We start from the raw sequence: 1,153,433 nt of genomic DNA on the forward strand, positions 1-1,153,433 counted from the left end.
GACTTCTTGACATGCAGCACCTGTAAAGTGGGTTCCCTGGTCAGAGTTAATGCTGGTCGGGACTCCCCATTGGGGAATGTAATCTTAACATTAGATCTTGGCCGTATTATTGGATGTGGCCCTTCTACCTGGAACAGCTTCCACCCACCTTGAGAACTTGTTGACCACAACGAGGACGTCGGTGTATCCGTGAGATGGAGGAAGGGAGATATAGTCGACCTGCAAATGCTGGAATGGTCCGGCAGGGGCAGGAGACCTCAGTTGGGGCATCAACATAATAGGTCCAGAATTATTCTTCTGGCAGAGCAAACAGCGGCCTGTTACCAATAGGGAGTGTTTTTTGAATCCCCGACCCCACCAGCTTTTCTGGAACTATGCTGTCATTTGTTGCGGGGCCAAGTGCCCCCATGAATGGATCTGTTGGGCTAAATAGGGCCTCAGTGCTTGTGGCGCGACTGGCTTGTCAGTACCTCTTTGTCTCCGGGTGCCTTCATCACATAGGTTCATTGTTGCCTCAAACCATGTCCACTTTTCCTCTCGAGAGCAGTCGCCTTGCATTGTCTGTATGGCTCGAGTTAGACTGATTGCTCCCAGTCTGCATATTTGCGTTGGTTCCTCTGGAGAAGCACATTGTGAGGCGACCTCTTTGGTTGCCTTGTCGACTTCTGTGGTATTTTTCTTCATATAGACCTTATGCTTCAAAATGGACACTTCACGGGGTAGTTGAATGGCCTCCTTGAAAGTCTCGTACCTCCTTCCCATTTCGGATAGGTGTACCAACGACAGTGAGACATCCTCTTCTCCGCCATAACTGGCCAAAGTTGTGAGCAACTTCAAAGCTGTACCTTGAGTCTGTATAGATGTTTGCTGTCTGTCCTTTTGCTATCCGGCATGCCTCTGCCAGGGCCCATAACTTAGCCTGTACGGCTGACGTCCTTGAGGGCAGACACTCCTTTGCCATAATCTTGTGTAGGTTTGTGACCACCTATCCTGCTTTTTGGATGCCATTGTCAACAAAGGAGGAGCTGTCTGTAAATAGGATCAGGTCTGGGTTGTGCAGTGGTTCCTCTGCCGCCAAGCTTGATTCCTCCATTACCTCAAGATCTTCACACAGTCATGCCCTCTCCTCCCCCCTCTTGCTTGTTGGGAAGTGGGAGCATAGATGGTGGGCTCACATGGCTCGCCCAGACAATGTGGAGACTGGGGACTTCCAGGATCACTGCCCATTTTGTCAATCTTACTGCAGTCACCTGGGATACTCTGTTCATAGATAGCAGAATGTGTACGGCACAGGGGCACTTGACGGTTAGCTTTTGGTCCAACTAGACCCACAGTGGCCATTACAGCCTGATACGTGGCTTCCATGGCTCTCAGACAACTTCCCTATCCGAGAGTCAGTGCGTCCAGTTTTCCTGAATAGTATCCAGTGGGTCTTTGCTGATCGCCATGTTCTTGTGCCAGTATTGCTGTCATGTATCCTTCTTTCTCATGGACAAATAAGGTAAATTACTTACCATTGTCAGGGATTCCTAGAGCCGGTGCCGAACACAAGGCCTTTTTTAGATTTGCGAAGGCCTCTCGCTCTTCTCCCATGAGAGCAATGACTTTTTGGGATTTTAGCTTCCCCATTAAAAGGTCATTCAATGGCTGAGCCAGCTGTGTGCAGATGATCCAATTTTGGTTAAAGTTACACTAATCCAAAAAGGACCTGAGTTCTTGGATAGTAGTAGGTTGTTTGGCAGCCCGAGTGGCTGTGGTCCTATCCTGGGTAAGTTCTCTCTTTCCTTCTGAAACCTTTGTCCCAGGTACACAACCACTGCTTTGGCAATTTGTGCTTTGGCAATGCTGGCTTTATGTCCTCTCAGGTGGAGGTGGTCCAGCTTGGTACGTAGGTCTTGTTTGTGTTGTTCTTCCAAGTTGGACGCCAACAGAACAGGTCACGGAACCAACAAACTGGGTCAGCTCCATGGTCTGCGTAAAAAAACCCTCTGGTGAACTCCATATTTGCATTGATCCCAAAGACCTGAACCGCAACATCATGCGAGAGCACTACCCGATCCTGAAGCGTGAAGAGTTAACCAGTGAGATGGCTCATGCCAAATTCTTCACCAAGCTGGACGCCTCCCGTGGCTTTTGGTAAATATGGCTGGACGCGTCCAGTCGGAAGCTGTGCACGTTTAACACTCCGTTCGGCCGCTATTGCTACAACGGCATGCCCTTCGGTATCATATCAGCTTCCGAAGTATTTCATCGCATTATGGAGCAAATGATAGAGGGCAACGAGGGGGTGCGAGTCTATGCGGACGACGTGACCATCTGGTCCCCAACACCCGAGGATCACATTGCCCGCCTCAAACAGGTCTTCCAGCGTATTCATGAAAATGGCCTCCAGCTCAACAGGGCCAAATGCTCATTTGGTCAATCCGCTCTCAAGTTTCTGGGTGACCACATTTCACAACAGGATGTGCAACCTGACGCCGACAAGGTGCTGGCGATCAACGCCATGAAGACCCCGGAAGACAAGAAGGCGGTCCTCCGCTTCCTCGGGATGGTAAATTTTCTCGGGAAATTCATTCCCAATTTGGCAGCCCACACCACGGCCCTCCGGCATCTTGTAAAGAAGTCAACAGTGTTCCAGTGGCTGCCCGCACATGAAAAGGAGTGGCTCGAGCTAAAGACGAAGCTCACCACAGCCCCAGTACTGGCGTTCTTTGACCAAACCAGGGACACCAACATATCTACTGATGCTAGCCAGGACGGCATTGGGGCAGTGCGCCTCCAGCGAGATGACTCCTAGTCCTGGGCTCCAGTGGCATATGCCTCCAGGGTCATGACGCCGACCGAGCAACGGTATGCCCAGATCGAGAAGGAGTGCTTGGGTCTCCTGACAGAAATAGTCAAGTTTCATGACTACGTATACGGCCTGCTGAAGTTCATGGTGGAAACAGACCATAGGCCTTTAGTCCACATAATCCAGAAGGATTTAAATGACATGACACCTCGGCTACAGCGAATTCTTCTTCGACTCCGCCGATACGATTTTGAACTCGTCTAAACATCGGGTAAGGAGCAGATCATCGCGGCTGCCCTATCCCAATCCATCACCACGCCGTGTGAACAGGGCGACTTCATCTGCCACATAGAGGCAAAGGCGCAGTTGTGTGCCAGCAACCTACCAGCCACTGATGAACGAGTAGTCCAAATACATGAAGAAACTGCCACGGATCCTCTACTGCAGCGCGTGATGCAACACCTCGCCCATGGCTGGCAAAAGGGAAAATGTCCCCAGTCCTTTAACGTTAAGGACGAGTTAACGGTCATTGAGGGAATCCTTCTTAAACTGGATAGGATTATCATTCCTCAAAGTATGTGAGCTATGATGCTCGGACAGATCTATGAGGGTCACCTTGGGGTCGGAAAATGTCGACGCAGATCTTGGGAGGCGGTTTATTGGCCAGGCATCAACCCAGGGCATTGCCGACACGGTCCTCATGTGCTAAACCTGCCAGAAGTCTCATCCAGCTCAGCCCAAGGAAACACTGCAACAGCATGAGATTGTGACCTCTCCGTGGGCTAAAGTGGGGGTAGACCTCTTTCAAGCCAATGGGCGTGATTACGTGCTCTTGGTCAACTACTTCTCCAGTTACCCGGAAGTGGTGAAATTGTCGGACCTCATGTCTAGGTCCGTCATCAAAGCCTGCAAAGAGAAGTTTGCCAGACACAGGATACCACTCACAGTAATGAGTGACAATGGTTCACGTTTCTACTGCCAGGAGTGGGCCAATTTTGCACAATCCTACAACTTCAGACACATCACCTCCAGTCACCATTACCCGCAATCAAACGGGAAGACCGAGAAAGGGGTCCATATTGTGAAGCGGTTGTTGTGCAAGGCTGCAGACTCAGCCTCCGATTTCAACTTGGCGCTGCTGGCTTAAAGGGCAACCCCTCTGTCGACTGGTTTGTCTCCGGCGCAGATGCTCATGAACCGCAACCTGAGGACGACCGTTCCAGCCATCCATATTCCAGACCTTGACCACCTCACAGTGCTGCCAAACCTGCAGCGGTCCAGGGACCAGCAGAAGATCACGTGTGATGCTCATGCCACGGATCTGCCTGCGCTGGCTCCAGCAGATGTTGTTCGCGTCCAGTTGCCTGAGGGAGGTTAATTAGCCCCAACTGTTGTTGTCAGGTTGGCCGCCCCAAGGTCTTGCATTGCTCATGTGGTGAATGTGATTCACACTATATATAGTTGCCAATATCACTCCATGTACATAAGTTCGTTATCTACCCGTTGTAAGATCAATGCTGTATATAGTTGCCAATATCACTCCGTGTATATATGTTCACTATCCACCATTGTAAGTGCAGTTGCACTATCCGACCACCAGGGGGAGTCACTCTGGGAGTATGCAAGAGTTTGTACTGGGCTCCTCCCTTGGCTCCACCCAGGACTCCTCCCCCTGGGACCGATGTATAAAGATCAGTGCCTTAGAGCCAGCCTGCCAGTTCATCTGAAGTTCAACGACAAATAGGCTGGCTCTGTTGTAAGTGTATTAAAGCCTCTGTTCAGATCCAACTACATGTGTTCGCTGAATTGATGGTTCCATCAGTTCAAATGGCTGATGGCTCCATTCTCCGGTGCAACAGGAGGGCGCTGCGGAGAGTTCCCCGCCCACCGCCTAACCGCATTGCTCCGCAGGTTATCATGCCTCCTCCAGACGTCTCCTGCCATGAGGCCACCGATCTGGCAATGATCCCGCCTGTCCATGACACCGCCGCAATGCCAGCAATCCCGCCTGTCCAAGTGCCGGCGTCTCCTGCTCCACCTCTGCGGCGATCGACAAGAATTCGTCGCCCGCATCAAAGACTGAATCTATAGACTTTACTCTTGTAAATTTTATTCAGTTTGCTCTGTATCTGTACGATAGACACCTTCCCATGTACATATGTTCGTTAATTCACCACTTGTACATAGTCAGGCATGTATATACCTTCACGTTCCAAAACTTATTTTACAAAAGGAGATGTCATAATATCCACTCATGTATATAATGAGAAGCAGACAGGCAGTGATTGACACACAGGATGACCAATGAACACACAACACAGAACAACCAATCACAAGACAGGACACCACCACTATAAAGCCCACAGGGCATTATGACTCTCCCTCTCTCAGGACCCAGCTACTGAGACAGTCAGAGTGCACAAGTTAGTGAGCACAATTACCATGCGGTAGCTAGTAAGTCTGGTCAAGCCAGTAAGAGGTCATCAGTTGGGTTAGTAGAGTGTCAACCCACAGCTGAACATGTACAGCAGTCCACTAGTTAAGTAAAACAGTGTTGGATCATCTCCTGTGTCAAACGTATGTTTCTAGCTTCCCTGCATCCAGTTGCAGTCAACGTCGAACCAACCTGCCTCACACATCACCATACTTTTCCTCAATCTCAGTCCAGGTTTTGGATAAGTCAAACTTTTGCTCTAAATACTCTTTTAAATGCCGATGGATCTCGTCAATGGAAATGTCCAGTAGGGTTTGCCCGCCTTTGACTGTGGTAGGCAACTGTTTGTCCTTTTTCTCTTCCATAATACCATTATTTATGTTCAGACTCAAGCCCTGAGGCTTTTTAGCGAGGCCAGTATATCTATCCTGTATATCTCCGAAATCCAGATGTCTGGAAGGAACTTAAGCCGGCTACCATACCGGAAAGGTTTGAGGTCGAGTAAGAGGGTTACCGAGTCTAAACAATGGGCGAGGACATTCTTTTAATAACGAGGTGTCCTTACGTCCAGGGATAGGTCCGATGTCCAGATCTCTGGCTCCTATTCTCTCTCGTGACTCTGCTCGCAGCGCCAAATTGTAGAATATCTTATTTTCTAATAATAGACGAGGTCCAGTGGTAGTTTGAGATTGCGTTTATTGCAAAAACCTGATTCGTACACTTTCAAATATTTAAAAAAAGCCCAGCAGGGCATAAGGAAGAAAACAGTGGAAAGGGAGCAAAGATGAGAGAGAATAATGTGCACCAAGAGCTTTTTAATCTACTCTTTTTGGTACCTTCCCCTTCTCTGCTCCGAATTGGCTTACATGTTTTGAATTGTGACTTCATCATTCACTCACAATGGTATCCAACTTCTTGGCTCTGCGCATTAGCATGGCAGCACGGTAGCATGGTGGTTAGCATAAATGCTTCACAGCTCCAGGGTCCCAGGTTCGATTCCCGGCTGGGTCACTGTCTGTGCGGAGTCTGCACGTCCTCCCCGTGTGTGCGTGGGTTTCCTCCGGGTGCTCCGGTTTCCTCCCACAGTCCAAAGATGTGCGGGTTAGGTGGATTGGCCATGCTAAATTGCCCGTAGTGTCCTAAAAAGTAAGGTCAAGGGGGGTGGGGTTGTTGGGTTACTGGTATAGGGTGGATACATGGGTTTGGGTAGGGTGATCATTGCTCGGCACAACATCGAGGGCTGAAGGGCCTGTTCTGTGCTGTACTGTTCTATGTTCTATTTGCAGTCTGGATCCTGAAAGGCTGGTGTAACATTTCACTTTCATCACCCCAAACTGCAAATGTATAATCTGTCCTTGACTCAGAACAATACAAGCTTGTATTTCATCCCACAGTTACAATATTTTCAAAACGTGGCTTTAATATTTCCCCACAAATCCGATGTCAATGGTTTATGAGTAGAAGCAGTTTACATGGACAATTGGGAAGATCGATGTTAATGTCTAAGGTCAAGGACGTTGTCAGGGCAAACAGCCAAATACACAGAAGGCATAATTAAAAAGGAACAAAGATATAATTAGCCAGCCCCTTAGAAGCAAGAGCAGCCAGTTAACACTGAGCAGGCTCAGAAAGCATACAAGCCCATTTTCAGGCTCACAGCCAAAAGTCAGTTTTCAGCTAGCAGCCAGAGGACACGTTTTACAGGTAACAGTTTCAACGTCTTAGAGACAAAGCAGTGCAGGAAACCTTGCAATTTAAATTTATTTGCTGGATCAGGAAAAGACATTCCCCAGACTTGATTGTCATCCCTGTACTGTGTAGTAATTATGAACTGATTTTAACTTATAGGTTTATTTAATTTGGATTTTGTTGGGGAACAGGGGACGTCTTAGAGAGTTCAGGTATCATAGATATATTTTGGAATAAGGGGTACATTTTACATAAACTCTGTGTGTATTTAGTAATTTATATACATTGTAGACCAGTAATTGATTATCATAGAGTGGTCCGGTTTGTGTGTATTTGTTTTGTTTTACTTTAATAAATAGTCTGTAATAATTGTTACACGGTTTCTCAATAAAAATATTTTTAAAATAGTAATTGTTATATGGCGACTGGATTACTTATTCTCACTGGAGTTTTGCTTGTCTCCACACACCATTACAGAAACCAAAACTATGCACCCCCCTCCCGCTCCATAAACCAGAGTTTCAAGTTAGGATACCCTCGTAGGTAAAAAACTATCTTTCCAAGTTCATTCCTTGTTACAGTGTGGTAACTGGATCTCTTTGTCAGCTCCTCCACCAGGAACTTGAATGGTGCTGGCAAATGTACCATGCAGTGGTCTTTAACAGACTCCAACAGGTACTCTTAGTCCCACCCGGTGCTGCAATACTTTGTTGTTTTGAGCACCCATACTCCTAGTAGCAAATGCCTCCCAGCAGACTTGCAGTCTACATCCAGAATGGCAGACCAATAGCCTTTGCATCAAGGGCTCTCACTGATCCTAAGGACTTGTTATGCACGGATCGAAAAGGAACTCCTTGCTCTAGTCTTCACCAGTCAGAAATTTGATGACTTCATATCTGGTTGTCCAGCAGATCATCAGCCACATAGAACTATCCTAAATAAAATCCTTTTCCCACTGCATCTGCACAACTGCAGTGCATGATGCTAAAACTACAATCTCAGCATCGTCTGCAAATGTGGTAAGGAGCTGGTGACACTTGGCTGATGCACTTTCCAGAGCTTTCCTTCCCACTTCAGACCACGCAGATCGTGAGGAAGACATAGATTTCATGACAATAGAGGTGCTGCCCTCTTGTAGAATCCAGAAACTCAAAGATGCCTTACAGGCAGACATCACATGCAGACAACTGCATTACATTATCATGAGGGGCTGTCCTGAGTCCTCTAGGGAGCTTTCTCACAAGCTCTGCATATTCTTTGGCATCAGAGATGAACTAAGCATACAGGATGAACTGGCAATGGGTGGCCAGCAATTCATCATCACTATTTCTCTTCAAAGGTACTACACCCAGTAACTTCACCAGGGGCATCCTGGGTTGGAAGCAACGAAATACAGGGCCAAGAGATCACTACACTGGCCCTCCATGTATACCGGCATGGAGAGGGTATTCTCCAGATGTGCACCATGCAATGCACTTGTACCTTCCACAAAGGCTGACTTCTCCCATCGGATGCTGGGACCATCCAGCCGCAGTAACCGACCGAGGAAGCGAGGGAAACGGGGCAATCTGAAGGTGAGACTGAAGCAACGTGGTTTCAAGACTCTTCTCTCCAGCATACTCCTGGCAAATGTACAAGCGATCGGAAACAAGCAGGATGAACTTAACCCCAGGCTTACCGCTCAGAGGGAAGTAAGAGACTGCTGTGTGCTCTGCTTCACAGAGACACGGCTCACCCCCGCCTCACCGGACTGAATTCTGAGGAAGGAGCAGTGCTCCAAAAGCTAGTGATTCGAAACAATCCTGTTGGACTTTAACCCGGTGTTGTAAGACTTCTTACTGTGCTCACCCCAGTCCAACGCCGACATCTCCACATCATAAACAACTACGTAACAGAACACCCGGAGCTCTTGTTCATCGTGGCCGGGGACTTCAACAAGGCCAACCTCAAGAGTCTACTGCCAAACTTCCACCAGCACATCTCCTGTCCCACCAGGGACAACAACACTCTTGACCACTGCCACTCAAAAATCAAGGGCACCTACCGTTCCATCCGCACTTTGGAAAATCAGACCATAAGATGGTGCTCCTTCTCCCAGCATGCAAGCAGAAACTCAAGTGGGAAAATCCATGCAGTGCTGGTCCGAGGGAATGGAAAAGCTCCTTTGTGACTACTTAGAGACAGTGGACTGGTCCATATTTAAGAACTCAGCGACAAACTTAAATGAATATGTCCCCACCGTCACAGACTTCATCGGCAAATGTGTGGACGACTGCATGCCAAAGAAAGCAGTTCATACCTTCCCCAACCGGCAACCATGGCTCAATCATGAGATTGACTCCTTACTGAAGGACAGGTCTGAGGCGTTCAAGTCAGATGACCCTGACCTATACATGAAATCCAGGTACGACCTCCATAAAGCCAAGAGAGAATATCAGACCAAGCTGGAGTCACGGACTAGCGTTACAGGCTCTCGGCGGTTGTGGCAAGGCCTAAACAACATAATGGGACGGTGGTGAATGTAACTTAGTAATTCACACTGTATTTACCAATACCGTTGTAAGCGCAGTAGCGTTATCCGACCACTAGGGGGAGTAGCTCTGGGAATGCTCAGGAGTTTGTACAGGGCTCCACCCTTGGCTCCGCCAACGACTCCTCCCCCTGGACTTGCTGTATAAATACCCTTGTCCAAAGCCAGCCTGCAGTTCATCGAGAGTTCAACGGGTAACAGGCTGGCTCTGTAGTAAGTAGATTAAAACCACTGTTCATATCTTAAAGCATGTGTCTAGTGAATTGATGGTTCCATCAATTTAAACTACTTAAGAACAGTCAGGATCGATCATGGAATCAGCCCTCAAGCCTGGATGCCTGGAACCCGACCCACAGGGTGCAGAGGCAAAAGAAATCTTCTCCCACTGGCTGCGGTGCTTTAAGGCCTACCTGGCAGAAGCGAGCACAGCCGAAACAACAGGGGAACAGAAGTTAAGTCTACTACATGTGAGGGTGAGCCACAGAATCTCTACGCAACTAAACTCGGCCGGTTCATATACTGCAGCGCTAGCGATCCTCGATAAGATGTATGTAAGGCCTATTAACAAAGTTTACGCACGCCATGTGTTCACGACTCGCTGCTAGCAGCCTACTCGCCGAATTTTTAAAGAGAGCTCAATAATCTATCAAATGACTGTAACTATCAAGCGGTTACCGCGGCTGAACATAGAGAACTTGCTGTACGCGATGTTTTTGTAGCGTGCCTCAGGTCTAATTATGTGCGCCAACGACTGCTGGAAAAGGGGCCCCAAGACTTAGAAACAACTATGGAAATTGCTACCACGATGGAGGTCTCCTTCCGCAGCCTTAACTCGTTCCCCGCGGACCCCGCGACCCAATCATGGGCCCCCAACCAGCGACTCCCCCAGGCCTGTGCCACGCGGCCGCCCAGCCCCACCATGCTGCCCCAGCCAGCCACTATGCTGCCCCAGCCTGCCATTTCTGCGGCCAGAATCAGCACCCACGGCAGCACTGCCCGGCCCGCAACGCGACCTTCAGCACCTGCGGGCGGAAAGGCCACTACGCGAGAGTGTGCCTCGCAAAAAGTGCCCCAGCTTCCAACTCCCCAGTGGCACGAAGTAATCGCTCCTCACACCCGCAGGCCCGCGGGGCCCGAAATGCTGTGGCCTATGCCCCGACCCCACCCCCTCCCGCCACGTGCGACTCATGGGGGCCGCCATCTTGGATGCCACCTTCCTCGCCACCCACCACGTGCGACCCACGGGCCCAACCTGCATCTCCACGCTCGGAAAACTCATCGGAAGAGTACGACTACGAACTCAGAGGGTAGTCATCACGGGGCCACTCCAGCACAGCTGATCGAGCCGCCGACTACCCGCAACTCAGCGCAGTCACTCTGGACCAATCACGCCCGAAGCATCTGCAAAATTCGATGGCAGAGGTCCAAATCAACGGGTACAACACGCCATGCCTTTTCGACTCCGGGAGCACTGAGAGCTTCATACACCCAGACCTGGTAAGACGCAGTTCGCTCCCCGCTTGCTCCGTGCGGCAAACTATCTCGCTCACTTCAGGCTCCCATTCTGTCCAGATCCAGGGGCGCACCGCCGCGACACTCACAATCCGAGGCACTAGCTACTCAAAATTTCAACTCTATGTTTTGCCCCATCTCTGCGCGCCACTCTTATTATGTCTAGATTTTCAGTGTAACCGTAAGAGCCTCACCCTCAGCTTCTGCGGGCCCCTGCCCCCACTCACTATCTGCAGCCTCACTATGCTGCGAATCTCCCCCCCTCCTCTCTTCGCCAATCTCACAAAGGACTGCAAACCCGTAGCCACGTGTAGCAGGCAATACAGCCTGCAGGATAGGGTATTTATCAGATCAGAGGTCCGAAGGCTTCTCAGTGAGGGGATTATAGAGGCCAGCAATAGTCCCTGGAGAGCTCAGGTGGTGGTCGTTAAGACCGGGGAAAAATTTCGTATGGTTGTCAACTATAGTCAGACCATAAATAGATTTACGCTCCTCGACGCGTATCCCCTCCCCAGGATTGCTGACATAGTAAATCAGATCGCCCAGTATCGGCTCTTTTCCACGGTGGATCTGAAGTCTGCGTACCACCAGCTCCCAATCTGCCCGGAGGCGCCACTACACGGCATTCGAGGCCGATGGCCGCCTCGTCTATTTCCTCTGGGTCCCCTTCGGCGTCACTAATAGGGTCTCAGTGTTCCAACGAGCAATGGACCGAATGGTGGACCAGTACGGGCTGCGGGCCACGTTTCCGTACTTGGACAATGTCACCATCTGCAGCTATGACCAGCAGGACCACAACGCCAACCTCCACCGTTTTCTCCAGACGGCACAGAAATTAAACCTCACTTATAACAAGGGGAAATGCGTTTGCCGCACAACCAGACTAGCCATCCTTGGCTATGTCGTGGAAAACGGAGTCCTGGGCCCAGACCCGGACCGTATGTGCCCCCTCTTAGAACTCCCCCACCCCCAATGCCCCAAGGCCCTCAAACGGTGCTTGGGCTTCTTCTCCTACTACGCCCAGTGGGTCCCTCAATATGCGGACAAAGCCCACCCACTCTTTAAGGCCACATGATTTCCCCTGTCAGTTGAGGCACGCCAGGCCTTCAACTGCATCAAGGAGGACATCGCCAAAGCGGCCATGAGGGCGGTGGATGAATCTACTCCATTCCAGGTTGAGAGTGACGCCTCAGAGGTAGCTCTAGAAGCCACACTAAATCAGGCAGGGAGACCAGTCGCATTTTTCTCCCGTACCCTCTCCGTTTCAGAACTCCGATACTCCTCAGTCGAGAAAGAAGCACAAGCCATTGTGGAGGCTATTCGTTACTGGAGGAACTACCTCGCAGGTAGGAGGTTCACCCTCATCACCGACCAAAGATCGGTTGCCTTTATGTTTGATAACTCGCAAAGGGGCAAAATAAAAAATGATAAAATTCTTCGGTGGAGGATCGAACTCTCCACCGATAGCTACGATATTAAGTATCGACCCGGGAAGCTCAACGAGCCTCCGGATGCCCTATCCCACGGAACATGCGCCAGCGCGCAGATTGACCGACTGAAAGTCATCCACAATGACCTCTGCCACCCGGGGGTCACCCGGCTCGCCCACTACATCAGAGCCCAAAACCTATTTTCCAACGAGGAGGTAAAAGCGGTCACCAGGGACTGCCCGATCTGTGCGGAGTGCAAACCGCACTTCTATAGACCAGACAGGGCCCACCTGGTCAAGGCTTCTAGGCCCTTTGAACGCCTTGCGATTGATTTCAAAGGGCCACTCCCCTCAACTAACAAGAACGTTTACTTTCTAAACGTCGTAGATGAGTTCTCCCATTTTGCATTTGCTATCCCGTGACCCGACATGACCTCCCACACAGTCATTAGGGCCCTGCATAGCATCTTCACCCTGTTTGGTTTCCCCAGCTACGTGCACAGTGACCGGGGTGTGTCCTTCATGAGCGACGAGCTGCGTCAGTACCTGCTCGACAAGGGCATTGCCTCGAGCAGGACTACCAGCTACAACCCCAGGGGGAACGGGCAGGTGGGGAGGGAGAACGCGGCGGTCTGGAAGACCGTCCTACTGACCCTCCGGTCCAGGAATCTCCAAGTCCTCCCAGACACGCTCCACGCTATTAGGTCCCTCTTATGCACAGCGACTAATCAGGCCCCTCACGAAAGGCTCTTCATATTTTCCAGGGGCACTACCACAGGGGTCTCACTTCCGGCATGGCTGAGGACACCGGGCCCGGTACTCCCGAGGAAACATGTCAGGGCACACAAAACCGACCCCCTTGTTGAGAAGGTGTGCCTGCTCCACTCCAACCCCCAGTACTCCTTCGTCGAGTTCCCTGACGGCCGTCAGGACACTGTATCCCTCCGGGATCTGGCACCCGCCAATCCAGCGCCCCCTCTACCCTCACAGAAGGACCCCCCACCCTACACTCCATGCTGCCGCCCCCTCGTGCTCCCGAGCCCACAAACTCACTCCACCAGTTCCGTGCACCCGCGCCGGCCAGCCCCCAGCGTCCCCAGTCCCCAGTCGAACCAGAAGAGTATGAAGCTCGGACACAACCCTCCCTGGAGTCCACCATCATGCCCCAGCACACAACACCCATCCAGCCACCGCAAGAGGCTGCAACCCTGGTGCTCCGCAGATCACAGCGGACAGTTCGACCACTGGACAGACTTACTTTGTAGACCACCACCCCCGCCGGACTTGATTTTTTTTGCAGGGGGTGAATGTGGTGAATGTAACTTAGTAATTCACACTGTATTTACCAATACCATTGTAAGCGCAGTAGCATTATCCGACCACTGGGGGGAGTAGCTCTGGGAATGCTCAGGAGTTTGTACAGGGCTCCACCCTTGGCTCCGCCCATGACTCCTCCTTCTGGACTTGCTGTATAAATACCCTTGACCAGAGCCAGCCTGCAGTTCATCGAGAGTTCAACGGGTAACAGGCTGGCTCTGTAGTAAGTAGATTAAAACCACTGTTCTTATCTTAAAGCACGTGTCTAGTGAATTGATGGTTCCATCAGGGACAGAAAGCAAAGCCGAGCAGTATCCCCAGCAGTAGCGCACCCCTCCCCGATGAACTCAATGCATTCTATGCTCGGTTCAAGCAGGAAATCAACGATCCGCTGTCGAGTGCCCCAGCAGCCCAAAACACACCCATATCCACCATCACAGCTTCCAAAGTCAGATCAGCCTTCTTGAAAGTAAACCCTCGGAAGATGACAACCCAGACGGGATCCCTGGTCGTGCACTCAGAGCCTGCGCGGACCAGCTGGCAGATGTGTTCGCGGACATCTTTAACCTGTCCTTACTCCGAGATCCCCACCTGCTTCAAGAAGAACACCATCATACTGGTGCAAAAGAAGAACCAGGCAACATGCCTCAATGACTGCCGTCTGGTGGCCCTGACTTGAGCTGTAATGAAGTGCTTCAAGAGGGTGGTCATGAAGCGCATCGCCTCCATACTCCCAGAACACCTTGATCCACTGCAATTCGCCCCCTCTAAAAGTCGCTGGCGGATGTGGTCTGACCCTATCCCTGTGACGAAAGCGTCCCGCATGAGGAGGTTCGAATGGTCTGTGGCCGTGACAGCTGACAGTCACAGTCTCTGACCAGGGGAATTAAAGCACGCCAGAAATCTTCTACGTACTCACCAGTGAGCTGACCATGAGTAGAGAGTATGTGTCTGGTGAAGAGTGTGTTCGTCTGCTGGGTGTAGTTCTATTTCAGTAGCGCGATGGCTTCATCATAGTTCGGCGCATCCTGGATAAGCGGAAAAACGTTGGAGCTCAGCCGCGAGTAGAGGATCTGGATCTTCTGAGCTTCCGGAATTGGGTCTGTTGCAAACCTGATGTAAGCTTCGAAATAAGCTAGCCAATGTTCAAAGTCCTTTTTGGCATTGCTTGATTGCGGATCCAGCTGCAGGCGATCCGGCTTGATGCGGAGGTCCATCTTCTGAAAACTTTAGTTCAATAAATTGATGCATGATCAATTGCACAAACACGAGAGGTTTTTTTACATAGAATTTACAGTGCAGAAGGAGGCCATTCGGCCCATCGAGTCTCCACCGGCTCCTGGAAAGAGCACCCTACCTAAGGTTAACACCTCCACCCTGTCCCCATAACCCAGTAACCCCACCCAACACTAAGGGCAATTTTTGACACTAAGGGCAATTTTTGACACTAAGGGCAATTTATCATGGCCAATCCACCTAACCTGCACATCTTTGGACTGTGGGAGGAGAGTCCTCCGAGAGCCCTTTCCACGGGCCTGGGAGGATCGCCGTCGCCATCTTTGATGCAGGCAGTTGCCGATGACGTCACTGACATTCCTCACAGGCACTGAAGCTGACAGATTGCTGAGAATCTGCTGTAAACAATCGGCTCCCGAAGACCAACAACAAGGGGACTAACGCGCGCGCGGCTCCTCCAGCGAGAATAATTCCTTCACTTCTATTCCAGCATTGATCTGTTCACTGTTCACATTGCGCAGTTTGCCTCTTTTTTTGACAAATTGTCAAAGTTGGGTCAATGCCGGTGGTGTTTATGAACAGAGGTCGGAATAAAGCCCAGCTCCTTATAGCTCGGTTGTGCAATATTGAGACAATGCTGCCCTTCATTTTGTTGATGTCTATCCCAGCATCAATCTCCTCTGATTACATAATATCGGAATCAGAACATCACACGGTAATGTACTCTTTATGCTGGAATGAATGATAGTAACTTCCTTTATTCGCTGATTTACTCTTCGAACCTTTCGAACTATTTATGGCACGAAATATTTATGATTTTCTTAATTGGTTGATTTGCTGTTTAAACTTTTTATTCTCTCTCTTGAATTGGAGCAGAGTGTTGATGTCGACTCTTTCATCGTGCCAAATGCTCCGAAACTGTCCGGAAGAACCCTGAAGGTATTCGGCAGCGAGTCCGTGCATGTCAAAATGCTGTGCTTCCTTTACTCGCCGAGAAATGTCGTTTCAAGTAAAACATACAGGCATCAACTATTCATCTGAGTTTTTAATCAATGCCAGACAGCATCACGGCAATAGGCGTTGTACTCACCCAGTTGTCAGTTACAAGCCTCTCACATGGGAGGGGAATTATTCCCCCCCCCCCCCCCCCCCCTCCGAATTGCATATAAGAATGTTACAATGTTTTGTAAGGGCAGCGAAGCGTCCACAGCGAGTTTGGTCGAAACAAACAAACTTACTTTATTTACAATTTACTCTTGTATACAGCTCCAGTCGTTCCCTGCCCGAGTCGTTCTCTCTAGCCGGTGCCTAAACTGCCCGGCTTTATGTATGGAACAAGTATACAGTGTTAAGAGATGCCCATCCCCTTAACGGGGGAGCTCCTATTCTGCAAGAATCATTCCCACCCTGTAGACTACTTGCAGGTTTTCACACAATGCAAAATGAAATGCCGTGCGAGAGTTAAAACTGAGGACAATTGTATGATCCTCGTTGAACCCTCGGGTTTGGTTCCGTGCCTTATTGCCGCATGTAATCTCCTTTAACGGTGAGTGCCGCTTCAATTTGGTGCGAGGCTTGCTTTCCTGGTTGGCAATAGCTGTCAATGCAACCACTCACTGAGGACGATCTTTGCACTAAAAGATCAATTAAAATCAGTCCCAGAGGACCATAGGCTGCTCTTCTCTTTGAGAGCTGAATGGGGGCGATTTTAACCTGAAGGTCAGCGGCCTTCATGAATAACCTGAGACGGCATGGGAGTTGGATTAGAACATAGAACATACAGTGCAGAAGAAGGCCATTTGGCCCATCGATTCTGCACCGACCCACTTAAGCCCACACTTCCACCCTATCCCGATAATCCAATAACCCCTCATCTTTTTGGACACTAAGGGCAATTTAGCATGGCCAATCCACCTAACCTGCACGTCTTTGGACTGTGGGAGGAAACCGGAGCACCCAGAGGAAACCCACGCAGACACTGGGAGAACGTGCCAACGCCGCACAGACAGTGACCCAGCAGGGAATTGAACCTGGGACCCTGGCGCTGTGAAGCCACATGCTACCGTGCTGCCCTAATTGATACTGTAGGTTTAGTAGTACATTCCTTTATTATCAATTACACCAAGTGATACTGTGCTGGACTAGAACTGTGGGTCACTATTTAAAAATAAGAGGTTGCTCGTTTACAATGGAAACGAGGAGAAATGTTGTTTCAGAGGCCATGAGTCTCTGGAACTCTCTTCTCCCAAAGGCAGTGGAACCAGAGTCTTTGAATCTTTTTGAGGCTGAGTTGGATAAATTCTTGATTAACAAGGGGATGAAAGGTTATTTGATGAGGCAGGAATGGGGGTTGAGATTACAATCAGTTCAGCCATGATCATGTTGAATGGCGGAGCAGGCTTGAGGGGCCAAGTGGCCTACTAGTTCTTATGTTCATATATGTTGTATCATTTGCTTACTTTGTATATAAATCTAATCTCCAGTTTTTTAAACTTAAATAGCAGACAGAAGCTCGTTGAAGCCTGAGGTAAAGGCTAATATTTTGTTATAAGCTTTGGGATCACTTTCTATTGCATTTCATAGTACACTGTTTCAATTTATTAAATGTGAAATATATCCTTAGACTAGCAGAGCATGATCCTCTTGTAAATCCATGAGGTTGATTCACTAATTGATATCATCAATTGCAAGACTGTAACATGTATGATAATTATTACAAATCAATCAGATTACTTTTCAAAATTAGTTTCTTTACCAACAAATAACAGTGAATATACTCTTGCAACATACTGAAGGGTTGTATCCAGATCTGTTTTTCATTAAATATTCTATTGCAGAAAAAAGAGAGAACATTTTACAGCCTTGATATTTTAATCTTACATCACTTTTTGAATTTATTTTAATTTCTTATACTACTCCAATATCTCGTATTATTTATATGCATAACACATGCATTTTATAACGTGTTGATCCTTTTCTTGGCAATAGAAAAGAAGCACCGAGGAGCATGACAAAAAAGTAGGTTTGATTTCTCGACACTGATTATTTCAGTAACAAATTGTGTTTATTTTTATTGTGTTGGGTGATTCTTATCAGTTCTGTAAAATTTTCTTATTTCTCTGAATAATAGCTTGAGTGTCTTTAATTTGATTTGGGCTGCAGGGTGTTTCTGCAATTACCATTTATACACAGATCATTTAGGGCATGATCGAACGGCCATGCTGCACCCAAAAAGCAGCTTGCCATGGCATAGTGTGGCCGATAGAAGCTGGGAGACTCCATCCCGGAATCTACCCAACTCACAACGCCTCACAAGGTCTGATATGATCTCGCGAGACTTTGCAATGTAAAGGTGGGATCACTTTTAGGCAAATCTGCATATTAAAGCGAGACAGCTAGTCTTACTTTAATGTGGAGTTTCCCAAGCTACCTGGGGCATTGAGATCTATCTCCTTTGCCCTGGGGACCCTGGGTGAGTGCCATTCAGTACTGGTCTTCATGGTTGGGGACCAGATGTAATGGCACGTATACTTGTGAGGGTCTGCCAGGGGATCACTGGCCTCCAGGTGCATGCCCTTTGTGGGCAGGGTGGTACCCTGGCACTGATGGTGCCACCTCGGTGCCAGACTGGCACTGCCCAGGTAGTACTGGCAGGGGCATGGCCAGGGTGGTTGGTTGGCATTTTATGTGTGGTGGTGATTAGGCTGGGGGTACCCTGTTTGGGGGGGGGGGGGGGGATTGTTGCAGGTCAACCCTCCCATAATGGGCTGGGATGGGGACTGCTTTTAGAGCTCCAGAGATTGGGATGCCCTCTCCTCACTGAGGCATTCCGGTGTTTCCTGCTGAGGCCCCATATCTAACCTGGGTGCCGTTTTATAGCGTGGTGTTTCTTGGCGCTTTTCCCATTTAGTTAAATCCTGCCCAGAGAGTGAGCATATCAGATGCCTTATCATTAATGTTCCACAGACGGCACTGATCTACCTCAAGTAGGATCTGTAGTGATATGTATATATGAAGATATATAAAGGATTAATGACTAGATCATAGTGTAAGACAACCACTAGATGGCAGCACTAGATCCATGTATAAATACGTGAACTGAGAGGATCTTACTCTCTTCGAACCGGGAGTGACTGGACAGCAGAGTGTTAGAGAGATATAGCATAGTTAGCACGTGTAATTAAATATAGTTAATACTTATTCTGAATTACTTGATCACCAATTATAGTTCTGTAAGAGTGAACAAACTCATCTCAATATTATTTAATTTGTTATTCAATTAAACCTATTTGCTTTAAGTTGAAGATTGGTAGTTTCTTTTCAATCTAACCATCAGACCATTCTGGAAGTGTAAAGCAAAGAGTAACGACATACTACAAACAATATAACAGCATCTTTCCAGTTATTTTAGTTTCTCGCATCAATCATTCCTCATCGAAATGTTACTTCTTAATCTCTCTCAGCCTGAGATGGAGCTTGAAATTTATGGTATGAAGATTGAATCCAAAGTTACATCTCGATTTGCTCACACTGTGGTAATCAGCCGGGTGGTAAATCGAGCAAATGAGTCAAGGGAAGCTTTCTTTGAAATGGAACTACCCAAAACAGCCTTCATTACCAACTTCAGCATGTGAGTATCAGCAACATTATTCAGTCAACTTAACTAATTAGGATGAAAAGTTGTGTGTACGTTTTATGTGCAGTGTGAACATTTTAAATTTATTGTATGCAAATCTAAAGATAACAACACCTATGTTTCTACCTCAACAAATTAATCTTGCTATTACAAATTGCAGGTGTCTAAATATTTTGTTGTGCTACATGGCTTATTTATGCAGCAGGTAGAACTAAAGACACCTTTATAAACAGAGACATAAAGTACAAAATCAGGGAAGTTTTGATGAAGTATAAAACAATGGTTCAACCTCAACTGGATTGTGTTGAATTCTGGACACCACCTTTAGGAAGGATGTGATCTCTTTAGAGAGGGCGCAGAAAATATTTGCGAGAATGGTTCCAGGGACGAGAGACTTCTGTTCTGAGCAACAACTCATTTGTACTTGCAGAGAGCCAGCAGGAACAAGGTGGAATGAATTGACGCGTTGTGTGCTGCAGCTGTGCCATGATTCCAGCTTTTGCCATGTTTTGTTTGTTGCAAAGCCATGGCAACTGACTAGCCATTGTTACCAAATTAAAATTTAACTTTGTGCAACAATAACAACAATTTGTATAGTGCCTTTAATGCAATAAAAAGCCCCAGGACACTTCACAGGAGCATTGTAAAACAAAATATCATACTAAGCACACAGGGAGATATGAGGCTAAATGGGCAAAAGCTTAGTCAAAGAAGTAGATTCTGAGAAGTGCCTTCAAGGAAGAAAACACAGTAATAAGGTGAAAAGACGTGGGTGTATGTATCCCAGAACTCCAAGCCTAAGCAATTGAAGGTGCGGCCACTAATGATGGAGCAATTAAAACCGGGGAGTTCAATACAGCCAGAATTAGAGGAGTGGCAATATCTCAGAGGGATGCGGACAAAGCCATGGAGAAATTTGGAGACAAATATCAGAATTTTAAAGTCAAAGCTTTGCTTGACCAGCAGCCAATGTAGATCAGCGAGCACAGGATGATAGATGACCAGGACTTGTTGCGAGTTAAGACACAGACAGCAGAAGTTTGGATGCCTCCAGTTTAGAGGGTAAAGTGGGAGACCAGCCAAGTATGTGTTGGAATAATCAAGCCTAGCAATAACAAAGCTATAAATGAGCAGTTTCAGCAGTTGATGTGCTGCAACGGGGTGAATTTGGAGGTCTTAGTGAATATGAGGGTGGTAGGTCATCCCAGGGTTAAATGTGACACCAAAGTTGTGAACAGGCTGGCTTAATCTCAGATTGTTGTAGAGAGAGGGATGAAGTCAGTAGCTGGGGCAGCAAAATGATGGTTTCAGTCTTCCTAATATTTAATTGGAGGGAAACTTTCTCATCCCGCACTGGATGTTGGATCAGCAGTTTGATTGTTAAGCGACAATAGAGGTGTTGAGAGGAGTGGTGGTGAGATAGAGCATATGTTGTCAGCATAGAGATGAAAACAAATGCTATTGTTTTGGAAGATGTCACAAAGAGGCAGTATGGGGATGTAAAATAGGAGACCAATAATAGATCCTTGAGGAACACCAGAGGTAATGGTCTGGGAGCAGCAAGAAAATCCATTGCAGTGATTTTCTGGCTCTGATTAGATGGATAAGAATGGAACCAGGTGAGAGAAGTCCCACCTGGCTGGAGATTAAGAAGAGACTTTGAAAGAGCATGGTGTGACTGCAGAGATTGAGGAGGAGGAGGCGAGTAAGTTAATCTTTATCACATCCACATAGGATGTCATTTATGATTTTGATAAAGAGCTTTTTTGTCACTAGCAGGCATGAAAATGTGATTGGAGGGATTCAAACATAGTGGACGGGATTCTCCAATAATGGGGCTATGTCCCCATGTCAGCGTCAAAATGTGGGCGTTTCACTCTGGACTTTCCTGAAGTAAGTGCAGAATAATTATCCTACCTGCAGAGGGCTGGCAGGTCCCCAAAGTGCTCCTCGCAGCTCTGGCTGCAGATATGGGGCCCTGCACTTCCGGTTGGGAGTCCGCACATGTGCACGGCGGCCGCCCCGTGTGACATGGCGGACTCACACCGTGGACCATGATGAACGAAGTAGGTCCCCCCGAGATCGCGGCGGCCACAGATCGGTGTCCCCCGATCGCTTGCCTGGCCGTCTGTGAGCCCCCCCACCCCGCCCCCTACCAGGGCGGCCGGGAACTGAGTCCGCAGCCATCACCGTCCGGGAACTGAGTCCGCAGCCGTCATTGGCCGTTCCCAACAGGCAAAACATGGTTAGAACCATGCCGTCGGGAACTCGGCCAGTTTTCCTGGGAGAATCGCCGCAGGGGCCTCTGTACCACATAGACCGCGCGTGATTCGCGCCGATTCTCGGGGACCCGCAGGATTGCAGGAGCGCCGTCTGACCAGATTACGTCGTTGACGCCCATTCTCCACCCCCGCGCGATTGCGATTTTGGCACGGAGGCTTGGAAAATCCAGCCCAGAGTTCCAGGAAAGCAGGAAATAGATTTGGAAGGCAACAGCACATTCATGCACTGAGGAGAGGTTGGCTTTGGGATGGTAGGTTGAAAGATAGAGGAGTCAAGGGTTGGTTTCCTGAAGAGATGGTTAATTATTGCAGATTTAAAGGAGAGAGAGTCAACACCTGAAGAGAAAATTGTTGACAGTTATTGGCTAAGATGGGGACCAGGAGGAAAAGTTAGGTGCTGAGCAGTTGAGCAAAAGATGGGTCTTGGATGAGCTCAAGAGAGGGCAACAGGAGAGATAGGAGAGAAACTGGAGAAAGGTACAAATTCAAGGCTGAGACATAAGGACCATACAAATAAGGAGCAGGAGTAGGCAATCTATCCTCTAGAGCCTGCTCCGCCATTTAATACGATCATTGCTGATCTGATAATAATCTCAAATCTGTATCTCGCCTACTCCCTAATAATCATTCACCTTTAGAAGAAGTTTGGGCAGGTGTAAGGGAAAGGTGCATCAGAGGCAGCTGGTTAGATGGTCTCGATTTTAGTGATGAAGAAATTTGTGAGATTCTCTGACTTACTGTTGGAGGTGAGGGTGGAGGGATTTAAGAACATGGTTTGCAGGAGAGAAAAAAACCGAGTTTATCTTGGTATTCTATGATGATCCTGGAATAGGGAGCTATTTTAGGAGGCGAGACTAGGACCCGATAGTGTTTTAAATGGTTGTCAGCGATATCCATTCAAGTCTGCTTGTGCAGTTAAACACACAGAAGAGTACTGCAAGTCTACTGACAAATAAATTGTTTAGAATTCAGTGGGCCCATTTGAATTTGTCCAAACGATTGAATACTGATTTGACATTTTTCAGCATGAGCAGTGGGAAGGAGTTTAATGGTATTGTGAACTGGGAAGGGAAATTGTTTATTAAATGATTTTGAAAAATAGTCACCATTTCAGAATCAGCAGGACAGTGCCAATGCATAGGCATAATATTGTCAGTTTCTATGCAAAATGTTCCAGCATTCTTCTAATTGGCCAGCTAATAGCTATTATTACAAAAATAATTTCATAGAATTATTAGGGAGCCTTCGGAGGCCATTTGGCCCATCAAGTCCATGCCGGCTCACTTTCAAGCAATCTAGCCAGTGCATTTTCCCTACTCTATTTCCGTTACACTGCAAGATTATTTCCCTGAAGTGACTATCTAATTTCCTTTAGAAATTATTAATTGCTTTCCCTTCCTCGTTGGCAGGGACTCCCGATTATAATTTGCGAATTTATTGGATAGTTTTTCTTTTAAACTCATTTTTAACTTTCAAAAAGTATACCTTTCTATTTTATATATAATTTGTAAAAGAAATTGATGATAGGACAAATGCTGCAAATTTGAGTTAGATCAGGGATTAGAATTATTGAGTCTCATAACTCACATTAATATTGTCAAAATTGTAATTCTCCTTTACATTATGCCTTTCTGCTGAAATTCTACATGATATGATTATTTGGCTTTTTTGTAAGAATTCACATTCAATTGAATTTGTTTAAATCTAGAACAGTCCAGATTTGAGTATTTCTCCATTCCTTTCTCTCTGACAGATTTTTTTCGTGGAGGTATTTTCAACTGATGCCAAATTCTCCTGCTGCACATTCCACACTCCTCAGATTATCTCTTCTATGGTTTTAGTTCTCCACGCTTTATACTTCCAAGGTCTCTCCCTGACTTGGCAGTGCTCTTATGACCATCTTTTATCTTCCAATTTGCCAAATGTCTCCAAAGCCTCTACAACCCCTACACCTCAGGAAGTTATGCCATTCTCTGAAATGTTTCCTCTTTGCTCCCTGCCTCCATGATTCTCTCATTCATAGTGTCATTCTCCTAATCTTGTGTTGTCAAATATATCCTCAACTCTGTTTTGAAGACAGTCCCATACACCTTTCTGCAGTCATGGCCTAAACTTAGGAACAGGAGTGGGCCATTCAGCTCCTCGCGCCTGCTCCGCCATTCAATGAGATCATGGCTGATCTATGGTATAACTCCATATGGCCACCTTTGGACCATGTCCCTTAATACACAAATCTATCTCAATTTAAAATGAACAACTGATCTCGCATCAATTGTCGTTTGTGGGAGTGAGTTCCAAATCTCTACCACCCTTTGTGAGTAGAAGTGCTTCCTAATGCCTCTCCTGAATGGTTTGGCCCTAATTTGTAGACTATGCCCCCTAGTTCTAGAATCTCCAACCAGTGAAAAGAGTTTATCTTTATCTACCCTGTCTTTACACGTCAATATCTTGAAGACTTCAATTAGATCACTTATTAATCTTCTAAATTCTGGGAAAACAGGCCTAATTTGTCTAGTCTCTACTGATAACTTAACCCCATGTTGCACTCTCTCCAAGGCCAAAATATCCTTCCTGAGGTGTTCTGCTCACCGTACTCCAAGTCGGTTCTAACAAGGGTTTTGTAAAGCTGCAGCATAACTTCTGCGACTTTATACTCCAGTCCTCCCTGGCTTACATTGAAATCCATCTGCCACAGTTTTGCCCATTCACCGAGCCTGTCAACGTCCCTTTGTAATTTTATGCTGTCTTCTACATGCCACTCTGTTTTCAAGACTGTCCTGCTAGGTGCATAAATATGTATCAAAATATAGTTCAGCAATTAATGATTCGAAGCATATTAAATTAGTGTGAATATTCCTCCTCGAACAGTGTAAATGGAATTAAGAATAATGGGTTAAAAGAAGAGATCAGTGGAGGAGGTATGAGATAAAATTAATATATCCGTTTTCATTTATGCCATCCATGTGATTTCTCTCTTTGTAGGACTCTAGATGGAGTGACCTATGTGGGAGCTGTGAAAGAGAAGGAAGTAGCTCAGAAACAGTACCAGGAAGCGGTTTCACGGGGACAGACTGCAGGACTTGTAAAGTGAGAACAATTCCGAGAATTTAACTGATGACCTGTGTTTTTCATTAGTTTATTTCCCAAACGATTTGATGGGTGGAACTCCTTGGGATTGTACCATTGTCAGTATTAGCTGCAAAGAAGTAAGAATAGAAATAGATAACTGAAATTCCAATGGGCAGTACTCCTCCTCCCATCCCCAACAAGACACATGTCCATTTATCATCACCTCTTGCCAAGGCAGTTTTCAATCAACCCAGTTAATGTTTCATAAATTCCAAGCATTCTTGCCTTTTTCAAAGTCTTCCATTATGAGGTGATTTCTGCTGCTCTGAAGAAACTAGCTGAGATTAAAGGATGGGAAATTGAGGTTACACTGTTGTAACACTGTCCCCAACAGTGGATGCTGGCAAGCAGAAATTCATTGCTGGTAAAGCAAGATCACAGAAACACTCCACCTAATTAAATAGCTTCTGATAAGTATAATATTCGTACTCATTAACACAGTTCACTGATTGGGACCAATCAAACTAAAGTTGTCACTCGGGCAAATCGGGCAGCGATCTGTAATGCCAGGTTTCCACCCAATTTGTGCATCACACTCATTTTTGGGAAAGTGGAAAACAGAACAGGAAAGGTAAGGGGCCTCATTTAACTATTGATTCAAGGGCAGCAGGTTCTGCTAACTGTTTCTTCAAATATTGGCGGATGCCAGGGCTCAGTAGAAATACTTTGGGCACAATTCAACGGAAACATTTCAAAATCCATTTTTGGCGCGTTTGGTGGGGTGTTGCGCGATGGCCGGTTCATGAGATCATGGCCCGTATTCAACAGAAATTTGTGCTGAAAATGAGCTCCCACAAGATTCTCAACATTACTGGCTCTCTTGCCGTCTGATTCGCCTGACACCCGCCTCAGCGGCCCGCCGCTATAAGGGGGAGCTGCTCTTAGGCGGGTGACTGATACGCCACCCAGATCCCCGCTTGAGCCCTGGAATGACCGATTGACATAAAAATTCAGGGCTGCAGTGACCTTCACCATCAACGGGAATTAGTGTTCGCCATGTCCGTGGGGACGTGGCACAGGTCTTTGGTGAGACAGAGTCTTCTGCGGCACATGGTGTCTGTCAGCTTGTTGAATGACCAACAATGCATGTACACCTTCGGCTGTCGCTAGCCTCCCCTTCTGGGTCCCTCCTCAGCCTGATGGGCAGCCCGGTCTTCAGGGTGTGCGGTGGCCCCCTCCACATGGGGTGCCTGTGTTGTCGCTGCTGCCTTCTACAGTGTCTGCCCTGCTTCGGCAGTCTCTGCTGGATTGACTCCTGCAAACATAGTTTCATCTGAAAGAATTGGAGAGGACGGGAGACTGACAATCAGTTAGGGCTTCTACCCTGGGACCCTCAAATCCCATAAGCCTCCCCACCCTTACCATTACTGTCCCGACTGTCTCAGAGTGCCATCCAGCGAGCCATTTGTACTGGCAAACCTTGCTCTGGACACTAGAGGCTGCTCACAGTCAAAGGGAGTGAAATTGAATTTCAGGATAGAAGCCCCAGCAGGGGTCTGTCCTGGGAGAGTTTGGTAGGACAGACAGGCAGCAGCCATGGTTACCCCTGTTATGGGTCTCCGCAATATTTAAAGATGGCTTGAAGGCCTCACAATTACAAAATCTCTCAACCGCACCCCCCCCCCCCCCCCCCCCCCCCCTCCCCCCAGGGCTGACTCCTGACACTTCAGGCACCCGACCAAGCCCAACTCCCCTGTTAGGCCTCCTTACTTCCCTTCAGTAGCCATTGCGCAAGCTTCATGTTTTAAACGAAGCCTGCGTGACTTCCCACTGGGGAGTTGGGTAATTCCCCGAGATGCCGATGAATTCGACTCCAATCTCGTTAATGAGATTTAAATGAGGATAAATGATATTCTCACTATTTTTGTGCATGATGCAGAGCTCGCCATCGGGAGCAGGCTGGAAGAATATGTACAATGGTCCATGCCCAACACGAATCTCGGTTTTTGCCCTCTCCTGCTATTTGCCCAGTGTGTCCACATCCACACTGGACAAACTTTTTATGTTTGACAATATAGTTGTCATTGTGGGTCAGCTGTGATTCAGTCGGTAACACTCTTGCCTCTGAGTCACAAGGTTCCAGGTCCAACTGCCACTCGAGGACTTGAGCACAAAATCAAGGCAGCACCTGGTGGCGGGGGGCTCAGCGGATGGCTCTGCTTGTACCTCCGTCCCATGGCGTAACCCAGGGGTCATTGGGCACCCTGGGGGAGGAGGAGGTGACGGGACCCGTGCCGGAACACTGCAGCACCTCGAACTCTCGTCCCCCCCGCCCCTCCCTCCGCCCCCCCCTCCTGTCCCTGGTGCATCTGGTGGGCAGCAGGAAGAATGGGCAGCACCATGCCACCCGGGACACCCTCTGCTGCCTGCTCCGCTGCTGCAGCTTCCACCTCCTCTCTGAGTGGTCCCGCAGGGTATCTCGCAGGGCTGTTGCCATCACCACAGTGCCCAACATCACAGGTTGATGTCCGAATGCCATTGTCTGCAGGGGATGAAAGGCCAACATGTTAGCATGGCGCATACTCCCATGCCCAGCCAGGTTCCATGGGCTACACGGTGGCCCCGGTTGGCACAGCGGGTCCCGCCCATGCATGTTCTCCCGCAACCCTGCCCAGTCGATAGCCAGCCCCATCGGTGCCTCTGGTCCTGGCGCCTGTCCCTCTGGCACTGCCTCACTGGGGGCCACCTTGGGTGTGGCCCTGGGAGGTCCCATAGACCCATATCCGACCTCACCCCCCCACACACACCCCATCCCCCACAACCCCAAACCTTACCCCCCAACCCCATCCCCCACCCCCCACCCCCCCCACACCTCCCCACCCCACACACACCCCCCACACACATCCCATCCCCAAACCTCACCCCCAGCCCCACCCTCCACACACCCCGCCCCCACACACATCCCACAACCCCCCCAACACCCCCACACCCCCTCACACACATCCCAACCCCATACCTCACCCGCCACCCACCCCAAACCCCACCCCAACCCTAAACCTCACACACATACACCCAACCCTAAACCTCACCCCCCCCACCCCCCCCCCACACACAGACACATTCACAACCACCCCCCACCCCCACCCCCCATGGTTACTCTCACCCTCAGAACCCAGACCCCCAGCCCTGCACCACCAGCATCGTGACTGGGAGACTAGCAACTGAACAACACAGAGTGGCGCTGAGATCAAGAGAAATCCCCCATTAACCCCCCTCCCCTCCACCCCTCACACCCCACCCGCACCCCGTTACCCCCCGCCACCACCCACCTCCCACCTCACACTGAGACAGGGACAGGTACCCACCGGCATCCACACAGAGGGCAGCCCGCAGTCATTCCGCGCCATTTCCTACTCCTCTCTCTCGCTCAGCAGCCAGGACGCCAGGTTCACAATTTTTAAAACCACAAGTGAACCACGCCATTGGGAACTCGGCCCATTGGAGGCAGTGAATTACGGAGGCCCCAGAGCATAGTGTGTCAGGCCCACTAACGATATGCCTACTGTACTTTCACCCCATGCGGCCAGCGACACATTCACACCATTTTCGGGGTGCCGGAACATCCCGATTTGTCGTCAAACCGGCGCTGACTCGGATTTTGCCTTTGGAAGCTATTCTCCACCCACTTGCGTTTCGGGGTTTTGGCATCGGCCAATGGAGTATCCCGCCCATTAGGCCCCTTCTCCACAGATGCTATCAGACCTGCTGAGATTGCCCAATATTTTCTGTTTTTGTTTCAGATTTCATCATTCGTAGTAATTTGCTTTTACCAATAGATAGAAAGGTGTGACCACAACATTAATAATCTTTATTGGTGTCACAGGCTTTCATTAACACTGCAATGAAATTACTGTGAAAATCCCCTAGTCGTCACACACTGGCGCCTGTTCAGGTACACTGAGCGATAATTCAGAATGTCCAATTCACCAAACAAGGATGTCTTTCGGGACTTGTGGTCGGAGCACCCGGAGGAAACCCGCAGAGACAATGGGTAATCACTGTGCTACCATGCCTGTGATCTACTTGAAATAAACTAAGATTAAATTATACCTTGAAATTATTTTTTCTGTGTGTTTGAATTAGTTCCTTCAACTTACACCTTAAACAGATTATTTGGCTATTTATTTGAATGTTGTTTTTTGGATCTTGTTGTCCACAAATTAGCTGTAGCCTTTCCCTCGACAGTGATTACAATTCAAAAGTAATTCAGTGGCTGACAAATGCTTTGGGACATGTTGAAGTTGTGAAGAACACTATGTAAATGAAAGTTGCTTTTTTTTGCAGATCCCAAATCTGCAGTTTTTATACAGCCCTCATTATGATGCAAATCTCACAGTTGGACAGCAACACATGACAGCAAAACTATGAGAGTTCTTTCTTCAAAATATCACAACGGTTCTGTGTCTGCAACAAAAATATTTTAACTTGTGTTTTTTCTGATTTCCAAAGGGCATCTGGAAGAAAAATGGAAAAGTTTAAAGTGTCAGTAAATATTGGACCAACCAAAAAAGTCACATTTGAACTAACCTATGAAGAATTACTAAAACGCAACCTGGGGAAATATGAGCTGAACATCAGAGTAAAACCTCAGCAACTTGTCAAACATTTCCAGGTACATTTCTAATGTCGCAACATTTCCAATAATAATAATATTTTATTGTGACAAGTAGGCTTATATTAACACTGCAATGAAGTTACTGTGAAAAGCCCCTAGTCGCCACATTCCGGCGTCTGTTCAGGTACACAGGGAGAATTCAGAATGTCCAAATTACCTAACAGCACGTCTTTCGGCACTTGTGGGAGGAAACCGGAGCACCCGGAGGAAACCCACGCAGACACCGGGAGGACGTGCTGACTCCACACAGACAGTGGCCCAAGCCGTGAATCGAACCTGGGACTCTTGCGTTGTGAAGCAACAGTGCTAACCACTGTACTACTGTGCCGCCCAAATATATATTTTAGTTGTAGCTGTTTTTCATTTCCTTATATGACAATTTACATAGAATTTACAGTGCAGAAGGAGGCCATTCGGCCCATCGAGTCTGCACCGGCTCTTGGAACGAGCACCCTACCGAAGGTCAGCACCTCCACCCTATCCCAATAACCCAGTAACCCCACCCAACACTAAGGGCAATTTTGGACACTCAGGGCAATTTATCATGGCCAATCCACCCAACCTGCACATCTTTGGACTGTGGGAGGAAACCGGAGCACCCGGAGGAAACCCACGCGCACACGGGGAGGATGTGCAGACTCTGCACAGACAGTGACCCAAGTCGGAATCAAACCTGGGACCCTGGAGCTGTGAAGCAATTGCGCTATCCACAATGCTACCGTGCTGCCCTGAATTTAATGCTCTCGTATTTTGGATTGCTGTTTCTAGATCGATGTACATGTTTTTGAACCACAAGGCATTGCCTTTCTGAATGTTGATGCAAAGTTCCTAACTAATAACCTGACATCAATTGTGAAAAAGACTCTTACCGGCACAAAGGTGGGTACATATCATTGATTTTTTAATAAATGTTTTTTATTCAGTTTTCATGTTTTATATTGAACAAATTACAAATTGTTAGAGAGAGGGGGAAAAAAAGAACACGCAAAAATTAACATATATATTTACAGGTAAGCATCTTCGTAATAATAACTGTGGCCTCCCCCCTTTAGCCGGCATACATATTTTACATTCCCCAATATGGCCGAGGCACATGTTTATTGGCTTTTATTTACAGTTTGGTTTTGGGCCTTAGCTAGCCATCAAACCCCCATAACAAACCCGTAGCCCCCCCCCCCCCCCCGGCTACCTTCCCCCGATTCCCGTCCATTTTCCCCTGATTCTTGGCCACCCGACTATTCTTCCTCTTGTACGTTGGCCACAAACAGGTCCCGGAACAGTTGCATGAATGGCTCCCACGTTCTGTGGAAGCCGTCGTCCGACCCTCGGATGGCGAATTTGATTTTCTCCATTTGGAGAGATTCCGAGAGGTCGGACAGCCAGTCTGCAGCTCTGGGCGGTGCTGCTGACCGCCAGCCAAACAGGATTCGACGGCGGGCGATCAGGGAGGCAAAGGCACGGGCGTCCGCCCTCCTCCCCAGGAATAGATCTGGCTGGTCTGAAACCCCGAAGACCGCCACTATCGGGCATGGCTCCACCCTCACCCCCACCACTTTGGACATAGCCTCGAAGAAGGCTGCCCAGTACTCCACAAGTCTGGGGCAAGACCAGAACATGTGGGTGTGGTTGGCCGGGCCTCTTTGGCACCGTTCACATCTGTCCTCCACCTCCGGGAAGAACCTACTCATACGGTTTCTTGTTAAGTGGGCTCTATGTACCACTTTTAGTTGCGTCAGGCTGAGCCTTGCGCACGTGGAGGTGGAGTTGACCCTATGCAGTGCTTCGCTCCAGAGTCCCCACCCTATCTCCATCCCCAGGTCGTCCTCCCATTTCCTTCTTGTTGCGTCCAGTACGGTGTCGTCCCTTTCTACCAGTCGGTCATACATGTCGCTACAGTTCCCTTTCTCTAGAATACTTGCGTCCAGTAGGTCTTCCAATAGTGTCTGTCGTGGCAGTTGTGGGTACGTCCTTGTCTCCTTTCGTAGGACGTTTTTGAGCTGCAGGTACCGTAGCTCGTTCCCCCCAGCTAGCTGAAATTTCTCTGTCAGTTCGTCCAGTGTTGCGATCCTGTCGTCCGTGTATAGGTCCCTGACTGTCAATGTCCCCCCGTCCTGCCTCCACCTTTTGAAGGTGGCGTCAGTCAGTGCTGGTTTGAACCTATGGTTGTTGCAGATGGGAGCCTTGTCCGACATTTTGTTCAGGCCAAATTGCTGCCGCAGTTGGTTCCAGGATTGGAGGGTGGCTGTCACCACTGGGCTGCTGGAGTGTTTTTTGGGTGGGGATGGGAGTGCTGCCGTGGCGAGGGCCCGGAGGGAGGTCCCCATGCAGGAGGCCTCCTCCGCACGCACCCACTCGGCTTCTGGCTCCTGGATCCATCCCCTTACTCGCTCGGCTGTTGCCGCCCAGTGGTAGAATTGTAGATTCGGGAGGGCTAGCCCCCCCCTGGATTTTGTTTTTTGTAGGACCTTCTTTGGGATCCTAGCATTTTTAACCCCCCCCCCCCCCCACATACGAACGCCATGATAAGTTTGTCCAGCACATTGAAAAAGGCCTTGGGGATGTAGATCGGAATGGATCTAAACAGGAAGAGGAACCTGGGCAATACGTTCACTTTGATCGTCTGGACTCTCCCCGCGAGGGAGAGTGGGAGTGTGTTCCATCTTTGCAGGTTTTACTTTTTTACTTCCTCCGCCAGGCTGGTGAGGTTCTATTTGTGGATCCCTTTCCAGTCATGGGCTATTTGGATCCCCAGGTAGCGGAATTTATGTCGGGCTTGTTTGAACGGCAGCCCCTTTAGTGCTGCCCCCCCCCCCCCCCCCCCCCCCCCCCCCCCCCCCTTTGCTGGTGTACTGGGAAGATCTCGCTTTTGCTCATGTTGAGTTTGTAGCCCGAGAAGGCTCCAAACTCTTTCAGGAGCGTGATGATTCCGTCCATGCTGCTTTGTGGGTCCGAGATGTAGAGGAGCAGATCATCTGCATAGAGTGTGACTCTGTGCTCTCTGCCTCCCCTTCGGATCCCCCGCCAATTTTTTGCTGCCCTGAGCGCGATTGCTAGCGGTTCGATTGCTAGTGCGAACAGCAGCGGGGACAGTGGGCATCCTTGTCTGGTGCCCCTGTGCAGCTGGAAGTATTGGGAGTTGGTATTGTTGGTCCGTACACTCGCCATGGGGGTGTTGTATAGGAGCTTTACCCAAGCGGTGAACCCTGTTCCAAGCCCGAACCGCTCCAGTACCTCTATGAGGTATTTCCATTCGACTCTGTCGAAGGCCTTTTCTGCGTCCAGGGAGACGATCACCTCTTGTGTTCTCTCCCCGGAGGGGGTCATTATCACGTTCAGCAGGCGCCTGATGTTCGAGGTGAGCTGTCTACCTTTGACGAAGCCCGTCTGGTCCTCTGTGACCACCTCAGGTACACAGTCTTCTAGCCTTTTGGCTAGGATTTTGGCCAGTATTTTGGCATCTGCGTTCAGCAGAGCTATGGGTCTGTATGACCCACATTCCGTTGGGTCTTTGTCTTTCTTAGGTATCAGCGAGAGTGAGGCCTGTGCTAACGTGGGTGGCAGTGTGCCCCTAGCTAGCGAGTCTGTGAACATCTCCCGCAGGTGCGGGGCCAGCGCTGTGGTACATATCATTGATTAGAAAAATCTTTACCTCACCAATTTCTGTAAAAATTAACTTTGAGTCACTGCTTCATTCAGGCACATGTTTCCTTCAAACCAACTCTTGAGCAGCAGCACAAATGTCCTGATTGTCATGAAACAATTCTAGACGGAGACTTCATCATCGAGTATGATGTCAATAGAGACCTGTCTGCTGGTAGTGTTCAGGTAATTGGAATTTATACTTAAAACGGAAGTCTCATCGGATTCTTCACTCTGATGATTTTTTAAAATCAAAATTATGTTGTAATTTATTTTTCAGGTTGTAAATGGATATTTTGTACATCATTTTGCACCTGCCAATCTAGCCAGAATCCCTAAAAATGTCATCTTTGTGATTGACCACAGTGGATCTATGTCGGGGATTAAAATGCATCAGGTAAGAAAGCTTTCAGTGCAGGAGGGAAAGATGGATATCTGTTTTTCTCGCTCTTTTTACAGTTCTTACTCAAGTTTCAGCCACAATAGTAACTAACTTGTTTCACACATCCACCATATGAGAATGAGAAAGAAGAAAAAGTTTTAATTTACACAGCAGTTTTCACAGCCACTGGAAGTACCAAAGTGCTTTACAGCCAATTAACCTTTGAAGGGCAGTCACAGTTGTAATGTAGGAGACACAGCAGCCAGTGCTTCAAGAGGTTGGTCAAGAGACACATCAACTCCATACACCTAGATTGCCAAGATCCACTGCAATTCGCATACCACCACGACCAGTCACAGCAGACACCATCGCCCTGGCCCTACTCTCATCCCTGGAGCATCTCGGCAACAAGGACTCCTACGTCAGACTCCTATTCATTGACTACACCATAATCCCAACCAAGCTCATAACAAAACTCTGAAACCTAGGACTTGACTCCTCCCTCTGCAACTGGTTCTTCGACTTCCAGACCAATAGACCACAGTCAGTAAGGATAAGCAACAACACCTCCTCCTCAACAGTCCACAATACCTGGATCCCGCAAGACTACGTACTTAGCCCCCTACTGTATTCCCTATATACACATTACAGCATGTGTGGCAAAATATGGCTCTAACTCCATCTACAAGTTTTCTGATGACACAACCGTAATAGGTCGGATCTCGAACAACGATGAGTCAGAATATAGGAGAGAGATAGAAAATGTAGTGGCGTGGTGTAACAACAACAATCTCTACCTCAACGTCAGCAAAACTAAGGAGCTGGCCATTGACATCAGGAAGTGAAGCATCCTACACACCCCTGTCTGCATCAGTGGTGCCGAGGTGGAGATGGTTGATAGCTTCAAATTCCTAGGGGTACACATTACCAAAAATCTGTCCTGGTCCACCCATGTCGACGCTACGGCCAAGAAAGTACAACAGTGCCTATACTTACTCAGGAAACTAAGGAAAATTGGCATGTCCACATTGACTCTTAGCAATTTTTACACATGCACCTTGAGAGCATCCTATCTGGCTGCATCACAGCCAGACCAAAGAGCGTTCGAAACTAAAGAGAGTTGTGAACACTGCCCAGTTCATCACGTGAAACTGCCTCCCATCCATTGACTCTGTCTACACTTCCCGCTGCCTTGGGAAAGCAAGCAGCATAATCAAAGACCCCTCCCACCCAGATTATTCTCACTTCCAACTCTTCCATCGGCAGGAGATACAAAAGTCTGAGAATACTCACTAACAGGTTCAAAACAAGCTTCTTCCCCACTGTTACCAGACTCCTGAATGACCCTCTTATGGACTTAACTGATCTGTCCACACATCTTCTCTACTGAGTAGTACGACACTCAGTATGCTTCACCCAATGTCTATGTCTATGTCTATGTGTCTATGCATTTACATTGTGTATTTAGCGTACGTCCTATGTTTTTTCATGTATGGAATGATCTGTCGGACTGTACGCAGAACAAAGCTTTTCACTGTACCTCTGTACACGAGACTATATATCAAATCCAATCCAATCCAACTGGTCCACAGCAAGTTACCAGAAATATCAGTGTTATAATGGCCAGATAATCAGTTTTAGTGGTGCTTAAGTGATAAGGAGTTGATGGCATAATGGTATTATCTCTGGACTAGTAATCGAGAAACCCAAAGTAGTGCTCTGGGACCCGGGTTTGAATCCCACCATGGCAGATGGCAAAATTTGAATTCTATAAAAATCCGGAATTAAAAGTCAAATGCCGACCAAGAAGCCTGTGTTGATTGTCATAAAAACCCATCTTGATTCACTAATGTTCCTTATTCATTTTATTCGAGGCACTATATAAATACAAGTTGAAGTTGAATTTCCACTGATTAACAGAGAGCACAGATATATCTTCTGCCCGGGTCAATTGTAAATAATGGATGTAAATTCATTCTAACCTAACAAAGACTACAATAAGAATTAATGCAAATATTTTAATAATAATCTTTATTATCACAAGTAGGCTTACATTAACACTGCAATGAAGTTACTGTGAAAAACCCCATTCTGGCCCCTGTTCGGGTACACAGGGAGAATTCAGAATGTCCAAACTACCTAACAGCACATCTTTCAGGACATGTGGGAGGAAACCAGAGCACCCAGAGGAAACCCACGCAGACACAGTGAGAACATGCAGACTCCACACAGACAGTGTGGTCTGTGTACCAGCCTTCCCGGACAGGCGCCGGAATGTGGCGACTAGGGGCTTTTCACAGTAACTTCATTGAAGCCTACTCGTGACAATAAGCGATTTTCATTTCATTTCATTTCATTTCATTTCATTTTTTCAGACAGTGACCTAAGCCGGGAATCAAACCTGGGACCCTGGAGCTGTGAAGCAACAATGCTACTCACTATGCTATCCTGCTGCACGAGACTAGATTGAGTATAGAATACAACATGTTGTAGTCCTACATTCTTAAATTGATATTGTCAATATAGAAATATTTGGTTTATATATTACATTATTAGTACGTTCAAAAAACTGACCACTCTATACGGCCTTATATTACTAGAAGGCTATTTAGGAGGAAACTCAACTCCAATTGGCTACAATGGTCCAGCGTTTGCTGTGGTAACTATGAAACTTAGTATTCACAATAATTTATCAGCTGAAACTGACAGCAACTTCAAGAGTATTTTACACATCAGAAAACATAACTACACACACCCTAATCCAATCAACATGTACTGCACATACTTATTTTGATCACACTTATTTTGGACCCCATATCGTGTTGGCTTCCTAGCGTTGTATCTGAGGCTTGATCTGGCTTCAAGAACAGTTCTGTTTGCTGACTCACTGTTCTCCGTATAATAGCTGCTTGCTGTATTAGTTCCTGCAGTTGCTCGGTAGTCAGTTATGAATTCTACCACAAACGTTTAATCAGATTAACCGTTCCCTACAGTGCCCATCTTATGAGTAAATAAATCTCTGACTCCTCAAATACTTCAACTTACCTCACATGTAATGTTGAAAGTCTATTGGCTCCTGTTGATGAGTCTCAATGCAGGTCATAGACAGCAGTTTAATATAACAATACTTAGCATATTTCCTTCAAAATTCCCTCCGTTCCTGATTCTTGCTTTATTGTCCTCTTTAGCTGTGTCTTAATTTTTTAAATCCAAAACTCACATAGAATCATTATGCATATGGCTTAGGCCTTCTACCCTTCCTGCTATACCAGCTTCCATTCATTCCAAGATTCAGCCCTTCCTGTTTCTCTGCTCCACTCACATTTGGTGGCGATGTAACAAAGCTGGAATCAGTGGTTGTGGGTTGGTGATTATTAATAGGCTCTGAATCATCAAGAGTTTCTATCGAACAAAACTTCTATTTTATGCACATTCGTTTTATGGAAGTTGCGGTGTAACAAATATTCAATACAAGTTTAGCATAAATTCTTTAATTTAAATTTTATCCCTCTATAAATGACCCCAGTGCTTTATAATGGCCATTCTCACCTGCATCACTATTTTTATTGATATGTGTATTTCTACTGCTGGATTGTTCTTCATATTTTCTAACATGCAAACTCCTTGTTTTCCTATTTTGTTTCATGTTCCTTGATAATTAGTTTCATAGTTTCTCTTTGCTCTCCCAGTTTTTCTATTCTAATCTCTTCATATTATCCCATGTTATTCCAATCCCTGCTATTCATGCCCATAACATATGTCTCTTTCCCTACCCTCATTTTATTTCTAATGGCTTTATTCATCCATGGAGATTCATTAGTGTTCAACTAGTTTTTGCTTCTTTTTTTTCTTTTGAAGACAGCTTTAAATGTTTTTCATTTTTGTTCTCGGTCATTTTTTTACAGATATTGTTACCATTTTATTGTTCCAAGTTCTATTCACAGACCCTCAAAATCATCCCTTCTCTGACCTATTCACTGTCTTTTTCCTTACTTCCATCCTACTTGATTATTATCATAAAGCATATAATATTATGGCTGGTTTAGGGAGCCAGTTTAGCTCAGTTGGCCGGACAGCTGGTTCATGATGCATAGCAAGGCAAACAGCGTGGGTTCAATTCCCGTACCAGCTGAAGTTATTCACGAAGACCCTACCTTCTCAACCTTGCTCCTTGCCTGAGGTGCAGTGATCTTCAGGTTAAATCACTACCTATGGTCACCTGGTGCCATGGTGACTTTACTTTTACTCATAATATTATGGTCACTATTACCTAAATGTTTCCATATTTTTGCTTTTTTTTATTTGGCTCATTCCCCAATACTGAATCCTCCATTATTGGGCTTCTTACATATTGGGCTCGAAAGGAGTCATGTACACAGCCCATGGAATTCCAGTTTCTTATCACCTTTACATACATACCACCTAATAGTGGAAGAGATGTGGAAGAAGAAATATGCAAACCATATTAGGGACATGAGCAAAAACATATAACAATAATAACTTTCCTGATATTAATTGGCTAGAAGAGGTGGACAAAGATGCTAAAGGACTGAACATCAAAGGCCTCATCAGTTCTTCCCCATGCTCTTATTTACTGTTTGGTACATATTTAGGCTGATTTAATTTCCTGAACGTTCCGCCCACCCCAAACTCAGCCATCCATCAAACTCGTTTGAAGACTTTCCTACCTCCCTGTTTAATCTTTTAACTAGGACATGAGTCACGTCTGGTTCAGTGGAATCCACCCCCTTGGCATAACTCTCTCCTGTCCGTGTGTTTCATGGAAAGACAGCACTAGCTCTTTTGTCACATGCTAATTATCCTGATCTGACTGTTTGTATGCTAATTTGCACATGGCACTGGCAGAGATTATTACCCTCAAAGGTAAAAGCAAATTACTGCAGATGCTGGAATCTGAAACAAAAACAGAAAATGCTGGACAATCTCAGCAGGTCTGACAGCATATGTGGAGAGAGAAGGGAGCTAATGTTTTGGGTCTGCATGATTCTTTGTCATAGCTATAGTGAACTGGAAATAGGGTCAGATTTATACTGTCGTGGGGGGGGGGAGGCGTGGGTGTGACTTTAACACAGTGCTCACCTTTATTCTACCATTCACACATTCTAATCTCTTTATGTGCCACTTTCAGCACCCTTCTTAGCCTTAATCACTTCCATTTACATTCCTATTGTCTTTCTGTCCTCAACATCTTTGTCAATCTCTACCTATCGCTGGCCCCCCATCCAGCCCCACCGCTCCAGGCCCCCAAAGTGGCTAGCCTTCCCGCTGTCTTTCTCCTTATCCTCACAGGTGGCTAGCACCTCATACTTTTGGACAGGACCAGTGTCTGTGGGACATTCTTCTCAATCTCTCCTAAATTCCCATTAGCCTGCTCCATAATAGTCATACCCTCCTTTTCCTAAACCTGTTCTTTTCTCTGGGATATGACTGCATTTCTATATAGAAAGTCCTCCTGTCCACTAAGTTTGGAATGTCAGTAAGCTGTACTCCATCTCAATGACTCTGAGCTGCAGTGATTTAAGGTCGGACCTTTCCAGCAGCGTGGGAACCTGAGAAAGTTTCACTGTCCACAAACACCTACAGTCCCAATGCAAACCCGGCCCTGCTTTCTCTCGTCCTTTTTATTTGTTTGATTGGTGATAGCCTGAATGAATAGTTTTATGATGTAAGGATGCCCCTGTTTAAACTTGATTTTGCTTGTGACTTCTCTTTATTTTCTGTTACCTTGGCTGTTATAACTTTTGTATCTGGACGATTAATGAAATGCCGCCGGGCAGAGGTGTCACTTGGTCTGATCTCAAGACACCCCACGCCACCAGTGCTATTTGGTCTAGCTCAGTCATGACATATTTTGATGGACTTGGCTAGCAGCCAATCAGCTACTTTGATTACAAATCTGGGGCTGGATTCTCCGCCGGCGGGATGCTCCATTTTGCCGGCAGCCTGGGGGTTTTGTGACGGGGTGGGGCTGCCTCACAATGGGAAACCCCATTGACCAGCGAGCGTAACAGAGCATCCTGCCGGCGGGGTGAAACAGAAATGTGGCTTGGCAGGACGGAAAATCCAGCCCATGGTGTCTGTAAGTCATTGGAGCAGTCTCGGGCCAAAGATCTTAAAAACATTATAAGAATTATTGGTTAATTCACTTATGTTACATCTCTGGTTGATGGGGGCCTGGAATTGACCGTGCCTTGTCCAAGGTGTCGTAACAATGAACAATTGTTTTAGATATATTAATTAAGTCATTTGTATAATATAGTAATTGATACATTTCCCCAGCTCTTAGTTTATGCAACAGTCCTATCTTAGAGAGACAAAAAAATAACCCTGAAATTCCCACCAATTGATCGCTTATCTGCTGTCCTCTGCTGTCACCCTGTGGATTTTTTCTTTCCTTTATTGCTTTTAACTCTTTCTCTCCTCCTGTCCCCCCCTTCGCTTCTCTCAGGCCTCAGGTCACTGTTCCGCTTATTCCCTTCCCCTCACTCTGGTCCCACTTGCACCAGCACACCTTCGTAGACATTGTATGCTTAGTTATCATTTATAACGGATCCCTTCACAACACAACAACTTGGTGAGATAAAGGACTTCAAAGTCTGTTGTTACACTGCAGGCAATGTGATTGTTAAAAGTTGATGCTCTTAAGTTACATTTGCAGACTGATGTTTTGTCCCTTTCAGACAAATGAAGCTCTTGTCAAAATTTTAGATGACATGGGCACAGAAGATCATTTCGCAATTAATATATTTGATGATATTTCGGAAATATGGGGAAATGCCATATTTCAAGCAACTCCAAGCAACGTGACTGCAGCTAAAAAGTTTGTGCAAACAATTTCAGCCAGAGGAGGTAAAATTCTTTTTTTATTATTAATAAAACATGAAAACCTTTGAAACATTACCTTCTAAACTCAGTTAATGCGTAAGGTGAATATAGGGGATACTTATTCTTCAAATGTACCCCATTCATTTGTCCTGTTCAAGGCCTCTCTGCTACTTTCATTCCATCCAGCCTATGTGGTCACACATGTGGTTACTGGGTCACAGATGTGAGGAACCAATGTTTGGCTGTGGTGGGTGACTTTGGCAGTTATGTCTACATTTTCAGCATTTGATATGAAGGGGAGAAATGAGGGTTTGTTAAGTGCCAAATGTGAGCAGAGTTAGAACTGGCGGCAGTTTGTCCTGCAGAGTGTAAATGGAGAGAGTTAAGCAAATGGGAGAAAGTGGACAAAGTCCGGTGATGTCTTCTTCAGCTTGCCACTCATCACAGCCCTGTTCATGGGACTACTCCCCTGTCCTTGATGGCCAGTACATGTACCTCCACAGGGTAGAGAATAAGCAGAATGGTTTTGGTCTTCCGCCAGAAGGAATGGTGTGTCTCAGTGGCATCCTATGAGGTGTTTAGACTGTATCGGTCATGATTGTATAGTTCATATGACCTATGAAAGGTGTAGACCGGGATTCTCCGACCCATGCCGGATTGGAGAATCCCAGGGGGGGAAGCGAGAATTAACCCACGCCGCCCCGATGCCGGCTCGCTTATTCTCCGCCGCCGGTTTTCGGGCGCCTGTTGAAAGCGCCCCCCCCCCCCCCCCCCCCCCCCCCGGCGATTCTCCGGGCCGAGTGCCCGCTGAGTTCAGCTGAGTCCCGCCGGTGTGGGTTAAGTATGGTCCCACACGGCGGGACCTCTGAGCTCTGTCTGCGGGGGCCGTCCTGAGAGGGGTGCCTCCAGGGTGGCCTGGCCCACGATTGGGGCCAACCAATTGGTGGGAAGGCTGGTTCCCTGGCGGCCTATGCTCCTCCATGCGGGCCCCTGTAGGGGTCTGCCATATTGCCCAAGGGCCGGCCCGGAGACGGGAACCTACGCACATGCGTGAACGCGCGTCAGTCGTGGCGCGCACGTGCAAACTTGTGCCAGCCGTGACACGCATGTGTGAACTCGCGGAGGCCATGGCGCACATGCGCGAATTCGCACCGGCTGTAGTACGCAGGCTTTCAGGCGCCGGAGCTGCAGAGACCACTCCGGCGCCGTACTTGCCCCCTGGGAATGGGTGGATAGTTGCTTGGTGAGGCCCATTGATGCCGGAGTGGCTCGCGCTACTTTACACGCTGGCGTCAGAACTTGGCCGCAGGATTGGAGAATCCCGGCCGTGGCGTGGGATTTTCCGTTGTCCGATGTCGAAATCGCGTTCAGCGATCGTCCTTAGAATCCCCGTTGGTGTCGAAATCGGGGCTGGCGCTACCTTTGCGAAGCTCCGCCCCCTCCAAAACATATGGTTGGCCTCAGAACGTCACCTAAGGCCCTCCCCTGATGCTCTGCTCCGACGGGCCAAGTTCCCAATGGTGTTGGTCACTCATGCTATTTTCTTGGCTGCGGACTGCGTCCAGCGCGACCACAGTAGGGGGTGGGGGGGAGCCGATCCACAGGCAGGCTTTGGCGGGGGCGGTCCTGGGGTGGGTGGTGGTCCTGGGATGGCGAGCCTGGCCAAAGGGGGCACTATTTGGCAGGCCGGGTCCGCGCGCAGCTGGTGTCATGTTGCACAGCGGCGGCCTGCAGGTGCATTCACGGCCACCGACCCGACAATTCTCTGTCCATATCCGCAGCTCGAGCCGGGGGCTTTACGCTACGTGCTTGCTAGCCCCCCCATCAGATTTTGCGCTTTTTTTGGGGTTTAAAATGCCCTTGTTCCCACGTCAGCATCAGCACTTAGTCTCAAAATCAGAGAATCTAGCCCTGGTCTGGGAAATTGGCAGTTGTAGCAGTGGTGAAATTAAGAAGTGAGAGAGGAGATGTAGTGAAGTACATACTTGCCACCCTCACATTGATTCTGTATACACCTCCCGCTGCCTCAGGAAGACAGACAGCATTATCAGAGGCCCCTCCCACCCAGGCATTGCCTTCTTCCAGACCCTTCCATTAGGCAGAAGGTACAGAATGATGAAGACCCGCACATCCAGACATAGGAACACCTTCTTCCCCACAGTTACAAGACTCCTTAACGACTCTCTCTCGGAATGATCTGTTCTCTGTAAGAACACTATTCACGATGCCCTCTGCTGCTCTTGCTCATGTATTTGCTTTGTTTGGCCCTTTGTTCTGCACTGTAACCAATCACTGTTTGTCGATGTACCATTTGTCAATGCACTCTGTTGACTCTGTTGATTATTCTTTTTGTCTACTATATATGTACTATGTACGTTCCCTCAGCCGCAGAAAAATACTTTTCACTGTACTTCGGTACATGTGACAGTAAATCAAATCAAATCAAATGTAGTGATTTTAGGAGATAGGAGGGAAGCTGGGAAGGCATATTATGAGTAGCAAGGCTACAGATAGTGCAAGTGTGACACTAGAGTTGTTGAGGTGAGAGGAAAGATTATTAACTCGAGAGCTCTGGCGAGGACAGCAAACTTATCTCAATAATTCAGACTTGTCCTCAGAACTAAGCTCCTGGCATTAACTTCCATAGTAATCTCATCCCTGGCAGTGGAGGTATTTCTTGGAGTGATTTCTACCCCAAACATCGTCTTCTCCTATCCCCTACCTGTGCCAAGGTTTCTCTCTCTGGATTATCGGCTTTTTAAAAATGCATTCATTCATGGGATGCAGACTTTGCTGACGAGGCCAACATTTATTGCCCTTCCCTAATTTCTCTCGAGAAGATGGTGGTGAGCCACCTTGTTCAACTGCTGCAGTCTGTGTGTTGTAGGAACACCCACCGTGCTGTTAGGAAAAGTGTTATAGAATGTTTATTCAGCGACAGTGAAGTAACAGTAATATAGTACTAAATCAGGATGGTGAGTGGTTTGGAGGGGAATTTGCACATGGGGTTTTCCATACATTTGCTGCCCTTGTCATTCTAGGTGAGAGAGGGTTCGGTTGACTTGAACAGTGTAGATTTGGACAAGTCCACATGTGGCTTAGGGCAGGCATTGTCAAACTCGGGGGCACGAATCGTGGGTGGGTCGCGGGTGGGTGTTGGGAGGGTCGCGGAGCCGTCCGTCGCGGCGCTCCCGATCGCGCACATCTGCGCGTAACAGCCGCAGCAGCCGGCTGTTAAAAACACCGGCTGCAAGCGGCCTTCAAAATGGCCACGAACATTTTTTTTAAAAGCGGCCACGCTGCGCATGCATGCTAGATCATTGTCATGCATGGTCAAAACTATGCGCGTGCGCGCTGATGATCGGGCAAGCATGCGATTTTTTAAAAAACGGTCACAGCTTTTTGTTTTACAAGTTCGGGGGGGGGGGGGGGGTTTGAAAAAATGTTACCGAAAAAAAAATTCAGAACTTTGGACAGATAGAGACTCCATACTTTCCGACACCGGAAGGCTTCACCTTCATCCAACAGGTTCCATTGGAGGAGCGTGTATGAGGACCAAAGGGACCCAAAACCATTTCCTCCATTTTTGTCAGCAGCAAACAAGGTAAGAGAAAATGGTGGGTCGCGCAGGTCGGCCGGCGTGGGTCGCGAAGGTCGACCAGCGCGGGTACTGAAGGTCGGCCTGGTTGGGTTCCGAAGGTTGGCCGGTTGGTAAAAATGGGTCCCCGGAAAAAAAGTTTGAAGAACACTGGCTTAGGGCAGCAGTGACTCACTCTGACTGAGTTATGTCTAAAGTTTTGAATGTAGTTGCTCTTACAACCTGTTAACTCTTATTTTTGTTAAATGTTGATTGTATGGGTGAGAGTGATTAAACTTTATTCATCACAAGTAAACCTTATCTGAGGATCAGTTTATAAGTGGTATGATATCCCTTTTATGCGTTGAGTAAAAGTCACAGTAACAAGTGCCTGCACACCAGCCCATATTCCTGGCTGTTCCTCCAAGTATATCTTAACGTCTTCTACACCTACTGATTATTCATACCGGCTTTTTATAACTTTTCTGTAATTCAAAGCTACTAAATTTCACGACACTGACCATCTTGTTATCCACTAACAGAAATGTCATGCACACAGGTTTGCTCAGGTTTTGAACCAATAAGCCTTGAAATCACTTATTTTTCTACCGTTTGAGCTGTTATCAGAACACCAGTGGCAATAAAAATGACATCTTTTACACTGGAAATATCTAGTGCCTATTGATTTTTTTGCAAAAATATACTTTATCCATGAAATATCTGAAATAAGCATTACAAAACATCTCACATGGTCATAACAGTGAGTGCAACGATAGTCGCATTTTTGACAGAGATCCACCCCCCGAGGTATTTGTGATTTTGTAACAATAATAGAAGAAACAGTGTACATACAAATATAAACAGAGTGCAGACCGTCTTCCTCCCTCACAGGTCCCACCTTTCTTACACACTAATCTAAGCTAAACCCCGCACCCCCTTTCTCTGCTGATGGTTAATTTTCTCTAAAGAAGTCGACGAACGGCTGCCACCTCCGGACAAACCCTCATTGACCCTCTCAGGGCGAACTTGATTTTCTCCAGACAGAGAATATTAGCCATGTCAGTGAACCAGGTCTCTGACTTCGGGGGCTTTGAGTCCCTCCAAGCTAATAGTACCCGTCTCCGGGCTACAGGGAGGCAAAGGCCAGAACGTCTGCCTCTTTCTCCTCCTGGACTCCCGGATCCTCCGACACTCCGAAAATCGCCACCTCTGGACTCGGTGCCACCTTGTTTTTAACACCGTGGACATGACATCTGCAAACCCCTGCCAGAATTCCCTAAGCTTCGGGCATGGTTTGCGGGCCCTCCTGCACACCTTGCACACCTGTCTTCTATCCCAAAGAACCTGCTCATCAGGGCCACTGTCATGTGAGCCCGATGAACGACCTTAAATTGTGTCAGGTTGAGCCTGGCACATGATGTATCCACTCAGAGACCATCCTCTATCTCTCCTCCTAACTCCTCTTCCCATTTGTGTTGTAGCTCCTTGGTCTGCGTTTCCTCTGACCCCATGAGTTCTTTATAGATGTCCGAAACCTTCCCCTCTCCCACCCACACTTTGGAAACTACCCTGTCCTGTATCCCCCTTGGTGGTAGGAGCGGGAAGATTGAGACCTGCCTGCGTAGGAAGTCCCGCACCTGCAGGTACCTAAACTAATTCCCTTCCGTCAATTCAAATTTCTCCTCCAACTCCCTCAGGCTGGGAAAGCTCCCCTCTATGAACTGAGCTCCCATCCTCTCAATCCCTGCTCTCTGCCATCTCCGAAACCCTCCATCCAGCATCCCCGGGGCAAACCGATGATTATTGCAGATTGGAGAGCAAACCTCTGCTCCCACATGTTTCCTCCATTGCCCCCTGACACTCTGGGCCACCACCACCACGGGGCTGGTGGAGTACCGTGCCAGGGGAAACGACAGAGTTACCAATGCCCCCAAACTCGTGCCCTTACATGATGCCACCTCTACTAGCTCCCACATCCACCCCCCCCCCCCCCCCCCCATCCCCTCTAGTGGGTCAGAAACATATTGGAGTAGGTCATCTGCGTATAGTGAGACTGTGTTCCACCGCTCCCTGAACCAGCCCCTTCCAGCCCCTTGAAGCTCTCAGTGCAATTGCCAGCGGTTCTATGGCCAGCAGTGGGGAGAGAGGGCATCCCTGCCTCATCCCCCAGTGCAATCGAGCAGGATACTCCGGCGTGCGATTAGGAAAGCGAAAGCAAGGGCGTTAGCCCCCTTCCCTATGTGTAACTCTGGCTGCTCCGATACCCCGAAGATTGCCACTATCGGGCATGGCTTCACTTTGACCCCCACAACCTTGGACATTGCCTCAGAGAAGGCTGTACAGAACCCATCAAGTTTGGGACAAGCACAAAACATGTGGGTGTGTTTGGTCGGGCCCCTCTGGCACTGTTCATATTTATCCTTCACCTCTGGGAAGAACCTGCTCATTCAGGTTCTGGTCAGGTGCACTCTGCACCACTTTGAGCTGCATTAGGCTTAGCCTTACGCGGGATAAGGTGGAGTTAGCCCTGCTCAGTACTTCGCTCCAGAGTCCCCACCCCACCTCTGTCCCCAGTTCGTCCTCCCTATTTTGGCTGGTCTTGTCCAGTGGTGTTCGAGCTCTGTCCAGTAACTGTCTGTATTTTTCCCCACATAGCCCCCCCCCTTCTCGTTGCTTGTGCCTATCAGGTCCTCCAGTAGTGTGTTTTCTGGGGCCCTGGGGAACCCTCCTGTGTCTTTGCGGAGGAAGTGTTTTATTTGGAAGTGTCTCATTTCCTGTCCTTTTGCTAGTTTCCACTTCTTTGTCAGTTCGTCCAGTGTCGCTAGTCTGTGCCCCACGTAGAAGTCCCCCAACCGTCAGTGTGCCCTCTTGCCGCGTCCATGTCTTGAAGGTGGTATCTAGCATGGCTGGGGGGAATCTGTGATTGCAGCAGATGGGGGCCATGGGGGACATTTTAGTTACCCCGAACTGTTGTCTCAGCTAGGTCCATGTTCTCAGTGGCCGTGACCACTGGGCTCGTTGTGTATCTTGTTGAGGGGGATGGGACTGCTGCTGTAGCTAGGCATGGAGGGTTGTTCTTTTACAGGAGGCCGCCTTCATTTGTACCCAATCTGTGCCGGGTTCTTGCACCCATCCCCTCACTCTTTCTGCCGTTGCAGCCCAGTGGTAGTACTGTAGGTTTGATAAAGCCAAGCCCCCTTTGATTTTCCTTCTTTGCAGTGTCGGTTTGGGAATTCTCGGGTTCTTACCCCCCACACAAACGCCATGATTAGACTGTCTATATTTTGGAAGAAGGCCTTGGGGATAAAGATCAGAATGGATCTAAACAGGAAGAGGAATCTTGGCAGTACGTTCATTTTGACCGCCTGTACTCTCCCTGCCCCGGAGAGTGGGAGTGAGCCCCACCTTTGAAGGTTCTTTTTACTTCCTCCACCAGGCTGATCAGGTCCCACTTGTGGATCTGTGCCCGGTCTCTGGATATCTGGATACCCAGGTGACGGAATCTGTTCTGGGCACTTGTGAAAAGTATGAGAATTCCTTTTTTCCCGGATGCAGGAACCTCCATGGGTCCACTGTCTCCATCTGTTCCATGAAAGCTCCTCATTCCCTAGCCATGCCAGTCTTTTTCCCTTCTCTGGGGTTTGATTGGTCAGTCAGTGGGTCCTGCATGCAGTTAAAGTTGCCCCCCCATAATCAGTCGGCGTGTGTCTGTCGGGGATTTCGCCGTGGTCTTCTTTATGAATTCTGTGTCCTCCCAGTTGGGAGCGTACACATTTACCAGTACCACCGATTGTCCTTCCAGGACACCGCTGACCATGACATACCATCCCCCTGGGTACGTATCGGTCTTGGTTTCCGTAAACCTTGCCCTCTTGTTAATTATTATTGCTACCCCCCCTAGCCCTCGTCATTTAACATGAATGGTACGTTTATGCCACCCAGCCCTTCCTTACCAGCAGTCGGTCCTATTCCCTCAGGTACGTCTCTTGAAGTAGATTATGTCTGCTTTAAGGCTTCTTAGGTGGGCAAAGACTCTGGATCTTTTCATTGGGCCGTTGAGTTCCTTTACATTCCATGTAACAATCTTGGTGGGGGGTTTCTGACCCCCTGGTCCTGCGGGATCACCCATACTTACCTGGTGGACGCGCCCCTGCACTCGGGGTTTCCCTTTGTCCTGGGGGCACCCAACATGGGCGCCAGCTATATGTACGCCACGTGGATGTGCCCCTGCACTCCGGGTTCTCCCTATGTCCTGATGCCCTCCCATGTGGCTGTTTGCAGCGCCATCTTGGTTCCTCACCCTGCTCCATGCCTGCCGAGGCCTGTGTCTGTTCTGTTTCTCTACCTCAACCTTCTCTTTGTTTCTTTTTTGTTCTGCGCTCTCCCCAACTATTCTCCACCCACCCTCCCTCCTCCCAGCACCTGTCCCTCTGTCCCCACCCGGTGTTCTTCCCCCCTTCTGCCCCCCCCTCCCACTGTGTGCCAGGCGCTCCCTCTCCCCTGAGAGGCGCGCCGCGGCCCTCCTTTCTTCCTGCCCCCCCGTGTTGGCCGTCCTCGCTAGCATGGTGGCCCTCCCTCCCAGTACTTGTCCAGCTCTGGCCCTGCTTTACCTTCTTCCTACCAGCCCTTGTCTCGCCCTCCTGACCGCTTTTCTCACCCTTACTTCCCTTGCTCCACTGCCTCCCCCCCCCCCAAAGCACATTGAGAGAAGAAACGAGCCTGAAAACGAGGCAGCACAGTCCCGCACAAAACACAAAAAAAATGTGTATTATTGTCTCTGTTTGAAGTATGTCCTCCACTATTTGTTCCGTGTGGTAGTATGACTAGGGGTATTATGGTACCTGGGCGTGTGAGCTGCCATTGGTGCAGAGGGCTCGCTGCCCATTGGCCCAAGATCGTGCTCTCCGTATTCCTATTGGCTAAGAGGAAGATAGCTCCGCCTACGAGGCGGGGTATAAGAACCCGTGTTCCCCTGCAGCCAGGCCATTTCCTGTACGTCTGCTGCCGGGCTCACTTCTTGCTAATTAAAGCCTTTCGTTTCGGACTTCACCTACGTTTTGTCTCCATTGATTGTGCATCATTCCAATTCTTCCTTTCTTTTCTGCCCCCGTGGCTTTCATTGCTGTGGAGGCTGTTTCTCCCCCAATTTGTTCGATTTAATGAACTCATCAGCCTCTGCTGGGATTTTAAATACAGTTCTTTTCCCTTGAATGTTATCAAGAGTCTGGCCGGGAATAACATCCCAAATCGCACCCTACTTTTTTAGAGTGCTGATTTTGCTCTGTTGAACTCAGCCCTTCTTTTTGCCAGTTCTGCCCCAATGTCCTGATACACTCTTGTATTCTTCCCTTTCCATGTGCACGATTTTATCTGCCGGGCCCACCTTAGGATTATTTCCCGGTCCTGGAACCAGCGCAGCTTCGCCATAATCGCTCTGGGCTGCTCCCCGGCTTTGGGCTTGGGTCAAAGCGACCTGTGCGCCCTGTCTATTTCTGGGGGGTTTGGAAATCCTTCCCTTCCCACTAACTTGCCCAGCATTTGGGTGATGTTGCTTGTTGGGTCTCTGCCCTCTGTCCCCCTGGCAGACCCACTATTCTGACGTTCTGCCATCAGGACCTGTTTTCCTGGTCCTCCACTTTCCCTCTTCGGCTTCCCTGGGACGTTACCAACCTTCGCACCTCGGTTTCCAGAGCTACCATCCTGTCGCTCTGTTCCGAGGCGGCCTTCTCCAACTTCAGGATTGTTTTCTCCTGCGCCTCCACTTTCCTTCGCAGGCCTTTGATGGTTCGCTGCATTTTGTCTGCTGTCTCCGACAGCAACTCCTTCGTCATCATGTGGAGCTCCGTCCTGATTGCCTCCTTTATGGCGTTTAGCTCCGTTTTCAGCACGCTTCTCCACTCTTTCCCCCCCTGTGCAGGGAGGATGATGGTCGCCGCATCCTTTTCCTGCTCCGCTGTTTGGTCCGCCAGCTTTTCCCCTTCCAGGCTCGCCTGAACCTCCGTCCCGTCTTGTGGGGCCGCCTGCCTGTGCACCGCCGCCGCTCCTGCGCTTTTCCCTCGCTGCTGCTCCTTACATCTCGCCGTCCCTTCGATTTGTTATTTTTTACAGCCATAATCCTTTTGTGTACCTTCTGCCTTTGGTTGGTTTTTGGTGGGCTTTGAAAGCCGAAATTCCCGATAAATTGCCTCTGCTAGGTTCGTTTGGGAGGAGAGCCACCTGATGTGCGTCCGCTCAGCACATCGCCGCCACTGGAACAGACGGTCTGCCTTTCTCTGATGTCACTCATTGCTTATCCCATTGTTTATGGGGAGCTCTCCCTCCGCCGTGTTAATTGGCCGGGTCTCCACAGACCTACTTGACCATTGTTATAACCCCATGGAGGTCACGCGATAAGGACCATCTGGTTTCCCGGGACCGCCGCAGAATACAAACCTCCCCGGTAACGGGGTGGGGCTTCCCCTTAAAAAGGAGAGCCCTTACTTATATAAAGATCCCCTCCTGGGTGCAGGTCAGGGAAAGAGATCCTTAGGGGAGTGGAGACATGTTGTATTGTTAATAAACCTACCTGCAGATTATGCATGTTGCTTTGTGCGGATTTAACAATAATGCTTTGGAATTTTGTCCCAGTGAAATTCTCTTGATTGTTAAGAACAGGTAGTAAGTTGACACTTTAACATCTGAATTTTAGTTGCATAATTCATAATTTTGTTGGTGTAGAAAACAAATAAATTTAAGCCCACACAGAAACATGTTTTTTTTTATTTGAAGAACCCAATTATTTTTGTCCAATTAAGGGGTAATTTAGTGTGGCCAATCCACCTACCCTGAACATCTTTGGGTTGTAGGGGTGAGACCCATGCAGACACGGGGAGAATGAGAAACATGTTAAGGATAAAAAAATTTCTTTTTTCAGGAACAAATTTAAATGATCCCATGTTGGAAGCAGTAAGGCTTCTGGACAAGGCCCATCAAGACAAGCAATTGCCTGAAAGAAGTGTCTCCATGATTATTTTGTTAACTGATGGTCAAGCAAATGTAGGTCAGTGAAAACTAAATGTCTTCTATTTCTGTGTTGTGAATATCTGTCTAACGGAATTACATTTTGAAACCTGACCGGGAACAAATCTGAGTCGGGTGATATCAGGCCTTGTGTTCTTGAGCTTCCTTTGCTGCTGATATGTAGTCCCATGAAAACATTGTAACCTTTCATAACTGGGGCGGGATTCTCCCCTACCCGGCGGGGCGGGGGGGTCCCGGCGTAGCGGAGTGGCACCAACCACTCCGGCGTCGGGCCTCCCCAAAGGTGCGGAATTCTCTGCACCTTTAGGGGCCAAGCCCTCACATTGAGGGGCTAGGACCGTGCCGGAACGGTTGGCACCACACCGACTGGCGCCCAAACCGGCTCCAGTGACCTTTGACGCCCGGCGCCGGGGCTGGCCGAAAGGCCTTCGCCGGGTTGCGCATGCGCCGGTGCGTCAGCTGCCGCTGACGTCACCACCGGCGCATGCGCGCTGGGGGATTCTCTTCCGCCTCCGCCATGGTGGAGGCCGTGGCGGAATAAAAAGATTGCCCCCACAGCACTGGCCCGCCCGCCGATTGGGGGCCCCGATCGCGGACCAGGCCACCGTGGGGGCACCCCCCCGGGGTCCGATCGCCCCGCGTCCCCCCAGGACCCCAGGGGCCCGCTCTGCCGCTGATCCCGCCGCCACCAGTTGTGGTTCAAACCACGGCAGCGGGAGAGGCCTCCCAGCGGCGGGACTTCGGCCCATCGCGAGCTGGAGTATCGCTGCAGGGGGCTCACCGAGAGGGGTGGGCAAGAGAAGGAGAGGGGTGGGGAGACACCAACCAGGATTCAGGGCAAGCAAGGCACAGGAGCCAAAGGGGACAAAGGGTAAGGAGACATTGGGGGGAGGTGGTGGCAAAGTGGTACTGTCGCTGGACTAGTAATCCAGCGACCAGGGATAATGATCTGGGGACCCTGGTTCGAATCACACCATGGCAGGTGGTGGAAGTTAAACTTAATAAAATACCTGGAATTAAAAAGCTAATGATGGCCATGAAACCATCTGGTTCACCAATGTCTTTTCGGAAAGGAAATCTGCCATCCTTACCTGGTCTGGCCTACATGTGACTCCAAACCACAGTAATGCGGTTACCCCCTTGATGCACCGTCAATTATCACAAGACGAGAATGGTGGAACAATCGAGGCTTTATTGAACAAGATGTGCCTCCTGTAGCTGGAACCAGAATGGCTGCAGCTACAGGCTGCAGCACACACTTTTATACGCCGCCTGCTGGGTGGAGCCTGCAGGCAGGGATTTACCATTGTACCCTTAATATACGGGCAGTGCCATAATACATATAATATGCCACTAGTGGTGACGACCACATTCACCCCTGTTAAAAAAAAAAAGAGTCCGGCGGGGGTGGTGGAAAACATTACAAATTAAGTCTGTTGGGGGCCCTGACCCTCCTCTGCGATCGCCTCAGTCCTGGTGGTGATGTGGGGGCCGACTTGGTCACCTGCGACTCCGGGTATGTGTTGTCCTCGTCTTCGTCACCCCTGAGTGGATCCAGTGGGAGGACGGATCCTGCTGGGGCGGGGGCTGCAGTGAGGTTCGTTGGAGGGAGGATGAGTGGCGCAGGGTGAATGAGGCAACCGGGGGGGGGGGGGGGGGGGGGGGGGGAGGTGGTGTCAGGTCGGGGGTCGTGGGTGGGATCTAGTGGGTGCCAGGTCCCGGAGGGAGACTGTGCCCTGACGCCCGTCGGGGTGTACCACGTAGGCGTACTGCGGGCTTGCATGTAAGAGATGGACCTTTTTGCGACCAAGGGATCTGACTTATGGGTCCGCACATGCTTCCGGAGGATGACGGGTCCAGGAACTGTCAGCCATGTTAGGAGCGAGACCCCGGAGTTGGACTTCCTGGAGAAGGCAAACACACGTTCGTGAGGGGTCTTGTTAGTCGCGGTGCAGAGGAGCGATCGGATGGAGGGGAGCTGGTGGTAGGCGGACTTCAAGTCCACTGTGGAAAAGACTCGATACTGCGCAATCTGATTGACCATGTCAGATATGCGTGGGAGGGGGTACACTTCGAGCTGCGTGTACCGATTGATGGTCTGACACAGTAGTCAATGACCATCCTGTGCTTCTCCCCAGTCTTCACTACCACCACTTGAGCTCTCCAGGGGCTGTTGCTGGCCTCAATGACCCCTTCCCGCAGAAGCCGTTGGACCTCCGACCTGATGAAGGTCCTGTCCTGGGCACTGTACCATCTGCCTCTAATGGCGACAGGTTTGCAATTCGGGGTGAGGTTCACAAACAGGGAAGGTAGATCGACTTTAAGGGTCATGAGGCAGCAGATGGTGAGTGGGGGGTGTAGGGGTCCGCCGAATTTTAAGGTTAGGCTTTGGAGATGGCACTGAAATTCCAGACCGAGTAACAGGGCAGCGCAGAGGTGGGGGAGGACATAGAGCTGGAAGTTGCTGAACTCTACACCTTGGACGGTGAGGGTTGCAATGCCGTACCCCCGGATTTCCACACCTTTGAAATGGCCTAGCAAGCCACTCAGTTGTATTCAGTCGCTACGAAAATACAAAATAAAATGAATGAAACCAATCAGACCACCGGCATCGACACAGGGACCGGAAACACCAACGCCAAACCCAGCCCTGCTAACATCTGGGAGCTTGTGTCAAAGTTGGGAGAGCTGCCTCACAGATTAGTCAAGCAACAGTCTGACATAGTCATGCTAATAGAATTATACCTTACAGACAATGTCCCAGACACCACCGGTCACAATTCCTGGGTCTGTCCTGTCTCACCAGGAGGACAGACCGAGCAGAGGTGGTGGCACAGTATTTTACAGTCGGGATGGAGTTGCCAAGGGAATCCTCAACATTGTCTTTGAACCCAATGAAGTCTCATTGCTTCAGATTAAACATGGAAAAAGAAACCTCCTGTTGATAACTACATACCGCCCACCTATAGCTGATGAACACCACTTGGAGGAAGCACTGAGGGTGGAAAGGATGCAGAATATACTCTGGATGGGGGACTTCAATGTCCATCACCCCAAGAGTGACTCAGTAGTGCCAGCACAGACCGAGCTGGCCAGGTCCTAAGGTACATAGCTGCTAGACTGGGACTGGAGCAGGTGGTGAGGGAACAAACAAGATGGAAAAATATACTCTACCTCAGCCTCACCAACCTGCCTGCTGCAGATGCATCGGTCCATGACAATATCGGTAGAAGTGACCACCACACAATCCGTGTGGAGACAAAGTCTCATCTTCACATTGAGGATACATCGTATTGTGTGGCATTATCACCGTGCTAAATGGGATAGACTTTGAACAGATCTAGCAACTCAAGATTGGCACCCATGAGGCACTGTCGGCCGTCAGCAGCAACAGAATTGTATTCAACCTCAATCTGCAACCTCATGGCCCGGCATATCCCCCAGTCTACCATTACCACCAAGCCAGGGAAAAAACCCTGGTTTAATGAAGAGTGCAGGAGAGCATTCCAGGAGCAACACCAGACATACCAAAAAATGAGGTGTCAACTTGGTGAAGCTATAACTACTTGTGCGCCAAGCAGCATTAGCAGCAAGTAATAGACAGAACTAAGCGATTCCACAACTAACACATCAGATCCAAGTTCTGCAGTTCTGCCACATCCAGGGGTAAATGGTAGTGGACAATTAAACAGCACACTAGAGGAGGTAGCTTCACAAATATCCCCATCCTCAATGATATATGTGCAAAAGACAAGGCTGAGGCATTCGCAGCAATCTTCCGCCAGAAGTGTCGAGTGGATGATCCATCTTGGTCTCCTCCAGAGGTCCCCAGCATCACAGTTGTCAGTCTTCAGCAAATACGATTCACTCCATGTGATATCCCTTCCATCATAAGGTCAAAACTGGGGATGTTTGCAAATGAATGCATACTGTTCAGCACCATTCACGACTCCTCAGATAATGAAGCAGTCCATGTCCAAATGCAGCAAGACCTGGACAATATACAGGCTTAGGCTGACAGGTGGCATTCGCAGTACACAAGTTCCAAGCAATGATCGTCTCCTACACGAGAGGATCCAACCATTGCCCCTTGACATTCAATGGCATTACCATCGCTGAATCCCCACAATAAACATCCTGGGGGTTATCATTGATCAGAAACTGAACTGGACTAGCCATATTAATACTGTGGCTGCTAGGGCAGATCAGAGGCCAGGAATCCTGCAGTGAGTAACTCGCTTCCTTATACCACAAAGCCTATCCACCATCTACAAGGCACAAGTCAGGAGTGTAATGGAATACTCTCCACTTGCCTGAATGAGTGCAGCTCCAACAACACTCAAGGAGCTCAACACCATCCAGAACAAAACAGTCCACTTGATTGCTTCTCCTTCCACAAACATTCAAACCCTCGACCACCAACTAACAGTGGCAGCTCTGTGTACTGTCTACAAGATGCACTGCAGTAACTCACCAAAGTTCCTTAGGCAGCACCACAACTGCTACTACCTAGAAGGACAAGAGCAGCAGATACCTGGGAACCCCACCACCTGGAGGTTCCCCTCCAAGTCACTCACCATCCTGACTTTGAAATATGTCGCAGGTCCTTATTGTCACTTGGGTAAAATCATGAAACTGCCTCCCTACACCTCAGGGACTGCAGTGGTTCAAGAAGGCAGCTCACCACCACCTTCTGAAGGGCAGCTTGGGATGGCAATAAATGCTGGCCTAACCAGCGATGCCCAGATCCCCAAATGAGTATAAAAAAAATACTTGGATGCAACCACACCAAAAGTGTGCCAAGGTTGCGTCAAACATGCCCCTGGTATGTTTTAGTACCAGGAGGCGTTATACACATAGTAGGTACAACATGGACAGGGAAGCCGTTTACGGGGAGCCCGAAGCCAAGGCAGCCATATCTGTATCCGTGCACACGTTACCCACATATACATACCTATGTATGTTTCTATAGTTGTGTCTTTTATTTGTTTTTTTTCTCTCTTTGCTATTGTATATATACACATACCCATTCTGTGGATATCTCTGTATTACTGATTAATGTTCCTCGCAATATTATTATAAATGCAAACTAATAAGAATACTTTTTTTAAAAAAGGACATTAATGTACCAGCTAGGTTTTTTACGCCAACCAACAATGATTTCATGGTCATCATTAGACTATTTATTCCAGATATTTATTAGATTCAATTTCCACCATCTGCCGGGATTTGAACCTGGGTCCTCAGAGTATTATCCTGGGTCTCCGGATCACTAGTCCAGTGACAATACCTCTTCTGTGCCACCACCTCCATGTGACCGCATGTCTTCAAATTTGGCAAGACTCGTCAAGGAAATCCACCAGCACCAACAGCCACATATTGATTGTAAAACAGTAGCATAACACTTGGGATAAGGCAGCTGATGAAATGCCATTGACGTGACTGCACTTAGAGATGACTCAGTCAACTGTGGCACACTCCCCAAAATGTTACTCTCATCCAATAGTTTAGATTCCTGGACTACATTTATCATAACCCTAATATGGACGCAGAGTAACCAAGCAAGATGAGCATGACTGCACGATGCCTCCTCTTACACACAAACAGTGTGCTGTCATGGCCAGCACTGGCCCTTGCGAAGTCCACAATGATCAGACCACAGAAAACCCTCAAGGGAACTCGTCATTGCTAATGCGGAGCACTGTTCTGGTTTGTCACATGCTCGCTCCTATCCCATTGCTCCTTGTGGTGATATGATTTGCATAGCTGTCTGCCATTGGTGCAGAACACCGGCTTACCATTGGCCCTGGTCGGTCATGTGCCTCTCGACCGATTGGTTGAGACCAGTCATGTGACAGCTCTCTGATTGGTCGACAGGCTGAGTTAACCACGCCTCCTTACCGAGGTATAAATAGTCGAAGCGCCCGGCGGTCGTCCATTTTATTGTAGACAACCGCAGGGCTAAGTTCTAGCTTATTAAAGCCTAACTTTTGTATAGCAACTCGTCTCTCATGCAATTGATGGCTCATCACTCCCCTCCACATTGAAGCAATAATGTGCAATTCTAGAGCATGCTGAAATGCTGTTCTGGCCTCCAGAAATCACCATTTGGAAGTAGCATCAGTAACCCGTTGGAGTGTCAAGGCAGTGGGACAAATTACGCTGCCAACTTTGTGACAAGACCATTCATGCCAGTGAAACAGCATGTTCCCAGTGGATTAATAATTAATGCAGTCTGAAGCGCACGATACGGTGCAGAAACCCACAATTGCAGCCGGTGGGTGGAACGCCGGTTTCAAGTCCACTTTCATTGAAAATCCCTGCCTAGATCAACCACAATCTTACTGAATGGCAGAGCAGGGTCGAAGGGCCAAATGGCCTACTCCTGCTCCTAATTTGTATGTTCGTATGTGCTCTTTCTATTTCTCCAAAGACAGGCTGAATTAATATTGAGTGAGCAAACATTTACTCCAGTTCTTCTTCATACCATTGTTGTCAAAACATGCAGAATAATGCGGTTAATGAGAGTGGCTTGATACAACTTCTCCAATATCTATTTGTCATAGATATTCCACCCCTGGAACAGTTCTAAAATAAATTACATTTGTTTATCTTTATTACAGGAGAAAAAATCCCGACAAAAATCGAGCAGAATGTTAAAAATGCCGTCAATGGAAGGTACAGCGTATATTGCCTTGGCTTTGGTTATGATGTTGAATTCAGTTTTCTGGAGAAAATGGCACTGGAGAATAACGGTGTAGCACGGAGAATTTATGAGGATTCAGACGCCCCCTTACAGCTCCAGGTAAAATACTATGGCCCAGAAATTCCTCAGAAATGCTCCCATTGCTGTCGTATATACAACGTGAGTGCAATCGAAAGCCTGTTGGCACAGAATTACAACTACACCAGTAAAGTTATAGAGGTGGGGAGGGAGCATCTCTGAGAAAATTCTGTCTAGATTTTAACCCAACTCCTCAAGCAGGAATAAGGTGAGTTAGGGACAGATGACCAGTTTACACAAAAATACAAAAATTGGAAGCAAGAACAGGCCCTTTGAGCCTGCTCCACCATTTGATAAGATAGTTGCTGATCTGATTGGGCCCTCCCTTCCACTTGTCCATCAAAAATCTATCTAACTCCGCCTTGAATATGTTCAGTGACCCACAGACCAATGACCCACAGAGAAAACCTTCTCCTCAGATCAGTCTTAAATAGGAGATGCCCAATTTTAAAACTGACCACTAGTTCTAGACTTCACTGGCATAGCACGGTGGCACAGTGGTTAATACTGCTGCCTCACAGCACCAGGGGCCTACGTTCAATTCCAGTCTTGGGTGTCTGTCTGTGTGTACCTAGGTGTTCTTTTAGAGAGTCACTGCAGACCTGATGGGCCAAATGCCCTCCTTCTGAATTGTAGGGATTCTATGGATTGCCCACAAGGGAAAACATCATCTCAGCTTCTACCCTGTCAAGTCCACTTGGGATCTTATATGTTTCAATAAGATTACCCCTCATTTTTCTAAACTCTGATGGGTATAGGCCCAACCTATTCATTCAGGCTTTCCTCTTAACATAATCTCTTCATCCCAGGAATCATTCAAGTGCACCAAATGCATTTATATCCTTTCTTAATTAATGAGACCAAAGCTGTACACAGTACTCCAGATGAGTTCTCATTACGGGTGTGGTGACACTTCCCTGCTTTCATACTTGGCAATAAATGCCAACATTCCTTTTGCCTTCCTAATCACTTGCTGCATTCATGTAGCTGCATATTAACCTTCCAGAACTTTTTGACTTCAATATTGCACATAATTGGATGGAAAGGACGTGCTGAGTAAAGTAATTCATAACAATTCAGTATGGCAGCAATTTCACTTATAAGTTTGTATTTGTGCCCTTCTGCAGTATATGGCGAACATTCAAAGCACTCTAAGGTTAGGAGAATGCTTTGAAGGCACATCAGTCGTAGATTAATAGAAGTATGGCAAAATATATTGTGACTTTTAATGGGGCAGTTACTTCTAAAAAACTATTAGGCATTTTATATTGGCTTCTACAAGTGAGCCATCTTCTTTCAAATTTGAAACTAAGACCTCTGGTTTTCATAGCAGTTGAAACTCAGTAGAAAATCCTACAATTCTCAGATCATGAGAAATGGTCTTGTAAGTACATTCCAATCTCAAGTTTCAATAGGAATTTCCATACTAAAGACTAGGCAATATTATGATTACAGTATTTAGAAAGCATGTCAAGTTGTCACTTTTTCTTTTTCACAGGGTTTTTATGATGAAGTCGCGAATCCCTTGCTTTTGGACATTGAATTGCAATATCCCGAGAATGCCATTTCAGAATTAACTCAAGCCAATTTTAAACAGTATTATGATGGGTCTGAAATTGTTGTGGCTGGCAAGATTTCAGACAACAATTTGGATTTGCTCAGAACAGAGGTCTTTGCTCAAGGTGTAAGTACTCTCTATCAACTATTCCAATTAATTTATTTATGTTTTGGAGGAATCATAGAACACAGTAATACAGTGCAGTAGGAAGGCAGTGGCATAAGTGGTATTGTCACTGGACCAGTAATCCAGAGCCCCACGGTAATCCTCTGGGGGCCCAGGTTCCAATTCCACCATGGCAGATGGTGAAATTTACAATGGACTTCAAAGTCTAATGATGATCATGGCACAATTGTTGATTGTCATAAAAACCCACCCAGTTCGCTAATGTCCTTGAGGGAAGGAAATCTGCCGTCCTTACCTGGTCTGGCCTACATGTGACTCCATAGGAACAGTAATGTGGTTGACTCTTAAATGTCCAAGCAAGCCACTCGACTGTATTCAACTGCTACAAAGAAAACACAAATGAATGAAACCAGATGGATCACCCGGCATTCACCTAGGTACAGGAAATGACATCAGGAAACCCAGCCCTGTCAACCCTGCAAAGTCCTCCTTACTAACACCTGGGACTTGTGCCAAAATTGAAAGAACTATCTCACAGACTAGTCGAGCAACAGCCTGACATAGTCATACTCACAGAACATACTACAGATAATGTCCCATACACCACCATCGCTATTCCTGGGTATGTCCTGTCTTACCAACAGGACAGACCCAGCAGAGGTGGCAGCAAATAATTTCACATTTAACTGTTTCCCTCCATTTTTCTTTTCCCTTTCCAAAAATGTTTTTTACGGGGTCTTTCTTGGTGGCTGCAGCACCGAGAAGCACCCAGCTATTTCAACTTTCCCACTTTCTTTGGCCTCGGGGAGTTTCTCTCTGCCGAGACTACACATGGAGGGATTTCCTGAAAGGCTCCTTGCAGATCGGGGCGCCATTCTGGAAGGCTGCCCAATGTATGACAACCCCCCCCACCAAAATTTGGAGAGGCCTCCGGGAACATGCCCCTGCTGGGCTGGCAGTACCAGATGGGCAGCTTGGGTTGCACTACCAGGGGGAATTCCAGGGTGCCACCCTGTCCCTGTCCATCTGGGGTTCTCTAATGGTCTGGAAGACCCCACCCCAGGTGTTGTTGTGCTTGGTCCATGTTTATGTGGACCAGTGTGAACAGTGCCCTGGCGACATCTCCCAGGCGCTCAGAAAACCCGCCGAATGCATACCCATTTAAATCTGCTGATCTGGGTCATGCCCAGTGAGGACGAGATCCCGATCATGATCGTTGGGTCTCGTGAGGCATTTTGAGTGTCGCAAATCTTGCGAGGAGTCTCTCACGAGATTCAGCAGCCTCGTGCTGACACCAAGTTGGGCGTGATGAGGCCACTGAATCGCTCCCATCATCATTGATTCTATTTCTATTACCTCTTCTAAGAGCTGTAGGATTGTCCTAAACATTCCTGTAACATGCAGCGAATGTTTACCAGGCTGATTCCTGGGATAGTGGGACTGTCATATGAGGAGAGGATTATATTCATTGGAGTTTAGAAGAGTGAGAGGGGATCTCATAGAAACTTACAAAATTCTAACAGCATTAGACAGGTAGATTCAGAAAGAATGTTCCCGATGGTGGAGGAGTCCAGAACTATGGGTCATAGTTTGAGGTTAAGGGGTAAATCTTTTAGGACTGAGGTGAAGAGAAATTTCTTCACGCAGAGAGTTGACCTTCTTCCGACACTAAAGGCCAGTCCTCCTCCTCACACTGCCCGAGCTGACTGCTGCCGCCACCTCGTCCCAGGCAGCACTGGCTGCCTTGATGCTCACCCTCCAGAACCCTTGGGGGAATAGGACGTCCCACCTGGCCTCCACCAGGTGCAGGAGCCTCCCCAGGTCAGCATCCCAAAATCTTGGGGCCAGTCTCCTCGGCGCTATTGTTGCGAGCTGGATGGATGAGCTGAAGTGCTACTCTACCTTGTTAGCGGTGGGATAGAGAGCCCGGTTCAGCTGGCGAGCCAGCATTGACATCAATGCAGCATTTGACCAAGTGAGGCATCCAGGAGCCCTGGTGAAATTGAAGTCAATGGAAATTGGAGAAAACTTTCCACTGGTTGGAGTCATACCTAGCACATAAGAACAAAATAAATTGTTGGAGGCTAAACATCTCAACCTGGGCACTGTAATAAAGTACTATTTTTTCACATTATTTATTTACAAATTCTATCAATTGTTGTTGTTCAGAAAAATTAAAATAATTAATGTGCTGTATGCTTAATATTTAATAGTGAAAATATTACAAATTACAGTATCTTTAAAACAGAATTAACTACAAATTATTGAGTCATAGATTTTTAAAGCACAGTAAGAGGCCCGTTGGCCCATCATGTCTGAGCCGACCATCAAAACACCTGTCTACTTTAATCCCATTTTCCAGACCTCAGTCCGCAGCCTTATGTACTATAGCATTTCAAGTGCCCATCTAAATGTTTCTTAATGCGAGCTGATATCATGGAACTAAGAAGTGTCATGTATATCCCTGATCTTTTAACTAGAGGGTTCAATCAAACTCTTTAACTTTCCAACAGGCTAATGAACACCTAACTCTAAAAGCTGAAGTGAATATATCAGAAGTCGAAAATGTTACTCAACAGCAGCAATACATTTTTGGTGATTTTACTGAGCGACTGTGGGCTTATTTGACCATACAACAGCTCTTAGAGAAGCGGTAAAGTAGCAAGAGTTTTTTGTCTGCAAGATTGAAATATAAAGATGTTGTTTATGTACAAATAGTGATTGGTATCATGTTCAGTCCATCAGCATCTGAAAGATAGGTTAGGACTTTGCTATAAATTCTTCATCATCCTCTATTTTTGCTAACTATAGCTGTCACTAGTGTTAAGTGGCTAAATAATCATTCCAGTTTAATTATAGATTTTGATTACTTGTAGAGGACTATCACAAACAGTTAAACATGAATGCAGGAAATGTGTTTAATTGGCAATTTACAAGTATGCAGAGCACTGGATAAGAATATGTTACAAAATTAATTGCTACCAATTGTTATACTCAGGGTTTCTGCTGAGACAGATGAAAAGAAAAACCTAACGGATCGAATTCTGGAACTCTCACTCAAGTACAGCTTTGTAACACCTTTAACATCAATGGTCGTCACAAAACCAGAGGAAAATAAGAATGACACCTTTGTGGCTGACAAACCGTCAGAAGATGGTAAAACAACCCTAAATAAGCTTTGATTTTGTAATTGACATTCACCTTGTTTATCAGTCGACAGGTTTGATTTTAAAAAGCTGTAAGTTTTACTAATATGCAGACTTAATCTCTCAATTGTTAATTAAAGATCTCTACAGTTCTAAAAATAAAAATAACTGGGCGGGATTTACCCCCCCACCACCCCCCCAATGTGTTTTTCAGCAGGGGAGGTGGCCAGCCAGCGGGATCTATCAGACCCGCTGTTGTCAATAAGATTTTCCAATTGTTGATCATCGGTGAAATTGTTCCTCAGAGGCAAACACAGTATTTTATCATGAAAAATAATTAATTTATGAAACACACAATTGTGTGATTAGGTGATAATGTACATAACCTGTGCTGAGTGTCATCAAAACAAAATTAGTAATATGAATCTCTAGTCTGGGGTGGAGGTCGCGGGTTCAAATACAAGCCAGACAGGGTGACCCAGAAGGTAGTAAGGGGTTGGAGGAGGCAGATCTGGCACAGGTTTGGTGTCTCTGCTGCAGATAAAATGCAGGGCTCCAGAAAGGCTCATTTGAAAGTTGGTTTGTCAATTATGAAGTCCTGGTGCCTCGGAGGAAATGTCATTGCCTTGTCAGGTGAGTGTCAAAGCTGTGCATGTTGTCCAACTGTTAGCTGGCAATGGACCAGGTGGCCCATCGTGGAAGAACCGTCACTGTTGCTGCCTAATCAAACTAAACCACTGAAAGCCTGGAATGGACTATTAAGACACAACCATGGAGGTGGTACTGATTAGCCACCACTACCTGGTATGGATATTATGCAGTCATGTAATTAACTACCAAGACTCGGTGGATGAATGGTGAGCAGTGCCATGCTCATTATCCCATCCATTCCCTCTTGCCACCCATCTATCAGGATGCGCCCGCAGAGTTGACTTTTGACCAGGTCCCTCATGGCTGCCCACTCTCACGGCACAACGGTGTGACTAAGAGTGAGGAAACCAGTAGGGCTGTCAGTGGCCCCGACACAGCATGCTCCCTTGGAGTCACATCCGCAACGTACACAGCACCAAGCATTTTCACAGAGCTAATTTCTTCACTAAAGGTTACCAATAATCATTGGTGATTTGGGGGGAATGGTTAGTGCATATAAACATAAAAATGAATGAGAGCATTATAATCTGAATGGCTTACAACTCTTTTCACCTTACATTTTTATTCACAGAATATCATACAGAGGAGATATGAAGGCAGTTCTTACCAGTAGTAATGATAGTGGCATTCTGACTTGCTGTTAACAGGATCAATGTTATTGGCTGATTTCTGATGCTTTGGAAGGGTTGTTCCTTCTCTGCTGTATCACATAAGATTCCAGAGGTCAAAAGTTCAAGTACTGATATACTCCTTGTATCTTTCAATGTCCGTCGAAGCTTGACCTTAAGGGAGGCTCAATGATCAAATTTCACAAACCAATGCCAGCAGGTACATCTCAAGCTTGAGTGCTGGGTGCAGTGTTGCACTTTGACCTAGTGTAGACATCGCAGCTCGAGAAGTTATGTATTGCATAGGTAATATCGGTCAACTGCTGTGCTCATTATTTTGGTTGCATTTGCATTCCAGGTGCCACAAGATGTGCACTGAATGGTAAGCAGAGGTACATTGAAGCCAGGAATGTTGCATTCACATCAGAAACTGGACCATTGGCTGGATTGAATGGTGCATGCGTTCTTTCAAAGAGCTGTTGTGGCACAGTTATGAGCTCCACATATGCGAGATGCCTTATCTGCTTGTATGCTACAATATACAATCCTATCAGTGTGTATATGATTTGAATTCTGGTGTTGTGACACTCTCTGCATTGTGAGCAGAGTTTGATGATGAACAATTTGGCCCTTCATTTACAGTCTTCGGCATTCATGTGAGGGGTCCATGTTGTGAATGACGTATTACCATGTGTGTTTGCAATGTGATGAGGCCCATGGTTATGATGCTGAGGGTTTCAGCCAAATGAATGTCCAACTCACTGCCTGCTCTGTGGCACTCCTGGTGACCACATGCTGCTGTTGTAGTTGTGCTCTGCCTATGTTTGTGGGTTCCTAAAGGAGGTTATTATCCAAGTTCTTAAGGGGTAGCCTTTGTCCCCTTGAAGCAAACCAAAAAGATGTGTTGGTAGCCGAAATAGCTGAGAGATTTGGGAAGTCCTCAGTGTGAAGGGGTTCTGGCAGCTGCCAGGGAACCTTGCACACACATGAAGTAAATCTTGTCGTCACAAACTACCTATACATTTATTGAGTGGAAGAACATCTGGTTGACAAAGATGTCAGCATGTTGAGTTGTGGCCTTTATGGCAACATGAGTGCAATCAACACAACCCTGCAGCTGCACTATCACTACAACTCCCTTTGTCTTCTGTCCACAACATCTTTGTCATTTAAGGTTGATGCGACCATCAATTCACTCAGAGACACGAGTTGAAGCAAACTGTGGCTTTAATCGGCTTACAACTGAGCCTGCCTGTGACTATGCTGAACTGAAGGCGGACTCGCAGGACCGCAGCACTTATACTTCCTGCTGGGGGCGGAGCCCTGTACATGCTCCTCATCTCCCCCTGTGGGCAGAGCCGCACAACAGCTCACAGATGGAGCGCACAGGGACACAGTAATGTACAGTGTGCATTTATAGTGGTTACACATTCACCACATTCACCCCCTGTTAAAAAATCAAGTCTGGCGGGGGTGACGGGTGTACAAGTTCAGTCGGTCCGGTGCCCGAATCGTGCGTTGAGACCGACGAAGCACTGGTGTTGCAGCCATTTCGGATGGCTGTGGAAGAATGTTCGGTGCGAGTCCGAGGGTGGACTCCAGGGGTGGTTCTTCCAGAGCTCCGTTCCTGCGGCCCAGTGTGATGGGTGGAAGGGAGCGCGGGAAGCAAATAGGTGCAGGGGCGCAGGGCATGGGAGGTCGGGTGGGGTGTAGTGTGGGAGGTACATCGGCGGTAGTAGTAGTAGAGCCTGTGGGTGCCAGGTCCCGGAGGGTGTCCTGTCGGCCATCAGGGTGTTCAACAAACGTGTAGTGGGGGTTCGAGTGCAGGAGCTGGACCCTCTCTACCAGGGGGTCGGTCTTATGTGTTTTCGGAGGAGGACAGGGCCCGGTGTCGTCAACCAGGGCGGAAGTGAGACCCCCGTAGTAGTTCCCCTAGGGAAGGCCAGTAGGCGATCATGAGGAGTCTGATTCGTGGCCATACAGAGGGGGCGCATACGGTCAGGGTCGGGTCCTAGGACCCCATTTTCCACGACGTAGCTGAGGATGGCTAGTCTGTAAGTGCGGAAAATGCATTTCTCCTTATTATAGGTGAGATTGAGTTTTTGGGCGGTTTGGAGAAATCGGTGGAGGTTGGCGTTGTGGTCCTGCTGGTCATGGCCGCAGATGGTGATGTTATCCAAGTACGAAAAAGTGGCCCGCAGCCCGTACTGGTCCATCATTCGGTCCATTGCTCGTTGGATCATCAAAACCCCGTTCGTGACGCCAAAGGGAACCCAGAGGAAATGGAAAAGGCGGCCATCTGCCTCGAGCGCTGTGTAGTGGCGGTCCTCCGGATGGTGGTATGCAGACTTCTGATCCATCGTGGAGAATACGCGGTACTGTGCGATCTGATTTACCATGTCTGCAATCCGGGGGAGGGGATACGCATCGAGGTGCGTGAACTGGTTAATGGTCTGGCTGTAGTCAACCACCATCTGGAACTTTTCCCCGGTTTTGACGACCACCACTTGAGCTCTCCAGGGGCTATTACTGGCCTCTATGACTCCTTCACGCAAAAGCCGCCGGACTTTGGATCTGATGAACACCCTGTCCTGCAGGCTATACCTCCTGCTGTGAGTGGCCACTGGTTTGCAGTTGGCGGTGAGATTAGCGAAGAGTGGAAGGGGGTCGATTTTCAGAGTTGCTAGACTACATATAGTGAGTGGGGGAGGAGTCCGCCAAAGCTGAGTGTTAGGCTCCTGAGGTTGCACTGGAAATCCAGTCCTAGGAGGAGGGGGGCGCAGAGGTCTGGGAGCACGTATAATTGGACATTGGTGTAATCGGCACCCTGTATTGTTAGCGTTGCAGTAGCGCGCCCCTGTATCTGAACGGAGTGCGACCCCGAGGCGAGGGAGATTGTTTGCTGTGTCGGGAATATCGGGAGCGAGCAGCGCCTTACCAGATCTGGGTGAACGAAGCTCTCAGTGCTCCCAGAGTCGAACAGGCACGGTGTCTCGTATCCGTTGATCTGGACGGGCATCATGGAGCTCTTGAGGTGCTTTGGCCACGACTGATCCAAAGTGATTGCACTGAGCTGCGGGTAGTCGGTGGCGTGGTCGGCGGTGCTGGAGCGGCCCCGTGATGACTGTCCGCGGAGGTCGTAATCTTCGAGTGGCATAGCGGGTGATGGCCAAGATGGCGGCCCCCGTTGATCACACGTGGCGGGCGGCGAGGAAGATGGCGTCCAAGATGGCCGCCCCATTGATCACACGTGGCGAGCGGCGAGGAAGATGGCGCCCAAGATGGCGGCCCCCATGAATCGCACATGGCCGGCCGCATGGGGGAGGATTGCCAAGATAGCGGCCCCGTGAGTCGCACATGTTGTGCGGAGGCGGAGGCGGCAGACATGCTGCCACATTGCGGCGTCTGCAGGCCTGGGAGTCGGAGGAGCGAGTGTTCGGGATAGGGTTCAAGTTTTTAGTTTTGGCCAAGCAGAACTTAGCAAAGTGTCCTTTTCGCCCACAGCTGCTGCAGGTAGCATTGCGGGCCGGGCATTGCTGCCGGGGCTGGCCAGAAAAGTGGCACGATAGCCCTCCGTGGTGGGCTGGTGGCCGCGCGGCGCTGGCCTGGCGCAGTCTCTGGTCGGGGGTCCACGATGGGGTCGTGTGATCGGCCGGGAACGCGGTTAGGCTTTGGAATTACCATGTCCTCCAGGTCCTGGGCCCCTTTCTCGAGAAGACGCTGCCGCACATAGTTGGATCGGACCCCTGCAACATACACATCTCGGACGGCGAGCTCCATGTGCTGGGAGGCTGTCACGGCCTGGAAGTTACAGTCGCGTGCTAGGGCTTTAAGGTCGCGCAGATAGTCTTCTAGCGACTCCCCAGAGCGCTGGCGGTGAGTTGTAAAGATGTGTCGCGCGTAGATTTCATTCACGGGCCGCACGTACAGGCGGTCAAGTATCGCGAGGGCCTCAGTATAAGAATCAGTTACATGAAGTTGAGTTAAGATACGATGGCTCACCCGTGCGTGGAGGAGACTGAGTTTCTGTTCTTCTGTAACAGAGGAGGTAGTCGACGCAGCCAGGTAGGCCTTGAAGCACCGAAGCCAATGCAAAAAAAATTCCTTTGCTTCTGCGGCCTGTGGACCGAGTTCCAGTCGGTCAGGTTTGAGGGCTGATTCCATAGTAGTTTTTAAGTCGATTAAATTGATGCGACCATCAATTCATTCAGAGACACAAGTTGAAGTAAGCTGTGGCTTTAATCGGCTTTCAACTGAGCCTGCCTGCGACTGTGCTGAACTGAGGGCGGACTTGCAGGACCAGGGCACTTATACTTCCTGCTGGGGGTGGAGCCAAGGGGGGAGCCCTGTACATGCTCCTCATCTCCCCCTGTGGGCAGAGCCGCGCAACGGCTCACAGATGGAGCCCACAGGGACACAGTAATGTACAGTGTGAATTTATAGTGGTTACACATTCACCACAAAGGTGTGATTATCTACCCTCCCCGCGTGTTTCCCGGCGGCGGGAGGTGGCCTACCATTGGCCGGTGGCTGTATCTTCAAGTCTTGCCGGGGTCAATGGGATTTTCCATTGAATCCACCCCATATCATCGGACAACCCGTGGAGTGGGTGTGCCATCGGCGGGACAGGAAGATCCCGCTGGCCTGAACAGCCGAAGATGGTGGATTGGCCATGCTAAATTGCCCGTAGTGTCCTTAAAAGTAAGGTTGGGGGGGGGGTTGTTGGGTTACGGGTATAGGGTGGATACGTGGGTTTGAGTAGGGTGATCATTGCTCGGCACAACATCGAGGGCCGGAGGGCCTGTTCTGTGCTGTACTGTTCTATGTCCGTATCTCTCCTGACCTCTAACCAATCGCTGGCCGTCTATTTTTCTCCACCTACTCCACGCCGCTCCCCGCTTTCAAAATGAAACCCACCACATTTCTACCTCTATTCAGCCTTGAAGAAGTCATGCAGAATCAAAACGTTGGGGTGGATTCTCTGCCCCGCAACGCCAGAAACGCGAATCGTAAACGGGCAGAGAATTGGACATCAATGAAAGTCGAGGTTGGGGCCGGGCGGCGAACTGACCACCATGCTCGGGCCCTGCTGGTAGCAACAACGCATTCCACACCCCATGCTGGCAGGCAAACCAGCATTTGCACATGTTAGCTTATCATTACTGGGTTCGGCCCAGTATTTTCCGTGCCTCCGCAATGCTTAGCCCTCGCCAAGCGGAAGTCACACGAGCGTGGTTCACTACAGGTATTTTAAAACGTAGAATGTGGCTGCTGTGGAAGAGAGGGGAGGTAAGAAAAGTTTCCAAAATCATAATAATGTGCTAACAGTTGTGCCGTTGGCTGGGGGTGGGGGTCTGCCAGGGCGGGGCTGAGGGGGGGGAGTAGCGGGATTGGCTCAGAGATAGGTTGTGGATTCGGGACATCCCCACGGGATCGGGTTGGCCAGGCACACACTGCCATTTCTGCAGTCTGCAAGATAGCCATTGTACACAGGTTACAGGACCCTGGATGTGTACCACCCTGACTGCCCACTGTGTCCTGTAAATTTTCAGAGGGCCACCGGTTGTTTGGGTGCCCATCCAGGCCACCACCCTGGGAACCCTCAGACCCCAGCTGACACTTTAACAGGATGGGCGTGGTCAACGCAACCAGTGGCACATCAGGTGTTGACACTCAGTGCACTCATCAGAAGCATAGCAGGGGAAGAACAGAGCTTGCAGCAAACAAAGGAGATATGCATTGTGGCCTTTGGAACCCTCCCTGGCACACTGCCTCTCTCAGAGCACAGGCCTCACCGGTGACACTATCAGCTAGCGCACTCCGCAGAACCACATGCTGTCCCCACGCCCTGTGTGCCCACCACACATGTGCTCCCATCCTGCCTCTGGACTGCTTGCCGCAGCCCATTTGCCACAGCCAGGACGCACAGCACACTGCAGCTATGATCCCAAGAGATGTCCATTCTCCCCCCCACCCCCCAGCCCAATCCATAGGCCCTGCCCGCATGCCACCAAACATGGAGCAGGTTGGTGACACATAATGACACCCCCCCATCCCACAACTCAGTGATGCACTGCTGGCGGTGTACCACATGGTCCACCCAAGGAGGACATCCTCAGTAGAACCCACTGGATGGAGCAGGACAGGGATGCAGAGAGTATCACTGACATGGGTTGTGGTGGCCACCGATACCCCTGTCGACAGGTACGGGTGGTGGGATTGGAAGCCCCCTCCACCGGTGCCAGTCACCGATGGAGCCAGTGGTGCAGTGTGGAAGGAAAAGTGTAGGGGGGGGCGATGGTCAACGGGTAGATTGGGAGGAGGGGGACATGCGGAGGGTGGAGCTGCAGTGCAATGCAGGGCGTGGCCTTTTGGACCTGGGTGGACACAGCAGTACTCACCATGCTAACATGTCTTCCCTTTTCCCCCTGCAGAGAACGAACATCGGAGTACAGCCAGGAATGGTTGCCTTGTGCCTGGCTCAGCAGCCCTTGCAGGCGCAGCGGCTGCAGGCAAAGGCACTGCTCGAAAAGGACCCTCCACAACAGGAGCCTGCCCCAGGGGAACAGGGGCCAGCTTGTGAGACTGGGACGCCAGCCGTCCCAACAGGCTGGGCGGTGAATGAGCAACGGAGATGTTGTATCAGGGCACATGTATACCATCGGCCCTGTCCTTAGAGTACCTGCTGGACCCAGCATGCCATTCAAGACTCTGGCTAACCAGAGAGACTGTGCGACACCTATGCCAGATAATGGCAGAACTGGAATGGCGGGGGTGTGGAGGAGGACATCCACTCCCGGTGGTCGTCAAAGTGAATGTTTTTGCCATGGGGTCCTTATAGGCACCAAGCGGGGGCCTGCCTGTGATATCTCAGACATCCGTACACAGGTGCATCCGCACCTTCACAGATGTACTATATGCCTGGGCAGCAGTCTATATAAACTTCAATGTGAATTGAGTCCACCAGGATGCCCGGCAGTGGGATTTGCCACCATCGCTGGCAAGCCCCAGGTCCAGGGGTTGATAGATAGGACACATGTCCACCTACAGGCACCAATGAATGAGGATGTGCCCTTCATCAGTAGGAAGGGCTTCTACTCCATGAATGTGCAGGTGGTGACCACCATCTGCACATCATGTATATGTATGTCCGATATCCAGGCAGAGTGCATGGCGCATTCATCCTGGCGCACTCGATAGTGCCCAATACTTTCAAGGCACCACTCAGGTGAGGGGTTGGCTCTTGGGTGACAATGGTCATCTGCTGCGGCCGCAGCTAATGACGCCAGTCCAGAGTCACCAGATCAATGTGGAGAACCACTATAATGATGCCCATGCTGAAATCAGATGTGTCATTGAGCGATGCATCGGCGCACTTAAGATCCGGTTCCGGACCCCTCTGGTGGGTCCCTCCAATATAGTTCTAGGAGGGTCTCCCACATCATGCTGGCCTGGTGTTTCCTGCACAACATTGTGCTGCAGAGGGAGGTCATGCTAAAAGGGGAGGGAAGGGTGGGAGGGTAAGAGACGCCAGGCCTCTCCTGACAAGGAGGATGCGCAGGATGGACAGGGCATGGGGACTGGGCAGGCATGGGAGGCCATACAACTTATATGCCAGGGACACTGCACGTGGGAGAACCTCATCACCTCCAGGTGCTGACGAGGAGACCTGGCCACCGGCAACTCAACCTCCCTGTCCCACGTTCCCCCCTCCATCGCCACCCACCCCGCTCTCATTGAAGCCTACTCGTGACAATAAGCGATTTTCATTTCATTTCATTTCCTGCCACCCACCTCCCTCTCCTGCGATCCCTCCGTTCACTCCATCCCCACCGCCCTAGCACCTCCACCCCCTCCACTACAGGATGTTGACCCTGGGTTCGCTGTATCCGCAAGCCTGGTCCATGTGATGGAGGAAACTGACGACCTGCTGTGAGATGAGCTCTGGCGCTCCGGACCGTTTGGCAAAGTCCGACTCCCGCCTTCGGTATCACATTCCACTGTCCGCCCGGGACATTCCATCTCATGGGCCCAAAGACTGTCTGAGAAAGAACCCAACAGCAATTCTGTTCCTTGAAGAAGTGCCACAATTCATCACTGCCATCCAACTAGAAATAAACGTAATGATTCGTTGAAAATAGTAATGAAGCTTGCCTCGCGCAGCCTCCATCGACAAGCATTTACATCTTGTCGAAGACAAATTGCCTGACTATGAATAATTCAAAAATAAAGATGAGCGACCAAACACTTACAATATGCCCACGACTTTCATCTCACATCTCTATTCTGCATTTGAGTGGTGTAATAACCCTCCTGAGGCCCTAATCGATCTCCCTGTGGGACACAGACTCCCCTGCTCGTGGGCGGAGGCCTGCCCAGGTGAGCCTCGACACTGACTACGTAAAAGCCGGCCTGGATGGGGACCGGCATTCTATTTGGCCCGCCGAGGACTTATTGTGCGTGCACCCTTCCGTAGTGGCCGTTTTCTATGGCATTGGAGGCAGTCCAGAGAAGGGTCAACTCAGTTGATCTCAAGTATGGAGGGATTTTCTGATGGGGAAAGGTTAAGTAGATTGCGTCTGCACTCATTGGAGTTTAGAAGAATGAGAGGCGATTTTATTGAGACCGATAGGATTATCATGTGACTTAACCATGGTGGCCTAGCCCGCGATTGGGGCCCACCGATCTGTGGGCGGGCCTGTTCCGTGGGGGCACTTCTTCCTTGCGCGCCGGCCCCTGTAGGGCTCCGCCATGGCCGGCGCGGAGAAGAGAACCCCCCCCGCGCATGCGCCAAAATACACCGGCCAGCGTGTGTAAGCGGAACCACACCGGCAGTTCTACGCATGCACGAGATCACGCCGGCCCTTCGGCGCCTGCACAAACTCACACAGTCCCTTTGGCGCCGGCTCGAGCGACGCCAACCCCTCCGGCGTCCACCTAGCCAGAGTGGTTGAGGCCCTTTCTCCCGCCGGCATGGGGCCGGCATGGGGACTTAGTCCCTCAGAAGGGAGAATCCCGCTGCATATGGGGAGGCGGGGTTGGGGTTGGAAAGGGGGGTTATTGGGATGGTGATCCTCAACAGGGTAGCATGGGTAGCATGGTGGTTAGCATAAATGCTTCACAGCTCCAGGGTCCCAGGTTCGATTCCCGGCTGGGTCGCTGTCTGTGTGGAGTCTGCACGTCCTCCCCCTGTGTGCGTGGGTTTCCTCCGGGTGCTCCGGTTTCCTCCCACAGTCCAAAGATGTGTGGGTTAGGTGGATTGGTACAGGACGGAGATGGAGAACCTGGTGGCACGGTGCAACAACAACAATCTCCCCCTCAATGTCAGCAAAACGAAGGGGCTGGTCATCGACTTCAGGAAGCGAAGTGTCATACACACCTCTGTGTGTATCAATGGTGCTTAGGTGGAGGTGGTTGACAGTTTCAAATTCCGAGGTGTGCACATCCTCAACAATCTGTCCTGGTCCACCCACGTCGACGCTATGACCAAGAAAACAAAACAGCGCCTAAACTTCCTCAGGAAACTAAGGAAATACGGCTTGTCCGCATTGACTCTTACCAATTCTTACACCATAGAAAGCATCCTATCTGGCTGCATCACAGGTTGGTGTGGCAACTGCTCAGCCCCAAACCATAAGAAACTACAGAGAGTCGTGAACACAGCCCAGTCCATCATGCAAACCTGCCTCCCACCTCTTAACCCTGTCTATACCTCCTGCTACCTTGGGAAAGCAGGCAGCATAATCAAAGACCCCGCACACCCAGGTTATTGTCTCTTCCAACCTCTTATATCGGGCAGAGATACAAAGGTCTGAGACACGCACTAATAAATTCAAAAACAGCTTCTTTCCTGCTGTTACCAGACTCCTGAATGACCCTCTTATGGACTGCACCAATCTCTCCATGAATCTTCTCGACTGAGTAGTACTACATTCTGGATGCTTCACCCGATGTCTATGCATTTACATTATGTTTTCGACATATGTCCTCTGTTTTTCATATTTGGAACGATCTGGCCTGGATTGTACGCAGAACAATACATTTTACTGTACCTCGGTGCACATGACAATAAATAAATCTAAATCTAATCTTGCTTACTGTGCAGAGTAGGCAATTGACTAGAATCTGCAAATAAATTGATATATTTTTACAAAGCACATAATACTTTAAAAACCTTACTACAATTGGATCCAATAACTGTCTTTGGATACATGCTAGATACAGATCTTTAAAAATGTTATAAATAGATATATGTTTTTATTTATTTTTCAGTGAATGTCGAGAGACACCAAAAACTGCACTATGCACCAGGATTTGCACAGAGTAAGTTTTGTGAACAAATCATAATCATATTTTGAGGTACATCTGAAAAAAGTAATAAGTTGATCTTCAAGTGTGAGAGTTTCTTTATCAAGTCAAATATGTAAAAGAAGTCATGATTTCAAGCCATTGCCATCTCATTTGCCAGTGTTAGGGATTGGGGCTGGTAGCTTCTTTATAAATTAAAGCAGATGCCAGAGCTAGAATGGGAAGGAAATAATTTATGCCTGTGAGTGAAAATGAGAATACTACTGGAAGGTGGAAACATGAGATGAAATATGCATATTATATTGCATATTCACAAAAGTTCTGCTTGTGTGATGATTCCTTAAAATTGTAATTGGTTATGTGATTAAGGCAGATTTATGTGTAGCTAGATTGCTACTTTAACACAAGGGAGGAGTGGTAGTGGGACGGAAATGGAAAGAAGCACATCACACTGTTAGTGGAAGAGAAGAAAATATTTGAAGGCAAGTTCCTGTGAGCTCCATTATTTTTCTAAAGTCTTAATAACTACATTCAAAGTTATATAATGTTTTCAATCAAATTGTTAGCTCAGGAGTACAGGGAGATCAGAAGAAACACAATTTAATTAAATTGTTTGATCAGTCTTTTTAATGGTCCTTGCTGGTCATCAATTGTTGTGTGGCAAGAAAATGCTTCCTTCAATTCTTGCTGTTTATACGGTCTTCAGTTTTGTCATTAACCACTGGCAAAATTAGGAGAATTGTTTTAGTTCATTTGTATACTTGATTGGTAACCTAGCAGAAAGGTGGTTTGAAGGAAGAGTTTGGGAGGGGCGAGGACATGCAGGGATTTGAAAACAAGGATATAAATTTAAAGATCAGTTACTTGTGAAATCAATAACAGTTTTAATCAGCACATCTAATAAAAATACTTATTCCCAGAAGATATTGCAAGGAGGTTCAGCAATGAAATACTTTAAGCTACTTTAGTTATTTGGTTCCACATTAATTTTAATCTTTTTCTCTGCAGAAGGGCGTGCTTTCACTTCTGGTAAGACACAGCTTAAGCATTTATTCTTTACATAGGTGTGTTGATAAACCTTTCAGCCTTATACAGTTACATATAAAATTAATGGACAGGAAAAGACCAGGTGATCTATCAGGACCACTCAGCAGCTTCATGTTTAAACACTTCCCACCTATCTCCATCACTGCAGCCATGTAATGAACTGGGAGAGATGAAGGAGAAAGCATCCAGGCCCAATTAGGTAAATAAGCAGAGCAAAATTCCTCTCCATCTTCTTCAGTCCAGGGGATCATTTTGGGCAAATTTATAGAAATATTTAGGCCGAGATTTTCCTGACTTGCCACAGCAGTTGTGGTGAGCCAGCCAAAATTCCATTGACATCGGTGACATTGCCAGCGGAAGGGATCGGAAGAACCCGTCATTAGCTTCAATATGGTGCAATCTGTGCCCCAGTGGAAATCTGGTCTAGTCCTCTCTTATAGACATTCAGATGGTCAATATCCTCCACAACAGCTGAAAACATATTCTACTGGCTAGCTACTCTTTTGGAAACGAAGAGCTACCTAACCTACAGCCTGTTCCCAGTCCTGCATAATGTCGCAACACCCTGGGCTAGTGCCTGGTCAATTCCAGCTCCATTTGACCCAGAGGATAAAGATCTTTGATCTTTGATGCACTGGGATCATTTCCAGTCATTGTCTTTCTGAGGTTCAGGCTTTTGTTTTGATACATTTTCCTTCTTAGCTTGAAATGGTTTTCTCTGGCAAGGTTGTTTACCTTACATCATTTCAGTTTCACAGAAAAGGATGTGCCAGGCACTCACTGCTTTCTGAACAATACAGCAGTTCTTTCACTTCAGCATGCAGGGGAGGGAGACGGTGTTCCTTTCACTTCCAAGGTTTAAACACTTCTGCCAAGTTCTCCTCAGAAGGCATAATGCAGGAACCAATCACTGACCAATGTCAGGCAGAACACTGCCCCTGGCCAACCCATTGGTTACCAGTTAACAAATCGAACCGATTCCTTTCACAACCGGTTCCTCGATCCATCTGGTGCCGAAGAGTCTGGCTTCTCCACTCTCAAACACAAAACATGGGAACACAGTATCCTGCAAAGTGGGCTGTTTCAACTTTGCGTTGATTGTTTTCTGTCACAAGGAAGGACCACTGTAGATTTCCTCCACTAGCTGCAAGCTGGAGCAAATCTTCTAGCTAAATTTCCCTTATGAAACCTGCACTGAATTGACTGCTTCTGTCTGTAAACACACAGATAAATTGAACCAAATAAGTCTCCAATAAAGCTCCACTCAGAACCATTATATCTATTACACAGGTGACCCATTCCGAGGTATAAATGCACATTAGGTACTTTTTCATTCCAAAGTTTTCCTTGATTTTGGGAAACCATATGTATCATTTCTATCTCTAATTGAATTTTATGACCCTCGTTCCCAAACTTGCTAGCTTCTAGCTTCTTCTGTGGCGGTTTTCAGGTTTTTTCCACAATCAGCTCTGATCTTGCAAAGTAAACATAAGTTAGCTTTTAACTGTAATTAACTCCAAGCATATTTGAATTGCATTTACTTCAGGGTTGCTTATCAGTTTCTCAGTCTGGTGCCCCCATTTTCTACAGTTACAACTTCAATTCCTAAAATTTATATTCTAAAATGTATGAATTATGAACTATATATTCTTAGTGTTGGGTGGGGTTACTGGGTTATGGGGATGGGGTGGAGATGTTGACCTTGGGTAGGGTGCTCTTTCCAAGAGCCGGTGCAGACTCGATGGGCCGAATAGCCTCCTTCTGCACTGTAAATTCTATAATGAAACCCACAGCAAAGTAAGGGCCATTTTCTCTGAAGTATTTCAGGAGATTCAGTGGAGGGTAAATTATTTTAAACCCTGTCTCCCTGCCCTGTTTCCCTGCCAAATTCAGAACATGCAGAAGGAAATGCCTGACTTCCTTTGAAGATTGTTTTGCTTCTGTAATAATTTTTTTAAAATAATCTAAAGAATGTGAGCGTTGCTTGCTAGACCAGCATGTATTGCCCATTGATAATTACCCTTGAGAGGTGGTGAGCTGCCTTCTTGAATCACTGCAGTTCCTGAGGTGCAGGTACATGCACAGCGCTGTTAGGAAGGAAGTTCCAGGATTTTGACACAGCAACAGTGGAGGAACAGCAATAGATTTCCAAGTCAGGATGGGGAATGACTTGGAGGGGAACCTCCAGGTAGTGGTGTTCCCATGTATCTGCTGCTTTTGTCCTTCTAGATGGTAGCGGTCATGGGTTTGGAAGGTGCTGCAGCAAGAGCATTGGTGGGTTCCTACAAATGTGTGAAGTTGAAGCGTTATTGTATAAAAGTGACAATGCTTTAATGTTCTAAAACTTTTACATCTTTTTCAAGTTGACACCGATCCTCATTTTATCATTTCAATAAATGATCACAGTGATGCCATTTGTTTCAACATTGATGGGAAACCAGGTGCAATTCTAAACCTGGTGGCAGATCCGTCTACAGGTAGGTGCAAGCTCTGCCACAAGCTGTACAAGTAAAGGAAAATAGCTGTGCATTGCTAACAAAAGAAACATCTGAGTTAGCAGATCATACAGTGACATTCATGCTGACAATTCAGGAATATTGCTGTTTGATCTGTCCGCATTCCTGGCTGATATAGGAAAATCTGACAGCAAAGCCTTTAGTAATTCAAAATGAGAAAAGATCAGAAAATAATAAGTTATTATTTGTAGTGAGTAGTAAACAAAATCTAAGCCTCAGACACATTCTGGGGGCTTTTTCATATTTCAACATAACTGAGATGGGGCCAGGATTTGAACATGTAACCTTTTGAATTGACAGTTTAGTATAATGCTTCTAATTTTATTACGTGTATTCGGTTAGATTTAGATTTATTTATTGTCACAAGTTCCGAGGTACAGTGAAAAAGACTGTTCTGCGTACAGTCCAAATGGATCGTTCCATACATGAACAAACATAGGACACGATAAATACACAGACACAGGCAGCGGGTGAAGCATACGGAGTGTCGTGCTGCACAATAGAGAAGATTCGTGGCGAGAACAGTTCAGTCCATAAGAGGGCCATTCAGGAGTCTTGTAACAGGGGGAAAGAAGCTGTTTTTGAATCTGCTAATGCGCGTTCTCAGACTTTTATATCTTCTGCCCGATGGAAGAGGTTGAAAGAAAGAATACCCTTGGTGGGAGGGATCTTTGATTATGCTGCCCATTTTCCCAAGGCTGCGGGAGGTGTAGACAGAGTCGATGGATGGGAGGTGGGTCGCGTAATGGACTGGGCTGTGTTCACGACTCTCTGTAGTTTCTTATGGTCTTGGGCTGAGCAGTTGCCTTACCAGGCTGTGATGCAGCCAGATAGGATGCTTTCTAAATCAAAAACTTCTAAATCTGGACTGTACGCAGATCAACACTCTTCATTGTACCTCGTTACACGTGACAATAAATCTAAATCTAATCTTCATTATTTCCCTTAATTTTTACTAGTGGATAAAGGACATTGGATAGGATCTCCTTATATCTACAACAAATATCTTTTCATTCTTGGCACCATGGCCATTTCACTGCTTTCATACTATCCTTCTTGTCTTTATACATCATTGTAGATTATTGACAGCCTGATATTTGTCAATTTAATTAATGTCGCTTATGTTGCAGATAAATGAAATCAAATGAAACTTAGCTATTAACAATTCAATTATTCCCTATAATTAAACGTTTCCTGGTTCCTTCCTGTAACAATTATTTTAATTCATCATTTGGTTTTATGCAAATACGATTCTCCAGATTTTGAATTGATTAATATTCATTAATGTTTTCAAATTTGTATGTAGATTTTGTGGTAAATGGACAGTTGATTGGAGTGAAGGAAACAGAAAATAACAAGAAAATAAAAACTTACTTTGGAAAGTTTGGAATTGTGAACAATAAAATGGATGTGAAAGTTGAAGTTTCAACACAAATGATTGCAGTCTCTTACGGAGAGGATAAGGTTTCTTTCTCTTGGTCAACAACAACATCTTTAACAAAAGAGAGGTATGGTCTATATAGCAATACAGCAGCATCACATCTGTTTCAGACAAAAGTTGGTGGCAGCATTGGTGTAAATCGAGCCAAGAAATTACTTTAATTCTCAGAAAAGGCCTTGCAATGAAAAAAATTCAAAGCAAAATAGAAATAGGAACCAAGAAGTCGCCATCGCATACACAAGGTAGAATAGCAATATTGCTGCAGTTAGAAACCTAAGTGAAGAATCATAACAGTCAAATACTTGGAGGAGGATTAATCTGATATTGACATTGATTAAAAAAAATAAAAGATGTTTTATTAAGTAAAGGCTTTTATGGTCCATATCAATTGTTTTCACCCCTTGAAGTAAAAAAAACTCACCACTATTCTTAGAATTCTGCCTGTACCAAAAAGGGTCAATAAGACATTCTAAATGGTGAACAGAGATTCTCACTCCCTGACTCCTATGCAGGCTTAGGTGGGTGCTATTCAGGTCAAACTATATTTTCAAGTTATCCCCCGGTATAACCCATATCTTCATAGAAGACCTTTATCTACTTACCACATAGTAGCATCGATCCTGGGTTCCGCATTGCTAAGTAAGTAAAGTAGATTTTGTAATAACCACTGTTTCAGGTTAAAACTTTAAGTTATTTAATTATTATATTTTTTCTTTTAAAAGATGCAATCACTGTCTTTACAGAAAAGTAAAAAGATCTTGCTTCTGGTTTCCCGTGGTTGGTTGAAAAGACCTTCAGGTCCACCTTGACAATCTCTCTTCTTTAACTTTTGGTCTTTCTCAGATGGATTCGCTGTTCCGCTCGGTTGCTATGCTCTATCTTTCCCATGACCGAGGGGAGTTATGAGAGCTGACTCTCTCTTCTTTAGCTTTTGGTCTTCTCCAGATGGATTCGCTGTTCTGCTCAGTTGCTATGTTCTATTCTTCCCATGCCCGAACTATGAGAGCTGCCTCTGCTGGCTGTCCGCTTTTTTAGGGTTTATATTCCCCTTCTAGCAGTTATAAAGTTTTCATGACATTATCGTAAAGTAACTTTATTTTACTCTTGATTGTACAAGGTACCTTTAATCTGAATTGTTTCTAACATGACAATGTATTCATATTGAGCATGACTTCAGCTCATCAATCTCTGATTACATTGTTTCCTTTGTGATGTTCAAAAGTGCTTTGATCCAAGAGGGGTGTTACATCTGGTTTTTGTCATTTCTAAAGTTGCCTTATTATCAAATAGTGCCCCCAGCTCAGAACTCTGACTCCGATTTGGGTCTAATGTGTGTTCCCGTGGTCACGTTGTCTCCAGCTTCCCATATTCCCATACCGTCGGCAGCACGGTAGCACTGTGGATAGCACAATTGCTTCACAGCTCCAGGATCCCAGGTTTGATTCCGGCTTGGGTCACTGTCTGTCCGGAGTCTGCACATCCTCCCCGTGTGTGCGTGGGTTTCCTCCGGGTGCTCTGGTTTCCTCCCACAGTGCAAAGATGTGCAGGTTAGGTGGATTGGCCATGATGATAAATTGCCCTCAGTGTCCAAAATTGCCCTTAGTGTTGGGTGGGATAACTGTGTTATGGGGATAGGGTGGAGGTGTTGAACTTGGTAGGGTGCTCTTTCCAAGAGCCGGTACAGACTCGATGGGCCGAATGGCCTCCTTCTGCACTGTAAATTCTATGATATTCACCTGATGTCAGCAGAATTTCACACCTAGCTCACTGAGCTAAATCGTTGGCTTTTAAAGCAGACCAAGCAGGCCAGCAGCATGGTTCGATTCCCGTACCAGCCTCCCCGGACAGGCGCCGGAATGTGGCGACTAGGGGCTTTTCACAGTAACTTCATTGAAGCCTACTTGTGACAATAAGCGATTTTCATTTCATTTTACGGGGCTGTTTAGCACACTGGGCTAAATCACTGGCTTTGAAAGCAGATCAAGGCAGGCCAGCAGCACAGTTCAATTCCCGCAACAGCCTCCCTGAACAGGCGCCGGAATGTGGCGACTAGGGGCTTTTCACAGTAACTTCATTGAAGCCTACTCGTGACAATAAGCGATTTTCATTTTTTTTTCATTTCTCACCCAATTCAACTGACATTCCTAGTCATTCTTTTCTAGCTGCTTAATAAAATAATTAACTTCAAAGAAGGTGCAAAATATTGCTTTTTTCCATGTAACTTTTTTCCAGGGGGGGCCCCAACGGTGGCCTCGCCCTCGATCGAGGCCTACCGATCTGTGGGAGGGCTTGTTCCGTGGGGGGGACTTCTTTCTTTCACGCTGGGCCCCTGTAGGGCTCCGCCATATTGCCCAGAAACAGGCACGGAGAAGAGAACCCCCTGCGCATGCACGGAAATACGCCGACTGGTCCACGCAAGCGCAAACTCGCGCTGGCCCTTCGGCGCCGTCTGAAGCTGTGCCAACCCCTCGGCCGTTCACCTCGCCCCCGAACGTTCAGAGAATTCCTCACGTTCGGGGGCTGTTGATGCCGGAGTGGTTGCTGCCGGTTTTCCCACTGGCATGGGGACTTAATCCCACCCATGGAATCTGTGCTAACAAAGGTTTTTGACATACCTTCCAGAGATCAATCAAAGTAGAGGGACTGAACATCTGGAGCTCAGAAATTGGTGAGGTGGTGCAAACTGGAAGGAAATGAGCAAATATTATGGGACGAGTGAAACAAACTGATGCAACCAGAGCAGTGCTTTGGGCAGGGATGATAGGTTTTGAGTTGGAGGTACGTGCAGTGGGGATGAGAATGCACAGTTATCCTAAATCCCAGACCATCAAATGCTAAGATCAGTCGAACAAATTGATTTAGAAATTTTAAACAAACATTCTATCTGATTAAGCCACCTTTAAGAATCACACTTAACATACATCACCATCTACCTCTGTAGCACTGGAATGTTATGGCTTGCTATGGACAAAAGGAGAATGATTAACTGTATGATACAGATATCAGGTACAACCTCAATCTCCTGCAGTATCGTAATCCAAACAAAATAGCCTAAGAGACAAATATAGAAGATGTGGCAGCGGCTGAATATTCTGTGACTGATCCAACACTAATTCATGGGACTGATTCCCCAGTCCCCCAGCTGCATGTTTCCTGGCAGCATGCCATATGCTGGTGGCAGGATTCTCTACTCTCGCTTCTTGTCATGGGATTTCCCATTGAAGCCTCCCCATACCCTGGGAAAGCTGTGGACAGGGGGTGCACTGCCGGCAGGAACAGAGAATCACAACAGCCGGAGAATTCTGGCCATGATGTCTGGCTACCAACAAAACAGTACTGGAAGATGCAATGCAGAATTTTGAGTTGTTCACAGTTTGGTTGGTGCATTTCAAGGAATCACAGACCAGATAGCTTCTATGCCTCTACAAAGTCATCCAGTTAAAATCAAATATCCAATGTTCTTGAGGGCAAGTTGAGTTCAGTCTGTTCATTGAAATGAATATAACATAGAATTATGGAATCATTAAAGCACAAAAAAGGCTATTCAGCCCATCAGATCCATGCTGACACTCCTTTGGAGCAATTCACATACTGCCACACCCCCCCCCCCCCCCCTTCCTGCACTTGTACATTCCTCTTTTTTAGTTATTTAGAAAAAGAAATAAAATCTATGGCACAGAAAGAGGCCACCATCTGTGCCAGCTGACAAATGAGCCACCCAACATAATCCCATTTTCCAACACTTGGCCCATAGCCCTGGAGGTTATGGCATTCAGTTGCCTATCTGGATCCTCTTAAATGTGTTGAGGGTTTCTGCCTCAAATAACCTTTCAGACAGTATTCCAGACTCCCAAAATGCTCTGGGTGAAATTGTTTCCTTATCTACCTTCCAATCCTTCTCACAATCACTGTAGATCTATCCCTCCTAGTCATTGATCTCGCTGTTCAGGGAAATAGGTCCTTCCCACCTCCCACTCTATCCATATCCCTCACAACCTTTTACACCACAATCAAATTTCATTTCAGCCTGTTCTGTTCCTAGGAAAACTACCCAGTCTTTCCTCATAGCTGCAATTTCCACCTTGACAATATCACTGGGCTGTAATGTTAGCCATCTTCCTAAATAAAACAAATGGAAAAAGATTCCAGTTTCAATCTGGGAACCAATGGGCTGGATTTAATACAGCTGTCGCAGTGGGAAACATGGCAGCCAGGCCCCTTTAACATTGGGGAGGGTCTGCATCATTTTGCAGGCAGCAGCCAAACTTCCCCGATTAATTCATAGGGCAGAAAGGGCTGATAGAAGATTCTCGGCTGCTACTGGTATATTAATTAGCGTCAAGACATGTTGGGCTAGTGCACGGTCAATTCCAGCACCATTTGACACAGTGTTGAAACACAGGTGACAATAGATTTTATTTAAAATAGGGAAGCACGGTGGCGCAGTGGTTAGCACTGCTACATCATGCCGCCGAGGACCCTGGTTCAATCCCGGCCCCGGGTCACTGCCCATGTGGAGTTTGCATAATCTCTCCGTGTCTGCGTGGGTCATATCCCTACAACCCAAAGATGTGCAGAGTAGGTGGATTGACCACAATAATTGCCCCTTAATTGGAAAAAAAAATAATTGGGTACTCAAAATTTATTTTAAAATTATAAAAATAGATTTTATTTAAAATGCCCGAGGTCCTTGGTTGAGCTCCATAAACCACAGTCACCTGGTTTGTAACTTTAAACATAAGCAATCTTTTATTATGTACAGTATTATAACAAAACAGCCAGAAAGTGTAACTGACTACTACCCCTTTCCCAACCCCATTCCTTTCTAGCTTGCCCCACTCTTTATGTATACACGTACACACAGACAAACAACACAAAAGGGAAAGTATGGTGGAAAGGGAAAGAAAATATAAATGAAAATAAAAGGGTAACGATCTTTGATGCACTGGGATGACTTCCAGTTCATGTCTTTCTGAAGTTCAAGCTTTTGTTTTGGTACTTCTTTCTTCTAGGCTTGAGATGGTTCGGTCTGGCAAGGTTGTCTACCCTCTGGGTTGTCTACCAGTCAGATATAGCACTTAGGGTGAAGGGGATCTAAGGATATGGGGGGGGGGGGGGGGGGGGGGGGTAAAGCGGGATTAAGCTATTGAGTTGGATGATCAACCATGATCATAATGAATGGCAGAGCAGGCTCAAAGGGCCTCCTCCTGCTCCTCTTCTATGTTTCCCTGCAGACTCGGTATAATTTCAAGTTCACAGCAAAGGATGTGCCAGGCACTCACTGCTTTTGGAACAATAGAGGTTATTTCACTTCAGCAAGCAGGAGACCGAGAGTGTTCCTTTCACTTCCAAGGTCTAAACTCTTCTAACTAGTTCTCTCTGAAAACATTGTGCAGGAACGAATCACTGACTGTTGTCAGGCAGAATACTGGCTAACCCACTAGTTACCAGTTAACCAATCGAACCATCTCCCTCCAGAGCTGGTGATCTTAGTCTGACTTCTTTTTGTATTTTCTAGGGAACAGTGTCCTGGCAAGCAGGCTGTTTTAATTTTGTCTTCTGCACGCCCCGATTATGGTCTCTGGACCAAAATAATAAAATATAACAAAATAAATGGGAACAAATGAAATACATAGGAAGGACTCTTATAATTAGGCTCATTAATTGGCCAATTGACACCCATTATTCCTGAGCCTATCACAATTTATTTGTGGCTCAGAAATTAAATGGGAACTGAACAGTTTATGCGCACCCTCAGAAGGCTGCCAGTAGACCATGTTGGGTTTCCAGAGGCACAGTGGATGTGGGAGGAGAGGGTCCCTTGAATTTAAGTGCTCTGCCTGATTAAGGGACTAAGCATTGGGAGTGGTGGAGCCACTGAAAAACAGCTTGCCTCTGTCTCTACGCAACCCTCAGCCGATAATCACCATCCCACATTCACTCACCTTTGGTCTGGATGGTTCTGGGTCTCGGGTGGGTGCATTCCCGTCAGCAGCCACCACTCTCGCTAACATTGATGAAGAGCTACCTGCCTTTAATGGCCATCAGATCTCTCCAGGCAAGACTTGCGCTGCTGGGGATCTCAACTGCAAGGATGGCCCGACGGTGGTCACGTTAGTACCTGAAGGACACTTGATTCCGTTGTGCTTCACCTACAGAACTGATGTGGGTTCCTTGCCAGTTCACTGACTGGGGCAAGATCCCCAGTGGCCTGACAAAATCCTGACAAATATGTGGCTTTGTGTTCATTTTAAGATGATATTGCCTTGCAGTTGATTAAAGGAGCAGTGTGTAAACTGAGTGGAAGTGGGAAAACCATAAAAGACCCAAATCTATAACACAAAGGGAGGGATTTCCTAGTTGTCTCACAGAGGGGAGAAGGTGGGTAGATTTCTCAGCATGTAAAACTGGCAGTATATGTTTTGCCAAAGCTGAATGAATTCACTCACAGGGTTTTGTCAGGGTGGCAGAGAGGGATATGCTGTAGACCTGGGGCAATCTCTCCTCGACCACGTATGGACCCCCAGCCCATCATCCGGTTACAATCTTCAAGAGCATCAGAAGGGCATTTGGAAGATTATTTAGTCCTAGTGACAACACTGGGTGCAGTGGCCACTGCTGGGACTGCACCCAGTCAAGAAGGACAGCAATGGATACCCCACTAGGAACAAGATAGATGGGGTCGGGTGTTGCTGGGGCCAGTCAAGCAGGGTCCAGCAAATGAGGGGTGGAGTTGGTGAGGGCCGAGAGCTGCTACTGTGGGTGTGGCCACTGCTGCCAGGGAGACCTCGTGAGCCACACAGTGCTTGTGCCCCACCCTCCCCCCTTTTTGAGCAAGCTGGTAAAATCTAGACCAAAATGGGATGTACCTTAACCACAGCATGGCATAGGAAAATCGGAACCAGAAAAGAAAGCACCTGTTCTGGATTCACATGTGAATACACATCTATTAGAAAGTACTAATCTAAACAATCACAGCTGCAAAGACAAATAAATAAGTGAAAGGGCAATCCTATCCTGGTCAATTAGACAATCCAAAGACACATGGGAAAATCAGCAGTTGGCTACCATGCCAATCTACAAATGCAATTCCAAGCAGAGTGTAAGAATGCCAGTTTTACTTCTGCTCTTAATTCCTTTGTTCTTCTGTTCTTGCCCCCACATCCTAATGCAACTATGATTTGATCTCGAGCAGCTCTCATACTTGAATGATGTTAGTGGGCTGCTACACCACAATCAGTCGTCTATGCTTTTAGAGTGAGAGGGTTCCTCTCCTTAGCATTTCCCACTGCCCCATGCATTTATTCTAATTGCCATTACTTTTTCAGATCCCTTTCCAAGTCACATCTGAAGTCTAACACAAAGTATGCATTGCGCTAAACAAAGTAAAGCTAACATTAAAATACTGAAGATGCGGCTTTGAAGATGGGCTATAGATTACACAGCAAGTGCATGGAGAATGCAAGAAGAGGTCAAATGGAGTCTGTTCAGTAGCTTGTAATGAAGGGTGAGGCTGAAAGAAGGTACAAATGATTGAGGCCTGTGGTAGAGGAGCACTATAATCCTGCCACTGTGGTGAGAGTTGATTGCTCGATGGTATATGATTACTCCAACTGAGGTCAGCTAGGGCCACAGAATAATTGTTACAACAGACTAACTGAGTGAGACTTTTAGGAATGTTTGCTTATTAACATATATATATTGTTAAACTATTATTAGAATGGAGAAATTTGAGAGCTTTATTTGTGTTTTTTCAATATTCAGGACATCAGCATCATTTATCATCTCTAACATTTATTTTCTAGTTTCTCGATCTCAATCATGAAAGAAAAGAATCTCACACTAACAATGGGCGATGATGCAACATTTGTTATTGTATTGCATCGGGTGAGGAAAAATCACACTGTACACAGAGATTTTCTGGGATTTTATACAATTGACAGCCACAGATTCTCAAATATGACACATGGATTACTCGGTATGTAGAATATTCGCTTAATTAGTTGCCCAGCCGATTAAGTGCTTCACAATTGGTGGCTGTACCTTCAGCTGCCAAGGCCATAAACTCTGGAATTTCCTCCTTTACTTTTCCACAACTCTATCTTGGTTTTCATCTTGAAGACATACTTTAAAACCTACTTCTTTGACCAAGCTTTCATTATCTGGCTTTCCTTATGTGGCTCAGTGTCATTTGTTTATTTTATAATGTTCCTGTGAAACAGGTTGGGATGTCTTATTACATTAAATGTGCAATATAGATACAAGTTGTTGGTGTTGTTGTGAACATTGAACACCACTAGCAGGTAATGCAGTTCTTGTACAACAATTTTGCATATTCCTTTGCAGAAATTTAGGAATGACTGCAGATCACATGTCCCAAGAGCAGTAATTTCCATTCTTCACTGAAACACTGTGAATTTGACAACATTTATTCTGTGTTTGTCCTTGGATTGTTACAAAAACTACATGTTCACATCAGTTTGTTCTCTCATTTGTGAAATAAATAATGAAAAGAATAGTTCATCCTGGTTAAAAAGGTTTCAGTTCCAGAACACAAATACTGGTGAGTCTTATTATTTATAAGTACAAAGAGGGGGGATCAACAACTGAAAGCCTGTGGAAACGCACTGTTGCCATTTCAATAGGTCCAATGAGATTTCATCCCAATCGGGCACCTATCTATCTGCTGCTGGCTGTCCCGGCTCCTGTGAGAGGAATTTCCCTCCCCCGAGATATCCTGCTGGAGGGCAGATGTCCTACCTCCATGAACCACTGGCCAATCAGAATCTGGTAGCTCACCAACGCTAAGAGCAGTGGCCACTGCCAGCACTGCAGTGCATCCTGCAACCGGGAACAACGATGAAGGCCCAGGGCACAGCTGAGTGGGGTAGGTTCACATGGCTAGGCAGGGAGGCCGCAGCAAGGATTCTAGGGGGGAAGACGGGTTGATTTTAAGGGCATGTGTGTCTGACAAGGAGGCCTCATGACTACCAGCTAGGGTATACCTGTAGGGATTGGCCTGGAGTCTCCAGGAATTGAAGATCAATGTTCAGGACATTGCTGTGTGCAAAATGAAGAAAAAATAAAAGGGACATTAGAAGAGTTTTTTGTAATTTTCTTTGAACATTTCTCTTTACCAAATCTAAATATATCGAAAATGTGGGTGAGCCACTGGGGGCTGTGGGGAGTGAGGGGGGGTGGGGGGGAGAGGTGGCAGAAGCTGTTTGGCTGACAGTTAAGCATTGTCCAATTGTGTAATGACCCTTTTTGCTTTCCAATTGGCATAGGAAGGCAGTACATCACAAGGAGGGGTGTGTTGGCCGATGAATGGCTGCAGCATGAGTGCAAGTCATGTGATGATATCTCCAGGATTACATTTAATCACAGTTGACAACCCTGTATACCTGGCAGTAGGTCTGCACAACTTTGCCCCTCATCGCCACTGATTGTATATCAGCGATTACAGGCCCTTAAGCAGCCCCTTATGTGCCTTAATTGCCCTCTAGTCTTCCCAGCCTGGACTAAATCAGAGGGAGGCAATGGATACTCTATCTTGCAAATACCCACCTGATCAAACAGGCCATTCACCACCCCACCCAAACACCCACCACGACCTCTGAACCCGCCTCTGAATTCCACCCTTTATTTAAAATCAATTTTAATTGAGTTACTGTATTGTCATGTGAATGTCCCTTTAAGAAAAGTGTGTTTTATCAAATGGCTGTAGTGCTGTCATTGTGTGGGTGGAGATGGAATGTGATTCTGCTTTTTACTTTAGTTTTGAGCTGGAAGCTCTTTTTGGCTCTGTGTTTTAGCTTCGCTTTCAATTGGAGAGCTGCATTCAAACAAGGAGGTGTATATCGCTCTCTCTCTCTAAAGAATGTCTCCAGATCACTTGATGATTTCAAAGTAATACCTGCTTCTGTAGAGAATTCAAACCCACTGGGCGGGATTCTCTGAGCCTTCGCTCCGGAATCGCGCTCGGCGCTGGGGTGGAGAATTACCCAAAATAGGCCCCCACGCCGGTACGCGATTTTCCGGCGACCAGAGAATCGCCGCCATTCACACACGCGTGCGCGATCGACGCAGTGCCAGTTGGGGGCCATTGGATAACGCCCCCCGACCCCTGCCCTGCCCCCCCCCCCGGGCGATTCTCTGCGCTCGACGGGCCGAGTGCTCGCCGGGTCCCGCCAGCGTGATTCTAGTATGGTTCCACCCACAGGGAACTTGAAGTCGCGGCTGATGGGTGCATTATGGTGGGGGGGGGGGGCATGGGGTTCGGACACCAGGGGGGGCCTCGACGACGGGCAGGCCCGTGATCGGGGGCCACTGATCGGCGGGCCATCGCGATCCGGGACCGACCTATCTTCCTCCACGCGGGCCTGCTGTGTGGCTCCACCATTTCAGCGGCGCATGCTCTGAGGCGGGCCGCCGCTCACATGCGCGGCCGTGCGGTCTGTCCAGCAGGGCCCCGTCGGCAGCCAGAGCTGCAGGATGCATGCCGGTGGCCTGATTGTCTCCTGGAGCACGGGGAATCATCCCGGACTTTTGAGAAAAAAGTCCAGAGTGATTCTCGCCCGTTTTCCGGCGGGCGTGGGGACTTAATCCCCCAAAGGGAGAATCCCACCCACTGTCTTTGTTAAAAAGTGTTTTGGCTTACGGATGTTGTTAGGAAAGTTACTAAGGGTTACCTATAGAGTACTGTATCTTTTTGGGGGGGTTATCAGTGTCGGTAGTTGATAAGATGTTTACTGTGTGTTTAAAAAATGTTAACTGGATTCATAGAATAAACATTGTTTTTGTTTAAAAATACTTTTAGATCTCTGTTGCATCACACCTGTAAAGTACACCCTTGTGCTCCCCATAACCAAAATCTATTCAAAGTTGTGGGTCAGGTGAACTCCATGATATACTTTGGTGCTCTCTAAATCCTGGCCCATAATAGTATTAACAATTAAACTAATTTTATATATTATTATATTATTATATATATTACCACCAAAGTTCTTGCAGAGCAAAAGCATTACACAATGAGAAAACTGAAATTCTTGGTTTAGTCACAAAATCTAGCAACAGCTTCTAAACTCATTCATCCCTTACGAATCATTAGATCTTTCTCGCTTTTTTATTCTGCAGCGACACCTGTGCTGTATTTGTAAGTTTCCAATCAACTTAATTTCTCTTCATTTTGACACAGGCCAGTTTTACCATCAAGTGAATGCTGAGATATTTTTCATTCATCCTGGCTTAGATCAAAGCAAACTTCGTGCAAAAATGATTGTAAAAGGTCAGAAACTTAGAGTAACAAGGTAATGTTGCAAGTGTAACACTTTTAATTCATTCTATTTAATATTCCCAATTTGTCTGTACATTTCTTGCACGTGGTTTATTGATGATTTTAATTTTAGGGTGTACGAGAAAGATTACAGACTTGATTCAGAACATGGTACCAATATCCCATGCTGGTTTGTTCGCAACAACGGGAAAGGATTTATTGATGGAATTCCCACTGACTACGTTGTTTCTTCTTTACTTGAATCAGTCTATCCATGACCTGAGACCAGATGGTGAAAGTTTATCCCTTTAGTATCATTTGCATGGCTTTACAGTACAGTCACATATATGTCAAACACATATAGACTAAAAATTGTACATCTGCAAGCATATCAATTAGAAATTTCTATGTTCATTTATGCTGAAAACTGCCTGCATAAAATGACCAGGTTTGGTTTGTGTATGTCAAAATGTCAAATGTGAAACCAGGTGTTGTAAGGTGAACTCCATGCCAATCCAGTGGGCTGAATCTTTTGGACTGTGAAAATGTTTGAGAATCGGGACCATTTTCAGATTCCGACCATGTTCATGGGAGCTGTGAGACTTCAGGTGCGATCTAACAGGAGCTGGTTAATTAAGCACCCTCCTCCAAGCTCACCATCCAAATTGGGACGGGAATCAGGCTAAGGAGATGGAAGGGTCAATCAGCTGCTGCAATGTGTTGACAGCTGGCAGTCTTCACGGCAAAGGCGAGAGTGCTGCTAAAGTGTCTGAGACACGAGGCAGCAAGGTGGTGAAAGGGAGATGAGGCTGGTAAAGGCTTCTCTTTAACCTAAGCACTCTGTGACAATGACAAGATTGCTTGACTCCTGCAAAGCCAGGCCTCACGTATTAGGTCAGATCATCAGGTCAGATTGGCCGTGACAGACCTGATGTGCACCCGCCTCTTATGAGCTGCAGGAAATTTGTTTGTCTTCCAGGATAGAACAGATTCTGATGTTAGGCTTGGCATGGGCTTTAATGACTGTATAATTAAGTGATGCTCAATAAAACTACTGACAAGTGTTTAATCACTTAAAACCTGTGATACATACAAAATATATTCTTACACATATACACAAAATAAATCAATTTTATTTTAATCCATGTGTATTGGTGTTATTGCTGCTCCTTAGCCTATTGTTTGTAATATTCTATTAAATAGAGTAATATCCCCAAATTTCTCTTGTTACAAGCACATTTTAACTTTTAACTTTTGCATTCAGCAGATGTTAATTGCAGCGCAAACCAAATTCCAAAGGGAAACTTGGCCCACGTACTACAAACTTCTGTATTATGACGAGAAAAAAAGTCCATTGAATTCAGAAGCCACAAATTCCAGTAACACTTTTGAGATTTTAAACAGTAAATTAAAACATTTATTAATAAAAGTAAATTGAACTTAAACACCCAATATTGCAGTTACTCAGTTAAAATTTGCTTTACAGTACATCCCGCAAAAGAAGCTCACTTAGTTTGACACAAAGCTAAACAACCTGTAGACAATACTCCCTTATAGATGTTTACCTCCAAAATTCCAGTAATATTACCACAAGGGAACCACACTGTTGCTTTAGGAAAGGTATATCACGGGATTATCAAACCCTCTCCCTCTCTGCTGTAGAAATTCAAGACTTCAAAACAAAATCCTGCTTTATGGAAAACAGCCATCGGCTTGTCTGGAATGGCTGCTTCAAACTTTACACCTTAACAGCTCTTTCCCCAACATCGAGTTGCTCCCACAACTCCAGACGGTCTTATATAGCCACCACACCAAAGCTCAGCATCTCTTAAATATACTTTTAGTCTTTCATCTTTCATTACATTGTCCTTAGCCCCTCTTTGAAACATAACTTTCCCAAAATATAAAAATCCTTCATGTTCTCCCTATTGCCCCACTTTTGAGTCAAATAAAATTTAATAACATTTCCTTATTTATTTATGACCTTTTCCAAGTTGTAAAATCTTTTACCCTCCTTTGAAAGTTAACAGCTGAAATCCAAACCCTTATCGCCAAAAGCAGTCAGTTGAGAGCGCGAGTCCCCTCATCTTCAATTACTTCAATGTTATTAGGGCTCCTTGATGGCACACTCCCATCAAATGTTGGCTTGATGTCAAGGGCAATCACTCTCACTTCACCTCTGGAACTCAGCTTTTTATCCATGTTTGGAGCAAGGCTGTAATGAGATGTGAAGCTGAGTGGTCTTGCTGGAATCCAAACTTAATGCTGCTTGGTGCAGAATGCTGCTTAATAGAACTGTAAACAACACATTCCATTGTTTTGACGATGATTGAGAGTAGGCTGATGGGGCAATAGGGGCTGGTTTAGTTCACTGAGCTAAATCGCTGACCTACCAAGCAGGCTAGCAGCACGGTTCGATTCCCGTACCAGCCTCCCCGGACAGGTGCCGGAATGTGGCGACTAGGGGCTTTTCACAGTAACTTCATTGAAGCCTACTCGTGACAATAAGCGATTTTCAATAATTGGACAGGTTAGACTTATCCTGCTTTTGCTTGCAAGACATACATGGGGAATTTTACACTTTATTGATTAGATGCAGGTATTATAGCTGTACCAGAACAGAGCCAGAGCGGGCGCTGGTCTCTCTCCTCCCCCAGCTCGAGGTCCACCCAATGCGGGGCATGATCTGAAATGGCTATCGCCGAATATTCGGCGTCCTCCACCCTCGGAATCAGCGCCCTACTCATAATGAAAAAGTCAATCCGGGAATAGGCCTTGTGCACATGTGAGAAGTATGAAAACTCCCTGGCCCTTGGCCTCGCAAACCTCCACGGATCCACCCCTCCCATCTGATCCATAAACCCCCTCAACACCTTGGCCGCCGCTGGCCTCCTACCCGTCCTGGACCTGGATCGATCCAGTGGCGGGTCCAACACTGTATTAAAATCCCCCCCCCCATTATCAAGCCCCCAGTCTCCAGATCTGGAATGCGGCCCAACATGCGCCGCATAAAACCCAGATCATCTCAGTTCGGTGCGTACATGTTGACCAACACCACCTGCTCCCCCTGCAGCTTGCCACTCACCATCACATAACTTCTGCCACTGTCTGCCACCACATTCAACGCCTCAAACGACACCCTCTTTCCCACCAGGATCGCCACCCCTCGATTTTTTGCATACAGCCCTGAATGAGACACTTGGCCTACCCATCCCTTCCTCAATCTAACCTGGTTCCCCACCATCAGGTGCGTCTCCTGGAGCATGGCCACGTCCGCCTTCAGCCCCTTCAGGTGCGCGAACACGCGGGCCCATTCAGTCCCCTCACATTCCAGGTTATCAGCCAGATCAGGGGGCTCCCTGCCCCCCTCCCCCGCCGACTAGCCATAACCCCTCCTCTGCCCGCCACAAGCCCGCGCCTCCCTCTCGGCCAGTTTCCCACGCCGGCAAACCGCCGACTCGACCCCCTCTGCATACTTCAGCTCCTACCTGGCCATTCCAGCAGCAGCCTGGTACCCCCCCCCCCCCCCCCCCAGCCCGGTACCCCCAAGCTAGGGCCCCCCCAGCCACGGTACTCCCTCCATAGTACTCCCGTAAGCCAGCTGACTCCTGCTGACCCCGGCAACTCCCGCCACTCCTCCGACCCCTCATCACGTGGGGCTGCCCATCCTCCCCAGTGCCCACTAGCAGGCTCTCCTCCTCCCCCTCCCGCTCTCGCACGGGAAAAAAGCCCGCGCTACCAACTCCGACTCTGCTCCCCTCAGCGCGGTAAAAAGCCCACGCTTTCCTCCTGTCCAGCCCCGCCACCTCTAAAACAACTCCTAATGCCAGCCCCATCCCCCCACGGGGCCCCAGCCCCCCTTCCCACCATCAGCTCTCCACACAGCCAGTCTGCCCCCCTCCCCGAGCCCATCCACCGAGCCCAAGCAAAAAGACAGTGCCCCTCTCACCCTGAAAACAACATAGAGCCAACATTAGACAGAAAACCCCCCCTCAAAAGATAACACAGTTACACAGAGCCCCCCGCCCCCAACCCTCAGTTTGAGTCCAACTTCTCGGCCTGCACAAAGGTCCACGCCTCCTCCGGGGACTCGAAGTAGAAGTGCCGGTCTCTGTAGGTGACCCACAAACGCGCCGGCTGCAGCATGCCGAACTTTATTCCTTTTCGATGTAGCACCGCCTTCGTCCAGTTGTACCCGGCCCTCCACTTAGCCACCTCCGCACTCCAGTCCTGGTAGATCCGCACCACCGCGTTCTCCCACCTGCTGCTCCACTCCTTCTTGGCCGGTCACACCCCCGGTCAGCGATCCGATGAAACCGCACCAGCACCGCCCGTGGCGGCTTATTCGGCTTGGGCCTTCTTGCCAGAATTCTGTGGGCCCCCTCCAGCTCCAGGGGCCCCTGGAAGGACCCAGCTCCCATCAGCGAGTTCAGCATGATGACCACGTAGGCCCCCAAGTCTGACCCCTCCAGCCCCTCCGGGAGGCCCAAGGTCCGCAAATGTTTCCGCCTCGACCGGTTCTCCAGCTCCTCGAACCACTCCTGCCACTTTTTATGGAGCGCCTCATGCATCTCCACCTTTGCCACGAGGGCTGAGGCGTCATCCTCTCTTTCAGAGGCCTGGTGTCGGATCTCCTGAATTGCCACCGCCTGGGCAGTCTGAGTCTCCATCAGCTTGTCGATGGAAGCCTTCAACGGCTCTAGCAGCTCTGCTTTGAGCTCCCGGAAGCAGCGCTGGAGAGTCTCCTGCTGCTCCTGCGCCCACTGCCTCTATACCTCCAGGTCTCCGCCGGCCGCCATCTTGTGCCTCTTCCCCCGCTTTTGCTTTGGCGCTGCCACCGCTATTTTACTCGCCCCACTCCTGGTCCAGGCCGTATACCGCTGGGGGAATGTTGTTATCACCTTCCCACGTTGGGAGCCGTCGATAAAGTGCCGCTGGGGGCCCTAAAAAGAGCCCAAAGGTCCGTTCCTGCCGAACATGAGGCTTAGCTCCGCATAGCCGCAACCGGAAGTCCCCGAGAAGTGTGTTTGTGAGATAGAATCTTACCGTGACGCGCTCGTGTCAAATAAGGAGCCATGTCCTGGGGGCAGAGCTCCTGGTTGTCACCTCCTCACCAATCTCCTCCAACAGCTGCTGCATTATTTTCTCCGAGCCCTCCTCCTTCTCCCATGAGGGTTCAGGACATCCTTCATCCTCTCTTGCTCCTCCACAGAGAGATCCTGTGCTATTCCCAAGAACCGACTCTCTCCCTCAGCCTCTGAACCATCCTGATGTGTGACACAGCAGGGGCTGGTTTAGCACAGGGCTAAATTGCTGGCTTTGAAAGCAGACCAAGGCAGGCCAGCAGCATGGTTCAATTCCCGTACCAGCTTGCCCAAACAGGCGCCGGAATGTGGCGACGAGGGGATTTTCACAGTAACCATTGAAGCCCACTTGTGACAGTAAACGATTTTCATTTCATTTCATTATTGTCTTGTCAGGCAGAGCTTGGCACATCATCAATGGAAGTGTATGCATGGAGATACCCCAGATCCATAGTTTTTGATCAGCGACGAGGGGCTTTTCACAGTAACTTCATTGAAGTCTACTCGTGACAATAAGCGATTTTCACTTTCAGTTTCACTAAAAGTGAAGGTATCCATTTTAGCACCTCACCAATCACTAATTATCTTCAAAACGATGAGCAAAAACCAGACTTTTAAACAAACACCTTGCTTTTATCTTTCCCCCAAAATAATTCCCCATGGCTTTAATGTCTTTTCTATATAGGATGTCCAGATTTGCACCTAATACTTTAACAGCAGTTGAACAAAAAACAAAACACAATCCCCTTTGCCTTGTTTATGCTGTCTAAAACACTCCACTGGAGGGGCACAAATATCCTGGGTGGGAGGTTTGCTAGAGCTCTTCGGGAGGGTTTAAACTAGTTTGGCAGGGGGATGGGAACCAGAGCTATGGATTAGAGGATAGGGTAGCTGATGAACAGGCAGAAATAATATGCAGCAAGTCTGGAGAAAACGGTAGAGGTTGGCGTCGTGGTCCTGCTGTTCATAGCCGCAGATGGTGACATTGTCCAAGTACGGAAACGTGGCCCGCAGCCCGTACTGGTCCACCATTCGGTCCATTACTCGTTGGAACACCGAAACCCCGTTAGTGACGCCGAAAGGGACCCGGAGGAAATGGAAGAGGCGGCCATCGGCTTCGAATGCCGTGTAGTGGCGGTCCTCCGGGCGGATTGAGAGCTGGTAGTATGCAGACTTCAGATCCACCGTGGAAAAGAGCCGATACTGGGCGATCTGGTTTACCATGTCTGCAATCCTGGGGAGGGGATACGCGTCAAGGAGCGGAAATCTATTTATGGTCTGACTATAGTCGACAACCATATGGAATTTTTCCCCAGTCTTAACGACCACCACCTGAGCTCTCAAGGGACTGTTGCTGGCCTCTATGATCCCCTCACTGAGAAGCCTTCGGACCTCCGATCTGATGAACACCCTATCCTGCAGGCTGTACCGCCTGCTGCGAGTGGCTACGGGTCTACAGTCCTGTGTGAGATTGGCATAGAGGTGAGGGGGGGAGATTCGCAGCGTGGCGAGGCTGCAGATAGTGAGTGGGGGCAGGGGACCGCCGAAGCTGAGGGTGAGGCTCTTAAGGTTACATTGAAAATCTAGGCCTAATAAGAGTGGCGCGCAGAGTTCGGGCAAGACGTAGAGTTGATATTTTGCATAGCTAGCGCCTCAGATTGTGAGTGTCGCGGCGGTGCGCCCCTGGATCTGGACAGAGTGGGAGCCTGAAGCGAGAGAGATAGTTTGCCGCACGGGGAAAACGGGGAGCGAACAGCGTCTTACCAGATCTGGGTGTATGAAGCTCTCGGTACTCCCGGAGTCGAAAAGGCATGGCGTGCTGTACCCGTTGATTTGGGCCTCTTGTCATCGAGTTTCGCAGATGCTTCGGGCGCGATTGGTCCAGAGTGACTGCGCTGAGTTGCGGGTAGTCGGCGGCTTGATCAGCTGTGCTGGAGTGGCCCTGTGATGACTGTCCTCTGAGTTCGTAGTCGTCGAGGTGAGTTTCAGAGTTTGAAGGGGATGTATCCCAAGATGGCTGCCCCCATGAGTTGCACATGGTTGGCTGCATGGAGGAGGATTGCCAAGATGGCCGCCCCCATGAGTCGCACATGGCCGGCCGCACGGAGGAGGATTGCCAAGATGGCCGCCCCCGTGAGTCGCACATGTCGGGTGGGGGCGGAGTCGGCATACAGGCTGCAGCATTTCGGGGCCTGTGGGCCTGTGAATTCAGGGAACGAGTGCTTTGAGCCGTGGGAGGGTTAGAGGCTGGGGCTTTCTTCGCCAGACACACTCTGGCATAGTGTCCTTTTCGCCCGCAGCTGTTGCAGGTCACGTTGCGGGCCGGGCAGTGCTGCCGCGAGTGCTGATTCCGGCTGCAAAAGTGGCAGGCTGGGGCAGCATTGTGGCTGGGCGGCCGCACGGCGCAGGCCTGGGGGAGTCGCTGGTCGGGGGCCCATGACAGGGTCGCGGGGTCCGCGGGGAACGAGATGAGGCTGCGGAAGGAGACCTCCATAGTGGTAGCAAGTTCAACAGTCGCTTCAAGATTTAGGGCCCCCTTTTCCAGCAGTCGCTGGCGCACGTAATTTGACCTAAGGCCCGCAACAAAGGCATCGCGTACAGCAAGTTCTCTATGTTCTGCCGCGGTAACCGCCTGGTAATTACAGTCACTGGATAAAGTTTTAAGCTCTCTCAGGAATTCTGCGAGCGATTCCGTAGGCCGCTGGCGGCGAGTAGTGTCGCGCGTAGACCTAATTTACAGGCGTTACATACATTTTGTCGAGTAGCGCTAGGGCTTCAGTATACGAACCGGCGCAGTTTAGTTGAGTAGAGATTCTGTGGCTCACCCTCGCATGCATTAGGCTCAGTTTTTGCTCCTCTGTTGTTTCGGCTGTGCTTGCTTCCGCCAGGTAGGCTTTAAAACACCGTTGCCAATGAGAAAAAATTTATTTTGCCTCTGCATCCTGTGAGTCGAGTTCCAGTCGCTCAGGCTTGAGGGCTGATTCCATGATTGATCCTGACTGTTTCTTAAGTAGATTAAATTGATGGAACCATCAATTCACTAGACACGTGCTTTAAGATATGAACAGTTGTTTTAATCTACTTACAACAGAGCCAGCCTGTTCCGCGTTGAACTCTCGATGAACTGAACGACTGGCTCTGAGCATTGGTATTTATACAGCAGTCCAGGGAGAGGAGTCATGGGCGGAGCCAAGGGTGGAGCCCTGAACAAACTCCTAAGCATTCCCAGCGCTACTCCCCCTAGTGGTCGGGCAACGCAACTGCGCTTACAAATGCATGGTCTCATGTATATACAATACAGTGTGAATTACAGAGTTACATTCACCACACTCACAAAGAGTATGTCCTGCGGGCTCCTGAACTGTGTTTTTTGAACTTTGCAAGCTGCTGTTCCATATAGCTTGGGAAACAGATGTAAGGAAAGATTTGCTGCAGCCTGTTTTATTTGAAGTTGAGTGACTGCGACAGGGAGCTGCAAGAGAGGGAAGGAAATCTCGACAGGTGAAGGTTTGGCCTGGCCTGGCCTGAGGTCCAGCCTGGGACTGGATTTACACACTGCCGGCCTGCCTCCCTGCATTTCCACAGCCTGCAGCAGAACGAGGGAAGGAGGGGCTTCAGCTGTTTGCTGCTTGTTTCATCTGCAGGGCCCTACAGCCTGAGGCCACCCAGCAAACAGGAGGTTGCTGCAACACCTGGAAGGGGGCTAAGAGGAAAGGAAGGTTGGTGCATCTGGACTTAATTTTGTTTTCATTTGCCAAAGACGGGCTCCCGCAGGGCTGAAAAACCTGTCCCCTTCAGGGGCCCAACCCTCCCTTCACACCTCCCCTTCCCCCCCCGACAAACAGCTGTGAACCACGCTGTGGTTAACGACGCCTTCTCTGTGTCTCCTCAGGAAAAGCCCTTCCATAATTGGCGGGAGAGTGCCCAGACTGGTGGTGGGGTGCCAGCGTGGAGGCTGGCGGACGTTGCAGGTGTGAGGAACCACGAGGCTCCACCCAGAGGACCTGTCAAACGTGAGTAGTGATTGCCTTACTGACTAACCCATCCCTCCCACTGACCACATGTCCAATTTCCCTCAGGTCCTCCAGCCGACAGTGCCGGCCCATCCTGTGCGGCACCCTCTCCTAACCACGAGGGATCCGAATCTGACCGCTGTTGAACCATCCTGTTTGTCTTCATTTCCGCCCACGCGGGTGTTTCCTCATCTCCATGCCAGCAGCCGAGGTGACATTGATCTTTATTGCCACTGTGGTGAATGGCAGGTAATTCCCTGCCTGCTGGCTCCGCGTATAAAATGTTGTGCCTCCTATTATGTTGTGCGGAGCCATAAATCGGACCCCTTGGTCGCAAAGTCCACCTCCTACATGCAAACCCGCAGTATGCCTACGTGGCACACCCCGACGGGCGCCAAGACACAGTCTCCCTCCGGGATCTGGCACCCGCTGGGTCCCCACCCACGACCCCGACCTGACACCGACCCCCACCCCCCCCCCCCGGTTGCCTCATTCACCCCTGAGCCACTCACCCTCCCTCCAGTGAACCTCGCCGCAGCCCCCACCCCAGCAGGATCCGTCCTCCCACTGGATCCACTCAGGGGTGACGAAGATGAGGGCAACACGCTCCCGGAATCGCAGGTGATCAAGTCAGTGCCCACATCACCACCAGGACTGAGGCAATCGCAGAGGAGGGTCAAGGCCCCCAACAGACTTAATTTGTAATATTTCCACCACCCGTGCCGGACTCTTTTTTAACAGGGTGTGAATGGCTGCAGCGCAGGAGAGCACACACTTTTATACGCCGCCTACTGGGCTGAGCCAGTAGGCAGGGATTTACCATCGTACCTCTAATATACGGGCAGTGCCATAATGCATATAATATACCACTAGTGGTGTTCACCACAGCCACATGTACCGAAGTGCAGTGAAAAATATTTTTCTGCGGCCAAAGGAAAGTACACAGTACGCACATAGTAGACAAAAGAATAATCCACAGAGTACATTGACAAATGGTACTTCAACAAATAGTGATTGATTACAGTGCGGGAACAATAGCCAAACAAAAGCAGCATAGGGCGTTGTGAATAGTGTTCTTACAGGGAACAGATCAGTCCAAGGGGGAGTCATTGAGGAGTCTAGTAGCTGTGGGACAAAGGGCGACACTTCGCGCTCAGGTATTATACCGATGGAGTCGTGCCAGGTCACGTCGGGTCGGGTCACAGGGTCCGATCCTTGAGGTTCGGAGGATCCTCAAACCTGTAAGAAAACATAAAAGAGTATTATTAGTAATTATATATGAAGTGGAGAAGGGTTTTAGTTGATCAGAATGGTGATAAGAGATAAAAGAAAAGGATCTGATTGAGAGAGCTCGCAGAAAGTCGCTATGCTCTGGCACCACCTTGGAATTTTTTTATTTTTATTTTTGGAGGGGGGCACCGGTCCATCCCCCTGCGCCCCATCCTCCTGTGCCTTTCCCCCCTTCAATTACTCTCTCCTTATGCTTTTTCCCCTATTATCCACCACTGACCAGGATGGCGGCAATGCTGCCTACGACTGTGGTCGGCCTTCGAAAGCCACCTCTGCGGGGGGGGGGGGGGGGGGGGGGGGGGGGGGGGGGGTGGCATCCACCCTCCCCACTGCTCCCAAGGCTCTGTCACCATTTCATCCTTTGGGAGGTGGGGTGGAGTGACATTGGTGTCTACTCACTCGTGCTGCCCAGTGTAGGTCATTGACCTTCTTCCGACACTGGAGGCCAGTCCTCCTGGTCACATTGCCCGAGCTGACTGCTGCCGATACCTTGTCCCACGCAGCACTGGCTGCCTTTTGGCTCATCCTCCAGGACCCTCGGGAGAACAGGACATCCCTCCTGGTCTCCATCGCGTCCAGGACCCTCCCCAGGTCAGCATCCCCGAAACTTGGGGCCGGTCTCCTCAGAGTCATTCTTTTCAAAATGGCTTTGTGCACAGAGGGGAACTAGAAGCTGCCGCTGCCTCCAGCGAGCATCAGTCTGTTCTGAAACTTACAGGGATTTTGATGCATCTATATTTCAAGTTCGCTCACAGTTACAGATAAGCATTGACGTCATCGATTAATTTCATACAATACAATCTGATCAGTAGTGATGTCCCCTGAGCCCCCTTAATGGGAAACTGATTTACTCATACAGTGGGTTTTACAAGTTGCCAGAATGTTCCCCTCAACCTGAAATAATGCCGTTAGGCCTTGATGAGGCGTTAATGGGTTTGTGTTCCCTGCTCTGGGTAGAACAATGAATCTCCTGCAGACAAGCTGGGGCCATAGTCTCATGACGTGGGTTCCCCATTTTAATTTTAATGTCCTGCAAGATGATTAAATTATCCTGAGTGCAGGTTTTCTTAAGGTTTCTGGCTGTTCCACCAATTTAACCCTTTGCCTAGTAGTTTTTCCCACTCCCCATGAGCAGCCTTTAACCTAGAATGTCTTTTTAATAATATATATGTATTATTTTCTTGCTAACAGTCCCCGTGGGTGGGTGTCCCATGTAGCATGTGGAAGTCATGGCCTAGCATCCCAATCACACCTCGGTGCATGGACTCTGAGCACCTCTGACACTATTAATGCACCTCTGCCGTTCTTGCTGGCCAGGTACTCCACAAGCCTGGTAGAAGTGGCCGTACTGACAGTGTGGGGATAGTGGCAGCAGCACGTGGGGCTGGAAGGGGCGTCGGTGTGGGCACCGATATGTGGTAACCACCGGTTTGCTCCTGGGGATGGGGAGGTTTCGGAGGTGGAAGTGGGCGGGGATCGAGAGATTTGGAGATCTCTTCATTGATGAAGCTTGGAGGAGTCAGAGGAGGGGTTTGAGTTGGCAGACGGGAATGGGTTCTGGTATCTGCAAGTGAGGAACTTTGTTCGGAGGCAGGTTTCGACCTTCCCGCTCCTGCTGCCCCAGGGACTACTGGATAAGGTGGTGTTGAGAGTAGGGGAGGGGAATATTTCATAGATATACAAAGAACTGGTAGAGTGAGAGAAAACCCTGATCAGGGAAGAGGTTTGAGGCCAGATTTTGGGAGAAGGCCCTGAGGAGTGTCAATGCAACCTGCTTAGCCTGATACAATTCAAGGCGGTCTCCACGGCGCACATGATGGTTGCCCGGATGAGCAGGTTCTTTGAGGGGGTGGAGGATAGGTGTGGACGCTGTGCGGGGGGACCTGCGAATCATGTCCATATGTTATGGACACATCCGAGGCTGAGGGCTTTCTGACAGGGATTTGCTGACGACATTTTAGAAATTTTAACAGTGAAGGTGGTGCTGAGTCCAGAGGTGGCGATCTTTGGCGTGTCGGAAGATCCGGGAGCCCAGGGGGTGAGAGAGGCGATCTATTGGCCTTTGCCTCCCTGGCGGCATGGAGGCGGATCCGACTAGGACGAGGGACCGTGAGCCCCCGAAGTCGGGATATGGGTTAGTAACATGGCGATGTTACCTAGCCTCGAGAAAATCAAATTCACCTTGAGGGGATTGCTGCAGAGATTTTCCCGCAGGTAGCAGCCGGTCATTGACCTCTTTAAGAAAAAATAAACTGTCAGTGGTGGGGAAGGGGTTGGGGAGGGTGGGAGGGAGGCATGGGGGACTGAGTATGGTCAGGAAAAGCAGTGGGAAGGGATGCTGGGGAAGGAGGGCCTGTTCGTGTAAGTCATGTTGGCCGGCGTTTGTTATTGGATGGGTGTGTTGTTTATCTTGTTTTGTTCCTGTAGATACCTGATGGTTAAAATGGGTAAAATTATATAAATGCCTTAATAAAATATTTTCCAAAGAAAAAGAAACTGTGGGAGGCAACACCACACACGCAACAGCGAACATGCAAACACCCCGGGGTGCAATATAGTTCGGGGGACATATCATGGCCGGAGGGTGGGTGAGTGCCACGGGGAAGGGGGGATGCCGGGAGAGATGGGCCAAGGTTTCGGGGGTCAGTCCACTTTGTGGAAGAAAGTGACAGAGGCATCATACTGGTCTTTATTGTGTGTAACAATTCCCCACTCTCCCGATGGTGCAGCTGGAACTCCTCAGAGCAGGAAATGATGCTGAGTGTGGCCTCAGTGTCACTGTTAAATAGCGGAGTCAGTGCTGGAAATGACCCCGCCAATCCCGCCCAGAACGGACACTTTTTAAAAAATGAGATCACTTCCTACATCATTCCTCTATTATAAATCAGCAACTTATTGTGAGCAACAATGGAATTCCAACATAATGCACCAAAGAGTTACAATGCGGGTAAAATAGGCGCAGGTATTCAAAGCACAGAAAGGAAATCAGCAGCACTCCACGTGTGAGAAAGAATCATGCAAACAGAAGAAAGAGATAAAAGTAAGGTAAATGGAAAAGAATGAAAGTGCTGGAAAAACGCAGCTGGTCTGACAGCATCTGTGGAGAGAGAAAACGTCAGGGCGGAATCTTCCCAAAAATACACCGAGTGTTGGCTCAGGCAAGATCAATTGTGGAGCCTGCAGGCTTCGCAGCTATCTCTCTCACCGTATTGAACAACACTCTGTGCATTTTAAAGGTGGAGCAAGATTCACACCGTCAGCTGGAGGGGTGCGGCCTAAAGACAGCGGCAAGGCCAGGAATCCTGCGATCCGGGCACCCTTTTTAAAGGGCCCCGATCTTCAACTTAAATAAAAGGATCCCTCACCTCCCACCGGCATCGGGACCCCCGCGCCCCCCCCCACACACACCCCTAGGCATCGGGATCTCCACCCCCCCCCCCCCCCCCCCCCCCTCCACCCACCCACCAACCACAGTACCAGTATCGGAGCATTCCCACCCCCTCACAGGCATCAGAGCGCACTCCACCTTGTAGGCATCAGGGATTTTGCCCCCTCACAGATTGACAGTGCCAGGGGGTAGTGCCCTACATGTCCCTGACTACCCAGGGGCTATACATAACTCCGCACCCCTGTCATGGTCGTCACGACTAATTTCCGGTTTTGAAAACCAGTACTGATTCACACCAGCATGGCACTGCGCCGATTGGATGGGAGCTTAAGGCATGGGTGGACGTTACACCATCAAGGCCAATAAGTAGATGTTAATTTATTAGAAACTGATAATGTCATCAACAGGAGCAGGCGATCTCGCTGATGCAAATCCAGTTTTTGGCCACTTGCGAGATTTAACATCCATTTGTGGATTTGCACCTGTGGTCCACAGGGTGGCTAAATTTGTGGCTTAATCTTGAGTCCAAAAGGACTCTTTTTCTGAACTAATGAACCTGGTGAGTTTAAAAGTTACTCCTTTTTTTCTCTCTCTTAATCCAATCTGTCCTTCCCTTTCTTTATTTCTCACCCAATACCTGACTTGCCATTGAATCTACCCCCTTTAATTTACAATTCATTCACAGTCCATGTGGCGTTTATTTCCCAATCTTTACATCTTGATGGTTCAGGTGATGTGTTGTTGATTGCCTTCTTCACTCAGTGGATCCCGATCGCGGGCCAGGCCACAGTGGAGCCCCCCCCCCCACCCAGTCGGAACCCCCCCCCCCCCCCCCCCCCCCCCCCCCCCCACAGGCCGTCCCCGGACCCTTCAACACCGAGGTCCCGCCGGCTCAGAGCAGGTTAGAACGGCACCAGCAAGACTCGTCTTTTTTATGGCCGCCCGACCCATCTGGGCCAGAGAATCGTGGGGGGGGGGGGGGGGGGGGGGGGGGGGGGGCCACGGCGCCGCACCAACCATGCTGACCCCAGTGGCGGTGATTCTCCAATCTGCGGAGAATCGCGTCCCGGCGTCGGGGCGGCGTTGCGTGATTCCCGCAGCCGGCCTGCGATTCTCCGACCCTGTGCGGGGTCAGAGAATCCCGCCCACGGTGTGGGATTCGCCAGATTCGCGATTGACAGTCAGGAGGCTGACAAGCTGCCTCTTCACACTTCACCCTCCACACCTTCATCCCAGCCAACAAGATGGCACTGGTTGTGCTGGAGCATGCCTGCTGATGGGTCAGCTGGGGCCAGAGGGCATCGAGGGGGTGTGGCCTGGAGAGACACCAATAGGACCCATGGCCCTATGTTCACAGTGGGCAGTCAGTGGTGTGCACAGCAACATGGCTGCCTTGCAGGCTGCGGCAATGGTGTTCTGTGACCGTCCATCCTGAATCCCAACCCCACAGCCCACCTGCTGGCCACCCCTCCTACTCACCCCGCCACGCCAGCTCTGGTAGCGGCACAACTGTCAGCAAACTATGCCGATGTTGGACTCTTACCGCACTCCCTCTTTCTCCCTCAGCAGCCACAGCGCCTGTTTCCTGTGGTGAAAAGCACAAGTGAACCTTGCTGCTGGGAATTACCCCAGTGGAGGCAGAGAATCGCGGACATTCCGGAGAATTACGGGTCAGGTCTGCTAATGATATGCCAACGCCGATTACTGTACGTGCGGAGTGCAACGCATTGACACCATTGTTGAGGCACCGGAGAATTGTGATTTGGCGTGAAACCAGCACCTGCCATGGTTTTGGCATCAAAACTGATTCTTCGCCCAATTGCGTTTCCCTATTCCGGCGTCACCCGGCGAAGAATCCCGCCCAGGGTCTTTTATATATTACATAAATGACCTACCAGTTTTACAATCCATTGCATTGGGAGGAAGTGTTTGATGTTTTTGCAGACTGGTGCGGCGCAGGCAGGACAAATGGAGCGTGAGGGGCAGGTGCCGGCTTCAGGGATGACTTCCTTCGCTGTACTTTTAGCCACTCATTGCAGAAAACATTAAGGACCAGGTCCCATGATGTAATAAAGGATTCCACCCATTGAACTGTGTCCCACCATCACCACAGAGCTCTCCCCCTTTCACAGAAATGGAACCTGCCCCCCAGGCTCTTTCACTTCTTGGCCTGTAACACCTTCAGAAGCCTCCTCAAAACCTCTTCAATTATGTATTGGGCACCACCCCAATTTCTCAAATATTCCTTTTATCCTATTTTCTCTGTATTTTCAACTGTGTTTTCCATCCTATGATGCCCTTTGAGATGTCTATGAACATGAGGAATACTTTGGAAATTTAAGCTGTTGTTGCATCATTTGTATGGCAAACATTTACCAACTTCTACATTTATTGTAATGGTCTCATGCAAGACATTACCAATTCCTTCCCAAATCATCTTATATGACATCCATTTTTAACCACATATTGTAGAACTTGACGCTGAAATATGGGGGCTACAAAATACATTGAAAAGTACATTGCTGGAAAAAGAGAAACGCTGTTGAAGCTTTTCATCTTGCACTCATCAGGACAGATGAAAGAATACCAATAGCAATGCATACTGCAAGAGAAAAAGGGTGCTATTTGATTGCCAAATGGACTCTGGTCATGCAGAGTGCCCCAGGAAATAGTTATATCCCAAGCTTTTGTTTCAATTCAATAAGGGCAAGTTTCCTGTTCTCCGGTGAATTCTCCAAGTCGACACCTTGACTACTCAGCGTCCACTTGCCAGTCAATCTGCAGCATTTGTCTCATGCTGTATAAATAGTTTTCCCCTTTGACATTTGGTATTCTTGCAAGTATCCTGATAAACCTGAGACGAAAAGCCTCCACAGGTTGCCTCTTTTTTCAGCGATACTCAAGTTCTGTACTAACGAGCAACATTAAATTATCTTTCCATGTCAACCATCCTTCCAGCATCTCGGAATGATAATCAATTTATCACTGACCTGAGGCAGAGTATGGGCTGTGGACATAGGACAGTTGGAATGGGGTCGGGCTCAACAATCTTTACAACCAGCGGAGAAGGGAAACTTTTTTCTGATGAATATAGGTTGGGTTCATCTCCACATCCCACTGGTCAAAACTAAGTTTGTTGCCCAAGCACCTGAACCAGCTCTCTTTTCTCTCTATCTCTGCTGTTCTTCCATTTTCTCAATCTCTCGCTGAAGGTCTTTTATTTAAATAAGCAAAATGTGGTTACCTACCCATGCCTGTTGGAAATTCCAGTTCTTGCCCTATCCCACTGACACTAATTAAACGGGTTGATCTGTATTTTTACACTCATTAGAACTTTAACCTCTTGGCCTAAATGAGCCCTTTGATAGAGCCCATGGATACACTCATAGAAGCAGATACATATCAACTCAGCTGACCAGCACTGCTACACCAAGGCCCTCTCCATGGTCAGGTAAAGGAGTTCTTGGCATATGGAACCTCTGCGTCTTGCTCCATTTCTGCCCATCAATTGCCATCTAAAGGGTGGGCCACCAACAATGCAGAAGGAAATCTTCAATTGCGGAGGCCCAGCACAATTATTTTTTAGAGGGTGTTTTGCCAATTGTCTGACTAAAATTGATCAGAATATCCACTAAACATCCTGATCCTAAAATTCCTTGCTTACAGTGGGAGATCAGCAAAATCCTGTGAGGATATCCACTCCTGTGGCTAAAATAATTAATTCAATGAATTCTGAACTCCAGTTGTGCATGAGCAGCAAATGCTGCCCGCAATGTTTATATCCCATGAAAGAATAAAATACTCATATATTTCAGTGTTGAGCTCCATTTACAGACTACTCTTTGGACCTACTGTCCAGATTTCACAACATGTCTAAAAACATCTTTGTTTGCCTTAATTACACTGACTGTTTACATTATAACCTCTGTTGGGTCAACATTTTGCAGTAATTGTAGGCGTTGGATCGATGCCACTGTTGCTCATTAACAGAATTCAGAATAAAGCCTAGTTTCCTGAACCTCAACTGCCGCATAGGAATGTGCAAAATGAAGAGAATGCTGTCCTGTCTTTTACTCATTTCTATTCCAGCATTAATATCATCTGATTTCATAATCACGGAATCAGAGCATCATAAGGTAATGAGCGATTTATATCGCCAAGTATTCATAATGACTTTCTTAATTCATTGACATTGCTGTCTGAACTTTTCGCTTTTATCTTGAGCAGAGTGATTATGTGAACCCTTTGCCAAATGTCCCGAACCTGGCTGGAAGAACCGTTAAGGTATTAACAACAATTAATCTGTCCATGTAAATTTGCAATGTTATATTTAATAACTGAAAAATGTTATTTTGAGTTTAATATAGAAGGAATTTATATAATAGTTTAGACGCTTTGTGCCTGGGCTGTCAACCAAAGCCAGTCTTGCCAGACATTATTTTCACCAATTGTGATTTGTAAGTCTCACACACTGGCTGAAACAGACTTCAAACCACCTACCCTCAAACGCGAAAGAGGTTGATGCACCTATCTAGGCAAAGTTTCCAAATTAAATCCTGTGTGAAAATAAACTGTGTAATTTTATGAATCCCCACTGAACCCTTGAATTAGGTTACAGTCTTATCGCCATTGTCTAGGATCAGATTTGCTTTGTGGTGTGTACAACTTCAGTGTGGTGTGAGACTTGCTTTGCTTTGTTCGTTGTGGTTGACAATAACTGTCGATACAGATTTAGCAACATGTAATTCTATTACCAATGACACAAAATCCTACTGTATCACCATGTTTATTTTAGATTAATATTCCTCTGTTCCACTCAACTAAATGGAATGCTGCAGTTTCTTGTGCTCAAATAGCACAATTAGCTAATTGCAACCTGAGATAGAAACAAGTTTTTTGTTATTAGCTTCAGGTACCCTAATTATTGGGATTATAACTACATTGTCCTGTTTATTAGATATAGAATATACTCTGAGACTGCTGTGGTACATGAACCACTTATAGATTCGTGGGGTGCAACCGATTATTCACAAAGTTATATTCACAATTTAACTTAATTCCTTCTCTAACTCTATTTGCTTGTATTGTTTGTGTGTATAACACGTGCATTTTATAACGTGTTGATCCTTTTCTTGGTTGGCAACAGAAAAGAAGCACTGAGCAGCATGACAAAAAAGTAAGTTTGTTTTCTCTGATACTATTTATTTCAATAATAGGTTGTGTTTATTTTGGAAGTGTTATGTGGGGTGGAATATTCAGGTTCTGACTGTAAGCCAGAATGTTTCTCTCCAGATACACAGGCAGGTATTCTGACCAGATCTTCTGACACTCCGGCAACAAAAACCGGGGGATGTGTTTTGCACTGTCACTCTGGCGAGGTGGGTACTAATAGAGCCAACAAGCCTGACTATACAAAAGATGGGGACGCCATCTTTGAAGGGCGCTCCAGTCATTGAGGAAAATAAACTCCCCCCCCCCCACAGCCATGGAGGAAGCCCCCTCCACCCACAAGCTTCTGGGTGACTACACCCCACCACGGAAGGATTGGGGAGGGCGCTCTCGCCAAAATCCCAACCCCGCTGTGCGTTCATTGGCACGCATCCCTCTTCCCTGCTTTCACACTTAAGGGGAAGCCCCTCCCCTGCTTTCACACTTAAGGGGAAGCCCCTCCCCTGCTTTCACACTTAAGGGGAAGCCCCTCCCCTGCTTTCACACTTAAGGGGAAGCCCCCTCCCCCTGAATAGAAATGATTTTTCTCCCTCTAAGTGCCCTCTGGCAGTGTCCCTGGGTGTGCCCAGCCAAGGCCACCCCTCACACCCTTTTGACAGAGCAGCTGAGGCAGGTTGAAATGTTATGAACGGGTGTTTATTGTAAAGCCGTGAACATACATGTACAAGTTTGTGCCCTAGCCCCTAACGCCATATTGTGTGCTGCACCCGTGCCAACTTAACTGGTTCACCTTTCCAGGTGGTACATCAGGAGTGGAGGTGGCCTGCTGCGGTTCCCATACTTTAACCTGGGTCCCTTTTGACAGCTTTCTTCCGGGGCGACTGAGCCTGGATAGGTCCAACTGTTGCTCGGGTGTCCCTGGTGGCATGGTGCTGCCCTGTTCTGCCCATGGTAGGATGTTGGAGCCGGGGCGGGGGGGGGGGATATTCTGGCACCACACCGGAGTCATCAGTATGGGGCCCATCACCTCCTCTCCCCTTGGGGTGCCCAAAGGCCCTCCCCGGACTACTCCTTGGGATGGGGGGATTTGAGCGGAGCTAACCCCTGATGCTCCCCATCAAATAGCTCCCGCCTCGACCAGTGTCTCAATGCTCATGGAGATGGAGCACAAGGAGTGAACCACCTCCTTCTGGGACTGTGCCACATCACCTAGCGGGCATCACGGTAGCACAGTGGTTAGCACTGTGCCTTCACAGCGCCAGGGTCCCCGCTGGGTCACTGTCTGTGTGAGTCTGCATGTTCTTGTGTCTGTTGGATTTCCTCCAGATGCTACGGGTTCCTCCCACAGTCCAAAGACGTGCAGGTTAAATGGATTGAACATGTAAAATTGCCCTTAGTATCCAAAAAAGTTAGGAGGGGTTGTTGGGTTACGGGGATAGGGTGGAAGTGGGGGCTTAAAGTAAGTCGGTGCAGACTCGATGGGCCGAATGGCCTCCTTCTGCACTGTAAGTTCTATGTTTTGTGTGACTACGCCACCTCCCTCTGGGTCTGTGGCACACCAGCCAGTGACTGTGCCACCTTCCTCTGTGCCTGGCTCAGCTCAGCCAGTGCCAGGGCAATATAGCCAATGCCCTCAGCCATGACATGCTATGACTGGGCCACGCTTTGGAGCGCCGCTGCAATGTTCAGGTGGCCCTGGTACATGGTGGCCTGTGACAGGGCAGCCTTGTCCTGGGCCTTAGCCACCGCCCAACCAAAGTGCCCAGGCCTTGGACATTCTGACCCATGGCTGATAATTTTGCCCCCAAATCCTTCACCTTCAAGATATGATGCCACCCGTGTGGTGTTGGCCTGGGTGGCACGCATGGTCGGCACCGCCTCCTGCCCTTGCAGGCGGTTGGTCTCCTCCAACTGTACCTGCATGCACTGGATGGCTGCTGACAACCCCTTATGAAATCCCTGACCCGGCGACTGCATCTCCGCTATCGATAAGACACCTTTTCCAGAAGCCTGAAACCCATCCCGACGACAGCTGGTCCCTGGGGTCAAGCCACTCTCCAACCGTCTGCCCCCTCATGAGTTCCTACCTCCACCTGATGTATCACTGCATGTGTGTGGTGCGCACCAGATAGTACCCCAGGAGCCTCTTCACTAAAGTGCCCAACTGAGTTGAATGTCTCTGGGATGGTGGAGAGTGTAGGAGACAGCTGTATCGGAAAATCAGTGTCGTCCCTGGATTGGGACACACCTCCGGGGTGTCTTCCGCTGCGGCTCGAGGGCTCCCGCCACTTTCCGTATCCTCGCCCTCACTTCTATCCGCTTGGGGTTGGGGTAGGGTTGGGGGCAGGCAACACCAGAAGCACCCACCTCATCGCCAGGTGATCCTGCAAGACACAAGATATGATGCATGATTGGATCGCGGGCTGGGGTGGTGGGTAGTGGTGGAGAGGGGGTGTGGGGGTGGTGAAGTGGAGGAGTGTAGGTGGGGGGTGTGGGTGTGGGGGTTGGGGTTGGTGGTGTGGTAGGTGGGTGGTGGTGACACAAATGCCATGGGAAATTACAACTCAGCGGGGTCTCACTTGCTCGCCCGACGCCGACCTCTGCCTTGGTGACTGCCCTCTTTCCAGGCCCACCAACTAGGTTCAGTGCCCGCTGCTCCGCTGCGGTGAGGGCCCCCTTCCTCCTCCCCTGCCCACATCGCTGGTGGGTGGGTCCGGTCGCCCTCCGGGTGTGGGCGGCAGGGTTACAGTTGTGTGGGATGGGGCTTGGTGCCAGGGACACAATGCTGCCTACCCAATTTGGCCGCCCGGAGGAATGTGTGCAGTTTCTTGCAGCACTGCTACCTGGCCCTGGCAGTGGGGCCTCTGCCACCTGCGCCATGGCCTGCTGTATGGCAGAAGATGGCAGCCTCCATCCCATCCCGGGGTACAGGGTAGCCCACCTCTCCTCCATGGCTTCCAGCAGGGTCTCGAGCTCTCTTGTTGGCTAGGATGAGTGTGTGGGGCATGGAGTGTTTATATGCGACAGCAGCTTGTCAGCCTTTTGAGTGCCAATCCTAGCCCATTAATGGTTGTTGAATTGTTCCGGGAGCAGCACCAATTATGCTGTCGCAGAAATCCACTGATTCTGTCTCAGCATCAGCACGTAGTCTCTGAAACGGAGAATCCCAACCCTTATTTTTAAACTGTGTCCTCTAGTTCTAGTCTACCCCACAAGGGGGAGCTTCTTCCAGGTATCCGCCCTCAGTATCAAACCCCTTCAGAATCCTGTGTACTTCAAACAATCATCTTGCATTCCTCTCAACTCCAATACATGTAGGCGCAACATCTCCAAGCAAGTGAAGCCTTGATTAAAGTGCAAGCACGTTTGGTGACATTCTCTTTCCATATGATGCCAAGGACATGTCGTGGACACTGGAGATGAAAATGATTGAGGATTTGTTCTTGGTAGCGATAAATTATCCAGTCTTTGCTATCATACAGCAATGTGCTGAGGATAAACATCTTGTAGATAAGCAACTTCGAATCATAGACTCCCTAATATCCAGAAGGAGGCCATGCGGCCCATTCAGTCTCCACGACCCTCTGAAAGAACATTCTACCTGGGCCCAAACCCCTGACCAATCCCCATAACCCCACCAAGGGGCAATTTACCACTCCACATAACCTGCACATCTTGGTCCTGTGCGTCAGTTTGTTGTTTCTCCATGTTGTCTTGTTAGTCTTATGGCAGCGAAGCCTGGGCAGGTAAAAATATTAGATGCTCTTTGTCGCTAAAGTTACAGGAGAACAGTATATAAAACTAACTTAAGTTTGAATTTTCTCATACTTGCGTCAATCGTTTTTTTCAGAGTGATCTTCAAATCTATAGCATGAAGATCGAGTCCAAAGTTACATCTCGATTTGCTCACACTGTAGTTATCAGCCGGGTGGTTAATCGAGCAAACATGTCAAAGGAAGCTTTCTTTGAAATGGAACTACCCAAAACAGCCTTCATTACCAACTTCAGCATGTGAGTATCAGCTACAGTATCATTCGCATGAATGGGCTCCTCTACAACTGCTCTTCTGTGATACACATTTAGGTTGAGCAATGTCACTGTGTATATGGTAATCGCAGTAAGAAGTCTTACAACACCAGGTTAAAGTCCAACAGGTTTGTTCCAAACACTAGCTTTCAGAGCACTGCTCCTTCCTCAGGTGAATGAAGAGATATGGTCCAGAAACATATATATATAGACAAAGTCAAAGATGGCAGACAATGCTTGGAATGCGAGCATTTGCTGGTAAGCAAATCTTTACAGATCCAGAGATAGGGGTAATCCCAGGTTAAAGAGGTGTGAATTGTCTCAAGACAGGACAGTTGGTAGGATTTTGCAAGTCCAGGCCAGATGGTGGGGGGTGACTGTAATGCGACATGAATCCAAGATCCCGGTTGAGGCCGCACTCATGCATGCGGAACTTGGCTATAAGTTTCTGCTCGGCAATTCTCCATTGTCGCGCATCCTGAAGGCCGCCTTGGAGAACGCTTACCCGGAGATCAGAAGCTGAATGCCCTTGACTGCTGAAGTGTTCCCCGACTGGAAGGGAACATTCCTGCCTGGTGATTGTCGTGCGATGCATGTTCATTCTTTGTCGCAGTGTCTGCATGGTCCCGCCATTGTACCACGCTTCGGGACATCCTTTCCTGCAGTGTATGAGGTAGACAACATTGGCTGAGTCGCACAAGTATGTACCGCGTACCTGGTGGGTGGCATTCTCACGTGTAATGGTGGTATCCATGTCGATGATCTGGCACGTCTTGCAGAGATTGCCCTGGCAGGGTTGTGTGGTGTCGTGGTCGCTGTTCTGAAGGCTGGGTAGTTTGCTGCAAACAATGGTTTGTTTGAGCTTGCGCGGTTGTTTGAAGGCAAATAGTGGAGGTGTGGGGATGACCGTGGCAAGATGTTCATCTTCATCGATGATGTGTTGAAGGCTGCGAAGAAGATGTCGTAGTTTCTCCGCTCCAGGAAAGTACTGGACGACGAAGGGTACTCTGTCAGTCGTGTCCCGTGTTTGTCTTCTGAGGAGGCCGGTGCGGTTTTTTGCTGTGGCGCGTAGGAACTGTCGATCGATGAGTCGAGCGCCATATCCCTTTCGTACGAGGGCATCTTTCAGCATCTGTAGATGTCTGTTACGCTCCTCCTCGTCTGCGCAGATCCCGTGTATACAGAGGGCTTGTCCATAGTGTCCAACAGGTAGATGAGGGTAAAGCAGTTGATGTGGTGTATATGGATTTCAGTAAAGCGTTTGATAAGGTTCCCCACGGTAGGCTATTGCAGAAAATACAGAGGCATGGGATTCAGGGTGATTTAGCAGTTTGGATCAGAAATTGGCTAGCTGATAGAAGACAAAGAGTGGTGGTTGATGGGAAATGCTCTCACTGGTGTCCAGTTACTAGTGGTGTGCCACAAGGATCTATTTTGGGGCCGTTGCTGTTTGTCATTTTTATAAATGACCTGGAGGAGGGCGTAGAAGGATGGGTGAGTAAATTTGCAGATGACACTAAAGTCGGTGGAGTTGTGGACCGTGCAGAAGGATGTTACAAGTTACAGAGGGACATAGATAAGCTGCAGAGCTGGGCTGACAAGTGGCAAATGGAGTTTAATGCAGAAAAGTGTGAGGTGATTCATTTTGGAAGGAATAACAGGAAGGCAGAGTACTGGGCTAATGGTAAGATTCTTGGTAGTGTGGACCAGCAGAGATCTCGGTGTCCATGTCCATAGATCCCTGAAAGTTGCTACCCAGGTTGAGAGGGTTGTTAAAAAGGCGTACGGTGTGTTAGCTTTTATTGGTAGAGGAATTGAGTTTCGGAGCCATGAGGTCATGTTGCAGTTGTACAAAACTCTGGTGCGGCCGCATTTGGAGTATTGTGTGCAGTTCTAGTCGCCACATTATAGGAAGGATGTGGAAGCATTGGAAAGGGTACAGAGGAGATTTACAAGAATGTTGCCTGGTATGGAGGGAAGATCATATGAGGAAAGGCTGAAGGACTTGAGGCTGTTTTCGTTAGAGAGAAGAAGGTTAAGAGGTGACTTAATTGAGGCATACAAGATGATCAGGGGATTAGATAGGGTGGACAGTGAGAGCCTTTTTCCTCTGATGGTGATGTCCAGCATGAGGGGACATAGCTTTAAATTGAGGGGAGACAGATATAGGACAGATGTCAGAGGTAGGTTCTTTACTCAGAGAGTAGTTAGGGCGTGGAATGCCCTGCCTGCAAAAGTAGTGGACTCGCCAACACTATACGCATTCAAATGGTCATTGGATAGGCATATGGACGATAAGGGAATAGTGTAGAGGGACTTTAGAAGGGTTTCACGGGACGGTGCAACATCGTGGGCCGAAGGGCCTGTACTGCGCTGTAATGTTCTATGTTCTATGTTCTATAGGGGATGGCTTCTTTAATGTGTTTAGGGTGAAAGCTGGAGAAGTGGAGCATCGTGGTAATCGAGCTGTGATATAATGAATTGTGAACTATTTGGTAAAAACTAGACACGGCACAGTGGCACGGTGGTTAGCACTGCTGCCTCACAGCGCCAGAGGCCCGCGTTCAAATCTGAACTTGGGTGACTGAGTGGAGTTTGCACATTCTCCCCGTGTCTGCGTGGGTTTGCTCTGGGTGCTCCTGTTTCCTCAAACAGTCCAAAGATTTGCAGGTTAGGTGTATTGGCCATGCTAAATTGCCCCTTAGTGTCCAATGGCTTGGTGGGGTTCCGGAGATGGGGCAGGGGAAATGGACGCTTTTTAAGAGGGTCACTTGATGGAACAAATGGCCTCCTGCACTGAATGGATTCTATGTGCAAGGTTATTCTTAGTTGAAAGTCATAGCTGATAGAGATCAAACTGAAATAGTTAAACTGCATGGCGTATAAGTTTCAGGTATGCTGTGTGAAAATTTTAAATATATCGTAAAATGGTGGGCATATTGATATCAGTAAAAAAAACATTTATTCCTGGTTTTGTTGTGTTTTGCTGATTACAAAGCCATTGCTCCCGACTGATTATCTCTACCAATTTGCACTGACAAATAAACTGTTTTGAATTATTTTCTTGCTTTTGCCTGTTTGAATTTGGGGTGACAGTGGTTTGCACAGTAGCACAGTGGTTAGCACTGCTGCCTCACAGCGCCAAGGACCCGGGTTCCATTCCGGCCTTGGGTGACTGGAGTTTGCACATTCTCCCTATATCCACGTGGGTTTCCTCCAAGTGCTCCTGTTTCCTTCCACAGTCAAAATATGTGCATGTTAGGTGGATTGATCACGCTAAATTGCCTGTTAGTGTCCAAGGATGTGTAGGTTAGATGGGGTTACGAGGTTGGGGCGGGCAAGTTGGCCTTGGTTGGATGTTCTTTCAGAAGGTCGGTGCAGACTCAATGGGCCGAATAGCCTCCTTCTGCACTGTAGAGATTCTATGGTTCCATGGTTCTAAAAGGTCAATATTCAGTGTTGCTTATTGGTGGATTTTGAATTTATCAATTAGTGGGGGAAGCCACTCAGAGTAAATTAATGGTTGGTTAAATTGAACCAGGAGAACTGAGAAATATGAAACAAAAGAGAAATAAGAAAGGACAGAAATTCTGAGAAGTGACTTAATGGAATTTTGTAATCCAGGGACCAATGGATCGATGCAAAATGCTGTGTATTAAAACACAAACAGTGTACATCTGTTTCACTCCGCTATTCCAAATTATAGTTTAAACTATAAATGGTAAAAACTGATAAACGAGGAATACAGTTTTATAAGATTTTACAGCAGTATAACCAGTGATATCTGAGGGTATAACCCTGTAGCCACCAATATATAGTTCCTTTTGCTGCAGTTTTATATTCCATGTGCAAGGCCACATGCCATGTGAAATGAAATATCTTCAAATAATGGAAGGACATGAAATACGGAATGAGAAAATGTCTTTTGGCCTAGCAATGCATTGCTTCGCACTGATCAGGTGAAATTTGCACTGACACAGACAGTACCCTACTGATTTAGAGGTTAATTTTTACTCTGCCTATCAGGCAGAAACCAGGCAAGTGAGCAGTTAAGACTGAGCAGGTGAGTCACCTCCTCAGCAATTGACCCATTCTTTCCCCCTGTGACTCGTTACCTGCAAGTTTCTTCAAGCAGCTGAGGTACCTGTTAAAGCAGTCAGAAACTTTATAAATTGGGGCCTATTGCCACTATAGGTCAGCAATTGCATTTTAAGGGAGATATGAACTGGAAAACCACCATGGTTGACCTAACAGGCTGTTGGCTGTTTAGAAGGATGAAGAGACACAAAGGGCGGGATTCTGTGATCCTGAGGCTAAGTGTTGATGCCGTCGTAAACGCCATTACGACGGCTGTTCGGCCCATCCCGGGCCGAGAGTCGGCAGGGGGGCCCCGTAGAGCAGCCCCCGACCAGTGCCACGCCAACCACGCCGGCGTCAATGGTGCCGATTCTCTGCTCTGCGGCAGCGTTGTGCGATTCGTGCTGGTCGCGGGGATTCTCCGGCCCGACCCCGGACTGAGAGAATCCCGCCCCTCCTTCCTTCCACCCTTCCCACAAACTCCTCCCAAAATCGGCTCCCCACTGCTGAACCAGGGGGCTGGTTTAGCTCACTGAGTTAAATCGCTGGCTTTTAAAGCAGACCAAGCACGCCAGCAGCACGGTTCAATTCTCATACCAGCCTCCCCGGACAGGCGCCGGAATGTGGCGACTAGGGGCTTTTCACAGTAACTTCATTGAAGTCTACTCGTGACAATAAGCGATTTTCATTTCATTTCATTTTTCAACCAGAAGCTAATGGGTGGCCAGCTACTTTGTGGATTGGAAGTGGACTTTAAGTTTATAAAGGCATATGGATAACGAGAGACAGCAAGAATAACCGAAGACATTCTGCCATAGCTGTTGGGTGGGAGATTAATGTGCCAGAAACAAGTTCCATTAAAATCATCCACCAATACTGTGGACCACCACTAAACATCCTTGTTCTGATTGACAGCTGCAGACAACTTCAAAGCTAAGGGGCAGAATTCTCCGCACCCGCGAAAAATCGGGAAGGCCGTTGTGAACTCGGCCGAGTTTCACGATGGCCTCGGAGGCCGCTCCTCTCACCTTATTCACCCCCACCCGGGGGGCTAGGAGCAACGCTCCGTAACACTCGGCTGCCCCGGGCCTTGACGTTTGCGTCAAGGCAGCGCGCTGAGAATGACGCAACGGCGGCGCCTAAGTGACGTCAGCCACGCATGCGCAGGTTGGCCAGCTCCAACCCGACGGGCTGACGGCTCAAACCTGCGCATGCGCGGTGGCCGTCTTCCCCTCCGCTGCCCCGCAAGACGTGGCGGCTTGATCTTGTGGGGCGGCGGAGGGGAAAGAGTGCGTCGCTTTGAGACGCTGGCCCAATGACCGGTGGGCACCGATCGCGGGCCAGTCCCCTCCCGAGCACGGCCGTGGTGCTCACTCCTCTCTCTGCCCCCACAAGTTTCAAACGGGCCTTTGGCGCCCATGTTCACGACGGCAGCGACCAGGTGTGGTTGCCACCATCGTGAACCGGTCGCGAACGGCAGGCCGCTCGGCCCATGCGGGCCGGAGAATCGCCAGTCGCCGTGAAAAACGGCGAGCGGCGATTTTTCAGAGCGGGGGGTGGGAGAATTGCGGGGGGCGCCAGGGGGGTGTGGCGTGAGTCACCCGGCCCTCACACGATTCTCCCACCCGGCGTGGGGAGCGGAGAATTGCGCCCAAAAGCTTTGAGATCCTGTTTTCCAATCTTAGTGTCTGGGTGTTGATAAACTTTTGGATAGGAACAATAGGAGGTACTTCAGATGCATTCAACCATGAACAGCCGACTGTGTAAAAACAATTAAGCTATCAACCAAAGGCTAATTAAAGGTACTGGATCATGAAATTGAATGAAAACAAAGGTTTTCAAAGGTTTTAAGCTTTCTATGAAGGCTCAGAGACTTGAAAGAAATGTGTTAAAAACATAGGACTGAGTGAGCAGCTGTGAAGAAGAAAGGCAAAGTACTTGGGGCTTCCTGGCTTGTATCAATAATAAATTGTTTGATCTGCTCTGCACCTGTCAAGCAGAGCAGTACAAAGTGGCCAGGCTGCACCTGCTGCTCATACAGCCTACAAAAGGGAATATCCCCGGATGACATTGACTCCTCCTAAGCTAGAAAACGTCAAAAAGGTCTTCTCATATCTGCAGCTTCCGAGAGAGAAAGGGAAATCCGTTCTTTAGAATGGAGCACTGCTGCGATTTGGAAGCCTACCAGATGTCCCGTGGGCATGGAGGTTTAACCTTTGGCCAGACCACTCAAAGTTTTCACAGGATACAGACAAGAATGAAGATTTTGATCAGAATGCTGCCTGAAATCGCCATGCCAAGGGTGATCTTCAGATTTCCCAGGGCTAGAAGGAGCACTTCAGCCACGAGACCCCCAACGGGGTGTAAAATCTTGGTCAACCCCTTGCCCAAAGCCCGAGCCCACCTGACACCCAGGTCAGAATGGACCCCCATTCTGCAGCCTGGCAGCCGCAGGTGGGCACTGGACCTCTCTCCTTGTTCCTCTTGTCCAATATGCTCGGCCAGAACGTCAGGGCCAGGGTGCCATGGGAAGCGCACTTTTGCCACTTTCGAGGGACGGGACCTGAAGGGGGGGCTGGGGGGGCTGAAGGGGGAGAGGGGGGTCGGCTAACTCTCAAGCCTATGTAGGGGAGATGTGACCTACCATTTTAGTGGTGGATTGGAGGATGCCCCTCTTTGCTAAGCGGTAGGGTGCTCCCCTTCTCTGTTTGGGGGAGGGGGCCGGTCTGTGGACGCTGGGATCAGGACATCCTTTAAAAAGGGCACCTCTAAATCGGTGAAGGTGGGCTAGCCAGCCTGCTTCCAAAGATGCATATTTTAAAATGCTGAAAGTGGGCGAATCCCACCTGGGAGGCGCTCCTAGTGCCAGCGGGAAGCACTCGGGTTTTCCTGCTGCCGGGAGCACTTATTCTGTAAATGAAAGGATCGTGCCCTAAGTCTTCCACTTCCAAATGAATCCTCCAGAGCACACAATAGGAAATCACTTGCTCAATATCGCAAGTGATTCAGGCTTTGCCCAAAGCTCTGAAGTTGGTCTCCAAATGCACAACCATGTGCTGTCACATTACGCAAGTCAACTGGCCAGAGTCTATGTTGGCTTCATAGTTAATCTGTCAACTACGTTGGACAGAATCCAAACTCCCACTTGCAATTCTAGGAAATACATAAAATGCTCTAATTCTCTGAACTCAATGTAATTGCAACATTCTGTTTAGATTTCAAAATTGAGTGTACTATTTGTAAGTAATTCCAAACAACAGGCATAGATTGGAGATATTGGATGAGATGCTCTGGCTTCCCCGGGGCGTGTTTCTTGACGGTGGGAGGCGGTCCTTAATTGGCCGTGGTGGGATCTTCTGGACCTATTGCTGTCAATGGACATTCCTATCGAATCGACCCTACATCGCCAGGAAACCTGCAGCGGGGCGGGTGCCATTGGCAGGACTGCAAGATCTGCTAGCTTGAACAGACAGAAGATCTCACCCAATATGTAGATTAGAGTGAAATAAAAGACCGGTGGATCATGACCCTTGAAACCTCTTTTATTCCATTTTAAATACTTTTAGGTTTCTAATTAATCCTGAGTATTTCAACATTCAGGATTAACGCTTGATAATTTGTTTGTGTCTGGGATTGCACAGCTGATTCTTTCCAGTCCATTCAGGAGCATTTCTCTCTTCCATTTCTCTCTTCCTTTTTCTCTTTCTGACACTTTACTTTCAGAAGTTTGCAACCAATCTGGACTCTAACTGCTGCAAATTCCATGTTCCTGAGATTGTGTCTTCCATGGTTTTGGGTTCTGGCTTCTTTATGCCTCCAACATCCTATCCTTATTTCCTCTCTGATCTTGCTGTGCCTTTTTCCATTTGCAACATCTTTCCGAGATATCTGCAACCCGCTCAATCTGGGTTTCACCCTGAGCAGGATTCTCCGTTGCCCAACGCCAATATCGTAATCGCCGATTAGGCGGAGAATCCCTGTTTACGACCAAATCAGGGCGGTGCCTATTTTTGGATGCTCCACCCCCTCTAAAACAGCGGCATCGATGAGTACGGTGCACGCCATTGGGACAGCCTCAGAGGCCCTCCCCCAAAGCTCCGCCCCCGATGGGCCGAGTTCCCGATGGTACAGGACACGTGTGATCTCAGTTTTCGTGACTCTGGCGTGGCGGCTGCGGACTATGGCCACAGACCCGGCAATTCTCCAGGCGTTTATATCGGGAAGGTGGTGCATTTTACATGGCATGGCTGCTAGCCCCTCACCAGTCGGAGCATCGGTGCGGGGTATAAAACAGACAATATAAAACCTCCGGACATAGCCTCAAAATCGGAAACTCCACCCCCATCTCTGTTTCTGAAATTTCACCTCCCTACCCCTTCCTCCAGGATTCTCCAGACCAATCTCTCTCTCTCAGAGATATCCTCAATTCAGTTTCCGAGACGATCTTCCACTCATTTTTCTGCACCCATACCCATCCAGTGTTTTCAGGGATGTGGTAGTAGATGCACAAATATGAATTAAAATAGGTACAGAAATTAATAATTAAAAGCATGTTATAATAGTGTGTAGTTTTTTCTTTGAACAGTATGCATAGAATTAAGAGAAGTGGTTTAAATCTGCCAAATACCTATGTTAATATAAATTGAGTATATTAATGAATAATTATGCAAAATAACTCTCTCTCCTCCATCGCCAGCTTTCCAGGAATGAACATTTACTCAACATATATCCTGCTAACTCAAGGTTTTACCAAATGTGATGTAATTATTTCTGTTCTCATTTGTTTTTTGTCTGGACTTGATTCTCAAAATCAAGAAAATGTAGCAGACCAACGGGAGGAGCGTGCGAGAAAACTAATGAATGAGATTCCTGTTGTGCCATCCATGTGATTTCTCTCTCTTTGTAGGAGTCTAGATGGAGTGACCTATGTGGGAGCTGTGAAAGAGAAAGAAGCAGCCCAACAACAGTACCAGCAAGCGGTTTCACGGGGACAGACTGCAGGACTTGTAAAGTGAGAACACATTCATACCACCTCAATTATGACATGCAGCCTTTTGTCAATTTATTTCCCACACTAACCGATGAGTGAAAGTCAATATAAACAGAAAAGAGATGAGACTAGATACACAAAACTCCAGTGGGCAGTTGCCCCCCCGCCCCCCCATACTCTTCAACATGTCACACCAGTTAGACAAGACTGATAGTGTTCACTTTAAAAGTCTTTATTGGTGCTAATATGTCACACAGACATTAACTTTGATTAATGTCACACAGACTCTTTTGTCGCAGACTCTTTAACTCAATGAATGTGACATAGACATTTTAACACAATATATTAATAAACGTTGCTCAATTCACGAATCAAACTCAAGTATCCCCCTTGCAGAATAGCTGACCAGGGGGTACTTCACTGATCTCCAGGTCCCTGACTTGATAGTTGATAGATGATAGTTGCTCCCAGGGTTTTCACTCCTGAGGCTTCAATCTTCAGTACCTTTGTACAATTTCTTCCCCTTCTCGAACGTTCGATATGTACGTTTGAGAGCCTTATGTGACTGAGGTAATTTGTCCAAAGGTCTGGTAAACCGGACATATCTATTTCATTGTTCCCCTAGCGGTTTTCCGACTTAACAGCCTTTTCAACAGCAAAGGTCAGGTGAATCTCTTGCTCAGGATCTGCGGTTGTCTGGTTTCAACGCCGCATCTCCCCTGTTGCTATAAAGTTGCTATCTTTTGCTTATAAACTGTCTGTGTTTACCACGGTAGGTCTTTGTATCTGGACACCTGAAGGTTTCATCGCTGCGCACTTTTGTTTTAGCTTGAGTCTGAATATTTCTTTACTTGACCAAATTTCCTATTATGCAATTTGGTTCAGCAGCACAATGGTCCTCATCCCACCCCCTAATAGAGAAACCATTGTTTATTTATAATCACCTCTTGCCCAATCAGTTTTCAATCTACTGGCTGATGTTTCATTAAATATATGCAGGTGTATCTTTTTCAAAATCATCCAAAAAGAGAGGCGATGTTGGTGTTCTGAGCACCCAGAAGGAAGTTAGTAAGATTGATGTTTTGGAAATTGGGGTTACACTTTTGTGGACCCATCTCCTATGCTCACTGCCTTCATGTAGGGGTTCCCTGCTAAAAAATGGAACAGCACAGAAACTCTCTACTGTTGCTCGTTATGCTTTCTCTTTAATTGCTCTGTTTTAATAACCTTTGCTCTAGAGTCGCCAGGTATCTTTATGATACCACCACGAGGTTCAAGGCCAAGTGCTGATCAATAACTCAATACACCAGTTAGTACGTTTCAAATCAATATACATTTATTATACACACAGTCAATCACTACTCATGCATAAACTCTACTTATTAAACTATCACTGCTACTAAAGGCCTATACTTAGCATTCAAATGGCCCACCAGGTCAGAGGAACAATGGCCTTTGTCCAGTTCTGAATCTGCTGGCTTCAAACTGGTACGGAATAGTAGCTAGGAGCGTCTATCTCGTAGCGTGCGTTGACTTGAGACTTACTTGGTTGATGCAGCTGCTAGGCAGGTCTCTCCTCGCTGAGAGTCACGGTCAAGAGTTCTTTGAGAGCTGTCAAGAGAGCGAACTGAACTTGGGGACTCTACTTTATAGTCCCCAGGGGTTTCACGCCCTTGTGGGCGGACCCCGGACTTGGTCCCCATCGTTTCTATCGATTTCTCCAATACTGGAGCTGTTCCCTGATCGTTGGGCGGGCCCTATGTGTCCGTTGGCCTGCCTTTGTCCTGGCTCCCGCTGGCGCCGGGGAGTCTGGTTTGGTCCCGATTGATTCAATGTTTCTAATTGTTCCTGGGGATTGCTCATTAGTATGGCCTCACGGTAGCATGGTGGTTAGCATCAATGCTTCACAGCTCCAGGGTCCCAGGTTCGATTCCCGGCTGGGTCACTGTCTGTGTGGAGTCTGCACATCCTCCCCGTGTGTGCGTGGGTTTCCTCCGGGTGCTCCGGTTTCCTCCCACAGTCCAAAGATGTGCGGGTTAGGTGGATTGGCCATGCTAAATTGCCCGTAGTGTAAGGTTAATGGGGGGATTGTTGGGTTATGGGTATACGGGTTACGTGGGTTTAAGTAGGGTGATCATTGTTCGGCACAACATCGAGGGCCGAAGGGCCTGTTCTGTGCTGTACTGTTCTATGTTCTATGTAGATGGCTATTGGTTTCGGTTCTGTCTGGGTTCTGCAAATCTTAATACACAGGAAACCTTGCACCTGCTTGTTTTCCTGTGGCTGGCCAATTTTCCCTGCATTCTTTGAGGGCCTGCATTTTGGAATCAGGAAGTGGCCACCCCAGGTGGCTACACTACCTAATTCAAATAACTTCAGATTAGCTCATTTACATTATACATACAGAATGAGTACGTTTTATTTTCGCCCAATTGAAAGGTATAACTCGAGCAGATCCAATTGGAAAGAAGGGTAGTTAGCCATCATGCATTATGTGCATCGTACCAATTTCTGAGAAAGAAGCACCTAACCACAACAGGCAGGATTTTCATTCAAATATTGATTTGGGGATGGCATCTTGCTCACCGATTCTTGACAGTCTGGTAGGCAAGAGTCAAGGGTTCATAGAAGTACATTGCATTTGGAAAAAATAATTTGCCCATGTTGCTAGTAGCAGATAATGCTCTGGTCAAATAATTAATTCATGTTGCAGATCCAGTTAAATCCTCTGCTGAAGTATTTCAATAACTATGGATCTAATCCTTATGATTGATGCAATTAGTATCATTGAGCTCTGATATTATACAGGATAATCCAGGATACAGAACAAAAGGGAGTGATCACAGGTTCCAATCTATTTGAGTAATCCATAAACTATAAACTGAGATTATATTATACTTTGAAACTATTTTCTTCTTTCTATTTGTGTTCACTCCTTCGACCAACACCTCAAACAGATTAAATCTGGTCATTTATTTCATTGCTGCTTGTTGGACCTTATTGGGTGCAAATTAGCTGTCATGTTTCCAATATTCAGTTGCTGCCAAGCACTTTGGCACATCCTGTGGTTGTGAAAGGCACTGTTTTAACTTCTTGCAAAATTGGACATTCTTTATGCACCCCTAGTCGTTATGATATAAACCTGTGATGAAAGGTATTAATAACTGCCGTAAACGGTACCTGACCTTTAATACCTTGCCCCTTTAAGAGGCTTGGAACCCTGGGGGACTCCGCCTCTGGCTACGCCCCCAGGAAACGGTATATAGGATAAGGCTCCATGTGGCGAGCACACTTCTCTCGAATGCTGTCCTGCTCTCTGTATATTAAAGCCTTTTGATTACCGACCTCACTCGCGTCGTAATTGAGGGTGCCTCAATTTAATCTACAGACACATCAAGATGGACAGCGCTTTAAAACCGGAGAAGCTCAACCTGGACGCCAGGTCGCCGGAAGCCCCGGAATTTTTTTTATATTGGCTCCGGTGTTTCGAGGACTATCTGGACTCCTCAACGACTGATGTCGACAGCACTCGCAAGCTGCGCTTACTACATGGCCGGGTGGGCCACCGACTCTCCGCCGTGATTGAAAACACTACGACCTATGATGCGGCGGTCGAAATACTGAAGAAACGCTTCATAAAACCTACTAACGAGGTACACGCCAGACATTTGCTCTCAACCTGCAGCCAGCGTTCCGGGGAGACGCTGGACGAGTTCGTGGAAAGACTCAATGCGCTCGCGAGGAACTGCGACCACAAAGCAGTGATGGCAGAAGACCACAGGAACTTACATATTCGCGATGCCCTTGTGTCCGGTATCATGTCCTCGTACATCCGGCAGCGGCTCCTAGAAGACGGGGCAAAGGATCTCCAGGGCACGGTAACGCTCGCCTCTTCTCTCGAAACGGCCCACCGTAACCTCCGTACGTACTCCACAGACATTGAAAACCCCTCTCGATCCCCTCCAGACTTGGCCACGCTACAGGCCTGTGCCGCGCGGCGATCCACTCACTCCAGGGGTTCCCCATGCTATTTCTGTGGGCAAGGGCAGCACCCACGTCAGCGTTGCCCGGCCCGATCCGCGATCTGCAACGACTGCGGGAAGAAAGGGCACTTCGCTAAAGTCTGCCTGGCTGGGCCCAAAGGCCACAAACAAAACCCTCACCAGGCCCAGAAATCAAGCTCCCGGTCTCACAGACCCCGCAACACAGCCGCGCTGCGGCCGGGCACGCCCACTTCCGACGCATCATCGACCTTGTGCGAGTCATGGGAGCGGCCATCGTGGCGGCAGCCATCTTCAAAACCCGACACATTCGACAGGCAGCGGCAGCCATCTTGTGACTCCGGGCAGCCATTTTGTGAGTTCGACTCTGACGGCCCGCAACTAGGAGCGATCACACTCGATCAATCGCGGCCGAAACACCTGCGAAACTCAATGATGCGGGTGCGAATCAACGGCCACGACACTCCCTTCCTATTCGACTCCGGGAGCACGGAGAGCTTTATCCATCCAGACACGGTAAGGCGCTGCTCCCTGCGCACCCACCCCGCCTCCCAAACTATCGCCCTCACCTCAGGGTCCCATTTGGTTCAAATCACGGGGTATTGTGTCGCTGACCTCGCAATTCAAGGCGCTGAATACACCCGTTTTAAACTTTACATCTTTCCTCAACTCTGCGCCCCCTGCTGCTCAGTCTGGACTTTCAGTGCAGCCACCGGAGCCTGACACTGAACTTCGGCGGACCCCTGCCCCCACTCATGGTATGCAGCCTGGCGACACTCAAAGTTGCGCCACCCCGTCTCATCGCGAACTTCACTCCCGACTGTAAGCCCATCGCCACCAAGAGTCGCCGGTACAGTACCCAAGACATGACTTTTATCAAGTCAGAGGTTCAGCGGCTACTAAAAGAGGGGGTCATAGAGGCCAGCAACAGCCCTTGGAGGGCTCAAGTATTGGTAGTCCGCTCCGGGGAAAAGCAACGAATGGTAGTGGATTATAGCCAGACCATAAACCGCTTTACGCAACTCGATGCTTACCCACTTCCCCGCATAGCTGAAATGGTGATTCACATCGCCCAGTATTGGGTATTCTTTATTTTGCCCCGTTGTGCGTTATCGAATATAAAGGCGACCGACCGTTGGTCGGTGACGAGGGTGAACCTCCTACCGGCTAGGTAGTGCCTCCAGTGTCGCACGGCCTCCACAATGGCTTGTGCCTCCTTCTCGACTGCAGAATGCCTATCATCAACTCCCTATCCGCTCAGAGGACCACCTCTACACGGCTTTTGAAGCAGCCGGTCGGCTGTTTCACTTCCTCAGGGTCCCCTTCGGTGTTACAAACGGAGTCTCCATTTTCCAGAGGGCGATGGATCAAATGGTGGACCAGTACGGCTTACGGGCTACCTTCCCATACTTGGACAACGTCACCATCTGCGGCCATGACCAGCAGGACCACGACGCAAACCTGAGGAAGTTCCTCCAGACTGCCCGGGCCCTCAACCTCACGTACAACAAAGAGAAATGCGTGTTCCACACAACCCGGCTAGCCATCCTCGGCTACGTCGTGGAAAACGGGGTCCTAGGCCCGGACCCCGACCGCATGCGTCCCCTTAAGGAACTCCCCTTCCCCCCTAGCCTCAAGGCACTCAAACGGTGCCTAGGGCTTTTCTCCTATTACGCCCAGTGGGTCCCCAGATATGCGGACAAAGCCCGGCCACTCATTAGGACCACGGTTTTTCCCCTGACGGATGAGGCCCAGTCGGCTTTTGACCGTATCAAGGCCGGCATCATCAAGGCCGCCATGCACGCGTTGGACAAAGCCATTCCCTTCCAAGTAGAAAGCGACGCATCAGACGTCACCCTGGCTGCCACCCTCAACCAGGCGGGCAGAGCGGTAGCGTTCTTCTCCCGAACCCTAAACGCCTCGGAGATTCGGCACTCTGCAGTCGAGAAGGAGGCACAAGTCATTGTGGAGGCCGTGCGGCACTGGAGGCACTACCTAGCCGGTAGGAGGTTCACCCTCGTCACCGACCAACGGGCAATTGGATCGCCTGAGATCCATCCACGATGACCTCTGCCACCCGGGGGTCACCTGGCTTGCCCACTTCATCAAGTCCCGCAACCTACCCTACTCCACAGGGGTGGTCAAGGCCATGACTAAGGCATGCCAGATCTGTGCGGAATGCAAACCGCAATTCTATCGACCAGACAAGGCCCGCCTGATAAAGGCCTCTGGGCCCTTTGAGCGACTAAGCGTGGACTTCAAAGGGCCCCTCCCGACCACCAACCACAACATATATTTCCTCACCGTCATCGACGAATTCTCCCGCTTCCCTTTTGCTGTCCCCTGCCCCTCGGCCTCCGTGTGTGGTATTGTGTGAAGCAAATAATGGCATGATGGGAAAACTAGTCAAGTCTTCTTGGTACAATTAAATTTAAACTGACTTCGCATAACCTAAGGCACAAATACTAGCAAGCCAAGGTCAACTTGACCTGAGAACTGGGTGACTCTGAAACTCTAGGATAAGGCGTGTTCGTCATGAGACTAGAGCAGTCCCAATACATACCAAGCTAAAAAACCGTCTCTTCCTGTACGTAAACAAATTTGTCCATTTCTTAAAACAAAGACAAGATAATGAATTGAGACCCCAGTCCCCTAAAGGTCAGCAAGGCGACGCCATTGTAATGATTATTACTTATGTTTTACTTTCGATCAAATTCCTGACCAAGCTGTATTCATGTTATCTTGATCCTATAATGTATAAAAATCATCTTATTCTTCTGTGAGATTGCAGACTTGGGACGGACTCAGCAGTTTGTACTTGACTGCCTTCCGACTTCAAGTCTCAGCCATTACTGCTAGCAGTTCTAATTTGTAAATAAAGTTCAGTTTTGCTTACCTAATGAATGCTGTTTGAATTTCTCTATCACAGTACAGATGCGGGGAAAATATTGACTACGACACGTGATCAAGGCACTGCGCAGCATCTTCACACTGTTTGGTTTCCCCGCTTATATCCACAGCGACCGGGGTACATCGTTCTTGAGCGATGAGCTGCGTCAGTACCTGCTCAGCAAGGGCATCGCCTCGAGCAGAATGACGAGCTATAACCCGCGGGGAAACGGGCAAGTGGAAAGGGAGAATGCGACAGTTTGGAAGGCTGTCCTCCTAGCCCTATGGTCAAGGAGTCTCCCAATCGCCCGCTGGCAGGAGGTCCTACCTGATGCCCTGCACTCCATTAGGTTGCTCCTCTGTACGGCCACGAACGAGACCCCTCACAATCGTTTGTTTGCCTTCCCCAGGAAGTCCACCTCTGGGGTCTCGCTTCCACTCTGGCTGACGACTCCGGGTCCAGTCCTACGCCAGAGGCACGTGAGGAGCCATAAAACGGATCCAATAGTCGAGAGGGTCCACCTGCTGCACGCAAACCCTCAATATGCCTACGTCAAGCACCCCGACGGCAGGGAGGATTCTGTCTCCCTGCGAGACCTGGCACCCGCTGGCTCTCCCACCGACCCCACCGACTCTCCCACTGACCCCGACGTTTTCCCCACCGACCCCCCCACCCCTTCTACCGACGCTCCCCGCCTCGCACCGACTGCCGACTCCGACAGCGCCCCCCCCCATAGCGTCCCCTGCCCCCCAGCCGGTGCCGGCACCAACCACCCTAATCACCCCTGATACCCCCCTCCAAGGCGGGCAAAGGCTCAGTCAACCGTGCTCCTGGATAGACCACCATCGGAACCGACCGCATCGATGGCGCCACCACCGGAGCAGCGAAAGTCAGCACGGACGATCAGACCGCCACAAAGACTGAACTTATAATTTAAAACACTTCACCCCCGACGGACTATGTGTTTTTTTTAAACAGGGGGTGAATGTGATGAACGGTATTAATAACTGCCGTAAACGGTACCTGACCTTTAATACCTTGCCCCTTTAAGAGGCTTGGAACCCTGGGGGTCCGCCTCTGGTTACGCCCCCAGAAAACTGTATATTGGATAAGGCTCCATGTGGCGAGCACACTTCTCTCGAATGCTGTCCTGTTCTCTGTATATTAAAGCCTTTTGATTACCGACTTCACTCTCGCGTCGTAATTGAGGGTGCCTCAAAACCTAACAGTGGGACAGCAAGATTATTCTCCTCAATATTTCCATTACTGTATTTTAACTTCTACTTTTTGTTTTGTAATTTATTAAGAGTATCTGGAAGAAAAATGGAAAAGTTTCAAGTGTCAGTAAATATTGGACCAACCAAAAAGGTCACATTTGAACTAACCTATGAAGAATTATTAAAACGTAACCTGGGGAAATATGAGATGCACATCAGAGTAAAACCTCAGCAACTTGTCAAACATTTCCAGGTACATTTCTAAAGCAACAATATTACTAATATATTTTAATTGTGGCTGTTTTTGATTTTCTTATTTGATGATAATTAAATTCTCTCACATTTTGGATTGCTGTTTCCAGATTGACGTACACATATTTGAACCACAAGGCATTGCCTTTCTGAATGTTGATGCAAAGTTCCTACCAAATAATCTGACTTCAATTGTGAAACAGACTCTTAGCGACACAAAGGTGGGTACATATTGTTGTTGATAGAAATCATTATCTAAACAAGTACTGTAAAAATTAACATTGAGTCACTGCTTCATTTAGGCACATGTTTCCTTCAAACCAACTCTTGAGCAACAACGCAAGTGTCCTGATTGTCATGAAACAATTCTAGACGGAGACTTCATCGTCATTTATGACGTCAATAGAGACCTGTCTGCTGGTAGTGTTCAGGTAATTGGAATTTATACTTAAAATCCTGATAGGATTATTTATGCTTGTGATTTTTATTTTACATTTTATATTTTTTCAGATTGTAAATGGATACTTTGTACATCATTTTGCACCTGCTAATCTATCCCGGATTCCTAAAAATGTCATCTTTGTAATTGACCACAGTGGATCAATGAGGGGGACTAAAATGCACCAGGTAAATGGTTATGATTACAGAAGATGTTAATTGTTGAGCAAACCAAATACTAGAGGAAAATTTGGCTTCTGTGTTATGCCTTTTTTTTTGTATTCTGCAAATGAGAAGAAAATGTACTGATCTTAGCAGCAAGGAGTCCAGTAACACTTCTGGGATTTTAAAAATTAGAAGTTGAAGATTTATTGACAAGAAAAAAAGAAAACATAAGCACACAAGTTTACAGTTACACAGTTCAAAATAGTTTTACAAAGCATCCCCCAAAAGACTCCCTACTTGGTCAAACCCACTCAGGAAATACTTCCTTATAGATGTTTAACTATAAAAATCCAGCAGCATTATCCAAGACAAAACGGCTGTCATTTTAATAAAGGTATGCCACAAGTCCTCTCAAACTCACTTACACTCTGCTATGGAAATCCAAAACTTCAGAACAAGATGCTTTGTGCAGCCCAAGATTTTTCTGGCTTGACTGGATGGCTGATGCAAACCTCACCTTCTCCTCCCAACACAAAGCTGTTTCCAGGAGGTCTTCACCATATGGCCACCCCAAATCAGCTTAAAATCTCTCCTTACATATCATTTTTCCCTTTCATCTTTGATTCAATTGTTCTCGGCACTTCTTTGAACTTTGACTTTTTTCAAACTATTAAAATCTTTCATTTCCTTCCTATTGACCCCACTCTTGGGATCAAATAGAATGTAGTAACCTCCCCTACTTATGAAACCTTTGCAAACTGTAAAAGCCTTTTGTTCTCCTTTGAAAAAAAAGAGTCCCTTTCTAAATATGACTTATTTACTTATAAAGACACTTGACCGTAGCTTCATTACAAATCCATGCATGTAGCACTTCCACTGCTTTCATATCTCAACTCTTCCAGACAAAAGGAAACCCGTTACCCTTTCTCCAGCTTAATTGAGTCCTTTATACACACATACACACAAACATACACACCATTCCCAAAATTATTTTTAAACAAACACCAGTTCAAGAAATGTTATTTGGTGCAGCAGGGAATGATGCAAATCCCTCTCTTCTTACTTAGAAGAGTGACTAACTTTTTTCACATATCTGCCAACTGGAGAAAGAAGGGGATTTACAGTCAGTGAAGTTTTGTAGTGTAGTCATTATTGTAAACAATGCAGTAAATGTACACAAAGCAAGGTCCCATAAATAGAAAGGTGTTAATGGCCAGGTAATCTGTTTTAGTATAATTGATTAAGAGTTAGAAATTGGCCAGGGTGCCTTGGGAGAACTCCCTTAGTTTGAAGCAGTGTTATGGGGCCTTTTCCATCCACATGAAAGACAGGTAGGGCCTCAGTTTAACATCTCATCTGGGAGGTGGAGTGTCAGCTGAGATATTTTGTGCTTCTGATGCAAAGGCAAGCAGGCTACTGTGAGCCATAGCTGATGCCAGATGGTGTTCCGTTGTCACTGGGAAGCACATAAGCGTGCATCAGTGAAAACTATCCCTCAGATTCTTCCCTCTTTGATTGGGCTGGAGCTTTATCCAGTGCCCCTTCTCAGGCTGCTGATGGAGATGGGAATATCAGTGGCTGGAGAGTTGAGTCTTTGTGATCCACTTAAATGGCACTCTGCTTTGGTGCTTCAGTGTCCTTTTCCAGCAGTAAAGAAACAGTGTGGTGGAAATTTTCCAGCCATTCCTGTTGGTGGGATCTTCCTGTCCTGCCCAATGTGACCCTGACCAAAGGGTCCTGACGCTGCCCACAGACTAGGTTATGAAGCATGTCATCGGGTGAAGAATTATCAGTTAATGCCACAAACACTAATTATTTCAGTCCAGGATTTGGGTTTTCACTGATGGGTAATGGGCACAGATTCTCATTTTGGATCAATAGGAAATAATAGGTGCATTGTCCCTCTAAACTAACAAAGACCTCAATAAGAATGCAAAAAGATATCTTCTGGATTCAACCCAGATTAGAATATTTTGTACTTCAACATTCTTAATATTGTGACTATCTTAGTATTTGGCTAATATATTTGTTGAACTGTAATGCAAGCCAATTTCAAATTATTTGGTGAAAATTCATTGTGAGTTCAGCTGTGATTGCTAAGGGCCCCTACACACCAGCACAGCAAGAAAATGGCATCAAAGTCTCTTGTGGCACTACAGTTAATATACTCATTTAAAGTTGATGCTCTTAACCTACAATTGCAAACTAATGTTTTGTCCCTTCCAGACAAATGAAGCTCTTGTAAAAATTTTAGATGATTTGGACACAAAGGATCATTTTGCAATTATTATCTTTGATCATTCATTTAAAACATGGCGAAGTTCCATTTTTCAAGCAACTCCAGCCAACGTGACTGAAGCGAAAACGTTTGTGCAAACCATTTCGGCCAGAGGAGGTAAAGACGGTGTTTTTATCACAATAAGAAAATGAAAATTTATTGTACTTTACTGTTCAAAATTTGTTAAAGGTGAATGTTGTGTATTCATGCTTGTTCCTAGTTGGAACAAGATCACTTTAAGAGTCGGATCATGTGATGTATTGATGACGTCATTGACAGTTTGGGCAGGCTGACATTCAAAATAGTCTCATAGCCTGTAGAGAACACACCTTTCCAATAAAGCTCTTGTTTGTTTGTAACTTTGTGGTCTGTAAGCCACAATGGGCAGCACTGGGTCACTGTCTGTGCGGAGTCTGCCCGTCCTCCCCGTGTGTGCGTGGGTTTCCTCCGGGTGCTCCGGTTTCCTCCCACAGTCCAAAGATGTGCGGGTTAGGTGGATTGGCCAGGCTAAATTGCCCTTAGTGTCCTAAAAAATAATAAAGTTAATGGGGTTGTTGGGTTACTGGTATCGGGTGGATATGCGGCCTTGAGTAGGGTGATCATTGCTTGGCACAACATTGAGGGCCGAAGGGCCTGTTCTGTGCTGTACTGTTCTAAGCCTATCCTTTAAAAATAGCACAAAGAAATTGGCAGTGAGGTGGTCAATCCTCGTGACTTCACAGCGCCAGGGTCCCAGGTTCGATTCCCTGCTGGGTAACTGCCTGTGCAGAGTTCTCCCCGTGGCTGCGTGGGTTTCCTCCGGGTGTTCCGGTTTACTCCCACAGTCCAAAGACGTGCAGGTTAGGTGTGTGGTGATCACAAGTTAACCAGATGCAACACAACTGAGCGACCACTAGAGGGAGCACGGGAGAGCCATATAAATACATCAGGACAGGAAGTGAGCAGACACTCTTCACAGCAGGGGGGCTGGTAAGCAGGACACACAGCAAGTAAAGCTGGTAGTTAGCACTGGAAGGTAGTTCTAGGTCGAGCTCTGGAAACTGAACGAACCTACAATAAAGCATCTTCTCCACACTTGAGACTGCGAGCTTGATTAAGACACGAGGAACAACACATGGTACCCAGGAGTGATTTCAGACGCTTACGACAGGACAACTCAGCTGCAGATACAGAAAGCACAAAATGGCATGGAAATTTCATACTGGACATTTGTCTGGGGAAGACATCGCTAATTCGAGGATGTGGCATGGATACCCACCTCAGCTGGACACGACTGGTAATGTAAGAAATGTCTGGAAAAGGTTTAAACAAATGTTCGATTTTTATCTCATAGCTAATGATGTTGCAGAAGCCTCAGACAAAATTAAAATAGCAATTCTCATCGAAGGGCCTGTCAATAGGAAAGTGTATAATGGATTTAAACACTCAAAAGGTGAAGACAGGAACAGCTTACAAACGTTACTAAACAAATTTGAAGAGTACTGTGAGAAATTTGAACAGCAAGGCATGCTCACAGTCCAACCTGCACAGAGACTGAGTGATGCAAGACTTAAAAAATCACAAAAAGATCAGGAAATCGCGAATGCACAGTACAGATCAAAAAGAAGAAATAACATGAATTTTTCACAAAGCCAAAACGCTGAAATCCAGTCCAGATCGGAAAGAAAAGGTAACTTACAACTTTTAGAAAGAAAAAACGCTGAAATCCGCGATAAAATGGCGTCGGAGCACATTTTGCAGTCTCTGGTAAGCAAAGAACTACAAATCGCGTCTGCGCATGCGCCGGAACCGGAAGTCGCGCATGCGCCGGAACCGGAAGTCGCGCATGTGCAGTTTACAAAAGATCGCGGCGCCGATCGTTATGCGCATGCGCACGCCGCGCATGCGCAGTCAAAAAAAGTCTTCGTCGCGGACCGTCATGCGCATGCGCAAGCCGCGCATGCGCAATGGACACCGAACCGCACAAGGAAAGAAAGCCGATTTGCGCATGTGCAAGTCGTTCCTACGCGTGACGTCATGACGTCTGAGAATCCTGACCACGCCCACTTAAAAGGGAAATGCCCGAAAATTGAAACCAAGACACTTAAAGTGGTAAAACCAAATTTTCTTGCCTCAGAACACAGAAAAACGCCTGAACTTAAACCAACAGTGAAAAACAACTTGCACAAAACCTTGGAAAAAGCTGCCTTCACCACACACAGTGAAGCGAACAAAAAGAATTCCGAAACAACAAAAGATGATTTGTTTTTCGACGATTACCTCTCAGACCTGACTGGGTCAGTCGGATATGCTTATCACAGCATCAGCGACACGGTCGCAAAGTACAACACGAACCAACTCGTGGTAGATGAATCCAACCAAAATGCTTTGGTTTTCGAAGAATACTACTCAGACATGGCTGCGTCAGTCGGATATGCTTATCACAGCATCAGCGACACGGTCACAAAGTTCAACACGAATCAACTCGTGGTAGAAGAATCCAACCAGGATGATTTGGTTTTCGGAGAATACTACTCAGACACAGCTGAGTCAGTCGGATATGCTTATCACAGCATCAGCGACACGGTCGCAAAGTTCAAGACGAATCAACTCGTGGTAGAAGAAGCCAACGAAGATGAAATGGGTTTCAAAGAATACTACTCAGACATGGAGGAGTTATTTGGACATGCTGATCACAGCATCAGCGACACCGTTGCAAAGCTCAACACGACTCTACTCATGGTGGATGAATCCAACACCATGGTGCCATGGCAGCTCGTCGATACATTGGAAGACAGCAATACCCAAGACGAAGACGACGCCACACAGAGAGCACAGGAAGACTCCACGGAGCGAGCGATGACAGGCTCCACAGTGCGAGTGATGAAAGACGCCAACAGGGATGCAAGCAAACACTCCCGGGCGGACACCAAGCATGAACAAGACCATGAAGGTAAACCCGCTGTACCTGAGCAACCGCAAGCAGACTATGAAAGTCTACCAAGCTCACAGGAACAAGAAGAAAGAGCGGACTATGAAAGTCCAACACGCTCACAGGAACAAGAAGAAAAAGCAGACTATGAAAGTCCAACACGCTCACAGGAACAAGAAGAAAGAGCGGACTATGAAAGTCCAACACGCTCACAGGAACAAGAAGAAGACAATGCACCTCTGCCCACTGCATGCGAAGACAGTGACAAGGTGATCACACTCAACGTACAGGATCACAGTGAGACTGACAGTTCTCAGCTTGTCTGTACCGAAGCACAGAGCGAAAACAGTGACAAGGTGCTCGCACTCGACGTACAGGATCACAGTGAGACTGACAGTTCTCAGCTTGTCTGTACCGAAGCACAGAGCGAAAACAGTGACAAGGTGCTCGCACTCGACGTACAGGATCACAGTGAGACTGACAGTTCTCAGCTTGTCTGTACAGAAGCACAGAGTCGGGCCACCCAACAGTCCAGAGAGACAACGCCAAAAGAAAACATGCAGATTTTGACTCCAGAAGAGGAGCACCTGGAGTCCACAGAGACAATGCCGAAAGAAACCATGCAGATTCTGACTCCAGAAGAGGAGCACCTGGAGTCCAGAGACATCAAACAAAAAGAAATCATGAAGATTTTAACTCCAGAAGCGGAGCACCAAGAGTCTAGAGAAACCACGTCAACTGAAATCATGCAGATTTGGACTCCAGAAGAGGAGCGCCGAGAGTCCACAGACACCGCGTCAAATGTAATCAAGAAGACTTTGACTCCGGAAGACGAGCACCAAGAAAGCAAAGATGCGGAATCCAATTCTCCACAACTGATTGATGTCACCTGCACCGATGCAACATCAGATCATTCGCACCACTCGCGAGACGGAATGCTCAATGACTCAAATTATCCACTCGGGACACTCATAGAGTATAACAAGAAAAACAAAAGTCAAAAGAAACACAGCAAGAACAAAAACAACATGAAGCGCGACAAGACCAACAACAATAGCAAGAAGCACAGCAGAAACGAGAACGACAACAGCAAGAATAAAAGCAACATGAAGCGCAACAAGACAAACAACAACGTCAGGCACAAAGATAGCGACAACGACAGAGGCAGAAACAACAAGAATGGCAACAAACACAACAAAGTCAGGAACAAAGATAGCGACAACGACAGAGACAGAAACAACAAGAATGGCAACAAACATAACAAAGTCAGGAGCAAAGATAGCGACAACAACAAAGACGGAAACGACAAAAACAGCGACAAGTACGGCAACGGAAACAACAAAAACAGGAACGACAGAAACAACAGCAATGAAACAACGACTTGTACACAATGGCAAAGCACACCAGCATCCAAGGCAGATGAGACAATAAATCAACACCACAAGCACAGAAAAAAGTCCATGCCAGTCAACATCAGTGATGTGACCATGCAGACACCTCGGGATGACGCATTGGGTACTTAAGATAACAAGGAACACCAACAACATTCACAGCGGACTTGCAATATCAATATCACCACGTCATCAACAACAAAAAAGAAAAAAAAAAGCTCTGAACAAATTCATCAAGTTTGGACTCATAAATGTGTTTATTAAGTTTGGACATATAAATACATTGGCTTTGTTAACTAAGGCAATAGCATCATCACTTGTATAGATACGCATATCATAAGTTACTGTTTTGTATAATTTTCCTTAATGATGTACAGAAACTATGTAATGAGAAAGAGGGGGATGTGGTGATCGTAGATTGACCAGATACAAAAACAACAGAGCAAACACGAGCGGGAGAGCTATAAATACACTGGGACAGGATATACAATTTTCTTTAACGATGTTCAGAAAATATGTTAAGAGAAAAAGGGGGATGTGGTGATCACAAGTTAACCAGATGCAACACAACTGAGCGACCACTAGAGGGAGCACGGGAGAGCCATATAAATACATCAGGACAGGAAGTGAGCAGACACTCTTCACAGCAGGGGGGCTGGTAAGCAGGACACACAGCAAGTAAAGCTGGTAGTTAGCACTGGAAGGTAGTTCTAGGTCGAGCTCTGGAAACTGAACGAACCTACAATAAAGCATCTTCTCCACACTTGAGACTGCGAGCTTGATTAAGACACGAGGAACAACACAAGGTGGATTGGCCATGATAACTTGCTCTTAGTGATCAAAAAGATTAGGAGGTGTTATTGGGTTACGGGGATAGGGTGGAAGTGAGGGTTTAAGTGGGTTGGTGCAGACTCGATAGGCCGAATGGCCTCCTTCTGCACTGTATGTTCTATGAAAAGGAAGTGCAGAAATATGGTTTAGTAAATAAAAAAGGTTAAAGAAGATAAAAGAAAGGATAAAGAAAATTGCTGCTGAACAATAGCATCAACAATTGAAGAAACCAAAATTTAAACAAAGATTTTGGTGACAACAGCATGCCACGTGCTCTGCCTGGAAAGTTCTGGAACAGTGCTTCCTCTACTATGATTGGAAGTAAAGTAGCAAATACCCTGCAGCAATTAATTGAGAGCTAGGGGAGTTTTGCAACTCGGAAAGGAACAGGCTGAGTTCAGGATTACCTTGTTTGAAAAGGAACAAAAGGTGAGGTAGTGCTAAAATCTTGCGGCATATTTGTGCTTCCGTAGTAAAATGCTGGGGGTTTTTGGCACCATGGCATTGTATGATGAAAGCAGCTAGCTCATACATTGAAAGATTCAAATACTTAGTCCAAGTGAACAAAATTGCAGCAAGCATAGTAGTCCTGACCTTCCTGAGCATGGTGACTTTTTAAAAAAATGTTTTTTATTACAAACAAGTATCAAAATAGGTTACAACAAATAAACACCCCGGGAAACATACTTCCCAGTAATCAATTATACAGTCTGTACAATTTTTTCATTCCCCCCCTGCAATCAGAGAGGCGAAGGCTATGACATTGGCCTTCCTCCTCTCCATAAGCACCGGCTTCACTGAAACCCCAAATATCGCCACCAAAGGGTCCGATCCCACTTCCTCCTCCACTATCCTGGCTAACACCGCAAACACTCCCGCCCAGAATCTTCCCAATTTCTTGCAACCACAAAGCATGTGCGCGTGATTCGCTGGCCTCCAACCACATCGCTCACATTCATCTGCTACCCTTTGAAAGAACACACTCATTCTCGCCCGAGTCATATGCAACCAGTGCACCACCTTAAACTGTATTAGACTCATCCTTGCACAGGAGGGGGTCCCATTTACCCTACGCAGTGCCTCACTCCATACTCCCCAATTTATTTCCCCTCACAACTCCCCTTCAGACTTCTCCTTGATCTTCACCACCCACTCGCCTTCCTGCTCCCCAGCCACTTGTATATATCCCCAATTCTTCCCTCCCCATCTCCAGCAGCTCCTGCAAGACACAAGACAATACGCATGATTGCATCACAGGCCGGGGGGGGGGGGGGGGGGGGGGGGGGGGTGTTAGGGCCGTTTTGGGGCGAGGGTTGTGTTGGGGAGGGGTTAGGGGTTGTAGGAGTGGTGGTGGTTGTGGAGCAGGGCGTGGGGGTGGTGTGGGGACGGTGGTGAGGTGGGGGTCACACACATGCCATGGGGAACCGCAACTCAGAGGGGTCTCAGTTCCTTGCCCGACGTCGACCTCCACCCTGGCGACTGCCCTTTCTTCGGGCCCACCGGCCACATCCAGTGCCCTCTGATCTGCTGCCGTGAGGGTCTGCAGGTCCGGTGGTCCCCCTCCACTCTTCTTCTGCTCTCGATGTTTGAGCGCGGCCTTCTCCTGGAGGGGGACGGTGGGAGGGGGGAGTGCAGGGTGGGGATTCGGTCGATCTCAGGTGGGGGGGCCGTGGGTTTATACAGGTGTGTGGGAGGGGGTTGGTGCTAAGGGATCTTTGCTGACTACTCACCCTGGCCGCACTGAGGAGGTCGTGCAGTTTCTTCCGACATTGCTGGCCATTCCAGATGGTGTCACCCACAGCGCTGACCATCTCTACCACCTGCGCCCAGGCCTGGTGGACGCCGGTGACTGGCAACCTCCTTCCCATCCCGGGGTGCAGGGTTGCCTGACTCTCCTCCACGGTGTCCAGCAGGGTCTCGAGTTCTGCGTCAGTGAATCTCAAGGCCGTGCATCTTGCTGCCATCTTGTTGGCTGGGCTGATGTGTGTGGGAAGTGAAGTGTGCATATGCAGCTTGTCAGCCTCCTGAGTCTCAATCCCAAACCCAGCGAATAAGGCACCGTTTCCCATTGGAGTTCCACCTGGCACGTGTGCTAGCCCCTTAACGGTTGTTGAATCGGTCCAGGTGTGGCGCCAGTTTTGACGTCGTAGAACTCTATGAATCCTGCCCCAGCTTCAACACTTCGGGCCGGATTCTCCGATTGCCAACGCCAAAATCGCATTCGGCGATTGGCCGGAGAATCCGTTTCGACGCCGAAATTGTTGGCGGTGCCTGTTTTTGGATGCTCCGCCCCCTCGAAAAAGACGTCATCGGTGAATACGCTGCACGCCGTAGGGATGGACTCAGGACATCTGGGTCGGCCTCTGGCAGGCTGGGTCCACGCACAGCTGGTGTTGTCAGGCGCAGGTGCCACCATGTGCATGTGTGGCCATGGACCCGGAAATTCTCCGTCCATATCTGCAGGGAAAGCCGGGGGGGCTTACGTGGTGCGGCTGCTACCCCCCCCCCCCCCACCCCCCACCGTTTTGGGCATCATACTGGACACATGCTCCAGACATTCGAGAATTTAGTTGCCAATTTATGTTTTAGTAGTCTCACACAAACAGGCAAATTGTTATCCAGACTGCAAAATTTTAAAATGTTGTTGCAGGAACAAATATAAATGACCCTATGCTGGAAGCAGTGAAGCGTCTGGACCAGGCCTATAAAGAAAAGCTTCTGCCTGAAAGAAGTGTCTCCATGATTATTTTGTTAACGGATGGTGATCCAAATGAAGGTTAGTGAAAATAAAGGCCTTCTATTTCTGTCTTGTGAAAATCTGACTAACAGAATTGAATCTTGTAACTGGACAGACACAAACCTGAGATGAGCAATATCAGGTCATACATTCTGGTGCTTCCTTTGCTGCTGATAAGTAGTTCTTTGAAAATGTTGCTATCTTTCATAAATCATAGTCAGATGACAAAACACAAAAGTTGGAATAAAATAGCGCAGGCTTTCCAAAAACTGCTGAATCAGGGGGCATTGTCCATTTTGCAATTTCGGAACTGCATTAGAAATCTCTTTGTGTTCATTTCCTTAAGCAGTCAGAGTTAATTCCCACCGCCCTTAATCTATTAGCGCAGCGGTGGGGCCTAGGTGTATAACAATTGTCCCTTCTGATCAAGACTGGATTTCCATATCTGAAAAGAAGCAACTAGCATTCAAATTGTTCCTTTCATGACCTCAGGACTTCCCAATGCACTTTACAGGTAATTATTTTCAAAATGTAATCAGTGTTGTAATGGAGGAAATATGCCACCCATTTTCCTCGGAGACGGTTTCCGCAAACAGCAGAATGATCATAAGTTCATGGCCATATAATCTGTTTTCTGTGGTGTTGCTAGATAAATACTGATCAAGACATTGGTGAGAACTCCCCTGTTTCTCTTCAAAATAATGCGATGTGATCTTTTACACCCATCTGAAAGTGTTTGATTTCTCACCTGAAAAATGGCATCTCTGACCGTGCAGTGTTCCCTCAGTACCAAAATGTCAGTCTCAATTATGTGCTCAGGTCTCTGGAGTGGAACTTGAACCCACAATTTTCTGGCTCAGAAATGAGGGTGTTACTATTGAACCGCAGCTAACACCATGGACTGCAGTAGTTTGAGAAGGTGGCTCACCACCAGACTCTCAAGGGCAATTAGGGAGGGGCAAATAAATGCTGGCCTTGCCACCAGTGACGCCCACATGTGCTCTTTCCATTTACCCAAAGGCAGATTGAATTAACATTGGATCACGCAGTTAAGTTTAAATCTTAAGCTGTTTTATATCATAATATGTAAAACGTACAGAATAATGATTGATGAAAGTGGTTTGATTCTTTTTCTTCAATATAAATATGTTCAGTTGTCAAAGAGATACAAAACAATTTCTAAAGTATATTTTCACTGCAAATCTATATCAGTGATAATTGTTGATTTAGTTAGTTTATAAATGGGATCGAAACTATTAACATAGCCTCAAGTCAAATCTTAATCTCTTCCTGATAGAACCCATAACAACTCTGTGAAAATGAACTGCATTCATTAAATGAACGGCTCCAAAATTATATTTGATTATTTTTATTACAGGAGAATCAAACCCAACACAAATCCAAAAGAATGTTAAAAATGCTGTCAATGGCAAGTACAATGTGTATTGCCTTGGTTTTGGCTACGATGTTAAGTTCAGTTTTCTGGAGAAAATGGCACTGGAAAATAGCGGTATAGCACGGAGAATTTATGAGGATTCAGACGCTCCCTTACAGCTCCAGGTAAAATGATTATTTAATATTTACAGATATTGGCTCACTTGCCATGGTCCAGAATTTCCTCAGAGATGCTCCCAATGCTGCCGTACCTGCAACGTGAGTGCAGCAAATCCCTGTTGGCAATAATGCACTGGTTTACAAGTAAAGTTATAGTGGTAGAGTGGGAGTATCTTCAAGGAAATTCCATTTTCTCCGTCGACCGTTGCTGGAATCGAGAAATGCGATTGGGGGGAGAATGAGTTTTGATACCGAAATCGTGGTGGGCACCAGTTTCATGCCAAATTGCAATTCACCGGTGCCTCGACGGCGGCATCAATGCGTTCCACTCCACACATACAGTAAACGCCGTTGACATATCATTAGTGGGTCTGACTCAGTATTCTCCGAGGCCTCCGCAATGCTCTGCCTCCACTGGAGCAAATTCAAATGGCGAAGTTTGCTTATGCTTTTAAGAATCGTGAAACCGGTGCTGTGTTTGCTGAGGGAGAGAGAGAATGGATACAGAAAGCGTCCAACATTGGCATAGTTTCCTGACAGTTGTGCCGGTGGCCGGGGGGGGGGGGGGGGGGGGGGGGGGGGGGGGCTTCTACCAGGGCCTGGTGGAGTAGCGGGGATGGCCAGATGGTGGGCTATGGTGTCGGGGTGGATGGGAATGGAACACCATTGCCATAGCCTGCAAGGCAGCCATGCAGTTGCACACGCTGCTGACTGCCCACTGTGAACTTAGGGCCGTGGGTCACTTGGGACCCCCCCCCCCCGCCGGATACCCCCCTTGGTGCCCTCTGGCCCCAGCGATCCATCAGCTGGAAGGGCATGCTCCAGCACAGCCAGTGCCATCTTGTTGGCTGGGATGTTTGTGTGTGTGGGGAGTGAAGTGTGTACAGCTTGTCAGCCTCTCGAGTGTCAAGCATGGACCCGGCGAATCCTGCACCGTTTCTCATTGGAATCGATTGTGTTCAATGTAGCGCCGGTGCTAGCCCCTCAACGGTTGCTGAATCGGTCCAGGTGCGCCACCAGTTTTGTTGTCATGGAAGTCCAAGAATCCTGCCCCGGGCTGGATTCTCCGATCGGTGCCGGGGCGGCTCTGACTTCATAAGACCAAATGGATCCTGGGGACATAGCTGCAGATTTGGAGAATCCAGCCCTTAGTCTCAGGAACCAAGAATTCAGCCGCATGCTTTTCACTCACCTCTACCTCGACTCATTTTATGTACTGTGTGATATGAAATGGGATAATGGCTGGTAAGTTATATCTTGTAAATCTGCTGATGACTGGCTGTGAAATAGTCAGAAACACTACAGCTGTTTAATCCAATCTCAGTTCCAGTTGCAGTGTTCATATAAACCCAATGAACATTAAGGAATTGCCATCTGAGTGATAACGACCACATGATGAGAAACTCCTGGTTTATTAGGTAGTAAAATAAAATGACAATTAAATGCTGAATTTATAATGTATGTCTGCAATGGCTCAGCAGAGTTGGTGAACAAACTAACCAGTGGCATATGAATGTGGTCGCCACCAAATGCTGTATTATGGCTTTGACGGCTCAAAGAAGGGTCTTGAAAATATTAACTGCAAGATGTAAGGTGTGTCTGTCTAAACTGCGGATTCATGCCAGTGGCTGAAGTTCAGTCACATTCATCTTGGCCATCCTTTTCCTTTTTATTTGTTCTTTCAGAATATGTGGTCATTGCTGGCTAGGTCAGCATTTATTCCTCATCCCTAATTGTCCTCTCGAAGGTGGTGTTGAGCTGTCTTCTCGAACCATTGCATTTAGTATGTATATGTACGTGCACCCACAGTCCTGTTAGGAAGGGAGATTAGCTCTTTGGGCCTCTGTTAAAAAGAGTATTTCAATCTTTTTTCCCTTTTTCCGTGACACCAAATCCCATAAGAGAAGTTATTACAAGACATGTCCAATCAGTTCTCCTAGCTATATGCCGGGTGACTTATATATAAAATTCTGGATTCTATTGTTGGACAAAAGGGGTAAAGATCGCATGAAGGGAGGACTGTGCTCTGCAATTTGCTGCTCAGTTTGCCTCTGAGGGTGTCAACATTCTAGCGGGTATGATTCTTTACCAATGAGGAATTGGCGTTGAGTAACCTGTCACGTGGAACTGGGCTTAATCTAGAACAGGCAGTACAATTCTTCTGAGTGAATGACAAAAACTATCAGGCATGAAACTGAAGGCTCAGTATAGTGTTGCACCCTCTAATATCCAGGTCTGGGTCGTGATTCAGCAACTGAATTCTGAGCATTTTCAATGGACAGAGTTGCTGTTTAATAGAATGTGGTCTGAACTTCCGCTGACGGCTATGAAGGATTAAGTCGCACATTTGGTGACTCCCGTTTGGGTCGGACCTTTGGACCTTTTCCCCCGATTTTTTACCGGACTTGATTGGAAAATTGATGGTCGAGGCAATTGTTGATTGGATTCCCACATCAGTGCATGGAGAAAAGGACTAGAAGTGCTCACAAAGGAAGAAACAGATGAACAGAGAAGGCTTGGGCTGAAGCTGCAGCGGGGGAAAGCATGGCGGATGACCGGAGTCCTGGCTTGTCGACCGAGCGGTCAACGGAGCAGCTGATGCAATTTATCCAGGAGGGCTTCGCCAAGCAGAAGCAGGAATGCTTGGACCCGATTAAAGAATCAATTGGAGCTCAGATTGGATGCCCAAGATCGGGCGATCCAGAAAGTAGAGAAGGCGCTGGCTGAGCAGGAGGAACACCAAACAGCAGTGGAGGTGGAGGTGGGGATGTTTAGAGACCAGCAGAAAAGGCTCCTGGAGAAGGTGGAGGATCTAGAGAATTGATCCCGCTGGCAGAACCTGAGAATTGTCGGTCTCCCGACATAGCGGGCATGTTCGAGAAGTTGCTAGGGGGATGGGATGTTCTCCCGACCCTTGGAGGTGGACAGGGCTCACAGAGCGCTCGCAAGGAAGGTGTAGGTGACCCCCACGAGGGCAATGGTGGTCAGATTCCACAGGTACTTGGACAAGGAGCGTATTTTACAGTGGGCCAGGCAGACACGGAGTTGTAAATGGGAGACTAGTATCCTACGGATCTATCAGGACCTGAGTGCGGATGTGGCCAGGAGAAGAGCAGGGTTCAATCAGATAAAGTCGACCCATTTTAAGAAAAAGGTGAACTTTGGGCTGCTGCATCCGGCCCGTCTCTGGGTCACGTATGAGAAGCATCATTTTTATTTCGAGTCACCCGAGGAAGCGATGGACTTCGCGAAAAGGAAAGGACTGGTGGCGGACTGAGCACTTTGAACTTTGCTGCAAAGTTCACGTGAAAAAAGTTTCTTGTTTTTCGTTTTTTGGGCATTAGTTGTAATGCCTTCTGTATTGATTTGGGGCCAAGCTGAGTGAGTTAAAGTTTACATTTGTACTGATGGGGGATGGAGGAATGTTTGTTCGATGTTGTATCTTCTGTTTGACCTTTTCTTTGTTTATCGTTTTTTTTCCTAGGGCAATTGTGTTGGGACTGGTTTTTCGTTTGAGTATGTGTGTATGAGCACAGGGTGGGGAGGAACAAGAGGTGGGAGAATGTCTGGCGCCATGGGCGGGGTACACCAAGCTAGCTGGGCAGGCTAGCTCACGGAAGCCCAGTGGGGGGTGAGCAGATGTTATGCTTGTCGAAGGGGTCGGTTTACATTGTGCTGTTACTAGTGGGCGAAGGGAGGGAAGATGTTCTGGTGATGAGGGAGGGACTGGTGCTGAGGGACAGAAAGGGGGTTGGGGCAGAGGCTGCCTCTGGGCAGGCCGGTGGAGGCGATGGGCGAGGGCTGAAGACTGGCCCAAGAAAGGTGATGGCTGATCGACAAAGGGGGAGGGGGGCAATGAGCCCCCCAACTAGGCTGATCACCTGGAATGTAAGAGGACTAAATGGCCGGTCAAGTGGGAACGCGTGTTCACGCATCTGAGGGAACTGAAGGCGGGTGTGGTAATGCTATAGGAGATGCACCTTAGAGTAGCTGATCAGATCAGATGAAGGAAGGAATGGGTCGGACAGGTCTTTCACTTGGGACTAAGCTCAAAGACAAGAGTGGTCGCGATCCTGATTAATAAGCGGGTGGTGTTTGAGGCAGGAAGAATATTTATGAATGTGGGAGGCCAGTATATTATTGTCAGTGGGAAACTGGAGGGGGTGCAGGTGGTATTAGTAAATGTGTATGCGCCAAATTGGGATGATGTGGAGTTTATAAAGAGGATGCTGGGGAAAATCCCGGACCTAGATTCGCATAAGTTGGTCATGAGAGGGGATTTCAACACAGTTATTGACCCTGGCTTGGATCGGTTGAGCTCAAAGACGGGCAGGGTGCCAGCAATGGCAAAGGAGCTAAAGGGGTTCATAGAGCAGATACTCAACATCATCCCAATTTGGCGCATACACATTTACTAATACCACCTGCACCCCCTCCAGTTTCCATGGAGATTTGGGCAGCCGAGTGTGAAGGAGTTTTCCTTCTACTCACACGTGCATAAAGTGTACTCCCGGATTGATTTTTAAATTCTGAATAGGGCTCTACTTACGGGGGTGGTGGACACGGGGTATTCGGCGATCATAATCTCAGGTCATGCCCCGCACTGGGTTGACCTACAGGTTAGCAGGGAGAGAAGCTAGCGTCCGCACTGGAGGCTGGACGTGGGACTTTTAGCTGATGAAGAGGTGTGGGAGCTGCTGAGGAAATGTATTCAGAACTACCTGGAAGTCAACAACAGGGGGGATGTTTCGGCAGTGGTGGTCTGGGAGGCACCTCAATACACCCACAGGGAGAAGGTAGACAGAGCAGAGATGGACAAACTGATAAAGGAGATATTTCAGGTCGACAGGAGGTATGTGGAGACCCCAGAGGCAGGGCTTTTAAGGGAACGACAGAGGCTTCAGGCAGAGTTTAGCTTGTTAACTACAGGCAAGGCGGTAGAGCTGCTGAGGAAGGCGAGGGGGACGATCTATGAGCATGAGGAGAAGGTCAGCAGAATGCTTGCACAGCAGCTTAGAAAGAGGGAGGCAGACAGGGAGATTGGGAAAGTGAAGGATGAGAACGGGAGCCTGGTTGGAAATTCAGCAGGGATGAATAAGGTGTTCAAGGAGTTTTACAGTAGGCTGTATGAGTCGGAACCCCCAGCGGGGCCAGAGGAGATGAGGCACTTGTGAGGGGGGCTGAATTTCCCAAAGGTGGACGGGGTGGGGTGGGGTTGGTAGAAGGGCTGGGGGCCTCGATCGGGTTGGAAGAGATAGCGGAGGGTCTGAAGGCCATGCAGTTGGGTAAAACCCCAGGGCCGGACGGGTACCCAGTAGAGTTCTACAAAAAGTTCTCTGGGATATTGGGGCCGCTGTTGATGAGGACATTCAATGAGGCAAGGGAGCGTGGGGTGCTTCCCCCGACGATGTCACAGGCCACGATCTCATTGATCCTGAAGCGGGCCAAGGACCCGGAGTTGTGTTGGTCCTAGAGGCCGATATCTCTATTTAATGTGGATACCAAACTGCTGGCCAAAATCGTGTCCTCTAGGATTGAGGATTGTGTTCCGGATGTTATTGGGGAGGACCAGACTGGATTTGTTGGGGGTAGGCAATTGGTGGCCAATGTTAGAAGGTTGTTCAATGTGATCATGATTGTCATGAATCGCAGAGAAGGCTTTTGATCGGGTAGAATAGGAATATCTGTGGGAGGCACTGGGATGGTTCGGATTTGGGCAGGGCTTTATTGACTGGGTTAAGTTGTTGTATCGGGCTCCTGTTGCGAGCGTACAGTCGAATAGGACAACATTGGACTATTTTAGGCTGCATCGGGGGACGAGACAAGGATGCCAAATTAGAGTGCCGTTTAGAGTGGTAGGGGGAAGCTTTCGGTACCTCGGCATCCAGGTGGCGTGGGAATGGGAACGGCTATACAAGCTAAATCTGGCCTGACTAGTAGACCAAATGAAGGACAATTTTCAGAGATGGGACGCGCTCCCAGTGTCACCAGCTGGGAGGGTGCAGACAGTGAAAATGACGGTCATCCCAAGATTCCTGTGTGTGTTTCAGTGTCTCCCCACCTTTATGCCACGGTCCTTTTTTAAACGGGTTAATAAGGTAATCACTGGCTTTGTATGGGCGGGTAAGACCCAGTGAGTAAAAACGGGGATGCTTGAGCGGAGCCAGGGGAGAGGGTGGGCTGGCGCTGCCGAACTTCAGTAATTACTATTGGGCGGCGAACATAGCCATGATCAGGAAGTGGGTGGTGGGGGGAGGTTCGGCATGGGAGCGTGTGGAGGCGGCTTCATGCAAGGGCACCAGCTTGGGGGCATTGATAACAGCGCCTCTGCCATTCCCGCCAGCACGGTACTCCACCAGCCCCGTGGTGCTGGTGGCCCTGAGGGTCTGGGGGCAAATGGAGGAGGCACATGGGAGCGGAGGGAGCATCGGTCTGGTCTCCAATCTGCAATAATCACCGGTTTGCCCTGGGAAAGATGGATGGAGGTTTCGGAGATGGCAGAAAGCAGGAATTGAGAGGACGGGGGATTGTTTACAGAGGGGAGCTTTCCTAGCCTGAGGGAGCTGGAGGAAAATTTGGATTGGCAAGGGGAAACGAATTTAGGTACCTGCAGGTGCGGGACTTCCTACGCAGGCAGGTCTCAACCTTCCCACTCCTACCACCAAGGGGGATACAGGACAGGGTAGTTTCCAAAGTGTGGGTGGGAGAATGGAAGGTCTCTGACATTTACAAGGAACTCATGGGGTCAGAGGAGACACAGACTGAGGAGCTGAAGCGCAAGTGGGAAGAGGAGTTGGGAGGAGAGATAGAGGATGGTCTCTGGGCGGATGCGTTGAGTAGAGTCAACGTGTCCACAACATGTGCCAGGCTCAGCCTGATACAATTCAAGGTCGTTCACCGGGCTCACATGACAGTGGACAGGATGAGCAGGTTCTTTGGGGCAGAAGACAGGTGTGCAAGGTGTGCGGGAGGGCCAGCGAACCATGTCCATATGTTCTGGACATGCGCACAGCTGAAGGGATTCTGGCAGGGGTTTGCGGATGTCATGTCCATGGTGTTAAAAACAAGGATGGCAATGAGTCCAGAGGTGGCGATTTTCGGAGTGTCGGAAGACCCGGGAATCCAGGAGGAGAAAAAGGCAGACGTTCTGGCCTTTGCTTCCCTGGTAGCCCGAAGACGGATATTCTGAGGTTGGAGGGACTCAAAGCCCCCGAAGTCGGAGTCCTGGCTATCGGACATGGCTAACTTTCTCTGTTTGGAGAAAATCAAGTTCGCCTTGAGAGGGTCACTGTTAGGGTTCGCCCGGATGTGGCAGCAGTTCGTCGGCTTCTTTGCAGAAAATTAACCTTCAGCAGAAGGGGAGGGCGGGCGCGAGGTGGGGGCTGGGGGTTAGCTTAGTTTAGAGTAGGGGGTTAGTAAAGGTGGGACCTGCAAGGGAGGGAGATGACTTTTGCACTATGTTTACAAATTTATGGACATTGTTTATTTTGTTGTAAAACCATAAATACCTCAATAAAATGGTTATTAAAAAAAATAGATTGTGGTCTGTTTTGGTGCTGATGTGAGGACATGTGGAAAAATAATGCATATATTATGGTGAATTATACTTTTCTAGCCATTTCAGTATAGTTCCTGATATCTGGGGCTGGATTCTCCATTATTTGGACTATGTCCCCACGTGGCGTCAAAACGGTGGAGTTTCATGCCTGAACAACTGGTGTGAAAGGACCACATATTCCTCTCCCTGCAGGGAGCTAGCAGGGACCCGGAGCATATCTCGCAGCTTTTGCTGCAGATACGGGCCCCCGCACTCCTGGGTCGGAGGCCGCGCATGCGCAGGGCGGCGACCTCCAGCAGCTGCGTGTGCTCCATGGTGGACTTGGACTGCAGAGCTGGACTCGAAAAATAAACCCCCTGATTGGTCACGCGCCTGACCTTCTCCGCCTATAAGGTCCCCCCTGCTCTCCGATCGGCCCACCCCCGACCAGGGCAGCCGCAGCCCTAGTCCGCAGCCGCCACGCGAGTATCCCGACCGGCTGTACCACATTAGTTCCATGCTGTCAGGACTTCAGCCAGTCGGGGGCGTAGAATGGCAGAGCGGGCCTCTTCCAATGGCCCCAGGTAGGTTCTAGGTGGTGCAGCGTACTGCCTGAGTACGCCGCTTTTCGGGGCCGGCCGCAATTTTGCTGTCGGGGTGCAGAAAATCCAGCCCCTGTTGTCTACCTAGCATGGACTTTTAATCAGGTGGGAGGGTGCCAGGTAGGGACCCTACCAGCTCTCCACCTCTGTCCATACATCTGAGTCAGGAAGGCTAGTGGACAAACTTCCTGCCCCACTGCTAATCGGACAGATGGAATCTAGTTGTCTTTAAAATTCTCAGTAGTTTGGACTAAAAGTGGGTCTAGATTTTGTCGGCTACTGGCCTGAGTTATCTTACCAGAGGCAACTAATTAGGAGCCCGATTCCAGGACCGATGTCCAATTAAGGGCAATGGGCGGAACAGACACTCAACTGGGCTAATGGGAGGGATCTGCAGTGTTGCCCTGCTGACAGCCCCACCAGGAGAGGTTGATGCAGCAGAGAGGGGAACGTGAGGGCATCTCAAGGTGGAGGCCCTCCCAACAACCCTCCCATCTCGCCATCACAGAGTCCATAATAATAATAATCTTTATTGTCACAAGTAGGCTTACTTTCACACTGCAATGAAGTTACTGTGAAAAGCCCCTAGTCACCACATTCCGGCGCTTGTTCGGATACACAGAGGGAGAATTTAGGATGTCCGAAGGATCTAATAGCACGTCTTTCAGGACTTGTGGAAGGAAACCGGAGCACCTGGAGGAAACCCACGCAGGCATGGGGAGAACGTTCAGACTCCACACAGAGAGTGACCCAAGCTGGGAATCGAACCTGGAACCCGGCGCTGTAAAGCCACAGTACTAACCACTGTGCTACCATGCGGCCCTATAGAGGAAATTACCCAGGTGGGATTTTCTGTCCATTGATATTAGTGTTGGAAAATTACAACATCTACACTTTTAATGCACCTCTCATGATTGACAAATGTGTTATTTGCCCGAACATGTCTAAATTCAGAACTCTGAAACAGACTTCACCTTGTTACTTTAAAATAGTGTCGTGACATCCAGGATTTCCATTCCATGTGTTAAAATATACCAAAATAAATGAACAGTTTTTAAAGCACACTTGTCACATACGCTAGACTATGTTTGAAGGATTTGTGTGAAGAGATGCATTTCTGTTTGACAGAGATATCATTTAGATGTTGCAGCTTACGTTTATGCCTTGTTGCAATAGGACCAAATGTGGTAAGCATTCAAAGAGCTGTGAGATTGTCAGAATTCTTTGAATGGGATAGCAGGGGCAGAGAACACTATTATAGGGTGGGATTCTCCAGTCTCGCCCATGGCGGGACCTGTTGCGAGGGAAAGCGAAACATTTGGGACGCGATTCTCCGACTTCGTTACGCTCCCATTCAAGCGAAACGAGGCTGGTGGAAAGTGGGAGAGGCAGAAAACAAGAACCACGCCAAGCGCCAAACAGTTTGCAAAGCAACTAGCCCGCTCCCGTGGGCGAAATCGGGATCTCACTGTATCATAGCGAAAAAACAATTATCACCACTTAAACTCTATTTGCGTACAATTAACGAGAGCCACCATATCCAATGGCCTCCCGTCATTCAGCGGCCTCCCCAGCAAGTGGTCATGCTGGCGCTGATTAGTACTCTTTTTTAAAAATGTGAACCTGATGGAAGGTCTTCTGTGGGGAACCGAGGAGGTGAGTAGCCATTTTTGCTCACAGGGAAGAGCCCAGGGACACTGGACTTGCCACCCCAGTGCTTGGCAGAGGGGTGGGGGATACTTGGCTGGGGTGGGGATCCTCTGCAGGGGTAGGCCGCCATGGGAGGGTGGTGGGGAAGGTGCTGGAGTCCAACCGCTCATGGCACCACTTAATCAACCCGTGGATCATGTGTAGCCATTTCTGGGGCAACCCTTATCCCTGTCCATCTGCCCCACCGACCATCCATAACCCCCATCGGCAGCCGATGCATCTGGCATGCGGAAAAAGGCTATTATTAATGGGCAATTGGCAATCGTGGTTAAGTGAGCGCTTCACACAACCCAAGTGGATCCCTGTAGGTGGATGGGCCATGTAGCATGTAGGAGTCATTGCCTAGCATCTCAATCACACCTTGATGCATGGATACTGCTTGAACACTGCAGGAGGCAACACCACACATGTAGCAGCCGACATCTGAACACCCAGGGGATGGGACACAGCTTTGTGGACATGTCCACGGCCGGAGGATGGGTGAGTGCCACACGGAGAGAGGGAGGGAAGGGGGGGGAAATGCCTTGGAGAAATGGGCCATGGTTCGTAGGTCAGCCCGCATTGTGGAAGAAAGTGACAGAAGCATCATACTAGTTGTGCACAAAGGTGCTTATCGTGTTTTGCATTTCCCACCCTCCTGATGGTGCTGTTCCTCCCTCATCTCCAGACACCTCACCCCCTACTACTCCCCCCACGCCCTTCTCCAGTGTGAACAAAGAACAAAGAAAATGACAGCACAAGAACAGGCCCTTCGGCACTCCCAGCCTGCGCTGATCCAGATCCTTTATATAAACCTGTAGCCTATTTTCCAAGGATCTACTTCCCTCTGTTCCCCGCCCATTCATATATCTGTCCAGATGCATCTTAAATGATGCTATCGTGCCTGCCTCTATCACCTCCGCTGGCAAAGCGTTCCAGGCACCCACCACCCTCTGCGTAAAAAGCTTTCCACGCACATCTCCCGTAAACTTTCCCCCTCTCACCTTGAAATCATGACCTCTTGTAATTGACACCCCCCACTCTTGGAAAAAGTTTGTTGCTATCCACCCTGTCCATACCTCTCATAATTTTGTAGACCTCAATCAGGTCCCCCCTCAACCTCCGTCTTTCCAACGAAAACAATCCTAATCTACTCAACCTTTCTTCATAGCTAGCACCCTCCATACCAGGCAACATCCTGGTGAACCTCCTCTGCACCCTCTCTTAAGCATCCACATCCTGTAGTTGTCAATATTTTCCCTAGACTGTTGTAGAAAGATTCAACAATGCTCGTGATGGCAAAATAACCAGACTTTATTTACTAAAGACTGCATGCAGTAATGGCTGAATCTTGAAGTCAGAGAGCAGGAAGTTTCACTGCTGATTCCTACAAAAGTTCGCGCTTTCACAGAAAATTAGCTCAGTATTTATACATTATCAGAATCAGGATTACGTGACTACAGCTTAGTCAGGAATTCGATCAGAAGTACAAACATAAGCAATATCATAAAACAGGCGTCATCTTGCTGACCTTCCAGGACTCTTTGTCTCATCACTCAGACCATTATTTTGTCCTTTGATGGAATAAGAAAAGGTCGGAGGAGACTTGTTCCTTCCTGACCTTATCTTGTTGTATTTAAACTGCCTTGGGTTATGACGAGTTAGTCTTATCAGAACTTGCGGAGCTCAGACATTTTGGAACGGCTTGACCTTCTCTGATCTTATTCAGGCTTTAAGTCATGCGAAGTCAGCTTTTCTTACATTGTACCAAGTAGTTGACCAGTTTTTCCCATCATGCCATTACTTATTTCGTACAACATCACAATCCTTCTGGTAATGTGGCGACCAGAACTACACGCAATATTCCAAATGTGGCCTAACCAAAGTCATATACAACTGTAACATGACCTGCCGACGCCTGTATTCAATACCACCAGACCACTAATCAGATCACCTATACCTTCGTCCAGATCATTTCTGCATATCACAAACAACAGTGGTCCGAGCATGGATCCCTGTGGAACACCACTAGTCACCTTTCTCCATTTTGAGACACTCCCTTCCACCACTACTCTCTGTCTCCTGTTGCCCAGCCAGTTCTTTATCCATCTAGCTAATACACCCTGAACCCCATACGACTTCACTTTTTCCATCAACCTGCCATGGGAAACTTTATCAAATGCCTTACTGAAGTCCATGTATATGACAAATACAGCCCTTCCCTCATCAATTAACTTTGTCACTTCCTCAAAGAATTCTATTAGGTTTGTAAGACATGAACTTCCCTGCACAAAACCATGCTGCCTATCACTGATAAGTCTATTTTCTTCCAGATGTGAATAGATCCTATCCCTCAGTATCTTTTCCAACAGTTTGCCTACCACTGACGTCAAGCTCATAGGACTATAATTCCCTGGATTATCCCTGCTACCCTTCTTAAACAAAGGGACAACATTAGCAATTCTCCAGTCCTCCAGGACCTCACCCGTGCTCAAGGATGCTGCAAAGATATCTGTTAAGGCCCCAGCTATTTCATCCCTCGCTTCCCTCAGTAACATGGGATAGATCCCATCCGGACCTGGGGACTTGTCCACCTTAATGCCTTTTAGAATACCCAAAACTTCCCCCTTCCTTATGCTGACTTGACCTAGAGTATTTAAACATCCATCCCTAGCCTCAACATCTGTCATGTCCCTCTCCTTGGTGAATACCAATGCAATGTTGGCAGCACGGTAGCCTTGTGTATAGCACAATCGCTTCACAGCTCCAGGGTCCCAGGTTCGATTCCGGCTTAGGTCACTGTCTGTGCGGAGTCTGCATGTCCCACAGTCCAAAGATGTGCAAGTTAGGTGGATTGGACTTGATAAAAAAAATTGCCCTTAGTGTCCAAAATTGCCCTTAGTGTTGGATGGGGTTACTGGGTTATGGGGATGGGGTGGAGGTGTTAGCCTTGGGTGGGGTGCTCTTTCCAGGAGCCGGTGCAGACTCGATGGGCCGAATGGCCTCCTTCTGCACTGTAAATTCTATGATCTATGAAAGTACTCATTAAGAATCTCACCCATTTCCTCTGACTCCACGCATAAATTCCTTCTTTTGTCTTTGAGTGGGCCAATCCTTTCTCTAGTTACCCTCTTGCTCCTTATATACAAATAAAAGGCTTTGGGATTTTCCTTAACCCTGTTAGCCAAAGATATTTCATGTGCTCAGTGATCCTCGATGTACGTCGCCCTCTTAGCTCTACAACTATGTCTAGGTGTGTCCCCAGGATGCACATCAGAGGTGGAGACAGTCAGCTGCTTACCTCGTCCCATGGCCCGCGATGCCCCGGCGGGCGCCCTCGGGGGGCTTGAGGCCGGAGGACGCCAGCTTACCTGTCTATGGCACATACACAGCCGTGCCGCCCTGTCCCTGAGCTGGCTGTGAGAGGCAGTCTCATTAGAGGGGTGGAACTCAGGGGAGCTAGTGGCCACTGTCGCCACTCCATTGGACGGGTCCTGGTTGGCACCCGGCGCCCCCTCCTCCTCCTCGGTTCCCACAGGCCCTGGAGTTTACCTTGGGATGGAGGGGCAGCTTGTTCAAGCCTCGGATGCCCTGCATCATCTGGCTCTGCCAGCCCTGATGGTTCCCCAATGGCTGCACCATGGTGTTGACACCCTTGGTAATACTCCTCAGTGATTGGGCCATGCTCTGCAACAACTTGGCAATGCCCACCTGTGCCTGTGACTGGGACAAATCTGCAGCGCCTCGGCCATTCCCATCTGAGAGCAGGACATATCCCGCAGAACCTCATCAAGATCAGCCTTGTACTGGGTAACATCCCCCAGTGAGTCAAATATTCTGCCGAGATCCTCAGCCATGGTTGTCACGACTGCATGATGCCTTGGACACCTTCAATAATGGTGCCGTAGTTGTGCACCAGGCTCTCCATTGTGGTCGACGCCCTAGCTGTGTTGACCTTGGTGCAACTCATTGCCGATGACATCTCCTGCGCGCGTAGTCTCTGGGGCTCCTCCAAGCGGCACCGGATCTGCTGGAGTGTCGCTGTCATCTCCCTCTGAATGTCCCAGCCACAGCCTAACGCTTCCATTAGCTCCGGGATTACCTATTCCACAGGCTCCGCATCATGCATCTGCCAGCCTCTGCATGGGTGACGCCCTGTCTTCGGCCACACCGGTCACCTCAAGGGCCAGGGCCCGCTCTTCAGGATCCTGATGCCTGGCACACCATCACCAGTCTGGGCCCTCTCCTGGCGATTGTGAGACAGCTTTTCCTGAGGAGACACAGAGGGGCATCATTAGCCACATGTGTGGTTCTCAGTGGGGGAGGGGGTGAAGGAAGGGTCGGGAGGGAGAGTGGATGCTCCTGTGGGGGCGGGAAGGTCTCTTGGGGGGAGGGGGGGTGTGCGATGGGGAGCATTTGGTGTCTATTCACTTGTGCTGCCCAGTGTAGGTCATTGACCTTCTTCCTGCACGGGAGGCCAGTCCTCCAATCACAATCCCCGAGCTCACTGCCACTGCCACCACATCCCAGGCGGCACTGGTTGCCCTATGGCTCACCCTTCGGGACCCTCTGGGGAACAGGATCTCCCTCCTGGCCTGCACAGCGTCTAGCAGCTTCCCCATGTCAGCTCCCCCAAATCTTCAGACTGGTCTCCTCGGTGCCATTGCTGCAATCTGACTGGGTTTGGTTGAACAAGCACTGCTTAAGTGCTGCTCGACCTTGTTAGCGGGGGGGGGCTGGCACACGCGCTGTCGGAGAATCAGCTGGTGAGCCTTCATAGGGCTGGTTTAGCACAGGGCTAAATAGCTGGCTTTTAAAGCAGACCAAGACAGGCCAGCAGCACGGTTCAATTCCCTTACCAGCCTTCCCGAACAGGCGCTGGAATGTGGTGACGAGGGGCTTTTCACAGTAACTTCATTTGAAACCTACTTGTGACAATAAGCGATTTTGGTTTCATTTCATTTTTCATTTCATTTGTGTCGAGAAGCCAGTGGGACCTCGTTAATTGGACCAATTAACATTGAATTGTTGCCGGCCTCACTGGGCCGAGCATCGGGACGTTCGCGGCAATTCCCGCTCGCTACAGCACTGAGAAAACTTTCCTGAGAATCGCACCCTTGGCATTCCTTTTTTTTTTTTTTTTTTTTTTTTTTTTTTTTTTTTTTTTTTTTTTTAAATAAATTTAGAGTATCCAATTCATTTTTTCCAATTAAGGGGCAATTTAGCGTGGCCAATCCACCTACCCTGCACATCTTTGGGTTGTGGGGGTGAAACCCACGCAAACACGGGGAGAATGTGCAAACTCCACACAGACAGTGACCCAGAGCCGGGATCGAACCTGGGACCTCGGCGCCGTGAGGCTGCAGGGCTAACCCACTGCGCCACCGTGCTGCCCCACCCTTGGCATTCCAACGAAACCCCATTAACTTTCAGCGACATTGGAAAATCCCAGCCATGAAGGAGGTCAGAAAATTTTGACCATACTCTCTGGCATGCACATTTGCCCAGTTACTTGGCATGAGAAGTCAGTGAATAGTTTTACCGTGCCAGCTTTCCCCAGGTCTGCCATCTTCTTTCAAATTTGGGACCAGGAGATCTGGGCATTTATTCCGTCAGCTAATATTTGTAAAGCTTGTGCCAGTCTTTTCTGCAGAGGTTGTTCTTCAGTGTGTCATGTGAGAGTACCTTTAAGAAATGGATGTGTATATAAATGGGTGTGTATATAAATATCTGTAGTGAGAGTACCTTTAAGAAATAGGTGTTTATTACTGCGGTGATGCCAGAGAGCGGGTGGAACTGGGCTGTCTGTCAGCTTTTTACTTTCGTTTTAGGCTGTTTGCTGCAGGGTGTGTTTTAGTTTCGTTTTCAGAGCTGAATAGCTGCAGTCACAGCCAGAAGGTGTATTAGAGTCTCCCTCTGTAATCTAAAGAATGTAAATCGATTCTTCGGTGATTTAAAACTAATAACTGCTCGCAGTAGTAACTTTAACCTGATGTGCTTCTGTTTAAACGTTTTTTAAGTCTTCTGGATGTTAAAAGGACAGCTTACGGATTACTTAGTGTTGTATTCATTAGGGGTTGTATTTGAATTAATGATTGCCAAGATGCTCACTGTTTGTTTCAAAAAGGTTAACTTGTTTTGCTTAAAAATGTACTTTTCCATTTCTGGTGTACCACACCTGTAGAGTGGGCCCTGTGCTCCCCATACTGCAATCTATTAAAAGTTGTGGGTCAGGTGAACTCCATGATACACTTTGGGATTCTCTAAACCCTGGCCCATGACAAGTGTCACAAATGACAGCCTCCTTTCCGGCACTCTCTGAGGTGAAGCTCAGTGCTGCACCAATAAATTGGGAAGCCTCAATTGTCCAGGTGCTCTGCACATCCCCTGCCCTTCTGTGGCAGGCAGGACCATTGAACTTTGGCTGCTGTAGTGCTTTAAATGATTGTCAGCCTTAAGCAATCCAACTGTGCCGTGAGAGCTAAAACTGTGCAAAAAAAGTCTTACAAATACAAATACATTCTGTGTGCTTCAATGAGTTTCCAGGCTAAAGATTCATTAATATTATGATTATTTCGAAGGTACATCAAATTCTTTCTCTTTTTTTTTTCTTTTTCACAGGATTTTTTTGATGAAGTGGCAAATCCCTTGCTTTTGGATATTGAATTTCAATATCCAGAGAGTGTCATTTCAGGATTAACTAAGTCCAGTTATGGTCAACTTTACGGTGGGTCAGAATTTGTCATGGCTGGCAAGGTTTTAGACAATAACATTGAATTACTCAGAGTGGAGGTGTTTGCACAAACTGTAAGTATTCTTTAACAACTTTTCCAATTTATTAATTTTTTGTTCTGGATGAAGTGTGGAATACAGTATGACAGTGCAGTAGGAAGTTACCCATTATGTCTCCAGCCCCTCGAAAGAACTACCTGCCTAATCCAGATTCCCTTCCCATTGCTCATACTTTTACAAAATGTTCTCCTGCAATTAATTATCTACTTCCCTTTTATATGATATTATGATGGCTTCTGCTTCCAATACTTTTTCTGGGAACGGAGAACTTTTCCTAAACCACCCTGTTGTATGGCAAGGAAAAGCCACGAGGCAGAGTTAAATCACAATGGTGACTTATTAACAAAAGAAGAATTTTATATCACAGTTCACAACTCCAACAAAGGTCAATTTCCCTCGACTCCTAGGCTTACTCTGATGTCATTTTCAGCACAAAACCCCCGCTGTGCTGCCCAGACCGCAATCATCAGGCACTTTGAAAAATGGATTTTTCCCCATGTGAAAAACGCCATGCCTGAGGCCTGAAACGTTTGATTTGCCCGTTTCGGGGGTCATCTGAGCACTTCAATGATGGGAGCGCTTGATTTAAACAGTTCCACAGCACTTGGCTGTCATTCAAGCCAGAAGGATAGCTGCGAGAAATGAAGCTCCTCGATTCACAGAGGGAGCCCTCACCCATATAATAATAATCTTTATTGTCACATGTAGGCTTATATTAACACTGCAATGAAGTTTCAATGAAAAGCCCCAAGTCGCCATGTTTGGGTACACCGAGGGAGAATTCACAATGTCCAAATTACCTAAGGGCACGTCTTGTGGGAGGAAATCGGAGTACCCGGAGGAAACCCACACAGACACGGGGAGAATGTGCAGATTGCACACAAACAGTGACCCATGCCATGAATCGAACTTGGGATCCTGGTGCTATGAAGTAACAGTGATAACCACTGTACTACCATGCTTATCATGGCGGAAAGGTGGGCAGCAATATACCCTTGGACTGGCAGATGATCCTCCAGCAAGGTGGCAAACCCTGCCTGGGAGACAGTCACAGTACAGGTTACCTACGCAACACCTTTTGGATCCTTTGGACATCTCACATTGCTTCATTTATTTTTGCAGTGTGCTTAGTGTTGTTATGTCAGCAACCACAGCAGCCAATTTGCACACAGAAATGTCCCCAAACCAACAATGAGACCTCTAACCAGCTAATCCGTTCCAGCAAAGTTGGTGGAGGGGTAAAAGTTGACCAAGACAGTTATAAATTTCAAATCAACACAAAATGGTATTATTTGTTCACATTATCTATTGCATATATCCTGTCATTTTTTTATTGTTCAGATTGATAAAATAGCTCACATAATTTGTGCCTAATATATAAATTAACATGGACAGGCCCTTTGTGGCGCATTTTCTTGCAGCAGAGGCAGCCCGCCATTAGTTGGCAGCGGATCTTCCGGTCTTGCCAATGTCTAAACAGTTTTTTGTCGACTCTCTCCGCCGCTGGAGAACGTGCCATGGGACGGTGGCATAGGCGGGACGGGAAGATCCCGCCAGCGGGAAGAGTCAGAAAATTGGAGCCATTACATTTAAAAGCATTAGTAGTAGCAAATTGTAAGCTTATGTCATAAGATGTAATGGACTTAATTCTCCCACAGGCCAATGAAAACCTAACTCTACAAACTGAAGTAAAGGTATCAGAAGCTGAAAACATTACTCAACAGCAGCAATACATTTTTGGTGATTTTACTGAGCGGCTGTGGGCTTATTTGACCATACAACAGCTCTTAGAGAAGCGGTAAAGTAGCAAGAATTTTATGTCTCTGAGCTTGTAATGTAATTTATGTGCAAGCAGTGATTGGTAGACTATCATATCTAGTCCATCAGCACCTGAAAGATAAATCAATGTTTTTGTTGTTTGTTTTGGTATTCGTTCTTAGTATGTGGGCATCGCTGGCTAGGCCAGCATTTGTTGCCCATCCCTAATTGCCCTTGAACTGAATGACTTGCTAGCCCATTTCAGTGGGGGGAGTTAAGAATCAACCACTTCGCTGTGTGAGTCTGGAGTCACATGTAGGCCAGACTGGGTAAGGATGGTATATTTCCTTCTCTGAAGGACATTAGCGAACCAGATGGTTTTTGACGACAATCAGCAATGGTTTCATGGTCATCATTGGACTTTTTAATTCCGGATCCTTATTGGATTTAGATTTCCCCATCCGCCATTGTGGGATTTGAACCTGAGTACCCAGAGCATTACTAGGATTGCTAGTCCAGTGACAATACTACTATGCCACCACCTCCCTTGTTATCCATTATCCTTACTAGCTGTCACTGTGGCAAAATAGCACATAATCATTCTGGTTTAATGATCTATTTAGTTTACATGTGGACAAAAATCACAGGAACCATTAAAAATTATTGTGTTGGGAAAGATAAGGGCCGGGATTCTCCTACAATTGGCGGGCGGCCCATTCTGGCGGCAAGAGCAGCGTGAACCACTCCGGCGTCGGGCCACCCGGAGTTGCGGAATCCTCTGCACTTCCAAGGGCTAGGCCGGCGCTGGAAGGGTTGGTGCCGCGCCAACCGGCGCCGATGGACCGCCGCGGGCAGGACTGTGCAGGACTGCCGGTGTGTTCTAGCACATGCGCAGAACCGCCGGCGTGTTTCCTGTGCATGCGCAGAGGGTTTCTTCTCCGCGCAGCCATGTCAGAGCCTTACAGAGGCCGGTGCGGAGGGAAAGAGTGCCCCCACGGCACAGGCCCGCCCGCAGATTGGTGGGCCCCGATTGTGGGCCAGGCCACCAATCCTAATCCCCTCACGCCCCTCGAGGACTCCGCAAGCCGCCCACCAAGCCAGGCCCCGCCGGGATGAAACATGTCTATTTCACGCCGGCAGGACTGGATGCAAACGGGTGGTCGCTCGGCCTATCGGTGCCCGGAGATTTGCCGGGGGTGCATTGCCAAAGGTCCCCAACCAGCGCGATCCCCGCCCCCGCCCGAAAACCGGCGCCAGAGAATTCGGCAGCCACCATCGGATAAGCGGGGCGGGATTCACACCGCCCCCCCTGCGATTCTCCGGCCCGGCGGGGGTCGGAGAATCTCGCCCAAGGTAGTTTAAGGGATTTATTTTTGCATTGGGAAGCATTAGAAATACGGTATAGGTATAGTTTTAAGTGTGTTTAATTTAATATTTCTGTGGCTCGAAGGGTAAAACCTATCGTTAGGTTCATGTCAAACATAGGTCTTTGTATGTGTGGGAGTTGTTTTCAATTCCAACTGTGATTGTATTGTGCTTAGAGAGGCCTATGGACTGAAGAGTAAATATACCAGCAGTGGTTGCTAAGCAACTGGGGCCTTGTAAAATAGCGACACCTTTGAGTTTTAGTTCAGCTAAACATTTAATTGCAGCTGGAGACAGGTAGTATGAGAGAGGGCAGTTCTTACAGCTCTGCTAGAAGTTGTGGGTTTTAAAAAGCTAAACAGGGAACATCTCTCTCAGCCTTGCGAGAAGAAAAGCCATTCTATGGAGTAAGGGTTAGCAAAACAAGTGCAGAGGTCTGAAGAGCAGCTGGTTAAAGAAATTAGAGAAAATTCCAAGAAGCCTGAGGTTAAAGGTACTCGAACAGAGTAAAGTCACAGAGAGTTGAAAAGGTATTGAATCGTGACAGGCCTGAAAGATATCTGAAGTGACTTTCAGGTTTGTGATATTTTGCCTGTGGAACATGAGTTGAAATAACTATAGAAATCGGTGGCTGGGCTGGATCTCGGAGTTTGTGTTAAAGCAATTAAGACAAAATAAACTTAAAAGATGGTGGTGTAAAATTATCGGCTGGATTCGCTGTTAAAAGTGCAGTGGAAGCTTTGCTTAAAAGTGTCATTTGTAAAACCTGGACTGGATTTTGCAATGCAAAGCACTAAGGGAAAGCATAATTAAAAGAGAAGATTTTAAAGCATGATTTTGGAAGTTAAGTTTGGAAACTCTCACATAACAATCATCTGGGGGGATTCTGAGGGGACAGCCACAAATATTCACTTGGGGTTCAGAGTAGAGAGTGTGTTTGGCCACAGTTACCTTCTGTGCTTCAAAGGGACTGAGTTAATGAGACCATTGTAGCTTAAGATGTATTTTCTAATCCATGTTCATCTTTAAATCTGTGTGTATTTGTTAAGCAAACGGGAGAGTAAAGAAATATTGTTAAATAATCCAACTTTTCATATTTAGTAAAAACAAATTCTTGTTGCTAAAACTAATTAGTGGTTCTGTGACTCTGTTCCTCCACGAGTAAAAGATAGGTCTTTTGAGCCAGGGTTCCATTCTGGGATCTTCCCATCTCGTTATATCAACAGCTGGGATCGTAACAATTTCAGGAACATTTGTTTCAATGGCAGCACAATTGTTTACTGCATTGGATGACAAGTGTGTTACAAAATTAATTGCTACCAATTGTTATACTCAGGATTTCTGCAGAGACAAATGAAAAGAAAAGCGTAACGGATCAAATTTTGGAACTCTCACTCAAGTACAGCTTTGTAACACCTTTAACATCAATGGTCGTCACAAAACCAGAGGAAAATAAGAATGACACCTTTGTGGCTGACAAACCGTCAGATGATGATGGTAATGCTTGAATAAAAGTGTCCTTTATTAAACCTTGATTTTGTAATGGTATATCAGTTAGCACATCGTGTGAAGGGTTGATTTAAAAAGCTACACTTTTGTTCATAAGTAGATTTTTTTTCTCAATTAAAGATCTCTATAGTCCCATATTGGTCTTCATGGAACATGGTGGCACAATGGTTAGCACTGCTGCCTCACAGCACCAGGGACCTGGGTTCAATTCTGGCCTTGGGTGACTGTGTGGAGTTCGCACTTTCTTCCCTTCTCTATGTGGGTTTCCTTTGAGTGATCCAGTTTCCTCCCACATACAAAGGTGTATACTATGTGGATTAGCCATGCTAAATTTCCCCTTAATGTCCAAAGAGGTGCAGGTTAGGTGGGGTTATGGGGATAGGGCAAGGGAGTTGGCCTGGGTAGGGTCGTCTTTCAGAGAGTCAGTGCAGACCCAATGGGTCAAATAGTCTTCTCCTTCACTGTAGGAATTCTACTCTAAGACCTCCTTCTGAATGGACCTGGTGGTCATGCATTGCCAATAACTAACAATGTCCTGTCACTGGTAGATCACCCTTCCACCCCCCTGCTGCCTCCCCACACCCTTTGTCTCTGCGTCTTGTCAACTTAAGTTCTCTCTTCTCCAGTGAGGAAAGAAAGCAGGGTGCTAGTAATGGCGTATGTGCAGGTGAGGGTCAATGGAAGACATCACTGGAAGAGGATAATGAGCTGAGGGTGAATGTTGGCTGCTCAGGTGAGGATGTGAGGTGCTTGCAGGAAGAAGATTGAGTGAAGCTACAAAGTGCATTGACCAGAGGAGCACTGTACAGGAGATTGTTGGGCAAGTCAGAGTGTGGGGTCTGGCACCTGAAAGTGTTATGACACTCACATCCTATTGAAGACCTGGATCCTTGGTTCACTGTCTTCAGGCTAGAGGGGCTGCAGTCCAGCTGCTGACTTCCTCAGCCACTTCATCCGCCTTGCTTGGTTGGAGAAGGGTGTCCTCCTCTTCCCATCTTTGAGGTAACTCAGCTTGCAGCAGCCTTTCAGCTCCTTCTGTTGGGTCTCAAGGTAGGAAAGAGAGGCCGGGCAGCACGGTGGCCTAGTGGTTAGCACAGCTGCCTCACGGCGCTGAGGTCCCAGGTTCGATCCCGGCTCTGGGTCACTGTCCTTGTGCAGTTTGCACATTCTCCCCGTGTCTGCGTGGGTTTCAACCCCACAACTCAGAAATGTGCAGAGTAGGTGGATTGGACACGCTAAATTGCCCCTTAATTGGAAAAAATAATTGGGTACTCTAAATTTATTTTAAAAAAGGAATGAGAGGCCTGGGGGTTGGGGTGTTCAGTCTTCAAAAATCTCCTCTCCATTTCCTTGGTGCTGCAGCCTTCAAAGCTGAAGCGCTGCTGAGCTTTTCTGAAACGTACCACGGACCCTTTAAATAGAAATCATTCCTCTGACAAAATGGCCACTTTAACCTTCCCGCCCATCTAAATTGGTTATGGAGTCCAGAGTGCATTGGTAGAATCATCCAGGTCTTGGTTAGTAGGTTTGTGGGTCTGCAGGTTACATGAATTCAATCACATCTCCCCCTCAGTCTCCTCGGTTCCAAAGAGAACAATCCCAGCCTGTCCAAATTGTCCTCATAGCTGAAATTTTCCAGTCTTGGCAACATCTTTGTAAACTCCTCTGTACCCTCTCTAATGCAACAAGATCCATTTTATAGTGAGGTGACCAGAACTGCACACAATACACAAGTTGTGGCCTAACTAATGTTTTATATAGTTCCAGCATAACCTTCCTGCTCTTATATTCTATTCCTTGGCTAATAAAGGAAAGTATTCCATGTGCTTTCTATATCTGTTCTGCTACCTTCGGGGATCTGTGGAATGCACTTGAAGGTCCCTCACTTCCTACACAACTCTTTGTATCCTCCCATTTATTGGGTATTCCTTTGTCTTGTTTGACCTCCACAATTCACCACCTCATACGTCTCCAGGTTGATTTCCATTTACCACTTTTCTGCCCACCTGACCAGTTCATTGATATCTTCCTGCAGCCCACGGCCATGAACATGAGTCAAAGGGGCTGTTAATGGTGCCATTAGGGACTGAAGAGTGTTAATCGTGGCAAAGGTAGGATAGCCAAATGTGTTAATAGGAAAACAGAGGTCAGTGCTCAGGGAAGGCTAAACTGAACAACAAGGGACCGTGGCAATAAAAGGGGCAGGATGGGTAGTTGGGTAGTGTTGGGACAAGTCAGGGAAACTGAGTACAAGGCCCACAAAACACGTGTCCGTACTAATAATATTAGTTTGGAGTAATTTGGATTGCACTGGGGGACAAGGCAGGGGTGTCCACTCTCCCTGTTGCTCTTCCCTTTAGCAATTGAGCTGTTGGCAATGGCACTTAGAGCCTCAGGGGTGTGGGGGGCAGTGTGTGTGTTTGTGTATGTGTGTGAAGGAGTATCATGGGGGTGGGGGAGGCAGAGTATCGAGTCTCCCTGCACACAGACGATCTCATGCTGTATATTTCAGACCCATGGAGGGCTTTGACAGGATTATGGGGATACTGGGGGAGTTTAGTTTGTTTTCGGGGTACAAGCTCAACATGGGGAAGAGCGAGGTATTTCCGATCAATGCAAGGGGGCAGGGGACGGGCTTAGACATTGCCGTTCCGGCTGGTAGGAGCGAGCTTTCGATACTTGGGAATAGAAGTGGAACATGGTTGGGCTGAGCTGCACAAGTTAAATCTGGCAAATTTAGTGGAGGGGATGAAGGAAGATTTTAAAACTGGGACGTTTTGCCGTTATTGTTAGCTGGAAGGGTTTAGACGGTAAAGATGATGTTGCTGCTGAAATTTTCGTTCGTCTTCCAGAACCTCCTGATCTTTGTGCCCAAGTCTTTATTCAGTAGGATCAATAAAATGATTTCAGAGTTTGTATGGGCAGATAACGTACCTTGAACCAGGACCAGGAGGGTGTTCCTGGAGAGAGATGGGTGGAGAAGGGGTTAGTGTTACAAAGTCTGCTGAATTATTACTGGCCTGCAGACGTTGCAAAGTGGACCGTGGAGGAGAGGTCAGTGTGGGGATGGATGGAGGAAGCCTCGTGCAGAGAGTCGAGTTTATAGGGCAATATTGCTGGCGCCTCTTCTGTTCTCGCCGGCTAAGTACGCCACGAATCCTGTAATGGTATCAGCGTTGAGGTTATGAAACCACTCTCAACAGAATTTCAAGATGGAAAGCTGTGGGCGCCGATTTGTGACAATCATAGTTTCCCATCCAGATTAGACTCTACGTTTAGGGTGTGGGAGCGGATGGGAATAGACAGCTTCAGTAATCTGTTCATAGGGGGGATGTTAGCTTAGTTAGGGGAGTTGGAGATGGAGTACCAGCTGTCAAAGGGGAATCTCATTCAGTTCATAGAGGTGTGTAGGGCACACATAATGGTGTCAAGGATGAGTCGGTTCTTTAAAGAGTGGTAAAACATCAGCGGGGACTGTGGGTCTGGGCTAGGACAAAGAGATATGGGTAGTTAGGTTACTGTTTGATGATTATTGGTGTTGTTGTTTTCCCTTTTTTTCTGCAGATACTTGAAAATGCTGCTAATAAACATTTTTTTTAAAGGGATTCTTTGAAAGTTTGCCACCATTGAGGTGTGATGGCCTCGATCAAAGATATATCATAAAACTGACCAATCAAATTGCTCGGGTGATTGGGTGGAATTACCATGGGCCCCCATCGTGTTTCACAGTGGTGGAGGCAGCCCGTCATAGCCCGCGGTGGGATCCTCTGATCCCATAGCTGCCAATTGGGTATCCCCTTCTATGCACCCCACCCCCCACACACACCACCGCCAGGAAACCCATGATGGGTGTTTGACGTCGGCAGGACAAGAAGATCCCGCCAGCGAGAAAGTCTGTAAAATTCCAGCCACAATTTCCATGCTACAATAAAATGATTTCAGAGTTTGTATGGGCAGATAAGGTACCTTGAACCAGGAGGGTGTTCCTGGAGAGAGATCACGGTAGCATAATGGTTAGCACAATTGCTTCGCAGCTCCAGGGTCCCAGGGTCCAATCCCGGCTTGGGTCACTGTGCGGAGTCTGCACGTTCTCCCTGTGTGTGCGTGGGTTTCCTCCGGGTGCTCCGGTTTCCTCCCACAGTCCAAAGATGTGCAGGTTCGGTGGATTGGCCATTCTAAATCGCACTTAGTGTCCAAAAAGGTTAGATTGGGTTATGAGGATAGAGGGGATGGTGTGGGGCTTAAGTGGGGTGCTCTTTCCAAGGGCCGGTGCTGACTCAATGGGCTGAATGGCCTCCTTCTGCACTGTAAATTCTATGATTGTAAATTCTATGATTCTATGAAAGTTTACTAAACTTGGCTCTAACTTGGTCAGTTTTATGATACATCTGTGTATGAAGACATCGCAGCGCAAAGAGTCAAACTTTCAAAGAATCTCTTTTCAAAAAAATATTTCTATTAGAGGCATTTTCAAGTATCTACAGGAAAAAAGAGAAAGCAACAACACGCTAACAATATGCTATAGCTACATGTTAGGCACAGTTTTTTAAAATAATTACATAAATAAATGCATGCTTTTGTTTATTTTTCAGAACCCTTCCGACTACCGCAGAAATTTAAAACTTCCCGCGGACATCAGTCAAGTAAGTGTTTTGAAACAGTTCTTGGGGGAGATTTTCCATTTCCAGTTTTCTAGGGTAGGAATGTCAGATGGGGTGGAGAATTGAGCAGGAGTGCCAAAATAGCTTTTTGCGCTGGGGGGGTTTCCCTGCACAATTGTACTCCAACCCCCCCCCCCCCCCCCCCACCCCCCCCCCCCCCCCCCCCCCCCCCCCCCCCCACCCCACCCCCCCGCCCAACCAATGACATAACGGAGATCCAAACTTTAAAAGTCAGGATCGCTGTTTACATATGTTCGAATAGGCAGATCAGGGATTTACGCCTGATTTGGCTGCATGGTGGCACAGTGGTTAGCACTGCTGCCTCACAGCTCCAGGGTCCCAGGTTCAATTCCGGCCTCGGGTGATTGTGTGGAGTTTGCACTTTCTCCCGTGTCTGCGTGGGTTTCCTCCAAGTGCTCTGGTTTCCTCCCACAGTCCAAAGATGCGCAGGTTAGGTGGATTGGCCATGCTAAATTGCCCCTTTGTGTCCAACACGTTAAGTCGGGTTACTGGGTTACGGGGATATGGTGGAAGCCTGGGCTTAAAGTAGAATATTCTTTCCAAGGTTCGATGCAGAATCGATGAGCCGATTGGCCTCCTTCTGCACTGTAAATTCTATGATTCTATGATTCTATGTTGAACTGTCCATTCATGTCAGCGTGAGGAAACGCCAATGTGATTTGCAACAGATCCCCCATGATGTACACCTGGTGAACAGAACCTGCTAAGGGCACGCAGGTGAGTACAGCCCCCAGGGAGAGAGGGTCATGCCCAGGCAGATTCCTGGCCATGTCCAGGCACTGCCTCCTGGTAGTACAGGGGCAGTGCCAGAAGAGGTTCCATGGGGGATATCCTGATGGTTCTGTGTCTGTGGGGAGAGGTAGGGTCTGTGTTTGTGGGATGTGCGATCCCATCATTGAGGGTGGAGGGGGAGAATTCCGTTCCATGGTGGGGTCCGGGTTTCTGTGGTTGGAGATTCCTTTATTCTATTTTTATCTTTTTTCATTGTGATGCCTTCAAAAGGGCTCCCTGACCTTTCAGGTTCATCCAGAGCCTGCCCCGCCAGCATGACATCGTGGGATCGCCCTCCTTGATTTTATTTTATGAGGTGTAAACAAATATAGCGGGACTTTGCTTTTCCCATTTGAGTTGACAGTTAGTCAAAAAAATGGCAAAGATCCATGTTTAATCTTTGAGATATTTCTGAGAATATTTTTGTTTATTAAACGATGAACAGTAACAAATTTTAAAAATCAGCTCCGTAACATTGCACATATCACACTAACCATTAAACTACAAGGAACATCACTGTTCCATCGGTACCAGTACAAAGCCAAAGCAGCTCATTTTCATAAAGAAGAAACAAACACACGGGATCACCCATTGTAGGTTTCTCAACAGAAACAGAAGGGAAGCTGAGAATGTGTTATCCCTCCCACACGGCTCAATCTCACTGGAACCAAATCCTGGCATCCACATATTCCACTGGCTCTCAAGGTGCAGTTGAACATCCTTGACTTCCAATGTGTTTAACCCGTGGTGACATGCCAGTTACATGTAGCATTCATCACACCAGCAACAAAAGCAACTGCAATCTGCTACAGCATTTCTTTTACGGCGTAATCAGTTGGCCCATTCAAATCAATGTCACGTATCAGGTCCTGCAGCGTCTTCTTACTTCAAACCTGAGTACCTTCTGGACTCATACATTCCCCTGAGCCCAGTGTTCCAAAGTCCAGGTATCTTCAAAAAAATTGTCCTTCTTTCCGGCTACAGAAAAGGAAATTATCAGCAACAGCAGCCTCCAGGCATTTGTAGCCACCAGCAGGAGCAAGCAGCAAACACAACCTGTAGCTGTAAAGTGAGATATGTGGGGAGTTGCTGTACAAATGGAACAGATACTTTGCGGAATACAAATTTGTGAAGAAAGCCATAATTTCAAGGCAGTAAAACCTTATTTATCAATGCTGTCAAAGAACAGTTGTCAAAGCCTGAATGGCAGAGGAAGAAGGTATACCAATGACATGGGAATGAAAATGTCGATGGTAGCAGAAAGTGGGATTCCAGCAGGAGATGTGCATCATTTGCACAGACACAGAAATTCTAGTGTCTGATGGTTCATTGGAATTGAAATTGGAATTGATTACATGACTTGAGGAGTTTTATGTGTGGGTAGCTTGCAACATAGGGAATATGAAGAATATGTTTGCCCAGGTGGAAATGGTAAGATATTGAGAAATAGTTTGATCTTGAAGACAAGTACAGTGCATCATAGTGTTGGTGAATGCATGGAAGAACATATTTGGAGACAAGTTGTGTAAGAGTAGTCATTTTTCTAAAGAATTAAGTAAATTTATTGTATCCCTTTTGTTATAACTTGAATTGTTAACTGTATACAGTGCAGAGAAATTAGCATAAAAATGTAACCAAGATAATTGTGCAGTTAGATCTGTCCACTATCTGGTACTTGCTGGCTATGGATAATAACATGGGGAGGATATGGTTCCTTAAGAATTCAGCTGATTATTCATTTTTGCCATTTGTCACTTGTCAAGTGATCCATTTTAGTTAATTTGCATTTAATCATTCAGATGCCTGATTGGTATAATTATCCACATCTTTAAGTTGTCAATCAACATTATCTTTTCTTGTCCCAGGCAGGTGTAACAATTTGAGGGTGTGACACGTTTTGACATGTGAAGCCCTTGAAACAAGAGTAACACAAAACAAATTAATTAAATTGCTCAAACTATTTTACCCACTGAACTATACACAGCTAATAATTAAATTTTGAATCCACTAATAGGTTTATAAATCACATATTTCTTTAGAAATGTTGCTAAATTTGGTTTCAACAACCATACAAAGATACATGCCAGATACAGACTTTGAATAATGAAATAAATAGATGAAATGAAATGAAAAATGAAAATCGCTTATTGTCACGAGTAGGCTTCAATGAAGTTACTGTGAAAAGCCTCTAGTCGCCACATTCCGGCGCCTGTCCGGGGAGGCTGGTACGGGAATCGAACCGTGCTGCTGGCCTGCTTGGTCTGCTTTATAAGCCAGCGATTTAGCCTTGTGAGCTAAACCAGCCCCAGATGCATGCTTTCATTTCTTTTTCAGGACATTCTTCAAGAAAAACAAAAGTACTTTCCTCTCGCACGCAAACTTTAACGGGTAAGGTTTTTTACTGCAATCTTAATCTTATTTTGAAGCGTTTCTTTTTTAAATTCATTTCCGGGATGTGGGCATCACTGGCTAGGCCAGCATTTATTGCCCAACCCTCGTTCCGTTCAGAAGGTGGTAATGAGCTGCCTTCTTGGACCGCTGCAGTCCCTCGGATGGAGGTACACCCACCGTGCTGTTAGGGAGTGAATTCCAGGAGTTTGGCCCAGTGACAGTGATAATGAGTGACTTGGAGGGGAGCCTCCAGGTGGTGTTGTTTCCGTGTGTGTTCTGCCCTTGACGTTCTAGGTGGTAGTGGTCGTGGGTATGGGAAATTCTTGGTGAGTTCCTGCAGTGCTTCTTGTAGATAATACACACAGCTGCTACGGTGCGTCAGTGGTGGAGGGATTGAATGTTTTTGGGCAGGATAGCAATCAAGTGGGTTGCTTTGTCTTAGATGGTGTCAGGTTGCTGGAGTGTTGTTGAAGCTGTACTCCTTCAAGCAAGTGGAGAGTATTCAATTACACTCCTGATTTGTGCCTTATAAGTGGACAGACTTTGGGGAATCAGGAGGCTAGTTACTCTTGCAGGATTTCTAACCTTTGACCTGCTCTGGGAGTCGCAGTATTTATATGATTAGTCCAGTTCAGTTTCTGGTGAATGAGAACCCACAGGATGTTGATTGTGGGGAATCAGTGATGGTAATGCCATTGAATGTAAATGGCCGATGGTTAGGTCCTCACTTGTTGGAGATGGTCATTGCCTGGCACTTGTGTGACACAAATGTTACTTGCCACTTGTCAGCCCAAACCTGAATTTGTCCAGGTCTTGATGCATTTGAACATGGACTGCTTCAATGTCTGACGAGTCGCGAATGCTAATGAATATTGTGCAGTCATCCGCAAACATCCCCACTTCTGACCTTATGATGGAAGTAAGGCTATTGATGAAGCAACTGAAGAAGGATTGGGCCTAGGAAACTACTCTAATGAACTCCAGAAGTGATGTCCTGGAGCTGAGATGATTGACCTTCAATCACCACAACAACTTACTTTATGCCAGGTATGTTTCCAACCAGTGGAGGGTTCCCCCCCCCCCCCCCCCCCCCTGCTTCCCATTGGCTTCAGTTTTGCGAGGGTCCTTGATACCATACTCAGTCAAATGCTTACTTTGCATTGGTTGAATAAACTCGGTTTGTTCTCACTGGAACGACAAGAGGTTGAGGGGCGACCTGATAGAGGTCTACAAAATTATGAGGGGCATAGACAGAGTGGATAGTCAGAGGCTTTTCCACAGGGTAGAGGGGTCAATTACTAGGGGGCATAGGTTTAAGGTGAGAAGGGCAAGGTTTAGAGGAGATGTACGAGGCAGGTTTTTTACACAGAGGATAGTGGGTGCCTGGAACTTGCTGCCGGAGGAGATGGTGGAAGCAGGGACGATAGTGACATTTAAGGGGCATCTGAACAAATACATGAACAGGATAGGAATAGAGGGATACGGACCAAGAAAGTGGAGAAGATTTTAGTTTAGACGGGCAGCATGGTCGGCATGGGTTTGGAGGGCCGAAGGGCCTGTTCCTGTGCTGTATTTTTCTTTGTTCTTTGTTCTTTTGTTCTTTTTGATGTTAAGGGCAGTCACTCTCACCTCACCTCTGAAGTTGAGCTCTTTTGTCCATGTTTTAATCAAGGTTGTAATGAGGTCAGGAGCTGAGTGGCCCTGGTGGAACCCAAACTGAGTGCCATGAGCAATTTAATGCTGAGTTAGAGCTGTTTAATATCACTGTTAATGACCCCTTCCATCAATTAACTGATGATCGAGAGTTATTGATGGGGAGGTAATTAGCCAGGTGCGATTTGTCCTATTTCTTGTGTGCAGGATATATCTGCACAATTTTCCACGTTGTTGGGTAAATGCTGTACAGTAACCCATTGAATGTAAATGGGCGATGGCTGCTTGAGTTGCTAGATGTGTTTGAAGTCTATCCCATTAAGCACGGTGTTAGTGACACACAACACATGGAGGGCATCCTCAATATGAAGGCGGGATTTCATCTCCACAAGGACTGTACAGTGGTCACTCCTCCTGAAACTGTCATGGACAGATGCATCTGCAGCAGGAAGATTGATTCTTGTTGGTTCCCTTGCCACCTGCCACAGTCCCAGTCTAGCAGCTATGTTCTTTAGGACCTGGCCAGCTCAGTTTGTGGTGGTACTATCGAGTCACTCTTGGCGATGGGCGTTGAAGTCCACCACCCAGTGTACATTCTGTGTCCTTGCTACCATAAAAGCTTCCTCCAAGTGGTATTCATCAGCTGAGGGGGGACAGTACATGGTCATCAGTAGGATATTTGACCTGGTGCCATGAGATTTCATGGGGTCCAGAATCGATGTTCAGGACTCCCAGACCAACTCCCTCCCAACAGTATAGCACCGTGCCGCCACGTCTGCTGGGTCTGTCCTGCCAGTGGGATAGGACATACCCAGGAATGGCGATGGTGGTGTCTGGGACATTATCTGTAAGGTATAACTCCATGAGTATGACTATATCTGGCTGTTGTTTGACTAATCTATGGGACTGTTCTCCCAATTTTGACAGAAGCCCCTAGTAAGCAGGATTACGCAGGGTCAACATGGCTGGGTTTGCCATTGTTGTTTCCATTGCCGAGGTCAATGCTGTGTGGTCGATCGAGTTTCCTTCCTTATGTTTCCTATTGTAGCGATTGAATACAACTGAGTGGCCCAGGGCATGTAAGAGTCAACCACATTTCTGTAAGGATGGCAGGTTTCCTTCTTGAAGAACATTAGTGAATCTGTTAGCTTTTTCACAACAGTCGACAATGGCCATTGTTAGAATTTAATTCCGGATTCTATTGAGTTGAGATTCGGGTCTCCAAAGCATTATCTTGGGTCGCTGGATTGCTAGACCAGTGACAATGCCATTGTACCACCACCTCCCCATTTCTGAGAGATGTGGTAAGCTACTTTATAAGTGACAATTTGGGTAAAGTGGGATAATTATTGAAGGATACTGAATATGTTGGCCTGGCATGGTGGTGTTGTAGTGGACTTATGTGACCTAATCACAGGAAATTCAGGTACAGGTCACAATCGTGTATTCAAGCACATAGGGAGAGCAGTGTCTAAGAGATCCCTAATCCAGCACTCTTCAAAAACGTTACCTTATTTACAAGGTGAAGACTTTAACTGGCCCTCCTCCCCATGAAGAAATCTGGCCGATCTGATATCCCGAAGACTGCCACTCTCGGGCATGGCTCCGCTCTCATCCCCACCAGCTTGGACATTGCCTCGAAGAAAGCTGTCCAGAACCCAGCAAGTCTGGGGCAAGACCAGAACATGTGGGCGTAGTTGGTCGGGCCACCTTGACACCATTCATACCTATCCTTCACCTCCGGGAAGAACTTGCTCTTTCGGGTTCTGGTTAAGTGGGCTCTGTGTACCACTTTTAACTGCATTAGGCTCAGCCTTGCGCATGTGGAAGGGGAGTTGACCCTGTGCAGTGCGTCACTCCAGAATCCTCCCCAAGTCCTCCTCCCACCTCTCCCTCATCTTGTCCAGTTGGGTGTTGGACCCCCCTCAGCAGTCACCCATCATGTCACCACAGTTTCCTTTCCCGAAGGTGTCCGCATCCAGCAGGTTCTCTAACAGTGACTGTCGTGGTGGTCATGGGTACATCCTTGTTTCCCTTTGTAGGAAATTTTTGATTTGTAGGTACCTGAGTTCATTGCCCCGTCAGCTGGAATCTTTCTTTCAGTTCTTCGAGTGTTGTTAACCTGTTGTTGGTGTAAAAGTCCCTAACTGTCAGCGTCCCCGACCTGTCTCCACTTTTTGAAGGTGGCATCCATAGCCACCAGCATAAACCTGTGGTTGTTTCTGATGGGGACTTTGTCGGAAATTTCAGTTAGCCTGAAATACTGTCGCAGTTGGTTCCACCACTGGCGTGTTGCTACCACCACTGGGATGGTTGAATATTTATTAGGTGGAGATGGCTCGGGCCCGGAAGGTGCTCCCTCTGAAGGAGCCCTCCTCCATAAGCACCCACTCGGCCTCTGGTTCCTTTATCCACCTCTTTACCCTCTCTGTAGTTGCTGCCCAGTGGTAATATTGTAGGTTTGGGAGGGCTAGGCCACCCATGAATCTCGTTCTCTGCAGTACTCTCTTTGGGATGCTTGCATTCTTCCTGTCCCATACAAATGCCATAACCAGTTTGTCCAGTGAATTGAAAAAGGCCTTGGGAATGTAGATCGGGATGTATCTAAACAGGAAGAGGAACCTGGGCAGTACGTTCATTTTGATCGTTTGCACCCTCCCCGCCAGGGAGAGTGGGAGTGTGTTCCATCTCTGCAGGTCCTTTTTTACTTCCTCTGTCAGGCTGGTCAGGTCCCACTTGTGGCGGGCCTGTTTAAACAGCAGCCCCTCCAGATCTGCCCCTCCTCCTTGAGGGTTCACCAGGAAGATCTCGCTCAGGTTAAGTTTGTAGCCCGAGAAGGCACCAAACTTTTTCAAGAGTGTCATGATTCCTTCCATGCTGCTTCGCGGGTCTGAGATGTAGAGGAACAGGTCATTGGCATAGACCGAGACTGTGCTCTCTGACTCCTCTCTGGATACATTTCCAATTCTTTGCTGTCCTCAACACGATCACTAGCGGTTCGACCGTTCAGGGGAACAGCAGCAGGAATAATGTGCATCCCTGCCTTGTGCCTCTATGCAGCTGTTAGAGCTCATGGTATTTGGCTGTACGCTCGCTGAAGGAGCGTTGTATAAGTGTTTCACCAAGGCGGTGAACCCTGATCAAAGCCCGAACCACTTCAGTACCTCTATCAGGTACATCCATTCGACTCTATCGAAGGCTTTTCAGCATCCAGGGAGACGTTCACTTCAGGTGTTCTCTCCCCGGTTGGGACCATGATGACATTCAACAGGCACCTGATGTTCGATGTTAGCTGTCTACCCTTGACAAAACCAGTCTGGTTTTGCTACCACCTCTGGTACGCAGTCCTCCAGCCTTTTGGCTGGGATCTTGGCCAGTACTTTTGCATCTGCGTTTAGCAGCGAGATGGGCCTGTAGAGACCGCATTCTGTGTGGTCTTTGTCTTTTTTAAGTATCAGCGAGATTGAGGCTTGTGCTAATGTAGGCGGCAGTGTGCCCCTCTCCAGCAAGTCTGTGAACATCTCTTTAAGCAGGGCGTGTGGTGTGGACAATGGCTCTTTCAGAGGCTCAGAAGTTTTTGGGGGTGGAGACGGTCACACGCAGTACCTTACGGACAGAGACTAAAAGCAGACTGTTAGATTTGGCAAAAACATTGCAGTTAACATTACCTGACAAAATGCAAAAAGATGAGGTAATCATGGCGGTGGCTAAGCATTTAAAGTTGCCTGATACACAGTTTGACTCATTGGAAATGGCAAAAATTCAGTTACAAATTAAACAAATGGAACATGAGAGAGAATTACAGCAGCTTGAATACGAAAGAGAGGAAAAAGAAAGAGAGAGAGCGGAAAAAGAAAGAACGAGATAGCGAGGAAAAGGAAAAAGCGAGAGAGGAAAAAGAAAAGGAGAGAGAAGAAAGGAGAAAAGAAAGAAAAGCCCTAGCAGAACAAAAAGAATGAGAAAGGGAGATACAGATCAGGGAAAAAGATAAAGAGGGAGAGTTTAAACTTCAGAAAATGGCCATGAAACATGACAGTCTGTTAAAATAGGCAGACGTAAAGGGAAAGGTACAGTTGGATGATAGTGATGAGGATAGTGAGAAAGAGCATCAAAGTCGAAGGTTTGGTGGGAATCTATTTAAATATGTCCAAGCATTGCCAAGGTTTGATGATAAGGAGGTAGAAGTCTTTTTCATTTCATTTCAGAAGGTAGCTAAACAAATGAAATGGCCACAGGACATGTGGGTATTACTGACTCAAACAAAGCTGGTAGGTAGGGCTTGTGAAGTGTTTGGATCACTACTGGAGGAGGTATCTGGGACGTATGAGGAGGTGAAAAAAATCCATCTTAGGTGCATATGAACTAGTGCCTGAAGCTTACAGACAAAGGTTTAGAAATTTAAGGAAAGAATTTGGTCAAACATACTTGGAGCTTGAAAGGCTCAAACAGAGTAATTTTGATAGGTGGATAAGGGCTTTGAAAATAGACCAAACGTATGAAGGTCTCAGAGAAATTATACTTTTGGAGGAGTTTAAAAATTCAATTCCTGATGTAGTGAGAACTCATGTGGAAGAGCAGAGGGTTAAAACTGTGATGATTATGAATTAGTTCATAAATCAAAGCTTGGTTTCCAACATCAGTTTCAGCTTGTGAGGGATAGAAACTGGGGACATGAGAAATACTGAAGTGGTAAAGGTAAAGGTGATCTGATGGGCGATAATAAGGGGAGTGTACCTCAGACTAAAAGGTAAATCCAGGAGAGTGGAAAAGAAATGAAAAGTTTCAAATGTTTTCACTGTAATAAACTAGGTCATATAAAGTCACAGTTTTGGTGGTTGAAGAAAAGCACTGGGAAGGCTGATGCGGTAAAACAGGATAAGACAGTGGGGTTTGTTAAAGTGGTAAAGGAAAGCCCAAGTGAAGCGAGGGGGGGGGGGGGGGGGGAGGTGAAAGATTGTACAGCCTGATCAAGAGGTGATTGATAAGAAGGTGCCAGATCTCTTTAAAGAATTTACTTGTGTGGATAAAGTTCACTCATGTGTTTCAGGAGGAGCAGGTAAAGAAGTCACAATTTTAAGTGATACGGGAGCTAGTCAATCTTTAATGGTAAGAAATGAGGAGTTATGTAGTTTGGGAAGAATATTGCCAGAAAAGGTGGTAATATGTGGAATTCAGGGTGAGAGGAGTAGTGTTCCATTATATAAGGTAAGTTGGAAAGTCCAGTGAAGAGTGGTAGTAGGAGTAATAGAGAAACGATCTTGGGTAATGATATAGCTGGATCGCAGGTGGGAGTGATGCCTACTGTGGTTGACAAGCCAGTGGACAGCGGAGTGTTAGCAGGCTTTCACAGAACAGTACAGCACAGAACAGGCCCGTCGGCCCTCAATGTTGTGCCGAGCCATGATCACCCTACTCAAACCCACGAATCCACCTTATATCTGTAACCCAACAACCCCCCCTTATCCTTACTTTTATTAGGACACTACGGGCAATTTAGCATGGCCAATCCACCTAACCCGCACATCTTTGGACTGTGGGAGGAAACCGGAGCACCCAGAGGAAACCCATGCACACAGGGGGAGGACGTGCAGACTCCACACAGACAGTGACCCAGCCGGGAATTGAACCTGGGACCCTGGAGCTGTGAAGCATTTATGCTAACCACCATGCTACCCTGCTGCCCCAAAGCATTTAATGGCTTTGTTAACCTCTGCTCCTGTGTTAGCCATCCCAAATTATACAAAACCTTTCAAAGTGGCGGTTGATGCCTGTGATGTGGTGTAGGTACAGTGCTTCTACAAGATGATGACGAAGGGCTAGAGCGGCCTATTGGTTATTTTTCAAAGAAATTGAATTCTCACCAGAAAAGGTGTTCAACGATTGAGTTTGGTGCTAGCTTTGTAACATTTTCACATTTATGTGACCAGCATTCCGTCTGACACCATTATATATACTGATCATAATCCTTTGACGTTTTTGGAGCGATTCTGGAATAACAATACAAGGCTGTTTCTCTGGAGTTTATTGTTACAGCCATTCCATTTAAAAATAGTACATGTGGCAGGACGGGAAAATGTGATAGCCGATGCTTTGTCACGAAAGTGATGAATGGAAGGATTTTGGTTGGAGGAAGAAAAATGGGAAAGATGGACTTTATTATTATGCCTGTTTGTGTGTGTTTTTTTTTGTGAAACGAAAATGTATATTTACTGTGTACATTTCTTAGTGGATGGTGCAAAAGTGAAAAATAAAACCATCTTGAAGTTGATGGTTTATTTTTTTTTCCTTGGGGGGAGGTGTCATGTGAGAGTACCTTTAAGAAATGGATGTTTAAGCAATGTACCTTTAAGAAATGGAGCAACTCATATTACTGAAGTGATGTCAGAGGGTGGGGGGGGGGGGGGGGGGAGCTGAGCTCACTTCTGTTTTTTTGGTTTCAGTTTTGAGAAAAAGAGCTTGGGTGTGTCTGTGTTTCCTGTAAGCTGGATCTGCTGTGATCTCTACCATGAAAGACTATCTCTGAATCATCAAGGCTGTTTCGCTGGAGTTTATTGTTACAGCCATTTCATTTTAAAATAGTACATATGGCAGGACGAGAAAACATGATAGCCGATGCTTTGTCACGAATGTGATGAACGGAAGCAGGTTCAGTTGGAGGGACAAGAACAAAAATGGACTATATTACTATACCTGTTCGCGTGTTGTGTTTTTTGAAGCGAAAATGTATATTTACTTTTTGCGTTTCTTAAAGGATAGTGAAAAGTGAAACCATCTTGAAGTTGATGGTTTATTTATTTTTCTTGGGGGGAGGTGTCATGTGAGAGTACCTTTAAGAAATGGGTGTTTTAGAAATGTATCTTTAAGAAATTAGTTTTTATCAGTGATGTCAGTGTGTGGGTGGAGCTGGGCTGTCTGGCAGCTTTTTACTTTCCGTTTTAGGCTGTTTGCTGCAGGGTGTGTTTTATTAAAAGTTGTGGGTCAGGTAAACTCCATGATACATTTTGGGGTTCTCTAAACCCTGGCCCACAACACAAGTGGAACCCTATTATGGTTCTGGGAGGGAGAGGAAGTGGTGAGGGGTGGATGTACTGGAAACAGATCAGACATGGTTGAGGATCCTTTCCACCTGAGTGGGGGGGGATCCTCAGTTCAGGAAAAAGTATGACATGTCAAGTGCTGTTGTGGAAAGTAGCCTCATCAGAACAGATGGAATGGAGAAACTGGGAGAATGGAATTGAATCCTTATGAGAAGCAGGGTGTGAGGAAGAGTATAATAGTAATCATAGAATTTACAGTGCAGAAGGAAACCATTCAGCCCATTGAGTCTGCACCGGCCCATGGAAAGAGCACCCTACCTAAGCCAACACCTCCACACCTCCAAAGAGTGGAAACTCTTTAGATCAAATAGTTTGGATGGGGTGTTGTTTGTGCAGTGTGTCCAGGAAGCTTTTCTAGCACAGTATGTAGATTGTCCGACCAGAGGGGAGGCCATATTGGATTTGGTACTTGGTAATGAACCAGGGCAGGTGATAGATTTGTCAGTAGGTAAGCATTTTGGAGGTAGTGACCACAATTCTGTAACTTTCACTTTAGTAATGGCGAGGGATAGGTGCGTGCAACAGGGCAAGGTTTACAATTGGGGGAAGGCTAAATACAATGCTGTCAGACAAGAATTGAAGTGCAGAAGTTGGGAACATAGGCTGTCAGGGAAGGACACAAGTGAAATGTGGAACTTGTTCAAGGAACAGGTACTGCGTGTCTTTGATATGTATGTTCCTGTCAGGCAGGGAAGAGATGGTCGAGTGAGGGAACCATGGTTGACAAGAGAGGTTGAATGTCTTGTTAAGAGGAAGAAGGAGACTTATGTAAGGCTGAAGAAACAAGGTTCAGACAGGGCGCTGGAGGGATACAAGATAGCCAGGAGGGAACTGACGAAAGGGATTAGGAGAGCTAAGAGAGGGCATGAAAAATCTTTGGCGGGTAGGATCAAGCAAAACCCCAAGGCCTTTTACACATATGTGAGAAATATGAGAATGACTAGAGCGAGGGTAGGTCCGATCAAGGACAGTAGCGGGAGATTGTGTATTGAGTCTGAAGAGATAGGAGAGGTCTTGAACGAGTACTTTTCTTCAGTATTTACAAACAAGAGGGGTCATATTGTTGGAGAGGACAGTGTGAAACAGACTGGTAAGCTCGAGGAGATACTTGTTAGGAAGGAAGATGTGTTGGGCGTTTTGAAAAACTTGAGGATAGACAAGTCCCCTGGGCCTGACAGGATATATCCAAAGATTCTATGGGAAACAAGAAATGAAATTGCATAGCCGTTGGCAATGATCTTTTCGTCCTCACTGTCAACAGGGGTGATACCAGGGTATTGGAGAGTTGTGAATGTTGTGCCCCTGTTCAAAAAAGGGAATAGGGATAACCCTGGGAATTACAGGCCAGTTAGTCTTACATTGGTGGTAGGCAAAGTAATGGAACGGGTACTGAGGGATAGGATTTCTGAGCATCTGGAAAGACACTGCTTGATTAGGGATAGTCAGCACGGATTTGTGAGGGGTAAGTCTTGCCTTACAAGTCTTATTGACTTCTTTGAGGAGGTGACCAAGCATGTGGATGAAGGTAAAGCAGTGGATTTGTGTACATGGATTTTAGTAAGGCATTTGATAAGGTTCCCCATGGAGGCTTATGCAGAAAGTAAGGAGGCATGGGATAGTGGGAAATTTGGCCAGTTGGATATTGAACTGGCTAACCGATAGAAGTCAGAGAGTGGTGGTGGATGGCAAATATTCAGCCTGGAGCCCAGTTACCAGTGGCGTACCGCAGGGATCAGCTCTGGTAGTGGCAGATGGAGTTTAACCCTGACAAGTGTGAGGTTGTCCATTTTGGAAGGACAAATATGAATGTGGAATACAGGGTTAACGGTAGGGTTCTTGGCAATGTAGAGGAGCAGAGAGATCTTGGGGTCTATGTTCATAGATCTTTGAAAGTTGCCACTCAAGTGGATAGAGCTGTGAAGAAGGCCTATGGTGTGCTAGCATTCATTAGCAGAGGGATTGAATTTAAGAGCCGTGAGGTGATGATGCAGCTGTACAAAACCTTGGTCAGGCCACATTTGGAGTACTGTGTGCAGTTCTGGTCACCTCATTTTAGGAAGGATGTGGAAGCTTTGGAAAAGGTGCAAAGCAGATTTACCAGGATGTTGCCTGGAATGGAGAGTAGATCTTATGAGGAAAGATTGAGGGTGCTAGGCCTTTTCTCATTAGAACAGAGAAGGATGAGGGGTGACTTGATAGAGGTTTATAAGATGATCAGGGGAATAGATAGAGTAGACAGTCAGAGACTTTTTCCCCTGGTGGAAAAACCATTACAAGGGGACATAAATTTAAGGTAAATGGTGGAAGATGTAGGGGGGATGTCAGAGGTAGGTTCTTTACTCAGAGAGTAGTGGGGGCATGGAATGCACTGCCTGTGGAAGTAGTTGAGTCGGAAACGTTAGGGACCATCAAGCGGCTATTGGATAGGTACATGGATTATGGTAGAATAATGGAGTGTAGATTAATTTGTTCTTAAGGGCAGCACTGTAGCATTGTGGATAGCACAATTGCTTCACAGCTCCAGGGTCCCAGGTTCGATTTCGGCTTGGGTCACTGTCTGTGTGGAGTCTGCACATCCTCCCCGTGTGTGCATGGGTTTCCTCCGGGTGCTCCGGTTTCCTCCCACAGACCAAAGATGTGCAGGTTGGGTGGATTGGCCATGATAAATTGCCCTTAGTGTCCAAAATTCTATGATCTATGATTAACCTAGGACAAAAGTTCGGCACAACATCGTGGGATGAAGGGCCTGTTCTGTGCTGTATTTCTCTATGTTTTCTATGTTTTCAACCTATCCCAGTAACCTAGTAACCTAGCTAACCTTTTTTCGACACTAAGGGCGATTTATCATGGCCAATCCACCTAACCTGCACATCTTTGGACTCTGGCAGGAAACCGGAGCACCCAGAGGAACCCCACACAGGCACAGGAAGAATGTGCAGACTCCACACAGACAGTGACCCAAGCCGGGAAGCGAAGGCTAGGGCGTCGGCCCTCTTCCCTAATTGTTCATAATTGGGCATGGCTTCACCCTCACCCCCACAACCTTGGGCATTGCCATCCAGAACCCCGCAGTTTTGGGACAAGCCCAGAATATGTGGGTGTGGTTGGCAGAGCCCCTCTGGCACTGTTCACATTTGTCCTCCACCTCCGGGAAGAACTTGCTCATTCGGGTTCTGGTCAGGTGTGCTCTGTGCACCACTTTGAGCTGCATTAGGCTTAGCCTTACGCAGGAGGATGTGCAGTTGGCCCTGCTCAATGCTTCGCTCCAGAGTCCCCACCCGACTTCTGTCCCCAGTTCATCCTCCCATTTCCATCTGGTCTCGTCCAGTGGTGTTCGGGCTCTGTCCAGTCGCTGTCCATACAGTTTCCCACATAGGCCCCCTTCTTTACGGTCTGTGCTTATTTGGTCCTCTAATAGTGTCGTTTCTGGGGCCCCGGGGTACCCTTCTGTCTCTTTGCGGAGGAAGTGCTTTATTTGCAGGTATCTTATTTCCTGTCCTGTTGGCAGTTCCCACTCCTCTGTCAGTTCGTCCAGTGACACTAGTCTGTGCCCTAAATAGAAGTCCCTAACTGTCAATGTGCCCCCGTCCCATCTCCATTTCCTAAAGGTAGTGTCAAGCATGGCTGGGGGGAATTTGTGATTGCCACAGATGGAGCCATGGGGGCATTCTAGTCAGCCCGAAGTGCTGTCTTAATAGGGCCCACGTATTCAGTATGGCCGCTACCACAGGGCTTAATGTGTATTTTGCCGAGGGGGATGTGAGTGCTGCTGTAGCCAAGACCCGGAGGGTCGTTCCCTTGTAGGAGGTACCCTCCATCTGAGTTGGGTTTGTTTACCCATCCTCTCACTCTTTCCGTTGTTGCAGCCCAATAGTAGTACTGCAGGTTTGGGAGTGCCAAGCCATCCTTGATTTTCCTCCTTTGCAGTGTCGGTTTGGGAATTCTCAGGTTCTTATCCCCCCTCACGAACGCCATGATTAAACTGTCTACGTGCTGGAAAAAAGCCTTGGGGCTGAAGATCGGTATGGATCGAAACAGGAAGAGTAACCTCGGCAGCACGTTCATCTTGATCGTCTGCACTCTCCCCGCCAGGGAGAGTGGGAGTGCGCCCAACCTCTCTCGGTCCTTTTTAACTTCTTCTACCAGACTGGTCAGGTTCCACTTGTGGATCTGTGTCCAGTCTCTGGCTATTTGGATCCTCAGGTATCGGAATCTGTTCTGGGCTGTTTTAAACGGGAGCCCCTCCAGCTCTGCCCCCGTTTGGGTTCACTGGTAATGCCTCACCTTTGTCCAGGTTAAGTTTGTAACCCGAGAAAGTTATGAGACAAGTTAAAGGAGAAAGTGTCAATGAGAGAAGCAGTTCAGTCAGATAGAAAGAATGGTGGTGGATGAAAACCACTTGGGCCGCCGCTCAAGGAAGAAGCAGTGAGCCCTCCTAAACCCCCTCTAGTGCTACGGGACAAAGTGATGTAGGCCCGAACCTCACTCACACAAGAGCCAGGAAGTGTTGCCAATTAGGCTCGGAGACGCCAATAGTGTTAGACTTTTTAATGAGTGGAATACTATCCCACCAGCGTCACCAATAATGTTGCCAATTCTGGGCTATCTACTTTAGTCAGATATTAGTCTGATAGTTATTAATGAGGATATTGCTTTCAGAGTCGCCAGATATCAAATGATACCACCATAAGGTTCAACCGGATATCGATCAAAGACCCAACAACCAGTCAGTTAGTTCAAGTTCAATAATAGTTTATTTACACACAAGATTAACTCACACATCCAACATAAAAACACTACAAGCTAAATTATACCTAACACTACAACAACCTGTACTTAACCTCAGGCACCCGGCTTTGGCAGAGGAACAAGGCCTTTGTTTGGATTTGGAATGGCGGGGTCTGGAGAAGTAACTTCGGTTCTGCTGGGCTCATTCGTCTTGTAGCGATCGTTGATCTTGAACTTGCTTCTGGTCGTGGTGCTGCAGTTGGCTTCAGGTATAGGCCGTGCCGAAGAGTGCCGGTGTGCCAGTGCCAAAAGAGATCGAACACGTGGCAGTGTCTCTCTTTATCCTTTGGGGGTTTCGCGCTCTTTTGGGCGGTCCTTAGCTTTGGACCCAATAATTCGGCAGGCTTCGATTACTGCCTTCGATTTGAGCCAATAAAGGGGTGGGTGCCTTGATGGCTGGGCGTGTCCTGAGTGGTCATTGACCTTGGATGTTTTTGTTTCCTGGGTGAAGGGAGTGGCACCGATGTGTCTGGAATTGTATCTGATACCTGCGTACAAGTCCTTTGTCCTGGGGAAATTTTGCGACAGCACTGGCCCCGTACCTGCAGGAGATGTTCACAGACTCGCTGGCGAGGGGCACACTGCCACCTACGCTAGCACAAGCCTCAACCTCGCTAATACCTAAGAAAGACAAAGACCCAACAGAGTGCGGTTAATACAGACCCATCTCACTACTAAACGTAGATGCCAAAATATCTAGCCAAAAGGCTGGAGAACTGCATATCAGCAGTGGTCGCTGAGGATCAAACGTGCTTTGTCAAAGGTAGACATCGAACATTAGACGCCTGCTGAACCTGATCATGACTCCACCTGGGGAAAGAACACCTGAGGTGATCGTCTCCTTGGATGCAGAAATGGCCTTCGACAGGGTCGAATGGAAGTACCTCATCGAGGTACTGGAGCGGTTCAGGCTTGGAGCAGGAGTCACCTCCTGAGTGAAGCTCCTGTACAACGCTCCTATGGCGAGGTTATGGACAAACAGCACCAGCTCCCAGTTCTTCCAGCTGCACAGGGGCACCAGGCAGGGATGCCCCTTGTCTCCGCTGCTGTTCGCCCTAGCGATCCAACCATTAGCGATTTCACTCAGAATAGCAAAGAACTGGAGAGGGATCCAAAGAGGATGCAGAGAGCACAGAGTCTCGCTCAATGCTCCTCTACATCTAGGACCCACAAAGCAGCATGGAAGGAATCATCGCGCTCCTGAAAGAGTTTGGTGCCTTCTCGGGCTACAAACTCAACAGGGGGCAGAACTGGTGGGACTGCCGTTTAAACAAGCCCAACACAAGTGCTGATCAATAACTCAATACACCAGTTAGTAAGGTTCAAATCAAAACACATTTATTATATACACAGTCAATCGCAACTCATGCATAAAATACTACTCACTAGACTATTTCTAACACTAACAGGCCAATACTTAGCTTTGGAAAAGGGACCCACTGGGTCAGGGGAACAATTGGCCTCTCGTTCGATCCTGAGTCTGCAGGCTTCCAGCTGGTATGGACTAATGGTTAGGAGCGCCTATCTCGTAGTGTGCGTTGACTGGACACTTACTTGGTTGGTGCAGCTGCTAGGCAGGTCTCTCCGAGTTGAGAGTCACGGTCAAGAGTTCTTTGAGAGCTGCCAAGAAGAACGAATTGAACTTGGGGACTCTACTTTATAGTCCCCAGGGGCTTCGCCCCCTTTTGGGTGGACCCCGTACCTGGTTCCAAGTGATTGGACTGAGTTCTGATCACTTGGATTGATTTCTCCAATACTTGAGCTGTTCCCTGATCGCTGGGCAGTTCCTAAGTGTCCGTTGGCCTTCCTTTGTCTTGGCTCCCGCTGGCGCCGAGGAGTCTGGTTTGGTCTTGATTACTCTTAATGTTACCAATTGTTCCCGGTGATCGCTCATTACTATGCAGATGGTTTTTGGTTTCGCGTCTGTCTGGGTTCTGCAAGTTCTAATATACAGGAAACTTTGCATGTGCTTGTTTTCCTGTCCTTGGCTGAATTTCCCTGCATTCTTAGCGAATCTCCATTTTAAAGTCGGGAAGTGGCCAACCCAGGTAGCTACAAGAGTACAGACGATCAAAATGAACGTACTGCCCAGGTAGCTATTCCTACTTAGATCCATCGTGATCCATATCCCGAAGGCCTTTTTTTAACTCACTGGCCAAATTAATCATGATGTGGAGATGCCGGTGTTGGACTGGGGTGAGCACAGTAAGAAGTCTTACAACACCAGGTTAAAGTCCAACAGGTTTGTTTCAAACACTAGCTTTCAGAGCACTGCTCCTTCCTCACCTGACTGAAGCTAGTAAGACTTCTTACTGTGCCCAAATTAATCATGGCATTTGTGTGTGGAGGGGGAAGAATGCTAGGATCCTAAAGAAGGTCCTACAGAAAACAAAGTCCAGGGAAGGGCTAGCCCTTCCAAACCTATGATATTACCACTGGGCAACAACAGCAGAAAGAGTGATGGGATGGCTAAAGGAGCCAGAAGCCGAATGGGTGCATGCGGAGGAGGCTTCCTGCATGGAGACCTCGCTCCTACTCTCGCCACGGCGGCACTACCATACCCACCCAAGAAATACTCCAGCTGCCCAGTGGTGGTAGCCACCTTCTAGACTTAGAACCAACTACGGCAGCAATTCTGACCGACCAAAATATCCGACAAAGCCCCATCTGCAATAACCATAGGTTCGTGCCAGCGTTCACTGACGCCACCTTCAAAAGGTGGAGACAGGCCGGGGGGACACTGACAGTCAGGGGCCTATATACTGACGGTAGGATCACAACACTGGACGAACTGATGGAGAGATTCCAGCTAGCAAAGGGCAACAAACTCAGGTAGCTGCAGCTGAAAAACTTTCGCCGAAAGGAGACAAGGACATACCCGCGGCCACCATGACAGACACCAGCAGAAGAGCTCCTGGATGCAGACATCCTAGGCACTGGGAACTGTTGTGACATGTACGAACGACTGATAGAGAGGGTCGACACTGAACTGGTCACGACGAGGAGGAAATGGGAGGAAGACTTGGGGTTCTAAATAGGGTGGGGATTCTGAAGTGAATTACTGCACAGGGTCAACTCCACCTCCACATGCGCAAGGCTCAACCTAACGCAACTAAACGTGTTACATGGAGGCCATTTAACAAGAAAGTGTATGGGCAGGTTCTTCCCAGATGTGGAGGACAGATGCGAACAATGCCAAGGAGGCCTGACCAACGACGCCCACCTGTTCTGGTCTTGCCCCAGACTTGCTGGGTACTGGACAGCCTTCTTTGAGACAATGTCCAAAGTGGTGGGGATGAGGGTGGAGCCATATCCAAAAGTGGCGGTCTTCAGGGTATCCGAACAGCCAGATTTCTTCATGGCCTTTGCCTCCCTAATTGCCCGCCATAGAATCCTGCTTGGCTGACAGTCAGCAGCATCACCCAAAGCTGCAGACTGGCCGTCTGACCTATGGGAATTTCTCCAAATGGAGAAAATCAAATTCGCCATACGTGGGTCGGAAGATGGCTTCCTCAAAACATGGGAGCCATTCATCCGACTATTCTGGGGCCTGTTTGTGGCCAACAAATAAATAAATAAGTAGCCAGAAGCCAGGGATAAATAGCCAGGACAAGATAGAAGAGAGGGAAGTGAGAGAGGACCCCTGGGGGGGGGGGGGGGGGGGGGGGGAGCAAGAAGAGGTAGCCAAACTCAGGAGGAAAGAATGGGGGTAACAGAGAAGGGGGGAGGGAGGGGTGGAGAACAATAGAGTACCAGAAGAGAGAAAAGATAAGGGAACACAGGGGAAGACAACGACCAGAACAACCACAGAAAGGTGAGAGAAAGTAAGAAAAAACAGGAAGAAGAAACAAACACTTGGCGAGGCCGAGGTAACTGCACTGAGAAATGTAAATAGCATTAGGGACACCACCCGGGTGCCCCTACAACCCTGTTCTGTAGTTTTGTGAAAAACAATAGAAGAATGGTGGATTGGAAAGACCCCCTTTCCTGTTATGTGTTTCCTACTTCCTAAGTGTTTTGTTTTTTCTGTGTATATATCTGTATTTATATTGTGTACAAATTCCAATAAAAACATTTTCAAAAAAAAAAAATCAGGGTGGGTGGGCCCTGGAACATCACTTTTTGAAATCTCGCCGGCGCAAATCCCGGGTGGGATTCTCTCAGCCCGGGGTCGGGCCAGAGAATCCCTGCGACCAGTGCAGATCGCGCCGCGCCGCCCTGACGCTGGCACGCGATCACCGTCATTGGCGCTGGCATGGTTGGCGCAGCGCCAGCCCACCGATTCTCGGCCCACAATGGGCCCGCAATGTAGCCCTGCGCCATGTTGCGTAGGAGCCAGCGCATTGAAGGAAGCCACTGCGCATGTGCGCGTTGGCGCCAGTGCCACTGCGCATGTAGGTGTTGCCGCTGGTGCCACTGCGCATGCGCGGATCCCACCGTGCTCAGTTCACGCCAGGATCAGCAGCTGGAGTGGCATGAACCGCTCTAGTGCCGTGCTGGCCCCCATTGCTGATCCTGAGGCCGTATTGACGCCGTTGACACGTTTCCGACGGTGTCAACACTTAGCCTCAGGATCACAGAATCCCGCCCCCCCATTTTTGGCCTTGTCATAATATACACACAAGTATGTGATGGTGCATAGACACACACTGACTGACACACTGAAAGACCAATCAACACACAGAACACAGCAGCCAATCACCAGACAGGACACGGCCACTATAAAGCCAGAGGGCGCTAGTTTTCCCGTTCATTCAGGATGCAGCCTCTGAGACAGCCAGAGCCCGTAATCAGTAGCTTGAACATCTGCCATGTGCTAGCAGTATAGTCTGGTCAGGTTAGCCATAGGTCTTCAGTCAACCTAACATAGTGTCGGCCCACAGTGCAAGTATGTTTAACAGCTCATAGTTAAATAAAATATAGTTGTACTTCTACAAGTGTTGGTAGCCTGTCTCTCTCACTGCTCTGATAAACACAGTCCTCACAGACACAGCATACCCAACACATCATGGTACCAGTTTGTGATGTTAGAGTTTGATGGACCTCCCCTCAAATAATCTGCCTTCGACCAGCGATCAGTCATCCGGTAGTATGGACAGCGTCCGCCCTCCCCGCCACTCCGCATCACCGGCAACCTCGGCGCGAACTGGAAGATCTTTAAACAAAGGTTTCAACTGCACCTCGAAGCTACAGATCTGGAAGCTGCCTCAGACGCCAGGAAGATTGCTCTCTTGCTCTCCACGGACGGGGACCACGCCATCAATATTTTCAACTCCGTCACATTCGCGGAAGGTGAGGAGAAGTCCAAGTTCAAGACAGTCCTGCTCAAATTCAACAGCCACTGTGATATCGAAGTCAATGAAAGTTTTGAACGCTACGTCTTTCTACAACATCTGCAGGGTAAGGATGAACCTTTTCAATCTTTCCTCACCCATCTTCGCATCCTTGCGCAATCCTGCAATTACGGCTCCACCTCCGATTCAATGATCCGCGACCAGATCGTTTTCGGTGTGCACTCGGACCCCCTACAACAGCAGCTCCTCAAAATTAAACAGCTCACCCTCACTATAGCCATCGAAACATGCGTTCTGTATGAGCACGCCACTAACCGATACTCGCACGTTAAAGCGGCATTCAAGTCCCCCATGAAACAGAGCGGGTGCAGGCCGTAAAACAGCTCCAGGCCCTGAGCCTGGATGAGGGCGGCCATTTCGCGCGCTTTTCTCGGGCTCCCGCACATGCACGCAATGACAAGGGGCGGCGAGGCCGAAGACCGAACTGCGCACTATGTACGACCGCACCGCACATGCGCGGTGGCGCACTGAGCGTTCTGATGTCACGACGTGCAACACCCGTGGCTCCACCCACAAAGCAGCAATGTCCCGCAAAATCTCAATGCTGTCTTCAGTGTGGCAAGCTTGGCCACTACGCAGCCCTATGCAGGTCTGCTCAAACAATTACCTCCTCGCTCCCACCAGCTGCGCAGGGATGTCCGGACCGTCGAACCATCGGTCACCGATTCCAACTCCGACATGGTTCCGGCCCTGACACCAATGATCTCAAATTACCATTGCGGGTGGGCATCATCACCAAGATGAAAAAAGCCAAGTCCTTCCCAGTGCTGAGCATTGATCCGGACGATGAGTGGTGTGCCAACAAATGAGTGGTCAACAAATCTCACATCCGATTCCGGCTGGACACCGGCACTTCAGACAACCTCATTGCACGGTCAGATCTCGACAGCCTCCATGTTAAGCCAACCATCCTGCCATCCGCCTGCCAGCTTCTCGACTACAATGGCATTGCTGCCTGCGGCTCATGCCAGCTTGTGGTGTCGCACCGTTCCTTAATGGCCACCCTGCCCTTTGAGATTGTAGGGTCCACCAAAGCTTCCCTGCTCGGTGCCAGGCGTGCAAGATCCTACACCTCGTCCAAAGGGTTCACTCCATGTCACCCGCTGAGGCTTCAGCATCACCAGACGCCGACTTTCAAACACAACTGAAGAACATCATCACTCGATACCACACCATCTTCGAGGGCATGGACACATTCCCAAACACATACAAAATTATTTTAAAACCAAATGCCACGCCTGTGGTTCACACAGCTCGCCGGGTATCGGCGCCCCTCAAGGACCGTCTCAAGCAGCAACTGCAGGACCTCCAGGACCAGGGCGTCATATCTAAAGTAACAGAACCAACTGACTGGGTCAGCTCCATGGTGTGTGTTAAGAAACCATCCGGAGAACTACGCATCTGCATCGACCCCAAGGACCTGAACCGAAACATTATGAGGGAACACTACCCTATCCCAAAGCGCGAAGAACTCACCTGCGAGATGGCAAATTTTTCACAAAGCTGGACGCAGCCAAGGGATTCTGGCAGATTCAACTTGATGCATCCAGTCGGAAGCTCTGCACCTTTAACACCCCATTTAGCCGGTATTGTTGCAACCGGATGCCATTTAGCATCATCTCAGCCTCGGAGGTGTTCCACCGAATAATGGAGCAAATGATGGAGGGCATTGAGGGGGTGCGGGTATATGTAGACGACATCATCGCCTGGTCTGCCACCCCGCAGGAACACATTGATCGTCTCCAACGCGTCTTCCGGAGAATCCATGAGCATGGCCTCCGCCTCAACAGAGCCAAATACTCCTTTGGTCAAACAGAAATTTAATTCCTGGGCGACCCCATTTTAGTTTGGCGTGCAGCCGGATGCAGACAAGATGTCGGCCATCAATGCCATGAAGACACCGGAGGTCAGGAAGGCGGTCCTCCGCTTCCTGGGCATGGTCAACGTCCTGGGGAAGTTCATCTCCAACCTCGCATCCCACACCACGGCTCTCCGCAATCTGGTGAAGAAGACAACCGAATTCCAGTGGCTCCCTGCCCATGAGCAACAATGGCGAGAACTCAGGGCGAAACTCACCAAGGCCCCGGTATTGGTATTCTTCGACCCTGCCAAGGAGATGAAGATCTCCACTGATGCGAACCAGTCCAGCATTGGAGCAGTGCTCCTCCAAAGCGACGACGCTTCCTCATGGGCTCCAGTCGCATACGCATCGCGTGCAATGACGCCCACTGAGCAACGCTATGCGCAAATCGAAAAAGAGTGCCTGGGCCTTCTCACAAGAATTGTCAAATTCCATGACTACGTCTATGGACTCCCTAAATTTACGGTCGAAATGGACCACAGGCCATTGGTCAACATTATTCAAAAGGACCTTAATGATATGACGCCGCGCCTGCATCGCATCCTTCTTAAACTCAGGCGGTATGACTTTGAACTGGTCTACACCCCGGGTAAGGAACTCATCGTCGCTGATGCACTCTCCCGTTCTGTCACTACGCCCTGCAAGCCGTCGGACTTCGTGTGCCAAATTGATGCTCATGTTGAGTTCTGCGCATCTAACCTGCCCGCCACAGACAAACGACTCATCCAGATTCGTTGTGAAACAGCCAATGATCCTCTGCTCCAACGTGTCATACGCCATCTGACAGACGGATGGCTCAAGGGCCAATGCCCGCAATTCTACAACTTCAAAGATGACCTGGCAGTGGTAGATGGGATTCTGTTAAAGTTAGACAGGATCGTCATTCCGCACAATATGCGGGAAATCGGCGTTGAGCAGCTCCAAGAGGGTCACCTGGGGGTGGAGAAGTGCCGCCGGTGGGCCCGTGAGGCAGTGTACTGTCCTGGCATCAACCAGGACATCGCCAATGCCATTCTCAACTGGCCGACATGCCAACGGTTCCAGCCAGCTCAGCCAAAGGAGACCTTGCAGCCACATGAACTGGTGTCGTCCCCCGGACCAAGATTGGCATTGATCTTTTCCATGCACTAGGCCGGGACTACGTCCTCATAGTGGACTACTTCTCTAACTACCCAGAGGTAGTTAGTCTACATGACTTCACGTCGACAGCGGTCATCTGTGCGTGCAAGGAGACTTTTGCTCGCCATGGCATCCCACTCACGGTCATGTCCGACAATGACCCGTGTTTTGTTAGTCAGGAGTGGTCCAATTTTGCCTGGTGATATAATTTCACGCACGTCACCTCCAGTCCCCACTACCCCCAGTCCAATGGCAAAGCTGAGAAGGGGGTGCTCCTGTGCAATGCGGCCAATGCGGGATCCGACTTCTACCTCGCACTACTTGCCTACAGGTCAGCTCCATTGTCCACTGGCCTGTCGCCAGCTCAATTGTTGATCAACTGCACGTTATGAACGACGGTGCCCGCCATACATGTCCCAGACTTGGGCAACCTTCTGGTCCTGCATCGAATGCAGTTGTCTCGGGCCCAACACAAATCGGCGTACGACGCCCGTGCCACAGATCTCCCTGCTCTTGTTCCTGATGATCAGGTCCATGTACAACTTCCTGAACGTGGCTGGTCTGCCGCCGCTGTGGTACTCAAGCAAGTGGCCCCCAAGTCGTTTCTGGTTCATCTGCAGGATGGCTCTCTTCTTCGCCGAAATAGGCGGGCACTGCAGCATCTTCCACACTCACCGCCAAATCGTCAAGCCCTGCCTCGCCCTCAGGACAGGCCCATCCAAGAGCTCGCAGATCTACCTTTTTTGTTGCCACCCTCTGCGACTGACACAGTCCCGCCCGTTCCAGAGCAGGCGACCCCTGACCCACCCTTGAGGCGGTCAACCAGAATTCGTCGCACGCCACAGAGACTGAATTTATGAACTGCCTGAATTCATGAACTCACTAAACTCATGAACTGATTGTTTCATTACCCTGTTTATTCGTTCACTAGTTTGTACATACTGTTATTCATGTTCCGTGTTATGTTACATACAATCTATCTGCACTAGACACCGTCCCATGAAAATATGTTAGCAATTTTGTATATAGCCCTGTAAATATGCTCACATATTCCCCACATAGTCAGGGACATTCACATACCACACTATTGCCACGGACATATTTTTTTTTAAAAAGGGGAGATGTCATAATATACACACAAGTATATGATGGTGCAGAGACACACACTGACTGACACACTGAAAGACCAATCAACACACAGAACACAGCAGCCAATCACCAGACAGGACACGACCACTATAAAGCCAGAGGGCACTAGTTTTCCCGCTCATTCGGGATGCAGCCTCTGAGACAGCCAGAGCCCATAATCAGTAGCACGAACATCTACCATGCGCTAGCAGTATAGTCTGGTCAGGTTAGCCATAGGTCTTCAGTCAACCTAACATAGTGTCGACCTACAGTGCAAGTATATTTAACAGCTCATAGTTAAACAAAATATAGTTGTACTTCTACAAGTGTTGGTAGCCTGTCTCTCTCACTGCTCTGGTAAACGCAGTCCTCACAGACACAGCATACCCAACACATCAGGCCTCCGACGATATTTTGCTGCCATTAGGGGATTTACACCCACGGCTAACGGACCTGCAAAATCACACTGCAGATGCTGGATTGGTTTAAAGATCCACATTGCCATTAAATTACAAATCACGAGTGTCCTTTCTCTCATCCCACATAGATGTAACGCTTTGAAGATGTGACATTTCTTTTTTTTTAAATTTAGAATATCCAAGTCACTTTTTCCAATTAAGGGGCAATTTAGTGTGTCCAATCCACATAGCCTGGCACATCTTTGGGTTGTGGGGGCGAAACCCACGCAAACAAGGGGAGAATGTGCAAACTCCACACGGACAGTGACCCAGAGCCGGGATCGAACCTGGAACCTCGGTACCATGAGGCAGCAGGGCTAACCCACTGCGCCACCGTACTGCCACCGAAGATGTGACATTTCTGAAGTGGGATGCCCTTCAACCAATAATGATCACAAAATTGATGAAACAAATTGATCAAACTAAGATTTCAGTTGGCTTTTCCAACCCATGGAAAACTACACAGTTAATAGCTAAATTCAGAACATGATAAATACATTTGCAAATCAAATCATTCTTTAAAAGTAGTAGTAAACGTGGTTGCAACAAAATTCTGTGGCTACATGGTGGACACAGATTCCTTTAAAAGTGAGAGAAATAAGTGCATGTTTTCATTTATTTTCCAGGCCCAGTTCACTCAGCACGACTTCATCTTCATGGTTTTTACGGTGCTCCCCCTTCTACAGATATTGACGGCCTTACAGGTTTTCCAGGAATGGCTTTCCGTAAGTGTTTTGAAATAAACCTTAATCTTGGGCTGAACTCTCAGCCTCTTAACGTCGGCAGCTAGAACCATGAACGGGTGGAGAAAACATGCAATCCAACAATCGCGATTTATGCCCGGCATCGATTCTGATACGATATTCCAGTCCCCTGTTGGTCGTGTGAGTGAGGTTTACTCACCGTGCCAGCGCGTCTATACAAATCCATCATTTGCAAGGATTTGAAGGTCATTAGCAGGTCGGACACCACGAGCGAAATTCTCCGACCCCCTGCAGGGTCGGAGAATCGCCCGGGGCCGCCGGAAATCCCGCCCCCGCCGTGGCCGGAATTGTCCGCCGCCCGGGAATTGGCGGGGGTGGGAATCACGCCCCCGCCGATCGGCGTGCCCTCCACGCCGATCGGCGAGCCCCCTGCAGCGATTCTCCGGCCCAATCCCGCCGCCGTGGTTTCAACCACCTCTGGTGGCGGCGGGAATGGCGGTGCGAGCGGGGGGTGTGGGGCGATCGGACCCCGGGGGGTGCCCCCACGGTGGCCTGGCCCGTGATCGGGGCCCACCGATCGGCGGGCGGGCCAATGTTGTGGGGGCACTCTTTTTCTTCCGCCGCCGCCACGGCCTCCACCATGGCGGAGGCGGAAGAGAACCCCCCTACCGCGCATGCGCCGGTGGTGACGTCAGCGGCAGCTGACGCACCGGCGCATGCGCGAACCGGCGAAGGCCTTTCGGCCAGCCCTGGCGCTGGCTGGCTGGCGTCAAAGGCCGTTGGTGCTGTTTTGGCGCCAGTCGGCGTGGCGGCAACCACTCCGCCGCGGGCCTAGCCCCCAAAGGTGCGGAGAATTCCCCGCCCCGCCGGGTAGGGGAGAATCCCAGCCCACATGCTTCATCCTTCCGCGATTCTCAGGTGGATATCATGCAGGCATGAATTGGTGTAAGTAAGCGGGGTGAAGTAAATGGCAAAGGGAAGTCCGAAGAGTTCATGAGAAAGACGTTTATTCAGCATAACAGCAGTATTATTTACACAGGGACCCAGGTACCCATCTCAAGGCCCTCACTCCTTTCTGACCTGTTATACTCGTGCTGGTATACTCACAACTCAATCAGCACTAGGGAACAATCATCTCCAGCTGGATGAGTCCCATTGGGTTATCAGACAGGTCTGGGTGCCATGGCTGCCGAAGGGAAGTGAGAAGGTAAGAAAACCGTCTAAATATGTCAGGCTTGGGGGGGAGGGGGGGTGGCGGCTGCTGGGCCAGGGGGAGTAGCGGGGAGCAACTAGGTGCCATGTCCGGGCACGGAGCACCAGAGACATGACACACAGACACTCAACCAATAGAACAGTTAGATAGGACACAACCAATGGGCGCTCACGATACACAAAGAGGTGACACGACCACAGGAGGGCATTACACCAATCCATATATAAAGGACACAACACACATGATCTGCCTCTTTCCAGTGGAGACAGTCAGTGAGTACAGACACAGGGTTGATTCAATATCACTCCCACCACGTGGATTGTAGCAGACTGGTTAGTTAGTCAGTCTGGGTAGTTATAGAAAGATTAACAATAGTGTGGAACCCGAGTAATAGAAGTGTAAATAGTTTAATAAACGTGTTGAAGTTATCTCCACGTCTGAACCTTCCTTTGTCAAGTGCACCATAAGGAAGCCGCTTATGCTACACCTAGAGCATTACAAGACAATATTATCAACGGAAAAGATGTGGCCATTATCAATCCCCGGCCCACCAGGTGGTGGCACTCCTTAGTGCATTCCTCAGAAGCGCAGACCCACAGCAGAGGAAGCAGGGGAGTAGCAAAGCTCACCCCAAACAAAGGACACCCACCATGGCATTTGGCACCACCCCTGGCAAAATGCTCCTCTCCGAGAGGATGCCTTACCAGTGGCACCAACAGATAGACCACCTCTAACTCCAAGCCCTGCTTGTCCACAGCACCGCTGCTCCCATCCACCCTACCTCTGGCCAGGAAACCTGACCAGCTCTCTTTTGCAAACTGTGTATAAAACCCAGGCTTCACATCACACTGCAGCTAGGTTCCCAGTAAATGCGCATTTACTTCACTCAAGTGGGAGAATCCAGCTAAGAAGGTTGTGCAGTGCTGGTCCGAGGAGACAGAAGAGCTCTTACGTGACTGCTTAGAGACAGTGGACTGGTCCATATTTAAGAACTCAGCGACTAACTTAAATGAGTATGTCACCACCGTCACAGACTTCATCAGCAAATGTGTGGACGACTGCGTGCCAAAGAAAGCAGTACGTACGTTCCCCAACCGGAAACCATGGCTCAACCGCAAGATTGACTCCCTACTGAAGGACAGATCTGAGGCGTTCAAGGCAGACGACCCTGTCCTATACAAGAAATCCAGGTACGACCTCCGCAAAGCCATCCGAGATGCCAAGAGAGAATATCAAACTAAGCTAGAGTCACAGACAGACTCTCGGCGGTTGTGGCAAGGACTAAACAACATAACGGGCTACAAAGCGAAGCCAAGCATTATCTCTGGCAGCAGCGCACCCCTCCCCGATGAACTTAATGCATTCTATGCTTGGTTTGAGCAGGTAACCAACAATCCGCTGTCGAGTGCCCCAGCAGCCCATAATTCACCCATACCCACCATCACAGTTTCCGAAGTCAGATCGGCCTTCCTGAAAGTGAACCCACGGAAGGCGATGGGCCCGGACGGGATCCCTGGTCGTGCACTCAGAGCCTGCGCATACCAGCTGGCAGAGGTATTCACAGACATCATTAACCTATCCCTACTCCACTCCGAGGTCCCCACCTGCTTCAAGAAGACCACCATCATACCGGTACCAAAGAAGAACCAGGCAACATGCCTCAATGACTACCGCCCGGTGGCCCTGACATCAGTTGTAATGAAGGGCTTCGAGAGGCTGATCATGAAGCGCATCACCTCCATACTCCCGGAACGCCTTGACCCACTTCAATTCGCATACCGTCGCAACCGGTCCACATCAGACGCCATTTCCCTGGCCTTACACTCATCCCTAGAGCATCTCGAAAACAAGGACTTCTACATCAGACTCTTATTTATTGACTACAGCTCCGCCTTCAACACCATAATCCCAGCCAAGCTCATATCAAAGCTCCAAAACCTAGGACTTGGCTCTCCACTCTGCAACTGGATCCTTGACTTTCTGACCAACAGGCCACAGTCAGTAAGAATGAACACCAACACCTCCTCCACAATAGTCCTCAATACCGGTGCCCCGCAAGGCTGCGTACTTAGCCCCCTACTCTACTCCCTGTACACACACGACTGCGTGGCAAAACTTGGTTCCAACTCCATCTACAAGTTTGCTGACGATACGACCATAGTGGGCCGGATCTCGAATAACGACGAGTCCGAATACAGGAGGGAGATAGAGAACCTAGTGGAGTGGTGTAACGACAACAATCTCTCCCTCAATGCCAGCAAAACTAAAGAGCTGGTCATCGACTTCAGGAAGCAAAGTACTGTACACACCCCTGTCAGCATCAACGGAGCCGAGGTGGAGATGGTGAGCAGTTTCAAATTCCTAGGGGTGCACATCACCAAAAATCTATCCTGGTCCACTCGCGTCGACGCTATCACCAAGAAAGCACAACAGTGCCTATACTTCCTCAGGAAACTAAGGAAATTCGGCATGTCCACATTAACCCTTACCAACTTTTACAGATGCACTATAGAGAGCATCCTATCAGGCTGCATCACAGCCTGGTATGGCAACTGCTCGGCCCAGGACCGCAAGGAACTTCAGAGAGTCGTGAATACCGCCCAGTCCATCACATGAACCTGCCTCCCATCCATTGATTCCATCTACACCTCCCGCTGCCGAGGGAAAGCGGGCAGCATAATCAAGGATCCCTCCCACCCGGCTTACTCACTTTTCCAACTTCTTCCATCGGGCAGGAGATTCAGAAGTCTGGGAACACGCACGAACAGACTCAAAAACAGCTTCTTCCCCACTGTCACCAGACTCCTAAATGACCCTCTTATTGACTGACCTCATTAACACTACACCCTGTATGTTTCAACCGAAGCCAATGCTTATGTAGTTACATTGTATATCTTGTGTTGCCCTATTATGTATTCTCATGTATTTTCTTGAATTCTGTTTAATTCCCTTTTCTTCCATGTACTGAATGATCTGTTGAGCTGCTTGCAGAAAAATACTTTTCACTGTACCTCGGTACACATGACAATAAACAAATCCAATCTAATCCAATCCAATCACCCCTTCTGTACGACCTTCCCACACACCAACCTTGGAAGTGTGGAGGCGACTGACAGCACACGGTGACCTTCTCCACCACACAACCAGTTACCATCCTGCTGGCTTGATAACACACGGCCCACCCAGTGAGGAGACCCTCAACAGACCCCAATGGGGGAAACAGGACAGGGACCACAGAGCCTATCGCTAACACGGCTTGCAGTAGCCACCGGTACCGCTGTTGACAGGGACCAATGGTGAGAATTATAGATCCTGACATCACATGCTAGGTGCCACCTATGATGGGGACGGGGTGCAGTGTGGATGACAAAATGTCGAAGGGGCTGAGTGAGGAGTGGGGGTGGGGTGGTGTTGGGGCGGTACAACTTAGGGTGACCATGTAACCTGGTGGCTTTGGATGATGAAAATGAAATAAAAATCGCTTATCGTCACGAGTAGGCTTCAATTAAGTTACTGTGAAACGCCCCTAGTCGCCACATTTCGGCGCCTGTCCGGGGAGGCTGGTACGGGAATCGAACCATGCTGCTGGCCTGCTTGGTCTGCTTTAAAAGCCAGCAATTTAGCCCAGTGAGCTAAACCAGCCCCTTTTTTCAAGGAAATCCTTAACTTGCTAACATTCTCTGTCTCTTCCGCCCCCCCCCCCCCCCCGCCCTGCAGTGAATTAATTTCGGAGTCCAGCCAGCTATGCCCGCCTTCCACCTGGCTGCTGCTCCTGTTGTGGGTGCACAGAGGTGGGAGGACCAGGGTCAGCTCACAGAGGAACCTGCACAAGAGCAGCCTGCCCCAGAAAAGCAGGTGGCAGCCAGTGAGGTTCAAGTGCCAGCCATTCAACAGGCCGAGGAGGAGGTGCTGCATCAGGGCATTTATGTATCGTCGGTGCCTGTCCTTCGAAGAGCTGCTGGATCCCTGTGCCAAGCCAACTCCAACTAACCAGGGAGCCCATGCAGCACTGTGCCAGATGGTGACGCACTTGGCACAGTGGGGCATGGAGGGGGACACCCACCCCCGGTGGTCAGGTGATTATTGCCCAAAATTGTTATGCCTCTGGATCTTTCCAGGGCTCGAATGGGGACAGTCGCGCACAGGTGCATCCATACAGTTACGGATGCCTAATGCGTCTGGACATCGGACTATATCACCTTCAATCTGGATCAGGCCTACCAGGATGCCCGGCCAGCAGGAATTACCACCATCTCTGGCATGCCGCAAGTCTAGGGGGTGATCGATGGCCCACATGTCCCCTTCTGGTTGAACAGCGGGTTCCCTTCATCATTAGGAAGGGGTTCTGCTGCCTGAATGTGTAGTTGGTGTGTGATCACCAGCTGCATATCATTCACTTCGGCGATAATACCCAGGGAGCAAACACGGCACTGGCACACTAATAGGTTTCCGGCACCTTCAAGGCACTCCCTCAGGTGAAGGGTTGGCTCTTGGGTGACAAGGGTTACCTGCTGAAGTCATAGCCGATGTTACCTATGCGGCGGCCTCAGACCGATATGGAGACCCGATATAATGACGCCCATGCAGTAACCAGGAGTGTCATTGAGCAGTGCATTCGCAACCTCAAGATGCACTTCCATTGCCTGGATCGCTCTGGTAGGCTGCTCCAATATAGCCCCAGGAGGGTTTTGGGTATTGTGCTGGCCAGCTGCATTCTGTACAACATCGTACAACAGATAGGTGACATGCTGGAGCTGGAGGAAAAACTCAAGGCCTCATCTGATGAGGAGGGTGTGCGGAAGATGCGGACTTGGAGCCTGAGTTGGCACCGCAGGCCGCCAACATGTGATCTAGGGCCACTGGACAAACTCATCACCTCCCGATTTACCAACAAGGAGGCCTGGCCATTGCCATCTCTGCCACTCTGTCCCACCTCTCCAGGCACCAACCCCCCAACTTCGAACAGAATCTCCCTTCCCCATAACTGCTCACCCCTTCCCTCTCCCTCAGTCCTTCACTGCATCATCCCCCTAGACTTCCATTCCTTCCTACTACCAGAGCTCCTCCTTCCCCCATCTAGCAGCTTCACCACAGGGAGTTGGCGCTGGGTTGGCAGTATCAGCGGGTCTTGTCCACAGGATGGAGGATGATGACGACTCGCTGTGAGATAAGCTCTGCTGCTCCTCATCGTTTGACAAAGTCTGACTCCTGCCTTTAGGATCACCAGCCCATGTGTGTTGGCAATTCCTTTTCAGGGCCCATATACCTTGTGGCGGGGGAGGGGTTACGGGAGATGGTGAACGGCTAAGGCTCACTCACTGTGGATGCTGTCATACAAGGCAGGCTGACACATTGGCACCATGCCCTGCCACTTCTGGAGGTATGTGTGGCTCATGTCAAATTTTGTAAATGACTTCCTTAGGCAGCTCGTGTGAGTGACCAACACAATGTCCCTGGCAACACTCCTCTCCCTCATTCCTCACATCACCTCCCCAATCCTCAGAGGCCAACAACACCCCACCTTCCTGCATCTCCCTTTACAAAGAACAAAGAAAAGTACAGCACAGGAGCAGACCCTTCAGCCCTCCAAGCCTGTGCCGATCATGATGCCCTAACTAAAAAAAACTTTCTGCCCTTACTCGATCCATATCCCTCTATTTCCTCCCTATTCATGTACCCATCTGGATGTCTCTTAAATGTTGCTAATGTGTCTGCTTCCTCTGGCAGCGGGTTCAAGGCACCCATCACTCTCTGCATGAAAAACGTACCCCGCACATCTCCCTTAAACTTTCCTCCTCTCGCATTGAACTTGTGCCCCCTTGTAATTGACACTTCCACCCTTGGAAAAAGCCTCTGACTATCCACCCTGTCTGTGCCTCTCATGATTTTGTAGACCTCTTATCAGGTTTCCGCTCAGCCTCTGTCTTTCCAGTAAAAATAATCTTAGTTTATTCAACCTCTTCACATAGCCAACAACCTCAAGACCAGGCAACATCCTGGTGAATGTTCTTCGCACTCTCTCCAAAGCTTCCACATCCTTCTGATAATGTGGTAACCAGAACTGCATGCAATACTCCAAATGCAGCCTAACCAATGTTTTATACAGCTGAAACATGATTTCCCAACTCCTGTATTCAATGCTTCGGCTGATGAAAGCAAAAATGCCATATGCCTTCTTAATCACCTTAGCCAGCCGCGTCGCCACTTTTAGGGAACTGTGGACCTGCATGCCTAGATCCCTCTGTATGTTAATGTTCCTAAGGGTTTTGCCATTTACAGTATACTTCATACCTAGATTTGATCCTCCAAAATGCATCATCTCACATTTGTCCGGATTAAACTCCATCTGTCATTTCTGTGCCCAAGTCTCCTCCTATCTATATCCTGTTGTATCCTCTGACAATCCTCGGCACCATCAGCAACTCTGCTAATCTTCGTGTCATCTGCAAACTTACTAATCAGACCATCCACATCTTCCTCCAGATCATTTTTATATACTACAAACAACAGAGGTCCCGGCACTGATCCATGCGAAACACCACTAGCTACAGACCTCCATTCTGAAAAACACACAGGGCTGGTTTAGCTCAGTGGGCTAGACCGCTGGTTTATAATGCCGAGCAAGGCCAGCAGCATGGGTTAAATTCCCGTACTGGGCAGCACGGTAGCATTGTGGATAGCACAATGGCTTCACAGCTCCAGGGTCCCAGGTTCGATTCCGGCTTGGGTCACTGTCTGTGAAGAGTCTGCACATCCTCCCCGTGTGTGCGTGGGTTTCCTCCGGGTTCTCCGGTTTCCTCCCACAGTCCAAAGATGTGCAGGTTAGGTGGATTGGCCATGATAAATTGCCCTTAGTGTCCAAAATTGCCCTTAGTGTTGGGTGGGGTTACTGGGTTATGGGATAGGGTGGAGATGTTGACCTTGGGTAGGGTGCTCTTTCCAAGAGCCGGTGCAGACTCGATGGGCTGAATGGCCTCCTTCTGCACTGTAAATTTTATGATTCTATGATTCCTCTGTGTATCTGAACTGACACCGGAATGTGACGACTCAGGGTTTTTCACAGTGACTTCATTGCAGTGTTAATGTAACTCTACTTGTGACAATAAAAAGATTATTATTACTCTTCCACCGCTATTCTCTGTTTTCTATAACCAAGCCAGTTCTGTATCCATCTAGACAGCCCACCCTGAATCCCATGTAATTTTAATTTTTATATCTGCCATGTGAAACCTTGTCAAACACCTTACTAAAGTCCATATAAATCCACAGCCCTACATCCACAGCCCTTCCCTCAGCAATTTTCTTTGTCACTTCTTCAAAAAACTCAATCAAGTTGGTGAGAAATTACCTTCCCCATACAAAACCCCTCACGTCCTCACGGTAGCATGGTGGTTAGCATCAATGCTTCACAGCTCCAAGGTCCCAGGTTCGATTCCCGGCTGGGTCACTGTCTGTGTGGAGTCTGCACGTCCTCCCCGTGTGTGCGTGGGTTTCCTCCGGGTGCTCCGGTTTCCTCCCACAGTCCAAAGATGTGCGGGTTAGGTGGATTGGCCATGCTATATTGCCCGTAGTGTAAGGTTAATGGGGGGATTGCTAAATTGCCCATAGTGTCCATAAAAAAAAAAGTAAGGTTAAGGGGGAGTTGTTGGGTTACGGGTATAGGGTGGATACGTGAGTTTGAGTAGGGTGATCATTGCTCGGCACAACATCGAGGGCCGAAGGGCCTGTTCTGTGCTGTACTGTTCTAAATTCTAAAACCATGCTGCCTGTCACTAGCTAGTCCATTTTCCTCCAAATGTGCATATATCCTGTCCCTCAGTATCTTTTCCAAAAGCTTCCCCACCACTGTTGTCAGGCTCACCAACGTATAATTTGCTGGATTATCCCTGCTTCCTTCCTTAAACAAGGGAACAACATTGGCTATTTTCCAGTCCTCTGGAACCTTGCCTGTAGTCAAAGAGATGTGAAGATATCTGTTAAGGCCCCATCTATTTCTGCCCTTGCCTCCTGCAGTAACCTGGGATAGATCCCATCTGGCCCTGAGGACTTGTCTACCTAAATGCAATTTAGGATACTCAAAACTTCCTCCTTTGATATATTTACATTCTCAAGAGCATTCACACACCTATCCATGACCTCAACATCCATCATATCCTCCTCCCTGGTGAATACCAATACAAAGTACTCATTAAGAATTTCAGCAACTTCCTGTGGTTCCACGCTTAACTTGCCTCCATTGTCCTTGTGTGAGCCTACACTTTCTCTTGAACCCTTTTGCTCCTAATACATGTATAGAAGCCTTGGGATTCTCCTTGATCATGTTTGCTAAAGACATTTTATGGCACCTTTTAGCCCTCTAATTCCAAGTTAAAGTTTCTTCCTACTTACAACCCACGTCTACCAAACCTTTGTATGTACTGTCCTCCTTGCCCAGGAGCCTTGCACACACATGTCACCAGCTACAGAATCCCTGTAGAGCTCACTTCCCAGCATCTCATTATGTCCTTTCTGTGTGGCCCATAACAAGCGAGTGCGATAGAAGACCAGAGGGGGAATTCCAGACTTGCAGGTCTACACCCCAGCAGAGAAGAGGACCATGCAACTTGCAGGCGCAGCCGAGGAAGGAGCAGTGGCTGACATGGAGGTTGGCATGCGCAAAACAGGTGAGAGCTCAATGCCACGCTGATGTCCCTATAGCAACTAAGTCATCCCTTTCCCACAGGCCACTCCTTCCCAAGATCTCACTTTGTCTTTTTTCTTTTATTTTGCAGGATCACCGTCAGATGAGGCTGGGCTATCCGGGGTTGCTGCTCTCCAGCCACACCCCCAGCACACCCGGAGCATTAGTCTGGGGAAGACACCGGCCTTTCGTCACTGCTGTCACCTGCACCCTCCATCAATGCAGACACGATCACCTCTGTGGGGCACATTAGTGATGATGCTCCTCGGTCACCTTCTGGTGCACATTACACACATACTGCAGCACATCAGGTGGACGCAGGGACTCCAGAAGGAGCAGGTGGTCAGTGGACTGCCTGATCCCAGGAAACAGCTTTTGTCCGGACAGGTGTCGCGCAGTATGATCCCATCACTGCTAGCGATGCAGACAGAAAGCCAGGATTTACAGGAGGGGGTGTCCGCGCCGGAATGTACAACTGAAGGAGTCCAACCACCTTTAGCCGCTGGAGATGGTGCCAACAATGTGTGGCACCCAGGCCAACACTTGGAAGGGTGGAATCCGCAGAAGGCCTGGGCAAGAAGTCAAAGCCATGGGCCAGGGGTCCAACGCACATTGCGGTCGATGGCTAAGGTGCAGGACAGGGGAGCCTAGTCACAGGAAGACATGTCCCGTGAACATAGGAAATTGCTGCAGCGTTCCAGAGCATTTCACATTCACAAAGGGTCATGGCTGATGACCTGAGGGCTTACACATCTAAAATCCCGAAGCTGAGCGGTAAGAGCTGCATTATCCTTTGGGAAATGCGAGTCATGGTTCCAGAAAGAGGACAAGGCCCACTTCTGCAGGATCTCCACAACGGGCACCTGGGAGTTTCCAAAATGAAGATGCTGGCCCGGAATAGATCCTGATATTGAATAGATGCAACATGTGCAATGCCAGAAACATCAGAAATTGCCACCGGCGGCGTCCCGCACCCATGGGAATGAACGCCTCCACGTTGACTTTGCAGGATTATTCCAAGGCTCCATGTTCCTCATCATAGTTGACACCCACTCCAAATGGATGGGAGCGCATTGGTTGGAGACAGCAGCCACAGAAGTCGAGCAGCTTCGCCAGACGTTCAGAACACACGACATCCCCAAAGTGCTAGTTTCAGATAACAGCACGGCCTTTACCAGCGCAGAATTCAGCTCATTCTTGCACTCGAATGGAGTTTGCCATGTGTGCACCGCTCTGTACCACCCGACCTCGGATGGATTGGCCAAACTTTCAAACAGGGCATGAAGAAGCATACCTTGGGATCCCAAGAGGTGCAATTAGCCAGGTTCTTTTATTGCTATCGGATCACACCACATGCCACCATTCGAGCTGCTCATGGGGCACTGCCTCCACACTCAGTTGAGCCTGGTGCTTTCGGACATGGGCGAGAAGGTTTGTTGCAGCCAGGACAGGTCCAGGGTGGACACAGCCAAGAGTATTTCCCTATGCAACCTTTCGCTGACCGATTCGGTGCATGTCTGGATCTTTGGTGATGGGGCTACCTGGATCCTGAGCCTGGTACTGTCCCAGACGGGGCCAGTATTATATCAGGTTCTCACGCAAGACTACAAGTCAAACAGGCACGTAGACCAGCTCCGCAGTCGTGTCCCTGATCTACCGGACCCACCCCCGAATGCCACAGACCTGCGTATTCTGGCTACACCATTGCCACCACTGCCCCCAGCCCCATTGATCACAAAGGACCAAGATGCCGAGATGGTAGGTGCGGACCTTTCAGACTCTGACTCAGAGATGGGGACTCAACCACCCATCGAGACAAACGACTCTGTTCCCGACACTGCTGACTGCACTGACCCATCTCCGGTGCTCCGCGTGAAAGCTCCGATTCCCTATCTGGTGTATGTCACCGGACCTAGCACCAGTGACACCCGAGCGCCAAACTAGGATTAAGGGGCCCTCACGCCAGTCTGCCGACGCCACTTAGAAATTAGAGGAAGTGGGAGTAGTGCTACAAGCCCCATGGAGATCATGGGGTGTGGACCATCCGGTCCCCTGTGACCTCTACCAAGTCTGAACTTCCCCGGTAATAGGGCGGGGCTTCCCTTTTAACAAGGGGAGCCTGTGCAGTATAAAAAACCCCAACCTGGGTGACGGTTGGAGCAGGAGAGACCTTCGGGGAGTGGTGTAGTTTAATGTTAACAACCCTTTAATTTTGCAACCTACCCGTCTTTCCCTGTGGTCACTTGTGCCGATTCCACAAAAGCCATGGTTTTAAAGATTTCCATCTCAGTTACCAAGGTCTAAAGCAGGGGTGGGCAAACTACGGCCCGCGGGCCGCATGCGGCCTGCCAAAGGTCTTTATGCGGCCCACCAAGTCATTAAAAAAAAAAAATTATTTTTTTTTTAAACATTTTTTTTTAGGTTAATGGGGGGGGGGGCTGTTGGGTTACTTACTGGTATAGGGTGGATATGTTGACTTGAGTAGGGTGATCATTGCTCGGCACAACATCGAGGGCCGAAGGGCCTGTTCTGTGCTGTTCTATGTTCTGTGTTCTATATGAAGCGCCCAGAATCATAACCAGGTGAAGTAATAATTTTATTTAATATACTATGCGGCCCTTTAAAATTGTGAATTTCTGAATGTGGCCCTTGCACGGAAAAGTTTGCCCACCCCTGGTCTAAAGGATCAGGTGTGGTGGTTCCATGAGTAGGAGAAGCAAAAGGAATACTTTCCAGAGCCAGAAGGAGAATGGCATTGGACTGGAAATGTGAATGTCAGTGGAAACAGAACACAAAATGCCAGCAGAGATGGAGAGATGCTTATTATTTACATATACACAGAGGTGTGGTGATGGCCCATCGGAAATTGAATTGGTGATATGATCGAAGGATGTGGGTAATTTGATACAATGTCCTGAAACAATGAGTACTGGAGCAAACGAACTGAACACTTACCATTCAACCTCCCTTACCCTGTCAAAAACAATACGCCACGTCACGTATCGACAGCCTCAGGACATTGCCTGAGGCCCGCCCCTCGATGCTCCGCCCCCGACCAGCCGAGTTCCCGATGGCGTGGGTCTCTCATGGTCTAAACGTTGGGAACTCAGCATGGCGGCTGTGGAGTTAGTCCAGCGCCGCCACAGTCTGGGAAGGGCCGATCCACGGGCAGGGGGAACATTATTCAGGGCTGGGGGCACTGTGAAACTTGGTTGGTATGTTCCCAGATAAAGTGTTTATTTGTAGCAATCATGATTTCCATAGAATCCCTACAATGCAGGAGGCCCTTCAGCGAATTGAGTCTGCACCAATACTCTGAGAGAGCACCCTACCTCAATCCAATCCCTTGCTTTATCCCCATAACCACACCTAACCTACACACCTTTGGAATCATTCTTCTTGTCCCACAGAGATTATAACACTGTAAAGGTGTCACCTTTTTGAGGTCAGACACCTCTGAACCACAGATGTAATTCCAATGACACAAGCTAAATTACAAAACTGACCAATCACATTGCTCAATCTTTGCTGTTTTGTTAAAGTCATCAAACTATCCATAAATAATAAGAAGAAATTTAGAATTCAATATTCTTTCTAAGTTACATAAATATTTAAAAAATCTAGGCTGTGGATACATACCAGATCCAGATTTTTAAAACTATATTAGTAATTAAAAGTTTTAATACTTTTCAGGAACTCCTGGGAGATTACAAGACTTGTTTGGTAAGTGAAAAAAAAAAAATCCTGTGCTCGATTCTCCGCCGGCGGGATGCTTCATTTTGCCGGCAGCCTGGGGGTTTCCCAACTGCATGGGGCTTCCCCACAATGGAAAACCCCATTGACCAGCGGCATAACGGAGCATCTATATGGGTGCACAATGCTCATGGCGGTGGCCCCAGCTTGGATCTCCACTCGGGTGCTTGACCTCTGCCCGCTGGTCGGCTCATCCCCTGACACCGATTCGTAGTATATGACCTGCGGCTCCGTGGTCAAGCTGCTCGACAGCCGGCACAATGTCCACTTGCACTCCCATGTTGTGAAGTACGGGTTGGGAAGTGGTCCGCAGTCTGTGGCTCGGGGTACCCAGCAACAGTACCAGCTATTGTACAGTGAAAGGGAAGCCAGGCCAGGTTTGTCAGCCAGGAAAACCAATCAAATGAGGCTGACACATGTCAACACTGGAAGAAACCTCCACAGTCATCACTTTGTGTCACCACTCTCTGGGAACTAGGAAGTAAGTGCATTTGGGGTAAAATGGAGAAGGAGGTGACTTGCATATTTGGATAGTGCAATCCAGTGTGTGTGTTTGACAAGTTACTTCATCTCGTCTAAAGTCATAGCTTGTAAAATAACAACAAGATTGTAATTTTTTCTATCCTTGTTTAAATTTCTAAAGAAATGGGAATATACTTAAAACAAAGTTTGTGTGTGAATGAAAGGATGCGCAAGTTCAACTGAAATTGCTTTAATTTTCAGTAGTAAAAAATCATAAACTTGGAAAAACTAGGTATTGGAAATAAAGTTTAAAAGTCAAAAAGAATGAATGACAGCCGTCACCGGCTTTTACGTTGAGTGTATCGACCGTGACTGGCCTTTAAATACAAACAATGGCGTCTTTCCGCGGTCACAGAGAGCGGGTCATGCGCCCAGCACGTACACTGATGTCACGCGCCCTATACATCCCTGCTTTGAGCACAAAATCACGGAGAAGTTCCTCCATTTTGTAGCTGCCAGCAAGCAACAGGACTGTGTGAAGAATAGAAGATGGATTATTTTGTAACAAGGAAGAGAGGGACAGACACACAAACAGGCCAGGATCTCACAACTGAATGTGCTGGAGAGAATTTGCACAGGAGAATCCACACAGTCCAAAGCAGTACCAGTATTAGCTCTGTACAGAGCTACAGGGCCTCTCGTGAACAACCCATTCAGAAGAAACTGAAATCGGGAACAAAGGAGTATAAAGATGATTAATTGAGGTATGGCTTCAATTGTGCCAACACAAATCAGGATGCAAAGCCTATGTGTGTTCTACACAGGGAGGTGCTGGCAAATGAAAGTTTAAAACCCTCAAAACGTCAAAGGCATTTGAAGTCTAAGCATGGCGAGTTTCAGGACAAACCATTTGAATTTTTTCAAAGGATGCAGCAAGAATTTAAGTCATCAGCTGAAGATTGTCGGCCAGCGTGGGTCACGAAGGTCGGCCAGCATGGGTCCTGAAGGTCTGCCAGTTGGCATAGGGAGGTCCCGGAAAAAAAATTTGAAGAATACTGCCTTATGCTACTTCAGTTACTTAAATATGCATTGATATTTTCTACAGGTGTTATGACCACTTTTGCTACTTGTAAGATGAAATTCAATAATTTATTGTTTCATACAATCCTAATAAGATGGGAAGCTGGGCGACATGGCGGCGCAGTGGTTAGCACTGCTGCCTCACGGTGCTGAGGACCCGGGTTCGATCCCAGCCTCGGGTCACTGTCCTTGTGGAGTTTGCACATTCTCCCCACGTTTGCAAACATTGTACCCCCTCAACCCAAAGTTATGCAGGATTGGCCACGCTGAATTGCCCTTAATTGGAAAAGATTTTTAAAAAGAAGAGAAGCTAGGGCAGCATGGTGGCGCAGTGGGCAGCATTGCAGCCTCACGGCGCTGAGGTCCCAGGTTCGATCCCGGCTCTGGGTCACTGTCCATGTGGAGTTTGCACATTCTCCCCGTGTTTGCATGGTTTTCGCCCCCACAACCCAAAAGAAGGGCAGGGTAGGTGGATTGGCCACGCTAAATTGCCCCTTAATTGGAAAAATGAATTGGGTACTTTAAATTTTAAAAAAAGATGAGAAGCTGATGTTGTAATGGAAATGTCACTGGACAAGTAATCAAGTGGCTCACAGGCAAATTTTCTGGGGGCATTGGTTTGTACGGGTTAGCTCTGTGCGTCATGAAGATCTCAGGAGGCCTGGGTGGTTGAGTATTCAAGTTTTTATTAACAACTCATATCTATATACATCTCCAGGGTATAGCCCTAACTAGGTAATATTTCCATGATGGCTTCTGCTTGGCCCTATTATGCTCAGTCCACTATCCTGTGACTCTCTATATCATCCTGTGAACACTACTGTTCTCCAGCCCCAAAGTAACTCTTGCTATGCTAAGCACCCTTAAACTACACCTCCCTCCAGGTCTTTACCCAATCATATTTACAATACAAAGTTCAGTGCTACCCCTTCTCCTCCCCGCTCTAGTCTCCTACTTTATAAGTTCAGACAGTCTGGAAGCTGGACAATTCTTCCAAATCTCTCTCTGGTCACATTTGAAGGATTGGCAGCTCAGTTCCTTTGGGGATGTTTTTCTTGGTTTGGAGTTGAAATCGTAGTACTTTCAACATCTGGTTCATTTCTTGCACTAAAGTTTCTTTTTGTCGACAATCCGTTTTCTTTGATCAGATGCCATTGGTTTATCCTATTCCTTCTGGAGGATTTGTTGCTCCATTCAGAGAGTGGACTCAGCTGTCTTTTTTTTCATAAGGTTTTCCATGTTCTTCCTGGAATTGGGCATTTCAAAAATTGAACCTTCAGTTAAACTTGTTTCACAATTTCACCCAAATGTGTGTTTACTCTCTTTTCCAATTATTTTTCCAGCATTTGAATCTTCTCCTTCAGCAACAATTATAATCCTTATAAAGCTGAGCAACGTCATCTGGGTATTCAGTTCCTTCCTGAATCTTTCTTTCATGGTCACTCACTTTTCCTTAGACTCGTTCATTTCACTCATTCGACCCTCAGTCTATTTCTTAGAATTTTCCTTTTCTGTTTTTAAAGCTTGGATTTAATCTTCCATACTTGCGCATCATATCGTTCGTGTTCTTCGGATTAGACTGAGGTTCAAAGATTTCATTAGTTTTCATTAATTCTACATTCGGCCAACTTTTCTGATCCATCAGCAATTCCTTTTCCTCTTCGAGAAACGTTTGATACTTTTAGTTCATCACGTTCCAATTTTCCATTTTCAAAATCATTCTTCGCATGTGAAAGTTGGTTCTTTGCACTGAACAGTTTTCTCTTAGTAGAAATGCCTCTGTGCTATTCTTCCAGCTCACATTCTGTAAATGTTTGTGTGCTAATTATTTCTGAGACTTAATGCTCCTTTGTGAGAACGTTTACTTTTTTCTGCCATGCTAGGTTCTTGAATTTAATTTCAACCATTTTGTTTTCAATTATTTGATGATTCTCAGGAAGTTTGATGCATTCAGTGCCTTCCCTTCTAGGTCCTTGATCTTTAGCTCTGCAGTTTATTTCCTGCACCTCTTGTCTTCATCCTGGAATGTAGAACATTGCTGAGTCTTCTCTGCCAACTGGTTCATCAGTTCATTCAGAGTGACATTAAATTAATTTTGCTTCTCTTCATAATCTTCCGGGGAACAGATTTTGACCTGAAGGATGCTTTTAGCATGTGAAGATTCTTCACATGTTTTCCTATTCTTAGCAAAGCTTAATTGCTTCTACTTGAGTTTTCTTTAATTCTTTTAAAATTTAGAACACCCAATTTTTTTTTTCCAATTAAGGAACAATTTAGCATGGCCAATCCACCCATCCTGCACATCTTTGGGTTGTGGGGGTGAGACCACGCAGACACTAGGAGAATGTGCCAACTCCACATGGACAGTGATCTGGGGCCGGGGTCCTCAGTGCCAAGAGGCAGCAGTGCTAACCACTGTGCCATCGTGCTGCCAAGTTTACTCAACTTTTTTCCACTGGTCCTCTTTTCTGCTGATCAAGGCAGTCTTTGTTTCCTCATGCTGCTGAAGTGTTATGTACTCCTTTTGCATTTGATCTTGAAGGACAATCACCTTTTCTTTCAACTGTTTGTTTTCATAGAATCCATAGAATCCCTATAGTGCAGCAGGGGGCCATTTGACCCATCCAGTCTGCACTGACCTTCCGAAAGAACACTCTACCTAGGTTGACTCCCCCGTATTATGCCTGTAACCCCATGCATTGATCATAGCCAATCCAGCTAATTTGCATATCTTTGGATTGTGGGAGGAAGCCCACCCAGACATGGGGAAAACGTGCAAACTCCACACAGACAGTCACCGAAGACCAGAATTGAACCGAGCCCCTGGTGCTGTGAGGCAGCGGTGTAAACCACTGTGCCACCATGGCACCCCTTGTTTTCCCTTGCCTTCTCAATTTGTGCTTCAGTGCATTGATTTGCTGCTACTGGTAATTCCAATGCAGCTTTTTAGAAGTAGTGTTCAATATTTTTTTTAGGCAAAGAACATACAGTGCAGAAGGAGGCCATTCAGCCCATCGAGTCTGCACCGACCCACTTAAGCCCTTACTCCCACCCTATCCCCGTAACCCAATAACCCCTCCTAACCTTTTTGGTCACTAGGGGAAATTTATCATGGCCAATCCATCTAACCTGCATGTCTTTGGACTGTGGAAGGAAACCGGAGCACCCGGGGGAAGCCCACGCACACACGGGGAGAACGTGCAAACTCCGCACAGACAGTGACCCAGCGGGAAATCGAGCCTAGGACCCTGGCGCTGTGAAGCCACAGTGCTATCCATTTGTGCTACCGTGCTGTCCACTATTTATTTTCACGTTTTCCAGGGGCGCATATTAGTCATTCAAATATTCTTTCAGGGCACTTCTTTGAGTACCTTCAGTTCTGTAGAACGGACATTTAGACCCAGAACATTAATTCTGTTTCGCTCCACAGCTGCTGCCAGACTTGCTGAGTTTATCCAGCATTTTGTTTTTATTTCAGATTTTTGCTTATTGCATTCTACTTTATTATTTCTTTCAAAGTCTCCTTGTGCCATTGTGACATCTCAGAAATGTTTTTGTTAAGATTTTGAACAGTTTTGTTCTTTGAGGATATTAGTTGATTGTGCGGATTCTGCTTGAATCTTGTGTTTCAAGTCTTACAATTCAGTTTTGATACAAACACTTTCCCATCTTATTTCTGTCTTTGCTTTCTCTGTCTGCAGCAGAGCTTTGTTCTTGTCCTTCATTTTGGTTTCACTGTTACCTAGATTTGTCACCAGTGACGTCTTAGCTTGTTTCGATGCTGTAATCGCGCTTTTCGTGGCTTCATTATTCACTTGCAGCTTGGAATGCTTTGCTTCGAGCCAGGTGGCTCAGCACTGCCACCTGGTGTTGCAGTTTGGGTAACGTAACAGCTTTTTCAAAGTGGTTAAGCCTTCCAGCTGCTTCTCAGCCTCATCTTTCCTCTGCACTAAACTCTTTGGCTTGTGCACTTCATCAAGCCGATGTGGTCTGCGATTCTTCTGTAGCTTTCTTGTGTATTATCTTGTCCTTTTGTCACGTTCCTGAGGTTGTTCCATCCCTCATTTTAAGCTTTGCAAGCTCCACAAATTGAAGATTGTAATAATCATCAAAGGCTTTAAAAAGCTCATCAAAGATAGCTGGACATTCACCCATGTCTTCCATTAGGATAATTTCATCTGCAAAAACACCAAATGAGTATGAAAATGTATTAACTTGGACTTGCTCTGGGCTTCTGGTGGCGCGCGCGAGCGGAACGGTCGTGCTGGAGCGAGGTTCCGGCCGATCAGCGACATTTCCAGTTTTCCAGGGGTTTCCCCGTGGTTTCGCCGGTTGTGATTTCTTCAGCCGTTGGGCACTGAGGGACGGGCGCCGGGTCGGACAGGTTTGGAGCCGTTGGGGACCCCCCGTGACCTGTGGAGTAGGGGCATCGATCGCGAAGCAAGCGGCGGGGGTGGAGCGTGGCCTGAGGAGAGGCCTGAATCCAGCACAGATGTAGAAGGGGAGCAGCGCACACTGGGTGGCCCCCTGCTGAAAATGCATGTTTGGGATGTTTGAAGTCCAGTCCCAGGAGAGGAAATGTTTTGAACTTTGATTTTTGAAGAAAAAAAAAATTATTTTTTACGTTTTTAAAAAAATTATTTTTATTATACTTTTTTTCTTAATTTAATTTTTTATTTTGCTTATTTATTTTATTATTTATCTTGAGATTGAAGAAAGAAGGAGAAAAATACTAAGTGGTTAAGGGATGCCAAAAACAGCTGTGAAGAAGGGAGGAAACGCGGGTTCGCGCCAAAGGAGAGGACCAGTAAAAGCGCTGACAAGGTAGCGGATGCTGGACCGCGTGGTGGGACCTCACTACTTACAGTAGAAAGGATGACTGAGGTGATGGTTACAGAGCTGGAGACACAGTTTGTGAGGCACATGGAGGCGTTGAGGAAGGAGATGGCAGTCGCACTGAGATCATTGGTGGAAGAGGCAATCGCCCCGGTGAGGGTGGACGTGGCAAAGACATCGGCCGAAGTGAGAGAACAGGGTGAAAGGATGAAGGAAGTGGAGGAGGCCAGGTCGCAGCACAGTGACCAGCTCACCTCGATGGGAGACGAACTACATAGGGTAGTGGAGGTCAACAGAGGACTCCAAGCAAAGCTTGAGGACGTGGAGAACCGCTTGAGGCGGCAAAATCTGAGAATTATGGGCTTGCCTAAAGGGGCAGATTGCTTAAGGCCAACTGAGTACTTTGCTAAGAGGCTAGCAGTGTTGACGGGGGAGAATGAAGACCCCTTCCGGTCTGGAACTGACCTGAGTCTGATTGGACTGAGCTCATCGGTCGTTAATGCCGAAACCCAAAGTCAATGAGCCGCCAAGAGCAGTAATTATCTGCTTCCATAAATACCACATGAAGGAGAAGGTGTCAAACTGGGCGAATCAGAAGCACGAGGTGCAGTGGGATGGTGCTAGAGTTCGGATTTACCAGGACTTGACGAGATAGAGTTGGCAAAGAGACGAGCAGTGTTCAGCCTAGTGAAGCAGCACTGTACAACAAGGGACTGCGATATGGTACGGTATACCCGGCAAAGCTGAGGGTGCCATACAATGCATTTTTTATTTTATTGTTTTATTTTGAAACGGTGGAGGCGGCTGAGGCGTTCATGAAGTCAGAAGGCTTGGGACAGAAGTGAGGAGTGGAGCTGGAAGGGAGATTGTGGACCGTGATTGGGGAGCTGGAAAACGTATAAATGTTGTAACTTTCTTTTCACTGACCTGTATCATAACGTACTTGACTTCACATTGTAAAAGAGTTTAAGCTTTTGTTTGGATTGATTGGCATTTTTGCTTTTTCTTTTGTTGCAATGGTTATAAGTTATTTCATTGAATTGCATAGGTTAGATTATTTTTCTTTTTCTTCTGGAACTGGGTGGGTGGGGACAGTACGCCTTTTTGAGGGGAGAGGGCGACTACCTGCATTAGCTAACTAAAGTCGGCTAGTGAATGGAGGTGAGGTGGGAAGAGGGCTGAGGATATTGGAGCCTGGGTAGCAGGTTTCGATGAGCCTACAAGGCGAGCAGGTGGGTGGGAGGGGGGCTGGTGGAGGATCGATACTGGGTGAGATTTCTTCGAGGGGAAGTGCAGGGGTATTCTGGGAGGGGGGAGGGGGTTTGATGTTAATAATGGATAGGGGCGGGTCAGGCTCATGGGGCAGGGCCCCGTGGTATGATGATGGCGAATAAGAAGGGGGGGAGGGGGTGAGAGACCCCCAGTTAGGATAGTCACGTTGAATGTGAGGGGGCTGGGAGGCCCAGTCAAGAGATCAAGGGTGCTTGCGCATCTTAAAAGTTTGAAGGCCGATGTAGCAGTGCTGCAGGAGACTCACCTGAGGGTGAAGGACCAAGTGAGACTTAAAAAGGGCTGGGTTAGTCAGGTGTTTCATTCTGGATTTGACGGAAGAGCTCGAGGGGTAGCGGTAATGGTCAGCAAAAGGGAACAGTTCCAGATGGAGAAGGTGGTTGCAGATCAGGAGGGTTGGTATGTGATTGTGACAGTGGCGCTGGAGGGGAGGCTAGTGGTGCTGGTAAGTGTATATGGTCCCAATTGGGACAATGTGGCATTCGCAAAGAAGGTACGCCATCCCCGACTTGGACACACACAAACTGATAGTGGGGGGGTGGTACTGGAACTTGGTGCAGAAGTCAAAATTGGACAGGTCACGGCCATGCTCGCTGGTCCCATCGGGGGGCAAAGGCGCTGGCTGGGCTAATGGTGGAAATGGGAGGGGTGAACCCTTGGAGGTTCCTGCACCAGAGGGAGCGGGAGTACTCATTTTGCTCAGCAGTCCATAAGGTGAACTCGCGGATTGACTTTTTCATAGTGGGGAAGGCGCTGCTGGCTGGGGTTAAAGGGTCGGTGTACTCGGCAATTGCAATATCAGATCATGCTCTGCATTGGGTGGATATGGTACTGGAGAAGGGGATGGTACAGATACCAGGGCGGAAGTTAGATGTGGGACTGTTGGGGGATGGAGGGTTCTGTGACAAAATTGAAAAAGTAATCAATGAATATGTAGGTTTTAACTGCACGGATGAGGTGCCAAAGACGGTTGTCTGGGATGCTTTAAATACGATGGTGAGGGGTGAGGTGATCTTGTTCAAGGCTAGGCTAGACAAAGAGGAGAGGTTGGAACGTCAAAGGATAATAGATGAGATGTTAGAGGTAGACAGGAGGAATGCGGAAGATAGGGACCCAGCGCAGTTGGAAAAGAGGAAGGAACTCCAGGCGAGCTTTGCCCGACTATCTACCAGGAAGGTGGTACGCCAATTGAGGCTAGCGAGGGGGGCAGTTTACGAGCATGGAGAGAAGGTTGGCTGTATGTTGGCGGGTCAGCTCCGTAGGGAGACTGTGGCAAGGGAAATTGTCCAGATGTGGGACAGGGCAGGGAAGTTGGTGGTAGCTCCAGATCTGATTAACAAGGTCTTTAAGGAATTCTATGAGAGATTGTACAGGTCAAAGCCACCTGGAGATGCAGGAATTTCTAGATGAACTGGAGTACCCGAGGTTAGGGGAGGGGGACAGGGCTACATTAGAGGGGGCGATGGTGAAGCAGGATATAAAAGAAGCGATTGGAAGGATGCAGTCGGGGAAGGTGGCAGGGCCAGATGGGTTTCCGGTGGAATATTATAAAAAATTCAAAAATAAGCTGGTACCGCTGATGGTGGGGATGTTTGAGGAGGCAATAGGGAAGGGGGTGTTACCACAAACTTTGGGGCAGGCATCAATTTCCCTGTTACTTAACAAAGATAAGGATCCGACGGAGTGTGGATCGTGTAAGCCCATATCACTTTTAAAGGTGTACGCAAATAAATTGGCGAAGGTACTGGCAGGTAGGCTAGAGGAGTGCGTCCCAAACGTGATAGGTGAAAATCAGACGAGGTTTGTGAGAGGGAGGCAGCTCTTTTCAAACATGAGGAGGGTATTTTAAAGTGGTTATGATACCGCAGGAGGGGAAGGAAACAGAGGTGGTTGTGGCATTGGATGCCGAGAAAGCGCTTGACCAGGTAGAATGGGTGTGCTTGATGGCAGTTCCAGAGCGGTTTGGAATTGGACCCAGATTTGTGAACTGGGTAAAACTATTATATAAGGAGCCAAGGGCCAATGTTCACACAAATAACATCAGCTCAGAATACTTTCATCTCCACCATGGGACTAGGCAGGGATGTCCTATGTCCCTTTGTTGTTTGCACTCGCGATTGAGCCATTGGCCATCGCATTAAGAAGTTTGGGGTATGGAAAGGGATAGTGCGGGGGGGGGGGGGGGGGGGGGGGAGGTGGGTGGGAATAGAGCATAGGGTGTCCTTATATGCCGATGACTTGTTATTATACGTGTCGGAACCAAGTGTGTCAATAGGGGGAATACTGGAGCTGCTTCGGGTGTTTGGGTCTTTCTCAGGGTACAAATTAAATCTAGACAAGAGTGAATATTTTGCAATGTCTCGACCAGGGGTGGGGGCAGGGATGGGTGGTTGCCATCCCGTAAGGCAGGGACTCACTTTAGATACCTGGGGGTGCAGGTTGCTCAAGATTGAGCGGGAGCTCCGTAGATACAACATTTCTAGTTTGATGGGGAGGGTGAAAGCTGACCTGGCAAGGTGGGATGGTCTCCCTCTGTCACTAGCGGGTAGGGTACAGGCGGTTAAAATGAATGTGCTGCCGCAATTCCTGTGTATTTTTCAATGCCTGACGATTTTCCTGCCAAAGGCATTTTTTAAGAGAGATTGAAGGGATGATCACCTCGTTCATATGGGGAGGGAAGGTGGCCAGAATTAAAAGGTGATACTACAGAGAGGAAGGCAGGCAGGGGGTTTGGGTCTTCCGAACCTAATGTATTATTACTGGGCGGCGAATGTGGAGAAGGTACGGAGCTGGGTCAGAGGGGTTGACTCCCAATGGGTCAGAATGGAGGAGAGTTTGGGGAGGGGGGTCGGGATTGAAGGCGCTAGCGACAGCGCGCTCCCGCCGTCACGGGAAGATACTCAGGGAGTCCGGGAGTAATAGCTTTGCTGAGAATTTGGTGCAGTTTTGACAACACTTCAGGTTGGGGGCAGGGTCAAGAGAGATGCCGATTCAGGGGAACCATCGATTTTAGCCAGGGAAGTGGGATGGAAATTTTCAGAGATGGGAGGAGAAAGGAATTAGGACACTAAAAGATTTGTTTCTGGGGGTCGTTTTGTGGGATTGAAGGAGCTGGGAGCAAAGTATGGGCTGAAGCAGGGGGAAATATTTGGATACATGCAGGTTCGAGACTTTGCCAGAAAGGAGATACAGAGCTTCCCAGTGGAGCCGGCCTCCACATTGCTGGAGGAGATGTTGACGGCAGGGGGACCGGAGAAAGGGGTAGTGTCGATGGTTTACGGGGCTATTTTGGAGGAGGAGAAGGCGCCACTAGAAGGGATCAAGGCAAAGTGGGAGGAAGAGTTGGGAGAGGATATGGAGGAGGGGTTCTGGTGTGAGGTGAACGCGTCCACCTTGTGTGCAAGGTTGGGGCTGACATAGCTGAAGGTGATGTTATACAGCGCACCTTACAAGGGCGAGGATGAGCCGGTCTTTAAGGGGATAGAAGGTGTATGTGAACTTTGCCGGGGGGGCCCCACAAATCACGTTCATATATTTTGGTCCTGTCCAAAGCTGGAGAATTACTGGAAGGAGATGTTTTGGGTAATCTCCAAAGTGGTGAATATGGTGAATATGCGCCATATTCAGAGTGTCGGACCAGCCGCGGTTGGAAACAGGCGCGGAAGCAGATGTTGTAGCCTTTGCCTCGTTGATCGCTCGAATGCAGATCCTGTTAGGGTGGAGATCAACCTCTCCACCCTGTGCCCTTGCATGGCAGGGGGACCTGCTAGAATTTGTGACACTTGAAAAGGTCAAATTTGAACTGAGGGTAAGGATGGAGGGGTTCTATAATTCATGGGCGTTATTCATTATGCACTTTCGAGAATTGGATCACATTGAACATTAGGGGGGGGTTGGGGTCTGGGAGGGTTGGGAGGAGGGGGACTGTATGTGTTAATGGTGACTATGGGTGATCCCTAATTCTTCTTTGTCATTTGTTTATGTTAAAATACGGGTTAATGTTTGGGGGTTTGATGGGAGGATGGGATCGTTGTTATTGATATGGGGATTGACATTACATTCGTTACTGATTATTGTTTATTGTTGGGTGTAAATCTGGGAGAAAATGTGAAAAAGGAGTAGAATAAAAAAAATATTTATTTTAAAACTTGGACTTGCTCTGATTTTCTAATCCTGATGTACTCCTAGAATCATAAAACATTCCGCTTCATAATGTCCAATTTTGCATCTTAATTGGAAAAAATTAATTGGGTATTCTAAATTTATATTTTTAAAAATTCAGTTTCTTTCGTTTTTCAAGTGTTGAAACTCCGGGGTCTTCAGTGGCCGTAATTCAAAACCAAACAATCCCACAGGCTTTCTCTTCCAAATTTTCAGTGCTAACCGTGGAGAACAGCAGCCGCTTGTGGAACACCAGGGTTGTTGTCCGCTAAAGGGACAGGCTGCCGTATTAAAGGACCTTCACAACTGATATCCTGGAGTGTCCAAAGTGAAGATGCTGGCAAGAACATACGCCTGGTGTCGGATATCGAGATGTTAGCCCAGCCATGCCTAGAAGGTCCCCAACGTGGCATCCCTACACCCTTGGGAGGGGCCGTTGGAGGTTACTCCCTCGTGAAGTGCCTTGAAAGAAGCCTGCTCTGGATCCTCCGGCTTCATTGCTGAATGAGCCTGCTGTGACGCCTCCAGTCTGTCTCGACATTATGACTTCCAACTCTGAGTCGGAGTCACAGACCACAGACGTCTTTGACGGCGACTCCGTAGTTCTACCGCATCCTGACGATTGTCCAACATGTCGTTCCCGTCACAGACAGCATTCACCAGTGTGGAATATGCCAACTGATCTGGCACAACAGCTCCATGAGGACTTTCCGGAGACAAAGAGACTGCGATGTCCTCCGCCTGATCCTCCTTCTCCATCTCATCACTCATCGAGAGGGTCTTTGGACTTCAGGGAGGAGGAATATAATATCCTGCATGTGATCTACAAGGTGGGGATGCTTGTCTTCCCTGTGCTCCTCCGGGGTACGAGCTCCCCCACTAGGGGCAGAGTATCTGAATTACTCGGGAGGAACCCGGTGCGGATCTACAGGGAAGTGTATAGCGTCTGTAAATAAAACTTTGTTCTTATTTTTACTCAGTGTGGACTCCCCGTAAGGCCACCTTGGCAGCTGGTGTAATTTAAAAGAAATTCTTGAAAAATCTGGAATTGAAAGGCAGGGCTATGTTGCACTTTTGATGATGTGAAGGCTCGTAAAATACAGTGCGTGGCCTTCCAATTGCCTGTCCCAACCTGTCTCCCACTTAATGGTGGGCAGGATAGGGGTCAAGGAACCCGCCCACCCTTCAGACTATTGAGGTCTTTAGTGAACTTCTCTTGTTCATACACGGATGGCAAACTGCGGAGAGGATCAGTGTCTGCTGGGATGCTCTCTGTGGCTAAATAAAAGCTGCAAAGCTGAAGTCAATGCTGAGGCGCTCAAAGGGGCAGGAGGCCTTTACCAGGTGTGCTTTGTCTGGCCGATAGAAGTGTGGTTTGCACTCCACGCAGACCTGCCTGTCCCTGGTCACGGACCTGACCTCCTCGATGGAGTAAGGTAGGTTGCGAACTTTGATGAAATGGAAGAAGCGGGTGACCCCCGGGTGACAGAGGTCATTGTGGAGGGCCCAGAGTCGGTCTACTTGTGCGCTGGCACATGTACCGCAGGAGAGGGCATCTGGGGGTTCATTGAGCTTCCCAGGACGGTACAAGATATTGTAATTGTAGGTAGAGAGCTCAATCCTCCACCTCAGAATCTTGTTGTTCTTTATCTTGCCCCGCTGTGCGTTATTGAACATGAAGGCAACCGACCGTTGGTCAGTGAGGAGAGTGAATCTCCTGCTGGCCAGGTAATGCCTCCAGTGTCTCACAGCTTCGACGATGGCCTGGGCCTCTGAGATACCCTCAATTACGACACAGGAGAGAAGATTGGTAATTCAAAGGCTTTAATCATCAGAGAACTGAACAGCAGCCGAGAAATGTGCTCACCACATGCTGCCGAGTGAGCCTCATCTTGTATACCGTTTCCTGGGGGCGGAGCCAGAGGCGGAGTCCCCCAGGGTTCCAAGCCCGGTCTTAAAGGGCCAATGTATTAAAGGTAAGGTACAGTTACAGCAGCTACTGACACCATTCATCACAGCCTCCTTTTCGACAGAGGAGTGTTGAATTTCGGAGGCATGTAGAGTACAGGAGAAGAAAGCCACGGGCCTGCCCTCCTGGTTGAGCGTGGCAGCCAGAGCAAAGTCCAACGCATCGCTTTCCACTTGAAACGGGATGGACTCATCCACAGCGTGAATCGCAGCTTTGCCAATATCTGCCTTGATGCGATCGAAGGCTAGTCGGGCCTCAGCCGTCAGGGAAATATGGTGGATTTGATCAGTGGGCGGGCCTTGTCCGCATAGTTGGGGACTCACTGGGCATAGTAGGAGAAGAACCCCATGCATCTCGTTAGGGCCTTGGGGCAGTGAGGGAAGAGGTGTTCCAGGAGGGGAGCATGCAGTCGGGGTCAGGCCCTAGGACTCCGTGTTCCACGACGTAACCAAGGATGGCCAGGCATGTCATGCGAAAGACGCATTTCTCTCTATTATAAGTGAGATTTACGGGTTTCGCGGTTTGGAGGAAGCGCCGGAGGTTCTCGTCAAGGTCCTGCTGGTCACGGCCGCTGATGGTGACGTTATCCAGGTACGGGAACGTGGTCTGCAGCCCGTACTGGTCAACCATTCGGTCCATTTCCCTTTGGAAGTCCGAGACCCCGTTAGTGACGACGAAGGGGATTCTGAGGAAGTGATAGACGCGGCCATCTGCCTCAAAGGCAGTGTATTGGTGGTCCTCCGGGCGGATAGGGAACTGGTCGTACGCGGACTTCAAGTTGACATGTAGAGAAGACTCGATACGGCGCAATCTGATTGACCATGTGAGATAAGTGGGGGAGGGGGTGCGCGTGCACCGGTTGATGGAATGGCTGTAATCGATGACCATCCTGTGCTTCTCCCCAGTCTTGACGACCACCACTTGGGCTCTCCAGAGGCTGTTACTAGCCTCAATAATCCCCTCTTGCTGGAGTCGCTGGACTCCCGACCAGATGAAGGCCCTGTCCTGGGCACTGCAGCATCTGCTTCTGGTAGCAATGGGCTTACAGTCCGGGGTGAGGTTTGCGAAGAAGAAGGGAGGGGCGACCTTAAGGGTCAGGAGGCTACAGATGGTGAGGAGGGAGCAAGGGTCCATTGAACTTCAAGGTGAGACTCTGGAGGTGGCCTTGGAAGTTGCAGCCCAGTAATAGGCGTGTAGGAATTCCGCAAGTGATTCCCCAGGGCATTGGCATCTCGTAGTCGAGGAGGTGCCTAGCATATACCTGGTTGACGGATTTCACAGTGTCCTTTGTGCAGCGTTATTGCCTCTGCATCCGATGGGGCGTCCCTGATGAGATTAAAGACTCGTGTGCTCACCCGTGTGTGGAACACCTGCTTTCTCTGGAGGTCCGTGAGGTCCTCGTTGAAGGACACAAAGAAGGCCTCGAAGCAGCTTAGCCAGTGTTCAAAAGTCTCTGTAGCGTCAGCTGCGTGTGGGTCCAGTTCCAGGCGATCGTGCTTGAGTGAGGCGCTCGTCTTGAGTGAAGCATCCATCTTAGAAGTTTAGTGTATTAAATTGATACACCATCAATAATACACGATGAGTTGATAAAGTTAACTGAGGCTTTAATACGCTAAACAGCAAGCCTCCAGCCTCGGGACCACAACTGGGGCCGGAGGCGGAGACTTGCCACTCTTATACAGAAAGCCCCGAGGGGAGGAGCCACAGTTGGAGCCAACCTGGACAAGCGCAGTCATGTATGATACAGTACAGACCAGACAATAGAGTCTCGTGGTTTACCACACTCAGCGAGGCTGAGAGCCAGTTTGGTGGAGGTTATTCAAATGAACATGACTCCCCAGAGAGAATTCTATTGCCTGCATGTTCAAAGTGGAGGCAAACGTTAAAAAGTCCAAACCAACAATGGTTTTCAACACCTCACATTCTTATAAAGATCATGGCCTACAAAGACTGCTACTTCAGCAGTGATTATTCCCATCTCTCGTCCTATTTAACCTCCATTATTGTAATCCTAACCCTTCCCCACTGTGCATGTCTGTGTTGTGTATATGTGGTTGGAGGGCGGAGCTCTGTTGGGGAAGTAATTAGATTAGCAGACTGTTCTTCGATTATCACTATTATCTTCTCTTGTAATAAATACATAATTTTTTAATGTTTTACTTACAAATCTGGTGGCTGTAAGTCATTGAAGCAGTCAAGGGTCAAAGAAATCTGGAAAATATTTGAATGATTGCATAATTCACTTATGTTGTGACTTTGGGGTCTGTGGGACTGAAATTGACTGGCACTCGCCCAGGATGTTGTAACAAAAAGCAATTATCTTTTAAAACGTACAAATGATCAATATACTTATTCCCATGAAACCCAGAAAATGCTGTAGGGATATGAAATAAGAATATCCCTGAAGCCACATTTTAGTTACTTGATTGTACACTAAATTCCTTTGCAGGTATGCCCATTTATGCGACTGGTAAGGTGCATTTTAATTATTTTTTTTTTCATCGAGCCATACTGATAAGGTGAGGTGGTGGCAAAGTGATAAAATCACTGGGCAAATAACCCAAGATGCCCAGACTAATGCTCTGAGGGGATGTGTTCAACTCTCACCTTTGTCCCTGGTGGAATTTAAATTCAACTTTTAAGAAATCTGTAATTGAAAGCTAACCTCGGGAAGAATAACTATGGAACCAGCAAAGAGCCGTTGGATAGCGGGTTGCTTCTTGCTGCTGCAGGCATTGAGAAATACCCCGCTAAACGTGTCCGACAGTGAACTTAGTTTGAAATCCACTAAATTGCGCCCTACACAATTCTTTTAGTAATTTCCTTACCTTGGATACCTAGATGGTTTTTGTTTTTTATTTTAATAAATATTTAAAGGTTTCAATGTTTTTGAGGGACATTCACGTTAGTGCAAAACTTTGCGGGAGGTGTTTTGAAGCATCTCATTTGGAGATTTTTCTGAATTGTGGCAAGTTGCTTCAAACTATGCAAAAGTTTCTTCGTCAAATACATCTCCCAACATTCCCTTTTTTATTTAAAGTACCCAATTCTTTTTTTCAATTCAGGGGCAATTTAGCGTGGCCAATCCACCTACTCTGCACATCTTTGGGTTGTGGGGGTGAGAAACGGCCTCCCAACAATCTCATGCTTTTTTCCCCTAATAAACTACTTTAATGACTTGCAAAATGGAAGGAACCCCTTTTAATTTCTTGTCTTTTTAAATTCCTGTCTTGCTGGCTGCTTCAACTTTGCAGGTTTTGGGTGTAAACTACAGTCTTTTGAACCCACCTTCTGCTGCAAGCTACTGTTTGAACTGGCCCAACGGGATTCCCCTCTGTGCAGTGTGGCAGAGCCCCTTGATTTCATTTTGATGAGCTTGACTTGCAGCCAATCAGCTCTTTTGAAATTCGGGTCTTTGACGGGCTCTTGATTTTTTTTTTTCTTTATTCGTTCATGGGATGTGGGCATCGCTGGCTGGGCCGGCATTTATTGCCAATCCCTGAGGCCATTTAAAAACCAACCACATTGCTGTGGGGGTCTGGAGTCACATGTCGGTCAGATGAGGCAGGGATGGCAGATATTGTTCTCTAAAGGACACATCATTAGACTTTTATTTCCAGGTCTTTTCTTTTATTGAATTCAAATTCCACCATCTGCCCTGGTGGGATTCAAACTGAGTCCCCAGAGCATTACTCTGGGTCTCTGGATTATTAGTCCATTGACAATACCACTGTGTCACTGCCTCCCCTAATTCTGATTGGGGGGCTGGTCCCGGAATATTCTGTAAACACAGGCAAGCCCCATTTTACGGAGTTTTAGTTCTGTGAAAACCTGGGAAGCAGCAGGTTCTGTCAGCTGACGCTGGCAATTAAAACAAATTTCAGCCCGGCCTGTCAAAGTTTCACTTCTGATTAAAGGGCTGGGGAGCTGAATCTGATTTTCTCTCAACTCATGGCCTGTGTTTAAAGACCTTTCTCTCCGCAATCAGTTCAATCTGCGGGAGGATCCAGTCCAGTGCCATCGGCAGGAAGAGGGGGCTGATTGAAAACCTATTTTAAATCCTCAGGTGAAGAATTCTAATATTTCCTCAGTGAGGCTGAGAGCCAGTCTGATGGAGGTCATTCAAATGAACATGACTCCCCAGAGAGAATTCTATTACCTGCATGTTCTAGTTGGAGGCAAACATTAAAAAGTCCAAACCAACCAATGGTTTTCAACACCTCACATTCTTATAAGTTCAGCCTACAAAGGCTGCTATCTCAGCAGTGATTATTCCCATCTCTCGTCCTGTTTAACCTCCATAATTTTGATCCTATCCCTTCCCCACTGTGCGTGTCTGTGTTGTGTATATGTAGGTGGAGGGCGGAACTCTGTTTTACTTGCAAATCTGGTGCCTGTAAGTCATTAGAACAGTCAAAGGTCAAAGGTCAACGGTCTCAGGAAAATATATAAATTATTGGATAATTACTTATTTTGCGACTCTAGGGTCTGCGGGGCTGAAACTGACAGGCACTTGCCCAGGATGTTGTAACAAAAAGCAATTATCTTTTAAAACGCACAAATGATTAATACTGTATACGTATTACCATGTAACCCAGAAAATACTCAAGGGATGTTGAATAATAAAATTCCTGAAGCCACATGTTAGCTACTTGATTGTACACTAATTTCCTTTGCAGATATCCCCATTTATGCCACTGGTAAGATGCATTTTAATTATTTGTATTTTCACGGAGCCATATTAATAAGGGGAGTTGGTGGCAAAGTGGTAAAATCACTGGGCAAATAACCCAAGATGCCCAGACTAACGCTCTGAGGGGATGTGTTCAAATCTCACCTTTGTAACGGGTGGAATTTAAATTCAACCTTTAAGAAATCTGTCATTGAAAGCTAACCCTTGGTAAGGGTAACTATGGAACCAGCAACCTTTGTTGTGAAAGCTCCTCTGGTTCATTAATGTATTTTGGGAAGGAAATCTGCCACACAAACGTGGACCAATTGTAATGGCACTTGGCAGGGAATCTCCCAGGTCACTGGAGAATCCCGGGTGGTCAGAGACAGGGTAGGGTGGTGCTCTGGCACTCCCCTGGCACTGTCAGATACCTGGGTGGCACTGTCAGGGTGCCAGGCTGGAAGTGCCATGGTGCCCAAGTACTAGGGTTGGCACTGCCACGGATCAGGCCCGGGGGGCTTTTCCACTTGGAGGGGGGGGGGGTGAAGGGGTGTTGCCAGGAGCCTCCCCAAGGTTGGGGGAGTGAAGCAGGGCCAATAAAACGGGATGAACCTGGAAGGAGCGGGAGGTATTGGGGCACAGTTCAAAATGGTGCCCGATCTGCGAGTAGCCTTGAAATCATTCTAAGTATGGCCTCAGCAGAGGAAAACTCCCCGAGGTCAAACAAAAAAGGCAAAGTGCCCTTGGACGGCGGGGTGTTTCTTGGCGCTGCAGAGAAACACCCCACTAAACGCACAGCAAATAGGACTTAGTTTGAAGTCCACTGAATCACGCCTGCTCAATTCTTTCAGTAATTTCCTTACCTCGGATACCTGGATGCTTTTTTGTTTTGTATTTTAATAAATATTTGAAGGTTGCAATGCTTTTGACGAACATTGATGTTGGTGCAAAACTTTACTGGAGGTGTTTTGAATTGGTGATTTTTCTGAATTGTGGCAGTTGCTTGAAACCATTTAAAAGTTCCTTCATCAAACACATCACCCAACGTTCCTTTTTTTTTTAAATTTAAAGTACCCAATGCCTTTTTTCATTTAAAGGGCAATTTAGCGTGGCCAGTCCACCTACCCTGCACATCTTTGGGCTGTGGAGGTGGGTCACGGCCTCCCAACAATCTCATGCTTTTTTAAAAATAAACTACTTTAATGGCTTGCAAAATGGAAGGAACCCCTTTTAAATTCTTGTCCTTTTTAATTCCTGTCTTGCTGGCTGCTTCAATTTTGCAGATTTATGGTGTAAGCTACAGTCTTTTGAACCCACCTTCTGCTGCAAGCTACTATTTGAACTGGCCCAACGGGATTCCCCTCCGTGCAGTGTGGCAGAGCCCCTTGATTTAATTTTGATGGACTTGACTCACAGCCAATCAGCTCTTTTGAAATTCGGGTCTTTGACGGGTTCCTGATTTTTTTTTTTTCTTTGTTCGTTCATGGGATGTGGGCATCTCTGGCTGGGCCAGCATTTATTGCCAATCCCTGAGGCCATTTAAGAATCAACCACATTACTGTGGGGGTCTGGAGTCACATGTCGGTCAGATGAGGCAGGGATGGCAGATATTGTTCTCTAAAGGACACATCATTAGACTTATTTCCAGGTCTTTTCTTTTATTGAATTCAAATCCCACCATCTGCCCTGGTGGGATTCGAACTGAGTCCCCAGAGCACTACTCTGGGTCTCTGGATTATTAGTCCAGTGACAATACCACTGTGTCACTGCCTCCCCTAATTCTGATTGGGGGGTTGGTCCCGGGATATTCTGAAAACACAGGCAAGCTCCATTTTGCGGAGTTCCAGTTCTGTGGAAACCTGGGAAGCAACAGAGCTGAATCTGATTTTCTCTCAACTGATGGCCTGGATTTAAAGACCTTTCTCTCCGCAATCAGTTCAATCTGCGGGAGGGTCCAGTCCAGTGCCATCGGCAGAAAGAGGGGGCTTTAAAATCCTCAGGTGAAGATTTCTAATATTACCTCAGTGAGGCTGAGAGCCAGTCTGGTGGAGGTTATTCAAATGAATGTGACTCCCCAGGGAGAATTTTATTGCCTGCATGTTCTAGTTGGAGGCAAATGTTAAAAAGTCCAAACCAACCAATTGTTTGCAACACCTCATATTCTTATAAATTCACTGCCGACAAAGGCTGCAACCTCAGCAGTGAAGATTCCCATCTCTTGTCCTGTTTAACCTCCATCATTTTGATCCTATTCCTTCCCCACTGTGCGTGTCTGTGTTGTGTCTCTGAGGATGGAGGGTGGGACATTGTTCGGGAAGTAATCTTTCAGTAATTTCCTTACCTCGGATACCTGGATGCTTTTTGTTTTGTATTTTAATAAATATTTGAAGATTGCAATGCTTTTGACGAACATTGATGTTGGTGCAAAACTTTACTGGAGGTGTTTTGAATTGGTGATTTTTCTGAATTGTGGCAGTTGCTTGAAACCATTTAAAAGTTCCTTTATCAAACACATCACCTAACGTTCCTTTTTTTTTTAAATTTAAAGTACCCAATGCCTTTTTTCATTTAAAGGGCAATTTAGCGTGGCCAGTCCACCTACCCTGCACATCTTTGGGCTGTGGAGGTGGGTCACGGCCTCCCAACAATCTCATGCTTTTTTAAAAATAAACTACTTTAATGGCTTGCAAAATGGAAGGAACCCCTTTTAAATTCTTGTCCTTTTTAATTCCTGTCTTGCTGGCTGCTTCAATTTTGCAGATTTATGGTGTAAGCTACAGTCTTTTGAACCCACCTTCTGCTGCAAGCTACTATTTGAACTGGCCCAACGGGATTCCCCTCCGTGCAGTGTGGCAGAGCCCCTTGATTTAATTTTGATGGACTTGACTCACAGCCAATCAGCTCTTTTGAAATTCGGGTCTTTGACGGGTTCCTGATTTTTTTTTTTCTTTGTTCGTTCATGGGATGTGGGCATCTCTGGCTGGGCCAGCATTTATTGCCAATCCCTGAGGCCATTTAAGAATCAACCACATTACTGTGGGGGTCTGGAGTCACATGTCGGTCAGATGAGGCAGGGATGGCAGATATTGTTCTCTAAAGGACACATCATTAGACTTATTTCCAGGTCTTTTCTTTTATTGAATTCAAATCCCACCATCTGCCCTGGTGGGATTCGAACTGAGTCCCCAGAGCACTACTCTGGGTCTCTGGATTATTAGTCCAGTGACAATACCACTGTGTCACTGCCTCCCCTAATTCTGATTGGGGGGTTGGTCCCGGGATATTCTGAAAACACAGGCAAGCTCCATTTTGCGGAGTTCCAGTTCTGTGGAAACCTGGGAAGCAACAGAGCTGAATCTGATTTTCTCTCAACTGATGGCCTGGATTTAAAGACCTTTCTCTCCGCAATCAGTTCAATCTGCGGGAGGGTCCAGTCCAGTGCCATCGGCAGAAAGAGGGGGCTTTAAAATCCTCAGGTGAAGATTTCTAATATTACCTCAGTGAGGCTGAGAGCCAGTCTGGTGGAGGTTATTCAAATGAATGTGACTCCCCAGGGAGAATTTTATTGCCTGCATGTTCTAGTTGGAGGCAAATGTTAAAAAGTCCAAACCAACCAATTGTTTGCAACACCTCATATTCTTATAAATTCACTGCCGACAAAGGCTGCAACCTCAGCAGTGAAGATTCCCATCTCTCGTCCTGTTTAACCTCCATCATTTTGATCCTATTCCTTCCCCACTGTGCGTGTCTGTGTTGTGTCTCTGAGGATGGAGGGTGGGACATTGTTCGGGAAGTAATTAGATTACCAGACTGTTGTTCTGTTATCGCCATTGCATGTTTAACTCTTCTCTTGTTATAAATACATAGTTGTTTTAATGTTTTACTTACAAATCTGGTGCTTGTAAATCATTAGAGCAGGCAAGGGTCAAAGATCTCAGGGAAATATACAAATTATTGGATAATTACTTATTTTGCGACTCTGGGGTCTATGGGACTGAAATTGACCGGCACTTGCCCAGGATGTTATAACAAAGAGCAATTATCTTTTAAAACGCACAAATGATTAATATACTTATTACCATGTAACCCAGAAAATACTGTAGGGATGTTAAATAATAAAATTCCTGAAGCCACATGTTAGCTACTTGATTGTACACTAATTTCCTTTGCAGATATCCCCATTTATGCCACTGGTAAGATGCATTTTAATTATTTGTGTTTACACGGAGCCATAGTAAGAAGGGGAGTTGGTGGCAAAGTGGTAAAATCACTGGGCAAATAACCCAAAATGCCCAAGCTAATGCTCTGAGGGGATGTGTTCAAATCTCACCTTTATAACTGGTGGAATTTAAATTCAACCTTTAAGAAATCTGTAATTGAAAGCCAACCTCGGTAAGGATAACTATGGAACCAGCAACCTTTGTTGTAAAAGCTCATCTGGTTCATTAATGTCCTTTCAGAAGGAAACCTGCCACACAAACGTGGACCATTTGTAATGGCACTTGGCAGGGGAATCTCCCAGGCCACTGGAGAATCCCGGGTGGTCAGAGGCAGGGTAGGGTGGTGCTCTGGCACTCCCCTGGCACTCACCTGGCACTGTCAGATACCTGGGTGGCACTGCCAGGGTGCTAGGCTGGCAGTGCCATGGTGCCCAAGTACTAGGGTTGGCACTGCCAGGGATCAGACCTGGGGAGGGCCTTTCCACTTGGACGGGGGGGGTGAAGGGGTTTTGCCACGAGTCTCCTCAAGGTTGGGAGAGTGAAGTGGGATCAGTAAAGCGGGGTGAACCTGGAAGGAGTGGGAGATATTAGGGCGCAATTCAAAACGGAGCCCGATCTGCGAGGAGCCTTGAAATCGCTCTAAGTATGGCCTCAGCAGAGAAAAACTCCCCGAGGCCAAACTAAAAGGCAAAGAGTTGTTGGACGGCCGAGTGTTTCTTGGCATTTTGGAGAAATACCCCGCTCAACGTGCCGCACATAGGACTTAGTTTGAAGTGCACTGAATCGCGCCCGGCACAATTCTTTTAGTAATTTCCTTACCTTGGATACCTAGATGCTTTTTTGTTTTTTAGTTTAATAAATATTTAAAGGTTTCAATGTTTTTGAGGAACATTCATGTTGGTGCAAAACTTTACAGGAGATGTTTTGAAATATCTCATTTGGAGATTTTTCTGAATTGTGGCAAGTTGCTTCAAACCATGCAAAAGTTTCTTCGTCAAATACATCTCCCAACATTCTCTTTTTTTTAAATTTAAAGTACCCAATTCTTTTTTTCAATTCAGGGGCAATTGAGCGTGGCCAACCCGCCTACTCTGCACATCTTTGGGTTGTGGGGGTGGGACACGGCCTCCCAACAATCTCATGTTTTTTTTTTCTTAATGAACTACTTTAATGACTTGCAAAATGGAGGGAACCCCTTTTAAATACTTGTCCTTTTTAATTCCTGTCTTGCTGGCTGCTTCAACTTTGCAGGTTTTGGGTGTCAACTACAGTCTTTTGAACCCACCTTCTGCTGCAAGCTACTGTTTGAACTGGCCCAACGGGATTCCCCTCTGTGCAGTGTGGCAGAGCCCCTTGATTTAATTTTGATGGACTTGGCTTGCAGCCAATCAGCTCTTTTGAAATCCGGGTCTTTGACGGGCTCTTGACTTTTTTTTCTTTATTCGTTCATGGGATGTGGGCATCACTGGCTCATCCAGCAATTGTTGCCCATACATGAGGGCATGTAAGAGTCAACCACATTGCTGTGGGTCTGGAGTCACATGTAGGCCACACCAGGTAGGGTTACTAGATTTCCTTCCCTGAAGGACATTAGTGCACCAGATGGGTTTTTATTGTATTTTGTACTTTGTTATTTCCACCAGTAGGCTGTCTTTAACACAGCATTGCAATTACTGTGTAATTCCGTAACTCGCCACACTTTGGCATCTGTTCGGGTACACTGAGGGAGAATTCAGAATGTCCAATTCACCTAACAAGCATATCTTTCAGGATTTGTGGGAGGAAACCAGAGCATCAGGAGGAAACCCACGCAGACATAGGGAGAACTTGCAGTCTCCGCACAGACAGTGACCCAAGCGGGAATTGAACCTGAGACCCTGGTGCTGTGAAGCAACAGTGCTAACCACTGTGCAACCGTGCCACCAAAACGACAATCGCCAATGGTTTCATGGTCATCATTAGACTTTTAATTCCAGGTCTTCTTTTATTGAATTTCAAGTTCCACATCTGCTCTGGTGGGATTCGAACCAGGTCCCCAGAGCACTACTCTGGGTCTCTGGATTATTAGTTCAGTGACAATACCACTGTGTCACTGCCTCCCCTAATTCTGATTGATTCTGATTAGGGAGTGGTTCCTGAATATTCTGTAAACACAGGCAAGCTCCATTTTGCGGAGCTGAGTTTCAGTTCTGTGAAAATTTAAGAAACAGCAGGTTCTGTTAGCTGAGGCTGGCAATTAAAACACTTTTCAGCCCGGCCTGTCAAAGTTTCACTTCTGATTAAAAGGCTGGGGAGTTGAATCTGATTTTCTCTCAACTCATGGCCTGTGTTTAAAGACCTTTCTCTCCGCAATCAGTTCAATCTGCGGGAGGGTCCAGTCCAGTGCCATCGGCAGGAAGAGGGGGCTGATTGAAAACCTATTTTGTCAGCGGTCTAGGCTGAGGGTTATGGTGACAGCAGCTTAGGTATTCAGGGAGCCCGGTGGTGCAGTCCACGGTGAAGATATGGAATCAGTTGAGGAAGCATTTTAGGGTGGAAGGGATGTCGGTGCTAACGTCGTTGTGCGAGAATCATGGGTTTGAGCCGGGAGGGATGGATAGTTAGTGGGTACAGGAGGTGGCGGGAAGTGTGACTGGTCAAGGTGAGGGATCTGTATTTGGAGGAAGGGTTCGCCAGTCTGGAGGAGCTCAGGGAGCGCGTACAGCTGCCGTGAGGGAGTGAGTTTAGGTATCTGCAGGTTAGGGCTTTTGCGCGAAATGTCTGGAGGGGATTCCCCAGGTTGCTGGGATACACCCTGCTGGAGTGACTGCTGCTCCTGGATATGGAAGGGGAGGGAAGAATTGGGGATATATACAAGTGGCTGGGGGAACAGGGAGGCGGGTGGGTGGTGATGATGAAGGAGAAATGGAAAGCAGAGTTTGGAGGGTAGATCAATTGGGGAGTATGGAGTGAGGCACTGCCTAGGGTAAACGGGACCTCTTCTTGTGCAAGGATGAGCCTGGTGGTGCACAGGGTGCATATGACTCGGGCGAGAATGAGTGGGCTCTTTCAGCGGGTAGCAGATGAGTGTGAGAGGTGTAGGTGGGGCCAGCGAATCACGCGCACATGTTTTGGAGTTGTGAAAAATTGGGAAGATTCTGGGTGGGAGTGTTTGCGGTCTTAGCCAGGATAGTGGAGGAGGAGGTGGGCCCGGACCCTCTTGTGGCGATATTTGGGGTTTCAGAGAAGCCAGAGCTCATGGAGAGGAGGAAGGCCGATGTCGTGGGTTTCGCCTCTGTGATTGCACGGCGGTCGGCATCGCCACCGGGGGTAGCGGCTTGGTTGGGTGACCTGTATGACTTCCTGCGAATAGAAAAGATAAAGTATGAGTTAAAGGGCTCTTCAGGGGGGTTTGAGGAAAGGTGGGGGATGTTTGTGACTGTGTTTGAGGGGCTGTTCGTCGCAGGGTGGGGGGGGGGGGTGAAAAAGAGGGATAATTCTGTACAGACTGTATAGTTGATTGTTGGGAAGTATGTTTCCTGGGGTGTTTAGTCGCTGTAACCTGTTTTGATCCATGTTTGTAATAAAAATACATTTTTAAAAAGGCAAAAACCTATTTAAAATCCTCAAGTGATGAATTCTAATATTACCTCAGTGAGGCTGAGAGTCAGTCTGGTGGCGATCGTTCAAATGAATGTGACTCCCCAGAGAGAATTCTATTGCCTGCATGTTCTAGTTGGAGGCAAACATTAAAAAGTCCAGACCAACCAATGGTTTTCAACTCCTCACATTTTTATAAGAACAGTGCCGAAAAGACTGCGACCGTAGCAGTGAAGATTCCCTTCTCTCATCCTGTTTAACCCCCATTACTTTAATCCTATCCCTTCCCCACTGTGAGTGTATGTGTTGTGCGTATGTGGGTGGAGTGTGAGATGCTGTTGGGGAAGTAATTAGATTAACAGATTGTTGTTCTGTTATCGCCATTGCATGTTTAACTCTTCACTTGTTGTAAATACATAGTTGTTTTCATGTTTTACTTACAAATCTGGTGCCTGTAAGTTATTGGAGCAGTCAAGGGTCAAAGATCTCAGAAAAATATACAAATTATTGGATAATTCACTTATGTTGGAACTCTGGGGTCTATGGGGCTGAAATTGACCGGCACTCGCCCAGGATGTTGTAACAAAAAGCAATTATCTTTTAAAATGCACAAATGATTAATATACTTATTCCCATGTAACCCAGAAAATACTGATGCGGATGTTGAATGTTAAAATTCCTGAAGGCACATGTTAGTTACTTGATTGTACACAAATTTCCTTTGCAGATATCCCCATTTCTGCCACTGGTAAGATTTTAATCATTTGTATTTTCCTCGAGCCACAGTAATGAGGGGAGTTGGTGGCAAAGTGATAAAATCACTGGGCAAATAAACCAAGATGCCCAGACTAATGCTCTGAGGGGATGTGATCAAATCACACTATGGTAGCTGGTGGAATTTAAATTCAACCTTTAAGAAATCTGTAATTGAAAGTTAACCTCGGTAAGGATAACTATGGAACTAAAAACCTTTGTTGTAAAAGCTCATCTGGTTCATTAATGTCCTTTGGGATGGAAACCGGCCATCCATTAGACTCCAGACCCACAACTATGTGGGTAATTTGTAACTGCTGTCAAGGATGATGTGTTCGGCAGGTTGGTTCGATGTGGACTGCACTCGATGCAGGGAAGTTAGAAACAGACGTCTAACACTGGAGAAGATCCAACACTGTTTTATTCAACTATAAAACTGCTATACATATTCAGCTGTGGGTCGACACTATACTGATCTGACTGGTGACCTTGTAGTAGCCTGACCAGACTTACGCATGGTGTTTGCATTTGCTAGCTCGTGGACTCTGACTGTCTCAGTAGCTGGGTCCCAAGAGAGCGGGAAACCTAGTGCCCTCTGGCTTTATAGTGGTAATGTCCTGTCTGGTGATTGGCTGTACTGTTGTATGTTTACTGGTCATCCTATGTGTCAATCACTGTCTTTCTGCATCTCATTATATACATGAGTGGATATTATGACAAAGGACAATTAGGTAGGGACAGCAAATGGTGGTCATGCCTGTGATGCCCACATCCCATGAAGGAATTTAAAAGAATAAACATTACAATATTTGCGATCAGGAGGTGTGGCTCAGTTGGTGACACTCTTCTCTCTGGGTTGGAATGTTCTGGGTTCAGATCCCATTCCAGAGACTTAAGCACAAAAATCTGGGCTGATCCTGCAGTGTAGCATTGAGGGAGTGCTGCACTGTTACCAGTGCTGTCTTCTGGATTAGTCTTTGAACCGAGCAACAGTCTGCTAAAGATGCCATGGCACCATTTTGAAGAAGGGAAGGGGAATTATCCCCAGTTTCTTGGTCAATATTTGCCTCTCTATCAACAACACAGAGGCAGGTTACCTGGCCGTTATCACATGGCTGTTTGTGGGAGATTGTTGCATGCAGATTGATTGCTGTGCTTTATACATTACAACACTGACTACACTTTAATAGTAACTAACTTGCCAGAAAGAGCTTTGAAAGTCTCCACTTCTGTCTAAGGTGTTATAATTGATGTCAGCACTGCTGCACTAAGAAAGCAAAAATGAATCTGTCTTAATCACTGTCTAATGAGCTTCACTTGAACATGTAGAAGTCAAATTGAGGATAGGATCAGTATCTCTCACTCTCTGGTTCGAAAAATTCTGCAGATGTCGACAATCTTGACCCACATGTCGGGAAAGATCATTTAGATCAGGTGCCAGAGGGTGAATGGTAACTGTGGCACCATTCCCCTGTGAGGATCAGCCAGTGGGTTTGGCTGGTTAGGAATTGTAATGAGGCAGGGAAATACTTAATTCGATTTCTGTTGTTTGCCTAGACCTCGGGCTGGATTCGCCACAGCCCTGCGCTGAAATCGCGTTTGGCATGGGGGGGCGGAGAATCGATGTTTGCACGGGAATTGTACCCGCCACCGCTCCCACGATTCTTCGGTCCCCGGAGAATCGCTCGCACGCTGAGTACATTGACAGAGGCCTCCCCATCGATTCTCCGGGCAAAACTGGCGGGGTTCCCGGTGGTGTGGATCTAACCATGTATGGCCCGTTGGGAACCTCGGGTGGCAGCTGCGGACTCCCTGGTGGATTCAGGGGGATTGAACACCGGGGGGGGGGGACCTCATGGACGGCCAGGGCAGCGATCGGGTGGCTCAGATCTGCAGGCGGGCGCCATCTTGAGGTGGCCTACATTGTCAATGTCGGTCTGCCGGCTGAGTCCGCCATTGCGTTCAGAGCAGCCGCACCAGGCCGCCGTCATGCGCGGACTTCCGACAGGAGGTGTGGGAGCCCGTGTCCACAGCCAGAGCTGCAAGAAGCACTGTAAACACCCTGCAGGTAGGTGAATACCTCTTGACTTTTTTAAGGAAAGTCAAGAGTGAAACGCCAGTGTTTTTACGCCGGCGTGGGGACATAGCCCCATTTCTGGAGAATCCAGCCCCTCATTTTGGCATTGGTAAAGTGAAGGGAATGTTATTTTCCCATTTATTTGAGCAAATACTTGATTGGTAATTTGCGACCATAAGACATAGGAGTAGAAGTAGGCCATTTGGTCCATCAAGTCTGCTCTACCATTCAATGAGGTCATGACTGAGATATGATAATCCTCAACTCCACTTTCCCACCTTATCCCCCAAACCCTTGATTCCTTTACTGAATAAAAATCTGTCCATCTCAGCCTTGAACATACTTTATGATGCAAACTCTACACCCCTCTGTGGTAAAGAATTTGATAGATTCACTACCCTCTGGCATGTGAGTTTCCCTTTAAGAAATGTTTTTGTCTTATCACATGACTTCAGTGATGTCATTGTGTGGGTGGAGCTGGGCTGTGCCTGTGTGAGGGTTTTGCTTTTGCCTTCATATTTGGCTGCTGTGGACTCAGACAAAGAACAGAAGTGTCTTGACCTGTCTCTCTCTATTTTTATTTTTAATATCTGTTCCAGTAAAAATCACCTTGGTGGTGGCTTTAAATAGTTTGCTTTCCGGAAGGGTTTACACCTGCTGGTGAGACGGGGTCAGCATCTCCGGGAAAGCCAGTCTTATTCAAGTGAGAATGCAGAGTGTTGGGCCACGCTCTTGAAAAGGTTATTTTGGTTTTTGGGATTCTGTTTTTGAATTGGAACAGTTAAGGAGGAATTCATTAAGTGTTATACATAGATTACTGTAGCCGTGGGGCATCTTTATGTTTGTAATTGATAAATATTCTTGCTGTGTGTTTATATAAATGTTAACTAAGTTCTTAGAATAAAACTTATTTTGATTAAAATGTCAAGGAAGACTGTTGAATCACACCTCAAGTGAAGGCTCTTGTGCTTAGCCCAGCCAAATTCAACAAAAGTTATCAGTCAGGTGAACTCCATAATACACTTTGGAGTTTTTGAAACATGGCCCATAACACCTCTGAGAGAAGAAATTTCTCCTCATCTCAGTCTTAAATGGGCGATCAGTTGTTCTAAGATTATACCCTCTTGACCTAAACTCTCCCACAAGGGGAAACAACATCTCAGCATCTACCCTGTCAAGCCCTCTGAGAATCCTATATGTCTCTAAAAGGTTGCCTCTGATTCTTCTAAACTCCAATGAGTACAAGCCCAATATACGTAACCTCTCCTCATAAAAAAAATCTCTCTATACCCAGGATTAACCTAGTGAACCTTCGCTGGACTGCCTTTCTCAGAATCACAGAATAATACGGTGCAGAAGAGGCCCTTTGGCCCATCGAGTCTATACCACCACATGAAAGACACCTGACCTGCCTACCTAATCCCATTTGCCAGCACCTGGCCCATAGCCTTGAATGTTATGACTTGCCAAGTGCTCATCCAGGTACTTTTTATAGGATGTGAGGCAACCCGTCTCTATTACCCTCCCAGGCAGTGCATTCCAGGCTGTCACCACCCTCTGGGTAAAAAAGTTTTTCCTGAATCCCTCCTCAACCTCCTGCCCCTCACCTTGAACTTGTGTCCCCTCGTAATTGACACGTCAACTAAGGTGATCAGCTGCTCCCTATCCACCCTGTCCATACCCCTCATAATCTTGTCCACCCATATCAGGTCACCCCCCCCCCCCCCCCCCCCCCCCCCCAGTCTTCTCTGCTCCAGCGAAAACAACCCAAGCCTATCAAACCTCTCTTCATAAAATAAATGTCCATCCCAGGCAACATCCTGGTGAATCGCCTCTGCAAGCCCTCCGGTGCAATCACATCCTTCCTATAATGTGCCGACCAGAATTGCACACCGTACTCCAGCTGACCTCACCAAAGGTCTATACAACTCCAACATGACCACCCTGCTTTTGTAATCTATGCCTTGATTGATAAAGGCATGTGTCCCATGTGCCTTTTTCAGCACCCTACTTTCCTGCTTCTGCCTTCAGAGATCTATGGACAAACACGCCAAAGTCCCTTTGTTCCTCGGAACTTCGAAGTATCAGGATATTCATTGAATACTTCTTTGTCAAATTACTCCTTCCAAAGTGCATCACCTCACACTTTTCAGGGTTAAATTCCATCTGCCACCTTTCTGCCCATTTGACCATCCCATGTATATCTTCCTGTAAGCCAGGCCACTCAGTCTCACTATTAACCACCTGCCGAATCTTTTGTGTCATCCGCAAATGTACTGGTCCTACTCCCCACATAGTCATCTATGTCCCTGATATAAATGACAAACAAGAGGAAACCCAGCACAGGTCCCTGTGGTACGCCATTGGACACTGGCTTCCAGTCACTAAAACAGCTGTCTGTCATCACCCTCTGTCTCCTACAGCTAAGCCAATTTTGAATCCACCTCATCAAGTTACCGTGTATCCCATGTGCATTTGCCTTCTTTATACGTCGCCCATGTGGGACCTTGTCAAAAACTTGTCAGAAATCCATGTAAACTACATCAATTGCACTACTCTTATCTGCACATCTGGTCACATGCTCAAAAAATCAATCAAATTTGTTAGGCATGACCTCCCTCTGACAAATCCATGCTGACTATTCCTGATCAATCCTTGCCTATCTCCAAGTGGAGATAGATTCTCTCCTTCAGAATTTTCTCCAACCGTTTCCCTACCACTGACATCAGACTCACTGGTTTGTAGTTCCCTGGGTTATCTCTACAAACTTTCTTAAATAGTGAGACCACATTAGCTGTTCTCTAGTCCTCTGGTACCTCCCCCGTGGCCAGAGAGGAATTAAAAATTTGTGTCAGAGCCCCTACAATCGCCCCCCTCACCTCCCACAGCATCCTGGGACACAATTCATCCCGACCTGGAGATTTGTCCACTTTTAAGCTCACCAACACCTCCAATACCTTGTCACTCCCGATGCCAAGAACCCCACAGTCTATCTTCCTGAGTTCCATATCTACCTCCTTATTCTCTTGGGTGAAGACAGATGTGAATTATTCATTCAACATCTTATCAATGTCCTCTGCTCAACCCACAGATTTCCCCCTTGGTCCCTAATCTGCCCTACTCTTTCCCTGGTTGTCTTCTTCCCATTTGAAAAGGTATAGAATATCTTGGGTTATTCCAGACTTTTACCAGAGAGCGTTTTCATTACTCTTCTTTGCTCTCCTAATTGCTCTCTGAAGCTCCATCCTGCACTTTCTGTACTCCATTAATATCTCCTTTTATTTGCTCCCCGTGTACTTGCTAAAACCCTCTTTTCCTTCTCACTGTATCTTGTATGTCTGTGGACATCCATGGTTCTCTAGGCTTTTAACTCCTACCTATTACCCTAGAGGGAACATTTTGGGCCTGTACTCTCCCCATTTCCATTTTGAATGCCCCCCCCGCCCCCCGCTCTTCTGTCGATTTCCCCACAAGCAACTCTTTCCAGTCTACCTTCACCAGATCCTGCCTTGTTCTACTAATATCCGCTCTCTCCCAATCCAAAACCTTTTTTTTTTTTGCAACTTGTCTATTTCTTTGTTCACAACAAACTTAAATTGTACACGGCAGTAGGGTGGCGCAGTGGGTTAGCCCTGTTGCCTCATGGCGCCGAGGTCCCAGGTTCGATCTCGGCTCTGGGTCACTGCCCGTGTGGAATTTGCACATTCTCCCTGTGTTTGTGTGGGTTTCGCACCCACAACACAAAAAAGATGTGTAGGCTATGTGGATTGGCCACACTAAATTGCCCTTTAATTGGAAAAAATGAATTGGGCACTCTAAAAAAAATTTTAAACTTAAATTGTACCATGTTGTGATCGTTATCATCAAAATGCTCTCCCAGCAACACATCAACCACCTGTCTGTCTTCATTCCCAGAATTAGGTCCAGCACTGCACAGTCTCTTGTTAGACCCTCTACATATTGAGCTAAATGGTCCTCCTGTATATATTTTAAGAACTCCACTCCATCTAAGCCCTTAACATTGTGCCTTCCCAATAATGTTGGGAAAGTTAAAATTGTCTCATATAATTATCCTATTATTATATTTGCACATCTCTGCAAATTGCATACATATTTGCTCCTCAATGTCCCGCTGAATATCTGGGGGTCTATAATAAACACCTAGCAATTTGGCTGTCCCCTTTTTATTCCTAAACTCTACCCACAAAGCGTCATTTAATGCCCCTCCAAAATACCGTCTCTCCTTACTGCAGTAACTGACTCCTTAACTAATAAAGCAATGCCTTCTCCTGTTTTACCCCTTCCTCTGTCTCACCTGAAGATTCTATATTCCGGGCTATTAAGCTGCCAAACCTGCCCCTCCCTCAAGCACGTCTCAATGATGGCTACTATATCACAATTCCACGTGTCAATCCTTGCCCTTAACTCAAGTAGAGGCCATCCAGCCTTGTCATAGTCCCTTGAAACTTACTACCGCTGTATTCCCACTGACTTGATTGCTTTTCTGTATTATGCTGTGTCCCTATTCTGCTAATACTCTGCGTCCCCTCCCCCTGACGAATTAGTTTAAACTCCTAACAGTACTAGCAAACCCGCCAACAAGGATATTATTCTCACTCTGGTTCAGATGTAGACCGTCCCGCTTGTACAGGTCCCATCTTCCCTAGAAACGGTCCCAGTGGTCCAGGAATCTAAAACCCTCTCTCCTGCACCAACTCTTTCGCCATGAATTCATCTGTGCTATACTCCTATTTTTATACGCGCTAGCACGTGGCACTGGGTGTAATCCAGAAATTACAACCTGAGAAGTCCTGATTTTTAGTCTGCTGTCTATCTCCCTGAATTCTGATACAAGGCCTCATCCCTCTTTCTACCTATGTCATTGGTACCAACATGTGCAAGACCTCTGCCTTATCACCCTCCCTCATCAGGATGCCCTGCAGCCATTCAGTGACATCTCGGACCCTGGCACCAGGAAGGCAATACACCATCCTGGAGTCACAGTAGCACCTATCTGTTCCCCTGACTATAGAATCCCCTATTACTATTGCTCTCCCTCTGATTCCCCCCTGCAGTGCAGACATGCTGCTTGTGGTACCAGAAGCTTGGCTCTGTCTGCACTCCCTGGAGGAACTAGCCTCATCAGCCTCCAAAATGGGATATCGATTTGCAAGTGAGAGTCAGGGGACTCCTAAACTTCCTGCCCGTTTCTCTTGGACTTCCTGGCGGTCACCCATTCCCTTTCTTCCTCAACTCCCTTCAGCTGCGGTGTGACCACCTATCTAAACATGCTACCCATGGTGCTCTCACATCCACGGATGCTCCACAGTGTCTTCAGCCTCCGTTCCAGCTCAAAACCCAAGCTTCCAGGAGCTGCAGCTGGACACACTTCCTGCACACATGCTGGTTCCAGGCACTGGAAATTTTTCCGGATTCCCACATGGAGAAAGAGGAGCAAACATAGCTTTGAGCTCTCCTACCATGATTAAACCCTTTAAATTAAAAACTTTAGAAGACTATTATATTATAAAGAATAAATCAATTAAGTCCTGCCCTTGCTAAAACAATAACTTACAATTCAATCTAGTTTGAAAAATGCCCACCAGGACTTACTCACCAGTCAGCTGCTCTCATTGTAAACTCCTGACTCCCCTCACACTCTTTGATGAAACGTAGGAAATGAAAGAGCACGTCGCTCTCTCCTCACTGAACTCCCTCAGTGTCAAAACTCGCACTTCAGCATTCTAATGCAGCCCAAAGTCAGAACTCCAGTGTAAATCCTCAAATAAGGGGACCAAAACTATTCCCAGTATTCCAGGTGGGGTCTAACTAGTGCCTTGTATAGTTTTAGCAAGAATTCCCTATTTTTATACTCCATTCCCTTTGTAATAAAGGCCAATATTCCATTTGCCTTCCCGATTACCTGCTGAACTTGCATGCTAGCTTTTTGTGATTTATGAACAAGGGCCTTCAAATCCCTCTGAGCTGCAGCTTTCTGCAGTCTTTCTCCATTTAAATAATACTCAGCTCCATTATTCTTCCCACCTTAATGCCAAATCAATAAATGCTTCTCAAAATTACATAATTATTTCAGAAATATACTAATCTTGGCTCTATTGATACATGATGGATGCATTTTTTTGGGAAAATTGTATGAATGTTGAAAAGTTTTTATGTTTTTGAGGAACATTCATGATAATGCAAAAGTTTACATGAGGTGTATTGAAATGTCTCATTTAGCGATTTTTCTGAATTGTGGCAAATTGCTTTAAACATGTAAAGGTTTTGTCATCAAATACAAACCTCCCAACAATCTCATGCGTTTTAAAGTGTAATTAATTTAATGACTTACAAAAGCAACAATCTTTTTAATTGGCACACCTGATCAATATTTTTATTCCCATATAAGCCAGACAATACTGTCATGAAGCTCAGTGATAAACTACCTTAAGATTCTTTAGTTGCTTATTTACACATTATTGCTAATTTTGTTTCTACAGTTGGTGCAAGCGTTTACGGTTTAGGTAAGTCACACATTTTATATTGTTTCATTTAGCGATATGAATAAACCACTCAGCTATGTGCATTTACAAAGGAGGTGTGGGTCAGTTGATGATGCTCTGAGTCAGAATGTTGTCAGAAAGGGGCAGCACGGCAGCATGGTGGTTAGCATAAATGCTTCACAGCTCCAGGGTCCCAGGTTCGATTCCCGGCTGGGTCACTGTCTGTGTGGAGTCTGCACGTCCTCCCCCTGTGTGCGTGGGTTTCCTCCGGGTGCTCCGGTTTCCTCCCACAGTCCAAAGATGTGCGGGTTAGGTGGATTGGCCATGCTAAATTGCCCGTAGTGTCCTAATAAAAGTAAGGTTAAGGGGGGGTTGTTGGGTTATGGGTATAGGGTGGATACGTGGGTTGAGTAGGGTGATCATGGCTCGGCACAACATTGAGGGCCGAAGGGCCTGTTCTGTGCTGTACTGTTCTATGTTCTATGTTGTCGGTTCAAGTCCTACACAGAATGACAGAACTGTTACAGCACTAGGAGGGAACCATTCAGCCCATCGTGTCTGCTCCATTGGAGATCTGCGTCCTGGTCAATGCTGGAAAGTGTAGCTATTGGCTGCGAATAGCAAAGCCTACCACTGCATGCTGGCCGAAGTGAAAAATGGAATTTGCATATCCTCGTGGAGTAATCCCAATAATGGTTTGTGATCTGTTATAATAATGAAACAGCCGTATACATACTGATAGAATTTTTAACACCATATATCACAGCGAGGCCTTCTTTTTCAATTTGTGCATACTTTTGTTCTGTGTCGGGAACTGTTCGGGAGGCGGAGGCAATGGGCCTATCTGTGCCCTCCTCCATCTTGTCGGACAAGACCACACCAATCCCATAATGCAAAGTGTCGTAGGTCAAAATTATTTGTTTACCTAGATCAAAATGGACCAACAGGCTAGACTACTGCAGGACCTGTTTGACTTGGTGTAAACCTTGTTCTTGTGGCCTTTCCAATGCCAGAGTTGGTGCTTCTTTAAAAGGAGATGTAGTGGCTCTGGCGTAGTTGCTTAGAAACGGGGTCAATTCTGCAACATTCTTCAGTGCGTTGATCTGTAAATTCTTCACCCGGTAGTGTGGCTCAATAAAATGAGAGATGGATTTGTAGGTAGAGTATCATTTAATAATAAGCAACTTGCAAGGCTGGCTTACTCGTAGAACTCCAGAACACACAGCCGTCTCCTGTGAGCCCCAGAGCAAGAGAGACCGAAGACAAAAGGGTATCTGCTGATGTATTCAAAATCACAGTAAGATTCACATATAAGCTTCCCATTGGTCATTCTATACACCTCCTGACCTGGCCCTATATCCTAATTGGTCACTTTGCATTGTAACCCCAGCATCCTTTTCACCATGCTCACCATGCGGCTACCCTCCCCTGAGGGTCTCAAATCCTTTGTCCTTTGTTTGTGAGCTCACTACCATCGGACAGGCCCTATTTATCTATACTATTTTAACTAATAATCCTATTTTTATCACATTCATTTATTCATTTCCTCAAGTGTAGGGTGGTTTTCACCTTATCTTCCAAAAGGTTTGAGTCCACCTTAAATCCTAAATACATGACGTCGCTGTCCTGAAATGCAAACTTTTCTCTTTATGGCCTGATGCCAGCTTCTTTGCACCTTTTAAAGACTTCTTCCAAGCTGGCCAATCGCTACTCATGTGAAGTCCCCATTCAAGTCAGCCTCGACTTTCTGGTGCAGTGCATATGTTTCCACTTGTAGGAAAAACTAAAACCAGCAGACATAATCTCAGACTAAAGGGACAATTCTTTAAAACAGAGATGAGGAGGAATTTCTTCAGCCAGTTGCAGGTCAATCTGTGGAACTCTTTGCCGCAGAAGGCTGTGGAGGCCAAATCACTGAGTGACTTTAAGACAGAGATAGATAGGTTTTTGATTAATAAGGGAATCAGGGGTAATGGGGAGAAGGCAGGAGAATGGGAATGAGAAAAATATCAGCCATGATTGAATGGCAAAGCAGACTCGATGGGCTGAGTGGCCTAATTCTGCTCCTATGTCTTATGGTCTTATATGGAACAGGCCTAGCTCTGAATAATTTTGGTGTGGATTCAGGAGCCGGGATTCTCTCCTACCCAGCGGGGCAGGGGGTGCTGGCGTGTCGGAGTGGCGTGAACCACTCTGGCGTCGGGCCGCCCCAAAGGTGCGGAATTCTCCGTGGGGAATTCTCCGCACCTTTAGGGGCCAAGCCCTCATATTGAGGGGCTAGGCCCGCGCCGGCGTGGTTCCCACGCCGCCGGCTGGCGTGAACGGCCTTTGGCACCACGCCAGCCGGGGCCGAAAGGACTTCACCGGCCGGCGCAAGTCCATGCATGCGTTGGAGCGTCAGCGGCTGCTGATGTCATACCGGCGCATTTGCAGGGGAGGGGGTCTCTTCCGCCTCCGCCATGGTGAAGACCATGGCGAGGGCGGAAGAAAAATAGTGCCCCCACAGCAGAGGCCTGCCCGCCGATTGGTGGGCCCTGATCACGGGCCAGGCCACTGTGGGGGCACCCCCCCGGGGTCAGATCGCCCCGCGCCCCCCCCCCCCCCCCGCAGGACCCCGGAGCCTGCCTGCGCTGCCAATCCCACCGGTCAGGTAGGTGGTTTAATCCACGCCAGCGGGAGAGGCCTGTCAGCGGCGGGACTTCGGCCCATCATGGGCCAGAGAATCGCCGCCAACCGGCGCGGTGCGATTCCCGCCTCCGCCGAATCTTGGGGAGCGGAGAATTCGGGACACAGCGGGGGCGGGATTGACGCCGGCCCCAGGGGGTCGGAGAATCCCGCCTAGGGTTCTTGTAAGTTTGGGGTTCTTACCCCATGAGGCTTGGTTCTTGCCCTTCCACAACGATCATGGATATCTGAGTGGCGGACTGTTGCTGATACAACACCAGCGTCGATTTTGTATCTAAAATCTTTAAGGCTTCCCCTGTATACATTACCAATTTAGCAGTTGTGCTGCTTAGGCTGAAAGGTTGGACTCCTCCTCAAAGGTACTTGTAGCTTTGTTCACCCACCACCCTGGCCGATGTCCCTGTGTCGACCTTCATTTTTAATGGTCGCCCGTTGACCATAAGGATTATTTCTATGGGACCTTACTTTAACCATGTTTAACCTGTAAATCTTGCATTCCTTTTCGGGATTCTTTACTTTATGCACTAGGGCTGTTGTGTATTTTTTTAAAAACTGGGTGCGTCCTGTTAGGCACGGCAACGTGCTTGAATATGGCCATTCCTGTTGCACCTGAAGAAGACAAATTCTTTCCAATGGCACATCTCCTGGGGGAGGTCTCACCCGCATCTGTAACACTCATTAAAATTCCTGGACTGATGGCCTGTTTTCCTTCCTTGCTTCAGACTACGATCCTGCTCCTGGGATCTCTGTTCAGCCTCCTCTGTGCCTGTTCAGGGTCCTCACCTAATAACTGGTCCACTCCAAAGTACATTTCCCTCACCTTCCTGCACACACTGTCGCTCCGAAACGCCTGTCTCAGTGCATTCAGTGGCTTGGGCTATTTCTAACACCTTATCTAGGGATATTTCATTTTGGCTAGTCATTTTTATTGCACCTTAGTATTGTTGAGGCCACAAAGCAGACGGTTGTGTGGCATGTCGCTTCACAGCAAGCCAAATTCGGAGTGTTCAGCCAGTTGGTGAACTCTGGCTACAAAGCTGAAATTGTCTCCCCTGAGTCCTTGCTGACTGAATTTTATAGCACTGAAGTATGATGGAGGGTCTGGGGTTAAAGTGCCCTTTCACAAGTGTCACTGGCTGGTCAAATGATTTGGTGTCTGGGGCTTCCACGGGCGTTAAATTCCTAATGAGGTTGTAGGTCTGGGGCACACAAACCGTTAACAAAATTACCTTTTGCTTATCTTCCCCTGTGATCTCATTGGCAGTTGAAAAAAAGTACCGGAGCCGCTCGATATATTGGCTCCACTCTTCGGCCCCCTGGTGAAATGGATCGAGTTTCCCTATCAGAGGCATTTTGACTCACTGCTTTTTTATCAACCTCCTCTTTTCTTTTCTTGAAGATTTCCGATACAACCCCTTCCCCACGGGTTTCGAGACATGCAATCATTGTCCGCTTTACTCTCGTCGCCAATGTAACCGCGCGAGGTATCATTGAGGAGGCTTCTTGTATAACAAAGAAGTTTATTGGAAACACCATGAAGTTTAACTATATACAGGCACATCTTGCAGGTCTCTATGACTCCCAAGTCTATCTGCCAGGTCCCTGCTCCCAGGGCTCCGCACCTTTCCCCTCTGGTCAGAGTTCGTGATAGGCCCCGAGCAGGTCACATGGCCTTCAAAAGATCACGCCTTAAAGATCACACTACCACACTCCTCCTCAGTCCAGATATCTGTGAAGACAGTTAACTTTGATATGATGTGATCTCGGCCCCATTAAAGAACTGGTCCAGTTCCCTCTTGTAGGCATATAGACAGTCACCATCCTCCACACCAGCTACCAGCATTTTCTTAAAGCCTCCCCAATCTGTTAAACTGGGATAATCTATTAACAGGGATGCTGTCCAGCCCTTAATTATTTAACACACCTTTATCAGGTCACCTTTAAGTCTACACTGCTTTACACTAAGCAGACAAAGATCATTGGGCCTATCTCAGTAGCTGAGGTTCCTTAAGCTAGGAATCATTCTTGAAAATCTCCTCTGGATCTTTTTCCAAGGCCTCAGTGTCTGATTATTTATTTTCTAAAAGAAATGTGTAACTAAGCAACAGAGACTGAGAGGCCTCCGTTTCAATCCATGGAGCTATAACTGACTCCAGCACTGCTGCACAGCGGAATGGAAAAGGAATCTGTCTTGAACACTATACAGTGAGCTCTGGCCCCTCCATTGGTGGAATCATCCGGACCCGCCAAAGTCATCCCATAATTTAAATGAATTGCCACATCACAGCGGGGAAACCCGTCGTGGTGGGGCCAGAAAGTCCGGCTGTTACTTGAAAATATTCCCATGTGGATGTCAGATTGAGTGTCAGATGAGTGCGATGCTCTCTGAGGCTAAAAAACTACAATCTTCACTCATATGTGGAGAAAAGTCACTTAGGTAACGTGCTAGGCGGCATGCCAGAGAATAGATGGCAACTGTGGCACCATCCCTCTCTGGGTGTTAACATCCTGGGGAAAGTACTGGTGAGAAAAAAAATTACAAAACAAAATTTGCAGCACTGCTAACTCTGACGTAACTCCAATCATTTATGAATGCTTCGTTAAAATAAACACAATGCACTACGGCACACCACTTACTTAGGTTTTTGAACATCAAATTCAATATTTAAATTTATTTGTACATACACAAATCTTTATAAGGACAAGAGCTCATGGTATTATTCTGCTGCTAAAATGGAACTGTGTCCCCTTTAAGGCCACCAGATCTAATGACTGTAAGTACCCACAACAAAATGGAGGCCATTTTTTCTTAAGCACAGGATGAGATTCCACACAGGACCCATTGTTTTAAACCCTGTCCCTGCCAAATTCAGAACCTGCAGAATAAAATGTCTGACTTTTCTTCAGTATTCTTTTACATCTGTAACAATCTGTGAAGCTGAAGTGTCATGGACTCAAAAAGCATTTTTATATAAAAATGGTAATGATTTAAATGCTCTAAACTTTGACATATTTTTCAAGTTGACAGCGATCCTCATTTTATCATTTCAATAAACGATCACAGTGATGCCATTTGTTTCAACATTGATGGGAAACCAGGTGCAATTCTAAATGTGGTGACAGATCCGTCTACAGGTAGGTGCAAGCTCTGATTACACAAGGAAAGAAAAAAAACTGTGCATTGCTCACAAACAGAAACATACCTTGAGTTAGCGGATATTACAGTGATGTTAAAGCTGACCATTGTGGAATTTTACTGTTTCACCTGTTGATAAAGGGTAATCCGACAGCAAAGGAGAAAAGACAAGAAAATAATAGCTGTTATTATTTGGAGTGAATGATGCAAAAAAAAATCAAAGCCTCAAATTTACCAAAGTGATTTTCTGTATTTCAACACAACTGCCAGCTGGAACTAGATTTTAATTTGTAATCTTTTGAACTGGCATTCTTATGTAAAGCTTTTAACTTTATCATGTGGCCTATCTAAGTCCACAATTGTTCTGTACAAATCTCATGAATAATTTACTTGATGGCGGGGATGTTTTGAATGCAGCAGAAGTCCCGCAGATGGGGCCAGAAGCAGCGGAGGGATAGCATTGCTTCCGATAGGCAGTGAGACCTGGCGTCATATTTTGCTGGTGGATGCCACCTAAGAGATTCCTGCCATAGAGATTCCAGCCCAGCCCCCAAAAGCTGCCAACCCTTTCAGCAGCTTCAATAGTTAAAATAATGGTGTAGTGGTAATATGGATGAACTAGTAATCTCGAAACCCTGGGTACTGGGCTGGGGATCTGGGTTTGAATCCCACCATGGCATGAGGTACGGTGTGCCCAAAAAGGAGAGTCTGCCTGGTGCCCATTGTGAGGCTGCTTGAGTTTGCCAGCTTTCTGTCATTGACAAAATTAAATGGCAGCAGGAAGTCTTTGGGCCACCTGCCAGCCTGTTGCTGGAAAATTCCACCCAATGTTGCTCTTCATGATTTCCACTCATGGGCAGCACGGTGGCGCAGTGGTAGCACTGCTGCCTCACGGCGCCAAGGTCCCAGGTTCGATCCCGGCTCTGGGTCACTGTCCATGTGGAGTTTGCACATTCTCCCCGTGTTTGAGTGGGTTTCGCCCCCACAACCCAAAGTAGGTGGATTGACCACGCTAAATTGCCCCTTAATTGGAAAAAATGAATTGGGTACTCTAAATTTTTTTTAATAATGGTTTCCACTCATTTTTCCTCATTGGTTTGCTGAAGTAGCCTTCCAAGAATAAAGATCATTGGGTAGGATCCCATTATAACCGCACTCAATAACCTGCCATCCTTGACATCATGGCCATTTCACTGTATCCCTAGCATTCTCATTGTCTTTGCAGTGATTCATACCAGTGTCAATTTAAAATCAATTGGATCCAACATGTGCTGTAAGAATTTACTATTAACTGCTTACCATCACAGTGAAAATTTAATAGAAAATGTGTCAATATCATGTATTTCAGTTCAATTCATATGCAAAATTATTTCTTATTCAGTCTCCTGCATCTATATAATAGTATTAACGGGACATACTGGGATGTAAGGTAAAATTTCCACAGGAGTTTGTTCCATTCAGAGAACAAATGTCTATTTCCATAAGTAAACAGAAAACACTGGCGAGCAACTGGATCGACATCCTAATAGATACAAGAGAGGGTATCACACTGAGTTAGAACTGACTGCTCCATGTGATTCTAGGATGCGGTTGTTTTAAAAACATTTTATAGCCTATTTGGTGTCAACTTTGAAAAATGATCCACAATGTAATTTACATGTCAATAAAATTAAAAGGAGCTGTTTCTCAAACTGTCATGGCTGCTGGACGTGGCATTTCCCATTGACAACATCAATTCTCTTTTATTGTGACATTCTGACAATCAATTCACGTATTTTCAATTTACATTCAGGTTTTGTGATAAATGGGCAGTTGATTGGAGAGAAGAAAATCGAAACTAACAAGAAAATAAACACATACTTTGGAAAGTTTGGAATTGTGAATGACAAAACCGGTGTGAAAGTTGAAGTATCGACACAAACAATTACAGTTTTTCATGGTGAAGATAAGATTATTTTCCCCTGGTCAGCAACAGCATATTTAGCAAGAGAGAGGTATGCATGGTTTCTGGCAATAACACAGCAATATCAAAAACCAGTTGGTGACAACATACTAATTTACTTTAATTCTCACAAAAACCCTTGCACTGTCAAAGTAATTTATACAACTGATGCCTTGAGTAGCCACTCGGTTAACTTTGCAATTTTTGAATATTTGAACAACATATAATGGAAAAAAGTTTGCAAAAAGACAAATAAGAACCATAATAATAATAATTTTATTGTCACAAATAGGCTTACATTAACACTGCAATGAAGTTACTGTGAAATGCCCCTAGTCGCCACATTCCGGCGCCTGTTCGGGTGCACAGAGGGAGAATTCAGAATGTCCAAATTACCTAAATTCGGGATTTGTGGGAGGAAACCGGAGCACCCGGAAGAAACCCATGCAGACACGGGGAGAACGTGCAGACTCCTGCAAGACAGTGACCCAAGCCGGGAATCGAACCTGGGACCCTGGAACTGTGAAGCAACAGTGCTACCTACTGTGCTACCATGCTGCCCTGATGTGATTACACATCAGGCAGAATTGCAATATTATTATAATAACAAAACTAAGTGACGAGTCATGATATTGGATACCTGAAGGATGGTTAATCTGATTGACAGTCATTTCAGAGTGGGTGGGCACAGATTTAAAGTGAGTTGAGAAAAACCATTTTCACACAATGAGTGGTTATGACTTGGAATGCACTGCATGAGTGTGGTGGACGCAGGTTCAATTGAGGTTCAAGAGGGAATTAGATGATTAGTGGAGAATAAAAATATGTTGGGTTAGAAGTAGATGGTTTCCTCCCACAGTCCAAAGATGTGCAGTTTAGGTGGACTGGATACGCTAAATTGTCCCTTGATAGGGTTACAAGGATAGTGTGGGGGATTGGTCCTAGGTTAGGGTGCTCTTTCAGAGGGTCGGTGCAGACTCGATGGGCCGAATGGTCTCCTTCTGCACTGTAGGGATTCCATGATCTAATCTTAATAATACCTGATTAAATGATCATTCAGAGAGCCGATGCAGATACGATGGGCGGAATGGCCTCATTTTGCCCCATCAACAATTCTGGGCGGGGTTCTCTTCTCCCTCCGTGGCATGTTCTGCAGCAGCGGAGGGCGGGTCGCCAGTGGCCGACGGTGGGATCTTCTGGTCACGCCATTGTCAATGGCACCCCTCATCGCCACAAACCCACGACGGGTGTGTACCATTGGCGGGATCATAAGATCTCGCCAGCGTGATCGGCAGAAAATCCCGCTCAGTGTGATTCTGTGGAAAAAATTTGGAGATGGCTATTTTAAAAGAAATTTTAATTCTGCTTCATCACACATTTAGGGGATGCAGTGGCAGAGTAGTATTGTCACTGGACTAATAATCCAGAGACCCAGAGTCATGCTCTGGGCACCCGGGTTGAAATCCCGCCATGGCAGATGGAAAAATTTGAATTCAATAAAAATCTGGAATTAAAAGTCTGAAGGTAGCCATGAAACCATTGTGGACTGTCGTAAAAGCCCATCTGGTTCACTAATGTCCTTTAGGGAAGGAAATCTGCCATCCTTACCTGGTCTGGCCTACATATGACTCCAGACCCACAGCAATGTGGTTGATTCTGAAATGCCCTCAGGGATGGGCAATAAATGCTGGTCCTGTAACACCCACATCACATGAACAAATAAAAAAATTTTTAAGAAATGTCCTAAACCAATTTCCATACAATGGATGATTAGAAAATTCAACGTTCATGTTTCCCTCTTAGGGCTTGAGCACCAGTGTCACTCATACTTGCTTGACATTAATGTTGGGAGGATGTTGTATCAAGAGCAGGCCTCCCTGCTTTCAGGATGCTGTGCTTTCCTCTCCTTTACAGCTTTCCTCTCCTTTGCAACTTTCTTAAGACTGCACAATTCATCATTTCTAATATCCATTTCCTAGTTTCTCGATCTCAATCGTGAAAGAAAAGAATCTCACACTAACGATGGGCGATGATGCAACATTTGTTATTGTGCTACATCGAGTCTGGAAAAATCACCCTCTGCACCGAGACTTTCTGGGATTTTATACACTCGACAGCCACAGGCTCTCAAATAGGACCCATGGATTAATTGGTATGTAGCACATTCACTTTATTAATGTCATAGTTAAATACTGAGCAACTCTAAAAGGGGGAAGTGCTTTTATAAACTTCTTTGCATGAAAAACCTATGAAACTCCAGCACCATATTTAGTGATGACTGCAGAATATGTTTGTCCCAAGGGCAGTAATTTCCATCCTTCACTGTAGTTTATTCCGGTTAAGGAGATTTCAATTCCAGAACTCATACCTAATGGAAATTATGATTTTCGCCCCCATTTTTGGAAATATCTATTCCAAACTTTATTTTAAATCGATTGAAGCGGCAAATTAATTATTACGTTAATTTTATACAAAACCAAATTACAAAACCAAATGAAAGGGCAGCACGGTAGCATGGTGGTTAGCATAAATGCTTCACAGCTCCAGGGTCCCAGGTTCGATTCCCGGCCGGGTCACTGTCTGTGCGGAGTCTGCACGTCCTCCCCGTGTGTGCGTGGGTTTCCTCCGGGTGCTCCGGTTTCCTCCCACAGTCCAAAGATGTGCGGGTTAGGTGGATTGGCCATGCTAAATTGCCCGTAGTGTCCTAAAAAAGTAAGGTTAAGGGGGGGTTGTTGGGTTACGGGTATAGGGTGGATACGTGGGTTTGAGTAGGGTGATCATTGCTCGGCACAACATCGAGGTCCGAAGGGCCTGTTCTGTGCTGTACTGTTCTACAACCAAAGTTCCCGCACAAGTAAAGGAATTGCACTATGAAGAAAACTGAAATTCTTGGTTTTATCACAAAATTTAGCATCTGTTTCTAAACTCATTCTACGCTTATGAATTGTTCGGTCCTCCTCACTGATGGAATAAACTAAGTTTGCATTATTATCCTTCGGCATTCAGTACGCTGTACTGTATTTGTGGCTTTCCAGTTAAATTAATTAATTTTTATTTTGACACAGGCCAGTTTTATCATGAAGTAAATGCTGAGATATATAACATTCGCCCTGGCTTAGATCAAGGCAAACCTGACGCAACAATGATTGTAAAAGGTCACAAACTCAGGGTGACAAGGTAATGTTGCTAAGACAATATTAGCAATTTTGATGTATCCTATGTGTGCGTGGGTTTCCTCCGGGTGCTCCGGTTTCCTCCCACAGTCCAAAGATGTGCGGGTTAGGTGGATTGGCCATGCTAAATTGCCCGTAGTGTCCTAAAAAGTAAGGTTAAGGGGGGGGGGGGTTGTTGGGTTACGGGTATAGGGTGGATACGTGGGTTTGAGTAGGGTGATCATGGCTCGGCACAACATCGAGGGCCAAAGGGCCTGTTCTGTGCTGTACTGTTCTATGTTCTATCTAATAATTGCAATTCTTTGCTACATTTCTTACATACATTTTATTGATGATTTTAATTTCAGGGGTAACCAGAAAGATTACAGACTTGACCCGAAGCGAGGTACCAATATCCCATGCTGGTTTGTTCACTACAACGGGAAAGGACTTATTGATGGAATTCCCACTGACTACGTTGTCACTTCTTTATTTGACTCGTTATATTCATAACCTGGGAGCAGATGGTGAAAGTTCATCCGTTTAGTATCCCTTGCATGGCTTTATTGGTCAATCACATTATATGTCAAATACATACAGATTAAAAATTGTAAATCTACAAGCATTTCCTATCTCTTTATATAAATTCCATTGTTCATTTAAATTGGAATCTGTTTATGTAAGATGACCAGATTTATTTTGGCTGTGTGTCAGCAATGGAATGACGAAGAGCCGCCTGAGACTCAACGGCGAATGGGTCTGGTGTTGTTTCCAGAAAAACGCTGCCTTTGTGCAATCCAAAATATTTGATCGAGCGATATGCACAGAATATGCCAATAATAAATTTACCATGTTAATTTTAAACAAACTTGTCACTTCTGTTATTCTTTATCACACATGGAATGTTGCTGTTCATTTCCCCCATGTTCAGATTGGTGGTGCCAGAGGTGAGTGCTCCCCTGCAGTTCCCAGCCTAGCCGCTTGGTGCTGGCAGAGGGGCATGATCCCCTGCAGCTCCCAGCCTGGCCGCTTGGTGCTGGCAGAGGGGCGTGATCTTCTGCAGCTACAGGCCTGACCACTTGGTGGTGGCAGAGGGGCATGATCCCCTGCAGCTCCCAGCCTGGCCGCTTGGTGCTGGCAGAGGGGCGTGATCTTCTGCAGCTACAGGCCTGACCACTTGGTGGTGGCAGAGGGGCGTGATCCCCTGCTGCTCCCAGTCTGGCCGCTTGGTGCTGGCAGAGGGGCGTGATTCCCTGCAGCTCCCAGCCTGGCCGCTTGGTGGTGGCAGAGGGGCATGATCTTCTGCGGCTACAGGCCTGGCTGCTTGGTGCTGGCAGAGGGGTGTGATCCTCTGCAGCTACAGGCCTGGCTGCTTGATGGTGGCAGAGGGGCATGATCCTCTGCAGCTACAGGCCTGGCCGCTTGCTGGTGCCAGAGGGGCGTGATTCCCTGCAGCTACAGGCATGGCCGCTTGATGGTGGCAGAGGGGCGTGATTCCCTGCAGCTACAGGCCTGGCCGCTTACTGGTGGCACAGGGGTGTGATTCCCTGCAGCTACAGGCCTGGCCGCTTACTGGTGGCAGAGGGGCATGATTCCCTGCAGCTACAGGCCTGGCCGCTTACTGGTGGCAGAGGGGTGTGATTCCCTGCAGCTCCCAGCCTGGCTGCTTGGTGGTGGCAGAGGGGTGTGATTCCCTGCAGCTCCCAGCCTGGCTGCTTGGTGGTGGCAGAGGGGTGTGATTCCCTGCAGCTCCCAGCCTGGCTGCTTGGTGGTGGCAGAGGGGTGTGATTCCCTGCAGCTACAGGCCTGGCTGCTTGGTGGTGGCAGAGGGGTGTGATTCCCTGCAGCTCCCAGCCTGGCTGCTTGGTGGTGGCAGAGGGGCATGATCCCCTGTAGCTCCAAGCCTGACCACTTGGTGGTGGCAGAGGGTCATGATCCCCTGTAGCTCCAAGCCTGACCACTTGGTGGTGGCAGAGAGGCATGATCCCCTGCAGCTTCCACCCTGGTCCCTTGGTGGTGGCAGAGGGTTTGATCTGCTGCAGTTCTCAGCCTACCACTTGGTGGTGGCAGAGGGGCATGATCCCCTACACTTCCCAGCCTGGCCGCTTGGTGGTGGCACAGGGGCCTAATCCCCTGCAACGTCTGGCCCCTTGGGCGTGATCCCCTGCAGCTCCTGGACTGGCCATTTGGTGGTGACAGAGGGGTGTGATCCTCTGCAGCTACAAGCCTGGCCCCTTGGCGATGCCAGATAGGCATGATGCCCTGCAGCTCCCAGCCTGGCCGCTTGGTGGTGGCAGAGGGGAATGATCTCCTGCAGAACAAAGAAAAGTACAGCACAGGAACAGGCCCTTCAGCCCTCCAAGCCTGTGCCGACCATGCTGCCCATCGATATTAAAATCTTCTACACTTCTGCGGTCCGTATTCCTCTATTCCCATCCTATTCATGTATTTGTCCAGATGCCCCTTAAACATCACTATCGTCCCTGCTTCCACCACCTCCTCCGGCAGCGAGTTCCAGGCACCCACTACCCTCTGTGTAAAAAACTTACCTCGTACATCTCCTCTGAACCTTGCCCCTCGCACCTTAAACCTATGCCCCCTAGTAATTGACCCCTCTACCCTGGGAAAAAGTCTCTGACAATCCACTCTGTCTATGCCCCTCATAATTTTGGAGATCTCTATCAGGTCACCCCTCAACCTCCTTCGTTCCAGTGAGAACAAACCACATTTATTCAACCTCTCCCCATAGCTAATGTCCTCCATAACCAGGCAACATCCTGGTAAATCTATTTTGCACCCTCTCTAAAGCTTCCACATCCTTCTGGTAGTATGGCGACCAGAATTGAACACTATACTCCAAATGCAGCTCCCAGCCTGGCCGCTTGGTGATGGCAGACAGCGTGATTCCCCCTGCCGTTCCCAGCCTGGCCGCTTGGTGGCGGCAAAGGGGCGTAATCCCCTGCACTTCCCAGTCTCGCCGCTTGGTGGCGGCAGAGGGGTGTGATACCCTGCACTTCCCAGCCTGGCCGCTTGGTGGCGGCAGAGGGGCGTAATCCCCTGCACTTCCCAGCCTGGCCGCTTGGTGGTAGCGGAGAGCGTAATCCCCTGCCGTTCGCGGCCTGGCAGAGGAATAATCCCCTGCAGTTCCCATTCTGCCGCTTGGTGATGGCAGAGGGGAGTGTTCCCCTGCAGCTCCCCGTCTTGCCCGTGGGAGGCGGCAGAGCGGCGTCATTTCCTGCAGTTCCCAGCCTATCCCCTAGGTGATGGCAGAGGGGCGTGATCCCCCTGCCGTTCCCAGCCTGGCCGCTTACTGGTGACAAAGGAGTAATCATCTGCAGTTCCCATCCTGCCGCTTGGTGATGACAGAGTAGCGTGATCCCCTGCTGCTCCCAACCTGGCTGCTTGATGGTGCCAGAGAGGCATGAAGTTCGCAGTCTGGCCGCTTGGCATCCAGCCTGGTCGCCTGGTGGTGGCAGAGGGGGGTGGTGCCCCTGCAGCTTCCGCCCTTGCCGCTTGGTGGCGGCAGAGGGGCGCGATTCTTTGACGCTCTTCTGCCTGGCCGCTTGGTGGTAGCAGAGGGGCGTGATCCGCTGCAGTTCCCAACCTGGCCCTTTGGTGGTACCAGAGGGGCGTGATCCCTGTAGCTCCCAGCCTGGCCACTTGGTGGTGGCAGAGGAGTGTGATTCCTTGCAGCTCCCAGCCTGGCCGCTTGGTGGTGTTGGCGAGTGGAAGCCCCTGCAGCTCAGATCTTGGCCGCTTGGTGGTGCCAGAGGGGCGTAATCGCCTGCAGTTCCCAGCCTGGCCGCATGGTGGTGCTGAGGGTCTATGATTCATTGCGTCCCCCGCTCCCCAGCCCCGGTTGCCTGGTGATGGTGAAGCGGCTCCGTGGCTCCGGCCTGTTTCTCACCGATTTCCTGTAACCCGAGTCGGCCGAGGCATGAATGAAGACGGCGTTGCGGAAAGCGCTGAGAGTCCGCGGCCTCCCGCACGCCCGCACCGACACTGAGCGGCGATGGAGCGGTACCTGGTCATCCGAACGGTGGGGAAAGGCAGCTACGGGGAAGTGCAGCTGGTCAGACACGGCAGGGACGTGAGACAGGTACCGAGCGGCGGAGAGAGGCGGGGGCCGCCCGCCGCCCCCCCCCCCCACCCCCACCCTGACCCCCACCACCCCCCACCCTGACCCCCCCACCCCCCCCACCCTGACCCCCCCACCCCCCCCACCCTGACCCCCCCACCCCCCCCACCCTGACCCCCCCACCCCCCCACCCTGACCCCCCCACCCTGACCCCCCCACCCCCCCCACCCCCCCCCCCACCCTGACCCCCCCCCACCCCCCCCACCCTGACCCCCCCCACCCTGACCCCCCCCACCCCCCCCACCCTGACCCCCCCCACCCCCCCCACCCTGACCCCCCCCACCCCCCCCCACCCTGACCCCCCCCACCCCCCCACCCTGACCCCCCCCACCCCCCCACCCTGACCCCCCCCACCCCCCACCCTGACCCCCCCCACCCCCCACCCTGACCCCCCCACCCCCCCCCACCCTGACCCCCCCACCCCCCCCCACCCTGACCCCCCACCCCCCCCCACCCTGACCCCCCCACCCCCCCCCACCCTGACCCCCCCACCCCCCCCACCCTGACCCCCCCACCCCCCCCACCCTGACCCCCCCACCCCCCCCACCCTGACCCCCCACCCCCCACCCTGACCCCCCCCCCCCCCCCACCCCCCCCCACCCTCACCCCCCCACCCCCCACCCTGACCCCCCCATCCCCCACCCTGACCCCCCCACCCCCCACCCTGACCCCCCACCCCCCACCCTACCCCCACCCCCCACCCTGACCCCCCCACCCCCCACCCTGACCCATATACCCACCCCCCACCCTGACCCCTATACCCACCCCCCACCCTGACCCCCCCACCCTGACCCCCCCCACCCCCCCACCCCTGACCCCCCACCCCCCCCACCCTGACCCCCCCCCACCCCCCCACCCTGACCCCCCACCCTGACCCCCCCACCCTGACTCCCCCCCCCACCCCCCCACCCTGACCCCCCCCCACTCCCCCACACTGACCCCCCCCACCCCCCCACCCTAACCCCCCCCCACCCCCCCACCCTGCCCCCCCCCACCCCCCCACCCTGCCCCCCCCCACCCCCCCACCCCCCCCACCCTGACCCCCCCCACCCCCCCACCCTGACCCCCCCCACCCCCCCACCCTGACCCCCCCCACCCCCCCACCCTGACCCCCCCCACCCCCCCCACCCTGACCCCCCCCCCCCCACCCTGACCCCCCCCCCCACCCCCCCACCCTGACCCCCCCCCACCCTGACCCCCCCCCCACCCCCCCACCCTGACCCCCCCCCCCACCCCCCCACCCTGACCCCCCCCTCCCCCCCACCCTGACCCCCCCCCACCCCCCCACCCTCACCCCCCCCCACCCTGACCCCCCCCCACCCTGACCCCCCCCCACCCTGACCCCCCCCCCCCACCCCCCACCCTGACCCCCCCCACCCCCCACCCTGACCCCCCCACCCTGACCCCCCCCCCACCCCCCCACCCCCCCACCCTGACCCCCCCCCACCCCCCACCCTCACCCCCCACCCTGACCCCCCCCACCCCCCCACCCCGACCCCCCCCCACCCCCCCCACCCTGACCCCCCCCCACCCCCCCCACCCTGACCCCCCCCACCCCCCCCACCCTGACCCCCCCCCACCCCCCCCACCCTGACCCCCCCCACCCCCCCCGACCCTGACCCCCCCCACCCTGACCCCCCCCCACCCCCCCCACCCTGACCCCCCCCACCCCCCCCACCCTGACCCCCCCCCACCCCCCCCACCCTGACCCCCCCCCACCCCCCACCCTGACCCCCCCCCACCCCCCCACCCTGACCCCCCCCACCCCCCCACCCTTACCCCCCCACCCCCCCCACCCTGACCCCCCCACCCTGACCCCCCCCCACCCCCCCAACCTGACCCCCCACACCCCCCACCCTGACCCCCCCCCCACCCCCCCACCCTGACCCCCCCCCCCACCCCCCCACCCTGACCCCCCCCACCCCCCCACCCTGACCCCCCCCCACCCCCCCCCCCCCCCACCCCCTGACCCCCCCCCACCCCCCCACCCCCCCACCCTGACCCCCCCCCCCCCCACCCCCCCACCCTGACCCCCCCCCCACCCCCCCCACCCTGACCCCCCCCCCCACCCCCCCACCCTGACCCCCCCACCCCCCCACCCTGACCCCCCCCCCACCCCCCCACCCTGACCCCCCCCCCACCCCCCTTACCCCCCCCCACCCCCCCCCCTGACCCCCCCCCCCCCCCCCACCCTGACCCCCCCCCACCCCCCACCCTGACCCCCCCCCACCCCCCCACCCTGACCCCCCCCACCCCCCCACCCTGACCCCCCCACCCCCCCACCCTGACCCCCCCCACCCCCACCCTGACCCCCCCCCACCCCCCACCTGACCCCCCCCACCCCCCACCCTGACCCCCCCCCACCCCCCCACCCTGACCCCCCCCACCCCCCCCCACCCTGACCCCCGCCCCACCCCCCACCCTGACCTCCCCGCCCACCACCCCCACACTGACCCCCCCCACCACTTGACCCCCCCCACCCTGACCCCCCACCCCCCACCCCTGACCCCCCCCACCCCCCACCCTGACCCCCCCCCCCACCCCCCCACCCTGACCCCCCCCCACCCCCCCCACCCTGACCCCCCCCCACCCCCCCACCCTGACCCACCCACCCCGAACCCCCCCAACCCTGAACCCCCCCCCACGCACCCCCCACCCTGACCCCCCCCCACCCTGACCCCCCCCCCACCCTGACCCCCCCCACGCCCCCCACCCTGAACCTGTCCCCCCCCCCACCACCCCCACCCTGACTCCCCCCCCCACACCCCCCCGAGCCCTGACCCCCCCCCCACACCCCCCCGACCCTGACCCCCCCCCCCCCCCCCCACGCCTGACCCCGCCCCCCACACCAACCCCCCACCCTGACCCCCCCCCACCCCCCCCACCCGTGACCCCCCCCCCACTCCCCCAACCCTGACCCCCCCCCACCCCCCCACCCTGACCCCCCCCCACCCTGACCCCCCCACCCTGACCCCCCCCCCCCACCCCCCCCCCACCCTTACCCCCCCAACCCCCCCCCTTACCCCCCCCCACCCCCCCACCCTGACCCCCCCCCACCCTGACCCCCCCCCACCCCCCCACCCTGACCCCCCCACCCTGACCCCCCCACCCCCCCCAGCCTGACCCCCCCACCCCCCCCACCCTGACCCCCCCCCACCCTGACCCCCCCCCCACCCTGACCCCCCCCCACCCTGACCCCCCCCCCACCCTGACCCCCCCCCCACCCTGACCCCCCCCCCCCACCCTGACCCCCCCCCCACCCTGACCCCCCCCCACCCTGACCCCCCCCCACCCTGACCCCCCCCACCCCCCCCCCACCCTGAACCCCCCCCACCCCCCGCCACCCTGACCCCCCCCACCCCCCGCCACCCTGACCCCCCCCACCCCCCGCCACCCTGACCCCCCCCACCCCCCCCGCCACCCTGACCCCCCCCCCACCCCCCCGCCACCCTGACCCCCCCCACCCTGACCCCCCCCCCACCCTGACCCACCCTACCCCCCCCACCCTGACCCCCCCCACCCCCCATCCTTACCCCCCACCCCCATACTGACCCCCCCCACCCCAATACTGACCCCCCCCCACCCCCCATCCTGACCCCCCCACCCCCCATCCTGACCCCCCCACCCCCCATCCTGACCCCCCCCACCCCCCATCCTGACCCCCACCACCCCCCCACCCTCACCCCCCCACCCCCCCCACCCTGACCCCCCCCACCCCCCCCACCCTGAACCCCCCCACCCCCCACCCTGATCCCCCCCCACCCCCCCACCCTGATCCCCCCCACCCCCCCACACTGACCCCCCCACCCTGACCCCCCCCACCCCGACCCCCCCACCCCCCCCACCCTGACCCCCCCACCCCCCCCCCCCTGACCCCCCCACCCCCCCCACCCTGACCCCCCCACCCCCCCACCCTGACCCCCCCACCCCCCCACCCTGACCCCCCCACCCTGACCCCCCCACCCTGACCCCCCCACCCTGACCCCCCCACCCCCCCACCCTGACCCCCCCCCACCCTGACCCCCCCCACCCCCCCACCCTGACCCCCCCCCACCCCCCCACCCTGACCCCCCCCCACCCCCCACCCTGACCCCCCCCACCTGACCCCCCCCACCCCCCCACCCTGACCCCCCCCCCCACCCCCCCACCCTGACCCCCCCCACCCCCCCACCCTGACCCCCCCCCACCCCCCCCACCCTGACCCCCCCCACCCCCCCCACCCCCCCCACCCTGACCCCACCACCCCCCCCACCCCCCCCCACCCTGACCCCCCCACCCCCCCCACCCTGACCCACCCTGACCCCCCCCACCCTGACCCACCCTGACCCACCCTGACCCCCCCCACCCTGACCCACCCTGACCCCCCCCACCCTGACCCACCCTGACCACCCCCACCCTGACCCACCCTGACCCCCCCCACCCTGACCCCCCCCCCCACCCTGACCCCCCCCCCACCCTGACCCCCCCCACCCTGACCCCCCCCCACCCCCCATCACTGACCCCCCCAACCCCCATCACTGACCCCCCCAACCCCCATCACTGACCCCCCCCAACCCCCATCACTGACCCCCCCACCCCCCATCACTGACCCCCCCACCCCCCATCACTGACCCCCCAACCCCCCATCCTGACCCCCCCACCCCCCATCCTGACCCCCCCCCATCCCCCATCCTGACCCCCCCCACCCCCCATCCTGACCCCCCCCACCCCCCATCCTGACCCCCCCACCCCCCATCCTGATCCCCCCACCCCCATCCTGACCCCCCCACCCCCCATCCTGACCCCCCCACCCCCCATCCTGACCCCCCCACCCCCCATCACTGACCCCCCCAACCCCCATCACTGACCCCCCCACCCCCCATCCTGACCCCCCCCACCCCCCATCACTGACCCCCCCCAACCCCCATCACTGACCCCCCCCCCCCACCCCCCATCCTGACCCCCCCCACCCCCCATCCTGACCCCCCCCACCCCCCATCCTGACCCCCCCGCACCCCCATCCTGACCCCCCCCGCACCCCCCATCCTGACCCCCCCCCATCCTGACCCCCCCCCACCCCCCATCCTGACCCCCCCCACCCCCCATCCTGACCCCCCCCCACCCCCCATCCTGACCCCCCCCACCCCCCATCCTGACCCCCCCCCCACCCCCCATCCTGACCCCCCCCCACCCCCCATCCTGACCCCCCCCACCCCCCCCATCCTGACCCCCCCCCCCACCCCCCATCCTGACCCCCCCCCCCCACCCCCCATCCTGACCCCCCCCACCCCCCATCCTGACCCCCCCCCCATCCTGACCCCCCCCCATCCTGACCCCCCCCACCCCCCATCCTGACCCCCCCCCACCCCCCATCCTGACCCCCCCCCCACACCCCCATCCTGACCCCCCCCCCACCCCCCATCCTGACCCCCCCCCACCCCCCCATCCTGACCCCCCCCCACCCCCCATCCTCATTAACACTACACCCTGTTTGCTCCATCCGATGCCAATGCTTATGTAGTTACATTGTATATCTTGTGTTGCCCTATTATGTACTTTCTTGAGTTTTGTTTAATTCCCTTTTCTTCCCATGTACTGAATGATCTGTTGAACTGCTTGCAGAAAAATACTTTTCACTGTACCTCGATACACGTGACAATAAACAAATCCAATCCAATCCAATCCCAGATGAAATCTCAATCCCAGATTGACCCTCAATCCCAGACTGAATCTCAATCCTAATCTGATCCTCAACCCCAAACTGAATGTCAATTCCTTTTGATCCTCAATCCCAGACTGATCCTTAATCCCAGATTAAATCTCAATCCCAGACTGAACTTCAATCTGATCCTAAATCCCAATCTGATCATCAATCTTAATCTGATCCTCAATCCCAGAATGAATCTCCATCCCAGACAAAATCTCAATCCCAATCTGATTCTCAATCTGAACCTCAATTTCAACCTGATTTTCAATCCCAGATTGAATCTCAATTCAATTTGATCATCAGTCCAAGAATGAATCTGCATCCCAGACTGAATCTCCATCCCAGACTGAATCTCAATCTGATCTTCCATCTTAATCTGATCCTCAATTCCAAATTGAATCACAATCCCATTCTCACCCTCAATCCCAATCTCATCCTCAATCCCAATCTGATTCTCAATTTCCATCTGATCCTCAATCCCATTCTGAATCACAATCGCATTCTGAATCTCAATCCCATTCTGAATCTCAATCCCATTCTGAATCTCAATCCCATCCTGAACCTCAATCCCATCCTGAACCTCAATCCCAGACTGCATCTCAATCCCAGACTGCATCTCAATCCCAGACTGCATCTCAATCCCAGACTGAATCTCAATCCCAGTCTGAATCTCAATCCCAGATTATATCTCAATCCGAATCTGATTCTCAATCTGATCCTCAATCCCACACTGAATCTCAATCCCAAACTAAATCTCACCCCAATCTGATCCTCAATCCCAGACTGAATCTCAATCCCAGACTGAATCTCAATCCCAGACTGAATCTCAATCCCAGACTGAATCTCAATCCCAGACTGAATCTCAATCCCAGACTGAATCTCAATCCCATATTATATCTCAATCACAATCTGAAAATCAGTCTGATTCTGAATCCCAGTCTGAATCTCGATCCCAATTTGAACCTCAATTTCAGACTGATCCTCAATCCTAGGTTGATCCTCAGTCCCAGATTGAATCTAAATCCCATTATGATCCTCAATCCCAATCTGAACCTCAATCCCAGATTGAATCTCAATCCCAATCCCAATCTGATCCTCAATCCCAGACTGATCCTCAATTCCAATCTGATATTCAGTGCCAGTTGAATCTCAATCCCAATCTAATATTCAATCCCAGATTGAATCTGAATCCCAATCTGATCATCAATCCCAATCTGAACTTCAATTTCAGATTGAATCTCAACCCCAGACTGAATCTCAGTCCCAGACCGAATCTTAATCCCAGATTGTATCCCAATCCCAGACTGAATCTAAATCCCAGACTGAATCGCAATCTCAATCTGTGCCTTAATCCCAGATTAAAACTCAATCCCAATCTGATCCTGAATCTCAGATTGTATCTCAATCCTGATCTGATGCTCAATCACACTGATCAATCGCAATCCCAGGTGTCTGCTCAAATATCACTCTGTCAGGCACAGCTCCAGCCAGAACTCTGACCAAATACTAATTATATAGAAACAATAAACAGTGGACGGTGGAAATATAATCAGAAAATACTGGAGTGACTCAGCAGCAGTTGACATTTCAGGTCAATTACTTTTTGTCAAAGATGGAAAAGGTTAGAAATGTAATAGGTTTGAAACAAGTTTACAGCCTTTTGGTTCAATGTTGAGTTCTATTGTTTTTGCTGGTATATTTTTCTTTTTGTGTTTATTGTTTTTGGTCAGCAGCCATTAATGTTTGTTCTGTTGCCATTTACAAGTTATTTCGACTCACTATTTGGTTTCTTGCTCCATTGCCACCACTTTTTAGTCTTGCATTATCATTTAATCTCTCCTGCCTCCCATCCGGTCAAAGACCTTTCCTTTAATTTTAACACCTGTTCCTGTACTTGTTTAAAATTGTTACGTCTGCAGTAACCAAAGATTTATAAATAGTGACAAAGATTACAAGAGCAAATGGCTATGTTGAAATTGTATAACTTGCATTGTTCTCAGTTGGGGTATTTTGCAAAGGGTCTGAGTATTGCACTATAGGATGTGATGGCATTGGAGTGAGTGCAGAAAAGATTCATGAGAATGGTTCAGGGGTTGAAGGACCTCAGTCATGTAGATAGGCTGCATAAGTTGGGACTATTTTCCTTGGAGAGAAAGATTGAGTGGAGGTTTGAGAGAAGTATTCAAAATGACGGGGGTTCTGGACAGAGTGAGGAGGAGAAACGAGGTCCGCGCTTGAAAGGATTGAAAACGGGAGAGACAGAGATTTAAATTGGTAAGAGTAGCAAAAACGACACGAGGAGAATATTTTATTTACACAGGGGTGGTTACTGGAATGCGCTGCCTCAGAGTTTGAAGGAGGTAGCTTCAATTGAAGCATTCCAAACTGTTATTTGAAATGGAATAACGTGCAGGGTTATGGGGAGGTGATGAGGGGATGGCATGTGGTGCATTGATCATCTGGAGAGCTGGTGCATAGCCTCCTTCTGCTCTGCAACAATTCTGTGATCCCGTCCCTATCCTTTCCCGATTCTGAGAAAAGGTCATCAACTTGAAACAGTAACGTCACAAATGCTGCCAGACCACTTACATGCGGAACTATCTTGCACATTTTGCATTGATACAGACTGATTATTGAGTTATCTGTCACAATGGACAGTATAATTAGTATAACTTCACTGGAAGCATTTGTACAGTGATTGCATTGTGCACAGCGATCTCCTATTTTCGCAGAGTTGGGGAGACTCCACTGATCTTTGACAATGACTGTGGGGAACCAGATGTGGTGGTTCTGTCCCTTTTTCCAACAGAGTTGGGGGGGGAGGGTGGGGTAGGGGACAGGATTCACACTGGAGGGAAGCCTGAGCTCAGCAGGGTTGAGGGGTCTGAGTGTTGAGGGATTCGAGGATCTAAAAAGCACCTGGACAAAGTCCCAGAGAACTAAGACGGGCCTTCTAACCAGCCCACCGCTTCTAAGATAATAGACGTGGTTTTGTGGCAACTTTATTTTAATGCCTTAACACCATTTGTTGCAAAGTGGAGCAGATTTTGCTGCTGCCTGAAGCACTGTAAGTAATGTCTGTTCATACAGTATGTCTGAGCACAGTGCTCAATTGTCAAGTGTCTTTTTATCTGCTTTAGCCATCATTGACCACAAACATTTGGCTAAGTAAATCAAAGCTGGGTTCTTGCATTAGAAAGGAGAATGTTTGTATAGATTGCTGTTTTATCAAACCAACAATTACTTTCCAATAACAGAACAAAGTTTTGTAGGAAAGATTGTCACAGTCTTAAAGCAATTCCAATACTATCAGATCAAATCAAATTCCAACAATTTTGAATTGCTGAGAAACTAAATATGCTGTTCGCCTTTCAGTATAAATGGTCCCCTTTGAAATTTGGTATTTTTTTGTCTGTCCCGATTGTGTGCAAGGCGAAAAGCTTTGACAGCATGTCTCTTTTTTTCAGTACTATACAGCACTTTTATTTCTATAAGATTCCATTGTAGTGCAGATATAAACAAATATACATGCACATTCAAGTGTTGCATGGGCTGTTTTAAAAGGAAGAAAAATAACAATTAAAAATTCCAGTCTCTTCAGACATCTTGTTTTATTTTATTTTTAAAAAAAATTTAGAGTGTCCAATTAATTTTTTTTCCAATTAAGGGGCAATTTAGCGTGGCCAATCCACCTACCCTGCACATCTTTGGGTTGTGGGGGCGAAACCCACGCAAACACGGGGAGAATGTGCAAACTCCATACGGACAATGACCCAGACCAGGATTGAACCTGGGACCTCAGTGCCGTGAGACTGCAAATCCCACTGCGCCATCGTGCTGCCCTTTTATTCTAACTTCATTTATTAATCTAATTTTTTTCCCGGTTGGATATTGTCATATGTACCGAGGTACAGTGAAAAGTATTTTTCTGCAAGCAGCTCAACAGATCATTAAGTACATGAAAAGGAAATAAAAGAAAATACATAATAGGGCAACACAAGGTACACAATGTAACTACATAACACCAGCATTGGGTGAAGCATACGGTGGTGTAGTGTTAATCAGGTCAGGCCATAAGAGGGTCGTTTAGGAGTCTGGTAACAGTGGGGAAGAAGCTGCTTTTGAATCTGTTTGTGCGTGTTCTCAGACTTTTGTATCTCCTGCCCAATGGGAGAAGCTGGAAGAGTGAGTAGGCCAGGTGAGAGGGGTCTTTGATTATGCTGCCCACTTTCCCCCGGCAGTGGGAGGTGTAGATGGGAGGCAGGTTCGTGTGATGGACTGGGCTGTGTTCACGACTCTCTGAAGTTTCTTGCTGTCTTGGGCTGAGCAGTTGCCATACCAGGCTGTGATGCAGCCAGATAGGATGCTTTCTATAGTGCATCTGTAGAAGTTGGTAAGAGTTAATGTGGACATGCCGAATTTCCTTAGTTTCCTGAGGAGGTATAGGTGCTGTTGTGCTTTCTTGAAGGTAGCGTCGACGCGGGTGGACCAGGACAGATTTTTGGAGATGTGTACCCCTAGGATGTTGAAACTGCTGACCATCTAGACCACGGCCCCGTTAATGCTGACAGGGGTGTGTACAGTACTTTGCTTTCTGAAGTCAATGACCAGCTCTTAAGTTTTGTTGGCATTGAGTGATAGATTGTTGTCACTGCACCACTCCACTCGGTTTTCAATCTCCCTCCTGAATTCTGACTCGCGTTATTCGAGATACGGCCCACTATGGTCGTATCGTCCGCAAACGCGTGGATGGAGTTGGAATCAAATTTTGCCACGCAGTCGCGTGTGTACAGGGAGTATAGTAGGGAGCTAAGTACGCTGCCTTGCGGGGCCCCTGTATTGAGGATTATTGTGGAGGAGGTGTTATTTATTCTTGCTGATTGTGGTCTGTGGTTAGAAAGTCGATCCAGTTGCAGAGTGAGGAGCCAGGTCCTAGGTTTTGGAGCTTTGATGTGAGCTTGGCTGAGATTATGGTGTTGAAGGCGGAGCTGTAGTCAATAAATAGGAGTCTGATGTAAGAGTCCTTCTTGTCGAGATGCTCTAGGGATGAGTGTAGGGCCCAGGAGATGGCATCTGCTGTGGACTGATTGCGGTGGTATGCGAAACCCTTCCAGTGAGGGATATGTTTTGGGCTTGGAGGATGGAATTGCCCATCATCTGGGATCAGCAACGAATGACATGCAAGCCCAGCAACATAGCCTGATAGCTGGGAGTTCAAGGTTTTTAATAAATCCCCAAATATTGAAGTGCACCCCTGCACACCAAGCAGTGAGCTTTGGTTATGGTGGTTTATTTTGGTTTAATGAGCTTGCATTTGGTTGATTGACAGTCACATAACATTAGGTTCACATTGCCAGCTCCGAGAGCTTATGCCATTAACCTGTTATGACCTCATGTTTATAGTCAACAGGAGCACCAGGCAGCTGTTGTTCATGAAGGGTTTTCTGGTAAGAAGGGTTGAAAAAACTGAGAACAAAGAGGGTCTTTGCAGTCTCATAAGACTCCCAGATTGGAACCTCAGCCATGTGAAAAAGACAATGTGAACTTAGTACAGGTGGGGCCAAACTTTGCTGAAAAAATATTAGCGTCTCAATGATGCACTCTGGTGTAAATGCACAATTGGCCATTAGCTTTGGGCAATGAAGGGTAACCCTGTGAATTGCAAATCGCCCCGATGTTATCATCTCACACTTAACCTTCCTGGGATTTTACTGAAGTTCCTGCATTTCCTGATTCCAATGACTGACAGATTAAAGTCACATAATTTCATGGTTCTCCTCATACGGCATAAAGTATCTAAAATTAGGAGTGTCCAGACTTTCAAAACCAGCGAGTTGGCTGCAATATTCTGCCGAAATAGAAAGCTGCTCCCCAGCAAGAAGCTTGCACTCAAAAATTCAATGTAATTGATTACAACAGCAAGTCCATCCTACTGACACAAGAAATGGAAACAGGAGTGGGCCATCTGGCCCCTCTAGCCTGCCCTGCCTTCAATATGATCATGGCTGATCTATGCCAACCTCAACTCCCTTTTTTGTGCCATTTCCCCATAGCTCTCTATTCCTCGATCTGTCAAATATTTATCCACTTCCACATTAAATAGTTCTTTTTTTAAAAATAATTTTTATTGAAATTTTTGAAAATGTATAACAAAACAATAATAATAACAATAATAAACACCCCCTGACCCGTAACAACGCATATAACGAGCCCCCCCCCACCCCCCCAAACCCGATGAACAACAAAATAAATTAAATTAACAAAAACAATATCCCCCTGAACCCCCCCCTCCCCCCCCGGTTGCCGCTGCTGCTGACCTAGTTCCCTATCGCTGAGCCAGAAAGTCGAGGAAAGGTTGCCACTGCCTAAAGAACCCTTGTACCGACCCCCTCAGGGCGAATTTGACCTTCTCCAGCTTAATGAATCCCGCTATGTCATTGATCCAGGTCTCCACGCTTGGGGGGTCTCGTATCTTTCCATTGAAACAAGATCCTCCGCCGGGCTACTAGGGACGCAAAGGCCAAAACACCGGCCTCTTTCGCCACCTGCACTCCCGGCTCCACCCCAACCCCAAATATCGCAAGTCCCCAGCCTGGCTTGACCCTGGACCCTACCACCCTCGACACCGTCCTCGCCACCCCCTGCCAGAATTCCCCCAGTGCCGGGCATGCCCAAAACATATGGGCATGGTTCGCTGGGCTCCCCGAACACCTAATGCACCTGTCTTCACCCCCAAAAAACCTGCTCATCCTCATCCCGGACATATGAGCCCTGTGCAGTACCTTGAACTGGATGAGGCTAAGCCTCGCACATGAAGAGGAGGAGTTCACTCTCTCCAGGGCATTCGCCCTCAATCTGCTCCCCCAGCTCCACTTCCCACTTAGCCTTCAGCTCCTCTACCGACGCCTCCTCCACCTCCTGCATCACCTGGTAGATGTCAGACATCTTCCCATCCCCGACCCACACCCCCGAAAGCACCCTATCCCTTACCCCCCACGGAGGCAGCAAAGGGAACCCCTCCACCTGCCGCCTAGCAAACGCCTTGACCTGAAGGTACCTGAACATATTCCCCAGGGGGAGCTCAAACTTCTCCTCCAGCTCACCCAGGCTCGCAAACCTCCAGTCAATGAACAGGTCTCCCAACTTCATTATGCCCGCCTTGTGCCGCCCCAGGAACCCGCCATCAATGTTCCCTGGGACAAACTGGTGGTTCCCCCGCAGCGGGGCCTCCACCGAGCCCCCACTTCCCCCCGTGATGCCTCCACTGCCCCCAAATCTTGAGGGTAGCTGCCACCACCGGGCTCGTGGTGTACCTCGTTGGAGGCAACGGCGCCGTTACCAGTGCCTTCAGGCTCGTGCCTCCGCAGGACGCCATCTCCATCCGTTTCCATGCTGTCCCCTCCCCATCCATTACCCACTTGCGTATCATCGAGACATTAGCCGCCCCATAGTACCCAGAGAGGTTGGGCAGCGCCAGCCCCCCTCCATTCCTGCCCCGCTCCAAAAAGACCCTCCTCACCCTCGGAGTCCCATGCGCCCAAACAAATCCCGTGATGCTGCTGTTCACCCCTCCGCGAGGCCCAGGATCCGCAAGTTCTTCCTCCTCGACCGAAACTCCATCTCCTCAAAACGATCTTGCCACTTTTTGTGGAGCGCCTCGTGCATCTCCACCTTCCCCACGAGGGCCGAGACCTCATCCTTGCGCTCAGAGGCCTGCTGCTGCAACTCACGGATCTCTGCACCCTGGGTTGTCTGGGTCTCCAGCAGCTTACTTGTAGTAACTTTCAAAGAGTCCAGCAACTCCACTTTCAGCTCCGTAAAGTAGCGCAGAGGGCCGCCTGCTGCTCCTGCGCCCACTGCCTCCACTCCTCGGGGGCTCCACCGGCCGCCATTTTTTCCACCTTCCCCCGCTTATCCAGGGGAGCTGCTGCCGTTTTTTTCCTCGCCCCACTCCGGGTCCGCACCATAAATCCCGGGGATATTACTCCAGACACCTTCACACACCGTGAATCGTTGAACCAGCGCCGTTTCGGGCCCTTAAAAGAGCCCAAAAGTCCTACGATAGCGGGAGCTGCCGAACGTGCGGCGTAGCTCCGCATTGCCGCCACCGGAAGTCCACATTAAATAGTTCTAATGATCCAGCCTTCCCCACCTTCCGGGGCAGAAAATTCCAGAGACTCACCACCCCCTGCGAGAAGAAATTTCTACGCACCTCAGTTTTAAATGACCAGCCCTTTATCTTGTAGGTATGTCCCCTTGTTCGAGACTCTCCCAGTGAAAACATCTCGCCATCTACCCTGCCAAGCCCCCTCAGGGTCTTATATGTTTGAATAAGGTCACCACTCACTCTCCTAAACTCCAAGGAATGCAGGCCCAGACTATTTAATCTTTGCTGATAGGACAACCCTCTCATGCCAGGAATTAGCCTGGTGACTCTTCTTTGAATTGCCTCCAATGTTACTATATCCTTTTGTGGGTAAGGGGACCAAAACTGTTTGCAGTATTCCAGATGAGGCCTCACCAACACCCTGTACAATTGCAACAAAACTTCCCTATTTTTAAACTCCAACCCTTTTGTAAAAAAGGGCAAAATGCCAGTTGCCTTCTTAACTTCTTGATGGACCCGCCTGCTAGCTTTTTGTGATTCAGGCACTAGAACACCTAGATCCCTTTGTACTTCACTCACCTGCAGTTTCTCTCAATTTAGTTAATAATCTGCCTTTTGATTCCTCCTACCGAAGTGCATGGCCTCGCACTCCCCCACAATAAACTCCAATTGCCAGGTTTTCACCCAGTCACCCAATCCCATATCCCATTGCAGAATTGCAATATCCTCATCACAGCATGCCCTTCCACCCTGTCCTCACCTCATCCCCACACCTCCACCCCTACAAACTTGAAATATGGGAAGATTTACTACAGCTCTTTAAACTTCATGAGTTGGAAAAATATTGCTGTAAAATAACAACACCATTGATTGGTCTTCGAGCAATCAGGAAGTGATTTCTTCTGTTGTCTAGCTGCAGCTGAACCTTTCTTCCTGTCCCTGCTTAACATCAGGTCCACAACGCCACATACAACTGTGTTGGTTTCAATTCCAAATGAACCTAATCAGAGTTGAAAATTGGCTTTGTATGAATTTAGAAAGAGGCTCCTCAGCTGCATTTGGCCGACTGGCTCTTTGTCAAACACAATCCAACGTTGTTTTTTCCATTTCATAAGAAGGAGGGAGAATGATGTTTTTGGTTCCTCAATAATTTGATACCACTGTTATTTAGTGATCGTTCAACTGAAAGAGGGAGACAAATCCAGGCTCGATTCAAGCATTTCTATCTGAAGGCAGTGTACTTTACAACCTGGCTGGAGTTGATAGAATTCATCCTGCACACCACATTAAAAGCCAGCTCCAATTACTAGCCTGCCATGCTGCTATGAATAACCTTTGAATTAATTGGCAATATCAATAACATGAAATGGCAGCATTTTAAACCTGTTTAACCTCTTTTTATTTCACCAACTCATTTTTCACCATAGCGATTAAAGCAGGCAAAATAAACCCTAACAGTTGTCACCAGTGTCTACGTATTTACTGGGAGGATGTTTATCATTATTGCTCAAGGAAGTTTGTTCAGATCCCTTCAGTGGCCCACCACATGGTTGGAAAGTGAAGAACTGCTGGTTATTAGGTGTGTTAGAAAACCAAGGCTAGTTTAAATATTTGTATTGGTAAACTTTAGAAATAAGATATAGTTTTAGATGGGTTTAACTTAATGTTTCTGTGCCTTGAAGGGACCTTTTGTTAGATTCATGGGTGGCATAGTACCATAGTGGTTAGCACTGTTGCTTCACAATGCCAGCAACCCTGGTTCGATTCCTGCTTGGGTCACTGTCTGTGTGGAGTCTGCACATTCTCCCCATATCTGTGTGGGGGATTCCTCCAGGTGCTCCAGTTTCCTTCCACAAGTCCCAAAAGACGTGCTTGTTGATGAATTGGGCATTCCGAACTCTCCCTCCGTGTACCCGAACAGGTGCCAGGGTATGGTGACTAGGGGATTTACACAGTAACTTTTTTTTTCAAAGAATTCATAGAATTTACAGTGCAGAAGGAGGCCATTTGACCCATCGAGTCTGCACCAACTCTTGGAAAGAGCCCACACCTCCACTCTATCCCCGTAACCCAGCAACCCCATCTAACCTAAGGTCAATTTAGCGTGGCCAATCCACCTAATTTGCACATCTTTTGACTGAGAGGGGAAACCGGAGCACCCGGAGGAAACCCATGCAGACACGGGGAGAACGTGCAGACTCCGCACAGACAGTGACCCAAGCGGCAATCGAACCTGGGACCCTGGCGCTGGGAAGCCACAGTGCTAACAACTATGCTACCGTGCTGCCCACTTCATTGCAGTGTTATTGTAAACCTACTAGTGACACTAATAAAGTTTATTATTATTATTACGAAGTGTGTTTGTATATGTTGGGGTTGGTTACCTTCCAGCTGTAATAGATAGAGTTACAGTGTGAAGAATAAATATAGTTGCTTCGCAACTAGAGACCCTTGCGAGGAAAAGAGCTTCCCTTTGTTCTTTTGTTTTAGCTGGCAGCTATAGCTGCAGGTGACAGACAGCAATGGAGGGAACTCCCACAGTTCTGCTAAAAGCAATGGTTTTAGAAAGAAGGAACATCTCTCTCAGCTTTGCTGGAAGAAAAAATGTACAATGGTGTAATGGTTATCGAAAGAGCAGATATTTAAGGAAAATTAGATAAATGAAAATAAATTTCCAGGTGGTCTGAGGCTAAAGGTACGAGAACAGAGGATTGTTCAGTAAAGACAGACAGAGGTCAGAGGAAGGCTGAGTTGCCAGAAAGACATCTGAAATGTTGCAGCCTGTGGAAAGGTGAATTGAAATATCTGTGGAAATTGGTGGCTGGACCTCAAGTGTCTAAAAGCAGTAAAGACAAAGAAATCCTAAGAGGGGTTGGTGTAAAACCTGTTGTGGATTCACTGGTAGAACTACAGTGGAAGCACAGTTTCAAGAGTTCTTTGGAGTGGATTTTGCAATGCTTCTGCTAAGGAAAACCTTATTACAAGAGACAATTTTAAAGCTTGTTTTGGGAGGGGAGTTTTAAACTCTCACGTGACAGTAAACTGGGGGGATTCTGAGGAGAAATCCACAGACCCGAACGTGGGTTCAGAGTGGAGTGTGTGTTTTACCACAGTCAATTTTGTGTTTTTAAAATAAGGACTTTGTGTTAATGAGAGCATTGTAGCTTCAAATGTACATTGTCATCTGTGTTAATCCTAAAATCTTTGTGTAAGTGCTGAGCTAAGGAGGGAGTAAAAGAATACTGTATTATAATTACTTTTTTTCATGTTTAATAAATATTGTTTTCTTGTTAAAACTGATTAGCAGTCCTGTGACTCTGTTCCTCCACGTTCGGAGAAAAAGTAAACATTAGTCTTTTGAGCCAGGGTTCCATTCTGTGATCATCCCGTCCAATTATAACATCAACTGAGATCATAACATTGTCCACATCCAATACACTTAACAAAGTCCTATAAAAAATGGGTTGTATTTGTGGTGATCCACTGTGTGCACCTGTATTAGGGGATGTAAGGTAGGACCTGCACTACAGGGTAGCCCCTGCCAGCTAGCTCTGCCCACAAGGAGCCGTATAAATATGCGTGTCCTCCTTCTGATCAGCCATTTCGCCGGCTGCAGTAGGAGGCCACGCACCTGACTGTAATAAAGCCACAGTTGTACCAATCTGAATCTTTCGTGCAATTGATTGTGCATCAATTTATTACAGTCAGATTTGCTAAGATATGGATATCAGAATCAAACCAGATCGCCTGCAGCTGGATCCGCACTCGCCCGACGCCAGAAAGGACTTTAATCACTGGCTGGCTTGTTTTGAGGCTGACATCAACGCTGCGAACCCCACGCCGACGGAAGCTCAGAAGATTCAGGTCTTATACTCCAGGTTGAGCTCCAGCGTGTTCCCGTTGATCCAAGATGCCCCGCGTTATGCGGAACCGATGGCACTCCTAAAAGAGAACTACGCACAGAAAGCAAACACGCTCTTCGCCAGGCACGTACTCGTCATTCACTCAACTCCCTGGTGAGTCTACCGAAGACTTCTGGCGGGCTCTAATCCCACTCATACGGGAATGTGACTGTCAGGCCTTTACGGCCACCGAACATCCCAATCTGCTCATGCGCGACGCATTCGTAATGGGGATTGCGTCGGACCCCATCCGACAACAACTGCTGGAAGGGGCCACACTCGACCTAACGGAGACGAAAGCTTTAGCGCTCTCCATGGTGGTCGCATCTCGAAACATCCAGGCCTACCCCGCTCGCCGCGCGGCCCACCCGTTCTACCCCTCCTCGACCCCGCAAATAACCGCCCCGGCTGGGACCCTGCCGACTGAATATACCTGCGCCGCCCGCCAATCCGCGCACCCCGGGAGTCCCCGCTGCTACTTCTTCGAGCAGCAGAAGCACCCCCGCCAACGCTGCTCGGCCCGCCACTTGCAAGTCCTGCAGTAAAAAGGGCCACTTTGCAGCTGTGTGCCAGGCCCGCGCAGTCGCCGCTATCACGCCCACAATCACACCCTCCCCCCTGCTGAACGCACAATAGACGCCGCCATCTTCTCCTCCCGGGGCCATGTGTGACCAGTGGGCGCCGCCATCTTCTCCCCCCAGGTCCACGTGCGGCTAGTGGACGCCGCCATCCCCCCTCACTCTACGTGCGGCCCATGGGCGCTGCCATCTGGCCCCGCCCCCGCAACGTGCGCTCCATGGTCGCCGCCATTCTGTTCCCTACAGGACCCTCGGACGTCGCCATTTTGTCTACCCCACGGGGCTGGAACGCCAGATCTGGGCCGCCGACGCTCTACATCTGAAACCTCGGCCGACCACCTGCAGCTCGCCTCGATAACACTGGACCAGTCTCGTCCTCACAACCTGGCCACCGCTTTGACGACAGTGAAAATCAACGGCCACGTGACCTCTTGGCTGCTGGACTCCGGGAGCACCAAAAGCTTCATACACCCGGATACGGTAAGGCGCTGCTCCCTCGCGGTCCACCCCACCACCAACGGATCTTCCTGGCCTCCGGATCCCACACTGTCCCGACTTCTGGGGCCCGATCCCGACCGCATGTGCCCCCTCATGGAGCTTCCCCTCCCCCACTGCCCCAAGGCCCTCAAATGCTGCCTGGGGTTCTTCTCCTACTACCGCCAGTGGGTCCCAAACTATGCGGACAAGGCCCGCCCATTCGTACAGTCCACTCAATTCCCCCTTGCGGCCGAGGCACAACACGCCTTTCGCCCAGATCAGAGCAGATACAGCCAAGGCCGGGATGCATGCAGTAGACGAGGCACTCCCCTTTCAAGTAGAAAGCGACGCTTCAGATGTCGCCCTCGCAGCCACTCTAAACCAGGTAGGCAGACCCGTGGCATTCTTTTCCCGCCCCCTTCATGCCTCTGAAATTCGGCACTCATCCTTCGAAAAAGAAGCCCAAGCTATCGTTGAAGCTGTGCGGCATTGGAGCCATACCTGGTCGGCAGGAGATTCATTCTCCTCACTGACCAACGGTCGGTAGCCTACATGTTCAACAACACGCAGTGGGGCAAAATCAAAAATGATAAAATCTTGTGATGGAGAATCGAGCTCTCCACCTATAATCACGAGATTTGTATCGCCCCAGCACACTCACGAGCCCCCCCCCCCCCCGCCCCGATGCCCTTTCCTTTCCTGAGGTACATGTGCCAGCGCACAAGTAGACTGACTCCGGGCCCTGCATGACAGCCTTTGTCACCCGGGGGTCACACGACTGTACAACCTCGTCAAAGCTCGCAAGCTGCCCTACTCCGTAGAGGAAGTACGGGCAGTCACCAGAGACTGCAAGGTCTGTGCGGAGTGCAAGCTGCACTTCTACCGGCCAGACCGTGCGCGCCTGGTGAAGGCCTCCGCCCCTTTGAACGCCGCAGCGTGGATTTCAAAGGGCCCCTCCCCTCCACCGACCGCAACACATATACCCTCAGTGTGGTCTATGAATACTCCAGGTTTCCCCTTCACCACCCATGCACCGAATAAGACGTCTGCCACCGTCATCAAGGCCCTCAACACAATCTTCCGCTCTTTTCGGATTCTCCACCTACATTCCACAGTGACAGGGGATCCTCATTCATGAGTGATGAGCTGCATCAGTTCCCTGCTCAGCAGGGGTATCGCCTCCAGCAGAATGACCAGCCACAACTCCCGGGGAAACAGGCAGGTAGAGAGGGAGAATGGGGACGGTTTGGAGGGCCGTCCAGCTGGCCCGACAGTCCAGAAACCTCCCAGCCTCTTGCTGGCAGCCAGGTCTCCCGGATGCACTACACTCCATACGGTCACTACTGTGCACTGCCCCAATAATACACCCCATGAACGTGTTTTTACCTTTCCCTAGGAAGTCCACATCTGGGGTGTCGCTCCCGACTTGGCTCGCAGCTCCAGGACCGGTAGGCATGTCCGACTCTACAAGGTGGAGTCCTTGGTGGACAGGGTACACTTGCTCCACGCCAACCCCCAGTATGCCTACGTGGAGTTCCCCGACGGCTGCCAAGATACTGTCTCCCTCAGGTTCCCCTCCAACACACTCCCCCACCACACGCCACCCTCCCCTCCCCCGGGCGCTCCCAACATTAGCCCCACCAGGTCCATACCCCTCCTTCCCCTGCCCACGCAAGTGGACGAGGAAGGATCATGGCACACTCCCGGAGGTCATCCGACTACTGGCCAGCACCAATACCACCAGCACCGACGTCGGCGATACCAGCACCGACATCGCTGCCACTGTTACGTCGCTCCCAGCGAACCGTCAAAGCCACCGATCAACTTAACCTCTGATGGGCACCAGATTATCAAAATGGAAATTTAAATTATTTGCAAAACTGTATACCACGCCACCCCCCGCGGACTCATTTTTAACAGGGGGTGAATGTGGTGAACCACTGTGTGAAGCTGTATTAGGGGATGTAAGGTAGGACCTGCACTACAGGTTCGCCGGTAGCCCCTGCTGGCTAGCTCCGCCCACAAGGAGCTGTATAAATATGCGTGTCCTGCTGATCAGCCATTTCGCCAGCTGCAGTAGGAGGCCACGCATCTGACTGTAATAAAGCCACCTTTGTACCAATCTGTGTCTTTCGTGCAATTGATTGTGCATCAGTATTTTAAATAATTCAGAGTGAATCAACTAAACATAGCAAGAGGTATGCAAACCCATTGTCTTTTTAATCACATGGGGCCATATCACGGATTCTTGAGCACTGCATATGAAATTTAAATTAAATTACAATCTCTCAAGTTGTTAATTCACATCAATCTTGATGTTTGAATTTCGTGGATAGGTAACAAGGACAGCCTTTTCCAAACCTCTAACCATGCAACTTCAGCAGGACAATCCAGTGACTTTGAAATAATTGCAAGAAGGACTATGGGCTTCAGGTTTGGATCGGCTCACAGGCTGCATGCCATTTTGCATCCGTATCGGCAGGCAAAGCTGGGGGCTTTACGTGGCACAGCTGCTAGCCCCTCTCTGAGCGGAGCATCGGGTCCGGGGGCGAACGTCCGACTTTTTGTTTGTAAGACCAGACGGATCCTGCGGACATAGCCGCAGAATTGGAGAATCTATCCAGTGTATTTCGTAATGGTGAGAAGAGATTGAGAATGTGTTGATGTACAAAGGGACCTGGGTGTCCTTATTCATGAGTCTCTGAAAGCTAGCATGCAGGTGCAGCAAGATATTAGGAAGGCAAATTGTATGTTTGCCATCACTGCAAGGGGATTTGGGTTCAGAAGTAAATAAGTCACTGTTGCAATTGTATAGGCTCTAGATTAAACATTGGTGAGGCGACACCTGGAGTATTGTGTGCAGTTTTGGTTTCCTCATCTAAGAAAGGATATATTTGCCATGGAAGGGATGCAACAGAGATTCACCACAGAATAAGCCATGGGATGGTAGGATTGTCGTATGAAAAGAGATTTGAGGAAATTGAATCTGTATTTTCTAGAGTTTCGAAGAATGAGAGAAGATCTCATTCAAACTTAAATTTACAGGGTGTGGACAGGTCCAATCTACTTAGAGGGCGGTAAATCTTTGAATTATTTACCCCAGAGCTCTGTGGAAGTTCAATGATTGACGTGTTCAAGACAGAAATCAATAGATTTCTGGATACTAATGACATTTAGGTATATGGGGATGATGGGAAAAATGGCGTACAATTAGATGATCCACCATGATATGTTTGAATGGCAGAGCAAGCTCGATGGCCAAATAGTCTATTCTTTTTCCTATGTGTGCTCCTTATACAACCTTTAATCCAATAAGAAAGTCTGTTTCAAATAAATGTAATGTATTTTAAGACCCAAGTACAGTATTTCTAATTAATCAGTGCTTGTGTTTATGGTTGAATTTCATTGAATTTTCAGTATGTTGTGAAGAAGCTGAGCTTAAGAAATGTTTCCAGTCGTGAGCGCAAAGCAGCAGAACAAGAAGCCCAGCTTTTATCCCAACTGCGACATCCCAACATTGTTACCTATAGAGAGTCATTGGAAGGAGATGATGGACTTCTATACATTGTGATGGGTTTACTGTGAAGGTGGCGATTTGTATCATAAGCTGAAGGAACAGAAGGGCAAGTGCTTCCAGAAAGTCAGATCGTTGAGTGGTTGTCCAATTGCCATGGCTTTACCGGTACATTCTATAGTGGAACACAGAAATAGCTAGAAAGAGCAAAAATGTAATGCCACAGTTTTCATGTACGTTGTTAAATTCATATGAGGTATCCATTTTAATATATCAAAGACATAATTCATGTAAATGTTGAATGATAAATTATTCTTTCAACAACCATCCATCAGAATGTTTTCCACCGTGTCACTGTCTGTGGTGGAGTTTGCACATTCTCCTCGTGTTTGCATGGGTTTCACCCCACAACCTGACGATGTGCAAGATAGGTGGGTTGGCCATGCTAAAATTGCCCCTTAATTGGAAAAAATAATTGGGTACTCTAAATGTTTAAAGAAAAAGAATGTTTTCCACCAAAGATTCACTCTATTTTTACATTAGAAGATTATGTAAATTCGTTAAGGCAACCCATTTGTTGAATTAGTGAATAAGTATGTCGAAGTGTGTGAGAGTTGATCATTCAAATGTCTTTCTATAATCATAAAAATGCTAATTCCCAAATTAACAGTGTTTAGTTTTGTTTTAAAGATTTTCTTTTAAATTTAGAGTACCATTTTTTCCAATTAAGGGGCAATTTAGCGTGGCCAATCTAGCTACCCTGCACATCTTTGGGTTGTGGGGGCGAAACCCATGCAAACACTGGGAGAATGTGCAAACTCCACACGGACAGTGACCGAAGCTGGGATCGAACCTGGGACCTCAGCGCCATGAGGCAGCAGTGTTAACCACTGTGCCGCCGTGCTGCCCAAACAGTATTTAATTAGATATATGGCAGTTCATCCACCAGTTTAAGATCGTTCTGAATAATCTTTCAAAAGAGACATAATATTTGTGACTGTAAATTCTCTTTCTGAGGTATTAATTAATGCACAACTGGGCAGCACGGTGGCACAGTGGGTTAGCACTGCGGCCTCACGGCGCCGAGTTCCCAGGTTCGATCCCGGCTCTGGGTCACAGTCCGTGTGGAGATTGCACTTTCTCCCCGTGTTTGCGTGGGTTTCGCCCCTCCATGCCAAAAATGTGTAAGCTTGGTGGATTGGCCACGCTAAAATGCCCCTTAATTGGAAAAAATGAATTGGGTATTCTAAATTTTAAAAAAAATTAATGCACTACTGGGATTTTGTACATCACATTGCATTCAGTAAAGTTGTATAGAGTAATATACAGATGCTTGTGGCTTGAGTATAATAGTTGGAATAGAAAACATTTGTTGTAAGGTGACTGTATATTTAATGATATCTGTGTATTTTTCTTTACAGTATTTACATGAAAAACACATCCTGCACAGAGATCTTAAAACACAAAACATTTTTCTCACAAAAACAAATATCATTAAAGTTGGAGACTTAGGCATAGCCAGAGTGTTGGAAAATCAGCATGATATGGCCAGTACTCTGATTGGAACACCTTATTACATGAGTCCTGAACTCTTCTGTAAATAACCATACAACCATAAGGTAAAGTATAACTTTATTGTGATTTTGGTTAAATCAGCTTTATATTTTAAGTTAAGTATATATTTTTCCTGTTCTACCTATCTTTATTGCATATGGTGTATGTTTTTTTTCCTTTTAATATTGCCTTTGTTTCGGGCAGACGCTGTTCTGTAATACCCTGTCTCTGCAGCCGTTTATCTATAGTAGCAGGAGGCAGTGTAATTCCAACTTGGAATGATTCCAATTCTATCCTTATCTGGCAGCTAAACACATTTGCAGGTGGCATCGGCAAAAGATCAGGAACCCTGATTTCTGTTTTTCATAAACTTAAGATCTACTGAAACTAATTGCAGCTCATTCTGTCAGGTATCATGGCATTGATTAGGTTTTACACTTGGAAGTTCCAAGTGACTCAATGGTCCCAGGATTTCCAAGTGGAAAGTCAAATCTCTAATGGGAGTTTACCCGATTGCTGCAGACCTTTAACACCATAGAATGGTTTTTATAATAAGTTCCCCATCCAGAATGTAGTCCGATTGGCAGACTTGCTACAGCAAAGATGCAACCCAGGAGCAAAGAAGCTTTAAAGCAAGTTGGTTTCCAGGTTGAGTTCACGGGGAGGGGGCGGGCATGTTGGGGTACATGTTTTGGTAGGTAGGCGGTAATCTTGAGTTGCTGGAGAGAGATTGGGGCAGAGATTAGCAACTTTGGAGGGATGGGGAGGCATTTGAGGTCCACTGGTGGTGGTGGCTGTTCCATTTGCTGGAGGTTTGAACATGTGAATTCAAAACACATTTGCTTAGCAAGCACTTCTGCTGTTCCTAGCCCACAAGCAGTGCTGATTGACCCCATACATATTACATCCAGCAGTCCTCACTTTCCTTTAGCGGCCAGGTTTCATAAAGTCCTGGAAACCTAGCCAGTAAGCATTAAAGCTGAAAGAGAAATTATTCTGCAGCACCTAGCTTCATCCAAGTATTTAAATGAGCACCCCGCCTCCAGAACCAGATTAATTTTGCTGGACTTTGTTCTGGACAGCATGCTCGAAAGTGAAGCTTTAAAGAATTATGCATAACATTCAACATATCTTTTAGTGAAGCTTCACAAATAATGCGAATTGTAGTAAAATATTGTCTGTCTTGTAAGCCTTTCTTCATTTTTCTGTGTAGTCTGACGTTTGGGCCCTTGGTTGTTGTGTCTTTGAAATGGCAACGTTGAAACATGCATTTAATGCCAAGGATATGAACTCCTTGGTTTTCAAGATTATTGAAGGAAAGGTAAGGTATATTCCATGATATTTTTCTGTCAATCTTATCAAGTGTTCTACTCAGTTTACCAGTAATTAGCAGTTCGAGAAGAAGGCTTTTTCAAGGCCAACAGGAATGACAATAAATGCCCTTCTTGCCAGAAGCTCCCACATCCTGAGAATAAATAAGAAATATATTAAGAAAGAATCCGCTCATAGTTGGTCACTGATACAAATGACTATACTGGATTGATTCTGAGAAACAAGTTAAAAGTAATTTAACTTACAACATTTTTAAGCAATTTGAGATTAGAATAAGGTTATTTAGAATTAAGAATAGTTAGTTACAAAAGCCATATATCCCAACAATTGGCTGGTGCAATCAAACATGTTCCTTTGGTTGCGCGTATTAGGCAGAGTACAGACCATCCTCAACCAGCCCACAATTGCAAAACCCAAACAAACATTTTACTATTAGGTATAATTCCACAATTGGACAGTACTTATTAAACAATCCTGACTGTGCTAATGGCTACACCAACAACCAATTAAAGATAATCAGTCAGGCTCGTAACATGGCTCATTTACGTTTGCTAGAAGCTACATTCATATACAGGAATTCATTCTCTGCAAACAAAAGGAATAAGTTCAAGCCTTGTGGCTGTTTGAATTATCCAGGAGCTGGAGGAGTCTATAGTTCCCCATTACTTTCTCAATGGAAATGCCTCGGCCAATCAGAGTTGACTTGCCAACTAATCAGCACCCTTTTCTCATGTTGTAGAACTTGTGATTATTTGTGAATATTTGAAATTTAGGATTCTAGTATTTGTCCTGGTGAGTTCAAGATGGTCAATATGTCTCTCTTTTCAGCAATATTCAAGTTTGTATCACAAAGTCACTGTTTATTTATAATTATGATCTTTGTCTAATAAATAATCTGCAGATCGTGTCTGCAAGAAACTTCTATTCCAATTGTTTCAGTTTAGTAGACTTAGATAGAATATACAGGATAACAATGCTCGTGATTCAGATATAGATTTATAGGTTTCTGTGTTGAAGGGCACAGGATTGTGGTTAGATGTGAAAGTGTCTTACCGGTGTAGTGAAGCTTTGTTAAAATTATAGCTCGGTATGCCTTTGTAATTATGTTGGTAAGAAGTAATGATTAGTGTTACTGTAAAGAAAAGTAACTTTTTTCTAATTTAAAATATTACAAGCAGTATGATAAATAAACAAATTAAATACAGTCTACCAGACAAAACTTTCATCGGCAGGGCACTTTTTCCCGAAGTTAAAGATCTCCTTACATTTTAATCACAATCCAAACTATTTCAGAAGTTTTCCCAGCACAGTCTCTAGAGTTTTAAATGCATTATAGCATGTTCTCCAATGGTAAAAGTATTCCACTGCATCTCAACACTTGAATTTTTTGTTTTTAATTTAGAGTACCCAATTCATTTTTTTCAAATTAAGGGACAATTTTAGGTGTGGCCAATCCTCCTACCCTGCACATCTTTGGTTGTGGTGGTGAACCCACGCAAACAGGGAGAAAATGTGCAAACTCCCATATGGGACAGTGTCCCAGAGTCGGGATCGATCCTAGGAACCGGCGCCATGAGGCAGCAATGCTAACCACTGTGCCACCGGTGCTGCCCTATCACAACACGTTGAATAATGCTGATCAATGCAATGGCCAACCTTACTTTGCAGGATAGAACCCTATAATTAATTTCTGTAGTTAAAATAGAGCTGCGTTACAATCCTCCATCTACCGTGGCATTTGAACTTGTCAGCACATTCACACTTATTTGTCAAAATGTTTCTGACTCGCCAGCCGGACCCCATGTATCACACAAACTCCCAGCGGGGTGGGTAGTTTTAGGGTTTACAAACTGTGCCAGAATACCGGAAGGCAAAATTAAAAGTTGCTATAGGGGTGACAGCCCCAGAAAAAGGGTTTGCAGGCTGAGATTGAAGGCCTTCCCAATCCACAAAAAGGTCCCACAAAAGTAGCACGGGGCACCGAAATGCAAATTGAAATTGCTGCCAAAAGACTTTGGTTCTTCCTGACCCCACACCCATCTCCATTTCTCGAGAAAGGCCTGGCCCAATATGTTTAGAGTAGACGTGATATGGAGATTTTAGTACAATATTGTTCACTTGAACAATGTCTTGATCTGTTGTGTAGCTGCCACCTATACCAAAGGAATACAGTGAACAGCTGGGGGTGCTGATACATAGCATGTTGAGGCAGAAGACCTGAGGAAACGACCAGATGTCAAAGCGGTTCTGAGGAAGTCATACATCAAGAGGTCACATTGCGTTGTTCTTGGAAGCCACAAAAGCGTAGGTATATTTGATAACTCATTTAAAACAAAATAGCTAAAATAAATCTTTTATCGAATTTCCCACACAGTAGACCAGGGGTGGGCAAACTTTTCCGTGCAAGGGGCCACATTCAGAAATTCACAATTTTAAAGGGCCGCATAGTATATTAAGTAAAATAATTACTTCACCCGGTTATGATTCTGAGCGCCTCATATAGACATAGAACAGTACAGGCACAGAACAGCCCTTCGGCCCTCGATGTTGTGCCGAGCAATGATCACCCTACTCAAGTCAACGTATCCACCCTACACCAGTAAGTAAACCCAACAGCCCCCCCCCCCCATTAACCTTAAAAAATAAAAAATAAACATTTTAATTTTTTTATGACTTGATCTTGGTGGGCCGCATAAAGACCTTTGGCGGGCCGCATGCGGCCTGTGGGCCGTAGTTTGCCCACCCCTGCAGTAGACCATCAGTCAGAGAAAGTTATCAAATAATGCTCTGTTTGGACAGTACGTTGAATACTGCGTCCCGTACATGAGAGGCATTTAAGTGCTGGAGGCATTCTGTGAGACTGAACCCTGGTGTCAAAGGTCTGAGTTATGAGGAAAAGTGAGAAAACTTGAGTTATCAATATCTAAAGAAATTGTCTGAGAGGTGATTTGACAGAAGTATGTAAATAGCTTAAGGGAATGGAAATGATCAGTCTGGAAATATTACTTGTAATTAAATTGTGAGGGTAAACGAAGATGACATAGATTTAAACTGAGAAAGGTAAATTTAAGGCTGATGTCAAGAAATGTGATCAACCTATAAGCAGTATATAGTTTCATTTTTTTTAGAAAAATATTTTATTGCAGCATTTGTAATTTCACAATTTAACAAATTGACATTCTAAACAACCGCGCGGGTCGACGCACAAAATACCCTCTAAAATAACGACAAACAATAAACCACGTACCCCACTTCTCCCGCCCTATCCCCAATTACCCGTATACTAAATTCCCTGTCCTTATTTAATATTACCCTGCCTCCTATTTCCTCTCCCCCCCCCCCCCTTTTTCCCTTGCCCCCCCCCCCCTTACTGCCGACGTTCAGTTTTTGTTAAAGAAATCGATGAATGGCTACCAACTCCAGGCGAATCCCTGTATTGATCCTCTTAGAGCGAAATTGATTTTCTCCAGACTGAGAAACTCTACCATATTGCTGACCCGCATTCCTGAGTTTGGGGGCTCCGAGTCCCTCCATCTCAGCAAGATCCATCTCCGGGCCAGGATATCGGCCTCCCTCCACCCCTTTGCCCCTGGGTCTTCTGACACCCCAAATATTGCTAATTCTGGACTCGGAGTTAGCCTACCTTCCAGGACTTCCGACATAACATCTGCAAATCCCTGCCAGAATTCCCTCAGTTTCGGACATGCCGTAAACATATGAATATGATTGGCCGGGCTACCCCCACACCGCCTATATCTGTTCTCCACCTCCTCGAAGAACCTACTCATCCGAACTACTGTCATGTGGGCCCTGTGTACTACCTTGAACTGAATCAAGCTAAGTCTAGCACAGATTGAGCTTTTTCCCACAGTTCAGTTTCCAGCTCCCCTCCTAGCTCCCCTTCCCATTTCCTCTTCACCCCTCAGATAGGGCCCCTTCCCACTCTAACAATTCCCTGTATATGTCCGAAAACTTCCCACCTCCAACCCCTGCTTTTGACAGCACTTTATCCTGTAGTCCCCTCAGGGGGAGGCGAGTAAAGCTTGGAACCTGCCTCCGTACAAAGTCCCGCACTTGAAGGTACCGAAACCCGTTTCCACCCGGAAAACAAACTCCTCCTCTAATGTCTCCAAGGTCGGAAAGCCCTCCTGGATGAATAGATCCCCAAAACTCTCAATCCCTGCCCGCTACCATAACTTAAAACCCCCATCCAGTCTTCCCGGGACAAACCGGTGATTGTCACAGATCGGTGACCACAATGATGCCCCCTCCTGTCTCATATGCTACCTCCATTGCCCCCACACCCTCAGGGCTGCCACCACCACAGGACTTGTGGTGTACCGAGCCGGCGAGAATGGCAGGGACGCCGTCAGTAAAGCCTCCAGACTTGTACCTTTGCAGGATGCTGCCTCCATCCGGTCCCAGACCGACCCTCCCCCACTACCCACTTCCTGAACATGGATATGTTGGAAGCCCAGTAATAGTTAATAAAGCTCGGGAGAGCCAAGCCCCCTTCCCCGCGGGCCCGTTCCAGGAGTGTCCTCAACAATCTCGGGGTTTTACCTGCCCATATAAACCTTGATATCGCCACATTCATACTTTAAAAAAAAGCCTTTGGGACAAAAATCGGGAGACACTGAAAAAAGAAAAGCAGTCTCCGAAGGACAGTCATCTTCACTGTCTGAACCCTCCCCACCAGCGTCAGTGGGAGCATGTCCCATCTACAAAAATCCCTTCTCGTTTGATCTACTGCTTTGCCCAAATTTAACTTGTGAAGTTGTCCCCAATCCTTGGCCACTTAAATCCCCATATACCTAAAACTCTTCCCAACCACTTGAAAAGGAAGCTCCTTCAGTCTCCTTTTCTGCCCCGTGCCTGAATCACGGACATCTCACTGTTTCCCATATTTAACTTCTAGCCTGAAAATCACCCAAATTCTCCTAATACCTCCATGATTTCGGTCATCTCCCCCCCCCCCCCCCCCCCCAACCAGGTCCTTGATATAAAGCAGCAAATCGTCTGCATAGAGAGAGAGAGACGCTGCGTTCCACCTCCAGGTATTTGCTGCTCTCAGAGCCGTTGCTAAGGGTTCTATGGCCATGGCAAACAGTAATGGGGAGAGCGGGCATCCCTGCCTTGTCCCCCGACAAAGATTAAAGTATTCTGACCTAACTCGGTTAGTTCTTACATTTGCCACCAGGGCCTGGTACAGTAGCTGGACCCACTCCACAAATCCCTGCCCAAACCCAAACCTGCCTAAAATATCCCATAGATACTTCCACTCCACTCGGTCGAAAGCCTTCTCCGCGTCCATGGCAACTACCACCTCAGCCTCGCACCCCTCTGCTGGCATCATAATTACATTAAGAAGCCGTCTAATGTTGGATGTTAGGTGCCTGCCCTTTACAAATCCCGTTTGATCCACCCCAGTTATCTCCAGGACACAATCCTCTATTCGAGTGGCCAGGATCTTTGCCAATAATTTGGCATCTGCATTCAAGAGGGAGATTGGCCTGTACGATCCACCGTTCTCCGGATCCTTGTCACGCTTCAGGATGAGAGAAATTCATGCATGTGATAACGTTGGGGGGAGTACTCCCAGCTCCTTGGACTCGTTGAAAGCCTTAACCAGGAGCGGCCCCAGTAACCCAGAGAACTTCTCATAAAATTCCACTGGGAATCCGTCAGGTCCCGGGGCTTTACCCGATTGCATTGTCCCCAGTCCATCTATCACCTCCCCAAGCCCAATCGGGCCTCCCAGGGCCTCCACCATTTAACTTTGGGAACTCTAGCCTCCCCAGTAATTGATTCATGCCCTGCTCCCCAACCAGGGGTTCCGACTCTTATAGCTGGCTATAAAATTCCCGGAATACTTCATTCATCACCCCCGGGTCCGTCACTGTCTTACCGCTCAAATCCTTTATTTTCCCTATTTCTCTCGCCGCCTCCTGTTTCCTCAGCTGATACACCAGGATCCTGCTAGCTTTCTCCCCATGTTCATATATTGCCCCTTTTACCCTCCTCAGCTGACCCTCTCTCTACCTTTCCTGTGGAAAGGAGACCAAACTCCATTTGAAGTCTCTGACGCTCTTTCAGGAGCTCCTCATTTGGAGACTCCGAATATCTCCTGTCCACCTGTAAGATTTCTCCTACCAACCTGTCAAGCTCCGACCGCTCAGTTTTATCCCTGTGGGCTCGAATCAAAATGCATTCCCCTCTAAAGGCCGCTTTCAGTGCCTCCCAGACCACCCAAGCTGCTGTCTCTCCGTGTCATTGATCTTTATGTACCCCCGAATGGCCTCTCTCACTCGCTCACAGGTTTCTTCATCCGCTAACAGTCTGTATCTAGTCTCCACTGTGGGCGCTGGGACATTCCCGTGTCTGCCTGTAGGTCTATCCCGTGTGAAACCACAATTGCTGAGTACTCGGTGTCCTCCACCCCTAAACAGTGTTTTATCTAGCATGAAGTAATCTATCCTGGCGTACGCCTTGTGTTCATGGGAGTAGAATGAATATTCCCTGCTCCTTGGTCTCTCAAATCTCCATGGATCCACCCCTCCCATGCACTCCATAGGACCACTTTGCCATTGCTGATAGCTTCCCCGACCTGGCACTCAACCGGTCCAACCTCGGGTCCAGGACTGTATTAAAGTCACCCCCTATGATCAGTCGGTGCGAGTCAAGGTCTGGGATCTTCCCCAGCACCTTCCTGATAAACACAACATCATCCCAGTTTGGGGCATATATATTCACCAGCACCACTGCCATTCCCTCTAGCTTCACACTAACCATAACAAATCTGCCTCCCGGGTCTACCTCTATCCTCCCCACCTCGAATGTCACCCTTTTATTAATCAGGATAGTCACCCCCCCCCCCCTTGTTTTAAAGTCCAGTCCTGAATGAATCACTTGCCTGACCCATCCCTTCTTTAATCTAATTTGGTCTCCCAGCTTCAAGTGTGTCTCCTGTAACATAGCCACGTCCGCTTTTAGCTGTCTCAGGTGTGCAAACACACGAGCTCTCTTAATCGGCCCGTTCAGTCCACGAACATTCCATGTCACCAGTCTGATCGGGGGGGCTTGTGCCCCTGCCCTCTCAGTCAACCATGACCTTTCCTAGGCCAGCTCCTAGCCCATGTTCCGCACATCACTTGATCCGCCCCTCGGCAGCAACCGCCATCTGATCTCCATCTCCTGACTGACCCATACCCGTCAGCAGTACCTCCCCTCCCACCCCACCAACCCCCACCCCCCACTTTGTAGTATATAGTTTCATGATCAACAATAAAATTTCAGGTAGCATAGACGAGGTGATAACCTTGGAAGTAATTCAGTTAGATACTGAAAGTAGAAGATTCTGTCTGGGTGGGAATTTTTAAAGGATGAATGGCCATTCTCATCATAACTATCTTGCGATGTTGTGCATGGTTATTGACATTGTTTGCAATACTTTTTCTATATATATTGTAGGAAAGCTATGAAAACACGCAAGAAAAATTCTTCAGAATCTAGACCCATTAATTCCTCCACTGTGACATTGAAGCACGATTCAGAGCATGTACCTGGGGTCCTTTTGCAGGACATAGATCCCACCAGGAAATATATAAAGGTCAGAGTTTCAAGTACTGAGTAGTGTCTTGAAGATTGATGGTATTTTTAAAAGTTGAATATTTTAATCAGTCTAATTGACTGTATGTCGCCTGCAGAAACCATTCATAGCATAATACATCTGCTTTCTCTACATTTGCCTTCCTTAATTTTTTGAGGGTATGTTACAATGTCTTATTTTCTCTCTGCCACACTCATTTATTGCTCCCTCTCATGTCATACATCCTCTGGATTCCACAGACAGTCCTATCAAAGCCTATTGTCAGTGCTGCCATAGGCCAACCAGCAAGGGGAAAGGAAGAACAAACCAGAGAAGAACCTAGTTTAATTCTTTTAATCCCTTACCGGCCCCTGGCAAGGGCTCGGTGGCTGCCCAAAGTCATCTGAATTTTAGAGATAGAATAAAACTGAACAGAAAGTGGGTTGAACCCATGACCCACCAATTCATGATATCCCATGTTGGTATGTGAACGAGTTTGAATTATTATAGAATATGATGTGCCTGATAAAAGACGTACGACCCATTCTTTCTCCCACCACACCTAGATGGGTAAGAGCAGCAGTAACAAGGAAGCATCATAACTTTAAGATTCCTTCCAAGTCATATGCTACATTGACTTGAGCGTCCGACACTATTCCATCTTCATTGTTGAGTCAAAACGCAGGAACTCTACCTAACGGCACTGTGGGAGCACCTTCACTCCACCAATTTCAGCAATTGGAGTAAAAGATTCATCCAGCACCTCACAAGAGAAATTATGGCCAGGGAATAAGATCCACTTCCCGAGAATTAAAAATAATTTAGAAGTGTAAATAATTAAATTTATGCAGTTTATCTGAGATTAAGGATCCATGTAAATGATAAATTATCCAGAATACTACATTTAAGGTTGTGTAATTTTGAAGAAATATATTTGTCTTCATATTCTAGATGGAAGAAAAGGCATCTCAGGAAAGCAAGCCCCGTGATGTGCCCTGTAGTAATCAGGGAAAAGAGATGTGTTCAAATGTCTCAAGCCAAGCTTTGAACAGTACAACAAACTCAGTAGCCACGATAAGCAAGGTGGATATTGATTTAATGCGTGGAGCTGAAAGAAGGAACTCTAATTCTGACAGTATAACTGGGAATGAACCTTTAACCAGCTTAAAAGACTGTCTTAATGCAGAAGCCAAAATACTTGCCAGCAATGCTCAGACTGACGACACTGGACTACACAATGGTGTAATACTTAAAGGAGAAGTTGAAAACTCTGATAACCAGATCTTAGGCAAATCCTCTGAAGGAAAGGATGACACTTTTGTACTGCTTCAGCCTGTCCTTAAGGAAGTGCGGACTCCTGAAGTACAGGTAGGAAGTGGTTGCATTTCAGAATGCTCACAGGCGATTACTTTGTTGATGTAATTGTTGGTGGAAGCTAAGTGGGTGCAAGGTGAGTGGAGGGTGCCAACATCTACCACCAAAACTGATGGTACTTCTGTGAGGGAATTAATCCATAATTGGAAGCGGGAAAACTGTCTCTGGAGCCCCTGGCACCACAGGAAAATTGCCCCCTTCCCCAAACTGGGAACTGTTGCTGGTAATATACTTGGGCCTTTACCAAGGTTCACTGTGGGATTCCTGGAGAAAGGCAAGTGATAATCGTGGGCCGAAGGGCCTGTTCTGTGCTGTATTTTTCTATGTTCTATGGCAGGTTGAGGTGTCATAGGGACTGGGTCATCAGTGATGAAGGTTGGAGTGTCTCAGCAGGCATCCTTCCTTCCTGATGCTAGGTCCCTCAATCAGGCACTGAGTGCCTTTGGGTGAGGAACAACCCTACCTAGCCCTTATGTTTGTTGTTTTTTTCTCCGTGGACACCGAGTTCTTAGAGGATCCTCACCGCACACCCTCCTCCTGCCTGATCAAAGGCCTCATTCCACCTTGGGACCTGCCTCCGAGTTGGAGGGTATTAAATTCTGCCTTGTATGTGCATGCAATTTAGCAATGAGCTTCACGTTTGGTATTCTGTTTTTTTTTGTTTCTACAAAACTTAGGTTCTGATGCAGTATATAGTACCAAAATGTATTATTGTAAGAATTTAAATCTCAGCTATTGCAGTAAATGTTACTAATAATTATGGATTTGGCGGGTGAACAGTTTGCTCGAGACAATTGATAGGTTCTTTTTTTTTTAATTTTAAAGAGAAAATTAATTATTAATTCATAAATAAAATTGATTACTATACTTCAGTGTGGGAACAAAATCCTAGTTTGGGATTTTCCGCCACCGCTTTAGTGGGCAGGAAAGTCGGTGGGCGTAGATTAAAGTGGAAGTCCCAAAACGGCTTTTATGCCTGTGGGATTCCCCCATTCGATTGGCAGATGAGGAGGTCTGTGAAGGGGGGAGGGGAGTTCCCGTCTCCATGGAGTGGGGAGGCATGTTTCCCATGTCCATGTTGGGGGAAATCTTCATGTCTGGGACTGGTTCTTTCCTTGTTTTAGATCAGGGCACCCTTTAAAAAAGGTGTTTGGATCTCTTGAAAGCTGAAATTGCCGGCAGAGCCCACTTCACGAGCCTGATGTCGTGGGACCCCCTTCCAGGATTCTTTTTGACTAAGTGTCAAAACATATGGCGGAAAAGCCGGCAGTGGAGTCAGCAGGCTACATATTGCTTTTCTCCCCTAAGAAAATTCCACCATTAATGTCAGTGCTGTTCTGCATTTTGAAGTAATCTCTAATAAATGCTTCAGTTTCCAAGAAAGATTCATTTGGCAATCTCAATATGGTTTCAAATGGATTTTATGAGACTGTCTGCATACTAAGAGATCACTGAACAAGTTGAACAATGTAAAAGTGATGTGTGGACAACAGGCTTGAGGCCAAAACAGCCATCAAGCTAAAGTAGGAGAGATTTAATTGGTACTTTTGTTGTTTTGACAGGAGAGTTTTGATTCTACTGAAAAACTGCTACAACCATTTGTACCAGTCAGAATAACTGTAAGTATCCTGCAATGTATGTTTCTGATGAAAAAAATAGGGTTTTAAGCATGCTACTTCATTATCCACCAAATAGTACATTTAAATAGAGTGTGTTACATAAGAAAGCACAGAAATAGGCCACGCAGTCCAATTGTTGCAGGTTAGTTGCTCCAAATAGGCGGCTTCTTATCCTTTTTCATCTAACCCTATCAGCATTGTGATTTTAACAGCTTTATTTTCGTTCTCTTTGTCAACTAATCAAACGATGTGCTGTAGATCCAAAGCAGGCCATGTTTCACCTATAGCCAGGTAACAGCCATCTTGATCTATCTGAATAAATGGTTGTGAATTGAAGCTGTTAAATCTTATGCTTTGTGAAAGACAAGTCTGAGGTGTTGGAAACCCTTTGTCATATGGCTGTGAGATGAGATATAACAATTGAAAATCACCATGGCGACAGACTTGCTACATCAGGGCTGGTAAATCCACCAGAGTTTATTTCAGAGTGGTGGCTGGCATTTTCCATCAGATGGAGAGTGTAAAGATACTGGACCAGCCCCTAACATTTGTTAGGAATCTGCACGAGAACCCTAAACAGCTTTTCTATTTGTAAAACTGTGATGAAAGGATACTTCACTATAGGAGTGATGACTCTGACCAATAGGAATCTTTTATGTTAAAATAAACTTTAATTTAAACACCAAATGAACCACATTAACACCAAAGAAATAGCTTCACAATTATCAGTTAAATAGTTCTTAAATAAAAGGAAAAATGTGAACTTACTATCCAAACCTGCTACTATTTCCAATTAAGCAACCCAATACAGCTTTACATAGAAAATACTTTTGGAGAGAGTCAAGAACACATCCAGTACACTTCTATCTTGTCAGACTCAAATCCTATGGCAAAACTGCTGTTCAAGTTAAAATCTTATAACAGACTGCAAAACCAAAGACAGACCTGGCTCCTCCCATTAATTACATTATCTGTATCCCACTAAGTTCCATGACCTGCTTAGCTGGGATGAAATACAATCCCTCATAAATTATCTACACTCCAGTGAATCATCCAAAATATGAACAATATTTCATTAGCCCTTTATCTGTAACTAAGTAAGTGCTTGACATGAATAATGACCTCACTCTTTTACGACACCTTAATTACAGCTTTAGGTGATGCACTGCCTGTATGTATTTTAAACCAGTGCTTTTAACAGCATTAATGCCACAAATATAAAATAAAATATATATAAAGATCTACATTCATCACAAGGAGTAGAGAAAATATTTTGTGTCTACTCCCTAATGTCTGCACATCATTCAGGATTATCTTTAGAACTTCTAAACTTAAATATAACTGCATTTTCTATAATTTTGTTGGGTTGTACTGAGATTGATATATATTTGTCTTCTCTGGAGTGATTTGATAACATCACTAAATATACAATTCCTGTATCTTTATTGAAAATTACTAGAAATATGGGCCCAGAATTCCGACTCAGGTGTGTGTGTGGGGGTGTTGGGAGGGGAGGGTGGTTAGTACCCCTGAGATACCACCAGAATGGTGGACCCTTCAGAGGTACCCAAGCAAGGACTGCATGGGAATTATATAGGATGTCTAGGGAAGTTTAATCATCCCATGGGCAATTACCCTGCACCCAGAAGCATCTGAAACAAATTTAAATTTGAGACTTTGCATGGTTCTGTATCTCTCAGCAGAATAGTTACCCAGGAAAAGTTAGAAAGATTAAAGCCTTTTCTAACTCCTGGATAACTATACTATTGACTCCCCTCCAGCTCTCCACTGACAAACAAATACCCTCCTGACTACCCTGTTGACTACACCCCCGACTGTCCAACCCCTTGGCGACCACCCCACCTGCCAGACGACTCCCTCCGCTCCTACCGGCTACTAGCTTAACAGCTCCATCCCACGAGCTGGCCCCCCAACTATCCCTCAACCACCTGACCCCAAAGCCCCTGCTATGCCCTCAACCATCCCCGTCCCCCCGAATACCTCCCAACCCCCTACCCCTCCAACTACCTTCCCCACCCCTCCAAATACCCTTCTGACTGCCCCGACCTCCAACCCGCCTACCGTCCCCACGACTACCAGAAACAACCCCGCCATAAAGCACCTAACTCCACCACCCCACCTCATAGCTCCCCTTCCCCAGACTACCCGACACACTCCCATCAACCCGCTACACCTCACCGCACCTCACAACCACCTGAACACTGACCCTTCACCATCACCCATTTACCTTACATACTTACCTTCTCCCTGGCTCTCAAAGTAGCCAGGACCTTTAAAATTGCTGCTTTACTCAGCTCCACTTTCCCCGGCCCTTCGATACTGCACCGGGCCCAGGTGAAAAATGTGCAGCTCCCAACCGGGTGTATGAAAAAGAGCAGAGTGGCAATCTGATGGTGATTGCCACTCCAGAGAAGTACTGGGCCATTATTTTCTGAAGATTTTGAATGCTGGGAGAACTTTAGAAAGATACAAACCCATGGAATATATGATTGCATGTTAACATCTGATGTGGACATTAAAATGTTGAAGTTGGCATTGTATGGGAATAATGTCATCAATGCTTTATCCAAGCATGCTATACTTAGCGAATATCATGTCTTAAATTATTCAACTACTTTGTCTCAAAGCCCTGGTCTTTGAAAGAAATCCAATTTCCATTTGAGATGGTACAGCATTATAACTGCTCACAGTTTTACATCTATCTAGTGAACTGCCAACATAATTTTTTTCAAATTAGGAAGAGCCTTCAGAGAATGTCACAAAGCAGCCTGAAGGAAAGAATCCTATGTCTTATCTGCCACATTGTTCTTCATCTGAACCCTCAATCGCACGGCAGTGCAGATTAAGGAACAATGAATTTGTGAGGAAGATTGAGAAGGTAAGTAAACAAATACAAGTACATTTAATAAAATATCTAATTTGCTTACCTCAGAACAGATGTCTCTGCGGAGTCATATCAATTATATTTACATCACAAACAAATCAGTGTCCCATGTTGTCTAAGAAACCCATTATTCTCCAACTGGAAACATGCCGTATATGTATAATATTACGGGCAATTAGGAATTGGCATCAAATGTTGACCCAGCCAGCAATGCTCACATCCTGTGAATGAATAAAACAAGTATACTCTTTTCATCCCTAAAATCCGCATTTTGTTTTGAGCAGGCTTAGAAACTCATATTCAATTTTAAACAAGGTTTTTACTTTTTCAGGTAAAAGCATCAGCTCCTCGACAGTTACCTTCTCCACCATATAATGAGCCTAAAGTTCACATGAAGCTGCAGAATAATCCTGATAAAATAATCAGTGAAATCTCCATATCAATGGTCAACTCCAGGGATAATGAAATTGGAGCCTCACAGGTTTGTACACTGGATTCCCTTCCTGTAACACACTGCAGATTGTATTCCCCTCCCCCGACAAAGGATTCTGCTACTGCCATGCAATTGGCCCCAAATCCCACTCCGCTTCAGTACAATTGTTCATGGTTCCATGCCATCAAAATTAACTTTCAGAGCAGAAGTGCAGCAAGTCAAGTCAGGAGGATAGGCAAACTCATCTTGCCTTGCATAGGACCATGTGTGACTTTGATCTTCCATTGTTTTCATTGGGAAATAATTAATTAATTAACTAACCGCAATCTTCTCTACTCCTGTCTAATCCTTACAAAGTGCTTCTGATAATTGTTTGCATGCTATAATGTGATGAATTTTATCAGTAGCTGATATAATGGTACCTTACCTTTAATGAATTGGCCCTTTAAGACCGGGCTTGGAACCCTGGGGGACTCCGCCTCTGGCTCCGCCCCCAGGAAACGGTATATAAGATAAGGCTCACTCAGGCAACATGTGATGAGCACACTTCTCAGCTGCTGTACAGTTCTCAGATGATTAAAGTCTTTGAATCATCTATCTTCTCTCCTGTGTCGTGATTGAGGATATCTCATATATATATATATATATTGTATACAGCAATCGGTACAGGTAAATATGTTTTGGAAAGCAATAGAATCAATGTCTCACTAGACCACGGCTTAGGTTTTAAATTGCTAAACAATTTTGTTAAACAGTAAAACAAAAGAAAAATACTGGAAATGCTGGAGATATAAAACAAAAACAGGAAATGCTGTAGATACTCAGCAGGCTCTTTACAGCCTTCCAGACTCAGCATTTATTTCAGTGATTTCAGGTCATAATCTCTGTCCCCCGTCTTCTGGAAGTTGTTGGTAATGATGCTGTTAGCCCCATTTCCACCTTCACATGTCGAGGCATTTTCAAAATGGGGATGGGTCGCAAGCGGGTGTCTGGAGGGTCACAGAGCCATCCATCATAGCGTTCCCGATCGCGGGAATTCACACGCGACAGCGGCAGCAGCCGGCTTTGAACAATGCCGGCTGCGAGTGGCTTTAAAAATGACGGCCGCGACCAGCTAAAAAAATGCAGGCGCACTGTGCACACGTGCCCGTTCATCAGTGCGCATGCATAGAACCCAGAGTGAAATACCGCCTCCTACTGACCCAGGAGAAGATTTTTTTTTAATTCAATGCCATTTTTCCCAGGCTGGAGGGGTCAATTACTAGGGGGCATAGGTTTATGGTGCGAGGGGCAAGGTTTAGAAATATACGAGGAAAGTTTTTTTTTAAAATAAACATTTTATTGAGGTATTTGTGGTGTAGTAACAACAACAAAATAAACAATATACATGAAACCATAAACATAGTGCAAAAGCCATTTACCTCTCGTACAGGTCCCACCCTTATTGACCCCCTACTCTAATCTAAACTACTCCCCCCCTCCTCCCCCATCTGCTGACGATTAATTTTCCACAAAGAAGTCGACGAACGGTTGCCACCTCCGGGCGAACCCTAACAGTGACCCTCTCAAGGCAAACTTGATTTTCTCCAAACAGAGTAAGCTAGCCATGTCCAATAGCCAGGTCTCCGACTTTGGGGGCTTTGAGTCCCTCCATGCTAATAGTATCCGTCTCCGGGCTACCAGGGAAGCAAAGGCCAGAACGTCTGCCTCTTTCTCCTCCTGGATTCCCGGGTCTTCTGACACCACAAAAATCGCCACCTCTGGACTCAGCGCCACCCTTGTTTTTAGCACCGTGCACATGACGTCCGCAAACTCCTGCCAAAATCCCCTAATGTTGTGGAGATGCCGGCGTTGGACTGGGGGAGCACAGTAAGAAGTCTTACAACACCAGGTTAAAGTCCAACATGTTTGTTTCAAACACTAGTTTTCGGAGCACTGCTTCTTCCTCAGGTGAATGAAGAGGTTTGTTCCAGAAACATATATATAGACAAATTCAAAGATGCCAGACAATGCTTAGAATGCAAGCATTTTCAAGTAATTGAATCTTTACAGATCCAGAGATAGGGGTAACCCCAGGTTAAAGAGGTGTGAATTGTCTCAAGCCAGGACAGTTGGTAGGATTTCGCAAGCCCAGGCCAGATGGTGGGGGATGAAAGTAATGTGACATGAATCCCAGGTCCCAGCTGAGGCCGTACTCGTGTGTGCGGAACCTGGCTATAAGTTTCTGCTCAGCAATTCTGCGTTGTCGTGCGTCCTGAAGGCCGCCTTGGAGAACGCTTACCCGGTGATCAGAGGCTGAATGCCCTTGACTGCTGAAGTGTTCCCCGACTGGAAGGGAACATTCCTGCTTGGTGATTGTCGCGCGATATCCGTTCATTCGTTGTCGCAGCGTCTGCATGGTCTCGCCAATGTATCACGCTTCGGGCCATCCTTTCCTGCAGCGTATGAGGTAGACAACGTTGGCCGAGTCTCATGAGTATGTGCCACGTACCTGGTGGGTGGCATTCTCACGTGTAATGGTGGTATCCGTGTCAATGATCTGGCACGTCTTGCAGAGATTGCCATGGCAGGGTTGTGTGGTGTCGTGGTCGCTGTTCTGAAGGCTGGGTAGTTTGCTGCAAACAATCGTTTGTTTGAGGTTGCGCGGTTGTTTGAAGCAAGTAGTGGGGGTGTGGGGATGACCTTGGCAAGATGTTCATCGATGACGTGTTGGAGGATGCGAAGAAGATGTCGTAGTTTCTCCGCTCCGGAAAGTACTGGACGACGAAGGGTACTCTGTCGGTTGTGTCCTTCTGAGAAGGTTGGTGCGGTTTTTTGCTGTGGCGCATTGGAACTGTCGACCGAAGAGTCGAGTGCCATATCCCGTTCGTACGAGGGCATCTTTCAGCGTCTGTAGATGTCTGTTACGCTCCTCCTCGTCTGAGCAGATCCTGTGTATTCGGAGGGCTTGTCCATTGGGGATGGTTTCTTTAATTTGTTTAGGGTGGAAGCTGGAAAAGTGGAGCATCGTGAGGTTATCCGTGGGCTTGCGGTAAAGTTAAGTGCTGAGGTGACCGTCCTTGATGGAGACGAGTGTGTCCAAGAATGCAACTGATTTTGGAGAGTAGTCCATGGTGAGTCTGATGACATCATTAATAAATCCATACCTTTTTAATGTATGGATTTATTAATTGTGCCAATGCAAATCAGGATGCAAGGCCCATGTGTGTTATATGCAGGAAAGTGCTGGCAAATGAAAGTTTAAAACCCTCAAAACTTCAAAGTTTTCAAAACTTCAAGCACTAAGCATGGCGAGTCAAGGACAAACCTCTTGATTTTTTTTCAAAGGATGCAACAAGAACTTAAATCAGCAGCTGAAGTCCTCAGCAGAAATGTTACATCGAACGACAAAGTACAATTAGGCTCTTACATGGTAGCTTACCATGCAGCTAAAGAGAAAATGCCCACATTGTAACAAAGAGTTTAATTCTCCCTGCAGCATTAGATATCGTTTGTCTGGTCATAAATGAGAGGTTCGTTGAAAAAGTGAAATGCATCCCACTTCGTGAAAAGACAGTGACTCACCGAATTTGTGATATTGCTGAGAATTTAGAAGCCCAGCTTATTTCTCGTTTAAAATCAGCGCAGGAGTTCTCAATACAACTGGATGAAAGTACAGACGTTTCAGATTGTACAACCTTGCTAGTTTATGTTAGGTATGTTTGGCACAATGAATTTGTTGAGGATTTGCTGTGCTACCTAACTTTACCAACCCACATGATTAGGACAGAGATTTTTGAAGCATTGACGTGATTGGAAAGTACAGGCTCGACTGGGTTCGTTGCAGAGGAATCACAAGCGATGGAGCAGTTAACATGACGAGGAAAAACAGCGGAGTTATAGAAAGGATTCAGGAGGCAGCTAGTCAGGACATTGTTTGGAATCATTGTTTTATTCACCGTGAGGCACTGGCATCCGATCTTGAAGTGATGTTGAAAGGAATTGTGAAAGTTGTGAATTTCATTAAATGCAACAAACTTAATACCAGACGTTTTGAGACTGTGTTCTGATATGGGGGCTGAGCATACACATTTATTGTTCCACGCAGAAGTACGTTGGCAGGAAAGGGGTCGAGGGCTACTCAGTTTACGAACTGAGGTACAAAATCCACGCTTTCCTCCTCGAGAAATTCTCCTCTCTGGCTGATTTGTTTGCTGATGAAACATGGATGCTAACTATATCTTACCTTGCGCCTCAGCTGTGACAGCACATTAAAAACACGGCACAAGCCAATGGGGCTGTCAGCATTCTGGGGTAGCGTCTCCGAGGAGTATCTGGAGCTGAGTAAAACAAGCATTTTGTTGCTTTCGCCCTTCACAACGACCGATATGTGCGAGGTTGGATTTTCTGTCCTCGTAAAGATGAAGATGGCACAAAAGAGCCAGCTGAATCCTGCACCCTCTATGCACATAACTCTCTCCTCCTGTGAACCTGATTGGAGTGAGATCGTGAGGACCAAGCAGCCTCACCTCTCGCACTACAAGTAAGAGAGTTGCCTCACGGCGCCGAGGTCCCAGGTTCGATCCCGGCTCTGGGTCACTGTCCGTGTGGAGTTTGCACATTCTCCCCATGTTTGCGTGGGTTTCGCCCTCACAACCCAAAAATGTGCAAGCTAGGTGGATTGGCCACACTAAATTGCCCCTTAATTGGAAAAATGAATTGGATACACTAAATTTTTTTTTTTAAAGTAAGAGAAAATGGTAGGTCGTGAAGGTCGGCCGGCATGGGTCGCGAAGGTCAGCCAGGGTGGGTGTTGAAATCTACCATGCGTTTTAAGTGTTGTCTCGTATACACTTTTAACTCTGTAGGAATTTAAGCTACATATCTCGGGTGCGAAATGAAATCTTTCATTGTGTCTACTGATTATAATTGAGAGTTTGAAATCGTGTGCTAACAAATCAAATGTTCTCAAGAAAGCCCCTGCAGACGGCTTTTAAAAGATATAATTAACTTAGTTGTTTACAAACATATTGAACTTTCGAAATATAGTAACGGTTTCTTGCTCAAAGCCAAACAGCTTGCGACGACTTTAAGAGTTAGAGTGAAAATATGAGTTAAATATGAAATAGAGTTAAATATGAAAATATGAAATAAGGATACAAAATAAGGATAGCGAGTAGTTAAGTAAAAGGTATAGAGTCATTCTGGATGGAAAATGGCTGCCCAGACCTCTATCTTTAAGGAAAATGGTATCAATCTGACTCCATCTGTCCCTACCATTGTAATGTGCTGATTGGTTTGGATGAGTCTCAAATGTATTTGATTGGATGGTTAATTGTCAGTCATCAATGTGCATGAATATGTTGCATCTTTGAATGTTTGTTGTGTATTGGAATGTGATTTACACTTTTAATCAGCTCTGGATTCTACTGGTTTTTTTGCTGACTGCACATTTTGGACAATGGCAGATTCATTTTATCCATGTTAACCTATTGTGACATTCATTGAATTGTTTCATACGCATCGAGTTAGACCATAGATGTTGCAAATGTTTCTTTCATTATTACAAGCTGTACAATTTATAATCTGAAATTATGTTTGCAGTCTTATGATGGAGATCATTTTAAAAAGTGAATTTTGACAGGGCTTTTGTATTTACATTAAAATGGCTAAATCAGTGACCCTTTTACCTATCAGAAATAGCTGGTTCCCTTCAGTCCTCCCTCTGATAGATCGAAAGATTAGGTGAGATGTATCACAATATAATAAATGAAGGAGAAATGCGATACGATAGGGAAAAGCATGAAGAGAAACTCATTCACATTGTCTTTGATGGTTTCCTTGTTTGAAAACAACCTTCAACAATAGAGTGGGCAAGCATTGCATTTCAAGCATTGCAGCAATTCAAGCATTCAGGGCGCAGGTGCCACCTTTTTCGGCTAGCATATAATCAAGTGCCATTTGATTTTGTAGTGCCACGGTTCGAATTGCTCGTATTTCGTCAGAGATTTTATCTAGGGCAATTGGCAGTACAATCAGCTACATCTTGTATTATGGTTGTTATTTTGTTTAATTCGTTGGCAAGTCTTGTCTCCCAATATATAGGAATAATCTTAGCATAGATTGCATCTCGTGCATTGAGGGCACATTTATTTCTTTCAGCGGGTAGTCCTGATAGAGAAGGGAGATGAGGGAAATGACTTAGTAAAAATTGATAAATTGCTTAAAACATTGATATACTGATTAAAAATTGATATCATGATTACATAATTCAGTAATAAACGATTAATAATAATTTCATGTATACAAATAAAATGATTATACAGTAAAATAACTGAAGTTGCGTATATGATTTAGTAATAATTGGTTAAATGACCATCAAAATTGATTATGTAATTCAGTAATAAAATTATTAATAATAATTCACTAATAAATGAGTAATAATGCAGTAAATAATAGTTAAACAGAAACTTTCCATTTTGATGTTATTGGTTAGTGGTGCATATGAATTAATATGAACCATGTGGATTGGTCAGGCACTATGGGTAGGCATGCATTAGCCAAAGTATCCGATCAGCAACATTAGTATGTAAATGATAAGTCCAAATATGCAAAATAGGAAAAGTCCCTGAATGATGTTAATTCCTGTCCCATCCAACCATCCGGAAAGCCAACCCCAAAGAGTGTAATTAAAGGGTTGGTCAAGTTTTTTTAACTTTGTATTGGATGTGTATTGCAAAGTCTTTGACATCTCCTGGATTATACACAAAAGCCTGTTGGAATGGTTAATTTCCCTGCAGAAACAAAAGTGGCATATAGTGGGTGGATAACTTGGAATGATGCCATTTGCATCTCTATCAACATTTTTTATCACCCAAATGGACTGGATTGCTGCCAAAATCATCCTTATCAACTGTCTTAGAACAGTGTGTTCTGAAACGTAGGTTGATTAATCTTATCGGTTTTAATTTCTCTTTTCTTTTTAAAAAAAATCAGAGTTCAAAACAGCTTCCACATTGTCTGAAGTTTTAATTTCCAATCTAATTTTGAACATTTATTTAAAAATATCAAACATAATAACTTATTGAATATATGACTGAATCAACCTTGCACTGAATGAACTTGGTTTTCTGTAGATGGATTCGCCGGCTCTGTTTAAAAAAAGCACAGCTAACAAGATTTGTTAATTTCTTATTGTTAATAAAGCAACAGTCAAAACAGTGGCAGTTTTTCTTTCTCAAGTTAACAGTTCTTGGCAATAAACTATTGTGTTGCATAGCTTTAGCCTTTTTGGTGATACGTGACTTGGGGCATATCCCTGTAGCCAGGAGGCGGGTTGTGATCGAAGGAGTCGATTTTGTAATCATGAAATCTGAAATACGCAAAATGGCCATCTTCAACACAATAAAGGAATTTCATATCTTTTCTGGAATAATGCAGGATCTGATTTAGATACCGCTGGTACATCTTGGGCCTTAGTTAAAATCATTTCAACCCTCGCCGTTGGTGGAGCTGATGGCTTTGGAGAGTTGAGCTGAGGTTTTAAAGACAGATTTGAAGGCTTTTGAGCCATTAATTTGTCTGTCAGTAATTTGTTATGACATTCCATGGTGTCCATGTCAGTTTCTAAAATATGTTTTCCTCAAGTAACTGGCAATTTTGACTTTTAAGACCATAATTTTCTGATATTAACTGTTGAAGTTTGGATTCTGAGTCAGTATTTCTCTTTTGGAGTTCATCAATTTGTAATAGGAATAGCTGAGTTCTGCATTTTGAGTCTGCCAATAGTGTTTCAGTTTGATCAGATTTTTCAAACTGAGATTTTGCAGCTCGCAATTGACAATGACTGCCACGAGTTTTTCTTTGGCTGTTTTAAGTTCACAATTGTGTTTTGTGTTTGTGATTGTTTCTTGCTGCTTATGGAGCTGTGCCATTACTGCAAAAGACCATTTTATACGTTTCTGTTTGGTCAATCAGGCAATTTAGCATGGCCAATCCACCTAACCTGCATATCTTTGGACTGTGGGAGGAAAGTGGAGCACCCGGACGAAACCCAAGCACACAGGGGGAGGACGTGCAGACTCCACACAGACAGTGACCCAGCCGGGAATCGAACCTGGGACTCTGGAGCTGTGAAGCATTTATGCTAACCACCATGCTACCCTGCTGCCCACGAAGATTTTGAACCATGGAGAAGAAAGATTTCAATTGCTTTTAGTAGCTAATCAGACACCTGAGGGCCTAAAGGTCACAACCTTTCTCAGCTCAGTGGGCTGTAAAACCTTTATGCTGCTACAGAGTCTTGTTCACCCAGCAACGCCAGGAGACAAGTCCTTCAGTGAATTAACGAAAATCTCAGGGGCACATTTCTCTCCTAAACTAATATCCAATATCACAAGTCAGAGCAGCATGCAAATGCTTTATCCTGATTGCTACTACAAGTCAAGCATGACTCTGAGGAACATTTTGTCAATATTTTTTATTTCTCTCTCATAGAGAGTGTACCTGTGACTTCATCTTAAGTTCAAAGACAAGAACCAACCCAGTGATGGGGAAGGTGATGCATTTGGTCCAAAGAGGAATGCTGTCAAGACGTTCATGAGAAAAATCCAGACCTCAAGCCTGGAGACTTAAGTTGACAGTACAGAATAGAGTTCTATCATGTTGAATCCATGTGATTATTCCTCCATGCTTACGTAGTAGTGTCCTTGGCCAACTGAATGAGGGATATCCTGATGTGGTGAGGATGACGGAATTAGCACGCAGTTATTCATGGTGGCCAAGATTAGACGCTCAAATTGAAGAGAGTTGGGAAATTTTGTGCAAAACTAAGGAACACACCATCGTTACTTCCATGGAAATGGTCAACTCAGTCATGACAGAGAATACACATCAGTTATGCTGGAGGGTCTCATGTTCTTGGTGATTGTGTAAGCGCAATCGAAGTGGCCAGAAGTTGCAATAATGAAGTCAATGATGGCTGAGTAGTCCATTGACAAACTAGACAAAGTATTATTAAGATTCAGAACAGGAGAACAGATTGTCAGTGATAATGTTACGCAGTCTACTTCAAAGGTGTTTGAGGGCTACTTGGTGTGCACTATATCAAGTCAGCTCAATATTAACCAGCAGTGAATGGATTGGCTGAACATTTTGTGCAATCATTAAAGCATTCTATTAAAGCATGAAAGGAGCAGGGAATATTACCAAGAATAGTAAACAAATTTCTAATTACACTCTACCTCTACCATAGGAAGTTCACCAACAAAGCTGTTATTGAAGAGAAAACTACGAACACAGTTTGATTTGTTAACTCCAGCTGATACTTCCAAGATTGTCAGCGACAATAACAAGCACACATAGGAGGGAGAAAATCTCTAAAAATGAGTGTTTAACCAGAGAGATAGTGTTGGAGAGGAATTGCACCTCTGATTAGAAATGGGTTCCAGCTATGATCTTAACAGACAGGCCCAATATCATACACCATACAGACAGACGATAAAAGAGTTTGATGATGTCATCCTGGTCAGCTACTTGCTGCATGAAGTGAGTCTGCAGAAACTTCTCATGAGAGAAGATCTAGAGAGCTGTACTTTGGAACGGACACCAGAGACTGTGAGAAGTTCAGATTCTGTTTCTGAGGACTTTTCAATGCCTTTAGTGACAGATTCTGAAATAACTACTCAAGAAGTACCATCCAGAGAAAGGAGTGAGGACACTTCTGAGGTCACAAGTAGTCAATTGTTCGATTCTACCAAATGGGAATAGATGTCCACCACAGTGACTGTCTCATTAAATTGTCTACGTTTAGAGAAATAACATATCAGGGGAACTGTTGCATTAATGTTAATTGTTATCACTGCACTAATGTAGTAAAGAGGGAGGGGTGTCATGTATCTGGGATGTGTAGTGATGTCAGCAGCGTGTTTGCGTGGACTTTAAGAGTAGATCACCATCTTGTTTGTATTGAGCAACACCCTAATAAACCTCTCATCTTGTTTTACAAAAATCCAGAGTGTAGACACCTCTATACCTTTTTTCTTTGTGACAACAAAGTATTATAATACAAAGTCAACAATCTGAAATATTACTCTGTTTCCCTCTCCACAGATGCTCCCTGACCTGCAGTGTACTTCCATCCTTTTCTGTTTTAATAAACAGTAAACAAACAGAAGCAGTTAAGAATATCAAGATTTAAATTCTCATTGTTTTTCTTTCAAATCCCTCCATGGCCTTGATTCTCCCTAACTCCATAATTTCCTCAAACCCCATAACCTTATCGGTTATCTACACTCATCTAATTCTGGTCTCTTGAGCATCACTGATTTTAATTGCTACACAGTAGATAGCCATAACTTCAGCTCTTAGGCCGTGCGCTCTGGAATTCCCTCCCTACTCCTCTCCACTTATCTATCTCACTTTCTTTCTTTAAGACACTTCTTATATGGCTCGGTGTCATATTTATTTTATAATGTTTCTATGAAGCACTATGGGACATTAAAGGTGCTATATAAGTTGCTATTATTGTTAATGTTTGAATACTTATGTTTTTTGATAATACTGGACAAGTCAACAGAAGAAGTAATGACTTGCTATAGAATTTAAATAGTTATTTAAATAACATTTTGAGAATTCCATTCTAAATTTTTTTGTTTTCCCTAGGATCGTCCATTATCTGCCAGAGAACGAAGAAGATTAAAACAATCTCAAGAAAAGTATCCTTTTTCAGGTACACACTGGAATTTATTTTCTTTCCATATTTTCTGCCCTCTTGGAGACACTGACTCCTTGCAGGGTACAATTATGTTGGAGTCGCAAGCCTTCTGATGTTTTGCCCACATGGTCATCCCAGTCTTGGCAGTGACTGTTGGTGCTGTGTGATGGGGCTACTGGAAGCAAGCCCAATCCTGACTTTAGTTGAGATCATAGGTGCATTATAGCACAATAATTGAAAGTCAAAATTCTTGCTGATTGTGCAGTCCATGGCCAATTCCAACACCCCTGGAATGCTCAACTTCACTGTTTCTGCCACTGCATGGACTGGTGATAAATTCTCAAGACAAATTTCCTCAACCATCAAGCTGGCCGTTCAGTGGAGTTTAATCCCAAGTAGGATTAGTGCAAGGTAGAAAATGTACAGGAAAGTGTTCTCTGTGTAAAACACTCCTTCCCTGCACCTTCCATTTTAGCTGGGTTTCATGAAAAATTGCTGTAAACATTTCCCACTTGTATCGATATAATTATAGGATTTCTACAACACCACCATCCCTTGGCAGCTTTGTAATATTTTGGTCAATTCATTCACTGAACCCAAGCCAAACATTTTTCAATCCGGTCTAGTGTGTAGTTAGCAATATTGCAAGCATCTTTACATGATAGCGTTACTGTACCCCACTTCCGTCGCACGTACAAAGTAACACTCTATATCTTTGATTTATAAAATGACACTAATTCCAATTGTGTGGATTTCCTCACCAGTTTCCACTTCAAGAAGGAGCTCACATTGTGGGGCTTTAGAATCTAACTCACACGAAGGGAACAAAAAGGTGAAAGTCAGCCAATCCTTATCCGATATTGCTATTTATCAGGGAAAGGTAATGTTATGCTCATTAGAATTTATTCTAATGTATTCTGTACCATTTAGATTCTAATAGTCACACAAACCAAAATTTCGTGCGCACTAGTGCCCAAACACCTACTAGAAGGCAATGAAGGAATTTATCTTTTGAGTATTTATGAGTTTCCTTGTGTAAATGTGAATATTTGTTGATTTTCCACTGCTTTCAGTAGGTAAAGTAACTTAGACTCAGGCCTTCTCTCCTGCTGCTGAAATTTTAAAACAAAATTGTTATGTTTATTTTATAATTGTTCATTCAACAAATGGCCTATTTAATTATTTTATTTACATACAGGACGTGTTAAAAAAAAAACTGCAGTATGCAGAATTTTGGAATTTCATTGAAGGTCTTTATTGTGCAGTTTCTTTTAATTCGGTGTTACTTGATTCTAATTATCCATCAATTCTGTTTATTTTTAGCACTAAAAGGATATGTTTTTAAATGAATTGTTAAATTTGAAATTCTGGATCATTCTTTCTCATGCAAAAGTGTATTAAGTAAAGTAAAAGTAAAATGCAAAGCAATTTTTGATCAAAATAAGTAATTTTGGCATTCAGTGGTAGCCACTCTCCACCCTAAGTATTGCTGGGTCAAAATTGCCCTTAGTGTCCAAAAAGGTTAGGAGGGGTTATTGGTTTATGGGGATAGGGTGGAAGTGGGGGCTTAATGTGGGTCGGTGCAGACTCGATGGGCCAAATGACCTCCTTCTGCACTGTATGTTGTATGTTCATTATTTTGTCTTGAAAGTAACCAAAAGACAGAGTATTAGACATGACATTATAATATAATTAGTACTAACTAAAAATAAGCATCATAACCATAAAAATTACTTATATCCCATCAGCATCTATTAAATATACCTCAAGATGTGTATTGTGTTCTTGACATTTTTGCATGAATGTTTTAATTTGGAGCCTGTTCCTACATTTTGGAAAAAAGAAACTCGAATCAAAAGTAGTCTCACAATCCTCAGCATCACTGCTTGTGCCACTTCACTAAAATCCCAGAATATACAGAAGACTCCCTCAGTCTCCTCAGCTTAATAACGTGGGCTTTCAGACATGAAGTCATGGTTTTTTCAATGAGTGACCATGTTACTCATAACATATACATTCTGGTGCTTCAAAGACAAGTCCAAAATTCAGAACTCTGATTGGACAAACAAAACATGTTCTTTAATGTAGCCTTCTGATCAGAAAGTTGGTGCCATTACAGTTTGACCTGTTCCTCGCTCTAAAAAAGTTAAGCCTCCTAATTCTTTCAAGATCCAATGGTTTGATTTCAAAATTCTCTGCCCTGCTTACCCCCACTGAATTCCACTTCCCTGCCAATTGCTGTGCTCTGCTGTACTCTTGCCGGTCTGCACTGCCCAGTCTCAGTTTCTCAGTTGCACCTTTCTCTGGTTCAAAATGAGATCATGCTAAATATCACAACTGCCAGATCTCAGATTACTCATGAGGAATGTTTTTTAATCAGCTAATACAAAATGTAAAAGAATACAACTATAGAGTGTAATGCTTTACTATGATATTTCATCTTGTGTTAATTGTATTTAATGACACAAACAGGATAACATAAGAGCTGAATTGATATGTGCTCTCTGTTGTATTTAAAAGAGAGATTATATGGTGTACTTCAGTCTTTTCTCAAACCATAAGCAGAAATTTGGTGATTATAACAAAGTATTATTTCACACTTTCCATTTTATATCAATAATTTTAAGGGTGTGTTGAAAACGAACCCTATTTAATTGCATAGTAGCATATTCGAGTGACCAGCATTCAGTCACACAGTATTCACTACATAGTAGGCACCATACAAACTCAAGCTTCAAAAATCACCTCCTCTTCCAAAACAACACGCTGACTGCAGGAACAGTGTACAAAAAGCTACGTTCTGTTTTAATATATTACTTCATCCTTATTTTGCCAGAGCATAAATGAGTCATCCCATCGCCTTTCAGATGATGACGAGTATAGCTCTTCAACCAGCTCAACTGACAAATCAGAGGGGGACTCCAAAGAAATGTGAGGACTTAAACCTTTTATCCTTTTTGTTCTATGATGGTACTTTTAGTTTTGGGGAGACAATGGCATTGGAACAGTAATCCAGCGACCTGGGTTTGAAGCCCACCTTGGCACAATATGAAATTTGAATTCCATTAACCATTTTTGATTGTCGTAAACAGCCATCTGGTTCAATAATATGCCTTACCTAGCCTGCATGTTACCCCAGATCCACAGTAATGCCTCTTAAATGCCTTCTGAAATGGCCTCGCAAACCAGTCCGTTCAAATGTAATTAGGTATAGTCAGTAAATGCTGACCCAGCCAGCGATGCCCTCATTTGAAATGCAAATTACAAAAAATTTCTGCCTCAAAGATAGACTTGGTTGAACATTCTATTTGAGTCTCCTTCGCTGGTGATAGCTGTTTGATCCACTAAGAAACAGTGAGAAACAATTTTCACCAACAATGCGTTGCTGCTTGTTCAGTACACTGATCATAAAATCATCATAGAATCATAGAATTTACAGTGCATTAGGAGGCCATTTGGCCAATCGAGTCTGCACTGGCCGGGCAGCATGGTGGCGCAGTGGGTTAGCCCTGCAGCCTTGCGGCGCCCCCACAACCCAAAAATGTGCAGGGCAGGTGGATTGGCCACGCTAAATTGCCCCTTAATTGGAAAAATGAATTGGGTACTCTAAAATCGTTTTTAAAAGTCTGCACTGGCCCTTGGAAAGAGCACCCTACCCAAGCCCACACTTCAAACCTATCCCCGTTACCCAGTAACCCCACCTAACCTTTTTGGACACTAAGAGCAATTTAGCATGGCCAATCCACCTAACCTGCAGATCTTTAGACTGTGGGAGGAAACCGGAGCACCCAGGGGAAACCTACGCAGACACGGGGAGAACATGCGGACTCCGCACAGTGACCCAAGCCGGGAATTGAACCTGGGACCCTGGCGCTGTTAAGCAACTGTGCTAACCACTGTGCTATCATGCTGTCCCGTTAGTATCCTGGTATCAGTTAGTATCCTGGGATCATCAAAGTGACACGAAGAGCATGATTCTCTGTTTGGGAGACGATGTTCTCCCTCCCGAGCTGAATTGCAGGAGCGCAAATCAGGAAGCGATTCCTTATCCTTCACCATGCAAATTTTTGCATGATGAGGATTACAAATCCTGCTATCGGGCCATCATTCCGAGAGGGCGGTCTGATAACGAGGTCCCATGGCCGGCCACCTCCCCCTCCCCTGCAGCACAATTCTTCCCCCCCCCCCCCCCCACGGGATTTTATGTGTCACCCCCTGGCCTCCTCACCCCAGGTGCAGGGTGACACCCCTCACCCCGCCCCACCACCACCACCATTGACCCTCTAAATAAATAAATTGACCTCCAGAGACCCCCTAAATAAAGAGACCCTCTGGTAATTCCAGTCTCTCCGCCAGTTACTCTAAGATCACTAATCTGTCCTCTATGTAAAAGTCTCTAACTGTCAGTGTTCCCTATGTCCTGTCTGTACCTCTTAAAGGTGACGTCAAGCATGGCTGGTGAGACTCTATGGTTGCTGCAGATGGGGGCCATGGTGGACATTTCGGTCAGACCAAAGTGTTGCCTCATCTGGATCAAAGTTCTCAGGGTAGCTACCACCATTGGGCTTGTTGAGTATTTTGTTAGCTGGGATTGGAGCGCTGCCATGGTGAGGGTCCGGAGGGTTGTTCCTGTACAAGAGGTCTCCACAGTGGCCACGATCACCGTTCTCAACATGAGGCCAGACCCCTGCGCTCAGGGGCCACCCCCATGGCCGTCAACTGTGTGTACACCATGTAGAATCATAGATTAGAATGACAGAATTTACAGAGCAAAGAGAGGCCATTAGGCTCATCGAGTCTGCACCAGCCCTTGGAAATGAGGCAAGGGACAGAGGGACCCTGCCGCCGACAATGTCGCAAGCCACTATATCACTGATATTGAAGCGGGGTAAAGACCCGGAGGCTTGCGGATCCTACCTAAGCGCGCACCTCCACCCTAGTCCCGTAACCCCACCTAACCTTTTTTGGACACTAAGGTCAATTTAGCATAGCTAATCCACCTAACCTGCACGTCTTTGGACTGTGGGAGGAAACCAGAGGACCTGGAGGAAACCCACGTAAACACGGGGAGAATGTGCAGACTCTGCACAGACAGTGACCCAAGCCGGGAATCGAACCTGGAACCCTGGAGCTGTGAAGCAACTGTGCGAACCACTGTGCTACTGTGCTGCCCTACGGTGATGACACTGAGCCACATAAGGAGATATTAGGGCAGATTACCAATAGCTCAGAGGTTGTTTTAAGGAGTGTCTTAAAAGAGGAAAACAAATGGGACTGCTGTCGGAGGAGGGGATCTGTGAGAGGCTTCGGAGGTGTATGCAAAATTACTTGCAGGTGAATGACACGGGGGAGGTCTCAGCGGCGACCCTGTGGGAGGCGCTAAAGGCAGTAGTGCGGGGGGAGCTGATTTCAATTGGGGCCCACAGAGCCAAGGCAGACAGGGCAGAGATGGATAGATTGGTCAGGGAAATGGGTCGGATAGATGAAGAGCACGCGGAGTCCCCGGGGGAGGTTTTACTCGGAGAGGCAGAGACTACATGCGGAACTGGGGGCACTATCCACGAGTAGGGCCGTGGAACAGCTTAGGAAGGCGAGGGGAGCGGTGTACGAGCATGGGGAAAAGGCTAGCAGACTGTTAGCGCAGCAACTCAGGAGGAGGGAGGCGGCCAGGGAAATAGGTTGAGTGAGGGATGGGGAGGGGCACAAGGTGGAGGACCCGGCAGGATTGAATAAGGTATTCCGGGACTTCTATCGCAAGCTGTGTACTTCGGAGCTGCCGGAAGAACCGGAGGAGATGAAAAGGTTTCTGGACGGGTTAACCTTCCCAACAGTAGGTGGGGGGGCGAGTGGATGAGCTGGGGGCGAGTGGATGAGCTGGGGGCCCCGATTAGAGTGGAGGAGGTATTGGGGGGCCTAAAGGCCATGCAGTCGGGGAAAGCCCCGGGGCCGGATGGATACCCAGTAGAGTTCTATAGGATGTTTTCTGAGCTGGTGGGCCCGGTCTTGGCGAGGGTTTTCAATGAGGCAAGGGACAGAGGGACCCTGCCGCCGACAATGTCGCAAGCCACTATATCACTGATATTGAAGCGGGGTAAAGACCTGGAGGCTTGCGGATCCTACAGGCCAATCTCCCTGATTAATGTTGACGCCAAGCTCCTGGCAAAGGTACTGGCGGTTAGAATGGAGGACTGCGTACAGGAGATGATTGGGGAGGACCAAACTGGGTTCGTGAAAGGTAGGCAGCTGGCGGCCAACCTGAGAAGATTACTTAATGTGATAATGATGCCCCCGGCGGGTAGGGAGGTGGAGGTAGTGGTGGCGATGGACGCCGAGAAGGCCTTTGACCGGGTGGAGTGGGACTATCTATGGGAGGTGCTCGGACGGTTTGGGTTCGGGGAGGGATTGGTGGATTGGATCAAATTATTATATCAGGCCCCGAGGGCCAGCGTCAGGACTAACAAAGAAGTGTCGGAGTACTTTAGGTTATACCGAGGGACCAGACAGGGCTGCCCGCTCTCCCCGCAGCTGTTTACGCTGGCCATAGAGCCGCTGGCGATTGCGCTGAGAGCCGCAGAGGGATGGAAGGGGATGGTGAGTGGGGCCACTGGAGGAGGCATGTAGGGGAGACGGGGGCGCGGTTTGGGCGCCAATCTGCGACAACCATCAGTTTGCCCCCGGGAGTATGGATGGGGGGGGTTTCAAGTATGGCGGCGGGCGGGGTTGGGAAGGGTGGGCGATATGTTCCTGGAAGGGAGCTTTGCGAGTTTGAGGAGCTTGGAGGAGAAATTTGGGCTGGTAAGGGGAAATGATTTTAGGTACCTACAGTTGCGGGACTTTGTTCGTAGACAGGTCCCATCTTTCCCACGCCTCCCGCCAATGGGGATCCTAGACAGAATAGTCTCTAGGGGGGAAGAAGGGGAGGGTAGAGTCTCGGGTATTTATAAGGTGCTCATGAGGGAGGAAAGGTCCCAGACAGAGGAACTGAAACTTAAATGGGAGGAGGAGCTAGGCGGGAAAATGGAGGACGGGCTGTGGGCAGAGGCCCTGAGTAGGGTAAATTCGACTGCGACATGTGCTAGGCTCGGGCTGATTCAATTTAAGGTCGTTCACCGGGCCCATATGACGGTGGCTCGGATGAGCAAATTCTTTGGGATAGAGGACAAATGCGCTAGGTGCGCGGGAGGACCAGCGAACCACGTTCACATGTTTTGGGCATGCCCTAAGCTGAGGGGGTACTGGAAGGGATTTGCGTGGATCATGTCCCGGGTGCTAAAAACAAGGGTGGTGATGAGTTCAGGCGTGGCAATTTTTGGGGTTTCGGAAGACCCGGGAGTCCAGGGGGAGAAAGAGGCCGATGTTTTGGCCTTTGCTTCCCTGATAGCCCGGCGACGAATACTATTGGCGTGGAGGGACTCAAAGCCCCCTAAGACTGAGTTGTGGCTTGCGGACATGTCGAGTTTCCTGGGTATGGAAAAAATTAAGTTCGCCTTGAGGGGATCTGTACAGGGGTTCGCTCGGAGGTGGCAACCATTTATTGACTTCTTTGCGGGAGAGTGAGCATCAGCAGGGGGTGGGGGGGGGAGGGGGGTGGGGGGGGGGGGGGGGGGGGGGGGAGTAGAGTAGAGTAGGAGGGAAAAAATGGCGGGTAGTACCGGTGGGAGAGGAGCGGGCTTGTGCAGTATGTCACGATTGAAGTATTGAAAGTACATGGATGTTTGCACATTTTTGCCTTTTTTGCTTTCTTTCTGTTGATGTCTGTAACTGTTTACAAAGCCAAAAACTACCTCAATAAAATTGTTTATTTAAAAAAAAGAGGAAAACAAAGTACAGGAGACATAGGAATGGTAATCCAGAGTTTGGGACTTAAGCAGCTGAAGACATGGTCACCAATGGTGAAGCAATTAATATTAGAGATGCATTAGAGGCCACTACAGATATCTCAGAGCATTATAGGGTTGGAGGAGATTAAAGAGAATGGGAAGGGCAAGGACATGAGGGACTTGAAAACAAGAATGAGCATTCTTAAATCAAGATATTATTTGACTGGGAACCAATGACAGCCAGTGAGCACAGGGTAGTGCGTGAATGGGTCTTGGTGCATGTTAAGACACTGGTAGCAGAGTCCTCAATTTTAAAGAACGTAGAATTCAGCTGGGCATGTATTGGATTAGTGAAGCCTAGAGGAGGTAAAGTCATGAATGACAGTTTCAGCAGCACATGAGCTGAGACGAGGACAATATTACAAAGATCGAATTAGGTGGCCTCAGTGATGACACAAATATGAGATCAGAAGCTTATTTGGGGGTTAAATGTGACACCAAGGTTGTGAACAGACTGGCTTAACCTCAATCTCAGAGAGAGGGATGGAGTTGTAACTAGGAAACCGAGTTTGCAACTCCTATTGAATAAGATCATGGCTGATCTTTCAACTCTACTTTCCCATCTGATCCACAGTCCCGAGCACAGCTTCAAACCTCATGTCCATCTGGGAAAAGGAGTGCTTGGTGGGGAGTAACAGGGGTATTCAAGAAGGGAGACAAGTCCGATTACAGTAATTACAAAGCAATCTCGCTGCTGTCTACCACAAGGAAGATCATTGCTGCAAGGACACTCCTCAATCATTTCTCCATGGTGGAAGGTGCCTTCCAGAGCTGCAGTGCAGTTTTCGCCCATCGAGAGACACTATGGACATGATTTTTACTGTGCAATAAATCCAAGAAAAATACAAGGGACAGCATCAACCACTATAAAGGCCTTTTCCAACCCCACAAAATCTTTGACAGCTGGGAAGACTTATGGAGTATCGTCAAATGTGACTGTGCTCAGAAATCAGCCACCACCCTCCACCTACTCCACGATGACATGCAAGCCATGATCCTCACCAACAGAACCATCACAGACCCTATCTCACTGAAGATTGGGTCAAACAAAGCTGGATCTTCACATCAACCCTCTTCCCCACCTTCCTCCCTGCAATGCTACACCTCACCTCCAGCAAATTATTTACAGGTTGGAGATAATCTCCAGGGTAGGAAACTGTTCCACCTATGCCACCTCCAATCCAAAATCACTCCAACTTCAGTCATTCAGCTTCAGTGTGTAAATAACACTCACGTGCATTCACTCAGAAACTGAGCTGCAGATTATTATCAGTTCCTTCTCTGAAGGATATGAAAGAAATAGGTTTTCACCACTCTCAAAAAAACTACAGTCCTCTTCTAAAGAGCTCCGACAGTACAATACTTCATCCCATCTCGATTAAGATTAAAGGAGAGATCCTGGAAAATGTGGAGTATTTTCTGCATCTTAGGAGCCTCGTCTTGATGAAGGCACACATAGACACAGAAATTCATCGTTGCTTCCAATGTGTCAGTCAGCCCTGAACTCCTATTTGGTTTGAAGATTTGGACAACCTATAGCGTTACCTCAGCACTGGAGAAGTACCACCAATGGTACTTTGCACGATCCTACAAATCTGTTGAAAAGAAAGGCTTCCCTGAAGAGGTTGAACATTCATAAGCCACCTCCACACCAGAATCGTGGTAGTCAGGGCCGATAACCAACTAAAATAGAGATGGTTCATTCGGAAAGGCACGAACCATGTCAAGTGGCTTTGCCAAGAACACTCAAGAGAGGATTCCAAGGTGGCAGGAGAGTACGCACAAGCCTCAAAAACCCATCTATTCGACCCTCCAAGCACCATCTGTGGCAAAATCTATAGGTCGCGCATTGGACTCCTCAGTCATCTTCGAACCTATTGAACCAGAGTGGAAGCAAGTCATCCTCAATTTTGAACGATTGCCTATGATTTTACCCACCTAGTCTTATCATCAGCAAACTTTTTTTAAATTTAGAGTACCCAATTAATCTTTTCCAATTAAGGGACAATTTAGTGTGGCCAATCCACCTACCCTGCACATCTTTGGTTTGTGGGCCGAAACATACGCAAATAAGGGGAGAATGTGAAAACTCCACACAGACAGTGACCCAGAGTTGGGATCGAACCTGGGACCTCGGCGCCGTGAGACAGCAATGCTAACCACTGCCCCACCGTGCTGCTCATCTTGGATACATTACAATTGTTCCTTCGTCTAAATCATTAATATATAAATAATTGGGTACTCTAAATTTATTTTTAAAAATCATTAATATATTCTTAAAAGCACTCCTGTCTGTTGTGGGCTATCTTTTCCTAAAAAGTAAAATTTTTGAGACGGGGAGTGGGTTGGGGCTCCCTGAAAGGGGATGCCATTTAATGGTTTCCTCTTCCCTCTCCCTAAAAAAAAAAAAATATATATTCTTAAAAGCTGATGCCCCACACTTATCCTTGTGGCACCCTGCTAATCCTGTCCACCTGAAAATAGTAATGTATTTTTGTCCTATAGTTCTATAGTTCACTAGGTTAATCCCAGAGCTGAAGGGGTTGGATTATGAGGAGAGGTTGAGTAGACTGGGACTGTACTCGTTGGAATTTAGAAGGATGAGGGGGGATCTTATAGAAACATTTAAAATTATGAAGGGAATAGATAGGATAGATGCGGGCAGGTTGTTTCCACTGGCAGGTGAAAGCAGAACTAGGGGACATAGCCTCACAATAAGGGGAAGTAGATTTAGGTCTGAGTTTAGGAGGAACTTCTTCACCCAAAGGGTTGTGAATCTATGGAATTCCTTGCCCAGTGAAGCAGTTGAGGCTCCTTCATTACATGTTTTTAAGGTAAAGATAGATAGTTTTTTGAAGAATAAAGGGATTAAAGGTTATGGTGTTCGGGCCGGAAGGTGGAGCTGAGTCCACAAAAGATCAGCCATGATCTCATTGAATGGCGGAGCAGGCTCGAGGGGCCAGATGGCCTACTCCTGCTCCTTGTTCTTATGTTCTTATGTTCTTATATTCCTCCTCTGTCATATTTAATCATCTTTCTTGAATGTATAAAGATCTCAATAATTTACATGATTTTGTCAGGCAGTATTTTCTGAACATTTCCTGTTTATCTTTCAGGAAACCTGATTCTAATGAAATGCATGATCTTGTAAAACTGATGACTCGGACATTAACTATGGATTCAAAAGATGTCAATAGAGAAAATCCAATACCTGTTCCAACACCAGAATTCAAACTACGGCGAAAGTACAGAGATACTCTGATTCTTCATGGGAAAGCTAAGGAAGATCCAGAGGATTTCTGTTTTAATGATTTTCCCTCTGGTGTGTAACAATGTAACAACCAGGAACACATACATACCTCATATTTAAAGTGAATTGAATGGATGGTTAATTTAAAATTTCAGCTTTTCCAAATGAAGCATTTTTCAATTTTAGTATCTTCTGATCTCGAGTAGTAAATAAAATTAAAAGTTTGCTTCTGTTTATGTTGATTAAATATATTTCAGATCACCATATTGTTAAAGTATTTCTTGTTCACCATATTTTATTTATAGAGGTGTTATCTGTACCAGAGAAGATTAAAAGAACAATTCAAGCTCTACGAACAGATGTTATAAAAGGATTAGGAGTAAAGCTTTTGGAAAAAGTATATAACATTATGGAAGATGATGATCAAGACAGAAGGGAGGTAGGCTCACTTACCTATTATATTCATTGAATTGTTAATTTGTCCTGAAGCTCAGTACCTTGTTACTTAATATTGGTCTGATTTATGTAATAATTTTAGGAATGCCTACAGGAACACATGGGTGAAGATTTGTACCAGAATTACAGTATGAAGGTCCAACAACTAAAGTTCTTTGAAGATAATTCACATTTTTGACTGCATGGTACCGAAACGATTTAATGGGTTAAGAAGTGCCTTGTTAGACACATCAGTTCAAATGTGTCCATTACAGTTGGAAAACTCAAGTTGTCCAAATACATGCTGGTGTATCTTGAATTTCTTCTAACTTTGCACCATGCAATTGATGACAAAGGAACTACACAAAGGATTGTGAAGCAATGGACACTGTGCGCCTAGCCATGACATCTTTCAGTTTGTGAATTAAAATGACGATTGTATCATAGCTTCACATTGTCAACTTAAGGCTGTTGATGAATAGTTCCGTTAAATATGTATGTTTGGTTGATATTTTGTATCACAAGATTTTACATAGACAAGCAGGGTGTCACAGAATTTACTATACCGTTGACATCTATTTGGATCTTTAAATCACGCTATGTTGTATACTGAAGTGCTAAACATATTCATAGCTCAGTTTGAAACAATTGCAGTTATTCAGTTTATGTCTGCGTATAACCACACATTCTTTCTTTCATGAAATTACCCACAGTATATTTTAGAATTTTTTTCAAGGAACCTTTTTCAAGCAGCTCCAAAAATACATGACCTTGTTCCTACAATTTTCTAACCTTTCCTACATGTACAGTTTTCGCTGTTAACTTACAGCAGTGTCTGTTCTTGGTAAACAGTGAGTAGCAGAAGGGCCTTTAAATAAAATACACACATTCACTTTCTGTTGGGATCACTTGTAATCATGAATGCCAAATCTGGATAATTTTCCTTTTTTAACCTAGGATGCTGAAGTCACTTTAGTGCTTTTTGTCACCACCCAAATGAGATGAAGTAACTCAAGCACAGACCAAATTCAACCTTGGACAATCCTCATCTATATACTTCAGAGGGAGATGACAAAGGAGTGGTAATGTCACTGGACTAGTAATCCAGAGGCCAAGGCCATGGTTCAATTCCCACCACAGCGCTGGTGAAATTTAAATCTGGAATAAAAGCTAGACTCAGTAATGGTGGCCATGACAACTATCAATTGTTGGTAAAAATCCATCTGGTTCACTAATGCCCTTTAGGGAACGATTGTCCTTAGCTGGCCTACATGTGACTCCAGATCCACAGTGATGTGGTTGACTGTCAACTGTCCTCCAAAATGCTGAGCAAGCTACTCCGAGGGCGTTTTGGGGTGGGCAATAAAAGCTGGCCTTGTAAGCAACGCCTCTAACCCGTGGAAAAAAAATATACTGAACAATGAATTTTCACAATTTAAGCTTGCCTTCTAATGGGAGGTATAATAGAATACTCTACATAGCTCCAAAAACATTGACCATGCAAGATCATATGAATCAATGAGACCTGTACTCTATATATTTGAGAATTTAGAAATATAAGGAAGAGAGAAAGAAGAGTATATAAATATCCATATCAGTTCAAACATTGACATATTGGTATTTGTCATGACAGGAAACAAGTGAGTAAAATTCATATCAAGTACTTCTTTCTATATGCAGTAATTACCTGGTGGAACCATTTGCCTAGTCCTTTCTATCCACTGGTCTGTGTGTGAAATACCCACAGTAACAGTTTCACTTCGACCAGACCAATACTATACTGAGGAAGATGATGTGATCTGTGTGCAATTTATATTGAATCACAGCTTTCAGATATAACTACAAGTAGCTGACTTCTCAAATTAGGTTTGTTGTATTGTTTCTTTAACTGAACTTTGTCTAGATATGTTCACAATAGTAAACATAGGATTTCTAAACTTGCAGTTATATTGCAATATTTGCAAGAAAAATAAAAATAATATACAGTTTCCAAAGTAAATTGAATGTAATCTGTGAGGTTCCTATAGGCTATAACATTGCATACCTCTTAAGTATCTTATCCAATTGATTTTTCTTATTGTCATAGTTATTTTTCAATTTATGAGGACCCAATTAATTTTTTCCAATCAAGGGGCAATTTAGCGTGTTAGTCCACCTACCTTGCACGTCTTTGGGTTGTGGGGGCGAAACCCTCGCAAACACGGGGAGAATGTGCAAACTCCACATGGACAGTGACCCAGAGCCGGGATCGTACCTGGGACCTCGACGCCGTGAGACTGTAGTGCTACCACTGCACCACCCTGCTGCCCTTTATTGTCATAGTTTAGTGATTTGAAAACAGAAGTATACAGCACTGGACTCCCAATTGGAAAAGATTGAGTTCAAGTCTTAATTTTGACTAACTAGGGCAGCACGGTGGCACAGTGGTTAGCACAGCTACCTCACGGCGCCGAGGTTTCAGGTTCGATCCCGGCCCTGGGTCACTCTCCGTGTTGCGTTTGCACATTCTCCCTGTGTTTGCATGGGTTTCCCCCCCACATCCCAAAGATGTGCAGGGTAGGTGGATTGGCCAGGCTAAGTTGCCTCTTAATTGGAAAAATGAATTGGGTATTTTAATTATTTTGAATAACTTTGTGTTCTGCCTATAATTTTTCCTGTCTAAGCAGATGATAGGAGTTGGAAAGGGTTTTTGAACATGGGTTTCCCAGAAAAATATTTGTAACTGTTCGTGTTTAAGCATGATGTGGAGATGCCGGCGTTCGACTGGGGTGGACACAGTAAGAAGTCTTACAACATCAGGTTAAAGTCCAACAGATTTATTTGGAATCACGAGCTCTCAGAGAAGGTTAAAAAGGTACGAGCTTTCAGAGCAGGTTAAAATGTTGTGAATTGTCTCAAACCAGGACGGTTGGTAGATTTTGCAAGCCCAGGCCAGATGGTGGGGGGTTAAATGTAGTGAGACATGAATCCAAGATCCCAGGGCAGCATGGTGATGCAGGGGTTAGCCCTTCTGCCTCAGAGCACCAAGGTCCCAGGTTCGATCCCGGCACTGGATCGCTGTCTGTGTGGAGTTTGCACATTCTCCCTGTGTTTGCGTGAGTTTCACTCCAACCCAAAGATGTGTAGGCTAGGTGGATTGGCCACACTAAATTGCCCCTTAATTGGAAAAAAATGAATTGGGTACTCTAAATTTATAAAAACAAAAACAAAAAATGAATCCAAGTGTGTGGTGTCGTGGTCGCTGTTCTGAAGGTTGGGTAGCTGGCTGCAAACAATGGTCCGTTTGAGGTTGTGCGGTTCTTTGAAGGCAAGTTGGGGCTGTTTACCACACTGGGCTAAATCACTGGCTTTGAAAGCAGGCCAGCAGCACGGTTTGATTCCCGTAATAACCTCCCCGGAATGTGGCGACTAGGGGCTTTTCACAGTAACTTCATTGAAGCCTACTCGTGACAATACATGATTTTCAGTTGTGTGGGTGTGGGGATAGCTTTGGCAGGATGTTTGTCTTCATCGATGACGTGTTGAAGGCTCCAAAGACGATGTTGTAGTTTCTCCACACCGGGGAAGTACTGGACTGCGAAGGGTACTCTGTCGGTTGTGTCCCGTGTTTGTCTTCTGAGGAAGTCCGTGCGTGTTTTTGCTGTGGCACGATGTTTAAGCAGAATAAGGTAAGTTTATTAGTCTATTTTGAAATGTAGTCGAAGTTATAAGAAAGTTTTTTTTTGTTTATCATTGTAGACTTGTCCCCACGCCGGCATAAAAACGCAGGTGTTGCACTCCCGGGATTCCTGGAAATAAATACCAGCCGATTCACATACCGTCAGGGGGCTAGGAGGGACCCGGAGAGCTTCACGCAGCTTCGGCTGCGGATATGGGCCCCCGCACCTCCGGTTACGAGTCCGTGCATGCGCACGGCGACGACCTCCAGCGGCTGTGCTGAGCACAATGGCGGACTCGGACCGCGGAGGAGCTGAATAATGTAGGCCCCCTCAATCAGCTGCGCGTCCGAGGATCCGTCAGGCCCGATCTCTCCCCCGGCCACACATGAGGCCCCCCACCCCACGCCGGTGCCAGATCCCTCCACCACCCACAGGCAGCCGCGAAGTGAGTCCGCAGCTGCCACATGAGAGTCCTGATCGGCCATACCACATTAATTCCACGGCGTCGGGAATTCGGCTGGTCAGGAGTGGAGTATCGCTGAGCGGGCCTCTGGCAATGGCCCTCCAGCCACGTGACATAATTCGCGCACGCGTGGATATTCGGGGCCCGGAGAATTGTGGGAGCGGCGCCAGGCCCAATTCCCTTGGGACCGCCCCTGCGCCAAACGCGATTTCGGCGCGGGCCTGCGGAGAACCCAGCTCAACATTTCGTCACTTTTTATACTGTGACAATTCCTATGGCTCCCACTGATTACATTGTTTGTGGGTCAGTTGTTAATTGGAACCAAATTAAATTGAACCCAATTAATGTAAAATTTCTTACAAATGAACTTTCATTGTTTATAATATATCTTACACTTTTGAAAATTAAGCCTACAAAAGGTAAACATTTGATAGCTTAGAAAAATAGCTATATTGAATAGAACAATATGCATAATTTCAAGAAGCTATTATTTTTAATCATGGTAAGAATGTAGCTCTTGAATGATTGTAACTGGTGGAGATGACTTTTGGTTTTGTTAATCAGGTTTGAAGACTAAATACCTGGTGTAGCAGAGTCATTCCATAAGTCGAATAGATTTTAGTGTGCTATGGTATAAATTCAGTTTTACAATATATGTCCAATCTTTAAACACTACTCATTTAAATATGAAATTAGTTGATTATGGTATTTTATCAAACCATAGTCACTGTAATCTTATTTGAAATGGATTGTACAATGGTTATAGCACAAGTGTCCATTTGGCCCATTGAGTTAGCACTGGTTCTTTGCAAGAGCAGTTAAGCTAGTTCCATTCCCCTCCAACTCGGCAAAGATTTTTTTCCTTTCAAATCATACCACTTGCTGTGTAAAATAATTTTTCTCCACAATCGTTCGTTCTTTTGCCAATCACCTTACATCTGTGTACTCTGGTTCTGGATCTCTTTCTGCCAATGGGAAGTTTCTCTCATCTGTTCTCTCTAGATCCCTTATGATTCTGACCACTTCATTATCATATATCCTTTCAACCTACTTTTGAGACAACAGTCCCAGCTTCTCCAATCTGATCCTGCGCAGACCAGCTGGCAGATGTGTTCGTGGACATCTTCAACCTCTCCCTATGCCGTTCCGAGGTCCCCACCTGCTTCAAGAAGACCACCATCATACCGATGCCAAAGAACCACCAGGCAATGTGCCATCGTCCAGTGGCCTTGACGTTGATCATGAGCTGCTTAGAGAGGTTGGTCACGAAACACATTAACTCCATACTCCCAGAATGCCTTGAAATACTGCAATTCACATACCGCCACAACCGGTCCACAATAGATGCCATCTCCCTGGCCCTACACTCATTCCTGGAGCATCTCGACAACAAGGACTCCTACATTAGACTCCTATTCATTGACTACAACTCCGCCTTCAACACCATAATCCCAGCCAAGCTCATATCAAAGCTCCAAAACCTAGGACTTGGTTCCTCACTCTGCTTTCTGATCCTTGATTTTCTGACCCATAGACCACAATCAGTAACTATAAATAATACTACCTCCTCCATGATAATACTACCTCCTCCATGATAGTACTCAATACCAGGGTCTTGCAAGGCTGCGTACTTAGCCCCCTACTATACTCCCGATACACATACTACTGCGTGGCACAATTTGGCTCCAACTCCATCCACAAGTTTGCTGACAACAGAACCGTAGTGGGTCGGATCTCGAACAACGAGTCAGAATTCAGGAGGGAGATGGAGAACCTAGGGGAGTGGTGTAATTATAAAAATCTCTCCCTCAATGTCAGCAAAACTAAAGAGCTGGTCACTGACTTCAAGAAGCAAAGAATCGTATACACCCGTCTGCATCAACAGCACTGAGGCGGAGATGGTTGACAGCTTCAAATTCCTAGGTGTGCATGCCAATAATCTGTCCTAGTCCATCCACGTCAACGCTACAACCAAGAAAGCACAACAGTGCCTATACTTTCTCAGGAAACTAACGAAATTCAGCATGTCCACATTGACTCTTACCAGCTTTTACAGATGCACCATAGAAAGCATCCTATCTGGCTGCATCACAGCCTGGTATGGCAACTTCTCGGCCCAAGACCGTAAGAAACTAGTCGTGAACACTGCCCAGTCGATCACACAAACCCGCCTCCCATCCATTGGCTCTGTCTACACCTCCCGCAGCCAAGACCCCTCTCACCCGGCTTATTCACATTTCCAACTTCTTCCATCGGGCATGATACAAAAGTTTGAGAACACAGCTTATTCCCCACTATTACCAGACACAAACGCCCCTCTTATGAACTGATCTGATCTCTTCACGCATCTCCTCTACTTAGTACGACACTCTAGTATGCTTCACCCTATGATCTGTCTGAACTGTACGCAGAACAATACTTTTCACTGTACCTCTACACGGGACAAACAAATCCAATCCAAGACCCTCTTCCTTGGAACCATCCTGCGAATCTTTACTGCAGCCTGCCTAATGCTTTCCTATCCTTCCTAAGGTACAGCGCACAGAATTGGAAACATACTCCTGTTAATGCCAAACCAATGTTTAATAATGATTCATCATAACTTTCTTATTGTACCAAGCCCAGCATCCTCTATGCTTTTCTAACGACTGTCAATCTGCCGTGCCATTTTCAACAATTTGATTAAATGAACCTCCAATATTTTTGTTACTGTACCTCCTATCATAGAATTTGCAGTGCAGGAGGCCATTCGGCCCATCCAGTCAGCACCAGCCCTTAGAAGAGCGCCCATACCTCTACCCTATCCCCATGACCCAGTAACCCCACCTAACCTTTTTGGACATCAAGGGCAATTTGGGATGGCCAATCAACCGAATGCACATCTTTGGACTGTGGGAGGAAACCCACGCAGACACGGGGAAAATGTTCAGACTCCGCACGGAGTGAACCAAGCCGGGAATCGAACCTAGGACCCTGGAACTGTGAAGAACAGTGCCACCCTATCAAAATATATCGCTTTGCACTTCTTCACACATGTCTACTCATTCCTCGAGCCTGTCTATGCACTCTTGCAGTCGATTACTATCCTCACTACACTTCAAACTTGTATGAGGGACAATTTCAGAAAAGTTTATATCACAAAACAATGTGGTCCAGCACCGACTCCTGGGGAACACCACTACACACCTTCCTCCAGTCTGGAAAAACATATCACTCACCATTGGTTCCTGTCCTTCAGCCAACTTTGTATCTCTGCTGCTACTGCCCCTTTTATTCCATGATTTTGTCAACTGATTTGAAGCTATTACGTGACACTTTACTAAATCCCTTTTGAAAGTACCCTCTCTTCTGTTATCTCATTAATAGAAATTATTTTTCTTGAACAAATCCACACTTGTTTTCCTTAATTAATGCACAATTTTTCCCCAGATGGGCAGTACAGTGGTTAGCACTGTTGTCTCAGCATTGAGGTCCCTGGTTCGATCCCGGCTCTGGGTCACATTCTACCCATGTTTGCGTGGGTTTCGCCCCCAAAATCCAAAAGATGTGCCACGCTAAATTGCCCCTTAATTGGAAAAAATTAATTAGGTACTCGAAATTTATTTTTAAAATTTCCCCAGATTATTTCTAAAATCTCCCCTACAACCAAGGCTAAATGAGGTTTTCATCATCATTTATGGACACTAATGAAACAACAGTGCAATTTAAAAGTTAGTGAAGTTTGTGTCTGGAGCCAAGAAATGTTGATTAACTTGAAAGAAATATCTTACCACATCCAAAAGATGTCCCAAGTGTTTTTTTTTAAAAATCAGTCTTTAATAGAAATGAGTTAACCTTAAAATATATAGTGGCTGGATTCTCCGCCGGTAGGATGCTCCATTTTGCCGGCCGCCTGGGGGTTTTCCGATGGCATGGGACTGCCCCACAATGGTAAACCCCATTGACCAGCCAGCGTGCGGGATGGAGAATCCAGCGCAGTGTCGTTTATGATTTTCAGGCTTCCCGAAGCACAAACCAATTAAGTTTTTTTGAATTTGAAGTGTACATATCGTTGTTGTAGTGTGGCAAACATAGTAAGTCCATCCCATAAAGAACAATATGATAATCTGTCCAGTGATGTTGCTTAGCTGATAAATAGAAGTTTCCTGCTCTTATTCAAAATAGTACCATCAAATTCACTTTTTCACTGGTCCATGCATAGGAACCTCTATGCCCCAAATCATTACTACATAAAATTACTGAACACAACATCCTGATTCAGCAACATTTATTAAGTCATGAAATAAAAAAGAATTGTGATATGTGGCTGTATACAGAATAATTCAATGTTATTTATGCTTTTTTGGCTTCTTGACACATTCGGTTTGCTTTTTCTCCTCATTCTGTACCTCTGACTGCCAATTCAGTGGGTGGTTACGGTACATTGGCCACGGTGGGAGTGTTAGCTGAAAAATGTAATATCAGATTAGAGTTAAAAAAACAAGCTACTGTTGCAAGTATTAAAATTTCAACCAGAACTGATACAGTAACTAACACATAGATGTCTAAAATTATCATTTTAACTTGCTTCCAACTAGTCTGAACAGTGGCAGATGAAAGCACAAATGATTACCGTCAGAAGATTTACACATATTCGAAAACCTTTAAAAATCAACATTTTTAGCAATGTGGAGGGGGCAGTAACTAAGCAATGTGGAGGAGGCAGTAACTAAATAGAAAAAAAGAAAACATCCAATCCCTCGCAGCAGTGTGTATCATCTACAAATGCTCTGTAGGAACTCACCAAAGTTCCTTAGGCAGCACCTTCCGAACCCAAACCGACAACCAGTAGCATCTGGAAAAACGAGCAGCAGATACCTAGGAACAGCACCACCACCAACAGCACTTGGTTCCCCTCCAAGTCACTTACTATCTTGACTTGGAAATATATTGCCATGCCTTCACTGTGGCAGGGTCAAATCCTGGAATTTGCTTACAAGCACTATGGGTATACTCTCACCTCAAGGACTGCAGCAGTTCAGAAGGAAACTCAATACCACCTTCTCAACAGCAGCTAGGGATGGGCAATAATGCTGGCCTAGCCAGCAACACCCACATCCCTAAATTATTATTATTTTTTTTTTAAAAAAGGGAAATGGGAAAGGAAAAAAAAAATCAGATGGAATTAATGTTCTGAGATATACCCAATATGGAGGGAGAAAATGGAGAGAAGAGAATGCATGTAGGCTGGCTACATTCACGTACATATAAAGGGAGAGTAATGGCTAGATCTAAGTAAGCATAAGTGATAACTAGCAATGCTAAGAAGGATTTAGAGTTCAGCTTCACAAGAATTTAAAAATAGCTCTTCATCTGGGTAAGGACACTGAAAAACTAAAGGGATATTGTAATTTTATAGACTATAAAAGTTAGAATGTCATGGTGAATTTATACCGAACCATAGGTAATCCCCAGTTGGTGTACTGTGTTCAGTTCTGCATTCCACACTACAGAATGTCGAGGCAATAAAGATGGTACAGTGCAGATTCACTCGCATGTTGCCTGGCATGAAGAAATATAAAGATGTGGGGGGGGGGGGGGGGGAAAGTTTTATTGAAACAAAGAGGGAGGGCACTTTGATAAAGCTGTTTAAAATTAGGAAAGGATTTTCGTTAGTGTTTGGACGGCCTCGAACCAGAGGGAACTTGGGAAATGCACCACTGGAGTTAATAACTGAAGCAGGGACCAGGACTATTTAAGAATACGTTTGAAACGTGAATGGAAAAAGGAAGAGAGAGATATAGAAACAGGATGGGCAAATAAGTATCAATCTGAACTGGCCAATCCAAATAGCCTGTTTGTCTTGTCATTTCTAAATAACTTAGTTTTCTTCCCCTTTTTCCTGAAGCTCGGGTATTATTTAGGGCTATACCTTTTAAGTTAACTCCCTCCAGCCATCAAATCTGAGATAATTTAGCCTATATGAATAAATTACACATTGCTTACTGGTGGCAATCTCGCAGCTTAAAAATTATTTTTAAAATGTACATTCAGAAAATTTTAAAAGCAGAGTTGCAAAAGTGCCCAATTTATCAACTACCTGCAAATATATAATCCAAGATTTACTCATCAGTACTCAAAAAAATTCAGATAATTGTACTGAAGGTTTTTCAAAACAATACGTTGAAACTAAACAGCGAAGCCAGATAAATTAGCATTTTTATTGGGTATATTGAACGGAATACCAAAATTCAGTTTTGCTTTGATATAAATTAACGTTAATATACAATAATTACTAATTACAATAATCAATTGAAGATCATTTCTGTAACTTACCAAGCATGAAATGACAAAACCAGCCAGAACAATGTAAACAGTCCATCCAAACTGCTCGACCATGTAACCATAAATGAAGCCAATAATCTATCAAAGAAAATAAATACTGTAATTTCAAATTAAAGATCAAATTGTCTTCAATTTTTAAAAAAAACCATACTTACAGCAGATGCAATAATTACGCGTTGAAAAGTTTGCTCTGCTAATTGTTGTCCCTTGTAGTCCTACAAATAAAAAATGTAGATTAAACAAATTATTTAACAAGCTGTATTATGCACTCCAACAAATGTCTCAGTAAGATGCATATTTTGGGTTTTTTAAAGCCCAACAGGTTTATTTGGAATCTCGAACTTTCAGAGCACTGAAACTTTTTAATATCAATAGAACAGTAGGGAAAGGGAAGGGGAAACTATCAGATGGGATCCCCATGAAGGGAGCCCCAACCCAATCCCCGGCTCAAACTTTTTTTGGTCTAAGAAGACCGCACACAACTGCAGAGGTTATATTTTGTTTTCTGACTTAAGATTAGTTTAAAAGGTCATTTTAACTCATTTTTAAAATGTGCATAATCGTCCACTATAATATGACAATATATTATGTTTAATTTAACATTAAATAGGGCAATACGATGATGCAGTGGTTAGCACTGCTGCCTCATGGTGCTAAGGACCCGGATTCAATCCCGCCCCTGGAGTTTGCACATTCTCTTGCACATTGGGTACTTCAAATTTTCAAAACAAATGTACGGTTAAATAAAACTTGTGCAGTCAGATTTACACGACTGTCATTATGCAAATTTTCTATTATCAGCACTTTTTATAATAAGTCTCACCACATTAACAAAAGCAAAACTGCTTATTCTCAGCAAAACTCAAGCAAAACGACCAAACAATTTATTCTATCTGAGACAGAGGTACAACAAGGCCCAAATCTGGGATGTTAAAAACAGCTAAATTATCTATCAAATTTCTCCAAGGAATGTATTAAACCCAAAAGTGTGCCAGGTTTTATTTAAACACATCAAAAATGCTAATGCGAGACAGTCCCATGATTGAGCAAGCATTTACGAGATGACATTGAACAGATTGGTAATAAGGTTACTAATTTATGCCGTGTCCTACACTGTGTGCTTGGTCTGTGGTGCACAAATGTTTCATTTTTTGATTTGATCCGTTTATGCCACTATATTGCATCAATAGATGACCACACCATAAGCATTTGAAACAAGTCAGCATCATAAACTAACTCGAGTGGATGCAGTTAGGCAATGCAATTAATGATGCCACTCAATACATAACAAATCTCTCTGACAAACAAATCTCTTTGACAGCAAGGAGTTTGTTCTTGCACATGGTTTCAAATGGGAACAGGTACTTGCTGAGTTCAAACTTCTCTACTCCCAGCTTTCCGGCCCCAAACCAACATCCACTGAAGATGATTACTCATTGAAAGTATGCCTAGCTGATCTAGCACATGCATGTTGTTGGATTCTGAATTACCGGTCTGATTTTCGCATGCAACGCAAACGTTGTACAATGTTGCAAAGCCTTTTTAAAAATAAATTTAGAGTACCCAATTAATTTTTTCCAATTAAGGGGCAATTTAGTGTGACCAATCCACCTAGTCTGCACATCTTTGGGTTGTGGGGACAAAACCCACGCAAACACGGGGAGAATGTGCAAACTCCACACGGACAGTGACCCAGAGCTGGGATCAAACCTGGGACCTCAGAACCGTGAGGCAGCCCGGCTAACCCACCGTGCCACCTTCACTGCAGCGTGCGAAGCCTTAAGACCAATCCGGAAATACACATCAGTAAACCTGACAAAGGGTTGGGAATAGTCATCCTTAACAAGCATTACTATACCGACAAAAACGTGCTTGTTAGGTGAATAGGACATTCTGAATTATCCCTCGTGTACCCGAATAGGCTCCAGAATGTGGCAACTATGGGATTTTCACAGTAACTTCATTGTAGTATTGTAAGCCTATTTGTGACAATAATAAAGATTATTTTTAAAATGCACGCTATTCTTGACCAACCCACTTTATTCTATCATAACAATCACCTTAATGGGAAGAAAAGTTCTATTTTTCAGATGTTTGATTTTAGAATTATGGTATTTGCAGATCCTAAACTTTTCACCCAAGGCTCATCTTGCAGTAATAATTAATTAAATCTAACACCTCAACAATCACACTACAGTGAATGTAGATGCAATGTATACATTGAATGAGAAGGTATTTAAATCATTTAAGTTTTACAGGACTTTCAAAGATCATTTTTCTTGAACTTGATGTTTAGTTTTAAAGTCTATCTTCTAGTAATTCAAATTTGCAAGTTTTATTGGCGATAATTACAGCAACTTTCTTCCTGCAAATTCTCATCTCTGCACCTAACAGAAAAGATACAGACAAGCTTTCTGTTTTTCTGACTTCAGATTCCTTTTTGATGTAAGCCAAAAGGTAACTTCTGCAGGGCTGCTGGGATTAGTGATACATTAGTGGGGGTTGGGGGGGCAGTTTAGCTCACTTGGCAAGACAGCTAGTTTGTGATGCAGAGCAAGTCCAGCAGAGTCAGTTCAATTCCCATCCCAGCTGAGTTTATTCATGAGGGCCTACCATCTCAACCTTGCTCTTCGTCCAAGGTGTAACGATCCTCAGGTTAAATCACAACCAGTCAGCTCGCCCCTCAAAAGGGGAAAGCAGCCGATGGCCATCCGGAACTATGGAGACATTTATTTATGCAGTACAGAAACACCATTCAGCCCAACTGATTTGAGCCAGTATTACTGTCTGGTGCCCACCCTACATAATCTCACTATTTGTTTGTCAAGTTCCTTTCTCATTCGTCACCTTATCCAGCTTCCCTTTAAATGAAAGACGTACATTTATATACCATCTTTCACGGCTAGCAGACATTTCGAAACACCTTACAGCCAACTAAGTAGCTTTTTGAAGTGTAATCACTGTTGTTCAATGTAGAAAACACGGCCATCAATTTAGCACATCAACACAAACAACCCTCAAGATGATAATGACCTAAATAATCGGTTTTCTGATGCTAGTTGAGGTATAAATACTAGCCAGGACCCTGAGGTCCCTTGGTCGTCTTCAAAATAATGCCGTGAGAACCTTTACGCTTAATTGGGGGAGCAGATGGTATCTTGGTTCAATGTCGCATCTGAAAGACAGCATCTCCAACAATGTATAACTCCCTCAGTACCGCAGTCGAGTGCTAGCCATGATTTTTGTATTCAGGCAATGAATTAGGATTTGAACCCACAACCTACTGAGGCAAGGGCGAAAGTGCTGCCCACTTAGGAAGGTCGTTTCCCCAAAAGCGGAAGGTGGATAATGCAACTGAAAAGGTTAAGTTTGAACCCTCTCTCAATCGCCAAGGAAAAGGCTGTCAATCTCATCTTCCCACCAGGCTGTCGGTCAGTACTCGGCCTGGGCGGATTCAGCTGTTGGGCGAGGAGCCGCTCACTGTCCCCACTCCCGCTTACCATGTGGGTCGGGAACGACTTCGCGTAGGAAAGCATCTTCAGAGCCGCAAGATGCCGTCCCTTTCCAGCCTCCTGGTTCCTATCCAGCTTGCCTGCCGCGCCACTCTTCCAGAAGCTTCACCACCGCCGTCGCCTGAAGGATACGCAATCACTTTCCGTAGGACCCGTTCCTACCCGCCCTTAGCAACCAGCGGGCCTACCTCACGACTGCCGGCACAGGATCGCACCGCCAGAAGGTTTTAAAAACATCAATTATGATCATCAGCCTTTCCTCGCGGATCATAAATCCGAACGGATAGTTTATCGCGTGCCATGTGCTTGGTTTTGAAGGCTATAAGTGATTCAGGCAGTGAGTTGGACAGCCTCCCTGTTGTCTCCTCTTGTGTTGAGTTGGCAGTTGGATGTTAATTAAAGTTTCGAGGCTTTGCAGTGATGTAGGTAAAGAGTCTCAACACTACTTCTTGTTTAAAGTGTTTGCTGTTAGTATTCAACTTTATTAGTTTACAATTTCCTGCATGTTCGCTTTACAGTCACTAATTTTCACCAAGTTGATCTTTCCTCTCCCCTTTTCAAATGAATTGTAAACGTGTGCAGTGTCTCACCTTTTTGAAGATACTCAGTTTTATGTGTGATTGTGTGTTTTCCTCGCAAAATAACTAGAATTGAACATTATTTTGTTCCCTTTGTTATAAATCGATTTAAAATATCGGCTGTGTGAGGAAGCCAGTGAGTGCTGTGGCAGCAATCCTGTAACCCACCGAGAACTGACGTGGAAATTTGATTTGTCATAAAGAACGTGTAAATAAAATATGATCTTTCAACTTGCAAAAAGTTTTTAATTTTTCCAGTATTTTCTGCCGGATGGTGATGTCTCGCATGAGGGGACATAGCTTTAAATTGAGGGGAGATAGATATAGGACAGATGTCAGAGGTACGTTCTTTACTCAGAGATGAGTAAGCCGTGGAATGCCCAGCCTACAACAGTAGTGGACTCGCCAACACTAAGGGCATTCAAATGGTCATTGGATAGACATATCGACGATAAGGGAATAGTGTAGATGGGCTTTAGAGTGGTTTCACAGGTCGACGCAACATCGAGGGCCGAATGGCCTGTACTGGGCTGTAAGGTTCTATGTTCAAGTATCAAAGCTTGGAATTCTTTTGATTATAATAATAATCTATATTAGTGTCACAAGTAAGCTTACATTAATGATGCAATGAAGTTACTGTGAAAATCTTCTAGTCGCCACACTCCGGAGCCTGTTGGGTACATTGAGGGAGAATTTAGAATGTCCAATTGACCTAACAGCATGTCTTTCGGGCCTTGCGGAAGGAAACCGGAGGAAAAACCACACAGACACGGGAGGAACGTGCAGACTCTGCATAGACTCTGCACAGACAGTGACCCAGCTGGGAATCAAACCTGGGTCCTTGGCACTGTGAAGCAACAGTGCTAACCATTGTGCTGTGGCATATTATTTCCTATTAGGGGCTTTCCTATCAGTTGCAATTGGATCTTGGACACTTGACATACAGAGAGTACAAATTAGTGAGGGAGACAAAGAGCTGCAGCAACAAAGAGATGATGAATGAACACATAATAAGAAACCATGAATATTGGGAAAAAAATGCATACAGACACAATATGCCCTAGCTGGAAAAATAGCTTACCTCAGGCTGGTGGTGAAAGAAATTATTTTCATGCAATGGGAGCATTACTGAAAATTATCATTAAAGCAATTTTTGAGACTCGATAGGCCGAATGGCCTCCTTCTGCACTGTAGGATTCTATAGACCTATATCAATAAAAAAAAGTTCAAATTATATTTTCAAGCTGACGAAAACTTTCTCATGTTTTAGTCTGTAAATTTATTTCAGAATATTCTTGAGGGAAAATCAGCATGTAATTTCAAGGAAGGAAGGGCCAATAGAATCATAGAATCCCTGCAGTGCAGAAGAAGGCCTTTCGCCCCATCAGATCTGCACCAACCCTCTGATAGAGCTCTCTACCAAGGTCCACCCCCATATCCACCCCGCCCTATCCTCGTAACCTAACCTGCACATCCCTGGACACTTAGTGGCAATTTAGTATGGCCAACCCACCTAACTTCCACATCTTTGGACTGTTGCAGGAAACCAGAGCACCCAGAGGAAACCCACGTAAACACGGGGAGAACATGCAAACTCCACACAGACATTCACTCAAGGTCAGAATTGTCTTTCCAGGTGAGGGCAGCACGTGGCACAATGGTTAGAATTGCTGCCTACGGCGCTGAGGACCCGGGTTCAAATCAAGGCCCTGGGTCACTGTCCGTGTGGAGTTTGCACATTCTCCCCTTGTCCGCTTGGGTTTTGTCATAATATGCATCCATGTATATAATGGAGTGCAGACAGGCAGTGATTGACACACAGGATGACCAGTAAGCACACAGAACACAGCAGCCAATCACCAGACAGGACATGACCACTTTAAAGCCAGAGGGCACCAGTTTTCCCGCTCTCTCGGGATCCAGCCTCTGAGACAGTCAGAGCTCGTGAGCATAGCCAGTGCAAACACAATGTGGTAATCAGTAAGTCTGGTCAGACTAGCCTCAGGTCTCCAGTCAAGTCAGCATAGTGTCAACTCACAGTTGAACATGTAAAATAGTTAGATGTTAAATAAAATTGTGTTGCATCTCATCAAGTGTTGAAAGTCTGTCTCTCGCTACACTGCATCAAACGCAGTCCACATAGACCCAGCCTGCCCAACACATCATGGTACCAGGTATGGATGCTGAAAATTGACGGACCTACCTTGAGTGAATCAGCGTTGACCAGCAAACAGCCATCCGGTGACATGGACAACGTCCGCCCTCCTCCACAGCTCCGCATCGCCGGCAACCTCGGAGCAAATTGGAAGATCTTCAAACAGAAGTTTCAACTCTATCTCGAAGCCACCGACCTCGAGGCCGCATCGGACGCCAGGAAGATCACACTATTCCTCTCCACAGCCGGGGACCACGCCATCCACATCTACAACTCCCTTACATTTGCTGAAGGCGAAGACAAGACGAAACTTAAAACAGTCCTGCTGAAGTTCGACAACCACTGCGACATTGAGGTGAATGAGAGCTTTGAACGGTACGTTTTCCAGCAGAGGCTTCAGGGTAAGGATGAACCTTTTCAATCCTTTTTGACCCATCTCCGCATCCTCGCGCAGTCATGTAACTATGACTCGACAACTGATTCCATGATCCAGGATCAAATCGTTTTCGGGGTCCACTCCAATTCCCTTCGCCAGCAGCTCCTGAAAGTCAGCTCACCCTCACCATCGCCATCGAAACGTGCGTTCTCCACGAGCATGCTAAGAACCGGTACTCCCACATCAGGGCGGCAGAAACGGCAAAGCTAACCCCCCACAAGGCAGAACGGGTGCAGGCCATCACACAAATGCAGGGCCTGAGTCTTGATGAGAGTGGCCATTTTGCGCGCTTTTCCCGGGCTCCAGCACATGCACGCCACGACCGAGGGGATGGCGAGACCGATGACCAGCCTGCGCAGGTGCGTACGTCATTCGACCGCACTGCACATGCGCGTTGGCGCACGGAACGCGCTGACGTTGGCGTCATGACGTGTCCGAATTGTGGCTCCGCCCATTTAAAGCAGCAATGTCCAGCAAAATCGCGACGGTGTCTACAGTGTGGCAAGCTTGGCCACTACGCAGCCCTTTGCAGATCTGCTCCACTGCCCAGCATCCAGTGATCCCAGCCACGGCGCAGAAGCGTCCGTTCGATACAGCAGGCCGTGCCAGACTCCGACCCCGACAGCCCAACAGATCCTGATGCCGAGTGCCTCAAATCCCCATTCTGGGTGGGCATCATTACTAAGCATGCGCTGCCTTTCTCAAAGATGGTGAAACACCTCCCAATCCTAAGCATGGATCCTGGCGACGAGTGGTGTGCTGTCCTCACAGTTAACAAGGCTCGCATCCGTTTCAAGTTGGACACCGGCGCATCAGTTAACCTAATTTCGAAATCCGATCTCGACACCATCCGCGTCAGACCAAGCATTCTTCCACCGGCCTGCGAGCTCCTTGACTACAATGGCAATGCCATTGCTGCCAGTGGCTCATGCCAAATTGGAATTTCCAATAGGTCACTTAAAGCGACGCTGCAATTTGAGATCGTAGGACCTGACAGAGCATCCCTGCTCGGTACTCGGGCCTGCAAACTCATGAACCTGGTTCAGCGAGTCCACACCACGTCATCCTCACAGGCGACGGCCTCATCTGATGAAAACTTCCAGGCTCAAATTGATGACATCATAGCGCAGTACCATAGTGTGTTCGAAGGTATGGGCACACTCCCATACCGATACAAGATCCTGCTGAAACCAAACACCACCCCTGTGGTTCACGCACCACGTCGGGTGCCGGCACCCCTCAAGGATCGCCTCAAGCAGCAGTTGCAAGACCTCCAGTACCAGGGCGTCATATCAACGGTCACAGAACCTACGGACTGGGTTAGCTCCATGGTCTGCGTCAAGAAGCCGTCAGGGGTGCTTCGAATCTGGATCGACCCCAAAGATTTAAACTGCAACATCATGAGGGAACATTACCCGATACGAAAACGAGAAGGGTTAACCAGCGAGATGGCTCATGCCAAATTCTTTACGAAGCTGGACGCCTCCAAGGGGTTTTGGCATAGTTGCAAGCTATGCACATTCAATACCCCGTTCGGTCGCTACTGCTACAACCGAATGCATTTTGGCATCCTCTCTGCCTCAGAGGTATTTCACCGCATAATGGAACAAATGATGGAGGGCATCGAGGGGGTGCGAGTGTACGTCAACGATGTCATAATCTGGTCCACAACTGCTCAAGAACACATCTATCGCCTCAAACGGGTATTCCACAGGATCGACGAGCATGGCCTCCGACTCAACAGGGCCAAATGCTCATTCGGTCAATCATAAATTAAATTCCTTGGCGACCACATCTCGCAGCAAGGCGTGCAGCCAGATGCTGACAAGGTTTCAGCGATCAACGCCATGAAAACCCCAGAGGACAAGAAGGCGGTCCTCCGCTTTCTAGGGATGGTCAACTTCCTTGGGAAGTTCATTCCCAACATGGCGTCCCACACCACAGCCCTCCGCCATCTCGTCAGAAAGTCGATGGAATTCCAGTGACTGCCCGCTCATGAGAAAGAATGGCGTGAGCTGAGGGCAAAACTCACCAAAGCCCCGGTGCTGGCGTTTTTCGACCCCGCCAAGGAGTCAAAAATATCCACTGACGCGAGCCAGGACGGATTGGGGCGGTGCTCCTCCAACGGGATGACTCCTCCTTCTGGGCCCCAGTTGCGTATGCCTCCAGAGCCATGACGCCCACTGAGCAACGATACGCTCAGATTGAGAAGGAATGCCTGGGCCTCCTAACGGGAATCGACAAGTTCTACGACTATGCACATGGCCTCCCTAAATTCACGGTTGAGACGGACCACAGGCCATTGGTCCACATCATCCAAAAAGACCTCAATGTCATGACGCCAAGGCTACAACGAATCCTTCTCAAGCTACGCCGCTACAATTTTGAACTGGTCTACACCCCAGGCAAATAACTCATTGTTGCAGATGCCCTTTCCAGGTCTATCACCACACTGTGTGAGCAAACTGACATCGTATGTCAAATTGACGCGCAGGTGAAATTTTGTGCCTCCAACTTTCCGGCCTTTGATGAGAGGGTCATTCAAATTCGTGGGGAAATGGCCAGGGATCCTCTGCTTCAGCGGGTGAGGCAGCACCTCACGAATGGCTGGCAGAAGGGACAGTCCCCAGTTTTACAACGTCAAGGACGATCTGACAGTGGTAGACGGCATCTTCATGAAGCTTGACAGAATCTTGATCCCACAGAGCATGCGAGCTATGGTGCTCGGCCAAATCCATGAGGGTCACCTGGGAGTTGAGAAATGTCGACGCAGGGTTCGGGAGGCAGTCTACTGGCCGGGCATCAGCCAGGACGTTGCCAACACGGTCCTCAACTGCCCTACATGTCAATAATTTCAGCCAGCTCAACCTAAAGAAACTGCAGCAACATGAGATAGCGACCTCCCCATGGTCCAATGTCGGTGTCGACCTTTTCCACGCCAAGGGGCGTGACTATGTCCTCCTGGTCGACTATTCCAATTACCCCAAAGTGGTGAGACTGTCCGACCTCACGTCGGCAGCGGTGATTAAGGCATGCAAAGAAACATTTGCCAGACATGGGATACCACTCATGGTGATGAGTGACAACAGCCCCTGTTTTTACAGCCAGGAGTGGTCTGATTTTGGCCGGCTATACGACTTTCGTCACTTCACATCCAGCTCCCACTACCCTCAGTCAAACGGGAAGGCAGAAAAAGGGGTCCACATCGTCAAAAGATTACCATGTAAGGCTGCAGACTCAGGGTCCGATTTCAACCTGGCGCTGTTGGCATACAGAGCAACCCCGCTGTCCACTGGGTTGTCTCCAGCGCAGATGCTCACGAATTGCACTCTGCGAACAACTCTTCCAGCCATCCACATTCCAGACCTTGACAACTTCCCAGTCAAACAGAAGGTGCAGCAGTCTCGGGCCCAACAGAAATCAGCATACGACGCTCATGCCACGGATCTCCCCGAGCTGGTCCCAACTGATTGAGTTTGTGTACAGCTGCCTCACGGCGGCTGGTCCGCCACAGCTGTGGTGGTCAAGCAAGTGGCCCCAAGATCATTCCTCGTTCGAATGGCTGATGGCTCTTTCCTACGACGCAACAGGCGGGCGCTGCGCAGACTTCCACGCCCGCCACCCAGCCGTGATGTCCCACCTCACACACTGCTTCCTCTGGACGCGCCCTGCCACGAGGCCACCGATCTACCAGCAATCCTGCCGACCTCTGCGACCACCGCATTGGCGGAAGTCCCGCCTATCCAAGTGCAGGCAGTCCCTGCTCCACCCTTGAGGCAGTCAACCAGAATTTGTCACCTGCCACAGAGACTAAACTTATAGACTGAATGTTTGCACAACTTTGTTAGCTCATCATTTTGACCTCTGTAAATATCGTTTTTTTTACCATTTCGCCTGCCCTATATCTGCACTAGCGACACCTTCTTATGTATATAAGTCCATTTTAGCATATTCTGTATATAGTCACGTACATATACACATCTTCACACACATGCACCTTAATATTTATTATCTGAATACAAACTTCAAAAAGAAGGGGGAGATGTCATAATATACATCCATGTATATAATGAAGTGCAGACAGGCAGTGATTGGGCAGCACGGTAGCTTCACAGCTCCAGGGTCCCAGGTTCAATTTCGGCTTGGGTCACTCTGTGCGGAGTCTGCACATCCTCCCCATGTGTGCGTGTTTCCTCCGGGTGCTCCGGTTTCCTCCCACAGTCCAAAGATGTGCAGGCTAGGTGGATTGGCCATGATAAATTGCCCTTAGTGTCCAAAATTGCCCTTCGTGTTAGGTGGGGTTACTGGGTTATGGGGATAGGGTGGAGGTGTTGACCTTGGGTAGGGTGCTCTTTCCAAAAGCCGGTGCAGACTCGATGGGCCGAATGGCCTCCTTCTGCACTGTAAATTCTACGATAAGCTATGATTGACACACAGGATGACCAGTAAGCACACAGAACACAGCAGCCAATCACCATACAGCTCACGACCACTATAAAGCCACAGGGCACCAGTTTTCCCGCTCTCTCAGGATCCAGCCTCTGAGACAGTCAGAGTTCGTGAGCATAGCCAGTGCAAACACCATGTGGTAGTCAGTAAGTCTGGTCAGGCTAGCCTCAGGTCTCCAGTCAAGTCAGCATAGTGTCAACCCACAGTTGAACATGTAAAGTAGTTAGATGGTAAATAAAATTGTGTTGCATCTCATCAAGTGTTGGAAGTCTGACTCTCCCTACACTGCATCAAACGCAGTCCACATAGACCCAGCCTGACCAACACATCAGGTTTCACCCCCACAACCCAAAGATGTGCAGGTTAGGTGGATTGGCCACGCTAAATTGCCCCTTAATTGGAAAAAAATAATTGGGTACTCTTAAAAAAAATTTTAAAAAAGAATTGTACCCAGTCCCTAGCGCTGTGAGGCAGTAGTGCTAATTCCCTTTCCCTAAAGGACATTAGTGAGCCAGGTGGGTTTTTACAACAATTGACAATGGTTTCATAATTATCATTAGACTTTTAAGTGCAGAATTTTATTCAATTCAAATTTCATCAGCTGCCCTGGTGGGATTCAAACCCCAAAACATACATTTCATAGATTTCATAGAATTTACAGTGCAGAAGGAGGCCATTCGGCCCATCAGGTCTGCACCGGCCCTTGGAAAGAGCATCCTGCCCAAGCCCACACCTCCACGTTATTCCCATAACCCAGTAACCCCACCCCACCTTTTGGACACTAAGGGCAATTTAGCATGGCCGATCTACCTAACCTGCACATCTTTGGACATTACCTTGGGCCTTTGAATTGCTAGTGCATTGACTATACCACTATACCGCCACCTCCTCAAATAAAAGCGAGAAGGGTTGCATCTGGGCTAGATCAAAACCAATGTCCTCAGGGGGCTTGTGTTTGCAGGTGCTGCCAGGGAGGGTTTAAACTGGAATGATAGGTGTGGGGGAAGTGGAATCTGAGCAGGGAGACAGAGGAGTGAGAAACATGGATAGAAACAAAGATAGAAATGTAGCAAGTAAAAGTGGAAGACAGAAAAAAACCAGGGTGAAAAATAAATGGGGCCAGAATGCTAAATAAAGTTAAGCTGACTAACAAGGTTAAACAGAAAAGTCTAACGACTTTGTGACCTAATGCACCAAACATTTGCAATAAGGTAGATGAATTAACAGCACAAATAGATATAAACGGTTATGATATAGTTGCCATTACAGAGACATAGCTGCAGCATTACCAAAGATGGGAACTGAATATTCAGGGGTATTCATTATTTTGCAAGGACAGACAAAAAGAGAAAGGAGGGTGAGGTAGCTTTGTAAGCAAAAGAGGAAATCAATGCAATAGTCAGGAAGGATATTGGCTCAGAAAATTATGATGTGGAATCTGTGTGGGTGGAGATAAGAAAAACCAAGGGCAAAAAATGTTGGGGTTTATTCATAAACCCTCAAACAGTAGTGGAGATATTAGGGACGGTATTGTCAAGAAATCAAAGATGCTTTCAATAAGGGTATAACTGTAATCATAGGTGACTTTAATTTACACATAGATTGGACAGACCAAACTAGTAATGGTATAGTGGAGGAGGAGTTCCTGGAGTGTGTCCGTGATGGTTTTTTAGACCAATGTGAGGAACTACCCTGAGAACAGACAGACAGGAAACAGAGAGGGAATAAATGGGTCTTTTTCTGACTGGCAGGCAATGACTAGTGGGGTACTACAGGGATCAATGCTTGGGCCGAAACTGTTCCAGGATGTATATAATTGACTGGATGAGGACCCAGGTTCGATCCCATCCCCAAGCTACTGTCCGTGTGGAGTTTGCACATTCTCCCCGTGTCTGCGTGGGTCTCAACCCAAAAAGGTGTGCAGGGTAGAAAGTGGCATTTTAAATTTTTTAAAATGTATTTAAAAAAAATAAATTTAGATTACCCAATTCATTTTTTTCCCATTAAGGGGCAATTTAGCGTGGCCAATCCACCTACACTGCACATCTTTGTGTTGTGGGGGAGAAACCCACTCAAACACGGGGAGAATGTGCAAACTCCACATGGACAGTGACCCAGAGCCAGGATCGAACTTGGGACCTCGGCGCCGTGAGCCAGCTGTGCTAACCACTGCGCCACCGTGCTACGATAAAAATTAATTAATTAATGACCTGGATGAGGAAACCAAACTTAACATTTCCAGATTTACTGATGGCACAAAACTGGGCAGTATTTTGATTTGTGAGGAGGATGCAAGGTGGTTTCAAGGTGATTTAGACAAGTTGAGTGAGTGGGAAACAAATGGCAGATGCAGGACAATGTGACTAAGTGTGACATTATACATTTTGCTGTGAAAAAGCAGAAAGAAGGAGTATTATTTAAGTGGTGATTTGTTGGTAAATATGGATGTACAAAGGAATCTGTGTCCTTCAACAAGGGATGTCCTACTGCAGTTGTACTGGGCCTTGGTGAGACCATACCTGGAGTATTGTGCGCAGTTTTGGTCTCTCTACTTAAGAAAGGATATACGTGCCATAGAGGGAGTGCAGCGGACATTCACTAGGCTGATACCAGAGTTGACAGGTCTATCCTATGAAAATAGATTGGTTCGACTGGGCCTGTATTCACTAGAGTTTAGAAGGATGAGAGGAGATCTGTTTGAAACATAAAATTCTAACAAGGTTAAATAGACCGGATGCAGGGAGGATGTTTTCCCTGGTTGTTGAATCCAGAACCAGTGGGGGATAGTCTCAGGATACAGGATAGACCATTTAGAACTTAGATGAGGAAACATTCCTTCATTCAAAGGGTAGTGAACCTATGGAATTCTCTACCACAGAAGGCTGAGGAGACCAAGTCATTGAATGCATTCAAGAAAGAGGTAGATCGTTTTTGACATTTTAATGACATTGAGGTGGTATGGGGAGAAAGAGGGGATATGGCATTGAGACCGAGGAACAGATCGAGGGGCAGCACAGTAGCATAGTGGTTAGCATAATTGCTTCACAGCTCCAGGGTCCCAGGTTCGATTCCCGCCTTGGGTCATTATCTGTGCGGAGTCTGCACGTTCTCCCTGTGTGTGCGTGGGTTTCCTCCGGGAGCTCCGGTTTCCTCCCACAGTCCAAAGATGTGCAGGTTAGATGGATTGGCCATGCTAAATTGCCCTTAGAGTCCAAAATTGCCCTTAGTGTTGGGTGGGATTACTAGGTTATGGGGATAGGGTGGAGGTGTGTGCTTGGGTAGGGTGCTCTTTCCAAGGCACAGTGCAGACTCGATGGGCCGAATGGCCTCCCTCTGCACTGTAAATTCTATGATGATCAGTCTTGAACGAACACATTGCACAAATAGCAATGAGATAAGTGGCCAAACAATACACTTTCTAATGATACACAAGCAGAATGTTGCGGATGCTGTAAATCTGAAATATGACAAAAAATATTGTATATGCCCTGAAGGTTAACCAGGGGAGAAAGATACAAAGTTAAATTTTCACATCCATGACCTTTTCTGAGAGATTTTTAAAATGTTGGATCCCTGTTCATTATCAAACAATGCCATGAACCCTTCCCTAATACCACTGATCGCCATGTGTTCAAGTCTGTGGAGAAGGGCTTGATTCCTGGTTTCCTGACTGAGGTGAGCGTGCTACCACTGAGCCACGCTGACACCTATTTAGGTAAACAGAGTAACCAGTCTGATTGCAGCACGGTCACAAGACCAACCTTTCAAGACAAATACTGTGAATATTGGAAATCTGAAATTAAACACGAAAACACAGCAAGTATTCAGTAAGTCTGGCAGCAACTGTAAAGAGATAAAAAGAGAACGAACATCACAGATCTGAAACAATAACTCTGATTTTCTCTTTCCACAGATGCTCCATACCTACTGAATATTTTCACCAATCTTTCAGTGATGTCAAAACTTCAAAGTGTCCCACACTGCAAGTCTCCAGGACATCCATTGCAGTTCTTCCAGACCCGCCATACATAGTACTTTAGGATTTTTACAGGTATTTTGAGGATTGAATATCATGGCTCACCCATTTTTCTGTGTTAATCAGTGACTTGTGCATTTTTTATATATTTCTTCAGCTTATTATTGTCACATTGACATAGCTTTGTACCCAATTTCTATGTCTTTTGGCAGTTGTAAAGCCAAGATGCACTGCAGTGTTGTAGGATGGGTGCACCAGGTTGTTCCTTGGTGTTTCCCAGAACAATGAGGGAGAAAAAACCTTATGAGGTTTGCTGGATTGGCATATGGGGTCCTTGGTTTATATAACTGATGTAATTGGACCTGGTATTTGACTTTCGCATACTTCGCTCTTCCATTCACGTGAAACCAGACAAAGACATTTGGATTTTAAAAAATAGTCCTTTATTACAAGCCATAGCAAGGACTATTGGCCTTCCAATTGGGACCGCCAGAGAGCATAGATTCAAGGATAGTACAGACAGTTATACTCTGAGATTCAATTAGAAGAAATTAGCATATACTAATCATTTGTTACGAGTTATCTATGTCCAATCATGACTATCAATTAAGGTTATGTCATGCATTGCATATAAGAATAATTAACCAATCACATTAAAGGTCCACATGCTTAATTAAATCATCCAATCATTACAAAGGCACCTATTTTGTCTTGCAATTCGTGACATCAGTGATCCAATATCTGGGGTATAGGTATCAATCACCTTCTTCGCTGCTTGTTAATGGCAGACAGCCTGCAGCCATAATAAATGGTATACTGACCCACATTGTAGAATAGATCTTCAGTTTTAACACATGCAGAGTTTATGCTTGTAAGCTGGCCTCTCACTGACAAAATGTGTCCTTGTTACAATTGGCAGTTTGTTTCCCACAGTCAGAACTGAAGATTTTAACTTCTCCAGCTAGTAAATAATGGAACTAGAGTTTTTAAACTGGTTGTGGTGTAATATCTAAAGATGGCCAAATTGCCCTCTTCGTGTAGTTTGGTCAAATCGGGATAGGCTTTGAGAGGTTTCCATATTGCATTGACAGTTCGAGTAGTACTGTCCTAACGATTGCACATGGGCTGCTTTTATGTTTTGGCAGCACTAAAAATTGATCTTGGCAGCTTGGCAATAGTGCCTAACATTGGGATCCTGAGATTTTGTCATACAGAGAGGCAAGATTTTTGAGACATTGGTACAGATCAATATTCTTTACTTGAGTACTTTAATCTCTCCCCTATTTCATTCTTCTTTTCCATCCTATAATTTTTTTTTCTCTCACTTTGCTGTAGATCTTCTTTGGAGCACTCCCTCTCTGCAATTTTTAAAATTCATTCAAGGGATAGGAGTGTTACTGGAAACGTTAGCATTTGTTCCCATCCTGAATTGTCCTTGGAAAAGTGGTGGGAAGCCTCGTTCTTTAACTGTTGCAGACCATGTAATATAGATATACCCACTTGCTGTTAGGAAGGGAATTCCAGATGTTTGACCCAGTGACAATGAAGAAACAGAAAAATTCTAAGCCACGTTGGTGTATAGCTAAACTCACATGTTCCCGTGGTAGTGTTCCCATATATCTACTCCCCTTGCCCTCCTAGGTGATGTAGCTTGCAGGTTTGGAAGGTGCTGTCAAAGCAACCTTGGTGATTTATTGTAATGCATCTGTAATACGTTCACGGAGGCAGAAGTCCCTTCGCCAGAATTCCTTTTATTTACAAAACAAACAGCTGAACAACCAGGTGCATTCAGCTTGCTGGGATCTACACTGGGATCTGACACTCCATATTATACAGAGAAAGGGGCTCCCTGATTGGGCCACTAATCAGGGAACTCATATTCTAATTGGCCAATCTCAAAGGCCTGGCCTAGGTCATTACACCCCCCCCCCCCCCCCCCCCCCAAAGTCCGAGGAGCCCCCGTGGTCCTCGTGACTCATTGGTCTCCTGCTTCGTTTATCCACCGGGTCTGGATCATCCACTTCGGCCTCCAACGTAGGGGTATAACGGCTAGGCGTCCGTGTTTTCCGATGTGAGACCGCCGGTTCACCCCTTTCCTCCGGCGGCAGGGGACAGCTGCGGCATCATCCATGGGGCGCGATTCTCCGCTCCCCACGCCGGGTGGGAGAATCACTGGAGGGCTGGGGGAATCACGACACGCCGCCCTGGCACCCCCCGCGATTCTCCCACCCCCTCCAAAACGGCTATGTTCTGCGCAGTGGTTGGGGCCGCTGCACTGCATTTGGAGATGCAGCAGCATCCACAGCCACAACCCGCAGTGGATGCAGGGCCAGCTGCAGCAGCAGAGGGAAGGGCCGAGGAGTTGCCAGTCGTCGAGCAGCATGGGGGGGAGGAGGAAAGGGTGAGGGTGCAGCCACGGCGCCAGAGGCGACGACCAAGGCCGAGGTGCCCGGATCTCTTTCCTAAAAATGACGGACATCACCTGCAGGAGGAGACTCCGGCTGAGTAGGCGGACAGTGATACATATGTCACCTCGTGGCGCACCTCGCCCCACGTGGAACGGGGGGAGGACACGCGATCCCGGTTGCCATCAAGGTGACGGTCGCTCTTAACGTCTATCCGACCGGCTCCTTCCAGTCTCCGAGCGGGGACCTCTCCGGGATCTCCCAGTCATCGGTGCACAGGTGTATCCTGGATGTGACCGACGCCCTCTATGCCATCGCCGATCGCTACATCACCTTTCCCGAGGACCGAGCAACTCAAGACTCACGAGCTCGTGGATTTGCCAGCGTGGCCGGGATACCAATGGTGCAGAGGGCAATCGATTGCGTTCACGTCCCCATGCGCCCGCCTGCAGGGGACAGGGACGTGTTCACAAACAGGAGGGCGACATACTCCATGAATATCCAGGTAGTATGCGACCCCCACATGAGGATCATGAACGTCTGTGCAAGGTTCCCAGGGAGTGTGCATGACTCCTACATACTGGCGCAGTCGTTCATCCCTGCCATGTTTGAGGGACGTCCCCCCCGGCAGAGGGGCTGGTTGCTAGGCGACAGGGGTTATCCGCTGAGGTCTTGGCTGATGACGCCTATACGGAGGCCTCAGACCAATGCGGAAACCCGATACAACGATGCCCATGCAGCAACCAGGGGTGTGGTGGAGCGCTGCCTTGGCCTCCTGAAGATGAGATTCAGGTGCCTAGACCGCTCCGGAGGGGCCCTGCAGTACCAACCCGATAGGGTCGCTCGCATTGTTGTGGTCTGCTGTGCGCTGCACAACATCGCGATGCAGAGGGGAGATGACCTGCTGCAGGAGGCGGAGGGAGAAGCAAGTGGCAGTGGTGCCAGCAGAGGAGGAGGAGGAGGCTGGCGGAGTGGCGGGCGCAGCACACAGACACGACCCTGGTGCTGGTGATGTCCAAGAGGCAGCATGACGGACCAGGCGAGGACGGCGGGCACGCGACGCCTTGGTGGCAGCACGGTTCACGTGTCGTATGCGACGTCCCCGCTGAACACCAAACCACCACCTGCATCGCTAGTCGTGCAGAGGGTCAACACATAACTGCCACCACCACAAACCCCCCCCAACCCCTTCTCAGTGTACACTGCTCCACTTCAACATCACCCTTACCACTGGGTCCAGACGGTATGGCACAACATTGATGGCTGTGTCAGCGGGTGTGATCAGTGCCATGTGGAATGATGACCGGCCGCTCTGCAAAGAGCTGTGAGCTCAGAATCGTTAGAGAGAGTCTGACCCATGGCAATAGCTGAACCATCCACCTTGGTGGCCGCTGAGATCGTCACGGACACTCCATCACGTGCCCGCATGGGCTAGCTGTGGGAGGGGGTGGGGGGGAAGGGACTGCACACCCGGCACCGAAGTTTCATCGCTCGTCAACCCCAGCGACACCCGGACACCATCACGATTCCTGTGGCTGTGGAACAATCACACGGTATTACAAGTAAGGTGGAACAGTGCGTTTAATGTGAACAAAAATTTACAGGTGCCCTAGCCCCTACAACTAAACTGTGCCCTTCACCCGTGCCAACTTACTCAGTGTCTCTCTTTGTTGCCTTACGGGCCCTACCACTACGTCTAAGTGATTCCCCAGATGATACAGCAGGAGTGGAGGAGGACTGCTGCGAATAGCCCCCTTCGACTCATTTCTCCTTCGGCAAGCGTTTCCTGGGGCGACCCGGCCTTGATGGGCCAGGCTGCTCTGCGGGCGTCTCGGATGACGTTGTGCCACCCTGTTCTGCCTGCTGCCCACCCGATGATCCAGGGATGGGACGGGGGGAGGCCGAGAATTCCGGGACGTCCCGTGATGGAGTTAATGGGACGGGCCCCGAAACCTCCTCCTCCCTCGGGGAGCCCGGTGGCCCCCGGGCCTCACTTTGGGACAGAGGTGCGAGCGGGAAGGTGCCCCGTCGCGCCACCGACACCTGGCGCTGCCAGTCCTGGAGGCCTGCAACGGTATCCACCAGGATCCGAAGGTTTGCAGAGACGGAGTCCAGGGAGTTAGACATTCCCGCCAGGGACTGTGCGATCTCAACCTGTGAGTGCACGACACCATCCAGCACATGTGTCAGGCAGTTGATGCTCTCCGCGACTGACTGCTGGGACTGTGCCATCGACTTCTGGGACTGTGCCATTGACTGCTGTGACTGTGCCATGGCGTGCTGCAACTGGGCCACGACCTGCTGAGACTCAGCCAAGGCCCGCAGCGCGCCGGCAATGTCGTGTTGGCTCTGCCGCATTGCTGCCTGTGAGAGGGCAACCCTGTTCAGGGCCAAGGATGACGCGTGCACATTAAGCCCAACGCCTTGCATAACCTGACCCATTGCCTCCACCGCAGATGCCACCCGTGCCTGGGTTGCTGCCATGAGCGGCACCACTCCCTGCTCGTGGACGCGGTTCGACTCCTCTAACAGCATCTGCAGAGTCTGGAAGACAGCCCTCATCCCGTCATTGTGTCCCTGGGTTTCTTGATGCATCGGCTGTGCGGGTGGGTTGAGAAAGTCCAGGAACTCGGGAAACGTCTGGGAGCCAGCTGCATGCTGGGCCTGGCCTGGCCTCTGCCAGTCCGGGCCCTCGCCTGCTCCGACCTCCACCTGCTGTACCTGCTCAGCTGTGATGTGCGACCCAGACTGTGACCCAGGAGCCTCATCACTAAATAGCCCAACCGGGGTGAGTGTCTCTGGGTTGGTGGATGGTGTGGGAGATAGCTGTGCCGCAAGCTCGAGGTCGTATTGGGTGCACCCCTCCTCTATGTCATCGGCCCGCTGAGAGGCCGCAGGGCGTTCGCGGGCCATTTCTCTCTCTTGCTCTGTCGCCGCCCTCTGGGCGTCCTGCTCCACAGATTCGGTTGGGGAGGATGGGACTCCCCGCTGATCGGGCACCCTCTCTTGTGCGGACCTGGGTGAAGTGGGGGCAGATGCCTGTGTCTGCCTGGAGGCAGACGGCCCTGGTCGTTCGGCATCACGTCCTAGGGAAGAGAATGAAACGGGTTATTTAGATTCGCTCGGCCGGGCACTGGACTGTCCCAGTGGGCAGGGTGTGAAGGGACAGAGGATGGGGGAGGTGTCCCAGTGGGCAGGGTGTGTGAAGGGACAGAGGATGGGGGAGGTGTCCCAGTGGGCAGGGTGTGTGAAGGGACAGAGGATGGAGGAGGTGTCCCAGTGGGCAGGGTGTGTGAAGGGACAGAGGATGGGGGAGGTGTCCCAGTGGGCAGGGTGTGTGAAGGGACAGAGGATGGGGGCGGTGTCCCAGTGGTCAGGGTGTGTGAAGGGACAGAGGATGGGGGAGGTGTCCAAGTGGGCAGGGTGTGAAGGGACAGAGGATGGGGGAGGTGTCCCAGTGGGCAGGGTGTGTGAAGGGACAGAGGATGGGGGAGGTGTCCAAGTGGGCAGGGTGTGAAGGGACAGAGGATGGGGGAGGTGTCCAAGTGGGCAGGGTGTGAAGGGACAGAGGATGGGGGAGGTGTTCCAGTGGGCAGAGTGTGAAGGGACAGAGGATGGGGGAGGTGTCCCAGTGGGCAGGGTGTGTGAAGGGACAGAGGATGGAGGAGGTGTCCCAGTGGGCAGGTGTGTGAAGGGACAGAGGATGGGGGAGGTGTCCCAGTGGGCAGGGTGTGTGAAGGGACAGAGGATGGGGGCGGTGTCCCAGTGGGCAGGGTGTGTGAAGGGACAGAGGATGGGGGAGGTGTCCAAGTGGGCAGGGTGTGAAGGGACAGAGGATGGGGGAGGTGTCCCAGTGGGCAGGGTGTGTGAAGGGACAGAGGATGGGGGAGGTGTCCAAGTGGGCAGGGTGTGAAGGGACAGAGGATGGGGGAGGTGTCCAAGTGGGCAGGGTGTGAAGGGACAGAGGATGGGGGAGGTGTTCCAGTGGGCAGAGTGTGAAGGGACAGAGGATGGGGGAGGGGGGGTGTTGTTTGTCATGCAGGGTTGTCTCACTTGTTGCAGCTCCGCCAACCTCGCATTGCGCGATCTCCCGGGTGGCAGATCCCCCAACAAGGTCCAGTGCCCTCTGCTCAAACGTGGTGAGGGGGCGCAGGATGGGCGAACCCCCTCCAGTCTTGTTCTGCTCACGGGTGTTGTGAGCGGTCTTGTCCTGTTGGGGGAGGGGGCATAGGTATATAATTACAATACGGCTGGTATCAGCAGGCCATTCAGATACTGGCACAGTTTGGGGGTCAAGTTGTAATAAGACCATTGCATCTCTCCACGGGGGCCAGAGCGCTGGGTCTGTGACTACTTTGTGAACCACCCTCAACTCACTCTGCCCCAATCCCCCTCCACCCCCCGTGCCGGGGGGGGGGGGGGGGGGGGGGGGATGGTTGTCACCCGGGGGCACCCTCTTGGCACTTACCCTGGCAGCCCTGGTGAGGTCGTGCATCTTCTTCCGACATTGGTCTGCAGAGCGAGGGGTCTGCCCCACAGCACTAACGGCAGCAGCCACCTCACGCCAGGCCTGGCGCACCGCGCTGGCAGGGTGGCGATGCCCTCTACGCGGGCAGATGATGTCTCTCCTCTGCTCGATTGATTCAAGCAGCATCTCCACGTCAGCCTCAATGAATCGCGGGGCTGCTCTCCTGAGCTCCGACATCCTGGCCTAGTTTCTGTGCTCGCCCGCGCCCTTTTACAGCATCGGGCGGCGTCACGTGGGCGTGTCGTAGCGTCGCCGTGTTCCAGCGTCATCACGCACGTGATTGACGCGGCCCCGATCCTAGCCCATTTCCCGGACGTGAATACCTCTGGAAATGGGCCGTGTCGGGCCGTCGCAAAAGTCGGCCGTTTTCACGGCCAACTTTGCAATTTTCCGCGGGTGCGGAGAATCGCGCCCCATTAGTGAGGAAAACCAAAAATAGATGCTTTGTTAACGTGACAGAAACCAGGTTTATGATAAAGGACATTTAATAATATACATTTTTGGAGCAGCAGAGAGAGAAAAGGAAGAAGGGTTCCAGACGTGGAAAGGAACAGGACCTGCTTAAAATCCAGCAGGAGGCAGAGAATTCAGGCTGGCGTTTACCCAGCTATTTGAGGATCCAAACCAAGTTTGCTGTGCCTGCATTTGACTGCACCTTAATGGCCCACAGCACCTCATGGATGCCCAATTTTTATCTGTTCTGAATCTATCCTATTTAGGTGACATTGGCACACAACGTAAAAAGTATGCTCGGGCTGCACCTCTCTTCTGTCCTGAACAATTTCAATTCTACTAGGACTCTTAATGCCACCGTACCTCAAATGCTGCCATAATGCAGCAGCAGTAGTCACTCCACCTCACCTCAAGAATTCAACTTTCTTGTACATTTTTGGAACAACACTATATTGAGGTTTGGAGCTGAATGGCCCCAGCGGAACCCAAACTGAGCATCGGTGAGAAGGTTATTGCTGTGCCACTCGACAGTGCTGTACATTACAGCTTCCATCACTTGATGAATTGACAATAGACTGATGAGGCAGTAATTGGCCAGATTGGATTTGTCCTGTAATTTTATTGGCAGGACATTGACAATTTTCCATAGTGTTGCTGTCCTGGAACAGCTTGGCAAACTTGTGGCTAATTCTGGAGCACGTTTCAATAGTACAGCCAGAATGTTGTTTTGATGTATCGGTGCCATCAGCCATTTATTGATATCATGTGGAGCGAATTGGCACTAATGATACTTGAAAACCCTGGGAGGAGGCTAAGGTGGATCATATGCTTTGTGCTTCTGACTGAAGATGTTCACAAATGTTTCAACCTTGCTTTTTGCACTGATAAACTGGGATCCCCATTATTGGGGTTAGGAATTTTGGTCAGCTGCCTCCTCCGTTTAATTGTTTAATTTTCCACTGCCATCTTGACTGGATGTGGCACGACGCAGAGGTTTGATCTGATCCGTTGGTTGCGCGATCATTTTTCTCTGTCTAACACATGTTCCACTGTTTAGCCTGCATGTATTCCTGCATTGTCGCTTCACCAGGTCAGCACCTCATTTTTAGATATGCCTGGTGCTCCTGCCATGGTGTCCTGCACAAAAACAGAAAACACTCATGTCTGGCACCATCTGTGGGGAGTGAAACAAAGTTAAGGTTTCATCAAAAATCAAGTATCCACCATTTAGCTTTTGTACCCTGTCCTGCCCTGCTCATTGAACCAGGCTTGATCCTCTGGTTTGAATGAGGTAGAGTGAGGGATATGCCATACCATGAGGTTAAAGATTATGGTTTAATACAGTTCTGCTGCCGATGGCCCACAGCACCTCATAATAATAATCTTTATTGTCACAAGTAGGCATACATTAACACTGCATGGAGTCGCTACATTCCGGCGCCTGTTCGGGTACACGGAGGACACATGGAGAACGTGCAGACTCTGCACAGACAGTGACCTAAGCCAGGAATCGAACCTGGGGCCCTGATGCTGTGAAGCAACAGTGCGGACCACTGTGCTGCCGTGCGTGTGTCCAATTTTGATTTGTCTGAATCTATCCCTTTTAGGTGGTAATGGCACACAGAGGCATGTGTTTTTTAAAAATTACTCTAGGTATTTTTTTATCTGTGTAACATTATTTGTCCACTACTTATCTACTGATTTTTTTTTTGTTATTTCTTCTGTTAATGATCTTTTATTTAAGTGTTGGTGGAGGGCAGTATAGGGAGAGGTGACACTGGTATCAGGGAACTTGTGTTTTATTGCCAAATTACACATGTAAGTTCTGTTCAGTTATTTTACATCTGCAGAAAAGGCTCATAATGAGTGTATTGAATGTAAGTAGCTGTGCAGTAAAATGGTGATCTAGAGGAGGTAATACAAGCAAGTTACAATTCGTAATGATTTAAAGTATTCCATATATACAACACAATTCAAATATTTTGAAAAACGAAACAAAAACTACAGATGCCAGAAATCTGAAACTGAAATAAAAATTATCTAACATAACTGGACAAACAATGTGGGAAAGTGATCAAATTGTAATCTCTGAATGAATATTATTCAGCAGCTCTGTTGATTGTTTTATTTCCAAATGAAAATGTGAACTAGAAGTTCATACTTGCTGATGAAGATTATGAGAAAATATTTCCTTCATTCTCCAGATCTGAGGTGTGTGAACCAAAGTTGCAGAGAGACGTCAAAATGCCTTTAAGAAAAGGTACGCAAATCACTATTAATATATAAACAAACTTATATTAAATGGTAAATTGCCCCACAACCCCTCGCACCCCAGCATCAGTGCCTGGCGATTGAGCATATCAATGGTGCATTTAAATCATGTACAGGGAAGTCTTGTGTTCATGGCTTGGTCTGTGATGAGTGAGATACTATGTTTAAAAAATATTTTTATTCTCCTTTTTCACATTTTCATCCAAAATTTTAAACCCGCCAACAAACATTCCACGATAACAAATACAATGTCAAACCCCTAGTCAACAATCCCCTCCTCCCACCAACCCCCAAACAGCCCAAACATTTTAAATGCAAACATCAAAGAAAAGGAATCCGAAATCCACCATCACCCCATAATCACCAACAACATACACAGTCCAACCCCCCTTCCCAAACGCCCCCCCTAGTGTTCGATGTCCAATTCCTGAAAATGCACAATAAAGAAAGCCCATGAATTGTAGAACACTTCCATCCTTCACCTTCTCTAGTGTTAAAAACTCCAACAGATCCCCCGCTACGCCAGGGCAGAGGCTGGAGCGACTGACCTCCACCCCAACAGGATCCACCTTCAGGCGATCAGGGAGGCGAAGGCTAATCTGCCTCCGCACCCACTTCCAGCCCCAGCTGATCCGATACCCCGAATATGGCCTCCAAAGGACCCGGGTCAAGTCTCACATGTACCACCTTCGAAATTACCCTGAAAACCTCCCTCAAATACCCTTCCAGCTTTGGACAGGACCAAAACATATGAACGTGGTTTGCAGGGGGCCCCTGCAACGCTCACAAACATTCTCTACCCCCTCAAAGTGTCAGCTCATCCTTGCCTTTGTGAGATGTGCCCTCTACACCACCTTCAGTTGTATCAGCCCCAACCTTGAGCACAAAGTTGAGGCATTCAGCCTCCAGAGCACCTCACACCACAACCCCTCCTCCATACCCTCTCCCAACTCCTCCTCCCACTTTGTCTTTATCCCCTCCAGCGGTGCCTTCTCTTCTCCCAGAATTGCCCCATAAATTGCCGACAGCACCCCTTTTTCCATTCCACCTGTCGTCAGCAGAGGTACTATAATTGGGTTCAGCACCACTTAGCAATGGTGAGGCATTATTTAATAGGATTCCTACTCCAGGTCATGGCCTTGTCATCTTTACTGAAAGAGAGCAAGTAGGAATATGAGGGATAGTTAGATTGCTTGGCTATAATTATGTTGCAATATTAAATTCTATTGTTACTGTCCAGACTCACCTGTGAACCATGGTACTGTACTCAACGCAAGTCCTGTAGAAGCAAAGGGGAAAATAGTGGAGGTGAAATATAAAATTAGTGAAATTTAGATTTATTCTTTTTATTCTTTTTCTTTTCCAGTTCATGTCCTTGTAATCCTACTTGTTGCAATTGTGCTTTTGATAGTTATGCACCATAATCTATTCAATCTACATGACCTTTTGAGGAAGGAGGATTCAGGTATGAAATAACCTTTAATGATTGGTGTTTCAGCTCATTCACAGCACTACGTCTTGTATGCATCAGCACCTTTTTTATAACTCTAGTAGAGTAACTATCTTATATCTTTGTAACTAACATATCTTTTTCTTGGAGTTCTACTTTTTAGATGTTATATTTGTCACTTTGTATTCCTCTTTCAAAATGGATGTGTAATATGATTTGGTGCAAAAATATGTATATTTACTTTGCTGTGTTAATGCCGAATGTAATTTGACAAGCATATCAATTGATGCTAGAAACATTCTAGAAGCGACAGCTATCTCTTTTGTGATCTTGCAATCACCACTCACTTCTGGACTTCTATGTTAATATCCTCTGAGAAAGCCTGATGTATATTGTCAAATAGTTAAAATACTCATGAGTTAGCTTTAACTATTGTAAAATGGTAACACATACTGATTTTATTTTTTAATATCTTACACATTAACACTAGATGAACTTTGTTAATGTTCACTTTTTATCAGCCAGGTGGCTGCTCAGCTTCTACAACAAAGAGGAAACATGTTTTGTATTAATTTGATTATTACAAGAACATTGTTACTTAACTGTTGAATGTTAGTTGCATGGCCAGATCCCACACACAAATCAAACCAAGCTCTTTATGTTACTATTCATTAATAAGTTATTTAATTTTAAATCAACAGATAATTAAACAGTGAGTAAGTACAGTCATAAGACCATAAAACTTAGGAGCAGAATTAAGCCATTCAGCCCATCGAGTCTGCTTTACCGTTCAATCATGGCTGATATGTTTTTGATCCTCATTCTCTTGCTTTCTCCCTATAACTCTTGATCCCTTTATTAATCAAGAACTCCATAATCCTTGATCCTCTTATTAATCAAGAACCTATCTATGACTGTCTTAAAGACACTCAGTGACTTGGACTCCACAGCCTTTTGCGATAATGGTTTCCACAGATTCACCACCCTCTGGCTGAAGACATTCCTCCTTATCTCTGTTTTAAAGGACCTTCCCTTCAGTCTGAGGCTGTGCCCCAGGTTATAGTTGAAAATGAAGAAAAACAAAGTAGTTTCTCCTACTAGTGGAAACATCCTCTCCACGTTCACTCTGGAACTCTCAGTCATAATACATTGAAATGTACAGGAGATATGTTATCAAGTTCCTGATATTTTTAATGAACATAACCAACCAGCTATTTGTAGGAATCAAAATTGAGTCATAGGGAAACCAGAAATATTCACTTTTGCTCTATGTCAGCTAACAGTGAAGAAGATTAAAGCATTGTCTCCTTACTTTGTAAATTGCTTCCAGAAAAAAGACATTTTGATGAAGCTTGCTACTCCATCTGAAGCTTGCACTCACCAGGACAATCGCAAGAATACCATGCAATCTTGATGCTGAAATACATCTTGTGGGATAATGGCTACGCTAATCAGATCATTTTATGTTGTATATTGCACAAGATCATGAACAGGCCTAAGGCCGTCACTTTCAACCCTGAATAGTGTCCAGTCTATCTCAGATTACCCGGTACTATACATATCATTGCATTCCCTTTTTCTTTAGACATTTCTTTCCTACATAACTAAAGAAATAAAATGTATAACATTAGTACAGAATACATTGATATGCATATTAAATTAACAAGTGAGTAAGAAATTATTCAAACAGGTCATTTGAGTTTCTTCACAAGTTAAGTCTGTCTGATTTCTTTCTTATCCTGGACGATCTTCTCAATTCAGTAAGTGAAGTGGTAGAAGTCTTGAACATCTTCTGGAAGTCATCTGGTATCTTGGAAGATGTTATTGTAGTATGAAATAAACTTTCATTGAGTTGAGGATCAGGAAATAACGTACTGGAAGATTGAACTTTCAGAAGTGCTCTGCATTTTCTTCTAACAATCAAACCGTCATTCGTCTGAATGATGTATGAACGAGGTGCTGCTTGACGTATTACCTTAGCTAGAGCATAGCTGTAAGATACGAATCCTCACTTGATCACCTGGATGCAATGGTTCCAGTGGTGTTGCATGTTGATTGTAGTTTCTCCTGAATGCTTTGTTGATGTTGCATTTTCTTGATGACTGGCTGAAGATCTGAATCAGGAAGTCTTATGCCTGGAAGAGCTGTACGCAATGTTCTGTTCATCAATATTTGAGCAGGAGATAAACCAGTTGCAAAAGGAGTAGCTGTGTAATTTAATAGAGCTAGATACATGTCAGAATCAAGCGATTTTTTGAAAAGTTGTTTCACGATGTGAACTCCTTTTTCAAGCTTGCCATTGGATTGCGGATAGAGAGGACTTGAAGTTATGTGAGCAAAATTGTATGCTTTAGCAAATTCTGTCCACTCATAGCTGTCAAAACAAGGTCCATTGTCTGTCATGATTTGCAAGGAATCCCATGTCGTGCAAAAACGTCTTTTGTTGCCTTGATCACGGGTTTTGCAGTTGAGTCAGACAATTTAGTTACTTCGGAATAATTTGTGATTAGAATATAATCACGACCATGAAAGTGAAATAAATTGATGCCAACCTTTGACCATGGAGTCTTCTCAAGATTATGAGGTAGAAGTGTTTCTTTACTTTGAGTTGATCGGTTGCGTTGACGGGTTTTACATTCAAGAATCAGGTTTGTTATGTCCTTGTTGATGCCTGGCCAATTTACTTCCTGTCACGCTCTTCATTTGCATTTCTCTATGCCTAGATGACCTTCATGTATTTTCTGTAGTATCATGGGACTTGGTGTCACAGGAATAACTATACGATCGAGACGGAGTAGAAAACCATCTTCAACAGTGAGTTGAGATTGAATGTTTCTTAATTTGGAACAGTGTCCTTTGGGCCAACCATTGTTCAAATGGTTAATGACACGCTGCAACATTTCATCTTTGTCTCGTTTATGAGTTTGAGTTTGTCATCCGAAGCAGGAAGTGTTTCAGCTTAAAGCTGTACTTGAGCTTCAATCTGCTGAATAAACTCTTGATGGTCGTTCTTCTGAGTTTATAGAACGAGATAATGCATCAGCAATTATCAATTCTTTGCCTGGAGTATAGACAAGTTGAAAATCATATCGTCTTGACTTCATCAGAATACGCTGTAGTCTAGGAGTCATGTCATTCAAATCTTTGTGAATGATGTGAACAAGTGGTCGGTGATCAGTTTCGACCATGAATGTTGGTAAACCATAGACATAGTCATGAAACTTGAGAATTCCAGTAAGTAAGCCTAAACATTCTTTTTCTATCTGGGTACACCTTTGATCAGTGGATGTCATTGATTGCGATGCATAAGCAATGGGTGTCCACAAAGAATCATCATCTCTTTGTAGAAAAACTGCTCCAATTCCACTTTGATTTGCATCCATTGAGATTTTTGTTTCTCTTTCAGGGTCAAAGAAGGAAAGAACAGGTGCGGTAGTCAATGTAGACTTTAGGCCCATCCATTCTGTGTGTTGCTCATCAGTCCATGAAAACGCCGTGGATTTCTTGATGAGATGACGCAAAGCTGTAGTTCTTGAAGAGAGGTTTGGAATGAACTTTCCAAGGAAATTTACAATACCTAGGAATTTCAACACTGCTTTATTGTCCTCTGGGACTGTCATCTTCTGTATGGCAGCAATCTTGTCATCGTCAGGTTGCAAACCATGTTCTGAGATTTGATAACCCACAAATTTTAAAGTTGAGATACCAAAATTGCATTTGGCTTTGTTCCGCTTTAAGCCAAATTTGTGTATCCTCTGGAAGACTTGCAATAGCCTTGCATTATGCTCTTCACGTGTAGATGACCAGACAATGATGTCATCCACGTAAACACGTGCTCCATTGATGCCTTCAGTCATTTGTTCCATTGTACAATGAAATATCTCCGATGCCGAGATTATACCAAATGGCATTCTGTTGAAACAGTATCGACCAAACGGAACGGTGTGTTGAACATACACAATTTCTTGCTTGTGTCATCTAGCTGCATTTGCCAAAATCCTCTGGAGGCGTCCAGTTTGGAGAAGATTTTTGCATTTGCCATTTTGCTGGTGATCTCTTCACGCTTGGATATTGGATAATGTTCACACTATATTCTTGTTTAGATCTTTTGGATCTATATAGATTCTCAATTCTCCAGATGGTTTCTTGACGCACACCATCGAACTGACCCAATCAGTCGGTGCTGTGATCTTGGAGATGATTCCAAGTTTCTGCAAGCGTGCAAGTTCTTGATTTACTCTCTCACATAGCGGAGCAGGAACTCTTCTAGGAGGGTGTCCCACTGGTTTGGCATTTGGTTTCAATTGTATCTTGTATTGAAATGGAAGAGTACCCATACCTTCAAAGATGTGAGGAAATTGATCAAGAATTCCCTGAATACCTTCCTGGACAGGTGGAAGAGGTGTACTGGTGCTATTGATTCTTTGAACTAGGTGAAGATCTTGACAGGCTTGTGCACCTAGTAGCGAAGCTCAATTGGATTCAACAGTCTCGAACCACAAGGATATCATGGTGTCGTGATTTGTCACTACAAGATAGCAAGATCCTAATGAGGTAATAGCGCTGCCATTATAATCACGCAATTGGCAATCTGTTTTCTATATTTTAGGACTTTGACTAATTTGCGAAAAATCATTAGTGTTTATCAAGTTCGCGGAAGCTCCTGTGTCCAGCTTGAAGATGATTTCGGAACCATTTACTTGAAGCGGTGTATTCCATTCTGATTACGTGTTAATAGATTGTACTATTTGAGGATTAAAAGTATCATCTGCAGTAGCATTGAACAATAATCCCTACAAAGAAGGAATCTTCTAAGCTATAAGCTATCAGTGTTATCACTTTTAAAGGTTTCTGCAGTTATGTTCATGTGTGTCTTCGGTAGATTTGCAGATTTAAATTGTGTTTTAAGTGATTGAGTTTGCAACATTTTGAGCAAATTTTTCCAAGTGCTGGGCATTTTCTATGTGGTGGGTGTGTCCAAAACTGTTGTTTTAAAAACTTTCCAGTTTACATCTAGTTTACCAGATATCCTGAGCTGTCGTAGAGATTACACTTTCTCCATGAGTTTGGGATTCTTCTGTATCTTGAAGTATCAGGTCTGGAAGCAGTCTGTTCTTCAAAGTCTGAATCGCATGCTAGGTTTTTTTTGCTGTTAGAGTCTATCTAATCTATCTGAATCACTCTAGCAATATCCTGGTACCCTGGTATATTCCCAGCCTTTTCCTCCAAGATAGCCAGATATGACAAAGAATATAAAAATAAGAAGTTTGAACCAAAAATAATTTATTTTACACTTCTAAACTTGATTATGTTCACATACTTTACTGAGTAACAGATACTAAACTAATAATACTGAATCTGTAGTACAATAATCAATATTCCATCTAACTATTAAACTACACTATAACTTGACCTCGAGCTATATCTCTACAATCAATTCTCACTCTGCTCTCATCAGCTTCTCATCATGTTCTCCCAGAATTCCTAGAGATACTGCCTTATATACAATAACTTAGTAACGCCACCTAGTGTTTGATTTACACATAGTTTCTGACGTTAAGCCTTTACTACACTTACACTATACATATCATTACATTCACCACTAACAGAAGACCAAGAAGGCCAAGCCAAGAAGACATCTGTCTATCACACAGATAAGTAATGTGGTATATTGTGATGCCAGGAATGTAGGCCATAAGTCCCAAAGACTGGCGTATTGTTTCAAATAGCATGCCCTAGTCACTGTTCGCAATGGGCAAGATACACACCATCGCCAATGCTTGTGCATCTCAAAACACCATGTTCAATATTAGATGTGATTATGATTGAACATGGTTTGCTAAATAATCCTCAGTGTGCTAAAAGATTATACTGGCAACCAATTTAAGATTGTTAGTGAGGCTTGCAGTGTGGCACATTCCTTGAAGCTACATATATTAATACACAGGGCCCTATTCTTTGCGGACAGAAAGAACATTCACACACATTGTACCTGTTTCAGCTAAACAAAATAAGTGATAGCTGTTCACTGGTTCATTCCTCAGGGAAATGCATTGGCCAATCGGAGTCAAGCTGCCTGGTTTAAATATTCAGACGATTCCTTAGAATCCCTACATTGCAGAAGGAGGCCGTTCAGCCCATCAAGTGTCTGAAAGATCACTCTACCTAAGTCTATTCCCCCCACCCTATCCTAGTAACCCCACCTAACCTACACACCTTTAGAGATTAAGGGGCAATTTAGCATGGCCAATCCATCTAAACAGCGTTATTCAAACTTTTTTTCTGGGGACTCATTTTTACCAACCAGCCAACCTTCGGGACCCAACCAGACCGACCTTCGCAACCCACGCCGGCCGACCTGCGCAACCCACTATTTTCTCTCACCTTGTTTGCTGCTGACAAAAATGGAGGAAATGGTTTTGGGTCCCTTTGGCCCTCGTACACGCTCTTCCAATAGAACCTGTTGGATGAAGGTGAAGCCTTCTGGTGTCAGAAAGTATGGAGTTTCCATCTGTCCAAAGTTCTGAATTTTTTACTGTAAAATTTTATCAAATAAAACCACCCTCCCCCCCCACCGAACTTGTAAAAAAAAATGAATAAAATAAATGAAAAAAATGAATAAAACCTCCCCGAACTTGTAAAAAAAAATGAATTAAATAAATTTTAAAAATAAAAATTAAATGAATAAAATAAATGAATAAAAACCACTACAGAACTTGTAAAACAAAAAGCTGCAACCGTTTTTAAAAAATAGCAGCCCGATCATCGTGCGCGCATGCGCAATGCGGCCAAATTTTTTTTTAACATGTTCGCGGCAACTTGCAGCCGGCGTTATGAAAAGCCGCCTGCTGCACGGGGATTAGCGCGACCGAGAGCTCCGCGGCCCTCCCGACACCCGCCCGTGGGTCGCACCCCCGACTTTGAAGAACATTGATCTAACCGGCACATCTTTGGGTTGTGGGAAGAAACTGGAAAACCCATTGGAAACCCACACAGACATGGTGAGAATGTACAAACTGTACACACAGTTGCCCAAGGCCAGAATTTAACCCGGCTCTCTGGCACTGTGAGGTCATCGTGCCGCCTATGCTAGGCCCATGTTAGTCACCATTAACTGGTACATTCGCCATGGCAACGCCTCCACAATCAGAGTCCACTTGCCTACCAATAAGCACTTCCTTCTCATACATATTATGACACCCTCAGCCAAGGCGTCGTCAATTTCAGCTCCACTTGACCTGGACTCGCAACACCATTGAAATTAACTTTTATTTTAAAATACCAAAGGTCTACGGCTGCCCAAATAACTAGTCACCAGGTTTTTAAATTTAAACACAATTAACATTTTATTATTAAAAGGGAGGCGATGGCATACTGGTATTGTCACTAGACTAGTAATCCAGAGACCCAGGTTCAAATCTCACCATTTGAATTCCATAACAATCTGGGGGAAGAAAAGTTTAATTATGACCATGAAACTATTAGGGTGGCATGGGTGTGGAGTGGTTAGCACTGCTGCCTCATGGCGCTACGGACCCGGGTTTGTTCCTGGCCCTGGGTCACTGTCCGTGCAGAGTTTGCAGAGGTCTCACCCCACAACCCAAAGATGTGCAGGGTAGGTGGATTGGCCACGCTAAATTGCTCCTTAATTGGAAATTTTTAAAAAACTTTATTATTAGCGTAACTATAATTAAATAGGCAACAAATACAACTTGTTAACTGCTATCTAATCTCCAACCACACACCCCTTAACTCATCCCACCCTCTATGCACCTAGACAACCAAACAGAGGGGAAAGAGAGGTATGAAATAATGATGTAAGTAGAAGGATAAGTCTTTTTTTCAGGTGGGCATCTTCCAATTCGTTTCTTCTTCATCTAGGCTTTCAGGTGGATGTTATCTTTTCTTTCAGCTTGTAATGGTTCTCACTGTAAACTCACAGAAATGGCAGGTAGCCAGTATTTGAGAGAGAGAGAGAGAGAGAGAGACAGCTTCTGCTTTCAGGGTCTAGAAGCTTCTGCCTTCAGACAGTAGGCTGCAGAGAGAGAGAGAGAGAGCTGCTTCCACCTTGAGAGCCCAGTGGTGTCTCTCCTTGGTTCTCTCCAAATATTCCACCTGAAAGGAACCAATTGCTGTTGGTTGCCAGGCAGAATACTGACTCTGACCAATCCATTGGCCACCAGCCAGCCAATCAAAACAAACCCCTCCAATCTCTGGGGGCTGGTTTAGCTCACTCGGCTAAATCGCTAGCTTTTAAAGCAGACCAAGCAGGCCAGCAGCAGGGTTCGATTCCCGTACCAGCCTTCCCAAACAGGCGCCGGAATGTGGCGACTAGGGGCTTTTCACAATAACTTCATTGAAGCCTACTCGTGACAATAAGCGATTTTCATTTTATTTCTCTCGGGTGCCAGAAAGTATAGGTTCTTCTGCCCAAAATACAAAACTTTATAACACAGTGTACTATTTTTACACTTTGAGTTCCTTACTTCCTTGGGTCTCCATTAACAATCCATGGACCAAAAATGACAAGGACAAAATAAAATAAATAGGAACTAATGGAATCAACAGGAAGGACCCTTACATACAGTATAAAGTTGTTGTTTCCCATGACATTGGCATTGTGATTGTCCTAACGATTGCAAGACAAAAAGCTTTGACAAAATATCTTTTTTCATCAATACTCAAGTTATGTACTACCAAATGACTAAATTATTTCCTTTTGTTCTTCAATTTTCACATTGTAGAACCAAGATATGGTGGACTACAGAGGTTTACAGGAAAGAGAATTGGTGAAGAGATACCAGTTCTAATCCCAGCTGTAGAAGAGCGACTTGGAAGCGTAATAGCAGCTGTAAACAGTATATTTAGTAACACCAGGTCAAATGTGGTCTTTTATATAGTTACTACAAATGATACCATTGATCATTTAAGGTAAACTTGTGTTTGCAAAAAAAATTAAACCTGTATGTTCTGCATTTTGTTTAATATGAGACCAAAATTAAGCAAACATAATTAATCTTGTTATTTAATTTAGAGCTTGGCTTCAGAAGGAAGAACTAATGGGTATCAAGTATAAAATTCTTGGATTTGATCCGCATATTTTGAAAGGCAAAGTCCAAGTTGAGGATGATTCAACTGAAGTAAAACCAGTGAGTAACTACTCTGTATATGAGTCTATGTAATAAATATAGAATCATAAAATATAGAAAAGCCATTTGGCTTATTGTGCCTATGAAAGCTCTTTGAGAGAGCTATCTAATTGGTCCCATTCAAAGAACAATACAGCACAGGAACCGCCTGTATCCTTCTATACCTGTTCATGTGCCTATTCATTAAGTCTTAAAGGTTGCTAACGTATCTGCCTAACCACCTCACTTGGCAGTGCATTCCAGGCCACCACCACCCTCTGTGTAAAAAAAACTTCCCTCACATATCTCCACTGAACCTTCCCCCCTCACCTTGAACCTGTGCCCCCTTGCAATTGTCATTTCCGCCCTGGAAAAAGCCTCCAACTTTTCACCCTATCTTTCTATCAGGTCGCCCCTCAGCCTCCATCTCTCTAGGGAGAACAATCCCAGTTTGTTCAATCTCGCCACATAGCCAATACCCTCCATACCAGGCAACATCGTAGTAAACCTTTTCTGTACTCCAAAATCTTCCCATGCTCTTTCCCCACAGCTCTGCATTTTTCTTTCATTTTCAAGTAGGATTCCAATTTCCTTTTGAAAGTTACTGTTGAATCTGCTACCACCACCCTTCAGGCAGTGCATTCTAGATCATAACTCATTGTAAAAACAAAAACAAAATTCTCAATATCTCTGCTCTGATCCTGTTGCCAATTGTCTTATATCTGTGTCTTCTGGTTACCCAACCTGCGGCCAATGGGAAGCTTTTCCTTATCTAGACAAGCAAAATTCTTCATAACTTTTAACACCTCTATTAAATTTCTTAATCTACTCTGAGGACATTTGCATAATTGGAGTGTCTCATCTTTGATAGTAATCTAGTAAATCTCTGCACCCTACAAAAGACCTTGACATCCTTCCTATAGTGAGGTGCGCAAAATTGGGCACAATACTCGAGCTGAGAGCATAACTTCCAAGCTTTTGTATTCAGTGCGTCTATTTACAAAGCCCATGATTGCATGCTCTTTTAATTGTTTTATCAACTTGTCCTATCTTCAAAGAGTAGCCTATGTCAGTTGTTTTTCTTTAATGCACAATATCAAAATGTAGAATTACAATTGTTAATGTTTTTCTAAAAATAAGTTGTAAGGCGGATCAAAAATGTGCAACTTTAAATTCCTTTATTTGAAATTTAGAGTACCCAATTAACAACTTTAAATTCCACTTTGCACTTGCCCTCATGTTTAGAATTCAAATATTAGTAACCTCCTTCCAAGTTATAACATTTCATTCTTTAGGTTTTGAGATGCCAGATTTAAAACTTTGTTTTGATCGGTTTCAGGGTCATTGATCTTCACTCTCCTTTTAAGAAAACCATTGAAGGTGTTTAACTTTGAATGATTAGACGATGGTCAGTCCAGTTGTCTGCACCGCACATGGCTTTCATTACACAGACACCCAAACCTATCCCTCTGCCTGGTGATGACATAATCAATTAGATGCTAATGTATACAATGGGAGTCCATCCAAGATACCTTACTGCGATTATAAAGACAGAAATCTGCGTTGGTGATTTAGAGCTCAGGCTGGCAATGGCAGGGATGTACATGCTAATTAAATTTGCTTGCCTGTTGCTGTGCACAGGGAGTTAAAGAACCAGACAATCATTAACACCCTTGGGAAAGCAAATCAATTTACTAACATGACAGCAAAGCCCAAGCCAGCTTCACTCCATTCTTCTTTTCCATTTCTTCTTTGCCACTCCAGCAGAATGTGTTGTCTGCAACAGTTTTCTTGAGCTGACCCACCTCTGGTAGACTAATCTCGCTGAGAGTGCTGATTTGGATGTTGTACCTAATCCACTCTGCCAACAAGAGCAGTTGTTCTCTCAGGTCTGTTGGCTGTGGCGATGTTCATGAGGTTGTGCACATTCCATGCGCCAACATTGACTAGTGTCAGCTTTGTTTTCTTTTTTGAGATTAACTTATAGTTGATGGGATCCCTGTCAGCTGAAACTTGCTGCCTGGGAATGTAAAAGGGATAATGTTTAGTGTACCTTTTCCAGCCCTTTCCTCATACAGGAGGCTGAGCAGTGTGGTCCTGTGCTCAGTCATTCAGGGTTTTCCGAGTTCCATTTCTGTTTCATTCCAATGGAAAATGGCATGATTGCCTGAGTCACCTGTATGCAGGTTAGCAGCTACAACTCTCATTGAATCCACACCCGCTGCTCTGTCACTCACCCATTGACGCTGGACTTGTGACAAATAGATAATGGATGACAGATGATGAACATAACTTGTCTCTGAGTTGGAATACTGTGAGAAACAGTTGCACATTGTCGGCCTCACTCTCTCATTCTGACCTACCTTTGTTCAGTGGTCTAGACAGCTGAATGCATAGATGGCCAGGATGTCTTCTGTGTCTTGTCAAGCTCTGCGTGTTCCACAACACAGTACTAACTCACATTCAAGACCGTTGAATCTTGGTTTCATCCATCCAGTCAACCGGAATCAGTCTTCACATGCCAGAGCAGACAAATCCCCAAACATAGGGACCCAACGATTAACCCCACCTATTTTACTAAGGGTGCAACCACTGTTGCATGCAAAAAACTTTATTATTTTTAAATTTAGTGTACCCAATTATTTTTTCCAATTAAGGTGCAATTTAGCGTGGCCAGTCCACCTAGCCTACACATCTTTGGGTTGTGGGGGGGGCGAAACCCATGCAAACACGGGGAGACTCCACACGGACAGTGACCCAGAGCCGGGATCGAACCTGGACCTCAGCGCCGTGAGGCAGCAGGGCTAACCCACTGCACCACCATGCTGTCCTGCAAAAAACTTTTTAAAGCTCAACATCAAGGTCTATCCCTCTAGATGTCCCAAGGGCACTAAGGTTCAGAAGCAGCTCAAGGCTCAACAGGCAATCACCAAGGGGTCTCAAAGAAACTAGAGAATTGCATGTGTACAGTGAAAATGGGCACACTGTATTGAGGATGGCTGAGCGACCTTCAGGGATATAGTGTACTCCACCGCTCGAGAGACCCTTGGCCTTACCTCTCATAAGCATCAAGATTGGTTTAAGGAAAATCTACTGGGGAAGATACATTGTCTCTATGTGATTTACCTCAGTGAGAAATTATCACTATCCAAACATAATGCCTACCAAAACATCCGAAAGATTGTCCAAGCTTGGAGATGAAAGATACTTGGCTGAATCAGAAAACATATATGTGTTATATGCAGACCACAAAAACTGGAAGCGATTCTACACTGACCTGAAATCTATTTACTGGCCTTAGTCTGCTGGTTCATCACCAATCCTTTGTGCCAATGAATCAACACTGCTCACAGAAGAATCCAGAATTCTGGAAAGGTGGGCATTGTACTTTAACCACATTCTCAATCAGCCTTCAGTCATCAGTGAAGAAACAATGAGCAGTTTGATATCAAATACTCTCTTGATTAACCTCCTACGCTGTTAGAAACAATTAGACTCTTGTCTGTTTCATGTTGTCTCCAAGCTTTTATGAGGTTTTACTGTTATTATGTCTTACCATATCTTGATGAGGGTTTGATTATTCCCCCAAAATGTGCCCCTTTTCTGAACTTCACAGGTAAGGATTTGCACGGCAATTGCCCTGTGCTGGGAACCATCTGAAAACGTGATTTAAATTGCTAACTTTGGATGGTTCTGACAACAAAATACCAATAGTTAATCAGAATAAGTTGGAAGAATTAAAACCTCTTCTAACTTATGGGAACTGTTGTGAAGAGAGCGCACAGTTTCACAGGCAATGCTGTGTGCAATCAGCATGCGCTTCACTTCATGTGCTCTACGTGCATATCACTTCAGTCATGACAGTAAGAATAAAGCTATGTAGGTGGAAAGCAGCAGAGTGTGGCAGCCCTGCATGTGGGCAATGGTTAGCAAAATGTCTTGTGGGCTGCACTCAGAACCCCATATGGCTCCCAGGCTGCAGGTTGCTCACCACTGATCCACATCATGTTGAGACAATTGTACTTCTGTTGGGCTAGACATGTAGTCAGATTGCCTTGCACTTGCTTACCAAAACAAATCATGTATGGAGAGTGCGGGGTGCACTGTCATAGTGGCCAAAGGAAGCGCTACAAGGACACTCAGTAGACTTCACTTAGGAGTTTTGATTTTGATTTCCAGTCCGGGGAGAAATTAGGATTGCTGCACAACCAAATAAAAAATGGTACGGTCTTCAAAAGCAAGTGCAAATCAGAGGGAGAAAGAAAATGCAAGGAGAGGAAATCCCAAGCTACCAACTCATCAGAAACTTAATTTTTCTGTGATATCCTGTTCAGTTTGCAGCAGCACCTCCCAGGGGCAGATCAGCCTTAGCAGCCACCTACATGCCCACAAGAATCCTACTAAACACCTCAGAAGATTTTGTAAAATAAATTTAGAGTACCCGATTCATTTTTCCAATCAAGAGGCAATTGAGCATGGCCAATCCACCTAACCTGCACATCTTTGGGTTGTGGGGGCAAAACCTACGCAGACATGGGGAGAATGTGCAAACTCCATATGGACAGTGACCCAAGGCTGGGATCAAACCTGGGACCTTGGCGCTGTGAGGCAGCAGTGCTAACCACTGCACCACCATGCTGCCCTACCGTAGAAGATTAACAATGGCCATCTTCACTTCAAGGGGTTGAAGGTATAGGAAAAACATTCTGATGTTTCCAGTCCTCTGGGACCCTCCCTCACTCCAGTGTTTCTTGCAAGATCACCACCAATGCCTCCACAATCCCCCCAGCTATCCCCTTCAGAATCCACACGGTGTAGTCTGTCTGGTCTGGGTGAGTTTTTCACCTTCAGTCCTTTCAGCTTCTCTAGCACCTTCTCCTTAGTGATGGTCACTACACTCCTCTCTGCCCCTTGACTCTCTTGAAGTTCTGGTATGCCACTGTTGTCTTCCACTGTGAAGACTGATGCAAATACCTATTCAGTTCCTCTGCCATTTATTAATTCCCCATTACTTCTTCTGCAGCATCATTTCTCCGAACCCGTTTCTCCCAGACCAGCCTTTGAGCCACGCATTTATCTCTTTAATCTTATTAACCCTATACCAATTATTATAATAATCTTTATTGTCACAAGTAGGCTTACATTGGCACTGCAATGAAGTTACTGTGAAAAGCCCCTAGTCACCACATTCTGGCGCCTGCTCGGGTACACGGAGGGAGAATTAATTCAGAATGTCCAAATTACCAAATAGCTCGTCTTTCGGGACTTCTGGGAATAAACCTAAGCACACGGAGGAAACCCACGCAGACACGGGGAGAACATGCAGACTCGGCACAGACAGTGATCCAAGCCGGGATTCGAACCTGGGACTCTGGTGCTGTGAGCAACAGTGTTAACCACTATGCTACCATGCCAATTAGCTCATGGCTCAGGTAGTAGTCTGGAGATTATTACCTTTTTGGTTCTGCTTTTTAACATAGCCCCTACCAGCTCATATTCCTTCAGCAGAACCTCTATCTTTGTTCTACCTATGTCGTTGGTACCTACGTGGACCACAACTGGATCTTTACCCTCCCATTCCCAAGATCCTCTGCAGCCCAGGTGAGATATTCTGAACCCGAGCACCAGGTAGGCAACACAACCTTCAGGACTTTTGATCCTGGTCACAGAGAAAAGTGTCTATGCCTCTAAATTTACTATCCCCGATTACAACTACATTTCTTTCTCTACTCCCGCATGAATGGATCCCTGCACCACAGTGCTGAGGTCTGTTTGCTCATCCTCCTCACAGTCCCTGCTCTAATCCACACAGGGAGCGAGAATCTCAAACCTGTTGGACAAGGCCTGAGGCTCCTATAACCTACAACCCTACCTCTTGGATCCCTCTACCTACCTCACACCCTCCTGTCCCTGACCACTGGCCGAATTCAAAGTAGTTAATCGAAGGGGAGTGACTGCCTCCTGAAGCACAGCGCCCAGGTAACTCTCCCCCTCCTTGATGTGTCGCAGCCTCCGAAGCTCAGACTCCAGCTCTTCAACTCTTAAAGCCAAAGTTCCTCATACAACCAGGACTTGCTACAAATGTGTTCACTAGCAACCACATTGGGGTTCACCAGCTCCCACATCATGCAGGTACAAACACTGCATCTCTATTTTTTTAATTTTTAATTTTTTTTATTTAAAATTTCCAGCTGGTTTCTAATCTGTAAAATATTTCTCTTTTTAATTTAATCTAAAAGCAACTTTGAATATGTTATGCAAGTGAGCAGTCCCCTTCCAGCCAATGAACATACCATTATCCTAAGATGTCACTCCTGGATTGTTTTTCAAACTCAGCCCGCTGCCCAGAGGTGTCCCTCGCACCTCCCACTTTTTTTAAATCTCTGCTCCTCGACCTCCCTAAACTCCTTGCAAGGCACTGAACAAGCTGTTTTTATAGCCTCAGCCTCCCCTGCTTAGAGAAACCAGACTGAACTGATTTGCTTTTTTTAAATTTAAAGTACATGATTCATTTATTTTCCAATTAAGGGGCAATTTAGTGTGGCTAATCCACCTACCCTGCACATCTTTGAGTTGTGGGGGTGAGACCCATGCAAACATAGGGAGAATGTCTGAACTGGTTTACTAACTGCCCTAATTGCATATTCTCCCCGTACCTGCGTGGGTTTCACCCCTACAACCCAAAGATGTGCAGGTTAGGTGGATTGGCCACGCTAAATTGCCCCTTAACTGAAAGAAAATAATTGGGTACTCTAAATTTATAAAAAAAGAAGAAAAAATACTAACTGCCCTAATTTACTCCCCTGGCTAGTCCCACTACAGAGCGTTTTTTTTCCTTCTTTAAATCTGAAGAATTTTCAAATTTCCACGAGCAATTTGTAATGTAGTAAAATTACCAGCAATTTATGTTAGCTTTTAAAAAATTTTTAAAAAGATTATGGCTAATCCTCTAAAACTCCCACTCTTACCTTACCCCCCAACACTCAGAGCAAAATGAATGATATAACTAATGACTGTACATAGAACAGTACAGCACAGTACAGGCCCTTCAGCCCACGATGTTGTGCCGACCATTTATCCTCATCTAAGATCAACCTAACCTATACACCTTCAATTTACTGCTGTCCATGTGTCTGTCGAAGATTCGCTTAAATGTCCCTAATGACTCTGACTCCACCACCTCTGCTGGCAGTGCATCCACACACCCACCACTCTCTGTGTAAAGAACCTACCTCTGACATCTCCTCTATACCTTCCTCCAATCACCTTAAAATGACGTCCCCTTATGATAGGCATTTCCACCCTGGGGAAAAGTCTCTGGCTATCCACTCTATCCATTCCTCTCATCACCTTGTACATCTCTATCAAGTCACCTCTCTGCCTTCTTCGCTCCAGTGAGAAAAGCCCTAGCTCCCTCAACCTTTCTTCATAAGACAAGCCCTCCAGTCCAGGTAGCATCCTGGTAATTCTCCTCTGTACCCTCTCCAAAGCATCCACATCCTTCCTATAATGAGGTGACCAGAACTGGACACAATATTCCAAGTGTGGTCTAACTAGGGTTTTATAAAGCTGCAGCAAACCCTCGCAGCTCTTAAACTCAAACCCCTTGTTAATGAAGCCAACACACCATATGCCTTCTTAACTACCCTATCAACCTGGGTGGCAACTTTGAGGGATCTATGTACGTGGACCCCAAGATCCCTCTGTTCCTCCACACTTAGGGCAGCATGGTAGCACAAGAGGATAGCACTGTGGCTTCACAGCGCCAGGGTCCCAGGTTCGATTCCCCACTGGGTCACTGTCTGTGCGGAGTCTGCACGTTCTCCCCGTGTCTGCGTAGGTTTCCTCCGGGTGCTCCGATTTCCTCCCACAATCCAAAGATGTGCAGGTTAGGTGGATTGGCCATGATAAATTGCCCTTAGTGACCAAAAAGATTAGGAAGGGTTTTTGGGTTACGGGGATAGGGTGGAAGTGAGGGTTTAAGTGGGTCAGTGCAGACTCGATGGGCCGAATGGCCTCCTTCTGCACTGTATGTTCTATGTTCTACTTCCAGGAATCCCGTGTTTAACCATGTATTCAGCATTCAAATTCGACCTTCTAAGATGAATCACTTCACATCTCTCAAGGTTGACCTCCATCTGCCACTTCTCAGCCTAGCTCTGCATCCTTTCAATGTCCTGTTGTAACCTGAAACAACCCTCAACACTATCTACAACTCCCCGAACCTTTGTGTCATCAGAAAACTTACTAACCCACCCTTCCACTTCCTCATCCAAGTTATTTATAAAAGCCACAAAGAGCAGAGGTCCCAGAATAGATCCTTGCTGAACAGTACATGCTGAAAGAAAATGAACATCAATGGCTGGGGTATACTGCGTCATTTGTGTCTCTAGCCAGCAGTACGTGTGAACACAAGAAACTTTGTTGAATTTAGATTTCAGTACCTGCCTCAGTTTGAGGAAAAGGGGCATGAATGGAAAGATTGAATTAAATTAGGGTAAAATAGGTATTACAAGCCATGTGCCCTCTAAGATGTGTAGCCGTATAGCAACCTGAATGTTCCTGCACGTGTCAGATTGATGCTCACACACCGCTGCAAAAAGAATTTTAATGGGGCCATGCATTTAAACAGATCGCCCACACACTCGACAAAAGGAAACTTTGGTTATAAAGAGCCATGTAAAACCTTTATTGCTGTTACATGTCTGTAAGGAAACAGACAATAAATAAGTACGAAGCATGATCAACAGTGACCTACCATATTTGGACGGTGCCTGGTTAAGGCCGGGAGTAGCTGAGTAGAGATATGAGAATGGATGAACACCATTGGCTTTGCTTGATTGTAGATAAATAATTTTGTACGCAGAACGTATAGGACTTGTCAATATTCTCCTTCCCTCTCCTAATACTCCTTTCTGGGATACAGTTCTGGGTACATAACCCAAATGGCTGTTATCTGTCTGCTAAGGTAATAGATCACAGGGGGCATAATAAATCAAGCGGAACCTATTCTCACTCAATATCTAAACAAATGCACTTTCTGGAGAAATTGATGGATAACAGTCAGGAGTGGGAATCACAGATATTTTCACTTCCTTATCCCAGATACAGAGCTCAATAGCAGTTGCTGTACAGCCATACTTGCTGAGATCAGAAACTAAGTACAAAGTAGAGATTAATGCTAGGACTTGTTCTACATTACGTATTTAATCTTCAAAAGGAAGTCATGAATAAAAACTGACATTTCCAAATACAAAACAAACATAATCCATCCATATGTATAAAAGCAAATTACTGGGGATGCTGCAACCTGAAACAAAACAGAAAAAGCTGTATTTTCTATAATCCATCCATTCATACTTATCTGTATTGCAACCTTATCTGTATCCTGAATCCTCTCAACTCCAGTGTGGGATAACTCCCAAATCCTATAGAGCACAATGACAGAAAAAGCCACAGCATCTGTATATTGAACTTGTTAAGTATTAAGAGCTCCTGAACCAAAGCCAATATGTCAAGGCCTCAATCACTTACACGCTAGTACTGATCACTCAAAAGTAACGATATAGTGTTAGGGTTATAATCTCAGTAAATTGGTGATGTGCAACTGTAAATGATTTGCAAATGATGGGGCTACATGCACTATTGGCGACTCTTGGCTGAGTCCTTTAATGTTGATGACTTCGCCAAACAAAATTGCTCAGGAATATGTTACCTTGCAGAAGGGAAAACCGTGCATAATCTTTATTCACTATCATCCAGATAATATTCTCTCATCCTTGCAGTTCAAGGATCAGTTCAAGATCCATTGTATGCCTTTGGGTGTTTGATTGGTTTGATCTATATTGATCCCTGGTTACCATGGTCCCACTTCTCAAATAGCTATGTTTATCTCCCTCCCATCGCCCCGCTTTTCAAATGGTAAATTTAACTTATACTACCTGTACTTTTTTAACGGGAGTTATTTTACATATGTATTACTTAGGCAGGTGGTGTCAGCGGAATTAAGATTTTCTGCCAATCGCTAGTCCCACTTGGTGGTCATTTGTCTAAATTGTAGCATATGGTCAAGACAGAACCTGCAGGGGCAGCACAGTGGTGCAGTGGTTAGCACTGCTGCCTCACAGCGATGAGGACCCGGGTTTGGTCCCGGCCCCGGGTCACTGTCCATGTGGAGTTTGCATATTCTTCTCGTGTTTTGATGGGTCTCACCCCCACAACCCAAAGATGTGCAGGGTAGGTGAATTGGCTACGCGAAATTGTCCCTTAATTGGACAAAAAAAGAATTGGGTACTTTAAATTTATTTATTTGGTAATTTTAATTTTTTTAAAAGTCAGAGCCTGCAATTGGCCTTCATTATTTCAGTATTTTGTGGGCCTGTTGTATTTATCACCTTTGCATCAATGTTTTGGATGGACCTGAACTCACAATCAGAAAAATAACTTGAAGCCTGGTTGTTGAACTGATTACAAACTGCAAAAGGTATAAGGTGCCTCCAGAACAATTTGTATTGCTCGGGTTTCACATGACGCATAGTGAAGTTTAAAGTTTTCCAAAATTATTTGTAAATCCTTTTCCTATTATTTGAAAGGACCTGACTCCTTTCCCCTAACATTTAAATTTAATTGGCATGCAGAAGTACAGCTCTGTATAAGTTAGACAGAGGGCAGCATGGGAACCAGGATTGTAATGTCAGCATGCTGACACAGTGTCACTCCATATGGATACTAATCTTCAAATGGCACTTGTGGTATAACTGGCCCTGTGAATGTCCAGTTTATTGTTCATGTGTTCCATCTCAATATCTTGATGAACAAGATGAATAATTATGTATCTAATCACTAGAAACATAAGATATAATGGTCCTAGTTAGGATTATAGCCAGAACTTTCTGGCCATTCGCGCTGGCGGGTCTTCAGTCCCGCCGGCAATGAATCACCGCCGAGGGTTTCCCAATGGCAGGCAGGTGCAAAGAAGCATGGTTATTGAACAGGTTACAAACTGCAAGAGTGAAACCCTGTTGACAGCAGCGGGATCTTTTGATCCCACCGCCAGTCAACGACAGGGGTGCGGAAAATCCCGCCCTTGACAGATTAATTGTAAAAGACAACATTTCATCTTGTACTCAAGACAAATGCATGCTAGTATATCATTGTAGTAAACTTAGATCATTTTACCAATTGAATTAGAATAGAATATCAAAACTAATATCTTGATTACATTTTTTATCTTGTTTTCAGTTGACTTTTGTGAGGTTTTACCTACCTATGTTGATTTCTGGCACAGAGAAAGCCATTTATCTGGATGATGATGTGATTGTGCAAGGTAAACTTTTGCTTTGCTTCAATTGTGTGCATTAAATGTAGCTTAAAAGACAACAGACAGAGCATTGCGAAGAGGAAGTTTTCACAATTTAATGAACTGGCTAATGACAAAGAGTCAATCAGACTCGAAACATTAGCTCCGTTCTCTCTCCACAGATGTTGTCAGACCTGCTGAGATTGTCCAGTATTTTCTGTTTTTGTTGGATAATAATACGCACTGGATTGCTGATTTAAAACTGTTTCAAAACTTTTTAATTTTCAAGCATTATATTTACTTATTTAAGCTGAATTGATAACAGCTGCATTTCCATCAATTTATGGCAGTAATTTGCAAAAATTTATGTTTACTGAAAAGTCTTTTCATTGTCCTATATCTGTAAGTGAAAATGTCCACATTTGCTTGTTATAGATGAAACAGCATTCCAATTGCATGAACTCTTTGAAACATTTCAGCCTCAAAGCCACTATATAAATGTAAGCTCATTTTGTTCTTGCACTCGATGCATTAGGAGACATCCATGAACTTTATGACACTGAACTGAAGGCAGGTCACGCTGCAGCGTTTTCTGAAGATTGTGATTCTGTATCTTCCAAGGTGTTGGGTCGAGGTGCTGGAAGACAGGTATTTAATGTCCATTGCAAAATTTGCTATTGGAAAAATTTACTAATCAGTTATGTATGTGATACATTAAAACCAACTGAAGTCTATTATCATAGAATTTATCATAGAATTTACAGTGCAGAAGGAGGCCATTCGGCCCTTCGAGTCTGCACCGGCTCCTGATTTGTTTTGTCTTGATTTGTTTTTGAACCAAGACCAAGGTAATGAAGGGCCGATGTTCTCAATGAAATATTGTGTGGAACAATGAACTTGATCATTCTCACTCCAGTAGATGAAGACCATCCTAACATTGGGTGTTATTTATGTGTCATAGAATTATAGAATTTACAGTGCAGAAGGAGGCCATTCGGCCCATCGAGTCTGCACCGGCTCTTGGAAAGAGCACCCTACCCAAGCCCATACCTCCACCCTATCCCCATAACCCAGTAACCCCACCTAACACTAAGGGCAATTTGGACCCTAAGGGCAATTTAGCATGGCCAATCCACCTAACCTGCACATTTTTGGACTGTGGGAGGAAACCGGAGCACCCGGAGGAAACCCACGCACTCACGGGGAGAACGTGCAGACTCCACACAGACAGTGACCCAAGCCGGGATTCGAACCTGGATCTGTGAAGCATTTGTGCTAACCACTATGCTACCATGCTGCCCTTTCATTTCCCCAACCCACAACCAATCTACAACTGATCCAAAACTTGAAAAGGAGGTTCATAATAAATGTGCAAATTACCGCACCTCAGGCGAGGGGCAAGGTCTTCATGAATAACTTCAGCCGGTACAGGAATTGAACCGGCATTGTTGACCTTGCTCTGCATAATAAACCTACAAACTGAGTCCCAACACAAAAATAAAGCTCATAGGAAGGTTAGGGAGACTTAGACAATGAGGGATATTGTGAACCTCGTCAAAAAGAAAAAGAAGGCTTTTGTACGGTCTGGAAGGGTGGGGACAGTCAAAACCCGTGAGGAGTATAAAGAAAGTAGGAATGTACTTAAGCGGGAAATTAGGAGGGGTCATGAAAAGTCATTGGCAAGTAGGATTAAGGTGAATCCCAAAGCTTTTTATTCATATATAAAAAGCAAGAGGGTGGCCAGGGAAACGATTGGACCACTTATGTTCGGCCAGAGGAAATGGGCGAGGTACTAAATGAGTACTTTACATCAGTGTTCACCAAAGAAAAGGAAAATGATTCTTGGGTAGGGTGTGTGGACGGTCTCGGTCATATTGACATCGAAAAGGAGGAGGGATTGGGTCTTTTAAAAGATATTAAGGTTGATAAGTCTCCTGGGCCGGATGGGATTTACCCCAGAATACTGAGGGAAGCAAGGGAAGAAATTGCTGGGGCCTTGACTGACATCTTTGTATCCTCATTGGCTGCAGTTGAGATCCCAGAGGACTGGAGAATAGCTAATGAGGTACAGCTGTTTAAGAAAGGTAGCAGGGATAATCCGGGAAACTATAGGCCAGTGAGCCTCACATCGGTAGTAGGTAAATTATTGGCGAGAATTCTCAGTGACAGGATTTAAACCCATTTGGAAACAAATGGACTTCAGTAAAGCCTTTGACAAGGTGCCTTATGGCAGACTGGTACAAAAGGTGAAGTCACGCGGGATCAGAGGTGAGGTGGTAAGATGGGTACAGAACTCGCTCGGCCACAGAAGGCAAAGGGTAGCAGTAGAAGGGTGTTTTTCTGAATGGAAGGTTGTGACTAGTGGTGTTCCACAGGGATCTGTGCTGGGACCTCTGTTGTTTGTAGTATACATAAACGATTTGTAGGAAAATATAGCTGGCCTGGTTAGTAAGTTCGAGGATGACACCAAGGTTGGTGGAGTGGCAGATAGTGTTGAGGATTGTCAGAGGATACAGTAGGACATAGATAGGCTGAGACTTGAGCAGAGTAATGGAAAATGGAGTTAATCCAGACAAATGTGAGGTAATGCATTTTGGTAGGTCTAACATGGAGGGAAAATATACCGTAAATGGCAAAACTCTTAGGAATATAGAAAGTCAGAGAGATCTGGGCGTGCAGGTCCACTGATCTTTGAAAGTGGCAACACAAGCGGACAAAGTAGTCATGAAAGCATACGGAATGCTTGCCTTCATTGGACGTGGCATCGAGTATAAAAACGGCAAGTCATCCTGCAGTTGTATAGAACCTTGGTTATGCCGCACTTGGAATATTGCGTACAATTCTGGTCACCACACTACCAGAAGGATGTGGAGGCTTTAGAGAGGATGCAGCAGAGGTTTACCAGGATGTTGCCTGGTCTGAAGGGTGTTAGCTTTGCAGAGAGGCTGAATAGACTCGGACTGTTTTCATTACAAGATTATGAGGGGAATGGATAGAGTGGGCAGGTACTCTTTCCCAGTTTGGAGGGATCAGTCACCGGGGGCATAGGTTTAAGGTCCATGAGGCAAAGTTTAGAGGAGATGTGCAAGTCAAGTTTTTTACACAGAGGGTGGTGAGTGCCTGGAACGCATTGCAAGGGAGGTTGTGGAAGCAGATACATTAACAGCGTTCAAAAGGCATCCTGACAAATACATGGATAGGATGGGTATGAAGGATACGGCACAAGGAAGTACTGAGGGTTTTGACCAAGGTTAGTATCATGACTGGTACAGGTCCAAGATCAAGGAGAAATGGGAAGCGGAGTTGGGAATGGGAAGATCAAGGAGAAATGGGAAGCGGAGTTGGGAATGTTGATCAATTGGGGAGTATGGAGTGAGGCACTGCGAAGGGTAAACGGGACCTCCTCTTGTGCAAAGATGAGCCTGATACAATTGAAGGTGGTGCACAGGGTGCATATAACTCGGGCGAGAATGAGTGGGTTCTTTCAGGGGTAGCAGATGAGTGTGAGGTGTGGGCGGGGGCCAGCGAATCATGCACACATGTTTTGGGGTTGTGAAAAATTGGGAAGGTTCTGGGCTGGAGTGTTCGCGGTCTTAGCCAGGATAGTGGAGGAGGGAGTGGACCCTCTCCCTTTGGTGGCGATATTTGAGGTTTCAGAGAAGCCGGCGCTCATGGAGAGGAGGAAGGCCAATGTCATGGCCTTCGCCTCTCTGATTGCACGGCGACGCATTTTGCTGGAGTGGCAGTCGGCATCGCCACCGGGGGTAGCAGCATGGTTGGGTGAGCTGTACAACTTCCTGCGGGAGAAGATAAAGAATGAATTAAGGGCTCAGCAGAGGAGTTCGAGAAAAGGTGGGGGATGTTTGTGACCGTGTTTGAGGAGCTGTCGTCACCGGGGGTGGGGTGGGGGGGTATGTGAAAATCTGTACAAACTATAGTTGATTGTTGGGAAGAATGTTTCCCGGGGTGTTTATTTACTGTAACCTACTTTGATACAAGTTTGAATAAAATGCATTTAAAAAAAGAAAATGACTGGTACAGGTCTGGAGGGCTGAAGGGCCTGTTCCTGTGCTGTTTTGTTCTTTGAATAGGTTAACTTACTTTATTGAGTTACTGAACAATTCAAACCAGGACGCTTGCAGTTTCAATCCTTAGTGCCAGCTAACAGTGAATGTTTAAAGACTAAGCAGAATGAATACATTGATATCTGCATTACTAAGTTAAGGAGGAGAAAATCACCCATAATACCTTCTGTTGAAAGCTATCAGGTATTCTATATGAAGCGTTCAAACATGCACTTTGAAAGAAAAAAGGCTCTGTTATGATAAACTGACTATCAAATAACACGCTGGCACTGAAGTCAAAGCTCATTTTTTGAAGATGATAATTCTCTGTGGGACACCTGAGGACATTCTGTGCCTGTGATGTTGTACCCCAGCAATGAATGCATGATTTCAGGATGGCAAGGGTCAAAAAGTGTCAGAAATGGAGGAAAATATAAATGGCATGCTTTTAGCGGTTTATGGATAAATGTGTCCAGAATATTTTCTGTCTGACACACTATGCGAAAATTTGTAAGTTGTTCCTCTATCTGGTCTACTTTTGTTCCCTTGGGTTAAGTCTTCAAATTGTAAGAAATAAGAGCTGGAGTAGGCCATTTGAAATTGGCCTTGCACCAATTTAGAATTTTAACTTTTGGGCCAGAACTATCATTCTCCATAGCTATCTTAAAACTAATGAAATTATAGTCACTGGTCCCATGGTGACCCCTCAGTAACACTTCCGTCACCTGCCCTTCCTTATTCCCCAAGAGGAGGTCATGTTTTGCCACCTCTCTAGTCGGGCCAACCACATATTGAATGAGGAATTCTTGCTGAATACACTCGACAAATTTCTCTCCATCCAAACCCCTAGTTCTGTGGCTGCCACAGTTAATGTTGGGAAATTTAAGTCCCCTACTATTATCACCCTATTTCTTCGGCAGCCATCTATAATCTCATTACATATTTGCTTCTCGATTTCCCACTGACTATTTGGGGCCTATAGTACAGTCTTATCAAAGTGATCTCATCTTTCTTATTTTTCAGTTCTACCCATATAGACTCAGTGGGCGAACCCTTGGATATATCCTCTCTCTGTACTGCCGCGATGTCCCTCATCAAAAATGCAACTCCCCCTCCCCTCCTATCTCCTGATCTATCTTTCCTATAACATTTGTACACTGGAACATTTAAAAAAAAATTTAGAGTACCCAATTCATTTTTTCCAATTAAGCGGCAATTTTGCGTGTTCAATCCACCTACCTTACACATCTTTGTGTTGTGGGGGTGAAATCTACGCAACACAGGGAGAATGTGCAAACTCCACACTGACAGTGACCCAGAGCCGGGATCGAACCTGGGACCTCGGCACCGTGAGACTGCAGTGCTAACCACTGAGCCACCGTGCTGCCCCATACCCCGGAACATTGAGCTGCCAGTCCTGCCCCTCCTTTAGCCATGTTTCAGGAATAGCTATAATATCCCAGTCCCATATACCTATCCATGTCCTGGGTTCATCTCACTTGCTCGTCAGGCCTCTTGCATTGAAATAAATGCAGTTCAATCTGTTTCTCTGCCTTCCGCTTTTCTCCTCACTGGCTTTTGTTTCTATCCCTTCTTTACTACCCTCTGACTTCCTGCCATCTTGACTTATCCTTTACTCCCTTGTCAATCAAAAATTTGTCCATAACTTAGCACTGCATATATATTCAATGATCCAGCCTGAACTGCTCTCTGTGGAAGAGAATTTGAAAGACTATCAACCCTCAGGTAAGAAATTCCTCCTCATCTCCATCTAAAATGGGAGACCCTTGGGCTGGATTCTCTGCCGGCAGGATGCTCCGTTTTGCCGGCAGCCCGGGGGTTTCCCAACGGCGTGGGGCTGCCCCACAATGGGAAACCCCATTGAACAGCCGGCATAACGGAGCATCCCGCCGGCGGGGTGAATCGGAAATGTGGCACGGCGGGGAGGAGAATCCAGCCCCTTATTTTTAAACTGTGCTCCATAGTTTAAGATTCCCCTATGAGATGAAACATCCTCTCAGCAAATACCCTGTCAAGCCCCCTCAAAATCTTACATGTTTCAATAAAATTACCTCTTATTCTTCTAAACTCCAATGGATAGACGCCCAATGTGCTCAACCTTTCCTCATAATACAAACCTTTCACCCCAGGAATCAGGCTAGTGAACCATCTCTGAACTGATTCCAATATAAGTATATTCCTCATTAAGTAAGGAAATAGGAATTGTATACAGTACTTCAGATGCACTCTCACTAATGCCCTGTACAGTTGTAGCAAGACTTCCTTACATTTATACTCCATCCCCTTGACAATAAAGGCCAATATTCAATTTGCCTTCCTAATTACTTGCTGTACAAAAATACTAACTGTAAAGAAAAATCAGATGTTTCAGTCACTCTATTTTCATTTTTTCTAGAACACATATTTGGGCTTCCTTGATTATAAAAAAGAAACCATTAGAAAACTAGGGATGAAAGCAAGCACGTGCTCCTTTAATCCTGGTGTTTTTGTAGCTAATCTCACAGAGTGGAAGCAACAGAACATTACCGAGCAGCTTGAAAAATGGATGGAAATCAATGTAGTGTAAGTTGGTAATAGTTACATATTGTAAAAATGCCTGTTTGCATAAGGCAGTTATTTGTATTGCAGTTTCTGGTAATCGTCTGACCTAATTTTTGGGGTAAGTGGAAAATTTCATATTGTTATATTATTGCACCAATATTAAGTAGGGATTATTTTGGGGTTTCTAGTTGACTAAAATCTTGAAATATGCTAATATTTGTAGAACTGTGCTAATTAATTTAATTTGATTAAATTTCAATTTGAATCTGAGTCGTCTCAGATTACTATCGCAAGCAAAAAATAACAGAAATTCAAGCATTTACTAATTTATAAATATGCTAGTTGTAGTTGAGTACAGGAGAACAACCTTGGATCATTTAGAGTATCTATACTAATACTTGACTATACTTTTTCTATCTCTACCCATTGCAGTCTGACGTTAATAGATACATATCTCATACTCTGACAGGGAGAATTTATATGGTGGTGCATTGGCCGGCAGTATTACAACACCACCCATGCTCTTGGTGTTCTATAAACAATACTCTTCCATTGATCCAATGTGGCATGTGAGGCACCTTGGTAAGTTTTCAGTTTTAATAAATAAATAGAGACTAATATAGCTGGAGTCACTTAAATGATTATCATGCATGATAAAATGGCAGTATTCTATGATCCTGGAATTTTGGTTCATGGTGTGATAAGAATCAGAGCAATGCATTACAATGTTGCAATTGAGCAAGAATTTTGCACAAAACTTGATGATCTGCAAGAAAAATGACCTCTGGTTGATTTGTGCGACTGATGTTTAAACAAATAAAAACTCTCAGCTAATCCTACTTTAGGCATCATAGCTGAACACCCCAATATGAACCATTCATGTTTATCATCCATTAACAAAATTTTATCCAAGTGAAACCATTTACACAGACTGTTGAGAAAGAATAATGTTCTCTGATGTTAAGCTCAAGAACATGTCAGTCCATTTGGGGCTTGATAAATTAGGCCAATACAGCAATGCTCTTGCAGTTGACAATGGAAGAAGGAAGATAGCATTGGGTGTCATAAATGTGCATGCAAAAGCTGTGAGCAGAAAATATTGCTCACAGGTAGCATTATAATGATTTTAAAAAGGTACCATGAGGGCAGCACAGTGGGGTAATGGGTAGCACTGCTACCTCATGGCACTGAGGTCTGTTTCGATCCCGGCTCTGAGTCGCTGTCCGTGTGGAGTTTGCACATTCTCCCTGTGCTTGCGTGGGTTTCGCCCCCACAACCCAAAGATGTGCAGGGTAGGTGGATTGGCCACACTAAATTGCCCCTTAATTGGAGAAAAAAAATGAATTGGGCATGCTAAATTTATAGAAAAAAGGAACCATGTGACTATGAGATGAATAATGGTTATTGGAGATAATTGAACATAGTACTCCTGATGTGGTCTAAATAGAATTTTGGACAACAAGCTACAACTTCTACCACTTTTGTATTCCAGTCATCTGATGTGAAGACTGACTCTATTGGCCTTTTAAAATTTTTACCCACCAGCTGGCAGTGCCACATGGGCTTCTTTAGTGCCAGACTGGCACTAAGGTGGCACTGCCAGGCTAACAGTGCCCAGGTGGCAACAGCAGTGCAAGGATGCCACCCTACCCAGAGGGCAAACACATGGGGGCCTCCGATCCCCTGGGAGACCCCCACGAGTGCCATTCCATCTGATCCCCATTTGTGGTGACCAGTACTGAACATCGCTCACCCAAGGTCTCTGAGGCGAAGGCGATAGATCCCAACACCTCGGGTGCCTCTGGAAACTTTGTTGAAGTGAGACTAGCTGTCTTGCTCTAACCTGCAGATTCACCAAAAAGTGATACTGTCCATATTCACATAGTGACGTCCAGCAAGATTGTGTTTGATCTCACGAGGCGTTGCAAGCCATGTAGATCCAGGGGGCAGGGTCCCCCAGCTTCTATCGGCCACGTTGCTCCTCGACGCGCTGCTTTTAGCCGCAACATGGCTGTTCGATCGCACCCAATATGTTTTTAGATCCCCTTTTGGACATTTACATATTGCCCAGTATTCCCTGCCTCGGACGTGCTGGCCAGTCACATAATTTCAGGAACTCCAGTCATTTGCAGTCAATCAACCTTCCCTTCTGATATAAATATATTCCTTTTCCTCTTTATGTTAGCTCATTTTTTGTCATTGTACATATTGTCTGCATGATTGGCAGGCTGTTATGCCCTATGCTAGTGCTAAGATTAGCTGTACCCCTACCAGTATGCTATCCAAACTCAGGGATGGATGTTCACATTCATCCCCCAATCCCAGACCCTCTGCCACCAGTTCTGGTTGTGTAGTTCTCGGTCCGTATCCTGCTCCAGAATCTTCATCTTTGTTTGCAGTTGGTGGTAGAGATTGACTGACTGGCCAACTCGGAATCTCAATTTTCTTAATATCTCAGCCAAATGCAGGATGGAGGCTTGTTCATGTAGATGATCGTGTAACTGATTTGATTTGATTTATTATCGTCACATGTATTGGTATACAGTGACAAGTATTGTTTTTTGTATGCTATACAGACAATGCATACCGGATAGGGAAGGAAGGAGAGACTGCAGAATATAATGTTCCAGTCATAGCTAGGCTGTAGAGAAAAGATCAACTTAATACGAGATAGGTCCATTCAAAAGTCTGATGGCAGCAGGGAAGACGCTGTTCTTGAGTCGGTTGGTATGTGACCTCAAACTTTTGTATCTTTTTCCTGACGGAGAAGGTGGAAGAGAGTATATCCAGGATGCGTGGGGTACTTAATTATGCTGGCTGCCTTTCCAAGGCAGCGGGAATTGTCAATGGATTGACAGAGTCAATGGATGGGAGGCTGATTTGCTGATGGATTGGGCTACATTCACGACTTTTGTAGTTTACTGCGGTCTTGGGTAGAGCAGGATCCATACTAAGCTGTGATACAACCAGAAATAATGCTTTCTATGGTGCATCTGTAAAAGTTGGTGAGAGTCTTGGCTGACATGCTAAATTTCCTTAGTCTTCTAAGAAAGTTGTCGTTAGTGGGCTTTCTTAACTATAGTATCGGCATGGGGGGACCAGGACAAGTTGTTGGTGATCTGTACACCTAAAAACTTGAAGCTGTTGACCCTTTCTACTTCGTTCCCATTGATGTAGACAGGGGCATGTTTTCCTGATGTCTATGATGTCTGATGTCTATGACAATCCCCTTCATTTTGTTGACATTGATGGAGAGATTATTGACGCCGCACCAGTTTACCAGATTCTCTATCTCATTCCTGTACTCTGTCTCATCATTGTTGAGATCCGACCCACCAAGGTGGTGTCATCAACAAATTTGAAAATCGAGTTGATGGGGAATTTGGCCACAGTCATAGGTGTATAAGTACAGTAGGGGGCTGGGGACACAGCCTTGTGGGGCACCAGTGTTGAGAATGATCGTGGAGGAGGTGTTGTTGCCTATCCTTACTGATTGTGGCCTATGGATTAGGAGGTTCAGGATCCAGTTGCAGATGGAGGAGCCGAGGCCCAGGCCACGGAGTTTGGAGATGAGTTTCATAGGAATAATGGTATTGAAGGCTGAGCTGTAGTCAATAAATAGGAGTCTGACATAGGTGGCTTTGTTATCTAGGTGTTCCAGGGTTGAATGCAGGGCCAGGGAGATGGCGTCTGCTGTGGACCTGTTGCAGCAGTAGGCGAACTGTAGTGGATCAAGGCAATCAGGGAGGCTGGAGTTGATTTGTGCCATGACTAACCTTTCGAAGCACTTCATAATGATTGATGTCAGAGCTACTGGACAATAGCCATTAAGGCATGCTGCTTGGCTTTTCTTTGGTACAGGGATGATGGTCATCTTCTTAAAGTAGATAGGGACCTCAGATTGTTGTAAAGAGAGGTTGAAGATGTCTTCAAATACGCCCACCAGCTGATCTGCGCAAACCCTGAGTGGTCGTCCAGGTACCCCATCGGGACCAGTGGCATTCCGTGGGTTGACTGTGGGTTAACTGGTCAGTAGCAATGAGGGTTTAGTTCTCGCTGCGCCGAACATAAACTGTGTGCGCGTGTTCAATAGTGAGTGGTTGTGGAGGTGTAAAGCAGAAGTTGGGATATGGAATGAGACATTGTAATTTGCTATAATGGTAGAACTGTTTGTAGTGGAAGCACAATATTTCCCTACACCCCCGTAACCTGTCCTGGCAAAATGCATGGGGGCAGGTACTATTTCCAAGACACAACCATCAGATTGACTAAATCCACATTCATCTAATTCTCCTTGCTCCACTGGGTGGGGGCACACCGTAATATCACCCTGTTGTTGACACCCCACGAGGGAGATCCCAAATAGTGTGTTATTCCTTTCCATGGCAGAGGTTTTGGTCAGTTAATATCGGTGGGAGGTGTTATCCCGTATGACTCTAATATGTTCTTTAGTTGGTAGTGGGGAAATGGTCCTGAGTTCTGTGTGACTATTGGGATCCAGGACCATTCCTATTCCCGTGGCCATGCCTATTTCAGTTGGGGACCACTGGATATACCCTGGTAATTCATTTCAGGGTGCAGTTATCCAGAGCCCCTTGTCGTTGGACTAGCTGGGCCATGTGTGGACTATCTGTCCAATTGGGTAGCCCCCTCCCCCAGCCCCATTGGATCTGATCAAGGTTGTGTCTTATTTTTATTTTTTTAAATTTAGATTACCCAATTATTTTTTCCAATTAAGGGGCAATTTTTAGCGTGGCCAATCCACCTACACTGCACATTTTTGGGTTGTGGGGGTGAAACCCACGCAGACACGGGGAGAATGTGCAAACTCCACACAGACAGTGACCCAGAGCCGGGATCGAACCTGGGACCTCAGCGCCGTGAGGCGGTTGTGCTAACCACTAGACCACCGTGCTGCCCAGGTTGTGTCTTATTTGTCCTACTATCCATAAACCATAGATCTGGCCCTGCCTGAGCCTCCCGGTATCCTCCTTTTCCCTGTCAGTGAGGTGATCAATTGTCTTGGCATGAGCCTCTAATATTGCGATTCCATCTAATTGTATCTCCATACCTTCCTCACCCAGTTTGGCTTGATCTTCCTGATTTTTCTCTGCAAGCTCTAAGAGTCCTACTCTGTCTGTTAAGCCTGTTTATTCAATGAGTTAACTACGCAAGTCCCTGCATTAACACCAGTGGCAACATAATTAATTATGCCCTTTTTTGTTCTATGAAACTCTCTGTGTCCCCGGAATCTAGTGGCACTCATGGTGTCGGTGGCCTGCTGCATGACAACTTTACTTAATACGTGATACATGTGTTTGCCTGATCTGTGCAATAGTCCATCATCTGGATTCCCGAGATATTGATCAGAACAGGCACAATTTCATGACCCACATTTTCATACAATAGTTCACCTTCAATAAATAATACAATCCCATTTTCTGACCCTCTAATGGTTGGAGGACATAGCAACCGCTCGGGTCGGATGGTTATCATGGGCTGTAGTATCGGGAGAGGGGAATAGTAGTTATATAAGGACAAAGCAGGTGCTTCCATCTCTTCATAATATCCACATAATCCAACTCATTTTTTATCGATGAGTACTGGCTGCGGTCTGGCAGGAGGCGCACAGATAATCCCAAATGTATATCCATCCGCTCTCAACATTTCCAGTCATCTGACACAGTTGACCCTTGTATCAATGGAACACTGTACGCATACCATGTCCCTCCCGGGATGTACTTGCAGTCATGTATTAAATAACGTCCTGTCCTTACTCCAGATACATATCCCATCTGTAAAATTATATAAAGCCCCATAGTTCTGTAATTAATATAATCATTATAATGTAATCTTTATTATTGCAACAAGTAGGCTTACATTTAAAAAAATAAATTTAGAGTACCAAATTAATTTTTTTCAATAAAGGAGCAATTTAGCGTGGCCAATCCACCTAGCCTGCACATCTTTGGGTTCTGGGGGATGAAACCCACGCAAACACGGGGAGAATGTGCAAACTCCACACAGTGATTCAGGGCCAGGATTGAACCTGGGACCTCAGCGCTGCTGCCCACAAGTAGGCTTACAGTAACACTGCAATGGAGTGACTGTGAAAATCCCACACTCCGGCGCCTGTTCAGGTACATTGAGGGAGAATTCAGACTGTCCAAATTACCTAACTCGTTTTGCGGGACTTGTGGGAGGAAACCTACGCAGACATGGGGAGAATGAGCAGACTCAGCAGTGACGCAAACCGGGAATTGAACCCGGGGCCCTGGCACTGTGAAGCAACAGTGCTAACCACTGTGCTACTGTTATACGTGTGTGTGTTATAACTCCAGCAGTGGCTCAGCACTCATGTATCCACAGTCGTCTCGAGATGCCAAGTGTTAACACTGACATCCCATCTCTTCGAGTGGTTGATCTGAAAACTTTAAACAGAATTCCCTGGTCCTCATCAGTTTCTTGTCTACTTATCACTATATGTGCCAAACACATTTTGTTATTCAGGTGTTACCAATTACTTGGTTCTATAATTGTTTAATTTCTATCTCGTATCTTATCATTTCTATTTCCTCGAGCCTACACTGTCAATTCATCTGTTTTGTTATGAAAACTATTTGTATTCAGATACTGAACCTTTAGTTATGTATTTTTACTACTTTTGTCATTTCTATCTGCTGATGCACACTTATCCTTTACTGCCAGACTCTGATCATCAGTTCTCCTTTTCCTACCTTTCTCTCTTGCCTTGTCTTTACGGGTTAATTATCACACATTCCCAAATTTGATCCCTTGCTCCCACTATCTCCCTAGTTTTATGACTTGCCAGATCACTCATCCAAGCACTGCTTTGCCCCGATCCAAAACCTATTTCTCCTCCACCAAACTTTGGGCTATGCATTTAACTTTCTAATCTCATTGATCCTACATCGATTTACTTATGGCTGAGACAGATTATTTCCTTGAGTTCTGCTTTTTAACTCAGATCCTAGCTCCTCAGCAAGAACTGTTTCCTAGTTCTACATATGTCATTCATAGCTATGTGGACCAAAACCAGTGGATCCTTCCCCCACCCCCTACAAGTTCCTCTCCAGTTCAGAGCAGATATCCCGAACCTTGGCAACTCTTTTGGCCGCAAAGAATAAGATTTATCCCCCTGACTATACCATCCCCAATTACCACCACATCATTAACGCCCCTGTTTGGCACCATGGTTCAGTAAGACCATTCAATATCCATTTGCTCATCCACCCTAGCCATCGCTTTCAACTATTTTAAAAATAAATTTAGAGTACCCAATTTTTTTTACAATTAAGGGTCAATTTAGCATAGCCAATCCATCTACACTGCACATCTTTGGGTTGTGAGGATGAGACCCACGCAGACACTGGCAGAATGTGCCTCTGAATCATCTTTCTTCCCACTCTTCTAGTTGATAGTTACTGCCTCTGGGTCATCTTTCCTCCCACTCTTCTAGGTATGGTTACTGCCTCTGGGTCATCTTTCTCCTCAATCTTCCAGGTGGATGATCACTGCCTCCGGGTCCTCTCTTGTACGTGGTGGTTATTCTTTGTCCTCTTTTCCCTACTCTCAATTTAGAAAATACTGTGATCTAGCATAAGTCCCAACTGGATTTTCTTGCACTACCCACACGTTGAATTTCAACTGTGAGATTAGTTTACTCAGTTAATTTTCCTTTGTAATTTTCTGCTGCCATCGACAGGAGTTACTGTGCCACCTACCATAAACGTCATCAAAAAAAAGGGATATATTTGTTTCTATTCCTTTATCTCAGTCATTGATAAATTCTAGGTGCGATTTACCGGCCTCATTGCGCCTGGCTTCGTGACGCTACAAGGCCATTGAATCTCACGAGATTCAACTAAATCGGACGAGATCCAGATTAGCACATTTAAGTGAGCCATTAGTCTCATTTAAATATGTCTGCACCAAATTCTCCCTGGACCCAACGGCCATGTCCGAGACCTCACCAGGACTCCTTTTAGCACTGCTCCACACAAACATGGACCAGGCATAACGGCATCCTGGGAGGGGAGGGTCTCCCAGGCATTAGAGACTCCCGGGTGGTTGAGCTCTGGGCAAGGTGGTACCCTGGCACTTCTGCTGGCCAGCCTGGTATTGCCACCTGAACACTGCCAGGCTGTCCATGCCAGGGATCGGGGTGCCTTGCCATAAGAGGTGGGTTGGGTGCAGTGGCGGATTGGGGGGTGGTCTGGAATCTGCGGTGGGGTTGAAATATCACAACGACAGCCTTTAAAAATGTTGGAAAGAGCATTCAGTGCAGGAAATGATATATGTGCAACCTCAATGAGCCGTTCCTCACTGAGGTAAAAAAAACCCAGCGAACTGGCATTACGTAGCAAGGTCTTTAGTGCCGAGAAAAAACCCCATTCAATGTGCCTGAAATAGGACTGTTTTTGTCCAATTAAAACGTGCCCAAAGTGACTAGAAACCTGAGACCCAGTACATATCCCCGAGGGACACACTATTCAAATCCGCACATAAATTTCAATTCTAACTCTTCTCTCACCTAACACATTCCAAGCCCATGTTAAAAGATTTACCCCAATTAGGAAAGATAACTCAAATAAATAATAGTTTGGAAGGCTTAGGAAAATGAAATTGCATAGAGGTTGTGATGCGGCCCAATCATTAACTGGCAGAAAATGCAACTCATCCAAGGCTGTGTGTTGGACATTGACAGTAGAGTGGAGGGGTCAACAAAATGATGGGAGTCTCATCAGTGTACATGAAGAAACTGAATCCATTTCTTTGTATATTTCAAGAAACAGCACATAAATTATGAATATTATTCCAACACTGTCTGGTAAATCACTGGCAAATATTCATTGGGAAAGTTGCTGTAGGAAGGCAGTAACAAATACACACTTGATGGAATATTGAACACCCTCCATCTCCAAATACCGATATTCTCCACTCTACTTGTCTTTCGTTTATTGCATATTTAGTCAGTCTTGCCATTGTGAATGAATTTTAACCAGATATTTAGTGCTGCGTTCCTTACTCATGATTACACAATTCTACTTCCTTGCAATGTCTTACATGTTCTATAAAACTTGCTGTAATGGGCATCATGGTAGTAGTGGTTAAGCACTGTTGCCTCACAGCGCCAGGGTCCCAGGTTCAATTCCCGCCTTGGGTCATTGTCTGTCCGTTCTCAGTGTCTGCGTAGGTTTTCTCCGGTTGCCTCCCACAAGTCCAGAAAGATGTGCTGTTCGGTTATTTGGATATTCTGAATTCTCCCTCTGTACCCGAACAGGTGCCGGAATGTGCCAACCAGGGATTTTTCAGTAACTTCATTGCAATGTTAATGTAAGCCTACTTGTGACAATCAAGATTATACCGTAACGGTGGAGCCCCAATATAGTCAGACTGATGAAATTAAGGCTGGGTTTTTCTGGCCTCGCCACGGCAGGACCCACTGCAGGGGAGGGGGTGGGCCAGGCAGAAGTCCATAGACTTTCAGCGGAACCAGATGATCCCAGCAGCGGGCAGGAACAGAAAACCCAGCCCCAAGTTTGTCTTGAGTTTTCAACCAAGTAATATTTGTGCACAAACTAATTTCACCAGACAAAGTGTGCTATTTACAAAGGTTTAGGTGCAGTTTAGATGATCATCTTATTGACTAATGTTCCAATGGATATGTTGTGTAGCGGGATTTTATAGTGGATGTGTTTTGATTCTTTTAAAGGAAAGGATAACAGTGAATGCAATCTAACTTTTAAATAAAACTTGTATAAACTAAGGAACATAAAAATCCATAATCAGTTGAGATGCTGTATCATTCCATCAGAGGTCAGTCGTTTCCAAAATGCAAACTGTACTGGTGTTTTTCTATTAATTGAAATCAGATGGTTGCATGTTTTTGGGTTTTTTTTTAAACTTTCAAAGTGCATTTGATTACAGTTCATTATAGTCAATGCAGTTAAGCAGACTGTATCAATGGATTTAGTTTTCTCAGATTATGGTTTCGATTCACTAATGTACCATTTTGTTCTATAATAGGGTCTAATGCTGGTACCAGATATTCAGCACATTTTATTAAAGCTGCCAAGTTGCTGCACTGGAATGGACGATTTAAGCCCTGGGGTCGTACCTCTTCTTTCAGCGAAATTTGGGATAAATGGTACATTCCAGACCCCACTGGAAAATTCCACCCAGTACGTAGACATGCAGAGGAAGAGGATGCTCATTAGAAGAAAACCATCAATATGACTTCTAAACTATTAACTTACTGGGTTTGTACAGAACTGTCACTACTCAGGAATTTATAATGCATGGACATTCAACTTTTAGCTTGATTTTTAAAAAATAAATGCAGTGCACAAAGCCACAGGCCATAATGCTGTGGGAATATTTTTTCGTAATTTCTGGTTCTCGTAATTTAAACTGTTCAATTCTGTGTACGCCTGTACTAAGCAAGCACCACAGGCCAAAATGCTGTAGCCCAGTCAAGAGAACACTAGGATTGTGTTGTTAATTCTTGGTTTGTAAACTTTAATTTGGTCAATGAACTAAACGAGTTCACAAAATGTAGCCTCCCCGAATAGGCGCCGGAATGTGGCAACTAGGGGCTTTTCACAGTAACTTCATTGAAGCCTACTCGCGACAATAAGCGATTTTCATTTCAATACAGTTGAATGTTATTGTTCATGTGGTAGTTTTTTTCCTCCAGAAAAAATGTTAGGACAGACGCACTTATGACAGAATAGTTCCAATACTGTTTCTTGGTAAAGGTTTCATATGGTATTAGAAATATTTGCATTCTTGAAGATTTACGGAACACCTGTGAAACAATTCTAGTTATAAATGAAGATTTGGATCAGGAACGGAAATTGCTTCACTAAGCTTGTGTGAATGCTCCATATCATCTAATTTGATTTGAACATAAAGACACTTACAGGAAAAAAATGTGAACCAGATTGAGTTTTCAAATGTTTCAAAATGAGTATTTCAGATTGCTAATGTGAGAAAGTATTAACAGGCATTCAAGGAAGTTCATGATGAATCACTTTTGGATTTCTAGGTTCAGCTCTTTGAATTAGGCATGGACCACTGTTGCTCTGCTGGTGTTTCAATGGCTTTTTAAAAATGGAAATTAATACAATTTCTCCCTAGTTTGTAAATCATCATTAGAGATGAGAAAATTAGCAATTAAAGGCCTGTGGGTGGCACAGTGGCTAGCACTGCAGCATCACAGCACCAAGGACCTGGGTTTGATACTGGCCCCGGGTCACTGTCGAGTTTGCACATTCTCCTGGTGTCTGGGCAGGTCTCAACCCACAACCTGAAAAAAATGTGCAGGGTAGGTGAATTGGCCACGCTAAATTGCCTCTTAATTGGAAGAAAAGAATTGGGTACTTGTAAATTTATTTTTTTTATAAAAGGAATTATAGGCTTGCATTACACCTTTGTCACAAAGGAAAATATATAAAACTTTCATCAATAATTCACTTTTTCTTAAATTGCTGTGGTTTTATCTTTTACCCCCAAAACATACAATTGAAACAAGCCGTTTTCTAAAATACTACAATATAGGAATTAGATATTCTGCCAATATGGTCTTCTGTGTTCTCAATTTGGCCAGTTTCACCTCACTCAGAAGGCCACAACAGTATTTACTCAGCCAATAAATCACACCACCTGTAAGTATAGAGAAGCAAAATACTGCAGATATGGAAACCGGAAAAAAACAATGTTCAGCAGATCAGACAGCGTGTGAAGGGAAAAACTTTTCAGGTCTCTGACTCCATCACCAAGTCCGAATTAAAAGTCACAGACCTGAATGGTGTTGAGAAAATGCTTTAGAATCACATTATGTGAATCAAACCACATGAAAATCTGTAGCTTTAACAAGTTTATGTAATCTTGGCTTGTATATTTGCTTGTAATATGAACGGTCAGCCACATGGCCCTTCAAGCTTGCTCTGCCAGACAATCATGGCTGATCTGACTGTAATCTCAACAGTCCCAGCTATTCAATAACTTCAAAATAGCTAACTTTGCCGTGAAAATATTCAAAGACTGCTTTCAATGTTGTTTACGAAGAGTACCAAAGACTCACTACCCTGAGAAAATTTTACCTCAGCTGTCTTAAATGGGCGTCACCTTATTTTTAAAGTGACCCCTTTATCCACAGCATATGTTGTTTCTGAATTTAGCTAAACACTCTGCTAGGTCTTTAATAATAGCTTTAACATTATCCCTATCAGAGACATTAAGCTAGGGGGCCTGTTGTTTCCTATGTCTTCCTTTTTTGAATAAAGGAGTTACATTCAATTTTTTCAAATATAGTGGAATGTAGCAAATTTTGGAAAATAAAAATCAATGTTTCAACTAACTTATTAGCCACTTTTAAGATCCTAGGATGAAATCCATCAAGGCCCAGGGACTGGTCAGTTCACTTTGTTAACTCAAGGATCTACAACTTTAAAAAATTTCTAGTTAGCTTTCTATATACTCTAATTTTTCTCTCCTTAATCTTTTTATCCATTAATTTTTTTTTAAAAAATTCTGTCCAATCTTTTAACCTGCCACTCAGCCACATGTAATTTGCACCTGCTTGGAACAGTCACAACTAGTGAAAACTGATAAAATTGCCTGAATGTGTGATAGTTTTTGCTTAAAATAGATAAAAGTGAGATTCAAGGTACTTAGTGAAGAAAGTCACACGATTCCACAGGTTTTGAACAATAATAAACTTTACAAGGTAGAAAGATAAAATAATTTACAATCTCTAACATTCAATAAGTACAAAGTGCATGTGAATTAACAAGCCAACTTGGTCAAACACACAATACAAAATAAATGGCAGTGTCTAGACTTCTCAACAACCCACCCAGGTGTCAGTGGCACCGAGTCAACCAAACTCTTAGTCTCTCACATAAAGGATTCTAATTTTCGCCGTCAAAAGATTTTGTCTGGGAATTCTCTCCAAATGCCACTCTATTAGTCTCCCGTTCCCTGGATTTGAATATACATTCAATCACCAGATACAGGCACAACTTCAGTCACGCCGAGCAGAACTCTACTGATCCAAAAAGGTACCATTGCCCCCAGGGCTTGTAGTTGAAGTCACCAATCTTCAGCTGCCTTCTTGGATCTTCAAGGCTTCTCCGGAGCACTCTTCAAGTACCAGCGTCTCTCCCAAGCCCAGTGCACTTAAAGTCTACCACCCTCAGCCCTTTCTCTATTTGGAGCCTCTTACTCTACTCATCTTTTTCCTCAACTTAACTGGGACCTGCTTCAGTCCAATCTCCATCCCTTTCACAGGACTTCCTTTGGGGATCGCTCCCTGGTCCCCAGCCAGGGGCAATTCTAGTACTGGCATGTTTCACCTGGTCACCTGACCCACATTTTCGTGCTACTTTCCTTTTTCTTAATGCACATGCACACTAGGCCTGTCCTGGGCCCAGAGAATTAAAATATGCAGAACTGCACATATGCCACCTGCATACACACAAAATGTTGGAAGTTCATGACCTTCAAGCTTTACAGGGCAAGTGTAGTTTTTGTAACACCTTTCTTAAGAATGCAGGTGGGAGGGACCAATTAAAGATCAATTATATGCCCCAACAACCGGTCAGTTGTCTTAAATGGGTTGCAAGGAAGAGGACTAATTATCCGCTTTGGCTAGGAGGCCAAAACCATAATTATAGCAATGGGAAGAAGAATGATCCAAAGGGAAGGATTGCTTCCAATCAGGATCAGAGAACCAGAGGTCCAAGCAGAGTACAAATGACCGTAGAAACTACAGTGGGACAAACCCAGTCTGTGGTTTTGTGCGCTGTTATTTAATCATTCGTTAAAAATAATCTTTATTGTCACAAGTAGGCTTACATTAACACTGCAATGAAGTTACTGTGAAAAGCCCCTAGTCGTCACATTCAGGCACACTGAGGGAGAATTCAGCATGTCCAAATAACCTAACAGCACATCTTTTGGGACTTGTGGGAGAAAACCAGAGCACCCGGATGAAACCCTTGCAGATACAGAGAACGTGCAGACTCCACACAGACAGTGACCCAAGCCGGAAATAGAACCTGGGACCCCGGAGTTGTGAAGCAACAGTGCTATCATGCCGCCCAAATGAGAATCAGAAACTATTTGCTGCCAAGTTTAAGTACTTTTTGCTCACAAAGTGTTTCCACTTTTCTCTATCAAGCCAGAATTCCTTAAAATTGTTAATTCAGTTTTTCTTAGGAGAGATCAAATCGTGGAAACAAGATGCTAAACAATATGGATAAACTAGATATGGAGCAGATGTTTCCTCATGAGGCATTCTAAAACAAGGCCATCATCTTAGAATAAGAGGCAACAGATTTGAAAAGAAACTTCTTCTAAAGAGTTGTGAATCTGTGAAATTCACTCTCCCAGAGTGCAGTGGATGCAGAGTCAGTGAATACATTTGAGGAGTTAAATTTTTAATTGGTAATGGGTTGAAGGTTATGGAGAACAGGTAGGATAGTGGAGTTGAGGCCATGATCACATTGAAGGTATTTGGGCTCAGAAAGCTAAATTGCCAACTCCTGTTCATAGATAACGTGTTCTAGGGAGGCAATACTCTGGCTCATTTTGCAATCAGGCTCTTGGTCTGTAGCATTGTAGGTAAAAGATGAGGAACATATCAGCCATGATAAAATGGCAGAGCAGACTCAATGGGGCGTATGGTCTAATTTTGTTCCCATCTTATTGAAGATACTACCTTATTTGTTAAGTATTTCCATTATTTTGTCCTTATTTATTAAATAAATTTGGTAAAGAAATTGGTGAACTCTTCAGTTCATTGCTGATGTCAGGCTTAAGGTAAATGTTAAGTACCCTTTGCTTTGACTTTTCCAGGTGTGTATTTAATATGAACCATACTGCTTGTAAGAGAATCGCTCATAGGAAGCAGCAGGTCATTCGATCCCTTGATACCATGTAACCAGATCGTGGTTGAGGATATACCTCAATGTCATTTTCCTGCACTATCCCAATGTCCCTTGATATCTTTGACTATCCATCTCGGTCTTGAACATAATGAATGAGCCTCCACAGCCTTCCGGGATAGAGAATTCCAAAGAATCGCAACCCTCCAACTGAAGAAATTCCTCATAATTTACGAACAAGGATAACAAGCTGTTCTAATATGTACCCATCAGTAGCTTAGGTCCTTTCCTGTAACGTACACGATGGTCACTATGGTTTGTTTTAGATTTCTCTGTCTGATATAACCATGGTTAAGATTGTTGCTGTAACCTAAATCTCCATGTAGCAACCCTAGGTGCCAGATTTTAAATTTAGACAAGTTTTCTTCTTAATTGTCGTCACATTCAGTGGTTTTAATGACAATTTCAGTTAATACTTCAGGGTACTTGCCCGTTCTTCCATCTGATTTGTATGTTGATTAAAATCAGTAAACAATAAGCCATTATTTATGTCCTATATCCAACACACATTTTACAAATTATCTTAGTGTATACTAACATCTCAACCCGTAAAGCTATTTTAGGGAAGTGATTGCTTTTGATGGAAACCAATTAATTGCATTGTACAGTCCAAATCTTACAGCAGCCAGTCACTCGCCATCCTAGAGTGAACCGATTGGCACTGGTGACAGATCCTCGACATAATCAGTGTTGAAGTCATATGCATCCTCCATTGATTTTTCACTAGAAACATCTACACTGATTGTTTTTTGGCTGGGATTAGCTGTTTTCTCTGAAAGATAAAGACAACATTAATATAAAGCTAATATTGAATAGTTAACTTGAGATTATTATTGCTGGGGTTAGCCATTTTCTCTGGAAGACACAATTACTGCAAAATTAAAACTGAATAGTTAAGAACTTTTGAGATTATTATTATTCAGAGCCTACCATAAGTTTCCTCTACCACACAAAACTTTAAAAACTGATTTCCAGCTTTTAGATCTGGAGATGTATTTCTTAGTTTACATTTTAACCAGTGTGTCTCTCTCAATGTACAAAGAACAATACAACAAAGGAACAGGCCCTCCAGGCCTGTACGAGTCATGATACTAACCTAGGCCAAAACCCTCAGCAATTCCTTGTGCCATATCCCTTTATACACATCCAATCCATACAAGTAAAGATGCCTTTTGAACGCCGTTAATGTATCGGCTTCCACAACCTCCCCTGGCAGCACATTCCAAGCACTCACCACCCTAGTGTAAAACCCGGCTTTGCACATCTCTACTTTGCCCCACGGACCTTAAACCCTGGTGACTGAGCCCTTCACCCTGGGATGTGCCTGCCCACCCACACCCCTCAATCTTGTAGACCCCTCTATCAGGTCAACCTCAATAATTCTAATGAAACCAGTCCGAGTCTATTCAGCCTCGCCGCATAGCTGACACCCTTCAGACTAGGCACCATCCTGGCAAACCTCCTCTGCACCCTCTCCAAAGTCTCCATGACCAGAATTATGCGCAAGGTTCCAAGTGCAGCATTACCAAGGTTCTACACAACTGTAGCATCACTTGCAAGTTTTTATACTCGATGCCGCGTCCAATGAAGGCAAGCATTCCATATGCTTTCATGACTACCGTGTCCACTTGTGTTGCCACTTTCAAAGATCTGTGGACCTGTACATCCAGATCTCTCTGACTTTCTATATTCCCAGGAGTTTTGCCATTTATGGTATATTTCTCTTCTACGTTTGACCTACCAAAATGCATTACCTCACATTTGTCTGGATTAAACTCCATTTGCCATTTCTCTGCCCAAGTCTCCTACCTATCCTCTGACAATCCTCAACACTATCTGCCACTCCACCAACCTTAGGTGTCATCCTCAAAATTACTAATCAGACCAACTACATTTTCCTCCAAACTGTTTATGTACACTACAAACAACAGAAGCTCCAGCAGATCCCTGTGGATCACCACTAATCACAACCTTCCATTCAGAAAAACATCTTTCTACTGTTAACCTTTACCTTCTGTGACCAATCCAGTTCTGTATCCATCTTACCACCTCACCTCTGATCCTGTATGACTTCACCTTTTGTACCAGTCTGCCATGAGGCACCTTGTCAAAGGCTTACTGAAGTCCATGTAAACAACATCCACCCCCCTCCATCATCTTTGTCACCTCCTCAAAAGACTCGGTCAGGTTAGCGAGGTATGACCTACCTTCACAAAATCATGCTGTCTATCGTTAACGAGTCCATTTGTTTCCAAATGGATATAAATCCTGTCCCTGAGAATTCTCTCCAATAATTTACCTACTACTGATGTGAAGCTCACCAGCCTAAAGCTTCCTCGATTATCCCTGCTCCCTTTCTTAAATAGTGGTACCACATTAGCTACTCTTCCAGTCCCCTGGGATCTCACTTGTAGCCAATGAGAATACAAAGATGTCAGTTAAGCTGGTTTGTATCCCGGCCCTGGGTCACTGTCCGTGTGGTGTTTGCACATTCTCCCCATGTCTGCATGGGTTTCACCCCCACAACCAAAAGATGCGCAGGTTAGGTGGATTGTCCATGGTAAATTGCCCCTTAATTGGGAAAAAAATAATTGGGTTACTCTAAATTTATTTTTTAAAAATATGTCAGGCAAGGCCCAGGTAAGGGCAGCACGGTAGCATTGTGGATAGCACAATCGCTTCACAGCTCCAGGGTCCCAGGTTCAATTCCGGCTTGGGTCACTGTCTGTGCGGAGTCTACACATCCTCCCCGTGTGCGCGTGGGTTTCCTCCGGGTGCTCCGGTTTCCTCCCACAGTCCAAAGATGTGCAGGTTAGGTGGATTGGCCATGATAAATTGCCCTTAGTGTTGGGTGGGGTTACTGGGATATGGGGATAGGGTGGAGGTGTTGACCTTGGTTAGGGTGCTCTTTCCAAGAGCCGGTGCAGACTCGATGGGCTGAATGGCCTCCTTCTCCACTGTAAATTCTATGATCATTTCCTCCCTTGCTTCCCTCAGTATTTTGGGGTCAATCTCAACCAGCCCAGGAGACTTATCTGCCTTAATATATTTTAAAAGACCAAATTCTGCCTCCTTTTCGATGTCAACATGAACCAGACCCCCCCCCCCCCCCCCCCAAAAAGAATCATCATCCACAAAGTCCTTTTCTTTGGTGAACACTGATGCAGAGTACTCATTTAGTATCTTGCCCATTTCCTCTGGCTCAACAGATTCCCCCCACTGTCCTTAAGTGGCGTAGAGGTGGAACAATCACAGCTAAAAATAAGAACCAACCTGATTCTAGTTGCCTTTTCATGGACGGTACTTCCATTTGTTTTACTTGCAACATTTTGGCTATTGGACATCCGTCTGCTTTGAACTTTTCATTTTTATCTTGATCTAGTTCAGCATATTCTATCTAGGAGGAAACAGGTATAAGTGGAATAGTACACAATCCTACATTTTCACCAGCTGTTCTTTCATATCATTACTTTTAGCGCAATTAGTGATTGTATTGTGATTTACATATACATTGTCTGCAAGCAGAAGACCAGCGGTCTTTTTTCCTATCAAAAAGAGCTTTCTTTCTGAATTAAGCATGCACAATCATCAATAAAATTGGTTCTATGAGCACAACGTGCTGTTATCATAGGCAAAGGTCTGTGCTTTCTGCACTTCTTACTTCCTCTAATCATCCAAATGGACCCTGCGACCTGTAATTAGGTGATGTTGGAATTATAGCGTTTCGTAAAGTTGGTTTAATAAGGTTTGTTCTGTTACTATTGAACCATTCCTTCAAACCTAAAATCCTGGGAATTTGAACTGCAAAATTGCCTAGACTAATTCGGATGACAAGCTCTACAGTTTCAGAATACCAACTCAGATTTACCCAGCTTCTGTATTCCAGTCCTGCCATACCCACTGAAATGTAATTGGCAGATTAGGAGTCTGTTTGAAGGTGGTGAATTGGTATTCTGGGTTTTTGTTAATAAAAGCAGGGAGTTATTAATCTCAAGCCATTAGTCAGATACATTAGACCCGAATAAAATAAGCTTAGCGAACTGGAAGAAAAGTCTGTTCCTTTTGTTTGTTCTAAATTTCCAAAAGACCAAAAAGGAACCCAATGGATACATCGGAATTTTAGGCTACCTCTGAATTTTCTTGGTGCATTGAATTATCGTTGGAATCCTCATCATCATTTATTTCTTGATCCTGCACTTCCTCCTCCACAGCGTCCCCCTCAATTAATCCATTGGTCGGCCCGGCAGATTGGAACACTATACTACTGGCCATATTAGGACATCTAACGACTTGAGGGAAGACACAAGAGAGAAAAATCATGTGTTAGTTGCCACAAAAAACACCTGTATTATTACTCTCATCTAACTTTACCAAACCCATCTAACAAGGTCTCTGCTTCAGTTACCCTCAGTATTGCATTCCACAGCTCAGACCTGTCAATACATTTTTGCTTTCTGTCCCAGATTTCAACGTTTAATCTTTATATACGTCCCCATAATCAAGTTTTAATTTCTTCTTTCACAGGGCATGGTCCCCTAAATGCCCTCAAGAACATGGTGGTGAGCCACTGCCTTGAACTGCTGCAGTCCCTGCGAAGTAGGTACACCTACAGCGCTGTTAGGAAGGTAATTCCAGGATTTTAACCCAGCGACAGAAGGAACGGTAATATTAGTTCCAAGTCAGGGATGCGTGCAGTTCGGAGGGGAACTTGCAAGTGGTGATGTTTGCATGCATCTACTGCACTTGTCCTTCTAGATAGTGGAGGTCAAAGTTCAGAAAGTACCATCAAAGGAGCCTTGGTGAGCTGCTTCAGGGCATCTTAAAAAATGATATACACGGTCAGTGGCGGAAAGGACGGATGTTGAAGGTGTTGGATGGGAGTGCAACTCAAGCAGGCTGCTTTGTCCCCTATGGTGTCAAGCTTGTTGGTGCTACACATCCAGGAAAATGGAGTATTCCATGAATCGAGATGGTGGACAGGCTTTAGGGAGTCAGGAGGCAAGCTACTCACCACAGAATTCACAACTTCTGACCTGTCCTTGGAGCCACAATATTTATAATCACTGGTCCAGTTCAATTTCTGGTCAATGATAACCCCCAGGATGTGGATAGTGGGGCATCCAGCAATCGTAATCCCATTGAATGTTAACAGGGCGATGGTTAGGTCCTCTCTTGTTCTGGATGGGCACTGCATGGCACGAATGTTGTTGCCACTTTATCAGCCCATGCCTGAATGTATTCCAGATCTTACTACATGTGGACATGGACTGCTTTAACATCACTCACCTGATGAAGGAGCCGCACTCCGAAAGCTAGTGATTCCAAACAAACCTGTTGGACTTTAACTGGTGTTGTAAGATTTCTTACTGTGCCCACCCCAGTCCAACGCCGGCATCCCCATATTAATATCGGATGAATCACAAATGATTATGCAATTTTACATAAACATCTCTGACCTTCTGCAAACATACCACCTCTGACCTTATGGAGAATGATCATTGATGAAGAACCTGCAGATGGTTTGGCTAAGGACACCACCCCAAGAAACATCTGCAGTCATGTTTGGGACCAACAGCCACATCTTCGTTTGTGTTAGATTGGACTCCAAATAGTAAAATGCTACTTGAAGTCAGTCTTGGTCATATGTTGCCTTGATGTCAAAGACTCACATGCACCTCACTTGCGTTCAGCTCTTGTTCGCATTTCGACCAACGCTGTAATGAGGTCAGCTGAGCAGCACTGCAGAACCCAAACTGAGCAGGTTATTGCTCAGTAAATGCACCTTGATAGCATTGTTAATTACCCCCTTCCATCACTTTGCTGATGGGGTGGTAACTGGGTTGGATTTGTCCTGCTTTCTGTGGCCAGGACATACCTGGACAGTCTAACATGTAGATTGCTAATGCAATAGCTCTACTGGAAGAGCTTGGCTAAGTGCACGCTAAATTTGGAGCACTTGTCTTCAGTACTAATGCCAGAATATTGTTTGAGCACAAAACATTTGCAGTATCCAGTGTCTTCAGCCGTTTCTGGATATCATGGAGTGAATTGAATTGGCTGAAGATGGTCACAACTTCCTCAGGATCATCTTTTGCACTGATGTGCCGGGTTTCCCCATCATTAAGGATGGGGATATTAATGGAGCCTCCTCCAGTTAATGGTTTAATTGTCCACCACCACTAGTTGTGGCAGGACTGCAAAGGTTAGACCCTGATCCCTTGTGGTGGGATTGCTTAACTTTATTTGTAGTCTGCTATGCAAGTAGGCCAGTGTTGCAGCTTCACCACATTGACCTCATTGCTAGGTATGCCTGGTTCTCCTCCTGACACACTTTCCTGCAATGGTAGAATACGGGAGATTTGCCAGGCGATCAGATTACGTTGTATACACTGTTCCATGTGGATACCCAGTTTTTGAGTTGCTAGATATGTTGGAAATCTATCCCATTTTGCATGGTGGTGATGCGACAATGGACGGTATCCTTAACGTGAAGACAGGACTTCATCTCCAAGGATTGTACAATGGTCAGCCCTATCATACAGTCATGGACAGATGCATCAGCTAGATTGGAGAGGACAAGGTCAAGTAGGTTCTCTTTGGTTCCTTCAGCCTGCCGCAGACCCAGACGAGCAACTATGTTCTTTATGACTTAAGCAGCTCAATCAGTAGTGGTGCTACAAACCACCCTTGATGGCCATTGAGGTCCCCCACACAGAGTGCCCTACCCACCCTCAGTGTTGCTTCCAAATGGGATGGAATACAGAGGTGTTCTGATTCATCAACTGACAATAAGTGGGCAAGCTGGAGGTTTCTTTACCCATGTTTGACTTGAGACTTCATGGGATCCAGAGTTGTTATGTTGATAACTCCCTCCTGACTGTATACTACTCCACCACCATCACTGGTGGGGCTATCCTGTTGACGGGACATAGTCTAAAGCAGGGGTGGGCAAACTATGGCCCGCAGGCCGCATGCGGCCCGCCAAAGGTCTTTATGCGGCCCACCAAGATCAAGTCATTAAATTTTTTTTTAAATTATTTAAAAAATTTTTTTAAGGTTAATGGGGGGGAGGGGGGGGCTGTTGGGTTACTGGTATAGGGTGGATACGTTGACTTGAGTAGGGTGATCATTGCTCGGCCCAAGGTGTGTTTCATGTGAAGTTTCTACTTTAAAATATTAATTAATTAAAATTAATTGCTTTTTTTCCCTTTAAAACCCTTTTATTTTGGCTATTTTAAATATTAATTATTTTACTTAACATACTATGCGGCCCTTTAAAATTGTGAATTTCTGAATGTGGCCCTTGCACGGAAAAGTTTGCCCACCCCTGGTCTAAAGGGTTTGATTTTATAAGATGTCATATTGGTTTGACTAGCTCTCCCAATTTTTCTATAAACTCCCAGATCCTTAGAATCCCGAAAACGCAGGTCATTCAGCCCATCAAGTCTACAGACCCTCTGAAAGAGCACCCCAGGTTCACTTCCCTCACCTCTCCCTGTAACCCCACCTGAGCTCCACATCTTTGGACTGTGGGAGGAAACCGGAGCACCTGGAGGAACCCCACACCAAAGACAGTCACCCAAGGCTGAAATCAAACCCAGGTCCCCGGTGCTGTGATGCAGCAGTGCTAACCACTGCCACCTGATACAAATAAGGACTGCAGGGTCGACGGGGCTGGGTTTGGCGTTGTAGTTTCCTGTGTTCAGGTCAATGCTGGGTTATCCATCCGGTTTCATTCCTTTTTGGTAGCAGTTTGGTACAACTGAGTGGCTTCCTAAGCCATTTAGGAGTCAATTATCAATGTCTCATTTCTATCTAATCTGACCTGTCCCTCAATATCCCCAAATTCACCTGGGCAATGAACAGTAAGCAAGTTCACATCAAAAAGTTTTACATTGTATTTTAATTACACAAATGCATTAATTACCTTTAAGGGTATTTTCATTGCCTTTGGTTAGTTCTCCAGTGTTGAATCCTTTGTTTGATTCCTCCACAATGTTCGCAGTGATACATATAGGTAGCTCCGGGGGAGGTGTATGATAACTAACTTTCGCCCTTCATAGGACAAATATAAAAAAATGCATTTTCTTATTGGGATATATCGTAAGCATTGATTATAGCTAAGGTTTGAATAAGCAGTTCAATCACTGAGAAAATTTCCAATTGTTTAGAAAACAGTTATGTGTTTCTCCTTTATTTGCATTTTAACAGTTGCATCCAATAGTGCATAGTGGCTTGAAACGACAGCTGAATTTTAATTACCCAGTCCAATCGTAAAGGATCAGCCTGGCAGCTCTCTCAACGTCAGGGATCCCTCCTTTCTTCAACATGCTCCTTTTGCGAGCCAGCAACGTTAAAAATTCCAGTGATGTTTTAAAGTCTGGGACATTATACTGCAACATAACCTATTGTGGAAAAAAGGTGTTTACAATTAGCTAAAACAAGCACATACTGAATACGGAAAATTAGAACTCTTACAATTGCTGACAGCTTGAACTAAACATTATAGCTTCCTAGCAACATTCACTGCTGTCACCTTCATAAGAAGTGTGTTAGACTAACAGGAACCTTGTTAAACTGGTCTTGCCGCGTGCCTTTACATCAGTGATGGGCAATCTAGGCTAATGAGTGGACCAGGAGTGGCCCTCCATCTCAATGAGCCACAAGATCAAAATCAGGCCTGTTTACTGACTATGGCCCGAGGAATAAGATTAAATACATTTAACAGAGACTATTTCATAGTTATAGAAAATGTTTATTCCCCCCTCTAGGATTAAACAAGTACAGACCAGATATAAATTGTGGGTAGCCATTTGTGTAGCATTACTACACAACATAGCATCATCTTCTCATAGGTATTTCAATGAACTTTATACAAGGATGGTAATTTCTCATTCATTACAAGGTGTGGAGGTGGCACAGCAAGTACATAAAATTATAGAAAATAGCCCATAAAAACTCAATGTAGCATTTTACACAGTAGTTACAAGAAGAAAAAGATACTCAAAAACTGGCTTAAGTAATAATCAGTGAGATTTGAGTGAGATCAGAGTTGGATCTTTAGCAGTCAAACATGTACTTTCTGACCATTTGAATGATCATCATTTCTCACTCAAATATAATTTTGAAAAGGACATAGATTTGATTAATTTTGTACGTGGAAACAGAGGCATAAAGTAAACTCCGTACCTGCTGCTTATTGCAGTTTCTCAGTATGAGTTCTGCTACAGATGTAGGATTTTCTAGTGCTTCGATATCAACAATGTTCCGCAAAGACAAGGCAACAGCTGAATTTGATGAAGAAGCAATAATACCGGGACTGTCCAATACTTTGATCTGCTTATCAATATGCACCTCTTGCATGGATCTGTGTAAGATAATAATTGTTAACACCTTTCCACCAAGGTAGTCACATTTTATTCAGAGTTAATAACGGCCTTATGCCAGAGTGAAATCAGAGTTGGATCTTTAGCAGTCACAGAACATCAGGCAAAGAAAATTTTCCTCATTTTTCACTCAAATTACTTCCTCGACATAAATAGATTTAGTTAAAAAGATAGGAAACAATTTAATGGCTAGTAAGCATGTTGGTTTATTTTTGCCATTATAATACTAAGATTTCAATATAATTGCATGTATTTTTAAAATCAGGTTACATGCTAAAGTAATCAAAACTGAAGGCAAAAGGAAAGGTTTGAACCTGGGTGCTTTGATTTTAGTCTCAGTGATTGCGATTAGTTCAAAAACCTAACATGTCCACAACAAAATCACCGAAATTAAATGCACAGCTCACAAATCGCACCGATAAATACACTCGCTATTAAAAAGAACTTGCAACAAAGCTATTGTTCTCCTTTAAACATAATGCAGGTTAGTGGCAATCTATCACGCATCAGCTGCTTTATTTTATCTAAACATGTGACTATCCTAACTTTAGCATTCTTACTTTGTAAGACCTCGGACTTGTCCCACGTTGCAAGCTCTCATTTTCTTCAAGCTGTTAATTATACTGCTTTTTCCTACATTTGGAAAACCTGAAAAAGGAGATTTAAAGATGACAATTTGATTTTACTTTCATGTTTACCAGGTTAACTCAAATCAACTGCACCGCCACGCCTGCATTGTTAATACTGATAAATGTTTTACCATTTTATTTTGGCTAGGCAAGGAATTTTTTTTTTTTTATAAAAAAGAACATTTTGCAACAGATTACTTTGCAAAGCCGAGTACAATTCCAGTAGTAAAATGCCATATTGGGCTATTCTAAGAGTTTGAAATTTACAATCAGGCTATTTTTTAAAATTTATAAGTATAAATCAACACTCACCTACCACACCGACTTTAATGCTTTTAACATCTTGTTTTTTGCAGTAGCTGCCAAGCAGATTTAAAAGACTTTCGTCACCAGCACAGGTATTGCTGTGTGATATCTCTATACTAGTATTCAATTTAGAGATTTTTTTTTGTTCCTGTTTTAAAAAAAGCCAACAGACTTTTAAATGAGAAATAGATCTGCAACTGATGAACAGTTTGTAATTATGCTGTAATTAATTTATATTCGTAGTCACTACTTTCACATTATTAAGCATAGCTCAGTGGTACAACACATTAGCATTCAATGTTTTGCGAGGGAAGTGATAGAACGTGAGATATTCCTCTTTAATTTCCATGCCTAATCTCAATGGGAATCTCTGGATGACCAAGACTGCACTCAAGACATTTCTCCATAATGATGGGGGGAGGGGGGGGAACCACAAAATTGGGAACTGGAGAAAAAGTTAGCACAACTGTCAGCACACACCATTGCAGCCAGCATCTGGTGTCTTGAATTAGCATACAACATGAGAAACTACAAATATATTTTTAAAAGTTCAATGTACAGGGATGCTGAAAAGAAGATACAAATAAAGCAAAAGTTTTGTCTTTACACAGCTATACAAATAAAGAATTTCCCCCCATAAACTTTAAAATTCTTTTGTTGAAATACTGTTCGAAATTATCCTGATGTTAATTTTTGTGAAGTAATGCTTTCTCAATTCTGAAAGATTCCTAAAGATATGGATCTCTGTTCCTGAGACTAAGTGTTGACGTCGGGACAGGATTTGTGGGCTTTCACGACAGCAAAACTGGTGCCGAACCTCGACCGATTCAACCACCACGGAAGGGCTAGCACCAGAGTCACTTAGCACTATTGATTCCAATGAAAAATGATGTGGGATTCGCCGGGTCCGTGAAAGATACTCAGACCACATTACAAAAAAAAGCCACAAGAACCATCAATTGTGAGAATTTGGAGCGGAATCCTAATCTCAGCAGTTAAAACTCCATCAGCTTTCAAGGTAGTTAGTCAACACAAGACAAGACATTAAATTTGATTGGTTTACATCCGTTTTGGGAAACATACCATTATTCTGTCTTGTAGCTTTGTAGATGATTTAAAAAATACAACAGGAAATTCATTTTCCAAATATTTAAGCCATTTTTCTGCATTCTCCTTTGGCACCAAATCTAAAACAACAAAGAAGTGATTCCGACATTGTGAAAGGTGAAATTTTAAATACATGGCTACCCCTCCAAATTCTATTAACTATTTGCCGTAATATTTTGGTGAGAAAAATTGCTTTCTTACCAATCTTGTTCATTACAAGGATCAGTTGCTTCTTTCCCTCGGATTGCAAGACTGTCTGCTCCACTTGAGGGCATCTACAACCAAGAGGGTCTCTGGCATCTACCACTTCTAGAACCACATCTGCAGCATCAAGCACCTAACAATAGAAAACAATCCCAGCATTTGAATTGTTACGTTTTCCACAACTGACTCAAGTGCTATAAGTCAAAACTTCTTCCTGTGGCAAAACATTTATCAGTATTAACAATGCAGGCGTGGCGGCGCAGTGGTTAGCACTTCTGCCTCACGGCACCGAGGACCTGGGTTCAATCCCGGCTCCAGGTCACTGTCCAAGCACAGTTTGCACATTCTCCCCTGTGCCTGAGTGGATCTCACCTCACAACCCAAAGATGTGCAAGTAGGTGAAGTTGGCCACGCTAAGCTGCTCCTTAATTGGGAAAAAAAAGAATTGGGTACTCTAAAGTTTATATTTAAAAAAGTATTAACAATGCACTTTTGAGATTGAATTTTAAAAGTGATTTTGTTCATTACATTTTTTTAATTTATAGTAGTCACAAACAAGTACTGAATCTGATGATTTCCCCCCCCCCCCCCCCCCCCCCCAAGATACCTGGAGCCGGGCAGCACGGTGACGCAGTGGATAGCACTGGGACTACGGCACTGAGGACCCGGGTTCGAATCCCAGCCCCGGGTCAGTGTGAAATTTGCACATTCTCCCAGTGTCTGAGTGGATTTCACCCCCACACCCCAAAAGATGTGCAGGTACGGTGGATTGGCCACGCTAAATTGCCCCTAATTGGAAAAAAAAATTGGGTACTCTAAATTTATTCAAACAAAAGATACCTACAGCCAGTTCATGACTAAGTAAATAAATGTAGCCACATTTTCCCCTCAAAAAGCACTCACTAACCTTATTCAACTCACTGCACAGCGATTTTCTTGGGGTTGTATCCGCCAATTTGGTCACTTTTTTCTGTTGCTTTAAAGAGAAGTAATAGAAATTTCAAGAGCAGCCCATTAAAATTCAAAACACTTGCCACTAATGCCACAAAATATAAGGAGATTTATACCTTACTTTGCTTCTCATTTATTTCGGGGGCTTTTTTAGCTTCAAGTTTCCTTTTCTTTGCAACTTCTTTCTGTCTGGCAAGCTTCTGTTTCTGCTTCAGTTCTTCAAGCTAAAAGAAGTCAAGTGCTATAAGTCTCCTATGTTGAATTTCTAATTGTACATTGAGCAACACCCACTTAAAGCAGTTTGGTTGCCTTATCCACATTTATCATTTTAACTAAAACTTTCAACTGTTGGTCAAATTAAAAGCAAAACATATACATACCCTCAGTCCCCCAGCTATGTCCAGAAGTATTAGGAAGCAGCCCAGTGAATTTTAGGAGGCTACATACTCTCAGCCATATTTTGAATTTGAATAATTTAAAAAACATATTTAAATCTGTGAGCTACCTCGAAATATGCCGTGGAAATGCCAAAATCACCAATTTTGGTAATGAAAGCACAGAATGAATTCAGGCCCATGCATACACCAATCACATGAAAGTAGAACTTAAGCCTGTCAAATGCATGCTAGTACTACAGAATACAGTAGTCCCCCTTTATAACGCGGGTGTTGGGGTCCAAGACAGCCATCCGCGTTGCAACCGAGCCGCGGATATCCACGATGGGGGTTTTAAATTTATTTAAAAATCTATGCTAGCGCTTCCCATTGAGAGTCTACGGGGGGCGGGGGGAGAGGTCAGACCCCCATAGACTCACAATGGGAAGCGCTAGCATAGATTTTTAAATAAATTTAAAACCCCCATCGTGGATCTAATTAAAACAGTGTCAATTTCAGCGGCCGGCTCACTTTGATCCGGAGAGGGAAGCTGCTCTCTCACTGAAACAATCAGCCGGCCGCTGAAATTGACACTGCCCGCTGCTCTCTCCCTCCAATCCAACTTTTAAGTTTTAATGTTTCTGATTGGAGGGAGAGAGCAGCCGGCAGTGTCAATTTCAGCGGCCGGCTGATTGTTTCAGTGAGAGAGCAGCTTCCCTCTCCGGATCAAAGTGAGCCGGCCGCTGAAATTGACCCTGCCGGCTGATTGGAGGGAGAGAGCAGAGAACACAGGAGGAGGTCATACGGGCCTCTGCAAGATCAGCATGGTCTCACATCGCCCCTCCCCTCTGTAGCTGGGGTTCAGGCTGTGGCTGCTGGGCTTCAGGCTGTGGCTGCTGGGGTTCAGGCTGTGGCTGCTGGGGTGCAGGCCGTGGCTGCTGGGGTACTGATTGGAGGGAGAGAGCAGCCAGCAGTGTCAATTTCAGCAGCCGGCTGATTGCTTCAGTGAGAGAGCAGCTTCCCTCTCCGGATCAAAATGAGCCGGCCGCTGAAATTGACACTGCCGGCTGCTCTCTCCCTCCAATCCAACTTTTAAGTTTTAATGTTTCTGATTGGAGGGAGAGAGCAGCCGGCAGTGTCAATTTCAGCGGCCGGCTGATTGTTTCAGTGAGAGAGCAGCTTCCCTCTCCGGATCAAAGTGAGCCGGCCGCTGAAATTGACACAACTGACAGTTGGGGTCCATAAGCCCCCCTGCGGTATATCGCGAACCGCAGTATTGCGGAGCGCGGTATAACGGGGGACTACTGTATCAAACATTGTTACAATGCAGGTGGTGATTCGGTCCATCATGTGCGCACCAGCTCTCCAAACGTGCATTTCTGTATGGCATCCAATGCCATTATTCTGCTTTCTCCTTGTAAATATGCAGATTGTTTCTTTTCAAATAATCATCTATTTCCCATTGCCACAATTAAACGGGCCTCCACCACACTCTCTGGCAGTGCATTCTAGACCATAATCACTAGCTGTGTGAAAGGTTTTTTTCTAATTTCTATATAAACAGAGCCCTCTTACATTTTGTTTCCTTTGTTCAGCTTCTCGAAGAATGGCTTCTTTAAATGGAGCATTATTAGGTACACCAGGGTCCTTTCGAGACTTTTTACCTTTATTTCCCTGTTTCTTTGCTTCCTTTCGTACTTTCCGCTTATGTTCACGAACCTATGAAAAAGATGAAATATTAGCAACGCTACTCAAATTAGACAAAGCATTCTATGCAGACTGTACAGCGACTCTTTGTTCATTCAGTAACTAGATAACATACAGTCTCTCCTTTTAATTTAGCATGCTGGTGAATCTGCTTTGGAGTCCTTACAAGGCAAAGAGATTATTTCGCATGCACGGGTGCCTGTTACTGTACAGTATTCCAGATGCCGCGCAAGCTGCGTCTTGTACAACTGTTGCAAAACGTCCACCCGTTTGTACAGGGAATCCTCAATTAAAATTGTGACTCATGGGGTCCCATAATTATTAAAGCTGAAATTTGTTTTTTCTCATTGAGAAATGTCCAAAGGAACCAAAGTACAGGTTGTACCATGTGCAGTACAGTGCATTCAAAGCTGCAATAACTTAAATTAAAAAAACAATGCATATTTTTTTTAAACCATGCCGACTTCAAGTAATTTTAAATTGACCAGTCTCCATCTAGTGGCAGATATTGGTTTGTGCAAGAACATTACAGACATGCAGCAGAGAACAGAGCCAGGATAGAGCCTGTTCTTACCCTGGTATCAGAGCATCAGTATGAGACAGGCTGGAGAGCAACACCAGGGGCAAGAGCTGCGGAGGGAAATGGTAAACAGAGGAACTGAGGGAGCGTGTGGACCGCCTCAGGGAAGATTGTGTGTGCAGGCAGCCCAATTAGGACATTTGTGGCAAACGAGTCACATTGAACAGCCATGTGCTTCTCACTAATACGAGTGAATCATAGAATTTACAGTGCAGGAGGCCATTCAGCCCACCGAGTCTGCACCGGCCCTTGGAAAGAGCACCCCACTCCCTTTATCCCCGTAACCCAACCTAACCTTTTTGGACACTAAGGGCAATTTAGAATGGCAATCCACCTAACCTGCACATCTTTGGACTGTGGGAGGAAACCGGAGCACCCGGAGGAAACCCATGCACACACAGGGAGAACGTGCAGACTCCACACAGACAGTGACCCAAGCCAGGAATCGAACCTGGGACCCTGGAGCTGTGAAGCAACTGTGCTAACCACCAGGCTACCGTGTTGCCCACAAAGTGCCAGCAAACACTCGGCTAAACATGCTTGCTAGGAACTTTGTTCCCTTTTGGGAGAATCGCACCTTATGAATGGGTATAAATTGACAGAAAATCAACAGTTAAAGAGCGAAAATGAGGGGTAGAGTAGTTGAACTTAAGATAACAGGATGGCAATGCAGTCATCAGTAAGCCAGAAATCAAATCCATCTGGACAATCAGTCACAATGATGGGTAGTCTACATACAATGGTGGCGGAAGAAATATGCAAATTAATTACAGAAATAAGTAAAAACACAAGAATAATCAATTAAGGTTTTAACTACCTTAAAACTAATCAACCAAGAGTTAGGTTAAGGGAATGGATTTCCAAAATGGAATGTTAGCCTACAATATGGTACAGCCCTGCTTAATGTTGATTCATTTATTGTTTCAACTTAAAGGCGTTTGCCACAAATGTACTACTTTGGTAAGATGTTAGCTTAATAAAATACTTTCCTATCGTTGCTTGTGAGAGTCCTGTGCACAAATTGTCATAACCATATTGGCTACCATTCAAAATAGCGTAAAATACTGTTGGAATCAGCATGGCTGCAAAACGAAATGAATAAAAACTTAGCTCAGGACAAGCTGCATGAGCAGCATGTCATCTTGTGGTTGGACACTGAGTTCACCAGCTTCAGATGGTGACTTTTCGCCTCCATCTTAAATATGCCACACATGTACTGCCTCAATGCAACCCCCCCCCCCCCCCTTCCAGCTCTTGCCTTTTGTTCTTAAAGTTACAAAATGTTGTTGCAATCTCTCACAGCCACACTTTAATCTTTTTCAAAATTTAGAGTACCCAATTCAGTTTTTTCAATTAAGGGGCAATTTAGCATGGCCAATCCACCTACTTTGCACATTTTTGGATTGTAGGGGTGAAACCCACGCAAACAAGAAGAATGCGCAAACTCCACACAGACAACACTTCAATATCTAACAGATTCTCCTCTCTTCAGTCTGACATAGAGCCAAAATGAACTCCACTTTCTCTCCTTACAATTACTGCTCGGCCTGCTTATTTTATTCCAGCATCCTCAATTCTTGCTGTTGAATAAAACGTTATATTACATTCAATAGTTTGATAGTTACATCTAAAATTCCTAGATAAGTAGTCAGCCCAATGTAGTTGTTCACAAAAGGTAATTTTGCACATTGTAAAGTGCAAATTCGTCGAGATTATCAGCAACGGGATAGTGGACAAATTTAAGCACTGAAAAATCGCATTTGAATTTCTTAAAGGCACAGGGGTCAAATTCCGAAATTACAACACAGAAACAGACCAGGCCACGTTGATATTTAGCCACCACGTGAGCTTTCTGAACTCCAAATGTCCACCCAGCCTCAGCTATTAAATGGCAAGTGTCTCACCAACGCTGTTAATACATTTCACAATGTTCGGTGAAAAAAGGTTGCTCCAGCACTCCATCCTAAACATGGGATCTACATACCCTTGTTCTAGACTACGCGGGATCATTGGATAACATTTGATCTGTTCTCTCGCTCTGCGCAATCAAGTCTGGTCAAAGGATGAGTGCCACATTTTCCAAGTTAGATTTGCGGCTCTCCATCTCGTGCAACATTACCGTGAATATCCCTGACACTCGACTGTGGCATCATCCTTTCTGGTGCGATGTCTACAACTGAGCGCTACTCAAAAATTGTGGTTCGAGAGTTTTAATGTATTTCAAAAATCCGGCTCGACTTCACATTGTGTGCCGTCCGCCATTAAACCTCGTGGTCCACGTGCTCGGCCTTCTTAAAAAAAATTCCACAATTTTAACATGGTTGGTTGTGAGGCGCATTGGGGCAACTTGGGGTGGTGTTATAAATGTGAGTTATTTAATTAGCACGGTCAGCACCGTGTGCTGATACAGCTGATCTCACAGACAGGGCCTCCCAGGGCCGCCATGACTCGTGGCTTCCACCCTAACTTCAGCTCAGACTCACCTTCCGCTGGATCTTAAACCGCTTGTGGCAGCTCAGGCGCTTGCTCGCCTTTTTCAGCTCTGCGAGAAATGCAACAAAGATGATAATGAATCAAAACAGCATACAACTCTCCTGTAAATATATTTTTTAACGGTAGAGATTATAGTTCGAAGACCACCCGCTCGGCGCCACCATACTCACTCGGCCTCTTCATTGCTGTCCACTGTGTGCGGGGAGGGGAGGGGAGGGGCTACCACGTAACACGGCGGCGCCTGCCGTAAACCATACGAGCACGTCAGTGTCGCCAATACACTATCGGATTTACTTTACGGTCGTGGCGCTGGAGATCGGGGCAGAGAGCGAGTGGGGGGGGGAGAGGTTAACGAGAGTGAATTGCCGTAGTTATTATTGTTTTATTGTCCGTTCTTTTGGGATCGGCCGTGTGCGGGGTAAGCACGATCTTGGTTGCTGAGCTGCGGAGGTTGTGTTTTATGCAGGGGGGTGGGGGGGAGGTTTCCGGCTTGTTATTGCGCGGCCGCCCGGGTGTCTCTGAGGCTTCAGCAGGCCACCGCTTCTTTTGTTGTGTCAGTCAGGTCTCCGGAGCCCAGACTTCACCCGCCTGATAGCCTGTTGTCCTCCACTCAAATCATTTCATTCGGCATTTAAATGGTTTCTTTTTGTTTATGCACATGTGAAGGAGAGCAAGTTTTTTTTTCTACTTTTTAGCCTGTTCTCTCCCTCCCCGGCATAAATGAAATTAAACATTGCAGAATGAATATAGTGTTTGTTTCACATGTTTATTCTTACCAGGCAGTTAATTTGAGGGTTAGGTGGTGTCGCTCCCAAGAGACAGCAGTGTGCAATGAGTTCATTAAATCCGCCGGTAATGTTAGGAATAACATGTTTCTTTGCATTGCTAAAATGTTACTTCACTTTCATAGAATTTGTTCTTCATAGAATTTACAGTGCAGAAGGAGGCCATTCGGCCCATCGAGTCTGCACCGGCTCTTGGAAAGAGCACCCTACTCAAGGTCAACACCTCCACCCTATCCCCATAACCCAGTAACCCCACCCAACACTAAGGGCAATTTTGGACACTAAGGGCCAATCCACCCAACCTGCACATCTTTGGGCTGTGGGAGGAAACCGGCGTACACATGGGGAGGATGTGCAGACTCCGCACAGACAGTGACCCAAGCCGGAATTGAACCTGGGATCCTGGAGCTGTGCTATCCACAATGCTACTGTGCTGCCCTTTAAAAAATCTGCTCAATGAAACCAAACTTTAAAAATGTCATTGCAGATTTTGACGACCTGGGAGCTTTTAGAAGTGTTATTTCAAATTCAGTAGGTTTAGTAAAGGGTTCTCCTATTTTGCACTTAGTCTTACTTTGCTAAGATCCACAGCAAGAATATTGGATCAGGATTTGCTGAGAAAGTTAACAGTGAGTTTAATGTGCATACAATTATTTATTTGTAAGTAACCCAACAAGTTCTGGCAATGAAGAGATCCCCTTGTGAGTTACAAATTGCCACAAATTACTGGACAATTTGCCTTGCAAAAACAAGAGCTGGCTGACAACCATTCTGAATTTTAAGAACTTGCTATCTTTGCTGTGTTAAAATGTATTTGGGCTCATTGCAGAAAATTAAGTACTTGATGATGTAAGGACTGTTTTAATGACCAGATTTATATTACAATGCCACTCAACCTTTATGCCCCTTAAAAATGAAAACAGTCGAGAATCCTTTGCAAATTTTTTTTGGCTTTTACTTTTGTTCTTACTCTTCCTTTACAACTTTCTCCCTCTTAAATCTATATTTCTTTTGGTCTCTTTATTTCTCGTTCTACTTTATGTCAATTAGTCCTAATGCACCATATTTCCCTCAACAATGTTTTTCTGTTTCTTTCTGCATCCTTAAATCTCATCACAAGGAGCTGGACTGTCAGTCCTCTCATTCACCCAAATGCCCTGCTGACCTCTCGGTGCAGTTATCAATTGCACTTGCAGTAAGTTACGACACAATCTTTTTTAGCTAACCTGTGGGGGGAAATAATTAAATGATGGGGCACTTTGTGAGGAACCTTGAGCCAGCAAATTCTAGGCCAAGAATAAATTCAGTTAAAGTTGGTAGTAAAGCTGTTTGTTGCAATTTTACAGCGAGAGTGACCATTGAGGAAAATAAAATTGACAGCTCACACTTATTACAATGAAATTGTCAGTACTGAAATAATTTCACCAATGATCCTGGATGTTTGGCATTTATTTACATTTCAGCAATGCATAATTCAATTAATAATTATCAACATTTAATTTTGATTTTGAGCTATAAACTTTATGCTGCTTCCATCTCTGAATGATAATATTTTTAACAAATGTCTTCACAATAAGCTCCGGAGACTGTTACACATTGAAGCAGTTTCCATTTGATCATCATGGAATATTTGTCTCTTTCCTCAAATTTAATTCAGAGATGTTTTTCTCCACAGTGTGATTATCTTAAATTTTGAGCTGATGACTTTCTGTAAATTCTGGCAAAACCCAGTTCATGAAGCCCAGATATTTATTTTCTCTTTCTGCTTTATTTTTCATAATTGTTCTTTTTTCCTGTTTGAATTTTGTGGGTCTGGTAATTTGGAGTGTTTTTAACCCTGTTGCATTATCGATTGACCAATTCGAAATCAGTACATAGGATTCTGATGGTATTCATAACACATCTGTTACCGTTAAATATGAGGATGCTTATTACAAATCAAAAGGTCTGGCTATTCCTGCCAAAACTAGGCAAAAAGAAAAATGCCTGCGGAAAAGTTCTTTGCTTTTAAGTCAGTTAAGGCTAACAGTTAAGTCAGCAGGCATGATCGGGCGACATGGTGGCACAGTGGTTAGCCTGGGTTCAATCCCAGCCCTGGGTCACTGCCCGTGTGGGGTTTGCACATTCTCCCCGTGTTTGGTGGGTCTCACCCCTACAACCCAAAGATGTGCAGGGTGAGTGGATTGGCCACGCGAAATTGTCCCTTAACTGGAAAAAAAATGAATTGGAACTTAAACATTTTTTTTTTAAGTCAGACATGGAACTTTGACTTGACTGTTGCAAAGCCTATACATAAATGGAAAGGACTGTGCTGGTACAGTTTTTTTTCTTTAGTTTAAGCATCAGGGTTACAGATGAGTGAGGAAGGTGGTAGCAGGGTGCATAGATATTCCCTGCTTACCACAGCAAAACTTTGATTTTTGCACCTGGACTTTGCAAAACAAGTGAATGGAATTATTGGGAGAAGATAGGAAATTCGGTAGAGCCAACCTTTGCAAAAGAACATGAAAACTTTATTTGTGTGTGGTCAACTATCATAACATATGTTGGGCGGACATTGCCACCCTTCTTGAAAAAAAAGTGTTGCACGGTTAATAAGAGTATTCTTTTACCCAATGTATTATTTACATACATAAGAATTCACTTATCAATTTGACATTATGGGGGCGGCTCGGTAGCACAGTGGTTAACACTGTTGCTTCACAGCAACAGAAATGGTTCGATTTCCGGCTTGGGTCACTATCTGTATGAAGTCTGTACGTTCTCCTCGTGGGTTTCCTCCGGGTGCTCCGGTTTCCTCCCACAAGTCCTGAAAGACGTGCTTGTTAGGTGAATTGGACATTCTGAATTCTCCTTCAGTGTACCGACCAGGCGCCACAGTGTGGCAACTAGTGGATTTTCACAGTAAATTAATTGTGGTGTTAATGTAAACCTACTTGTGACACTAATAAAGATTATTGTTATCAGTAATATGAATTATTTTATGACTAAGCAAATAAGGGAGAAATATCTGCCCTAATGTTACTGCGTTGCTTTCCCGTGTACTGTTTCTCTTCTCACCCTACTATACTATTTGTTGTACAATATTAACTGATGAAAAACAAAGATGGGAAATTTGTGAATGTTTGTGCAGCTTTTAGAAAAAGTCACTGCGGGGGGGGGGGCGGCATGTGGCGCAGTGGTTAGCACTGGGACTACGGTGCTTGAGGACCCGGGTTCAAATCCCGGCCCTGGGTCACTGTCCGTGTGGAGTTTGCACATTTCCCCGTTGTCTGCGTGGGTTTTACCCTCACAACCCAAAGATGTGCAGGTTAGGTGGATTGGCCACTCTAAATTACCCCTTAATTGGAAAAAAAATAATTGGGTACTCTAAATTAAAAAAAAGGAAAAGGCTACTGGGAATTGTAAGAAATGTTTTTAAGTGCACAAGATTCGGGTATCATTTCTATATGTCCATTTTCCCCACATGCTTTCAACTTGGTCCACGCCCCAGAGGTTGGGAGTTTGCTCTGTGACTTCACAAAACTGAAGTTGGACTAGACGGACATTGCATATGAATCGGATGACCTTTTGTCCTAATGTGGTGTTTCCAAGTGAGCACTTTCTGTTCTGTTAGATTGTGTTTTTGCAAGTACCCTATTGTATGTTTGTCTATGGCATAATCTTAAATTGTTTAATATTGCTATTTCATATTGTTAAGTTAAACTTGGTTGTTGTTTGTATAGTGAAAACATCTAATGAAGAGTTTCAGGGTTCTCCTCAGTTAAAAAGGAGGAAAACCTAAAAAAAAGCAAAATTGGAAATCCAAGATAGAAACAGAAAATGCTGAAAATACACAACAGATCGGCAGTATCTGTGGAGAGAGATTTTCCTCAGAATGAAAATTCATTGGCCTGATATGTAGACCCTGTTTCTCTCCACATATACTGCTTGATCTGCTGAGTTTTTCTGTTTTTTTTTAGGAAAGAAATAAATTCGGTTTACTGTGAATGATAGGCCAGAGATTTATGAAATGATTGGCCCCCTTTCTTCATAAAGGTAAAGTCGTCATAGTCTCAGATAACCATAGGCTGCTTTCCTCTTTGAGGGGGGGTATAAAATTTCAACTAAGCTCAGTTGCTTGGAACCTATTTGTAAGTGTCAAATCTACACACAAACTCTCATACTCTAAAATGCTTCCTTTTCTTAATGAAGGATATTTTAAAGTAAAAAAATATGCTAGCTTGCTGTGCCTGTCCCGTTGCTGATGGGAACCCTTTGCTCTTGAAAACAAATCTTTTACTCTAAATTTACCTCAGCTATAGTTTACAGCTTGCTGCTTAATGTTTTTGTGTCTTTTGCATGTATGTAAAATTATTCATCTCAAAGCTAAACTTGATGTTCATGTAATTTGCAATTCTAACAATGCTACTTTATTTATTGCATAAATTAAACTTTTTTCACTACTTATTCTCAGGATAGTTAGCAGTCTTACAACACCAGGTTAAAGTCCAACAGGTTTGTTTGAGGGGTTCGTTGGTCTAGGGGTATGATTCAGGCTTTGGGTGTCTTGGTGTCGAAATTTGCGAGGGTAGCACAAGTGGATAGCACTGTGACGTCACAGCGCCAGGGTCCCAGGTTCGATTTCCTGCTGGGTCACTGTCTGTGCGGAGTCTGCACGTTCTCCCCGTGTCTGCGTGGGTTTCCACCGGGTGCTCCTGTTTCCTCCCACAGTCCAAAGACGTGCAGGTTAGGTGGATTGGCCATGATAAATTGCCCTTAGTGGCCCAAAAAAAGGTTAGATGGGGTTATTGAGTTACGGGAATAGGGTGGACGTGAGAGATTAAGTGGGTCGGTGCAGACTCGGAACCGAATGGCCTCCTTCTGCACTGTATGTTCTATGTTTCAAATCACTAGCTTTCGGTGCTCCTTCCTCGTGAATCAGGAAAGCTTTGAAAGCTAGTGATTTGAAACAATCCTGTTGGCTTTTAACCTGGTGCTGTAAGACTTCTTACTCTGCTCACCCCAGTCCAACGCCACATCATGTTCTCAAGATGTTAGCTGTATAAGTATGGCTGCATTTTTACAAGATGCTCCTTTGAACCTCTGATGACAACATTTCCAAATGGTGTAATTAAATTGGATAAGAGAAGAGAACAATTGAGTTACTAAGTGTATATAGTGTGTTTATGTTTGATTCCAACATACTGTTTGAAGAATACAAAAGAACACTTTACTGATATACAGCCTTGCTTGGTATCTTTAGTGATAGGAAGGACATCCATCCAATGGCATACCATTTTGATCACCTGCATCATTTCATTGTTCCTGGTTGTTCGATTCCATTGCGCATTATAGTAGAAATGAAGCCATATCTGTTTGTTGGTTTGACACCTCTTCTAGTTACAATAACATTTCCATCTCCCCGAGTTCACCTGCAAGCCGATGACTGCACTCCACCAAAAGCAACAAACCCTAACCGCACACAGCAAGTGACAATTATTTTCACAGACAAACTTGAGTTCATCTGCACTAAAATAGAGTAGTGTGGTTTGGTAAAATATTTCATTTTTATACTCCAATTGCTTGCATTATTTGCACTTAAGATATCATACATGGGTGTGGCATCAAGCTGACAATATATATAGAAATCCAGAGAGTCAACAGTGACTGAGCTTAAATTTTGTTAGAGGTCTGCTTCTTGTATACTCAAATCAGTACTGATCTCACCAATAGGTGTATAAAGTAACTAAAATGAGTCTGATGTTTTTGCCTCATTACCTTGTTTGGCAAATTATTCTAATCATTTAGCTTTCTTTGAGCGAAGAGTTTTCTAAATACCTCTTCTAAATTCATGCTTTACTCATTTCTATTTGATTATAACTTCTCTGTTGTAAAATTGAGCTTGTCCTGTCAACAATGTTTCATATTTCATATACTTCAATGTGTACGTTCTTTGAATTGTTTTATGATTCATTAGAAAACTTACAGATTGTTAATGAGTGGTAATCTACGGTCTCAATTTCTGGTACAAGATACGTGATTCTGATACAGCCTGAACTCCATGTTCATAATAAGATGCCAAACAGGTTATTTTCAATCTTTCTGAGGGAAGCAGAAAGGACATGTGATCTAAGAAAGGACCCTACTTTGTGGACACGATGTTGTTTCTAATATAACTGATATTGGAGGGAGGTGGGGGGGGGGGGGGTAAAAGGATATAAGTTTGAAAATCTTTGATAGGCCAAAATACTTGGTATTTATTGCACTCAAGATTTGTTTTCAAACATTTTGGTTTTAGCTTTAATAGTTTGAGTTGGATCCATGAACATGATATTGAGAAGATGATTTGATTAAAATTATGTCTTCTGGTAGTGATGTGAAGATTATGAATAAGCATGTTTGTTTTTCTTTATGTGAGCTCACCATTGAACACCTTATTTTTAAAGATATTACCAAAGTTCCAATGGGTTCAAAAAGAAAAAGGGCCACTTCTCCTTCAAGCAGTATTAGTGGTGGAGACTGTGATGATGGACACCCTGTTTCAGGAAGCAATGCAGGATCAAGCAGAAAAAGAAGAAAACTTTCCAATGTTCCAACTGTAGATCCTGTAAGTATGACTGTAAAGAGTAGACTCTGGTTTCTTTCTATATTCCTATCAGTTTCTACGTCCAGACTTGTTTAGTTCACTGGAAATTTATATTCTTTTGTCACAGAAGACTGTTGACATCATGTCAATGACAAAAGAAGTGCTGAGGTTTTGCTTTAACCCTTACTTCATTGACTGGTCAATTTTTAAAAAAGGCTAGTTGAATGATGTGTTGTGAATCATTTGGCATTAGATTTTAACATTTTGTTTTGTCAATGTAAAGGAAAGAATTGGTGATGTAAATACTTACTTAGTTAAGTTTACAAAGCTATTGATATAATTGTTCTGCTGTATTATAGATCTATCTGTTACAGTTTAAATTTGTTATGTGGGATGCATGTTTTATTGAAAGCTCAGTGTCCCTGACAATCTCCACTTAGCTTAAATTGCACTTCTCTCAACTGACAACTGATTGTAGGGTTCTTGAATTTAATAATTCCCGATGTCATCGAGCTGTCAAAGCAACCAGTCACATTAAAGAATTTTCACAGACAGCAAGCCAGGAAATGAAAATACTTATAATCAATCACTTTTTAAACATTTTACAGCGATTGAAATAAAAATTGGCACTCACATGGGGTTGATGAAATGTTTTACATCTAGTAAATCATTGTTTTATTTGTAAAATTTAGAGTATCCAATTATTTTTTTCGAATAAAGGGTCAATATAGTGTGGCCAATCCACCTCTCCTGCACATCTTCGTGGGGTGAGACCCATGCAGACACGTGGAGAATGTGCAAACTCCACACGGACAGTGACTGGGCACCGAGATCGAACCCAGGTCCTTGGCATCATGAGGCAGTGGTGCTAACTACTGCATCGCCGTGTCACACCTAGTAATTCATTGTAATGGTGAAATTTAGAAACATTCCATGAAGATAAAACAATATTTTCAGGTTCATATCAGTTGTACAGCAAATGGTATTATTCATCACTGTTAGGGGAGGCGGTAGTGGTATTGTCACTGGACTAGTAACCCAGAGTCCCAGGGTAATGTTCTGAGGTCCCGGGTTCGAATCCCACCATGGCAGTTGGTGAAATTTGAATTCAATGAAAATCTGGAATTAAAAGTCTCATGATGACCGTGAAAATGTTGTTGATTGTTGTAAAAACCCTTCTGGTTCACTAATGTCCTTCAGGGAAGGAAATCTGTCATATCTACCCAGTCTGGCCTACATGTGACTCCAGACCCACACAGTAATGCAGTTAGCTGAATCCTGAAATTGCAGTCGGCTTCAGAGTGATTAAAAAAAAAATTAACTTAGCATGGCCAATCCACCTAACCTGCACATCTTTGGGTTGTGGGGTGAAACCCAAGCAGACACGGGGAGAATGTGCAATCCCGACTCAGATAGTGACCCAGGGCTGCGATCGAACCTGGGTCCTCAGTGCCGTAGGGAGCAGAGCTAACCACTGAGTTACCATGCCATTCTAGCTTCAGAGTGACAGTGACAGTAAAAGCTGACATTTCACTGTCAAAACCCTGCATATTCTGAGTAATTAAATACAATATGTGGCTGTAATATGTATTCATGTTATTAAAGATGCTGCACTTCCTCATTGCAGCTTGTGTCACGTGCAACATATTTAATATTTTACTGAGTGTTATCTAATCTGGCCAACATGCTCCCACAGATCGTCCTAAATGCTTTCTGGATTTTTTTTTTTACATCTGTCCTTTTTCAGTATCTGAAATGTCTAATGAACAAGATTAGGATTTAATCAAAATAAAAATTATTTATTCCACAAAATTATCTTTTCTGTTTCTAATGTCCATTACATTTTATACTTGGTGGTCTCAATTTTGCGCAAAAGCCTTTGGCTTGATATCTTAGTTCAATGCTTTGAGGGGAATTTGGATTGTGTAGTCTATGCATATGTTGTATTTCTAACCTCCCAGTGCATAACAGTCTGCTGCACTATTGGAATATTTCAGCAGCAAAACCTGAGGTTTTGTTCAACATGGATGTTTGTGTACTTATGAAAAAGACAAAGGGATTAATATATATACCTGTTGTAACTTTGATCGAGTGAGTGCCTTTAAATTCAGAAAATGCATTCAGCTTAGAGCGTCCGTGTGCCTTCATCACAGTAATTACCATATATACTCATGTACAGTCACGTTTTTGAATCAGGCCATTAACAGAAAAGTCATGGGGTTAATTTTTACACGGGTAATGTTTTCAAGCATGTTTGATTTGGGCCAATTGCAATCCAAAAACAACTCCCATCAGAATAAAGTGAAAACCAACAGCACTTAAAGAATGAATTTTAAGTATCCTATATTTAGTTTGGAACATTACAAACTATAAGCATTTCATCCTACACTATATAAATATACAATTAATTAACTGCAACGTTTCACATTGAAATCCTGCAAAATATTTTGGCTTTAATCCCTGAAAAGCTCAGACTGCCCTTTTACACAAGGTATATAAAAATTATGGTTTATTAGGCCAAATATCATGGGTCACATTTTATACAAATATATACAATAGGTTCATTCTTCAGAAAAGATATTTGAACTTTGAGGCAAACCTACCTTGTCAACTATGTTGGGGCAGCACGGTAACACAGTGGTTAGCACAGTTGCTTCATAGCTCCAGGGTTCCAGGTTCGATTCCCGGCTTGGGTCACTGTCTGTGCGGAGTCTGCACGTTCTCCCCGTGTCTGCATGGGTTTCCTCCCGGTGCTCCAGTTTCCTCCCACAGTCCAAAGATGTGCAGGTTAGGTGGATTGGCCATGCTAAATTGCCCTTAGTCTCCAAGAAAGACTAGGTGGGGTTACGGGGATAGGGTGGAGGGATGGGCTTGGGTCGGGTGCTCTTTCCAAGGACCGATGCAGACTCGATGGGCTGAATGGCCTCCTTCTGCATTGTAAATTCTGTGTATGTTGATAGTTAGAAAATATAAATATTTTAGAATATTAACCGATTGTCATTCTTCATTTAACAGTATAAATTTTGATTACGTGTGTGTGTGTATATATAGTATAGAAAAATACATTAAAACAGGAGTAAACCATTCAGCCCTCTCAACATGTTCAGTCATGCAGTCAGATAGTGGCTGATCTTTACTTCGACTCAATTTATCCAGCTTTGGCCCATATCCCTTGAATCCCTTAACTGACAAATTTCTATCAATTTTAGTCTTGACAATTTCAATTTATCTGATGTTCACAGACTTTTAGGGAGGAAAGTTAAATGTTTCCCCAACCCTTGTGCGAAAAGTTCCTTCCCAATTTCAACCCTGAATGGCTCAGCTCTAATTTTAATGTTGTGCCTCCTTGGTCTAGATTCCCTAGCAGGGGGAAATTGTTTCCCTCTGCCAACGTCAACAAATTATTTTGTCATTTTAAACTTCTCAATTAGATCATTTTCAAAACTCAAAGAAATACAATTTACTTTCGTGGTGTAACCCTTTAAATCCTTGCTAACCTTTGAACCTGCGCTGTAGTCTATCCCAAGACCAAATTATCCTGAGAATCTATGCCCAAAGTTCAACGCGGTACTCTATGTAGGATCTGCCATGGTTCTGTATAACTAAGCATTTGCACAAATAAATGATATTAACATTTTCTTTTAACAGATTGCAGTTTGCCATGAGCTGTACAATACCATTAGAGATTACAAGGATGATCATGGAAGACTTCTATGTGAACTCTTCATCAGAGCACCAAAAAGAAGGTAACAATTTGGGCATCCTGGTCTTGGAAGTTTATCAGAATTATATTTTAAAAACATGTTCTTGATTTTTAACAAGCTTATAGTTTTCGGATCTAGGTCTAAAGCTGTTTGGAAGTCTAACTTTTCTGACCCCTTGTTTATGTATAATCTAAAAATGACTTAATTCAAGAATTGTATCTCATTGATACAATTAATTGGGTCTGTTTATCCAGCCAATTAAATATTGTTGATTAAGAAAAATATATTTTAATAGGAATATCCTTCGTGCAAAAAAGTATGACATCTGTATTCCTTCTTAATAGATCATTACTGATGACAATAGTTTGTCATGATCCTGGGCCAGACCCCCGAAGGTTTTGATATGATTCCATCAGGGACCAGAAACTCTTTTATAGTAGACAAGAGTTTAGATTCAAGACACGTGCTCGGAGAATAAAGCCACAAGACCCCACGGGTTTTCAAAAAACAAAAATTATTTTATTATACAAGGTCAGAAAGATAAAACAATTTACAATATCTATCAAATATTTAGGGTTAATATGAGGTACATGTGTATTAACAGGCAATCTATGGTTGAACACACCATACTGCATAATAAATGGCATCATTAATCCAGGTCTCCAGGCTCCGGTGCTTCGCGTCCCTCCACTGTAAGAGAATCCTACGCCGGGCTACTAGAGACGCAAAGGCCAGGGTACCGGCCTCTCTCGCCTCCTGCACTCCCGGCTCCGATGCTACCCAAAGATCGCGAGCCCCCAGCCTCGCTCCACCCTGGAACCAACCACCTTGGACAAAGTCCCCGCCACCCCCTTCCAAAACCCCTCCAACGCCGGACACGCCCAGAACAAGTGGGTGTGGTTCGCCGGGCCTCCCGAACACCTCCCACCCCTGTCCTCTTCCCCCAAAGAACCGGCTCACCCTGGCCCCAGTGATGTGCGCCCTATGCAGCACCTTCAGCTGAATTAAGCTGAGCCGTGCGCAAGAAGAGGACGAGTTCACCCTCCCCAGGACGTCCGCCCACGTCCCATCGTCGATCTCCTCCCCTAGCTCCTCCTCCCACTTCGCTTTCAGCTCTTCCACCGAGGCCTCCTCCTGCAACACCTGATAAATTGCCAAGATCCTACCCTCACCAACCCACGTCCCCGAGAGCACCCTATCCTGCACCCCCCCTAGGCGGCAGTAGTGGAAACTCCGCCACCTGCCGCTTGACAAATGCCCTAATCTGCATATACCTGAAAATATTCCCAGGGGGGAGGCCCCACTCCCCTCCAACTCCTCTAGAGCCGCAAACTTCCCATTGAGGAAGAGGTCCCCCATCCGCCTGATGCCTGCCCTATGCCAACTCAAAAACCCACCATCTATTCTCCCTGGTGCAAACCGGTGATTGCCCCGTAACGGGGCCCACACTGAGGCCTTCACATCCACCCTATGTCGCCTCCACTGCCCCCAAATTTTGAGGGAAGCCACCACTACCGGACTCGTAGAGTACCTTGCCGGGGGGAGTGGGAGCAGGGCCGTCACCAATGTCTCCAAACTCGTACCCACACAGGACGCCACCTCCAACCTCTTCCATGCGGCACCCTCCCCCTCCATCACCCACCTATGAATCATTGCCACGTTCGCAGCCCAGTAATACCCACACAAGTTGGGCAACGCCAAGCCGCCTACCCTGCCTCACTCCAGGAATACCCTCCTCACTCTCGGGGTCTTCCGCGCCCACATGAACCCCAGAATACTCTTATTCACCCTTTTACAAAAAGCCTTCGGAATCAATATGGCGAGGCACTGGAAAAGAAACAAAAACCTCGGGAGCACCGTCATCTTAACTGACTGGACCCTACCCGCCAAAGAGTGTGGCAGCGCATCCCACCTCCTGAACTCCTCCTCCATCTGTTCCACCAGCCTCGAAAAGTTTAGCCTATGCAGGGCTCCCCAGCTCCTAGCTATCTGGACCCCAAGATATCTAAAGCTCCTCTCCGACCTCTTCAATGGGAGCTCTCCTATCTCCCTCTCCTGGTCCCCCAGGTGCAGCACAAACAGCTCACTCTTCCCCACGTTGAGCTTATAGCCCGAAAAATCCCCAAACTCCCCAAGTATCTTCAACACCTCTGGCATCCCCCCCCCCCCCCCAGGCGGATCCGCGATGTACAACAGTAAATCATCTGCGTACAGCGACAACCGGTCCCCCCGCACAATCCCCCTCCAGTTCTTCGAATCCCTCAGCGCCATGGCCAAGAGCTCAATCGCTAACACGAAGAGCAGGGGAGAAAATGGCACCCCTGCCTCGTCCCCCGGGAAAGCCGAAAGTCCTCCGACCTCCTCCCATTCATCACCACACTCGCTACCAGGGAGCTATACAGCAGCCTCACCCAGCTAATGAATCCCTCACCAAACCCAAACCTACTCGGCACTTCCCACCGGTAGCTCCTCTCCACCCTGTCAAAAGCTTTCTCCGCCTCCATCGATGCTACTATTTCCGCCTCCCCATCCGCCGACGCCATCATCATAACATTAAGAAGCCGCCGTATGTTGACATTCAGCTGCCTCCCCTTCACAAACCCCGTTTGGTCCTCATGAATAACCATCGGGACCACATCTTCCACCCTCCTGGACAGTACCTTAGCCAACAACTTTGCGTCCACGTTGAGGAGCGAAATCGGCCTGTAAGACCCACACTGAAGGGGGTCCTTATCCCGCTTCAGGATCAGTGAGATTATTGCTCTAGACATCATCGGAGGCAGAGCCCCCCCCCCCCCCCCCCCCCCCCCCCTCCCTCGCCTCATTCAGGGTCCTCACAAGCAGCGTGCCCAGCAGATCTGAAAACTTCTTATAAAACTCCACCGGGAACCCGTCAGGTCCCAGTGCTTTCCCTGTCTGCATGCTCCCCAGTGCCTCCATCAGCTCCTCCAACTCGATTGGGGCCCCCAGACCCTCCACCCGCTCATCCTCTACTCTTGGGAACTCCAGCTTACCCAGAAAGCGCTCCATCCCGCCTGCCTCCCTAGGGGGCATCACCCGGTACAGCCCCTCGTTAAAGGATCTGAACACCCCATTAATGTCCCTGCCACTCCGTACCAAGTTCCCTCCTGCATCTGTGACTCCCCCTATCTCTCTCGCTGCCTCCCGCTTCCGGAGTTGGTGGGCCAACATCCGACTTGCCTTCTCCCCATGCTCATATACCGCCCCCTGCGCCCTCTCCACTGCGCCTCCGCCTTCCAGGTGGTCAGTATATCGAACTCCTCTTGGAGACTGCGACGCTTCCTCAAAAGCCCCTCCTCTGGGACATCCGCATATCTCCTGTCCACCCTTACCATTTCTTCCACCAACCTCTCCCTCTCAACCCTCTCCCCCCTCTCCCTGTGCACCCGAATGGATATCAGCTCCCCTCTAACCACTGCCTTCAGTGCTTCCCAAACCACCCCAACTTGCACCTCCCCATTATCATTAGCTTCCAGATACCCCTCTATACCCCTACAGACCCGCCCACATAATTCCTCCTCTGCCAGAAGCCCCACATCTAACCTCCACAGCGGGCGCTGATCCTTCCCCTCCCCCAGCTCCAGGTCCACCGAATGCGGAGCATGGTCAGATATGACTATCGCCGAATACTCCGCCCCCACCACTCTCGGGATTAGCGCCCTGCTGAGAACAAAAAATTCAATCCGGGAATAAGCCTTGTGGACATGGGAGAAAAAGGAGAACTCCCTACCTCCCGGCCTCAAAAACCTCCAAGGGTCTACCCCTCCCATCTGATCCATGAACCCCCTCAGCGCCGAGGCCACCGGCGGCCTCTTAACCGTCCTAGACTTCGAACGATCCAGAGCTGGATCCAACATAGTATTAAAGTCCCCTCCCAAGATCAAGCCCCCCCGTCTCCAGGTCCGGGATCCGACTCAACATTCGCCGCATGAAGCCCGCATCGTCCCAGTTGGGGGCGTACACATTAACCAGAACCACCCGCTCCCCTTGAAGTCTACCACTCACCATTACGTATCTACCTCCACTGTCCGCCACCACTCTCGACGCAACAAACGACAAGCTCTTGCCAACTACAATCGGCACCCCTTGATTCTTCGCATCTAGACCCGAGTGAAACACCTGTCCCAGTCGGAGTCCTTCCTGATCATCAGGGCTTTGTTGGAGCCCTCCTTGATCACCAGGGCTTTGTTGGAGCCCTCCTTGATCACCAGGGCTTTGTCGCAGCCCTCCTTGATCGGCAGGGCTTTGTCGCAGCCCTCCTTGATCGGAGTATTTAGAGTACCCAATTATTTTTTTCCAATTAAGGGGCAATTCAGGTTGTGGGGGTGAGACCCACGCAGACACAGGGAGAATATGCAAACTCCACATGGACAGTAACCCGGGACCGGGAGCGAACCAGGGTTCTCAATGCCACGAGACAGTAGCGCTAACCACTGTGCCACCCCGCCAGGGCTTTTTCTGATCAACATGTTCAAGCAACTGCAGCAACACGGTCAGTGCCATGTTACTATCTACGCTGGCCAAACTATTACCCAATAAAATTACCCCTTCAATAAGTAAACTTAAGAGCAATTGCCACAGTAACAATTCTATTTGCTAAGTCTCTTTGTCAATTGACTTTACAAGTCACCGGTAACAGGTTCTTAAATCCAATGAATACCCGTAATTTTTGCGTTTTCTTTCATCAAAATACCTGGAACAAAAATCGTATTATCCGTGACTGATCTGCCCCAGTATCTCTCAAAATGTTAATTTGTTTATTTGTTTCTCAGAGGATTAAGGACATAGTTCTCCCGTATACAAAATTCACTAACCTGACTCACTTTATCAGTATTCCTTTGACTATCAGAATTCCTTTGACTGTCCTGAGCAACATTCCCCATTCAAGCAAGTTCTGAGTGAACACGTTTCACTTGTTCCATTGCCCCTGTATAAACATCCATTTCATTTTCTGATGCAACCTTTTCTGAAAACTCCTTTACCTTTCCTGTTACTAGCGCCGGTGTATTGTTCAGCTTCTAACAATTTTCTTTCAAATGCCCTGTCATATGGCAATGAAAACACACGGGTTTCTTTGCATCATATTTATCCTGTATGTACAGGAGAGCAGAAAATTCCGCCCCATGTATCTTTTGGCCACTTTAACTTTGTAGTCAACTTTTCCAATCAACTCCATCTTCAATGGATCTAAGCACTATGCAAAGACTTTGTTATATCAAAGCTTGGAGTGGGACTGAAGATATATATATATATATATATATGAGATCTTTTGAATAAATGAAAAGGCCCCTTTAATGCGTCACTATTTGCTCCATTTCTCATGCCTGTCCTTCATATAAAAGATGGTCAGAAACCTTTTTAATATTCAAAGAGGATACATTTTTATTAATTATTTTACAAGTACATAGTATAAAGTATCCCAATGGAATTGGAATCTATTCTGCCTTATATTTCGGTTTGTGAGCTGATTTTTATTCATTCATGGTATGTAGGCGTAACTGTCAAGGCTGAATATCTGTTAGCTAGCTGGTTATTGGTGAGTAAATGCTGCTTGATAACACTGTCAACAATCCCTACACTCACTCTGATGATTGAGAGCAAATTAGTCTGATGGGCAATAATTCACTCGATTGAATTTGGCGCGAGCACACTTGGTTACATTGTACCTTGAAGAGAATGGTCTGGAGTATAACATTTATTTTCACGAGTTTGTACCATTGTGAAATTGCTGAAGATTGAAAATATAAAATGGATATGCTACATTAGCAATAACTAGCTTTAACCATAAGGTCATAGTAGTTATGATGAATGTAAAAATGTTTACATTTGTGTTGCAATGTGCTGCAAAATAGGAACCAACCAGATTACTATGATGTCGTCTCTCATCCCATTGATCTTTTGAAGATCCAGCAGAAATTGAAGATGGAGGAGTATGATGATGTTGATCAATTGACTTCTGATTTTCAGCTCATGGTCAATAATGCAAAGGCCTACTATAAGGTAATGAGCTTCAAAACTAAACTGATTTGTATATACCTTTGAGCAAGCTTTTAGCAGTCCCTCCTATTGTGTCCTTCATTGGCTTGGTATCCATTTAGTTTTCTTCACACCTCTTTGAAGTGTCATTGGACATGTTTCGATATTAGAGTTGACGTGTAAATGAAAGTCTTTTTAAATTAATGGTTTTTATGTCTTAATAAAAACAAAAGTTTGGAGGTGTGCATCAGATCCTTCAGCATCTGGGAGAAGGATAGATTCATGTTGGCAATTCATCAGCCAAAATCTCAATCTACCTTTTTTCAGATGTTGGAATCTCACAAATCTTTAGTTTTTCTCCCGTATTTCCAGCATTTGAAGTTTATTCTCTATCTATATTTTATCACTGAGCAATTCATCTATCATTTGGTTTGTTATGTAGAAAATTGCTGCTGTTTCCAGAAAATGTATTAAAGCTGTTTTGCGGTGTGGGAGTATTTTAATTTTCTTTGTTACGTGAAATATAGTTAAAACAAAATTATTGTATGCTATTGTTTTTAAAAGTAATGCAAGTTGAATTTTAAGTGAGCTCAGGCAGAACGTTCAGTGCAATAGCTTCAAAATATATTTTTTATTACATTTTTTTCTGGAAATTAGATTTCTATAAACATGCTTAGAGCATTGATTTTTCACAACCTCATGCCATCTCACCAGCAGTGCTTTCCTGCAATTTTTGTTGCTGTTGTGTGCAACCAGTTTATTTCAGTGTGTATGTAGTGCCTTTAAGTTTTGCACAGCCACACATATTGGGCTGGATTCTTTGCCCCGCAACACCGGCAATGCAGATCACGATCGGGCAGAGATTTGGGCATCCGGCCGAAATCGAGGTACCACTATGTTCCGGCGCCCCGCTGGCGACAGGATCAGGGTTCGCACCCGCGCACGCGTGGAAGGATGCTAATGGATGCAAACAGGTCCTAGTGACACATTTTCAGGCAGCACAGTGTGATAGTGGTTAGCACTGCTGCCGCCAAGGACCCGGGTTCAATCCTGGCCCCGGGTCACTGTCCGTGTGGAGTTTGCTCATTCTGCCCGTGAATGGGTGGGTTTCATCAACACAACTCAAAGATGTGTAGGGTATGTGGATTGGCAGCGCTAAATTGCCCCTTTATTGGAAAAAAAATAATAATTGGGTATTCTAATTTTTTTTTTTAAATGACTCCTTTTCATACACTTAGCAGATCTGTCACCAGAGTTTCCGGGACCTTGCAATTCTCTGGTCCTCCGGGACCAGAATCCAGGACCAGAATCACGTGGGCTCAGATCACCACTGGTATTTAGCAGCGTGGCCCTGCCGAGGTGGATCTCGTTGAGGGCCAAGGGGGTAACCTTGTCCCCAAGTCCAGCTGAGGGCTCCCCTGCCCCCAATAATGCAAGGCCTACCAGACCCGCTCTCTTTCTCCCCCCTGCCCTCGCGACCATCTAGAAAGGGAGACACCCACAGATAACCCCCCCGACCCCCTAACTAAAGGGACCCCCTTGCAGTGGCGAAGTGGTTAGCACTGCTGTCTATGGCGCTGAGGACCCGGGTATGAATCCCGGCCCTGGGTCACTGTCCGTGTGGAGTTTGCACATTCTCCCCATTGTCTGCGTGGGTTTCGCCCCCATAACCCAAAGATGTTTAGGTTGGTGGATTGGCCATGCTAAATTGCTCCTTAATTGGAAATAAATAATAATTGGGTACTCTAAATTTATAAACAAAAGAAAAAGTGGTTCCTGCACTTAAGAGTTACTCACCATGAAGGGACATGAATGAAGTAAGCCTGACACCTGTGTTTGCGGAAGCCGTCAATCAAAGCCGACTAAAATAAATTAATGAATGGCTTGCAGCTCAACAAACAGAGGTCAGTGCTTTACTGTTTCCAGGAATGGACATAAGGTGCTGCCTCTGTCTGAGCCAGCAGGCGTATGCCCAGGTGAGTGTTCCAGCAGCAATTTGTTTTTCTAGCCCCAATTTGTTTTTACTGCTCTCCAGCTTCCAGACAGGGGTATCTTTTTTTTATTTTTCCTGGGGTGTCTCTGGGAGGTTCCCTTTAGTAAGGGGGTTTCTGGGGGTGTCCACTTAGTTAAGGAGTCTCGGGGAGGGTGGCCCCCCTACCCAGGGGGTCTTGGTGACGGGGGTGGGGGACGACACCTATTCAGTGGTTTCTGTGGGGTTTCCTCCTATTCAGGGGGTCTCTGGGGGCTGGCGGGTTGTGTCATCTCTGTACTTGGGGGAAGAGAGGGGTTCCCAGAAAATCCAGGGGTGGGGGGCTGAATTGCGATGCGGAGAGGTGCTGGCCAGCCATGTGACCTCGCTATCGGGCAGCCCACTCAAAATGGAGGCCCGATAGCAGGGTTCCCACTAGAATCCCTCCTATTCCTTTGCCATGCATAAATCTGTATGGTGAGAGATACTGAATTGCTTCCTGATTTGGGAGCGCAAATCAGTTCCAATTCGCCGCTGGCGGGAGAACATTATCTCCCAAATAGAGAATCCTGGCCAATGTCTTAAACATGGCAATTTGTGAGCAGCCTGTACAGTACCTTTTTGGGTTACTACGCATCGACGCCAACGCAGGCTTACGAGATTACGAGAAACTAGAGTTCCGGTATATTTCTGGTTAATACAATTCCTGTGCAAAGTGGAACATGTTTTCAAGGTTAAGATACCAGCTTAATTTATTTTCATGGTTAAGGTACCGGCTTAATGTCTGTGTTGAAATTCAGAACTAACTGTGGTTGAGACTGCTATATTTCCATGTTTATTCATTTGGCTGCACCCACCAATTACTTTAAAAAAAAAAATTTAGAGTACCCAATTATTTTTTTCCAATTAAGACGCAATTTAGCGTGACCAATCCACCTACCCTGCACATCTTTGGGTTGTAGGGGCGAGACTCACGCAAACATGGGGAGAATGTGCAAACTCCAGATGGACAGTGACCCAGAGCTGGGATCAAACCTGGGACCTCGGTGCCGTGAGGCAGCAGTGCTATCCACTGTGCTGCCACTGCACACACCAATTACAACACATGTGTTCATCAAGCAGGTTATAAGTAGAAAATGTATAACTTGGTGTTTGTATGTTTAAAGCAAATGATTCCTTGATCATTTACAGGAAGATTCTGTTGAGTGCAAAGCTGCAGGTAAATTGTGGGATTTGTATACAAGAACAAGAAATGAGTTTGTCCAGAGGGGAGATTATGAAGATGAAGAGGAAGAGGATGATTATGATAGTCAAGATAATCTTGGAGCAACTGGTGAAGAGGAAGTAAGTACTGTTTTAATTCTCCAGGGAAAATTGGCAACAATGTATGTCACCTTGCTTTAGTTGTAACACTCTTGTTTCTGAGTCAGAAGAATAAGAGTTCGAATGAAGTACTGAGGGAGTGTTGCACTGTCAGAGATGCTGTATTTCGTATGAGATGTTAAACCATTAGATGTCTTGTCCTCTCAGGTGGACATAAAAGATCTCATGGCACTATTTCAAAGACGAGTAGGGAAGTTATCCCCAATGCCCTAGTGAATATTTATCCCCCCTCATCGCAAAGTAAATTATAGTCATAGAATTTACAGTGCAGAAGGAGGCCATTCGGCCCATCGAGTCTGCACCGGCTCTTGGAAAGAGCACCCCACCCAAGATCAACACCTCCACCCTATCCCCATAACCCAGTAACCCCACCCAACATGAAGGGCAATTTTGGACACTAAGGGCAATTTATCATGGCCAATCCACCTAACCTGCACATCTTTGGACTGTGGGAGGAAACCGGAGCACCCGGAGGAAACCCACGCACACACGGGGAGGATGTGCAGACTCCGCACAGACAGTGACCCAAGCCGGAATCGAACCTGGGACCCTGGAGCTGTGAAGCATTTGTGCTATCCACAATGCTACCGTGCTGCTAATTATCTGGTCATTAGCACGTTGCTGTTTGTAGCAGTTTGTTATGCACAAATTGGCTGCCATGCTTCCTACATTACAATATTGACTGTACAGTATTTTCAGACATCTGGTGACCCTGAAAGGTGCTAAATAAATGAAAGTCTTTCTTTCATATTTAACAATGTTTGCCAAGTATTCAACATTTTCTAATTACCCTACTTTATTCATTTGGGCATGGACTTTAGTGATTGTTCAAATTTGTGACATATCCAACTTATCAGTTATCCGGTGACAAAGTGTCAGGGTCTGACTGAAGACTGACATATTTTCAGACCAGATTTCCTGGCACCAAGTCCACAGAAGGTCTGAGGGGCATGGCTTGCACCACCGCTCTGGTGGAGCAGGGCCTGATATAGCCAGCAAGGACAGCTCCACAGAGATGTGGGTGCCACCTTTAAAGGGCATCCTGAATTGCATTGAAATAAGTTTCCCCCAAACCACCCCTCACAGACAAAGGCTATGCCAGTGGCACTCACATCCCATGACTGAGTGAAAAAAATATATTTTTGTATATTTTGTGCATATTTTTGAGTGTTGAGTGTTCAAAATTGTTTTTAATGTCAATGTTATTTTGCTATTTGGTTGAGGAGTAGAACCCATGTATTAATATTAATCTTTAACAATAATCTTTATTGTCACAAGTAGGCTTACATTAACACTGCAATGAAGTTACTGTGAAAAGCCCCTAGTCGCCACACCTGTTCGGGTACACAGGGAGAATTCAGAATGTCCAATTCACCTAACAGCACGTCTTTTGGGACTTGTGGGAGGAAACCAGAGCACCCAGAGGAAACCCACGCAGACACAGGGAGAATGTGCAAACTCCACACATACAGTGACCCAAGCCGGGAATCGAACCTGGGACCCTGGCGCTGTGAAACAACAGTGCTAGCCATTGCTACCGTGCTGCCCATTAGAAAATTATGCTGATATGTGGAATTGATGGGATATGAAACTGTGGAGTATTTTGAGTTTCATTTTTATTGTTTTGTAGAGTACAGCACATTATAATAATCTAAAGGAACAATTGGAGAACCTGTTTGAAGCTGTCGCCACTTACATTGACTCAACAGGTCATCTCACCAGTGAACTTTTTCAAAAGTTACCTTCTAGAGTGGTGAGTAAATCTGTTCAAAATCAATAAACTGATAAATTGGAGTAATTTTATCTTGAAAAATGTCTTTACCATTGTATTGTATATTTAAATGTAAAAGAATTGGTATTGACAGAATATTTATGAAGCATTTCTCCTGTCATAGTGCATAATTAAGTAAAACTAGTCAATTTACTGTAGCATTGCTCAGGAGTCAAGTACTCTTCTAGTGAAATGTTGTAGCATCACTTGGCAGGAGGAGCTGTTTATACTGAGGCAGTTTGTACTGGCAGTTCCCATTATAAATCTGAAACTGGGAAATTATAATGGAAATGTTAATGGAAAGTCCATGCAGGTGCAAGAGTTTTAGTATACTATACAGCTAGTTGCAAAATGTATCTTTCAACATCTATTCATCTTTCTGCATGTCCTCATTGTGTGCCTAGTCTGTTATGGTTATGTTGTTATGGTTAAGTTATATTATTTCATAATGGTTTTAGTAGCTTATTAAGAGGATACTAAAAAATGATAGCAATTGATTTTGTTTACATTTTGATAGAATATGCAAACTAATTGGCACAATTTAATTAGATTAATCAAATTTGATATCCACCAACATTTTAACCTTTTTGTCTCTTTTTATACACTTTAAGATTGTGTTTTGTTGATTTGTTTAACCAAACGACTGTATTAGTAGTGTTAAATATTACTATTCCAGCAGATAACGATTTCAGATAAACAGATATTGAATGTAGAGCTTTCAGGTCTACCAAACAAAAAGTGTTCACTTCATGGTAGTCTTCAGGAAGAAATACATGCCTGTACCTCAGGAGTTTAGAAAAATAGAATTTTATTTCAGTGTGGAAAATTATAAACAAACACATTTCATGGCCTGCAAAGTTAAAATCTGAAGTTGCTTTTGAGAAATCTCATTGCTACTTACAATTGATCATTTTGTTAACTTTTTAATCTTAAAGAACCAGGATTCAATGGATATTGTTAAAGATGTTCCAACACAAGCATCAACACTGAGGTTTATAATTAATCTATCTGGCCAAAGTCTGGAAAATGTGAGAGAGGCATCAATGTTTACATGAATTAATGTTTGTACTTGCAGCAATATCCTGACTACTACGAAATTATTAAGGAACCAGTAGACCTGAAGACAATCGCCCAGAGGATTCAGGTTTTACAATTTTCTCTTTTCCCTACCATAATTGTACAGCTGAAATCACAAATTGCATGATGTAAAGAATTATTCTGCACTAGTTGATGTTTCACCTGAATATTTGTTAAATATGTAATTTTGGTGGGTGGCACGCTGCACAGTGGTTAGCACTGCAGCCTGCGGTCCTGAGGACCCAGGTTCAAATTCCAGCCCTGGGTCACTGTCCTTGTGGAGTTTGCAGATTCTCCCAGTGTCTGCGTGGGTTCCCCCCCACAACCCAAAGATGTGTAGGTTAGGTGGATTGGCCACGCTAAATTGCGCCTTAATTGGAAAAATTAATAATTGGATACTCTAAATTTATTTATTTTTTAAAGAAAAAAATGTAATTTTGGGCAGGGTTCTCCGTTTGGAAGACTAAGGGCGCAATTCAACAGGACAAAAATAGAGCCCCGTTTCTGTCGAATTTAGCAGGGTTTCTCGGTGCCTAGAGGCCTTGCGCAAGATTCAACAGCCTCATAGCGTCACCAATTCGGGCTCATTGAAGCCTATAAATCACCCCCAAGTATTTTGCTGGGACTGAATTGCGTGTGATTCCCATTCCCATTGGGGGCGCTATTTGGAAAGTGAGACAGGACATGTAAATGAGCTAGCACTCTGCCAGCGCAAAGTTAGTGCAATTCCCAGACTAGTGTCCGTTTTAACCCCTGGGGCCTGATATAGCACTAAAGAGCCTGGCAGCTGGAGCTGTTTTTATGCGCCCCACTTACCACACACAAACCTTCAGCACGAAGATGGCTCACAGAAGACCTGCCCCCTGAGATCAAGAGTCCGAGGTGGACCGACGGCTCCATGTCAGTGAAGTGAGGGGGAACACCCTCTTCCCAGGGTAGGCAGACTCACTCCTGCCCTCCTGAACAACTCCTGGGAGGTGATGGCAGAGGCAGTCAGTGCTTCCAGCCTCACCAGGTGGAGACAGCTGGCGATCGGGAGAAATGAGGGGGGTCACTGGTGAAGCCTCTGCCCTGAGAGGGGCAGCTAACCAGGGAGGACTCCAAAGGCCACAACGGAGATGCTTCTGGTTGGGGTGAGCTCTGCTGATCTTGTTTCCTCTACAGTGGAGTAACGTTTCTGAGTAGTGCCAAAATCTTGTGGGCTCCTGATTGAGCTTGGCCACGCCCATCCCCTTGACGAAACAGCTGAGATATGAGGATTTCCAGAAGAGCAGCCGGGGTGGGCCCCCAGATGATCAGAGGCTCCCTGAGCCTTCAAAGGACACAGGCAACCACTCAGCAGAGTGAACAGCCAGGGGCTTGTCGGAACAGCAATGGGGCAAAGACGATCTGAAACGGCCATCCCGAGTCCACTGACTTTGCACAAAGTACTACCCACAGCCCAGGCAACCATCTGCCTTTTTCAGTTTGTCTACCCTCCTCCCCCTCCAGAACTATGGCACCCAGGCCCCACTTGTCAATATTTCACTAATTCACATGGGAGACTTCCATTTAAGAGGGATGGAGCATTACGGAATGGTAGGGCATTCTGTGTCCAAGCCGCTAATGAGATTTAAATCCATGCAAATGATGGTTTTGCATGAATCCGCCTGCGCGTGGCGCAAACATCGATATTGCTGCCAAGGACCAGAGCTTGGCGCCGGGCGGAAACCTTAATTTATCAATTCTGTGCAACTCTCCGCCTTATCTCTGGCATCGTGAAACGGAGAATTCAGCCCTTTAACTTTTTATAGTGATTGCTTATTCTTAGTATAAACATACCAATTTCTTTTTACAGAATGGTGTTTATAAAAGTGTCAATGTGATGGCTAGAGATATTGAGCTTTTAGTAAGGAATGCAAAAACCTACAATGAGCCAGGGTCACCAATCTTCAAGGTAAGGGTGAAAAAGGTTTAAGGGTTATTCTACTTGTATCTTAGATCAAGACACTCTCCAGCCAGTCTTAAACTAAGCTTTTTGGCGCTGTGATTCCTACATTACAATAGTGACAACTCTTATTTCATTGACATGTCCAGTGGTCATGAAAGATATATATAAATGCCAGTCTTTCTTTTTAGTAAAATCTAAGTAACCACAGAGCAAAGACATTGGGTTTGTCTATTATAGAGTTATGGCATTAATAAAGTTTTACTTTAACTCAAGAGGCAGAGCACTATACCATACCATTATATATCTCGGTTCACATTTTAAAGACTGGCATAGTGGCAATTCATTAATCCTGTTGATGTTGAAAATGTCTTTTCCAACTCTGTAGGATGCAAATACCATCAAGAAAGTATTTAATCAGAAGAGAGCTGAACTTGAGCATAATTTGGAGCCTACTAAATCTAGTCTCCGAATCAGGTACACAAAATTACTTAGTTTAATATTATGTTTACAAAGTTTACAAATGATACATTTTTTTTACCTGCAACGTGTTTTATTTTAAAATGTTATTTTTTGCAATTTCAAAAAAAATAAGTAGATAGAATTTTTAAAACTCTTATGGCAGTTTACCAGTGTTTTCATTCATTCAAATTAATATTTTGTGTCTAGAATATGTGTGACATTCATTGGGCATTATGCATGCAAAATTAGCAGGTGAAATTTTGCGAGACTATGGGCGGGATTCTCTGATCCCGGTCGGGGGGAGGGGTGCGAATCCCGCCCCTCCGATTTCCGTATTCTCCGGCGCCGGTTTTCGGGTGGGGGTGAGGTTTACACCCCGCCGGTCGGGGGTCGTTGGCAGCTGAGCTGCTCTCCCCCCCCCCCCCCCCCGGCAATTCTACAGGCCCCGATGAGCCAAGCGGCAGACGTTTCCTGGCCAGTTCCGCCGGTGTGAAATGGCCATGGTCCATCACGACGGGACCTGGCTTATAAGCTGGCTAGCTGAGTCCTGGGGTTGGGGGGGGGGGGGGGGGGGGGCACGGTGGCCTGGCCCGCGATCGGGGCCCACTGATCTGCGGGTGGGCCTGTGCCGTGGGGGCACTCTTTCCTTCCGTGCCAGCCTCTGTAGGGCTCCTCCATGGCCGGCGCAGAGAAGAATCCCCCAGCGCATGCGCAGGAACCACACCGGCGGTTCTGCGCATGCGCCAACACGCGCAGGCCCCTCGGTGCCAACCCTTCCGGCGCCAGCCTAGTCCCCAGAAGTGAGGAAGATTCCGCACCTTTCGGTTGCCCCGATGCCAGAGTGGTTCGCGCCGCTCTTGGTGCCGCCGTCGGGCCATCCGGCCAGTTGTGGGAGAATCCCACCCTATATTCTCGTTCTGAAGGTGAATGAGTACCTGATTAAATCAGGAAGTGATTCCGAATCCTCAGCCATGCAAATTTATGCACGGCAAGGATTACGAGTGATTCCCAAGGGTATCCCGTTGTCGGCCCAAAAGCAGGCAACCTGATAGCATGGCACCGCAGCTCTCCGCATCGCAAATCAGTCCCCCTTTCCCCAAGTACGAGGGTGATCTGACCCGTCCTTCCCCCAGAGGCTCCCTAAATAGTAATTCTTCGTCGCATCGGGAACCCCAGCAGACAAAATTTTGGCCAGCTTTTGGTAAGGAGGAAAAGAGAAAACCAATTGAATCATTCAAAATACTTATTGGAATTCCTTTTGGCCCAATCTTATTTTATCTGTGAACAAGCAACATATTACAAAAAATCATTTTAGCAGCAAAACATTAAAATTTATATCTTTTTGACATCTCCAGTCATATTTCCCTTCAGAAATCTACACATCGGATATCTGGGATTTGAGGTCATAGAACTGCCTTCGGCCATCACCATATCAGTTATTAGCTATCCTAGAAAAGATGTTCAACCAAGTAATTGGTAGCTGCATTTACAAAATGCTATTTTGATGGTGGGCAGCACGGTAGCATGGTGGTTAGCATAAATGCTTCACAGCTCCAGGGTCCCAGGTTCGATTCCCGGCTGGGTCACTGTCTGTGTGGAGTCTGCACTTCCTCCCCGTGTGTGCGTGGGTTTCGTCTGGGTGCTCCGGTTTCCTCCCACAGTCCAAAGATGTGCGGGTTAGGTGGATTGGCCATGCCAAATTGCCCGTAGTGTCCTAAAAAGTAAGGTTAAGGGGGGGTTGTTGGGTTACGGGTATAGGGTGGATTTGTGGGTTTGAGTAGGGTGATCATTGCTTGGCACAACATCGAGGGCCGAAGGGCCTGTTCTGTGCTGTACTGTTCTATGTTCTATGCTATTATCATTCTACTGTATTCCAAAATGCCTGTCCTACTGCTCCGCACCTGTCCGCATGAGTTCTTCATCCTCTACCAATTTCCAGGACTAATAGTGAGCAATGAGATTCGAATACTGAATAACTAAAAAATATAGAGTTAACACTTGAACGAAAGGTGTATTTTGAATTCGTAAAGGTTATTTTGAAATTCTGCCTTTATAGGAATCGAAGATCAGCTCAAGGAGATCGTTTATCAGCAATTACCATGGCTTTGCAGTATGGTTCTGAGAGTGAAGAGGAAAGTGGTTTAGGTGGTAAGGCACTTATGATACTATATTTTAATAAAACCTTGTGGATGTGGCTGTTCTGGCTTTTTTACAGATCTCTTTTTTTATTCTACAGCGGTCACTCGTTTTGAAGATGGTGATTCTGAAGGTGAAAGCATCGGTTCATCTGTTGATGTTACCAGTCCTCTTTATCAGCTGTTTGAATTAGTTAGAGGTTACCGGAATAGTCAGGGGCAACTTTTGGCTGAACCTTTCTTCCGTCTGCCTTCCAAGAAAGATTATCCTGACTATTACCAACAAATCAAACAACCCATGTCTCTACAGTTAATTAGGTAAGAAATGCTATCTTTCCCTCCAAAAAAAAGTTGCCAGGATGATGCATTAAATTTTGGGTCATTCAGAAATACGTATAATTCTCCTGGTGATAGAATCCCTACAGTGCAGAAGAAAGCTACTGGGCCCTCCAAAAGAGCACCCTAACCCAGGCCCACTACCCCACTCTATCCCTGTGACTCCATCTAACCTTTGGACACCAAGGGAAATTTACTATGGCCAGTCCACCTAACCTAATAAATATGATGTCATAGTTTTTTTGTTTTTTTTTAAATTTAGAGTACCCAATTCATTTTTTCCAATTAAGGGGCAATTTAGCATGGCAAATCCACCTACCCTGCACATCTTTGGGTTGTGGGGGCAAAACTCATGCAAACATGGGGAGAATGTGCAAACTCCACACCGACAGTGACCTAGAGCCAGTATTGAACCTGGGACCTCGGCGCCATGAGGCAGCAGTGCTAACCACTGCACCTTCGTGCTGCCCCATATGATGTCATAGTTAGGTCCAAAGATGTGCATGTTAGGTGGGGCTACGGGGATAGGGTGGGAGTGGGCCCAGATAGGGTGCTCTTTCAGAGGGTTGGTGCAGAATCGATGGGCTGCACTGTCGGGATTCTATGAGTTATTTTCAGAAAATGCGGCATCCCGTATTTTGGACCAAGGAAGGCTGTTTATTCCTTTCTTGAATGAATTTATTACAACTTTAAGCACATGGCTAAACTCAAGAAGCAGGTTAATTATTTTTCACATTTTGGAAGTCTGACATTTCATGATCCCTAATGTGTGCCTGGTGCTCCTAGTGAAGGAGCAGATCCACACGCTCGCAGTCAATATTATGATCTCTTCATTCCAGCCTTACAACTAGGACAGTTTGCCGGCAGCACAATCAGGTTTCAAATTTGTTACTGGTTGACTCTTTCAAATGGCAATGAGTGGTCATTTTAAAGTGCTGGCAGAGGCCTTCAAAATAGTTGTGGTCAAGTTAGAACCTGTATTTCACCATCACTTCTGTAAATATAAAATTTCTAGTTATTCTTTCATCGAACACTTTAGCAGGATTAAAACTTATTGTTTGGATGAAACGACATTTGTGAAAGCAGTCCTAGGAATATAAATACATTTTGTTGCAAGTTTGGCCTTGTGATGTTTTTTTTAAAATTTAGAGTACCCAATTAATTTTTTCCAATTAAGGGTCAATTTAGCATGACCAATCCACCTAGACTGCACATCTTTGGGTTGTGGGGGCGAAACCCACACAAACACGGGGAGAATGTGCGAAGTCCACATGGACAGTGACCCAGAGCTGGGATTGAACCTGGGACTTCAGCGTCGCGAGGCAACAGTGCTAACCACTGCACCACCGTGCTGCCCCGCCTTGTGATGTTTAACGTCTAACTGGAGATATTTGCTCCTAACTTGAAAGGCAGATTTGCATTTAATTGGCACAGTATATTTAAGGAATAAACATTCTTATTTCCTTGAAATCTGCCTGTTAAAATTTCAACATCAATCATCAAAAAAACTGCCCCCCCCCCCCCCCCCACCTCCCCAAACTATTAATCGTGACCCATGACAAAGTCCGTGGGTGCGATTCATCCAAAAAATGACTTGAGTGTCATTTTGGGCAAGTTTGGCGGGGGCGGGATTCCGCCAGCTTTTGGGTGAGATCCAGACCTGGATTCACCCACACAGTCATATTCTAGCGTCCTGGGGAGTTTCTCCCCATTCTAGCCCACACTTGGAAATCTTTTCTTGGTGGAGCTGATCTTGCTGGTGAATTCAGCTCCTCCGTGATTGAGCGCCATTTTGAATGGGTGCCCCAATGTCTGTGTGCTTGAGGGTTCCCTACACCCCCCACCTTGGGCAATGTTAACCCCCCTCCCCGCAGACATGGGTGTTGTCATTCCCCCTCCCATATCAGGCCACCCTGCTATGGCGTCCCTGAGTGTCCCCATCCCTTTTCAGGACCCATCTAACTTTTCTGAAGCCTCTTCATACCCCCCTCCACCTCCCGCCCCCACTCTGTTCCATGGGCATGCGCCCCCCCCCCCCCCCCCCCCCCCCCCTAGGCTCCAATTCTTGACAGTACCAACTGGGCATCCTGGCAGTGCCAGGTTGGCACTTTGCAGGTGCCAGGGAAGTTGCAGGGTATTGCCCTGCCCTATCTCCGACCATCCAAGTGGCTCCAATGGCCTCAGATTGTGGCCAACACGTGTGGTCCCCGCTTGTGGAGACCAGTACTAATCAGCACCTTGGTGATCCCTTGCCGGTCCAGCTGGTGACTCCTGGGCACTGGGAGAATGTGGACTCAACTAGGCCATGCACAGTTGGCAGTACCAAACTGGCAGTGCCACCTGTGCCAGGAGCCCCATTTGGGATTGGGGGTGTGTGTGTGAATGCATATGTGGTGGGCTGGAAGTGGACATTGGAGCAGGGTGATGTTGGCTAATAATGTCGGGGGGGGGGGGGGGGGGGGGCACACGCAACGAGGATACCAGTGATGAACGTTGGGGTGTTGGGGGGGGGGGAGTTTGTGGAGAGCCCCCGAGACCTCTCTGATATGAGCTGGGAACCATTACATTGCAGCGCCCCATCTGTTTGGAGCCGGTTCCCGGCTCTAAGTGGCACCACTCCACCACGGTTGTGGCATGCACCATTCCCACCAAAGAGCTCAAATTTCTGAGAGAATTCTCACCGGAACTGACACTTTCTTATTTTTTGGTAACATTCCACCGTTTGTACATGTTCAGATATAGAATTTTAGCAAAAAGTTACTTTCCAAAGAATTGATGTCCACTTGAATACATTCTGGGCAGGATTTTCCACACCCGCTCTACGATGCTTTGTGTGGCTCACCCATCCTGCTGGCGAGGAAATGAAATGAAAATGAAAATCGCTTATTGTCACAAGTAGGCTTCAATTAAGTTACTGTGAAAAGCCCCTAGTCGCCACATTCCGGCGCCTGTTCGGGAGGCTGGTACGGGAATTGAACCGTGCTGCTGGCCTGCCTGGGTCTGCTTTAAAAGCCAGCGATTTAGCCCAGTGTGCTAAACCAGCCCGCCATGGGGTGGTCACCTTCGACGGGCCAGAAGATCCCTTCCGCCGGGAAGGGCCGGAAAATCCCACTCTCTGAGTTTAACTTTTACACAAATTAACTTTTGTCCTCAGCCCAGCATATAATTAGAAAAGGTTTATTTTGTTCGCTATTAGTTTATACTTTTATTTATGATTTATACGATATTAATTTATCAAATGTTCCCACAGTGGTAATTACAATTGCTAAAAGTATCATCGTTTAATGGTTCAAAATGACTTTTTCCATCATAATACGGCACAGTACTCCAGGTACTTCCATGGACCGCTCTGGATTTTTTTTAAAGTGTAAAATCTGTTTTGGAAGTGTTCACCAAAGTGTTTCCAATTCTCAAAATGTTCAGCCTTTGAGAAATTCTCAAAATTTCAACCCCTCTCTCACTCCTTCCTCCTTACCAGCAAAACATTTTTTCTGCACTTTGTGCCATTCCCTGCTGAATAGAAAAAGCGTTCACCATGTCCCCATTTTTGGTTTATGTTTTTCTTCCATTGCATGGCATGAGGTTCAAAACAATGGCTAGAGATGACTTGCCCTTCCTCTATTCTCCCCTGGTTGCACAAACCTTATTATTAGTTTGTCTCATTTATGCAGATGCAAACCCAGAATCTAATGCATTTGCCACTGCTGCTATGCTGTAACATATTCTTTATTAATTAAATTTGTGGTGAGAAAATACATTTGTCGTGCCTTATGTGTATATTCACTCAAATTTTACTTTAATTGTCGATGAATTTTCATTTTCATTACAATTTTCATTTTACTGAAAAATAGACAAGTCTGATGTATGTGACAAGATTTCGTGTTAATAGCGCATTGTACTAATGATTTTGAAAACCAGGATTTCTCAAGGAACTGAAGAAAAAATTGAGTATTATAATGAGCAAATTTATATGATTAGTAAAATGGTATTATATTTCATTCTTTTTATTTAGGCAAAAACTGAAGAACAATGAATTTGAAAACCTGGATCAAATGGAGGCTGACATGAATCTAATGTTTGAAAATGCCAAGCGCTATAATATTCCTAATTCTGCAATCTTTAAACGAGTGCTGAAGCTGCAGCAAATCATGCAGGTATAAAAATAGCAGTATGGTGTGTTTTAATATTTATATATTCTGTAAATTTCATCTGCAGTACTTTACTCCTGAGAATTGCTCTTTCAGGCAAAGAGGAAGGAGCTGGCAAGAAGAGAGTACACTGAAGATGGTGACAGTATGGTATCTTCTGTACCATCTGATACAGGAAGTGCAAAGAGAAAGAGGTAAGGGATAAAGAATTCTACAGTATTAAGATATTTAAAATACAATAATTCTACAAATCTAAAATGTAAGTTATGGGAAAGGCTGAACATTATTGCTTATTGTTCCTAACCATTTTCATCTAAAGCCATGTATAGTGGAGAACGCTGAAGATTACAAGGTTTCCATTGAAACAATACAATATTGAATGTACACATATTAAAAATATATATTAAAACATTAGAATAAAATCGTCTTCTGTACCACTATGCCTCCAAGGCTTTCAAACTACAGTTTGGATGGCTTTCCAATCTTTCACGTGTCTAAATTTGAGTTTTATTTTTAATATCGCAGTGTTCAGTTTGAATAGCTTTCAAATTATTATAATAAAAAATAAGGTAAACAGACAAGAACCCTTGCGTACAAATCTACAAGTGACCCAAAAGGTCTGGTTCCTGAGATTGTGGAGGCCAGTTCATGCTTAACATATCGTGCCTTTTTTGCTGTTTGGCATAATACTGGTCAAATTATAATCTAATAATTTACAGTTACCGAATCTTAATGCTGCAAATGTCAGTTGTTATTAAATATTCATGTTTTTACTTTGTTTAAATATATTGGTGGCAGCACAGTGGTTAGCACTGCTGCCTCATCGCGCCAGGGACCTGATTTCAATTCTGACCTAGAGTGTCTGTGTGTGTGCAGTTTGCACGTTCTTCCCCTGTCTGTGTGGGTTTCCTCCTGGTGCTTTGGTTTCCCCCACAATGTCTAAAGATGTGCAGGTTAGGTGTGGTTACAGGGATGGGGTGGGAGAGTAGGCCGAGGTAGGGTGCTCTTTTGGAGGGTCCGCGCAGACTTCTGCACTGTAGGGATTCAATGAAAATGATAGCTGACAATAATTTCAGTTAAATTTAGCAAATTATTTGCCAACTTTGACCGTATCACAGCTTATAGTTATAGCATTGCATTCAGTTTCATGGCGCACAAACCTTCCATTTCGAATCCAAGTGCTCCCACTAGCGGGAAAACTGGAGTTGTTACAACTGGTGCAAGGAGTTTTCTAAAATATTCATAGCAGGTAGTACACTGACCAGTCTGCTCTGCTCTGACCTGAGCATCCAGAAACAGGATCCTCCCCCCTCAGCCCAACAACAGAAATGGTGAGCCCCGCTGACGTGGCGAGCACCCCCAACCCTCAGCAAAAAGCGACATTCTCCCACCAAACATGAAAATAACAGGTTACACCACACCACACAGGCATGAGGGTGACCCAGCTCGCCCCTTTTTCAGGCCCTGCCCCTTGGCATTACCAACGATGTACTGCCCCTGGTATGGACACCCTGGCCCGGTGCATTGGGCCCCAAGGGATATTATCCATTAAGCTGGCAATCAAAGTCTAGTCCAAATATGTGCAGGTTAGGTGGATTGGCCATGCAATATTGTCCCTTGCACAAGAATGTGCAGGATACAGGGATAGAGCAGGGGAGCTTTTCAAGGGTTGTGAGCATTCTAGGAAGACTCAGACTTCACAGAACTGCAGCGTTAAAAGCATGGGGCCAAATGAACAGATGTAGAGAAAGGAAAAATACCTGAGGCTTCCTGGTTTGTATCTACAACAAACTGTTTGATCTACTCATTAGCTGTCAAGCAGAGCAGTTAAAAGTGAGCACGCCACTTCAAGGCTTTCATAATATACAGACAAGGGGTGTGATTCTCCCAAAAAATTTCAAAGTTCATTTGTGGCAGGTTCTTCATGAAGTTTCCCAACCTATGTTCAATGACACTTAGTCACTTTTTTCGAAGTCCACCAATCAACCTCAAACTACCTAACCTACCTAGGCCCATTCCCCCGCCTTATCCCTGTAACATACATAACCTGCACATCTTTGGGCACTAAGGGGCAATTTTAGCATGGCCAATCCACCTAACCTACACATCTTTGGACTATGGAAGGAAATCTTAACATCTGGAGGAAACCATACAGACACTGGGAAAACATGCAAACTCCACACAATCACCCAAGGCCGGAATCGATCCCGGGTCCCTGGTGCTATGAGGCAGCGGTGCTAATCACTGGGCCACCATGCCGCCCTCAGAGGCTCAGAAAACAGGCAACAAAGTTTGGACAAGGAGTCACCCAATGCATATGTATGAGGATAATTTATTAAGCAACAAAATTACATTTAAGAAAGGAAATCGATAACCCAGTATGAATGGTTCTTGCTTTCCACCATGCTAGGAAGACACCACTCATGACGTATTTCACTCTTCTTTCCTTACATCTGCTCTAAATCTGTGCAATGATTCTCTTCACTTTCATTTACCCTGAGTAACCAGAGGTCTTGCTGTGTTCTGATTTTGCACCATGCTGTGATCTTGTCATTAATTTGTCAGTGGTGGGCCGAATGGGTGATGGCCAGGGGCGAGCAGTCGATGGGCTATGGCTAGTCGAGGGGGGCGGGGTGCCCCCTGATCCGGCTGATTACGTGGAACGTGAGGGGGTTGAATGGGCCCGGGTGTTTTCGCATCTGATGGGGCTGAAGGCGGACGTGGCCATGTTCCAGGAGACCCACCTGAAGGTGGCGGACCAGGTCCGTCTGAGGAAGGGGTGGGTGGGGCAGGTTTTCCACTCAGGGCTCAACTCGAAGAACCGGGGGGGTGGCGATCCTAGTGGGGAAGAGGGTGGAGTTTGAGGCGTCTGAGGTTGTGGCTGATAGTGGCGGCAGAAATGTGATGGTGAGCGGTAAGCTGCAGGGGGAGAGGGTGGTGTTGGTTAATGTGTACGCCCCAAATTGGGATGATGCTGGTTTCATGAGGCGTGTGTTGGGCCGCATTCCTGGCCTGGAGGTGGGGGGCCTGATCATGGGGGGGGGGGGGGGACTTCAATACGGTGCTGGATCCCCTACTGGATCGTTCTAGTTCAAGGACAGGCATGAGGCTGGCGGCGGCCAAGGTGTTGAGGGGGTTTATGGACCAGATGGGAGGAGTGGATCGCTGGAGGTTCGGGAGGCCGAGGGCTCGGGAGTACTCTTTTTTTTTTTCTCCCATGTGCACAGGGTTTATTCCCGCATTGATTTCTTTGTTTTGAGCAGGGGACTGGTCCCGAGGGTGGAAGAGACCGAGTATTCAGCTATTGCGATTTCGGACCATGCTCCGCATTGGGTGGATCTGGAGATGGGGGAGGTGCGGGACCAGCGCCCGCTCTGGCGTCTGGACGTGGGGTTGTTGGCTGATGAGGAGGTGTGTAGGAGGGTTCGGGGATGTATCGAGAGGTACCTCGAGGCCAATGATACTGGGGAGGTCCAGGTGGGGATGGTGTGGGAGGCTCTGAAGGCAGTGATTAGGGGGGAGCTGATCTCCATCTGAGCCCATAGGGAGAGGGGGGAGAGGAGGGAGAGACTGGTGGAGGAGCTGTTGAGTGTGGATAGGAGGTACGCGGAGGCCCCAGAGGAGGGATTGCTGGGGGAGCGGCGTAGCTTGCAGGCCAAGTTTGATTTATTGACCACCAGAAAGGCGGAGACACAGTGGAGGAAGGCGCAGGGAGCGGTCTATGAGTATGGAGAGAAGGCGACGCACCAGCTTCGTAAGCGGGACATGGCTAGGGAGATTGATGGAGTGAAGGATAGAGATGGGAATGTGGTGCGGCAGGGGGCAGAGGTCAATGAGGGCTTTAGGGACCCCAGCGGTGGGAGGGGGAATGGAGAGTTTTTTGGACAGGCTCCAATTTCCAAGGGTGCAGGAGGAGCAGGTGGAGGGACTGGGGCCGCCGATCGAGTTGGAGGAGCTGGTCAGTGGGATTGGCCACATGCAGTCGGGGAAGGCGCCGGGACCAGATGGGTTCCCGGTTGAATTTTATAAGAAATATGCAGACCTGCTGGGCCCCCTTTTGGTTAGGACCTTCAACGAGGCATGGGAGGGGGGTGTTCTGCCCCCGACGATGTCTCGGGCGCTAATCTCCCTGATCCTGAAGCGTGATAAGGACCCCTTGCAGTGCGGATCATACAGGCCAATTTCACTGCTGAATGTAGACGCCAAGTTGCTGGCGAAGTTCTTGGCCACTAGAATAGAGGACTAGGTGCCGGTGGTGGTTCATGAAGATCAGACGGGTTTTGTGAAGGGGAGGCAGCTGAACACTAACGTGCGAAGGCTGCTAAATGTGATAATGATGCCGGCAGCAGAAGGAGAGGCGGAGATTGTGGTGGCATTGGATGCGGAGAAGGCCTTTGACAGGGTTGAGTGGGAGTACTTGTGGGAGGTGTTGGAGAGGTTCTGGTTTGGGGTGGGGTTTATTAAATGGGTGAGGTTGCTGTACGAGGCCCCGATGGCGAGTGTAGCGACAAATGGGAGGAGGTCCGAGTACTTCAGGCTCCACCGTGGGACGAGGCAGGGGTTCCCCCTGTCCCCCTTGCTTTTTGCGCTGGCAATTGAGCCTCTTGCCATGGCTCTCAGGGAGTCGAGGAGGTGGAGGGGTTTGGTGCGAGGTGGGGAGGAGCACCGAGTGTCGCTGTATGCGGACGACTTGCTGTGGTATGTAGCAGACCCGGTGGGGGGAATGCCGGAGGTGATGGAGATTCTTGCTGAGTTCGGGAGTTTCTCGGGATATAAATTGAACCTGGGCAAGCGTGAGCTGTTTGTCGTACACCCGGGAGATCAGGAGGAGGGGATTGGTAGGCTCCCGCTAAAGAGGGCAGTGAGGAGTTTTAGGTACCTGGGGGTTCAGGTGGCTAGGAGCTGGGGGACTCTGCACAAGCTCAATTTTACTAGGTTGGTGGAGCAGATGGAGGAGGAATTTAAAAGGTGGGACATGCTGCCGTTGTCGTTGGCGGGTAGAGTACAGTCCGTTAAAATGACGGTGCTCCCGACGTTTTTGTTTTTGTTTCAGTGCCTCCCCATTTTTGTTCCGAGGGCCTTTTTTAGGAGGGTGAACAGCAGCATTCTGGGATTTGTTTGGGAGCACAGGACTCCGAGGGTAAGGAGGGTCTTTTTGGAGCGGGGCAGTGATAGAGGGGGGCTGGCGCTGCCCAACCTCTCTGGGTACTATTGGGTGGCTAACGTCTCGATGGTACGTAAGTGGGTAATGGATGGGGAGGGGGCAGCATGGAAATGGATGGGGATGGCGTCCTGTGGAGGCACGAGCCTGAAGGCACTGGTAACGGCGCCGCTGCCGCTCCCTCCAACGAGGTACACTACGAGCCCGGTGGTGGCGGCTACCCTCAAAATTTGGGGGCAGTGGAGGCGACACAGGGGGGAAGTGGGGGGCTCGGTGGAGGCCCCGCTGCGGGGGAACCACCGGTTTGTCCCAGGGAACATGGATGGCGGGTTCCTGGGGTGGCACAGGGTCGGCATTAGGAAGCTGGGAGACCTGTTTATTGACGGGAGGTTCGTGAGCCTTGGTGAACTGGAGGAGAAGTTTGAGCACCCCCCGGGGAATATGTTCAGGTACCTTCAGGTCAAGGCGTTTGCTAGGCGACAGGTGGAGGGGTTCCCTTTGCTGCCCCCGCAGGGGGTAAGGGATAGGGTGCTTTCGGGGGTGTGGGTCTGGGATGGGAAGGTGTCTGACATCTACCAGGTAATGCAGGAGGTGGGGGAGGCGTCGGTAGAGGAGCTGAAGGCTAGGTGGGAGGTGGAGCTGGGGGAGCAGATTGAGGAGGGGACATGGGCGGACGCCCTGGAGAGGGTGAACTCCTCCTCTTCATGTGCGAAGCTTAGTCTCATCCAGTTCAAGGTGCTGCACCGGGCCAACATGTCCGGATCTAGGATGAATAGGTTCTTTGGGGGCGAAGACAGGTGTGTCAGGTGTTCGGGGAGTCCAGCGAACCATGCCCATATGTTCTGGGCATACCCGGCACTGGAGGAGTTCTGGAAGGGGGTGGCGGGGACGGTGTTGAGGGTGGTGGGATCCAGGGTCAAGCCAGGCTGGGGACTCATGATATTTGGGGTTGGGGTGGAGCCGGGAGTGCAGGAGGCGAAAGAGGCCGATGTCTTGGCCTTTGCGTCCCTAGTAGCCCGGCGGAGGATCTTGCTGCAGTGGAAAGATGCGAGACCTCCGAGCGTGGAGACCTGGATTAATGACATGGTGGGATTCATTCAGCTGGAGAGGGTCAAGTTCGCCCTGAGGGGGTCGGTACAAGGGTTCTTTAGGAGGTGGCAGCCTTTCCTCGACTTTCTGGCTCAACGATAAGGTACTAGGTCAGCAGCAGCAGCAACGAGGGGGGGAAGGAGAGAGGGGGGGAAGGAGAGAGGGGGGAAAGAGAGAGGGGGGAAGAGGAGAGGGGGGAAGAGGAGAGGGGGGGAAGAGGAGAGGGGGGGAAGAGGAGAGGGGGGGAAAGAGAGGGGGGAAAGAGAGGGTGGGGAAGAGATATCCTCAGCACCTGAACAAAACTTTTTCCTGTACAACCATTTGCCAAACTTGATTATTTGTATCCTTATTTAGTGACAGCTCCAAAGTCCATTTATTTATACATTTCAAAATATATCCTTTGAATACAACTGAAAAAATGGTTAGTCTCTACTGTTAGGAACCCTGCTGATGGTTACAGGCGAGGGTAACTTAGAATGTGTTTATCAATTTGATATAATGTGAGGATAGACATGCAAACCAGTGAAGGAAAGGTCAAATCTTGTAACCACTCAAGTAAAATAAGGTTTATTAACAGGTAAAACACTCAATAAGAAAGGTCCACAATACAACAAAGGAACACTTAACCACAGTAATGGCAACCTACATTGAATGGAATTTTTCTAATATCTGGCAAGAGTGTCAGGGGCAGGCTGAAAACCAGGATGTATCTATCCAAATGCACAGCTGAGTTTTCACTCCAGATTTTCTGGCACTCAGCGCATAGAAAATCTAGCGGCATGGTCTGCACCATCACTCTGGCGGGGCGGAGCTTGTTAGATCCGGCAAAGCCAACTTCACAGAGGGCCATCTTTAAAGGGTGCCCTGATGTGTGATAAAAATAAACCGACTATCACCCCCTCAAAGACACAGGGGACTGCTCCCCCTCCCCCACAAGCAGAGGGGCAACCTTCCCGTTCTATCACACAGGTATCAGAGCACACCCCCCCCCCCCCCCCCCCAAACCGTTGGCGCTGCCAGGACACTGTTGGGCTACATCCCTCACGACCTGGGGTCTAGCATGGTCATCATGAGTGGTTTTCATTTTTGAAAACCGGTAATGAATCTTGCTGCCGTGAAATCCCATTGACAAGCGGCGGGAAGACACAATCCTGCTGCCAAGAATGGTGCGCCGCTGTCATTGTTATTCCGGATCCACTCCAAAAAAGTCAATGGGTTCTGATCAGTATATATTATTGTTTCAGACAAGTTGCTGGTAATATAAATTTGAAAATGTTGCAAAGCCAGCACCAAGCCCAATGTCTCCTCCTCACTTGTTGAATATTTCTTCTGGTGCTTATTTAATTTATTTGAAAAATAACCAATAGGCCGCTCTAGTCCTTTGTCGTCTTCTTGTAGGAGCACCGCACCTATGCCCACATCACTCGCATCAACAGCCACTTTGAATGATTTTATGTAATTTGGGGTGGGTGACACAGGAGCAGTGGTTAACATAGCCTTCAGGCCGTTAAATGCCTGTTGACACTCCGCTATCCACTGAAATTTGCTACGCTTCTTTAGCAAGTCCATCAGTGGAGCGACCACACTGCTAAAATTCGGCACAAATTTCCGGTAAAATCCACTCATGCCAAGAAATTGCATTATTTCCCTTTGTGTCAAGGGTATTGGAAACTCCCAAGTAACTTTTGTTTTCACATCTCGTAGGACTACTCGACCCTGTCCAATTGTATGGCCAAAGAAAGTGACTTGCGCTTTTCCAAATTCACTTTTCGATAGGTTTATCAATTCCTCTTTCATCCCATTCTTCAAACTTTATACCATCAATCCCTGTTACAGTGTCGCCCCATGTTAACTCCAGTCACATAGGTAATAAGTCATGCACCTAAAATTAACCCTTCAACTCTCAAGAGCTCATACAGAATAATAATAATAATCGCTTATTGTCACAAGTAAGCTTCAATGAAGTTACTGTGAAAAGCATCTTGTCCCCACAGTCCGGCGCCTGTTATGCATAAAAGAATTCATAATACAAAAAGTATAAAAAGGTTCACATATCTTTCACAAACTACCTGCCCACCTGAGTTGTCTGCTAGAGGGGGCAAGATTTAGGACAGCCTACCTGCCCATGCCCACTTTGTGCCACAACCTCAATTATGAGGCTAGCAGGATGAACTCAGGCAGGGGGTGAAGTCTGGCAGCTGAACCAGTTCAGGCATTGAGTGAGGGAAGTGGTGCCGCCATTACTGAGTTTAGCACAGTGGGCTAAACAGCTAGCTTTTAAAGCAGAACAATGCCAGCAGCGCGGGTTCAATTCCCATACCAGCCTCCTCGAACAGGCGCCAGAATGTGGCGACTAGGGGCTTTTCACAGTAACTTCATTGAAGCCTACTTGTGACAATAAACGATTATTATTATTTCAAGATGGGCCCCCCACAAAAGTCTGGACCTCTGGGTACTCCATTCCTGTCTGCCTTTCAAATATAAATGCCCTTGACCTTCCATCTCCTTCCCACTATTAGACCCCATGCTTACCTGTGCCCCAGAGGCTCCAGCACTTTGATGTTGAGGACTGCTTGGTCTCAGCATTGGCCACTGAGGCAGGACTTCCTCTTGAGTGAGCAACGGAAATCTTACATCTAGCCAATTAACACTCCTCGGTGCATTAAATGGCAGTGGAGCAGCCCTTACCAGTGAGGATACATTTCCTGCCGACCTCTCCCGTGGTGGGGTGGGAAAACCCGCTGAGGAAACCTTTGCCCACAGTTTCAAACAGAAGAAGACCTTTGATCCATCTAGCATTCTCTTAGTACATTGCGAATATCACTCAGTCCAATTTTCTTCTTTAAACTTATTAAGATTTCTTTATTCTATTCCAGTGCTGATAATTGTTCTGTACACTTACCACACCTTTAGTGAAAATACGTTTTGCTACATTTTTGTAGTTTCTTTATTTGATTTTAATTTGTAAATATGGCTCATTGTGCTTAAATTCTGCGCACATTAGATAATCTTATCTGGGTCCAATTTGTCCAAACCTCAAACCTTTCCTAATTTTAAAAATTTCATTCTTCTGTTCTTTTCAAAGAGAGGGGAAAACCCCAGGGTGGTCAGTCTTTCCTGTCTGTGTCATTCACATTGGAGCAAGTTGTGACTTTTTCTCAATAGATAGTGAAATGCAACTTTATTGGTTGTGTAAATAAATGTGTCCTGACTTTCTATAATGATCAATGCATTTTGAGGACAATCTGATAAAGTACCATAAGTACCTCTTGTCATATTCCATCTCAACATTGAATGTTACAGGCCCTTGTTGTGAAATTCTCTTTTGTACTGAAAAAGCAGTTTGTAATTCACGATACTTTTCCTGAAATGCACTAAAGCTTGGAGCTGCGGAGTTCACAGTTTAATTCCTGATGGTCTGCCTCTTTCCACCTACTCAACTGTTCAGGTTCAGAAATAGATTTTGTCATCCCGTGAACGAGGATACATCATTTCAGCATGTAGTAAGCCACGAGTTGTTACAATCAGCACATTGCATGCATTGGCAGTTCCTATTTAAAATTCGAGTCTAAATGCTTATAGCACCAGTGACCAGGGGACATGTTTCAATGTAACACCAGCTATTTGCTGTGCAATCAGCATGCGCTCCATGAAACACAGTTGGACTGAATAAGGGACATATTGCTGAATGTACAGTATCGAGCTGATGTTGCTCCATTAGCTAGCATCAGTATGCCAGTAGGGAAATATATATTTTTGCAGGATCCGGGGAATATGCAAGGCAACCCAGATGTAGTTAATACTCAAGTTAAAGTTATAAAACATAGCTACACCCAATGGATCATTGTATATAAAGTTTATTGTCTTCATTAAACCTAGAGCTATTTTGGATACATGCATTTGATTCTACTATGTGGGCTTTTGTTTTTTAGAAATATGTTCTGATTTAGATAATACATATAATTTCTGCGCAAAGGAGATATATAAAAATATGTGTGTGTAATTAATTTGTTCATGGAATTTGAGCACTGCTGGCAAGGCCAGCATTTGTTGCCCATCCCTAATTGAAAATGTGTGGTGAGCCTAAAGGCCACTGAAAAACATAATGGAAAATATTGTGAAATAGTTTAAGAATCTGCAGTTGCAAAAAATGGTCCAGGAGTTTACACAATAGCTTGCTTGATCATTTTATATAATCTGTCTGCATAGGACAGATATGGGGCGGGTTTTCTGACTGTTCATGCTGGCAGGATCTTATGGTCCTACCGATGGCAGATGGCACACCCTGATCATGGGTTTCGCAGCAAAACTGAGTGCATTCAACAGAAAACCCTGTAGACTATGGCAGAGCCAGAAGATCCTGCCATTGGCCCCTAACGAGCCACTCTCCCCTGCTGCAAAATAAGCAGCAGAGGGGGAGGAAAATCCTTTGCATGATAAGTGAAAATCGCTTATTGTTACATGTAGCTTCAAATGAAGTTACAGTGAAAAGCCCCTAGTCGCCACATTCCGCTGCCTGTTCAGGGAGGCTGGTATGGGAATTGAACCCGCACTGCTGGCCTTGTCCTGCTTGACAAGCCAGCTGTTTAGCCCACTGTGCTAAACCAGCCCCTATTACTTGGTAGTTCTTAGTGATACGCTTTAGAATTATGTTTTGAGGCTCCTCAATGTTGACGCTAAGTTGCTGGCGAAGATCCTGGCCACCAGGATAGAGGACTGTGTGCCAGGGGTGATACACGAGGATCAGACAGGATTTGTCAAGGGACGGCAGCTCAACACGAATGTGCGGAGACTGCTAAATGTTATTATGATGCCGGCAGTGGAGGGGGAGGCGGAGATAGTGGTGGCGCTGGATGCGGAGAAAGCGTTTGATAGAGTTGAGTGGGGGTACCTGTGGGAGGTGCTGGAGCGGTTCGGATTCGGGGAGAGATTCATCAAATGGGTGAGGCTGCTCTACGCGGCTCCGATGGCAAGTGTAGTTACCAATGAAAGGAGATCGGAGTACTTTAGGCTCTACCGTGGGACCAGGCAGGGGTGCCCCCTGTCCTCCTTGCGATTGAACCTTTGGCTATGGCATGGAGGGAGTCAGGGAGATGGAGGGGTCTGGTGCGGGGTGGGGAGGAACATCGTGTAACGCTGTATGCGGACGACCTGCTGTTGTATGTGGCGGATCCAGAAGGGGGAATGCCGGGGGTGATGGAGCTGTTAGCGGAATTTGGGGGCTTCTCGGGCTATAAGTTAAATTTAGGCAAGAGTGAGGTATTTGTAGTACACCCGGGTGATCAGGAGGAGGGAATTGGGAGACTCCCATTTAAGAGGGCAGTGAAGAGTTTCAGATACCTGGGGGTGCAGGTGGCCAGGAGTTGGGGGACTCTCCATAAGCTTAATTTTACCAGGCTGGTGGAGCAGATGGAGGAGGAATTTAAAAGGTGGGACATGGTGCCGCTATCGTTGGCGGGTAGAGTGCAGTCCGTCAAAATGACGGTTCTCCCGAGGTTCTTGTTCTTTTTTCAGTGTTTGCCCATCTTTATCCCTAGGGCCTTTTTTAGAAGGGTGACTAGCAGCATCATGAGCTTTGTTTGGGCGCATGGGACCCCGAGGGTGAAGAGGGTCTTCTTGGAGCGGGGTAGAGATGGGGGGGGGGGGGGGGGGGGGCTGGCATTACCCAATCCGCTCCCTCCTACGAGGTATACCACGAGTCCGGTGGTGGCGGCTACCCTCAAGATTTGGGGGCAGTGGAGGCGACATAGGGAAGAAGTGAGGGGCTCGATGGAGGCTCTGTTAAGGGGGAACCATAGGTTCGCCCCGGGGAACATTGATGGGGGATTTCAGGGTTGGCACAGAGCGGGCATCAGACAGCTGAGGGACCTGTTTATTGATGGGAGGTTTGCGAGCCTGGGGGAGTTGGAGGAGAAATTTGGGCTCCCCCGGGAAACATGTTCAGGTATCTGCAGGTAAAGGCATTTGCTAGACGGCAGGTGGAGGGATTCCCTTCGCTTCCCGCGAGGGGGGTGAGTGACAGGGTGCTTTCGGGGGACTGGGTTGGAGAGGGGTGGTGGGATCCAGGGTCAAGCCAGGATGGGGACTCGCGATTTTTGGGGTTGGGGTGGAGCCGGGAGTGCAGGAGGCGAAAGAGGCCGGTGTGCTGGCCTTTGCGTCCCTAGTAGCCCGGCGAAGGATCTTGCTACAATGGAAGGACGCGAGGCCCCCAAGCGTGGAGACCTGGATCAATGACATGGCGGGTTTCATTAAGCTAGAGAAGGCCAAATTCGCCCTGAGAGGATCGGTACAATGGTTCTTTCGGCATGGCAACCTTTCCTCGACTTTCTGGCTCAACGATAGGGTACGGGGACAGTAGCAGCAGCAACCCGGGGGGGAAGGGGGAGGGAAAGAGGGGGGGGATGACTATGTTTGTTTATTTAATTTTAATTTATTTTTAAGTTCTCTTGTTCATTGGGGTTGGGGGGGTGGGGGGATGTGATACATGCGTGGATACGGTCTGGGGGGTGTTACAGTTATTATGGGTTATTTTGTTGCATTTCATTGTTTGTCGTTATATTTTATATTTTCTGTAAAACATTTCAACAAAAATTATTTTTTAGAAAAAGAATTATGTTTTGAGGTCCAGAATGAGCAACAAAACCCCAAAGGATATTGATCTGGATGATCACAGTGAAATCTGCAGTCTAGGGAACTACTCATCTATCTGATGCCCCAATATAGGAGATATTAAATAGTAACTTTATAGTGGGATAGGAAAATAATTCGCCAATCATGCACTGCTGTTCTGTTTTTAAGAAGACTGTTGATATCCTTATGTAATTTCATATGCAGTTCAACTTCACAGGAAGACAGTAAGTACTGAAAAGTCACTGACTTGGCTCACACCTTTTTTGATTATGTAGGCAGGTGGTAAAGCTATTTATTCTGATGACTTGTTCTGTAATTAAAGAGGAATTTTAGTTTTTTTTGTTGACCATGCACCTATTTGTGCCCATCACAAGTTAGGCACCTTGAAATTTGACTATTTTGATTGCGATTTTTAAAAATGATAAATGCTAGGCTTAGAACAACTTGTTGCAAACTGATGGATATCAATTTTATTCTTCTGGATTAAAAAATAATTATTTTGGCGCAGAAAAGTAAACAAACATGCACTGAATTTATTGGTTTTGCATTTTATTCCCCTTTTATTTTTATTGTTTTACTTTTGAAGGCTAATGATTAAGTATACACACAGATTTTTAAATTCCAGCATAAAGAAGCTAGAAAAGAGTGGAAAGAAAACGGAATCTCAATTAAAGCACAGATTGAAAGTACTGTACAATACAATTGTCGAGTCTCGTGATCCAACAACAGGACGAAGATACTGTGAACTATTCTTGGTTAAACCATCAAAAAAGGACTATCCAGATTACTATAAAGTCATTCTGGAGCCTATTGACCTGAAGATACTAGAACATAACATACGTAGTGAAAAATATTCAAGCGAGGAGGCATTTATGGATGACCTGAAATTAATGTTTCGAAATGCAAGACACTATAATGAAGAGGGCTCACAGGTATGTATGCTAATTAAGAAAAGGTAGAGCATTTCTGTACCAAAAAAATAAAATTCCTTGTCAATTCAAGTAAAAACAATATATGCTCTGCATGATGGGGTGTAATCATAGATCTCACACAGTAAAGCACTCGAGAACAATTCATTCACAATAAAAAGCAAGCTGCAATATTCTACCATCCTCCCCTTTGCGTGATAGGCTAGAAATTTACATTTACGGTCTGCCACAGAGCAAGTCCAACGTCAGCCTCAACTTTTTATGTAAGATACAAATTTTCCAAAGATCAAATCAACCCAGTTATTATGCACCTCCTAGTGGCTGGTTGTAGGACAGCACTAGTAGAGATTCTAGAGAATATTGCCAGGTTCTCTGCTGTCTTGGTTAAAGAATGTGGTTCATGACCTGAAAGAGGTGTGAAAGCAAGAATGGGAAAACTGTTTTGGGACCAACATAAGGGAAATAGAATAAAGCAAACTAATATATTGGGCATCCTTTTATTCATTGGTGTGTGTGTGTATCTATATATCATAGAATCCCTGCAGTACAGAAGGAGCCATTCACCCCATCAAACCTACACTGACCCTTTGAAAGAGCACCCGACTTGGGCCCAAATCCCGCACTATCGCTGTAACTCCCCCTAGGACCAATTTAGCATAGCCAATCCACCTAACCTGCACATCTTTGGACTGTGGGAGGAAACCGAAGCACCCGGAGGAAACCCACACAGACATGGGGAGAATGTGCAAACTCCACACAGTCACCCGAGGTCTGAATCGAACCCAGGTCCCTGTCGCTGGGAGGCACCAGTGCTAACCACTGTGCCGATACATAATATATAAGTAAGAGAGAGAAATAATTTTTTGTAAAATTTAGAGTACCCAATTCTTTTTTTCCAATTAAGGGCAATTTAACATGGCCAATCAACCTAGCCTGCACCCTCTTTTGCGTTGTGGAGATGAAACCCACACAAATATGGGGAGAATGTGCAAACTCAAAACGGACAGTGATCCGGGGCCGGGATCGAACCCGGGTCCTCAGCACCATGAGGAGAGAAATTAATTTATTGCAGATCATGGAAAATAAATTTGTATGCTTTTTTTCATGCTGACAATACTAAAACGAAATACTAATACTTGCCAATAATCCTCCCTGAGTATCTTGATATAGTTTCAGTATAAATCAGTCATTGAGAGTTGTTGAATATTTTATTGAACAGGTATACAATGATGCCAACATACTGGAAAAAATTCTGAAAGAGAAAAAGAAAGAATTAGGTCCTTTACTTGATGATGATACAGCTTCACCCAAATTGAAACTAAGTAAGTTGTTTAAAAATTGCCCTTTTTGTTAACTTTCGTCCTCAAAGCAGTTTTGTATCTGCGCTTCCCGCACTTTTGTGATGCCTTTTAAATAGTACAAATTATTCTTGACGACCCAAAAAAATGATGGGCGGGATTCTCCGATTGCTGATGTTGAACTCGCGCTCGGCGATTGACTGGAGAATCCGTTTGTACGCCAAAATCTGGTGCAGCGCTGTTTTCAGATGCACTACTCCCTCAAAAACGAGTACGCCAGACGCCGTTGGGACAGCCTCGAGACGTTACCTGAGGCCCTCCACTGATGCTCCGCCCCCCCGATAGTCCGACTTCCATACGGTGTCGGTTGCCCGTCCTCTCAATTTTCGGGGACTTGGTGTGGCGGCTGCGGACTGTGTCCAGCGCAGCCACAATCGGTGGAGACGGAGCTGTTCCGCTGGCAGGTGGGCTTCGTCGGGGACTGGTGGGGGGTAGTCCCGGGGTGGCGAAGGGATTACATGGGGGGGCACTATCTGGCAGGCTGGGTCCGCGTGCAGCTGGTGCCATGTTGTGCAGCGCAGCCGTCGCAGGTTGTCAGCGTGCACACCCGCAGCCACGGACCCGGCCATACTCTGTCTGTATCTGCAGGTAAAGCCGGAAGCTTTACACGGCGCAACTGCTAGCCCCCCAACGGACGGAGCATCTGTTCGGAGGCAGTGCCAACTTTTTAGCCATAAGATCAGACGCTTCCTCCGGACATAGCCACAAAACCAGAGAATGCAGCTCGATGTCTCTTAGGGGTGAGAAACATAGGGCCCGATTCTCTCACAAAATGTCAAAGTTAATTTGTGGCAGTAGTTTCCTGCCGGCGAGTTCCCCACTGCTATTCAATAACACTTTGCCACTTTTTTGGGCCCTGGGGAGTTTTTCACTGGTTTAGGGTTCCCTGATCTCGAAGTGAGCTTGTGGATCCCCCACACCCCCCACTCATGGGCAATGTCACCTCCCACACACCTGGACAGTACCCTAACCCCCCAAGTGAGGACATCCCGCTATGTGGTCCCTGGGGGCCCCCCTCTTCAGGCCCCTCCAAGCCCCTTACAGCACCCCCTCCTTCTAGGAACCCCACCCATCCCCCACCCAATCTCCCGGAGGCCCCTACTTACCTACCCTGCACTCCCCCACCCTTCGAAACCCCCTCCACCCTCATTTTATGGGCATGACCCCTGGCCCTTAGCAGTGCCACCCTGGCACTCGGGCACCATTGCCCTGGCACCCAGACAGGGCTCCTGCTGGCTTGGAAGTGCCATCTGGGCACCTTGGCAGTTCCAGGGTGGTGCCATCTGGGCAGTGCCAAGGTGCCCACTTTCCGGGGGGAGGGCCAGGAAGCCACCCTGCCCCTATGTGGCCTGGGAACCTCCAGGTGCCATTCTGCCTCGTTCATGTTTGTGTGGACCAGCACTGATTGGCACCCAACTGCAGGCACCCAACTGCAGCCTCCCTAAGGAGGCCGGAGAATCGAGGGAGGCTGCTGGATTCAGCACAGGTAGGTTGTAAGTAGGTTTACGACCTACTTCCGCGAGGAAGTGGGCGGGTTCCGACTCCAATGTCTCGCGGGGCGTCGGAGAATCCTGGGAGGAGCGGAGCCTGTCAGGAGGCTCGCTGAAGGGCTTTCCCGGTATTCTCCGGCCACGTTGCACTCAAGCGAGAGTCCAACCAGGCCGGGGATTCGCACCCATAGTTAACATTAGTCAGATTTGCTTATTTGACAGCACAGATTAGTATAAAATATATACCATCACAATTAACTGTGGAGAGAATAGGTACAATTGAGCTAATCAGCCTAGGGACCATTTAGGATGTATTTTAATGTTATGCTTTTTGCTTTTAAGTCAACTAAAAGTACCGTACCAAATTTATATCTCAGCAGGGTGTGTAAGGTCTGTATACACTAGCCTCATTTTAAATACCTAGTCAAGAAATTAAAATTCTCACATGAACTACTGTTCTTTAGGAAATAATGTTATTAATAACTAGCCAGATATATACTGTTATAGATGGTAAGTGAAATAGTTTCCTAATTGCTGCCAATTTCATGGTAATTATTCAAATAATCCCTTTGAGCGAGTGATATTCCCTATAAATTGGCCCTTGAACATCTTTTGACTTTTGTTTTCAGGCAGGAAGAGTGGTATATCCCCTAAAAAATCCAAGTACTTGACCCCACTGCAGCAAAAATTAAATGAGTTATATGAAGCTGTCAAAAACTACACAGACAACAGGGGCCGAAGATTGAGTGCCATCTTTCTCAGACTACCTACTCGATCAGAACTCCCAGATTACTATCTGACAATTAAAAAACCAATTGACATGGAGAAAGTGAAAAGTCACATGATGTCTAATAAGTACCAGGATGTTGATTCATTGGTTGATGAATTCGTGTTGATGTTTAATAATGCTTGTACTTACAACGAACCAGAATCTCTTATTTATAAAGATGCACTTGTCCTTCACAAAGTCCTTCTAGAAGCTAAAAAGGATTTGGATGGAGATGATGATGCCCACATTCCCAATGTAAAGTTACTTATACAAGAGTTGATACACAACCTATTTGTCTCCGTTCTAAGTCACCAGGATGATGAAGGACGTTGTTATAGTGACTCTTTAGCAGAGATTCCAGCCACTGATCCAAATGTGCCTAACAAGCCTCCATTGACTTTTGACATTATTAGGAAAAATATTGAAACTAATCGATATGGAAGGCTTGATGTTTTTCAGGAGCACATGTTTGAGGTATTAGAAAGAGCAAGACGGTTAAACAGGTGAGCATATTGGAAAACATAGACTTTCATCTTTTTTGGATTAACCCTTCACTAATAGCATTAGTTTATAAATATATGGTGTTAACATAATTACAGAGTCAGACATAGAAAATAAAAGCAGGAGTAGACCTTTTGTCCCTTCGAGCCTGCTCCGCCAATCATTATGATCGTGACTGATCATTAAGTTCCAAACCCGATTCTGCCTCCCCCCGCTCTCCTCCCCCCCCCCCCCCCCCCCCCCCAAATCCCTTGATCTCTTTAGCCCCAAGAGCTATAATTAATTCCTTCTTGAAATTACACAATGTTTTGGTCTCAACTATTTTGTGGTTGTGAATTTCACAGATTCACCACTCTCTGAGTAAAGAAATTTCTCCTCCCCTCAGTCCTGCAAGGTTTACCCTTTATCCTCAAACTATGACCCCTAGTTCTGGACGCCCTCATCATCAGGAACATTCTTTCTAAATCTACTCTGTCTAATCCCGTTAGAATTTTTCTAGTTTATATGCGATGACCTCTCACTTTTCTAGACTCCAATGAATATAATCCTAACCAATTTAGTCTCTCCTCACATGGCAGTCCCGCCATCCCAGGAATTAGCCTGGTAAACCTTCGCTGTACTTCCTCCATAGCAAGAATATCCTTCCTCAGATAAGGACACCAAAACTGCACACAGTACTCCAGGTGTGGCCTCATCAATGCCCTATACAATTGCAGTAAAACATCCCTAATCCTATAATCAAATCCTCGCTATGATGACCAACATACCATTTCCCTTCTTTACTGCTTGCTGTAACTGCGTGCTTACTTTCAGTGTCTGATGCACGAGGATACCAAGGTCTCGCTGAGTATCCATCTCTCTCAATTTACACCCATTCAATTAATAACCTGCCGTCCTATTTTTGCTACCAAAGCGGATAACCTCACATTTATCCACATTATACTGCATCTGCCTTTCATATGCGCACTCACTCAGCCTGTCCAAATCCCGCTGATCCTCTGTTTCTCTGCATCCTCCTCACAGCTCACCTTCCCACCCAACATTGTATCATCTCATAATACATTTAGTTCGCTCGTCCAAATCATTAATATATAATGTGATTCGTTGGGGTCCTAGCACCGATCCCTGCGGTACCTCAATAGTCACTGCCTACCAATCGGAAAAAGACCTATTTATTCAACTTTTTTGCTTCCTGCCCACTAACCAGCTTTCTCTCGATCTCGACATAACCCACATCCCATGCGCTTTCACTCTATATAGTAATCTATGCTATGTGAGACCTTGTCAAAAGCCTTCTGAAAATCTAAATAAACCACATCCATGGGTCTCCCTGGTCAACTTTACTAGTTACATCTTCCACTAGTTATAGATTCTAATTACATACTTACCATAGATGTCTAGCATCATTTGAAGCCATTCCTGGAAATGCACTCAGTAGAAAAGAAGTGTGGGAAACCTAGGCCTGGATTCTCCTTTGCGAGTGCTCCCTGCGATCGCTGCTCGCGAGGACTGAGAATTTAGCACTCAGTTACATGTCCCATTCACTGCAACAGGACCAGAGAATCCCACTGCTGTTATCGGATAGAGAATTCTGCCCATTAAGTTTCAAGTATATAGTTAGTTTACTTTCTCTTCCCCGTTGTGGAACAGTGTCACAGTGGTTAGCACTGCTGCCTCACAGCACCAGGGACCCAAGTTTGATTCCGATCTTGGGTGTCTGTGTGTTTTTACTTTCTCCCCATGTCTGTGTGGGTTTCCTCCAGATACTCCGGTTTCCTCCTGCAGTCCAGAGATGTGCAGGTTAGGTGGATTGGCCATGCTACATTGCCCCTTAGTGTCCAAAGGTTAGGTGAGAGTACAGGGATAGGGCAGGGGAGTGGGCCTACATAGGGTGCTCTATAAGAGGGTCGCTGCAGACTCGATGGGCTAAATGGCCTCCTTTTGCTCTGTCGGGATTCTATGATGAGTAAATCCCATCCTAAAAGTAGCAGCAAAAAGTACATTTTTGTGCTAATTAAGGTGAGGAATATTAGTACAGGAAGATTTCAGTTTTGGGCATCCAGTTTTTTTATCAGCTCTCCCAAGAATAGCATATAAACATATAAAGTATGTCTAGATTCAAAGTAAGATACCCATTTTTCTGCAGAAATAAAGTGCATCAGAACAGCATCTTCTACACTAGTGTTTTTTTTTAAATTTCACACACACTATACCATTACGATTTCTGCAAATGATATACAGAGTACTGTCATATAATGATTTGGTACTGGCCCAGCAACTTTGAGTTTGAGTTCAGATCCCACCATGGGAGTTTGAGTTCGGATGCCACCATGGCAAGTAGCAAAATTAACTTTGATAACCCTAGCAATTGGTGTGGAAAATATAACCATGAATTCCCACTGATTCACTCGTGCCTCAGAGAATTTGCTGCCACTGTTGGCATGACAATTTCCTTTGATACATGTTGTTTTAATACCCTCTGAAATAGCCTAGGTTGCCAGTCAGTTGTAAAAACAATGAAAACAATTTAAAAGGATCCACCAGCTACTCATTAAACATAGTCACAACGGTGTCACTCATATCCAGATAATAATTTTTTTGGAATTGCCAATGTAGCACCATGCATACAAGGAGCTGGTTTGAATAAAAAACCTACAGTTCTTCGCCTTTAAAGTCCAGAAGTAAAGAAAACTTCAGTCTTATCAATTTGACATGTATTAAAAAAGAAATGTAAATATCTGAAATTCTGTTCAGTTGCTGCACATAAGAATTATAGGAATGCATAATGGCCTGTATTATCTCCTGCCAAAATGTATTTATATAAATCTATATCTCCAAAGGTGGTGGGTAAATGCAATGTACAGTGTGGTACTCAGCCGCACTGAGTCATGCTAAACTAACAGATCTCGGGCGGGACAGGAGCACAGTTACTATGATTGACTGGCTAAAGAAGGGAATAATCATAGTGTTCCCATTCCTGCTTGCAGTGATCCATGTTGTGGATATTGGTTAAGAACATGCTCAGCCTTGACTTTTACTGTATTACCTTCCTCCCTCCCATACACACAGCTGACACAGTCAGATTCTATGATATGATTCTATGAACAGCCAATTGAGTGATGTCTATCCAGTAAGACTGTCCAAACCTTGGAATGAGACAACAGCCTATCACCACTTTCAGAAACAGAAATGGGGAAAATTAGAGAGGAAAATTGTTGTGGAATGTAGAGGAAAATACAGTGAATCGTGTAGCATGTATGGTACTAAAAACAAACTTTGTGGCCTACTTAGAACTGATTCTGAAATCTATGAGGATGCAGTGGAACTTCAGCATTTTTTTGTTAAGATTCGTGATGAGCTGTGCAAAAATGGAGAGATTCTACTTTCACCAGCTCTCAGCTATACTCTGAAACACTTGCAGCACGACTTAGAAAAAGAAAAGAAGGAAAAACTGCCAAAAGAAATAGAGGAGGATAAGCAGAAGAGAGAAGAGGAAAAAAAAGAATTATCAGGTACTGTTTATTTGGGAGTTTTGTTTCAGTATAATCATCAACATTCTTTGAAGTTATAAAAACATTGTAAAAAATGTTGACACTCTTGGTAATTTGTGGCTTCCTTTTATCTATTCTTTTCTGGGATATGAGTGTGTGCATTTATTGCCCATTCCTAATTACCCTTAAGAAAAACCTTCTTGAATCCCTGCAGCTCATGTGGTCTAGGTATGTCCACAGTGCTGTTAAGGATATTCCAGGATTTTGACCTAACAACAGTGAAGGGACAGCAATATATTTCCAAGGCAGGATGGTGTGGGAATTGAAGAGGAATTTGCAGGTAGTGGTGTTCCCGTCTGTCTGCTTCCCTTCTTGTAGGTAGTAGAGGTTGTGGATTTGGAAGCTGATGTCAAAGGAGCCTCGGTGTGTTGTTGTGGTGCATCTTGTAGTTGGTACACACTGCTGCCACTGTGCGTCAGTGGTGGAGGGAGTGACCGTTGAAGGTGGTGGATCTGGTGCTAACCAAGTGGGCTGCTTGATAGTGTCAAGCTTTGAGAGTTCTTGGAAACACACTCATCCAGGCAAGGGAAGTGTTCCATCACACTCCTGATGTGTGTCTTGAAGGTGGTGGACAGGCTTTGGGGAGTCGGGAAGCGCATTATTCCCTGCAGATTTCCCAGCCACTGGCCTGCTCTTCTAGCAACAATATTTATATGGCTAGTCCAGTTCAGTTTATTGTTAAGGGTAACCTACAGGATGTTGTTAGTGGAGGTTTCAGCTGGAGTATTGTAAGGGATCAGAAGAGTTTTGGGTTAGTTAATTAAATTTTCCTCCTGTGCTGCTGGGCTCCATTTCACTTTGATTTTTTGATAGGTTGCGTTTTTAAAAAATGTTTCAAATTAGGGGCAATTTAGTGCGGCCAATCCACTTACCCTGCACATGTGGGTTCTGGGGGTGAGACCCATGCACACATGGGGAGAATGTGCAAACTCCACACGGACGGTGACCCGGGGCCAGGATCGAACCCAGGTCCTCAGTGCCGTGATGCAGCAGTGCTAACCACTGCGCCTCCGTACCGCCCATAATAGGTGATGTTGCAACAGATGCGGAATACATTCCAGTACACTCTGTGCACCACCTTAAACTATATCAGGCTCATCCTTGCACAAGAGGAGGTCCCGTTTACCCTTTCGCAGTGCCTCACTCCATACTCTCCAATTGATCTCCATTCCCAACTCCGCTTCCCATTTCTCCTTGATCTTCACCACCCTGCACTTCGCCTCCCTGCTCCCCAGCCACTTATATATATCCCCAATTCTTCCCTACCCTTCCACATCCGGAAGCAGCAGTCGCTCCAGCAGGGTGTTTCCCGGCAATCTAGGGAACCCCTTCCAGGCCTTTCGTGCAAAGTCCCTAACCCAGGGGTGGGCAAACTACGGCCCGTGGGCCGCATGCGGCCCGCCAAAGGTCTTTATGCGGCCTACCAAGATCAAGTCATAAAAAAAAATTTTACAAAAAAAAAAAATTTTTTTTTAAATGTTTTATATTTTTTTTATAAGGTTAATGGGGGGGGGCTGTTGGGTTACTGGTATAGGGTGGATACGTTGACTTGAGTAGGGTGATCATTGCTCGGCACAACATCGAGGGCCGAAGGGCCTGTTCTGTGCTGTACTGTTCTATGTTCTATCTTGCCCACATAGCCCTCCTTTATGTGTGACCCTTTACTGCGAGAATCAGCAGGTCATTGGGTATCCTACTTGACCCCAATCTTGTTTTCATCAGATGCTTCAATCATCTGCCCATTTAAGATAAACTAATTCAACAATGACCAATGATTCAATCCTGGGTGTTTATCATCTGCATGGTTCAGTTACTTATTTAGCCATCAAAGCACCTCAGTACTTTGGTATGAGCTTTATGTCAAACCAGAATATAGTGATTAGTAGAATTCTTTTGTTTTGAAAATGCACAGGATTTATATTTATAGAAAGCTTCAGAAGATCAGACCATTGCACTTTTGCTATTTCTAAGTATATGTTGTAATCACAAAACTAATTCTATGACCTGATAAACAGAATCTGAGAAAAATATGAGTGACGATCACTCAGGGAGCCACGGAACATATGGGATCCAGCGTACTTATAGCCAAGACTGCAGCTTTAAAGACAACATGTACCACGTTGGAGATTATGTGTATGTTGAACCAGCTGAACCAAACCTCCTCCCTCACATTGTCTGCATTGAGAGACTCTGGGAAGATGACACCGGTAATGGGTTCAAATTGAATTTTTTTCTAGGAGCAAAGAATAAGTCAACACAATGAAACTAATTAAAATTCAGTTTGGTTATCTTAAAAATAATGAAACGCTCCTCCTAGATTCAGCCTCTGCAAACATGAATAGCCACTTTCCAAACAAATGCCTATTTTTTCACTTTCTAAGTTAGTTGAGATTCAATTCCTATTTTTTAACTTTCTATGTTATTGAGATTCACTTTATTTCATTTGAAAATTTACTCGTCAGTTTCAGTCAGTGATCTTTTTCAAAATATTTTATTCAAGGCATATTCATATAATCATACATTATAAATACCCAGCACCCACTCATCCCCCTGCTTCCCTAATACCCCTCTTCTCCCATCCTGCCTTCCCCATTTTATTTTAACCCCCCCCCCCCCCCCCCGAAACTGACCTTCTCCAGGCTCAGGAATTCCGCCGGGTCGCTCACCCAAACCCCCACTTTCGGCAACTCCGAGTCCCTCTATCCGAGCAAGATCCATCTCTGGGCTGCCAGGGAGGCAAAGGCCAAGACACCAGCCTCTCTCGCCCCCTGGACTCCCAGTTCTTCCGACACCCCAAATATCACTACCTCGTGGCCACTTTCATCCCCAGCACCTCGGACATTACGTCCGCAAAACCCTGCCAGAACCCCTTCAGCTTCGGACATGCCTAAACCATGTGGACATGATTCACGGGCCTCCCCGCGCACAGCCCACACCTATCCTGTACCCCCTCAAAAAACCTACTCATCCGTGTTACCGCCACGTGTCCTATGAATTACTTAAAAATGAATGAGGCCTTGCCTCGCCCACGAAGAGGACACATTCACCCCCAGCAGAACCTCAGCCCACGTCCCGGCCTCCACCTCTCCTCCCAGCTCCTCCTCTCACTTATGCTTTATGTCCCTCATTAGGATCCCCTCCCAGTCTATCAACTCCTTGTAGACCTTGGACACCTTCCCCTCCCCTATCTCCTCCTTCAACAGTACCTTATCCTGCAACCCCAGTTCGGCAGCCAGGATAGGACGGTACCTCTTCACAAAATCCCGGACCTGCAGGTACCTAAAACCGTTCCCCCTGTGCAACTCCTATTCGTCCTCCAGCTTCGGGAATCTGCCCCCTATAAACAGAATGCCAAATTGCTCAATCCCTGCCTGCTGCCACCCCCAAAACCTCAAATCCAGCCACCCCGGCGCAAACCTATGGTTGTCACAGATTGGTGCCCTAACCGAGGCACCCTCCAATCCCATATGCTGCCTCCACTGCTGCCACACCCTTCAGGCCAACACAGCCACTAGGCTCATGGAGCGTCTGGTCAGTGAGAACGGCAGAGGCGCTTTCAACAACACCCTTAAACTCGTTCCCCTCCACAAAGCCACCTCCATGGTAACCACTACCCCACTACCAATTTCCTAACCATGGCAATGTTTGCCGCCTAGCTTCCCACTCACCATCACGAACCTTTCCCCCCGACCCAACCTTGCGGGTCTGCCACAATATTCCCCACCTCAAACGCCACCTGCTTATTGACCAGCACCACCACCTCCTTGTGGTGATATGCATCACTGTAAATACACAAGGGGTTAATGTAGGTACACTGCAACTATGTAAACACTAGAGGGAGCACCAGAGACATCATGACACACAGACATTCAACCAATAGGTCAGTAAGATAGGACACAACCAATGGGCAGTCAAGACACACCCAGAGGTGACACTACCACAAGGGGGCTACCCATATAAAAGGACAGGGCACACATGCTCTTTCTCTTTCCATAGGCGACACTCGGAGAGACGGGCAGATCAGAGCATCACACCCACCGTATGGATTAGAGCAGACTGGTTAGTTAGATTGAGTTACTATAGTAAGATCAGCAGGAGAGTCGAACTCGAGTAGGAGAATTGTTAACTGTTGAATAAATGTGTTAAACTTGTCTCCCAAGTCTGAACCTTCCTTTGTCAGAGCATACATCAAGGAAGCAGCTTATGCTATATAAAGAAGCATAACACAACACTCCTCCTCTTCATATCCAGTCCCAAATGGAACACCTGCCCACCCATTCTTTCCTCAACCTTGTCTGGTCCCCTATCTTTAAGTGCATCTCCTGCAGGAAGGCCACGTCCACCTTCAGACTCCTTAGGTGCGCAAACACATGTGACCACTTGACTGGCCTATTCATCCCCCTCTCGTTCCATGTGACCAGCCTGTTTTGGGGCTTCCCACCGCCCTCCCCATCAGCCATACCCCTTTTATGGGCCAACCTTTGTCACACGACCCTCCTGGCCCACCCTCTGATGTCCAGTGCCATCGATCCTTTTCCAACTAAGCCACATCAACCACACCCTTGTTAGCCACCCTCACCCCACTCTCCCACAAAACATCAATCCATCCCTCCCCCCCCCCCTCCCCCCCACCCCATGGCTACCTGCTAACAACCCCCACCGTATTCAGTTAACTAACCCACCCAGCTAGCAGAGTGGCCACGCCCAAGGCCTCCAACCTCCCTACCCCCCAATTCCCACCCCGCCCATACTCCCCTAAAGAGTAGCAACGGGTGCACTCACCCTTGATGGTCCCCTAAGAACAGCCGGCCCTCCGAAAACCCCGCCATCAAAATAAAGGAAACACGTCAAAGGGAAAAACATTTCAGAAAACAAACAAACAACCAGACACAAACTCCTCCAAAGTTCAATTCCACACTCTCCTTCCAGTCCATTGTCCCTCATGAACTCCATCACCTCTTCTGGCAATGCAAAATAGTACTCACGCTTCTGGAAAGTCACTCAGGGGTCACCACTCCAAACTTTGTAAAGAGGGCACCCTTGAACGGTTAAATCCGGCCCAACTCTTCGCCAGTTCTGCTCTCAAGACCTGATACACCTGCAGCTCGTTCCCTTCCCAGGTGCACTTTCTCATCTGCCTCGCCCATCGTACGATCTCCTTAACCAGAATGCGGTGCATCCACATCACCATCGCCCTTGGTGGCTTCACTGCTTGTGGTCTCCTCATCAGCACCCTATGCACTCGGTCGACCTCCAACATTTTGGCCATGTACATGCTGGCCTCCGCACCTTTGATGTCTTTGGGCATCCCTACGATCCTCAGGTTTTGTCTTCTGAAGCAATTCTCCAGATCCTCCACCTTCTCCTTCAGCCTAATTTGGGACCAATCAGGCCAACTGTTCCTCGTGCTTCCCCACCACCTCCTCAACTTTCTGGATCGCCCGGCCCTGGGACTCCAGCCTCTGTTCTACTTTCTGGATCTCCAATTTAATTGGTTCCACCACTTTGGCCAAGTCCTCCAGGGCCTCTTTCCTCTGCTGACTGAACTTTATGTTCAGAAACTCCACTAGCTGCTCCATTGACCACTGGACGTGCAGAATAGCCCCCTTGTCCTCCGCCATCTTATCCTGTGGCACGCCACAAAGACTCTCCTGTTCCAGCAGCTCTCTTCTTCTCGCTCCACTCCTAGTTCGTGGATCCAACCACCAGCCACATCAGAGGAGTAATACCTTCTACAGGCACTCCTGCACTTCTTGCCATCAAATACTTCACCTTTCGGGCAGGGAAAAGACCAAAAAATACCGCCTTGAGCCAGAGCCACCAAATGTGCGACCACTCACTCTATGGACGCCGCGAGAAGTCCCATCAGTGTGATCTTTAATCACTTCTGCTACTGTGTCTTGCCACAGATCTCACAAGTGACTTGCATCCAAGAAAAGTATCTTGTTGCTTTCTGATGATCCTTGATTTCAGAATTGTACAGCCAATGCTGAGTTCAGCCGTTGAATCATTTGTGAGCCCTGGTTTTGTTGCAAAGGCATCCTTAAAGTCCATGTCTAAATAGAAAGAGACTTATCTGCTGCAGCTGATCAGACCAACCCAGCTGACATCAACTGTCAGCTACTCTTAAGGAAGAAGTGACCTGGGACTTGTATATCCTACTCCATCTTAAAGTTTGCAGTTTCATGATAGTATCATAACAATGACAGAGCAGTAGTATAGTAGAGAGCATTCTTCTGAGGTTCAGTAACGTGTTATATCTGATTATGCAATGCATTAATGATGCACATATATCTTCAAAGAAGTTTCAATTATACCTGTTTGCTTAAAATTGCTATTAAAATTAATTTTGTTGATTTTTATTTATTACTTTTCATGATTTTTTTTTTCTAACTGAACTATATTGTGCACAATATATTTTACAGGTGAGAAATGGCTGTATGGTTGCTGGTTTTATCGGCCAAATGAAACTTTCCACTTGGCCACACGCAAATTCCTTGAAAAAGAAGTTTTCAAAAGTGACTATTATAATAAAGTACTGGTCAGCAAAATTCTTGGCAAATGTGTAGTTATGTTTGTAAAGGTGAATATTTGTTTTCTAATTTCTATATAGTACCATTTTACTGAAAAATGAAATGTAAGGTACAGAGCAACTTGGTGATAATACAGTACAATGTATTTTTGTCCATGTGTACAGATTGGTAGGACATTTTACACCTCTGAATCTCTACACTTACCATTTCTTACATCAGTAATAATAATAATAATATTGCAGCTTTATTAAGTTATTTAGAAAGTGAAATGTCTTCCCATGATGGAAATTGGGAGAGTCATCCCAGTCTGTAACCCCTCTACCTAAAAGTTGGATTTAGACCTGCATTTGTAAAGGCCTGCAATCAATCAGGGAAGTTAGGGGATTCAGATAATTAAAAGGGGGAATAATATGCTTTGTTTCCCAACCCCATCAAATTTTATCCCCATACCATTACTCTCCTGAAAATGATGTCATTAAGATTCTGCCATCAGCCATCCGGTATCTTGCTCAAATGCCAATTCTTCACTTATGAGCCTAATAGCAAACATTGGTTTGCTGAGAGGATACATCACAACTAAACCTTATCCTGACCTCGGTCAATACCCATCAATGCAAATGCACATTTTCTAGTGTTACTAGGAACCCTGGCATATCTGAAGTGCAATTTTTTTTCTTCCCTACCCCAAATATCGAAGATCTTTAGTGGTAAAGCCGCTGCTGCTGATACAAATGTCCTAATTTAGCAATCAGGAGCATGTCTGGGAACGTCCTGTTGTGGTTTATCGCATTGGTCCATTGGAGAACACGTGTACTTTAGATTCCTCGTTGAATTTCTTTTTATATTCACATCTGTCCATTTGGTTTTAAATGAATCATTTTCCTATGACTCGTTTTGATTGCAAACGATTTCGAGTCAGACATGGGTAGAAAGTCATTTTTTTTTTGTTTTTTTTAAAATTTAGAGTACCCAGTTATTTTTTTATCCAATTAAGGGGCAATTTAGCATGGCCAATCCACCTAACCTGCACATCTTTGGGTTGTGGGGCTGAAACCCACGCAGACATGGGGAGAATGTGCAAACTCCACACAGACAGTGACCCAGGGCCGGGATTCGAACCCGGGTCCTCAGCGCTGCAGTCCCAGTGCTATCCACTGTGCCACATGCCACCCAGGTAGAAAGTCACCTTAGGCAGTGGTGCAAATGGGTCTTGATTTGTTTTAATTGCAGTGAACTGAACATCAGATGCTGCACATAGCAGGCAGTGAATCTGACACCACATATTCTTCACCAAGATTAATTTCTACCACTTAGTGTTCCACTTGATTTCATCAGTCTTCATGATTGTATTAAGTAATGTTAAAATTGTTAAAGTATTTTTTATATTATCTGAACAATTTAACTGTTGAAAATAAGAACAATATGGTACAGACATTGGCGGCGGGATTCTCCATTTTGCCGGCGCCTGGGGGTTTCCCGACGACGTGGGGCTGCCCCACAATGGGAAACCCCATTGACCGGCCGGCGAAACGCAGAATCCCGTCAGCGGGTAAGGGCAGAAATGTGGCGCGGTGGGGCAGAGAATCCAGCCCAATGTGTTTTTAACCTTTCCTTCCTCTAACAATCAATGTAGGAATACTTTAAAATTCGCCCAGAGGGCTTCAGAGATGAAGATGTATTTGTCTGTGAATCTCGATATTCAGCAAAAACCAAGTCTTTCAAAAAGATTAAGTTGTGGACTATGCCTCTAAGTGCAGTGAAGTTTGTTCCAAGAAACACTCCACTGCCAGTTGTTCGAGTTGCTTCCGTATTCGCTAACGCAGATAAAACAGAAAACAAAGAATCTGTTGAATTAATCCCTGAAGAAACCAAAGGTGACGAGAGTAACAGCATTATTGATAAGGTACAAACATTTGTTTTATATGAAAGGTTAGGATGAAAATTATTTTCTATGTACATGGGAAAATTTGGGTGTTGGTAACAATATTGTCAAATTAAATATGTGCTTGGATTTTGTTGTCCACTATAGGTGGCAGCTCGGGTAGAAACCTGTTTCAAGTGGCTTATGTTATTATACATTTTCTCCTTAATAGGAAAATGTTGTATCAATATGAAAACTGTACTGTATCTCAGGAATCTATAAAAGTGATGTTGGCTCATCAGCATTAGATCCAGGAGGTGTTATTCCACCTCTTGAAATAGCTTCCTGGAGCTTAACATCCGCACCAACTATGGTATATGGTCATAGGAAAATAGAAAGAGGGGAAATGAAAAAGTATCCAGTTGATAAATGGTCACTTATCCATTAGATTGTGAGCCTCACGTGCCAAGAATCAGTTTGGCTCAATTGATGAGAATTTTTGTTGATAAGCAAAAAGGTCATTATACAGGAAACAACGTAAAGGTTAGGACAGACACATGGGTTATGGGAAAGACATAGCAACAAAACAAATAAACTATGAGAACTATTTCAAAAAATCATTTGCAACATTAATTTATTTTCTGAAGGTCTGTCTGACTTTACATGTCATGCCTGTCTGACACAAATCTATAGAACACTCTCTTATAATTGATAATATCATCCATTTTAGTCCTTCCATGGGTGGACTATTTCATATTGACCACCTTCTGTATGGAAAAGTTATAATTTAACTATTCAGTCACCCGTTCACATTTAAACTTTAATTTGTTTCCCATTTCCTTGGATTTTTCTGTTCTACTCAGTTAATTATATCGGGGTAAAACTGACAGCAGCTTCTGACATTTGCGCGTACAAAACATTGAAATCTGCAATTTGCTTTGAATAATAACCTGGTTCTTCATAAGCATGCCCCGATGTTCAGAGATCCTTGGCTAATTAATTACCCATTGCCTTCACTCTAAAAATGGCTGAAAAAGTTGTGGCCTGTTCAGTCATGGGCTAACTGCATGTCTAACACTCATAACTGATAATTAGTACTGAGCAACCTCTCTGCACTGAAAATGTAATTTTACAAATGTGAAGTCTCAGTCCTTCAGAAAAGAAATTAATGTCGCAAAGGTTTTTTTGAAATATTTCTCATAGTTTATTTGTTTTGTTGCTATGTCTTTCCCATAACCCATGTGTCTGCCCTAATATTTACGTTGTTTCCTGTACAATGATACTTGGAGCTTTTTGAATTTTTTGCTGGCTACTTGAGGGTTCTTCAATCTGGTTGAACAGTCTTTCTGCTGCTTTTCTACTCACAGAAGCCACAAAGAGAACACCAAATTCAGACAAATGCAGGATTACTAGAAATCTCCAACAATAATCTTGTGAAAACCCTATGGGCAATATTATGCAAGGTGAACAGCGAAAGCCATTCATTCCCGGCTCCCAGCAGAAGCTAGGCTAATATATTTTTGTTAAGCTGGTTCCTAGAGCAATGTTCAATATTATCTACTTCTTGTCACTTTTTCCATGATGTAAATATTCCTGAGCATCTGGCATAGTGTAAGAACTTTTCCACTAAAAATGACAAATCTTTCTCCTGTGTTATCTGACCTACCTTACGTGGCTTGATGTCATACTTTATTTTATAATGCTCCTGTGACGCACCTTGTGACATTTTACTTCTTTGATGGCGCTATATAAATATAAGTTGTTGCTGTTTGAGGATTATTTGGAACTCTTTTCAATGTTATTATTTAAGTTTTACTTTGCATTCCCACTTCTTACTCCCAGCTTCATGACTTTGCATTTTTGTGCAATATATTACATCTTCCACTTATTCACCAAATTTCCCATCCTCTTGTGTGATGTTGTGTTGTTACACATGTTGTTTACCTAATCCCATCACTGTGTTTTTACCAATGGAATATTTTGATTGTATGTATTTTTAAATTTAGAATACCCAATTATTTTTTCCAATTAAGGGGTAATTTAGCATGGCCAATCCACCTGCCCTGCACATCTTTGGATTGTAGGGGTGAGACCTACGCAGATATGGGAATGATGTGCAAATTCCACACGGACAGTGACTTGGGGCCGGGATCAAACCTGTGTTCTCGGCACTGTAAGGCAGCAGTGCTTAAAAACTGCGCCACTTTGCCGCCCTGTAGTCTGAATATCTATCAATATTTTTGATGGCTGTCTAAGTGTTTGCTAATGCATCAAACTTAGTTTTTCACTCATTTCCTTAATGCTTGCCTTCCTACATTTAGATATTTTTGTTGAGCTCAACTTTTCTATCATAAGTCTAATTTAAAATTCCACCATATTCTAGTCCTTGTTACCTAGTCACCCTTGGCTTAGTCCATATCTCCTACTCCTTCGTAATTACATAAAGCAAATCTGGTTTTGTTCCACTTGAGGTTTCTGTGACTATTTGAGGCTTGTATATCCACAAATTTAGGATGTTCCAAATAATCCATGCATCAGCAACAACTTTTATTTATAGAGTGCCTTTAACATAATAAATATCCCACGGATTTTTAAAATAAAAATAAGTGTGACACCAAGCCACACAAAAAGATATTGGGCGTGCAATCTAACAGAAAATCTTCTAAGTGTCACTTCAAGCGGGTTTGGCTGGGAGTTTCTCCCGGTCTGTTGGTGAGTTTTTTTATTCGTCACTGGCTGGGCCAGCATTTTGTTGCTCATCCCTAATTTCTCTTGAACTGAGTGGTTTGCTAGGTCATTTCAGAGGGAGATAGTTAAGAGTCAATCATATTGCTCTGTGGTTCTAGAGTCACATGTAGGACAGACCGGATAAGGATGGCAGATTTCCTTCCCTGAACCAGTAGTGAACCAGATGGGTTTTTATGACAATCGACAATGGTTTCATTGGTCATCCATTACACCTTTAATTCCAACTTTTTATTGCATTCAAATTTCACCATCTGCCATGGTGGGATTTGAACCCTGGACTGCAGAGCATTACCCTGGACCTCTGCATTATGGGTCCAGTGACAATATCACTACGCCACCACTATCTAGCGGTGCGATTTAATGACCACATTGCGCTTAAGCGGTTAGATCGCGGGAGAGGCCAAAAATGAGAAACGCACCAGCCGCCGTTCAGTTTGCGATGTCACTGGCCCACTTCCATTGGTGAAATCAGGAACCTGCCCTAGTGTGGCGAGAAACCAATAATCACCACTTAAAGGCAATCTCCATGCAATTAACGGGAGCAACCCCCTATCTAACGGCCTCCTGTCATCTAACTGCCTCTGCAGCACATGGTCACAATTATTACACCTTTTTCAAATGTTGAAACTATCGGAAGGGCCGCTGTAGGGATCCGAGGAGGTGACCAGGCATCTTCTCTCCCGGACAATGAGGCTGGGGTTGTTGCCCCAGTGCTGGGGGAAGAGGGTCTTGGCCAGAGTAGCCTGCCATCTGTGTTGGGGAGATGCGGAGCCAGGGATGCCGGCCCATGACCTTAGTAGATGGGTGCCTGAGTGCCCGCAGGACCACCGTGCCGCCCCCTGGACCATGTGTACCCGTTAAGGGGGCAACCCCTGCCTGTCTGCCCCATTGACCACCCATAACTCCCACTGACCATGGAGGCCTCTGGCCCGCGACTGAAATCTATTGCTAATTGAGAATTGGCAATCGTAGTTAATTGATTACTTCACTGCTCCCAAGTGGATTTCCATGGATAGGCGTGCCATGTAGCATGTGGAAGTTATTGCCTCGTATCCCAATCAAACTGTAATGTCTGGATGCTGTGCCTGAACACTGCAGGAGGAAAATTACGGATGCAGCGGCTAACACCCAGGGGCTAGGCCCCTGCACCAGGGACATTTCAGCGATCAGAGGGTGGGAAGGGAGCAGTGCCCTTCCAGGTAATGTTACATGTGGGTGTCTGGGGTACAGGATGTGGGATGTGGGTTCCGATGAGCAAGGGCTCCCGTTGCGTCCGGGGGAGGGGAGGGTTCGGATGGCTTGGGGCAGGGGGTGGCGCAGGGGACAGCAATGGGGGAATGCAGGGTCCCGGGTTGGAAGACACCGCTGGTTGTCCGTTTCACACCCTCCCCAATTCTTTGCAGATATCACATGGAATGGATAATATCTTGGACCCCGTGAAGCTGCCCTCGTGGTGCTGCTGGCAGGCCAGACAGCCAGACGCCGGAGAAGGCAGCAGCAGCAGCGTCGACAGAGGCTTGAGGCAGCGGCCCCCTGAGCAAAGGAACGGTGCGGCACCTGTGTCCTCGCGGACATGGCACCACATGGACCTAGTGGCCGTCAAGGTCACCGCAGCCCTAAACTTCTGTGCCTCAGGATCATTCCAGGGCTCGAGCAGGGACTTGCGTGGCACCTCACAAGCTACAACCCACAGTGCATCCGTGTCGTCACGGATGCCCTGTTTGCCCGGGCTGCTAACTGTATAAACATGGGCCAGGGCCAACAGGATGCCGGGCAGCAGGATTCGCCACCATCTTTGGAATGCCCCAGTTCCAGGATGTAGTGATGGCACCTTGTCGCCTTGCGCTCACCAGGCAGTCAGGGAGTGCCCTTGATCAACAGGAAAGGGTTCCACTCCCTCGTATACGGCCACCAAATGAAGATCAGGGAGTGGACACGACAGCTACATCCTGAGGCAGTCAGACAACCCCGGCCTCTTCGAGGACCACTCCAGGATGGCCAGTTGGTTCTTGGGATAAGGAAATATCTGCTGAGGACCTGGCTAATGACGCCTGTACAGAGGCCAATGACCGATGCGGAGACCCGATACAATGAGGCACATGTGGCCACCCGGGCTGTCAATGAGCGGTGCATCGGACTCCTCAAAATGCGATTCCGATGCCTCAACCGCTCTGGTGGTGCACTGAGGTACACCCACCCCCCCCCCCCCCCCCCCCCACCCCGAGGGTAGCCCGCTTGGTGGTGGTCTGCTGTGCCCTCCACAACCTGGCACAACAGTGGAGCTCTGGGTTGGCACACAGTGCCCCCTCTTCCCGGTTGGTGCCCATAGGGTCCTGGGGTTCACCTCGGGGCAGGGGGGCAGCTGGATCAAGCCTGACTGCCCCTGTGTCATCTTGCTCTGCCAGCCTTGGTGGCTTCTCAATGTCTGCAGCACGGTGTCGACACCCTCTGTGGTGCTCCTCAGTGACTGGAACATGCTGTGGAGTGTCCTGCAATGCCCACCTGCAACTGGGACATGTTTTCTCAGCGCCTCGACCACACCTACCTGAGACAGGGACACCTCCCCAGCAACCAGGATGTGTTCTGAAGGGCCTCAGTAATGCCCTCCCGAGACTGGGACATGCTCTGCAGCACGACGGTTATGCCCACCTGAGACTGGGACATGCTCGGCTGTGCCTCGGCTATGCCCTACCTGAGACTGAGACACCTCCCTCAGTGACCGGGATCTGCTCTGGAGGTCTTCGGCAATGCCCACCTGAGAATGGGGAATGCTCGGCAATGCCTCATCAAGGTCTACCTGGGACTGGGACATCGCCCAACGACTGGGACATGCTGAGGTGCTCAGTCATGGCCGTCACTGAGTGAGCCATGCCTTGGACGCTTCCATTCATGCTTCCGACGTCGCCATCTCTTGGTGTCCGTAGACTCTGGGACTCCACCAATCGGCTAGGTGCCTGCCGGAGTGTCACTAACATCCCCCTCTGAATATCAAGGTCACACCCTAGCATCTGCATCAGCTCTGAGTAAACCCTTGGTTCAGACGCTCAGCATCTGACTGGGACCCAGCTCATTGTGTGTCTCTGCGCTGGTGGAAGTTGGTGATGGAGGCGGGGACCCCGACTGGACATCTTCTGCAGGAGAATGAGCATGTGGTCAGTGGGAGGGTTGAATCATTCAGCATGGCATTAACAACTCGTGTGACAGGTCATCTGGGTGGGGGCCGATGGAACCTCGCCTTTGCACCATACGCCAACCTCTACGTCGGCATCAGATCTGTCCTCAGCCACCCTGCAACCTCCAGGTCCATTCCTCGTAGGGGATGAGAACTCTGATGTCCAGCACCCGGTCGCCTGTCTGGGCCTTTCCTCCCCATTGTGGCCCAACTTCTCCTGCGAGGACACAGGGGACATGTGTTGTTCATCGCCGGGGTGGGGGGCATAGGCGCACTGCTGGACATGTGTGGGGTGGTGCCAGGCACATTCTCGTTAGCGGGTGGGTGCCAAGGGGCCGGTGCCAACCCGCCCATGCGACGCAGTGGCCGTTGACCTTTTGACACTGGGTGCCAGTCCTCCTGATGATGCTCCCTAAGCTGACGGCCGCTACCACTTCCTTCCTGGCTGCCCTGTGGCTGAGTCTCCGAGCACCTTGGAGGAATAGGGCATTCCATCTGACTTTGACCACATTCAACAGTCTGGCCACGTCGGCATCCCCAATCGTGGGGCTGGTCTCCTCAGTGAGGTGGCTGCAAGCTGTGTGAGTTTGACTGTCCAGGAGTGGGGGACTGGCGAGCGTGGTCCTGGCGTATCAGCGTGGGACAGCCATTTGTGGCATGAAGGCCATGGGGTCTCTAAGTGGACCAATTAACGTTTTATAGCGAGCATCGGGAAGCTCGCAGCAGTTCCCGCTTGCTACCACACTTAGAAGCTTTTTGAACAAATTGCACCCTTAGACATTTTTTCCGGTCCTGGGGAGTTTCTCCCCGGGCTAGCCCACACTTTTTCCATTACGGGGGAGCTGAATTCGCCTGCCAGACCAGCTCCTCCAAGATCAGGCCACCATTTTGAAAGGATGCCCGATCTCTTAAGTGAGCTTGAGGGTCTCCCATACTCCCCACCCATGTGGTACAATGTCACCCCCCACATGGGCATTCCCCGCAACACCCCAAGCGGGGACACCCCACTATGGGGTCGCTGAAGGCACCCCTTTTGAGGCCTTCCCATGCCCCCCTCTCCCCCCCCCCCCTTCCAGGACCCCTCCTCAACCTTCCAGAGGCCCCTTCACATCTGCCCTTCACCTCCTCACCCTTCATATGCCCCCTCATCCCTCATTTCATGGGCATGGCCCCCTCAGGCCCTGACCCTTGGCAGTGGCACCCAGGTACTGTGGCAGTGCTAAAGTGCCAGAGGAGAGAATGCCACCCTGCCCTGTCCATGCCAACCTAGGGGCCTCCAGTGGCCTGGGAGGACCTCGCCCAAGGTACCTTTCCACCTGGTCCACTTTTGCGTAGATCAGTACTAAACCGTGCTCAGCTGGAGTCTCCCTGGGGATGCTGGTAGATGCTGGGAGCCGGTTAGATCCGGCATCAGCACAGTAAAGTCGGTTCTTAAATCCCCTTAGCTGTGTGAAGCTGGGTTCCGCCCATTGTGGGTATTACTGCTGGCGGTAAGCCCGAGCGAGGCCTCCCCCAGGATCTACCGACGGTGTCCCGCTCCAATTCGGGTGGGACCCGGCTGGTAGATCGTACCCATTAAATCAGAAAACCGAAAGCTTGGCTCAAAGGGGTAGGTTTTAAAGAGTGTCTTAAGTAGGAAAGCAAGACTGAAGGGCATGGGGAGGTATTCCCGAGCTTCGGGGCCAAGGAAACTAGACATGGGCACCTGTCGTGGACTGATTTAAAATATTGGATGCATGGGAAGCCAAAATTAGAGATGTTCAGAGGGTTGTGGGGTAGAGAGATACAGAGTGGAGGGCTGAGACCTTGGAGTAATTTGAAAACAGGAATAATAATTTTAACATTAAGATATTGTTCGACTAGGAGCCCATGTAGGTCAGTGAGCACAGGGACGATGGGGGGAGAAAGACTTGGTGCATGGGCAGCAAAGTGTTGAATGATCTCCAGTTTAAAGAAGTTGAATCCGGGAGACTAGCCAGGAGTGCCAAACCTCCTGCAAACCTTTCTAAATGTATATGTTTTTAAAATTAAGAGAGAGTCTGTGCCCTGGTCAGTACTAAAATTAATAGTAAAACTTAACCAACCAGCAAGTAGGGTTCCACTGTGTTGTATTTGCTTGTGTGTGCACATTATCAGCTCCACATCTACTGAGATCTACTGAGACCAAAATCTGTAATATAACAACATCCTTTATACTGTACTTTCCAGAAGAGTATGGGTTTTAATATAGCAGTACAGAATGTCCCATTTTCTCTGTAAATATAATCCAACAATGTGCCAGACTGCCACATGGAAATATGATATTGTGGCTATAACAGAACCTGGCTTGAAGAAAAGCAATCATTGGGTGGGAAGGTATACACCATTTTATCCTGTTTCTCCTTGTTCTGTGGTTGGACTTAGAGGCATCAAGTTATGTCTAATAATTGTATCAAACCTGTTATACTGCTGTTCTCTGTATCCATGTATGCTGAACCTTTTATTTGTTGTTTGCTGTGCTGTATAATTTTCCTGGTTTTGTTGTGATGTTTGTTAAAGTGTAAAACCTTGTTCATTTTTTTAATAAGTATTTTTATTAAGGTTCCAAGACTGGATAAGATGCATCCAAGGATACTGAAGGAAGTTGAGAGTGGAAATTTTGCAGGCACTAGCCATAATTTTCCAGTCTTCCTTAGACTCAGGATCAGAGGACTGGATAATTGCAAATATTTTTCTTGTTTAAAAAAGAATGTAGAAATAAGCTCAGCAACTACAGGATAGACTGGTCAGTTTAACCTTGATGGGGGAGAGCTTTTGGAAACGATAATTCTGGACAAAATTAAGTCACTTGGGCAAAGCTAGATTATTTAAGGAAAGCTGACACGGATTTGTTAAGGGCAAATCATGTTTAACTTGCTGAAGTTTTTGGAGGAGTAATGCTATTAATGTGGAATACGTAGACTTCCAAAAGGCCTTTGATAAAATGCCACACAACAGACTTGAGAACTCTTGGAATAGGAACGTCAGTGGCAACTTGGAAATGAAAGTGGCTGAATAACAAGAAACAAGAGAGGAGTGCTTAATGGATGTTTGTCGGACTGGAGGAAGGTACATAATGGAGTTCACCAGAGGTCGGTGTTAGGACCCATGCTCTTCTGGATATGCTTCAACCTGGACCTTAATGCACATAGCACAGTTTCAGAAGATACAGAAATTGGAAATATTGTGAACTATGAGCAAGATATTGAAGACGGGTTGGTAGAATGGGTGGACAAGTGGCAGATGAAATTTAATGTAGAGAACTGTGAATTGATTCATTTCGGTAGGATGAATGTGGAGAAACAATTTAAAATAAAGATTGCAATTCTAAAGGGGGTGCAGGAACAGAGGGACCTGGGTGTATATGAGATGTTGGAGCAGAATTAGGCCATTCCTCGTCTCCATTCTCCTGCTTTTTCTCCATAACCCCTAATCTCCTTATTAATCAAGAACACCAGATTTGTGCTTGAGGTGCAGTTACCTACAGGGCTACAGACCAAGAGCTGGAAGGTGGAATTAGACAGAATAGTTATTTCTTAGAACATAAGAAGTAGGGCGGCACGGTGGCACAGTGGTTAGCATTGCTGCCTACGGCGCTGAGGACCCGGGTTCGAATCCCGGCCCTGGGTCACTGTCTGTGAGGAGTTTGCACATTCTCCCCGTGTCTGCGTGGGTTTCACCCCCACAACCCAAAGATGTGCAGGGTAGGTGGATTGGCCACGCTAAATTGCCCCTTAATTGGAAAAAATGAATTGGATATTCTAAATTTATAAAAAAAAAAAGAACATAAGAAGTAGGAGCCAGGAGTAGGCAATTTAGTCCCTCGAGCCTGCTCCACTGTTCAGCATGATAATGGCTGATCTCATCATGGCAGCGTCTCCACCGTACTCCCTGTTCTCTATAAACGTTCAACCCATTCCTAATTAAAAATCTGTCTAACTCCTCCTTAACTTTACTCACTGTCCCAGCATCCACCGCAATCTGGGGTAGCAAATTCCACAGATTCATCACCCCTTGGGAGAAGTAATTTCTCCTCATCTCGGTTTTAGATTTGCTACCCCTTATCCTGAGACTGTGACCCCTTGTTCCAGAATGTTGTACAAGAGGAAGCATCTGCTCCATGTCTACTTTATCCATACCTTTTATCATCTTGTATACCTTAATTTGATCTTCCCTTTTTCTTATAAACTCGACAGAGTATGGGCCTAAACTGCTCAATCTCTCTTCATAAGACAAATCCCTCACCTCTGAAATCAATCTAGTGAACCTCCTTTGAACTGCGTCCAATGTCACTACATCTTTCCTCAAATTAGATCACCAGTCAGCTCTCAATAGCATCCTGACAATTGATGTTTTGTGCAAGGGAAACAACTGAAACCTCAATACCGCTGCTAAATGCTCAAGATTGTCAAAACAATGATTTCCTGACTTGCAATTTATATATTTTTCTCAGAACTCAGTTGTCCTTGGTTCAATTCTCCATTGCTGTTTATTGTCAGTAGATGTCAAATGCAGTCCTTACAGAAAATATTATTATACAATCTGTCTGCTCAGGACCGAGAGGATGTGCCAGTGGAAATTTCAAGTGGAGAACCAGGCTGCCAGTATTATGAGCAGCTTCACTATAATGAATTGTGGCTCAAAGTTGGAGATTGTGTGTACATAAAATCACATGGTTTAGTGCAACCACGTGTAGGCAGGTCAGTAACTTATCAAAAAGTTTTCAATTGTATTGCAAATTTTCACTTCATCACCTGCATATGTCTATGCGAATATTACTGTTAATAATATTTGGTTTGGGTATTGGTACAACATGAATAGACTTATTTTAATCCCCAGCACTATTTGTTACAATCCCCGTAGTGATCAACAAACCAAAGAACCAAATCTACTGAATGATTCGTTTTATAACTTTTTTACTTGGACCAAAATAAACACAGGCAAATCACAGTCAACTTAAATTATAAATTACATATTAAGTAGCAAATACAACAAAGATAAATATAATTTATGATACCAATTTTAGCCGTAGGGTCCGTCTAGACTCTAAACTTCCTCAGGTAGAATTCAAGTCCTTTTATTTAAGGATTTAGCCAGCAATTCTCAGCAGACAGTAGCTCCCATTGAACCCAACTTTACGGGTACAATCTTCAAAATAGTGCAATTCTCCAGAGCCTTTTCAGCTCTGTCACGTTGACCCGAATCACGTGGATCCACCAAAATCACTTTTATCTAAACTGTCAAGTATAACCTGTGCACTGAATGGCCAATTCTGGTTAACCAGTTGCTTTAAAGTAATTGCAACAGAAGCAGCAACCTTATTTTTGCCCAGAAGCCGTTCCTGGATCCAGTCTTTGTATCCCCCTTTGCTGCTTCAAAAACCTGGAATTCCCTCTCTAACAGTACTGTGAGTGTCCTACAACACATGAAGTGCAGCGATTCATGAAGGAGGCTCACCGCAATCTTCTCAGGGGCAATTAGAGATGGGCAATAAATGCCCAACGACACCCACATCCCATGAATGGAAAAGAAAATACCATCCCCTTCTCCTTTAACCGCCATATCACTCATAACCTGATTAGAACTGGCTCCTCCCACAAAATCTCAGATGATCTGTTTGAGAGCCCCCAAGGACAAAGCAGCTTCAGCCTGAAATCTGGGTCTGACCAAAGCTGCAGCCCTGCAGACAAAGGGAAGAGGAGCTGCCACATGGCCTCCACCCGCAGCAACTTGCAGACTCCACAATCCGCAGATCCATCACACATTTTCTGAACAATGCAGTTGATCTTCCAACTTCTAGCACAGTGGTCAGCACTGTTGCTTCACAGCGCCAGGATCCCAGGTTCGATTCCCGGCTTTGGTCACTGTCTGTGCGGAGTCTGCCTGTGTCTGCCTAGGTTTCCTCCGGGTGCTCCGGTTTCCTCCCACAAGTCCCAAAAGACGTGCTGTTAGGTAATTTGGACATTCTGAATTTTCCTTCTGTGTACCCGAAGAGGCGCTGAAATGTGCCGACTTGGGGTTTTTCATAGTAATTTCATTGCAGTGCGAATGGAAGCTACTTGCGACAATAAAGATTATTAAATTGTTATATTTTTAAAAATAAAATAAAGGGAATTACTGTTCAAAATGTAGATAAAAGATCATACTCCATGTATACTTTGTTGATAGGATTGAGAAGATGTGGGTGCGGGGTGGTGCTGCATATTTCTTTGGTCCCATATTCATCCACCCTGAGGAGACCGAACATGAACCCACAAAAATGTTTTACAAGAAGGAAGTATTTCTTAGCAATGTGGAAGAAACCTGTACCATGACTTGTGTGCTTGGTAAGCAGTTAATATCTTAACAGTTATTATTGGTGGACGGAGTAATATATTAGGTTTCAGCATACATTTTGTGAAGTATTCTGGAGAGCATTTAGAATTTTAAAAAGCCATTTTGACTGTATTAATGTCTTCTTGATCTGAATCAAATAAATAGTTCCAATATTTGTCATCAAAAGTAATACGAAATGGTGTGACAGGTTTTTAATAATATGCGGGTTGTTCATGTGCAATAGTCTAACTGACTAGAGATACAAGTAATTATAGTGTTTCTATTTTGGTGCGGTTGCATGCAGGCAAGTGCAGCGTGTTATCGTTTAAAGATTACCTCTCTTGTCGACCAACGGAAGTGAATGAAAATGATGTGTACATTTGTGAGAGTCGTTACAATGAAACTGACAAGCAAATGAAAAGGTTTAAAGGCTTAAAGAGATTTTCCTTATCTGCAAAAATATTGGATGATGAGATATATTACTTCAGGTGAGGCCTAATACTGTAAAATAGAAGTGGGTTGAGGAGTGGTTGGTTCAGGAAAACAATGAATTGGAGGGCAGTAGAGTTTAAATTCCAAATTTAAACTTCTAAGGAACCTTACTTCTGTAGTGTTACAATAAATATACAAGTCTTGCACAGTGACCGTTCTTAATGAATAAAGTGGATATTATGTATACTGTTCCAGGAAACTTATTGTTCCCCAAAAGGAGCCATCTCCTCTTTTAGACAAGAAAATACAGGAGTTGGAGAGTAAATTTGCAGAATTTGAAGAACCTGATGAAGATCATGAAGAGGGTGTTGAAGAGGAGGCTGAAACTGCTGAACAGCCCGCTGTGCCTCAGTTACAGACTCCTGTTACTAATGAAATGGAAATAGCTCCATATACACCTCCACAGGTACAGTAATAGGATCTTATTGGGAATTTCTATGGGTATAATATTGTTGAAATAAGAGGCATCATGTTTTTACCATGAAGCTAAAACACCATTTTGAAGAACAAAACTAAAATAATTCTAGGTTTATGCAACATGAAAACAGCATGGTAGATTAGAGCAAACTTTTGTCTCCCCTTTTATTTCAAATCTTGATTGTAAAGTTTCTCTTGCATATACATAACTACTTCAAAATTTCTATTATTTAAACAGTACTGATGGATCAATGTATCATAACTATGGTCACCTTTGTTGGTGAGGCTGCAAAATGCCAAACTTGGGGCGGGATTCTCCGACCCCGCCAGGCTGGAGAATCACCGGGGAGAGGCATGAATCCTGCCCCCGCAGGCTGCCAAATTCCTCCCCCCCCCCCCCCCCCCCCCCCCCCCCCCCCCCGGCGATTTTCCAGCCTGCGATGGGCCGAGCAGCTGCCTGTTTTAGGCCGATCCTGCCGGCGTAAATTAGACCAGGTACTTACCGTCGGGACCTGGCTCTGCGGGCGGCCTCGGGGGGGGGGGGGTCTCTCTGGCCCCGGGGGAGGTGCCCCCATGGTGGCCTGCCCCGCGATCGGGGTCCACCGATCCGCGGGCGGACCTGTGCCGTGGGGCACTATATCCCTCCGCACCGGCTGCTGTGGACCTCTGCCATGGCCGGTTCGGAGACAAATCCTCCTGTGCATGTACTGGGATGACGCCAGCACACGCTGGCGTTCCCGCGCATGTGCCAACCCGCGCCGGCTGGCGGAGGCCCTTTGGCACCGGTTGGCATGGCGCCAAGCCCTTTGATGCCGGCTGACGCGGTGCCAACCCCTCCGGCACCAGCCTAGCCCCTGAAGGTACAGAGGATTCCGCACCTTCCGGGCGGCCCGACGCCGGAGTGGTTCACGCCATTCCTCGCCGCTGGGACCGCCCACCCTGCCGTGTAGGGGAGAATCCCGCCCCTGGTAATGAAAGCTCAAAACAGAATCAACCTCTATGGCCAACTTGATAATGTGACTCCTGAACCAGGCAATTCGCGGTAATCAAGGGCATTGTTGATAACTCAACAGCAAACCTGACTCCCCAGGGAATCTTGAGGAGTCACATTATCAAGCTGTACCTGTCACTTCCCATATGGCCCCTGATGATCCTTAAAACCATGTGCCACAGTGGGGTGTTTGATCCTATCTCGACAATTTAGAGGCTGTACATGGTCTTGTGTTTCAGTACATATTTGAGCTCCACTGGGGGAAGATAAAGAGCAGGCATTCCCATGTTCTACCATAGAAATATCAGGACCGGTGATACCAAGAAGCATGGGTGGGGCAGGGGTGACAATTTCATATTTTCACTTAAAAGTTATTAAACAAGCAAAATTTGTATTCGCAGTTGCATGGTTTTACTCAGCAGGGTTGTGAATCTTTTATTCACACTGTTCAACTGTTGTATAATCTGCAATGTTCCAGATCCTTTGAGGCACAGACCTCTCGCATGGCTTCACAGTTTAATTGCAGTAACAATCACAACCATTTTGATCATTGTCAGGATCAATTCTCTCATCCCACTCAGAGCAGGTTTGATGGCAACAGAATCTATCAGGAGTTAAAATGTTGGAAACCCACCAGCGTAAAATCACTAGCAATTTTCCCAATGGTGGGTGAATGTCTTCCTGTAGGCTGGTGGCATGGTTTGCAATTTAAATTGTATGAATACTCATTAAAACAGTTGCACACTAGCATCCTGTTAGGCCTTTCAATCTTGTGTTGCGCCAGTGTGAAATTACATTGATGTAAAACCCAATTGCTAATGAGTGGCATGCGGGGCCTCAGTTTGTAAGACTTTGGTGTGAGTGCAACACCGCCATAGTGCTGCGTTGTTCCTGATGCTCTGTTCACCACTCTGCTGACGCAGACCGGTTCCTGCCCTCCATCCCCCATGCCAAGCTTGTTTTCATGGACAGCACCGTGCTGCAGGACCCATGGACCCCTCCTAGGTCACCATCTCTGATCAGTATTATGCATGTGGACAGTGCTATGGGACTCATGCAGCCTCCGCAACAAAGGTCCGAAGTTCTTCCGGGGATGGAGTGGGAGGTGAGGCCGGGGGTGGGGGCAGTGGCCTAACGAAGACAAGTGGGGCAATGTGGAAGGAGAGCTGTACAAGAATGGGGGGTGCGGGGCAAAGGCTTACAATGGCAAGTAGAGGGTAAGAGGTGGATGAAGAAGACAAACAATGGAAGGCAGAGGGAAGACCTAGGAAAGGGAAGCTGGATCCTGCTGATAAGGCTGCATGAAAAGCTCACAAACATGGAGGTTAAAGGTTACTGGAAGGGATGCACAAAGACTCCAGGTGCAGTGAGTGGTGGTCCATATGGGCATGGACACCTCACAGGTGATGGGCTCAGAAGGAGGGTGGTTTAATCAAGAAACAGACTTCTTCTTGAGGCTGCGAGCCTTTCCCTCTGATTTGCTGACATCCTGCACAGTCTGTTGAAGACAGGTGGGCTGGAAAGAGAGATAGGTGTGTGCTGGACTGGTATTTAAATATGGCGCCAGGACCTTTGAACATACCAGCTGAGGGCGGACAGATAAATCAGCTGCAGCCTGATAGGTGACTCGGAAGGGAATATGCCTGTGCATAATTAATGAGGTTCCAAACACACAATCTGACAGGGGATCCCAGCATTTTGACCAGCAGGAAAGATGTTGCCAGAGCTACCCGCCACCATACTTAGTCTCCAGGTAGGAAAATACAGCCCTAAGTAACAAAATAATGAGATGATTGGCATAAAGTGAAGACCGTGATATGTCCCAGAGTACTATTACTAATTTAAACTATGTCCAGCTGTGAGATGCTGAGTGAAGAGCAGCATCACCCTGCAAAGAACCAAGAAAATCAGAAGTCACAATTGGGCAATACTTTGCCAGTTCCAGATGTTAAGATCCTGTTAGAAACCATTAATGTTAAAAGAGAAACACAAATACCCAGTAATTAACTCAAATGCAGGGCAGCACGGTGGCACAGTGGTTAGCATTGCTGCCTACGGCGCTGAGGACCCGGGTTCGAATCCCGGCCCTGGGTCACTGTCTGTGAGGAGTTTGCACATTCTCCCCGTGTCTGCGTGGGTTTCGCCCCCACAACCCAAAGATGTGCAGGTTAGGTGGATTGGCCACGTTAAATTGCCCCTTAATTGGAAAAAATAATTGGGTACACTAAATTAAAAAAAAAAAAAAAAAAAATTAACTCAAATGCCACATAATTTCACATTTAAACAAAAACAAACTTTTCGTATATGTGAAAAGAAATTGATCAAAGCATCATCATTAACTTAACACTATACAGTTTATGCTTTAAGCCAAGTTCTAATTTTTACTACCTCCCCCCCCCCCCCCCCCCAAGTTAGTTAACTTACAAGATTTTGAAAGTTCATTCACTTCTCATGGGACCAACCCATAGATATGCGACAGCCCTCTGGAATTCATTTTGATTTCTCCTCAGTTTCTCAGTCTGCTATTTAGATTAGTTTTATCAAGACAAATCTAACCTTTTAAAGTCCTCATGACTGTGGACTTTTTATTCAAATGGACCCCGCCGCCCACAATTCCTGCTTAGTGACTCCAGATCAGGAACACCTCTGATTTTTAATGGCTTCTATGTGTGGCTGCCGACAGAAATGCCAACTGCCTGCTCTCTGCCTTCCAAGCTGACCCTGCAGGCAACTTTCTCTCGCTCTCTAAATGCGCTGCAAACTAGACCAGCCCAAACTTCCAACGGCCTTCTGTGAGAAATACCCAGTTAAACTAAACAAAGACTCTAGTAACTCTTGTCAGCCCATCTCCATGACAACGTAACATATCTGGGATGTTCCAAATGGAAATGTAGATCAACTATCTTTTACATTCAAAACCAAACGCTTTGATTCTGTGACCTATATGAATACTTTGGCATTCTCTATTCCCCGCCACTAAGATCGAGAATCCCGATCGGGCAGAGAATCGCGTGTTGGACCAAAAAAGGAATCAATGCTGGGTAGCAGACCCTCTTTTTTTTCCCCTCCCTCCCCAGTCCCCGGTCCCACCTCACACTGGCGGGAACAAACAATTAGCTGATCTTTTATTATAATGCAAGTAACAATGCTAAGTGCTTTCTGCGGTTAAAAAATAGGAAGTGAAACCACAACTCCTTTGAAGTGGTCAGCAGCTGTCAATCAAGGCTCTGACACTTAACAAAGCAGCAGTTTCAAAAGCAGAGGGCTGAGGGAGCAGATGTGAGGAAAGGGGAGGTGTTCTTGGCTTAGTTCTTCACTGAACTGTCTGGTCTGCTGATCAGCTGTCAGGCAGAACACTTCCGGGTGAGGAGGCCACTTCAGAGTTTAAACAAGTCAGACCAGGATGAAGATCTTGAACAGAGAACTGCCTGAGATCACCATGCCAAGAGCGATCTTCAGTGTCCCAGGGCTGGAAGGGGCAAACCAGACGCCGGATTCCCATCCGGGTGGAGATGTTGGAGTTAAACCCTTGCCCAAAGCCCGAGCCCACCCTAACCCCAGGACCCAATGGGGGATCCTCCGTCTGCAGCCTGGCAATGTCAGAGGCCACATGAGCAGTGGGCTGACCCCCTTGACCCCACTTGGAGTCCATTGTGGCAGGCTAGGGAGTCCCTGCCAAGGTGTCAGTGCCATCATGCCAGGGCGAAGTGCCCTATTGGCAATGCCGTGGATGAGGACTGAAAGGGGGGGGCCCTCGTGTGTGTGTGTGTGTGTGTGTCTGGTGTGGGGGGGGGGGGTTGACCCCTTATTCCCATGGTGGAGTGGAGGATGCCATCCTTGTTGAGGAGTTAGGGGTTCTACCCATGTCAGCAGGGGGTCAACATTTGCATAGTGGGGGGGTTCAGAAGGCCTGTCCCAGGACGCTGGGATCGGGGCACTCGTTCATAATGGTGGCCCGGCTTCAGTAACTGCAGGGAAACAAGATACGTCGCTATGCATATTTTTGCATAGTTAAGGCATGAGAATCCCACCCCGGCAACGCTCCTAATGCCTGCGGGGCACAGTCAGATTTGTCCACTGGCAGGAACACTGAGACTCTGAAGGGAGAATCCTGCCCTTTATATCTCTAATGGGGTGTATGACCTCTTTCCCAGAATGTTATTTCATTTTTTTTAAATTTAGAGTACCCAATTCATTTTTTCCAATTAAGGGGCAATTTAGCGTGGCCAATCTAGTGTGGCCAATCTACCTAGCCTGCACATCTTTGGGTTGTGGGGGTGAGACGCACGCAAACACGGGGAGAATGTGCAAACTCCACACGGACAGTGACCCAGAATCGGGATCGAACCCGGGACCTCTGCGCCGTAAGGCAGCAGGGCTAATTCACTGCGCCACCGTGCTGCTCCCCTCTTTCCCAAAATTGCTAGCTTTTATCTTCTGACAGTTAGGGACTACATAAGTAATTTAAATATTTTACTGAAGAAAAGATGGACCTCCTGACTCCATTACAAAGCTAAAAGATGATTCATCCATTGTTTTAAGTTTTACGCCTCTACATCTGACTTTGTTTGATTTGCATTCACTTCAGGGTTGTTTACCAGATTCTATCAGGTTTTCCATTTATCTTGCATTTAAGTCTATAAGTTCCAACCTGAAAGCAATATTCCTAAAATTAAAAGTTATACCCTGTAAAACGCATGAATTATGGGATCAGATATTGGTAACACAGAATACATTAGCAGTAGCCTGGAAATAGACTGAATATCTGCTTTCTTTGACTGCAAAACGTCAAGACAAGTGAAAAAAATTACAAAACAAATGTAAAAAAACCTGCCAAAGGAATATTCCCAAGGAAAAAGGTATATCAAATGTTTGAGACAGTAAGGCAAAAACCACTTGATGTAATCCAATATAACTCCCAAGTCTATTTGTTTAATAATTTGTTATTTAATCACTTATACCCTTGCATCAAGTTCAATAATCTGTCAATCAATTTAATTTAGATTTAATGCTGAAATTTGCGGAATACTTTTATTCTTATAATGTACTTAGCTAAGTTCTGTTATACAATGCATGCTGAGGACCAATGGAATATGATTTTGCTGAACTAATTGGATATAAATCATATTCAAAGGATTTTCCTCACTTATCCTCTGTACATTTATATTGCTTTGAAATACTAACACTCCTTTGTCCTATATTGCCTACATATAGTCAACCCCAAAATCTGTTAAGGGTACGAAACAGAAGGAGGGAAAGAGGAAGACCAACCCAAGTGGTTACATCTTGTTTAGCAGTGAAATGCGAGCTGTTATCAAAGCCAAGCATCCTGATTTCTCTTTTGGAGAGCTGAGTAGGCTTGTGGGTACAGAATGGCGAAACCTTGAGGCTGTCAAAAAAGCAGAGTATGAAGGTAGCTCATTGTTTATTATTTATAAAAAGACATTCAGAGTGTAATGTTTATTTTTTTTTTAAGTGACTTAACGTCACAATGGCCCAAATTAAGTTACCCGATACAACTAGATACAGATATGGTATGTTGGTTTGCATTTCATCACTTCAAATTTATCACTTCTTTAATTTTAAGGTTGCTGCCAACTACGTGAACAGTTAAACCTTCTTCTGTATACAGAAAGACTTTATGGTCTATCGAGAGGTTGAAATTTGCTTGTCGGTAAAATAGAAGTTTCAGTTGGTAATTTTACTCCCTGACCTAATTTGTTTATCATTGAAAATAAATAATTGGTTTTGTAATATATTTACCCAGTGTTTTATAAAATGCCATCTTTAACACTGTTGTCGAGTTTGCAAAAAATGCTGTGAAGTGCTGTTTTTTCTGTTAATCCGCTGCTGTTGACAACCAAGCTAATTCCCATCAGTCTGACTATGGAAGTTGTGTGTCTGTTTGGAGGCAGTTGTCTAATCTTCCCTGGGAAATATTTGGAAGAAGGTTGTGGTTCAGCTATCCTAGCAATTGTATGTATCTATTTTTGAACTTTGACAAAATAACTGCACTCTCTTTGGGTTTTTAATGTAGGTTAGTCTTTGTGAATATATTCATTGAAGAGAGTATCTGCTTTATCTCATTCGTGCAAATTTCTAATTCTGTGCTGTAATTTAAAAAATGAGTGGTGTGCCCATGTGAATATATGTTCGTGTTTTTTCAGAGCGGGCAGCAAAGCAGGCTGAACAGCAGGAGAGAGACCGTGCAGCTCAGCAGCAGCAGCAGTGTGCCTCCCCACGGGCTGGTACACCTGTAGGTGCCATCATGGGGGTAGTACCACCTCCTACACCAATGGGAATTCTCCATCAGCAGATGACCCCTGTCACAGGTAGCATATGAGAACTAGCTAAATGGAAAAGGACTAAATTTCTATTGAAAATTGCGTTCAACCAAATTTAGTGGGGGGGGGGGGTCATTTTGGTGTTTTTACATTTGCAGGGTTTTCATCAGCACCATGGTGGTTTGCCAAAATTGCACGTAGCAAGTCTCTCTCTAGGGTCAGATATCAGAAATGTTTGATTTTTAAAACAGTTTTCTTAGATTTTCTGATACAAATTGGTCATATTAAGTTATGTTTCCGTCTTGTGTCTTGAAGAGTTCAACATTGCTGCACCAAAATATTTTTCTTTACAAAATTTATCTTAATTATCCTATACATGTCAAAGCATTCTGTGATTTTACTCTTAGTGTAAACACTTTTTTTAAACAAATTATAATGAAATGTGCACAGTTTAAAAGCTATCAATTATGTTCTTTGCTGGGGAAGCTAAAAGAACACATTCAAGTAAAAATATGTTGGTGCAATAAGTAGTTGTAAGGACTTGAGGATATTATTATACTTCCAAAATCATTGGAAAACATGATGTTTATTCCCTGTATTTCATAAACATATAGTTCTATTAGAAGGTCAAGAACAATACGATGTTACTTGCACGCTGTTGCTAACCATTGCTAAAGGTTAACCACATGTACAGGAGTTTTTAATTAATTTGATTAAGTTGTACATTGGTTATAATCTGGCAATATTTTTCCCTCATTGTTATCTTCCACATACATAGGAATAGTCCAGCCATCCAACAGGAAAATCACAGGGATAATGAATGATCCTTAAAGATGATTTTAACAGTCAGGTTAAGTCACATGATTCCACTTGTTCAGGTCATTTTGCAGTTTTTTTTCTATCATCATCTGCTATAGTTATATGGTTGTTGATAATTGCAGTGCTTTTGTTACAACGTATTCATTCCTAGAATTTCTCTTGATTGGTTGTTCGTTTTTAGATACAACCTTCGGCTTGCTGGTTTAATTGTAACAGGTTGTGTCCTTTTATTTTATTAATTTACGGGATGTGGGCATCACTAGCTAGGCCAGTATTTATTGCCCATCCCTAGTTGCCCTTGAGAAGATGGCTTCTTGAACTGCAGAAGGCCTGAGGTATAGATACACCGTCAGTGCTGATAGGGAGGTAATTCCAGGATTTTGACCCAGCGACAATGAAGGAACTACGATATATTTCCAAGTCAGTACTTGCCACAGGATTCCTAGCCTTTAGGATTATTGCAAACTATATAGTAGTGTTCAATTTTGTGACTCTATAAATGTTTATCTAATTTTTCTTCACAAACATTTCCATTAGAATGCTTTTAAAGATCATTATGAACTATATGGCCTGAATTTTTGTCTGGATCTGGAGGCACATGTTTTGGTGCATGAATGGCCAAACTTTTATTTTGAAGGAAATCTTACTTTCCTCTAATTTTCGACTCTCTGCAATTTTCTTCTAGTGGTTCAGGAATGCCTAATGTGCAAAATATATGCTTGCCACCCTATTGGTTGGGTTCCCATTTTAAATGGGCGTCACGGTAGCACTGTGATTAGCACTGTTGCCTCACAGGGCCAGGGTCCTAGGTTTGATTCCCACTTGGAACACCGTCTGTGCGGAGTCTGCACGTTCTTCCTGTGCCTGCGTGGATTTCCTCCGCGTGCTCCGGTTTCCTCCCACAAGTCCTGAAAGGCATGCTTGTTAAGTGTATTGGACATTCTGAATTCTCCCTCTGTGTACCCAAACAGGCACCAGAATGTGGCGACTAGGGGATTTCCACAGTAACTTCATTGCCGTGTTAATGTACGCCTACTTGTGACAATAATAATGATTATTATTATTAAATGGGGGAATCTAAATCAAATTTCTTCCCGTGCACCACTCTTGTCTGGTGATGTGGGTTTTAGAAGCCCATTAAAAGCACACCAGGTTTGAGAATCCATTAAGAAAATGGAAAGCCTGCTGAGGAGTTGGGAACATTTTGAAAGATGTGCAAATTCTTTTGACACCTTCAAATCTCACTATTAGGTACTGCATTGTAATTTAGATGGATTTTTAATGCAATGCATCATCATAAGGATCTGTTCTTTAAAGAAAAATTAAGCCTTACATTGGCCAGCTTTGGGTAATTATTCATATGCATTACAGTAGATTTCCAATTGAGAAAGCAACATAATGCACGTGTAGCCACCTGAGTTGGCCACTTCCCAAGTTAAAATGGAGAAACACCAGGAACGCAGGGAAAATTGAACAATCTCAGAGAAGCAAGCAGTTTGCAAAGTTTTCCTGTATATTCGACTTGCAGAAAGCAGACGGCATTGAAGCCAGCAATCTGAATATTAATAGGCGATTCCCGGGCACAATGGTAACAATCGAGAACGGTCAAAACAAGTCAGACTCCTCGGCGCCAGCAGGAGCCCAAGACAAAAGAGGCTAACAAGCACCCAAGGAACGCCCAGCGATCAGGGAACAGCCCCAGTATTGGGGAATTCAAACCGATCGATTGGTACGTGATCCAATCGATTGGAGGCAGGAACGGGGTCCGCCCAAAAGGGGGAAAAGCCCCTGGGGCCTATAAAAGACAGGTCCCAAGTTCAATTCAGTCTTTTAGCCGGCCTTCCCAGCAGAACACCTTAGCAGCTTGGAAGAACTCTTGACCGTGAGAAGGAGAGGCCCAGCTAACAGCTACACCGACAAGTAAGTGTCCAGTCAATGCACGCTACGAGATAGGCGCTCCTGACCCTTGGTCCGTACCAGTTGGAAGCCCGCAGCCCCAGGATTGAACAAGAGGCCATTGTTCCCTGACCCAGTGGGTTCTTTTCCAAAGGTAAGTATTGGCCTGTAGTGGTAGAGATAGTCTAGTTTTGTAGTGTTTATGCATGAGTAGCAATTAACTGTGTATATAATAAACGTGTTTTGATTTGAACCTTACTAATTGGTGTACCGAGTTATTGATCAGCACTTGAACTTGAACATCATGGCGGTATCATAAAGATACCTGGCGACTCTAGAGCAAGGTAATAAAACAGAGCCAATTGAGTGTAAAGCACACTCACCAGAACTAGCAACATTGGAAAATGGAAAAACATGTTCTCTTCTGCCCTGTTTTTGTGCTCTGATATAACTGGACTGTCAAATCTGGCTGTTTTTCTTTTAAAAACTGCTTTTGAAGGTAGAGAAAATGTTCTAAACTAGCTCCCCTCCATTGATTGACATGTACTCTGTTTTGTATTTGAAATGGACATCTCTTCTGTCAATTGAGCTCGAAGCTTTTGTTAGGACAGCAAATCCATTATGAATGCATGGCTGGGTGTCTAAAGCCATTCAGCCCATCAATCTGCACTGACACTCCAAAAGAGCAAGCTACCTAGGCCAGCTCCCCCGCCCTATCTCCATAACCTCACCTAACCACATCTTCGGACAGTGGGAGAAACTGGAGAACCGCGAGGAAACCCACACAAGGGGAGAATGTGCAAACTCCACACAAACTGTCGCCCAAGGTTGGCATCGAACCCGGGTCCCTGGCACTGAGACAGCAGTGCTAATCTCTGTTACACCGTGCCACCTCCTCACTCTGCCCCTGAGAGTTGAAGGCAATGGCAAACTACCACTGGTAAAAAAAAAAGACAAATAAAATAGCTCACGATGAAGCATCCGTACATAGTGAGCCAAGAACCTGCCTTCAGGCAGAGCACTCATGTAATGGCACTGTATTTACCCAGCACAGTACAGGAATGACAGAATTATTATTTTTTTAAAATAAATTTAGAGTACCCAATTATTTTCTCCAATTAAGGGGCAATTTAGCATGGCCAATCCACCTACCCTGCACGTCTTTGGGTTGTGGGGGTGAAACCCACGCAGACACGGGGAGAATGTGCAAACACCACACGGACAGTGATCCAGGATCGGGATACTAACCCGGGTCTTCAGCGCCATAGGCAGCAATGCTAACCACTGTGCCACCATGCTGCCCTGGAATGACAGAATTATAAACCTTTGCAATAGCATTGATTAAATATGTCAATGCAAATAATATTCTTAAGCACGGAACTCATTATTTAGATTGTTTACAATAATTCAAGTCATATATTTATCATTATGCACAAGTTTTCCCTATGAAAATAGAATTAAATTGATTTTGGGGATAGGGACATCACCAGCAAGGCCAGTTTTTATTGTCTACACCTTGTTACCCTATAGAAGATGTTAGTTAGCTATTTTTGAATCGCTGTAGTCCTTGCGGTGGAAGCATTCCCACAGTACTGTTGGGTAAGGAGATCCAATACTTTGACCCAGCAACAAAGAAGAACAGCAATATGTTGCTGTGGGATCCATCATCAAGCATCTTCATTATGAAAGAAAATGTTTTTCTTGAAAAATAGTTTTTTTTTAAATTAGACTATCAATCCTAATTTGAATCTTCTAGTGCAGAAACTAATGCATGACTTTGGAATTATGATTTTCTTTGACCTCAGGTTTTAACTTGAAAATAGCCACATTTTGTTTTTGATGCACGAGTGAATGTTATCCATTTTTAATTTTGTTGGTTTTAATATGCGACTTGCGGGTCTTATTATCTTACTGCAGTTATTTGGTAGAAAGTGTCATGGTGCTATCTGTCTTCATGGGTGCTATTTAATTAAATGGGACCAAAGACCCATGGCAAGGACATTTAGCTGTGTGTTTCCTGGCACTTGCAGTGCCAAGAACACAACGCTATCAAACGTCACTCAGTTCAGATTCAGGGCACATAACCCCGTTTTCTGTACTGAGGAGCTCCGCTCGCCGGACCTCCTCAGTGTAGCGAGAGATCGGGATCTCATTTCTGGGTAAAAGCAGTGCCATCTGAGCACCTTGGCAGTGCCAGGTATTGTCCACACCTTGTTACCCTGGAGAAGATGTTAGTGCAGCCAGGTGGCACTGGCAGGGTGCCTAGCTGGCAGTGCCAGGTGTCCAGGTGGCACCAGCAGTGCCAGGTTACCACCCTTCCCAAAGGACATGCACCTGTGGGCCCACGAAGACCTCCACAAGTGCCCTTCCGTCTGGTCCCCATTTGTGGAGATTAGTACTGAGCTGCGCTTGCCTGAGGTCTCCAAGGCGAAGGGGATAGATCCCAATGTTTTTGGTGCCTCGCGAAACTGTATATTAATATTAGAGTGACATTAGCTGTCTCACTCTAATATGCATATTTGCCAAAATGTGATCCCAACCACAATGGGTTCACATCGCAGCATCTCACGAAATCGGGTTAGATCTCGCAAGGCATTGCAAGCAAGGCATATCCAGGAATGAGGTCTCCCGGCTTCTATCGGCCACGTTGCGCCGTGGCGTGCTGCTTTTCAGGCACACTGTGGCCGTTCGAGCGCGCCCTCTCTGTCTGACAGGTGCAGAGGTTCATGCTAAAATTTCTTATAATAAAGCTTGGTTGATAAGAGAAAACATTTCCACAAATCAAATGTTTGTGCAATAAAATAAAATGAAATACTGCAAATGCTGGAAATCTAAAATAAAACAGCGAATTGTGGAAAAACTAAGGTATTGCAGCATCTGTAGAGAGCAATATTTCAAGTTGAATGACTCTTCTTCGGAACGGTTCTTAAATTTTCATGCACTCTTGAGCAAAGATGGGTAGTTAAGTCAGTTGCAAAAAATATCCTACATCAATACTTCTGGGTAAAAGCCATTGTTAAACCCTAAAATATTAAGAGTTAGTTTGAATGGCCGAAGCAAGAGTGCTTGTTGGAAACTTTTAAAACCAAACTTTAATGTTAAGATTTACAAGCTGATAGGATAAACAATTAGGTAGACAATCTTTATTTCAGGTTACTGGACCAAACAAAAAGGTGACATTCTTATCTGACAGTTATTTGAATTATCCTATAGTATGTGGAAAATAACTGAGGAAGAAAAAATACAGGTCACCGACCTTCAGTAGGCACTCTCATCCTTTGAATGACGTTATCCTCCACATACCAGGCTCTCAGCTGTCCTCAGATCTGAACATGTCTGTAAACAAAGTTGTATGATCTGATTTCATACTTGCATGCTTTACTTCATTGGGTGAAAAAGAACTGGACAGCAGAATTTAGAGATTGCAGAAAGAGGGTGAATCATGTGGCTTACCTGAATTAACACTGAAAATGTGTTAAAGGGACAATATCCCTGTGTTTTTTCCTTCATTGGATGACAGGAGTTTGGTATGTGATGGATAATATTCAGAAAATGGAGAAGACCCTACCAAAGGTAGGTAATCCTATTTTTCAGTCAGAAAGTTAGATTTTCAAAGTAGACTGTGTAGAGATGTGAGCAGACACATTTTATTACCATGCAAATACTTGGTAAAATGTGCATATACTCATTTTTAGTCATGTTATCATCGCCACATACTAATAATATCCATTCCTTCAAGTAGTTGTAGTACTCATCCATTAATTTGTAGTGCATGATTCATTATGCAGACCAAGGTTCCCTCTGAGTATTCAATTGGATTAGAAAACAAATTTACATGTTCATGGCTTTAGAAATTAATCATAAATTAAATAGGATTATCTTCCTTTATTGGTGTATGCCAATATTTCTGATCACAAATTGTTCATATAAGAGAAAATGGTTTTCTTACAACATTTGCACAATTAATTAAGAGGGAGCATTGATGCAGATTCTGTTGCATGTTATTGACATCCTTGATGCATGTTTGAAATTTGTTGTTATCCTTTAAGGCATGATAGGTGGTTACCCACAGGGCATGCCCCCATTACAAGGCCCAGTTGATGGCATGGCCAGCTTGGGCAGCATGCAGCCACTTCATCCTGGGGTGCCTCCACTACCCCACCTTCCCCCAGGCATTCAACCATTGGGTAAGAACATCATTGCTAAATCATTATCTTATTTATAATGTCTCATCCTGCTTTTAAACATCATTGATACTAATTATGTACAGTTCTACAAGAGATGACTATGAAATAGTTATGATTATACCTTTCACTGAAATTTTTATTTCAAAAGTTGGGGCAAAAGGTATTAACTATCTTGGGCTTGCCTTTACTGAATAATTTGTACTAATGTCTTAGTATATTTTTCATTTTCAAAGTACTGATGCATTTTTTGACCAAATTGCCATTTTCAGACCTGTTCCGTTGAAAGAATTTTAAAACTTCTGCATTGTTTAATTTCTTTAAGAAATCAATTGATAACTATCATTTGTACTCCAGGTACATTGAGGTTTGCAGCCCTGTGACTTTAAAGAGCAAACAAAGAGAGGTGCCAAAGGATGAGAGTCGATGATTAATTTTCTGGGTACAGGACATCAAAGGCAGAGGTTGGGGAGTTAATTAATTTAGGCCAGTGATTATTGCCCATACCTAATTGCCGTGAAAAAGGTGGTGGTTTGAACTGCTGCAGTCCTTGTGGTGTAGGTACACCCACAATGCTGTTACGGAGGGAGTTCCAGGATATTGACCCAGCAACAGTGAAGAACAGTGACATATTTCTACGTCAGGATGATGAGTGATGTGGAGGGAAGCTTCCAGGTGGTGGTGTTCCCATGTATCTGCTGCCCTTGTCCTTGATGGTAGTGGTCGTGGGTTTGGAAGATGCTGCTGAAGGAGCCTTGATGAGTTCCTGCAGTGCATCTTTAGATGGTACACACTGATGCCACTATTGGTCTGTGGTGGAGAGAGTGAATGTTTGTAAAAGGGATGCCATTCAAGCTGGCTGCTTTGTCTTGGATGGTGTCGAGCTTCTTAAGTGTTGTAGCTGCACTTATCCAGGCAAGTGGAATGTATTCCATCACATTCCCAATTTAGTGCCTTGTAAATGGTAGACAAGCTTTGACAAGTCATAGGTTACGTGCTGCGGATACTTTCCTCTGACCTTCTCTCATAGCCACAGTATTTATATGGCTAGTCCAGTTAAGTTGCTGGTCAATAGGAACCTCCGGATGTTGATAGTGGGGGATTCAGTGATGGTAATGCCATTGAATATCATGGGGCGATGGTTAGATTCTCTTGGAGATGATCATTGCCTGGTACTTAAACAGGTTTGGCCGCAATAGTGGCCTACTGATACTGAAACTACCTGACAACATCTGTTTACTTTACAGCTCATTTAAATGTATGTTCGGCAGATTCACCCACCGCCCAGCACTCAAACCGGCGCCGCGCCTGGGAGACCTCGCCAGGGCGCCATTTAGTCCTGGTGCACACAAATGTGGACTAGGCGTAATGGCACTGGGGGGGGGGGGGGGGCGTCGGAGGGGGTCCCAGGCCATTAGTAACATCCAGTTGGTCGAGGGTGCCCAGGTGCCACTACCAGGCTGGCTCGCAGTGCCCAGGGGCAGGTTGGCAATGCCAGGGATCAGGCCCGGAAGGGGGGAGTGAGGGGTTGTTCCCAGGGGCCTCCCCGAGGTTGAGATGGGGGGGCAAAAATGGGGGCGGGGCTGAGGGAGATTGGGGCAGCCTTCTAAAATAGTGCCCCAATCTGTGAGGAGCTTTCCCAATGAGAGAGCAGGAAATCCCTCTGTGTGGCCTCGGCGGAGAAAAACTCCCCAAGGTCAAAAAAACAGCAAGATGCCGTTGAATAGCGAGGTGTTTCTCGGTGCAGCGGCCACCGAGAAACACCCCGCTAAACGCACCCGAAAGCGGACATATAAATTTTTCAGGTGAATCGCGTCTGTTGTCTTTCTTGATGCTGTCATTGAGTATGGTGCATCATTTCAGCAGAAAAACATTAAAGGTGACACAAAAAATGCAACTTTACTGAAAAACTTTTAGGTGAATATTCGATGCAACTCAAGTTTTGCACAGTTTAATTGTTACACTCAGTCTGAATTGTGTTTTTTTTAATTTGGAAATTTTTTACGGTGCTATTCTATTTTGCCTACATATCTATAGCACATAAAATAGCTTCATGTTACAGTCTATAGGCTAAGGCTAACTATTAGATCTGACATCGCAGGTGCTTTTTATTATTTTCCACATTGGAAAGTGTACAAAGTCTGCATTTTCTCACTGGTTTTTAAACGGGTTATACAGTATCTGAGGGACAGAGGATAACCTACTCCCAAGATTTTCACAAATATTGCTTTAGACTAGCAGCCATGAATTTGGGAATAATTCCCTTCAACCTTTTCCCTTCTTCCCTGTGGAGAATCACAAGGCCACTCAGCCTCTCTCAGCAAGGATTGAAAACTTAACAATTGAAGGGTGTGAAATCGAACACTTCTCAACAGACTTCATCACTGATTAATTGTTTTCTTGATTAAAATGCAACAAAATTGAGAGATAATTTCCTATGATAGGAGAATCTAGAACTAAGGGTCACTGTCTCAGGACAAGAGGTTGGCAATTTATGACTGGCGCAGAGAAAAATCCTTTCACTCTCGAGTTGTGTATCCTTTGGAATTCTCCACGTCAGAATGCTTTGCTTGTTAAATTGTTGAATATATTCAATACTGAGATTGATAGATTTTTGAACAGCCAGGGGATTTGGGGATAGGATGGGAAAGTGGATTTGAAGTTGATCAGTTGTGATTTTATTGTAGGAGCAGGCTCAAATGGCTTAATAGCCTCTCCCATTCCTTCTGTAGAAAGGAGTTATTGTCAAATCCAGACCATGTTTGCCATTTGTTTTCAACAGGCTAGACTAGATCAAAAGCCAGTTAAAAATTGTTTTTCAGCACAGTTAATTTAAAATAACTACTTTTGTCTTCAGATAATAGTTTCAAAATACAGCAAGTGCAGTGAATCTTTGGTTCGGTATGAATTAAATTAAATTTAAATGTTTATAATTCCCTGAAATGTATTCCATTGAAACTGCAGGTGTCATAGGTCAGAGTGTGACCACCATGGTGGGAGGATCACCGACTGTGACCACTACAGGAACCCCATATGGTCAGCAGGTAAAACAAGCTATTTGATTGGGTAATTTCCAAAATTAGATTTACCGATATTCAATATTCTAATACTACGCATGAGTAAATCAGTCCTGTTTATTTAAAATACACTACAGGTTTTCATTTCATTTAATTTCACTTAGACCATTAAATGCTCAAAACGGTAATTTTAGTATCTTACAACTCAATATCTTAATATTTACAACAATGACTGTTTTAGATTGGTATTCATCCTAATCTTGGACCTCAGGGTCAGCAGGCTCCACCTCCATATCCTACACAAGTCGCAGCTCAACAGGTTATCCAGCAACAGCCATCAACACCGATGTTTGTAGCTCCTCCACCAAAGACTCAGCGGTTACTGCACTCAGAAGCTTACCTGAGATATATTGAAGGGCTCAGTGCCGACTCTAATACTGTCAGCAAGTGGGACCAGTCCCTTTCAGGTAATATACAATGCAAGTAATTAATAAATGTATAATGGACATCAAAATTAGCGGCAGCTTTTACAAACAAAGTACAAGCTATGTTGCTTGAGATGTTCCAGCAGCTGACGTGAAATGATGACATGCGCTGATCAGCAATGTATCTATTCTAAGTTTTTTTTAAAGTTTCATCATTTGCACAGTTTTAATTGGGAAAAACTGTAGCAAATGGATCTCAGTGGAGGTAAATGTGAAGTCATCTACCTAAAGAGGATAGAACAGGAGTACTTTCTAAATGATGAAAAGCTAGAAACAGTGGAGGTTCAAAGTTACTTGATTTAGATATGCACATCATTAAAATGTCATGAATAGGTAAATCGAGTAATTCAAAAGGCTAATGGAATATTAGCCCTTTATATGTAGAGGAATAGAAGTCATGCTGTGCCGACCAAAGCCTTGGTTATACCACACCTGAAGTACTGCAAGCACTTCTAGGCACCACACCTTAGAAATGATATATTGGTCTTTGAGTGAGTGCAGCGCAGAATGATGTCTCCACTTCACGTGTTAAATCACAAGGAGACACTACACAAACTATAAGACCAGAAGACATAGGAGCAGAATTAAGCTACTCGGCCCATCGAGTCTGCTCCGCCATTCAATCGTGGCTGATATTTTTCTCATCCCCATTCTCCTGCCTTTTCCCCAGAATCTCTGATGCCCTTATTAATCAAGAACCTATCTATCTCTGTCTTAAACACACTCAGTGGTTTGGCCTCCACAGCCTTCTACGACAAAGAGTTCCACAGATTCACTACCCTCTGGCTGAAGAAATTCCTCCTCATCTCTGTTTTAAAGGATCGTCCTTTTAGTCTGAGATTGTGCAACTAGGGTTGCATTCCCTGGAAATTAGTAAATTGAGCAGTGGTTTGATCAAAGTTTTCAGGATATTAAGGAAAGCAGATGGCATACATAGAGATAAACTATCCCCACTGGATATGGGGTCTTAGACCAGGGGAGCTAGTTCAAAAATAGAAATAGACCTTTCAGCTGTGAAATTAGGAAACATTTCTACAGGCATGATGATAGAAGTTTGGAATTTTCTTTTGTAAATTGATGGTAGATGGCTTGTAATTTTTTTTTTGATTTTAAATAAAATAATTGATTATTAAGCAATAAGATTACCCCGCCCCCTCCACCCCTAACCACAAACAAAACGAAAACAAAACTCGTAAGCTTATCATTAAAACTCCCCAAATGTAATGAGCTGCAGTTACCCCACCATTCCGCTCCTGTTAGCTAGCAGGGCAGCCCACGCTCGGGGTAAAAACAGAACAAATAACCATAACATCATCCAGCACCTCACACACGTCCATCTTTAATAGTCAAAGAAAGAAGAACAATACCCATCCCATAAAGCCAACAAGAAAAAGGACAAATACAAACTTCAAGCTAACCCAGAGAAAACTCCAGTAAATCTCAAAAATCACATGCCTTCCCCCTCATACAGTGATCTCACAATATGTACAATTAGCTCAACCCCAGTCCATGCTTATCACCAACGCATCTGCCTCCTCTGGCGCATCAAAATAATAGACTGGCGGTAAGTCACTCGAAGGCGTATAAGGTATACCACACCAAATCAAACCTTTGTTTGCACTGAGTGCTGAGCTTGTGGCATTTGAGTGCTACAGTGAGAGTTTGGTGACTGAGGGAGTGCTGAGCTTGTGGCATTTGAGTGCTACAGTGAGAGTTTGGTGACTGAGGGAGTGCTGAGCTTGTGGCATTTGAGTGCTACAGTGAGAGTTTGGTGACTGAGGGAGTGCTGAGCTTGTGGCATTTGAGTGCTACAGTGAGAGTTTGGTGACTGAGGGAGTGCTGAGCTTGTGGCATTTGAGTGCTACAGTGAGAGTTTGGTGACTGAGGGAGTGCTGAGCTTGTGGCATTTGAGTGCTACAGTGAGAGTTTGGTGACTGAGGGAGTTAGGTGAGGAGGGAGTAAGGTGCTCCTTACATTTCATTTCCTATATTTATCAAAGAGCGTGAAGGGAGCCAGGAGTTTAGAGTACAGCTGACTGGAAGTAGAGTCGGAGGGCGGAGGTCCAGTTGGTCCATGGGGCAGCTAATTTTGTAAAGTAAGAGGGGATGGAGGCTAGGGCAGTTGCATGCTCCTCCTGTAGGATGTGGGTGGTGAGGGATACCACTGGTGTCCCCGCTGACTATACCTGCGGGAAGTGCACCCAACTCCAGCTCCTCAGAGACCGTGTTAAGGTACTGGAGCTGGAGCTGGATGAACTTCGGATCATCCGGGAGGCAGAGGGGGTTATAGAGAAGAGTTACAGGGAGGTAGCCACACCAAAGGTACTGGACAAGAGTAGCTGGGTTACAGTCAGGGGAAAGAAAACTAACAGGCAGACAGTGCAGGGATCCCTCGTGGCCGTTCCCCTTCAAAACAAGTATACCGTTTTGGATGCTGTTGGGGGGGGATGACCTACCGGGGGAAGGCCCCAGCGGCCAGGTCTCTGGCACTGAGTCTGGCTCTGGGGCTCAGAAGGGAAGGGGGGAGCATAGAAAAGCAATAGTAATAGGAGATTCAATGGTTAGGGGAATAGATAGGAGATTCTGTGGTCGCGAGCGAGACTCCCGAAAGGTATGTTGCCTCCCGGGTGCCAGGGCCAGGGATGTCTCTGATCGTGTCTTCAGGATCCTGAAGGGGGAGGGTGAGCAGCCAGAAGTCGTGGTGCACATTGGTACCAACGATGTAGGTAGGAAAAAGGGTGTGGAGGTAATAAACAAGTTTAGGGAGTTAGGCTGGAAGTTAAAGGCCAGGACAGACAGAGTTGTCATCTCTGGTTTGTTGCCGGTGCCACGTGATAGCGAGGCTAGGAATAGGGAGAGAGTGCAGTTGAACACGTGGCTGCAGGAATGGTGTAGGAGGGAGGGCTTCAAGTATTTGGATAATTGGAGCGCATTCTGGGGAAGGTGGGACCTGTACAAGCAGGACGGGTTGCATCTGAACCAGAGGGGCACCAATATCCTGGGGGGGAGGTTTTCTAGTACTCTTCGGGAGGGTTTAAACTAATTTGGCAGGGGAATGGGAACCGGATCTGTAGTCCAGCAACTAAAGTAGACGATAGTCAGGACGCCAAAGCACATAGTGATGCAGTGGGGAAGGTAACAATGACAAAGGAGAGTACTTGCAGGCAAGGAGATGGGTTGAAGTGTGTATACTTTAATGCAAGAAGCATCAGGAATAAGGTGGGTGAACTTAAGGCATGGATCTGTACTTGGGACTACGATGTGGTGGCCATCACAGAAACTTGGATAGAAGAGGGGCAGAAATGGTTGTTGGAGGTCCCTGGTTATAGATGTTTCAACAAGATTTGGGAGGATGGTAAAAGAGGTGGGGGGGTGGCATTGTTAATTAGAGATAGTATAACAGCTGCAGAAAGGCAGTTCGAGGGGGATCTGCCTACTGAGGTAATATGGGTTGAAGTTAGAAATAGGAAAGGAGCAGTCACCTTGTTGGGAGTTTTCTATAGGCCCCCCAATAGCAGCAGAGATGTGGAGGAACAGATTGGGAAACAGATTTTGAAAAGGTGCAGAAGTCACAGGGTAGTAGTCATGGGTGACTTCAACTTCCCAAACATTGAGTGGAAACTCTTTAGATCAAATAGTTTGGATGGGGTAGTGTTTGTGCAGTGTGTCCAGGAAGCTTTTCTAACACAGTATGTAGATTGTCCGACCAGAGGGGAGGCCATATTGGATTTAGTACTTGGTAATGAACCAGGGCAGGTGATAGATTTGTTAGTGGGGGAGCATTTTGGAGGTAGTGACCACAATTCTGTGACTTTCACTTTAGTAATGGAGAGGGATAGGTGTGAGCAACAGGGCAAGGTTTATAATTGGGGGAACGGTAAATACAATGCTGTCAGACAAGAATTGAAGTGCAGAAGTTGGGAACATAGGCTGTCAGGGAAGGACACAAGTGAAATGTGGAACTTGTTCAAGGAACAGGTACTGCGTGTCTTTGATATGTATGTCCCTGTCAGGCAGGGAAGAGATGGTCGAGTGAGGGAACCATGGTTGACAAGAGAGGTTGAATGTCTTGTTAAGAGGAAGAAGGAGACTTATGTAAGGCTGAAGAAACAAGGTTCAGACAGGGCGCTGGAGGGATACAAGATAGCCAGGAGGGAACTGAAGAAAGGGATTAAGAGAGCTAAGAGAGGGCATGAAAAATCTTTGGCGGGTAGGATCAAGGAAAACCCCAAGGCCTTTTACACATATGTGAGAAATATGAGAATGACTAGAGCGAGGGTAGGTCCGATTAAGGACAGTAGCGGGAGATTGTGTATTGAGTCTGAAGAGATAGGAGAGGTCTTGAACAAGTATTTTTCTTCAGTATTTACAAACGAGAGGGGCCATATTGATGGAGAGGACAGCGTGAAGCAGACTGATAAGCTTGAGGAGATACTTGTCAGGAAGGAAGATGTGTTGCGCGTTTTGAAAAACTTGAGGATAGACAAGTCCCCCGGGCCTGACGGGATATATCCAAGGATTCTATGGGAAGCAAGAAATGAAATTGCAGAGCCGTTGGCAATGATCTTTTCGTCCTCGCTGTCAACAGGGGTGGTACCAGAGGATTGGAGAGTGGCGAATGTCGTGCCCCTGTTCAAAAAAGGGAATAGGGATAACCCTGGGAATTACAGGCCAGTTAGTCTTACTTCGGTGGTAGGCAAAGTAATGGAAAGGGTACTGAGGGATAGGATTTCTGAGCATCTGGAAAGGCATTGCTTGATTAGGGATAGTCAGCACGGATTTGTGAGGGGTAGGTCTTGCCTTACAAGTCTTATTGAATTATTTGAGGAGGTGACCAAGCATGTGGATGAAGGTAAAGCAGTGGATGTAGTGTACATGGATTTTAGTAAGGCATTTGATAAGGTTCCCCATGGTAGGCTTATGCAGAAAGTAAGGAGGCATGGGATAGTGGGAAATTTGGCCAATTGGATAACAAACTGGCTAACCGATAGAAGACAGAGAGTTGTGGTGGATGGCAAATATTCAGCCTGGAGCCCAGTTATCAGTGGCGTACCGCAGGGATCAGTTCTGGGTCCTCTGCTGTTTGTGATTTTCATTAACGACTTGGATGAGGGAGTTGAAGGGTGGGTCAGTAAATTTGCAGATGATACGAAGATTGGTGGAGTTGTGGATAGTGAGGAGGGCTGTGGTCGGCTTCAAAGAGACATAGATAGAATGCAGAGCTGGGCTGAGAAATGGCAGATGGAGTTTAACCCTGACAAGTGTGAGGTTGTCCATTTTGGAGGGACAAATCTGAATGCGGAATACAGGGTTAATGGTAGGGTTCTTGGCAATGTGGAGGAGCAGAGAGATCTTGGGGTCTATGTTCATAGTTCTTTGAAAGTTGCCACTCAAGTGGATAGAGCTGTGAAGAAGGCCTATGGTGTGCTAGCGTTCATTAGCAGAGGGATTGAATTTAAGAGCCGTGAGGTGATGATGCAGCTGTACAAAACCTTGGTCAGGCCACATTTGGAGTACTGTGTGCAGTTCTGGTCACCTCATTTTAGGAAGGATGTGGAAGCTTTGGAAAAGGTGCAAAGGAGATTTACCAGGATGTTGCCTGGAATGGAGAGTAGGTCATACAAGGAAAGGTTGAGGGTGCTAGGCCTTTTCTCATTAGAACGGAGAAGGATGAGGGGCGACTTGATAGAGGTTTATAAGATGATCAGGGGAATAGATAGAGTAGACAGTCAGAGACTTTTTCCCCGGGTGGAACACACCATTACAAGGGGACATAAATTTAAGATAAATGGTGGAAGATATAGAGGGGATGTCAGAGGTAGGTTCTTTACCCAGAGAGTAGTGGGGGCATGGAATGCACTGCCTGTGGTAGTAGTTGAGTCGGAAAATTTATGGACCTTCAAGCGGCTATTGGATAGGTACTTGGATTAGGGTAGAATAAGGGAGTGTAGGTTAACTTCTTAAGGGCAGCACGGTAGCATTGTGGATAGCACAATTGCTTCACAGCTCCAGGGTCCCAAGTTCGATTTCGACTTGGGTCACTGTCTGTGTGGAGTCTGCACATCCTCCCCGTGACTGCGTGGGTTTCCTCCGGGTACTCCGGTTTCCTCCCACAGTCCAAAGATATGCAGGTTGGGTGGATTGGCCATGAAAAATTGTCCAAAATTCTATGATTAACCTAGGACAAAAGTTCGGCGTAACATCGTGGGCCGAAGGGCCTGTTCTGTGCTGTATTTCTCTATACTCTATACTTGCTCCTACATCCTGGTAGAATCTAATGGCATGGCCCTCCCATTTGTAGTCCAGTTGGTCCTTTGCCCACTGCATGACTTATTCCTCTTCCTGGTAGCTATGGAAGGGCACAATGATCGCCCGTGGTGGTTCACTCAAACGAGGCTTTTGCCTGAGCGATTGGTGGGCCCGATCCAGCTCGGGAGGGGATGTTATTCCACCCTCCCCCACCATCTTCTCAAACATCTGTGATATGTATTCTGTAGGATTTGGGCACTCCAAACCCTCCAGCAGCCCAATGATTCTCAGGTTCTGCCCTCTAGTTCGATTCTATAGATCGTCCATCTTGGCCCCGAGCGCCTTATTATCCCCGTGCCATTGCCGCTTCCAGGGAGGCAATGTGGTCACTGTCTCGAGAGGGCCACTTCCATACCCTGTATCACTGTGCCTTGAGCATTTATCATCTGATACATTGTTGCCAAGGCTGCACGAATAGGGACCAAGGTCTCTTCCAGTGTTCTGTCGTGGTCCTCAGAAACAGCCTGCTGCAACTTCCTAAGTCTACTGCCAAAATGCCTGTGCGCATCTCGGCCATCAGCGGAGTGGCCAAAGTTGCAGTAAGAGCATTCGCCATCTTCTCAGCAGACGAGGCTCGAGAGGTTTCTGAGTCTGATGAAGATTCTTTCTGTCTGCTGCCTCGTATTCTGGGCATTCCTTTTACGTGGGAATCCTATCCCATCGAACTAATAAAGTTCCAACCCAACTCACCCCCAAAAAACAGGCAAAAAGGGCCAAAATCAAGGTACTCTGGCGGGAGCCACTTCGTGCGCGACTGCTATCTACATGCCACCAACGGAAGTCCCCGACTTGTTAATTTTAAAGCTGAGATTTATAGGTTTTTGTCAATCAAAGCTATTAATTGACAAATAGTCAATAGGGTTTATGGAGTTAAGTCACCAATCAGCCATGACCTCACTGAATGGCGGCAAATCATGCTTTAGGGGCTAAATGGCCGTCCTGTTGCTATGCTGGTGTGGAGAATAGCAGAAATTGTGTTATCTGAAATCCCCCGCCCTGCAATGTTCCAGTTATATTATAAAATTTAAAATTTATTTTAGGTTGCTAAAACAAATCACTGAGAAATTGGAAGGAAAGTGTGGTTTCACAGAACTTGCCCCATAATGGACATTCACTGGGCTAATTCTTGGGATGAGAGGGATGTCCAATCAAGAAAGGCTAAATAGTTTGGGTCTGTATTCCTTGGAGTTTAGAAAAGTGAGAGGTTACCTTATTCAAATATATAAGATTCTGAGGGGCTTTGACAGGGTAGATGTTTTCACTAGTGAGAGAGTCTCGAACAGGGGGACATAGCTACAAGATAAAGGGCTGGTCATTTAAAACTGAGGTGCGTAAAAATGTCTTCTCGCAGAGGTTGGTGAATCCCTGCAATTCTCTGCCCCGGAGGGTGGTGGAGGCTGGATCATTAGAACTATTTAATGTGGAGGTATATAAATATTTGCTAGATCGAGGAATAGAGGGTTATGGGGAAAAGGCACAGAAAAGGGAGATGAGGCCGGCATAGTTAAGTCATGATCATATTGAATGGCGGAGCAGGCTTGAGGGCCTAGTGGCCTACTCCTGCTATTTCTTGTGTCCTTATGTGTGTCATCCTTCAAAAGTAGAAATTCTGGCAAACCTAACGTGGCTGACAACTCTTTTTTTTAATATAAATTTAGAGTACCCAATTCATTTTTTCCAATTACTGGGCAATTTATTGAGGCCAATCCACCTAACCTGCAGATCTTTGGGTTGTGGGGGTGAAACCCACACAAACACGGGGAGAAGGTGCAAACTCCACATGGACAGTGACCCAGAGCCGGGATCGAACCTGGGACCTCAGCGCCACGAGGCAGCAATGCTAACCACTACGCCACCGTGCTGCCCGGGCTGACAACTCTTGAGCTGATATCCAACAAACTAAAAAAAATCCCTATTCCACACTGCATTTTATAGATTGCGTTTTTAAATGTCTTATTGTTCCCGCCTGAAGATATTTAATACATTTCAGAAGTTAGTCATTTTGAATTCCAGGATGACTTTGGAGGGACTATGAAATACAAACAAGAAATACTCAGCAGGGCAGGCAGCAGCTGTGAAGAGATGGTGGCACAGGCAAGGAATGTAAATAGACTTCGGCAGGACCAGACGATCCCAGCGGCGGTGGCAAGCCTGCCACAGGGAGGCTGGAGAATTCTGTCTCAATGTTTGGGTCGATGCTAGCCCTTCTATCATATGTGAGAATTTCTATCCTTCCAGGCAAGGGTCATCATTGACCCAAAGCGTTAACTTTGTTCCTCTCAACCCATGCTGCTTGAGTAGCTGAGTATTCCCAACATTTTCTGTTTTTATTTCAAATTTCCAATTTTATATGAAGGGGTCATATTATGACCTGGTTTTACAACCTTTATCCACATCTGCTCAAAGTGGTAGTAAAATGAACAAATACACACCTACATATATCACATTACCTTATGTTCCTTTACAGCAAGAAGGCAAGATGTTCATCTTACAAAAGATCAAGAGAGTCGGTTGCCCTCTCACTGGTTAAAGAGTAAAGGTGCTCATACAACCATGGTTGATGCACTGTGGCGATTACGTGACATCATGCTTCGGGACACTCTAAATATTCGGCATGCATACAGTCTGGAATAATGTCTGAATTCCTGCTATGTCACCACCATTTGTTATGATGCAAGAGTTACGTGAAAAGTGTGGCTGTGTGTTTTAGTACCTATGGGGAAATGGTAGTACAATTTATTTTACTGCATTTCTTGTATGGTCAAATTGTATTTGTTTTTATAAAGACTTTTTAAAATAAGCTGTCACTGGACATTTCAATTTACTATTGTTAGACTCTGCTATGGTCTTATGGGAGACATTATTATATTTTTGCACTGATTCTATCCCCTGTATAGAATTCAGTTTAATTTTTTCACTGGTACTTGGGAAGATAAGTATGCTTGCTCAGTACACTTGAGTTATGAGTCTAATTTGATCATTTTACATTAATAAAAAATAAAGTATGTCCAAGCAGCACTTGGGTGTGGGTCTGATTTTTCTAACTGTAAAATACTTTTATCACATCTTATGATTTCATCCACATGGAACTGATCTAGCTTGATCCTCAATTCAGGCGCTTCCCATAACTTTGTTAGCTGTTGAACAATATTGGAAGCCTATAGGATATTTGTAAACATTCAATTACATAATTGATACCAGATAACCTATAACACACATATATAATTGTCGATGAAAAATGTAGTCCGGATTGTGTGATCATATGAATGAATTGTGTTCCAAGCTTTCTGTAATTTCTGCTAAAAAGAATCACAGAAACACAATTAGTGTACAATAGAGCTAAAACTGCTCCCCAAATGCGCACACCACAATAAAATGCATGTTGGACAAATTACTAACTGTAACACTCCATTGTACTGTTAAAGTGCAAGATAGATGCTTTGCACACAACTTAAATATGACGTAAATAACAAATGCACAGGCTCTCCTCTCCAAATATGATTTTGCAGTCCTCAACTGATCGTAGAGCAACACATTTTAATTGATTTTTTTTGTCGTGAAGAGACTTTTTTTTTAAAAGTCATTCAATTTTTACTCATTGGAGTTTAAGATGTCTTGACCAATTTTTTAAAGATTCATTCTTGGGATGTGGACGCATTAGCACAGTGGTTAGCACTTTTGCTTCACAGCTTCAGGGTCCCAGGTTCAATTCCCGGTCACTGTCTATGTGGAGTCTGCACAGTCTCCCTGTGTCTGCGTGGGTTTCCTCCGGGTGCTCCGGTTTCCTCCCACAAGTCCCGAAAGACGTGCTGTTAGGTAATTTGGACATTCTGAATTCTCCCTCCGTGTACCCGATCAGGCGCCGGAATGTGGCGACTAGGGGCTTTTCACAGTAACTTCATTGCAGTGTTAATGTAAGCCTACTTGTGACAATAAAGCTTATTAGCCAGCTAGTCCAGTATTTATTGCCCATCCTTAATTGTGCTTGAGAAGGTGGTGGTGAGCGGCCTTATTTTCTTTTTATAAATTTAAGTACCCAATTATTTTTTTTGCAATTAAGGCGCAATTTAGCGTGGCCAATTCACCTAACCAGCACATAGACATAGAATTTACAGTGCAAAAGGAGGCCATTCGGCCCATCGAGTCTGCACCAGCTCTTGGTAAGAGCACCCTACCCAAGGTTAACACCTCCACCCTATCCCCATAACCCAGTAACCCTACCCAACACGAAGGGCAATTTTGGACACTAAGGGCAATTTATCATGGCCAATCCACCTAACCTGCACATCTTTGGACTGTGGGAGGAAACCGGAGCACCCGGAGGAAACCCACGCACACACGGGGAGGATGTGCAGACTCCGCACAGTGACCCAAGCCGGAATCGAACCTGGGACCCTGGAGCTGTGAAGCGATTGTGCTATCCACAATGCTACCGTGCTGCCCCGCATCTTTGGGCTGTGGCGGTGAAACCCATGCAGACGTGGGGAGAATGTGCAAACTCCACACGGATAGTGACCCAGGGCCGGGATTCGAACCCGGGTTCTCAGTGCCATAGTCCCAGTGCTAACCAATGCGCCACATGCCAGCCTGTGAGCTGCCTTCTTGAACTGCTACAGCGCTGTTAGCAAGGGCGATCCTGCATTTTGACCCAGCGACAGTGAAGGGAAGGTGATCTATTTCCAAGTCAGGAATGGGAGTGACTTGGAAGGTGTTGGGGAGAAGAGTACAGTTATTCGACTTTCGTGTACTTCACTCTTCCACTCATGAGAAACCGACGAAGACTCGGAGTAAAAGAAACTAGCCCTTTATTACAAGCTATAGCAAGGACTATTGGCATTCCAAATTGTGACGCAGAGAGCACAAATTCAAGGATAGTACAGTCATACATCAAGATTCGATTACAAGAAATTAGCATATACCAATCATTTGTTCCTATTTATATCCAGTAATGACTATCGATTAAGGTTACATCATGCATAGTATATGAGAATAATTAACCAATCACATTAAAGGTCTGCATGCTTAGTTAAACTATCCAAACACGTATATTGTATTGGAACTAGTGATATCGGTGGTCTGATATCTGGGGTGCAGCTATCAAAGTATTGGTTTGCCAATCAAAGAGGCTACTTATTCCTCATTGAGCTTTTTTAAATAAATGTAGAGTGCCCAATTCATTTTTTTTCCAATTAAGGGGCATTTAGCATGGCCAATCCACCTACCCTGCACATTTTTGGGTTGTGGGGGCGAAACCCACGCAAACACGGGGAGAATGTGCAAACTCCACACAGACAGTGACCAAGAGCCGGGATCGAACCTGAGACCTCGGCTTCGTGAGGCAAAAGGCTAACCACTGTGCTGCCCTGTCATTGAGCTTCTTGAGTGTGTTGGAGCTGCACTCATCCAGGCATGGCAAGTATTTCATCACACTCCTTTTTTTTTTCTAAATTTAGAGTACCCAATTTTATTTTTCTACAATTAATTGGCAATTTAGCATATCCAATCCACCTGACCTGCACATCTTTGGGTTGTGGGGGTGAAACCCATTCAGCCATTGGGAGAATGTGCAAACTCCGCACAGATATCCAGGGCCGGGATTCAAACCCAGGTCCTCAATGCCACAGTCCTGGTGCTAACCACTGAGCCACATGCTGCCCGTTTCCATCACACCCTGGATTGTGGAGAGGCTTTGGGGAGTCAGGAGATGAGTCACTAGCCACTGGATTCCTAGCTTCAGACCTGCTCTTGTAGCCACAGTACTACTCTAGTTCAGTTTCTGGTCAATAGTAACTCTCAGGATGTTGACAGTGGGGGATTTAGCGGTGATAATGTCATTTGTAATGACATAACATTTGAGAACATCCATTATGACACTTATGAGATGTTGAGCAAAAAAGGTTTTGGACCCATTAAACACCTGTTCTGTGAGAATGAAATGAATGCCTCCATCGTGTTTAAGTACATTGCTGTTATTGTTGGTCCAGATTTACTACCAATCTGCACTCGAAGTAACCAGCCTTGAGTGTATAGATGTGGATTAATTCCTGAACCTTGCATCTACATTCCCTTCCTCTGAGTTGGGTTTTATCCTCCCTCGCTGGTGAGCTTGAAAGTGGGCAGGGAGGGGGCACATAAAATCCAGCAAGTGGCTTTCTTGCCTACACCCTGCCTGTCACTAATGTGTCTGAAATGTTACTTAAGGGCCTCATGCCACCGCTGCTGGTATTTTAACCCCTGCAGGGGGAAAACCTGTGCTTGTAGGATGCCCAGCAAACTTAGCTGTGTGGCTGGTGTTGGGCAAGGCAGGAAGGGAGCCTTAGGGCCCATCAGAGACAGTACCCCAAAGTAATTCTCCCCCTCTTTTTTTTATCCCTCCACCTTGGCTTCTTGAACCCGGTCCCCCCGGACACTTGCCAGATCCCTGACCCAATAATAATAACAATCTTTAAGTCACAAGTAACTTACATTAACACTGCAATGAAGTTACTGTGAAAAGCCCCTAGTCGCTACATACCGGTGCCTGTTCAGGTGCACAGGGAGAATTCAGAATGTGCAATTCACCTAATAGCACGTTTTTCGGGACTTGTGGGAGGAAACTGGAGTGCCCGGAGGAAACCCACACAGACATTAACAGATCATGCAGACTCCGCACAGACAGTGACCCAAGCCGGGAATCGAACCTGGGACCCTGGTGCTGTGAAACAACAGTGCTAATCACTTTGCTACCGTGCCACCCAATGGAGCTCTTCAGTGTGGTGGACTTCTGCCCCTTTATTTTTATCCCTCCACCTTGGCCTCTTGAACCCGGTCTCCCCAGACACTTGTCAAGATCTCGAACTCCAGACTTACTTGAGCTTCTCCGCATGGTGGACTGTCTGCCATCCCAGCAGTGGTCACTGCACGTGCTGCTGGGACTACAGTACTGCCAGCCAGTTGGATTGGCCAACAGCTCTCTATCTTGAGATTGGGGCAGACGTCTCACTTTAAAGCGATTTAATGTTGCTCCCAGTGTTAAATTGCAGAGGTCCGGATTATCAACAGTCTCCTCCACCCCTACCACTTTGTAGCCAGGATGGTGGACCACAGCGCCTGTAAAATTCAATCCGATGCGTCAAAAAATGAAGCTTCTGTTACTTCCAAATAAATGGTTTCAGAGTTTGCAGATATAACATGTTTCATGGCAATGGTACAAAGTTCCAGTAGAAACAGTGTAGATTAGGTCAAGGTATTCAATTTGGGCAAGGCCCCCTTTTCTGTGTTGCTGCTTGTAATGTTAAATGGCACACTAAGGTTTTTCAGTACGGCAACGCAATGTAACTAGTTCTACCAGCTAGAAATTCCAATGGTTTGGTGCGGCACAGCGGTTAGCATTGTTGCCTCACAGCGCCGAGGTCCCAGGTTCTATCCCGGCTCTGGTTCACTGTCCATGTGGAGTTTGCACATTCTCCCCGTTTTTGCGTGGGTTTCGCCCCCCCCCCCCCAACCCAAAGATGTGCAGGGTAGGTGGATTGGCCACGCTAAATTGCCCCTCAACAGGAAAGAATGCATTGGGTACTCTAAATTTAAAAAGAAGAAATTCAAAAGGTCGTAGATCAGTTTTTTAAATTTTAGAAATTAGCCATGTAGCCATGATATATTGTTAAGAATTGGGGAAAATTAGGATTCAAAGTCCAACAGGGAGTTGATTAGAGGTAGGCATCTGGAGAAATTGTGAAATGTGAATTATCTATCAGTGAAAAACAAGTATTATACATTTGTAATTGGAGAAGACAATGGGGCTATAGAAATAGTAACTTCGAAGTGGAGATAAGGAAATGGACATGTACCTGCCAAAAGACGACTTCACGGGGTGAATAACATCAAAGGGAAGGAAACAGTGCAACTGTAGAAACCTAACTATGGAAAGACAGAAAGAGACAGGTAACATCCGAATTGCAGCCATTTTCTGCTTTTGCTGAACCTGAAGAATATTTCCCCGACATAAAACATATAGAACAGTACAGCACAGAACAGGCCCTTCGGCCCTCGATGTTATGCCGAGCAATGATCACCCTACTCAAACCCACGTATCCACCCTATACCCGCAACCCAACAACCCCCCCCCCCCCTCACCAACCTTACTATTAGGACACTACGGGCAATTTAGCATGGCCAATCCACCTAACTCGCACATCTTTGGACTGTGGGAGGAAACTGGAGCACCCGGAGGAAACCCACGCACACACGGGGAGGACGTGCAGACTCCGCACAGACAGTGACCCAGCCGGGAATTGAACGTGGGACCCTGGAGCTGTGAAGCATTTATGTTAACCACCATGCTACCGTGCTGCCCCAAAGGTGACATGGCCACCTTTTTTTTAAATTTAGAGTACCCAATTAATTTTTTCCAATTAAGGGGTATTTAGTGCAGCCAATCCACCTAGCCTGCACATCTTTGGGTTGTGGGGGTGAAACCCACGCAAACTGGGGGAGAATGTGCAAATTCCACACCGTCAGTGACCCAGAGCTGGGACCTTGGTGCCGTGAGACAGCAATTCTAACCACTGTGCCACCTTGCTGCCCCCGACATGGCCACCTTAACGTGCTTTTGGTAATTATTTGCTGAATTTAGCTCATAGAGGTACATAAAATTGGATATTGTTTGGGAAAAGGGGCATCTGAGTTCAGGTAAACTGGAGACCATGGGATAGTTTCATTTAAAATTGTGTGTGTATAGTCATCAATCTACTTAAGTGTCATGGTGTATTCTAGTCCTTCTTGTCTTGTTCACACAATGACCTGGACTGTCCCTCAATTTATACCAAAAAAGCCACATACACTACTATGAACTGGGTTTCCTAGTTACCCGTTTGGGTTTTGGGATACCCTTGCATTTAACATCAGTATCATTCGTAACATAATTATGCATACTTTATAAAAAATATCCAGTGTTAGCCTACACTATCCCTGATACTATGAAAAACCTTGGATAAAATAGGACTATTCAGTTCTGGTGTGGAAATGTAAGCATAGAGTAAACAAAACTGTGGGAAGGAAATGCAGTGTTTGGAGGATCGGACAAGATATAAATCATGTTGCACTAAATAGTGGGTTTGTAATATATGTTCATGAACATTTCGGGCAGGATTTTCCCCTACCCGCCGGGGCGGGGGGTCCCAGTGGGATGGAGTGGCGTGAACCACTCTGGCGTCGAGCCACCCCAAAGGTGCGGAATCCTCCACACCTTTAGGGGCCAAGCCCTCACCTTTAGGGGCTCGGCCCGTGCCGGAGTGGTTTGCGCCCCGCCGGCCAGAGTGGAAGGCCTTTGGCGCCACGCCAGCCAGGGCCGAAGGGACTCCGCCAGTCGGCGGAAGTCCGCGTAAGCGCAGGGGGGTCACCTCCACGTCGGCCATCACGGAGGCTGACACGGCCAATGCGGAGCGGAAAGAGTGCCCCCGGTGGGGGGGTCGGAGAATCCCACCCCTCATTGCTAGAGGTGTTCAAATAAGTCCATTAAAAGGAGTGAAGAATAATAATTGTGCATGTAAAGAAAATTAGAACTGAGAAGCCCAGTCAATTCATTTTTTTTTTTTAAATTTAGAGTACCCAATTCGTTTTTTCCAATTAAGGGGCAATTTAGCGTGGCCAATCCACCTACCCTGCACATCTTTGGGTTGTGGGGGTGAAACCCACGCAAACACGGGGAGAATATGCAAACTCCACACGGACAGTGACCCAGAGCTGGGATCGAACCTGGGACCTCGGCGCCGTGAGGCTGCAGGGCTAACCCACTGCGCCACCGTGCTGCCCAGGAAGCAGCACTGTTAACATGATCAATACAATGGATCCGAGAATGGGCCTGAATATGATGGGAAAACACAGTGTTCTACATGCCTTCTGAAATCTCCCAATTCCATTCCCTGACTAGCCTTTTATTTCCTTTATACGTTTCCTCCTTTTAATGAATTTCTCTCTATTCTCCATCTCAGCAATGAGTGTTCAATAAATATTTATTACAAGTCCACTGACTCCTTAGATAGCCAAAAAGTGAGTTAAATAGCTCCAAAGGAGCAGTATATGGAGTAGGAAAATGGAGTGGAGGATATTTCTGAAACAAGTATTTATATAGCGCTTTTAACATAATGGAATGTCTTAGGGTGCTTCCCAGAAGTGTTATCAAACAAAATTTGATACTGAACCATTAAGCATATATTTTGCTTACATATGTACAGGCAGCACGGTAGCATAGTGGTTAGCACTGTTGCTTCACAGTACCAGGGTTAGCACGGTAGCACAGCGGTTAGCACTGTTGCTTCACAGCGCCAGGGACCCGGGTTCAATTCCCGGCTTGGGTCACTGTCCTTGCGGAATGTGCATGTTCTCCACGTGTCTGCATGGGTTTCTTCTGGATGCTCAGGTTTCCTTCCACAAGTCCCGAAAGACATGCTTGTTCGGTGAATTGGACATTCAGAATTCTCCCTCCGTGAACCCAAACAGGCAGCGGAGTGTGGCAACGAGAGGTTTTCACAGTAAATTCATTGCAGTGTTAATGTAAGCCTACTTGTGACACTAATAAAGCTTATTATTATTAGAGTAGGTGATCAAAATCCTGATCTTTTAAACAGCGGATTAGAGGAAAAAAGTTAGAGAGGCTGTAAGACCTGAGCCAGTAATGGAGTGATTAAAATTGGGTCTGCAGATTAGCCAGAATTGGAGGAGTGCAGTTATCTCAGAGGGTTGTGGGGCTGGAGGAGATTTATTTTTTATTAATTTACGGATGAAGGCGTCGGTGGCTAGGTCAGCATCCATTGCCCACCCCTAGTTGCCCTTCAGAAGGTGGTGATGATGTAGGTCAACTGACTGCAGTCCCTGAGGTGAAGGTACACCCACAGTGCTGTTAGGGAGGGAATTCCAGGTTTTTGACCCAGTGACTGGAGAAATGGCGATATATTTCCCAGTCAGGATGGTGAGTGACTTGGAGGGGAACCTCCAGGTGGTGGTGTTCCCAGGTATCTGTTGCTCTTGTCCTTCTTGACAGGAATGGCTGTGGAAGGTTTGGAAGGTGCTGTCTGAGGAACTTGGTGAGTTCCTACAGTGCATCTTGCCGAAGGTACACACGGTTGCCATTGCGTTGGTGGATGAGGGATTGAATGTTTATGGATAGAAAGTAATCAAGCAGGTTACTTCATCCTGGATGGTGTTGAGCTTCTCGAGTGATGTTGGATCTGCACTCATCCAGGCAAAGGGAGAATATTCCATGTGCCTGGTGAGTTACTTTCCACAGGATTCCTAGCCTTTGACATGCTCTGGTAGCCACAGTATTTATATAGTTTAGTTCAGTTTCTGGTCAATGGTGACCCCCAGGATGTTGTTAGTGGGGGATTCAACAATAATTATGGCATTGAATGTCATGGGAAAATGGTTAAATCCTCTCTTGTTGGAGATGCTCATTGCCTCGCACTTATGCCCTACAAATCATAGAATTTACAGTACAGAAGGAGGCCATTCGGCCCATCAAACCTGCACCGGCTCTTGGAAATATGCCTTGCCACTTGTCAGCCCAAACCTGGATATTGTCCAGGTCTTGCTGCATTTGGGCATGGACTGCTTCAGTATCTGAGGATTCACAAATGGTACTGAACATTGTGCAGTCATCAGTGAACATCCCTACTTCTGACCTTATGATGAAAGGAAGGTCATTGATGAAGAGGCTGAAGACGGTTGGGCCCAGGACACTACCCTGAGGAACTCCTGCAATGATGTCCTGGAGGTGAGATGATTGACCTCTAACCACACAACCATCTTTCTTTATACAACAAAGAGAAGCTTTTTTCCCTGATTCACATTGACTTCAGTTTTGCTAGAGTTCCTGATTCATGTGGGAAGGTAAGTCAATAAAAGCTTACCCCCGGGATTCTGAGGCCTTCAGGAGCTGTGAGCGGGTAAAAGTCAGTGCATTGTGGGAAGGTAAGTGCTACTCTTGATTCACTGAAACCAGCAGAGTATCGACTTGGGCAAATAAAACTAAAAAGTGACATCACAGGAGGGCTGTGATTGGATTGGCTAATAGGGAGGCTATGCTAAATTTGAAAATCCATTTTAAATTACAGGTTATAAATTGCTTTCAGATTGAGGTAATGAGAAATATCTTTTTTAAAGTTTAAATTTTAAAAAAATTAAAGAAACCAAATTAAAACCTAATTAAATTAAATAAGGATGAAGGGCCAGGTGATGTGTCGTTCCTGCATGATGTAGGAACTGGTGGACCCCCTTGTGGTTCCCAGTGACCACATCTGTAGTAAGTGTTGGTTGCTCGAGGAACTCCGGCTTAGTGTTGATGAGCTGGATTCTGAGCTTCGGACGCTGCGACACATCAGGGAGAGGGAGAGGTACCTGGACACTGTGTTCCAGGAGGCAGTCACACTCCTTAGATTAAATACCTTGAATTCGGCCAGTGCTCAGAGACAGGTGGGTGTGGCTGCAAGTGAGGCAGGTAGCGGGATCCAGGAGCTAGGGTTGCAGGAGCCTCAGCCCTTGAGCTTGCCCAACAGGTTCAAGTTTCTTGCTCCCTGTGTGGACGGGAATAGGGACTGCAGGGAGGATGAGCAAACTGACTACAGCACCATGGTACAGGGAACTATTCAAGTGGGGGGAGAGAAAATAAATGTAATCGTAATTGGGCAGAGTATAGTTAGGGGCATTGGCACATTTCTCTGTGACCAGAATTGAGAATCCTGAAGGTTGTGTAGCCTGCCTGGTGCTGGAGTTCGGGATATCTCATCTGGGCTGCAGAGGAACTTGGGAGTGGGAGTGTAAAGATCCAGTTGTAGTGGTCCATGTAGTACCAATCAAATAGGTAGAACACGGACAGAGATTCTGTGTATGAACAGCTAGGAGCTAAATTAAAAAGCAGAACAAAAAGATAATAATCTCTGCATTACTACCTAAGCCATGAGCTAATTGGCATAGGGCCAATATGATCAAGGAGGTAAATGCGTGACTCAAAGATTGGTGTGGGAGAAATAGATTTCAATTCATGGGACCTTGGCACCAGTACTGGGGAAGAAGGGAACTTTTCCGATGGGACGGTCTACATCTGAATCATGCTGGGACCAGAGTCCTGGTGAATCGCATAACTAGGGCTGTAGATAGGGATTTAAACTAAATAGTGGCGAGGGGGTTCAGTTGTATGGAGAATTAGAAAATCAAAGTTGAAGGAGAAGGTAGAGGTGCAGGTTAATGATGACTTTAAACTAGTTAAAGGAGCCGAGGGCTCAGAAGAGGTTAGTAAAATTTCCAGACCACGTAATAGAACAGAGTATAGAAGGTGGCAGGAATCTTACCTCAGGCAGAGGAAAAATGGTGGCAAGTATGAGCAGGGAGGTGGTCAATGAAAGACTGAGGGTGTTGTATCTAAATGCACGCAGTATATGGAACAAGCTAAATGGGTTTGTTGCGCACATAGAAATTGGCTGGTACGATGTTGTGGGCATGCAAGAGGATCAGGGCTGGGATCAAAATATCCAAGGGTATGTGTCTTATAAAGGGAGCAGGGTTGCATTGTTAGTAAGGAATGAAGTTAAATCACTTCCGGTGGCGGCGATGCCCGAGTGAGCCGCACATTCGGCGGGTTCTCACTCCGGCGGTCATTTAGGGACTGATTCCCCGCGATAGCGGGACCACGGACCTGAAGGAAGGCGGCAGCGAAAGTGCTGAGGAGCGGGCTGCAGCACATGGAACAGCGGGAGTCCAGGAGGCAGAAGAAAAAAGAGAAAAAGGGACTGAGGCAAGGACCTGAAGAAACTTACCTGGTACCTAACATGGCGGATACACGGACCCTGGACTCAGCAATCCAGCAGGCGCTGGATAACATGCTCCAGGTAATGAAGTCCAGTTTTGAAGCGCTGAAGCGGGACAGCTTGGACCCAATCCAGAAAGCGGTGGATCAGCTGAACCAGAGGCTGGATGTGCAAGATGTTAAAGTTAAGGAGCTGGGAGAGGCGGTGGAGGAGCAGGCGGATGCACAGACGGTTGCGGCGCTAGAAGTTGACGGGCTGAAGGAGCGGCAGAAAAGACTGCTGGACAGAGTGGAAGAGCTGGAGAATAGAGCCCGCAGGAACAACCTGAGGATGGTCGGCCTCCCGGAGGGGGCTGAGGGAGCTGATGCTGCAGCGTTTGTAGCAGACCTATTGATGCAGCTGATGGGGGCCGAAGCCTTTCCGCGACCGCCGGAGCTGGAGGGGGCATACAGAGTGCAGGCGAGGCAGGGGCGGCCGGACGGACCCCCCCCCCCCCCCCCCCCCCCCCCCGCCCGATGGTGATTAGGTTCCACAGGTTCGTGGACAAGGAGCGGGTGCTGCAGTGGGCAAAGAGCGCCAGGAGCAGCACGTGGAACAACAGTGTCCTCCGCATTTACCAGGACCAATGCCAGGAGGTGGCTCGGCGGCGAGCAGCCTTTAAGAATGTCAAGGAGGTGCTGTTCAAGAAGCACGTGAAGTTTGGTCTGCTGTTCCCGGCTCGCCTATGGGTCACGCACCAGGGTCAACACCATTACTTCTCCGAGCCTGAAGAAGCGATGGATTTTGCGAGGGATCAGGGGCTGGTCCCGAAAAGAGGCCCCACGGACGCGAATTAGGACTACCGTGGGAAGGTACGCCGAATGGGCCTGGACTGCTGCCAAGCGGAACATTTGGGACTCTTTCCTTTGTTCATGGACATTGGTTGGGGGGGGGGTTTCTCTTATGTTTTTGTTTTTTCCTCTTTTTTCTGTTTTTTTCCTTTTTGGGCGGATTTGTACTTTTTGTGCAGCTCGCGGAGGAAACTGGAGCCGGCACGGTAACGAAGGGGAGCCTGTCAGCAAGGGAGGCCAAGGATGTGGGTTGGGGGTTTTTTGTTTTTTGTTTTGTTGATGTCCATGCCTTCCTGTGCCAGTGAGTTTTCTCCAGTGGGTTGGAGAGGGGGATGGGGCGCCGGGGAGTGGGGAGGAGGACGGAGAAACAATGGGAATGAGACAGGAAGGCGCCGGAGTGTTGAGTCACCGGGCTAGCAGATTGGCTAGTCAAGGGACTCAGGTGGGGGGGGAGATCACAACCAGTGGATAGCAGGGGTGGGGGTATCGGGGGATGTGGTTTGGGGGGGGGGGGGGGGTTCTGCTGACGGGGGAGGGACTTAAAATAGGCACTGGAAAGGAGGTCGAGGGTGGAGGCAGCCAATGGGCGGGCCAGGAATGGCGCGACGCACGGGCCGGGGGCAGGCCCGAGAAAGGCTATGGCTGACCGGCGTGGTGGGGGGGGGGGGTGGGTTGTGCCCCCCGACCAGGCTGATCACCTGGAACGTCAAGGGACTGAATGGGCCAGTTAAGAGGGCGCGGGTGTTCGCGCACTTGCGGGCTCTGAGGGCAGACGTAATTATGTTGCAGGAGACACATCTGAAAGTGTCTGACCAGACCAGGCTAAGGAAGGGCTGGATTAGCCAGGTCTTCCACTCGCACTTGGACTCGAAGTCCAGCGGGGTGGCAATCATGATCAACAAGCGGGTGCAATTTGAGGCGGAGGGCATAGCCGCAGACAGGGGGGGGCAGATACCTGATGGTACGGGGCAGACTGGAGGGGAGAAGAGTGGTGCTGGTGAATATATATGCCCCGAACTGGGATGACGTGAACTTCATTAAAAGAGTGCTGGGGAAGATCCCGGACCTGGACTCTCGCAGGCTAATAATGGGGGGGGACTTTAACATGGTCCTTGAACCGGCTTTAGATCGGCCGTGTCCCAGAACAGGTAGACTCCCAGCAATGGCAAGGGAGCTGAAAGGGTTTATGGAGCAAATGGGGGCAGTGGACCCCTGGAGAGATAGACAGCCGACAGGAAGGGGCTACTCGTTTTACTCGCACGTCCATAAAGTATATTCTAGGATAGATTTCTTCGTACTAAGCAGGGATTGTATAGGGGAGGTAAAGAACACGGAATATTCGGCAATTACTATCTCAGACCATGCCCCGCACTGGGTAGACCTGCAGATCGGGGGGGGCGAGCTACCAATGCCCGCAATGGAGGCTAGACGTGGGACTGCTGTCGGAGGAGGGGATCTGTGAGAGGCTTCGGAGGTGTATGCAAAATTACTTGCAGGTGAATGACACGGGGGAGGTCTCAGCGGCGACCCTGTGGGAGGCGCTAAAGGCAGTAGTGCGGGGGGAGCTGATTTCAATGGGGGCCCACAGAGCCAAGGCAGACAGGGCAGAGATGGATAGATTGGTCAGGGAAATGGGTCGGATAGATGAAGAGCACGCGGAGTCCCCGGGGGAGGTTTTACTCAGGGAGAGAGTAGGGCCGTGGAACAGTTTAGGAAGGCGAGGGGAGTGGTGTACGAGCATGGGGAAAAGGCTAGCAGACTGTTAGCGCAGCAACTCAGGAGGAGGGAGGCGGCCAGGGAAATAGGTAGAGTGATGGATGGGGAGGGGCGCAAAGTGGAGGACCCGGCAGGATTGAATAAGGTATTCCGGGACTTCTATTGCAAGCTGTATACTTCAGAGCCGCCGGAAGAACCGGAGGAGATTAAAAGGTTTCTGGACGGGTTAACCTTCCCAACAGTAGGCGGGGGGCGAGTGGATGAGCTGGGGGCCCCGATTAGAGTGGAGGAGGTATTGGGGGGCCTAAAGACCATGTAGTCGGGGAAAGCCCCGGGGCCGGATGGATACCCAGTAGAGTTCTATAGGAAGTTTTCTGAGCTGATGGGCCCGGTCTTGGCGAGGGTTTTCAATGAGGCAAGGGACAGAGGGACCCTGCCGCCGACAATGTCGCAAGCCACTATATCACTGATATTGAAGCGGGGTAAAGACCCGGAGGCGTGCGGGTCCTACAGGCCATTCTCCCTGATTAATGTTGATGCCAAGCTCCTGGCAAAGGTACTGGCGGTTAGAATGAAGGACTGCGTACCGGAGGTGATTGGGGAGGACCAAACTGGGTTCGTGAAAGATAGACAGCTGGCGGCCAACCTGAGAAGATTACTTAATGTGATAATGATGCCCCCGGCGGGCAGGGAGGTGGAGGTAGTGGTGGCGATGGACGCCGAGAAGGCCTTTGACCGGGTGGAGTGGGACTATCTATGGGAGGTGCTCGGACGTTTTGGGTTCGGGGAGGGATTGGTGGATTGGATCAAATTACTATGTCAGGCCCTGAGGGCCAGCGTCAGGACTAACACAGAAGTGTCAGAGTACTTTAGGTTGTACCGAGGGACCAGACAGGGCTGCCCGCTCTCTCCGCTGCTGTTTGCACTGGCCATAGAGCCGCAGAGGGATGGAAGGGGATGGTGAGGGACGGGGTAGAACATTGGGTCTCTCTTTACGCAGACGACCTGCTCCTGTACGTGTCGGACCCAGTGGCCGGGATGGGAAGTATACTGGGAATGTTGAGGATACAAATTAAATATGGCCAAGAGTGAAATGTTTGTGGTGCAGGCAATGGGCCAGGAGAACAGATTGCGAGGGCTACCGTTTAAGCTGGTTGAGGAAAATCTCCGGTATTTGGGAATCCAGGTGGCACAAGACTGGGGCAGGCTGCACAAGTTAAATTTGGCCAGGGTGGTGGAGCAAATGAAGGGAGAGTTTCGGAGATGGGATGCACTCCCGCTGTCGCTGGAAGGGGGGGTGCAGACTGTAAAGATGACAATCCTCCCTAGATTTCTGTTTGTTTTTCAGTGCCTCCCGATCTTTGTCCCACAGTCCTTCTTCAAAAGAGTTAACAGGATGATCATGAACTTTGTCTGGGCGGGAAAATCCCCGCGGGTGAAGAAGGCGATGTTGGAGAGGAACCGCAGCGAGGGAGGGCTGGCTTTGCCGAGTCTGATTAATTATTACTCGGCGGCCAACATCGCTGTGATAAGGAAGTGAATGGTGGGTACGGGGTCTATCTGGGTGCGGGTGGAGGCGGCTTTGTGCAGGGGCTCCAGCTTGGCAGCCCTGGTCACAGCTCCTCTACCGCTGCCACCGGCCAAGTACTCCACCAGCCCGGTAGTGGTGGGGACCCTGCGGACATGGGGCCAGTGGAGGAGGCATGTAGGGGAGACGGGCGCGTCGGTTTGGGCGCCAATCTGCGACAACCATCGGTTTGCCCCCGGGAGTATGGATGGGGGGTTTCGAGTATGGCGGCGGGCGGGGGTGGGAAGGGTGGGCGATATGTTCCTGGAAGGGAGCTTTGCGAGTTTGAGGAGCTTGGAGGAGAAATTTTGGGCTGGTAAGGGGAAATGATTTTAGGTACCTACAGTTGCGGGACTTTGTTCGTAGACAGGTCCCATCTTTCCCACGCCTCCCGCCAATGGGGATCCTAGACAGAATAGTCTCTAGGGGGGAAGAAGGGGAGGATAGAGTCTCTGGTATTTATAAGGTGCTCATGAGGGAGGAAGGGTCCCAGACGGAGGAACTGAAACTTAAATGGGAGGAGGAGCTAGGCGGGGAAATGGAGGACGGGCTGTGGGCAGAGGCCCTGAGTAGGGTAAATTCGACCGCGACATGTGCCAGGCTCGGGCTGATTCAATTTAAGGTCGTTCACCGGGCCCATATGACGGTGGCTCGGATGAGCAAATTCTTTGGGATAGAGGACAAATGCGTTAGGTGCGCGGGAGGACCAGCGAACCACGTTCACATGTTTTGGGCATGCCCTAAGCCGAGGGGGTACTGGGAGGGATTTGCGGGCGTCATGTCCAGGGTGCTAAAAACAAGGGTGGCGATGAGTCCAGGGGTGGCAATTTTTGGGGTTTCAGAGGACCCGGGAGTCCAGGGGGAGAAAGAGGCCGATGTTTTGGCCTTTGCTTCCCTGATAGCCCGGCGACGAATACTATTGGCGTGGAGGGACTCAAAGCCCCCGAAGACTGAGTTGTGGCTTGCGGACATGTCGAGTTTCCTGGGGGTGGAAAAAATTAAGTTCGCCTTGAGGGGATCTGTACAGGGGTTCGCCCGAAGGTGGCAACCATTTATTGACTTCTTTGCGGGAGAGTGAGCGTCAGCAGGGGGTGGGGGGGAGGGGGGGAGGGGGGGGGGGGGTAGAGTAGAGTAGAGTAGGAGGGATAAAATGGCGGGTAGTACCGGTGGGAGAGGAGCGGGCTTGTGCAGTATGTTACGATTGAAGTATTGAAAGTACATGGATGTTTGAACATTTTTGCCTTTTTTGCTTTCTTTCTGTTGATGTCTGTAACTGTTTACAAAGCCAAAAACTACCTCAATAAAATTATTTATTTGAAAAAAAAAGGAATGAAGTTAAATCGATAGCAAGATACGATATAGGATAAGAAGGCATAGGATCTGTGTGAGTAGAGTTGAGGTATCGCAAAGGTAAAAAGACCCTGATGGGATTTGTGTACAGGCCCCCTAGCAGTAGTCAGAATGTGGGGCAGAAAATAAATCAGGAGATAGAAAAGGCATATAAAAAAGGTAATATTACAATAATCATGGAGGACTTCAATATGCAGGTGAACTTGGAAAATCAGGTTGATAGTGGCTCCCAAGAAATGGAACTTGTGGGATTCTAAGAGTTTTTTCTGGAGCAGCTTGTGACAGGACCTACTAGGGGACAGGTAATTCTGGATTTGGTGATGTGTAATGAGGCAGACTTGATTAGGGAACTGAAGGTGAAGGAACCCTTAGGGGGCAGTGACCACAATATGATGGAATTTACCCTGCAGTTTTAGAGGGAGAAGCTGGAATCAGATGTAACGGTATTACAATTAAATAAAGGTAAGTACAAAGACACGAGGGAGGAGCTGGCCAGAGTTGATTGGAAGGGAGCTTAGCTCTGACTGGGGGGGGGGGGGGCTCTCTGACTGGGGGGGGGGGGCTCTCTGACTGGGGGGGGGGCTCTCTGACTGGGGGGGGGGGCTATCTGACTGGGGGGGGGCTCTGACTGGGGGGGGGGCTCTCTGACTGGGGGGGGGGGCTCTCTGACTGGGGGGGGGCTCTCTGACTGGGGGGGGCTCTCTGACTGGGGGGGGGCTCTCTGACTGGGGGGGGCTCACTGACTGGGGGGGGCTCACTGACTGGGGGGGGCTCACTGACTGGGGGGGGCTCACTGACTGGGGGGGGCTCTCTGACTGGAGGGGGGCTCTCTGACTGGGGGGGGCTCTCTGACTGGGGGGGGCTCTCTGACTGGGGGGGCTCTCTGACTGGGGGGGGCTCTCTGACTGGGGGGGGCTCTCTGACTGGGGGGGGCTCTCTGACTGGGGGGGCTCTCTGACTGGGGGGGCTCTCTGACTGGGGGGGGCTCTCTGACTGGGGGGGGCTCTCTGACTGGGGGGGGGCTCTCTGACTGGGGGGGCTCTCTGACTGGGGGGGGCTCTCTGACTGGGGGGGGCTCTCTGACTGGGGGGGCTCTCTGACTGGGGGGGCTCTCTGACTGGGGGGGCTCTCTGACTGGGGGGGGCTCTCTGACTGGGGGGGGCTCTCTGACTGGGGGGGGCTCTCTGACTGGGGGGGCTCTCTGACTGGGGGGGCTCTCTGACTGGGGGGGGGCTCTCTGACTGGGGGGGGGCTCTCTGACTGGGGGGGCTCTCTGACTGGGGGGGCTCTCTGACTGGGGGGGGCTCTCTGACTGGGGGGGAGGGGGCTCTCTGACTGGGGGGGGAGGGGGCTCTCTGACTGGGGGGGGGGGGGGCTCTCTGACTGGGGGGGGAGGGGGCTCACTGACTGGGGGGGAGGGGGCTCTCTGACTGGGGGGGGAGGGGGCTCTCTGACTGGGGGGGGAGGGGGCTCTCTGACTGGGGGGGGGGGGCTCTCTGACTGGGGGGAGAGGGGGCTCTCTGACTGGGGGGGAGGGGGCTCTCTGACTGGGGGGGAGGGGGCTCTCTGACTGGGGGGGGAGGGGGCTCTCTGACTGGGGGGGGAGGGGGCTCTCTGACTGGGGGGGAGGGGGCTCTCTGACTGGGAGGGGGAGGGGGCTCTCTGACTGGGGGGGAGGGGGCTCTCTGACTGGGGGGGAGGGGGCTCTCTGACTGGGGGGGAGGGGGCTCTCTGACTGGGGGGGAGGGGGCTCTCTGACTGGGGGGGAGGGGGCTCTCTGACTGGGGGGGAGGGGGCTCTCTGACTGGGGGGGGGGGGCTCTCTGACTGGGGGGAGGGGGCTCTCTGACTGGGGGGAGGGGGCTGTCTGACTGGGGGAGGGGGCTGTCTGACTGGGGGGGAGGGGGCTGTCTGACTGGGGGGGAGGGGGCTGTCTGACTGACGGGGGAGGGGGCTCTCTGACTGAGGGGGGAGGGGGCTCTCTGACTGGGGGGGAGGGGGCTCTCTGACTGGGGGGGAGGGGGCTCTCTGACTGGGGGGGAGGGGGCTCTCTGACTGGGGGGGCTCTGTGACTGGGGGGGAGCTCTGTGACTGGGGGGGGGCTCTGTGACTGGGGGGGCTCTCTGACTGGGGGGGCTCTCTGACTGGGGGGGCTCTCTGACTGGGGGGGCTCTCTGACTGGGGGGGCTCTCTGACTGGGGGGGCTCTCTGACTGGGGGGGCTCTCTGACTGGGGGGCTCTCTGACTGGGGGGGCTCTCTGACTGGGGGGGGGCTCTCTGACTGGGGGGGGGCTCTCTGACTGGGGGGGGCTCTCTGACTGGGGGGGGCTCTCTGACTGGGGGGGGCTCTCTGACTGGGGGGGGGCTCTCTGACTGGGGGGGGCTCTCTGACTGGGGGGGGCTCTCTGACTGGGGGGGGCTCTCTGACTGGGGGGGCTCTCTGACTGGGGGGGCCCTCTGACTGGGGGGGGCTCTCTGACTGGGGGGGGCTCTCTGACTTGGGGGGGGCTCTCTGACTTGGGGGGGGCTCTCTGACTTGGGGGGGGCTCTCTGACTGGGGGGGGCTCTCTGACTGGGGGGGGCTCTCTGACTGGGGGGGCTCTCTGACTTGGGGGGGGCTCTCTGACTTGGGGGGGGCTCTCTGACTTGGGGGGGGCTCTCTGACTTGGGGGGGGCTCTCTGACTTGGGGGGGGCTCTCTGACTTGGGGGGGGCTCTCTGACTTGGGGGGGGCTCTCTGACTTGGGGGGGGGCTCTCTGACTTGGGGGGGGCCTCTCTGACTTGGGGGGGGCTCTCTGACTTGGGGGGGGCTCTCTGACTTGGGGGGGCTCTCTGACTTGGGGGGGGCTCTCTGACTTGGGGGGGGGCTCTCTGACTTGGGGGGGGCTCTCTGACTGGCGGGGGGGGGCTCTCTGACTGGCGGGGGGGGCTCTCTGACTGGCGGGGGGGGGGCTCTCTGACTGGCGGGGGGGGGGGCTCTCTGACTGGCGGGGGGGGGGCTCTCTGACTGGCGGGGGGGGGGGGCTCTCTGACTGGCGGGGGGGGGGCTCTCTGACTGGCGGGGGGGGGGGCTCTCTGACTGGCGGGGGGGGGGGGCTCTCTGACTGGCGGGGGGGGGGGGTCTCTGACTGGCGGGGGGGGGGGGGCTCTCTGACTGGCGGGGGGGGGGGGGGCTCTCTGACTGGCGGGGGGGGTGAGCTGCCTCCCTTTACCCCGCCTGCTTGCCGGCCCAGTGCAGTGGTTACCGGCCCGCTGACAGGAGGGCTGCTCCTTTCCCGGTGCTGTGGTCACCGGCCCGCTGACAGGAGGGCTGCTCCTTTCCCGGTGCTGTCGGGCCGCTGAAAGGTCAACGTTGCAAAGGGTGAAACGCGCTGGGGGTAGAGGGAGGACATGGGCTGAGGAGCTTTGCTTTTTGGTGCATTAAAGCTGCGGCTTCATCCATCTCCCTTCCGCCATTGCTCATCGGCTTTGCTTGAGAAATTTACCCCGCGTCTCCTTCGGCCGGCTGCAGAGCTGAAAGCCAGGCCAACAATGCTGCACAGCCCGCGGGTAAAACGCTTGATGAAGTTAGTTCCCGGGAAGGGACGGTTCGGGGTTTATCGCTTCTTGCCCTGTTTCTTCGTCCTTGGCGGTGTGCTGGAGTGGATCATGATAAACGTCCGCATTGGGCACGAAACCTTTTGTAAGTAAGACTCGAATAACTTCCGCGTTTTGCACTGACTGCGAGTTAAACCCTCAATCGGTAAGGTGCTCATTCCTCCCCAGCGATACTGAATGTCTGAAATTATCCAAATGAAGAGATCTTGGGAATCTGTCTGTGTGATTCTTACTCTTCGCTGCTGTTTCCAAGGTTTCTGGCTATTGGCATCACCAAATCAACTGATTTTGACCTGACCAAGAAAAATATTAAAATATTGGAGTAGGCCATTCAGCCTCAGGAACCTGGGGTTCCATTCAATAAGATCATGGCTGGTTTCATCTTGGCCTCACTTGGATATATTCAATGATAGTTCTCCCAAATGCAATATTCCAAAGATTCGTGATCCGCTAAGAGAAGAAATTCCTCTTCATGCTGTCTTAAATGGGTAAATTCTTATTCTGAAGATATACCATGCCGCTTATCCACAGAATCTCTACAGCGCAGAAGGAGGCCATTTGGCCCATTATGCCTGGACTGTCCCTCTGAAAAAGTAAGAAGTCTTACAACACCAGGTTAAAGTCCAACATGTTTGTTTCAAACACTAGCTTTCAGAGCACTGCTCCTTCCTCAGTAGTGCTCCGAAAGCTAATGTTTGAAACAAACATGTTGGACTTTAACCTGGTGTTGTAAGACTTCTTACTGTGCTCACCCCAGTCCAACGCCGGCATCACCACACCTCTGAAAAAGCACCACCCTACTTAGGCTCACTCCCCTCACCTTACCCCCGTAACCCCCACCTAACCCCCGTAACCCCTACCTAACCCGAACACAAAGAGGCAATTTAGCATAGCCAACCCACCCACCCTGCACGTCTTTGGACTGTGGGAGCAAGCCAAAGGGCACAGACACAGGGAGAAAATGCAAACTCCACACAGTCACCCAAGGCTGGAATCAAATCTGGGTCTCTCTGGCACTGTGAGGCAGCACTGTGACACCATGGTAGTTCTAGATTCCCCATGAGAGGAAACATGCTAAAACTTTGAATATATTCAAGAGGCGGCTGGATATAGCACTTGAGGAGAATGGGAACTAAGGCTATGGGGATAAAGCAGGATTAGGCTATTGAGTTGGATGATCACCCATGATCGTGATGAATGGCGGAGCCGACTTGAAGGTCCAAAAGGCCTCCTCCTGCTCCTATCTTCTATGTATCTATGTAACATCAACCCTCTCAGGCCCCTCAGTATGTTATATATTTCAATAAGATCACTTCTCATTTTTTCACATCTTAAAGGAGTACAGGCCGAACCTGTATTCTAGTTGATGTCTCACTAATACCTTGTAAAGTTTGGCACTTTCCGGAGACCAACAAAAGTTGTGCCATAGCTCTTAGGAATTCACAGATTTCCATCAGTGCGTTATACTTCTATACTCTATTTCTCTTGCAATAAACTCCAACATTCAATTTTCTTCCTAATTACTCGCTGTTCCAGCATGCTAACTTTTGTTTCCCAGTTTTTCAACCTTTCCTTGATCTGGGAAATTACATGAATGATTTACATATCTAATGAAGATACAGCAATTTTCCTCAAATATACTGCTGTAAGTTCCTCAGCTAAATGGCCCACAGCTATTTTAAGGCTCTCAACCTTCAAACAGAACCATGTAGTTACACATGGAAGGTCCTTTTATCCGTAAATACCTTGGATCACCTGGCAACTTCTGAATTCCAGAGTCTCAATTACCTTGCATTTACAAATATAATTTTCCAAAAATTATAGGTTATATTCCTGCAACATCTAAACCATGAAATCACATTTTTTCACAAGAATATCTTACTGCCAGTTCCTTGATAATGGATTCCACCATTTTCCCAATTACAGATATTTGGCTAACTGGCCTAGAGTCTCCTGCTTTCTGTCTCCCTCCCTTGTTTGAAGAGGGATGTAACATCTCATAGAATCTTTCCAGGCGGAATATATCTTTGTTGAAAAATATGAAATGTCTACCTAAAATGTCTGCCACGGCTTATTTTGCCTTTTAATCTGTTTTCCAGTCCAGTTTAGCCAACTGTGTCTTCATGGGGCTGTTTAGCACACTGGGCTAAATCGCTGGCTTTGAAAGCAGACCAAGGCAGGCCAGCAGCACGGTTCGATTCCTGTATCAGCCTCCCCGAACAGGCGCTGGAATGTGGCGACTAGGGGCTTTTCACAGTAACTTCATTTGAAGCCTACTTGTGACAATAAGCGATTTTCATTTCATTCATGTTAATGCAGTTATCTTTTATTTAAGACACTGGCTTCAGACCCAAATTTTTCACCCTCAAACGTAACGGGAATTTCTATCATAGTATATTCACTCCCTAAAGAATCCATCATTAGGCCAGTGAATCTAACATCAGTGGTAGGGAAATTATTCTAAAAAAACGTTTGAGATTGATTTTGAGCGACAAAATCAATCTCCACGTGGAGAGACAATAATTAATCAAGGATAGTCAGCATGGCTTTGTCAAGGAGTGATCATGTCTAACAAATTTGATTGAACTTTTCGAGAAGGTGACTAGATGTGTAGATGAGGGATGTGCAGTTGCTGTAGTTGACATCGACTTCAGTAAGGCTTTTGACAAGATCCCACATGGGAGACAGATCAAGATGGTAAGAGCCCATGGAATCCAGGGTAATTTGGCAAATTGAATCCAAAATTGGCTTGGTGACAGGAGGAAGAGGGTGACAATGCATACACATTTAGTCTTGAGAGTTACTGGTATGTCTTGTCTTTCCAGTTAAATCTCATCTTTTATCATTATTAACTTGTGGCCAGTGAAAGATGCCACAAGTAATGAGTCAAGCCTCCATGGAAAACATGTTAAACCAGTACCATAGCCAGGTATATCTGCAATAGTTCAGTCTTGAAAACAAATTTTGACCTTATATCCATTAACTTTGGAATTGCCACTCACACCAAAATAGGGACATGGGAATAGGAGCCCCTCATTTAGCACTCAAGCCTGTTCCACAATTCAATGAGATCCTGTCCGGTGATTCTGTCTAATCTGCAACCTATCTCAAAAAACGCACCCTTTCCCCATAATTCCTGAATACAAAATCTCTTGTTAAAAATCTATTAATTTCAGATTTAAATTTTGATTGCTCGAGTTAATTTGGCATTTGTGAAGAGTTCCAAACTGCTCCCACTATTTGCATGTAGAGGTGTTTTCTAATTTCACTCCTGAAAAGTGTAGCTTTAACTTTTAGTTTATACCTCAGTCCTAGACTCCCCAATTTGTGGACATAGTTCCCTATCCTACCCACTATCTTGAAAACTCCAATTAAATCCTTCTAACCTTCTAAATATAAGACAACCGTAATTTGTGTAACCTCTCCTCAGAATTTAATCTTTGGATCTCAGGTAGAATTCTTGTAATAAGAGGCAGCACAGTGGCCTCACGGCACCGAGGTCCCAGGTTCGATCCCAGCTCTGGGTCACTGTCCATGTGGAATTTTTACATTCTCCCCGTGTTTACCAAAGATTGTACAGGGTAGGTCAATTGGCCATGCTAAATTGCCCCTTAATTGGAAAAAATTTATTGGGTACTCTAAAATTAAAAAAAAAAGAATTCTTGCAATACTCTGCTCCAAGGCCAGTATTTGTTTTTGCTAATGTGGTTGTCCAAAATTGCTTTCAGTATTCCAAATCAGGGTTTTTTTATATAGCTGAAGCCCAACTTCTGCGGCTTTGTATTTGTCCTCTGGATATATTAAACAGCATTCCATTAGTCTCTTGATTGATTTCTGTACTTGTTCATGTTGTTTTAATATCTGTGTATTTGTGTCTTTTTGGGCCTCCACTGCTCCTAGCTTTTCACCATTTAGAAAATGTTCTAACCTTTATAGGTCCGAAGTGGATAACCTCACATTTGCTGTTGAAATCTATTTGCCACAGTTTTACCCATTCATTTAATCACTCAGTTTATATTTATGAACTTTTATGCTTCCATCTACACTACTTACAATGCCCGCTATACTTGTGCCATCACCAAATTGTGATATCTCTTATCCCATCATCTAGGTTGTTAATAATTATGATGAATACTTGAGGCCCAAATGGATTCTTGCAGGGCAGACCTCGTCATATCCTGCCAATTATTCCGACTGTCACTCTCTTGCCACTCAGGCAATTTCCTAACCAGGTCAATAATTTGCCTTCAATTCCAGAAACTTCAACTTTATTGAGCTATTATTAAAGTGTCTAGTCACACCAAACTTAATTATCGATTAGTGACAAAGCTATACTTGCTGGTTTCCCTTTGTCACCTTATTAAATAGCAGAGTGACATGCAGTTTTCTCATTTTTATTTATTCTTTCACAGTATGTGAGCATTACTGGCTAGGCCAGCTTTGATTGCCCATCCCTCATTGCCCTTGAGAAGGTTGATGATGAGCTGCCTTCTGGAACTGCTGCAGTCCAGGGTGCAGGTAACCCACAGTGCTGTTAGGATGGGGGTTCCAGGATTTTGACCCAGCGATAGCGAAGAAACAGTGATATATTTCCAAGTCAAGAAGGTGTGTGGCTTGGAGGGACATTTCCAGGTGGTGATGCTGCCATGCATCTGCTGCCCTTGTCTTTCTAGGTGGTAGAAGTCATGGGTTTGGAAGGTGCTGTTGAAGGAACCTTTATGAGTTGGTGCAGTGCATCTTATAGATGTTACACACCGCTGCCTCTGTGCATTAGTGGTGGAGGAAGCAGATGTTGAAGGTGGTGGGTGGGTTACCAATCAAACAGGCTGCTTTGTCCTGGATGATGTTCAGCTTCTTGTGTGTTGTTGGAATGCAACTGGAGAGTATTCCATCACAATCCTGACTTGTGCCTTGTAGCTGATGGACTTTGAAAAGTCAGGAGGTGAGTTACACTCTACAATATTCCCAGCCTCTGACCTGCTCATGTAGCCACAGTATTTATATGGCTGGTCCAGTTCAATTTCTGGTCAATGGAAACACCCAAGATGTTGCTAGTGGGGCATTACCATCACCATCCTAGCACCCTGGCAGTGCCACCTGGTGGGCTGGCCAGCAGGAAGTGACTCTTAACTGCGGCCTTGGCAGAGAAAAACTTCCCAAGGCAAAAGAAAATGGCAAAATATCATTGAATAGTGAGGTGTTTCTCGGTGTTGCAGCCACCAATAAATACCCTGCTAAACATGCCCAAAACCGGACATAGATTTTTTTTCCCAGTTAAATCGCGCCCTATGTCTCTATTTATAAAACCCTGGATCCTGTATGCCCTTTAACTATTTTCTCAACCTGTCCCGCCACCATCAATCTGTGCACATATACCCCCATGTTTCTCTGTTTCTGCACCCCTTTTAGAATTGTACCTCTTATTTTATGTTGTATTTCCTTAATCTACCAAGCAAAATTTATAATTTCAGATTTATTTACATTAAATTCCATCTGCTACATGTCCGCCCATTCTACTTCCTGTCTGCGTCCTCTTGAAGCCCATCATTAACCTCCTCAAACTCACAATACTTCCAAATTTTATGCCATAGAACATAGAATTTAAAGTGCAGAAGGAGGTCATTTGGCCCATCAAGTCTGCACCGACACTTGGAATGACTACCCCACTTAAGCCCACACTTCCACCCTATCCCAGTAACTCCTAGCCTTTCTGGACATTTAAGGGCAATTTATCATGGCCAATCCACCTAACCTGCACATCTTTGAACTGTGAGGAAACCGGAGCACCCGGAGGAAACCCACGCAGACACGGATTTGAATGACTCCTGTCTGGCTGAAATCGTACTATATGAAATAAGTTTATTTGTGGTGGGTATTAATTTTTTAATTCCTCAAGCTTACTTCCTTCTCTGAACTCATTGATTTTGTTGTCTTTCTAGATGATGTGTACCGAAGAAAACGTTCTGAACGACAGTACCAGCAGACATTGGAAGAACAGCCAACATCTGGAAATCAGTTGCCTTCCAAATAAGTCATTTATACATAATTGGCTAATTCACTACTGAATAATGAGTATTTTCTATTCAAAGTCAATGTCTTCCTGAGATTTATATTTTATTACATCATAATGAATACATAGCGTGTTTTAAAAGAAATGTAGCATTTCATTTTCTTTTGTTTGAAATGTATTAAATTGACTCAATTAAAATAAAGAACTTTTGTTCTATAATATTCTATAATAATTCTATAATAATAGTATTCTTCGATACATCCTCAGGATATTCCTAAGCACTTCTCAACTTGTTGATCTATAGTCGCCCACAATGTTACATAGCATTATGCAGATAGCAAGACCTTATACTCAACAATCAAGTAAGCAACAAATTAATTTGTATTTGGCGGTGTTGGTCAGGATACTAGGAGTGCTCCTTGCTCGTTGTGAAATTTCATGGTCCCTTTTTGTTCCACCAGTAGAGGAGTTAAGTTGAATATCTTGTCCAAAAGGTGCCACCTTCAGCATCACATTCTCCCAGTGCTTCATCACACTATCAGGTTAGAAAATGCATTCATTTCCTGGAATGAGACTTGAATCCCAAATTTCTGATTCAGAGGTGCACTACTGACTGAACAGAACCAAACAGTGCAGAACAAAGGAACATAAATATAAGATGGCCACTAACAAATTAAATAAATATTTTATGAGGAACTTCTTTACACGGAGTGGTGAGAATGTGGAACATGTTCCACATGGAAGGGTTAAAGCAGATAGCATGAATACATTTTTAAAATTCATTTTAAGGGAGGTGGATGTCACTGGCTAGGCCATCCCTCACTGCCCTTCAGAAAGTGATGGGGTACTGCCTTCTGGAACCAGGCATTTATTTTCACAGAATTTGGTATATAATAATCCTTCAGAGGTTTTGGATCTCATGAAAGCTGAAGTCAGATGGACTACTGCGAGTGTTGCCCAGTATAGTGGAAGCATGCCAAGAAAAATAAATGATGTGGAGATGCCGGCGTTGGACTGGGGTGAGCACAGTAAGAAGTCTTACAACACCAGGTTAAAGTCCAACAGGTTTGTTTCAAACACGAGCTTTCGGAGCACGGCTCCTTCTTCAGGTGAATGGAAAGGCTTGTTCCAGAAATGTTTATATAGACACAGTCAGAGATGCCCCGGAATGCGAGCACCTGCAGGCAATCAAATCATCAAAGATGCAGAGAGAGAGGTAACTCCAGGTTAAAGAGGTGTGAATTGTCCCAAGCCAGTTCAGTCGGTAGGCCTCTGCAAGTCCAGGCTTGTTGGTGGGGGCCGAATGTAATGCGACATGAATCCCAGATCCCGGTTGAGTCCGCATTCATGCGTGCGGAACTTAGCTATAAGTTTTTGCTCAGCAATTTTGCGTTGTCGCGTCTCCTGAAGGCCTCCTTGTAGAATGCTGACCCGGAGATCAGAGGCTGAATGTCCTTGACTGCTGAAGTGTTCCCCAACTGGAAGGGAACAGTCCTGCCTGTTGATAGTCGCACGATGCCCGTTTATTCGTTGTCGCAGTGTCTGCATGGTCTCGCCAATGTACCACGCTTCGGGACATCCTTTCCTGCAGCGTATGAGGTAGACTACATTGGTCGAGTCGCACGAGTATGCGCCGCGTACCTGGTGGGTGGTGTTTCCACGTGTAATGGTGGTGTCCATGTCGATGATCTGGCATGTCTTGCAGAGATTACCCTGCCAGGGTAATCTCTGCAAGACATGCCAGATCATCGACATGGACACCACCATTACACGTGGAAACACCACCCACCAGGTACGCGGCGCATACTCGTGCGACTCGACCAATGTAGTCTACCTCATACGCTGCAGGAAAGGATGTCCCGAAGCGTGGTACATTGGCGAGACCATGCAGACACTGCGACAACGAATAAACGGGCATCGTGCGACTATCAACAGGCAGGACTGTTCCCTTCCAGTTGGGGAACACTTCAGCAGTCAAGGACATTCAGCCTCTGATCTCCGGGTCAGCATTCTACAAGGAGGCCTTCAGGAGACGCGACAACGCAAAATTGCTGAGCAAAAACTTATAGCTAAGTTCCGCACGCATGAATGCGGACTCAACCGGGATCTGGGATTCATGTCGCATTACATTCGGCCCCCACCAACAAGCCTGGACTTGCAGAGGCCTACCGACTGAACTGGCTTGGGACAATTCACACCTCTTTAACCTGGAGTTACCTCTCTCTCTGCATCTTTGATGATTTGATTGCCTGCAGGTGCTCGCATTCCGGGGCATCTCTGACTGTGTCTATATAAACATTTCTGGAACAAGCCTTTCCATTCACCTGAAGAAGGAGCCGTGCTCCGAAAGCTCGTGTTTGAAACAAACCTGTTGGACTTTAACCTGGTGTTGTAAGACTTCTTACCAAGAAAAATAAAGACATAATACAATATGTTTCACAAACTAATGTATGGTATTTACACCTGGTTGAGTTTAATCCTTGGGTAGCACAGTAGCACAAGTGGATAGCACTGTGGCTTCACAGCGCCAAGGTCCCAGGTTCGATTTCCCCGCTGGGTCACTGTGCATTTTCCTCGTGTCTGCTTGGGTTTCCTCCGGGTGCTCCAGTTTCCTCCCACAGTACAAAGATGTGGAGGTTAGGTGGATTGGCCATGATAAATTACCCTTAGTGACCAAAAAGGTTAGGACGGGTTATTGGGTTACAGGGATAGGGTGGAAGTGAGGGCTTAAGTGGGTCGGTACAGACTCGGTGGGCTGAATGGCCTCCTTCTGCACTGTATGTTCTATGTTCTAACCCGCCTTAATAATCTACAATGGCTCATATGTTGGGAATTGCTCATTGGTATTGTTTATCTATAACACTTTGGAGAATATCCATGTCCTACCTTTTCCGTTTCACACTTCAACATCCCAGCTTTGAAACTGCTACAATTGGACTCAAGGCTATCTCATTTCTCTCCACTGCAATCAACAAGATATGAATTCCCACTGCTGAATCCTTTGCGAATGCAGAAATGCTGTGACCAAGCAACAGTTAGCTGTTCTTCAATCTCTTTTTTTTAAATTTAGACCACTCCACTCACTTTTTTTCCAATTAAGGAGCAATTTAGCATAGCCATATCAGATGGCCATTGTAGATTATTAAGGCGTTAACCTCAACCAGGTGATAATAGCATATATTAGTTTGTGAAACATTTTATTATTTCTTTATTTTTCTTGGCGTGCTTCCACTATACTGGGCAACACTAGCAATAGTCCATCTGATGCCCTGCACATCTTTTTGGGTTGTGGGGGTGAGACCCACGCAGACACGGGGCATCTGTGCATATTGCACACGGACAGCGACCCTGAGCCGGGATCAAACCCGGGTCCTTGGCGCTGTGAGGCAGCAGTGCTAACCACTGCACCATTGTGCCACCCTCATTCTTGAATCTCCTCACATTGCAATTAATTAAAACATAATAGGAATTAACGGGCAGTTCCAAATATAATGAATGGAAACTCTATGTACAGGCAAATGAAGAATGAATGTCGACAGTTTTCCTATAGCGTGGTTAGGGAATTAAAGCAGACTATTTCATAAAGATTGGAGTATTACACTATGTAACATACAAGTACCATGCTGCCACTAAAGTAGTAATATGTAACCAGTTTATCCTTTTTAGACTGTTGGATCTAATTCTGTAGAACATGTAAATCCAGAGTTCAACTGACCTGCTTAGGTCAGTTAAAGGGTAAATGTATATATGTTGCAGCTTTTGAAGTTCACAGCTTCATCTCAAGGCCACAAAGAAAGAACCATCTTTTTCTGGGTCATACTCAAGCTTTTATTATCTAACTCGCTCATCTAAAAATACATATACGAGAGAGATGTATCATGTTCCAGTGCGAGGCATTAAAATGCTGTCAGAATCCTTTAACAAATGAAGAGACACGTGGAAGGTTCAATTTAGTTGATGCATTTTGGTATGAAGAAAGACCATGGACCTGAACTACCATGGAGTGGCGATCAAAGTCTGATTACCACTCTACTCCTATTTTCTTACCTTGAAATCCAGCCATTCTTCCTCACCCAACAAGCTGGCCGAAAACTGTAGAGACCTTCAGTCAAGAGCTGCAGAATGGAGGTAAAAAAGCCAAGCTACCTCTTTATAGCACTAGCTGCCTTAAAGCAAATAAGTGTTTGATGAGACCATCAAGTCACGCAACACGTGGTTAGAAGCGAACAGTGGTTTTAATCGTCTTACAACAGATCCTGCCTGTGACGAGATGAACTCTAGATGAACTGGCAGGCAGGTTCACAACAGCAACCTTTATACTTGCGGTTAGGGGGAGGAGCCATGGGCAGAGCCAAGGGTGGAGCCCAGTACAAACTCCTCATCTCCCCCTATGGGTAGAGCCGCGCAACTACACATGATCTAGTACAAGGTACAGGCTCAACACATGTTGTGCAATACAGTGTGGATTATTAGTGTTTATAATTCACCACAGTGTTAAGGTTGTATAGGCCCTACATGTTAACTCCCTTATTTCCTATTTCCTTTACATTATCGTTATCATTTTTGGTCCATGGATCTTGAACGGAGACATGTCAAGTCGAGCAGGGTAAGTGAGGAACGCAAAAGTTGCCAAATAGTACACTGTGCCATGAAGATTTAGATTTTGAACAGAAGAATTCAGGACTTTATGACACCCAAGAGTTTGGAGATTTGGTTCAATTGGTTGGCTGGTGGCCAATGCATTGGCCAGGGACCATATTCTGCCCGGCAACAGACTGCGATTGGGTCCTGCCAAATGGGACTTTTTCAGAAGACTCAGCAGAATGCTGAACACTGAGAGGAGAGGATGTGCTTTACTCTCTCTCTCCCAAAAGTTTCCTGCCTGCTGTTTCTGAGTCTGCAAAGACATCTGGAGACCCTGATGAGTCCACAGTGAAAACCATTACAGACTGAAAGCAGACTCCCAACTGGAGGCCAAGACTGAAATAATCTAGCTGGAAGACATCCATCTGAAACATAGACTTTTATCCTTTTATCTTTAGTATTATTGTTACACCCCTCTTTCTTCTCTGTGTTTGTCTGTTTTGTGTGGATGTGTGTGTGCAGAGAGTGGGGCAAGTTAAAGAGGGGGGATTAGAAATTAGATAATAGTTAACCAGTTGCATTTGTTGCCTATTTAATTATAGTTATTGCTATTAATAAAAGTTAATAGTGTTAAATTTACAAACCAGGTGACTGCAGTTATTGGGCAGCCGAAGACCAAAGACTTTGAGTATTTTTAAAATTAAGAGTAAATTTCAACTGTGATGCAACTCCGGGTCAAATGGGGCTGGAATCGACCGTGCACTAGCCCAGGGTGTCATAACGTAATTTGGGGGTTCGTTTCCGTGATCTTTAGAATGGGAAATAGCAACGTTTGGGGTACAGTATATATTAAAGAGGCACTTGATTGTAATAGTATAACAGGAAGCTACTACAGCTTTTCATAATGTGGTGAACCTGCCTTTGATTTATTTACAAGGACTTCGAAAAGAAATAGAGGTGCCAGCAAAAGCTAGGAAGGTAGAGATAATTGAAGTGATCGCTCAATATTTAAATTTGAACGAGGTGCCAGAACCACAACCTGGGTTATGGCAAAAATCAGTAGAATTAGTTAATGTCCAGTGACAAATGAAACAATTAGAAATACAGTGTTGCTCGTTCTGGGTGAGTGTGCTTAACACTCAATTTGGCTCTGTTTCGTTACTTAGCTCTGGAGTCGCCAGGTATCGTTAAGATACAGCCACAAGCTTCAAGGTCAAGTTCAAAGCAATAAAACCATACACCAATTAGTAAGTTCAAACAACTGAGTTTATTATAATACAATTATAATACTACCCATGCACACGCTAAGAGGATTAAACTATTCCTACCGCTAAATAAACCAATACTTATCTCAAGGGAACTGCCGGATCAGGGGACAAGGCCTCTTGCTCTGCTCTGGTCTGCAGACTTCAGGTTGGTACGGGTTAAAAAGGGGTCAGGAGTGTCTATCTCTGGTAGCGATCGTTGTGAAACACTTACTTGCTAGCGGCTGCTGTCCCAAACCTCTCCTCTCTCTCGTTCAAGGTCTTCTTTTTTGGGGCAGCACGGTAGCATGGTGGTTAGCATAAATGCTTCACAGCTCCAGGGTCCCAGGTTCGATTCCCGGCTGGGTCACTGTCTGTGCGGAGTCTGCACGTCCTCCCCGTGTGTGCGTGGGTTTCCTCCGGGTGCTCCAGTTTCCTCCCACAGTCCAAAGATGTGCGGGTTAGGTGGATTGGCCATGCTAAATTGCCCGTAGTGTCCTAAAAAAAAAGTAAGGTTAAGGGGGAGGTTGTTGGGTTATGGGTATAGGGTGGATACGGGGGTTTGAGTAGGGTGATCATGGCTCAGCACAACATCGAGGGCAGAAGGGCCTGTTCTGTGCTGTACTGTTCTATGTTCTATGTTCTTTGGCAAAAGCGGGTCGAGATGCTGGTCCAGAGAGGAGGGCTGGTTAAGAAGAATGAACTAAGTGTGGGACCTGTCTTTTATAGGTCCTAGTGCTTCGCTCCCTTTTGGGCGGACCCTTTACCTGTTCGGAATCGATTGGGTCTCTTCCCAATAAATTTGTTTGAATCCCCCCAATACTGAGGCTATCTCTCGGCTACTGGGCGGGCCTTCAGGTGCTTTGCTTTCGAATCCCGCTGGTGCCGGGGTGTCTAGTTTCCCATACACTGTTGCAATCACTTCTCTATTTGTGTCCATTGTCCCTGGGACCGTTCCATTGCTATGTTAACTATCCCGGAGATTGCCTCATTAGTATGCAGAATGTTCGTTTCGGTGCTGTCTGCTCTCTTAGCAGACAGAATACAAATTGGCTTGGTGCAGCCTGCTTGTTTAGCTGGTTTAGCACACTGGGCTAAATCGCTGGCTTTTAAAGCAGACCAAGGCAGGCCAGCAGCACGGTTCAATTTCCGTACCAGCCTCCCCGAGGCCATATGAATGTGGCGACTAGGGGCTTTTCACAGTAACTTCATTGAAGCCTACTCGTGACAAGCGATTTTCATTTTTCATTTCATTGTGCTGCAAGCATTGTCCATTTTAACCTGCAAGCTTTGCATTCCTCCATTTTGTATTGAGGGAATGGCCAACTTTGGTGGCTACACTCCCTCCTTGTGATCCTCATGAGAAATCATGAAGGATCACCGAAGTACGGTGTCTTTGGGTCCCCTGACCTCAGCGAGTTCCATGGCTTCTATCCTTTCCTCAACTATGGCAAAAAAATTTTAACTAACAATTTCTGATTGGCGCTATGTCAAAGGGGACATGCATTACCAATTGGAATCGGGAACCCCTAACTATCCTCAATAAACTACTCTCACCTCATATTTAAACATTCTACAACATTCTAAACCATTAATCATTCACACAACAGTATCATCACATTTCATTTTCTGACTTGGCAGTCGAGCTCAGAACATTATAATACATCCGCAAAAGTCTTTATTTACAGATCATATCAAAATTAAATCCTTTATTACACATCAAGGGGTTGGGGGGATTGGTAGAATCCGAAAATGGGGGATTGTACTCTGTACACTGTTGAGGTACGAGAGCGGTGGGCTCTCCTTCTCCATTTCCTCATCCTGAGGGTCTGGACTATAATACATAGAACTGCAATCACCAAAAGTGATTCAATGACGTATGACAAGGAGTACCATGTCAGAAATCTGGTACACCAGGTCGGGGTACTGTTACCATTGACTGGGCTGGGGGTGGTCTGGGTTTGGGAGAAGTTAGCAAACGTTGTACTGTGGGAAAGGGGGTCCACGTCCACGCGCAACCACACAGATGCCACAATAGCTAAAAACATAGCAATCGGAGTGCTCTTCATCTTCTCTGTCTCTTCTCTTTGCTTCTCTTCTTGGGATCTTGCTGTGCTGTTGCTTCGGTTCCTCTCTTGAACGTCCGAAAGCTAAGGGATCAAGCATATTATCTGTTAGTGTTCAGCTTAATATCTTGACTTTAAGTATATCTGTCCTCTTTTTCCAATTTCCCTTTATGATGGTCACCTCCCTGTGACTCCCTCATTTTTTTTTCAAAACGGATTTAGGACCAGACATATACTTATTTTAAACCAGTGTGAGCCGTCTCGCAGAGTGTTGCAATTTACCATCCCAAAATGTTCCTGGATGTAAATAGCATATGGAGTGGCGGCCGAAGGGCTACCTAAAACAAAATGAAACCAAGCTTTAGAAATAAAAAGTCGAATGAGTTGCGTATGGGCCGCAACGGGTAAGAGTTGAATGGGATCCCCGGGTAGGGCGTGCTGTGCTGTACCCGAGCTTAGCTGACCAGAGGGGTGGTCCTCAGACAGGGCGGGTCCTCAGTGCCGTTTCTCCACTGCCTGAGCAACCTGAAACGAACGGGCAAGAATATAGTCATTGTGGAATTGCAGCCTCTATTCCTGGAATAGAGGAGCACCTAAAAAAAAGGGGAGGCAAGATGCTCCTGGTGAAACGTTGAGCTGGGCTCCAGCCATTTCAGCTGAGTCAGGTTCTCAGAAATATTGGCGGACAAACTAACGTGCATGTGAGGTGGTCACAAGCTTTTCGGCTGCAAAGCGAGTGACCAATCTCCAAATCAAACATTTAACATACAAACATAACCAACATGCGTGCAGGTTCCATCAGAAAGGACAGCGCTTCTCTCAAGCGGTTCCTCTTTTTACATCATCTGGACACCTCACTTCTCTTCATACTCTGCGAACAGGGTCGCAAAGGGGTTGCCGTGTCGGGAGTCAGACATCAAGTCATCCTCTTCTCCCGAATCCCATACCCTTGTATGGATCAGGCATGCAATTTTTGCATTGTGTGACCGGGGGTCACTCTCATCATTTCAGACAAGTCTCCAAGAATTGGCCCTGTGCCAAATCGTGGGGTCTAGAATTGAAAGAGCGTTGTCGGGGTCGTCAGTGTTGGGTGGTGGGTTTGGGTGTGGGTCTGGATTTTTAATGTAAGTGATCTCCATGGGGTCACTGGAGTCGGGTCGAAGTCGCTGAAGTGGGGGCTGTAGGGTGGAGTGCTCTGGCTGTCCTCAGTCTCACAGTCACTGTCTCTGCTGTGGCAGCTTGTGGGCGTTCCGGGGCATGTCCTAAAGTCAGTGGGCGGAGTCGAGGTCGAGTCCGATGAGGAACTGGTCTGTGAGGGGGAGGGTGGAAATGTGTCTCTTGTGGGCGGGGTGAGGTGTTCTGCTGCGTCTAGCAGGACATGGTGCGAGTGGTTTGACTGTGTTCCATCAGCCTTTAGCTGGATAATGTGGAACCATGCAGTCTTACCGTTTGGGTACTTTATCCTATATACCGAGGGGCTGATTTTGTCCGAAATTGAGTACGGGCCGGAAAAGTTTGGAGCCAAAAACGTGCTGGGGTTATATACAGATAACATGACTTGTTGCCCAACCTGAAATTCTGTGGGGTGGACATTTTTGTTGAAACAGGCCTTGCTCTGTTACCTCCTTTTACCCAATTTTACTGCGGCTGCTAGCTGAGCAGTCCTTACAGTCTCAACTAATTGTTTTACTGCTTTTTCGTGTGTGAGGGCCGTCACTTCTGGGCTGGTCATGTCGAGTCCTAAAAGGAATTCTAATCCTTTCATAGGGCGTCCGGTCATGAGTGTGTGTGGGGTGAAACCTGTTGATGCTGAAACAGTATTTCTTATGAACATTAGTGCGAATGGGAGCACTGAATCCCAAGTCGAATTGTTCTCCTGTACCATCTTTCTAAGGGTCGATTTTAGAGTCTGATTCATGCGTTCCACTATCCCGCTTGACTGGGGGTGATACGCAATGTGAAAATTCTGTTTGATTCCGAATATGGTCAGGACGTTCTTCATGACCCGTGCTGTAAAATGAGATCCCTGATCTGATTCTATACTTCTGGGGAGTCCCCATCTCATAAAGATGTGGTGGGTCAGGATCTTTGCAGCTGTCTTTGCTGTGTTGGTGCGTGAAGGGAATGCCTCTACCCATTTGGTAAAGGTATCTATGACCACCAGAACATATTTATAGCCATTCCTGCAAGGGGGCAATGGTCCTATAAAATCGATCTGGAGGTTTGTCCAGGGGCCATTAACGGGGTGAGTGTGGCTGAGTTGTGCCTTCTTTGAATACCTCTCCGGGTTATTCTGCGCACAAATTAAACAATTCTCTATATCAGGGGTGGGCAAACTACGGCCCGCGGGCCGCATGCGGCCCGCCAAAGGTATTTCTGCGGCCCACCAAGTCATTAAAAAAAAAAAATTTAAAAATTTTTTTTTTTTTTTTTTTTTTTAAATTTTTTTTTAAGGTTAATGCGGGGGGGCTGTTGGGTTACTTACTGGTATAGGGTGGATACGTTGACTTGAGTAGGGTGATCATTGCTCGGCACAACATCGAGGGCCGAAGGGCCTGTTCTGTGCTGTTCTATGTTCTATATGAGGCGCCCAGAATCATAACCGGGTGAAGTAATTATTTTACTTAATATACTATGCGGCCCTTTGTGAATTGTGAATTTCTGAATGTGGCCCTTGCACGGAAAAGTTTGCCCACCCCTGGTCTAAACTCAACACTGTGAGCTTCACTTGCTCTCGCTCATCCAGGCCGTACATGGTCGCCTGTTGTTTAACTTTTGCGAAGAATTGGTGGGGGTCTGCAGTGGGGAGGAACGGGGTGATTTTCTCACATGTATCCCTTAATTGTGTTATGGTTAACGGGGTGGTGTAGGTGACCTCGGGTGCGCCTTCTGTAGTTGCCTTTCTTTGGGTGGTGACTGGGTTCATAGGTGCGGGTGCTATCTGATCTGTGGGGGGTTGGGGCGCTTTCCTTTTCTGTTGCGCTGCTGGCGCACATGTTCCTTGAACATAGCGCTGTGCGGTTTCGCTCAATTCCTGCCAATCTGGGGCATTTTCCTCATTTAACTGGGTCCCAAATGTTTCTTGGAACCCATTCTGCACAGAAAGCAGAGATTGCAGCTGCGCAATGTGCTTCCTACATTTCGCATGATCCACTGTGCTTTGCCTTTGCTCAGTGGAGGCAGCATGGAGCGCTCTTAAAGCGGCCTTTAGGTCAGAGAATTGCCTTTGCAGTGCCTCTACCTGCTTCTCTGAATCTTCTCTTATCAGGACTGCACGCTGCACATCCTGATAGGCTTTCTCTTACTGGGTTTGGGAACTGCTCAGATGGGCTAGTCAAGACTGATGTGCCCTCTTGGCATCATCCACCTCTCTATCCTTCTCTGCCAACTTCCTTCTTAATTCTAGATTCTCCTTTTCGATGTCCCTGACATCCACTTTGCTCATCCTATTCCTCTCTTCTAATTCTTTGCGGAGCGTCCGAACGACCTCCTCTGTGCCTCGCAATTGTGCCAAGCAGGACACAATTGCCATCGGCTTGCGTGCTTTACATAAACTCTTTTTATGAATTTGAGAAAGATTCTCCCACCAAGTATGTCCTATACTCCCGGGGCCCGTCTCCTCATTCAAACAAAACTCACTCCAAAGGGGCCATCCTTTCCCTTTGAGGTATTTCCTGAGTTCCAGCTCCCATACGGGACACTGGCCTACTCTGCTACTGTTGGTCGCTGCGACCATGAACTGCTCTGGGTTCATGAGGCGTTCCATTGCCTGCATGGCCATTTTCTCTTATGCTCTCTTTTAATTTGGAACGAGGGATGATAAGGTAATGCTTTTAAAATACGGGTACGGCTTTCGCTATGTTCCGACTTATAAAACTCCCGACAGTTTATCGCAACAAAAATCTCTCGGTTTCACCTTACAACCCTGTTAGTTACGCATGCAAAAACACACTTCCGAATTATGACTATTGATTTGAACTCCTTGAACACTTGTGGTTTTTCCTTTTCCCAATAGGATTTCTGATTCATATTTCTGGGTTCTCTCGGAGTGGGGGGGGGGGCACTTCTAATCGAGTCCCGTCTGGATGTCGCCACTAAATGTTGCTCGTTCTGGGTGAGTGTGCTTAACACTCAATTTGGCTCTGTTTCGTTACTTAGCTCTGGAGTCGCCAGGTATAGTTAAGATACCGCCACAAGCTTCAATGTCAAGTTCAAAGCAATAAAACCATACACCAATTAGTAAGTTCAAACAACTGAATTTATTATAATACAATTATAATACTACCCTTGCACACGCTAAGAGGATTAAACTATTCCTACCGCTAAATAAACCAATACTTATCTCAAGGGAACTGCCGGATCAGGGGACAGGGCCTCTTGCTCTGCTCTGGTCTGCAGACTTCAGGTTGGTACGGGTTAAAAAGGGGTCAGGAATGTCTATCTCTGGTAGCGATCGTTGTGAGGCACTTACTTGCTGGCGGCTGCTGTCCCAAACCTTTCCTCTCTCTCGTTCAAGGTCTTCTTTGGCAAAAGCTGGTCGAGATGCTGGTCCAGAGAGGAGGGCTGGTTAAGAAGAATGAACTAAGTGAATGAACCTGTCTTTTATAGGTCCTAGGGCTTCGCTCCCTTTTGGGCGGACCCTTTACCTGCTCGGAATCGATTGGGTCTCTTCCCAATCGATTTGTTTGAATCCCCCCAATACTGAGGCTATCTCTCGGCTACTGGGCGGGCCTTCAGGTGCTTTGTTTTCGAACCCCGCTGGTGCCGGGGTGTCTAGTTTCCCATACACTGTTGCAATCACTTCTCTATTTGTGTCCATTGTCCCTGGGATCGTTCCATTGCTAGGTTAACTATCCCGGAGATTGCCTCATTAGTATGCAGAATGTTCGTTTTGGTGCTGTCTGCTCTCTTAGCAGACAGAATACACATTGGCTTGGTGCAGCCTGCTTGTGCTGCAAACATTGTCCATTTTAACCTGCAAGCTTTGCGTTCCTCCATTTTGTATTGAGGGAATGGCCAACTTCGGTGACTACAACAGCAAAAAAGAAAGAGAACTAATGATGCAGCAAAAATAAAGAGATAGAGCCTTTCAAATGGAAATTGAAACTAGGAAGTTGGAATTAGAGAGGAAAAAGCAAAAGACAGAGAGTTCCAATTTAAAGCACTGGAAATTGAAAAGGAGCTGCCAGGAGCTAGAGAGGAGCGTAACCCCAGAACAGAACCCAGTGGTGATATGTTTATACAGGCCCTACCAACTTTTGAAGCAAAGGAAGTAGTGGCATTTTTCATGGCATTTGAGAAAAGGGCGGTATGATGGCTAGCACTGCTGCCTCACGGCACCAAGGACCCGGGTTCGATTCTGCCCCTCAGGTCATTATCCGTGTGGAGTTGCATATTTTCCCCGTGTCTGCGTGGGTCTCACTCACACAACCCAAAAAGATGTGCGGAGTAGGTGAATTGGCCACGCTGAATTTCCCCTTAATTGGAACAAAAAAGAAATGGGTGCTTTTTAAAAAAAAAACAAATTAGAGTACCCAATTAATATTTTTCCAATTAAGGGGCAATTTAGCGTGGCCAATCCTTGCACATCTTTGGGTTGTGGGGGCGAAACCCACGCAAACATAGGGAGAATGTGCAAACTCCACACGGACAGTGGCCCAGAACCGGGATTGAACCTGGGACCTCAGCACCGTGAGGCTGCAATGCTACCCACTGCACCACCGTGCTCCCCCTGAAATGGGTACTCTTGAAAAAAAAATGCTTTAATTTTGTGAAAAAAGCAATCCAAATGGAGTGGCCAAAAGAAAAGTGGATATTACTAATGCAAAATAAATTACGGGGCGGGCACGGGAAGTTCATGCTTCCTTGTTAAACGGAGTGTCTAAGCATAAAAAATGCTACGCTGCGTGCATATGAATTAGTTCCCAAGGCATATAAGTAAAAGTTTCATAATTTAAGGAAACAGCTGGGACAAATATATGCTGAATTTGAAAGGGTTAAGCAGAGCAATTTTAATAGGTGGGTATGAGCATTGGAAGTTGAAATTATGTGGCTCTGAGTGAAGTCATTCTCTTGGAAGAATTTAAGAATTCACTACCCTCTGTGATAAGAATCCATGTTGAAGACCAAAGAGGTATGACCACTAGACAAGCAGCAATAATGGCTGACAATTATGAGCTGATCCATAAAGTTAAACCATTGCTCCAACACCCTCATAATTTTGAAAAGGACAGGAAGTGGGAGAGTGAAAGGAGCGCAGGTAGCCAAGGTAAGGAATGGATAGCTGGGAATGCTCTGATATCTCCTCCTCAGACCAGGTAAGAAGGTACTGAGGGTGGAGGTGAGGCTCGAAGGCCTAGGTGTTACCATTGCAATAAAGTGGGACATGTTCGTTCAGCATGTTGGAAGTTACAAGGAAAACCCATGGGACATGTTGCGGTTCCTAAGGAGGATTTTTTTATTAAACGTGTTTTAAAATTTTTTTCCATAATAAACAAAATCGTACAACACAATTAATCAAAGTTACACAATAAAAAAACAAGTCTAACAAGCAAAAGCATATATTAACTGAACCCCAAAAAGCTAAACTAAACCCCCTAAAAGCTGGTGGTGACTTGCTCCTAAATAAAAGGAAGCTAGGGAGGTATTTACAAAACAAAATCTTTCAACTTAAACTTTACCTTAAATACTCTCTTGAGGCCTGAGCAGGAGAGCAACCTAATCCTATGACAAGGAACAAAAAGGACCAGACACACAAATACCATAACCCTTAATTCCACAACCCACACTTTGAAACGTGCATGCCATGATGTTTCATTCCTTTTCGGGAGGGAGGTGTGTCAGGGCACTTCCTGCTGATTCCGATTCCATTATTTCTTATTTCTTTTACTTTGTCATTATTGTTTTTGGTCCATGGACCTTTAATGGAGACATAGCTTTAAGTCGAGCAGGGAAGGTGAGGAACTCTAAAGTTGCCAAATAGTACACTATGTAATGAAGATTTGGATTTTGAACAGAAGTAGTAGTTGAGAGATTGGAGGGATCCAGTTCGATTGGTTGGCTGGTGGCTGGTGGCTGGTTGGCTAATGGATCCATTAGGGACCGTATTCTGCCTGGCAGCAGACAGTGATTGGATCCTGCTAGGTGGGTTTTTTTTAAGAGGACTCGGCAGAAGGCTCCTAGACTCTGAGAGGAGAGGTTGTGTGTTGTTCCCTCTCTCTTTCTCCCAAATGTTACCTGCCTGATATTTCTGAGTCTGCAGAGAAATCTCGAGATCCTGATGAGTCTACAGTGAAAACCATTACAGACTGAAAGTAGGCATCCAACTGGGGGCCTAGACTGAAAAATTCTAACTAGAAGATTTTCAACTGAAATAGAGACTTTTATCCTTTTAGTTTTAGTATTTTTCACACCCCTCTTTTCCCTCTGTGTTTGTCTGTCTTGTGTGTGTGTAGAGAGTGGAGTGAGTTAAAGAGGAGGGATTAGAAATCAGATAGTAGTTAATCAGTTGCATTTGTTGCCTATTTAATGATAGCTATTGTTATTAATACAAGTTACTTGTGTTTAAATTTACAAACCTGATGACTGGCTAATGGACAGCGAAAGGCCAAAGATTTTGGGTATTAAAAAAATTATAATTCACCTTTCCGGGTCCACAATGAGGTAGGCATGCAGAGATAAATCAATCTTGTTGGCGATGGTACAGAAGTCGCAGTAGAAACTGTAGATGCGCTAGATATCCACACATGAGCAGAAAGCTTTTTTCTGTGAGGCTGCATTGGATGGTAAACAGCAGATTGAGATTTTGCAACACAGCAACATAATATTATTGCTAGCACAAGCTAGAGTATCACATTACATTACTCCCACCTCCTTACAGTGTCTTTTATAAAGGATGTGTATCCCCTGTCGTGATCCCCAAGATGGTTAATTATCTCAACCATTAAGAAATGAAAGGAAGGTTGCACGGCCCTTTGTCCCCGAAGATAAGAAGACTCAGGTTGACTAATCTATCTTATAAAATGTAGAGCATCATGCCGCCACGGACCCAGGTTCAATCCCGGCCCTGGGTCACAGTCCGTGTGGAGATTGCACATTCTCCCCGTGTGTGCATGGGTTTCACCCCCCAGCCCAAAAATGGCAGCAAGATAGCACAGTGGGTAGCACTGTTGCTTCGCAGATCCAGGATCCCAGGTTTGATACCCAGCTTGGGTCACTGTCTGTATGGAGTCTGCACATTCTCCCTTTCTCTGTGTGGGTTTCCTCCAGGTGCTCCGGTTTGCTCCCACAAGTCCCGAAAAATGTGCTGTTAGGTAATTTGGACATTCTGAATTCTCCCTCTGTGTACCCGAACAGGCACCGGAATGTGGCGACTAGGGGTTTTTCACAGTAACTGTATTGCAGTATTAATGTAAGCCTACTTGTGACAATAAAGATTATTATCATTATTATTATGTGCACAGTAGGTGGATTAGCCACACGAATTGCCCCTTGATTGGAAAAAATAAATTGGGTACTCTAATTTTATTTTTTTTAAATAAAATGCAAAGCCTTTGTATAGCTCTCTTTAAATTTGGACTATGCAGCCCATAATGGGTCATGTCTCTTCAGAGATAAGGGGCGTGATTCTCCGCAAATGCGGTGAATCGTAAAGGCTGACGTTAAACTGGCCGTGTTTCACGGCAGCCTCCGCGCCCCCTCCTGTGACCCAATTCTCCCCCGCGGGCCGAGCTAGAAGCGGGGCCCGCGGACTTAGCGACCGTCGCTAAATCCGCGCGCCAAGCGTCACGCCAGCTGACGCGCACAATGATGTCAGCAGCGCATACGCGGGTTGGATGGCTCCAACCCGCGCATGCGCAGGGCCGTCATCTCCCTCGACCGCCCCGCGGACTGATCCTGCGGGGCGGCGGGCACCGATCGTGGGCCCATGACCCCCTTGGCACGGCCGTGGTACTGCCGTGGAACGGGCATGTTGCGGCCGTTTTTTACGATGGCAGCAAGCAGGTGTGTTTGCTGCCGTAAAAACGGTCCTAAAGGCCTGGGCACTTGGCCCATCGGCATGGGGAGAATCGCTGTTCGCCGTAAAAAAACGGCGAGCAGCGATTCGTGTCATGGGGCGGGCGTGAGGGGGGGGGAGAATAGCGGGAGGGTGTGAAAAATGTCGGGGTCGCCCTCCCGCTATTCTCCGACCCGTCGTGGGCAGCGGAGAATCGCGCCATAGGTGTGAGTTTCTCCGATACTGCCAGTTAGCTCCTTTTGTTCAAGGGTCACAGACAGACATAATTTCAGCCATTTTAAATGTCTTTGTCCAGTTTTTTAAATTTTAGAAATAGACATGAAGTAACCATATATATTTAATTCAAATATACAGTGCGAGGTCTTAGTGCCTTCACCTATCCAAAAAAAAAGTATTGGTCATTCCAATGGCTCTTGAGAAACACCACTGTCCACCATTCTACAATCTGAAAAACAACCATTGCAATACCTCGCTGTTTTCTGTTCTGAAGCTATTTTTTTAAAAATCCAAGCTGACACTGATTCTCCTATTCCATGAGCCTCAATTTTGTTAATCAGCCCTTTAAATTAGAAAGTGAGGATATAATATTGGGCGCAATTTAATGGTCTCATCACTTGGTGTCAGGAAGATGCAGTTGAATCTCATAAGACGCCTCTCGTAAGATTCGCAATGTCTCGTGAGATTCAGCCGAAGCTAGCCAGACATTGCAATCTGGATCTTGCCCTTGTTGCTCTTTTAGGACCATTGATGCGACCATTAATTCACTCAAGACAAGAGTAGAAGTAAACCGTGGCTTTAATCAACTTAGAACAGTTGACTGATCCAATACTGAGAACCGCCTACAGGTCGACTGCTCTTTATACCTCCCTTCAAGGGGAGTAGCCAAGGACGGAGCCCATACATGCCCCAACATGTTCCCCTATGGATAATGCCATACAATGGCCCATAGGAAAAGCCCACAAGGGCAACAGCATAGCACAGAGACAAATACAAGGGCAACAGCACAGATACAAATAAAATGGTGGATTATTGGCATAATACATTCACCACATTCACCCCCTGTTAAAAAAATGAAGTCCGGCGGTTCAGCTGGTCCGTTGCACGGATTGTGCGCTGTGATCACTGAAGCTCTGGCATTGTTGCTGGCCCGGGTGTTGAACTTGTCCGTGCTGGCATCGGTAGTGAGGGCACCAGTGCGGGTACGGACGTGGACGCCAGGAGCTTCTCTTCCGGAGCTTCATTCCTGTGGATCGGTGAAGGGGGGATGGCGGGCGGGAGCCATATAGGGGCGAGGGCGCTGGTCATGGTAGGTTGGGCGGGATATGGTGGAGGGGCAGTGGTGGTGGTGGTGGAATCGGTGGGCGCCAGGACCCGGAGGGAGACGGTATCCTGTCGGCCATCGGGGAGTTCGATATGAGAGTACTGGGGGTTGGAGTGTAGGAGCTGGACCCTCTCTACCAGAGGATCGAACCTCCTGACATGCTTTGTGAGTAGGACTGGCCCCGGTGTCTTCAGCCAGGATGGAAGCGAGGCCGCTGAGGTGGATCTTCTAGGGAAAACAAATAGGCAGTTATGAGGGGTCTCGTTTGTGGCCATGCAAAGTAGGGACCTAATAGAGTGGAGTGCATCGGGGAGGACCTCCTGCCTGTGGGAAACTGGGAGATTCCTGGACCGCATTGTCAGTAGGATTGTCTTCCAGACTGTTGTGTTCTCCCTCTTCACCTGCCCGTTTCCCCTGGGTTATAACTGGTAGTCCTGCTCGAGGTGATGCCCTTACTGAGCAGGTACTGACGCAGTTTGTCGCTCATGAACAACGAGCCCCGGTCACTGTGGACATAATTGGGGAAACCAAACAGAGTGAAGACACTATGTAGGTCTTTAATGACGGTGGACGTGGTCACGTCGGGGCAAGGGATTGCAAAGGGGAAGCAGGAGAACTCATCAATAATATTGAGGAAATATGTATTGCGGTTATTGGAGGGGAGGGGCCCTTTGAAATCGATACTGAGGCTCGCAAAGGGCCGGGATGCCTTTACCAGCTGGGCCTTATCTGGTCGATAGAAGTGCGGTTTACACTCCACACAGATCTGGCAGTCCTGGTCATGGCTCTGACCTCCTTGGTGGAGTAGGGCAGGTTGCGGGCCTTGATATAATGGATAAGCCGGGTGGCCCCCAGGTGGGAGCGATCATTGTGGATAGCCCGTAGTCGGTCATCTTGCGCGCTGGCGCATGTGCTGCGGGACAGGGCATCTGGGGGCTCGTCGAGCTTCCCAGGGCGATATACTATATCGTAATCATAGGTGGAGAGTTCGATCCTCCACCTCAAGATCTTATCATTCTTGATTTTGCCCCGCTGCGTATTGTCGAACATGAAGGCTACCGATCGTTGGTCGGTGACGAGGGTAAACCTCCTACCAGCGAGGTAGTGCCTCCAGTGCCGTAAGGCTTCCACGATGGCTTGGGCCTCCTTCTCAACTGAGGAGTGCCGAATTTCAGAGGTGGTAAGGCTGTGTGTTGTTCCTCGTGTCTTAATAAAACTCGTAGTCTCAAATGTGGAGAAGATGCTTTATTGTGAATTTGTTCTCTCTTCAGACCTTTACCTACGGCTACCTCAAATGCTACTAGCTGGTGTGTCTGTCCTGCTACCAGTTCTGCCTTCCGTGAAGTGTGTCCTCACTTCCTGTCCCGGTGTATTTGTATGGTTCTCCCGTGCTCCCTCTAGTGTTTGCTCAGTTGTATTGCATCTAGTTAACTTGTGATCACCACAGGCTGCACGAAATAAAACACTACCGGTCTGCCTGCTTGATTGAGGGTAGCAGCGAGAGCGACCTCTGATGCGTCGCTCTCCACCTGGAAGGGGACGGACTCGTCCACCGCGCGCATCGAGGCTTTGGTGATGTCCGCCATGATGCAGCTGAAGGCCTGGCGGGCCTCAGTTGCCAGTGGGAAGATGGTGGCCTTGATTAGTGAGCGGGCTTTGTCCGCATAGTTGGGGACCCACTGGGCATAATATCAAAAGCACCCGAGGCACCTCTTCAGGGCTTTGGGGCAGTGGGGGGGGGGGGGAGGGAGGAAAGTTGCAGAAGGGGGCGCATATGGCCAGGGTCGGGTCCGAGAACACCGTTTTCCACGACGTAGCCGAGAATGGCTGGTCTGGTTGTGCGGAAAACGCATTTCCCCTCTTTGTACGTGAGGTTTAGGGTTTGGGCGGTTTGGAGGAATCTGTGGAGGTTGGCGTCGTGGTCCTGCTGATCATGGCCGCAGGTGGTGACATTGTCCAAGTGCAGAAATGTGGCCCGCAGCCCGTACTGGTCCATCATTCGGTCCATTGTTCTTTGGAACACCGAAACCCCGTTCGTGACGCCAAAGGGGACCCGGAGGAAGTGGAAAAGGCGGCCGTCTGCCTCAAAAGCCGTGTAGTGGCGGTCCTTCAGCGGATTGGGAGCTGGTGGTACGCAGACTTCAGATCCACCATGGAGAACACTCGGTAGTGTGCGATCTGGTTTCCCATGTCTGCAATCCGGGGAAGGGGATAAGCATCGAGTTACGTGTACCGGTTTACGGTCTGGCTGTAATCTACTACCATCCGGTTCTTTTCCCCGGTCTTGACGACCACCACCTGAGCTCTCCAGGGGCTATTGCTGACCTCGATGACTCCCTCCCGCAAGAGTCGCTGGACCTTGGACCTGATAAAAGTCCTGTCCTCTATGCTATACCGCCTGCTTCTGGTGGCGACTGGTTTGCAATCAGCAGTGAGGTTTGTGAAGAGTGGGGGAGGGTCGACTTTTAGGGTCGTGAGGCTGCATATGGTGAGTGGGGGTAGGGGCCCGCCGAACTTCAGGGTTAGGCTCCGGAGGTTGCATTGGAAATCTAGTCCCAATAGGAGAAGAGCGCAGAGGTCTGGGAGCATGTACAATTTAAAATTGGCGTACTCGGCGCCCTGTATTGCTAAGGTTGCGGTAGTGCACCCTTGGATTTGCACTGAGTGCGACACAGAGGCGAGGGAGATGGTTTGTTGCGCCGGGAAAATTGTGAGGGAGCAGCGTCTTACCATGTCCGGGTGAATGAAGCTCTCTGTGCTCCTGGAGTCAAAAAGGCAAGGCGTCTCGTGCCTGTTTACCCGGGCGGTTATCATAGAGCTCCAGAGGAGCTTGGGGCACGACTGGTCCAGGGTGACTGCGCTGAGTTGCGGGTAGCTGGCGTGGTCGGAGGTGCTGGGGCGGCTCCACGATGGCTGCTCTTGTTGATCGTACGCGTCGAGCAGCGTAGCACATGGTGGCCAAGATGGCGGCCCCCGTTGGTCGAGCGTGGCGGGCGTTGAGGAAGATGGCGTCCAAGATGGCAGCCCCCATGGATCGCACGTGGCTGGCCACGTGGGGGAGGATGGCCAAGATGGCGGCCCCCATGAGTCGCACGTGCTGTGAGGGCTGGAAGATGGCTGCCCCCACGGATAGCATGAGACTGATGACGCGTGTGCAGGGGGCGGAGTCGGCAGACACGCTGCCACACTGCGGAGTCTGCGGGCCTGTGAGTCTGAGGATCGGGCCTGTGAGTTAGAGTTCTTGGACCTGACCAGGAAAACTTTGGCGAAATGTCCTTTTCTCGCACAGCTACTGCAGTTCGCGTTCCGGGCCGAGCAGTGCTGCCGGGGGTGTTGGGACTGGCCGCAGAAATAGCAAGGTAGCCCCCCATGATGGGCGGGCGGCCACGCGGCACAGACCTGGGGTAGTCTTTGGTCGGGTCCACGAGAGGGTTGCGTGGTCAGCCGGGAACGCATTAAGGCTCTGGAATGCTACTTCCAGAGAGGAGGCTAACTTTACCATCTGATCCAGGACCAGGGCCCCCTTTTCAAGTAGGTGCTGTCTCATGTAGTTGGACCGTCTCCTGCCTCGTAGACATCTCGGACGGCGAGTTCCATATGTTGAGTGGCCGTAACGGCCTAGTAGTTGCAGCTCTGTGCGAGGACTTTGAGGTCGCGTAGGTAATCTTCTAGCGATTTCCCGGGACGTTGACAGTGAGTATGTGTTGCACATAGACCTCGTTCAGGGGCCGTACATAGAGGTGTTCAAGCATCGCGAGGGCGTCTGCGTAGGAGGAGGCCTCGTTGAGTTGAACAGAGATTCAATGGCTAACCCGTGCGTGGAGGAGGTTCAGCTTCTGTCCGTTGGTGACGGAAGGCGTGGAGAGGGCTGCGAGATAGGCCTTGAAGCAGCTGAGCCAGTGCAAAAAAATTTCTTTTGCCTCCGCAGCCTATGGATCGAGTTCCAGTCGGTCAGGTTTAAGGGCCGATTCTATAGTTGCATTTAAGTTGATTAAATTGATGCGACCATCAATTCACTCGAGACAAGAGTAGAAGTAAACCGTGGCTTTAATCAACTTAGAACAGTGCCTGCCTGCGACTGATCCAATACTAAGAACCGCCTACAGGTCGATGCTCTTTATACCTCCCTTCAAGGGGAGGAGCCATGGACAGAGCCCATACATGCCCCAACATGTTCCCCCATGGATAATGCCATACAATGGCTCATAGGAGAAACCCACAAGGGCAACAGCATAGCACAGATACAAATACAATGGTGGATTATTGGCATAATACATTCATCACAACCACAGTGTGTGTTTAACCCGTATACGATGGACAAATGATCGCACAAGTTGTTTAGTACAATAATAGTTCATTTGACATACACAAGATTGTTTACTTAATTAATCACACATTCAGGCACATTGGACTATAACTAACACACTTAAACAACCTTGACTTAACTTCCAGGTGACTGGCAGATACAGAGTAGATAAGGCCTTATCTGGTTCTCATAGTCTGGCGGAGGCTGCAGTTCTGGTAGGTTGTCTGTATTCTGTTGTCCTTCAGTGGATGAGGTGGGCCCTTGACCTTGGCTGGTGTTGATAGCTGTCGTGCTGCAGTCGAAAGAGAGCCAACGATGACCTGCACAGTTTTTTATCCTCCTACCTTTCGCGCCCTTTTGGGCGTCCCAGGTGAAGGTCCAATTGATCGATAGAGTCTCAATCACCCTGATCGATCCTGACCAATTGGGGGTGGACACCTTGATGGCTGGGCGGGTCCTGGTCGGCCATGGCTGTTTGTATCCAAGGGACGTAAGCCCTCCCAAATAAGGAAAGCAGGCGCTGCTAAGTCTGCCACTTATTGTTAGTTTCTACCTGGAACCCATTGTCCTGGGAAGACCTCCAAATGGCCTTTTGCCGGTGTGAGTTTCCGCATAAAGTCTGTGCTGCAGTTTGAAGACTGCAGCCTGTCTGTGTTCCAGCTTGGCCAAATTTCCATTCACTCTTTGCAGGTGGCCATTTTAGATGGCCACACCCTCACTGGGTGAGATCCAGATAAGTTCAAGACAGGGCAGGGTAGTACCCTAGCACACCTGCTAGCACCTGGGTACCTTGGCACTGCTGCCCGAATGTTGCCTGGGTGGCAGCTCTGGGTGCCCGGGTGCCAAGGGTTGGGGTCTGAGGGGGACCAGGCCCATAAAAGGGGGATGAGGCGGGTATGAGGGTGGGGAGGTGAAGAGGCCTTATAAACGTTAGGGGGTGAAGTGTGGGCATCCTAAAAGCGGGGGGCCCATTAGGAGTGGTGGTCTGGCCTGTAAAGGGGGACCCTCAGCGACCCCATAGTGGGGTGTCTTCACTTGGGGTGGGGTAAGGAATATTAGGGCCTTGGATGGTAAGGATCAGATATTGGGGGTGTAGAGGAGCAGACCAATGTGTCATGCAGGGAATGATCCCTTTCGAATGCTGACAGGGGAGATGATGGGAAGATGTATTTAGCAGTGGCATCATGCAGAAATACATCCAATTTTGCACACGAATGAGTCCTGTTCGAAGCCATTGCTGCACAAGAGGGGATTAATAGTGATCTGCTTGTGATAAACTGGTTTCTCCACAAATGCCTTGGTTAAGTTTTGTGTATTGGCAGACATGGGGCGAGATTCTCCGGACTCACGACGGTTCGGAGAATAGCGGGCGTCGGAAATTTTTACGGCGACGCTGTTCCGACGCCCTCCCGCTATTCTCCGAACCCCGCAAAATGTCGGAGTCGCCATTCCCGACAAACGCCTCCTTCCCGCCCCTGACACGACCAGAATCGCCACTGATAGCCCCCCCCGCTATTCACCGGCCCAGATGGGCCGAAGTCCCGACGTCATGGCGCCCTGTTTGGACGTCGTGAAACACACCTGCTTTTTAAATTCGTCAACCAGTCGGCCTGGCTGACGACTGCTTGGAGGAGGTCAGGGCACCACTCTGCGCACCGCTCAGCGCACCGCTCAGCGCACCGCTCGAGTCTGGCCACAACGGGGAAGGCATCCCTGAGAACGGGAGGGGGTCCAGAGCGGGGGGAGTATGGGGCGACGGGGGAGGCAGTGGGGGAGACGGGGGAGGCAGTGGGGGAGACGGAGGGGGCGGTGGGGGAGACGGAGGGGGCAGTGGGGGGCGACGGGGGAGGCAGTGGGGAGACGGGGGAGGCAGTGGGGGCGACGGGGGAGGCAGTGGGGGAGACGGGGGAGGCAGTGGGGGAGCCGGGGGAGGCAGTGGGGGCGACGGGGGAGGCAGTGGGGGAGACGGGGGAGGCAGTGGGGGCGACGGGGGAGGCAGTGGGGGGGCGACGGAGGGGGGGGGGTTAGGTAGAGAGTGAGCCGTCCAACCCCGTAACAAAATGTCTGCCAGCATGCCATGGTGTGCCGGTGACGAGGACACGGCCGCTGGTTCCCCTGTGGCTTCCGGACACAGGCCACTGACGCACCCGTGAGGAGGCCATAGTTTACTGGCCGTTGGATGCAGAAAGTGACCAGAGGTTAGGCTGCCCGCGTGTCAGCAGCGTGACCAGGCCACCGGGACACACAGGTATCCCGTGGCTGGCGGCTGCCGAGGTGTCGACTAACCTCCGTCTAACATGTCCCGTTTCTCTGCCCCCCACCACCCTTTTTTAGGTTAGCACGATGTATGGGAACAGAACGGCTATGTTCTGCGCAGTGGTTGGGGCCGCTCTACTGGATTTGGAGATGCAGCAGCATCCACAGCCACAACCCGCAGTGGCTGCAGGGCCAGCTGCAGCAGCAGAGGGAAGGGCCGAGGAGTTGCCAGTCGTCGAGCAGCATGGGGGGGGGGGGGAGGAGGAGGAGGAGGAGGAGGAAGAGGAGAGAGTGAGGGTGCAGCCACGGCGCCAGAGGCGACGACCAAAGCCGAGGGTGTACCGTGTCCGGGTCTCTTTCCTAACAATGCCGGACATCACCTGCAGGAGAAGACTCCGGCTGAGTAGGCAGACGGTGATACATATCTGCCAACTCCTGTCGCACCTCCTCCACGTGGAACGGGGGGAGGACACGCGATCCCGGTAGCCATCAAGGTGACGGTCGCTCTGAACTTCTATGCTACCGGCTCCTTCCAGTCTCCGAGCGGGGACGTCTCCGGGATCTCCCAGTCATCGGTGCACAGGTGCATCCGGGATGTGACCGACGCCCTCTATGCCATCACCGATCGCTACATCATCTTTCCCGAGGACCAAGCAAGTCAAGACTCACGAGCCCGTGGATTTGCCAGTGTGGCCGGGATACCGAGGGTTCAGGGGTCAATCGACTGTGTTCACGTCCCCATGCGCCCGCCTGCTGTGGACAAGGAAGTGTTCACAAACAGGAGGGGGACATACTCCATTAATGTCCAGGTGGTATGCGACCCCCACATGAGGTTCATGAACGTCTGTGCAAGGTTCCCAGGGAGTGTGCATGACTCCTACATACTAGCGCAGTCGTTCATCCCTGCGATGTTTGAGGGACGTCCCCCCCGGCTGAGGGGCTGGTTGCTAGGTGACAGGGGTTATCCGCTGAGGTCTTTGCTGATGACGCCTATACGGAGGCCTCAGACCAATGCGGAAACACGATACAACGAGGCCTATGCAGCAACCAGGGGTGTGGTGGAGCGCTGCCTTGGCCTCCTGAAGATGAGATTCAGGTGCCTGGACCGCTCCGGAGGGGCCCTGCAGTACCAGGCCGACAGGGTCGCTCGCATTGTAGTGGTCTGCTGTGCGCTGCACAACATCGCGATGCAGAGGGGAGATGACCTGTTGCAGGAGGCGGAGGGAGAAGCTAGTGGCAGTGGTGCCAGCACAGAGGAGGAGGAGGAGGAGGAGGAGGAGGAGGAGGAGGAGGCTGGCGGAGTGGCGGGCGCAGAACGCAGACACGACCCAGGTGCTGGTGATGTCCAGGAGGCGGCACGACGGACCCGGCAAGGACGGCGGGCACGCGACGCCCTGGTGGCAGCACGGTTCACGCATCGCATGTGACGTCCCCGATGAACACCAAACCACCACCTGCATCGCTAGTCATGCAGAGGGTCACCACACAACTGCCACCACCACAACCCCCCCCCCCCCCCCCCCCCCCCTCAGTGTACACTGCTCCACTTCGACATGACGCTTATCACTGGGTACAGACGGAATGGCACAACATTGATGGCTGTGTCAGCGGGTGTGATCAGTGCCATGTGGAATGATGACAGCCCACTCTGCGAAGAGCTGTGAGCTCAGAATCGTTAGAGAGAGTCTGACCCATGGCAATAGCTGAACCATCCAGCTTGGTGGCCGCTGAGTTCGTCACTGACACTCCATCACGTGCCCGCGTGGGCTAGCTGTGGGACGGGGGTAGGGGCAGGGACTGCACACCCGGCACCGAGGTTTCACCACCTGTCACCCCCAGCGACACTCGGTCACCATCACGATTCCTGTGGCTGTGGAACAATCACACGGTATTACAAGTAAGGTGGAACAGTGCGTTTAATATTAACAATTATTTACAGGTGCCCTAGCCCCTACAACTAAACTGTGCCCTTCACCCGTGCCAACTTACTCAGTGTCTATCTTAGTTGCCTTACGGGCCCTACCACTACGTCTAAGTGAATCCCCAGATGATACAGCAGGAGTGGAGGAGGATTGCTGCGAATCGCCCCCCTCGACTCGTTTCTCCTTGGCTATGCGTTTCCTGGGGCGACCCGGCCTTGATGGGCCAGGCTGCTCTGCGGGCGTCTCGGGTGACATTGTGCCACCCTGCTCGGCCTGCTGCCCACCCGATGCACCAGGGATGGGACGGGGGGAGGCCGAGAATTCCGGGACGTCCCGTGATGGAGTTAATGGGACGGGCCCCGAAACCTCCTCCTCCCTCGGGGAGCCCGGTGGCCCCGGGCCTCACTTTGGGACAGAGGTGCGAGCGGGGAGGTTCCCCGTCGCACCACCGACACCTGGCGCTGCCAATCCTGGAGGCCTGCAACGGTATCCACCAGGATCCGAAGGTTTGTAGAGACGGAGTCCAGGGAGTTAGACATTCCCGCCAGGGACTGTGCGATCTCAACCTGTGTGTGCACGACGCCATCCAGCACATGTGTCAGGCGGTTGATGGTCTCCGCGACCGACTGCTGCGACTGTGCTATCGACTGCTGGGACTGTGCCATGGCCCGCAGGGCGCCGGCAATGTCGTTTTGGCTCTGGCACATTGCTGCCTGTGAGAGGGCAACCCTGTCCAGGGCCGAGGATGACGCGTGCACATTAACCCCAACGTCTTGCATAACCTGACCCATTGCCTCCACCGCGGATGCCACCCGTGCGGTGTCGGACTGGGTCTCTGCCATGAGCGGCACCACTCCCTGCTCTTGGATGCGGTTTGACTCCTCTAACAGCGTCTGCAGAGCCAGGAAGGCTGCCCTCCTCCCGCCATTGTTTCCCTGGGTTTCCTGAGGCATCGGCTGTGCGGGTGGGTTGAGAAACTCCAGGAACTCTGAAAACGTCTGGGAGCCAGCTGCATCCTGGGCCTGGTCTGGCCTCCGCGAGTCCGGGCCCTCTGTTGCTCCGACCTCCACCTGCTGTACCTGCTCAGCTGTGATGTGCCAACCAGACTGTGCCCCAGGAGACTCAATACTAAATAGGCCCGCCGGGGTGTGTGTCTCTGGGATGATGGATGTGGTGGGAGAAAGCAGTGCCGCAAGCCCGACGCTCTCAATGGTTAGGTCCTCGTCCAGGGTGTGGGGCTGCTCAGCGACAGGAGGGTTGTCCCTGGCCATTTCTGGTGGTGGTGGTGGACTTCGAACCCTCTGTGCGTCCTGGTCCGCTGATTGGGTTGGGGCGGATAGGGCTGCCCGCTGATCGGGCACCCTCTGTTGTGAGGCGGCGGCAGATTCCTGTCTCCGTCTGGAGGCAGACGGCCCTGGTCGTTCGGCATCACGTCCTAGGGAAGAGAATGAGACGGGTTATTTCGATTTGCTCGGCAGGCCGCTGGACGGTCCCAGTGGGCAGGGTTTGTGAAGGGACAGAGGATGGGGGAGGTGTCCCAGTGGGCAGGGTGTGTGAAGGGACAGAGGATGGGTGAGGGGTGAGTGTTTGTCAGGGAGGGTTGTCTCACTTGCTGCAGTTCCGCCAACCTCGCATTGCGCGATATCGCGGGTGGCAGACCCCCCAACAAGGTCCAGTGCCCTCTGTTCAAAGGTGCTGAGGGGGTGCAGGTTGGGCGAACCCCCTCCAGTCTTGTGCCGCTCACGGTGGTTATGAGCGGCCTTGGCCTGTTGGGGGAGGGAACATAGGTAGATCATTACAATACGGTAGGTATCAGCAGTCCGTTCAGATACTGGCACAGTTTGGGGGGGGGCAAGTTGTCATAAGACGATTGCATCTCTCCTCGGGGCCAGAGCGCTGGGTCTGCGACAACTTTGTGAACCACCCTCAAATAACTCTGCCCCAATCCCTCTCCCCCCCCCCCCCCTCCCGTGCCCGGGGGGGGGGGGTGTGCTTAAGTTAAGGGGGAGGGATGGTCGTGACTAGGGGGCACCCTCATGGCACTTACCCTGGCAGACCTGGTGAGGTCGTGTAGCTTCTTCCTACATTGCTCTGCTGAGCGAGGGGTCTGCCCCACAGCACTGACGGCAGCAGCCACGTCACGCCAGGCCTGGCGTACCGCGCTGGCAGGTTGGCGATGCCCTCTCCGCGGGCGGATGATGCCCCTCCTCTGCTCCACGGCATCGAGCAGCGCCTCGACGTCAGCATCTACAAAGCGAGGAGCAGCTCTCCTCGGCTCCGACATCCTGCCCGACAGATTCTGTGGTCGCCCGCGCCTTTTTACGGCGTCGGGCGGCGTCACATGGGCGTGTTCGTGTCGTCGTCACGTTCCGTCGTCATCGCGCACGTAATTGACGCGGCCGCGCTACTAGCCCATTTCCAGGAAGTGAATCCGTCGGGAAATGAAGCCTTCGCGACCGTCGTAAAACGGTCCTGATTTTTACGACGGTTTTGCGACTTTCCGCAGGTGCGGAGAATTTCGCCCATGGAGTCTGGGGGACCATTATATTTGAGTTTCTGTAAATGTTCAGACAATATTTACATTCATAAGTGTATCTGGGACGTATGTTTAAGGGTACTTAAGGTCATTTATATTTTAATGACATTCCAGAGACATGAGTTCGTTCTTCCATGCAGACACCAGGTCAGCTGACCTTCGGCCGCCATCTTTTCAGTAACAGATAGTTCTTTTGAGTCCTCAAAGTTTGGATCTTAAAAGCTAGGAATAGGGCATGTCTTCACTGGGTACAACACGTCAAAAATAAATGTTTCTCATTTATTAGCTACAAGTATACATCGCGATGCTGGTAGAAAGTGATATTCAGTAATAAATTGCGACCTTTTATACAATTTGCATTTCTGTTCTAGATTATGTGCTGTTTTTCCATTACATCCGCAGCCCAGTCGGTCGTTAGCGATTGTTGAGATGGGACATTGTGTACCGGCGCTTGTTAGTCAGGGAGTTTTGGAGGCGGGTTCGCGGTACAGCCGAGACAAAGACTCCATCTCAACCTTAGTTAATTAGAAACCAAATTGGATACTTAGTCTGAGGAATCCGTTCTGCTAGGAAGAGAAACAATAACCATTATCATTATCCATAAAGAACTACCATTTTAAAAAGACAGATGGTTCAATCACTAAGATTACTGGCGTCAGACATTGAACAAATTGGTTTCAGAATTCTGCAACAATATACTTTTTAAAAAATCCCCCAAAATGATCAATACGAGTGGTGGTCTTGTAGCTGATTAATGGATATTGCTGATAAATCTGCATAGGCAGCCAGTGAATTGGGGCAACGTGCAGAATTGCTTTGTTTTGTGTATGGGGACAGTCGGTTGATTTCGGAGAGGTCGCTATTACTCCACGTAGGAATGTCAGGGGCCATGTTAAAATAGTAAAGGAACAGTCTTTACTCGAGATAATGGAGAGCTTGCCAGTCTCCAAGCTTCAGAATATCGCTGTCAAGGCAACAAAACGCCCGCGGAGTCTCTGCACAATCCTTACAGGCAACACCCACAGGCGATTAACCAATTTGTGCCAGGAAATATTTCATTAAATAAATTATATCACGGCTACCAACTCCTTCCTCAGCTTCCCTTTGGAAATCTGTTCACACTGATTTCCCCCCCAAACGCAGAACTATTAATCTGCTGCTACAATCAAATAGCTAATCAATTCAGAAGCAGTAAATGAAAGCCATTCATCAGCTCAGATGTCACAGAATAGGCCAATTACACCCGCGTTAGTATCAGCAAATAAAACCAACGAATTTCCGAGACATGATTATTGGATACTAGTGAATATAACGTGAATTTATTTAAAAACACAATTCCGAGGTAACGTTCCATTTACCGTAGTTTTATAATAACTTGCCTTTCATTGCTGTAACTCTCCCAAAGAATCTGGCAAAGGTAACTAATTTTCCACTAAAATGAAAACAAAATATCTAATTTTTCCCGTAGTTTTTGCTGCATTGTATATTTTCTTGTTTGCATTTCTGAGATCACCCCTGACATACCTCAATCTGCCTCTGGATCAATGAATTGCAATGCATTTGATCTGGGTTTTGCCCCAACAAAATAAAACTGGAAAACGTTCGAAACACTCAGCAGGCCAGTCAGCATCTGTGGAGAGAAACCAATATGACCTGAAACGTTAACTCGGGTTCTTTGTCCAAAGATGCTGCACGGTGGTGCTGTGGTTAGCGCTGCTGCCTCACGGCGCCAAGGTCCCAGGTTCGATCCCGGCTCTGGATCACTGTCCGTGTGAAGTTTGCACCTTCTCCCTGTCTCTGCGTGGGTTTTGCCCCTACAACCCAAAGATTGTACAGGGTAGGTGAATTGGCCACGCTAAATTGCCCTTCAATTGGAAAAAATGAATTGGGTACTCTAAATTTATGAAAAGAAAGATCCTGCCTGAGCAGCTGATTGATCCCAACACTTTCCGTTTTCATTTCAAAGTTCCAGCATCCACAGTGATTTTCAACCCTATTATGACTAATTCTAATCCTCTGGTATTGGGCCAGATATTTTATTTCTCTGCGTCCAATATCCAGACAGCAAAAACTAAGGGCTGGCTTCTCTGATTTGGAGACGATGTCTGGAGGATCCATGGCTTTTTATGTGGGAAAAATCGGCAATGCCCCACCACTGAGCCTCTGATTGGTGAGGGGCTAGCAGCCGAACCACTTAGAGGCCAGCCTCTAAGACAAAAACAGCCGGAAAATTGCCGGGTCCGTGGCAGCGCATGCGCAGGGCGACGACATGCAGTGGTCGGGCCGTACAACATGGTGTTGCCCATGAGTGCACCCGACCTGCCAGATAGTGCCCCTCCGGACACCCCCTCGCCACCCCCACCAGTCCCCCTAATCCTTGCTGAAAGCCCCCACTCCCCTGCAGACAGCAGCACGGTTGCTGCCCGACTGTGGCGGTGCTGGACACAGTCCACAGCCACCACGCCAGGTTCCTGACCACTGAGACCGTAAGTCAACCGGTTGGGACCTCGGCCTATCAGGGGCGGAGCATCGGGGTAGGGCCTTCAGGTGACGTCCTGAGGCCGTCCCAATGGCGTGCGGTGCATTCCTTGATGATGCTGTTTTGGAGGAGGCGGAGCATGCAAAAACAGGCACCGCCCCCGATTCCATCGTAAAAAGGGATTCTCTGCCCAATCGCTGATTACGAAATCGGCTTTGGAGAATCCTGTCCTAGATATTTTTTAATTCATTCACGGGGGCTGGATTTTCCGATCCCCCAGCCGCGTGTTTCACGGTGGCGTGCCTGGTGGTGGGATTCCCTGTAACTGCCGCTTGTCAATGGGATTTCCCATCATAGCCACCCCACTCCATCGGGAAAACCGTGGGCAGGGGTGAGCTGCCGGCAGGGACAGAGAATCCCGATGGCAGAGAATCTGGGCGTCATTGGCTAGACCTGCATTTCTTGCACATCCTTCATTTGCCCGTGAGAAGGTGGTGGAGAGCTGCCTTCTTGAACCGCTGCAGTCCCTGAGGTACCTCCACAGTGCTGTTAGGGAGGGAGTTCCGAGATTTTGACCCAGCCACAGTGAAGAAATGCAATGTATTTCCAAATCTGGACAATGAGTATCTTAGAGGGGACTTCCAGATGATGATGATCCCATGTGCCTGATGCGCTTGGACATGAATCTAGATGAAGGAGATATGCTCCAAAAGCTTGTGATTCCAAATAAACCTGTTGGACTTTAACCTGGCGTTGTAAGACTTCTTACTGTGCCCACCCCAGTCCAATGGCAGCATCTCCACATCTTGAATCTAGATGGTCGTGGTTGTGGGTTTGGAAGGTACTGTCTAAAGAGGCTTGGTGTGTTTTAGTAGTGCATCTTGTAGATGGTATGCTCTGCTGCCACTGTGCATCGATGGTGGAGGGCGTGAATGTTTGTGGATGGGATTCCAATCAAGCTGGGGTGCATTTTCCTGGATGGTGTCAAGTTTCTTGAGTGTTCTTAGAGCTGCACTCTTCCAGACAAGAGGAGAGAATTCCATCGCATTCCTCACTTGTACCTTATAGATGATGGATGGACTTTGAGGAGTCAGGAGATGAGTTACTTGTCGCACAACTTCTAATCTTTGACTTGATCTTATGGCCATGGTATTTATATGGCTCACCCAGTTCAATTTACGGTCAATAATAACCCTGTAGATAGTGGGGGAACTCAGCAGTGGTAATGCTATTGAAATTCAAAGGGTGATGATTAGATTGTCTCTTGTTGGAGATGTTCATTGCTTGGCACTTCTGTGGTAAGAATGTTGTGCCACCAGTTAGCCCAAGTCTGAATGTTGTCCAGATCTTGCTGCATTTGGACATGGACTGCTTTAATATCTGAGGAGTCACGAATGGTGCTGAACATTGTGCAATCATCAGCGAACATCCCCACTCCTGACCTTCAAATAGAAGGAAGGTCATTAATTAAGTAGCTGATGATGGTTAGGCCTTGGGCACTAACCTGAGAAACTCCTGCAGTGATGTCCTGGAACATGAGATAACTGACGTCCAACAACCAGGGATGACTCCAACCAGCAGAGAGGTTTCCCTTGATTCCAGTTTTCCTAGGGCTCCTGGATGCCATACTTGGTCAAACTTGATGTCAAGTGCAGAACCTCTCACCTCATCTCTGAAGTTTAGCTGCTTTGTCCATGTTTGAGGGCAAGATCTGAGTGCCTTGGTGGTGCACAAACTGAGCGTCAGTAAGAAGGTTATTGCTAAGAAAGTGCCGCTTGATGGTACTGCTGATGGCTGCTTCCAACACTTTACTGATGATCAAGAGTAGACAGATAGGGCAGTAATTCACTGGGTTGGATTTGTCCCACTTTTTATGGATAGGACAAATGCGGGCAATTTTACACATTGCAGGGTAGATACCAGTGTTGTAGCTGTACCAGAACAACTTGGCTAGTGGCACAATTTCTGGAGCACAAGTGTTCAGGACTATTGCCAGAATATTGTTAGGGCCAACAGCCTTTTCAGTATCCAGTCCCTTCGCCATTTCTTGATATCATATTGAATGAAATGAATTGGTTGAAGACTGAAGCTAGGGACCTCCAGAGGAGGTTGAGATGGATGATCTACTTGACACTTCTGGCTGAAGATTGTTGCAAATGCTTCAGCCTTATATCTTACACAGATGTGCTGGGTTGCCCATCATTAAGGCTGGAGATATTTGTGAAGCTCCCTCCTCCAGTGTGTGGTTTAATTGTTCACCATCAGTCATGACTGGATATGGCATGGATGATTTGTTTGTTGTTAAATTACTTAGCTCTGCTGCTTATACTGTTCGGCACACAACAAGTTTTGTGTTTCAGCTTCATCAAGATCACACCTCATTCTTAGATATACCTGGTGCTGTTCTTGGCATCCTTTTGGATGTCAAGAACAGGCCTAGGGGCTGGTTTAGCACAGGGCTAAATCACTGGCTTTGAAAGCAGACCAAGGCAGGCCAGCAACACGGTTCAATTCCCACACCAGCCTCTCCGAACAGGTGCCGGAATGTGGCGACTAGGGGCGTTTCACAGTAACTTCATTTGAAGCCTACTTGTGACAATAAGCGATTTTCATTTCATTTCTCTTCATTGAACCAGGGTTGATCCCCTGGCTCTATGGCAACAGTACAGTGGGAAATATGGCAATTCATGAGGTTACAGATTGTGGTTGAGTAGAATTCTACAGCTGCTAATGGCAACAGCACCTCCTGGATGACCAATCTTGAGTTGTTAGATCTGTTCGATCTTTTCTCCTCGTTCATTGACAAATCACCTTGTCAAGAACAAGCTTCCCAGTGGAATGGAAATTGTTTACAGTTGGACGGAAAACTTTTTGATTGCAACTGTTTGAAATCCAAGAAGAAAACAACACTTGGCTAAATTGCTGGCTTTTAAAGCAGACCAAGCAGGCCAGCAGCACGGTTCAATTCCCGTACCAGTCTCCCCGGACAGGCACCAGAATGTGGTGACTAGGGGCTTTTCATAGTAACTTCATTGAAGCCTACTTGTGACAATAAGCGATTTTCATTTTTCAACCTCAACCTCAAGAAGGCTCAAGTCATTTACTAACCTGCTCCAGTACAAGATCTGATCTCTCCCTCCAGTAGAAATGGAGAAACTCTCCCAAATATGGAACATTTCTCCTACCCGGGGAGCAACCTCTAATCCAAGGCTGGCAGTATTACAGAGATCCAACATCATATCCAGTCTGCGAGCGCTGCCTTCAGACACCTAAGCACAAGAGTATTCAATGACCACAACATCTGTGCTGATGCCAGCATCTTTGTGTACAAAGCCAACTCTTCTATATAGCACAGAAACATAGACTACATCCAGTCACCACCTCAAGGCCCAGGAGAGGTACCACCATCAATGCTGTCTGAGACAGACATTCTGCATCAGCTGGGAGAACAGGCATACTAATTTCAGCGTCTTTGAAGGAGCCAAGAGCACCAGCATTGCGATTATGATCATCCAAAACCAACTCCACTGGGCCGGCCACATGCTTAGGGTGCCAGAGCCCTGACTGTCAAGCAAATCTTCTTTGCCCAGCTCAAAGAAGGCTCTCAAAGGAGAGGAGGGCAAAGGAAGCATTTCAAAGACACCATGAAGGCTTACCTCAAGAAATGCAACATATGCGTCAATGCCTGGGGGACCCTTGCTCAGAAGAAACCTATTTAGAGGAACCTCCTGATTAAGTGACACAATTTATCGAGAACACCTGACAGAAAGAGGAAGTCCGCAAAAAGAGCCTGAGAAAGGAATACCAGAAGTCCAAGGACCAATCCCACGTCCTGGAAACACCTGCCATGTGTGCAGTTGAAGACGCGGCTCTAGAATCGGGTTCATCAGCCGTGCAAGATTCCACAGAGCGCATTACCAGTGACATGGAGTTTCTTAGGTGGACAATTATACACGTTAGGGAGTGATTACTGAAGAAGAAGAAGAGTACTACACAGCACAATGAAGGGTATCCTCTATGTGAAAATAAGGATTTTGTCTCCACAAGGACTGTGAGGTGGTCACTCCTGCTGATGCTGTCATGGATAGAGGTCAAATATGTTTTGCCCCCTTGTTCTTTCCTCATCACTGGCCAAAAAAAAAAGTCTAGAAGCTGTGCTCTTTGGTCTGTTGTGGTACTGCCAGGTCACTCTTCATGATGGACATTGAAGTCCCTTACCCAGAGTACGGCCTGTACCCATGTCACTCTCAGAGTTTCTGGCAAGTGGTGTTCAACATGGAGGAGCACTAATTCATCAACTGATGTGGGCAGCGCCGGCCCTAGGGTTGCTGGCGCCCCGGGCAAGCTGAACTTCGGCGCCCTTGGGGGGGGGGGGGCCAGGGGGGCCGGGGGGGGGGGGGCGGGCCGGGGCCAGGGGGGCCGGGGGGGGGGGGGGGCGGGCTGGGGCCGAGGGGGGGGAGGGTGAGGGGGGGGCCGAGGGGGGGGCCGAGGGGGGAGGGCGGGGGGCGGGGCCGAGGGGGGAGGGCGGGGCCGAGGAGGGAGGGCGGGGGGGGCGGACCCGAGGGGGGGCGGGGGGCGGACCAGGGGGGGCGGACCGAGGGGGGGGGGCGGACCGAGGGGGGGGGCGGGGGGGGGCGGACCGAGAGCGGCGGGGGCGGACCAGGTGGGGGGCGGACCGAGGGGGGGGGCGGACCGAGGGGGGGGCGGGGGGGGGGGGCGGACGGAGCGGGGGAGCGGACCGAGCCGGGGGGGGGGGCGGACCAGGGGGGGGGGGGCGGACCGGGGGGGGGGGGCGGACGGAGCGGGGGAGCGGACCGAGCGGGGGGGGGGCGGGACCGAGGGGGGGGGCAGCCCTGGGGGAGGGCGGCCACCGCGCATGCGCTGGTTGGCACTGGCCCAACTGCGCATGCGCGGGACCCGAGTCTCTGGCGCCCCCTAGCACATGGCGCCCCGGGCGACTGCCCGAGTTGCCGGTGCCTTGAGCTGGCCCTGGATGTGGGGTTGTACATGGCAATCAGCAGGAGGTTTCCTTGCCCATGTTTGACCTGATGCCATGAAACTTCATGGGGTCCAGAGTCGAAGTTGAGTAGTCCCTGCTGGTGGGACATGACATACCCTGGGGTGGTGGGGATAGTGATGGAGGTGTCTGGGACATTGGGCTGGACTCTCTGTTGTGAGTCTGCCCCACTACCGCTGCGAGTGAGGATTTGGACATGCCGTTTGTGGGGGCAGGATTCTCTGCTCCTATCGCTAGACAATGGGATTTCCCATTTAATCCACCCGGCAACTCCAGGAAATCCACAGGTGAGGGTGTGCTTCCAGCGGACTAGAGAATCCGACTGCCAGCGAATGGGTAGAGAATGGCCACCAGACCATTACCTTTTTTAAAAATGTTTTTATTCTCCATTTTCACATTTTCCTTCAAAATTTACACCCCACCCACAGACAGTAAACGGTAACAAATACAAAATCAATCCCCTTAACAATAACAACAATCCTATCCTCCCACCACCCCAAACAACAGCCCACCTGTCAATATATGCATCCAATAAAACAAACCCTCCCACGATAGAAACAAAAAACAAAGGAGAAAAAGAAAAAGGAGTCCGGGACCGTCCATGGTCACCATAGAGTCCACTCCCCCACCACCCCTCCCCAACACTCAACGCCATCCAACCTCTGAAAGAGTACCGTACATGATACCCAAGAGTTGTAAACCCCCCCCCCCCCCCTCCCTCTCCAACTCCTCCCACCCACTGCCTCGTGTAAGAACTCCTCCCCCCAACCTCGGTTCCTTCCCCCCAACTTTCCACCCCGGCTAGACCACTCGGACCCTGTTCTGCTAGGCTCCGATGGCCGCAGCCCCTCCCCCCACCCCACTCCCGTTCACTGGCCGGCTTAAACCGGCCAGCGTGGAGGCCCCCGCCCGAGTCCCTTTCCCCCTTGCCCGGCCCTAGTAAGGCCCAGAAATCCCCTTTTAGCACACAAACCCCGCATATCCACCTACCCCCCAAAGAGCCCTCACTTCAAGTGAAAGTCCCATGCCTTCTCTTGTCCAAATATATACAACATTGGCTCCTTTAGCCCATACCACTGCACGCAGTGAAACAAAAAAGAAGAAAATACAGTCATGAGGTTACATCGGCACATGGCCATTTCTCAATTTCTCAGTTCTGCCACAGTCCTTCTGCCTTTGCAAACTCCTCCGCTACTTCCGCCGTTCCAAAATAAAAGTCCTTGAGCTTGTAAGTCACCCTCAGCTTCGCTGGATATACAATGCCGCACTGCACCTTACTAATGTACAGTGCCCTCTTCACTCAGTTGAAAGCAGCCCACCTCCTTGCTAGCTCCACCGTAAAGCCCTGCTATACACGTATACCAGCTCTAGCCCACTGCACCACCCGCTTCTGCTTGGCCCAGCACAGGACCTTCTCCTTCACACTGTACCTAGGGAAGCACAGAGTCACTATCCTTGGCGGCTCACTCGCCTTTGGTACAGGCCTCCATGACCGATGAGCCCCATTCAGTTCATACCGGGAGGGATCCTCCCCCTCCCCCAATAGTTTTGCCAGCATCCCAGCAAAATACTCAGTCGGCCTCGGCCCTTCAACTCCTTCAGGCAGCCCCACAATCCTCAAATTCGGTCGCCTGGACCTGTTTTCCAGGTTTTCCATTTTTCCTCGCAGATCCTCGTTAATCTCCATCACCTTCCGCATCTCCTTCCCCATCGAGGTAAGTTAATCACCGTGCTGCAATAATGTCTCCTCCACTTCCTTCAGCGCCTCCCCTTGCTCCCGCACATCCGCCACTGTTCTCGCCACCACCGTCATCACCGGGGAAATCACCTCCTCCACCAGCACACTCAAAACCTCCCTCGTCTCCTTCCTCATCGTCTCCATGTATTTTGTAAACTGCCTTTCGAATTCCGCAGCCATCACCTTAGTTATTTCTTCAGCCATAAGCAAATCGTCCTCCCCTGGTGCTCCAGCCTAAATTTTCCTTGGTGACCCCGCGGTGACCTTTGCACTCCCCAACGGACCTTCAGCCAGTTTTTTTACGGCCGTTTTTTGCTCACCCTCGACATTTTCCTTTACTGTGCCTTCACTATGCCCCCTCTGTGCCTTCTCCCTACTTTTGCCAACTCCGTAGACCCTGGGACCGGGCTTAAAGCCCCGAAAGTGCCGTTCCCGAACGGGAGCCCTCCATTGCGCGGCTGCCTCCTGCACCGGAAGTGTCACCACCAGACCACTACCTTGGGGTCTCTGGATTCTGGTCTAGTGACAATACCACTATGCCAAAACCTCTCTAGAACTCATCAGGAAACTGTCACTGTCGCTGATCACTGGAGCAGTTTTTAATCTTTAAATTTTAATTTAAATCTAAACTGTTATCTCATTAGCTCATATTGATTAATTACAGTACTATTTTTAAAGATGTTTTTATTGGGTTTTTGTTGCAATAGCACAGAATAAATACAGTAAGAAGTCTTACAACACCAGGTTAAAGTCCAACAGGTTTGTTTCAAACACGAGCTTTCGGAGCACGGCTCCTTCTTCAGGTGAAGAAGGAGCCGTGCTCCGAAAGCTCGTGTTTGAAACAAACCTGTTGGACCTTTAACCTGGTGTTGTAAGACTTCTTACTGTGCTCACCCCAGTCCAACGCCGGCATCTCCACATCACAGAATAAATAGTCATAGGATGGTAAGTCTTTTGCAAAGTGTGTGTGTGTGTGTGTGTGTGGGGGGGGGGGGGGGGGGGGGGGCACCTGGATGGTGCCCCTAATGTTATTTATATTTTGGTCAGTTTTTGTTGTTTATTTACATGAGTTTAGACTTTAGACTGTTTCTTCTTTTGGTTCTTTTGTTTTCTTTCTGCCTTGCTGCATTCGATGTGGCCATTGTATCACAGTATTGTTTAACAGAGGCATCTCTAACCCTTTTATATTAAGCGATATGTAAGCAGAAATCTAGATTTTAATTTTAATGGGCAACTGCTATTTAACTTTTACTAAAGGGCGGCACGGTGGTGCAGTGGTTAGCACTGCTGCCTCATGGCGCCAAGGACCCCGGTTCGATCCCAGCCTCGGGTCACTGTCTGTGTGGAATTTGTACATTCTCCCTGTGTCGGCGTGGGTCTCACCCCCACAACCCAAAGATGTGCAGGGTAGGTGGATTGGCCACGCTAAATTGCCCCTTAATTCAAAATGTAAAAAAAACTTTTACTAATGAAAAGAGAGAAGAATTTAGATATGGGGCTGGATTCTCCACTGTCGGGATTCTCCATTGTGCCGGCAGCCAGTGGATTTCCCGACTGCATGGGGTGGCCTACAATGGGAAACCCCATTGGCCGGCTGGCCAGACGGAGAATCTCGGGGGCGCGCTGTGGCGGGACAGAGAATCTTGCCCATGAACTTTCTGGGAAACAACTGTGCTGGAATGTTAACCCTCAGTAATGCCCTGTTTTCACCAGGTACGATCAGCATTTTTTTTTAATAAACATTTTATTGAGGTATTTATGGTTTTATAACAGTAACAGAAGACCCCATAAGCTCCATATAAATGCCCGAAACCCTCCCTTCTCCCACCCACACTCTGGAAACTACCGTATCCTGTATCCCCCTTGGTGGTAGGAGCGGGAACGTTGAGACCTGCCTGCGTAGGAAGTCTTGCGCTGGCAGGTACCTAAATTCTTTCCCTCCCGTCACTTCGGATTTTGCCTCCAGTTCCCTCAAGCTGGGAAAGCTCCCTTCCATAAACATACCGCCCATCCTCTTGATCCCTTTTCTCTGCCACCTCCAACTAACCTCCCCGGGGCAAACCGGTGATTATTGCAAATTGGGGACCAGACTGATGAAATGAAAATGAAATGAAAATCGCTTATTGTCACGAGTAGGCTTCAATGAAGTTACTGTGAAAAGCCCCTAGTCGCCACATTCCGGTGCCTGTTCGGGGAGGCTGGTACGGGAATCGAACCGTGCTGCTGGCCTGCTTGGTCTGCTTTAAAAGCCAGCGATTTAGCCCAGTGAGCTAAACCAGCCCATGTTCCCTCTGCTCCCACATGTCTCCTCCATTTGCCCCCAGACTCGCAGGGCCGCGATCACCACGGGGCTGGTGGAGTACCGTGCCGGCGGGAACGGCAGAGGCGCCGTTACCAATGGGCACAAACTAGTGTCCTTATAAGAGCCCACCTCTAATGGCTCCCACGCCAACAACCCCCCCCCCCCCCCCATTCCACTTCCTAATCATGGCTATATTCGCCGCTCAGTAATAATTATTAAGGTTTGGGAGTGCCAGCCTCCCCACCTCCCCACCTCCCCCCCCTCCCCCCGACTCCCGGCTGCGCTCCAGCATCCTTTTTTTAACTCGCAGGGTCTTACCCGCCCATACAAAGCCCGAGATCACCTTGTTGACCCGTTTAAAAAAGGACCGAGGAACAAAGATGGGGAGACACTGAAACACAAACAGGAATCTCAGGAGAACTGTAATTTTCACTGCCTGTACCCTTACTAATGTACCCTCCCAGCCAGTGACAGCGGGAGCACATCCCACCTCCGAAAATCCTCCTTCATTTGGTCTGGATGCCTAGGTACCAAAAGCTTCCCCCTACCACTCCAAAAGGCAGCTCCCCCAATCGCCTCTCCTGCCCTCTTGCCTGAATCACAAACATCTTGCTTTTCCCCATGTTCAATTTATTACCCGAAAACCGGCCAAAATCCTCCAGAATCCCCATAATTTCTTCTATCCCTTCCAGTGGGTCCGACGCAGATCGTCCGCGTATAGCGATACTCTGTGTTCCACCCCCCCCCCCCCCCCCCCCCACCGGACCAGTCCCTTCCAGCTCTTTGAGGCTCTCAACACAATTGCCAGCAGTTCTATGGCCAGCGCGAACAACAGCGGGGAGAGGGGGCATCCCTGCCTCGTCCCCCGGTGCAGCCTAAAATAGCTCGATGTCAGCCTGTTCATCCAAACACTTGCCACAGGTACCTGATACAGCAGCCTGACCTAGTCAATGAAGCCCCGTCCAAATCCAAACCGCCCCAGTACCTCCCGCAGATAATCCCATTCCACCCAGTCAAATGCCTTCTCTGCGTCCATTGTGACCACTACCTCTATGTCCCTACCCTCTGGTGTTTATCAGTATTTATAAACAGAAGGTACAGAGCAAAATATTTGGGTTGCAGAATCTTTGCCAGAATTGAAAAAAAACAAATATGTTTTATTGTATTGAACACAAGAAATTGAAGGTAATGAATTGAACAATGTACAAATTGAACATTAAAGTAGATAATTTGGCGCCGAAGACCAGGGTTTGATCCCGGCCCTCGGTCATTGTCCGTGTGGAGTTTGCACATTCTCCCCGTGTCTGCGTGGGTCTCACCCCCACACCCCAAAGATGTGGAGGGTAGGTGGATTGGCCACACTACATTGCCCCTGAATTGGAAAAATTAAAGAAGCTGAATATTGGTGCAGTAGTATAAAATATCCACTGCTCCCAATGCAGTCTCCTTTATAAAGGAAGTGAGGGCAGGAGAGGTGGAGAATGCTTTAGGTCCAGGCAGCTGAGGGCATGGCTGCCAATGATGGACAAGTTATGATGAAAATTGGGAAGTACGTGAGAACAACATTGGAAGAAAGCAGAGATCTTGGAGTGTTGAGGCTAGAGGAAGTTAGAGGGATAAAGAGATAGACCATGGAGGATTTGGACATGGGAGGCGAATTTAAGATTCATAACATGTAGGCCAATGTAAGCCAGCAAGGATTTAGCAGAACGTTGTGCAAGGTAGTCCATGGGCAATAGAGTTTTGACCAACCAACGTTTACACAAATGTAGATAGGGTCACTGCTTTATTGATAAAGTCTTCCATTCTGCCCCGAAATATGAACCTGACCCTATCTGTGATTTGCGACTCCACCCCCTCTCCAAACCAATGCACATTTCAGGACGAGATAATGCTCTTGGGCAGGAACAGAAAACAACGAGGATAAGTCTGCATATTTGCACCTCGCTCGATTTTCTGTTCTATTGTTTTTAACTGTCTTGCATTTAGATTGTTTAATTGTCCCTTTTTATGCACACCTCTCCCGTGTTTCGATCTTCTTTGATGCACTCCGTTAATAAAATTCTTGCTAATTTTATATTCCACACACATTTTGGGCTCAGTTCTGAGTAAGGGTTTATAGTCTAATCTTTTGTCTTCACGTGTGACAAGGGGGGGGGGGGGGTGGAATCAGGGCTGTGCATTGTTGCCGACATCTGTCTTTATTTGGGATTTTCAGCCTTCCCACTGTTTCGGTGTCAGGAAAGGATGGATTTGCACAGGAATACTGACTGTTGTCAGGACGTGCTGCTCTGTGAGTGTCTCCAGCGGTTCCTGACCAGAAATTAACATGTTGCTCCCAAATTAGATTGGTTCCCAGCGGCAAAGGCCGGGTTCTGATTGGAGGATCCTTTGTTAGGGACAAGAGCTTTTGGTTTGATGAACGGAATCCGATTAAAAAGCCCTGATCCGTCAGCAGAGGGGACAGATCGCCGCAGCCAGTCTGTCCTTAAAAAGAAAAGGGGGCTCTTAATTCACACTGATTTATTGCCAGTCTTGAATTCCAGATTGCAAAGTGCAGCGAGCCACTATGGCTAGCTTGCTCGCCAAGTCGGTGTGTGCCTCTCTGCAGTGGAAAGCCGCGAAGTTTTCCGTGTCCAGTTTAGCCGCGGGTTATTGCACAAAAGATGTCGATGCGCCGATCCACAGCGAAGAGAAGCGGGTTCGGCAGCCGCTCTACAGCCCCGCGGATTCCAGGGGAATCAGCAGAACCAACGCCGCAGGAAAAATAGAGAACACAACTTACCTGTGGGGTCGTTACAATGAGATGAAAAAATTAGTCCATGGTAAGTTTGGCAAAGGAACGGCTATTGACCTTGTGTCGTGCTTTCTGACAATAGCTCCCATGGATTTTAGAGCTCTTCAGACTTCCAGCTCATTCTGAAAGGTCGATGTGAATAATAGTATTTGGTGTGCTTTATAAAAGCGGTTTATTAACATTTTGTGTGTTTTTTTCCCTTTTCTTATAGTTTAACTCTTTATTTTGAGTTCATTGTGGATTTGCATTCGTAAATCCTATTTAGGTGGGCTAGCTAATATGGTGATATCAACTTGAAGAGATGAATATTTTACTGTTCAAATATAAAATTCACAATGAACTTATTATTAACATAACCCTGATTGCATGCTGATTGGACAGTTCAGTTTTATATAATAGCAGCGACTCAAGGATGCATAGAGAAATATGTTGATATAGGTCAAATAGTTAAAATGAAAACAAGTTTTATAATGTTCCATACTAAAGAAATACTAAGTGCTGTATACCTCTGTTAGCCTTAACTCAGTTTCAGCATCTTCACCTTGGTGTGTTCAAGATAATTGACACACAGTTAAGTCCTGACTTAACATTGTTGATAGGCTCCTAGAAAACACAATTGTAGGGCAGCACGGTAGCACAGTGGTTAACACAGCTCTTGTGTTCAGAACTTCAGGGCTTGTGGGAGGAAACTGCAACACCCGAGGAAACCCACGCAGACATGGGGAGAACGTGCAGATTCCGCGCAGTGACCCAAACGGGAATCAAACCTGGGATCCTGGTACTGGGCAGCAACAGTGCTAACCACTGTGCTACCATGCCGCCCAATAAACATTTTCATACAAACATATACACTAATATTACAAAGCTAAAAAAACATATATAACAAAATACTGCGGATGCTGGAATCTGAAACAATATAGCTTGGGTACTCACCAAAATGGGTGGCATTCTTCGGAAACCGGCGGGGCGGGAGCTCTGGCACAAAGGAGTGGCGTGAACCACTCCGGCGTCGGGCCGTCCTGAAGGTGTGGAATCCTCCGCACCTTCGGGCTAGGCTGGTGCTGGAGTGGTTTGCGCCGGCCGGTCTGAAGGGGGCTTGTCTCCACGGCAACCGGTGCCGAAGGGCCTCCACCGGCTGGCGCAAGTTGGCGCATGCGCGGGAACGCCAGCGTGTGCTGGCGTCATCCCAGTGCATGCGGGGGGGGGGGGGGTTCATCTCCGCGCCAGCCACCACAGACTGTTACACCGACCTGCACGGAGGAATAGAGTGCCCCCACGGCACAGGCCCGCCCGTGGATCGCTGGGCTCCAATCACTGGCCAGGCCACCACTGGGGCACCTCCAGGGGCCTGTTTTTAACATTTATTTATGCCCCCCCCCCGAGGACCCCGGAGGCCGCCTGCAGAGCCAGGTCCCGCCGGTAAGTACCTGTTGTAACATACGGCGGTGGGACAGGCCGAAAACAGGTGGCCACTCGGCCCCTCGCGGGCCGGAGAATCGCCGGTGGGGGGGGTGCTGCCAATCGCCGGTGGGGGGGGGCACTGCCAAACGCCCCTGACCGGCGCAGCACTATTCCCGCCCCCGCCAAATCCCCAGCGCCGGAGAATTTGGTAGCTGGCGAGGGCGGGATTCATGCTGCACCCCCCCAGCGATTCTCTGATGCGGCAGGAGGTCGGAGAATTCCGCCCCTGGTCTCACTTAGGGATGAGCGGTGGCAGAAGTGGAGGTTACTGGAGACTGGATGGACCTTTTGGAAGGCTATTAAAAGATGCTTTTTCAATGTTAATAGTAGGAGTCTTTAGAGAATTCTATGAAGGATTCTTTGCAATGGGTTAAATCTTTTTTTTCAATGGCAACTACACTTTATTAAAAAAATCTGTTTATTAGTTGACAGCAGTGGTATTGCTCCTCCTGTGCATCCTCGAGCTACGCAGGGTGTTCTTTATCAAAGGTGGCCATTGCCACTTCACGGTATCTCTTCAGATATTATGCCCTAAGAAGGTGAGGGTGTTGGGAGGTAGGTTAGCTCAGTTGGCTGGACAGCTGGTTCAGAGTGACACCAACAGCGTGGGTTCAATTCCTGTATTGGCTGAAGTTACCGTAAAGGCCCCTTCTCAACCCTGAGCTGTGGTGACCCTCAGATTATTTATTTATTTATTCTTTAATAATCATTTTATTGAGTTTTTTTGGCATTGTAACAGCAGCAATATAAACAATGTACATGCAAATATAAACATAGTAAAAATATCACCTCCCTCCCCAACAGGTCCCACCATTAATTAACTCCCTAATCTACGCTAACCTAACCCACGCCCCCTCTGCTGATGATTAATTCTCCGTGAAGAAGTCGATCATGGTTTGCCAATCTCTGGGTGAACCCTAACAAGCAACCCTCTCACAGGCAAAGTTAAGTTTCCTCCAAACCGAGAAAGCTAGCCAGGTCTCCGACTTCGGGGCTTTGAGTCCCTCCATGCTAGTATATCTGCCTCCGGGCTACCAGGGAAGCAAAGGCCAGACGTCTGCCTCTTTCTCCTCCTGGATTCCCGGATCCTGCGACACACCCGAAAATCGCCACCTCTGGACTTGGTGCCACCCGTTGTTTATATGCCTTTGGACATGACGTCAGCAAACCCCTGCCAGAAGTCCCCTCAGCTTTGGATATGCCCAGAACATGTGACATGGTTCGCTGGTCCTCCCACACATTTTGCGCACCTGTCTTCCACCCCAAAGAATCTGCTCATCCGGGCCACTGTCATGTGCGCCCGGTGAACGACTTTGAATTGAATCAGGCTGAGTCTGGCACAAGTTGCGGATGCGTTGACTCTACTCAACACGTCTGCCCAAAGGCCCTCCTCTATCTCTCCCCCCAGCTCCTCCTCCCACTTTCGCTTCAGCTCCTCAGTCTGCGTCTCCTCTGATCCCATAAGTTCCTTGTAAATGTCAGAAACGTTCCCCTCACCTATCCATCCTCTGGAAGCTACCATGTCCTGAATCCCCCTCAGCGGAGGGAGTGAGAACGTTGATACCTGACTACGCAGAAGGTCCCACACCTGCTGCAGATATTGAAATTTGTGTGACTCTCTCTCCCTGCCCCCCCCCCCCCCCCCCCCCCCCCCAATGCAAACCTCTCCTCCAGCGCTCTCATACTCGGAAAGCTCCCCTCTATAAACAAGTCCCCCATCCTCTCAATCCCCGCTCTCTGCCATATTTAAACCCCCCCATCCATCCTCCCCGGGGCAAACCGGTGATTATTACAGATTGGGGACCAGACTGATGCTCCCACTGCCCCCACATATCTCCTCCATTGCCCCCAAACTCTCAAGGGCACCACCACCATGGGGCTGGTGGAGTACCGGGCCGGCAGGAAGGGCAGAGGCGCAGTTACCAGCATCCCCAAACTTGTGCCCTTGCAAGAAGCCGCCTCCATACGCACCCATGCCGACCCCCGCCCCCACCAGCCACTTCCTGATCATGGCTATGTTAGCCGCCCAGTAATAATTGCTAAAGTTCGGCAGTGCCAGCCCTCCCTCTCCCCGACTCCGTTCAAGCATTACCTTCCTTACTTGTGGGGACCTGCCCCCACATACGAAGCCCGCAATAAACTTTATTGACCCGCTTAAAAAAGGACCGGGGAATGAAGATGGGGAGACATTGAAATACAAACAGGAGTCTCGGGAGGACAGTCATTTTCACTGTTTGGACTCTCCCAACTAGAGACAACGGGAGCGCATTCCCATCTCCGGAAATCATCTTTCCACCAACTGGGCCAAGTTCAATTTATGTAGCCGGTCCCAATCCCGCGCCACTTGAATACCTAGGTACCTGAAACTGTCCCCTACCAATCTAAACGGCAGTTCCCCCAGTCGTCTCTCCTGACCCATCGCCTGGACCGCAAACATCTCGCATATTAATTTTGTACCCCGAAAACCGGCCAAATTCCCCTAAAATTCCCATGATTTCTTCCATCTCCTCAAATAGGATCCGAAACATACAGAAGCAGGTAATCCGCATACAACAAGACTCTGTGCTCGACCCCCCCCCCCCCCCCCCCCCCCCCCCCCCCCCTTTCCCGGACCAGCCCCTTGGGGCCCTCAGATCAATTGCCAGCGCCTCTATAGCCAGCGCAAGACCCTTAGATTAAACCACCCCCAGTCAGCGTTCTCTCTGAGGGGAGAGCATTCTCTGGAACTATGGTAACTTTCATTTTCAAAGTTGGCAAGAAACTGCAGTTGTTTGTTGTTGCCTTCTGCAGATTCTGGCTGAACAGGAGACTCTCCCATTCTTCACTGTTCACTGTGTAGATGCTAATTTCAAGCAAAAATTGAATTCATCTGTCATTAAAGAATTCACTGCAGGATTAATTTTCTGGCTATTTTCTTTGATGCCTGAGGGAAGGCAAACAAGTCAGAAAATTGGATAATCCATTTGTGACAAATAAAAAGGAAACTGAAGGAGTGGGAATAAGGGAAAATTATAGTTGCACAGAGAGCACATTGGCACCAGTAAAGCAATAAGAGAGACTTTTATTTCAGGTGAAGGACCTTTGCCAGAATCACTATTTATGGTAATGAAACAGGGGGGCAATGAAATATAATGCCGAGGAATGCTAGTCTAATACATTGTCACAAACATGAACTGCCTTTTAAATTTTTCATGTATTTTCTTTTGGGTTTTACTAAATGTATACTTAAAACTCGCAATATATCTCCAAGTGAATTGATTTGTCATGTGGGGGACTAAAAGAGTTATAATTTCATAACTCTGACATCACTTGTGGCAACACTGACGTGCATGGTGCCTCCTGGTATGTGCTATTTAGGAGCAATGATTGAATGGCTGAATTCTGTTTTACATGTTACAAAGTACTAAAGTGCTTGCAGAGAAAAGGCTGACCTTCAGAATTACAAAGGCAACAGCTCACTGATGAAGCTGCAGAATGTATGGATTATTGATATGTACAAAACAGAGATGTCTATCCTTGGACAAACTGTTTAACAGAAAAATAGGATGTGAAGCCTGTAGTATTATATCGGTTGGAATATTTGGAATTCAGTGTTGAGTAAGTGGCAAAATGTTATCTAATTTGAGTGATGTTGGGACCAGAGCTACTAAATTTCGATCCTTGAGGAGGAAGACCTAACAAGTTAGCAGGACGGATAAAAGCTGGAAAAACAGCATAAGAACGTGAATTCACTAAATTCACAGCATGAACTAACAGTAAAACAGCAGTCAAGATTTTAGTGGAAAGTAAAATTAATTATGGACAAAAGTAAATAGGCTTAACTAAATTTTCCACACTCCTAATCACCAAGTCAGCACGGTAGCGTAGTGGCTTCACAGCGCCAGGGTCCCAGCTTTGGTTCCTGCCTTGGGTCACACTCTGGTTTCTTCCCACAAGTCCTGAAAGATGTGCTATTAGGTAATTTGGACATTCAGAATTATCCCTCGGTTTACCCAAACAGGCGCTGGAATGTGGTGACTAGGGGCTTTTCACAGTAACTTCATTGCAGTGTTAATGTAAGCCTACTGTGACAATAAAGAGTACTATCACCTGGATCTGTTTTCCAGGTCTTCCATTTTTCCTCGCAGATCCTTGTTAATTTCCATCACCTTCCGCATCTCCTTTCCCATCGAGGTAAGTTGATCACTGTGCTGCAATAATGTCTCCTGCACTTCCTTCAGCGCCTCCCCTTGCATCCGCCCCTCCGCCACTACGCTCGCCACCACCGTCATCACCGGGGAAATCGCCTCCTCCACCAGCACACTCAAAATCTCCCTCATCTCCTTCCTCATTGTCTCCATGTATTTTGTCAACTGCCTTTCGAATTCCGCAGCCATCACCTTAGTTATTTCTTCAGCCATAAGCAAATCGTCCTCCCCTGGTGCTCCAGCCTCCATTTTCCTTGGTGACCCCGCGGTGACCTTTCCACTCCCCGACGGACCTTCAGCTGTTTTTTTAACGGCCGTTTTTTGCTCACTCTCGACATTTTCTTTTACTGTGCCTCCTCTGTGCCTTCTCCCTGCTGTTGCCACCTCCGTGGACCCTGGGATCGGGCTTAAAGCCCCGAAAATGCCGTTCCCGAACGGGAGCCCTCCATTGCGCGGCTGCCTCCCGCCCGCTGTCACCGGAAGTCCCCGACAATAAAGACAATAAGTCAGGGGCAAACACCCTGCAGTACCCAGGACTAGGTGCAGTGCAGGAAATACAAGGATTAAATCTCAGAACTGACCACAAGTTGGTTGATAGTGGCTCAGAAGTCAATGGCCACATCTCTGAAGTGATTCTTTTTCAAAAATAAAATTAGAGTGCCCAATTCTTTTTTTTCCTCAATTAAGAATCAATTTTAGTGTGGCCAATCCACCTACCTTGCACATCTTTTTGGGTTATGGGAGTGAGATCCACGCAGACACGAGGAGAATTTGCAAATTCCACACGGACAGTGACCTGGGGCCGTGGTCGAACCCAGGGCCTCGGCGCTGTGAGACAGCCATGTTGACCACTACACCACCATGCTCCCTGAAGTGATTCTAAAGGGAATTTGCAGTGAGGTAAAAACATTTCAAAAGTAAAATAATTGATACATTTGCATTTTGGAGCAACAGATCTGATTTTAAAGGTACATCTTGGATGTAACAGCAATAAAGGAATGACCCTCATTTAAATGTTCATCAATGTATAAAATGAGGGTCAACCATTCAACCATTTTCAGGCATTTATCAATTTATGAGTCATTGCATAGAGTGGCAGCTCCAAAAATATGCACAATATGTGGTTAAGATCTTTACAACTAACTTAAAAGTGGGTGTGTGTTAGGAACCCCGGTGGGTTGCATTCGTCCAGGATGAGCTGTGAGCCGTATGAAATAACTTTTGAAGCATTGGTACTTACTGTTTTTTATAAATTTAGAGTACCCAATTCATTTTTTCCAATTAAGGGGTAATTTAGCATGGCAAATCCACCTCCCCTGCACATCCTTTGGATTGTGGGGGCGAAACCCACGCAAACACGGGGAGAATGTGCAAACTCCACACGGACAGTGACCCAGAGTCGGGATCTGGGACCTCAGCACCGTGAGGCAGCAATGCTAACCACTGCACCACCATGCTGCCCTAGCATTTGTACTTATTTCCTTATTGCTTAAACAGATGAAAAAATACAAATAGATTTTTGACAAGTTTGCTTCCTCCTGAATTCATTCAGGATTCAGGCATATTGTGGGAAGTTCTCTATGAAGAGTCTCTGCTTTAAGGATTATGGTACAAGAAAGATCCCACACTAATGTATGCAAAAAAGCTACTGAGATGTGAGGAAACATGGAAACTACTGAGGTAAAACCTTGCAGAAGGACTCTGGAAGTGGAAGAAGATATCTATGCACAAAACATGCACTGAAATGTCACCAAGTACGAATTAGTTTCAGCCATTTTAAAAATCCAACTTGATAAACTACAGGGAAGGTTGATTGTTTGCCATTTCTGCAGCATGATAAATAAATTAGAGACAGTGAACATCAGTACACGATACTCTTTAGTTGTTGTTCTTCAGATTAAAAAAAAAAACTCCTTGCAACCTTTTTTCTTTGACCCCGCAATTATTCAGTTCAAGGACCTTTATTTTTAAACAAAAACAGCTGGAATTATTTGTGTATAGAAAAGTCTGAGTTAACATTTTGGATCTGTGACCTTTTATCAAAACTAGCAGAGCGAGGAAATGGAGGGAGGGAAGAAGAACAAAGATAAAATCTGTGATCGACATCAGGAGAGATATGCTGGCAAAAGATTTCAAGGTACGAGGGTAAAAGGAAATGGTAATAGGACAAGTAGAGAAACAAAAGATGTGTCTTGAGGAGGTGCGAATGGGAGGATCTTGAATAGCTATCATCTGGAAGCAAAGGAAATTAAATAAGAGAAACAAGAATGGAAAAGAAAACATTAACAGGTCTTTCCTTTTTTGCTCTTCTTCCTACCCCCCCCTTTTCTTTTAAAATCTTTTTATTCTCCACATTTTCATCTAATAAACAAACAAAGACAATTACAATAACAATCCTCCAAACAAAAATAGCACCCTGCTCACCATACTACCAAAACATCCACCTGTATATTCCAGGCAAAATATTAACAGTCAATCAGTAAACAGTATAATCAAGGACTACAATAACCCCAAACCTCTCCCCCCCCCCCAACCAATGTTCAATGGCAACCAAATCTCAAATGTGCATCATAAACAGTCCCCATGAATTATAGAACCCCTCCTTCATCCCTCTCAGCACAAATTTCACCTTCTTGAGGGTCAAAAATTCAAATAGCTCTCCCCCCGCCAAGCCAAGGCACAGGACGGAGAAACTGACCTCCACCCCAACAGGACCCGCCTCTGGGAAATCAGCGAGGCGAAGGCTAAAACATCTACCCTGCAGCCTGGGCTGGTCCGACACCCCGAAAATGACTTCTAGGGGCTCTGGCTCCAAGTTCACATGTACTACCCCTGAGATGACATTGAAAACCTCCCTCCAGTACTTCTCCCGCTTTGGGCAGAATCAAAACTTATGAACATGGTTTGCGGGGCTCCTCCCTCAACGCTCGTATACGTCCTCCACTCCATAAGACCATAAGACATAGGAGCGGAAGTAAGGCCATTCGGCCCATCGAGTCCACTCCACCATTCAATCATGGTTGATTTCAACTCCATTTACCCGCTCTCTCCCATAGCCCTTAATTCCTCGAGAAATCAAGAATTTATCAATTTCTGTCTTAAAGACACTCAACGTCCCGGCCTCCACCGCCCTCTGTGGCAATGAATTCCACAGACCTACCACTCTCTGGCTGAAGAAATTTCTCCTCATCTCTGTTCTAAAGTGACTCCCTTTTATTCTAAGGCTGTGCCCCCGCGTCCTAGTCTCCCCTGCTAATGGAAACAACTTCCCTACGTCCATCCTATCCAAGCCATTCATTATCTTGTAAGTTTCTATTAGATCTCCCCTCAACCTCCTAAACTCCAATGAATATAATCCCACTCCCTCAAAGAGTCGGCTCATTCTCACCCTTGTGAGGTGCACCCTCACATAACCTTCAGCTGTATCAGCCACAACCTCACGCATGACGTTGAGGCGTTCATCCTCCAGAGCACCTCACACCACAAACCGACTTCCGTAGCATCCGCCAACTCTTCCTCCCACTTGGCTTTGATCCCCTCCATGAACACCCTGTCCTCCCCCAAAATCATCCATAGGCCGCCATTACCACCCCGTGCCGTCAATACCTCTTCCAACAATGAGGGGGTCGGCGCTATCGAGAAGCCCTGAACCTCCTTCCTAGCAAAGTCTCGGCGCTGCAGGTACCTAAACCTTTGCCCTAGTCCATATTTCTCCCCCAACTCTTCCAACCTCGCAAATCATCCCCCAGGAACAGATCTTTTAAAACACTGATCCCTCTCTCCTCCCGTCTCCGAAACCTCCCATCCAGGCCTCCTTGGCTCAAAACTATGGTTTCTCCTAATTGGCATCTCCCCCTGACACAGTCCCCTTCTTAACATGCTGCCTCAACTGCCTCAATCTTCAGTGTTGCCACCGCCACAGGACTCCCAGAGTACTCGCATGGGGTTATCAGGAGCGGCGCTGTACAAATGTACCTTCCCCCCCCCCCCCCCAATAAACAAAGTGATCGACTTGTCCGCTTCCTTAAAAAATGCCTTTGGCAAAAAGACCGTCAGGCACTGACAAGGAATCAGAAATCGCAGCAACACATTCATTTTAATCGCCTGCACCCGACCTGCCAGTGACAGAGGGAGGCTATCCTATCTTGCCAAATCCACTTTCATCAATCCCACCAAGCTAGTAAAATTGTACCTACGGAGCACCCACCCCCTCAGGCTCTCCACTTTTTTATTTGCTCAAAACCTATTATATTTCTAACTTTTCCCAGTTCCAAAGAAAGGCTGTCGACTTGAAACTCTCCACTGATGAAGCAGGTTGGGGGATCTGAGTGGAATAATGATGATGTAATTAATTGGAGGAGACAGGTTTGTATCAGGCAATTTCATTTTTGGCTTTGCTGGGAGCTTTGAGCTGATCAGCAACTTTTGCAGAAGGCTGTCAGGGTAAACAGTACTCGATACAGACAAACATCTGCAGGCTTTTTCCTGACAGGATATTTCTCTCTTCAAACAGTATTTCCAGGAAATCTCTGGTCACGTGTACAGCAAGTATCCCTGTGATTGCTAACTGTAATTACGAGTGTCATTTGACCTGTTTTGCTTCTTTGGAGATAGAGAAGATAGAAGTTAGTGTTCCCTTTTATTGTTAAAAATTGTTTAACTATAACTTGTAAGCTATTTTCTGTGATATTAATGTAGTTTAACACTGTTCATAAGATATACTGTGCTAATGAAAACGTTTTTTAATATAAAATATACCCTATTGGTCAGTGGAATCACTCCTGGAGCAAAGTATTCTTTCCTCACAGTTTTATAAATTTAAGTAAAGTGTTTGCGGTTCTTGTCTGGCACCCTAACAAATGTTGGGGCCTGGTCCAGAATCATAACACTGATGGGAAGCTGAAGCAGACCAATGATAATTCCCAGGATGTTGATAGTAGAGATTCCTCTACAGTAGTACCAAGTGGAGATGGTTAGATTCTCTCTTGGAGTGGACATTGCCTGAGCTTAGGTTGCAAGTAATATTTGTGCCACACATCAGCCCAGGCTTGGATATTATCCAGGTCTTGCTACATGTGGACAGGGACTGCTTCAGTATATGAGGATCTGCGAATGGTATGACAAGGTGGAAGTGATTAGCACTGTTGCCTCTCAGTGCCAGGGACCTGGGTCCAATTCTAGCCTTGGGTGACTGTGGAGTCTGCACGTCTCCCCCCCCCCCCCCCCCCCCCCCCAATCTCTGTGGGTTCCTCTGGGTCCTCTGGTTTCCTCCCGCAGTCCAAACAATCCTACAGTTTAGGTGGATTGGCCATGCTAAATTGCCGCTTCGAGTCCACAGATGTGCATGTTGGGTGTAGCTGCAGGGTTAGGGCAGGAGAGTTGGCTGAGGTAGGGTGTTCTCAATGGGCTGAATGGCCTCATTTTGCACTGTAGGGATTCTATAGATTGTGTAATCACCTGTGAACATCTGGCATTATGATGGGAGGTAAGACCATCAATAAAATAACTGAAGATGATTGGGCCGTGGCCATTGGTACTGCATTTATTTTCTAAAGAATGAAGTACAAACACTACAAAAACATTTTAAAAGCTATGCAATTTTTGGGAATTATTTATTTGCAATACTGACGCACTAAAAATGCATGTCCAAACATATTAATATTGTATTAAATAACAATGACTGTGGCTAGTTAAATAACTTGCTTCTGGTACAATGCGACTGCCTATGCGCAACTTTTTCATGTCTTGTTTACATTTTCTTACATTACAAAGCATGTGTTTCACTGTTGCTTTACTGCGTACAATCACATATAAATATTCCACACCTCAACACTCTGTTCCTTTGTTTTACTGTTCATAATGTGACTATAAAAGAAAAAATGCCCTTGCCAATTTTTTCTGCAAAGTTAATTATATTCTTCTAGCATGTATTCATAGGCTTATTTAAAATAGTGGTTGAATACACTGTGTGGCAATGTATTGAAAGCAAATGGAACCATAGTTAACTGGATTTTTCTTTGCAGTTGTTTCACTACATTTTCCAGTCAACATTAAACCTCCAAAAGGCAATTTTCCTTTTTGCCATGGTCAGCAATCATATCCATAAGCTAGACATTTTAAAATTGCCTGTGGAAATCTCCAAATATGCTTCAATAGTGCCTGAAGTAATACAGGCAAATCACAGTGATGTAAAGATTGTAATGAATTCATGCTTGTATCTCCCATGGCATTACATGCTGGTAATTGGGGACCCAGAATGCAGTTCCCATTGCAGAGACATGATTACAAGATAACCTAGGTTGGAAAATAAAGATTCCAGCAGTGTTGTGGTAATTCTGCTAGACTACTAATTCAGAGGCCTTGGCTAATGTGCTGTAGACATGGGTTCAAGTCCTATCACAGAAGCTGGTGGAATTTGAATTCAACGAATAAATCTGAAATAATAAGTCTGCCTCAATAATGGTGACCTTGATGGCTATCATTTTTGTAAAAACCCATTTGGGTTCACAGCTTTAGGGAAGGAAATCTGCCATCCTCACCTGGTCTGGCCTATATGTGACTGACTCTCAGCAATGTTATTGACTCTTTTCTTTAAATTTAGAGTACCCAATTCATTTTTCTAATTAAGGGGCAATTTGGCGTGGCCAATCCACCGAGCCTGCATATCTTTGGGTTGTGGGGACGAAACCCAGGCAGGCACCTGGAGAATGTGCAAACTCCACACGGACAGTGACCCAGAGCCGGGATCGAACCTGGGACCTCGGTGCCAGTGAGGCAGCAGTGCTATCCACTGCGCCACTGTGCTGCCCTGTTATTGACTCTTAACTGCCCTCTGAAACGGTCTAGCAAAGCTGAGTTCAAAGACAATTGTGGGGACTTTTAATCTTCATATAGACCAGACAAACCAAATGGGTAAAGATAATCTGAATTATGCATTTGTGTAATGCTTTTACAACAGCTTCTTAGAACAATAGATTGTGGAAGCAACAAGGGAAATAAAGCTACCAGTAATTGATAGGTTTAATTAGCTGTCTCGGTGAAAAATCCTCTGGGAAATGGTCATATATATATATTAAGTTTGAGAGCGACACACTCCCATTCAAAACAAGAATCTTAAACTTAACAAAGCCAATTTTATTGGTATGAGGAAAGAACTGGCAAAGGTTGATTGGGTGGGAATTGTAGGAAATAAACAGTGGGAAATATTTAAATGATTCAATTTATTCCACATTTCATCTCAGCCTTAAAGTTTCACAGTGACTTATTATGGAAGCTATAGATTATAAGGAGAGGTTTGTAAAGGTGCAAAGCATAGTAGCAATCCTCAGGATTGGAAGCGTTTTAGAAACCGGGAAGGGTAACCAAGAGTTGCTGAAAAGGAAATGAGAATAAACAAGCTGTAAGTACGTGAAAAGGAGAGTAGCTAAAGTCAATATATTAATCTCTTAGATGCAGAGACAGGCGATATACCTTTATTATATCTAGTCACATATGAGGTAGATCAAGCACGTACTTATGTCTATTTCCATGGCTAGTGTTTTGCTGGAACAAAGACCAAAGTTTCAAGGGCACCACCGCACATCAAGCATGGCTGACCAGTGGACTCTCTTACCGCCCGCCATTGGCATATTGGAAGAGTTTTCCATGTTATGATTGGCTACATTATGAATGCAGCTTCTGTGGCCAAGTCCTGTAGTGGGACTTGAACTCGGAGTTTCCGGCTCGGAGGCAGGGATGCTCCCGACTCTGCCACAAGATCTCTGGAATTAGCAGAGCCATTGAACAAATATTCACAGTAGAAGACACAAATTATGAAAAAAGGAGGGTTAAAAAAGGGCTAAGTGAAGAACTTGGGTAATTAATATGTACTGGAGAAATAAAGTCCCGAAGACCCTGATGACTATCGTACTAAGATTCCAGAAGAGGAAATTGTAGAGAAAGTGAATACACTGGCAATGATTTTCCACAATTCCTCAGATTCTAGAATGGTTCCAGTGGATTGGAAGTTAACAAATGCAAATTCGGTATTCAAAAATGGAGGGAGGGAGGGAAAAAAAGGGAGTGGGATTTGCCAGCCCTGCCTGCTGCAGGGATCATCGAGTACCACTGAAAGTCCGTAGACCTTTTGGCTGGGCTGTCGCATTCCCATGCGGTCGGTCCTGCCTTGACTAGGCAGGGCGGTACTGGCCAATTAACCAGGCATCAGCCACTGGGAAGTGCTGGAATTTGAGTGAGGAAGTTTTTGCATTTGTAAGTAACTTGGTAGGGAAAGGTGAGCCAGTCAATGTAGTAGCACACTTGGATTTTCAAAAGGCATTTGATTAGGTGCTACACATAATACTCAAGGCCAAGGCTGGTGGAGGTGGAGGGGAATTTATTCACATAGATGGTCTCCACTTGGGGTGGCACGGTGGCACAGCATGTAGCACTGCTGCCTCACAGCACCAGGGAACCAGGTTTGATTCCAACCTTGGGTGACTGTGTGGAGTTTGCACTTTCTCCCTGTGGCTGTGTGGGTTTACTCCGGGTGCTCTGGTTTCCTCCCACAGTCCAAAGATTTGCAGGTTAGGTGGATTGTGTTCAAAGAGAGGTGGGGTTACGGGGATGGGGTGGGGGAGTGGGTCTCGGTAGGGTGCTCTTTCATAGGTTCGGTGCAGATTCAATAGGCCGAATGGCCTCCTTCTGCACTGTAAGTATTCTATGACTCAATGCCTTTTTAAAAAAATGTAATTTACTCAAAACCTATACAAAAGGTTACAAAACATAAAACAATTCAGGGAACAAATTCCCCAACACAACTATAGTTTATACAAATTTTTTTCTCCCTCCTCTCACCCCCTGCAATGAACAGCTCCTCAAACATGACCATGAACACTCCCCTCACCTTGCCTCAAAGCCCTCCGCTGAATCCCTTAATGCGTACTTGATCTTTTCCAACCGAAGAAAGTCATACAAGTCCCCAAGCCAAGCAGGCACCTCCTGTGGTGTTGCTGACCGCCACTCCAGCAGAATTCTTCGTCATGCAATCAGAGATACGAAGGCCACCACATTGGCCCTCCTCCCCTCCATCAGCTCCAGCTGTTCCGATATCGCCACCAAAGGATCCACCCACTCATTCTTGCCCGAGCCATATGTACCGTGTGTACCACCTTGAACTGTATCAGACTCAACCTTGCGCACGAGGAGGTCGCATTTACCTTCGTAGCGCCTCACTCCACCCTCCCCTGTTTATCTCTCCTTCCAGCTCCCCCTCCCACTTCTCCTTAATCTTCACCATCTGTTAACCTCCCTGCTCTCCCAGCCACCCGTCTGTGTCTCTGATCCTGCCCTCCCCTTCCACATCCGGAAGAAGCAGTTGCTCCAACAGGGTGTACCTCGGCAACCTGGGGAACTCCTTCCAAACCTTCCGCACGAAGTCTCTTACCTGTAGATACCTAAACTCACTTCCTCTTTGGAGCTCTACCCTCTCCTTCAGTTCCCCTATACTGGCAAACCCTTCTTCCAGGTATAAATGCCTCGCCTTAACCAATCCCACTTTTCTCCACTTCCAATACATGCCATCTATCCCCCGCCCCCAGCTCAAACCCGTGGTTTTGCACCAACATCCTCTCTATCCTAAAATGCCTCCTCAGCTGGTCCCAGACCTTCACCATGGACTGCACTATCTGAGTGTTTCCTTGGTGTCATTGGCAATGCCGCCGTCGCCATGTCACTCAAACCGGCCCCCCTACAGGATTCTTCCTCCATTCTGCCCCGTCTCCTTCCCAACACCGTCTCACCTTCTCCACGTTTACCGCCCAGTAATAATGTAGAGGTTCAGCAACACAAACCCTCCCTTCAGCCTCTGTCTCTGCAACAGGGTTCTCTTAACCCTTCGCACCTTCCCAGCCCATACAAAATCTGAGTTAATCATATCCAGTTTACGAAAGAAAGCCTTCGGTACAAAGCTCGGGAGTGTCTGTAATATGAACAGGAACCTGGACGGAATGTTCAGCTTCACCATTTGGTCCCTCACTTCCAAAGTCAAATCAGCGTGTCCCACCTCTTCAGATCCTCGCTAATCTCCTCTATCAGTTTTGTTGAATTCCATTTGTGTAGCATCACTGATTTCCCTCGTTACCTGAATCCCCAGATATCTAAACCTGTCTAGGCCACCTTTAAATGGCATCCCCCTTGATTGGCTCGCTGACCTAACTCATTCACCAGGATCACTTCACTTTCCCCACATTTAACTTGTATCCTGAAAATGCCCCAAACTTCCCCACAGGCCCATGATTCTCTCCATGCCCTCCAACAGGTCTGAAACATACAATAGTGGGTCGTCCGCGCATAGCGACACCCGATGCTCCCTTCGTCCCCTCGTAATCCCTCGCCACTCTGCTAACCTCAAGAGGCTCTATAGCTAGCGCAAACAACAGAGGCAACAGCGGGCACAACTGCCTTGTTCTCCTGTGCAGTTCAAAGTTCTGTGAACCCATGCCATTGGTCCGCACACTCTCCTCTGGTGCCACATATAACAGGCGCATCTATGCCACAAACTTTGGCCCAAACCCGAACCTTCGTCGGACCTCAAACAGGTACCGCCACTCAACCCGATCAAATGTCTTCTCCGCGTCCATGGACACCACCCACCTCCGGTATCTCGGCTCTTGACAGGGTCATGATTACATTTAAGAGCCTCCTTATATTATTAGAAAGCTGCCTGCCCTTTACAAAGCCTATTTGGTCCTCTTCAACCACCCCCAGGGCACAACCTTCCATTCTTCCCGCCACCAATTTAGCCATCCGTATTTAACAACGATATGGCCCTTCCACTTTTTTGGTATTATTGTGATCATTGCCTGCATCATTGTCTCCGCCAGCTCCCACTTCTCCAACATCTCATTGAACACCCCCAAGAGATGCACTGCCAGGTCTGTCGCGAACACCTTATAGAATTCCACTGGGTAACCTTCGGGCCCATGACCTACCAGACTTCATACCCCTTATACTGTCCAATACCTCCCTCAGCCCAGGGGCTCCTCTAGTGCCTGCCTCTGCTCTTTCTCCAACTGTGGAAACTCCAATTCATCTAAGAACCGTCCCATGTCCCCCTCTTCACCCCTCGGGTCCACCTTGTCCAGCTCCTTGTAATAATCCCTAAACGCCTCATTTATCTTCCCCGGCTCCAACACCACATCCCCTGACCCAGTCCGTATCTTCAATATTTCCCTGGATGTGACCTGCATCCACAGTTGATGTGCTAACATTTGACTCGCCTTCTTCCCATATTCTTACTGCACCCCTCTTGCTCTATGTAGCTGTCCTTGCGCCCTCCCCGTTGTCAACCTATCAAATTGCCCCTGTAATTTTGTCCTCCTCGCCAATCCCTATGTGGTGGGTGCCCTTGAGTACTCCCTATCAACCTCCACTATCTCGTTCATTGCCTTTCACACGCCTCCCTCTGTTCCCTATCGGCATGTGTCTTGAACAAGATAATCTCCCCCCAGACCACCGCTTTTAGCGCTTCCCAAAAAGTGGCCGCTGACACCTCCCCATTTTTGGTTCAATTATACATAATCTTTAATCACAGCCCGCACTTTATCGCAAAACCCTCTATCTGCCAACAACCCAAATCAAGCCTCTGCTCCCATCCCGATCTAAGCTGAATCTCCAGTCAGTGGGGCGTATGGTCTGAGATTACTATCCCACATAGTCTGCCCCCTCCACCCCAACCACAATCTCTCGACTCACCATAAAAAAAGTTGGTTGAGTTCACTCTATACACGTGATAAAAAGGAATACTCCCTTCCCCCTGTGTTCTTAAAGCGCCATGGATCCACCATACCCATCTTTTCCATAAACCCGCCCAGCTCCTTTGCCATTCGGATTCTACCCATTGACCTTGGTCTCGACCTATCTACCCTCTGCTCTAGGACACAATTAAAATCTCCTCCCATAATCAACTGGTGCGTGGCCAAGTCCGGGATCGCTGTCAGCAACCCCTCATAAAAACTACATAATTCCAATTCAGTGCATACACATTCACCAATACCACCGGCGTCCCTTCTAATACCCCACTCACCATCACATATATCCCACCCGGGTCCCTCACTTCCCGCAAGCTTTAGGATTAAGATGAGGAGAATTTTCTTCACTTAAAATCTTTGGACTCTCTACCCCAGCGGGATATAGATACTCTATTATTGAATTTATCAGGGTTGGGATAGACAGATTTTTGGTCTCTTGGGAATCGAGGGATATTGAGAGCAGGTGGGAAAGTGAAATTGAGATAATATTGAATGACGCATCAAGCTCGCAGACTGATATGACCTATTCCTATTTCTTACGTCCTGCTACATCTTCAATAGTTTGTGCATCAGTAACATAGCAAATTTGTTAAAGCAGTATAACACACGACTGACTCAGTTAATAGTTTCAAAGGACTATTTGTATTAACACGTGTCGATTTAATCTTGGCTGGGGTCACAGATCAGAGAGATCAAGAGATTTTGAGTGAAGAAAATTCTCCTAATCTTAATCCTAAAGCGCAAAGGAAGTGAGGGACCCGGGTGGGGGATATGTGATGGTGAGTGGGGTATTAGAAGGGACGCCGGTGGTATTGGTGAATGTGTATGCACTGAATTAGAATTTTATGAGGGGGTTGCTGGCAGCGATCCTGGACTTGGCCACGCTCCAGTTGATTATGGGAGGAGATTTTAATTGTGTCCTAGAGCCGAGGGTAGATAGGTCGAGACCAAGGTCAATGGGTAGAATACGAATGGCAAAGGAGCTGGGCGGGTTTATGGAAAAATGGGTATGGTGGATCCATGGCGCTTTAAGAACACAGGGGGAAGGGAGTATTCCTTTTTATCACGTGTATAGAGTGAACTCAACCGTCTTTTTTTATGGTGAGCCGAGAGATTGTGGTTGGGGTGGAGGGGGCAGACTATGTGGGATAGTAATCTCGGACCATACGCCCCACTGACTGGAGATTCAGCTTAGATCAGGATGGGAGCAGAGGCTTGATTTGGGTTGTTGGCAGATAGAGGGTTTTGCGATAAAGTGCGGGCTGTGATTAAAGATTATGTATAATTGAACCAAAAGGCAGCAGCAGCCAGGTTCATGGCACCGTGGCTGGCTCTGCTGCACAGCAGAGCAGGAAGAAAAATGGCAGGGCTATAGTGATAGGGGACTCGATCGTAAGGGGAATAGACAGGCGGTTCTGTGGATGCAATCGAGACTCCAGGATGGTATGTTGCCTCCCTGGTGCAAGGGTCAAGGATGTCTCGGAGCGGCTGCAGGACATTCTGGGGGGGGGGGGAGGGTGAACAGCCAGCTGTCGTGGTGCACATAGGCACCAACGATATAGGTAAAAAAACGGGATGAGGTCCTACAAGCGGAATTCAGGGAGTTAGGAGTTAAACTAAAAAGTAGGACCTCAAAGGTAATAATCTCAGGATTGCTACCAGTGCCACGAGCTAGTCAGAGTAGGAATGTCAGGATAGATAGGATGAATGCGTGGCTCGAGAGATGGTGCAAGAGGGAGGGATTCAAATTCCTGGGGCATTGGGACCGGTTCTCGGGGAGGTGGGACCAGTACAAACCGGACGGTCTGCACCTGGGCAGGACTGGAACCGATGTCCTAGGGGGGGTGTTTTCTCGAGCTGTTGGGGAGGGTTTAAACTAATGTGGCAGGGGGATGGGAACCGATGCAGGAAGTTGGAAGGTAGTAAAACAGGGACAGAAGCAAAAGGAAGTAAGGGGAAAAGTGCAAGGCAGAGAAGACTTGCTCAGAATATAAAAACAGACAGTAAAAGTTTTTACAAATATATAAGACAAAAAAGAGTGGCTAAGGTAAATATTGGTCCTTTAGAGGATGAAAAGGGAGTTTTAATAATGGGAAATGAGGAAATGTCTGAGGAACTGAACAGGTTTTTTGGGTCGGTCTTCACAGTGGAAGACACAAATAACATGCCAGCGACTGATAGAAATGAGGCTATTGAGAGGATTGTTATCACTAAGGAGGGAGTGATGGGCAAGCTAATGGGGCTAAAGGTAGACAAGTCTCCTGGCCCTGATGGAATGCATCCCAGAGTGCTAAAAGAGATGGCAAGGGAAATTGCAGATGCACTAGTGATAATTTACCGAAATTCACTAGACTCTGGGGTGGTCCCGGTGGATTGGAAATTAGCAAACGTGACGCCACTGTTTAAAAAAGGAGGTAGGCAGAAAACAGGAAATTATAGGCCAGTGAGCTTAACTTCGGTAGTAGGGAAGATGCTGGAATCTATCATCAAGGAAGAAATTGCGAGGCATCTGGATAGAAATTGTCCCATTGGGCAGACGCAGCATGGGTTCGTAAAGGGCAGGTCATGCCTAACTAATTTAGTGGAATTTTATGAGGACATTACCATGCAGTAGATAACGGGGAGCCGATGGATGTGGTATATCTGGATTTCCAGAAAGCCTTTGACAGGGTGCCACACAAAAGGTTGCTGCATAAGATAAAGATGCATGGCATTAAGGGTAAAGTAGTAGCATGGATATAGGATTGGTTAATTAATAGAAAGCAAAGAGTTGGGATAAATGGGTGTTTCTCTGGTTGGCAATCAGTAGCTAGTGGTGTCCCTCAGGGATCCATGTTGGGCCCACAATTGTTCACAATTTACATAGATGATTTGGAGTTGGGGACCAAGGGCAATGTGTCCAAGTTTGCAGATGACACTAAGATGAGTGGTAAAGCAAAAAGTGCAGAGGATACTGGAAGTCTGCAGAGGGATTTGGATAGGTTAAGTGAATGGGCTAGGGTCTGGCAGATGGAATACAATGTTGACAAATGTGAGGTTATCCATTTTGGTAGGAATAACAGCTAACGGGATTATTATTTAAACGATAAAATATTAAAGCATGCCGCTGTTCAGAGAGACTTGGGTGTGCTAGTGCATGAGTCACAGAAGGTTGGTTTACAAGTGCAACAGGTGATTAAGAAGGCAAATGGAATTTTGTCCTTCATTGCTAGAGGGATGGGGTTTAAGACTAGGGAGGTTATGTTGCAATTGTATAAGGTGTTAGTGCGGCCACACCTGGAGTATTGTGTTCAGTTTTGGTCTCCTTACTTGAGAAAGGACGTACTGGCGTTGGAGGGTGTGCAGAGGAGATTCACTAGGTTAATCCCAGAGCTGAAGGGGTTGGATTATGAGGAGAGGTTGAGTAGACTGGGACTGTACTCGTTGGAATTTAGAAGGATGAGGGGGATCTTATAGAAACATTTAAAATTATGAAGGGAATAGATAGGATAGATGCGGGCAGGTTGTTTCCACTGGCGGGTGACAGCAGAACTAGGGGACATAGCCTCAAAATAAGGGGAAGTAGATTTAGGACTGAGTTTAGGAGGAACTTCTTCACCCAAAGGGTTGTGAATCTATGGAATTCCTTGCCCAGTGAAGCAGTTGAGGCTCCTTCATTACATGTTTTTAAGGTAAAGATAGATAGTTGTTTGAAGAATAAAGGGATTAAGGGTTATGGTGTTCGGGCCGGAAAGTGGAGCTGAGTCCACAAAAGATCAGCCATGATCTAATTGAATGGCGGAGCAGGCTCGAGGGGCCAGGTGGCCTACTCCTGCTCCTAGTTCTTATGTTCTTATGTTCTTAAAACGGGGAGGTGTCAGCGGCCACTTTTTGGGAAGCGCTAAAAGCGGTGGTCTGGGGGGAGATTATCTTGTTCAAGACACATGCCGATAGGGAACAGAGGGAGGCATGTGAAAGGCAATGAACGAGATAGTGGAGGTTGATAGGGAGTACTCAAGGGCACCCACCACATAGGGATTGGCGAGGAGGAAAAAATTACAGGGGCAATTTGGTAGGTTGACAATGGGAAGGGCGCAAGGACAGCTACATAGAGCAAGAGGGGTGCAGTAAGAATATGGGAAGAAGGCGAGTCAAATGTTAGCACATCAACTGTGGATGCAGGTCACATCCAGGGAAATATTGAAGATACGGACTGGGTCAGGGGATGTGGTGTTGGAGCCGGGGAAGATAAATGAGGCGTTTAGGGATTATTACAAGGAGCTGGACAAGGTGGACCCGAGGGGTGAAGAGGGGGAACATAGAGCAAGAGGGGTGCAGTAAGAATGTGGGGAGAAGGTGGGTCGAATGTTAGCGATCAGGTGCTCTCACTGACCCATGGAAAGAAGGAAAAGCGCAGCTGAAAACAGCATGAATAAATTATTTGTGAGCATGTGTATTGTGTTATAGACATTCTGCTCTTTCTTCAACAGTAGAAACAAAGCATGAAAAGGTTACCACACCGTAGGTTACGTAAAAGATTGTCAGACTTTAGTAACAAAGTGAAAAAGCTGGAAGATCTCAATGTCTGGCAGCATCTGTAGGGAGAGAAAAGAGCTAATGTTTCGAGTCCGATGACTCTTTGTCAAAGCTTTGCCAAAGAGTCAGCAGACTCGAAACGTCAGCTCATTTCTCTCCCTACAGATGCTGCCAGACCTGCTGAGATTTTCCAGCATTTCTCTTTCGTTTCAGATTCCAGCATCCGCAGTAATTTGCTTTTAGTCAGACTTTTATTAGCAAGGTGTTGCTTGCTTACAGTCCAAGGTGAAAGGGAGGGAAATCTCCCAAATACCTTTGCTGATGTCACCATGTAATCATGTGAAACACAACATGGAGATGCATTGATTTACAAAAATATAACAGTTTGACTGTTTAATTTTGTGGTGCTAGATGATTTGGGGAAAGGCAAATTGACTTGAGAAAACAGGAATCAGGGACTTGATTGCTTTGGTTTTCTGCAGGTTATTTTTCCTCATTAGCACTTGCTACTACTTTGGGTTTATTCCAATTTAGTCAATAAGATTGGCAATTTCACAGATTAATATTATTTAAACCAATCACTTACTTTCCCTGTAACGTTGGAGGTATGACACTTGTCTGATGGCATAAGGTGCAGTGCCACAGTTTTAATGACTTACAATTCAGTAAATTGTTTTTTTTTTCCAGAACTTATTCCCCCAGGAATATGCAACCTCCTTAATCCTGCAAACATCTATTCCAATAATGAGGTTAAATTGGAGGACATTGAAATTTATGGATTTGATTATGATTATACTCTTGCGCAGTATTCCAATCTATTGCACACCATGATCTTCAACACGGCACGAGAAATCCTCGTTGATCAGCACAAGGTAAGTTTACATGTTAATGTTTCTCAAAATGATTGCACTAATTTTCTCTGAGCATAAAGCTTAAATGCCGTTGAACATTTCACTTTCAACCACCATAAAGCAATGGGTTCTGTTGGTAGATAATGGGAATTAGGGAATAGGTGAGCATCTTAAATTTTAGCCTTGCATTTATAGTATATGGGTATCCTAGCTATGTGATGAGCTTATGTTTATTATAAGTAAAATACATTGAATTCAAATATAAAATAAAAACAGAAACTGCTGGATAAACGCTGCAGGCCTGGCAGCATCTGTGGAGCGAAACAGTTGACATTTTGGATCTAAATGAGCCTTCTACATTGAATTCAATCTTTCCTTAGCTGCAAGGCTGATTTATTTTTAGAAAGATTGCACTCAATTGCCAATGGAATTAAGCCACTTCACTCCCAAGTGTTTGTGCCATGAAATTAATCACATGTAATTGTCAAGGAAGATGATTTAGGATTATTTCTTCATGGCTGAGGAGGTGGTTTGTGTTGATTGTGAAGTTAAGATAATAAGTAGGGCCAGGCCATTTGGCTCTTTGAGAATTCTGTTATGGGCCAGGGTTTAGAGAACCAAAGTGTATCATGGAGTTCACCTGACCCACAACTTTTAATAGATTGCAGTATGGGGAGCACCCGGCCCACTCTACAGGTGAGGTACAGCAGAAATGACAGCAGTATTTTTTAAAGCAAAACAATGTTTATTCTATGAACTCAAGTTTTAAAAAAAATTTAGAGTACCCAATTATTTTTTCCAATTAAGGGGCAATTTAGAGTGGCCAATCTACCTATCCTGCACATCTTTTGGGTTGTGGGGGTGAAACCCATGCAGACACGGGGAGAATGTGCAAACTCCACACGGACAGTGACCCAGGGCCGGGATTCGAACCCGGGTCCTCAGTGCCGTAGGCAGCAATGCTAACCACTGCACCACCGTGCTGCCCTATGAACTCAAGTTAACCTTTTTAAAACATACAGTGAACATCTTAGCAACCATCAATTCAAATACAACCCCCAAAGAATACAACACTAAGTAATGCTTACGCTGTCCTTTTTGCATCCAGAAGACTTACAAAAAACATAGAGTGGGATTCTCCCAACGGAGTCTAAGTGCCAACGCAGGAGTAAAAACCGGAGTGTTTTACTCTGGTGTCGGCGCCCGTTCCCAGACCGCCTATTCTCCCCCCTCCGTGGGGTTAGTAGGGGCGTCGCGCGGTTTACGAGGGTGGGGCCTCGGCGTGGCATCAGAGACCTGGTGCCATGTAAAAGACGCAGCACCTTGGGTCCCGCGCATGCGCAGTTGGGCCGGCGCCAACTAGCGCATGCGCGGCTACCTCACGGAACGCTCCGGCCCCTCACCAACATGGTGCTGGGGTTCTGGGACTGGCCGTGGAAGGAAGTAGGCCCGGGGGGGGGGGGGGGGGGGGGGGGGAAGAGAGAGAGGCCGGCCCGCCAATCGGTGAGCCCCGATCGCAGCCAGACCCCAACGGAGGCCCCCCCGGGAATGGAGGTATGGAAGGCGCCGGCGGGACTCGGCCGTTTACGTGTGGCCACGGCCCATCCGGGCCAGAGAATCGCCGCTCGCCGTTTGCAGCGATTCTCCGAGCGGCCATGCGTGATTCGCGCGGCGCTGGTTTTGGGGGGTGGGAGAATCGCGTGCGGGTGTCGGGGCGGCGTGGTGCGATTTGCGCGCCGCCCTGACGATTCTCCCACCCGACAAGGTGGGGGGGGGGAGAGAATACCGCCCATAACCTTTAACAGAAGCACAACAGGTTAAAGTCACTACTTAAAACATTTATATTTCTGAATTCACCAAATGATCAAGAGATATTCTTTTCATGGCAGAGAGGTCAACAGTAACCATGCTCTGTCTGACTTCAGCTCCAACACTGAAAACAAAACTAAAACACACCCTGCAGCAAACAGCCTAAAACAAAAGTAAAAAGCTGACAGACAGCCCAGCTTCACCCACACTCTGACATCACTATAGTAGTAAACACCTATTTTTTAAAGGTACTCCCGCATGACAATTCTCTACTGTTCAATAAGATCGTGGCTGATCTGACTCCTCTTTCCTGCCTGCACCGCATAACCTTGATTCCTTTTAGAGTGAAAGGTTCTACAATTTGTGGCAGAGGTTTAAATAAATAGCTTCAGTATTTCCAATATTTATTTATTTATTTATTTATGTATTTTTAAAAATAAAATTAGATTACTCAATTCTTTTTTTTTTCACTTAAGGGGCAATTTAGCGTGGCCAGTCCACCTAACCTGCACATCTTTGGGTTGTGGGGGTGAAACCCATGATGACATGGGGAGAATGTGCAAAGTCCACATGGACAGTGACCCAGGGCTAGGATTCAAACCTGGGTTCTCAGTGCCGCAGTCCCAGGCTAACCACTGTGCCACATGCCGCCCCGTATTCCCAATATTTAGCTGCAGAAAATTACATCTCATGCAAGATAAGATGCTGAACAATTGTTACTGGACGTGCAAGGTAGTAGCAGGACAGCAGTGGAGGTTTCTAAAGAGGTGATAAATAGTGCTGTGAATTGTCTTGAATGGACGGTGTTGTGAAAGGGCTAGTTTATACAATGATGTGGAGATGCCGGCGTTGGACTGGGGTGAGCACAGTAAGAAGTCTTACAACACCAGGTTAAAGTCCAACAGGTTTGTTTCAAACACGAGCTTTCGGAGCACGGCTTCACCTGAAGAAGGAGCCGTGCTCCGAAAGCTCGTGTTTGAAACAAACCTGTTGGACTTTAACCTGGTGTTGTAAGACTTCTTACTAGTTTATACAAGAGGAAGAAGAGCAGCCGGTGCATGATCTTTATGAGGTGTTGGAAACATGGGAAGTTGTTGATGGAGGTACTCTCTGGAAAAAATGGAGCAAAGTAAATCAGCCTGTTAGTGCAACTTGTGTTATTTAGCTGTCTGGCATTAATGCCACTTGATGTAAAGAATACACCAGGTTTCATGGTTTGAATTTTCTCCTTGTCTCTTGTATAACAACCTCCTTGAACTGAGAGCTGGCAGCCAAGCTGACCGAGCCTCTGTCACCCCTAGTTGTTCAACTGTGATGCCAAATGCTTGATACGAGAAGGTGGAGAGATAAGTAGCATCCTACCATTCTGTAACATGCCTTGGCGAGCACTGATTTGAAAGACCAAATTGCAATGGCTGTAATGCAATGCTGCAATTTGAATATGACAGGTGTGGTAGGTAAAAACTTATATTTAGAGTGCCCAATTCATCTTTTCCAATTAAGGGGTAAGTTAGCATGGGCAATCCACCTACCCTGCCCATCTTTTTGGGCTGTGGGGGTGAAACCCACACAAACACGGGGAGAATGTGCAAACTCCACATGAACAGTGACCCAGGGCCGGGATCAGACCTTGGCGTCGTGAGACAGCAGTGCTAACCACTGCACCACAGTGCTGCCCTTGGAAGGTAAAAACTTGAGCCAAAGAAATGAGCAAGATCTCCAGTTCAGTTCATTATATGTACTGAAGATGCTGATTTTCATCTGGAAACATTATGGGATGATGCTAGGTTGAGTTTTGACTTTGAGATGCTGATTACTGTCTGGTAACCCAGCTGGACACTAGTTAACTGGAAATCAGTTAAGGCCACACTGGTCCATCTGTAATCGTCGCTACAATTGACCAATCATGTGTATGCGCAGAGTTCTACTATCGGAGAAAATCTTAATGTGGTTCATTACTTGCAGCACAGGCTGGGGAAGGGTGAAGAAAAATAACTTTTCTTGCGAGTCATTAACCCATTCTTTCCACTCAAAGACAAAAACAAACAATGTTCATCTGAATGAAGGGTTTTGACCTAAAACGTTTAATCTGTTTGTTTCTGATGTTGATAGATGTTGCTTTTCCATATGCTTGTCAGCATTGTGTCAGTAGTTTGATTATGTATTCTATTATTTATGAAAAGCCTGCAGAATATTTCTGCAATGGATAATTACATAATTGAACAGTGGGAAATTACTCATAATTATGCTACAGATGAGGCATGATGGTTTTAGGGGATTAATTAGTGTCTGATTGTAGTACATTGCTTCTCTTGCTTAGGAACAACCAGTTGAAGACAACAGATTTTGGTGTGATTAATGCAGAGTATTCAAGAAATGGGAATTGTGATTAAGAAGGCAAATGGAGTTTTGTCCTTCATTGCTAGAGGGATGGAGTTTAAGACTAGGGATGTTATGCTGCAACTGTATAAGGTATTAGTGAGGCCACACCTGGAGTATTGTGTTCAGTTTTGGGATCTTACCTAAGAAAGGACGCACTGGCACTGGAGGGCGTGTAGAGGAGATTCACTAGGTTAATCCCAATTTAAGGGGATTGGATTACAATGAGAGGTTGCATAGACTGGGACTGTACTCGTTATTTAGAAGGATACGGGGGATCTTGCAGAAACATATAAAATTATTAAAGGAATAGATGCGGGGAGGTTGTTTTCACTGGCGGGTGAAAGCAGAACTAGGGGGCATAGCCTCAAAATAAGTGGAAGTAGATTTAGGACTGAGCTCAGGAGGAACTTCTTCACTCAAAGGGTTGTGAATCTATGGAATTCCCTGCCCAGTGAAGCAGTTGAGGCTCCTCCATTAAATGTTTCCAAGATGAAGATAGATAGTTTTTTGAAGAATGAAGGGTTATGGTGTTCGGGCAGGAAAGTGGAGCTGAGTCCACAAAAGATCAGCCATAATCTCATTGAATGGCGGAGCAGGCTCGAAGGACCAGATGGCCTACCCGTGCTCCTAGTTCTTATGTAAAGTCAGCAATTATATTAGCTAGAAAGCATCACATTTAACTTGTAGACTTTAATTATACAGTGTATATATTGTTACATTATAAAGCTCAATGCTGACTCATGAAACCAGCTCCTTTTGCTTTATGTTACCTGGTACTGTACCAGACAAAATACTCTATTAGTTGGAATCTCTTGTAATAGCCCCCTATGCAAATCATCACTTTATTAATAGGAAGCCATTCAGTAGTTATTCAGAACCTGAATATTTCCAAGCACTGTTAGGACACCTCTGTGTCTAGCCAAGTTACCAATAGAGGTGCAGGTAGTCCTTCTTGGCTCCATACACTACAAACAGACCCTCCACGGTGCTTTACAGAAAAGTGACATCAGGCAGAATGCAACTTGTGTTGAAAGCATAACTAGGGAGATAGTTTTTCAGGAAGCTTTTCAAAACAGGAAAAGTCTGAGGCAGATTTTGGGCATGTGTTACGTAAGTAATTTTAGCTGTTCCAATCACGGCTGATGTTACCACTGGGCAGTTGAATGGAACCCTGGCTCGATGGACTGGTCCATAACTTAATGTTTTTTTTTAGAGACGTGGATGGCCAGAGTCACAGGACTGCTGATTAACTTTTAACAAAAGGCTAAAACATTTAATAAACATGAAAGATTGACTATAATACAATGCTCCTTTACCCCACCTATCTCTTCACAGATTTGCACAACATTTTAAGAATGACAAGTTACAAAGTATGGGTGGGATTTCCTAGTCATGCCCACCCCAAGACCAAAAATTCCAACTGGGGTCAATGGACCTTTTTGGTCTGCCAAGGTTACCCCTATATCTTTAATGTTCCAGGTAAGTACATCCTCAGATGCTTATCACACTGTGGCCTAACTGATTTCACTGGAACTCTGGCTTCCACTCGAGTATTGCCAAGCTCCACTCAGAAAAACACGGCTCAGAATCTTCTCCCAAACAACACTTCCTCTCAGATGCCTTCGCCAAGGATCCACTTCCAGGATTGTGTTTCTCTGCCTTGGATTGCCATGTGTATTCAAGCTGCACACACCTTCTCCAGTAACCAGTCATTGCAATATAACACAACTGCTTTACAGTCTGTAGCAAGATGTCACCAAACTTTTTTAAAAATCTCTTATGTCTGGTTTTACACTTTAAACTGGATACTGCAGCTGTTTCTTTAACTCTGAGCATTATTGACATGCACTTTCAAATCAGTGTCTTTGGTCATTGACTGAAAGATCATCTACAATTTCAGTCCGTCTTGTTGGAAATTAGTAAATTTCCAATTTTACAGATACTTCAGTTTCTTGTCCATTATTAACTTTGATGCATGAGTAATATTACTTGGAACAATTTTTTGCTCAATTGAAACACTATTTGGCAATCAGTTTTTATTCACAGGACTTCAGAATTGTTATACTTATACCACCCACCATCATCTTCAGTTGGCCCAGTTTACGTTGCAGTTTAAGAACTTAATATTCTTGTCACAACAAAGTTCCAACAGTTCGTTTTGCTTTTTAATTCTGCACTCAACCAATTATTTTGATTCACCAGCAATTCCTTTTCTTGTTCAAGGCATTTTTCTTGATACTTCGTAGAGACTTCTGATGCTTTTGAGTTCACCAAGTTTCACCTGAAGATCAACTTTTGCCAAGTTTGCTTTCACAAGTTTATCATTTAGACAGTTCAAGTGTTCCATTTTCCATGTTTGATTCTCAATTGCTCTTCCCAATTCTCTTTCTTCATAAGCAAACCCCTCTTTTGTACAAGAATATTGATTTTTAATCAATTACTTGTTATTTGCAATAAATGTTTCATTTTTATCCACAGTAGTTTTCAAATGTTTTTAAGATCAACATGGGTAACCATCTGGTGCAATACAGTTGTCATCACATTACTGTCCCACAGGCCAAATCATTACCTGGAATAAAATCTATCCCTCCAATAGGTGATTTACCAATAATTCCCATTGTAACAATTCCATTTACAAAGTTACTTCTTAAATTAACTTGACACAAGTAAACCAGTTCATCACCTCCATTAATATCCTTTCTTTTTTTTTTTTAAATAATTTTTTATTGAAATTTTTCGATACAAACATTTACCCCTACTACATTTTAAATTATAACACAACAAATCCCCCCTGGAAAATCCTCCCCACGCCCTCCCCCGCGCGCACCCCCCCCCCACCCCCCCCCCCCCCCCCCCCCCCCCCCCGCGCTACCAGTCTAGCAACCAAACCGTTTTTTCCCTTTCTGCCGATGGCCTCGGGCAGTCGTTGCCCGCGACCCCCCGCTGACGTGCTCCCTTCGTTGCTATCCCCCCCCCCCTCCCTTCCCCCCCCCCCCCTTTCTCCCCGGGTTGCTGCTGTTTCGGCCTCCAGTTCCTATCTCTGATCCAGAAAGTCAAGGAAGGGCTGCCACCGCCGGAAGAACCCCTGTACCGACCCTCTCAGGGCGAATTTGATTCTTTCCAATTGGATGAAGCTTGCCATGTCGTTTAACCAGGTGTTAACACTTGGTGGCCTTGTGTCCCTCCACTGAATCAAGATCCTTCTCCGAGCTACCAAGGACGCAAAGGCCAATATTCCGGCCTCCCCTGCCTCCTGTACTCCTGGCTCCACCCCAACCCCAAAAATCGCTAGCCCCCACCCTGGTTTGACCCTGGTTCCCACCACTCTCGATACCGTCCCCGCCACCCCCTCCCAGAACTCTTCCAGTGCCGGGCACATCCAGAACATATGTACATGGTTCGCAGGGCTTCCCGAACACCTAGCACACCTGTCCTCACCCCCGAAGAACCGACTCATCCTAGTCCCCGTCATATGGGCTCTGTGCAGCACCTTAAATTGGATGAGGCCCAACCTTGCGCACGACGACGACGAATTGACCCTCTCTAAGGCATCCGCCCATGTCCCATCTTCTATCTGCTCTCCCAGCTCCGCTTCCCACTTGTCTTTCAGCTCCTCTATCGATACCTCCTCCACCTCCTGCATTATTTTGTAGATGTCCGAGACCTTCCCTTCTCCGACCCAGACCCCTGACAGCACCCTATCACTCACCCCTCTATCGGGAAGCAAGGGAAATCCTTCCACCTGTCGTCTGGCAAATGCCTTCACCTGCAGGTATCTAAACGTGTTCCCCGGGGGGAGCTCAAATTTCTCCTCCAGCTCTCCCAGGCTCGCAAACCTCCCCTCTATGAACATGTCCCTCAGTTGCCTGATGCCCGCCCTGTGCCAGCTCTGGAATCCCCCGCCAGTGTTCCCCGGGACAAATCTGTGGTTCCCTCTCAGTGGCGCCGCCATCAGACCCCCCACTTCCCCCCTGTGTCGCCTCCACTGCCCCCAGATTTTCAGGGTGGCCGCCACTACCGGACTCGTGGTATACCTTGTGGGGGGGAGCGGCCATGGTGCCGTTACTAGCGCCCCCAGGCTTGTATTGCCGCAGGACGCCCTCTCCATACGTTTCCAAGCTGCCCCCTCCCCCTCCATCACCCACTTGCGCACCATCGATGCGTTCGCCGCCCAGTAGTATCCGGAAAGATTGGGTAGCGCTAATCCTCCCCTATCCCTACTCCGTTCCAAGAAAATCCTTCTCACTCTAGGGGTGCCATGTGCCCACACATAGCCCATAATGCTGCTAGTTACCTTCTTGAAGAAGGCCCTGGGGAGAAAGATGGGCAAGCACTGAAACAGAAACAAGAACCTCGGGAGGACCGTCATTTTGACTGACTGCACCCTCCCTGCTAGCGACAGCGGTACCATGTCCCACCTCTTGAACTCCTCCTCCATCTGCTCCACCAGCCTTGAAAAGTTCAGCTTGTGGAGGGTCCCCCAGTTCCTTGCCACCTGCACCCCCAAGTACCTGAAGCTCTTTACTGCTCTCTTAAAGGGGAGCCGCCCAATTCCCTCCCCCTGATCTCCCGGGTGTATCACAAAGACCTCACTTTTACCCACATTTAATTTATATCCCGAAAAGTCCCCAAACTCTGCTAGTATTTCCATTACCTCCGGCATTCCCCCTTCCGGGTCCGCCACATATAACAACAAATCATCCGCATAGAGTGATACCCGATGTTCCTCCCCTCCCCTTGTCAGTCCTCTCCACCCCCCTGAACCCCTCAGTGCCATCGCCAATGGTTCGATCGCTAATGCAAATAGTAAGGGGGATAGGGGGCATCCCTGCCTGGTACCTCGATGGAGCCCAAAATACTCTGACCTCCTCCCGTTTGTAACCACACTCGCCATCGGGGCCGAATACAGCAGCTTCACCCACTTGATAAATCCCTCCCCAAACCCAAACCGTTCCAGCGTCTCCCACAGGTATTCCCACTCCACCCTATCGAATGCCTTCTCCGCATCCAGTGCTACCACTATCTCAGCCTCCCCCTCCACTGCTGGCATCATAATCACATTCAACAGTCTCCGGACATTTGTGTTAAGTTGTCGTCCCTTTACGAACCCCGTCTGGTCCTCATGGATTACCCCTGGCACACAATCCTCTATTCTGGTTGCCAGGACCTTTGCCAACAGTTTGGCATCTACATTCAAGAGGGAGATAGGCCTGTAGGACCCGCACTGTACAGGGTCTTTGTCCCGCTTCAGGATCAAGGAGATCAGGGCCTGTGACATTGTCGGGGGCAGAACCCCCCCCTCTCGCGCCTCATTGAAGGCTCGCACCAGCACTGGACCCACCAAGTCCACATACTTCTTATAAAATTCCACCGGGAACCCATCCGGCCCCGGCGCCTTCCCCGCCTGCATCTGGCCTATCCCTTTAACTAGCTCCTGCAGCTCTATCGGCGCCCCCAGCCCCTCCACCCGTTCCTCCTGGACCTTTGGGAACCTCAATCTATCGAGGAAGTTCTCCATTCCCCCCCTCCTCCTGGGCGGCTCAGACCGGTACAATTCCCTGTAGAAATCCCTGAAGACCCCGTTCACCTCTTGCCCCTTCTGCACTACGTTCCCTCCCTTCTCTCTCACTCCCCCAATCTCTCTGGCTGCATCCCGCTTGCGCAGCTGGTGTGCTAGCATCCTGCTCGCCTTTTCCCCGTACTCATAGACCGCGCCCTGTGCCCTTCTCCATTGCGTCTCCGCCTTCCTAGTGGTCAGTAGGTCAAACTGGGCCTGTAAACTGCGCCGCTCCCTCAACAGCCCCTCCTCTGGTGTCTCCGCATATCTCCTGTCCACTTCTATAAGTTCCCCCACCAGTCTCTCCCTCTCCTGCCTCTCCTTCCTTTCTCTGTGTGCCCTTATGGAGATCAGCTCTCCTCTGACCACTGCTTTCAGGGCCTCCCAGACTACCCCCACCTTCACCTCGCCCGTGTCGTTCGTGCCCAGATATCTCTCAATGCCCTTCCGGACCCTTCCGCACACCTCATCGTCCGCCAGCAGCCCCACATCCAGGCGCCACAACGGGCGCTGGTCCCGTGCTTCCCCCAGTTCTACCTCTACCCAGTGTGGTGCATGGTCCGAAATCGCAATGGCCGAGTACTCCGTGTCCTGCACTCTCGAAATCAGCCCCCTGCTCAGTACAAAAAAGTCTATTCTGGAGTACACCCTGTGGACGTGGGAGAAAAAAGAATACTCCCTCGCCCTTGGCCTGCCAAATCTCCAAGGGTCTACCCCCCCCATCTGCTCCATAAACCCCCTTAGCACCTCTGCCGCTGCCGGCCTCCTATTCGTCCTGGAACTCGATCTGTCCAGCCCAGGGTCGAGCACTGTATTGAAGTCCCCCCCCATGATCAGGCCCCCTGCCTCCAGACCCGGAATGAGGCCCAACAGGCGCCTCATAAAACCCGCGTCATCCCAATTCGGGGCATACACATTCACCAGCACCACATTCTCTCCCTGCAGCCTACCCTTCACCATCACGTACCTACCCTCCTTATCTGCTACCACCTGCGCCGCCACGAACGACACCCTCTTTCCCACCAAAATCGCCACCCCCCGGTTCTTTGCGTCCAAGCCTGAGTGGAACACCTGTCCCACCCACCCCCTTCTCAGGCGTACCTGGTCTACTACTCTCAAGTGAGTCTCCTGCAACATTGCCACATCCGCCTGCAGTCCCTTTAGGTGTGAAAAAACCCTTGCTCTCTTGACCGGCCCATTCAGCCCCCTCACGTTCCAAGTAATCAACCGGGTCGCGGAGCGACCTGTCCCTTTCCCCTGTCTATTAGCCATGTCCTGTCCCCTGTTCGCCCCGGGTCGACCCTCCCCTTCTGACCCGTTCCCCATGGCGATGGCCCCCCCCCTCTCTCCTCCCGTTCTTCCCTTCCCGTCCTCGGCCTTTCCAGCAGCAACCCGGTATCCCCCCCTAACCCCCCTTCCCCCCCCCCTGGCTAGGACCCCTCCTAGCCGCGGTGTATCCACCATCGTACTCCCGAGAGTCAGCTGATTTTCGCTGACCCGGCTGCCCCTGCCACACTCCGACTCCTCCCGATGTGGGGGGGGAGGGGCCTCCCCCCCCCCCTTGCCATCCCTCTCTGACCCCGCTTCAGCGCGGGAAAAGCCGCCATTGCTGGCCACACCCCACTCTTCTCTCCTCCCCCTTCCTCCGTCCCGCGCGCGGGAAACAGGGGAAAGCCCGCGCTTTCGCCCGGCCACACCCTACCCCGCCATCTTCAATTCCACCCCCGTCCCCATCCAAGCCCATAAAAAAGCCCCCTTAAAACGAGAGGAAGAAAAAAGAGAAAAAGAAAACCCGCATAACCAACTTGCACCCCCCCCGTCCCGCCTCCCCAACTTAACAATATAACAATATAAATAACAAATCTCAAATAAATACATAAATACATAACTATGCCTGCATAACTAAATAACTACCCAATAATAACGTATTTAACCATCACCCTCCATCGAACAGAACAGTAACCATAACCCTTAAAGAACAGATCAAAAAACAGTAAAAAAGCCCCCCCTACAACAACAATAATTAAGGGAAGTTGGCAACGGGAAGAGACACACAAAAAGGAACAAAGAAACCCCCCATAACACAAGTTTCAAAGAAACCAAACGATCCATCAACTTTAACCAAGTTCCGACCTGGCCTAAGAAAGACATGGGCCACTTGATCAGTCAAGGGTACTCGGGCGGCCTCGACCGCCGGCGTTCCCAAGTTCTAGTTCAGGTCCAGCTTTTCCTCCCGAACAAAAGTCCATGCCTCCTCTGGGGTCTCAAAGTAATGGTGCTGGTCCTTGTAGGTGACCCACAAGCGCGCTGGCTGCAGCATTCCGAACTTGATCCTCTTTGCGTGCAGCACCGCCTTCGTCCGGTTAAACCGGGCCCGCCGCTTTGCCACCTCCGCACTCCAGTCCTGATATATCCGCACCGTCGAATTCTCCCATTTGCTGCTTTTCTCCCTCTTGGCCCACCTCAGCACTTTCTCCCGATCACAGAAACGCTGGAATCGCACCAGCACCGCCCTCGGGGGCTCGTTCGCCCTAGGCCGCCTAGCCATGACCCGATATGCTTCTTCCAGCTCCAGAGGCGATGGACCGGCCCCCTCTCCCATCAGGGAGCTCAGCATCTCCGCTACATATTTCGGGAGATCAGGCCCCTCCAGGCCTTCTGCTAGGCCCAGGATCCTCAAGTTCTTCCGCCTCATTCGAGTGTCCAGCTCCTCAAAGCGGCTCTGCCATTTCAGGTGGAGTGCCTCGTGCACCTCCACCTTTCCCACGAGGACCGTGGCCTCCTCCTCCCTTGCAGTCATCTCCTGCTGCAGCTCTCTTATCGACGCCTCTTGGGTCGCCTGGGCCCCCATCAGCCTTGTGGTCGTCGCGTTCATAGACTCTAAGAGTTCCACTTTCAGCTCCGTAAAACACCGGAGGAGAGCGGCCTGCTGCTCCTCCGCCCATTTTCTCCAATCTTCTAGTGCGCCACCGGCCGCCATTTTGGTCCTCTTCCCCCGCTTTTTTCGGGGAGCTGCTGCCGCTTTTTTTGTCGCCCCACTCCGAGTACCGACCATAAAGTTGGTCTCACTCTCCTCAGGGAGCCTTCCCCCACCGGGATTTGTCTTTACAGTACCGTCGGGGCCCTCCAATCGGCCCTTAAACACCTTTGTCGCAGGAGCTGCCAAATGTGCGACTTAGCTGGTCATAGCCGCAACCGGAAGTGATTAATATCCTTTCTAATACTTTTTCCTTCGTAAAAATATCTGAAACGTAATTTCATCATCAGTCACCATCAATGATTGATCTGCTCCTGTATCTCTTAAAGTTGTAATTGCATACTTATTTTGTTGGACGAATAAGGGAATGCTTCTCCCTTCAAAACAAAACCTCCATTACCTCTAATAGCTTGACTTCCTTCATCAGTACTCAGATAATTCTCTGAACTATCTTGGGCCCTTTCCTCTTTCTCATAGATTCTGAGGGAGCACACTTCACCAGCACCACTGCTACAGTTTTAACAGCCATTTCATTTTCAGGTGCTACCTTTCCTGCTACTGCAATTGGGCTCTTATGTAGTTTCCAGCAACATGTCTGAATACGACCCATCTTGTTACAATTGAAACAGTTAGGCCTCTGAATTGTTACTTCTACCATCAGCACTTTGTTTTCTGTTTTGAGGTAAAATTTCCTAATCATTCCCAACTATCTTTTCTCTTCCTTGACTACTTGTTTTCCTTTTAACTTCCCATCTTCTATCCTTGTCAGGTTTATAAGGATTACAGAAAAAAGGTTTTCTCTATGGGCCTGTTCATAGTCATCTGCTAGCTCTGCTGCCTGCCATGTTGTTCCTCACATGGATCCTTAGCACCAGAGGTACAAAGAAAAATTACAGCACAAGAACAGGCCCTTTGGCCCTCCAAGCCTGCACCGATCCTGATCCTCTATCTAAAACTGTCACCTATTTTCTAAGGATCTGTATCCCTCTGCTCCCTGCCCATTCATGGATCTGTCTAGATAAATCTTAAATGATGCTATCGTGCCCGCCTCTACCACCTCCGCTGGCAATACATTCCAGGCACCCACCACTCTCTGCGTAAAGAACTTTCCACCCATATCTCCCTTAAACTTTTCCCCTCTCACCTTGAACTCGTGACCTCTAGTAATTGAGTCTCGCACTCTGGGGAAAAAGCTGCTTGCTATCCACCCTGTCTATACCTCTCATGATTTTGTAGACCTCAGTGAGGTCCCCCCTCAACCTCCATCTATCTAATGAAAATAATCCTAATCTATTCAACCTCTCTTCATAGCTAGCGCCTTCCATACCAGGCAACATCCTGGTGAACCTCCTCTGCACCTTCTCCAAAGCATCCACATCCTTGTGGTAATGTGGCAACCAGAACTGTACGCAGTATTCCAAATGTGCCGAACCAAAGTCTTATACAACTGTAACATGACCTGCCAACTCTTGTACTCAATACCCCTTCCGATGAAGAAAAGCATGTCATATGCCTTCTTGACCACTCTATCAATCTGCGCAGCCACCTTCAGGGTACAATGGACCTGAATACTCAGATCTCTCTGTACATCAATTTTCCCCAGGGCTTTTTCATTTACCGTATGGTTCGCTCTTGAATTGGATCTTCCAAAATGCATCACCGCGCATTTGCCCAGATTGAACTCCATCTGCCATTTCTCCGCCCAACTCTACAATCGATCTATATTCTGCTGTATTCTCTGACAGTCCCCTTCACTATCTGCAACTCCACCAATCTTAGTATCATCTGCAAATTTGCTAATCAGACCACCTATACCTTCCTCCAGATCATTTATGTACATCACAAACAACAGTGGGCCCAGCAAGAATCCCTGTGGAACACCACTGTTCACAGTTCTCCATTTTGAGAAACTCCCTTCCACTGCTACTCTCTGTCTCCTGTTGCCCAGCCAGTTCTTTATCCATCCAGCTAGTACACCCTGGACCCCATGAGACTTCACTTTCTCCATCAGTCTACCACGGGGAACATTATAAAATGCCTTATTGAAGTCCAAGTATATGACATCTACAGCCCTTCCCTCATCAATCAATTTTGTCACTTCCTCAAAGAATTCTATTAAGTTGGTAAGACATGACCTTCCCTGCACAAAACCATGTTGCCTATCACTGATAAGCCCATTTTCTTCCAAATGGGAATAAATCCTATCCCTCAGTATCTGCTCCAGCAGCTACCCTACCACCGACATCAGGCTCACCGGTCTATAATTACCCAGATTATCCCTGCTACCCTTCTTAAACAAGGGGACAACATTAGCAATTCTCCAGTCCTCCGGGACCTCAACCTCGTTCAAGGATGCTGCAAAGATATCTATTAAGGCCCCAGCTATTTCCTCTCTCACGTCCCTCAATAACCTGGGATAGATCCCATCCGGACCTGGGGACTTGTCCACCTTAATGCCTTTTAGAATACCCAACACATCCTCCCTCCTTATGCCGATTTGACCTAGAGTAATCAAACATCTATCCCTAACCTCAACATCGGTCATGTCCCTCTCCTCGGTCAATACCGATGCAAAGTACTCGTTGAAAATCTCACCCATTTTCTCTGACTCCATGCATAACTTTCCTCCTTTGTCTTTGAGTGGGCCAACCCTTTCTCTAGTTACCTACTTGCTCCTTATATATGAAAAAAAGCTTTGGGATTTTCCTTAACACTGTTTGCTAAAGATATTTCATGACACCTTTTAGCCCTCTTGATTCCGCGTTTCAGATTGGTCCTACATTCCCGATACTCTTACAAAGCTTTGTCTGTCTTCAGTCACTTAGAACTTATGTATGCTTCCTTTTTCCTCTTAGCTAGTTTCACAATTTCACCTGTCATCCATGGTTCCCTAATCTTGCCACTTCTATCCCTCATTTTCACAGGGACATGTCTGTCCTGCACTCTAATCAACCTCTCTTTAAAAGCCTCCCACATATCAAATGTGGATTTACCTTCAAACAGCTGCTCCCAATCCACATTCCCCAGCTCCTGCCGAATTTTGGTACAGTTGGCCTTCCCCCAATTTAGCACTCTTCCTTCAGGACTACTCTTGTCTTTGTCCATGAGTATTCTAAAACTTACAGAATTGTGATCATTATTCCCAAAGTAATCCCCGCTGAAACTTCAACCACCTGGCCGGCCTCATTCCCCAACAGCAGGTCCAGTATGGCCCCTTCCCGAGTTGGACTATTTACATACTGCTCTAGAAAATCCTTCTGGATGCTCCTTACAAATTCTGCTCCATCTAGACCTCTAACACTAAATGTATCCCAGTCAATGTTGGGAAAATTAAAATATTTTATCACCACCATCCTGTTGCTCCTGCATCTTTCCATAATCTGTTCACATATTTGTACCTCTATTTCATCCTCGCTGTTGGGAGGTCTGTAGTACAGCCCCAACATTGTTACTGCACCCTTCCTATTTCTGAGCTCTGCCCATATTGCCTCACTGCTTGGGACCTCCATAGTGCCCTCCTTCAGCACAGCTGTGATTCCTCTCTGACCAGTAATGCAACTCCTCCACCCCTTTTACCTCCCTCTCTATCCCCCCTGAAGCATCGATATCCTGGGATACTTAGTTGCCGATCATGCCCTTCCCTCAACCAAGTCTCAGTAATAGCAATAACGTCATACTCCCAGGTACTAATCCAAGCCCTACATTCATATGCCTTCCCTACTACACTTCTTGCATTAAAACAAATGCACCTCAGATCACCAGTCCCTTTGTGTTCATCATCTGCTCCCTGCCTACTCTTCCCCTTAGTCACGGGACTTCATGATCTAGTTCCTTACAGGCTTCAGTTACTACCTCCTTACTGTCCACTAACCTCCTCATTTGGTTCCCATCCCCCTGCCACATTAGTGTAAACCCTCCCCAACAGCGTTAGCAAAAGCAACCCCAAGGACATTGGTTCCAGTCCGGCCCAGGTGTAGACCGTCCAATTTGTAGTAGTCCCACGTCTCCCAGAAGCGGTCCCAATGTCCCAAAAATCTGAACCCCTCCCTCCTGCACCATCTCTCAAGCCACGCATTCATCCTGCCTATTCTTTCATTTCTACTCTGACTACCACGTGGCACTGGTAGCAATCCTGAGATTACTGCCTCTGAAGTCTGACTTTTTAACTTGGCTCCTAACTCCCTAAATTCTGCTTGTAGGACCTCATCCCATTTTTTACCTATTTCATTGGTGCCTGTATGCACCACGACAACTGGCTGTTCACCTTCCCCCTTCAAAATGTTCTGCAGCCGATCTGAGACATCCCTGACCCGTGCACCTGGGAGGCAACATACCATTCGGGAGTCTCGTTTTCGACCACAGAACCGCCTATTTACTCCCCTTACAATTGAATCCCCTATGACTATAGCCCTTCCATTCTTTTTCTCACCCTTCTGTACAGCAGAGCCAGCCACGGTGCCATGAACCTGGCTACTGCTGCCTTCCCCTGGTGAGCCATCTCCCCCAACAGTATCCAAAACGGCATTCCTCTTTTGGAAGGAGATGACCGCAGGAGACACCTGCACTGCCTTCCTGCTTTTTCTGTGCCTTTTGGTCACCCATTCTCTGTCTCCCTCAGCAATCCTAATCTGTGGTGTGACCAATTCTCTAAGCGTGCTATCCACGACCTCCTCAGCATCGCAGATGCTCCAAAGTGAGTCCGCCCGCAGCTCCAGAGCCATCATGCGGTCTAACAGGCGCTGCAGCTGGACACACTTCCCGCACGTGAAGGAGGCAGTAACATCAGCCATGTCCCTGAGCTCCAACATTAAGCAAGAGGAGCACAGCACGGGTCTGAGATCGCCTGCAATTTTTAATTTTAAGCGTAACTTAGTCCAACTATAATATCAAATCATAGATAAATGAAAAAGGAGAAAAAAAAAGAAAAATTGTTACTAATCACACGATTAAAAAAAATAGAAATAGAACACCCTTACCTTATCAACACACCTCAGGGAAAAGAAAAACTACTTACCTGTCACCAGCCAATCACTTACCTGCTGGCTGTGACATCACGGTTCAACTTCTTTCTACTTCTACCTGCCCTCGAGTCTCCCTCTTGATCTTTACTTAGCTGGGATCCTTACAGCGATTGATTGTTTTTTTTTTTGTTAGAGGATGAGATAGGGAGGGAAACACTGAAGAAGTGTTTGGGGTTTAACTGTCTCTTGACAACAGCTCCTCTACAAACCACCTTCTGGATATAGTGACCGCAATGCACTGATGCAAATTCTCCCCGCAACAGCCAATCAGCAGCTCCGCTCTGCTGCCCTCTGCTGGATGCTTGCCCTCACTTGAATATGGAGGTTGTCTTGCTCAGGTAGACCTTCTGGATACAGTGACGGCAATGCACTGATGAAAATTTTTCCTGCAACAGTCAATCAGCGGCTCCGCTCTGCTACCCTCTGGTAGTGAATCTTTAAATTCTACCAAAAGAATCAGCATCCAATTACCCGTTCTCCATGTTTCAAATCCCAGATGAGCCCTCACTTTTATTACAATCCCAGCTGCTGTTGCTTCTAGAGAGTCTGGTCCTGGAATGGAGTCTTCTGGAGAGTCTGGTCCCAGAATGGAATCTTCTGGAGAGTCCAGTCCCAGAATGGAAGCCTGCCTCGATGTACCATAACCCTTTAATTACAATGCAGGCACATTTTGAAATGAAGCCAAAACCCGCAGACATGTGGGTACTTTTTGTCCAACCTGAGCTAACTGACTTTTTAACCATTTCTCATACAGAAACATAAAATTAAAATTATTAAAGCCATACCTTATTTCTATTACCCCAAAACACAAATGTAGATTACTTAAAATGACCTCCGTTTCCTGACGTGGCTGAAGAAGCAACAATTAACAATGGAGTAGAGAGAGTGGGGAACAAGTGGTGTCAGAGGAGTACTTGATGTATTTATCCAACAGTTTTCTCATGAGGGCGGGATTCTCCGGTCTTGTCTATGGCGGGACCTACTGTGAGCGAGAATGGAACAATTTGTCATTTCAACCAAATCATCATTTACTTATGGCATTGTGTGGACGGCATGGTAGCTCAGTGGTTAGCACTGTTGCTTCACAGTGCCAGGGTCCCAGGTTTGATTCCCGCTTGGGTTACTGTCTGTGCGGAGTCTGCACGTTCTCCCTGTGTCGGCGTGGGTTTCCTCCGGGTGCTCCAGTTTCCTCCCACAAGTCCCGAAAGACGTGCTGTTAGGTGAATTGGACATTCTGAATTCTCCCTCGGTGTACCCGAACAGGCGCCGGAGTGTGGCGACTAGGGTGTAACTTCATTGCAGTGTTAATGTAAGCCTACTTGTGACAATAAAGATTCTTATAATTATTATAAATCTGGGAGCAACACAGTGGCACAGTGGTTAGCACTGCTGCCTCACGGCGCCGGGGTCCTAGGTTCGATCCCGGCTCTGGGTTACTGTCGGTGTGGAGTTTGTACATTCTCCCTGTGTTTGTGTGGGTTTCACCCCCACAACCGAAAGATGCGCAGGGTAGGTGGATTGGCCATGCTAAATTGCCCCTTAATTGGAAAAAATGAATTGGGTACTCTACATTTGTTTAAAAAAATAAATCTGAGTCGTGAACAAAGATGGAAGATTTCTGTGTTAAAGTGGGAGCTGAGTAGGATTACACGGATAAGGCACAATAGCTAATGCAATGTTGAATCTCGTTTGTTCAAAGAAGGGTGGAAGCTTTTCTGGTTTTTGAATATGAAGCTCTTGATATTAAGGAAAGTTTTTTTTCTGCAGTTAAATATAGGAATGTTAATCTTTTATTAATTGCTCTCAATATCTGAATCAAAAGTACATTTACAGTGCAGCCGAGTCTGCTGGTTTCAAAGTTCCTGTTACGTGTCCGTTCTCCCCAGGTTCCAATCCCTTTTGTGGTATTGTGTAGTCAGCTTTCTGAAATACAAATGGAGCAGTATTTCACGTATTAAATAGCCCATTGATTCCCTATAAACCAAACTTTTTTGATTAACCAGCATCACATATTCCTGGAGCATGCCAGATAACAAACATTTTATGCAACATAATTGCTTGAAGTTCTGTTAAATGCTCCGCAAAAATAATTCAACATAAATTGTTTTGTAATTCATTCATTGTCGCATAATTTCAAAGCTTCAATTGTTTGCTTAGTTTGTGCTGATGCCTAGTTGTGTATTCAAGCTTTAGTCTGGGAGTGCATGAATGCACTTGCTTTAGGAAGGCACAGTGGCAATCATATTGGCTTTTATTGAAGTGAAGTGCCCTAATGGATAAAGTAATTTCTGTAGTGGGGTTCTCCCTGCTTATTTGAATGGGGAAAATATTACAGTTAGGAGATGCACAAATATCACCTGGCTTCCATTTTGACCGAATGTTGGGTTCCAAAGTATATTTTATTCATTTACGGGATGTGGCCGTTGATGGTTTGGCCAGCATTTATTGCCCATCCCTAGTTGTCTTTCAGAAGATGGTGGTGAGTTGCCTTCTTGAACCTCTGCAGTCCTTCAGGTGTAGGTACACCCACTATGCTGTTAGTGAGGGAGTTCCAGGATGTTGTCCCAGCGACAGTGAAGGAGCGGCGACATATTTCCAAGTCAGGGTGGTGAGTGACTTGGAGGGCAACCTCCAGTTGGTGGGGTTCCCAGGTATCTGCTGCTCTTATCCTTCTAGATGGTAATGGTCTTGGGTTTAGAAGATGTTGTCTAAGGAACCTTGGTGAGTTACTGCAGTGCATCTTGTTGATGGTGCAGATGGCTGCCACTGTTTGTTGGTGGTGGAGGGCTTGAATATTTGTGGAAGGGGGAGCAATCAAGTGGGCTGTTTTGTCCTTGATGGTGTTGAGCTTCTTGAGTGTTGTTGGAGCTGCCCTCATCCAGGCGAGTGGAGAGTATTCCATTACACTCCTGACATTGCGGGGGTCAGGAGATGAGTTACTCGCTGTAGGATTCCTCAGCTTTGGTAGCCGCAGTATTAATGTGGCTAGTCCAGTTCAGTTTCTGATCAATGGTAACCCCCAGGATGTTGATTGTGAGGGATTCAGCAATGATAATGCCATTGAATGTCAAGTGGCAGAGATTAGATCCTCTCTTGTAGAAGATAGTCATTGCCTGTCACTTATGTGGCATAAATGTAACTTGCCATTTGTCAGCCTAAGCCTGGATATTGTCCAGGTCTTGCTGCATTTAGACATGGATTGCTTCATTATCTGAGGAGTCGCAAATGGAGCTAAACATTGTGCAGTCATCCTCAAACATACTTATTTCTGACCTTATAATGGAATGGAGGTCATTGATGAAGCAGCTGAAGATGGTTGGGCCTAGGACACTACCCTGAGGAACTCCTTCAGTGATGTCCTGGAGCTGAGATGATTGACCACCAATCACCACAACCATATTCCTTTGTGCCAGGTTTGACTCCAACCAGCAGAAAGTTCCCCCCCTGTCAAATGCTGCCTTGATGTCAAGGGCAGTCACTCTCACCTCGCCTCTGGCATTCAGCTTTTTTGTCCATGTTTGAACCAAGGCTGTAATGAGGTCAGGAGCTGAATGACCCTAGCAGAACCCAAACTGAGCATCTGTGAGCAGGTTATTGCTGAGTTAATACCGCTTGATAACACTGTTGATGACTCCTTCCATCACTTTGATGATGATGATGATGATGATACAATAATTGGGGCATAACACAAAACAAATCAGTGAAAGATTTATAACTCAATGTATAAACAAAAGCAGGCAAAGGTCAAACTTGTTTGTAAAATCTAATTGATGTTAATCATACAATTTGGTTAGTTGGAGTAATTAACAAAATCTCGTTGAATCAATGCCTTGGGTGTTTAACACAAATCTAAATAATCCTGGTCTTGACTTAATAAATACTTTAACCTTTAAATATGATATATATTTAAATCGGTTCCGTTATATTTTAGAATGTGGCTTTATCACTTGGCTAACTCTGATGCAGAACAATATTTCATCTGTGTTGTGTTTTATAAGTGCCTTCTTTCAGGGATATGCAGGAGGCATGAGATTTAATCTCCAGCTTTACCTGAACATTATCTCAATTATTTCCTAGTACCCAGAGGGAATCAAGAATTATGAATACCAACCTAACTTTGCCATCCGAGGTCTTCATTATGACGTGAAGAAGGTAACATATAAAATTCACTTTTAAAAGAGGGCAGTTTTCATTCATTAACAATTGTATGGCAAATTTTTATACCTACTAAATTACCTTTTGATATCCTTCTGACTTAAACTATGTCTGAATTGTTAGCTCTTGTTCCCCTCCATTACTTTTGCACTCCTCTACCCTGGCCTTATTCCCCCCCCTATTATCTCCTACCTAATGTATTTCTTCATTTCTGCTTTTCTCTTCACGCATTCCCTTTTATTCTATCTCTCTTTCCTTTTTAATTTCCTCTGTCCCTGGGCTGGATTCTCTATTATTGTGATTATGTCCCCATGTCGATGTAAAAACGGTGGAATTTTACTTCTGAAATTCCTGCAAAAAAGTTAAACAAAATCCATGCCGTGCAGGGGGCTATTAGGGACCCGGAGTGATTCTCGCAGCTTTTGCTGCAGATATGGCCCCCGCACTTCCGGGCCAGAAGCCACAATGTGCACGCCAGTGGCCTCCAGGTGGCGCTCCGTGCTTCATGGCGGACTCGGACCGCGGAGCCAGACCAAAGAAAGAGCCCCCCCGATCGGCTGCGCGCCCGAGCCTCAACCCCTGCACATTAAATCCCCAGCTGCCTATAAGCCCCCCCCTGATCTTGGATCCACCCACCCCCGACCAGCCGACCAGGGCAGCCACGGACTGAGTCCACAGCCGCCACGCGAGCATCCCGACTGACAATAGGTGGTGTGTTCTACGCCGGCAGGAACTTGGTCAGTCGGGAGCACCCCCCCCCCCCCCCCCCCCCCCCCCCCCCCCAGTGGCAAGGCGTATTCCGCGGTAACGCTGATTTTCGGTACCCAGAGAATTGCCAAATCGGCGCTGAGCCTGATTACGGCGCAAACTGCATTCTATGCGCCGTACACAATTTCGGCATCGGGCAGCAGAGAATCCAGCCCCTGTCTTTCTATCATTTGAGTTCTGTCTCATTTTCTTCTTTCCTTTATCACATTATTATATCTCTTTTATTTCCTATTCCTTACCCTCTATTCCTACATTTTTTTTTCTTTTAGAGAGTGTCTATTTTTTTCTTTAATCATTTGAGTTAAAATGTGTAACTAACAAAATCTATTAAATCTTTGGTGAGGGAGGAGGGGAAGGATGTTCCATGTTACCCTATTAAACAAAGTATGGGTTTTCTGCTCTCTCTCTCTCTCTCTCTTTCTGTATTCATGCAAAGTACGACGGACTCATTATCTGCTGTGCTACGTGAGGCTTGGTTGTTTCATTGAAAATCTATGTGATGCTTGTTTAATCCACGTGGTTTTGAATAATGTCTGCTCCAACTGCTTTGGTTTGTGATTATGGATTTATAAATTAAAGGCTTGTCATCATGACAATAGAAGCACCATCTGTTCTAGTTTTTCTCTCTTCTGTTAGGTCAGCTATAGCTAAGCAGTGAGACACACTGCAGCCACAGAAGAGTCCGATATAGTTTCAAGACACCATCAACCGCCCCCGGGAGCATGAAAAGAAACAATAACCTGTGCAGGTTTGTGGGAATCATAGAAGCCCGACAGTGCAAAAGGAGGCCATTCAGCCCATTGAGTCTGCACTGGCCCTCTGAAAGAGCACCCTACCTAGGCCCAAACCTACCTAGGGAAAAATTAGTATAGCCAATCCACGTACCTGCACATCTTTGGTCTGTGGAAGGAAACCGGAGCCCCCGGAGGAAACCCACGCAGACACGGGAAGATTGTACAAACTCCGCACAAGCAGTCACCCGAGGTGGGAATCGACCCCGGGTCTCAGGCCGTATGAGGCAGCAGTGTTTTTTTTCTAAATCTAGAGGACCCAATTCATTTTTTCCAATTAAGGGGCAATTTAGTGTGGCCAATTGACCTATTCTGCACATCTTTGGGTTGTGGGGGCGAAACCCACACAAACACGGTGAGAATGTGCAAACTCCACACGGACAGTGACCCAGAGCCGGGGTCGAACCTGGAACCTCGGCGTTGCGAGGCAGCAATGCTAACCACTGCGCCATTGTGCTGCACCTTGAGGCAGCAGTGTTAACCACTGTGCTACAGTGCTGCCCTAAAGACTGTGGCATCATTGTAATGTTGCTGGATTAGTAATCCAGAGGTCCATGCTAATGCTCTGAGACATGGGTTCAAATCCTACAATAGCAGCTGGTGGAATTGATTTTTGATAAAGCAAGCTGCAATATACAAAAGGCTGGTCGCAATAATGGTGACCATGAAGCCGCCATTGAGTTTTTTGGAAAAGCCCATTTAGTTCATTCACGCCCTTTCAGGGAAGGAAATGTGCCTTCTTAAATTGGCCTGGTCTACATGTGATTCTGATCCACAGCAATGTGGTTGACTCTCAGCTGCCCTCTGAAATGGTTTAGCAAGCCACTCAGTTCAAGGGCAATTAGGAATGAGCAACAAAAGCCAGCATTGTCATATCCAATGAAAGTAAACAAAAGTAAAAGTTAACCAAGGTGTTGCCAAATTTGGATCTACACTAGATAAATTCTTGGGTTCAGCATGCCTGGTTTCTCCCAAAAGCGACAATCTCGTCTCTTATGATTTTGGAAGACCTTGTCCATTATCCGGATACATGATAGTATTGTCCAGTGGCCAACAGTAAGATACTTTGTGATGTGGACTAGATCTTGGATCCTCTGGCCTGAATAAGCTTTGTGTATTTCTTGCAGATGAGGTCAACTGTAAAGCAACAGTTTAAATGAAATGCATAACTTGAATAGGCATACATTGTCATGAGGAGTTTTTATGTTTTCTCTAACAATAAAATGTTGACATGAATTGAGTCCTTGAGAAAGGCCTAGTTTGACTTTGCAAATCATTATTCACTGAGCTGTTGGCACAATTTTAAATTTGATTACTGCATTTGACATTTTCTAAAAAAGACTCAAACAAGCACAGCTGACCTCTAACTATTACCAAGATCTTTCTGTGAGGATTGGCTGTCATTCCATCAATCAAAACTACAACCGTCAGAAAGAATCTTGCCCCCCCCACCATTGGCACTACATTTCTTCAACCCCCCCCCCCCCCCCCCCCCCCCCCCACACCATTGGCATTACATTTCCTATTTAGGTCAGTTAAGCCTTTCTAATATAATCATTGTGAAAATGTACCAATGAACCCCCTTATCTCAAACGGACCTTGTGTGAGAAACACAATTCCATTAACCACATGGGGTGGAATTCTCCGTTGCCCGATGCCGAAATTGGGGCCGGTGCCAGTTTTATGCTGGTCAGCCATGCTCCACCCCCTCTGAAATGGCATCATCGTGACACGCCGCACGCAGTCGCAATGCCGTTTGAACCTCATCAGCCATCCCACTCTTGATACTCCGCTCCCGATGGGCCAAGTTCCCGATGGCGCGGACCACATATGGTCACACAAATCCTGAACCTGGCATGGCGACTGTGCACTGTGTCCAGCGCCGCCACACTCTGCCGGGATCCGGGTGGGGTTGGCCAGGGGGTTGGCAGTGGGGTTGCGGATGGTGGGTTGGGTCCGTGCACAGCCGGTGCCATGTTGTATGACCAACCACTGCAGGTTGTCAGTCGTGCGCGTGCGCGGTCTGGACCCAGCCATTCTCCGGCCATTTGTGGCGCAGGAGATGGGAGTTCCAGTCGGCGCCGGTGCTAGCCTGTCATTGGCACCGGAATCGGTGAGAGGTTTTGCGCTGATTTATTTTGACATAAACCTCCCGCGGATTCTCTGTTCGAGCCGACACTTAGCCGCAGGAACGGAGAATCCAGCCTATGGTCTGCCTTCATTAATGGGTCTAATGGATATTCCAGGTGGTTTGGGGCTTGACCCTTTTTTTGCTGGATTAAGCTGATAGCAACAACTCGAGGGAAAATAGTGATGTCCTTTCAAAGCCAAGTCAAGTTGTCAGAAATCACAAAAGGACAACAGATTTTTAACTTAAGGGGTTACTAAAGGTAGTCTGATGTTACCCAAAAATCTAGTGCAGATATAAAATATTATTTTCTTTGACAGGGATTTCTAATGAAGATTGATGCTTTCCATTATGTCCAGTTAGGAACAGTGTACAGGTATGATATTCTACATGGCTTAATATTGTCAAACATGGTGAACTGGACAAAGACTTTTATACAAGAAGAATAAATATAGTAGACTATTAAGACATTTATTTATAAAGATTATGCAAGCATGCAAGAAAGATGACCTTTTGGGAGAACTCTGTTTATTGGCAATAATGGAGAAGAACATTGAAATATTTGGGTTAAATTTGCGTGATTGTCTATGTAAAAAAACCAAAAGAGAATTGTATCAAATAGCTTGTATGTGTCTACCATTTTTGATTAGATTAGCAACCCATATGTATTTGAAACACTAAAAGTAAAAATAGTCTTTTGAATTGCAGCTATTTGATGCACGCTTTCTACCACATTTTTTAAAAAATGAAGAATTTTGGGCACCATTAACATAACCATTATTTATTATCCATCTTTAAATGGCCTGGAAAAGCTGATGATGAACCTTTTCTCTAATGCGATCTGTTGTTATCAAGAATATTAATTTTGTTTTTATCTATTCTAAACCCATTTTCCAGCACTTAGGTGCATAGACCTGCATGCTGTGGTGCTTCAATTGCTGATCTAAATGCTTCTTAAATGCTCTGAGGATTCCTGCCATCCTTTCCGGGAGTGAGTTCTAGATTCCCACCACACTCTGGGTGAAGACGTTTTTCCTCAAATCACCTCAAAATCTCCTACCCAATACCGTAAATCTATGCCTCCTGATTATTGACCCATCAACTAAGAGGAATGGTTTCTCCCGATCCACCCAATCTTTGTCCTTCATAATTTTTTCACCTCAATTAGGTCCCCCCTCAGCCTTCTCTACTCTAAAAAGAACAACCCCAGCCTATCCAGTCTCTCTTCGTAGCTGAAACTCTCCAGCCCAGGCAACATCTTGTGAATCTGCTAAGCACCCTTTTGAGTGCAGTCACTTTCTTCCTACCTGTGCACAGTAGAAGTAGAAGGTATACCTCTCCATTCACCTGAGGAAGGAGCAGTGCTCCGAAAGCTCGTGTTTGAAACAAACCTGTTGGACTTTAACCTGGTGTTGTAAAATTTCTTACTGTGCTCACCTCAGTCCAATGCCGGCATCTCTACATCATTCCTATCGTGTGGCAACCAGAATTGCACGCAGTTCTCTAGCTGTGGTGGCAGCACGGTGGCGCAGTGGTTAGCACTGATCCCTCATGGCGCCAAGGTCCCAGGTTCGATCCCGGCTCTGGGTCACTGTCCGTGTGGAGTTTGCACATTCTCCTTGTGTTGTGTGGGTTTTGCCCCCACAACCCAAAGATGTGCAGGTTAGGTGGATTGGCCATGCTAAATTGCCCCTTAATTGCAAAAAATTAATTGGAAACTCTAAATTTATTTTTTTAAATTACAATTTTAAAAAAAAGTACTCTATCTGTGGCCTAATGAGCATTTTATGCAGCTCCATCATACCTTCCTGTTCTTATATTCTATGCCTCGGCTAATAAAGGCAATTATCCCAAATGCCTTTTTAACCACCTTATCTACCTGTCCTGCTGCCTTCAGGAATGTATAGACATGCATCCCAAGGTCTCTCTGGTCCTCTGTACTTCTTAACGTCCTACCATTAACTGTGTATTGTCTTGCAATAGTGTTAGTCCTCCCGAAAGGTATAATCTCACACATTTCAGGGTTAAATTCCATTTGCCACTGTTTTGCCTTACTGACCAGCTCATCTATATTGTCCTGTAATCTGAGGCTTTCCTCTTTGTTATTCACTGCACTGCCAATTTGTGTGTCATCTGCGAACTTACTGATCGCATTCTTCAGATGTCTGTCTAGATCATTAATATACACTGCAAATAAAAAAGGACCCAGCACCAATCCCTGCTTCCAGTCATAAAAACAACCTTCAACCATCACCCTGTGCCTTCTGTCACAAAGTCAATTTTGGATCCAATTTGTCAAATTGTCCTGGATTCCATGGGCTCTGATCAGTCTCCCATGCGGGATCTTGTTAAAAGTCTATTGAAGTAAATTATTTTTTAAAAAAGTACCCAATTTTCAATTAAAAGGCAATTTAGCATGGTCAATTCACCTACCCTGCACATCTTTGGGTTGTGGGGGTGATACCCAAGCTGACACGGGGAGAATGTGCAAACTCTACACGACAGTGACCCGGGGCCGGGATCGAACTCGGGTCCTCAACGCCGTGAGGCAGCAGTGCTAATTACTGCGCCATTCTGCAGTGAATTCAATCACTGGATTCAGTAAATTCAATCAAATTTGTTAGACATGATTTCCCCTTGACAAAGACATGCTGATGATCCTTGATTAATCCTTGCCTCTCCAAGTGGAGATTAAGCACAGGGCTAAATCGCTGGCTTTGAAAGCAGGCCAGCAGCACGGTTCAATTCCCGTAACGGCCTCCCCGAACAGGCGCCGGAATGTGGCAACTAGGGGCTTTTCACAGTAACTTCATCTGAAGCCTACCTGTGACAATAAGCGATTTTCATTTCATTTCATTTTCAATTCTGTCCCTCAGAATGTTTTCCAATAATTTCCCTACCACTGATGTTGGACTCACTGGCCTGTAATTACTTGTTTATTTTCCCCTACTTCTCTTCTTGAATAAAGGTACCACGTTAGCTGTTCTCCAGTCCTCTGGCATCTCACCTGCGTCAGAGAAGATTTCAAAATTAACGTCAGAGCCCATGCAACATCTTCCTTTGCCTCAGACAGCAACCTAGGATATGACTCATCTGGGCCTGGGAGATTTGTCCACTTTTAAACCTGCTAAAACTGTGAACACCTCCCTCTCAATGCTAATCTGTTCAGTTATATCACAATCCCCTTACCTACTTTCTATACCTACATTGTCCCTCTCCATCGTGAACACAGATGGAAAATACTAACTTAATACCTCACCCACGTCTTTCAGCTCAACAAATATGTTACCACTTTGGGCCCTCTCCTTTCCCTGGTTTCCCTCTTGCACTCAATATACTTTTAAAACACTGTAGGATTTTCCTTTATTTTGCCTGCCAGTGTTTATTCATGCCCCCCGCCCCCACCGTCTCTCTTGATTTATTTTTTGAGTATCCACTATAATTCTGTACTCCTCTAAGGCAGCCATTGTTTGCAACTCCTTGTATCTGCCATAAACCTTCCTTTTTTTTCCCTTAGCCATTCCTCTATTTCCCTTGACAGCCAAGGTTCTCTTTTTGGCCCCACCTACAGGAACATGGTAGTTTTGTATTCTCTCTATTTCCATTTTGAATGACTCCCACTGCTCTGATGTGGGTTTTCCTACGGGTAGCTGTTCCCAGTTCACTTTGGCCAGATCCTCTCTTAATCCTATTAAACCCCACCACCCACCCAATTCAGAATCTTTCTTTCCGGTCCATTTTGTCCTTTTCCATGATTTCTTTAAATCTTACCGAGTTATGATCACTATCACCAAAATGCTCCCCCACTGACACTTCAACCAACTGCCCAGATTTATTCCCTAAAGTTGGAGGGAATTGTCCACTCTTGAACGACTTTCTACCTGCTGGCTCAAATGGCTCTCCTGGATGCACTTTAGGAATTATTGCCCCTCTGCACTCTGCCTATCTCAGTTCATATTGGGGAAATTGAAACCTCCTACTATTATTACCCTATTGATTTTAGACTTCTCTGAGATTGGCCTTTTTATCTTGCACCTTTCCCTTCATATAGATTGTATATTTTATCAAGGAAATAAAAGTACTTTCATGAATTACCGTAATCAATTTATACATACTTTCAGAGGATTCAGCCCAGTACCAGATGAGGAAGTGTTTCAAATGTATGAAGGCACTCAACATGTTCCTCTACATCGAATGAGTGATTTCTATGGCAAGGTAATTTTGTTATTTTTCTTTCTTTTCATTCCTCTCTACGCATCCGCTACTTGATTTCCTGATCTCTCTTACATCTCTATTCAAAGATGGAGAAAACTAGCCTCAGACAGACTAATAAAGGAAATGAGAGAATTATTCATTTAGTGACAAAGTGATGATCCATGCTATATATCCTGTTAAGAATGTTAAACAAGCGTTGGCATTGACAAATTTTAAAAATGTTTTTCCTCTGCAAATTTAAAGTGTAGTTCAACATTGATGTGTTTGATAATTTCACTTCCTGTTAATTTAACAGGTTAAACACTTTTGACAGGTTTTCCAGCTTGACAGGATTGATAACTGGACCATTATTAACAGTTCCATGACAGCTGGACAGGTTTTAACAGTTCTGTCACTGATTTTGAACCAAAACAATGTACTTACTCATGTTCACTTTTAACTCTTCCTAAAGAGAGTTAAACTCTCTCCAATGGGTTATAGGACATAGAACATACAGTGCAGAATGAGGCCATTTGGCCCATCGAGTCTGCACCGACCCACTTAAGCCCTCACTGCCACCATATCCCTGTAACCCAATAACCCTTCCTAACTTTTTTGGTCACTAAGAGCAATATATCATGGCCAATCCACCTAACCTGCACATCTTTGGACTGTGGGAGGAAACTGGAGCACCCGGAGGAAACCCATGCAGACACGGGAGAACACGCAGACTCCGCACAGTGACCCAGCGGGGAATCGAACCTGGGACCCTGGCGCTGTGAAGCCACTTCTGCTATCGTGCTGCCCCCTATCGAAATACATCAACCAAGTTCTGACCTCCCCTTGTTTGTTCTAATCTGCACACTCTGGATTCTACACTCCAGGTCTTCTGAAGTCCTACTTCAGTGGAGGCAGCTGATAATTTAAATGGCCAGTTGCTTCTGTAAATTGTGCATATGCAAAACCCCGGGCCCATCCCAGTCTTGCCACTCCAACATGGGAAATATTGGATTCAGGGGCGAGACTTAGTAATTTTGGCCATTTCCAGGATTTCAACATAATGGAGAGGTTCTCCATACTGACACAAATCCTGGCCCAAATTTCTTTACTTTGGAAACATTGACATGTTGCCATTTTTAAGATATTGGCCAGAATTCTCCGACTGTTGAGCATCTCTGTTTCCGCCAGCAAAGCACCTGTGGATTTCCTGGTAAGTTAGAATGGCTTGAATGGGAAATCCCATTATCGAGCAGTGGAAATTCTGCTGCCAGTGAATGGTGCGCTGCCAAGAAACACGTGGCTGGGGAACTGGAAATTCCAGACCATATGTAGGAAATATAAGGGATATGGGATGATAGCGGGAACTTTTCTTGGACACAGGCTTCCCATGCTCCTCTAACTTTTTAATGAAGGGTTTTCTCACTCCATTTGATTTACATACTCTCAATTCATGCACTAACTCTGGCTGAGATCGTTAAGTCGAGAGCGGAGAGATGGCACCCCAGTCTGCACAATTGCATTACATTGACAAGCTACAAGAGGGTGAATAAGACTTGTGACCAATCACTTATCTTGCATTTTTCTGTTGCTCAACATGTATATATTTAGATTGCATTCAGTCCCTGGGGAGGTTAGCAAGCCCAAGCCCATTCTATTCCGTACTACAGAAAAAGTAGTTGGGGCGGGATTCTCTGATCCTGAGGCTAAGTGTTTATGCCGTCATAAACGCCGTTGTGTTTCTCGATGGTGTCAACATGCCCTCAGGATCAGCAATTCTGGCCCCTACAGGGAGCCAGCACAGCACTGGAGCAACCCACGCCACTCCAGCTGCTAATCCTGGTGTTAACTAGGTGCCGAGGGGTCCACACATGCGTTGTAGCACCGGCGGCAACGTGCGCACGTGCAGTGGCTCCCTTCTCCGTGCGGATCCCAACGCAACATGGCGTGGGGCTACAAGGAATGGCGCGGAAGAAAGGAGGCCTCCAGCCCGAGAGAACAGCCCGCCGATCGGTGGGACCCCCGCCCAGGGTCAGGCCGCCCCGACCCTTCCACACTGAGGTCCTGCCGCCTAGGAACAGGTTAGAATGCCGCCAGCAGGAGTCGGGTTTTTTGATACGGCTGCTCGGCCCATCCTGGGCGGGGAATCGCTGGGGGGGGCCCCGTAGAGCGGCCCCCAGCCGGCATGCGCCGATTCTCTGCTCTGCGGAGAATCACGTCCCGGCATCGGGGCAGTGTGCCGCCATTCGCGACGGTTGCGGCGATTCTCCCGCCCAGCCCGGGCTGAGAGAAGCCCGCCCTGGTGTACTGTTGAAAAATGAAATGAAAATGGCTTATTGTCACGAGTAGGCTTCAGTGAAGTTACTGTGAAAAGCCCCTAGTCGCCACATTCCGGGGTGGCTGGTATGGGAATTGAACCGTGCAGCTGGCCTGCCTTGGTCTGCTTTCAAAGCCAGCAATTTAGCCCTGTGCTAAACCAGCCCCTGTTGAATAGGAGATTTATAGTTCGATCTTTATTTTGTCTCTAATCTCTGAAATTTTCTGGCAGCTAGCAGAGTTGTGTCAGGCTCTTACAGCTTTGTGTGAACCTGGGCTTATTTATTATCCTGTTATTTTGCGGACCAGTGATTACCAATGTGTTTACACGTCAAGTTAAATATGGAACATTGTGTTCCTACAGTATTGCAAGGTCACACATTGATATCATGTATTGACATAAAGAGTAAATTAGTAAAGGTTGCATTGCTTAGTCTTAAGTGACTGTTGAACGTAAGTCCAGGATTTTAGGGGCCCTTTGTGAAGAGGCACAGATGTTAAAGTGGAGGACTTTTCATATATCTTTCTAAGAATGGGGATTCCAGATTGCCTGGTATTTCTGCATTAAGGTGGAAGCATGCAGTTGTTTTTCGATTGGCAAATATCCCATCTGGTTGTCAAATATCAGCTAATTAATGGAGTAGATGGTGAAATATACAATGAACATAGCTGATTCTCTTACGATTTCATGAAAACTGCATTAACTGTACTTGCAGTTTAATGTATTTAAAATGAAGAGAAAAGATCATTTGGGTAAAAAGACCAATTTCCGGGTGGCGCAGTCTTTAGCACCGGGTCACTGTTCTTGTGGCGTTTGCACATTCTCCCCGTGTCCGTGTGGGTCTCACCCCCACAACCCAAAAGATGTGCAGGATAGGTGGATTGGACGTGCTAAATTGGCACTTAATTGGATTTTAAAAAAAGAATTGGATATTCCAAATTTTAAAAAGAGACCAATTTCAGATGGACATCCAAGCTGAAAATATGCATTTTATGTTCAAACGTGTTTCACTGGCTGGTATTCTCCAACTGTTGCGATTCACCTTTCCTGTCGCAGGGCACTCCGGCCTGCAGACCGCCCCCCCCCCCCCCCCCCAACCGCGCCCCCCCCCCAAACCCTGGCGTGTGGTGGCTACAACAGGAAATCCCATCGACAAGCGGCAGGAAGACAGAATCCTGCTGCCAAGGACTGGCGCACCACCTAGAAACATGTAGCTGGCGAACCGGAGAATCTCTGTCCAATCTGGTAACTATTCTCGGATATAAAATAAATCAGAACCAAAATAAGGAAAATAACCTCCTTTGTTATGAATACAATCTTCAGTCTGTTTAGGATTTCTTTTCTGAAACCAGTTGCCTGAATTCTCCGTTTCCCGCCACCGGCCGTGAGAATTACAATCGGGTGGAGAATAGCGCACAATGGAAAAATTGAATTTTTCGGCCGACGCTGATTCCAGCGCCATGCTCCAGTCCCCCACTGGCGGCAATATCGAAGTTTGGGCCCCACGCCGGTGGGTCCCAGCAAAATAGTTATTTAAATATCATCAGCAGGTTGGACATTTCATGCTCAATTGCACTCCCCCTTAGGCAGATGTTACACGGACATGGATTGGTGCAGATATTTACAAGTGGGACCTGGGTGCCACAGCTGGAGGGAGAGCGGGAGGCAAAAAACCTCTCAAATTTTCCCCGTGTCTGCGTGTGTCTCACCCCCACGGCAGCATTGTGGTTAGCACAATTGCTTCACAGCTCCAGGGTCACAGGTTCGATTCCCGGCTTGGGTCACTGTCTGTGTGGACTCTGTACGTTCTCCCCGTGTGTGCGTGGGTTTCCTCCGGGTGCTCCGGTTTCCTCCCACAGTCCAAAGATGTGCAGGTTAGGTGGATTGGTCATGCTAAATTGTCCTTCGTGTCCAAAATGTCCCTTAGTGTTGGGTGTGGTTACTAGCTAATGGGGATAAGGTGGAGGTGTGAGCTTGGGTAGGATGCTCTTTCCAAGAGCCAGTGCAGACTCGATGGGCTGAATGCCCTCCTTCTGCACTGTAAATTCTATGAAATAACCTAAAGATGTGCAGGTTAGGTGAATTGGGCATGCTAAATTGTCCCATTTTTGGGAAAAAAAAAGAATTGGGTACTCTAAATTTAAAAAAAAATTGCTGAAGGGTGGCTTCCTGGACTAGGGGAGAATGACTTGGTGTCAAGTCCGTGGACTCTGCGTGTCCCCTTTGGAGTCGGGGTGGCCTGGCTCAGTCTACCATTGCTGCAATTTGTGGATCTATACGCACCCCTTTGGTGCTACTTACAGGCTCCTAGCTGTTCACACTGCTGACTGCTCATTGTGTCCAGTAAATGTTCAGAGAGTCTCTGGTGATATGGGAGACCACCCAGGATGCCACTTCGGAAACCCTCATACCTCAGTGGTATCAGCAAGGGGATGGATGTGGCCATGCATGCTTCATCAGTGGCCCATCAGATGTTGGCAATCCTCAGAAGCAAGGGATTAGCAGAGCTCACCCCAAAGAAAAGACACTGCACTGTGGCCTTTGGAACCCTCCCTGGTACTCAGCTGTTCTTGGGTGGAGGCTTCAGGTTGCTTCCAATTCTTGTCGGCAGAATACTGACCCATTTGCTTGAATCATGGAATGAATTGCACTCCCTAATGAAAACATGAATCACATGCGATCCAGTCCCAATGGCAACATGTCTCCAGACAGAGAATCCAGACCCATTTTTCTTAAGTGTGGGAAACTCAATTGCTGATTTTCAAGTCCATTAAATTCTGTTGATAATATTTCAAATTATCTTTTGTCAGGAAGTGAATATGTAAAATGCTATATATGTGTTAACGTGTAATGTCAACTCTTTAATTTGGGATTTATTGTCACGCGTACCGAGGTACAGTGAAAAGTATTGTTCTGCGTAGAGTCCAAACAGAGCATTCCATATATGAAAACACATAGGACATACGATAGATTCACAATGTAAATACATGGACATAAACATTGGGTGAAACATACGGAATGTAGTGCTGCTCAGTAGAGAAGACTGATTGTAACTAATGTGCTTAGCATACGTAACAAGAAAGGTTTATTAATGGTACAAATAGAGTTAGCTGGGTTGCATCCAGTGGGAATTGCTTAGATTGGTTGCAGAGTAAAGTTGGAAACTAAATATTCCAGGTTTCTTAACTTTTAGAAAAGACAGGCAAAGTGACATAGGAGCTAAGGTAGACCTTATAATAAAGGATAAGATAGAAAGTATCTTGGCTTAGAAAATCAGAATGTAGAGTCGGTATAGGTAGAGCTAAGAAATAACAAATGGGCAGAAAATACTGGTGGTAATCATAGTGGTGAACAGAATAGAAATCAGGAAATTAGAGAAGCATTGAACCAAGCAATACAATAATCATTGGGGACATTGATCTTCATATAGACTGGATAAACCAAATTAGGAAACATAGCTTTGAGGATAAGTTCATGACCGTGCATTTAAGAGTTTTCCAGAATAATACGTCACCCTGCTACTACCTCTGTGTGCCCTTAGAAGGCTTTGGCTTTACTTTTATACTAGCTGCTGGTCTCTTTTCATACTCCCTCTGCTCTTATTTGCTTTTTCACCCCTCCTCTGAACCTTTTATATTCAGCTTGGTTTTCAATTGTATTTTCTACCTGACATCTGTCATAAACGCACCTTTTCTTCATAATTTTAATTTCTATCTCCATTTCCATCCGGGATTTGTTTGCTTCACCTTTCCATTTGAGGGAATATACCTTAACTGTGCCTGAACCATCTCTTTGAAGATAGCCCATTAATCAGCTCCCGTTTTACCCTCAATCTTTGACTTCAATTTATTCAGCCCAGATCCATTCTTACCCCATTGAAGTTGGCCTTCTCTCAGTTAATTATTCTCACTCTGGACTGTTCTTTGTCCTTTTCCATAGTCTGCCGAAAACACTTGATACTTGATCAAAATGTGTGATCACTGGGATTGAGTGGAGTGGGGGGAAACAATGTAGAAAGTTGTAGCATTACTGGGCCAGTCGGCACATACCTGCAGAAATAGAATGGGAAAGCATAGTGGTTCATATATGACTACCAGTTTCGGGTGGCAATGATGGTAATGGTGGAGTTGGATTTTGTGAAGAATAGGAAATATGTGGCAAATTTAGAGTTGGAAATTTTGGCAGAGAAGAAGCCAGGTCTCAAGCCTTGGCAGCACGGTAGCATTGCAGATAGCGCAATTGCTTCACAGCTCCAGGGTCCCAGGTTCGATTCCGGCTTGGGTCACTGTCTGTGCGGAGTCTGCACATCCTCTCTGTGTATGTGTGTGGGTTTTCTCCGGTGCTCCGGTTTCCTCCCACAGTCCAAAGATGTGCAGGTTAGGTTGATTGGCCATGCTAAATTGCCCATAGTGTCCAAAATTGCCCTTAGTGTTGGGTGGGGTTACTGGGTTATAGGGATAGGGTGGAGGTGTTGACCTTGGGTAGGGTGCTCTTTCCAAGAGCCGGTGCAGACTCGATGGGCCGAATGGCCTCCTTCTGCACTGTAAATTCTATGAAAAATCTATGAGCCAACTAGCAAGCGGGATATTTGAGATCTAGTCTTGTGCAATGACAGGTTAATTAGTAAACTTGTCATAAGGACTCCGCTGGAAAGAGTGATTTTATTATTTTAGTGTTGGGTGGGGTTACTGGGTTATGGGGTTATGGGGATACTGTGGAGGTGTGGACCTGGGTACGGTGCTCTTTCCAAGAGCCGGTGCAGACTCGATGGGCCGAATGGCCTCCTTCTGCACTGTAAATTCTATGAGATTCTATGAATATAGAATTTTATATTAAGTTGGAAATGTATACAAGTCCAAAATTAGGTTACTAAGTTCTAAACAAAAATGAGGATGAGTTAGTTGAGGTCGATTTGCAAATTAGATTGAAAGAAATGGTGGTGGATGAGCAATGTACATCATAGGACCTCAACTTTGCACATTTTAACGAGGGTCCTGTTTGATAAGGTCACTGTTGCAAAGGCACTGGGAAAAATGTTGGACAGTATGTTTGGGATAATACAAGTAGCACTCTTTTTTATGTAATCATCAGTGGGAGATGGTGGCAGAGTGGTAATGTAACTGAACTAGTAATTCAGAAGCCCAGGCTAATGATCTGGAGACATGGGTTCAAATCCCATCACAGCTGGTAGAATTTAAATTAATTTAACAAATCTGGAATATAGAGTTGGTCTTAGTAATGCTGACCCTGAAACTTTACTATCATTGATTGTTATAAAGACCTTTCTTGTTCACTAATATACTTTTGAGGACGTCTAGTCCATAGCAATGTGGTTAACTCTTAACTGCCCTTTGAAATGTTCAGTTGACGGGCAATCAGGGATGGGCAATAAATGCTGACTTTGCCAGTGATTCCCACATCCTATGAAAGAAGAAACCTCCGATTATTAGGGCTCCCTGCTCCTGGTCGACAATTGAGTTAAAATCACCTCTTTCAATTAAATGTTGTAAGCTCCAAAATATGTATGGTCACAAGGTGTTGGTGGAAACTTTGTTTCTTATGTATGTCTCTTGATTTATCTGCATTTGTGTTTTTATACTTTAGGGTCCTTCAATGAAACAATTCATGGATATTTTCTCTCTTCCTGAAATGACTCTTCTTTCGTGGGTGAATGACTATTTCAATACCCACAACATTGAATATGATCCTGTTCATCTCTTCAGAGACGTGAGCGTGAGTGTAAAATTTACTCTAGCTAGAAAATTAGCTTGACCTAAATAGGGTGGTCAATATTTCCCCAGATGTTTGCTACTAACGCTAGAAAGGGATTAGACTGACTCCTTCTTTGCTCCTGAACAGAGTCAGAGTTTGAAAAGATTTGAGCTTTTCATTGTTATTAAATGAAAATGGTTTTACACTTTAGCCATGTGGAAAGTTGGTTGTACAAAGATTTGACTTTTTAATTGCATTAACAAGAATCGCAATAAAATAAAGACCACAGGGTTAACTTCTCTCAACCGATGAGTGATTCACTTGCAGGTCAATAACTAGAAATGATAGCTGGATAGAGTATAAGTAGAAAACCTCTCTGCCGTGGTTACTGTGTAATGCTGAGGTGGCAGTTCAATGTTTTCATGTTTGCAGCTGCTGTTCTATTTTAATTCCAGTGACTCTTAGACCACATGGATTATTCATCAGGTGGATTTTATATCAGGAATAGGTTGACATGTACTCAATGTATAACCATTCCCTTCATTAAATTCCCTTCAGCCTCCCCAATATGTTTGTTAAGATTTGGATAAATGTAGACTTCTACTTTCTGGGACTCAGTGGCTGCAGGATTTTCTCTGCTGCAATGCTCTGTGTGTATTATTATGAAGCAACTTTCCCATTTCAGGTTGTCCTCCATGCCCTCCAATTTATGTCAATCTGTTGTCTTGTCGTTGTTTGAGTTATTTGAAGATGAGGTTCGTATTATGGGCCAGGGTTTAGAAAACTCCAACGTATATCATGGGAGTTCACCTGACTGATGACTTTTAATAAACTTTGGTTATGGGGAGCACAAGGTGCTACACAACAGAGACCTTAAGTATTTTTAAAACAAAACAATGTTTATTCTATGAACCCGGTTAACATTTTATGAACACACAGTAAATATCTTGTCCACCATCAACACACGTAAGCCCACAGATACAATACTCTTTAGGTAACCCTTAATACCTTTCCTGGCAACATCCATAAGTTTAAACCCTTTTTAAAAACAAAGACAGCAGGTTTAAATTCTCTACAGAAACGGGTATTACTTTGAAATCATCAAGTGAGCTGAAGACATTCTTTAGCTTGTAGAGAGAAAGATCGTTACATATCTGCTTGCTTTGAATACACCTCACCAACTCTGAAAACCAAACCAAAAACAGAGCCGCAAAGCAGCTTTTCAGCTCAAAATGAAAGTAAACGACAGACAGACAGCCCAGCTCCACCCACACACTGGCATCACTGCAGCTATTTGATAAACACCCTTTCTTAAAGGTACATCCACCTGACAGTTAGATAATTTGAAAGCCTTCTGATGAGTCTTTTAAATCACATAAAAAGGCCTGATGATTTCTTAAAGGCATTATGGGAGGCTATACACAAACAGTCTCTGGAAATAGCCATTATTTCTTGGTAGATTCAATGGGAGCTCACACACATGGACAAAAACCTGGGCTACCACAAGGAGGGGTTTGGACTTGAATGTAAGTCCATGTTTTGTGAGGCCCTCCACCACAAGTGAGGTTTTTCAATTTACAGCCATTCATCCCAAATTAGGCCCAGGTGAATTGCTTAAACATTGGGCTCTATAGGCCTCATTGTCACACCCCTCCCACCCACTCCACATGCCCACTAATGCAAACCCACCTTATACTCTCTGTTCTAACTTTGTGTCAACTTGAGCCCCTTCCACCTTTTTGCTATTATACCTTTCATGCCAACTCACCCAACATCCACCATGGGAAAACCTCAAAATCCATGCTGAATCTAAATAATATTGTTCTGAATATCTATTGCAATTTTCATGTTATATAAAGAAAAAGCTCTCATTCATGAAAACCCATCTGTGCAATTCTATAACTTCAAGTACGCAACCCCTTGTAAAAACAAATATTTGTGTTCAGAACAAATGGGGTGGCACAGTGGTTCACAATGCTCCTTTAACAGTGCCAGGCACCCAGGTTCAATTCCTGCCTTGGGTGATTGTCCGGAATTTGCTCTTTCTCCCCGCATCCGTGTCGGTTTCCTCCAGGTGCTCCGACTTCCTCTCTCAGTCCAAAGAAATGCAGCTTTGGTGGATTGGCCATGTTAAAATTGCCCTTTAGTGTCCAAAGATGTGCAGGTTAGATGGGGTTATCGGGACAGGGCGGGAGAGTGGGCCTAGATTAGGTGCTTTTTCAGAGGGTCGGCGTGGACTCAATGGGCCAAATGGCCTCCCTCTGCACAGTAGGAATTCTATTCAATGGTTCTCAAGCCCCATTTCAAAGCCAGTTCACTCATTAATAACCCCTGAGCTGTTAATAAAACCAAACTTACAGCACCCCCCCATTGTGATAATGATAGGTTGTGGAAACAGTCCGGTAGTAATAATACTATAATTATAACTCTTAGGATTATGTCAACAAACAGCTATTGTATAGGTATAGAAGAGCAGAGATTAATTTCATCTCCAGTATGGGCAGGCAGTTTAAAGGCAGGCTATTTAAATAATTTAACCGCTTTGCCATTTTATAAACCTTATCCACTCTTCATGAGCATTTACGGCTATTCTAAATATTTGCAGTTCATGCAGATAAGTCTTTGCTCCAGCAAAAGTGGGTTCTGTTTGAACTCAGCACTGAGTTTCAATGGCCCTACTGAGTTTGGGTTTGAATCATGACCTACCCCTGTTCCCCCTGGTCCAAATAGGATCTGTTTGAAATGGGAGCAGGACATATGGATCTGAGTCACGCCCGCCATTCTTCAAAGTCCCAGGACTCTACACCACTCTTGGGAAAATCTAGGCTTTTATTTAATTGTGTCATTATTTAGTTTACTTGGAATAGATTAATTCCTCTGTTATTGAATGTAAGAAATTGTCTTTTATTATATTTTTTTGCAGTAATGTTATTAAAACCTGGGTTAAGATGTATACAGACAGTATAACTTTGGGGCAGCAGGGTAGCATGGTGGTTAGCATAAATGCTTCACAGCTCCAGGGTCCCAGGTTCGATTCCCGGCTGGGTCACTGTCTGTGTGGAGTCTGCACGTCCTCCCCGTGTGCGTGGGTTTCCTCCGGGTGCTCCGGTTTCCTCCCACAGTCCAAAGATGTGCGGGTTAGGTGGATTGGCCATGCTAAATTGCCCGTAGTGGCCTAATAAAAGTAAGGTTAAGAGGGGGGTTGTTGGGTTACGGGTATAGGGTGGATACGTGGGTTTGAGTAGGGTGATCATGGCTCGGCACAACATTGAGGGCCGAAGGGCCTGTTCTGTGCTGTACTGTTCTATGTTCTATGTTCTATAACTGCTAGAGCGGTGATAAGGTGTTGTAAAAGTGAGGTAATCATTGATTTGCAGCTAAAGTGTTCTACTAATAGCCTCAAACCATTTAGTTGTTTACAGATATCTAGCTGATGGAATATTGTTTAGGTGAAGGAATGTTGGGGTATAGAGAATTGTGAGGGGTATTGTGTGTGGTCTTGGCTAAACAAGTCAAGAGAAAAAAGAATGCCTTGCGCTTTGGATACAGACTATATAGTTAATGAGAGGGGCCAGGTCTGTCTGACGAGGCAGCAGGTCCTAGTACTTTAATCTGAACAGAGGCATTTCAGTTTGGCCCTGAAATGTTCTCTCTCAAAAGACTCTGCACAGAGAAAAACTAGTAAAATCCTGGTTGTTAACTTTATGCACGAATATCATCAATTATATGTTAGTTTACTTAATTAGAATATCGTGGCAGGTTTAGGAAGTAAGTTAAGGTTTCTTCTACTTGAGAACTGTTGTAACTGTAAAGCTATTTCTTTGTTGCTAGCTAATGTGGTTAATTCTGTGAATAAATTAAAGTTTGTTTTAACATAAAAAGTACCTATGGGTCAGAGTTATCACACCTGTGGTGCAGTAACATTTCCTCACAGTTTTACAAATTGAAAATTGTTGACTTCTTACTCTGGATCCTAACAAGTGACATTTAAGGGGCATCTTGACAAATACATGAATAGGATGGGAATAGAAGGATACCGACCCAGGAAGTGTAGAAGATTTTAGTTTAGACGGGCAGCATGGTCGGCACGGGCTTGGAGGGCCGAAGGGCCTGTTCCTGTGCTGTACTTTTCTTTGTTCTTTGTTTTTTGCCATATTGACAGCCTGGGCAACTGCTGGAAAGTGGTAGAGGCCTAATGCCAGGAAGTGCTTGGTGGCGGTTTACTGAGTAAGAAAGGATTAGCTGGACTGTGGATGTGTAAACTGCTTGATTGGTTTAAGTTACTGTCAAGGAAGGTGGAATTAAGCTAACAGCTGGAGGTGCAGTCCTCTTGTAAGAGTAATTGACACCCAGAGTTTCCTAAAATCATATCATTGTTGGTGGGTATAGGGGCCAATAATTTAGGATATATGATTTTATATTATATGATTTTTATATTATGGATTTATCATGCCACGAAGGAACAAAAATTTCTTAAATGTTCAACTCTTGGCTGATTCTGTACTTTTCAGGATGCTGTAACTAGTGTTCATGTCAAGGGAATGATGTACGACTGGATTGAAAAGGACCTGGGTAAGTAACAATCATTGAACATGCTGGCCTTGGAAAGTGAATTAGATATCTGGAATGGGAGATGCTCAATTATAGGATTTCAATAGGCAATTCCCATCATTAATTCACCACTGGCCTGAGAATAAACCTGACTCATTCGGCCAAATGTTCTGGTCTCCTGATCATCAGAGCCTGTGCATACAACTGAAGATGTGCGTTGGGACCCTGAGGAGATCCTGACATGCAGAACTAGATAGAAATTATCTGGATAGTTTCAACTTCTGATGGGCAATTTCCCTGCTCACTGGGACCCTTTGCCTGAGCCAGAGTTGGAGACTTTGGTTAGATCCACGGCACTTACCTAGGTAGTTACTGAGGAACATTAGGCAGATTAAAATCTAGTCACCTGGGCAACTACAGAATTGACTCAACCCACGTGACTAACATCTCAACCCGACTATCCCACTCATCCACATTCAAACTGGACCTTTAAACTTGCCATACGGCAACTAGTACCATTTAAAATGAAAGTGTGTCCTGTCTTCCCCTGACTGTACTCTGCTCTAAAGGAGTTCCTCAAATGATGCGCATTATTGTGAGAGCTGGGCTCGGAAAGCTCCAGTAGAAATGCCTAGCAGTATCATGTCGAGAGTGTTTACGACCACAGAGACAATCCAATGATCAGTGCTGCTCAGAAACTCCGTGCCATGGGCAGCACGGTGGTGCAGTGGTTAGCACAGTTGCCTCATGGCACCGAGGTCCCAAGTTCGATCCTGGCTCTGGGTCACTGTCCATGTGGAGTTTGCACATTCTCCCCGTGTTTGCGTGGGTTTCACCCCCACAACTCAAAGATGTGCGGGGTAGGTGGATTGGCCATGCTAAATTGCCCCTTAATTGGAAAAAATGAATTGGATACTCCAAATTTATTTAAAAAAAAGAAACTCTGTGCCATTAACTTTGGTACTGAACAAGAGCCCTCTTGACTTATCCTATCTCTAATTTGTTTTCTTCCCTCAAAATACCCCGCATGATGGACACAGCCATGGTTCCCATAATCAAATCCACACAATTCCCACATCAGACTCTCGTTGTGCAGTCATCTGCCTGGTTTGTGTGATGTTTTCAATAGGTTTGCAAAGATTTATTAAATAATGGAGTGGGAACAGTGATCTTAAATGAATAGGACTCAAAATGAGAAAATAAGAGATAGCGATCACTTTCAGTCCTAGTATTCGGAGATCCGGAGACCAGAGAATTTGGCCCAATGTTGTGAGCAAAATTCTGAAAAATTAGGAGGTGCATCAGAAGTCGGTTCTTGAAGCAAAGCGAGTGCTCAGTACGAGTATTGGAATGGAGTGATGATCTCTTTCTTCCCACACCAATTGCAGAGAAATACATTCTTCATGGAGATGAAACATATGCTGTCCTAAACCGGCTGAGTAATAATGGAAAGAAGCTCTTCCTTATAACCAACAGCCCCTTCAACTTTGTGTAAGTGCTAACTTTTGTCTCCTGCATTGTTTTGTCACCTATGTTGTTTATAATTTTAATTCCAGAATCATAATCCTTCTGGCATGGCGTTACTATCCTGGATGCAGGGTTATTTTTCTACTGTTTTGAGTGATTTAGATAGCAAGATCACATGGGGTGCCTGAATGAGATATGAAATGACCAATTAAGAGGTCCCCAGTACCACTAGAAATTGTGAATAATCAGTTTAAAGATTTATGTGTACTGGAGGTGGTGGCCTAGTGGTATTGTGATATTGTCACAAGCAGATGGTGAAATATAGAATTCAATATCAATCTGGAATTAAAAGTCTAATGTTGACCATGAAACCATTGCTGAATGTCATAATGACCCACTTTGTTCACTAATGACTTTTACGGAAGGAAATCTGCCATTGTGACCTGGTCTGACCCACATGTGACTCCAGATCCACAGCATTGTGGTTTTGTTCTTTTAAAAAAGAACTGCCTTCGGAAATGCACTCAGTTCAAGGGCATAAAGGGATGGGCAATAAATGCTGGCCCAGCCATCGATGCTCACATGAATGAATTTTAAAAAGCAATTTGAGGATGGATTGGTGCCTTTCCTTCATGGTCAGGAGGAACATATGACTCAATGCTGACCAAAATGGAGGCTTGCAAAAAGTCACAGTGACATTAATTGCTCAACTGTTGATGGTTAACTATTTTAACACACAAGATGGTATCCACATCTTTGTGTTCAGATTGTATGTGCTCCTCTGTTCCAGTCTAGTATGGCAATAATGAATGGGGAAATGAAAGTATACCTATTGCCAGCATCCTTAAGCAGCTTCTTTCTAAGTAACTGGTAAATAGATTCAAACCATCATAATTCAAAGGGAATTTTCCAAATTACTTTTTATCTAATGGCAGTTTAGACGTCCTGGTAAAACCTCTCACTCCCCGCCCTGCACTGAACCGCTTGGAGGGTATTAACCCCTCCCCGATGAACTCAATGTATTCTATGCTCACTTTGAGTAGCAAACCAACAAACTTGTCAACTGCCACAACAGCCTTGGACACACCCATACCTACCTTCAAAGCTTCTGAGATCAGATCGGCCTTCTTGAAAGTGAACCCTCGGAAAGTGACAGGTCCTGACGGGGTCCCTGGTCCTGCGTGGACCAACTGGCGGGTGTGTTTGCAGACATCTTCACCCTCTCCCTACTCCATTCTGATGTTCTTACCTACTTCAAGAAGGCCACCATCATACTGCTGCCAAAGAAGAACCAGCCATCGTGTCTCAATGACTACCATCCAGTGGCCTTGACGTCTATCATTATGATGTGCTTCGAGAGTTTGGTTATGAGACACATCAACTCCCAGAATGCCTTGATCTACTTAAATTTGCATAATGCCACAACCGGTCCACAGCAGACGCTATCTTCCTGGCCCTACACATCCCTGGAACATATTGACAACAAGGACTCCTACATCAGACTCCTATTCATTGATTACAGCTCTACTTTCAACACCGTAATCCCAGCCAATCTCATAGCAAAACTCCAAAACCTCGTACTTAGCTTCTCCCTCTGCAACTGGATCCTCGACCTTCTGACCCATAGACCACAATCAGTAAGGATAAACAACAACACCTCTTCCACGATTGTCCTCCATACTGGGGCTTCAAGGCTGTGTACTCGGCCTCCTACTGTGCTCCCTATACACACATGACTGTGTGGAAAAATTTGTCTCCAGTTCCATCTAGAAGTCTGTGATGACACACCCGTAGTGGGTTGGATCTCGAACAACGATAAACAGAGTACAGGAGGGAGATAGAGAACCTAGTGGAGTGGTGTAACAACAACAATATCTCCGTCAATGCCAACAAAACTAAAGAGCTGGTCATTGACATCAGGAAGCAAAGTATCATACACACCCCTGTCTGCATCAATGGTGCTGAGGCAAAGATGGTGACGGCTTCAAATTCTGACGTGTGCACATCACCAACAATCTGTCCTGGTCCAACCACGTTGACGCTATGACCAAGAAAGCACAACAAAGCCTACACTACCTCAGGAAACTAAGGAAATTTGGCATGTTCATACTGACTCTTGCCAACATTTACAGATGCACCATAGAAAGCATCCTATCAGGCTGTGTCACAGCCTGGTATAGCAACTGCTCGGCCCAAGGCCATAAGAAACAACAGAGTCATGAACACAGCCCGGTCCATCACGCGAACCTGCCTCCCATCCATTGACTCTGTCTACACCTCCCGCTGCCTTGGGAAAGCGGGCAGCATAATCAAAGAGCCCTCCCACCCGGTTATTCTCTCTTCCAACTTCTCCATTGGGCAGGGGATATAAAAGTTTAAGGACACACGCTAACAGATTCAAAAACGGCTTCTTCCCCGCTGTTACCAACTCCTGAATGACCCTCTTAAGGACTGAACTGATCTCTCCACGCATCTTCTTGAGTCGTACTACACTCCGTATGCTTCACCTGATGACTGTGTCCATGTATTTACACTGTGTCTCTATCATATGTCCTATGTTTTTTCATGTATGGAATGGAACTGTATGCAAAACAATACTTTTCGCTGTACCTTGGCAAATCCAATCCAATCCAATCGCTCTTTTAGGACAGAGATGAGGAGAAACATTTTCTCTCAAAGGGTTGTGCAACTTTCGAACTGTCTGCCTCAGCAGGCAGTGGAGGCAGGATAATTGAATAGAGGTAGATAGATTCTTGTTGGGCTAGGCAAAGCTTATCGAGGTAGGTGGGAAGAAACTTAACACACTAAACTGTTCAGCCAAGATCGTGTTGAATGATGGAGCAGGCTTGAGGGGCCAAATGGGCTACCTCTGCTCCTATTTTGTATGTTTGTTTGTAAAATGGAGCAAGAGGGGGCCAACTTCAGGAACGTTAGGAGCTGATAAAGCTGTCATCTTTGCTAGAAAATTCTTTTGTTTTTATAAAGCTGTGACTTATGGCAGAGAGGTGGTAAGTTAAAGAAGAACTCACACCAGAAGTTAGTTATCCTTCTGAGTATAGTTTGAAAAATGTTATAGTCGAAAGAGCAGTATTTGTGAGCTTGCTGCATGTCTATGCAAATTAAAATGACCTATTAGATCAGTTTTAATGAAAATATGAATGAAAGCGCTATGCTGTTTTCCTCCTTCTATGTTGTTGATGCCTAATTGCCCTCTGAAATGGCCTAGCAAGCAACTTAGTTGTACTAAACCACTATAGAGTAGTCCAAGAGGAATATAGATAGATGGAGCACACAGCATTGACCGAGGAACTCCCCTCCTAACAGCACTGTGGGTGCACCTGCCCCAGATGAACTGCAGCATTTAAAGAATGCAGCTCACCACCACCTTGAGGGCAGTTAGGAATGGGCAACTAATGCTGGCCTTGTCAACTACTCCCACAATTCATGAAAGAATAAAATAAACCTGGAATATATAGCCATGATCTGATTGGTTGGCAGAATTGACCCCTAATTTCCCATTTGACACTCGGGGATAGAACTGGAATATATAGCCATGATCTGATTAGTTGGCAGAATTGACCCCTAATTTCCCATTTGACACTCGGGGATAGAACTTGCAGACTTTTATGCTCCTGATGTCGAACTTTGTAATCCAGAATTGCACATTAGAAATTCAAGATGGGAGGCAGGCACATCATGTCGGGTTTTGTCCTTGAACAGACTGTAAATCTTTTTTTATTTTTATTTTATTTTTTCTAAATTTAGATTACCCAATTATTTTTTCCAATTAAGGGGCAATTTAGCGTGGCCAATCCACCTACTCTGCACATTTTTTGGGTTGTGGGGGCGAAACCCACGCAGACACGGGGAGAATGTGCAAACTCCACACGGACAGTGACCCAGAGCCGGGATCGAACCTGGGACCTCAGCGCCGTGAGGCAGCTGTGCAACCACTAGGCCACCATGCTGCCCAACAGACTGGAAATCATGTTGGGTCCCCTGACCTCAAGGTCTCAATTTCTGACATGCCTACAGCTGTGTCCTCAAAATACCTGAAGTTCAAATGTGTCACATAATGGAGTAAAATGAGTTGTTCAGGGCTGACCCATTCTTAGTACTGTGACCCCTCCAAAGCAGTGGCAAATAAATATGACCTTGAAAATTTGAACTGAGAAACTGACTGTGTGTCTACAGGAGCTGCTGAAGTTAGTGTTTTGATAATAGCAGCAGCGTTACAAAGAATTCTACAGCATAGAAATAGGACATTGGGCCCAACAAATCTATTCTCGTGTTCAAGCCCCCTTCCCCTGTACTTTCTCTCACTTATATTCCTTTTTCCTTCATGTACTTGTCTAGTTTCCCCTTAAATGCATCTATGCTATTTCCCGCAATTACTTAAAGGGCCAGATTTTCACAAACCTTTTAATAGAAAAGCGGATTGGACCTGGACGTGGACGGGCCAACCTAATTTCCAACAGATCCAATTTTATGCCAGTGGGGGAAGGGAGTGAGATACATTTGATCAATGAGCTGTGAAGGTTTCTGTGTATCTCTGCACTATCGATGTCGCATGAATTTAGAATGATATAAATGCAACCTGTCAGGACTTGAAGGGATAAACTTGTAACTTGTGTGTCGAGATATCAAACAGTTTCACTGCTGGGGATGACATGTCCCTTGACATAAATTATAAATCTAACTTGGACCATCATAAAGCTGCAAGAGTTTGTACATTGACAAGCTTTTGTTGCTAGATATTTATGGCATGTTACCAAAAGCCTGAAGTCTAACAAGATTGATAGGTTGTGCTTTGAAATAAAAGTTAAAAGTGTGTTATTTGTTGTAAACCAATGCATCTCTATTGTTTGTCACATGATTACGTGGTGACATAACTCTAATTATTTCCGACACCTCTTTCTGCACAGTGATAAAGGAATGAAACATATGGTGGGAAAGGATTGGCGAGATCTTTTTGATTTGGTGATCGTCCAAGCTGACAAACCAGGCTTTTTTACGGATAAGCGCAAGTGAGTGAAATTGTAAATGGGGAAAGAAAGATGGTTTTAACTATTCTGATAGAAACTGTAACAAATAATTGTGACAAATTGTAGACAGCTGTTAAACGGTAACTCTTCCTGACTAATGCAATTTTCAATGTACATAATTGTTTGCAAGCATATTTAAAAATATTTTAATGTAACTAACCATCTGCATTGAGAGGAACATTCATTGTATATTAATTACACGTGGATGCTGGATATTAACTGCCGATTCACTTGTGCCCTATTAATAGGGGCAGGTTAAAATTGTAGCAGATGGATTAAGAGGTGCATGTTTGTAATGTGCTTCTATAAATAGTGAAAGTGTGTAAAGATTGGCTCCAGTTCTATCTTTCACGAAGTGGATTCCTTGTAAACCAAATGTGTAAAAGAGTCCAGTAAACCTTCTTCATGAAGCTGATTAGAAGGAAAATAATACTTTCCCTAAATTAACAGCATAAAGAGAGTGTGTTTTTGTGTTACTATGTTTTCTGCATAACTATATCTGGCTAGTTGGAATCTAATAACAGATATTGGGTACGATCCAATGGAAATGAAACCGAATCCTTTGTCGAGGGCGTTTAGCCGGGTATTCCCCAGCGCTCGTAGTGCCGGGAGAGACCCCGCTAGGTAACAGGACTCTGTTTTATTTTGGGGCCTCAGTGGGGAACCTCCGCCGAGGCCGAACTTAGTCTCATTTCCTGCATTGAGGCGCTCCGCTCGCCAATGTAGGAAGAGATCAGGGCGCCAGTTGTAAATCCAGCGAGTGCACATTAAAGTGAGACTAGCTGCTCACTTTGATATGCAAATTTGCCAAATACGGATCGCGCCCGTCTCACAAGATCCCGTTAGATTGCACAAGGCGTGGCCAGCTGGGTAAATCTTGCGAGAGGCCTCTTGCAAGATTTACCGGCAGCATCGCTCCCCGAGTCGGGCATGACCGTTACATCGCGCCGTTAAATCTGCCAAGGGATTCCTCCCTTTTATCTAACAGTTGTTTTATTTTTCCAGGCCCTTCAGACGACTGGATGATACGGGTGTGCTGCAGTGGGACAAAATCAACACTTTAGAAAAGGGAAAGATGTATAAACAGGTCAGAAAATTGGTCTGTGTTCGGTGCTACATAATATTGGCATTGCTGGAAACCCGCTTTATATGTGAGCTGACTTTTTCTGGTAGCAATTGAAGAGGGTGAGAAATAAATATAGATTTACGTGTTGCACCGTAAAACTAAGGCTGGAGAAAGACTTGTCTCACTAATTATGTTTTACAACCTGGTCATAATTAATTAGCTCTATTGAATATTTTGACATGACACAAACTAAGAGTGTGGGACTAAAGAAATCAAGAAATAAAGAAACTAAAGAAATCCAGATAACGTTATGATTCTTTCGGGTAGGAATGAGCAAAAACATTACAGGGAACCGGTTTGGAAAATAATTTACTTTTAAGTAGAGTATTATCCAGTTCCACACGTGGTTCATGTAAAAGAAGGAAATGTAGGAAGTTAAGGTAGAAGATCAATGAAGTTCTTTTTGAATGGTGCAGTCAATTGCAAGTGCTGTTGGGCCTATTGCAGGTCCGAATTCTTTTGTCATGAAAAATCACAGAATAAGAATGGTTTGGTTTACGTGTAAAGCAGGTCTGTTTGACTTTTTACCCCACTCACAACTTTACTGAGACTCCAATTGGCATTTCCCAAGCATAGGATCATGGATCCATAGAGTCTACGACAGAGACAGGCTCTTCGGCCCAAACTGGTCCATGCCAACCAAAAAGCCCATCTAAGCTAACCCCATTTGCCCATATCCCTCTAAACCTTTTCCATCATTGTACCTGGCCAAATGCCTTTTAAATGTTGTCAATGTCCCTGCCTCAACCATTTCCTCTGGCAGTGTTGTGTTCTGTGACCTTGCCATTGCAATGATGCACACAGAACATCTGGTGACTTAACTGGAACTGATGTGGAAAGATAACAAACAGAATATATACAGACTAGGTTACTATTTGAGTTTGTGAACTCTCCTGGAACTACCCGATGTGCGACTGTCCTTGGTACCAACTGGCGAGTGTCCCACGTCAATTGACCGAAGTCTGATGTCACCAGCTGGTTGGAGGTCATATTGCTAACTATGTACAGCGTCGGGGGATATTTTGCAGGTAATGGCAGAGAAGGGGGAGCTGGTGCCGGAACCGGAAAAGATAAATGAGGTGTTCAGGGTGTTCTACGAGGAGTTGTACAAGGCTGAGCCGGTGGGTTAGGTGGTGGGTCAGAGCTGGAGGAGGGGAAGAGGCAGGCACTGGAGGAGCCATTAGGGCTAAAAGATGGATTTTTAGGATGCAGTCGGGCAAGGCCCCAGGGCCGGACAGCTTTCTGGCAGAGTTTTCTAAGCAGTTTTCAACAGAGTTGACCCCCCACTTGTTGGGGATTTTCAGTGAGGCAGTGGAGAGGGGTGAGTTGCCAGCAACATTGTCACAGGCGTCAATCTCGTTGATCCCGAAAAAGTCGAAGGACCCACTGGAGTGTGGGTCCTACAGGCCCATTTCTTTGTTGAACATGGACGTGAAAGTACTGGTGAAGGAGTTGACGTGTTAGTTGGAGGGTGTGTCAGAGGTGGTCTCTGTTGACCAAACGAGCTTTGTGAAGGGTAGGCAGCTCTCCAGAGCATTAGGAAGCTGTTGAATGTAATTATGACTCCGTCAGATAGGCGGGTTCCTGAGGTTATTGTATCCATACAGAGAAGACTTTTGATTGGGTAGAGTGGAGGTATCTGTTCGAAATTCTGGGGAGGTTTAGGGTTTGGGCCGAAGTTTATGGCGTGGGTTTGACTTTTATATGCATCCCTGGTGGCTGGCGTGCGTACGAATGAGACGAGTTTGGGGTATTTTGGGTTACAAAGGGGAACGAAGCAGGGATGCCCGCTGTCGCCATTGTTATTTGCGTTGATGATTGAGCCCTTGGCGATGGCCCTTTGGGCGTTGGCTGAGTGGCGAGAGATTGCAATGGGGGGGGGGGGGGGGGGGGGTAAGGGGTGGTGTCACTGTATGCATATGATCTGTTGTTTGTATAGGTCCTGCTGGAAAGTATGGGCTGTATTATGGGCCTGTTGGAAAGATTTGGTGCCTTCTTTGGTTATAAATTGAAAGTAGGGAAGAGCGAAATGTTTCTGCTGAATGCGGCGGGGCGGGGTCCAATTTGGGGGCGCTACCATTTACGGTGGCTAGAGAGTGGTTCAGGTATTTGGGGATTCAGGTAATGCATCAGTGGGCCACGATGCACAGGTGGAACTTGAAAGGGTTAATGAAAGAGGTTAAGGGGGATTTCAAAGGGCAGCACGGTGGTCTAGTGGTTAGCATTGCTGCATCACGGCGCTGAGGTCCCCGGTTTGATCCTGGCTCTGGGTCACTGTCTGTTTAGAGTTTGCACATTCTCCCCGTGTTTGCGTGGGTTTTGCCCCCACAACCCAAAGATGTGCAGGGCAGGTGGATTGGCCACACTAAAATGCCCCTTAATTGGAGAAGAAGAATTGGGTACTCTAAATTTATTTTTCAAAACGGGTGGATTTCAAGAGGTGGACTTGTACTTGACATTGGCAAGGAGGGTGCAGGTGTTGCCAAAGTTCCTGTTTGTCTTTCAGACCCTCCCGATCTTTCTCCCGAAGGCTTCTTTCTGGAGGTTGGTGGCACTGATTTCTGAGTTCATATGGGAGGGAAGGTACCAAGGATGAACACTCTGCTATAAAGATAGAGGCAGAAAGGGGGGCGGGGGTTGGACCTGATGTATTATTCCTGGGCTGCGAATGTGGAGAATGTGAGGTGTTGGGAGGAGGGGGGGGGGCGTAGTTTAGGTATATGCAGGTGTGGAACTTGCGCGAAGGAGCTGCTGACGTTCCCCCAACTACTGGAGTATGCGTTTTTAGAGCAGCAACTGCTCCCTGATGACTTGGGGGAGGGCAAGATTGGGGACATGTATGGATGGTTGGGAGAACAGAGTAAGACACAGGTGGTAAGGATAAAGTTTAAGTGGAGGACGAGTTGGGGAGGGAGGTAGGATGGGGACTCTGGTCTGAGGCAGTGCAGCGAGTGAACTCGACCTCCTCCTGTGAGAGGGTGAGCTTGATTCAGTTCAAAGTGGTGCACAGGGTATGCATGACTTGTGCGATGATGAATCGGTTCTTCCAGGGGTAACAGATGGGTGTGAGAAGTGCGGGTGGGGGCCTGCGAATCATGCTTCTATGTTTTGGGTCTGCGAGAAGTTGGAGAGGTTTTGGGACATTATCCAGGATAGTGGGGGCTGAGGACACGCAAGACCCTATGGTGATGATCTTGGGGTATCGGAGGTGCTGGGGCTGCTGGAGGGGAAGGGAGCCAATGTTGTCGCCTTCATCTCTCTGATCACCAGGCGAAGGATCCTTTTGAATTGGAGGTTGGATATGCTACCAGGGGTGGCAGCTTGGTGGGGAACTTGTGCTCGAAGGGCTTCGAAGGGCAGCACGGTGGCGCAGTAGTTAGCATTGCTGCCTCATGGCGCCGAGGTCCCAGGTTCGATCCTGGCTCTGGGTCACAGTCCGTGTGGAGTTTGCACATTCTCCCCGTGTTTGCGTGGGTTTTGCCCCCACAACCCAAAGATATGCAGGGTAGGTGGATTGGCCACGCTAAATTGTCCCTTAATTGGAAGAAATGAATTGGGTACACTATATTTTATTAAAAAATGAAGAGGGCTTTGAAGTGAGGTGGAGGCCGTTCATGACTTTATTCGAGGAACTGTTTGTCGTGGGGGGGGGGGGGGGGGGGGGGAATTAAAAGAGGAAAAAATTGTACAAGCTTATGTCTTGGACTGTTGTTTTTGTTGATGTACGTTTGGAATTAAATATCTTTGGAAAAAAAAAATTGTATTTTGGGAACAAACTGTAGAAACACTAACACAAAAGGGAAACATTTAGCTCATTGAGGCTTTTTTATTTTTGCTGCTTTAAGTAAGCTTGTAAATCCATTCAATGGCAATGTGGATGTTTGTAATGAAAGAGGAGCACGTGGAAAATGGTGAGGTACAAAATATTTCTACAGCTTTAACACTGGTTTCTGGTTTCAAATTCTAATCATGCCTCATTATCCTTTGAACATAGAAGCTCGGCAAACAGCGAGGAGAAAAATTTGAAATAAAACAGCAGACTATATGAGATCTTTTAACTGTCAGTCTGCATGTTACCAGGTGGGGAAATGCAAATATGGAGGCAACCCCAGAAGTTTGGTATTTGTATGACCGCCCTAATGGTTGGCACAGGTTGTGAGGCTCCAACAAAAGAAGGTTTTTAATTCGGATTGAATTACATCCTTAAAGCTCCTTTGAAAGACTCTTGTATTTTATGTTGTGTATGCTAACTGACTTTGTATTGAAGCAAAGTATTAGGAACTACGCCAACATCAGCGCAACTGCAAAAGCTGGGTATTTGGTGGGAATGCTAATGGTCATCAGAAGTGATCAAATGAGAACAAACCACCTTGACTAGAGAATAATTGTAGATGCACTTTTAAAATTTTGCCTATAACAATATTAATCAATTGATTTGGCTCTGTCATCTTTTCAGTCTGTAAACTAAAACAATTAGAGCAGTTTGGCAAATCTCAGATTATGTAAATTCTGTAAATGAGGATTAGAAAAGAATGTGCCGTCATTTGTATTTGTGTGTGTGTATGCTTTGAAAATATCATTACTTTAGTAAGCTAGGGAGCAGCATTCTGGTTCTGTCAGTTATTATTCTGAGGTGCTGTGTCTGTTTTAACTAGGATTCAGAGAACAAGATCTGCTTTCTACCAAATGCCTCTCGCTTTCAGTTTGCAACTCATTGAAATTTAATGACAACTCGGTTTGTGCATTTCAACATGCATGCCAGTGTTTGGGAAGAGACTATCTTCCTAATCTTTGCCTTGCATTGTCCAATATAGCATGAGCCATTTCCTCAAATCTCCCAACTTTGTCCTTGTCCCATCTCCAGCAGTGAGCCAGTACTACTGCAGAAGAGGTTCCAACTGTTGTCAATGTGAAATGTAAATGCCCTTGCGGTCAATTTCAGACATGTCAACTATTTATGTGCACTTTGGGTAGTTAGCATTTTGGAATTGGCGCCTGCCACTGTATTGACAGATGGAAATGCTTTGGCTCTTATCTGACTGCAGCTGTTCCCGGGGATTGAGATCGTGGGCACGATTCTCCGCACTCACGCCGGTTCGGAGAATAGCGGGCCAAGCAAATTTTCACGGCGACGCTGGTCCGACGCCCTCCCGCTATTCTCCGAACCCCGCACAAACTACACATCGGGATTCCCGGCAAAGGCCTCGAACGTGCCCCCGACACGACCAGAATCGCTACTTATTGGCCCCCTGCTATTCTCCGGCCCAGATGGGCCGAAGTCCCGACGTCATCACGCACTGTTTTCACGCCGGCCAACATACCTGCTTTTCAAGTTCGTCAACCAGTCGTGCTGGCTGATGAGAGCTTCGATTAGGTGAGCGCACCGCTCAGCGCACTGCTGGAGTCTAGCCACAACGGGGAAGGCATCCCCGAGAACGGGAGGGGGGTCCAGAGCGGGGGGGAGTGGGGGAGACTGAGGGGGGGAGTGGGGGAGACTGAGGGGGGGAGTGGGGGAGACTGGGGGGGGAGTGGGGGAGACTGGGGGGGGGAGTGGGGGAGACTGAGGGGGGGAGTGGGGGAGACTGAGGGGGGGGAGTGGGGGAGACTGAGGGGGGGGAGTGGGGGAGACTGAGGGGGGGAGTGGGGGAGACTGAGGGGGGGAGTGGGGGAGACTGGGGGGGGAGTGGGGGAGACTGGGGGGGGGAGTGGGGGAGACTGAGGGGGGGAGTGGGGGAGACTGAGGGGGGGGAGTGGGGGAGACTGAGGGGGGGGAGTGGGGGAGACTGAGGGGGGGAGTGGGGAGACTGAGGGGGGGAGTGGGGGAGACTGAGGGGGGGAGTGTGGGAGACGGAGGGGGGAGTGTGGGGAGTGTGGGAGACGGAGGGGCGAGTGTGGGAGACGGAGGGGGGAGTGGGGAAGACTGAGGGGGGAGTGGGGAAGACTGATGGGGGAGTGGGGAAGACTGAGGGGGGAGTGGGGAAGACTGAGGGGGAAGTGGGGAAGACTGAGGGGGGAGTGGGGAAGACTGAGGGGAGGGGAGTGTGTGAGACTGAGGGGAGGATAGTGTATGAGACTGAGGGGAGGGTAGTGTGTGAGACTGAGGGGAGGGGAGTGTGTGAGACTGAGGGGAGGGTAGTGTGTGAGACTGAGGGGAGGGGAGTGTGTGAGACTGAGGGGAGGGGAGTGTGTGAGACGGAGGGGGGGAGTGGGGGAGGGTAGGGAGAGAGTGAGCAAGTGACCCGTCCAACCCCGGTTACAAAATGTCTGCCACCATGCCATGGTGTGCCGGTCACAAGGACACGGCCGCTGGTTGCCCTGTGGCTTACGGCCACAGGCCACTGACGCACCGGTGAAGAGGACGTAGTTTACTGGCCGTTGGATGCAGAAAGTGACCAGGGGTTAGGCTGCCCGCGTGTCAGCAGCGCGACCAGGCTACCGGGACACACAGGTATCCTGTGGCAGGCGGCTGCCGAGGTGTCGACTAACCTCCGTCTAACATGTCCCGTTTCTCTGCCCCCCCACCACCCTTCTGTAGGTTAGCACGATGTATGGGAACAGAACGGCTATGTTCTGCACAGTGGTTGGGGCCGCTGCACTGCATTTGGAGATGGAGCAGCATCCACAGCCACAACCCGCAGTGGATGCAGGGCCAGCTGCAGCAGCAAAGGGAAGGGCCGAGGAGTTGCCAGTCGTCGAGCAGCATGGGGGGGGGGGGGGGGGAGGAGGAGGAGGGGGGGGGAGGAGGAGGAGGAGGAGGAGGAGGAGGAGGGGGAGGAGGAGAGAGTGAGGGTGCAGCCACGGCACCAGAGGCGACGACCAAGGCCGAGGGTGTACCGAGGGTGTGCCCGGATCTCTTTCCTAACAATGACGGAACATCACCTGCAGGAGGAGACTCCGGCTGCGTAGGCGGATGGTGATACATATCTGTCACCTCGTGGCGCACCTCGCCCCACGTGGAACGGGGGGAGGACACGCGATCCCGGTTGCCATCAAGGTGACGGTCGCTCTAAACTTCTATGCGACCGGCTCCTTCCAGTCTCCGAGCGGGGACGTCTCTGGGATCTCCCAGTCATCGGTCCACAGGTGTATCCGGGATGTGACCGACGCCTTCTATGCCATCACCGATCGCTACATCACCTTTCCCGAGGACCGAGCAACTCAAGACTCACGAGCTCGTGGATTTGCCAGTGTGGCCGGGTGCAGGGGACAATCGATTGTGTTCACGTCCCCATGTGCCCGCCTGCAGGGGACAGGGAGGTGTTCACAAACAGGAGGGGGACATACTCCATGAATATCCAGGTGGTATGCGACCCCCACATGAGGATCATGAACGTCTGTGCAAGGTTCCCAGGGAGTGTGCATGACTCCTACATACTGGCGCAGTCGTACATCCCTGCGATGTTTGAGGGACGTCCCCCCCGGCTGAGGGGCTGGTTGCTAGGCGACAGGGGTTATCCGCTGAGGTCTTGGCTGATGACGCCTATACGGAGGCCTCAGACCAATGCGGAAACACGATACAACGAGGCCCTTGCAGCAACCAGGGGTGTGGTGGAGCGCTACCTTGGCCTCCTGAAGATGAGATACAGGTGCCTGGACCGCTCCGGAGGGGCCCTGCAGTACCAGGCCGACAGGGTCGCTCGCATTGTTATGGTCTGCTGTGCGCTGCACAACATCGCGATGCAGAGGGGAGATGACCTGCTGCAGGAAGCGGACGGAGAAGCCAGTGGCAGTGGTGCCAGCACAGAGGAGGAGAGGGAGGAAGAGTAGGAGGAGGAGGAGGCTGGCGGAGTGGCGGGTGCAGCACGCAGACATGACCCAAGTGGTGGTGATGTCCAGGAGGCGGCACGATGGACCAGGCGAGGACGGCGGGCACGCGACGCCTTGGTGGCAGCACGGTTCACGCGCGTATGCGACGTCCCCGCTGAACACCAAACCACCACCTGCATCGCTAGTCGTGCAGAGGGTCAACACACAACTTCCACCACCCCCCCCCCCCCCCCCCCCCCCCCCAACCCCCTCTCAGTGGACACTGCTCCACTTAGACATCACCCTTATCACTGGGTCCAGACGGTATGGTACAACATCGATGGCTGTGTCAGCGGGTGTGATCAGTGCCATGTGGAATGATGAGAGCCCGCTCTGCGAAGAGCTGTGAGCTCAGAAACGTTAGAGAGAGTCTGACCCATGGCAATAGCTGAACCATCCACCTTGGTGGCCGCTGAGTTCCCGATGCACCACGGGTGGGACGGGGGGGAGGCCGAGAATTCCGGGACGCCCCGTGATGGAGTTAATGGGACGGGCCCCGAAACCTCCTCCTCCCTCGGGGAGCCCGGTGGCCCCCGGGCCTCACTTTGGGACAGAGGTGCGAGCGGGGAGGTGCCCCGTCGCGCCACCAACACCTGGCGCTGCCAGTCCTGGAGGCCTGCAACGGTATCCACCAGGATCCGAAGGTTTGCTGAGACGGAGTCCAGGGAGTTAGACATTCCCGCCAGGGACTGTGCGATCTCAACCTGTGAGTGCACGACACCATCCAGCACATGTGTCAGGCGGTTGATGTTCTCCGCGACTGACTGCTGCGACTGTGCCATGACCTGCTGAGACTCGGCCAAGGCCCGCAGCGCGCCGGCAATGTCGTGTTGGCTCTGGCGCATTGCTGCCTGTGAGAGGGCAACCCTGTCCAGGGCCGAGGATGACACGTGCACATTAAGCCCAACGCCTTGCATAACCTGACCCATTGCCTCCACTGCGGATGCCACCCGTGCGGTGTCGGCCTGGGTTGCTACCATGAGCGGCACCACTCCCTGCTCGTGGATGCGGTTCGACTCCTCTAACAGCGTCTGCAGAGTCTGGAAGACAGCCCTCATCCCGTCATTGTGTCCCTGGGTTTCTTGATGCATCGGCTGTGCGGGTGGGTTGAGAAAGTCCAGGAACTCGGAAAACGTCTGGGAGCCAGCTGCATGCTGGGCCTGGCCTGGCCTCCGCCAGTCCGGGCCCTTGGCTGCTCCGACCTCCACCTGCTGTACCTGCTCAGCTGTGAGGTGCGACCCAGACTGTGACCCAGGAGCCTCATCACTAAATAGCCCAGCCGGGGTGAGTGTCTCTGGGATGGTGGATGGTGTGGGAGATAGCTGTGCCGCAAGCTCGAGGTCGTCTTGGGTGGACGCCTCCTCGATGTCATCGGCCCGCTGAGAGGCCGCAGGGCATTCGCAGGCCATTTCTTTATCTAGCGGTGTCGCCGCCCTCTGGGCGTCCTGCTCCACAGATTCGGTTGGGGAGGATGGGACTCCCCGCTGATCAGGCACCCTCTGTCGTGCGGCCCCGGGTGAGGTGGGGGCAGATGCCTGTGTCCGTCTGGAGCCAGACGGCCCTGGTCGTTCGGCATCACATCCTAGGGAAGAGAATGAAACGGGTTATTTAGATTCGCTCGGCCGGGCGCTGGACGGTCCCAGTGGGCAGGGTGTGAAGGGACAGAGGATGGGGGAGGTATCCCAGTGGGCAGGGTTTGTGAAGGGACAGAGGATGGGGGAGGTGTCCCAGTGGGCAGGGTGTGTGAAGGGACAGAGGATGGGGGAGGGGGAGTTTTTGTCATGCAGGGTTGTCTCACTTGTTGCAGCTCCGCCAACCTCGCATTGCGCGATCTCCCGGGTGGCAGATCCCCCAACAAGGTCCAGTGCCCTCTGTTCAAACGTGGTGAGGGGCCGCAGGTTGGGCGAACCCCCTCCAGTCTTGTTCCGCTCACGAGTGTTGTGAGCGGTCTTGTCCTGTTGGGGGAGGGGGCATAGGTATATCATTACAATACGGCAGGTATCAGCAGTCCGTTCAGATACTGGCACAGTTTGGGGGTCAAGTTGTAATAAGACCATTGCATCTCTCCACGGGGGCCAGAGCGCTGGGTCTGTGACAACTTTGTGAACCACCCTCAACTCACTCTGCCCCAATCCCCCTCCACCCCCCGTGCCGGGAGGGGGGGGGGGGGGTGGTTGTGACCCGGGGGCACCCTCTTGGCACTTACCCTGGCAGCCCTGGTGAGGTCGTGCATCTTCTTCCGACATTGGTCAGCTGAGCGAGGGGTCTGCCCCACAGCACTGACGGCAGCAGCAACCTCACGCCAGGCCTGACGCACCGCGCTGGCAGGGTGGCGATGCCCTCTACGCGGGCAGATGATGCCCCTCCTCTGCTCGATGGAATCGAGCAGCATCTCAACATCAGCCTCCACGAATCGCGGGGCTGCTCTCCTCAGCTCCGACATCCTGGCCTAGTTTCTGTGCTCGCCCGCGCCCTTTTACAGCGTCGGGCGGCGTCACGTGGGCATGTTCGTAGCGTCACCGCGTTCCGGCGTCATCGCGCACGTGAACGACGCGGCTCCGTTCCTAGCCCATTTCCCGGACGTGACTACCTCGGGAAATGGGCCGTGTCGGGCTGTCGCAAAACTCGGCCGTTTTCACGGCCAACTTCGCGATTTTCCGCGGGTGCGGAGAATCACGCCCCTTATGTATATAGTGGGTGAAATTTCACAGGCAATTTGTGAAATGGAGAATTCCTGCTCTGACCGTGCCAGACTAATAGCACCATAAAGTAGGAACTATGCACCATAAAGTAGGAACTATGCAGGCAGAAGGACACCCAACTGAAAAAGGAGCTTCATTTACTGGCAGTTGCCTGGCTCAATTTTTGCAGATGGCCCTTTGAACTTGCCCCATTCATAAGATCATGGATAATATACCTCAACTCCACTGGGGAATCCTATCCTTTGATTCCTCTCGTTAGCAAAAAAAAATCTATGGCGCATTCGCAACCCTCTTGGGTAGAGTATTGCCAAGATTCAGAACCCTCATAGAAATTTCTCTCCATTGCCCCCCAAATTGCAAGATATTTGCTCTTGTGGGATGGGGGGGGGGTTAAGTCGGACTGAACATAGAAGCCGATGCTAGGAGGACATGTGTGAGGTTGTTGATGGTGGGGAGTGCTGAGGTGGGTTGTTTAGAAGGCCTGTGTCAGTTCTTGAGGACTTGGTCCCAGTTGATTTTGAAGTTTTCAGACCCTCTATCCTATTCATGAAAGTATCAGAGCCTTTAAAACTCTTTTTGGGTTGAATTGTACATGCCCCCGGCGGCACATTTCCCACAGGCTGGTGGTGGGAGAGGGCAGTAAAATGGATTGGGTAATCATACCACTTACCCCCATGATGGAGGGGAGTGTAAGATACTTGGTGTGTACAACAGGATGGGAGTGGATGCCCAATTTTTAACCTCCAATGGTTAAAGGGCAGGAAGGAAGGGTATCCCTCTTCGGAGACAATCCTTGGTGGCTCCCCTTAGACTATACCCTCCCTCCTACAACTCTCTCTTACATCTACCCTCCCAGCCCAAGATCCCACATTTGCCTGCTCTAGGGATCCTAGATGCCTCTCTTCAAGTGCAGTCATAGTAACTGCCACTGATATCTTCCTGGCGCTGCTGGAACCGATGGAGCTGCCAGCCAATCAGATTGGCAGGCAGCTACAGAAGGCTGGATGTCTGTCCCAATGAGGGGCAGAAGTCCCACCCATCCCATAGCGCTTTATTGTTGCGGGGCTGGTTGGAGCAGACTCGGTTGGCCTCAAGCTGACGTGGATAGGGGGTAGGGTCATGACATCTGCTTCCTTCCCCCCCCCCCCCCCCCACCATATTATACTGACGCTCTGTGGTTAATACCCTATAAAAACAAACATTCTCTGTTCATACCCTAATCCTTTTACTAGCCTCTTTAAGCTGTCAGTCATTCTGTGAACTCAGAATCCCCTTTTGAGATTATTGTAGCATTTGAATCTCAGCCAAACTTTCATAACAAATAACCCTTGGGGGAAATGTCAACAGATAACTCTTGAAATTCCTCAAACAGAATGCAAAATGTTTATAAGTCAAAGCAGTCCAGCAGAGTTTAAAAAAAACATTGAATTAATGACACAAATAAAGATTATTATAATTACTAATTTACATAGCTTAAAGAGTGGGGATTTTTTCATTTCTAATCATCCCAGTTAAATAGACCTTATCTGCCCTTTGAGAATACTTACACCAACTCCATTAATTTATGACACTCCATAGAAGGTTACAGCTCTTGTACTTGTCAAAATGGGCTCTAAACGTAAACAAACACCCTTGCAGATTTCAAGTTTCTTACCTCTGTGAACCCTTTCCCCACGGGTGGCACAATGCTTAGCACTGCTGCCTCACAGCACCAGGGACCCGGGTTCGATTATGACATTGGGTGACTGTGTGGAGTCTGCACTTTCTCCGGTGTCTGCATTGGTTTCCTCCGGGTGATCCAGTTTCCTCCCACAGTCCAAAGATGCGCAGGTTAGGTGGATTGACCATACTAACCTTCCCTTTTAATGTCCAAAGTTTAGGTGGGGTTACGGGGATAGGGCAGGTGATTAGGCCTAGGTGGGGTGGTCTTTTGAAGGGTTGGTGTAGACTTGATGGGCTGAATGGCATCCTTCTGCATTGTAGGGATTCTACGATTCAACCATCAAAAATGGTACCTGTTGCAAATTGGACGAGACTCCACAACTGGGTCCTGCCTAGCTTTACAGTCCTCAGAGTCTTCTCGACTGCACAAAAACCTGGCCCCTAGTTTTAGACAGTCCAACTAGGAAAATATCTCTGTATTCAGCCTGTCAAGCCACTTAGAATTGCGGCCTGAATCTGATGAGCTGCATGAGGCTGCTTGTTTTAACCGTTCTTGATTGCTAAATCTAAATGACTGGGGCCTCAAAATGGTGAGGGCTTCTTTACTTGGTCAGATATTAGTGTTGATTTTACCTTTTAGGTGACTGAAAGTATTGAGAATTCAAACTTTATATTCCACCTCTACAAATGAGAATAGTCAATTTAGACCAAAATGAAAATACTGAGTCAAAAGGTGTGTTGGAAATAAAACCCCCAACAACGTACTTAAAGCTCAGGAATCTGACCAGATCTGAATGTATGAGGTTATATGAACACATGGTGTGGGCTGCATTTTTAATACAGTAAATGTGGTTGAACTACTGGCTCGAGCAGATTTACTGAACTGAAAGCAGTGTTGCTACCTGCAGTATTTTTTTGTGAGATGCGGACTTTGCCTCACTGACAAAGCAGCCATTTCCAATACTTAGTGTGTTTAGAGTCGGGAATTATTATTCTAATATTCAAAATTTGGCTGTGTTGCTGGTCATATAAAACAAAAGTTTCAACTGTTGCCATGAGAACAGTGCCATCAACTTTGACAACTGTGTGCATCTGTTAGAGTGCAAATGGTTGGAATCTCTGCTGACTGACAATAGCTGTTGAACTGACCTAATCTTGTCCCAGACGTTTGTCTGTTTAACTAACAGAAGGGTGCTTTAAACACACTGGGTTCCTTGTTCAACAACACTGGGCAGTCAGACGTGGGTCCCCAAGTCAAACAAAAGACTTGTGGGGTGACAATTTCCTGCACGCATCAGACTAAAACTGAAGGAACGGTCAAGTAATGTTACTAACACACACCGATCTCCCCATGCCACATATAGGCTTCAGCATTGGTGGGAAGTTTGTTCCGAAGACCTTAAGTAAATGAGAGTACTTTTAAGAACAGGACATAAAATAGTCAACACAAAAGCAAACGGCATGTTAATGAAAGGCACAGCAAACAAAGCATGTCTCGGCAAAGAGAGACACAATTTTTATTTTGATCAGATCTCTTCAATTGCTACCATACAACTGACAACTGCTTTGTAAAAAAAGTTAAAGTTGGCAGGTGCCCATAGAGAAGGCCCATGTCACTGGTAGGATATTAAACTGAGAAAAAAGTTGTTTGCACCACAAATTAATCTCTAATTAAATCTGTTTTGCAAATGCACATCTCTTCTGGCTTTGGAGCCTGACATATATAATTTAACACCAATGTGGAAAAGAACAGTTGTTATTTAGGGGCTTACTAAAATAGAGCGGCTTTTGACAAACCTCGGTGTCCTATTTCGCAAAACTTTAAAGAATTTGTACAGTCTTTCAGTTTGATAATTTCTTTGTACTTAGTTGGTGACAGTGAAACCCAGGTGCTGGCTGTTGTGTGCACAATGTAAATTGGTTCCGTTTGGCTGATTCTGAAAGTCAGTGTTCTGCAGGAAAAGACCTTTTACACCTCCAGCAATAGCAGTGACCAGAGCAGCTATTTACTTAACTAATCATAATAAGGTTTATTAAGAGATGGTTGGTTCACAAAACATTTACTGAACAAATATGGCTGTTGTATAGAGTTTACAGGGCTGCCATATCTGCTTTTTAGAAGCACTGTGCCAATCTGTCAGTATTTCCTGCAACTTTTAACATAATGTGTATATTTCTGACAATTCTTAATGCACATTCGAATAAAATAAAATTTGCCGTTTTAATTGTATCCGGATATCCTGATGGTTATATATTAGTAATAACATTTTATTGATGCATATTTTACAGACAAGTCACTCTTTTCTCTTGAGGAGGATCATATTTTTTCCCAAATTGACAAATTTCTTTAATCAGGACACCAGGGAAATGAGTGAAATACTGCACCACATTACTGGTTTAAATAAAAGAATATTTATTTATATAATGCTGTACCTGTCCTTGGAGCACTCAATTGTTTTTACAGCCAATGAAGTTCCTTTTGAATTAATCACAATTATGTGGGCAAATATGGAGAGGTCATTTTGTGCACTGCAAGGCCCTACAACAGACAATTAAATTAATGACCAGATCGTGTGTTTCATTGATGTTAATTGAATGATAAATGTTGGTGAAAACAGTTGCCTGCTTCTTTTCATAGGCAAATGGATCTTTATCATTCACCTGACAAGGCAAACGTGCCCTTGCTTTACTGTCTCATTTGAACCCATTACCCAACACATATATTTTGCCAGCTGTTTTTCTTTTTCAAAACTGCCAATTTGTGGCATATACTGATCAATGGTTCCATCAGCCTGTGAGGTTTCCAAGATCCTGTTTGAAGCATTGTTTGAGAATCTCTCCACAGCCTTTGAAGGTCCACATCCATCCGACTAAACATTTCCTGAAATGTCAAGCCTTCCTCATCTTTCTCCTCCCTCTCCTCTCAATCTGCAGGGAAACCTATTTGACTTCCTACGACTGACAGGCTGGGGTGGATCCAAGGTGCTTTATTTTGGTGACCATCTATACAGCGACCTGGCAGTAAGTACAGCTTTTTCATTGCAACTCTTGAGCTGAAGTCTAAATGGAAATTATACAGCGATTATATACATTAATGGCAGCTTTATGGATCAGCTCACAGAAACAGTGAATTGTGAGTGAGGAGAAAGCTGTTGGACTCTGCTTTGATCAATAACTGTTGGTACTCAAAGGAACATTTGTTTCCATTTAGATGTTCTGAACTAGTTTTCTGTCTACAGATACAATATAATGCTTATCTGATTAATTGATTTGACTGGGATATTTATTAATGTATTATTTAAGGAATAAAAATTGACTTTGTCTCATGATGTCTTTATAATACACTAAGGACAGAATGGATGATTTGTTAGAAGCTGCTTTCACTCTCCAGTTCAGTACGTGCAAGTTTTGATTTGGATGTGGAGCTGCTGTATTATACCTTTAGCTTATTTGTAAATATTGGTACTGTGGTGAACCCTGAATGTTGTTGGGCCCACAGTCTACTTGTGAAGAACTGAAATGATTTTCCCAACAAATTAGCGGAATTGATGTGTAGTTGACTTTGAGAAGTGTAAGATGGGGCATTTTGTGGTGTTGAATATTTAAATGTTACCAATATGACCATCTTCCATTGCCAGTCACGATAGAGAAGGTCACATTTGTTCCATTGGTCGCTGATCCCACACACAGGAAGAAAGCTGCTACATCAGAAGAACTGAGCCTTGGGAGGGGGAGGGAGGAATCCAAAAGATAACTGGATGAAGAAGAAACCGTTTACCTAGGTGAAAAATATATATTACAAATCCCACTAGATTAAATCTAGTTTGAAAGTAAAACACAAGTGTTGCAGTGACCCTTGATGCCATCAATGACTAGTGACAGTTAAGCTGCTACAATTTCTTGTCAATGGCCTGAAGCTGGTGCAAACCATGAGGTTGTTGCGCTGTAGTCTCACTGTTCCTATTGCCAGTGGAAGTTTGCTTTTTCATTCGTATTCAATGCTGATTTCAAACAGAAAATGCTGCAAGTAGGCCTGAGGTTTTGGTATTTACCCTTGAGTTTAAAATCGTCCAATTTGTAATCCATAGTCCATTGGAAAGTAAACTATTTAAAAAAAATATATTTTATTAAGGTATTTGAATTTTAAAAAAATAATAACAATAACAATGACGTAAACATGGTATATTAAACATTACCACCCCCAACCGTAGAACAACAATCCGCCTCCCCCCCCCCCCCCCCCCTTGGAATACTGCATCTGCTGGCATTTTCATTTTCCCCGAGAAAGTCGACGAACGGTTGCCACCTCCGGGTGAACGCGACCATACCAGCCTCCCCGAACAGGCGGCGGAATGTGGCGACTAGGGGCTTTTCACAGTAACTTCATTTGAAGCCGACTTGTGACAATAAGCGATTTCCATTTTCCATTTCCATTGACCCTCTTAAGACGAACTTGATCTTCTGGAGACTGAGAAACCCAGCCATGTCACTAACCCAGGTCGCTACACTCGGGGGCTTTGAGTCCCTCCACATTAGCAAGATCCATCTCCGGGCTACCAGGGAGGCAAAGGCCAAGACGTCAGCCTCTTTCGTCCCCTGAACTTCCGGCTCTTCCGACATTCCAAAGATCCCTACCTCCGGACTTGGCACCACCCGTGTTTTTAGTACCATGGACATTGCCTTGGCAAAGCCCTGCCAAAACCCTTCAAGCTTCGGGCATGCCCAAAACATGTGGACATGATTTGCTGGGCTTTCCACTCACCTCCCACACCTATCCTGTACCCTCAATCACCTCGTACACCAGCTCTACAGCAGACAACGCAACCTGGAAACCAAGATAGAGGCCATATTCTCAACTTGTGCTCAGGATGCAGCAAACCAGCTGCGGAACACCGCCAAACAGATGAGACAACTTTTACTATGCCACCTATATGCACACCAAGAACAGGAAGCTTGAGAAACTCGGCATCACCACCAGCTGCAACCAAGCCTCCCCTGGTACCACAGTAGAAAACAATACAGGGAAATCTATTGTCAACTTGTCGGACTACACCCTTCAACCAGACGAAATCGAAGTCCTCAGCAGAGGGCTCAATTTCTGCACCACCACCAAAATGGACCCCATCAGCCTCGTGACAGACACGGAGGAATTCATCAGGCGAATGAGGCTCCGGGAATTCTTCCACAGACCCCAAGAGGCCGACAGCGAACCCAAGGAGACTACCAATGAACCGGAACAGCAGACCAAGAGATCTGCAGTGCGGCAACCGAAGAGGAAAGAGTCGAATTGGATCCCTCCGAAAGGCCGCTGCCCTAGACTTGACATGTATGCTCAAGGAGTCGCGTCAATGCCAGATTCATCAGTCGCATTCACAAGACAGCCCCGAATGTCACCCAAGCACAACGCAACGCCATCTGTGCTCTCAAGACCAACCACAACATCGTCATCAAACCAGCAAAGGAGGTGCCACCGTCATACTAAACAGAACGGACTATTGCAAAGAAGTGTACCGACAACTCAACAACCAGGAACACTGCAGACAGTTACCCGCAGATCCGACCAAGGAACACATCCGCCAACTCAACAGACTGATCAAGACCCTGAAAAACTTGCTCAACCTAGCCACTGTCATGTGTGCCTGGTGGACTACCTTTAATTGGCTAAGCCTGGCACATGATGAGGAAGTATTAACCCTGCTTAGGATGTCCGCCCGTAGAACCACCTCTATCTCCCCTCGTAGCTCGTCCTCCCACATGCCCTTAAACTCCTCCACCGGAGTTTCCTCTGCCTCCGAAAGCTACTGGTAAATATCCAATACCTTCCCCTCTCCCACCCAGGTACTGGATTTATAATAACCATCGGGTTGTATCCCCCATGGCGGCAGCAGCGGAAAGGCCGGAACCTGCTTTCTCAGGAAGTCTCGCACCTGCAAATACCCAAACCCGTTCCCTGCTGGCAATTCAAATTTATCCTCCAAGGCTTTCAAGCTGGGGAAGCTCCCATCTATAAATAGATCCCCATCCTTCTAATTCCTGCCCGCTGCCATCTTTGGAACCCACCATCCAGCGTACCCGGTACAACCCGATGGTTATTATAAATCGGGGTCCAAACCGATGTTCCCTCAACTCTCTCTTATATCTCCTCCATTGCCCCCAGATTCTCAGAGCCGCTACCATCACCGGATTTGTGGAGTATCGGGCTGGCGAGAACGGAAGGGGTGCCGTTATCAGTGCTCCCAAACTTGTGTCTTTACATGACGCTACCTCCATCCGCTTCCACACCGACCCCTCCCCCACTACCCACTTCCTAATCATGGCTATATCAGCCGCCCAGTAGTAATTGCAGAAGTTCAGCAGCGCCAACCCACCCTGACCCCGACTGCGCTCCAGCAACATTTTCTTCACTCGCGGGGTTTTGCCCGCACATACAAAGCCCAAAATAATCTTATTCACCCGCTTGAAAAAGGTCTTTGGGATGAAGATACTTGAGAAAGGACGTACTGGCGCTGGAGGGTGTGCAGAGGAGATTCACTAGGTTAATCCCAGAGCTGAAGGGGTTGGATTATGAGGAGAGGTTGAGTAGACTGGGACTGTACTCGTTGGAATTTAGAAGGATGAGGGGGGATCTTATAGAAACATTTAAAATTATGAAGGGAATAGATAGGATAGATGCAGGCAGGTTGTTTCCACTGGCGGGTGATAGCAGAACTAGGGGGCATAGCCTCAAAATAAGGGGAAGTAGATTTAGGACTGAGTTTAGGAGGAACTTCTTCACCCAAAGGGTTGTGAATCTATGGAATTCCTTGCCCAGTGAAGCAGTTGAGGCTCCTTCATTACATGTTTTTAAGGTAAAGATAGATAGTTTTTTGAAGAATAAAGGGATTAAGGGTTATGGTGTTTGGGCCGGAAAGTGGAGCTGAGTCCACAAAAGATCAGCCATGATCTAATTGAATGGCGGAGCAGGCTCGAGGGGCCAGATGGCCTACTCCTGCTCCTAGTTCTTATGTTCTTATATTAAGATAGGGAGGCACTGAAAGACAAACAAAAGTCTGGGGAGGACCATCATTTTCACGGTCTGTATCCTCCCCACCAGTGATAGTGGGAGCATGTCTCATCTCTTAAGTCCCTTTCCATTTGCTCTACCAGCCAGGGTAGGTTTAACTTCTGCAGTGTCTCCCATTCCCGGGCCACCTGGATTCCCAGATACCAAAAGCTCTTTCCTACCATTCTAAGCGGCACTTATACCCAGGGGCAGCACGGTGGCACAGTGGTTAGCATTGCTGCCTACGGCGCTGAGGACCCGGGTTCGAATCCCGGCCCTGGGTCACTGTCCGTGTGGAGTTTGCACATTCTTCCCGTGTTTGCGTGGGTTTCACCCCCACAACCCAAAGATGTGCAGGGTAGGCGGATTGGCCATGCTAAATTGCCCCTTAATTGGAAAAAATAATTGGGTACCCTAATTTAAAAAAAAAAGAAAAAAAAAAAAAACAAATGTTCAACTTATACCCCGAAAAATTGCCAAATTCCCCCAAGATTCACATTACTTCCCCCAACCCCTCCAGTGGGTCTGAAATGTACAAGAGCAGGTCATCTGCGTACAGCGAGACCCGGTGCTCCACCAGCCCCCCTCCCGAACCAGCCCTTTCCAGTTCCAGAGGCTCTTAACACCATGGTCAATGGCTCTATGGCCAGACCAGCAGTAACGGGGAGAGGGGGCACCCTTGCCTCGTCCCTCGGTGTAGTTTAAAATATGCCAACCTCAGCCGGTTCGTACACACGCTCGCTACTGGTGCTTGATAGAGCAACCACACCCAGTCGATAAAGCCCTCACCAAACCCAAACCTTCCCAGCGCCTCCCACAGGTAATTCCACTCCATCCGATCAAAAGCCTTCTCCACATCCATCGCTACCACCACCTCTGCTTCCTCTCCTTCTGAGGGCATCATAATAACATTCAAAAGTCTTCGAACATTGGCCTTGAGTTGCCTGCCCTTAACAAATCCTGTCACTCTCGGGACACAATCCTCTATCCTTGTGGCCAGTATCTTAGCCAGCAGTTTCGCGTCCACATTCAGTAGAGAAACCGGCCTGCATGACCCGCATTGCTCCAGATCCTTCTCCCCTTTCAGGATCAATGAAATTGAGGCCTGCAACATTGTTGGGGGGAGGACTCCCTTCCCTCTTGCTTTGTTAAATGTCCTCACCAGCAGTGAGCTCAATATCTCTGAAAACCTCTTGTAGAATTCCACTGGGTAGCCTTCAGGCCCCGGGGCCTTGCCCAACTGCATACCCTCCAGCCCCTTGATTATTTCCTCAATCTCAATTGGGGCTCCCAGCCCTTCTACCAGATCCTCATCTACCCTCGGAAACCTCAACTGATCCAGAAACTGCCTCATCCCCTCCACCCCTGCCGGGGGTTCCGACTCATACAATTTGCTATGAAAGTCCTTAAACACCTCATTCACCCCCGCTGGGTCCAGGACAGTATTCCCGCCTCTACTCTTTACTTACTCTTCACCTATCTCCCTGGCCGCCTCTCTTTTCCTGAGCTGGAGCGCCAACATTCTGCTTCCCTATTCCCCGTACTCATAAATCACCCCCCCTTGCCTTCCTCAACTGTTCCACCGCTTTACCTATGGTCAACAGCGCAAACTCCGCCTGCAATCTCTGCCGCTCCCTCAGGAGCCCCACATCCGGGGCCTCCGAGTATCTCCTGTCCACCTGGAGTATCTCCTCCACTAATCTATCCCTCTCAGCCCGTTCCACCTTTTTTCTGTGGGCCAGTATCGAGATTAATTCCCCTCTGACCACTGCCTTCAGAGCTTCCCAAACCGTCGCTGCAGAGTCCTCCCCCGTATCATTTGTTTCCAGATAGTTCTGGATGGACTTGTTAACCCGCCAACAAATTGCTTCGTCCGCTAGCAACCCCACATTCAGTCTCCACAGCGGGCATTGCCCTCTCTCCACACTAACCCATAGATCCACCCAATGTGAGGCATGATCCGACACTGCGATTGCCGAGTACTCCGTATCCACCATCCTTAGTATTAGCGCCCTGCTCAGAACAAAAACGTCAATGCAAGAGTATAACTTGTGGACATGTGAAAAAAAAGAAAACTCCTTCGCCCTTGGCCGAGCAAACCTCCCTGGGTCTGCTCCCCGCATCTGTTCCATAAATCCCCTCAATTCCTTTGCCGCAGCCGGCCTCCTCTCCGTCATGGATTTTGACCGGTCCAATTCCGGATTAATTATTGTGTTAAAATCTCCTCCCATAATCAGGTTATGTGACTCTAAGTCTGGGATCTTACCTAACACCCGCCTCATAAATTCCACATTGTCCCAATTCAGAAAATATATGTTCACAATTACCACCCGCTCCCCCTCCAGCTTCCCACTCACCATTATGTACCTACCCCCCTTGTCTGACGCGATTCTTCCTGCCTCAAATGCCACTCATTTGTTGATCAAGAACGCTACCCCCTGGTCTTTGAGTCCAGCCCTGAGTGGAATACTTGGCTAACCCACCCCTTTCTCAATCTCGTCTGGTCTGTAACCTTCTCTTGTAGCATTGCCACGTCTGCCTTCAGCCCCCTCAAATGCGCAAACACGCGAGCCCTCTTGACCGGCCCATTCAACCCTTTAACGTTCCATGTAATCAGCCTGGTCGGGGGGCTTACACCCCCCCCCCCCCCCCAACTCCTGCCGACTAGCCATCACCCTTTTTAGGCCTGCCTCTGGCTCGCACTCTCCGCTTCCTTGAGCCCCCGCTTGGGCATTCACCGTTCCTGACCTCCCATTTGTCCCCTAGTAACAGTTCCTCCCCTGTCAGCAAAGCATCTCCTCACCCCCCCTCTCCCCCCCCCCCTCCAACCAGCAACAACACTAGAAACCCAACACCAAGTCAAGCTCCAGCTTAACACCCGCTCATCCCCCACTGTGCTTCTGTGAGTCAGCTGACCCATGCTGACCTGATAGCGCCCACCCCTGGAACCAAGCAGTCTGTCTCCCCATTGTTCTCTCCCTCTCCCCCCACTCGAACAAACATATTAAGAACACCACATTCCCCAGTAAACAAACATCAGAAAAAACAGTGAAGAAACAGCCACTTTAGCCAAAAAAAACAACACCCAAATACAGAACCAGCCCCAAAGACCACACCCCTCTAACCAGCTCCCTGCAAGCTAAAGTTACCTTTAGCCATACAAACAGCCCCTTATTACACACAACACTACTTATACTTATACAGCACAGCACAACAAATCGCCGCCACAGTACTCTCCAAGGCTTCAGTGTCCTTAAGTTCGCCTCCAGCCTCTTCTCTTTAATAAAAGTCCATACTTCGTCTGGTGTTTCGAAGTAGAATTCCCGTTCCTCATGTGTGACCCACAGACGGGCTGGGTACAACATCCCGAACTTTACCCCCTTAAAGAGGGCCATTTTTGCCCAATTAAACCCAGCGTGCCTCTTGGCCAAATCCGCGCCCAGGTCCTGATATATGCGCAGCTCACAATTCTCCCACTTGCTGCTCCGTTCCTTCTTGGCCCACCACAGAACGTGTTCCTTGTCCAGGAATCGGTGAAAGCGTACCACCATCGCCCTCGGTGGCTTGTTCGCTCGGGGCTTCTTTGCGAGGGCTCTGCACGTTCAATCCATTTCCAGGGGCCGAGAGAATGCCTCAGCCCCCCATCAACTTCTCCAGCATGTCCGTCAAATAGGCCCTCGCATCCGATCCCTCACTGCCTTCAGGGAGGCCGACAATTCTAAGATTCTGCCTCCTGGACCTGTTCTCCAGGTCCTCCAGCTTCTCCTGCATTCTTCTCTGGCGGTCGTTCATCATCCCCACCTTGGTCTCCAGCACGGTTAGGTATTCCTCGTGCTCGTTTTTCTCCACCTCCTGGATCGCTCTTCCGTGGGTCTCTTGATTCTGCACAACTTGATCAGTCGAAGCCTTAATGGGGTCCAGCGTGTCCTCCTTCAGCTTGGCGAAGTAATCTTCGAAAAACTTCACCAGCTACTCCATCGACCACTGTGCCGTCTCCCCGCGGCCCTTGCTCTCCGCCATGCTTTCCCGCGTTACCGGCTCTGGTCGCGTCTTTTTTATAGGACTTTGTCTTCTCACACAGCCACTTCTGGTCCAATTCTCCATACACTGGAGGGGGATTTCTCCTCACTGTCTCACTCTTCACCGATTTTATCCAATAAACCTGGAAAATAACGGGGGAAAAAGGTCCAAAAGTCTGTCACAGGCGGGAGCTATCAAATGTGCGACCTAATCCTCCATGGTCACCACTGGAAGTCTGGAAAGTAAACTATATCAAGAAACAAACTGCCTAAGAGGACATTGTTATAAATTTTTATATTCCAAATCAGTTGAGGTTCCAGGAGTGTGTATTGAGGAATGTCATGATGCCGATGATATTATTTTCACACCTCCAATTGCTCTACCCCAATAGATAATGATTGCATTTGTCCGCACAGTCAACCTCCTCTATTGAAAATTCCTTTACCCGTGCAAATGTAGTTGTACATGTAATCGCGGTTGGCGTCCCCAAAACTTCATTCATCCAGGATTTAGAACGTTGAATTCTCACTGTTTCCAAATTGTTCCTACGTAGAAAGCAGACACTGCAATCGCCAATGCGAACAACAATGGAGACATAGAACAACCTTGCCTTGTCCCTCTATACAACCTTAATTGCCCCAAACTCATGGTGTTAGTTTGCACACTAGCCGACGGTGTCGCGCACAGGAGCTGCACCCACAACACAACCCCAGGCCCGAACCCATCTTTCCCAGAACCGTAAACAAGTATCCCCATTCAACCTTATCAAAGGCCTTTTCTGCGTCCACGACACAATTATCTCGGGTTCTGGCCCCACCTCTGGTGCAAGAACCACATTAAGCCACCTCACATTAGATGATCATTTGCTGCCCTTTGCAAAACCCATTTGGTCCTTAATTACAACCTAAGGAAGACACGGCTCCAATCTTAGCGCCAAGTTTTACATCTACATTAAGCAGAGAAATTGGCCGATATGATCCGCACACTGTGGGATCCTCATCCTTCTTTAGAAGGAGGGAGATAGAAGCCTGCCCCAATGTCTCCGGAAGAGAACCCCATGCCACGAGTCATTAAACACCCCCAGCACCAGTGGGGCCAACTGATCCATAAACGTATAAAATTCTACCCTGTTGCTGGCTGTGCCAGCATTTATTGCCCATCCCTAATTTTCCTTGAATGAGGTTTCTTGGAGGGGTTGGAGTTTCCCCAGGTAGAGGAGGAGTTGCGGGATGGTTTGGAGGCACTGCTGGGGTTGGAGAAGGTGCATGTGGCATTAGGGAAGATGCAGGCTGGGAAGGTAACGGGGCGAGATGGGTTATCCGTAGAATTTTATACATTCGTGAATCAGTTGGCCCCACTGGTGCTGGGGATGCTAAATGATTCACTGGCATGGGGTTCCCTTCCGGAGACGTTGGGGCAACGAATAAAAAAAATTATGATCAGGAATACTGGCTGATTTTGTTCTTCCTTACTCATCCCTCTCCTCCCATATCTAGTCCAGAGGTTATGTGACCAAGTTAGCCATTGCTACTGCTTTTGCAGCTGAGACCACCAATCCAATATAGACCAAGAATTGAAGCTGTAATAGTTTGAGTCTGTTTAGCATAGTCCCACGCCTGAAACTGCATTCATTGACTGATCAGGATAGGCAGGGCTCATTTGACTTGTTTTCCAAAAGCCCAATCAGACTGAATCATTGGTCCAATGGTGAGGGACAGCTTCTGTCGGATTGTTATCTCATTGAGGGTCTTACGGGTCCAGGGAGATGTGCAACCAATCAGTCATAATCTAACCCCCTTCGAATGATGTAATTGAGATTTATGCACATTGGTAAAATGACACTAACTGTTTCACCCATCACCAAATTGCAGAGGTTTATTCAGCATTTATCTTTTGTAATCAATAGGATCTAATGCTTCGACATGGATGGAGGACAGGAGCAATAGTACCTGAACTGGATGCAGAAATCAGCATCATTAACACTGAGCAGTTTACACATGGGCTGACCTGGCTTCAGGTCCTAACAGGGCTTCTGGAGAGACTGCAGGTAATGGCATTACTATCCATAATGTGCAACCTGGTTTAACGAATCTTGCTGATCTGCAAGCTCATCACATTTTGAGAAGTAATTTAATTCGCTGCAGAGTAATGTTCAAGTTTTCACCTTTTACACCCACCTTTTTAATTGTGAAATTCCCATTGTTGATAATGATGAATTGAATGACTGTCATTCTCCTGACCCCTTTCAATGGAAAATATCATGAACATAGGAGAGCTGTACCATTTTCAATTGACCCATAACTTCCTGACTTACCAGCATTGGATTTTTAAAAAGTTTGTTCATGGGATGTGGGCATCACTGGCTGGGCCAGCATTTATTGCCCATCCCTGAGGGCATTTAAGAGTCAACCACATTGCTGTGGGTCTGGAGTCACATGTAGGCCAGACCAGGTAAGGACAACAGATTTCCTTCCCTAAAGGACATTAGTGAACCAGATGGGTTTTTACGACAATTGAAAATGGTTTTATGTTCATCATTACACGTTTAATTCCAGCTTTTTTTATTGATTTAAAATTCCGCCATCTGTCCTGGTGGGATTCGAACCCACCCAGGTCCCTAGAGCATTACTCTGGGCCTCTGGATTACTAGTCCAGCCACAATAGCACTCCGCCACTGCCTTCCCTTATTTGGGAGATATCCTAAGATGTGCTGGGGAATTGCCCTCAGAAGTTCCCAGGAAAGGGTTTATGCAACAATTGTCCAGAATTGCTAACTTTGGATGGTCCCACTAGTGTTACGTTAACTTGTGTTCCAAACTTCAACACACTGCCAAATGCTAACAATCTGCAACCTTATGTATAGTCATTAACTAATTCAATGCTTCTTTGGCACTAAATATCCTCTTTCACATATTTCTTTTGTTTAATTTAATTAATTGGATCTTTCAATGTTTGGAGACTCTATTCCAATGCAATATAAATTGTTGACTGCCTTCCCAATTGAATGCATTTTCACTGTTTTGATCAATGTTGGCATGGTGATGTAAATTGCTATTCAATCAGAACGTGACTAAAATGCTTATTGAACAGTAAATTTCAAAGTCTCAAAATTATATCATAAAACGATTTGACATATATTTCTGTACCACATGACAATATATTGTATCCATAGGTATACCGGGATGCTGAGTCCAAGCAAGTGCTCGATGAATGGATAAAGGAGAGACAAGAATTAATGTAAAGACTATATATTTTTTGCTATAATTAGTGTTTTGCACAAGGCAAAAGGAAAATCATAACTCTACAAGTATAAATAGTGCATTAAATGACAGAGGCAACTGTTATGAACTCCTCAAACTGAGCTACCCTGTACTTTTGTGGTCTCGTCTGAAAGAGGATATGTTGAAGGGAAAAGCTTCTTCAGTGAAGTGCTAACAAAGCTGTAGATGAGAATAACCAAAGATTCAGAACAAGTGTAAGTCAGTGCAATGGAACAAGAAACTGCCAATTGTGGGCGGCTGCTGTTGGTACATCGACATGTGTGTCCTGTTACATCTGAGATTGGTCAAGGGTTAATACAAATACAAAATGCTGAGATGCTGGCAATCTTCAATTTCAGATCACAATCCCTTTCTTTGCCAACGCCAGATGTTGGCAGTGACTTTGCTTCCAACATTAAAGTTATTTTGGAGCCATCCTAATCAGAAAGTGAAATAATGCAGATGCTTGAAATCTGAACCAAACACTGAATGCTGGAAATTCTCAGCAGATTATGGCAGGGTATACATTTCTTTTCCTGTTCCCCTACCATTTCCTAACGCCAGCAACCCTTTTGCCGTTGACTCTTCTGATTTACACCCCGTTACAGACCCTCTCATTCGTTTGTTGATGCCTCTTTGTTCCTACCCCTGTTTGCTTCAAACCTGGGTGGCACAATGGCACAATTGTTAGCACTGCTGCTGCACAGCGCCAGGGAGCCAGGTTTGATTCCGACTTTGGGTGACTGTCTGTGTGGAGTTTGCACGTTCTTCCCATGACTGCGCGGGTTTCCTCCGGGTGCTCCGGTTTTCTCCCACAGTCCACAGATGTGCAGGTTAAACCGTGCAAAATTGCCCATTTGTATCCAAAGGTTAGATGGGGTTATTGTGATGGGGCAAGGAGTGGGCCTAGATAGGATGCTCTTTCGGAGGGTCAGTGTAGACTTGATAGCCAAATGGCCTCCTTCTGCACTGTAGGGATCTCCAAATTTTTCCAGTTCTGACAAAAATTAATTGGCCTCAAACATTGGGTGCGATCTACCGACTGCATCCCACCAGATCTGAGCGGGATGTGGCCAATAAATGCCGGGAGAGGCCTCCCCCGGGATCCCGGAAAGCCTCGCAAGATCTAACCAGATCTCATGAGATGTCACGAACTGGGTCCTGCCCACAATGGGCGGGACTTAGTCTTGCATAATTAAGTGGGTTTAAGAGCACAGTCTCGCATGGTTAAATGGGTTTAAGAACCCACTTACCCATGCTGCCAACAGATCTAACCGGCTCCCAGCATCTATCAGCCTCCCCAAGGAGAACCCAGCTGGGCGCCGTTTAGCAGTGGTCCCTGCAAACATGGATCAGGTGAAATGGCACCTTGGGGGGGGGGGGTCACAGGCCATTGGAGGCCTCCGGGTGGTCAGGTCCAGGGCAGGCTGACATCCTGGCTCTCCCTCTGCCACCTTGGCACTTCCAAGGTGCCCAGATTGCACTGGAAGGAGCACTGCCAGGTTGGCAGGAGCATTGCTAAGGTGCCCAGATGCCAAGGTGACACTGCCAGGGGTCAGGGCCTGAGGAGGGCCATGCACAGGAAAGGATGGGGGTGCGTATGAAGGTTGGGAGTGGGTGAAAGGTGGGCATGAAAGGGCCTCCGGAATGTTTGTGGGGCGGGGGGGGGGGGGGGGGAATAAAACATGGGGATCCTGAAAGGAGGGGGGGCCCCATAAGGGTGCTTGGGACTGCCTGAAAAGGGGGCATCCTCAGCGACCACATAGTGGGGTTGACATTACCTCTGGGTGGGGGTGTGGGGGACTCTCAAGTTTACCTAGAGATCAGGGAACCCTTTCAAATGGTGGCCCGGTCTCTGAGGAGCCAGACTGGCCAGCAAATCCAGCTCCCCAGTGTGGGCTAGTCTGGAGAGAAACTCCCCAGGGCCCTCCAAAAATGACCAAGTGTGGTTAGATAGCGATGGGGAACTCGACGACAGAGCCAGGGAGAAACTCCCAGCCAAACCCGCCTGAAATCACACCTAGAGAACCTTCCGTTAAATCACGCAGGTTAACTCGGTTTGTCCCTATTACTGTGAAGTGTTTTCAACATTTTATTTTTGTATTTATGACCGTTAAGGAATTTTGAGCCTTGCTGGGTGGATGGATTTAGGTTGAAGATGAGCCATTGAATGGAGGAACAGGCTTGATGGACTGAATGGCCCACTCTAGTTCCTATATTCCTCCATGTGTATCAATAATGTTTTTAAGTGGTTCAAAAATGGACTTTCAGACTTCACAGTTTTACTTTTATTTGATCTCCTGTGGCATTGCATGCAGATAGTAAAGCTTTCAAAAAAAAAATCTAATTAAGGGGCAATTTAGTGTGGCCAATCCACCTCCGTGCACATCTTTGGGTTGTGGGGGTGAGACACGGTGAGAATGTGCAAACTCCACACGGACAGTGACTGGGGACTGGAATCAAACCCGGGACCTCTGTGCAGTCTCTGCGTGGCATTCCTCCGGCTGCTCCGGTTTTCTCCCACAAGTCACAAAAGATGTGGTTGGTCGATGAATTATACATTCCGAATTCTCCTTCAATGTACCCGAACACAGAGCAGCACGGTGGCGCAGTGGGTTAGCACTGCGGCCTCATGGCGCTGAGGTCCCAGGTTTGATCCCGACTCTGGGTCACTGTCCGTGTGGAGTTTGCACATTCTCCCCGTGTTTGTGTGGGTTTCGCCCCCACAACTCAAAAATGTGCAAGCTAGGTGGATTGTCCACAGTAAATTGCCCCTTAATTGGAAAAAATGAATTGGGTACTCTAAATGTTTTTAAAAATGTACCCGAACAGGCGCTGGAGTCTGGCACTAGGGGATTTTCACAGTAACTTCATTGCAGTGTTTATGTAAGTCTACTTGTGACACTAATAAAGATTATTATAATAACGTTTTTTTCTCTTAAATCTTATTTTAGGTCTCTGACAAAGAACTTATTCAACCCCCAGTTTGGGAGCATCTTCAGGACCTATCACAACCCAACTTATTTTTCACGAAGGCTGTGCAGGTTCTCTGACATCTATATGTCGTCCATCAGCTGCCTGCTGAACTATGACACGACCTACACCTTCTATCCCAGGCGGACACCTTTGCAGCACGAAGCCCCACTCTGGATGGACCAGCTTTGCACAGGTTGCATGAAGACTCCTTTCCTAGAAGAGATGGTGCACATGCGATAAACTCAATCAGGGCTCAGCTGCAGATTTTGTTTAAATGGTGCATTTCATCTCCACACTGAGAGAAAGGTTATCCCACAGGTGTAACCAAAGTGCTCTCTTCTTATTTGAAAAGGTGCGAATTGAGTATTGGGAAATGGTAATGGTGAAATAATAGTGACTATTGTTGCTAACTCTTCCTGAACTAGGCTCTTTTACACCATAGTACTTTCCAGTTGATGACAGTACCTGCTGTGGTTTATCTCCTTTTTTTTAATAAACATTTTATTGAGGTATTTCTTTGGCATTGTAACAGCAACAAAATCAACAATGTACATAACAAGGAAAATATTAACATAGTGCAAAACCGCCTCCCTCTCCCACAGGTCCTACCCCCCCTAATGTACGTTAACCTAACTCCCTCCCGTCCCCGTCCCCCCCCTTCTGCTGACGATTAATTCTCTGCGAGGAACCCTAACAGAGACCCTATTATGGCGAACTGAATTTTCTCCAGGCAGAGGAAGCCAACCATGTCCGAAAGACAGGACTCCGATTTCGGGGGCTTTGAGTCCCTCCATGCTAGTAATATGTGCCTCCGGGCTACCAGGGAAGCAAAGGCCAGAACGTCCACCTCTTTCTCCTCCTGGATTTCCAGATCCTGCGACACCCCAAAAACCGCCACTCATTGCCACCCTCGTATTTAGTACCGTGGACATGGAGTCGGCAAACCCCTGCCAAAACCCCCTCAGTTTTGGACATGCCCAGAACATGTGGGCATGGTTCGCTGCCCCCCCCCCCCCCCCCCCCCCCCCCCGCCGCGCACTTCGCACACCTATCCTCCACCCCAAAGAATCTGCTCATCTGGGCCACTGTCATGTGAGTCCGGTGAACTACCTTAAATTGGATCAGGCTGAGCCTGGCACATATTGTGGTCGCATTGACCCTACCCAAAGCGTCCGCCCAAAGGCCCTCCTCTATCTCTCCTCCCACTTTTGCTTCAGCTCCTCGGTCTACATCTCCATTTTTCTCCTTTTTAATTTATCGTTCACTTGTATTGGCTCCAAACCTGTCACTGAAAATAGTGCAAGTTCTGGAGAGATGGGCATTATTTATGCTCACTGGTCCTACTTCTTGTGTTTCTCATTTGCAAGGTGCACTTAAATGTCGAATTGTATTGTGGATATTCATTTTGATACATTTGATGTTGGACTTGCTAAAGGGAGGAATCGTATTCACTGTAGTAATTTTATTTATAGACAATATCCTATACAAGGATGTTTTAAGCATGACCATTTTGAAATCGTTTTGGGATTGCAGAATAGACTAATTATTACTTCAAACATGTGCACTGGCTTTTTTATGTGCTTAACCATGTGATCTGGGCCAGATTGCCAGCCTCTGATTTCTAATACCCACTGTGGCACGGTAATTGAAACTATTTGAATCAACAGCGAACTTGATTCTTCTTGAAATTAAGGTTAATTTTTCTTTTAAAGCCCTTCCTCCCATGAATAGCATTCTCTTGCATGTAACCATTAATGTTTTGGTCTGACCTTGCCACAGGTTCCGAGACTTACCATGTAACGGGAAGATTACATCCTGAGGAAAATGCTAAGGCATAAATGCTTCTGCATATCTCAAATGTATGTTCAATCATCAATCAGCAATACTATTATCATTATGGGGTTCACAGAAGAATTTTCGAATAGAGCTACTTGAGAAAAATTTCGCACTGCATCAAAATTGTATGCAAAAATTATATTCCATGTGCACTAACAGGTTCTTCTCACTGTGGGTCAACACATGTATACCTCTCCTGAAATACAAACAGGAGATGCTGAGTTAACACCATTAATGTTTTGAGTCCATTCTGTAGGAGGGTCAGTGGACTCGATATGTTAACTCTGTTTCTCCGTCCACAGATGCTGCCAGACCTTCATCCAGCATTTTCTGTTCTTATTTCAGATTTCCAACAACCACAGTATTTTGCTTTTATACTTCTCCCGATACTGATGAGGTTAGGGGGTGAATGAAAAACAGTTAAGCAGATTTGAGGTTCATTGGAAACATTAGCCTAGAGCGGAAATGTCGTGGGTTATTTTGCACCCTCGTTCGCCGTCAGTGAGAACGGCAACGCGGGTGCCAAATCTTGCAGGAGTCGGGAAATTAGATACTCGCCGATTCGATCTTGTTTCTCGATTTTGTCCTGCCCCTCACCGGTAATGTAACAATGTTCCTGCCCTCTTTATTTGAATATATTTTAATACATTTACATATGTTTAAAGGGCCTCCCCTCCACATGATTCCCCCCTCACAGAACACTAAAATCATCACGTTGACAATGTTCACAACGGGTTCGTGAAGACAACAACGAATCAAAGGGTTTCCGCCAGGGCGCTAAGGTAAGTATAGCCGCGAGAGGGGGGAGATATAGGGAAATGGCTGGGCAGTGCCAACCTGCCAGTACCAACCTATATGCCAAAGGGGCCATGCCAGGTGTTGGCCCTCTGGGGAGCCCCAGGGGAGGAATTCCCCTTGCATGTGTTGGGGAGGACTGATGCCCGAGACCGGGGTGGTTGGGAGGCGGGAGGGGGGTCCGATGCACGCTGATTTTCAGTCAGTCAAATTATGGGAAAATCTCACCTGTTGAGCGGTTCATGGATGTCTTCAGACTCTGAGCTATAATTAGTCATTTGTTATTTAGTTATTTTATGTACTGTAATAACATGGACACAGTATTAGGCTTTCGCACCTCTTCAGTAAGTTTAATACCACCACTAAGTTCAATGAACTGAGTATCGAGGATGAGAATAAAAAGACTTGCATTTACTTAGCACCTTTTAAAACCACATGTTGTCTCCGAGCAATTTACAGCCAATGAAGAAAGCACGACCTTGAACAAGGTAATCTCATTGGGTAGAATTTAATGTCCTCCCCGAAGCGTGTTTGGTTGCGGAGGGGCATTTAATCGGGTGGGAACATGCCGGGTGGGGCACTACCACTTTGTCACCTCTCCCCGATCAGGTTTGGGATGGGAAGACTTGTGAGCATCCTTCCTGCCTCGCTGCCAAAGGAGTCCCTTAAGTGGGCAATTAATGCCTCTTTTCACCTTTTGAGTTTACTTACTGGCTCCTAGATGGTTCCTTTGATAAAAATGACTTGGGGCCTTATTGAGAGACCTTGGCATTAGGAAGTTTAGGGACACTGAGATCTCTTTCTCTCTTTCCCCCACCCCCAACCATCATCACTCGCGTGGGTCTGATGGTGATCCTCGGCCTTGGAGCCTTGGATGGGTGTAATACCAGCAGCAGCCACTGCCTTCCCAGTGGCACTGTGAAGCAATACACAGTTGTCAGTCTCAAATAAAAACAGAAAATACTGGACAATCTCAGCAGACCTGACAGCATTTGTGGAGAGAAAAGGGAGCTAACGTTTCAAATTTGGATGACTCTTTGTTAAAGCTAGAGAGAACTGGGAATGAGGTCAGATTTGTACTGTAATGATGGGGCTGGTAGGGGGCTAGCGCTGGGTGGAGATTGACAAAGATGTCGAGGACAGAAGACAAAAGGAATGTAAATAGTGGCGGGGGATTAAGGTTAAGATGGGTGCTGATAGTGGCATATAAAGAGATTGGAATGTGCAACGGCAGAACAAAGGTGAGCAGTGTGTCAAACCGCAACTAGGAACAGTAGGCCCAAGTGGAGTGGGGGAAGGGGGAGAAATGGTGAGGGAAAAATTGATCAGTGGAAGACAAGAAAATAATTGGTAGAAATAAAACTGTGGTGAAGGGAAAGGAGAGCATTCACAGTCTGAATTTGTTGAACTCGATGTTAAATCCGGAAGGCTGTAATGAGCCTAATCTGAAGATGTGGTTCTGTTTCTCCAGTTTGCGTGGGCTTCACTGGAACATTACAGCAGCCAAGGACGGACATGTGGACGTGAGAGCAGGATGGTTAATTGAAATGGCAAGCGGCAGGAATTTATTGGTCCTTCTTACGGATGGACCGGAGGTGTAATGCAAAGCGGTCACGCAGTCTGCGTTTAGTCTCTCCAATGTAGAGTAGACCGCAGACTGTTGTCAGTCTGATTCATTGGCAGTTCTCAAGGGGACCAGGACATTTACCCCCAGAGTTCTTCATCCCGGGAGAGCCTGCTGCTGCTGCCCGGGGCAGCATGATAGCACAGTGGTTAGTACTGTCGCTTCAAAGCACCAGGGACCTGAACCTAGTGCTAATTGCTGTGCTACCGTGCCGCCCAGCACAGCACTGTGGGGAGTGCTGCACTATCAGAAATCTGTTTTGAAAGAGACGTTAAACTGAGATCTCTCGTGTCAACATAACAGTTCCTTAAGCGCTAATTTGGAGAAGAGCAGAGAAGTTTATTCACAGCCCTAACCGATATTTATCTTTGAACTGACATTAATAAAACTACTTCTGTGGTCATTATCGCATTGATATTGTGGGAGTTTGCTGTGTGTAAATTGGCTGTTCTGTTTCCTACATTACAAAAGTGACTACACTTCAGAAACATTGGCTGGAAAATGCTTGGTGTGTTCCAGATTTTGTAAAAAGTGCTAGATAAATGCATGCTTTTTTTTGCCACCTGGGATGACTTTTTTCCTTTTACTTTTCCTTGTAATGTCTACACCCCTGGAGGTCTTGGCTTGTGAATGGGACTGGACATTGACACAATTGTGGTCATCTTACTTTGTCCATATAAACCTGGATAGTGACGATAAACAGTAGGGAGATTCCACAGTTACCCATCCTAGTCTTATCTAGACCCATATGCATGCAGTGAAGGATTGTTGGACATTGTTCTTGGCCAATCTTTTGAAATGTTTTTTCTCGGCTATAGTCAAAATATATTATGGCCCAACACAGCTCTTCTCACGCCATCCCCCCCCCCCCCCCCCCCCGCGTTTCCCCCCCCAGCTTTCTCTGCATGGCTAGTGATGGAAAGTGGGCCTCCGTATTGTACAATGCATTTACCTACTCAACAATATGGAGGTATGAAGAAATGCCAAGGATCAAATCACTGCTTTAAAAGGAATATTTTTTTTTTACAACAATCTAATTTGCTAACTAAATTGAATATCCCCACAGTTCAGAAAATGGCGACAAAAAATTAATACCTGGCATGCAAAGTTCCCCACCTTACGGCAAAAATTTTTATGAATTGCACAGAACTTGTATCCGAGAACTGGCGGAGAATGTTAGGCACATCCAGACTGAAGATGTGTACTCGGGAAGTTCACATTCAAACTGGAAATATTGTAACTTCTATTGGCTGCCAATTATCAGACATTGTTCTTATCAGTAAATTTTAGATGACGTACAGATTGAACTGTGATATTATTTTATTACTATGAAAAACTGATCCTTTGAAACTCAATTGTGTTCACCCAATATTCTAACTAACTTGTATTCCCGAGTGTATTCCCAGATCACGGGCGGGATTCTCCCCTACCCAGTGGGGCGGGCCCTACCGGTGCCGAGGAGTGGCGTGAACCGCACCTTCAGGGGCCAGGCCAGCGGCGGCGGGGTTGCTGCCGTGCCAGCTGGCGCACAAGGGCTTGGCACGGTGCCAAATGGCGACGAAGCGTTGGCGCATGCGCAGGAGCGCCAGCGTGCGCTGGCGTCATCCCAGCGCATGCGCAGGGGGTTCTTCTCCGCACCGGCCATGGCGGAGGTTGACAGCAGCCGGCGCGGAGGGATAGAGTGCCCACACGGAACAGGCCCGTACGCGGATCGGTGGGCCCCGATTGCGGGCCAGGCCACCGTGGGGGCACCCTCCCCCGGGGCCAGATCCCCCCCCCCCTGTGCCGCCCCAAGGACTCTGCAGGCCGCCCGCAGAGCCAGGTCCTGCCGGTATGGACCTTGTTTGATTTACGCCGGCAGGACCGGCCAAAAACAGGCGGCCACTCGGCCCATTGCGGGCCGGAGATTTGCTGGGGGGGCCGCTGCCACAACCCCGAACAGGCACGGTGCTACTCCCGTCCCTGCCAAAACCCCTGCGCCAGAGAATTCGGCAGCTGGTATCGGCGGGGAGGGGTTAGAGAATCCCGCCCAAGATATAAATAGATTCACCTCCATTAAATAAAAATTCAGTGAACAGAGTGAAGTGTTGGCTAGTGTAGACTTGAGAGATGAACAGACACTTCTAACACATGAAGGTTCAATTTAATTTTATTAACTACTTCTAACTAACTAACACACGATGACTGTGGGTCTAAATGATGCTAACTTAAACTAGCGACCTAAGCCTTGTCCGAACCAGTTGATTCTCTCAGCACGTGTTGTAAGTCTGTGCTGGGCTGGATGAGTTGGTGTTACACTCAGAGGCAGCATCCAGAATGAGCGGGAACCGTGGTGCCCTCTGCCTTTATAGTGTGTGTATTCTAACTGGTGATTGGCTGCGGTGTTTGTACATGTTGATTGGTCCCTGTGTGTGTCTGCACCATGATATACTGGTAAATATTATGACACAGAGTTTACAAGACATTAGGTTAAAACCATGGATGATAAATTACATAAACTGGAGTCCTATATCAGTGCTTTGTATATTCTTAATACATTTTAGTTATTGCTGTTGAATACTAAATACACTAATCACCATCTAACCGACTGAGACTTGGGGCCTGTTCCTGGCTCCGCTGCATGTTCATCTGATGCTTCTTTCTCTGCCACTGAGCAAGGGTTTCTAGTTTCCCTTGTCTGATGTGATGTGTTGGGTATGCTGTGTTTGCGAGGACTGCATTTACTATAGAGAGAGACAGGCTTCCAACACTTGAAGAAATGCAACTCTATTTTATTGAACTCTTAACTATTAAACATACTTTAACTGTGGGTTGACACTATGCTGACTTGACTGGAGACCTGAGGCTAACCAGACTATCTTACTACCACATGGTGGATGTTCTAGTTGTTGCTCACAGGCTCTGACTGTCTCAGAGGCTGCATCCCAAGAGAGCGGGAAAACTAGTGCCCTCTGGCTTTATAGTGGCCGTGTCCTGTCTGGTGATTGGCTGCTGTGTTCTGTGTGTTCATTGGTCATCCTGTGTGTTAATCAATGTCTGTCTGTGCACCATCATATACTTGTGTGTGTATATTATGACAGTATGGTCTGAATGTGCTCAACATTCGTCACCATTTTAGTTATACACGCACACATATGACTGATTAGTATAGTAAGGTCAGTGATAATACCTGAAATGATGTAAACATTTATCCCTTTCTAATTAGGTTTCTGTCGATGCCCTTTATTTAAAAACAAGTAAATGTGATCAGGATTTGGGTCTTTTGTCACTTTAATATATGTTTGCTTGTTAACTGGTACAATTTGGAATTGCATGATGCAGTGCAACCAATTGCTAGTGATAGTACAACTGGAAAAACAAACTGTTCTAGCAAAAACGCACGTTATAGATAATGCCATGGTGTCATAGTGCTTGATTGTTGCATATAATATTCAGTTTTGAGGACAAGTGTTTGATAAGGGTGATGAGCAGTGGTATTTTCAATGCTAGTGTCACGGACCTCAATTTTCATGCTGTACTGTTACTGAATTCAATTAAAAGGAGCAAAAAGAAGTACTCTTAAATAGGTAATATTTGAAAACTTAAAGGCATTGCAGATTTATCTGCTGGTCAGCTCATGTGAAATTTCTCAGTGTGCTGGAGAGTTGAATGCTGACTTTGTAAGATGTAGCACTGAAGAACACACTTTCAACTTTGAATACTTGCTCCACCCAGACCAGACCAGTAGGTGACCCAATGGACTCTCGAGCTTTATTAATTCCTGTTAATGATGTCTGGTAGAACAAGCTCTGGTATCCATCCAATTTTTATGAATTCACGGTTGCTGCTGGAAAATCTGAGGCAGGAACAACACCGAGATGGTGGGGGGAGACTTGCATTTGCTGGCCACCTGTTTTTTTCATTAAAAAAAAAGATGACTGACAGTTGAAAATGTGACGGGTGATCCTGTGCGTCCGTTTGTCAGGGTGAATTAACTTTCTGGCAGGATGCATACTATTTAACAGGCAGAAGCATACTATTTAAATATGGGAATTCTCTTCGTATTACCATAGTAAGACTCTAGTTGCAGTTTTCGAGGGGAAGTAGGCATGGCACATGGTTTTCCACTTCAAGAGGGCCAACTAGCTGTCCTCAAATGACACCTGGAGACTTTCCCCAAAAACCAAGCTTTGTTTTTGTGGAGGAGTAGTAATACTCTTCCAGCTCGCAAAAAACTTTCTTACCGGTGACCATTCTTGCCCACATCTGTTTCCCCATCTAAAAGGACTTCATTGCTGGCGTATTGTGAATTATTTTGTTCCTCAAAAGGGCAGTAAGTTGTCAGACTAACAACGGCTGTGGTTGGAATGAGCACCAATACGCACTGTCAAAATTGTGTTCATTTGGCACCCAAAACACATGTCTTTCCCAGGAATATGGGAAGAAAGGAAGGTTGGAATAGGAGAGAATGAACGTGCTCTCAGCCCAGTGGCCAGAAAAGCATTGTCGTGAAGAAAGACTTGGAAAGGAACAAAGAAAATGGTGTTTTGCTAATTTAAATACGTTTTGAAAAGTGACAAAAGTAACATTGATAAGAATTTAAGGGAAAAAATATTAAACAAATAGAACATAGAATATACAGTGCAGAAGGAGGCCATTTGGCCCATTGAGTCTGCACCGACCCACTTAAGCCCATCCTATCCCCGTAACCCAACAACCCCTCCGATGGGCAATTTAGCATAGCCAATCCACCTAACCTGCACATCTTTGGACTGTGGGAGGAAACCGGAGCACCCGGACATGGGGAGAATGTGCAGACTTCGCACAGACGATAACCCAGCAGGGAATTGAACAAGGGACCCTGGTGCTGTGAAGCCCCAGTGCTATCCACTTGTGATACCGTGCTGCCACTTGTGGTACCTGTACTGATATTTAATCATAAAGGACTCACACCGTTACAGCATTTTAAAAATGTAGTGTAGAAACCCAAAGCACTTCATCTGATCGGGAAGTGGGAGGTGGATAGGTTGGTTGAAGGGACAGTCAAAAATGAAAGCTTTTTGGAAAAGTTGCAGCTGGATAAATGGGGTTAGGAAGGTTTTAGAGAGATGAGAAAGTTGCAGCTGGATAGATGGGAATAGGAATGTTTTGGAGAGATGGGAAAGTTGCAGCTGGATAGATGGGAATAGGAAGGTTTTGGAGAGATGGGAAAATTGCAGCTGGATAGATGGGATTAGGAAGGTTGTGGAGAGATGGGAAAGTTGCAGCTGGATAGATGGGATTAGGAAGGTTTTGGAGAGATGGGAAAGTTGCAGCTGGATAGATGGGATCCAGAAGGTTTTGGAGAGATGGGAAAGTTGCAGCTGGATAGATGGGATTAGGAAGGTTTTGGAGAGATGGGAAAGTTGCAGCTGGATAGATGGGATCCAGAAGGTTTTGGAGAGATGGGAAAGTTGCAGCTGGATAGATGGGATTAGAAAGGTTTTGGAGAGATGAGATGAATGGAGGCTGTGCCTCTGGTGTTGTAGGAAAGGGTAGGCCGAGTTATGGGGTGAATGGACAGCAGGCTCGAGTTGGCAGAGCAACGAATGTGTACTGGGATTTAATAAAAAGGCTGGAGGAAGTTAGAAGGGTGCTGCAACTGATCTAAAATGACAGGTCATTTTATCCAGTTTTACTTCCATTAGGTACAGAATCGGAGTGTTTGTGATCTTTTTACTGTTACTAGTGGATCTACAGTGGCTGTTGCCCTGGAATGTGAAGTTAATTCTGGTATTTGGCTGAACACATAGCCTGTTCCTTTTCAAGCACTTCCTGTTGCCATCCAGGTTAATATAGCTGCTTGTTAAATTTTCAGGTCAACTCAAGGTCTGTAAATTTCTTAGAAAAGCTAAATAATGCAGATGCTGTAAACTACTTGAACGTTTTAGACTCTAGGTAGAAAGGGCCCATTTAATTTTTTTTGTCGTTTATATTGAATGATAAACTGCGACATTTGAAATGAGACATGTGCCCTAATTACCTTCTGTTAAAGCTGCTAATCTACAGAGGAAGTTCTACGTAGTAATCTGTTTTGAAGATTTATCATCACTACTGTGCTATTATAGATTATCTTTGACCTTCACCTTTACATGAAGTTTTTCTAGTTTATTTGTAGTTTAAATGTGTGGAATTTGTCCATGCAAATTGCATCAATCTGCACATCAGCTCTTTCAAGTTGTCCATACATTCACATTCTGACATTAAGTTCCAGTTTCTACTGCTTTTTGAGAGTCACCCTTCACCCTTTTCCCTCGTTTCTAGTTAACATAAAATAGCTTCAGCAACAATCGTGAATTCATCACATGGGTCTCATAAAGATCATGCATTTAATGGTGTATTCCATGCATCAATGCAGTGGAGTTCCACCCTACCCCCCCCCCCCCCCCCCCCCCCCCCCCACAACATCCCATTTTAAAATCAATGCTGTTTCTAGTTTTATGTATTGCAGAAGGACAAAGAGCAGATTTCATCGATCAATCAGACTCACAAACTACTGTGGACATAAAATGATTTTTACTGACAGCAGTGAATAGAGGTGACTACCATTTAGGAAGCAATTTATTTTTCAATTATCCTATATGTGGTTTTGGATGAATTATGTTTATTTTTGTAATTGAAAAATTTGTAGTTAATCAAGGCATACTTGATTATGAATTCAGTGACTGCAGTTAGTACCAACATCCAAAAACACGATTGACACGATGAAATGGTAAAGTTGCCCCGTGGAAAATGGTAAAGTTGCCCAGTAGGCAGCTCAATGCGAAGTGATGGATGAGAAGATTGCTCATGGCCCACATCTTGACAGTGCAGTGATAAGTTGCTTGCATTGTGGGATTGGCAGCTCTGCTGCACGTTGCCTTATAACCAACATGTTCGTGTGAGGTGTTGCTTCGCTTGTTGCCCTGGCTAAAATTGGGAATTAAACCAGTGATTTATTGCAACTATAGTCCATGTCAGACTGCTCTGTGGCACAGTTTTGTTTTCCAAGTTATTCTTTTTTAAAAAATTTAGAGTGCCCAATTATTTTTTCCAATTAGGGGACAATTTAGTGTGGCCAATCCACCAATTCTGCACACTTTTGGTTTGTGGGGGTAAACCCCACGCAGACACAGGGAGAATGTGCAAACTCCATACGGACAGTTTAGGTGGATTGGCCATGCACAATTGCCCCTTAGTGTCTAAAGATTAGGTTGGGATCGGGCGGGGGAGTAGGCTTAGGTAGGTTATTCTTTTAAAAGGGTCAGTGGAGACCCGATGGCTGAATGACCTCCTTCTGCACTGCAGGGTTTCTATGATTCTTTGGCATTTGGCCTGTAGCCTATTTTGTGGCATGAACAGATATTAGATATTAAAGTTTTTCAGTCTAACATTGTACTAGCACGATTTGTGACTTGTTCATTTTATGTATTTATGAGATAATTACATGTTTTAGAAGTTGAAATAAGAATATTGAATGTTGTAATATCTGATGTACTGTAATAATAAACTAGGAAAATGGGCTGAGATTCATTTTGATTGTAATACAAATGGTTGGTGGGCTGGGGGCTGGATGAAGTCACCCAAAACCTTGTAAAATAACTGGGATCAATATATTAATCCCAATAAACATATTTTACAAAAACATCAGTGTGAACTGTGAAGTTAGTTTCTAAAACTGCTGATTAACTCTGGCAATGATCAGACAGTGACCCTTTTCCTGTATTTTCACAGTAACTTCATTGCAGTGTTAATGTAAGCCTACTTGTAACAATAAAAAAGATTATTATTATTAAATTGATCATCCATCTGGTCATCCATGAATAGTTCAGCTGTGAAGCCTCGTGTTGAATAATGTAAGTGCTCATTACAAATAATCTTTGAATTTAAAAAGGGCGGCACGTGGCGCAGTGATTAGCACTGGGACTACACCGCTGAGGACCCGCGTTTGAATCTTGGCCCTGGGTCACTCTGTGTGGAGTAGCACATTCTCCCCGTGTCTGCGTGGGTTTCACCCCCACAACCCAAAGATGTCCAGGTAAGGTGGACTGGACACGCTAAATTGTCCCATAATTTGAAAAAAAATAATTGGGTAATCTAAATTTTAAAAAATAAATAAATCTTTGAATTGAAAAGACTGTTGCACTAAAGTCGGTCCTTACAAAACTCATGTTTACAAAAAAGTGCACTTAATTTATATCCTTAACCGTAATTGATTAGAAATCAGGTATCCTGCATTTTTGAGTCTTTTACCCATTGTATCGCTCAAAAGATTTGCGATATGTAGTCAAATTTCATGGTGTATTGTGATTTTTAACAATTATATATAATGCTATAAATTTGAGATGGTGAGGCTAACATATGGATAAGCTAACAGGTAATGTTTGACAATACTGCCACCCAGTGGTACATCCTAATATGTGCAAAATGTTACTTCAGTGAGTCTACTGTGTAATCCATCCCAATGCATAACCAGACCCAAAGGGTTCTATCTAAAAAGTGTAAAACCTGGAGATCTACAGCACCTGGCCTGTAGCCCTGGTTAATCATCATAAAACATTCATGCAGAGAGTTATATTAAAAACTCATTTATTTTCATTTTCTTGTGAAGAATTTGATGTCTGGTATAAACATGATATAAAGCAGGCCTTGCTTTTTTGGAAAAATTAAGCATTGACGATTCAGGCCTGTATAGTGTGATCTCAATAGCCATTAACCATCCAGTTCTCAGTGCTTTCATTGCTGGATAAAATCCACATTATGATATTTATATTTCTTCAATATATATGGTTTTCATTGACTGCTCCTTAAACAGACTAGCCCACTCATGTTAAGTAAACATTCCGGTTTTTGAAACAGAATTCAAAACCAGATTGAGTAAAAGGACGTTATAATAGACAATTGTTAGTAGGATAGAGACAAACTGCAAAATGTTAATAGTCTGAAATAAAAACAGGAATTACGTAGCGGGGCCCATCAGCATTTGAGAGCAAAAATGGTCAATTCGTATTTCTGGTAGAGCTTCATCACAACTGTTCTACTGGAAGGTCTTGAATCAAAAAGTAACTCATGAATTTTGTCTTTTAATTTCTGCCAGACCTGCTGAGCATTTCCACCATTTTCTGTCTTTATTTATGACTCTCCTCCTAATGCATGTTTTAACAAAATGACAATTCAATTGTTGTTTGCATATGTTCCATATTTCAAAGTGTCAAAGAAATGAAGTATACAATGTCCTCCTTATACATCTACTCGTAAAAAGATAAGTATTACAACTTTTTATATATATATAAACAATGTTATCTTTGCCTATTAGTACAAAATGAAAAAATAAATTTTCAGTCTTTCTGGAGTCACCTGACTATTGGAAAAATGCACTGAAAATGCAATTCAGTGGGTGAGTTCCACATGTTCCTCGATGACCCGTGCAGCGTGCCCACACATCGATTCAAAAAGTAATCAGACAAGTCCAGCGATTCTTTTTTTTAATGACTATTGTACAGCCCGTCCCTCAGTTGGAGCGTACCCTTTTGTTCCTGTGGTTTTTTTTGTTTCCATAGCATCGTCACACTGCACTAAAATAGTACGGTATGAACGATAGTAAAAAGCAGTGAGGCTTGGCTTCTCAGTTTTGTAGAATATTTTGCGTGTCTGAGTAATATACATATTCATCATTGTCCTGTATTTAAACACAAATTTTTAAAAATCAGTAAATCTTTACATTGAGGTGTCCTATTGTTGTTCAGTGCAATAAGTTAATTATATTAACAATGATTGGAGTAGACATTCTCAATGTTGCTGAAAAGAGACATGTTGAAGATTTTCGTCTTGCACTGATCAGGCCACTTTGTAACAATACCGTTATAAGGGGTAAACAACATGCATGAGAAGAATGTTTGGGATGTTCGGGCAGCACGGTAGCACAAGTGGATAGCACTGTTCACAGCGCCAGGGTCCCAGGTTCGTTTCCCCGCTGGGTCACTGTCAGTGTGGAGTCTGCACGTTCTCCCTGTGTCTGCGTGGGTTTCCTCCGGGTGCTCCGGTTTCCTCCCACAGTCCAAAGACGTGCAGGTTAGGTGGCTTGGCCATGATAAATTGCCCTTAGTGACCCAAAAGGTTAGGAGGGATTATTGGGTTCCGGGGATAGCGTGCGGGTGAGGGCTTAAGTGGGTCGGTGCAGACTCGATGGGCCAAATGGCCTCCTTCTGCTCTGTATGTTCTATGTTAGCCTACAAAGACTGGCGGATCGTATCAAAAAGCATTTCCCAGCCTGTGTTTGCAACGGGCAATACCTTGCCAAGTCCATGCATGCAAAACCCAAAACACATTGTCCAGCATTAGATGTGATTAGATTGGACAACATTTGCTAAATAATCTTCAGTGTGCTAAGAATTATGTTGGCAATCAATTTAAGAGTGTCAGTTGGACTCGCAATGTGGCATATTTGCATGTATCGGAAGCTACATATTAATATACAGGGCCTTGTTCTTAAGATGCGCAAAAAGTGTGCCCGTTTCTGCTAAATACAATAAGTGACCGCCATCTGCCGGTTCATTCTCCGGTCCATGCCTTGACCAATCAGTGTTAAACTGCCTGAGTTTAAATTTCAAATAGTGCTTGGCAGTTAACTGTCAGGCACATGGTGCATTCTCCATGGTAATGCCTCTGCCAATCAGAGTCTACTTGTTGGTCATGTCTCTTCTTTCAGCAATACTCGAGTCCTAAACTACCAAATGACTATTCTCAATGTTAATGTAAAAAGTACAAATGCAGATGTTGAGTGAATCGGGTGGAGAATCAGGCTTGCAGACAAAATTGAGGTCCGCACCAGGCACCGATTCAGGCACCATGATGGTCCCTCGCTGGTGGCAATAACGAGGATTGTGCTCCGCACACTGGCATTTGCATGCCGTTAAATGTGATGAATGGGTTGGAAGCAATATGTTCTGTCCTTCCGCGATGCTCCGTTCCTTTCAGGTAGATTTCTCATGGGCGTAAATTACTACAAGTATTTAATTTTATTGCGGCGTTGCGAGATGGAGTGTTTCACTCAATGCCTCAAAGTGATATGTCTGTCTTTGTCATTTCATCACGAGAGCCAATTGTGATAGCTTTCATTGGGAAGTGCTGTGAAAAGACACGATCTTTGATGCTGAGCTTAGACACCACAGTACAAGATGGGCCAAATGGCCTCCTCCTGTGCTGTGCTGAAACCATGCCGCAAGGAGAAATACTGGCAAATCTTTGGCTACAGGCTGCTTGTTCATTCTCTCATGTGGGTGATATGTGAATGATATGAAAGGAAGAAATTGGGTGTAATGTCAATGAAATGTTGACGACGAAGTTGTGGACACTCTGGGCTGGATTCTCTATTCCCCAAAGCCAAAATCGCGTTTGATGACGGGGCGGAGATTCCGTTGTCGCGCACAAAATCGGGACCGGCACTGGTTTTGCAATTCTTTGCATCCCCAAACGCTGCGCTGAGTATCCACCGCCTCAGGCCCGTCCCGCGATTCTCCGTCCCCGACCGGCCGAATTCCCGACGCCGTGGTTATAACATGGTCCTGCTGTTCGGGACTCTTGGGTGGTGGCTGCAGACTCAGTCTAAGTTGGCAGAGGCTATAAAAGGACCATGGGGATGAATGGGACGAATCGGGGGCGGGGGGGGGGGGGGGGGGGGGGGGGGCGGTGGATGATGGGGCATTGGTTGGCATTCAGCATATGGGGGAACCACTGGGGTTGGGTGGCGGGGCATGGGTTGGCATGGGACATGGACAGTGAGTGCGGGATCTGACATTTGAGGGCTTAATATTCAACCACAAAACTGGGACAAAGTTCCAGAGCACCAACGCGGGCCATTTAGCCAGTTCACCTCGGCAACAGCCCACCTGTGGCTGCCTCCGAACTCTTTCCAGGGTAGATAGATTAGATAGAGAAATACAGCACAGAACAGGCCCTTCGGCCCACGATGTTGCGCCGAACTTTTGTCCTAGGTTAATCATAGAATTTTGGACAATTTTTCATGGCCATGGTGTAGGGTAGCGGGCCCGACAACCTCCCACACCTCCTTTAACCCCACCAAAATAAAAATATGAGAATTCAGGGCACTTCTCCTGGCGAGCCAGGGAATCCCCCAACTCTACACACCAACCTGGGACCAAAGATCCAGGTTGGTAACTTTTTCTCTCATTGGCTGAATATTTCCAGCATTTTCTGTCTTTATTTCAGATTTCTGGAATATCTTGCTCTTGACAGGAATAGCAGTTGAGGACCAAGAAAATTGTTTAACTACTGAGCCCTCAAATGTGTGAGAGCCCCTCTCATGTCTCGGATAAAGATCAGCAGCAATCTATCAAAATTGCTATATTTTAAACCTGCTTATGGTAACACTCCAAACCGCTTCCTTTTCCCTGGTTCTTATTTCTTGATCACTCATCATAGATTGAACCACTTTGCTATATTACATCAGGTAGCAGGAAGGCCATGATGTTTTTATTAAGCCATTAGAGCAAAATGAGAGTCTTGGGAATGTGGTATAAAATGCCTTGTTTTTAAGGTGATTTACAATAAAGGAAATTATTATTAAAGTAGTTTTTCCTCAAATTATTTTTATTTGCTCCCAAAGAAACAATTTTCTTTTAACTTCCATCGAAGATACTATGCAGCATGTTCTGAAAACCCTTCTGTTTACCTTGTGAATATTTAATTGCTGCTTACCTCAAATGGCTCGGTGGTGTTATCTGTAACTGTACCATAAGCGCCGTATACTGGATTTGGCACTGAAACCAAAGCGGGATTGTCCTCTGGCCTGAGGCCGATACCATCGTCGTCATTGGCCTAATAACAAATACAAATTAAAATGTGTTCCTTTTTTTTTATCTTAAATTCACTTGGCTGTACACTTAATTCCAACTGCCTCAGCCCTTTCTTTTGGTCAGTTGGGTACACGACTCATGGACATCGTGTTTCTGTCTCCAAATCAAGTTGCTTGGATGTCTATGCATTGTCCGGTAAGGAGCACACAATGTTCTCTCAGTAGGGGCACATCAGATCTATCCAAATTTAAACAGCTTAGCTACAAATTGACAGGGCCTAGACCTGGGGCTTCAGGAGTTTGAATCTTGGAATTCTGTAGCTTACTAGTACAAAACACGAGTATTTTATTTCCTCCATTTCAGATTTTGACTCACTTTTTAAGGCAATTAGTCCCATAGCACTCAGTAAGGAGGAATTTGATGGAACATAAATGAAGCTCTGCTATGCTGCAAGCAATATTCTAAATTTCAACAAAGATTGCACCAGTGAGAAATAGTGCCCGCTCCAAAATTACACAAAACGTGAGTTGGAATTTTAGGCTTTGATGGGACTGGGCACCAATTGGCTAATTTTGGAGAAAATCACTACCAGGTGACTGTTTCCCATACAGTGCAGACTTCTGACCCCCAATTGACCCTTATGTCAGCATCCTGAAGCCAATGAAGAAAATTAAGCTTCAGGTTTTTGAGTATTCTTGCATGTTATTCCAGACCAGTGCTACTGTAATTCCATTAGCATGGGCTCAGGCTAAGAGTAAATGCCAGAACGTGATCAGGTTATAATTTAATTTAGCATACCTTGAAGTATTGAAATTGGAAAACCTCATTCCTGCGTCGGAGACAAAAACTCAGCCCAACTATGGCAGCAATCAAACATCCCAATCCCAGACACAATGTTGCACCAAGGACACCATGGGATGACTTTGCAGTAGCTATAACCTGAAACACAAAGAGTTTTGCTAATTAGAAAGACTTTTCACATTTGTAAAAGTTATAACAAAACAATAATACATTTGTAGGAGAAAGTTCTTCTAACATTATACAAAGATTTAATGATCAAACTATATCAAATGCATATCCTTAAGAGATATTTAGAGACACTAATGAAAACTTTCCTAAATTGATTAAGTTATTAATTTGGGAACAAGAGTAAACATCTAAATATGAAATCAGAATACAAGTGATTATCTTCTCATCCAGGAATCCCTACTTGAATTTATAGCATTTTATGGTTTGCACAATCTCTCAGAACATGTATGCTTGATGTGAGGGAACAGGTGGGTGACTGAAGACATCTTATTGGTCTTCACTATTGCTGGTCCATGGTGAGTCAATAGTTCGTGTGGAACTGGGATCTGAATGGAACCCCTGACTTTTCACTCCTTCCCTTCTATTATTTGGCATCTTGTCTCTGTTGGTATTACATACAATTGTCTCAGCTCAGTCAGTTCATCATCTGGAAGAGGCCCAAGTGTAAGCTGCTCGGTTTGAAAGCAGGAACTGTCAATCTGTGGCCCAGTTCACTAACAATATTGTTGGCCACTAAGGCTGGGTTCTCCGGTTCCCCAGCCTCGTGTTTCTTGGTGGCGTGTCGTGGGCTGGTGTGGGGATTCTATATTCCCGCTGCTTGTCAATGGGAAGCCCCCCCCACTGCCGGTAAACCTATGGGCAGGGGTGTGCTGCTCGTGGGAAAAATGAATTGCAACAGCCAGAGAATTCAAGCCAGTGTTTCTGTTATATGTGAAATGGATTTACGTTTGTCTGTCTATTAATCCTTTTAAATTGTGGGATGGATTGCAGTGTTGAGCTTTGTGAAATGGGACGTTTTTCCAAATTGTCTTCTCAAGTATCATTATCAATACTCCCAGATAATGTGTAGCAGCGGTTTGGTGAAACATTCAATCCCCTGCAATATGCATTAATTCTTAACCCGAAAGGGTTTCTTCTCAATAATGAGGTATTTCCATTGACAACAGTAGCTACAAAATTGATCTTGGGAACGGATCCTGAACTATGACTATTCTTGTGTTGTTGCCTCACACCCACTAGGAAGTGGATTGGGAATGTGCTCCCCACATTGTGGGAGAAACAGGGAAGGGAAGCTTTCCACTGTTATCAGTCTGTCTGGTTTTAATTCTGAATCCTAGAGGTGGAAGATGTATCTAAACCAATCATCATTTGAAAGTTTCAAATACTGAAGGAAGCTGATGGGGTCTACAATTTCTGTGATACACTTACCGGAAGAGGAGTTGTTAAAGGTCCCTCTATGACATGGATAATTCCATTGCTGGCCAATATATCCCATTTCAAAATGTGCCTGCCATTTACAAGCTTTGAGTTCTGTCATTATGAAAGTAGAGTTAGTTCCACAACAAATTTGATTCCAGTTCAAACTACAGCCAATAAATTGGCACTATTACTATGACCACTATTTCCATTTGTGGGGAAAAAAGTAAAATACTGACCGGTTTTAAAACTACAAAAGCAAAATACTGCAGATGCTGAAAATCTGAACCGAAAATGAAAATGCTGGAAATACTCAGGAAGTCTGGAGAAAGAAACTGAGTTGATGTTTGATATACGAGTGCCACCGAAGTCAATGGATTATTGGTTGGCTTGTAACTGCCTGTGTAGAGCCTAGCCAACAGTTCTTTAACTTTGTTTCTCTCTTTGCATATACTACCTCAGTTGCAGAGTATTTCCAAAATGTTGCTTTAAAGTGAGCTGGGTTGGATTCTCCATTGCCCGCTGGTGGTAGCAGAGTTCTGGATGCGGCAGAGAATCCAGTGCCGGGGAGAAAATGGGATTAACCCCCCCCTCCCACCCCTGGTGATAGCAATGGGATTTGCACCCTGCACCAGTGGGAGGATGCAAATGGGGTATTTTGACCTATTTGCATCCTATTAACAGGCTGGAAACTGGATTCTCCACACCTCTGTGATTCCCCAGCCCTCTGGGCCAGGATTAACACGGGCGTGGATCGGTACAAGTATTTTCCAGCGTGGCCCTGATGCTGTGAACCTCGTGGTGGGCCAAGCGGTTAAGTATTTACGGTAGGTGCTCCCATGGTCCATCGGAGAGCCACTCCCCCACACACAATGCAAATTCCTGCCTTTCCCAGCCCCCCACTAGAGACCCACACCAAAAAAAACCCCATCACAGACCCCCCCCACCAGAAAATAACTAAAATGGTTATAAACATTTTGGATTTAAGTGCTTTCACTTTCTCTTTTTCTCAGCAGAAAGCACTTAACTGCTTTTGGTGTGGCCATGAGCTGCCAATCATAATTAGATGTTTATAAACATTATGGTTAGTTTCACGGCAGGCTATTTGAGATCCACTGAAGGGAAAAAAAATCTAGACATCTGGCTGTCTGGAAGCTGTCAATTACAGGCTACGAATAGCTATGTCTCTTTGAAGTGAATAGAAGCCTCACAAAGAATAGAAGCCTTACATATCAAAGGATCTGAGGACATTTAAAGCCTTGTAATGTGGTTTCCACTTTCTATGAAGTTACAGCTGCGGCTTTCCCGACATCAGTCTGAGTCAGCAGGGTCAGGTGAGTGAAAAGGCACAGTTTCTGCCTGACTGTTCTTTAGCTTCCAGCCAGGACTGTGATTGGGTTGGGGGGGAGGGGAAGTTCTCTGCTGTGGGGGGGGGGGGGGGGGGTGTCCCTCTTAAGGGGGGCTCCTGTTAAGGGGGATTCTCTAACATGGAGGAATTCCCTGCTATGGGGGGTTCCCGTTATGGGATGGTTCTCTATTATGAGGGGGTTCTCTGTAATGGGGAATTCTCTGCTATGGGGTGGGTTCTGGTTATGGGGGGGGGGTCCCTGTGAAGGGAGAGATTCTAATGAGGGTCTCTGGTCAGGCCACCCTCCTGCATGTGTTCAGTGTGAGGGGGGACCCTTCAGGGGGGTTGGGCGTGGTTGGCGGGTGAAGCATTCCAGGTTAGAAGTCGCCCTGAGGCCTTTCTCGAGATTCAATGGCCTCATCGTTCCACCAAGGTGGGCATGACGAGGTTGGTAAATCGTGCCCAACATGTACAAAAAGAAACAGACTCTGGTCATTGTCAATGATGTTATTGCACTGCAAGACAGCTTCACTTTCTTTTCAATACAATTCATTATCATCAGTCTAAAGGCACCAAATGAAATGACAGAACTTAGGAACCCAATCTTGCCATAAAAAAATTATTTCTATTTTAAAATGCTTAGATTTAAGCACAAAGGCTAACAATAAATGAATATTTATGTGGGAACATGCTTAATTCCTACACTTTTTTCCTCTTTAATCATTATGGTACACACTGGCTAGTCAAATATCTGTTTCTTTATGTTTTCTGTTAGTGAAACAATTATTGTCCTGTTAGACACAAGACCATAAGGCATAGGAGCAGAATTAGGTGATTCGGCCCATCGAATCTGCTCTGCCATTCAATCGTGGCTGATATATTTCTCATCCCCATTCACCCTGCCTTCTCCCCATGACCCCTGATCCCCTCTGGACCCTTTCCAAGGCCAGCACATCCTTCCTTAGATATGGGGCCCAAAACAGCTCACAATACTCCAAATGGGGTCTGACCAGAGCCTTATACAGCCTCAGAAGTAACTCCCTGGTCTTGTATTCTAGCCCTCTCGACATGAATGCTAACATTGCATTTGCCTTTCTAACTGCTGGCTGAACCTGCACATTAGCCCTAAGAGAATCTTGAACGAGGACTCCTAAGTCCCTTTGTGCTTCTGATTTCCGAAGCTTTTTCCCCATTTAGAAAATAGTCTATGCCTCCATTCGTCCTACCAAAGTGCACAACCTGACACTTTTCCACACTGTATTCCATCTGCCACTTCTTTGCTAACTCTGCTCACCTGTCCTAATCCTTCTGCAGCCCCCTGCTTCCTAAATACTACCTGTCCCTCTACATTCTTTGTTCATCCAAGTAATATTTGAGGATTGAATGGTCTCATTCAACAAAGTAGTCTCGATCTTTGATCCATGTTTCATTCAGCACTTGTATTCTGCCAATTCAGTATTTATTCAGATACAGAATAGTAAGCATCAGGGCTTCGTGCATGTTCTTGTAGACAAGACGTTTGCTTGAAATTCATCTTCAGCAGAGAAATTATGTCATGTGAACCAGCTTAATGCTTCCAGACGGACACATTGAACGTTCATAAAATGATGTAAATAAATTGAAAATATCTCAATAAATTAGTGTCTGTGCTGTGACAAATACTTGTCCACACACTGAATAGCTTCCTGGGGTCTGGGAATTTTCCTATGGACTTGTATTTAAACAAATCAGAACGAGGGATCTATAGACACTTTAGTTTGAATTCAGTTATAAGTAAGAAGCTAGAAATGCTTATTAGAGATAGATTTGTACCCCCTGAAACAGAAAAGATTATTTGGAAACTCAACTTTAACCTCTGGGAAAGATGGTCCCGTAATCACCTTTGTTAAACTTTTGACGATGGCATAACGTTGGTGGATCTAGCAGGACTGGTCAGCATGGTGTACCTTTATCTTCTAAAAGCTTTTGACAAAGTACCATGTAACAGACTAATTTAGTAAGTAATTAGCTGTAGTCCATTAGAGAGAGAGACAATTGGTTATATATAGTTTAAGGGACACCACTCTACAAGCGTAGGGCAAGGCCAGTGTATGTTTTAGTCTTGTGCAAGCTGACTTTGGGCTCTGATCACAAGAGAAGTCACACATCAGCTGGCTCTCCTCCCACAAACCTGAAAAATAGGCTCTTCTTGCCCGAAAAATGCCCACTCGCACCAAAAAACATCTCCACACCACTACCACAACACGGCGGAGAGAGAAAAATGCAAAACAGCAGTCACTCCAGAAGACAGGTGGAAACCAGAAGTGGAAAGAGTCTGGACAAGCAAATGACCGAGTCAGCCAACACATGAGGTGGTGAAACCCGGCCTAGCCAGGGCGAGAGGGACCAGCCTGCCACATGAGAAGCCTCCCTACACCAGGGAATGGGCGGAGGATGTTTCGCTCAAGAGATTTGAGACAGCATCAGAAAGAGACAAAGTCACACATTCATGCGGCGGTCAAGGGTGCGGTTACTGAAGCTCTGGCGACCATGCAGGTGGCCCTGGATAAGGCGGAAAGGTAACCGGAAGCCAAGGAAAAACGATCAAGGAGCAGGAAACGGCTGCAACAGACCAGGGCAACCAGATCGTCGCCCTGGAGAAGGAGGTGACAAGGCTGGTCGCGATGCAAGGGAACCTGAAAGGGAAAATCGAGGACCAGCAGAACCGGTCGAAACCTACAAATCATGGGCCTACCAGAGGAGGTCGAAGGTAGGAACCCCACAGACTATGTGGCCCAAATGCCAAAACCGAGAAACAGCCGAGCGCAACAATCACCAAGATGCACCGGTACCAGGACCGGGAACGAATTTGCGTTGGCCAAACAAACCAAAAATTGTAACTGGGAAGGCCACCGAATTTGAATTGATCAGTACATTGGAGCCGACCTGGCCAAGCGGCACTCCGAATTTAATAGGGAGAAGGACGCACTGTACAAAAACGGTGTAAGGTATGGATGTGGCACCATCCAGCTCTGGGTCATGTACCAAGACAGGGAGCACTTCTTCACAGCCCCTACAGATACGGACAAGTTCATCGCGCACAACGGACTGGAAAAGCAGCAGCAGGGTCAGCGATGCAGAGCTCACAGGAAGAGACTCTGTGATCATCGTATCGACCACTTTGCACGGGGATGAGAGTGGAAAGAGAGGGAGGTATGAATGAGTGCAGCAAAGCAAAGGGGAAGGTGAGGGGAATGATGGACAAGGAGCCCAGTGATCTGGTGACGGGAGAGCACAACTAGCCCCAGGAGGGAGGCCACCACACTAGTGAGGTAGCTAGCACCGTGAAGCATGCAGGAGAGAAAGGCCACTGCGCATCCCCCGCAAGAGTGCCTGGCAGCGGGTTGGGGGGGGTGGGGGGGTGGGGGGGGGGGGGTGCAGACAGTGGGAATAGGGGGACAACTAGGGGAAGAAACAGAAGGAAGGGAGAAGGGGGCAGCTACAGGGTAGTGGGGAGGGAAAGAGGAAGGGAGAGGAAGAAAACACTACAAGGGAGAGATAGGTGAAGGTTGGTAAAGAAAGGCTGAGGGCATTAGGCTGACTACAACAGGCCATATGTTGCGACTTGGAACAAAATGGCGCTTCAAGCAACCACCTTGCAGGGTTCCTGAACAAAAGGAAACCCCGGAGCACAGGGGCCCGACCTCATGGGGAGAACAGTGCTCACGGCCCCCGATTAAAGGGAAACCTCGGTGTGCAGGAGCACGCCCACCACGTAGAAATGGTTGATTCCGCAGGAACGGGGGGACAAAACCATCCCATAAGGGGATAGTCATTTGGTATGTCTGGGAACTTAACAGCTAAGTGAGGAGATCCAGAGTCTTGATCCACCTGAAAAGTATGAAAGCTGATATAATTTTCCTCCTAGATACGCACCTGAGAGAAAATAACCAGCTGCGGATAAGGGTGGGACAGACTTAACATTTCTGCTACGGGACAAGGGCCAGGGGGTAGGCACACTGTTAAATAAGAGGACGGTTACGGACCCAGGTGGGACTGTATGTTATGGTCAGTGGTGTCCTAGACTGGATGGCGGTAATACTGGGGAACGCGGAATTTATAAAGAACACAATGGCAGAAATCCCCAATGTAGATACACATCGACTGATCATTGGGGTGGGGGGGGGGGGGGGGGGGGGGATGATGAGACTTTTGTAAAAAATTAAACATTTATGAAGGTATTTTTTTGGTATTATAACAACAACATAATAAACAATGTACATGAAACTATAAACAAAGTGCAAGAGCCATCTCCCTCCCTTTACCCTAACCTTAACCCTAACCACCTTTATTAATCTCCTACTCTAAGCTAAGCTAACCCCCCCAATGTGCTGACGATTAATTTTCAGTGAAGAAGTCGACAAACGGTTGCCACCTCCAGACGAACCCTAACAGTGACCCTCTCAAGGCGAATTTGATTTTCTCCAGACAGAGAAAGCTAGCCATGTCCGATAGCCAGGTCTCCGACTTTGGGGGCTTTGAGTCCCTCCAAGCTAATAGTATCCGTCTCCAGGCTACCAGGGAAGCAAAGGCCAGAACGTCTGCCTCTTTCTCCTCCTGGATTCCTGGGTCTTCTGATACCCCGAAAATCGCCACCTCTGGACTCAGTGCCACCTTTGTTTTTGTTGTCATGACATCTGCAAACCACTGCCAAAATCCCCTAAGCTTCGGACATGCCCAGAACATGTGGACGTGGTTCGCTGGCCCTCCCGCACATTTTGCGCACCTGTCTTCCACCCCAAAGAATCTGCTAATCCAGGCCACTGTCATGCGAGCCCGGTGAACGACCTTAAATTGTATCAGGCTGAGCCTGGCACATGTTGCGGACGCGCTGTCTCTACTCAATGTGTTCGCCCATAGACCATCCTCTATCTCTTCTCCCAGCTCCTCCTCCCACTTGCGCTTCAGCTACTCGGTCTGCATCTCTTCTGACCTCATATGTTCCAATGTCTGAGACACTGCCTTCTCCTACCCACCCTCTAGAAACTACCCTGTCTTAAATCCCCCTTATCAGTAGGAGTAGAAAGGTTGACACCCGTTTACGTAGATAGTCCCGCACCTGCAGATACCTGAATTTGTTGCCCCTCGCCAACCCTAATACTCGGAAAGCTCCCCTCTATAAACATATCACCCATCCTCTCACTCCTTGCTCTCCGCCATATCCGGAAGCCCCCATCCATACTTCTTGGGGCAAACCGGTCATTATTAGAGATTGGGGACCCCCAGACTCTCAGGGCCGCCACCACCATGGGGCTGGTGGAGTACCGTGCTGGCGGGAATGGCAGAGGCGCAGTTACCCTCGCCAACAGAACATTTCCCCCCTCCCCCCCTCCCAATAACAACACTCTGTAATCCAACCCCTTTGATAAACCAAACATATGCACACCCCCCACTGTGTTTCCATGAGCAAGCCTGCCCAGCTAGCTTGGTGGCCCCATCCCTGGCGCTGGATAGTCTCCCACCTATTGCTCCCTCCCAACCTTCCCCCCACTCATACAACCATACTCCAACACCAAACAATCCCCACACAATTGCCTGACAAAAAAACACCAAAACCTAAACAAAAATCTAGCAAATGAAAACCTGAACTTACTCAGCTCTGCAACTGGTCCCAAATCAATACAGAAGGCATTACAAACAGCTTCCACAAAACAAAAAATGACAAACTTTTTTTTTTAAAAGAACAGAGAAACAAAAAGAAAAAAAAACATGAACATTGCAACAAAGTTCAAAAGTTCTCAGTCCACCACCAGTCCTTTCCTTTTCACGAAGTCCAGCGCGTCCTCAGGCGACTCGAAATAAAAGTGCTGTTCCTCATATGTGACCCAGAGACGGGCCGGATACAACAATCCAAACTTCACCTTTTTCTTAAAAAGGATCGACCTAATCTGGTTGAAGCCTGCTCTTCTCCTGGCCACCTCCACACTCAGGTCTTGGTAGATCCGCAGGATACTGTTGTCCCACTTACAGCTCTGTGTCTGCTTGGCCCACTGTAGAACACGCTCCTTATCCAAGTACCTGTGGAATCTCACCACCATTGCCCTCGTGGGGTCTCCCATTCGTGGCTTCCAGGCCAGTGCTCTGTGAGCCTTGTCCACCTCCAAGGGTCGGGAGAATGCCCCATCCCACAGCAGCTTCTCAAGCATATCTGCAATGTATGCCCCAGCGTCCACTCCTTCGGACCCCTCCGGGAGCCCAACGATTCTCAAGTTCTGCTGGCGGGACCTATTCTCTAGGTCCTCCACCTAATCCAGGAGCTTCTTCTGCTGGTCTCTCAGCATCCCCACCTCCAACTCCACTGCAGTTTGATGTACCTCCTGCTCAGCCAGTGCCTTCTGTGGCTGGTTTAGCACAGCGGGCTAAATAGCTGGCTAGTAAAGCAGACCAAGGCCAGCAGCGCAGGTTCAATTCCCGTACCAGACTCCCCGAACAGGTGCCGGAATGTGGCGACTAGGGGATTTTCACAGTAACTTCATTTGAAGCCTAATTTTGACAATAAGCGATTTTCATTTCATTTCTCCACCTTCTGGATCGCCCGATTTTGGGCGTCCAATCTAAGCTCCAGCCGCTCAATCGACTCTTTTATCGGGTCCAAGCAGTCCCGTTTCTGCGTAGCAAAGCCTTCCTGAATAACTTGCATCAGTTGCTCCGTTAACCGCTGGGACGACAAACCAGAGGTCTGGTCCTCTGCCATGCTGTCTCCCACTGCAGCTTCAGCCCAAGCCTTCTCTGTCTTTCTGTTTCTGCCTTTACGAACACTTCTAGTCCTTCTCTCCGTGCACCGATGTGGGAATTCAGTACAGTTGCCTCTGTCTTCAGTTTTACATAAGAACATAAGAACTAGGAGCAGGAGTAGGCCATCTGGCCCCTCGAGCCTGCTCCAATATTCAAGTCCAGTAGAAAATCGGGGGAAAAGGTCCAAAAGTCCGACCCGAGCGGGAGCTCCCAAATGTGCGACTTACTCCTTCATAGCCGCCACCGGAAGTCTGGTGGGGGAGACTTTAACTGCGTACAGGACCCACGGACATGTAAGTCGAATCACAAATGGGAAAGACCTCCAATATGGCGAAAAAACTCAGCTTCGTCATGGAGCAGATGGGAGTGGTGGACCCATGGCAGTTCACCCAGCCAGGGGAGAAGACGTTCTCCTTCTCCCAAGTACGTAACTTCTATTCACGGATCGACTTCTTTGTAGTGGGAAATCGTTGCTTCCGTAGCTAGTAAGAATGGAATATTCCACGATCGTAATCTCTGACTATGCTTCACGTTATGTGGATGCGAGGTTGGAGACGGGTCATGCCCAATGTCCCCCATGGAGGTTGGACATGGCCCTCCTGGCCGATAAGGCTTTCTGCGAGGAACTCTCACAGGCCATAGACGAGTATATTACTAATAACCAGAATGGGGAGGTCTCACCCTCCACATTCTGGGAGATGCTGAAGGCTGTGATCAGGGGTGAAATTATAGCTCACAAAGCACAAAGACATAGGGAAGAGAGGGTGGCTCGGCAACAGCTAGTCAACTCCATACTGGAGGTAGAACGGCGAAACTCCAAGACCCTGACCATAGAGCTCCTGGCGGAGAGGAAAAAGCTACAGATAGACTTTGACCTGCTCTCCATGAAGAAAGCAGTGCACCAACTCCGGCAGGCACGGTGGACCCTGTACGAACACGGAGACACTGGCTGAGAAAGCAGGCAGCCACGAGGGAAATAGCCCAGATTAGGGATAGCAAAGGCAAATTAGTAGCAGAGCCGGAAAAGGCCAACAAGGCATTTGAGACCTTCTACCAGGGGCTTTACACCTCCGAGCCCCCAGCAGAGGAAGATGCAGTCCCTCAATGAACTGGACATGCCAGTTGTGGGGAAGGGTAGGAGACGGGGCCAGGAAGCATACTAGAACTGGGAGCAATTATGGAGAGTCTCAACTCCATGCAGACCTGGAAGGCGCTGGACCGACACTTTCCTGACAGACTTCTACAAAATATTTGTGACAGCACTGGCCTCGCACCTGCGGGAGATGTTCACAGACTCACCCTACTGCCTACACCAGCACAAGGCTCAATCTCGCTGAAATCCAAGAAAGACAAAGACCCAACAGAATGTGGTTCCGACAGACCTATCTCGCTGCTAAACGCAGATGTGAAAATATTGGCCAAGATCCTAGCCAAAAGACTGGAGGACTTCGTATCAGGGGTGGTCGCAGAAGACCAGACGGGCTTTGTCAAGGGAAGACAGCTAACATTGAAAATCAGGCGCTTGCTGAACATCATCATGACCCCATCCGGAGAGAACACAGCTGAGGTGATCATCTCCCTGGATGCAGATAAGGCTGTCTACAGAGTCGAATGGAAGTATCTCATAGAGGTACTTGGGTGGTTTGGGCTTGGAACAGGTTCACTGCCAGAGTGAAACTTCTGTATAATGCCCCCATGGCGAGCATATGGACAAATACCATCATGCTCTAAGTACTTCCAGCTGCACAGGGGCAAGAGGCAGGGATTCCCGTTATCCTCACTGCTGTTCCCCTGGCGATCAAACTACTAGTAATCGTGCTTAGGGTGGCAAATAACTGGAAAGGTGTCAGAGAGTAAACAGAGAGAACAGAGTCTCGCTCTTTGCGTATGACTTTCTCCTCTACATCTCGGAACCGCGAAGCAGCATGGAAGGAACTATGGCACTCTTGAAAGAGTTTGGAGCCTTCTCGGGCTACAAACTTAACCTGAGCAATAGTGAGATCTTCCTGATGAACCCGTAAGGGGGAGGGGCAGAGCTGGAGGGGTGCCTTTGAAACAGGCCCAATACAAATTCCACTACCTGGGGATCCAAATTGGTCATGACTGGATAGGGATCCACAAGTGGAACCTGACCAGCCTGACGGAGGAAGTAAAAAAGGACCTGCAAGGGGCGGCATATGGCGCAGTGGATAGCACTGGGACTGCGGCACTGAGGACCCGGGTTCGAATCCCGGCCCTGGGTCACTGTTCATGTTGAATTTGCACATTCTCCCCAAGTCTGCATGGGTTTCACCCCCACAACTCAAAGATCTGTAGGTTAGGTGGATTGGCCACGCTAAACTTAATCGGAAAAAAAATAATTGGGTACTCTAATTTTTTTTTAAAAAGGACCTGCAGAGATGGAACACACTCCCACTCTTCCTGGCAGGGAGGGTGCAGATGATCAAGATGAACGTACTGCCCAGATTCTTCTTCCTGTTTCGATCCATCCTGATCTACATTCCCAAGGCCTTTTTCAATTCACGAGACAAACTGATTATGGCGTTTGTGTGGGAAGGGAAGAACACAAGGATTCCAAAGAGAGTAATGTAGAGAACAAGATCCATGGGGGGACCTACCCCTCTCAAACCTACAATATTACCACTGGGCAGCAACCACGGAGAGGGTAAAGGAGTGGATAAAGGAGCCAGAAGCCGAGTGGGTGCTTATGGAGGAGGGTTCCTGCAGAGGGACGTCCCTCCGTGCCCTAGCCACAGCGGCACTCCCATCCCCACCTAATTAATATTCAATGAGCCCAGTGGTCATAGCAACACTCTGGCCGTGGAACCAACGAGACAATGGGGAAGTGGGAGGAGGACTTGGGGTTTAAAATAAGGTAGGAACTCTGGAGCGATGCACTGCACAGGGTTAACTCCACCTCCACATGCACAAGTCTAAGCCTAATGCAGCTAAAAGTGGTCCATTGAGCCCACTTAACTAGAACCCGAATGAGCAGGTTCTACCCGGAGGTGGAGGGCAAATGCGAATGGTTCCAAGAAGCCCCGGCCAACCACGCCCACATGTTCTGGTCTTGCCCCAGATTTGTTGGGTTTTGGTTCGAGACAAAGTCCAAGGTGGTGGGGGAAGTTGGAGCCTTGCCCAAGAGTTGCAGACTTCGGGGTATCGGAACAGCCAGATCTCTTAATGGGGAGCAGGGTTGACACCCATGCCTCCCTAATTGCCTGCCGGAGAATCCTGCTCAGCTGACGGTCCGTTGCACTTTCCAAAGCTGCAGACTGGCTGTCCGACCTATCGGAATTTCTCCAAATGGAGAAAATTAAATTTGCCATCCAAGGGTTGGAGGAGGGCTTCCCCAAAATGTGGGAGCCATTCACTCGGTTGTTCCAAGACCCGTTTGTATCCTACTGTTTGTCCATACTTATCCTTGTTTTATAAACCACAAAAACCTCAATAAAAATTTAAAATAAAAAAGAGAACCTGGAATTGAGGATATTGCTTTTCTTCATCTTTAACAATGATCTGGATGAAGGTGTCAGGGAAATTATCCAAGCTTATGGATGGTGCAAAGGTAGTAGGTGTGGATCCCAAAAACATATGCAATAAAGATGACAGATACCTAAATGGGATGAAGGAATGGGTCTAAATCTGGCAGATGTTCTTAAGCATAGATAAATGTAGCACGATGCAATCAGGTAGGAGCAATGCCAAACATAACTCTACAGCGTTGTGTGTTCAACATTGCTGAGCAAGAGAAGATCCGGGGAGGGTGCGGTATTGCACAAATCACTGAACATCCATGATCACTGCAGTGTGACAATTGCAAAAGAAATTGAGCGGTTAGGACATTTCGCCGGATTATTTAAATACAAAAGTAAAAACACCATCCTTTCTCTGTTTCAGACCTTGGTTAGACTATCTCTATAATACTCTACCCAGTTTGGCTTCTGTCACATAATGGGAGAAAAAAGCCCAAATAGTATTCATGGAAAGGCCACTGGATTGATATCTGGTTTAAAGGATTATCACCTACCAGGACCGACTTGAAGGTCTGGGCCTTTTTACTTAAGAGGCTGTGGTGGTAGGGTGCTTGTGGGTGGTGGTAGAAGATTTCAGAATAGATTAGCAGTATGTAGAGGTTGCATTATAGCCTGGATGGAATAGGTTTGGTAGGCAAGCAGATATTCTTCCTGTTCTTATTTGTATGTGTCAAATTTCAGAGCCTAATTTAGAAATCATCTCCCAAAATTAAGAAAGGTAGCCTTTAAATAATAGTTACATTGTCAGCCACTGAAATCGTATTGCTGAACAAATGAAGCTAAGGTTTGCAACTGACATAATCTATCCTACTGAATTTTCAATTGGTTTGAAATTCCTTTCTGATTTGCATTTACCCCATCGGATAGGGAAAGTAATTTGTGGACAAATTAATTTGTGTTACTAATTTATGCACATAAATTATGCCAAAAGTGAAATCAGGACAAAATTGAAATTCAACAACACACAAGAGACCAGTTTGAGTTGCAATACTCACAGCAGTGAACCACGCTCATGGCAGGAAATTGCCAGTCAAGAGCCGGTGATATTTTATTGTCCAGTAAAATTATTAAAATTAATAGTTCAGAAATTACAGTATTATGCACCTGCACTGCATTTCCTGTCTGTACAGATCATTGCTGGGAACACACAATCACAGAGTCATAGACAGAATATACGTTCTGAGTTTTGAAGATGAAGAAAATCAAGAGCCGACATTGCTCACTGTCATGTCTATTTTTTAGGTCCTTTGGTTCCTTTCTTAGTTGATTGCAGAAAAGCCTCCCAGTAAAATGATCCAGGTTAGGCATGTAATCCAGAGTACTGGCTATAAAATGGCTTTAAAGCATATTTTGAATGCTGTGCCCTGCTAGGGAGTTTTTATTGGGACATTTGATGACCATAAAGCATTCAGTCAGGGAAACTAAAACAAAATGCAATTGGATCATGTGGTCAATTAGAGAAGAAAAAGTGTGCAAAGAATCAGCAGAACACTCTTCAACAGAATAAAGCAATTTGGCACAAAAACTAACCAGGTTGCCAGTTGAGGAAGATGGGCCAGATTTTTGATGCATTGAATTTATGCTATTGGTGCACATTGGAAAACCCTGATGTGTGCACATGCACTGGGATGTTTAATCCTCCGATGGGCTGATATGTGCTGCCTGAGCCACTCCTTAAAAGTTCCAAACGCTGAGCTTAGGGTTCAGGATTTGGCTAAATACATGCTACTTACCTGAATAATGCCCCAGAAATGTTACTAGTTTTAGATCTCTATTGTAACACAGCAATAGCGGAACTCAACTCAGGAGCCTCCACACCCCCATTTGCCCTCTGACCAAACTACCCACTCACACCCCACCCACCCACTCAGACATCCATTCACTCACATGCCATGCTCACCCAGTCATCCACTCATTCACCCAGCCAATCATCAACTCACTCACCCACCCACCCAATCACCTCTCCCTCTCCCATCAACAGTCCCTCCACAGACACTCACCCACCCAGTCAAACCCCCACACCCACACACCCCTCACTCACCTACCCACCCAGTCATCAATCCACTCACCCACCCACCCAGTCACCCCCACTTACCCACCCATCCAGTCACCCCTCACTCACCTACCTACCCAGTCATCAATCCACTCACCCACCCAGTCACCCCTCACTCACCTACCCACCCAGTCATCAATCCACTCACCCACCCACCCAGTCATCCCCACTCTCCAACCTACCCAGTCATCAATCCACTCACCCACCCACCCAGTCATCCCCACTCACCAACCCACCCAATCACCCCTCACTCACCTACCTACCCAGTCATCAATCCACTCACCCACCCAGTCACCCCTCACTCACCTACCCACCCAGTCATCAATCCACTCACCCACCCACACACCCCTCACTCACCCACCCACCCAGTCATCAATCCACTCACCCACCCACCCAGTCATCCCCACTCACCAACCCACCCAATCACCCCTCACTCACCTACCTACCCAGTCATCAATCCACTCACCCACCCAGTCACCCCTCACTCACCCACCCACCCAGTCATCCCCACTCACCAACCCACCCAATCACCCCTCCCTTACCTATCAAGTCACTCCTCAGACACTCACCATCCAGCCACCTCCACAGACTCACACACCCACCCACCCAGTCACCCCTCACCCACCCAGTCATCCCCACTCACCCACCCACCCAAACACCCCTCCCTCACCTACCCACCCAATCACCCCTCCCTCACCTATCAACAGTCAATCCTCAGACACTCACCACCCAGCCACCTCCACAGACCCACGCACCCACCCACCCAGTTACCCCACTCACCTACCCACCCAGTCTTCAATCCCCTCACCCACCCACCCAGTCACCCCCACTCACCCACCCACCCAATCACCCCTCCCTCACCTATCAGAATTCACTCCCCAGACACTCACCACCCAGCCACCTCCACAGACCCACACACTCACCCACCCAGTTACCCCACTCACCTACCCACCCAGTCATCAATACCCTCACCCACCCACCCAGTCACCCCTCACCCACCCGGTCATCCCCACTCACCCACCCACCCAATCACCCCCCACTCATCTATCAACAGTCACTCTTCAGACACTCACCACCCAGCCACCCAGTTACCCCACTCACCTACCCACCCAATCATCAATCCACTCACCCACCCATCCAGTCACCCCTCACCCACCCACCCCTCACTCACTTACCCACCCAGTCATCAATCCACTCACCCACCCACCCACCCAGTAACCTATCACTCACCCACCCACCCAGTCATTCCCACTCACCCATCCACCCAGTCACCCCTCACTCACCCACCCACCCAGTCACCCCTCACCCACCCGGTCATCCCCACTCACCCACCCACCCAATCACCCCCCACTCATCTATCAACAGTCACTCTTCAGACACTCACCACCCAGCCACCCAGTTACCCCACTCACCTACCCACCCAATCATCAATCCACTCACCCACCCATCCAGTCACCCCTCACCCACCCACCCCTCACTCACTTACCCACCCAGTCATCAATCCACTCACCCACCCACCCACCCAGTAACCTATCACTCACCCACCCACCCAGTCATTCCCACTCACCCATCCACCCAGTCACCCCTCACTCACCCACCCACCCAGTCACCCCTCACTCACCTGCCATCCCCATTGAAAATCTTGAGGCGTATATGAAACTTACCTGAATATGGAAGCTGAAGTAAAATGTGGGCATGTCTGCTATGCCCTCCTCATAGCCAGTCCTCTCCTGGATTGCTGCAGTGGAGTTTCATTGTTGCAGCTGGGATTGGGGATCCCAACTGGGAAGGTGTAAAAAAAGGTAAGCGTGGATTTATGCATGTAGCACCACTGCTGAACCTATTTGGTGTAGACTGTTTCTCAGTTCCAGATCAGTTAACTCTTTGGGTGTGAAAGACACATACCTTATAGGGAAAGTGTGCTTGAGTATTTTTAAAAATTTTTAATTTTGCAGTTTTAGGGGTGGATTCTCCGCCACCCCCTGCCAGTAGCAGAGGTGGAGAATCGTGTGTAGGGCAAATGTGATGGGCTGGATGCCCGATTCTCCATGCCGCCATGACACTCTTATATGAGGGGGGTTCTCTGATAAGGTGGCTCTGATATGGGGGGGTCTCTGATATGGGGCCATCTCTGATAAGGGGAGGTCTCATGGGTTATCTGAGTTGGGGTTCTCTGATTTAGGGGTTCTCTGATGTGGAGGGCCTCTGATATGTGTGGTCTCTGACATGGGGGTTTCTGAAATGGGGGGTCTCTGATATGGGGGGGGTGTTTGATATGGTGGTGTCTGATATGGGGGTCTCTGATATAGGAAAATCTCTCATGGGTATCTGATATGTGGGGTCTCTGATTTAGGGGTTCTCTGATATGGGGGCATCTCTGATACGGGGCGGTCTCTGATACGGGGAGGTCTCTGTTACGGGGCGGTCTCTGATACGGGGCGGTCTCTGATACGGGGCGGTCTCTGATACGGGGAGGTCTCTGATACGGGGAGGTCTCTGATACGGGGAGGTCTCTGTTACGGGGAGGTCTCTGTTACGGGGAGGTCTCTGTTACGGGGCGGTCTCTGATACGGGGAGGTCTCTGATACGGGGAGGTCTCTGATACGGGGAGGTCTCTGATACGGGGAGGTCTCTGATACGGGGAGGTCTCTGATACGGGGAGGTCTCTGATACGGGGAGGTCTCTGATACGGGGAGGTCTCTGATACGGGGAGGTCTCTGTTACGGGGAGGTCTCTGTTACGGGGAGGTCTCTGTTACGGGGAGGTCTCTGTTACGGGGAGGTCTCTGTTACGGGGAGGTCTCTGATACGGGGAGGTCTCTGTTACGGGGAGGTCTCTGTTACGGGGAGGTCTCTGTTACGGGGAGGTCTCTGTTACGGGGAGGTCTCTGTTACGGGGAGGTCTCTGTTACGGGGAGGTCTCTGTTACGGGGAGGTCTCTGTTACGGGGAGGTCTCTGTTACGGGGAGGTCTCTGTTACGGGGAGGTCTCTGTTACGGGGAGGTCTCTGTTACGGGGAGGTCTCTGTTACGGGGGGGTCTCTGTTACGGGGGGGTCTCTGTTACGGGGGGGTCTCTGTTACGGGGGGGTCTCTGTTACGGGGGGGTCTCTGTTACGGGGGGGTCTCTGTTACGGGGGGGTCTCTGTTACGGGGGGGTCTCTGTTACGGGGGGGTCTCTGTTACGGGGGGGTCTCTGTTACGGGGGGGTCTCTGTTACGGGGGGGTCTCTGTTACGGGGGGGTCTCTGTTACGGGGGGGTCTCTGTTACGGGGGGGTCTCTGTTACGGGGGGGTCTCTGATATGGGGGGGTCTCTGATATGGGAGGTCTCTGATATGGGAGGTCACTGATATTTGGGCGTCTATGATGTGGCAGTGCCTGATATGGGGGGCAGCTCTGATATAGGGGCACCTTTGACATGGGGGAAGCCTCTGATGCGGGAGTCTCTATGAGTGACTCTGAAAAGTGGGGCTCTGATTTGTGGGATCTAATATGGGGTCTAATATAGGGGTCTCTCATATGGGGGGTCTCTGATATGAGGGTCTGTGATATGAGGGTCTCTGTTATATGGGTGTATCTCAGATATGGGGGGGTCTCTGATATTGGGGAGTCTCTGATATGGGGGCATCTCTAATATTTGGGCTCTCTGATATAGGAAGGTCTCTCATGGGTATCTGATATGGGGGTCTCTGATTTAGGGGTTCTGATGTGGGGGGCCTCTGATATGTGGGGTCTCTGATATGGGGGCATCTCTGATATGGGGGTCTCTGATATAGGAAGGTCTCTCATGGGTATCTGATATGTGGGGTCTCTGAAATGGGGGTCTCTGATATGGGGAGGTCTCTGATATGGGGGAGATCTCTGATATGGGCTCTGATATTTGTGGGTCTATGATGTGGCAGTGTCTTATATGGGGGGCGTCTCTGATATGGGGGCTACCTTTGATATGGGGGAGCCTCTGATGCGGGAGTGTCTATGAGCGTCGCTGATATGGGGGGCTCTGATTTGTGGGGTCTAATATAGGGGTCTCTGATATGGGGGATCTCTGATATCGGGGTTTTCTGATATGGGGGCATCTCTGATATTGGGGGTGTCTCTGATATCGAGGGGTCTCTGACATGGGGGTCTCTGATATGGGGGAATCTCTGATATGGGGGTTCTCTGATATGGGGCATCTCTGATAAGGGGGTCTCTGATATGGGGGCATCTCTGCTATGGGGACATCTCTGACATGGGGCATCTCTGATATGGGGCATCTCTGATATGGGGCATCTCTGATATGGGGCATCTCTGATATGGGACATCTCAGATATGGGGCATCTCAGATATGGGGCATCTCAGATATGGGGCATCTCTGACATGGGACATCTCTGACATGGGACATCTCTGACATGGGACATCTCTGACATGGGACATCTCTGACATGGGGAATCTCTGACATGGGGAATCTCTGACATGGGGCATCTCTGACATGGGGAGGTCTCTGATATGGGGGCATCTCTGATATGGGGGCATCTCTGATATGGGGGCATCTCTGATATGGGGGCATCTCTGATATGGGGGCATCTCTGATATGGGGGCATCTCTGATATGGGGGCATCTCTGATATGGGGGCATCTCTGATATGGGGGCATCTCTGATATGGGGGCATCTCTGATATGGGGGCATCTCTGATATGGGGGTTCTCTGATATGGGGGTTCTCTGATATGGGGGCATCTCTGATATGGGGGCATCTCTGATATGGGGGCATCTGTGATATGGGGGCATCTGTGATATGGGGGCATCTGTGATATGGGGGGTTCTCTGATATGGGGGTTCTCTGATATGGGGGCATCTCTGATATGGGGGGTTCTCTGATATGGGGGTTCTCTGATATGGGGGTTCTCTGATATGGGGGGCATCTCTGATATGGGGGGCATCTCTGATATGGGGGCATCTCTGATAAGGGGGTTCTCTGATATGGGGGTTCTCTGATATGGGGGTTCTCTGATATGGAAGGTCTCTGATAGTGGTGGGGTTCTGATATGGGCGGTCTGATGGGAGGGTCTCTGATGGGGCGTCAGTGGTGGGTGGGGTGGGGTCAACCTAATGCATGTGTGCTGTCAGGGGCGGGGGGAGGAGATTTGTGTTGTGGGCAGGAGCGGATGCCAGCCATCAGACCTCTGTATCGGGGCGCCCGCTCAAAATGGCAGCCCGATAGCGGGATACGGATGCATAAATCTGCATGGGAAGGGAGAGCGAATTGCTTCTGGGTGTCGCACCCAATGTCGGAGCAACTTTACTCCAACGAGAGAATATAGGACGGCACTCTCCGTTGCCCAACGCCAAAATTGTATTTGGCGATCGAGCAGAGAATCCCCGTTTACGACGAATCAGGGTTGGTGCCATTTTTTGGATGCTGCGATCCCTCAAAATAAGCATCACGTAGGAGCATCAGCTCGTCGCCCTGAGGCCCTCCTCCGATGGTCCGAATCCAATGGGCCGAGTTCTCGACCGCCCGGGTCGCATGTGGTCTGAGTGTTCGGAAATTCGGCGTGGCGGCTGCGGACTGTGTCCAGCACCGTCACAGACAGGGGGCAGGAGCCATGCTGTGGGCAGGGGGAGCTTCAGAGAGGGCTGGGAGGACTGGTGGGGGCTGCTCCGGGGTGGCGAGGGCCAGGGGAACACTATTTGGCCAGCCGGGTCCATGCATGGCTGGCGCCATGTTGTACAGTGCGACCGCTGCAGGTTGTCGCAGTGCGCATGCGTGGCCATGGACCCGGCAATTCTCCGGCCGTTTATGTTGGGAATGCTGGGAGTTTTACCCGGCGCCGCATCTAGCTCCCCACCGGGCAGAGCATCGGTGCAGGGACGACACCGACTTTTTCATTGTAAAGCTAGACATTTTCGACATAGCCTCAAAATCGGAGAATCCAGCCCGAATCTCCAAAATGGAGAATCTTACCCTTACTCTCTAATGCCAGAAAATTATGTTTTATTTCCAACTTTCCCTTTCATCTTGTCTTTTCTTTTCCTATATTATTTAGAATTCTTGCTATGTATTTTTTGGAATATCTTGTTATCTTCACCCATCACTGTCTTATACCCTCCCTATAGCCCCATACTATTTATCTTCTATCCAAAAGGAGTTTTCTGTTCTGGGATATGTCCTATCTATTTGAAGTACAGGCTGATTGTAGTACACTCAAAACCTAAAGTTGCTCTTTTCTCTTCACAATGCTGTCTGGAGCTCCTGTATATTTACAACATGTTCTGTTTTGATTTCAGATTTCCAGCATATGTGGCTTTTCTTTTTAATACAGCATTATGTTGTAAAACTCTAGAAATTCTCACTGAGTTTTTTCTATGTATTGTCAACAGTGTAAAATTAGCAAAGGTTGAACAAAGAACAAAGAAAAGTACAGCACAGGAACAGGCCCTTCGGCCCTCCAAGCCTGCGCCGACCAAGCTGCCCGTCTAAACTAAAATCTTCTACTCTTCCGGGGTCTATATCGCTCTATTCCCATCCTATTAATGTATTTGTCAAGACACCCTTGAATGTCACTATCGTCCCTGCTTCCAGCACCCCCTCCGGCAACAAGTTCCATTCACCCACTACTCTCTGTGTAAAAAAAACTTGCCTCATACATCTCCTCTAAACCTTGCCCCTCGCACCTTAAACGAATGCCCCCTAGTAATTGACTCCTCTACACTGGGAAAAAGCCTCTGGCTATCCACTCTGTCTATGCACCTCATAAATGTGTAGACCTCTTATCAAGTCACCCCTCAACCTTCAATGTTCCAGTGAGAACAAAATAAGTTTATTCAACCTCTCCTCATAGCTAATGCCCCCCATACCAGGCAAGATCCTGGTAAATCTCTTCTGCACCCTCTCCAAAGCCTCCACATCCTTCTGGTAGTGTGGTGACCAGAATTGAACACTATACCCCAAGTGTGGCCTAACTAAGTTTCCACGCAGCTGCAACATGACTTGCCAATTTTTATACTCAATGCCCCGGCCAATGAAGGCAGGCATGCCGTATGCCTTCTTGACTAGCTTCTCTACCTGTGTTGCCCCTTTCAGTGACCTGTGGACCTGTACGCCCAGATCTCTCTGACTGTCAATACTCTTGAGGATTCTACCATTCACTGTATATTCCCTACCTGTATTAGACCTTCCAAAATGTGACCTTCCCTCACTTTTGTCCGGATTAAACTCCATCTGTCTTCTCTCCGCCCAAGTCTCCAAACAATCTAAATCCTGCTGTATCCTCTGACAGTCCTCATCACTATCCGCAATTCCACCAACCTTTGTGTCGTCCACAAACTTACTAATCAGACCGTGGTGAACGTATTGCTACTGCAATTCACCACTGTATTGTATTGTATTATGTTGATGCCCCTGTGGCTCCTCCCCTTTGGGGGTGGTATATAAACCTGCAGCCTGTAGGCGGCACTCAGTACAGGGCAGTCGCAGGCAGGCACAGATCTAGCTTATTAAAACCATTGTTCACTTCTACTAATCGTCTTGTGTGAATTGATGGTCGCATCACAGACCAGTTGCATTTTACTCCAAATCATTTATATATACTACAAACAGCAACGGTCCCAGCACTGATCCCTGCAGAACACCACTAGTCACAGCCCTCCAATCACAAAAGCACCCTTCCATTGCTACTCTCTGCCTTCTATGACCTAGTCAGTTCTGTATCCATCTTGCCAGCTCACATCTGATCCTGTGTGACTTCACCTTTGGATTGGATTGGATTGGATTTGTTTATTGTCACGTGTACCGAGGTACAGTGAAAAGTATTTTTCTGCAAGCAGCTCAACAGATCATACCAGGCTGTGATGCAGCCCGATAGGATGCTCTCTATAGTGCATCTGTAAAAGTTGGTAAGGGTTAATGTGGACATGCCAAATTTCCTTAGTTTCCTGAGGAAGTAAAGGCGCTGTTGTGCTTTCTTGGTGATAGCGTCGACATGAGTGGACCATGACAGATTTTGGTGATGTGCACCCCTAGGAATTTGAAACTGCTCACCATCTCTACCTCGGCTCCGTTGATGCTGAGAGGGGTGTGCACAGTACTTTGCTTCCTGAAGTCGGTGACCAGCTCTTTAGTTTTGCTGGCATTAAGGGAGAGATTGTTGTCGCTGCACCACTCCACTAGGTTCTCTATCTCCCTCCTGTATTCGGACTCGTCGTTATTCGAGATCCGGCCCGCTATGGTCGTATCGTCAGCAAACTTGTAGATGGAGTTGGAACCAAGTTTTGCCATGCAGTCGTGTGTGTACAGGGAGTAGAGTAGGGGGCTAAGTACGCAGCCTTGCGGGGCACCGGTATTGAGGACTATTGTGGAGGAGGTGTTGGTGTTCATTCTTACTGACTGTGGTCTGTTGGTCAGAAAGTCAAGGCCAGTCTGCCATGAGGGACCTTGTCAAAGGCCTTACTGAAGTCCATGTAGACAATATTCACTGCCCTACCAGCATCAATCATCTTTGTGACCTCCTCGAAAAACTCGATCAAGTTAGTGATGGGAAGGAATTCCCATTGCTTCCAAATGGGAATAGATCCTGTCTCGAAGAATTCTCTCCAGTAGTTTCCCTACCATTGATGTAAGGCTCACTGGTCTGTAGTTCCCTGGATTTTCCTTGCTACCCTTCTTGAACAAAGGAACAACATTGGCTATTCTCCAGTCCTCCGGGACATCACCTGAAGACAGTGAAGATCCAAAGATTTCTGTCAAGGTGTCAGCAATTTCCTCTCTTCCCTCCTTCAGTATTCTGGGGTAGATCCCATCAGGCCCTGGGGACTTATCCACCTTAATATTTTTCAAGACGCCCAACACCTCGTCTTTTTGGATCTCAATGTGACCCAGGCTTTCTACACACCCTTCTCCAGACTCAACATCCACCAATTGCTTCTCTTTGGTGACTACCGATGCAAAGTACTCATTTAGTCCCTCGCCCATTTCCTCTGGTTCCACACATCGATTCCCTCCCCTGTCCTTCAGTGGGCCAACCCTTTCCCTGGCTACCCTCTTGCTTTTTATATACGTATAAAAAGCCTTGGGATTTTCCTTAACCCTATTTGCCAGTGACTTTTTGTGACCCCTTTTAGCCCTCCTGACTCCTTGCTTAAGTTCCTTCCTACTTTCCTTATATTCCACACAGGCTTCGTCTGTTCCCAGCCTTCTAGCCCTGACAAATGCCTCCTTTTTCTTCTTGACGAGGCCTACATTTTCTCTCGTTATCAAGGGTTCCTGAAATTTGCCATATTTATCCTTCTTCCTCACAGGAACATGCCGGTCCTGAACTCCTTTCAACTGCCATTTGAAAGCCTCCCACATGTCAGATGTTGAATTACCTTTGAACATCCGCCCCCAATCTAGGTTCTTCAGTTCCCGCCTTATTGTTATAATTAGCCTTCCCCCAATTTAGCACATTCACCCGAGGACCACTCTTATCCTTGTCCACCAGCACTTTAAAACTTACTGAATTATGGTCACTGTTCCCAAAATGTTCCCCCAGTGAAACTTCTACCACCTGGCCAGGCTCATTCCCCAATACCAGGTCCAGTACAGCCCCTTCCCTGGTTGGACTATCTACATATTGTTTTAAGAATCCCTCCTGAAGGAGAATTAAATTCGGCTGAAGGTCAATGAAGAGAAAACTACCTGACTGGATGTCCATTTGCATGGCTAGGAATGATTGATTTTCACAAACAGTAGGAACACTATTTTGTAATTGCACCATGCTCAGCATCATCAATGTTTTGAACATCTGCCGTGTAGCTAACAAAAAGAACACAGCAATGTGTCTTTTGCATGAATCACTGCTGAAACACAGTTTTGAAATGTGTACGGAACTTTCAAATGAATAGGCAGCAAGTTTCGTCTTTGAACAGAAAAACTCCAAGTCTAATATATAACTTACATTTAGAAGGGTCTGATTCGTAGGTCCAGTGTCAACAATGAGAAGATCATATCCTAGCCTGGATGAAATAAGTGTATCATCACTCAACTCATCGTAGTAAATAAAACTATTGTTCCTGGAGATGTGGTTTTCAAGATCCTTCCATGGTAAGGTCTAGATATAATTTAAAAAATGTTAAGTGTTAATCTTGCACCAGAGTTTTGCAATTATAATGATCTATAATCGTAAGACTGGTTCAGTTTGTAGCACACTTTGAGGCAGAAGAGTGTGAATTATGGTCCTACGTCCCAGCTCACCACCTAGCCTTTCAAGTCAATTTTACATTGAGGGAATGCTTCATTGCTGGAGATGTTGTCCTTTAACAACAGCAATGTGGATTTCTATAATGCCTTTAATTTAAGTGGGTGTTAAAGACCCATGAAGGCAAGGAGAACGTGTTCCTGATGCTCTCTTGCTCACAATCCTTTCTCAGCCACTACCTACAAAGAGATGGGTTCTTTGTACAAGCATAATCAATTGTTAACAAGGTTCTAAGTCATTTCCGTCTTCAAGAATTGCACATTTGGTTTGTTTAGAGCAGGAAGGAAATATCCAGGAAGCAAAAAATTCTTACCTCATTTATTCCAAAACTAGAATCTAAGGGCACAAACAAAGTTTCATTGGTTGTCTCGTCTGACAGGAATTCTAGAAATTCCATTCCTTCTTCAGTCGCATTGGCATAATCTAATAATTTCTAATAAGAAAGAGAAAATGTTAAAACAAACCGTTGACCACACTTGTAAAAATAATAAAATAAAGTTGTACTGGAATAATACTTACAGAATAGAAAACTGAAAAATTGGAGTAACTGGACAGCACTTCCATAAGGTTCCCATTGCAGGAATAACCATCACCGACAAAGCCTTCCTTACACACACACTGAACATCTGTGAATACCAGAAAATACCAACTAATTAGTGTTCCTTAAAGCGTTTGCAAATCAAACACAGCATTGTTTTGTTTAGAAAAACTAAATTAGCGAACCAGCAAGTAAGAGCCAAAGAATGTATTGAATTCCTCACTTACCTTGCTCTCGAAAGCAGTAAGCATCCCAAAGCTCACTCAGATTTGTTCGCACTCCGTAATCAATGATACCAATCTTGTTGGAGCCACAGTTAGGGTTTGAATGGGTTGTGGGATACCCTGCCTTTTTATCAATCATCCATCCGACAATACACAGGTGGAAACCAAACTATGCAGATAAATCAAAGATGTAATTGTTAAATTGAAGAAACGTCACAGACCTTAAAAATTAACATTGTTTCTCTCTCCATTGATGCAGCCTGACCTGCTGAGCATTTCCAGCCTTTTCGGGTTTTATTTCCGATTTCCAGCATCCCAGTATTTTCATTTGGTGTTTTTCATGAAGAGCCCATTTAATTACAGGGAACCAATATTCTGTCAACCAGTTGCTGTTGGATCCATTGATACTTCAGTTTTAATACCAGTTTGTTGGCAATTAATTGGATAAATATTTTACATTTAATCTATGTTAAAAACATATAATATAATGTGCAATGAACCATTTAATCATCACTATACCAACAGCAGCCTGATTATTGATTATGTTTTAGCACCATCTTACTGATCATACCACATTTACTGTTGACTCTTGCAGTCCCATAAACCATTAATGTTCCCATCAGAAATGAGCACAGTGGTTTATTAAGATTGTTAACACTCTGCATCAAGTCTTCTGCAGCTTTTGAATTTTCCAAATATTTTCTTTTAATAGATTTATTCTATTACATCAGTCAATATATTTATCCAGTATGTGGAATATCCTCCGATAATTTTATTGCACTTTGAAAACTGAACGTTTGTGTAAGTACTGAAGAATTGATGTGCTGGCTTTATGCTGAAGAGGTAGGTATGTGGAAACGCAGATGGGCAGCTTCAAAACTCTTTGGAAGACGCATAGGGAATTCATAATGCCAAAGTACAAAGGGACCTGGGAGTGCTAGTCGAGGATTCCCTAAAGGTAAACATGCAGGTTGAATCCGTGATTAAGAAAGCGAATACAATGTTGTCATTTATCTCAAGAGGGTTGGAATATAAAAGCAGCGATGTGCTACTGAGCCTTTATAAGGCTCTGGTTAGGCCCCATTTGGAGTACTGTGTCCAGTTTTGGGCCCCACATCTCAGGAAGGACATACTGGCACTGGAGCGTGTCCAGCGGAGATTCACACGGATGATCCCTGGAATGGCGGGTCTAACATATGAGGAACGGCTGAGGATCCTGGGATTGTATTCATTGGAGTTTAGAAGGTTAAGGGGAGATCTAATAGAAACTTACAAGATAATACATGGCTTAGAAAGGGTGGACGCAAAGAAACTGTTTCCGTTAGGCGAGGAGACGAGGACCCGTGGGCACAGCCTTAGAATTAGAGGGGGTAAATTCAGAACAGAAATGCGGAGACATTTCTTCAGCCAGAGAGTGGTGGGCCTGTGGAATTCATTGCCGCGGAGTGCAGTGGAGGCCGGGACGCTAAATGGCTTCAAGGCAGAGATAGATAAATTCTTGATGTCGCGAGGAATTAAGGGCTATGGGGAGAATGCTGGTAGGTGGAGTTGAAATGCCCATCAGCCATGATTGAATGGCGGAGTGGACTCGATGGGCCAAATGGCCTTACTTCCACTCCTATGTCTTATGGTCTTATGGAACAAAAGGAAAACAAAGAGAAGAGTGCAAAGCTTCCTAAAGGCTCACATTAATTGCACTGAGGGACAGAAGCCCCGGAACCAAGTGCGGCCTGAGTCCAGCCTCAAAACCCTATTTTGTCCAGTTGTGGTTATATTTGTTGGTTTTCCCGGTTTGAATTTCATGGAACTAGAGGTCAAGACGTTTTCAAGCACTAATGTATGCACCATATGGTATCACGTCAAGATCTGTTAGAGGTGGCAAGCTTGGGATATATGCGCATTAATGGGAACATCGATTTTAAAAAATAAATTTAGAGTACCCAATTATTTTTTTCCAATTAAGGGGCAATTTAGTGGCCAATCTACCTACCCTGCACATCTTTGGTTGTGGGCGTGAGACCCTCGCGGACACGGGGAGAATGTGCAAACTCCACACGGACAGTGACTCGGGAGCGGGTTGGAACCCGGGTCCTCAGTGCCGTAGGCAGCAGTGCTAACCACTGCACCACCGGAACATCAATTTTAACTTCATTTGTGATAGAATAGATAGAACAGTACAGCACAGAACAGGCCCTTCGGCCCTCGATGTTGTGCCGAGCAATGATCACCCTACTTAAACCCACGTAACCCGTATACCCGTAACCCAACAATCCCCCATTAACCTTACACTACGGGCAATTTAGCATGGCCAATCCACCTAACCCGCACATCTTTGGACTGTGGGAGGAAACCGGAGCACCCGGAGGAAACCCACGCACACACGGGGAGGACGTGCAGACTCCACACAGACAGTGACCCAGCCGGGAATCGAACCTGGGACCCTGGAGCTGTGAAGCATTGATGCTAACCACCATGCTACCGTGAGGCCCCCAAATCTCCTATGCAGTTCATGAGGACTTAAACTTGGACACCACAGCTCAGGGGCACTGATCTCAATCAGGGTGTTATCTCAATATCCTCAACCCAGGAATTGGAAACATTAGCCCAGATTCTCTAAAAGATAACTATTCAGCTGCACCTGCTTGAACTCTTCATAATTGAAGACTAGACCTACTGTCATCCCTGGAATCTTGGGCGGGATTCTCCCATCCCGCGGCAGAGTGCCCGCGCCGTCGTAAACGGCGTCGCGTTTTACGACGGCGTCAGGGGCCCGATCCGACGACTCAGCCCGCAAAAGGGGCCAGCATGGGCGCGTCGAGAAGCATGGGCGTGGCGCCATACTGGCATCATTCGTGCAACCCCCCAATGACACGGCACCGAGTCGCTTAAAATGTGCGCGAGTGCCACAAAGTCACGAGACCGGCGAGATGGATGCTCCCTGCCGTGCCGCCCCGAGGTTCCGTGATCACGATCTAGAGACGCTGCTGGACGCGGTCGATAGGAAGGCGATCCTGTGCTGTCGACGTGGCCACCGGCACCCTGCCAGCACAGTGCGCAGGAATTGGCGTGAGGTGGGCCTTGCGGTAAGCGCGGTGGGGCAAACCCCACGGATGGCTGAGCAGTGTCGCAAGAAGATGCACAACCTGACGTGGGCAGCCAGGGTGAGTGCACCGAGATGTCCCCCTGGCACCACCCAACCTCTACAAGCCACACATGTGACAATAACCCCTCCCCCCAGGAGTGTTGCCACACTTCACCCTCATGGGCTGCACACCCCTGAGAGCCGCCGTGGCCGGGTGCCCAGTGCTCTCATGCCATCATATAGGCGACATCTGCGCAGGATGCTTTCTACCGACTTACTCTGATGCTTTGCTGCCCCCCCCCCTCCCCCTCAGGAGGCGCACCAGCAAGTGAGAGTCCCCTGCCTGCCTATACTCCCCCAGCACACACCCTCACCCCAATCCCCCTCCCCAGCACACACCCTCACCCCATCCCACACACCCTCACCCCACCCCCCAGTACATACCCGCATCCCAATCCCCCCCCCAGCACACACCCTCACCACATCCCACCCCCCCAGCACACACCCTCACCCCATCCCACACACCCTCACCCCACCCCAGTACATACCCTCATCCCAATCCCCCCACAGCACACACCCTCACCCCAATCCCCACCCCCCCAGCACACACCCTCACCCCATCCCACACACCCTCACCCCACCCCCCAGTACATACCCTCACCCCAATCCCCACCCCCCCAGTACACACCCTCACCCCAACCCCCCACTATACCCCCTCACCCTAGTCCACGTGTGTAACGATACATGCTGCATTGTGTGTTGCAGGACCTGCCGCTGATCGTCCCAGACCACCTGGCACTGCTCGGACCCCACAAGTGACAGGTAGAAATGCCCCAGGGACGGACGCCACGGTGGGGAGGGCAGACGACAATGAAGGCCTTCCTCCATCACTGTGACACAGCAGTTGGACACACAGAGGACTGAGATCCAGGACAGTGATGAACAGAGGATGGACACCCAGGACAGTGACAGCCCCGAAATGGGGACGATGGACACTGACGCGCACGACAGTCAGGACAGTGATGCACAGACGGCGTCAAGCCAGGACACTGACACACAGATGACGGACAGATCGGACAGTGCATCTCAGATGGGGGGGACAGAAAGAACACCGGCTCAGGGCTCGACGCAGGAACCCTTAGACTCTGGGCCCGATGACGACCCAGACTTGGCGTCACTGCACTCACCCACACCCCCCACCATCGCAGAGACCTGCACCTTGGTTGGGCACTTTAGTGATGAGGCTTCTGGGACACAGACTGGTGCGCACCACACAGCCGTACCGGTACAGCAGGTGGAGATAGGAGCAGCCGAGGGGCCGCACGGCCGGAGGGCAGCCCAGTCCCAGCAACCAGCTGCCGCCCAGACGTTTCCCGGGTTCCTAAATTTTCCAGTCCCACCCATAGACCCGATGCAGTTAGAAATCCAGGGACTAGACAACGGGACGAAGGCCAGCCTCCAACAACTGCAGACGCAGGTGGAGGAGTCCATCCAGGTCCAGGAGCAGGGAGTGGTGCCAGTCATGGCTGCCACCCAGGCCGACACTGCATGGGTGGCGATCGCGGTGGAGGCAATTGGTGCAACAGTTTCGGCCATGGGTCAGGTTATGCAAGGCGTGGAGATCTTCGAACATTGGCTTCGCTGCTTCAAGGCCTACCTCGATTCTGCCACAACGCCTCCCACTGAAACCCTCAAGCTGCGACTCCTCCATGCTCGGGTGAGCCATTGAATCTCCGTGATGATCGAGAAAGCTGCCACATAGGGAGCACGGAGAGCTTCGTCCACCCTGACACGGTAAGGCGCTGCTCCCTCCACATCTACCCCGCATCCCAAACAATCTCCCTTGCCTCCGGTTCCCTCTCGGTTCAGGTCTGGGTGTACTGTATCGCTAATCTCGTGATGCAGACCGCAGAGTATGCTTGTTTTAAGCTGTACATCCTCCCTCACCTCTGTGGTCCCCTACTGCTCGGGTTAAACTTCCAATGCAGTCACCAAAGCCTGACCCTACAGTTCGACGGACCCTTGCCCCCCCCCCCCCCCTCACGGTATGCAGCCTTGCGACCCCCTTCGCTCTTTGCGATCCTCACTCCCGACTGTAAGCCCATCGCCACCAGGAGCAGGCTGTACAGTTCCCAAGACATGGCTTTTATCAAGTCAGAGGTCCTGTGACTGTTGAGTGAAGGGATCATCAAGGCCAGCAACAGCCCCTGGAGAGCGCAAGTGGTGGTCGTCCGGACTGGGGAGAAGAATTGGATGGTTGTGGACTACAGCCAGACCATTAACCGGTTCACGCAACTGGATGCGTACCCCCTCCCCCACATAGCGGAGATGGTCAACCAGATCGCACAATACCGTGTGTTCTCAACGGTCAGTCTGAAGTCGACCTACCACCAGCTCCCAATCCGCCCGGAAGATCGCCACTACACTGCCTTTGAAGCAGCCGGCCGACTCTTCCACTTCCTCAGGGTCCCCTTCGGCGTCACTAATGGACCGAATGGTGGACCAGTACGGTTTGCGGGCTACATACTCGTACTTGGACAATGTTACCATCTGCGGCCATGATCAGCAGGACCATGACGCCAACCTTCAGAGGTTCCTTCAGGCCGCGACACTCAACCAGGCGGGCAGGCCAGTAGCATTCTTCTCCAGAACCCTCCACGCTTCCGAAATCCAACACTCCTTGGTCAAGAAGGAAGCACAAGCCATAGTGGAAGCTGTGCGGCACTGGAGGCACTACCTAGCCGGTAGGAGGCTCACCCTCATCACCAGCGGTCGGTCGCCTTCGTGTTTGACAACGCACAACGGGGCAAAATAAAAATTGACAAAATCTTGAGGTGGAGGATCGAACTCTCCACCTACAATTACGATATCAAGTATCACCCTGGAAAGCTCAATGAGCCCCCAGATGCCCTGTCCCGCGGCACATGCGCCAGCGCGCAAGGTGACCGACTTCGGGCTATCCACGATGACCTACGCCACCCGGGGGTCACCAGCTTACTCACTTTATTAAGGCCCCCAATCTGCCCGTCTCCACCGAGGCGGTCAAGGCCATGACTAGGGATTGCCAGGTCTGCGCGGAGTGCAAACCGCACTTCTACCGACCAGATGGCCCGCCTGGTAAAGGCCTCCCGGCCCTTTGAGCGCCTAAGTATTGACTTCAAAGGGCCCCTCCCCTCCACCAACCATAATATGTACTTTCTAACGGTTGTTGATGAGTACTCCCACTTCCCCTTCGCCGTCCCCTGCCCCGACATGACCTCGGCCACTGTGATAAAAGCACTGCACAGCATCTTCACATTGTTCGGTTTCCCTGCGTACGTCCACAGCGACCGGGGCACATCGTTCATGAGCGATGAGCTACGTCAGTACCTGCTCAGCAAAGGCATCGCCTCGAGCAGGACTACGAGCTATAACCCGCAGGGAATCGGGCAGGTGGAGAGGGAGAACGCGACGGTGTGGAAGGAAATCCTTCCGGCCCTCCAGTCTAGAAGTCTCCCGACCCCTGCTGGCAGGAGGGTCTCCACAACACCCTCCACTCCATTAGATCACTCCTCTGCACAGCCACGATCAAGACCCCTCACGACCGTTTGTTTGTCTTCCCTAGGAAGTGCATCTCCGGGGTCTCGCTTCCATCTTGGCTTACAGCTCTGGGACCTGTCCTTCTCCGGAGGCATATGAGGAGCCATAAGACTGGCCCGCTAGTCGAGAGGGTCCAGCTGCTGTACGCCAACCCCCAGTACGCCTACATCGCGCACTAGGACGGACGGCAAGATGCGGTCTCCCTACAAGACCTGGCGCCAGCTGGTTCCCCTGCCAACGCGCCCCCCTCCCCGCGGCCCGCCGTTACCCCCAGCGCCCCGTACGCCCCCCTGGGTCTCCTGTACTGTCCCGCGCCGGCAATGCTACCACCCACCACCCTCCTGCCTACCCCAACCGTCTCCGACACACCGGACTGAAGCTCAAGCTCCAGACACAAAGCCCCCGGAATCACCATCTGCAAAAACCGTGCCCGCCGCATCGCCAGAGCTGAGGAGGTCCAAAAGAACGATCCGGCCTTCAGACAGACTGAATATCTAATGACCCCACGTTACTCCTGATGGAACCATAAATTCACCAGACATGTGTTTCCGATGTGAATCTAGGCTTTAATCGACTTACTTCAGAGCCAGCCTGTTACCTATCGATGAACTCGTAGTGACCCAGGCTGACTCTCGACATGGGTATTTATACAGCTGCACTAGGGGAAGGAGTCATGGGCGGAGCCAAGGGTGGAGCCCAGTACAAGTTCCTGAGTGCTCCCAGCGCAACTCCCCCTAGTGGTAGGATAGCGCTACTGCGCTTACAAAGACAGTGTGAATTAACATATATATTACATTCACCACATTCACCCCCTTCAAAAAAATCAAGTCCGGCGGGGGTGGTGGTCTAGTCTATAAAGTCAGTCTGTTCGGTGGTCGGATTGTCCGCTGAGATCTGCGGAACACCGGGGTTGCAGCCTCTTGCGATGGCTGGATGGATGTAGTGTGCTGGGGTACGATGGGGGACTCCAGGGAGGGTTCTATCCGAGCTTCATACTCTCCTGGTTTGACTGGAGACTGGGGGCGCTGGGGGCTGGCTGGCGTGGGGGCGCAGAACTGGTGGAGCGAGCCCGTGGGCTCGGGAGCGCAAGGGGGCGGCAGCATGGGGTGTAGGGTGAGAGATCCTTCTGTGGGGGTAGAGGGGGCGCTGGATCCGGCGGGTGCCAGATCCCGGAGGGATACAGTGTCCTGACGGCCGTCAGGGAACTCGACGAATGCGTACTGGGGGTTGGATGGGAGCAGGCGTACCTTCTCCACAAGGGGGTCGGTTTTGTGCGCCCTGACGTGTTTTCTCAGGGAGTACGGGGCCCGGCGTCCTCAGCCATGCCGGAAGTGAGACCCCCGTGGTAGTGCCCCTGGAAAAAATGAAGAGCCTCTCGTGAGGGGTCTGGTTGGTCGCCGTACACAAAAGGGACCTAATAGCTTGGAGCGCGTCTGGGAGGACTTCCTGCCACTGGGAGACTTGGAGCTTTCTAGACCGGAGGGTCAGTAGGACGGTCTTCCAGACCGTCGCGTTCTCCCTTTCCACCTGCCCGTTCCCCCTGGGGTTGTAGCTGGTAGTCCTGCTTGAGGCAATGCCCTTGTCGTGCTGGTACTGACGCAGCTCGTCGCTCATAAAGGACGAACCCCGGTCGCTGTGTACGTAGCTGGGAAAACCAAACAGGGTAAAGATGCTATGCAGGGCCCTAATGACTGTGTGGGAGGTCATGTCGGGGCACCGGATAGCGAATGGGAAACGGGAGAACTCGTCTACGACGTTCAAGAAGTAAACGTTCTTGTTAGTTAAGGGGAGTGGCCCTTTGAAATCAATCGCGAGGCGTTCAAAGGGCCTAGAAGCCTTGACCAGGTGGGCCCAGTCTGGTCTACAGAAGTGCGGTTTGCACTGCGCACGGATCGGGCAGTCCCTGGTGATCGCTTTTACCTCCTCGTTGGAGAAAGGCAGGTTTCGGGCCCTGATGTAGTGGGCGAGCCGGGTGACCCCCGGGTGGCAGAGGTCATTGTGGATGCTTTTTAATCGGTCGATCTGCACGCTGGCGCATGTCCCGCGGGATAGGGCATCCGGAGGCGCATTGAGCTTCCCTGGTCGATATTTGATATCGTAATTGTAGGTGGAGAGTTCGATCCTGCACCTCAGAATTTTATCGTTTTTTATTTTGCCCCTTTGCGAGTTGTCAAACATGAAGGCAACCAATCTTTGGTCGGTGATGAGGGTGAACCTCCTACCTGCGAGGTAGTGCCTCCAGTGACGGATAGCCTCCACAATGGCTTGTGCTTCTTTCTCGACTGAAGAGTGTCGGAGTTCTGAAGCGGAGAGGGTACGGGAGAAAAATGCAACGGGTCTCCCTGCTTGATTTAACGTGGCTGCAAGAGCTACCTCTGAGGCGTCGCTCTCTACCTGAAATGGGGTGGATTCATCCACCACCCACATGGCCGCTTTGGCGATGTCCACCTTGATGCCGTCAAAGGCCTGGCGTGCCTCGGCTGACAGGGGAAATCGTGTGGTCCTAAAAAGTGGGCGGGCTTTGTCCGCATATTGAGGGACCCACTGGGCGTAGTAGGAAAAGAAACCCAAGCACCGTTTGAGGGCCTTGGGGCAATGAGGGGGAGGGAGTTCTAAGAGCATACGGTCCGGGTCGGGGCCCAGGACTCCGTTTTTCACGACATAGCCAAGGACGGCTAGTCTGGATGTGCGGAAAACGCATTTCTCCCTGTTGTACGTGAGGTTCAGTTTCTGTGCCATCTGGAGAAAATGGTGCAGGTTGGCGTCGTGGTCCTGCTGGTCATAGCTGCAGATGGTGACATTGTCCAGATACGGAAACGTGGCCCGCAGCCCGTACTGGTCCACCATTCGGTCCATTGCTCGTTGGAACACCGAGACCCCATTAGTGACGCCGAAAGGGACCCGGAGGAAATGGAAGAGGCGGCCATCGGCCTCGAATGCCGTGTAGTGGCGGTCCTCTGGGCGGATTGGGAGCTGGTGGTATGCAGACTTCAGGTCCACCGTGGAAAAGAGCCGGTACTGGGCGATCTGGTTTATCATGTCTGCAATCCTGGGGAGGGGATACGCGTCGAGGAGCGTAAATCTATTTATAGTCTGACTGTAGTCGACCACCGTACGGAATTTTTCCCCGGTCTTAACGCCCACCACCTGAGTTCTCCAGGGACTATTGCTGGCCTCTATAACCCTCTCACTGAGTAGCCTTCGGACCTCTGCTCTGACAAATACCCTATCCTGCAGGCTATACCGCCTGCTACGAGTGGCTACAGGTTTGCAGTCCTTAGTGAGATTGGCAAAGAGAGCAGGGGGGGAATTTGCAGCGTAGCGAGGCTGCAGATCGTGAGTGGGGGCAGGGGCCCTCCGAAGCTGAGGGTGAGGCTCTTGAGGTTGCATTGGAAGTCTAGGCCTAATAAGTGTGGCGCGCAGAGTTCGGGCAAAATGTAGAGTTTGAATTTCGAGTAACTAGCGCCTCGGATCGTGAGTGTCGCGGCGGTGCGCCCCTGGATCTGGACCGAGTGGGAGCCTGAAGCGAGCGCGATAGTTTGCTGCACGGGGAAAACGGGGAGCGAACAGCGTCTTACCAGGTTTGTATGTATGAAGCTCTCTGTGCTCCCGGAGTTGAAGAGACATGACGTTTTGTACCTGTTGATATGGACCTCCGCCATCGAGTTTCGTAGATTCTTTGGTCGTGATTCGTCCAGGGTGACCGCGCTGAGTTGCGGGTAGTCGGCGGCTCGATCAGCTGTGCTGCAGTGGCCCCGTGATGACTGCCCTCTGAGTTCATAGTCTAATTCGAATTCCTCCGCTGAGTTGCCCGGGCGCGGAGATGCCGATCGGGCCCGTGGATCGCACGTGGCGGGCGGCAGGGAAGATGGCGTCCGAGATGGCAGCCCCCATGAGTCGCACGTGTCGGGCGGCGAGGAAGATGGTGTCCAAGATGGCGGCCCCCATGAGTCGCACGAGGCCGGCCGCGTGGTGGAGGTTTTCCAAGATGGCCGCCCCCATGGATCGCACGTGGCTGGAGGGGACGTAGTCGGGGCATAGGCCGCAGCGTTATGGGCCCCGCGGGGCTGCGAGTGAGGGAAGCGATTACTACGAGTCGCTGGGGAGTTAGGAGCTGGGGCCCTTTTTGCGAGGCACACTCTTGCGTAATGCCCTTTTCGCCCGCAGCTGCTGCAGGTCGTGTTGCGGGCCGGGCAGTGCTGCCGCGGGTGCTGATTCTGGCCGCAGAAGTGGCAGGCTGGAGCAGCATAGTGGCTGGCTGGAGCAGCATGGTGGCTGGGCGGCAGCGTAGCACAGGCCTGGGGGAGTCGCTGGTTGGGGGCCCATGATTGGGTCGCTGGGAACGAGTTAAGGCTGCGGAAGGAGACCTCCATTGTGGTAGCAGCTTCCACAGTCATTTCTAAGTCCTGGGCCCCCTTTTCCAGCAGTCGTTGGCGCACATAGTTAGACCTGAGGCCCGCTACAAAAACATTGCGTACCGCCAATTCCCTGTGTTCAGCCGCGGTAACCGCTTGGAAATTACAGTCATTGGACAAATTATTAAGTTCTCTCAGGAATTCGGCGAGTGATTCCGTAGGCCGCTGACGGCGAGTCGTGAACACATGGCGTGCGTAAACTTCGTTAATGGGCCTCACATATACCTTATCGAGAAATGCTAGCGCCGCAGCATATGAACTGGCCAAGTTTAGTTGTGTAGAGATTCTGTGGCTCACCCTCGCGTGCAGTAGACTTAGCTTCTGATCCTCTGTAGTTTCGGCTGTGCTCGCTTCGGCCAGGTAGGCCTTGAAGCACCGGATCCAGTGGGAAAAGATTTCTTTAGCCTCTGCATCCTGCGGGTTGAGTTCCAGGCATCCAGGCTTGAGGGCCAATTCCATAATCGATCTTTACTGTTCTTAAGTCGATTAAATTGATGGCACCATCAATTCACCAGACACGTGTTTCCGATGTGAATCTAGGCTTTAATCGACTTACTTCAGAGCCAGCCTGTTTCCTGTCGAAGAACTCGTAGTGACCCAGGCTGACTCTGGACACGGGTATTTATACAGCTGCACTAGGGGGAAGAGTCATGGGCGGAGCCAAGGGTGGAGCCCAGTAAAAGTTCCTGAGTGCTCCCAGCGCAACTCCCCCTAGTGGTAGGATAGCGCTACTGCGCTTACAAAGGCAGTGTGAATTAACATATATATTACATTCACCACAACTCCTGCTGGACTTGATTTTTTAACAGGGGGTGAATATGGTGAATGTATTCACCTAATGCATAAGCTGTCTGTATAACGATGTGACCTATGACCTGGAAGTGATGATGCAGGCTACCTCCAAGTCCTGTACTGCAACCCCGGTGGGCTCCGCCTCTGGCTCCACCCTCACCGGGGCCATATATAGACCGGCCACCTGTGGATGGCACTCATTTGTACAGCCGACTCTGGCAGGCGAGTTCTCACGGTCTCACAGTGAATTGACGGTATAACAACGTGCATGCGTCATCCGTGGCCCACGACAGGGCTGCCCCCTCACAGGCAACCATCTGCCAGAGCCAGCTGGACATTGCAGCCGTGCTCTGCAGTCAGGCCGTGTCTCAGCAGACCATCGCTGAGAGCATCGGCGGCATTGCCCAGGTGATGGCCCAGTCTCAGCAGGCCATCTCTGAGAGCATCGGCGGCATTGCCCAGGTGATGGCCCAGTCTCAGCAGGCCATCTCTGAGAGCATCAGCAGCATTGCCCAGGTGATGACCCAGTCTCAGCAGGCCATCTCAGAGCATCGGCGGCATTGCCCAGGCGATGGCTCAGTCTCAGCAGGCCATCGCTGAGAGCATCAGCAGCATTGCCCAGGTGATGGCTCAGTCTCAGCAGGCCATCGCTGAGAGCATCAGCAGCATTGCCCAGGTGATGACCCAGTCTCAGCAGGCCATCTCAGAGCATCGGCGGCATTGCCCAGGCGATGGCTCAGTCTCAGCAGGCCATCGCTGAGAGCATCAGCAGCATTGCCCAGGCGATGGCTCAGTCTCAGCAGGCCATCTCTGAGAGCATCGGCGGCCTCGCCTAGATGCTGGATGGCGTCGCACAAGCACAGAGGGAGGTGTCGCAGTCCCAGACAGGAATGGCCCACTCCCTGAGCTCCATCGCTGCTGACATTCAGACCCTGGTCGATACCGCAGCGGGCCTCCAGGACTGGCAGCGCCAGGTGTCGGGGGTGCCTCGGGGCTTGTCTCCACTCACACCCACGTCCCATAGAGAGGCCCGGGGGCCACCGGGCACCCCAAGGGAAGGGGAGGTTCCGGGGCCCGTCCCGGTAACTCCTGCAAGGGAGGTCCCGGAACACCGCAGATCCTCGGATTCCCCCTTCCCGTCCCTGGCGCATCTGGTGGGCAATGGGCAGAACCGGGTGGCACCAAGCCATTCAGCACGCCTGCGGAGCAGCCTAGCCCATCCAAGCTGGGCCGCCCCAGGAAACGCACGCCAACGGGGAGCCAAGTCGCAGAGCCGGAGTCTCAGCAGTCTGCCTCCACTCCTGCTGTACCGTCTGGGGAAACACCTAGACGTAGTGGTAGGGCCTGTAAGGCCAAGAAGTTTTACACCTAGTAAACTGGCACGGGTGCAGAGCACAGTATATTTATAGGGGCTAGAGCACTTGTATGTTCCCATTACAATTAAACTCACTGTTACGCCAATGCAAGATGCCTCTGTCCTATGTCCAGTAGCAGTGGGGTCGTGAACAGAACTGACTGGCACTGTGTTCGAAGATTGGTGGAACGGTGAGCCCAGGTGGGTGTAAAGACTCCCCCCGCCGTACTCAGCACCCCGCCGCCAGCTGCCCAACATGTCCATGTGATGGAGTGTCCGTTACACGCACAGGGACCATTCACGTGGAGGGTGTAGCGGTGGCCTTAAGTCAGACATGGGCTAACGATTTGGAGCTCACAGCTCATCGCAGAGCGGGTTGTCATCATCCTTCATGGCATTGATCACACCTGCTTCCACAGGCAATCGTGTGAGACCAGCCCGTTGTGCTGCAGTTGGAGGGTGCTGTGCATGTGGTGGTGTGGCAGGTAAGGTAGTCGGGTGGTATGGGAGGTGAGGATGCTGGGTGGTGAGGTGGGGTGGTACGGTGGTGCCAGTGCCCCTTCTCAGAGAGCCTCTACCCCCCGAATTGGTGAAATGTGTGGCTATTAACACGTGCCGCTGGCCAAGCCGGCGGCGTCGTGCAGCCTCCCGTCCATAACCCGCCTCCCTCTGTTGCCCGCCTTGTCCCCATCCTCCTCATCTGGAGAGGTGTCCCCTCCCGTGGCCTCCCCCTTTGCCCCCTCCTCCTCCTCCTCCTCCAGCACATCACCCCCTGCTGGGCAATATTGTGGAGAACAGCAGACAACAACAATGCGGCTGACCCTCTCCGAATGGCTGGTGCCCAAACATTGTGACATGCAGGGGTGGGGGAGGGTATACAACATGTTTAAGGATGGCGCATGGTCCCCTCTACAGCCAGGAACCCTGGGGTACATGTCTGCCCCGGCTTGCTGATTGCTCCACAGCCATGCATGCACCCAGACCCCTGGCCACACCCTCCGTGCGCCGCCCAGTACAGCCGGTCCCTCCTGATAGCATCATCATTGGATGGCTATGCCCTCACTGGGGGATGCCGATTACCGCCGATGGATGGTGGCTGCTGGGAGATCTGCCCCTAGTGGGGTGCCGCACCCATGGGCAAGGCCCGGGGATGTGCGGGCGGATAGCGCCCAGGGCTGGTGCCCATCACCCTGGCTGCCGTTCTGGCGGCAGTGGCTCTGGCCCTGCACTGGCATGGCGGCTGGCAAGTTGTCCACATGCGCCCCCCGTCCCGCACCCCCCTCCCGATCATGGAGGCCCCCCCCCAAGCATAGAGGCCCAGCCCCCCACAACATGGAGGACCCACTCCGCCAACATAGAGGTCCACCCCCCCCGAACATAGAGGCCCCGCCCCTCCAGCATAGAGCCCGACACCCCCCTGACCATAGAGGCCCTGCCCCCGCAGCATAGAGGCCCAGCCCTCCCACATCATGGAGGACCCACCCCGCCAACATAGAGGCCCGGCCCCCCTCCCTGAACATAGAGGCCCCGTCCCCCCAGCATAGAGCCCCCCCCCCCCCCCCCCCCCCCCCCCACAACATGGAGGATCTGCCCTGCCAACATAGAGGCCCGGCCCTCCTCCCTGAACATAGAGGCCCCGTCTGTCCCCGTCCCGAGAGTGTCATGATTGCAATATGCCGGCTGCTCACCTCCTCTCCCGTACTGTCAGCCAGCACGACTGGCTGACGATTTTTATTTGCAGGTGCGAACGGCGCTCGGCCCATCCAGGCCGCAGAATCAATGGAACACCGGAGAATCGCGGGACTTGCCCCCTCTGCCGATTCTCCGGGCGGCGCGGCATGGTTTACGATTAGGCCATTGATGCCGGGTGGGAGAATGACGGGACGGCGTCACATCGACGCCGCGTGAAAAATTGGCGCGATCAACAATTCTCTGACCCAGCGTGGGGTCAGAGATTCCCACCCCATGTGTCTGCAGTAGTTATCTTTTGGGGGAGGAAGAACAAGGAGAGATAATCAGAGGGAAAATAAAAGGAGGAGAATGATACAGGAAGATAGTAGAACACTCCTGACAGCAGGAAGATGGTGGGGTAACTGATGTGCTGTAGAAAGGGAACCACCCTTGTATTTCTGTTGGGTTCTTCATCACTGGCAGCACTTCAAAAATGTCATTGGAAATCAATGTGTCAATATGATCGAGCACTCTTACCTGGGGTTAATAAAGAGAGCTGCATCACTGAATAAAAATGTCATTCAAGATGCATCCATATGTAAAATTGACCTTTGCTTAACGTCTTGACCTCTGCTTAATACTTCAGTTATATGGACGCATACCTGCTGAGCAGTAGCAAGTTGTTCAAAACTTGCCAGAGTCGCCCCCTCAACGTTGCAGGCAGCTGTTGCACCTTCAAAGGTAAACTTGTTCTTCCCACTGGTTGACTGCAAATGGAATACTCCAGCAGTTGTATCTGGAAAATGAACAACATTGCTACATACAATGATCAAAATAACTGATGGTTAATTCACAACATGCCTGTGAAATAACAAACTCCTGAATCATTATTGTTCCCATGTAAAGTCCAAGAGAAGTGCATCCTAGGTGTTGTACGATCAGGCAAACTAAGAATATAAACACAAGGAACTGTTGTTTACAACCTTGCATTATTTTGGGACAGCTCTGTACATCGGTAGCTAATGCAAGTGACCTTTTGTTCACTCATGAGTCCAGATACCACACAGGCAAGCCTAATCCTTATCTGACCCGATAGCCATGCACCTTCACCATAGACTACTGAGCTTTTAAAAATATATATTTTTATGCAAGAAATTTTTAATTTTACAACATACAAAAGAGCTGCCTAACCGCTTTCCCTCACCAACTCAAACCTTATCTGGAGCTTATTCCTCTCCGCCAACAGCTCTGCCGTTGGGGCAGCAGAGCATTGACGATCTCGCGCAAGGATAGACTCCACCAACCTCTGAATCTCTGTTCAACCCAACTTATCTCTGTATGATTTAATCAAGTTAGACGTCTTACAACACCAGGTTAAAGTCCAACAGGTTTGCTTCAAATCACTACCTTTCGGAGCACTGCTCCTTCCTCAGGTTACTGTGAAAAGCCCCTAGTCGCCAGATTCCAGCGCCTGTTCGGGGAGGCCGGTACGGGAATTGAACCCGCGCTGCTGGCCTTGTTCTGCATTACAAGCCAGCTGTTTAGCCCAGTGCTAAACAAGCATAATGTAAGTTTGTACATAATGTTATGCACGCCCTCCGATCACTTGGTGGCATTGTAAACTCATCACGTCACCATGTGATCGAGGGAGTCTGGGGTTCATTGTGCTGGAAGATAGACATATTTGCAGTAGCTCCACAAGAGCTGTTTAGCGTTAATTGTTTGTTATTTAATTTATCCTAGTTATCTTATCACACAGTTTGTTCTATCATAAATTATTTAAAACTACATGTTCTGACGTACATCCTTCACTTCGGCCAGTCTACAGAATATGACAGCCCTCCCATCTGCATTCTTGAGTTTCCTTTGTCCACCTCAGGATCATTTCTTTAACCAAATAGCTGTGGAGTCGAACAATGATCGCCCATGGCAGCTCCCCAGATCTGGGATTCTGTCACAATGACCGGTGGGCCCGATCCACTTCGGGAGTGTTTGTGAAAACCCCCTCCCCCACCAGCTTCCCAAACATCTTTGTTACACTCTGTGACATTCGTATCTGCGGCAACCCATCAATCCTCAAAATTTGATGTCTGGAGCAATTCTACAGGTTGTTGACCTTGGCCTTCAATGTCTTCTGCCCCTCCGCCAACATTGCCACCTTTGCCTCCAAGGAGACGATCCGATCATCTTAATCTGTGACCATCTCCTCCACCTACCAGATCATCAGTCCTGTACTTCTAACTGTTGTTCCACCTTGTCCAGAGCTACCCGAATGGACTCAGTCACCTTTGTCAGATTGTCCGTGACCACCTGCCTTTGCTTCCTGAACTCCTCCACCAGAAATTCCACCAGCCTCTCAGTTGTCCACTGAGAGGGCAACAACGACACAGAGACCTCCGCCATTTTCTCCCCTCGTGCAACACGACAGCCTTCTGAGTTTAACGAGGACCCTTACTCGACTTATTCCTCGTACTGCAGCCTCTAGACATCCCACATCAGAGGAGAAATCCAATTTATCCAGAAATCCAATTTATGAGGTGGACAATACTTTTCCACCTCAGCAGCACCCATTAAATGGGCAAGACGGGCCAAAAAACAATTCCCCAAGCAGGAGTCACCTTATGGGCGACCATTCACTTCATGGCTGCCACCAGATGTTCCAACTATTGCGCTTTAAGCAAGGGGAAAACCTCTATGAAAGTATTCCCTTGGATGGGAAAGTGAGACTCATTGAACTGCACTCAGCACTGCTCCCATCTGAGAAGTGAGCAGGAACTTTGCAAGTTTGAATGGTTGTTATTGCTGTGATATTACTGGATTAATCATCTGCAGACCCGACTTCAAATCCCACCATGACAGTTCTGAACTTGAATTCAGTTAATTATCTAAATCAAAATAAAGATTGAAGAATCCTGCTTCGAAAGCTATGAAGAAATCCTCATAGTATTGAGTATATTAACAACAAATCTTTATTAACAACTCATAAACTATGTACATATATACAGAAGTGGGTACAGGTACAGAGCTGATGCCATCCTCGGTCTTTACTTCTCGTATGAGGAACGTTTGAGGACTCTGGGTCTGTACTCGTTGGAGTTTAGAAGGATGAGAGGGGATCTTATTGAAACATACAAGATACTGCGAGGCCTGGATAGAGTGGACGTGGAGAGGATGTTTCCACTTGTCGAAAAACTAGAACCAGAGGACACCATCTTAGATTAAAGGAACAATCCTTTAAAACAGAGATGAGGAGGATGTTTTCAGCCAGAGGATGGTGAATCTGTGGAACTCTTTGCCACAGAAGTCTGTGGAGGCCCAATCACTGAATATCTTTAAGACAGAGATAGGTTTTTGATTAATAAGGGGTCAGGGGTTATGGGGAGAAGGCAGGAGAATGGGGATGAGAAAATATCAGCCATGATTGAATGGCGGAGCAGACTCGATGGGCCAAGTGGCCTAATTCTGCTTCTATGTCTTATGGTCTTACTCATCTTTGTCCATCTCTAGATTGATCCTGCCTCTGTATCATGTGTCTTCTTACATCACTGTAGCAGGCCCAACTATTACCAAGATCCAGTATTGGTAAAAGTGACCATGAAGCTATTGGATTGTCAGGTAAACTCAACTGGTTCAGAAATGTCATTTCAGAAAGGAAACCTGCTCTTCTATATGTACTAGACTCACAGAAATATGGTTGACTCTTAACTGCTCATTGAGTTGCCTAGCAAATCGTTGCTACCATCTTACACACTCACTCCCTCCAACACTGGAACAACATGGCTGCAGTGTGTACCATCCACAAAATATATTGCAACAACTCCCTGAGGCTTCTTTGTCAGCATCTTCCAAACCGGTAAGCTCCTTCAATGGGAAGGATACAGGAATACCACCACCTCCAAGTTTTCATCCAGGTTGCACAATGTGCTGACTTGGAAACATATCACTGTTCCTTCATTGTTGCTACAATAGAATTCTGGAACTCCCTAACTAATGTTGGGGGTTAGCTACACCAGATGGATTGCAGCAATTCAAGAAGGTAGCTCACCACTACAATGACAATTAGAGATGGGCAATAAATGTGAGCATTGTCAATGCTGTCCATATCCCAGGAAGTAATAAATGTATTGTACACTAGCAACTGAATTGCTGAATCTTGACAATTTTTGTCCCCAAACTTATGCAAGGGATTGTTTCTGATTCAAGTTGCAGTAACTAAAACAGAAATTTCCTGGATTGATGCAAATAAAAGCATTGTTGTTAATATAACCTTAATCATAATACAAGAAAAAATGAATAAAATTATGCAAGGTAGCAAAATAAATTCTCACCTTGGAAGTGGAGATCAATGCAAAAGGCATTTGTATGACAGAGGTTCATTTCAAGGCAGCGGTCTACAGGAGGTTTGGCATTTACCAGGCACTGCATACCATCACCTCGGAATCCTTCCTTGCATTCACACCTCCGTTTGTTCTATAACAGAAGGTTTTTAAAAAATGTTTAGAATCAACTTATTTCATAATCTACAAGTTAAATATGCCAAAACTCAAAGGTTTTAAAATTATCAACATTATGGTGGTTGTCACAAAATTATTTCAAAATGTGTTCCATATTATTTTAAGAGCACAAATTAATTGCAGCACACATGAAAAAGTTAGAAAAACACCAAAATTGAATGTAGCTTATTAATCATAGCATCCCCACAGTGCAGAGGACGCCATTTGGCCCATCGAGTTTTGCACTGATCGTCTGAAAGAGCACCCTACCTAGGCCTAATCCCCGATCCTATAGTCGTAAACCCACCGAGGGGCAATTTAGCATATCTAATCCACGTTACCTGCACATTTTTGGATTGTGGGAGGAAACCGGAGCATCCGGAGGAAACTCACACACTACAGGGAGAACGTGCAAACTCCACACAGACAGTCACCCAAGGACAGAATCGAATCCAGGTGTCTGGCGCTGTGAGGCAGCAGTGCTAACCACTGTGCCGCCCCTTATTAAATACATCAAATACAAAAACTATGCTCAGAGTTAAAGGGAGGTCATGACTTTGTTTCCCTTTGACAAAGGGAGGTCATGTCTGACAAATATGTTACAGTTCTTTGAGGAAGTAAAAAGGAAGTCAGACAAATAAGAACCAGTGGACGTGATTTATTTAGATTTCCAGAAGGCCTTTAACAAGGTGCCACATAGGAGACCGTTAACTATGTTAAGAGCCCATGGTGTTAAGGGTAAGATCCTGGCATAGATAGAGGATTGGCTGACTGGCAGAAGGCAGAGAGTGGGGATATAGGGGTCTTTTTCAGGATGGCAGCCGGTGAGTTGTGGTGTGCCTCAGGGGTCTGTGCTGGGACAAGAACTTTTCACAATATACATTAATGATATGGAGGAAGGAACTGAAGGCACTGTTGCTAAGTTTGCAGATGGCACAAAGATCTGTTGAGGGGCAGGTAGTATTGAGGAAGCAAGGACGCTAGAGGATTTGGACAGGCTAGGAGAGTGGGCAATGAAGTGGCAGATGAAATACAATGTGGAAAAGTGTGAGGTTATGCACTTTGGAAGGAAGAATTTAGGCATAAACTATTTTCTAAATGTGGAAATGCTTAGGAAATCAGAAGCACAAAGGGAATTGGGAGTCCTTGTTCACGATTCTCTTAAGGTTAATGTGCAGGTTCAGTCGGCAGATAGGAAGGCAAATGCAATGTTAGCATTCATGTCAAGAGGGCTAAAATACAAGACCAGGGATGTACTTCTGAGGCTGTATAAGGCTTTGATCAGACCATTTGGAGTATTGTGAGCAGTTTTGGGCCCCGTATCTAAGGAAGGATGTACTGGCCTTGGAAAGAGTCCAGATGAGGTTCACAAGAATGATCCCTGGAATGAACAGCTTGTCATTTGAGGAACGGTTGAGGTCTCTGGGCCTGTACTTGTTGGTTTAGAAGGATGAATGGGTATCTTATTGAAACTTACAAGATACTGTGAGGCCTGGATACAGTGGATGTGGAGAGGATGTTTTCACTTGTAGGAAAAACTAGAAGCAGAGGACACAATCTCAGACTAAAGGGACGATCCTTTAAGTGAATCTGTGGATCTATTTGCCGCAGAAGGCTGTGGAGGCCAAATCACTGCGTGTCTTTAAGAAACAGGTAGATAGGTTCTTGATTAATAAGGGGATCAGGGGTTATGGGGAGAAGGCCTATGGTGTGTTGGCCTTTATTGGTAGAGGGATTGAGTTCCGGAGCCATGAGGTCATGTTGCAGCTGTACAAAACTCTGGTACGGCAGCATTTGGAGTATTGCGTACAGTTCTGGTCGCCTCATTATAGGAAGGACGTGGAAGCTTTGGAACGGGTGCAGAGGAGATTTACCAGGATGTTGCCTGGTATGGAGGGAAAATCTTATGAGGAAAGGCTGATGGACTTGAGGTTGTTTTCGTTAGAGAGAAGAAGGTTAAGAGGTGACTTTTTTTTTTCACGAAAAAATGCAATTTATTTTGTTTGTACAAGGTTTAATAAAAAAGTGCAGCTCCGATTCCATTTCTGTGCACTGATTTGCTCTGGCAGCTATAAACATCACTATAAAAGTCAAGTAATGGCCAGAGGTACAGAATTAGCAGCAATATTCCACTGCGAGATTCTGCTAACAGAAAAGCAAAAATCCATTTGGCAAAACAATATAATTTAACATCACAAAATTATTTTCCTTACAGAAAAATCTCCATTAAAAAAACTACTTTTACCAATTTACATAGCACTAATGAGTCCCTCAAATGAAAGCTCCATGTGTGGTCCTCTTCCTGCATAGAGTTCTGCCCTCCTGCTTATAAAAAAGATATTTTTTACCAAGTGAGGCCCCCTCTAATTACCAACACCATGTGTTTGGTTTACCTTTCTATAAAGCAGTCCACCAGAATAAGACTAAGGAGTTCTGGTCAGCATTTCTCTTAAGCTCATTGCCAATCTCTTTAAATGATATTTCCATCAACCCCATTCTTTAAATATCAACAGTTCCTCTATTTGACCTTCAGGGAAGGCAGCCTCTCATGGTAATGGCACAGCTGGTGATGTCACTCTGGATCAGTCAAGAGGGGATGAGCTTCTATAGAACTGGAGGTACTCACTGTTAGATTATTTTTCCCACTCTGACAAGGCCACTTATTGCTGTATTTTACTAGAACACCTCCACAAGAGAACAGAAGGGTTTGAAAAGGGTTAAGAGGTGACTTAATAGAGGCATACAAAATGATCAGAGGGTTAGATAGGGTGGACAGTGAGAGCCTTCTCCCGCAGATGGAGGTGGCTAGCCCGAGGGGACATAGCTTTAAATTGAGGGGTAATAGATATAGGACAGAGGTCAGAGGTGGGTTTTTTTACACAAAGAGTGGTGAGGCCGTGGAATGCCCTACCTGCAACAGTAGTGAACTCGCCAACATTGAGGGCATTTAAAAGTTTATTGGATAAGCATATGGATGATAATGGCATAGTGTAGGTTAGATGGCCTTTAGTTTTTGACTTCCCATGTCGGTGCAACATCGTGGGCCGAAGGGCCTGTACTGCGCTGTATCGTTCTATGTTCTATGTTCTATGTTAAGGCAGGAGAATGGGGATGAGAAAAATATCATCCATGATTGAATGGTGGAGCTGACTCGATGGGCTGAGTGGCCTAATTCTGCTTCTATGTCTATGGTATTATAGTCTTATAAATTAAAACAAAAACTATCTGGAAATGACCCGTTCCCTACGGTAGAAGTGAAAGGGGCCGGGATTCTCCGTTTCAATCGGCGATCGGGCGGAGAATGTCTTTTGACACCGAAATTGGGGGTGGCGCCTGTTTGAAGCAGGTTTCGAATGCTCCGCCACCTCCAAAACGGCATCATCGCTGCGTATGCCGCACACCTTTGGGACGGCCTCAGCGCGGCCTCAGCGCGTCACCTGAAGGCCCTCCCCCGATGCTCCGTCCCCGACGACACGGTTTACTTGTGGTCTCAGCCATGCGGGAAACCAGCCTGGTGGCTGCAGACTGTATCCAGCGTCACCACAGTTGGGCGGGAGCCGTGCTGCTGGCCAGGGGGGCTTCCGCGAGGGTTGGGGCACTGTTGGGAGGGTGGCCAGGGGGGGGGGGGGGGGGGGGTGGCGAGATGGTGGCCTGGGGGGCACTACCCGGTAGGTCGGGTCCGCGTACGGCCAACGCCATGTTTTACGGCATGACCACTGCAGGGCGTCGTCTTGCGCATGCGTGGCCACAGACCCGGCAATTCTTTGGCCGCTTATTTTGTGGAAACCGGGCATTTTACGTGGCGTGGCTGCTAGCCCCTCACCGGTTGCCGGATCGGTGAGAGGGCGGCAACGATTTTTTTCCACGCAAAATGCCACAGATCCTCCACACTTAGCCTCAGAAACGAAGAATCTGGCCCAGGAATTTCAGACAAACATATCTTATCCCAGCTAATTAAAAAACTTCTCCAAGTAATTTTGGAAAGTGGGTTATTTATGACTCATACCTTTTTTGACTTTTTTTTCAAACGGAAGTATTTTCTTGCCAAAATTATTTGATGGGCAGTGTTTTCTTCACTGCTTTCAAAACATGACCAGCATCTCCTAGTTTTCCTTCAAATAGAGGATGGGTAAGTAGGACTAACTTGGGAAGATTCTTGGTTATTATCCTCAAAGTCTATCCTAGGTATTTTGATAGTAAAGATGACTTTTTTGTGCAGGAAGTCTGTCAATTAGTGGCCTTAAAATTGTTCACTTTATTCCAAACGTATGACATTAATTAGCAGGCAGGTGGCTGACTGTTAGCAGTTTGCATGCAAAAATATGATCCTTTTCTAAAGAATAGACTGAATATTTTTCTTTTATTAATACTGTCCAATATAGAAAACACAACACATAAAGAGCTTTTTGTGCACACAGCTAAAACAATTTGGACTGAATTCCAAGTTAGAAATTACCCTCCATGATTCCAACCGTGCATTTTGGTGCAGGAAATGTTTCATTTTAAAGCAGTCCTCATGACATTTGCACTTACTGGTCCAATGTTGATGCATATTGCATGCTCGCTGCATCCACCATTTCTGCCATCGACACACCTGTCTATGGGACTGCAGACATAGCCATCTCCTTCATATTCTGATTGACAGGTGCAGGTTACGTTAATCCCTCTTTGAATACAGGTAGCATGTTGATGGCAACCTCCATTATTGTTCTTGCAGCTGTCAACCACTATGCATAAAGTTACCACATTAATGAATGTGCTTCACTTCCAGTTTTTTTCAAGCAAGGTCAACAAGACAGATTCAATTGCTCAGAAAAGAGACGTGCTGTGGAAGCTGTGTGGCTTGCTCTCATCAACGATGCCACATATCAAAGCAAAAAACAATTTATACCGCTTGAGAAAAATTATAGCACGTTCCTTCGACTGTTCACAATCAGTATTAACCATTCTCAACAAATCCACGCTGGAAAAATTCAGAATATACCCACCGGGAAAATCCCAGCCATAATATCAAACTGGATCTGATTCCGTAATTGGGCAACAGCACTTGCTGAACAATCCAGAGTGAGCTAAAAATGAGTCTAACAACCAAATTAAGACTATCAACCGGGTTAACACTTGCTAAATGGTACCTAATGTGTACATGCAGCTAACTGTCCTCTGCAGACAAAAGGAATACACCTATTTTGAATGAACAGAAGCATGGGGAACAATAGTTCCTTGGTGCATTCGCCATGAAAACATCTTGACCAATCAAAGCTGACTTGCCCACCAATCAGCACCCCTTTTATTATGCAGTAAAAATTGTTCCTCTTCAAAGTTAGCATTCTTGTGCCTAGCTTGATGATTCCAAGGTGAAAAGCTTCGACAGCATCTTCCTTTTTTCAGAAATACCCATGTTCTGCACTACCAAGCAACTATCAATTTAATTGCTAAATTAAATCTTATTGTAGCATGAATCTCAACTTCCATTATTCCATAAAATGTCTGTTTCTAATCATAATCAGACTTTAACAGTGTTGGCCAACCAAAACATGTTCCAGCATTTACTTTTATCTTTTCAGCCAACTAGGGTCTGGTTTAATTGCCTGTTATAGAATGTGCCGGATTATCCTTGATACTGGAAGCAAAACTGAGCAATTTCTATAACAGGTGTTCAATCGATATTTTAAAAATGACCCTTGTTGTACTTTGAAAAGCCTTTTTTGGACTTATTCGAGTCAGATTTCCTGTAGGTGTGCTCTGTCCATGTGGCAGGGCAGTACATCCCACCCATCTGTTGCCTGAACAATTGACTTTGCTCACCTTTTCACCTTGTGAATTGGGTGACCTGGCAGACCAAAGATTTTTGAAAACCGCCGCAATATTTTGAATCATAGAAGTTTATAGCACAGAAGGAGACCATTCAGCCCATCATGGGATCTTTGACAGAGCAGTCATCTTTAGCCACGCACATTTGCTTTTAGTCTTTGACCCTTTATGTTCTTCATCCGCAAGTACCCATCGAACTCCCTTTTAAAATTACTTATGCTATCAGCTTCCACCACTTCAGGAGAGTCAACAACTCTCAGTGAAAACAATTCTCCAGGTCTTTCCTCTAGTTTTGTCAATGGTTGCTCTGTTCCTTGACTTTTTGTTATTGTCCAGCTCACTAGAGGGAACAACTTTTCTTCCATCTACTTTTATCAAAATGTCTCATCTTGAAAACCTCTATTAAATAATCTCTTAACCACCTCAGTTCCAAGGAGAACAATCCTAACGTTTCCAATTTATCCTCACGACTGAAGTCTTTGGCAACACCCTGAATTTGGCAGTTTCTCAATTGAACTATTAATTAAGAATGTGGGAAGTAAGATTATTGTAAATGGCTCCAGTGGAACAATCAGCACCAGCACAGGGATGATGGACTGATCAGTCTGTGTAATTTTATCATTTAACAGATCCAACAAGGGAGGCCATCGGTTTAAAAGCGTCCTTAAGAGTGTGACAGTGATGAATGAAAAATGTCTTTACACAGGAATACTTTGCCATGGATAACTCTTGAGGCAAATACCACTGCTTCCTTTAAAGGAAAAGTGGATGAACATTCGAAACAGGAAAATAAATGAGGCTCTGGACTTAATTTCTGGTCACTTTAGCTAAATAATTGGCATTGAGGCACTGACCCAAACAGCTTCCTTCTGTGCTACAACCTCCTATGGTGTTAAAATTCAAAGTATTCTATAACACTGAAACTCAGAAATGACACAGAGGTCAATTTATGAAGATTTCATCTAAAATTAATCCATTAGCAAAGGTTTTACCTTCGGAAATAACTATGCTAATGCCTTCAATATAATACTGAGAAGAGGAATTATAGTGTTCATCCATTGTCAGCACAAAGCATAACTTTGGGGCCAAGCAATCTGAACTGCATACATATTATTATGAAGGCCAGATTTTACAAATATACTTGTTAAGCTTAGTAGAAGTACTCGTCCTTACCTGTACATTTTCTTCCGTCACCTTCATAGTGTGGATTGCACTCACAGGTGCTGTCATTTCTACAAACAGCATTCTTGTCACACTTTGGAGAACATACTGGTTTTACAGCTATTTCCAAAAAAAAGCAGAAAGAAATCCTGTCAGTTCTTCAAGGTTGAAGTGTACACTGCAAAAGTACTATGCAAAATTCATCAAAAAGTAAAAGACACCAACTTCAATCTCCTATTCAGTGTGATAAATCATCAGCCAATATGATGCTATCTGTGTTTTCATCCATGTAATAAAGTCAATAAGATTTTAAACTATTATATGTAGATCTTAAGTCAACATAATTTAATTCCTTGATAACATTTTTTTCCATTTGAATTCATCCAGTATCAAAGACAATTGGCACTTACTATAGTTACTGAATGCGACAATTGTTGGAAATTTCGGTTTAATGTGAGCTGCTAAAATATAGACACATATTACTACCAGAAAGATACCTCATGGATTTTAGCAAAGAACTCTATTTTGTTTAAATGACACTGGGTGGTATTTTCCGTTTTTCCCCCAAAGTGTTGGTTCAGGCGAGAAAGACGACGTGTAGCTCGCCAGCAGAACTTCCGGCTTTTTCCGCCATTCTTTTAAACACTTTGAAAAATAAATGCTGTCGCACTGATGGGACAATGCTGAAAAAAAGCTGGCAGCTGGGAGTCGTGAGATTGGGGCGTCTTTTATCCCCTCCCACGTACAAGGGTAACTCCACCGAAGGGAGCTCCCCAGACGGCCAGCCCTTGTCATTGAGTCAATTGTGTCACCCTGGGAGTGCCGGGGGACAGTGCCAGGGTACCAGGGGGCAGTGTCAGGGCACTCCTGGGCATGCTCCTCTCTCCTCACAGATTCTACTTACCTGTTTGCCCCTGGCAGGTTCCTTTCAACTGCTTCACGATTGTTAAAAGCAGTTGTAAATCTCATAGATGGAGCTGTTCCAAAGGTAGGAGGACTATATGGTGGGAAGCCTGCTAATTATATTAAAATGTATAGTGACAAGGTTCAATGGGAACCTAGTTACATCACTGGTGATGGGCAGGAAAATCGGAAAACAAGATCTAGCAGGCGAGATTCTAGTTTTCCGGGACTCGGGTGATCTTGTGTCCGCGTGGCCGTTTGAGCTCACGGCCGAAACGGGCACGAATTCATGGCCACTATCTGTGCTATGAACATGTGAAACACAAATTGATGAGATTTTAAATGGAGGCAGATATTTCTCTTTATGAAGATCACACACTGATGTACAGGAGGTTAATCAAACATCTATCAAAGGAAAATGATTTGGTGTTTCGGTCTAAGAATGTCACCCTTGAAACACCAACCACTTTATTCTTGCAGCTGCTGCTTTGTATTCTGTCATTTTTTATTTTAGTTTCAATGATACATTATTTTAACCCACATCTCTCATAATTAATATTAATAATAATCTTTCTCAGTGCCACAAGTAGGCTTATATTAACACTGCAATTAAGTTACTGTGAAAACCCTAGGAAGAATTCAGAATATCTAATTCACCTAACAAGTACGTGTTTCGGGACTTGTGGGAGGAAACCAGAACACCCGGAGGAAACCCCTGCAGACACGGGGAGAACGTGCAGACTCCACACAGACAGTGACCCAAGCCGGGAATCGAACCCGGGTCCCTGGTACTGTGAAGCAACAGTGCTAACCACTGTGCTACCGTGCCGCCCTTGTAGCAGGGTTTTTCATTAAAAACTGTCAGCAATCGACGCCACTGGCCCTCTGAATCTAACTGCACCTTCAGGGTTTAGCACAAGCACAGATGTTGGCTGTCTGTGTGAATTCTTTAATGAGATTGGTTGCTTGGACAATTTGATGACATCACTGCACCTCCATTACATATTAAAGGAATGAAGGTTTTTGCTATTGAGTCCTCCAGGAGTCTCAGTTCATCTTTCCTCGAGTTCAATGACAAGTGCTCTTGCTTTGCTGCTGAGTGCAAAATTGGGGCCATTATTTCTAGTACTTATAAGTACTCATTCCTCTGTCTATGAATATTAACAATAACATTGGTGCAATTTGACTTTACTGCTAGCATTAGAAGAGTGAAAACTATACTCATTTACTTGTAATTTAGTTTATAAAATACACTTTCAATTGGTACAATGCAATTCACATCAAAAATTCAGCAATTCTTTGATCAGAACTATTTTTTTTATCAGTTGAGTTAATTTTAGGAAATGAAGTTTGTCATTTGTCTATTATTGTAACAATTAAACTTCATCTGCCTTTAGTTTTGCTAAGTTATGAAACCATATATATTCAAAATGGATTTGCATCAGTGTATGTTATAGATAACCAGAAAGCTAAGGCACAATGACATTATGTCATGTGATATCATTAATTAGTGAGCTCAATATTAATTTCATCTCTAGAGAATTAAAATGACTTGCCAGATCTTGTTTCACAGTATTTTCCTATCCAGCCTTCTCTGCAGAAACAGGTTCCTTCACCAGAAATTCCTTCATCACAGATTCCATTTTTTGTGCAATTACATTCTGTGTGATTTAAACAGGTAACGTTTGAAAACACAATAGTTCCCTTCACAAGACTAAATCCAGGTCAAGCCCAAGTCATACATTGTAATAGGAAGAGACCAGTCATAGTCACCATCAAGATAGTAAGCAAATGCTTTTCAGAGGTCCCAAATAGTTGTATCATTATCACTTGGCAACTTTTGTACAGAAGCTGAAATACTGCTCTGAGCTGAATGATCCATGTGAATATAACATTTCAGTGTGTGGTCTTGTAAAACTGCTTTAATTCTGTATATTTGAGCAAGTAGGTTTAAAAGATAAGGGGCAGGATTCTCCCAATGGGCGGCTAAGTGCCGAAGCCGGAGTAAAAACGCGATAGTTTTACACCGGTGTCGGCGTCCGTTCCGGGACCCCCATTCTGCGGCCGACAGGTGGCTAGGACGGCACTGGAGTGGCCTTCGCCGCACCAGCTGCCAATCACGGCCTGAACCCGGCGGCGCGGGGTCCGCGCATGCGCAGTTGAGCTAGCGCATGCGCAGTGGCCTTCTTCCCCGCGGCGGCCCCAATGCCAAATGGCGCAGGGCTACAGGAGCAAGTGCGGAGGAAAGGAGGCTGGGGGGCAGAGAAGCTGGCACACAGATCGGTGGGCCCCGATTGTGGGCCAGGCCACTAAGGAGGCCCCCCCCTGGGGTCGGACTTTCCCTCTCCCCAACAGGCCGCACCCGGACCCTTCAACGCTGAGGTCCCACTGGCTCAGAGGATGTTAGAACGGCGCCGACGGGACTCGGTTTTTTGCTGATGGCCGCTCGGTCCTCCAGCCCGGAGAATCGGCGTGCCAGCCCGTGCTGGAGAGTCGCCGCATACCCCGACCGGCGCTGCGCCGACCAATTGTGTCCCGGTGTCAGGGCGTTGTGGCGTGATTTGCATGGCGCTCTGCCAATTCTCCGACCCGCCGGGGTGTTGGAGAATTCCGCCCAGTAAGCCTCAACAAGTGACAGAAAAACATTTCAGAAACTCTTTGGCAAACTAAGTTATGCATTTGGGACTGTAGGCTAAATTATCAGTTGTAAAATAGAAAACGAAAGTAAGAACTTAGCTTGAAGCATGTCCAAATACATTGAGCTGGTTGTAATACGTACTTTTGCAGCTTGGTCCATATCTGCCTGATTCACACAGTTCACAGGCTGTTCCACTGAACCCCACTGAACATTGGCACGTTCCATTTCCAAGTCTTCTATCATTACAACTCCCATGAGAACTACAAGGGGAATGTATTCCTCCAGGACACACTGAAATAATAAAGTCACAAAGTAAACCTTCTGTATTAAGGAAGAGTTTGAGGACTGGACCTTGAAGTGCAGAAAATCAAGAATACTCCATTTGCAACATAGAAACACAGAAAATCTATGGCACAGAAGGAGGGCGTTTCCCCCACTGTGCTTATGCTAGCTGAAAAAGAGCTGTTTGGCTTAATTCAGCTTCCCAGCTCTTTATCTGGGACCCTGTTGGTTACAGCGCTGGGTGGGATTTTCTGCAAAACCCGTCACATGTTTCGTGGTGGTGGGGGTGGCTCGCCATTGGTGGGATCTTCATGTCCTGCCATTGTCAAAGAGATTTCCCGTTGAATGCACCCCTCACGGTCAGAAAACCCGAGTCGGGGTTGAGTCTTTGGTGGACGGGAAGATCCCGCTGGCGTGAATCACTGCAAAATTCCAGCCAGCATTTCAGTTGCATATCCAAGTATATTTCATAACATGAAAGTTTCTGGACAGGATTCTCTCAGCCGGGGAATCCCCGTGACCGGCCGAATCGCGCCACGCCGCCCCAAAGCCAGGACACGATTCTCCGCAGAGCGGGGACCGCTCTACTGAGACCCCCTCCCCGGCGATTCTCCACCCAGGATGGGCCAAGCGGCTGTCGTAAAACACCCGTGTCCCGCCAGCGCCGTCCACACATGCTCTCAGCCGGCAGGAACTCGGCGTGGAAGGGTCGGGGGCGCGGCCTGTGGGGGGGGGGGGGGGGGGAGGTGGAGTCCGATCCTGGGGGGCACTCCTATGTGGCCTGACCCGTAATCGGCGGGCCGGCTGGGACCTCCTTTCTTCCGCGCCGGCCCCTGTAGCCCTGCGCCATGTTGCGTCGGAGGTCGGCACATTGAAGAGAGCTATTGCGCACTTTGGCGCCGATGCCACTGCGCATGTGCGGACCCCGCGGCGCCCAGTTCACGCCAGGATCAGCAGCTGGAGCGGCGTGGTCCATTCCAGTGCCGTACTGGCCCCCTGTAGGGGCCAGAATTACTGATCCTGAGGCCATGTTGACGCTGTCGAGAAACGCGACGCCGTTTCCGATGGCGTCAACACTTAGCCTCAGGATCACAGAGTCCCACCCTCTGTCTCTACTTCCTTTTCAACTAATGAGTTCTCAATCCTCACCATCCTCTGGTTGAAATCAATTCTCCTCAACCTCCCTCTAATCTTGTGAATAACTTTAAATCTGTATGCCACGTTGTTACTGACCTCTCTGCTGAGAGAAGTAGGTCCTTTCTATTCACTCTATTTAGAGTCTCACAATTTTGTATACCTTGATTAAATCTCTCCTCAGCATCCTCTGTTCCAAAGAAAATCCTGGCCTATCTAACCTTTTCTCATAGTAAAAATCTCCATTCATAGCAACATACTTGTAAACCTCTCTAGTAAGATCACATCCTTCCTATACTGCAGTGACCAGAATTGTGCGCAATACACTATCTATGGCCTAACCAGCGGTTTATACAGTCCTAGCTAAGTCTCCTTGTTCTTATATTTTATGCCTTGGCCAATAAAGAAAAGAATTCTGTCGCTTTTCCCCAACCTACCAGCAATTGTTAGCAATACAGTACAAGTGGAAGTGTTCTTCCTTATCAGTTTCAATATTTCATTGTAATAGTTCTAAGTTTTAATGAAGATATATTCATTTACTGTTGTGTCACAGGTGTTGAAATTTTCCTTAACCAGTAGTTTGAACAAATTCACAGCAGATGAGCAGCCAGTTTTAGACTGTATAATTTTTGTTCCATTGAAATCAATGACAAGAAAGTTGGGCCTGGTATAAAACAGGTTGACGATTCACTATCAGTGAAGGCCATTTTCACCCGCAAAACGTTTAATTTTCTCACCGGCGCTGTCACTCCCAACATAACTTTTCTCACCTTACTTAAGGAGGGATATAATTGCATTGGAAGCAATTCAGAGAAAGTTCACTCGGCTGATTCCTAGGATGAAGGGGTTGTCTTAGGAAAAGTAGCAAGTTAGACTGATATTCCTTGGAGTTTAGAAGAATAAGATGTGATCTTATTGAAACATATATACGATGAGGGGCCTTCATGGGTGGATGCTGGGGGAACGTTTCTCTTGTGGCAAACTAGTGGGCACAGTTGTGGTTTCTCACTTAAAATAGGGATGTGGACTTTTTTTCATTCAGAGGGCAATAGACTTTGGAACTCTCTTCTCCAGGCAGCAATGGTGGCTGGGTCATTGAATATATTCAAGGCTGAGTGAGGCAAATTTGTTTTATCAACAAGGGAGTCAAGGGTTAGTTGGCAGGCAGAAAAGTGGAGTTAAGGTCACAATCAGATCAGCCATGATCTTATTAAATGGTGTAGCTGGCTCGAGGGGCAGAATGGTCCACTCCTGCTATTTCTTATGATCACTAAAACTAATATGAATTCTTGATTATATCAGGGCAAATAACTTGACTGGGGTTGCCGTTTCAAGCTCATTTCGAATCAGAGATCAAAGAACACTTTGTAAAAGGGAGAATGCCGCGATGTGAGATGCACGGTGAATGTTACAGCGTGGCACCTCAGTCATCGGATTTGGCATGTGATTCATCAGGTAATCAGTCAGCTGATTCCTTCAATTTTTTTCTCTTCCTTCTCCTCCGAGTCAGCAAACAAGATAAACCCTATAGCTTCTGGAGTTTGTCTTTTTTATACTTGTCAATTTACGCCATCCGGCTTTTTTCCCCACCCCCTGCGACCCAAGAGACCACCTCGGAGGAGAGCACTGAAGGAACCACCATCAAGGCATCACAGCTATCACACCCACCTTCCACCAGCACAGAGTCACACACCTTAGTAGGGGACATTAGTGGACAGGTAGCTGGGGAACAATCTGGTGAGCACCACAGAGTTGTTGATGTACATCAGGTGGAGGCAGGAAAATCAATTAGCAGTTGGAGGTCTGCTGCATCCCAGGATTCAGCTGAGTCCCAGTCAGATGCTGAGCCTCTGGACAAGGTTATCCCAGAGCTGATGCAGACTATAGGACACAACAGTGCGGTTCAGGAGTGGATGTCAGCGACATTTCAGTGAGTGCACAGCCATTGGAGGAGTTCCAAAGGCTAGGGAGGCAGGAGATAATGGCGACAATGCATGGTACCGAGGCCAACACTGCTAGGGTAGCGACCGCAGTGGAAAGCCTAGAGCACGACATCAATGTCTTGTGGTGGTGCCCAAGGCATGGATCAGTCTGTGATGACCATTGCCTCGACATCATGTCCCAGTCGCTGAGGGACATGTCCCAGATGCGGATGGCCATTGCCGAGGCACTGCAGATAATGGCCCAGCCACTGAGGACCATTTCTGAGGGCGTCAACACCATAATACCCTAACTGCCCTTGAGAAGGTTGTGATGAGCTGTCTTCTTGAACCGCTGCAATCCATGTGGTGCACCCACAATGCTAATAGGGAGGGATTTCCAGGGTTTTGACCCAGCAACAGTGAAGGGACAATGATATATATCCGTGCCAGGATTGGAAGTTATAGGGAAATGTACTCAATCTCAAAAAGGAACACTGACAAACAGAGGCAAAAGCAGTACATATATATGAAACAATACAATGGCGATAGAGCTGTGACACATGCGTCATCTCTGAGCATTACCTCGACAATATGGGCCATAATGATTTTTGCAACACTGGGGAATCCAAAGAGGATTAACACATTGTCTGCTGCAGCCACGTAAAGAATGGATTTGACTATGACGAAACCAGTTTCCTTTGACTAGAGAATAGGGAAACGGAGGCAAGTACATCTGATCAGCGAACAGGTCCCGAAAGTGAGGTCGAAGTCTGTCTGCCTTGTTCATTTGGTTGTACCAACAGCTTTGGTAATCTGAACCATCCTTAAAATTAAAAAGCAAAAGTAAGGATCGCACAGAATTTTATTTCTCAATCGCAAATTAACGGAATGCCTTAAAGCTGCATAATGAACTCATGTTTTGAATATAGTTAATTAATTCCATTAGAGTTCTGCTTTAGGACTATAAAACCATCCAACAGTCAGCAATGGATTAGGTTTAATCTGTATTGCTAAAAATAACACAGGGCCAAAAAAAAGGGTGGATGGGAGTTCAGGGGCTGGATTCTCCTTTTCTGAGGCTATATCCTGATGCCGGCGTCGGAACAGTGGTGTTTTACGACTGAAAAACCGGCGCAAAACGGCCACCGATCCTCCGTTTGGTGGGGGGCTAGCAGGCAGGCATTGCAGAGCACTCGGCTCTAGCTGCCGATATGGCTGGGGAATTGGCCGGTCCGTGGCCGCGCATGCACACGGTGGCGGCCTGCAGCAGCCGCGCTGTGCAAGATGGCGTGGCCGCACGTGGACCCAATCTGCCAAATAGTGACACCCCCTCTGGCCTGGCTCGCCACCCCCCCCCCCCCCCCCACCAGTGCCCCCAGCCCCTGTCGAAGCTCCCTCTCCCTGCAGATCGGCTCTACCCCAACTGTGGCAGCGCTGGACTGAGTCCGCAGCCACCACGCCGAGTTCCCGACAAATAATAGCATGAGAGACCCTCGCAGTCGGGAATTCGGCCGGTTGGAGTCGGAGCATCGGTGGGGAGGGGCTCGGGTAATGTCCTGAGGCCATTGATACTGCGTACTCGCCGCATTGGAGGGAGCGGAGCATCGCGAAAGTGGCGCCGCCCCTGATTTAATCGCAAACGGGGATTCTCATCCGATTGCCGAAGGCGATTTCTGCGTCGGAGACTGGAGAATCCCACCCCAGATGTTTTGAATTTAGCTTTATTCGTGCATCTATTAAGTTACCAATGGGGCGGGGGGCATCATAAAATATTCTTGGGATTACATTGTAGCGGTATTCAAACAGATACATTTTCTAATTAAGCTTGCATCTTCATAAGCAACTACAAAATAAACTGGAGGATGCTCCGATATTTTCTTTCACTTTTTTTGGTAAATGTTTTTGTAAAATTGTAATGATTTGAAACAAATTAGGGCAACTTTCACCAAATCTTACCTGTGGTTTTGATCCAGGAGGACAGGGAGGAGGTTCCAAACAATTACCACAGCGTCCCTAAAGGTAAATGTTTCATGTTAAGCCAAATGAATGCTAATTTCACTTTTAAAAAGCATTCACCATGTGGGAGCAGATTTTTTGCTTCCTATGTTTGCCTGTATTGAATGACTTGATGAGGGATTTTCTGGCCCTTCCCACAGGCGTGATTTTTCGGTCCTTCCGATGGTGAACCCTGTGGTGAACTCCGGTGGCAGAAGGTGTCAGCCATGCCAAATGCCGTAGTTGCCATATGGTAAGCTGCCTTCACTGCTGGAAAACATGCCGTGAGCCGCCAAAAACTCCCACCCCATGAATTGAGAACGTGTTGGAAACTTGGATGATTGAGTGTTTGTAAGGGACGATACTGATTCCTGCCCATTATGGATAGAAAATCTGGCAGGCTCCCTTATAGCCTTGTGATCCCCTCATTCACCTTTCTCTTCCCCATTTACTGTACGTGGACAAAGAAGAGGAAAATCTGTTCTTAAATGTTTCATGAATCTACATTAGTGCCTAGAACAGCATGAAAAATTCATTTTAAATCGATCTTACAAAAAAGTATGTGCAAATCTTTCTACTTAAGGTTACAAACATTTTGAACTATGAAGACCATGATTATCAACCAAACCACAATTGAAGAGATGGTGTAATTAAACTTATGGGAAAAAAATCAAACGGAAATTACAAATAGTATGGTGCATTGATCCAACCAGCCTTCCATCGGGAAAAATAGGGTAACAAGAAGTACATTATACAAAATATCTAAAAGAAAAACTGTACTATAGATACCAGTAAGGAAGGATAATAGCAAATAATAACCATTTAACCAATGCATATCCATTTAACTGGTTTTTATAAGTAGGACTTGAATTATAGGGACTCTTCTTTAATAATAGATTCAACAATGTTTAATGATGTTGAAGGGTGAATTTATCGGCCCCATGCTGCCAGCAGATGGCCCACTCAAAGTAAGTGTGGTTCAAGTTATTGCTGCTAAACACTAATAATCCTATCCACTAGTTTCTTTCTCATTCAACGCAGCTCCAGGCTGGGAACGTGGGATGAAGAATTTACTCTGGTATGAAAAAAAATCATTATAGTTGTGTTTCATAACTTGAAATAGGATCGAAATAAAGGTTTATTTTTAATTAAAAGAACATATTAGATGCTAAAGGAAACAACCTTTAACACATCTTCCTCATCCATCCAGAATTAAGCTGCAGTCTTCCCTCAGAGCATACAGCAGTGAAATTTGAGGACAAAGAGACTTAAGTTTATTTCTTAGAAATACTTACGTGAGCAGGATGCATTGTAAGTGCGTCACACCGAGCTCCTATATCAGGAGGTTCCAAGATATTATTGATACCGTATGCAATTCCACCATCAAATTCCAGGTGTCTCTGAACAATCTGAGCACTTCCATCATTCACAATCAGGTCTCCCTAAATCAAAGGTAACACTGCATGAACCACACCTTATGCATACGGCAGTGTTTGGATCATTTAGAGAAACGGGGCCCAATTGAATGGTATTGTGGTTCCCGACTTAGGATGCGATTAGGCTAATAAATTTAATATAATATAATAATCTTTATTGTCACAAGTAGTATTACTTGTAACATTACTTGTAACATTACCACCGCAATGAAGTTACTGTGAAAATTCCCAGTCGCCACACTCCGGCGCCTGTTCGGGTACACTGAGGGAGAATTCAAAATGTGCAAATTACCTAACAGCATGTCTTTCAGGACTTGTGTGGGAGGAAACTGGAGCACCCAGAGGAAACCAACGCAGACACATGGAGAACGTGCAGACACCGCAAAGACAGTGACCCAAGCTGGGAATTGAACCCGGAATCCTGGCGTTGTAAAGCAACAGTGCTAACCACTGTGTAGCACTGGGTAGCACTGTGGCCTCACAGCGCCAGGGTCCCAGGTTCGATTCCCCGCAGTGTCACCGTCTTTGCGGAGTCTGCACGTTCTCCCCGTGTCTGCGTGGGTTTCCTCCGGGTGCTCCTGTTTCCCCTCACAGTCCAAAGACATGCAGGTTAGGTGGATTGGCCATGATAAATTGCCCTGAGTGACCAAAAAGGTTAGGAGGGGTTATTGGGTTACAGAGATAGGGTGGAAGTGAGGGCTTAAGTGGGTCGGTTCAGACTCGATGGGCCGAATGGCCTCCTTCTGCACTGTATGTTCTATGTTCTATGTTCACTGTGCTACCATGCCACCCATGCTAGAGGCCTGTCGCAAGATTTGCGACGCTCGGTACGCCTCGCTAGATCAAATTAGATTTCGCGGAACATCACAATCTGGATCTTGCCCTCACTGGGCGGGTCCAAATTTGCATTTTTGTGTTCGTTAGGCTCACATAAACAAGTGTGCGCCGGATTCTCCCAAGGCCTGGGATCGAATGCCTGTACCTGGGAGACCTCGTCATTGTGCCGTTCAGCACTGGTGCACACAAGCTTGGACAAGACGTAATGGCACCTGGGAAGGGGGCGAGGGCATCTCCCAGACCATCGGAGATCTGCGCAGGATGGTACACTGGCACTCCCGCTGCCATTCAGGCACCTTGGCACTGCCAGCACCTTTAACTAGCCTTCGATTGGTAGCTTAACGGTTTGTACCTGGCAGAGAGGAGGTTTGTTTATTTAACTTTCCCTTTACACTTGAATGCCTGTGAAGTACCCCCATTGATCCTAACTTCAATATGGATAAACATCTTTATGAACAATATTTACAAACATCACTAAGGTGCCACCCTGCCCTGTCCCCAACCACCAAAGGTCTCCAATGGCCTGGGAGACCCCCCCCCCCCTCCCCCCTCCCCCCTCCCCACCCACCCACCCTCCCGGTGCCGTTACACCTGGTCCACACACGAAAGTGAAAAGTAAACAGCACCCTGGCGAGGTCTCCCACGCGTAGCAGTTGACTCCTGGGTAGCGGGTGAATCTGGCAAACATATATTTAAATAAGCTGTATGGCTCATTTAACTATGCTGATTTGGGCCACGTCCAGAGAGGGCGAGATTCGGATCACAACGTCTCACGCGATTTCTTTGAATCTCGCGAGGCGTTTTGAGCATTATGAATCTCGCCAGAGGCCTCTCGTGAGATTCAATGGCCTCATCCTCACGCCAAGTCGGGCGCTTTGATGCCGCTAAATCACGCCATTATCTCGGAATGGCACAGGGCGTAGCATTTGGTAAAACATAAAACTTGTCACGAAAATGCAGACAACTAATTTATCAAATGCATTAAAATATCAAAGCATTAGTATATTGAAGAAGAAAATTCCATGGGCAAACACTGAGCATTAACAACTGACTCCAGGATGTGCCCATTTGTTATTTGCTTTGAAAATCAAATCTAAATATCAGGCAGAATTTTCTTGATAATCATTCTCTGTCCTCCATTTGCTGTATGAAACAGCGATGCCGGCAGAAGGAATCTCCTTGGATCTGTTAGTCTGCAAGTGTGGGATACAATATATATCCTGACCATTCAAAAGTCACGTTTGTTCAGTCTTTATCAAAGTTTGGTATGGGCTACGTCTTGGGACGATTGTATGACCTTTTCAACTCTCCCTCTTAAAGCTCACTCCAGCTTGAAGTCGCTGCAAATCACTAACAATTAGAACAATCAAATGGGCTCAAAACATTAATTCTGTTTCTTTCTCCCCAGATGATGCTGCGTTTTCACAGCATTTCCTGTTTTTATTTCAAATTTCCAGAATCTGCAGTATTTTGCTTAAATTTTGCTTTTACTTACGATTATAGCCCTGCTGCAACTGACGGAAATCATTGATCCTCTCATTGTCCGCCTGTCACTGATAAGTGGAAGGTCTGCTGCTATAGTCTGCAATCGGAGAACATTGCGTAAGTATCTGAAAGAAATTTCATTTTGGAGATCTAAACTATTCAATGGAGCAAACTTAGCTGGACATCAGAGGGCTTTTTGAGTAAAGACTATTGCTAGCACGCAATATGAAAGAAGCAAAAATTACTTCTACAAATAGTCAGAAGCTCTAATGATATATCAGGGCTATATCAGAGCAGGTGCAGCAGCACCACTGACCCCTGTCCATTCCTTTTTGTTTCTATGAGAGATGAGAATTGTTGGAGAGAACATGGAGAGGCAGAAGTAACAGTGCTATGAATAAGATTAAGTTATAATATGTAACAGAACAAATTCACTGATTCAACAGTCCCAGCAAGTAGTGTGGTCAGAAATAGAGCAACATCAGTGCTTCCAAAATGGCAATTTGATGAGAGCGGGAATTAGGAACAAAGGGGGAAGGAGAAGTGGTGTAGTTTAATTGATGCTTAAGTGGATGAAAAAAATTAACTTAACATTTAACGCTAACTTAAAACCACCCTTTCTGGTAAAAATGGCAATGCAGGAAGGCATAGTGCTGTGTGGTTCCGACAGGATGTGGGAGTTTTGAGTAACAGATGTTAGCTGGAAGAAACATAGCTGCAGGAAGTCTCTCCAAGTGAATTTTATTTGAGGTGTAGTTGGAGCCAATCCGACAAATTAGGGGGCAGGAAAAGGTCTTTGGGGAAACAGTTTCAGCGGGTGGTGTATCCTTTTGAGAGTTAAGGAGTTGCTCATGGTTCAGGAAGTATTAATATCTATCCAAGTATCAGGGTAGATGAAGATGTTTCACACATAGAACATAGAACAACCAGTGCAGAAGGAGGCCATTCGGCCCATCAAGTCTGCACCGACCCACTTAAGCCCTCACTTCCACCCTAACCCCGTAAACCAATAACCCGTCCTAAACTTTTTGGACACTAAGGGCAATTTGGCATGGCCAATCCACCTAACCTGCACGTCTTTGGACTGTGGGAGGAAATCGGAGCACCCAGAGGAAACCCACGCAGACACGGGGAGAACGTGCAGACTCCGCACAGACAGTGACCCAGCGGGGAATCAAACCTGGGACTCTGGTGCTGAGAAGCCACAGTGCTATCCACTTGTGCTACTGTGCTGCCCAAAGGTTGTTTGGAGAAGGAATTCCCTAAGGAAATGATCTCCAACAAGTTTGTGAGAGGATTTTGGTCAAGGCCAGCAAATGGATTATCAATGACTCAAACAACATTAATGGTTCGTATGTGGAGTGGGAGGGGAAATCAGCAATTCTTTGTCGAATGCTGAAGCACTGGGCAATTCACTGGTTAGAAAGGTGAATGCCATCTTGTGTAGGCTTTGTTGTCTCAGGTTAGGGACATTTCAGATAGACTAGGAAAGATTATGGATGGAGATGGAGTGCGGTCAGATATATCGTGGTCTATTTGGGAGACAAAAGAAAGCAACAATCAGGGGAGGGATTCTGCGCTGCCCGTGCCGGTTGTGGAGTTCCTGATGTGGTGGGGGATCTGGTACCGGTAAAAATAGGATTGGCGCCGTTGCGATGCTCTAGTACCCCACTGGCAGCATCATCGAGGTTCATGCTCCACGCCAGTGGCAAGATGCAAATGGATATCAAATTCTCCATGCGTCCATAATGCTCCGGCCCTCTGCGCCATGATTCACGCAGGCATGGATTGGTGTAAGCATTTGTCAGCATGGCACTGACACAGTGGAACTCGTGCTGGACCAAAAGGGGAAGTATTTAACAAAGGTGCCCCCAAAGTACACCTTCATATCGGGACCTATCAAAAACCCCCAATATCAGAGCCTTCCCTCCCACCCCTACTTCCTCCCGGCCTATCATTCTCCCCTGCCTTGAAGCTAAAGAGCAGTTCAGGCAAAGTGAAAAACGTATCTTTCCTTTACACCTGCTGCCTCGTGAAGCGGTATAGAAAGCAGCAGCTGTTACTTCATAAAGAGCCAAAAGCACATCACAAGGCTTTAAACCTCCTCAGATCCTTTGATCCGCAAGGCTTCTATTCACTTTCAAAGTGAAAGAAAATAGCTTCCAGAGAGCTAGGGTCTGAATTATTTATTTTAATTTCCCTTCACACTTGAATGCATCTCAAGTACCCTGCTTTGAACCTAAGCACAATATTTATAAACATCTAGCTATGATTCACAACTCTGGACCACGCCAAAAGCAGTTAAGTTATTTCTGCTGTGAAAAAGAATAAGGGAAAGCATTAACTCCTCAATGTTTATAGAAATTGTGGTTAGATTCAAAGCAGGTTACTTGAGATGCAATGAAGTGTGAAGTGAAATGAAAATAAACAATCCAGGCACCTGGCTGTGTGGAAGCTATTAGCCTGTCATTCACGGCCTATTAAAAGCTATTTCTCTTTGAAAGTGGATAGAAGCAATAGTTTTTCACTGTTTCTGCTAGGACTTCTCTTTAGCTTCCAGGCAGAGATGACTGATGGTGGGCAGACCTGATGGGGGTCTCTGATACGGGGAGTCTCTGATATGAGGGGTCTCTGATATGGGGGGTATGGTGGGGGTCTTTAATATGGCGGTCTCTGATATGGGGGGTATGGTCGGGGTCTCTGAAATGGGAGCCTGAGGGGGTCTCTGATATGGGAATCTCTGAAATGGGGGTTTCTGATATGGGGGTCTCTGATAAGGGGGTCTCTGATGTGGCTCAGGGGGGGTTTGATCACTCTTATGCACGTGTGCTGTGGAGTGGGGGGTGACCCAGCAATTCCCATGGTGGGGGGGGGAGGTTGCCCCTACTTGTCAATGGGGGAGGGGGAGGGCAAGATTTGTGTTGTGGGGGGGGGGGGGGGGGGGGGGCGCGTGAGGAGGACCACCCGCAGGACATTAGTATCAGGCTTCCCCCGCAAAATGGCAGCCTGATATCGGGATTTGGAATGGAATCCCTTGAGCTCCCTTCCATGCATAAATTTGCACAGGAGGAGAGAGTGAATCGCTTCGGAACGCTGTTCCCAGCACCAGCACAAACCAGAAACGATTCAGTTCCAGCGAGAGAACAAACCCAAAATGGAGAATCCAGCCCCAGAAGTCATGTAAAAGGAATATAGAAGATTTGCAAAGGTGGAAGCTTCCAAATTACTGCCTGAGTATTTTTAAGGTTAGGGATCTCAAGATAGAGGATTGGCTACATTGGAACAGGAAAGGAACTAATAAAATGGCAAAATGGGAAAGTAATGAATCACTTAAACTGGAAAGAAAGGGAGCAGGGAGATGAAAGCAGTCATAAGAATAAGTAGAGAAGGTAGAAATAGCCAAAGATAACATATATAACTATAAAATGAATAAAAAAAGGAAAGTATGCAAAATGAATAAAGGGAATAGAAGAAGACAATCAATTCAACCAATTTTAAGCGGGAAAAATAGGGTTTGACGAATGAAGTATATCTCTATGGCACTTCTACAGATGTGGCATAGAGAGCATCCTATCCGGCTGCATCACAGCCTGGTATGGTAGCTGCTCGGCCCAAGATCGCAAGAAACTGCAGAATGTGGTGAACTCAGCCCAACGCATCACACAAGCTTGCCACCCCCACATTGATTCTGTCTACACCTCGCGCTGCCTCAGAAAGGCAGACAGCATTATCAGAGACCCCTCCCACTCAGGCATTGCCTTCTTCCAGACCCTTCCATCAGGCAGAAGATACAGAAGTCTGAAGACCTGCACATCCAGACATAGGAATAGCTTCTTCCCCACAACTACTAGACTCCTCAACGACTCTCCCTCGGACTGATCTGTTCCCTGTAAGGACACTATTCACGACATACTATGCTGCTCTGGCTCATGTATTTGCTTTGTTTGACCCCTTGTTCCGCACTGTAAGCACTCACTATTTGTCGATGTACCATTTGTCAATGTTCTCTGTCAATTATTCTTTTTTTGTCCACTATGTACGTACTGTGTACATTCCCTTGGCTGCAGAAATATACTTTTCACTTTGGTACATCCGACAATAAATCAAATCAAAATAAATCAGAAAAAGAAGTGCTTTAAATATGAATGAAAAAAGGTGAAGAGCATTTAAATTTTAAGATTGTGGGCCCCAAATGGAAAAACTAAAAGTAATTAGCGATCAAAGCAGAAAACGTGTCAACTTTGAAGAATAGGACTTTAACCCTGGTGTTGTAAGCCTTCTTACTTTGAAGAACAGGTTAGATGGGTGGTTGGGGGAAAGAGGGCTGAAGAGATCTGAGAACAGATTGGACACATATGATTCAGACAATTGCTCATTTGGAGGATAAACACCAACACACACTGGTTGGCTGATGGCCAGTTGTATTGCAATTTAGTTTTATGTAATTCTTTGATCCTGTTAGGCATGCAGAATTGATTAGTTCACACTTACGCTGACAAATTATTATTGGTTCAGGAGCAAGCTTTTTGCCAAGGTGCAGGAATCTGTCTTAATATTAACAAATTTATAATTACGGGACTCAAAAATGAAGGCCTGGTAGACAGGCAGTTTTTTCAGATGGAGGAAAATCAAATATGAATTCTACATCTTAAAAGTTCCTGATTAGGACTGATTTGCTCCTCCATCAAAAATAGTCTCAGTACAGGAGTTATTGAACTTTGAAACACAGTTCATACATATTGGCACTTCATTTCTGCAGGTCTGCACCAAGAGGTAGGTCAAGTTCTAGAAATGTTAATCCCTGGGTTCACTACCACTTCCTGGGGCTTTGTTGGGGATTCTCTCACTCTTCAGGTACCATACCCTAAGAGGGCATAATAATGGACTTGCATGTGTTATTTTGTGGTTATGCTCAGCATGTACTTCAGTGGTTTGCTGTTGTCTTTTGCAGATTTTGGCTGACCTGGAGATTCTCCTTCTCTTACCACCTGCCTGAAGCATATTAGAAGGATTTTGCAGACTGAAAATCAAGTCATTGAGTGGGAGTCAAACTTGGAGCTTCTCACTCAGAGATAGGGAGCTGCCACTGAGCCACAAGATCCTTGTTTGGGACTCTATGGATGGAGTTCTCCCATGGCCCACCGGTGGGTTCAATCGCGGGTGGGGCTGGGGAGGGGACAGAGTTCAGCGGGAGTCCAAAAATTCATTTCACACCAAAGTGATTTTTAGACAGGATCTTCCAATGGTGTCCGCCATGGCAGATTGGGAAACTGATTTGCACCCTGTTATTGGGATGCAGAGGAAGGCCCGACCAGAATATTAACCCCATTTCCGATTTGCCATGACACCAGTAGGAAAACAGGTCTGGACAAATGTGACCTGCAGAAGTCGGGACTTACCTGAACAGTGGCTGGGGATGCCTCAGGAGTTCAGGATAGAGGCTTGTCATGTGAGAGTACCTTTATGAAATGGGTGTTTAAGAAATGTACCTTTAAGAAATGGAGCTGCTCATGTTACTGGAGTAATGTCAGAGTATGGGTGGAGCTGAGCTCTACTGCTGCTTTTTAGTTTCAGTTTGAGAAAAGCTTGGGTGTGTCCGTGTTTTTCAGTGAGCTGCATATGAAGTTTAAACAAAGAAATGTAATGTTGATCTTTGCCAGCCAAAGACTATCTATGGATCATTTGGTGAACCCAGAATTGTAAACGGTCTCAATATTGAATGTAAACCTAATGTGCTCCTGTTTGAAGGTTTGTTAAGTCTTTTTGATGTTAAAAGGACAGCTTACAGGGTTACTTAGTGTTGTATTCTTTGGGGGTGTATTAGATTTACTAGTTGCTAAGATGTTCACTGTTTGTTTTAGAAAAATTAACTTGAGTTCATAGAATAAACATTGTTTTGCTTTAAAAAGGAACTTTATCATTTCTGAAGTACTACACCTGTAGAGTGGGCCCTGTGCTCCCCATACCACAACCTATTGATAGTTGTGGGTCAGGTGAACTCCATGATACACTTTGGGATTCTCTAAACCCTGACCCATAACAGGCCGACAGTGACCTTAGTCTCTGGAACACCACAGCAGTGGGTGGGGGAAGCCCCTATCAGGTGGACCTTTCAGATTGAATGTCATCAAGGAGGTTCACCTTCCAGTCTCAGAGATTTTCCTGGTAATCCGCCTTCATTCTCAGGAGATCCGCCTTCTTTCATTAACAGTGGGCCAGTGATGTTAGACACCTTTTAAATATGGCACTCAGATACAATGGCGGCACTTGCACCATCATGCTCGCCTCTCCACGGACTCCTTGGTGCATCATTAATGAAGTCAGGGCCAGAAGTTATGGCATTATTTCCCGCCAGCCCCCGCAGCAGGAAACACACCACATTCCCGCTGCCACCGTAGGACGTAGTCCCAGATGGGAGAATTCTGCCTTATATTCCTCAAATAAGGTTATCCATGTAGTGGGATAACCTCCAACTTGGTTGGAGGCACCAGTGGGGCCAACCTCATAGTCTAGTCCTGAGCTAGACCCCAAAAGTGAACTTTGGCACGTCACTCACTTCATATTCCACTTATATAGGATGCTGCTGAGGCATGAGTACCTTCTCCACAGTACTATATCTGCACGTGTACCAGATGCACAGCAGCAGTTCAAGAAGGTACCTCATCACTGGCTGCTCAAAGGCAATTAGAAATGAGCAGCAAGTGTTTGCCTTGCCAGCAACGTTCACATCCCGTGAAAGGATAAAAACAGAAAATTGTAGAACAGGGATGTTGGCAAACCATCAGTTTCTGCTAAAATTACTGAGTTACTTTGGTAGACAGTTGCCCAAGATACGCCCTTACTGTGCAGGTTCTCACCAGCTACATTTCAATAAGGTGAATTCCCTTGACCCTCGTGAGCGAGATCCAAATCTGCATATTTAAATGAGAAATTAGGCTCATTTAAATACCTGGACACCAGGACGCCTGAGAATCAACGGCCGTGCCTGCAAGACCTCACCAGGGTGGCATTTAATACTGGTTCACACAAACATGAACCAGGCGTAATGGCACCTCGGGGGGCCTAGCAGGGGATTGGAGACCCCAGGGTGGTCGGGGACAGGGCAGGCCAGTACCCTAGCACTCCCCCTGGTACCCAGGGTTCTAGGTTGGCACTGCCAGGGGTGAGGCCAATGGGAGGGGAGTGGGAGTCGGGTTTCCAAGGGCCTTGACAAGATTGGGGGGGGGAGGGGTGAGGGTCAGAAAGTGGGGTCAGAGCCTGAAAGGGGGGGGGGGGGAGCCAATTGATAACACTGTAGCAAGATTAAAAACTGCAACTCGAAAATATAAATTTAAGGACACAGACAAAAAGCTGATACATCAACTAATTTAGGGTTCGGTACACCCTGACGTATAGAAATGGTTGGATGCGACAGTTCCCAGAGGAAAGAAATTCACACAACCATTGTGAATTGAGATCAGGAAGAGGGTGAGAGAAAAACCTACGAGGATAAATCTGAAGGTGAAGACTGATGCAAGAGTGCAGAGTGATATTGTCTCGCTCAGGCCATACCAGAAGATCTTTCCTGAAAATTTGGAGGAAAATGGGTATTCAAAGAAAGGTGCTCTGAAACCGATCAACACCATTCTAGAAGCATTCAGGGGAAATTGAGATTCGATAGCTAGGAACAACCCAAATCAAAGGGATACACAAAGGCTAACTGTACATTAAAACAGATCGTCTAGGGGTCCAGCAGTTGTGAGCAGCAGCAGTTTATCTCAGTAAACCATGAGGTTAAGGAGGTGGCACTGAGGGTTAAAGAGTGCACACCCATTGAAAAGCATCTTCTGATCAAATTCTAAGGAGATCTGAGTACAAAGATATTTCACCCTACATGTAACACCATTGAAACAGAGTTGAAATAGAGATAAGGTCACTTCATTGATAGGGGCATTATATTTTAAAGAAAGATATATTTGTTGTTTGTAAATAACTAGGAACTACTGAGCTAGGAATTAATGTGATACATGCAAGTGTTAAAGTGGGCCACATTACACTGCTGCACTAGAGTCTGGAGCAGACCGCATGGCAAAATTAAACATAAATAATTTTGGAGCTGTACAAAATGTGATTAACAATATCTAGGAACCGAAGACAAAACATCACCCATCTCCCAGAGGGTTGCGTGGCAGGCACACTGCCAACATGGGCAAGCTCGGGACCCCTAAATGGGCCAGGTGACAGGGTCCCACACCTGTTGGAAACTCCAACATACATGGTCCACAATTGCAGTTCTTAAATACCTTTGAATCCCTGATCATGTGAAATTTTAGGTACGCCACAAGATTGTGTTTGTTCTCATCACTATAAAGCCAATCCTGTCTCACTTTAGGAAGAGAATTAAATGCTTCGTCTGTTGGCCACAACATTGTGAATGGTCTGTGGATTGGATCTTCCAGTAGAGGTAGCAGATTTGTTTCCTGTGAAAATGAAAAGTAATTTAATAATTACTTTTTTGTAATTCGAGTCTTAGAAAATATATTTAAAGTAAACATCCAAGAGATCCCAGGAGGAATGTGGTTAAACATTTGAGGTCTGCTTTAGATCTTCTTTTAGCCAGTTTGTGACTCCTGTAAGCAGCCCTCATATCTTACGTTCGCAAGTATACATAGAACATAGAACAGTACAGCACAGAACAGGCCCTTCGGCCCTCAATGTTGTGCCGAGCCATGATCACCCTACTTAAACTCACGTATCCACCCTATACCCGTAACCCAACAACCCCCCCCCCCCTTAACCTTACTTTTATTAGGACACTACGGGCAATATACTGTATCATATGAAATGAGGTATAATGTCAGGAAACTCTTGTGATCTGAATCAGATATTTTGCCTTTCACAGATGTGTCTGAGTTGGTGGCATCAGGATTTGGGGGCAGGATATTGAAGGGAATTCAGATTACAGAGTCAAAGAAACCGCAATTCATCCTACAAAGCCCATACTCCTGGATGAGGTTACTACGGAGACCCACTTTTCTCTTTGCTCCCTACCCTTTAATATTTCTTTTTAAAAGCAACTATCTAATTACTTCTTAAGACTATTGAGCAGTTCCACATTCCACCCACCCACCACGTGAAGAAATAATTTCTAACCTCCCCTTTAATTGTTTTTGTGGTCATCTTTAATTTGTGCCCTACTACAAACTTTTCATGCCTTGCAACTTAAATGGCTGCACACCCACGCTTTTTGTGACGTATTAAAGTGCTACAGCGAGTAAGCTTACCTGATTGCTTCGGTAGAGGACCAGAAAATCCCACCTCTGATGTATTCTTACTTTCAGGCGGGCATGGGAAGAGGAGAGACTGCAAAGAATCAATCTGAAGTCGAAGTAGGGAACCAGCAATGGAAATAACCCATGACACTGAGTGTGGGAACCCTGCATCGCAGGCAGCACGTTAAGTTCTCAGTACCCGTTTTAAAAAAAATTCTGTATGATGTTAATGCTCCCTGCAATTTTCACTGGCTGTGCAAATCAGCATGAGTGGCTCACATTACTCAGAGGTAGCCTGCAACTCTTAAAGGGGAAGAAGATTATGGCTCTATACTTTGAACAGTGGGCAAGTCATAGGCCTGAATGGAACAAAAAGATTCAAATGTGCTGACCTCACATAATACTTGCTCACATGACAACAGTGACCACACTTCAAAGGCACTTCATTGACTATGAGGCATGAAATGAAATGAAAATGAAAATCGCTTATTGTCACGAGTAGGCTTCAAATGAAGTTACTGTGAAAAGCCCCTAGTCGCCACATTCCGGCGCCTGTTCGGGGAGGCTGTTACGGGAATCGAACCGTGCTGCTGGCTTGCCTTGGTCTGCTTTCAAAGCCAGCGATTAGCCCTGTGAGCTAAACAGCCCCATCAGCATGTTGGGTTGTTTGGAGTTGTGAAAGGCGCTGTACAAGTCCAGGGGCTGAATAATATAGTTGCGCCCAACTGGGGCTCCGCACCTAGAAATCAGCAATGTTCTGACTTGCAGGCCTGCCTTTGGAGCCTGCCCTCGGAGCCTGCCCGATAATATGTTAATTGCCCCAATTAGCGGCAAGAGTGGGTTGTAGACCTCCATCCCATCCAATGAGTGCTAGAGGGTGGGTTATCGGGGGCGGGATTCTCTCATCCCGGGGCTGGGCTGGAGAATCCCCGTGACCGGGCCACGCCGCCCTGACGCCGGCATGCGATTCTCCGGAGAGCGGAGAATCGGTACCATTGGCACCGGCGTGTTTGGCGCAGCACCGGTCGCGGGCCACTCTAAGCGGCCGGTCCGCCGATTCTCGGCCTGGGATGGGCCGAGCGGCCACAGTTAAAATGCTGCGTCCCGCCGGCGCTGTCCACACCTGCTCGCAGCCGGCAGGAACTCTGCCTGCAAGGGTCGGGTGGCGGGGGAGGGGGGGGCTCCAACCCCGGGGAGGGGCCTCCGATGCGGCCTGGTCCGCGATCGGGGCCCACCGATCGGCCGGCCGGCCTCTCTGTCCCCTGGCTTCTTTTGCTATGCGCCAGCCCCTGTACTCCTGCGCCATGTTGCGTCGGGGCCGGCGCGTTGAAAGAGGCCACCGCGCATGTAGGGGCCAGAATTACTCCTGGCAGCGGCCCATTCAAGCCGTCGTAATACACAACGGCGTTTACAACGGTGTGGACACTCTGCCGCGGGATGGGAGAACCCGCCCCTGGTCTCGGAGGCTTCAGGCCGTGACCTAAAACAGGATTACGGCCAGTACTTTAAAGGGTTCTCTGGCACAGGACAGTGTCAGGTGACCCATCAGATGATAAATATAACTGATTACATGAACAGAGAAAAGATTTGTACAAGTTACAATCGAGCTGGATTAAGTACATTTAAATTGTGAGTAATCTCTGAAAACCATGTCAATCTTCATAGGTGGCAGAAATGTAAAAAATCAACAAATCCCACCTTCTTTCATTGAGGATCTGTACATTTGTTACATGTTTCCATACAAAGATGTCAGCGTCATTGGAGAGTGGGGTGAGGCATACCAGAAGGACCAAACCAACCCCCAGATTCAGTGAGGCTGCCCCAGACGCCCTCCTGTGAGAAATTCTTGAGCGACGTGATCAGCTCATGCCAGCTGCTGGCAAGTGGATGAAGCCCAGCGAGGTCTATACTGCGTGGGAGGAGGTGGCAGAAGATGTCAGCTGTGTGGGTGTGGTGAGAAGAAGTTTGTCCCAGAGGCACAAAAAGGTCAATGACCTCATGAGGCTGGGCAGGCTGAGTATGGTATCAGTATGAGCAATCATGGTCCAGTGTGTAACTGGTCTCAACAGTGAATTAAAGCCCTTGAATCAGAGGAGATTCCTCCTGATAAATAAATCTCCAAAAAGTTCTTCTACTCATTCACATGAGCAGTCATTGAAATGTTAACTGCAAAGCTGAGATTGGTCTCAGCCAGTCTTAAAATCCACCCAAACAAGCTTGCCCAACAAAAAAACGTATTGCCTATTGTGGTGAATGAGATTCACACGGTATTATAATCTGTATATATATGTATCAATATTGTAAGTGCAGTTGCACTACCTGACCACCAGGAGTAGCAGCTCTGGGAGTACTCGAGAGCTTGTACTGGGCTCCTCCCTTGGCTCCGCCCAGGACTCCTCCCCCTGGAGCTGCTGTATAAAGATACGTGCCACAGGGTCAGCCAGCCAGTTCACCGAAAGTTCAACGGCTAACAGGCTGGCTCTGTTGTAAGTATATTAAAACCGCTATTCTAATCCTACAAGCACGTGTCCGTAGAATTGTTGGTTCCAACAATTTAATATACTTACGAAACAGTCGAAGTAAATCATGGAAGCAGCCCTCAAGCCCGGACGCCTAGAACTCGACCCGCAGGATGCAGAGGCTAAGGACATTTTTTCCCACTGGCTGAGATGTTTTAAGGCCTACCTGGCAGAAGCCAGCACCGCCGGAACAACGGAGGAACAAAAACTCAGCCTACTGCACGCGAGGGTAAGCCACCGAATCTCCACACAGCTAAATCCGGCCGGTTCTTACACCGCAGCGCTGGCGATATTGGACAAAATGTACGTTAGGCCCATTAACGAGGTTTATGCATGCCACGTGTTTACGACTCGCCGTCAGCGGCCTACAGAAACGCTAGCCGAGTTTGTAGGGGAACTGAACAATCTTTCCAATGACTGTAATTATCAAGCCGTTACCGCGGCTGAACATAGGGAGCTTGCTGTGCGGGACGTTTTCGTAGCGGGCCTTAGATATAACTATGTGCGCCAAAGACTGCTAGAAAAGGGGGCCCAGGACTTAGATACTACTGTGGAGGCTGCTACCACTATGGAAGTCTCCTTCCGCAGCTTCACGTCGTTTCCCGCGGACCCCGCGACCTCATAGTGGACCCCCGACCAACAATCCCCCCAGGCCTGTGCCGCACGGCCCCCCAGCTACCGCGCTGCCAAAGCCAGTTACTCTGCTGCCCCAGCCAGCTACTCAGCTGCTCCAGCCAGCTACTCAGCTGCCCCAGCCTGCCATTTCTGTGGCCAAAGCCAGCACCCGCGGCAGCACTGCCCAGCCTGATCCACGACCTACAGCAGCTGCGGGAAGAAAGGCCACTGTGCCAGAGTGTGCCTCGCGAAAAGGGCCCCAGTTTTTAACTCCCCAGTAGAGAGAACAAATCGCTCCCAACACCAGCGGGCCCGCGGGGCCTGAAACGCTGCGACCTACGCCCCGACTACGCCCCCTCCCGCCACGTGCGACCCATGGGGGCCGCCATCTTGGCAAACCCCCACCATGCGGCCGGCCACGTGCGACTCATGGGGGCCGCCATCTTCCTCACCGCTCACCACGTGCGATCCACGGGCCCCATCTGCATCGGCATGCTCAGAAAGCTCATCTGAAGACTACGACTTCCCCGGGCACCCATCACGCGGCCCGCAACTCAGCGCAGCAATCCTGCATCAAGCTCGCCAGAACGTACCGGCATCTATTCAACCGGACGCCCACTCGGAAGACTACGACCTTCCCGGGCACTCATCACGCGGTCCGCAACTCAATGCTGTCACCCTAGATCAATTCCGCCCCAAGCACCTACGAAGATTGATGGCGGAGGTCCAGATCAACGGGTACAGCACGCCATGCCTCTTTGACTCCGGGAGCACAGAGAGCTTTATACACCCAGAGCTGGTAAGACGCTGTTCTCTTCCTATTTTTCCTGTGAGCCAAACTATCGCCCTCGCTTCGGGCTCCCACTCAGTCCAAATCCAAGGACGCACCGTCGCTACGCTCACAATTCGAGGCGCTAGTTATTCAAAATTTAAACTTTATGTCCTGCCTGACCTCTGCGCGCCACTCTTATTAGGCCTAGATTTCCAGTGCAACCTCAAGAACCTCACCCTCAGCTTCGGCGGGCCCCTGCCCCCACTTACTATCTGCAGCCTAGCCACGCTGCGCACCGCCCCCCCCCCCCCCCTCTCTTCGCCAATCTCACTCCAGATTGCAAACCAGTAGCTACTCGCAGCAGGCGATACAGCCTACAGGATAGGGTCTTTATCCGATCGGAGGTCTGACGGCTGCTCAGTGAGGGGATCATAGAGGCCAGTAATAGTCCCTGGAGAGCTCAGGTAGTGGTCGTCAAGAGCGGGGAAAAATTATGCATGGTCGTCGACTATAGCCAGACCATAAATCGCTTTATGCTCCTAGACGCGTATCCCCATCCCAGAATTGCAGACATGGTTAATCAGATCGCCCAATATCGGCTATTTTCCACGCTGGATCTGAAGTCTGCATACCACCAGCTCCTAATCCGCCCGGAGGACCGCCACTACCCGGCGTTCGAGGCCGATGGCCGCCTCTTCCATTTCCTCCGGGTTCCCTTCGGCGTCACTAACGGGGTTTCGGTGTTCCAACAAGCAATGGACCGAATGGTAGACCAGTACAGGCTGCGGGCCACGTTTCCGTATCTGGACAATGTTACCATCTGCGGCTATGACCAGAAGGACCACGCTGCCAACCTCCACCGTTTTCTCCAGACGGCACAGAAATTAAACCTCACTTATAACAAGGAGAAATGCGTTTTCCGCACAAACAGACTGGCCATCCTCGGCTACGTCGTGGAGAACGGAGTCCTGGGCCCAAACCCGGACCCCCCTCTTAGAACTCCCCCTCCCTCATTGCCCCAAGGCCCTCAAACGGTGCTTGGGGTTCTTTTCATACTACGCCCAGTGGGTCCCCCAATATGCGGACAAAGCCCGCCCACTCTTTAAGGCCACACGATTTCCCCTGTCAGCTGAGGCGCGCCAGGCCTTCAGCTGCATCAAGGAGGACATCGCCAAAGCAGCCATGCGGGCAGTGGATGAATCCACTCCCTTTCAGGTTGAGAGCGACGCCTCAGAGGTAGCTCTAGCAGCCACTTTAAATCAGGGAGGGAGGCCCGTTGCATTTTTCTCCCGTACCCTATCCGCTTCAGAACTCCGACACTCCTCTGTCGAGAAGGAAGCGCAAGCCATCGTGGAGGCTGTTCGTCACTGGAGGCACTACCTCGCAGGTAGGAGGTTCACCCTCATCACCGACCAACGATCGGTTGCCTTTATGTTTGACAACTCGCAAAGGGGCAAAATAAAAAAAGATAAAATCCTTCGGTGGAGGATCGAACTCACCACCTATAGCTACGATATTAAATATCGACCGGGGAAGCTCAACGAGCCCTCGGATGCCCTCTCCCGCGGGACATGCGCCAGCGCGCAGATCAGCCGTCTGAAAGCCATCCACGTGGACCTCTGCCATCCAGGGGTCACCCGGCTCGCCCACTACATCAGAGCCCGAAACCTGCCTTTTTCCAACGAGGAGGTAAAAAGCGGTCACCAGGGACTGCCCTATCTGTGCTGGTCAAGGCTTCTAGGCCCTTTGAACGCCTTGCGATCGATTTCAAAGGGCCACTCCCCTCCACTAACAAGAACATTTATTTCCTCAACATCATTGATGAGTTCTCCCGATTCCCTTTTGCCATTCCATGCCCCGATATGACCTCCCACGCAGTCATTAGGGCCCTGCATAGTGTCTTCACCCTGTTCGGTTTCCCCAGCTATGTGCACAGCGACCGGGGTTCGTCCTTTATGAGCGACGAGCTGCGTCAGTACCTGCTCGATAAGGGCATCGCCTCGAGCAGGACTACCAGCTACAACCCCAGGGGGAACGGACAGTTGGAGAGGGCGAACGCGACGGTCTGGAAGACCGTCCTACTGACCGTCCTACTGACCCTCTGGTCTAGAAAACGGCAAGTCTCCCAATGGCAAGAAGTCCTCCCAGACGCGCTCCACGCAATCAGATCCCTCCTCTGTACAGCTACAAATCAAACCCCATACGAGCGGCTCTTCATTTTTTCTAGGGGCACTACCACGAGGGTCTCACTTCCGGCGTGGCTGAGGACACCAGGCCCGGTTCTCCTGAGGAAGCACGTCAGGGACACAAAACTGACCCCCTTGTTGAAAAGATGCGCCTCCTCCATTCCAACCCCCAGTACGCATTCGTGGAGTTCCCGGACGGTCGCCAGGACACAGTATCTCTTCGGGATCTGGCACCCGCTGGATCCAGTCCCCCCCCCCCACCCCCACTGAGCAACCCCTTACCCCGTTCCCTATGCTGCCGCCCCCTCGCGCCCCCGATTCCGCAAGCTCGCCCCACCGGTTCCACGCGCCAGCACCAGCCTGCCCCCAGCGCCCCCAGTCTCCGGTCTAGCCAGAGGTGTATGAAGTTTGGATGAGACCCGCCCTGGAGTTTGCCATCGTACCCCAGCTCTCAACACCCACCCAGCCACCGCAAGAGGCTGTAACCCCGGTGCTCCGCAGATCGAAACGAACAATCCGTCCACCGGACAGACTAACTCTGTGAGCCACCATCCCCGCCGGACTCGATTTTTTTCACAGGGGGTGAATGTGGTGAATGAGATTCACATGGTATTATAATCTGTATATATATGTATCAATATTGTAAGTGCAGTTGCACTACATGACCACCAGGGGGAGTAGCTCTGGGAGTACTCGAGAGTTTGTACTGGGCTCCTCCCTTGGCTCCGCCCAGGACCCCTCCCCCTGGAGCTGCTGTATAAAGATCCGTGCCACAGGGTCAGCCAGCCAGTTCACCGAAAGTTCAACGGCTAACAGGCTGGCTCTGTTGTAAGTATATTAAAACCGCTATTCTAATCCTACAAGCACGTGTCCGTAGAATTGTTGGTTCCAACACCTATGTGTGGTGATTCTCACACTGAAGGCGTGTTACTTCCTTCAGAGTGAATTATTGCAGTGAGTTGGGTTTTTAATGAATTTCCTTCACAATTGTGAGGTGAATAACATGGGCCGGTTTATGACATTTTTACCCACTGTAATACGCTTACCGTATTATCGCAAACCGGTGAAGCGCAGAATGGTCCCGATCTAGGAATATATTATACAGTCCCAAATCTTCTTTCTTTTATAATTAGTTGAGATCAGTTTTTCCCCATTCAACACACCAGTGACATTCCCGTGAGCACCAGTTTAGATGGCACTGTGCAGAAAGTCAAGATGAGGGAAAGCGCAGGAATGATTTTGTTTTTAAGATACAAAAAATTGATTTTTCTTCTTGATCTCCTGTCTCTAGTTCAGGACAGATGATATTCAAGGCAGAGAATAATTTTTTAATACAGGAAGAGAGATGACTACATTGTCTACCTGAAGATGTCTACCTGAAGATGTCCTCCACTGTACAACAGAGACTGTCCTTCAAAAGTAACAAATTGGTTATGTGACTTATTAGGATGTCTTAATGATAGAATGTGATAGCCGAAGGTAAGGACTTCATACAACACTAGGTAGGCAGGATAACAACTAGGTATATTTACTCTACCCACAATACTACAATTACTCTACCCCACACCCCGCAGGGTCAACCTCCCCGACCTGCTCACAGGGCAGGGTTTATGTTCTGTAATGTTCCTCCTTATTAGGGGAGAGGCTTCGCCTCCCCTAATCACCTGGGGAGTTTGTACTCCAAGGGGTAGGAAGTGAACCATATACAATATAAGGTTTACGCCCGAGGAGGTCGTAACATAGAACAAGTTGGTTCTTTCCGTCCAATTGTTTTCAGTGAAATCAGCCACCACTTCCATTTGGCACCTTTCCTCAGCTACAGTGTAATCATTGGCCAAATAGAAGCAGCATAACCAAAAATCCACTAGTATTAAAGAAAATGTCCTACCTTGATCAAACTACTAAAAATCCTGTATCCATTCGCATTTGCAACCGTGGTGATATTGTGCTGCAAACAAAGAATTCAAACACAAGAAATATGTGAAAAGTTTGCTCCAAAAATGTAAGATAAAATAACAGGCAGGATTTTGCCAGCCTGCACGAGGCGGAATCATGGTGGACGTAGCAATAAAATGGGGAGGGAGCTGAGGTAAATGCCCCCCCCCCCCCCCCCCCCCACCACCACCACCTGTCCACGTCCCACCACTGATGAATTTTACCAACTGCGGGACCGGCTTCCCACAGGCTGCCTGCCACAAGCAGGCGTGAAGCAAATTTAAATATTCAAATAGACCATTAATAGACCAGGATATTGGCATTTTGCCAATGACAGATTGATGGCCCCTCCCCATGCCGGGTGCTGAGGCTGCCAACTGAATGCAAGTGTGTCCCCTATGGCTGCCAGGGAATATATAATTTTTCTCATTTCTGGGTTCAGCAATCATGAATCAGAGCTTATTTTTTTCCCTTCCCTGCACAGCCCGAGGCAATGTGGTAGCGTACTCCACTGCTAACTCAGCTTAAGTTAGCTCACTGAGCACAGTCTGTGAATCAACTGGGAGCTTCAAGTCCGTATGGCTGATTAATAATGGATTATTGCATCAAAGCTCTTAATGCAGGTCAGCAAACCGACCTAAATAAGAATTTCCTTTGGCCTTGCTTTCATCAACGTATTCCAGTCTTCCAATCCCTGTATTCCAATCTCTAGCTTAAACTGATTCCTTTGGTGACATTTAACATGCATGGAGTCACTATATAATTTTGAGTGTTCTTTTAACAAACGGACAACAAATATTTTCAGTAATTATGCTATTTTGTTTTGTTTTATATGTGATTTTTAGAACAGCTATATTAACCTTTTCTCCAGCTCCTTTCTCACCCAAATCGATCAGAATTCACACAAAAGCCTTAAATGCGAGATGAGATAGAAAGTTCATTCAGGGGACATCATAACTAAGCCAATCCTATCCTTGCCCTTGCATGCTTCCGGTAAAGGGCAGAGGACAGGGTTCGGGAGTAGAGGTTCCAGTCTGTATTACATTCACAACCTAGGATCACTGAGGTGAAATTTAATCAATCCCGCTTATGTCAAACTCTAGGGAAAATCACCTAATGTAACAGATCAACAATTCCATCTGGCACTTTCCAGATTTGCAATCACTGACTGGATGAACCCACTGTGTTATCAGGATACATATGCATTTCCTAAAACTGTAACATGAATCTTCAAAGAGAGTGAGAAAGAGACACTTTGCAAAGCTAAAATATCACCGATAAAAAAAGATGTGTTTTCAGATTTCCTTGCAACCTACCAGAGGTGTGACTGATCGGTTGCTAGCCGTTAAGTTGAATGGAACTAAGACTTTGTTGATGTAATGGACAATTCCATTTGTTGCAATGTAGTCAGTGCTGGTTATTTGTGCATCTCCATTCAAGTAAATCGTATTCTGTTAAAAAGATTAAATAGTTTACTTTTCAAAAATGGAATCACACTCCAGTTAACTGCAGTGAGATTCCCTCCACTTTTATTCTGCCGTACAAATTTGTCCATCACCCTTGGCCAGCAATGTCCATGGTCTAGCACAGAGTCATCTCCATGGATACACCAGCACCTTTCCTTGACCATTCTCCTTGACTGGGTGCAGATGCAGCAAAGGATCTTCCTTGAAATCAAATACACCCAGGCAAGGCTGATAGCTTGAAGCAGAGGGGAATGTAGCTTATTCTTTGGATTAGAGAAGTGTTTGCAGAAATAATGGGTATCATATCTACCCTATAGATGCTGTGGACAGATGTAAAAGCGAGTTGAAAGGGATCCTGGGGATGTCAGATCTGGCACTAGTTTGAATCATCATTCGGCATCAGCAATAAACATACCAAGTTGTATTGTTAAAGTAATAGAGAAGGGATATTGTGATTAAACAGTAAAATCCACTGATCAGGCCAAATATTCAGCCTTCAGTTCTTTGCTTACTTTTGGGCGAGGACGTTCCAGACTAAGCACAAGTGTGACCAGAAAATTTGGAAAAAGTTCACTTTAGGCAAAGAGAACACGGAGACCATGATGGTGCAGAAACACGAACACATGACTGAAATCTGGTATCAGAGGATCATGTAATGAAAAAAATCTACATTGTATAGACATGAAAGGAGTCAATGTGGAAAGGACTTTACAGACATGTAAAAGTAGATATTTACCTTAACCAGAGGTGCTCTAACCAAAGATTCAGAACCCCTGGAGGAGCTGTGGGTTTCTGAGGTGGGTTATTATGTTACAGAGTGATGTGAAAAGTAGGACTCGAGGTTTGGGTTGCATTGGATTTCTTTATTGTCACGTGTACCGAGGTACAATTAAAAGTATTTTTCTGCAGCAGCTCAAACAGATCATTTAGTGCATGAAAACAAAACAAATAAAATAAAAAATAAAATACATAAAAGGTGAACACAAGGTCCACAATGTAAACACATAGACACTGGCATAGGGTGAAGCATGCAGGAGTGTAGTATTAATCAGGTCAGTCCATAAGAGGATCATTTAGGAGCCTGGTAACAGTGGGGAAGAAGTTGTTTTTGAATCTGACACATACAAAATAATTTTACATTGATTTGTGCAGCCAATTTCCATGATTAGCTGATTTAAAGGTTGCAAAGTGTATATATTAGAATATTCATGAGGTTCCTAATGAGGTGCATCACATGAATAATGCAAAAGCTTTTAATAGAAGGGAATATCTTTTCGTATCATTCCTGCATACAATTTCAATTAGAAATCAGGGATCTCTTTGTTTTTAGATGCTTGAGGCCCAAGCAGCATTTTAAAGATTTTGTACAATGAAACTGATTAATAAGAGCACAAGTTGGGGGATACAGTGAAGTACGAACACACCCACCTGTTTCCAGGAGATCCGAATGGGGTTCCCAGATAAGGCAACAATGGAAGTCTGTCTCCTTAGATCACTGTGGAAAAGTTTGCCACAGCCTACTATGTGATATCGAAGCAAATCTCCAATCAAACCGCGTGCTTTCCATTCTTTCATCTGTTCAGAAAGTTCTCTCATTAATTTGACAAAGGCTATTTACAATCAGCTTCAGGTCATAAGATAATAGAATCAGGACTAAGCCATTCAGATCCCAAGCCAGATCCACCATTTAAGATGTTCATTGCTGATCTGATCTTGGCCTCAACTTCACCTTCCTGCCTACACCGCCACCGCCACCCCCCCCCCCCCCCCCCCCCCATCCACCCCCACATAACCCCTGATGCCCTTGAAGATCAAAAATCTGACTAACTCAAATATATTGAATATATCCAATGACCCAGGGCCCACCTTTCCCTGGCAATCCCAAAGCGCAATGATCTCTGAGAGAAGACATAATTTCTCATTCCCATTTTCAATGGGACACTCTGGGAGTTCAGATTCTAGCAAAAGATTTAGGAATATTGTATCAAAGAGCCAAAACAGGGATTGAGGCAGGGCTACAGGATAGGGTGGGTTTTGCAAAGCCTGATTTCACCAGCAGGGAACTCATTGGAAAACTATGGGCAAAATTCTCCATTTGGGAGATGATTAAGTATTGCCGCCGAGACTTTGTATGCAATTTGTGTTCTCGTTGGGGGCGCTATTCAGTAAGTGAGTCAGGACATACAATGGGCCAGCACTCTGCTGTCACAAATACTGTGCAATTCCCTGCCCAGCTGGCGTTCTAACCGCTGGGTCAGAGTTAGCGCTAAAAGGCATGGCAGCTAGAGCTGTTTTTAAGCACCCCAATTACCACACACACTGAAGCCACCAAGATTGCTCACAGAACACCTGCCCCCCCCCATCGAGGTCGGGAGTCCAAGCTTCATGACAGTGAGGAACGGAGGGACGCCCTCTTTCCCAGGATGGGCTGCAGACTCAAACCTGCTCTTCTGAACATCACCTTCTCGGTGGTTGCAGAGGCAGTCAGCACTGCCAATCTCACTAGGAGGAGACAGTGATTCGTAGAAGTGGGGATCACTGCTGAGGCCTCTGCCCTGAATGGAGCAGAGAACCAGGGAGGGCTCCAAAGGTCACATTGCAAATGTCCTGATTGGAGTGAGCTCTGCTGGTCCCCTACTTCCTGGCGCAAAACGACCATCGATTCCCTGCTCCGGGGGCTAGCAGCCAGGCAGTGTAGAGCTCCCAGCCCAAGCTGCTGATATAGCCCAGAGCATTGCCCTCCCCTGACTGTGGCGGCGCTGGACTGAGTCCGCTGCCGCCATGCTGAGTTCCTGATGGATGAGACCATATGTGTCCCACGCTGTTGGGGACTCGCTGGTGGGGGACGGAGCATCGCGGGGCGGGCCTCAGGCAATGGCCTGAAGCCATGGATATGCCGCTTTTCAGCGGGCGGAACATCGCAAAAGCAGCGCCGCCCCTGATTTTGTCACCTTCGGGGATGCTCTGCCCCATCGCCGAACGTGATTTCGGCATTGGGGATCGGAGAATCCAGCCCCTTGATTTCGGCCGGATGCCCGATTTTCCATCTGATCGCGATTCACATTTCTGGCGTCGCGAAGCAGAGAATTCAGCCCCATGTGTTTGATGCTCACAATTTTACAATCTTAATGTTACTGGATATAAAATCAAGGGCAGCATGACTGTGTTTTTCTAATTTAACCTGGCCACTTGTGAGGTCTCATTGGCAGGGTGGAGCAAGGCTGGTATTTGATCTCTGGGGGCCCCAGGCAAAGTTTTGGCTTGGAGGCTGGGTCTGATCAGGAGCCCTGACTGTGAAACAATTGCTCGTGAATCTAATACTGCCCTGACTTGGCTGCTGATGAGGAACATTCATACAGATTGAATACAATAGGTCGAGAGGTCAGCCGCCTTGATTGAACAATGCTGCCAGCATGAACTGATTCTGGGTGCACACTGGGGCCCATGACTAATGTGGGGTCTCCTGACGTTTTGGGGGATTCCTGAACATTTTGGGGTCTCTGACTGACTTGGCGTCCTATGCAAGTGCATGGGTTGCAGACCCTAAAACAGCCCCTGGACAGGATCTCACATCCTCCATATTTAGCGAGGATATGAGCTGATCGCGTACTGTTAATTCGGGGAGGTCACCATCATGCAATACTAAGCATTCAATATTCATTTTGAAAACAGATTAAACTTTCTAAGCTCTACTTCAAGTACAACAATGTAATAATCCTTTGCAGCTGTAGCATGCAATGTTATGAGGAGCAATAATTAAGGTTAGGTGGATTGGCCACGATAAAAAAAACTGCCCCATAATGTCTAGGTTAGGTGGGGTTATGGGGATACGGCAGGGGAGTGGGCCTAGGTAGGGTGCAATTAAGAGGGTCGGTGCAGACTCAGTGGGCCGAATGGCCTCCTTCTGCACTGTAGGGATTCCTATGCTCTGAAGTTGAAGAAAATAATATTTTGTAAATTTAAAAAGTGCATTGAATACTGCACAAAACATTATGGAATAGTTACATGTGGGATCATTCCTCAATCAAAAATAAACCAATCAGGTGAAATGATAAATAGTTTACACGGAGAACACTGTAGCACAGTGGTTAGCACTGTCGCTTCACAGCGCCAGGGCCTCAGGTCCGATTCCCGGTTGGGTCACTGTCTGTGTGGAGTCTGCGCATTCTCTCCGTGTCTGTGTGGGTTTCCTCCGGGTGCTCCGGTTTCCACCTACAGTCCAAAGATGTTCAGGTCAGGTGGATTGGCCATGCTAAATTGGCCCGTAGTATCAAAAAGGTTGGGTGGGGTTGCTGGGTTGCAGGGATGGGGTGGGGGCATGGGTTTAGATAGGGTGCTCTTTCCAGGGGCCGGTATGGGCTTGATGGGCCGTGTGGCCTTCTTCTGCCCTGTAAATTCTATGAAAGTCTATGAACACTTCATATTTTCTGCCATGAATTTCATATCATTCCATTAAATTTGATGCGTAAATTTGAGATCCTTACAGCAACTTGCAAAAGAGATACAAAAAGATTGTTGTACAATCTCTCCATGTTGTATAATCTCTCCATGGGTACTAAACCACCTTAATCAGAATTCCACCAATTGAGGCACCAACCCAGATCCTATCATCATGTGTAATCAGACACTCCCAGCCCGAGGACAGCAGAGAGGAAGCCTGCTATGGATATGAGGCTATGGAACCTGAGGGGATGTTTGCCCCTCCTTAGCTAAGTGTGCTGAGGCCAGTGATAAGGCCCACCATTGTTCTGGATAAAACTGGTTAGCTCAGTCCAAACCAAGACTGCTTATGAAAGTAAGCACTGTGAATGATGGAAATCTGAAATTAAAAACTGAAAATACTCAGCAGATTTGGCAGAATAGGAGGAGAAGGAAACAATTAATGTGCTGAATGGGATGTGGAGGCAGGACCAGATACTGGCAAGGCCCCAATTTCCTGTTGTCAGCCAGCATGCCAACCGCCACCATGGTGGTCCCATCTCCAGGTAATTTTCATGGAGGTTGGTTTGAGGCCTGGTTGATAGTGGTGCATAGCCAATTACATTGCATATTGAAGATGCTTGTCAGAGTTGTCTGGAATTTTCCAGATGTCAGACAGGCCCCTGTTGAGGCCAAAGCCCAGCATTTGAATTGAGACATCCACCCAACGCAGAACAAATGGCCACTGATACTTCATTGAATTCAATCCTAGCTGTGATTGCCAGAGGGTTACAGCTGTGGCCTCAAACTGTCCTATGGAGACCCTGTGCAGAATGATGGTCTGGCAGTTGTGGCCATTTTTAACTTTTGCAAAATCCTTCACAGGGTGTCTCCATCTTGAGACGCCCTCTTGTTCCTACATTGGAAGTTCCCATCTCTGACCATGGGGCTGACAATATTTCAGTGCTGGAGGATGTCCTATTGGTTACCTATCCTCAGGGCATAACCCTATGTTTTTAATTGGACTGGGCTCCCAGAGACCGTCACTTAATTGGTCACCTTCTCGAAAATCACCTTCTGGGTACTGGTGCCAGCATTTGTTGTTCCCCGACTTTTAGTGAGGGCCACGAAGAATCCAGCATGAGTCGAAGGATAGAAAGAAATAACATTTATTTACAATAACATATATATATACAACAGCAACTCCTTTGCTGCTCACTCTCCTCTAGCTGGTTCCAAACTGGCCAGCTATCTTTATGCAGGTAATCTGCTGATGATTTCTCCGCTCCCCCTCATTGGGGAAGCTCATACTCCCAAAGGATTGTGGGATTGCCATTAGTCCCCAGCCAGTGGTAAGCAGGCAGGTTATAACACCGACCCACATGTGCCCTGGATGGCAGGATTGGGACCCAGGAATGAAAATGATTTACAATATTTCAAAAGGTCTCTGTCCAAGCTGTCTATTCCTTTCGGCAAAATGAAAGCAGTGGTATTTGGAAACACTGCTCAGCTTTCCCAAAAGTATTTTGACAATGAACTGTGATGTGTGTAATATTAATATACATTTACCATTGTATCCTGAGTAAATGTGGCCGTCCTGGGCACAAACACCGTGAATGGTCCTTTACCATTAAGTTCTTTGATGTTGTTTGTCTGCAATGGTTCAAAAAAATGAAGAACGATTGAGCAAGGTTTTAACAGATACTCTTCATGAATTTAGCCTGAAAAATATAAAAAAGGTCCATCGCTACCTGAAGGTATCTGTGAAACAACGCAGAATCGGCTTTCCGGGCAAGTTCCTGTCAAAAACAATCAGAATGTGATTTTTCATTGAAGGCCTAAAAGAAAATACACAGCAAGATCATGGCCGGGATTCTCCAATCCTGCGGCCAAGTTCTGTCGTCGGCGTCAAAAGCGGTGTGAGCCACTCCGGCGTCAACCTGCTTCCAAGACCAGACATTCACCTCTCCTAGGGGGCTAGTATGGCGCCGGAGTGGTGTCCACTGCTCCGGCGCTCGAAAACTGGTGCGCCATGGCCGGCGCGGGCATGGCCGGCATGAGTCCGGGCACGCACGCCACGGCCGGCGCGAGTCCGTGCATGCGGCCATGAGTCCACGCATGCGCATGGGTTCCCATCTCTGCGCTGGTCCCCGGGCAATATGGCGAAGACTTACATGGGCCCGGCAGTGAGGAACATAGGCACCCCCCCCACGGAATTAGCCCGCCCGCTGATTGGTAGGCCCCGATCGCGGGCCACGCCATCATGGAGGCACCCCCCTCCCAGAGTCGGAGACCCCACCCCCTCCACCAGTACGGTCCCCGCAGCCGGAACTCCGAGGTCCTGCCGGGTAGGACCATACGAAACCTACGCTGGCGGGACTCGGCCGAACTCGCCGGGCACTTGTCCCGTCGAGGCACGGGGAATCGCCGGGGGGCTTTCAACGGCCCCCATCCAGCGTGGCGACGACCCCGCGGGCGCCGGAGAATCGACGGCCCAGCGTCAGAGCGGTGTGGCGCGATTCTCGCGCACCCCCCCGCATTTCTCCAACCTGGCGTGGGATCGGAGAATCCGGCCCATACCTTTTATTTGATTGGAATTATTCTTACACAGGCTCTGAGGAATACCTTAAAGCAGGGGTGGGCAAACTTTTCCGTGCAAGGGCCACATTCAGAATTTCACAATTTTAAAGGGCCGCATAGTATATTAAGTAAAATAATTACTTCACCCGGTTATGATTCTGGGCGCCTCATATAGAACATAGAACAGTACAGCACAGAACAGGCCCTTTGGCCCTCGATGTTGTGCCGAGCAATGATCACCCTACTCAAGTCAACGTATCCACCCTATACCAGTAAGTAACCCAACAGCCCCATTAACCTTAAAAAAAAATTTTTTTAACTTTTTTTTTTAATGACTTGGTGGGCCGCATAAAGACCTTTGGCGGGCCGCATGCAGCTTAGTTTGCCCACCCCTGCCTTAAAGTGTTCCACGAGTAATGAACTGAGCAGAATTTAGGCAAATGTGAGGGATTTTACACACACAACTACTTCACAAAAAATGATTTGACTGCTGAGGTAATAGGTCCAATTTTACTTTGGTCCAACTGTCACATACTGGGTGCCAGCAGCCGAAAAATAGTTTCAGATCATTTGCCATCATCCTGGGATAAGGCCCTGTCATGGAGGCCAGAGAACTGGAGAGTTTCTGGTGAGCGATCACCTGCCATTTTCAAATTGGGAACCACGTTTTGTTGTTATCCACTCGTCATCCGCTTCAAATTATACTCGGCCCTAGAGTGTTCCTTTTGTCACCAAAAACCTGTTTAACTCAGCCTTGAATACATTCAATGTCACAGCCCCCACTGCTCTCTGTAGATGAGAATTCCAAAGGCTAACAGCCCTCTGAGAGAAGAATTGTTTTCTTATCTGTCTTGAGGAACTTCTTCTCTCCTTCTGGCTTTCGACTTCAGCTGACAACAGTGGAAAAGTCTAAGGAGTGGCAGTAATGTGCATCTAAAGCCAGGGGGAAGCACAGGCGACTAATGAGTCACAGTATTTTTATGGCGGAGCACCCGGAGGAAACTTACGCAGATATGGGGAGAACGTGCAAACTCGATGCATACAGTCAGCCAAGGCCGGAATTGAACCTGGGTCCCGGGTGCTGTGAGGCAGTAGTGCTAACTATTGTGCCACTGTGCCGCTTGAACATCCACCACAAAACCCTGTTTGCCGTAAAAACTTCAACTACGTTCCTGAACATCGCATCATGGTGTCAACGGGCGACCAAGGTTCCTCTCTGCAACTTTCAACCTTCCTTTGTTCAGGTGAGAAGCAGGAAGCCGACAGTTGGATGAAGAGTACAGGGCATCAAATGAACATCTCATCTGAAGGAAGCTCTCTGACCATCATCACTGCTTCAGGACTGCGCTGCAGCACTGATACAGGATATAAAGAATTAAATAAACATAATTCTTAATTCTGTTTTATTTCCCTTCCTTTGTCTATTTATGATATGTTACATTAAATAAATATTGTTTTTGGAATAATAGGAGTTCAATTTTAAAGGCCTAAAATAACTTTGAATACTACCTGTGAAATTTTGCCTCGACAAGAAAGTCCAACCATAATATAGCCAGCCTTGCAGGTGCATTTTCTTGTTCCTGGTCCTGTTACTTGGCACTGGGAAAATGGGCCACAGCCCCCATTTTTCTTAAATTGAAGATGAAGGAAAAAGTTAGAACAGTTAAAAGTTTTAGATTTAACATCACTAATATCTTTTGGTCCAATCGCTCTAATATAAAGTTGATCAGGAGATAAAATAGCTAAAATTAGTCCACTGCATTGTAGTCTGAATATTCAAGCAACTTGCTTTCCTCTTTGTACTATTATCATAGATCATAGAATTTACAGTGCAGAAGGAGGCCATTTGGCCCATCGAGTCTGCACCGGCTCTTGGAAAGAGCACCCTACCCAAGGTCAACACCTCCACCCTATCCCCATAACCCAGTAACCGCACCCAACACTAAGGGCAATTTTGGACACTAAGGGCAATTTATCATGGCCAATCCACATAACCTGCACATCTTTGGACTGTGGGAGGAAACCGCAGCACCTGGAGGAAACCCACGCACACAAGGGGAGGACGTGCATACTCCGCACAGACAATGACCCAAGCCGGAATCGAACCTGGGACCCTGGAGCTGTGAAGCAATTGAGCTATCACAATGCTACCGTGCTGCCGTTAACTTACTTACACGCTTGTGCATTTATTGCATCATCATTGGGCGGGATTCTTCATCCCGCCCCACCAGAGACGCGCCCCCTGGATGCTTTGTCACCCCAGCCGGCCAATGGGGTTTCTCATTGTGGGCAGCCCCACGCCGTCGGAAACTTCCCGGGGTGCCGACGCAATGGAGAATCCCGACAGCAGAGAATCCAGCCCATTGTCTTTACAAATTCAGATACGAAAAGACCTCAATATGTAAATGGAAAATGGCTAAAATTATCCATGTTAACTTAAAATTTTAAAAATACTAACATAACTAAAGGACAATCAAAGCAAGTTTAGGTAAAAAATAGGTCTTAAAATAAAAATGCTTCAGCCCAGTACAGTGACAGATATATTTTCAGAAGCAGAAAGCTCCTTTACTAGTCAATTGTAATTGCCTCTGCATGAGGGGAAGCTTGGGCCCAACCATTTTGATAATAGATCCCAATTGCGAAGTGTGGGGCCAGTAAGCAAATCAAGCACATTTCAAATTGTAGCTCCCTCAAATTTAAGAAATTTAGCTTGGATTGCAAATTTTAAAAATATTTCTCAGTGAGATTAATTAATATGACTTCTATTAGATGTTGCACCCACCCACCTCACCTATTATGTATGCTTGGCTGAGAGCCCCAACTTCTATTAATTTAATTAAACAGGTGCATGGAAGAGAAAACATTGCCTGATTGAAAGCTCTTTTCCTTAGACCTATTTTGTTAATGGTCAATGTTTACACCAGATGAAGAGATATCAAGTGTTTATGGTTTCTGCTATTGATACTTTAAAAGTCGGGTTGTAGAAAGAGCAGTATTTTAAAGAAGGTTATGAAAGGCTGTTTTTTCAAGTTTTTTCACACATGCAATTGTTATCACAGAGTTGGTTCAGTACAGAATGCATACTGGACATTGAAGTGCTATGAGTTGACATGGAGTGTATGAGGGGCCATTGAAGGTGGATGGAGGGGCATGGGTTGGCATGATTTAGCCTGAAAGGGGATAAGGAGTGAGTGGAAACTGAGGGGATGTGACGGAAGAGGACTAGAGAGCCCAATATTGAACAAAAAACTGGAACAAAGTCCCAGAGAGCTGAAGGAGGCCTTTTAACCAGCCTGCCGTGGCACTCAACAGCGTCCAGAACTGCCACCAATCTGCATCTAGGGCAGTGGGCCTGACACCAACACTCACCTGCCTCTCCCCTCCTCTAAATTAAAATCATGTCTTTTGAGGCACCCTTTTCCCCAAGACTGCAGTGTCGATCTGTGAAATTTCCCTACTCCTGCTTCCTGCCTTAAAATGAAAATCCAGCCCTATTTCATAACTTTGACTTTGCAATTGGGTTGTGAAATGCCCATTTTTCCAGGTGATATGCAACCTACTTAAGTCCCAAAATATGGGGCAGGAAGCACGCTAAAAGTACATATTGGTAAGGACAAATAAGTGGCATCCTTTGCCCATACCTGGCTTAGGCATTAGGCTCTTTATATATGTAGATAAGGGGCCTAATGCCTGATTGAGGTTTCTGCTCCAAGATTGATTTCTGCAAAAGTGGGTGCTCTTGAATTTCTAGGCCTATAAGTTTGTTGCTAACCTTTTCGCAAAGGTTGACAGGTGCACAGGAATTTTTGCCATCTCCATCGTATCCAGGGAGACAATTACAGGCGACCTAGAATGAGGAACACATGAAAGAAAGGATGCACAGTATCATTAGAAATATTTATGTGGGTGTGGTCTGTTATTTTGTGTAGCATAATCCCAAACTGAGAATAACAAGCTCGAGTCTCAGGGTTACATTTTTCCTGGGCCCATCTGGCTGGACCTGGAAGTTTACTGAAGAATCCATTTAACACAGTTATCACATCGATCATAATGTACACACCCATCTTAACCCTTAATAGATGCAGCTGCCTTCAGAATTCAATTAACCTCGTCCATTGCTAAAATGCTTCTTTTGATTCTTGGCTTTCTGCTATTGACAACCCAGTTTTCAACTTTACTCAGCATTTTTTAAATTCTGGAGAAGTACAATAATGCTGGGAAAACAATGGCATAAAAATGTAAAGAGAAAAACAATATAAATTGGAACAGCCAGAAATATGTGTGGACCATTTTGCTTTACCTGATTTGGTCCTGTTTTAGTGCATTCTGCATTTTCATGACATCCACCATTTCCTTCTATACAGCCATCAATTTCTGATTTGGAATAAAATGCAATATTATGAGTTATTCAAGGAACAAACTGTGGTATAATTAGCAAATTCTTTCCACAGTCTATTCCTCTTTTGTCCATTGAATTTACTTTAGCTGGATAAAGAACTCACCAAGTTCATTATTCTATTTTACCTTTTCACATCACCTTCTCCTCTTTATGCTGTCATCACCAAAGCATCTTGTTGCCTTGCTCTATCAATCTCTGCCGCTGCCCATAAATCAATTATATGACTGTGCTCTAATCATAACAACAGTATTAGTCAAAGCAGGTGGAGCATGCAATACCTTGCTACCCCAACTTAGACTAGCAAAAAAAAACATTCATTCTTGTTTTGCATGTGGCTCCTTTAAGGGGGCGAGTTTCACTGACCATGTGACTGACGTGGGGCAATCTATAAACTCCTTTTGTTTACTACTGGAAGCCTCCATTGTATGGCCTGAGCCACCACACTGGCGATGAGGAAAATAAATTTAGATAACAGCCGAGTCGTCATGTATCAAGGGGGGAAACAAGGGATGGTTGAGAAAAATTCCAGCAAGAGTCGGAATCATTAAACCGTGAGTGGAAATGCCAATCTTTGGGAAACTAGACCCGCTTGACAAAGTGGTCGAGTAATGGAGTCAGTCTGTCGAATGTTTCGGTTTCTTCTTTACCACGAACAAGATCACAGGTGAGGACAAGCAAAAGGTGATCCTTCTGACAGTTTGCGAGCTCCAGACCTATAATTTGTTTCAGAACCTCAAGTCCCCGGAGGCACCCGACTCGAAAATCTTTGATCAGATAGGGAAATTGGTTAAAGAACATTACAACTCAAGGCCCTCGATTATCCTCCAACATTATAAGTTCAACTCTGCAGTGAGAGACAATGAAGTGATGTCTCAACCTTCATAGCCAGGCTTCACCATCTTGCTGAGCAATGTGAGTTTGGGACCGCACACAGCGACATGTTGTGGGATCTATAACCTCAATATTCAGAAGAAGCTTCGAATGGAGACCACAATTACGTTGGAAAAAGCAATGGAGATAGCTCAGGGGATGGAGTGTGCCGAAAAAGGCACCACTGAACTTCAAAGTGTGGCTGAAAGGGAGGCTAACCATGTATAGGGCGGTATGGCAGTGAGGTCAATGGTGGGTTCACCAGGCACAGCTCAGAGTCAGATATGGTCCTCGGGACAAGATCAGAATCCAAGGAGCGGGAATGAGTCAGCGCATAAAAATGAATCCAAGGTGCACTGCTACCATTGCGGGGAGGACCATCCCCAGGATACCTGCCATGTTCGGGAGTTTGTGCGTTTCCATTGTAGCCGAAGAGGGCACACTCAAGCATGTTTCTGTACAAGGCAAAGTGCGCCAATGCAAAAATGAACAGCAGCAGCAGTCCACAATGCACTGAACATAATGTAGAAAAGTTCTGGAGAAAGAATTTGATACATTGGTTGATGGCAGTCCAATTAAGTAAAACAGCTGATTGAAAAGTGTAAATGGTAGACCCCTTAATATGGAAGTCGACAACGGGGCTTTGGTGACTGTAATGGGTGAACAGACCTCCCAATATCTGCATGCAGGACCACAGGCTTTAAGCTTAAAGAATACTACAGCCAAACTTTCGACATACACCAGAGAGATTTTGAAAATCCTTGGAACAGCCAATATCTCAGTGGCCTACAGAGGGCAGGAGGCCAATCTGCCTTTGGTTTTCATGCAAGGACATATACCCAATCTGACGGGAAGAGATTGGTTGCAAAAGATTGGGTTCAACTGGTTGGAACTCTTCAAAATATCTGATGACGTCCTCCAAGATGTCTTGAGGAAGTATGAAGACGTTTTCTATGAATAATTGGAGTGAATTAAGGTTGTAAAAGCCAAGACAGATATGTCAATCTGGATTCAACAGCCAAGTTATTTAGAGCCAGGCCAGTGCCATGTGCATTGCATCAGAAGGTTTAAGCAGGGCTAAAGAGATTGGAAGGGCTGCAGAATATGAAATAGGTGCAGTTTCCAGAGTGGGCTGCACCGATTGTCCCTGTCCTTAAACCTTTCTGTAAAATAAATTTAGAGTATCTAATTATTTTTCTTTTCCAATTAAGAGGCAATTTAGTGTGGCCAATCCACCTAACCAGCACATCTATGGGTTGTGGGGTTGAAACTCACGCAGACATGGGGAGAACCCGGGTCCTCAGCACCATAGTCCCAGTGCTAACCACTGCGCCACGTGCCTTCCCTCCTGTCCTTAAACCTGATTGGTTGATAAGAATTTGTGGGGACTGTAAGATGACCATAAACAAGGCTGCCCAAGTGATCAGTATCCAATTCCCCGAATTAAACACATCTACGCTAAACTGGTGGGAGGCCTCACCTGTTCAGATTTGTACCTCAGTCATGCCTACCTGTAACTAGAGTTGGCTGAGGAGACTCAGAAGTTTGCTACAATAAAAGCCGACAAAGGCTTCTTCCAGTATACCTGACTGCTGTTCAGCCCCTCTTTAGCCTGCGTTAACTTCTAACGCACGATTGAAAATCTCCTTCAGGGCATTCCCATGGTGATAGTTTACCTTGAAGACGTGCTTGTCACCAGCACTACACTAGAAGAACATGGTCAGCCTACAGGAAGTATTAAAGAGTTTTTGTGATGCTGGAGTTCACCTAAAATGTGAAAAATGTACCTTCCAGGCCTCTGAAGAGACATACCTAGGAATCTGCATCAATGCAACAAGGTTGCACCCCTTGGAAGAAAAGATCATGGCCATTCGAGATGTCCATGCACCCACAAATGTCAGTGGGATTAAGCCCTTTCTTGGTTTGGCCAATTACTATGGAACGTTTATTTCAAATCTGGCCACAACATTTGCAGCATTGCACCTATGAATCAGCAGTGGCAATGAAAAGAGCCTCAAAAAGAAATCTTCCGAGTTGTGAAACAAGCATTACAGTCTTCTAATGTCTTGGTGCAGTTTGATCCGAGGAAACCAATAGTTCTGACATATGACACGTGTTCTCGCAGTATAGTGGTTGTTTTATCCCACGTAATGGGAGATGGTTGGGAACGCCTTATCGCCTTTGACTCAAGGTTCCTTTCTGAAGCAGAGCGATATGATGCCCAGATTGAGATGGAGGGCTTAGCGGTTAGTGGTTATATTCAGTGTGAAGAAATTCAACCAGTATGTGTATGTCAATGGTTCGATCTAGTGACTAATCACAAGCCATTGCTGGGCCTTTCAAGGGAAGACAAGCCCATATCGCCCAGAGCCTCAGCAAGGATGCAATGTTGGCCCCTGCTGTTGGTGGCTTACAACTATGTTTTTGGCCTGGGACAAAAAATGTAGATGCATTAAGTCACCTGCCCCTACGTAAGAGCATTCTGCTACCACCTTACCCCAGGAGATCATTCTAGCGCTCAATCCTGCAGCGGTTCAAGAAGGCAACTCACCACCATCTTCAGAAGGGAAAATAGGGCTGGGCAATAAATGCTGGTCTAACCAGTGACACCCACATCCCGTAAATTAATTTAAAAAAACTTCCTAGACACTTTGCCAGTATTCACAGGGCTCATCCACAGCTGGACTCAAAGATACTCTATTCTTTCAAAGGTCAGACGAATGATGCAAGAAGTCTGAACTGCTGAGGCCGTATTTCACTCATCAAGACAAGTTGACATGTGAAGACAGCGTGATTTTCTGGGGATGACAGGTGCAGCAATCTTTTCCACCTTCTGTCGCATTCACCCTTGGGAATGGCCTGGTTGCCCATGGACCAGAGACCACATGGATTATGCGGTCTCGTTTTTGAGCAAGATGTATTTGGTGTTGATAGATGCCCACTCAAAGTGTTATCGATCCAGGCGAAGGAGATTGATCTCACCCCAAGGGTTCCTCGGGAATCTGCACATTAAAGTGAGACATGCTGTCTTGCTTTAATAGGCAGATTTGTTAAATAGTGATCCCACCCATAATGGGTGGGCCATGTGTGGCATTAAATCACACCCTGTGACTTTTGTATATAGTTGTGCTGCTTTGTATTAAGGTACGCAAAGTGGGAGGGATGTCGGAGCATGGCCCCTTTAAGGGGGCGAGCTCCACTGACCACATGACTGCCCCGGGGCCAATTGCACAGGAGCGCCCAAATCCTGGCCAATGGGGAGTTTGCGCAGCACCCTGGGAGCAGGATCCTAGGCAGTGCTGGCCAAGGAGCTGATGAGTAAAGATCTGTATGTAGTGTTCTGTAGTAATCCACGGGAGGCAGGAGTTCCGTCACCACACCAATATTTATTTACAATAACGATATTACAGGAGCATCTACAAACAGTGCTGCTAGCAGTCCAGTCAACTTAAGACTGCCTCACAAAGCCTACACAGGTGATTATATGGGCCCCCTCAATGAGCTATCATTGAGGGAGCTCATACTCCAATTGGCCAACCAATAAAGCCAATTGGAGTTCATTACATGTTCGGTGCCTGTTATCCATCTGCCTTTGCCTTTCATCAATAACCTCCCTTTGTTTATTAATGGAAGCCTCACGTGTAAGTCTCGAGTTACCACAATTCAGCAGATCTTAAAGTTAACCTCCTGTGACATTGGTTATGGGTAAATCAAGACCTAGTGAATGGATTTTGATGTCTATGGTGGTCTTTAAGCAGTAACAGTGTAAGACAGGAAGATTACTGACACAATTAGGTGAATTTTAACTTCTATTGAAGTCTGGGTGTGCATTGGGAAAACAGAAGTATCAGCAACATGCTTGTTAGTGCCTTGTTAATGCAACAACTGCCTCTGATATCTGGATTCCCCAAACAGTGGCAGCAAGTGTAAAAAGGACATGTTGGGGAATACTTGAAGCATTGTGGATATGTTTGGCAAAGCCAGAACTTGCACTGATGAAATTGGAGTTTGCACTTTCTCCCGTGTCTGCGTGGGTTTCCTCCCACAACCCAAAGATGTGCAGATTAGGTAGATTGGCCACGCTAAAATTGCCCCTTACAGTCCAAAAGATTAGGTAGGGTTATTCGGTTACAGAGATAAGGTGGAGACGTGGGCTTACGTTGGATGGTCTTTAAGAGGGCTGTGCAGACTATCACCATGGGCTGTGCAGAACAAGAACACTGGATGTGGCAGAGGAGTTTGGTGCTTCACTCCTCATACACTAGCAGCAGGAGTTTTGTAACTTGACCGGGTAAGGAAAGGTGAGTGACATGCAACCTTCAAGTATAAACCCCTTTGCTCTGCTTTCTCCATCAGTCCTCAGACCAACAGAGTTTCACCCATTCTTCTTTCTTGAAGCATCTTTTCACATTCCCATCTGACCAGCCATCACTAATACCCACTTATATCCTCATCGCATAACCATGTCATACCCATCCTTCACAGTGACCCTCGACAAATGCTGTCTTTCGGCCCTCTCAAAATGTTCTTCAGCTTCCACCCTCAGGTCTTGTCTTTCACCCCTTGCGGAAGAGAGTACAGAACACCAGGGAGAGACGAAGCACCAGAGGTGGTCCTCTGGTCACTTCCATGCTCGGTGAAGGAGGCATTGGAGATAACTCGGGTCTTGGCATGTGTGCCCGATGGTGATGGGGAACTGTGTGTCTCCTAGCTACTCGGTGACAAAATTAAATATCACGCAGCCACAGGTCGGGCACTCTGAGAATGTATTGGCACAGGACTCATGTGCTCCCCCACCAGCTCAGATAAACAATACCTCGGTGTGATCCCAATACAGGCAATTGGTTTGTCACATGGTCAAGTGCATTTTACATGTGAACAAGAGCAGGTGATGGCGGCAGGAACAGCATTGGATAGTTCCCATGGGAGGGCACAGATCTCTCCGAGTTATGCTGAGATGGGCACAGATGCTGAGTCTTGAGGGCCACCAATAAAGAGGATTATTTTGCAGCAACAGAAGATGTGTGAGGTGCTAACTGCATTTCCAGTCATACTGCACAGCACAGGAGAAATATTGGAGGAATCTGCCTCTAATCTGTCTCTACCGTTAGTGCCGTTATGTCCCAGCACGTTGTTCTAATGTCTACTCTAAAGGATAGAGTGATGCTCTGCATGAAGCATCAGAGACAAGGGGTAACTGAGTGCCGCTGTCCTCACTGATGACTGGTATACTCAGACTGCCACCTTAAGCATGACTTCAATTCTAACTTTCCTGGGAATCAGTGCTTGGGCTCTCCATAGGCATCTTTAGAGGGCACCCTGTTTTCCCAAAGGTGTGACCACTGGCTCTGGCTAGTTTGAACATCTGAGGGGCACTCAAGGGCAATTAGGGATGAGTAATAAATGCCAGCGGTCGGGCGGCATGTGACGCAGTGGTTAGCACTGGGACTATGGCGCTGAGGACCCGGGTTCGAATCCCGACCCTGGGTCACTGTCCTTGTGGAGTTTGCACATTCTCCCCATGTCTGCGTGGGTTTCACCCCCACAACCCAAAGATGTGCTGGTTAGGTGGATTGGCCATGCTAAATTGCCCTTGGAAAAAAAAAATGCCAGCGGTGCCCATAACTCATGAACAAATAAAAGTAACAAACTGCCAAAAATATGTTTTTCCTGTTATCAGATCTTGCCATCCGACTCACCATGTGGTAATTCAGCATAGTCTGGGTTTGGCTAAGTGGCAGCAAACAGCTAGGATACGTTGGCATTGTTAAGGCAAGCGATTTTGCTCCTACACCTGCGACCGCTTTTTAAGTGAAAGTTAAAGACCCTGATAGTGTAGGGGTATGGGGGGGGGGGGGGGGGGGGGGGGGGGGGGACGTGGGAGTATGGTGTCAAAATAGAGGACCAGCCATGATCACACTGAATGGCAGAGCAGGCTTGAAGGGCTGAATGGCCTATTCCTGTTTCTTATATTCTATGTTTCTCTGCCTATTTTCACTAGATTGTGCAGCTCCATACTGCACACTCAGGAACTGTCCTGAAATTGTCCAAATGTATTTCTCATGGAACCCTTAAAAGATAAGGAAACTTCCATTTGAAACCTGGATTTGGACCAAAGTAAATCCCAGAAGTAAGAGAATCATGTTTTAAAAAACAACCACATAGTTCCTAGAGAATAGTTCTTCAAATCATCCTTTGTAGAATGTTGTCATCACCTCCACACTTACACAATGTCCACGAAAGTGCTGGTGATGAGTATCAGGATGCACTCTCAGAATGGGAAAATCTCAATTCAGTTTAAACGAATTGGGGCCCAAGTTTAAATCTTGAACATGAGAGATCAGTTTCGGCTCGAGGGAATCAGAATCAGAAACAGGTTTGCACCAGAAAGCAATGAATCAGAGGGCAAGTTCAGCAAGAGCAGGAAGCTAAGATCAGGGATAAGGCCCGTAACTCTGCAGCTGTGAGGACAGCACTTACTGAACTTGTCCTTGGAATTAGCCTGGCAGGAGGGAAGGCAATACAGCCACCCAGACAGCTTGGCAATTGAACATACAAAATTCCAAACACAAGGTCACCCCTAGACTCAAATTACACACCACCCAGTTAGCTGACAGCCATTAATCACTGGATATACCCATCTGGAGATCCCCCCAACTCCAAACTCCTATCACCATCAGACAGGAATGTTGTAAATAATTTAGAATATTTTAAGCAGTACTTCCTTATTCCAGTACCACCTGGCCCAGAACACAGCCGACCTACTTTTAAGTTAACCAAACTTATACACTATAATCTACAAATCCATAGTACAGTCAATTGCCAACTCAACATGCAAGCATGTGGAGGTGAAGGTGTAGTAGTATTGCCACTGATCTAGTAATCCAGAGACAGTTGTAATGCTCTTGGGCTCTGGGGGTTCAAATCCCACTACAACAGGTGGTGATTTGAATCCAATAAACACTGGAATTAAAAATCTATTGTTGTCCATGATTGGCGTACAAACCCATCTGGTTCAAGGAAGGAAACCTGCCACCCTTACCTGGTCTGGTCTACAGGTGACTCCTAAATCCACAGCAATGTGGTTGACTCTTAAATGGTCCAGCAAGCCAGTCGGGTCAAGGAATAAATGTTGGCCGAGCCAGTGATGTCCACATCACATAAATCAATAAAAACATTGTAGTGGACTCTTAATATATAGAATCAGTCATGGGAGCTACTCATAGATATTTTGTGTGGCTCACTATCTAACCAATCACGCACAGTTTTTTAATATCCTTTCTATGTTTATTATGATCATTTTCAACTTGTCACCAGGCCCATTATAGAGATTGTCAAATTATTGAGAGCAGCTTATCCCCAACACTCAGGTGCTGATTAAAATCCACCCCCATTGTGCTGTAAACAACAAACACCAGGGATAGTTTTATGGATGAATAATTTTGCCAACGAGGGAGTCTTAGCCCATCCATACCATACACAGTTGGAAAATGTAATGAGCAGGCAGAATGCACGAGAACATGTATGTTCCTCCATCTTGTTCTTTATTCAAAGCAATCAGACTTGAAATTAAATTTAAATAAAGAGGAAGCCGCTGAGTTTGGAAAATATGACCAGAATACTGAATTCTCTGCTTTTCACCATGTCTGATTTTCATGCTCACCTAAACAGATTAGCCCATCCCCAGTGTAACCTTCACGACAAGTGCACGTCCTCTCTCCTGCAGAAACATTGGTGCAGTTGGAGTACACCGAACAGCCGCCATTATTAACCTCACAGAGGTTGATTTCTGTAAACAGAAAAATGGAAATTGACTCAAATTATGACTTATTCCTCTGAACCGTCTGATTTTCAGACACAGAAAATAAACCACCGTTTTCTGATTTTGTTATCTGTCAAATAAAATAAAAAATTCTCGCGGATAACACCGTACTAACATGGCATATCTTTCCATGGTGCTTCCTTGTCTTAATAATAATAATCTTTTATTGTCACAAGTCTGAAGTTACTGTGAAAAGCCCCTAGTGCCATTTTGGCTTTAGTGCCATTAATCAAAAGGTTTCATGAACAAAGCATGGGGATATGACAATTTCTTATTATTGTGTAATAAAGTATTAAGGGCCAAAGAGAGAGATCCCATGTTTTGAATGTGAGGCTTTATAAGATGGTTATGTTTTAAACAGTCTCTTCAATTTAAGCTATAGTGGAATATTAAGAGGAGCAGGTGTTAGAAATGTTACAGCACAGGAGGCCGTTCAGCCCATCTTTTCCATGCCAGCCCAAGGACACCAGGCACCCTTTCTAATTCCACCATCCTGCACTCAGTTCATAACCCTGTAGCTTACAGCACTAAAGGTGCCTATCTAGGTACATTTTAAAAGAGTTTAGGGTCTCTGCCTTCACCACCAATTCGGGCAGTGAATTCCAGACTCCCACTCTCCTCTGCGTAAAGAGATTTTTCCTCATATCCCCTCTACACCTTCTGCTACTTATCTTGAATCTATATCTCCTGGTTTTGAATTCTCCACCAAGGCAACAATTTTATCCTGGCCAACCTATCTCTTCCTCTTATAATTGTGATCTACTATGTGTTCTCCCTGATGTAAAACCAGTGAGGCCTGGTTACCATGGAGTACAGGATGCTCATCAAGTGCTATTGAAATGCATGAGCCAGGTTTAGCACCTAAAAACAAAGAAAGAGGTAGGGTGTATTTCAGCAACCCTGTTGCACCCAGCACAGATCTGGGCACAACAGGTGAATTGCGCATGTGCCCCAAATCGGGGTGTGAAACCTTACGCGAGTCAGTCGCCTCGCTCCGCCTGATGTGATCTGATCTCACCTTCATTGGGCAAGATCCAGATCTGAATATTTAAATATGCCGCCCAGACGCCGGATTCACCCAGTGCCCGTGACTCACCGGCCACGCTAGAGAGACCTAGCCAGACCACTGGAGACCCCCGGGTGGCTGGGTACAGGACAAGGTGGCACCCTGGAACTCTCCCTTGCACCTGGGCACCATGGCACTGCCAGACAGGAATTGCCCACCTAGCACAGCCACCCTGGCACCACCAGGATTTTTGGGTGTCACTGCAAGGGTATCAGGCTGCCCAGGTGCCAGGTTGGCACAGTCAGTGGTCACGCCTTGGCAAGTAGAGGGGGGGGGGGGGGGGGGGGAGAGTGAGGGGGGTTTCTGAGGCCTCCCCAAAGTTGGTGGGGTAAGTGGGGGTTAAAACAGAATGGGGGACCTGAAAGGGGGTGGGGGAAAGATCAGGGCTGCCAGACAAATGGCGCCCCGATCTGCGAGGAACCTTTCCTGTTGGCAAGGATCGTAGCGTCCTTGTTATTGTACGCTTACTGGCTGCAATTTTACGGCTTCTCCTATCAGCGGGATCTTCTGGGACAACCAAAGTCAATGGCGTTTTGAATGGCATGCCGCATTTTGTGGCTCCATCCTCATCACGACAGAGCTATAAAATTCCACCCCCTGTGTCAGAGATTTGGATAGAGAAAGTGAGTGTTCTGTAGGGAGAGAGAAAGAGCAGCTGCTGTGATCAGTGGAAGGAAAAAGGTTGCGTTCACTGTTGGCTAATGGACAGAATGTGGGTGAGATGACGTTCTCTGGTCAAAGAGCTGGAACACATGGAAATAAAAGGATAGATTTGTCCTAAATAAAAGCAAATTATTGCGGATGCTGGAATCTGAAACCAAAGGGAAAATGCTGGAAAATCTCAGCAGGTCTGGCAGCATCTGGACTCAAACGTTTGCTACTTTCTCTTCCTACAGATGCTGCCAGACCTGCTGAGATTTTCCAGCTTTTTCTCTTGGATAAATTTGTCCTGTTGTGACCAGGGAAGGAATCATCGGAATGAGGTTCTGGATTTCTCAAAGACTGAGGGAAAGGGTCACTGGATGTTACTACTAAGCGAAACGGGGAGTAGTGAGCCTATTGGAGCTGAAAGTAATCTTGCACTGGGTCCTGTAAAGATTGTAATTCTGCAGAAAGCATGCAGTAATGTATAAATGCAGGTTGGATTTATTGGTTGTGTTAAGAAACTAATAAGGAATATCTTTTCTGTGTTTAGTGTATCATTTGTTTACTAAATGATGATTAGTTGATGTTGATTTTCGTTTATTTCCTATAGTAAATGTCTTAAAATTTGAAATCTTGTTGTGCGATTCCTTTAAGTCAATCACTGGGAATTCAAATCTTACTTTAAATGTTACCAGCCTCTATGCGGATCATAATATCAGACAGACTGTCAGGTTTATTTTGGATGGCAGTACCACTTAACCAGATGCGGAATACGTTTATTTGGTGCAGTTTCCAACAAGCCTAATTTATGAAGATATATAGTGTACTGCGAATAGGTTAAATTGGGGGCGGGGGTTGCTGCCTTTGAATCAGGAGGGCGTGGTTTCATAATCCCACTCCAGAGAATGTTGTGCAAAATCTCGGGTGACACTCCAGTGTAGTAGTGAGAGAGTGCTGCTCTGTCCGGGGTGCCACCTTTGGATGAGATGCTAAAAGCAAGGTCCTGTCTGCCCAGTCAGGTGGATGTAAAATATCTCATGACACGCTTTAAAGATCTTGGGAGCTGACCCTGGTGTCCCGGCTAATATTTCTACCCCAATCAACAACACTAAAAAAGACAGGAAAAAAGCAAATTATTGCGGATGCTGGAATCTGAAACGAAGGGGAAAATGCTGGAAAATCTCAGCAAGTCTGGCAGCATCTGTAGGAAGAGAAAAGAGCTAACGTTTCGAGTCCGATGACTCTTTGTCAAAGCTAACACATTTATAAATATTTCCCACTTTCTCTGTGTTGGAACCAACAATTCTACGGACACGTGCTTGTAGGATTAGAATAGTGGTTTTAATATAGTCACAACAGAGCCAGCCGGTTAGCCATTGGACTTTCGGTGAACTGGCCGGCTGACCATGTGGCACTGACCTTTTATACAGCAGCTTCCGGGGGAGGAGTCCTGGGCAGAGCCAAGGGAGAAGCCCCTTACAACTCGAGCATTCCCAGAGCTACTCCCCCTGGAGGACAGGTAGTGCAACTGCACTTACAATACAGACACATGTATATACAGATTACAATCTGGTGTGAATCACATTCACCACATTCGCCCCCTGTGAAAAAATCGAGACCGGCGGGGATGGTGGCTCACAGAGTTAGTCTGTCCGCTGGATGAATTGTTCTTTTCGATCTGCTGAGCACCAGGGTTGCAGCCTCTTGCGGTGGCTGTGTGGGTGTTGAGAGCTGGGGCACGATGGCAGACTCCGGGGCGGGTCTCGTCCGAACTTCATACACCTCTGGCTCGACCGGAGACTGGGGGCGGGCTGGTTCTGGCGCGTGGAACCGGTGGGGTGAGCTTGCGGAATCGGGGGCGCGAGGGGGCAGCAGCATAGGGAACGGGGTAAGGGGTTCCTCAGCGGGGATGGGGGGGGGGGGGGGTGGGGCTGGATCCAGTGGGTGCCAGGTCACGAAGGGATACTGTGTCCTGGCGACCGTCCGGGAACTCCACGAATGCGTACTGAGGGTTGGAATGGAAGAGGTGCATCTTTTCAACAAGGGGGTCAGTTTTGTTCCCCCTGACGTGCTTCCTCAGGAGGACCGGGCCTGGTGTCCTCAGCCACGCCGGAAGTGAGACTCCCGTGGTAGTGCCCCTAGAAAAAATGAAGAGTCGCTCGTGAGGGGTTTGATTTGTAGCTGTACAGAGGAGGGATCTGATTGCGTGGAGCGCGTCTGGGAGGACTTCTTGCCATTGGGAGGCTTGGAGTTTTCTAGACCGGAGCGTCAGTAGGACGGTCTTCCAGACCGGAGCGTCAGTAGGATGGTCTTCCAGACCGTCGCGTTCTCCCTCTCCACCTGCCCGTTCCCCCTGGGGTTGTAACTGGTAGTCCTGCTTGAGGCGATGCCCTTGTCGAGCAGGTACTGACGCAGCTCGTCGCTCATAAAGGACGAACCCCGGTCGCTGTGCACGTAGCTGGGGAAAACGAACAGGGTGAAGACACTATGCAGGGCCCTAATGACTGTGTGGGAGGTCATATCAGGGCATGGAATGGCAAAAGGGAATCGGGAGAACTCGTCGATGATGTTGAGGAAGTAAATGTTCTTGTTAGTGGAGGGGAGTGGCCCTTTGAAATCGATCGCAAGGCGTTCAAAGGGCCTAGAAGCCTTGACCAGGTGGGCCCTATCTGGTCTATAGAAGTGCGGTTTGCACTCTGCACAGATCGGGCAGTCCCTGGTGACCGCTTTTACCTCCTCGTTGGAGAAAGGCAGGTTTCGGGCTCTGATGTAGTGGGCGAGCCGGGTGACCCCTGGATGGCAGAGATCAACGTGGATGACTTTCAGACGGCTGATCTGCGCGCTGGCGCATGTCCCGCGGGATAGGGCATCTGAGGGCTCGTTGAGCTTCCCCGGTCGATATTTAATATCGTAACTATAGGTGGAGAGTTCGATCCTCCACCGAAGGATTTTATCATTTTTATTTTGCCCCTTTGCGAGTTGTCAAACATAAAGGCAACCGATCGTTGGTCGGTGATGAGGGTGAAACTCCTACCTGCGAGGTAGTGCCTCCAGTGACGAACAGCCTCCACGATGGCTTTTCCTTCCTTCTCGACTGAGGAGTGTCGGAGTTCTGAAGCGGATAGGGTATGGGAGAAAAATGCAACGGGCCTCCCTGCCTGATTTAAAGTGGCTGCTAGAGCTACCTCTAAGGCGTGGCTCTCAACCTGAAAGGGAGTGGATTCATCCACCGCCCGCATGGCTGCTTTGGCGATGTCCTCCTTGATGCAGCTGAAGGCCTGGCGTGCCTCAGCTGACAGGGGAAATCGTGTGGCCTTAAAGAGTGGGCGGGCTTTGTCCGCATATTGAGGGACCCACTGGGCGTAGTATGAGAAGAACCCCAAGCACCGTTTGAGGGCCTTGGGGCAATGAGGGAGGGGGAGTTCTAAGAGGGGGCGCATGTGGTCCGGGTCTGGGCCCAGGACTCCATTCTCCACGACGTAGCCGAGGATGGCCAGACTGTTTGTGCGGAAAACGCATTTCTCCTTGTTATAAGTGAGATTTAATTTCTGTGCCGTTTGGAGAAAACTGTGGAGGTTGGCGTCGTGGTTCTGCTGCAGATGGTAACATTGTCCAGATACGGAAACGTGGCCCGCAGCCTGTACTGGTCTACCATTTGGTCCATTGCTCGTTGGAACACCGAAACCCCGTTAGTGACGCCGAAAGGGACCCGGAGGAAATGGAAGAGGCGGCCATCGGCCTCGAATGCCGTGTAGTGGCGGTCCTCCGGACGGATTGGGAGCTGGTGGTATGCAGACTTCAGATCCACCGTGGAAAATAGCCGATATTGGGCGATCTGATTAACCATGTCTGCAATTCTGGGGAGGGGATACGCGTCTTACCAGCTCTGGATGTATAAAGCTCTCGGTGCTCCCGGAGTCAAAGAGGCATGGCGTGCTGTACCCGTTGATCTGGACCTCCGCCATCGAACTTCGTAGGTGCTTGGGGCGGGATTGATCCAGGATGACTGCGCTGAGTTGCGGGTAGTCGGCGGCTCGATCAGCTGTGCTGGAGTGGCCCCGTGATGACTGCCCTCTGAGTTCGTAGTCGTCCAGGTGAGTTTCAGAGTTTGAAGGGGATGGATCCCAAGATGGCCGCCCCCATGAGTCACACATGGCCGGCCGCATGGAGGAGGATTGTCAAGATGGCCGCCCCCATGAGTCGCACATGTCGGGTGGGGGCGGAGTCGGCCTACAGGCTGCAGCATTTCGGGGCCTGCAGGTCTGTGAATTCAGGGAACAAGTGCTTTGAGCCGTGGGAGGGTTAGAGGCTGGGACTTTCTTTGCCAGACACACTCTGGTATAGTGTCCTTTTCACCCGCAGCTGCTGCAGGTCGCGTTACGGGCCGGGCAGTGCTGCCGTGGGTGCTGGCTTTGGCCACAGAAATGGCTGGCTGAAGCAGCCGAGTAGCTGGCTGGGGCAGCAGAGTAACTGGCTTTGGCAGCGCGGTAGCTGGGGGGCCGTGCGGCACAGGCTTGGGGGGACTGTTGGTCGGGGGTCCGCGATGAGGTCGTGGGGTCCGCGGGAAACGAGGTGAGGCTGCGGAAGGAAATTTCCATAGTGGTAGCAGCCTCCACAGTAGTGTCTAAGTCCTGGGCCCCCTTTTCTAGCAGTCTTTGGCTTAATAATGACAGTCATTGGAAAGATTGTTCAATTCCCTTACAATCACGGCTAGCGTTTCTGTAGGCCGCTGACGGCGGGTCGTAAACACGTGGCGTGCATAAACCTCGTTAATGGGCCTAACGTACATTTTGTCCAATATTGCCAGCGCTGCGGTGTAAGAACCGGCCAGATTTAGCTGTGTGGAGATTGTGTGGCTTACCCTCGCGTGCAGTAGGCTGAGTTTTTGTTCCTCCGTTGTTCCGGCGGTGCTGGCTTCTGCCAGGTAGGCTTTAAAACATCTCAGCCAATGGGAAAAGATTTCCTTAGCCTCTGCATCCTCTGGGTCGAGTTCTAGGCGTCCGGGCTTGAGGGCTGCTTCCATGATTACAATCCGGTGTGAATCACATTCACCACACTCTATCTGTTAGCTTTGACAAAGAGTCATTGGACTCGAAACGTTAGCTCTTTTCTCTCCCTACAGATGCTGCCAGACATGCTGAGATTCTCCAGCATTTTCCTCTTCGTACTAAAAAAGACAGGCTATCTACTCAGTATCACATTGCTGTTTATGGGACCTTGTTGTACAAAATGTTGCTGACAATTTTACAACATTACAGCAGTGACTACATTTAGCACAGTGGGCTAAGCAGCTGGCGTGTAATGCAGAACAATGCCAGCAACGTGGGTTCATATTCCTGTACCGGCCTACCCGAACAGGCACTGGAATGTGGCGACTAGGGGCTTTTCACAGTAACTTAATTGAAGCCTACTTGTGACAATAAGCGATTATTATTATTATTATTTCAGAAAATACTTCATCAGTTATCAAGTACTTTGAACGTCCTGAATTTTTGAAAATTGTTACACAGATGTAGTTATTTTTTGCTTTCTTCTTTCCTGGGCAGTTTAATATTAATAATAACCTTTATTGTCACCAGTTGGCTTACATTAACACTGCAATGAAGTTACTGTGAAAAGACCCCAGTTGCCAGACTCTGGCACTTGTTCGGGTACACAGAGGGAGAATTCAGAATATCCAATTCACCTAACAGCACGTCTTTCGAGACTTGCGGGAGGAAACCCACCCAGACACAGGGAGAACGCGCAGACTTCACACAGTGACCCAAGACGGGAATCAAACCTGGGACCCTGGAGCTGTGAAGCAACAGTGCTATCCACTGTGCTACCGTGCTGCCGTTTGTTATAAAAAGTCAATTGTGCAAAACTATTTCATGCAGCATGAACTTCTTTCTTCCTTATAATTGATTTATTTTTATTTTTTTTACGAGGGGAGGTGACGAGGGGAGGGTGACGAATGGGGTGATGAGGGAGGAGTGACGATGGGGGGTGATGAGGGCGTTGTCCAGGAGGGGGTGACGAGGGGGGTGACGAGGAGGGGTGATGAGGGGGATAACGAGAGGGGGTGACAAGGGAGTGTTGGTGAGGGAGGGTGGCAAGGAGATTATGGGGGGGGGTAAGGTTATGGGGGGGGTCAGGTTATGGGGGATTAGGGCTATAGGGGGTTAGTGTTATGGAGGGGTAGGGTTATAGAAGGGTAGGGATGGAGGGGGGTAGGGTTAGAGGGGATAGGGTTAGAGGGGGTAGGATTAGAGGGAGGTAGGGTTAGAGGGGGTAGGGTTAGAGGGGGTAGGGTTAAAGGGGGGTAGGGTTAGAGGGGGATAGGGTTAGAGGGGGATAGGGTTAGAGGGGTAGGGTTAGATGGGGTAGGGTTACAGGGGGTAGGGTTAGAGGGGGGTAGGGTTAGAGGGGGTAGGGTTAGAGGGGGTAGGGTTAGAGGGGGTAGGGTTAGAGGGGGTAGGGTTAGAGGGGGTAGGGTTAGAGGGGGTAGGGTTAGAGGGGGTAGGGTTAGAGGGGGTAGGGTTAGAGGGGGTAGGGTTAGAGGGGGTAGGGTTAGAGGGGGTAGGGTTAGAGGGGGTAGGGTTAGAGGGGGTAGGGTTAGAGGGGGTAGGGTTAGAGGGGGTAGGGTTAGAGGGGGTAGGGTTAGAGGGGGTAGGGTTAGAGGGGGTAGGGTTAGAGGGGGTAGGGTTAGAGGGGGTAGGGTTAGAGGGGGTAGGGTTAGAGGGGGGTAGGGTTAGAGGGGGGTAGGGTTAGAGGGGGGTAGGGTTAGAGGGGGGTAGGGTTAGAGGGGGGTAGGGTTAGAGGGGGGTAGGGTTGGAGGGGGGTAGGGTTGGAGGGGGGTAGGATTAGAGGGGGGTAGGATTAGAGGGGGGTAGGGTTAGAGGGGGATAGGGTTAGAGGGGGTAGGGTTAGAGGGGGTAGGGTTAGAGAGGGGCAGGGTTAGAGAGGGGTAGGGTTAGAGGGGGTAGGGTTAGAGGGGGGTAGGGTTAGAGGGGGGTAGGGTTAGAGGGGGGTAGGGTTAGAGGGGGGTAGGGTTAGAGGGGGATAGGGTTAGAGGGGGGTAGGGTTAGAGGGGGGTAGGGTTAGAGGGGGGTAGGGTTAGAGGGGGGTAGGGTTAGAGGGGGTAGGGTTAGAGGGGGGTAGGGTTAGAGGGGGGTAGGGTTAGAGGGGGTAGGGTTAGAGGGGGGTAGGGTTAGAGGTGGATAGGGTTAGAGGTGGGTAGGGTTAGAGGGGTAGGGTTAGAGAGGGGTAGGGTTAGAGGGAGGTAGGGTTAGAGGGGGTAGGGTTAGAGGGGGGTAGGGTTAGAGGGGGGTAGTGTTAGAGGGGGATAGGGTTAGAGGGGTAGGGTTAGAGGGGGTAGGGTTAGAGGGGGTAGGGTTAGAGGGGATAGGGTTAGAGGGGATAGGGTTAGAGGGGGATAGGGTTAGAGGGGGATAGGGTTAGAGGGAGATAGGGTTAGAGGGAGATAGGGTTAGAGGGGTAGGGTTAGAGGGGTAGGGTTAGAGGGGGGTAGGGTTAGAGGGGGGTAGGGTTAGAGCGGGTAGGGTTAGAGGGGGGTAGGTTTAGAGGGGGGTAGGGTTAGAGCGGGTAGGGTTAGAGGGGGGTAGGGCTATGGGGGGTAGGGTTATGGGGGGTTATGGGGAAGGGTTATGGGGGGGTTATGTGGGGGGGGGTTATGGGGGAGGGAGGGTTATGAGGTGGGAGGGGTTATGGGGAGAGGGGATTATCTGGGTGGTTATGTGGGACGGGGGTGGAGTTGTGTGGGGGGGGTTATGTGGTGGGGGTTATGTGGGGGTGTTGTTAGGGTTTAGTCAGATTTTGGAAAAGGAGGGGAGGAAATCAATTGATGTCATAAGTAACAGGGAGCAGTGAGTATAGTTTAATGGTTCTTTTTCGGGTTGGAAAGCTGTAAGTAGGGGAGTGCCACAGGAATCAGTGCAGGGGTCCTCAACTATTTACAACCTATATCAGTAACTTAATGATGGGATAAAATGTATGGTAGTTAAATTTGCTGATGACACCGAGATAGGTAGGAAAGTAAATTGGTACGAAGAGGCAAAGAGGCTACAAAGCGATAGAGACAGGTACAATCAGTGGGCAAAAACTTAGTGTACAATGTGGGAAAATGTGAACTTGTTTACTTTGGTGGGTAGGGTCAAAAAGCAATATTTTCTTAAAATGGAGAGGAATTGCAGAACTCAGTGATACACAGTGACCGATGTCCTGGTACATGAATCATAAAAAGCTGGTGTGCAGGTACAGCCATTGATTAGGAAGACAAATGGAATGTTGTTTATTTCAAGGGAAATGGGTTACAAAAGGAGGTTTTACTGCAGCTCTACAGGGCTTGGTGAGACCACATCTGGGGTTCGATGTTCAATCCTTATTTTTAAAAATATACAATTGTGTTGGAAGCAGTTCAGAGAAGATTCACTCCACTCATTTCAGGAATGAAAGGCTTATCATATGCTGGGACTATACCCATTGGAGCTTAGAAAAATGAGAGGTAATCTTATTGAAACATGGAAGATCCTGAGAGTACTTGACAGGGTAGATGCTGAGAGGATGTTTCCTCTTAGTAGGGAGACTTGAACCAGGGGACACATTTTAAGAATAAGGGGTCTGTCTCCCTTTTAAGATGGAGCGGAGGAGAAATCTTTTCTCTTAGAGAGTTATTATTATGTGAAATTCTTTACTCTGGAAAGCTGTGGAGACTGTGTCATTGAATATATTCAAGGTTGTGTTGGATAGATCTTTGATTAAAGGGAGTCAAGGAGTGGGGTGTAGACAAGCGGTGTTGAGACCACAGCCAGATCTGCCATGATCTTATTGAATGGTGAATCAGGCTTGAAGGGCTGAATGGCCTCTCCCTGCTCCTAAATCCTATGCTGCCATCATCACTAAAGCAGATCATCTAGAGCAGCACGGTGACACAGTGATTAGCACTGTTGTCTCAAGGTGCCGAGGACCCGGGTTTGATCCCGTCCCCGGGTAACTGTCTGTGTGGGGTTTGCACATTCTCCCCGTGTCTGTGTGGGTCTCAACCCCACAATCCACAGATGTGCAGGGTAGGTGGTTTGGCCACACTAAATTGCCCCTTAATTGGAAAAATTATCTGGTCATTATCATATTGTTGTTTGTGGGATCTTGCCATGTGGAAATTGGCTGTTGCTTTTCCTTCATTAGAAGGGTGACTATGTGCCAGTACCTAACTGGCTCTAAAGTGCTTTGGGGTGGCTTGAGGTTATGAAAAGCGCTGTAAAATTTCAATACATTTCTTTCAAAACATTTTCCCTGTTTGGATTTATTGGGCGGGATTCTCCGCGAACCGGCGGGGCGGGCCACTCCAGCGCTAAGGAGTGGCGTGAACCACTCCGGCGTCGGGCTGCCCCGAAGGTGCGGGATTGTCCGCACCTTCAGGGACTAGGCCAGTGGCGGAGAGTTTGGCGCCGCACCAGCCGGCGTGGAAGGGCTTGGCGCCATGCCAACCGGTGCCGAAGGGCCTCCGCCAGCCGGCACGAGTTGGCGCATGTGTGGGAGCGCCAGCGTGTGCTGGCGTCATCCCAGCGCATGCGCAGGGGGTTCTTCTCCGCACCGGCCATGGCGGAGGTTGAGAGCGGCCGGTGCGGAGGGAAAGAGTGCCCCCCCGGCACAGGCCCACCCGCGGATCGGTGGGCCCCGATCGCGGGCCAGGCCACCGTGGGGCACCCCCCGGGGCCAGATCCCCCCCCCCCCCCCCCCCCCCCCCCCCCGAGGACTCTGCAGGCCGCCCATGCAGCCAGGAACCGCCAGTAAGGACCTGTTGTGATTTACGTGGGCGGGACCACTGAAAACGGGCGGCTACTCGGCCCATCGTGGGCTGGAGAATCGCCGCGGGGGGCGCTGCCAGCAGCTCCCCCACCAAAACCCTGGCGCCGGAGAATTCAGCAGCCGGTGGAGGCGAGACTCACGCCGGCCCCCGGCGATTCTCCGACCCTGCGGGGGGTTGGAGAATCCCGTCCGTACACTTTGCTTTGACTTTTCCGACAACAGATATATTTCATAGTCGTACCTGAGCAGTAGGTTCCATTTCCAGTGTAGCCAGCAGAACAGGAGCAGGAGGCCACAGAGCCTGGTGACCCTGGAAGGCAACTAAAACACACAGACACTCAGCTTGTTTTTCTATTGTCAGTTTACACACGGGACTTTATTTATGGCTTTTCACCACTGATAGCAGTGATTTTACAGAGATATTTTGGAATGCTGTGTTGTGTTTCTATTGTTCAGTACCAGGAAGTGCACTATGTGTGGGAGATATCCTGGAAATGTAACCCATAATATGACCAGATGTTTCACCCATCATCATGATGTAGTACAAACATTTTCAGAATGTTACCTCATTGCTGCCTCAGCAATGAATTAACATCTGCATAAATTCAAAACCTGGGCCCCTGTTCCAACATTCATAAAAATAATAACACTGGAATTGCAGCTATTTGCATTATTCCGACAAGAGCTGAGCTGTAAGGAAAACTGAAATTAGATTTGTTTCACTTACTTGGCATTGGGATGGCAAGTATCATTGCAGTTATCATTTAGAATTCCTGTTAAAGAGAAATACTGGATCATTAAGTCATAATTCATTTTTGTTTCTGGAAAGTGAGGGGCAATTTGTAGAACTGCATATTTAGCTAATTTTTTCTTATAAGTGTAACAAGTTTCTATAGAAGCACGTAATTTGGAATTTTACGTTTGGTTTCACCCAAAGCTTCCATAAAGAGAATGAAAAATTAGCGCTTCTGCTGGTTTACAGAATCCATGGATTATACAAGTGCAGACCTGATGAATATAAATCTATTTATCATTTTAATTTGGGTAAAGGTTCCCACAATCTAAAATGAGAACATTTTTTTCGAAAAAAAAATAATTTGAGTGTTTCACAAATATGATGAGAACAATAGCAAAAACAGCACAAAAATATAACATTAACCAGTGCACTATGGAAAAGAGCTCGTCATTGACTAGCAAAGTAGCAATTAAACATTGATCCGTAGGGTAACAAAACATATAGGGGGAAATTCACAGCAGAAGATCCCAGTAATCTAAGAGAAATCCATCTATTAAAGCTAAGTTCACAATTAGTCTGAATAAGATGATAACAAATCCACACAAATATAGGGGGCGATTCTCCGAGCCCCGTACCGGGCCGGAGACTCGCCGCAACTGCGCTACAATGCCCCGACGCCGGCGCGCGATTCTCCGAGGTGCAGAGAATCAGCGTCATTTGCGCCGGCGCGTTTGACGCGGTGCTGGCCGTGGGCCACTGGAATCGGCGGGGCCGCCGATACTCCAGCCTGGATGGGCCAAGCAGCCGCGCGGATACAACAGAGTTCCACTGGCGCCGTTCACCCCTGGTCGCTGCCGGTGGGAAATCTGCGCGAAGGGCCAGGGGCCAGCTTTTGGGGTGGTGATCTCTCACCGGGAGGGGGGGGGGCTCCGATAGGGTCTGGCCCGCGATCGGGCCGGCTTCTTCCCCACCCCGGGCCTACTTTGTTGCGCGGCCGGCCCCTGAACACCGACGCCATGTTGAGTCGGGGTCGCCGCGCAGAAGAAGTCCCCCGCGCATGCGCAGGTTGGCGCGGCCCAACTGTGCATGCGTGGGTTGGCACGGCGCCCATTTAGCACTGGGGAGGGAGGCTGAAGTGGCCTGAACCGCTCCCGCGCCATGATGGCCCCCTGTGGGAGACAGAATCGGTTGGCCCTATGCCTGTTCCGCGGCGTCGTGAAATGGGCTCCATTTTGGAGAATCGCCCCCATAATGTCCAGCACCAAATGGATTAGTGCCCAAATTAAAAAACTCTCAATCATTCAGTGATTGCCAGGCATAAAAACAAGTGTGTTTTAAACAACCATCTGAAACACTGATGTCACATGTTTTCTCATCATGTCCAAAAACCATACTAAATCAGAATTCCTTTCAGATAAGAATATTGCAAATATACTCAGACACTCTGTTCAATACATGTACTTTTTTGAGTTAAGGCTTATAATATTCTCACCTATAGCACAATTTGTACCTCTCCACCCTTTGAAACAGTTGCAATTTCCATCACCATCTAGTCCATCATTGCATTTCCCATTTACGCACTTGCATTCTAAACACACACAAATAATAATTTCTGTTATACATTATACATAATATGTGTAAAAGTGTTAAAGGAAGAAAACAACATGCAGATGTAGCTTGATAATCCATGACAAGCTATACTGAATGGCTGTACCATTAAATGAGGCATTGAACAGTCATCAGGCACTTTTTTACAGGAATGGAGGAAAGAACTAGGGGAACTCATTGGCCAAAATTTTCCAATGATTCTTGCCGGCGGGATCTTCTGGTCCCGCCGACAGCGAACCCCTGCTGGAGAATCCTCGCTGACAACGGTGGGATCAGGTGACCCTGCTGCCGGCCAATGGTAGGCTGCCTCTGCTGCTGCAGAACACTCCACAGTGGTTGTGAAAAGTCCCTCTCACAATGTGGATCCCTAACATACCTCCTAGCAACCATTTATAGAGCCGTATATGTATCTGTGAGCAAATCACCTCTCTATCCCCTGAAGAGTGAATAGTATGTGGTTGTGAAAGAACTAAAAAAGAGAGATGAAAATATCAACAACCAATATCACAAAACCATGTACTAATATGGTGAAGACTGAGCAAAGGTTATTGCAAAATTATGTGTAAGGTTAGTGCAACGCCACCAGTTAATATAAAACAAATAAAAAGTGTATATTGTACAAGGTAAAATATTATCGTAATAATAGAAATCGCATCTTGTGGTACATTGTCAACACTCAGAAAGAACATTTGTCCTTCCAATGAGCTAAACAGAAACATTCTTGCTCAAAATTATTTTCCAAGGTAACCCACTGGACAATGCAGCCTTGTCTACCTGTGAGTGGTCAAATAAAATGGAAACATTCTAACTGAATTCAAAATTCTAGCCCAATCTACAAGAAAATAGAAATACGACTGAATAGAAATAAAATAGGTTAAAAAAAAATGAACTTAACACTTGCATTTCTGTAAAACTTATGCTTATTCTGGTGAGAATATATCATGGTACCTATTGATGTTGATAGCTTTAAGCAGTCTGAGATCAGGTTACAATACTCAGATGCACATTTGTAAGACTTGCATCAAGCAACACATCTTACAAAATCAATAATATTGTCTCCTGTACTAATCCAGTCATAGTTTAAAGTTCGTATTGTCCATACCATTTTCACAATGTGTTCCGTATCTACCAGCTTCACACGTTTCACAGGCAGTGCCTTGAAATCCTTCCTGACACAGGCACTCTCCAGTTCCATTAATATTATCTTGACAGATGCCGAAATTGGAGCACCAAGCATCTGGCTTGCCAGGACACATCTGGCACTTTGGTCCAAAATATCCGAAACAGCATTCTGAAGTCTAAAACAACCAAAAAGAGGGATGAGGTGCTGAATCAGGAATAAAAGTATTTCTTGAGAAGGAGTACAATCAGATCATGTGTTGAATCTTGCATTCATGAGGGAAAACTCTGAAAGTTTGCCCATAAAATATTGTACATACTTGCATGCATGAAGCTACATTAGTGGAACTAAAATGGAATTTAATGGGGAGCCAATGAGCATTCTGTTTATTACACTCAGAATAGTTTATTTTCTACAGTACTTGCTTTATTTTAAAGCCAAAAAATTGGAGATAACTGTTGCCATCTGTCAAACACCATCGTGTGAGCATTGCAAATACTTACACTATTTCCAGACCAAGTATGTTTGATAAAATATTTATTTCCTATTGAAAAGGAAGACTCACAAGCACACTAATTGGTTTTCCATTTTCCATCTCCTAAACATGAATTAATTCTGCCGCGTGTTTTGTTTGTTTTCTATTTTGTTCACAACTAGGATAGCAACTCAATTTGTCAACTGAATATACAGTTTTACAAAGGGACCAAGAACCTAAATATTATGAGTTCTGCTTCTGGATATTCCAGTCACGCACAATTTCAACTGTCTTTATGGTGTGAATATTTCATTGGTGTCAGTCCTGTATTCGTTCTCTTTCTTCGAGTAGCATATCAAAACATTCTGTCGATATGGGGGGGATGGTTAAAGGCCAGACCTGATGCCTTTTCAGCTGTAATTGTAAAGTAAGTGGCAAAGAAAGGGAGAGGTTTTCTAAATGTATACAGCACTACTTTCTGCATTAGTTTACAATAAGGGATAAAACATTGCTAATTCTACTTTTGGAAAATAAAAATGGTACAATGAGGTCATATAAATGTAGGGGAACATTTATATACTGCCATAAGCATAAATAAACCTGGACTTTGACATCAAGAGCACAATATCCTAAATATGGAGGTGACCTTTGAATGGCCAAATTGGATTGCAGTTTTGAATCTGTCTGAAGCATCTAGGCATTGTGGCCCAAGGAGGATAAAGGTTCTGTTTAGAGTAGGACTAAGCCACAAAGGTTAGAAGGGTTCATGGATGATTTCCATTGCACTCAGTTATTTTAAGTCAGCTGGGGAAATGCTTTGTCTTTTAATGATTATACTTCTGATATTGAAATGACTTATTCAAACATTTTTCAATCTGTATATATCAATGAAAACGGAAGAGCTAGTGATGCATGAGGCTGCACGGGCTCTTCAATTAATGAAAAGGATTGGATTCGGTCCACTGTGGAAACGTGATTTGAGAAAGTTACCAGGGAACATGTGGATAATTGGCATAGCCAGAAGAACTAGCGCTGATGTCAGGAGGATTTTCTTTTTCACAGAGGATTTATGACTTTTGGAATATGTCATTGACAGTGAATGAAGATTTGCTGCAAGCCTTCAAAAGGAAACCGGGTGAGTTCTTAACTGTGGTCAGCATCATAGGATAGGCCGGGGCACAGGACAATGATTCTCCCAGTCACTGAGGTCTCTTGGAACCTGTGTGATCATCACTGCATATCAAGGATCAATTGTATTTCTCTCTGAATTGACCCAAGGGTAAATATTTGTATTTTTGCTTCTTACAAGAGGAGATTACATGGTTACTGGGAGTAGGGTAAAGGCAGCAATTAAGATCATGGTGTTAAGTTGCAGCATGATAGTGTGGGACAGGCTTGATGGACCTGCTGTTATTTTCCTCATCATCATTTTAGTATGTTTTTATATTCCTAATTGGACATTTATTACAAACAAATGTCAAAATACTGCAGGGAATTTCCAACTGAGTGGTAGTGGAGGAACAACAGAAATCAGCCAATTTCCCATTCTTCATTCCTATCCAGTAACAACTGCTTAGTGCTTGCTTGTAAATACGGGATGAGGATAGGATAGGACTCCACTAAGATCGCTACCACAGTGAAATAACAAACAAACACACAGGACCAGATTTTGATAGAACTGGGAAGACTTTGCAGACCTTTAGAAGTGGCAGGTTGGGCCCTAATGCAGAAGCTTCTCCCCCATTTCCGATAGATCCAGTTTTTATCAATAGGGGAAAGAGAGTGGGGCAGGTAGTTACAAAGGAGGGAAACCTCAGCAGGACTATTCGAACTTAGTGCTGAACTCATACTGACCTAATTTTGGCTAGTCGAAGCCCCTTAACCCCACTGTGAGAGCCTTGTAGGTGTAAACACCATTGAAGCGTGGATAAGGTCTATATAATGCTCATGTTCTAAAGTTTTTAAGTCCCCTGCTCTTTAAATTTAAAAAACAGGATGCAGTTGTCATTGAGAGTTAAACAATACTCTGCTGGACTGATTTGATTGACAGTCGAGGTCTTCGTTGGCATTTCCTCAATGGCTTTTATTACACCACTTTCCTATCATTGAGCGTTAAAAAAAGCCTTTGCTGGACTGATTTGATAGACAGGCCACCTGGTGCAGGCATGGGAAAAAAAAAGGATCTCATCACTCAGGATCAGTAGAGTTCTTTGTTGGCATCCCCCAAGGGTTTTTATTACATTATTATGAATTGACAATTGGCTGAGTTTCAAAAGCTACAAATATCTTGGCAGAGGACTCTGAGTTCACACTTGATTGACAGTTTAAAGTGGCTATTAAAGAATTAGCTGTCTTTGATGTGGGTTGGAATAGACTTTTGTTTTTATCAGAGGTTAGAAATCTTGAGGAGATTTAAATAGATTTTAGGAATGAGATTTTTTCACTTTCAGGTGAGTATGAGTGAGGGCTGTATGAGATAGTTAGAGGTTTTTGTTCATCTCCATGTGGCTTCAGAAGTCTGCAAATTGTGGATGCTAGTGAGTGGCGATTGAGTTGACATGAGGGATATGAAGGTGTATGGGAGGTGGATGGAGGCAAGACTTGCCACTGAGGGAAGGAACAGCCATGGGTGGGTGGAGTTGTGAGGTTATGTGAGGGATGAGGACTAGCGGGCTTAACATCTTTTGAAACAACAAGGATAAAGTCCCAGAGAACCAAGTCGGTCTCCTAACTATCCCACTTCAACACTCACCCACCTGCATTCTGTTTCCAGGGCTAGTGGTCTCAAGATAGCCTCACACCCACTCCCCCCAACACACCACAAAAATCCTGCAATTCAGGGTACTTTTTGCTGAGGCAGGTCTGGTGAGTTGGGCTATTTCCCAACTTGAACTATCCACCTCAGTAGGAAAAATCTGGCCCACAATAACGGCTCACACACAGAGGGCATAATTTGATGGTGGGTTTGCTGACAAGAGGGCATTTAATCAGGAATGATGATGGCAGATGGGACGTGCCATCTTCCTACCACTCAACTAATTAAGTATGTGGTAGATTGGCCCATAGATGGCCTTCCTGCCTTGTTTCCAATTGAGACCTCTGAGGTAAATCAATACCAACTTAAAGGCCTCATCAAGCCACCACTGAGATTCATCCAGTGGGGGCGGGGGACTTGCTTTGTGGGGAGCTCAAAAAGCAAATCCTGATGGACTTGCTTGTTGCTTTCCTGGCAGGTGGGGATCCTTCATTCAAAGACTCTCAATGCCTTATTAAGGGACCAAGCATCAGGAAAGGAGAGGGGAGGGTTGCACTGAGAGCCAGCCCCAGCTCTTTTTGCTGGCCCCCTCCTGCCATCACTCACCTAATCTTGAGTTCATGTGTGATCACCGGCCTCTGGTGGGTATAGTACAGGCAGCTGCCATTGCCACCCCAGTGATGTTGCCGAGCAGTGAGGAGTTGCTGGTCTCTGATTAACAGGCAGCTCTTGGCGGGTGTGACCTCTGTCCCTGGGGTTTTTGATTCTAGGGAAGGCCCAAAACTGCCCTGTTAAGTGTCTGATTGGCACTTACTTCAGTTGGCCTTCCCGAAAAGAAATGAGATGGGACTCTTGCTGGCTTTGAAACGGGCAGGCAAGACGACCCCCCACTCGTTGCCTCCATGAAATATTGCTCAGAAAATTATCTCACTGCCTCATGAAGATGAAAGAAACCCTGGGGCACGATTCTCCGACCCCCACGCCGGGTGGGAGAATCGCGGGAGTGCCGTGCGAATCACGCCACGCTGCCCTGGCACCCCCACGCGATTCTCCCACCCCACATAAAACGGCATGTCGCATTTTGCGGCAGGAGAATAGCCGCTCCAGTCGAGCGGCGATTCTCCGGCCCGGATGGGCTGAGCGGCCTGCCGAATCCGACCGGTTCATGCCGGTGTGAACATCGCGCAACCGCTGCGTGTGGGGCCTGTGGGGGGGCGGAGGGAGGATCGAGCACCAGGGGCGTGCTCAGGAGGGGTCTGGCCCGCGATCAGTGCCCACCAATCTTCAGGCTGGCGTCTCTGAAAGACGCACTGTTTTCCCTCCGCCGCCCCGCAAGATCAAGCCGCCATGTCCTGCGGGGCAGCGGAGGGGAAGACGGCAACCGCGCATGCGCGGGTTGGCGCCGGCCAATCTGCGCATGCTCGGGTGACGTCATTTAGGCGCCGCCGGCCGCGTCATTCAGGCCGCTTTGCTTTGATGCAAGCGTCAAGGCCCGGCGCGCGAGATTGAAGCGCCGCCGCTCCTAGCCCCGGAGAATAGGGAGCGAGGAGCGGCCTCCGACGCCGGAGTGAAACACTCCGGGTTTCACTCCGGTGTCGGCACTTTGTCTCCCTTTGGGAGAATTTCGCCCCTGTGAGGTAAAGAAGACATTTTGCTGGTACAAAATATACTTACTAAAGCAACTTTTATACAGCTGGGCTTGCAGCCAGAAATTTTCATATCTTTGCCATTTATGAATTCTTTATAATAGCAGTTGTGTGTCCTAAGTTGGCTATGAATTTCCTATGCAAAAAAAATTGAACAGTTAACACTTCAAAATGCCATATTTTATTGATTATGAGTTTTTGCAGCTAACAGAACTGTATCAAAATGATTAACACATTATATCTTTAAAATGCCAAACATTCCTTGACCTTGTTCCAAATGTAATTATATACAACCCAAGCATTTGCAAAAAAATATACAGTTATATTGGGGGCACAATGATTAGCACTGCTGCCTCACAGTGCCAGGGGCCCAGGTCGGATTCCGACCTTGGGTGACTGTGCGGTGTTTGCACTTTCTCCCCATTTCTGCGTGGGTTTCCACCGGGTGTTCCTGTTCCCTTCCACAGTCCAAAGGTGTGCAGGTTAGATGGGTTGGCCATGCTAAATTGCCCCTTAGTGTCCAAAGATGTCCAGTTTAGGTTACTCGGTTGCAGGGAGTGGGCCTGGGTTGGTGTAGATTTGATGGGACAAATGGCCGTCTTCTGCACTGTATGGATTCTATGATAAGTACAAATATCCAGAATAAGATAATCCCTCTTTATCTCTTTCTGAAGTTGCTACGATCACTGATGCCAGCCTTCAGCTAATTCTTATTAATCTCATGTGATATCAAGATATGGCTGAGTCTTGCCACTCCCCAAATCCTCTCCACCATCTGCGAGGCAAGTAGGATTGCTTTGGTGCACGTTCCAGTCTCCTGGAGGATGGAGCTTCACCAATACTTATGAGAGCTTAACAACCATTCAAGAAAAAAAGTCCACATGATCAGCACTTCATCCACCAGCTTAAACATGCAGTCTCTTCATCTCTGGTGTACCATGACTGCAATAGCACACTATCTACAGGAACTTGCTGAGACTTCTTCTTGGTGACAGGAATCCAATGGGGCGGATGGGGGGAGGGGGGGGGGGGGCAGGGCGGGGGGTTGTTCACAGGGCATATAGATCAGCCTTCAACCAAGAAGAACAATTTGGTGCAGGGGCAGAGAGGTGGATAGAGGTCCTCTGTCCCAGAGAGAAAAACATGAGCCAAACCCTGAACCCTCTATTGGTAGTTGAGAGAGGTCTACAGAATTCAAAGAAAGAGGCAGGGGTGAACTATAATAATTTTATTAGAACAGTACAGCACAGAACAGGCCCTTCGGCCCTCGATGTTGTGCCGAGCAATGATCACCCTATTCAAGCCCACGTATCCACCCTATACCAGTAACCCAACAACCCCCATTAACCTTATTTTTTAGGACACTAAGGGCAATTTAGCCTGGCCAATCCACCTAACCCACACATCTTTGGACTGTGGGAGGAAACCGGAGCACCCGGAGGAAACCCACACACACACGGGGAGGACGTGCAGACTCCGCACAGACAGTGACCCAGCGGGGAATCGAACCTGGGACCCTGGAGCTGTGAAGCATTTATGCTAACCACCATGCTACCGTGCTGCCCAATAATCTGAGCTGCAGAATGTAAGAATGAAGTGAAATTGGAAAATAACCCCATTTAAAAATAAATTCTAATCTACTTTATGTAAACCATAAATTAGCCATAAATTACCTTGTCTATTAACGTTTCAGGCATCTAATGACTACATGAACCATGTCAGTTTTACACCATCCATTTGAATATTCAAATTTTTAAATTGTGCTACCACTTTGCAATATGTTCTTAGACTAACATTTAAATTTTCAGTTTCTTATCGACCAGTGGATGACTACCTCATCTTACTGTGACAGCAGCTCAGACCTCAAAGTAGAAGACCTTAATTTGAGTCTCAAAGATGCTTGACACTCCGACTTGCCTGCCTTACCTGCATGAGCTTCCTGCTCCCAGCTGAATCACTCTGGATGATTCACTATCCAGAAATTAAAGGTTGTTTCAAACAGAGGGAATATTGGAGACCATTTACATTTAAAGCTCCTGCCAGAAAAATAATTTACTCACAGCATTTATATGCCTTTTGCAACAAATCGCTATTGGAAAGCTGGAATTAATTAATTTCTAATTAATTTCTTTCAGAGTTACTTTATACATGGGATCACATTGGAAAAGAGCAGTAAAACAAAAGATGGCATCAGAATTTCTACTTACCATTGGGGTAGTCCCTTCAGGACAGATGGGGCTATGATCGCAGCTGCCACATATTCCCTGAGAAGGCAACATATTAGCTTTGATTTCAATGCTATTCATGTTGGGATGTGGTTCTACAGAGGACACAGATGTAGCCAGTTTGCCAAGAAAAGTTACATTTAGTCAAGGTTCTCTAGATTTTAAATGAAAATATCCCAATTAAACATATTTACACAGTAGGCTATCCAATCATTCACTCAGTAATTCAAATTAAGGGAAAGCAACATCAAATGGTTGATTCGGGTTGAGCATCCCTTATTTGAAACACTTGGGGCCAATTTTTGAATTTTGGAATACTTGTAAAATTATATAATGCGGTAGCTCTTCCAGCTGCCTTGTGATCAGCAGAAGCACGATAATCACAGTGAGTAATGCACTAATGTCTGGCTATGATGACTGCTGAAAACAAACGGACGTTTTGGCACCAAAACAGCCCCACCTAGGACTATAACGGTCTGTGGTGCGTTAAGACCTGAGCTTTTTGAATTTCGGAATTTCAAATAAGGAGGGGTGCCCAACCTGGAAAACCATTTTACCTGATTATGTTCAGATTTGTAAGGTAAGATTTTAACTAATTCAAAGCCCACTCATTTGCAGTGTTCCCTGTTCACCAGCATCTGGAGATTATAGAAGCACTGTGCCTTTTCCTGCTCAGGCCCTTGCTCGTCCTAACCCTGTACCAAACTGCATTGTGCCTTCCTTCTCCTCATCTGGATAAAAGCCATTGCTGAGGCAGGGTTTCCTGCAGCCTGCATCATCTGCAGCCTGCATCATCAACACCTCAGAGGGTGTGCAAATGAATTAAAATAATAGATAAAGTGAGCGTGACCGTCACGGGCTCTAAAATAGAGCCAGGAGGCCAATGCTGTGCACTGTACCCGACCTCCATCGAGACATGACATCTCCGCTCTACCCCCTTCCATGTAAAGGACATCCTGGAAAGCCAGAGAAGGATGATTCTTCTGTTCATATATTAATGAGACATTGCTCTTTGACCAGGGTGATAGAAACATAGAAAACAGGAGCAAGCATAGGCAATTCGGCCCTTCAAGCCTGCACTACCATTCATTATGGTCATGACTGATTATCCAACTCAATAGCCTGTTCCTGCTTTCCCCCATAACTATATCTAACACCTTCTTGAAAACATACAATGTTTTGGCCTCAACTATTTTCTGTGGTAGAGAATTCCACAGACTTACCACTCTCTGGGTGAAGAAATGTCTCCTCATCTCAGTCCTAAATGGTCGACCTGTATCCTCAGACTGTGACCCTTGGGTCTAGACTCCCCACTATCAGGAACGTCCTTCCTGCATTTACCCTGTCTAGTCCTGTTAGAATTTTGTAGGTTTCTAGGAGAGTTCATTCTTCTGAACTCCAACGAATATAATCTTAACTGGCTCATAAATTCTATGATTCTATGTCTGTTCTACCATCCCAGGAATCTGTCTGGTAAACCGTCACTCAATTCCCTCTATAGCAAGAACATCCTTCCTCAGATAAGGAGACCAAAACAGCACATAATATTCCAGGTGTGGCCTCACCAAGGCCCTGTATAATAGCAGCAAGACTTCCCTGCTGCTGCACTCAGATCCTCTCGTAATATTGTATCAACATACTATTTGCCTTATTAAATGCCTGTTGCACCTACTTGCTTACTTTCAGCAACTGGTATGCGAGGACACCCAGGTCTCTTTGCACATTCCCTTCTCTCAATTTATAGCCATTTAGAATTCCTATTTTTGCTACCAAAGTGGATAACCTCACATTTATCCGCATTATACTGAATCTGCCATGCATTTGCCAACTCACTCAGCCTGTCCAAATCACACTGAAGCATCTCTGCATCCTTATCACAGCTCACCCTCCCACTCAGCTTTGCGTCATCTGCAAATTTGGAAATATTACATTTAGTTCCCTCATCTGAATCATTAATATATATACTGTGAATAGCTGGCGTTCCAGCACCATTCCCTGCAGTTACCCACCTGTCATTCGGAAAGAGACCCGTTTATTCCTACGCTTTGTTTCCTGTCTGCCAACCAGTTTTCTATCCATCTCAATATACTATCCTCAATCGCATGCACTTTAATTTTACACATTAATCTCCTTCATAAAAACCTTCTGAAAGTCCAAATAAACCACATCCAGTGGCCGCTCCTCATTAACTCTACTAGTTACATCCTTGAAGAATTTCAGTAAGAAGTCTTACAACACCAGGTTAAAGTCCAACAGGTTTGTTTCAAACACTAGCTTTCGGAGCGCTGCTCCTTCCTCAGGTGAATGGAGAGGTATGTTCCAGAAACATTTATATAGACAAAGTCAGAGATGCCAGACAATGCTTGGAATGCGAGCATTTGCAGGTAATCAATTCATTACAGATCCTGAGTTAGGGGTAACCCCAGGTTAAAGAGGTGTGAATTGTCTCAAGCCAGGACAGTTGGTAGGATTTTGCAAGTCCAGGCCAGATGGTGGGGGATGAATGTCATGCAACATGAATCCAAGATCCTGGTTGAGGCCGCACTCATGCGTGCGGAACTTAGCTATAAGTTTTTGCTCGGCAATTCTGCGTTGTCGCGTGTCCTGAAGACCGCCTTGGAGAACGCTTACCCGGAGATCAGAGGCTGAATGCCCTTGACTGCTGAAGTGTTCCCCGACTGGAAGGGAACATTCATGCCTGGTGATTGTCGCACGATGCCTGTTCATTCGTTGTCGCAGTGTCTGCATGGTCTCGCCAATGTACCACGCTTCTCGACATTCCAAGCATTGTCTGGCATCTCTGACTTTGTCTATATAAATGTTTCTGGAACATACCTCTCCATTCACCTGAGGAAGGAGCAGTGCTCCGAAAGCTCATGTTTGAAACAAACCTGTTGGACTTTAACCTGGTGTTGTAAGACTTCTTACTGTGCTTACCCCAGTCCAACGCCGGCATCTCCACATCTTGAAGAATTTCAGTAGGTTTGACACGAATGATTTCCTTTTGTATGTCCATGCTGACTCTGTCTGATTCTCTCACTCTTTTCTAAGTGCTCTGCTATTAAGGGCGTCATTTAATGGCCTCGTCGCATACGGCATGATGACACAACGAGGCCGTTTGGCCTTTCACAAGATTTGCGACGCTCGAAACGTCTCGCGGTTTTAACGGAATCTGGATATGGATCTCGACCTCACCATTAAGCTCATTTAATTATGTCTGTGCCGTATTCTCCCAGGGCCTGGGAACTAATGACTGCGCCTAGGAAACCTCGCCACGATGCAGTTTAGCACTGGTTACTGGTTTCCACAAATGTGGACCAGGCGTAACGGCACTTACGGGGAGAGGGGGGGTCTCCCAGGCCATTAAAGACCCCTGGATGGTTGGGCTCTGGGCAGGGTGGCACCCACGCAATCCCACTGACACCAGGGCACCATGGCACTGCCAGCCTGGTACCTTGGCAGTGACACCCTGGCACTGTCATGGTCCCCAGGTGGCATTGCCGGGTTGGCAGGGGCACTGTTAGGGTGCCAGGTTGGCAGTGCCAATGTGTCCAGGTGCCAGGTTGCCTGTGCCAGCGATCGGGTTTGGTGGTGCCTTGCCTTTAAAAGGTGGGGTGAAGGGGGGCTTGAGGATCCTGTAACAGGTATGTTGGGTGCAGTGGAGGGGAAGGAAGCCGTGATGGGGTGGCTGAGAGGGATTGAAAGATCAGGGCGGTATTTAAAAATGGCACCCCAGTCCGCGAATACTCTTCCTGCACTGGCAAGCTGAGCCCACCAGTGCTGGAAATTATGTAAGTGCGGCCTAGGCAGAGCATTCTTCATTGAGGCCAAAACAAAATGGCAAGGTATCTTTAAATAGCAGTGTCTTTATCAGCGTGCAGGTGTCGAGAAGCACCCCGCTAAATGCGCCCCAAACAGAACTCTGATTGTGTCCCTTTAAATCACACCCTAAATCTTTTATAATGGAATCTAGAATTTTCCCCACTACCAATGTCAGGCTGACTGGTTGATAATTCTCTGTTTTCTCTCAACCTCCCTTTTTAAATAGTGGGGTTACATTACCCTGCAATCCGTAGGAACTGTTCCAGAGTCTTTTGAATCTTGCAAGGTAACCAGCAATGCATCCATTATTTCTAGGGCCGCCTCCTTAAGTACTCTGTGATGTAGTTTAGCAGGCCCTGGGGATTTATGGGCCTTTAATCCCATCAATTTCCCCAGCACCATTTCCCTGATAATGCAATTTCTTTCAGTTCCTCCCTCTCACTAAATCCTGTGTTCCTCAACATTTCTGGTATGTTATTTGTGTCCTCCTTTGTGAAGGCAGAACCAAAGTATTTAGTTGGTCGGCCCTTTTTTTGTTCCCCATTATAAATTCCCCTGTTACTGATTGCAAAGGATCCGCATTTGTCTTTCTCTCTTCACATACCTATAAAAACTTTTACAGTCAGTTTTTATGTTCCCTGCAAGCTTGCTCTTGTACTCTACTTTCCCTTTTTTAATCAATCTTTTGGTCCTCCTTTGCTGAATTCTAAACTGCTCCCATTACTCAGGTCTGTTATTTTTCTCTGGCCAATTAAGTATGCCTCCTCCTATCTCTAATACTAATACCATAATTTCCCTTGTAAGCCATGGTTTGTCCACCTTTCCCGTCTTACCTTATTCCAGACAGGAATAAACAATTATTGCAGTTCCCCATGCACTCTTTGAATGTTTACCATTGTTTATCTACTATCATCCCTTTAAGTAACGTTTCCCAATCCATCATAGCCAACTCTTGCCTCATACCATCGTAGTTTCCTTAATTAGGATTCAGGATCAGAGTCTCAGAATCAACTACATCACTCTCCATCATAGTGAATAATTCTATTATATTATGGTCACTCATCCCCAAGGGGCCTCGTACATCTAGATTGCCAAGTATTCCTTTCTCATTATACAATTCCCAGTCCAGGATAACCTGTTCTTTGCTTAGTTCCTCAATGTATTGGTCTTGAAAGCCATCCTGTATACACTCAAGAAATTTCTCCTCAATAGTATTGTTACTAATTTGTTTTGCCCAATCTACATGCAGATTAAAGTCATCCAAAATTACAGATGTTCTTTTATACATGAGTCTCTAATTACGTGTTTAATGCCATTCTCAGCTTCACCACTACAGTTTGGGGGTCACATACAACCCTCACTAACATCTTTTGCCTCTTGGTGTTTCTCAGCTCTACCCATACAGATCCCACATTGTCGGAGCTAATATCTTACCTCACTATTGCACTAATTTCCTCTTTAACCAGCCATGCAACGCAATGGCCTCTTCCATTTTGTCTATCTTTCCTAAATACTGCATAAGGCTGGAGGTTCAGTTCCCAATCCTGGTCACCCTGCTGCCATATCTTCGTAATCCCGACTATTTCATATCCGTTTACATCTATTTGTGTGATTAATTCATCCACTTTAATGTGAATGATCCACTCATTAAAACACAAAGCTTAAGGCTTGTCTTTTTAACATTATTTGTTCCATTTCCACTATTTCTCACTGAGGCCCTGCTTGATTCTGGCCTTTGATTTCTCTGCCTGTCACTTTTCTTATTCCCCTTTCTGTCTTTTGTTCTTGGCCGTGTTTATCCTTCCTCTGTCACCTTGGGTTGGATTCTGCCGTAATCGGCGGGGCGGGAAACTCTGGTGGGACGGAGTGGCGTGAACCACTCCGGCATCAGGCCGCCCCAAAGGTGCGGAATCCTCGGCACCTTCAGGGGCTAGGCCCGCCCCGGAGTGGTTTGCGCCCCACCGGCCGGCGGGAAAGGGGCTTGGCACAACGCCAACCGGTGCCAAAGGGCCTCCGCCGGCCGGCGCAGGTTGGAGCATGCGTGGGAGCGCCAGCGTGTGCTGGCGTCATCCCCGTGCATGCGCAGAGGGCTTTGTTTCTGCACCGGCAATAGCGGACAGCTACAGCCACCGGTGCGGAAGAATAGAGTGCCCCCATGGCACAGGCCCGCCCACGGATCGGTGGGCTCCGATCGCGGGCCAGGCCACCATGGGGACACCTCCTGGGGCCAGATCCCCCCGCGCCCCCCCATGAACCCCGGAGGCCGCCTGCGCCACCAGGTCCCGCCGGTAAGGACCTACTCCAATTTGCGCTGGCGGGACTGGCAAAAAATGGTTGGGCACTCGGCCCATCGGGGGCCAGAGAATCGCTGGGGGGGCCGCCACCAGCGGCCGCCAACCGGCCCGATTCCCGCCTCTGCCAAATCTCCATCACCGGAGAAATCGGCAGCCGGCGGGGCAGGATTCACGCCGTCCCCCGGCGATTCTACTTTCCGGCCCGGGGGGTGGGGGGTCGGAGAATCCCGCCCATTGCGTTCTCTCTGCCATTTTAGTTTAAACCCTCCCCGACCGCTCTCGCATACACTCCCCCTGGGATATTAGTCCTGGTCCTTCCCAGGTGTAACCCGTCCAATTTGCACTGTTTCCACCTTCCCCAGAACTGGTCTTAATGTTCCAGGAATCTGAAACCCTTTCCCTTGCACCATCTTTCCACCCATGTATGCATTAAATATATCCTGCTACTTCTAATCTGACTAGCACGTGGCACTGGTAATAATCCTGAGATCACTACCTTTGAGGTCCTACTTTTCAATTTACTTCCTAATTCCCAATATTCTGCTTTTAGGACTTCATTAATTTTTTAACCTATGTTTCTTGTATCATGACCACTGGCTGTTCACCCCCCCCCCCCCCCCCCCCCCTTCAGAAGTCTTGTTGCTGCTCTGAGACATCCTTCTCCCTAGCACCAGGGAGGTAACATACCATCCTGGAGTCTCGATTGCGGCCACAAGATCGGCCACTATTCCCCTTACAATTGAATCCCCTATAACTACAGCATTCCCACACTTTTTAGTCCTCCCTTGTGCAGCAGAGCCAATCGTTGTGCAACAAATTTAGCTGTTACTTCTTTCCCCTGAGAGGTCATTCCCCTCAACAGTATCCAAAGCGGTATATCTATTTTGCAGGGGAATGATCACAGAAGATTCCTGCAATGCTGGGTATTTCCCTTGCTGTGGTGGTATGATTTGCATAGCTGTCTGCCATTGGTGCAGAACACCGGCTTACCATTGGCCCTGGTCGGTCATGTGCCTCTCGACCGATTGGTTGAGACCAGCCATGTGACGGCTCTCCGATTGGTCGAGAGGCTGAGTTAACCACGCCTCCATACCGAGGTATAAATAGTCAGAACGCCCAGCGGTCGGCCATTTACTGTAGTCGACCACAGGGCTAACTTCTAGCTTATTAAAGCCTAACTTTTGTACAGCAACTAGTCTCGCGTTCGATTGATGGTTCATCACTTGCTCTTCCTGGAGGTCACCCAGTCCCTTCCTGCCTGTGCAGCATGACCACCTCTCTATTTGTGCTATCCACGATACTCTCCATCTTGCAGATTCTCCGCAGTGACCCCAGCTACCTCTCCAGTTCCGAAACTCGGGCTTTCAGGAGCACAGCTAGAGACCCTTCCTGCACACATGCTGGCCTCAAGCACTGGAAATATTCCTGTCTTCCCACACAAAGCAGTAAGAGCACACCACACCTTTGAGCTCTCCTGCCATGACTTACCCCTTGAAACTAAATTACTCCTTTTGGAAGATACCTTATGTCAAATAACATCAATGAACACTGGGGCCCTTCTTCCCTGCTCCTCGTTGTTACAGAATATAGCCCTTACAAACGGTGAACCACAAAATAAGACCTTAAAATCTATAAGTGATAAAAGTAGTAAATAATTCCCCGACCGTACTCACCCAATCAGCTGCTTCCACTTGCCCTGCATCTTTTTTGAATCCTGATGTCACTTCAGGAGTTCCAAACTAACACTCCGCTCTCGTTCTCACTCTTTCTGTCGGTCCTTTATCCACTCCATTCTCAGTCTTGCTCTTACTCCTTTATCCTCCTGGCTCCGCTCTCTAACTTTATCTTATTTTGTTTATTTTATTACCTTATTTCACCTTAACTTGATTCAAATTTACTTCCTTATTACTAATGTTCCTTACTGAAATTCAAGGAGCTACTTCTTTATAAATGATACATTTTTTCTAGTTAAAGCTATTAAAACACAATCCCTAATAGCAGCTTCTCACCAGTCAATGAACTTACCATTTGCCTGTGAGGGCCAAGTTCAAGAAGCCTCGAGACACTTTTCAGCTTGTCTCCACTACCCTCAAAATTCTGCAAAGTGTCTATTGCCTTGGCAACAGAGAAAGACTAACCACATCACCCCTTGACGGCCATGACTATTCACCAGGAGGATGGAGTTTGGAGTTGCTGTTGGCTGCCATCCACTAGCCTTGGAGACATCCACCTCTCTCCTTCCATTCATCCCTGCCTCTGACTGCAGCCAAAGGCAAATGGCACAGAATTAACTGCAGCTCCACACCTTGCTGGGATCTCAATGTCATGAGACCACAAGTCAGGATCAAACTTACTGCAAAGAGGGCTTAACTGAGCATCTTTGACAGCCAGTCGCCTCAATTATTAGTGTGTACCTTTTGTTGGCCTCATGCGCTGACCTTGAACTCCATCACTTAAAAAGACCCCCTTCCACCTCGAGGGATCTCACTGACTGACAAACTGCGAGGTCAAGATCAATCTGGAAAAATGGTGCATACCACCTTTCAAACATGCTCCACCATCTTCTATGTTCCCCCTGTTACCCACCAGCTTCCTCCCATCACCGTAGTCCCACTCAATATCACCATTCCTCTGCCCTCTGACATCTTTGAACCTTTTCCATTATCCTGGACCCTATCACAATACACATCCCTCCCAAGATCCAAAACCCATTACCATCCCCATGCCCACTCTAACCCTACCCCCTCCTGTTATCTGAGCCACCTGTTTACTCCCCCTCCATGATCCAACCTAGATGACTCCCTTTACCGGCCATACTCCAACCCTGGACCTGCCACTCTATCATATCCTACCCACCTCTCTGCCCCCTTTTATCACCAATACTCTGAGTTAACCCCCAAACTCCACAATCGACCCCACCTCCCCAACATCTAAGACACTCCCTTCCTCCTTCCTTGGACATTCCTCCCCATTATCCGTCACTTCCCTGACATTGGCCCCACTACGCTGGTCACTTCCTTTCCTCAGATGTCCAGTCTTCACTCCACTCTGCACCCTCCGTCACAGGCCTTCGCCTGCCTTCCTTGTCCAGACTTTTATTTTTATAAATGTTTTTTTATTGGGTTTTTGAACAAAGTATATTTACTGTTATGTACACAGAATAAGATATATATATATATATATATATACATAGAGAGAGAGAGAAGAGCGCACACAAACATAACAAAAAAAACAAACAAAAAAATAATATAAAATAACTGGTATTATGCACCAGCTCAACAGCAGCAACTCTGTACAATTGGTAACATTATTTTTAACACATAAGTACGCATCTGTTTGTTGTGGGGGGTGGTTGGAAACTGGGGAGGTATACATTTGGGTGCCGGAGAAACAATTACAAGGGGCAATACATGGTGTTGTCTCCTTGTCCAGACTTGACATAGTGTTTGATAATGGCACTCAAAGGCCAGGATTCTCCGAGCCTCCGTGCCAAAATCACGCTTGACCCGTGGCGCCGAGATGTGATTCTCCGCAGACCGGAGAATCGCCACCAGCCGCATGCACGCGGTGACGCAACGCCGGTCGGGGGCTGTTAAAAGAGGCCCCAGCGGCGATTCTCTGCGATCGACCGGCCGCGTTCCCACTGAGTTCCGCCCGCATAGTTCCAACCTGGTTCCACCCGGCGGGAGCTCGGACTCGCAGCCGCGCCGGCCGTCCTGGTGGGAGGATCAGGCTCCGGGAGGGGCTCCACGATGGACAGGCCTGCGATCGGGGGTTACTAATCAGCGGGCGCACGCGATCCGGGGGGGCCTATCATCTTTTGCACTGGCCCGCTGTGTGGCTCTGCCGCCGCACGCGTGCACGGACCCGCGGCCGGAAGTGCAGGGCCCCTGCATTGGCAGCAGGAGCTGCAGGGTGCACACAGGGGCCCTGCTAGCCCTCTTAAAACTGGAGAATCAAAAAGTCTGGAGTGATTCGCGCCCATTTTCCGGCGGGCGTGGCGACATAGCCCTAATTTTGGAGAATTCTGGCCAATATGTCTGCATGGGTTTCCTTCGGATGCTCTGGTTTCCTGCCACAGCCCAAAGATGTGCAGGTTAGGTGGATTGGCCATGATAAATTGCCCTTAGTGTCCAAAAGGTTAGGTGGGGTTACTGGGTTACGGGGATAGGTTGGAGGTGTAGGTTTGGGTGGAGTGTCTTTCCAAGGGCCAGTGCAGATTTGATAGGCTGAATGGCCTTCTTTAGCACTGTAAATTCTATGATTCTGTGAGTGAAGTTATGCAAGATCCTCAAGAGGGTGATAACAATCTGTACTGACCTCAAAATCTGTGAAGAGGTGAAATTTGCCAGGTGCACACCATTTATATACAGTTCTAAATTCTCACTGGCTGGATACTTAATTTGGAAAGGGAACTTAATTCCCATGAGGGGATTTTAATTTAATGAACATATAAGAGATGCTAATGCATGCCAATTCGGTTCTGACATCATTTAGCAGGAAGCTCAACCCACCTTTAACCAGTCTTGTATTCAGAGGAACAAAATGCCAACAGGGAACAGAGTTTTTGCCTCCCACCTACTCATGCCCAACATGATTCCTGCTGTGCTGCTGAGAGTGGGAAATTCCACCCACTGTATTTAAATATATGATAGATTAGGGAATTCTATCGATACTAACAGAGTCACTGGAATTTGTTGACTGATCCTATAGGCATATGTCTGGAGTTGGCCATCTGTCACGTTTTCTTGAGAACCATAAAATCCTCAAACGCCATTAATAATAATAATAGCTTATTGTCGCAAGTAGGCTTCAATGAAGTTACAGTGAAAATCCCCTAGTCGCCACATTCCGGCGCATGTTCGGGGAGGCCGGTACGGGAATTGAACCCACACTGCTGGCCTTGTTCTGCCTTACAAGCCAGCTGTTTAGCCCACTGTGCTAAACCAGCCCCTTCCAAATAATGCACTTGGAGTGATCAGATGTGGGTCAACCCCTTCAATTCTCCATATCGCAAGTTCCTGATTTCAACAATGCCACAAGGGGTGCTTACAAAAATCCCAGAAAAATGTATTATCAATAGTTGCATTCAGTAGTTTGATTTTGACAGGGTCCTTCCAGTTGCTGTGAAAAAGCTCGAAGCCTTGTAATAGTATTTCTTCAGCCTATCTTGTCAGAAAGCAATAAAGAAAAACTGAACAGGGAGAAGCAGCAGATCCCACAGCTCACTCAATGTCGCCCAGCCAGGTAAGACTGTCAATAGAAGCCATGAGTACCACAGGCCTGTCTATATATACAGTAGTATTTTACACATACCTCTATTATTACAGTGTCATTGGTGTCACATCTATTCTTCTGCAGTTGAAGAACCTGAGTCGTTCCCAGCAAAATTCCATTTCTTGTCTCATTGTGAAAACCAATTAATGGAATGTCATTTACAAAAATCTGGAAGAATAATTGCAGTTAATTCTAATTTCAGAAAAACAAATCTTTTACATCAGTGTCATGGATTTGCCTAGAAACAGCAGTAACACAAATGGAACAAGACATAGTAGGATGTGACCTATCCACTAACAAGTACAAATCTGCCCAGTGACAGCAGTAGCCAGTATTCAAAAGGCCGGATGAGAGCATATCTTCCAATAACGAGATTACAGGTTGAGCATCCTTTATCCGAAATGCTCGAGACAGATTGTGTATCAGATGTTGGAATTTTTCAAATTTCGTATATACTGCACAGGTGCAGCACACGTTGGGAACTGCGCATGTGCGGTGCGCATTGGGAACAGTGCATGTGTGGAACATTGGGAACTGCTCATGTGCTCCGTGCCTTGGGAACTGCCCATGTGTGGAACATTGGGAACTGCACATGTGGGTGCAAGTTGGGAACTGGGCATGTGCGGGACATTGGGAACTGTGCATGTGCGGTGCGCATTGGGAACTGTGCATCGCCCAGGAACCTCGTGGGATTTCCTATTTGTGACATCACGTCGGCGCTCAAAAAAAGTGCAGATGTTGGAATTTCAGATAAGGGTGTTCAACCTGCAGAAGATAGAATCAGGTGTGAATCCCCTATGAGTAGAAACAGATTATCTTGGTGATTGCAAGATCAGGGCGACATACGCATGTTAATTTCTGGAGTCAAGGAATTTGGGGGAGGACAGACAGCCAAATACACAGAAGGCAGAATAAAAGTGGAACAATGGTATAATTGCCCAGCCCATCAGAAGCAAGGGAAACCAGGTGACACCTCGCAGCCTCAGAAGCAGACAAGCTAGTTTCCAGCTAGCATCCTGGAGGCCAAGTTTTAAACCTAACAGCCTCTGCAATTTAGAGCCTAGGCAGTGCAGAAACATTTGTAAAAGGTGTTTAGATATCCCCACTGGTCTAGGAAAAGACGTTTCTCAGATTTGATTATCAGCTTTATATTTTGAGGCAACTATAAGCTGGTTTTAACTTATAGATTTATTTAATTTGGATGTTTGGGGAAACAGGGAAGTCTAAAGGAGTTCAGGAATCGTAGATATATTTTGGAACACGGGGTACGTTCTATATAAACTGTGCATGTGTAGTAATTCATAATTGTCTTAGCATAGTATAGTCCTGTTTTTGTGTATTTTAAAATCATAGGACTATAAAACTCTTTACTTAGACCAGGAGGAGTTCATCCTTTAATCAGAGGCAATGGTAATTTAGTAATATGTTACTGTTCAAATCCCATCATGGCAATTTGTGAATTTGAATTCAGTTAAATAGAAGAAAATCTGAAATAAAAAGTTGGTAATGGCGGCCATGACGTTATTGGATTGTCGTAAAAACCAAGTCGGATCTCTAATGCCCTTTCTGGAAGGAAACATGTGCCCTTATCCAGTCTGACCTATCTGTGACTCCAGTCCCACAGAAATGTGGTTCACGTTTAATTGCACTCTGAAGCCATTCAGTTGCAACAAACCACTGCAAAAAAATCCCTTCCCAACAGCAATACATGCGTGTCTGCAGTAGTTATAAAAAGGCAGTTCACCACAATGTTCTCCAGGACAATTAGTGATTGCCAACAAATGCTGACCTTTCTTGAGATGCGCACAACCCGTGAGTGAATGAGGAAAAAAAAGTAATGAAACCATATGATCACTCAACATTGACCAAATCATTGGATTCAAACAAGACAAAAGCAGTTAAGCCTGCAAAGACCTCCTAAGTAAATTTGGACTTATGCCAGCATCAGGAGAGGTGACCCACAGACTAGTCTTACTTACAGAATTATACCTATCAGCTAAAATCCTGGGAGGAATTTTTCACTCCCATTTTCTGGTGGACGGAATCGGCGGTGGGAGCGGGCAACAGGATTCTACATCGCGCTAGCCCCAGCACTGCGCCCCCCCCCCCCCCACCCCCCTGCTGGCAGCGGGATTCTCCATCGCACTAGCCCCAGCACTGCGCCCCCCCCCCACCCCCCTGCTGGCAGCGGGATTCTCCATCGCGCTAGCCCCAGCACTGCGCCCCCCCCCCCCACACCCCTGCTGGCAACAGGATTCTCCATCGCGCTAGCCCCAGCACTGCGCCCCCCCCCCCCACCCCCCTGCTGGCAACAGGATTCTACATCGCGCTAGCCCCAGCACTGTGCCCAACCCCCCCTGCTGGCAGCGGGATTCTCCTTCGCGCTAGCCCCAGCACTGCGCCCCCCCCCCCCCCCGCTGGCAGCGGGATTCTCCATCGCGCTAGCCCCAGCACTGCGCCCACCCCCCCTGCTGGCAGCGGGATTCTCCATCGCGCTAGCCCCAGCACCGCGCCCACCCCCCCCCTGCTGGCAGCGGGATTCTCCATCGCGCTAGCCCCAGCACCGCGCCCACCCCCCCGCTGGCACCGGGATTCTCCATCGCGCTAGCCCCAGCACTGCGCCCCCCCCCCCCCTCGCTGGCAGCGGGATTCTCCATCGCGCTAGCCCCAGCACTGCGCCCCCCCCCCCCCCCGCTGGCAGCGGGATTCTCCATCGCGCTAGCCCCAGCACTGCGCCCCCCCCCACCCCCAAACCCCCCCCCCCCACGCTGGCAGCGGGATTCTCCATCGCGCTAGCCCCAGCACCGCGCCCACCCCCCCCTGCTGGCAGCGGGATTCTCCATCGCGCTAGCCCCAGCACCGCGCCCACCCCCCCTGCTGGCAGCGGGATTCTCCATCGCGCTAGCCCCAGCACCGCGCCCACCCCCCCTGCTGGCAGCGGGATTCTCCATCGCACTAGCACCAGCACTGCACCCACCCCCACCCCCCCCCCCCGCTGCTGGCAGCGGGATTCTCCATCATGCTAGCCCTAGCACTGCGCCCACCCCCCCCCCCCCCTGCTGGCAACAGGATTCTCCATCGCGCTAGCCCCAGCACAGCGCCCCCCCCCCCCCCTTGCTGGCAGCGAGATTCTCCATCGCGCTAGCCCCAGCACCGCGCCCACCCCCCCCGCTGGCAACAGGATTCCCCACCCCCCCCCCCGCTGGCAGCTGGATTCACCATCGCGCTAGCCCCAGCACTGCGCCCCCCCCCCCCCCCGCTGGCAGCGGGATTCTCCATCGCGCTAGCCCCAGCACTGCGCCCCCCCCCCCCCCCCGCTGGCAGCGGGATTCTCCATCGCGCTAGCCCCAGCACTGCGCCCCCCCCCCCCCCCGCTGGCAGCGGGATTCTCCATCGCGCTAGCCCCAGCACTGCGCCCACCCCCCCCTGCTGGCAGCGGGATTCTCCATCGCGCTAGCCCCAGCACTGCGCCCACCCCCCCTGCTGGCAGCGGGATTCTCCATCCCCACAGCCGGCCAATGGGGCTTCCCATTGTGACCACCCCATGCCTTCGGGAAACCCACGGGCATGGGTACGCTGCCGGCGAAGACAGGATTCCGCCGACGGAGAATCCCACAGCATGTCCTTACACGCGATAGACACCCCCCTCTCCCCTCCTCCTCCTGTTAGATTGTCCATGATTCACGACAGGTCCCCCATGACATGCACCTGGTGAGCAGAGCCAGAGGCGCATAGGTGAGCACATTCCCTGGCGGGAGGGGGGTCATGCCCGGGCAGTTTCCTGGCACCTCCCTTTGGCACTGCTCCTGGCATGTCTGAGGGAGGGGGGTGGAGAGGATGCGGTGTTTGGGGCGGGAGCAGGTTTCTGATTTAAATTTTTTGTAGATATGTTTCAGGCAGGGCGGGCTCCCTGCTAGCGCGATGTCGTGTGATCTGCCTCTTCATTTTGTTTTGGCTATGTGCCAAGCAACATAACGAGGAAAGCTGCCTTTGGGGCTGGGAGCTACCTCGCCTTTTTATCTCACCTGCTGCACCACTCTACCTATTTCTGAGTAAAGTCAGCCCCTAGGCCCCTCTGCCACCACTGACACGACAGATCGAAACACTACAGGTGGCATCGACGTAGGGTACAGTTGGGGAGGAGTGGTTCAACATTGACTTCGGACCCCATGAGGCCTCATTGCATCAGATCAAATATTGGGAAGGAAGCCTTATCTACAGCTCTCTTCCCTCAGCTGATGAATCAGTTCCTTGTGTTTGAAAACCACTGGGAAGAAAAATGTAGTGAGGGCACAGAATATACATTGGTGGGGACTTCAATGGCAATCACCAAAGTGGCTCAGTAACGCCACTACTACCGAAACTGCTCAAATTCTGAATGACATTACTGCTAAACTAGGCTTCTGGTGTGTGTTGAGAAAACCAAATCTATTAGGCCACACCCTCATCAATCTAGTTGTTGCAGATGCATCTGTGTATGATAAAATTAGAGTGACCACCACACAGTCCTAATTGGCTAGTTTCTGAAACAACACCTTAATGCCGTGGAACATGTCCCCACTCTGACCTTTCTCGGTGTGAAGCTAGTCTATATGCTATCCCATCATGGCAACTGAAGAAAATGGCTGCAAAGACAAAGACAAGGGTCAGAAGCTGGCAAATGTTGTGTTTGTTCAACCACAGTGCTTCAGGCAACAGCAACGGTCCTTGTGTACTCTGTAGTTGAGTACTGTACTCTGGTATGGGACCAGAGGTAGTCACACTCAGCTTGCTGATGTCAAACTGAACACAATATGGTAAATTAATGAAACTCTCAAGTTGATTCCAACACTTTGGATGCCTGTGATGTTGTAACCTCCTGGGAAGTTCAACAAATTGAGGAGAACAACCGTCTTCCCATCCAGCAGGACCTCAATGACATGCCTGAACATTGCCTGAAGTCACACAAACTCTTTTGAACCTTCAACAACGCAACTGCAACCTTGGTTAAGTTTTTAAAAGCTGAATGGGGTTTATCAGAAGTCACAAACACCTTGTGAAAGACCTAATGCAGAAGATTCCTAATTTTGATATTTCATGAACTCATGGGTAACCATAAAATATGTCCCAAAAAGCACAGCAAATGTGGATACTTGATGCACAAACACAAAATTAAAACCTCTCTAGTGTGCGACTGTGGTCATGGACAGAACAGACCATGGAACACATAATAAATAATTCAATGGTTAGTTCACAAATATGAAGGAGGCATCATAGTAATGCACTCTGTCAAGATATTAGAGTAAAAAGAAGACTCAAGAATTGAGCAAATTCAAGATTAAAAATAAATTGGGATGAAATGAAGAATTGGATAAAAGGGAAACTGATACATGTGCATCTGTTGAAGGTGTTTTTGATATGCAAACTAGCATCGTACTAGGAAAACAAGTGTTTACCTAAGTGACTAGGGGTTGACCAATGGTGTACAGAAATAGGTTTTTGAACTGTAGAAGTAGTGAGAACAAAGTGGTGAAATAGGAAAATAATTTACACCTATATACTCAAAGCCTGCTCCATGGGGGCTATCTAGAAAGGGTAATATCAAAGGAGGGAAACAGTACATCCATAGCAGGATAACTGAATAGTAGCAGAGGAGCAGCTACTACCATAGCCACACCCAGCTGGAGAAAGCAGACTCTCCCAAAAAAAGTTGCTGCCTCTCTCAGAGAGAGGAACTGCCAAGCTGAACTAAAGAGAGGTTTTCCAAAACTAAAGAGAACTTATGGGTAGTAACTATACATTGCATTTAGCTCATGGAGTTACATATTATCGGATGTTGTTTGGAAAAGTGGCATTTTTCAGAGTTCAGAAATGTAAATAGTTGGGAACAGGGGTTAAGCTCATGAGATGCATTGTGTGTATAGCGATTATCATTATTATTAAGTGTATTGTTGTTTTGTATTGTAGTCTTTCTTATTGTGTATTTCTTTTAAATTATTTTTAAAAATTATGAATTGATTACAACACGTCTGGGCTGTTCCTCACTGCTTTGCATATCTTTCCTCATAATATACCAAATTGAAAATATACACCATTAAGAACTGCTGTTTCAAGTTATCCTTTTGTGTTTTGGGATACTCTTGTCTTTAACATCAGGGGTTGTCAGCAAATTTGCTACTCCTGATGCATTTTGCTTAACCACCCGAATGGATAATGACTGGTATTGCTCTACACCAATATCAGCCTTAGGATAGAGAGAAAGAACATCATTGCAGAATTGAAGTCGTGTCTTCACACTGCCGCCACCATTAATAATGTTGTGCGGCATTACTGGCTACATGCTAAATGGGAAAGATTCAAAACAGAACAAGCAGCTCAATGCTGGGTATTCAAGGGGCAATGGGGGCCATCATCAGCAGAAGAATTGTATTCCATCACCTGCATATATATTCCAGCATATCCCTCATCCTACCATCAAGCTAGGTTCAATGAGAAGTGTCGATGAGTATGCTGAGAGCAGCACGTGATAAAGTAAAAAGTAAATCACAGGTTTGTGGCATGAATGTTGTAGTCTGGAGCTGTGGATAATAATGGTAGTCTCTAATTTTCTTTCAATCACATAGCTGACCAGGTATCTATCCAGTTCTTGCCACCTGGCATTAGTGTGTACTGGAAGGATCAATGGGTTGATAATCCACTTGTTTGGCCATGTTATGAAAGCATCTTCTCTGAGCAGCAAGTTCTGGGGTGGGACTTGTTTAACATAGAACATACAGTGCAGAAGGAGGCCATTTGGCCCATTGAGTCTGCACCGACCCACTTCCCTCACTTCCACCCTATCCTTGTAACCCAATAACCCCGCCTTACCTTTTTGGTCACGAAGGGCAATTTAGCATGGCCAATCCACCTAACCTGCACATCTTTGGACTGTGGAAACCGGAGCACCCGGAGGAAACCCACGCAGACACGGGGAGAACGTGCAGACTCCGCACAGACAGTGACCCAGCGGGGAATCGAACCCGGGACCCTGGCGCTGTGAAGCCACAGTGCTATCCACTTGTGCTACCGTGCTGCCCATTTGAATCCAGACCATCTGGTTCAGAGGCAGGGATGCTACCCACTGCACCACAAGACCTCCCCATGTATAGAAGTAGCATACTATAAATAGAGCCAAGGGATGACAATCTCTGACCCCTACGGTGATGGTACTTCCAAAGTGCTGTTAAAGAGCGAGTTCCAAGTCAGGATGTTGCGTGGCTTTGATGGGAATTTGGAGTAGGTGGTGGTGTTTCCATGCACCCGTTGCTGTTATCCTTCTAGATGGTGACATACTATCTCCTTTTCAAGGCCAAGTAAGGATGGGAAATAAATGCAGGCCTATTCATGATGAATGAATTATTTTATTGTTTAAAAAGTCACACACCGATGTGAATGATTCTTAATGGCTTTCTGAATTGACTTAGCAAGTCACTCTCTGGAATCAAACAGTTACAGAGAAAGTTTCAGCAGTTTTAAAAGAAAGTCTAGCACTATGTTTTCTGGTATCTATGGACGGAGAGTAAATGCTAACTTTGCTAGTGATGTACACATCCCCAGGAATGAATAAAAGAAAAACTTGAAACAGCATCGGCATGTTTGTAGCATTTCGACAGCTAAAGATCTCCAGAGGAACAGTAACAAAGCTAACGGCCGTAAAATGTTATTTTTAAATTGTCATCTGTGCACACTTAAGTGGACTGATTGAGCATTTCAAGTCGACCACATCCAGCCTCCTGAGAAAGCAGCTGAAAGGATAAAACCAACCTCCTTCATGTAAAAGAGCAGCTGTGTTCTCCCATGGGGTTCAACAGCTGTGAACTAAACAAAAAATGCACACGTAGGGGGCTGAAAAATGCATGTAAATGGCCTCAACAGGAAAGGATAAAGGACTAACATGCTTCAATATAACCTCAGACCCAATGACAAAACACTTCCCATTACAGGAGATGAAATGTCCAATGCATAGAGTCATCCAGATATGCATTATAGCGTGAAGAATTAAATTTGGGCAGAGCTTAATTTCATAGCAGCTGGAGAGTAACTAGGCTAAAGGAAAGAACTGTAAGGAGAGAGAAATTACTTTGTTTAAAAGCTGATAAATGTACCAAGTATGAATTAACATGAACCCATTTAGCAGTCGTGGACTATTTGCGCATTTTAACCCAATTCCCAAATTCCTCCAGGAACCAAGCCAAAGCATGTTAACACCAATTTCGTTGGCTTGCTAAGAGCCTAATAGTGCCAATTATAGCTCAACTCAGAAGTATTCTGAGTTTCAGTTTGTTTTCTCATCCAGATCATATTAATAACACCGGCTCTAAACTATTGTGTCCAGGCAGTGGAGAAATTTGACAAATCTCCAAGAGCAACCAAACACATGGATTGTTAACAGCAAGTCAATGGGTTTAGTTCACACAGTAGGATGCTTGAATCACCAAGTCTTTCTTTGCTGTACATGGAGGAGGCGTATAATTAGGAAAATTGGTCGAGAGAAGTCCATGGATATAGATGAGGAAAATTACCAGGGTCTATTACTGCTCCAGCCACTATACCTGGTGCTTTGAGAAGGTCTGCTTCTACCTCACCAAGGAGCGGAGGAAGAGGTTATGTCTCACGAAGGAAGGCATAAACGCATTGTGACATCTACTGAGCTAAATATGCATTAAAGAACTACATCAATATTTTCTGTAAGCAAAGGTAAAAATGATAAAAGCTTTCAACTTTTTTTAAGCACAGGCTCTTCCCAGATAATAGCGATAAAACAGTGCGCAGAAAATCATTATCCAGGTCACAGATAGCTTGCTTTTGTGACATTATGAGAAATGTACAATAATGTCAGGGTTAATGTTATGTCCAAATCAACCACTAGAGTGAGCTAGATGCAGAACTATATAAAGCATCTATATCAGCCTTCTGGGAGAGTGTTGAGGATAAGGCTAGGAGAAAGACTGTAGGAAAGCTAGTGTGAGTGAGAGCAGATTGTAGTTAGTGTATTAGTGTAGAGATTAGTGGTACATGAGTGTAGATTGTATATTTATTGTCAATTGTTTATTATACAGAAGTAAAAGGTTGAATTCAATTAAGTAGTGTAAATAAATCTTTAGCTTTGTTTAATACAAAAGCTAGTTGTGGTCTTTATGAACACGACACCAACCATCCTAGGATCTGAACCACAAAGAATACCACAGCTATGACATGCATTAAATGAGTACCAGTGGATGCCAGCATCAGAAAAGGTCCATGGATCTTTTCACAGAATCACAGAATTGGTACGCACAGAAAGAGGCCATTTAGCCCATCATGTCTACATCGTCTCTCCAAATGAGCATCATGACTTTGTGCCATTCGCCTGCCTTTCCCTCATACCTCTGCACATTCTTTCTCTTCAGGTAATCATCTAATACACTCTTGAATGCCTTGATTGGACCTACCTCCACTATGCTTCCAGGCAGTGCATTTCAGACCAGAACCACTCGTCGTGTGAAAATGTTTTTTCTCACATCACATTAGCTTCTTTTGCATATCATTTTAAATCTGTGCCTTCTCGTTTAACAAGCAGGAACAGTTCCTCACTATCTACTATGCCCAGCCCCCTTATGAATTTGAACATCTCTATCAAATCTCTTCTTAGCCTTCTTCACTCCGAGAACATTCCCAACCTCTATCCTCATAACTGAAGTTTCTAATGCCTGGAACCATTCTTGTAAACTGCTTCTGCACTTTCTCTAATGCATTTACATCCTTTCTGCAGTGTGATGTCCATAAATGTACATTACATTGCAACTGAGGTCTGACTAGTGTCTTGTATAAGTTTAGCAAAACCACCTTTCTCTTGTGAAAAACAAATTACTGCGGATGCTGGAATCTGAAACCAAAGAGAAAATGCTGGAAAATGTCAACAGGTCTGGCAGCAGCTGTAAGGACAGAAAAGAGCGAGTGTTTCGAGTCCATATGACCCTTTGTTGATACTGCATATCACGGTTATCCAAAGAGACTTTTACTGAATAGTTGAAAATGAGCCGCAACATGAAAGTGGCAGGTGGAGGAAGGAGAGGAATAGGATAACAATGATAACAATGAAGAGAAAGGGGAAACTTGGCAGGCATGTAAGGAATGTTCTGTAAGCTCTAAAACAGTAGTAATTTCCTTTGGGCTAGGATTTATGGGCAGGATTTTCTGGATCTCATGGCCTGGATTCTCTGAGCCTCCGCGCCGAAATGGCGCTCGGCGTGGGGACGGTCGGAGGCCGTTGAAAGAGACCCCCACGGCGATTCTCTGCGGTTGACCGGCCGAGTTCCCGCCGGTGCGGTTCTCGTATGGTTCCACCCGGCGGGAGCTCAGCATCGGGGTTACGGTGGCAATCCTGGTGGGAGGCGGGGTATCGGCCGCGCGCATGCATGAACCCACGACAAGCAGTGTAGGGCCGAGTAAGGCAGCTGAAGCAGCACAGGAGCACTCCGGCTGGCCCCCTGTGGGCTATAAAATCGCTGGGCCAAGTGGCCCGTTGACACCGGCGTGAAACACTCCAGTGTTTACTCCGACGTCAACACTTAGCTGTGTTTTTACAGAATCCCAGCCCAGAGTGTTCCAGCAGATACCAACTGTCCTGCAGCCACTAAATGCTCCTTAGGGCATTAATTGGCTGGAGACAGGTCTCAGGATGAAGTCCCACCATAGGAGTTGGAAGAATGGAGTTTGGAGGATGTGGGTAGTGTGAGACCGTAGGGTGGGGGGGTTTTCTCTCTTCTCAGGTGGAGTGATTTCATTGTGACAATTATTTGTTAAGGGGCAATGCATTTATAAGGGGGGGCAACTGCTGCTGCCCCCCCCCCCCCCCACCCCACGCCGCTTATGGTGGTGTTTATTCTTTGTAGGAGGTGACCTGTGGATGCGTCTTTATTTGGGTGGGGGAGGGGGAGGACTGCAGGGAGCCGTTTACACAGACCAGGGAGGAGAGGGTGGGGGGAGGGTAGATGGGTAGATACGAGGAAACTTCCGGGAGGAGCTGCCATGCTGGCAGGTAATGCTGGTGAACGGAAGTAAAGTGGGGGAGATGGCTGCGGGGATTTGCTAGGTGGGGGGGGGGGCAAGGGGTTAGCGATGTGGCAGTGTTGGAGGAGAAGCATGGTCATCTTGGATGGACCCGGTTTAGGGTGAAATTAAAGGGGACATAATTGGAAGGGGAGAATGGCAGACAGTAGTGGGGAATGGAGGGGCAAGCCTCCGATAAAGTTCAGAACATGGAATTGTGCAGGGACTGAACTGGCCAGTGAAGAGGTGTCGGGTCTTTGCGCACTTGAGGAGCTCAAAGGCGGGGTGGTCTTTCTGCAGGAGAAGCACCTCGGGGGGAGGGATCAGGTTAGGTTGAGAAAGGGATGGGTGGGACAGACTTGGGGTTTGATTCAAAGTCGCGGGAGGTGGCCATCCTGGTAAGAAGATGGGGTTTGTAAGTGCCAAAGAAGCGCGGGATCTAGGGAGGAGATACATGGTAGTAAGCGGGGTGCTGGAGGTGACACCAGTGGTGCCAGTGAATGTATATGCAAAGAATTGGGACGACATGGGGTTTGTGAGGTGGTTGTTGGGAACGATTCCAGACTTGGCCATGCATCAGTTGATTATGGGAGGGGACTTTAACTGTATGCTGGAACTGAGGAGTTTGCAACGGTGTTGGCTCCATGTTTATTGGGGGTGTTTAGCGAGGTGCTAGAGAAAGGGGAGCTGCCCGAGACAATGACACAGGCGACAATCACGTTAAAGTGTGGGTCATAAAGCCTCATATCACTGATAAATGCAGGTGTGATACTTTTGGCTAAGTTAGTGGAGGGGACGGTATAAGGATGCTTTCCAGGGGTGGTTGCAGAGGAACAAACAAGCTTCATGAAGGGTAGGCAACTCTCCAATAATATTAGGCGGTTATTAAATGTGATCATGACCACGTCGAGGGGACGGTTACCAGAAGTAGTGGTATCTATGGACGCGGAGAAGGCTTTCGATCGGGTGGAGTGATGGTACTTGTTCGAGGTTCTGGGAAGGTTAGGGTCCAAAGGCCAAGGTTTGTGGCATTAGTGCATCTGCTGCACGTAGCCCCAGTGGCGAGTGTACGGACAAACAAGACGAGCTGATGGAGCTTCGGTTGCATAGGGAAACGAGGCAGGGGAGTCCGCTGTCGCCGCTGTTGTTTGTGCTAGCGGTAGAGCCCTTGGGGGGTAGGCTGAGTGGCAGGATATTATGAGGGGAAGTAGGGAGCTCCGGGTGTCGCTGTATGCGGACGGCCTGCTGTTGTACATGTCTGACCTGCTGGAAAGTATGGGGAGAATTATTGGCTTATTAGAGAGGTTCGGGGCATTCTCGGGTTACAGGTTAAATGTGAGAAAAAGCTAGATGTTTTCGGTGAACGAGGTGGGTTGAGGACCTCATTTATGGGTTGCGACATTATACAAATGTACAGTATGTGAAGAGTTAATGTTATATTAAGCCTAGCCACTAGAGAGAGCTAAGGGACAGTACTGTAAATTGCGCTGACTCTTGGGCTTGGGAGGTCAGACTTGGAGCTGAAGAAGATAAGATCCATAGTGTTTTGCAGAGTTAGTTAAGCTATAATAGTTATAGTTAGCAGATAGAGATAGTGTTAGTGAGTGTAGCTTAATTCTTACATGAATGTTTGCTATTCAGAATAAGTGTCAAATTCAAAGTGACAAAGAGTCATCTGAACTCGAAACGTTAGCTGTTTTCTCTCTCTACAGATGCTGCCAGACCTGCTGAGATTTTACAGCATTTTCTCTTTGGTTTCAGATTCCAGCATCCGCAGTAATTTGCTTTTGTTTTAGTTCAAGCTGTTAACAGGCGAGTTCGTATACCATCAGTGCCATAGGGAGATTAATTAGGCCGTCCCAGTGGGTCTCACAAGGGTTATTACACCCCTTCCCACAGAAATCCAAAGGTCCCTCGGTAGCTGGTTGCAGAGAGCGTCCCTTCATCGTTTTGCCCATGGTGGCGCTTCTGACAGCTGAGGCTGGGTCGGGGGTGGAGGGGGGGGGGGGGGGGGGGGGGGGGGTGTTTGTATCCTGTGGGAGTGCCGTTTTATTGCCGAACGTCGAAGGAGTCCCATCGGTGGTCCATCTCTGACCATACCGTTCTCCAAAAGTACTGAGGATTCTGAATTTAAATCTCCCGCTGACCTGAGCACAGGTCCCTGGTGGGTTCTGCTCCTTGGCTAACATGGTAGGCAGGGCGCCGAGGGATCGATTACCTAGTGTGGTTTCCTCTGGAGCTGGCTCCCTGCCCATGAATTATTCCACGTGTTTACGTATAGTCTGTTCTCTGGTCTTGACCATATAGGAAATTGGCCCCGTTTTCTCCATTATGGTGTCGGTATCCACCAGGAACTATCACTTTATGGCTGTCACATAAGCGGACAGACTTGACTGGCTTCAGCACCGGGACCACAGGCATTGCCCACTCTGGAAACTGGACCGGGCGTATAACGCCCAAGTTCTCCCGCTGGCTCAGCCCGTCATCCACCTTCATAAGCAGGGTGTATGGGACCAGACAGGCCCTAAAATATTTTGGTCTGGCTTCTGGGTCAACGTAAACTTTAGCAGTGGCTCCCTTTATCTTCCTCAGGCCTTCCTGAAGACTTCATGCAAACTGCCTGTATCCATCCAGTGGATTTATTGCCAGTCCAGACGGAGTCTTTGTAACCAGTCAAGGTCTATGAGCTGGGTACGGGTCCTTACATCAGTACCAGTGGTAGCCAGACTGACTGTTGTCTGTGGGTAATCGGGGTCACAGTGGTCTGAATAATTATCAATGGCTCCCCGGTTTACTTTGCCAGATGGGCCTTAGTATCCTTTAAACCCAGATTCCGGATCATCATACGGAGTTTTTGGAACATTTGTTTTCCGATGACCGAGACAACAGCCCCCATATCAATTACCATGTCTAATGGGTGATCATTTACTTGGAACGTTATATTTATTAGGGTTATTTTGGGAGCCATGATGCAATTTGATTGCATAAATTTGTCTTCCTCAGGCTGGGCAATATGTAAAGCTCTGGCATGGAGTGCTTGTTTTACCCAACCAGGTCAACACGTCTGCTGTCGGTTATGGTAGCCTCGACCGCCACGGCTCCTGTGACCACAAATGCAGCACTGCTGTGAGTACTCTTCCTTGTCCTCTAGGGAGATGTCTCATCAGACTAAGGTGGGCTCTTGACCACGACGTTGTTCTGGTGGCAAGGGTCCCGCGGGCCACATCTGAATGGGGGTCAGCCAATGCTGTGTATGTCGTAATCCATGAAATCCTGGAGTTCCTGGACCCCCATTGCTGTGTTCTCATGGGAAAGTGACAGTTCTACGGCCCTCTTTCCATCCAAGGCCAATTCTGCTAACAGTTTACTTTGAGTCACCATGTTATTAATGCCAAATACCTCACCCGTTCAGTATCTGGGCCCGATGTTCTTCGCCTGTGTCAAAGGCCTCTAACCTTCTAAAAAGGGACATTTTAAAAATCTTGCTGACTTTGTTCTTATGCTGGGGAATTCAGGTACGGTCAGGACATCCAGACACACGACTGTAGTTTTCCTCGTCGGCAGTATAAATATTCAGGAGGACCAAGAAGGTGAATTCAAACGGCAAATTATTTTAAGCCAAAAGAAAAGGCCGTAATGTGGTATACAGCACAAAGGTGCCAATCGGGACTACTGGACTGCTGGTCCAGATCCGATTTTAACGAGGCAATTCCAATGAGTCACAGCTGTTGGGCCTGTGCCCATTAGTGGGGGAGTTCATATTATTCGAGCCCCATGGGGAGATCAATTGGGCTGCCCCATGGGTCTCACAAGGGTTATTACGTCCCTCCCCCCTGAAGTCCGAAGGTCCCGCTGTAGCTGGTGGCAGAGGGAGTCTCCTTCTGCATTTTGCCCATGGTTGTGCTGCGGGGTCTTGTACGGGTTATTATATCAACATTAAAGTAGTGTGTCTTTATTTCATTAACAGTGAGGGTTTGTGTATATTTAACAGTTAGCATAATCTTCCACAGTGTCCTCTTCTTTGGGTACATAAACTGGTGTGCTGTTATAATCCTATATCAGTGTGATGTACAGCTGGAAGCAATAGATTTTCTGAGAACTTGCTTAGGATTCAATTTTTCCCCTTCTTTTTTATGTCGCAGGCTTAAATAGCTTGTGAAGATTTGTTTGCTTTTGGGGACTTCAACATCCACCTGTTGGTAAACAATTGAAGACAAGACTGGTGGCAGCTCAGGATGTGGTGATGACACAGGATGCTGCGCTGTGGCTTTTTAATTGAATCACAGAATTTTGTAGCATAGACGGAGGCCATTCTGTCCACCATACTTGTGCTGATTCACTGAAAGAGCTATTAATTAGTTCCATTCCCCTGTTCATTTCTAATATCCCTGTAATTTCTTTATTTGAGAATCTGAGAGTTACCATTATCAAAAATGACATATTTATTTATTGGACTGAAGACTTGTTGAGCTTTAAGAGTTTGAACAATAGTATTTCAATGACTTAAAACAGCAGCTGGTAAGATGGCCGAGGATTTGCAAAATTGTAGCATACAAATTACAAAGCCAGTAAAAATGGAGTCAGGCTGGAGGAACCCAGCAAAGACAATTACCTTAGAGGAATGTGAATTCTGACCCATTCACAAAACACCTAGATGGCACCTGTGTATTCAACTGTGGAAAACAAGTCATCAGACACAATCAATTTAGTCAATGAACCCAAACGGAAGAAGGAACTCATCCGGCCATAATCAAATCATGGCTAAACTATGGACCTGGAATCAACTTGACTTGATCATGTTTGGTGATGTACCATCAATTGGACACGAGTCGAGATGAAGATCCAAACATTAGGCTTTAATCGACTAGTTGTGTGCCCGGCAGTTGACTTACAGAGAAAGGCTGACTGCCGGGTCCTACGGGTTCTTATACCCCGCCTCGTAGGCGGGACTACTTGCCTCGACCAATCGGTGAGCAGTCACATGACTAGCCTCAACCAACCAGCAGAGAGGCACATGACCGGCCTGGGCCAATGGGCAGCGAGTGTTCTGCACCAATGGCAGATAGGTACTGTAAACCTCCTAGTCATATCACCACATTTGGGTAACTGGTCAATCAGTAATGAGCCAACTAACGCTGCTTTGTGTTTTTAAGAAACCGCTTTTCTTCAGGCCAAAGAACACAAGAAACAGGGCCCTTGTGAGCGTACTACCCTTCCATCTCCATCCAGCCTGCAAGCTCAAGCCCTACCTGCTATTTTGAACATCCACTCACTGCGGGCCGTGTTTTTAAATCAACCCAGCAGCTACTGGTTCAAAAAGAAAATCTATAAATATTAAACTTTCAGAAACTACTTAATCTATCCTTCCACTTTGCAACTTATGTGTGTGTGCTTTTGTGAAGTTTTGCATACATGTATGTGTGTGTGTGTGAGTCATAGCATTTTTATTATTTTTATTTAGATTGGGTGTTAAGTACAATGAATACTATTCCTGTTTTTAAAAACAAATGTCAAGGAAAGCATCTGTGCGTCTTCCAGTCACAACGCTTAAGCAGTTAAACACTCACTGAATTGGCAAGCATTCTTTTTAAACAGAATACCTGTCGTGGTCAAACAAGGAGGAGGAAAATAAGACACCAATCTACCTCCTTGCACCTGATTGTAACAGCTACGTATTCTAAAAGTTACCTCCAATCTTTTGACACAGATTTTTGGAAGCCTCAGCCCTGGTAGGCAAGATCATGGAAGTTACAGAGCCTTTCCAAGGAACCCATTAAGTATTTAGTGTACAGAGATAAGGCAGCAGAACAAATCTATTTCTATTCTTATAGATTTAGTCGAGGTGCTCAAAGTTGTGTATGGTTTTAATTGAGTAGATAAGGAGAAACTAATTCCAGGAGCAGGAGAGCTTATAACAGAGGGCACAGATTGAAGATAATTGCAAATTAGGTCATTATGGGATGAGGGATCATTTCTTTGCATGAGTTGGTATGACCTGCAGACCACTGCCAACATGGCTGATGGAAGCAGATTCAATGGTAATTTTCATATGGGAATTAGACATAACAGGAAAATGTGCAAGGCTATGGGGGAAAAAATCAAGAGAATGGGACCAATTGGATAGTTCTGCCAAAAGAGATGGAACAGATCTGATGGGCTGAATGGCCTCCTTCTGTGCTCAATGATTCTATAATTCCACATTGTAGGTGTCCATCCTGAATGCCTTCAACTGATGTAACCAGGAAAATAAGAGTATTGCTGACACAAAACATGTCCCATACCTGATCTTTCTTGGTGTAGAATATTACTTGATAGGATGATCCCAGCATAGTTCCTCTATGAATTCCATCCTTGATTTGATCATGTAGGAGCTTCTCCCCAAGGATGATGTGATACTTCACAGATATGTCATCCTGTCAAAGAAAGAGAAACATTCATGATGCAATGCCAGGTATCCTCACATAAAGAATAAAGATGCCTTTTTACTCGGTTAGCTAACTTACAATTACAGCTGAAAATCAGAACTCCGGCTATTGTATTTTGGGATAGTCACCATTAGTCATGTGACTAATGCCTATTCCCAACATGTACATGTCACCTGAACAATACTTTAGACGGAAATTTGTATCATAAAGAGCTGGAGGGTGAACAGCAAAACAAATGGAGAACAGAGCCTGTGTACCAGGCTCTGTTCTGATAAAAGAAAACAGGTTAAAAGGATCTAGGGAACAAGCAGAGAGGTGGATTTGAGATCGGGAAGAGATCAGCCATGATCTGATTGAATGGCGGAGCAGGTTCGAAGGGCTGAATTGCCTACTTCTGCTCCTAATTCCTATGCTCTCTGCTCTGCTGATTTTCCCAAGGACAGAGATAGGAAGGTGGGGCGGGGGTGAAGTCACCCGCCTCGTTAATTGGACGGTTTGAGGTCATCAGGGAGCTTATTAAGAGCTCACCTTCTGACCTCCCGAGAATTTCATGAGGGGCTGGTGGCCTTTAGGTGCTTCCTGAAGCTGACTATCTGCAACAGGTGGGAACGTGATGACAACGCTGAAACCGTTTTATTTCATACAAACAAGGGAAAGTTTGGTTAAAGGTGAAATGAGTGATAGCAAATTTGCATAACCAACCTTTCCCAGATCCAAACTCACCATGTGCATTGGCCACTTTGAAGATAAAGATCTGCTAATTTTTGTAAGACCATGCATGTTTAGCAACCACAGCAATGCTCCCGATTTGGTCTGGAATATGGCCCAATTCCCTAGTGTCCCACATCCATTCCCATCCCCACACCCCAGCCACTAATTGGATGTCTAGGGACCTTAAGACCCCAACCACGTGAACATGCTACGCAGTACACTGGCATTTGAGGCAAATTTGCAACCCGAAATCAAACCGGCCTCCTTCTTCCCACTCCAACAGGAAAATCAGGCCCAAATTATTTGAATGCCACTTAACCAACCATCAAGTTCCCAATCAATTGGAAATATCCAGGCAATAATTATAGTCTTCACAATAACAATACAAAATTTTTATACAAGAGCCCGACAGCATGTGTGTGGACAAACGATATGAATTTGGGGTACTTTCCACTATTTTGGGGAGTGAGGCAGAGATGGCTGATGTCACCTCTTCTGTTCACGTCGGCGATTGAGGTCTTGGACATTGTGCAGAAGGGTTCGGATTTATGGAAGGGGATAATGAGAGGGAGGCGTGGAGCATAGGGTGTTTCTGGAGGCAGGTGATCTGCTGATGTACATCTCAGACCTGGGCTCATTGGGGAGAGACATAATGGGGCTGCTAAGGAAATTTGGGGCATTTTCGGGGGAGAAGTTAAGTTTTGGGATGAGTGAATATTTTGTGCTGTCTTCTCCAGGTGCAGTGGCGGGAGTCGGAGGGTTGCCATTCCGGGTAATGACAACTCATTTAAAGTATTTGGGGGTGCAGGTGAGCAGGAATCGGCACAACTTCGTAAACTTAATTTCAAGAGCCTGTTGGGGAGGGTGAAGGAGGACTTGGTGAGATGGGATAGTCTCCCCTAGTCGCTGGTAGGTCTGTGGGTGCAGACAGCAAAAATGAACATTTTGCCACAGTTCCTGTTTCTGTTCTGCTGGTCTTTTTGCCAAAGTCATTCATTCAAGAAGTGGAGAGGCGGGTCTCATCAATCGTGTGGGCAGGGAAGGTAGCCTGGGTAAGGAAGGCGGTGATCCAAAGGGAGCAGCAGTCGGAGGGTTTGGCCCCTACAAACATATTACACTATTACTGGGTGGTGAATGCGGAGAAGGGGCAGGCTGGAGGCGGGTTCTTGTAAAGGGCCGGGGTTGCAGGTGCTGGCAACAGCGCCGCTACTGTTCGTCCTGGGGAAGTACTTGAAGTACTTGGATAGTCCTGTGGTCATAGCCATGCTGAAGATTTGGGGGCAATTCTGACAGCACTTCAAGTTGAGAACAGGTTTGTGGGTGATGCCGATAAGAGGGAATCATGGGTTGAGCCAGGGAGGATGGATGCGAGATTCCGGGGATGGGAGGAGAAAGGGATGAAAGAGATGAAGGATCTGTTTTCGGGGAACAGTTCGCAAGCTTGGAGGAGTTGGGGGTGAAGAATGGGCTCCAGCTTGAGTGGAGTGTCAGGTATATGCAAGTGTGGAATTGTGCAAGAAAGGTCTTCCCGAACTCTCTGGTGGCACCAAACTCCTCGTTGTTGGAGGAGGTGCTCTCGGTGGGGGGTACTGGAGAGTGGGGTGGTTTCAGTGATCTACAGTAGGTTTCTGTCGGAGGGCAAGGAGTCCATGGAAGGGATTAAGGCCAAGTGGGAGGAGGATGCTGTTAGAGGAAGGATTATAGTGTGAAGTGTTATGTAGTGTTAACCCACCTCAAGCGTGAGACTGGCGTTGATTCAATTAAAAGTGATGTACAGGGTGCACATCACAAAGGCGAGGATGAGCCGGCTGTTTGAGGGGGTGGAGGATATCTCTGAATGGTGTGGGAGGGGCCCAGTCAATCATATTCATATATTCTGGTCCTGCCCGAATTTGGAGTAATTTGGGGGTCGTTTCTCAGTACCATCTCTGAGGTTCTGCGTGTGGAATTGGAGCCAGCAAATCTTCATCACACAGCAATGAATATGCAAAAACAGTGGCCAAGGTAATGTTCTTCTTGACCGATTGCTGGATAACTGAGCCAGGTTCCGGTCTCATCTAAAATGCTGATCAAGAGTCTATGGTATAGTCCCATTGACATTTTTGGTTCAGATTGAGGAGAGAAGGCACCATATACACCATGACCAGTATCAGCTGGTGACACAGCTGAAGAGGATTTCCAAGGTAAGTTCCTCTTCACTTATCTGCAGTCAGAATGTTCCAGAAAGTTAGCCAGGGCCACTGATGCTCTGGTTAACCCTCCTTTCCGCCCCTGCTTGTAGACCTGGGGCCCCTTTACACCTACCCTGTTTGCTGCACAGAGGTCAACGAAGAAGCCAAATAACACAATGGCCCTGGGCATTCAATCTCCAGTCATGGACTACAAGATCTGAAGATAGTGAGGCCTCACCTCAAAATGGACTAGGCCTTGCATTGTGGCTACTAGGCTACCAGCCAGCACTTTCTGCTGACAAGCGATTCAACGTTCATGGGAGAAAGTCCACCTCACCGTATCATAGTGAAAACAGGAATCATACCAGTTGTTCAATATTCTTCGCTCTGCAGTATTCTTCAAGTGTTGTGTCATCTGGTATTAATACAGTGTACTGTTCGGACGATTCTATCTCATCAATTAGATGGTATTTCTAAAGGAAAACCAGAAATTAAATTGAGAAACTGCACCTCAGTTTGATTCCTAATGTACTCAGCTAGTTGGTTTGGTTTTGTGGAAATGCTAAAATAAACCGTAGATACGATTTGTAAACATCTTCTGGAAAAACTATATAAAACAGTAATTGAATGCTATATTTAAGTTGTACCTGCAATAATTGTTTGAAGTGAGAGTATTGGGGCAGCTGTTCTAGAAGATCCAACAAGCTCGGCAGAAGTGGTGGTAAATCTTCCGGAGGAGGGAATAAGATCTAAATATAACAGAGCACAGATTAGAAAAAGTGACTCTGAATAAACCAGCTATGTTTTGTAAGAGCCTTATAACATATTAGTGGAAAATACATGATACATTGCATAAATTTCAAGCACGAGTAATGGCAATGAATAAAGTGTTACTTCGGGCTGAATTCTAACTCCTAATAACGGATGGGTTGGGGTCAGGCTTAAGGTTAACATTAAAAAAAACTTGAAGTAGAAACCAAACTTGCTTCAAATTTCCATACTTCCAGTGTTAATGGAGGTGGGGCAGTAAACCAATCTGAATGTACATACGAACCGAGAGCTGGAGTAGGCCACTCGGTCCCTCGAGTCTGCTCCACCATTCAATAAGATCATGACTCATCTGCTTGTAACTTCAACCCTACATTCTTGCCTACCCCCAATAACCTTTCACACCCTTGTTAATCAAGAGTTTATCATGCTCTGCCCTAAAAATATTCAAATATGCTCGCACTGCATTTTGAGGGCGAGAGTTCAGGAGACTCACGGCCCTCTGAGAATATCTTCTTTCCCTCATCTCTGTTTTAATTGAGCAGCCCTTTATTTTTAAACAGTGGCCTCCAGTTTTAGATTCTTTGATCAGAGGAAATATCCTCACCACACCCATCCTGTCCATACCCCTCAGGATCTTAAAGATTTCGATCAAGTCGCCTTTTACTCTTCTAAACTCTAGTGGATACAAACCCAACCTCTCCGACCTTTCCTTGTGAGACAACACACCCATTCCTGCTATTAGTCAAATAAACCTTCTCTGAACTGTTTCTAATACATTTTCATCATTCCACAAATAAAGAATACTGTGCACAATTGTAGGAGATGGGTTAGTCATTTAACTATTGTAATGCATGTTTTCATTTTAACAGTCCGGAGCAACAGGAATGTTTCCAGCCAGTTTATCGATAGACTTGTTGGGCCTGGAGGAAACATTCCTGTTGCTCCGGACCCAGGATCATTGCCACATAAGCACCCTGTCTACCTTGACATGAATTTAGATAAAATGACTGTTAAAATGAAAACAAGCATTACAATAGTTAAATGACTACCCCAGCAGCGTGGGATGGCTTCAACAGGAAATGCTACTGACAAGCGGCGGGAATATAGAATCCTGTTGCCAGCGAACAGCGGGCCGCTGAGACACAGGCAGCTGGGATACTGGACAATCCAGCCCAATATCTCCTGCTCACTCTACTAGACCTCACTCTCAGGCTAGCTTGGCTGCACGTTTATGCTGTAGAAATTCCCATCTTCCAGGCCTCCGACCTGGTGATCAGGCTGGGGGTGGGTGGGAACATAAAAAAAATCTTGAAAGACTTCCTGGAGTTGGGAAACCTGTACTTTTAGGTTTCCTGACCTAAAAACAGCATCCACCCATCTCCTCCCCACTGTCACTGTGCAAAACTCCAGGTAATAGAGTTTGCAGGCCATTTGGCCCAAATTCTCTTTATGCTCCAATGTTATCATTATTCCCTTTTGTACCTTTCTCTTTTATTTGCTCACCTCATTTCCCCGTAAATGTATCTATGCTATTTGCCTCAACTATGCCTTACCATGTGATGGGTGTTAATGATGTGAGTCTCCTAATAATGGGACTGAATTTCTACACTTCTCTCACTGTGCTGGAACAATATTGTTATTTTTCAAGGCTTTGGATGATGTAATAGTTTAGAATAAATCTCTATTATCTGTGGGAGCTGGGTGGAAACCCAGTGGAGGTTGATGAGATAAAATTCTCTCTCTGCTAGTTTGAAGGATCCTTTGTGAAATTGTCTTGACATTGTCACATTCTTGTTTTCTTTGACACAAACATATCAATCATACAGAGGAATTGGCAAAAGAATAGCGTGGGATCCTTTAAGACCATGTGCAGACAATGATGCATCTGGGGCTGGATTCTCCGACCCCCCGCTGGGTCGGAGAATCGCCGGGGGGGCGGCGTGAATCCCGCCCCCGCCGTCTCCCGAAGTCTCCGGCACCAGAGATTCGACGGGGGCGGGAATCCCGCCGCACCTGTTGGCGGCCCCCCCCCCCCCCCCCCCCCCCCCCCCCCCCCGCCCGCCCGCCGATTCTCCGGCCTTCGATATGCCGAAATCCCGCTGCTGTCATGCCGGTCCCGCTGGCGGGAATAAAACCACCTACCTTACCGATGGGACTGGCGGCTCTGGTGGGCTCCGGGGTCCTGGGCGCGGGGCGATCTGGCCCCAGGGGGTGCCTCCACGGTGGCCTGGCCCGCGATCGGGGCCCGCCGATTGGCAGGCGGGCCTGTGCCGTGGGGGCACTCTTTTCCTTCCGCGTTGGTCATAGCATTCACAATGGCGGATGCGGAAGTGATCCCCTCCCCTGCGCATGCGCGGGGATGACGTCAGCAGCGCTGACGCTCCGGCGCATGCTTGGCCGGCAAAGTCCCTTAGGACCCGGCTGGGGTGCCAACCACTCCGGCGCGGGCCTAGCCCCTCAAGGTTAGGGCTTGGCTCCTAACGGTGCGGAGAAATCCGCATCTTTGGGACGGCCCGATGCCGGAGTTGTTCACGCCACTCCATCCCGCCTGGACCCCCCGCCCCGCCGGGTACAGGAGAATCCCGCCCCTGATCTCTATAATGCTGCTTGTCAATTGGGGCTGGTTTAGCACACTGGGCTAAATCGCTGGCTTTTAAAGCAGACCAAGGCAGGCCAGCAGCACGGTTCAATTCCCTTACCAGCCTCTCCGAACAGGCGCCGGAATGTGGCGACTAGGGGCTTTTCACAGTAACTTCATTTGAAGCCTACTCGTGACAATAAACGATTTTTATTTCATTTCATTTTTCAATTGCCTAAAAGTCATGGAACTAATTATCACATTCTGTCGAGGTAGTAATGATTGACAGCAGTTTACAAAATATCTCTTTAAAGGTGCAGGTATGTAATATTGCAACAGATTTGTTTGAATCAAGGGCTACAGACAAGTCCACCATGTAAAGCCCCCCATAATTTGAATATAATCATCTATCAGATTCAGCGAGACTACAAGTAAGTCTGGACTGGGCAATGCAAATTTTACACATGTATAGTTAGGCTCTTTTGATATTGATGTCCTGGGGAATTTTAGACCTCAGCAGTGGGAGCTTCATGCTACATATAGCTTTTCTGTACGAATTAAGTAGAAAAGTGCCTTATCTCCCAGTTCTTGCAACCTTTGCCTTTAGAAAAAAATCTTACATAAAAGACTATATTATATATGTAAATCTTATGAATATAATATATGTACACACACATATATATATATATATATATATATGTGTGTAGGCAGTCCTTGACTTTACAATGTTTGGGTGACGAAAAACAGCACTTACAACATTTGAAAATTGATACCCTGTTTCGAATTTACAATTTTGGTTTTGACTTTACGATGCCACGCCAGCCCATCTTATGTATTTTTATAAATATGATTTATAAATTTGTATGTTTTATGCGAGCGGCACAGTGGCTAATACTGCTGCCTCACAGCACCAAGGATCCAGGTTTGATTCCGACATTGGGTGACTGTTTGTATGGATTTTGCATGTTCTCCCATGTCCACATGAGTTTCTTCTGGGTGCTCCGTCTTCCTCCTACAGTCCAAAGATGTGCAGGTTGGCTGAATTGGCCATGATCAATTGACCCTTGCTGTCCAAAGGTTAGGTGTGGTTACAGGGATAGGACAGGACTTGGGGCTGGGTTCAGTGCTCTTTTGTAGGGTCGGTGCAGACTCAATGGGCTAAATGGCCTCCTTCTGCACTATAAGAGTCTCTGGGAACCTGAGGAAGATGCTGAAAGACTGGGCCCCTGCACCTGGCCATATCTCCGAGCCAGAAGGTTGCTATGGGGAACAGTTGCTGAGGCCTGCTGACAGTGTGCAGCCTGACCGAGCGACAGGCCAGAAACGGGAAAACTGTTACTGAAAACGGAGAAATTTGACAGTAAAAATCTTGCCTTGTTCTACTGGCTGATTTCCTATTGATTCCAATGGGATCTTTCATGGCTGCAGTCTGAAGCCTGTTGCTTAGCCAGCTACGGAGGTCGGTCACTGTGGCCTGCCGGCAGAGGTCTGAACGCACTGGGATGAACTTCTAAAAACCTGCCTGAAATTAGGTTCCAACTTTCTGCTAAAAATGCTGCCTTGCCCCACTGTCGGAATGAATCGCCCGTTTTTAACATTGCTTAAATTGGTTCCGACTTACGATGCAATTTCCAGGAACCAACTATGTCGTAACTCCAAGGACTGCTTGTACACATATAATATATATATATATATATAATTTAAAGCTAAATCAGGGAGCAAATGTAGAAAGTTGAACTGATGTTACATGCAGTTAACACAACGATGCTAAAAATATCAGACCTACTTTTCATTGACTTTGGTAAGTTTTGAACTACAAAATGCAAGTCAGGAAAATCACTACCGGCCCAGCATCGGCTAATAGAGCCCAGCAGTTCCATGAAGCTGGTTTCAATTTGTCATACAGTTTTATGACAAGTTCAATATAGATAAAAGGAATAATTATATGCTTGGCTGCAGAAACATGTTGAAAATGGGAGAATGGGGTGGGAAGAACGGTGGTGGTTAACACATATCCTTGCACTGAAAAACTAAATCTCACTCCTTTCCAATCTTGAATGGTATCCTTTTGAAATGTGTTCTGAGAATTGTTTTTAAAATGTCATAGATCTCTGAAGTTACTCTCCCATTATTGCAAATCTTTTCATTAACATTTGCTAAAGCGCTTCGAAGTTGACCTAGATTAAAAAAACATCCTTCCTATGAGATTAGCACGCAGATCCTAAGTCATACTAGGTTAGAAACCTTTATTTGAAATGGGAGGGAATGTACCTTATCAATAATATGGAGGTAGCCATTCACTGCTGGGATATTGGGAGTAATAATTCTCGCCCCACCAACAGTCAGAGTCTGAAAAAGAAATGTTACAATTAACTTTAATTACTTTTTACAATTCAAAGATGGTAAATGTTGATCAGAATTTTAATTAATTCCAGTCCGTATGTAATGAAATTGAAAACATTAAATTGTTCGTATTGCACCCATTGAAGCAAAATTTTAGTTTGAAATTCTTGTTAAGGAGTGCTATTTATTTAAGTCCCATTGTAGCGCTGACTATCTTGTCCCAGCACAATGCCAGTCTGACTGACTCTTGCAAACATAGAGCTGCATTTTGCCAGTGTAATTCATTTTGCATGACTTGACATGGGAAGCTCATGCTCATACTTATGCATACCCTACTCACATGGGCAAGGAGCAGAATGCAAACTGGATGCAGTCACAGGATATCTGGTGAGCCAGTGGCCCTAGAACTCACATTTACTGGGGAGCTGCAATGGAAAATTGCTGGACTGCTTTGGTGTCTGTGAAGCCACCAAAGCATTAGGGCAGCACAGGAGCATTAGGGCAGCATGGTAGCACAGTGGTTAGCACTGTGGCTTCACAGTGCCAGGGTCCCAGGTTCAATCTCAGCTGGGTCACTGCTGTGCGGAGTCTGCACGTTCTCCCTGTGTGCGTGGGTTTCCTCCGGGTGCTCCGGTTTCCTCCCACAGTCCAAAGACATGCAGGTTAGGTGGATTGGACATGCTAAATTGCCCTTAGTGTCCAAAAAGGTTAGGAGGGGTTATTGGGTTAGGGGGATAGGGTGGAAGTGAGGGCTTAAGTGGGTCGGTGCAGACTCGATGGACCAAATAGCCTCCTTCTGCACTGTATGTTCTACGTTCTAAGATTGGATTCTAGAAAAAGTAAAAACAGGAACATTCTATTTGTTCCATTTGGAAATAATGTTCTCAAAGTATTGATCCAGGAAGAACAGCAAAGAATGGTGACACACCTTGGAACAGAGAGCTCCTTGCCCAGGCAATTTCTAAAACTTGAGGATAGAAATGTTAGGGTAAGTTAAAATATCCTGGGCACACTTGTACCATTAGCGAGGGTAAGGGCAGCAGAGTAGTGAAGTGGTTAGCACTGCTGCCTCACGGTGCCGAGGACCCGGGTTCGATCCCCGCCCCGGGTCACTGTCCGTGTGGAGTTTGCACATTTCCAGCACATACTCCCTGGTACTTACATTAGGGTCACTATATGAAACCGTTTGTCTCCTAAATTCCAAGTGGGACCAAGGGGGCGTACAGCAACCCTCCTCCCCCCACCCTCCGCCTGCCCATGGCCCATCTGTCCTTTAGGTCTGGGTAGATTCTGGAGGACCAAAGATCCCAGAGTTTCAGACATTTAGTATTGTGAACAACAAAAAAGGGAATTAATTTACGCTACTTTACTCTGAAGAACAGCTAACAAATAGTGGTAGTGAGTTATGTTTTTTTTCTTCAAGGGTTAAGAAGACACGATAGACACAGTGACTTATGAGAGCCTTTGGCACAAGATTAAAAAATCTCAGGGAGCTCGATGCCAGCCAGACTTCTACATGAGTGAAATAACAATCATGTGGGCAGTGAAACTATCAACGACATGCACAGAATGCAATCCTGTTAATTATAAAATTCCTTTATACTGTATCCTTGTAGTCCATACACATTCAAATGCCATCAATACAGCGCCGTTGATGCAAATGGTTCATCAGCAAATGATCTAAATGCATTTCATGTCCATAGCAATGCCTATTAGTGGAATGCTCCCATTAAGCGAATTGCATTTTGATCAGATTCCAGATTATAATGCATTCACACGAGAGTCCGAATTAATCAGTCATCTTTATAAATGGCAAAAACTTCTTTCCATTACCCTTCAAAATATATCAAAATAAATGTGGAGCTGTTTCCTTTTCAGTATATGCTGCACTGCAATGCACTGGACTATATAAATTCTTCTCACTGTAATTTTACAGTTCTCGAGTCCTTGTAAACTGGTTTGTAGGAAACACAGTTGGAGATGGAGGTTAACCCATGTCAGGACTTAGGAAGTAGTGTGGGAAAAATTCCTGAAAAGCACAGTTTCTTGGCAACAATGAAAGGCTGGGACGGATGCTTGGAGTAAAAGGTAAAATTAAATCTAACTACATGTTCAGCTGCAGCAAAACATCATCCTGCTCTCCTTACAATTATTAATTATGTTAAATCTTGGTCAATTTAATCTTACAACTCAAATTTACTCCTTGTTGATAAAGCAATCTTTATTTTCTTAAAACTAAATTTAAAATGAGCAAGGCCTGTGTTGGAGGCTCAGGGTGGTGGGGAGACTGGATGACACATTAAAGTCTTTCATGGAAGGAGTTTCAACTACATCATACATTGAACACGAAGTATAAAGACCATTTACTTACCCCATTGTCATTCTTGATTGATAACATGGTTAGCATGTTCATAGTTGATAAGTTCTGTCCTTCAAACTCTTTTAAATCGTCAGTGGTAAGTCTACCCATAATAAAATGTGACCTATAGATAGATATCAAGTGCTAGAATTACAGCAGCTGATGTTTGTTTGGTTTCTCCTTCTAAGACAGAGCTGGAATTCATAGCTCCAGAAACCATAAAGCACCAGTAATAATCTTGAAAATAATTAGCACTAAAATTAAACTCACCATTTTTAACAACACTAGACAAGATCTAATTCTCCTTGTTGTCTGACAAGCGGGGCGCGATTCTCCGCCCCCCACGCCGGGTGGGAGAATAGCGGGATGGCATCCCAACATTTTTCACGCCCTCCCGCTATTCTCCACCCCCCCCCCATGCCCGACCCACACCACGAATCACCGCTCGCCGTTTTTTATGGCGAGCGGCGATTCTCCGAGGCCGAAGGGCCGAGCGGCCGGGCCTTCATGCCCGTTTCAACACGACAGCAAACACACCTGCTTGCTAACGTCGTGAAACGGGTGCCAGATGCGCGTTTGGGGCATCTGGGGGCCCGATTGGCACGGCAGTACCATGGCCATGCCAAGGGGGGGGCATAGGCCCGCGATCGGTGGGCACCAATCGGGGGCTGTGTGTCCTTAACAGACGCACTCTTTTCCCTCCGCCGCCCCGCAAGATCAAGCCGCCACGTCTTGTGGGGCGGCTGAGGGAAAAGACGGCAACTGTGCATGCGCGGGTTGGCGTTGTCCAACCTGCGCATGCGCGGCCGACATCATTGGCCGTGTCAGCTGGCGTGACGCTTGACGTGCGGCCTTGACGACCGTGACGCATGGGGCTGCGCCGCCGTGACGCATGGGGCCGCGCTCCTAGCCCCGTCCGGGGGGAGAATCGGCCCCGGAAGTGGGTGTGAAGGCTGCCGTGGGTCACGGCCTGTCTCACGGCAGCCTTTACGATTCTCCGCATTTGCGGAGAATCTCGCCCGGGGACTTCCGGTGATGGGGATGTGCTGAGAAGTCGCACATCAGGTGGCTCTCCTCCCACAAACCTGAAAATAGGCTCTTTTCACTCTAAATAGCCCACTAACACAAAGGAAAAAACATCCCCAAGCCTCAACCATCAGCAACATGAAGGGAAATGCGAAACAACAGCCACTCCAGAGGCTGCAGGAAACTAGAAGTGGAAAAATCCAGGAGAAACAAATGGCTGAGTCAGTAGACGCACAACGCTGCAAAACCCGGGCCTCGCCAGAATGAGAAGGCCCTACCCACCGCTCAATGAGCCCCCAGGAAAACCAATCAAGGTGCCCCAACTGCGGATTGTGGGCCTATCGGAGGATATCAAAGGTAGGAACCCCATGGACTATATGGCCCTAATGCTGGGCAATCTGGTGGGAAGAGATAGCTTCCCCAAACCACCAGATATAGTTAGAGCTCACCGGTCGCTTCGCCCAAAGCTGGGGAACAGTCGAGGGTGATAATCACTAAAATGCACCGGTACCAAGACCGGGAATGAAACCTATGCTAGGCAATGCAGACAAAGAACATTAACTGGGAAGGTAACTGGATAGGGATCTACCAGGACATTGGGGTTGGCCTGGCCAAGCACCAGACAGAATTCAACAGGGCAAAGGCTGCACTGGACAAGAGTGGTGTGAAGTTTGGGATACTGTACCCAGCCAAACTCTGGAACACATTCCAAGGCAGGGAACACTTATTCATGGTCCCTGCAGACACGGACAAGTTTGTCCTGGAAAACGGGCTCAAGAAATGGCAGCAGGGACAGCGGCGAAGAGATCATCTGAAGAGACTTTATTTGTTTATTTGCTAACTGTTAACCAACTTGATGAACACTTTGTGGAGGACTGCATTGCCTTGTTTTGGGGATGAGAGGTGAAATAGAAGAAGGAAAAAGTGAGGGCAGCAGAGCACAGGAAATGGGGAAGGGGAACAGCAGGTAGTGAGCTCAGAGAACAGGTGACGGGCGGACACACAACCAACCTTGGACGGAGGGGGCCACTGCACTAGCGGGGAAGCGAGCACTGAGAAGCGTGAAGGAAAAAGAGTCTGCGGCACGAGGGAAGGGAGTGGGGGGGGGGGGGAGGCAGCTACAGGAGGGGGGGGCAGACAGGGGGGTGAAGAAAACACAATAACTGGAGCTTAGGAACAAAGAGAGTGAAGGAACGTAATCCAATGAAGGGGGTGGGAGAGGGTGGGGAGGAACAATGAAACAGAACCAAACCAAGCAAACAACAAAATACATGACATCATGGAAAAGAGTTGGGGATCTGCTCGGGAATAAACACCTGCTGGAGAGCGCAACCAAGAAACCGCAACCGATGTAAAAAGCTAAACACAACCGATTTACATACAGGGCGGACTTCTACCCCCCCATGCCGGGTGGGAGAATCTCCGGGGCGCCGTGCGAGTCCCGTCACGCCGCCCCAGCACCTGCACGCGATTCTCCCACCCCCCACAAACCGGCGCGGCGAGGTTCACGGCTGGCCGCTGGGAGAATCGCTGCTCGCCGTTTGTAACGGGCAAGTGGCGATTCTCCGCCCCGGATGGGCTGAGCGGCCTGCCCAACACGACAGGTTCGCGCCGGCGCCATCCACACCTGGTCGGTGCCAGCGGGAACAGCGCGGGAATGCTGGGGGTGCGGCCTGTGGGAGGGGGGCGGGGGTTCTTGCACCGGGGGGGCCTCAAAAGGGGTCTTGCACGCGATTGGTGCCCAAGTCTCTGAAGGAGGACCTCCTTTCCTCTGCCGCCCCGCAAGATCCATCCGACATCTTCTTGCGGGGCGGCCGCGGGGAGGACGGCAACCGCGCATGCACAGGTTGGCGCCGGGCAACCGCGCATGTGCGGGTGACGTCATTTACGCGGCACTGGCCGTGTAATTTACGTGCCACCGCTTTTACGCTGCGCCAAGGTCCGGCGCGCGTAAATGACGCGGTGCCGCTCCTAGCCCCCTGGGGGGTGGGAGAATAGGGGGTCGGACGCCGGAGTGAAACACTCCGGTTTTCATTCCGGCGTCGGGACTTAGTCTCCCGATGGGAGAATTGTGCCCACAATTGTTCCTTTTCTTTTTCTTCTTTACTATTTTATTGTTTTACTTTTTAGTAGTTAATCTATTACTTCACTCCAGTTATCTTCCAATGTATGCTCACAATTACCTTTGTCTTGTATAGCTTAAAAATCCTCAATACAAAAACTTTTTAAAAATGTAATAGACATCTAGGGCAGCATGATGGCATAGTGGTTAGCACTTCTGCCTCGTGGTGCTGAGGACCTGGTTGAATCCTGGCCCCGGGTCACTGTCAATGTGGAGTTTGCACATTCTCCTCGTGTCTACGTGGGTCTCACCCACACAACCCAAAAAGATGTTCAGGGTAGGTGAATTGGCCACGCTAAATTGCCCTTTAATTGGAAACAAAGAAATTGGGTAACAGGTATTTAAAATTGCTCCAGTTAAAATTACAGTAAGTATATTTGCTCTAATGCTTTACTAAATAAGATTATTAATTCACAAGTTCCATTGACAAATATTAGTCAGTTTTGAAAGGATGACTGAAAAGTACATCATCCTGAAAAGCAACACAGATTTGTATGAGTATAAGGATTGTGATTCCGTGAAGATAAGTCAGTTGCACTAGCACTGCAAAATATAGTTACCCATGCCTGTGACATTGCAGCCCGAATAAACCTTTCTCCTTTGGAACAGCGAACCTGTTGTTTGAAGCATGACTTCAGTGCACTAACAGAGTCAATTTGTCAACAGGGTGCTGAGCATTACATGGTTTAGTCTAACTAATTGAAGTGGCAAACAGCAGCAGTTTGAGATATAGCCATATATAATGTGTTGCCCAGCCATCCTCAGACTCTTTGTTAACAATTCCAGTTGCCACAACTACCTCGTAAACTATCAGCTCTGTATTCATGAATAGACGGCAAAAACAGTTTACTTGTCAGTGTTTTGGCTGGACAAGTAGGAAAAGATGCTCACATCTGTGTGCTCAAAGAACTGACTGCTACATAGTTCAAGACTAACACTCACATCTAGGAGATGTTCTTAATGTGTCTGTAGTCCTAACATACTTGGCTTGTAGTTGAGCTTTCCTATTACTTTAGTTGCAATTGCAAAATTACAATAAAGTGTTGGCCTGCATTAGAATTCTGATTGAGCTGATAAGAGCTTTATTAAAGTGTCAATCTGGTAGCAGATTTGTATTAGATCAGCTCTAGTTTAACACTTTGATCTAACGCAATGCTGCAGCACCTAATGCATATTAGTTTGACTGCTCATTTATTAGCTGGCGCAAGTTTGATCTATGTGGTCAACAATCATCAAGTATTATTTATGTGGGCCTCAGAGCATCAGTCATTCTTCCTGGTCGCGCTAACTTGCTTCAAAGTATGAGAAGCTACAACCTCTACCATTCCTTCACATTTGTACATGTGATACATGCCATGAAATGGGATATTTGTACATAGAAGTGGAGGTTTAGTGTGAATTAATAGGAGTTGCACTAGCCATTTGTCTTAGATGATGTGCATCTAATGCAGTCTCCTGAAAGATGAAGACCCATGTAGGAAAGTGCACCATCAGTAGAATGTTTCACGCCCCATAAACAAGGTAAAATTGATCTACGGTATTTTTCACACATGAAGAGGAGCAGAAGACCCTCCCCACCAGAAAATAAATGTTCAAAAAGAGTTAAAATTAAAAAATCAATTTTTCAAAAGTATCAGTCACACTGTAAGATGAAAACTGCCAGGAACAAATACTGTACATAATTTCTGCAGAACATGTAACACTCATATTTGTGTGAACTAATTCCTACAGAGATTTGATACAACAAATATAAATGTTTCTATCCATTTGGCTTGTTAATAAAACATAATTTAGCCCCTCCAGCGGATATATATGTAAACAGATATGGGGCGGGATTCTCCGACACCCCGCTGGGCCGGAGAATCGGCGGGGGCGGCGTGAATCCCGCCCCGCTGCCACGACGCCGGCTGCCGAATTCTCCAGCGCCGGTTTTTCGGCGGGGGCGGGATTCACGCCGCGCCGGTCGTGGGACGTTGGCAGCGGTCCCCCCGCGATTCTCCGGCCCGCGATGGGCCGAATGGCTGCCCACTTTCAGCGGATCCCGCCGGCATAAAATACACCAGGTCCGTACCGGCAGGAACAGGCTCCGCGTGCGGCCTGCAGGGTCCTCGGGGGGAGGCGCGAGGGCATATGGCCCCGGGGGGTGCCCCCACGGTGGCTTGGCCCGCGATCGGGGCCCACCGATCTGCAGGCGGGCCTGGCCTTGGGGGCACTCTTTCCCTCTGCGCCGACCGGTGTAACAGTCCGCCATGGCCGGCGTTGAGAAGAACCCCCCATGCGCATGCGCTGAGATGATGCCGCTCCCACGCATATGCCAACTTGTGCCAGCCAGCGGAGGCCCTTCGGTGCTGGTTGGCATGGCGCCAAGCCCTTTGGCACCGGCTGGCACGGCACCAGCCCCGCTGGCACCGGCCTAGCCCATTCTCTGCACCTTCCGGGCGGCCCGACACCGGAGTGGTTCATGCCACTCCTCGGCGCCAGTACAGCCCGTCCCGCCAGTTGCGGGAGAATCCCGCCCGTGATGTGTGGAACAAAGCCAGATAGACCAGAGCTCTCAATTCCCGGTCTGCGCTGATGAAACCAATCTTAAGCAAGATAGGAGTTTGAACATTACAAATGGTCTCAACTTGGTGTGCATAGATCAACTATTCATGAATACATTTACAGGCTGTTAGTGACACCAGACATTAGAATTTTCACATGAAAGAAAATAAGACTACTTTTGCAAAGATATCTTACTTTACTACAAGTAGTAGATAGTCCCGTTGCTCCCAAGATTCAATGTTAGCCTTATCCATATTGTTTATGGTAGTCTCTGATGGCACGAGAACAGTCATATTAGCTCCTGCGGGGAATTCCATACTATGCATAGATTTCTGTTTCAAAGAGAAAGGGGAGGGAAAAGGACAAGTGAGCTTGCAATCGTTCTGTGTACTAAAGATATTATTACATTTTCAGTCATAATATAATTCTCTTGATCATCCCCAGAGGTGTGCTTTGTTCCTTTTGAACTGGAATGTAATTTTACACTATTTCTGGGACCATAGCAAGCCCAGTGCTCAGACAGAAGCCCTTGGGCTGCGCGTAGCTTCCTGGAAATGCCAATTTCCCTCTTGTAACCTCCTTAAAAAATTATAGAAGAAAGTCAGTCAGAACATAATTTGCATTAATTGCAAGTAAGTGATAAGCATTATGCTTACGATTGAAGTAGGCGATACGGGAAATTACTCAACTGATTACTTACAATGGCTCAAACCTTAAATAATACCAAAACTAGGAAATCATTCACTAATTTTTCCAGCAATATGAGGCCTGGATTGGAGGCTGTGGTAGCTGGCTGCTTTAAGGGCGTGTTCATCGGAAAGGTCATGAGATCCAATCAACCAATAGGGAGCGAGCGTGGATATCTCGGTGCAGGACGCAGGCTTTTGCAGCCAGTTGTGGTCCAAGTGCTGAGAATGAAGACATCGTTGATAGTGCTCTTTATATACTTTGGAATTCTTAATGACCCCATTATTGTTAGTTAGCTAATTGGTGTTCACCAATTCTTGCATTTACTACAGAGCCCATGACATAGTTTGTTCAAAAGGACTTGCATTGGAACCATGGAAAACTATAGCTCGTTTGTTCCAGAATGAAAAACTGGACAATATTTGGCATGAGGATATATTTTCTATCAGTTGTAAAGTTTAACTAGTAAACCAAGAACAAAACTCTCACAATTACATCAGGTTGTCAAATAGCTGCAGAATTTAACAAACTGGAGATGCTTAGAGCAGAGACAGATATACAATTTGTAGGGCCCTGCGCTCACCTTCATTCTATCCCACTCGCCCACCCCATTATATCACGCTCCTCCTAACCCCGCCCACCCTCACCCCACATAATGCAAAGGTGCAAGCCACAAAAATACACAAATTGATCATTGCTTTATTGCAAATCTGCAACCCCCCCTCCCCCCACCAACACACTCTCCTCCCCCAATCTCTGCACCCCCTCACACTCTTCCCCACACCCCTCACTGCCACCCCACACCCCTCACACTCTCCCAATCTGATAATCTCACTAACCTCACTTGCCTGGGGTGTTCTCGGCAGCTTCCTGCCTCATTCGCCGTCTCCTCATGCTGGCAAGTCTTGATTTGGTGATTCACTGTTACTGGATAGCCTGCCCTCCTCACCCCTGGGGATTGAGTCGCCCCTGACCTGCTCCACTCACTGCTCGACGACTGCTGGCCTCAACCGGCTAGCTCACCTTGCTGTTACTGGCTAGCCTGCCCACCTCAGCCCTGGTCAAGTCACCCTCGCTTGCTCCCCTCACTGCTCAACTGCTGCTGTCCCTGACAGGCTGCCTCACCAGCTCGTGGCTTTCATTTGGCCCTGCACCTCGCCTCGCTGTTGCTGGCTGGGTCAGGTCATCTCTTGCCTGCTCCCCTCGCTGCGCGACGCTGCTGACCGACTTGCTCACCTCGGCTCGTGGCTTTCGCCAGGCACCCCGCCTTCCTGTTGCTGGATGACCTGCCCTCAGTCCTGGGTCAAGAAAATGCTGGCTGCGACTTTTCTCACAAAAGTAAAACACGGGGCACGATTCTGTGGATTCAAGTTAAAGTCCACAGAATGGCGCATTTAGCGGCTGCAGTGCTGAGAAACACTATCCAAAGCTACTTTGCCATTTTGTTTGACCTCAGGGAGTTATTCTCCGCCAAGGTCGCACGAAAGGGTGAGCTCTTTTAAAAAATTTTCTTGAGGTATTTATATTATATATTTTAACAAAATAAACAACCACACCAAAAGCAAAAAAACCCAGCCTATCCTCCAATCTTGAAAGAGGCACCTGAGAATGCCCCCTCACCCCCTCTCTATCTGGCAAGGCCCTGACCCCAGGCAGTGCCATCCTCGGCACCCTAGCACTCACAGCCTGGCATCCTGGCAGTGCTACCGAGGCACATTGGCAGTTCCAAGGTGGCACTCCCATGGTGCCTAGGTGGCATTGCCAGGGTAACGGGGGAGTGCCAGGGTGACATCCTGCCCTGACCCCAACCACCCAGTGGTCTCCAATGGCATGGGAGATGCCCAGGTACAATCACAACTGGTGTACGTTTGTGTGGACCAGTACTAAACGACACCCTGCTGAGGTCAGCCATGCCATTGGATGGTCGGTAAGTCACAATGAATCCGGCGCCTGCGATGGCTCATTTAAACATTCAGTTCTGGATCTCACCCAGCAATTTTACCCTCATGGAATCGAATAGATCAAAGGAATTCCAGCCACTGCTGTCTGCAGAAACACTCCTTTGGCTGGCTCAGGGATTCTGCTAATTGGAGTGGAATTGAAGAGGGAACGCCATTCATGGAGTGGGAGAGCCAGCACTCAGGGATTTTTAACAACTCAGATATAACAAAAAGCTCATTAAAATGTGACAGATCATTTCAATGCTCCAAAATAAAGCCTTCAATAACAAGCAATATAATAAATGCTCTGAAGGAAAAAAACCCAAAGGGTTTCAAGAGCAAATAAACACAAATGATTTTTTAAAAAATTCAGTTGAGAATGCGTCTCTGTTTGTAACTTACATACCTGGAGCCAGTCATTGAACCTTGAGAAGTACGCACTTGATGCCAGCTCCTTCAAAATAAATAAGGAAAAGTTTCAAAATGACAAATTAAGTGAATACAGGGCAAATAATTGCAAACAAAATACTGAATTACTTCTTCGAATTAGGTAATGTAGTGTTGCCATTACATTCTACTTACTGTTAGTATGTCCCCAAAGCACATAATTCCGTCTCCAGCATAGCCTTTAAGGCAGGTACACTTTCGATTTTCATTTTCGATAGGTTCACATGCAGCCTATAGATGGAAACATTTAACTTTCATGATGTTTTTACATGGGCAACTGGTTTTAGTTAATACTTCTGAAAATTAGGCAGACACTCAACCAGGGATGCGAGTTTTCAAATCCTAAGTTCTACTTTCACATCAATTTATCAACTCTTATTGGATAGTCTATTCAATTCTTGGGCTGTATGATAGATGATACACTTCACAATGTGGTACTATTTAATTTCAGAAAGGGCCTCAGAGGGCCTGTCTCCTCTTGACTAATCGTCTCTTTGTGAGAGAGGCAGCAACAGAGTATACAGCATTACCAGTGGCAGACCAGACTATTTCATTAATGGGAACTTGGAGGGGATTAAGAAAAGACAGGGAAAGAACTAAAAGTTAAAATGCTTTTACTGATCATATTTTAAGGATCTTCAGGGTTCGAGCTGCTGAATAATTGACATCAAAAGCTGAAATTTGTGGCTTAGACCTAGCACTAGTTTCCATTCAGCTTTTTTGAGGGAGTGTTTAGATCAGTTTTTGATTCAAACATTGGAAGAGGTGCCATCAAAAGTAAAAGTCTCCATATGAAAGACTAGGGTCAAGGAGCAAGGAGCAACATTCTGGCTTATTCTGATTTAATCATGGTCCTGTTGATTGATTTTGAAGTGGTTATGGCATCGATGGCAGTCGTGGAGCTTTGTGACAAAGACTATCTACTTCTCTTGGCTGGAGGTAATAGACCCAAGCAGCCTACAAGAATAGGCCAAGAACCTCTCTCTCACCCACCTGGCCCACCCTCAGCCTCAATCAATTGTATTCTCTAGTTACACTGGCTATGAGGAAATGTTTTTGTCTATCTTCAGTCTTTTTTAATCACTAAAATTCCAGATCATGGCTTGGTATTTCCTCACTACAGTACAGCTGAGTCAGAAATTGCCTGTTAGAAATCGTACTGCATTTATTAGGATAAATGTAACGAAGCTGCAAAAAGCCTCAGTAGAGACTCTAAGATAATCGCCTTGATTCTGAGAGCTCCATTCTTGTCTAGTGAGGCTCTGCTCCAGTTCGTACAGGAGGGTACAGTTCGACTGTATTTGCCATTTCAGAGACTGAACATTTTCTGCCCATGTGGTTTCATAGATATGTAGTCTCCTGAATGTTGAATCAGAGGAGAATAAACACAAACAAGTCTTAGGATCCTGGAAATCACAAAACATAATTATGATAAAAAGCATTTTTTTACCATTACATGACATCCACCATTCTCTTCCAGGCATGGGTTAGTAGCAGTGCACTTCTTGCCATCACCAGTATACCCTCTCCTGCATGCACAACGACTCTGTTCCCACAGGATGAAGGAAAATGATAGTTATGAAAACATGGCACTTTTTTAGTGTCACTAAAATGTTAAGGGTGTCATAATATATACCAATATATCATGGTGCAGACACACACTGATGGACACACACAGGGACCAATCAACATGTACAAATACCGCAGCCAATCACCAGTTAGAATACACACACTATAAAGGCAGAGGGCACCACAGTTCCCGTTCATTCTGGGTGCTGCCTCTGAGTGTAACAGGAACTTATTCAGCCCAGCACAGACTCACAACACGTTCTGAGAGAATCAACTGGTTCGGACAAGGCTTAGGTCTCTAGTTCAAGTTAGCATTATTTAGACCCACAGTCATTGTGTGTTAGTTAGTTAGAAGTAGTTAATAAAATTGAGTTGAACCTTCATCTGTGTTGGAACTGTCAGTTCATCTCTCAAGCCTACACAAGCCAACACAACAAAGGGGTGCACGATTGAATAAAGAAAGAGCTGAGTTTGCAGTATTTGATTTTCCAACCTAAGCTCGTATTCAAGCTGTTTTATAATGTAATAGGTCACAGAATATTTTGGCAAAGGTTAGCTGCTGGAATTCTGAAAATGTGTGCCGGACTGTTCCCTCTAGTTGTATGCTCATATGCATATAAGCGGAGAGGCAATGCTTGATCTAATTATGAGCAACAACATATATTGAGTTAATAAGTTAAAGTTGCATGAGTCCCTCAGGAGTGGTGACCATGATATGAAATTACTTTAAGTCTAGACAAAAAGGAGATGTGATGCAACAACAAGGGCATCCGATTGGAATAAGGCAGATTTTACAAATGTGAAGCCTGAGCATAGTTGAGTCAAGGTAGAAAAATGGGATTGGTAGACAGGATCTGTCGATCAACCAAAGGATAGTCTAAAAAGGAGATTATAAAAGTGAATATCTAGGGCTGGATTCTCTGCAGCCCCGTGCCAAAATCACAGAGAATCGAATTTTACGCGAGAATCGGGCCCGGCGCCGCTTCGCGATTCTCCAGTCCCTGGAGAATCGCTCGTCCGCGAATCACGCCGCCCGGCTGGGGGGCCATTGCCAGAGGCCCTCCCAGCGATACTCCGATCCCGACTGTCGATTTCCCGACAGCGTGCTTCTAACCATGTCTGGCCGGTCGGGACTCAGTCCGCGGTCGCCCTGATGGGAGGCGGGGGGGGGATCCATCACCGGGGGGGTGGGGGCCTTATGGGCGGCCGGGGCAGCGATCGGGCGGGTCGGATGAGGCAGGGCAGGGCTGATCGGGGGGGACCTTCTTTCTGAATGCTGGTCCGGGGTTTCCTTTCATCAACGAAGATAGCTTACCTAATGCTGTTCTTATAACAAAAATACACCTCAGATAAACCGCTTAGGGGTACCTGTGAAGGTCCAATGTACTGACAATCAGCGTTCTCGTCACAACCTCCTCGCGTGCTCAATAAACATTCATTTATTTCAACACAGACTCTCCCATCTCCAGTCCATCCAGTGTTGCATTGACAGGTTATATTCCCAGGACCTAGACGAAAACATTCTGCCTACAATAAAAAGACAAATATGTGAAGAATGCCAGGCCTTTATCCACGGTAGCTTTGCAAAACCCCCTTCATACTCGCACAAGACTTTCATTTCAAGTGTCAGTTGTAATCTCTATGGGGTTCTTGGCCTCACTACTGTTGCAAATAGCTGTCATTGTTAGTTTTAAACCTGAATCATTTATTCACTTTACAATAGAATGCAAACAGAATGGTATCAAATAGCCCAGGATCTAATGGCAATAACAAAATTCAAAGTGTGCATGCACCAAGCCAACGTAGCTACGACATTCCCACTTCACACCTCATGCCAAGCTAAATATTGTTCAAAGAATAGTTTAAAAAGGAAACCCTAACTTGGCATTCTGTTGCTGTGAATGAAAATGGAATCACATGTTCCAATTATTCAGAACAAATGAGTAATGCAAGAAAGTATTTTTACATTACTAAATAATTAAGTAATCTAATGCTGGCGAGTTGCCCACCATCAAATCTTGTGCAAATCCTAACAGGACTGAAAGAGGTCTGAGACCAATGCCATCATTTGCACTCTTGGCCATGGTTGGGGCAGGATACAAGGAGTTCCAAGAACTTGCAAGTAAATGCATTAAGTATTTGCATATTGATATTTCACAATGTAATTTAAGGAACATTTTTCTTAGTTACTACTATTTGAAAATAAATACCTCTGTTTTCCACCATTTTCTGCCTACTCTGTTTGCCCTGAATCAGCTCTTTCCAAGTCTTTGAAAATAATATTCTGAAGAAGCCACCAGGTGGTGGCCGATGACTTGTCCCCACCTCTTAGCTTATTTGTGGCAAAATATCTATTTGCCATTTGACTCCTCACCAGAGTGGTATGGCTAAAAATATGATTGCAGTGTACAGGACTGCAACTTGTTCCCATTCCATATTAGTATCATGTGTTGATATTACAATGTATCATCCCACCCAAAATCTGAAAATGTGCATTTGGTAGGCTTAAAAAAATTATTAAAATTACAAGAAACAAAATTTTAAAGTGATTTTGATGTATTCAACACTCTGTCCATCAGTAATAATAATAATCTTTATTAGTGCCACAAGTGGGCTTACATTAACACTGCAATTAAGTTACTGTGAAAATTCCCTAGTCCCCAAATTCCGGCGCCTGTTCGGGTACACTGAAGGAAAACTCCATGTTTGGTCCAATTCACCTAACAAGCACGTCTTTCGGGACTTTTGTGGGAGGAAACTGGAACACCCGGAGGAACCCACGCAGACACGGGGCAAACTTGAAAATTCCGCATAAACAGTGACCTAATCCGGGAATCCCCAGGTCCCTGAAACTGTGAAGCAGCAGTGCTAACCACTGTGCTAACATGACTGCTTACTTTCAACTCTGCTTCTTTCCTTTTTTTTTTTAAATTTAGATTACCCAATTCATTTTTTTCCAATTAAGGGGCAATTTAGCGTGGCCAATCCACCTACCCTGCACTTCTTTGGGTTGTGGGGGCGAAACCCACCCAAACACGGGGAGAATGTGCAAACTCCACACGGACAGTGACCCAGAGCCGGGATCGAACCTGGGACCTCGGCGCCGTGAGGCAGCAATGCTAACCACTGCGCCGCCGTGCTGCCTCTGCTTCTTTCCTTCTAACCAACCTACGCAATGCCCTACTCACCAATTTCCCAAACTAAATCACATAAATTCCAACTCATCCAAAAATGTCCTGCTACTTCTTACTCCATACTAAGTCTGCTAGTCAATCAACCCCACAGACCTAAATTGACTTCCTGCCCCCGCAAAGAGTCAAAATTCCAATACTTTCAATGGTCACATACGCATAGCACCTTTCTGCAAAATCAATCCTAAATCCCCAATCGGTGATTCTTGCCTCACCTTACCTCTGCACCCCATGTACTTTGAGTAATGTTACAGGTGCCAAAGTGAGTGCATGTTATTCAATTAGGGTCCTTTCCAGCAACCTTTTTGCTTGGGGCTCCACATTTCAATATTTTTCTCACTCGAGTGCCGATGAGAACATTTCAGCATAACATTAAACATTAATTGTTTTTAAAAATCAATGTCAATGGAATAAATTGATGATACAAAATAGGTAATTAATAAAAATTCAAAAGTGTCAAGCAGCAGAGTTAACCAATTAAACCTTTTTTGTCTTTTTACTTAAGAAACAGAGCTACAAACAGCCAGACTAGGCCCCACGTCCTGGTCACTAGGGAAGGGGTGGAGACTGGGGCTGCGCTAAGGAGTTGAGTTTAACCAACACTGACCTTGGGCGCGATTTAACCACCATGTTGCGCTCGGCATGGATTGGGGCATGCCGGGTGAATAATCGGAAAGGTCAAACTCGAGGTTCGCGTGCGAGTTCCGGATCTCGTCCAAAAACGGCAAAATGGTCAGTAAGCACTATTTGCATTCATTTCAATCTCATGAGTGAAATTGAAGTCAAATGCAGCAGCCTCCCCGGAGTCAACCGACTCCACAGTGAGAATTTACATGGGTGTTGTTTAATACTCCTTTTCAAAAATGGGAAACTGGCGTAATTGTTACTATGGGGAAGTGAGAAGGTGAGTAGCCCTTTCTATTAACTGGCACGCAGCTCAAGGGCACCGGATCTGCTGCTCCAGTGCTCAGAACGTGGGGTGGGGGAGGGGGGGGGGGGTTGTCTTCAGGGGGCTGGGTTTGTTCGGAGGGCTGGAGGAGGATCAGGTCGGGGGTCAGCCCTGGGCTGAGAGGGTGAGGGGCTTTGCATATGTGAGGCCGTCAAGCCACCTTTAAAAATGCTGGAGACCCATAACGGGGGCAACCAGAGCTGCAGCCTGTCTGTCCTACCAAACTCTCCAGAAAAGTGTCCTGCTGCAGATTCTCTCATGAAAGTCAATTTCACTCCCTTTGACTGTGAGCAGCCTCCAGCTTCACAGCAGCAGGCTATTTGAAAGGAGGGATTAGCCACTCACTCGTATAGACTCACTAATTCACTCGCACCGACTCACTCACTCACTCGCACTGACTCACTCACTTGCACCGACTCACTCACTCGCACCGACTCACTCACTCGCACCCACTCACTCACTCGCACCCACTCACTCAGGTCCAGGAGATTGGATATAGGGTATTCAAGATGCTGAAAAGAGATGCACTTCATCACTCTGCGCCGTCTGGGACTTCAGCTGCTCTGGGTGGGCGTTGTTGCTGCAACTATGCTATTCACTTAATCTACCGAACAGCTCTGTCATCTTTACCATTGTGCTCCAATAAGGGAAGTGTCTGTGCAAGAGGAAGAGAGAGAGTGTGGCCTGAGGCAGAGAGAGTCACACTGTGGTAACAAAACAGAAATACTCATTCCATTGCTGCTCTCCAATCAGAAAATGATTATTTGCTGAATTTTCCACTGATAGGCTTAGCCTATCTGCGGCAAACATGGGCGAGGAGCAGCTTGTGATTGGAGGAGCAGCTCCTTGAGAATCTTTAACTGAACATGTCCGTAGTGTAAATACTTGCTCTGGTCCAATACAGAGGCTTTTGGGGCCTTTAGGTTATGGCCCCGGGCCATGGTTTGGACAAACCTGCTATACAGTCTTCTGACAATAGATAATAGAAATGCTAGCTTTGCTCACATTCTCATCGCATCCTCCTCGGTCAGGCTTTTTACAAAGATCCTCTACATGACAGGAAATCCCATCACCCTCGTATCCATTCTTACATACACACCTGGGGAAAGCATGAAAACATTAAAATGGATATTATTTCAAATAAATCTGAGTTGATCACCAAATAATTGATGCCAAACAAATCCAGTGGCAAGGGGACAATATTAAGGGCAGATTAGACTGCATTTCTAGACCATGGGAGCTGCGAGAGGGGGAGAGAGAACAGCTTGATCCGAATACAACTGCTGCTGCCCGGAAGCTGTGTGTTTGTCTGCTGCCACCCCTTTGCTTTTGTGGTCTGGAATAAGGAAAGGGAGGATGTAAGATGACCTGCTGCCAGCGCTGGAGAAGTGGAACTGGAGCTCTTTCTCTCTTCTGGTGTGTTGTGCGTCAATGTGATTTTCACCTGCTGAGGAATCTACTACTGTGAGCTGCAGGAGGGAGAGAGAGAGGCGGATTGATCCAAATGAGCAACCCGATCGCTGGACATCGAGGCTGTTTTACTGCACCTTGAATGCCAGTGGAACTTGCGGATACCGAGCTTTGGTTCCGTTTAAATTAGGCGGCTTAAGAAGGTGTGTACAATGGAGGCTCATGGACACAGTCTGATAGATAAAACAACCAAACGGCCAGGATCTTCCATTTTGTTGAAGATCTGAGTGGGGTGATACAGTGTATTTAGTTCTCTTTGTACAAATGAACTGTTGTAGTTTTGCGTTTGTACCTATATTCTGGAGTGTAAGGCTCGATGCCTTTTCCTTGTTGATTAATGGTTAGTGTGATATATGGACTGTTAAGTAATTGGTTTTCATCATTTTGTATAATGGTACTGTTGACCATTTAATAAACAAAATATTACACAAGGTGCTTCTCGTGGGTACATGTGCCATGTCTCACACAATTTTTTACTGCATTGTATTTCAGTCAAACTTTAAAGTCTGAACAGTTTGACTGACCTCTAGAAGCATCAGCACTATAGAGGCAGCAGCCAACAATCAAACACTCGAGAGCTGGGCTTCAGCAGTAGGGATATCCTTGCGACCAAAGGGTGAGTTTGTGGATCAGGGGAGGGCACTTGAGCACGGTCTCCTTAATGTTCCCGGCAGGGGCTTGGAGTCTGGGATTTAGGGGCTCCTGCTGTGGCCAGGGGTGAGTGTGCAGAGTGAGGTTTTACAGCACAACCGGCTTCCTGGATGGCGCTCTGAGAGAAGGCGGGACACATAAGGGTGGGGTTGGCTTGGGGGATTTGAGGGTCCTGGGGTGGAAGCCGTAACTGATTGTCGGTCTCTCTTCTTCTCCAATTCCTTACAGATGCCAAAATGGATGGAGGTGTCGGTCTAGCAGAGGACGTCCTTGCGGTGCTGGTGGCAGCCGAGGAGGTCAGCCACTGGAGAAGGCAGCAGTGTCGACACAGGCTGGAGGAAACACCCCATGTGAGGAAGTAAAAGAAAGAGTCGATGATGGTAATGCTGTCGATGTGGCATACATGAGTTTTCAGGAGGCATTTGATACAATGCCACACAACAGACCTGTGAGGGCAGCACGGTGGCACAGTGGTAAGCACCACTGCCTCGCAGTATCAGGGACCCGGTTCAATTCCAACCTTTGGTGACTGTCTATGTGGAGTCTGCACATTCTCCCTGCGTCTGTGTGGGTTTCCTCCGGGTGCTCCAGTTTCCCCCCACAGTTCAAAGCTGTGTAGATTAGGCTGCTAAATTGCTCCTTAGTGTCCAAAGACTTGCATGTGGGGTTATGGGGTTACAGGGATATGGTTGGGGAGGGTTCTCAGGTAGGGTGCTCTTTCCGAGGGTTGGTGCATACTTGATGGGCCAAATGGCCTCCTTCTACACCATAGGGATTCTATGAGGTTTCAAATATACAACACAGGAGAGTGAGGATAACTCTCTGTGAGGTAAGCTCTGATGCTCCTCAGTTTATGCCAAAGTCTGACTTCTGTGTTTCTGCTGACAGTGTGCTCAAACCCATCCTCCGAACGGGATCTGCACTGGGGGCATTTGATCTTGGACCACTATGCCCATGGGTAGGTGGGGGGAGTGGAGGGCAACACGGAATGGGGGTACAGGCAGGCCCACTACGAAGACCAACATGACAGAGACTTCACATGTATCAGGTACAACATTTTTAAATTGTGAACATTTGACATTTCCATTCCTCCTGGCAACAGATAGTGGGATTACCTTGTCCAGAGGCTCGGCATCTGACTGGGACTCAGCTGAGACCTGGGATCCAGCAGACCTCCAACTGCTGACTCCCTTCGATGTTCCTGCCTCCACCTGATGTGCATCAGCAACTGTGTGGTGTTTGCCAAATTGTGCCCCAGAAGCTTGTCCACTAATGTTGTCCATTGAGGTGTGTGTCTCTGCATTGGTAGAAGGTGGGGATGATAGTTGTGATGCCTCGATGGTGGTCTCCTCAGAGCTCTCCTCCGAGGTGGTCTCTTGGGTGGTGGTGGTGGGGGGGGTGCGAGGGGCAACGACTCAGGATGGTCCAGCCCCATCAGATGGAGATCCTGAGAAAGAATGGACATTTGGTCAGTTAGAGGGAAGGATCATTTTGTCTGACATGAACAACCCACTTGAGGCAGATCATCTGGGTGAAGGAGATGTCGATCCTCACCTCTGCGGCACAGACCAACCTCGCTGTCAGTGACTGCTCTCTCCTCGGACAACCCTGCGATTTCCAGGGTCCCTTCCTCATGGGATGAGGACTCAGATATCTAGTACTCTGCCCCCATCTTGGTCCTTTCTCGCTTATTATGGGCTATCTTCTCCTGTGGGGACAAAGAGGGAGCTTTGTGAGCCACGCGCTTGATGGATCGGGGGTCTATAGCAGGTGGCACGTGTGGGCACCGCAAATGAACATGAAGGGGTTGTGCTGGTGGCTGGCAGGGGGTGCTGAGGAACAAGCATGAAGATAGGATGTGTGAAAGGTGAAAAGTGTCAGCCAGTGATTTGTGGGGTGGTGTTGGGGGAGTTCGGAATTTGAGGGGTGGCAGGTGGAACTGTTGGCAGGAGAGAGGTGATAACTTAACCTTGCAGCTCGGGGGAGGATTTTGGTCTTCTTCCAACATTGGATGCAGGTCCTCCTGGTCATGCTGCCCACACTGACAGCTGCTGTACTGCCTCCCAGACGGTATTGGTGGCCCTGCTTCTGGCCCACCGACCCCTTGGGGGAACAGGGTGCCCCGTCCCTCATTCACAGCGTCGAGAAACCTGTCTATGTCAGCATCCCCAAAGCATGCAGCAGGTCTATGTGCTGCCATGTTGTATGTTGACTGGGAGTGAGTGGTGATGGAGTATTTAAAAGCAGCTCCCCTTGTTAGCAGCGAGACACTGAGGCACAGGTCTGGAAAATACGATGGCGAGACAACCAGTAATGGTGAGAAGCTTGTCGGGGCTCATTTCCAGCACTAAGTGCTGTTAAATTTGGGCCACGATGTTACCAACGTGGCTGTCTGGAAACATCCCGCCGATCATGCCCAAATTTTTCCATTAAATCATGCCCATTATTCCAAGTTAGGATGGTGTCTGGCTTGGTGGACAACTTGCAGCTGGTGGTGTTCCCATGCATCTGCTGCCTTTGTCCGTCTAGCTGGTAGAGGTTTCAGATATGGAAGATGCTGTCGAAGCATTGGTGAGTTATAGCAGTGCATTTTGTATATAGTACACAATACTGCCACTGTGCATTGGTGGAGAGAATGAATGTTTAAGATGGTGAATGGGGTGCTGGAGGGCTGCTTTGCCCTAGATGGTGTCAAGTTTCTTGAGTATTGATGCTGCAGCACTCGTCCAGGCATGTGGTGAGATTTACATCACACTACAGAATTGTACCTTGTAGATGGAGGGCAGAGTTTGGGGAGTCAGGAGGTCAGTTACTCTCTGCAGAATTTCCAGGCTCTGACCTGCTCTTGTAGCCCCTGTATATGACTTGTCCAGTTCAGTTTCTGATCAATGGCGAGCCCTCCAGGATGATCATTGATTTAGACACTAGAAATTCAGGTTGGTCTGAGCATATGTGTGGCAGGTTACTGAACAGGTACATACCCAAGGACATTTGTCCTGACATATCTTGGCACAGAACCAAATAAGCAATATTATTGAACCAAATTATCTGGTCATGATCTCTCTACTGATTGTTAGGACCTTACTGTGCACATAATGGTTGCCACATTTCCTATGTAACAGCTGACTACGCCTTCAAAATTCTTACTTTGGCTATGCCCAAGGTTGCAAAATACTCTAGATAATTTTTTTTATTCATAGGAGATGTGTGCATCGCTGGTTAGACCAGCATTTATTGCCGATCACTAGTTGCCCTTCAGAAGGTGGTGGTGAGTTGCCTTCTTTAACCGCTGCAGTCCTTGAGGTGTAGGTAAACTCACTATGCTGTTAGGGGGGGAGTTCCAGGTTGTTGGCCCAGCAACAGTGAAGGAGCGGAGATATATTTCCATATCAAGGTGGCGAGTGACTTGGAGAGGAACCCAGGTTGTGGGGTTCCCAGGTATCTGCTGCTCTTGTCCTTCTAGATGGTAGTGGTCGTGGGTTTGGCAGGTGTTGTCTAAGGGAACCTTGGTGAGTTATTGCTGTGCATCTTGTAGAGGATACACATGACTACCACTGTTCGTCGGTGGTGGAAGGTTTGAATGTTTGTAGATGTGGGCAATCAAGCGAGGCTGCATTGTACTGGATGGTGTCGAACTTCTTGAGTGTTGTTGGAGATGCACTCATCCAGGCAAGTGGAAAGTATTCCATCACACTCCTGACTTGTGCCTTGTAGATGGTGGACAGGCATTGGGGGGTCAGGAGATGAGTTACTCGCCGTAGGATTCCTAACCTTTGACCTGCCCTGGTAGCCGCATTATTAATGTGGCTAGTCCAGTTCAGTTTCTGATCAATGGTAACCCCCAGAATGTTGATTGCAAGTCTTCCTTTTCTTCCTGTTAATGACTAAAAAATTTTGAAGGGGTAATTGCTATTTTGAAATTTGCTACTTTTTCTACTTACCTGGCAGTTCCATTGTCATATTCACACACAGCAAAGGCATGGCAGTATTGGGATAAACCACTTGGACCGCAAGACTCAGTCTTCTTGTCACAGAATATACCTGTAAAACTCTCTTCACACGTACCAGGTTGACAGACCCCTGCATTTGCAGGTCTATTATCACAAATCCCGTGCAAACAAGGGCAATCTGGAAAAGAGATTTACATCAATACTATAGATAGAAATGCAACTGCAACTTCCATGTGCCCTCTCACTCACTCTTCCTTTCTGCTCAAAATAAATGTATATGTTGTTAGCAAACATAAGGGTGTGATTCTTCAGAAAGAGCACATTGCCTGACCTAAAGAGACAACTGATCAAAACAGCAGATGATGTTACCACATGTATGGATCTTAGCAGTTACAGGATGAATGCTTCTATATTGGTTTAACGTCTTGCACTGGAGTGTATTTGGAGTCTTTTATGAAACGGTGTTTGCACCACTATCTGTCCAGTGGTCCATTCAGACCTGCTTAGCAAAAGGGAATTTGGTTGTTTCATGTGAGGCTAATAGAGGTGCATTACAGGAATGTCCCAAAAATTTGAGTCTTGGATATTAAGTGCTATTTTTAACGATAGGCAGGATTGTAAAGATAGTGACTGGGATTTTCCGCAATGGCAGACAGGAGCGGAAAATATAACAAGAAGGGCAAAACTCATTTTTACGCCATTGTAAAACCATTGTAAAACCAGGTTGCAATTGTGTGCTTCAGCCATCAATGGTGGGTCGCGATGCCCACCACACTACAATGGGAACTTCATTTCAATACATTTGCATCTCATTATAATCCATGCCAGAATCAATCTCTCATTCTGGATTATCCGGACACATGAGGGTGCAAATAGAAAAACGCTTGTCACAACGGCACATAAGCAAAGTGTACCAGGTGACCTTCACTTCATTCACGACATTGCGTTTAGCTCACCTACCATGCATCGTGCAGCACACATAGGAATCAGCACCAGCTTTGCAGGCAGCACATGCTTTTAGGAGGTTGTTATAGGCAAGTCTCTACCTACCAGACCAGCGGTAAAGCAGCTAGTGAGCTGCAGGGCTCTGGCTGTCCTGGGAAAGGGAGGGCAGGAGATGGAGCTGCAGCGCTGTGACTGTACCATGGGATATGAGTGAGGAAGGTTGCATTCAGGCACATGACAAAGCATCGTCAGTGCTGGGAAGACGCCCTTCAATTTACATTGTTGAGTTTGCAAAGACTGTGCTTGTCCCAAGGAGGAGGAAGCTTTGTCAGGCCATTTATTGACTGATTGATTTATTGATTTATTGTCACACGTACCGAAGTACAGTGTAAAGTATTTTTCTTCAGCCAAGGGAACGTACACAGTACGCGCATAGTAGACAAAAAGAATAATCAACAAAGTACATCGACAAATACGTAATTTGTCACAACGCAGAACAAGGGCCAAACAAAGCAAATACATGAGCAAGAACAGCATAGGGCGTCCAGGAAGCGTCCACGGGTCATACATCTCGATTAGATTGCAGATCCCGAAAATCTTCAAGGGAACAAACAGGACCCAGCGCTAGCTCCTTGGTGACAAAGGTTATCCACAAAGGATGTGGTGATGACACCTGTGCAGTGGACTCAGACTCCTGCATAGAGAAGGTACATCGCGGCTCATGCCACAATCCACAGTCCACACTCAAATAATTCACACTTGGAACAGGGTAGCTGGATATTTTGCTGCTGTGAATCCATTCGAGATGACTCAGTCATCTGTGGTGCGTTCTTCCAAATCACACTGACATCCGGCACACTCAGTTTGGGATCCTGGGCTGCATCACCATCCGACCATCCAAGCATGACAACATCAAACACTTGCCTGCCAGACATTAAATGCCTCCTCTTTAACTCAGACATTGTGCCCTCATGGCCAGCCCTGGCCCTGGCCAAGTCAGACACTTGCAGAGCATTCTGGAAGCCGTTATTGCCCACCACATATCACTACTTGGAATGAGCATTAATGACCTCGGCGAGTGCTCAGGTGAGCGGAAGCACAGTGATGAGAGCCTTGTCCTCGCAATACAAGCAGCTATAGGGTGAGAGACGCTCAAGGTCGGACATTTGAGCGCCAGGACTATAATGTGGCTGAGAGGGACAGAGGTCCATCACCTTGGATGACTAGGTGCTCCCATTTCTTGATAAACTTAGCAGATGTACGCTCAAAGTCGAAAATATGGTTGGCTAACAACAGCACACACGAGCTCTGAGAATGGACACATGGCAGGAAAACCCTGCCAAGAGACAGAGAGCACATGGAGCTAAGCCCCGCAACTTGCCCTACTCCATCGAGGAGGTCGGGACAGTCACAAGGAACTGCCACATCTGCGCGGAGTGCAAGCCACACTTCTACCGCCCCGGAAAAGCGCATCTGATAAAGGCTTCCCGTCCCTTTGAACGCCTCAGCATGGACTTCAAAGGTCCCCTCCCCTCTACCAACCGCAACACGTACTTCCTCAACGTGATTGACGAGTATTCCCGCTTCCCATTCGCCATCCCCTGCCCTGACATGACCACAACCACCATTATAAAAGCCCTCCACAGCATTTTCTCCCTGTTCGGATTTCCCGCCTACATACACAGCGATAGGTCCTCCTTTATGAGTGACGAACTGCGTCAATTCCTGCTCAGCAAGGGCATTGCCTCAAGCAGGACGACCAGTTATAACCCCCGGGGTAACGGACAGGTCGAGAGGGAGAATGGCATGGTCTGGAAGACCGTCCTACTGGCCTACGGTCCAGAAATTTCCCAGTCTCCCGCTGGCAGGAGGTCCTCCCAGACGCCCTTCACTCCATCCGGTCGCTACATTGCACTTCTACAAATCAAATGCCTCATGAACACCTTCTTGTCTTCCCCAGGAAGTCTTCCTCAGGGACCTCGCTCCCCACCTAACTGGCTGCCCCCTGGCCCATCCTGCTCCGGAAACACGTGCGGGTGCATAAATCAGACCCGTTGGTCGAGAGGGTCCAGCTGCTCCACGCTAACCCGCAATATGAATATATGGAGCACACCGACGGCCGACAAGACACGGTCTCTCTACGGGACCTGCCGCCCGCCGGATCCCTGCCATCGCCCCCGGCACCAGCCCCACCCACCACCCTCCAACCGCAACTGCTCCCCGCAGACGCTCCACTCCTTGGCCTGCCAACCCCCTCTCCCACAGGACCAGACGCCCCCCCCCCCCCTATGGCCCGGCCCTCACCAGCCCCATCTAGGGGTGTGGAAACCTCCACGAGGACCGGATCATCGCTCCCGGAGTCATGGACACCCGCATCTCCAACACCTCCGACGAAGCTCCGCGTCGCAGAGGACGTCCAAGGCCCCTGATCGTCTGATCGAGTCGATACACAACTCTGTATATAGCTATGGGCCGGTGGGCAGCCGCCGTTGGAGAGGTATAGTCCCATATCACTAGTCATACTACCAGTAAATTGTCCCACCCGCACCGGGCTACCAGTCCTGGCTGGACGCCCCACCCCCCCCGCCCCCGGCTTTTCAACGAGCACCCCCCCCACCCCGGTTCCTTTCTCAACAAGGGGTGAATGTGGTAGTATGACTAGAGGTACTACGGTACCTGGGAGAGTGAGCTGCTATTGGTGGAGAAGGCTCGCTGCTCATTGGCCGAAGTGTTGCTTTCTCATTGGTCAAGACGAAGGTAGCTCCGCCCAATGAGACGGGGTGTAAGAACCCGTGTTTCCCAGCAGCCATCGTTCTTTCTGTACTCAAGCTGCTGGGGAAACATCTTGTAGATTAAAGCCTTCAATTCGGACTACTCCGTTTCTGTGGTTATTGATCGCGCACCACCTTCTCCATGCATAAACACGTCTCTCCTTGTACACACCTTTCAAGAATACAGATGAGATAGGAGAACACCTCTCCCTCAATCTTACACAGCCAGAATAAACATGACATGACTGCAAAGCTTGTGAACAAAGTTCATTCCACAAGCACATTGGGCGGGGTTCTCCGGCCCCCCGCCGGGTCGGAGAATCGCCGGGAGTTGCCATGAATCCCGCCCCCGCCGGCCGCCGAATTCTCCGGTCCTCCAAAAGTCGGCGAGGCGTGAGTCACGCCGCCCGCCCCGAAGAATGGCAGGGACCGGCACGACTCAATGGGCCCGGGGCTGCCCGAATTCTCCAGCCCGCGATGGGCTAAAGTCCCGCTGTTTTTTTTGCCGGTCCCACCAGCGTGGATCAGACTAGGTCCCTTACCGGCGGGACCTGGCGGTGTGGGCGGGCTCCGGGGTCCTGGGGGGGCACGGGGCGATCTGGCCCCAGGGGGTGCCCCCACGGTGGCCTGGCCCTTGATCAGGGCCCACCGATCGGCGGGTGGGCCTGTGCCATGGGGGCAGTCTTTTCCTACTCATCAGCTGTGTCAGCCTCCGTGATGGCCAATGCGTAGGTGACCCCCGCCCTGCACGGGGATGACATCAGCAGCCGCTGACGCACCCGCACATGCGTGGACTCTCGCTGGCCGGCGGAGTCCCTTCAGCCCTGGCTGGTGTGGCGCCAAAAAGGCGTTCCACGCCGGCCGGCGGGGCGCAAACCATTCCGGTGCTGGCCTAGCCCCTGAAGGTGCGGAGGATTCCCCTGGCCCATCCTGCTCCGGAAACACGTGCGGGCGCACAAATCGGACCCGTTGGTCGAGAGGGTCCAGCTGCTCCACGCTAACCTGCAATATGCGTATATGGAGTACCCCGACGGCCGACAAGACGTGGTCTCTCTACGGGACCTGCCGCCCGCCGGATCCCTGCCATCGCCCCCAGCACCAGCCGGGACTCCCCGCCCCGCCGGGTACGGGAGAATCCCGCCCATTGTTTTAAAAAAATTTAGAGTGCCAAATTCATTTCTTCCAATAAAGCGGCAATTTAGCATGGCCGAACCACCTATCCTGCACACCTTTGGGTTGTGTGGGCGAAACCCACGCAAGCAAGGGGAGAATGTGCAAATCCACACAGACAGTGACCCAGAGCCGCGATCGAACCTGGGACCTCAGCGCCGTGAGGCAGCAGTGCTAGCCACTGAGCCACCGTGTTGACCCCACAAGGACACGTAACATTAACGTTGAGACATCACTGATGTTGAGAATGATCTAGAAAAGGCCCACACACTGTGGTGATATGAAAGCTCAGTAAGAAGTCTTACAACACCAGGTTAAAGTCCAACAGGTTTGTTTCAAACACGAGCTTTCGGAGCACGGCTCCTTCTTCAGGTGACCTGAAGAAGGAGCCGTGCTCCGAAAGCTCGTGTTTGAAACAAACCTGTTGGACTTTAACCTGGTGTTGTAAGACTTCTTACTGTGCTCACCCCAGTCCAACGCTGGCATCTCCACATCATGAAAGCTCAGTGCATTGCTGAGAGGTCCATGATAGCAACATCTGTGATAAGTGAGGGAAGGCACCATGGTATCACACCTAACTGACAGCAATAAAGCTCATCGTAAAAAGGATGCATATACAAGAGGAAATGTGTATTTACATTTGTGTACATTATATACATTGAGTTCCTAAATATTTTAAATTTTCCTAATTCTACCACTGCATCTTGGTGCTTTCCGATATCCACAGTGGAGGTGGATGCAGCCTGCTGACTGCTACACCCTATTATCTGTAATGACCTTGGAGGATGTCCTCTGGAGGGCCAAGACCTGAAGGGTGAGCTGCTGTGGGGAGTGGCGTTGTCTCTTGGGCCTACGGAGATGGAGGTAATGGGCCACCGCAAGATGCAATTTGGATTGGCCAGAGAGTGACAGAGTCATCTGGGTCAAAGGCCCTGGGATGACCAGCTGCTGGTCCCTTTGGGTCCCTGAGGGTCCTTGGCTGATACTTGAGGCAAAGGGGCAGCTGGAGTGGGATCAACATACCCCGCCCCCTCTCGTATGACCTTTGATGGATACTGCCAAGGATTACAGAAATGGAGTGCAGCTCCTGCACCAGTGCAAGAAGATGTCTTGGAGCATCGTCACCATGGCAGCCACCATCCCACCAGTGTTGACCTTGGTGTCATTGACAGAACTATCAACTCAAACACAAGGTGGACGGACTCGTCCATCGTCCATTGTAATCTGAGGAGTGCAGCTGACATCCATTTCTGATGTTCCTATGATTGTCGCTGCAGCTCCACCACTGATTTAGGACGGAGTCTGGAGGCTCGCCATCTGACTCGCACTGAGCACAACTGTGGCCTCCAGCAGTCCTTCAAGTGCTGCGATCTTGGATGTTCCTGCCTCCTTCTGCTGTGAGCTGGTTTGTGTGCTGTGCATACCAAATTGTGACCCTGAGCCTGCAATAGTCATAGAGCTTTACAACACAAAAAGAGGCCCTTCAGCCCATGCTGTTTGTGCTGACCATCAAACACCTATCTATTCCAATCCCATTTTCCAGCACTTGGTCTGTGGCCTTGTATTCTGAGGTGTTTCAAATGCTCATTTTAATTTTTCTTAAATGTTGTGAGGACTCCTGTCTCTACCACCGTTTCAGGGAGTGAGTTCCAAATTCCAACCCCCTCTGGATGAAAAGGTTTTTCCTCAAAACACCTCTAAATCTCCTGGTTTTTGACTCCTCTACTAAAGGGAAAAGTATCTACCCTATCTATGTCCTTCATAATTTTCTACACCTCAATCAGGTCTCCCCTCAGCCTTCTCTGCTCTAAGAAGAACGACCCGAGCCTAACTAGCCTCTCTTCATAGTTGAAATGCTCCAGCTCAGGCAACATCCTGGTGAATCTCCTCTGCACACTTTCTAGTGTAATCACATCCTTCGTGTGGTGTGTCGACCAGAATTGCACACAGTACTCTAGCTGTGGCCTAACAAGCATTTTAGACAGCTCCATAATAACCTCCTTGGCCTATTCTATGCCAAGGCTAATAAGGGCAAGTATCCCATATGCCTGCTTAACCACCTTATCTCCCTATTCTGCTGCTTCCAGAGACCTATGGACTTGCATCCCTCTGTTCCTCTGTACTTCCTAGCATCTTACTGTTCATTATGTATTGACTTGCCTTATTCGTCCTCCCTAAATGCATCATCTCAGACTTTTGAGGGTTAAATTTCACTTGTCACTTTTTGTCCTTCTGACAGCCCATCTATATCATCCTGTAGTCTAAGGCTATCCTCCTCACTACTTACCACACCACCAATTTTCGTGTCATCTGCAAACTTGCTGGTCATAAACCCCACATTCACGATTAGATCATTAATGTACTCTACAACAGCAAGGGTCCAGCATCGATTCCTGCAGTACACCACAGGTTTACAGTCACTAAAATAACCTTTGACCATCACCCTCTACCTCCTGCTGCTAAGCCAATTTTGGATCCACTTTGCCAAATTGCCCTGATCCTATGGGCTCTTACCTTCTTGATCAGTTTCCCATGCGGAACCTTATCAAAAGCCTTACTGAAGTCCATGCCGACTACAACAACTGCACAACCCTCATCTACAAGCCACTCACTTCTTCAAAAAATGAAATCAAATTTGTTAGACATGGTCTCCCCCAACAAAGCCTTGCTGATTAGCCTTGACTAATCTTTGTCTTTCCAAGTGGAGATCAATTCTGTCCCTCAGACTTTTCTCCAATAATTTCCCTACTAACTAGAATTTGGCCCCACCGAGGTTTGTACCTTTGCACTAGGAGTGAGTGTAGGTGGGCTTTGTGACCGGTCTCCTGCTGTGGTAGCCTCTTGTTCCTAATCCGAGTGTTGTCGGACTAGAGCTGAGGGCCTGGCATGAGTGCGTGGTGAGTGAAGCTGTGGGCAGGATAAGGATGAAGCTCCAGAGGAGATGAGGCCAGATGAGATGTGACGGTGTATGTGAGACAGTGAGTGGTGATGTCCTTGAGCTGGAAGTCTGTGAGATCAAGGTGAATGTATGATGGGCTTCTGAGTGTGTGAGTTACGAGTGATGAAATAGTTGACTTACTGTCGGCATGGATGTGATCATTCATCCTCCTCCTGCATTGGATGGCTTATCACTTCTGTGCTGTGTTGACACTGATCATCAATGCAACCATCTCCCAAGTTGGATTGGTTACCTTGTTGGAACTCCTGCAGCCAGATTGGTGGTAGAGGGCATGGCGGCGGGCCTCAACTGCCAGAAGATGCACCAGTGAGATGTCACGAAATTTGGAGGCTGCCGTCTTCTTGGGCTTCATGGGCCATGCCTTCAGTGGAGCAGTCCTGGGCTGCCGACATTGAGACATCTGGTGCACAACAGCACTTTAAATATGGCGTCCGAAATGAGGAAGCAGTGAGTGGGTGGCGGGACGGGCAAATGAGAGGACGCCAGTCAGCAATACGACATGTTTCCCATCAGCGCATAATTAATGCAGTAGGGAGTGAACGATCCGCTGGTGGTGGAACATGTTTTTCACGCCCGCTCCCATGACAGGAAAATGGAGGGAAAGCCCCGCCTAATAGAATTTTTTGTGCAATGGAATAAAATCTCTGGTAGCTGCGCACAGTTTTATAAAACAACCTGAATAAACCGAAATTGCCAACAAATTGTGTGAACTTATAAAGCACTGATTCTTTGCTTGTTTAAGTTGTATGTCTTTTAAACATATTTATCAGCAACTCATCTTGGAAACGGATTTTATCCTGGAATAAAAAACGTTTTTATTGATTTTTACTGGCATCTGTATCAAATGAGGCGTGAGGGTTATTATCCAAGTACTGAACATGTTAGCAATGGAGAAGGTCATCTCTTGTCAGCACATATGGGGATATGGAAGACAACACAGACTTTCTGTGAAGATGCCTCCTTATAATTTACAATGCTCACTGTGATGAAATGCTGATCTTCGACTAGCTTAGCCGGGGCAATCAGAACCTAACCCAGCCACTGGGAAACTGCTAACAATTGGGTGTAGTGCTGGTTTGAGACTCTGCATGAGTTTACTCTCCATTGGAGCCACTAGAAAGTGATATTTAGACGGGATGTAAAATCAATCTTCCAGATTCCGATCTGACAGTTTACATTAAAATGATCCAGCTGGTATCTATTCCTATAGATACTTTATCAGTAGTGTTCACTGATAAAAGTTACGCACTGCCAGTGATGTTAATTACAAAGATAAATTCTATAAGTTAAAAAATGACAGCACAAAAAAATATGTGAATTGCTTCATATTTTCCCTCATTTGCAAACCCACATTTTGACACCATTTGGGTATTTTGTAATTCACTAACCTTGGGTGCAATCTTCACCATGTTTGTTGTGACCAGAGCAAATGTGACAAGCAATTCCTTTAAATTCTGAATAACATTTGCATGAGCCATCTCCTTCTATTCCATCAGTACACTGTGAAGAATAAAGTTAATCATTTATTATTGTTAAACTTTCAAAGGATTTAATTTTTAAAAAAGAACTCCTTCATGCCTAACATTCCCAGCAGTTTTAACGTAAGGGAGACATTTGAAATATTATCTATCTATTTGTCTGGATAAAAAAAGAGAAGAATGCACCCTTATATACTGCCTTTCATCACAGCCAATGAACTACAATTGAAATAGTCATTGTGTTATCAAAGTAAACAAGGCACCCAATGTGTGCACAGAATGAGTAACCAAGGAATTATTGTTGGTAGGGTAACTCCCTGATATGCCAACACAACAATATCTTGCAATTGTATATGCCTTTTCACGCAGCAAAATTCTGTTAAATCCTTCGCAGAATTGTAAGGAAATGGGACACTGAACCAAAGCACGAGATTAGAAAGTGGGCATCAAAAGTTTGAAAACAGAGTTGGGCTGAAGGAGGGTTGGCGAAATCTTTGAAGTGTTTAGGAAGTGAACTACAGGAAATGGGGCCTATATGTCTGAAGACCAGGCCACTCATGGCGGAGTGAAAGGGGAAAGTGATTGACAAGAAGTTGGAACCAGTGGAGCACAGTTGTATGTGGAGGTTCTAAGGTTGGAGGAAATTTGAGAGAAAATGATGGCTGAAGACGTACAGGGATAAGAATTCTAGGGTGGGAATTTCCACATAACCCACTATGTGTTTTGTGGCGGCAAAGGCAGCCTTCCATTGGCCAGCAGTGGGATCTTTGGTCCCGCCATTGTCAACCCCTCGTCGCCGTGATACCCGCGGTGGGAGTGCACTGTTGGCAGGAAGATCCTGTCAGCGTGAACGGCCTCATTGAGGGAGGGTGTGGGAGGCCAATCTTAGTCCAGTATGCCTAGTATGCTGACAAGGCCTGAGGATCGATTTCTATTGATCATCAAGCCTCTTGCTTTGGATGGCATTCATCACTGAGTCTAATATCCGTCAGTGAGTCCAGACTAATTTCTATCCCAATATGCCTAATAGCCAATGTCGCAGCAGGTTTAGTTGAGATTATTAGTGTATCGTTTCCTCATAGGTATTTGTAATTTTTTACTGACATAACATTGAAGAAAGAATTAAGCTGAATTTTCCAGCAACTTACATCTCCATGTCCATAACACGGGTTTTTGAAACCACCGAAACAAGGTTTACAATCTGGACCAAAGAACCCCTTGCAGCATCCTGGTTTCTAAACAGAAACAAAAAAAGCAGATTTTCAGCACATTTCAAAGGATCATGAAGATTGTAAACTGAATACATTATTTTGTAAATTAATGCTATTTCCCATTCCCAACAGAACCATATTGGGATGGGATTTTAACTCCCCATCCGGAAAGCAGGGCAATGATGGATGAAGTGGCCTGAGAGTTCATGGCTTTCCCACTCGGTAGTCTGCCGAGGAGGCTTTGCTTGATTTTAATGGCCAGACCTCATTACGCCTTATTGGCCATCTGCTTTCCGATAGTGGGCAGAAAGAGGTTGCTAGCAAGCTAGAAAAGAGTTGTCCAGAGGTCACCCGTCACATCATGGTGGGGTGGGGGATGAGGGAGGAATTGAGACCATTTTGTGGGTATAAAGGAGGAGTTCCCATGGCACCAGTCACCCATTTCCTTCAGGAGTCTGGAAGCGTTCCTCCTGGCACACTAAGAAACATCTTTACTTACCTTAGAGGGCCACTTTTTATTCCCTGCCAGGTTTTACTGAATGGGTGGTCACTAAGTAGGGTGGCATCACCTTCCTATGGACATTACATGAACTCAATTAGTATATATTAATGAGGCTTCTGCATGAGTCAACTGGCTGCCTAATAAAGGGCATAGATAAGATGGCAATGTGAGGGAATTGGGTAGGAACACGGATATATTAACTGTGTGCCTATTCTGTTCACACCAGTGAGGTGGCTTAAAAGATCCCCCCATTTTCCAACTGCTCTCTGCTCTTTACATTCTCTATTTTATACAACAAGATCAGAATCTTGCTTCCAGGCTTCAAGCAATGAAGTTGCTTGATAAGTAACCCATGTTTTTTCCTTATATTCTTCCAAGAAATTCCTTTAATTGTTGTCTGCAGTATTTGGCTGAGATGGAAAATGCCACGTAGGAATTATGGGTGTGATCCAATATCCTACCTGTGCTAACAACCTAAACCAATACTCTGTCATTGACCTCATGAACATACAGCCAGATTTCCTGTGTTCAATAATTTCAGTGAAATCATAAACAATTTCTAAAACAAATAAATTGAATTCTTTAGTGATAGCTTAAAACAGGCAATATCATGGCAATAAAAATTGGGTGAGGTATTTACCAGTCGCTCAATCTGTTATTGTGCATTTGGCATTATTGCCAGGAATTAAAAATACTTCCAATGTGTTTATGACTCTGATATTTCCTGACATTTCCACCAGCTATTTGCAACCAGAGAGAAGTACAACAGCAGTATAAGCATCCAGTGAAGTAAAAGTTAAACATTTGGGAACATATGTACAGGTCTATGTCCAGTCACTACATCTTTCCCTTATACCTGCTATAGCAGTGTAATTTTGTTCCACCCAATCATAATAAACAAATTATGCCAATGATGTTATTCTTAAATAGTCAATATAATACACCCTAAAGCCATTGCAACCAATAATGTAAGGAAGGGCAGGATGGTGGCATTTCAAAGAGGCACAAGAGGTTAAGTGTTAGATTCCAGGCGGCTATTTCAAGATTATTCCTCATGTTGTGTGTTAGGTCAGGTGAGGTGCATCAGGCACATCATTGCATATCTCGGCAGATATTGAAGGGATGGCTCTGGATTTCTATGCCTTTGCGCTGTTATTAGGTTTAGGTATAAGGAAGGCCTACACAGGATGCGTTCACCTCAAATAAAATTCACCACTGAAAGGATATTTGGAGCAATGGGGGACAAGTTAAACATAAGATGGAGGAGGGAAAAAGTGTAAATATGAGGTGTATAGAGATATACGTTTAAAAATATAGGACAATGTGATAATGCTCACAAGGACCATGCAGATTAGCTAATTCATCTCCCCGTGGGCGAATCCGAGTTCCCGTGATGAGCGGGCGGAGACCCGTCCAGCTGGGACTCGTTTGGGCGACCTTTAAATGTAGCTCCCAGACCCTGCCTGCCAGTTGCCGATAGTCCTGGGCTGGGATGTTTGTTTTGTCTGCCATGGTATCGGCTTTATTTTCAGTTTAGAATAAACCAGTTTGGTCTTTCACTGCACACCTCCTGGAATTATTACATTGGCGATGAGGATCAAGCACAGGATTCTGGGCAGCCTTATCGAAACTCCCTGACGCCAACTCCAGTAAGAAACAAAGCAAAAAGAAATGCCCTTGTTTGGGATGCTCGAGTCTTATAATGGGGACGTGGAGGACTAGTCCCAGTATGCTGAACGCATGCGCTATGTCTTCCACACTAATAGCATAGAACGGGATGAAAGACATAAAGTAATCCTTTTGACAGCATGTAAGGCTCCAACATTCCACCACCAACTCAACATTCAGTCAGGACATTCTGACAGCTCAAAAAGATGGCTGGATAACCCGAGAAGTACCAGGGACGCTTCCCTGGAGGACTAGAAGTGTCAACCACAAGGCTGCTGTAAGTGTGGCCAAAGGACATGACACAGGCAAGACTTCCAGAATCAACAGTATGCGTGCTGCCCAGGCTGGAAACCAAACCTCAGGCCCAGGATTTGCAAGTTAATCAGCCCATAGAGGACAAAATGATGCAGCTAAACTTCATCATCAACCCTAAGGCTGCCCTGATAAAGATAACACTTTTGGCCAATGGCCATTCCCTAGAAATGGATGTGGATATGGGAGCTGCTGTCTCCATTGTCGAGGAACAGACCATGCGGCGTTGTGGAAGGGAAATTAATGAGTTGCCCACTTAGAAGCATGCTGGGAAATATTGACTATAGTTTAACACTGCTTTTGAATGAAAATAAGTAGGTCAGGTAACGTAAACAAAATACTGCTTAGTATTTTGGTCTCGGCCTTATTATGATAACACATTGGATGGGATTGGATTGGATTTGTTCATTGTCACGTGCACCGAGGTACAGTGAAAAGTATTTTTCTGCGAGCAGCTCAACATATTAAGTACATGGGAAGAAAAGAGAATAAAAGAAAATACATAATAGGGCAAGACAAGATATACAATGTAACTACATAAGCACTGGCATCGGATGAAGCATACTTAGTGTAGTGTTAATGAGGTCAGTCAATAAGAGAGTCATTTAGGAGTCTGGTGACAGTGGGGAAGAAGCTAATTTTGAGTCTGTTCGTGCGTGCTCTCAGACTTCTGTATCTCCTGCCCGATGGAAGAAGTTGGAAGAGTGAGTAAGCTGGGTGGGAGGGATCTTTGATTATGCTACCCACTTTGCCCAGGCAGTGGGAGGTGTAGATGGAGTCAATGGATGGGAGGCAGGTTCATGTGATGGACTGGGCAGTATTCATGACTCTCTGAAGTCTCTTGCGGTCCTGGGCCGAGCAGTTGCCATACCAGGCTGTGATGCAGCCCGATAGGATGCTTTCTATGGTGCATCTGTAAAAGTTGGTAAGGGTTAATGAGGACATGCCAAATTTCCTTAGTTTCCTGAGGAAGTATAGGCGCTGATGTGCTTTCTTGGTGATAGCGCGACGTGAGTGGACCAGGACAGATTTTTGGAGATGTGCACCCCTAGGAATTTGAAACTGCTCACCATCTCCACCTCGGCCCCATTGATGCTGACAGAGGTGTGTACAGTACTTTGCTTCCTGAAGTCAATGACCAGCTCTTTAGTTTTGTCCTCTGAAAGATAACAAAATGCGTACTCGAGTTGTTTTTAACCAAGAACATACGTACTACGTATGTCATCTTATGTGCTGTTTACTTCAAGCTATTATTTCAGACTATAAAGATATGCTTTCTTTGGTCGAATCTCAGAGTGCTGTGGAATGGCTATGCACCGAGACCACTCCTCCCTCCGCAAATATTTGTGTAAATAAATTTCCTTAAATTGAACCTCAAAGAATTTGTCTTTATTATAATTTCCACGACAGGTGTCTCCGGGCGGGCATCTTGCTCCTTGGCCTGCACGCCACCAGGATCAGATTGGCCACATCTACAGGGGAATCACTGAAGATCATGGGGACCACTATGACTCCAGTTACCTATGGGCAGCAGATGGCCCAACTCCCCCTCATAGTTGTATGAGGACCAGGACCCAGTCCCTTGGGCAGAGACTGGCTCCAAAGGATCTATCTGGACTGGCAGCAAATTTTTAAACTAGGAACCAGTAAACTGTGCAAGGTCATTGGCAAATACAGCAAGGTATTCCAAGAAGGCCTTGGTAGAATAAAGAGAGCAAGGTCAAAGATTTATGTGGACCCCATGCCCTATCCAAATATTTCAAGGCAAAGCCAGTCCCATACACTTCACCTACCAAAGTAGATACCAAACTTGAGAGGTTGGAGCGCCTTGAGATTCTACGGCCATTGCCATTCGCAGATTGAACTGCACTAGTAGGCCCTGTCGTCAAGTCCGATAAGTCCGCCTTTGTGGGAACTAATAACTAATGGTTAATAAAGCCTCACATTTAGATCGGTATCCTATGCCACATATAGAAAATCTATATGTTAAATTGGCAGGGGTCAAACCTTCACCAAAATAGATATGAGCCATGTCTACCTCCAGCTAAAATGAGGCGAGTCATCCAGGAATCAAGTGACGATTAATACCCAGGAGGGTTTATACGAACATAAACGACTGGCCATGGGAGTCTCATTGGCATGTACCATTTTTCAATGCATGATGGAGAATATTCTCAAAGGTTACCTAAGGTGGCTGTATACTTAGGTGACATACTAATCACAGGTGCCACAGAAAAAGAGCGCCGAGCAAACCGGCAGGAAGATTAGCTTTAAAAAAAATCTAATTATTTTGTTTCTAATTAAGGGGCAATTTAGCGTGGACAATCCACCTATCCTGCACATCTTTTGGGTTGTGGGGATGAGACCCATGCAGACATGGGGAGAATGTGCAAACTCCACATGGACAGCGACCCAGGCTGGGATTGAACCCGGTTAGCAATGCTAACCACTCCGCCACCGTGCTGAATAGCAGGAAGGTTTGAGATGATTTTCTGACGCAGTTGGCCATCTCAAACGAGGCAAATGTGTGTTCCAGGCAGGCAAAGTGATTAAGCTAGGGTACAGAATCGATAAATAAGCTTACACCCCATGGAGGATAAAGTTAAAGCAATCAAAGAGGCACCGATCTTGTGAAATACAACAGAATTAAAATATTTCCTGAGCCTCGTAAACTACTGTGGGAAATTAATACCAAACTTGGCCACTTTATTGTCGCCCTTCCACACACTGGTTAAAAAAACACCAGAGGTGGTTGTGGCAGGTGCTGCAGGATGAAGACTTGATGAAGGTGAAGCAGCACTTATTATCATCAAATATTCTGGCTCATTACAACCCCTAAAGAGAACTGATATTAACATTGATGCCTCTCCATATAGAGTAGTGACAGCCATTTTCCATCGACGGGATAATGACACAGAGAGACCTATAGCATTTGCATCCAGATCCTTGGCAGACGCGGAAAGACACTGGCCGGGATTCTCCGGTCAAGTGTTGACTCCGAAATTCCGGAAAAGTGTTGACGCCGGCGTAAAGACCGGAGTATTGCACGCCGGCATCAATGGGCCTCCTGGCCCAGCTATTCAACGGCCACAGGGGGCCAGCACGGCGGCGGAGGACTGCGCGCTGCTCCGGCAACGATACTTGGCCATGCAATGCCGGCGCGGGTCCACGCATGCGTGTGGTAGCCGTTTCCACGCCGGCGCATGCGAATGATGGCTGTTTCCGCGCTGGAGCCACGCCACACAGCGGGCCCGCGGGGAAGGAGGTAGGCCCCCTGCAAATTGCGCACGCCCGCCGATCAGTAGCCCCCGATCGCGGGCCTGGCTGTCGTACAGCCCTCTCCCCGGAGTCTGATCCCCCGCCCCCCCCCCCCCCACCCACCTGGACAGCCACCACGGCCACTGGTCCGAGCTCCCGCCGGGTGGTACCAAGTTGGAACCACACTGGCGGAATTCGGCAGGAACCCGGCCAGTCGACCATGGAGAATCAGCGCTAGGGTGGTTGTCAACGGCCCCCAACTGGCGCCGTGTCGGTTGCGCGCGCCCACGGCTGTCGCCGATTTTCCAGTGTTGGAGCAGCATGGCGGGAATTTCCGGCTAGACCGGTGATTCTTCGAACCGGCGCGGGCTCAGAGAATCCCGGCCACTATTCTCAGATTGAAAAGGAAGGATTGGCTGTTATTTTTGGGGTGAAGAAATTCCACCCATAAACCTATAGCAGACACTTCACAATTGAAACATACCATAAACCCCTGCTGGGCTTTTTCAAAGAGGATAAAGCAATTCCTCCCCTAGGATACAACATCGGTCATTATTGTTAGTGGTCTACGATGTCTCTCTCTCTCTCTCTCTCTCTCTCTCTCTCGAGCACCACCCAGGAACACACATTGCCAACGGGGATGCTCTAAGATGCCTCCCACTCATTGCTCACAAGCTTGGCCCCTCTTCCGACATTGGAGAAGTCATCATGACCTTGGCATCGCGGATACTTTGCCAGTATCTGTGAAGTGGATTCAAAGGTGGATCCAGAAGGATGCCAAAAGGACATCATACTGGCAAAAAATGCAACATATAGATACATAGAAGATAAGAGTAGCCTTTTGGACCTTTGAGCCTGCTCTGCCATTCATCACGATCATGGCTGTTCATCCAACTCAATAGCCTAATCCTGCTTTCTCCCCATGGCCTTTGATCCCATTCTCCCCAAGTGCTATATCTAGCCACCTCTTGAATATATTCAATGATTTAGCATCAACTACTTCCTGTGGTAATGAATTCCAGAGGCTCACCACTCTTTGGGTGAAGAAATGCCTCCTCATCTGTGTCCGAAATGGTTTATCCTGAATTCTCAGACTGTAACCCCTGGTTCTGGACACACCCATCATTGGTAACATCTTCCCTTCATCTACCCTGTCTAGTCCTGTTAGAATGTTATAAGTCTCTATGAGATCCCCCTCATTCTTCTGAACTCCAATGAGAACAATCCCATATGATCCTATGAGGTAGAATCCAAGGGCACCCCATGGATGACACAAAGCCCTTCCTCATTAAATGACAAGAGCTGAGTGTAGAAGATGGCAGCATCCTGTGAGGAGCCCGAGTAGTCATCCTCTGCCCAGCTCGGTGCCCAATTCTGACAGAATTATACAATGGACACCCCGGGTATCCAAGATGAAAATGCTCGCAAGGGGCTATGTCTGGTGGTCTGGGTTCATTATAGACATCGAGAATCTGGTGAACTAGTGCTCCCTGTGCGAAGAGAACCAGAAGCTCCCACCGTCAGCCTCTTTGCAGCCATGGGAATGACCAGGAAAACGATGGGCAAAGGGGCACATGGACTTCACTGGTCTTGTTCTTGGGATTGGTGGACCTTATTGTGGTTGGTACCCACTCAAAATTATTAGAAGTACAACTTCTTATAAAACAATTGAAAAACTCCAGCAAAGTTTCAGTACCTACAGCATACCAGAGGTCTTCGTATTTGATATGTCTTCGTATCTGAGAATTTCAAACATTCATGAAGTCGAACAGCACTAAACCCATCCGAATTGCACCGTTACATCCATCTTCTAATGGTCTGTCAGAACGGGCAGTTCAAACATTTAAAACCGGAATCAAGAAACAAGACTCCACGTCTTGTGCCAAGAAATGAAAGAGACCTCATCGTCACAGGAGTGAGGGGAATGGTTCGGACTTAAAGGGTGAGGGATGTGATGACCCTGGCGAGGACCACGGAGGATCGCTGATTGGTCTCCCAGTGGGCTTCGTAGAATCATGGAAGCCCTTCAGTGGAGGAGGCCATGCAGCCGATTGGATCTGCACTGACCCTCCGAAGGAGCACCCCACCCAGGCCCACTCCTCCACCCTATTCCCGTACCCCCACCTAACCTTTGGACACTAAGGGGCAATTTAGCATGGTAATTCCACCTAATCTGCACACTTTAGGACCTGTGGGAGGAAACCGGAGCACCCGGAGGAAACCCATGCAGACACGGAGAGAAACGTGCAGCCTCTACATAGACAGTGACCCAAGGTCAAAAGCAAACCCGGTTCCCTGGCGCTGTGAGGCAACAGTGCTAACCACTGTGCCGCCACCAGTTCCCATGGTGAACGGGCGAAGCCTGCTCAACTTAAAGGTAGCTCCCAAATCCGGACCAGTAGTTGCTGATAGTCCTGGGCTGCGACGTTTGTTTCGTGTGCCGCGATTGCGGCTTTATTTTCAGTTTAAAATAAACCATTTCGCCTTTCACTCCATGCCCCCTGGAATTATTACAGACAGCATTCAAGGAGAAAGATAGTGAAAGGAAAAAGAAGGAAGTGGAGGCAAGGGGACCGTCTATCATGCCCAGGTGTGTGTATGTTTATGTAAGGAGGGATTTTCATGAACTAACAATGCCTCAAGTGTCATTCCACCTCCATTTGGAAGCTCATCAGAAGTAGCCAATACATTTGTAAATGGGCAAGGAATGCACATGTTCATCACTTTGCTGAAGAAGAATAATGACAGTAATACCCTCAAAATTGCAGAATTCCCAGCAAAACAACTAATGCAAGGGGCAAAGTGTAACAATGTTTACCAGAAGATGCAAAAAGAAATCTGCATATCGACCTACCTTTAAGAGGCTTTCTTGAATAGGACAGACCCCAGGATCCCCGAAGCACCCATTTCAACTGGGCAAGCAATAGGCCGTAGGCAGTCCCTCACCACCAGTTCAAAGTTCGGGCGAGGGGCCTAATGTAAATAAATATACAATTAAAGTGAGGGACGTGCATGCTGGAAGCACGGCCTCATTTTTGACCCAGAAAGTGCCTGTTAAGTAATTGGGTGCACTACAAATTTGGCATGTACAGGCCGGGACTTAATTTTCCAACCCTCTCCCCTTCTCACTTCTCCAGAAGCAATGCCTTGCAAGGCTGTCCACCCATTGTAGCCTATTGGTAAAGCAGAAACATTATCACTTATGAAGGAAGTGAAAAAGTATTTGAAAAGGAGGAATATGAAGAAAGGTCAAGGAAATGGGACTAGAACGGGCAGCTCCTGACGGAGAGCTAATACTGTAGCAATCACGATGGGACTAATCACCCCCTTCCGGGCTATAAATTCTATGATTCGATAATCTTTCTTGAAATAAAACAGCTGCTGATAATTCAAAGCAGGCCGCTCTTTGCTCCTGACCTAGCTCTGACTGGTCGCAAACTGAAAGGAAATCATGTGTTCTGCAATAACAGCATTATCATCATTTTATACTGCACTCCACCTGCCAATAAAAACACTGCGATGACTGGACATCAATATCCCAATGAGCAGTGCCTCATTCTTCTTATTTCAAAACTCATTTATGAAACTCCAACCTCCAACAAACGCTTTCTTTAATCAACATAATATTCTGAGGTAATCATTTGACAACATTTTTGAACGTTAATAATATTTGGTTTATTGCATTATAAAATGCTGCTGAAATGTTTATACAGTTCTAAATCCCCAAATGACATAATTTATCAAGGCACAAGGTCAGATGAATAATGTGCAGCTCATAGGTCATTAATTCATTGCAGTAGACGTGACGCAATGCAAGATACTTACAACAATGGTCTGGTTACAGTGTCTAGCACAGCCAGAGCTCCTACTATAGATAACATCATCAATTGATGTATCGTAATCACAATCCTGTATGTACGTTTCCTGCAGATACAAATGTTTTGCTATGAATAAAGTTACTGTACAAATCATGCACTTCTCAAAACTACACATGACTATAAGACACACAAATTCACTCAATCATTGTGTAACATTATATTTATGTTCATTAGGTCCATAAATGATATAAATATAATAATAATACCTCTGTCAGAGTTATGTGTGCTCTTTATACTATCTGGCATTTTATTGTTTTCAAAATGTATTTTCTATAACATCTAATGGGCTGAAATTGCAGTTTGTGCTTTTAGCATATTTATAGAATCATAGAATCCTTACAGTGCAGAAGGAGGTCATTCGGTCCATCGAGTCTGCACTGACCCACTGAAAGAACACCACCCTACACTGGCCCAATCCCTTGCCCTATCCTTGCAATCTCACCAAGGGGCAATTTAGCATAGCCACCTAACCTACATATCTTTGGACTGTGGGAGGAAACCAGAGCACCCACGCTGACAGGGGAAGAATGTGCAAACTTCACACAGTCACCTGAGGTCGGAATCGAACCCGCGTCTCTGGCACTGTGAGGCAGCAGTGCTAACTACTGTGCCACCGTGGCGGCTAAGGATGCACCAACATCTCAATCAGCACCTGAAATGTGTTTTTTTCTGTGAGACAATCAAGAGCTTCAATCACTCTTGATAAAGGATACGGGAAAAAGCTGTCAAGAACAGAGCTGATATTCTGGTCAAGGGCAATGACTGGCTGCTGCCTTGTCTGGGCTCTGAATTTACTCCACTCCTGTTCACGCCCCACTTATGTAATACGCACTGACTGTAACGACTGGGAAGAGTTTGGTACCAATGGTCACTATGTTTATAAGAAATTGTCACAGATTAATCTGCTTATTGGAACACCTTGGTTAAAACAGCAAACAAAGGAATACCACATGAATATATTTCATGACTTGGAACGATTTCACCACAAATGAACATAATAGGGAAAAAAGTGTGAACGTTTACGCACAAATGATGGAACAGTTAATAATTATGTGATGCTGTACTTTCGGATTTTTTTGGGAAGTGACATTAGGGCCGGGGTTCTCCGATCCAAGTTCGCCCACCATCGCTGCCAGCGAGAACAGAGAATTTGGAGCTTGAACTAAACTCCATTCACTGCAGCGGAACTGGAAAATCCCACCGGCATGAATAGATGGGGAATTCTGGCCTAGATCTTTTTCTTTAATTTTATATCTCTTCATGTTACATTAATAATACTCAAAATAAAAGTGGATCCTGTGGGCGGAATTCTCCCAAAGGCCCGACGCCGTCGTGAAACCCGGAGAGGTTCACGGCGGCGTCGGAGGCCTCTCCTGGCCCCCTATTCTCCCCCCGCCGGGGGGCTAGGAGGGCCGTGCCAGCAAACTCGGCCGTGGGGCCTTGTCGCTGGCGTCAAGGCCCGGCGCGCCGAGAATGATGCGGCCGACACGCCTAATGACGTCAGCCGCACATGCGCACGTTGGCCGGCTCCAACCCGCGCATGCGCAGTTGCCGTCTTCCCCTCCGCCGCCCCGCAAGACTTGCGGCTTGATCTTGTGGGGCGGCGGAGGGGAAAGAGTGCGTCCCATTGAGACGCCGGCCCGACAATCGGTGGGCACCGATCGCGGGCCTGTCCCCTCCCGAGCACGGTTATGGTGCTCAGGCCCCTCTAGGCCCCCCACAAGCCCCAAGCGGGCATCTCACGGCGTGGTCACGACGGCAGCGACCAGGTGTGGTTGCCGCCATCGTGAAACGGTCACTAACGGCAGGCCGCTCGGCCCATCCGGGTCGGAGAATCGCGGGCTGCTGTGAAAAACGGCGGCCCGCGATTCTCCGAGCGGCGTGTCGCAAAACACGACACCCCATTTTGGGGGGGGGGGTTGGGAGAATCGCGGGAGGTGCAAGAGCGGAACTCCCGCGATTCTCCCAGCCGGAGTGAGGAGCGGAGAATTCCGCCCTTTATTTCTCAAAATAAAAGTGGATCACATAACAGCAAAAGGGATTGTTATTTAAATGTTAAAATATTAAGACATGCTGCTGTGCAGCGAGCCTTGGGTGTCCTAGTGCATGAGTCATAAAAAGTTGGTTTACAGGTGCAATCGGTGATTAAGAAGGCGAATGGAGTCCTTCATTGCTAGAGGGATGGAGTTTAAGACTTGGGAGGTTATGTTGCTACTGTATATGGTGTTAGTGAGGCCACACCTGGAGTATTGTGTTCAGTTTTGGCCTCCTTACCTGAGAAGGGATGTACTGGTGCTGGAGGGTGTGTAGAGGAGATTCACTCAGTTAATCCCAGAGTTGAGGGGGTTGGTTTATGAGGAGAGGTTGCGTAGACTGGGACTGTACTCGTTGGAATTTAGAAGGATGCGGGGGGGATCTTATAGAAACATATAAAATTATGAAGGGAATAGATTGGATAGATGCGGGCAGGTTGTTTCCACTGGCGGGTGAAAACAGATGAAAATGAAATAAAATGAAATGAAAATGAAATGAAAAACGCTTATTGTCACAAGTAGGCTTCAAATTAAATTACTGTGAAAATCCCCTAGTCGCCACATTCTGGCGCCTGTTCGGGGAGGCTGGTATGGGAATTAAACCGTGCTGCTAGCCTGCCCTCAAAGCCAGTGATTTAGCCCTGTGCTAAACCAGCCCCTGGATGATCTGGAGGAAGGAACTGAAGGCACGGTTGCGAAGTTTGCAGATGACACAAAGATCTGTAGAGGGGCGGGTAGTATTGAGGAAGCAGGTGGGCTTCAGAAGGACTTGGACAGGCTAGGAGAGTGGGCAAAGAAGTGGCAGATGGAATACAATGTGGAAAAGTGTGAGGTTTTGCACTTTGGAAGAAGGAGTTTAGGCAGAAACTATTTTCTAAATGGGAAGATGCTTAGGAAATCAGAAGCACATAGGGGCTTGGGAGTCGTTGTTCATGATTCTCTTAAGGTTAACGTGCAGGTTCAGTCGGCAGTTAGGAAGGCAAATGCAATGTTAGTATTCATGTCGAGAGGGTTAGAATACAAGATCAGGGATGTACTTCTGAGGCTATATAAGGCTCTGGTCAGACCCCATTTGGAGTATTGTGAGTAGTTTTGGGCCCCGTATCTAAGGAAGGATGTGCTGGCCTTGGAAAAGGTCCAGAGGTGGCTCACAAGAATGATCCCTGAAATGAAGAGCTTGTCATATGAGGAACGGTTGAGGACTCTGGGTCTGTACTTGTTGGAGTTTAGAAGGACGAGGGGAGATCTTATTGAAACTTACAAGATACTGTGAGGCCTGGATAGAGTTGACATGGAGAGAATGTTTCCACTTGTAGGAAAAACAAGAAACAGAGGACACAATCTCAGACTAAAGGGACAATCCTTTACAACAGAGATGAGGAGGAATTTCTTCAGCCAGAGGGTGATGAATCTATGGAACTCTTTGCCGCAGAAGGCTGTGGAGGCCAAATCACTGAGTGTCTTTAAAACAGATAGATAGGTTTTTGATCAATAAGGGGATCAGGGGTTATGGGGAGAAGGCAGGAGAATGGGGATGAGAAAAATATCATCCATGATTGAATGCCGAGTGACCCAATTCTGCTCCTATGTCTTATGGTCTTATAGGGGGCATAGCCTCAAAATAAGGGGAACTAGATTTAAGACTGAGCTTAGGAGGAACTTTTTTGCCCAAAGGGTTGTGAATCTATGGAATTCCCTGCCCAGTGAAGCAGTTGAGGCTCCTTCATTACATGTTTTCAAGATAAAGATAGATAGTTTTTTGAAGAATAAAGGAATAAAGGGTTATGGTGTTCGGGCGGGAAAGTGGAGTCCACAAAAGATCAGCCATGATCTCATTGAATGGCGGAGCAGGCTCGAAGGGCCAGATGGCCTACTCCTGCTCCTAGTTCTTATGTTCTTATGGTATGTTCTTATGTTCTCTTTGTTCATGGTCAGACAGCCAGTGACCAGTTGAGTACTTACTTTTTCATTTTAGGGATGTGAATCAGGCAAACAGTTATTGCCCATCTTCAATGCCCTTAAAAAGGTGGTGGTGAGCTACCTCTTTGAACCACTGCAGTCCATGTGGTGTAGGCACGCCATAGTGTTGTCAGGAATGGAGTTGTAGGATCTTGACTCAGCAACAGTGACCAAATGGCTATATAGTTCCAAGTCAGGATGGCCAATCAGAGGTCGGCAGCTCTTGTGCTGAGTAGCATCACTGGGGAGGCTGAGGCTGCTACCAGAAGAACAGACACTGGAGTCCCAGGATCAAGGATCCTGGTCCACCTGCAATTGTGTTAATATCAGCGGTAGTGGTATGCGGCCTTTAAGCAGTCATTAAAGCAGTGGCCGGGCCGGAAGGTTGATCATGGGTCTTCCTCCCCTGAATTTAATTATGGCGGAGGTGGGGAGGCAGTAAAGGTCCAGTACACCACCACCCCATCTAAGGAAATGCTCTTCCAGCCTCCAAGCTCACCTCCAGCGAGACCACAAGGTTCCGGCTGTTAATTCTGTTTTTCTCTCTACAGACGCTGCCAGAACTGCTGAGTATGTCCAACATTTTCTGTTTTTATAACTTAAAAATGTAACTGATGAGAGGTAGTTAGTGGTACCGAGTAGAGATGGCTGGGGAACATTGCAGTCAACCTCTTCAACGGGTATGCTGATTTGGTCTTCTCAGTGTGGAATATACTATCGCTTAAGTCCAAAGATCTGCAGGTTCGGTGGATTGGCCATGATCAATGTGCAGGGTTACAGGGATAGGGCAGGAAAGTGGGCCTAGGTAAAGTGCTCTTTCAGAAGGTCGGTACAGACTCAATGGGCTGAATGACCTCCTTCTCCACTGTAGGGATTCTATGGATTCTATATTTGCGAGAATCATACACAGTTATGGTACAGTGAAAAGTTGTGGTCTCCATATTATTAACACACAATTTTCAATTTACTGATGGCTGTATTGATCTCTGTTATTAGTTGTCTTTTAGGTGAGACGTTCATCACTCTGTAGAAGACAGTATTATCAGTAGAAAGAACATTCATTTTAACCATATCGATCAGATCAGTGAAGAATATGAGAGATATGGTGTGACCAAGTTTGCTTACTTAAGGGCGACACCCATTCTTTAATTATGACTCAGTTCCACTTTCTAAGAAAATAATACAGCCAAGCTTTGCAGCTCACTAGCTAACCAGAATATTTTAACTTCTCAGTGAAGCTAGGATGCCATATTGTCCTGATGATTCTAGAAACATTGAGTGTCATTGTTCTGGGCAACTAGAAAATCACTACACTGGGGCTTGTGACATTGAGATTGTCATTGTTGAATCAATTTGGTTTGCCTTCAAACCAGACAAGCACATACTGTGATTTACATATAGCAACAACATTAATTCAAAATGGTGCCTATCAGGACTTTTTTTGTGATTAGAAACAGTGGTCTGACCTATACTGTGACCTCCTCTCATTGGTCTCAGGATGGAAAGGAAAATTCCCAATCCTGATTTTTATTGAGTGAGTCTGCATGTTCAGGAAAGGAGAAGAAAACTGGCCAAAAACAAATTGGCTCAAAATTAGCAAAAAATTTTAAAGCATACTAACTCAAGACTTTCTGAAGGAAGGATTTTGCAGGGCTATAGGGAGAGAGCAGGGGAGTGGGACTACTTGGTCAGTTCTTTCAAAAACCATGGCATGTCTGGTAGGCCAAATTACCTCCTTGTATGTTGTATGATTCTATGATTCCGAATCTTAAACAATACCATATTTTTGCAAATAGTTCATGTTTTATACGTTTTAGAGTACAGCTGTTCTTTTTTGGGAATTAAAATTTTAATGATAGAAAATGGGATAAACACAACTAAAGCAAGATTGGAGAATCTTACACTTCGTATTTGGGGTCACAGTGCCATAAAAGTTAATGGCTAAAAAGGTGAGCTCATAAAAAGCAGGTGGGCTTACTTAGCTAAAGAGCTAGAGGAGCGAAGTCTGCAATGCTCATAGTAAGGGCACTCCAGAGAGATGTTTTTATTTTGGGAGATAGGGTAAAATTACTTTAAAAGCTTTCAATAAACTGTGAAAGGTTGTAAAAAAAATTTACGTTATTAGATCGAAGGAAAAATTGTAAATGTGTGATAATTAACCTAAAGGTTGGTTTGAGGACAGTCAAGAGCAGATTACATTGTCATGGAGATGGATACAGTTTAGGGAAGTTCTCTGATTTCAATTTATCTGTGTGGTTGCTGAGAGAGTTAGCTGCAGTTTGGACCTTGTGTGGTTTGCAACTCATTGAAAGAAGATGGCCATCTAAACAGCAATCTGCTAGACCTGTGTAGTCAGCAGAATAAAAAACAAATTTTATTATTAGGCTTGTGGAATGCAGGTGAGGTTTAATCTCAGTTTAAATTCTGTGAGGGAACGGAAGCTTGAAGATTGCATAGTGGGACCATCTCCTACAGAATCCTATAGTAAGGAAAGCAACAAGCAGATTAACCTGTAAGTATTGGAAAAGTAACCCAAAAAAGGGACTGAGGTATCCACCATTAAGAGATGGCAAATGAAAGTGTTATCTCTGGGAATAGCTGGAGAGCAAGGGCTGGTTTAGCACAGAGGGCTAAATAGCTGACTTGTAATGCAGAACAAAGCAGCAGCATGGATTCAATTACTGTACCGGCCTTCCCGAACAGGCTCCGGAATGTGGCGACTTTGGGCTTTTCACAGTAACTTCATTGAAGCCTACTTGTGACAATAAGCGATTTTTATTATTATCATTATTAGCTGAGGAGAATTCTCCAGACGGCTGTGGTAAATTTATGTATGTCCACTACTGAAGATTGATATAGTTTATACGAGAATTTTTGGGGACAGTACGAAGTAAACCTGAGTGCATAATGTACATCGTTGCAAGCTATAGTGTAACTTGCTTGCATTTGCATTGTTTAATTTGTTCTATAGCCAATAAAATCTGTGTTTTTTTAAAAAAAGTGAAATGTTGCAGCATAGTTCTATTTGTTAAAAGGTGTTTGGATTTCTATTTAAATCTCAATCGCCCCTAACCAGATTGTAACATTATATAGAAATTCAGTTTTATGCAATGATAGTTGTCAGTCCTCTGCACTTATAAAGTGCTTGAGTTTCTCTTGTGGTTGGTGATTTACTCAGAGGAACAACAGTGTTAAATTAGAACTCTAACTCAATATAGAATGCGTGTCAGAATAATTGAAATGTTCAGTTACCATTGGCGTGCTTCCATCTGGGCAGTGGCTATCATTCAACGAGGAACAGTGTCCACAGGGAGCCTAAAGAACATAGAAGATTAGAGCAGCAAAATTAGCCAGAGGCCCAATGCTAACATCTAGATCTTACTTTATAGGGCGATACTTCAACAGAAACCAGTACACATTAGAAAGTGTGGGCATCTTGGCCAGTGGTAGGTCAGAATGGTGGATCCACTGAGGTAACCAAATTATGGTCCATTTTTGAAATACATTCCAGCAAGTGTCTGAAGCGAATTGCCCGAGTCATGCCTGAAGCATTCCTGATAATTTACCACATCCAGCAGTGCTTCTCAGCTAAATCTGTGAAGTGGGATTAGGTGGTGGAGGAATGGCAGAAGGTGTGATCATAAACTGCCAACTACATTCAGGGGTCACTGAGGTGGCAGGAGGAGCATTCCTGCAAAGTATCAGACATACGTGAACACAGGTTCAAGGTTAGACATCCAAACTAATTGGTTTGAAGCATATAGGGTCCAAAACCACAATTTACATTTTGCTTCAAATATGCAGATTCCTGTTTTTCACAATCATGGGGATTGTCTTAACATGATGCATTGGGTTCAGTATCTTTTTAGGAAGGTAATCAAAATATACTTCAAACACATGGAACAGTCTTTAAAACATACTGGGCGGGATTCTCCAACCCCCTGCCGGTTTTCGGGCGGGGTTGGGGATCACGTCGCACCGGTCAGAGGCCATTGGCAGCGCCCCCCCCCCCCGGCAATTCTCCAGGCCCCGATGGGCCGAGCGCCCATGCGTTCCTGTCCAGTCCCATCGGCGTGAAATGCACATGGTGCATCCCGGCGGGACCTGGCTTGTTGGCCGTCTAGCGGGGTCCTCGGGGGCGGGGGGATCCGGCCCCAGGAAGGCCCCCATGGTGGCCTGGCCCGCGATCAGGGCCCACCGATCTGCGGGCGGGCCTGTGCCGTGGGGGCACTCTTTCCCTCCGTGCCGGCCTCTGTAAGGCTCCGCGATGGCCGGCACGGAGAGGAAACCCCCTGTGCATGCGCAGGAAACACGCCGACGGTTCTGCGCATGTGCCAGAGCACGCCGGTGGTTCTGTGCATGCACCAACTTGCGCCGGCCCGCAGTGGCCCTCGGTGCCAGTTGGCGTGGCGCCAACCCCTCCAGTGCCAGTCTGGCCCCCATAAGTGTGGGCAGCCCAACGCTGGAGTGGTTCACGCCGCTCTTGGCGCCAGTACGGGCGACCCGCCAATTCCGGGAGAATGCCAGCCACTGTGTCATCAGATAAAGGTACTGACTGTATTGCATGTATTGATACATTTTTAATCATTGAAATACTTTACTTTATATTCCCATTAAAAATAAATGTACCTAAACCTATCGCCTTAATAAACCCTTCAAGCAAAATGAATGATTGCCAACTGTATAAAATAATCAAGTTACTATTTCCATTATAAGGTTACTTGGCTTTACCGTTATTATGCGATAGTGAATTTCATCACATCTTTTCGGCAAGATTGGGAGTATTGAAGGAGGAATAAGGATGCCGTCCAAAGTATGAATGATGCCGTTTGAGGCAACAATATCTCTTTTATATAAAGGAATTCCTTTGCCACCTAACAGAATCTGGCCCTGCGAAAAGACAGAAGAGAATTTTATTCAATCAACTTCATGTTCGAGTCGGGATGACATTACTTTGTGATCATTTCTACGTTTGTGCCCAGCGTTGCAGCATTTCTCCAGCCAGAATTTTTCAACCAAGGTATTATTGTGCCCAAACGTCTGACATTTTTCTTTTCTTCATTTCTAAAAGATTCTTTTAAAGCTCTAGAAACAATATTTGACATTGTCCTGATGATCTATAAAATATAACAATAATAAAATGCAGCTATCCAATCATAGCTAAAGAATCACCTGCACTAGTTTATTTTCCCACTCCCACACTTACCTACGTTGCCCATGCAAAGATCTATCTATCCTCGGCACCATCTACTTCTTATTGCATGCAACCCTTGGCAAAATCCTTCAAACACACAGGGTGGAATTCTCCCAAAAAATGACTAAATGTCATATTGGCTGTTTTAGCACGATTCGCGTCATGATCTTCCTGCACTTAGTCATTTTCCACATGTGTGTTGGAAACAGCCAGCCGTACCTCACCATCTTGCCTCTTGACATCTTTAAATTGTCATAATTGTCATAATGCTTGCCCAATATTCAGTACTACATGAACAAGAGGTTTCTTCCAGAGGCAGCACAGCGGCACTGTGGTTAGCACTACTGCCTCACAATGCCAGTAATCTGAGTTCAATTCCGGCCTTGGGTAACTGTCTTTGTGGAGTTTGCACGTTCTCCCCGTGTCTGCTTTGTTTCCTCCGCGTGCTCCAGTTTCCTCCTACCGTCCAAAGATGTGCAGGTTAGGTGGATTTAACATGCTAAATTGCCCCTTAGTGTCCAAAGATGTGCAGGTTAGATGGGGTTATGAGAATGAGGTAGAGAAGTGAGCCTAGGTAGGGTGTTCTTTCAGAGGGTCGGTGCAGTCTGTATAGGCCAAATGGCCTTCTTCTGCACGATAGAGATTCTATGATTTCATGATTCTAAATATTTGAAATAATTAAGCCATTAACTTGGGTTCTAAAACACTGTTCGGTAACCCACTCCATCTCTCTCCCTGATGACAGTGGGAGGCGGACCTGGGGTATAAAACGTGACCTCAGATGAGCTTTCGCCACACATCCATTCCATTGCTAAGACCACCTCTGTAACTGCACCTAACTTTGCCTCTGCTTCCATTCACCTACTTCTAAACCCTGATCCATGCCTTTTTAACTTCTAAATTTACTCTCAATGCAGGACTGGCTGGCTCCTGCCTTCAACCCTCTTAAACCTGAGGTCATACAAATCTCCACTGCCCAATGCACAAGTCCTGTTCACCTATCAACTCTGTGCTCACTGACCTACATTGACTCCCAGTAATCAATGCTTCAGTCTTAACAATCGCATTATTGTTTTCAAATCCCTCCATGACCTTGCCTCTGTATCCTCCTCCAGCTAGTTTAGCACACGGCTAAATCGCTGGCTTTGAAAGCAGACCAGCGCAGGCCAGCAGCACGGTTCAATTCCCGTACCAGCCTCCCCGAACAGGCACTGGAATGTGGCGACTACGGGCTTTTCACAGTAACTTCATTTGAAGCCTACTCGTGACACTAAGCGATTTTCATTTTCATTTCATTTCAGCACTACAATTTCCCCAGATATCTACACTACCCCAATTCTGACTTCTTGGCCATCTCCTGTTCTAATCACACAACCATTGGCGGCTGTGCCTAAGCTGCCATGACCCTTAGGTGTAGAATTTCCCCTTTAAACCCCCCTTTGGGAGGAACTTTCCAGCCGTTCTCACCAGCCAGATCTTCTGGTCCCGCCAAAGGCAACCCTTAGCTGTGGTTTCCCTGACGGTGGAGGGTGCGAACAACAAAGAACCTCGTTGACAGTGGTGAAGAAGATCCCGCCATTGGCTAATGGCAGGTCACCTACACCGCTTTGAAACGTGTGGGGGAGGGTGATTACCATCTTTTGCTTATTTCCATGACTTCAATGGATGAGTCACATTTTTGCTATCAACCCTTTTACACTATCATTAGTTTTCTTTTAAAAAGCTTAAATTTTGTAATTGCGGGCGGGATTTTCCAGCCGCCTCTGCCCGGCGACTGGAGAAACCCGCCTGAGGTCATTCATTCCTCTTCTTCATTGTCCGTGTCTCGCCCACGGCATTCTTGGTGGTGAGCGGGGCAGAAGAATCCAACCCTGTATCTTCAAAAATGGCATAATAGAATAGAATCACACATTTGTTTATTTCAACCAATAATCTTTCATTGGCAAAATGAAACTTGTGAAAACTACTATGCAATATTACATAATATAGACATTCTTGAAGCTTTAGATAAAAAGTGCCTACATCATTCCAACATCTTTGCACTATCCTTATACACTGAAGTTGACAAATGGTACAGGTTGTGCAAACCAGAATATTGTAGCAATTTTTGTTAAATTAAATGAAATGAAATGAAAATGAAAAAATGAAGATAGCCTAATGCATTCACAGTGGTGAAATTACCTCAGGAAGGAAGTCTTACATGCACAAAGAGCCTTACAACTTTATGAAATTGCCTCATAACTTTATGAAATATCACAAGGTGATTCAGATAAATCAGTTTTGAAGAATTTCCTTACTGCTTTCAAAGAAGCGAAGTCAAGTGAAATTTATAACTGTTGTATGGAGTGCCATTTGTGGCCTTTTCTTTACCACCATATGAATACATGACTTCCTTGGCTTAACTGCCCAGGTATCGTACTTACATTACTGGTAACATTGATGGATATTATCTGGTTCGCCGTTGTCAAGATTCGAGGCATAGTTGATAATCTGTCTGCTGGCAACTAGAAAAATAAGCAATAAATTATGGAAAAGATTTGTGGATTCAGTACATTGTCCAGTAATCAAAATGCTGTGAGTAATAGTCTGTCTCGTTTTAAACAGTTTCAACAGTAATTGAGCTTCTTTCTTAGCCTTCCCCTTAGTCATGTCCGACTGCCGCCAACTCTAATGTGTAGATCTCTTGACAGCCATAATTAGCGCCAATTGGCGAATCAAGCATGTGCTTGCAGGACAATAACAGCCTTGCCTTCCAAAATGCAGCTATATGTCACCACAAAGTGTTCAATTTTGTTATCTCAGCAACGTGCTGGCAAACCCATCCCGTGGGAATGGAAAATTCAAAGGTCAAATTCAACCGATGTTCAAACATGCAAACCTTCAATCCAGGACTCAATATTCTTGACCTTTTCTTTTGACATTGCTATGAACATTTTAAAGAAGAAAGCTACTTACACTGCCAGATGCGAAGATATGATGTTTCACAAGCTCTTGAAGTTTTGGCCGACCCTTATTTTAAAGAAAACACAGATGCAGAGTTTACATAGAAGCATGAACTAGATAGGAATACCAAAGCTAACTGACAATTCCGCTGATTAGTTCATTGCTTTTCTTGTTCTGTCAGAAAAGCAATTTTTTAGCTCGTACTTTCACTTGTACTAATTATTACTGGTCTCCGCTCCCTCCATTTTCCTCTATTTTAAATCTACAGAAATCAGCTTAGAACCCAGCACACAATACTGTATGATAATTTGTACCATTGGACTCTCCGCCAACATGACCACAAAGCCCTGGTCAAAAGCAATTCGGAAAAATGTTTGTTGGATTTGTGTATGAGTAACGAGCTGCCTTGTGGCGTAGATAACAGAATTCACCCTCATGGTTCGCTATATCCACGTTTGTGCGGACTGTCCAAGACACACAAGAACAATGTTCCATTATCAATCCTATGACTGGTTGAGTGGATTGCAAAGGCCTGTCCTCCCCAGACAAAAGGAATATGTCTAGGAATTGCGCCTTATTAAAAATTAAACAACAATTTAACATCTTAATTAAACACTAGTGGACAATAGTCGCCTGGTACATTCCCCATGGCAACACCTCAACTAATCTGAGTTGCCAATCAATCAGTGCCCTTTCCTTATGCAGTATAAATTGCTGCTCCCCTTGAAAGTCAAAAAGCTTCAAAAGCATGTTTTTTTTCAGCATTGCGTAAATTATCTACGGGATTTTCCTCCCCCTCTGTCATGTGTTCTGTAGCGGTAGAGGGCAGCACGCCATTGCGCGGCGGCAGGATCTTGTTGTCAACGGTGTTTCCCATTGAACGTACCCCTCGCTGCCAGAAAACCCATGACAGAGGTGCGCCGTCAGTGGGACCGTAAGATCCCGTCAGCGTAAACGGCCAGAAAATTTCACCCTATATTACTTTTAGTTGTGGAACCTAAGGTTAGTTAATTTAACCAGATTCAGTCCAAACAGTGCAATGTATTTCTCAGATTATAAAAAGGAACTTCCAAATAAGTACAGCGAGATAAAGTATTATTCATGAATACTCATCCATTTGATACAGGTTATTCAGAATGGTGGTATAATTGCAATATATTCAGTTATGGTGTCGGAATCATACAGCAGCGGGAGGCTTGTCCTTGCAAATAAGTCAGGTTTCTGTGTAAAACACTTGCAAATACCAAACAGAGGAATGTTGTTATCACCCTTCTCTTGGAGTGGGCAGATTCAGAGGCTGATTCATAGTCTAATAAATCAGAACATGAATGTTTCTTCCAAGGTCATAGCCATCTGTATATTGAACAATAGAATGGTTAAGTCCCAGAGAAATGGAGGGTTTTATGGGCTCTGACAACATATAGGGACGAGGGAAAGAGTAACCACATTCACTAAATGTGACCTTAGAGATGGGGTTTTGGGACTGGTTTTGAGCCGACGCTAGGACAAAGAACAGAACTGAACGGGCATTGAAATTAGTGCTGCCAGCCAGCATACTGGTTTTGCAGCTCCATCCTGCCCATTTTGCCACAGAGTGGCAGGGCTTCCACTAAACCAAAGTTCCTCCAGTATGACCCACAAACTAACCATTATTGCTTAATGTCATTATTTCCCTTTGTTGAGCCGATGGTTGAAATGGTGGCAAAGCTAATGGTGGCTCGTCTGCCTATCAAAGCGAAATATAGTCATTAAGGGACAAATCTTCATGGAGGAGGCCGGAAGGTCGTACCAACGTGAGATATCATTGAGGAGGCTTTTTGTAAAATGAAGAGATTTATTGGAAACAATGAGGTTTATCTGTATACAGGTACAGAGGTAAATCATACTGGTCTTTACTCCTTGACTCCTGGGTCCACACTGCCCAGTCCCCTATTCCCAGGGCCCCCCACTGTTTCCCCTTGTGGTAGTCACCACTGTTGTATTGTTGTGTTGTATATATCGTATATAAGGTGTATTACGGTAAGGCGCCTGTACTACAGGTACGGGGGGTAGATCACTGCCTGCTGGCTCTGCCCAGTAGGCGGAGTATAAATGTGTGGGCTTCCGAGCTGCAGCCATTTCGGCAGCAGCTGCGGGAGGCTACATCTCTGCATAATAAAGCCTCGATTACACTCTACTCTCGTCTCGTCATAATTGATAGTGCATCAATTTATTACGCAGAGAATTTAAAACGATGGATCTTCGCATCAAGCCTGATCGCCTGCAGCTGCACCCTCAAGCAGACAACACCAAGTCGGCCTTCGCACATTGGCTAGCTTGCTTCGAGGCATACATCGAATCTGCGACTGAAACACCCTGAGGCACAGAAGCTCCAGGTCCTTTACACGCTGCTGAGCTCCGGCATGTTTCTCTTCATCCGGGACGGGCGACCTACACTGAGGCCATGGCAGTACTGAAGGAGAACTACGCTCAGCAGACCAACAAAATCTATGCCAGGCACCTCCTCTCCACGCGGCATCAACTCCCTGGTGAGTCTGTGGAAGATTTCTAGGGTGCCCTGCACGCCCTGGCAAGGAACTGCAATTGCCAGGCCGTTTCGGCCATTGAACATTCTGAACTTCTAATTCGAGATGCGTTCGTTGCTGGCATAGGGTCAGCTTACATCCACCGGCGCCTCTTAGAAGGAGCCACCCTCGACCTCGCAGCAACCAAGAAGCTAGCGATCTCACTCACGGTCGCCTCCCTCAATGTACAATCATATGCCCCCAACCGCTCGGCCCACCCGTCCTGGGCATCGTGGACCCTGCCGGCAAACACCCCATCATGTACCACACCAGCGGCTGCCCCCAGCCAACCCCAGGCCTGCGCCGTGTGGCAGCCAACCAACCCCGGGGGACCCAAGTGCTACTTCTACGGATAGACAAAACACCCCCGGCAGGGCTGCCCGGTGCGGAGCGCGCTCTGCAAGGCCTGCGGGAAGAAAAGACATTTCGCTGCTGTGTGCCAGGCCCGCTCCATCGCTGCTATTGTCCCTGCACCCCCCACGTGCTTTCCGTGGGAGTCGCCTTCTTACTCACCTCACAACACATGCGGCCCATGGGCGCTGCCATCTTGCCCCACTCACGACACGTGCGGCCCTTGGGCGCCGCCACCTTTAACGCAGCCCGCCACGTGCGCCCCGTGGCGTCTGCCATCTTCCCCGCCTCAGCACCCCTGCTCATCAGGCACCTCATCTGGCTGATCATCTCCTGCACCCGCCGCCGATCAGCCGCGTCTCGACTCCATCATGATTGACCAGTCCCGACCGCACAACCTCGCGACCGCGTCGACAACAGTGAAGGTCGATGGGCACGAGACATCATGCCTTCTGGACTCCGGGAGCACTGAGGGCTTCATCCATCCCGATACGGTAAGGCGCTGCCCCCTCAATGGGTATACCCCATTAATCAAAACATTTCCCTGGCCTCCGGATCCCACTCCATGGCGATCCGGGGGTACTGCACCGCCACCCTCACCATCCAAGGCGTAGAGTTCACCGGCTTCTGGCTCTACGTCCTCCCCCATTTCTGCGCTGTCTTAATACTCGGCCTGGACTTCCAGTGCAACCTCCAGAGCCTAACCTTCAAATTTGGCGGGCCCCTACCACCCCTTACTGTATGCAGCCTCACGACCCTTAAATCGACTCACCTTCTCTGTTTGCGAACCTCACCCCGGATTTCAAACCCGTCGCCACCAGGAGCTGACGGTACAGCGCCCAGGACAGGACGTTCATCAGGTCTGAGGTCCAGCGTCTGCCACGGGAAGGTATTATCGAGGCCAGCAACAGCCCCTGGAGAGGTTAAGCGGTAGGTGTAAAAACTGGGGAGAAAAACAGGATGGGCGTTGACTACAGTCAGACCATCAATCGGCACACGCAGTTCGACGCGTACCCCCTCCCACGCATATCTGATATGGTCAATCAGATTGCACAGTACGGGGTCTTCTCTACAGTGGACCTGAAATCTGCCTACTACCAGCTCCGTATCCACAAGGCAGACCGCCCGTACACTGCGTTTGAAGCGGACGGCCGCCTTTACCACTTCCTTCGGGCTCCCTTCGTTGTCACTAACGGGGTCTCGGTCTTCCAACGGGAGATGGACCGAATGGTTGACCGGTATGGACTGCGGGTCATCTTCCCATACCTGGATAACGTCACCATCTGTGGCCACAACCAGCAGGACCACGACGTCAACCTTTCCAAATTCCTCCACACCGCAAAACTCCTCAACCTAACCTACAATAAGGAGACGTGCGTGTTCAGCACTAACCAATTAGCCATCCTCGGCTATGTGGTTCAGAATGGTGTCCCAGGGCCCGACCCCGACTGCATGCGCCCCCTCATGGAACTCCCCCTTCCCCATTGCCCCAAGGCCCTCAAACGATGCCTGGGGTTCTTGTCGTACTACGCCCAGTGGGTCCCGAACTAAGCGGACAAGGCCCGCCCACTCATTAACTCTACCGATTTTCCCCTGACGGCCGAGGCTCACCAGGCTTTCGACCGTATCAAGGTCGATATCGCCAAGGCCGCAATGTACGCGGTCGACGAGACGCTCCCCTTCCAAGTCAAGAGCGATGCATCAGACGTCGCTCTGGCCACCATCCTCAATCAGACAGGCAGGTCCGTAGCATTCTTTTCACGCACCCTCCACGCCTCCGAAATTCGGCATTCCTCCGTCGAGAAGGAGGCCCAAGCCATAGTAGAAGCTGTGTGGCATTGGAGGCATTACCTGGAGGCAGGAGATTCATTCTCCTCACTGACCAACGGTCGGTTGTCTTCATGTTCAACAACACACAGCGGGGCAAGATCAAAAATGATAAGATCTTGAGGTGGAGGATCGAGCTCTCCACCTCCAATTATGAGATTTTGTATCGCCCCGGTAAGCTCGACGAGCCCCCTGATGCTACCACACAAGTGGACTGACTCCGGACCCTACATGAAGACCTGTGCCACCCAGGGGTCACCCATTTTTTTCACTTCATAAAGGCCCTCAAGCTGCCCTACTCCATCGAGGAAGTCAAGGCTATCACCAGAGACTGCCAGGTTTGCGCGGAGTATAAACCGCACATCTACCGGCCAGACCGAGCGCACCTGGTGAAGGCCTCCCACCCCTTTGAACGCCTCAGCGTGGATTTCAAAGGGCCATTCCCTCCACCGACCGAAACACGTACTTCCTTAACGCGGTTCGCCGTCCCATGCCCCAATATGACGTCTGCCACCGTCATCAAAGCTCTCAACACCATCTTCGTCCTGTTCGGTTTCCCCGCCAACGTCCACAGCGACCGGGGATCCTCATTTATGAGTGATGAGCTGCGCCAGTACCTGCTCAGCAGGGGCATTGCCTCGAGCAGGGACACCAGCTACAACCCCAGGGGAAACGGGCAGGTGGAGCGGGAGAATGGGACGGTCTGCAGGGTCGTCCAGCTGGCCCTGCGGTCCAGAAATCACCCGGCCTCCCACTGGCAGGAGGTCCTCCCCGACGCTCTTCACTCCATTCGGTCGCTCCTTTGTACTGCGACAAACGAAACCCCCCATGAACGTCTCTTTGCCTTACCCAGGAAGTCCACCTCCGGGGTTACGCTCCCAACGTGGCTGGCAGCTCCAGGACCTGTTCTCCTCCGTAAGCACGTGCGGCTCCACAAGGCGGACCCGTTGGTTGAGAGGGTACAGCTACTTCACGCGAACCCGCAGTACGCCGTACCCCGACGGCCACCAAGACACAGTCTCCCTCAGGGACCTGGCACCAGCTGGGTCCCCACACACCCCCCCCCCCTCTGCCCCGAAGCCACCCTTCTTCCCCCCAGAGCACCCCACCACAGCCCCCGCTCCAGGACGATCCGTCCTCCCCTTAGTCCCACCCGGGGATGAAGATGAGGCCAACACGCTCCCAGAGTCACCCACGCCCGAATTGACGCCGGCATCGCCACCGGGACTGCGGCACTCGCAACGACGGATCAAGGCGCCCGATCGTCTGAATTTGTAAACTTTTTCTAAAACATTAAACATCTGCATGTACATAGCCTTCCACCACCCCCGCTGGACTCTCTTTTTTTAACAGGGGCTGAATGTGGTAGTCACCACTGTTGTATTGTTGTGTTGTATATATCATATATAAGGTGTATTACGGTAAGGCCCCTGTACTACAGGTACGGAGGTAGATCCCTGCCTGCTGGCTCCGCCCAGTAGGCGGAGTATAAATGTGTGGGCTCTCCGAGCTGCAGCCATTTCGGCAGCAGCTGCGGGAGGCTACACATCTCTGCGTAATAAAGCCTCGATTACACTCTACTCTCGTCGTAATTGATAGTGCATCACCCCATTAATCAGGGTTTGCATGTTCCTGAGCAATAGGCCCCAAGAGGGTCACATGGCCAGCGAAAGAAACCCTTAAAGAGGGTTCGCTACCAAACCCATTATATCGTTCGACACAGATTTGGAGGAGGGGGAGCCAACTCAGGGTATCGGCATTGAAGATCTGTAACCTCGGTTGATGTTGGAAATTGTAGCTAAAGCCACCATTAGCAAGGTCCAGCTTTCTACCCTGGCTGAAGAAATAGGTGGAATTATTCTATCCTCACGGAGGAGCCCTAGTAGTGGCTTGTGGTTGATTACAATGCTGAGCTGGCGGCCATACACGTACTGATGGAACATCATAGCTAGGCCCTCTTTTTCGATTTGTGCATACTTGTGTGTATTCGGGAGGCAAAGGCAATGAGCCTACCTATGCCATCCTCCATCTTTTGAGATGGGACCACCCCTAACTCATAAGGCAAAGTGTTGTAGGTCAAAATGATCGGTTTGCCTGGGTAGAAATGGACCAATCAGCTGGATCACTGTTGTGGCTCTTTGACTCAATGGAAAGCTTGCTTTTGTGGGTCTTTCCAATACGAGTGATGGCGTATTTTTTAAAGGAGGGGTAGCGGCGGTAACATAATACCAAATTAGGGATGATCCGTAGTAATTTACCATGCCCAGACACAATTTCAATTCTGTGACAGTCTTCAGAACAGGGACCTCTTTGATGGCTTTTACAAAGAACAAAGAACAAAGAAAAGTTCAGTACAGCAACAGGCCCTTCGGCCCTCCAAGCCTGTGCCGACCATGCTGCCCGTCTAAACTAAAATCTTCCACACTTCCGGGGTTCGTATCCCTCTATTCCCATCCTATTCATGTATTTGTCAAGATGCCCCTTAAACGTCACTATCGTCCCTGCTTCCACCTTCTCCTCCGGCAGCGAGTTCCAGGCACCCACTACCTTCTGTGTAAAAAACATGCCTTGTACATCTCCTCTGAACCTTGCCCCTCGCACCTTAAACCTATGCCCCCTAGTAATTGACTCCTATACCCTGGGGAAAAGTCTATGACTATCCACACTGTCTATGCCCCTCATAATTTTGTAGACCTCTATCAGGCCGCCCCTCAACCTCCTTCGTTCCAGCGGAAACAAACCAAGTTTATTCAACCTCTCCTCATAGCGAATGCATTCCATACCAGGCAACAACCTGGTAAATCTCTTCTGCACCCTCTCTAAAGCCTCCACTTCCTTCTGGTAGTGTGCTGACCAAAATTGAACACTATACTCCAAGTGTGGCCTAACTAGGGTTCTATGCATCTGCAACATGACTTGCCAATTTTTATACTCAATGCCCCAGCCAATGAAGGCAAGCATGCCATATGTCTTCTTGACTACCTTCTCCACCTGTGTTGCCCCTTTCCGTGACCTGTGGACCTGTATATCTAGATCACTCTGACTGTCAATACTCTTGAGGGTTCTACCATTCACTGTATATTCTTTACATGTATTAGACCGTCCAAAATGCATTACCTCACATTTGTCCGGATTAAACTCCATCTGCCTTCTCTCCGCCCAAGTCTCCAAACGATCTAAATCCTGCTGTATCCTCTGACAGTCCTCATTGCTTTACGCAATTCCACCAACCTTTGTGTCGCCCGCAAACCTACTAATCAGACCAGTTACATTTTCCTCCAAATCATTTATATATACTATGAACAGCAAAGGTCCCAGCACTGAACCCAGCGGAACACCATTAGTCACAGCCCTCCAATCAGAAAAGCACCCTTCCATTGCTACTCTCAGCCTTCTGTGACCTAGTCAGTTCTGAATCCATCTTGCCAGTTCACCTCTGATCCCGTGTGACTTCATCTTTTGTACCAGTCTGCCATGAGGGACTTTGTCAAAGGCCTTACTGAAGTCCAGATAGACAACATCCACTGCCCTACCTGCATCAATCATCTTTGTAACTTCCTCAAAAAACTTTCTCATGTTAGTGAGACAGAGCCTTCCCTTCACAATACCGTGCTGCCTCTCGCTAATACGTCCACTTTCTTCCAAATGGGAGTAGATTCTGTCTCGAAGAATTCTCTTCAGTAATTTCCCTACCATTGACGTAAGGCTCACCGGCCTATAATTCCCTGGATTATCCTTGCTACCCTTCTTAAACAAAGGAACAACATTGGCTATTCTCCAGTCCTCCGGGATATCACCTGAAGACAGTGAGGATCCAAAGATTTCTGTCAAGGCCTCAGCAAATTCCTCTCTTGCCTCCTTCAGTATTCTGGGGTAGATCCCATCAGGCCTTGGGGACTTATCCACCTTAATATTTTTCAAGACCTCGTCTTTTTTGATCTCATTGTGACCCAGGCTATCTACACACCCTTCTCCAGACTCAACATCCATCACTTCCTTCTCTTCTAAATATTGTCTCCTAAAGGGTGCAAGCCTTTTGAGTCCACCTTAAATCCCAAATACCAGGCGGCAAGATTCTCTCAGCCCAGGCAGGGCCGGAGAATTGCCGGGCTGGGCGTGAATCGCGCAACGTTGCTCCGGATTCCGGTCCACCGATTCTCCGGGATGGGCCGAGCAGCCGTAAAAAAAATCCGAGTCCCGCCAGCGCCATCCACCTGTGGTCTTACCCGGCGGGACCTTGGCATCCATCCGGGGGCAGTCTGGTGGGGGGGAGGGTGTTCCAACCCCGGGGGGGCCTCCGCTGTGGCCTGGCCCACGATCGGGGCCTACCAATCGGTGGGCTGGCCTCTCGGGTTGGGGGCCTCTTTTGCTCTGCGCCAGCCTCTGTAGTTGTGCACCATGTTGCGTTGGGGCCGGCGCGGAGAAGGGAGCCACCGCGCATGCGCGCTTTGGCGCCAATCGCACTGCGCATGCGCGCATTGACACCGGCTGCACTGCGCATGCGCAGACCCGCGGTGCCCATTTGACACGGTACCGGCAGCTGCAGCGGCATGGAATGCTCCAGTGCCGTGCTGGCCCCCTATAGGGGTCAGAATCACTGCTCCTGAGAGCATGTTGTAACAAATTCTCCATCGTCCATTGAAATATTGTACAAGCAGATGATATCCCAAAAGGAAAAATTGTATATTGGAAATTTTCCTTGTGCTTGTTAAAGGTCACAAATTTCCTCGAGTGCTCATCCAGTTCAAGTTATAAATAAGCATGACTTCAGTCACACTTTGTATACGTGAGCAAACCCCCGCCAACTTTGCATAGATGTCTTCTATCCGAGGAATCAGATATTTGTCGAGTTGTTTACAGTGAGATTGTAATCACCACAGATTCTAACAAAGCAATCAGGTTTTAAGACAGGTCCGATAGGGACTGCCCATTCAGAGAATTGCACCAATTTGATGATCCCTAGTTCTTTCATGCATGTCAATCCGAGGTGCTCGAATCCGAAACGTACAGCAGTCAATCAGCTGCATACAGAGACACCCTATGCTCCTACGCCACGCCCCCCTCTCTATCTCTTTCCATAGGCCCGAGCCCCTCAGCACAATCTACAAGGGCTCAATCACCAACACGAACAAGAGGGGGGACATGGGGCACCCCTGCCGCATTTCCCGATATAGTGGGAAGTACTCCGACTGCGTCTGATTCGTCTGCACACAAGCTGTCGGGTCCCTGTACAGCAATTTTACCCAAGCCACAAACGTAGGCCCAATCCCAAAATTCTCCGCAAACTCCACTCCACTGTTAAATGATTTCTCCACATCTAACGCTACCACCACCTCTAACTCCATCCCCTCTTCCGGAGAAAGCATCATATCCAGCAGGAACCGCACATTTGATAACAGCTGCATACCCTTTGCGAACGTCGTCTGATCCTCCCCCACCACCTCAGGGAGACACTCCTCCAGACTCACCGCCAACACCTTTGCCAATATCGTGGCCTCCACATTCAGTAGAGAAATGGACCTATACCACCTACACGCCACTGGATCATTTTCCTTTTTCAGTGACAATGAAATAGATGCCTCCCTCATTATCTCCGGCAGCCCACCCTTTACCATCCCATCCTCAAACATTTCCACCATTAGTGGTGCCAACTTGTCCACATACTCCTCCATCACCTTCCCCACCTTGATGCAAAAATTTGGGTCCGTCAACAGGCCCACATCTAGTCTCCACCTCGGCCTCTGGGCCGACACTTGTCCAAGACCACATTCACCTCGTGCGCGCATGATCCGATATTATGATCCCAGAGTATTCCGCCTTCTTTACTCCTGCCAGCAGCACCTTCCCTACCACAAAAATGTTGATCCTCAAGTACACCTTGTGTATCGAAGAGAAGAACGAATACTCCCTGACCCATGGGTTCCAAAACCTCCAGGGGTTCCGCCCCTCCCATCTCCTTCATAAACCCAGCTAACACCTCCCCCCACCCCTCCCCGAAGGAACCAGTGAGCGCGTCTGAAACCTATCCATCCTTGGGTCCAGCACTGAATTCCAATCCCCACCAATATTAACTGGTGAGTGTCCAGGTCCAGTATGGCTGTTAAAATCCTCCTCACAAACCCAGCGTCATCCCAGTTCGGGACATACACACAGACCAACACCACCAACCTCCCTTCTAAAGCACCTGTCACTATCAGTATCTGCCCCCCCTGTCCACCACCACCTTATCCATCTGGAACCTCAGCCATTTACCCACCAGTAACTCACCCCCCCGTGCCCTACTATTGAAGCCAGAATGGAACACCTGGCTCACCCAGCCCTTCCACAGCCTTATCTGGTCCTTTACCCTCAGATGGGTTTCCTGTAACAGCATTATGTCCATTTTCAAGCCCTTTAAATGCAAGAAAACACATGCTCTCTTCAACGGTCCCCCTAACCCTCATACATTCCATGCCACCACTCTGAGCGGTGGTCATTCACCCCCCCCCCCCCCCCCCCACCTTTCCTACCCACCATGACCATCCTTCCAGGCCCCGCCTGGTAGGCCGGACCCAGCCCCAGCCCTAGTCACTGTCACCCCTCCACCCTTCCCTACAACTCCTCTACCACTTACTCTCAAACACACGTCACCCAGTATTGTCCCCATCCCCCCACCATTCACACCAACTAAGGCCCATCGAAACCTGCCCATACAGGTTCCAATGGCCGTGCTCTCGTTCACTAGCCAACGCTGTGTTTGCAAGCGCGGCGGCCCTGCCAGAGCCCCTTCCCCCGCACCAAAAACAAAACCACACTACCCCTAACGCTCCTCACCTCTCCAAACTCCCCATACTCTACATCCTGACAAAATCCTCACCACACCCAACAGCCCTGAGCCCCAAACCAAAACCCCCATTACATCAATAGATGTAAAATCAGTCAGGATGGAGCTCAGAAGCAACGAGGGTGGGGAGGGAGGGGGGAGAAACATTAATAGGAGTTGTCTAAAGGCCTCAAAACAGTAATGGTGAGGATGGCATTAAACAGGGAAATTAAAGATGTAACAAATGTGCTACAGAAATCATGGGTGACTTTAATCTATATATAGATTGGGCAAAACCAAATTAGCAACAATACTGTGGTGGATGAATTCCTGAAGTGTGTACGAGATAGGTTTTTAGATGGTTGTTGAGGAACTAACTAGGGAACATGCTACCCTAGATGTGGTATTATGCAATGTGACGATGTTAATTAGCAATCTTGTTCCAGAGTCCATTAGGAAATTGTGACCATAACACGACAGAAATTCTTCATTAAGATTGAAAATTAACAATTCCGATCTGAAACCAGGGTGCTAAATCTAAACAAAGGAAACTACAAAGGAAAAGGTGTGAGTTGGCTAAAATAGATTTGGGAACTTCATTAAAAGGCATGATGGTGGATAGGCAATGTATCTAAGGAATAAATGTATGCTTTGCAACAGTTGGACATTTCTTTCAAGTGAAAAAACACAAGAAAAATGGCCTGACCATGGCATGCAAAACAAATTAAAGATTTTTTTGATTCAAAGAGAATCTTTGAATCAAAAGGATTATGAGCTGTTCAGAATTCAGCAAAGGAGGATTGGGAGATTGATTAAGAAGAGAAAAATAGAATATGAGAGTAAACTTGCATGTAACATAAAAGCAGACTGCAAAAAAGACTGTGGAAAAAGATATTAGTCAAGACAAATGTAGGTCTCTTCCAGTCTGAAATGGGAGAATTTATAATAGAGAACAAGGAAATGGCAGAGCAATTAAACAACTACTTCAGTTCTGTCTTCATGGAGGAGGACACAAATAAATTCCCAGAAATGCTAGCGAACCAAGGGTCTAGTAAGAAGGAGGAATTGAAGAAAATTAGTATTGCTAGAAAAATAGTGTTGGAGAAACTAATGGGACTGAAAGCCGATAAATCACCAGAGCCTAATAATCTACATCCCAGGGTATAAAAAGAGGGGCCATGGAAATCATGGGTGCATTGGTTGTCATCTTCCAAAATTCTGTAGATTCTGGAACAGTCCCAGCAGGTTGGAGTATGGCAAATGTAACCCCGCTATTTAGAAATGGAGGGAGGGAGAAAATAGGAATGTACAGACTGGTTCCCTTCTTAATCAATCTCTTTCAAAGCTAAAGATTGCTGGATATTAAAATCTCAGACAAAATATAACAAAAAAGGTCTCTAGAGTTTTAAATTCTTTTGGCACTTTATCCATTGGGAAAAATACTGTAATTCATGTCAACACTCATACAATGGTGATCAATGTAATGGTCAACATACCTTTGCAGAACAGAGTCCTATAATCAATCACTATAGTAAGAACAAATCTAAGTTAAAATACAGCATTTTCTTTTGTATTTCAAAGCCTGGCAATGAAAGAATTCCAAGAGCAGCTGGCTGTTTTTCTTGGCTCCCCACTCGGGATTAATGTCCCCCTGTGGTTCATGATTCCTCTGGCGTGCAATGAACCACAATAACTCCTGGCAGCAAAAGCCTGACTTCATAAAAATAACAGGGTGTCTGAAATGCCCACCCTTGCAAGGGATCAACAAAGACAGGATTGCTGTGGGCCCGTTACCCTTACCCAGTCGCCTTAAAAATCCAGTCCACTGTTTTGAAACCCCACCACTATTGCAGGCATGAAATTCCAGGCATAGCTAAGGTTGATATAGCAGAGCAGTGGTAAGGTCATTGGTACATGAATGTGCAAAGCTGTGATTTGCAATGTGACAAAGTGACTCCAGACAAAGTGAGTTTCTGATTTCTGTCTGGGCGGGATTCTCCGACTCACTGCCGGGCCGGAGAATCGCCGGGGGGGGGGGGGGGGGGGGGGGGGGGGGGGGGCGGCGTGAATCCCGCCCCACCCGGCTCCGGTTTTTCGCCGGAAGCAGGAATTGTGTTGCGCCAGTCGGGCGCCATTGGCAGTGGTCCCCCTGGCGATTCTCCGCTCCGCGATGGGCCAAGTGGCCGCCCGTTTAATGGCCAGTCGCGTCGGCGTAAATCAAACAAGGTCCTTACGGGCGGGACCTGGCTCTGCGGGCGGCCTGTGGAGTCCTCGGGGAGGATCTGGCCCCGGGGGGGGGCGGGGGGGGGGGGGGGCACCGTGCCCTGACCCATGATCGGGGCCCACCGATCTGCAGGCGGGCCTGTGCCATGGGGGGCACTCTTTCCCTCCGCGCCGGCCGCTGTAATGGTCCACCATTGCTGGCATGGAGAAGAAACCCCCTGTGCATGCGCTGGGATCACGCCAGAACACGTTGGCGCTCCCGCGCATGCGCCAACTCGCACCGGCTGGCGGAGGCACTTTGGCACTGGTTGGCGTGGCGCCAACTCCACTGCCGCCGTCTGGTGCGGCGTCGGCCTAGCCCGTGAAGGTGCGGAGGATTCTGCACCTTCTGGGCAGCCCGACGCCGAAGTGGTTTGGTGCCGGTACAGCCCACCCGCCGGATTCCGGAGAATCCCGCCAGATCTCTGGGACGAGGCAGAGATTGGTGGCATGTTGATGCATGGATGATCTCACATTTGTGGCATAACATGAGAACAGATTGCCTGTTCATTCAGTCAGAATTTGGTGTACAGCTCATGAGACCAAAAGAACAAGAGAAAGCAATTTATAAAATAGAAAACAAATGATCCTACAATAAAAGCTGCAGAGAAAAGCAGTGACAACTTTGCTTTCAGACAATGTCACTATTCTCAGTCTACCAGCATCCTCTAATGGATAAACCATTATTGGAAGTATGTGTAGAATTAAATTTGAACCCTTCACTTCCCTGACTGCGAATTCCACCAAAATGGTGCAAAAGATTTATTTTCCCAGATCCTTAATTCTATGTGGACACAGGTAGATCTGTAAATAGGATTATAGGGAGTGTAATCAGTGTGTGGAGAAAAGCAATAGTCACACTGAACTTAATTATTTCATGAACTTTTAAAAAATATATACTTGTTTGAATTAAGACACAAAGAGTTCTTGGAAAAGCAGAACATTATTGTATATTTACAATCTGGATCTTTAATGAGTATAATTCTTATTAATTTTTGTTTGTGCACCTACCTCACCAAACATATAGAATAATGTTCCATCTCTCAGTTTGTCCACTGCATCGTTACTTGGCACAAAGACTGTGTAAGGCCCAGGGCCATCCAGTATTAAAGGGAGATCACAATTCTGTCACAAAATTAAACAGTTAAATTCTTATTGTACCCTAAAGTCACTAACAGTTCCGTCATTAAGACTGTTTGCATTATAATTCAGCAAAGCTATGGGTAAAGATCAAATACAGTGGCCAGAAATTTCCGCTCCGCCTTGTCTCGGGCTGGTTTAGTGACGGGAGCTGAAAATCTGGTGAGAGCCCCAAATCGCATTTTACATCAAAGGGACGTCTCATCGCCATTGGCCCCAACCCCCCCCCCCCCCCCCCCCCCCCCCCCCCCCCCCCCACACAAGTGACGTCATGGAAAGCCAATGTTCAACATCTGGAATCCCATTATAATAAATTGAAATGTAATTATCAAACCCCTACGCATGATAATCCACTACTGCCCCACCATTAGATTATCCATTCACATAATGTGAATTCCCACCGGAGGAAGTCAGGTGAGTGCACCGCTCGGGAGGAGAGGGTCATGTGCGGGCACTGCCCTCTGGCACAGCTCCCGACACTGCCCTCTTCAGTGCCAGCGGCAGTGCAGAAGGTATGTTGCATGGTGGGGGTGGGGAAAGCATGGTCTATTTTTACTTTTGTGCACCGGGTCGGCCTTTAAGTATGGCGTCCCGATCTTTAAAAAACTAAATTGCTGGCAGGGCAGGCTCAGTTAGAGCACACCCCACCAGCGTGGTGACGTGCAACCCGCCTCGTCAATTTTTTTCAACTAATTCCCGACCCACAGGGTCTTCATGCAGGGCCTTCTGGAGGCTTCAAAGTCGCTTTTCCCACTCGCTGCCACACATTCCGCCTCATATCTTTATGTGATGCCAATATATATATACTTTAATCACAAAGGACACAATTTTGCAGACACATTTTTTGTTTATGTAGCAGGAAATTGCCTTGATTAAGAATACAGCCAACACACAAAACCTTCTGCAAAATTAGTGAAAAATACTTTTGGACAATCCTTCGTGTGCAACTTCGATATAAGAGTTGTCCATTGCCACTCACCGCTAATGTTGATTTTATTGAGTAGCAATGTCATAATGACAACAACTCAATTTTAAGTGAATAGTGTGCTTTGCATATGCTCAGCTAATTCCTTCAGCCAATCCATTCCACAGAATCACTCCTTCCATTGTAATTTAGAAAATAAACTCAGACAGAAGATAAACAACTAATGGGTCCACAATGACACAAGTGTGACATTTTCAACTGGGATTATGGCGCTTTGGAAAACGCACTGTTGCCAGGATTCAAGCACGTCACTGCTTAAACCATCACAGAGCTTATTTTACAATCTCTGGCTGCTGCAAGAGCTGTTTTAGAAGTGCCAGATTTTATGGATCTTGTCACTTCGCAGCCAAAGTTCTTTTTTTTATAAGAAAATGTTTTTCTTATAGGAGGAGTTGCAGGGTTTGGAAAAGGGGTCAGGGTGATAAAAATCAATTCAGCCAACATCCAAATTTAAAACATATGATCCGTTTCCTGTTTGACTACAACTTTCTCTGGATTCAATATGCATGAAGAAAACGCATTAGGATTTCTGTGTTGGGCACCAAGCATTTAGGCATATTATTGAAATGGTGACACAAAGTCTACACATAGGCAATATTGATGTGTCATCGTGCAATGTAAAGTGGTGGGTTTATGCGACAGCTTTGGAAGTGGCAGCAGCACCACTATGAACAGGAACAGCAATGTGAACATTGCCCCCAGAAGCTGCGAGCGATCTTGACTGTGACAAGTTGACCAAGAGATTTTTCACTCGCTAAACTCTGCTGGGCTTTTCCTCGGCAGAAGAAAAGGTGTGATGCTCAACCTGAAAGTCATGACTGATGTTGTTAAAGCTACATCTTGAAATGGTTCTCCAGTTGAAGTCGGCCATTAAATGAAACACAGACCTGCAGTAAAGCTAACAGCCTCACGTGCCCGTCAACGCTAAGTAAGTTGTAGTTCTGGTGAGTTCTTTGAAAAGAAGCCCAAATAAAAAAAGATTAAATACAGTTAGGTTTTAAATTTCAATGGGTTAAGTATTTTTCATTTACTCACCTCAAGAATAGTTTCAAACCTACTGAATAGCTGTCCAGTGGCAAGAATGTCAGCAACAGTTTTCTGTTTAAAGAAAAACATAGCTGTAAGATTGAGATATATTTACCAATCTCTGTGTGTGCAACAACATGTATTAAAAAATGACAAAATGAGAAAACACAAACATCAGAAAAGAATGTGAGGGAATACTTTGTTTTGTAAAGACCCATCTAATTGTGAGAAGTTGAACTATAAATCCCCAAAGGCTGCTGACGGGTAATCTTTTTCTCAATAAGTGCTGAAAATTGAGCCCCCACAACTAACAGGAATTGAATTCCTCCTCTGGCATAACAAGTATGGAAATAATAATCTGAATGCAAAATGAAAATAAAATTTGAAAGCAAAAATATTAAACATGCTAGCTTAGATAAAAACAGGATTAATGGTTCCATAAAAACAGCAGACTAGAATTTCATATGAATGAATTAGTACACTAATATCATACATTGATTTGAAGACCTAAGTCAACTTCATTTTTGTCCTGGTATACTTTTATTATGATGTAATAGGATTGAATTCCTACAGTGCAGAAGGAGGCCATTCGGCCCATCGAGTCTACACTGAGCCTCTGAAAGAGCACCCATACCATGCCCACTCCCCTGCCCTATCATCGTAACCCCATCTAACCTGCACATCCCTGGACAATATGGGGCAATTTATCATGGCCAATCAACCTAACCTGCACAACTTTGGACTGTGGGAGGAAACCAGAGCACCCAGAGGGAATCCACGCAGACACGAAGAGAAAGTGCAAACTCCACACAGTCATCCAAGGCCAGAATTAAAACCGGCTCCCTTGCGCTGTGAAGCAGCAGTGCTAAGCACTGTGCCACCCCATAGAATTCCTACAATGCAGAAGGTGGCCATTCGGCCCACCAATTCCACACCGACCCTTCTAAAGATTACCCTACCAAGGTCCAATCTGCCGCCCTATTCCTGTAACCTCACCCTGAGGGGCAATGGCCAACCTACCTAACCGGCACATCTTTGGACTGCGGAAGGAAACCGGAGCACCCGGAGAAAACCCACACAGACATGGGGAGAATGTGCAAATTTCACACAGACAGTCACCCGAGATCGGAATCGGCCCGGGGAACCTGGCGATGTGAGGCAGCAGTGCTAACCACTGTGCCACCATGCCAGCCCGTCTTTGTTTTTCCTCAAACTTCCATTTTGTATACATATGGAGTGTTGTTTGATATTCTATAATCTGGGTGTCCCATCCCCAATCTCAAACTAACTCTAACAGAGTCAGCTTCACTGCTACACCTCAAGGGCAACAGAGAATGGGCAATAAACACCAGTCTCAATGATGCCTGCATTATCAAAAATAACAAAACAGGTGCCGAATTCTCTGGTCGTTGTGATTAATTATTCCCACCGGCAGTGCACCAGCAGGTTTCCAGGCAGCATGGGTGGTTACAATAGGAAATTCCATTGACAAGCGGCAGGAAGATAGAATTCTGCCACCAGCAAATGAAATGAAATGAATGAAATGAAAATGGTGCACGGCCGAGAAACACGCAGCTGGGGATCGGAGAAGCCCACCCATGATCTATCTCGTGACAGTGGTTGAATGATTTTCAAGGACTGTGTAGCATGTATCCCTGCCTATGTGACTACTGTCCAGGGAAACCATCCTCACTACACAGGATGTTGCTCTGCTCCCAGGTAATGAGCAGGCAATTTAACAAAGTGCTATCATGGAGAAGGTGTGGCTCCCATTGAATCGATAACATGAAATATCTGTCAGCTGAGCCAGCATTGAATGGTCAATGATCTTTGCCTTCCTTCAAACAGGTTCACATGTAGACTCAGTGTGTTGAACCTGTACCAGTCCTAATCAGTTCATACAACCTTCATTCCTCTATAATACTGTATAAAATGTCTCTCTGTGGGTGGCCTGCTGGTGCTCTGCTGGTCTTGTGAATAGTGTACCAGAATGTGGGACATGATTCCCGTTTGAAAGACTGCGGGTGCAATTCAGAGGACATGGCACCTGCAGCGCCAAGAAACATGGCACTATTCAACTGCTCTTTGCCATTTCTTTATATCTCGGGGAGTTTTCTCCGCTGAGGCTTCACTTTGAGGGATTTTGGAAAGCTGCCCCAGTCTGTTCCCCGCCCCCCCTTTCATCCCCCTCCCCATGTTTTTGCCCCTTCCCCCTCAACTGTGCAAACTTGGGTGGTCCCCAGGGACCCTCCTACTGCATCCCCCCTCCTTTATTTGGCATGCCCCCCCCCCCCCCCCCCCCCCGGTACCTTCCCCTGGCAGTGCCAACCTGGCACCCTTGAACTGCCAGCCTGGCACTCTGGCAGTGGCCCTGCCAGCCAGGATGGCACTGCCGGTACCAGAGGGAGAGTCAAGGTGCTTCCTTGCCCTGTCCCCAATCACCAAGGGGTCTCCCATGGCCCATAGGATGTCCCCCAGGAGCTGTTGTGCCTGGTTCACATTTGTGCGGACTAGTATCAAATGGCACCCTGGCAACGTCTCCAAGGCACGCCCGTATGGCTCATTTAAATATGCTGATCACGATCACGCCCTGTGAGGGCTCAATCCGGATCGCAACATCTCACGAGATTCCATTGAATCTTGCGAGAGGTCTCTTTCTCCCGAGAGTCAATGGCCTCATCTCAACACCGAACCAGGCGCGGTGATGCCGCTGAATCACGCTCCACGTGTTGAAGCCGGGACTGAATTGTGTGTGGTTCGCATTCCCGTTGGGAGCGCTATTTGGTAACAGAGTCAGGACTACTAATGGGCCAGCACTCCAACGGCATTAATTCAGAGCAATTCCTGGCCCAGCAGCATTCTAACCACTGGAGCCGGAGTTACATGGCAGCTGGAGCCATTTTTAAGCGCTCCACATACTACCCTCACTGCAGCCACCAAGATGGCTCACAGAAGGCCTGTCACCCCGAATTCGGGAGTTCAAGGTGGACCCACAGCTCCATGTAAGTGAGGAGAGGAGGGACACGCTCTCCCAGGGTGGGCCGCAAGCTCAAGCCTGCCCTCCTGGACACTACCTACAGAGGCAGTCAGTGCTGCCAGTCTCACCAGGAGAAGGCAGCTAGATAGCTGGTGAGCCTGAGGGGTGGGGCTCACGAGTGAAGCCTCTGCCCTGATTGGGGCAGAGAACCAGGGAGGGCTCCAAAGGCCATGGTGCAGGTATCCTCTGGTTGGAGTGAGCTCTGCTGATCCCCTGCTTCCACTGCAGTGGGGCAGCACTTTTGTGGAGTGTCAACACCTCGTGGGCCCCTGACTGAGCTTGGACATGGCCATCCCGTTTGATGATACAGCTGGGGTATGAGGGTGTCCAGAGGGGCTGCCTGGGTGGGCTCCCAGCTGACCAGGGGCCTTCTGAGTATTTAAAGGATAAAGGTAACATTCAGCAGTGTGAGCAATTGGGAGGCAGGAAGAAACACCAAAGGGGGTGCATTTGAAAGACAGGCTGCAGAAATGGCAGTCTGAGCCAGACCACCCCAATCCCGAGGGGTGGACCCCGAGTCCATGGACTCGGCACCAAGTCACTCCCTGTTATTGTCCACATCCTGGGAATCCACACCCCAGCATGCCTGACAACTTTCAATGGTTTTTCAGTGTTTTTTTAGCCTTTCTCTCCCCCTCCGAAACCATGGCACCGAGTCCCCATTTGTAGTAATTCGCACCCACTTGTCGAGATTTGTATTTCCGAGTCGCGAGGGCAGAGAATCCAGCCCGTGGTTTGATAGAAAAACCATGAACATAATATTTGACAAGCATTATAATTATAGCTTGAACAATTCAAAACATAGCAATGATTTACATTGTTTATAGAATATGCTTTTTAATACACTTCCAGACATACACTTTAGTAATGAGCACTAGGTGCAAAACTATTCCACAAAGTCACATCTGTAAAACTAAATATATAGTTAAGCCATTCCCAGGGAGAGGGAAAGGTCTTCCATGCTTTTTGCGTATCAAATTTATAAACTCATTCAAAAATGATAAATTTTCACCCCTCATGCAGAGCTTGATTTGCTGGAATTATATATGCAAAGTTTTCCCATCATAAGTATAATCACACGAAGTAAACCTCAAAATATGCGGACATTTCTACCTCTCCTCAGCTCTGTAGAAGAGGCATATGGACTCAACGAGCTAACTGTTGATCTCTCCACAGATGCTGTAGTTCTCCTGAGCTTTTCCAGCATTCCCTGTTTTATTTCAGATTATGCCATCTCGAACATTTGGGCAATAGATAGATTTATTCCCAAAGATAGAAGCCAGGGAAAGATTTGTGCAAAGTGGGTAAGAAATCAGCCAAAAAGGAGAAAGTAAATGAAAATGAATTAGTTTAATACACAATAATATATATTTAATTTGAGACTTACATGTGGATTTCCCAGATTTTCAATATTTCCATATAAAAACTGGTCAATCGTGTGAATGATGCCATTCGATGCTGCTTTGTTGCCCCTCACAATGTTGTACGTTTTGTTTTGAAAGAGAAGCTGAAAGTGCTTTGCACAGACAAATGAGGAAGTAACATTAGTTAGCAGATTGGTTCCTCCAATTGTACACCTTGAGGTTTCTAATCACTACATTAATATAAAGACACAGCTAAAGACAGCAATCTAATATTGTGTTACTCTGCTGTACAACTGTTCAGATATGGACACGGGGGTCTATGGGGGTGATTTTCAGCACACGATCGCTGTCCGAGAGAACAGCGATGCTGGCGGAAAATCCAGAGAGAATCAGGAAACCCGATTCTCTCCGGAGGGATCACGTTTTCCGATTTTCCCCACCCCTCTCTGGCAATGTTACGAGGTTCATGACCACAAAGGACGGGAACTTCTTTGAAATGAATTATGATAAGTTATAATATTATTAAGCCCCCCCCCCCCTCCAACCTGGTCGCCCTCGCATTAAATATCCATATTCAGCGAGGTTTACAACAGCTTTTTAATGAGTGGAACAGTCGTGGGGATCCAAACGTAAGAACAGTCGTGGCGTTCCAAACGTAGGGGCTGGTTTAGCACAGTGGGCTAAACAGCTGGCATGTAATGCACAACAAGGCCAGCAGCGCGGGTTCGATTCCCGTACCGGCCTCCCTGAACAGGCGCCGGAATGTGGCGACTCGGGGCTTTTCACAGTAACTTCATTGAAGCCTACTTGTGACATTAAGTGATTATTATTATTATTATTATTATTAAGTATAGCTCCCGGGGGGAGAGGGACATGCCCAGGCAGTACCCTGGCACTGGCAGTGCCGACTGGCAGTGCCAACCTGGCAATGCCAACATGTGCCAGGGGCAGTGTCCAGGGAGGGGGAGGAGGAGGGGTCCCATTTATGTGTGGTGGGCAGGTGGGGTGGAGTGGCCAATGATAGGGGAATTTGCAGGCAATGGAGGAGTGGGCAGTAAAGATGGCAGTAAGGGTGCAAGTCCAGGGGATGCGTGCCCTGGGGAAGAAATCCGGTAATACTTCAATTGTGTTGGGGTGGGGGAGCCCCTGATGATTGTCGGGGGGGGGGGGGGGGGGGGCAGGGGGGGAATGCTTCTCTAAGGGTGGAGGGAAAGCCCCTGATACCTGTGTGATATTGGTGGGATGGCGGGGGGCGGGGGGGGGGGGGATTAACACTTCAGTTCTGATTGGGTCACCCTTTAAAGATGGCACCCTGCTCTCTGTGGAGCTGGGTACCAACTCCATCAGGCCCCACCCTGCCAGAGTGACAGGGTAACTTCGCTCAGCCATTTGTTTCTTTATGAGGCCCAAGATCTGAAGTGAAAACTGGTCTGTGCAACCGGACAGCTACACACCGGTTTTCAGTCTGTGCCTGACACTTTGAGGAAATATAAGATTCCGCCCAAGTATCATAGAATGAAAAGGTATTGGAGTATAGGAACATGAAGGAGTGACACAATAGTTTATGCATTTAAGTTGAAATCCTGTTATTTTAATGGATGGACAGTATCACTAAAATGACACAGGCAGGAACTTGATGAGAATGTGTTAACTAGTACAGTATAGAGCAAAGAGATATTTCATCCCATTGACTTCATTATTGGAGTCTAGCTGGTGTAATTTGATAATGGAGATGGCATGTTATAGCTCTATGTCCATAATTCACCTCATGCACATGAAGAATCTCCGGTTGGGTGGGCTAAAGGATTCCAGTACCTATGGAATCATAGCACATCAAATCCACTCAGCACTCTAAAGAGGGAGAAGGTTGGTCTTGACAGGGTGCACAATAGACATGGCAGTGTAGAATATATATATTTAAAATCACTATGACTGACCTTGAACCAAATGGTATTGCATGTGCTGATACTTTTGATCTAATCTCAGCAACAACCTCAAGAGGTTCTTCTCAAAAACAATCATGAACCAATTCAGGAGTGATAACCCACAGTGCATAACATACAATAAGCTGTAAATTGTTTGAATTATATAAAAACATATCAACATAGAAGCTCTTATAAAATGGTCTCATATAAAACTTTACTCAAATCTCCTCCAATTAAGGTACTCAGACACTTTAGTAAAGGATCTCAAAGAACTGATTCAGATATCTGCACCTGCACTCAACTGTACAAATCTACCCTAATCAATTATCACAATACATTGGGAAAGGGACTAAGGACTTTGATATTTCTTAATTAACTGCAGCTCAGTGGAAAGAATTGAAAGCACGGCCAATGTTTTTTACATTTTCTTGTCATATCATTTTGTTTGATTGTAAATTATTATCTATCTCCGATGTCTAGTCTTGTTATCTCCATTGCTGAGATGATAGCTTGGATTTTCATCCTGAGGGCAGGTAGGAGGGGTCAGGAACATTCCCCACTCGGCTCACCTGCCTCGCAAGAAAGTACCTGCAAAAGCGGCATCTTCATTGCTCGGGGGGCAGGTGTGGGCTGGAGTCACGCTAGCCAACCCAGGAAGAGGTGCAAAGGCAACCACAGAGGTTCCTGGGAGTGGAGGCCAGCTGTTTAAAAGGCCGGCCTTGATACTGGGAACTTGTCCCAGCTGAAAAAAAAGACCCTCCAGCCCTCACCTTTCACACCCCGTCACCCTCCAAACACTCTACATGCCTCATCCATGCCACCTAACGCCCCCATACCCTTTATGTCCCTCACGCCCCATGCTAAGTTCTACCCTTCCACCCACCCCCATGGCTCTTTTTATGGATTTTTCTTTGTACATTCCAACTTATACTATAGGGTTCATTGGTTCTACAAAGTGTATAGTGGATCAATGGGAGCATGTGGAGCCAAATGGAGTGGTTGGAAGGGCAGAGCTTGGCATAGGACACACGAGGGAACATAGGGAACAGGTGGAAGGGCAGAGCTAGGTATAGAGGGTATGAGCGGTCTGGAAGGGGGGGAGGGGTGGGGAGGGGTGCTGAATTGGGGATCACACCTGCCATAGGTTGTATGTTATGTATTATGGGCTATCGTTCCTGGATTGGTTCATGATCGTTTTTTTGAGAAACCTCTTGAGATTATTTCTGCAGTTAGAACTGAACCAGGAGGGGACCTTTGGAAATTACTCTTTAAAAGTTCCCCTCATGCACACAAGGGTTCATGACTACTCCAAGGGGCCATAAACCACAACTCTTTAAAAACCTGGCCCGACACCATGAAAGTTGCGAATGAGTAGGAGATACCTACCTCCGCAATGGAACCAGCCAGGTTGGGAGTGCCAGATGGGGGCCTTTGACAGGAACAAGCTTCCACCCTTTGGAGGCACCTCCAAAAATCACAACAGCTCGTGAATGGCGTTGGGAATCCCAGAATCAGGACCTGCCCACCATTTCCTGAGTCAATCTGACGCAGTGAAAATCTAGGCCGGTGAAGGAGAACCCAGGCTGCTGTCAATTACATCAGCAGCTGAGGGAAAATAATTACTGGAGATTGTCAATGGTGACTGTCTCTTGGAGTGTCTCCTCATTCATCAGACGATGAGTGCAAAATCGAGCTTACATGTCCTGCTTTTGCATTTTAAAATAATTAATCATACAGTTGCCATCCAACAGGGAAATATTTCATTTTTTAAAACACATGCAGCTATTCCTGTGATAAGCCAAAATTACAATATTCAAAATGAAAGATTGTACCATAAATGCTACCTTATCTTTCTTGTTCACTTCAACTGGATCACCAGCCAATGTTTCAAAGATCGTGTTATTTTCAAAGTCCTCCAGTAGTAGAGTACCAGGTATAATGTGCTGTTTGCATGAAAACCTGTTTGTTTCAATTACCTTTGTTGGGAAACAACACAAGTTAGAAAATGAAAATACTATCAAACTAGAACCTATCAAGTTTGATACCTGGTAACATCAATGGTATGTTTTTATATTTTTGGCCCTGTATAAAAAAATAATTTTTACGGGATTTGGACGTTGCTGGTTAGGCCCGTATTTATTTCCCATCTCTAATTGCCCTTCAGAACGTGGGGGTGAGTTGCCTTCTTGAACCGCTGCAGTCCCTGAGGTACAGTTGCACCCATAGTGATGCTAGGCAGTTCCAGGATTTTGACCCAGCAACAGTGGAGGAAAGGCAATACATTTCCAAGTTGGGGTGGTGAATTGATTTGGAGGGGATCCTCCAGATGGTGGAGTTCCCAGGTATCTGCCAAGGTGGCACTACCATGCATGCAGGAGCACACCTACGGTGTCAGGATGGCAGTGTCATGCTGCCTGGATGCCAGGGTGGCTCTGCCAAGGGCTAGACCTGAGGGGGGCCATGCCCATGAAAGGAGGGGTGAGGGAGGATATGAAGGGTGGGGGTGGGAGGTAAAGAGTGGGTATGAAGGGCCCTCTAGAAGGTTGGTGGGAGGAAGGTTGGGGGTCCTGAAAGGAGAAGGGGCCCAAAGAGGGCATGGGAAGATCTGAAAAGGGAGGGCCCTCAGCAACTCCATAGCGGAGTGTCCTCACTTGGGGAGGTGTGGGTTAATGCCCATGTGTGTGTGGAAGCTGACATTACGCATGGGTGGGGGTTGTGGGGACCCTCAAATACAAATACAGCACAGGAACAGGCCCGTTGGCCCCCACAGGCCTGTACCAGTCATGATACCACCTTTGACAAAACCCTCAGCACTTCCTTGTGCCGTATCTCTCTATACCCATCCTATCCATATGTTTGTCGAGATGCTTTTTAAATGCCGTTCATGTATCTGCTTCCACAAACTCCCCTGGCGATGCGTTCCAGACACTCACCACCCTCTGCGTAAAAAACCTGCCTCGCACTTCTCCTCTAAACTTTGCCCCACGGACCTTAAACCTATGCTCCCTGATGACTGACCCCTCCACCCTGCGAGAGAGTGCCTGCTCATCCACTCGATCCATGCCCATCATAATCTTGTAGACCTCTATCAGGTCACCCCTCAACCTCCATCTTTCTAATGAAAATAGTCCCAGTCTACCCCGCCTCTTCACAAAGCTAACACCCTCCAGACCAGGCAACATTCTGGTAAATATCCTCTGCACTTTCTCCAAAGTTTGCCTCCACATCCTTCTGGTAGTGTGGCGACCAGAATTGTGCGCAATATTCCAAATGCGGCCTTACCAAGGTTCTATACAACTGTAGTATAACTTGCCAATTTTTACACTCAATGCCCCATACAATGAAGGCAAGCATTCCATATGCCATTTCTTTGCCCAAGTCTCCAATCTATCTATGTCCTGCTGTATCTTCTGACAATCCTCAACACTATCTGCCACTCCACCAACCTTGGTGTCATCCGCGAACTTACTAATCAGACTGGCTACATTTTCCTCCAAATCGTTTATGTACAACCCTGATCAATAAGGGGATCAGGGGTTATGGGGAGAAGGCAGGAGAATGGGGATGAGAAAATATCAGCCATGATTGAATGGCGGAGCAAACTCGATGGGCCGAGTGGCCTAATTCTGCTCCTATGTCTTATGATCTTATGGTCTTATGGTCTAACTTTCTAGAGGCCACTTCACAGACGCCCACGCACAGATCCCTGTGGAACACACTAGTCACCACCTTCCATTCAGAAAAACACCCTTCTACTGCTACCCTTTGCCTTCTGTGAGCGAGCCAGTCTTGGGGAGTTTCTCTCCAGGGTAGCCCACATTTAGGGCATGATCGAATGGCCATGTTGCGCCTGAAAAGCAGTGTGCCCTGGCGCAACATGGCTGCTAGAAGCCAAGAGACCACGCTCCAGGATCTACCCGGCTGACAACGCCTCGCAAGATCTAACTTTTTGGCAAATCTGCATATTAGAGCGAAACAGCTAGTCTCACTCCAATATGCAGCTAGTCTCACTCCAATATGCAGCTAGTCTCACTCCAATATGCAGCTAGTCTCACTCCAATATGCAGCTAGTCTCACTCCAATATGCAGCTAGTCTCACTCCAATATGCAGCGAGTCTCACTCCAATATGCAGCGAGTCTCACTCCAATATGCAGCGAGTCTCACTCCAATATGCAGCGAGTCTCACTCCAATATGCAGCGAGTCTCACTCCAATATGCAGCGAGTCTCACTCCAATATGCAGCGAGTCTCACTCCAATATGCAGCGAGTCTCACTCCAATATGCAGCTAGTCTCACTCCAATATGCAGCGAGTCTCACTCCAATATGCAGCGAGTCTCACTCCAATATGCAGCGAGTCTCACTCCAATATGCAGATAGTCTCACTCCAATATGCAGCTAGTCTCACTCCAATATGCAGCGAGTCTCACTCCAATATGCAGCTAGTCTCACTCCAATATGCAGCTAGTCTCACTCCAATATGCAGCTAGTCTCACTCCAATATGCAGCTAGTCTCACTCCAATATGCAGCTAGTCTCACTCCAATATGCAGCTAGTCTCACTCCAATATGCAGCTAGTCTCACTCCAATATGCAGCTAGTCTCACTCCAATATGCAGCTAGTCTCACTCCAATATGCAGTTTCCCAAGATGTTGTGATTCATGCCCTTTGCCTCGGAGACCTCGGGCGGGCGCTGTTCAGTACTGGTCTCCGCAAACGGGGACTAGGCAGGTCAGCAGTTGTGGGCGCCTCCCTGGTGATCGGAGGCCCCAGGTGTATGTCCTTTGGATGAGTGGTACCCTATCACAGCTGGTACCACCCGGGCACCCTGGCACCTCCAACCTGGCAGCCTAGCAGGGCCAGCCAAAGTGCCAAGCTGGGAATTTTCACGTGACAGCGACCGGGCCAGGGGTGCTCTGAGTGGGTGCTTGGGGGGGCTCAGGGACCCCTTCTTAGTGAGTTGGAGCTTGGCTGGGTTGGGGGCTCCATAGATCGGACGTTATTTAAAAATAGTGTCCCGATTTCTTTCTATACTGAGGAGCTGCGGTGAGTGGAGCATCTCAGTGCAGAAAACGGGGCTATGTGATGCCCCCTAACTAACGCGAGTGGCGTTTGATAACGTTGTATTTCTTGGCATTGCAAGCGCCGGAAAACACACGGCTAAACGCAATTGCTGTGGGATTGTTCCCATTGAGTTAAATCACACCCTTAGAATTACTTTCATCACTGGGGAGCTGTACTCAGTGGCCAGACCGGCTCCTCAGAGATCGAGCCACTATTTTGAAAGGGTTCCCTAATCTCTAAGTGTGCTTGAGGGTCCCCACACACATGGGAAATGTCACCCACGCATACACATGGGCAGTACCTCACAACCCCCACACCTCCTTTGAGCCAAACACCCACCCCCCCCACCCATCTGATCAATCCCCAGGATCCCCACTCATCGCTCCCCCAACCTTCCGGAGGCCCCTTCAAACTCGCCCTGCATCCACCCCCATCTTTCATACCCCCCTCCACCCTCCTTTCATGGGCATAGCCTCCCTTGGGCCTGGCCCTTGGCACTGTCACCTAACACCCAACACTGCTCCTGCCAGCTTGGCAGTGCCAAACAGCATCCTGGCAGTCGAAAGGTGGGAGCGTCAAGGTGCCTTCTTGCCAGGGGGAAGGTCAGGGGGCCTGTCTGTCTGTCCCTCACTTGCCAGGGGCCTCCAATGGCCTGGGAGACCTCCCCCACGCCCGGGTGCCATTCGTGTGGACCTGTATTAATAGTGCCTGTCTGGGGCCTCCCTGGGGAGGTTGGTAGATGCCAGGAGCCAGTTAAATCCGGGCCAGTACACTTAAGCGTGGTAAACTTGGTCCCATCCATTGTGGGCGGGATCCTGATCACAACGGCTCGTGAAATCTGGTTAGATCTCACGAGGCATACCAGATGTCGGGAAGCCCGAGGAGACCTCTTCCACCATCTACCGATCGCGTCGCATCCCCGTTTGGGGGCAACACGGCCAGTAGCACACACCCTCTCTGTGGGCTAGTCTGGAGAGAAACTCCCCAGGGCTCACAAAGTGACTAAGTGTGGTTAGATAGCGGTGGGGAACTCACTGACATAGCCGGGAAGAAACCCCAAGCTAAACCCACCTGAAAGGATACTAAGAAACTGTTCCGTTCAATTGCTCCCCAAGAAAACACTTGCAGCTACATTTTTTTTTAAGAAAAATGTTTGAGTGAATAGTATAGAGCATTTTGGATAGATGTAAATTTAAAATAATATAAAATTCAAAAGAGACTGCCAAAAAAAAAGAAAATGCTACCAAGGCCAGTCAAAGACTAGGAAACCTATGGCAAGTAACTCACCTCCTGACCCCTCCCAAAGCATGTTCATCATCTACAAGGCACAAGTCAGGAATGCAATGGAATACTCTCCACTTGCCTGGATGAGTGCAGCTCCAACAACACTCTAGAAGCTCGTCACCATCCAGGACAAAGCAGGCCGCTTGATTGCTGCCCCTTCCACAAACAACCAAACCCTCCACCACCGACAAACAGAGGCAGCTGTGTGCACCATCTACAAGATGCACTGCAGTAACTCACCTTCCAAACCCACGACCACTACCATCTAGAAGGACAAGAGCAGCAGAACCCCACCACTTGGAGGTTCCCCTCCAAGTCACGCACCACTCTGACTTGGAAATATATTGCCATTTCTTCACTGTCGCTGGGGCAACATCCTGGAACTCCCGCCCTGACAGCATAGTGGGTGTATGGACAGCTGTGGTTCAAGAAGGGAACTCACCATCACCTTCTGAAGGGCAACTAGGAATGGGCAATAAATGCTGGTCTATGCTTGGGCAGCACGGTAGCATTGTGGATAGCACAATCGCTTCACAGCTCCAGGGTCCCAGGTTCGATTCCGGCTTGGGTCACTGTCTGTGCGGAGTCTGCACATCCTCCCCGTGTGTGCGTGGGTTTCCTCTGGGTGCTCCAGTTTCCTCCCACAGTCCAAAGATGTGCGGGTTAGGTGGATTGGCCATGATAAATTGCCCTTAGTGTCCAAAATTGCCCTTAGTGTTGGGTGGGGTTACTGAGTTATTGGGATAGGATGGAGGTGTTGACCTTGGGTAGGGGGTAGGGTGCTCTTTCCAAGAGCCGGTGCAGACTCGATGGGCCGAATGGCCTCCTTCTGCACTGTAAATTCTATGTAAATTCTATGTAACCAGCGATGCCTGCTTCCCGTAAATTATTATTATTTTTTTTATTGTTTGGTTGAATTGAATTAGCAGTATATAATAAACCTGGATTTGAGTACATTGGTCATGAAGTAAATTCATTTTCAAAAACTGTCCAGCCCAGGGAGCCTGGAATTTCCTTGTGCACAATGCTAGAGTCAAAGGGATATTAAAAAAGAATGATTCTATTTTTTCCATGCTTATGCCTAAAATGGAGCTTCTGGCTATTCACATGAAAATAATTTAACATTGAACAGAGTAAATGTTCCTTGAAACACCATCCATTGGAATGTGCCTTTTCAAAAAAACAAATATATGTCTCTGCCCTGAGACAAGCTTTGACGTGATTAAGTATTAATGAATGCAAATTCATAGGAATGAGTGTCAAATGGGGTGCCAAATCGAAAGTATGAAGCTTCGACAATACAGCAGGTTCTGGTTTATTTGGAAACTCCCAAGAGCACCTTGGATCCAAATAAGCCAACGGTGACTACCATCAAAAGCAGAGAGGATTCAAGATTAATTTCGCTTTCACTGATCTTTGTTTCACTGTTCAGAATCGCATTCAAAATTTAATGATTCCGTAAATGAGCTACAAATGACTTTAGAAGGCAAATATGAAATTAGATTGAAACAAGTTTCATAAGCGTGAACGAGTCTTTCAAATGAGATGGTTAAAATGTTCAAGATGTTTGATATCAAATTCCAAATTGTACAGATTACACAAATTCACTCAGAGTTTGTCAATTTCTCACTGCAGTTACTGAGTATGTCACATAGAGAAGTATGAATAAATCATGGGGGCTGATATATAAAGCTCTAAAGGCGAAGTGGGTACTGAAAGAGCATAAAAATAAATAGAATTTGGTAATACAGAACTTGAATATTGCTGAAAAGAGGGACATGTTGCCAAAGTTTTTAATCTTGCACTCATCAGGGCATATGCAAGAATGCCAAATTTCAAATGGGAGAAAAGGTGGAGTGTAAATTATTGTAATCATTAATGGATCTATGTTCAGCAATATATATAGAACATGTTGTATTGAATAGAAACTCCAGGAAGTCTTTTTTAATTTCTGTAAGACATTTGTTGGACCATGGTTGGCGTGGAGAACTGATATTTAATTAAGGAATGGAATTTTAAAACCATGGAAAGGGCACATTAAAGGTTATAGTTATGAAAAAATATATGAAAAACATTTCTTTCTGCAAGATCATAAGATCTTAAGGAGGATCCAACAGGGGTTTTCAACATTCTTTCAGGATTTGAAAATAAATATAGTGAAAGTGTGATGATCTTTGACCCAGAAGCATTACAGGAAGGAAAATGTGTAATTTCTTTAAAAGGTCTGTGGAATCTGTAATTGCTTTTAAGAACGTTTGAGAGGGATTTTTAGCAGTTTGTATTAATTGCAAAGATATCAATTGTTTGCATGACCATATTTTCAAAAGTCAAAACCGGGACACATTCATCAGCTCCTGGTAATACGTGGAGTTTCACATGAAGGGGTGATCGGGGTCTGTGTGATTGGGACCCACCTCAATGTCGCACAGAGCTGTTTCGCCCCAGCTCCCGCATTGAGTGCTTTTGCTGGGAGTTTCTCCTGTCACACAAACTCCACCATCAGTGAGCTCATGGTTGCTAAGAGACACTATCAATACTACATTTAGGAGACTGGCCCAGACAGATATCACAAGAGCTCCTGAAGAGCAAGCCTGACCTGCTGTTAATCGTCCCAGACGCCCCATTCCTGCTGCCTCTCCTTGGTTTACATTTGAGTTGCATTAGTATTTCGCTGCTGTCTTGTTGCCATTGGCATAGTCTAAATGTTGTCCAAAAAGGGAAAAACTGAAAGCCAGGATATTTGAACAATTTTGAGGAAATTGTCAGAACACTGGAATATTTAATGAAAATCCAGGACTATCCAGGCAAAACCAGGACATCTGGTCACCCTAGCACCTGTAATTTTCTTTTTATAAATTGAGAGTACTCCATTATTTTTCTCCACTTGAGGGGCAATTTCGTGTGGCCAATTCACCTACCCTGCACATCTTTGGGTTGTGGGGGTGAGACCCATGCAGACTCGGGGAGATTGTGCAAACCCCACACAGACAGTGACCGAGGGTGGGATCGAACCCGGGTCCTCAGCGCCGTGAAGCAGCAATGCTAACCACGGCGCCATCGTGCCGCCCTAGCAACTGTGATTTTATTGGATAATAAGAAATACCGATCCATGTGACCTCACAATCCTTAATCTGGGAGCAATACCAACAGGAACTTAAGAAAAAAGCCATGTGGCTGGCAGACACAAAGTAGAGACACAGATGCAAACACAAAGAGAAAGCAGACAGAGACAGAAGGAGTGACACAGAGAATTCTTGTGAAAGGAGGAAGAAAGTCGCTCTCCTGAAGAGACAGGAGCTCTTGGAGGTGCTGTGTGAGCTGGCTAAAAAGACCTGGAAAGCTATGTGAATGTCTCAAAGGTGATAAAGAACAAAGAACAATATAATACAGCACAGGAACAGGCCCTTCAGCCCTCCAAGCCTCTACCGGTCATGATACCACCATTGGCCACAGCACTCAGCACTTCCTTGTGCCGTATCCCTCTATACCCATCCTATCCATGTATCTGTCGAGATGCCTTTTGAATGTTGGTAATGTTTCTGCTTTAACAACCTTCTCTGGCAGTGTGTTTCAGGCACTCACCACCCTCTGTGTGAAAACAACCTGCCTCGCATGTCTCCTCTAAACTTTGCCTCATGGACCTTAAACCTATACCCCTTGTTGACTGACCCCTCTACCCTGGGAAAGAGTGCCTGCCCATCCACTGTATCCATGCCCCTCAGAATCTTGTAGACCTCTAACAGGTCGCCACTTAACCTCAACCATGAAAACAGTCTGAGACTATTCATCCTCTCCGCATAGCTAACACCATCCAGACCAGGCAACATCCTGGTAAACCTCCTCTGCACCCTCTCCAAAGCCTCCACATGCTTCTGCTGGTGTGGCGACCAGAAATGTGCACAATATTCCAAGTGCGGCTTTACCAAGGTTCTATACAACTGGGGTTTTCATAGTACTTCTCTGAAGCCTACTTGTGACAATAAGCGATTATTATTATTATTACTATTATTATTAACTGTAAGAGTTTTACAAATTTACTGTATATTTCCCTTCTATGTTAGACCTACCGAAATGCATTACCTCACATTTGTCCGGATTAAACTCCATTTGCCATTTCTCTGCCGAAGTCTCCAACCTATCTATGTCCTGCTGCATCCTCTAACAATCCTCAACACTATCTGCTACTCCACCAACTTTGGTGTCATCTGCGAACTTACTGATCAGACCAGCTACATTTTCCTCCAAATCGTTTATTTATACTACAAACAACAGAGGCCCCAGCACTGTATCCCTGTGGAACAGCACTGTCACAACCTTCCATTCAGAAAAACACCCTTCTACTGCTACCCTCTGCCTTCTGTGACCAAGCCAGTTCTATATCCATCTTGCCACCTCACCTCTGATCCTGTGTGACTTCACCTTTTGTACCAGTCTGCCATGAGGCACCTTGTCAAAGGCTTTACTGAAGTCCATGTAAACAACATCCACTGCCATCCCCTCATAAACCATCTTTGTCACCTCCTCAAAAAACTCGATCAAGTTATCGAGGCACGACCTCCTTTCACAAAACCATGCTGTCTATCGCCAATGAGTCCATTTGTTTTGAAATGGGTAGAAATCCTGTCCCTGAGAATTCTCTCCAATAATCTACCTATTACCGATGTGAGGCTCACCAGCCTATAGTTTCCAGCATTATCCCTACTACCTTTCTTAATCGGGGTACCACATTAGCTATTCTCCAGTCCTCTGGGATCTCACCTGTACCCAATGAGGATACAAAGATGTCAGTCAAGGCCCCAGCAATTTCCTCCCTTGCTTCCTTCAGTATTCTGGGGTAAATCCCATCAGGCAGAGGAGACCTATCTATCTTAATGTCTTTTAAAACACCCAATATCTCCTCCTTTTTGATGTCAACATGACCCAGACTATCCACACACCCTTCCCAAGAATCATCTTCAACAAAGTCCACAATGTACTGATGCCAAGTACACATTTAGTCCCTCGCCCATTTCCTCTGGCTCAACACATAGATTCCCCTCACTGTGCTTAAGTGGTCCAATCCTTTCCCTGACCATCCTCTTGCTTTTTACATATGTATAAAAAGCTTTGGGATTCACCTTAATCCTGCTTGCCAAAGACTTTTCATGACCCCTCCTAGCCCTCCTAATTTTCCGCTTAAGTACCTTCCTACTTCCTTTATACTCCTCAAGGGTGTCGACTGTCCCCACCCTTCTGGACCATATAAAAGCCTCCTTTTTCTTTTTGCCAAGGTGCACAATATCTCTTGTTATCCAAGTCTCCCTAAACTTCCCACACTTATCCTTCATCTCTCAGAAACGTGTCTTTCCTGAATCCTAATTAACTGTCGCTTGAAGGGCTCCCACATGTCCGATGTTGACTTCCTATCCAACAGCTGCACCCAATCCAAATTCTTCAATTCCTGTCTAATGTTATCATAATTTGCTTTTCCCCAGTTTAGTACCTTAATACAAGGGTTGCCCTCATCCCTATCCAAAAGTACCCTAAAACTGACGGAATTGTGTCACTACTCCCAAAATGTTCCCCTACTGAAACCTCAACCACCTGTCCAGGCTCATTCCCCAATACCAGGTCCAGTACTGTCCCCTAGTTGGACTATCTACATACTACATCAAGAAGCCTTCCTGGATAGACCTTACAAACTCTGCCCCATCCAAGCCCCTACCACTAAGTGAGTCTCCGTCAATATAGGGGAAGTCAAAACCCCTATCATAACTTTTTCACCTATCCAAAATCTCTCTACCTATCTGCTCTTCTATCTCTTTCTGGCAGTTGGGGAGCCTATAATAAACCCCCAACATTGTGATTGCCCCCTTCCTGTTCCTGAGCTCTACCCAGATTGCCTCATTGTATGAGCCCTCCGAGGTGTCCTCCCGCAGCGGTACGGCATCCTTAAACAGTAATGCCCTACCCCTTTTACATCCCCCTCTATCTCTCCTGAAGCATCTATGTTCTCCAATGTTCATCTGCCAATCCTGCCCTTCCTTTAACCACATTTCTTTGATAGCCACAACATCACAGTTCCAAGTACTATGTCAGCAGTTGGAAGTAAAGAGCTGGGTGTTTCCCAGAAGTGGCCAAATAGTGAACCGGGGTGTGATTGATTGTTTGGTTGAAAAGGAGCCCTTGAAAGATACACCATCAGGAAGAGGGGAAAGAGGGTTCACAGAAGTGTGCCTTGTCAAATATATCAGTAACTGCAACCTTTGGCAATTGCATTGTTAAGGGCAGATGATGAATAATCATTAGCTCAACTGTAAATGATTATCTGGTAGAACAGTTCGGTGTGGGGAAACAGATTGACATTTTGCTGAGTTTTTCTGAGAACAGACTTGCTTAAGATAAAAGGCAAGATTCAGACTTATTCCTTCACCGTATACAATTATTGGAATTAACATGCCTTGCTAATGATAATTGAGACCTATGAAACTCAAACTAAAGCTGTTGCGTATGGTCTTGTAAGACATATATCCTTATCACAGTGATTATTTACTATTAAATTACCTTTTTATCTGCAGTATCATTTGCCTGTTAAATCATGTTTAGTTTGTATTGGTTCTAATTTGTGTTAAAGTTGCAAAAAATTAAATCTTTTGTCAGTAATTTCTTCATTTGAGAGTCGTTTGGTAAATCTGGTGATTTTGCTGTACGGAGTTCCCCAAAAGGGATCATCGCAAAATGTTGTTTCTGCTGGTTCGTGAACCAGTGACAAGGGATGTAAATTCAGAATAATCCCTATCAAGAATAAAGGAGTAAGTTAGATTTTTTTGTATGAGTTCACCGAGAATAAAAGTTATTGAGAAAATTGCAAATGGAATGAGACAAGTATTTGAAAAGATAAAATAGAAACGGATAAGGAGAGGGAAGATAAATTGTTTAGGTTGCTCCAATTGAAAATCTAGCTGTTGAGTTATTTCACATATATAGTACTAACACTGAATCGTAGGGGTATTTTGAACTGCTGGCCATTTGTTTTCTTCCCGAGAAATGTGATCAGCAATTCAAAATTGGTTGGGGACCTGTGGGTCCATTTACTGTCTGAATCAACTTTCAGGCAGGCCTTTGTATGGGTGTCCAGCACTTCCACCCAAAAGAGGGAAGAAGCTGTTTAGTTCTGTGGTCCTGCACCTTTCACTTACTGACTAACATTTTGGAAGACCCAGTGATTCAGGCCATCTAGGTGCTCACTACTAATATCACACCCAAATTCTTAGTCCATACTGTAACTGACATGATGATGGAGGTTTCATGATGACGGAGGAAAATACACAGAATTGTGTGGGGAAATTGTAGACTTTAATGGACCTGAGAGTTTTTTCAAATGGTCGTACACTCCATAGATGGCTGAGGATGTAAAGTCAGGTGCCTGAATTGCTGGTGGGTGATTTCTCCAAGATACAATTAGACTCATCCCTGTTTCTAGACAAGGTTCTGCTACAGAATCCAGAAACTGATGCCACCTCTGGTAGAGACAAAGGGACATAATGGTCATCTCATCTCAAGAGATCCTGTGAGTAATGCCAAAACAGAATTGTGGATTCCCTTCCCAGATGGAATATGAAAACTAGCTAAAAGCTAAAACTAGCCTCCGGGCCTGTTTGTGTGTTTTCTGTGAACTAAGTACAGGAGGTTGAACAGAAGAAAAAGTCAGCAAGCACTCTTGCTCTCTCACGCTCGACGAAGGGTCTTTTTTTAGATTAAATCTTGTCGCTACCAACACACGGGGTTGAATAATGACAGGGAACCAGCTCATTCCACCTCACCCAGATTTATAACAATTTGGGGGCATCCCAGCCTGATGGTGACAAATTGAGGGGTCTTGCCCTGATCAACAACTTTGGAGACTTCACCTGAGGGGTGATCATAAAATAAGTATATTTCAGATCAATTTGATTATTCTTATGAAGTGGTGTTACAAAGTGTCTCCTAACTATTACATATTACAGGTCATAAATCGATGGGCTGAATGGCCTCCTTCTGCACTGTAAATTCTATGATGATAAATATGAAATAAAACATTCTGTTTCAATAGAAGTCTTCCCTCTCTTTTTTTCTCTACCTTCTCCCTGCCTGAAGCATTCGGTGCATATACAGCTGGCATAATAAATTGTAGCTCTGATACCTGATGCTGCATGAGTGCAAATGGACGAAGATCTCCAAAAATTGTACAGTGGTGGGTCAGGTGCGTAAAGCAGTGTGAAACTCACTGGTTTTACAGCTGCCATTTCTAGCCAAAGGGCTAGTAAAGATAAAGGGCTCCCCCATCCCCGGACATTGGCACCCCCGGCAAACAAGGGGAACACCTCCAATGCTCCAACACAGAGAGCCAAACTCTCCCCCCACCCCCTCCCAACACAATGAAGGCATCAGGTTGACCTGGCCCCCACCCCGCAATCCTCATCGGCATCGGGGCAGCCGCCCCCCCCCTCCACCCCGCCATTCTAAGTGTCTGCTCACCCCACCACCATGCATGCACAGCAGCCCCTTCACAATATAATGAGAACCCCACCCCAATGGGTTCCCTGTGAGGCCCCATCCCCCGGCCTGCCTATCAGGCCTTGCACAGCCATATCCCTCACCACCCAGCGGCTCTACTCACTTCTGCACCCTCGGCGTAGTAATCACAACTGGTTTCCGTTTGAAGCAGTAGTGATTCATGCCGGTGTGATGGGGATGGAGTGGAACTTCTGATGTTGCCCGAAGATACAGTGTCAAGCCGATTAATGTATTCTTAGGTTCACATCCCTGATTACGCCATCTGCGAGGGCCCAGGAACATTGCGCTCAGAAATCTTGCCCGCGCAAATCCCATCATGGCCCTCTCACGAGATTCAGCTGCCATAATTGCATTCCTGTCTGCAGCAAATGGACCCTGCAAATTTTGCCCTGTGTCTCAGCATTCTCAATCTTGGTAATCCTTAGTTTGTAACATAATTTCTCAGGATACTGCAACACCACATAGACTGTCAAGTCTTTCACAAAGTCCAAAGCTTCCACTGAGTTATTCCAAAGGGCACTCTCCCATCCATAAGGTTACAAAGCATCCAACTGGAGAAAACCTGGACTGTGTGGCTGCCATTTCACGAATGCCAAATAGGATTTTTTTCTAAGAAAACCTTTTTGTGTTTAAAATGGGGAAACACCTTCAATTTGTCTATCTGTTATCCAAGGTAACTCACCTGGTTGTTTTTTAGTTTCTTGACCAGAGGAAGAAAGACTGTAAACGGTCCCATTTTACTCAATGTTAATGAGCATCCATTATCTAAAATGAGTTAAAAAGAAACTTTAAGCAGAATATACTCATGCATTTCCACTTTCAAAGTAAATGGGCGGGATTCTCCCATCGGGCAGCTAAGTGTCGATGCCGGCGTAAAAAAGGGAGTGTTTAACTCTGGCGTCGGCGCCCGTTCCAGGACCCCATTCTCCGGCCCACAGGGAGCTAGCACGGCGCTGGAGCGGCCCATGCCGCTCCAGCTGCCGATCTTGGTGTCGTGGGGTCCGCACATGCGCAGTGGCACCGGTGCCAACGCACGCATGCGCAGTGGCCTTCTTCCCCACGCCGGCCCCGATGCCAAATGGTGCAGGGCTACAGGAGCCGGCGCGGAGGAAAGGAGGCCCCCAGCCAGAGAGGCCGGCCCGCCGATCGGTGGGCCCCGATCGCGGGCCAGGCCACTACGAAGGCCCCCTCCCTCCCACAGGACCCTTCAACGCCGAGATCCCCCCGGCTCAGAGGATGTTGGACCGGCGCCAGCAGGACTCGGATTTTTTTTGACGACCGCTCGGCCCATTGTGGCCGGAGAATTGGGGCGCCGGCCCGTGCCGGCCTGGGCCGGAGAGTCGCCACATACCCCGCTCGGCGGAGAATTGTGTCCCGGCATTGGGGCTGCGTGACGCAATTCGCACGGTGCCACGCGATTCTCCGACCCAGCGGGGGTTCGGAGAATCCCGTCCAATAAATGTGAATTAATATGGATGAGAATTACAAATAGAACACTATTACAAAATTACTTTTGAAGCAATATAGGCCTGAATTTTTCAAGCAGAATGCAGAGCAAAAACAAATTTCCAGCAAATTGATTTCCCAAGCTCAGAGAAGCAAATAGCTGGCAAAAATTGTTAGTTTTGCAAAGTTTTAATGATCACTCTGAGATTGAAACAGGATGATGCTGGAACCTGACAAGTGCAGGAAGAGGAGGAAAAAATAGGTTAATAGGTTACTGCAGCGCTTTCCTGTTAGAAAACAAATGAAAGCTGTACTTCCATGTTATGAAAAACAGCCATGGATAGTAAATTGAAACTATCAGACCAAGTTAAGCTCATGCAAGCGCCAAAATAGATGCAAATTTGAGGTAATGGGGCAGAAGATTTTTAGATACAGGGGTGCATCAGAAATCAGAAGAAGTACAAATTAATACATTCTTGTATTTCTTTGATGAATTTGCCAACAATGTAATCATAAGACAAGGTATAGATGAATCCTTGACCATATTTGGTGAGATACTAAAAGCCTTTGCCAAGTATTTTAAACTCCAAGCTGTGTAGAATGCAGTCTTTAACAAAAGGTATAGAACATCCCTAAATAAATCACCAAAAGGGCCAAGAGATCCCAGAGTACGGAGACGATAGTTAAGAAAAATACAGGGGTGAGGGGAAGCAGATTCTTTGGGGCCGCCAGCTAGCGGCGGGAATCCCACTGGCCCGGTGAATCAGGTGGGAGGAAAAAAACGGATTTCAAACCGGGGGTCAAACCCATTGTGAGTGTCCAATCGGCCCCGACAAGGTTCCTGTCCAAACCCGGCAAGAACGTGCAAATAACTGATTAAGCATAATTTGAATATAATTTATGGGCAGGATGCCCAGTTCACCTGCCTCCTGTGATGGTCTAGCTGCTCACCACAGCTTGGAGTCCTATGAGCATGAACTGGTGCAAGTCCTAAGAAGTCCTAGGGGCAGCACGGTAGCATGGTGGTTAGCATAAATGCTTCACAGCTCTAGGGTCCCAGGTTCGATTCCCGGCTGGGTCACTGTCTGAGCGGAGTCTGTATGTCCTCCCCGTGTGTGCGTGGGTTTCCTCCGGGTGCTCCTGTTTCCTCCCACAGTCCAAAGATGTGCAGGTTAGGTGGATTGGCCATGATAAATTGCCCGTAGTGTCCTAAAAAGTAAGGTTAAGGGGGGGGGTTGTTGGGTTACGGGCATAGGGTGGATACGTGGGTTTAAGTAGGGTGATCTGCTCGGCACAACATCGAGGGCCGTAGGGCCTGTTCTGTGTTGTACTGTTCTATGTTCTAAATGTCTTGCATGCCGAGGGGGTATGGGGGCAAGGGGGTGATTACCCTTCCTGTACTTGCCTTCAGTGCCATGGGAGGTGGGGGTCGGGGAAAGCTTGAACTGGGCTGGAGGGGCTCTGGTCGGGACTCTTTCCTGGGATGGAGATCATTTGGTTGGTCTTTCTACTTAAACCCTTTAAACAGTCTGCCAGCATGCCAAGTTCAAAAATCTGTGATATGAAGGTAAAAGTATATATTTTAATGAGATGGAAACACTTGAAGTGCTTTTTCCACTGTCAATTTCATTGTCTTTGAACCTATTCAAGCTTCTCTTCAAGCCTAGCAATCTAAAAGCTTTGAACAGCATTTTTGACATTCAATTTCACGGGCCATTGCTTTTTAAAAGCTTTTGATTGACAGATCCAGGCAGTTTCAAAGGAAGGTTAACCACAGTTATTTATACAGCTCTTTAGCAGTCCATTAACTCTCAATTACTTCCTCTTTTGAGCAGCTTTTTCTAACTGCAGTTCTTTTTAAAGAGGCTGTCTCTTTTTGTTCTGAAGAGCTTCCTAGAAAGACCAGGAGCAGAATTCTCTGAGCCTCCACGCCAAAATCGCAATCCATGCGGGGGCGGAGAATGGGTGTTGATGCTAAAAACCGGCTGCGAATTGCTTGCGCGCAGTCTTCAGGAATGTTCAGAGTGAAAGGCCCTCGTTTTGACGCTGGAGTGGGGACACGACCCCATTATTGGAGAATCCCGCCCCAGGTTCTCAGTCTGAGAGCCCAGTGTTAACGCTGTCATAATTCTATAGCTTTACCCCATTAAAATATTTTGGACAAGCAAGCTCCACCTAACAAGAAAACCTCTGAGTGGGAATTAACCATTTGTGAACATGGTATTAGTATTCCGCTGCAGGATTTTAAAGGTTTGCAGTAGTTTAAAGAGAGGAAGCCACAAAATGGATTCGGAGCATTGCCAAATTCAGTTTAAAAAGAGCGTCTGGTTTGTCTGTGGCTGATCTAACGAGCCCCTAGTTTCTTGATGCAGCTGTGAAATGCTGCTGGGAAAGATAAAGTGGGGAGGGGCTCACTGTTAGGCAGGAGGCTGCAAGGAGCCAAAAGCAAATTACTGCGGATGCTACAATCTGAAACCAAAATAGAAAATGCTGCACTATCTCAGCAGGTCTGACAGCATCTCTGGAGCGAAAATGGAGCTAATGTTTCAAGTCTGGATGACTCTTTGTCAAAGAGTCTCCACGGAAAGTCGCTTCGGAGCAATGGAAGGAGGTAGTTGGACAATTTTTGCTAATTCTCCGACTACATATATGGCACAAGTGCAGGAAAAAGTTTAATGGTCTGGCAAAATAAGAGAAAGCACAAATATTTTCCAAGATGTACTGTACTGAGGCACTTATACAGATTCCTGCACCACAAAACTCAGCAATTGAATCTAAATCCAGGAAGTAGGGCTGCACTCATCTCATTGGGACCATTTGGTTTGCTTTCTGACATATCAATGGCTATGGTTAAAATAGGGACAGGCTCTGTCCCTCAGGATGGCAGCCATTTGCAGCCTGCATGTGATAGAAAAGAAGGAAGACCAAGCTGCTCACAGCAGATGGCAAGTAGCCATTGCATGACGCAACTGTCACAAAATGAAGTAATCTCAGTCCCAGGAGGCCCCAATAACAAAAAAGCCGCCTGTTATCATAACACATGATCTGCTGAGTTAACATCTTGGATCACATGGTTATATTTTCACACATTAGCACCAACAGGAAGTATACTGCGAGGAAGCATCGAATGCACCTCCGTATGGCTTGACATTAATATACAGCTGCACTAACATTATTCTTCGTGTCGACATCCTTCCTGTCAAGGTTGGAGAGCTGCTTATATTAGCTGGGTTCAATGGAGCATTTAATTTGCAGCACATTGAGAAGAGTCTATGGATAATAGTAGGTTTGTATTGGGAAGAAAAAGGAGCTGGTGAACTGGCATTGTGTGCTTTCAAGAGAGCATCTCCTGCTTGGGATTGGCATGCAAGTGCCTCCCAGTTAGCACTATAAAGGCTGTCTGGCTTTAATATGGTGGGAGATAGAGGAGAGGCACTACGCAAAGGTTCATCATTAATAAAGCCTCAAAGAGACTTGTGTCGACCCAGATCAATGGACAAACTGAACCAGTGCTCAGGAACATAGGTGAAATTGGCACAGATAAGGTTGTTACCCCTCATAATGGAACCACATCCAAAGGTTGTTATCCCTCATAATGGAACCACATTCAGTTCCACTCTTTCTCCAGTGCTACATATTGGCAAGAATGGTGCCTTAAAAATGAATGTCAAATCCAAGCCATTTTCTCTCTCCTAATGAAGGCAGTGTTTGCTTTAGCATGTGAAGGTCTGTAAGATTGAGAGGACAAAGCATTTTAATACAAAATAAAACATTACTATTGTTTGAGAATATTTGACAAAGTTACCAAACATTGTGAGTGTTGCAGTGTTGTACTGGTTGGTGATAAGCGTTTGGATCACATCCCTTAAGGAATCAATGCACTTGTGGCCATCTCCAATCTGATCTGGTTTACAGACACACCTGGATAGCAAGAATACAAGGAGAAATTAATCTATAACTAATCTAACAAAAGTTGCATTGATTATTGTGCATAGTTTAATACATCCAGGAGAATTTTAAAAGGAAGTTTAATCTGTGAAAAAGGTAAACTCAGCTCATTTAATGATTTAGTTGCTTGTCTTCTGATGCGACCATCAATTTGCACGAGATGGAGAGTTGAAGTGAACAGTGGCTTTAATCAGCTAGAACTGTGCCTGCCTGCGACTGCTCTGCACTGAGAGCCGCCTACAGGGCAGCAGCTCTATATACCTCCCCCAAGGGGGTGGAGCCAGGGGCGGAGCCCACAAGGGCACCAACATGATACAATGCGGTGTAATACAATACAATGGTCCATAGGTGGAGCCCACAAGGACAACAACATAATACAATGCAATACAGTGGTGAATGGCTGCCATAATACATTCACCACATACTCAAAACAAAACTTAAGCTGGATTCAGGCAAAACGAAGTCGAAGACCTCCAAGCTAGTGATGAAAAGTTAAAAATTTAGAGGACACTTACATTTCTATTGAAATAACAAGAAAAAAAAGACTTGCATTTATATGGCATCTTTGATAACCCCTGGGCCTCTCAAAGCACCTTATAGGTTTATAATACACAGGAGCAGAATTAGACCATTTGGCCCATTGAGTATACTTCACCATTTGATCATGGCTGATATGTTCTTAATCCCCATTCTCCTGCTTTCTCCCCGTAACACCTGTTCTTCATATTATGAAGAAATCCCCTTATTGACTATAAACACCATAATAGTGCTTGAGTTGCTGTTACCTGCAATACTAAAGACCAAGAGCTGGATGGTGAAATCAGCCAGATTAGTTATTTCCTAGAACCCATGAACTAGGAACAGGGGTAGGTGATCTAGCCTCTCGAGACTGCTCCACCGTTCAAAACGATCATGGATGATCTAATCCTGGCCTTAACTCCACCGTCTTGCCCATTCTCCATAACCCTTCACCCCATTACCAATTAAAAATCTGTCCAATTCCTCCTTAAATTTACTCACTGTCCCTGCATCCATCACACTCTAGGGTAGTGAATTCCACAGATTCACAACCCTTTGGGAGAAGTAGTTTCTCCTCAACTCTGTTTTAAATTTGCTTCCTCTTTTTCTAAGACTATGACCTCTCGTTCTAGAATGCCCCGCAAGAGGAAGCATCCGCTTCACGTCTACTTTATCCATATCTTTTATCATCTTGTATACTTCAATTTGATCTCCTTACAGTTAATAAAATACTTTTTGAAGTGAAGTCACGGTTTAATTACAGGAAATGCAACAGCCAATTTACACACAGCAAGCTCCCACAAACACCAATGTGATAATGACCAGATTACAAACAATGACCAGTTTTTGTTTGGATTGAGAGATAAATAATGATCAGGACACCTGGGAAAACTACCCTGCTCTTCTACTGAATAATGCTGTGGGTTATTTCACATCCATGGCAGGGGCATGGTTTACAACCCCTATGAAAGACAGCACCTCCAACAACACAGAACTCCCTAAGCTCTGCACGGAAATGTCAGCCTTGATTTTTGAGCTCAAACCCTGGGAGGGACTAAATCAAATATGTCAACCAACTGATGCCAAAAACAGAGGGCGAAAACCTTCATGAACACGTTTTGAGGTGTCATTAAAACAACAGCAGCAGTGACCTGTATTTATATAGCACCTTTTAACACAATAAAACATTCCAAGTCACTTCACAGGGCATTATTAAACTAAACATAACGTAAGAGGATATTAGAGCAGATCACCAATAGCCTAGTCAAAGAAGTAGGTTTTAAGGATCATCTGAAAGGAAAAAAAATCAAGGTCGAGAGACAGATGAGTTTATGGAGGGGATTCCAGAACTTGGGGCCATTCTATAAAGTAAAGTGATGTAATAAACCTCAGGACAGCTATACTCACAGCCTCTTGAAACCATATAAGAAATTAGTACAAAGATTGCAAACAACTGCTTCAAAGATCTTCTCTGGTCATTCCACATTCCACCAATGCATGTTCATACTGGGCCCACTTTTAAAAACCCCATAGACTAACATTTTCTACGCTGCCTTCAATGGTCCCTTTAAGGAGTGTGGGTTCAGCTGCTCAATTCCTGAAATATTGGGACTGGCATGCTCTTCATATGTTCTGGCCATTTCTAGATGGAGATTCCAATTGCGGTTCCACAGCTGGTGTTTTATATATTTAAGCATCCTCCTCCTGCCTTTTGTGTCTGTAGTCCTGGGTGTCCATTGTAAGGTCTATTGAATCTGGTGGAAAAATGAGTGTCCCAAGTTCCCACGGGATTTCTCTCTGCCAGTCACATATTTCCAGTCATATATTTCCTGTGAGGAATGTGTGACCAACAAGTAAACATCACCTCCACCCAATCCCATCCCCTGACACTCCCTGCTAATTCAGTCATTAATACAAACAGAGGAACATAGGAGCAGATGTAGGCAATTCAGCCCTTCGAGTCTGCTCCGCCATTCAATCAGATCATGGCTGATCTCTTCCTCGTCTCAAATCCACCTCCACACATGTTCCCCATATCCCTTTAACCCGTTTTTTAAATCAAAAATATATCTTTCTCGAAACCATTTAATAATTCAGACTCCACCGCACAATGGGGCAGCAAGTTCCACAAATTCACCACTCTCTACGAGAAATAGTTCTTCCTCATCTCAGTTCCACATTTTTTAGTAGAATACCTGCATATTTTGTACTTACCATGTCCTAATTATACCTGTGAAAATTCAATTCACATCCTACTCTAACTTTTGCAGTTTATTTTTCAACAGTGATATTTTCCTAATAACAACAGCTGACTTTATATCATAGAATTTGCTGGCAAACACTTACTCAAAATTTCCTGGTGACACAGTTACACACTTTGCTGTCTTATCACAGAGCGATGGCTTGCAAACATCTTTCAAGATGCAGCCTTGTGAAGAATTCCTGGCGATGAATCCATCTTTACACTTGCAAGCAGACTTTGGAAAACAAAATAAATTTCCATGGATTCTTCATCTGTAATAAACTCAGCACAGACTGCACATATTTTTTTTTAAAGTATGCATGGGTCAGCAACATTTCTCTTATTCTTTCCTGCTCTAGTCCGCAGTTCCGCAGGTGTGGATCATTCTCCTTATCCAATGGGAGTTACCATTCTTTAAGTTGAAGTCACAAAGCCATTTTGATTGTGGGGCCTTGTCCAAGTCTTTCATGGTTCACGGGAAGACAGTGACTAGCACTGTTGCTTTACAGCACCAGTGTCGCAGGTTCGATTCCCGCCTTGGGTCACTGTCTGTGTGGAGTCTGCACGTTCTCCCTGTATATGCGTGGGTTTCCTCCAGGTGCTCCGGTTTCCTCCCACAAGTCCCAAAAGGCGAGCTTGTTAGGTGAATTGGACACTGAATTCTCCCTCAGTGTACCCGAACAGGCGCCGGAGTGTGGTGACTAGGGGATTTTCACAGTAACTTCATTGCAGTGTTAATGCAATCCTACTTATGACTCTAATAAAGATTATTATTATTATGGTTGTCATGTCCGCTTACAAGATGTTCCTGCCAAGATTACTGGACAGTGCTCATAGAAATTTAAAATCCCTACAGTGCAGAAAGAGGCCATGTGGCCCATCAAGTCTGCACCGACCCTCTGAAAGAACACCCCATTCAGGTCCCTCCCCACCTTATCCCCATAATCCAGTAACCCCACCAAACTTTTAGACACTGAGGGGCAATTTAACATGGCCAATTCCCCTACCCTGCACATCTTTGGATTGTGGGAGGAAACCGGAGCACCCGGATGAAATCCACGCTGACACAGGGAGAACATGCAACTCCACACAGACAATCACCCAAGCCCAGAATTGAACCAGGGTCCCTGGCGCTGGGAGACAGCAGTGCGAACCCCTGTGCCGCCCTGCCGCCCCAATATCAACAGAGATGCCAACCTCTACCCCTTTCCGTAGCCCACCTCCTTACTATCTTTCCCTGTGCTCTCTCGAGATGTGAACAACAATATCAGACCAGGACCAGAGATTTATTATCAACAAGGCAAAAGGGAATTAAGTTTATTTCAATTACTTTGATTTCAGACTAAGTAATAGCTTTTTTTAAATGAATAACCAACATGTGATTGCTGAATTTAAAAAAACATTCAAATGTTAAATGTACCTTCCCTGGTCCTTCATACTTGCACAAAGTAGAATTTTCTGGACAGCCACCATTATCCATGCTGCAAGGATTTATTGGCAAACAAAGCTTTCCATTTCCATGGTAACCAGGCCGACAGATACATTTATATTTTCCTTTATCGAAGTATTCGCATTGTGCATTCTTGTCACAGATGTTTGTAGTACATGGATCTATTGCTAGAGTATGGAATAACAAAACAAGGATTTAATTAAACAACAGCAAACATTAATTTCTCGGACAAATATTTCATACATTAACTGATATCAACCTATTAAAGTTCATGCCATCTAAAGTGGGTGACAGAGGTAATATAATGAGTTCACCCACTCATTTTGGATTTACAGTATGGCACCACCTACACCCAGACATATTGGCAACATTTTCCATCATTTAACTATAAGATCAGGTTCCATGAAAGTGTGAACATGACCTGGTCAGGCCCACACCGAAAGTACTATGCACCGTTCTGCCTTCATTCTATAAATAGGACATAGAAACACTGGCAAAAGCACTAAAAAAGTCTTATAAGGGTGGTATCGAGCCGAGAGACTAATGCTATCAGAAATATTTGGGTGTTTTCTTAGAAGTGAACTGATAGTGATCTTTAAAATCATAAAAGGTTTGGATAGTGTGTATTTATGTTTGTTCCTAGTAGGAACAAGGGACGGGATTCTCCGAACCCCCCGCCGGCAGCCGAATTCTCCGGCGCCGGACATTTGGCGGGGGCGGGAATTGCGGCGCGCCGGTCGGCGGCCTCCCCCCGGCGATTCTCCGGCCCGCGATGGGCCGAGTTCCTGCCTGTTTTTGCTGGGTCCCGCTGGCGTAAATCAAGGTAGGTCCCTACCGGCGGGACCCAGCTCCGTGGCCGGCCTCCGGGATACTCGGGGGGGGGTGCAGGGCGATTTGGCCCCGGGGGCTGCCCCCACGGCGGCCTAGCCTGCTGTCAGGGCCCACCGATCCACGGGCAGGCCTGTGCCATGGGAGCACTCTATTCCTACGCGTCGGGTGTGTAGGCCTCCGCAATGACCGACGTGAAGGTGAACCCCCCTGCGCATGCGCGGGGATGAGGTCAGCAGACGCTGTCGCTCCCGCGCATGCGCGGACACGCACTGGCCGGCGGAATCCCTTCAGCACCAGCTGCCATGGCGCCAAAGACCTTCCACGCTGGCCGGCGGGGCGCAAACCACTCCGGCACCGTCCTAGCTCATGAAGGTGCGGAGGATTCTGCACCTTTTGGCGGCCTGACGCCGGAGTGGTTCCCGCCACTCCACTGCACCATTTCTGCCCGCCCAGCCGATACCCGGAGAATCCCACCCAAGGTCACTTTTAAGAGTCCGATCACGTGACATATTGATGGTGCATCAGCAGTTTGCGCAGGCAAACAGACAGCTTATCCTAACAGCCTGTTGAGTAAACACATTTCATTTCCAATAAAGCTTTTGCTTGTTTGTACCTTCATGGTCTACAAGCTTATCCTTTAAAAATACCCCCAAGAAACCTGGGACGAGGACATCAGAACCACACTGGCACACCCCCAGAGAAGTAAAAAGAAATACTGAAAAATCATTAATCTGTGTGCAGACATCTGAAAAGGATTAAGAAGCTAAAAAATTAGCTCCATCAAAGCTGGTGACGGAGGGGCACCAAATACTGGTATCAGGCATCGAAGGAACTGTGGTGATATGATTTGCATAGCTGTCTGCCATTGGGGCAGAACACCGGCTTACCATTGACCCTGGTCGGTCATGTGCCTCTTGACCGATTGGTCGAGAGGCTGAGTTAACCACTCCTCCTTGCCGAGGTATAAATAGTCAAACGCCCGGCATTCGTCCATTTTATTGTAGACAACCGCAGGGCTAAGTTCTAGTTTAATAAAGCCCAACTTTTGTAAAGCAACTCGTCTCTCGTGCAATTGATGGCACGTCAGGAACCAAAATTTAAACGTAGATGTCAGAGAAAACCACACCAAAAAGAAGCTCGCCACATGCTCTGCCCGGAAATATCTGGAACAGTATGGGGAGCACTGTGAGTAGCAACAGCTCTGCAACAATACTTTAGAGCTGGAGGTATTCCAAAAGTAGGAAACAGGCTGAGCTCTGAGGTATCTTGTTTGAATAAAAAAGAAGCAAGGTCATGCTAAAAAGATTCATGGCACATTGTGCTTACGCAAACCACTTCAATAGTAAAACATGGTGGGAATTTTTGGCACTGTGAGGCCATATGATGAGAACACTGAGTGGTGGAATTCATATCCTGGAAGATTCGATTATGTTGTCAAAGCAAATAAAATTGTGGCAAATATTGTAACCCCAATTTTCCTTTGTACAATGGAGGGCAAAACATTCAACCTCCTGTGAAGTCTGATGCAGCCAGAAAAAACAGGCTTGAAAACCTAAAATGAATTTGTAGAGATGTTACAGGGCTAATTCTTGCCTAAACCGTTGGTCATCGCCAAGAGGTTTAGGTTCCTTAAACATGACCAATAAGAATGTGAATCACACAATTCATAGCTACTTTGAAGAATTAGCTGAATTTTGTGAATTTGGAGATGCCTTGAACAACATCATTAGAGGCAGGCTAATGTGTGGGTTAAGAAGTGAAGCTATCCAAAATAGGCCATCAACAGAAAGCAACAGACTTCCAGGGAATTGACAGCTAAGGAACCCCAACAATTACATTTGAGCACGAAAATCCACAATATGTTGACTTAAACCCCAACACAGACACAGGTTCGGAATTACCATTGATGTGCAAAAATTGGGCACGCTGCAGCAGACTGCTGGTGCAATGATGCAAAATGCAGGAATTGTGGTTTAAAAAATGACACATCTGGGAAAATAAACAAGTTCCAAGCAAGAACTATACAAAGCAAGAACCAAGTGTGTCAAATGTAAAACCAAACAAGGGAGAAAGGATCCACATGATACTAAAAGTGCATGAAACAGGACCAAAGTCACAGTCAGATGACAAACTGTCATTGAGCATACTGCTGCTGCGGATGTAATAAACATTACTGGGTCACTCTTTTACTGGACGGACAACCGGCAAAATTGGAGCAGCAGTTTCATTGGTACCTGAAACGGTTAACCAAGAAAAACTACAAAATATCACCTTAAAACCGTCAAAGATAAAACTGAAAACCTATACTGGGAAGTAGTTCTGTTGAAGGGCTGCATCAATGTAAATCTAGTGAAATGGACACACCGCAAACTTGTCCCTGCATGTCGTAATAGGTAACTATCCAGTCCTAATGGTGAGAACCTGGCTGGAGAGAATCGAGCTAAACTGGACCAGGGTAAACCTCATGTCAGAGTCCAAAGCAGGTTTACCAAAGATTTTAAAGAAACATGCCATTGTCTTTAATGGAGAGCTGGGAAGCATGAGAGATCTCAGTAAACTAAAGATTAAGAACAAAAGCCAAGCAAATGCATAAAGTCGAGGTCAGTCCAATATGCCATCAGACCTAAGGTCGAGGCAGAATTTGAGAGGCTGGTCAAGACAGGGTTCCACAACCCATTCATCCAATTGATTGGGCAACGCCCATCATACCCACCATGAAGAAAGATAGTTTGGTATGCATGTGTGGCAATTTTAAGTCACTATCAATCCGGTACTGTGTGTCGAGCAGTACCCTCTGCTTTTAGTTGATGATTTATTTGCTGGGATGGCTGGAGGCCACCCTTTCAGTAAAGTTGATCTTAGTCAAGCTTATCTCCAGATAAATATGGATCAGATTCACAACAAAATTTGACAATTGTGACATACAAAGGGTTATTCAGGTATAAAAGGCTTCCATTTCGCATTAAGTCCTCACCTGCTTTGTTCCAATGGGCCATGGATCAAATTCTAAGCAGACCAGAAGGAGTTCCAATGCTACTTAGGCAATATCATAGTTATTGGAAAGAATGAAGTAGAGCAGCTTCAAAATTTAGATTAGAAGATTAAGGACTATGAGTATGGAAGGATATATATGAATTCTTCAAATCTTTTTGAATACCTGAGGCACGTCATAGATGCAAAGGAATGGCACAAATTGCCTTAGAAAGTAAAAGCCATGACTGAGGTACCTGCAGTTCAAAAGGCAAATCAACTTTGATTGTTTTGGGGATTATTCAACTATTATGGAAGGTTTGTCCCTAATCTAGCAACTATTCTCAAGCCTTTACACTGTGTGAAAACAGAAAATGAAAATGAGTGGATAAGTGCAAGAAGGCCTTTCTACAAGTTAAAGTTGCACTACTAAAGTCAGAGGTCCTGGCACACTTTGATTCAAAGTTACCCTTGTAAGTGGCTTCTGACGCATCACCTTATGGTGTGGGAGCAGTGGCTTCTCACATAATGCCCAATGATAAAGAGAAGACAATAGCATTTGCATCAAAATCCTTGAACAAAGCATATTCACTGCATTGGAAAGGAAAAAGTTTTGTACTTACTCTTTCAAGTATTTTCAAAACTTTAAATATTTTTATTAAGGCTGACTCCAGCCTTGTCTGCAACCATAAATACAATTCTAGTTTATTTTAAATATATCCTCGCAACTCTAAGCTTAGCAAATCTGCTAGCAAATCTTCTCAAGGTTAGATTGTCAAGAAATTGCTCATTCCATGAAGGCCTGTGCTTTTGAGTGATCCTATTTAATAACTCATTCTTTCACGTCGCTTGGTTTATTTTTGCAAAGAACACTGTTTGACCAGGAAATGTTACCAGCATCCGCAGGATTCGGCTTTTCAATGAGTAACCTTGTTGGGGAATCAAACCACTTAGGGTTGGTAACGCTACAGGACAGTTGTTCAGAAAAAAACAAATAAATAACCTGCATATCTTTGGCAACTCAGGCACAAATACGTGCAAGCGTTTGTGTATATATATTTATATAGCACTCAGTTTTCAAAATAACATCATTAAATAATAGACAATCTAGCTACTTCAAATGAAGAGACAATGCTAATCTAATCTTTCATTATTCCCCGTCTAGAGAAGGATTTATAATAGATACCAGGATATCACTATAACTTGGTTTCACTTAAGAGTATAGTATTTCATCACCAGACCGAGTCTCTTGCCACACTATATAGGCAAGGGATTTACCTGATCATGAAAAATTGTTGCATATTACAGCTCAGTGGCAATCCGTGAATTCCCGCTTATTGTATTCAGCACACACTCAGTAATGAAGATGCAATGATGATTCACGGTCACAATTTGTATTTGCTTTCTAGCATATGTTTGAGAGTGACCTGGAACCGATCCTAATGCCAACCTTTGTATGACAGAAGGAGACCATCAGGTCCACCATGCGTGTGTCAATCTCTGAAATATCTCTCAGTGCCGTTCCTTTCTCATACCCTTTAATTTCTTTTCAAATCTTTATCCATTTCATTGATTCTGTATTCACCATTGTATTGGTTGAGGCTAATGTAGAAGAAAGTTCTCCTGATCCTTTCTTTCATTCTTTTGTTGATGGTCTGAAACGCCTCACGTTCCTGGTTTATTACCCACCTTATCAATAATCTCTCGTTATTTTGAATAACTCTATCAGATCTCCTCTTTTTTATTCAAATGGAACTAAGGTCACTAACCAGGCCCATTAGCTAGATCAAATTAAGAAAAACACAACAGCTAAGTGTAAAGTGTTTAAGTAATAGAACACCGATCAAACAATGAACTGAACTATATTGACTGACAACAGAAATACACAACTGCCTGAAAAATGGTGAAAACGGAAATTGTGGAGAATGCAGATGAAAATATGTATGATGGCTCCACCTGCACTTAATATATGCACAGTTCTGATAAGAAGAAATGCTTTTAGAAGTGTTAGCAGGAAAGGTTCCATGAGCAAAAACCATGAAACTCCCAAACCTTTCTTTCCATTCTCAAACCCTGAGCTAAATTCTCTGCGAAACTGTTAAGTGCAGACAAGGGGAATTTTCTTACCCTCACAGGTCTTTGCAATTTCCTGAAAACCAGGCAAACACTTGCAGATGAAGCTCCCCGTCTTTTCTTCTACGCACTGTGTGTTATTTCCACATCCCAGTGACTTGCAAGCAGGGACCTCTGAGGAAAAGTAAGAAGCATTTATTTCCATTCTTTTCACATTGCAATATCACAACTGAATTGAATGATGATGTGGTACAGCACTTCAAGAGGCAACTGTCCCATTATATCAGTAAATAAATCTCGTTGAATTTGGACTGTGTTTTGCTTTTAAGAAGATCCAGTAATCCATAACCTAAAATTGAAAACAAATTCAGTCCAGGGAAAGATTTAAATGAACTACTTACAAATTGAAAAGACCTCCTGCTCCTTATAAATAGCAACAGTAGCCCCAAATTTGTATTAATCAAAATAGGTTTCACAGGTTACAATCATTGTGGACATTCACTCGCTTCGACCCCATGACATAAGGACTAAACGTCCTGCCAGTCCCCACCCCACGATTGGCCACGGCCCTCACCTCTGCATATCTAAATGGCTGGCCACTGCCGCAAGATTGCACGTGGTCAGCAGTCCCACCTACCCGGCGAAGTGTCACATTCATTTGGTCCAGCGTTGGGACCCGCAAAACTAGAAGATCTTGCCCCATGTTTTTTCACTTCCACTTCCCATTTCAATCTGTGAGATTTCCAATTTAATGCCGTGGGAGTCTTTCACAAGTCTCCTCCCAACAGTGAGTGGAGTCTATCACCTCATGATTCTACACAGATTTGCACTCAAGCACCAGACATGCAAGCGCCAACCTGTGTGTCAGCTGGTTTCCAGGTTTCACAACCTGCTGCCAGGCATCTCCTAGTAGCTGCCTTGAGCATAAAAGATACTTTGGTCTAATATATGTCAAAGTATTTGGATCCCATTCAGAAGCAGGGAAATTTTTGGTAGAATTTAATGCAAACAAAAATAATTTAACAAATACAATTTAGCTCGCTACAACAAAGCCTAAAATCTATCGTTAACCTGCTTGTGAAGAACTATTTTACATTAAAATGATTTTTAAAAAAATTTCTTTGCCTTTTTTAAAGGCCTTCCCTTCAGGGGGTTGTTGTATCTCACACCTTCACAGGTCTCTTTGAGATGATCATTCCAATCTGAAACCAGCCATCAGAATTGCAGAATGGCAACCAGTGATTATTTTCTCTCTGGTTTACACTCCCACTGTGAGGTGAGATTTCTGCCATCTGCTTAATGTCTCTCCACAGTGATGAGGTTTGAATTCTAAAGAGTACAAATGAGAGGATTCCCGGACAGATCTGTGTTCTACTGCTCTGATGTGCACTATTGCACTGATACACTTGGTACAAATTTAACCAAACTCACTGAACAGGAAACCCAACAGCAAAGAATTGGTCTTACGCCTTGCCCACCCTGTGGCTTCAATGGGGAACAAAATTGGATTGTGTGTAAAAATCAATGATATACCCGATCCCTTCAGATTAGCGGGGTAGGTTAAAATTGTCCCATGATTGTCATCTCGGTGTTTTTAACTGAGCTGAATTAAAAAAGCATATTTACCTTGGTCACATTTTGGCCCAGTGTAACCAGAAAAGCAAATGCACTTCCCATTGCCAGTAATCCCATTGCTGCAGACTCCATGTACACAACTGCATCCTTCAAACAAACACAGCCAACACCAATGAAGTTAAATATCATTCCAACTATCTATTCTGATTACCAAACAAATGATGGCTTTTTAATAGTTCACGGTTAAATGCATTTAAGGAATTTTAAATACAGACATTAAGACAATAATTTGAATATAACATGTAAGGTTGTGCCTTATAGATTTGGAATGTAACATGTTTGCTCTTCACATTTGTGCTGAATTGCCCGCTCCCAGCAATTGGCCTCGGTGACCATGAGTTAAGAAGAGGAAAGGTAGCTTGAGTCTAACTTCTTGGAAAGCAGCCTCTGATAGAAGGGTGAATATTGGGTGAAGACAGGGCCGCGGAGTGAGAGGGGCGGACTTTTCGCTCCTGTTTCCGTTGGGTGGGATTGGCGATGCGAGTATAAAATCCCACAAGAGGCCCAAATTGCGTTCCACACTGACGTAAAGACGTGATGGGATTGTTCCCACCCCCACCAGTATGGGTATCCCGACATTTAACTTCAGTAACCCAATTATAATAAATTTATATCTTGTATGCCTGATAATTTACATCCCTCCCCTCCCCCCACCCCCACCGGGGAGCACGGTAGCACAGTGGTTAGCACAGTTGCTTTATAGCTCCAGGGTCCCAGGTTTGATTCCCGGCTTGGATCACTGTCTGTGCAGTCTGCACGTTCGCCCCGTGTCAGCGTGGGTTTCCTCCGGGTGCTCTAGTTTCCTCCCACAGTCCAAAGATGTGCAGGTTAGGTGGATTGGTCATGATAAATTGCCCTTAGTGTCCAAAAAGAGTTGGGCAGGGTTACTGGGTTACGGGATTACCGGGATAGGGTGGAGGCATGGGCTTAAGTGGGGTGCTCTTTCCAAGGGCCGGTGCAGACTCGATGGGCCAAAAGGCCTCCTTCTGCACAATACATTCTATGATTTTAAACCCCCGGCCATTACGTTATCCATTCATGTGAGCATATGGCATGAACCTGGCGGGCAGGTCCATTGGAGGAGCTTCAGCGAGTGCATCGTTCAGGGAGGAGACTGTCATGGCTGGGTCGGTACAGCTACCTCAGCATTGCCACCTGGTAATGTCTCTTGCCACTGCCCCAGTTTCTACCCAGCAGTCCCTCGCCACTGTCGAGGCACTGCTCCAATCCCCTGCTCGAGATGCTACCCAACACTCACCCGCCATTCTGAGCACTGCCCCCTCACTCTGCCCAGACACTGGTCCCTGGCAGTGTACATGGCACCGGCTAGATTCTGCACAATGGTGCAGACCCCGGGCACTGCCTGGTCACTGCCAGGGGTGTTGCATGGGGGAGGGTGTTGTTTCATTGGGGGGATGGGGGGGGGGGGGTTTCTACTTTTACTTTTTTGTATTGGGCGATTCTTAAAAATGGTGCCCTGTTCTTTAACAACTATGTTACTGGGACCCTCATCTTCAAATTTCTCTTAGACATAGACATAGAATTTACAGTGCAAAATGAGGCCATGCAGCCCAACGAGTCTGCATCGGCCCTTGAAAGAGCACCCTACTTAAGCCCAGGCCTCCTCCCTATCCTCGTAACCCAGTACCCCCACCTAACCTTTTGGAAACTAAGATGTAAGTTAGCATGGCCAATCCACCTAACCTGCACATTGTATAGCGGAGAAAGCTGCCATTGGGGCCGCAGCTTCATCACCGCAATGCAACCGCATTGGAACATTCTGCAAGAAAATGGGAAAATTCTGCTCAAGGACGGAGCTTTTTGTGATGCTTGCACAGTTAAATAACCTGTCAACATTCACACTCAAGACTCAGACTTGAATAATGGTCACTTGGAAGAGGTCTTGGCAGACATGTATTGCCTGTGTTACCATATCCTAACAATGAGTCATGGCCCTCAGAAAAACTGAAAGACTCCAGAAAATTGGGAGCAGGAATGAAACAGGAAAAATGTGATATCAAATTGCGTTCAAATAAATATAAAACAGCACAGTTCTGCGGTATAAAGGATTCTTGATTCAAGATCCAAAGTTCATTGACTAGGTTTTGAGCCCTAAATTATAAAATTTTTGTCCTCCACAGAATTAAAGCAGGTTAAGACATGACTTTCAGACTAAATTCAGAGGTGAAAGGTACAAAGACATCAGTGAAAAAGCAATTTCAAAGCATTGGCAAGGATTACACAGCCAGCTGGGAGTCATGGCCTAAACTCACCAGAAAAGCTGGATTTCAGAGATAGGGGTGCCCTTAAACGACCCCTCTCCCCGTCATCACTGGCATTGAGGGATTAGAGCCCCCCCCCAACCAATGCAGGCATCCCGCACCCCCCCCCCCACTCCCACCAATACAGGCAGCCCCCCTCAACCCCACCAATGGAGGCAACCCTGCCCCTGGCCCCACCCTCTTCCACGCTCCTGGCAGTGCCAAATTGCAGTGCAAATCTGTAAGGTGCTAGGAGGCAGTGCCAGGGCAGTACCCAATCATGTCCCTCACCACCTGTACTCACCTCTGAGCCCCCAGCGTGGTCATCACGACTGGTTTTAGTTTTTGGAAACCAGTAGTGATTCCGCTGATGTGAAGGGAACATACAGTGAACCCAGAATCATTGGGGTAATGCCGTTTTTGAATATTAAAATCCACGCTAATACATGCCAATCAGGGTCACGGTCTTGCTGGGCTCAAACCTGATTATGTCAGCATCGGGGGGCAGGGAAGACCTCAAAGTGAAATCTCACCGACACAAATCCTGTTATGGCGTTCTCGCGAGATTTGCGGCGTACTGGGGCTGGAAAATCGCACGCCCTCCCCCGATATATTTACATCTTTTACACCATCAGGATGCCCCAAAGTGCATCACAGCCAATGAAATATTTTCAAAGTGTGGTGAATCACAGTAGCGTAATTCACACTGTATTACACATGTTGTACTATGTCTCTGTAAACTCGGCACACGAGCAGTTGTGCTGCTCTGCCATTAGAGGGAGATGCACTGGGAGTGTACGGGAGTTTGTATTGGGCTCCACCCTTGGCTCCACCCACAGCTCCTCCCCTAACCAGTAGTATAAAGGTTGATGCTGAGAGCCTGCCTACCAGTTCATCTGGAGTTCATCTTGTCATAGGCAGGCTCTGTTGTAAGATGATTAAAACCACTGTTCACTTCTAACCACGTGTTAGAATCTGAATGTCTGATTTCTAGTGACATGATTGAGGAGTAAATGTTAACCCGCTGCACTCTATGTCTCAAATTTGCCATGAAACCATTAATATGTCTTTCTTGGAAGGCCTACATTTTGATGTTTTATTCAAAAGTTTCCACCAATACTCATCCAATAACCTCGATTACACATTTAGATCTCTGGAGTGAGAGTTGAAACCACAACCTTTAGCTTTAGCGGCAAGAGTACCACCACTGAGGGCGGCACGGTAATACAGTGGTTAGCACAGTTGCTTCACAGCTCCAGGGTCCCAGGTTCGATTCCTGGCTTGGGTCACTCTCTGTGCAGAATATGCACTGTCTCTCCGTGTCTGCGTGGGTTTCCTCCCACAGTCCAAAGATGTGCAGGTTAGGTGGATTGGCCATGCTAAATTGCTCTTAGTGTCCAAAATGGTTAGGTGGGATTTCTGGGATGGGGTGGAGGTGTGGACTTAAGTAGTGCTCTTTCCAAGGGCCGGTGCAGACTTGATGGGCCAAGTCATCAAGTCTATTCTATGTCTAACACTGAACTGGGGAAAATGCCTGGGATGCTTTATTGAGCCTGACAGAATGAGGGTACTGACCCCTCATGTACAATTAAAATGATTTTAAGTTGTGGAAGCAGGTAAGGATTAATGAATACATCACGAAGATAGGCTCAGGTGAGGAACACTGGCCTTAATTTCTGAGCAGTTGTTCACATTTAGTCCTGATTGATCATGTAAAAATCTCCACATCACGTGGAGTTTTCAGCTCAAATCGGTCAGGTGTTCGGCTGGTTGAACCACTTTTGTTGTTTGACCTGATCTTTTTCCTGTGTTTGTGGTGTCGATTTTGTGTGTTCTTTTCCTTAAAAACTTGTTTGCTTTTGGTCTTTGAGCAAATCTGAACTCATTAAATTCGTTGGCGTGATTTCTTTTTTGGCTAAACAATGTTCTGTTATTCCTGATATTGGTGCCATTATGCATGAATTTTGTATTGTCTACACAAGCATTTGTCTGTGTTACTTCGACCAGTAGCTGTGTTTCTCACACTGTCCTGCAGTACCTTGCTCGGTTGCCATGTGTATTGCTTTCCATATCGTATGTTCTGTCCAGTGTGACTGCGTGTTTCTACACTTTCTTGCCACCACATTGGACTGTGCTGTTTAGTTGTCCTTTGGTTTCACAGTCACACCTTTGTGTACAGTCTGTTGTTCCTGTAGTCTCTCTTTTTGTGCTCAAGACCTGTTCCTCCTGGATTGGATTGGATTGGATTTGTTTGTTGTCACGTGTACCGAGGTACAGTGAAAAGTATTTTTCTGCAAGCAGCTCAACAGATCATTCAGTACATGGGAAGAAAAGGGAATTAAACAAAATTCAAGAAAATACATAATAGGGCAACACAAGATATACAATGTAACTACATAAGCATTGGCATCGGATGGAGCATACAGGGTGTAGTGTTAATGAGGTCAGTCAATAAGAGGGTCATTTAGGAGTCTGGTGACAGTGGGGAAGAAGCTGTTTTTGAGTCTGTTCGTGCGTGTTCACAGACTTCTGTATCTCCTGCCCGATGGAAGAAGTTGGAAAAGTGAGTAAGCCGGGTGGGAGGGATCCTTAATTATGCTGCCCGCTTTCCCCAGGCAATAGGAGGTGTAGATGGAGTCCATGGATGGGAGACAGGTTTGTGTGATGGACTGGGCGGTATTCACGACTCTCTGAAGGTCCTTGCGGTCCTGGGCCGAGCAGTTGCCATACCAGGCTGTGATGCAGCCCGATAGGATGCTATCTATGGTGCATCTGTAAAAGTTGGTAAGGGTTAATGTGGACATGCCGAATTTCCTTAGTATCCTGAGGAAATATAGGCGCTGTTCTGCTTTCTTGGTGATAGCGTCGACATGAGTGGACCATGACAGATTTTTGGTGATGTGCACCCCTAGGAATTTGAAACTGCTAACCATCTCCACCTCGGCCCCATTGATGCTGACAGGGGTGTGTACAGTACTTTGCTTCCTGAAGTCAATGACCAGCTCTTTAGTTTTGCTGGCATTGAGGGAGAGATTGTTGTTGTTACACCACTCCACCAGGTTCTCTATCTCCCTCCTGTATTCTGACTCGTCGTTATTCGAGTCCGGCCCACTATGGTCGTATGGTCAGCAAACTTGTAGATGGAGTTGGAACCAAGTTTTCCCATGCAGTCGTGTGCGTACAGGGAGTAGGGTAGGGGGCTAAGTACGCAGCCTTGCGGGGCACCGGTATTGAGGACTATTGTGGAGGAGGTGTTGGTGTTCATTCTTACTGATTGTGGTCTGTTGGTCAGAAAATCGCGGTTCCAGTTGCAGAGTGGAGAGCCAAGTCCTAGGTTTTGGAGCTTTGATATGAGTTTGGCTGGGATTATGGTGTTGAAGGCGGAGCTGTAGTCAATAAATAGGAGTCTGAAGTCTGATGTAGGAGTCCTTGTTTTCGAGATGCTCTAGGGATGAGTGTAGGGCCAGGGAAATGGCGTCTGATGTGGACCGGTTGCAACGGTATGCGAATTGAAGTGGGTCAAGTCGTTCCGGGTGTATGGAGGTGATGCGCTTCATGATCAGCCTCTCGAAGCACTTCATTATAACTGACGTCAGGGCAACCGGGCGGTAGTCATTGAGGCACGTTGCCTGGTTCTTCTTTGGTACCGGTATGATGGTGGTCTTCTTGAAGCAGGTGGGGGCCTCGGAGTGGAGTAGGGACAGGTTAAAGATGTCAGCTGGTCTGCGCAGGCTCTGAGTGCACGACCAGGGATCCCGTCCGGGCCCTACGCCTTCCGCGGGTTCACTTTCAGGAAGGCCGATCTGACTTCGGAAACTGTGATGGTGGGTATGGGTGAATTATGGGCTGCTGGGGCACTCGACAGCGGATTGTTGGTTACCTGCTCAAACCGAGCATAGAATGCATTAAGTTCATCGGGGAGAGGTGCGCTGCTGCCAGAGATACTGCTCGGCTTCGTTTTGTAGCCCGTTATGTTGTTTAGTCCTTGCCACAACCGCCGAGAGTCTGTCTGTGACTCTAGCTTAGTTTGATATTCTCTCTTGGCATCTTGGATGGCTTTGCGGAGGTTGTACCTGGATTTCTTGTTTAGGACAGGGTCGTCTGCCTTGAACGCCTCAGATCTGTCCTTCAGTAGGGAGTCAATCTCGCGGTTGAGCCATGGTTTCCGGTTGTTTGATTCCGGATTGTTTGATTCATTTTCAAACTTCTTATTATCAGTGTCCTATGAATTATCTGATGTTTCGCTGCACTTTATGATCTCAGGTTCTTGTGGATGATCTGATGCATCGTTGAGCTTTGTGACATTAGTCCCTTCTGGATGATCTGATTTATCTTTGATCTCTTGGTGCTCCTCTTCTGGAGTCGACTTTTCCAAGATGTCATTATCTTGTAGGCTGTTCACAATTGATGTGTTCTCAATTGATTCATTGTTGCCCTCTGATTGACACGTTCTTTTGTTGTACAGTCCAGTTGAAATCTGTGAGTCTCGCTTTTGTCCTACACAGCTTGTATGCTATATGTGATCCACTATTCACAAATAAAGTGGATAGACCTTCATTGTCTTCTTTTTGTTGATCAAATAAACTAAATAGACCTTCATAGTCTTCTTCTTTCATTGCTCTCTCTCTGGAGTCTTTTAATGCTCTCTCTGTGTGGAGTCTTTCATTGCTCTCTCTCTGGAGTATTTCAGTGCTCTCTCTCTGGAGTCTTTTTCTTCTGGTTGTTCATTTATTTGGTTACTCCTATCCGATGTAGCAACGGTATGCAATTCCATCAATGTATTGGGTTCATCTACCATTAATAGAATGCTATTTAGATTTTCAATCTTGTTACTAACAGAATAATCATCGAACACAAATATCTCTGCCATATCTGAGTAATATTCTTCAATGTAGGATTTATCTTCTTTAGTTTTAGATTTGTTAACATTTTCTTCTTGTTGCATGCTGCAAACATTTTGTTCCATGGTGCTATCAAAGTCTTCTTCAGCTGTTTGTTCAAATTCAGGCAATGTTCTGCCTTGCGTGGTAAAAAAACTTCTGTTCTGTGCCTTTAAAACTTGATTTTTTGATTTCCGGGCAGATTTTGTTTAAGTGGTTGCGTCCACAATGCTCTGACATCATCACATCTGTGACATCATGTGCAAACATGCATTGCGCATGCACAAATCGATCCCTGTCCGGAGTGCGGCCTTTTTTCAAGTGCTCATGCACAATCTTCTGCGCATGTGCAGAACGATATTCTTCCGGATCACATCGTTTTTCAATGTATGCATTTGCGAACCGGTCCCGCACATGCGCAGAACATTCAAATTCTGAATTCCGCATTTTTCCCTTTAACTGCGCATGTTTGAAATGTCTGACTTCTGAAGCACATGTTTTTTCCGTGTGCGCTTTTCCAGCGTGATGAATTTTTAACTGCGCCATAGCTTCAACGGAGGAAAACATTTTTTTACTTTGATTCAACGTTTCGGCACTTCTATTTTTAGATTCTTTAGTCACACAGGGCATTTTAATTGAATCTTCCAGCCTTATTTTTTTGTTTATTTTCCAGTCTTTTACACAGGTTTTCATTTCTTTTAAACGCACTATAATGATCAAATTGTTTTACGATCACTTCAAAGTTATTTTTTTCAGCTTCATTCTCAAATTGGAATGAGTTATACACTTCTATAGCCTGTTGTCCAGCCATTTGAAGCAAGAAAGCATTTTTTTGCTTCTCACTGGCAGTTTGCAAGTTGGAGGATGAGAGATACAGTTCAAACCCTTGTTTGGATATTTTACAGTTTACATCTACATTACCCGATATGTTGAATGCCTTTGGAAACTGCAGACCTTCCATGACTTTTCGGTTGGGTATTTCTTTCTGTGATGTTTCTGGTTGATGCTGGAGTCTTATTGTTGCTACTGGAGTCTGGTTGAGATTTTTCTTCGCAAGTTTTTTTTCTTCGAATGGAGATTCTTTCTTTCTCCTTAAACCTGACTAATCCACTCGAGGACCACTGTTGGTGCCATGTTGTAATGTGGTACATTAAAATTTAAAGCTGTCAACTCCTGGTACCATGTTGTATTCTCTATTCTGCTTTATTTGGATGGCTCAGATGCGTAGTGTTGAATAAAGAACGCAAAGCTTTGTTAACGAACAAAACTATAAATTTATTACACTACTAAGATTTGTTCACATTCCTAAAGTAGAAGATTATTATATAAAACTATGCTACCTCTAACTTACAGAACTTTCAAGTATACGACTGCTCTCTATGCCTGACTATATTATCCAGCTCTCTCCTAACTCTTAACTCCTAATCATCTAATCATCTTCTAATCCCATAACCTCCAAAGTCACATGATATATATGACTGTTCTGTGGGTCCCTCTTGGTAAGAATCATTATCATTTTAAAAAATATATATTTTAAATCTCTTCCTTTTCACAATTTCTCCCAAATTTGCACCCAACAATAAACAATAAGCAGTAACGAATATGTCAATCCCCATATGGACAACAACAATCCCATCCTCCCACCAACCCCCAAACAACTGCCCGCTTGTTGACATAAACAAATAACAAAAAAAATCAGGAATCACCCATTGTCACCATTAACACATACTGTCACCCTCCCCCCAAACCCCGCCCAACTAATGTTCAATGTTATCTAGTTCTTGAAAGTACATAATGAATAACGCCATGAATTGTAGAACCCGTCCATCCTTCCCCTCAGTTCAAACTTAACCTTCTCAAGAGTCAAGAATTCCAACAGGTCCCCCCGCCACGCCAGGGCACAGGGTGGCGAGGTTGCTCTAAGAATCATTAATTTGTTAGCTCTTTACATCCCAGTCAATATACATATCATTACAGTAAATATAACTGATTTTGTAAAATATCATCTGGTTCACTCGTGCCTTGAGAGAGGGAAATCTGTCAGCCTTACCTGGTCTGGCCTACATGTGCCTCCTGCCCTACAGTATTATTCTTGACTCTTAACTGCCTTCTAAAATGGCCTAACAAGCCACTCACTTCAAGGGCAATTAGGAATGGGCAACTAAAAGCTGGCCCTTCCCAGCGATGCCCAATCCCCTCAAAGAATGAAGGGGAAGAAAAAGTACTTTTGAAGTGTGGTCACTGTTGCAACATAGGAAATTGGGAGCAAATTTGCACACAGAAAGGTTCCATAAACAATAATGAAACAAACAACCAGATAATCTGTTCTGATTGTGTTGGCTACAAATGTCAACCAGGACGCCAGGGGAATTCATTATGCTAGCCTTCAAATAGTGCCATGGGATCATTTGCCTATCAGGGCTGTCCCATCTGAAAGTCAGCACCTCTGACAGTGCTGTATTCCCCCAGCAAGGAACTGAAATGTCAGCCTAGATTAAGAATAGGAAAAATGATCTGTCTTTTCCCATTGCCCAAAGTTTTCTGGGCAATAAACAATTTAATTGCATGGCCTCCAATCACAACAAGAGATGTTCATGAAGGCTGTAACCCATTTATATCAAGGTATGTATTTCAACCCATTAATTGTGCTGATGCAAGCTCAATAAAAGATGCTGAATAGTACCCGTAACATTATTAATACCATTGGTAAATGCTGGTTACTGCGATAGATTTAAATTAAATATTGCAACATAAAATATTTGCATAACTAGCTGCAGTGGCCAATGTTTGTGGAATGGAGCGGAAGAGGTTTGAATTGCATCAACTGTTCTGGGCAAGATTTCAGGAGCTTTACAGAACTGCAATTATCGCTCTCAGTGCTGATTGTTTCAACAATGATCTCATGCCGCTCACACTTTCAATAAATGGAACAAAACAAAATACTGAGGATACTGGTCAGGCAGTATCTGTGGTGAAAGAAACACAAGTTTATCTTTTCAGGTCAATGAATTAGGTCACTCGGCTCATCATGTCTGCTGGGCCATTCAATCATGTCTACCCACCTCTCCTGCAGCAATTAGCACTATTCTACCTGGTCTTATCTCCTCCTCCCATTCTTCCTGCACACTAAAGGGAATCCCTCGCAAGATGTCAGTAGTCAAGCACTGCCTTTCTCTGATGACTCCAATAGATTGTCCATAAGGTAAAGTAGCATAGCACTTACTCTTTTTAAGTAAAACTAACTTCCAGAAGAAACATTGATAGCGTGTTGATGAAGTCTTAACCATGTGTCCCAGAAGATCTCCACATGTGTTTCAAAAGTCTTCTCAAAACTCTTGCAGCAAGTGAACAGTGAATTCACCTTTTTAGTGGTACTTAAAATTCTCACCAATGACTTGATTATTCCAATTAGAATCATAGAATCATAAAAAAGCTACATCACAGAACGAGTCCATTCAGCTCATCTTGTCTCTGCCAGGCCGAGGACTTCCAGGTGCCCTTTCTAATCCCACCTTCCTACACTCGGTCTATAGCCCTGTTGCTTAGAGCACTTAGGGTGCAGGTACAAGTACTTTTTAAAAGAGTTTAGGGTCTCTGTTTTCAACACCAATTTGGGCAGCGAATTCCAGACTCCCACTACCCTCTGTGTAAAAAGGTTCTTCCTCATGTCCCCTACACACCCTCTGCCACTTATCTTGAATCTATGTGCCCTGGTTCTAGAATTCTCCACCAAGGGAAACAATCTTATCCTGTCCACCCTATCTCTCCCTCTCATAATTTTGTACACCTCAATTAAGTCATCCCTCAGCCTTCTTTGTTCCAAGGAGAATAACCCCAACCTATCTAACGTCTCCTCATAGCTACACTTTTCTAACCCTGGCAATAGTACTGGAGAGTACTTGCAGGCAAGGAGATGGGTTGAAGTGTGTCTACTTTAATGCAAGAAGCATCAGGAATAAGGTGGGTGAACTTAAGGCATGGATCGGTACTTGGGACTACGATGTGGTGGCCATCACGGAAACTTGGATAGAAGAGGGGCAGAAATGGTTGTTGGAGGTCCCTGGTTATAGATGTTTCAACAAGATTAGGGAGGATGGTAAAAGAGGTGGGGGGGGGGGGGGGGGTGGCATTGTTAATTAAAGATAGTATAACAGCTGCAGAAAGGCAGTTCGAGGGGGATCTGCCTACTGAGGTAATATGGGTTGAAGTCAGAAATAGGAAAGGAGCAGTCACCCTGTTGGGAGTTTTCTATAGGCCCCCCAATAGCAGCAGAGATGTGGCGGATCAGATTGGGAAACAGATTTTGGAAAGGTGCAGAAGTCACAGGGTAGTAGTCATGGGTGACTTCAACTTCCCAAACATTGAGTGGAAACTCTTTAGATCAAATAGTTTGGATGGGGTAGTGTTTGTGCAGTGTGTCCAGGAAGCTTTTCTAACACAGTATGTAGATTGTCCGACCAGAAGTGAGGCCATATTGGATTTAGTACTTGGTAATGAACCAGGGCAGGTGATAGATTTGTTAGTGGGGGAGCATTTTGGAGGTAGTGACCACAATTCTGTGACTTTCACTTTAGTTATGGGGAGGGATAGGTGTGTGCAACAGGGCAAGGTTTATAATTGGGGGAAGGGTAAATACAATGCTGTCAGACAAGAATTGAAGTGCAGAAGTTGGGAACATAGGCTGTCAGGGAAGGACACAAGTGAAATGTGGAACTTGTTCAAGGAACAGGTACTGCGTGTCTTTGATGTGTGTGTCCCTGTCAGGCAGGGAAGAGATGGTCGAGTGAGGGAACCATGGTTGACAAGAGAGGTTGAATGTCTTGTTAAGAGGAAGAAGGAGACTTATGTAAGGCTGAAGAAACAAAGTTCAGACAGGGCGCTGGAGGGATACAAGATAGCCAGGAGGGAACTGAAGAAAGGGATTAGGAGAGCTAAGAGAGGGCATGAAAAATCTTTGGTGGGTAGGATCAAGGAAAACCCCAAGGCCTTTTACACATATGTGAGAAATATGAGAATGACTAGAGCGAGGGTAGGTCCGATTAAGGACAGAAGCGGGAGATTGTGTATTGAGTCTGAAGAGATAGGAGAGGTCTTGAACAAGTATTTTTCTTCAGTATTTACAAACGAGAGGGGCCATATTGTTGGAGAGGACAGCGTGAAGCAGACTGATAAGCTTGAGGAGATACTTGTCAGGAAGGAAGATGTGTTGCGCGTTTTGAAAAACTTGAGGATAGACAAGTCCCCCGGGCCTGACGGGATATATCCAAGGATTCTATGGGAAGCAAGAAATGAAATTGCAGAGCCGTTGGCAATGATCTTTTCGTCCTCGCTGTCAACAGGGGTGGTACCAGAGGATTGGAGAGTGGCGAATGTCGTGCCCCTGTTCAAAAAAGGGAATAGGGATAACCCTGGGAATTACAGGCCAGTTAGTCTTACTTCGGTGGTAGGTAAAGTAATGGAAAGGGTACTGAGGGATAGGATTTCTGAGCATCTGGAAAGGCATTGTTTGATTAGGGATAGTCAGCACGGATTTGTGAGGGGTAGGTCTTGCCTTACAAGTCTTATTGACTTCTTTGAGGAGGTGACCAAGCATGTGGATGAAGGTAAAGCAGTGGATGTAGTGTACATGGATTTTAGTAAGGCATTTGATAAGGTTCCCCATGGTAGGCTTATGCAGAAAGTAAGGAGGCATGGGATTGTGGGCAATTTGGCCAGTTGGATAACAAACTGGCTAACCGATAGAAGACAGAGAGTGGTGGTGGATGGCAAATATTCAGCCTGGAGCCCAGTTATCAGTGGCGTACCGCAGGGATCAGTTCTGGGTCCTCTGCTGTTTGTGATTTTCATTAACGACTTGGATGAGGGAGTTGAAGGGTGGGTCAGTAAATTTGCAGATGATACAAAGATTGGTGGAGTTGTGGATAGTGAAGAGGGCTGTTGTCGGCTTCAAAGAGACATAGATAGAATGCAGAGCTGGGCTGAGAAGTGGCAGATGGAGTTTAACCCTGACAAGTGTGAGGTTGTCCATTTTGGAAGGACAAATATGAATGCGGAATACAGGGTTAATGGTAGGGTTCTTGGCAATGTGGAGGAGCAGAGAGATCTTGGGGTCTATGTTCATAGATCTTTGAAAGTTGCCACTCAAGTGGATAGAGCTGTGAAGAAGGCCTATGGTGTGCTAGCGTTCATTAGCAGAGGGATTGAATTTAAGAGCCGTGAGGTGATGATGCAGCTGTACAAAACCTTGGTCAGGCCACATTTGGAGTACTGTGTGCAGTTCTGGTCACCTCATTTTAGGAAGGATGTGGAAGCTTTGGAAAAGGTGCAAAGGAGATTTACCAGGATGTTGCCTGGAATGGAGAGTAGGTCATACGAGGAAAGGTTGAGGGTGCTAGGCGTTTTCTCATTAGAACGGAGAAGGATGAGGGGCGACTTGATAGAGGTTTATAAGATGATTAGGGGAATAGATAGAGTAGACAGTCAGAGACTTTTTCCCCGGGTGGAACACACCATTACAAGGGGACATAAATTTAAGATAAATGGTGGAAGATATAGAGGGGATGTCAGAGGTAGGTTCTTTACCCAGAGAGTAGTGGGGGCATGGAATGCACTGCCTGTGGAAGTAGTTGAGTCGGAAAAGTTAGGGACCTTCAAGCGGCTATTGGATAGGTACATGGATTAGGGTAGAATAATGGAGTGTAGGTTAACTTCTTAAGGGCAGCACGGTAGCATTGTGGATAGCACAATTGCTTCACAGCTCCAGGGTCCCAAGTTCGATTTCGACTTGGGTCGCTGTCTGTGTGGAGTCTGCACATCCTCCCCGTGACTGCGTGGGTTTCCTCCGGGTACTCCAGTTTCCTCCCACAGTCCAAAGATGTGCAGGTTGGGTGGATTGGCCATGAAAAATTGTCCAAAATTCTATCATTAACCTAGGACAAAAGTTTGGCGCAACATCGTGGGCCGAAGGGCCTGTTCTGTGCTGTATTTCTCTATCTCTATCTCTATCATATGTAAATCTCCTCTGCACGCTCTCCAGAGCAATTACATCCTTCCTGTAATGCGGTGACCAGAACTGCACACAATACTCCAGTTGTGGCCTCACCAGTGTCTTATACAATTCCAACATTATATCCTTACTTTTATATTCTATACCTCTGCCAATGAAGGGGAGCATTCCATATACTTTCTATACAACCTTGTCTACTTGAATTGCTGTCTTTAGGGGCCTATCTCACTTCATCTACTCGTCTTAGTATATTCCCATTTATTGTGTACTCCCTATAACTGTTTGACCTCCCAAAATACATGACCTCACATTTCTCTGTGTTAAATTCCATCTGCCACTTTATAGCCCACTCCACCAATCCATTTATATCATTCTGGAGATTGTAGCTATCCTCTACACTATCCACCACTTGGCCAATCTTTGTGTTGTCTGCAAACTTCCCAAATGTGCTCCCCACGTTCAAATTGTTAATATATAACACAAACATTAAGGGTCCCAACATCAAGCCCTGTGGAACACCACTTGAAACAACTTTCCGATTTCAAGGGCAGCCATCGACCATTACTCTTTGTTTCCTGTTACTAAGACAACTTTTTATCCAGTTCGCCACATTGCCCTGTACCCCTGGGCTTTCACTTTCTTGACCAATCTGCCATATGGGATTTTGTCAAACACCATGCTAAAATCCATGTACACCATCCACTGCACTACCTTCATCAACTCTTCCTGTAATTTCCTCAAATAATTCAATAAAATTTGTGAGTCAACACCTTTCTTTTACAAATCCATGCTGACTATCCCTGACCAGTCCATGCCTTTCTATGTGACAGTTAATCCTAGCTCCCAGGATTGATTCTACTAATTTGCCCCCGACTGGTGTAAGATTAACTAGCCTATACTTGTTTGGCATTTCCTTCAATCCCTTTTAAAACAATGGGACCATGTTTGCATTTCTCAAGTTCGCTGGTATCTTCCCTGTATGTAGTGAGGATTGGAAAATCATCCTGAGAGCATCTGCTATCTCCTCCCTGATCTCCTTCAGTAGTCTCAGAAACAATCTATCTGGCCCGGGCAACTTATCAACTTTCAAGGATCCAATCCTTTGAGTAATTCCTCTTTTTTTGATAATCCCATCCAATATCTCACAATGTTCCTCCTGGACTACTACATCAGTATTATCCATTTCCTTTGTAAACACGGAGACAAAATATTGATGTAAAACCCTTCCCACAGCCTCTGAATCTACACACAAGTTCCCTTCTTCATCTCTGATAGGTCCCACTTTTTCTTTATCTGACAGTTTGCCATTAATATATTGGTAAAACATCTTTGTGTTTTCTTTAACTTTACTTTTTCCATGCTCTCTCTTTGATTTCCTTATTTCCTTTTTGACTTTGTCCCTGCGCTTCCTATATTCGTCTGGGCTATCTGCAGTGCTTAGTTCTTTGTGCCTATCATACGCTTTCTTTTTTAGTTTCATTCTCCCCTGTATAGTTCAAGACAACCAGGGGGGCTATCCACCACAATGGTATGCAACATCTCCAAGGAGCATTGCCAAACAACTTAATAGTCAATCATCGCCTTAACAATCTTCCAGGGCGCAATTACACACACCAGCTTCAACTTGCACTAAACGAATGATAAATGACAATATAGCTTAAGATTCCATCTTGGTGGTGGCACGATAACGCAGTGGTTAGCACTGCTGCCTCACACCTTGGGTGACTGCCAGTGTGGGGTTTGCACATTCGCCCCGTGTTTGCATGGGTCTCACCCCCACAACCCAAAGATGTGCAGCATAGGTGGACTGGCCACACTAAATTGGCCCTTAATTGGGAAAAAAATAATTGGGTACTTTAAATTTGTTAAAACAAAGATTCCATCTTGGCTAGCGCTTTACCTCTACAATCCAAATTGCCCTTAAGATGCTATTTGTCAGGGCAGCACGGTGGCGCAGTGGGTTAGCCCTGCAGCCTCACAGCGCCGAGGTCCCAGGTTCGATCCCGGCTCTGGGTCACTGTCCGTGTGGGTTTCGCCCCCACAACCCAAAGATGTGCAGGCCAGGTGGATTAGCCATGCTAAATTGCCCCTTAATTGGATAAAATTAATTGGGTACACTAAATTTATAAAAAAAGTAAAAAGATGCTATTTGTCAAGCTTGTATTGGGCAGCACAGTAAAATAATGGTTAGCACTGTTGCTTCACAGTGCCAGGGACCTGGGTTCGATTCCAGACTTGGGCCACTGTCTGTGCAGAGTCTCCACGTTATCCCTGTGTCTGTGTGGGTTTCCTCCGGGTGCTCCGGTTTCCTCCCACAAGTCCCGAAAGACGTGTTTGTTAGGTGCATTGGACATTCTGAATTATCCCTCAGTGTACCCGAACAGACACCGGAATGTGGTGCCTGGGGCAGTGTTAATGCAAGCCTACTTATGACACTAATAAAGATTATTATTGAGCTTCTTTGGAACAGTGCAGGAGGCCAAGAACACAGAAGTCACAATGGGACTGGGTCTCCATCCACCACCACTCTCCTCCGCTTGGCAAAATGTATTGTCACATTGAACAACTTTTCCTCTTATTCCACTCACTTCCTCCGAATAAAAAGTTTCTTTTCCTTTTCCCAAGCTCTGGCTCTACTCAAAATTTGTTCATCTGTAATGTCTTCCAGTTTTGGAAAAAGGTCACCAACCTCACAAATGCTAACCCTATCTTTCTCCCTCCACATTTACTTCCTGATTAGTTAAGTGTGTCCAGCAGTTTCTGTTTTTACTTCCGATGAATGGAAATTGTCATTTAATTACTGCACAACATTGCTTTCGTAACAGTTACATCCATACACCAAGCATTGTTCATTGTTTTGTACAGGCAGGAAACGTGCCTTAAATTTCTGAATTACATTTACCACAACACTTTTTGTTTTTGTGTTTAATATAATGATGGATTCAAACATCATAAACAAAGCCATAATGAGGTCAGAAGAAATTTTAGGCCATTTTGCCCATCTTAAAATCAAAACAAACAACAATGTAGCTTTCATGTAGTAAACACAGGAATTTGGCTTCAAGTTTAGAACCACACAAGCCAAAACATTATATTTACATTTAGTTACAGAAAAACAGGGTCCCATTTTCTTATTTTTTTCTTTTTTATAATCTTTATTGTCACAAGTAGGCTTACATTAACACTGCAATGAAGTTACTGTAAAAATCCCCAGTCGCCACATTCCGGCGCCTGTTCGGGTACACTGAGGAGAATTCAGAATGTCCAATTCACCTAACAGCATGTCTTTCAGTACTTGTGGGAGAAAACCGAAGCACCCGGAAGAAACCCACGAGGAAAACATGTAGCCTCCGCACAGACTGTGGCCCAAGCCGGAAATTGAACCTGAGACCCTGGTGCTGTGAAGCAACAGTGCTAACAACTGTGCTACCGTGCCGCCCATCCCTAACCAGAAGTCCTTTTGTTGTGACCTACACAATCCGGAATTTCTCATTTGACTGCGAGGAGTGAATATCTCCTCTGAAAGTAGATTTGCCGTCACAAGCTGCACTTGACAAAGATGGAAATTATGTTGTACTAATAGCTCAGGGTCTCGCTGGCACCATGACAGAAAATATGTCCTTCATCTTATGTGCCAAGCCAGCAGCATGGCTAACTTTACGATACACCTTTCTTGAGGGAAATAAAGAGGCAGTGCTGTAGGCATGCACAAGCCTCATCTCTACAATATATTTAGGCATTTTGATGCGGTTACAGGCACAGTTTCCTGTGCAAGATGGGCACATGACAGGGAAATGGGTGTGGCCTGCTTTGGAATGCCTCAAAAGCAAGGTCAGTGTTGTTGCTGCAAATGACTGTTTTGAAATCTGATTTTTCACAGTCAACATTTCTCTTCTTGCGCATTCAACATCCAGCATATTTTTTCCCCATTGTTGCGTTTTTGCTGAAGGCCAAGCTTTGGCTCCGATATGCTTTTCGGGAGTCTGGGTAATTGCTGCTGTAGTTCAGGCTGCAGTTAACAGAGCTGAGGGAATGAGAATCCCATCAGGTGTTCTTAGAATGCTGCATCAATTGACCAAGCGGGACCAATTCATCAGGACACAGCACTGTCAGGTCAAACAAAACCCCAGACAGTATAAACATAAAATTTGAAGAGGCTACACAGATACAAACATGCAATCATAGAATCATAGTATTTACAGCGCGGAAGATGACCATTCGGCCCATCGAGTCTGCACCAGCCCTTGGAAAGAGCACCCTACCTAAGCCCACACCTCCACCCTATCCCCATAACCCAGGAACCTCAGCTAACTCCACCTAACCTGTCTGGACACTAAGGGCAATTTATCATGGCCAATACACCTAAACTGCACATCTTTGGACTGTGGGAGGAAACCAGAGCAACCGGAGGAAACTCAAGCAACACAGATTTAAGATTTTGGGCAAGAGATACAGGTGGGTGTGAAGAAGCATTTTTTTATGCAATGAATAGGAATAACCTGGAATCCACTACTAATGAGGGTGATGGAAGCAGAGATGATCAGTATGTCAAAAGGAAAATGGATGGGGCACTTGAGGGGAATGAAGTTGCAGGGCCATGGGAATAGAGCAGGGAAATGGCACTGACTGGATTACTTTACAGAGGGCCACCATTTCAAAAGCAGATAAGTGTGCATTAAAGTCTTGCAACTCCCAGCGGGCCATCGCAGTGCCACTTACAGTGAATATGTGATGTCAGTTCTACAATTGTATTTTCCATTGATCATCCAATGGGCGGCACGATAGCAGAATGGTTAGCATTGTTGCTACACAGCGCCAGGGACCTGGGTTCGATTCCAGGCTTGGGTCACTGTCTGTGAGGAGTCTCCACATTCTCCTCGTGTTTGCGTGGGTTTCCTCCGTTTGCTCGGTTTCCTCCCACAAGTCCCGAAAGACGTGCTTGTTAGATGAATTGGACATTCTGAATTCTCCCTCAGTGTACCCGAACGGGCACCGGAGTTTGGTGACTCGGGAATTTTCACAGTAACGTTATTGCAGTGTTAATGTAAGCCTACTTGCGAAACTAACAAAGGTTATTATTATTATAAAAGCTGCTTGTCCTACTCCCCAACCGAAAGCGAGGTTGAAGTGTGCCCAGACTGGTAAAACCTACTATGATGGCAGGTCACTGTTGAAGCATGCAGCCATATTATGAGGGTTATGGTCTTGAATATTCTGGATGCATAGTCACACAATCACTGTATCACTCTATAAGGAATGGAGTTATGTCTGGCAATGCAGTGATTGCCAATATGTGCTGGTTCGCTGCCAAATGTGCCAAAACCAACTGTCCCTGTTGGTGCATGCAGGAAGTGTGCATTGGGCAATGGGTGATGTTTCCACCCTGATTAATCTTCACTATTAGGGAGGACTCTTGCCTCATCTGAGGATCAATATTACAATAAAGGTACTATATCTGGATGTTTCTATTCAGCAGCACAGCGATTGTGAAAAAGATTATGCAGCTACTCTTCAATCGACAAACATCCTCAGTCACTGAGGGACACTTCTTCTATGTCATTTTACAGAGACCGTTACTGTAAATTGCCCCTCCTTGATATTTCCTGTGTTTGGTGATCAACTTTTCCTTCAGCACATATTATGCTGTCTAAGTCGGTTTGAATGTTTCCTGTGTTGCACAATAAATCAAATGTAGGAATTAAACTGGCCTCTAAGGTCACAGAAACACATTTGAATATCTCTCTGAATCATAAGTGATGCAAGAAGAATTTTAGGCCAATTCTCTAAGTATGGTGTCTCTCTGGCAATGTACTCATTTTTCTTTGGCATGGTGTGATTTTGGTTTCAACTGGGCTGAAATATTTGTAAGCTGAAACTTAGAATATTGCACAGCAACTGCACTCATACGGACACACACATAGAAACACAAAGAAACACTCACACCACTCCAGTGACTAACAAGATAGCTTGGATCACTCAAAATGGCATCTTGGCTGGAAGTGTGATGTTTTCATGGAATGTGGGCATCGCTGGCTGGGCCAGTATTTATTACCCATCCCTAATTCCCCTGAACTGGGTGGCTTGCTGGTCCATTTCAGAGAGTGGTTAACAGTCAACTACATTGCTGTGGGTATGGAGTCACATGTAAGCCAGACCAGACCAGGTAAGGATGGCAGATTTCCTTCTCTAAAGGGCATTAGTGAACCAGGTGGGTTTTTTACAACAATTATTTGACTTTTCATTCTAGATATTTATTGAATTCAAATTGATTTGAACCAAAGCATTACTCTGGGCCCCTGGATTATTAGTCCAGTGACAATAGCACTGCACCACTGCCTCCAAGCAGCCAAAGCAAGAAATATACAAAAAGAAATCACCCTGAGAAAAATTGCCTCCTATGACAAAAAGTGGGAGAAATTAATCTTTGATGGAAATGTAGAAAGGCTGCAAACTGAGCTGAGTGTACAAATTTCAACTTAAAAAGAGTCAAAATAATCAAAATAGAATGATTTATCTCAGAAAAGATATTAAATAAATAGACCATTGTTTCTTCTTAATTTATCCAATATTGGGTTAAAGTTCCAAATATTTATTTGATCCTTTCACTTATATTTTGCAGAGTGCAACTATTGCACAAAAAAGCCACAGTCGAAGTCAATATGGCAAGCATTTGTTTTTAGCATTGGAAAGGAGATTGGGCAAAACTTGTCGATGGTTTTATGCTAACACTGAGCTTTCAATGAGTGAAGGTCAAACAATTATTCTAACTCTAAGTTAAGAAAAGAATCGTCGTACCCATAACACAGTCAGGGCCATATGCTTCCTCATCTGCACATTCCTCGCAAGCATTTCCTTTGTACTTTGGCTGCAGTAAAAGAAAATCACAGTTTCAAAAGTTGGAAGAACAGAACATATGAATCTGCAGAAGTACTGTTATCTGGAGCTTTGTTTAACATCATGTTACACTTGAAGAAACATGTTACATTCTAAAGCAGGTGAACCGTCCACTGATGGTGTGCTGTGCTCTGAATGTCATTCTAAGAAACCAGGTGATGAAATGCAGTAGAAATTAATCTTGAGCATTACAGCACAAAAAATTGTAAAGGCTGCAACGGAATTATGTCTAAATGACCCAACACTGAGGTAGCTGAAAATGCTTGGCATAAAACAATCTATTGCATACAATTGTAAGACATTGATAATACAGTCGCTTGATATAAAATAATCTATCCTCAAAAAATGCCCTCAGAGAAAAAATGTTCACATTTGTCAGACTATAAGACGTTAGTGGCAGGGATTTTACACTCCCGTTTGCAGAAGCCGTGGATGGCACCAGGAGTGCGAAATATCGCGAGAGGCCCAAAACACGATTTATGCTGGTGGGATTTCCAGTAGCGATTATCCCGCCTGGCCAATGACGTAATGGGAATTCCAACGTTCAACTTCGGGAAGCCCATATCAATAAATTTACTTCTCATTATCAGGCCTTTACACCTAATAATCCCCCAATCCGGTACATAATCGCCGACGTGAATTACGACTGGTCTCCCACGGCATGCAGAGCCGGCTATAGGAGTTCAGGTGAGTGCAATGATCGGGGGAAGGGGGCATGCCTGGGTACTATCCCCCCCTTTTTGTAATCAGCTGAATAATACGGCGGAGACAAAGGTTGCCCGCCATTTCTCCCTTTCGCTGCACTACTCTGCTGTAAAATGGGACATTTGTGCCAGTGTGTCAGACTACATTATGTTAAAAGGGAAGCCACAAAAGCAGCAGGAAATTACATTAATATGCTTTTAAGAAATGCAGACTGACCTCACAAATGCAGCTTCCATTCCCTAATACTCCATCTAAACACGTGCCATGTCCATTGCAGGGGTTTGTTGCTCCACCAGGACATTCTAGGTTAGACAAAAAAAGCTTATTACAGTGCATGGCATTATTGTTTTAGGTTTTTAATCTAAAAGTGTCTTATGAAAGATCACAACAATTTGCAAAATAGTAACATGATTGTCAACATAAATACAGTGGTATTCCAGAAGTAAAATATTGTTTGAAGCATTTCAACATGACAAAGTGTCATCAGAAAGATGCCATAATTATGAGTGTTATTTATTTATCAGAACTACAGTCAGCAAGAATTCAAGAAATGATACAATCTGAACCCTGGACTATTAATGCAGTGAACGTAAACACAGCTTTCCGTAAATGTCACTTAGAACGGAGGTCTTGGGCGATGGGGAATGGGCGAGCAAGTGGTACCAATTGGAAAGTCCTTTCAAAGTGTCGGCACAGGCATGATGGGCCAAATGGCCTCTTTCCAAACTGAAAGGTTGTGTGTTATCCTTCTGAATGTGACAAAGAGAACATGATGCTCCATCTAATTATACATAGAAGCAATGAGTGGAAAATAATAAAATGTCTGGATTAGGATTAGCACTGAGCAAGCTATTCCATATCATTTGGTATTGTTCCTGCCGTCTTTATTGCTGTTCTAACCTCCAGTAATCCAAGCATCCTCTGGTTCCATATCCCTGTTAGTATTTGCCTTGTAAAGACTAGGAAGAGATTTTCTCCCCCTGGAATTTTGTGACGTGTTGCTCACTTCCTGTTTGCTCAAACTGAGAGATCTTGGTTAGAACTGTACACTAACCCCCCCCCCCCTCCCCCCCCCCTCCCCCCCCCAATGATGGGTTCTGAGATGGTGGGGGGAGAGGGGAGTGGCAAGGGAGGAGGGGAGGAGCGGGGGGAGGGGGGGTTGAATTGCATGGATGGGTTTCCATCTGGGATTATGCTCGCCCTGACACAGAAGCAATTTTACACTGGGGCGGGCAAGGCCTCAAATGGGAAGCTCACCCATGACTCTATTAAGACCCTCAAGTGGCACTTAATGGCCATTTAAGGGCCTTTTGCAGCCAGCCTTAATTTCTAAGCTGGGTGTCATAATATGCACCCATTCACATCATGAGGTAAAAACAGGCAGTGACAGACACCCAGGTTAGCCAATCAACGTACAGGACAGAACACAACCAATCACCAGACAGAACACAAGAGGGGGGCTTCCAACTGTAAAACACATGAGGCACCAGCACTCCGCCTCTTTCCATTGGTGACAACTGTAGTGATATTCAGGGTGTATATATCAGTCAGCACCTTCTACACGTGGATCAGAGCTAGCCTGGTCTAGTTAGTTAGAGTTAGTACACTTAGAGTAGAGTGTCAACCCACAGCCAGCTGTGTGCATTGTTACAGAAGTTCAATAAATTGTATTGAACCAACGCCTACGTTTGGTGTATGCTTTACAGTTCATCTGCATCCTGTTGCAGTCCGTGTTACTCCAGGGTGAATAACATAACATGATACCAGGAGTGGTTACTTCACCTTGAATAATTCAGTGACGACCAGCAAGTGCCTTCCAGCGGAATGGAGAAGATCCAGGCCCCTCCACAGCTCCAGATCTCCAGAAATCTCGGCGCCAACTGGCGAGTCTTCAAGCAGAAATTCAGTCTATACATTGAGGCCTCTGGCCTCAAGGATGCATCCGATGCCAGAAAAATCGTGCTGCTCCTATCGACTGCGGGGGACTAGGCCATCCAAATCTTCAATTCGCTCACTTTTGCTGACGGGGAGGACAAGACCAAGTTCCAGACCATGCTAGACAAATTCGACAGTCACTGTGAAGTCGAAACGAACGGGAGCTTTGAGCGCTATGCCTTCCAGCAACGCCTTCAGGGTAAGGATGAGCCTTTCCAATCCTTTCTAACTCATCTCCGCATATTAGCGCAATCCTGCAACTACGGCGACACCGCTGATTCCCTCATCAGGGATCAGATCGTGTTTGGGGTCCACTCTGACGCTCTGCGGGAGCAGCTCCTAAAAATAAAAAACATGACCCTGCCAGTAGCCATCGAGACGTGTAAAGTGCCTGAACAGGCAAAAAGTCGCAATTCCCGCCTAAAATCAGCACAACAGGAGCAATTTGCCTCCCACGAGGCTGAGAGTGTACATGCCATCGCCCGATGCGGTACCTTAGCATCGATGAAGGCGGCCATTTTTCTTGCTTTTCCTGAGGTCCCACGCATATGCACCACGGATGGGAGAACGAAACGGCCGAAGACCGCACTGTGCATGTGCGACGACGCACGGAGCATTACAACGTCAACGTCATGACATGCCCGAACTGCGGCACTGCCCACTTAAAGCGGCAATACCCTGCAAGAGGCAGGCGATGTTTAAATTGTGGGAAGCCTGGCCATTATGCAGCCTTGTGCAGGTCTGCACCTCCGATCGTGGGCCAGCGATCCCAGTTCCAACACAAACACGTTCAAAGTGTGCAGCAAGGGCTGCTGGATTCGGAACCTGGTAACACCATGGATCCAGAGGACGACTGCCTGGAGTCTCCATATCGTGTGGGCATCATTACCATGTATGACAAGGCCTCCTCAAATTCAGCAACCCGCCTACCCATCCTCAACGTGGATTCTGCAGACGAATGGCGTGCTGTCGTACAGGTTAACCAATGCAGTATCCGGTTCAAGCTGGACACTGGTGCTTCAGCCAATCTCATATCTCAAGCAGATCTTGCTCGCATCAAAAGGCAGCCAAAAATTCTTCTGTCGGCCTGCCAGCTGCTTGATTATAATGGCAATGCCATTACTGCATTAGGGTCCTGTCACCTGCATGTCTCCAACAAGGCCATCAAAGCTACACTAAGATTCAAAATCGTCAAGCCTGACGTCCATGCATGCAAGCTACTCAATCTCGTCCAGCGCGTGCATGCCATGTCCTCTGCCAATGTGAATCTTCAGGCTGACATTGACAAAATTCTGTGACAATACCCGGATGTGTTCAGTGGGATGGGCACGCTGCCATACCGCTACAAAATCTTATTCAGGCCTGAAACCACGCCTGTGATCCATGCACCACGCCGGGTGCCGGCTCCTCTGAAGGACCGTTTAAAGGCATAGCTGCAGGAGCTCCAAGACCAGGGTATAATCTCTAAAGGGACGGAACCGACTGACTGTGTCAGCTCGATGGTCTGTGTGAAGAAGCCCTCTGGAGAACTGCACATATGTATAGATCCCAAGGATCTTAATCGAAACATAATGTGGGAACACTACTTGATCCTGAAGCGGGAGGAGCTAACCAGTGAGATTGCACATGCCAAGTTCTTCACGAAGCTAGATGCATCGCGTGGCTTTTGGCAGATACAACTGAATGAATCCAGCAGGAAGCTCTGCACGTTTAATACAGCTTTCGGAAGGTACTGTTACAACCATATGCCAGTTGGTATTGTTTCAGCCTCTGAAATCTTTCACAGGATCATGGAACAGATGCTGGAGGGCATTGAGGGTGTGCGGGTTTATGTTGATGACATCATTATATGGTCCACGTCTCCAGAGGAACACATATCTCGTCTCCAGCAAGTCTTTAGACGCATACATGCCAACGGCCTGAAGTTGAGCAAGGCCAAATGCTCCTTTGGAATGTCATCAATCAGGTTTTTGGGTGATCACATATCCCAGCAGGGCGTGCAACCAGACTCGGACAAAGTCAAGGCCATCAACACCATGAAGGCCCCGGAAGACAAAAAGGCGGTACTCCGCTTCCTGGGTGTGGTTAACTTCTTGGGAAAGTTCATTCCCAACCTGGCATCACACACCACGGCTCTCAGGCATCTGGTGAAGAAGTCCACTGCCTTCCAGTGGCTAGCCATACATCAAGCAGAGTGGCTTGAGTTAAAGGCAAAGCTCACCATTGCTCCGGTACTAGCTCCGGTACTGACCCAGAGTGGGAGACAAAAATCTCCACGGACACCAGCCAGGACGGCATTGGTGCGGTGCTCCTCCAGAAGGATGACTCCTCGTTCTGGGCTCCAATGGCCTATGCGTCCAGGGCCATGATTCCCACTGAGCAGAGGTATGCCCAGATAGAGAAAGAGTGCCTGGCCTCCTCACCGGTATTGTAAAGTTCCATGATTACGTCTACAGTCTACCAACCTTCACAGTAAAGACTGACCACAGACCCATAGTCCATATCATTCACAAGGACTTGAATGACATGACGCCCAGGCTTCAGCGCATTCTCCTTCGACTCTGTAGGTATGATTTTGAATTGGTTTACACACCGGGAAAGGAGCTAATCATTGCGAATCAGTCCGTGTTACCTCAGGGTGAATAGCACAACAGCGGGCATCGATTGGCCTGGTGGCCAACAGAAAACGTTTTCGCCCTCACTCTCGAGCAGGAAAGGAATGCCTCTTCAGATTTGGTGCGCCCTTTCCTCAGGGACCTCAGCCCTTCCTCTCCCACCTCCCAACTTACCAGGATTGCACCTCCTCCCCACCCCGACCCTCCAGGGTAATCCCTAACCTTCCACCCTTGGACTCCTGGTATTTAAGTAAATATGGTCCTGGGACTTAGGCTCGGGCACTGCACTACAGTATCTCTTCTGGCCACTGCAGTGCTGTTCCTGGAAGGGGTTGGATTTCTGTTGGCCAATCTGATTGGCTGATAGCTCGCAAAGGCGGCTTCCCATCTCAGGGCGGATGGAAGTCCCACTTGCTGCCAATCAACACTCGGTTGAGCATAAAATGGCAGCAGGCCTGTCAGAGTTGGCAGGCATGTATTTCCTGAAAAAATCCAGCCGCTTGTTTTCTACCTACAATCTACAAGGCACAAGACAGGAGTGCGATGGAATACTCTTCACTTGCCTGAATAAGTCAAGCTCAAACAACTCTCAAGAAACTCAATACAATTCAGAACAAAGCAGTCTGCTTAATCACCATCCCATCCACGTCCTTAAACATTCTATGTGGAGATGGTGGCAAAGTGGTAATGCTACAGTACTAGCAATCTAGTGGCCCAGGCTAATGCTTTGGGGCCATGAGTTCAAACCCCACCAATGAATCATTCTGGAATTAAAAGTTGGTCTCAGTAATCGCCCAAGACCTCCGTTCTAAGTAATGACTGTGAAACTATCATCAATTAGAAAACCCCATCTGGTTCACATTTAACTGGCCTGGATGTGACGCCAGATCCACAACAATGTGGTTGTCTCTTAACTGTCCTTAATTAGGCACAGGCAACAAATGCTGGCCTTGCCAGAGATCCATCAAAGAAAAGAGAAAACATTCACTACCTCCACTGCTGCCTGCGTGTGCCATCTATAAGATGCACTGCATGCAACTCACTACCAACTACCATCTGCCAGTTCTCCTCCATTCTGACATAAAACTACATGGCCTTCACTGTCACTGAGACAAAACGTAACTTCAGCTCATTGATGGTTCAGGAAAGGCTATTAGGGATGGACAATAAATTCTGGCTTTGTCAGCTATTCACACATCCCATGAAAGAATTTAGAAAACATGCTACCTTACATTATGTGGAAAATTGCTCTTTGAAAAGTAAAATACATGTATTTTGTTTCATGTCATGATGTCAATTAATTAATGTCACTCAATGCTTTTTATGGTTTTCATAACTATGGCATAATCCTCATTTGCATTTAATTTTGAGTGAAAGGCAAAGTACAATTGCATTTTTGAATTTTTCTCATCAACATCACTAAACAATTAGCTAATTGTTTAGTGATGTTGATGAGAAAAATTCAACAATACTACTGTACTTTGCCAGAATGGCAGAGGACCATTTTGTTCTTTTTTCTATACTGCTGTATTGGAGTAACGTAGCAAAATGCAATTCACCCACAAATTACCAAAACTTAACTGCACAGTCTCAACCTTGACCTCAGGAAAAAACATGCCTGCTTAAAACTGTAATTGCTGCATTCGCTAAATCGATTCCAATACTTATCTGCTTGGAGTTCTGATTGCTCTGTAAAGTGCTTAAAAATACATATTAAAATGCCATTTGTATCTCTTTATATAGGAGATGCAATAGGGTGTCAATGACTATATACTATACATACCTACTTAGCCTACCTTAAAGGCTGTGTACATAGAAATGCCAACCCAACCATGCCCATGTATTTTCGCAAGCAATTCCAGGTGGATCACCCCTCCCACAGCTCGTGCCACCCAAGCTATCTTAGGAGTTATCCCTACTTTTGGTAGTAATTTTTGATAAGGGAAGTGATTTTTTTTTAGTCAATCAAGAGATGTGGCCATCACTGTCAAGGCCAGCAATTTCCCTCCATTCCTAATTGCCTTTGGAAAGGTGATAATGAGCCAACTTCTTCACATGTTGTAGCCCTAGTGGCGTAGGTACATCCACAAGTGTTGTTAGGGAGAGAGTTCCAGGATTTTGACCCAGCAACGATGAAGCAACAGTGAGATCGTCAAAGTCAGGATAGTCTGTAACTTGCTGGTTTGTGATGCACCTGCTTGTCCTACTAGGTGGCAAAGGTTGGAAGTTTGTGTCAAAGACCTCTTGATAGGTTGCTGCAGTGTACCTTGCAGATGGTATACATTGCTGCCTGTATGTGTGTGCCAATGCTGCACGGAGTGAATGTTAAGGTGATGAATGGGTGCCAATCAAGTGAACTGTGTTGTCTGGGGTGGGTATTGAGATTTTTGAGTGTTCTTGGGGCTGCACTTATTCAGGTAAGTAGAGATTATTCTATCTCTTGACTTGTACCTGTGGATGGTGCAAAGGCTTTGGGGAGTCAGAAGGTGAGTTACTCGCTGCAGATTACCCAACCTCTGACCTGCTCTTGTAGTCACAGCATTTATGTGGCTGGTCCAAGTAGGTTTCTGGTCAATGTTGACCCCAGGATGTTGATAATGGGGATTCAGTGCCGCTAATGTCAAGAGGACATGGTTAGATTCTGTCTCATTGTAGATTGCCATTGTCTGGCACTTCTGTGGGGAGGGGCGGTGGTGGAGTGGTATTGTTGCTGGACCAGCAATTCAGAAACACAGAGTAATGATCTGGGGACCTGAGTTTGAGTCCTGCTGGAATTTAAACTCAATAAAATATTTGGAATTAAAAGTCTAATGATGACCATGAAACAATTGTCGTCAAAACCCATTGGGTTTTCTAATGTCCTTTAGGGAAGGAAATCTGCCATCTTTACTTGGTCTGGGCTACATGTGATTCTCGACCCACAGCAGTTGGTTGCCTCATGGATAACCTCTGAAATTGCCTAGCAAGCCTCTCCATTGTATTCAACCACTACAAAAACACGAAAAAGGAACGAAACCGGACGGATCACCCAACATCGAACCAGGCACCAGAAACGACAACAGCAAACCAGCCTTGCCAACCCTGCAAAGTCCTCCTGCCTAACATCTGGGGCTTGTGCCAAAATTGGGAGACCTGTCTCACAGATAGTCAAGCAACAGCCTGACATAGCCATATTCACAGAATCATACCTTCCAGATAATGTTCCAATAAACCACTATCACCACCCTGGGTTGTTCTGTCTCACTGGCAGGACAGACCCAGCAGAACTGGCGGCACAGTGGTATACAGTCAAGAGGGAGTTGCCTTGGGAGTCCTCAGCATCGACTCTGGACCCTATAATGTCTTCAGGTTAAACATGGGCAAGGAAACCTCCTGCTGGTTACCACGTACCATCCACCATCAGCTGATGAATCAGTACTGCTCCATGTTGAACACCACTTGAAGGAAGCACAGAGGATGGCAAGGCAAAGAATATACTCTGGGTGGGGGCATCAATGTCCATCACGAAGTGTGGCTCGCTAGTACAACCACAGACCGAGCTGGCCAGGCCCTAAAGGACATAGCTGCTAGACTGGGACTGCAGCAGGTGGTGAGGGAACCAACAAAAGGGGAAAACATACTTGACCTCAACCTCACCAACCTGCCTGCTGCAGATGGACCTGTCCATCACCACCAGCAAAACAGTACTCAACCAGAATCTGCAACCTCATGACCCGGCATATCCCCCCATTGCCATTACCACCAAGCCAGGCTCAACCCTGGTTCAATGAAGAGTGCAGGAGAGCATGCCAGGAGCAACACCAGGCATAGCGAGAAATGAGGTGTTGTCAACCCAGTGAAGCTACAACACAGGACTACTTGTCTGCCAAACAGCGTAAGCAGCAAGTAATAGACAGCACTAAGCGATTCCACAACAAACACATGAGATTTAAGCTCTGTCGTCCTGGCACATCCAGCCGCGAATGGTGGTGGACAACTCGGCAGTGGTTAGCATGGTTGCTTCACAGTGCAGGTTCGATTCCCGGCTTGGGTCACTGTCCGTGCGGAGTCTGCGCATTTCCCCGTGTCTGCGTGGATTTCCTACGGGTGCTCCAGTTTCCTCCCACAGTCCAAAGATGTGCAGGTTAGGTGGATTGGCCATGCTAACTTGCCCTCAGTATCCAAAAGGTGGGGTGGGGTGGGGTTACGGGGATTGGGTGGAGGTGTGGACTTGGGTAGGGTGCTCTTTTCAAGGGCGGTTGCAGACTCGATGAGACGAATGGCCTCCCTCTGCACTGTAAATTCTATGATTCTAAATCCAATCCAGCCAATTACCTCCTCTCAGTCCACTCTCCCTCATCCGCAAAGTGGTGGAAGGAGTCATCAACAGTGCTATCAAGTGGTACTTACTCAGCAATGACCTGCTCACAGACGCTCAGTTTGTGTTCCGCCAGGGTCACGCGGCTCCTGATTTCATTAGAGCTTTGGTTCAAACATGGACAAAAGAGCTGAATGTCAGAGGTGATGTGACAGTGACTGCCCTTGACATCAAGGCAGCATTTGATTAATCTGGCATCAAGGAGCCCTAGCAAAACTGGAGTCAATGGGAATCAGGAGGAAAACCTTCCGCTGGCTGGAGTCGTACCTGGCACAAAGGAAGATGGTTGCGGTGGTTGGAGGTCAATCATCTCAGCTCCAGAGCATCATTGCAGGAGTTCCTCAGGTTAGTATCCTGGGCCCAACCATCTTCAGCTGCTTCATCAGTGACCTTCCTTCCATTAGAAGTGGGGATGTTTGCGGATGACGGCACAATGTTCAGCACCATTCACCACTCGTCAGATAATGCAGCAAGACCTGCACAATATCCAGGTTTGGGCTGACAAGTGGCAAGTTACATTCATGGCTCACAAGTGCCAGACAATGATCATCTCCTGCAAGAAAGGATCTAACCATCGCCCTTTGATTTTCAATGGCATTACCATCACTGAATCCCCTGCAATCAACATCCTAGGGTTACCATTGATCAGAAATTGAACTGGACTAGCCACATTAATAATGCGGCTACCTCAGCAGGTGAAAGACTAGGAATCCTTCGGTGAATAACTCATCTTCTTACCCCCCAAAGCCTGTCCACCATCTACAAGTCCAAATCAGGAGTATAATGGAATACTAGATGAGTACAACAACACTCAAGAAGCTCGACACCATCCAGGACAAAGCAGCCCGCTTGATTGCTACCCATTCTGCAAACATTCAATTTCTCCACCACCAACAGTGGCAACCATGTGTACCATCTACAAGATGTACTGCAGGAACTCGCCAAGGTTCCATAGGCAGCACCTTCAAATTCCCGCTTGGGTCACTCTCTGTGCGGAGTCTGCACATTCCCCCCGTGTCTGTGGGGGTTTCCTCCAGGTGATGCGGTTTCCTCCCACAAGTCCCAAAAGATGAATTGGACATTCTGCATTCTCCCTCAGTGCACCCGAACAGGCGCTGGAGTGTGACGACTAGGGGCTTTTCACAGTAACTTCATTGCAGTGTTACTGTAAGCCTACTTGTGGCACTAATAAAGATTATCATTATTATTAGTGCTAAGTATATTCCACTTGATCGCACTATGGATGACTCTTTCAATCACTCCCCCGTTGATTGAGAGTAGACCGATGGGGTGGTAATTGGCTAGATTGAATTTGTTGTGCTTTTTGTGAATGGGACATATCTTGTTAATTGTTCACTTTGTTGTGTGCGTTGCCAGTCATGTGGCTGTCCTGGAACAGTTTGAGTAGAGGCGTATCTAGCTCTGGAACAAATTCTTCAATACAGTTGTGAGGTGCTATAGCCTTTCCTGTATCCAGTGGGCTTAATCATTCTGGGTATCACATGGAATGAATCAAACAGGCTGAAAACTGGCATCTGTGATGCTGGGAGTGTCAGAAGGAGGCTGAGATGCATCATCCACTCAAGACGACGGGCTGAAGATGGTTGCATTACCTTTGCATTCACATGCTGAAGTCTATCATCATTGTGAATTGGGATGTTTATGGCTCCTCCCCTCCTCCTATTTCTTGCTTGATTTCCCACTCTCATTTACAACTGGATGTGGCAGGACAGCAGAGGTTTATTCTGAACCGTTAGTTGTGAGATCGCTTAGCTCTGCCTACAGCAGCTGCTTCCACTGTTTAACATCCATGTTGTAGCATCACAAGTTGGGACCTTGTTATTGGGTACACCTAATGTTGCTACTGACATATTATCCTGCATTTCTCATGCCCCTTGTAATGAACTCCAATTGGCTTTATTGGTTGGCCAATTGGAGTATGAGCTCCCTCAATGATAGCTCATTGAGAGGGCCCATATAATCACCTGTGTAGGCTTTGTGAGCAGTCTTAAGTTGACTGGACTGCTAGCAGCACTGTTTGTAGCTGCTCCTGTAATATCGTTATTGTAAATAAATATTGGTGTGGTGACGGAACTCCTGCCTCCCATGGATTACTACACCCCTCGACTTAATGGTGAAGGCAGAGTGAAGGATATGCTGGACCATAAGATTACGGATTGTGGTGGAATGCAATTCTACTGCTGCGGATGGCCCATTGCCTAGTTTACTGCTGTTTGATCCGTCTCATTTAGTGTGTGGTAGTGCAATGTAATAAGATGTATCAGTGTTGAAGACTCTCAGGGCCACTCCCTCCTGACTGTATATCACTGTGCCATCTCTTCTGGTGGGTCTGTCCTTCCAGTGGGACAGGACATCTGCAGGTATGCTGATGAAGGAGTCTGGGACATTTGTTACAAGGTATAATTCTGTGAGCAAGACTATGTCAAGTCTTTGGATAGCTCTCCCAACTTTGACACAAGTTGACACAAGAGGAAGTCCTTGCAGGATTGACAGGGCTGACAGGGCTGGGTGTGCCTTTTTCATCCCCAGGACGATGCTCATAGTCCACCCGGACTTATTATACTTTTCATAGGGCTTTGATACAAGTGTCAGAGGACAGTTAAGAGTCAGCTACATTGCAATAGATCTGGGGTTACATATTGGTCAGTCTACAATAGCAGATTTCCTTCCCTAAAGTACTATCATGAACCAGATGGCAGTCAGTAGTTTCCATAGTCCCGATTACTAATACTAGCTTTTTATTCCAGACTTATTAATTGAATTTAATTAATTAACTGAACTGCTGTGGTGGAATTTGAACACATGTATCTGGATCATCCTGATCATTAGTCCAGGCCTCAGGATTGCTATACTGGTAATATCATAGAATTTACAGTGCAGAAGGAGGCCATTTGGCCCATCAAGTCTGCACTGGCTCTTGGAAAGAGCACCCTACCCAAGGTCAACACCTCCATCCTATCAAAATAAACCAGTAACCGCACCCAACACTAAGGGCAATTTATCATGGCCAATCCACCTAACCTGCACATCTTTGGACTGTGGGAGGAAACCGGAGCACCCGGAGAAAACCCACGCACACACGGGGAGGATGTGCAGACTCCGCACAGACAGTGACCCAAGCCGGGAATCGAACCTGGGACCCTGGAGCTGTGAAGCAATTGTGCTATCCACAATGGTACCGTGCTGCCCTAAATTCAAATTCATGATATGAAATAATTCAGGAAAGTTAAACTTGCAATGTAGCTCAAAGAAAATGGAACATTTCACCTATAATACTCATATCTAATATTTTTTTCACTCATGTCTGCAGAAAACAAAACACATAAATATTGTCAAAGAACAATCCTTATCAGGGTACATTTCCAAGTTAAACAAGAGACAATTCTCCACACTAGATGAAATTTATCTGTGTGGTTCATGCAAATGAAAAATGATTGCATAACCAAATGCGCTATATAGATTAGTCTCTATTACTTTACAGAGTCAAACTCTTATTACTCACCGAGGCACTCCTGGCTCCAGAATCCGTTACAACATTTGGATACAGTGGCCATTTTTGTGCATTTAAGACTGCAACCAACTTGTTGAATCAGTTGTTCTCCACCCAGGTCCACAGTAAAACTTAAAATTTCAATATATAATAAAACATAAAATAATTAAAATACTGCAGAGAGAATATTAAATATATTTAACTGCATTTTGCTCAACAGGAAGACCTTCTCAGTATGCCTTCAAACGCTCAACACTTTGACTCTAAAGTTTCAGAGAAAAAATGTATCTGAAATCAGATTTGATTTTAAATGATCTCTTTACGGTTTTAATGCAATAATTAAAATACTGAAAAGTTTTAACAATGAGAGTCACGTCATTCTTTCTTGTCATGGTACCAGAACAAATGGAAATCCCCCATATATTTTTTTATTAACAATCTCTATCAAGACTACGAGATAATGTGACCTTTATCTTCTGCTACTCGGACCTGAAAATGATCTGCTCTGATATCCTTCCCCATTTTCCTCTTCTCTACAGAACTCAACTTGGTGCCCTGTCCTCAAATTCTCACACAGGTTAGCATGCTCAGAGTTACAAATGTTGTCCTTCCTAGTTTCTGTGAGCAGGTGGTGGGGATCCTGCACCTTGAATTCATGATTTAGCTGGTTTGGCTGGTTTAGCACACTGGGCTAAATCGCTGGCTTTTAAAGCAGACCTTGGCAGGCCAGCAATACGGTTCAATTCCCGTACCAGCCTCCCCGAACAGGCGCCAGAATGTGGCAACTAGGGGCTTTTCACAGTAACTTCATTGAAGCCTACTCGTGACAATAAGCGATTTTCATTTTCATTTCATTTCATGAAGTCCTTGTGCTTAGGCTGTCATGACCATGGACAGAATTTCCAGCATTTTAACCCATTAAATAGCTGGAACTCAGGGGAGCAGGTGGCCACCATCGCCATTCCATGGAACCGGTCCAGGTTAGCACCGAGTGCTCCTTCCTGTTTGGTGCCCATAGTGCCTTGGGATTTGCCTTGGGACGGAGCGGCAGCTGGTTCGAGCCCCGGCTGCCTCTGCATCGTCTGCTCTGCCAGCCCTGGCGGTTCCCCATGTCCCGCACCATCGTGTTGACGCCTCGGCGATGCTCCTCAGCGAATGGACCACGCTCTGCAGTGCCTCGGCAATGCCCTCCTGCGACTGAGGCAAGCTCCGCAGCGCCTAGGCCATTCTCATCTGAGAGCGGGATATGTCCCGCAGAATGTCATCAATATCAGCCTGGTACTTGAGGGAGCTCACAGAGTGCTGGCCAGGAGGCCCAAGGCAAATGAACCCCCGCGTGCGGTGCTGGTGCGGTTCCATCGATTCAGCGACCGGGAGTGTGTGCTGCGCTGGGCCAAGAAAGTGAGGAGCAGCAAGTGGGAGAATTCGGTAGTGCGAATCTACCAGGACTGGAGTGCGGAGGTGGCTAAGCGGCGGGCCGGGTTCAACCGGACGAAGGCGGTGCTGCATGCCAAGCAGGTCAGATTTGGAATGCTGCAGCCTGCGCGTCTGTGGGTGACATATAAGGACTGGCACCAATACTTCGAGTCCCCGGAGGAGGCGTGGGCCTTTGTACAGGCGGAGAAGCTGGACTCGAACTAGGGTCTGGGGACACACTATGGCCGTTGCTGTTTTCGCTGTTGCTGTTCTGCAATTTTGACACGTGTTTTTTATGCTGGTTTTCTTTTTGCTCTGTTTCCGGGTGGGTCTGTCTGTTGGGTATGGTTGTGGGGTATGTGGGGAATGTTGGGGGTTTGTGTTTTATATTTTCTCTTCTGTACGGGGCTGGGGGTTGGGGTGAAACTGGATTTTGGGGAGCTACGTCATAAGGGTGGGGTGTGGCAGTATGAAAGCGCGGGCTTTCCTCTGGTTTCCCGCGCTGCGGGGCAAGGGGGGCGGAGCTGGAGGCGGGGCTGTGGCCTCTACTGGTTTTCTTTCCCGCGCTGTAGCGGTGCCAAGGAGGTGTGGCAAGAGGGGGAGGACCCCATGCCGGGAGGGGATGGGTTTTGGCGGGAGCTGCCGGGGTCAGCAGAAGTCAGCTGACTCACGGAAGTACCATGGAGGGTGCGTCGCGGCTAGGAGGGGTCCTAGCCTGGGGGGTGAGGGTGGGGGGGATACCGGGTTGCTGCTGGAATGGCCAGGAAAGAGCTGGTGTGGGCCGGGGGGGGGTAGAGGAGAGGCGTTATCGCCATGGGGAACGGGTCAGGCGGGGCGAGCTGGCCTGGGGCAAGCAGTCGATAAGCTATGGCTAGCCGGCAGGGGAGGGGGGCAGGTTGCCCTCTGATCCGGCTGATTACCTGGCACGTGAGGGGGCTGAATGGGCCGGTTAAGAGAACTAGGGTATTTTCTCATCTGAAGGGGCTGAAGGCGGACGTGGCTATGCTCCAGGAGACCCACTTGAAAGTGGCGGACCAGGTTCGTCTGAGGAAGGGGTGGGTGGGGCAGGTTTTTCATTCAGGATTGGACGCGAAGAACCGGGGGGGTGGCGATTCTGCTGGGGAAGAGGGTGGCGTTCGAGGCGGCTGAGGTGGTGTTGGACAAGGAGGGCAGACATATTATGGTGAAGGGTAGGCTGCAGGGAGAGAAGGTGGTGCTGGTTTATGTATATGCCCCGAATTGGGATGATGCTGGCTTCATGAGGCGCTTGTTGGGCCGCATTCCGGACCTGGAGGCAGGGGGCCTGATCATTGGGGGAGACTTTAACACAGTGCTGGATCCCCCACTGGACCAGTCCAGTTCAAGGACGGGTATGAGACCGGCGGCGGCCAAAGTGCTGAGGGGGTTTATGGACCAGATGAGAGGAGTGGATCCCTGGAGGTTTGGGGGAACAGATAGAAGACGGGACATGGGCTGATGCCCTGGAGAGGGTTAATTCTTCCTCCTCATGTGCGCGGCTTAGCCTCATCCAATTCAAGGTGCTGCACCGGGCCCACATGTCCGGGTCTAGGATGAGTAGGTTCTTTGGGGGTGAAGACAGGTGTGTCAGGTGTTCGGGGAGTCCAGCGAACCATGCCCATATATTTTGGGCATGCCCGGCACTGGAGGAGTTCTGGAAGGGGGTGACGAGGATGGTGTCGAGGGTGGTGGGATCCAGGGTCAAGACAGGATGGGGACTCACGGTTTTTGGGGTTGGGGTGGAGCCGGGAGTGCAGGAGGCGAAAGAGGCCGGTGTGCTGGCCTTTGCGTCCCTAGTAGCCCGGCGAAGAATCTTGCTACAATGGAAGGATGCGAGACCCCCAAGCGTGGAGACCTGGATCAACGACATGGCGGGTTTTATCAAGCTAGAGAGGGTCAAATTCGCCCTGAGGGGATCGGTACAAGGGTTCTTTCGGCAGTGGCAACCTTTCATCGACTTTCTGGCTCAACGATAGGGTACTGGGACAGCAGCAGCAGCAACCCGGGGGGGAGGGGGGGAAGGGGGAGGGAAAAGGGGGGAGGGAAAAGGGGGGAGGGAAAAAGGGGGAGGGAAAAAGGGGGAGGGAAAAGGTGGGGGGGGACGGACGATGACTATGTTTGTTCATTTAATTTTAATTTATTTTTAAGTTCTCTTGTTGTTCATTGCGGGTGGGGGGGGGATGTGATACATGCGTTGATACGGTCTGGGGGGTGTTACAGTTTTTATGGGGTTATTTTGTTGCATTTCATTGTTTGTTGTTATATTTTCTGTAAAAAATCCCAATAAAAATTTTTTAAAAAAAATATCAGCCTGGTAGTGGGTCACATCCTCCAGTGAGTTGGACGTCCTACTGAGACCCTCAGCCATGGCCGTCACCGATAGCGCAACGCTTTGGACACCTCCACTAATGGTGCCGACGTCGTGCACCAGGCTGTCCACTGGGTCGCCGCCCTAGCAGTGTTGGCCTCGGTGCCACGCATTGTTGGCGACATCTCCTGCGCCTGTAGTCTCTGGTACCCCTCCCAGTGTCTATGGACCTGCTCGAGTGGTGCTGACATCCCCCTCTGAATGTCATGGCCGCACTCTATCAACTCTGGCATGACCTCTTCCACAGACTCAGCATCAGGCTGGGATCCAGCTGGGTCCTGGGATCCAAGAGCCCTCTGACTGCTGTCTCACCTGGGGGTTCCTGCCTCCACCTGATATACATCAGCAGCAGTGTGGTGCTCACCAGATTGTGCCCCAGTAGCCTGACCACTAACATTTCCCACCGAGGTGTGTGTATCTGCGCTGGTGGAGGGTGGGGATGACAGCTGTCCCACAACTATTATGGTGGCATCCTTGGAGCTCTCCTCGAGATGTTCTCATGGGATGCTGGAGAGTCACAGAATCATAGAATTTACAGTATAGAAGGAGGACATTCGGCCCACGGAGCCGGCACCGGCCCTTGGAAAGAGCACCCTACTTAAGCCCACGCTACCCCAGTAACTCCACCTAACCTTTTGGACACTAGGGGGAAATTAGCATATCCAAACAACAGAGATACAGAGAGGGTATTGTTAGCCTCACGCGTGGTTTACAGTGGTGGTAGGGGGGGTGGGTGAATTGTTGGTTGGGGGTCACATAGAGAGTTGGGGGTGGATGCTCGCATAGGGGTGGAAAGGTCTCGGGGGGGTCGGGGGGGAGAGGCCTTGGTGTCTACTCGCTCGGCACTGGAGTCCAGTCCTCCTGATCACACTATCGGCACTCACAGCCAACCTCATCCCAGGCAGCACTGGCTGCTCTATGGCTGACCCTCCAACATCCTCGGGGGAACAGAACATCCCTCCTGACCTCCATTGCGTCTAGGAGCCTCCCTAGGTCAGCATCCCCGAATCTTGGGGCCGGTCTCCTGGCGCATTGTTGTGAACTGGCTGGGGTTGGCTGAGCAAGTGCTGCTTAAGTGCTGCTCAACCTTGTTAGCGGGGGGTTGGCGAGCCTTCATTTGCGGCGAGAAGCCCGTGGGGCCTCGCTAAATTGACCAATTAACGTTGAACAACGTTGCCAGACTCGCTGGGCCGAGGGTTGGGAAGCTCCTGGCAGTTCCCGCTCACTGCTACACTTAGAAATCTTTCCGGAGGGGCAGCACCATGGCACAGTGGATAGCATTGCTGCCTCATGGTGCCGAAGTCCCAGGTTCGATCCCGGCTCTGGGTCACTGTGGAGTTTGCACATCGGTTGCAGAAGTATCAGGCCTGAGGGCAGCTATGGTGTTACAGAAGGCTCAGAACCTTCATCGATACTTTGCAAGACCGTTGAGAAATTAAATCCCGTTGGATGTAAATTGGTCCGAGTCAATTCAAATCCAATTGACCTGCAGTGAACCTAGAATGTCTGCCCAGGGGTAACCATATGTTTTCTAAATAGCTTGCAATCTTTTCGCTCATAAAGGCAGTTGGATTTATAGTGAAATTATGTCAGTTGCAATTCAGTATCACTTGAACATCACAACGTATAATTTTCTTGCGGGAGAAGATCGTACAGCTGCCCAGGTTTCCTGCATGAGATTTTCTTCTTCTGTTAGGGAATTTTTCATTGGAATGTGTTGCCATCAACCCAATGATTCATCTCTTTCACATCATGCAAGCACTGTGAGTGATCCATAGTGATGGCATTATAGTTGCTTTTTGGATAAGAGCTACTAGTGTGCTTAATGTTTCTGTGGAATATCCACGGAATGAATTTAAACTGTGTGTAAACCCTTTGGGCTGGATTCTCCATTCCTGAGACTAAGTGCTGATGCCAGGCCTGGATTCGTGAACTTTCGCGACAGCAGAACTGGTGCCGAACCTGGACCGATTCAGCGACTGTGGAGGGGCTAGCACCAGCACCACATGGAACACAATTGATTCCAATGAAAAACGTTGTGGGTTTCGCCGGATCTGTGATTGACACTCTGGAGACTGTCTAGCTGCAGCCTCACATACACATTACACTTCCCACACACAAAGCCAACAAGATGGCACTGGTTGTGCTGGAGTGCACCCATACAGCTGATGGGTGGGCTGGGGCTTGAGGGCACCTAGAGGGGGGGTGTCCTGGGGGAACTCCTATATGACCCATGGCCGTACGTTCACAGTGGGCTATCAGTAGCGTGCGCAGCTGCATGGCTGCCTTTCCAGCTGTGGCAGCGGTGTTCCGTGCCTGTCCACACCACCCCACAGCCCACCTCCTGGCCACTCCCTGCTACTCCGCCCGCCCTGGCAGAAGTCCCTGGTCAGCGACACAACTGTCGGCAAACTATGACGATGTTGGACACTTTCCGTGCCTCCTCTATCTCCCTCAGCAGCCATGATGCCGGTTTCACAAATTTTAAAAGCACAAGTGAGCAATATCATCAGGAACTTGGCCCATTGGAGGCGGAGAATCACGGAGGCCCCCGGGAATACTGGGTCAGGCCTACTAATAATATGCAAAAGATGTTTACTGTACGTGCATCCGGACTGCAATGAATTCGCTGTCAAGGTCACGGAGAATTGCGATTTGGCGTCACATCAGTGCCCGCCGCGATTTTGGCGTTGGAACTTATTCGCCACCCAATAACTTTTCCCGTTTTCTGCATCAGCCAACGGAGAATACCGTCCTTTGACTTTCATTAAATCATCGGGTTGATCCCTGGAGCCCTGGTTTTTCACAAGGGGACCGTTTATGAAGATTTGCATGTGAGGGTCCCTACCACCTGATGAAAGTTAATACCTTATTTCCATGAAGAAAGTCATGAAGGTATTGCTCCTTGCAAATATAGCATTTGTCATTTGGGCAGGAATTTTACCAACAAGAGTGAAGTCCCAGTGCCAGGACATAATGTGTGCCCAGGACCGGTGGGCCATAATGGCTATTATAACGGTGGGAAATGGTCCTCTGTCCAATTAAGGTTGGCACACTTGCTCTCCTTGCCTCCAACCAAATCAGAGGGCACCACCATTTTAAGAAACCCAAGTGGCTGCTGGTAGTTTGCCACAATGCAGCTCGGGATTCTCCACACGGGGGGGGGGGGGGAGATGTGTGAATCGCAAGTGACAAAGACAGCTCTTCTTTGCCATGTCCAGGGAAGTGCAAAAGGGGTCTGAAGCCACAGGTTTCAACCTACTGACAGGTGTGTAGGAGGTTTCTCTCAAGTGTTTCACCTACATTTGTTAGCACATCCTGGATGCCTCTGTATCTGAGCACAACAGTTCTATCAGGTATGCTAAGAAATACCCGTCCTCACCAATTACAATGATTTAAGTAGCAACAACAATCAGGGATAATAAAGGAAAATATTTACAAATAAATAAATCCTAAAAATAGTGCACAAAGATTTGAAGCAAATTGCATCCCAATCTAATTGAAAATGCAAATGAAATAACACCCGTCACAACTACTCATCTCCCTTCGAGAAACATAAAAGATCCCAGGATTACTGAGACACCCATTTTCTATGGCAAGCGCTTAAATGAGAAATTTTACAAGGGACATGATTCAAGTAAAAACTCATTAAAAATTATCCACATGTTTTTCAGCAGTTCAGCTTCCTCTTGGCTTCAAAATTACCCATCCCAAAACACAGCTTGCAAACCTCACACATCCTACTTTCTAACCTATCCACACCACATATCTGGCTCTGGATTACCAGCACAGTCTTGCTAAATTAGGCTATCATGCACAGTGAGCATATTGTATATATCAATATAACAGAATTGCTATGACCATGAGGTATCTTTCTGTAATAAATCTTCCACATGCATTTAGAGCTAAATGGTTTGGTAACACTTGAGCTGTTGATTTTTATGAAAACTACCTGCAGTCTCTGATGTTTTGCTGACTGTTCCTTTCGAAGCCTCGAGGACACAAGAGATTCTGGCTTATCACGCAGGAGGTACAGGCTGTGGTTGTCGTCAGATTTATCTGCTCATCGCATCTTTGATGTTTCTATGATTGTTTATACACAGGAGGAGAAAAGGGATTAAATGTTTCCATCAGACAGATTAGGGCAATTTTCAGCTTCACCTCTTGGACTGTAAACTAGCAGACTAGATTGCCTCCCTGTTACAGAGTTCACTTAATTGTCATTTCCATTCAACGCCATGGCGATGCAAATTGGATGCATTGTGTAGAAGAGGAATACACCAGAGTCTGAACCAGAGATGGCACTGGCCCCAGTTAAAATCACACTCTCAACGACGATTCCAATGTTAATTTATCACAAAATTTGTTGTATTTTAATTGATAAGTACTTGTGAACTCAAAATGGTCTCAATTGGATTACATTTTGGTGGCACAGTGGTTAGCATTGCTGCCTCACAGCACCAGAGAAGCAGGTTCAATTCCAGCCTTGGGTGATTGTCTGTGTGGAGTTACACTTTCCCCCTGTGTCTGCGTGGGTTTCCCCTGGTGCTCTAGTTTCCTCCCACAGTCCCACAGTCCAAAGATGTGGTATACTTGCCTTTATCAATAGAGGCATAGATTACAAAAGCAAGGAAGTCATGTTAGAGTTCTATAGAACATTGGTGAAGCCACTGTTGGAGTACTGTCTGCAGTTTTGGTCGCCACATTGTAGGAAGGATGTGATTGCACTGGAGCAGGTGCGGAGGCGATTCACCAGGATGTTGCCTGAGATGTTACATTTAAGTTATGAAGAGAGGTTGAATGCGGTTGGGTTGATTTTGCTGGAGCAGTGAATACTGAGGGACTACCTGATCAAGGTGTACAACATTATGAGGGGCATGGGCAGGGTGGCTAGAGAACAGCTGTTCCCCTTAGTTGAAGGGTCAGTTATGAGGGGACACAAGTTCAAGGTGAGGGGCGGGAGGTTCAGGGGGGATTTGAGAAAAACTATTTTTACCCAGAGGGTGGTGACGGTCTGGAATGCACTGCCTGGGAGGGTGGTAGAGGTGGGTTGCCTCCTATCCTTTGAAGAATACCTGGATGAGCACTTAGCACGTCTCAACATTCAAGGCTCTGGGACAAATGCTGGCAAATGGGATTAGGATTGGCAGATCAGGTGCCTTTCATGTGGTGGTGCCGACTTGATGGGCCAAAGGGCCTTATCTGCACTGTATTTTTCTGTGATTCTGTACAGGTTAGGTAGATTAGTCATTCTAAATTGCCCCTTAGTGTCCAAAAGGTCAGGTGAGGTTACTCGGTTACTCGGATAAGGTTGGGACTTGGTCCTAGGGAGGGTATTTTTTCTAAGGGTCGTGCAGACTCGATGGGCCGAATGGCCTCCCTCTACACTGTAGAGATTCTATGATTTTATGATTATCCCAAACACCTATACTTCAGTCAGCCAAAGCATTAGATCAAACCTCTGGTTTATAATATCAGTGGTAACATCACTGGTAGACAATGTCACTCAAAAGGGACCATGAAAATCATATTGATACCTGTGGTACATATTTTAGTGTTCACTTGCCTTAGGATTTTAGAAATTAAATAAAGTAGAGCACACGTGATCTCCATTACCATTCAGAAAGAAAAGTAGCAGATATTGAGACGCCATCTTTCAGAGAGAAGGGAAACCCAATAGAAATTTGGGAGTGTGGTTGGAGTGGGGGAGTTGGATGAATGCAAAACATTATCATAAGGATTACAACCCAACCAGTTTAGAATGACCAGCCTATATTTTGAATGGGCTGTCAGAAATGTCTAAAACACAAACGAAACAATTGTGGGTTTCATTTCCACCATGTGTCACATTTAGCAAGATGCTGAACCCATTTTCATCATCTCCTGTATGAACGATTTAAGCAGTTCGATAATATGGCACTGGTAGGAATGTAAGAACTGCATGGTGGCAAATTGGTTAGCACTGCTGCCTCACAGCGCGAGGGACCCGGGTTAAATTCAGGTCCCGGGCGACTGTGTGAAGTTTGGACTTTCTCCCCGTGTCTGCGCGGGTTTCCTCCGGGTGCTCCGGTTTCCTCCCATAGTCCAAAGATGTGCAGGTTCGGAAGATTGGCCATACTAAATTGCCCCTCAGTGTCCAAAAGGTTAGGTGGGGTTACTGGGTTATGGGTCTAGGGTGGAGGCATGGACTTAAGTAGGGCTGGTGCAGGCTCAATGGGCCTAATGGTCTCCTTCTGCACTGTAAACTCTACGATTCTAAAGCCCTGCACTAATCTAATGCTAAAAATAATGCACAGACAGAATTAATCCCATGAAAAGTCTAGATTTAAGATTTTTGTATTTTCTGTTACAGTGGCATCGGTTACTAAAATGTTGGTAAACCAATTTTTTTAAACATCAGAATTAAAGTCCTCCTCACACTCATGGCCACTGCACCATATCCCACCCCACCCAGTTCCTACCACCCTCCCCCTCTTAATTATGAACTTGGCTAAAAGCCAATTCTACTCAACGCGAATGCACAATAAAGCAACTTGATAAAACACACATATTGGTGCAAGAAGCAAAAACAAATGACCAACTATAGGTGTCCATGTTTTACCTCAGGGGTACAAATCTTTGATTTGTTGCCCCTCTCCGCCCCTCGGTCGCAAAGATCTAGAGCAAAGCAGCCCGACGGTAAAAGCTTGCTGCCCTCCAACCATACCAGGACAATCTGATATCTCTTAACCACATCCCCAGCATGTCTGTATCCCCCTCCTCGGAAAGGCTGAGGATAGGGCGGTGAGGGGGAGATGCTCAGCAGAATTTATGAAAAGAATGGTTTACCCCACCTCCACCAAGAAGAGAAAAGTGTCACTGAGGGGTTGGGTGGGGGAGGCAGTGGGGTGGACATGGAAAGAACACTGGACTGGAAAGTGGACTGTACCCTCCCACAGAATAAGAAAAAGTACACCGAGTTCTAACCCGAAGCAGTGTGGTAGAGAAGGTGTATAGAAATATCAGAGAACTGCCACCCTGACCACAGTGAGCAGGGTCCTTACCTTCCCCCTCTGGGCTGTTACACAGCCAGGGCACTGAGTGACCACCAGGAACAGCCCCAGTGCCGCCAAACGCCAGGAAGGGACACTTTCCATCGCTCCGGCGTCCGTCAGCTGAGACTTGGACTTATTGTTGCTGCTCTTCCCTGCTCCTCTCTGCTCGCTCGGCGGTCTCGTCGGTCGCAGATGTTTAGCACCGAGCGGGTCCAGGTCTCCAAACACACTGGCCGGATTTAAACAACAACCAGACTGAGGGGAGGGAGCCTCTCATCTGCTGGGCGCCTCGCCCACCTCACAAATACAAGTGGACATGAAGTTGGGAATGAAAGCTAGGGTGAGGGGTCAATTTAAAAAAAACAACGGATAAGAATGCTGTGTTTCTGAGAGGATTAGCTCTGTCAATGTATGGAACAGGAATTCGCGTTCAAAAAGTGCTGCAGAAAACAGGACAATCAGGGATTTCCTCTGGTGGTATCAGAGCGGGACAGGAGTTCGGAAATCCGCCTGTTTCTCACAAACCCGGGTGCCCGGGATGTTTCCGCTCTGCTCACTTGTCACCCCCGTCTCCTGGTGCGCGCCAGTTGTTGAGAGTTTTGTTCGGTGTATTGTGCAGACTGTTCAGCCCACAGCAACAACACAAAAAGGCACAGGCACACTGTAACGCTTCACGTACCGGCTCCTGAACTGTCCCTTCATATTTTACACAGCCATGAAAGAGGAGCTTCCACCCTCCAGCCAGAGAAGGGGGGGGGGGGGGGGACCAGAAAACAAACTCTGAACCACAGATGATGCGGCGCTTCTCTCAATAACTCAATATTTGCAACCGTTACCTCCCCCCCCCCCCCCCCGCCAGTCACAGGAAGTAGCCTGTAAGTTTGGTTATTAAACATCCCAATCTTTTGGTCATAAAATATTCCCAAGGGGTGTCGCTTTTTTTCTCCCCCTGACTGAGCTGATCGTGAAAGTTTAATAGTTTCAGTTGCGACATTAGCTGCTGGATTCAACGCCAGTTGGGCAGTACATCTGGCTTCTCTTCTGTAATGATCCTTTGTCTCTCTCTCTCTCTCTAGTCATTGATTTAATGATTGGCACAGTTAGCTCTTTGTGGCCAACTTGCCTGTCAGAGCTGTGAAATTCTGGGCACTGCCTACACCAGGCCTTTTGTGACTGTCTTGATTTAAAATGAGGTAAAATATTAGAATTTTACGGTTTTCAAACCCCCTTTGTGGGGTGGGATAAGATGATCTCCTTCCTGGCTAAGTGCATATCATTCCTCCCCCATGTTAAATTAACAAGTTCTATTTTTAACACTTCAATTGAGTCCACATTCGGGGTTACAAATGGTGGTTGTATGTTTCAACTAAATTCATAATCACTGTGGTGGATGATGGTCTATTTCACCCAGGCACTATTCAATGCACCAAGTGCCAAGCCATGACAGTCCAGCTGCAATTCAAAGTGGCATGTAGCTATGCCAACCTGAGCCCCATTCAGTGTCTGAGGTAGTTATGCCAATCCAGTATACCATTCAATGGATAAGTAGTTATGCCAACCTTGTGTACATTCAACCGACTAGGTAGCCATGCCAACCCAGGCCATATTCAACATGCTGGTTGGCAGTTTTCCATAAGTTAACTATTTTAAGCTTGAAATACTCAGCTGCATTTAGATCAGACGTTGCCTAATTTATAATAATCTTCCTTTGTTACTATTTCCCAGTTCAAGATGAATAACATTTCAGGCTCACCAATACCTTCATTGCAATTATAAATTCTGAATTATGCTCCGACATTTCATTCTTCACCAAGAGCAAATTCCCATAATTCTTCACCCAATTCAGCTCCTGCAGTTACCTTTTTTAGTCCCTTTGCCCATCTTTTGTCCGCTGTGGTTCAGTTGATAGCACTCTGGCCTCCCAGGGTCCTACAGCAGAGACTGGAGCACCGAATCGTGACACCAGTATTGTCTGAAGGTGTGCTGGCCTACTGTAGGTGCTATCCTTTGATAGGGCATTAAATTGAGACCACACCTATCAAGTGGGTGCAAAAGACCCCGTGGCACTATTTAGAAACCAAACCATTCTCTCTGATAACCTGGCCAATATTTATCGCACAACCACCACCACGGTGGTTATCACATTGCTGCTTGGGGGAATCTTGCTGTGTGTAAATTGACTGACACCTCTCCTGCTTTACAACATTGACTGCACTTCAAAAGCAGTTTGAATTCAGGAGAAACTTCTCTACATTGGAAAGTAGTTAGAATGTCGAACTATACCACAAGGAGTAGTTGAGGTGCATAAGAACATAACACAAGAACTCGGAGCAGGAGTCGGCCATCTGGCCCCTCGAGCCTACTCCACCATTCAATAAGATCATGGCTGATCTTTTTGTGGACTCAGCTCCACTAAGGCCACTTACCATAACCTTTTCCTTTATGGTTCAAAAATCTATCTACCTTTGCTTTAAAAACATTTAACGAGGTAGCCTCAGCTGGTTCACTGGGCAGGGAATTCCACCAATTCAAAATCCTTTGGGTGAATGGCATTGATTTAAAGGGAAGTTAGCGATGCGCATGAGGGAGAAGGGACATATTGATGGACTTATATAAAAAAGGATAGAAGGAGGTTATTGTGGAGCATCAACATGAGCATGGTTGGGCAGAACTTCCTGTTGTGTGCTACAAATACTAAATTGGCTGTAAAGCACATTGGGACATCCAGAGACATGAAGGGTGCAATGTAAATGCAGGGCTTCTCTTCTTTCTTCATTTTAATTTTCCTTGCAATGTCCAGACATTCAGCACTTAAGACTTTAGGCGCCATTTCATTCATTCTTTGTAGTGTCATTGAAACCTTTTTGTGCTTATCAATCTATTTGTACACCCTAACAATTTCCTTCAAAATACTGCCCTGCAGCAGAACAATGTTAACTGTTTGCCCATCTGGCACACCCAATCTTTCTTCCTGCTGAAATCAATGACAACATTTTAATTGTTTAATTATTTGACAATTTTGGCATCAATCTAGTCACTTTCAATTTTTTGAATTCATGTGGCATTTATCACTCATCGGTCCAGTGGCTAAGTGGCTGTATATCTTACTGAGTGCTGCCCATTTCCTTAAAACTGCCTATATTTTGAACATGGTGGTGCAGTGGTTAGCACTGTTGCCTCACAGCGCCAACCTGGTTTCAATCCCGACCCCGGGCCACTGTCTGCGTTGAGTTTGCAGTCTTCCTGTGTCTGCATGTGTCTCACCCCCACAAACCAAAGATGTGCAGGGTAGGCGGATTGGCCATGCTAAATTGCCCTTTAATTGGATTTTTTTTAAAACTGCCTTTATTTCATGGTGCCATTCACAAATCCTTAATTGCCTGTTGAGAAAATTAATGTGCATAATGAGAAACTATTAGTAAGACCCCAGAGCCATAAGGAGTGTTTTTAATAATGGATTGCATTCAACAAATTTTGCAGAGCCCATTTACAGAGTCATCTTCAGCAATTGGTGCCCTCACCCTCATACCACTCTAGAATAAATACATTTACAAAGGTGCTCTCCCAGCTCAGATCCTTGCTCACTGGAAACATACATTGGAAATTCTGATATGCACTCCTGTGAGTAAGGCTAACTACTGGGAGTACAAATTAGCAGAATAATTATTTTAATTCCTGACTATAAAAACAAACTAAATGCTTTTACTGTCTCTGAAAAATATTTTATTATGATTAATGTCTTAATGTTTCCGTGATTTGTAAAAGGTAAAAATACTATTTTAACCTTCCAATTGTAAATTAGCTATCAATAAGTGGAAACAATTTGAACAAAAATGTATTCATAGTGTTTAACATGCATGCACGTCCCAACAGACATTCGGCACTCAAAAGGGCTGACCGGCACTGTTTCATTTCAGTGATTTGTACCACTGAATAAACACTGCACATTATATTGAGAAACTGGGATTACTGAAAATTGCTGGAAGAGTGTTTTCTCTGTGGGTTCAGTTGATGTGGGCTATGAGAGAGATGTTTGAACAGCTTATTATCATCTGAAGACAAAGTACGATTGTTGATTTTATAATGATCTCTGACCAATCTGGATTTTGTGAAATACATATAATAGATTTGTTTAAATTATTAACGTTAAGTCCGACCAATTGTTGTCTTATGCTGCTCTTACAAAGATCTTCTTTACTTTCGATGCCAGATGTCAGGGCTAATGTAAAAACGTTTTATTCTTTCATGGGACGTGGGCGTCGGAGGCTGTGCCAGAATTTATTGCCCATCCCTAATTGCCCTTGAGGGGGTAGTTAAGAGTCAACCACATTGCTGTGGGTCTGGAGGCACATGTAAGCCGGACCAGGTAAGGACAGCAGATTCCCTTCCCTAAAGGACGTTAGTGAAGCAGATGGGTTTTTATGACAATGACAATTGTTTCATGGTCATCATTAGATGCCTTTTAATTCCAGATACTTTATTGAGTTTAAATTCCATCACCTGCCGTGATGGGAATCGAATGCAGGTCCCCAGATCATTATCCTGGATTACTAGTCCAGTGACAATACCACTATGCCACCACCTCCCCGTGCTCAGCTGATGCATGGCAATGTCCTGAACTGAAAGATTAAGCCACAGTGCAAAATTACTGGACCTTAATCTGCAGTGGACCATTGAGAAATAATACTGTATTAATTTAAATAAATATTATAACCGGCATATATCTTTACATCACAAATCCATCATGTAAGTGTTTATACAAGCCTCCTCCTACCCACCTTCGTCTGACTCCAAAGGCATTTGTGATTGGGGTAAACTTTCATCCTTACTATCAATTTCAAACACAACAGCTTGATTCCTGATACCATTCATTTTTATCTCATGTGAACTTGGAAGATACATGTTCAATTATTCTAATATGTTTTCACCCTGTGCCGCCTATAATGTCAAGGGCTGATTGCTATTGTTTGATTTGTCTGGCACTAGCAAAGTAAGTGAAAAAAGTCACAATGTTGGAGCCAAGAGAGGGCAGCAGAGTATTCACAAGATTTCAGAGAGGACTAAAAATATTTCAATAAAACAAAACAATACCCACCCTGAGAATATCGCTATTCTTTAATAACGAGACAGCTGTGCATTACTGAGTGAGGTCACTTACCTTAACAGTTGCAATTAAACTTGGCAGAGAAAAGTTCTCAGCTCTTAAACATCTAATCTTAATTCATACAGAGCCATTATTGAGACTGTATTATAATTGTTTCCTAATAACAAGAACACAAAAATATTATCATTAATTTATGATTGAAAGAAATAAAGTCCATTCTGGCAGCAGAAACTGAGGAGGGTGGGGAGGATTTGATCTGCCTCCCTATAGTGCTTGGAGGCCCAATCCAGCTGAAAGAGACTAAGCAATTGAAAAATCACAGAACCCTGCTGCCCTCGGGACCAAAAGGAGTGGTTCTCATCAGCGGAGTAGGGTTCGGATGGTGGAAGGAAGGATTGGAGTGACAGCACCACAGCCTCGGGTTCTGAGGTGATCGCATTCCAGCTTCTCCAAGATTCAAAAAAATGAAGAGGAATTCATGTCTCATGTCCTCTTTGACTCAGTCAATGTTAGTGTGGAGGCCACTGACACTGCATGAGAGACCGGCATTGAATCATAGAATTTCTACAGTGCAGAAGGAGGCCATTCAGCCCATTGAGTCTGCACTGACCCTTCGAAAGAGCACCCTACCTAGGCCCTGTAACCTACCTAACTTTTTGGACACTAAAGGCAATTTGGTGTGGCCAATCCACCGAACCTGCACATCTTTGTACTGTGGGAGGAAACCAAAGCACCCGGAGGAAACTCACTCAGACGCGGGGAGAACATGCAAAGTCCACACAGTCACCCAAAGTCGGAATATGAACCTGGGTCCCTGGCGCTGTGAGGCAGCAATACTAACCACTTTGCCATCCTGGTCCAGTCTGGGTCTGAGGTCATATTACATATAGGTATCTTTATAGATAAGACTTGGGCCAGGTGATCAGTGGTTTTGATTATTCAGTCTGTCAAAAAGGAGTTTTATGGAGTATATGTTTGTCCTTATTGGCCTGGATTTTTTTTCTGCTTTTTTACCTCAGGAGATTGTAGGTTTGCGTCGGGTGGGTGGATGATGGGGAAGTGTTTAATCCCAATGTTCATGATTTGTATGTTTGAATACTGGGAAGAATATCCATGGCAAAGATGGCATCAGGATCCTATTGGCATCAATGGATCCTAATTGAAATATGGCAATCAATTGGGTGCCCTCTTCAGGTGGACATGCAGACTGCCTGCTCAGAGGCCAGCAAAATGGAGACGGTAACTGTGATGGCAGTAACGGGGCAGTAAACGCTTACACTCCATTTTAACAATGCTATTGCTGAGTTTAGAACATAGAACATAGCTTGGCAGGAGACCTGAGAATTCAGAACATTATTTGATTTTACTTTTTAATTCCTTAAACATGGAAATAGAGATTCTTCTCATTGTGCATATGATTTAATTGGCACAAAGGCACTTTTTCTCTTACCATTCCTGTGAAGAAGGCTCAATTAACAAAGTAGAGGGATCTCCACCTACAGCCAGCAGTGAAAAGTTGTGTGTCAGCAATTCCAATAACTCACAGTTGAATTGCTATTCTGGTACTGACAGAATAAAAACTCGAGGTGGGATTCTCCAGTCTACCAGCCGCGTGTTTCTTGGCAGCATGCCATTCGCTGGTGGTGGGATTCTATCTTCCCGCCAATTGTCAATGGGATTTCCTATTGTAACCGCCCCACACTGCCGGAAAACCCGCTAGTGGGGCTGGGCACTGCCAACGAGAAAACTGAATCTCAACGACTGGAGAATTCCATCCGGATACTTCCTATTATGTCATATTGCACGGCAGCAAAATAAGTAATTACACCCACTGCTCTGTACACAAGGAATTCCGGAACTGTATAGAACCACCTGGGAATAGGTATTTTTCCAGAAAGAAGGTAAAAAAAACTTGTGGGATCATCTATCCAAATTACTTTTTTTCCAATCTGCCTTAGATAGAAGTGCTTGAGGAAGTTAAAAAGGAAAAGTAATCACTGAAGAAAATAAATAGAAATGACCAACAACGGGCAGCACGGTGGCACAGTGGTTAGCATTGCTGCCTACGGCGCTGAGGACCCGGGTTCGAATCCCGGCCCTGGGTCACTGTCCGTGTGGAGTTTGCGCATTCTCCCCGTGTTTGCGTGGGTTTCACCCCCACAACCCAAAGATGTGCAGGATAGGTGAATTGGCCACGCTAAATTGCCCCTTAATTGGAAAAAATGAATTGGGCACTCTAAATTTAAAAAAAAGAAATGACCAACAACAGAAGCATAATTTACAATTTCATCTGAATTATCCAAAGAAAGAAACTGACCCTCAACCTCATCTTACTTTATGTTCATGGGAATTCAAACTGAAATGTTAATGAATGCAATATAGAGTAAAGATATTAGCTCCGACGATCAGGAATCTGTATGGGTAGAGATAAGAAACAACAAGGGGCAAAAAAGATTAGTGGGGTTTGTATATCATCCCCCAAACTCGTAGTGATGTTGGGAATGACATTAAATAGGAAATTAGAGACATAGCGGACAAAAGAACATCTGTAATTTTTGGTGACTTTGATCTGCATAAAAATTGGGCAAAAAGAATTAGTAACAATACCAGAGACGAGGAAGTGTACAGGATGGTTTTCTGGACCAATATATTGAGGCGCCAACTAGGGAACAGGCCACCCTCAACTGGGTACTGTGTAATGAGATGGAATAGTTGACAATCTAATAGTGCGAGGTCCCTTGGGGTTGATAGAATTCTTCATCAAGATGGAGAGTGACGTAGTTAATTCTGAGACTAGGGTCCTGAGAATCTAAATAAAGGAGTCTACAATTATGTATGGCACGAGGGGGCTAAGATAATTGGGGAATGTTACTTAAAGGGATGATAATGGATAGGCAAACACAAACACTCAAAGAGTATATGGGTGAACTGCAACTATTGTTTATTCCTATCTGGCACAAAAATAAAACAGGAAAGGTGGCCAAACCATGTCTTATGAGGGAAATTAGCGATTGTATTAGATCCAAGAAAGAGGCATACCAATTGGCCAAGAAAACAGCAGAGCTGAGGATTGGGAGCAGCTTAGAATTCAGAAAAGGAGGACAAAGAGATTGATTACGAAGGGGAAAATAGAGTTTGAGAATAAGTTTACGAGTAACATAATAACTGATTCTAAAAGTATCTATAGGTATGTGGAGAGAAAGAGATTGGTGAAGAAAATTTAGACCCCTTACAGTCAGAAACAGGGAAATTTATAATGGGAAACAAAGAAATGGCTGACCAATTAAATATATACTTTGGTTTTGTCTTCACGAAGGAGAACATAAATAATGGACCAGAAATGTTGAGCAACTCGGTGAGAGGGAGGAACTGAAATACATCAGTGTTAGTAGGGAAGGAAAAACAGGAAGGCAGATTATTATCTGAATGGCCTTAGATTGAGAGAGAGACACGTGCAAGGAGACCTGGGTGTCCTTGCACAACAGCCGCTGAAAGTAATCATGCAAGGGCAGTAGGCAGTGAATGAGGCCTTCCTAGTGAGAGGATTCGAGTACAAGAGCAGAGATGTCTTGTTGCAATTATACAGAGCCTTGGCAATACCACACCTGGAATATTGTTTTGGTCTCCTTATCTGAGGAAGGGGGTTCTTGCTATGGGGGGCAAGTATTGATAGACTAAGTGAATGGGCAACATTTTGGCAGATGGAATTTAATGTAAGCAAGTGTGAGATTATCCATTTTGGACCAAAAAAGGATAGAACAGAGTATTTTCTAAATGGAAAGAGGTTAGGTACAGTGGATGTCCAAAGAGACTTGGAGGTTCAGGTGCATAGGCCTTTAAAATGCCAGGAACAAGTGCAAAAAATAATGAAAAAGGCTAATGGAATGCTAGCTTTTATATCTAGAGGACTGGAATATAATGATACGGGGGTTATGCTGCAGCTATACAAAACCCTGGTTAGACCCCACTTGGAATTCTGTGAGCAATTCTGGGCACCACGCCTTAGGAAGGTGGCCTTGGAGGGAGTGCAACATAGATTTACAAAAATGATACCTGGATTATAGGGGTTGAGTTACGGGAGAGATTACTCAAATTAGACCTGTTTTTGCAAGTTAAGGGGTGATCTGATTGAAGTATTCAAGATATTAACAGGGAAAGGCAGGATAGATAAAGATAAACTATTTCCACTAGTTCGAAATTCCAAAGCTAGGGGGCATAGTCCAAACATTAGGGCTAAACCGTTTAGGAGGGTTGTTAGGAAGAACCTCTTCACTCAAACGGTAATAGAGGTTTGGAGCTCTCTCCTGTAAACACCTGTTGAAGCTAGATCAGTATTTATTTGAGATAGATAGATTTTAGTTAAGCAAAGATATTAAAGTATGTGGGCCAAAGAGAGGTATATGGAGCGAGGTCACAGATCAGCCATGATCTCATTGAATGGCAGGACAGGCTCGAGGGGCTGAATGGCCTACTCCTGTTCCTATGAGTGCAGCAAAAGTTTATCAGACTGATTCCTGGAATGACAGGACTGACGTATGAGGGGAGATTGAGTCGGTTAGGATTATACTCGCTGGAGTTTAGAAGAATGGGAGCTGATCTCATTGAGACCTATAACATTCTAACAGGATTAGACATGGTAGATGCAGGAAGGATGTTTCTGATGGCAGGGAAGTCCAGAACTGGGATGTGGTGAATGTAATATGATAATTCACACTATGTCTTTGTAAGCGCAGTAGTGTTATCCGACCACTAGGGGGAGTAGCTCTGGGAATGCTCAGGAGATTGTACAGGGCTCCACCCTTGGCTCTGCCCACGACTCCTCCCCCTAGTGCTGCTGTATAAATACCCTTGTCCAGAGTCAGCCTGCAGTTCACTGAGAGTTCATCAACGGGTAACAGGCTGGCTCTGTAGTAAGTCGATTAAAGCCTATATTCATATCAGAAACACGTGTCTGGTGAATTGATGGTTCCATCAATTTAATTGACTTAAGAACAGCAAGATCGATCATGGAATCAGCCCTCAAGCCTGGACGCCTGGAACTCAACCCGCAGAATGCAGAGGCTAAAGAAATCTTCTCCCACTGGCTGCGGTGCTTCAAGGCCTACCTGGCAGAAGTGAGCACAGCCGAAACGACAGAGGAACAGAAGTTGAGTCTGCTGCACGCGAGGGTGAGCCACAGAATCTCTACACAACTAAATTCGGCCGGTTCATATACTGCGGCACTAGCAGTACTCGATAAGATATATGTGAGGCCCATTAACGAAGTTTATGCACGCCATGTGTTCACGGCTCGCCGCCAGCGGCCTACAGAATCACTCGCCGAATTTCTAAGGGAACTCAATAATTTGTCCAATGACTGTAATTATCAAGCAGTTACCGCGGCTGAACACCGAGTACTTGCTGTACGCGATGTTTTTGTAGCGGGCCTCAGGTCTAATTATGTGCGCCAACGATTGCTGGAAAAGGGGGCCCAAGAATTAGAAACGACTGTGGAAGCTGTTACCACGATGGAGGTCTCCTTCCGCAGCCTTAACTCATTCCCCGCGGACCCCGCGACCCAATCATGGGCCCCCGACCAGCGACTCCCCCAGGCCTGTGCTACGCGGCCGCCCAGCCACCATGCTGCCCCAGCCAGCCACCATGCTGCTCCAGCCAGCCACTATGCTGCTCCAGCCAGCCACTATGCAGCTCCAGCCTGCCATTTCTGCGGCCAGAACCAGCACCCGTGGCAGCACTGCCCAGCCCGCAACGCGACCTGCAGCAGCTGCGGGCGTAAAGGCCATTACGCAAGAGTGTGCCTCGCTAAAAGGGCCCCTGCTTCCAGCTCCCCAGCGGCACGAAGTAATCGCTCCCCTCACCCGCAGGCCCGCGGGGCCCGAAACACTGCGGCCTATGCCCCGACTCCGCCCCTCCAGCTACGTGCGATCCATGGGGGCCGCCATCTTGGCAAACCTCCACCATGCGGCCAGCCACGTGCGACTCATGGGGGCCGCCATCTTGGACGCCATCTTCCTCGCCGCCCGCCACGTGCGATCCACGGGCCCGACCTGCATCTCCGCGCTCGGAAAACTCATCGGGAGAATACGACTATGAACTCAGAGGGCAGTCATCACGGGGCCACTCCAGCACAGCTGATCGAGCCGCCGACTACCCGCAACTCAGCGCAGTCACCCTGGATCAATCACGCCCAAAGCATCTGCGAAATTCGATGGCAGAGGTTCAAATCAATGGGTACAAAACGCCATGCCTCTTCGACTCCGGCAGCACTGAGAGCTTCATACATCCAGACCTGGTAAGACACTGTTTGCTCCCCGTTTCCCCTGTGCAGCAAACTATCTCGCTCGCTTCAGGCTCCCATTCTGTCCAGATCCAGGGACGCACCGCCGCGACATTCACAATCCGAGGCGCTAGCTACTCAAAATTCAAACTCTACGTTTTGCCCGAACTCTGCGCGCCACTCTTATTAGGCCTAGACTTCCAATGCAACCTTAAGAGCCTCACCCTCAGCTTCGGCGGGCCCCTGCCCCCACTCACTATCTGCAGCCTCGCTACTCAGCGAATCCCCCCCCCCTCTCTTCGCCAATCTCACAAAGGACTGTAAACCCGTAGCCACTCATAGCAGGTGGTACAGCTTGCAGGATAGGGTATTTGTCAGAGCAGAGGTCCGAAGGCTTCTCAGTGAGGGGGTTATAGAGGCCAGCAATAGTCCCTGGAGAGCTCAGGTGGTGGTCGTTAAGACTGGGGAAAAATTCCGCATGGTTGTCGACTATAGTCAGACCATAAATAGATTCACGCTCCTCGACGCGTATCCCCTCCCCAGGATTGCAGACATAGAACATAGAACATAGAACAGTACAGCACAGAACAGGCCCTTCGGCCCTCAATGTTGTGCCGAGCCATGATCACTCTTTTCCATGGTGGATCTGAAGTCTGCATACCACCAGCTCCCAATCAGCCCAGAGGACCGCCACTACACGGCATTCGAGGCCGATGGCCGCCTCTTCCATTTCCTCCGGGTCCCTTTCGGCGTCACTAATGGGGTCTCAGTGTTCCAGCGAGCAATGGACTGAATGGTGGACCAGTACGAGCTGCGGGCCATGTTTCCGTACTTGGACAATGTCACCATCTGCGGCTATGACCAGCAGGACCACGACGCCAACCTCCACCGTTTTCTCCAGACGGCACAGAAACTGAATCTCACATATAACAAGGAGAAATGCGTTTTCCGCACAACCAGACTAGCCATCCTCGGCTATGTCGTGGAAAACGGAGTCCTGGGTCCAGACCCGGACCGTATGCGGCCCCCCCCTTAGAACTCCCCTCCCCCATTGCCCCAAGGCCCTCAAACGGTGCTTGGGTTTCTTTTACTACTACGCCCAGTGGGTCCCTCAATATGCGGACAAAGCCCGCCCACTCTTTAGGGCCACACGATTTCCCCTGTCAGCCGAGGCACGCCAGGCCTTTGACGGCATCAAGGAGGACATCGCCAAAGCGGTCATGCGGGCGGTGGATGAATCCACTCCATTCCAGGTTGAGAGCGACGCCTCAGAGGTAGCTCTAGCAGTCACACTAAATCAGGCAGGGAGACCAGTCGCATTTTTCTCCCATTTTTCTCCGCTTCAGAACTCCGACACTCCTCAGTCGAGAAAGAAGCACAAGCCATTGTGGAGGCTATCCGTTACTAGAGGCACTACTTCGCAGGTAGGAGGTTCACCCTCATCACCGACCAAAGATCGGTTGCCTTCATGTTCGACAACTCGCAAAGGGGCAAAATTAAAAACGCCAAAATTCTGAGGTGGAGGATCGAACTCTCCACCTACAATTACGACATTAAGTATCGACCCGGGAAGCTCAACGAGCCTCCGGATGCCCTATCCCGCGGGACATGCGCCAGCGCGCAGATTGACCGATTGAAAGTCATCCACAATGACCTCTGCCACCCGGGGGTCACCCGGCTCGCCCACTACATCAGGGCCCGAAACCTCCCTTTCTCCAACGAGGAGGTAAAAGCCATCACCAGGTCTGCCCGATCTGTGCGGAGTGCAAACCGCACTTCTATGGACCAGACAGGGCCCACCTGGTCAAGGCTTCTAGGCCCTTTGAACGCCTCGCGATTGATTTCAAAGGGCCACTCCCCTCAACTAACAAGAACGTTTACTTTTTAAACGTCGTAGACGAGTTCTCCCGTTTCCCATTCGCTATCCCATGCCCCAACATGACCTCCCACACAGTCATTAGGGCCCTGCATAGCATCTTCACCCTGTTTGGTTTCCCCAGCTACGTACACAGCGACCGGGGTTCGTCCTTCATGAGCGACGAGCTGCGTCAGTACCTGCTCGACAAGGGCATTGCCTCGAGCAGGACTACCAGCTACAACCCCAGGGGGAACGGGCAGGTGGAGAGGGAGAATGTGACGATCTGGAAGACCGTCCTACTGACCCTCCGGTCTAGAAAGCTCCAAGTCTCCCAGTGGCAGGAAGTTCTCCCAGACGCGCTCCACGCTATTAGGTCCCTTTTGTGCACGGTGACCAATCAGACCCCTCACGAGAGGCTCTTCATTTTTTCCAGGGGCACTACCGCAGGGGTCTCACTTCCGGCATGGCTGAGGACACCGGGCCCCTACTTCTGAGGAAACACGTCAGGGCACACAAAACCGACCCCCTTGTTGAAAAGGTGCGCCTGCTCCACTCCAACCCCCAGTACGCATTCGTCGAGTTCCCTGACAGCCGTCAGGACACTGTATCCCTCCGGGATCTGGCACTCGCCGGATCCAGCGCCCCCTCTACCCCCACAGAAGGACCTCTCACCCTACACCCCATGCTGCCGCCCCCTCGCACTTCCGAGCCCGCGAGCTCGCTCCATCAGTTCCGCACACCCGCGCTGGCCAGCCCCCAGCGCCCCCAGTCCCCGGTCGAACCAGGAGAGTATGAAGCTCGGATACAACCCTCCTGGAGTCCGCCATCGTACCCCAGCACACAACACCCATCCAGCCACCGCAAGAGGCTACAACCCCGGTGCTCCGCAGATCACAACGGGCAATTCGACCACCGGACAGACTGACATTGTAGACCACCACCCCCGCCGGACTTGATTTTTTTTGCAGGGGGTGAATGTGGTGAATGTAATACGATAATTCACACTATGTCTTTGTACAGTAAGAAGTCTTACAACACCAGGTTAAAGTCCAACAAGTTTGTTTCAAACACGAGCTTTCGGAGCACGGCTCCTTCTTCAGGTGAATGGAAAGGCTTGTTCCAGAAATGTTTATATAGACACAGTCAGAGATGCCCCGGAATGCGAGCACCTGCAGGCAATCAAATCATCAAAGATGCAGAGAGAGAGGTAACTCCAGGTTAATGAGGTGTGAATTGTCCCAAGCCAGTTCAGTCGGTAGGCCTCTGCAAGTCCAGGCTTGTTGGTGGCTTGGGACAATTCACACCTCTTTAACCTGGAGTTACCTCTCTCTCTGCATCTTTGATGATTTGATTGCCTGCAGGTGCTCGCATTCCGGGGCATCTCTGACTGTGTCTATATAAACATTTCTGGAACAAGCCTTTCCATTCACCTGAAGAAGGAGCCGTGCTCCGAAAGCTCGTGTTTGAAACAAACCTGTTGGACTTTAACCTGGTGTTGTAAGACTTCTTACTGTGCTCACCCCAGTCCAACGTCGGCATCTCCACATTATGTCTTTGTAAGCACAGTAGCGTTATCCGACCACTAGGGGGAGTAGCTCTGGGAATGCTCAGGAGATTGTACAGGTCTCCACCCTTGGCTCCGCCCATGACTCCTCCCCCTAGTGCTGCTGTATAAATACCCTTGTCCAGAGTCAGCCTGCAGTTCACTGAGAGTTCATCAATGGGTAACAGGCTAGCTCTGTAGTAAGACGATTAAAGCCTATATTCATATCGGAAACACGTGTCTGGTGGGAGTCACAGTATGAGTGTATGGGATAAACCATTGAGGACTGAGATTAGGAGAAATGTCTTCACTCAGAGAGTGGTGAGCTTGTGGAAATTTCTACCACAGAAAGCAGCTGAGGTCAAAACTGGATGATCAGCCATGATCTTTAACGAACAGCGGAGCAGGCTCCAAGGGCTAAATGGCCTCCTTCTGCTCATATTTTCTATGTTATAATATTTCTATGAATGCTGTAAAGTATGCCAATATAATGCGACGGCAGCATCACAGTTGAATTCAAACAGTGGAAACATAGTAATTTGCCTATTTGTAAAGTAATATTACATAACATAGTGCACAGGCTGTATTGCTTACAATTTCCACCGCACCCACAATCTAATCGGCTCACATGGATCTGCAGCGGGCGTGATGCAGCCGTTAGATTGCGCCCAAAGTTTTTCAATGTTCAGCGTGGAAACACGAGGTTGCATTTGGTGAGCATCTAGTTTTCATCATGGGTTTATTCGACAGACTTTCAAGTTAGCAGCAGCAATGTCTATGTTCAGGGCAGTTGGTGAGTTCAGTGAGAGAAATGAGGACTGGGCTAAATACTTGGAGAGGCTGCAGCATTTCCTTTTAGCAAATGGAATAGAAGAGGAAGCAAAACAGAGTTCAATTCTGCTGAGTGCGTGGGATGAAGAATCATAGAATTTACAGAAGGAGGCCATTTGGCCCATCGAGTCTGCACCGGCTCTTGGAAAGAGCACCCTACCCAAACCCACACCTCCACCCTATCCCCATAACCCAGTAACCCCACCCAACACCAAGGGCAATTTTGGACATTAAGGGCAATTTAGCATGGCCAATCCACCTAACCTGCACATCTTTGGACTGTGGGAGGAAACTGGAGCACCCGGAGGAAACCCATGCACACACGGGGAGAACTTGCAGACTCTGCACAGGCAGTGACCCAAGCCGGGACTGGAACCTGGGACCCTGGGGCTGTGAAGCAATTGTGATAACCACTACGCTACCGTGCTGCCCCCAACTTGTCAATTGATGAGGAATCTGGCCAAACCACGGATGACAGGGGAAATTACATCTGCAGATTTAGTTGCTCTGGTCCAGAATCACCGTAATCCGAAGTCCTCTGTGATTGTTGAAAGATTAAAATTTCATAACCATTTTCGAAAAGCAGGTCAATCAGTAGCTAACTTTGTGAAAGAATTAAGCCAGCTTTCAGTGATTTAGGAGCAGTTTTAGAAGATATACTCACATATAGGCTGGTCTGCAGCATTAACAAGGACAACATTCAGCGTCGGTTGTTGGGTGTAGCCACATTGTCTTTTCAGAAGGCTATGGAAATGTTGCAGGGCATGGAAATGGCTGCCAATAATGTTAAAGATAATCAGAAGGCTAATGTAATTACCCAGGTGGGGGCACTGCATCAAATGAAGAAAGGTTGCAAGCAAAAAGATGAAAGCAGTGAGGTATTTTAGGTGTGGTGGACCAGGGCAACACGGTGGCGCAGTGGTTAGCACTGCAGCCTCACAGCGCCGAGGTCCCAGGTTTGATCCCGGCTTTGGGTCACTGTCCGTGTGGAGTTTGCACATTCTCCCCGTGTTTGCGTGGGTTTCGCCCCCACAGCCCAAAAAATGTGCAAGCTAGGTGGATTGAACATGCTAAATTGCCCCTTAATTGGAAAAATGAATTGGGTACTCTAAATTTATTTATTTTTTTATTTTAAAAAAAGGTGTGGTGGACCATACTATGCAAATCATTGCAAATTTATAGATGATGTTTGTCACCGTTGTAACAAGAAGGGGCATTTAGCAAAGAAATGCAGAGGTGCGAAAAGCAATGTGAAGGCTGCGCAAGAAAATTTAAATTTGAAGAAACCTAAATCAGCTATGCATCATTTAGTCAATTCAGAGCAGGTAGGGGAACAAGCTTATGGCATGTTTAATGTGAATGAGTTGAGCAGCATTGGTGCAGTGGTTAGCACTGCTACCTCACGGCGCCGAGGTACCAGGTTCGATCCTGGCCCTGGGTCACTGTCCATGCAGAGTATGCATGCTCTCCTCGTGTTTACGTGGGTTTCGCCCCTCAACCCAAAGATGTGTAGGGTAGGTGGATTGGCCAAGCTAAATTGCCTCTCAATTGTAAAAAATTAATTGGGTACTCTAAATTTATTTAAATTTTTAAAAAATGTTTAATGTGAATGAGGCATGAGCAGAACCTATTTTCACTACAGTGGTGGTCGATTGTAAGAAAATCAAGTTGGAGGTGGACACAGGAGCTTTCGCTTCCTTAATTAGTGAAGAGATCTACAAGTCAACATAGGACTCTAACCGAGCGCCAACCCTTACTTCGGCAGGGATTAATCTTTGGATGTACACTGGAGATCCATTCCTTTGCTCGAGACATTGAATATCTATATTGCGTGTAATAGTCAAGAAGCAAGGGCACGCCTCCTTGTGATCCAAGGGAAGGGGCCAAGTTTTCTGGGGTGTGACTATCTCAGCGAGACTCTATTGAAGTGGGGTGAGATCAAGCAGACAAGGGAGACCGAGGATGTTGTCAACAAGTATCCTGATGTGTTCAAGGATGAACTGAGTACATTGCATGTTACTACTGTGAAGTTGTACATAGTCCTCAGGCTACTCCTCGCTTTGTCAAGCCCAGAAAAGTTTCCTATGCTATGAGAAGGAAAGTGGAGGAGAAGTTGGAACGGTTGCAAAGGTTTGGTATCATTGAGCCTATTCTGTTCTCTCACTGGGCAGCTCCCATCGTTCCTGTCCTAAGATACGGTGCACATATGTGGTAACTACAAACTCATCATTAACCAGGTTTCCAAGTTAGATTACCAAGAGTGGAAGATCTGTTAGCAACTCTTCAAAACTAGCCATGAGCCAGGCACTTCAACAAGTCTTATTAGATGAAGATTCGAAGCACTATGTGACCATCAAACCACATAAAGGGTTGTTCAATTGCACTCATTTTGTTTTCAGCTTATCCTCCAGTCCAGCAATCTTTCAAAAGACGATGGACAACGTGTTGCAAGGCATGCCTCAGGTTGCAGTCTACTTCGATGATATCTTCATTACAGGCAAGACTAAGGTGGAGCACCTCAGCAATCTGGATCAAGTTTTTAAAAGGTTTCAGAGGCGGGATTGCATTTGAAGAGGAGCTAATGCATTTTCCAGGCATAAAGTGTCGAGTATCTGGGCCACAGAATCACTGAACAAACGTATCTCCTGCAGAGGGGAATGTTTGAGCCATTAAGGAAGCTCCGAAGCCCAGGAATGTGTCAGAGCTCAGGTCATTTTTGGGCTTGGTAAACTATTATGGAAAGTTTTTGTCAGATCTGTCGACAGTGTTGGCTCCGCTGTACCTACTTCTATACAAAGAATTCAAATGGAAGTGGGAGTCTGCACACAAGAAGGATGTGAAAGTGCTGCTGCAATTAGCTACTCTGCTGGTCCATTTTGATCCAGACAGGGAGTTTATCCTGTTGTGCGATGCTATGGTGTGGGGGTGGTACTTTCTCATTTAATGGAGGACGGGTCTGGTATTGCATCTAGGACATTGGCAAAGACTGAAAAGGGTTATTCACAGTTGGACAAAGAGGGTCTAGCTGTCGTTTTTGCAGTGAAAAGATTCCATCAGTATTTCTATGGACGTTCATTTACCAAATTTACCGACCATAAACCGTGCTGAGTTTTTCAGTGATTGGAAATGTATTCCTCCCATGGTCTCAGCAAAAATACAGAGCTGGGCACTTACATTGCCAAGGTATCAGTTCAATATCGTGTACAGAGCAGCGGAAGACAACATAAATGCAGACGCATTGAGACATCTCCGTTTACTGGATTTACCATCCACGATATTGTGTCCTCCCAAGATCATTTTCTTACTCGAGTGACTTGCACATTCACCAGGAAATGTTTCAGAGTCAGCAACCATTACAGATAATATACCAGAGGTAATGCTGCTGTGGGGGTTCACCAGGAAGTGGTTCCTGTGTTTCCAGGTTTGCCAATTGACTGTGCTGGGGGAGTGAAAGAGGAACGTTCATGTTCAGATTCTTAGTCTATCTCTTCACCTAAACTTCCAGATCAACTGTTACAAGATTCACCAGTGGTATTGCATAGGTCACAACATAATCGGAAAGATCCTGACAGTTTTTCATATAGTTACATCATTACTTTTGTTGTATTGCTGTCTTGATGGGGGATTGAAATTTAATGGGGGTGAGAAGTGTTACAGAGCGTCATTTTGAATACAGAGTGTTCTTATAAGCCTTTCTCTGATGTAATTGTTTTAATGGATCTGTTGAGGGTTCTGAGTATATATGGGCTTTGGTGACTTATAATAATAATCTTTATCATTGCCACAAGTAGGCTTACATTAACACTGCAATGAAGTTACTGTGAAAATCCCATAATTTTCAGACATTTTCAGGTACATAGAGGAGAATTTACATATGTGTTCAGTTTCATTCTTCAAGTAATACATGTGTCCTGTACATACCTTACCTGGTCTGGCCTACATGTGACTCCAGACCCACAACAATGTGGCTAACTCTTAAAATTCCCTCTGGAGTGACCTTGCAAATCATCCAGTGGAGGACAATGGGGGATGGCCAATAAATGCTGGGCCAGCCAGTGATGTACAAATTCCCTGAATTAATTTATTTTTAAATCCAGAAGCAAAATGCTGAAGATGCCAGAAATCTGAAATAAATACAGAAAATGCTTCAAATGCTCAGCAAGTGTTGACAATATTTGTGGAAAGAAAACAGAGATAACATTGTCGTGATATGCAAACATGCACCCAATAAACACTCGGAATAGGACACAACCAATGGGCAGTCAGGACACTCAGAGGTGGCATCACCACAAGGGGGCATGACATAAACACTATAAAAGGGATGAGGCACTCACACCCTGCCTCTTTCCACACACAGACATCGAGAGAGTTAGACAGGGTTGATCAGCACCATCACACCCCAGCACGTGGCTTAGAGCAAGCCGGTACAGTTAGACTGAGTTACTACAGTTAGATTAGCAGAGAGTCAAACTCATTTGAGAACTGTGTTAATAGTTCAATTAACACGTTGAACGCATTTCAGAGTCTGGAGCATCCTTTAGTTAAGACTGCATCAAGTAGCAGCCTGTGTTATCCGAAGCAGCATAACACAACAAACATTACCCCTTGTTTTTCTCTCCACTAATGCCAGATCTGCTGAGTATTTCCAACATTTTCTGTTTTTATATATGATTTCTCTTAAGATACTCGGCCCACAAAGAAGATCCTATAATTGTGATGTTAATCATTTTAATCTTCAAGAGATAGTTCATATTATCACCATCTAATCAATCAGGATTGGCTGCAAACAACGTGGTGGGATGTCCTATTTAGTCAGAGTTTAAGACAGAATATAACGCACTGATTTTACAATAAAAACGGACAACTGTGATGTTAGTGAATACCAAGCAGGACAGCTGGCATGCGCAAACATCTTTTTCTTTCTTCTTCTTCCTCCTGTTGGTGTCTCAAGTCCTGTTGTCTTCTCAAGTCACAATGGGGTGATGGATCAAAGTCTTCCTTAAGAGTTTTTCTCCACTGCCTCAGTACTCAGTTCTCCCAAGTTCTCTTACTTTATACCATGTTTGAGGGGTGGACCTGTTTGGATTATTGACAAGGCCTTATTGTCCTATAAAGATTACATTTATTGTGATCTACCCAATAAAATGTCTAATCTTTGTCTAAACCATAGGGCGAAAGCCCACCTTTAATGTTATCCACCTGCTATTAATTCCTTGAGTTTTCAAATGAATCTTCTGCCCTTGGTCAATTAGGCACTTCCATCACTTTTTCCCTTTCTAATCTCAAGCCACTCTTCCTGGTCAATTCCATCCTCTCAGCAACATTGCATTTCCAGCCAGCAAACTAACTCCCAAACGTTTTATTGTCCGTTTATGTCCTGTTCCCGTTTTATTTATGCCCAAAGCTATGGATAAGGCTTGTCAATGAGCTGTTCATAAATGGTCATTCAGTTCAGTTCTCTTGTTTCTAATCAACCTGTTGAGCCATTGTAATTCATTAAAGTTCTATTCCTGCATGACAATTTTACATTTCAGCAGGCATCCTAATTAAGCAAAGTTAGATGAAAAGCTTAGCCCCGGCTTTGTAGAATGGTTTTCTTTGATTTCATTTATCAATAATGGATCCTCTTATTGGTTTTCTTCTCTCAATAAGAATCGGAAGTCCAGTTCGTAGAGTCTTTTTTTTAAAGTCTTTATTGTTAGTCACTTACTGATATACACTTGAATAAGAACTGCAGAACTGAATAAAACTTAGAAATGGAATATCGAATAATACATAAAAAAGTCACGCACATGGCAAAAGAATAAGCAGAAAAGAAATCACTAAACACAAACAGAATGGATGAATGATTCAGGAATTCAGGACCAAAAACCTAAACCACATGGTCCTATTTTTAAGGGAATTCTTCTCTCTGGTTTAACCCCTCCTTTGTGTACATTGGCTTCTAATCTTTAGCTGTGACTCCCAGTTTGTTCAATGTCTTTTACTTAGAGGGTAACTTGTTAATCAAACATTGGATATGACTTGAGATTTGATGGTGCCTATCAAAATTAGCTTAGTGTTTGCCTGTGCAGCCTTATGAAAAGGACTGAGTTACTAGTAATGTATTTTTCATGCTTCGCCATATTTCATAGCTTGGCAGAGATCTAACGAAAAATTGATTCGGTGATTACATAAGGAACAATCTGTTCTCAGTATTGAATACAATGGAATACAATGGTTAATTCATTACATGAGAAATGACTGAGTTCCCACGTTCAGGGCTACTCTTAATATTTTGCTTATTGGATTTGTTTATTGTCACGTGTACCGAGGTACAGTGAAAAGTATTTTTCTGCGAGCAGCACAACAGATCATTAAGTACATGGAAAGAAAAGGGAATAAAAGAAAATCCATAATAGGGCAGCACAAGGTATACAATGCAACTACATAAAGAATCATAGAATTTACAGTGCAAAAGAAGGCCATTTGGCCCATCAAGCCCACACCGGCTCTTGGAAAGAGCACCCCACCCAAGCCCACACCCCATAACCCAGTGACCCCACTCAACCAACACTAAGGGCAATTTTGGACACTAAGGGCAATTTAGCATGGCCAATCCACCTAACCTGCACATCTTTGGACTGTGGGAGGAAACCGGAGCACCCGGAGGAAACCCACGCACATACGGGGAGAACGTGCAGACTCCGCACAGACAGTGACCCAGCTGGGAATCGAACCTGGGACCCTGGAGCTGTGAAGCAATTGTGCTAACCACTATGCTACCGTGCTGCCGTCAAGCACTGGCATTGGATGAAGCATACAGGGGTGTAGTGTTAATGAGGGCTGTCCATAAGAGGGTCATTTAGGAGTCTGGTAACAGCGGGGAAGAAGCTGTTTTTGAGTCTGTTTGTGCGTGTTTTCTGACTTCTGTATCTCCTGCCCAATGGAAGAAGTTGGAAGAGTGAGTAAGCCGGGTGGGAGGGGGTCTTTGATTATGCTGCCCGCTTTCCCCAAGCAGCGGGAGGTGTAGATGGAGTCAATGGATGGGAGGCAGCTTCATGTGATGGCCTGGGGTGTGATCACGATTATTGTTATTGGTTATATGCATTCAACTAGCCCCTATATGAATAAAACTAGACACTATCAATCAAGCTACGGCCATCTGTTTGAGTTAACTATTATTACCTAAGAATAATCATGTTGCTTCCAAGAGAACAACATTTATAGTACTAAACTATTCCTCTACTTATTTCAAGGTGATTATTTATATTCTAACCATGTTTCTAATTTCTAACATTCCTGAAACTTTCCAAGATAACAAAATAATTGAAATATCTTATTCTTGGAATTCTTTTTTCTTTTTCTGAATTTTAATTATCAAAGGTCAAGGTTTTTCTATTTCAAAGCACTTAGTGTCAGCATCAAGCACATCCTGGTTGGATACAGCCTTGTTATGTGTGGATTAAAGTCCCCACTTCTCTGTCCAGCGATACGTTTCAACCCCAATATCAGATAGGCTTCCAAATACATCAGTGTGGCATTTTCTTCCTTTAGTACAGCTGCCACCATGTCACACAATAAAACTGCCGGTTGATGATGAGAGATAGTTTTATTCTTATTAGCGCATTTTAAAAAATTATTCTTTATTACTGTCACAAGTAGGCTTACATTAACACTGCAATGATGTTACTGTGAAAATCCTTTAGTCGCCACACTCCGGAATCTGTTTGGGTACACTGAGGGAGAATTCAGGATGTCCAATTGACCTAACAAGAACGTCTTTCGGGACTTGTGGGGGGAAGCCGGAGCACCCAGAGGAAACACACGCAGACACAGGGAAAACGTGCAGTCTCCACACAGATAGTGACCCAGGCTGGGAATCGAACCTAGGACCTTGGTGCTGTGAAGCAACAGTGCTAAGACTGTACTACAGTGCTGCCCATTATGTCCAATTCACCTAATAACGCGTCTTTCGGGACTGGTGGCATTTGTTCAGGAAGAAGATTGGGATTGCCACAGACTCATTTTATAAAGGATCCTGACAGTCAGAAGGCAAAAGAGATTTCCATCAATTAGTCTAACCTGAATATTTTTTTTAAAATATTTTTATTCTCCTTTTTCACATTTTCTCCCAAAATTACACCCACCAAAAATAAACAATAATCAGTAACGAATATGTCAAACCGCATATCAATAACAATGATCCCATCCTCCCACCAAACCCCAAACATTAGCCTGCATGTTCGCGTAAACAAATGACAAAAAAGAGCCAGGCTTCATCCATAGTCACCCATTGGATGAAACATACAGGAGTGGAGTATTAATCAGATCAGTCCGTAGGAGGGTCATTTAGGAGTCTGGTGACAGCGGGGAAGGAGCTGTTTGTGAATCTGTTTGTGTTTTCAGACTGTGGTGAACCACTGTGTGCACCTGTATTAGGGGATATAAGGTAGGACCTGGGTTCGCCGGTAGCCCCTGCCGGCTAGCTCCGCCCATAAGGAGCCGTATAAATATCCCTCTCCTCCTTCTGATCAGCCATTTCACCAGCTGCAGTAGGAGGCCACGCATCTGACTAATAAAGCCACAGTTGTACCAATCTGAATCTTTTGTGCAATTGATCGTGAATCAATTTATTGCAGTCAGATTTTCTAAGAAATGGATATCAGAATCAAACCAGATCGCCTGCAGCTGGATCCGCACTCGCCCGACGCCAGAAAAGACTTTAATCACTGGCTGGCTTGTTTTGAGGCCTACATCAACGCTGCGAACCCCACGCCGACGGAAGCTCAGAAGATTCAGGTTTTATACTCCCAGTTGAGCTCCAATGTGTTCCCGTTGATCCAAGACGCCCCAAGTTACGTGGAAGCGATGGCACTCCTAAAAGAGAACTACGCACAGAAAGCAAACACGCTGTTCACCAGGCACGTACTCGCCACTCGCGCTCAATCCCTGGTGAGTCTACCGAAGACTTCTGGTGGGCCCTAATCCCACTCGTACGGGAATGTGACTGTCAGGCCTTTATGGCCACCGAACATTCCAATCTCCTCATGCCCGACGCATTTGTAACGGGGATTGCGTCGGATCCCATCCGACAACAACTGCTGGAAGGGGCCACACTCGACCTAACGGAGACAGAAACTTTAGCGCTCGCCATGTCGGTTGCATCTCGTAACGTCCAGGCCTACCCCGCTCGCCGTGCGGCCCACCCGTCGTACCCCTCCTGGACCCCGCAAACGGCCCCCCCGGCTGGGCCCTGCCTACTTAATATGCCTGCATCACCCACTAATCCGCGCACCCGGGGGTCCCCGCTGCTACTTCTATGGTCAGCAGAAGCACCCCCGCCAACACTGCCTGGACCGCGCTGCCACTTGCAAGTCCTGCGGTAAAAAGGGCCACTTTGCAGCTGTGTGCCAGGCCCACGCTGTCGCCGCTATCGCGCCCGCAATCGCCCCCTCCCCCCGGCCGAACACACAATGGGCGCCGCTATCTTCTCCTCCCGGGGCCACGTGCGACCAGTGGGCGCCGCCATCTTCTCCCCCCCCCCCCCCAGGTCCACGTGCGGCCAGTGGGCGCTGCCATCTTCCAGCCCCCAGGTCCACATGCGGCCAGTGGGCGCCACCATCTTCTCCTCCCAGGGCCATGTACGGCCAGTGGGTGCCGCCATCTTCTCCTTCCAGGGCCCGGTGCGGCCAGTGGGCGCCGCCATCCCTCCCCCCCTTAGTTCACGTGTGGCCCATGGGCGCCGCCATCTTGCCCCGCCCCCGCAATGTGCGCTCCATGGGTGCCGCCATTTTGTTCCCTACAGGACCCCCGGACGCCGCCATTTTGTCTACCCCACGGGGCTGGAACGCCAGATCTGGGTCGTCGACATTCTACATCTGAAACCTCGGGCGACCACCCGCAGCTCGCCTCGATGACACTGGACCAGTCTCGTCCACACAACCTGGCCACCTCTTCGACGACGGTGAAAATCAATGGCCACATGACCTCTTACCTGCTGGACTCCGGGAAAACCAAAAGCTTCATACACCCGGATACGGTAAGGCGCTGCTCCCTCGCGGTCCACCCCGCCAACCAACGGATCTCCCTGGCCTCCGGATCCCACTCTGTCCCAATCCGAGGGTTCTGCATGGTCACTCTCACTGTCCAGGGAGTAGAATTCAGCGGTTTCCATCTCTATGTTCTCCCCAACCTCTGTGCTGCACTATTGCTGGGCCTGGATTTTCAGTGCAATCTCCAGAGCCTCACCCTCAAATTCGGCGGGCCCCTACCTCCACTCACTCAGCATTTGCGGCCTCGCGACCCTCAAGGTTGACCCCCCCCTCCCTCTTTGCCAATCTAACTGCGGATTGCAAGCCCGTTGCCACCAGGAGCAGATGGTACAGCATCCAGGACAAGACCTTCATCATGTCCGAAGTCCAGCGACTGCTTCGGGAGGGTATCAACGAGGCCAGCAATAGCCCCTGGAGAGCTCAAGTGGTAGTAGTAAAAGCGGGGGAGAAACACAGAATTGTCGTGGAATACAGCCAGATCATCAATCGGTACACGCAGCTCGACGCATACCCCCTCCCACGCATATCTGAGATGGTCAACCAGATTGCGCAGTATCGGGTCTTCTCAGCAATTGACCTGAAATCCGCCTACCACCAGCTCCCCATTCGTAAATCGGACCGTCCCTACACTGCCTTCGAGGCGGACGGTCGGCTCTATCAATTCCTTAGGGTTCGGCGTCACTAACAGGGTCTCGGTCTTCCAAAGGGAGATGGACCGAATGGTAGACCGGTACGGTTTGCAGGCCACGTTTCCGTACCTAGACAATGTCACCACCTGCGGCCATGACCAGCAGGACCACGACGCCAACCTTGCTAAATTCCTCCCCACCGCCACTCTCCTCAACCTTACGTACAAGGAGAAGTGTGTGTTCTGCACAACCCACCTAGCCATCCTTGGCTATGTAGTCCAAAACGGGCTTCTGGGGCCTGATCCCGACCGCATGCGCCCCCTCATGGAGCTTCCCCTCCCCCACTGCCCCAAGGCCCTCAAACGCTGCCTGAGGTTCTTCTCCTACTACGCCCAGTGGTTCCCAAACTATGCGGACAAGGCCTGCCCACTCATACAGTCCACTCAATTCCCCCTTGCGGCCGAGGCCCAACACGCCTTCGCCCAGATCAGAGCAGACATAGCCAAGGCCGGGATGCATGCAGTAGACGAGTACTCCCCTTTCAAGTTGAAAGCGACACTTCAGACGTCGCCCTCGTAGCCACTCTAAACCAGGCAGGCAGACCAGTAGCATTCTTTTCCTGCACCCTTCATGCCTCTGAAATTATGCACTCATCCGTCGAAAAAGTGGCCCAAGCTATCGTTGAAGCTGTGCGGCATTGGAGGCATTACCTGGGCGGCAGGAGATTCACTCTCCTCACTGACCAACGGTCGGTAGCCTTCATGTTCAACAACACGCAGCGGGGCAAGATCAAAAATGATAAATCTTGCGGTGGAGAATCGAGCTCTCCACCTATAATTACGAGATTTTGTATCACCGTGGCAAACTCAACGAGCCCCCTGACACCCTTTCCCGAGGTACATGTGCCAGCGCACAAGTAGACCGACTCCGGGCCCTGCATGACAGCCTTTGTCACCCGGGGGTCACACGACAGTACCATCTCGTCAAAGCTCGCAATCTGCCCTACTCCGTCGAGGAAGTACGGGCAGTCACCAGAGACTGCCAGGTCTGTGCGGAGTGCAAGCCACACTTCTACCGGCCAGACCGCGAGCGCCTGGTGAAAGCCACCCACCCCTTTGAACGCCTCAGCGTGGATTTCGAAGGGCCCCTCCCCTCCACCGACAGCAACAAATATATCCTCAGTGTGGTCTATGAATACTCTAGATTCCCCTTCGCCATCCCATGCCCCGACATGATGTCTGCCACCGTCATCAAAGCCCTAAACACAATCTTCGCTCTGTTCGGATTCCCCGCCTACATCCACAGTGACAGGGGATCCACATTCATGAGTGATGAGTTCCTGCTCAGCAGGGGTATCGCCTCCAGCAGGACAACCAGCTACAACCCCCGGGGAAACGGGCAGGTAGAGAGGGAGAATGGAACGGTTTGGAAGGCCGTCCAGCTGGCCCTACAGTCCAGGAACCTCCTAGGCTCTCGCTGGCAGGAGGTCCTCCCTGATGCACTACACTCCATACGGTCACTACTGTGCACCGCTACAAATAACACACTCCGTGAACTTCCCTCGGAAGTCCACATCCGGGGTGTCGCTCCCGATTTGGCTTGCAGCTCCAGGACTGGTCCTTCTACGTAGGCACGTCCGACTCCACAAGGCAGACCCCTTGGTGGACAGGGTACACTTGTTCAATGCCAACCCCCAGTATGCCTACGTGGAGTTCCCCGACGGCCACCAAGATACTGTCTCCCTCAGGGACCTGGCTGCCTCAGGTTCCACTCTAACACACTCCCCAACCCACGCGCCACCCTCCCCTCCCCCGGTGCTCCCAAAATTAACCTCACCAGGTCCATCCCTCCTTCCCCTGCCCATGCAAGAGGACGAGGAAGATTTCGGCACACTCCCGGAGTCATCCGACTACTGGCCAGCACCAACACCTCCAGCACCGACATCGGTGACACCAGCACCGCCAGCACCGACATCGCCGCCACCGTTACGTCGCTCCCAGCGAACTGACAAAGCACCGGATCGACTGTAATAAAGCCACAGTTGCACCAATCTGAGTCTTTCGTGCAATTGATCGTGCATTACAGACTTTTGTAACTCCTGCCCGATGGAAGAAGCTGGAAGAGTGAGTAAGCCGGGTGGGAGGGGTCTTTGATTGTGCTGTCCACTTTCCCCAGGCAGTGAGAGGTGTAGATAGAGGTGCAGGTTGCCAGTCTTGCCTCCGTATCAGGTAAAGTCAATTATTGTACTCCTGGCTGAATGTTTTCAAATGTTTGATAACCTATGACCGAGACTGCAGCTCCCGTGTCCAATTCCAGTATGCGAGGGTGACCGTTTACTTGGACGGAGATCCTAATGGGAGCAACTTTGGGTGCCGCAATGCAGTTCAGCAGCATGCATTCATCATCAGTCTGTTCCAAATTAAAAGTACAGGCTCTGGGTTGACACTTACCCTGGGTGGACAATGGGTTTGCTGTGACTTTCCCTCCCTGTGATTGCTTTGGCAACATGCCTCACATTATCTGGGATCCCACTGTACAGATTGGGGGGATGTATCTGGCCTAGTCAACGTGGTCCTAGGTCCGCGGACAAGGCATCGGCAGTGTTCACCCCAAGGTGGGGATCTGGAGGTTCCTAATCTGGGGAAGGCTGAATGCCAGAAGTGGGTAACATACCACAATGTTCAGTTCCATCCCTTGGGGTTCCTTCACTCCCTTTTCTGCCCTTTCTCTTAAGGTCCAATAACGGCTCGGCCAGCAACATTCGGTGGGTCGCCATATTATTCACGCCACAAACCAAAATGTCCCACAGCATCTCGGGAAGAGCCATAATCACAAAACTCAGCTAATTTCCTCAAGCATCTTAAGAACCCGGTAGCAGACCCCTTTAGGATCCTCTCGGCCATGTTAAACTGGTAATATTGCACGATGGTTGGCCTTGGGGTCATATTGGTTTGCCACTAATGCTACCAGCTATTCAAAGGTCTTGGAGTCCAGAGGCTTTTTATCACGCTGAAGATGGGGCCCCACAGGCAGTCAAGAGAATTACTGTCTGTCATTCACAGCCACTTCTAGCGTCAGCCCTGAAAAAGTATTGCTTATTCTCTGCTTATTACATCCTATCTTCCACGCTTGCCTTCAATACATCAAGTCTCCCGAAGAGCGGCATTTTGAAACTAGTGCAGTAGGAGTTGACCATTCTTCCAACAGTTAGCAGCGTCGACTGTAGCTCCATTTTTACCCTCAGCGCTAAACTAGGGGCCACAGAGAGTCCAAACAAAAGGAGCAAAGAAGACTGGTTTATTGCAAAGTAAACTATATACACAGTACACTTCAGATCCCAGCTGGGACTACACATGCTCGGCTCTCATCTGGGCTGGCGTTTATACCAGAGTCCATTTACTCCGGTGATGAGCCCCAACAAGGGTCACGGGAGGTTAATTGATCCATCCCCGTAGGTCTGGTGTGGGATATAACAGTCCTGAAAGGTTCCCTCTCCGGAGATCCTGCACAGAGAAAAGCAAGGAAAAAACCTGGTTGTTAACTTTATTCATGAGTGATATTTGAACTATGTTGGTTTGCTTAATTGGAATATAGTTGGCAGGTTTAGGAAGTAAGTTAAAGTTTCTTCTTTCACTTGCAAACTGTTATACCTGTTAACTGTATATCTCTCTGTTGTTAATGTGGTTAATTCTGTGTTTAAGTTAAAGTTTGTTTTTACATAAAACTATTGATAAGTAACTCCTGTGGTGCAGTAACATTTCCTCACAGTTTTACAAATTGAAAGTAGTCGGGTTCTCGTCTGGGATCCTAACTGGGCAGGATGAGGAACACTGATACCATTTGGTGAAAGGGTAGCCGCAGGCTTAAGGGAAAGGATGTCAGATGGTAGACACATGAGGGATCAGATGCATGGAGAAATCCAAGGTATGGAATGAGGTAAGGGTATGAAAGACATGAAGAGGAATAAGAGGAATGACATAGAGAATGCATGAAGGGGAAATAGCAATGAGCTGTGTTACGCCTGGTCTGCAAGTGTGTAGTACTGATTCAGAACACAGGTCCTGTGCTTCGGTTTGGACATTGAACACAGCAAGTTCATTTGGGTGGCACAGTGGTTAGCACAGCTGCCTCACAGCACCAGGGACCTGGGTTTGATTCTGACCTTGGGTGACTGTGCAGACTCCTCTCCCCATAGTGGGGGCATGGAATGCACTACCTGTGGAAGTAGTTGAGTCGGAAACATTAGAGACCTTCAAGCGGCTATTGGATAAGTACATGGATTACGGTAAAATGATGGGGTGTAGATTAATTTGTTCTTAATCTAGGACAAACGTTTGGCACAACATCGTGGGCCGAAGGGCCTGTTCTGTTCTGTATTATTCTATGTTCCATGTCTGCGTGGGTTTCTTCCTGGTGCTCCGGTTTCCTCCCACAGTCCAAAGATTTGTAGGTTAGGTAGATTTCTCATGCTAATTTGCCACTTGGTGTTCAAACGTTATAGGTGGGTTACAGGGATAGGCCTGGGGAGATTGCTCCTTCAGATGATCGATGCACACTCGGTGAGCCAAATGGCCTTCTTCTGTCAATGGATGGAAAATCACAAGCAGCTCGTCCATGACTCCCCGATAAGTTGCCTGTTGCATGTGAGGCCCCAACAAGGATTAATGTGGTGCAAGGTGCAGTGACCCAGAGATGGGGAACGAGTGGCAGATCTAACTGGGCTGAGAGATCACAGACTCCACCTTTCTGAGATTTTCAAAGTAATCTTTTAAATACTTGAGGAAGGATGACTGAATATGCACATTTTGTACTTTTTTCTTAAATTAAGCATTAGTTCTTCAGTGGAATTATTTAATTTGTTTTGCTGGAAATGTTTCAGACTTCAGTAGAATGAATAGCATTTTACATATATTTCCTGACATAAATTTCCTGTTTCTTCTGCATCCCATTAGTGTATAGACTACAGGAGTGCGATCAGATTTTATGTGCTTATCAAGAATATGCTCTTCAGGGGCAGCACGGTGGCACAGTGGTTAGCATTGCTGCCTACGGCGCTGAGGACCCGGGTTCGAATCCCGGCCCTGGGTCACTGTCCGTGAGGAGTTTGCACATTCTCCCCGTGTCTGCGTGGGTTTCACCCCCACAACCCAAAGATGTGCAGGATAGGTAGATTGGCCATTCTAAATTGCCCCTTAATTGGAAAAAATAATTGGGTACTCTAAAATTTAAAAAAAAAAAAACAAAATAAAGAATATGCTCTTCGGACCACAACAAACATGCTGTATGGAAAAGGTGTTTTGAAACCTGTTAATACTAAGAGGCATTTTCAGATCTTAAAAAGTTATATTCTGGATTATAGACGTGCGGCTGACAGTTTGCTGTTAACTTTCCAATCCATTATACTAACATATGCTGCTTGACAAGCACAATATATGCAAAAGAATGATGAATTATTTTTGAAATCTCAAGAACATGTAGGATTGAGTGGTACATGGCCTTCTTCGAAACTTTCTGCTTGGTTCTTTCAAACAGTCAAATCCACTATATTTTGTACTTAACTGTTTTCTATTTGTAGAAAAATGTTAACTTAAAGTACACTTACAGATAGCAGATGGAGAAACAGATGCAGAAATGTTTCATGCAGTAGAATAAACTGCTGACCAGTGCTCACGTAGTCCTTCCACTTGTGCCTAGTTTAATAGGCATCTCCTTTCATGATTTATCTTTAGTGGGACCATGGCATGAACAGCAGAAATGTGTTGACGGTGGTACATTTGACATAAACAATTAAAGATTATAGGGTGGGAATCAGCGACCCAGCCCAACGGGTGAATCGTGCAAGAGCCACAACTCAGACACTGCACCAGGTCGATCGTGAATCAACCGACGCACTCCGCCCCGGCACGATCTGCATCTCGCCCTCTCTGGGTTAGGTGCAGATCTGCATATTTGAATGAGCCTAATGGCTCATTTAAATACCCGGACGTCAGATTCACCTGGCACCCGGGACTCAAAAGCCACGCCGGCAAGACCTTGCCAGGGCGCCATTTAGTACTGGTCCACACAAACATGGACCAGGTGTAACAGTACCTTGGGGAGTCGTAAAAGGCATTACAGACCCCCAAGTGGTGGGGGAAAGGGCAAAGTGATACCCTGGCACAGCCAGATTGGCACCCTGGCAGTGCCACCCAGGCACCCTTGCATTGCAAGCGTACCTGGGTGGCACTGCCCAGGTGCCAGGTTGGAACTGTCAGGGGTCAGACCTGGGGGGGGGGCCTTGCAAATTGGAGGTAGGTGAGGGAGAGTTCCAGGTGCCTCGACAAGGTTGTGGAGTGAGGGAGGGGTCAGAAAGTGACGGGGGGGGGGGGGGGGGCCTGAAAGGAGGCGGGGAAAAGATCGGGGCTGCCAATCAAAATGGCGCCCCTAACTGTGAACAGCCGTTCCTGTTGGTGAGATCAACACGCCAGGAGGAAATCCCTCTAAATCTGGTCTCGGTGGAGAAAAACTCCTCGAGGCCAAGAAATACGGCAAAGTGCTGTTGAACAGCAGTGATTCTCGGCACTGCAGCCGCCAAGAAACAGACCGCGGGGCAGCATGGTGGCACAGTGGTTAGCATTGCTGCCTACGGCGCTGAGGACCCGGGTTCGAATCCCAGCCCTGGGTCACTGTCCGTGTGGAGTTTGCACGTTCTCCCTGTGTTTGCGTGGTTTTCACCCCCACAACCCACAGATGTGCAGGAAAGGTGGATTGGTCACGCTAAATTGCCCCTTAATTGAAAAAAATGAATTGGGCACTCTAAATTTATAAAAAAAAACAGACCGCGAAATAAGCCCAAAACCGGACTTCATTTTAAGTCCGCTGATTCACGCCCTTAATCTTTGTAGAAAATTAGTCAGTCTCGGGAAGAGTTAATTTTGATGTTTATCTGGAAGCAATTTGTATGTTGTCACAGGAATCTTTCTATTCAGTTTTCAAATGTTATTTTAAAAGAAAATAATATTCCTTGGAAACATTTCAATACATTTAACAAACTTTGATTTCTAAAGTTGGTCATACAACAGAAACCATCCAATAAAGCACATTCTAGGTAAATTATGAACAGTGACCAACACACAGATGGGTTCAGTTTTGGCTGAATGATTCACACTTACCAAATCTAGAACTCATTCACATCTCCCCTAACTTATTCTGGCAACCAATGTAAAATCCTAGATAGGATTTCCCCTCTTACTTTTAATGTTTAACAGAAGAGTACCAGTAATTAAACTATAGTTCAATTTCTTGTAAATGAGAAGAAAACAGCCTTGGTGCCCAGATGGCTGCACACTTCAGAGTACACGCCATTGCGGAACACTCAACATATTTCATAATTGAGGAAAACCACATAACCCATAATTCTAAGTATTTTCATAATGCTCTTTTACAATTGGAGTTAACAAGCCCAGATCTGTTACGCTGTGTTCTCAATTACTAATAAATCAAATAAACTGCATAACTTATGTTTTATTCTGCAACCCGTTTTCGCATGAAAACAAAGGATACTTTCAGGAGTTACTTAAGATCTTGTGGCTAAACACAACCCTTCCCACATCAGCTGTCATCCCTGTATGGTCAGCACACTGGCTGATTGAGGCAAAGTGCGCCTTATAAACAAGTTAAAGTTGCACTGATTTAATTAAAGGCTTTGCCTTTGGTTGAAAGGAGATCGGAGGGGGCTGGTTTAGCACAGGGCTAAATAGCTGGCTTTTAAAGCAGACCAAGGCAGGCCAGCAGCGCGGGTTCAATTCCCGTACCGGTCTCCCCAAACAGGCACTGGAATGTGGCAACTCGGGGCTTTTCACAGTAACTTCATTTGAAGCCTACTTGTGACAATAAGTGATTTTCATTTTTTTTTCAGAGGAGTTGCGCAATATTTTTGGTCACAATAGAATCTCGCAAATTAATACAATAATGTATTTTGGCTTGATTCACATCATCATGATGTGCGACTGTAATTCATTTTTTAAAAGTTTCTTCATCAAGTGCACTATCATGTATACTTGACCCTTTAAAGGGACTCCAAATATTTAGCTTCTTTTTTAGTTGCTTGGAACTTTTGAAAAGAATTTCTAGTTCAGAAATGAATGATTTGGAGATGGAAGCCAAATAGACAGCACAGGCATGTTGTTATATTCCAAACAGCTGAAGGATGTTCACTGAGGGAACACTGTCAGTAGAGTCTGCCTTCGGCATTCTGAGTTCCTCCAGCTGGATTATGAATGTCCTGCCTCAGACATTAAAAAAATCCATCATCGCACGAGTGCACTGCATCACCAGGACTTTAGTCTATCATAGTCCTTCAACCTTGCATCAGTGCAATATTTGTCGCACATCATTTAAATGCGTGATTCTCGTGATGTGCAGTATTTAAATCTCTTGGCAAGCTAATTGCTGGCCATAAGATACAGGAACAGAATTAGGCCATTCAGCTCATCGAGTCTGTTCCGCCATTCAATCATGGCTGATATGTTTCTCATCCCCATTCTCCTGCCTTCTCCCCATAACCCCTGATCCCTTTATTAATCAAGGGCCTATCTATCTCCGTATTAAATACACTCAGTGACTTGGCCTCCACAGTCATCTGCGGCACTGGGTTCCACAGATTCACCACCTTCTGGCTGAAAAATCATCCTTCTAAACTCCATTGAATGCAGACCCAGAGTCATCAACCATTCCTCATACGACAAGCTCTTCATTCCGGGGGTCATTCTTGTGAACCTCCTCTGGACCTTCTCCAAGGCCAGCACATCCTTCCTTAGATATGGGGCCCAAAACTGCTCACAATACTCCAAATAGGGTCTGACCAGAGCCTTATACAACCTCAACAGTACTTCCCTGCTCTTGTATTCTTGCCCTCTCAACATGAATGCTAACATTTCATTTGCCTTCCTAACTGCCAACTGAGTCTACATTTTAACCGTAAGAGAATCCTGAACGAGGACTCCGAAGTCCCTTTGTGCTTCTGATTTCCAAATCCTTTTCCCATTTAAAAAATAGTCTATGTCTCTATTCTCCCTAAAAAAGTGCATATCCTCACACTTTTCCACATTGCATTCCATCTGTCACTTCTTTGCCCACTCGCCTAGCATGTTCAGGTCCTTCTGCAGCCTCCCCACTTCCTCAACACAATCTGTCTCTCTACATAGCTTTGTATCAACTGCAAACCTAGCAACAATGCCCTCAGTTCCTTCTTCCAGACCATTAATGTATATCATGAATATCTGTGGTCCCAACACTGACCCCTACGGAACACCACTAGTCACCGGCTGCCATCCTGAAAAAGGTCTCTTTATCCCCACTCTCTGCCTTCTGCAGTCAGCCAATCCTCTATCCCTGCCAGTATCTTGCCCCGAACACCATGGGTTCTTAGCTTATTTAGCAGCCTCCTGGACAGCACCTTGTCAAAGACCTTCTGGAAATCCAAATGGATCAAGTCCTCTGGTTCTCCTTTGTCTATGGAATTCTTATATTTTTGCTGAAGCTGATTGCCAAAAAGATGAGAGGAAGAATGAAAGAAACTGCAAATATTGATTTTTTAAAATGTATTTTACTTCATATTTTTAGCATTTTAACATTTTATGAAACAAAACATTACACTCCCAAAAAGAGTAAACCCTGCACCACCCCCCCCCCCCCACCCCCAGCAGTTGATGGTAAACCCTGCACCACCCACCCCCCCCCCCCACCCCAGCAGTTGATGGTAAACCGTGCACCCCCCCCACCCCCGCAGTTGATGGTAAACCCTGCATCACCCCCCCCCCCCCACCCCAGCAGTTGATGGTAAACCCTGCACCATCCCCCCCCCCACCCCCAGCAGTTGATGGTAAACCCTGCACCACCACCCCCCCCCCACCCCCAGCAGTTGATGGTAAACCCTGCACCACCCCCCCCCCCCACCCCCAGCAGTTGATGGTAAACCCTGCACCACCCCCCCCCCCCCACCCCCAGCAGTTGATGGTAAACCCTGCACCATCCCCCCCCCCCACCCCCAGCAGTTGATGGTAAACCCTGCACCACCCCCCCCCCCACCCCCAGCAGTTGATGGTAAACCCTGCACCATCCCCCCAGCAGTTGATGGTAAACCCTGCACCACCCCCCCCCCCCAGCAGTTGATGGTAAACCCTGCACCATCCCCCCTCACCCCCAGAAGTTGATGGTAAACCCTGCACCCCCCCACCCCCAGCAGTTGATGGTAAACCCTGCACCATCCCCCCCCCCCCCCACCCCCAGCAGTTGATGGCAAACCCTGCACCCCCCCCCCACCCCCAGCAGTTGATGGTAAACCCTGCACCATCCCCCCTCCCCCTCCCCCACCCCCACCCCCAGCAGTTGATGGTAAACAGCTTTCTGAAATGCAAAATAAACAAAGCCCATCTCTTGTGGAATTCCTCATTTGCCCCCCCTCAGGGCAAATTTCACCTTCTCAAGCAGTAAAACCTCCATCAGATCCCCAGCCATGCGAGGCACAGGGCGCAGAAGCTGACCTCCACCTCAACAGGACCCTCCTGCATCAAGGAGGTGAAGACTAAAACATCTGCTCCCCTCTCCCATCTGTACCTCCAGCAGGTCCGACATCCCGAATCTGGCCCCCAGTGGACCAGGCTCCAGGATCGCTGACATGGCGCTGAAAACAACCTACAACATTTCTCCAACTTCAGGCCCCCTCACACCTTCTGTAAGTATTCTCTATCCCCCTCAAACAGCCGGCTCATCCTTGACTTTGTCAAATGCACACTGTGCACCATCTTCAACTATATCAACGCCAGCCTTATGCACGAGGTTGAGGCATTCACACTCCACAGCACCTCCCACCGTAGTCCCTCCTCCAGCGCCATCCCCAATTCATCCTCTCATTTAGCCTAAACCCCCCTCCATAGACACCTTATCCTCCTCCAAAATCCTCCCATAAATCACCGAGATGGCCCCACCCTCCAACCCCATGACTGACAGCCCCTCCTCCAACAACGAGGAGGCAGGCACTATTCAAAAGGTCGGAAAGACCTTTTTCACAAAGTCCCACACCTGCATATACAGAAAACTCTCCTCATGCGGAAACCCAAACTTCTCCCTCAACTTCTCCAAGCTTGCAAACTGCCCCTCCAAAAACAAATCCTTTACCCCGCTCTTTTTCCATCCCCAAGACCTCGCATCCATCCTCCCAGGCTCAGATCCGTGATTCCCCCGGATCGCCATCAGCCTCGACCCCGCTCCTAACCTAAAGAGCTGCCGAAAATGCCTCAAAATCTTCCACCACAAGACTTCCTGAATACTTCCCTGGGGCAAATGGAAGCGTGCCATCACCAGCACCCGTAACCCCAACACCCTAGATGAACTTTCCTCCAACCCACCCATAAAACCTCCGCCTCCCTACTCCAGCCCAGCACCTTCTCTGCTTTCAGTAATAATACAACAAGTTTGGAAGGCCCAACCCCCTTCAACTGCTGGCCACTCTAAAGTACCACCTTCCTTATACTGGCCACCTTCCCTGTCCAAAGAAACAACAAAATCAACCTGTCCACCCCCTTAAAAAATGACTTAGGCAAAGAGACCAGCAGGCACTAAAATGAAAATAAAAACTGCGGCAAAATGTCCATCTTAACTGTCTACACGTGACCTGCCAGCAACAGGGGAAGACTGTCCCACCTCAATAAATCCACTTTCACCCTCATGACCAGACTTCTAAAGTTCAGTTTGCCAAGCTGTGCGCAATCCCGGGCTACCTGCACCATCAAATATCTGAGATGGGTTGTTGCCATCCAAAATGGTAACTCTCCCACTCCAACCCCCACCCCTGGAGAAGACACCACAAAATACTCGCTTTTCCCCAAATTCAACTTATATCACGAAAACGTAGGCCCATTATGACCTCAACAAAGAGCTTGGGTCTGAAATATATAACAGCAGATCATCCTCATCCGCATATAGAGACATCCTGTGCTCAATCCCCCCCCCCCCCCCCCCCCCACCCCACTATCCCCATCCATAAATCTGAGCACCTCAGCGAAATGGCCGAGCGCTCTATCGAGAGTACAAACAGAAGGGGGGGCATGAGGCATCGCTGCCTTGCTCCCCGATGCAACGGATAGTCCCCTGAATTCACATCATTCAATCGCACACACAAAATCAGATCCTTGTACAACAATTTCATCCTTGCCATTGCCTCATCCTGACTTCTGGTGGCAGCCATGGAGGAGTAGGTCGCACATTTGATAGCTCCCGCCTGTGAAGGACTTTTGGACCTTTTTCCCATGTTTTTTTCCAGATTATATGGGATAAATCAGTGAAGAGTGAGACAGTGAGGAGAAATCCCCCTCCAGTGTATGGAGAATTGGACCAGAAGTGGCCTTGTGAGACGACAAAGTCCGATAAGGAAGACACGAGCAGAGCCGGTAATGCAGTAAAGCATGGCGGAGAGCAAGGACCATGGGGAGACGGCACAATGGTCGATGGAGTAGCTGGTGAAGTTATTCGAAGATTGCTTCGCCAAGCTGAAGAATGACACGCTGGACCCGATTAAGGCTTTGATTGATCAAGTTGTGCAGAATCAAGAGACTCATGGAAGAGCGATCCAGGAGGTGGAGAAAAAGATGGCCGAGCATGAGGAATACCTAACCGTGCTGGAGACCAGGGTGGAGATGATGAATGACCGCCAGAGAAGAATGCAGGAGAAGCTGGAGGACTTGGAGAACAGGTCCAGGAGGTAGAATCTTAGAATTGTCGGCCTCCCTGAAGGCAGTGAGGGATCGGATGCAAGGCCTTATGTGACGGACGTGTTAGAGAATTCCCTGATCCCCTGGAAGTGGATAGAGCACACAGAGCCCTTGCGAAGAAGACCCGAGCGAACGAGCCGCTGAGGGCGATGGACAAGGAACACGTTCTGAGTTGGGCCAAGAAGGGATGGAGTAAAAAGTGGGAGAATTGTGAGCTGCGGATTTATCAGGGTCTGGGCGTGGATTTGGCCAAGAGGCGAGCTGGGTTTAATTGGGCAAAAACGGCCCTGTTTAAGAAGGGGGTGAAGTTCGGGATGCTGTACCCAGACCGTCTGTGGGTCACACATGAGGAACGGGACTTCTACTTCGAAACACCAGACGAAGTATGGACTTTTATTAAAGAAAAGAGGCTGGAGGAGAACTTAAAGACACTGAAGCCTTGGAGAGTACTGTGGGGGCGATTTGTTGTGCTGTGCTGTATAAGTATAGGTAGTGTTATGTGTAATAAGGGGCTGTTTGGATGGCTAAAGATAACTTTGTCTTGCAGGGAGCTAGTTAGAGGGGGGATGGCCTTTGGGGCTGGTTCTGTTTCTGGGTGGTTTTTTTGCTAAAGTGGCTGTTTCTTCACTGTATTTTCTGATGTTTATTTACTGGGGAATGTGATTCTTTGAATATGTTTGTCCAAGTGGAGGGAGAGAACAATGGGGAGACAGACTGCTTGGTGCCATAGGAGGGCGCTATCAAGTCAGCATGGGCCAGCTGACTCACAGAAGCACAGTGGGGGGCGAGCATGTGTTGAGCTGGAGCTTGACTTGGGGGGGTTGGGTTTCTGGTGTTGTTGCTAGGGGGAGAGGGAGGGAACATAGAACATTGAACAGTACAGCACAGAACAGGCCCTTCGGCCCTCAATGTTGTGCCGAGCTTATTTCAAAACCAAGATCAAGCTGTCCCACTCCCTGTCATTCCGGTGTGTTCCGTGTGCCTATCCAATAACCGTTTGAAAGTTCCTAAAGTGTCCGACTCCACTATCACAGCAGGCAGTCCATTCCACACCCTAACCACTCTCTGAGTAAAGAACCTACTTCGGACATCCCTCCTATATCTCCCACCCCGAACCTTACAGTTATGCCCCCTTGTAACAGCTACATCCACCTGAGGAAAAGTCTCTGAACGTCCACTCTATCTATCCCCCTCAACATCTTATAAACCTCTATTAAGTCGCCTCTCATCCTCCTTTGCTCCAGTGAGAAAAGCCCTAGCTCCCTCAACCTTTCCTCATAAGACCGACCCTCCAATCCAGGCAGCATCCTGGTAAATCTCCTTTGCATCCTTTCCAATGCTTCCACATTCTTCCTGTAATGAGGTGACCAGAACTGCACACAATACTCCAAATGTGGTCACACCAGGGTCCTGTACAGTTGCAGCATAACCTCACGGTTCTTAAACTCAAGCCCCCTGTTAATAAACGCTAACACACTATAGGCCTTCTTCACAGCTTTATCAACTTGAGTGGCAATCTTCAGAGATCTGTGGACATGAACCCCAAGATTTCTCTGTTCCTCCACATTCCTCAGAACCCTGCCGTTGACCCTGTAATCAACAGAGGGGGGTGGGGAGCTGCTTTGCTGACAGGGGAAGAACTGTTACTAGGGGACAAATGGAAGGTCGGGAACGGCGAATGCCCATGGGGGGTCTCGAGGAGGCAGAGGGCACGAGCTAGAGGCTGGCCGAAAAAGGGTGATGGCTAGTCGGCGGGGGGCAGGAAGCCCCCCGACCAGACTGATTATATGGAACGTCAGAGGGTTGAATGGGCCAGTCAAGAAGGCTCACGTGTTTGCGTATTTGAAGGGGCTGAAGGTAGACGAGGCAATGCTACAAGAGACACACCTAAAGGTTACAGACCAGACGAGGTTGAGAAAGGGCTATGTTAATCAAGTGTTCCACTCGGAATTGGACTGAAAGACCAGGGGGGTAGCGATCTTGATCAACAAACGAGTGGCATTCGAGGCAGAGAGAATCGTGTCAGATAAGGGGGGTAGGTACATAATGGTGAGTGGGAAGCTGGAGGGGGTGCGGGTGGTACTCATGAACATATATGCTCTGAATTGGGACGATGTGGAATTTATGAGGCGGGTGTGAGGCCAGATCCCAGACTTAGAGTCACATAACCTGATTAAGGGAGGAGATTTCAACACAGTCACTGATCCGGAATTGGACCGGTCAAAATCCAGGACAGGGAGGAGGCCGGCTGCGGCAAAGGAATTGAAGGGTTTTATGGAACAGATGGGGGGAGTAGACCCAGGGATGTTTGCACGGCCAAGGGCAAAGGAGTTTTCTTTTTTCTCCCATGTCCACAAGGTATACTCTCACATCGACTTTTTTGTTCTGAGCAGGGCGCTAATACCGAAGGTGGTGGATACTGAGTACTCGGCAATCGCAGTGTCGGATCATGCCCCACATTGGGTGGATCTATGGGTTAGTATGGAGAGAGGGCAATGCCCGCTGTGGAGACTGGATGTGGGGTTGCTCGCGGATGAAGCGATCTGTGGGCGGATTAACAAGTCCATCCAGAACTACCTGGAAACAAATGATACGGGGGAGGTCTCTGCAGCGACGGTTTGGGAAGCTTTGAAGACAGTGGTCAGAGGGGAATTAAACTCGATACAGGCCCACAGAAAAAAGGCGGAACGGGCTGAGAGGGATAGGTTAGTGGAGGAGATTTCCAGGTGGACAGGAGATACTCGGAGGCCTCGTATGAGGGGCTACTGAGGGAGCGGCAGAGGTTACAGGTGGAGTTTGGGCTGGTTTATGAGGGGGGAGGTGGAGCACCGGGCCTTGCTTTACGCAGATGACCTGCTTTTGTATATTTCAGACCCGTTGGAGGGAATGGGGGAAGTAATGCGAATCCTGGGGAACTTTGGCAATTTTTTGGGGTATAAATTGAACATGGGGAAAAGCGAGATGTTTGCAATCCAGGCAAGAGGACAGGAGAAGAGACTGGGAGAGTTGCCGCTTAGAGTGGTAGGAAAGAGCTTTCGGTATCTGGGAATCCAGGTGGCCCGGGAATGGGAGGCACTGCACAAGTTAAACCTATCCCGACTAAGAGATGGGACATGCTCCCGCTATCACTGGCAGGGAGGGTACAGACCGTCAAAATGATGGTCCTCCCCAGATTTCTGTTTGTCTTTCAGTGCCTCCCCACCTTCATCCCAAAGGCGTTTTTCAAGCAGGTGAATAAGGTTATTTCGGGCTTTGTGTGGGCGGGTGAAACCCCGCGAGTGAAGAAAGTGTTGCTGGAGCGCAGTCAGGGGGAGGGTGGGTTGGCGCTGTCAAACTTCTGCAATTACTACTGGGCGGCTAATGTAACCATGATTAGAAAGTGCGTAGTGGGGGAGGGGTTGGTGTGAGAGCAGATGGAGGCGGCGTCATGTAAAGACACAGGTTTGGCGCACTGATAACGACACTTCTGCCGTTCTCGCCAGCCTGATACTCCACAAGTCCGGTGGTGGTGGTGGTGGCTCAGAAAATCTGGGGGCAAAAGAGAGAGTGGAGGGAGCATCGGTTTGGACCATGATTTATAATAATCATTGTACCAGGTAGGCTGGATGGTGGGCTCCGGAATTGGCAAAGGGCAGCTATTAGAAGGATGGGGGATCGCTTAAAAGACGGGAGCTTTCCCAACTTGAAAGCCTTGGAGGACAAATTTGAATTGCCAGCTGGGAACGGGTTTAGGTGTGGTGAACCACTGTGCACCTGTATTAGGGGATGTAAGGTAGGACCTGCACTACAGGTTCACCGGTAGCCCCTGCTGGCTAGCTCCGCCCATAAGGAGCCGTATAAATATGCGTGTCCCCCTTCTGATCAGCCATTTCGCCAGCTGCAGTAGGAGGCCACGCATCTGACTGTAATAAAGCCACAGTTGTACCAATCTGAGACTTTCGTGCAATTGATTGTGCATCATTAGGTATTTACAGGTATGAGACTTCCTGAGAAAACAGGTGCCGTCCTTTCCGCTGCTGCTGCCACGGGGGATGCAGGATAGAGTAGTCTCCAGTACCTGGGTGGGAGAGGGGAAGGTTTCAGATATTTACCAGGATCTTTCGGAGGTGGAGGAAACTCCGGTGGAGGAGCCTTAGTGTTGGGAGTGGGAAGATAAGCTAGGAGGAGAGATAGAGGCGGATCTATGGGTGGATGCCCGAAGCAGGGTTAATACATCCTCATCGTGCGCCAGGCTTAGCCTGATACAATTTAAGGTAGTCCACCGGGCACACATGACAGTGGCTAGGATGAGCAAGTTTTTCGGGGTAGAGGATAGGTGTGCGAGGTGCGCAGGAAGCTCAACAAATCATGTCCACATGTTTTGGGCATGCCCGAAGCTTGGAGGGTTTTGGCAGGGTTTTGCTAAGGCGATGTCCACGGTGCTAAAAACAAGGGTGGTGCCGAGTCCGGAGGTAGCGATCTTTAGAGTGTCAGAAGAGCCGGGAGTTCGGGGGTGAAAGAGGCTGACGTCTTGGCCTTTGCCTCCCTGGTAGCCCAGAGACAGATCTTGTTAATGTGGAGGGACTCGAAGCCCCCGAGTGTAGAGGCCTGGGTTAGTGACATGGCTGGGTTTCTCAGTCTTGAGAAGACAAAGTTCACCTTAAGAGGGTCAATGGTCGGGTTCACCCGGAGGTGGAAGCCGTTCGTCGACTTTCTCCAGGAAAATTAAAATGTCAGCAGATGCAGTACTCCAAGGGTCCAACCTTAACAGACCATCCACAATCACCTTCTAAGACATTCTTCCAACCTCAATGCCAACACCTTCGCCAGTATCGTGGCAGCCACATTCAACAGCGATATGGGCCTCTGCGACCCACACTCCACCAGATCCTTATCCTTTTTAAGCAACAACGAAATGGATGCTTGACCATCGCATCCTCAGACATTTCTACCAACAGAGGTAAAATTCCACAGGAAAACCATCCGATACTGGTGCCTGATGCACTAACAATTGCACACAAAGACACAAATCAGTACAAGAGAGGCTTTATTACAGTGAGATGTTATTCCCTCGACTGCAGCTGTAGAATGGCAGCTCAGGAGAGCTCATGAATATTTATACTGCTCCCTGTGGGCGGAGCTAGCCGGCAGGGGCTTACCGACAAACCTGTAATACAGGTACTGTTGTACATCCCCTAATACAGGCACACACATATATATACAGTGGTGGATCACCACATTCACCCCCTGTTATGAATGAGTTCGGCGGGGGTGAAGTGAAACTATTATACATAAGCAGTGATTTATTTCCAGCGGGGGGGGGGCGGAATCAAGTGTCCATCTTGCAACCCGGTGCCCGTCATAGGTTGAGACTGACCGGCGGTCTGACGGTTCGTTGAGAGGGACGCAGCAGTGGTGGCGACATCTGCACAGGCGGTGTCGGCATCGGCGGCGTAGGTGGTGGCGGTGTTGGTGCTGGCCGGTGGCTGGACGACTCCGGGAGCGTCCCAAAATCTTCCATGTCCTCTAGTGTGGGCAGGGGAACGAGGGATGGACCTGGTGGGGCTGATGTTGGGGGCACCGGGGAAGGGGAGGGTGGGGCGTGGGTGGGGACGTGTGTGGGAGTGGGATCGGCACCCGAGGGAGCCAGGTCCCTGAGCGAGACTGTATCCTGACGGCCGTCGGGGAACTCCACGTACTGGGGGTGCGCGTGGAGCAGGCGGATCCTGTCCACCAGAGGGTCTGCCTTGTGGAGTCTGACATGCCTACGAAGTAGGACGGGCCCTGGAGCTGCGAGCCACGTCGGGAGCGACACCCCGGATGTAGACTTCCTAGGGAAGGCAAAAACACGTTCATGGGGTGTGTTGTTAGATGCGGTGCACAGCAGTGACCGAATGGAGTGGAGTGCATCAGGGAGGACCTGCTGCCAGCGAGCGGCTGGGAGGTTCCTGGACCGTAGGGCCAGCTGGACGGCCCTCCATACCATCCCGTTCTCCCTCTCTACCTGCCCGTTTCCCCGGGGGTTGTAGCTGGTCGTCCTGCTGGAGGCGATACCCCTGCTGAGCAGGAACTGACGCAGCTCATCGCTCATGAATGAGGATCCCCTGTCACTGTGAATATAGTCGGGGAAACCGAACAGAGCGAATATGGAATCAAGGGCCTTGATGACGGTGGCAGACGTCATATCCGGGCATGGGATGGCGAAGGGGAATCTAGAGAATTCATCGACCACACTAAGGATGTAGGTGTTGCGGTCGGTGGAGGGGAGGGACCCTTTGAAATCCACGCTGAGGCGTTCAAAGGGGCGGGGCGCTTTCACCAGGCATGCGCAGTCTGGCCGGTAGAAGTGCGGCTTGCATTCCGCACAGACCTGGCAGTCTCTGGTGACTGTCCGTACTTCCTCGACGGAGTAGGGTAGATTGCGGGCTTTGACCAGATGGTACAACCGAGTGACCCCCTGGTGGCAAAGGCTCTCGTGCAAGGTATGGAGCTGGTTCACTTGTGCACTGGCACATGTACCTCGGGAGAGGGCGTCTGGGGGCTCGTTGAGCTTGCCGGGGCGATACAAGATCTTGTAATTATAGGTGGCGAGCTCGATTCTCCACCGCAAGGTTTTATCGTTTTTGATCTTGCCCCGCTGCGTGTTGTTAAACATGAAGGCTACCGACCATTGGTCAGTGAGGAGGGTGAACGTCCTGCCGGCCAGGTAATGCCTCCAGTGCCGCACAGCCTCAACGATAGCCTGGGCCTCCTTTTCAACAGAGGAATGTCAGATTTCGGAGGCATGGAGGGTGCGGGAAAAGAATGCCACGAGTCTGCCTGCCTGGTTTAGAGTGGCGGCAAGGGCGACATCTGAAGCGTCGCTCTCTACTTGGAAGGGCAGTGTCTCGTCTACTGCGTGCATACCGGCCTTGGCTATGTCTGCGCAAATACGGGCGAAGGCCTGTTGTGCCTCGGGCCTGTGAGGGGAAATTGCGTGGACTGGATCAGTGGGCGGGCCTTGTCCGCGTATTGTGGGACCCACTGGGCGTAGTAAGAAAAGAACCCCGGGCATCGTTTGAGAGCCTTGGGGCAGTGGGGGAGGGGAACCTCCATGAAGGGGCGCATGCGGTCGGGATTGGGATCGTAGCCGAGGATGGCTAAGCGGTCTGTGCTGAATACGCACTTCGCCTTGTTATAAGTGAGGTTAAGGAGAGATGCGGTGTGGAGAAATTTGGCAAGACTGGCGTCATGGTCCTGCTGGTCGTGGCCGCAGATGGTGACATTGTCTAAGTATGGAAACATGGCCCACAGTCCGTACCGGTCAACCATTTGGTCCATTTCTCGTTGAAATACCAAGACCCCGTTAGTGACGCCGAAGGGAACCCTAAGAAATTGATAGAGTCGACTGTCCGCCTCGAAGGCAGTGTAGGGACGGTCCGATTTACGGATAGGGAGCTGGTGGTAGGCGGATTTCAGGTCAATTGTTGAGAAGACCTGGTACTGTGCAATCTGATTGACCATCTCAGATATACGTACAGGCGCAAAATGGCTGAATTCCACGCCCTGTACGGTGAGTTTGACCAGACAGAAGCCCCGGATTGGGACAGAGTGGGATACGGAAGCCAGGGAGATCCGCTGGTTGGCGGGATGGACCGCGAGGGAGCAGCGCCTTACCGTGTCCGGATGAATGAAGCTACCGGTGCTCCCGGAGTCAAGTAGGCAGTAGGTCGCGTGGCCATTGATGAGCACCGTCGTTGAAGCGGTAGCCAGGTTGCGAGGGCGGGATTGGTCGAGCGTCATGGAGGCGAGTAGCGGGCGATCAACCGAATAGTCCGAAGAGTCCGATGAGTAGCGGCAGCGACCCGGGTCCCTTGGTCCAGACCCGAGGGGAGGACAAAATGGCAGCATCTGAAGTACCTGCGGGGAAGAAGATGGCGGCGATCATGGAGCGCACGTGGCGGGGTGGGGCAAGATGGCGGCGCCCACTGATCGCACATGGAGTCGGAGGAGGAAGATGGCGTCGCCCATGGGCCGCACGTGGCCCCGGGAGTAGCGGTGGCGGGGCCCATTGTGCAATCGGCTGGGGGGAGGGGGAGAGGTCGGCCGCGATAGCGGCAACTGCGCGGGCCTGACACACCGCTGCAAAGTGGCCTTTCTTGCCACAGGATTTGCAGGTCGCGGCACGGGCCGGGCAGCGCTGGCTGGGGTGCTTCTGCTGGCCGCAGAAGTAGCAGCGGGTACCCCCAGGAGAGCTCATGAATATTCATACTGCTCCCTGTGGGCGGAGCTAGCCGGCAGGGGCTTACCGACAAACCTGTAATACAGGTACTGTTGTACATCCCCTAATACAGGCACACACATATATATACAGTGGTGGATCACCACAGTGCCTTACCTATCTGCATCTTCCCTATCGCTACCTGCAATTCTTCCATCCCAACTGGCTCCTCCAATCCCGCCCTCTCCTCCTCTCCACCTCCAGGCACTCCAACCGCCCCAAAAACTCCCTCTTATCCAACGCACCTTCCGGCAGCTCTGATTCATATAAGGTTCATATAAAACTATTCAAAATCCTTGTTCACCTACTCCAGCACCACAATCAGCTACCGGCCCATCTCTGGCCCAATCTATCTCCCTCGCTGCTGCTTGCCTGTGGTGCTGACCCGCCAGCATGTGGCTGACCTCCCCATGCTCATAAATGACCCTCCCCCCTTGCCCTTCTCAGCTGCCGAACCGCCTTCCCCGTAGACTGAATATTGAACCGAGCCTGTAACTCCTTTCTCCTCACAAGAAAACCCGGATCCGGCTCCTCCGCATACTCCAATCTACTTCCAAAATCTCCTCTATCAACCATTGCCATTCCTCCCTCGCCTCCCTATCCACCTGCACCTTAAACAAAATAACCTCTCCCCTCACTATCACCTTCAATGCTTCCCATACCACTGATGGTGAAACCTCCCCATTACGATTAAACTTTGCATAATCTTCAATCACCTTCCCCATTTTAGTACAAAAATTTGGGTCCGCCAACAGTCCCACATCCAACCTCTGGACTAACCCCTTCTCCAGGACCACATCCACCCAATGTGGAGCATGGATTGAGATCACAATCGCCGAATATTCTGCCTTCCTCACCCCAGTTAATATCACCTTTCCCATCTCAAATAATTCGATCCTCGAGTACGTCTTATGCACAGGTGAAAAAAGCGAGTACTCCCTGTCCCGAACTTGCAATAACATCCATGGGTCCATCCCTCCCATCTCCCTCATAAACTCAGCCAACGCTTTTGCCCCCCTTCCGTCCCACCAACGGCTGGGACCTGTCCACCTTTGGCACCAACGCTGCGTTCCTTGCCCCGCTCGCAGTATCAACTCGTGAGTATCCAAATTCAGAATGGCGGCCAGCCTTTTCTTCACAAATCCAACATCATCCCAAGTTGGGGCATATACGCTAACCAGCACCACCAACCACCCCTCCAATCCATCCGTTACCACCACATACCTACTCCCCTGATCCGCCACCGTCTTCTCCACCTGGAACCTCATTCTCTTCCCCACCTGAATCACCACCTCCCCTGGGCCCTGCTGTCAAAACCTGAGTGAAACACCTGGCTCACCCAGCCCTTCCTCAGCCTCATCTGGTCCTTCACCCTTAGATGGGTCTCTTGCAACAGCACCACATTGGCTTTCAAGCTCTTCAAGTACAAGAAAACTCTTGCTTTCTTCACTGGACCCCCAGCCCTAGCATGTTCCACGTCACCACCCTGACCAGGGGGTCTCTCACTCTCTCCCCCACCCCTCCTACCCACCATACCCACCACTCCAGGCCCCACGCATCAGGTGGAAGCCAGTCCTAGCCTTAATCACCATCAGCCCCTTACCCGCACCTCCTTCCCAGAATCCCCCAACCACTTCCTCCCAAAAACACCTCGCCCAGTATCATCCCATGTTGCTACTATACAACGCTGCCTTCACCTAACCAAAGCCTGCCCGCCTTCTCAGCAGCACCGCCATAAGATCCTGGTGTATTCGAATACCAACGCCTTACCACTTCACCTCTCGATTCTGCTTCGACCATCTCAATGCCTTCTCCTTCACCTGGTAGCTGTGGAAGGAGACTATCACAGCTCTCGGTGGTTCATTCATCTTCAGCTCTGACTGGAGCGACTGATGGGCCCTTCCAACTCGTAAAGGGAAGGGTCCTCCTCCCGCTATCAACTTAGCGAACATCTCCACAAAGTACTCCGTTGGCCTCCGGCCCTCCTGCCACTCAAGCAGTCCCACAAAAGGGTGTTGGCAGTCATCCCTGATCTGGATCCACACCAATTGATTATGGGGGTAGATTTCAATTGTGTATTGGGCCCAAGGATGGACAGGTCAAGTCTCAGGCCTCCGTTTACTTCTGAGTTGGCAAGAGAGTTGGTTGTGCTCATGGAACATACGGGGGAGTATGGATCCATGGAGATTTAGTCACCCAAAGGAGGGGAGTTTTCCTTCTTCTCTCACGTGCACCGGGTCTATTCCAGAATAGATTTTTCATAGTGGGAAAGACGTTACTCCCAGGGGTGATGGGAGCTGGGTACTCGGCGATATGTATTATGGGTCCATGCTCCACACCATGTGGATATGCGATTAGGGACAGGCCGGGCCCAGCGCCCACCATGGAGGTTGGACACATCATTCCTGACAGATAAGGGGTTTTGAAATGGTGGCTTCGGCCATTGGGAATTACGTAGATTCCAACCAGAATGGGGAGGTCTGGCCTGCCACATTCTGGAATGCAGTGAAGGCAGTGATCAGAGGAGAAATAATATCGTACAGAGTCCACAAGGTAATGCTGGCAGGGCTGAAAGGCAGAGGTTTGTAAACCTAATCTTGGAGTTGGATTGGTAGTACTCCACGGCCCCTACGGCAGAGTTGTTGGCAGACAGAAAGAGGCTACAAATTATGTTTAAGCTTGAATCGACGGGGAATGCAATGAGCCAGCTTCGCCATTTGCAAGGGATATTTTATGAGTACGGAGATAAAGCTAGTCGATTATTGGCTCACCAATTGTGACGGCAGGCAGCAACACGGGAAATAGCTCAGGTTAAAGATGAAGGGGAGAGCTGGTTACTGCTCCGGATAAGATTAATGGAGCTTTGGCGATTTATTATCGAGGCTGTACAAGTCTGAAAAGGATGGCTCGGAGATGGAGCAATTCTGGGGGAGATTGAACTTCCCAGTGGTAGAAAGCGTGAAGAGGGAGGGGCAGGAAGCACCGTTGGGGTTGGAGGAAGTTACTAGAAGTTGAGACCGTCTGCAATTGGGGAAAGCACCGGGGCCGGATGGTTTTCTGGCCGAATTTTATAAACAGTTCGCGGCTTTGTTGGGAATGTTCAACGGCTCTCTGCTGAGAGGGGTGCTGCCTGCCACGCTGACGGAGGCCTTGATTTCTCTAATCCCAAAAAAAGACAAAGACCCCCTTGAGTGTGGGTCTTCTGGGCCTATTTCACTATGAAACACTGACGCCAAAATACTAGCTAAGGTTCTGGTGAAATGTTTGGTGGGGCATCTACCAGAAGTGATCTCTGAGGACCAGACAAGCTTGGTCAGCGGCCGAGATTGACGTCCAACATCAGGAGGCTTTTGAAAGTCGCCCTCTGTGGAGCAGGTGCTGGAGGTAATCATCTCCATAGATGCGGAGAAAGCTTTTGACCGTGTGGAGTGGAGCGACCTCTTCAAGGTTTTGGGGCGGTTTGGGTTTGGTCCTGCTTTTATTTCCTGGGTGAAACTGCTATATAATGCCCCCATGGCTAGTGTCAGACCAATGCTGTGAGCTCAGGACATTTCCGACTACACAGGGGCGCAAGACAGGGATGCCAGCTGTCTCCAGTATTGTCTGCGCTAGCGATTGGACCATTGGCCATTGCACGTGGATCGTCAGGGGAATAGAATGGTAATGAGAGGGGCGGGGTGAGGAACATCGAGTGTCCCTTTACGTGGACGATTTGTTGTTGTACGTTTCTTGTCGTCTCACAGGTATGGGAGAAATTCTAGAACTATTGAAAAAAGTTGGATCCTTTTCAGGGTACAGATTGAATATGAGCAAGAGTGAGATATTCCCGGTAAATTCTCTGGGAAGAGGAGAGATCTGGGAAGCTGACCTTTAAGCTGGCCAAGACGCAGTTTAGGTATTTAATGATTCAGGTGGTGCACATTTGGACATTGTTGCACAAGTTGAACTTGACCAATCTGGTGGAAGAGGTGAAAGGGGACTCGGAGAGGTGAGATGCCCTCCCACTAACCTTAGCTTAGGTTCTGGGTCTTATTTTTTGAGATCATGTCGGAGATCGTTGGGGTCAAACTATAGCCATGTCTGTTGGTAGCGATCTTTGGGGTGTCAGACAAACCGGAGCTCCTTGTAGGGAGAAGGCTGACGTCTTGGCCTTTGCCTCCTTGGTAGCTGGGAGGCGAATCCTGCTTGGATGGAGGTCGGCGGTGCCACCCAGGGCCTTGACATGGTTGAGTGACTTAGCAGAATTCCTGCAATTGGAAAAGATCAAATATACCCTGAGAGGGTCGGAGGAAAGATTCTATTCCAGGTGGATGCTGTTCATTACTTTGTTTAAGGACCTGTTTGTGGCCAGCAGTTAGGGGGATTGGGCGGGAGAGTTAGGAGGGGAGAGGATAAGGGAGGGAGGTGGACGCTCCCTTGGGGGTGGGGGGGAGGTCTCGTGGGTGGGCGTTGGTGTCTACTCAACCTTGCTGCCCGGTTTAGGTCCTTGGCCTTCTTCCTGCACTGGAGGCCAGTCCTCCTGGTCACACTCCCCGAGCTCCCTGCTGCCGCCACCTCATCCCAGGCAACACTGACTGCCCTATGGCAGACCCTCCGGGACTCTCGTGGGAACAGAATATCCTTCCTGACCTCCACAGTGTCTAGCACCCTTCCCAGGTCAGCATCCCCGAATCTTGGGCCCGTCTCCCTGGCGCCATTGTTGCGAGCTGCCTGGAGTTGGCTGAGCAAGTGCAAAGTGCTGCTCGACCTTGTTAGCGGGGGGCTGTCGAGCGCGGTCCTGGTGAATCAGATGGCGAGCCTTCATTTGCGACGAGATGCCCGTGAGGCTTTGGTAAGCAGATCAATTAACATTGAATAATGTTGCTGGCCTCGCTGGGCTGAACGCTGGAAGCTCGTGGCAATCCCCGCTCGCCACCCGACGTGCGACCTCCACCTACATGTCACCACCGGACATCCCTGCAAACATTATTTAGATATAAATATACTGGCAACAATGATTGATCTCTTAAGCCATCATCTTTTTTCTTTTGGAGAAATCGCCGCCATGTTAAAGAAGGACTTGCATTTATACAGTGCCTCTCAGGACATCTCAAAACAATCACAAACCTTGAAATACTTATGAAATGTCGTTATCCACCTCCTCGACTTATCCCATGTTTGTGGCGTGATACCCCCTCATGATCGATAAAGGAAATTTTTTCTCTCCCTCTCTCTCTCTCTCTCTAATGGAGAGAGATGACTATAGTTCTTTGTGGGCTGTGGTTAATTACCAATTTCCAAGTAATCGCCAATTTGTGCAACACAAGCTCTGACAAACGGTAATGGAACAAATGGCCAGATTATCTACATTTTTAAATCGGGGAATAAGGGCATGATCCACCGGCTAGGTTTCCCTCCCGCTTGAGTGAGTTGTGGCCTGTGAATGCCAGGAGAACCCTCTCTCGAGCTTCCCGGCAATCTTCACGACTCGTGGGATTCACCCAAATCCCGCGACGTGTCAGAGTCAGAATCCCTCCCATAAGGGGCAGGACCAAACGCCGCACGCTGAAGCCAGTTTAAAACTTACTTTGGCGAACTTACACAGGTATGACCAGCATCGCGGGATCCACTAGCCTTCCCAGCGAGGCCGCAGCTGGGCACCATTCAGCACTGGTCCACACAAATGTGAACCAGGCAGAATAGCACCCGGGGTGGTCTCCCAGACCATCGCAGACCTCTGGATGGTCAGGGTCAGTGCAGGGTGGCCCCCTGGCCCTCTCCCTGGAATGCAAGCTCCTTGTCATTGCCAACCTGGCACCTTGGCACTGCCACCCTGGTATTGCCAAGGTGCTCGGAGGGCACTGTCAAGCTGGCAGGAGTACTGCCTGTGTGCCAAGGTGGCAATGCAAGGCTGCCCAGCTGCCAGGGTGGTACTGCCAAGGGCCAGGAGGCCATGCCCAGGAAAGGAGGGTGCAGGAGGGGCTTGAAGGGTTGGGGTGTGCTGGGCAGGTAACCCACAACTTTCTGACTCAAAGGTAAAAATGCAACCAGTAAGGTTGCCAACTCTCCAGAATTGTCCTGGAATCTTCAGGAATTAACAGCTAATCTCCTGGGCACCAATTCAGAGACCTGGAGTAAAATCATACAACATAAAAACATTTTTGCAAAAGGTTTTGTATCTTAATTCTGAAAATTTTAGGAGATGGGGAGAAAGATTTTGGATTGACAGTCACAAATCATCCAATTGGGTAGCAAAGTGGTTGTTCACTTTTCAATTGACAAGGTAAGGTGGTGGATCCTAAGAGTGGACTTGTCAGTGACCAATAGTGGAAGTGTGGGAAGGCCTTGTGATGAAACTACCAGTAACACACCACCCAGAGCTGCCAACCTGAGCTACCTTGGAGACAAGGCTGACAGCAGCACCGAGTGATGGGTTTGGCTCACTCCCTGGGAAAGTCTCTTTTGCAAACTACTCCTTGGCAATTCTTTGTTGCAGTGGAGAAAACTCTTTCAGTACGACATGTTCTGCACCATTATTGATTAGCCAGTGAATGTGCCCCTATGATTTTTCCAGAACATATCCGCAAACTAAAAAAAAATGCATGGTTATAAGTTAAGGTTAATGTTAGCTTTGCGTACTTCCTGGATTGAAAAAACACTGCACTCTTTTCTACACTTCTTGTTACCTCCAGACTTGACTATTTCTAAACACAGCTGGCCACTCAACCATTCTACTTTTTCTAAATTTTAGATTTTCCAAATCTCAGCTGCCCATATCCTAACGTGCGCCAAATCCCGTTCACCCATTTTCCCTGTACTCACTGGTTTACATTAATTCCTGCATAATTAAGCAACGCCTCACCATCAAAATGCACAACCTTGTTTTCAAACACTAAGGCCTGGCCCATCCCTATCTTATCTCTTCCAGCTCATAACCCTCAGAGATGTCTGCGCTCATCTTATTCTGGCCTCTTCAATATCTCTGAAGTTATTCCCACTGATTACCTGGCCTTCAGCTGTCGAGACCCTAATCTCTGTAATTCCCTAAACTTCTCCGCCTCTCTACCTCCCTTTCCCCTTCAAGGCACTCCTTAAAACCCACTTCTTTAACCACATTTTTAGTTGCCTACCTTAAATATCTCTTTATGTGGCTTAGCACCACATTTTGTTTTATAATGTCCCTGGGAGCTTATATTAAAAAGGCCCTAAAAAAAACAGCAAATTAAAAACAAAACTAATTTTTCAAAGATCTAAATACGATGACATTCTGGATGTCTTGAGCCTTCCCAGCTCATTTTTGTACATTCCTTTGCAATCTGGGCTTGAATAGATAAAAACAAAATAGTCCATGTCAAGCAACGAATGAGAACAAATTACGTTCTATAAACAGATTATCGAGACTGCAAGTCTGGTTTATGCTATTGGAAAATATTTTCTTGCGCATTAATGAGAAACTGTGGTTTTAATTGTGGAACTAAACAAGGAAAATAATTCCAGTTTGTGCCATCTGAAAATGGAACCATTTCAGGGTAGCTTGATATAATGAGGAGGTTCACCCAGCAAAATGGTATAACATTGAATTGGATTGGGTTGGATTTATTTATTGTCACATGTACCGAGGTATAGTGAGAGATTGTTCTGCGTGCAGCTCAACAGATCATTCCGTACATGAAAAGAAAATACATAATAGGGCAAACATAAAATACACACTGTAAATACACAGACACAAGCATCGGATGAAACATTCAGGAGTTTCCTGAGGGAGTAAAGGTGCTATTATGCTTTCTTGGTTGGAGCGTCGACGTGGTTGGACCAGGACAGATTGTTGGTGATGTGCACACCTCGGAATTTGAAGTTGTCAACCATCTCCACCTCGGCCCCATTAATGCAGACAGGGATGTGTACAATGCTTTGCTACCTGAAGTCAACAACCAGCTCTTTAGTTTTGCTGGCATTGAGGGAGATATTGTTGTTGTAACACCACAGTACTTGCTGCCTGGAGATTCCACAGGAATCTTGTTCCAGCAGGAACTTGGCAGAATCTCCAGAAAATTGTAATCTCCATTTAATTGGTAAAAAAAATGGCTCCTCCATTTATCAGAGGCTGCGCTTCACATTATGAGATTAGATTGGAGTATTAAGATAGATAGGTTCTTGATTAATAAGGGAATCAGGGGTTATGGGGAGAAGGCAGGAGAATGGGGATGAGAAAATATCAGCCATGATTGAACGGCGAAGCAGATCTTCATAGAATTTACAGGGCAGAAGGAGGCCATTCGGCCCATCGAGTCTGCACCAGCTCTTGGAAAGAGCACCCTACCCAAGGTCAACACCTCCACCCTATCCCCATAACCCAGTAACCCCACCCAACACTAAGGGCAATTTTGGACACCAAGGGCAATTTATCATGGCCAATCCACCTAACCTGCACATGTTTGTGGGAGGAAACCGGAGCACCCGGAGGAAACCCACGCAGACACGGGGAGGATGTGCAGACTCCGCACAGACCGTGACCCAAGCCGGAATCGAAGCTGGGACCCTGGAGCTGTGAAGCAATTGTGCTATCCACAATGCTACCATGCTGCCCACGACCGATGGGCCGAGTGGCTCCTATGTCTTATAGTCTTATTTGAATGAAATTCAAGGTGGCTCCCTTTACTGTTATCGCAAAGAGGATCCCACTTTGCACCAATACGTTCCACAGTAGACTAAGACAATCTTCAGACCTGACTTGTGGACCTCGGTACCTGCTGGTTTCGAATCCTACCTCCAGATCTCAAAATGTAGGGCAAATGTAGTCTTCTGCAGTTCAGCTCCCAAACGTTTTCTTCAAATATTGAAATTGGTCTCCCAGTTTAGTCCCATATTCTCCTGGCCAAGATCAAGTTTAAAATAAATTTAATGGTTAAAATAAATTGTTTTGTTTTCGAGCATTGTGTCATCACCATCAAAAGAATCCCAGTTCAACAAGGTTTCATGGGTGCCTAAGTGAAACCCACTAATGTGAAGAAAATTCAAAATCAATTACCTCCAGCTTCCATTCATGGAGGAAGAATATACTCTTTAATACTCTTTAATATCATCATGTACATTGATTTTTCTCAGATAATTTCTTATCAAAGTAGTGCAACTTAATCCACTATATAGCAAAGAGAAAAATGGCTCAGATATTGGAACTATTTTACCACAACTTAATCAGAAATCAAGCACCTCGACAAGTTTTTCCACGGATGTTCTTCCTCCATCATATAACGTATGACATAACACAATTGCCATTCTTTATGATGTCACCACCTCCCCCCCATCACCTCATCTTGCCTTTGCTCCACTGACGTCACTACAATCCAGTCCTCCCTTAATCTCCCCTTGCTATAACCTCTCCTACCTGTATTTTGAATCATCCTCTCAACATCTCCATCTCACTTGGCCCCTCCATTCCCATCATCTTAATTTGAGTCAAGGCCACATCTGATCAATCTCTTACATTCCTCACCACTTACATCCTCCCTCAAACCCTATTTCCTTCTGTATCCTCTGCTACAGCCTTGATCTTCTCCCCATTTATTATAATGGTGCAGCCAGAAACATATATGATGTTCAACCGGATTAGTCATTCATGGTCAGATCTGATTGTATCAAGCAGTATTGGGCCTGATCTTCTCTGCCAAAGCTGCTCATGCTGGAATGGAAAGAAAGCCCTAGCTTTTTCCTTTCCACTACTAACTGTCTCCTTCAACCCCTCTCCACCTTCACCTATTTGAAGATCACGAAACACTTTGCCAAACTATCTGTCCCACAGCCCTATTACATCCTTCCCTTTCCTGAACCCACTAAACAAAGGTTCACTGCTCCCCTGGCTTTAACTTGTATTTTTCTCTCATGTCTATCTTATCTCCTCAGGCCCACTCTGAGTTCACGTTGTATATGAAACCTCCCTCCTGCTCAAGGGGGTTATGTTGCTGTTCCAAAGATGGGTACGGATTTTAGAATTGAATGCATTCAAGGACTATTGTAAGGATCCTCCTATTAATTCCAGTCTGTTCCTTGTTTTTTATGTTCCTTTTAATTTCTGTTATTTCAAATTTTGTACATGAACAAAAGTTCATCTATACCTTTAAGATGGACTTCACCTTCAATTAAAAAAAAAGGAATCCAGCAGGAAGCTGACATTGGTGATGACTCATCTTCATGGGCTTGGTGATTGGCCACTGAGTTCATTACTTTTTAGCTGATAGTCTACGCTGATTGGTGCTGACCGTTCCGGAATGTCCTGCCAAGGACAGGAAGGCTTCATCTGTTTTTTAGTTTTGTTTTGAACTCAAAAAGGGGTATATCTCTCTCAAGCACCTCAGATGGAGGTTCTGTTTTCTCCTCAGCCAAGCTGGTAGACATTCTAGTGTCTGGACACTACGTCAGAATAAAATCCAAGCTGGGTTTGAAGGGAGTCAAAGGGTGCAATGCTCTGGCCTCATTACGCTTTCACTCAAGTAAAACGAGGAGTAAAATGAGAACCGCACCAGGAGCACAAACAGTTTGCGATGCAACTGGCCCGCAAAGTACGCAAAATCTGGATTCGCTGTGGCGAGAAACTATCACCACTTAAGTCCAATTTCCATGCAATTAATGAGAGCCACCCCATATCCAATGGCCTCCTGTCATTCAACGACCTCCCCAGAAAGTAGTCATGTTGGCGCTGATTAGTACTCCTTTTGAAAAAATTGTACCTGGCGGAAGGGCTTCTGTGGGGGGCCGAGGAGGTGAATAGCCATCTTTTCTCACAGGCAAAGTTCCCAGGGGTGCTGGGATTCCCACCCCAGTGCTCGACCGGGGGGTGGGGGACCCTCCACAGGGGTGAGACCTGCCATAGGAGGGTGGGGAAGAGGCGCTGGGAGGCAACAGGTGGCCAACCGCATGCGGTACCACCAAACCAACCCCTGGATTATGTTTAGCCATTCTGGGGGCAACCTTGGTCCCAGCCTGTTGGCTCCACTGAGCACCTGTAACCCCCACAGACTGCTGAGGCCTCTGGTCGTGTGGCTGAAGGCTATCGCTAATAGGGACTTGGCAATCGTGGTTAAGTGAGCACTTCACGCATCCCAAGTGGATTCCCATGTGTGGGCAGGCCATGTAGCAAACATGTAGGTATCATTGCCTAGCATCCTAATCACACCTTGGTGCCTAAACACTGTGCTTCAACACTGTGGGAGGCAACACCACATACGCAACAGCCAACGTCTGAACACCCAGGGGATGGGACACAGCTCCGGGGATTTCTCTACGGCCAGATGGTGGGTGGGGGCCATGGGGAGGGGGAGATGCTGGGAGAGATGGGCCAAGGGTTTGGAGGTCGGCCCGCATTGTGAGAGAAAGTGACAGAAGCATCATACAAGGTTGTTTCATATGTAATACAAGTCCCCACTGGCCCGGTGGTGCTGCACCCCCCCAACCCCCACAAACCCCTACCCACCCCCCCCCCCCCCCCCACCCCCCACCCTACCCCGACCCCCTCCCTCCCTCTCCAAGTACCCGCAGTGATCCTCAACATGCTTGGCCCTCCTAGCTCTACCGCTATATCTTGGTGTCTCCCCAGGATTCATAAGAACATAAGAACATAAGAACTAGGAGCAGGAGTAGGCCATCTGGCCCCTCGAGCCTGCTCCACCATTCAATGAGATCATGGCTGATCTTTTGTAGACTCAGCTCCACTTTCCGGCCCGAACACCATAACCCTTAATCCCTTTATTCTTCAAAAAACTATCTATCTTTACCTTAAAAACATTTAATGAAGGAGACTCAACTGCTTCACTGGGCAAGGAATTCCATAGATTCACAACCCTTTGGGTGAAAAAGTTCCTCCTAAACTCAGTCCTAAATCTACTTCCCCTTATTTTGAGGCTATGCCCCCTAGTTCTGCTTTCACCCGCCAGTGGAAACAACCTGTCCGCATCTATCCTATCTATTCCCTTCATAATTTTATATGTTTCTATACGATCCCCCCCGCATCCTTCTAAATTCCAACGAGTACAGTCCCAGTCTACTCAACCTTTCCTCGTAATCCAATCCATTCAGCTCTGGGATTAGCCTAGTGAATCTCCTCCGCACACCCTCCAGTGCCAGTATGTCCTTTCTCAAGTAAGGAGACCAAAACTGAACACAATACTCCAGGTGTGGCCTTACTAACACCTTATACAATTGTAGCATAACCTCCCGAGTCTTAAACTCCATCCCTCTAGCAATGAAGGACAAAATTCCATTTGCCTTCTGAATCACCTGTTGCACCTGTAAACCAACTTTCTGTGACTCATGCACTAGCACACCCAGGTCTCTCTGCACAGCAGCATGCTTTAATAGTTTATCATTTAAATAATAATCCCGTTTGCTGTTATTCCTACCAAAATGGATAACCTCACATTTGTCAACATTGTATTCCATCTGCCAGACCCGAGCCCATTCACTTAACCTATCCAAATCCCTCTGCAGACTTCTCTACTGATTGCCAACCAGAGAAACACCCATTAATCCCCATTCTTTGCTTTCTATTAATTAACCAATCCTTTATCCATGCTACTACTTTACCCTTAGTGCCATGCATCTTTATCTTATGCAGCAACCTTTTGTGTGGCACCTTGTCAAAGGCTTTCTGGAAATCCAGATTTACCACATCCATTGGATCCCCGTTATCTACTGCACTGGTAATGTCCTCAAAAAATTCCACTAAATTAGTTAGGCACGACCTGCCCTTTATGAACACATGCTGCGTCTGCCCAATGGGACAATTTCTATCCAGATGCCTCGCTATTTCTTCCTTGATGATAGATTCCAGCATCTTCCCTACTACTGAAGTTAAGGTCACTGGCCTATAATTACCTGCTCTCTGCCTACCTCCTTTTTTAAACAGTGGTGTCACGTTTGCTAATTTCCAATCCACCGGGACCACCCCAGAATCTAGTGAATTTTGGTAAATTTTCACTAGTGCATTTGCAATTTCCCTAGCCATCTCTTTTAGCACTCTGGGATGCATTCCATCAGGGCCAGGAGACTTGTCCACCTTTAGCCGCATTAGCTTGCCCATCACTACTTCCTTAGTGATAACAATCCTCTCAAGGTCCTCACCTGCCATAGCCTCATTTCTATCAGTCGCTGGCATGTTATTTGTGTCTTCCACTGTGAAGACTGACCCAAAAAACCTGTTCAGTTCCTCAGCCATTTCCTCATCTCCCATTATTAAAACTCCCTTCTCATCCTCTAAAGGACCAATATTTACCTTAGCCACTCTTCTTTGTTTTATGTATTTGTAGAAACTAAGATTCACATCTGAGCTGGATGCAGCCAGCTGCTGACCTCGCCCCTTGGCCTTCAATGCCCTTGGCAGGCATCCTCTGGGGACTCTGAGGCCAGAGGGACCAAGCTGACTTGTCGGGGGCACCTGTACAGCCGCACCGACCTGTCCCATGTGCTGACTTCGAGATATCTGGGGTGGAACTCGGGGAAGCTGGTGCCCACCGTCGCCAATCCATGGGATCGGTCCAGGTTGGCACTCAGTGCTCCTCCATAGGGCCCTGGGGTTAACCTTGGGATGGAGGGACAGCTGGTTCGAGCCCCAGTTGCCCCTGCATCATCTGGCTCTGCCAGACCTGGCGGTTTCCCATGGTCCACACCATGGTGTTGACACCCTCTGCAATGCTCCTCAGTGACTGGGACGTGCTGCGCACCACCTCGGCAATGCCCACCTGTGACTGGGACAAGCTCCTCAGCTCCTCGCCCCAGCCCTTCTGAGAGCGGAAACCTCATCAAGGTCAGACTAGTACTGAGTCACATTCCCCAGCAAGAAGGCGGGCATTCTGTCGAGACCCTCAAACCATGGCCGTCACCGACTGCGCGACGCTTTGGACGCCTCCATTAATGGTGCCGACGTCGTGCACCAGGCTCTCCACTGGGTCGCCACTCTAGCAGTGTTGGCCTTGGTGCCACTCATTGCCGGCACTATCTCCTGCTCCTGTAGCCTCTGGAAGTCCTCCAAGTGGCTATGGATCAGCGAAGTGACCCCAACATCACCCTCTGCAAATCCCGGCCTCTCCCTATCGTCTCCAACGGCTCCGGGTAACCCACTTCCAGAGGTTCAGCATCAGACTGGGACCCAGCTGGGTTCTGGGAACCAGAAGACCTCCAACTGCTGTCTTGCTTGGGGGTCCTTGCCTCCACCTGATGTACATCAGCAGCAGTGTGGTGCTCACCAGATTGTGCCCCCGAAGCCTGACCAGTAACATTTCCCACCCAGGTGTACGTATCTGTGTAGGTGAAGGGTGGGGGTGAGAGATGTGTCACCACTATGACAGTGGCATCCGCGTGGGTGACCGATCTGCCCTTGACCACACCAGTCACCTCCAGGGCCTGCTCCTCGAAGGTGGTAAGGATCCTTAAGTCCAGCACACCTCCACCAGGCTGGGCCTCTCCCGATGATTAAGGGAGAGCTTTTCCTGAGGAGACACAGAGGGGGCATCGTTAGCAACAAGCGTGGTTCACAATGGTAGGAGGAGTGTGTAGAGGGAGGGTTGGGGGGGGGGGGGGGGTTGGAGGGAGTGTTGGGGGTCACATGGGGGTTTAAGGGGTGGATTCACCCTTGGTGGGGTGGAGGTGTGGAAGTGGATTTCATTTATTGTCTTGTTTTAACCTTACTGTCTGTATGTAATATTAAGGGTCTGAAATATATCTGTGATCCTCAAGTAAAAAGATGTTAAAGGGTTGAGGGAATGGAATGAGAACAGAACTCTATCTGTTAGTGCAGAGACAGCAAAGATGAGTGTGTAAAACCTTGTCAACTGAGACAATGGACATTGGAATGTGAAAGAGCTGACTCAGGAGCACGAGAGGGAAGGAGATAAGGAAGTTGGACCTGATGGACGGATAGGATAAGAAAACCGTTAGCAGCAGCAGTATTAGCTAATGATTATGTCATAGTCACCACCCTCTACCTCGAGGATAATAATTCCATATAAGTACATGTTCTGGATCCTTGCCAAATCATTGGTGTGTTTAGGAATTTAAGGGGACCACCTCTAAGCTGTGTTTGTATAAAGAGACAGTCCGTACTCTGGGACTTTGGCACTTCTCGAAGGTGGTTCCCCGACTACTTCGAGATTTGTCCCGGCCGTGAATAAACGAATATTCGTTACCAACGTGTTCTAGTGTTTTACTTCTGGACTGACGGACGGCTATGTGAAAGCGCAATTCACAGAGGGGCATTGATGTCTACTCACTCATACCGCCTGGTGTCGGACAATGACCTTTATTCAGCTCCGGAGGCCAGTCCTCCTGGTCACACTCCCTGAACTCACAGCTGCCACACAATCTAGTGAGCACCACACTGCTGATGATGCACATCAGGTGGAGGCGGGAACCCATTTCCAGGCAGCACTGGCTGACCTATGGCTCACCCTCCAGGCCTCCTCAAAGTCTTGGAGCCTCCTCAGGTCAACGTCCTCGAATCTTGGGGCAGGTCTCCTCAGCACCATTGTTGTGAGGTGGCTGGTGTTGGCTGAGCAAGTGCAGCTTAAATGCTGCTCAACCTTGTTAGTGGGAGTCTGTCAAGCGTGGTGCCAGCAAATCAGCTAGCGAGCTTTCAATTGCAGTGAGAAGCCCTTGAGTACTCATGAAGTGGACCAATTAACGTTAAATTGTGTTGCTGGCCTTGCTGGGCTGAGCGGCAGGAAGCTTGCGGCACTTCCCGCTCGCTACCACAATTGGAAATCTTTCCGGAGAATCACGGTAAGGATCCAATCCATCCATTAGCTGAAAGCAGGGTCAGTTGTTAAAAAATCCTTCTTGCAATCTCCTGTGGAGAACTCTATTCTTCTTTCGGAAAAGCTGCTGGTCATTCTGGTGGAGTTGGAAACAAGTCAGAATCAATCAGACATGAGGCAGATCCTTCGAGTGAAGGACTAGGTTAATAAGAGTGAAAGTGACTCCCCTGAGGGAATCCCACAGTCTGGGGATTCGGACTGAATGTCCCAGCCAGAAGCTCCTCGTTAGCCATTCAATCAGTGGTTCTCAATCACTCCAAATCCTGGAAGGACAGTCAGCTGGAAACAAAAATCGTAACATCCAAAACAAGGCACTCATCTTCCACCTCACATTAATCCTCTTTTATCCTCCCCCCCCCCCCCCCCCCCCCCCGGCCTGTGTATGTGTGTGTTTAGGTAGAGGGTGGGACAGTAAAGGAGGGGGGAGTAGATTAACTGGCTGTTATTGTTAGAATAAAACAATTGTTGTGTTTCACATCGAATCTGGTACTTGTAAGCCATTGGAGCAGTCAAGGGCCAAAGATCTCAGAAACCATGGGGGGAATTCTCCCAGCCCTGGGCCGGGTCGGAGAATCCCCATGACCTGGCGACGCCGGCATGCAATTCTCCACAGAGCGGAGAATCATCGCCATTGGCGGCGGCCTGGTTGGCGTGGCGCCTGTCGCGGGTCACTCGCTGGCACGCCGATTCTTGGCCCAGGATGGGCCGAGCGGCCGTCGTGGAAACGCTGAGTAACACCGGCGCCATCCTCACCTGCTCTCAGCCGGCGGGAACTCGGTGTGGAAGGGTCGGGTGGTGGCCAGTGGGGGGGGGGGGGGAGGGGGGCTTCGACCCCGGTGAGGGGGGGCCTCCAATGCGGCCTGGCCCACGATCAGGGCCCACCATTCGGCGGGCTGGCCTCTCTGGCTGGGGCACTCATTTCCTATGTGCCGGCCCCTGTAGTCCTGCACCATGTTGCATCGGGGTTGGCGTGTTGAAGGAGGCCACTGCGCATGCTCGCGTTGGCGCCGGCGCCATTGCGCACATGCTGGTTGGCGCCGATGCCAATGCACTTGCTCGGATCCCACGGCGCCCAGTTCGTGCCGGTATCGGCAGCTGGAGTGGCGTGAACCACTCCAATGCCGTGATGGCCCCCTGTAGGGGCCAGAATTAGTTCTGGGAGCGGCCCGTTCACGCCATCGTAAAATGCGTCGGCATTTACGATGGTGTGGACACTCTGCCGCAGGATGAGGGAATCCCGCCCCATATATGAATTTTTGGTTAATTGACTTGTGTTGGGGCTCCGGGGTCTGTGGGGCTGGAATTGACCTCACACTAACCCAAGGTGTCACAACACTAGCGAGGGAAAAGGGAGGGTGGATGCAGGATGGGTGTTTTGTGAGGACACAGGGGCCCAGGGTGATCTTTTTGAGGGAACAGGGCCAAAGATTTGCTTTGGGTCACCTCGGCCCTGAACTCTGGAATTCATTCCCTAAACCTCTTTCACTCGAACTCTCACTCCACCTTTAAGACTTTTCTTTCAATTTTTTTGGTCACCTGTTCAATTGACTCCTACTTTGAATCAGTACCCATTTTTGTCTAATTCTGATCCTTTTTAAAAAATAATCTTTATTGTCACAGGTAGGCTTACATTAACACTGCAATGAAGTTACTGTGAAAGGCCGCTGGTCATCACATTCTGGCGCCTGTTCGGGTACAGAGAGGGAGAATTCAGAATGTCCAATTCACCTAACACGTCTTTTGGAACTTGTGGGGGGAAACCGGAGCACCCGGAGGAAACCTACGCAGACACAGGGAGAATGTGCAGACGCCGCACAGACAGTGACCCAAGCTGGGAATCGAACCTGGGACCCTGCCGCTGTGAAGCAACAGTGATAACCACTGTGCTATACATGTCTTCGGATATTTTGCTCCATTGATGGCACAATATAAATGCAAATTGTTGAAGAAGTTCACCAAAAACAGATGCAAATTATGATGCCTAGCATATTATTCTTTGAGGTTTATGATTCTATTTTACTGGAATTCATTAAGATGGTCAGCTTCTGAAAGTTTGTTTGTTTTTTCAATTTAGTTCAGTGAAGTATTTTCATGTAATAAATTACTTCCAGTTATTCCAGATGTTACCACTCTAACATCCGCTGCGAGATACTGGAGGTTTTTTGCTGTAACAGTCTGATACAGCGATAGCTGAGGAAGAGTTACTACTGGATAGAAAAGGGAACTTGTTCGTCTTCAGCTTCAGTGAACACTGAATAAAGATTAAACTTGTTGTCTACTCTCTATGCATTCAAATACTCTTACACTGAAGGGAGTCTCAGCATTCTCATCTTCAGGAGTATCTCTGCAAAGCTATGGAGTAATTTTCAAAAAGGATTGTGACACTGAGAATGAATCATGACATTTCTATGATATTGTTTCAATCATAGCATATTAACATCAATAGCATCCCTGAGAAAGAGAGTGACCATACACAAGACTCTCAAATAGCGGTGGCTGAGGTGGCACAGTGGTTAGCACTGCTGCCTCACAGCGCCAAGGACCCGGGTTCGATCCCAATCTTTCTTCCTGCTGAAGTCAATGACAACATTTTAGTTGTTTAATTATTTTGCAATTTTGGTATCAATCTATTCACTTTCAATGTTTTTGAATTCATGTGGCATTTATCACTCATCGGTCCAATGGCTAAGTGGCTGTACATCTTGCTGAGTGCTATCCATTTCCTTAAAACTCCCTAATTTTGTGGCACAGTGGTTGGCACTGTTGCCTCGCGGCGCCAAGGACCCGGGTTCGATCCCGGCCTCGGGTCACTGTCCACATGTGTGGAGTTTGCACATTCTCCCCACGTCTGCGTGGGTCTCACCCCCACAATGCAAAGATGTGCAGAGTAGGTGGATTGGCCACACTAAATTGCCCATTAATTGGATTTTTTTTCAAAGGAGCAGTGGCTAACCTTACTCCCTTTAAGAGAGCAATAATGAATGATTATCATCCCGATTTTTTTGTTTAAATAATTTTATTAAGGCATTTATAACTAAATATCAAACACAATCCAACCATGACCAAAATGATAACTAAAAGATAACAACAGGAGATCACATCGTAACTCAATAAATAACCAACAACCGCAGCCCGTTCTTCCGACCACCCGCCTCCCCACCCTTTCTGCCTCCCCCTTTTTCTTGTTAACCCCAAACCCCTCCCCCCTCACTTAACGATCCTGGAAGTAGTCAATGAACGGCTTCCATCTCTCGGCGTACCCTTCCATCGACACCTGCTTAAGGCAAACTTAATTTTCTCTGACCTGAGAAAATCCGCGCGGTCACTCACCCTCACCCCCGGTTTTGGCGGCTCCGTATCCCTCCACCCCAACAGGATCCGTCTCCAGGCTACCAGAGAGGCAAAGCCCAGAACGTCAGCCTCTCTCGCCCCTGGATGCCCGGGTACTCCGACACTCCGCAAATTGCCATTTCTGAACTCGGGACCAGCTTCATCCTCAGCACCTCTGACATCACGTCAGCGAACCCCTGCCAAAATCCCCCCAGCTTCGGGCAGGCCCAAAACATGAAGAGACTGTTAGTGAGTAAGTCATTCTTAAGGGAGCTGTGGTGAGTAATTGTATTTGTGTTTACGAGGGCAGTAATGGATAAACCTGCTCCCCTCTTGAGTGGCAGAGACAAGAGAATGCAAATACCTCCAAAAGTTGTTTTTGCACTAACCCATAAAGCGATTGAGAAAATACTGGGGGTGGGCAAAAGAACATCATTTAGAAAACAGAAATGTGGTTTGTGGCAGGAATTACAATGCTATTGTGTAAATTTGTGTAATGACAGGAAGTCTTTAGGAAGCATGGTCAAATTTAAATTTTAGAGATAGGAAGAAGCATTTTTGGTGACTTTATGATAGCTGAGCAAACAGTATCAGGCATGAATCATCCAAACAGGAGAGAATTAAATTGCAATCACGCAGCCACAGACCAAACAGTCTTTTTAACTTTAATCATCAGGCCACATTATAAATGTTGTTTACTTTGTCGGTTAATGACTTTTTATTTTCAGTTGCATGTTCAGCATTATGATTGTGGAAATCAGCAAAAATGTTACTAAACTGAGACAGCATCCTGAGATTTATTAGGCAATGACTTCACCCCTAGATCAACGGGGATTTCTTTTAAAAAAAGAGATTATATTATCTTCAGGAGTCCTGAGGAGGTTAAAAAGGAAGGTTTACTTAAGCAAACTAAAGTAAAGGCTGCAAAGCGGCATACAGGATATAAGTCTCGGCCGGGCCTGCCCGATCATGCTGGTCCCAATCTGGGCCCAGTTGCTAGGCCTCTGCGCCTCAGAGGGGGAGCTCATATTCCACGGGCCCCATGGGGTGATCAATTGGGTCATCCCCGTGGGTCTCGGGTCTCGTGACGGTTATTACAGAGGTTATGTTAAAGAAGTAACAGTGGGCAGAATAGTGATAGACTTTAATACAGTAGCAGGCTGATGGAATGGCAGTAGATGGGTTGGGGGGGGGGGGGGATGTTGGTGGTCAATTAGCAGATGATATTTAACACAAAGAAGTATGAAACAATACATTTTGGTCGAAAGAATGAGGGGAGGCAATATAAACAAAAGGGGAAACATGAACAGACAGACACAGCGCGGGTGGGGAGGGTGTGCAAAACCTTATTTCAGGATGGTTAGCGTAGTGTTCACAAAGACCACAAAATAGCTTGAAACTTCAACAAAGCTATGATTTTATTTACACTACTAAACTGGGATTCGACACTTACTCCTTAAGAATACACAACTGAGGCAATGTCTGTGTAAGCCATGTTGGCTGGGGTTTGTGCCCGGGGGGGGGGGGGGGGGGGGGGGGGGGGTTGTTGGGTATATTATTGTGGTTCTGTTTTTATTGACATTTTGATGTTTAAAATTGCTAAAATTATAAATGCCTCAATAAATGGGTGACATGTGGCGCAGTGGTTCGCACTGGGACTACGGCGCTGAGGACTGGGGGTCGAATCCCGGCCCTGGATCACTGTCCGTGTGGAGTTTGCACATTCTCCCCATGTCTGCGTGGGTTTCACCCCCACAACCCAAAGGTGTGCAGGTTAGGTGGATTGGCCATGCTAAATTGCCCCTTAATGGAATAAATAAATAATTGGGTACTCTGAATTTTAAATAAATAAATAAATGCATGCCTCAATAAAATATTTTCTAAAGAAAAAGAATACACAACTGATCAATAACATATAACTATACTCATCACCTCTAATCTCACTCCTGATATAAACTATATTCGAACCTTCTTCACACTATCTGCTCTTATGACCTTCACTAGCTATCTCTCTCCTGCACAAAACATCCCTTAAGGCTCAGCATCACTGCCTTATATAGTTGTATCTGCAGCTCCCTCTAGTGGCTATACTCAGCAATTCATTAATCCTTACAATGCTGATAGTTATGATAATACCACAGTGTAATGTGAGCCCAAATCATTGAAGGTGACAGGAAGGTTAAGAAAGCAGTTAAAAAACTAAACCAGATTCTGAAGTTTATAAGTAGTTTATAAATAAATAAATACAAAATCAAGGATTGTTATGATGAATGCTTGTAAAATACTAGTTCAGTGTCAACTGGAGAATGGTGTCCAATTCTGGGCATCACATTTTAGAGAGGATGAGAAAACTTTGGGAAGGGTTTAGAAAAGTTTCAAGGGATGAAGGACTTCAGCTACATAATAATAATAATCGCTTATTGTCACAAGTAGGCTTCAATGAAGTTACTGTAAAAAGCCCCTAGTCGCCACATTCCGGCACCTGTTCGGGAAGGGCAGTACGGGAATTGAACCCGTGCTGCTGCTTTGTTCTGTATTACAAGCCAGCTGTTTAGCGCACCGTCCTAAACTAGCAGGTTGGAGAATCTAGAGTTGTTCTTCTTAGAGAAGATAATGTTGAAAGGAGATTTAACACAGGGGTTGACATTCCTGAGCGGTTTAGACCGAATAGATTGAGTGAAACTGTTCCCCTGGCTGAAATGGTCAAGAACCAGAGGAATGGCAAAATGGCAAATGAACGAACGGTAGCACCAGAAAAACCTTTTGTGCAGTGAATGGTTCATGTCTGGAATTCACAACTTGAGGGAATCAATGGCAGCTTTCAAAAGGGAATTAGCTAAGCGCCTGAAGGGAAAGAATTTTCAGGGCTACAAGGAAGTGGGACTATTTGACTCTTGTAGTGAGTCAGCTGGGGCTCAACAAGCCAAATGGCCTCCTTCTGGCCTTGACCATTCTATGGAAGTCTTGATTGTAAATAGCACCACAGAGACAGAGGCAGATCTTCAGCTCCAGTGAATTGTCAGTTCACTAAATGCTGGATGCTGCTTCAAGCATTTGCATTTTTTCCAACAGGGCGTACTACAAAGCATGATGGGAAACAAAAGTTGAGACAAATAAGCTGAAATTCATGCTCTCCGTTAAAAAGCTTGGAGATCTCCTCAGCAGATGGTGCTATTGCTCTGTGTAAAGCAATCTCTTAATTATTCAGAGCTCACAGCAATCATCTGTTGGCAAAGAAGTGGTACAGCATGACCAAAATATTTTTCTTTCTAATTAAACCAGGCTTAATTTTACCAGAAACCAGGATTGGAACATGGACGAGAAATAGGCCACTGCTACAAAATTCTTTGTTAAAAGGAGAGAACAGAATAAGATGTGAAAGTGACATGTTAACTGCCAGATAATGTATAAAACAGAGAGAGAATGGAATAGCGTATTCAACAGTAGGAAAAGCTAGGCCCTTTAATACAAAGTAGGATTTTAAGAAAACAGTTCTAAATCCTCAAAATTAACTTGTTGCTCAATAATTTCTGAGAATCTAATTGATGCCTCCCTTTATGAGCAATTGTAAATGAGTCTGTATTACCCTCATGGCAAAATATTTTCAAAAATTGGCAAACTGGGGGAAAAAATTATTTTTTTTTATAAAATAATTTTTATTGAAAAATTTTGTATTTATATAACAACGAACCGCAATAAAATACCAACAATAACAATAATGATAACAGTCATAAACATTCGCCCTTCCTTAATGAACAAAACATATTAACAACACCTTAAGTTAACACAATATTAAGTTAAATAACCATAAGAAAGAAAAAATAGAAACAGTAAAGAACACCCTCCATTCCCCCCCCCCCCCCCCCCCCCCCCCCGCCCAGGTTGCAAGCCCAGAAAAGGCTGCCACCGTTTATAGAACCCTTGTATTGATCCTCGCAGGGCAAATTTGACCCTCTCCAATTTTATAAATACCACCATGTCACTGATCCAGGTCTCCACACTTGGGGGCCTCGCGTCTTTCCACTGCATCAAGATCCTCCGCCGGGCAACTAGGGACGCAAAGGCCAGGACACCGGCCTCTTTTGCCTCCTGCACTCCCGGCTCCGCTGCAACTCCAAAAATCGCGAGTCCCCAACCTGGTTTGACCCTGGATCCAACCACCCTCGACACCGTCCCCGCCACCCCCTTCCAGAATTCTTCCAGTGCCGGGCATGCCCAGAACATATGGGCATGATTCGCTGGACTCCCCGAACACCTGGGAAGCCTTGAAGGCAGTGATTCGTGGGGAGCTGATATCCATCCGGGCACACAGGGAGAGGAGCGAGAGGAGTGAGAGGGATAGACTGGTGGGGAAGATGCTGGAGGTAGATAGGAGGTACGCGGAGGCACCAGAGGAGGGATTGTTGGGGGAGAGGCGCAGCCTACAGGCTAAATTTGATTTGCTGACCACTAGAAAGGCGGAGGCACAGTGGAGGAAGACACAAGGGGCACCTGTCCTCACCCCCAAAGAACCTACTCATCCGGGTCACAGACATATGGGCCCGATGCAGCACCTTAAATTGGATGAGACTAAGCCTCGCACAGGAAGAGGAAGAGTTGACTCTCTCCAAGGCATCCGCCCAAGTCCCGTCCTCTATCTGCTCCCAGAGTTCCTCCTCCCATTTAGCCTTCAGCTCCTCCACTGACGACTCCTCCACCTCCTGCATTACCTTATAAATGTCAGACACCTTCCCCTCTCCGACCCACACCCCCGAAAACACTCTGTCCATCGCCCGCGAGGGCAGCAAAGGAAATTCCTCCACCTGTTGCCTAGCAAACGCCTTTACCTGCAAGTATCTGATCATGTTCCCTTGGGGAAGGCCAAATTTATCTTCCAGTTCTCCCAGGCCCGCAAACCTCCCGCCAATAAACAGGTTTCACAATTTACTGATGCCCACCCTTTGCCACCCCCTAAATCCCCCATCAGTGTTCCCCGGGATGAACCGATGATTTCCACCTAATGGAGCCTCCATCGAGCCCCTTGTTTCCCCACTATGCCATCTCCACTGTCCCCAGATTCTTAGGGTCGCCGCCACCACCGGGCCCGTGGTATACCTCTTAGGAGAGAGCGGCAACGGCGCCGTTACCAGGGCACCCAGGCTCATACCTCTACAAGAAGCCATCTCCATTCTTTTCCACGCCCCCCCCCCCCCCATCACCCATTTACGCACCATTGACACATTGGCCGCCCAATAGTACCCCAAAAGGTTGGGCAGCGCTCCAGGAAAACCCTCTTCACTCTCGGGGTCCCATGTGCCCACACGAAGCTCAAAATACTGCTAGTTACCCTCCTAAAGAAGGCCCTGGGGATGAAGATGGGCAGGCACTGAAAGAGGAACAAGAACCTCGGAAGCACCGTCATTTTGACGGACTGCACCCTCCCCGCCAACGACAATGGCAGCATGTCCCACCTCTTGAACTCCTCCTCCATCTGATCCACAAGCCTGGTGAAATTATGCTTGTGAAGAGTCCCCCAGTCCCTGGCCACCTGCACCCCCAGGTACCTAAAACTCTCCCCTACCCTCCAAAGCGGGAGCCTACCAATTCCCTCCTCCTGGTCCCCAGGGTGCACCACAAACACCTCACTCTTGCCTAGGTTTAGTTTATAGCCTGAAAAGGTCCCAAACTCAGCTAGCAGCTCCATCACCCCCGGCATCCCTCCCACCGGGTCCGCCACATACAGTAGCAGGTCGTTGGCATACAACGACACCCTATGTTCCTCCCCACCCCGCACCAAACCCCTCCACCTCCCTGAATCCCTCAACGCCATCGCCAACGGCTCGATTGCCAATGCAAACAACAAGGGGGACAGGGGGCAACCCTGCCTGGTCCCTCGGTAAAGCCGGAAGTACTCCGACCTCCTCCCATTCGTGGCCACACACGCCACCGGGGCCTCACATAGCAGCCTCACCCATCTAATAAACCCTTCACCAAATCCAAACCTCCCCAACACCTCCCATAAGTACCCCCCCTCCACTCTATCGAAGGCCTTCTCCGCATCCAGCGCCACCACTATTTCAGCCTCCCCCTCAATCGCCGGCATCATGATGACATTCAACAACCTCCGCACATTCGTGTTCAGCTGCCTTCCCTTAACAAAACCTGTCTGGTCCTTGTGTACAACTCCTGGCACACAGTCCTCTATCCTGGTGGCCAGGATCTTTGCCAGCACATTAAGGAGAGATATGGGCCTGTATGAACCACACTGCTGGGGGTCCTTGTCCCTCTTTAAGATTAAAGAAATCAGCGCCCGCGACATCGTCAGGGGCAAAGTCCCCCCTTCCCACGCTTCATTAAGTGTCCGCACCAGCAAGGGGCCCACTAGGTCCACAAACGTTTTGTAAAACTCCACCAGGAACCCATCCGGCCCCGGCGCCTTCCCTGACTGCATCTGCCCTATCCCCTTAACCAGCTCCTCCAGCTCAATCGGCGCCCCCAACCCCTCCACCTGCTCCTCCTGCACCTTCGGGAAAGATAGCCCGTCGAGAAACCTCTCCATTCCCCTCCTCTCCACCGTTGGCTCCGACCGGTACAGTTCCCCGTAAAAGTCTTTGAAGACCTCATTCACCTCTACCCCCTTCCGCACCACATTCCCACTCTTATCTCTCACTCCAGCAATTTCCCTAGCCGCATCCCGCTTGCGGAGCTGATGAGCCAGCATCCTACTCGCCTTTTCACCATGTTCATACACTGCCCCTTGTGTCTTCCTCCACTGTGCCTCCGCCTTTCTAGTGGTCAGCAAATCAAATTTAGCCTGTAGGCTGCGCCTCTCCCCCAACAATCCCTCCTCTGGTGCCTCCGCGTACCTCCTATCTACCTCCAGCATCTTCCCCACCAGTCTATCCCTCTCACTCCTCTCGCTCCTCTCCCTGTGTGCCCGGATGGATATCAGCTCCCCACGAATCACTGCCTTCAAGGCTTCCCAGACCATCCCCACCCGGACCTCCCCTGTATCATTCACCTCGAGGTACCCCTCAATACTTGCCCGGACCCTCCTGCACACCTCCTCCTCCGCCAACAACCCCACATCCAACCGCTGGTCCTGCACCTCCCCCATCTCCAACTCCATCCAATACGGAGCGTGGTCAGAGATTGCAATGGCCGAATACTCGGCCTCCTCCACTCTCGGAATCAGTCCCCTACTCACCATGAAGAAGTCTATCCGAGTATAAACCCTACATGGGAGAAGAAAGAGTACTCCCGTGCCCTCGGCCTCACAAACCGCCATGGGTCCACCACTCCCATCTGGTCCATAAACACCCTCAGTACCTTGGCTGCCGCCGGCCTCCTAACCGTCCTTGAACTGGACCGATCCAGTGAAGGATCCAACACTGTATTGAAGTCCCTCCCCATAATCAGACCTCCCACCTCTAGATCCGGGACACGTCCCAGCATACGCCTCATAAAGCCCGCGGGGGAAAAAATTATTAGTAACACCAAGTGTTAAAACAAAGTTTTATTTACAAACCATACATATATACAATTCCTAGTAGACCCCTACCGAGTTCCTCATTGATTAGTGCCTCAATGGCTGACCTTATATACACTGGGTAATTGAAATACTTTGCCCCTAGCGGGGGAGCTCGTACTTCATAAGGAACACAGGGAAGACAAGCATTTCCACCCCAGAGGATCCTGTGGGATATTACATTCCAAAGTTTGAAGATCCCTTCGATGAGCAATGAGACGGAGAAGAGGGAAGCAGGCGGAGGACGTCGGAGTCTCTTTGGCTCTGCTGAGTCCTCATGGAGCTGATGCGTGTGATCAGCCGGCATATACCACTCCCAAGGGTGCAGGGGTGCTACCACAGCGAGCTTCTGGTGCTCTTGACAGATGGAGCACTGCTGGGCCAGCATCTAGATATCCCTGTCCAAACCCAGCCATCGGACGCAGCTTCTCATCAGCATCTTAATTTTGGACAATCGTGAAGTCCCGTTGTGAAGGTTCTCCAAGAAGATAGCCTGTCCCTTCACCAGGGCAACAGCCCTGGTGCCCCACAGAGGGATGCAGTCCTCCACGGTCAACTCCAAGAAGTCTGAAGAGAAAGCCATCAACTCCTCTGGTAGCTGCCGATGCTGCCCACCATGTAGCACCAGATGCTGCACCTTGGCCAATGCAGGGTCGGTTTGCGTAATCATGAACACATGAGGCAGTGACGGGCAAGAAGTCCATGAAATTTAGGCCAACAATCACTTTGTCTGCCGTCAGAATGTTCGTTGATTCTATCTGCAGGGAAAGTCTCTGGTGTATTTATAGAGTTCCTTGTGCGTATTTATCGTTACATATTTCTGTGAGGATTCATCGGCCTGCAGCTGTAGATAAGCGTTGCTCATGTCTAATTTTGTGAATGCACAGCTACCGGCCAATGTTGTATTTCAATCCTCTATGCAAGGTAAAGGGTAATGGTCTAAACTTGAAGCCGCCTTCACTGTCAGTTTGTAGTCTCTGCAGAAGCAGACTGTCTTATCCGGCTTCATGACGGGCACCACCAGCACCGTCCAATCAGTGAAGCACACAGGCCGAATGATGCCCAAACTTTCCAAACACCGCAAGTTCGGTCTCAACCTTTTCCACTATAATAATTTAATGTTTTTAATAATCTGTATTGTCACAAGTAGGCTTACATTAACACTGCAAAGAGGTTACTGTGAAAATCCCCCAGTCGCCACACTCCGGCGTTTGTTCGGGTACACAGAGCGAGAATTCAGAATGTCCAAAGTATCTAACAGCACGTCTTTCGGGATTTGTGTGAGTAAACCAGAGCACCCGGAGGAAACCCATGCAGAGACAGGAAGAACAAGCAGACTCTGCACAGGGACCCAAGCTGGGAATCGAGCCTGGGACCATGGAGCTGTGAAGCAACAGTGCTAACCACTGTGCTACTGTGCTGCCCTGTAGCACCTATAGCGTAGAGAATGGGTTGGGCACAAAAATATCAGGGCTGGGCTCTTGTCCACCTGGATTTAAGCCGCGGCCCCTTTAATGGTATCCGAAGCAGGCTGGAAAATCTCCGGGAACTTGCTCAGTTCCACACACAAGCCACCAGATCCCACCTGAAGCATATGCTGTCAATCTAACTGCAGCTGGTGTAGACAATCGCGGCCCAACAGGCTCGGGCCGTTTCCTTAGCACAACAATGAGGAGAAGATGCACTGACTGATGCCCATAAACCTCCAGAGTGAGGGTGGATCCCAAGGTATTTAGTCGTTCCCTGGTGGCCAAACGAGCCGCCATGTCAGCCAAAGACAAAGTATGACTCCTTGATCAGATCAAAAGTGCTCTGTGCCAGTACAGAAATGGCCGCTCCAGTATCCAGCTCCATTTGGAGCATATGATCATTCACTTGTATCGTAAAACAAATAGGGGCCACACGGGGAGCTGCCAAACAGTTCAGCTACATCTCAGCCTCATGCTTGGCCTCTTCTAGGTCATCCAGATGCAAGGCCCGGTCCTGGGGCTAATACCTACCCAGACCGGGTCACCTGGAGCACTGGCCCTCCTGCTGGCTGCTGGTACACCTAGACCGGTGTCCAAATATAGCACATGGGCCGGAATTGCCCTCAGCCAAGTCCAGAGACATCACGCATCTCAGCAGCCGGCTCTTCATCCAGGAGCCAGAGTCGCAGCGACGTTCATTCCAGCCGTGAGGATACCATGTGAAGGTATTTTGATGTCCCAAAACGTTCACCTCCTTGTATCTCTTGGATGCCACCTTCTGCACTTTCTTGGGATGGGGCGCCTGCTGAAAGGTTAGGGAGACTTCACCCAAAAGCATTTTCTAAGTTTCCATATTATTGATAGCGCAGACCAAAAGATCACGGAGCATATCGGAAAAAAACAGTTCCATACTCTCACAACTCGGCTACCTTCCATAGCCGAGACACAAACCCGGTGACGGCTCACCAGTGGTCCTCTCTGCCGTATTAAACCGACATCTTTGAACAATTATCGACCGGGTTGGGTTAAAGTGTTGCGCCACAAGCGTCACGAGCTGGTCGAATGTTTGCATATCCGGTGTCACCAGGTACATGAGGCTCCAGATCACCCGGTCCACAAGCCATCAACAGTATGACTGTCTGCCGCTTGTTCTCTGTGATATTGTTGGCCGAGAAAAAATAACGCATTAGTTCAGCATATTGGTTCCAGTCTTCAACACTGGCATCAAATACATCTAACCTCTCAAACAGAGGCATGGCAGATCAAAGAAATCCAAACCTGGGTCCAGAAAATCGGGGCGGTGGCTCAGCTGAGTAGGTCGCAGCATTGACAGCGAACAAATTTACTCCTCGTCGCCAGTTTAATAAGGACACGATGAGTCCACACCAAGTAAAAATAAGAACAAAGGTTTATATACAAACAATATTTATACACTTCCCAGTGGACCCTGTACCTTTAAGAAATGGGTGTTTAAAAAATGTACTTTTAAGAAATGGGTATTTATAAATGGGTGTCTATATAAATATCTGTAGTGAGAGTACCTTTAACAAATGGGTGTTTATTACTGCAGTGATGTCAGAGAGTGGGTGGAGCTGGGCTGTCTGTCAGCTTTTTACTTTCATTTTAGGCTGTTTGCTGCAGGGTGTGTTGTAGTTTCGTTTTCAGAGCTGGATAGCTGCAGTCACAGCCAGAAGGTGTATGAGTCTCTCTCTCTCTATTCTAAAGACTGTAAATCGGTCCTTTGGTGATTTAAAACTAATAACTGCTCTCAGTAGTGACTTTAACCTGATGTGCTTCTGTTAAAAGTTCATTTTTAAGTCTTATGGATGTTAAAAGAAAAGCTTAAAGGATTACTTAGTGTTGTAGTCTTTCGGGGTTGTATTTGAATTAATGGTTGCTAAGATGTTCACTGTATGTTTTAAAAAGGTTAACTTGAGTTCATAGAATAAACATTGTTTTGTTTTAAAAAAATACTTTTCCATTTCTGCTGTACCACTACTGTAGAGTGGGCCGTGTGCTCCCCATACCACAATCTGTTAAAGGTTGTGGGTCAGGTGAACTCCATGATACACATTGGGGTTCTCTAAACCTTGGTCCATAGCAACCCTTACCAAGTTCCTTACTAGCCGACCTTATATACGCTGGGTAATTTAGTTACCCCGCCGCTAGTGCGGGAGCTCATACTCCACAAGGAGCAGAGGGAAGACAAGCATTCTCACCCTGTAGGTCATCTACGGGATATTACAGTGTGTGTTCAAGGCATTGAAGGGAGCCATGATCCAATTTAATGGTGGAACAGGCTCGATGGGCTGAATGGCCTACTCCTGTTTCTCTGTTTCTGTAAAGCATCTTACATGATCACAAGACATTCCAAATCGCTTTACAGCCAATGAGGACATTTTAAAGTTTAATCACTGTTGTAATATAGGAAATGCAATGGAAGGGTAAAGTCCTGTCCTTGTGATTCTCAACGAGCTGATTTCCCAGAATCAACTAGAAAGCCAGAGAATGAAGGGAACTATAGACAATTTTGGAGAATGGGAAAATAGGTCCACTTCACCTCAGGCCTAAAATCAGGATTTAAGGAGAATATTGAAAGAGAGGTGTGTTATTCCTTGTGTCTGAATAAAGCTTGTAATTTTACAGTTGAAGTAGATGCTCTATTTGTATGAGTTCATTCTCTCTCCAGCATTTATACTATGTTACATCTGAGCTGCCTGTCTGCATCCTGCTCACCAGCTGCCGTTCCTATGAAGAGTGCCTCTGACTTCATGTCTGTCTGTATTTATACATCTCCTGTGCTCCCTCTAGTGATTGCTTAGTTGTAATGCATTTACATTGACCCCTTGTATATATACACAAATATGCAGATCACTACAAGAGGTAGAGAGTCAGAGAGATTTAGGTATGGGATTCCAGTGCTACAAGCCTTGCCAACCAAAAGCATGGCCACCAATGGAGAGCATGATGCCAGAAATGGAAGACGTCAGAGATGGTTGTAAGAGGTGACAGAGATGAGGAAGGGCAAGACAATGGATGGTTCTGAAAACAAGGGAGCTAAGATAAGTCAGCAAGCATGGTGTTGAATGGGATTTGGTGCAAGTTAGGCCTTGGACAGCAGAGGTCTGGATGACCTCAAATTTTTGGAGGGTGGAAGATAGGAAGCGGGCTGTGGAAAAAAAAACATAATGCACAAAATAGAAAATACAACATTGCAAATAATTTCTACATTTTTGAACTCAACAGATAAAACATGTTCCCAGCAACTCCAGACTAAATGCAAGATTTAAGTGAGTATGTTTTTAATCAAATGTTTCTCAGGTGGATATCTGGTGAATATTATGTAAAATTACAAAAATTAGCTAAATAGGTGGTTCAATATTACAAGTTTCATTTTAACACAACTTTTAGTGAAGAAGATACACCATTGAATATTCTGCAATGTATCAGAAATTTCTAAATTCTATGTTTAAAAACATTTTTTTAGACTACCCAATTCATTTTTTCCAATTGAGGGGCAATTTAGCATGGCCAATCCACCTACCCTGCACATCTTTGGGTGTGGGGGTGAAACACATGCAAACTCCACACGGACAGTGACCCAGAGTCTATGTTCAATGTTAAATGAAAATTTACTCTAGTCTAGAAACGGAAGCAAGCTGGTTCTGTGTTGGAATACTTGTTATACAGATAGGGACTAAGGAGCAGGAGGAGGCCATATAATCCTAGAGCCTGTCCTGCCAGTCAATGGCTGATCTGCAATCCAACTCAACAAACCCACCTTTGCCTGGTATCCATTAATACCTTTGGATGACAAAAAAACAGAATTGAAATTAACAATTGCTCTGTCATCAATCACCATTTTCAGAAGACTGTTACATATTTCTCTGACATTTTGCATTACTGTGTGTCTCCTAATTTCACTCCTGAAATACCAGGCTCTAATTTTTTGACTATACGCCACCCTTCCAAAGATGAGTTTCCCAAAATTGCTCACAATACTCTGGATCTGGTCTCGGCAGGGATTTGTATAGCTGAAGATACAATGATTGGTTCATTGTGCAAAGACTCTTCTGTCATAATATACACCAGTATATCATGGTGCAGACACACACACTGATCGACACACACAGGGACCAATCAACATGCATAACACCGCAGCCAATCACCAGTTAGAACACACTCACTATAAAGACAGAGGACATCACTTTTCCCGCTCATTCGGGATGCAGCCTTTCAGAAGCACAAGAGCTTATAGTTTACAGCACAGATTCTCACCACGTGCTGAGTGATTAGACTGGTTAGGACAGGCACAGGTCTTTAGTTAATCTACCATCGTGTTAACCCACAGTAATAGTATGTTCAACAGTTTATAGTTTAATAAAATAGTGTTGTACTATTTTAAGTGTTGGTGGCCTGTATGTGTTTCACAGATCCAGAGCACCCAACACATCATCTTCCTTTGAGTTTTCTTGTCTCCTGTTAACCTGTTGGATTGAATATGCCACCACTTCTAACTCAGATGTGAGAATCTGGGCTGAATTCTCACAAAACATTTCTAAGTGTAGTCTCTCGCAGGTAGCAAGGTGTGAGTCCCGCTGGGTGGATCAGTGTGACCTATATCGCAACCCGCATTTAGAACATTTTTTGAGGCAGGGGTGATTCGTACTGTGGGGCCTTAAGTAGCTGGCAAGACTGGATCCTCAGAGATTTTGGTAACATTACAGCCACCCACACAATCCCTGGCAAGGCACTCACCTGCCCAATCACTTGCAAGGGTCCATCCAATCGCTAGCAATGCATCCTACCCCTTCCCCAATTGCTTGCAAGGCCCCTCCCCATCACTGACAAGGCCCACATCAATCACTGGTAAGGTCCACCCCAAGTAAGCAACATCCCATTATGGGTTGGTCAAGGCCTCCCACCCCCTTTAGGTTCCCCTCCTTCTGCCCCCGCTTCAGGCTTTGCCAGTTGACACTGCCCCTGGCAACCTGGAACTCAGACAGAGCACCTGGTATTTCTTAGAAGGACTTCAGAACAGCCAAAACTCCAGCAGAAATAAACTGCAGTTAGAAACAACACCTGTCTTTCTATGAAGCACTTCAGAACAAAGAAACAATCTCTTTAAAAATAACTGCTCAAAAGAGGAAGTACTTCAGAATTAATGGACCACAAAGAGCTATAAAAACAAAGCTTACCTCACCTTTGAAATAGTCTGGACTGGACAATCAAGGGGCTTGTAGACAATAATAGACCATGAAACTGAATGTAACCAATGCAGTTCAAAGCTTTTAGGCTTCTCTACAATTCCAGTGATTTGAAAATGTTAAAGGGGAATGAAATTGAAAGAGAAAAAAACCAAGGTTTCCAACACATCAAAAGGTAGACGTTTACCTTTGACAGATCATTGAAATTGACATGCAGAAAGAGGGTTAAAGGTTTTCAAGGCTACAGTGGGAAGATTTTTACCTTATTCGGACAGGTAATTGAAATTGACATGCAGGGAGAGACATCAAAGCTTTGAATGCTGCAGAGGGAAGACTTTTACCTTCAACTGACAGATTATTGAAATTGACATGCTTGGAGAGAGTTAAAGGTTTTCAAGGCTACATTGGAAAGACTTGCCACACGATCCCCATCCCAGAAATACCCCCATCCTGAGCACCTCCAGCCCAATCATAATCAAAGACTCCTCCCATCCGGCCTACTCACTCTTTCAACTTCTTCCATCAGGAAGGAGTTACAAAAGTCTGAAAACACGCACAGTCTCAGAACCAGCTTCTTCCCCACTGTTACCAGGCTCCCAAACGACTCTCTTATGGACTGACCTGATTAACACAACACTCCTATATGCTTCATCCGATGCCAGTGCTATGTAATTACATTGTGTACCTTATGTTGCCCCATTATTTCTTTTCTTTTCTTTTCTTTTCATTTCATGTACTTAATGATCTGTTGAGCTGCTCGCAGAAAAATATTTTTCACTGTACCTTGGTACACGTGACAATAAACAAATCCAATCCAATCCCTCCTGAACCCCTGCCTTCCCTGAAGGTCCCCCCTCAACATCCTGGAGGTAAGTGTAGAGAGGATACTCACCCCTTTTCTCCTCCCTCGGTGTCCCTGACACGTGGTCCCCCCCGCTTCCCGTAAGCGGGGGAAACGTGTGAATACTGGAAGGCCGCTGTATTCAACTTTAATCTTGCTAATGAGATTAATATGAATGTATGGGCAGCAGGGTAGCATGGTGCTTAGCATAAATGCTTCACAGCTCCAGGGTCCCAGGTTCGATTCCCAGCTGGGTCACTGTCTGTGTGGAGTCTGCACGTCCTCCCCCTGTGTGTGCGTGGGTTTCCTCCGGGTGCTCTGGTTTCCTCCCACAGTCCAAAGATGTGCGGGTTAGGTGGATTGGCCATGATAAATTGCCCTTAGTGTCCTAATAAAAGTAAGGTTAAGGGGGGGGGTTGTTGGGTTACGGGTATAGGGTGGATACGTGGGTTTGAGTAGGGTGATCATGGCTCGGCACAACATTGAGGGCCGAAGGGCCTGTTCTGTGCTGTACTGTTCTATAACTGAGTTGTCATCAGGTTCATGCCCTTTCTGGGCAGGATCTTGACCACACAAGCTGGAGCGGGCCAAGAGAGCAGGAAATTAATTTGGGCTTTTGGGTCTCTCCCACAATTTTCATGAGGTAACGGGATTTGCGCTGGGCGCAACGCGGCTGAGGAATCGCTCCTTCTATTCTGTGACAACAATTTTCTTACAGTCTTATCGAGCCTATAGTTCCATTCATTTCCACTTCTGTTTGCCTATTTACAAGTTTCACGGTTGGAGACTATCTGCCTATTCTGGGTATAGTCATGAAGTGGTTGTGGTATGCTAATAACCCACAGTATCCCGAGTTCAAGTTTCATGGCAAGTTCTGAAATTTAATTCAGTAAAATGTTGGGCTTCCAAGAGAGAAAATAAATCATCATAGAAATGACTGGATCATTGTAAAATACAACAGTGGACTGATGTCCTTTAGAGAAATGAATCACCCTTACCCAATTGGTCCGACATGCAGCTTATTTTCTTATTGATACCCCAAAGTGACCGTGGAAGGCACTTACGGTTGTGGAAAAACACTCGAGCAAAACAAAGCATATCCTGCAGGTGTTTATCTGTTTAGCTGTTTAGCACACTGGGCTAAATCGCTGGCTTTGAAAGCAGGCCAGCAGCACGGTTCGATTCCCATAACAGCCTCCCCGAACAGGTGCAGGAATGTGGCGACTAGGGGCTTTTCACAGTAACTTCATTGAAGTCTACTCGTGACAATAAGCAATTTTCATTTTTTCATTTCTGTAAATTGTTTCAATTGTCAAACCCTTTTTTCCACCACAGTGACATCAAATCACCCAAACAGTGCCAACTTCGTAATCTAGTTTAGCATCTTAACAAGTAGGAACAAGTAGGGGGGGGCATGATAGCATAGTGGTTAGCTCAGTTACTTCACAGCTCCAGGGTCCCAGGTTCGATTCCCGGCTTGGGTCACTGTCTGTGCGGAGTTTACACCTTTTCCCCATATCTACGTGGGTTTCCTCCGGGTGCTCCGGTTTCCTCCCACAGTCCAAAAATGTGCAGGTTAGATGTATTGGCCATGCTCAATTGCCCTTAGTGAGTGACCAAAACAAAAGGTTGGGTTGGGTTACTGGGATAGGGTGGGGATGTGGGCTTAGGTAGAAGAAAAAAAAGGGCAGCACGGTAGCACAGTGGTTGCCACAGTGGCTTCACAGCTCCAGGGTCACAGGTTTGATTCCCGGCTTGGGTCACTGTCTGTGCGGAGTCTGCACGTTCTCCCCGTGTCTGTCTGGGTTTCCTCCGGGTGCTCCGGTTTCCTCCCACAGTCCAAAGATGAGCAGGTTAGATGGATTGGCCATGATAAATTGCCCTGAGTGCCCAAAAAGACTTAGGTGGGGTTACTGCCAGCGCCGGCCCTAGGGTTGCTGGCGCCCCGGGCAAGCTGAACTTCAGCGCCCTAGGGGGCGGGGGGGGGAGGGGGGGCGGGCAGAGGGGGGAGGGGGGGGCGGGCGGAGGGGGCCGCCCTGGGGAGGGCGGCCACCGCGCATGCGCTGGTTGGCACCGGCCCAACTGCGCATGCGCGGGACCCGAGTCTCTGGCGCCTCGTAACACATGGCGCCCCGGGCGACTGCCCGAGTTGCCGGTACCTTGGGCCGGCCCTGGTTACTGGGTTATGGGGATGGGGTAGGGTGCTCTTTCCAAGGGCCGGTGCAGACTTGATGGACCAAATGGCCTCCTTCTGCGCTGTAAATTCTATGATAAATTCTATGAATGAGGCATAACATTGGTTGATTTGTTAGGAGAGCCAACATCCGGATGATCTGTTAAATAAGCTCTTCCTGCTCTCTCAGGTGGACGTATGACATCCCAAGGGATTCGAAAATGAGCAGGGAAATTTCCCGACATTCTGGCCAATATTTATCCCTCAATCAACACCGCTAAGAAAGATGATCTGGTCATTATCTCATTGCTGTTTATGGGACTCTGCTATGGTGTATTTTCAAGCCAATCTTAAATTACATTGCAGCAGTGATTCACAGCCTGGTGGTAGAGGGGCTTTAGTGTTTCGCTGGCACCAAAATGTAACAGAGGCAGCATTCAAATAAAGCTTCAGAACAGCGAGACTCAGTCATTTAGAATCTGTCTAAATTTCATCAGCCTCCAGAAAGAACTGATCAGCCAACGGTCAAAAAAATGTCCCATGAAGCAGTTAATCCTGAAACTCTTCCGTCCAGGATGACTGCATTCATATAGGACTGAGATAACATTTCAAAGTTCCTTAGCATTTTTGCATTTGGATTAATTCTCGACTGGAAAATTCCATGTCAAACTGCGGCGTTCAGGAATTTCTAGAATGTGATCTAGGTTTTTTTCTTTAAACAGAAGTTGGTTTCCCAACAGCCTTATGACGGGGAGTAGTTTGCCATTGAGATTTTCAATGAATTCTCACTACTAAACGTGAAAATACGAATGTGTTTTTCTCCGTACAATGCCCTTTCTGGAGTAATGTATGAAGGAGAAAGGGTCAGATTCTCACCACATCCAATCTCAACCCAGTGCACTTGGCGAGTGTTTCTGGTTGGAGGTAGTGATGTCATGTGTGAATCAGAAAGACCATGGAGTAGGTGACGCGCTGACCTCCATTTCTATTTCCTTCCTTATTGTTGGTTGGAGGTCAGGTGCTTTGTGTGACCCTGGAAATTAGACATTTTCGACTGTGAGAGACGGTAGAATGTGCAGAGCTAAGGGTGTGCAGAGCGCCACCAGCATATGTCAGATTGGAGATTGTAGTGTTCTGCAGGAAGCCTAGCGAGAGCCAAAGAAAACGAAGGGTAAGATTGTCTTTAAAGGCGAAGCGGGGGACGGGAGAGGAAACTGTCTTCCTGTTTTCCTGTTTTTCTGTTACAAAAGGAATTTAGAAGTTGGCAAGCAAGATCAAATGCTTTTCACAATAGGATAAACTCAAAGCAAAAAGCCACAATTTCGAAAGCTCATTTTTCTTTTGTTTATCAGAGGATTGTCTTTTTTCTTTTAAACTACCCAAGTCTTATTATTTTATTCTTTAGAAATTGTCTGTAAGCCGTACTACTATATGGGCGGCCCGATGCCTCCTACTTAGCTTGCTGGTGGCACTAATGTGGAACAGGGCTGGGGAGCAGAGGACCTGGCTAAAATCCAGATGGCTGGATCTGTGGTCCCTTTAGAATTGAGTGTGATTTTGCAGCCGGCTTATTTTTTTTGGACAGGCCTAACATGGCTTTGCTGCAAAGGAGCCAGCACGTCAATTGAAAGTTACAATAGTCGACTGAAAAGCTATTTCCATCTGCTTAAACTGAGATTGGCAAGGATGCCCTCATCAACTATCCGTGAAGGGGCTGCAGAAAGTGAGCAGCCGGGGGCTCTCAAAGACTCCAGGAAATCTTAGTCTTTATTTGTTCCAGTTTGGCAATGCATTTTTCGTGCTGTCTCCTGTTATTCATTTGTGTTTACATCTTTATGAAAGATTTTTTTTGTCCTGTTTTTTTTTCTAAATTACAGAGATTTATATATATCCTAACAACTCATTGCTGTTTACATAAAACCTAAATTAGGTTGCTGATTTACCAGAAACTTGGCTCTAACTGAGACTTCAACAGATGAGACTTCAAAGAGTACAAGAAGCACTGAAAAAGAACAGACTATGAGGAACCAAGTTTAACAATGCAATCCTACTTGATAGTTCTTGGAGGAATGGTGGGATTAACCTGCAAAACTGGTCTGAAAATGGAGCTGGTAGTCTTACTTTGATGATTATAATGATGAACAACATACCCCTACTTCTAGAAGGGCCTATCAGCAGGCAGTTGAACAGCCTGTCTCTTTTAGGTAGTGGGCCTGCTTTTTATACGCAAATTGGGATCATATGAGGAGATAGGCTAGAACTGGTCAAAGTGTGAGCCAGATGCTCCCTGGAAAGCTTCATTAGTGATATAGCCCAGTAGGTTTTGGATGGATAAATATTGAATTGTTTTTGTGGTGTCAGAAGAAGGCTCCTCACTCGTGCCCCATAAAAATAATAAGACCACTGCTATCCCAGCTACCTATAACCCCCGACCACATCTGCCCTCCCCGCACAATGAGAATGGTGCTGGCTTGCACTTGCCAAGTGGTCCAATTGGATTGGTTGAAACCCTTGCTGTCAACTACTCACCTATTTCATCTAAATGAATCCTAGATCTCCAAATAGTTCTCGCCTTTTTGCCTTGGAAGGGACGAGCTACTGGCGTGTTTCACCAGTGAGAATATCCCATCAGTTAAAATTGATCATACGCTTTGTGAGCAAAATGTCCAGTGACAAGTAAAGTTAAAATGAATGAGGTTGGTTTTCAAATGCTGCATTTGATAACTGAAATTATACAAGAGGGGTTCATGAGCACCACTACTGACCAAGTTGGCCGAGTGCTGACAGACATATCTGTTGTATGTTCAGTTCAGTAGATCTCACAGAGGTTCTGGGGGGGGGGGGGGGGGGGCTCTGGGGCGCGATTCTCTGGCCTTGTTGCGCTCTCGCTCAAACAAAGCAAGGCCGGGAATAGCGGAAGAGGCCAAAAACGAGAACCACACCAGGCACCAAACAGTTTGCAATGCAACCAGCCTGCTCCTGTAGGCGAAATCAGGATCTTGCCGTAGTGCAGTGTGCAACCAATTATTACCACTTAAGCCCCATTTCCAGACAATTATGTTTTTAAAAAATATTTTTATTAAGGTATTTGTAGCTTTTAAAATAATAACAATAACAGCAACATAAACGTGGTACAATAAACATTTCAATCCCAATCACATTCTTCTCACCCCCACCAATAAAGCAATAGTCAAGCCCTCCCTCCCCAACCCTTGGATTTCTGCTTCTGCTGACATTTTAATTATCTCCGAGAAAGTCGACGAACAGCTGCCACCTCCGGGCGAACCCTAACGTTGACCTTCTTAGGGTAAACTTTATTTTCTCGAGACTGAGAAACCCAGCCATGTCACTAACCCAGTGTGGTAAACACCACTAGTAACATATTGCATGTATTACAGTACTGCCCATGTATTACAGGTACCACAGTAAATCCCAGCCTGCTGGCTCCTCCCAGCAGGCGGCGTATAAAAGTGGATGCTCTCCTGCGCTGCTCCCATTCTGGTTCCAGCTTCAGGAGGCACAATATCTTGTGCAATAAAGCCTCGATTGTTTCACCATGCTCGTCTCGTGGTAATTGATGGTGCATCAATTTATTGCATAAGATTTTAAAAGACGAACATCTTAATCAAGCCTGATCTCCTGGAGCTGAGCCCTCACGCAGCCAATGCCACGTCCACCTTCGACCACTGGCTAGCCTGCTTCGAAGGCTACCTCAGAGCAGCCACTGAAGAACTCTTGGACCCACAGAAGCTCCAAGTCCTCTACTCACGGGAGAGCCCTGAAATTTTTCCCCTCATCCGGGATGCGCCCAGCAACACAGAAGCGATGATGCTACTAAAGGGACATTATGTTAAACCAGTGAATCAAGTGTACGCCAGGCACCTCCTGGCCACGAGATGGCAACTCCCGGGGAGACTCTGGATGATTTCTTGCGGGCTATACAGATTCTCGGTAGGAACTGTGACTGCCAGGCAGTTTCAGCAGTCGAACACACCAAACTATTAATCAGAGATGCTTATGTCACGGGCATGAAGTCTACGTACGTTCGCCAGCGACTATTGGAAGGAGGTACACTCGATCTTGCAAAGATTTGCAGCTTGCTAATTCACTAGAAGTGGCCTCCCGTAATCTGGAGGCCTTCACCCCCGACCACGCGGCACCCTCATGGGCATCGTGGGCCCTACTAGCTGCTGACTCGAGCTCACCGTAAGCCTGCGCCGCGCGGCAGCCAGCCACCCCCAGGGGGCCCAAGTGTTATTTTTGTGGCCAGAGCAAACATCCCAGGCAGCGCTGCCCGGCGCGGAGTGCGACCTGCAACGGGTGCGGGAAGAAGGGCCCCTTTGTTTCCGTTTGCCAGGCTCGGTCAGTCACCACTGTTTCCAGGCCCAGCATTGCTACACCCACCACGTGTGATCCAAGGGTGTCACCATCTTCTCTACCACAAGACATGTGCGGCCCGTGGGCACTGCCATCTTCTCCACCACAAGCCGCGTGGACGCCGCCATCTTTGATGCCGCCCTCCATGGGCGCCGCCATCTTGGACCGCACCTCAGGACCCCTGCTTGTCGGGCCGTTTGCTGCCCGCTGATACCTCTGCCACCACTGATCAGCCCACGACCTCCCAACATCTTCCGCAGCTCGCCTCCATCACTCTGGATCAGTCTCGGCCCCGCAACCTCGCGACCGCTACAACAACGGTAAAAATCAACGGGCACGAGACGACCTGCCTCTTTGACTTCGGGAGCACAGGGAGTTTCATCCACCCTGCTACGGTAAGGCGCTGCTCCCTCCCGGTACTCCCCATCTCCCAGAAAATCTCCCTGGCCTCCGGATCTCATTCCGTTTAAATCGGTGGGTACTGTGTTGTGACCCTCATCGTTCAGGGCGTAGAGTTCAGCAACCTCAGTCTCAAGATCTCCCCCATCTCTGCGCTGCCCTGTTACTAGGCCTTGATTTTCAATGCCACCTCCAAAGCCTTACTTTGCAATTCCGTGGACCCCTGCCTTCCCTCACTGTCTGCGGCCTCACGACCCTTAAGGTCGATCCACTTTCACTGATTGCAAACCTCACCCCGTACTGCAAGGCCGTTGCCACTAGGAGCAGACAGTACAGTGCCTAGGACAGGACCTTTATCAAGTCGGAGTTCCAACGGCTTCTGTGGGAGGGAATCATTGAGGCCAGAAACAGCCCCTGGAGAGCTCAAGTGGTGATAGTGAAGAATGGGGAGAAGCACAGGATGGTCATTGACTACAGTCAGACAATCAACCGGTGCACGCAGCTCGACGCGTGCCCCCTCCCACGCATATCTGACATTGACAATCAGATTGCAACAGTATTGAGTCTTCTCCACAGTAGACTTGAAGTCCGCCTACCACCAGCTCCCCATCCGCCCGGAGGACCGCCAATACACTGCGTTCAAAGCAGACAGCCACCTCTATCATTTCCTTAGAGTTCCCTTCGGCGTCACCAATGGAGTCTCGGTCTTCCAGCGAGAGATGGTCCGAATGGTTGACCAGTACGGGCTGCGGGCCACCTTCCCGTACCTAGATAATGTCACCATCTGCGGCCACGATCAGCAGGACCACGACGCAAACCTCCAAAAATTCCTCCATACCGCCAAACTCCTTAACCTCATCTACAATAAGGAGTAATGCGTGTTCCGCACCAACTGCTTAGCCATCCTTGGCTACATAGTGGAAAATGGAGTCCTAGGGCCCAACCCCGACCACATGCTCCCCCTCCTGGAACTCCCCCTCCCCCACTGCCCCAAGGCCCTGAAACGATGCCTGGGGTTTTTCTCCTACTATGCCCAGTGAGTCCCTAATTATGCGGACAAGGCCCGCCCACTCATCAAGTCCACAGTTTTTCCCCTGACGGCTGAGGCCCGCCAGGCCTTCAACCACATCAAGGCGGACATCGCCAAGGCCATGATGCACGCAGTCGACGAGACCCTCCCCTTTCAGGTGGAGAGCGATGCACGGACGTAGCTCTGGCCGCTACCCTCAACCAGGTGGGCAGACCCGTGGCTTTCTTTTCCCACATCTTCCATGCCTCCGAAATTCGGCACTCCTCTGTCGAAAAGGAGGCCCAAGACATTGTGGAAGATTCGCTCTCCTCACTGACCAACGGTCGGTTGCCTTTATGTTTAACAATACGCAGCGGGGCAAGATCAAAAATGACAAGATCTTGAGGTGGAAGATTGAGCTCTCCACCTATAACTATAAGGTCTTGTATCGCCCCGGGAAGCTTAATGAGCCCCCTGATGCCCTATCACGTGGTACATGTGCCAGCGCACAAGTGGACTGAATCCGAGCTCTCCACAATGACCTCTGCCACCCTGGGGTCACCCGGTTCTTCCATTTTGTCAAGGCCCGCAACCTGCCCTACTCCATTGAGGAGGTCAGGGCCATAACCAGAGACTGCCAAGCCGCACTTCTACCGGCCAGATAGAATGCACCTGGTGAAGGCCTCCCGCCCCTTAGAGCGCCTCAGCGTGGACTTCAAAGGCCCCCTCCCCTCCACCGACCGCAACGTTTATTTCCTCAATGTAATTGATGAGTACTCCCGGTTCCCTTTCGCCATCCCATGCCCCGACATGGCTTCTGCCACGATCATCAAAGCCCTGCACAGCATCTTCACTCTGTTCGGTTTCCCCACCTACATCCACAGCGATCGGAGTTCCTCCTTCATGAGTGATGAGCTGCGTTAGTTCCTGCTCAGCAGGGGCATCGCCTCGAGCAGGACGACCAGCTACAACCCCCGGGGAAACGGGCAGGTGGAGAGGGAGAACAGCCCTTTGGTCTAGAAATCACCTGGTCTCCCGCAGGCAGGAGGTCCTCCCCAACGCGCTCCACTCCATCCGGTCTCTCCTCTGCACTGCCACTAACGAGACCCATCACGAACGTGTGTTTGCCTTCCCCAGGAAGTCCACCTCCGGGTTGTCGCTCCCAACATGGCTGACAGTTCCTGGACCCGTCCTCCTCCGGATGTATGTGCGGAGCCATAAATCGGATCCCTTGGTTGAGAAAGTCCACCTTCTCCATGCAAACCCGCAGTACGCCTCGGTGACACACCCCGACGGAGGACAGGACACAGTCTTCCTCTGGGACCTGGCACCTGCTGGGTCCCCACCCACAATCCCCGACCTGATACCGCTCCTCATCACCCCCAGTTGCCTCATTCACTTCTGCATCAGCCACCCTCCCACCAGCAGGGCCGGCTCAAGGCACCGGCAACTCGGGCAGTCGCCCGGGGCGTCATGTGCTGGGGGGCGCCAGAGACTCGGGTCCCGCGCATGCGCAGTTGGGCCGGTGCCAACCAGCGCATGCGCGGTGGCCGCCCTCCCCCAAGGCGCCCCCGCTCGGTCCGCCCCCCCCGGTCCGCCCCGCTCGGTCCGCCCCGCTCGGTCCGCCCCCCCGCTCAGTCCGCTCCCCCCCGCCCCCCCCTCGGGTCCGCCCCCCACTCGGGTCCGCCCTCCCCCGCCCCCCCTCGGGTCCGCCCTCCCCCGCCCCCCCTCGGGTCCGCCCTCCCCCGCCCCCCCCTCGGGTCCGCCCTCCCCTCGGGTCCGCCCCCCCGCCCCCCCCCCCCTCGGGTCCGCCCCCCCCCCTCGGGTCCGCCCCCGCCCCTCGGCCCCGCCCCCCCGCCCCCTCGGCCCCGCCCCTCCCCCCCCCGCCCCTCGGCCCCACCCCTCGGCCCCGCCCCCCCCACCCCTCCGCCCCCCCCCTCGGCCCCCCCACCCCCCCCGCCCCTCGGCTCCGCCCCCCCCAAGGGCGCCGAAGTTCAGCTTGCCCGGGGCGCCAGCAACCCTAGGGCCGGCGCTGCCCACCAGCGAACCTCACCGCAGCCCCCGCCCCAGCAGGATCCGTCCTCCCACTGGATCCACTGAGGGGTGACGAAGACGAGGACAACACGGAGTCGCAGGTGACCACGTCGGCATGCACATCACCACCAGGACTGAGGCGATCGCAGCGGAGGATCAGAGCCCCCGACAGATTCAATCTGTAATGTCTTTCTTCACCCCCTGCCGGACTCTTTTTTTTAAAACATGGGATGAATGTGGTAAACACCACAAGTAACATATTGCATGTATTACGGTACTGCCATTATATTACAGGTACAACAGTAAATCCCAGCCTGTTGGCTCCTCCCAGCATGCGGTGTATAAAAGTGTATGCTATCCTGTGCTGCTCCCATTCTGGTTCCAGCTACAGGCGGCCAACAACCTGTGCAATAAAGCCTCGATTCTTTCACCATTCTCGTCTCGTGGTAATTGACGGTACATCACCCAGGTCTCCAATTGCGGGGGTTTCGTGTCCCTCCACATTAGTAGGATCCGTCTCTGGGCTACCAGGGAGGCAAAGGCCAAGACGTCAGCCTCTTTTGCCCCCTGAACTCCCGGCTGTTCCGACATTCCAAAAATCGCCACCCCTGGACTCGGCACCACCCGTGTTTTAAGTACCGTGGACATAGCCTGAGCGAACCCCTGCCAAAACCTTTCCATACGATTATAATAATAATCTTTATTAGTGTCACAAGCAGGCTTACATTAACACTGCAATGAGTTTACTGTGAATTAACGGGAGCCACCCCATATCAAAGGCCTCCCGTCATACAGCAGCCTCCCCAGCAAGTGGTCACACTGGCCCCGATTAGTGCTCCTTTTGAAAAACATGAACCTGCTGGAAGGGCTTCAGTGGAGAGCCGAGGAGGTGAGTAGCCATTTTTGCTCACAGGCAAAGAGCGCGGGGGTGCTGGGCTTGCCACCGCAGCACTCGGTGGGGGGTAGGAGACCCTCAGCTGGGGGTGGGGGACCAACCTCCGAGGTGGGCCATCATTGGGGGGGTGGGGGAGGCGCTTGGGGTGTAACCGGGGGGCAACCGCTCGAGGCACCGCCATACCAAACCCTGGATCGTGTGTACCCGTTGCTGGGGCAAATCTTGTCCCTGCCTTTCTGCCCCATCGACCACACATAACCCCCACTGACTGCCAAGGCTTCTGGCCGTGTGGCTGAAGGCTATCGCTCATAGGCAATTGGCAATCATGGTTAAGTCAGGGTGGCAGGGTGGCGCAGTGGTTAGCACTGCTGCCTCACGGGACTGAAGGCTCGGGTTTGATCTGGGCCCAGCGCCGGCCCTAGGGTTGCTGGCACCCCGGGCAAGCTGAACTTCGGCGCCCTTGGGGGGGGGCGGCGAGGGGGGCGGGGCCGAGGCGGGGCGGGCGGACCCGAGGGGGGTGCGGGGGGGGCGGACCCGAGAGGGGGGGGGGGGGCGGGGGACCCGAGGGGGGGGGGCGGACCCGCGGGGGGGGGGGGGCGCGGACCCGCGGGGGGGGGACCGAGGGGGGGGGCGGGGGGAGTGGACCGAGGGGGGGGGCGGCCACCGCGCATGCGCTGGTTGGCACCGGCCCAACTGCGCATGCGCGGGACCCGAGTCTCTGGCGCCCCCTAGCACATGGCGCCCCAGGCGACTGCCCGAGTTGCCGGTGCCTTGAGCCAGCCCTGTCTGGGCCCCAGGTCACTGTAGGTGTGACGTTTGCACATTCTCCCCCGCCTGCTTGGGTCTCACCCTCACAACCCAAAGATGTGCAGGGGAGGTGGATTGGCCACACTAAATTGCCTCATAATTGGAAAAAAGGAATTGGGTACGCGAAATTTATTTTTAAAGAAGTGAGTACTTCCCACAACTCAACTGGATTCCGTGGGTGGACGAGCCATATATCATGTGGGGGTAATTTGCTAGCATCCCAATCAAACCTTGATGCCTGGACACTGTGTTTGAACACTGCGGGAGGCAACACCACACACGCAGCAGCCAACATCTGAACACCCAGGGGATGGGACACAGCTCCGGGGACATGTCCACGGCCACGAGGAACTCGGGATGCCTGGAGAGAAAGGCCAAGGGTTCGGAGGCCAGCCCGCATTGCAGATGATGTTGGCAAAGGTGCCATACTAGTTGTGCACAAAGGTGTTTAGTGTGTTTGACAATTCCCCACCCTCCCGAGGGTGCTGCCCCCTCCATCACTCCCACCCCTAGCCCCATCACCTCCCTCCCTCAGTGGCCTCAGTGATCCTCAATGTGCTTTGCCCTCCTAGCTCTACCACTATGTCTAGGTGTGTCCACAGGATGCACATCTGAGGTGGAGGCTGCCAAGTTCTTACTTCATCCCGTGGCTTTCGATGCCCCTGGTAGATGTCCTCTGGAGGCTCTGGGGCCAGAGAGCCCGGATTCACTTATCAGTGGCACATGCACAGCCGCTCTGTCCCGTGTGCTGGCTGTGGACACGGACATCATCAAAGGGGTGGAACTCGGGGGGGGCTGATGGCCACCACCTCCACTCCATGGGTTGAGTTTGGGTTGACACTCCTCCCGGTCGGTGCCCATAGGGTCCTGGGGTTCACATTGGGACGGAGGGACAGCTGGTTCGAGCCCCGGATGCCCCTGCATCGTCTGCTCTGCCAGCCCTGTTCCCCATGGTCCACACCATAGTGTCAACGACCTCAGCAATTCTCCTCAGTGAATGGGACACGCTCTGCAGTGCCTCGGCCATTCCCATCTGAGAGCAGGACATGTCCCGCAGAACCTCATCAAGGTCAGCCTGGTACTGGGTGACTTCTCCCAGCGAGGCAGACATACTGCCAAGACCCACAGCCATGGCCGTCACTGACTGCATGACGCCTTGAACACATTCTCTAAGATGCCGATGTCGTGCACCAGACTCTCCAATGCGACGTTGGCCTCAGTGCCACTCTTTGCCGGCGACACCTCCTGCGCCCATCGGCTATGAATCTTCTGGAGTGATGCTGACACCTCCCTCTGAATGTCCCAGCCGCTCCTTAACACCTCCATCAGCTACGGGTAAAGTTGTTCCAGAGGCTCGGCGGCATCAAGCTGGAACCCAGCTGTGTCCTGGTATCCAGCAGACCTCCAACTGCTGTTCTGCCTGAGGGTTCCTGCCTCCAACTATGCACGTCAGCAGCAATGTAGTGCTCATCAGATTGTGCCCCAGAAGCCTGGCCACTAACATTTCCCACCCAGGTGCGTGTATCTGCGCAGGTGGAGAGTGGGGATGACAGCTGTGATGCGACTATTATGATGTCACCCTCGGAGCTCTTGTCCGAGGTGTTCCCCTGGGAGGTTGGAGAGGGTGCTGCCCGGGATGGGCTGGTAACATCAGCTGGAGGACTTGTGGACATGTGGTCAGTAGGAGGGATGGTTCAGTCAGTAAGGCAATAACATCTCAGTTTGACAGGTCAGGTGAGGCCCGGAGGTTCCTCACCTCTGCAGCATCCGTCAGCGTCTGCGTTGGTGCCCGCTCTGTCCTCGGCTACCCCTATTACCTCCAGGGCCCCCTCCTCAAAGGTGGTGAGGATCATGATGTCCAGCACACCACCGCCAGTCTGGGTCCTCTCCTGGCGATTATAGAACATAGAACATACAGTGCAGAAGGAGGCCATTTGGCCCATCGAGTCTGCACCGACCCACTTAAGCCCTCACTTCCACCCTATCCCCATAAGCCAATAACCCCTCCTCACCTTTTTGGGACACTAAGGGCAATCTAGCATGGCCAACCCACCTAACCTGCACGTCTTTGGACTGTGGGAGGAAACCAGAGCCCGGAGGAAACCCACGCAGACAGGTGGAGAACGTGCAGACTCTGCACAGACAGTGACCCAAGCCGGGAATCGAACCTGGGGCCCTGGCGCTGTGATGCCACAGGGCTATCCACTTGTGCTACCGTGCTGCTGAATTATGTGGGAGCTTTTCCTGAGGAGACACGGAGAGGGCATCATTAGCCACATGCGTGGTTCACAGTGGTGGGACGGGGTGTGTGAAGGAGGGGTTGGAGTTTTGAAGGGGGGGAGGCTTGGGGGAATTGAAGGTGAGGGGGAGGAGGCTCTCCCCTGGGGGTGGAAGATCTCGGGGGGGGGGGGGCTGGGGTGTGGTGGTGGTGTCTACTCATTTGTGCTGCCCACTGCAGGTCAATGGTCTTCTTCCTGCACTGGAGACCAGTCCTCCTGGTCACGCACCACAAGCTCATTGCCACCACCACCTCATCCCAGACAGAAATGGCTGCCCTATAGCTAACCCTCCTGGACCCTTGGGGGGCAGGACATCACTCCTGACCTCCACAGCATCTAGCAGCTTCCCCAGCTCAGTGTCCCCAAATCTTGGGGCAGGTCTCCTTGGTTCCATTAATGCGAGCTGGCTGGGGTTGGCTGAGCAAGTGCAGCTTAAGTGCTGCTCAACCTTTTTAGAGGAGGGGGGGGGGGGGGGGGGCTGGCAAGCGTGGTGCCGGCGAATCAGCTGGCGAGGCTTCATTTGCGGCTGTTCCAGTAACGCAACAACATCCACCCAAAAATGTGAAAATTGACATTTCATTCCACAAAAGGCAGGTTAATTCCAAACCAACCAATTATTGTGCCATCAATCTAGGTACAATCATCAGCAAACTGATGGAAGGGGTCATCAAAAACGTTACCAAGCAGCACAAACTCAGCAAAAAACCTGCTTATGTTTCAATTCTTCCAGGGCCATTTCTTGCCTGATCTCATTATAGCCTTAGTCCAAACATGGAAAAAGGAACTGAGTTCCAGAGGGGTGGTGAGAGTGCCTGCCATTGACATTATGAGAACACTAGACCAAATGTGGACACGCTGGTACCATGTGTACCAGAGCACACAAACCTCAGGCTATCGGGCATCTAGGTGCGGATCTGTTGGGGGTATCGTCAGAGTAATTTTGGGCATCACGTGAACTGGAGCTTTGTTGGAGTTATCCTATTCTGTAAATAAAGTACTTCTTCATTAAGTAAATCACTGTTGTGATTTAACAGTGCCTCGTCGCTTTGCTTCACAATATAACATTGAAAACAAGAATAAATAAATCCAGTCTAAGGATAGGTGGATTTTCTGGGTCTCATAGACCATCTTAGTCCCCCAACCAGCCCCTCCAACTCTGAGGTAGCAACACTGTCATCCATGGGAGATTGTCCCTGAGATTTGACCGCCACAGCAGGAGCATTCCCTTCTTCAGCTTCTTGCTGGGTCCTCCTCAGAACTCCTCCGTTCTGGCTCCTCCACGGCAGCACTGGCGCTGCCTCTGGCTCCAACTGTCCCGAGATTGGATTGTGGCCCTCCGCTTCTTACATTGTCAATGTCCTTCCGCATTGTCCTGCCGTTCAAATCTACCACGTACGAGACTAGGCCTGACTTTGATACAATTCTGCCTGGTAGCCAAAGTAGGCCTGGGGCAAAGTTCCTGTCGAAGATTAGGTCGCCCACTTGAAATGATCTGTCTCTTTTGTGTGAAATGTGCTGCTTCCTCTGGGAGGCCTGTCATGCCTCCACCCTGCCTGCTACATTCTGGAAAACTTAAGTCCAATCAAGTCCAGAGGTTATGGTCCATGAGCAATACTGCCAGTGTGATTCTCGTGGTGGCATAGGCTAATCATGTTACAATATAGAAGGAAGTTGGCCAACATAAGGCCTAATGGTCTGCTGGACCACTTCTTCATGGTTGGGTTTAACGTCTGCACAGCTCTCTCCTAACCCATGTGAGGCAGGTGATAGGGGGCTGTTTAAGTATGGCGAATATCATTTGCTCGGACGAAGTGCTGAAGCTCTTCTACAGTAAACCCAGAGCTGTGGCCAAACACTATTACTTCGGGGAGGCCATGGGTAGAAAATATCTGCCGTAGGGCCTCTATTATAGCTGCCGAGGCAGTCATCCCATCACCTGAACAGCCATTGAAGCCACCCATCCCACTCTGCTGGAAAACACGTGGGTAGGGGTGCACTGCAGCAGGAAATGTGAATCACAAAGGCCAGAGAATTCTGGCCTATATGTCTGCTAACACATGTGTTCCTGGAACCCACCTCGTAATCCACCTGAGGAAGGAGCTGCCCTCCAAAAGCTAGTGATTCAAAACAAACCTGCTGGACTTTAACCTGGTGTTGTCAGACTTCTCACTGTGCCCACCCCAGTCCAACGCTGGCATCTCCGCATCATTATTAATAAGTGGCATTTGACCTATGTGTGTCGATTTTGCTTAATTGAAAATTTAGAAGTAGATGATAAAGTAAGCTCAAAAATATTTATTTTTGTTGTAAGAACTGTTCAACCGTTGATTTATTTCCCTTGGATGTTAATGGGGTTAATCCTGTGTTAATAATAACGTTTATTTTAATACAAAAGATCCTTAGTTGTCGGTGGAAACGTTCCTGGAGTAAAGTATCCTTTCCTTACAGTTTACAAATTGAAAAGTTGTTGGTGTCTCATCTGGTTTCTTAATTTAAATTGGGGTCTGGTCCGGGTACTGCAGCAATGACGAGAGTTAACATGCTTTCCTCTTTTATTTGCTCATTTTCTTCTGACTCACAGTCTGCATTGATGGCTGGCAGCAGCATGAAAAACAGAGCCAAATGCTCTCCCCATCAGTGTACAGCCTCTCCATCGGCTGTACCTTCTCACAGTGACACAACGAAACTGGGTCCCTCATGGGCACACCGCCGGCTAAAGAGGAACCAGGGGGTGATTTGGCTCCCAGATATGCAGTGTGAAAGCTGGCACACTCTGACACTCATGAACCAAACTCTCAGTTAGGAGTCACCAGCTCCACTGCCTTGTGCATACCTCGAGAGAATTGAAAAATCATAAGACCATAAGAGCTTAAGTAGGCCACTCAGCCCATCGAGCATGGCTGATATTTTTCTTGTCCCCGTTCTCCTGCCTTTTTCCCATAACCACTGCTCCCCTTAGGGAGTAAACCCTGAAAAACTAAATCTGGAGTGGCGACCAAAGGTGGACTGATGTCTAATATGTCATCTTCCCTGTAACTCTTGCAACCAAGCCAGTGCCAAATGTAGTGCTTTGTATTCTGTCATGGGAATATCCCTTTAAGAAAGGTTTTTGGCTCATCACGTGGCTTCAGTGATGTCATTGTGTGGGTGAAACTGGGCTATGGCTCTGTGAGCTGTTTTTGGTTTCACTTTCACGTTTGACTGCTGTGGACTCAGACAGGAGAAGGAAATGTTTTGGCCTGTCTCTCTCTAGTTTCATTTTAAATGTCTGTTCCAGTAAAATTCATCTTTGTGGTGGCTTTAGATATTGCTGGAAGGGTTTAAACCTGCTGGTGAGACATGGTCAGAATCTCAGGGAAAGCCACTCTTATTCAAGTGAGAATGCAGGGTGCTGGGCCACACCCTTGAAACAGGGTTTTGGTTTATAGGATTTTGTTTTTGAATTGGAACATTTAAAGGGGAATTCATTAAGTGTTATACATAGGCTACTGTAGACGTGGGGTGTCTTTATGTTTGTAATTGATAAAAATCCTTGCTCTGTGTTTATATGAATGTTATCTAAGTTCTTAGAATAAGTTCTAAGTTCTTAGAATAAAGCTCATTTTGATTAAAGTGTCTAGGAAGACTGTTGAATCACACCTAAAGTAAAGGCTTTTGTGCTCATCCCAGCCAAATTCAACAAGAAGTTAGAGGTCAGGTGAACTCCATAATACACTTTGGAGTTTTTAAACCTTTGCCCATAGCAATTACTTTGGACTCATTGGGGAGGTCGAGAGGGGGGCCCTGTTGTTTGGGCAGCTCAGGGTCTCCATAAATTTCCCCAGCTTGCACCCTGGAGTTTCATTGCAGAGTGTTAACACAACATGGGGACAGCAACCACGAGCAAAAAGCCAATAACAATGTAACTAATTCCCAGATAGATGGTTAGTTGGGAAATAATGGAGGTGAATGAAAGTTATCCTTTGGGATTTCAGACAGCACATCTGCAATGGAGGAGCCCAGATATCTTCTCCAACTCCCTCCTTTCTTCTATCACCTGAAGTGGCCTGTAGATTTGTGGTGATGTTGTGCCTTTATGATGGTGATGTGGACTGGAGAATAGCCAATGTTGTTCCTCTGTTTAAGAAGGGTAGCAAGGATATTCCAGGGAACTACAGGCCGGTGAGCTTTACGCCAGTGGTAGGGACAACACAGACAACATTCTCTGGTGCACCCTGTCCAGCATGGGTGCCATTTCATACCCTTAGTGATACCAGTGGCAGAGCCTAATTCCATAGCCCAAATCTTGTAACTTATTACCCATCAGAATTAGTAAGGTGGCACATTACCCTGAAGTCATTTAGGCTCCTTACACCATTTCTGAACAATGGCTCGAGTCACAAGACTACCTGCTTCTTTCATTCAAGGCATAAATCTCTTGACTCGAAGGACATTTTGTTTGTTTGTTATTGTCTGTTTTCATGTGCAGTGACCAGATATTCATGCCTGAACAGTAAAATCACAGAAGGAATGGAAATGAGGCCTTCTCTGACATAACCTTCCTGCACACGACACTCCTGACTGTTAGTGCGACCTGTCTAAATATTCCGAACCAGCAATAAAACATTAACATGGTGAATTTTGTTTGAAGTAAAAGATACTTAATTTTCCTGAAACACATTAGATCAGAGGGAAAACTGTTTACCCTGGTGAAGTAGAACTGCGTCCACTTGAGGTGGGTGAGTATCGTTTGAAATAGCTTCTCTTCCCACTCTCACAACATTACATCTTGTATTCCCCAAGGGTCTAATCTTGGTTCCTGGTGTCCTCTACCAGAGTGAGGGCAACATTTCTCGTGGCAACCAGAGCTTTTCAGGCAGGACTGGGAAATATATCCCAGTATGCAGCCCATTGATGCACCTCCTCCTATTTTCCATCCACATGCTCTCCACAGCAACATCACCCAAAAATTCCTCATCAATTTCCAGTTGGCGATACCCAACTCTACCTCACGACCACCTCTCTTGACTCCTTCATTGTTGCTAAATTAATAGACTGCTTGTCTGACATCCAGTCCTGGATGAGCAGAAATTTCCTCTACTTAAATAATGGGAAGACTGAAGTCTTTAGTCCTTGCTTTGAACTCCTCCATCACTCTGAAAGCAATCTGAGACTGGGCCAGACTGTTCACAAGCTTGGGGTTATAGTTGACTCTGAGATGAGCTTCTAACCTCATATCCTCAGAGAACTTAGTAGAGTGGTGTAACGTCAACAATCTCTCCCTCAATGTCAGCAAAACTAAAGAGCTGGTCATTGGCTTCAGGAAGCAAAGTATTGTACAGACCCCTGTCTGCATCAACGGGGCCGCCAAGGTGGAGATGGTTTACAGCTTCAAATTCCTAGGTGTGCACATCACCAACAATCTGTCCTGGTCCACCCACGTTGATGCTGCCTATTGTATATAACAGCGCCTATAATTTCTCAGGAAACTAAGTGAATTTGGCATGTCTACATTGACTCCTGCCAACATTTACAGGTGCACCCTAGAAAGCATCCTATCTGGTTGCACCACAGCCTGGTATGGCAACTTCTCGAGCTAGGACCATAACAAACTACAGATAGTCGTGAACACAGCCCAATCCATCACACGAACCTGCCTCCCATCCATTGACTCTATCTACACCTCCCGCTGCCTGGGCAAAGTGGGCAGCATAATCAAAGATCCCTCCCACCCAGCTTACTCACACTTCCAACTTCTTCCATTGGGTAAGAGATACAAAAGTCTGAAAACACGGACTAACAGATTCAAAAACAGCTTCTTCCCCACCGTGACCAGACACCTAAACATCCCTCTTACGGACTGATCTGATTTCTTCACACATCTTCTCTACCGAGTAGTACTACACCATATGTATTTACATGTGTATTTTATGTTTGCCCTATTATGTATTTTCTTTTCATGTACGGAATGATCAGTCTGAGCTGCACACAGAACAATACTTTTCACTGTACCTCGGTACACGTGACAATAAACAAATCCAATCCAACCCAATCAATATGATCGCAAGTTTCTCCTCTATAAAGTTGTCAAACTCTGTCCCTCTCTCAGCTCATCTGCTGCTGAAATTCTCCCAAAGCCTTTTACCTCGCTCTAGACTTGACTAATCCACCACACTCCTGGCCAACCCACCACATTCTATCCTACATAAACCTGAGCTCATCTAAAACTCTGTTGCCTGTGTCTTAACTGACATCAAGGCCCACTCTCCCATCACCTCCTCTGCTCGTGATCCACATTATCTCCTGGATAAACAACACCTCGATTTCAAAATTCTCATCCTTATCCTCAAGCCCTCCATAGCCAGGTCCCTCCCTTTCTCTGTTAACCTCTCCAGCCCATAACCCTCAGAGTTAACTGCACTAATTCTGGCTTGAACATCCCTGTTTTAAGTGCTCCATCGTTGATGGCCATGCCATCCATTGCCTTGACCCTAAGTTCTGGAATTCCTCCCTAAACTTTTCCATTTCTCTTACCTCACTTTCTTCCTATAAGGCCTTCCTTTAAACTGACCTCTTTTACCAAACTTTTGGTCCTCTGCCCTAACATTAATTTATATGGTTCAGCGTCAAATTTGGTTTTACAATGGCGCTGGTGATTCTTTAACTGCATTAAAGGTGCTATATAAATACAAGTTGTTGTTGATGTCTTGTAGGCTCATTTACTAATCCGGATGGCTGAGGTTTGGGACGTGAAAAGCTCTTGAGCTTCCATTAGGGATACTTCAGATGGCCTTGGTGAGTGGTCTCAAGCAACTCCGCTAAAGATTGAAGCACGGTAGCAGAGTGGTTAGCACAATTGCTTCACAGCTCCAGGGTTCCAGGTTCGATTCCCGGCTTGGTTCACTGTCTGTGTGGAGTCTGCAAGTTCTCCCCGTATGTGCGTGGGTTTCCTCCGGGTGCTCCGGTTTCCTCCCATAGTCCAAAGATATGCAGGTTAGGTGGATTGGCCATGCTAAATTGCCCTTAGTGTCCAAAACTGCCCTTAGTGTTGGGTGGGGTTACTGGGTTATGGGGATAGGGTGGGGGTGTGGGCTTAGGTAGGGTGCTCTTTCCAAGAGCCGGTGCAGACTCGGTGGCCCGAATGTCCTCCTTCTGCACTGTAAATTCTATGAAAAAAATCTCTGTGTGGGCCCAGCTGACCATGTGGCATTGAAAGAGTGAGTGTTAGGGGTGTAGGTATGTTGTCATCCTGAGGAAGATATGCACCACAGGTCCAAAGCCACTCACCTGAGGCTACGGATGCAATCTAAAGGAAAAGTTTCTAAGTGTCATTTGTGGCAGGTTTTGCTGGGAGTTTCCCGTTGTCTCTGTCAGTGAGTTCCCCACTGCTATCCAACCACACTAAGCACGAGTGGGAACTACCGCGAGCTTCCCGCGCTTGGCACGGTGAGACTGTCACGGGTATCAAACGTTAATTGGATCACTTAATGAGGCCCCACATGAGTTTCACGCTGCAAATGATGGTCCTGCCGGCTGATTCACCAGGACCGTGCCCGCCAGCTCCCCGCTAACAAGAGAGAGCAGCACTTAAACTGATCCTGCAGAGCAAACCCCACACAGCTGGTAGCCATGCCACCGAGGTGACCAGCCCCACAATTCAGGGATGCCGACCTGGCCAGAATGTTGGACGCGGTCGAGACCAGGCAGAATGCCCTGTTCCGCTGATGGAATCGGAGGGTCAGCCACAGGGCAGCAAGTGCCACCTGGGAGGAAATGGCAACCGTTGTCAGTTCACTGAATGTCACCAGGACAACTGGCACTCAATGCCGTAAGAAGTACGACTTCTATCGGGCCACACGGATGGGTTGGCACAGATCTGTCACCGATGTAGAGTTTAGTGAAGAGGTGAGAATCCATTGGGCCTCCCTGTAACATGTGAGTTGTTAGCGCCGTACAGAATGACCCATCCATCCTAGTGACCACATGTCCATTGTCCCACAGGATCTCCATCCAAAGGTGCCGGCCCATCCAGGGTGGTGGTTAACCCCCCCCCCCCCCCCCCCCCACAATGAGATCACCTCGGAGGCAAGCTCCAAGGAGACCACCATATTGGTGGCACAGCTATCATCCCACCCTCCACCAGCATACAGACACACACTTCGGTGGGTGATAGTACTGGACAGACCTCTGGGCGAGACAGCAGTCAGAGGCTTGCTGGATCCCAGGACCCAGCTGGGTCCCAGTCAAATGCTGAGCCTGTGAACCAGGTTTACCCAGATCTGATGCAGGCTGTGATATTCAGAGGGAGATATCAGTGACACTCCCGCAGACCCATAGCTGATTATAGGAGTCTACTTGTGCAGGAGACAGCATCGGCAATACGTGGCACCGAGCCAACACTGGCGACCCCAGTGGAGAGCCTGGTGCACAACATCAGCAGCATGCGTGGCGGTGCCCAAGATGGGGGTCAGTCAGTGACGGCAATGGCTGAGCACCTCGACATCGTGTCCCAGTCGCTGGGAGACGTGTCCCATTCCCAGGTAGACCTTGATGAGGCGTTGCAGAGCATGTCCCAGGGCACTGCAGTGGCCCTCCAGAGCATGTCCCAGTCATTGAGGAGCATCGCCGAGGGCGTCGACACGATGCTGCAGACCATGGGGAGCCGCCAGGGCTGCAGAACCAGATGATTCAGGGGCAGCTGGGGCTCGATCCAGCTGCCCTTCAATCCCGAGGTGAACCCCAGGGCCCTATGGGCACCCACCGGGAGGAGGGGATGCTGGATGCCAACCCAAAGCCACCCTTCAGAGTGACGATAGCGGCCACCAGCTCCCTGGAGACCCATATCCCTGACAATGGTGTGTCCCGGAGTCAGTACCCAGAACAGAGTGACACAGCAAGGCATGTGTTGCTGGCAAGTGTGCCGGGGCCCTCTGGCCCCCAGAGGATGTCCCCGGGACATGGTAGGCATCAGGCTGCCTCCACTTCTGATGTGCATCCTGGGGACACACCTAGACGCAGCAATAGAGCTTGGAAGGCTAAGCAGGTCGAGGATCACTAAAAGGGCAATGGTGGGGAAGGGGGGTAGGGATAAGTGGGGGAGCATGTGATGAGGGGGGAAGGGGTGGGGAGGGGTTTGGAGGGGTGGGGAAGGTGCCGGAGTACCATTGGGGGAATAGGGCATTTTGGGGACGTATGCACAGCATTAAAAAACGTTGGCGCAATGCAGGCCAGGGAAAGGGGGGGATGTGGGATGGTGGAGGGAGGGGGGTGATGGACGAGGCCACGTCCTATGTGAAGCGGGTGAGGATGAGGTCCTCCCAGGCCCTCCGGGCATGCCTGACCCTCGCCACTGCCGCCTATACCCCATCCTCCAACTGGTCCTGCGGGTCCACCCTGGGCTCATCCTCCAGCCTCTCCAGGTCCGGCGTCTCCCGGAGGGTCGACCTGTGCATGATATAGAAGTGGTGGTCGCACACGGGCTGGACGTTCAGGGAGTGGATCCTCTCTCTGTTGATGTAGGCCACTCCCTGACGGTCTAGTGACATGCATGTCATCTATCTTTTTTTAATGTATTTTATTACAAACATGTATCAAAGCGGGTTACAGCAAATAAACACCCCGGGAAACATACTTCCCAGCAATCAACTACACAGTCTGTACAGATTTTTTCCCTTTTTCATTCACCCCTCCCTACCCCCTGTGACGGCCATCTCCTCAAACACGGTCACAAACATCCCCCACCTTTTCTCAAACCCCCTGCAGAACCACCTAACTCATACTTTATCTTCTCTAACCGCAGGAAGTCGTACAGGTCACCCAACCAAGCCGCTACCCCCAGTGGCGATGCCGACCACCACTCCAGTACAATTCGCTGCTTTGCAATCAGAGAGGTGAAGATCACAACATCGGATATCCTCCTCTCCATGAGCTCCGGCTTCTCTGAAACCCCAAATATCGCGATCAAAGGGTCCGGATCCACTCCCTCCTCCACTATCCTGGCTAAGATGGTAGCACAGTGGGTAGCACTGTTGCTTCACAGCTTCAGGGTCCCAAGTTCGATTCGCGACTTGGGCCACTGTGTGCGGCGTCTGCATGTTCTCCCCGTGTTTGTGTGTGTTTCTTCCGGGTGCTCCGGTTCCCTCCTACAAGTCCTGAAAGATGCGCTGTTAGGTGAATTCGATATTCTAAATTCTCCTTCTGTGTACCCGAACATGTGGCGACTAGGGGCTTTTCACGGTAACTTCATTGCAGTGTTAATGTAAGCCCAGAATCTTCCCAATTTTTTGCAACCCCAAAACATGTGCGCATGATTCGCTGGCCCCCGCCCACACCTCGCGCACTCATCTGCTACCCCCTGAAAGAATCCACTCATTTTTGCCTCGAGTCATATGCACCCTGTGCACCACCTTAACCTGTATCAGGCTCATCCTTGCACAAGAGGAGGTCCCATTTACCCTTCACAGTGCCTCATTCCTTACACCCCAGTTGATCTCTCCTCCCAATTCCGCTTCCCATTTCTCCTTGATCTTCACCACCCGCTCGCCTCCCTGCTCCCCCAGCCACTTATATTGTTATATATCGCCAATTCTTCCCTTCCCTTCCACATCCGGAAGTAGCAGTCGCCCCAGCAGGGTATATCCCAGCAACCTAGGGTACCCCCTCCAGACCTTTCGTGCAAAGTCCCTAACCTGTAGATACCTGAACTCACTACCCCTTGGCAGCTCTACCCTCTCCCTTAGCTCCCCCAGACTTCCTCCAAATACAAATCCCTCACCTTGACCAGCCCCACTTCCCTCCACCTCCTGTATACACTGTCCACCCCCCCCCCCCCCCCCCCCCCCCCCGGCTCAAACCCATGATTCTCACACAGCGGCGTTAACACCGACATCCCTTCCACCCTAAAATGTCTCCAGAATCGTGTCCGGCCCCGGGGCAGAGAATCCATTTCCACGCATGGAATCTGGGCTGGCGCCAGTTCATCGATTCTCTGGGCCCCGAAAAGCGGTATACCCGAGAAGTACGCGTGCCACATATCACCCACCTGAGGGCAATGCCAGAGGACCGTCCCGCTATTCTCCGGCCCGGCCGGCCGAAGTCCCAATGGCGTGGATCTAATCTGGTCCTGCAATTTGAGGCACTCGCATGGCAGCTGTGGACTCAGTCCACGACCACCATGGTCGGGGTGGGCCGAATGGAGGGCGGGAGTGTCTCATACAGGACTGAGGTATTTTTGGGCAGGCGGTCCGGGTTGGGCGCGCGGCCGATCGGGGGCACTCCTCACACAGTCCAGCTCCGCGGTCTGAGTCCGCCATGGAGCACGGCGCAGCCGCTGGAGGCCGCTGTCGTGCGCATGCGAGGCCTCTGACCCAAAGTGCGGAGGCTTGAATCTGCAGCTGGAGCTGTGGGCTTCACGACAGGTCCCCGCTAGCCCCCTGCAGAGCTGTGAATATGTGGCTATTTGATGCCAGTTTTTCTGGCATGAAAGGCCACAGTTTTCACGATGGCATGGGGACATAGTCCCTGAAACGGAGAATCCAGCCCCATATCTTCACTGTGGACTGCAACACGGGGCTCCCTGAATACCTATTCAGAGCCATTGGCAACGCTGCCGTCCCCCTAGCCCTCAAACTAGATCCTTACAAGATTCTTCCTCCATCCTAACCCACTCTACCCTTTCTCCATCCCACCACCGCCGCACCTTGTCCACATTCACCGCCCAATAATAATGAAGCAAGTTCGGCAACGCCAAACCCCCCCCCGCTGCCTGTGGCTCTGTAGCAGGGTCCTCCCCACCCTTGGCACCTTCCCCGCTGATACAAAGTCCAAAATGACCGTGTCCACTTTCCGAAAAAGGCCTTTGGTATAAAGATGGGGAGAGCCTGAAAGATAAATAAGAACCTTGGCAGAATATTGATTTACACCACTTCGACCCTCCCCGCCAACATTAAGTGCAGTGTATCCCATCTCTTACGATCCTCCCTGGCATCCTCCACCAGCTTCATTAAGTTCCACTGATGGAGATGCGTGCCATCTATTACCCCCTGGAACGGCCGATGGCAGAGAATCCTGCTGTCCGGGCATCTTGTTGGGTCTGGTCCATGTCAAAGTTTATGTAGTTAACTCTGGAAACTCCAGCCAACTCTGATCCCAGAGCCAAGTCAGCAGCCATTGGATCAGTGGTAGCTGTCATGCAAGCTGTCAGAGGTTCCATCATGATGTTCATGGTCGGTCCATGTTGGACAGAATGGTCTCCATGTTCTACACAAAGCCGTGACACAATTTCGAGCTGGACTTCTCCCTCACCTATGCGCAAACTCATGACAGGTTACTCAATGTATCCAACATTTCCTGATATATCCCCATCAGCCTTCTTCAGTAACCTGTCAGCAACTGAGTCGTCTGCAGCAGCTCGTGTGCGATCACGCTCTGTGGTGAGGTGGCAGGCATGGCATTCTCTCCCCCTACACCAGCTCTTGCACAGTTGTGGCTGGCGATTAACCACATGAACACTATTCACCAAACCCACCAGTCTCTGAGCTGGTGCATGAGGTCAGATGAAGTCATGCTGCATCTTTAGGCAAGCTTGTCTCCTCTTCCTGAAATGGCTGGGGTCTTCATGTTGTCAGCACCTGAAATAAAGAGAAGAAAAGAGTGAACTTTTTATGCTAAGGGAGAACAAAGAAAGCTTAGTGGATGGTGAAAACATCTGAAATTTGTCATACAGAATATGTAGGGTGAGATAAATGTAAGAAGTTTATGGTGTGAAGAGAGCCTGTGCACCATCTCCTCCTGCATTGCTCATCGCCATGGTGATGACTCGACCCCTGCCCATGGTGGCCAAGATGTTTTCTTCAATGGGAAAGAGGGTGAGCAGCATAACCAGTGGCAGTCTCCCCTCTGAGAACCTTCTCCGTAGTGAGTGTATGAGGGATAATTTTTGTGGATATTTAGAGAATGTTCCTGTCACGGATGAAGAGCTCACCTACAATATGTCAGATGTGAGGTATGGCCCAATGAAAGCTGCAACAATGTTGAGGTTGTGAATATGCGGAGAAGGAGGTGAAGTGAAGTCTGATTAATTATAGAAGAAAAGCAAGGAAGAGGAATATTATGGGTGGTGAGAATTGAGGTGAGAGCAGAGCAAGCAAGATTCTTACCTTGACAACCTTGGTGAGATTATTGAACAATTTCCAACATTTCAACTGAGTTTTTGGGGCAAAGCTCCTGGCATTGACCACCTCAGCGACCTTTTCCCACGAGCAGGAGGTGCTGCCTCGAAGTTGTTCTGGTCCCAAGGAGGGTGAACAAGATTCCTCTCCTCCTGTGCAGTGCCTGGACCAGGGCATCCCAAGGAGCTATGGAGAACCTGCAGCCCTGATCTGCAATGCTTGCAACTGTTTCCCTATTTTCTGCAGCCAACGAGCACCTTCCCTTTAAGAGGAGTTGGGCTGCCTTTGAATGAAGTCAGAGATGCCCAATTTCACCCCCCACCAGAACAGGTGTGCAGCCAATGAATAGTACGGGTGGCACTAGCTCCTCGATTGAAGCATTAACTGGGAGCACCTCCAACTCCAGCGTGATGCCACCACCAAACACATCTTCCCTTCACTCCCTCTGTCAGCATTCTGCAGAGACCATTTCCTCCGAGACAATCTAGTCCACTCCTCCACCATACCCAGTACCTCTCCCATCACCCATGGCACCTTCCCATGCAATCGCAGAAGGTGTAACACCTGCCCCTTTACCTCTTCCATGCTTAACATTCCAGGCCCAAAACACTCATTCCAGGTTGAGCAGCATTTCACTTGCATCTCTTCAAATTTGGTCGACTGAATTTGCTGCTCCCAATGTGGTCTCCTCTATATTGGAGAGACCAAATGCAGACTGGGTGATCGCTTTGCTGAGCATCTTCGGTCTGTGCGCATTCAGGAAACTGACCTTCCTGTTGCTCGCCATTTTAACACAACACCCTGCTCCCAGGCCCACATGTCTGTTCTTGGCCTGCTGCAATGTTCCAGTAAAGCACAACGCAAACTGGAGGAACAACATCTCATCTTCCGGTTAGGCACGCTACAGCCTTCCGGTCTCAACATCAAATTCAACAACTTCAGATGATCAGCCCCACCTCGATCCATTTGTTTTCGTTTGATTTTAACTGTCTTTTACCATTTCTTTCTTTCTTAATATATTTTTTAATTCCCCCCCCCCCCCACCAATCTTATCCACCTTTCCTTCACCTTTCTCCTCTTTGCTCCCCTTCCCCTCCCCCCACATCTACATGATGTGGAGATGCTGGCGTTGGACTGGGGTGAGCACAGTAAGAAGTCTTACAACACCAGGTTAAAGTCCAACAGGTTTGTTTCAAACACGAGCTTTCGGAGCACTGCTCTGCCTGAGGAGCAGTGCTCTGAAAGCTGTGTTTGAAACAAACCTGTTGAACTTTAACCTGGTGTTGTAAGATTTCTTACTGTGCCCACATCTACAGTTCACCCTCTGATGTTAGTTTCTCTGCTGTTTGACCTTTCACATCTTTTGTTCTCTCTGGGGATTGCCATTAACACTCTTTCCCCTTGGTTTCTGTGGCCATTAACACCCGGTTTCCCTGGGTTTCTGTGGCTATGACTCATTTTTCATTCTCACGCCACAGTATAAATATTTCCCACTTTATCTGTCGGTTAGCTTTGGCAAAGAGTCACCAAACTCGAAACGTTAGCTCTTTTCTCTTCCTACAGATGCTGCCAGACTTGCTGAGATCTTCCAGCATTTTCTCTTTCGTTTCAGATTCCAGCATCCGCAGTAATTTGCTTTTATCATCTGGGAGCACAGGAACGGGCCCGCTCAAAGAGCCTTGCAAACGTTTTCAGGTGATCCTGAATTTCTATGCTTTCCTAACCCCACTGCAATAAAATGAAACTCTGTTATAGACCGCAATAGATGCTGTGAATTTCACTCTAATTCAGTCTCAAAATCCAAAATTAATCAAATTGAAGAGTCCGAGGCATCTTGACCCAACATGTGAAGAACAGTCTTCAAGCTCAAGAATTATTCAGCATTCACTGAATGTGGGATCATTATTTCAAACAGACTGCAAACATTAAAGCTTTCATGCAGTGTTTCTATGAAGTTATATTTAACATACTATGTTATCAGATCAGTTGGAGACCAGTCATTTTCTAGCAGTAGACATTGTAATTACTGGTGTAATGGGACTTAATAATATGGCCGGTGATCTTTTACAACAAAATATGTAAAATGCTGCAATCCAAAAGTCGCAGTGATACTTTCACCATATGTAACGAATCCTGTCAGAATACCTCAGTCCTTTTTGATCTCTTTTCTTTTACCTCAGGGTATGTTCGTGTGCGTGTGAAGTTGAAATATTTCTAATGTTTCCAGAAAGTGCACATAAACCAACAAGAAAAATAAACATGTCACTCAATTCACCACACAAAAAGAAATCACCACATACAGCACCAGCTGCTTACAAATCTGCGAATGATTAGCAGTTAAAAGTAGTAAAAAGCAGCTTTGGAGCATTAAAGCCGTAAACACATTCCGTCTTTGGAAAAGTTCAGCCCACCTCCTGGGTTATCCTACAATCAAGAATAAAGAGGTCATCCCACACAAACTTCTGTGTTTGTAAAGCTGCTGCGTCCCTCGCTGTGAACCTCTGTAGTAAACTGTATTTCAGTTTATTAAATTAGATTAAATAAATAGGACAGGGTCGAGGTCAGATCCCATCACTTCTCGGCACTGTTTCTCAGCAAAGATATTTGCAGAATCATCTCGCAGAATGATCGCGTGACCTAAATTCTGAGGACAAGATGCATTAACTTGGTTTTTATTCCTTCAAGTATAGATCATGGGGTGACTTAATCTACTGCTCTTCTTACTATCCTATGTTCCCAGAGCGCGATTCTCCGGAAAGATTTCTAAGTGTGCTAGCGAGGGGGACTTACCGCGAGTTTCCTGGCGCTCGGCCCAGTGAGGCCCGCAATGCTATTTATTGTTAATTGGGCCACTCAACAAGGCCCCACGGGATTCTCGCCCCAAGTGACGGCTCACCAGATGATTCACCGGGATCGCGCTCGCCAGCCCCCCACTAACAAGGTCTAGCTGCACTTGCTCAGCCAACCCCAGCCAGCTCGGAACAATGGCGCCGAGGAGACAGGCCCCAAGATTCGGGGATGCTGGCCTGGGGAGGCTCCTGGACGTGGTGGAGCCCAGGAGGGATGGGGTTTCCCCCGGTGTCCTGGAGGGTGAGCCGCAAGGCAGCCAGTGCTGCCTGGGACAAGGTGGCGGCAGCAGGCAGCTCGGGCAGTGTGACCAGGGGGACTGGCCTTCAGTGTCGGAAGAAGGTCAATGACCTACACCGGGCAGCACAGGTGAGTAGACACCATCATCGCCCCCACCCACCCCCGTAACCCCCACCCCACAAGGGAGAATCCAGCCTCCCCAACCCCCAGATGACCCTCCGTCCATCCCTCTCCCCTTTCAGCCCTCCCTCCACCCACCCCTTCATAGAACATACAGTGCAGAAAGAGGCCATTCGGCCCATCGTGTCTGCACCGACCCACATTAAGCCCTCACTTCTACCCTATCCCCGTAATCCTTCCTAACCTTTTTCAACATTAAAGGCAATTTAGCATGTCCAATCCACCTAACCTACACGGCGTTTGACTGTGGGAGGAAACTGGAGCACCCGGAGGAAACCCACGCAGCCACGGGGAGAACGTGCAGACTTCACACAGACAGTGACCCAGCGGGGAATCGAACCTGGTACCCTAGCGCTGTGAAGCCACAGTGCTATCCACTAGAGCAACCTCTGCGTCCAACATCCCTGCCATATCTGTAAAGAATTGGGAGGGTTTGGATTGTCAAACAGCGGTGGCTCCCACGCCAGACCCTCCATTCTCCCACTGATCCCCCTCCACACGCCCTGCCCACACATTCTCAGCCGCAGTGGGCCCCCCTCACCAGGCCCCAGGCATGTACCCCGGACACCTGCTCACAAGATCAACCGGACTGGGCGTTGGTCCCCTCCTCGTGGCACTCACCCACCCTCTGGCTGTGGATGTCCTCTGGAGCTGTGTCCCATCCCCTGGGTGTTCCGACGTTGATGCTGCCTGTGTGGTGTTGCCTCCCGCAGTGTTCAGGTACACTGTCCAGGCATTGCGGTCAGATTGGGATGCTAAGTTGCCCCCGGAATGGCTACACACAACCAGGGGTTGGCATGGTGGTGCCACAAGCGGTTGCCCCCCGATCGCCCCCCCCAACCCTCCCATGCCGGCCTACACCTGCGGAGGGTACCCCCGCCCCAGTCGAGGATCCCCCACCCCTGCCGAGCACAGGGTCAGCAAGCTCTGTGCCCCCAGGCTCTTTGCCTGTGAGCAAAGATGGCAACTCACCTCCTCGGCTCCCCACAAAATCCCTTCCTCCAGGTTCACGTTTTTAAAAAAGGAGTCCTAATCGGTGCCAGCGTGAGCACTTGCTGGGGTGGTCGCTGGATGACGGGAGGCCGTTGAATATGGGGTGACTCTCGTTAATTGTATGGAAATGGGGCTTAAGTGGTGATAATTGGTTTCTCGCCACGTTAGGGCAAGATCCTGATTTCGCCTATGGGAGCGGGCCGGTAGCTGTGCAAACTGTTTGGCGCCTGGCGCGGATCACGTTTTTGGCCTCCCCACTATTCACCAGCCTCGTTACACTTGAGCGCAAGTGTAATGTGGCCGGAAGATCGCGCCCCTAGTCTCTAGTCATGGAGTAAACAAAGAATTAAAGGGACCTGTTTGCACTTGAGTCACTAAGAGCTGGCATGGAGGTGCAACAATCAGTAAGGAAGGCAAAATGGTACGTTGGCCTTCATTGTAAAGGGGATTTCAGTATAAAAGTAAAGGTGTCTTGCTGCAATTGAAATGTGAAAAGGATTTGATCAGTTTGAAACAGAAAAACAATTTCCCCTGGGTGGGGAATCCAGAAAAGGGAGCACATTCGCAAAATTAGAACTTGGCCATCTGGAGTGAAATCAGGAATGAATTATTTCACAAAAAATGTTGTCAAAATCGGGAACTCTTTCCCCTGAAGGATTGTGGATTCTGAGTCAGAATTCCCAGTACTGAGATGATGGGCTTTTGATTGGTAAGGGCATGGGAATGGATTGTTGGGGGTGGGTAGTGGGTGGGGATTGGGTGGCTAGAGGTGGGGCGAATAACATACCAGCAGAGGCAGTTCATGGGGAATCGGCCATGATTAGCAATCCTCAGACAACGAGAATGTAAATAGAGAGAGAGCAGTGGGGATCAAGGGGATAATGGAGAAAAATGCAGAGGAAAAATCCATATTATCCATGGTCTAATTGAATTGAATTGAATGGCGGAACAAACTCAAGGGGCCGAATAGTCTACTGCTGTTCCTACTTTCCTATGTTCGGAGTCTCTGGTCACACAATAAACAAAGAATTAAAGGGACCTGCGTGCACTTGTTTATGAGTCACTAAAAGCTGGCAAGCAGGCCCAGCAATCATTAAGGAAGGCAAATGATGGGCTTCCGATGGTGACTGTGTGGTGAGCAGTCAGAAGTCGGGCAAGAGAGCGTTGGCAGAAGCAAACAAGCAATGGAGGCTTTGGGGCTTTGTCCCCAATTGGGGCGGCCATGGATAAGATGGACCAGCGGATACAGGTACATGGGCAACGATTCAGAAGGTGGAGGCCACAATAATCGAATTGTCTCCTGGGAGGAAGGGATGGCGGTGCTGGTGGAGGAGCGGAGAGTGCTAAAGACAAGGTTAAAGACCTAGAGAACCGCTCCAGACAGCAAAACCTGGGGATCGTCGAGCTGCCGGGGGGGCTGGAGGGCTTCAACTTCATGGACTATATGTTGAAGCCAGTGTTTTTTAACCTTTTTTCCCCAAGACCCACTTTTACCAACTGACGGACCTTCCGGATCCACGCCAGCCGATGTTCACAACGCACCATTATTGCTTATCTTTAATGTGACAGGTTAGCCTGCTCAGTCCACATGATCTCACGTGCTTTCTCATTCAATGTTACATTTCTGTTAAGGACTCCAGCTGATGATTTAAGTTCTCATTGCATCCTTTGAAAAAAATCAGAAGGGTTGTCCTCGAACTCGCCATGCTTAATCTTCAAATGCCTTTGAAGATTTGATGGTTTTAAACTTTAATTTGCCAGTACTTCCCTGCAAATAACACACATGGGCTTTGCATCCTGATTTGCACTGGCACAATTAAAGCCATACTCCAAGAAATCGGCACAACATCGAGGGCCGAAGGGCCTGCTCTGTGCTGTACTGTTCTAATTCTAAAAAAAAAATCATCTTTATACTGAATTGTTCCGATTTCAGTTTCTTCTTAATGGGTTGTTCAATACGGCTGGCACAGGTCTTCACTTTGCGTCACCACTCTCTGGGAACCAGGAAGTGCTTTTAGTGAGAATGGAGAAGGAAGTGACTTGGATATTTAGTGCAATGTAGTGGAACCAGTCAGAAATATTGTGACATTGTGTGTGTTTGACAAGTTACTTCATCTCGTCTAAAGTTAAGAGTTTGTAAAGTGAAAACAAGATTGTAATTTTTTCTAAATAAATAAATTTCGAAAGAAATGCGACTATATTCAAAACAAAGTTTGTGTGTTAATGTAACGATGTGCATGTTCAACTGTAATTGCTTTAATTTTCAATAATAAAAGGTCATAAACGTGAAAAAAATCACGTTTTGGAAATAAAATTTCAAAGAAAAAAAAAATGCCAGTCGTGACTGGCTTTCAATACGAACGATGGAATCTTTCCACCAGAGGCAGCGGCAGAGAGAAGGTATTGTGACCGGCACGCACACTAATGCCACGCGCCCTGCACGGCTGTTCTTTGGCGTGAAATCTTGGAGGAAAGATTCCTCCATTTTGTAGCTGCCAACCAACAAGGAACAGGATTGTGGACTGAAGATGGATTATTTTGTAATGAGGCAGAAAGGGCCAGAGACACAAACAGGCCAGGATCTCACAACTGAATCTGCTGGAGAGAGCTTCACAGGAGAGTCCACGGCAGGACAAAGCAGTGCTGGTGTGAGCTGGTTTATACTGAGCCCTAGGGCCTCTGGTGAACAATCATCGACGTACACTCGATGGCCCCCGATCCAATTGATGACCTGATATATGGGGGGCCAAATGGCCCAGTAAAACGGTTAGGTGGATTGGCCCTGCTAAATTGCCCCTTAGTGTGGGGTTCTGAAGATAGGGCAGGGGATTGGGCTCAGGTAAGGTGCTCTTTTGGAGGGTCAGTGCAGACTCGATGGGTCAAATGGCCTCCTTCTGTATTGTGGGGAATGTATGATTTTATGATTACCATGGTTAAATTTGACCTTGTGGTGCCACAAAATTAGGTTCAAAGCACAGCTGGTGCCAGCACTATGGAAGTCCCTATGTGTTCCTGGCTGCTCTTGGTGTCAGCCGTATTGACTGGCCTCGTTTGATCGCTATTCCACGCTGGCAAATCTGGCCTGGCTTCCATCTCACTATCCAGGAGTTGCATCCACCTTAATCACAGAGTGCTGACCACTTCCCAATCCTTACTTCACGTCGTGGGAGTAAAAGCGGGAGTTGTGCCGGCCGTTGAGCAGTTTGACCACGGAGCAATGCTACCGATCGTGGTGGACGGGCCGAGCAGCGTGCAGAGGGTGAGCACCTGTCCCCAAACCCCGCATGCATGTGCACTGTGGCCAGCACACAGCCCAGCCTTGGCGGTTCAGCCACCCGAGGGAGAGGAAGTTCTCCTTCTCACATATTCACATGGCGTACTCCCAAATAGACTTACTTGTAGTGGAGAAATCGGTGCTTTCAGGGGTATTGGGGGTTGAATATTCAGCAATAGTTATCTCAGACCACGCACTACATTATGTGGGTATGAGACTGGAGCCAGGTCGGGACCAGAACCCCTCGTGGAAGTTGCACCCGGCTCTCCTCGTCAATAAGTGTTTTTGTGAAAAGATGGCACTGACCATCGGTAACTATATGAGCTGCAGCCAGAACGGGGAAGTCTCACACTTCACATTCTGGAGGCGCTGGAAGTGGTGATCAGGGGGAAAATAGGGATAGTGGGGAGTTGGACAAGTTGATCAACTCCATATTGGAGGTGGATCAGCAATGCTCCACAGCTCTGATGTAGAGCTTCGAATGGCGAGGAAAATGCTGCAAATGGAGATGGTGCTGATTTCAACCGTGCCGGCGGTGTGCCAGCTCTGCCGTTCACGGTGGATCTCCCATGTGCATGGTGAAAAGGCCAGCACTTGTTGGCCCCAGTTGAGGAAGCAGGAAGCCATATGTGAAATAGCACAGATCAGGGACGAGGGGGTTCGGCTGGTCACAGCTCCAGAAGAGATCAATGTGCCTATGGAACCTTCCACCAAGGGCTGTACACATGTGAGCCCCCAGAGGGGGACTCGGAGATCAAACAATTTCTGGACGGATTAGCTTCCTGGTGGTGGAGGATGGAAAGGAGCAGGTACTGGAAGCACCATTGGGTCTGGAGGAGGTCATGGTGTGCAACAACTCCATGCAATCCGGAAAGGCGATGGGACTGAATGGTTTCCTGGTGAACATTTTACTAAATATTTGCAGCAGTGGAAGAGAGGAAGATTTCAGACATACACGGGGTGGAATAGTACTGGCGGTATAGTCTGTACACCTCTTGGCCGGGATTCTCCCCTACCCGGCGGGGCAGGGGGTGCTGGCGTGTCGGAGTGGCGTGAACCACTCCGGCGTTGGGCCGCCCCAAAGGTGCGGAATTCTCCGCACCTTTAGGGGCCAAGCCCTCACATTGAGGGGCTAGGCCCGCGCCGGAGTCATCCCACTCCTTTGGTGCCACGCCAGCCGGGGCCGAAAGGACTTCGCCGGCCAGCCTAAGTCCACGCATGCGCCGGAGCTCAGCGGCTGCTGATGTCATACCGGCGCACGCGCAGGGGAAGGGGTCTCTTCCGCCTCCGCCATGGTGAAGACCATGGCGAAGGCGGAAGAAAAAGAGTGCCCCCACGGCACAGGCCCGCCGGCCGATCGGTGGGCCCCGATCACAGGCCAGGCCATCGTGAGGGCACCCCCCCCAGGGTCAGATCGGCCCACGTCCCCCCCAGGACCCCGGAGCCTGCCGCGCCGCCAATCCCGCCGGTCAGGTAGGTGGTTTAATCCACACCGGCGGGAGAGGCCTGTCAGCGGCGGGACTTCGGCCCATCGCAGGCTGGAGAATCGCCGCGGGGGGCCCACCGACCAGCGGGGCGCGATTCCCGCTGAATCTAGGGGGGGGGGAAATTCGGGACACGGCGGGGGTGGGATTGACGCCTTCCCCGGGGGTCAGAGAATCCCGCCCCTTATATTTGAAAAAAGCTAAAAGCGGTTCCTTGAAAGGATAACATAGTTTTGCCTCAGAAGTTTAGACTATGGACAGATAATCGGTTTATAACACACAAATTGCATTTTAATTCACAGAAAGACAGATATCACTGCAAAATCTAACTTTCTGATATTGTTAAGAGGAAAGCAACTGAATCAGCTGGACATGGTTGTTCATATTAAAAACATATGGATATATTAATGACACAGTTAGTTCTATCAGGTATGCAACTGTAAAAATTTACTGTAAATGTTGATGAAAGATTTAACAGCAGGTACTAAAACATTCAGATGGTGTTGTTTGATTTATTGTGTTATTTGCTCAGCCACTTTCCAGACTATACCTGTTGCCAAAACTAAAATTAGTTTTGTTCCGAAACCAAAAATAAAGTCGTTGATGCTTAATGTTGAAAAAAATTGTTCACAATTTTTTATATATAACTTCTAAATACAGAAAAGTGAAAATAGTTACACACAAACCAGCCCATTACAATTTCAAAATAAATACAATTCCAAAGTATGAAAGTCAACCAGTTATAGAACATAGAACATAGAACAGTACAGCACAGAACAGGCCCTTCGGCCCTCAATGTTGTGCCGAGCAATGATCACCCTACTTAAACCCACGTAACCCGTATATCCGTAACCCAACAACCCCCCCTTAACCTTACACTACGGGCAATTTAGCATGGCCAATCCACCTAACCCGCACATCTTTGGACTGTGGGAGGAAACCGGAGCACCCGGAGGAAACCCACGCACACACGGGGAGGAAGTGCAGACTCCACACAGACAGTGACCCAGCCGGGAATCAAACCTGGGACCCTGGAGCTGTGAAGCATTGATGCTAACCACCATGCTACCGTGAGGCCCCGTGCTACCGTGAGGCCCCAAATGTATTATAGATTTATTAAAGATGTTTTTCTGGGTTAAAACTGCTGCAGATTTATGCGTCAGTAATTATCTTGAATGTTCTCGTATGCACTATGTACTGACAATTATCTATAAACTCAGATTCTTGATTAAATATTCAAAAGAGATCATCCAGGACAATAAGTCCATTGAACATGATATGCAGCCTAAGATCAAAATGATCTGTTTCCAGGGTGACGGTTAAGATCCACAAAAAGCAAAACAAATCCAATCCAACCAACTACTGCTGCTTTCTATCATCAGTAAAATGATGGAAAGCGTCCTGAACAGTGCTATCAAGTGACATGTACTCATCACAGACTGTGCACCATTGCTCAGTTTGGGTTCTGCCGAAGCCACTCAACTCCAGACTTCAATAGAGCCCTGATCCAAGGAAAGGTCATTGTTAAAGCAGCTGAAAGTAGCTGGATCCCGGACACAGCCCTGAGGAACTCTCGCAGTGAGATTTTGGGGCTGAGAGATTGATCTCCAACAACCCATTTTCCTTTGTGTGTCAGTCCAACAAGTGGAGAGTTTTCACCTCATTTCCAAATAATTTCAGCCGCTTCATTGATGATCTCCAACATAAGGTCAGAAATGGGAATGTTCACTGATGATTGTACAGTGTTTAGTTCCATTCACAATCAGGATAATGAAGCTGGGCAGCACGGTGGCCTAGTGGTTAACACAACCGCCTCACGGCGCTGAGGTCCGAGGTTCGATCCCGGCCCTGGGTCACTGTCCGTGTGGAGTTTGCACATTCTCCCCGTGTCTGCGTGGGTTTCGCCCCCACAACCCAAAAATGTGCACATTAGGTGGATTGGCCACGCTAAATTGCCCCTTAATTGGAAAAAATAATTGGGTAATCTAAATTTTAAAAAAAAAGGATAATGAAGCTGTCTATGCCTGCACATAGAAAGACCTGTTCACTATTCATGCTGAGGCCAACAAGTGGCAAGTAACATTGGTGATGATCAAGTGCCAAACGATGACCATGCCCAGCAAATGAGCATTTAATCATCTCCACTTGTCATTCAACCATCTGAATCCCCCACTATCAAGGTGGGGTTGGGGGCAGTGGGGTGGAAAGGTGGTAACCATTGATCAGAAACTTAACTGGACCAGACAGAGAAATACTGGACAGAATTTTCCAGCCATTCACACCGGCGCGAACTTCCAGTCCCAGAAGATCCTGCTCCAGTCAGGTTGCTTAATCCTCCGTGAAACACTACGGGCGGGATTGTCCATCGGTGGGATTCTCCATTCTTCCGGTAGCGCACCCTCACCTGTGCATTTCCCAGCGGCGTGAGGTAGTCAGAATGGGAAATCCCATTGTCAGGTGGCCGGACAGAGAATCCCGCAGACCGTGAGGGCCCCGAGGAACACACAGCTGGCAGACCAGAGAGTCCTGGAGTAGGTCTGCAAGAGCAGGTTAGAGGCTGAGAATTCTGCTGTGAGTAACTCACTTTCTGACTCCCCAAAGCATTTTCACCATTCACAAGGCACAAGTCAGGAATATAATGGAAGGCTGACCACATGTCTGGATTAGCACAGCTCCAAAAGTAGCTTGACGCCATCCAGAACAAAGCAATCTCCTTTTACCACCTCACACCACCACTGGCACAGTGGCAGCTATGTGTACCAATGTGCACTTCAATAACTTGCCACAGCTGATATAACAGTGAGCGGGATTCTCCGGTCACGCCCTGTTTCTCGGCAGCAGGCAGAGACACTCCATTTGCTGGCTGCGGGATACTCTGCTCCCGCCACTGTCATTTCCATTCAAGCCACTCCACAACGCCAGGAAACCCACGGGAGGGGATCCACTGTTCGCAGGACCAGAGAATCCCGTCAGCATGAAGGGCCAGAGAATTCCAGCCAGTATCTTCCAAATCCACAAACTCTATCACCTTGAAGAACAATGGCAGCAGGCCGATGGCAACATCTTTATCTGTTAGTTCACCTCCAAATCACATACCACCCTAATTCGGAACGATACCATTCCCACTCTAACCTTCACAATGCAACAAAGGGATAGACAATAAATCCTGATCTTGCCAGTGACGCCCATATTCCATCATGAAATAAAATTATTGTCATTTGGTAGTACAGAACATGAGTGTTGCTGGAAAAAAGACAATTTGTTGAAGCTTTGTGTCTTGTACTCATCAGGGCAACCACAAGAATTCAAATGTCAGAGGAAACAACACCGTTACACTGTAAGAGGTTGCTGATTGGTTGGCAAGTGGACACTGTGTTTTGCATTTCGCAAGCGCGGGCTGGATGGTAATGTCTGTTCGTGGCGAATACCACTCATGCTATTGCTGCATAGGAGCAGCACAAAACCGCTAGCTTCATCTATTGTTCAAATGTTTGAGATACCTTGAACTTCCAGGGTAATCAGAGTTAAACTGGGCCCTTTCCAAAGCCGAAAATGACAGACCTCGGCCCGTTCCTGAGTTTGCGTAATATACAACTGGAAATAGGGGCTGGTTTAGCTCACTCAGCTAAATCGCTGGCTTTGAAAGCAGACCAAGCAGGCCAGCAGCACGGTTCGATTCCCGTACCAGCCTCCCCGGACAGGCGCCGGAATGTGGCGACTAGGGGCTTTTCACAGTAACTTCATTGAAGCCTACTCGTGACAATAAGCGATTTTCATTTCATTTCAACTGATGTGGTCAGGATAGCCATTATCCCGCAAAATGTCAGCATAGTGAGAAAATGGCGTGGGTCCTATTTCCAAGGTTGTCAATAAGGCCGATCTTATAGCGCAGGGAACTGTCAGAATCTCAATGGAAAAGGAGTTCATTTTGGCTGCTCCATTTTGAGGTGAGTTTGAGCGCAGGATGAAGCCCATTAAGACATGCAAAGAAATCATTCACACATGTGGGATATGACTTTCGGTGTCAGTGTGATGCTCAGTGTATAGGCCGTACATCCAAAAGACTAGTGGATAATATAAAACAGCTTGTCCCTTCTGCTGTCTGCGGTGGGCAAGGTACAGGCCGTACCCGACCAGCCCGTGCTTGCAAAATGCAAAACACCCCCACCACATGATGCTCCTCACAAAATATTGTAACAGTCCTGTAATATCCCACATGGGACAAGCGGGGTGGGAATGCTTGTCTGCCCCGTGCTCCTTGCGGAGTACGAGCTCCCCCACGAAGAGTTGAGTAACCCAATTACCCAGGGCATGTAATGTCGGTCAGTAAGGCACTGACCAGAGAGGAACTCAGGAGGGGTCCACAGGGAAATGTACATATCTCGCTTGTTAATAAAACTTTGTTCTTATTTTTATTCAGTGTGGACTCTCCATGTCCTTATTAAAAGTCCTTCCTGTTTGTTTCCTTTGTTCCCGGTTCTTTTATTTTATTATTTTGTCCATAGACCCATAACCGGGATCTGCCTTTAAGCAGAAGATTGAAGGTGAAACAGCCTGCTTGCCAGGACAATGTATTTTGGAGAGAAGACACCAGACTCTCCAGCACCAAGTGGATCTTAGGAACCAGCTTTGGAGGGAGTTGGTTAACTGGCAACCAGTGGGTTGGCCAGAGACACTGTTCTGCCTGGCAACGGTCAGTGATTGGTTCCTGCATGACGCTTCCTGAGAGAACTTGGCAGAAGTGTTTAGATCTTGGAAGTGAAAGGAATATTTGCACTCTCTCTTTCCTGCTTGAAGTGAAAGAATTGCTCAATTGTTCTGAAAGCAGTGAATGCCTGGCACATCCTTTGCTCTGAACCTGAAATGATGCTGAGTCTGCCGAGGAAGTAGACAACCTTGCCAGAGAAAACCATCTCAAACCTAGAAGGGAGAAATATTAAAATGAAAGCCTGAACTTTAGAAAGACATTGACTGGAAGTGATCCCAGTACGTCAAAGTTCCTTATTCTTTTATTTTTATTAATATTTTTCTTTCCCTTCCCCCTCTGTGTAGTTTGTGTGTGTGGCTGTGTGTGGAGAGTGGGGTGACTCAGGAGATGAATTTGGGGAAGGAGAATCAGACAATCAGTTATATTTTTTGACCTTTAATTATAATACTGTACCGAATAAAAGATTGCTTGTGTATTAAAGTTACAAACCTGGTGACCGTAGTTTATTGGACTCAACCAAGGACCTTGGGTATTTTAAATAAAACCTAATTTCACCTGTGTTGTGACTGCGAGTCAAGTGGGGCTGGAATTGACCGCACACTAGCCCAGGATGTCGGGACAATATTCATACTTCAACAGGTTGGGCGAGACATGAAGCAGTCGAAGAGATCCTTCTGCGTATGTAGAGCTAAGTATAGTCCCCAGGTGGTTGGGGGTCATACCGATGTACTGCACCTTGGTACAGCCCCCATCACAGACAGACACTGCCAGGTTGGCACTGCCAGGTTGGCACTGCCAGGTTGGCACCAGCCTGACAGTGCCAACTTATGCAAGAGGGAAATTCCAGGGGTGGGTCCTATTGGAAACCCCATGGGGGTGAGATCAATTGATATGTGGTGGGAGGAAGTGTACTTCTGCGGTGTTGCTGGGGAGGTTCAACGCCGGCGGTGAATGTGGCGGGGGGGATAGGATGCCAGTGAGGATTGTGGGTGGGGGGGGGTGATCTGATATGTCCATGACAGGGGTAGGGGGCCATTATGCAGCAGTGCTGATCGGGGAGCCCGTTAAGCATGGCACTCCAATCTCTTTGGAGCCAGTTGTGGCCCTATGAGACCATGCCCTACCAGAGTGATGGCGTAAACCATGTTCATTTGTTTTTTTTTGTCTAAGAGGTTCAAGATTTAGTGAGAAAACTGGTCTGTGTAATAGGAGAGTTACACGTTGGTTTTTGGTCTCAACCTGACACTTTGCCAAATTCTGTAAGATTCCACCCATAGGAACAAATAAAATTTGCAGCATGGCAACTTGAAAATTAGATATTCCTATCGCAAACAAAAATCTTAAAATTAAATAAAGCCAGTGGCATAGATATGGGAGGAGAATTGTCTAAGGTTAATTGTGTAAATAGACTAACGGTTACCGAAATAAATAAACAGTGGAAGACAATTAAAGAAAAAATTCAAAAGTTCAGCAAAAACAAAAACTCAGCCAGTAGGACCCGTTTGTGACTCACTCAGAAAGTTACAGATGAAAAGAAGAGGCTTAACATGTTGCAAAAGGACACTAGCAATTGTGAAGATTGGGAGTTGTTTAGAAACCATCAATAGCCTCCAAAAAGTTAATAAAAAAGGACAAAATTAAATATGACAGTAAATCTGTCAGAAATATAAAAACAGATTGGAAGAGGTATTGTAAGTATATAAAAAGGGCGTTCAAAGTTAATGTTAGTCCCTTAGAAGCAAAGACAGGAGATATTGTCATGGGGAACGAGGAAATGCTGAAGGCATTGGACAAACGTTTTGGCTGTGTTTTGGCACCCCCGTTTGCTGTGGTCCCAACTGGTAATGGGGGCACAAAATATCACGAGAGGCCAAAAACG

General features: G+C 47.1%; 11 protein-coding genes, 1 long non-coding RNA gene and 2 other non-coding genes across 48 annotated transcripts; 8 read left to right on the forward strand and 6 right to left on the reverse strand.

The window, feature by feature from the left end:
• The first annotated feature begins 15,324 nt into the window (after positions 1–15,324).
• On the forward strand, positions 15,325–91,665 carry LOC119973914 (inter-alpha-trypsin inhibitor heavy chain H3-like). Of its 3 annotated transcripts, none has more exons than XM_038812531.1 (23): positions 15,325–15,653; positions 15,815–15,947; positions 17,440–17,465; positions 17,927–17,956; positions 19,402–19,568; positions 24,839–24,943; positions 29,435–29,597; positions 30,369–30,479; positions 33,297–33,425; positions 33,520–33,636; positions 40,323–40,491; positions 50,958–51,083; positions 57,688–57,869; positions 59,347–59,532; positions 62,046–62,185; positions 62,531–62,688; positions 74,210–74,260; positions 75,254–75,274; positions 77,656–77,769; positions 79,115–79,316; positions 87,055–87,227; positions 90,447–90,558; positions 90,658–91,665. In XM_038812531.1, exons 1-23 carry the CDS (start codon positions 15,498–15,500, stop codon positions 90,800–90,802), a joined length of 2,916 nt encoding a protein of 971 aa, XP_038668459.1. In that variant the 5' UTR covers positions 15,325–15,497; the 3' UTR covers positions 90,803–91,665. The 3 variants fall into 3 exon arrangements, with proteins under 3 accessions (XP_038668459.1, XP_038668460.1, XP_038668461.1); XM_038812533.1 differs by having other exon boundaries at positions 15,585–15,653; positions 15,815–15,877; XM_038812532.1 differs by lacking the exon at positions 17,440–17,465 and having other exon boundaries at positions 15,326–15,653; positions 15,815–15,877.
• Positions 91,666–108,289: 16,624 nt separating this feature from the next.
• On the forward strand, positions 108,290–257,515 carry LOC119973916 (inter-alpha-trypsin inhibitor heavy chain H3-like). Of its 18 annotated transcripts, XM_038812536.1 has the most exons (29): positions 108,290–108,435; positions 108,527–108,583; positions 109,446–109,475; positions 113,319–113,479; positions 122,478–122,582; positions 130,760–130,922; positions 131,032–131,142; positions 131,224–131,352; positions 131,432–131,548; positions 133,751–133,919; positions 141,586–141,711; positions 143,051–143,232; positions 159,676–159,861; positions 161,505–161,644; positions 164,306–164,466; positions 169,071–169,121; positions 172,266–172,319; positions 196,407–196,505; positions 210,071–210,100; positions 226,378–226,398; positions 228,608–228,628; positions 232,773–232,793; positions 237,127–237,147; positions 245,730–245,753; positions 251,439–251,552; positions 253,346–253,547; positions 255,475–255,647; positions 256,561–256,672; positions 257,016–257,515. In XM_038812536.1, the coding sequence occupies exons 1-29, from the start codon at positions 108,337–108,339 to the stop codon at positions 257,158–257,160; spliced, it is 3,024 nt and encodes a 1,007-aa protein (XP_038668464.1). In that variant the 5' UTR covers positions 108,290–108,336; the 3' UTR covers positions 257,161–257,515. The 18 variants fall into 18 exon arrangements, with proteins under 18 accessions (XP_038668464.1, XP_038668468.1, XP_038668467.1 ...); XM_038812540.1 differs by lacking the exon at positions 237,127–237,147 and having other exon boundaries at positions 108,291–108,435; XM_038812539.1 differs by lacking the exon at positions 232,773–232,793 and having other exon boundaries at positions 108,291–108,435.
• Positions 205,621–208,643, forward strand: LOC119973917. The gene is made up of 2 exons (XM_038812556.1): positions 205,621–206,360; positions 206,469–208,643. The coding sequence occupies exons 1-2, from the start codon at positions 206,294–206,296 to the stop codon at positions 207,026–207,028; spliced, it is 627 nt and encodes a 208-aa protein (XP_038668484.1). The 5' UTR covers positions 205,621–206,293; the 3' UTR covers positions 207,029–208,643.
• Positions 257,516–259,879: 2,364 nt separating the features above from the next.
• Positions 259,880–324,111, forward strand: nek4 (NIMA-related kinase 4). Its single transcript, XM_038812557.1, is given in 19 exon segments — positions 259,880–260,746; positions 282,953–283,111; positions 283,113–283,217; positions 284,471–284,668; positions 285,817–285,924; positions 288,082–288,153; positions 288,156–288,206; positions 288,208–288,239; positions 293,406–293,544; positions 294,475–294,891; positions 296,460–296,516; positions 299,275–299,415; positions 299,753–299,902; positions 310,496–310,562; positions 311,312–311,427; positions 313,384–313,478; positions 321,544–321,749; positions 321,983–322,116; positions 322,216–324,111. Coding segments are annotated over 19 exon segments (2,430 nt in total). The 5' UTR covers positions 259,880–260,659; the 3' UTR covers positions 322,312–324,111.
• A 6,373-nt stretch (positions 324,112–330,484) lies between these two features.
• spcs1 (signal peptidase complex subunit 1) lies at positions 330,485–336,262 on the reverse strand. Its single transcript, XM_038812564.1, has 4 exons — positions 336,059–336,262; positions 332,714–332,773; positions 332,550–332,636; positions 330,485–330,679 (listed from the first exon to the last, which is right to left on the reverse strand). Exons 1-4 carry the CDS (start codon positions 336,092–336,094, stop codon positions 330,563–330,565), a joined length of 300 nt encoding a protein of 99 aa, XP_038668492.1. The 5' UTR covers positions 336,095–336,262; the 3' UTR covers positions 330,485–330,562.
• Positions 336,263–347,601: 11,339 nt separating this feature from the next.
• On the forward strand, positions 347,602–396,236 carry glt8d1 (glycosyltransferase 8 domain containing 1). The gene is made up of 10 exons (XM_038812562.1): positions 347,602–347,739; positions 357,255–357,310; positions 358,688–358,786; positions 367,516–367,702; positions 367,806–367,920; positions 379,141–379,225; positions 379,734–379,846; positions 385,679–385,845; positions 386,294–386,406; positions 395,875–396,236. The coding sequence occupies exons 2-10, from the start codon at positions 357,295–357,297 to the stop codon at positions 396,063–396,065; spliced, it is 1,086 nt and encodes a 361-aa protein (XP_038668490.1). The 5' UTR covers positions 347,602–347,739; positions 357,255–357,294; the 3' UTR covers positions 396,066–396,236.
• Positions 357,252–379,738, reverse strand: LOC119973923. 2 transcript variants are annotated; one of them, XR_005462420.1, is made up of 4 exons: positions 376,658–379,738; positions 369,599–369,919; positions 358,568–358,600; positions 357,252–357,298 (listed from the first exon to the last, which is right to left on the reverse strand). It is a non-coding gene; the product is annotated as an uncharacterized LOC119973923 (long non-coding RNA). The 2 variants fall into 2 exon arrangements; XR_005462421.1 differs by lacking the exon at positions 369,599–369,919.
• A 4,039-nt stretch (positions 396,237–400,275) lies between the features above and the next one.
• Positions 400,276–418,749, reverse strand: gnl3 (guanine nucleotide binding protein-like 3 (nucleolar)). Of its 3 annotated transcripts, none has more exons than XM_038812559.1 (15): positions 418,707–418,749; positions 418,527–418,585; positions 415,332–415,475; positions 413,499–413,606; positions 413,339–413,407; positions 412,429–412,564; positions 412,204–412,307; positions 411,127–411,268; positions 410,746–410,833; positions 409,989–410,166; positions 409,062–409,204; positions 408,727–408,854; positions 404,928–405,088; positions 404,073–404,196; positions 400,276–401,571 (listed from the first exon to the last, which is right to left on the reverse strand). In XM_038812559.1, exons 1-15 carry the CDS (start codon positions 418,717–418,719, stop codon positions 401,441–401,443), a joined length of 1,728 nt encoding a protein of 575 aa, XP_038668487.1. In that variant the 5' UTR covers positions 418,720–418,749; the 3' UTR covers positions 400,276–401,440. The 3 variants fall into 3 exon arrangements, with proteins under 3 accessions (XP_038668487.1, XP_038668489.1, XP_038668488.1); XM_038812561.1 differs by having other exon boundaries at positions 413,504–413,606; positions 415,421–415,475; positions 418,707–418,725; XM_038812560.1 differs by lacking the exons at positions 418,527–418,585; positions 418,707–418,749 and having other exon boundaries at positions 413,504–413,606.
• LOC119974074 lies at positions 409,833–409,909 on the reverse strand. Its single transcript, XR_005462461.1, has one exon. It is a non-coding gene; the product is annotated as a small nucleolar RNA SNORD19 (small nucleolar RNA).
• LOC119974073 lies at positions 410,241–410,313 on the reverse strand. The gene has a single exon (XR_005462460.1). It is a non-coding gene; the product is annotated as a small nucleolar RNA SNORD19 (small nucleolar RNA).
• A 55-nt stretch (positions 418,750–418,804) lies between the features above and the next one.
• pbrm1 (polybromo 1) lies at positions 418,805–520,834 on the forward strand. 12 transcript variants are annotated; one of them, XM_038812565.1, is made up of 31 exons: positions 418,816–418,954; positions 422,815–422,914; positions 425,750–425,910; positions 429,538–429,635; positions 435,467–435,614; positions 438,751–438,903; positions 440,573–440,695; positions 441,789–441,857; positions 443,628–443,726; positions 444,106–444,194; positions 446,236–446,327; positions 446,416–446,632; positions 450,663–450,804; positions 450,895–450,992; positions 464,265–464,610; positions 465,827–465,929; positions 468,085–468,727; positions 472,017–472,237; positions 474,292–474,483; positions 478,702–478,859; positions 480,443–480,712; positions 491,163–491,308; positions 492,777–492,934; positions 493,228–493,411; positions 493,611–493,821; positions 500,038–500,236; positions 500,991–501,155; positions 507,872–508,009; positions 510,971–511,050; positions 511,265–511,490; positions 520,284–520,834. In XM_038812565.1, exons 2-31 carry the CDS (start codon positions 422,875–422,877, stop codon positions 520,448–520,450), a joined length of 5,136 nt encoding a protein of 1,711 aa, XP_038668493.1. In that variant the 5' UTR covers positions 418,816–418,954; positions 422,815–422,874; the 3' UTR covers positions 520,451–520,834. The 12 variants fall into 12 exon arrangements, with proteins under 12 accessions (XP_038668498.1, XP_038668503.1, XP_038668504.1 ...); XM_038812568.1 differs by having other exon boundaries at positions 511,295–511,490; XM_038812567.1 differs by having other exon boundaries at positions 464,289–464,610.
• A 19,438-nt stretch (positions 520,835–540,272) lies between these two features.
• Positions 540,273–546,889, forward strand: LOC119973925 (small integral membrane protein 4). Its single transcript, XM_038812578.1, has 2 exons — positions 540,273–540,738; positions 546,593–546,889. The coding sequence occupies exons 1-2, from the start codon at positions 540,588–540,590 to the stop codon at positions 546,682–546,684; spliced, it is 243 nt and encodes an 80-aa protein (XP_038668506.1). The 5' UTR covers positions 540,273–540,587; the 3' UTR covers positions 546,685–546,889.
• Positions 546,890–550,776: 3,887 nt separating this feature from the next.
• LOC119973926 (5'-nucleotidase domain-containing protein 2-like) lies at positions 550,777–693,027 on the forward strand. 2 transcript variants are annotated; one of them, XM_038812580.1, is made up of 15 exons: positions 550,777–550,791; positions 597,945–598,032; positions 612,887–613,071; positions 634,874–634,948; positions 638,959–639,014; positions 642,760–642,853; positions 650,751–650,879; positions 655,370–655,430; positions 656,798–656,900; positions 661,802–661,903; positions 662,927–663,008; positions 678,152–678,238; positions 688,186–688,326; positions 689,452–689,516; positions 692,494–692,755. In XM_038812580.1, exons 1-15 carry the CDS (start codon positions 550,786–550,788, stop codon positions 692,753–692,755), a joined length of 1,536 nt encoding a protein of 511 aa, XP_038668508.1. In that variant the 5' UTR covers positions 550,777–550,785. The 2 variants fall into 2 exon arrangements, with proteins under 2 accessions (XP_038668508.1, XP_038668507.1); XM_038812579.1 differs by lacking the exons at positions 550,777–550,791; positions 597,945–598,032 and adding an exon at positions 590,020–590,275 and having other exon boundaries at positions 692,494–693,027.
• Positions 693,028–705,339: 12,312 nt separating this feature from the next.
• stab1 (stabilin 1) lies at positions 705,340–1,030,010 on the reverse strand. Its single transcript, XM_038812582.1, has 69 exons — positions 1,029,320–1,030,010; positions 1,026,229–1,026,359; positions 1,018,487–1,018,605; positions 1,006,273–1,006,358; positions 1,005,253–1,005,322; positions 984,302–984,397; positions 982,730–982,849; positions 976,772–976,968; positions 975,456–975,586; positions 972,448–972,563; positions 967,879–967,961; positions 954,159–954,290; positions 950,413–950,541; positions 945,998–946,060; positions 943,849–943,962; positions 929,044–929,097; positions 928,512–928,592; positions 925,626–925,784; positions 924,147–924,209; positions 916,850–916,948; positions 907,222–907,308; positions 905,984–906,095; positions 896,742–896,928; positions 891,685–891,778; positions 887,908–888,066; positions 886,421–886,516; positions 885,106–885,201; positions 884,930–884,977; positions 882,092–882,228; positions 876,217–876,328; positions 873,774–873,851; positions 868,801–868,902; positions 868,519–868,626; positions 865,128–865,259; positions 847,837–847,965; positions 836,387–836,443; positions 834,208–834,315; positions 829,286–829,481; positions 828,068–828,163; positions 826,567–826,612; positions 826,081–826,160; positions 814,160–814,285; positions 805,528–805,601; positions 805,000–805,074; positions 802,737–802,856; positions 800,399–800,446; positions 800,217–800,300; positions 795,657–795,803; positions 794,079–794,213; positions 792,716–792,775; positions 783,767–783,943; positions 775,495–775,581; positions 773,022–773,168; positions 771,688–771,744; positions 770,314–770,554; positions 766,535–766,684; positions 765,312–765,416; positions 762,865–762,972; positions 760,414–760,607; positions 755,716–755,857; positions 752,050–752,183; positions 736,498–736,663; positions 736,252–736,358; positions 736,046–736,165; positions 735,433–735,585; positions 711,821–711,922; positions 710,381–710,521; positions 709,485–709,604; positions 705,340–706,446 (listed from the first exon to the last, which is right to left on the reverse strand). The coding sequence occupies exons 1-69, from the start codon at positions 1,029,410–1,029,412 to the stop codon at positions 706,393–706,395; spliced, it is 7,770 nt and encodes a 2,589-aa protein (XP_038668510.1). The 5' UTR covers positions 1,029,413–1,030,010; the 3' UTR covers positions 705,340–706,392.
• Between the last annotated feature and the right edge of the window lie 123,423 nt (positions 1,030,011–1,153,433).

Source organism: Scyliorhinus canicula, chromosome 11 (genome assembly GCF_902713615.1).
Source record: "Scyliorhinus canicula chromosome 11, sScyCan1.1, whole genome shotgun sequence".
NCBI lineage: Eukaryota > Metazoa > Chordata > Chondrichthyes > Carcharhiniformes > Scyliorhinidae > Scyliorhinus > Scyliorhinus canicula.

Coding starts and splice junctions, on each gene's coding strand:
- LOC119973914 (XM_038812531.1), top strand. CDS start 15,498: ATGCCGGTGGTGTTTATGAACAGAGGTCGGAATAAAGCCCAGCTCCTT. Junction 62,689..74,209: donor TGACAAACCGTCAGAAGATG/GTAAAACAACCC, acceptor TTTATTTTTCAG/TGAATGTCGAGAGACACCAA. Junction 79,317..87,054: donor ACATCTTTAACAAAAGAGAG/GTATGGTCTATA, acceptor TTTATTTTCTAG/TTTCTCGATCTCAATCATGA.
- LOC119973916 (XM_038812536.1), top strand. CDS start 108,337: ATGTGCAAAATGAAGAGAATGCTGTCCTGTCTTTTACTCATTTCTATT. Junction 108,584..109,445: donor TGGCTGGAAGAACCGTTAAG/GTATTAACAACA, acceptor GGTTGGCAACAG/AAAAGAAGCACTGAGCAGCA. Junction 255,648..256,560: donor TAGGACCCATGGATTAATTG/GTATGTAGCACA, acceptor ATTTTGACACAG/GCCAGTTTTATCATGAAGTA.
- LOC119973917 (XM_038812556.1), top strand. CDS start 206,294: ATGCAACTTGCAGGCGCAGCCGAGGAAGGAGCAGTGGCTGACATGGAG. Junction 206,361..206,468: donor GGTTGGCATGCGCAAAACAG/GTGAGAGCTCAA, acceptor TTTATTTTGCAG/GATCACCGTCAGATGAGGCT.
- spcs1 (XM_038812564.1), bottom strand. CDS start 336,094: ATGCTTTCCTACGCGAAGTCGTTCCCGACCCACATG. Junction 332,774..336,058: donor AGTCGTTCCCGACCCACATG/GTAAGCGGGAGT, acceptor TTTTATTTGTAG/GACTACAAGGGACAACAATT. Junction 332,637..332,713: donor GCGTAATTATTGCATCTGCT/GTAAGTATGGTT, acceptor TTTCTTTGATAG/ATTATTGGCTTCATTTATGG.
- glt8d1 (XM_038812562.1), top strand. Junction 379,226..379,733: donor TGATGATGTGATTGTGCAAG/GTAAACTTTTGC, acceptor TCGATGCATTAG/GAGACATCCATGAACTTTAT. Junction 379,847..385,678: donor GTCGAGGTGCTGGAAGACAG/GTATTTAATGTC, acceptor CATTTTTTCTAG/AACACATATTTGGGCTTCCT.
- gnl3 (XM_038812559.1), bottom strand. Junction 415,476..418,526: donor GGTTTAAGATCCAGCGGAAG/GTGAGTCTGAGC, acceptor TCTTTTTCATAG/GTTCGTGAACATAAGCGGAA. Junction 401,572..404,072: donor GAAAAGGCAACTAGAATCAG/GTTGGTTCTTAT, acceptor TTTATCTTTCAG/AGAAAACAGCTAATCCCAGC.
- pbrm1 (XM_038812565.1), top strand. CDS start 422,875: ATGAATCGGATGACCTTTTGTCCTAATGTGGTGTTTCCAA. Junction 464,611..465,826: donor ATAATGAAGAGGGCTCACAG/GTATGTATGCTA, acceptor TTTATTGAACAG/GTATACAATGATGCCAACAT. Junction 480,713..491,162: donor GTAACAGCATTATTGATAAG/GTACAAACATTT, acceptor CTGTCTGCTCAG/GACCGAGAGGATGTGCCAGT.
- LOC119973925 (XM_038812578.1), top strand. CDS start 540,588: ATGCTGCACAGCCCGCGGGTAAAACGCTTGATGAAGTTAGTTCCCGGG. Junction 540,739..546,592: donor CATTGGGCACGAAACCTTTT/GTAAGTAAGACT, acceptor TTGTCTTTCTAG/ATGATGTGTACCGAAGAAAA.
- LOC119973926 (XM_038812579.1), top strand. CDS start 590,020: ATGGCTAGCTTGCTCGCCAAGTCGGTGTGTGCCTCTCTGCAGTGGAAA. Junction 613,072..634,873: donor TCCTCGTTGATCAGCACAAG/GTAAGTTTACAT, acceptor ATTATTTCCTAG/TACCCAGAGGGAATCAAGAA. Junction 639,015..642,759: donor CAGTTAGGAACAGTGTACAG/GTATGATATTCT, acceptor ACATACTTTCAG/AGGATTCAGCCCAGTACCAG.
- stab1 (XM_038812582.1), bottom strand. CDS start 1,029,412: ATGGAAAGTGTCCCTTCCTGGCGTTTGGCGGCACTGGGGCTGTTCCTG. Junction 924,210..925,625: donor TTCACTATCGCATAATAACG/GTAAAGCCAAGT, acceptor TATGTTCTTTAG/GCTCCCTGTGGACACTGTTC. Junction 907,309..916,849: donor ACTGTAACCAGACCATTGTT/GTAAGTATCTTG, acceptor GTTTCTGTTTAG/AAACCAGGATGCTGCAAGGG.